At 44.1% G+C, this 1,153,433-nt stretch overlaps 1 protein-coding gene across 1 annotated transcript; it reads left to right on the forward strand.

Annotated features, from left to right (window-relative positions):
• The first annotated feature begins 95,578 nt into the window (after window positions 1–95,578).
• Window positions 95,579–942,869, forward strand: LOC144770732 (sialic acid-binding Ig-like lectin 13). The gene is made up of 12 exons (XM_078655470.1): window positions 95,579–95,645; window positions 183,306–183,499; window positions 387,517–387,897; window positions 442,346–442,654; window positions 610,667–610,708; window positions 690,563–690,823; window positions 762,668–762,726; window positions 786,290–786,299; window positions 798,340–798,600; window positions 877,584–877,692; window positions 892,873–892,963; window positions 941,843–942,869. The coding sequence occupies exons 2-12, from the start codon at window positions 183,331–183,333 to the stop codon at window positions 942,026–942,028; spliced, it is 1,878 nt and encodes a 625-aa protein (XP_078511596.1). The 5' UTR covers window positions 95,579–95,645; window positions 183,306–183,330; the 3' UTR covers window positions 942,029–942,869.
• The last annotated feature ends 210,564 nt before the right edge of the window (window positions 942,870–1,153,433 follow it).

The raw sequence follows: 1,153,433 nt of genomic DNA on the forward strand, positions 1-1,153,433 counted from the left end.
TAGGGAGTAACATCATTTTGATAGTTACAAGTCTCCCCCACCAAGATAAGAAAAGGGGAGACCAACCAGTTATAAGGGAAGAAAGTTTTTTAAGCACATCTTTGTGGTTAATTGTAATAGTTTCTCTGATGGTGTTAGCATATAGAATGGCAAGACATTTAATACTAGTGGGGTTCCATTAAAAACCACATCCATGGAAGAGATGAGAAAGACAGAACTTATTGAGTGGTAAAACTTCGAATTTATCTATATTTAATTTGTAACCTGAAACTGAAGAGTAATCCTGTAATAAAGAAAAAAGGGAAGGCAAAGAAGTAGATGGATTAGAAATATAAAGCATAATGTCATCTGCATAAGCTGTATATTTGATCTCAACATTTTTATAAACAAAACCTGTGTAAGAAGAAGAACGATGTATTTTTTCTAAAAGCGGTTCTAGAGCAAGAACGAAAAGAAGGGGCGAAAGAGGACATCCCTGCCCAGTACCCCCCTGGAGAGAAAAATAATCAGATTGCGAACCATTCACCCAAATAGAAGTAGAAGGATCAGAATAAAGCAATTTAATGTAATTAATAATAGGAGGACTGAAACCATGCCATCTTAATGCTCCAAACATAAAATCCCAGTTAACCCGATCCAAAGCCTTCTCGGCATCCAATGTAATAGCCGCAAGAGGGGAATCCAATTTAGAGGCAAGGTGTATAAAATTAAGGAGGGTTCTCAAATTATCCGTAATGGACCTACCTTTAACAAATCCAGACTGATATATGTTGATGAGGTCAGGAATAATTTGATTAATCCGTAAGGCTAACATTTTTGCATATATTTTACAAACAGTATTAATAAGGGATATGGGCCGATAGTTTTTACAGAGGGAGGGATCTTTATCTTTTTTGGGAATGCGACAGAGCATGGCTTGAGTAAAAGATCCTTGTGATTCACCCTTGGTCAGAAAGGATTTAATCAAAGATAGTAAATGTGGTACTAAAACAGTTTTAAAGTGAAGGTAGAAACGTACTGTGAAACCATCAGGTCTGGGTGTTTTATCTTTGGGTAAAAGATTAATAGCATTGAGTATTTCTCTCTCCGAGATATGAGAATCCAGGGAGGAAAGGTCCACGACATGATCAGAGGATTTAGGGATGGATTGAAAGAAGGAAACAATCTGTGCCGAAGAGGGTTCAGAGTCTGGAGTATAGAGAGTGGAATAATATTGGACAAAGCAATCAAGGATTTTGGCATCAGAAGATTGCTGAATACCATGCGAGTCAGTAATAGATACAATTTTGGTTTTTTGCTTCTTAATTTTGAGATAGTTTGCAAGTGATTTACCAGCCTTATTTCGCCCACCGTACATTTTAGCATTAAATTTAAGAAGATTGTTAGAAGCAGAATCCCAGGAGTGTTTGTTATACTGCATTTTAGCTTTAATAAGAGAAGACAAGGAATCAGGAGAATTAGTAGTGAAATAGAGGTGTTCCAGATGTTTAATTTGGTGAAGAATTTGAGAAGAATGAGCTATGGCTTTTTTCTTTTTACGAGATACAAAATCAATAATACAACCTCTAGCAGCAGCTTTAAACGCATCCCAGATAAAATGAAAATCAGAGGTGAAGAGAAGGTTAATATGAAAAAATTCGTCCATAAACGATGAAAAGTGATCAACAAACAGAGGATCTAGAAGAAGAGAGTTATTGAAACGCCAGCGCCTGGAAGTGGGAATAGGAGAAGGATAATCCATGTCCAAAATAATAGGGGCATGATCAGAAATGAGAATAAAACCTATTTACGAGTTGGTCATGAACTGAAAAGCATGTTCAGTGAGAAAAATGTAATCAATGCACGAGTGTGAAGCATGAACAGGAGAGAAGAAGGAGAATTCAAGAGTGTCAGAGTGGGAAATCCTCCATGAATCAATAAGGCCTCTGGAAGAAATAGCCTTATGGAAAGATTTTTGCATCTTGTTAGGAATGTACTTAGTTTGTGATTTCCTGTTAAGAAAGGGGTCCATTAGTTGGTACAGTCACCCCCCAAAATCAAATCATCTGCGTCATGTGAAGAGAGAAGCGAAGAAAACTTATTCCAAAAGGTGGGATCGATACCGTTAGGGCCATAGACATTACAAAAAGAGACTTTGACATTGTTAACAATACAATCCAAAAACAACCATCTGCCATCAGTATCATATGATTCATTCAACAACTGAACGGTTAAGGATTTGTGAAATAATATAATAACACCATTCTTATTAGTAACAGCTGGGGAGCAGAAAGCTGCTCCCACCTATTGTTTTCGTAATGAAGACAAATCCTGTAAAGATAAATGTGTTTCTTGCAATAAAGCAATTTGACATTTCAGTCTTGCTAAATGAGAAAGAATACGCTGTTTTTTAATCGGATTCCGAAGACCTTTAACATTCCAAGAAATTATTCTTAAACCAGTCATTTAAATGTAGTAGGAAAGATTAAGCATAGAAGTAGTAGAATAAAGAAAGAAAATAAATAATGAAGAAGAAAGCAGGAAAGAATGAAACGGGAATGTGTAATAACGAAGGAGGCGAAAGTAGTGAGAAAAGTCTATCTGTATATGCACCAGAAAAGGCAAAAAATAAATGAATAGTAGAAGAGGTACCAGAAAAAAAGAGGAGGAAGCGATAAAGCGGGTGAAGAGAAAGTCCAGGAATAAAGAGAGAAGAGGGGAAAAAAGGGTAGAAGAAGGGGGAAAGGAGTAGACATAGAAAGAAAGAAGAAGAAGAGGGGGAATGAGTCCCTCAAAAAATGACAGCAAACAAAGGATAACAAAAAGCCAAATGGCTTCAGTCAAAAAAGACATGCAAGTGAAAAACAGTAGAGTGAGAGGTGGGCGGCGATAACCAGACAACCGCACGAGCAGGAGACGAAAATAACAAATAAGCCACAATAGTCATGTTGAGAAAAAAAACAAAAGTAGTAGAAAGAAGAAGAAAATGACCAATTGCAGCCAATAAGAACATGTGAAGGAAACTTACCAATGAAAAGGAGGGAATGGCAGCAAGTTGGGTTGAACAATACAAACATCAGGATAGCACGAAGGAAGGAATTAGTCCATACAAATGAACAAAGAGAGCCTATAACACAAAGAGATAAGAAAAAAAAGATTTTAGCACATAAGAAAAAGTGAAAAGAACAACAGAATAACAGAATCAGACAACAAAGAAAACCACAGGAGAACTAAGGTTTGCTGAGTTCCATGTGATCATCTCTATGAGTGTGGATGAATTTCCGAAGGTCAACCGGATCATCAAAGCTGAAAGTGCGTTCCTTATAAGTTACTTTGAAGAAGCATGGGTGTATGAGACCATATTGGGATTCATTGATCGAAGCGTGGGTCTCAAATCCAGGAATTCTTTCTGTCGAGCCGCAGTTGCTTCGGAAACGTCCTGAGAGAAGAACACCTTATGTCCAGACCATAGTAGTTGCTTATGTGTTTTAGCATTGTGAAGGATCGTCATGAGATCTGAATATAAAAGAAAATATGCAATGATCCCTCTAGGCTTTGAAGTGGAAGAGGAGTTCTTTGGACCCAGACGGTGATCTCGTTGAATATTAACATCTAGGTGCTTAGGAATACCAGTGATAGGGAGGACTTGAGTTTTCAAAAATTGAATGACGTCTGATCCTTCAGAATTCTCCGGAATACCATAACTTCGAATATTGTTACGTCGATTACGATTTTCCAAGTCCTCTAAAGCCTTCTTGAGTTGGTCAACCTCCTTGGTCAGACTGGCAACCTTGGCAACAACATCCTGAGCATCACTGACCCTCTGCTCTACGTCCGTTAGCCTCATATCTAGATTTGACCACTTATCTTCTAACCTCTGTAATGTCGTGGCAGTGTCAGTCATAAAAGGGCGAATAAGACGTAGTTCCTTCATAATGTCTTCTAAAGTAACCGGAAGGGGAGATTTTGATGGTGATGGAGGGTCTTTTTTAAGACGCTTGCCAGTTGCAGGATATTTAGGTTAGCTAGAAGCAGAGCCATGCGCCTTGGCATTGTGAGAGGATTCCATATTGAATAAATAAGCCCAAGGCAATGGCAAAAAAAAACAGGAGTCAAGTATTAGCAATAACCGCCAAAGTTATCGCTAGTGAGTAGATAACCAAGGAGACCACACTCATAGCAGAGAATAGGAGAAGATAGAGGCAGCCGCTGATGGTGTAGAGATCCAAGCTTGAGGAAATATTGGCGTAAAATCCATGCAGAAAATTCACTTAAGATAGGCAGCCAGCATCAGCATAGAAAGTTAGTCAGCGTAAAAAAAAAAACACCATGAGAGCAGAGTAGAGTTAAAACCATGCCTTCACAAAGGAATATATGCATCAAAAGTCTGGTGCCCAAAAACAGCATTGAGGAGGAGAAAAGGAGAAGAAAAAAACGCTGCGTGGAAAAAATAAAAAAATGGCGGCCGCAGTTCGAGAGGAGTAATAAATTATCAAAAACTCACTCATGAGGCCATTATAATGGGCGAAAATGCACTCAATGAAGGCATGACGGTTCCGACATCAGAATATGCAGCTCAATCCAGGAACCGCCACCGAAAAACAGCCCTTCGTTTGCGAGCGCCGCTCGTCACATCAGGAGCTCCCTAAGGTCTGGCCATCTTAGATCGCCGGTCGCGCGCCTCTCGCAACATTCTTATTTTGATAACAGAAGGAGCTGAAATTTCGTATATCAAGTGGTAATCTGTAAATGTATTGGACATTGAAACTTGACGTTAGGAGAGTTTTGCTAAGCACAATTATCCCCAACATTTCCTTCCCAAACCTCCATCTCTAAATATCCTTTCCTGTTAGTGTCTCATACTTTTATCGATAGAATGCCATACTCCATCAGCTTCTTAACTCCAGTATCGCCCACCTAAAAGGCATCTCATATTTTGCAGCATCCTTCAAGGGCCTCAAGAATGTCGACCACATCACTCCTATCCTAAAAGCACCTTATCCAATCCCCTGTCATGTACAGGGACATCATTTGCCAAACTATCTGTCATATTGTCATATATTTTCTTGAGATTAATAAAAAAAATTGCTATGTGTTATGATATTAATTTGCCAGGCTTTAGGAACGAACATACTATACGATTTTAGGATTGCACAGCATGGGTTTACCCAATTTTGTGTTAATTAATTTCAATTTCTGGCAATGAGGTGTGATTTTTCTAGGTTGTGACTATTCATCTGACAGGCTATATGCTATATATTTTTGAGCACATGCACTATGTATTTTCCAGACCAGACAACTTGGTTTTCAAAGATCTCGGGTATAAATGTGCCCCTGTAATATACTGGTGTTTCCATTTATACCATACTATGGTTCATGTGCATCACTCAGGTGCACCTGCTTAATCTACTGGTTTTATTTAATTTAATAGAATCACACTCTGACCAGGGCAGGAGTGTGGGGGCCACAAGAAAGGGCAGGATCCCTCTTGAGTAAGTTCCCTTTAGAGGTATGTACATTAACCGTTTCCCAACTGAAACACAAGCAATAAACAAATGAGTTCTTGGTGAAAATGTGCGCCCTATAAGGCTCTGGAGATTTAAAAATTGTGGGCCTTATTTATGAGACTCCATATGCCTTCGGAATGTCACTTTTTGTGACGTACCGTCGCGCAGAAGCCTGCGTGATATTTATCAGGCGGCACTAAGCCACTTTTTCTGGCTTAATGCTGCCTGATAAATATCAGTCCCTTTAACGCTGTGTTCTGCGTTAAAGGGGCGTGCAATGGGTGTTGCTGGGGGTGTTCCCAGCAACATCCATAGCCGTTTGACACTGCCCCAGATTTCCAAGAAATCGTAAATCTGAGGCAGTGCCAAAAGCTTACGCCTCCCGAAGGGGAGGCGTGAGGGAGGCAAAATGAGGAGAAATACCTTTATTTCTCCTCGTCTTTCTTTTTTCTATGTGTGGTGCATTCTGCAGCACACATAGAAAGAGGAAAAAGCCTCTTGTGATTATTTTTGTACAGAAAGGTTTCCCTTTTTGTACAAAAATAAGCCTCCCCGCAAAGCAGGCACCCTTGCACTATGGTACAAAGTTGCCTGCGTTGGTGCACGGCAGACCATTCTGCGCCGGCGCAAACGGAAAAGGACAGGAATGCGCCGTACAGTGCAATCCTGCCCTTTTCTTTTGCCTTAGTGAAGCACAGCAGGAAGGCTTGCTGCGCTGCCCTATTCAAAACCTCATAAATGGGGCCTTGTATATTTTTCTGCTCGAGCTGCCCCCTGGACAACAGAGGAACACAAACAGTTTATTTAAAGTCCTGGTTCTAAGCAGTAGCAGCCTTGAACCCTTAAAGAAAGGAAGGGCACAAAAGTAGCAGCACCCTATTTCTCGCAGAGTTTGCATTATTGAACCCAGGAGAATTCTTAGCTGCTTTTAATTGTTTTATGATTACCATGAGGTTCCCCCTGGAGTGCATGGGAGGCACATCATTTTAAAATCTACAGAGACTGCTAGATGCATAAAATATCAAGGTAAAAATATCAATAACAAAACTACCGACTCCCTATACTTAAACAGGTAAGTACAATAATTTCGACTCAAAAATATAGATGTTGAAAATATAGATGTAAAAAATATCGACTTAAAAAAATACCATAACTTAAATTAAATTAATTAAATAATATTAATATTATTAACAAAATAAATTAGAAGTAATATATATTTTAACTAAATATAACAAACTTAATTTAATGATTATAAACACACAAAAATGTGTCCATATACATATATTTACTTAAATACATTTTATTAACTTTTATCTTTATTTAATTCATAAATTTTTTATTATATAAAAATAAAATAAACATATATAAATAATATAAAATATAATTTATTATTTTATATTTAATTAACACGTGAAACTATTTTAAAAAGAATACAAACATTTAATAATAAAATAAAAACATTAGTAGTTTAAACGTTGGATAGTGAGTGGGTAAAAATGACTATTCCCACACCAATAAGTGCAACACTAGGGAAAGCCCTGGATAGCGGAGGGGTAAAAATTACAATTCCCACTCCAGTGAGTGCAACAATCGGGAAAGGCCTGGATAGCGGAGGGGTAAAAATTACTATTCCCATTCCAGTGAGTGCAACAGTAGGGAAAGCGCTGGATAGTGGTGGAGTAACATTTACTATTCCCATTCCAGTGAGTGCAACAGTAGGGAAAGCGCTGGATAGCGTAGGGGTAAAAATTACTATTGCCACTCCAATGAGTGCAACAATAGGGAAAGCGTTAAATAGCGTAGGGGTAAAAATTACTTTTCCCACTCCAGTAAGTGCAACAGTAGGTAAAGGGCTGGATAGCGTAAGGGGATAATATTACTATTCCCACTCCAGTGAGTGCATCAGTAGGGAAAGCGCTGGATAGGGGAGGGGAAAAATTTACTATTCCCATTCCAGTGAGTGCAACATGAGGGAAATCGTTGGATAGCGGGTGGGTTAAATTGACTATTCCCACTCCAGTGAGTGTAACACTAGGGAAAGCACTGGATAGCCTAGGGGTAACAAATACTATTCCCACTCCAATAAGTGCAACAGTAGGGAAAGCGTTGAATAGCGTTGGGATAAAAATTACTATTCCCACTCCAGTGAGTGCAACAGTAGGGAAAGCACTGGATAGCGTAGGGGTAAAAAATACTATTCCCACTCCAATGAGTGCAACAGTAGGGAAAGCGTTGGATAGCCTAGGGGTGAACATTTCTATTCCCACTCCAATGAGTGCGACAGTAGGGAAAGTCGGGATCCCAAAACAATAAAAAACAAAACCATCAACATTTGTATTAAATTTAACTTCCAATATTAACATAATTAATATATATTCAAATATATTATTATTACCAAAGATAATAAAAAATAATTATTTACACATTATTTAACACTATCATTTTCACAAAACACACCTAAAATTAATTACACAATTACCTTTAATAATTACTAATTAATTTATGAATACTAATGTATTATTATTTATTAATTAATCAAATTAATTACTTACCACCCTTCATACCAATTACACATATAAACACCACAACACACACCTAAAATTAATAAAAAAATTATCATAATACATTATTAATGGGCTAATTAAAATTAATTAACAACAAATTATCAAACAATTATTAATTAATCAATTAACACATTAGTTATTCAATACATTTCATATAATTAAAAATACTTCCCACCCTGTTTCCCTATAAACTCACAAAAACGCAAACTTCAAATTAAAAAAAACAAAATGAACTACTATAAATTATTATTGAAATCTATATAAGTAAATGACTTCCCACTCTATGTCCCTATAAACCCACAACCAGCTACAGAAATAAAAACGCAGAATTAATTTAAAATAAATTAATAACTAGTAAAATTCTAAAACATATAAAAAAAATGACAAACAATTCTCATTATAAGCACTAAAATACATATTATTAATAAATCCATATTTTTATCAACTGTATTTTTTTTAAATATATTTATTACAACGATAATTTGTAATCGATATTACTTACCTGTCAGTCGATATTCTTGTTATCTATATTTTTGTTGTCCTTGTCAGCTTTGGCATGGTATGGGTGGTGCTTACTTTTTCACAAATTAGGCACTGTGGTACAAGATGAAAATAGGCGTGCCTTTCAGTAAATTTGATCAGTTATAATAGGATCATGATTGTCTAGATATCACTAAACTGTTACCCCCAAGTTAGGCCCAGGATGTCATTTGAAAGCAATGCTCAGATGTATTCCGAGCTGCTCTGGAGGTGGGACATATCAACTGTAGGTTATTGATCTGTGGTGTATTTATTGGGTTGTTGCTGCCTTCTAGTATCATTCTTGCAAAGTTTGGACCTCATTGGTGTCTCTTCTTCCCAAATTAGATGTCTGGAACTCATTAGTATGATCCCACCTGTCTTTCTGTCTTTGCTTGAAAAACAAGACCTTTTTTGGCACTCTTCTTGGGTTCTGTTGCCACCCCGGTAGAAGTACACAAATAACTATTGGTATTGTTTCTTTCCCAGGATTCTCCAGTGCCTCTCAAGTCTCTATAGGCGCTATTGCAGGAATAGCGGTTGCCACCACTCTCCTTTTGGTGCTACTGGTGGGGGTGTCTCTTTGTGTCACCAGAAAAATCAGGAAGAGTGGCAACACAGGTAAGAGGTGCCAAGAGGCGCCAATAACCCCTCCCTGTCATCCACATAGGAGAGAATTGTAAAAAGTCTCAAAATGGCAAGATATTTTCTAGGCAATTGGCCATGTACCCTTTGTAGCAAACCTGTGACAGACCATGCAGGAATTCCAATTTTTCAGTTTGCTTATGCGTGACATTACTAGGTTTGCCATACACTTATGAGTGACCTTTGCATTTCTTATGTGTGACACTTTGAGTGACACGTTATCACTGCTAATGACATAAATAAGTACGAACGGTGAATTCAGATATGGCTTGTCACCATGCTGCTGAAAGAAAACAACTCATTGTGTCCTCACCCTCAACTCATCCTCCTCCATCTAGTTCTCACAAAGAACAACATTCCTGTGTGAATTCTAAGGGGGTCATTAGGATGGCGGGTGGAATTTGGGACCGGCCGCCATAAGGGCAGGGGTCCCGTGGGGGGGAATTAGGATGCGTCCGCCACTGTGGCAGGCGCATACTGCATTTTTATCATTGTGGCGGGCGGTGCTCTCAGCACCGCCCACCACAATGCTAAAAATGCGTATATGCATTTGCATTAACAAAGCGGCAGGCAGACGATTTGTTAATGCAAAGTGCCCCCTGTGTGCACCCCTCACCTGTCCTTCACTCCGGGGGCCCTCAGGGGGCCCCTGAAGTGAAGACAACATGTCTTTCGGAAAGGCATCGGTTTTGGGCCATGCTAATATGGCTGGCTGTGTCTTATATTTACAACAAGGGGTGGTGATGGACAGAGTCTCTGAATTAAGCAGAATACTCTCACCCAGTCAAGAGATCTGGGCTAGATCCAACACCGTTTTTTAGCTCATTGCACCATCCCAGTTTCAGAACATGGCTGTATGCAAATTAGTCTGTCCCTGGCCCAGTGCATCATGGGAACAGGGCAGACCAGACTACTAAAGCCAATTCTTACACTGGGAAGGAAACAAGCTTCCGGGGACCGGTTTCTGGCATTTCAGCCGTCTTCGGCCCGGCTTGCTTGAATCCTGATGGTGCAATGAGCAAGGGACTCACATCTGAGTATACCCTTCCACGCTTAGGGTGGACAAATTTATCTTATAGACACCGCCACCATATTAAACCTTTTCCGCCCCGGCCGCAAGGCGACTGGTGCGGAAAAGCGGCGGACGGTCTTTCCGTCCGCCGCGGTCCCCCCACCATCCTAATATGGCGGGGGGGAATTTAGGTGCAGATGGCGGGCGGATAGCCCCCGCCAGGCTGGCAGTGGCTACCGCCAGCCTGGCGGGGGCAATCCGCCCGCCATCCTAATGGGCCCCTTAGTGTTTTGAACCTGTGAAGGTGGTAAACCTTGTATAATAATGCAGGACAAAGGTTTTTTACAAATGCACATACTGTTTTATTTAATGAACAGTACATAATCAGCTGTGATTAAGCAGCTGCTAGATCACATTGCCTGCACTTTTATTTAAGTAGCAGGTCAGACACCTTAGTTATTTCATGCAAACGATGAGGTTCTTGGCCTCCTTCAACCCAGCAGCCCCATGCCTTTTCGAGAACCATAGCCAGTCCTGTTTTGTTTTGGCTAAAACACTTTCTATCCTGGGATTTGAGAACAAACTTACAGCTGTGAAAGTGAAACCACAAGTCTCAGAATGTAAATGTGTTAAGCTAAAGAAAAGAAGTACTTGCTGAAGGTGTCTCACATGACATGGAGCTACTTGGCAAATATGTACACAGCAGAAGTAAGTTACTGAAGGTCCTTGGTAGTGACTCATCCTATCAGACCATGGGCATTATTACCGTTTTTTTAAATGTAGTAATTTGTATTTATTATTTATTTTATGTTAAAATTCTTATATAGCACGCACATGACCCTAGCTGGTATCAATGCGCTTTAAACATGAAAACAAATATGGTTCCCAAGATAGAGGCAAGATCAACACAATAATTGCAAGTGAATACAAACATAATCATCATAGATAAAACTATTGTCAAAACAATGACAGCAAGCAGTACTCATGAGAGTAATTGGCGACAGGAGAAGAACAGGGAGAGGAGACCCTAGGGTCTAGGGCATAAATGTATTCATGAGCAATGTTTTTACTTCTTTCTTGAAGGAAACAATTGAGGAATTCAGTCTGGTTTCAGGGTGACAGTGAGTTCCAGATTCTCTGGGCGATCCCAGAGAAAGCTCAGTTGTAGATTTTCTTTTTGGAAAATCTCAGTGGTTTCAGTAATAACATGCTGGAGCTTCTGGAATATCTGTCACCACCGGAGAGCTCCAACGTCTGAGCAAGGTATCTCCAGGTATTGATGTGTAGGACTTTATGGGTCATGCAGACATTTTTATTTGAATTCTTGCTACATAAGGGATGTATTTATGTTAGAGCTATAAGGTATGGGGAGATTTGGCTGTTTTCTTCAATCCTGTGATTACTTTAGCAGCAGAATTGAGGGACGCCCTTAGAGGAGCCGTTGTGGACCTGCAAAAGGTTTAAAGGGTTGCACTTCCAAAATCTAGCCTAGGCTGTACTATGACTTGTACTGCAGATTAGGATGCACATTTGTAAGTTTGCTCCTTTGGTTGCGGCGCTGCTGTGCTTATGCATGTTACGGTTCTTGTCAAGAGTTTTTCCCAGTGATCTCGCTGAATTGATAACTTGGGGCAGGCAGTTGAGGGCTATAAGTTGATTCAGCCATTCCTCGATGATGGGTGAATGGTTGGGTGAAACAATTAAGAGGAATTCAGGTTTGAGGGCTTTTTATTTGAGGTGGTTGCTTGCCGACCAGGAGTGGTTTTTCTGCAGTGTTATATTAAGGGATTTAATGTCTTAAGGTGAGGAGACTTCAAAGTACAGTTGGGTGTTGTCAGCTTACATATGATAGTGGATGCTAAATGAAGTCAGAATTTTGGTTAGAGTCTCTATGAACAAGTTAAAGAGGGTGGGTGTGAGGGATAAACCCTGCAGGGCCTATGGGACCCTTAGTGTGACAGCAGTGGACTTAGATTGGGATGGATTAACCTTGAATCTTTGAGATCTGCTTTGGAGAAACGAGGTTAATCAGTTTAGGACGGACCCTGATGAGCCTATTCTATGTTTCAAAAGTTCTAATAAGTTATCGTGTTTAGGCATATAAAATGCCGAAGACTGGTGAAGGAGGATTAGGAGGCAAGATTAATTTTGGTTCAACATTTTTAGCGCATTGTCCCCTATTTGAGTCAGAACTGAGTTGGCGCTGTGTCCCGGGTGTAAGCCAGATTGGAAATGGTCCAAAAGGCAGAATTGTTCAATGTGGCTGCAGAGTTGGATGTGAAAACATTTTTTCCAGGAGCTTTGCCAGAGTTGGGATGTTAGAGATTGGGCTGAAGTTGTTTAGATCTGAGTTGTCTGCTGATTTTTTTTAGGATGGGGGCCACCTGCAATGAGTTTAGGCAGTCAGGGATAGTATCTTGATGGTGAGAGACATTAACAATCGTGGTCCAGAGTGGGAGCATTGACGATTTGATCTCATTGAAGAGGTTGGGGGGAAGGGGGTCAACAAAGTGGTTTGCTGGTTTCAGCCCTGCAAGAATTTTGAAGATGGCGCCTTCATTAGAGATTTTGAAGGAAGTCCATGTGGCTTTGTTTTTTAGGGTGAGCCCAGATGCGATGTGGGTAATGCTGCTTCCGACAGGAGCAGGATAGAGATAGGAGTGAGACGACAAAGCTCCAAAGCCCTCTGCAGGTAAATCTTCATGTTTTCCCTCTTCTCAAGGAAGAAGGAGGCAAATGCTTTGCAGTTAGGTAACAAGCAGAAACCATTTTCGGAGGGTATGACATTTGATTGTAGTTTAACAAGTTCAAATAGTGTTTTTGGTCTGTTTCCAGCTTGGTCTAGTTGGCTTTGAAATAAGTAAATTTTCAACCTTCTGATAGCTTTATAGTCTGATTTCCTTGTTGTTATCAATGCTTGAAGAGAGGATCTCCACCGTAGTTCAACTAGTCTCAGGTTACATCTATCAGTATTGAGACTACCATTGTACCCTGGTTTGGAGTCTTTGGTGAACAGTCTTTTTAGATGCAATTCTGCAATAGTGCAGTAGTGATTATAATATGAGTCATGGAGCTGATGTAGTGGTTTGTAAGATCCTGTATGCCCGACATGTCTTCAGGAAAAGGCATGATGTTGCCACTGAGATTTGTCAATTCACTGATGTTGATATTTCTTAAGCTCCTTTTCCAGATTTTGGGTTTCAATGGTTGAGCTATATTTGTTCTCACTACTTCATTGATGAGGAATGTGATGTAGTGGTGGTCAGACCAGTCACATGGGAGGATTGATTAAAGTTGAATGGAGTTGGCTTTGGAATGATGAGATCGAAGGTCGATCCCTTCTTGTGTGGGGGGCTGTTGCAAATTTGGCCCGAATTGAGGTCCAGAAGTCATGTAGTAAGGCCGTTCACTGCAGAGTCATTTAGATCATTCCAATGTAGATTCAAGCCTCCAAGAAAGATTTAGGTGCTGTGTAGTCTTGTTTGTTGCTCCTTAGCACACGTTTAGTATTCTAATTAATTGTTAAGTACAAGTGTTTTCACAATTCAATTCATACAGCAGCAAAATAAATTTCTTAATCCTTTTGTTCAGGGTTGTAGCTCGTTGTTGATTGAGGTGATATTTCCAACCCTCAGTGGGGTTCTGGTGTGGATGTCGTTGGTATTACTCAAGCTTCGTTGATGTGAACACCAAAATAATGGTTCACTCTCTGCAAGCTTTTCGTCGGTTTCTTAGCGGGAATAAATTCGTCCCTTCTGCTTCGCGTAAGATGCAGCTGCATCTTACGCGAAGCAGAAGGGACGAATTTACAGCATCGGAGTATCGGAGAATAGCCTTGAAAAAGTCGGGGGTTACATTCCCCAGACGACGAAACACGTGTTGGCTGTGACGTCTCCTTCAATAAACAACGACAAAACCCTGAACAAAAGGATTAAGAAATTTATTTTGCTGCTGTATGAATTGAATTGTGAAAACACTTGTACTTAACAATTAATTAGAATACTAAACGTGTGCTAAGGAGCAACAAACATTTGTGGCATCGCCTAACTAGAAGAGGGAAAGTGGTTCTCTTCTCCTTTTAGCACCGTGAAAAATCAGTGCCCAATTACTTGTATACAAGAAAAGTGCACATCTCCCTGTGGCGCCGTTAACCTAGTACAAATTACCACTATTCTAGCAGCCAAACTGTGTAGTCTTGTGTTTCTTGTGATGCTTTCCACAATCTGTTCAATGAAAGAGAGGTTGTCTCCTGGCGAATGGTAGAATGTGCACAGTTTTCAAACTCGCCTGTTGTTGCATGCAATATCAATGCATAGGTATTTGCATGAGGATAGAATGGGGAAATGTGATTGTTTCACAGGTAGGCTCCTACTGTGTACGCAGGCAATACCCCTACCCGGTCTGCCAGATTTGTCAAATCTAATGGTATCATGGTTAGGACAGGAGTCAAAGGTGGGTGCAGGTGATTAAATTAAGCAAGCTTCACTTACTGCTGACACGCTGCTCCTGAGGCGGAAAGCCGGGAGAGCGCTCGTATTTTTTAAAACTTGTTGACTGTGTAACTTTGTGATTTTAAAACTTGCACTCTTACCCCAAGCCTTTGTCAAACAGAAGCGGACCCTCCGCTGTTCTAAAACCGGCGCGCAAAGCGATTACCAGCGCCACGGCCGACTGACAGGCCACGCCCCCTTCGGAGGCCACGCCCACCGCCCACAGAATAAAAGCGACGCTGATCACTAGCGTCCCTTACTGCTGACACGCTGCTCCTGAGGCGGAAAGCCGGGAGAGCGCTCGTATTTTTTAAAACTTGTTGTCTGTGTAACTTTGTGATTTTAAAACTTGCACTCTTACCCCAAGCCTTTGTCAAACAGAAGCGGACCCTCCGCTGTTCTAAAACCGGCGCGCAAAGCGATTACCAGCGCCACGGCCGACTGACAGGCCACGCCCCCTTCGGAGGCCACGCCCACCGCCCACAGAATAAAAGCGACGCTGATCACTAGCGTCCCTTACTGCTGACACGCTGCTCCTGAGGCGGAAAGCCGGGAGAGCGCTCGTATTTTTTAAAACTTGTTGACTGTGTAACTTTGTGATTTTAAAACTTGCACTCTTACCCCAAGCCTTTGTCAAACAGAAGCGGACCCTCCGCTGTTCTAAAACCGGCGCGCAAAGCGATTACCAGCGCCACGGCCGACTGACAGGCCACGCCCCCTTCGGAGGCCACGCCCACCGCCCACAGAATAAAAGCGACGCTGATCACTAGCGTCCCTTACTGCTGACACGCTGCTCCTGAGGCGGAAAGCCGGGAGAGCGCTCGTATTTTTTAAAACTTGTTGTCTGTGTAACTTTGTGATTTTAAAACTTGCACTCTTACCCCAAGCCTTTGTCAAACAGAAGTGGACCCTCCGCTGTTCTAAAACCGGCGCGCAAAGCGATTACCAGCGCCACGGCCGACTGACAGGCCACGCCCCCTTCGGAGGCCACGCCCACCGCCTATCTACTTACTACCCTATAAGTATGTGCCTCCATAGGAAGCGCAGCGGACGAGCGCAGCGGGCGCGCCGGTTGCGCGCCGAAGGCGCGCCCAAGGAAAGCCCGTCTGCGCCCGTCCGCGACCGACCGAGACCTGAGGCCACACACCCTGCTCCTCTCATTCAATACTCTCACTCTCAACTCACTGCTCAGCAAGGTAAGTGGAGTCTACCTTCCGCTACCTCAGCTCGGATTTCTGACCTTGGACTACTAACTGTACATGAGTCAATCCACACTAACATCCAGTCTTCGCCCCCTAAGACCACATCCTCGAACACGCTCCAGAACGTCATCCCCCCTCCACCTATCACAGCTATGTACTTAAACACACGATCAGCAGTAAAACACCAGCTTGACCTTTTTACTCTACTGGATTCCCATCAACCGGATTTATTATTCCTCACTGAAACCTGGTTCTCAGACAGTTCTCTTCCCTCCCTGCTGGCGATACTCCCCCCGACCTATTATGCCATTCGAGCCGACCGCCCCTTGGGCAGGCCTGGCGGCGGGGTAGCCCTTATCGCACGTAAGGAGCTCACTTTTCACCCCTTAGCCTCCCCCTCCATGGGTACCTCAGACTGCTTAGTGGTCCGATCCCTTTCCTTTTCTCCCCCTTTGACTTGTGTCCTCGTGTACCGACCCCCGTCTTCCCCTCAAACGTTCCTTCGGTGTTTTCAAGACCTAATGGCGACGTTGGTTGTCAACCATTCTTCCATCATTGTACTGGGAGATTTTAATTTTTGGCCCTCCGACCCCGCGGAATGTGCCACGTCTAAGGAATTCTCAGACTCTCTTCGGTCGCTCAACTTTATATCAGTCGTCAATACTCCCACACACAGGTTGGGTCATATCTTGGACCAAATCTGGCAACGCGACTGCCCGGTCAGTTCTCTGTCCATCTCCCCATGTCCATGGTCGGATCACTCACTGATCACCCTATCCCTAGCTCCCGTCCCACCAGCCAAGCCCACTCCTGCGAGGAATGTTTGGGCGCGCTCATGGAATCGTGTCGACATCGAAGCACTATCGACCCTCCTCTCTTCTTCCAGTCCCGACCTGACTGCGCTACCCTCTTCTGGCCAGGTAGACGCCATCACCGATTGGCTACGAGCCGGGTGCGACACGGTCGCCCCTCTAAAACGCATCGTAACCAAACGCTCTAAAGATGCAAACCGTTGGTTCTCTGACCATCTAAAGAAACTAAAACTCGCTCTCCGCCAATCCGAACGACAATGGAGACGAAACTACTGCCCCATTGCTAAAACCAGGTTTACTGAACTTCTCACCCAGTACAAGAAAGCCATATTAGATACAAAGAAAGATTACTTCTCCTCAAAAATCCAACTAGCGGAGAACCGGCCGAGAGAAATCTTTTCTATCATCCAAGACCTCGCCTTTTCCGACAGAGCCTCACTCAAACCATCACCCTCTCAATCACTATGCGACTCCCTTAATCACTACTTCCTAGATAAAATTAGTAAAATTAAAATTAAAATTCCCCCCCCATCCCCGACCTTCACGGACCATCGACGTCCTCCAGCCACCGCTAAACTGAATTCAATTCCCCCCCTATCGACCGACTCATTTCTTTCCATTCTTCCGTTGGTCAAGTCCGGCTCCCCGCTGGACCCCTGCCCTGCTTACATCTTAAAGCAGATATACACCTTCTGCCCCTCACCACCTTTAGCGCTCCTCAATAGCTCACTGGCTCAGGGCATCGTCACCCCAGCACTTAAATCAGCAGTGATCGTACCGATCCTTAAAAAACCTGGAGCGGACCCCTCAGACCCTGCTAACTTCCGTCCAATCTCCCTTTTGCCTTTCCTGGCAAAGGTATTGGAACGACACGTGGTCAAAACACTGAGTGACTTCGTGGAAAGTCATGGGGTTTTGGCCCCAAGACAGGCTGGCTTCCGCCCAGCCCACTCAACTGAGTCCGTCATAACATCAGTTCTGGACAACCTCCGACAAGGAATGGACAGCAATCAACATCAGGCCCTGATCCTCCTAGATCTTTCCGCCGCATTCGACACCGTGGACCATACCATCTTACTTTCACGGGTCGAGGCGGCGGGAATTCGAGGGACAGCCCTACTATGGCTGTCCTCCTTCTTGAGCGGTCGGACTCAGGCGGTTCGTCTGGGAGAGTTCTCTGCGGAACCTTTATCCATCCAGTGCGGTGTCCCCCAGGGTTCTTCACTATCCCCCCTTTTATTTAATCTCTACATCGCCCCCCTTATTTTTGCTTTACAGCAACTGGAGGTCTCTGTGTACAACTATGCAGACGATCTCCAGCTCATTTTTCACCTGTCCTCTGCCCCAGAGTCCATGTCTAAGGTTCAGTCCATCATGACCTTTATCCAGGACTGGATGAACTTCAACCACCTGAAACTCAACCCCGACAAAACGGAGTTGGTGTTGACGGGTGGTTGCTCCAGTCCCTGGTCCCCCTCCTTCTGGCCCCCATCATTAGGTCCCCCGCCCACCCCTGTACCCTCTGTTAAAACCCTTGGCTTCAAAATTAATAACCAACTTTCCTTACATTCCCAAGTCTCTGCTGTGGTGTCATCAGCTTTTTTGTCGCTCAGGACTATCCGCAGAGTCTCACGATTTTTCGCCCTAGACGCGCTCAAACTAATTCTTCTGGCCATGGTGACATCCCGCCTAGATTATGGCAACATCCTCTACCATGGCATGCCCGATTACCTCATGAGACGCCTCCAGCTGGTTCAAAACCAGGCCGCCCGGCTGGTTTTTAACCTTTCTAAATCGCACCATGTTACTCCTCTTCTTTTTTCCCTCCATTGGCTACCTGTCCGGCAGCGCGTCTTATTCAAGCTCGGCTGCACTATCTTTAAAGCCAGGACAGGCTCCGCCCCTTCCTTCATCAACTCAGCTATACAACCCTATACTCCGTCACGAGACCTCCGATCCTCCTCCCACCACCTTCTCGTGGTTCCCCGTTTCAAACGGAAGAAATGGGGTGGTTCCAAGTTTGCCACCACGGGCCCCGCTTTCTGGAACTCTCTCCCACTGTCCCTTAGAACCTGCACCCAATACCCTCTCTTCCGCAGAAATCTCAAGACTTTCCTCTTTACCCAAGCCTTCCCATCCTGAATCCCTTTACCGTTCCCCTGTTCCGACCGACTGAGTAGCTGTCATCAGTGAGCGCCAAGAAACCGCCAGGTGTATGAGCGCTATATAAATCCCTTCAAATTCAAATTCAAATTCAGTTAGGATTAAGAGGTCAAAATCATGTGAGAGAATAAGGTCAGCGTTACCCGCTGCATATCTTCTTATGGATCTGCAATTGAGGAGCATGCATTTGAATGGGGTTTGGAATTATCTAGGGTGTCCTGTGTGAGGCTAATACGTTTAAGGTTATGTTTATTTACTCTGTGGATGGGTCTTAGTTCCCTATGTGGATTCGTAGGGATAGATTGGATAAGAGCATAATTGTCTATCTTATCAGAGAGTGATGAATCATTGTCAGGGTGTAACAGATAATATGAGCGGAAGAGTGAATGGAAATCTTTGTCCGACAGAGAATGTAATCATCTAGATGGCCGGGTGGGTGCATTAGGGTAAGTTAAAGTTCTCCATCGCAGGTGCGTGAGCTTTGCAGAAGGTTAGATCAAGTTGGTTGGGAGCTATGTGGTAAGCAATGTGATGGGTTTGGGAGAACAGTCACAAAGAAGACTGTTTATATTCAGAGCCCTACATGCCATCTATTATCGGATGCTTGTAAGAAAAAGCCAATAAGGCTTTGTAGGTCAGCTTTAATTTGTTGTAGAGAATGAGTGATCTCATTCAGTCTGTAGTTTAGTGAGGAGTGCGTTCAGGTTATCGGGTCTAGGGGCAAGGGACAAGTGGGAGGGGAAGAGCCTGGCTTCAAGGAGTTAGAATAACCTTGGCCTATGTGAGCCAGCAGAGGCGATGGAGGGGTGAAGGAGAAGGTAAGGTCAAAGATAGAAGGAGAAGGTGAGGAGCTCAAAAGATGTGGGAGTAGGGGTACTTGAGATAGGTCACTAGGCAATTAGTGGGTCAGAATTCGGGCGAGGCATAGGTTGCGGGATGTGGAGGGTTGGCGGAGTAGTGCAGGTTGAGGTGAGATTTTCAAGGCCAGGTGATACTGAAGTAGCTGAACTGGGCATGGGGTGTCGCTGCAGAGAGGTGTGTTTGTTGAAGACATGAGGATCAGGTGATGGTGAAGCGTTAGAGTTGCATACAGAGTTAGGAGAGCCTTGGGCGGGAGAGGATTCAGACCTTGTTGCCGCTTTCTTTTTTTAATTTTTTTTTTATATTTTATTGAAATTTAACAGAAACAATAACAGTATACACAAGGCAGAAAAGTGAATTGGGAACACAGTCATGGGTCCATGTACTCGGTGCTTCATCATTGTAGCGATTATAATACAATCATAATTGTTCGTGGGAAGGGGCAGCGAGGAAACCAATAACAAGTCAATAATTGGAATGCCAATCAGGGGGACAAGGTTATATCGGGAAACAAATCTTGCGGGGGAGTGCATACATTGCCACGATATGTGTTGCATTGTGACCAGATTCTACCCCACTTCCTGGGCCTTCCTTGTGACAGATACACAGTCTTCTCACGAACATGCACCAGTACATATTCTCTTCCCACAAGTCGGCGGTCTATGGGAGCCCCAGAGCTGTGCGATGTCTCTTTTGGCGATCATCTTGCCCAGGGTCGCCCAGGTGATCTGTGCCGTGTTATAGTCATTGGGCTCCCAGACATTCAGGAGGCAGCGCCTGGCTTCGGGCAGTAGCGCCACCCCAGTGACCCTCTCCATCACGACATGCACAAGGGACCAAAACTCAACCACCACCGGGCATTCCCATAGGATGTGAAGGAAGGTACCAGTCATACCGCAGCCACGCTTACACAAATTATCCAAAGAGTAACCCATGCGCACCAGACTCGGGCCAGTGACATACATACGGTGGAGGATCTTAAGTTGAACGAATCTAAGGCAACTTCTTTCGGCGAGGACAGAGCGGACTGCCAGTCCTCATCATCTAATTCTAGACCGTCTGCAGTCCACGAGGCCCTCAGGCGCACCGGCAGGTCGTGTTGCCGCTTTCTTAATGACAGGGAAGATGTCCTAAACTATTTCAAGGTTGCAGTTGGATGATTTTATGAAGATGATCTCATTGTTGTAAATGGTGATTGTTGCATCTGCTCTGTAAACTAAAGAGGGAGCAAATTCAACTCTTAGATCATGAGGAATTTTCCTGGATGTGGAGATCGAGAGCACAGAGAACAGGGCTTCTCTACAATGAGCTCTTCTCTTCATGTAAAGGATTAAGTCACTCGTTATGACTCCTTTGTTCATGGAGAGGTAGGGGTCAGAAACCTGGGTGGGATTTAAGAAGCCTATGTTTTTTTGTTTTTTTTTTAAATCTTTTTTTATTGAATAGAGCAATAGGTAAACCACGGGTACAAAACATATTACACTCTAGATTTCAAGACAACACATTTCCAATATATTTCTTAGATGACACACAAGAGATAAAAAGATAAAACAGTGTACAAGGATAAAAAGGGAGGTTCATCGAAAACAGTATACTTCTTCATTAAGGTAAGCCTATGTTTAAAGATGTTGAATGTTGATTGTATAGGCATAGCTACCTGACAGTTCCAGCTTGGCATTACTACTTCTTATATGAAACATATCAAGGGCAGACTGCTTGAGGCTAGTGGAGAGAGAAGGGTGAAGGGAGGAAGGGAAGAGGAACAGTGTTAAATCGAGAGGCAGTGAGTCAGGGTTAGTCACTGGTAAGGGGTGTACATAATACGGGCTGTAAATAGCTCTAACTCTCAGAGCAGAGAGTGAGGAGAGGGAGTTAGAGGGGCTCCTCCATAAGACGCTCAGCTGCAGGGTGCTTTCCTTGCAGAGTGTTAGGCCTGATGATGACATTCAACGTGGATAGCCCCTGCATCGGAATGTGAAGTGTTTGAAAAAAGTCACTGGTACAGAGGCACATAATAAGGGCACAAGTCCTAAGCAGGAAGTAGGGGGACTAACCAAGTTAGGCAGTATGGAAGTGACATCAAGGGGTGTAGCATTATAGCACATGACATTGTACGTGGCTTTAAAGGAAGTGGCGAGTGATGAGCAACTGAACTCCTCCCTCACTTGAGACAACCACACCTGGGCATCCAACGCAAACACTGCAGCCAGGGAACTCCACACTTGGATCTCCAACTGCGCAGACGACCTCGCCCCACTATGCAACTCCGGCAAACAGCACCCCAGGAAAGCCACCTGGTTCACCTCAGATCTCCAAGAAGCCAGGCACACCTGCAGATGCCTGGAAAAGAACTGGAGGAGCAACAAGACAACTGAAAACCCCTCCACCTTTAGGGACGCCATGACGGACTACCACAACCAAATCGAACCACCTAGACGAACTTCATCCACAACAAAATCCTCACCAACTCCACCAACTCCAAGGAACTCTTCAGTGTCATTTAGGAATTCACCAACCCACGCAGCAAAGCCACAGACATCCCCCCGTCCCAAGACCTCTGCAACAAACTTGGAACCTACTTCCATCTCAAGATCATAACACTCTACAACAACTTTTTAACCACCCACAAGATGTCACAGCCAGCCCCCCACCCCCAGAAGCACCACCCAGCCCACAACCTCCAGCTGGACACCGATCATGACCGAAGCATCCACTCAAGGGCCCCACCGACCCGTGTCATCTGCACATCTACCACAGAGCCACAGACACGATCGCACCAGAACTACAACTGACCATCAACACCACCTTCAGAACAGGCATCTTCCCACATGACTGGAAACGTGCTGCAGTCGGGCACCTGCTCAAGAATCCCACGGCCGACCCCAGCGACCTCAAAAATTACCGGCCCATCTTGCTCCTTCCCTTCGCAGCCAAAGTGGCAGAGAAAACAGTCAACAGAGAACTGACGTGTTTCATCGAAAAGAACGCCACCCTCGGCCCGTCCTAATCCAGATTCCAAAGCACCCACAGCCCTACTCGCCGCCACAGATGACACAGATGACATCCGCACCCTCTTGGACCAAGCCCACTCCGCAGCCCTCATCCTACTCGACCTGTCATCAGCCTTCGACACTGTCTCTCACCGCACACTAGTCGCCAGACTACACGACGCCGGCATACAAGGAAAAACCCTGGACTGGATCCGACCGTTCCTTACCTGAAGAAGCCAAAGGATCAGACTACCACCCCTCCTCTCCGCCCACACAGAAATCACCTGCAGAGTCCCACAAGGGTCATCACTAAGCCCGACCCTCTTCAACATCTTCATGGCCCCCCTCAGAGCCATCGTCTGACAAAGCAGCCTCAACATCGTATCCTACGCCGAGATGACAGAAGTACTCATCCTTGGAACCACCCCATCAGAATGGGACAACAGCTGCCCTCAGAATCCCACCCACCCCCTCAGACCACGCTAAAAACCTCTGCATCGTACTCGACTCATCACACACCATGAACCGACTGGTCAACGCCGTCACCTCCAGCTGCTTCAACACCCTCCGCATCCTCCACAAGACCTTCAAATGGAATCCCCCTGAGTCAAGGAAGACAGTCACTCACGCACTCATCACCATCAGACTCGACTATGGAAATGCACTCTATGCCGGCATCAACAAGTCTCTACTCCATAAACTCCAGACAATACAGAACACAGCGGCCAGACTCGTCCTCAGATTCCCCCGGCACGAACACATCAGCCAACACCTACAGAGACTCCACTGGCTCTCAGTAGAGAAGAGAGTCACCTTCAAAGTCCTCACCAATGCCTACAAATGCCTACACAACAACAGACCCAAATACCAAAACGGCAGAATCAACTTCCACGGACCCAAATTAAACCTCTGATCTTCCAGCCTCGCACTGGCCGGAACCCCGCACATCCGCAGAGCCAGAGCAGGTGGAAGATCGTTCTCTCACATTGCAGCCAAGGCTTGAAATGAACTACTGGTGTGCCCCATCCCCATCCCCTCCACTGGAGTCAAGCTATCCTAATGTATGACATTGTTCTGCATCCTGTCCATCAAGTGTTCTTTTTGCATTTGTTTCCCTGAACACCTTCAGGAAGACTCTCAAGACCTGGCTCTTCGGCTGAACAGGTCGGCATACCCCCCACCAAACCGCCCCTCCCCCACACCCCTCCAGCGCCTTGAAACCCTCACAGGTGATTAGCGTGCTTACAATTCCCTGATTGATTGATTGGCATCACAATACACAAACTAACATGAAGTGACATCACAAAAAGTGACATTAGACCCTAAGCCCTCACAGATAATTTAGTGGTTCTATCATGAGTACATGTAAGCGTATTACGAGATCTAACAAATGTGATTTTGTGGCAAGGTTGTGCCAATAAAGTGACGCAACCCAGGCGCTAAATCTGGGTCTCAACTTATACAATTTAGTTTTTTTAAAGCTTTGCCACATAGAATTGGCTTTAAGGACAAACGTGGCAGTAAATATTTTCTGTTCAATTGGTTGCAGAGTCTGCCTTTTAAAATATCTTATGGGATAAATGCATCGCTGCAGAAATCTTTGTCATGAACTTCAATTCACCAAAATGCCAGGATAGCACAAGTGACATTGCATGCCATTCGACGTTAACTTTTACTCACACACGCTTACACATACACACACATTTATACATTAACACATACACACACTGTCTCTCACATGAACAGACTCTCACACGCAAGCACGCACACACCATATATTTAAAAGTATTTTATGCTTACCACAGCTGCCAAAAGGGGACATATTCCAGCTAATTGTATTCCATTCTTTATTACACTAATATTGAACAATATGTCAATTATTTTATTCACTATTAGTGTAATAAACACTGACAGAAAACAAGTGGAGCCCCAATCAACATCCTGGAAGGACTGGAAGGACGAGTTGCCATTGTGCTCCTGGAACTGAGTTTGCCATCTCTGAGGCCGGGGTCGCAGACCAGTGCCAGGGGTCACAAGGGGCAAGGCAGGGGTCGCCGCTGTGACTCCTGGCAACCCCTAAATTATGTCCATGATCTTTGTATTCCCAGCAAATATCAGGGAATAATAATAATGAAAAAATAACTCGGGAGGTTAACACATTTGCTGGAAAGATCTGTTTTGTCTAGTGCTAGATTTGAATCAAGGTAGCAAAGAGCGTTATTATGTCTCCTGCTAAACACATTACATAACATGCAGATGAAAGATTTGTATTTCATGTAGACTGGTAAGTGGGTTACTGTTTTTAACACAGAGACCTTTTTGTTACTCGGAGTTCATAAAATATAATCCATTGAATACAGCACAGTGAGTTTTGAAGGACATGTGACTCCTACACCTTGTATGTCACATATTTTGTACATTCATTTGCACACATATGATTTATTGCCAATGTATAATGTGTACTTGTGATACACTGCATTGGGATGAGTGGCGCTATAAAATAAATAAAACAAAATAGTGGTATTTAAATTGTTATCTGCTTAAATATTGGGACAGACCAACACATCTGATATTATTACAGTGCAGGCATATCTCTTATATACAGGGGCTGAACAAAGCCCCTGTATAACCATGCCTTTCTTAAGTACCTGTGAAGTAATAAGAATCTGTATGCCTTTGGTTCCCCTCCATTGCATTTGCATATAAATGTCTGGCTACGTATAGCTCCCAGGCAGGACCCTCAATGAAGACCCCTTATCTTCGGTCTTTGTTTGGGGCTCAGATGGATTTTAAAATAACAAGGCCCCCTCGCCTGCACATTCCGGCTCGGAATGAAAGCAGACAACTGCAGGCACTGCTGAATGTGTCCAGTTGTCTGAAACTTACACCGGGGAAAGTTCAGCATATTTCGGGCTGGCCCAACTTACTACATGGCAGGGTGGACGGCATCCGTTCTGTGAAAATAATGAGTAACCGCTGTCTAACTACACGCACCCCGACGTGTGCCATGCACATAATCAGAAGGTGCTCTGCTTTACAGGGTTGGGGGCCTCGCCTACTGTCCCGATCAAGGTGCAAGCTCCTACCAGACACAGAGGAGTGCCCCACATGTCCACACTCAGCAGCTCAGTTTGGCTTATCCCTTTCAGTATACTGAACCTTGTTGTCTTAAATATATCGAAGTCTATGTATTTAGCCTTCCCTACTCTGGTTGTGTTAAAGACTCATGTAAATGGGGAATGTAGAAACCTTTCATTATAAACACTGTACCACACAGTGTTGCTAGTCATTTGATTATTCATTGCCCATATATAATGCAATGCTTGTTCAACCCTATTAAACTGTTGTAAACACCTTGTAAGCAATCCATACACCCTAGAATCACCATCTGAACAGTGCTTGGTTGCACAACGTATCTAGTAAAAGCTGCCACCGCTGATTTTCCTGCACATGACCTCCAGGCAATGCCTGGCAGTCCCAGGCCCCTCCCAGAAGGGGTGTTGTGAACCCCACCCCATGCATTAGCAACAACAGTGGGAATGGAGTTCTTGATGGGCCTCTTTTGTCTGCAACTTGGCACACAAATGGGTCATAAATATTGTGAAAGGGTGGGTGGGTGGGTGTGGGAGTGAGTGAAAGTATTGATGGGTATGCGAGTGAAAGGATGGACAGATCGCTGAGTGAAAAGGTGGTAGAGTATATGGATGGATAAATGAGTGAAAGGATGGATGTAAGGATGGATGAGTAAAGAACGGATGAATGAAAGAGAGGGTGGATGGATAAAATCGTGGATGGATGGATAAGTGAATTAAAGGATGGATAAAAAAGGGAGCATGGATGGTTAAAAAGATGGATGGATGAGTGAAAAGGTGAAGGGATGGTGAGAGAAAGTATGGATGTATGAGTGAGTGGAAGTATGGATGCAAATAAAGGATGGATGCTTGGGCATCATGAACCCCCAACTTTAGCAGTTACAGCGGGGTGAAGTTCTTGATCGTCCTCTTCAGTCTGCAACTTGGCAGACAAAAGTGAGTGACTGATGGTATGGATGGATGCGAGTGAAAAGGTGGATAGATGAGGGAGTGAAAGAATGGATGAGTAGATGGATGAATGAATGGATGGATGAATGGATGGATGGAAGTAAGGATGGATGAGTGAAAGGGAGGGGGATTGATGGATAAAAGGGTGAATTACTGGATGAGAGAAAGATTTATTGGATGGGTGCAAGGGAGTAGCCAGGACATTTAAATATCCCCCACATTGAGCCAAAGCTCTTATGGCACTAAGCAAGGAAAGCAAGTCATCACGAGCCACCCCAGAAAAGCTCTTTTTTCTCTTTCATCTAAGTATCTATCCATTTATCCTTTCATTCTTCCATCCACCTGCTGACCTCTACTATTTCACCTTTTTATTCTGTCATCAATTCATGCTTTCATCCATCATTCAGTCTTTCACCATTCTGTATGTCCATCCATACATATTCAAACCTATCCATTGATCCATCTCTAAAACTAATCTTTCATCTATCCACCTCTCCAGCCACCTTTTCACACATTCATCCAAGCTCTCAGTCATTCATCCAATAATCCTTTCGCTCATCCATTCATAAACCCTTTCACTCTATCCATCCATCCAGCCTTTCACTCCATCCATCTATCCATCCTCCCTTTCACTCATCATCCACCCTTTCTTTCAGCCGTCCACCCTTTTACTAATCTATCCACCCATTTATCCACTCATCCATCCATCCATTTTCTGTTTTTACTCATCGGTCTGTCATTTTACTCACTCATCCATCCACACCCTCCGTCATCTGTCCACCCATTCACCCTCCCTTTTACTCACCCATCAATTCTTTCCTCATCCTTTCTTCCCCTCTTTTATCCATTCATCCACCCTCCCTCCTTTTCACTCATCTGATCTATCCACCCTTTCACTTATCATCCATTCTTTCTGTCATCATCCATCCATCCACCTGTTCACTCTTCCATTCATCCATCCGTCCACCCATCAATCCATCCATCCTTCCAAAAGGGTGAGTGAATAGATGGATGAAAGGTTGGATGGATGAGAGAAAGGATTGGTTGATGAGTGAAATGGTGGGTGGATGGAGGGATTGATGGGTGGAGGGGTGGATGTTAATATAATGGATAGATGTATGAGTGAAACGGAGGCTGGATGGATGGAAAGGTGGAGGGACGGATGATAAGAGAATGGACAGATGAGTGAAAGGATAGACGGATGAGTGAAAGGGCAAATAGATGGATGAGTGGATGAATCAGTAGATGGATTTTTGACAGGATGGATGGCTGGGAGTGGGTAGAGGAGTGAAAGGGATGATGGATGGACGAATGGATGGATGGAGTGAAAGGGTGGATGGATGGATGAGTGAAAGAATGGATGGATGAAAGAGCAAAAAAAGATGGATGAGTGAAAGGCTGAATGTAGATATGGGTAGGTGAAAGGGTGAATGGAAGGATAGCTTGATGGATGGATAGGTTTAATGAATAGTTTTAGGGATGGATCGATATGTTTAATGAGTGGTTTTGGAGAGTGGTATGGATGGATAGGTTTAGATATGGATGGGTGGACGGACGTAATAGTGAAGGACTGAAGGATGAATGAAAGAATAACTGGATGACGGAATACGAAGGTCAAATGATAGAGATCATCATTTAGGTGAAAGGATGAATGGATAAATGCTCGGATGAAAGAGACAGAAGAGCTTTTCTGGGGATGGTTGTGATGACTTACTTTGTTTGCTTGGTGCCATTAGAGCTTTGGTTCGAAGTGGGGAATATTAACATTTTTTGGCTACTCCCTTGCCTCACAGTGACAATGATTTCTGTTTTTTTAATATTGCAGGGCATCGGGCCAGCAGTCATATTTTTGCAATGTAGACTACAGCACCTTTGGTATAAATTTTAGAGTGATATAGCAGGGAACTCTAAAGTTTGCCGGTGGGACATCACCAGGCAGATAGAGGCGTGGCGTCCACTTGACAAGTGGTTTGGCGGAACCTCTATCAAACATTGGATGAGACCATATGCTTTTTTGTGTGATAATCCACATTTGACGAATGTAGGAATAACTACACTATTTTTTTATTAAAGGCAGCGGAACCATGAATGAGGCATCGAATGGCACTACAGTGGATTCTACATATCAGGTGAGCTTTGCTGTTTTGGCATTTGAAATACACACATTGTGAGAATCGTGCCTTAACAATGAAGAAAGAACTTGTAATCATGGATTACAAAAAACATTTTCATTTAAATTTCTTCCTATTTGTAGTTCTTTTTCTATGTCCTGCATCATTCATCTTTCCTGTAGCAGTGCTACATTATCAAACATATACCAACAATGTTAAATAACATAATACTTTCGTAAACACACTCTTTTAGTTTCTCAGTAGCAAAACGCCATGAGTCCTACACAAGTTCAGAAAATGGAATAATAATTTAGAATTACGCTCAAAACATAATTTTAAATTGAAATTTGTGGAATGGTGATTGAGAAGCCTAAGCATTAATCCCAAGCTAGAATGGCAAATAAATCAACATTCAAAAATAATAGTGCTACTATACAAAACAAATATTTGAGATGCATACTGAGGGACGAGCTACAGCAGGAAGTTATAAACTTGCCAAATTAGGGATCATTAAGGTTGATTGAGTGAAGCAAAATGATAGGAAGGAGTCAACATACACATGCCTATAATTATAAAGTGAAACTATGAAAAAGTGAAATATTATTTGGCGTGGTAGCTGTGGCCCAGAGCAAGCAGGCTAGCTTAGAAAACATGTGCAAAGCATTTAACAGTACAAAACAATTAAAACAATCAAAGACACAACACAGTAAAAGTCCACTCCAATTTATAAACATAGAGAAATATTCCATATGCTTAATATTATTAAAACGACAGAAAATCAATAGGGGAATGCAGATATGAATTTTTTAATATTTAAGTAAAGATTTCCCCAAAATGTGCAAAGTGGCAATGGTAGTCAAAGGGTGCTGTGGACATGCTCGTAAGCATGATTTTATACTGATCATGATGGAGCCGCATCAAAAACATCAAGTGAATTGGTCTCAGAGAAAGTCTGGAAATCAAAAAGTTTGAAAAATTCCCAAACCAAAAACTTCTTTCTGCACCGGACAAGTCAGATAACATTCTGGAACCACTGGTCAGATATGTTTTGCATCAGTCCCCCGTGAAGCACTGGAGCAAAAGTTCACAACATTTGTTAGTGTTAAAAAAATTACAGAAGTTCACTTCTAGGGTCCCAAGCACCTAAGGGATGGGGACTCTTAGGGGCACATGCATCATTCTTACATTTTGCATTTCTTAATTTGCGAAAATTACCGAATCGCAAATTAAGAATTGCAAAATGCTATGCATCAATTTTTTCGGTATTTATTTGTGATTCGGTAAAAATCGCAATTTTTACCGAATTGCAAATAAATACCGAATTCCTAACTGCTTTTTCGCAAATCCCATTGATTCCTATGGGCCGAAAGGCATTTACGAATTCGCAATTTGTTGATGCATTCCAAGGGTGCAGGGGGGGTCCAAAGGACCCCCCCCCTGCACCCCTGAAATGTTTTTGAAAGTGCATGTTTCAAACACACATGTCCTAAGGACATGTGTGTCTGTAACATGACAGTGTAAATAATGCATTTTTTTGCATTTTGAAAGATTTTCGCAGATTAACACGAGGGTCAACCTCGTGTTAATTTGCACTTCCAATTTCAAAATTCACATTTTTTTTTAAAATTGATGCATTGCATTTAAGGAATCACACAAATGCGATTCCTTAAATGCACTTGCATTTTTAAGAAATGCAAAAAAATGCGAATATTGAAATGGAGTTTGATGCATTCCAAAAACGTATTTAGGAAGTGCACACGGCCGAATTTACCGATTCGCACCGTTTGCACTTCCTAAATAGGTTGATGCATGTGCCCCTTAGACTCTAAGAGTCCCCATCCCTTAGGTGCTTGGGACCTTAGAAGTGTACTTCTGTAATTTTTTTAACACTAAAAAATGTTGAAAACTTTTGCTCCAGTGCTTCACTGTGGACTGATGCAAAACATATCTGACCAGTGGTTCCAGAATGTTTTCTGACTTGTCCGGTGCAGAAAGAAGTGGTTGGAGACGCCTGTCTTAGAGACTCTCTAGGTGTCAGGCAGAGGCCACCAGCAAAGTTAAGTCCATGTCCCAGTTGCCACTTGTTAGCTGGGCATTTCCAGTAGATTTCCTCTTTTAGTTAGTTGTGTCCTTGTTGTCACACAGTAGGTCAGCCAACTAACCCTTGGAGTTTTATTGTTTCTCCTGGGTACATGGGGGGCAGGTCCAGTCCTTCAGTACTGTTCTCAGGTGATGGACAGCAGCTCCAGTCCTCTTCTGTTCTTCTACAGGTCCAGGAAGTGTTCTGTGGAGGTGTCGTAGGATGCCATATTTATGCCTTATATCAGTTAGTGGGTGGGATGGGTGATGACTCCTGGGCATTTCCTAATCAATGGAGTAAATGTTTCTGTGGGCAACACTAAACATGTTCTTTGAAGTACGTGCCCACTTTCTACATGGTTGCCCCCACTTGCTGAACTGCTGATGTACTTTGACTGAGTGTGCCCTGAGCTCCTGCCAATCAGGTACCCAGGGCCTATGTTCTTTCCCTAAAACTGCATTGAAGACCAAACCCAATTGGCACTCTCTGGACATAGGTCAGTCCCTGGTAAATGGTACTACCCTTAGAGGCCCTGTACCTTTACACTCATGCACTGCCTTTGCAGTCTTTGTGTTTTGGTGCAGAACAAAGTGAAGAGTCAACATGGCACGCATCCTTGTGTGCCATGCCTACAGCCCACTGCCTGGCATAGATCATCCACCCCTCCAGCTGGGTCACTATACAAGTGGTGAGGGTACAGGTGCATGAGCCCTGGACCCCTACTTTGTCTAAGCCAATTCTTAGACATTGTAAGTGCAGTGATGCCATTAAGAGTATATGGTGCTGGGAGTTTCTCATTATGAACTCCACAGGACCAAAATGGTTTCAGTGAAAACTGAGAAGTTTGGTATCAAACCTCTCAGCACATTAAACCCATACTTATGCCAGTGTGAGATTTAATGAGAAATGCACACAGAGGACATCTTAGAGATGCCCCCTGAAAAACAACCTACCACTAGTGTCCAGGCTGAGTGGCTGTTCACCAGCTGTCACCACTAGACATGTTTCTGGACCCCTGGGTTGAGAGCCTGCTGTTCTCGGGGGTCTGAAGCAAAGCACATCCTAGGAGGAGGTGCTGAGCCTCCTCCCCAGGATAGGCATAATCCACGAAGGGAAAGCTTCAAAGGCTTGCCACCTTTGTGAGCTTTCCCAGGCCTGTTCCTACTTTCAGGAACTGGCCCCCACCAGTTCTAACCCCCACTTTGGGCGGGACAATCAGGGGAAAAATTAGTCAGGTACAGAGGTGTGCCCATCTTTGCCAACCCCATCTTTCAGGTGGGGGAGGCGAGGTGAAGCACGACTCTCAGTCTCCGCCATCTTGCAGATGGGGGGACCCAGCCAACCCGAGTGAGACATATGCCCCCCTCCCACTGGAGGGTGGCATACCTACCCCAAGAAGGGACCCATTGGTCCAAACATTTTACTTACCTGTAACACCCCTTAATCTAGTATTTAGGGGCACCCCTGAACCTTACGTCCTCAGACAAGAAACCACAAGATAAAAAGAAGAAGAAGAACTGAACAACTGTGCTGAAGCTATGAAGAGGACAATGCCAACTGACTTGGCCCCAACCCTACCGGCCTGTCCTTACCCCAAACCTGCAGATTCGAAACTCTGCTGTGTCCTGCAGCCAGAAACCTCAAGAACCACGACGACCTGCCCTGCCTTCCAAGGAAAAGACTTTGTCTCCGGTGAACACCGGATTTGTCCACCCACAGACTGCAGCTCTGACAAAATACACGATTCTCCACCACTCCGCACCAGACACCCACAGCCTGTGTTTGAGTGCCCCAACACCACAAGGAGGTCTACCCAGCAATCCTGACCCGAGATCCAGTGATCCCTGAGCTGCCTAAAGTCTCAAGCCGACACCTGCAGCCTTAATCCACAAGGATCTGATGAGAAGATCCGACCATGAAAGACACCCCTGCACCCGACGCTCCACGGCCTTGGGTGGCCCAACTAATGGTGTCTAACCAACCCCCAGCATCCCAACTTACCACTCTAAGTGGTAGTTGCACCCAGAGGACCTTCGTCCCTGAACCTGCAGTGCGTTTGCAAACCAGAGACTCCCCATTCAAAGTAACTGGGCACCCGATCACAGACCAGCACCCTGCACCCAGCCACCCTAGTGCAGCTGAGGGTGTACCATTGGTTATATCTTGAACCCCCATTTGCCGTGAGCATAAGGCCAGGAGCATTTCTCCCACAACCTTGTGGCCTGCTTGTAAGTAGCCACCAACCTGAGGCCCCCTATCCCCCATTGGATAACATTGGGCCTCAGCACTCTGCACCCGGCCGCCCAAGTGCCGCTGAGGGTGTAACAAGAGTCCATCAATGACCCTGGGGGACCCCTGAGTCTAACCCCAGAAACCCAACTTCCACAACTAAGTACTTACCTGTTAACCAACAACACTATTTCCTCTCATAGGATAATATTGACTGTTTTTTGTGAACAGGTTTCTAAGTGTGGAGTTGGGAATCTATAAAAGTCTCTAAAACTGTAATCAAATAATCAAAACGCTTTTACTTACCTGTTTACAGGAACTGTCCCAGTGTAGAATCCTGGTATACTACACGGCGCAAGAAAAATAATCTATAAAGTAATCTATTTGAAATCCTATTGGAAAGCCAAAACAAAGTATATGTACAATATTCCAACGCATTGCATTACCAGTGATTCTACTGTAATCAAACCAAAGTATGTATACAACTGCAAATTTAAACTGTATTATTACTGCAAAGTATAAATCAATTAACTGTGCCAAGCTTGCTTGGTTCTAGGAAATAAAATAACTAAAAGAATATTTTTGCACAAAACAAAATTGGTATGAGCTCAGTCTTTGAGTGTGTGACCATCATTTGCTGATTGAGTGTGTACAACAAATGCTTAACACTATCCTCTAATAAAGCCTTATGCTTGCCCACACTACCAAAATTAGAGAGCAAGGTGCAATCTACTTTTACCTTTGCCTACCTTTGGGGTTCGACTGGACTCTGTGCACACGAATCCTCACTTTGGTATAGTATATACAGAGCCAGCTTCCTACCGAAGTGGCCTATGGAAATTATTAGTGTCCACCCACATCCAGTTGGAAGCAGGCCCTGTACCCACAACAAACCAGGAGACAGAGTTCTGGTGAGACAAAAGCAAGGTCTCTCACCACTATGCAGAGAATACACAAGAAATAAACAAGCACTGTCCTGGGATACAGTTTGCTCCCTTTCAAGTGTACCAAAGTATTTCATGTAGCTCAAACAGATCTGTCAATCAGGATTTGACATGTTGGTGTCAACAGGTGGCAGACCCTCACCCGTCTTCTGGGCACTAAAGACTTATCCATGTGCCCTTTTATGTAGATCCTGGGAGGATGTTCACAATTCATTCACATGTCATTCAACCATATACAGGCAAGGAGTTGCTGGATAATTAATACACTTTAGCCTCCAGAAACGCCAGGCAGGGGAAAGGTTACCTTTTAAAAATGTGGCTTTCCTTAATATGTATTAAAAATCCAACTTCAGCATTGGATTTTAAGTAACTCTTAAAAAAATGTTTTTTTACTAGCTGGTCCCATTCATGAGATACAGTATTAGCATTTCAGTCAGTACTCCGATATTCTACATTGGAATGATAGGTCTGCCAAAATAAAATATCTTTTAGGGGCTTGTCACGATTGGGAGATAGAAGCATTCATTTTCTATATGTCCCTCTTTTAAATACCATACACCCTACTTTTCGGGCTACAAGGCCAACATAGGGGCAACTTACTAATATTTCAAAGGGATGTTTTACCTGTCAAAAAGAGTTATTTTAACTGGCTGCACTGAATGTTTAAACTGTTGCAATCAATCTACAATTGTAGGCCTGAAGTCATGTTATCCTTTTCACACTAGTAGATGGCACAATAAATGCTGCAGTCCACAAGTGATATTAAACTTTCCATGCCATGGATGCATTTTCTGCACCATACACTATGGTGTTATAAGAGAGTTAAATGAGCCATTCTAGAATATGGTCTATTTATACATGTTTAAATGGTCAAAGGACATACACTGGCCACTGGACCACAGTACCCCAGTCTGCAGAGTGTAAAACCAGCAATATATTAATCAAATAGATGGCATGACCATTTAAAAATGGGCATTTTCTCACAGAAAATTATAAAAATGAAACAACATTGGGAGCAAAGTTAATAAGCAGGGTGTACTAAGGTAAAATAACTAAGTTCAAATTGAAGCTCTTTGTCTGGATCAACCCATTCATTCATTGCTGGCTGTGTCATTCATATTTTCAATCTTCACCCACTAGAGACATTGATAATTGTCAATCAGGACATGCATAGTGTATTTGTTTTAGTAAAGCTTTCGCAGTGGGGTAGCTCGATCTATGGCCGCCCGCGGAGGTTGCAAGAGTGTGGGTAAGGGGGCGGGGCTGATGGATTCTCAGGACGGCCGGGGGGTTGTTGGCACAAATCCTGGGTGGCTGCCACCCCGCAATCACAGCTGGTATGACCAAGGGGTTGGGAGGAGACCTCCACCCTCAAAACTTGTGTCGCTCAAGGCATTCCGCCCCCTTTCTATGCCACTGAGCTTTTGTACTGGTTTGAAGGCCATCATTACCCCCGTGTGCCCTGGCCCTCAAGAAGTGTGCGTGTGTGTGACAGATGGTGAGACCGGAGACAACAGCATTGATGACACTCTCAGTATGCTCCTTAAGAGCAGACACACTTTAGTGGATAAAATAGTCTAGTTCTCACACAGTCCCAGTACATAAAAAAACACAGTCCTTTTTTAATTGTCCTGGGCATTAATCCTTCTCTCATGGTCTCATTGTTCCTCCTTGAGTTATTGCTACAATACGTTTTCCTACATCTATAATTAATTGAAAGCACCACCTTTATCTCAATAGGAGTTGTCCTGGACTGTAATCTATGACTTAAAGGCTCAATACAAGTTGTCTGTTATTTTCTGTAAAGATACAGGAGGTGGTAGAATGACTCTTAGTTGCAGGTACGTTTTGCTGCTTCAAGTAAGGAGCATTGTGAGATATTCCACAAGGAATGGTAAATAATATGTGGACCTGTGAATGCCAGGTTCTTTTCAACATGTTGTTCTCCTTTCCTGGAACAAAATTGGCTATTTTTCCCTGACATTTACAAACAACGTGGGAAATGGTGGTCATGGAGTCCTGTGGGTCAGGAGGAAGTGGGGAAATTGTACACCAAAGCATGGGAATGCTGGAGATACCTTTAGCCCCTCCCTCCACAATGCATCAGGGAGGCAGGTGGGGGCAGTCATGGACGGGCTACCTTTCTGCTCACAGCCTCTGCCTGAGGTTTCACCTTGTGTGGATCTGATGAAGAAAACAAACAGTGGTTCTTGTAGAGTGCACAGAAATAAGGACACTTGAACAATAGAGAATGGAGGGAGAGGTTAGAATTTGTGAGGGACTGATCAATAAACAATTCTGGTGTGTAGAAAGAAAGCAGGGAAAGTTGGTAAGTAACCATATAGGATTTCGAAAGAGGTTGTGGAACATGGATGGATAAACAGGTAAATTATTCACTTCTTGGATTGAAGAATGGATCAATTATTGCAAGGAAGATTGAGTACCGGTTTCAATAAAGGAGGCTATTCCACTGCACAATGGGTGACTGACACCTCATCAAACTTGCCATATTTGTTCATTCCTCAACCTTTTCATTTAAGCACTACATTGCAAATTGGTTAGATGTGAGAAAGTGCCTCTTTTGACATTGTTGCCCCCACTCTTTGCCTTGAACATGATGTGATTATAAATGAAAGTGCACTGAGTTCCTGTTAACCAGGTACCCACTACCAGATCTCCTTCCTAAAACTTGATCACGATTGGCAATGGTACAACTTCAGCCACCCTGTAAGTCTCTAGCAACTGGTACCCCTGGTACTTAGGGCATTGGGACTGGAGAGGGGGCCCCAGGGCTGCAGCACCAGTTGTGCCACCCTAAGGACCCCACACCAAGACCATGCAAGCTGCCATTGCAGGCTGAGTGTCGTGGGGCAAAGAATAGTTAAGAGCCGACATGGCACACATATCTGTTTGCAATGTCCACAATCATTGCATGAGATATAGCTAAGTCACCCCTACCTTAGGCCTTCCAGCCTTAACACAGGGTGCACTATATCCCATGTGCAGCCATATCTGCCTGAGCAGATCTGATCCTCTAATATCTGAGTATATTCTTAGATATTGCTAGTGCACAGGGGAGCCTTAGAGAGTACATGGGTTGGGCACTCATCTCCACGAGTTCCCCAGCACCATGATGGCTTCACTGTACCCAGGGGTGTTTGGTACCAACCATCTCCTCTTAGTAAATCCACACTGATTCCAGTGTTAGATTTATTTATAAATGCACACAGTAGGCCCCTGAAGACCTATCAAGCACTGTTGTGGTTTCTGACTAGCCTTTGCCAGCCTGTCACCACCAGACATGTTTCTGACCAAATGAAATGAGAGCCTTCGCTCTCAGAGACCAGGAACACTGCCTGCTGTGGGTGGTGGGGCTTCACACCTCTTCCAGGCCAGAATGGCATTTCAAGGCGGGGAGCTTCACAGGGGATGCAACCTTTGAAATGCAACCAAAGCATCTCCCGGTAGTGGAGGATGCCAAACCCCCTGTCCTGTTCCACGTTTGGTGGGAGGACAGGCGGGAAAACTAGTAGGATTAGGAGGTGGACCTGCATTCAGCCAACATCACCACTGAGGTGGGGCAGGTGATGTGGACCCCTCTTTTTAGTTTCCTCCATCTTGGTTCAGAGGGAATCAGCCACTTAGGGTCAGTGTTGTGCCCACTCCCCATAGGAAGTGGTCACATAGTGGGAGTGGACATGCTAAAGTTAGGTAGCTCAGTGGCTACTACTTATATCCCCTATAACACGCATATATTCACTGTGTATGTGGCGCCGCTGGACCCTGAACATCAGATTCAACAGGCCTAAGAGGAAACTGGACAATGAAGAGCTGCTGAACCCGAGAACTGAGTGCCTGCTGTGGACTTGGGGCACGAAATCTTGTCTGCCGCTGCCAAGACTCAACCATCATGGTGTGCAGTCTCATCTTGCTGTGGTGAGAAATCTAAAAACCTCTGAAAACCTCCAGCCCTTCAAAAATCGCCCAAGAACTCCCTTTGAGTAGAGAAGCAACGGGCACCAAACCCACAGTGTCCAACCTATTGACCTGCAGCCTCCTTGCCAGAATGACGCTGCAGTCCCCCAGGAAGAGGTATTTGTGCTCTGGGAGGTCAACCTTGTCTCCCCCACTGAGTGTGAAGACACTGGGACCTACCAGAGCCGTGCAGTACCAATCCCTAGGGTACCAGTCCACCTGCAACAAACACTGAGACAAAGAGCCCAATTTGCAGTTGAGCTGTCCAGGAAGCAACACCCATCGAGGGACATTAAGACACCTGAGACCCACTTTGTAAGGGGCCCAGCTGTCAGTGAATCGTCCCTGCAAGCTGCTTACCTGTGACCAAAAAGTCCATTTTGACTCAGAGAGCCCGAATGACCTATCTGCTCTGCACCCAGCCCACTCTGCCTGTGTCTCGATTAACCAGCTGTGCTGTTGTGGTCCTGAGGCCCTTGCGACCCTATCCCTCATTTGGGGTTCCAAGACTTACCTGTAAGTCCCACTGTGCAGCCCGTGTTTAGATAGCCCCTCTTCTGCGTAGCGCTCCAGCTACTAACAACATCAGCACCCTTCTCCTGGACAAATCCAGGACGCTCTTGACAATCCGCAGGCAGAACCTTGGACTTTAACCAGATGCTACCTCAAATCTCTAAGGAGAACCCCTAGAACCGACTGTATGACTTTATATACATTTATGTGTGTTTCTCCATAGACTTTCATTGTGCATAATTGCATACAACAGTGATACATTTTCCAAACTTTGGAAAATCGTAACTAAAAAAGTAATGACCTGTAAACAAAGTTCTTGGTCTTAAAAATTATATAAAAATCAGTGTTATTTATTTAAATTGGTCTTAGATGTATTCTTGAGTGTCTCATTCATAGCCTCTGTGAATACAACAAATACTAAGAATTACCCTCTGAGAAGCCTAACTGCTCACCCACACTACCACAAATAGAGCGTAGTGTTAACTACGTTGGCCTCTATACATCAATCTGGGTCTCCATGGACTCTCTGCACAGTGTACTTTGTTTTAGCACACTATATAGAGAGCCAACTTCCTACATGACTGCACCACATCCCCCTCATACAATCTCAGTGATAAAAGGACTCTGTGTTCACATAAACAGCCACCTAAATAATGTGTGTGACCCCCATACAATACAGCACATAATGTGGAGCAATCACAAGTGCACAGGCTCACTTTGAATGCTGTGGTAAGATGGCAGCTTTAGGGTGCTGTTGGTACATATTTGCTCACATTGGCAGGTCAAGGAGAAGAATGTATATTTTAAATATGTTTGGGGAAAAAATGATTGCACAAAGACTGAGAATTTTCATAATCATGAATACTGTAATATTCCTTTATCTGCATATTGTGTCCATTTATGGAACATACAATTTCACTTGAAGAGGAGGAGCTGAATCCAAACATAAAGAATGGTCATTAATATATGTAGCTTCTGAACGTTTAGGTTGCACCCCTCATAGTTAGTCCACCTATTTCCTGACATTTCTCATTGGTGGTTGCAAAGGATCAGGTGGTGAGACCTCAATGGAAGGTGGAAACACCTGCATTGAAATTATAAGATGATCAGTGCTCAAGAGCAAAAACACTGGGTCAACAGAAAATCGAAGTAGCTCAAAATTCTATTCATACACTGCAAGAATAACATTATCTTTCTTTTACCAAACAATATGTACTTCAAAAGCAGGATCAAAAATCATTTAAACAGGAGCTTGTGCTTTCAGATGAATAATTAGATTGACATTTATTCTCTATTCCTTCTTTCAGGAACTTCAACGCCGGCAGTCAGACACTTACTGTGAACTCAAGAGAGACTGAAAGTGAATATTTGTATGATCCAACACCTCCAACACAGTTCCAGCATGAAGACCTACAGAGGCAGGGGATCTAATTCCTATTTCAGTTCAAATGAAAGCCATTTATGGTTTGTGACCACAAGTGTAGCCACAAGCCATTAACAGGTTAGATTGTGTTGCATTGTAACTAAAAGGGTCAACTTCCCCCAAACGGAATTGCAAATTGAGTCCGCAGCACTGGGAGAAGTAGGTCCTGCATACTCCTCTGATGGTTTTCTAAATTTGAAACTGTTCTTAAAAGCAGCACCAATTGTTTTATGGAACACAGTGACTCTAAAAAGGAAGCTGACTGATACCAATACATGGCTAAAGCACATCCATTCCCACTGAAACCTACACAAACATTAAATCTAGGGTTCCTGAAACCGAACCAAATGTAATCAGATTCATGGAATTCTGCCCTAGGAACCCACTCCAGTGAGGCATAGGGAATGGATATCGTTGATTAATGACTCTGTTATACCATCTATCTTACTGAAGTTCTTAAAAGTTGATATTTGTTTTTATTAGATGTTCTTTTTAAATATCAGATCTTTCTTTACGTTGATCTTTCAAAGATACAGCTCTCTGATACCTGTGGGTCATGTTCGCGCTTTATAAATCATCATAAATAAATAAATAAAATTAAAAAAATTAAATTAAGCTTCCTGTTTTAAAACACAAATACAGGGATACTGGTAAGCTGTTCCTTGCAGGTCACCATCCCTGTTTTTGTAGCCAATTGCAGGGATAGCAAATAGCAAACTGTCTAATGTACACTCATTAGTCAAGTAGTTCTGAAAAAATCCTGCGACTGGGGACGTTGCAATGAGACCTACTAGTGTTATGTTCTCTTATTTTATGCAGATTTGAACAGCGCATTATCACCCGGGAGGGTATCCTGGTACTGAGCAGGTGTGAGTCTAGCCAAGCCTGGGGCCTAGTGGGACTACTCTAAAAGCCAGGTTTTCCGCTTCTTGTGGAATTCAAGACATGATGAGAACCTGCTTTATGTAGCTGCAGCTTTTCCTACACTTTGGGAGTGATGTAGGGGAAGGCTCACCCACCAGATCTGGGTTTTGTTATGCTTGGACATGTGCAAGTAGGAGTCAAAATAAACAAAAGTGTCTGTAAGGCTTGTGAAAGGCAGAAACAACTTCACCAACTGCATGACCATGGTAGCAGACTGGGTACAAACCAACTGCTCAACTCTAACAAGACGGAAGTACTGGTCTTCGGCAACAAGACCTCCCCATGAGACTCCACAAGGGGGTTATCAGAGCTAGGACCAACACCAACACGGGTGGGCTGTGCTGGTGACAGAACGGTTCCGGCACGGCCCGCTCGCCACGCCTGCGCGGCGCGAATTCCGCGCCTGCGCTGACGTTCTAATGGGCGGGCGGGTCCGTGACGGAACCGTTCTGTCACAAGCACAGCTCACCTTAGGGCCGTGACGGAGCGGTTCCATCACGAGCACGGAACCGCCGCGCGGCCCCCCCCCCTTAGGGCTGCGGCGGAATAGCCGCCGCAGCGAAGGTGTTAAGAGCATGCATTTGCATATAGCTTCCTGCGTGACTGGTAATCCCTGCTGGTCTCGGAGGGGAAGTAGCGTGGGGTATAGCATGGAGCCTGTGAACATTTTCCGGGTGCATGCCATGCAGCATTGGTGCATGCTACTGTTGACCTTCTCCCTCCAGTCGTCTTGTTGTCAGTTCCCATGAACCCTGTCAGGAGGATAGGCTCCTCTGCCAAGTGCATCATAAAGGGCGGGGTGTCAAACCAATATGCAGCATATTGGTTTGGGCACTAAGATAGTAGAGTTCGGGATCTGGCGTTTCAAACCCTCCCTGCGCGAACGGCAGTGTGAGGGTACGCCACTTAATCTGAGGCTGTCCAGAGATTTGCGGATGACATCTGTGGTGGCAATGAGGACAGTTTCTGTGCTGGGGTTGGGTCTGGACATAGCTTGCATCGCAAAATCAGAATCAGTTTGTGAAACTCCAGTACTTAATTTGAAACCACTAAATTCAACCTTTTTCTTTATGCATCTTGGCACGGGAAATTTATTAGGACAAGCTGATTATTTTCAGCTGCAACCCTTACTGTCAATGCTCTTTGTGGGATCTGACATTATTTATGCAAAATGCATTTATTTCTGTTTTCATATACATGCCACTACTTTGCAAACACAGACAAAAGACTGCTATGTAGCTAATCATTTCTTATACACCTGTTGTAAAATCAGTTTACCACCTGACAGTGCATCTGCTATAGCCGTTTTCCCATGTGCACAGCAGCACTTCCCATGGCACACGGGGAGCCTCATCTCTGTTTATGCTTTATTACTTAGTGACATCACAAAAGCTTGGAAATCGAAATGCCCTTAATTGTTGTTTATGTCCACTTCTTTTTCCTGCAGCAGCTGTGTGTGGACATAGCTCACACAGCCTTTGTGTGCAGAACATTTGCTTTCCTAACTGGTGTGGGTTGGATGTGTGGGGAGTGGAAAGGTGGCTGACATCAACAAATGTCCTGAAGTAGACAACCTACATGAAGAGGGGCATTTGAGGCATGTTTTTCGATTAAACTATAAGGAGAAGACGTTTTTGTAAAAAAGCACATCCAATGTACTATATTTGTTTTCAGAATAATTGAGGTGGATATTGTATAGATTGTTAGATTTTGTAAAAGATCATAATTGTTTTGGTTAAAAAAAATTATGCCCTCATGCATCCACATAAATAATTGTAGGAGTTATCGAAGCAAGTGATGTACGATTGTCTGTATCCCCTCATTGATCTCATATCATAAACATTAAACCCAAAACCCAGAGACGCCCTGCTCTCAAGTTCCCAAAAACCCCGCATTACTTTGTGTCTCCTATGACTGTCTGTCTCCCAGTGCTGTTCCTATAACCAACCTACAATAAACGGCACATACCCACGTCTTGCCTCAATAAAATACATTTCCTGCAGAACTGGGCCTATTTTGTGTAATTGTTGGTATATTATTTGTCACAGAGTTATATATATTCTGGCCAGAAGCCGTTGCCCATGGTTGAATATATCCTGTGTTCTGGTGATTCATTCTTTCTAAGAACATGACTGTTGTTAACACATGGACATCCACAGACCTCAGTACCATTCACTGCAGACTCTTCTAGTCACCGCCAATTCTCCAGCCCCCTCAACAAACGCATCAACACATAACCAGCCTGGCTCTCTCCGCAGCACAGTCCTTGTGTCATTAGGGCAAACCAGGTCTCATAAACATGCACCTGCACTTAACAGCAAACATGTATGAAGGTCCGCTTTTGTCTGTTTCCCTGACACAGACTCTGCAGTGGACACAGAATGCTGCCAGATACCTGCCTCACTCCCCTTTCTTTGATTGCAATATTTTATCATGTGTCAGTGTCTACCAGAATTTTTGGTTCCAATGGCTCCCTGTTTCTTTTTCGCTCTTTTGCTTGAGGTTATTAAGTATAACAAACGTGTATTGCTCGATCCCTAGCAGCAAGTAGTCCAAATAGATCCCACTCCTGGTCTGTGAGCACTGTTTAGTCACAATCACCCCTAGACTCTGTAATAATGAAGTAACCAGAAACGTTTGAAGATGTTTATTCAATAAGGATTCCTCGCAGGATGCTGTTACACTCCCTCGGCGCCCTTTAACTCCTTTCCAGCATTCTAAAGTTAGCAGCACTTGGGGCCTGCGTGCACACAAACACGATAGTGAGAAAGGACTGGCCAGGACTTGGAGAACAATGACAGACAGCGCCACCATGTCAAAGACTGTCATAAGTGCCAACGCTGACATTTAAGTGTCGGAAACCACCAGCTCAAATTAAGCACTGCCAATATGTAGCCTTTGAATCATAGGGAAGAGCGGCATTTCATTTAGCTCTCTCATAGTCAACAAAATGGGAATTTTTATAGAGTTAGGAAATGTCGGTGGAACAATTGTCATTAGATCGTTCACCGTCCAATACCTTGCACACCACTCTCATCCTTATCAACTAACTCACTCATTCCATCTTTTCGAACACAGATCCACCTGAAGATTTATTGGGTTTAATAACCATAAAATGTGTCTCATTCTAGCATTGACCAGCAACCATTATCTAGCAAGACTGTCGAGGCTTCTGTACCAGCCTGCGTTCAAGGGGGCAGATTGCAACACTTTTGCGCCACCTTTGCGTTACTTTTGTCACACAGCCGGGCGTAAAAAATGCGGGCACTTTACAATGTGATGCATCTAGGGAGACATGTCACGTTATAAAGCCCTGCGTCAGGTATAATGTATGCAGGTTGGGTGTTCTCACGCAGGAAAGCCTCATAAAAGTGATGCAGTAAAATCTACAAGATTTCACTGTGTCACTTCTTGGATGCCACTTCGTCAAAACCTTACGCCTGCTTGAACTAGGCGTAAGGAGTGACGTAGTATAGAGGGAATAGGCCTCAAAATGCCTTGCTGGAGTTGGTTCTTGCTTGTGACACAACTCCAACAATGCGTGACTTTTGCCCAAACAGATGTGTCAGAATTTTGGATGCATCTGTCAATCCTTGCGCCATGGTGCGCTGTATTGTAAATACAGCGCATCCATGGTGGCGCATTGGAAAGTGACGCATCTGTACAGATGCGTCACTTTCTTGTAAATCTGCCCCAATTTATTTACTTATATTACATCTTTTGGGGGGTATCTCACTCTTGATCAGCACTTCGTATCCACATTTTCTTCACAGAATTCTTGCAATCATAAATACTATGCATTTTGCAATGCCCTTAAGGCACTCTATTCGGTGTTTTGATATTTTTCTCTGCTTGGCTTATACCTTCTCATGTTTTCCATGCAATGACCAGTAAAGTTGCAATTGTGTTATAGTCAGTCTACCCCTAAAGTAATTCAAATGGATTTCTGCTTGTGGTGTTGTGGAAGTGGTGCGATGTGACCACAGTCTTGTTATAAGGGTTGCCCGAATTAAAATGTGTGACTTCAAAACCATTTTAATGGTTTCTCTGATCAAGCAATTAGCTTGTTCCACCTGACCATTGCTCTGGTCTACCACATTTACCTTTAATAAAGCAAATAGACACAAACAGCATCCCATTATCACTAACCAATTGCCCAGGAAATCCTTCACAATAGAATAATTCCTTCAAGAGTTCAATTACTTCAGAGGTACGAGGTTGGGGCATGAATGTCACCTCAATCCATTTGCTGAAATAATCAATTAGAACCATAGCATGGCGCATGTCAAGGGCAAGGCATTCATGGGTCCTATGAGGTTGATACTGAATGTTATCCAAGGACCTTCTGGTAACCCAACAAAGTCATGGGGCATTTATGTTCTGGGAAGATTTCATCGGCACTGCTAAAAATGGTGCTTTGGCTGACATAGATATCAACATCATAGTCCATTAAATGCCTGTTGTACATTCCTCTCAAATTATTTTTGTTCAAGTCATTCCCACATGACCATCATGAGCCAAAATTATCAGTTTTCCTTTCAAAGATGATGGAGCAACTAGTGAATAGCCACATAAGACAAATGTATCCACCCCAGTAAGATCATTCTTTGTCTTATGACTTTATCTAACACCCTCTCAGATGGCCATCCTTAAAAAATTTGCTCTTTCACCTCCATTAAGGCGCTATCATTGCTAACAGTTGGCATCCAATCTTTGTTTGTGTTAGCACTATTTGAGACATCAAACTCTACTATCACATCATCATCATCTTCAGTATAATCCCACTAGTCAGTTTTAGGGTTGGTTCTCCCAAACTAAGGGGCATATTATCAACGGCCAGCGATAATTATCGCTGGCCGTGCTTAGCAATAATTTTATTATCGCAGGCTATCTCTGGAATGTATCGCCCTGGTAGCGCGTTATTAACAATGCGTTACTCCAGGGCGATACAAATTCCAAAGATAGCGAGGTTATTGCCGTTTTGCAGATACCATCGCTGGTTTTCCAGAGATGCTCCCTGCAAAATGGTGATAACCTTGCTGATACGACCCACAGGGTCGTATCAGCATAATCCACCCCAATGTTAGGGATACGTAAGTCTGCATTTTAGCAGATGTTAGTTTTTGGAGAAACCAGCAGTTTTCTCCAAAAACTAACATGTGCTAAAATGCTGGGGCAGCCTTGTAAATATCGCGATGTGAACATCAGCGATTTTTGCAAGGTTGTGCATCCGGGGTACACCCAGTGAAACCACTTTGCATCTCATTAGCATTAGAGATGCAAAGGGAGGAGTTGGTAAAAAGGGTGCTAACATCCGATTATGCATGTTAACACCCTCTTGTAAATAGGGTGATAGTTTTATCTCTGCTTTTTTGGCTATTTAAACCAAAAAAGCAGAGATAAAGCCCTTGTAAATAGGCCCCTTGTAGCCCACACCCCACCAATTTGTCACAGATCTCATTTGTGCTGGTGTTAGAACTCTGTGCTAAAGTGCTTGGGCTCTCTTCTTAAAACTTGGTGGAATTGGCTTATACCTGATTGACATATTTAACTTACTTGTAAGTCCCTGGTAGAGTGCTACCACATTTACCCTGGGCCTGTAAATGAAATACTACTAGTCGGCCTACACTGATTGTGCCACCCACTTAAGTAGCCATGTTTTTAAACATGTCGCAGGCCTGCCACTGCAGCCTGTGTGTGCAGTTTTAAACTGCCATTTTGACCTGGTAAGATAAACCTCCCCCTAGCTCAAACCTTCTGTTTTAATACATAAAAGTTACCCCTAGAAAAGGCCCTACACAGCCCATAGGTCTGGGTGCAGTACATTAAAAAGGATGCTCAGGTAATACTCAGTTTTACATGTCATGGTACTGAAAAACTCCTACATTTATTTTTCAATACTGCAAGATCTACCTCTCCCATAGGTTAAAATGGAAGTTACCTTATTACATTTAACAGGCAATGGAAGCAGGTTGGCAGTTCTAGTATGATGTCTGAAGAATTGTAATTAAAAGTCCTCTTTGATGGCAACGTCAAATTTTGCTTCACAATTCTGAAAATGCAACTTTTAGAAAGAAGGCATTTTCTTGTCCTATTCCAAGCACTTCTTGCGGGCAGAATCCTCTGGAGGTTTTTCCCACTTCAATGTATTAATATTGGACCTCAGAATGCAACTCTACATTACACTTCTGGACCTGTGGCACCTGCCAGGAAGAAGGACTACTGTGCTGCTGAAAGGACTGCCTCTCTGCTTGACAGCTACTCTGATGACCTGCTGACCTGCTGTCCTGCCCTACTGCCCTGCTGCACACTTGCATGGGTGAGAAGCCTCACCAACATAACAAGCTTCCAACAACCTTGAACCCAGCACCTGGCTCTGCTATCTGTCAGTCTCACCCTTCGAAGTGGTGCCATCCCAGTCCTGTAGCCTTGAAAGTGGGCCTGATGGTGCTCTGCCAGCCATCTGTGGACCCAGCAGAACTGACGCATCTCCTCCACTGCAATGAGCAATCCTGAGCTGAACCCATGCCTCACCTCTGCTCTGCCAACGTTCTTGGCATCAGGGCTTTGCATCTCCTTGCAGCTCGTAGCCTCATTGGAACCACAGCAGTGCATTACAAGCCTCTTGTAGATGACAGCCTCCATGACAATGCAGGGCTTTGTATTGCCAGCCCCCTCATTGACAGCCTTCTTGATGATGATGCAGGACCTCAAATCATAGTCCTGCAGCTCCTTTGGAAACAAATCTCCAACCAGGATTTTACCTTCCCTTCGCTGCACAATAACGCATCTTCGGCATGGAACTCTGCAACTATTCACAACTGTGATTTGAGGTACTCTTGTTCAGGGGGCCCTACTGGGTCCCTGTCACCTGCTGGCTCTGCATCACGGTCTGTCTGAACTTGTGACTTTGCCTAGTCTAGTGATCTCATATCCGCAGTTGCGGCTTTGTGCTTCTCGGTGCTATTTTTACTCAAATAATTAAAATTGAATATCTCCTGTTCTAGTGATTAGCTTTTTGTTGTTTTGGTCTTCAATTACATTATTTAATACATGTTGGCACTCTTTGGTGGGCTGAGGCGATGCCCTAGCTAGGCAGAACCTACCACTCAAGCTAAGGGAGGTTGATTACACTCACTGTATAACTTGCTCTAACCCTTGGGTAGCTTGGCACTGAACAGTCAGGCCTATCACAGAGGCAATGTGTAAGGCATTGGCACAGTATTTATTCTCAAGAAATATATTGCGCTTCACCAAAGAGACTTCAAAAGTGATGAATGTAAATAATGTTTGTATTTAACACACACAACAATCAACATAACATGAACATCATGTACTTCTGGGCGTAAATTACACTTGGAAATATTTCTAGCAGTACTAGGCCCAACCTTGTTGAAATGAAATCAATAATATGCTTGGTAAAGATGCTACTCTTCCCCCTTTGCACTCTTATGCGGACGCAGACTGTAACTTCCACACCCACTCACTCACTCAGTACCAATAAGCGGTGCAGTGGATTTCAGGCAATTACGTAAGGAACTCACTCACACACATATGCCCACAGCACCATAATGCGGTGTAACTGATATCCAACTGGTCAAATGGTAGCAGACCACATGGCGCCAGCCTCACTTCACCCTCCAACTCACCCTGATTACCCTGCACCCACAGATTGGAGATAACCATCCCTCCCCCCTGTACTAGGCCATATGCAGCCGAAGTGAGACATAGGGTCCCAGGGAACAAGGTGGGCGTAGGTAGCAGGACTAATTGGAAGGCAGTTGTCAAATGGGGGGTTGGCCACCACTCGAGAAGTTCATGCACAGGATGTAGAGCAGAAGCGGGCTGAGTGCAATAATTGGTCACTCAAATAGGTTCCACCTGGGGCCCTCCAGTACCAGCTTTGCACAGCACAGGGGGGATGTCAGTCTTGACCCGCTTCTGATTGTTCTCAGAACAGCGTCCCTTCAACTCCGTCAGTCACAGTCAATACCCAGGCCCAACATGGGCAACAGTACCTGGCCGACAATGTCGTCGGGGCTTGAGTGTGGAAAGGACAGTTGGTTCACTGCACTGAAAGCCAAAAAAGAACAAGCAATGAATTGGTCAGGTAATGGAGAGGTCTCAGAAGGAGGTGGCATCCTGCTGGCACATGTCGATCCAAGTCGCACCAAAGCAATTCTGAGCACAATGTCTGGTGTGCAATGATAATGAGCTGAACCAGACAATACCTGTCTCACACAACGAAGAGTTGCAAAGCACGTCCCTCCCTGGCAATGAAGCACAACGCCTGCTGCACATTGATGCTGGTTGCATCAGATGATACTAGTCTCACACTACGAAGAGTTGAAAGTCAATACTTCCATAAGACGAGGCCCAATGACAGGTGTGCATTGATAATGGTCTTTCCAGTCAATTCAGGTCACTGACGCAGGAACAAGTTCAGCAGTGCCACATGAGGTAGAATATGGCACCACAACGAGTACACCCTCACCTTCAAGGGTCGCACTCAATGAATCGGACACTGCATGCAATGAGCATGCAGTCAGCATGTTGCAATAGAGAGATGCGGCATGAGCGACAAAGCGGATCACGCGAGATCCTGCAACCGTCTAATAAGATTCTTATGCGAGTTGAGCTAACCATGATGTGGGGGTCCCCCTCCTTGGATGCAGGCAATGCTTTTGGGGCCCCGCACCAGGCAATCTGGTCTCCAGGCACAATTCTTAGTTCCACGCTCAAGCTGCACTACCAGTTGGGATTCAGCAGACAATGTGGGCACTTAGGAGGGCGCCTCCCTTCAGGTGTCACAAGTAGGTGGTGTGGGTCACTCGGGGAGATCTTTGATTTACATGAGACCACCACAGAGAACAGGGGGCAAGCCAACTTGTCCTTGGGGAGCACACTTCAGGGTGCCACACAGCAGCAGGTATTGAGCCCAGGCCAGCCACTATTTAGATAGGGCTTGCGGTCCCTTTCAGTGGCAGTAATCCTCCTAGTGCACAACAGAATCATCTGGCAGTGTGCACCACATTTTTCCAGGTTCTCTGGTCCCACGTCACCACACGTGTATCTCTGATGTATACCACCAGTAGATATACTGGAGTTAGCCTTTGAAGTCGGGGGTGGTGCAAGTGATTTCCCTTTGAACTACAGATGTCTCCCCTAAATTTCCGACCTATCTGCCATGAGGCAGTGGAATGCAGATCTTAATCATTATTGGGGCTATGAATTGGCTCCTAAAGCCAAGTTTCAAAACCTCTTCCTCCAATCTATCCAACTAGGCCCTCAAATGGCAGACATTTGCATGTCCAATGTTTATAGCTGTTGCTTGAGAATGCACAGGTGTGCTCTGCCAGCCTCCAGCCTGAGACACAAAGAGTTTTAAAGCAGAGAAATGCCCACTTTCTTGAAGTGGCATTTCTAGGCTTGTAATAACAAAAACACCTTTACCACAGGTTGTCATTGTGAATCCAATGAGGAAAAATTATGAGGCTGCTCCACTGCAATCCTCTATTGCAGCCGGCAGTCATTTCCACCCTTCTCCCATGCTAACCTATAGGAAGAGCAACCGTCATAGGCAGTGGAAAACACACATGAATATTCTTCACTACCTGGCAGGGTACACATGTGTACCTGCACTGCCGTTCACCTACCACTTGCATCCCCCTTCAGACTTACCCTAGGGGGTGCTCTAGTGATGGTGAAAGGTCCCCTCAGGACTGGCTAGTGATTTAGCAGCCAGCCTGAGTATAGGTGGTATGATGTACACCCAGGCCTGCAATAACCGGCTGTACATATGTTTTAAAACTCCATACTTGTAAGTACGAACACACTTGCCTGCAATGGCAGGCTGGACACAAATAACAAACAGCTATATGCTCAATTACTGCAATGTAGGTTGGAAACATTTTACAAATCACCATAGGCGCAAGTGCCCCTACTCCAGCCTGCAATGCCAGGCTGGTTGCATGGTTAAAAATACCATAGGTGCCAGTGTTCACATTCAGGCCTGCAATGGCAGGCTTGACACATATTTAGGCAAATCATAGATGCAAGTGTGCACTCAGGCCTGCACTGGCAGGCTGCAACATGTTTCACAACCATCAGGTAAGAGCCACTTCCTAACATGGATAGGAAGAGAGCATGCACTTTCCCACTGTATTTACAGTGGGAAAGTGCGCAGAGCCCTAATGCCACTAGAAGAGAATCAGAAAAACCCAGGAGGTGTCCTATGGGAAGAGCCGCCCCCCTTGGTAGGGAAAACCCACATGGAGGTTCTTCACCACCCAGGCAGAGAACACTCATGTGTATCTAGCTGGTCGGCCACCTACCATGTGCTTCACCACTTACCCTAGGGGTGCTATGGTTGTAGTGAAAGGCCTGCTCAGGGTTGTTTAGTTAATGAGAAAAGTCAACCTAAGCATGATACTTGTTTCACAGGCTACTCTGGTGAGTGGCACAATCAGTGCTGCATCCCACTATTAGCCAGTGCAGTACCCAACCTGGTGTTGTGCACCTTTTTACAGGGCTCACAATGGTAGAATCCCTCAACAAATTAAGTAAGCACCACTCCCTGGCATGTGTAGGTAGGGTGCCCAGAGTCCTAAGCCCACGAAAGGAGTCACCAAAAACCAGGAGGACAAAAATCTAAACATTTTATGGAAATCCCCTTAGAAGAGCCATGTCCAACAATAAAAGTACTTTACACATTGCCCCGAAATTAAACCTGACTGCTCTGTGCCAAGCTATCAGAGGGTTAAGCACAGGTTAATTAGTGTTTGCTTGTGATTTCACCCTGGCAAGTATAATTACATTTATTTTTTTTTATTTTTTTTAATGGTTGGAAATTCCCCTGGCCAGGTGCTGTATTTCTTTTCCATTGTGGAGTTGATGTGCTAGCGTCAACACGTAGTCTATCCGGGACATGCTACGGTGTGGGCCTCAGTAGAAGGTATATTGCTGCTCTGTTGGGTGGAGTCCCCGCCAGACATCCACCAGGCCCATCGCTCCAAGAAAACTGTGGATTTGCATACAGGAGGGTGGCAAGGGTCGCTGGGGCCATCGGTCAAGGGATTCAGAGACAAGAGAGTTAAAATCACCCCTATCAAGACTCTACCATCTGCAAAATATAGGAGGAGATCCCCAAGGTCTGTGAAGGCCTGAGTGTGCAGTCCCGGCGGTATGTATACCGAAAGGAGATTGAGTGTGTGCCCCTCCCAGGTCCCGGAAGCAGCTACAAATCTACCCAGGACATCAGTGGGGGTCGAGTCTATTGTCATGGGGAATGATTTCCGGACCAGTATACCCAATCCCCGGGAGCCTGAACCAAAAGCCGAATGTGCCACTAATTGGAAACCCCATTGCCACATGGCCTTGCATGCATTGCCAAGCAAATGTGTCTCCTATAGGAGGACTACGTCCAGGGAGTGCCCCTCTTGATCTTGTCCGACAGCCCATTAACATTCGACGATAGCAGCTTTAGCCCCTACCTACTCATCTTGCCCATCACGTCTTGATTTGTATTCGTGAAGTCGCAGGGGAAACCACCTCTGTGCGCCCCCAGGCGGGGACATCCCAGCAGACCAATTACCCTTCATAAACAGCAATACCAAAAGTACGCAGCCATTCACTGCCCTTCCGCGGATCAAGTCACATGTGTCATGCCTGTGGAACAAAGAAACAACCATACCAATTAAAACAAACCCACCAACCCTCACAAACACCCCAAACCCATTAAACTGAACCCCGTCCCTGCCTCCTGCATGGCGTTGTCAAAACCTCCCACCACCTGAAGTTGCAGAGGGCCTATCGCCCACCCCTTAAACTATGTGGGTGCGTGTGACCAATCGGGCACTAGTTTCAGAGGCATGAGTAGCTGGCAGACATGTAGTTTAGTCAAAAATACATATTAGACTATAATTCAATGATCAGAGCACATGTTGTTGATCACAAAGGAGTCCCATAACCATAACACAATAGCGGTTTACTCACTAAGAGGACTCTGACCGCATCGCAGACTAGCGGCAAGCAAAGAGATCCCCAACCCACAAATAGAGCAGCATACAGAACAGTCAATCAGACCCTCCCGTCACCACCTCCTGCCCGCCTGGGAGGGTGTCTTCATCAGTTTCTTTGGTGCCCTTCTCGCCCCTTGCTCCTCGGGCGCGGTTGTTTCTTCTGCCTTTAGTGTGCCATCCGTCCAACCAGTCCCTGGCCTCCTCGGGGGTAACAAAGAACCAAGCGTTCCCTTCCAATTCCACCCTCAGCTTGGCCAGGAAGAGCATTTCATATTTCAGATCTCTTTCGCGAAGTGCCTCTTTACCGTTGAGGAAGCTGCGTCGCTATACCTTGAGGGTGAAGTCCGGGAAAAAGGTGATTTGACTGTTCTGGAATTTCTGTGGAGGTGCAGACCTAGCTGTCTGCAGGATGATGTCCGTGTCCCTGAAATTAAAAATCCTAGCTAGTAAGGGCTGCGGAGGGGCCCCTGGCTTTGGCCTGCCCCTCGGCACCTGGTGCGCTCTTTCCACGGAGAAGAAGTTTCATAGGCTGCTTCGTTTGAGGTGAGTGGTGAGTAGTTCCTCTACAAACAGGTCCGCTGCCGGCCCTTCCGCCCTCCCCGGAACTCCCAGTATGCTGACGTTATTATGCCTTGAGCGCCCTTCATAATCATCCAGCTGCACTTCTAGTTTGATAGTGTGGGCTTGAAGGTCGTCCACCCTGCGCTGCAGTTCAGAGGTGTCTTCAATGAAGGAGCTAGCTTTGATTTCCACATCCTTCAGTCCTGTGTTCATAAAGCGCATATCCGCCCGTATAAGGGAGACTTCAGTGGAAACCGAGTCAATTTGCGACTCCAGTGATGTGCGGATAGTCATGATGGCCATACAATGTTGGCTTACTCACCTCCTCTCCGGATTGTTGCTTCTCCATTGTGACCGCTCCCTCTTTTGGACTTGTCGCAGAGGCCTTATCCCATGCAAACTTGTTTAGGACCGCTGTCTTGGTGCCGTGACGCCAAGCCATGGCAAAATCTTCCTGACCCGCATATGATACGATGGACCGTAGCAAATCAGTGCTGCGCAGCTGGTGATCTATGCCAGGCATAACTAGGGCTTTGTCCTGCGGGGCTCCGTATGGAGCTAGGAGTGAAGGGCTGTCAGGGAACAGACAATGGTAACTAACCGATGTATCACATCCCCAGGGGCCAGGCCACAAACCCTCCTCCAGTCAGCAGGCCGTCATGGCCTCTCTGCGCAAGTCACCAGAACGCAGCAATGGAGGCTAGGCTGCACCTGACTGTGTCATTTGTTGTAGCCCCATCCCCTGCCAGAATCACAATTTGTCCGCTAGGCCTCCAGGTGGCTTACTGTGCCATCTTGGGGGGAAGATGGGCTCGTCGTTTGGCCATCATACAGCTGCAGCTGCTCCTGCCTCACGCGGCGGCCTCGTAGCAGGCCTACAATCGTCCAGGACTGGATAGGCGGGTTCCAGACACCGAGAAACTACAGGCGTTGCGTCCCTCTACTTTCCCCCACACCAAGAGGCAGGTAGCGGCCAGGATTGAAGCCCCTCCTCACGTGGTAGCCAGCGATCTCATCCGCAACGTTGCCCAGCAGATTAAACTGGGGCCTCACCCTCGAGTCTGTAGGGTTGCAGGTCTCAATGTTCCCTCGATGCAGGCGAGCACATGGTGTTTCTGGTCCTGACGGTGCTCAATGTTTTAGCGGACACTTCAAAAGGCCATGCCCAGAAAGTTGTGCAGTTCGAACCGGGAGGCCTGCGCGATGTACAATCAGGCAGCGGTTTGGATTGTAGGCACCGTCGATCACTGCTCGTCACTGCTTACTTTTCCGGACGGCTGCTCAGGCTCCACACAGCCCCTGTTGCTGCAAGGAGGTGCAGACACGGCCAGCTCCAACAGCTACGATTTCCGGTAGTGGGCCGCAGTCAGCTATTCGGATCCCTCACATACGCCGTCTTGGTAACACCTCCACCAGGCCGCAATGCGCGTTGTCAAGGCTAAGGCCAGGGATGTCGGCTGGAACCGGTGGTTTCACAGCTCTTTTGATCCAAGGTGGGTTCCGGTCATTAACGTTATGCTTTACTGCCGGTTTAGGGACGGATTACTGGACGGATTCTCACTGGTATGGGCGCACTCGGTTGGAGCCAGCTCAGGAAGTGGCCATGTCTCTCAGCGGTTGTCCAAGCTCCCCACCCTGGCAAGTATTGCTGTTTCTCTTGAGTAGGGTTTAACCTTGCTAGACCTGTCAGCCTTATGGTGGTCTTACCCCAAACGTTTTGCCTTCCTCCTGCATTTTTGTCTGATCTCGTTTTTGCTGGCTTTAGGACTCAGCACACTTTACCACTGATGATCAGTGCTAAAGGACATGTTCTCACTCCTTGAAACATGGTAACAATGACTTATCCCCAATTGGCCAATTTAATTTACTTATAAGTCCTTAGTAATGTGGTTCTATATGTGCCAAGGGCCTGCAAATTAAATTCTACCAGAGGACCTACAGCAGTTATTGTGCCACCCTTACTTAAGTATCTCTTTAAATATCTCTCAGGCCTACCATTGCAGCCTGTGTGTGCAGTTTTAAACTTTCCGTGGTGGTCTGAGCGGATTCTTTCAGTGAGGAGAGCGTTGACAGATCCTTGACAAATGTGTGACTACAGGACAGCACCTCCCACTAGACATGCATGATTCAAGAACCAACCAATGTTAGGGTACTTCTAAATGAGAAGTCTCCTTGGAAACAAAACAGAGTACTAGGCCTCACAGTCATGCATGGAGTGCATGTGTAGGTAGACAGGGATATATAGACAGCCCTGATGAAGGCCCCAGGCCCAAATGGACTCTTGGCAAGGGTCGAACCATGAAAATGAGGGGCAATCAAGACACTAATTCTCAATAAAAGTATATTATGTTTTTCCTAATACCCATGGTACCCTTTAATAAAAAAGAATTCCCTTTGTGTATGCCAAAAGGTATTTTTAACAGTCTTGTTCTTTCCTGGATCCCTGCTTTTTCCAGATAAATGCTTTATGGAACTCCTGAATCTGGTTGAGTCCCGCACTTTGTTATTTACAGCTGCTAACCCATGACTGCACCTTATATGTAACCAGTTTTTTTAAATTAGCATTAAAATTTAGAAATAGCATGGAAGGATAAATGTTTTTACTTGTTTTTAACACTGTAACGCTTATGATGAATTGTTATTTTTAATCCTGGAAGGGATTTTTAGACTGTACTTATTTTAAAACTCTGTTTATTTGATTGTGCTTTTATGGTTGTTTACCTGAATAACCGAATAAAGATCTTTGGATTGGATTGGTTGAGTCTCCCCTGGTGGTATGATCCTACTAGGGTATGGGTAGGCGTTGATGTTGAGGCATGCTGCCATCAAGTGGGTGAGGTGTCTTTTCCAATTCTCTTATGGAGTTAAATTTTGAGCTATAAGTGTTTTATCCTACCCTTATATATGTCTAGTCTTTTCCAGCCTAGTTGCCCTTTTGTGTGTGAGATACTTTGCGTGGAAGATTGTAACTAGGAAATTCTCTCACTCTCTTTGTGTGAGGATACAGTTCGATACTCCCATTTTGACCTGGCAAAATAAAACTTTATTTTTTAATACATATTAGTCATATTTTTAGACATATTTTAAGTTTAATTAGGGTAGGCCCTGGACATACCAGAGGGCAGGGTGCAGTGTATTTAAAAAGTAGGACACATAATTTAAATTTTTAGGTTTTACATGACCTGGAAAAGTAAAACTCTAAATCTAAGATTATTTTTTTCAGTACTGCAAAGCCTAATTATCCTATAGGATAACATTGGAGTACACTATTGCATTTAATAAGCTGTCATTTTCAAATGGGAACAAGTAACCAGATCATGTTTGGTGTCTTTGGAATTGGAACATTCCTAACTTATGGCAAAGTCAGTTTTTAAATTTCAATTTTGAAAATGCCAATTTTAGAAAGTAGGAATATTCATGCCTTAGCCAGTTAGTGCTTGTAGCTTTTCCTCTGAGTTACATGTCTGAGTGAGGCTGACAGTTGGGCTTCGTGTATTCCTCCTAGGAGGCCACACACAGCTTAGGTGTGCCATGATAAGCCATCACTGGCAGGATGGGAGGACGGAGTTTGTCTCAACCTTCCTTAAACTTGAATGGGATGTGTCCTGCCTCCACGAAAGGGATGCATACCCCCTGTAATTAGTGTTGAGCCAGGACAAGGAAGCAGGATGTCTCAGAACTCTAAGGGAAACTATTGGGCCTGCAAAAAACCCCAAGAACCAATCAAGAATATTAAGGTGCCCCACCATGTATGACTAGGAAAACGTGCAGATGTCTTAGTACTCTGGACTTCTTGTATTTACTTTAATTTGCCTCTGCCAAGGCTTGCTAACACCTTGAAGCGTGTAGGGGTGTTCCTCTGGTTCAAGAGAGTTGGAGGGTTTCCTACATGTTCCTGAAGTCAGGGACTTCCAGCAAAGGGGTTTTCCATGGGTCTAAATAGTTTGAAGGTTTCCAGCATGTTTCAGATGTTGGGGATGGGGTGTGGCTGAAAGCAGTGGCTATAAAAGGAATGTCAGCCCCGGCACTCATGCTTGCTGTACAATGAAAACTTCCTCAAGGTAGCAGCACAGACAAGGACGACAAATAGTTTGAAGATGTTGGCCGCATTTTCAGACTTCACCAAAGAATCTTCAATACACAAGAATAGGAGAACAGCTTGGTGATAAAGAATGTGCAGCGCTGTGCTAAATTAGGAACCCAATGCTGCAGACAGTGTGAGATTACAGCATCTGCACTGTGCTGATAACAGTGTCCATAACTTGTTCCTAACATGCATAAGGAGTAGCACTCATTTTCATGTATTGACTATAATATGAAAACTTCTGTGGCATACAATATTACTTGTAATGTACTTGTTGTTAGTGTGATTGTTAGACTTGGCATCTTTTGGCGTGTTTCCCCAGGCTTTTTGCTTTCTAACCTCCCGGTTTTGACTCTGTTTTTGCTGACTTAGTGTCTCTGCACACTTTCTCACGGCTGCTCAGTGTAAAAGTGGAAGTTCTCCTGTTGTAAATTGTTTTATGGATTGGTGTTTCCATGATTGTCATATTTGATTCACTTTTCAGTCCCTAGTAAAGTGCACTGAGTGTGCCAGGGCCTTTTAAATTAAACGCTGGCAGTGGGCTGCAGCACTGGATTGTGCCATCCACACAAGCAGCCTGTGAAGGTAACTCTGGCCGGTCATTGCAGAGCCTGTGTGCAGTCTGGGACTGCCATGTCGACTTGACAAGAGTAGCCACTTGCCAGGCCCTAACCTTCCCTTTTCTTACATGTCCATCAACCCTAAGGTAGGCCCAAGGTACCCCTGTAGGCAGGGTGCAGTGTGTGTGAAAGGTAGGATATGCCCTGGTGTGTGTGGCATGTCCTAATAGTGAATTATTGCTAATTTCATTTTTCACTTTTGCAAGGCTACCTGTTCCCATTGGTCCGAATGGGGAGTTTGTTTATAACATCTTATAAACCTAACTATCCCTGTATCTCTGGGAACAAAGTATAAAAAGAAAGTTTAGTATCCCGGAACTCAGAATCTAAATAGCATCTTTTAGTGAAGGTGATTTTTACATTCTGTGCTTGAACATACCACTTTTAGAAAGTAGGTATTTTTTTACTCAGCCATCCAGTAAGCCTCTGCTGGGTTTGTGGATTGACTGTCTGGGTTTTGGATGACAGTGGATGGAGAGGAGCAGTGGCTCCAAAGAGTCTAGATGGGTCAGGGAAGGGCTGAATAGACATGGGCTGCATTTAGAGTAGGGGGAGGAGATTTCCTTTCACCCGAATGGACCTGGTCTGCCTCTGGCAATGCTGTCTCCAGCTCCTGCTAGGAGAGGAGAGGACAGAACTGGTTCTGGCTGGGCACTGACACTCTCTGCCTGAGGGGACAAAGGATTTTCAGCTATAAAAAGTGGGGCCCAAACCCCTAAACTTTAGAACTCTTTTGGAAACAAGTAACCTGCCAAGAAGAAGAGCTGGAAGAGCTGCCAGGAGGAGTACTGCCCTTTTTCTGTGCTGTTGCTTTGTTGGGTTGGCCTTCAGTTGCTGCTTATGCTTCAGGCAGTGAAAGGACTGGACTTAACTTTCTTTTACCTGTGCTGAGTATCTCCAAGGGCCAGAAATCGAGTTGGCCTCCTGTTCTGAAGTCTCAGGGACTGCAAAGAATTAATCAACATCTGGTTATCGCCTTTGGAACCGCTGTTTCATTTGGTACAGGGAAGGGAACCGGAACCAACTCTGTCACTGACTCAGTCGCTGGCTCTATGTCCTGAAGGAACCGCAGAACGCACCGTCCGCATTTCGCACCTCAACCCTGGTCTCACTGATGATGATGACCGCCACCACCGAGCTGCTACTTGCAACAGGACCTGTGGGCATGGCATTCCGCCGCCTCGCTTCAATTCGCCATCCTGGTCTCACTGATGCTGTCGCTGACTCGACACCCATGACCACATCATAGTTGGATGCACCGCTCGTAAAGTTCCACGATGCACCGCCTCGTCGTACACAGCCGTCTGGGCTTGCCGACGCTAGCTCCTGCAAACCGGCTCTTTCCCCTGTACCACATCGAGCACTGTTCTCGCCCTGCACCGTAAGCCTTGGTCTTACCAACGCCATCCGGAATATCGTCACTGAGCCCCTGCCTGCACCGCATCGAGAGGACACCGCACCCTGCACCACTTTCATTTTGCAACGCAAGGGTTGCCACAACCAGCTCGCACCCTCTGTAAGCTGCAACGGGAAAGGTACTGTTACCGAGTCTGTTCACGCTTTTGCTGGCCCATATCAACTCGGCCGGCTGCAACTGTTAGACTCAGTTGTTTTCAGCATAACGGTAGCGAAACGCGAAACAAATACGCGAAACAAAGCCCTCCAACCATTCTCTTGACTCTATCCCCAGTGCCATTGCCTTTGACTTCTATACCCATTCCCTTTTCTATTGGACCACGCTGATCAACCTCTCCCTCTGGCAAGGCTCCCTTCCTGTCTCCTTCAAAACTGGGCAGGTCACCCCTCTGCTTAAAAAGACCACTGCTGATGCGAATGACCTCAATAACTTCCGCCCCATCACTAACCTTCCCTTTCTTGCAAAGATCACAGAAAGATGTGTAGCAAAACAACTCTCTCGTCATATCAAGGACAATGATCTTCTTGACAATTGTCAGTCCGGCTTCATCCAAAACTGCAGCACTGAAACAGCCCTACTGCAAGTGGTTGATGATGCGCTGAGGATACTCGACTCAGGGGGGGTCCTGTCTGCTAATTCTCCTTGACCTTTCTGTAGCCTTTGACACTGTCAATCACAACACCCTCCTCAATATTCTTCAACAGAGAATGGGCATGGAGGGCACTGTGCTTAAATGGTTTGCATCCTTCCTCTCTGACAGATCTCAAATGATCAAAATAGCGAACAGTCTTTCTTCTCCTGTGGCGGTGGGTCAAGGCGTTCCCCAAGGCTCTATACTTGCACCCACATTGTTCAATCTCTACTTAGAACCACTGGGAAACCTCCTAAGCAAATCCGGGATTCACTATCATCTCTATGCAGACGACACTCAACTCTACCTCAAGGTTGCCTCCACTCCTGATCTCTCCATCCTACGCTCTACTCTTGACTCCATTCAAAACTGGATGTCAACTCATCAATTGATTCTGAATCCCTCCAAAACTGAATTCCTCCTCTTCTCCTCCTCACTCTCTCCTCCCCCGGTTCAATCATGGATGGATCAGATGAATCTACTAAACAATAAACCCATCATTGTCGACAGCGCAAAATCCCTTGGTGTCATTCTATACAAAAAACTCAATCTAACTCCCCACATCAATTCTATTGCAAAATCTGCTCGTTACCAACTGCGCCTTCTTTGGGGAATCCGTCACTTCTTCCCGGAGCAGGACCTTATAACCCTGGTGCAATCGCTGGTCCTCTCCAGACTAGACTACTGCAATTCTCTTCTTACTGGCCTCCCCAAATCTCACCTGTCCCCACTTAAGTCTGTTTTCCATTCAGCAGCTCGCTTCATTTATGGGGCCAAAAGAAGCGATCACATCACACCGATGTTATCCACCCTCCGCTGGCTTCCCTTCGAGGCTAGAGCTATCTACAAGACCGCTTGTATCACCCACAAAGCCTTGCACTCCTCCTCTCCTCGCTACCTGGCGAATAAACTGAAACTCTATGGAGGCTCTAGACCTTCACGCAATGCGGAGAATCTACTGCTTGAACCTCCCACTTTCAAGAAGGAAAGAACAATGGCCCAATCCTTTTCAGGCAAAGCAGTGAGAATCTGGAACTCCTTTCCGCCTCAGCTCCGGACCACCGCCTCCTCCCAGGCCTTCAAAAGGGACCTCAAAGTTCTCCTCCTCCAGAGACACCTCCAAAAGTAATCCACGTCCTCTTGTTATTTGGAGAAAGACTTCCCACTACTGAACATTTCTACCTTCCATGACCATGGATGTGCCTTCCCAGTGTGTTCTTGTGGTTGGAGTGTCTGCCTTTTTGCAGTATTTTCCATGTTATTGTGTTTGGTGCCCTTTTGTAACATGCAAACACCACTTTGCCCTTGTAACACACGGTTTGATACCTCTCACATGTTTTTACCTTTGATAATTGCACAAGTGCCACCTTTGCCTACGTAACGCTTGTTCTTGTGCCTGAGTGTCTAGCTCTTATTGCAGTATTATACCTCAAATTATGCTTTGTTTTCTCTTGTAACTGCACACTTGTCACTTTTTCCTCTTGTGCACTTTTTACTACCTCATGTATTTTTGGTTGCTCACAATTTTTACTACCTCATGTATTTTGTTTGCTCACAATTGTCACTATTACCTCATGTAACGTAACGTATGCTTTTGTAATCTGTTCTTGTGTAATGGTGCTCATTATGTTTCATTTCTGTTCCCACTGTGAAGCGCTCTGACGCCTTCGGGTAAAGTCCGCGCTATATAAAAATGCATAAATAAATAAATAATAAATAAATAAAAGACAGAGATACTGGCTCGTACGAACTTTGTTTTTTAAATATTTTTGAAAAGTATACCTTATTAAGTGCTGTATGTTAGATTTTTATTGTTTTGGTCATGTTTTAAGTATATAAAATGTTAGATATTTTTCTAAAACTGGTGTGGTGTTCTTTTGTAGTGTTTTTACTGTATAACTGTTGGTTATGTGCAAATGCCTTATACACTGCCTCGAAGATAAGCCTGACTGCTTCTGCCAAGCTACCAAGGGGGTGAGCAGGGGTTATTTTAGGAGTGTAACTCCCTTACCACGACTAGGAAGAAGGTTCCCTACTTGGAAGAAGGTGCACGACCTTGCCAACTTGAGACCACCATTTCTAAGAGTGATGCAATGTCATATGTAACCACATTGTAACCTTGGTTTTCTAATATTGTTCTCTGTGTTTTTCTGCTAATTTGTGGATATAGCATTGATTGATGATGTAAACTACCACATGTTGTCAATATTATCATGTGAATACATCAGTCAATCTGGATCAATCAAAAAGGGAGAACGGGTTTCGAAATTAGGGAACACTCCCAGTCCCCTTGAAATACATCAATAAACAAAATAGGGAGTATGCCCCACAGCACAAAAGTGATGTAGAGAGACACACAATTTAAGCAAAAGGAAAAATGTACTTTCCTTTTAAAAGACCCATCACTCACCACTAGTTGGTGACATGCTTCATCATTGCGGTCCCACCCAAATGACCAAATTTCACTGGGGTGTGCTACAACGCCTGGATTACCGAGGAGCGGGATGACGTTGTGAACGAGGTGAAAGCTAGTGCATTAATGCAAGTTCTATTCTATGCAATACAATCTTTTGATCACTCCTAGGTTTAAACGCAAGAAACACGGTGGTGCCTGTTTCTCCTTTCTTGCCCCGTTCACTTGGAATTCCCTCCCTCTCTCCATCCGGCTCAGCTCCGATTACTCCTCCTTTCGCAAATCCCTGAAAACACATCTGTTCCGCCTTGCCCATGGCTAGCTGCACCCACCCCCTTGTGCCCTTATCCACTGGTCTTTGAGCGCCAAGAAACCAATTGGTGTATGTGCGCGGTATCAAATTTTTTTAACATAACATAACATAACAGTTAAAATTATCTTTATTTTAGCTTTAACGTGGAGCTATAAGACAAAATGAAAATAGTGTGGGATGCCTAAAAATGTTAAATTGGCCTAAGGCATCTATGTATCAAGTGAAATAGGTCACGGTCTACATGTTCCAGCCTATTATTGTCACTGCCGGGCTTTCGTCAGGACCTCGTGGTGTAACCCGATGGGTGTGCATGCACTAAGGGGCACCCTCCTCTGATTTACTTCTGATACGTACCGCTACTTATGATATTTTTTTTCTCCAGATTTGTGTGAAAGGGGTAATGAATCTGGAAAGAGAAAGCAGAAACAAACATATTCAGTTGTTTCATGAATTGCAATGTGCCAAGATTCTTCATTCATTTGTGTCTCCAGAAACTGGCGTGCAGCATGTGTGTTGTCAATTCTTCACACATACCATGCCTGAAGAGAAATCATATGCTGTGAACTTTCACAACTATAAATGAGGAAAGGAATGCAACTTTGCCCCTAAGTAATGCCACATACCCACTCGATACATTTATCGTGGGTGTCAATGCGCCCAACTTTTTTGCAAGCGTAATAATCACAATGGAGCTCATAGTTTTTTTACCACAAGCACTACTCGTACAACTGTACATGTGCTAGTGTGAATTAATTGGCAACCAAAGAAAAAAACCAAGGTCAATGCTTACTTGAAATGAAATTCTGAAATTCCCATTGGAAGCCATGGGGGGCGTAGGTTGTAGTCACACACTACGGCAGAAGGAAAACGAGATGATGGACAGAATGCTGCACGATGGCAAAACATTCGCCCCCAGTCACAGATCTGGGTTTAATTCATCATCTCGTGTGTTTTGCTGTGAACTTCTACAACTATAATTGAAGAAAGGAATGCAACTTTGCCCCTGAGTAATGCCACATACCCACTTAATTAATTTATCATGAATGTCAATGTGCTCGAATTTTTTGCGAGCGTAATCATCATGATGGAGCTCACAGTTTTTTACCACAAGCACTACTCGTACAACTGTACATGTGCTAGTGTGAACTAATTGGCAAACAAAGAAAAAAACAAAGTCAATGCTTACTTGAAATTAAATTCTGAAATGCCCCATGGAAGCCGTGGGGGGGGGGTGTAGGTTTTAGTCACACACTACGCAGAAGGAAAACGAGTAAAAAGCAGTTAGGGACACGTAGCTCCAATCCATTGTTAGCTCAAATCAAATGGTGGCCGCCAATAGTCCTCAAGTACTTACTTCATCAAACCTTACCCCCGTGTTCCTACCTATTGAATTCCCGCGGGGAGACCCAAGGATGTGTCTACTCAGTTCTCAGCGGTTTAAATGTGATTTGCAGGGACGTGGTGCTTCCTGGTGCATGACTTTGACGTAGTCACATGTCAACATCAGGGGCGTGGTTAAGCTAGTGACATGTAGTCTCCTCCGTATCCCTTATTGATGATTTTTAGGGAAATGGCCGTTATCACCTTTATCACGTTGCCCAAAAGGTTGATTTCAATTAAAAAGCAGTTTATGATACAGAATCAGACCGATCTTGGGTATCACGAGTCTTCAGAAAAGTAAGACAATATAAATGAATGAATGGGTTTAAGTCATCGTTATTTTGCTCACCAAGCTACTCCAGTCCAGCCCGAACTGCCAAGCCATGTCTTCCCTGGGCCGGAATCAAGGATCCTAGGACCGGTGTCTGGCTATCAGCCATCTTCAGCCAGGATAGCTTGACTCCAGTTGCGTTTTAACAGTAACATCTTTGTTTGTTATACCCTGGATGCCTTCACAACGACGTATGTAATTAAGAAAAGGCTCTATTCCTAGTAGGAATAGGAGAGGGGAAAGGGGACAGCCTTGTCGTGTACCTCTAAAAAGCGAAAATTGAGTAGAAATTTGACCATTAATAAACAGTCGGGCAGTGGGAGCATAATATAAAGCAGAAACCATACGAATAAAAGAGGGACCAAAATTGAATGACAATAAAGTTTGAAATAAAAACTGCCAATAAATTTTATCAAAGGCTTTTTCTGCATCTAAAGCCATGACACCTGCAGGGACAAGAAGGGTAGGGCTCTGTTCAATAACATGTAATAGTGTTCTAGGGTCTATTGATCTGGATGAATAATAGAATGAAGGACAGGAGCTAATCTAGAGGCAAGGATTTTAGCATAAAGTTTACAATCTTGGTTTATTAGGGGAATGGGACGGTAATTAGAGACAAGGGTAGGATCTTTATCAGGCTTAGGGAGCACAATAATTAAAGCTTCCGAAAAAGAGCCTGAAATGGTTCCCGAGGAACCAAAATGTGAAAAAAGTTGGAATAAATAAGGTAAAAGATGAGGTTGGAATGCTTTATAAAATTCAGCAGGAATGCCATCAGGACCTGGAGATTTATTCTTTGGGAGTGATTTAATGGCATTCAGGATCTCATCATTAGTAATTGGCAAATCTAATCCAAGGCGATCTGAAGGAGAAATGTGGGGTAAATCACAAGTGTTTAGAAAAGTATCAAGTAAGGAATCATCAAAAAAACCTGGCTTGTTATATAAGTTGGAATAAAAATGTAAAAATTCTTGGACAATATCATTATGGGAAAGTGCAACCTTACCATGAGGACCATGAATGGAAGTTATTTGCGTTTTATCCCTTTTAATCCGCAAGTAGTTTGCGAGGAGTTTCCCAGACCTATTGAAGATGAAGCGGAATCTAGCGTTGGATTTAGAGAGTTGAACCCCAGCCCTAGTACTAAGGATAGTATTAAATTCATATCTAAGTTTTTGTAGTTTAAGTTTGTATTGAGGATCATTGGAAGTAATAAATAAATGCTCAAATGTAGCTATTTGTTTCTCTAGGAGTTTAATATTAGATTTAAATTGTTTGTTCTCATGAGCCATAATAGAGATAGTAGTGCCTCTAATGTAAGCCTTAAACGCGTCCCATCTATTGACTATAGAGGTAGAATCTTCAGGATTAAACAAAAAGTAATCTTGAATAGCTTGTAATAATTTAGGTTTATGAGTGTCTTTGAGGACAATGCCAGTATTCATACGCCATCTAGTTTGTTTAGTGAAAGTGGATGAAACATTCAAATCAAAGGATATTAAGGCATGATACATCAATGTTACCATTGACAGGATTACTTGCAAATTGAATAAGAGAAGGAGAAAGCAAAAAATAATCAATCCTGGAATAGGAATTATGAGGGTTGGAGAAAAAAGAAAAACATTTGTCAGTGGGAAAGGGTAGCCTCCAAATGTCAGCTAATTTGGTGGTATTAGTAAAAGCTTTAAAAGCATGGAAAACCTTGGGAGGCCGGAATCTGGTCGCAGATAACCTATCCAACAATGGGTCAGAAATAACATTAAAATCCCCCCTAACGATCATTGGACCATTACCCAACTTTAAAACTTCAGTAGTAATACTAGACCAAAATACTGGATCATCTGCCGTAGGGCCATAAATATTAAACAAAAAGAAAATAGAATCGTGAAGTTTGATTTTGACTATAATATATCTACCTTCAGAATCTGAAACCTTACTGAGAATTTGACAGTGTAATCTCTTCGCAAAGAAAATAGCGACCCCATTTTTTTTACCTGTAGCAGGTGAGGAAACAATAGTATCAACCCATTTTTTATTCATATACTGTAGGACCTTATCCTCAACATGTGTTTCCTGAACAAAACAAATATCAGCCTTACAACTACCCAGGTAATCTAAAATTTTTGTGCGTTTAATTGGATGTCTCAAGCCTTTCACGTTAAGAGAAACAATTTTGATATTATGAATATTAGCCATTCGAAATTAGAAGGAAAGAGAAAAAGGAATCAGAACAAGAAGAAGGAAGAAACCGCCAAGTTAAGATAGCAACTCTATATATGATATATGAAAAGGAAGAACAGAAAAGAAAGAAGAAGGAACAATCAAGAAACATAAATAAAGACAAGGAAACGCACACCCGTTCCACAAGCATGGCCAGGAACCGTTGAAGCCCGTGAGTATAAGATTTTGCAGATATGTGTCAAGTGAAGTCAACCTAGAAGAACTCAAGTGTTAGGATCATGAGTGTCCATTGATGGCGAGGCTTGTTGATCAAGAAATAACCGTAGATCTTCAGGTCGTTGAAAAGATTTGGAAACATTCTCTTTCCATACTCGCATCGTAGAAGGATCAAAAAGTCCATATTTGAATCCAAGGTTCCTCAGCTGCGGGCGAAAGGTAGAGAACTCTTTACAAATAGCAACAGTTTCTTTAGCAAAGTCCTGATGAATAAAGATTTTGGTACCATTCACTAATAATGATGGAATTTCTCTTGCAGCTTTCCTGATGAGAACCAGATGATGATGACGCAGGACCTTGAATATCATTTGCCTGGGTTTAGTATGTCGAGGATTTCGGTGTGAGGGGACTCTATGGGCTTTATCCACCTCAAATTGTTCTGGAAATGTAATGTTCAAAAGACCAGGAAGTAGAGATTCCAGATATAAACGACAGTTTGGCCCCTCAACATCTTCAGGCAGATAAAAAATACGAAGGTTGTATTGCCTATTACGATTTTCCATGTCCAACAGCTGAGCATGCATTGGAACTATTTTAGCCATTAAAGGCGTGAAAGCGTCAATTTTGTTTTTATTATCTTGAATTTTGATAGAGTTATCAGAGACCTTCATTGACATAGAGGCCATATCTTTACGGACATTTTTGACTTCTGAGGCAATAGTATCAGTATTTAGACGCAATGCTTTAATTTCCTCCAGAATTAATGCAAGGGAAGGTTCTGAGGATTCCACCACTTTAGATTTGGTTGGAGAAGGAGAAACTTGCTGCTTCCTTTTATTAGTAGCTGAATTCTTCGTATCAATTCCCCCTACAGACCGGACACGACTCATCGCTACTCCTGCATGCAGCAGAATTGTTGCATCACCTCCCCATGGTCTTAGGAACTGACGCATCTCTTTGTGCTCTCGACTCTTCCCATCTCTGTGGCTGTTTGACCTTGTGAATTTTGTCACAACTACAGGTATTTTGATAGAAATCACGCATCCATAATTTTCTACGGACCCAAGTTGTTTGAAACCTTTTAAAAGTCATATTCTTATTACATGAACTTTGGATTTTTTTCATTTTGGTCTTGTTGAGTTTAGTTAAAGATACTTAATTTTTCTAAACTGTTGCAGTGTCCATTTGTAGTGTCATCACTGTATTACTGTGTGTTTTGAGTACAAATACTTTACACACTGCCTTTGGGATAGGACTGTCTGCTTGTGCAAAGCTACCCAGGGGTGAGCAGGGGTTATCTAAAGTGTGTATCCCCCTTACCCTGTCTAAAATCAAAGGTCCCTACTTCTGCCAACTAGAGATCCCCATTTCTAATGCTCTTGGACACAAGACAAAAAAGCAAACACAGTCTTTGGTCCTGATTTGAAGTTTGGGTGGCTGTTGCAGTAGATTTCATTCCTCTCCCAAGATGGCAGAAGAATAGCCACTACATTTAGAGGTTTCTGCCAGTATACTGAATGTGTACCCACCACAGAAGCTCTGTTGTTTATGGGACCAACCCCGGGCAGTTAGATAATCTTAGAGTGCCCTGGTGAAATCTCTAACATTATGTGAGCAATCTTCCAGCATTTTATACCACTATTCTTACCTTTCATTGAAAACACATCATCATTGTAACAGCTATCTTTCACAAGGATAATTTGGCAGATATGTTTGCTGACTAGCCATTGTAGAGTGGATGGCTATTTTTCCAGCAATTATGTTGGGGTAAACTCTGAGCAACCATAGAGCCAACGTGGAGGTGGGGGAGATTCTGCTTCTGGCAGATCTGGCATCTTGGAAACTCTAAACATGGCTTTTACATCAACAAAGAAGGAGGAGAAAATCCACCACTTTTGATACATTTTATGACCTCTGCTCCGATCTGCAATCAAGCCCTTAGTCCTCAGCATACCGAGCTATATCATTTTTCATGGTGAAATGAAACAAAACAACGTTCACTGCTGGGATGGAAAAGTCCCTGACATGGTAATGTAGGGCTACTACACTTAGCAAGAGCTCCATGACATAAACATGGCTGGCGACAGCATACTGTTTCTTCAATGTATATAATCAGTAGTTTGCCTTTTGCCTATCTCAGAATGCTCTATTACTTACCGGTAATCTTCATTACTCCGGATCCCGTTGTCCTCATCCCATTCATTACTATGTCGAGATAACATCTCCCGACAGAAAAAAAGTTCAGAAGAATGCTGGGACACTAACCCCGCCCCTCCCACCGGGAGTACATAAGGGGTACTTACCCAGCATTCCGCCTGAACATCAAAGCCCACAACAGGAAGGCCGGCCGGCCGGGAGGGAGGGCGGGGTGTATGAATGGGACGAGGACAACGGTACCCGGAGTAATGAAGATTACCGGTAAGTAATAGAGCATTACCCCCTGGTCCCTTATGTCCTCGTCCCATTCATTACTATGTGGAGAATACCAAAGCAGAAAAGCCGGCCTTCCCAAACAAAACAGAAGCCAACCCAGGAAACCACACCAAGGCAGCAACCACAGGAAGCAAAAGGCAGAACCGGCAAAACCCCAGGCAGAGCCCCGGAGAAGAGAAAGCTCCACCAACCCTGGACGCACCCAACAAAACAATGGGAGAACATCCAGAAGACCAGCGACAGAAGGAACACCTCACAGCCAACCAGAGAAAGGGAGAGCACGGAAGGTAAGAAGAAAATACCAGCCATGAGGCTACCCAAAGAGAAAGGCCAAGAGCCACCAGGTCAGCAATCTAAAACCGGGCAACAGGAGCCAAATCCAGGCACAGGGAATCCAGAAAAGACACCTGCAAAGAAGTGCCAGGCCACTCAACCAAACACCAACACCGCCCCATCAGACAGTCAAGGACTGCAGCAAGAGCACAACCAGGCAACCCCGATCAGGCCGTACCAAACAGAGACCAGCAGACCAGCCAAGAACAGGAGCCAACAGGGAGGAAGGCTGAAGGCAAAAGGCAACCACAAGAAGCTACCGCCGAAGGAAAAGGAGAAGCAACCGCAAGCCAGCAGACCAGGAGCGACCGAAACAGTCCCTGGAATGATAGGACTCTAGGAAAAAACTGAGGCACAACACCGACAAAAAGAACCACCAGAAAGGGTAGGGACAACACCCTCCCCCCCCTTCCACAGTGAACCAAGCCGGAGAAGAACCCCCTAGGCCAGAAGAGACCCAGCGGAGGCCAATAGTAACCGGGGAAACCATCCAGGCATCAAAGAACAACCACCCAGCAGCACCACTGACATCAGAGGAGACCAGAAGAAGCAAGGAGGAAAGGCCGAAGGAAGAAGCATAGCCAGCAGCCAAGAGGCCAAACATAAGTCACCCCAAGAGAAGCCAAAATCCGCCAAGGCACTGGAGCAGACGCGGCGCTCAGAACAGGATGCAGCAGTGAAGATCAGAGAGGACCGACCAGGGCAACCCAAGCACACCGGCAAGGGAGACAGACCCAAAAGGAGGCAAAACCGGCACCACAGCACCTGCCAAGAACCAGCAGCCCGGGGAAGCAGAAAAAGAGGAATACAACCTCAACCAGAAACCCAAGCCCAAATGTGCAAGGAAGAAACACACAGAAGTGCAGGCAAGGCAACATGAAAAGGGACCATGAGAGGCAGAACCGCAGCAGGATGACTGAGACAAAAACCGGTACCGCAGCCACAGGCACACCATCCAGGACAAGCCACGGGCAGAGACCCACAGAGGCACCGGAGCCCAGAGTACCACTCCAGAGACATAGGGAAGGCCAAGCCCAGGCCAAGGTCGAGAACTCCTTAAAGAGAAGGACTGCAGCATACAGGAGGAGAGGCAGCTACAAACACGCCCCCCGCAAACCCGGAACAGGGAAAACAGAGCAGCCACCGGAATACGAAGGCCACAGCCCTCGCACACCTGGAGGGGAGGACGGGACACCAAGGAACAAGGCCCTGACCCCTACAGACAGCCATGAAGGCAACGCAAGAGCCGAGAAAAAGAGCACACACCCCAAGCACTGGAACGTAACTGCACAGGCCACAGAACCACACAGCAGGACCAGAGCGGAGGGCAGGACACCAGCACCCCGCAGGAACCGTGAGGCAAAGAAGGAGAAGCCAGAAACCCCAAGGACCAAACCTGCCAAGACAAGGCATGCCCAGCGAGAACAGCGGAACACCCATGAAGTGCCCGTCAGCCGGGAATTGCAGGGAAAAACACAGTAGAACGCTTGAGCAGCACAGACATCACTCCAAACAGAAAACGCCATGAGAGCAGGAGCGAAACACAACATGGCACAGACAGCAAGAGGCATGCAAGCCGCGGACAGGCCAGACCTACTCCAAGGAGGGCGGCAACACCGCCCCATACAACACATGACAGCATGAAATGGTCACCTCCCTGGCTGGCAACCGGCTCAGCCAGCAAAGTGCAGAGGAACCCAGGCAGGCTGAAGGCACGTAAAGAGGCGCACATGGCTCCAGCAGCTCGGGCCACACACCGAATGGTCCGGCTGGGCAAATATTCAAAGCCCTAGACGCTCACATTTAAAATCCAGCCACTAACGTACAGATTTCTAGGTTTCCACTCAAAAGTAACCAGAACATTCCTCTCAGGCAAAAAGATATACACAAAATGCAGCACATGTCCCCAACGGTGTATCAAGCGTTAAAATATGTCCCCAAAATGATGATTTAAACATAGCACCGTTAGGAAAGAGGAGGAATCAATCAAAGGACCGTGGCTGCTTTTAGTTCCCAGTCCAGCAGCACTTGCAGTAAAGGTCCACCCCACGTAATTGCTCGCCCAATGGTCCAAGTTAAAATCCTTGATTTCCAGTGTCGAATGTGACTAGGCGCTCCCGAACCACCAGCCCAGTAGCTGGAGATATGCATGGCATACATGAAGAATGCAGGAAGGCAGGGGCACGAACCTGCGCCCTCATGGAGAGCCCAGCAGAATGTCGACAGCCCACCCTACCTACACCCCGGCCGTGCAGGGAACAACCGGGGAAGCAGAAGACGGTGACCCCAGCACGAGAAAAAAACACACATACAGAAAGAGCAAAGAAATACACACTGGCCAAATCAGTACACTGCGTCAGAACGCAAGTACCAAAAAGAAACCGCTATGCGGGACTCACCCGAGGGGCCGAAAACAGCAACAAGGCCCCCCCCTCCACCTTCCGGACGTCACGAAGCCGCCACCAGCCCAAAGCTTCAAACGCATCCCCATCAAACCAGGGGGAAAACAGGAAGGCAGGGGAACTGCAGGCAAAACGGCTCATCCTCCACCTGGCCAAACCCCAGGACGACGCACCCAGGAACCCGGAAAGACTCGGGAGGCCGGCTCACCAGCCGCAAAGGGCGGTCCGGAATCCACACGAAGGAAGGCAGGAGAACTAAAGAGACGGCCGAGAAACCATGCCCCCCATCAAGCCCAGCAGACTGGGAGGCATGGCACTAGATACCCCAACCGCACAGCCAGGCAGCCGGACGGGGTATAACAAGAAAAGAAGCCACTCAAGCCCAGCAGGAGCAGCACCAGCATTCACATCCAAATCCTATTGACAGACAGAAAAAAAGAGCAGGCGGAATGCTGAGTAAGTACCCCTTATGTACTCCTGGTGGGAGGGGTGGGGTTAGTGTCCCAGTATTCTTCTGATCTTTTTTTCTGTCGGGATATGATTATCTCCACATAGTAATGAATGGGACGAGGACATAAGGGACCAGGGGGTAATGGGAGAAGGACAGGAAATTGTGTGTCTTTAGAGGGTGGGGTTTTATTGTATGTGCATGCCAGCAGTGCATGTAGGCTTGCAAGCATGTCTTTACAAGGTGCGCTGTTATGTATGCATTCTAATGGCAGTCATGCATATTATGTATATGTACCCATGTCAGCAGTACATGGGAAGCTAAACACTGGTTTGAAAACAGCAGTAAGGATGTGAGTGGAACAGTGCATGGTACCTGTGGGTCTAGCTTGGGAACCCCAGGACTGCATGAAAATTTGTGGAAGTAGAGGATTCCCCCCAGAGAGATTAGTGGATTGCTGTGTTCCTGAGAGTTTGGTGGACACACACTGGAGGATGGAAGATCCAAACTTGTCAGTATGATTCAAGGCCCTTTTTTTCTGGTCAAAAGAGACCTGGACACGTCTCAGTAAAGACATGGGGCTCATAATGGAATCATAAAGAGGAGGGCTGAAGCCCTTTAATAACCTTTTGATGCACATCTCACTGAAATTACATCAGGAAGTGAAGTTCTAATCACCCATACAACCAGTGTTTGGGGTTATCATGATTGGAGAATATCCTGCTGTGAATTTATAAAGAAGAGTTTGAGACTCCCAAAGTGTTATACTGAAGTTGTTCCTCAGAATGGAAATCTCAGACAAGTTATGCCTGTTATTTCCAAAGCTCGGGATTGAGAGCCTGCAAGTGTCTCATTCTGGATGAGGGGAAATAACCCAGGAGATTCAAGAACTCTTGCCTGGACCCTGGAGCACAAGCTTCTACCTAACTTAAGACCAGTGGGTCTTGTGAGAAGAAGAAGATCACATGGTGGGTGCAAGGTCCGGTGGTGATACAGCTTAGTTATTCGTAGGAGCCGAATATGAAATTCAGGTCCATTGGGCCCACTGCACTGATCGAGCTATCTTACTGTATATGCTGTGCTCTGGGTCCCTAGCTAGCATACCCCATCACCTTTAGTGTGTTTGATGTACCATCCTAAGTGACCAAGGGTAGGCCCAGACTTGGATCAAGCTACACCTGATTGAAGAGTCCCAATCAGGGTGAAAATGGTCTTGCGGGCCTAGCTTTGCAGTTTGGGCTTGACTGTAAATATTGGAGCAGGGTCAAGACTGTTTTGCATTTAGCTGAGTCTAATCTGATGTGGCATGTTGGGCAACAGAATGATGAGCTGTAATGCTACCATTGCCATTGTTTACAATTTTTAAAAACATCCTCCCATCACCTTTTGTGTGTTTGATTCTCTTTTTCATTACAGAATTTTCGACAAGTGCTTGAATTTATGTTAATAATTAACACCACACACTTTCCAGTAATTTGATATTTGATATTTATGGGAATTTATAAAGCGCGAACATTCGCTCCCAGGGGAGCATCTTGGCGCTGAGCTTGCGAGCAGTAAATAGATGAAAAATGGAGTAGGTGAAACGATGGAACTAAATGGCTGCCAGTACGGAGGTATCTGATTGTTGGTACACCCATGTCTTAAGGAGTTTTCTGAAAAGGCCCTCCTTTTCAATTAGTCTGAGGTTGGCTGGTAGGTTGTTCCATGCCTTGGCTGCCAGGACAGTAAAAGTTTTCCCACCGTTGGTTTTGTATTTAAATCTGGGAATCATGATGAGATTTGTCCCAGAGGATCTCAGACATCGCAGAGGATTATAACGCGTAAAGCGATTTGCAAGGTAGTGGGGACCTGTGTTTTGCATAGATTTGAAAACGGTGAGAAGCAATTTAAAAATAATTCTTTTATGCAGTGGTAGCCAATGCAGAGCTCCTAATGCTGCTGAAGCTGATGACCTTCTGGGGAGTTGTAAGACCAGTCTCGCAGCTGCGTGTTGTATACTCTGCAGCTTCTTAAAGTTGGACTTTTTCACTCCAGCCATTAATCCGTTGCAGTAATCAAGTCGGGAAAGTATTAAAGCTACCGCGACTGATTTTCTAGCTGCAATGGGGAGGAAATCAAATAATTTTTTCAGTGATTTAATGAGACCAAAACAGCGTCCAGCCGTAATCCTGATGTGGTCATCGAAAGAAAGGAGTGAATCAAATTGCACTCCTAGATTCTGTAATCTCTGTAGAACATTCAGAAATGGTGGGTGGTAATAAGTGTTCCTACTAGTGTTATAATGTGGTTCTCTAATTGTCAGAGGTTTGCACCCTGTCCAAATAGGAACCACAGTCCTAGTCAGGGTAAGTCAGATACACAACCTAAATTAACCTGTGCTTGGCACAGAGTCGCCAGAGGCGATGTGTAAAGTATTTGGGCCAAACTTATATTACTGCAACACAGTGAAAACACCCCAAAAAGGCCACTCCAGTTTAGAAAAATAGATTTTTTATCTGAGCAAAAAAGAACAAAATGACAAAAATCAAATAAGTAGAACTTGAGATGATCATTTTTAAAGAATAAACTGCAATGTAGGGCTTTGAAGTCAATAGTGCTTAGGGGTTACTTGAGGTCACGCTAGACCGGGGTAAATCCACACTTTCAGGCTGACCATGATGGAGGGCAGGCCAGCTACAGAACCCACAAAGGGCCTGCTGAAACAGTACCTTGGATGGAGCAAGAATTGGCACTGAAGAATCTATGCGTCAGTTCCAATTCACGCAGTCGGGTAGATGCACTGGTGATTTAAAATTTGAATTTAAAAACATTTGTTGAGCGCACTTTTACCCAGCGGTTTCATGGCGCTTTTCAGATTACAAACAGCGGCAGTGGCAGGGGGAAACTAGGGGGCGAAAGCTCAGGAGAAAAGAAAAGTTTTAAGGCTTTTCCGGAACTCTATATAGGAAGGTGAAGTGCGGAGTCCCACAGGGAGGGAGTTCCAGAAAGCTGGGGCAAGAACAGAAAATTTGGTTCCACCAGCCTTCTTCTTTTTGAATCGTGGAGTGGTCAGGAGTGCCATGTGGGTGGAGCGGAGTTCTCTACCCGGCATTTAAGGCTTGATAGCAGAACATATGAACTCCGGAGCGGTGCCCATTTTGGCCTGGAAGGTGAGGCAGCCAAGTTTGAATAAGGCTCTCTCTTTCACAGGCAACCAGTGTAATGTCTGCAGTAAGGGGGTGGCACGATGAAATTTGGGCAGGCCATGAATCAGGCGAGCAGCCTGGTTCTGCACTAGTTGCAGACGGTGAATAGCATAGGCCGGCGCGCCATTATAGATTATGTTGCCATAATCAAGGCGTGAGAGCACCATTGCCATTACGATGATTTTTAGTGCCGGGAGGGAAAAAAAGCGGGAGATCTTCCTGATTGTCCTAAGGGAGAAAAAACAAGAGGACACAACAGAACTAACCTGAGAATTAACGGAAAGTTGGGAATTAAGGAAAATACCAAGAGTTTTGACTTTAGGAACAGGAAGTGGGGGAACACCAAGTGAAGGGGGCCAGTGGGAGGGAGACCAGGGACTGCAACCACCTCCGGTCAAGACCAACTCCGTCTTGTCCGGATTAAGTTTGAGGTGGTTGCAGTTCATCCAGTCCTGAATGAACAACATTACAGTTTGGACATTCAAGGCGGATGAGGAAGAATGGGAAAGATTGAAAATTAGCTGGAGGTCGTCGGCGTAATTGAACACCGTGACCTCGAGCTGCTGTAACATAAAAATGAGGGGGTAGATGTATAAATTAAACAAAAGAGGGGAAAGTGAAGAGCCCTGGGGAACGCCACACACCACCTTACGGGGGGCGGCAGTGAAACCAGCAAGATGGACCGCCTGAGCCCTCTCGCTCAGGAAGGACTCGAGCCACGCGAAGGCTAAGCCCTCTATGCCCGCCGCCCTGACACGGGTGAGAAGGATGGAGTGGTCCACCGTGTCAAAAGCGGCGGACAGATCTAAGAGAATGAGGGCTTGCGGGAGGTTGGTATCAATGCCTTCGCGTAGCCCGTCCATCACCGAGATCACCACCTTCTCCGTAGAGTGGAGGGGCCGGAAGCCCGCCTGGCAGGAGGAGAGGCAGTGGTTAATCTCCACATGGGTGCTCAAGGTGCTGGTCACATGAGTTTCTAAAACCTTACCGAGGTAAGGCAAGAGAGAGATGGGACGGTAGTTCGAAGGGGATGATGGATCGGCACCGGCCTTTTTTAGGATGGGGATGACAACCGCGGATTTGTGAGGGATAGGAACAACCCCATTACCAAGTGAGTCATTGAGGAGTGTGAGTGGCGGGGTAGGACAAGCTAGGAAGATTTCTCTAAGGATACAGGCGGGGACAAAGTCCAGAGGAGAACCCGACTTCACCCTTTGAAGCAGGGGAAGGAGTGTAGCTTTGGTCAAAAGGGGAAAGGTAGTTAATTTAGAGATGGTAGGAGGAGGGGAGGGATTGATGAATGCAGAGGATGTAGGGGAGATGTTGGCCTTGATCTTTGAGACCTTATCAACGAAGAAATCATTGAGTAGCTCGCAGAGAGATTGGGAGGGGGGATCGTAGCCGTAGTTCTATCAGAAGAGGCCAATTCATGCACAGTAGCAAAAATTTCTTTTGATTGGGACTCCGCTGCCAATATCCTATTAGAATAGAACTCGGTTTTGGCGTGAAGAATGCCCTGTTTATATATCTTGAGAACAGATAAATAAGTGATTTTTAAAGCAGGACAATACGCTCTTCTCCATGCTCGCTCAGCTCTGCGTGCGGCAAGCTTCTTCTCCTTAAGGTCTGAGGTGAACCAACGGTTAGCAGCGTGAGCTCGCTTAACCGTGATTCGCCTCAGAGGGGCGAATTCGTCGCCCGCTTGGGTCAGCCAGTTGTTAATGATAGCCAGCTGGGTAGGGGCTGCAAGTCCGGAGAGGTCAGGGCTGGATTTGGCCAGAGACGAGCAGAAGGATGGCATGTCGGCTTTGCCCCATTTCCTGACCCAGGTGTTCTTGGGATGCGGGGGCTTAGTCTCTGGGGCTAGGGCAAGGGACAAGGAAATTAGGGAGTAGTCAGGCCAGCAGCAAGGGGAGATGAGGGGAAGTGAGGTGGGAATGTTCAGGGTCCAAACCTGGTCCAACGTATGGCCCTGAGTATGAGTAGGACTGTGAATGTGGGATGTGAAATTGAGGCTGATCATAAGGTCGGTGAACTCCTTAGAGAGGGAGCTTTCAGCAGGGTCGTTCGGCCAAAGATTAAAGTCACCTAAGACTAACACTGAGGAGTTGTTTATTATCAGTGTGGCCAGGAGATCTTGGAGACTGGAAACAAAAGAAGGGGTGGAGTGAGGGGGACGATAAATAAGAACAGAGGTCAAAGGAGTTTGGTGAGAGCTCGACCGAGTTACCAAATAGTCCACTTCATTAATGGGAGGGAAGGGAAGGATCTGGAAATGAAGGTCAGTGCGAGCTATCAAGGCCACTCTGCCGCCTCTACTGCCCTCCGGTCGGTCCGCTCGGATGGCAGAGTATGAGGGGGGCAGTGCGGCTAAAACGTTAGGCAGGGAGACGGCCTTGAACCAGGTCTCGGTTAAGAACAGGAGATCCGGTTCATATGTATCGATGTAATCAAATAGCTCGTACTGATGATTAACCGCCGACCTGGTGTTCAGAAGCGTGGCCGCGGTATTAAATACCGGAGTAAGGGGGACAGGGGGGAGGGGAAGGATGGGTGGAGGAGAGGTGGGCAAAGAGATCAGCCGTGATATAATAGCGGGTGGAGTGCGGGAGGGGAAGGAGAGTAGACCGAGATGGGTCAGAAGGCCAGTGACAGTGGGTCCAATCGAGCCGGGATTCCAGAATGAGCATAGATGGGACGAAGAGTATGTGAGCAAGGGGACATGATGAGATGCCCCATGCCCCGGCCTGCCGCGGACGGGCGCAGACGGGCTCGACTCTGGCGTGACTCCGGCGCGCCTACGTCGCGCCCGCTACGCTCGTCCGCTGCGCTGACACATGAGGGCCGTTTAAATGGAGGAGTAGCGTGGGGGGAGTGGCGTGGGTGGGGTTAGGCGAACCAGCCCAAGCCAAGATGGTGGCCGCGGCCGCTGTAAGCCCGCGATGTCAATCGGTGATGAGCCTCGTATTCAGATCCTGCTTCGTCGTAGAACCCCTTACGATGCAGAAGATGTGTCATCGCTGAACCTCGCAGTCATGCCCCACATCGGCATCAAACTGATTATGATACAGGTGCTGCATCGGTGATCCTCTCAGTCAGATCCCGAGTTGTTGTTGAGCCAAACAGGGATGTCCTCGGATCAGTGCTGCGTCAGCGTCACAGGGCACTGCGTCAGTCTCCATCAGCCCAAATTCGTCACTGTGTTGCTTTTTGTGGGCAAACAGCTGCATAACCCACTTGCAAGGCCCATGACTGGATTGGAAACTCTTGGCAGGGCAGGACTCACAGTAGGCAGAGTGCACCAGCTGAAGCAGAGTTGAAGGAAGTCTTTGATGACCCTGAGACTTTAAAACAGTGGGTGAGCTGACAAGCTCTTGGAGAAGCTAGGGTTCTAAGATGTAAAGAATAGGTCCAGTAGTTATCACTCCAAGGCAAAAAGCAGCAGGCATCAGGCCAACATAGCAAAGCAGGTGGCAAAGTGGCAGTCGTTTCTACAGAACACCAATCAGCTGAAGCAGGCAACACAGAAATGCAGTTAGCAAAGTGGCCATCCTTCCTACAGCACAGCAGCTCCTCTTCCTGGCAGGCAGTCCTTGGTTCCAGCAAAGTTCTCAATCATGGTACCTATACCCAATTTGGCCTTTGAAGTAGGAAGATTTCAAAGAGATAGGTTGAAGTGCGAAAGGCTCTGCCTTTCCTGTCCTGGCCCCAAACTCCCTACAGTGGGTTATGCAATCCTTTGTGTGGAGACAGGAACACCCCTGTATGCTCCTCCCTCTCATGTTGCCTCAGGATGACCCATCAGCATGCAGATGGTTGCTCAGTCACACCTACTCTTCCTTTGTGTGTGGCTGTTTAGAGGAAATGCAGGAAGCCAGCGGCTACCCACCACAGACATGTATTCAAGGGGCAGGCAAAAGGCAAAAAATGGTTTAAGTAAAGAAATGCCAATTTTCAAAAGTGAATACAAGAAGAGGAACCTGACTCCGTTTGACGTTATGCTCTTATTATTTAAACCATTCCTTTCTTTGCATTTGTTTGTATTTTACCAAAAAGATTTTAGTTGCATGTGGCACATGTTTGGCCCCAAAAACAAGATAGCGATAAGAGTATTCTAGTTTCTGATGTTATGATGCAAAAGTCCAATGTTGTTGAATATAAATGTGCTTGTATATAAGTATTTCATGCACTGTCTATTGTGAATCGTGATAAGTATTTTTCATGTTTTGAATGTTATTTTGAAAAATGTGTGTCTCTTTACTTCTCATGCAACTAAAATCTTTTTGGTAAAATACAAACAATTGCAAAGAAAGGAATGGTTTAATAAAAACTCCATTCAAACAAAAAAGATAGTGGTCTGTTTGTTGCTCAAAAATAATAAGAGCATAACGTCAAATGGAGCTAGAGTCCTCTTTTTGTATTCAATTAATACAACCCTACCTGGTTCTGGTCCTTTGGGCCTATCCCGCCCAATTTTCAAAAACTTCACCATGAATTGGAAGTCCAGAAACACCAATTTTAAATTTCATATCTTGTCCCAATGGAAAATGACACATATAAAATGCTTTAAGGCAGTCCCCATGTAACTTATGGGAGAGATAGGCCCCACATTAGTGAAATACGAATGTAAGAGTATTTCACTACCAGGACCTTTAAAACTAAAAAGTACTTTTGAATACACTGAACCGTGCCCTTGGGGCTGCCTAGGGCCTAACTTAGGGGTGACTTATATGTATTAAAAAGGTGGATGTTTGCGTGGCAAGTGGGGTAACTTACCAGATCAAAATGGCAGTTAAAACTACACACACAGGCTCTGCAATGGCAGGCCTGAAGCATGTTAAGAGGGCTACTGGAGTGAGTGGCACAATCAGTGCTGCAAGACAACTTGAGTATTTCATTTACATGCCCTGGGCACATGTAATGCACTTTAGTAGGGACTTGTAGGCAGCCTTGGCCCGTGCAGGTAAGGGCGGTGAAGCTGGGACTGGGGGAATTTCGACGGAAGATGACAGGCCAAATTAATTATTTATTTAATTTTGGCTCATCATCGTCCATCCAAATCTTCCACCCACCCGGCCCCACCGCTTTTACCTGTAAGGGCTGCGGCTGCTTGTAGGTAAACTGAATTAACCAGTTGTGGATAAGCCAATGTTACCATGTTTAGAGTACAGAGCACATGCACTTTAGCACTTACTAGCAGTGGTAAAGTGCCCAAAATCCTAAAGCCAGCAAAAATGAAGTCAGCAAAACATGAGATTAGAAGGCAAAAAGTCGGAGGAAACCACTCCAAGGATGCCAGGTCCAACAACCAGTTATTACTAAACATATTGTGAATGCTTAACAAATGACAACATGTTTATTGGCTTGAACAAGTAAAAAAGGTGATAGCAAATATTGTAGAAATCGTTGTGGTACTGATGGAGCAGATTTCATCTGCAGTCATGCATTGTTTTATTTTTTGTGCTTCAGACAGGCTGCATTTAAATTGCCACGCACATTTTGGTGCAGGTTAAAAACATGGCACATGAAAAACATGAAAGTGAGGCCTATTCACTTCAGTCTGAAAATGCTTTTGCTGAATTAATATGTGTTTTTTTGCAATGTAGAGAAAAGTGGCCTTTTTACCTTTGAAGATAAATTAAATGTGTTTCTCTCTTCCCAGCACATCCATGTAATCTAGATGTATTATTCCTGTCTTAATATACTTTGACTTGTTGCATATTTTGATAAACATTTTCAGTTAATAACACCTCTTTTTATAATGTGTGTGAATCAATAATGCACTTGGGAAACATAATGGACTGATTTACATGAAATTTATATTATCTTTGTGTTTGTTTTATTTTTGGGGCCTACACAAAACATGGCTGCCTGTGAATCCATCAAGGCTATGGCTTGCAATTTAATGAGAAGGGAGCATGCGCAGACTGTGGCAGCTTTCCTCATGACAAAAAGTCAAGGACAACCTGAATTTTTGTAACTGTGCCAATGTACCAGTTAGTTAAAAGTGTCCATCTACTGCGCTGAGAAGGAAGGAAGGATGAATTAGATTGAAACATTTTTCCTAGTAAATGTTGCAAATGTTTATAAATGTAGTTATTCATGTATGCTTCTTTTGTTAAGACTAGTGAAGTCAGGTTTTTAGAATGAGTCAGGGAAGTGTGACCTCATGCATCATGACTGACCAATCACGTAAAGGTTTTACTGAAAAATGTTACATCTTTGTGTACTCTGCCAATAATTATGGTATAAATACTGTCCTCTCTGGATGGGGGCTGGCACTTCTTCTTTTTCTCAGCTCAGCTGGCTTCTATGGGTTAGGTACGAGAAACGTCCCGGGAGATTGCTGAAGGGCGGGCTTGCGTCCGAGGAGTGTCAGGGGGAGGTTTCTTGCTTCCACGTCATATCTTGGCACTTCATGCCACATTCCTTTGAGGCCTGTGAAGGGCGGGCTGCTTTCCTCTTTAGACACAGACAGACAGAGAGTGCAGTGGATCAGGATAGGATTAGATGCTAATATGTTTTGACTAATTAATTAGGTCTGAAAAGATTTATTTGATTTATGCACTTATTTCTCTTAATAGCATATTTTTGCAAACTATTTAAGTACTGATTAGCTTTGCAAGACTATTTTTCTTAGAAACTCTTTAAGACTTTTGCGCCACATTTTTCATAACTACATGTAATGCTTATATGCAGACTGTAATGTGTTCTGTATTATTGATATTTTTCCTGTTTTCCAAATTCTGTAACCTGATTGATATTTTACTAATGAATAAAGGGTCAGAGAAAAATTAACTTTTTGACTAGAAAATAAAACCCTTTAAAATAATCAACAACTCTCTTTATTGGCTTACAATAATAATTGTATTTTGACTGTTCATCTTTATTTAAAGTCTCCTGAAGGTAATACATGGTGTGAAGGGCCCAACACCTTTTGAGCGGTAAATTAGAGGTAGCATGGAGGTTTTACATTGAGAAACTACCAGAAGAAATTACCGCTCTCCATCAGTTTTTGGTAAGCAGAGGATGGTCATTATTGATTAGTTTGGTGATTAGTAATTATTGATTTCACCATCAACTACTCAACTAATGGATCATTGACCTTAAGAGGGAAATAAAATAATTGCCCAAGTTAGATAAATGTCCAAGTCCTGATTCCTGACTCCAATGCTCAGAACCTGAAGACTGGCAAAGCAGTACTGGCAGGTGATGCAAGAAGTGGTGTGAGTATCAATAGGGTTGTGAAATGTTGTTAATATGCTAGCATGTTTTTTGAAGTGTTGAAAATAGTAAGGATTTTTTACTGTTGGTGATATTTTGCTCATTTTGAATTGATGGTGTTATTGATTATATTGGTAATTTCGTAGGACATACTTTTTTGGTTATTGATTACATGTTTTAACTCTTCATGTTAAGTTAGTGTCTTGTTCTATGTTGTCTGGAACACGCAGGTATGCACACCTGTGGAATCCCGGGAAGGAATAGCGGGTGGTAAATGGAAGCCACACTGCACTGAGGTTACTCGCCTGTTGGAATAACACTGAGAAGCTAGGTAGGGCTGGCAGTGTTAAATTAGGGACTATTTTCTGTGTGAATGATTGATAGCAAAGAGTTCGCTGGTGAAACTTTGGTCTGATATCACCTAGAAAGGGTCACACTAAAGGAGTAGCAGGTTCTTCTGAGCTTGATTGATAGCAAAAGGGTTCGCTGGTGAAACTTTGGCCTTAGATATATCCTGAAGGATAAGTCCAAAGGAGTAGCAGGTTCTTCTGAGCTTGATTGACAGCAAAAGGGTTCGCTGGTGAAACTTTGGACTAAGATATATCCTGAAGGATAAGTCCAAAGGAGTAGCAGGTTCTTCTGAGCTTGAGTGAAAGGTAAGCGGAAGGGATTTACCTGTAGTGTTTGAAGAGTAAACGGAAAGTCTTACTTTGTGAAGGGTAAGCGGAATGTGTTACTCGCAGTGAATATAATCTATCCTTTATTTAGCACAACAGACAGAGTAGCGAATGTATTTATGTTGTTACTAACAGAGTTATTGATTAAGAGAAATATTGCAGTAAGATTTGTGGAGGGTCAGTGGTAGGAGTAAAACTGACTAAAATTGAGACTGACAGCTTTGGAGAAAAGAAATTGCATTGAACTATTGCAAAAATGAAACTGTTTGAGGTTTAAAGAAGCTGTTAGGAGGTAAAGTGAAAAATTCGTTTTTTATTGGTGATGCTCCTGAAGGAACACCTGTGTATTTTATGTCTACCAATTTGGGACAAAACACATGTATGTGGGTTCACCAATGGTGCAAGATTACTGAAAAAGAGGGTGCTTTGAGCTTTCCAAAAGATGGTACTTTTGAATTGAAAACCATTGACAAATTAAGGGAAGTGTTATGTGAAATAAAGACACCATCTAAAGCTGCACAATTTGAGGCCTTAAGCATGTGGGAAAAGACAGCAAGAGAGAAAGCAAGTGAGGATAAAAAGGTAAAGCACCATATACAGGAGAAGGGAATTAATGCTGACAAAGAGCTTCAAATAAATAATGATTCAGGGGATGAAATAATGGATGCATTGATAACTGAGTGTCCACCACTTTATGTGGTTCCCATGAAAAAGACTGAAAATAGTGCACCAGTAAATACTACAGGGGCTACTGTTTCTGTTGAGCAGAGAGAAATAGAGACTGAGAGAACTGTGCAGACATTTTATATTGACCCATTACCTGTTGATTCAGTACTGACAGTGATACCTCCACGTGTTACTGCTTCAAATGTGCCTGATTCAGTCAAAGAATTGCAAACTGCAGATGCACAGATAATGCCTAGAAAAATTATGACTGTCCCAATTAATATGGGCCCTACTGAAAAGGTGCAAAGGGCTGCAGAAGGAGTGATTTTGCCAGAGTTTATTTCAGAAACTCAGAATACACAGATTATTGAACAGAAATTACCCCAAGCACTGAAAGGTGAGGGAAAAATGGTATTTACAACATCTGCAGCCCAGGATAAAATGAATGTAATTGAAAATGGGATTTTTCAAACCTGCTTTGAGGAAGCAGCAGTGATTAAAAAGATAGAAAACATGGGAGAACATATTAACACAGGCCCTGGAAAAGAGAGACAGCCTAGTGTTTTAAATGGAACATGTGAACATGAAGAAATTAACAGTCCTTGCTGTTTAAATAATGAAAATGTGAACCAGTGTCAGGAAAAAGAATTAATTAGACTGCATAAGTATATTTCTTAGTAATAAGTTGAAAGTACAAACCCTGTGATGTGTTTTCATAATGTTATTTCTATGTATTAATTTGTTTTCGCTTGCTTTTCATGTACCGCGGTGAATGGGGGTTTGACGGCACCAAAAGTCATCTTGGAGGTCCCTTCTACGCATGTGCGACTTTCTGGGGCACCGACAACCTTGGCTACTGGAACACCGCCAGTTGGCAGTGATGGGCAAGATGCTCCTGAGAACTGACCTGCAAACTCGGCTGGACGAAGTCATTTGTCCCTGTTCCGCTACATTGTACAATTGGCATTGTATTTCTGCGCAGTTTCTCATGGGAACCCCAATCTCGCTAGGCGGTACCCAGATATGTAAATGAAGCTTCCAAATAGTGTGTTATGATTGGTGTGTTACCCAAAGCCTACCTTAGGACCAATCCAAATTGAGGGATTCTGACACTTTGCAACATTGGGGGGTGGTACACCGTCCCAAAAGAGTATATCTACCCTGGGTTCACCTAGGGAATTGTCCGACTTGTCTGGTTTAGCTGACCTGTCACTGACCCATCGTACTCAATAGGTGACTGAAGATACAGAGCGCTGCGGAGCACTCGGTCCGAAAATTGACCATAGACTAAGGTTCTACTGAACCTTAAAGTGCTGGCGAAGCACTTTGCTGGGAGTTCGCTGACCCAATCGGGGTCTTGATCGATAGCTGCAGAGAGGGTGGAGCGCAGGTGTTGCTTCCAAACTGCGGGTGCGGTCCTGTCCTGAGCGGTCCTGTCCTGAGGGTTTGCTGTCCTGTCCTGAGGTCCTGTCCTGATTCCTAATCTGAGGGTATCCTGTCCTGTCCTGGGTGTCCATTCTGCACCTGCTGTCCTTTGAGGGGTCCTTCCTTGAGGGTTTCCTGTCCTTAACTGACCCGTGGCCAGGGTTTGGTTTCCACACCAGTCTAGGTAAATACTGCTCTAAGTTCTTTAAACTTGCATCTTTCTATTTTTCTGTCTTTTGCTTTAATAAAGAGACACCTTTGCACATGTTGATTTTTCCATGCTTTTGCCGCAACTATTGAAACGTAAAGTCATTTGCATATTTCTTAATATGTTCCCATGTTACCCTACCTTTTAGAAATCATATTTTGCATTGCAGTGTGTCATTTTCTGATATGGACTAGAACGGCCTTACTTAAATTTTCTAAAGAATTGTTGCCTTGAATGCATAGCATTTTCCCTTTACATCTCATATTTGCATTTAATGATTACCCTGACTTTATTTCTCTATAGTTATGTACTTTTCATTATCTTGGTTATTGATTGCCTTATTCTTGTAAGTTTAATGCTTGATGAAAACGAACTTTAGATAAAGCTTTTAAAACTTCAAAAAAAAAAAAAAAAAAAACATTGTCACTTGTGAAATGAAATATGTGTGATTAATTATAAATCATTTTATTATGATTTGAATAATCAGAAGGGTGGATTGATGGAGCAGATTTCATCTGCAGTCATGCATTGTTTTATTTTTTGTGCTTCAGACAGGCTGCATTTAAATTGCCACGCACATTTTGGTGCAGGTTAAAAACATGGCACATGAAAAACATGACAGTGAGGCCTATTCACTTCAGTCTGAAAATGCTTTTGCTGAATTAATATGTGTTTTTTTGCAATGTAGAGAAAAGTGGCCTTTTTACCTTTGAAGATAAATTAAATGTGTTTCTCTCTTCCCAGCACATCCATGTAATCTAGATGTATTATTCCTGTCTTAATATACTTTGACTTGTTGCATATTTTGATAAACATTTTCAGTTAATAACACCTCTTTTTATAATGTGTGTGAATTAATAATGCACTTGGGAAACATAATGGACTGATTTACATGAAATTAATATTATCTTTGTGTTTGTTTTATTTTTGGGGCCTACACAAAACATGGCTGCCTGTGAATCCATCAAGGCTATGGCTTGCAATTTAATGAGAAGGGAGCATGCGCAGACTGTGGCAGCTTTCCTCATGACAAAAAGTCAAGGACAACCTGAATTTTTGTAACTGTGCCAATGTACCAGTTAGTTAAAAGTGTCCATCTACTGCGCTGAGAAGGAAGGAAGGATGAATTAGATTGAAACATTTTTCCTAGTAAATGTTGCAAATGTTTATAAATGTAGTTATTCATGTATGCTTCTTTTGTTAAGACTAGTGAAGTCAGGTTTTTAGAATGAGTCAGGGAAGTGTGACCTCATGCATCATGACTGACCAATCACGTAAAGGTTTTACTGAAAAATGTTACATCTTTGTGTACTCTGCCAATAATTATGGTATAAATACTGTCCTCTCTGGATGGGGGCTGGCACTTCTTCTTTTTCTCAGCTCAGCTGGCTTCTATGGGTTAGGTACGAGAAAATTCCCGGGAGATTGCTGAAGGGCGGGCTTGCGTCCGAGGAGTGTCAGGGGGAGGTTTCTTGCTTCCACGTCATATCTTGGCACTTCATGCCACATTCCTTTGAGGCCTGTGAAGGGCGGGCTGCTTTCCTCTTTAGACACAGACAGACAGAGAGTGCAGTGGATCAGGATAGGATTAGATGCTAATATGTTTTGACTAATTAATTAGGTCTGAAAAGATTTATTTGATTTATGCATTTATTTCTCTTAATAGCATATTTTTGCAAACTATTTAAGTACTGATTAGCTTTGCAAGACTATTTTTCTTAGAAACTCTTTAAGACTTTTGTGCCACATTTTTCATAACTACATGTAATGCTTATATGCAGACTGTAATGTGTTCTGTATTATTGATATTTTTCCTGTTTTCCAAATTCTGTAACCTGATTGATATTTTACTAATGAATAAAGGGTCAGAAAAAAATTAACTTTTTGACTAGAAAATAAAACCCTTTAAAATAATCAACAACTCTCTTTATTGGCTTACAATAATAATTGTATTTTGACTGTTCATCTTTATTTAAAGTCTCCTGAAGGTAATACATGGTGTGAAGGGCCCAACACCTTTTGAGCGGTAAATTAGAGGTAGCATGGAGGTTTTACATTGAGAAACTACCAGAAGAAATTACCGCTCTCCATCAGTACATATACCTTTACCAGGAAGTCTGCACAAATATTCTGAGTTGAAAGAATACAAACAAATGCACTATTGATTTTTGTAATTGCAAAATTGCAGGCTTTTCAACTGGAAAACACAATCTTCAAATGTTATGAAATGACAAAGGTTTGCATACCTCAGAGTCCGTTGTTGTGAACTATATGATATGTACTAATGATTTGTGCCGCTTTTTAAAAGAGATGGTTTCCACTAACAAGGTGAAAGCTGTTCATGACGGACAGCTTACACTTTGACGATGTTACAGGTCGACTTTTGGGACAGCAGTGCAGGGGACAACTGCTTGATTCCCTGGTATTCATTTGCATTGTTCCATTTTTTTTTAACATTGAAACTCCTTTGATGGACAATGGTTGCTGGACTTTATTAACATTGAATTTATTAATAGAGGGCTGCTGGTCTTAGCTTCCCTCCTCACTACACTCATAGTCATTCTGCTAGTGGTGTTGGAATACTTTTCAGAGCTGGGGTGCTGCCATTAATGTTATATCACTTAAGATAAAGGGATTGTGAAAAATCCCAGTGTCACACAAAAAGTAAGTGTAGCAAATGTGCCACACCCATTCATCAGGAAAGCGGTAAGGGTGTGGTACGAAGCTGGTGATGCATTTTTGGCCACTCATGTGTGCATTGTCATTGATAGACAACCCATTTTCAGATTAAATGGCACTGAATTTTCATAGACATGCAGTTTTACTGATAAATATTTATGACACACAAATTATATTTATCTTTTGCGCATCACCAAGGAAAGGGTTTTGACTTGTTTTGATCCTTTTAAACTCTTACTTTTTATCACACTTTATGGTTATGTGATTCTTTGTGGTTTCCTAATTGCTGATATATTTCGAAATATGTGTACATTTAATTTGAAGGCATTTAAAGTATGTTGTGTTAGAAAAAAATTGACATCCAACAGCCTCGCTCTGCAGTCAGACAGAGAAACCAAAACACCAGTTTACTTGTTAAAAAATAATTAGCCATTTGTCAGAATACGTAGTTAAAATTTGCTGACCTTTGTCTTTGAATGCAGAGCAAATGTGACACGCTAAGAAAAAACGCAATTGCTCCTTCCCTCTGAACTCCAGCATGAGTTTTGGCAGTGCAGCATCTGCCCCCACACTAAATTCCAGAATCTATGCATTCTGGGGTATTTGCAGAAGGTGTTCTGCCACAATTAGGAACTTCTTCTGATGCACAGAATAAGGTGGCTTGTTAACAGAAGCTTCATATATCAGTCCCATTGTTCTGACAGTGACTGGTATCAGAAGAGCTTTGGACATATCAAGATGTTACTCACTGCAAAGAACTTTTATCTTTCTGGGTTTTATTGAGTCCAAGTCAGTGGGTCCAGTTGTGCACTGGAGTGACATTTCAGCTCCTTGACTCTTACTCTCAAAGGGGAATTTATACCATACACTCTTGCATGGTGCAAGATACAAATTCACGGAAGCATCCAGTCATTTTCACACTGTAACTTCTGTCACTTTATTTCCAAATTTACGAGTTGAAAGATCACATTTGGGGGACATCAATCTTTTCTCCCTGAGATATTCTCTTACACTTTTTTAAGTAGAAGAGACATGCATGTTACTTTCTTACTTCAAGTGGAACACTCATGGCAGAAATACAAAACGCACGGGCACACAGATAGAATAGGGATTTTCCCTTACTAGGGTCAAGGGCCTTCAAAGAGGCCGAGCAGTGGGGGGCTCTTCTCACCAGGCCTCACTCTTTTCAGGGCCTCCTGTCCCTGGTGGAAATTGTTTTTAGTAAATTCAAAGTAAGGCCTGACAATGACACATCTGCACCACTAGGTGGCGCTAAAGCCTGGAGCTGCCTGGTGGCCCCTAAACATTTTTTTCTGGCTAGAATGTGTTGCTTCTTGAATGTAAACCAGAGTGTGGCACCTTGTAAACTTCTTGACCCTGACTCCACACCTTTTAGGGTTAGGATCTGAAACTGTGATCTAGAATGTGTGTCTGATGCTGCTAGCCTGCCACTGCAGTGCTGCTGCCGAAGATCACGTCTTTGTTGAACGCCTTTCTCAAACTAATCAGGGGCAGAAACCTAGGAATGTAACCAAACCCCGGCAGGGGTCACTGGGGTGCCCTTCCACTAATATTTAATCAATTAATCAGATTCCTCGACGTAAATTCCTGGTGGCTATCTTGAAAGAGGCAAAATTTCGTCATGCCAAAACCGCCTTACTCTTCTTACAAAGAGCAAACGACACGCGAACATTATGCTCAATCATGAATTTTTTAAGAATAGCAGTAAGACTTAGAATAACAAGAGGTTAATGTCAAGAATTGAATGTATATTTTACTGAGTTTTAAAACTGTGTATTGTTTTTTTTTGTTCTTAGATAAAGTTCAGGTATGCTATTTAATCCAATTTTTAATTGCATATATGTATTTTTATGATGGTTTTTAATCATCGAAATAAAGATTTACTGAACTAAACAATCAATCAATCAATCAGGGCTTTGTAAAGTGCGGCTACTCACCCTTGAGGGTCTCAAGGTGCGCGGGCGGGGGGGGGGGGGGGGAGGGGGGGCAGGGCTGCTGGCCCATCTGGGTGCGGAGGTTCAGTTTTGATTTATTTATTTTCATTTTGTTATGACACATGCAATGGCCATTTACTATAATATGTGCATTTTTCCATACTCAGCGGTTTCAGCTAGAATAAAAAATCAGTATTTCCCTAGTAGCATTCTTCTGCCAGAGTCCTGGCTGTAAACTTGCAGGGAAGCATTGTGTCTGTATTTTGTGGAAACACTTCACTCCTGTTGCCCTGAACCAGAGTCACTGAACCTCCACCTGGTGACTTTGGAAACGAGATATGAGGTATACTGTCATAAATATTCTGCAAATTCAGTAAAGAACCTCAAAGCATCTGATCTGCCAAATATTAATAATATATATATATATATATATATGTATATGTATATGTTTAAGGAAACATACTCTTTCCTTTAATCCCATGTTACAAACAAGACTCCATAGACCTTACTAAAAATTCTTTGAGCAAATAGTTGTTATTTCCTAAAAGCTGATAGAACGTCACACTAAAATTGACGTCACATGTAGTGCGCTAGCACTGCACTGGAGCTGGGTTAACCTCTTCCTCCAATCAGTGTTTTCGGGTCTTGCTGCCTCGAGGGGGACGGAAACTGTGGTTTATCAGGAGAGTCCAGTCGAACTTTGCTCTTGAAATGGAGCTCATCGCCGTAACCTGATTAATATTGAGTTTCTACAATGCAAAACCTAGTGGCATATCATCAAGGGCATTTTCGGCGCTTTAGCGGCACTTTTTGCCGCTAAGGCTGCTATAATTTTAACGCTCTATCAGCAAGGTCACGCTATCGTGTGAATACTTGCCTTAGGGCCCTTTCCCTCAACGCCTAGCTTTGTATCTCTAATGAGATGCAAAGTGGGCGTTCCGTCCCAAAATAACGTGAGAAATGTCGCTAAGCGACATTTCTCCTATTTACAAGCTGCACGCTAAAGAGCATAGCGATAAGAGAAGTAGTGCTAACCTCGGTTATCGCTACTTTCCTTACGCCTGCTTTTAGTTTGACTTAGCCATTATATCCAATGGAAGGTGGATATAAGGGCTAAGTAAACCCCGCCCTATCAGCAAGGTATCACCTGTCGTTGTGCGATTATCGCTGGATTTCCAGCGATAATGGCACATTTTGTGGCTATCGCATTTTTTTATCGCTTTCGAGATAGGCGTCGTTGATAGCGCTATCTCAGCGATAATATACAGCGATAGCTGGCGATAATTATGCTAGCGCTAAGTGCGCTTAGCGATAATTATCGCCGGTTGTTGATTATATGCCCCCAAGAACGTCTGAGGTGAGATTACAAGATTGGGTTGCAAACAGAAACAAAACTTTTTTAAAGAGCATCCGCATAAAGATACATAATATAACATGTCCACAGTCAGAGAGATCACCAGACTTGAATGGATGCATCCAGGGAGATCAGGTCGGTATAGAAACAGGTCCACACACTGCACACAACCTTACTCCTACATACAGACAACAGTCACTTATATTATACGTACAGGAACACACAGGTGCGTGGGTGGATGCGTGTATGTCAAAGGTCAGCCCGAATAGCTACATTTTTAGAAGTTTTCTATATTGCAAAGTTAGGTTCTGCCATTAAGGTTCGATGCAGACAGTGCCACATCTTTGATGCTGAATTTCTAGGGCTCTGACTGGCTGGCTGGTGATTCCTGGCTGGTATGCACCGGGGCAACTGTTTGTATTTACTCTAGGCTTCTTTTCCAGTTCATGCACCATACAGGGAATTGTAAATGCGTCTAACAGCAGCCACTGAAGTGTTTTCAATGCTGGATTTTCGTGGATTTGCAATTCCTAGTTGAATGATTCTGCAGATGTTTCATTCTCCCTGTACATTTTTCTGCAACTTCAGTGTATACCCATTTCAAAAAGCATCTGTTCCATTATAATCGAATTAGTTCCACACGATGGATGAGGTGCCCCATGGGCACTCTACTTCCGAGTAAGGATAGCTTCAAACTGATGCCCCTTGACCACATTGAAGAGTGGCATTGAAAGGTCTTACTGGCATCGAACAGAACGCCAAAGGTTTTTATCTTTGTAGATGTGGGCAGTGGTCTTGCAGTACTTTCTGTGGCCATTGAAAGGGGGGAAGTTTTCTTCTCTACTTCATGACCATCTCAGTTGTTGCTTCTTTTATGAAAAGGGCAATTACAATTAAGGCCTGAGCTCATCGTGGATACTGACAAGACAAGCACTTTGTCACCATAACACCTGCATAACATGAGGGAATCCCATATTAGTGGTGCAAGAACTAAAGGCCAGAAATCAGACATTCTCTCCTAGACACTCAGTTGAAAAGCTTATAACTGTGCCTGGACCCCGTCTCCCATCGCCTTCTAATATATATATTATAGGTTTGCCAGGAATACTCTCAAGTGCCATTCATGGCAGGATAAAAATAATACATCGATGTTCAACTAGGCATTTTTCAGAACTTTCGGTACAATACAACAACTATAAAATCATGAATCCAGGGAGTAACTGACACTGAAAAAGATGAGTATTGTGTCGAAGTGGGTGGTTTGGTGGCCAGTTGTGCTAAGGTCTCCACTGTAGGCATCACCATGCATGGTGTTGTCAACAATAATGTCGTTTCAGATGTCGTCAATGGTGTTATTAATTAAGTGATTGAGCATTTTATGGGTGCTGTAGTATGTGAGTTCAGAAGCAGTGCAAGTGAGAGAGCAAGTTATAGTTTCTTCATTTAACTAAAAGTGGTGAATATTTAGAATTTAAAAAGTTGTTTTAACACTCCTATATTGATCTAATAATAACATGACTTTAACCTTTGTTTTTTTCAGAGAATTTCTGGTGTTATTTAATAAAGCGTAACAATGTAAGTGGGTGTCCTATTAAGTAAGGCAGACCAACTGGCCTACTTGCCTTCCGATGGGCCAAACATAGGACGTTCCCATGCATCCACCCAAGTATTCTGACGTACATGTAAACTTACCTTTGTAAATTAGAACTTTTACACCTGTGTTTACATTAAAATGGTGCACCTATTCGACAGAGCCGTAACATGGAGATATATCCTCATTTCTCCATGTTGCTTCTTTTTTCTACGTATGCTGCACTCTGCAGCAGACACAGAAAGGCAACTATTCCTCTAAGGATTGTTTTGTGCATTAATTTATCTCTTCCAGCACAAAACAATCCTGCCCATAATGAAGGTTCCCTTGTAGTGTGGTGCAAAGGATGCCTGCGTTGGTGCTAGGTAGTACACAGTGCGCCTGCGTTACAAGAGAGCAGAAGTGTACCATATCTCTTATGGGGGATTTCTGCTCTCCTCACGCAACGCAACGGAACACAGCGAATAGGTTTGCTGCATTGTGTCAAATAGTCGTAAATTTGCCCAAGCATTTTTAAGGCCTGATACTCAAATGACAGACTTAAATTCCAATACGTGTATTGTAGCCAATATACGGTCTGCAGTTAAGAGATGGTGCTTGCTGCATGACTAAATAGCACTGTGAACATAAGTTTAGGAAGAAAGTGAAAATAAAAATATATCTTAACTTTTACTTTTCCTCTTCATGAAAAGTATTTTCCCTTTAATGTTATTCCTTCCAAAACACCATGTGAACATCAGCAATTTTCCTGCCATCCTTAAGCTTTTGGCATCACTTACAAATGGATAATTCAAAGTTGGATACATTGAGTCATGGGTGTGGTCATTAATAGCATTGTGGTATTAAAAGACGGCTGCATCCTCTCCTGTGTTTTCAATGTGTTTCAGGGCAGTTGACGCTCAAGTACTCGACTGCAGGGTAGAAAGGCTGAGCGTAATCCAGACGTGAAGAACTCAACAAATCCGTTAGTCATATATGTGCCTGGTTTCTCCACATATTTCTTAGCTCGATGTGACATTAAAGCATTGAAATACACAAAGCAGTTTTGAAATGCAGGCAGATGAAGTGATACAGGTGCGGGGTTTAACCTTACGTCTTCTGTGGACCCTCAATGAATCACTACAGTGGGAACATCCATCGTTTCCAATGCAAACACTGAAAATGTAAGTTTAAGGGAAAGGTTGAAGTTTTTCAAAAGTTAGTTTTATTTCTAAAAGACAAAGTGATATGCTGACTAGCAAAGCTATTTCCTTTTTGCACTTAGATCGTCCTGTTTGTTTATCAGCACACATCAGTTCTTCAATTAAGGCCACCTATCATCAATACTAGAACATGCATGCTGTACTTGCTGCTTCATAAACCAAACTAAGGATACCAACTCCAATTCCACATTCCTCATATTTGCAGAGCGGTTTAAAATGTTTGTTGCTTTTACGTATGTATGCCATACCAGTCTGCTAATATCATTTAGTTTTCTAAAGAATTGAAGAGACCCTAAATACTCATCACAGACTGCTCATGAGGAATTAGAAGAATGCAGATTAATATCACTGAGTGGGGGCTGAAGAGAACCAAGCAAGACAAGAGGAAGTGGTAAACTGTGTTTTCGTCGACAAACATCTTGAAATTAACAAATCTGATGGGAAATGCTAGGGTGGAAATTGTACATGTAAAAAAACCTCGATTTTTCAGCAACGAATGCACTCTGCCATCGAGTTTCGCGGGAGAAAAGTAAAAAAAGGGGAAGTTAAAATGTCAGTTTTCTATTTTAATCTATGCAGAGAGTGTAACGACTGCAGACCCCTTTCTGGCTTCCTGCAGCAATCCGCCATTGCTTCCCTCAGACTGGGGTTGAGAGCTGCCCTGGCACAGTATCATCAACCAGTTCTTTGAAAAACAAGACCTTCTGGAGGTAGGTGAATCCATAGTATACATTTATTTGGTAATATTTGCACAAACCCAGAGCTGAAATAAACAGGAGGCCAGCTCTTCTGCCCACGATCCACTCGGTTTCAGTGCCCTCTGTGCACAGTGCATTCGCGTGTTTTCTAGTGTGGGGTGACAAGCATCTTTCTGTATCATAAGCACAGTGGACAATTGTTGAATGAAAATATCTTACCCAATGATTTACAAGCTTCAAGTTATATAGTATTTTAACTGATAGATGTTACTGTGGTGAGTTCACTAGTATTCTTGTTATCAGCCTTAGACTTAAGTATGAATGGCTCTGTTGGGGTGTTGGGAGCTGAGCCACCAAACAGCAGATCTCATAAAGAGAGCCCAGGCTGCTGTCCTTGGCTTTCCTTCCAAGATGCGACCTACAAACAGCTTCAGTTGTCTGTTGTCAAAGACCTAGTGCACCTCATTCTCACGAGGCATTCTGAAGACCCCGAAGTGATACTCCAGTAGTACTACTTCATGTACCACAAAATGCAATTCACAAACCTACGGTCAGAGATCTCTATCTTGGCCTCCTCTGTCTCTTCAGTATGGAAAGCGCTGCCTGGTGGCGGTATATGTTTTGGCGGTCAATGTGGTAGGGACAGGAAAATGTTGTGGGAAAATGGGCAATCACAATTACAAAATTGGTGATGGTATGGGTAATTGAAGGAGGGATTTAGAGAGGGGCATGATACTTCAAAACGCACACAGACACATAGGACAATTACAATTACTAAAATACACTTCTAATTTTACTACAGTGTAAAGAGTGACAGAGCATGCTTCAATCTATTCTAGCCCAAACGTAGAGTAAGAAAACCACCACACATTGCCTACCGCTTGTACTACAAAACACTCCCAGGGAAAATAGAGCTAGCAGATTGTAATACTATCAGAAGTCTAAAAATGATCATAATTAATTTAACATAACAGATAACCACGTTTGTTACAAAGTAATTATAAATACAGACAGTGTGGGTGAATGGTTTTAGTTTTTTTTATTGAACATTGATCAAAAATAATACTCAAGAATTAATTGATATATTTAAATGAATTTACCATTTCATACAAAGTTCACTGTAGGCAATAGTGGCTTTTTGCTTGTTCTTTAAGTAGGCTTAAGTTAATATTTTGTTTAAATCATTTTACATTTTTTAGATTAAATACATTTTATTTATTTTAAAAATGTATATATTACACATTTTATGGTCCCAGTATTTTCTATGGCATTACTGCGTTCTAGTGGCAGAGATCACCACAAGCCAAAGAAAATGATTAATACTGAGTTTACAATCAGAAATTCATTGTAGGATTCTCCACCTTCTCTCTTGAGGGAATGAAGTATCTTAAGTCTATAAATAGTTGTAAATGTGCAATCGGAAATCCGGAATAGCAAAAAAGTTAGAATTTACAAATGCGTGAACTAATAGATGTACATATGAGTAGAACTACTCATATAAACGTACCTTTATGCATCAGGATTCCGTGTCTGGAATCCAAGATAAATAGATACATATGCTTGGATGGCTTCCTTTTCTGCCCATAGTTTTTTTAAAGTTTATTCTTAAATTACTGTTCAATGATTGCATATGGCCAGCTCAGAACACTAAAGAATATAACCCGGGGAAAAGCTACGAAGTTTCCCTGCAATTGCTCATGAATGTTGCCTCTAGAATATTGTTCTATAGTAATATCTAGTGCAAAATATCTGGAGTACAAAAATATTGAGATTTCTGTCATTTTACTATACATGATGTGGAGTTCATTGTTTGATTGGATGGGTAGTGGTTTTTTTTAACTGTGCTAATTTATTTGCAAAATATTAACCTAATGCATTATTTGTGACATTTCCTATTATTTAGTTAATAAGTATATTTTCAAATAAAATAAAACAATTGGGGCTCATTTATTTTCTTGGGGCTAATTCCGTTTTCTTTTCTTAATATAAAAAATTTATTTTTCCATGTTGAATTTGTTGGGTAATTATTAGGAAGATTGAGAAGTATAAATAATTAAATACTATAGGTTAATGGTTCCCCTGGTACCTATGACTTGGGTGCTAAAAAGGGTCCATAAGGGCTGCAGCATGTATTGTGCGACCCTAAGAGACCCACCACCAGCCTCATACAGACTGCCATTGCAGGGTATGTGAAATGGTGCAATGAGTGTGAAAAAATTACTTGAACGCACCATGTGTGCCACGCCCAAAGCCACTACATGCAACATATGTAAGTCTCCCCTACAACAGGCCTTACAACCCTAAAGCAGGATGAATATTTTAAATATGAGGACATATCTGCATGAGCATATATGCCCCTGTGCTGTTTAGTTCAATTACTAGATAGTACAGGTGAACAGCGAAGCCATCTTAAGTAGATGTACTGGGCACTGGTCATTACGACTTTTCAGCTACGTGATGGCTTCACTGAAACACATGGTGTCTGGTATCAAAAACGTTGTCTTAATAAATCCATACTGATGTCAGTAGTGGACTAACTAAACATGCTCACAGAGGCCAACTTAGAGGTGCCCCAGAAAACATACCAGCCTCTTAGTGGGTTGGCTGACTGGTATCCTCCAGCCTGCCACCAAATACATGTTTCTGACCTCCTCCAGGTGGGAACCCAACCTTTCTGAGTCGCACCTCCTCCAGCAGGATTACTAGTAAATCTGCATACGAAGTACATGGACTTCAAAGCTTCTGCTGCCTTTGATATGTGACCCCGGCTTCCCCCAGACTTGGAGATACCAACCCCTATCCTGAGGCCCATTTGCCAACAGGATAGCTGGGAAATTAGGTATGTAAGTAGACGTGTTGTACGGCCAGGCCAGTCACACCCCTAAGAAGGATTCCACCATTTTGATTTTAGTGGAAATAGGATCTTTGGAACAGGGTTATGCCCACTCCACACATGAAGCGGTCATATAGGGGACATAGTCACCCCTGGATAAGTAGTCAAAACAATGAGAGAGAAAGGGCTGCAACAAGATCGCTCCTGGACCCCCAAAATAAACTGTATCAAAACAACTAAAGAGCGACAGATTACACAATGCCCCCACCTTATAACCCACGATTAAAATCTGGATAGTAGGAAAACAAGAAAAAGGAAAGCAACAGAGAAATAGTAGGTGGTAGGAAGAATGTGAAAAGCACAGAAAAACGAACCCTCATACACCGGACAAGTAGGTGTTTAGTCTCATCATTGGGTTCTTTTTCTCAAAAGGGCATAGCCAGTCAAGCCCATTAATAATAGTGCAATTAAAAGGAGATATAACAGTTCCCTACTACGAATTTAATAGAGGGATAGCCATACTCCATTAAAATATAAGTGGTAATGCAGACACCCTGAGGAAGTGTCAGTTTGAACCCTGATGTCCTTACAAATCAGATATGGTCAACATGTTTCTGCTCTAATGAGTCTCATTCACTCATCATTCGTCAGGACCAAAAAATTATTAAATATAAAAAACCACAGTAAGGGACATGCCCTAAAGTATGCCCATACTATGGAGACAGAAAAAAAGGTGTTTCACCCACTCACGGAACTCCCGTATTGAGTCTCCTTAGTATTTGCTAAGGTGCTTGTATCTGTAACACAAAAGATCAATGTGACTCAGGTATGGCATATACAAGTACTAGCATCATGCTTGCAGCTCTACTCGGCGTTTGCCTGATACAATCACTTTAAACGCACATACCAACATTATTCCACAACATGCTTGGGTGTACTCACAGTTAGTCCATGAGCGTCATGCTATTACACTACACTCTCTTCAATGGAGTAATTACTCCAGCCAATGCTGTTAGAATTCAACCCTCATAGTACGCTGTCATCCCTCAGCAGCACATGCCGGTATAAATTTGTAAATACCGAATTTTAGTCCACCTTCGTGTATCTCAGTGCTCATATCATAATATCTTATACGAGCACGCCCCCATTTTAGGAGTATACGAACATCCACTATTTTGTGGGCGCTGTTGTCTATGAGTTAAAAACATCACTGCATGTGCCAATCCTCCGTCGCACACCATGGAGGAGCTCTAATCATTTAAGTATAAAAATAAAAGTAACAATTGTAATAAAGGCCACTCACTTCCGATTGTGGAATAACTAAGCATCCTGGGTTCATGGCAGGGGCAACCTTCACGCCCGAAGTTCACTGCAAAAGAGGGACGTTTAATTAGAAGTGCATATCTACGAAGTAAGAGCATTACCTCGTCTTTTTCTTGAAAAACAAACAATGCGCCCGCAAAAGAAGCCGCCTTGGCTAGCAGCGGCCGTCCCTGGACAAACATTTCACGTTTGTACTCTCAATTATCAGACGACTCCCCGCTAGGAACCTAGGTAAACACTTCCATGACCCGAATGGTGCATGGGCCGAGTGACGCTTATCGTTATCTAGCGTGGGGACGTCAGAACACATGATCGTTGTTGTAAGGTTCTTTAAAGGGACCGCTCTTTAGATCTAATTCATATCCCTTATTTAAAGAGTTGGTTTCGTATAGCATGAATCGTTGTAAGCACATATCATTTGGCACAAAAACACAAAGGGCCAGATGTAGGTCGACCTTTACCGGTCGGTAACGGCCGAAAATCGGTAATTTCGGCCCTTACCGACCGGTATCCATGAAATGAGATGTAGGAGCCTATTATTTACCGATTCGGAAAACATGAGTTGGTATAAAACCGACTCTGTAATCAAGAGTTGGTAAAATTCCGACTCAGTAAATATGAGTCGGTTTTTTACCGAAGCGGAAAATTCCGAATTCATATTTACCGAATTCTTATTTACCGAATCGGTAAATAAGAAACGGTAAAAAAATGGTCATGGAGATGTAGGAAACCTGAAATTTACCAAATTTAAGCAAATTCGGTATTTAAGAGCCGGTATTTACCATGGATTGAATGCAGGTGGTAACCAGGTGAAGGCTATAAAAAGAGTCCCAAAATGCAACAGTGGAACCAGAATGACGGCGTTCTATGTCATTGCAAGACGGCAAAGACTACAGGCAACAGAAGAGAGGGAATGGCAAAGGGAGGAACAAGTGTACAGGCAGAGGATAACACTGTTCCAACTGACAGAGCCTGAAATACTCCAGAGGTACAGGCTACATCCCCATACCATCCAGGACTTGATCAGGGACCTACACCCACTCCTGGAGCAGCCAACACCCAGGGCCCACGCCATCCCACCCCATGTGCAGGTGCTGTGTAGCTTACACCTGCATGCCTCCGGGAGCTACCAGAGTGTGATAGCTGCACTGGGTGGTGTGTCACAGAGCTGCCTGTCCTGCTTCTTCAGGATGTTCCTTGACGCCATGATGCAGAAGATGGAGCATTATATTTCATTCCCTGACACACCTGCGGAACTTGCAAAAACAAAGACTGATTTCTATCAACTGGCACACTTCCCTCACGTGATTGGCTGCATAGATGGCACCCACGTCCCACTCTGTCCACCTGCAGACACAGAACACATTTACAGGAACCGCAAGTCAACGCACTCCATCAATGTACAGGTCATATGCAACGCTGGCAACATCATCACAGACATTGTTGCGAAATTCCCTGGTAGTACCCATGATTCGTACATATTCCAGAATAGCGGAATATATACACGCCTAGTTGCTGGAGAATTTGGAAACGGATACCTGCTAGGTAAATGATAGTGACACACCCTGACACTCACAGCAGATTAATGTATCATGTACATGCAACTAATGTCAATCTTTCTCCCCCCTAGGCGACAGTGCATATGCCCTGCGGTCATTTGTGCTCCCCCCCTACCTCAACCCATCCACCAGGAGTGAAAGGCGGTACAATGTGGCTCACCGATCCACACGCAACGTTGTAGAGCGCACATTTGGACTACTCAAGAGCTGGTTTCGCTGCCTCCACAAGAGTGGAGGGGCCCGCCAGTACACTCCACTTCTGTGCTGCAAAATCATTGCGACATGTGCAATGTTACACAATCTCGCCACCAAGGAAGGCACAGAGGTGGAGATCACACATCATGAGGACATTGATGATGACACTGAACTTGCAGAGCCACATGGTACAGCAGCAGCACCAGCTACAGATGGGAGACTGAGACGGGCAGAAGTCACACAGCAATATTTCTGAGTGAGTAATGAGACACAGAAACGCTAAGATCATGACGTACGTAGTTTTGACAACACCAGGAGCAAGACCCTAGAACAGAGAGCCGGACCCAGCAATCAGAGACTTTGATTACAAATTTATCGTCAGTGCCCCTGAGTTCAGCAGAGGTCGCAGTTTTGGTCTCCTGGTGTTGTCAAAATCAGGAGCAAGACCCTAGAACAGAGAGCCGGCCCCAGCAATCAGAGACTTTGATTACAAAATTATCGTCAGTGCCCCTCAGTTCAGCAGAGGTCGCAGTTTTGGAAAAGGGCTTGGGTTTCTTACCAACACCTCGCCTTGACCGGTTCAAATTGAATTGCGAACTGATGGATTTTTTCTGCAAACTCCGTCTTAAGAGTTTTTTTGAACACCAATCACAGGCAGACTCTCAGATGACTAGTAGCGATACAGGCTTTAGACTCAAGTCCACTTTCACTCCTCCCCCACACATGGTACCACCTGAGATAACTGCTTTTGAACATACAGTATATAATGAAGTGGAAGCACTGGAAGAACCAACTCCATATACAAATCTGAATGCAGAGGAATACAAGGCTATCCAGTCCCTTTGGAACAACACAGAAATAGTGATCAAAAGTGAGGATAAAGGGGGTGGCGTCGTGATTCAGGATGCCGCAGATTACGACCTAGAGTGTCGGAGACTTCTGGATAATGATACCAATTATGTCATCCTAAGAGAAGATCCCTCACAATCATTGAAAGATGAGATTGTGGAGCTAGTCATGACAGCTGAACATGATGGTTTGATAAACAAGCAAGAAGCTGATTTACTAACAACATTAGAGGGCAAAATTCGGTATTTTTATACCTTGCCCAAAACTCAAAAGAATCGCCACCCTCCACCAGGGCGCCCGATAGTTTCGAGTATTGGTTCGCTTTTTGAACCTCTCTCGAAATATTGTGATTTCTTTTTAAAACCATTAGTCCAAGCAACGAGTACCTATATCAAGGATACCAAAAGCCTCCTAGGCATGTTACTCACAGCGGATTTGCCTGAAGATCCCTGCTTTCTTGTCGCCCTTGATATAGAAAGCTTGTATACCTGCATTCCCCATGATGTAACTATAAAAGTATTAGCAGATGTCCTAGAGAAATCACCTTGGGACAACACCACCCCCCGGTCTTTTGTCATTGATTGTGCCACTTTGGCATTGAAAAGGAACTTTTTTGATTTCCAAGGCCAGATCTTCCTACAGAAGACAGGCACTACGATGGGCAGTACCTTTGCCCCTAGTATAGCAGGGTTATACGTCTACCACTTTGAAAGCACCCACATCTTGGGGCCTCCAATCCGTATAGTACAAATGTTATCCTTTGTCAAAGGTACATTGACGACGTACTGCTTATTTGGAAGGGCTCAGAAGAAACCCTTTTGGCCTTCTTTGATTGAGTGAATACTTGTGATCCCCATCTAGAGTTCACCGACGAGCACTCCAGCGACACAATTGTCTTCTTGGATGTAACTATAACTAGAGAAGGGAATCATTTGCAAACTAAGACATACTACAAACCGACCAGCAAGAATAATTTGCTCCATTTCTCTAGTTTTCACCCCCGTTCTCTTCGTGAAAATCTTCCGTTTGGTCAATATCTCTGTATACGGAGAAACTGCAGTGAGATGACTGATTTCAGAGAACAATCAGAAGGCTTGACCGCAAAACTGCAGAGAAGAGGCTACCCAAAGAAGATTCTAAGTAAGAGTTATATGAGGGCTAAGAACCAACATCGAGAGGCACTTTTGGAGGTCTATCCAAAAAATCCTGATACCAACCCCCCTCTGACCTGTGTGACTACTTATAGTAGCATCTCCAATGCAGTAAGCCGCTGCATAACCAAGCACTGGAACATTTTTACAAGTAATAAACACGACTGGCAAAAACCATTGTTCTCGTACAGACGAGAAAAGAGTCTCCGAGACGCCCTTGTGCATACCCGGCCTAGAGAAGCGACTAATAACACCGAGCATAATGTTTTCAGGGCCTGGGGCTTACCACCAGTAACTGGCCATTTCCTGTGTGGTGGCTGTGTAGTTTGCCATCTTACTACCAGCACTAAGACATTGGCACTGGAACCGGGAAAACTGTGGGAACAAAGGAATCACACAAACTGCAATTCTAGCAATGTAGTTGATCTGATAGTCTACCCATGCGGATTAAAGGATGTAGGCATTACGACTAGAAAAGTTAAGCAGCGCATCTGCGAACACCGGAGTAATATTCGGTGCTGAAATAATACAACTAAACTAACTGGACATTTTCTTCAAGCAAATCACACCTCGAATGACATACAATGGACTGTCATTGAGCAGTTGAGACATAGTACAGAGACAAAATTGTATGAAAAAGAGCAGAGATGGATTTATCACCTCTCAACACATATCACAGGACTCAATGATGCCATTCCTTGGGGTTCTATTCTGAAACGATGATGGTCCACTGACAATGACTGTTGCTTTTCCTGAAATTACAGTGATGTTCCTAATACCGTTCTATATGTGCTAAGGGACACCCTGACAGCATGCAGGATTTTACTTACGAATTACATCACCAATAATCCATTGCAGTCATCAAAGAAGGGATTCCAAATGTAACAGCAGTTTTGCCAAGAAAGTTTATTGAGACAGGGGCATTGGCATTATATCCCCCAATCATTATGAAGGCTATTAATTTTTACGGCGGCTAACTACAGGGCGTATGAGCGCTGCATCCATGAACAATGTATGACTCCGTTGCCATGCCCTTGGGTCCAAAATGTATTAGCAGGACTGCCAATAAAGTTTATTGAGACGGGGACGTCGGTTAAATATCCCTCATGTATGCCACCACTTTCTGTCGTCCTTCAGGGCTAATAAGAGCTGGAATTGTGAGCAATGATGGGCTTGTTGGTTCTCCAATTTGGATCGTAGGTACAATCGAGGCATGGAATGTTCCCAGCCATTATTAAGATTTGGGCGGAGATTCTAGCGCGTCATAACAAAGTGCACAGAAATGTGCAGACTCGCTTTGAGTGACACTCTCCCCTAAACCGAAGATAAAAACACTTAACGATAGGCGTCACTCGGCCCATGCACCATTCGGGTCATGGAAGTGTTTACCTAGGTTCCTAGCGGGGAGTCATCTGATAATTGTGAGTACGAACGTGAAATGTTTGTCCAGGGACGGCCGCTGCTAGCCACGGCGGCTTCTTTTGCTGGCACATTGTTAGTTTTTCAAGAAAAAGACGAGGTAATGCTCTTACTTCGTAGATACGCACTTCTAATTAAGCGTCCCTCTTTTGCAGTAAACTTCGGGCGTGAAGGTTGCCCCTGCCATGAACCCAGGATGCTTAGTTATTCCACAATCGGAAGTGAGTGGCCTTTATTACAATTGTTACTTTTATTTTTATACTTAACTGATTAGAACTCCTCCATGGTGTGCGACAGAGGATTGGCACATGCAGTGATGTTTTTAACTCTTAGACCTGAAAAGATGAGACCATTCCCTTGAACCTTATACTGGATCTAGCTAAGATCTAGCTATAGAGTATTCATTGATGGAATCACAGGCACAAAACGTTTAACTTCCCAGGATACAAAAACATTTATTAAAATGACAAAAATATGAACAAATTTACAGTTGTACGTCATACATTTTATAAAAAACAATTAAAATTATTCATGAACTAATAAGACAGTTAGACAATTTCTTGTGACCTGCACAATCAAACGGACAGACAAAAGTTGCAAAACATATAAATTGTAAAATACAAGGTGTACATTCAATGCTTCGATTTAAACTCTCCCTGGTCTTGTAAACTGAAACTTGAAAATCAACCAAGGAGGTGAAGGTTTGAATTGTACTAGATTTTGGGCGTCGACGCGTTTCGGTGGATACAACGTATTTCTCTTCCACCTTTTTCAAGACTACAAGTTCGGTGTCTGTCTTGTTTTGAGGCTTTGCAATTGTCCTGTGTTTAGAGGTGTCGTAGTGAATTCTATAAAAACCACAACATGGAATGACAGTTGAAGTACTTCTCAGCGCTGTCGGTGGTGTTCCCTCTATCTGAGAGGTAGAGTTCGTTTTCATTAAGAAGATTTAAAAATGTTTTAAGGCTGCTGCTCCTTTTTACCGCAGTCGAATAGATATTTTAGTATGAGTTTCTGGCGGCTGGGCAGTGGCCTCGGAAGGAGAAGTAATCTCTCCTGATCCTGCTGTGTGAGCGGATAAATCACGCTGCTTCGGGGTTTCCGGTAAGAATAGAGCTCTTAGACAACAGCGCCCACGAAACAGTGGATGTTCGTATACTCCTAAAATGGGGGCGTGCTCCTATAAGATATTATGATATGAGCACTGAGATACACGAAGGTGGACTAAAATTCGGTATTTACAAATTTATACCGGCATGTGCTGCTGAGGGATGACAGCGTACTGTAAGGGTGTCATTCTAACAGCATTGGCTGGAGTAATTACTCCATTGAAGAGAGTGTAGTGTAATAGCATGACGCTCATGGACTAACTGTGGGTACACCCAAGCATGTTGTGGAATAATGTTGGTGTGTGCGTTTAAAGTGATTGTATGAGGCAAACGCCGAGTACAGCTGCAAGCATGATGCTAGTACTTGTACATGCCATACCTGAGTCACATTGATCTGTTGTGTTACAGATACAAGCACCTAAGCAATTACTAAGGAGACTCAATATGGGAGTTCCGTGAGTGGGTGAAACACCTTTTCTTCTGTCTCCATAGTACGGCCATACTTTAGGGTGTGTCCCTTAATGTGATTTTTTATATTTAATTCTTTTTTGGTCCTGACGAATGCTGAGTGAATGAGACTCATTAGAGCAGAAACATGTTGACCATATCTGATTTGTAAGGATACCAGGGTTCAAATTGACACTTCCTCAGGGTGTCCGCATTACCACTTATATTTTAATGGAGTATGGCTATCCCTCTATTAAATTCGGTGTAGGGAACTGTTATATCTCCTTTTAATTGCACTATTATCAATGGGCTTGACTGGCTATGCCCTTTTGAGAAAAAGAACCCAATGATGAGACTAAACACCTACTTGTCCTGTGTATGAGGGTTCATTTTTCTGTGCTTTTCACATTATTCCTACCACCTACTATTTTTCCAACATAATTTCTCTGTTGCTTCCTTTTCCTTGTTTTCCTACTATCGAGATTTTGATTGTGGGTTATAAGGTGGGGGCATTGTGTAGTCTGTTGCTCTTTAGTTGTTTTGATACAGTTTATTTTGGGGGTCCAGGTGCGATCTTGTTGCAGCCCTTTCTCTCTCATTGTTTTGATTATCTTTGGCAGCGCACAGATGCAAGAGTGTTTTTAGTCTAACACTCAGTGCCTAACTGACGTCGCCACCATGGTAGATCAAGGCCTGTCCTACTCTAGGGAAGAGGTAGAGGCTATTTTAAAAGATCCATCTATCTTTGCTGATCCTCTGGTGTCCCAAGCAATTTCGCAAGCTACAGAATGGGACAAACTGGGGGAACAGAAGAGGAATCGCATTCGTGCCATCTTACAGGGCACCATGCTAAAGGAATATCTAAACAACAATATGGCACCCCAAGGCTTGCTAGTGACGAATGCCCCACGTATCTTCCTGGATGACACCACCTTCAGGAAGGAATGGGCGCAGATCGCCTGGCATTGCACGCGAGATTGGGCAATTCTGATCATTAAGACAGCTCTCCGTCTCTCAGAAGCTTTACTAATAAAAATCCAAGCCACGGAAAACCATTTTAAGACAACAATAACTGGCAACAAAAAGAAATTGGATGAGTTTAACAAAGAGCTTAACGAGTACAAAGATTCTTTAGCGCAGTCAAAAGTCCAAAAGTTCCAAAAAGATCTGAAGAGGTGGTCATATTCTATTCTATTCTATTCTATGGTTTTGGTAAAGCGCAAACAGCTGCCCCAGCGAAGAGGCGTCCCGGCGCTAATGAGGGCCACAGACCCCAGCCTGAGCTAGGAAGAGAGGGAAAAGAGGTGGGCTAGAGAAAGGGGAACAGGTAAGTCTTAATGGCCTTTCAGAAGGTGGGAAGGCTTTCTATAGAGCGGATGTTTAGAGGAAGAGCATTCCAAAGCTTGGCTCCCATAGTCCTGAAGGAGCGGCCGCCAATGCGGCAAAGCTTTGTGCGGGGAACGCTCAGTAGTGTGATGTATTCCTATAGGTTCTGTATCGATCCCCCTATTCCTGACCCTATTCTGCTTAGCAAACTAACAAGTTAACTAGCAGTCAGCCCATGAGGCAGAAAACCCCCATGATGCAGGAACCGTTATCTGATAAAGCCACACTACGGCACAGGAACGTGTTATCTGATTAGGTCATAACGCTTGCCATCTAATTAGACAAGCGATATTCCTCCAGCCCCTGATAAGGCATACGGAGTTCTCATAACAAATCAAACCTATGACAGACCTGGGAAAAACCCTGCGGCCATTGTTTTGATTTCACCGAGAACTTCAGCAAAAGAATGTGCTAACGACCTGGTCGTATGACATCCTTATTGACGTATCTATGTCCATCCTTACGTCAATCTCGGCACCTTAAAGGTATAAATATTACCGATATTGCCCTATGCAAACACACGCGGTGGTGACGAGGACGGAGCAGCCAGACTTGCCGAAGCCCAGAGCAGAGCAGACCCCGCTGGCGCAGCCCCGCCTTCTTGACGCGCTGAACTCGAGCAGCTGCCTATTTCTCCTGCCGAGAAATCCAGCTCCGGCGTTTCCGGGTAGCCCTCGCAGGCAGCCTGGAATATCGAGACCAGAGACGAGAGATACCATCACTCATTCATCCTAACTTCCAGGTACAGAACTGAATAACTCCTCGCAGAGAATTCTTTAGTCAGTCACTTGGCAAAAACAAACTTAACTTAAACTGTAACTTTCTATTCCCGCCCACGTATTAGGCTTAGGTCAGGTACACGGGTTAGGCGTATTTAGAAACACCAGTTGAGTACGTTTAGTCAAATGTATATGTGTATGTAATATATTTTATTCATTTTAAACCTTCATATGGCTTAGAAACCATATCAATGTTTTTACAGTATTATTTTATACTTCTGCTTTTAATGTATGCACTTTACTTAACTATAAGTATTGCAATAATATCGATCCATTTCTCTTGTATGAGAAAAGAGACTGATCAATAAATAACATCTTTTATTGAACACGCCCGTCTCTTCCTTTTCTCTACAATCTGATGAGACTAAGAATGCACGTACTGACTGAGTAAAATAAATTGCCTTTTGTTCACACGACTCTCGAGATACACTCTTGATTAGGGGAGAGCAAAGTTGTCATGTTCTATGGTTGTCAGAAACTAAATCCCTTCTTGTCTAATCAGGGAAGTTAATTCCTTCCTGAACATTCGAGAAAGTTTCTAGTGAACTCTGAGCTAGCTGGCAAACCCAAAACTTTAAGTCTAATATCGACAGTAGTAGACCTAGTTAACGTCTGGTCTAGGCCTATACTATTGAAGGTATTATTCCAATGCGCAGAGCCTATTGGGATAATAGGAACTACACTACATGGCGCCCAACGCGTTTGGAAGGGCGATAAAACTAACGTAAGACATTTAGAGTAACTCAGTCGTGCTTTCTCACTCAGACCCCTTTTTCCCATAATACTCCAAAGACGTCTGGAGTGGGTGAAAGGTAATATCCTCCAAAACCTCGCAGGAGGAAACTCCTATGTATGGTACTTGGTTTAGTCAACGTTGAAGGATAAACAGTTACAAAATATTGTGCATCTAATCTTTGTTTCCATAATAAACCTGATCTGCAAACAAAAGGAATAACCATCCTGTCGGTAAAATGGCAGACAGTGATGAAGAAAGAGAGGCAGTTAGATTAGCAGCTGACATAGCAGAAGCTGATACTGCACTACAAAATGCAGACCCGGAGATAATACTCATCCCGGTCATCAAAAGGAAATCTATAACTTTAAAACTTATAGAAAATGGACTGACACCTAGAGGTGGCACGGTCATATTCGTAATTGAGGCACACGAATATCGGCAGACAGAGGTATACTATTCATGGATAAATTTTCCAGCAGCAAATGCTGTAACAAAGTACTTCCACTATTACAAAATAGAGGAACCTCCTGAAATGTACACTCCTTTCGAGGAGGTGGAAGTACCACTTAAATTTCAAGAGCATTTGCTCTTATTTAATGGCGCCCTAAAACACAATAATCACATCACCAGGCTCGGTCCTTTAGGAAGACCAGGAGCAACGTGGCCGGTCCTAGCCGGATACACACCACATCCAGACATCAATGGGATGTCTGTAGCAGAGCTGTTAACACAGCTAAAACAATTAATAAAAATACATAGACAATTAGTCCAGTATGTGATGCGGACTTCAACAATTCAGCCAGCAATTAAAATTCCACAGCTAACCCCTCACCAGGGGAACACAAATAAAATTACACCACAGAACAGACAATCCTGCCTAGGTAAAGTACCGGCTAAACGGGAACAAATACCATTCTGGTTGGCACAAAAAATTACCCAAATAGAGGCGGTGTTTCCTGACACCACCCCATTAGAAAAACACAGGATTCTGACTATCTGTCTTCCAATGGGAATCGCACCACACATTGAGGACTGTGACACTTGGGGTACAGTCTTTGCTTCCATTTACACAAAAACGCACGGTGTTCCATCCATTTCGGTAATACCAGATGTGCTAAAACAAATTCAAGATGAATATGGTCCAGAACCAGCTTTAACTCTTGGTATGAAATTACTAAAAGACTTCAAGCAGGTCTCGGCTATATTATTAGCCAACATAAAGGGAGAAGCAGCAAACGTGGCGATCCGCCAGAGGTTAAAGGAGACAGATATAGCAGACCAACCAGCTGAAATTGCCAGAATCATAGAAAAATCCTATGAGGAACTAGGTAGAGATAGTTTAGGTGGAATACCAGTAAAACCACAACTGATTGAAAGTCCTGAAAAAATATTTTTTAATAATAATTCAACATCACAGAAAAAGAGCTGGGATGGAAACAAACAATCCAATCCTAAAGAAAAGAAATTCCAGTCCAGAGGAAGGTCTCCTAGGCGAAGAGAAAAATCTCCGAACCAAAGACACAGGTCACCCCAAAGTGACCCCTCTGGGAAAAGATATAACCTTAGAAATAGGGATAATATAAAGAAACCTGATAGATATCAAGACATTGATACACGTCCCTCTCAATCTTTTCAGACTTCCTCGCAGAAATCGGAAAGAAGAGGACGATCAGAACAAAGAGAAGAGCACGCCAAGTCCAAAGACAAGGAACCTGCTCATCTAAAAAAGAAACTACAATTTCCAAAAAAGAAGGTAGCCAGTATCAAGGTAGTTAACAATGCCGAGAATACTGAGGACACAACTGAAAAACGGAGAATGGGCTCAGACAATGCTAGACAGCGCAGCAGAAGTGAGCATAGCTCGCAAAGTCCTTATGAATCATCTGGAGACAGTGGACACGAATGAATATCTTCAAGTGGAAACTGCAGACACCAGAGTTAGCAAACCTCACAAAATATACGAAATAACATTACGTATAGAGGGGGATAAGACTAGAAAAATAAGGGGACTATTCTGGGATAATCTCTCCAAGGGCTATGACATCCTTCTAGCTGAAAAAGACTGGCCACCAGAGTTTGTCAGGGAGTGCCCTCATGGCGAAGAAATAATTATGCCTGCCTTCTCAAATCACATCCCAATTCATAAAAAATACACACTTGCTAGAAAGTGGGCAGTAGCTCTAGCTCCTGCTTTATATAAAAATCATGTAGGATGGGATGAGGACTCTCCTCCTCACAAAATCCAGTTAAAATCACAACCTACTGCACAGAGACAGTACCCAATTAAGCAAGAAGCTAAAAAACAGGTAAAAGAAATTCTAGATCAGCTAGAATACCAGGGGGTGATTGAAACTTGCACCTCACAAATGAACAACCCTTTGTTTCCGGTCTCCAAACCAGACAATTCATATCGTCTAGTTTTGGATTACCGACACCTTAACTCATGTTGCAAAACTTTTGCAGTGCAAAATTCGCATAGTGCTGCACTAATGAATAACATAGTGCGCAAAAAATACAAAACAACATTAGACATCTCTAATGGATTCTTTTGTCAAAACATAGCACCAGAGAGCAGATATTTGTCTGCATTCTCAATAAATGGCACTCAAAAGCAATTCTGTCGGTTAGCCCAGGGGTACAAGAACAGCCCGGGAGTATTCTCAGTGAGAGTAACAGAATTACTACAAATATATGACGACGAAGCATTATCGTACGTCGACGACATTTATTTAACAGGTGATGACTTGGAGACTCACTTGAATAGAGTGAACACCATAATACTTGGGTTCGCAGCAGAGGGTTACAAATTCAACTTTAAAAAATCCAGAATTGCCCATCTGACAGTCCTGTTCCTAGGATATGAATTATCAAGTGAAGGCAAAAGCCTGGCTGACAATTTTCTAGAAAAATGTGCCGTACTCCAAGCACCTAGAACACTAAAAAACCTACAGTCAATTCTAGGCTTCCTAAATTTCGGAAGAACATACATTGCAAATTACGCAGAAAGGGTCAAACCCCTTTATGATCTAATTAAACCTGATTTTAAAAGAACCAATTGGACTCAAATACACACAGAAATTTTGAGATCCTTACAAACAGACATGCTAATTAAAACAAAATTAGAAACACGTGATAACACACGCAATCTTGTGATTCGAGTCATCCCAGGGAGATGCGGATTCACATACCTGACCTCTAATGAGGGAGAAAAGGTACCAATTGCATTCAAATCACACTTGTACACAGAAGCTGAACAGAAATTCAGCATTAAAGAAAAATTGTTCATGCAGTTCAAACCGCAATAGCTAGAGAAAAAGATCAAGCGGACGGTAGACACATCACAGTCAGAACAGCTGAATCAGCCTTTGAGGCATTAACAACACCGTGTAATTTACCAACAACAACATTGAATCCGGAATGGATACAATGGGTGAATTCAATCACAACGGACAAAGTATACTACTACTTTGATCCAGAACTAGAGGATTTAAAAAATCTAGAATATGAAAGAACATTCCCTCTGCCAATCGACATTCTGCCCTTACGACACTACGCTTGTGTAATCTATACAGACGGACATGCTCAACCCTCCGTTTGGGGAGAACAAGCATACAACCCCACATGTGAGATTACAAAAGAAGTGTGGCGCGGAGGTAAACTAAGACCTCTATTAACAAAATCACACTCAGTAGAAACTAATTCAGAACAACAAACTGAAATATTAGCATTGAAAATGGCACTAGATAATGCGGATCGTGAATTCCCGACACTTATAGTGTCAGATTCATATTACTGCGTCAAATCATATAACAACGATTTGCAGAAATGGATTCAAAATGGTTACAAAGATGACACAGATGCAACAATAAAGCAGAAACTGCTCTGGGAACAAATAGCTCTTTTACAAAAAGAACTACCAAAGACTCACGTGACACACTCACTGAGTCATCAGCATGATGGCGTTCACGTTGCAGGGAATTCATTGGCTGAAACAGCCACAGCGGTAGCAACTAAATCGGCTCCCGTAGTTCGAAAAAAGAGTACATTAAAATACATTGACGGTGAAACAGTGCTGGCGGTGAAAACGTCATTAAAAGGCGACTGCTCAGCGCTACCGATCAACTATCCACTCAATTATACATACATAATCGATGCAAACTCCGTCCCTTTTGCTCGAATCCCTGGAGTGGAGGATAGAGTGATTCCAAACATGGACAGGAGAAACTTGTTAATCGCAGACGCACATATGGGCGAGGGTCTCAGACACCTCAAACTAAAAGATTCTCTGGAAGAATTACAATCACGGTACTGGAGGCCAGGCATGAGCCTGCATCACACCATGTTTGTGAAAAACTGCTCAAACTGAAACAGAAATCGCAGTGGGGAAAGAAACAGTGTAATACCTCGTCGTTTCACTCCAGAAAAAATCAAGAGTAAAAAGCAAGGCTTGCGATTAACATATACAGGCTAGTTTCCACTTATAATGTAGATCACCAGCACTCGGCTGACGTCTGGACTGTTATACAAAGATTTGCGAGTCTAAATGGCATATACGCTAAGAGCATGCTACGTTTGACCATTGTTTTCACTCTAGCCCTCCAGCCTGATGGGAAACATGACCAAATGAGCATAGCACAGCAGGAATCTTCTCACTTCCTTCCTGAGGGATACGGGATGGTGTAAAGAAAAAAACAAGACATAAAGCAATCTATAACGGAAAGGATATTAGGTTCGGGAGCTGGGTGGGTCAAACATCTAATAAGTGTCCAACGTAGTCTAAATAACTTGCCAAGAAATTCTCTGAGGGGATTCAGTCCGTACGAATTATTATTTGGAACTAGGATGTTGATCTCTGACCTTGACAGTCAAACTTCAGTGGTGAAGGAAAAAAGCTTTGATATCAAAGACCGTTTGGCTATTTTGCAGGACTTAAATGAAACAAGAAAAGGCCTGAGCAACATAAAGTTGAAACAACAGACAACAACCACTGAAGAACCACCACCTGTCCCAGCAAGACCTGTCTGGATTCCAAAAGTCGGGGATCTAGTCAGAGAAAAGATCGCGGTAAAGAAGGAATTTGGGCCTTCTTACAGAAAAGCAGTTCCTGTCTTGTCTGTCAACGGGACAAGATCAGTTGTACTACCGCCACTTGCTGGTAAAAAGGAGAACCGAGTTGTATCCATCGACCTGGTAAAACCACAATCATGTGGCCGATAACAAATAGTAGGCCAAGTGGACTCCCAATAAGTAGCAGAACACCAAGGTTTGCTACCAGTACAGAGGTTCTAACAAAGAGGTTAATCACTTTCGAAACGCCTACAGAAGAACAACAAGGACTATGCAACAATGCAATGGAACTTAGACCTCTGAAAACCCAAATAAAAACATTTAGCAGAGACACACCAATCTATAATGAAGTAACAAACGACAATGCAAGAAACATTAATCCTGAAGCAATTGGAACTATTGACAGAACTGCATCCGGCTACTTCATAAACTTCGATGATTCCTCTGAAGGCTTCAGTGAATCAAAGACACAGCCATCATCAAAAACCTTTAAAGATAAAGCTAAAGAACTTTTGAAACAACTGAAAGAAACATATCTAATTTCTCCATGGATCGAATTTTGGGTGGGTTTTGGTGCATTTATCCTCATACTTTGGCTCATCATGATACTAACATTGGGACGCTTCATTGAGGGAAAACATGCTAAAATGGACACAGCAAGTCAGAAAATCAACTTGATCCTCAAACCACACACATCTTCACACGTCGAGAAAAGAGAACTTTCTTCAGTCAACTTCACAGCCAATCCTATACCGGGTGGGGTAGCATGGGACAACACTGACTACGAAATCTATGGTCCCGTTGAAATCCTGAAATATCCACACCAAATTAAGATCTCATTGAGTGACTTTGTAAAACCAAGCTCATTTGCTGATGATTGGGACTTCGAAAGCATTAATAATATGATGTCTGACTTAGTAATGTCTGCTAAATTTACCAAACATGATTATTGGCAGGGTTCTACAAATTATGATAGTATGTACTGTTATAACCACTATGGTAACCATTTTCTACATAGATCTGCACAACCTAGAAATGTTTTAAATTATAATCAATGGGAACATTGTGCAACACCTCCAAAAGGAAGCTCAAGAACCGTTTACGACAAATATTCATACTTTTCAGGTTTTAACATAAGTAATGCTGAAACATTTTATTTCAAATTGTCAAATAAGACAGGGATGAAGACCATGATAACCAACACGAAATTGATATATTCAGACTCATTCTTTGAACAAATGAATACTTTTGGTTTTGATTAGTGGGACAAAAATGTTGAATTGAAAAGTGTTTGGGGCACAAAAGAATGGCAAGTACAGGGTATAGAATCTTTGTTTAGAGCCTGCATGATCCCAGAACAAATTATATTTTTAAATGACACTGTTCAACAAACCACCTGTCTTGGCTTAGCCAAAATCAAAGACTTAAATAAACCGTCTATTCCAAAACCAACAATGAACAGCAATAGTTCTACAGAAGAAGAGATAGACGTAAATTATGTATTAAACCAAAACAGAACACATCCAGATTGGAAACAGTGGTTGATCTGGCCCACAGATACTAATAACTGTCAAGACAGATTCCTGAACAAAACACAGGGGTTCAAAATGACCAGGCCAGACCCTAGATATCCTCAAAGACATCACCCAGGGATAATAACCACCTACAGTGTGGGCAAATTATGCCTTCAATGGCTACAAACTTCCACACTGGCAGAAATTAAGCAACACCTAACTTTACTTACTGATGGTGCTGACTTGCGTGATTTCACTATGGGACCACGCAAACAGCGTCAAAAGCGTTTCATAGCAGCCTCTGTATATGCAGCATACAATGAGGCCTGGAAGGTTACTCAAATTGAACCAGCAGAGAGAATACGGGAAATTGACCGTATTAATTTGGAAAAATCACTTTCTGTAGTGGACAGTGGGTTAATGACTCTGTCCTCCAGAATTTTTTCTTTGGACAGCATTGTGTCTTCAGCAATCGACATATTATCGCAAGACTTACTATTGTTACAACACGGTCAGTCACAATTGCGTTCTATTGTGCAGCTTGGCTGGACGTTACAAAATCTGCGTTCAGGCTATGTGCCTTGGCGTTTAATCAACACAACGTCACTATTCTATATCTTTAACCTTACTGATAGACAAATCAGTATGGCCCAAAAGGGAGCTGATTATACAATCCTGAGCATTGAGAAACTTGAGAGATTACCAGTGACAATGTCAGAACGACCTGTCAGTGAATGGATAATACATGGAATAATAAATATTCCAATATCAACCTTCAGGTTTCAATACTGCCAAAAATATATACAGGCTGGCATGTACGAAAAATTGGGAAAAGGGTACATAAAAACAACATGGAACCTGCCCTATTCACATGCATGTGTCAGTAATAAAGGACAGAAAGTGTTTCTTAGTGGCAATAATTGTGCAATGTCACTAAGCGGTACACTTCTGTGTAACGGAATTAGTTTGCATGGAGCCTGTGAAGGGAACTCAAATAACCTTTCATGTCACCAGCAAGGCGCACCTGCAACAGAGATTGAACCATTCTTTCAAAGTCTCTATAATGGGAGTTACATTCTAATTGTAGATCGCAGATGTTGTAGTCTTATGCCCGGGACTCCTTATCTCGTAACTACGACTGCGAAGGTCAAGTGCTGTGGACACTCATTGTTCCCCAGCTCCTTTCCAGACAGGGAGGCAAGGGCATGGCCCAACTTGAAAATTACTTCTATTCGAATAGATATTTTAAGCAGAATGAAAACAGTGCTTCTTCAGACGCCGACAAGGCTCACGTCATCAAAAGAAACGTATGATCTCCAAGTCGCAAGGACGACTGCAGAGATACATTCATTGTTATCAACTAATTCCCCCATACATTTCGCAGAAATCCTGATTGAAATCTTAAATATTTCTGATACCAGCGGAGTCTCAAAAGTATTTAACACAGTATTTTCGATGGCATTAACACCATTCAAAGCCATACTGGGTATTTTTCCAGATTTCGTCCATTCGATTTTTGGCGGACTTCCCCTCATTTTAGGACTGATTGCAGGAATCCTATTCCTAGTCCTTATATTTCGTTATGGCAAACCATGTCACAGACAGAACACCTGCGACAAGGGAAGAAACAATCCTAGCCATTGGATACCGGGACCGGATATCAAAAATCCTGGGACTATCCCGGCTTAGAGACCTGAACATGACTTGGTTTCTATCATTTCGACCAATGTGGCAACGATGTGTTTTACCTGTATTAAGGTGCCTGCTATGCGGAGAAGAATGCGTGTTAGACACCTGTCTGACGCTACAATCGGATGCGCCAATGGATGCAGAAACATTGTTGAGTCCAATCAAGGCTCACGCTTTGTGCTGCCCTCAAAGGCTACCAATCCTGATGACGGCATTCGTGGAAGCTTCACCACTACGATTAAGGGGTAGTGAAGTACAAGATGAAAGCAGCATCGATCAGGTACGACCTTCTGTCAGCAATCCAAATCAGAATGTCAATGGAGACAATCATGCGCACGAATGCATGGTTACACCTATTTCCGAGTTAGTGGAACTCTCCCAGGAAGCTGTTGACAACTTTTTCGAGAGTCTAAATGATATGATGTTCTCACCAGAGCAGGAATAGAGACTTTTGAGCAAGCTCGTACACGGCGTTCCCTGAATTTGGCCTTCAACTTTAATAATAGAGTCACATGAACAATTTTCCCTCCAGTTCACGGACAGCAATTTTTTCAGCAGCCCCAAAATATTTTTGCATATTTTTCGGGACACTATCTTCTGCTTAAAGTAAGAACTATTCTTAGAGAACTAAGATTTCTTAATTTAGATAGCTTATAGACATTAGCTGCCCACTGGTATGTTCATAGTTATTCTTATTCTGTGATGAAATGGTCTCGAACCTTTTTTCTGTATTAAGAGCCATTTCATGTGTAAATTTTCATATACAAAATAGCAATAATGTATACAAATGCGTGATTACTTTAGCATTATTCTACAGCTCGACTGCATACTATACATATGACTGCATTTTTCCGTATATTTGATAATTTCAAAATGCATTTATGTATTTTGGGGTGGTAAGGTATACACGATACTCTACAGTATGTTTTACTATGCACAGATTAGTAAATATGACCATAGTTAGCGTGGAGTGGGTGTGATGTATTCCTATAGGTTCTGTATCGATCCCCCTATTCCTGACCCTATTCTGGTTAGCAAACTAACAAGTTAACTAGCAGTCAGCCCATGAGGCAGAAAACCCCCATGATGCAGGAACCGTTATCTGATAAAGCCACACTACGGCACAGGAACGTGTTATCTGATTAGGTCATAACGCTTGCCATCTAATTAGACAAGCGATATTCCTCCAGCCCCTGATAAGGCATACGGGGTTCTCATAACAAATCAAACCTATGACAGACCTGGGAAAAACCCTGCGGCCATTGTTTTGATTTCACCGAGAACTTCAGCAAAAGAATGTGCTAACGACCTGGTCGTATGACATCCTTATTGACGTATCTATGTCCATCCTTACGTCAATCTCGGCACCTTAAAGGTATAAATATTACCGATATTGCCCTATGCAAACACACGCGGTGTTGACGAGGACGGAGCAGCCAGACTTGCCGAAGCCCAGAGCAGAGCAAACCCCGCTGGCGCAGCCCCGCCTTCTTGACGCGCTGAACTCGAGCAGCTGCCTATTTCTCCTGCCGAGAAATCCAGCTCCGGCGTTTCCGGGTAGCCCTCGCAGGCAGCCTGGAATATCGAGACCAGAGACGAGAGATACCATCACTCATTCATCCTAACTTCCAGGTACAGAACTGAATAACTCCTCGCAGAGAATTCTTTAGTCAGTCACTTGGCAAAAACAAACTTAACTTAAACTGTAACTTTCTATTCCCGCCCACGTATTAGGCTTAGGTCAGGTACACGGGGTAGGCGTATTTAGAAACACCAGTTGAGTACGTTTAGTCAAATGTATATGTGTATGTAATAGATTTTATTCATTTTAAACCTTCATATGGCTTAGAAACCATATCAATGTTTTTACAGTATTATTTTATACTTCTGCTTTTAATGTATGCACTTTACTTAACTATAAGTATTGCAATAATATCGATCCATTTCTCTTGTATGAGAAAAGAGACTGATCAATAAATAACATCTTTTATTGAACACGCCCGTCTCTTCCTTTTCTCTACAATCTGATGAGACTAAGAATGCACGTACTGACTGAGTAAAATAAATTGCCTTTTGTTCACACGACTCTCGAGATACACTCTTGATTAGGGGAGAGCAAAGTTGTCATGTTTTATGGTTGTCAGAAACTAAATCCCTTCTTGTCTAATCAGGGAAGTTAATTCCTTCCTGAACATTCGAGAAAGTTTCTAGTGAACTCTGAGCTAGCTGGCAAACCCAAAACTTTAAGTATAATATCGACAGTAGTAGACCTAGTTAACGTCTGGTCTAGGCCTATACTATTGAAGGTATTATTCCAATGCGCAGAGCCTATTGGGATAATAGGAACTACACTACAGTAGGTGCTGGCTGGAAGATCGCAGATTGCGTTTTGGAACATAAGGAGTGAGGAGAGGTCGTAGGAGTATAGGGCTTCCGAGTTTAAAGATTTTGAAGGTTATAATGAGTGTTTTGAAATGAATTCTGGAATCGACGGGTAGCCAGTGCAGTTTGCGGATAGTGGCTCTAACTGAGCATCTGCAGGGAAGGCCGACTAAGGCTCTTGCCGCAGCATTTTGCACGCGTTGCAGTCGTGCTATTTCTCCTTTGTTGGCGCCTAGGAGGAGAACATTGGCGTAGTCTAAGCGAGAAAGAATTGTCGCTTGGATGATAAGTTGGCGGACTTTATCGTCAAAAAAGCCAAGTATAGGGCTGAGACTCCTCAGCAGACCAACACAGGTGGCAGCCACTTTCTTGGTGTGTGTCTGATAGCTAAGTGAGGCATCCATCCAGACTCCTAGATTTTTTACTAGGGAATTGGGAGGAGGAGTGGGGCCTAAGGATGAAGGCCACCAGTGCTCATTCCAGTGGCTGGTGTTTTTACCAAGGAGCAGCACTTCTGTTTTTCCCGCGTTGAGCTGTAAATAGTTGTCCGTCATCCATTGGGCCACTGCCGCAAGACCATCCCTGAATCTAGAGGCCAAGATGGAAGGGCCTTCCGTGAGAGTGATGGCCAGCTGTGTGTCGTCAGCGTATGACACCAGCGTCAGGCCCCACTCTTTGGCCACTGCTGCAAGTGGCTGCACGTAAAGGTTGAAAAGGGAGGGGCTCAATGCAGAGTCCTGTGGAACTCCCTGTGCAATCGGATGGGGTTTGGATACGAATGGAGTGGCTGACACCCGGAAGGATCTGTCCTTGAGGAAGGAACAGAACCATGTCAGAGCAAGGCCGGAGACTCCAACCATCTCCAGACGATTAAGAAGGATGTCGTGGGATACCGTGTCAAAGGCTGCTCTGAGATCAAGGAGAATCAGCGCAGCACTTTGAACGGAATCCAAGATCGTCCGGAGATGTTCGGATGTGGCCAGGAGGGCAGACTCCTTGCTGTGGCCCGGTCTGAACCCATTTTGAGATGGGTCCAGGATGTTATTCTGGTCCATGTGTTGGGACAGGACGCTATTAACATGGGCCTCTGCAAGCTTGGACAGCCATGGGAGCAGAGATATGGGTCGGAAAGTTTCCGGTTTAGATGGATCTAAAGTAGGTTTTTTGATGATGGGTGAGACCCACGCTTGTTTCCAGGCCGTCGGGACACTAGCAGAGGAAAAGGAAAGATTGAGTATGGCAGCTAGGGAAGGCAAAAAAAAGTTGAGTGAGTCCACGAAATGAGTAGGGCTCATAGGATCTGCAGGGGAGCCTGATTTAACTTTCCTGCACAGTTTAGTAAGGTCGTCATAAGAGAATTCTGGGATGTTAGTCAAGAGTGTACAATTAGAGGTAGAGTTGGTGAGGTTGATAGGATTGGGGGAGTGCTGAGGGAATGATCTGTAGATTTTCTGAACTTTCTCTATAAAGTACGTGGCGAGATCCTCACATTGTTGCACGGACGAAATGCTGGGGGAAGGAGACCTACTGCTCTGAAGTTCTTGAACCAGTTTGAAGACTATTTTGGCAGGGTTAGGACTCGAGTTGATTTTGTCTGCGTAGAAAGTGGCGCGTGCGACGCGGATAGCTTTATGGTACAATTTTTGTTTCGATATATAGTTGATTTTGTCCCCATTGCTATATTCCCTTCTCCAAATACGCTCGGCTTTTTTACAGTCCTTGCGCATGGATTTAAGGGTATCATTGTACCATGGATTGGAGGGTGAGGTGCGCCCTTTAATCCATTTAGCTGGGATGATAGCGTCTAGTCCTCCAGTAATCCAATCGTTGAAAGCGCCATGGGTCATATTAATGTCCTGGTTGGCCTCCCGATGGAATTCACCAAGGGTGACATGAAGGTCACTGGTGGATAATTTGTGCCATGGTCTTTTAAGGCGGCGAGATGGTTTGGTTTTATGCACTAAACCATTGACTAGTATAGTCAGTTTAATGAGATAGTGGTCCGTCCATCCCATTGGTACAGGCATCTCTGTTTTGACCTCCTGTATGTTTGTAAAGACCGGGTCTAAAGTATGTCCGGCTGAATGTGTTGGGACCTGAATTAGGGAGTTAAGTTGTAAGGCAGAAAGATCTGCAAGAAAATTTTTAATAGTGGAGTCGCTAGACAGATCAAAATGAAGGTTGAGGTCACCTAGTATGGTGAAATTTGCGGATTTAGTCACCAGAGAGTCTGCAGCTTCAAGGAGGGCTTCCATAAATCTAGAGGCAGGTCCTGGTGGGCGATAGATGTAAAGGCCTGACAGTGCAAAGTGTGGGCTAGTTGTAATTTTAAAGCGGGCACATTCACAGCCGGGGAGATCTTCCTTGGTGAATGAGCAGGAAAATTGCTTTTTGTAAATTACAGCGATGCCTCCGCCTCTCGCATCTCGATTTAAAGTCGACATATGATATTCGTCTGGAAGCGTGAGGTTGGGTATGGTAGACTTGCCATCACGTAGCCAAGTTTCACAGAGGAAGAGGATGTCCGGGTTCTCGTCAAGTATGAGAGAGTTAACCTCAAGGTGATGTTTGGTGAGGGACCTGACATTGAGTTGAAGGATCGTGAGGGGGGTAGGTTTAGGCGAGTCTTGTTTCTGTCGAGAACGACGGGGGCTAGCTGTAGTAAAGTGGCAGGACTTACATTGGAAGTGCGTGTGGCCAAGAGTACCTGTAATGCCAACACAACTCCGCCCAGGGTTCAAGGCAATGAGGTGTTCTCTATCGTACTGAAGGGGTTCCTGTGGAGTCCGACCAGGGGGACTGGAGAGAGGCGATGTCTTGGCGATGACGGGCGCAGACGGGCTTGCCTTAGGCGCGCCCTCTGCGCCCGTCCGCTGCGTCCGTCCGCTGCGCGTCCGGTGAGTACACATGTTATCAAGGGGTTGAAGATGGGCGGGGGCGTGGCCTCGAAGTTTTGGCGATTCCGCTGCAGCGCTAGATCCGCTGCGCGGTCAGTTCGAGGGGCAAGTCCTGAAAGGTGCCAGGGACAGAGTGAGTGCAATTTTTAAAAATATATCAAAGTATTCGTGACACACAAGTTTAAAAAATATGCAGTACAGGCTCCCGGCTTCCGCCTCAGGAGGATATGTGGATCTGGGTAAGAACGCTTGCAGTCAGCGTCTTTATACCGATGGGCGTGGCCTCGCAGTGGGCGTGGCCTCGCAGCACGCTGTCAATGGCGGCAGGATTGTTTGCAGTTTTGGCGATTCCGCTGCAGAGCAAGATCCGCTACGCGGTCAGTTCGAGGGGCAAGTCCTGAAAGGTGCCAGGGACAGAGTGGATATGTGGATCTGTAAAAGTATATCCATATGCCAGTCCGGATTATACTCCCCCGAATCGGACTGACTATAATTCCGATGCATCTGATGATACCAATTCCAGTGGGTCCAGCACTGGGAGTGTAGGTCATAAACAGAGAGGCAGAGGCAGGGGCAGGGGTAGAAGGAATCAAAACACTGCTATGTTCCCATACCAACAACAAGGGGTTTTTAACCCCATGTGTTTCAACAGCCTCCTTTTCCTCCCATGATGGGCTGGCACCCACCTTTTGCACCACCTCCTCAGTTTCAAGGCAACATGTACCCACAGACTTTTTAGAGAGGGGTTGGAGAGGCAGGGGCAAAAAGAGAGGGACCAATCAGGTTCACTGGGAGTCAACAGAATCAGTAGGAGACAACACCAGGAGCAAGACCATAGAACAGAGTGCCGGCCCCAGCAATCAGAGACTTTGATTGCAAATTTATCTTCAGTGCCCCTCAGTTCAGCAGAGGTCGCAGTTTTGGAAAATGGCTTGGGATTCATTCCAACACCTTGGTTCAAATTGAATTGCGAACTGATGGATATTTTCCGCAAACTCCGTCTTAAGAGTTTTTTTGAACACCAATCACAGGCAGACTCTCAGATGACGAGTAGCGATACAGGCTTTAGACTAAAGTCCACTTTCACTCCTCCCCCACACATGGTACCACCTGAGATAACTGCTTTTGAACAGACAGTATATAATGAAGTGGAAGCACTGGAAGAACCAACTCCATATAAAAATCTGAATGCAGAGGAATACAAGGCTATCCAGTCACTTCGGAACAACACAGAAATAGTGATCAAAAGTGCGGATAAAGGGGGTGGCATCGTGATTCAGGATGCCACAGCTTACGACCTAGAGCGTCGGAAACTTCTGGATAATGATACCAATTATGTCATCCTGAGGGAAGATCCCTCACACGTTGAAAGACGAGATTGTGGAGCTAGTCATGACAGCTGAACATGATGGTTTGATAAACAAGCAAGAAGCTGATTTTCTAACAACATCAGAGGGCAAAATTCCGTATTTTTATTCCTTGCCCAAAACTCGCAATAATCGCCACCCTCCACCAGGGCGCCCGATAGTTTGGGGTATTGGTTCGCTTTTAGAACCTCTCTCGAAATATTGTGATTTCTTTTTAAAACCATTAGTCCAAGCAACGAGTACCTATATCAAGGACACCAAAAGCCTCCTAGGCATGTTACTCACAGTGGATTTGCCTGAAGATCCCTGCTTTCTTGTCGCCCTTGATATAGAAAGCTTATATACCTGCATTCCCCAGGATGCAACTATAAAAGTATTAGCAGATGTCCTGGAGAAATCACCTTGGGACTACACCACCTCCCGGTCTTTTGTCATTGATTGTGCCACTTTGGCATTGAAAAGGAACTTTTTCGAGTTCCAAGGCCAGATCTTCCTACAGAAGACAGGCACTTCGATGGGCAGTACCTTTGCCCCCAGTATAGCGGGGTTATACGTCTACAACTTTGAAAGCACCCACATCTTGGCGGCTTCCAATCCGTATAGTACCAATGTTATCCTTTCTCAAAGGTACATTGACGACGTACTGCTTATTTGGAAGGGCTCAGAAGAAACCCTTTTGGCCTTCTTTGATTTGGTGAATACTTGTGATCCCCATCTAGAGTTCACCGACGAGCACTCCAGCGACACAATTGTCTTCTGGGATGTAACTATAACTAGAGAAGGGAATCATTTGCAAACTAAGACATACTACAAACCGACCAGCAAGAATAATTTGCTCCATTTCTCTAGTTTTCACCCCCGTTCTCTTCGTGAAAATCTTCCGTTTGGTCAATATCTCTGTATACGGAGAAACTGCATTGAGATGACTGATTTCAGAGAACAATCAGAAGGCTTGACCGCAAAACTGCAGAGAAGAGGCTTCCCAAAGAAGATTCTAAGTAAGAGTTATATGAGGGCTACGAACCAACATCGAGAGGCACTTTTGGAGGTCTATCCAAAAAATCCTGATACCAACCCCCCTCTGACCTGTGTGACTACTTATAGTAGCATCTCCAATGCAGTAAGCCGCTGCATAACCAAGCACTGGAACATTTTTACAAGTAATAAACACGACTGGCAAAAACCATTGTTCTCGTACAGAAGAGAAAAGAGTCTCCGAGACACCCTTTTGCATACCCGGCCTAGAGAAGCGACTGATAACACCGAGCATAATGTTTTGAGGGCCTGGGGCCTACCACCAGTAACTGGCCATTTCCCGTGTGGTGGCTGTGTAGTTTGCCATCTTACTACCAGCACTAAGACATTGGCACTGGAACCAGGCAAACTGTGGGAACAAAGGAATCACACAAAGTGCAATTCTAGCAATGTAGATTATCTGATAGTCTGCCCATGCGGATTAAAGTATGTAGGCTTGACGACTAGAAAAGTTAAGCAGCGCATCTGTGAACACCGGAGTAATATTCGGTGCCGCAAAAATACAACTAAACTAACTGGATATTTTCTTCAAGCAAATCACACCCCGAATGACATACAATGGACTATCATTGAACAGTTGAGACATAGTACAGAGACAAAATTGTATGAAAAAGAGCAGAGATGGATTTATCGCCTCTCGACACATATCACAGGACTCAATGATGCCATTCCTTGGGGTTCTATTCTGAAACGATGGTGGTCCAGTTACAATGCTGTTGCTTTTTCTGAAATGACAGTGATGTTCCTAATACCGTTCTATATGTGCTAAGGGACACGGTGACAGCATGCATGATTTTACCTACTAATTACATCCCCAATAATCCATTGCAGTCTTCAAACAAGGGATTCCAAATGTAACAGCAGTTTTGCCAAGAAAGTTTATTGAGACAGGGGCATTGGCATTAAATCCCCCAATCATCATGAAGGCTATTATTTTTTATGGCGGCTAACTTCAGGGCATATGAGAGCTGCATCCATGAACAATGTATGACTCCATTGCCATGCCCTTGGGTCCAAAATGTATTAGCAGGACTGCCAATAAAGTTTATTGAGACGGGGACGTCGGTTAAATATCCCCCATGTATGCCACCACTTTCTGTCGGCCGTCAGGGCTAATAAGAGCTGGAATTGTGAGCAATGATGGGCTTGTTGGTTCTCCAATTTGGATCGTAGGTACAATCGAGGCATGGAATATTCCCAGCCAGTATTAAGATTTGGGTGGAGATTCTAGCGCGTCATAACAAAGTGCACAGAAATGTGCAGACTCGCTTTGAGTGACATTCTCCACTAAGCCGAAGATAAAAACACTTTGTGTTTTTGTGCCAAATGATATGTGCTTACAACGATTCATGCTATACGAAACCAACTCTTTAAATAAGGGATATGAATTAGATCTAAGGAGTGGGCCCTTTAAAGAACCTTACAACGACGATCACGTGTTCTGACGTCCCCACGCTAGATAACGATAGGCGTCACTCGGCCCATGCACCATTCGGGTCATGGAAGTGTTTACCTAGGTTCCTAGCGGGGAGTCGTCTGATAATTGTGAGTACGAACGTGAAATGTTTGTCCAGGGACGGCCGCTGCTAGCCACGGCGGCTTCTTTTGCGGGCACATTGTTCATTTTTCAAGAAAAAGACGAGGTAATGCTCTTACTTCGTAAAGAGAATGCTGAAGAAGATGAATAATTCAACCATCATTCTTTAACAGAGAATATATGCTTGCATAAAAGCACTGTAGTATAGTGTACTACTACCGATCCTAATTTGTCTAGCGTTGGTGTATCTGCTAAATCCCAGTCAGGTGGTCTAACTCCAAAAAGTTATGTCGACCTGAAAATCCCTACATCTGGGGATCAAGAACCTAGCCCTTGGGTGGTTGGTATTCACAACACTCGCTGGGGTTAGAAAGTTTAAATTTTTGGAAAGAATATTTTTTTCTTTCTTGAGTCCCCTCACTCACCAGGGTTTCTCCACGGTGACATGCTTCATCATTGGGGCAATCCCAGTCCTCTACGGACTGAGGCATGCTACGACTTGCGAATTACGTAGGAGCACTGAAGTGATGGACTATGTGTAGTGCAGTCAGTGTAGTGAAGTGGAGTGGGTTTTGAAGTGATTTAAAAATACCTATCTAGTAGGCGACGATGATTTATTCTTGCTCCTAGTAGGTCTGGTTAAAAACGGGGTAGAAACCTAGCGGTCCTAAATGCAATGGGTTAGGTGTACCTAGAAATTCGAGTACCCTTGAGAAATACAGACACCTGCCAAATATCAATGAGGTTAGTGTAGAAGCAATAAGGTATACAGGGGCAAGTGTCATCATGGTGACTAAGAAACTGGTATCCCTTAAGGAGTTTTTGGCTGGACTGGACAAACGTATCCAGTCACTTATGCTGATAACCATCCTAAGGTTCACCCTATGGCTATGGTGCACTTAGAATAGGGATGGGTTACTGGCCAAAAGAAGTTGGTCGTATCATCTGCAATTCCAGTTGGGTTTCTGCTAGGGAATGATTTGCAGACCATGAACATTGTGTTGTACGCAGATGAAACACAGTTAATCATCACCCTTTCTCAAAATTCATCCAATCCTGCGGTGCTAAAGGCTGGGAAGACTGGGGCCCTAATCCTTGACAAGCAGCCTTCAATCTGTTCAACTGCCTGGTGGCCTGACTTCCTGGTCCCCTTACCTTTACCTAAGCCAAGAGTCCAAAATGCAGGCATCTGGTTTAACTCAAAGCCATCATTTGACAATCAAATCAGGAGTCTAGCGGGACAATGTTGCGGGATTTTGACATCCCTGAAAAAAATCCTTGCTTTCTTACCAGAGGCAGCTAGAAAGACACTGGTCCAGTCTCTGATTATGTCCAGACTTGACAACTGCAAAGCAATATATCTCTCAGCCCCAACTAATGAGTCTAACTATACTACTCCTAAACTGAGAAAAATCCTAACTTTAAGACTTTTAATATTCACAGAAGGCATTTAGGAGTCCTAAAGTTAGGAGTCCTAAATTTACTACTCCTAAACTGAGAAAAATCCTAACTTTAAGACTTTTGGTATTCACAGAAGGCATTTAGGAGTCCTAAAGTTAAGAGTCCTAACTTTACTACTCCTAAACTGAGAAAAATCCTAACTTTAAGATTGTCGGTATTCACAGAAGGCATTTAGGAGTCCTAAAGTTAAGACTCCTAAATGCCTAGTGGTCTGGGGTTTAGTATTTACATTTTGTTGTTTTCTCACCCTCATTCCAGACCTAAAAATGTTTGTACAGGAGGTACCTTTATTTTAATCTGTGAAGCAATCACAGGGTGATCCATGTAAGACGCCTGACACCTTTCTATGACAGGGCTGATGAGAATCAGGAAGAAGAGAGTGAACCTCTCCCTCACCTCCTCTACCACAGTCTTAAAGATGGGCCAATTGAAGGGGTTGTCTTCTCAGGCACCCGCTCTTCCCAACAGCAAACTGACTGCAGGCAAGTACTGAGGCAGTGATGTGGACACTGGAGATAACACACCTGTCAAAACAGAATATACAGACAGTCTGACCAAGTTAAGGAAAGTATCAGGGCTGAAGTCAGCAAGATGCTGGAGTTAGGGGTGATTTAGCCATCTAAAAGGGCTAGGCCTATGGTCTTAGTTCCCAGGCCTCATTCCAATACTGGTAAATCAGAGCTGAGGTTTTGTGTGGACTATAGAGGTTTCAGCGCTGTTACCAAGACCGATGCACACCCTATCCCAAGGGCTAAAGAATTAATCTCTAATTAAAGAGAGGGACCCTAAACGCCAAAGGGGTAGGGTTCCAAAAGACAATACGTCACAAAATAACGTCCCCTTTGGACCAATTCTAAGCAGACAAAGAAACTTGCATCTATACCACACACTAGTCAATTCGTACTTTCATTCTAGGCAGCAAACAAGATGATGTAGAAATAGTCAGAAATTATAAAAAGTATACAATTTATTATACCATTAAAAATTCACAATAAAAAGGGATAAACAATATATCCTAATATAATACATGCAGATAATAGTCACAAAAGGGGAACAAAACAACACATGGGTTAAAAAATAGAACGGGATACTTTGGTCCGACTTATGTAAATCATACTCCAATTTTGTAAGAATATCTTTGAATTGGAGACGTTGTATAGTCCAATGCTTTAATGTATCCCAATACACAAGGGCATCGACGCGTTTCGGTTTTGGCAGCTTGGTTTATGGGCCAACACCTTCATCAGGATAACATTTAAAACATTCCCACAATATAAGGACAATCTCGTTTTTATGGTATCAGGCCTTTATAGGTCCTTCCAATATTTGTTCTCGAGTTAAGTGAGCAAAAGACGCACCTCCCACTGCTGTCGCCCGTTGGGACTTTAGTATAATTTCCGTCTCTTAGGGCTTTGTCACTGGTAAGCTTGTAGATACTTTTTCGGGGGTCTTAATTTATTCGTAATTGCACGTAAAATAACGTTGCAAGAGATAGCTTTTCTTTTCCGATAAAGCTTTCATCCAAGATGCAAGACCGCCTGCAGTCTGCTCGCGAATGGTGTGCCTCCGTCAGTATGGGGTTCTGTAACTCGAAGTCGATGCCCTTGTCTATTGGGATACATTCAAGCATTGGACTATACAACGTCTCCAATTCAAAGATATTCTTACAAAATTGGAGTATGATTTACATAAGTCGGACCAAAGTATCCAGTTCTATTTTTCAACCCATGTGTTGTTTTGTTCCCATTTTGTGACTATTATCTGCATGTATTATATTAGGATATATTGTTTATCCCTTTTTATTGTGAATTTTTAATGGTATAATAAATTGTATACTTTTTATAATTTCTGACTATTTCTACATCATCGTGTTTGCTGCCTAGAATGAAAGTACGAATTGACTAGTGTGTGGTATAGATGCAAGTTTCTTTGTCTGCTTAGAATTGGTGCAAAGGGGACGTTATTTTGTGACTAAAGAATTAATCAACAAGTTTGGGGCAGCCACATTTCCCAGTACTTTTAATTTGACAGCAGTGTACTGTCAGAATTATCTGACCCCAGGAGCAAAACAGAAATCATCATTCTCGACCCCAGATCGATATTTCCATTTGTTGGACTTGGCCCTTTTGCCCATAAAAATTTGCTTTTCACCCCCCTGTATGAGGACGTCTCCCCCATGGTAGAAAGTTGGATAGTCCATGCGGGGTATGAGACGCCATGTTTAATGTGACGCAATGGTGTGTGCACTTGTTAACCCCCCATTGTAGAAATGTACCCTGGTAACATGCTGCATTTAAAATGGTGCCATGGCTGTGTGTGATGCCACCTGACTGCTGTAGGTTAGCGGTCTAGTTGTTCGGTTCTCAGCCATCCCAGCTTTTAAAGGGAAAGCCTGGCACCCAGGGTGCTCTACTCCTCCACCTGAGCCAGTTAGAACCAGTTCCCCAGAGGCTCCTAGAAGATTCTGGCACTGTCTGCGAAGTGGGGTGAGAAACTCATAAATAAGGGGGTTGTGCCACCATGTGCTCAGACAGAGCAGGGATATGAACATGAGGGGACCTGCTGCCAAGGAGTAACGCCACTTGGGCCTGTGTGCTGGACCCTGCACCCAACTAAAACCCCTCTGCTGTCCACAGGGCTAGGGGAAGCCCCACTGCAGGAGTACAGGCTGCTGTACAGGAGGAATGCCATGCTACAGTGGAGGATGGTGAAAGCCTACCTCCCTGTCCTGATGAGTACCCACTGTCTGCTGACCTTGCCCAGTAGTGCCTTGCTGCTCTGCTACCTGGCCCTTGAAGAAGGAGCGCCATCCTAGGTCCCTGAGGCTGGTGGGACCATGCGCCATGCAAGCGCTACCCCTAAAAGCGCCTGGAGAGAAGAGCGCTTTACCTGACTGCCAAGGAGCACCTGTAACTACACCGTGAAGGCGGTGAGGAGCGCTATAAGCTGAGGGCTGGTGAAGAAGAGCGCTACCTCCTGTCCCAAGCTTGCCTGCTGCCTAGCGCTTAGTGAATGCAGCACTATATTTCAAGCACCAGAGAAGAGGAGCTGAGGCCAAAAGCGCTGTAATTCCCTGAGCTGTGCGACTCAGGAGAACCTGCAAAGCGCCACAATGCCCAAGCGCTTATTTGCCCAGGACCTCTGACAGACTGCTGCTGCCAGACTGTGCACCTGCGCTGAGGTCCTAATGCGCTGAGCTACTGGAGTGCTGTGTAGCCTCTAAGCGCTTTGCATGCCAGGAGAATAGCGGGTGCCTACCCCGCTTTATGGAGATTTGGCTGAGCGGGTGCCCACCCCACGTAATGGCGGCACGGTGGCTTATTTAAATTAGGCGGGAGCCTACCCTGCACTTTGCCTGCAATATCATCACTGCCGCTTCCCGGGTACCTGAGAGGAAGCGCTGTGTGACCCCCAATCACCGCCGCGACCCAGGAGACGTGGGAGAAGCTGCGCGGACTTCGCCGCGCTGGGCGAAGAAGAGGCGCCACTGCGAACTGCCGCCCCGGTCCCCCCCAAAGCCTGGGACGGCCGCCCTGGTAAAGGAAAAGCCGCAGAAGGCCCGGAGCGCTCCGCAGGGTGACGTCATCAGTCGCGTTGGTAGTAGGCGCGGCCCCATTGGATCCTGCGGCCGCGCCCACCTGAAGCTGCCACCTCATTGGTTCCTGTGCCTGGCCCCCGAGGAGCTGTGCAGCCATTGGGGGAGGCTGCCGCGCCCCGTGAGAGCCACACACGGATTGGCTGTGGGGCCCGAAGTGAAGCCGGAAGCCAGTGGTGACGCCGTTGGGCTCCCGTAGTGACGAGGGAACCCCGGGAGTGCGAGAGACCGGAGCGGGAGCCCACCCCGCCGGTCAGAGTCCCATAGTGCCCGCAGGTGAAGAGCGAGAGAGGGAGAGGGAGCATCGAGGCACGGTGTCGGTGCCTGCCCCCTCCCCAGCATCGCGTGGAAGTCCAAGAGGACCCACAGGTGAAGAGCAGGAGAACCCGGAGCCAGGAGCATAGTCCCGGAGCCCGGTGAGTGGGGCTCAGCTGTGTGGTGGTTGAGGGTGCATGTCGGGGCACCCCTGCGTTAGAGTCCTGGGAGGGGCTCCACCGTGAGCTGTGCTGCCTGGCCTGAGTTATTGCTCACAGCTGCCCCGCTGGACAGTGGGAAGCTGCAACAGAAGAGGGACTCCCCCCTGCCATCAGACCAGGACTGACTCACCTGCACTCAACTGCCCTGCCGGACAGTGGGCAGTTGCAACAGTTGAGGCCCCTAGGGTTTGCGCCTGCGGGGCCTCCTTTGACTCGCAGCTTTGGGCCTACCTTAAGGGGGTCCTGGGGTGGGGGCTCTAGAGACACTGAGGAAGAAGCCTTGTGGCCACAGGTTTAGGTACAAGGTGATACCTGCTGATGGTTGTATGCCTAATGTTTTAGGCCTTAAGGGTTACTATACAGAATGTGTATTAAAGTACGGAGGGGAGTTATGCCCCATGCTCATGCTCAGGATTTGTGCCTATCATGTCTGCCTGATACCAGGCTGTGGTAATCTAGGTTTCCGCTGAATCTAGTGTGTCTAGGCCTCATGTGTTTAGATCTAGGGTGTCATATGCTGATAGACTGCCAATGTGTTTATGTTGATGGTATATGCCCCCATGTTACATGTGTTCATGCTACTGGTTTAGGCCTCCAAGTTGGAGGTGCTCATGCTAAGAAAGATTTCTAGGCCCAGTGTTATGCCATGCACCATGTGTTGATGCTACCCCTAAGGTGCACACTGAGGAGTTCAAGCCTAATGTCTTATGCCAACTGAGAATACTTTCTGTTTTTCTATTCCAGCATTGCCACTGACAGACTTATCTTTTTCCTTCATCCATTATCCTTTCCCAATGGTTCTGGCTGCGGCCCGATTGGCCCTGCCCTGTAAATAAATCCCGTTGTAAATATTGCCCTGGCGCCAGTTGGCACAGTAGAGTGATAATTGTGATTACCTGTGTAGGTTTGGTACAATGCAAAAGTTATTCTTTTTCACCAAAACTGGTTTTGTATCTCTTTTTGTGGTGTGTCTGGTGTGTCGTCTGTGTCTACTGCGTGGATGCTTCACACATGTCCTCATGAGTTTGGCCTGCCCGCTCTGCACCACGCTACCACTTTCTAACACCATTATACTGTAATGCCATTTGAATTTAAGAATGCCCCTGCCACTTTCCAAAGGTTGGTGAACAAAGTACTAGCTGGGTTGAAGTCTTTTAGTGGAACATATCTGGATGATATTGTTGTCTATAGTTCCACTTGGCAGTATCACCTGCAGTGCTTAATTAGTAAAATTGAAAGTGCAGGTGCTCAAATCTTTGTCGGAGGCCACACCTTCGTGTTGTTGCCCCCACCCACTTCCTCCATTGGCTCCACCCACTTCCTCTATTAGCCCCACCCATATCCTCAACTGGCACTGCGAAAAGTCAGAAGAATTTCAGCAAGGAAGCCTGCCTTCCTCATAATAGGGTTTTGATAGGAGGTTCCCGTACCCTGTGAACATTTTGAAAAAGATTACATCAAAAGTGCATTTAAAGCACAATTTTGGAATAAATTAGATAAAATCACTAATGCATTGAAAAGGGACAATTCAAGTGCTCTATGTGCTGATTTGGGGAAAGGACAATACTGGGGAATCAGTGGTCAAAAAGCGATGGCTCTTTTCCTGGAATTCCTAAAATGTTCTCTTGGAAAGAGGCAGCAGATATTCCTCTAAAACCAAGTCCAGAAGGAGGTCCGTGCAGAAGGCTCCCTGCCCCAGCCCTTTGAAGAAGGGGCTTCTCCACATAAGAAAAGATATGACCGGTGGGCGGGCGAGGTATTACATTTTGGGTTTTCTTTTTACTTCATAATGCACGGGTTGTGAAGGCAATGCAGGAAATGAGGTGCGGGTGGTCTGTCATCGCTCCAGGCCTCAGCCTGATTTAGACAGAGAGGGAATGGAGGGGGGGGGTTAGGCGCCTGTAACTGAGAAGGTTAGATGCCTCAGAGGACAATCCTCTTAGCCCAGGTTCACCAAATGATCCATGTCACCGGACGGGACACTAGTTTTTTTTGGGGTTCAATTTGGCGCACCTAAAAACAGCTGAGATGGCATAGCCCACGGAATGGTGGAGGGTAACGTCGACACAGTGAAGAAGCGATAGGGGTCGGGGCCCCTGGCCGGGTCCTACTGCTGGGGTCCTTTGTTTGGGCGCTGCTATATGATATTATATAAAGGTGTTCCTCGTCGTCACCTCATACTTATTACACAACGGCAATAAAGAGGTAGATGCCACTACACAGCAGAGAGCTGTCCTGGGTCTGATTAATTATATATATATATATATATACATATTTTCTCATCTGGTATTAAGATCAGAAGAGGGTGGTTATAAAATGTGTATGTGTATTATATATACCAGATCTCTCAAGTACTTTGAGCCTCATGGCTTTTGGTCTTTATTTCGCTGGTTTCACTGGGGTTTTGTAAGTGTCTTTTGGGCTCTGCCCTCCACCCCCATATCATCCCCAAATACTCTGTGGATGTTCAATATAAGGTAATTAATCAGATATTCTTATAAAGAGGGTGCGTGTATTCCGAAGCATGTTTATGCTTGTTAGAGTCATAATATTTTTCCAAGAAAGTTTCATAATCATGTTTACGATTCGGGCTGATTCGGATACCTAGTCAAAGGATGTTTCTTTGAGGAACAGCGCGTGTAAGCCAAAGGGTTTCCGCCTTCTGGTTTAGCCCTGACTACACCTGTGCTGATTGGGTGTCAACATCTCCTGCACTCCAGCTGCCATATGAATGTGACATATGTATTTGTAATTACACTGTCACTTATTTAAACTGTGATGCAGTGCCCCTATAGAAAAACTGTCTCAACAACGCTACCCAACACCATGATACTCACCATTAATCATAAATCACTCGCAAGGCCCATAAACCAACGAGACAATTTTTGGGCAACTGAATCATGTGACCTAATTAATCAGAACTTATTCACAAACTATTTACACATTTATATACATCTGCAGTTTATCATCTCTTACCATGGTTTTTACGCAAATAACATTTTAATTAAGTCACTTAGGTAAATGGATCAACTAATAGTAACTAGACCATGAATAAACAAGACCAGCTTGTCATTTCAAAATCTAGTTTATTAATTTTATTAATTTTATTCTTCAAGGAAAAGTCATCTTCTTTAATAAGACATTATTTTATTAGGAAATTAGCATCATTTAATGAGGAATAATCAATTAGACTGACATTTCAAAGTAATTCAGTAAGCATGTATCAAAGCAAAATAACAGTTTCTAATCCCTCAAGCTATTTCCCTAACTAATCTTAGCTCCACCTGTAAGGGAAAAATCATTTAGGCCTATAATTCTTAAGTGCGCCAAAAGTCCGTCAGCACGACGCACCCTTCAGGAATCGGAAAGCGAGCAGCGCCCTCCTGTCAAAGGGGTCAGGTTTTATACCTTTTCTGACTAGCTAATCTCCGCTAAAAGTATTCTTTTTCCTGCCATCCAAAGTTCCGATTGGCTGACAAATGTCAGTCCACCATTAGGTCATTCACTCCTGACCAAGTCCGGGCCTCATCATAAGCCCTTATTGTTCTTAGATTCTCCATCCTTTTTGCTTCCTCGAAAATGTTACATTCACCCGAGCACAAAACTTTACTTCCTAATCTTGGCAGATTTGACGCATCCTGTCCTTGGGTTTGTCACTAAGAACACATTCAACTCGACCAAAACTGCTTCTGCATTAAACGTTGATTGTTCAGCAAAAACTCTTCTTTCTGCACATGAGTGAAAGCTTCACTCTGGTCAAGTTTTCTCATTCTGCAGCTCTGCCTGCCATTTCTCAGGCCCATTCGAAAACTATTATTTAAACAAACACAAAACAATAATTAATGAAAGAATTGAGATTCATTCTGTTACCCACCCCCTTTGCTAATTATTAACCCGTTAATTAATGTTACCTAGCCAAAGCACACAAAGCTGCATTTCATATTAACCTTCTTCATTTAGGCCGCAGAATTCTTCACAAGCTTATGCCACATAAAGACGAAAAGACATAACATAAGCACACACAAATAAGTACATGTCATTAATTAAACTGCCGCATTTAATACTGACAAAGACAATAGACAAGGTTAATTTATTATTTTTCAACGCACTTGCAGTTATCCCTTATGTCTTGTAATGCATTTTAAACTAGATTGACTAGTACTTTTCAACATACACTGATTAATACGGTTATGATATTATGGAAGTTTAACTTTGCGAGTCAGAACAAAATGTTATTCTGAACCTTGCTCCATCAACTCCCTCATCTGGTGATTTCAAAATCACCAAACTAAACCCAAAATTTTAGCAACATTTTTAATCCCTGAACATGTTTTGACTTTCACTGTATTAGTATCTCTAAAGTCTTGACTCTGCTGTCTGCTTGTAACTCTCATATTGCGATCTGCAAAACTCTTCTAATTCAATTTCCTTTTCTTGTTCCTTTCTGAGCTTATAAATCCTCCTCTTTTCCCTTGAATATTTATTTCTCTTGTGTAACATGCAACTGATTTTCAACAAAAGTATCACAAAGACTATGACTAATAAAGGAGTCAGTATTTTGCCTAAAATTGAACCACCAATCTCTTGAAACCAGGTTTTGATTGCTGAAAATCTTTTGCTCAGGTGTTCTGAAAAATCCTCATCTTCTAAAGGTACAATTTCTGAATGAATTTCTGAAATGTTTTTCATGTACATCTCAATATTCTGGCTGTTATCAGGGATATAAGTGCAGCAATGATGGACATGTAAAATTCCACAAATTCCTCCTTCTTTTGCTAGCAGAATGTCGAAAGCAAGATGGTTCTGCATTACCATGGATCTCATGGCAATAAGTTCAGTATCCACCAATTGGAAACCACTGGCAGTATCAGTATACAATCTATCAACAATTGTGGACAGTTTTCTGATTTTAACTGCAGTCAGGGTTATACCCACCAAAGGTATTACTGCACCAAAAATATCTCCTAAAATTTCTGAAAAACTTTCTCTTTTAAATCTACTCAGATGATTGCTAATTTCAAATGAACCCTCTGCATTTCTGTCAACATGAAACATTTTTGGAAAAACTAATCCTACAAAGCAAGTCCCATACCAGTGATCTCGTAGGTTGTAATAGGCTTGGTCCCCACACACAAAATAAATTCCAGGAAAAATTGGATCTTTGCCACCTTTGAATCCCCAACCACCCAATATTTGGTAAGTATCCTCACACTGACTTGCACCCACAAAGTAATTATCAAAAAGCGTATTGTCTCTCCTAATGCAAAGCTTACCACTAACTGGTTTATCTATGTGAATAGCAATATTTTCTGATGATCTACCGTTAAGCTTTTCATCATCAACTTGCCAAAACTTAGATTTGGTTTGTTTCAGCATCTCATTTCTTTTATAAATTGCTCTTCTCCCTTCAACTAGATTTAAGAAAGATTTCTCCTTAGTTCTCAACTTGCAAGTTAAATTGTTTCTAAAAGCATATTCGTATGTAAGTCCGTTAGTTACAATGAAAAATTCCCTCATCTGCTTTGCATATTTGTGTTTATTCAAGCTTTTATCAACTTTTAAATTTGCAAAAATCTCATCGTAATTAGAATAATAGTACTCTAAACGACCTGTTTGATAAAACAGACTAGCTATTACGCTGCAAGTGATGCCATAGGTAAGGGGAAGCATGTTATATGTCAATCCCTCAGAAACAGAAGCAGGAAGTTTCACACAAATATAGCAATCTTTAACATCCATGACCCTAACATATTCAGAAAGAAGTCTTGAGAAGGTATTACTAGAAAAATATAATCAAGGCAATACAGTAACAATACAGCCATTAGGTTTGCGCTCAAGGAGGACGGGAGATACATAAATACAGAAAAAAAAGGATACTTAGAATACAGATGAGGGGAGGGTGTCAGAGGTAGAGTTGTTTATGAACCACACAATATACCACAGCTAGAATGAATGTAGGTCAGGGCGACTGGGAAGGACTGGGAAAAGCAGTGAGTGGGGGCGTACAGATATCTCCACGGTATGAGTTCCACGGGTTCCAAATCTTTCCCCATTTTATGGGTCTGCCTCTTGCCATATACACTGTCTTCTCTCTGAACATACACCAATCTAGACTCTCTTTCCAAGCAGTCACTGTAGGGGGCCTAGGGGACCCCCACAACTGTGCAATATCCCTCTTCGCAACCATATTGGCCAGAGTCACCCACCGAAGCTGTGACACGTCATAATCATTCGGCCCCCACACATTCAATAAACATTGTCGGGCTTCCGGCAGCATCACAACACCCGTTACTTCATCCATAACCTCATGTATACGTTTCCAAAATCGCACCACCTCAGGGCATTCCCATATGATATGGAGATAGGTGCCGAGGAGACCACACCCACGCCTACACAAACCATCCGTTTCACTCCAGCCCATAGCCGCCGTCGCGCTATGCCATACCCGCACGGCTATAGTGGTAGGTCCCGAGAGTTGTGAACGGGAGGGTCCAGAGTAAAGCGCTCTGTAATAATCACCACCCTTTAGCAGCCACTTATTCATTTCAAATGCTGGATTCAACGGCGGGCCATACATCCTGTGGTTGATGGCAGCAAGATGGGAGGCCCAATAATACCTACGAATATCCGGGAGCACTATACCGCCATCATACCAGGGAAGTGTCAATTTTGGAAGAGCGATGCGTGAACGTCCGTCCCATATTAATTGCCTCTGCAACGATTCTACTTCCCGGAAATATTTCGACGGGATGACATCAAAACTATTCTAAAGTGTGTATAGGAACCGCGGTAAGAACATCATTTTAAAAATGGCCGCACGCCCTAGGGGAGATAACGGTAATTTACGCCAACGCGCTACATCGGATTGCAACCTTTGGAGTGGGTGAAGTAAATTCCGTTCATAGCGAACCGCCGGATCCAACGAGATAAACACACTCAAATACTTAAAGCCAGATTGCAACAGCTGGATAGGACAGCCCCGTGGCAAATGAGGGACATCACCCGCAAGTACATAAATATAGGATTTCGACCAATTAATGATAAGGCCCGAGTTCTTTCCGAAGGAGTTAAGTACGTCAAACAATACGTTGAGCGATTTTGGGGGAGATGTAAGGTACAATAAGATATCATCCGCATATAAGGAAATGCGGTCTTCAAATTCCGGTGTCCAGCGTATACCCTTCAAAGAAGGTTCCCACCGTAGCCAAGCGGCGAGTGGTTCCAATGCCAAAGCAAATAGGAGCGGGGACAACGGACAACCCTGCCGCGTACCCCTCCCGAGAGTAAAAGGCGCGGAGACACGGCCATTAACCACCACTTGTGCCAGTGGCGTTTCATACAGGAGTTTGACCCAACCTATAAAACCAGAGCCGAATCCAAATTTGGCGAGTACCGCCCAAAGATAAGACCATTCGATCTTATCAAAGGCCATCGTGGCATCCAAAGACGCCAAGATGGCCGGTTCACGCAGCGTCGGGGCCCTCGCGAGAACACCATGCAAACGTCGTACATTTAATGCCGTGTTACGGTGCAGGATAAAACCCGATTGATCCGGATGAATCAGGTCGCCAATGACCGCAATCAGGCGATTAGCAAGCAGTTTGGCGAGGATCTTAGGCTCCACATTTAAGAGCGAAATGGGTCTATAAGACGCAACAGATCTATCTTGGTGGATCTCTGGCTTGTGATCAATAACTCTGTTAGATTTGCCTGCTGCACCATGAGTATCTTGTTGAGCCATAGCTTTGCTTGTCATATTAGCTTTGTATGTCTCCTTGTCAACTCCAAAAGGGAAAATGACAGCTAAAATTAACCAAACCAGGATTAATAGAATCACACAAATAGAAGACATTTTACAGCATCTCCTTAAAATGGAACATCTGGAGTTGTTATTAACAAAAGGCATCTTTTACTCAGAACAAAGAAAACAAAAATCAAAAATCCAAAAATGTCTACATTTCTAAATTAAATTTCTAACACAAATTTCTAACACCCCCCTATTTTTGATTTTTTTTCTTTTAAAAGAAAACCCTACTTTCTAACAGCTTTTCTTCAACCTTACGTCTTACATCAATGTGTTTTTCCAGCTAACACAATTTCTCCAACCTTGTGTCCCCTAACACAATTTCTTCAGCCTTATGCCAAATGCAAATCCTTACATTTTAACAGAAATCACTTCAATCTAGCTCACTTGTGTCGTCTAAATCTTCCTGACTACTGCTATTCACCTCCACCACAGGTGGGATGATAATATAAGTCCACTCAGGGGACTTGTACTTTTGGTTAGGCTTTACAACTCTTTTTTTCTCTACTAATAATCACTTCTATTTTCTTTCCTGCTTGAATTTTCTTATCTGTATCTCCTTTCTGACTTGATATTTCGTTAATTTGCTCTTTTGATCTGTTCACCAATTTGAATTTTAGGCCCTCATTTTCATTAGGCCAATTATCACCTTTTCTTAGTAATTTCTTCTTTGGTTCAGATGTGTTACACTCTGCTCTCCAGGCTCTTTTTCTAAAATTTCTTATTTGTGAATCTTCATCACTTACATCTGAATCTGTTTCTGAGATTTCAATTCTAAATTTAGGATCTTCTTTACTCTGCAGTTTCACTCCGTTGGGAGCATCATCCTTATAGCTGGTACTCGGTAACTCGTCTTCTTCTTGAATTACTTCTAACTTCCCAGTTTCAGAACTTCTGTTCCTGCTTTCAGAGCTTCTAGTCTGCTTTTCAATACTCTCCTGATTTTGAATCGCTACTTGATCAGACTCTTTTTCTGCTTCTTTCTCTAGCAGATCTTCATCATTTTCTGAGTCTAGTATCACGATTTCTTCAGAATTTTCATTCAATGATTCATTCACAATTGTCGACCTTCTTGTCGATCTTCAGGATCTGGATTTCTTTCAGGTTCTTCTTCAGAATCTGAATCAGTTGTAGTGTCTCCTTCGTCAGGATTTTCAGGTGTTGGCACACGAATGGTGTGACTTGCATGAATCCACCTTTTCAATTCTCTGCACTTTACTGCATTAGTTGTGACAAGAATCTCCTGTTTTGCTTTTTGCCACCTGGGTACTAGACAGTTTCTTCTTCGGTGAACTTTTGTCCTCACCCAGTCTCCTGGTAACAGATCATGAGCTTGTTCTTTGTCTCTTGTAATTACTTCGGTTCCCACCTGATGGAACACAGAAGTCACAACGTCAGAAAGGTTCCTACAGTATTCCAAAATGAACCTATCATTTATACTCATTAATTTGCCTACTGGTACAAATGCTTGTCTCGTGACTCTGTCCATGACAATATCATGAGGGCTTAAACCTGTCTTTTTATCAGGGGTACTTCTCAAAGACATCAAAACAAGTGGAAGTGCATCTGTCCACTTTACTCCTGTAGCTAGACACATCTTAGCTATCCTATTCTTAATTGTGCCATTTACTTGCTCAACAACACCTGATGCTTCGGGTCTGTAGGCACAGTGCAACTTTTGTTTTATATTCAATGCCTCACAAATCATTTGTAATAGTCTGTTTTCAAAATGTGTTCCACGATCACCTTGGTATGATATCCCTTAAAAGCAATTTTGCAACAGTAACTAAATCATTGTGACGTGTTGGGAACGCTTCCACCCATCTTGAAAACAAACAGATTACCACAAGTAGATATCTCAGTTTGTTATGGGGTGGCATGTCAATGAAATCCATTTGCAACCTGGTGAAAGGACCACCCTCCCCTCCTATGGTTCCCATGCTCACACCTGTTTTCCTGTTTGGGTTAATTTGTTGACAGACTAAGCATCTCTGGCAAAAAGATTCTGCAATTATTCTGAACTTTGGGTTAAACCATGTTTGCCTGAATGACCTAATCATGGAATCTCTCCCTATATGTCCTGGACCATGATACATTCTAGCCATGTCAGCAATCATGCTATTTGGCATTACTGGCCTGTCATCTTTGTAAACCCAAATCTCATCTTCTTCTTGCTGTCTGCAACCTGCTCTTAACCATGAGTCTTTTTCCTCATCATCTGCTTCATCTTGTAAACCTTTAACTCCTTGCCATGTCTCAACTACAGATGTTGGCATAAGTGAATTCAAAACATGTTCATTGTCTTTTTCCCGATTGATTGAAAAATTGTTCATTGCACAGTGTTTGGCAATTTCATCTGCATAGGCATTACCTTTTGTAATATAATCAGTGCCCTTTTTATGTGCTGCACATTTCACAACAGCAATTTTCTTTGGTAACTGAATGCCATCGATCAATCTCTTGATCAATTTTGCATTTCTTATTGGTGATCCCTCAGAAGTTAAATAACCTCTTTGAGACCAGAGATGACCATAGTCATGGACTACGCCATACCCATACTGACTATCAGTCACTATAGTGATTCTTAATTCTTTTTCTCTTTCACAAGCACAAATCAAAGCAATCAGTTCTGCTACTAGACCTGAACGAATTCCTTCGAGACATGAAGCTTCAACTACATCTGCAACTGTACAGACAGAGTATGCTGCTCTTAGAACACCTTCATCTGTTCTCAAGCATGAATCATCAACAAAGTAAACAAAATCTGACTCTGGCAATGGAACATCTTTAATGTCCTGCCTGGGTTTGGTACAATATTCTAAAAGATCCAAGCATTCATGATCAATGTCATTCACATTCCTGATTTCTGTTACAGTACCATCAGGCAACAATGTGGAAGGATTTAAATTCACACACCTTGCTATCGAGACGTTATCTGATCCCAGAATAGTTTTTTTCATATTTTGTTAACCTGTTACTTGTCAAATGCTGTGTTTTGCTTCTGGTAAGAAGAATCTCAACAGAATGTGGTGCATATACTTTTACAGGAAACCCCATTATGATTCCCTCACTCTGTTCAAGGCTTACACTTGTTGCAGCCACTGCCTTTAAGCAGCCTGGCAATGCTTTTGCAACAGGGTCAAGAACTGCTGAGAAATATGCAATTGGCTTTCTCAGTTTTCCATGTCTTTGAATTAGAACTGATAATGCACAACCTTCTCTCTCACTGCAATACAGCTCAAATTCCTTCTCATAGTCTGGCATACCCAGAGCTGGAGCTTCACACAGACTTCTTTTTAGCTTTTCAAAAGCTTCCAACTCAATTTCTGTTAGAGTAATTGGGTCTTTTACATCTGCTTTTGTTAGTCTCTGCAGTGGTTTTGCAATTACTGAAAATCCACTAATCCATTGGCGACAATAACCAACCATTCCTAGAAACATTCTGACCTGTCTTTGTGTCTTTGGAGGTTGCATTCCCTGAATCATTCTAATTCTCTCAATTGTCACTTGCCTTATTCCTTTTGCAATTCTGTGACCAAGATATTTCACTTCTTGTTTGCAAAACTGTAATTTTGCAGGAGACACCTTCTGTCCCTCATCTGCCAGATGATTCAAAAGAGTAATGGTGTCTGTCACACAGTCATCTCGTGTTTTTGCTGCTACCAGCAAGTCATCTATGTATTGGACCAATGTTGACTTTCCAGGTAAATCTACATTTTCTAAGGATTTCTTTAGCAACTGATTAAAGATAGATGGACTCTCTGTATACCCTTGAGGGATACGACACCATGCTAATATGTGATCCTGGAACCTGAACGCAAACATTTGCTGGCTATCTGGATGCAATGGAACAGTAAAGAATGCATTGCAAAGGTCTATAACTGTATACCATTTTGCATCATGCGGAATCTGATAAAGAATTACCGCTGGGTTTGGAACAACTGGGCAACATTGAACAACTATTTTATTAACTTTTCTCAGGTCTTGAACAATCCTAAAAGTTCCATTTGGCTTTTTAATCCCCATAATCGGTGAATTACGTGGACTGCTTCAATTTCTTTTAGAACACCATGTTTTATGAACTTGTCAATTACAGGTATGACACCTTCAATAGTTTCTGCTTTCATTTTATACTGGGGAATATTTGGAAAATCCTCTCCTTGTTTCACTGTAATTTTGACTGGGTCTACATTTTTCATCAAATCCATTTCACTTCCTGTCAAATCCCAAATTTTAGCATTAACTGTTTCTTTCAATTCTTCTGGGAGATTTTCTTTATCAAATGCAGGAAATAATTTACTTTCCTCTGCTTCAACCATTAACATTGTTAATTTGTACAACCCACCTTCTTCAAGTGTTTGAAGCTCTATACCATCCGGTGAGCAATATATTTTGCAATTCATCTTGCACAAAATATCCTTCCCTAACAGGTTTACAGGACTGCTGTTACAAACTACAAATCTATGTTTGTCTTTAAATTTGCCAATTTCAACCTAACTCATTCTGTTAAATCTGTTTTAATTTGTTGATTAGCTACACCAACTACTTGGATGGAATCCCCAGAGAGGCAGGTTTTCTATTTCCACTGATCTAACAGTAGAACGGGTAGCACCTGTGTCCACAAGAAAAGTGATTTCTACATCATTCACTTTACCACTTACAAATGGACCGGATTGGTCTACCTCAAGAGTGGCTCCAAGCACACACTCTTCCTCCTCTCTCAGGCACCGTCATAAGTAATCCTCAGAATCACTCCCTCCATTTTCTTTCATCAAATATTGTTGAGAAACATTTTGCACATTCACTCTTTGTTGTCTGTTTACCTGTTCACCTCCGCAAAATCCCGTTTCTGTATTGTACCTCTGCACATTTACACAGTTTGGAAGTGGTGGTTGTGGAATTTGACTCTGCTGATTCACTACCTGTTGCTGTAGCTGTTGCTGCATATTTATCTCATTCTGCATCTGTGGATTTAATGATGTATTTCAAAAATTTCTGGGTGGATTTTTACATTCGCACTTCCAGTGTCCAATTTCGCCTTAATTATAACATGGGAGCTTTTGCTTAAGTTCTTCTATATTCACATTAAATTTTGGCTTATTATAATTACCTTTAAATTTACCTTGATTCTGGTTAACATTTTTATTTTCGGAATTTGCAATTTGTTGTTCAGCCACTTTTACTTGTGCTTTCTCTTTTAGCTTCTTTTGCTTGGCATCTATTTCATCACTACAGTATTTTGCTTTTCTCACAATATCATCAACTGAGAGTGATTGCCAACCAACGATTCCGTTTCTAATCATGTCACCAATTTCAGGTCTTAAACCATAAACAAACCTATATATGAAGTGGCTCATGTCCTTTTCACCTACTTTTTCATAGCCACTGTACTGTTTAAATACCAGCAGTAATCTTTCATAAAATGAATGTACTGATTCTTTTGGCTCCTGATTTGTTCTATCAATTTTAACCCAATCAACTTCTTTCGGGGGGAATCTTATTTTTTAACCAGTAAATTACTTTATCATACAGATCCATAACTTCTGATGATGGAGCACCTGTTATACTATTTCGAGCAGGTTCTACTTTTGGCCAACTTACAGAAACCTTACATTCTGTCCAAAGATCTGACGGGACAACAATGTCAAAGAATCCATCAAGATCAATCCACAGAACTTTTGAGACTTTGATAAATCTATCCACCTGTCGATACCATTCCACAGGCTTTTCTCTTAGCCGAGGGAAATCATTTGTGAATAACAAGATATCCTGTCTTGTCCAAGGAACATGCACATACCCACCTCCTGCTATTTCTCTCATTGGAAACTAATTTGCCACTTCACCTCTTTCTCTCCTTTCTTCCTCTCTTTTCTTTGTCCATTTTACTCTCCATTTACTTAGATCTCCTAATCTCTTTAAATACACAATTAAAGCCTTTATATGTAATATTCTTCCATTAGAATTCATGTTTTCAATATCCCTCTCAGAAAATTCTATTCTGTAATGTTTTCCCAAATTCTTCTGCTTGCTCAAATCAACCTCCAATTCAATAGCTAATTCTTCTAACTGTTCATATTTGTTTTTTGTTTTCCATTGTATGCTTTTACAAATAAACAATAATTATTCATCCTGATAATGCTTTAAATTGTCAGGTCCAATTGTGCCAATAATCAATTCCACCAAATCTGCTTTCAGTTTTGCAACATCAAGTAATTTAGTTTCTGGAGTCTTTGGGGTTTGCGGAGTATGCGTTAAATCTATTTTATTTATACTCTTTTCTGGAGTATCAGCATCAGATTCTGCACCAGTTGGTGTTCTACATGTTGGACTTTGATTAAAAGTTAAATCAGGCATCATTGTTTTTTCATGGTGAATTTCTGACAAATCTGAGTAAAATTTTTCAGCCACTTTCTGAATTTCTGCATTTAATGGAATAGTTAAAGCTGAATGTCTAATTTCTCTTTGATCAAATACTGGCTGAACAGGTCCAATTGTTACTGGAACCGTTACTGCTTCCATGCTTTTAGTTAACTGCTGTATTAATTCCTCTTTTGTTCGGAAATATTCTGAAGTATTTGGCATTTCCCCACAACCTTCTGTTCTCATTATATTTCTTGGGGTTTCATTTCTGCGAACTGGAGTTTCAGCATAATTTCTATTTTCACCAGATATGCTAGAATTAGTTCTCGTTTCTACTCTTTCAGGAGTTTTCGTATTATTCGGGTATAATCTGGGTGATACTTCATCAATGATTTCTCTAGGAGTAGCACTTGGAGTTGTTCCTGAAGGAACCATCGGGGAAGACCAAGTACAAGCTGGTTTATAAGGAGTCTGTTTCTGATTTGTAATGTAAATTTTGGCTGGATCTTCTAATTCACTTTCTTCAGCATTATTATTTTTCTTTTGGGTATTCTTTTGACCTGATATCTCAGTAACCATCTCTCTTACTGGGTACAAACCATCACACATGTCCGCACGTCTCCAACGACGCATTCTATCCTCATGAGTTTCTCTATTAATGTCTAATTTTGGACCTCTTGTTACACCTCTGTTTTCTCGTTCAAGTTTAAACATTTCATCTTCCCATTCAACTAAAGCTTCAAATTGAGTAGGTCTAGGCTTTGGCACAATAGCCATCATTTTTTCTCTCAAATTTTTCAAAACCGTCATATTAAATGGTCCATCTTCTGGCCAAGCTAATACACCATCGTTTTTGGTATATTCCATCCAATTATCCATCCATAGACAAGTATGATAACCAAATTCACCTACCATATAGGCTGCAGGTGTTTTGTACATATGAAGTAATTTTCCACCTCGCGTTTCAATTTTCTTATCAGGTTTAAATATATTTTTCAATTTCTAAAGCCATGAAAGCTTCTTTTCCTCTTTCTTGCAGTAATAACTCATATTTTTAAACAAATCTGCTTAGTTCTAAATGATCGTAAATATTTCCTGGTTGCTCCACAAAACCAACCAATCCGTGCGCGAAACTCACCAACAAGCCAATCAGGTTAAGCTACGTCACCACCTTGCTCAACCAATAGAATTACTGCTTTCAGGAAAAGCCAATCAGCTGTCAGCTCGTCTTAGTCATGTGAACCAATCAGCGCGCTTGCTGTGACATATGTTAGCCAATCACAGTGCCAACCCTGTGACGTACAATGCCGCTGCAGCTTCTCGTCTCTCTCTCCTAGAGCTCACCCCTCCTTCATAAAATATTTTCACAGCGCCATTTTAAGAAAACATTTTCAATGATATTCAATTTGTCACTCCAGAAAAACAAACCATTTGTCTGTTTCGCTAAAATAAAGTGATAGCTTTTACAGTCACTCAGATATTCTTTTGTGTGGAATAGACAACGCTATTCACATCGAATATTCATTCATTGATAAAGTAAGACTACTCTACCCTTCTAACAGGTAATAACAAACTCAATTCTCTCTGAATGCACTTAAAAAAGAAAATTCAAAGTTTCACTTGATCGTATATTACAAAATCATTTACGCACTTTCAAATGGAGAAAACCCTAACCATACATACATGAAATCCTGGTAGGACTTTAACCAACCATAGAAATCCTCTTTCGCCAGTAAGATAGACAACGCTTCCTTACCCTTCACACAAGCTCAGATAAATTCTACTACTTTTTTCACAATGAGTTTTAAAACAGGCTCCAAGTCCCTATACTCGAAAGCTACGATTTCATAGACAATCCTCACTTATACATTCTACCTAGCACACCTAGAGTCCCTAAACTTGTGCTGTACGTCCACAACACTAGTGATATATGACAATACCACTATTTTGAAACAGAACAATTGCACTGTGCAACTTCACCTGTTACACTACTCTTGTACGGTACAAAACCAGGAATTTTCACACTGCAGGAAAAAAACCTTTCGACTACATATAACAACTGAACAAACTCAACATATGTTAAAACATCGATCTTATGTAACTACCATGTAGCATGTCCGTTACCATAGTAACCGTAACTCTGCTACCAAGAAATTGATGCAGCGCCCCTATAGAAAAACTGTCTCAACAACGCTACCCAACACCATGATACTCACCATTAATCATAAATCACTCGCAAAGCCCATAAACCAACAAGACAATTTTTGGGCAACTGAATCATGTGACCTAATTAATCAGAACTTATTCACAAACTATTTACACATTTATATGCATCTGCAGTTTATCATCTCTTACCATGGTTTTTACGCAAGTAACATTTTAATTAAGTCCCTTAGGTAAATGGATCAACTAATAGTAACTAGACCATGAATATACAAGACCAGCTTGTCGTTTCAAAATCTAATTTATTAATTTTATTAATTTTATTCTTCAAGGAAAAGTCATCTTCTTTAATAAGACATTATTTTATTAGCAAATTAGCACCATTTAATGAGGAATAATCAATTAGACTGACATTTCAAAGTAATTCAGTAAGCATGTATTAAAGCAAAATAACAGTTTCCAATCCCTCAAGCTATTTCCCTAACTAATCTTAGCTCCACCTGTAAGGGAAAAATCATTTAGGCCTATTATCCTTACGTGCGCAAAAAGTCCGTCAGCACGACACATGCTTCAGGAATCGGAAAGCGAGCAGCGCCCTCCTGTCAAAGGGGTCAGGTTTTATACCTTTTCTGACTAGCTAATCTCCGCTAAAAGTATTCTTTTTCCTGCCATCCAAAGTTCCGATTGGCTGATTGTCAGTCCACCATTAGGTCATTCACTCCTGACCAAGTCTGGGCCTCATCATAAGCCCTTATTGTTCTTAGATTCTCCATCCTTTTTGCTTCCTCGAAAATGTTACATTCACCCGAGCACAAAACTTTACTTGCTAATCTTGGCAGATTTGCCACATCCTGTCCTTGGGTTTGTCACTAAGAACACATTCAACTCGACCAAAACTGCTTCTGCATTAAACGTTGATTGTTCAGCAAAAACTCTTTTTTCTGCACATGAGTGAAAGCTTCACTCTGGTCAAGCTTTCTCATCTGCAGCTCTGCCAGCCATTTCTTAGGCCCATTCGAAAACTATTATTTAAAAAACACAAAACAATAATTAATGAAAGAATTGAGATTTATTCTGTTACCCACCCCCTTTGCTAATTATTAACCCGTTAATTAATGTTACCTAGCCAAAGCACACAAAGCTGCATTTCATATTAACCTTCTTCATTTAGGCCACAGAATTCTTCACAAGCTTATGCCACATAAAGACGAAAAGACATAACATAAGCACACACAAATAAGCACATGCCATTAATTAAACAGCCGCATTTAATACTGACAAAGACTATAGACAAGGTTAATTTATTATTTTTCAACGCACTTGCAGTTGCAACATTGAGCAAATGTATTAATCCCTTATGTTATGTAATGCATTTTAAACTAGATTGATTAGTACTTTTCAACATACACTGATTATTACGGTTATGATATTATGGAAGTTTAACTTTGCGAGTCAGAACAAAATGTTATTCTGAACCTCGCTCCATCAACTGCATATGTGATTACTGCTTCCTCATGCAGCTGTGAGAAGTGTTCATTAGCCCATTACAAAGAATGACTTCCATCAAATATTGTTTTTGCATTTATGTAGCGCTTAGTCATCACTCCTACTACACTACCACACGGTGACCGGCCAGCCCTGCCTCAAGTCACCTGGTGGTGCTGACTGTTAAATTGCATCAGTGATGCTGTGTGTACTTTAGAGACCAAAACAGCAGAGACTCTGAGACTGAAACCTTTAATATAACACACCCCTAGGGGCCCTAAACCACCAAACACTTGAAACAGTCAGCGCTGTACAAAGAAAGTAGAAACCAAAATGCTGCAGTACACAGACCAGAAATATAAAACAGACCTGAGCGTATAATGCCACAGCCGGGCCCGGCCAGCCCAAACCTTAACCTCATCATCCGGCGAATGCGTAATCTGAAAAAAATCAGCGCACAGCCCCAACCCAACCTAACCCCTCCACCCCCGACACCGAACTAATGGCCGCCACAACCACACCAGTCAATGATCAACATATCAGTCAGAAAAATGAAAGAATATTATTTCATTTGACGAGATTCATTCATCAAGTTCATGATCATTCATATTCATTGAGGCGCGCGGATGGGAATTGGGAAGGGGACAGACAGCAGTGACGGAGACAGAGACCAGACTGTACATTGAGTGGGACCTGGACGTGTCACGTGGCCGTGGGACTCTGTGCACTGCTGGCTGCTGCGCAGCTTTATTAACTGTGATTGCTGTATTAATAGGCCTGCCTGCCTGGAGATTCATTCATCATTCATGAATCTCTGTCTCCTCTGGCTCAGCCAGGGCACAGGTCAGGCTGAGGTTCAGAGGTGCACATGCCCAGGCCGCAACAGACTTCGCGAACTGGCTGGCAGTTAGAAATGGGGATGACATGGCATGGCATGGCTGGGACGAGAAACGGCCGGGCGCGGGGACAGTGACAGGGAACAGTTGAGTGGGACGTGAGTGGGTGGCTGTGGAACTCGGGACTGGGTATCGCTCTGTGCACTGCTGGCTGCTGGCTGGGCAGCTTTATTAACTGTCTTGCGATTGATTAGGGCTTGCTTGCTTAGACCTGCCAAAAGGCCCTGTCTCACCTGGTGCAGCTGTTGCCAGAATACCTCAAGGCTCACAACGTCGTCCGGCCGGGTTGCTCAGTACTACTATTGAGTGAACGACTGTTGAATGACCATCACTAGATGCGGCTGACCGGCCGTGTTGCGGCGGGTGTGCTGGGGCGTGGCACTGACTGAGGCGAATGCGTGCCGCAATCTGAAAAAATCTGCGGAGTGCGCACGCTGCCGTGGCTGCGCACAGCCCCAGCCCCCGAGAACCAAAATCCAGCACTGCCCTGACCAACACCAACAATGTCCCGCAGCTTCCCACTGGACCAGTGGTGACACAGCATCAACATTCCAGCCATGAGTGAGCAGTAAGTGAGATGAGATCAGAAAGAATCTGATCCAGTAATTGAGAACTTGAAATGATGTTGGTTTAAGTGAGTGACATGCAGAGTTGCAGACACAGTGTCTCCGGAGTCTGGAGTTGGACGAGAAGTAGAACACTTGAGTTTTAGTCCCGTAGCGATAGTGAAGCAACTTTTACGTGCACAATGCACTAGAGTGTGTAGACCCAGCCCTGATAATTAGGTGCCGGTGCTTAGCACCGGCAAGCACCGGCACAAATTAAGCACTGACCTGATCCACTTTGACAAGGTCCTTTAGGCTTTACAGAGAGCAGGCCTCACTATCAAGGTAAGCAAGTGCCAGATAGGGCAGGGATCAGTTGAATACTTGGACCACCTTGTAGGTGGAGGCCAAGTTTTATAACCCAAGATCCAAACAGTTGTGGACTGGGTAACTTCAGCAACCCAGACTCAAGTCAGAGCATTCATTGGCTTGGCTGGGTACAACAGGAGGGTTGTGAAGGGGTATGGTACCATTGTGGCACCCCTCTCAAAGTGACCTACAAGAAGCATCTTTAGAAGGTAAGCTGGACAGCGGGCTGTCCGAAGGCTTTTGCCACTGTTAAGTAAGTAAAGTGCTCAGCACCCATTTTAAAAGCTCCAGATTATTCTAAGCAGTTCATAGTGCAGACTGATGCTGTTGAACCTGGGATAGAAGCAGTCCTATCCCAGACCAATGATGATGGTCATAATCAGCCTGTTGCTTTCATTATTAGGAGGTTAATCCCCAGAGAACAGCGGTGGAGTGTTGTTGAGAGGGAAACCTTTGCTGTGGTTTGGTACCTGAAGAAGCTTAGACCATACATGTTTGTTACTAACTTCCTTGTACAAATTGCTCTCCCATTGGCAAGACTTTTAGCACCTCTGTAAGTCCCTAGTAAATGGTACCCCTGGTACCTAGGGCATGGGTACTAAAGAGGGACCTGGAGGGCTGCAGCATGTATTCTGCTACCCTAAGGTACCTACCAGTAAACTAATGCAGAATGGCACTAGAAATTGCATAGAATGGTGCAAACAAATGTGAAAAAATGACATGACACACACCACGTGTACCACGCCCACAGACACTGCATGCAATATATGTAAGTCACCCCTACACTAGGCCTGACATCTCTAAGGCAGGCTGCATTATAGTACATATGAAGTCATATCTGCATGAGCAGATATGCCCCTGTCTTGTCTAGTTCAGGTACTAGATAGTATAAGTGAACAGGGAAGCCATTATAAATACTGAGGCTGGTCATTACGACTTCCCAGCTACATGATGGCATCACTGAAACACATGGTGTCCGGCATCAAACACCGTTTCTTAATAAATCCATACTGATGAGAGTAGTGGACTTATTAAAAAATGCACTCATAGGGCACCTTGAAGGTGCCCCCTGAAAAACTAACAGCCTCTTACTGAATGAATGAATCTTTATTGTTTCAGTTAATTAAAACCATAACAATATCATAGTAGTAATATAATGTCATTATAAAATATTTTTTTTAAAAGAATGATATAATTCAGTAATTCCAATAAAACGACAGCAGTGTCCTTCTCATGATGCCATTTGTCTCATTTGTCTCATAATACAATAAGAATTTCATTATTTTACAAGTCAGCTGAGGGTCAGTTGTACTGAATCCTTTAATTATTGCGCCTCTACACGTTCGTATACCTCTGACATTAAATGCTTTTTTCAGGAATCTCGTGCATTCCATTTTTAGATTAGGACAGACACATATTAGATGGATGATATCTTGCCAGGCGTACCCACATAAACCACAAGATTTTATGCCACTATATTTCCACGACGGTTGCTCAGCTAGGCTTGGTAATACCCCAAATCTTGTTGCCATTAATTTGAGTTTCAAGTGCGCCGACTATGTTGCGCCGAGATATTCCGCCGGTCGCAGTATTGTGTATGATTGGAGAACCATCCATCCGTGCGATCTTTTTGATAAGGTGGCTTTGTCTGCCAATAATGCTTGTAGTTTTGCCCCCTTATTAGCTAAGCTACGGAAAATTTGGAATGACGGGTTCTTTAACCATAGCTCTTTTGTCTTTGTCTCATCTAATGCCTTTTTTAAATAGTTACCGTAGCTTGAATTTGGATCCTCCTGGGCTTGCCACAGGGCTTCATTTAGCAGGTTGGATTGATTCTGCCACAGTTTATACCATGTTTTGATTGCTGCATATTTTCTTCCAATATCCTGCTTAATGAGGCCAAATTCAAGTCGGACCTGTCCCGGGGCTGCTGACTGGGGTAGTCTGAAAGCTTTTTTGTATGCCTTTGCTTGTAATGAGTCTAAGATTTTGACATCTTTCCCGTTTAACGCTATGCTTCCATACGTGATTGATGGTAGAAGTTTTGCGTCCATCACAGATATTAGAGGCGTAAATGACGGGCCATATATTTTTTTTGAGATAGCGCAAAAGGCGTAAATATTTCCATTTCCTTTTTTTCCGAGATATTGAATTTGGGATTGAAAATTCAGACTTTTGTCAATATAAACCCCTAGGTATTTATAGGTTTTTACTATTTCAAGGCATTTTTCTCCTAATTTAAATTGATACTGATGTCGTGAGCAGTTTGTAAACTAACAGCCTCTTACTGAATGAATGAATCTTTATTGTTTCAGTTAATTAAAACCATAACAATATCATAGTAGTAATATAATGTCATTATAAAATATATTTTTTTTAAAGAATGATATAATTCAGTAATTCCAATAAAACGACAGCAGTGTCCTTCTCATGATGCCAATTTAAAATTTGTGTCATAATACAATAAGAATTTCAATATTTTACAAGTCAGCTGAGGGTCAGTTGTACTGAATCCTTTAATTATTGCGCCTCTACACGTTCGAATAACTCTGACATTGAACGCTTTTTTCAGTAACCTCGTGCGTTCCATTTTTAGATTAGGACAGACACATATTAGATGGATGATATCTTGCCAGGCGTACCCACATAAACCACAAGATTTGATGCCACTATATTTCCACGACGGTTGCTCAGCTAGGCTTGGTAATACCCCAAATCTTGTTGCCATTAATTTGAGTTTCAAGTGCGCCGAGTATGTTGCGCCGAGATATTCCTCCGGTCGCAGTATTGTGTATTATTGGAGAACCATCCATCCGTGCTATCTTTTTGATAAGGTGGCTTTGTCTGCCAATAATGATTGTAGTTTTACCCCCTTATTAGCTAAGCTATGGAAAATTTGGAATGACGGGTTCTTTAACAATAGCTCTTTTGTCTTTGTCTCATCTAATGCCTTTTTTAAATAGTTACCGTAGCTTGAATTTGGATCCTCCTGGGCTTGCCACAGGGCTTCATTTAGCAGGTTGGATTGATTCTGCCATAGTTTATACCATGTTTTGATTGCTGCATATTTTCTTCCAATATCCTGCTTAATGAGGCCAAATTCAAGTCGGACCTTTGCCGGGGCTGCTGACTGGGGTAGTCTGAAAGCTTTTTTGCATGCCTTTGCTTGTAATGAGTCTAAGATTTTGACATCTTTCCCGTTTAACGCTATGCTTCCATACGTGATTGATGGTAGAAGTTTTGCGGCCATCACAGATATTAGAGGCGTAAATGACGGGCCATATAGTTTCTTTGCGATAGCGCAAAAGGCGTAAATATTTCCATTTCCTTTTTTTCCGAGATATTGAATTTGGGATTGAAAATTCAGACTTTTGTCAATATAAACCCCTAGGTATTTATAGGTTTTTACTATTTCAGGGCATTTTTCTCCTAATTTAAATTGATACTGATGTCGTGAGCAGTTTGTAAACGACATGGTTTTTGTTTTAGTCTCGTTGATCTCCAGTGCGTTATTGTTGGCAAACAGCAAAAGTTCATTGAGCGCTCTTTGAAGGCCTACACGGGTCAGGCTAAGCAACACAATATCATCGGCATAAAAGAGATGCGTTATGGGCAGTTTTCCCAGATGTGATGGATGAGCATTAGCTTGATCCAATCGAGGTGAGAGGTCAGCCATAAAGAGATTGAATAAATGGGGGGCTAATACACAACCTTGTTTTAGTCTGATGTTAGTTGGTATTTTTTTTGTTAATTTGGTACCGTTCGCCAGTTTTACACGGACCCATGTATTTGTGTAGAGTTGTATAATTGGGAGTAATATTCTTTCTGGAAGCCCCAGGTTATGTAGTTGGGTCCATAGTAGCCCACGATTCACTCGATCAAATGCCGCTTTGAAGTCTATGAAACACGCGTGTAGCGGTCGTTGCAGGTGTTTGCATTTATCTGCGATCGTTGCAAGAGCTAGGATATTTGTAGTGGTGCCACAACCTTTACGAAATCCTGTTTGGTTTACAGGAATCAGGCCATTCATTGTAGACCATTTCACCAGGTCCTCCAGGATTAGTGTGGCAAAGTATTTTGCCTCCACGTCCATTAATGCAATTAACCGGTAGTTTGCTGGATCTGCCCGGTCGCCCCCCTTGTGAATTGGGTTAATGATTGACCCCTTCCAGCTTTTGGGGAGTTATGGTGATCTCCTTGTAAATGCCATGTAGTGATTTTGCCCAGTAGTCTGGATCCGTCCTGAAAAGGGCCTGAGGAATGCCATTTGGACCAGGGGCGCCATCCTTGCGTCCCTTTTTTATTATTCTTGCAATGTCTTCTACTGGGTAGCCCTGACTTTCCTGGGTTATAATCGTTCCTTGGTCGAATGATCCTGCCAGATTCTTCCCAGTGGGTACTGCATTTAAGGCCTTGGTAGTTAGAGTGAATGGCTGATTCACCGCTCTTGTATCATCCTCAAATATTTTTGTTAAATGGGATACCCATGCGTTCTCTGATACCGATGCGCTGCTTATCACTTTTTTTGATCGTATCAATTGGTTGACTTGTTCCCAGAATAGCCTGTTGTTTGCTTGTTTGGCGCTGTAGAGTAATTTTGTCCATAGACTTTACTGTTGTGCTCTACGATCCTTCCAAATTTGAATTTTATACTGCCTTTTGGGGGCTTTTTGTGTGTTATTTTTCCTTACCATCTTTCTTAATTCTTTTCTTAACCAGTATGCTGTCCTAGACATATTAGTTTTAGTTTTAGGCTTCCTGGACTGTGCGAAATTGATTTTTGGACCCTTAAGCAATAGCGTTTTGGTGAAGATAGACCAACATTCTACTGTGTTTTTTCCTGTTGTATTCTTGGCTTCGACTATTTCTTTAGCCAATATTAGTAGTTCAGGTAGGGTATCGGTTGACCACCGAATTCTTTTGAGGTTTGTCGTGGTCAACTGACCCAGATCTGCAGGGGCACCACAATGCTTGTTATAACCTAATTCCAGTTCAAATACTTGATATGCGTGATCGCTTCGGGTGGAATATTTAATCCTATATTTCGTCAAGCACTCTAGTAAGGGAAGGGTTATTATAGTATAGTCTAGAATTGACTGCCCGTGAATACCTTGATACGTCCACCGTGGAGGGTTGTCCTCTTTTGTTCTACCGTTTAGGACTCGCAGGCCTAGATGTTCTAGAGTCTGGACCAGCGGTTGCCCCTTTAGGTTCTGTCTCTTCGTTAATGCATGTGCTTGTGGCGGAACGGCCCATTGCTCATTGTCGACTGATAGCTGATCATCATCTTCTGGTGTATGGATTAAATTTGAATTAAAATCCCCAGTTATTATGATTTCCCATTCTGGACTATCAAATCTGATCGAGGCGACTAGAGACGTTAATGTTTCTATTTGTACCTTCTTTTTCCTTGCATTTGGGTGCATGTAGAGGTTTATTAGAATAATTGTTGTATTATTTTTCTTTTGACCCTGTTCCATTTTTATTACTTGTAGATCATGTGTCGTACTTGATAATTGCTCTGTGCGGATATTTAGCGCAGTTGAGATGTAGGTTGCCAAACCGCCCTTCGGCCTTCCACAATTATGTATTCTGATAGCCTTTACTTGGTGAAGTGTATAATTGGGTACCTCCTTACACTCCATCATCCATTTTTCTTGCAAGGTGATGATGTCATAGCACTCCCAATAGGCTGGAGCTGTGTCTTCCTCTAATTCTTTTTTGGCACCCGCAATGTTCCAAGATAAAAATCTTATATTACTCCTGATGGTGCTCTTGCCCTTTATGGCTGGTCATTCCATATTTCTAACATTTAGGGCTATGGCCATCCAATTCCATTTATTGGCCTCTTGTTGCGAAATAGAACTCACTGTAGTTTCTCCGGCCAGGTTTGATTTTCCTCTTGCGTTATGGAGTACTGAGTATGCAGGTATGCTCTTTACTTCCTCTTTTTTCCTTTTCTTTATCTCTGTTATTAGGGGTGAGGGATATCGTTTCTTTATTGGTCTTGTCAATACGATACCCCAACTTTCAAAACCGTTCTCTAGCATTCATTATTAATGCTACAGTATCTTCATTTTGCCAAGTTGATAATGTTTTTTTCCAAACCACTATTCTCTTCTTTATCCAGAAATTCAATTGACAACAAATCAGAAGTAGACAGATGCTTCAGTGTCTGAATTTCAGCTAATAATTTTAATAAATTCCCTCGATTGAGAAGATCTTGTTGTCCCTGAGAGATATATTGGGGGGTCAATATGATCTGTTTATCCTAATTATTTTCTCGAGTATTACTCTGATGCGTGACTCTTGGTTCTGTGCGTTGGAGTACCTCTCTTTGAGTGGTTCCATGACTGTCACCTTCCCGCTTATAGACTTTAATTATGAGGTTCTCATTGGGTACTTCTTCAATCGGTGATTTCCTCGGCTCCATCTCTGCTGCTTCCTTCCTATGCACTAGGTCAATCTGGTCATCTGCCGCTTGAATTGTGGAGGTGAGGCCTGAAACTTCTCTGTGAATACTTCCATATCTAACCCCTGATTTTGTGTTGATTTTAATGCTCAGTTTATCCTTCGATTCCTCTTTACTTGCACAATTTCTACCGTCCAGTTCTACTGTGCCATTTCTTTCCACTGTATTACTTCTACCGCACAAAGGGTGCCTTTCTTGTGGTTGATCTACTGTCCCTCTTTGCATCTTTTCAAAGAGATCTGGCTTGTTGCCTCTTTTTGCGTTGGTTTCTGTTTTTTGCATCTCTTGTGGGCGATCCCTTTGCTCCATCTGTAAGCTAACCGTGGGTTTTAGCAGATTATTCTTATTGATGGTTGTACACTTTGCGATGGTTCTTTTTGAAGCACATACAATTTGGTGTTGATTTATCTGCCTTATATCGCATGATTCATCAGTTTGTATGCTATGGCTTAATGATGACCATTGGGTCATCATTATCATTGTTGACAGTCTTCGTCTATTGTAGATTTTTGATCTATTTGTACCTCTCTCATTTCTGAGTCGACGTCATGTTTTTTTGGTTTCAAAGATGGGGAACCATTTCCTACTAATAGTAGTTTCCTGTATGGCATTGAGATTTTTCTTTCTAGATTTCCTTGCTATTTTTCTCTGTCTCTTTGTTTGCCAGCCATTCTCTACCTTGTTTTGACCTTCTTGTTGCCGCTGCTCACTGTGACTATCGTTTGCATTTTTTACTATGGTCCCATGCGCATCACTTGTCATATATTGTGGTTCCTTCCCGGTGTTACCTTTCTTATGATTGTGACTTTCGATATCCGTGGAAATCCTTGGCGTTCTTGCCACCGTTGATACTTTTGAAACTCCGGTACCCACACTTTGTGGGTTTGCTCCTGCAGCTTTTATTAGACTGTTTGTTATTTCCTTCTGTACATTGGACTTTTTTCTATCATTTAGAATGCTTGTTAGTATCGCTGGGACATTACTTAGCTTATCAATTATCGGGCCACATACACAGTCTTTGCTGAATACTGTTTTTATTTCTCGGTCTTTCATTGTTAGATCAGCTAGTGTTTCCAGTTTCGTATTTATTCCTACGATGTAGGAGGCAATGATGTTCATGAGGTCAATCTGGGTATCTAACTTATCAGACTTCATATTCAAGACTGTTATTGTAGTTTCCAGCACTTTAAGTAATGATGTATATGCTGCCTGCTGAGTCACTCCTTTTTCTTCAGATGCTGGTGTGGGTCCACTTTTATCTTTGTTTGTTCCTAATTCCACAACGTTTTCTAGTGATCGGATAATACTCTGTGATGACGTTGCTGTGTCAGTTTTCACACAGCCCTGAGCCGGCTGTTCTCGATCCGCTTTTTTTGTATTCAAATTTGATGGGCTATGGATTGAGGGCTCTAGAGTACTTGATATTTCCATAGTTGCATACCTTGGCTCTTTCCTTTTTTCTGTTGATTCCTTTGTCTTTCTATTCTCTAGAGCGCTTACGTTTTCTACTACCCGCTCGTGCGCAATATCCTTGTTACTTGGTAGGCTCAGGGTTTGGATTGGCTGCTCCAAAGTACTTGATATGTCAATCGTCGGGTACATGGGATCTATCCATTTTCCTATTACTTCTTTGCTCTTTCTATTCTCTAGAACGTTTAAGGTTTCGACTTCCAGAGCTTGAAGGAGATCAGTATTGTTGTTTAATGAAATTGAGTGTAGCCATGAATTGTTCTGTGTACGCCTTGCACAGTTGAGGGTATCCGAGATTTCCCGATGCGATTATTCAGGCATTTGTGTAAATGGTGTTGTCTGTAAAGCCTCTTACTGGGCTGGCTGAATGCCACCAAACACACATTTCTGACACCCTGCAGTTGAGAGCCCGCGCACTCTGAGGTCATGAATAATGCTGCTCCGGAGGAAAGTGTTCACAGCTCCTTTAGCAGGATAGCTAGTGATTCTGCAAACCAAGGCTACTAACTTCAATGCCCCTGCTGCCTTTGATATGTGACCCCAGCTTCCCCCGGACGTGGGAGATGCTATCCCCTGCCCAGATGCCCAGATGCCCATTTGAGACCAGGATCTGTGGGAAATTAGATATGCATGTAGGCGTGTTCCGCTACCAGGCCAGTTACATCCCTATGGTGGACTGCCTGATGTGGGCCATGAAAAAAAAGTTCCACCTTTTTGATTTTGGTGGAATTAGGAGATCTGGGACAGGGTTATGCCAACTCCCCAGAGGACGAGGTCATATAGCGAGGTGTAGGGACCACAAGAGCTAGTAGCTCATTTGCTACCATCCTTCACTCCCCTTAAAACCTCTAAATTCAGCATTAAGGTGTCCCAGGAACTCAGATTACCCTCACACAAGAAGAAGAAGGTCCAAGAAGAACCGATGAAGCAAGAACTGCAAACTACTGTCCTGACAATTGTGACAACCTGACTTATCCTGCAGCTGTGCATCCTCTAAAAGCCTCAAAGGGCCTCCAGGACTTTACCAAGCCATCAGTATCTCCACTTGAATGCAGGAGTCAGTTAAACTGGGACCCTTTAACATCAGTCAGGGTACAAAAAGTTACATAATCGGTCGAGGCTCTGTTTCGCTTTGCTAGCAAATTGGGGCAAAAACCGATTAGAGAATTAATAACTTTATATAAACCAAAATGTCTCTCTGCTGTCGTATACGGGGCAGGTGTATGGGGGACTCAGAAATGTGATAAAATACAAGTCATGGAAAATAAAATTTTAAAACGGTTGTTATGTGTCCCACCAGGTACCTCTAATAACTTTTGTCATGGGGAGGTGGGCATTACTTTTGTGAGTGACACTATTCATTTGTCGCCTTTGTTGTTATGGTCTAAAGTCTGGCAGTCAGAAGAGTTAAAATTAACAAAGGAAATCATGTATGACTGTCTTAAACTTGATCACTCCATGAATATTCCGTGGCTTCGATATGTTAGGGACACTTTTAATATAATCCGGTTAGGGCAAATGTTCGAAAGTCCAGTTATGACCGGCAAGGATTATAAATTAATTATCCAAAAAGCTTATTATTCCAGCCGAGGCACTTTGAGAAACGGTGAGAACGCAGTATATAGGATGGACGAGCTGTATCAGCAGTTTTACCTGTCATATATCACCCACACTCAATGGCGCTTTTTCTTGACAAGGTTTCGATTACATTCTCTACACTATCTCTTTGCTTTCCCAAAACAAGGGGGTGGTGTGAGAGGCTATCCCCTTGCCCTTGTAATAATAGGGTCTCACAAAGCACTTTGCATCTTATTCTTTTTTGTGCATTGTATAAGGATGCAAGTAACAGGTTTATCAAGCCTGTCCTGTTAAGCCTTGGATCTCGTTACTACAAAGAAGGGTATGAGTACCTTTTGTCCTTGTCAACTCCAGAGATTTGTAGTGCTGTGCTTAGCTTTATCCGAGTGTCTCTTAACATCAGAAACAAATATGAATCCCCATAAAAGCGATAACTGTTTAGCTAAGAATATGGTGTGAACTTAAGACTGTAATGCACTTTATGAAAAGTTTTATAGATGTGCCTTGATTGTTTTTGAATTTCTTGAAAATTTTAAACTGTAAAATGAATTATGGATTTTTAATCAATTATGTATTTTTGTATCATCGAGTGAAGTTTGAATCTGTGTATACTTTTGTGATTCCCTTGTCGAATCGAATAAAGTTATTCGAACAAACGAATGCAGGAGTCACTTCCCTGCAACTGCAGGCACCGACCGTAATGTCCAGTTCACCGTTCTGCTGATCACCGTATCCACAGGCACAGATGCCACCCAGGAGGAGTTCACCATGTTCCAGGAAGTCAGATCCGTCTCCCCACCAAGAATGGAGACGCCAGGTCCAACTGGTGCCATTCTGCACCAATACCTGAGGTACCGGACCACTTGCAGCAACCAAACCTTGTTTTGAGTGCAACACTGAAACAACCAATGTCAGCATCACAGAGGCCAGCACGGAGAGTGACCCAGCTGTTCTGATTTGCCCCACTCTGCAAGTCTAACCTAGAGCCATGAGTGCCTTTGAAGCATGATCAAAGCCAACCAAAACCCTCTGCACCCCAGCCCGGGTTCACAATACGATGTAGCGAGCAAGACTACCAACCCATCCAGCATCTCTGCATCTGGACACTGCAGGGCAGGTAAACTCGAACTGCTGGTAGTACTGCCTACCATGGACCTTTAGCACCTTTAGTCCAAAAGGGGACTCCATGAATACGATTGTAAATACCTGTATGTAGTATATGTTTTGTTCTTCGTAGGATAGCATTACCATGCAAAATGTCTTTACATGTAAAAATTTGAATCTTGAATATTATCTACCCAATAACAAAGTTCTTGGTGTTAAAGTATATATAAAAGTACCTTTTATTTTCTAAATTGATATCAAGTTTCTTGTTCAGTGTCTGCCCCAATTACTGCCTTCCTCTGTCTTCCTGTTGGGCTGCCACTCACCGTGGTGGGATTGCAAGTCCCAGGGGGCTTCTCAAGGCTCTACTGCTGCCAAAGGTAAGGGGGAGGCGATTCCACTGTGCACAAAAGAACTGCCTCACCCCCTGCGGCACAGGACACTGTTTGTGCCATCATTGGGGGTATCCACTTTCAGCCAACTGTGGTAAATAAATAAATAATACCCTATTTTTGACTAGGCATATATCATAACAGATAGCTCAATAAATAAGAGTCAAGATTCGAGGTAGTAGGAGTTTCTGCAGGTTTATTACAGCATAAGGACAGGAACAGGACAACCTGCATGGACAGGGGCCCAGCAGGGGAAAAGAGGCCCAGCAGCTGCTGGGGCTTGGTCTGGGATGAGCGCGCTAACTTTTAATAACAATACAGGATCATTTATACATAACGCAAACACATAGCATTACATTGCAGTAGGCGTAGCAGTGGGTGGAGCAGAAGGCGTGACGCGTAGCAGTCGCGAAAGATAACAGTAAAAGTAGGTGTAACTGGGCGTATACATAGACATGTGGTGCGAACGTAACAGAATATGTCAGGAATGGGCGGAAACATAGGAGGGGGCTACCTAAGGAGCCGGGACCTCTAACCTGGTGGTGCGCGCAAACTGGCAATGACGTATCACTAGGAGAAGCTGGGGGCTATGAACTCTGTGCTAGGAGCAGAGACTAAAGTCTGGAGGGTCGGAGCGACATGTACCTAAACCCTATCTAGTATCTGATGTTTAGGGAACATGTTGATATAAACTAGAAGTCATGAGGGGAAGGGCTAACTTGACTCTAAGACTGGACCATGCATTATTCTACATGTAGTGCGTGATGGAGAATATTAAATGACCATTAAATACAGTATTTCTCTAACGTGGAGCCGCATAGGCTAGACAATGACGGAAACTATTGATGCAGTTCAGTAGCTTAGGAATGCAGAGAAGGAGGACTGAACTGATAGCTGGGATCATAACATACTCTTGGCAGACTCAGAGGCAGAGCCAAGCTACACCGGGCACTGCGAGGCAGGAAGTAAGTGAAGGGTCGAGGATACAGGTGGGGGCTGTATCGCTCCTCAGCGAGGCTTCAGGAGACAGGAGCTGAATCTGATGTCCGGGCCCTTTTGAGGCCTGGAAACGGGAACTTTATAATGAAATAACGTGCACACTGAGAAACGTGGCAACGTAGCTTTACATAGGCCTGATATTCGTAGTATTCACGAGGACTGGGAACTGGCATACTAGAGGTGGACACAACTGTAATTGCGTCATTAATCGGACATGGGGAATAACATATGCATATTGGTCATGCACACATAACATATGATGGATGAGGCGTAGGGACACAGAACATGGCAAAATTTACTTTTCCACATTCCCTCCTTGTCACTACGTTTCCATCAGGAAACATCAATATTCATGATACCGTCTATCATTTCATACAGTATCATTTGCTCATCTCGAATTGTCTTGGAACGGGATTTAGAACGGGGCTTGGGACTAGGAATACAAGAGGTAGCACACATGCTGCAAATCGCAGGGCCACATTGTATACAGAGGCAGCAGCTAAATATGATCGCTACTGCAATACTTAGAAAGGACAGGACTTTCCATCCCCATGCGGAAATTATATTCCAGAACCAACCGGACCATGTCCAGGTGCCTGGATCTTGATGTAACAGATGGGCAATTTTATGGAGTCTGGTTATAGCTGAATAAACAGACGGCGCGTTATTTGGAATGAAAATGCAACAACTGGATCCGATGAGTCTACAGGCCCCGCCCCTATCGGCCAGTATGACGTCAAGGACGAGACGATTCTGTAAAACGACAATTCTCATAAAGGATTGCTCTTCAGTTAAGTTACCTAGAGCGGAGGCAGTCTCATCTACTACTGCTTCAAGGGTTCTTGTTAACCTACGGATTAGCTTACTATTTACAACTGTACCTAAATAAGGGAAAACACCTTTATCAATATCAATGAATTGTTCTGCAGCAGTTTCAGTATAATCAACAATCGGGAGATATCTCTTGTGTCTAGTATGTACTAGGAAGGAATTCCTATGGTAGTCAGGTGGGGCTAGAAAAACAGGTGGCAGTAGGAAGGCAATGTAACAGGTTCCCTCCCAATCGAGGGGCAGACGAACATATGCGGTTTGACCACAAACAAAATATGAATGACGTGAAGCTTTGAAAATAGATTTCCCACTGTCACTATACTTGACAATAGTAGTACATTCACTATGTCCTACATGTACAGAACCATAATTACGGACACATAATTCGCCTTTGACTGGTAGTACTGAAATAGTAGGTGAGTCTGGAGTAGTATCAGACTGAACATTCAGGACCATGAAATTCGACGAATAATTACCTAAATTATACACTTCATTTTCTAGATCTAAACCTGTTCTGTGGGGGAAACCTTGCTTGTCTGGGAAGCATGTGCTGTTGAGAAAAGACATATCTGTTGCGGATGACGTTAACGTGGACCATGCTCCACACGAACCATTATGTGAGAATGGATAAGGAAAGAGTGGCAGAACTCCCTTCGGTGTCTGGAAAGGGGGGAGTCGACCACACACCCAACAATTAGTGGCATTGCTGGTCTGGTGTGAATAATGTAACATTCGGATAAATGTGTTGTTACGCATAGTGAGGCGGTAAGAATATTCATGAGGAGGCAGATCACTAAACGTGTGCTCTACTGTAGCATTAGCAGACTTATTTACATGAGGAACTGGAAAATACAGGAAAAATGCATAACTGGTGCAGGAAATCATTATGCTGATGAATAATATGAAACTCAGAAAAACGATACATTGAATTGAGGCTTGACTGACTCTCTCACTATGGGGGTCTATTTTATACATGTCAGAAACAATCTAACCGTTTCACCTAGGGGAGGACTTATACAATCAAACTGACTGACTTATTTTACTAGACCGTAGTTTTAACTTATACTCCTGTTGCGGAGTTTTCTCTAACAGGGAAGGGGTTGTAACAATGTCTTTTGCGGGACAGTCCTTTAAAACAATGTCTTGGCAGTCTTTAAAATCCTGGGACTCCTTGGAAATGTTTTTAGAAACGGGTTTCAATCCATTGAAAAGTTTTACATGAGAAAGGTGGACCCACCCCTTCCTGCCTTCCAGCTTGACGGCAGTACGGGTGGTCAAGAGGACCTGACGTGGCTCCTTCCAACGAGGTTCCAGCGGACTTGATCTGTCAAAATTTCGGATCATCACCAGCGAACCTGGAACGATTTCATGCGGTGTCACCTCGGTATTGTCTGGAAATGCGGCGGCAACCTGTGAACAACATGAGTTGAGGGCAGACATCAAGGAAGCTAGGTAATCTGTCAGCATATTACATGAAACATCGGTAATACTTCGGGGTCTAGGAGTACCCCACATGTTAGGGGGGCGGCCGAATACGACCTCATACGGGGACAGACCTGATCTGGAATGTGCGACCATGCGCATATAAAATAAAGCAACTGGCAGAGCTACTAGCCAGTCCACACCTTTTTCTTTACAAACTTTGGCAATTCGAATTTTCAGGGTCTGATTATGTCTCTCGACTAGACCGGCTGCTTCAGGATGGCGTACACAATGGAACTTCCACTGGTACCCTAACAACAGGGAAACGTGCTTCATAAGTTCAGATGAGAATGGCTGACCGTTATCAGAATATACGACTCTAGGGAGTCCATATCTAGGGAAGAACTCACGAACCAACTGCTTGGCAGTGGTCGCGGCTGTGTAATCTGGGACTGGATATGCTTCTGTCCATCTGGACAAAGCGCATACAACTACAAGGACATACTTGAAACCTCGACATCGCTCCATCTGAATATAATCCATCTGGAGGACCTCAAAAGGGTGGTCAGGGGGCTGGAAACCACCTTGTTCCACCGGGACACTTTTACCTGGATTAAACTGACAACATATCATACAGGTACGGACTTTCTGCTTGGCTGCAGCTCGTAAATGCTTGTTGAACCAAATATTCTGGATACTGTCTAACATAGCTTTTTCTCCTAAATGTGCTGGACTATGTGCGGTATTAATAATGACTTGAACCATAGAGTCGGGGAGAAACCATGTGGCTCTACCCTTCGTTAACCATCCTTGATCTGTCTGGACCCCTCCTTGTTCGGACCATTTCTTGATTTCATCGGGAGTAGCATGTAACTGGATATCTATGACATCTTGAGTAGGGTCCTTAACTGTCATGCATGTAGTCAGATCTGGAGTATGTGTCTGATTAACTGGAATGTCTGGAGTCTGTGCTGTAAGCTTGGCTGTGCGGTCTGCTAGATCGTTACCTTGGGAAATAATGTCAGTGACTTTCGTATGTGCTTTGCATTTCATGATAGCAATGGATGTCGGTAAGTGTATGGCATCTAACAGGGCTTGAATAAGGAGACCATGCTGAATCTTGGTTCCATGAGAAGTCATGAAACCTCTCTCCTGCCAGAGCACTCCGAAGTCGTGTACAACTCCGAATGCGTAACGTGAATCTGTGTAAACATTAACTTTCAAGTTCTTGGCGTGTATACAGGCTTGTGTCAGAGCAACTAGCTCTGCTGCTTGAGCGGACAGGGTGTCAATACGGTGTGTTTCAATAACTTCGGTGTCCGTAGTCACTGCATACGCGGCGACTAGTTCTCCTGTACTAGTTCTCATACATGAACCATCCACATAAAGTGTCAGGTCGGGATCTGGTAACGGAATGTCTGTCAGATCTTGTCTTGGCTTAGTCGTAATGTTAACTACTTCCACACAGTCATGTGTGTCTGGATTTGAATTAACTGATGGTAACAGTGTAGCAGGATTCAGGACGTTGCAGCGTCTGATTTCTATGTGTGGCTGGAACAGTGTCAATTCATAACCTGTTAAACGTGCAATTGTCAAGTGCTGAGTTTGTGTTCGATTTAAAAGAACTTCCACGGAGTGTGGAACTTGTACTGCCAGGGAATGTCCTAAGACTATGGAATCACTTTGTCTGATAGCTAGTGCTGTGGCTGCAACTGACTTGAGGCACGCAGGCAACGCCTGGGCGACTGGATCTAATGTGCTGGAAAAATAAGCACAGGGCTTGGATTGTCCTGCTTGATCTTGTGTGAGAACAGATAATGCTGTACCTTCCCGTTCAGTAACGAAAAGTGTAAAAGGCTTACTGTAGTTCGGTGTAGCTAGAACTGGAGCTTGGCATAAAGCTTTCTTTAACTCGTTGAAACTAAGTGTATGTTCAGACGTCCAAGGGAGAACAGTCGATGCGGCTGCCTCCTGTGTCGTTAACTGTATCAGTGGCTTGGCTAGAAATGCATACTGGGGAATCCATTGTCTACAATAAGAAGTAAGGCCGATAAAGGCACGTACCTCCTTCTGGGTTCTGGGCTGGGGAAGACTCGCTATTAACTGGATACGGTCGGGTGTCAACTGCCTACCCCTCTTGGACAGTAAGTGTCCTAAGTATACCACTTGCTGGACACAGAATTGAAGCTTCGAAGGTGACACCTTGTGCCCCATCTCGGCTAGGAAATACAAAACTGTAAGGGATGCTCGCTCGCAAGCACGTTCAGAACGGGCTGTGATCAGTAGATCATCGACATACTGGAGCAGGGCAGTGTCAGTTAGCATGTGAATGTTGTCTAGTTGTCTCTTGAGTGCTTGACTGTAAATACTAGGACTTTCTGTAAAACCTTGAGGAGCGCGTGTGAACATATAGCTCCTTCCATTTAAACAAAATCCGAAAAGAAACTGGCTGTCTGGATGAATAGGAACACTAAAAAATGCATTCTTGAGGTCTATGACAGTGAAGAACGTGGCTTCGGAATCAATAGCTGTTAACAGGGAAGAAATATCTGGGACAACTGGATACTGAGGAATAATACATTTATTAAGCTCTCGTAAATCAATCACTAATCGATATACAGGGGGTGCATTTGGATCAGTACGTTTCATGACTGGAATGATCGGAGAATTACATACGTTGGAGTCAGTTTCTACAACTACTCCTTGAACAATGAGCTCGTCAATAATTTTGGATAAGGCTGCTACAGCCTCAGGTGGCAATCTGTACTGTCTGATTCGGGGTAACACTACACCTGGTTTGAGAGTCACACGATAGGGTGTGATTTGCATGTAACCTACATCAGTTGGACCTTGCGCCCATAAATGCTGCGGAACATTAGACAATCTTGAATCAAAATCTCGTAATACATAGTGACCCTTGAAGTCACGTAGGAACAGACGTATTCCCTCTGGGGAACAGCATATAACTGCACCTAATTCTTTCAGTGTCTTAATGCCTAACAGATTTTCTGGACATGACTTAGTAAGTAACAGATCAGTAGTGCGGGACAATGGACCTACTTCTAGAGTAACTGGCTTTGAGATCTCGTTAACGATGGGTTTTCCTGAAAATCCAAGGGAAACATTTCTTGAGCCTGAGAGCGGAGCCCCTGGAACTTCGGCATGACTAATTGTGGTCCTACTTGCCCCTGTATCGATCAAAAACTTTCTGTCTTTCCCTAATACTTGACTATGAACATAGGGACCTTCTTGATCTACAGGTATCTCGATGAGAGGCAAGCCTACCTCCCTCTCTAGGCTGTTTCATGAATACTGCTGGTACTCTGGATACTCAGACTGTGCATACTGGTACATCTGCTGTGTAACATGCTGTGTTGCAGCGATAGGCTGCGGTACTGTAACTGTCTGTGGTGCATTCTGTGGCTGAGGAGTCTGTGAAACTTGCTCTTGTCTAGGCGGACGTGGTCTTTCTTTAGTCTTACCAGTAGCTATGTTGTGTTTCAGAACTGCACACTCGTTTATAAAATGACCTGGCTGTTTACAATAATTGCAGTTCCCTTTAACGGGAGCTGCAGGATGACTGGCTTGATTCGGACCCCTCTTCTGACTGTCTTGAGGAACAGATTGTGCCACTAGCACTTTCATTTTCGTGTCTTTCATACGTTTTCTTTCGTGTTCTTGCTCTTCCCTGATTCTATTCTGGTGGTACTGGAGCATCTGGAGCATCTGGGACGGAGTATTAGCTTGCCAGGTGCTTTCGACTTTCAGAACTCGATTTTTAATTTGTGGACTTGAATTCTCGACTAATTTAGTAACAAAAAGATGAGGGTATGACTCACTACTTGTCTTGAGACCACTGTTGATACTGAAACACTTTTCAAACCTAGAATAAAAATCACTAATATCTTCATCTTGTTTCTGTTTACAGGCTGAGATTGCATCCCAGTCTTCCTTTCTCGTTGTCAATAATCTGGGTAAAACTTGAATCAATAATTCTGGTAATTCTTTACATTTATCTCCAAGACCGGTACCTGGTACTCGTGCCTTGTCTTCAGCTTCTAGAGCTGCCCAATCGATCTTTTTCTCTCCCACCTCCCATTCTTTTTCCTTTAGCTTTTCATACACCCCTGCGGGTAACAGGACCTTTAACATTTTAATGATATCTGGGTAAGTATATTCTCCCATACGGAGCATGTCTTTTAATTCTCTATGGAACCCCGCTGGATCTTTGTCATGACAGGGAATTAATTTCTTCATTTCAAGAAGTTCCATCTTTGATATTGGAGTGTATACAAACACTCGTTGCATTTCGCCACCCGTCCCTCTGACTGGGTGGACTTCTCGTAACGGATTCTGTCTGTCTATATAGAATGGTTTACTTTCTGGGGGTGAGACATGAACAAAATGCGGGTTCAAGAACGTTCTATATTTGTGGCGTTGTTCTAGAATGACACTAATTAAATCGGTACCTAGACCTCTCCAACTATACTGGAGTAACTCGTTCAGGATATCATGTAACGGACCTGGATCAGAGTGCTGACCCTCATACAGAGTAATGAGGTGCTGGATCATATACATACCCACCAGTCGTTGCTCGGCTGGGGGCATTTTCAGAAACATTTGTGCCACTATTTCGTCTGGAAAAGTGGTAGAATCAGTAATCCATCGGACTGCTGATCGGGCTAGTTCTTGTTCATGCATGGTACTTAACTCACTATAACCGATTCGTGATTTCAGAATGTGATCGGTAGCTTGAAATACTTGTTCTAGGGAACCTTGTTCTGGTGCTGGATGACGGAAAATAGACTTGGGTTCTAGGCGTAAATGGCGATCTGGAAACCTAGATTATCCTACATACGCTATTCTGGCGGGATTCTCGTCTTCCTCTTCAGGATCAGAGATACTTTCTTTCTCGCTTACTTGTGCTGCTTTACGTTGTTCGTGTATCTTTATTATCTCTTTACGGATTTTCTTGTACATACTCTCCATAGCACCGACGGTCTTGTGCTTACCCTCGGCTATATTATCACTCCACCTTGTCAGGATTCTCATTTCGGCTCGATCTTTAGACGGGTAATCTTGTTCTCTTATTAAACAATTGATCAGGAACTTTAATATCATGAGCTGGATCTCGGCTTTCCTTTGAGACATAGTCTCACTAATACTTTCTGGATCATCCCCTGTACGGATGAAACGATATATTCTGTCTAGATCTTCTTTCATATTCGGTAAGGTGACTAGATACTCGGCCACCTTTCTTACGCGGAATGAATATAAAACCATATTATCCTCGCCTGGGACTGGATCATAGCAACATTCGGCAAGGGATTTTCTTATTTCTGCAACAGACTGATACCTAGGCGTACGCTGTAATGCTTGTGCATGTAATTCAGCTAACGTTAAACGCTTGTGTGGCGGCGGGGTTTGAGGAGGACCTCCTCCTGCGGCCCCTAAACTAGAATCATCGACGGACATTCTTCGTGGCGGAGCGGGAAGTTGAAATGCTGACTGGACCGGGGGTACCGTAGCAGGTACTCCGGTGTCTGGAAGAGCGGGAAGTGCCTGATTTACAGGGACTGGCGGAGCGCGAACAGGATTTGCATATTCTGGGACTGTGTCGTCCAAATAGGACGAAATAAAAATATCAGCTGCGGTCTGTTTGTGACGTAGCTTGGTCGGAACTAATGGTGGCGGGAAATTACTGGATGCCTCCGGGGTCGCTTTCGGCAAGCCCTCAGCAAGAAGAGGATACATACCCCTAATAAGGGCATGCCTCTGTCTGTCTGACTGTTCGGCTTTGACTCGTTCACCTATCTCGATTAATTCTCTTTCTTGGGCTCGTTCTTGGGATTCTCTACTTAACTCTGACTTTCTGACTTCCTTTTCGGTTCTTCTATGAGCTTCTTTACGCCATAACTCGATGGCATCTTTCTGTGACTGTCTGGCTTTCTTTTTCCATAATGCTTCTTCTACTCGCATGATACATTCGGCATCCCATGTACCCGATACGGGCCATCTATACTTTTCTTCTAACTGTTTGGTATACTCTACCCATAAATCTAGATACAATATGGCGCTTATGCCATGTTTCTGATACATAAAATGACCTGGACTGTCCCTCGGTGGGACAGAAACTGCTTCTTCTAATAAACCCTTTCTAGTTTTTAGCTGACGTAATCTGGAAAAGAGCGGCATTGTAAACTTGGATCGGAACACAATACAATACACGAAGAACAATAACAATTGGGAAAACAATTCAGGCATACCACGACATTGGAAATACATTAAACAATATCATAACATAACAGTTCGAACAGAATATTACCTGGAATACTGAGAACAGAAACAGAACAGAATTTCTCGAGAACGGAACAGGCTAGAGTTACTGGATGCACTGCTGTAACAGTACGGAACATACCGGTCCCATAAAGGAACGCATCAAGACCCGTATCCACCTAGGTGAACACTTCGTTTGTGAGTCTGGGCACCACCAACCCACGGACCAGGAGTCAATTTAGATTGGTCCTGTCTAGATACTACCCCAGCAATGGTACTCACCGGGCAGCACGGAACAGAAGGCCTCGGACTGGACTGGACTGACGACGACGGACTTCGGACTTCAGTTACGGGTGGGCCTCCGGATACCTCGGACCTTGGACTCTCGGCTTGGGCTCTGGTCGGGACTCGCCGCGTTCCTCCACCGTCTCGTTTGGATGCTGGACCGCCTCCTCCGTCTCCTCCGTGGGCCTGAGGGATACTTGGAGCAGAAATATCTGCCAGTGCACGGTATGGTTCCGTCACGGCTGCAGAGGGTCAGGGGGTCGGCGTGGCTTCACCGATGCGTGGGGAAAGGGCAAGTCCCTATTCGGGCGCCATTATGTGGTAAATAAATAAATAATACCCTATTTTTGACTAGGCATATATCATAACAGATAGCTCAATAAATAAGAGTCAAGATTCGAGGTAGTAGGAGTTTCTGCAGGTTTATTACAGCATAAGGACAGGAACAGGACAACCTGCATGGACAGGGGCCCAGCAGGGGAAAAGAGGCCCAGCAGCTGCTGGGGCTTGGTCTGGGATGAGCGCGCTAACTTTTAATAACAATACAGGATCATTTATACATAACGCAAACACATAGCATTACATTGCAGTAGGCGTAGCAGTGGGTGGAGCAGAAGGCGTGACGCGTAGCAGTCGCGAAAGATAACAGTAAAAGTAGGTGTAACTGGGCGTATACATAGACATGTGGTGCGAACGTAACAGAATATGTCAGGAATGGGCGGAAACATAGGAGGGGGCTACCTAAGGAGCCGGGACCTCTAACCTGGTGGTGCGCGCAAACTGGCAATGACGTATCACTAGGAGAAGCTGGGGGCTATGAACTCTGTGCTAGGAGCAGAGACTAAAGTCTGGAGGGTCGGAGCGACATGTACCTAAACCCTATCTAGTATCTGATGTTTAGGGAACATGTTGATATAAACTAGAAGTCATGAGGGGAAGGGCTAACTTGACTCTAAGACTGGACCATGCATTATTCTACATGTAGTGCGTGATGGAGAATATTAAATGACCATTAAATACAGTATTTCTCTAACGTGGAGCCGCATAGGCTAGACAATGACGGAAACTATTGATGCAGTTCAGTAGCTTAGGAATGCAGAGAAGGAGGACTGAACTGATAGCTGGGATCATAACATACTCTTGGCAGACTCAGAGGCAGAGCCAAGCTACACCGGGCACTGCGAGGCAGGAAGTAAGTGAAGGGTCGAGGATACAGGTGGGGGCTGTATCGCTCCTCAGCGAGGCTTCAGGAGACAGGAGCTGAATCTGATGTCCGGGCCCTTTTGAGGCCTGGAAACGGGAACTTTATAATGAAATAACGTGCACACTGAGAAACGTGGCAACGTAGCTTTACATAGGCCTGATATTCGTAGTATTCACGAGGACTGGGAACTGGCATACTAGAGGTGGACACAACTGTAATTGCGTCATTAATCGGACATGGGGAATAACATATGCATATTGGTCATGCACACATAACATATGATGGATGAGGCGTAGGGACACAGAACATGGCAAAATTTACTTTTCCACACAATAACTCCCTGGTGGAATCCTAGTCCCAGGGTGCACCATCTGCCTTCCTCTGTGTTCCTGTTGGGCTGCCTATCACCCTGGTTGGACTGCAAGTCCCAGGGTGCTTTACGAGGCTCTACCGCTGCCGCAGGTGAGGGGGAGGCACTTCCACTGCGCACAAAAGTGCTGCCTCATCCCTGCGGCGCGGGACACTGTTTGTGCCTTCGTCGGGGGCATCCACTTTCAGCCAACAGCAACCTGCTGGGATCCTAGTCCCGGGGTGCACCATTTGCCTTCCTCTGTCTTCCTGTTGGGCTGCCTCTCACCCTGGTGAGACTGCAAGTCCCAGCATGCTTCGTGAGGCTCTACCACTGCCGCAGGTGATGGGCAGGTAATTGCACCGTGCACAAAAGCGCTGCCTCACCCGATGCGATGCGTGAGGCACGCGGGCTGCGCCCGGGCAAAGCCTGGGTTAAGGGCGGACTCATCCTTGCCTGTCATTGCCAGGAAGAGGCAGGGCAGGTCTACCCCCCTTGGCGCCTTTGGGTTAATCAATTGACTCGTAAAACTCCAAAAGTACCCTTTTGCATTGAATAATTTGTTATCAACCAGACCAACCACAGTAGGGACAACAGCATTCTACTGGCAGGAGTTGGTAGGGGAACCAGGAAAGTGTACCCTTTTGACCCATCTGAACAATCGTGTGAACTACATATGCACTGTACTAGACCAGGAAGTACCTGAGACATTTTGCATCTTGAACATTGGCCATCTGATCATATCCTGCCTCCATTCTCTTGTTTCTATAGTTTTTTTTTGTTTAACTTTATCCAGGTGCTATCTGGTTTATTCCAGTGGGGAGGCTGCACTTTAGTTCTGCCTTGCTTAACCAAACACCCACCTCGTCCCCAAGTGACCCTTCCCTCCCCAATGCCACCTACCTCAACTGATAGAATGCTTCGAAGGGCTATCTTGGAGAAACACATGAACCAAGAATTAGCATACTTTGAGATCAATCATGTTTTAGATTCCACCCAATATGGCTTAAAAATTAAGCTCAATACTGAATTGGCCTTAATTACGGCAACTGAGGAAATAAGACATGCGGTTGACAATGCAGGTTCGGCAGCACTGATATTATTAGATCTGTCAGCCGCCTTTGATACAGTAGACCAGGGCACCCTATTAAAGTGGCTTCAAGAGGCAGGGATAGTAGGCCCAGCTCTTGCTCTTCTCAGCTCTTTTCTGTTACATCGAGAACAGTTCATCGAAGTATAGGCTTCAAATGACAATGTTTCAGACTTCCATGTTGGGGACCGCAGGGTTCTTCTTTGAGCCCTTCCCTGTTTAATATCTACGTTGCATCCCTGGCCCGCTTGATTAAAGCCCATGGCTTTGACTTAGTATCATATGCAGATGATACCGAGATTATTGTATCAATCAAGGGCAAAAATCATGGCCCAGCCCACAACATCAAGGAATCCACGAGAGGTGTAGGTGACTGTATGGCAGAAAATTGCCTTAAACTCAAATAAAAACAGAAGTTCTATTCTTCGGCCTAGGTGCATCGTTCTGGTCTTCAGAATCGTGGCCCATGGAGATGGGAATCCCTCCTTCTCCAGTCACCAAGGCAAAAAATGTGGGAGTCATTATTGACACCTCCTTATCATTTTCACATCATGCAAAGATGCTCTCCTTGTCAATTTCTTTCACCCTGAGAATCGTGAGGAAATTCTTCAATTTAACCCAACGGTATTACAGAAAACAGTGTAGCAGCTTTAGTCTTATCTAAACTTGATTACTGTAATGGGATATTGGTTGGAGAACACAAATCAGTAGTGGCAAAATTCCAAGTAATCCAAAATTCAGCAGCTCAGCTGCTCTTCGGCCTAGCCAAATTTTTATCAGCCAGACAGGCTCTTGATATCTTGCACTGGTTGCCTGTGGTGAAGAGAATTAAGTTTAAGGCCTATAAGGCTCTGCATAACCCTGGTCCTGTTTAGTTAACAGATCGTTTGGAATGGCATATTCCAGCACATCAACTCAGGTCTGCATCTCTGAAGCTCCTGAAAGAACCTGAGCGCTGCCTTCTCAGATGAGGTGGTGAAAGCTTCTCATGTGTCACATCCAGATGGTGAATGAGATGCCAATATAGTTAAAAAAAACTCCCCATATCTGCTCTCATTTAGGAAGAAACTTAAAAACCTGGCTTTATACCCAATAACATCTTGTAAACTACCAGGTGGTTGGTTGTATTATGTGCTGAGCTGCAAGCGCATAGACGCCCTTCGGTAGTAGCGCGATATGTAAATACATAAATAAGTAAAATAATATAGTGGTGGTAACTACCAAAATAGAGTTGACCGAGATGCGTTTGTCACTAACTCCAGAAATCTTCTATCCGGTATCTGAGACTTCCACCACCCAAGCTTTCACCACTGTGTCCGCATCCAGGTTAATAGAGCCCACACCTAGGGCAACAGAGTACTTCCCATCCCCACCCCAAGAAGTTCCACCAAAGTTAGTGACTCGCAAAGGTGGATGTGTTGCCAGTATTCCAAAGAATGGGACTGATAAACAAGGGAATGGGTCAGGAGCCAAAAGAAAGAAAAACATTGAGGCAACACCTAGTGTTGATGAGCTAGCTATCACTGAGTGCGCAGCAGGACCCCTTACCAACCCTCGGACAGAAGCTGATTGTCCATCTTGGGTGCGGAACCTGATAGCGGACCTACAGAGCCAACTGAGAGCCATTGTGATGGAAGAACTTGCTCAGCTACTCAATTGCATAGACAAATGGCCTTTAACGGGGCATAATGGGCACACCAACACTACTGTTGGTAATACCCAAGCTCTAGTGAAGGGTAAAGACTGTAGCTCCCAGACAGATAGTGCAGGTTTAACCTCCCAGGCAAGCACAGTTCCCGGAGGGATGTACTCCCCAATATTCTTCCGGGTTCCAGTAGGGCCGACGATCATAGCAACCAGGCAGGTAACACTACTTTGACCCATTCAGAAAGCCCAGGTATTTAGCAGGCCCAAGTCACCAGGGCTGTCACCAGCCCCATGAGGTTTATCAATGAGAAAGGGAATAACAACCCAGCTTCCCACAAGAGGGGTTTGAATAAAAATAATTCCACTAGCATAGGGCCCAGGGAAAGCAGAGAAGGGGTGGATCTTAAGGAGGGCACAGAGAGAAGGCATGAAGCAGTGACTCTCCCGACTATAAATCTACACCCAGCCTCATTTTCATATGTCATTATACTGACAGGAGTACCATAGATTAACAACAGCCAGAAGGTAACACAGTTGGACCTCTGGAACAAATTCCATTTCTGGCTGGCTAGGTACAGGCAGTTTCCTTATGATTGGGCAGGGAGATCCTAATGGTTCGAAGAGTTGGCTGGGTGGGTACAAGAAAAAAGACAACGCAAGGGGACTGCGTAGTTATTACTTTTAGTAATCCTCTGAATGTCCACACCCTAGCAGGCCCGAATTCCTGCCCCCAGGAACCACCCACAAGGGTTAAGGCTTACACATTGGACTTTTTCGACTCCCATTGTCATAGCCAACCTAGGGCCCATATACCAGTGTCTCAGATAGATGGTCATTAGAACGCCAAATGGCGGGTCCACCCCCTAGACCCTTACTATTTAACATACCAGTAACAAATAGATTTGGGGCCCTAGAGGAGGTGGATTGACATGCGATGACAGACGGCCTGGTCCCTGGATCTAGGTGCTGGGGGTCTGGAAGGGACTTAGGGGAATACAACAGCAGCCAGCTGAGTCAAATCACATGCTCCGGGATTGGGGTAGACTTACTGGATCTGCAAACCGAAATTCTACCAGTGGCCAATGGTGTAAATAGTACATGGGCAGGGACACTTGGAATTACAGTTGCTGCATCTCCCACCCCCTCAATAATTAGTACATCTAGGGGAGGTATCCCTTCGGAAGCAGCAGAAGTACTTCCCTTGGTCCAGCTGGAGGATACCCAATTCCCTAACTCCTACAAGCACGATGCCCCTTTTGACAACTGTAACCCAAACAACAAGCTGAGGGTTTTATCCTGGAACATTGCTGGCCTAAAAAGTAAACTGCACTGCCCAGAATGGGGGCCTTTTGTGGAGAAATATGACTTGTGCATTTCCAGGAAACGTGGGCAAGGGATGACATCGTAAGAATGGGGTATGCATATTTCAATGTACCTGCAATTTCCAGAGGGAAGAGTCAGACCCTGAGGGGGCTAATGTACTTGGGTCACTACACACCTGGGCTGTACAGTGGGGGAAACATCACTTACAACGCAACTTTTACCACGCAATGCTTTTACATCGCAACTTTTACAACGCAAACCATTACAACGCATTGCACTGGGGGGCGCTCTAGGATAGGGAATATATTTAATTTACTATCCAACACCTTCCCTACTATCCACGGGGACTGGAGTTGGAATAGTAAATTAAACTATTCACTATCCAGCACCCCAAAGCGCTATGTGTTGTAAAGGCATGCGTTGTAAAACTTGCGATGTAAAAGCATGCGTGGTAAAAGCATGCGTTGTAATGTCATACATCCGTACAGTGGAGCAGCTGCATCCCCTGCCTAACGACATTCAGTGCACTGTACTCACCTTCTCTTCCAGTTTGAAAAAAGCCTTTATTAACCTCTATTCCCGTCCCTTTAGACTCAGCCATGAATCTCCGACCACCAACCAACTGAATACCTTTATTGATACAGTCCCCACGAATATAAGGCTGGTTATCGGGGGTAATTTTAATTGCCAATTTAAGCCTCTTGCTGTTCCTACTGACACATTTTTCAGCGAGGAGGATCAGCAATAGTTAATTCCTGACTCTCAAATCCAACCGATTAAGGCCTGGACCCCGTTGACACTCCAGAATAATACAGTAACTCTGATCCACTCCCTGAGATGTGTAATGGCTGCATTAAATCAGACAGACCAGGGAAGTTAACTTTTAATACAACCAGCCAATCTTTCCTGTTGAACAACATTCTAGTGGACACCAGATTATGCCAAAGTGTTGTTGATTTCGCCATCCTGCCGTTAATGGAGAGCGACCACAGCGCCTTGACCATGGAGTTGGAGTTGCCAGATCTTCAAAATCCCACGTCTAGCGGCACCCCCGGAGCTAGCAGTTTAACACTCTCTAATAATTGAAGAAGAAGAAGAAGAAGATTGGGGACAATCGAGCGACCATCCAACAAGCTCGCCACACTATATTCTCCAACTATTTTTCCCTTATCAGAATTGGGGGAGGCTGACCCGACAATAGACTCTCTCTCTCAAACATCGATAGAATAACAGCATTACATACAGAATTGAGAATGAGTCTGACAAACGTATTATATCTTAGGGTATTTTCTAAGGCAAAAAAGGGGGCTAAAAAATCCTGGTTTAACGACACCTGTCATAAGGCCAAGAGAGCACTGCTAGACACCATCAAACTCAAGGACAGACATCTAATTAAACAAATGAGGTTGCTCTACAGAGAAAAAAATACAACAAGCAAAGAGGAGCTGGGAGCTAGTAAAATGGGACGCCCTCAAAATCGCCCTATCCAAAAGGGACATGAAGTAGTTCTGGTTAATAGTGTGTACAGATAGTAGTGAAGGGAAGCCAGCCTTAGAAAAAAAACATTGCAGTGGTTGTATGGAAGATCCATTTCAATGCTCTATACACCACTGGGAAAGTTCCAGACCCAAAGGATCAAACATCCTTAGTACCCTCAGGGACTGTCTATGAAGAGGCCCATGGGATTACTCTGACAGAAGTTTTAAATGCTATAAGAGATCTCCCTCTCGGCTAAGCTCTGGGACTGGACATGTTACCAGGAGACCTATTCCGGGCAGAACCAAAAATATGGGGACCATTCCTATGGACAATATCTAATGCTATTTTGAGAGGTATGTCAATCCTGGAAACTTTGGTTGGGTGAGAAATCTTTCCAGTTTTTAAAAAGGGCTCACCTTTTCTGCCTACCAACTATAGGCAAATCAGTTTTATCACCCAGAATCTGTTTGCAAGGATCCTCCTCCATTTCCTTCATGTGTGGATGGAGGAGCATGAAATTCTGAGTCCATACCAAGCCGTTTTCAAGAAAAACATCTCTACCATCGATCAAATCTTTAGACCCCAACCACTATACTAGAAAACTGTGTCAATAAAGGGTGACAGCCTCGGGTTAATATTTGTAGATTTGAAGATGGCCTTCGTTCTGGTCCCCAGAGATAAACTGTGGAAGGTACTTAAACACCTGGGAATCCCCCCTACCTCTTGACCTTGTTCATGAGACTGCACATGGTCAACTTTGCCCAAGTAAGGAACATGACATTTGGGGAATTAACCTCTTGCTTCCCAGTCAATAGGGGAGTATGGCAGGGGATAGTGCTGGCCCCTACCCTGTTTTACCTTTTCATTAACGCTCTGGTTGACCAACTAAATGAGGTATAGGATAATTATGCCCCAAACCTGGAATGTAGTAAGGTGCCTGCAATGATGTTTGTGGAAGACACACTGATATATCAAAGTCACCAATGGGCATCCAGAGGGTTCTTGCTAGCTTCGCTACATTGTGAAAAAACAAGGGAGTGGAGTTCAACACATTGAAGATCAAATTTATGGTCTTCAACCCAGCTAACACATCCTGCCTGAATCCTTCCCTAAATGTTACCTTGCTCTGTTATGTAGGAATCTACAACCCTAGTGTAATTTTTCCGATTCATGCCCATATATTGGTATAATTCACCCAATCCATATATAGGCATAGGAATCATTACCTTATTTAGTCTTAGCCTATACAGCTCAAATACGGCATGGCTACTTCGACTAAACTCCGAGAATCCACAACGATTCCTTGGAAAAACCCGCCTTCAGCAGTCAGGGACTTCTCCCTGCTTGAATATTAATTTATCCAGGATCTACTGGAGTTTTCAAGGAACTGAGGCACTAGTGACGATATTATATCCAATCATACGTCAAACGTGGCACCTTCAAAGTATAAATATGCCTACATTTGCCCAGTCAAACACATGGTGGTTTGGAGCAGATCGACTAACTACTTGCCCGACGCCTTGCTGTTGCAAGTGCCGAAGGAAGCCAACCCTCCAACTGATGCACTGAGCAGAGGCTGTCTTTTCTCTTGCCGACAAATCAAGCTCCGGTGTTTCCAGGCTGCCCTTGTGGGTTGCTGGGAGATTGAGTCCTGAGAGAGAGATACAAGACCTCTATCATTCTAAAACCAAGGTACCGAGCTGATTAGACCCTTAGAGAATTCTTGGAACAGATTCTTAGCAGAAAATTACTAGACTTAAGCTACACCACACTTACTCCTCCCTTCTACTAGACTTAGGTTAGGTACACCGGGGTAGGCGTATTTTAGAAGCACCAGTTGAGTACTTTTAGCCACTATTTTATCACTGTATGTATTTTATGCATTTTATGTATTCTATGTTTATGGCTTAGAAACCATATCATGCTTTTACAGTACTATTTTATAATACTATTCGTATTATATGCATTGTACTTCTTAAACAACATTACAATTGTAGCAGTGCAATTTCTTATGCTTAAGAAATAAGACGGTTCAATAAATACTTTTATTGAAAACCCCCGTCTCTCTATTTCTGAGCAACTCTGGTGAAACGACGCATGCACATCTGACTGAGTGAAATAGCCATCTATTGTTTCCGCGACTCTAGAGATACGTTTCATTCTGGGGAAACAAAGTTGTCATGTTATACTAATCCCTTCTTGTACTTTCGAGAAAGTTTCTAGTGACCTCTGAGCTAGCTGGCACTCACAATTAAGTCTAATATATTCGGCAGAGACCTAGTCGACTTAAGTCCTACGTCTACGTTGCAGGATATATTATTCCAATGCGCAGAGCCTATTGGGAATATAGGAACTACACTACAGCTCAAGAGGGTGTCAGTTAGACTATCTAGGTGTCACGCTGTCTGAAACGTTTGAGTGGGGCCCACAACTAGCTAAAGCAAGTTTTAAGCTAGCACAGACTGTAGGGGTATTGCAAAAATATATAGAAAATCCTCCCACAAGCCGGCTGGGCCTATAGCGGAGATCTACAAAGTGTAAGCAAGTTATGCTAAAATGTATGAGGTTGAATTATGGGGTAACTAGGCTGGTCTTCAGGTCCCTCTCCGCAGTCATATTTCCCCCCACCTCAGGCAACTCCTTTGGCTCACTGTGGAGAGTTGAATTTAAAAGCCCTCACATTTGCCTTCCGGGGCTACCAGGGAAGAGGCCCTAAGTATCTGAGGATGAAACTTCACCCCAACCAGCAGGGTGGATCGCTGAGGTCCAATTTTAAATGCTACCTATTCATCCCTGTTTTGCTAAAGCGAGAATTGGGGGCAGAACATTTGAGGTGAGAACCTCTAAATGCTGGCATTACCTGCCTCTCCAACTACGAATGAAGCACTGTGAGCAAGAGTTTTTGTGTAATATCGATTATTTTTGGAATTGTTTTGAAGCTTTTAATTTTAAGCAATTGATTAGTTCATAAACGTCATTCAGAAAACCTGACTTGCAGACAGAATTACCACCATTTTTTTTAGGATGGCCCTTCTAATGCAGAATTTAAGATTCAAGAATGTATTTGTGCAAAACAGAAAATATGCATTACACTTTGTCAAAATGCTCCAAATGTAATCAACTGATGAGTACATTTCTCCTGATGGCTGAAGTGCATAAAGGAGCTGGACGCCCAGTGGATATTAGAGAGTATGATATCTGCCAGGTGTATAAATAGAACTCATCTAATCTATTGACATTTGTGGGATATTTTATAATGTGCATTACTGTATATTGAGATAATATATCACTAAAGAAAAGTTTTCTATTATCTCCCTCCTCAGATTGACCTTTTGAAATACATTGGATATGCCACATCAGAAACATGTCATGCCACTTCCCCCCTCACAGCTGTGTTTGGCCTTGCAGGAACACAAGAAGCCTCTTGGAATGATTACCTTTGGAAATATCTCATTTATCTGTGCACGTCCAACTATGGCCTGTGCTAGACTTCTTGTGATGTCCTTTCTTTGGAATGGTAAGTGTGACGTGCCAATCTAAAATAGGCTTTTATTACACCCAGTTCATGCTGTTTGGTACTTAGTAATCATTAACACATAGAAATTTGATTTGAAAAGGATGTTGTGATATAATTGCATTGTCTGTGTGCGACTTTTAACACAATTTATCCACCTACTGTGTCATAATATTACCTGCCAAATAAAAGCCCCATCAAGACACCACAGCAACCAAAAGGTGGTTTAATGGAGAACTTGCTATACAGAAACACACTAACCATAACCCAGGGTAGGTGTGAGGCTAGTGAACTACTGCACATGACACAAATTCTTTACAAGACCCTCAGGAGAGGCTACCTTGCTAAGGTATCACTGAGGCACCCAGCTGTACAAAGGGACATTTGAAGATCTACAAATTAAATCAAAATCAAAAAACTGATTTACAGAGTGCAGCTAATCACTAGCAAGAGTGTCCAGGTGCAGAGAGCAGTGCTTCTAAGAGGTGAAATCAAACATCCAAGTGTTGTGTCCCTCCCTGAATCCCAAAAGAGAGGTTGAGGTGTGTAGGTGAAGGTGAGTTCATTCTAGGATTTCAATGGAACGTATGTGAAAGAGCGTCCTCCACTGTTGTTCTGGCGGTTTCGAGGGGGTGCACACGAGGAAGAGGAAGGAGAAGCTCAGGAGTCTCGAGGTTTGGTGGAAATTTGGGCTGTAGTTTAGGTATGCTGGTCCTTGATTGTGAAGGGCTTTGTGGGTGTGGATCAGCATCTTGCATTGGAATCTCTTCTGAATGGAGAGCCAAGGGAACATCTTGAGGTGGGGGTGATATGGGTCCACATGGCGAGGTCATGGAATGGTCTGGCTGATGAGTTCTGTATGGTCTGCAGTCTCTTCAGGAAGTGCCTGGTGAATCCTACAGAGTGTGCATTGCCATAGTCCAACTGTCTGGGGACTAGGGCTTAAGTGATAGTTCGTCTGGTGTTGATGGGGAGCCATTCTAAAATTTTACAGAGCATGCAAAGAGTTCGGAAGCAGGCAGAAGAAATTTCATTTATCCATTTTTTCATGGTGATCTTGATGTACTGGATGATGCCAAAGCTGTTTGCTTGGTCTGTCGGAGGGTGGGGGGGGAGGGTGTGCTGGTTCAAGTTCTGAAGGCCACTAGGAGACATTTCACTGGGGGGTGTTGTTCTCAGAGATCAGCTCTTCAGTTTTGTCTGTTTTGAGTTTAGACAGTTCTTTTTCATGCAGTCCACAATGGCTGTCATACATCTGCAGAAGTTGGCCTCGTGGTGGAGAGATCTTCTGATAGAGAAATGATCAGTTTGGTGGAGTCTGTGTGGGATATGATGTTCATTCCATGGGATCTGATGATGTTGGCCATGGGAGTCATGTAGAATTTGAACAGTGTGGGGCCCAGGGACGAACCTTGATGGATGTCTCAGGTGATGCCCTAGGTTTCTGAGGAGAAAGGTGGTAGGCAGATACGCTGGCTTCTTCCTCTGAGGAAGGAGGTGATCCACTTAAAGGCATTTCCTTGGATTCTGATGTGATGAAGCCTCTTCATAAGTTTTTGGTGGGATACAATGTTGAATGCTACTGAGAGGTCGAGGAGAATCAGGGCCACCATTCACCTTCTCTGCCAAACTCTAAAGAACACCCTTTTTCATTTTTGAATTATTGCATTTGGAAATGTAGGGAGTATATACTTCAACGTTGGCAATGATGAGCTTTGTAGGTAAGAGATACTTCACTCATCAGTTGGATCAGGACTGGAGATGGAAGCATCTTAACTGTGGACTTAGGGTGTCTTCTATTCTAGAATACTTATAGGTGTACCATAGGATTGTAGCATCTTACTATAACCTCACAGCATATTGTATTTCTTGGAGGAGTGCCATAGATGATGGTTCTGAGACTGGCAGCTATCGCTGGAATAAGATGCTGGCAGAGCTATCTTGAAAAAAGCGTAACTATTCCTCTGTTGCTGCCAATTCTGCCTTGTTTCACACAGTGGCAATGAAGATGAGACAGTGACACCTCAGCTCATCTATTCTACTCAGAATTTGGGGTCACCTACTACTTAATGTTAAAAAAGCAGAGGCGTGAAGGAATGAGGAGCAGTGAGGGATGTTGGATTGAACGTATTGGTGAACCACTCAACATAAGCATCATCAGAATGGTTGAGCCAATGTACTGGTTCATGTGAGAGTTGGCAAAGGAAGCTAAGAAGGTGGTGTAATTGGTGTAGCAGACTCTCTTCTGCATTGACTAGTGAGGCATTGCGGAATCACAGAGTGAGTTCGGTAGAAGCAGTGTCATCACCTTAGAGGCAGGGAACATTGTAGCTTGTTACGAGATGACCAAAAGCAGCACAATATGACGCAACAAATGCCTATAGACAGTGGCCATGTTAGGAGTTATATAGGACAGTGCCAAATATGGCTGTCAGCAAGAAGGTGTGGCACAACTGCTAGCTGAAAGATGGAACATGAGTCAGGTGGAAGCAGGAACTCATAACTTCTGTAATAGAGAGCAGACAATTGTCAGAGTTGCTAATGTCTCTGCTGCAACCAGGTAATTACAAGACAGAGAATGGATTGGGGATGATTGAAGATGAATGAAGTTGCTGTCTATAACAATGATGGTAAATGGTGATGCACTAGCAGTTATCACATTCTGGTGAGAGGAAAAGTTGCTTATCCATTTGTCTTAAAGAGTTGCAAGTTGCTAGCAATTGTGGGATCACTTGTCTGTCACTCTTGCTCCATTTGGAAATGTGCTAATCTAAAGCGCAGATGAAAGAGAATGGCCATTGAAACACTTTCCATGTGGTGACCAAAGTCAACTGTGACACTGTGGCTGTGCTTGCTATAGAAGATGGTGATTCGCATATCTTCCTTCTGCAGTGCTTAGTCCTTACTTCATTACAGTGATGGGCATACCTGACTCATGGAAACATTTAAATGGAGACCCCTACTCTGAGACCTGTAATCTGAGATTTACAGCATGTGGCATAACTCTTTTGCTTTGTTTATAAGTAAGATCATGGACGGATCACTGTCATAATATCGATTACACAAATATAGAACTACCAAAATATCGAGGAATAAATACAGAATCCAAAAATATCGAATTCCTATCTCCAAACAGGTAAGTACAAAAATATCGAATCAAAAATATTGTTGTAAAAAATATAGTTAGTCAAAATATCGAATTTTATTTATGTCTTAAAAGTAATTGAAAATTAATGAAATAATAAATATAATTAACTTAAACATACTTAAAAAACTTAATTAACCATAAAATTAATAAATAATTAATGTAATTTAAAAAAAATAAACATACAATTAGATTTTTTAATACATAAATATATATATATATATATATATATATATATATATATATATATATATATATATATATATATATATATATATATATATAAATATATACATGAACGTAATATTAATAAAAAATATACAATATTTTTACCGTAGGATAGCGGGAGGGTAAACTTTACTATTACCACTCCAGTGAGTGCAACAGTAGAGAAAGCGTTGGATAGCGTAGGGGTCAAAATTAGTATTCCCGCTCCAGTGAGTGCAACAGTAGGGAAAGCGTTGGATAGTGGGAGGGTAAAAATGACTATTCCCACTCCAGTGAGTGCAACAGTAGGGAAAGCGTTGGATAGCGGGAGGGTAAAAATGACTATTCCCACTCCAGAGAGTGCAACAGTAGGGAAAGCGTTGGATAGCGTAGGGATAAACATTATTATTCCCACTCCAGTGAGTGCAACAGTAGGGAAAGCATTGGATAGCGTAGGGGTAAAAATTACTATTCCCACTCCAGTGAGTGCAACAGTAGGGAAAGCATTGGATAGCGGGAGGGTAAAAATTACTATTCCCACTCCAGAGAGTGCAACAGTAGGGAAAGCGTTGGATAGCGTAGGGGTAAAAATTACTATTCACACTCCAGTGAGTGAAACAGTAGGGAAAGCATTGGATAGCCTAGGGGTAAAAATTACTATTCCCACTCCAGTGAGTGCAACAGTAGGGAAAGTGTTGGATAGAGTAGGGGTAAAAATTACTATTCCCACTCCAGTGAGTGCAACAGTAGGGAAAGCGTTGGATAGCATAGGGGTAAAAATTACTATTCCCACTCCAGTGAGTGCAACAGTAGGGAAAGCGTTGGATAGCGGGAGGGTAAAAATTACCATTCCCACTCCAGAGAGTGCAACAGTAGGGAAAGTGTTGGATAGCGTAGGAGTAAAAATTACTATTCCCACTCCAGTGAGTTTAACAGTAGGGAAAGTAATGATTTATTATATTATTAAAAATAAATTAAATATCAATACCAATAAAACATTAATTAAAATTATTTACGAATTTAATATTATGTAATAATTAGCTATTTAGAAATACAAATAAATATTAGTTATTAAAAATCAATTACCTATTCATAATTAATTAGCAACTAATTAATGTTCAATAACAAAAACGATTTATTAATAAAAATGAATACCAATTAATAATTAATTAACAGTAAATTAATTATCAATACACAAAAAGTATTTTAATATGTAATTAATTACAATTACATTACTTCCCAGCCTATTCCCCTATAAACCCACAAACTGCTACGGAAAATAAATTAATAAAATTAACATAATCATTTAATCAAAAATGAATTACCAATTAATACAAATTAATTACCAATTAAAAATGTATTAACAATAAATTAAAAATCAATAGCAATAAATAATTAAAAAATATTTACTTAATTACAATTAAATTACTTCCCACCCCATTCCCATATAAACCCACAACCCGCTACGGAAAATAAATTAATAACATTAACATAATTATCAATTAATCAATTAATACAAATTAATTACCAATTAATACAAATTAATTACCAGTTAAAAATTATTTATAAATAATTCAAAATAAATACCAATAAATAAATTCAAATATTTAATTAATTACAACTAAATTACTTCCCACCCTATTCCCCTATAAACCCACAACCCGCTACAGAACTAAAAAGCAAAACTTAATGAAAAATAATTAATAATTGCTAAAAATTTATATTTAATTTATTATAATTAAATTACTTCCCACCCTATTCCCCTATAAACCCACAACCCGCTACAGAATTAAATTACGCAAAAATAAAACAACATAAAATGAATTACCTAAAAAAATTCAACATACATTACAAAAAATAAAATACACTTTTCACACATACACTAACATACAAAACACTTAAAAAAATTCTATATTATTAAAAATTCAATATATTTTAATGCCTATATTTATATACTTCGATATTTTGACTTCGATATTTTGACAATCGATATTACTTACCTTCAATTCGATATATTTAACCACTACATTGTGTCCATTCGATATTTTGTCCATTCTATATTTTTAATTCGATATTATGTCAGTTCTATATTTTTACTTCGATATTATATCTTAATACCATCATTGACATCTCATTTCCACCAGTCATTGTTGTTTTAGGTGTCCTCTATCACACTGAAATAAAATATGCAGAATGGGGCACAGTCTCTTTTCTTCACAAGCCTTCCGAGTGATCCAGCATTAAGTAGAATAAATGGAAGAAGGGATTCCAGAATATGACATGATTTGAGAGGCCAATTTAGATACATAGTGGAAGTTGTCACTTTAAGGCACTTTATGAGGGTGGAAAGCCATGATTAAAAAAACTGCAGCCATAGTTTTGCAACCCCCAGACTCATAGTACAATGTGCAATTATATACATTTATCACAAAGCATCACATACAGGATAAAGGATAGTTGTATAGTCTTAAGGCAACAGTCATCAAAATTCAATCAATAAAAGAACACTAATCCGCAGAACTGATCTAAAATGTGGTTTAAATTAAAATGCACTGTGCACTTACCTTTGAATGTATTGATCAGGCTTGGATGGACAGACCTAAAAGGTCAATGCAATACAGCAAGTTCAAAGTGCAGCGGTGGCATGACCAAGAGCAAGTCAGCTGAGCCTATGATGATGGGGAGCAGCAAAGCATAATACCTGTCAGCAAACACATTAATTAGTTGGGTGGCACAGGCTCGAGATGGGCAGATCTTAGAGGATGGTGCAAAGCAGCCATTTATTAAATGGTAGCTGGCATATTCGTTTGAGGCCAAAAACCAAGCGGGAAGAGCAGATAGAGAACTGACCGGACGCGGGATTACGGACACTCATTCTATAAAAACCTCAGGAGGGTCCACTATATTAACTGAGAGTAGTGACTCATCTAATGTGGGTTGATGCAGCAACAAAATAGACAGTAACAGTCCCTTTCTTAAGGGCTATCGGCAGGCACTTGGATTATGGGTGAAAAGAGTTTGATGCAAAATCGTCGCACCTTAAGAACCATGCCCTTCCCATAAATGTAGCTACTGTGCAGGCAAACAATGGACTAAGATCCGACCTTAGGTTTCTTAAGACTTCGGCATGACTCGTGGTGTTCATCTGTGAACAACGGGTCTTATCCAGGACAATCCAGCCGACAATAGGCTGGGCCAGCAAACAGCACATGTGCTGTGGATTCGTTTGAAACATTGCAAACAGGGCACGTTGAAAGAGATACGGAGGGAGATCACCATTTGATGGTGAATATTGAGAGGCAGAGTACCAGACCTAAACTGAATATAAAGCGTCTAGTTAGTGGGGTCAGTTATGAAATCCAAGTGAGGTTGACGGGCACTGTAAACATAGTAAATTCGTCAGTGAGTTTACGCCTAACTGAGCTGGTAGCGTCATTCTGGCAACCCAAGACCAATATAGATCTTGAATTTTTACTTTGGGGCTGAGGCGGGAGCCAGATAAAAGTCCCACAAGTCAGGAAACCCCCAGCAGACTTAGCAGTTTTTTTTTAATATTGTTGAGCCACTTGATTTTGTGAAATCTGTCCAGTTCTGTAAGCTCTTTGAGAGCCTCAGCATAGGGTGAAAGTTCCTTTGTAACTCACATCCTTCTCGAAAACAAGAATCATCTGATCCTTGCCTTGTCCAAAATTGTCCTCCTCCCCATGTCAAGGTTCGGGGGATATACCTGGGTAGTGGCTGGAAGCATAGCAAGCTTTACCTGGAACTTCTTTCAGTTTTTCTTTGAACAGCAATATTTTGAGAACCCCAGAGCTCAGTTTCATAAAGGGCTGTTCCCATTGTCTTTGCATCATAGAGTTGTAGAGGTGGAAGTATTGACTTAGTAAATGATGCACTATGTTATTTTAGGATGGCACCCACAATTTGTCTATTTTTAAGTGAAGCCTCATCTATGTGAAGATTCCAAGAGAATTTAGGGGACGACCTTATTCCTAAATAATCCAATTTGTCTCCTCTCAACATCACAGCTCCCCAGGAAAATGTTCCTTCTAAAAGACATATGCTGATTAAGGGACATGTGCTTTGTTTTAGATAAGTTAACCACCAATCGTCCCAAAGTGCAAACATTTTTTAATCGATTTCACAAGCGCGGATGTTCACTTGGAGTCTGCAATATGAATAGCATGTCGTACGCGAAGAGTAAGGTGGGAGATCTCGGGCAAGCAATAGAGCGACCTTTGACCCTGTCCTCGGGTAGGTCGCCCCCCAGCCGCCACACAGTCCTCCTGTGACGCTGCCCCCGCTGTCGCCTTGCCCCTGCCGCTGCCTGGTGCTGCGTGAGTCTCCTCCGGTCTTGCCCCTTGTTGAGTTTGTTTTTTGCATTTTGTAATCCCCATTTCACTTCTGCTGTGCCCTTTGTACCCCCTTTTCTGCCTTATCTGCCCCATTTTCCCCGTATTGCCTTCTGTGTCCTCTCCCCGCTTTTCCCGGTTTCCCTCTGTGCCACCTTCCCGCTGCTGCGTGCCTGTGGCCCCGCCCCCGATGTTCACATTCTCCGCCTCATTCCCGCCTCCCAGCTGCTCCTCCCTCCCACAGCCCCTCTTATGGAGGCCGCGCAGTGGTGAAGGGAGCGACCTTTGAAGCTGTCCTCAGGTAGGTCGCCCCCCAGCTGCCACACGGTCCTCCTGTGACGCTGCCCGCACTGTCGCCATGCCCCTGCCGCTGCCTGGTGCTGCGTGAGTCTCCTCCGGTCTTGCCCCTTGTTTTTCACTGTCGCCTTGGAGTTTGTTTTTTGCATTTTATAATCCCCATTTCACTTCTGCTGTGCCCTTTGTACCCCCTTTTCTGCCTTCTGTGCCCCCTTTCCCCCGTATTGCCTTCTGTGTCCTCTCCCCGCTTTCCCCAGTTTCCCTCTGTGCCACCTTCCCGCCGCTGCGTCCCTGTGGCCCCCGCCCCCAGCTGTTCCCATTCGCCGCCTGACTCCTGCCTCCCAGCTGCTCCTCCCTCCCACAGCCCTTCATATGGAAGCCGCACAGCGGCCGCGCCAAAGGCACCCCCATCTGCGCCCGTCCGCACCTGGACTGCGCCTAGCGCCAGAATCCCTGCCCCCTGCAGGAGCCAGGTCAAACGACTGAGATACGACACCGCCACCCTCAATGCAATCATTTCCGGACTGCTACCGAGCCACCCCGAAACGAACCCACAGACCCTTTCCCTGCCAAACCTGCAAATTCACATGCCTTCGAACCTGCACCCCGCCGACCGAACAAAGCAACAACAACAACAACAACAACCTCAAGGGCATCCTCCTCAACGCCTGCTCCGTCCACAAACACGCCATCGAACTCTGGGACCTCCTCGATACCACAGCACCTGACGTCGCCTTCCTCACGGAAACCTGGATGAACACATCCTCGGCCCCCGACATAGCCATAGCCATCTCGGACGGCTACAAAATCACCCGGAAGGACCGCGTCAACCAAAACGGAGGAGGAATCGCCATCATCTACAGGAACACCATCAGCGTCACAACCAACGCCGAAGACGCAATCTCCGCCGCCGAACACCTACACTTCCAGATCCACACCAACCCCAAGATCACACTCAGAGGAAACCTCATCTACAGACCCCCGGGCCCGCACACACAATTCTGCGAGACCTTCGCCGACTTCATCAGCCCGCACGCCCTAGCATCACCTGAATACATCCTCCTAGGGGACCTGAACTTCCACCTGGAGAACAACAACGACAGCAACACCACCACCCTGCTCGACAACCTAGCCAACCTCGGACTCAAGCAACAGGTGAACACCCCCACTCACCACGTCGGCCACACGTTCGACCCCATTTTCTCCGCAAGCAACCACGTCTCCTTCAGCCACACCACCGGACTACACTGGAGAGACCACAGCTGCATCCACTTCACTTTCAAGAAGACTACATCCCACCACCACATGCAACAGATCCCCGCAGATGCTGGAGCAAAGTCACCACAGACCAGCTAACCACATCGCTGAGCCTGAACCCACCAGTCGACACCCCTGACACCAACAACGCAGCCCAGAACCTCGCACAATGGATCACCAACTGCGCCGACGACCTCGCTCCTCTCAAGAACCCCCCAGGCAAGACCAGCATCAGGAAAACCGTGTGGTTCACCGACGCCCTCAAAGCCTCAAAGAAATCCTGCCGAACACTCGAAAAATCCTGGTGCCATGAACGGACAACAGAAAACATGACAGCCCTCAAGAACGCCACTCGCGAACACCACCAGCTGATCCGCACCACTAAAAGGACATCGTTCAAAGACCATCTGGACAACAACACCCACAACAACAAGGAACTCTTCAACATCATAAAAGAACTCCCCAACCCCAGGGCCAGCAACAACGACATCGCACCGTCGCAAGACCTCTGCAACTTCCTGGCCACGTTCTCCTACTGCAAGATCGCAGACATAAATGACAGCTTCAGCACCCAAATCCTGCCTCCAGCCACCGAACCAACAATCACACCCACCACCCTCAGTGCCTGGGCCCCCGTCAGCACTGAAGACACCACCCACGTCATGAACACCATCAACTCCGGCTCTCCCTCTGACCCATGCCCTCACCACATCTTCAACAAAGCTGACGCCATCATTGCACCCCACCTCCGGAACATCATAAACAACTCCTTTGCGTCAGCCACCTTCCCAGAAAGCTGGAAGCACGCAGAGATCAACGCCCTACGGAAGAAACCCTCAGCCGACCCTGAAGACCTCAAGAACTTTCGCCCCATCTCTCTCCTTCCCTTCCCGGCTAAAGTCATAGAGAAGACCATCAACAAACAACTGACTGCATTCCTCAAAGTAAACAACTCGCTCGACCCATCCCAGTCCGGATTCCGAGACAACCACAGCACCGAGACCGCCCTCATCGCAGCCACCGATGACATCAGGACCCTAATGGACAACGGGGATACAACTGGTCTCATCCTCCTAGACCTCTCTCCCGCCTTCGATACCGTCTGCCACCGCACCCTAATAACCCACCTCTACAACACTGGGATCCAAGGAAAAGCACTGGACTGGATCACCTTTTTCCTCTCCGACAGAACCCAGAGAGTCCGCTTCCGCTCCACGGCCACCAAGATCATCTGCGGCATACCCCAAGGCTCCTCGCTCAGCCCAACCCTCTTCAATATCTACATGAGCCCCCTCGCCGCCATCGCTCGCAATCACAACCTCAACATCATCTCCTACACCTACAACATCCAGCTGATACTCTCCCTCACCAAAGACCCAGCCACCACCAAAACCAACCTCCAGGAAGGAATGAAAGATGTCACGGAATGGATGAAGCTCAGCCGTCTGAAACTCCACTCAGACAAGACGGAGGTTCTCATCCTCGGACAATCTCCATCCGCCTGGGATGACTCCTGGTGGCCCATGGTGCTGGGCACCGTACCGACACCCATGGACCACACTTGCAACCTGGACTCCTCCCTCACGATGACCAAACAAGTCAACGCCATCTCATTGTCATGCTTCAACACCCTGCGCATGCTCCGAAAGATCCTCCGGTGGATCCCCACCGAAACCAGAGAGTCACCCAGGCCCTCGTCACCAGCTGACTGGACTACGGGAATGCCCTGTAGGCAGGAACCACAGCCAAACTTCAGAAACGTCTACAGAATGCCTCCGCACGACATCCCTCGCCGCACCCACATAACACCCCACCTGAGAAACCTGCACTGGCTCCCCATCAGCAAGAGGATCATGTTTAGGCTCCTCACCCACGCACACAAAGCGCTCCACAACATGGGCCCCGAATACCTCAATAACCACCTCTCGTTCTACACTCCCACCCACCAGCTCCGCTCTGCCAGCCTCGCCCTCGCCATCATCCCACGGATCCACAGAACCACATCCGGAGGAAGATCGTTCTCCTACCTGGCCACCAAGACATGGAACTCCCTCCCTGCACACCTACGACTGACCCAGGACCACCTAACCTTCAGGAAGCACCTCAAGACCTGGCTATTCTCAGCAGTAACAGCACCCCCCTCCCTTCAGCGCCTTGAGACCCTCACGGGTGAGTAGCGCGCTCTATAAATATATTGATTTATTGATTGATTGATTGATAGATGGGGTTTCATGAGGGTATACTGACAAGAAGTGGAACCCATTGTTTAAGTATAAATAGAACAGAGTGGGGGCCAGGACACCCCCCTGTCAGATGCCCATCTTGATGGAATGGGGTTTGTAAGTTGTCCCTGGTCCCCCCCCACATTATGGTAACGTGGTTGTCCTTGTGAAGGAAGGAAGCTACCATATCTGAATGGTATTTACAGCCGTTTAGAAACTAGAGGGGGGCATGATCATCTCACCCCTTTACAAATGCTAGTGTCTAACAATGAATCTGTCCATCACTAAAGGCAACTCTTAACCTGGCTGAAAACATAGAAACAATACAAAACCCATAATAAATAGTGCATCAGACAACAAATCAAGCAAGAAATCTGTGGCTCTGCTGCTGATTTGAAACACAGGAAAAGCCAAATGAGCTCAGAGTCAGTAAAGTATCTTGGCATGGGTGTAATTTTGCTGAAGGTGAAACACAGTTTAATTCTCCAGCTCCACTGCTTTTGCCGCCTTTGATAATCCATTATCTACATACCCACATATAGATCAGCAACAGGCTGTTTCAATAACAATAAAAAGTTTCATAACAGATCTATTATATCTGCAGTAAAGGGTAAAATCTAAAAAGCAAGGTATAACCAGGGCCTGGTAGAAAGTCTTTTGAAGTGCTCATCTCATTCTCCTTTACAAAAAGGAAAGACCTCCTTCTTGTAATGTTGACTGACATAGTCTGTAATGCCTATTTATTTACTTTACCCACCAGCAGAAGTTGTTACTCAACATTCCCTCCTAATTATGTGTGAGAAAATGCCCCTTTTTGCATAGTTACCCCCATTTTCTCCAAAACATTTTTGCTGGTGTTTGGATTCTTTACAATGAGGCACTTCCGTCCAGTACCCAGTGTGTGCGCTCTGACCCCTAAAATGTGTAAAAAGTATCTAATAACTGATTGGTATACCTAACTCTCCAGTGTGGCCATAGTATATGGCGTGGAAACTACAGCCATGGCATGGAAAGTTTAATGGCAATTGTTGACTGTAGCATTTATTGTGGCATACCCTAGTGTGACAAGGAAAACATGGATTCAGGCCAATAAAATCAATCTGATTGGTGCAGTGTAAACCTTCTTTGTAAACTTCAATGTCACCCTAAGTAGACCTTACAACATACAATGTAAGATGCCTACTGTTTGGTGGGACTTGTAGAAATGTAATGTTGGCAGCTCCCTACAGAGACACGGCCCAAAAAGCTATTTTTATTTTGCAACTCTCTGGCTGTCCTATGTTGACATTTAAAGTGAAAATTAACCTATTAACTTGGCTATCACAGGTTTGGGACAAGATAGAGGAATGGTTCAACCACTACTGCTAATATTTGTTAAAATCCAGTTCAATGGTGATGTAAGATTTAAAAAAAATATTTAGGAACAATAACGTTTACAAAAATTTCATTTCACTGCCCTAAGTTCCTAGAGGCTAATTTGTATTAGACTACTAGCAGCTAAGCCCCTGTTAGTGCTTGAACTTTATGAGGTGTGAAGTGAACACTGCTCTCAGAGCAGGACAATGACTTAGGCCTGATGACTGGATGGGCTGGGTATGAAACATGTGACACATTTTGACGTAGGAAGGGCAGGTAAGGTGGTCCAAGGCACTTTATTACCTTGAAAGGAACGGAGGTGAGGCTAACCCTCTCATAGTTTAAAATAAGGGAAGGCCCTTGCTCTTTAGGCCATTGGTATCCAGTTGAACAACAGCAAAGTGAGAGGGGGCGGCAGTCCCAGAACGAGTTTGGTGTCTCTGAAGATGAAAGTACTGTTCAGTTCCGTAAACATACCCTCGCTGGCTCACAAGCTCCCTTCAGGGCAGAAGATCTGTGTCATCTTAGGTTTCCCTTAGAATAGTGCTCGGTGAGAAAGTTAGTAGGAAGGTAAACCAGATATTCTGTAAAAGTGGGTAGGATTGCTCCCGAGAACATTTGCCTATCTAACTAGCTAGTGATACCTACAGAGCTAGTAGCTCATCCACAACTCTAAATAACACATGTTGGACATGAGTAAGATCAGAAGAGGGATAGACCTGCTGTCTGTGACCTGTGTGTGTACCTGATAGGTTGGACTTGCTCCCATATGTACCCATGACTAAAAAGTTGATGGCAATTGTCAGTTGGCTTAGATCCTGCATCGCTACAGAGACACAACAAGATGAAATATGCCTTTTTCCTGCAGTGACTAGTCACATTAACAACCGGACCTAGATTTAGGCTGGTGCCCTCTACTGGAAAGTGTTGTCCTTGGGATCCTTGAAGCCTTGAAAGTAATGGGGCCGATTCACAGAACTAACTAAAGAAAAAATCCTAAACTTACTACTTTTGGTATTCACAGAAGTTAGGATTTTGTCTTAAGTTTGTCTTAAGACAAACTTAAGACAGACTTAAGACAAAATCCTAACTTAAGTCTGTCTTAAGACAGACTTAAGACAAAATCCTAACTTAAGTCTGTCTTAAGACAAACTTAAGACAAAATCCTAACTTTTGTGAATACCAAAAGTAGTAAGTTTATGATTTTGTCTTAAGTTAGTTCTGTGAATCGGGCCCATTGTACCTGCTCGATAAAACCCTAACCCTCGACTTCCATGACCTCTCGAGTATCATCGGGCCCCTCAGCAAAGATGCCAGATTTTGTTGTGACTTCTTCATATACTGCTGAAGATTAACCCTGCTGCACAGTTTTGAGCTTCATAAACAAGACAATGTTATAATGTAAAACGCTTGGCTAGGATGAATCCATGCCCTGTCACAGCGTAATTTATGTCTAGGTCCTAGTTAACCACAAACAATATGTGATTGGCACATTACATTTTCTTTGTGCTTTTTGCCACAAATCTTTAAAAGATATATATTAAATTTTGGTTTTAAATGTTACTTAATTTTCTGTAGTATGTGTGTTGGATTGTGTTTTTGGCTTTTAACTGTTTGCATACTGCTAAATGGTTCTGTAACTTAAGCTTTGTTCCAACACTACCAGGGGTTGAGCTCAAGTTTAAATTAGTGAAACCTTTGTCTGAACCTAATAGGATGGAAAATGGCCCTCTGTGAAGGGTCAACAAAAACAATTTGCCTTCCTTTTCTTCTGTTTTTGACTTCGTTTTTGTTGGCTTTAGGACTGTGCACTTTAACACTGCTAATCAGTGCTAAATTGCTTGTGATCTCTGCTCTAAACATTGTAATATTGGCTCACCCAATTGGCATATTTAATTTGCATATAAGTCTCTAGGAAAATTCATTTTCTGGTACTGTAAATGAAATGCTACTAATGGGTCTGTGGTGCTGCTTGTGCCACCCACCTAGGTAGCCCCTTAACCATGTATCAGGCCTACCACTTGCATAGCCTGTGTATGTAGTTTTAAACTGCCATGTCAACCTGGCATGTGAAATCCTATCAGGGCTAAACCTTTCTATTTAATACATATAAGTCAGCCCTAGGGTAGGCCCTAGACAGCCCAGAGCACAGGGTGCAATGTATCTAAAAAAGGAGGTGTTGGAAAGTGGTTTATTAGCAGCGGTAAGAAGGGACCTACCGCTAGTAATAAGGCCACAAACACAATAAAAGGTTAATTTGAAAGAATGTGACTCAGCACCCACTCATTGTCATAATTTCTGATAATGAACAAGTCAATTGAAGGTATACAGTTAAATCACAATAAAATTACATAATGCACAGACTCAAAGGAACTGTTCCTTAAATGTTCCTTTGAGTCTGTGCATTATGCATCCTCTATGAAGTTTCTCTTGTGGGTTTAAAGTGTTCAAAACACCAATCCAAGGGTCTAGAATCTCTGAGATGGTCCTTCTGTTGTTGGGACTACAATTCTAACAAAGCACTTGGCCAGATCCTTAAAAGTCCACTGGACACATTCCAGGATGGGACATCTTGGTGGTGATGATGCAGGTGGGCTCTGTTAACCTTTAGCTTGCAGCAAGTCTACACCTAAATCCATGTGAAGCCAGGCAAAGTCCTTAGGGGTGTAGTACCAAATTGTGCAGGAGGTGCAGTCATTCAGAGTGTAGTCAGCTGTAACAGCTGGTAAGAGAGGTCGCTGAGGCTCTGCGCTTCTCTGTTTCATAATTTTAAAGAATTTTAATAACTTTTGCTCTGTGTGTGACACTTTAATCTGCCGCTTTTCTGCACATTGTATAGTTTGTTTTATTGTTGATTGACGAACAATTTACCTGGCTATGATCGCCGCTCCTCGGCGCAACGCTCTCTCTTCCGCATAATTTGTATTTTGCTCCAGGCACCGATCCGCCACAGCTTGTGCCGTTTGCAGCGGCGGGGCCACGTGAGCGCGAACTCCTTTCCGCCCCCACATCCTCACTTCCGCCCTGCTGGCCGATTAGCAGGTTAGCGGGCTAATGAGTTTCTTTCCCCTGGTACTTAATGACGCAATGGCGTCAAGAATGTCAAGATGCGCCGTTAAAATGTCCTAAATGTGCTCTTACATTAGACTCTGTTATCTCGGTCACGGATTCTCTTTCATCTACTTTCTGGGACTCTTCGCCTACCACTTATCAGGCCTCCTCTTCCAAATTGAAAACATGTCCTGAGTTTAACTTCATCAGCATCAACTGTCTTTCTCTCCCTAGGCATAGGAGAGATATCTTTGACCTCCTTGAGTCTTCCAGTCCGGCAGCCATGTTTGTTACAGAAACATGGCTCAACGACACCTCCGGCCCAGACATCGCCATGGCCCTCCCCAACAATTACACCTTTGTGGGGAGAAACCGTATTCTCAAGGAGGGCGGAGGGATTGCTGTTATTTTTAAAAGAGATTTCTCCTGCAAATGGAAAGACTTAGATTTTCCTGGTTGCGAAGCAGGTCTCTTTAAACTGTTCCTCTCTCCTTCGTTTACTTTGACTGGAATCCTTATTTACCGCCCCCCTGGCTCGGCCTCGGCTTGGGCCTCTGCTCTTCCGGAGCTTATTGCCCCTCTATTATTACAATCTACCAATTTTCTTATAGTAGGTGATCTAAACATTCACTTTAATCAAATTTCTTGTCCCATTAGCACACGTCTATTGTTGGATCTAGCCGCTCTGGACCTTCACGTACTTAATTCCGACCCTACCCACAAAGCCGGTAATCTACTAGATCCCCTTATTTCGAATCTTAACGGTATCACTTACCATTCCTCCTCTCCTGTTACTTGGTCTGACCATTTTATTATTGATTTCTCAATTAAGACATCTAATCACAAATCTTCAACTAGTTCACATCCTCATAAGGCCAGCAGGAACTGGAAACGGTTAGATAAGGATAAATTGAACACCTGCCTTGAAATTTCCAAACCTACGTTTCCCACCATCACTACGAAAGAGGTGTCGGTGGTCAGCTCATGGCTGACATCAGCCCTTGATTCCTGCCTTCCAACTCAGAAAAATAAACCTCAGATTCATTATCCTCCGGCACCCTGGTTTAATGACGCACTCCGCCTTGAAAAATCTTGTTGCAAAAAACTGGAACGCATTTGGCGCTCCAATTATTGTACAATTAACAAAACAAAATATAAGGCTGCTTTGCGGGCCTATCATTCTGCCTGTGATACCGCCAGAGCTAACCATGCCAATATCTCTATACTCAATGCCCGAAATCGATCCAAGGCCTTGTTCAAAGTGGTAAAAGATCTTTCAGGCATGTCCGCTGCACCTAAAGACCCTTGCCTGGACTTAACACAATGTAATGCCCTGGCAAAATTTTTCTGGAGAAAATTGATAAGATCTATGCTACTTTTAATGCTACTCCCATTGATTCTTCCACTTCCGTGTCTCATTTACCCACTCCTGGTTCTATTGATACACTTAATCCTACTCCCATTTCCCCTTTTCTTCACTCCTGGGAACCGATTTCGCTCTCTCTTTTTCTTAAATATTTAAAAGAAATAAAAACTGGTTCTCCCCGTGATCCTATGCCCCCACAAGTTCTACGTAACTTGGATCCATCCATACTTCAGATCATTCTGAATCTTCTTAATGCTTCATTGGCTGAAGCTACGGTCCGTAACGAATGGAAACATGCGATGGTGGTTCCATTGATAAAAAAGGCCAACGCGGACCCAAATAACCCTTCCAACTTTCGTCCTATTTCTTTGCTTTCTTGCTATTCTAAGGTTCTGGAAAAACACGTTAATTCTCTTCTCACCTCTTATGTTGAATCTTCCAATCTCCTACACTGTTCTCAATCTGGGTTCAGGGCCGGCTTCTCTACTGAGACCACGCTTCTTGGTGTTTCTGAGACCATGAGAAGACAAGTGGACAGCGGGGAGACAGTGGCACTCATTCTGTTAGATTTGAGTGCCGCTTTTGACACAGTCTCCCATTCCATCCTGCTGTCCACCCTACAATCTGTGGGTATTGATGGTCCTGCCCTGGCCTGGATTGCTAGCTTTCTGTCTAATCGCACTTTTCAAGTCTTTTCTTCTTCGTCTGTTTCCTCTATCTTTTCTTCCCCTCATGGTGTGCCCCAAGGGTCTATCCTCAGTCCCCTCTTTTTCAATCTTTATGTGAGACCGCTTGCTTTCTTGGCAGAACAAGCAGGCCTCACGATTTATTCATATGCAGACGACACACAAATCGTCTACTCGTTATCCACCAACAAACATCTCCCCACGTCCTCCTTGCAGTCTGGGTTGGTACAAATTTCCAACTGGATGCACAGCCTTAAATTAAAATTGAATGGTGACAAAACAGAGCTACTTCTATTCGGCTCTCTTACCTCGCTCTGGGGTCCCCAACACTGCCCTCATCAGATGGGCCCCACTCCTACCCCTTCAGCCTCAGTTCGCAACCTCGTTGTCCTTTTTGACAACCAGCTGTCATTTAAGCAACACGTTGTAAAAGTCTCAGCCACCTGTACCACCATCATAAGGTGGCTGAGAAAAATCACGTGGATGCTTCCAGCTGATACCCTGAGGACAGTAGTCCAGGCCCTGGTTACATCTCGCATGGACTACGGGAACATTCTGCTGCTGGGTGCCTGTAAGGAGGTAACAAAGAAATTACAGGTGGTTCAGAATATGGCAGTTCGCCTTCTCTGTAACTTACCTGCCAGATCATCGGCCTCTATCCATCTGCGCAAACTGCATTGGTTGCGCATTGAGAGCCGAGTAAAATTTAAAGCTCTGTGCATAATGCACCACATTAAAATGGGTAAATCTCCAAAATATCTGTCCTCTTTAGTGCAGCATTATGCTCTCTCCCGTACGCTAAGATCCTCTACACAAAACAAATTCCAGGTCCCTCGGGTCAAGAGAGCTAAAATGGGCGACCGCTCATTCGCTCTACTTGCTCCTTCCCTATGGAATGCGATGCCTCAATCCTTGCGATCGGAAACTTGTTACTTGAGATTCCGTAAAGGAATTAAGACCTGGCTCTTTAACATTTAATATGCGTGCTCATTCCCTCTTATAACTTAACTTACTCTCTGTTTGCTTTAGCGCCGGGAAACCATCGGGTAGCTGCGCGCTTAATAAATGTAATTATAATAATAATAATAATAATAATATTAGTCCTGTTTGTACAGATTAGGGTTTCAGCAGGGTAACCCTTCTTCTCCATGTTGTTTCAGGCAGTAGATCAGAGTTGCTTGGCAACTCTCCCACATATATTCAGTGTTTCTGGGCATCAAACAGGGGGGCACCCCTGACTAATGGGATGCAGGGTGCCACCCTCAGGTATGACCACTCACTCCAACAAACCTGGATAACCCATTTTTGAAAACATCACACTAAATGACTGTTTGGAGGTCAATTGGGAAAACAAACTAGAACTTCACACAAAGTGGATAATCATGCAGGGGTACTAAGAATACACAATTTAATACCCAAACTGATAAAGGTTCGGTTATTAGGAAACATAGCAATACTTTGTGGGCATATAGAATGACACAAAGAGTAAAAGCTGCATGAAGAACTGGATATATCAAATCTCATACTTGTCATAGCATTGAGAAATTATCCATGTCAGCATAATAAAGTTTATCCAGGAACTTTTTCAACTCTATGTCTGGTGCAAAGATATGAGTGGAGCCATTTAGGTAAACTCAATATTTTGATGGACCTGCAGAAGAAAATTCCATGTCCCTAGCTCTCAGCCTTGGTTCAACCACTGGTGTTTTTGAGAAATCTTGGGTGATATATATTGTGACCTTTCCAGATGAAGTGGTTATTTTTCTTTATATAGTTCAATATGAGATATGTGTGATGGAATCAGAGAGATTTACACGTATTTTTCTTCGAGAGTTCTTACTTGCATTGAGATGGACCCGGACCCTATTAGATCTTTATAATTCAAAGTCTTTTTTGGAAAGATAAGCCCATTATTTGAGGAACCCATGTTTCAAAAAATTGATACAAGCAATAGAGTCCTGGCCCTCTGATCCTTCAGGTAAGCCCCTTCTATTCCGGTCTTCCAAATCTGCTATTTCTTATGCAGTGTGAGAGAACTGTCCATAAGAGCAGCGATTTGTTTCACATGTGAAGATTCTCTGTCATCCATTCCAGACTGCTGATCTGGTTCTCCGCTACTGCAATTCTGCTGTTGATCTGTTTAATCTCATTTTAATTTTTATTAATGCCAGATTGCAGTTTGTCTGTATTGTTCTTAGTGGAGTAGGTCAGATCATGTACTTCTTCCAGCTTCTCAAGTATTGTCTCCATGGTAGAGAGTGATTCAGATTTGGGTTTAGTGTGAGAGTTAGTGATTGGAGGACTTGTATTTGATCTTTTCATGGACATTTTTGGTTCCTTCTGGTCTTTCTCAGCCATGTTGCTGGCAGAATTTGATTGACAATGAAGGATTCGTGGAACAAAACTGCAATCGACTCAAATTTATGTGACAGGATATTCAACTTCTGAAGAGGTGGGTGATGTGCTGCTGACAAAGAACTGCACATGAAGCAGGTCAAAGGTGTAGTGTTACAGCTCAGCGTGAGTGTTATAATGACTGTGTGCTAAGATTAAAGACCTTGTTTATTTGAAGCCACATTCATTAGGGTTTGGTATTAAGATGCAGCCCAAAGGGGATTATTGTAGCCCATAGAACTCAAGGGTTTTCAGATTGGGCTGTATTAGTAGGATTGTCTTGAAAATGCCACATGAGTGCAGAAAAAGAAATAGCTGAGGTCAATGATTGCAGAACATCCCTGATCCACAGGAATAATTTGATTGAGGTAAAACTGGCAAGTATTAGATAGCAGTTAGTTAAAAAGGAGCCCAATGTAGCCTAAATTTTGCCTAGATATGGAAGATTGTATGGTCACATTAAGGATCATATTTCGAGAACAACAACTGGAACTGCCTGGGGACAAGGCAATTTTCAAGTAAAATACACTCACATAGCTCTAAATGACTCCTCTGCATGGGGCCAGAAGACTCTAGAACATGTTTTCGTCTTTGATCAGTTGATCAGTTTCGAGGATTTCTGTTCCTTGCCCAACGGGGTGTCCTCAGGCTCCCCTCTGGACCCGCTACCTCACAAGTTTTGGAAAATGTTCCAAGAAGAGCTTTTTCTCCCTCTTCATGCCATCTGCTACCAGTCCCTCAGTACCGGTCGAGTTCCTGATTGTTGGACACTGGCCGTGGTCTCTCCTCTCCTGAAGAAGGCAACATTGGATCCCCCCTGCATGGCAACTTTAGGCCCATCTCGTTGCTTCCTTTTCCTATTAAGATCTTTGAAGAAACTGGTCACCAAACATCTGTCCAGTTTCATGGAGATGAACATCTGTTTGGATGTGGCTCAGTTCGGCTTCAGGCCGGGTCTTGGTACTGAGTCAGCATTGGTGGTAGTTTTGGATGACCTATGTTCGCGTGTCGACCTTGGTCGGGCAGCCTTTTTAGTGCTGCTCGATATGTCGGCCACGTTCGATACGGTCAGCCATGCTATCCTGGTCAACAGACTGGAGGAAATCGGGGTGGCCGGCCAGGCCCGGGACTGGCTGGTCTCCTATCTCGGTGATAGACATCAGGTGGTAGCCCTGCCGCCCTACATATCTGTCATCAAAAAAGTGGGACAGGGCGTACCACAAGGGTCGGCCATCAGTCCTATTTTATTTAATTTGTATCTCCGCCCTCTGGTCAGGTTAATCAAGTCCTTTGGTATAGCAGTCACCAAATATGCTGATGACACGCAGCTCATTTTTTCTTTTGAAGGTAGGGATGCAGTATCCCAGGAGACTTTCCATCGCTGTATGACAGCCACTGCGGAATGGCTTCATCAAAACTCCCTGCAATTCAACAGCTCAAAAACTGAGGTACTGCATTGTTCTCTGGATCGTACTCCACGGCCTCTGCCGACGGATTTTTGGCCGTCTCCCTCCCAGGGTACTGCTATGGCGGCAGATTCTGTTCGGAATCTGGGTGTGATGTTTGGAGCTAATCTGCAGCTGGATGTGTTTGTGAATAAAACAGTGGCCACCTGCATGATGCTGCTTCGCATATTATGCAAGATGCTCCCTATTCTCCCGGTACACGCCCGCCCAGAGGTAGTGCGTGGTATCATCTTAAGCAGGCTTGACTAGTGCAACACACTACTTCTGAGGGCGCCAGCTACTCTGGTTAGCAAACTGCAGCGAGTACAGAACATGACTGCTAAGCTGGCTCTTTCACGGCTGCGCTCTGACTCTTCTTCTCTGGCGCTTTCTGATCTTCTTTGGCTGCCAATTTACCACCGCATCCATTTCAAAGCAGCATGCTTGGTTTTTAGGGCCCATCATGGGCAGGGGCCTGTTCCGCTGCAGAAGCTGTTCTCAAGGTACATGCCGGTCAGAGCGCTACGTTCTTCATCAGCATGCTTGGTGGCAGTTCCCAAGATTGTGAGGACTCGGATGGGCGGGCGCGCTTTCAGATTTACTGCGGCTAAACTGTGGAATTCTTTACCTTTCTCTCTGAGACTTGTTGAGGATCTTTCCTCTTTTAAAAAAGGTTTAAAAACCTATCTCTTTCCTAGGATAGTGTAATTGCCACGGCTGCGTAACATCACGTATGGTGTTCTAAGTGTCAAAGCACCAGGATACCCTTTGGGTGACAGTATGCGCGGTACAAATAAGCGATACAAGGACATTTGTTTGTTGCTATGCCTTTCAATGGTGAGGACGTGCAACACCTTTGTGTACTATTACCTCTCTGTGTGCCCATAATTTAATCTCCTTGGTAAGGTGAATCAGCTGCTCGACCCTCTCATCAAATTCTTCATTAATATTTTCAGATCAATGTGTAGAAAATAAATATACCAGTATCAAATGAGAGAATAGGTGTTAACCCTGAGCCCTTCAGGTAGTGTTTCTCCATGTTTTTTTGGCGTTCGCCTCCCTGACTTTGCTGATTCTCTAGTGGTAGCTGTAGGTCTTAGGGCATTTCCACATTGTAGCTGCAGTGTGAAAGTGCATGCGTGCCCATCCTACACACTTTAGGAAGTAATTCTTATCTAGTGGGCTTTGTACTGATGTGGTTTCCACATACGTGACAAGCCTTCCATTGCAGACTGGTGTGCACATTGCCCTGTAAGTGTTTCTGAACATGTGTTTAGACTGCCATTGCCAGCCGGTGTGTGCTTTGCACCAGTAGTGCCTCCGCGTACATGACCTGCCTGCCATTGTAGACTGGCGTGCATGTTGCACGGCTGGTATTTCTAAATACATGTCCAGCCTGCCATTGCAGGCTGGTGTGCGCTTTACGCCAATAGTGTCTCTACATATTTGGCTAGCCTGTCAGTGCAGACTAGTGTGCACATTGCACCTATGGTGTGTCTATACATGTGTCCAGCTTGCCATTGAAGCTGGTGGGTGCACTGACACCAATAATGTCTCAAAATAAGTGCCCAGCCTGACATTTCAGGCTGGTACTGCAGGCTGCCGTAGAGAATTGCAGTGAAGCAGCCTTATCATGTTTCCTATCATTAGATTTGCAGTGATAGGAAACATTGTGGTAAAGTAAAGGTGGCTTTATCATATTTCACATAGAAATGTCACTGCTAGAACGTGCAAAAAAAAATAGATGATGGACAGAATGTTGAATCAATCAGGCACGCTACACCATTCCAAATTAGACCCAGCTATATGCAAATCAGTCTTGACCCTGTTCCCCATGGGAACAGTCCAGCCTGACCTAGCAGGCCAGGTCATCCTTGGACCAGAAACAAGCATCTTTGGACGGCTTTGGGGTAACACTCCTCATCAGCCAGGCTAGCTTGAATATAGTGAGCACGGGACCCACATCTCGGCATATCCTTCCCACTTAGGTGACAAATGCAAAAAGAACAGATGATGAATGGAATGCTGAATAAATCAAGCATTCACCCCCAGTCACAGATCTGGTTTAAATCCATTGTTTTTTTGCAGGCCACGCCATTGCAGTTAAGACCAAGCCATACGCAAATCAGTCTTGACCCTGTTCGCAATGAGAACAGTCCACCTGGAGCTGCCGGGCCAGGTTTTCCCTAGACCAGAAACAAGCAATCTGGGACCAATTTCAGGGTAACACCCCTCATCAGCAAGGCTAGATCGTAGGCATTTCTCTGATGTAAACCTCTTTTGTCTGCCTTTTAGCTGGGTACCAGTCCACACTGGTGGTTGGGTGATCAAATCTGAAGTTTCTCCAGTGACAGCTATAAAACACTGAGCAAGCAACTGGAACCACTGCCCTCTCTCATTTGCAAGCCTAGACGGAGAGATTGGGGAGAGGTTTTGACACTTGGGGGGTCATTAGGATGGCGGGCGGACTTTGCCCGCCCGCCATCCTCCCGGGGATTGGGACCGCCCGCCATAAGGGCGGGGTTCCCGTGGAGGGGGATTAGGATGCGCCCGCCATTGTGTCGGGCGCATCCCGCATTTTTAACATTGCGGTGCCCGCCCCAATGTTAAAAATGCATGGCATGCATTTGCATACACAAAGCGGCAGGCACCGCGCGGTGCCTGGGTCATTGTGTATGCAAATGCAGGGGGGTACCACAGGTACACCCCATGTGCACCCCCATCTCGCCTTCACAATGGGGGCCCAAAGGGGGCCCCCAAAGTAGAGACCACCTGCCTTTCCGTGGCAGCATTGCCGCCACAGAAAGGCATCTCCCACAGCCCATCGTAATATGGCTGGCGGTGTCTGATAGACACCGCTATCATATAAACCCTTTTCTGCTCCGGCCGCAAGGCGACCAGGGCAGAAAAGCGGCGGAGGGTGTTTTCGTCCGCCGCAGTCCCCCCGCCATAGTAATATGGCAGGGGGGAAATGGGTGGCGGACGGGCAAGGATGTCGGGCGGATCGCCACCGCCCGCATGGCGGTGGCGATCTGCACGACATCCTAATGGGCCCCTTGGCCTCTGAATTTGTTCTCTGGGCAAGACTCACACACTCACTGTTATACCTCTTAAACCAAGTTATTGGTGCAGGTTGGTAGATCCTCCTGAGTAAGAGGTAAATTAAACTAAATAATAGCACTATCCCTAACAAGTAGGGAGCATCCCCAACCGCACTCAATAAATTTGGATGTATGATGTTATAATGCAAGTTTTTACAACGCATATACCTTTACAACGCATACCATTACAACGTAAGTATTGGTAAGTATATAATAATTTTTTTAATGTACTATAAGTAAAATGTAATTTAATTTCATTTAATTAATTTATTTTAATTTAATTTTTTTTTTACCCTGTACCCCTGTACCCCAAAAACCCAAAACTGACCCTGAACCCTAAAAATACCCCTTTACCCAAAAACCCAAAACTGACCCTGAACCCTAAAAATACCCCTTTGCCCAAAAACCCAAAACTGACCCTGAACCCTAAAAATACCCTTTTACCCAAAAACCCAAAACTGACCCTGAGCCCTAAAAATACCCCTTTACCCGAAAACCCAAAACTGACCCTGAACCCTAAAAATACCCCTTTACCCAAAAACCCAAAACTGACCCTGAACCCTAAAAATACCCTTTTACCCAAAAACCCAAAACTGACCCTGAACCCTAAAAATACCCCTTTACCCAAAAACCCAAAACTGACCCTGAACCCTAAAAATACCCTTTTACCCAAAAACCCAAAACTGACCCTGAACCCTAAAAATACCCCTTTACCCAAAAACCCAAAACTGACCCTGAACCCTAAAAATACCCCTTTACCCAAAAACCCAAAACTGACCCTGAACCCTAAAAATACCCCTTTACCCAAAACCCCAAAAGTGACCCTGAACCCTAAAAATACCCCTTTACCCAAAAACCCAAAACTGACCCTGAACCCTAAAAATACCCTTTTACCCAAAAACCCCAAACTGACCCTGAACCCTAAAAATACCCCTTTACCCAAAAACCCAAAACTGACCCTGAACCCTAAAAATACCCTTTTACCCAAAAACCCAAACCTAGCCCTAAACCCTAAAAATACCACTTTACCCAAAAAACCAAACATATAACATTTTAAATATAATTATATACTTACCAATACTTACGTTGTAATGGTATGCGTTGTAAAAGTATCTGCGTGGTAAAAACATGCGTTGTAAATGTATGCGTTGTAATAGTTTTTGCGTTGTAAAAGTTTCGTTGTAATGGTAGTGCGTTGTAAAAGTTGTGTTGTAAACGTTGTATACCAATAAATTCACAATAGGTATTCAGGTAATCAAATGAAATTTTATTTTGTTTCATCTTCTTCGGTAACCATATTCATTTTCATCACGTAGAATGATTATAGGTTAATAAAAATGTTTTTCTTTAAAATGACTGTGCCCAATGCATTTTGGGCCGCGCCCTTCACCAGGGACTTACTCGTACAAAAATAGAAGAAACTAGGCTTTATGTCTATTCGAGTACACAGCTGGCAAAATTATCATATATTCGTAATTCATCCCTAACAGTCAACTTAGATACATGATACTTATGCAAGTACCCATAGTGAAGGGGAGGGATAATACTCAATTGTTATTCCAAAGAGAAATATTTTGGATCAACTATTTGGACACAGTGAATACTAAGGGTCTCTACGAACATATGGATTTTAATTGTTTCCTATAGGACACCTTGTACGTGAATATTTAATATATTGAGCAAGTATTGCTATTTATCATTTAACGTGTTGTTGCCACTGTATTTGTTCTCCTTTATACCCGTAGACCACAACAGCAATGGTGTGGTCAAAATTGACTCTGAGCATGTTACGTTTTTTTTCTCATAATTATAGACCACAACATCAGTGGTGTGGTCGAATTTGACAAGATTTAAATGTATGACCCTGAGATCAAACACAGATTCCTGGAGTGGATATGAAGAGATGTGTGCAAGTAAGAAAAACATTAAAGGGAGAGTTAGGAAGGAGGAGAGGTCTGAAGGCAACAATAGAAGTAATGATAGAAAGGTAGACATAGAATTTGAGACAAATAGGAAAAGCAGAGATTGGGAGTGCAGGATTGGAAAGGAACATAATGAGAATGAAAAGTGGAAAGTGGAAAGAGGAGAAAGGCCAGTAGAGAAGAGTAGACACAGGGAGCTTATGAAAGAAGTTTAGAAAAGAAAGATAAGAAGGTGAAAAGTGAAAAGCAGTTAATGAGGGGAGGCGGTAAAACACGGATGTAGGGCAGAAAGTGACAAATCGCGGACGTAGGGCAGAAATTGAAGGAAGAATGGAGACAAGAGAAGTGAGGTGGAAAGGGAAAAAGAAAAGCAGATACTGAGGGAGAGTAAGAAAAAAGTACAAGTCTGCTTTATTAGATTTAAAGTAAATAATTATGTAAATTTAAGGGGTGACGGAGCTGAATCATTCTTGGCCTGTCTGACCAATGCATATCTGTGCTTTCCAAGACACACAATAGCAATTTTTTATCTGTGTTAAGGTTTTATGCCATCAAAAGATGTTTTGTGCCATCACAATAGGTATACCTAATAAAAGTTGATACAGTGTCAGTTATACCTTCGGGGTTAGGCTTTGATGGAGAATCGGGCTATCATGCTTTAAAGAAATAGTTTTATTATACGATCAGGCTGTGAGACACAAAATGCCACTGTCACCTATTTCAAAATGAAGTTAGACATTGAATTTCATTCAGAGAGACTTTCACACTGCCTGCTGTTGTTGGGAAGTGAGCATATACCCCCCACTCTCCAAACCTCCACCCCAAATTTAGTGCCACATTTGCGGCCCTTTCTATGGTTGCCACCTGACGGCTTTCTAATGGTATCAACAGTATTCAATATCCTGGTTGGTACAAAAATAAGCAGAATCTCCTGAAGCTAGTTATCTTATCCCTTATCTGTACATACTTCAACAAGCAAATATAACTATAAAGCACTTTTGGAAGAGTTGAGTCCTGAGTTAAGTATCCTTGACTAATAATTAAGTAATAAAAGGCAAGAGTCAAGTTATAAATGAATACCTGCAATTTTGTTTAAATTACTATTCTGTATCACATCTGAGTCTTTGCAGACTCGTAAAACAAAAACAAACTGTTGTAATTTTAATCTTGGAAATGTAGCTAGCAACTCACATGTTTGAAAAAGTTCCCCATCCATTCAATCTAATTCACAAGTGGTTATTTCTGCCTCTCCATGAGGAAAGCCACAATTTTTAAAGCTCACAGGTAGCTGAATCCTGCACCCTCCTCTCACATAAAGCACTACATTTAAGCGATGCATATAAAAGAATGTTGTTTCCCGCCTTTGAAACAAAACACAGAGTTTTTGGAGAACTCAAAGCCTAACTTTGTGCCACAGGCCAGATTCTTTATTGGTATGGCAACTCAAATACTGTCAACGTTCAAACATGGGGTGAAGAGCAGCACTAAGTTAAAATTTCAATGTGTGGCAAGAAGAGATTGTTTTCTGTGCAAGTGTTCTCTAGTCTTGCAGAATATAGGAGTTTTTAAGTAATGAAGGCTGCACATTCCTCTTTTATGGTACTCTGTTAAGTAAGTCGTTGTAATCACAAAGGAAGGTCGGTGGTAGTGTTTCCCTAGAGGAAGGGAAATCGTCCGCACATCCAATTAATACATTCCCTATATATAATAATAAACGTGACTTTAAATATGTAGAGATTATATTAGTAAGCTTCAAAGAACAAGGTGCTAGTAGGGCCTGATGCACACCCACCACCAGTGGTGTCAAACAGCACAAAGTGCCAAATATCAAGAAAAAATGAGAGCAGGCCCAACAGCACTCTCTGATAGTTATCCAATTATTAGTTGCTCCAGGAAAGCCTAGATAAGTATTTAAGATCTGTCAAAGCACAAAGATTAGTAGCTCCATTCACAGTCCGCAATATTTAGTGTCCATTATTATGAAGCAGTATTCCAAATTCAAAAGATCCAAAGCCAGGTTGTATTCTTTCAAGATTTTATTACGTATCCATAGATATAGGAAAACTTCACAGCTCACACCGCCGACACGTGTTTCGTCTCATAGGAGACTTTTTCAAGGCCAGAATTGTAAAGAGCATGGACGAATAGATGTTCCACCTAGGTAAGTAGGTCCGTGTCCCATCCAATCGATGTAGTGTGGGGGTAAGTGATGCCACCAGAGGCCTAATTATAGTTCCTCTCCTAGTCATTCAATCTAGGGAGAGATTCTTCGTATCATAGGCCAGTCATAGAAGGAGTGTCTTGATCACTAAGAAGTCTTATTACTCGCTCAGGCTGCCATGTATCCCGTAAGGGCTGTCAGAACCGGAGTACCGGTTCTTGAAGGTTGGCGTGCTACGGCATATTGAAACGACTTATCACAGTCGTATTCCATGGGGTCTTTACTCTGAAGAGAAACTCTCTCTATCCCATCCCTCATATGCAAATAATAATTAAGTGAGACTTACCATCTACGCCTTAAACTCCGGTTCTGACAGCGCTTACGGGATACATGGCAGCCTGAGCGAGTAATAAGACTTCTTAGTGATCACGACACTCCTTCTATGACTGACCTATGATACGAAGAATCTCTCCCTAGATTGAATAAATAGGAGAGGAACTATAATTAGGCCTCTGGTGGCATCACTTACCCCCACACTACATCGATTGGATGGGACACGGACCTACTTACCTAGGTGGAACATCTATTCGTCCATGCTCTTTACAATTCTGGCCTTGAAAAAGTCTCCTATGAGAAGAAACACGTGTCGGCGGTGTGAGCTGTGAAGTTTCGCTATATCTATGGATACGTAATAAAATCTTGAAAGAATACAACCTGGCTTTGGATCTTTTGAATTTGGAATACTGCTTCATAATAATGGACACTAAATATTGCGGACTGTGAATGGAGCTACTAATCTTTGTGCTTTGACAGATCTTAAATACTTATCTAGGCTTTCCTGGATCAACTAATAATTGGATAACTATCAGAGAGTGCTGTTGGGCCTGCTCTCATTTTTTCTTGATAAGTCGTTGTAATGTTTGCCCTTTGCATGTATGTTTTTTTTAACCGAAACTGACAAACAGTTTAGCGGCTCTAGCCCAGTGATGCTTCAGAGAGAACATGTGACACGTTCACTTATCAGTTACATGTATATTCTAAATATTGTCTTTTTTCCCCTCTGGCAGGAGCAGACTGTAAGGATTCACCATTGTTTTTTCACCACATGCACACGCTGCATAGAGTAGACTTATCTGTCCCTGCAATACTGTTAGGTCACAAAGTATTTCTGCAGGCACAGATAGTGATATCTTTTTAAGACTTTTACACATTAACATGCGTTTTGTTCACGTATACACCACTGATGCACACGGTTGAGAGTCACGCTTTCAGCAGCAAGAACCATGCTGCCCTATATTTGCAGACTAAGGGCTAGATGTAGGTAATTCTAATTTACCGACTCATAAATACCGAATTTTACCGATTCGGTATTTATGAATCAGTAAATTAGAAGGAGGGAGATGTAGGTGAATTTATTTTTTGAAATACCGAATCTGTAAAAATCGGTATTTACCGAATCGGTAAATACCGATTCGGTTTTGCCCATTGATTCCTATGGGCCTTGAAGCCCATAGGAATCAATGGGCAATACCGATTCGGTATTTACTGAATCTGTAAATACCGAATCCTGCAAGGGTGCAGGGGGTGTCACTTTGACACCCTCTAGCACCCCGAATACAAGCACGTGTAACATGTGGAACACATACATGCCCTAAGGGCATGTCTGTGTGTCACATTGCACTGGTGTGCATGCACAGATGTGCATGCACACCTGTATTCGATATTTTACCACCCAATAGGATTGGGTGGTAAAATACCGACTCTTAAGGGCCTGTGGCACTCTTTGAAGTGCCACCTACATCTCATTTACAGAATCGGTAAATTTACCGATTCTGTAAATGACATGCCCCCTACATGCCAAATCCTAAATACCGGTTGGTAATGGCCGAAATCGGCCGTTACCGACTGGTATTTGGGCTCCTACATCTGGCCCTAAGAGTCACATTGCCAGAACTACAGGCTAAACATTTGGTAGTAGCGTACATTTGAACATCCATTACTTGCTTCGCAGTAACTTCACACACTACATTTAGCAAGTTACACAATCTTTACTTACTGTCCTTTAGTTTGAATTATTACTTTGTGGTCGGCCTGCTGCACGACGTGCTGCTTGTGACTTCTGTGGTAGATTAGAGTGCGGCTGCGCAGCCTGCTGGGGTGGGCTAGGCAGTGTGTGAAAACAAAGTGGAGAAAGACTCACCTGCACCTGAGGGGTTATTACACGCCTGATTCATATGTTCCCCACAGATCGACGGCACTGTGTGCAGGGGCATGTCTTGTCTCTTGGTACTGCAATGGTGGAGCCAGGTCTGGGCATGGCTTTTCCGGCTCCCAGCTACCTTCACTGTAGCGCTAGCACCCGGGCCCTACTGCCAGGCGGCCCCCTTATGGATCATTGGCGTTAGTGCCCCCACCATGTGACCGAATAGGCAGTGGACACACTGTCATTTTGCGAAAGATTTCTGGACCTCGCAGGACAACCCTAAGCTCCATCGGGTGCTTCCTGCGCACTCAATGCTCACCTTTGCGTGGCACGAACCCACCACCTGTCCTCCTGAGCCACAGTTGTGGGGAGAGAAAGTTCCAGAAAAACACTTGTTGTCTCAGCAGACTTGAGCAATCGCTTGTCCGGGCCGAGGAGGTGTGGTTTCAAAACGGACTATACACTGTTCGCCGCATTTCACTGCCTGTGCTGGGCTTTTCAAGTTGTTCTACAAAAATAAAGAACTGGGACATTTAAAGGATGTCCAATTTGAAATATTTTAGCACACAGTCACATGGGATTATCAGCTGTTCACCAGTGACACCGGCATGAACTTAAGAAATCCTATATAGCATGAGGACCCGGCCCTTAGAAATAAGTGCTGGTGCTAAGCACCGGAAAGTACCAGCACAAATTAAGCACTGGCACATGCCCTAGCCGTCCAAAAATCTCATTTCTAGCGTTGGTTGTCAGCGCTGAGGTTAGGATTTGCTCTTGCACTTGAATTACAGTGATTGGTGTGCACTACTACCATATCGCAGACCATCACGTACCACATACTCTCGTTTTTGGCCTATTGTTGAACTGGCCATCATGAACTTGCTCCTCATCATGCCTCAATCAAGAGCATCATCTGTGGCATCCATGGAAGTTGCCTTTGAGGAGGATAGGTTGGAATTCTACAATGTGAAGGAGTTGAAAGTGATTAGCAAAAACCTAAAAGTCCATGTCAGAGGCCTCACTAGGGAGGAGGAGCTACAAAAGGCACTGAGGGCCTAGGTAGCAGCCAGACATGCCAGTGAGCAATCTGGTATTCTCAGTGGAGAGGCGGAGGAGCCTATTCCCAGGGTGGATGTACTTTTGGGGGAGGGCAATCCCTCCAGGCCAGGTATCAGTGGTTTGTCCCCAGAGGAGCTTGATGACAACAAGGAGGCACGAGATAGAGCTTGAGAGGCTCAAGATGGAGTCACAGAAGATGGTATTAGACCATGAGCGTGGGCTTAAGGAGCTGGAATTGAAAAGCAAATCAAGCACGGATGGTGGCAACAGCTCTTCAGGGTAGGCCGATAGGATTGTGCACATTCCCAAGATTGTAGGTAAAGAGTACCAGAAGGGGGATGACATACAAAGGTGGTTCCAAGGGTACAATGCGGCTATTCATATGAATGGGATCCCTGAAAGGTACTGCGGATCAGGGTTGTGGCATCTCTTTCCAGAAGAAGCTAGGGATAGCCTGATAGCTTTGGGTCGGGGCAGAACGTCACCTATGCTGACATGAAGGATGCTCTCCTCACCAGGTATGGACTCACTTCTGAAACGTACCGGGATCAGTTTAGGTCCAGTAAAAAGTCTGACGCCAACACTTGGTTGGAATGTGTGGATTCATTCTGTAGGTCATTGGATGGCTGGGTGAGGGGCAGTAATGTGACGGATTATCAGGGGCGCTACAATTTGATTGCATGGGAGCACTTGTCTAATCTATGTTTTGCAGATCTGCGCAAGCACCTAGTCAATAGTAAGCTGACTGACCCTAGGAAGCTTGCTATGGAGGGGGACTGCTGGGTGAGTACCCGGGTCCACAAAAAAACGTTTGGGGGAGACTCAGCCAAAGGTGTGCAGGATCTCCAGCAGAAAAGTGGGTTGGTACAAGGGTAAAGCACAAGAGTTCTCTAAAGGGCCCCAAATCAACTCCCAGGGTAAAGGTTCCCCTTCCCCCCGGAGATAAGAAGTAAGGGGTCTCTTCAGGAAAGCCTGCTGAGACCGGCTTTTTCATGTGACCAGATCAGCCACATGAAGGGAGACCCAGGTGCCCAAAGGGGGTACAGCCACCCACCAGTGGGCAGTCCAAGGTGTTGGCTAGTGTAGAACGTGGGTAGGAAGAGTACCCACAGGAGGATGGGGATTGTACAGAAATGACCCTGAGATGGTCCCAGGAAACCAGGTACCCCCTAACACGAAGAAATACAGCACCTGGGTTACCATCAATGGGAAAAGGATAGAGGCTCTCAGAGATACTGGAGCCAGTGTGACCTCAGTCCAGTGTCACCTGGTCTCTGAGAAGCAGGTAGTCCCAGGGATATTCCACCAAGTAATTGCTATAGACAATTCAGAGTGCCAGTGTCTGGTGGTGCAGGTTCCTTTCGAGTGGGGGGGGTCTCAGGTCCCTTGAGGGTGGTTATGAGCCCTTCAATGCCTGTAGATTGTCTGCTAGATAACGACCTGGAGCAGTCCTTATGGAAGGATGTTAAGCTCCGGTCTCACTTGGAGATGCTTGGGTTGCCAGAGTGTGCATGCATGTCCACTCGGTCAGTGGCGGCCAGAGAGGGTGATCAAGAGGACTTGGAGCCTGAAACAGTGGCCCAAGACCCTGCCAAGACAAAGGGGAAGGGGCACAGGAAACTGGGCCCTGAAGTTACCACAGACCGGGAGGAGGTGAACCTTAAGGTGGATGCCCCAGTGCCTACAGCAGAGCAGGTAGCTGAACTGGAGGACATCTTTGAGCTGACCTATTGGCAGCAAGAAGGGGGTCCCAGCAGGGCGAAATACTACAAGGAGCAGAAGGAGTGCCCTTCTCTGGAGGGTCTGCGGTGACAGGCTGCAGACCGGCAGCTAGTGATCAGTCCGGATCCCATTTGATCTCCTGGGAGAATGATCTCCTTTACAGCAAGCCTAAGGTCGCTGAGCCTGGGTCAGCCCGTGTACTGGTCGTACCCTAGCGCTTACCCTAGCGCTTCAGGACCTTCCTACTGGGTCTGGCTCATGACGTGCCTTTGGCAGGACATTTGGGACATGACAAGACCTTTGACAGGCTTGTCACCCACTTATTCTGGCCCCAAATGCAAAGGCAGTGAAATTGACATTAGGGATGGACATTATGGGGCCACTGGATTCCAAGACAGCCATAGGCAACAGGTACCTCCTGGTCTTGGTGGACCATGCAACACGATACCTGGAGGCACTCCCTTTCAGGACAACGATAGCGCCAGTGGTGGGCTGGGCGTTAATGGGGATATTTTCCCGAGTAGGGCTCCCCAGAGAGGTGGTTTCTGACAGGTGGACCAATTTCATATCCAAGTATATGACATCCCTTTGGCAGGAGTGTGGGGTAACCTACAAGTTTAGAAGTGGAGAAGTGTGGCTCAAATGGTTAGAGCGGCAGACCCTGATGCAGAGGTCTGGCCCAGGACCAGGGTTCAATACCCGCCTCGGCGGGTCATGGGCTCAATTTCCTCGGACCTGATAATTCTCGCCTCGGTGCCTAATCTAATCATGGGTCCCACTCTGCGACTCTGGGCAATAGCTTGATTAATCTCCACAACGGGCCCAAAAGTGCTGGGATGCCTGGTTTCACCCTGGGGGTGCCTAGGAGTGGACACTCACAGGGAAAACCAGGAAGGGTTCCTAATTGGTATACATACAGCGCCGGGACACTACCTCAGGGAAGTAGCTGTGCGCTCTATAAATGCCAGTACATTTAACATTTAACATTTAACATAACATTTGCCACCCCCAGATAACGGTCTGGTGGAGAGATTCAACCAGACCTTGAAAGACATGATTAAGGGTCTAACGGAACCCATGGGGTCTAAGTGGGACGTCCTTTTGCTGTGCCTTCTCTTTGTATACAGGGAGGTACCACAGAAGTCTCTATGGGTTCAGTCCATTTAAGCTTCAGTATGGTCACCAGGTGAGAGGACATCTGATTTTGGTGAGGGAAGTCTGGTAGGCAGCTCCCAAGAAAACTCCCTAGGAGGTGCTTAGTTACATGCTGGCCTTCTGAAACCAAACTACCCGCTTCAGGAAGCTCGCTCAGGCAAACCTAGAAGCCAGCCAGGAAGAAATGAGGAGGTGGTATGACCAGAATGCCACTCTGGTTGAATTTTAACCTGGACAAGAAGTGTGGGTCATGGCCGCAGTAGACCCTTGTGCCTTGCAGGACAAGTGGACTGGGCCATTTGAGGAGGTGGAGCGCAAAAGTGATGTCACTTACCTGGTGGATTTGCAGACTCCAAGGAACCCTTTGAGGGTCCTCCACGTGAACCGCCGCAAGCCCCACTTCGAGAGGTCCGAAGTGAGCATGCTCTTGGCGACAGAAGATGGGGTGGAAGAGGAGAGTGAACCTCTCCCTGACCTCTTGTCTACCAAGGAGTACGATGGATCAGTGGAAGGTGTGATGCTCTCCCCTACACTAACTCCAGAGCAGCAGCGCAACTGTTACCAGTTGTTGGGACAGTTCGCCCCTCTATGGGTTCCCCAGCGGTATACAGCGCCAGGACGCCACGTAATGAGGTAACAGTGCGCTTTACAAGTATACATAATTTACACTACATTACATTTTCTCTGACCCCAGGCGTTACTCACTGGTCGACTCATGACGTGCCCTCTGTGTGCTCTTTCCTATCTTATGTTATCTCACGTACACTCACTCCAATCCAAACCACTCACAAGAAAATGATCTACATAAGGATCAACGTGCCCTTTTTTTACGGTATATCAAAAAGTATAGAGAGTAGAACCACAAAAAGCAAACCCAATTTTTTGCAAGCAAGTATAAAAACCGTGATTAGCTTAGACAATGTGAATTGCAATTTATTAAAACAATATATCACAATACATTTATTTAAAAACATTGATTCGTTGTGTAATGAATTTTGTCAAATAAATACGTTTTCCAAATTGCAATTCTCTTGAGATTTTTCATACATTCAGATGTCAAATTGCATAATTATAATTAAAATCAGAATACCACAATATAAACAATACCTATTAAAAAGTATTCAATCCAAAACCAGAAATGTGTTGACGCGTTTCGGTGGAACTTGCTATTATGCACCACCTTTCTCAGGACAATATTAAAAACACTGATCTCTTATTATGAAACATAATCATCCCTTGTTCTACATAGATAGGGAGTATGTGGATATATATCAATCTCAATCCTCGTATCTTGATTTTAAGGGGGGAGACATCCACATATTTGAATACTTTTTTATAGGTATTGCAAGTATCTGGTGCTCCTCCATCCAGCTCTGCAGCCGGAGCAGCAGCACACGCTTTGAAGGATAGCATTAAAAAGCACCCAAAGATATGGGGTCTAAACAGTGGATACCCTTCGAAAAAGGTCCCCGGGGATTTTGTATAATCCGGAGGCTTTACCTGATGCTATCTTTAAAAGAGCACCATTTAACTCATTAAGAGATATCACAGGGATATGATCCAAAGTTTTGTAGGAGCATATTGACACATTCTGGGGGTCTATCCCCACAGAGCAGACCTTACCTAATGGTTCATCCTGACTCTCCAGCCATGAGTATAGAGACCCGAAGTGATCTTGCCATACACCTGCCTCCAGATTTGGTTTTATAGAAGAATTGACTATTTTCCAAAACGACCTCATATTCCGGGCGCTCAGAAAGGTTTGCAAAAGATGCCAATTATCTTGTTTTCACCCTTTTTTTGCCTCATTAACTCTGGCCTTATAAGCCACCCTCAGTATTTTAATTAGGGGACGATCATTGGCCTTGAGAGAGGCAATAAGGGCTGTTTTGGCCTTCCGGCATTCCTCATTATACCAAGGGTGGGAAGGCTTCCTATTAGGCCTATTATTTTTTACGGGGAAAAAAAGTCCACAGCATTTGCCAGTAGCCTAGTGTAGTTCTATATGACCAACTGAAGATCTATCAATGCACCATTAGTGGATACGGAGTTAATGGCTATCATGAGGACCGGGATAAGGGCTTTATACAAAGAGCCTAATTTAGCCTGGAACTGGTTAAAATCTGTCCCTCGTACTCTACTCCTACAATTGGAGATCGTCAGCCTATCATCAATAGGTGAATAAACGCCTATTGCTCCCCCGGGATTAGGGTTGTTGTTGAGTTCTAGCACAAGGGCGTTATAATCACTATCTGACCGTGCCAAAACCTTAAAATCAATAACCCTATGCCAGGATTTGGAGTCTATTAGGATGTAGTCTAATAAGGATCCTCGCCCGTTTCTAGTAAAGGTGTAATTGCTAGTGGTATCAGATTTAGTTCTTCCATTGCAAGCCCTTAAAGAATAATTTAATACAAGGCAATTCATCTGTAACAGCAAGGGAGGCCAAGTTCTGACTGGAAGGCACAGAGATTCTGGGATTGCCCAGAATTTGTCTTCTTCAGAAAGGGAGTCCTTATACAAGCCCTCCAGTGGCTCGAACTGGCAATCACAATTCCCTCCAACTATCACCATATGGTTATCTGCAATAGTAGCTAGAAATGACGTATGTTCCTCAAGTGTTTTAGACTCCCGGCCCAGGCTAACTGGTCTTGAATACACATTTAGGAGGGCAATAAAGATTTTGGGGGAGAAGTGCAGAAGGACGCACACAATATAATTTGAGGGCGATTCGATCCGCTCTACCGTACAACCTAGGTGAACTGCCACCCAGGTGGTCAAGCCTCCTGAATGTCTTCCTTTCCCACCTGATAGTGCAGGAATGTTGAAGATGGCATAGCCCACTTTTAAAACATCCCCTCTTGCCCATGTCACCTGAAACATGCAGATCTCATGTTGGTCAATAAAATGGCCCCATTCGAGGTCATCATTCTCACTGTTCAGACCTGCTAGGTTCCAGGATAAAATATGTAGCCTTAGATGGTCTAGACAGTTGTTTTTCTTTTCTACTATTGAAGTGAGTTGCAAGGAAGGCCCGCTAGGACCAGTGTCACCCTTCATAGTAGACCCACTAGAAGATGGGGGTAGCTCCTTACAGATCAGCGTCATGTTTGGTCCCTGGTGAGCCGCTCATGCTCTCACAGGTTTCCCCTTCCCCTGACATAGTACATCCTACATCATTCTCACAGGGCTCAATTAATGGCAGCATTTCCTCTTGCTGCACTACGGGGGCAGTGGTTTGGACCTCGCGTTAGTCTATCCTTCTAGGCTACTGAATCTGTTTGCTATGGGATCTTTATACTTTGTTGACTGAGCCAATGGCGGTCTACGGCTTTGTTAGTGCTGTATTTTGTGTCTCCTATCTGGTACCTTTTGTCTTGCTGTGCCCTCTCAGGGGGATACAAATAACCCAGTGGAAGGGCTAGAATAAAATTAATTTGTATCTCGGCCCCTCTATTTTAAATTTTTTGCACAATATGGGGGTTCCTGAAATTTATCACTATACAGTCACCCTCCTTATCTTTGGGTCGCTATTCTAGCCATCCCACTCTACGGGCCAGATGTAGGTAAATCTAATTTACCGATTCTAAAATACCGAGTCATACCGAATCGGTATTTCAGAATCGGAAAATGAGATGTAGATAAAAAATCGGTAAAAATTACCGATTCGGAATCACTCGGTATCTGAAATCGGTATTTACCGATTCGGTATTTACCTACTCGGTAAAATCCGAATCGGTAAAACCCATACATACCAACAGGTCCATGGCCCATAGGAATGAATGGGTAGTACCGAATCGGAATATACCTAGTCGGTAAATGCCGAATCGGAATATACCGAGTCGGTAAATACCGAATCGGTAAATTCCGAATCGGAAATTTGAAACTGACAAACATGTGAGCCTGTGAACCAATCAGGAACTCCAACCACACCCAATTCCAAAGGCACTGGGGAATCAACCAATCAGATTCAAGCACCCCTCCCCAGTACCTGGGACTGGCCACGCCCATGCAGGTGCAGAAACCAACAGTCAGGAGAGCAGGAGGACAGAGTGTGGAGCAGGCTTCCCTGAGTTAACCAACACAGCGCCATGGAGAGTCAGGATGCACAGAGGGATGCTGCAGAGCACAAAAGGAAGCAGAAGTTCAGCCAAGAAGACTGCAGGTGCTTGTAGCAGAGGTGGCAAGAAATTACAGCAATATATTTGGGAAGCAATCACTGCATGTAGCAGAATAGGCATGGGCGTAAAATCCGTTCCGCTCGCGGATTTCGCGGATTTTTGTCAAATCCGCAATCCGCGAACAACCGGGAATTTGCCGAAAATCCACAAATCCGCGAGCGGCGGATTCGGGGGGCAAAAGTTCAAGCCTGGCCTGTTGTAACTATTTTACGATGGCGCCGGCAAGCTGCCAGCACCATCCTAAAATAGTTACTAAGTTAGCTTCAACAGGAAGCTCTAATAGATAAAATAAAGCAGGTGCTCGGTGCTCGAGCACCTGCTTTATTTTATCTATTAGAGCTTCCTGTTGAAGCTAACTTAGTAACTATTTTAGGATGGCGCTGGCAGCTTCCCGGCGCCATCGTAAAATAGTTACACCATGCCCTTAGGTGTGCCTTCTTCCTAAATCAACCATCGAAAATCAGCTGTGATGCTGGACAGAGGCCTTTGCATCCTTGACTTTCACGAGCGCAATCCTCGTGCTGTTCCTGTGACCAGGAGCTTCTGTCTCTTCATCTACTGCTCTGATCAGTCTCATACCTTTTATACACACAAGAGGCCCTAATGTGCACTCGCATGGAAGCCAGGCCAGCCAGCACAGCTCACTGAGGGGACTCCTGCGCCCTTCTGCGCGATTGCATAGTGACTCATTCATCAGCCCAAAAAAAATCGTGCGCGCCATCGAGGCTGGGCAGGTGTGCCTTCTTCCCAAATCTACCGTCGAAAATCAGCTGTGATGCTGGATAGAGACCTTTGCATCCTTGACTTTCACGAGCGCAATCCTCGTGCTGTTCCTGTGACCAGGAGCTTCTGTCTCTTCATCTACTGCTCTGATCGGTCTCATACCTTTTATACACACAAGAGGCATGTGCACTCGCATGGAAGCCCCGCCCACACACTCGCGGTGTGCACCGTCTCCCCGCCATTGACCCACTATGATGGACAGCTCACCCTAGGGACCCCTGCGCCCTTCGGGCCGAATAAATCCGCAAATCCGCAAAATCCACGGATTTTGCGGATCCACGATCCGCAAATCCGCAAAATCCGCGGATCGTGGATCCGCAAAATCCGCCCATGCTTATAGCAGAATCCATCAAGCGCAACACCTGGCTAGAAATACAAGGCAAGGTAAATGCTATTGGTGTCACCCACCGTGACCTTGAAGATCTTAAAAAATGGTGGTATGACATCCGCATCATCACGAAGAGGAAACTTGCTGCCCACCGCAAGGAATGTGCTGTAACAGGGGGAGGAAGAAACCGAGCCCCACGACTCAGCGACATCGAGGAGATGGTGGCATCCACCCTTGAGCAGGAATGCATCCATGGCATCGGGGACGCTGACAGCTCAGCAAGAGGCGCAAAGAAACAAGGTAAGAAGCAAGTACATTGTCATTAACGCATTTACCTATTTCCCTCACACACTCTGTGTGCCCAAATCATACTCCAGAACAGGTTTTACTAATGTCCTGCAATGCATCCTGGGAAATGTAGTCATGGGTAGATACCTCTGAGCAGTCAGCATGCCTTGCAGCAAGGGGAGCAACAGACAACTAGCATAGGCAAATTGAGAGACAGGCAAAAGTACAATAGTAGTGTGTTTTATCATGAGACACAGGTGAACAACTCCACTGACACAATGTCCATGTCTGTCCACAGGAGAGTCAATGCGCAGCACATCAGAGGATAGAGAGAAGAGGAGGGAAGGAGCTGGACCAAGCACATCACACGGAGGGAAGGACCAAGAGCAGGCAGCCCAGTCACCTGAGGAGCCAACAGCACCACATCCACAGTCCCCTCTGTTATTTGGGAGTCAGGAGACAGGAGCGGCTACACATTCCCCCACACCCACAACACCATCCCCAGTGCTGGGAAGGGCAAGGCGCCTTGATGTGCCCCCTCGCAGAATACTGGAAACATCGGAGGAGGAGGAGGAGGTGGAGGGTGACACACAGGAAACAGCCAACACCGAGCAGCTGGCCACTCCCCGACTTTTGCGGGCCAGTGTCCGAGGGCGAAGGCCACGTGAGGCAGAGGATGTGCGTCAGGATCAGGGGGTCTTCAGCGGACTGGAGGCTACCATGGTCAAAGTACAGCGCCTGCAGGCAAAAGCAATGATGGGGGTTCAGAGGCAGGCATGCACAACAAACAACAAGCTCGATGCAGTAGGCAAGGGCATAGGGGAAATATCAGAGAGCATGCAGTCAATGGCGTCTGGCATTTCTGACATAACACAGTGCATGACTGTCCTGTGTGACAAGTTGGACAGGGACCATTTGGAGAGACGCAAGGCTCGTGTTGATGTGCAGTAGCAGACAAAAGCCCTGAACAGGTTTGCTACTGCTACCACCGTGCTGTGCAGACGGTCAGTGCCGATGCAGGATGCCATTGTGCAGTGCTGCACCAATATATCTGTAGGAATGGCCAGGATGACCTCTGCAATGGAGCTCGTGCTCGCTCAACAGACTGGCACTGGAGGCGACACTTGTGTGTTGGAAAGTGAGGGGTCCACCAGCAGGAGTGGCGCAAGCACTCCTGTGCAAGACGTACGTAGGAGCGGCAGGCATCGGGGAAGTGAGACAGGCCACACCGAGAACATTGACACACAGCCCCAGCAGTCCCGCCCTGTGGTCCGTGGCCACAAACATTGACTTTGCCCTCCACCCGAGGAAGGGGTCACGGTGGTGTTAACCGTGACAACACAGTCATGGACAGTTTGATATTGAGTGCCCAATGTGTGCTATCAATGCATTAGCGTAGTGATTAATAAACTACGTAAACCAATTACTTTGCCTGCCTGTGTCTCATTACTCACTCAGAAATATAGCTGTGTGACCTCTTCCCGTCTCAGTCTCCCATCTGTAGCTGCTGCTGCCACTGTACCATGGGGCTCTGCCTCCTCTGTGTCGTCATACATGTCCTCATGATGTGTGATCTCCACCTCTGTGCCTTCCTTTGTGGCGAGATTATGTAACATTGCACAGGTCGCTATGATTTTGCAGCAGATGATTGGGGTGTACTGCCGTGCCCCCCCACTCTTGTGGAGGCAGCGAAACCTACTCTTAAGGAGTCCAAATGTGCGCTCCACAACGTTTCGTGTAGATCTGTGAGCCACATTGTATCACCTTTCACTCCTGGTGGATGGGTTGAGGTAGGGGGTGAGCACAAAGGACCGCAGGGCATATGCACTGTCGCCTAGGGGGAGAAAGAATGACATTAATTGCATGTACATGAGACGTAGATCTGCTGTGAGTGTCATGGTGTGTCAATGTGATTTACCTAGCAGGTATCCATTTCCAAATTCTCCGGCAAGTAGGCGTGTATATATTCCACTATTCTGGAATATGTAAGAATCATGGGTACTACCGGGGAACTTCGCAACACTGTCTGCGATGAGGTTCCCTGCATTACATATGACCTGTACGTTGATGGAGTGCGTAGACTTGCGGTTTCTGTATATGTGCTCTGTGGCTGCATGTGGACAGAGTGGTACGTGGGTACCATCGATGCAGCCTATGACGTGAGGGAAGTGTGCCAGTTCATAGAAGTCTGTCTTGGTTTTTGCTAGTTCTGCTGGTGTAGCAGGGAATGAAATGTAATGCTCCATCCTCTGCATCATGGCGTCAAGAAACCTCCTGAAGAAGCGGGACAGGCAGCCCTGGGACACTCCACCCACTGCAGCTATCACACTCTGGTAGCTCCCAGAGGCCAGCAGGTGTAAGCTACATAGCACCTGGACATGGGGTGGGATGGCGTGGGCCCTGGGTGTTGGGTGCTCCAGGAGTGGGTGTAGGTCCCTGATCAAGTCCTTGATGATGTCGGGGTGTAGCCTGTACCTCTGGAGTATTTCTGGCTCTGTCAGTTGGAACAGTGTTATCCTTTGCCTGTACACTTGTTCCTCCCTTTGCCATTCTCTCTCTTCTGCTGCCTGTAGTCTTTGCTGCCTTGCTATGACGTAGAAAGCAGCCATTATGGTTCCACAGATGCATTTTGGGACTCTTTTTATGGACCTCCCCTGGTTACCACCTGCATTCAATCCATGGTAAATACCGACTCATAAATACCGAATTTCCGCAAATTCGGTATTTTTGGGCTTTCCTACATCTCCATGGCCAATTTTTACCGTTTCTTATTTTCCGATTCGGAAAATAAGAATTCGGTATATATGGATTCGGTATATTCTGCCTCGGTATTTATACCGACTCATATTTACCGAGTCGGAATTATACCGACTCATATTTACCGAGTCGGAATTATACCGACTCGTGTTTTCCGAATCGGTAAATATTGGGCTCCTACATCTCATTTCTTGGATACCGGTCGGTAACGGTCGAATTTACTGATTTTCGGCCGTTACCGACCGGTATTTGGCTACCTACATCTGGCCCTACATGTGGTTAAAATGTCTTGTACATCTTCGTACCTAAAGTATCTGTGGTTCACTAGCCAGTGCATGCATTTATTTTTTAAGACTTGATGTGGCTCATGTTGATCCCGTCTCAACTCGGGTATGCCAGCGAGAATGAGAACATATGGGGTTGCAGCCGGTGGCAAATTTATAACTGGGGAAGGAGTGTTTTCCCCGGGAGCTTGCACACAAGTTGGTGATTCTACCCCTATCCTTTGATTTATCAGCGACCTAGGCCTAACGGGTTGGTTAAGCAGGGGGGGTGGGTTCGATCTACTTGAGGTAGCAGTAGGTGCCCTCTCTATGTTGGGTCTGGTCGGGACTAATACTTGTTGTATTTCTGGATTCAATACTTGGGTAACTGAATTAGCATTATGTTTAGAGGGTAAGTTGGCCATTTTAGTGTTCTCTTGTACCTGATATCGAGAACTGATATCCCTTCCAGCAGTCCCGTCGGTTTCCCCCCTATTGCTTGTCCAGTTTTTAATGAGCAAGGTCAATTGATCAACCCTTCCTACGAGGGATTTAAGCTCATCCTTAACTAAATCCCTCATTTGAATTTGAAGATCCACCATTAGCTTAGTAACCCAATTTGGCAGGAAATTGGCTGTTTCAATATTGTTTGCTTGTCCTCCCATCCCAATGTTCCTGTTATCTTTATTCTGTGGCTTGACCCTCTTCTTTTTTGCTGGTACTTTTACTGGTGCATTAGGTCTCCCTTATTTAACAGCTTGTATAGGAGATTCCACCCTAGTTATGTCAGGAATACTAACTGCATCTATCGAAGTGAGGGCCCTTTGAACATCGTTAACCATAGTTTCTGAAATTCCGGATATTTGTCAGGTGCAAGAATCTATCGTAGGGATTTCTAAATTAGAAGTAAGGGATAAGCATCTTTCTGTCCGCTCAATTTTGGTGGCCACAGCCCCTAGAGCCTTTTCCAGCATCTTATCTATGGAGGTCGGCTTAGTTTTGGATGTAGGCATCGAAGCGGCTTTTTGTTTATTTTCTGTGCACGCTCTTCTCCCCATTCACTTTAAATCGGGATAAATAGCTATATGTTTTGACTAGCTTTCATTTATGGACTAATGGTAAACTTTAGATTTGGGCTAAGGTACAAACTACTTGGCTACAGCTACTTTAAGAAAGCAATAGTAACTGTATGCAATGTAAACAAAAAAAAGACCCATACAATAATCGGCACCAAAATTGATAAGGCTAAGAGAATACTGAAATCAGACACTACAAACCTTGTCGTAATTGGTGTAACAAAGTTTTTGAGCTGGGCGTGAGCCCTCCGTAACAAAATGGGGCGGGGGGCAAAGTAGCTGGTCAATGATGAAACCTGGGACCTCTTAGCAGCAGGTAGAGTTTGAATCTTATCTTTTGTGTGATTTACAAGTTGATTAACCCCTGTAAATTAATTGATGAACATTAAGCCTTTTTGCTGAGTTATATATTTAGTCCTTTTTTAAGATAGTCTTTTAACATGTATTTATTAAATATTAACTTATTACTTATTGCTGCTGTGACATAGCTTAAGTTTCAGATTTAGAGTATGATGTGTATTTTAAAAACGATGGAACCTGTTTTATCTTTGGAAATTCTTGTCTTTTATGATGAAAAATCGCAATAAAGACTTATTGAACTGAACTGATAAGGCTATCAGATGAGAAAGCCTACTAAACAGGGTGCAACCTACCACCAAATTGATGTAGTCAAGTGGGGCTGCAATCAACTTGGGTTGGGATTATCTTAAGAAAGGAGTATTGAATTCAGTAATAACACCAGCCCTTGATCAATTAAGTGTAACCAGAGGTGGAGTACAAGAAAAGATAGAATAAAATTGCCACAGAGTTAATCTTATGGGACAGTAATCGTTGTAGGGCACAAAACCAATATTGCAAGTAAAAACGGATAGATTTTGTTGCACACTCTGTATAATTCGATAAAAAAGTCTAAATAGACAGACTTTATAGAAAAAAGGAAACTAAATGTAGAATATACATATAGGTTTTGATATAGAAAAGGGGCTTAAAAGTAAAAGAATTTGGCTGTGCTGTGCTTAAAGAGCACTAGATTACATGTGCTTTCATTCCGGATCTGTGTCCTGCTTAGGGGTACAAAAATAAAAGGTTTGCACCACTATAGTAATAGCTCAATTTACTAGGCATACAGTCACTTTGCTCATAGAGTACCCACAAGGATCTTACCAAATTCTTTCTATGGCGAAAATACATAGGCCAAGGGGGGGTGGCCCTGACCCGGCTTCTCCTGGTGCTGAAGGGCCCGCCCTTGGCCTGGGCAAAGCCCGGGCAAAGTCAGCACGTGTCCCGGGCTGCGGGGTTGCTGCGGAGCTTTGAATGCTGCAGCCGGTGCAGCGGTGATGCTTCTGCCCTGCGCCAAGCAGGGGCTTCTAGGGGAATGTAGGCCGTTCCCCTCACAGCGTTGGAATGAGCCGCAAAAGCCACTTCCCTCACAGCGTGGTGTGCGGCTGTGAGCCGTTCCCCTCATGACAGAAGAGAAGTACCCTGGAGAGCGTCCCGCACTGCGGGGGTGCTGCGGACCTTTGAATACTGCAATCGGCCCTGCGGTGATGCTTCTGGGCTTCTGGGGGATGTAGGCCGTTTCCCTCACGGCGTTGGAATGAGCCGCAAAAGCCGTTCCCTTCACGGCGTGGTGTGCAGCTGTGAGCCGTTCCCCTCACGGCAGAAGAGAAGTGCCCTGGAGAAAGGGCATGTTGATCCTTATGTAAATGATTCTCATGAGTGGTTTGGATTGGAGTGAGTGTACGTGAGATAACATAAGATAGGAAAGAGCACACAGAGGGAACAAGTGTCATTTACGGCTGTGGTTTGCCCAATTTCCTTTGGTGTAAAGGGTTACTCTTTTTTATTGTATTTTGTACTCATGACATTGACACCAGTGACAACCCTCCTGTGAAGCACCAGATTTACAGGTTGACTAACCGGGTCAAGGCCAGCATTAAAGAGGAGGTCTCTAAGATGTTGGCATTAAGGGTGATCGAGTCTTCCAATAATCCTTGGGTCAGCCCAGTGGTCGTGGTCCCAAAGGCAGCTGCACACAGTGCCACTCCAGAACAGCGGTTTTGTGTGGACTACGTGGGCTCAATGCCAACACCAGGACTGACGCACATCCCATCCCCAGGGCCGATGAGCTCTTTGATCAGTTGTCAGCTGCCAAGTTCCTCAGTACGTTTGATTTAACATCTGTGTGCTGGCAGGTTACCTTAACCGATGGGGCCAAGGAGAGGTCAGCATTTTCCACCCCAGAAGGACATTACCAGTTCCGGGTTATGCCCTTTGGGTTGAAGAATGCCCCTGCATCCTTTCAGAGATTGGTCAACCAGGAGTTGGCTGGGCTTGTGGATTTCAGTGTCGCCTACCTGGATGACATCACAGTGTTCAGTTGTTACTGGGAAGAACACTTGCAGAACCTTGGTGAAGTGTTGAAAGCGCTCAGAGGGCAGAACTCACGATCAAGGCCAGTAAATGCCAGATCGGGCAGGGTTCTATGGGGTACTTGGGACACCAGGTAGGAATTGGCCAGGTGGCACCCCTACAACACAAGATTGATACCATTCTGGCTTAGGAGCCCCCCAATACCAAGACATAGGTGAAGGCCTTCTTAGGACTCACCGGGTACTGCAGGAGGTTTGTTAAGGGATATGGCACCGTTGTTGCCCCCTCAACAAAGCTGACTTCCAGGAAGAAGCCCAAGAAGGTGATCTGGACTGAGTCCTGCTAGAAGGCTTTTGATGCCCTGAAGGCTGCCATGTGCACAGCACCTGTGCTCAAGGCACCCGGCTTCTCCAAGGAACAGAGGTGAAGTGCCATAGACAGGGAAGCTTTCTGGGCACTTAAGAAGCTGAGCCCCTGCCTGTTTGGAACTCACATCCGGGTTCAGACAGACCACAGGCCCCTCAGATTGTTGATACAAATGAGGGGTGAGAATCCAAAACTGCTGAGGTGGTCCATCTCCCAACAGGGAATGACAGAACATGCCAATGCAGATGGTCTGTCCAGGTTCTTCCACCTTAGTGAAGAGAACTCCAAGGAGGTTGGGTAGTTATCCCTACTTTCAGCTGGAGGGGACATGTGTTTATGATGTGTTTCCCCTGAGTTTTTGCTTTCTGACCTCCTGGTTTTGACTCTGTCTGTGCTGGCTTAGTGTTTCTGCGCACTTTTCTTACTGCTGATCAGTGATAAAGTGCAAGTGATCCTGTAGTACAATATGTTATGGATTGGTGTTTCCATGATTGGCTGTTTTTGGTGTTAGTCACTAGTAAAGTGTACTGCATGTGCCAGGGCCTGTAGATCAAATGCTGTTGGTAGGCTGCAGCACTGGATTGTGCCACCCACCCTAACAGCCGGTAAATGTGACTCTGGCCTGCCATTGCAGAGCCTGTGCGCAGTCTGGTACTGCAATGTCAACTTGGCAAGTGCACCCACAGGCCATGCCCTAACCTTCCCTGTTCTTACATGTCAGCCACCCCAATGTAGGCCCAAGGTACCCCAGTGGGTAGGGTGCAGTGTATGTGAAAGGTAGGACATGCCCTGGTATGTGTGGCATGTCCTGATAGTGAATTACCACCAATTTTGTTTTTCACTATTGCAAGGCTACCTGTTCCCCATAGGACAGAATGGGAAGCTTGTTTATAACATCTTATAACATTTTAAAACTTAACTGGCCCTAGGAACTAGATAGGAAAATAAAGTTTAGTATGCCTGAACTCAGAATCTAAAGATGCATCTTTTATTGAAGGTGATTTTTACATTCTGTGTTTTAAAATACCACTTTTAGAAAGTAGGCATTTTCTTTCTCAGTCATCCTGTGTGCCTCTGCTAGAATGTGGATTGCCTGTCTGGGTTTTGGATGACATAAGGCTGGGGAGCAGGAGTGGCTCCAGATAGTCTAGGTGGGTCAGGAAAGGGCTCAATAAACCTGGGCTGCAATTGGGGAAGGGGAAGGAGATTTCCTCGCACCTCAAAGGACCTGGTCTGCCTCTGACAATGCCGTCTCCATCCCTTGCCAGGAAGTCACACCAGAGAAGGTAGAACTGGTTCTGGCTGGGCACAGACACTCTCTGCCTAAGAGATCAAATGATTGAGGGACATAAATATTGGGGCCCAGACCGCTGAACTTTAGAACTCTTTTGACCAAACAGACTGCCAAGAAGATGAGCCGGAGAAGCTGTGAGAACTTTGCTTTGTGCTTTGCTGTGTTTGCCTACAGTGGCAGCTTATGTCTAGGGCAGGTAAAGTACTGGACTGAACTTTCTGCAATATACTTCGTGAGTCTCTAGGAGGGCTTGAGGTAGAGCTTTCCCCCTGTTCATGAACTCTCAGGAACAGCAAAGACTTCAAGCTCTTCAACCCGCAGCACTGGGGACTGTGTGTTTTCTGTTGCAAAAGAAGAATAGCAACTCGATGATGTCTACGACGCCACTGCCTACTCCGTGTCCTGAAGGAACTGCAGAGGTCACCGCCACAACGCCACACCGTGACCCTGGTCTCTATGTCAACGCACGCTGACGCCACCTCCGAGCCGCTGCTTGTGGGCACCGCACTCCACACTGCCTCGCTTCAGAATGACGCCTGGGTATCCCCGATGAGGCTGCTCCACTCGGAAATCTACGCTGCTGCTTGCATTCTGGTGTGACGGCACCGCTCGTAAAGTTACACAACGCACCACCCTCATCCCGTACTGCAGCCTTGGCCTACTGAGGCTGGCACCATCGACTCAGTTTGTCCGCCGACGACAGCGCTTCAGCAACAAAAACGACGCTGCTTGCACCTCGACCTGCCAGCACCGCAACGAGCATCGCATTTACTTTGCACCGTGACACTGGTCTCACCGACGACACCATCTGCCGCCACCACCGACCGCTGCTCACACTGTGACCCGAGGGCACTGCACGCCGCACTGCTGTACTCAGCTCTGCAGCACTCGATGCCTGCCAGCGCCAGCACTCCTGACTTCATCAGAGAGGAGTTCGATCAGCAACGCATGTGACCTCAAGGGCCCCGACGACTCGTGTATCAACCTCCGGAACCGACGCCTGCAGATGCCGTGCTTTCGGAACCTCAATGTTAGGTCTCTGACACCCTGCATTTCTAAAAGGTACTGTTTGCAGGTCTTTCGGACACCGCAGCTGGCCTGCAATGCTGTGGTCAGCCAGAACTGTTTGGATTTGTTTGTTTACGACGTCGTGATAGCCCCGCACAGAGCAATCATCATCAAGGAACTGTTTTTCAAGCATATTTTGGTAATTGAAGATTTGTAAGTACTGTATTGTGGATTTTTATCGTTTTTGGTCTTGTATTAAATATATAAAAATATTGGATATTTTTCTAAACTGGTGTGGTATTCTTTTGTAGTGCTTACACTGTATTACTGATGGTTATATGCAAATGCTTTACACACTGCCTCTAAGATAAGCCTGACTGCTCGTGCCAAGCTATGAATGGCGTGAGCAGGGGTTATTTTAGGAGTGTAACTCCTTTATCCTGACTAGAGTGGTGGTATCTGCCCGACTTTGGCAAATGCCCTAGCCAACCAAAAATCCCATTTCTAACAGGGACGTTATAGTTAGTTGGACATTTCACTCGTACAAAAACAGTGAAATTTGTCTGTTATAGTTAGTTGAGCTAACTATGACTCACACCCCTGCAATGCACTGCTGATGACGTCACACATTACATCATTCAGGACATGGTCAGTGACAAGGTAGTGTAGTTCCTATATTCCCAATAGGCTCTGTGCATTGGAATATTATTATGAGAAGTTAGCCTGGCATATGATGTCCACTATTCTAGTGGGCACCTTGCACCAGTCTAATCAACCCTTATTGATGGTAGTTGTAAAGTCAACCTTATAGACAAGCTATCCTAGTGGTAGCATGGACCAGCAGTCATAGGCTAAAACTTCAGAGAGCATGTGAAGCAAGCTGTTTTACCAATTATAATCCCTTGAATACCAAATGAAAGGACACCACACAAGGTATATATCAAATAAATATGTATTTATTCTAAACACAACCCCTCTGCACTCTTTATGAGGTCAGAGGTAAAAGCACAATACAAATTACTTAATTAGCATACGATAAGTTGCGCAATATACAGTAATGCCCTAGGGGCCTCACAAACCATATACTAAAATAGTGGTATAAGAACCACAACAAAAATAGTCAGTAGGCCTAAGGAATCGCTGGGGCTACACTAAACAACCAAAGGTTAGGAAGTAGGAGGCGCACGGGAGACGTGAGCAGTGTCTAAGCACAGTCACAAGTTACCATTGATTTATAATGGGAAACGAAAAAGTTACAAAGTTACTGTTTAAGGGCACTTCCGGATGGACTACGACAAAACCCCTTTAGACTAGGACACTTCGAGAGTCAAGACCCATGGGGGCACTGGAGTACTCGTGTTACCTCACCCAGGGAAGCCGGATGCATAGGTGCCTTTTGGTGTCGGATTTCGTTGATGCTTTCAATGGAGACCTGCAAAGAAGTGTTGCAGGCGACCAGAGGAAGAGTGTCCGGGTGGATCCAAGGGTGGATCGAGGAACTGAAGAACCTGAAAGCAGATGGGACAGAGTCTGGGTCACTAGCCAGTGACCAGGAAGGTACCTGGAAGGAACCAGGCGATGTCGCGATGATCTCAGGTAAAGAGGTGAAGCTTGTATCTGAAGCCATGAGGACCAGGAGCTGGATTCGAGCTATCCCACAAAGGAACTAGTTGACTGCGGTGTCGGTATCCGGATTGGATACAACAAGCCTTGGCAAACGCAACCCACGCAGGAAGTGAATATTGGCTTCGGTGCAGACCAGCAAGGCCTATGGAGCTTCTCCTTTGCAGGGAAGCTGGAGCAAGCCTGGAGCAATAGGGAAAGAAGTTTGGTATCAAAAGAAAGTCTTCAGAGGGCTAACTAGCCAACGGGATAGCAACCGGGAAGATGTGTTGAGCTGAAATACAAGAGCAGGCCCCACGCAGCATTCGTGGAGTGTTGAGGGCTGAGCTTTGGTGCAAATGGTGCTCGGGTCAGGGGCTTCTCGTACCACATTGCACAATTTTGAGTTACCTCAGGAGTCGATGCAGTTAGCAAAATGCAGGATGTCCAGGATTTCTGGTCCTTCATCTCTCGTGTCCGCCACGGTTCTCAGCTTTGCTGTGGATGTGGGTCGGAGTCAGAGAAGTCTGGAAGTCTAGTTCCTGTGTCGCTGAGTCCTCGGGTTCTGGCGGGAGCATCGACTAAGCAGACCAGCAAGTTACTGGTGGTGCCTGTTTGCGCATGGTGGTCACTCCTTGACCACAAGGGAGATGTCTTCGGTCTTCTAGTCAGAATAGAACATCGAAGGTCCAAGAGTTCTGTATCAAAGTTTCATTCCAGGATAATCTAAAGTCCTGGGGACACAGTTCCTATACTTATACTAGGAAAAGGGGCTGGATTACCTGCTAGGTCCCTCCTATGGGTGGACCTGGGAAGGGGGTGGTTACACCCCTTTCCCTTTGTCCAGTTTCGGGCCAGAACGGGGCTGGAGTGACTCAGCAACTGGTTTGAACCGGGCTATGCATGGAGCAACTTGTGTGCCCCAGGCAGTGTCTCAAAAAGCATCTGCTGATGCAGCTCTCCCTGCCCCAATACACAAAGCCCTGTCTGGGGAGGTGTTGGCACCTCCCTGGACAAGAAACCTATTGTCCAGGCCACCCTTGCTGGAGTTTCAACCAGCAAAAGGAGGTCTGTGGCAGCAGCATCCATTTTGTGATGCTGAGGCTCTGTTTTACTTTAACCGGGGTTAACAGTAACTACATGTCTTCTCCCTCTAGAAGAGTGGAATGCTACCCCCTCCGCCAGGACTCCCGAGGGGTGTAGTAGTCCAAAGTGTTTGACACCTTACACGACATGTTTTGATAAAGCAAAACCAAAGTTAGCAATAACTGCGAGGATTATAATGCACTTAAGAGTATATGGTATGGCTATATCATATAACAGCTATAAGGAGATGGTTCCGAAAGCTGTAGAGGAGCTCAGCTCATGCTAGGGCACTCTCTCACACAAAACCAAGCACTCTGCCTCCAGGATCGATAAGGCCTGCCATAGGAGTGAATTATAGCTTACTATGTGTCTATATATAAGGTAGATATAGATATATTATATCTAAGTAAGGGATGATTACACCACCTTAACCAAGATGAGTGATCAGCCTGTGGTGTCAGTTTAGATGGCCAGCCAGGGGTGGTATAATACATGCTGCAGCCCCAGGTCGGCCTTAAAGGAGACCCAATATCCAATCTGGTATGTACCTAAAGTACATGGTATCAATTTAGAGAGAACAGCTGGGCTGTGTGTCTGATTAGCAGGCACATAGCCACACTAAAGTCGAAAAACCAGAGTCTCACAGCAAAAAGTGGGGGTGACCATAGGAAGCAGACCCTACTCTCCTACAAATATATCCTACAGATTTGACATAGGACTTAGGTCAGTAGGTCTCTATCGAATATACTAAACTTAAGAGTGAGTGCCAGCTAGCTCAGAGGTCACTAGAAACTTTCTTGAATTCACAAGAAGGAATCAGTTTCTGACAACCGCATAAACATGACAACTTTGTTTCCCAAGAGTAAGAATATATCTCTCAGAGTCGTGGAAACAATCGATAAGTATTTCACTCAGTCAATCGTGCATGCTTCGTTTCTACAGAGTTTGCAGAGAAATAGTGAGACAGGCGTTTTCAATAAGAGGTTTATTGAACAGTCTTCTTTCTCATGCAAGAGAGGTGAACTGCTACAATCGTTAGACAGAATGCAAAGTATAATGCGTATAGCCAGAATAGTATTATGAAATAATACTGTAAGAGCATTGTATGGTTTCTAAGCCATACAAAAATACATACATAAATAACACATACTAAAATACTCAACTGGTGCTTCTAAAATAGGCCTACCCCAATGTACCTAACCTAAGTCTAGTACGAGAGAAGAAGTAAGTATGGTCTTTTGCTTAGGTTTAGTTTTGCCAAGAATCTACCAAAGACTTCTCTAGGTTCTAATCAGCTCCATACCTTGGAATGAAGGAGGTCTGGTATCTCTGTTTCGGGACTCGATTTCCCAACACCCCGCAAGGGGAGTCAGAAACACTAGAGCTGGATTTCTCAGCAGAGGAGGGCAGCTTCCTGATCAGTGCGTCAGCTGGAGAGTCCGCTTCCTTCGGCACTTGCTGTAGCGAGCTGCGTCAGGCAAGTAGGTCATCGATCTGCTCCGAACCACCGTACTTTGCTATAGCAAGTGAAGGTATATGTAATGGGAGAGGTGTGGCGCCGCGGCCAGGGTGACTGACGCTGGAATCTGGGGATCAGGGTTCGATCCCCGGCTCCGGCGGCAGGTTAGCCCAGCACCATGCGACTCTGGGCAATAGCTCGCTTAATCTTCCCGACGGCCCCCAGCGCCTAGAGACCCTATCGGGTGATTGTGCGCTATACAAATGTGGATTATTATTATTATTATTATTTATTTTAAGGTTTTATAGAGTGCGAACTTGACCCGTGAGGGTATCAGAGCGCTTTACATAGTCAATGGTAGTATAGAGCGTAGTATATCATAGGACCTGTACATCGAAGAACTTACAGCAATAGAGGGGTCATAAGGAAGGCAGGAGCATCCAACAATACTATACATTTGGGGAAGGAGAGATTGTACAACGGGGCATTTTAGAGAGAGCAAGAGACATACAATTGGCCGGAAGTCGCACAAGTACTGTACAATGTCGCAGGATGAGGCAATAGTCTCTTGGGTAGCTGAGGAGCTGGTTTAGCCAAGGAATTTTCCCATGAGGAAGGATTTGGTCTCTTTTTTGAAGCGTGCAAGGGAGGGGATTGTTCTGATGTCCGGAGGGAGGGAGTTCCATATTCTTGGTGCTGATCCGGCGAAGGCTCGATTGTAAGTTTTTGTTTTCCTAAAGCGAGCAGGCCGGAGGAGGAGGGTGTTGGCCGATCGTGAGTTTCTGCTTCCTCCGGATAACACAAGCTTCTGTGCCAGATACGCCGGGGAGTTAGAGTGTAAGGCCTTGTGCGTGATGCATGCCAGTTTGAGGTGGATCCTAGCCTCGATTGGAAGCCAGTTCAAAGCTTTCAGGTGAGGAGTGATGTGATCGAATGTTAGTGTTCAGAATGAGAGCAGCGACATCGGTTGCATGCTTTACTGCGGACCGGCAATTGATTAAGAGTCCGGACAGATCAGGGAGGGGGGTGGCAGCAGTGGTTGGGATGGACAGTGGTACGGGTGCAAGGTTGCTTGTGATCACCCTTCTATTGCGGAGGGGGGCTGATCTGAGTGGGTCAATAGCGACCGTGTAGATGGGGTAAGCGGCACTCACGTCAGGTAGACAGGGAGGGGTAGGGCCTGTGTTATAGTCATTGAGAAGATCCTGGATTTCCTTTTCAGTGAGGTCTTGTGAGTTAGTTTTGAGGAGGGAGAAGTTGTAGGAGAGGACGAGGTCAAGGGTTTCCTCATCAGATAGTCAGCTAGTGTGCTTGCGGGGGCGGAGATGTAGTTGAGCTTATTTATGTAAATGTAGTTGAGCTTATATAGCGCACAGCTACCCGCAGTGGGTTTCCCGGCGCTTGCTTAGGTAACCCTTCCTGGTATTCCCCTGTGAGATAGCAGGGTATCCACAAGGTGAAAGTCAGGCATCCTGCCGCGAGGGGCCGTTGTGGAGATTAAGATGCCTCAAGGCTGTCGGAAGAGGGCGTTTGGGAAGCTCTGGGGTAGGAAGGGAGGGCAGCTGAGGCAGTAGGTTTGAGAGAGAGAGTTCGGCGAGGTGAAGGAGGTTGGTAAGATCGAGGAAGGAGGAGTGGAAGCTTCAAACTATTTTAGAGGCTCTGGAGAGTAGAGAGTGGATAGCTGCGGAGGGGGGGTTGGAGGGTGAGGGTGGGTGAGCGATGGGTCGAGGGGGGAGGCTTGGAAGTTAGCGGGGCTGGCATGGTCTGCAGCAGTGGGAGTAGCTGGGAAGGTGGGCAAGGGGGGCAAGGGTGGGCTGTGTTAGGAGCCGTGGGTGGGGTGTTATAACCTCCTGTAGGAAGCGTCGCTGAGGATGAGGGGGTTGGAGGGCAGAAGTTAGCGGGGCTGGGATGACCTGCAATGGCAGGAGTCGCTGGGGAGAGGGGGGTGAGGAGGAGAGGGTGGGCTGTGGGGGGAGCTAAGGGAAGGGTTATGGTGAAAGCGGGGTTGGCAGGACCTGCTACAGGAAGAATCACCGAGGGGGGGTTGTAGGGCAAGGGAGGGCTGAGTTGGGGATCAAAGAACGGGTGGCTTGAGTGTTAGCGAGGCTGGCTTGAGTTGTCACAGGACAAGATGGGGATGACGTAATGGTCTGTGCGTCTGAGCGGGGAGCAAGGCGGGGGGAGACCAGGGGTCCGGTGTTTGATTTACTCGGCGTGGTTGTGGGAGGCTTGGTGTGTAGGAGGTGTGCTGTGATGGAAACCATGGGTTCCGATTGGGGATCAGGGATGAGTGGACTCACGGGACTCAGGCCTGAAGTGTTAAGGAAGTTGGTAGGATTAGTGAGGGGGTTGCGGTGTTCCATGTTGGGCGGAGGTGCTGGAGTACGGTTAGGCTGAGAATTATTCGGCGTCCTGGCGACATGGTTGCGGAGAGTGAAAAAAGATCTGAGAATTTTTCAAGATTTTTCATAGAGGCTTGGATCAGTACAATGCCGCTCTTGCAGAGGGTGATTGTGAGGGCAGATTGAAAGGTTGCTGATGGGACTATTATGAGCTTGGTGCCATGTGGGGTGATCCTAGAATAGCGTACCTTAAGGAGTAGTGAAAAGGTATTAAGCCAAGCGGTGGTTCTATTGGAGTAGAAGACGAGGTCATTGGTGATGAAGCCAATCTCCGCACAGAAGCGAAGGTCCGAGATCAGGGTTTCCGTGTGGTTTTTCAGGGTAAGGTGTTTGTAGGCTTTTGAGGCGCCTTTAGAGAGGTTTGGGGGGTAGACCAAAGTGTGGGCGATTGCCCCAGAGTTAGTTAGACTGGGGGCCACCATGTTGTCTTGGAATGGGCACACTAGTGGGGGCCAGGGATCCGGGATCAGTGACCGGCAGTCATTGTGGTTATGGCCATAGGGGGGTGTCACTTTGCCTTGGAGGATAAGGATAGACAGTGCCACTACAAGATGGCCGCCCCAATATTGAAGGAGTGAGCAGTCCTCTTTTGGTTTCCGTAGCTAGTGGTTGCGCAGTCCTCTTTCAGTTACTAGGGGCTGAATTTGAGTAGACCTCCTTGTTTGTTTAAGAGAGCAGTCTTCTTTCTATGGACTCTGTCAAAGGGCTGCCATTTTGAGTCCCTTTTGTAAGGTCTAATTGTTTATACAATTAGCTTGAATAAAATGTATTTTATTTATAGCGGCCATTTTATGCGGACCGCGATTATGAGGTTGTATAGGCTGCCTTGTGTGGTAAGAAGGTACAGCGCCGAGGAATGCTGAGTTGCTGCATGTGGTGGTTGTACAAAAGAGGCAGCGCTCGAAGGTCAGGTGACGAGCTCACAGTAGGTAGCCGAACCTTGCTTTGCGTGTCTCGTAGCCGCTCAGCCCGCGTACAGTGTGGGGCTAGAAAGCGGCTGGAGGCTCCAAGGTGCCGAGCGGGAGGCGAGGAAAAACTGGAGAAGTCTGTGGTGCCCCAGGGGCACAGGCGATGATCGCCGCGAAGGATTTGAGAGCTCCGGGCTTTCTGGAGGGGGTGGAGGTCGGGCGAGTTCAGGCGCCACAGTTTCGGGCAGTCAAGCGGCAAACTCCGCTTGTAGCGGGAAGCGGGGGGGCAGGGGGCCACCCTTACCATGTGGATCGTCGCGCCGCACTCACGGTCTAGCTGATAAGGTCAAACCAGCGGCCGTCACGCTCATGCCTGCACGGGGGGCAGGGGGCCGCCCTTGTCATGTGGATCGTCGCGCGGCAGCTCCAGTCCGGTCCAGGTTGATGCAGACCCATCAGGGGCGGGCAGCAAATGTCCCATCAGCGCTCCTAACGGGACGGGGGGGCACCCTTTCCTTGAAGATCGTCCTGCGGCAGCACACAGCCCAGTCGGAGAAATCCCCACCAGCGGTAGGGGAGGGGCAGCTTCGTCTGAACGAGATCACGCAGGTCGGGTGGTGGACAGCTGACCCCACGGGACATATAGAGGGCAAGACGGAGCAGTCCTAGGTTGGAGGGGGCAGCAGGCGACCCTGGAGGAGTCCGGAGCTCGAGCGGTACGTCGTAGAAGTCCGTGGGCTATGGTGCAGGTAAAGGCTAAGATCCTTAAGTTCGCAGATATTCGGAAACAGTGTGATGCGCGAGGTTTTCAGGGGATTTACACAAATTGTGATCCCTAACCCCGGGAGCACTGTAGAGGGGCTTCTTCTCCGTCGGCCATCTTGCCTATACCTTGAAGGTGTTTAGGAATGCCATGTTTGACATAAAGTCGGGCATATGAACGTCATGAATGACCCCCTAGGGACTAGTTGTTCATTGTAAAACTAACTGAGTTCTTGGAGAAATCAATATTCAAGCAAGGGGAAGTCCCTAACGGCTTAAGCTGGTTTTCCCAGAAATCGTTGTGACGTTTGGTGAACGGATGAAAGTAGCCAATCCTGTATTTGGACTGCATGGACAATGCCTAAATAAGGGCTTGATTTCTATGCCTATATAAGGGCAACGTGAATTGTACCTATATAAGGGCATGAATCGGGAAAATCCATTCGGAATCTAAAACGACATTCAACAATCACCGATGATATCATTGATGATATCTCAAATGAAATCACTGATGACATCATCCAGTGACTGTGTGATGCACCTCCTCAAAACCTAATAAAACCTTTCATACACCTTCTCTAAAATACAGACAACCATTCTCAAAACCAAAGACACACAATACCAGTTAGTAGATACCCACTGACTGATTCTTACGTCTACACACACATCCACTTACCCATACAGTCACTCAGACATGCAGTCACTCATCCATACAGCCACCAATATATGCACTTATACATCTATACAAATACTCACACACCACCACTCACCCATAGAATCAATCACACTCCGATTTACACATTATACAGTCATACACACACTACCTCACTTATACATACTGATACTAACACATATTTACTCTCTTCTACAATCACTGACACAAGCACACAGTCATCCATACAGCCACTCACACAATCACTCACTCTCACATATAGGGCCAGATGTACAACCATTTGGAATTGTGACTCGCAAACTGCGAAAAATAGCGAGTCGCAATTTGTGAGTCGCAATTACAAATGTACAACAGTGTCAGAGACACTATTAGCGATTCCCAATGGGGACGCAACATTCGAGGTTTATCAATATTCATGAGGCACTCCCATTTTTCGACCCCATTGAGAATGGCTGGCCCTCCCAGGGATGGGGGTCTGCTGGGTTCAGCAGACTAACATGTCTGGGTCTGTTTTTAAATAAAGCAGATTTATTTTTAAAATGCAGCCCATTTTCCTTTAAGGAAAACGGGATGCATTTAAAAAACACTCACCCACACATACAGCCCCTCACAGATGAACTCATGAACCCATACACCCAGTGTATCACCCACTCACACGTCCATGCAGGGAGTCACACACTTCACACTCTCCCACACAGAGGCTCAGGAACCCATACCCATACAGGTACTCAGACAACCAATCCTTGACCTATATAGACACTCATGTAGCTACTCACCAACCTATGGAGCCGCTTACACACCACCTCACAGACTGATACAGACATTTACACAGTTTAGTCACTAACCCATGCATTCATTATGACACGTTTAATCATGCACTTATACAGTCAGTCACCACCTACTAAATCATCCATTCAGACACTCATACACCCACTCATTCTTCAATACAGCTTGGTATATATATATATATATATATATATATATACGTATATATATATATTCACTGAAAAAACCATAGGTCATAGACCATATATAGTTAGGAATTAGCATTTAAAAAACCTTATTTTACTCACACAAAACCATTGAAATTCCATATATAGTTAGTTGTACTAACTATATATCGCGCACCCGCAATCCACTGCTGATCATGTCACATATTACATCATTCATGACATGGTCAGTGACATCACTGATGACATCACTGATGACATCTCAAATGACATCACTGATGACATCTCAAATGACATCACTGATGACATCACTGATGACAACATCCAGTGACTGTATTTTTCTGTAAAGTTAAAATATGTCTTGAGTGGATGTATAAGTGTCTGGATGAAGGATTTAGTAGGTGCATGACTGACTGTATGAGTGAGTGATTAAATGTGTCTCACTGAGTGCATGGGTTAGTGACTAAACTGTCTTAATTTGTGCATCATTATGTCTGTTGTTCTGAAAACTGCTGCATGTGTTGTTCAGTAGCTATATGAGTAACTATATGGGTTATTGATTGGTTGCCCAAGTATTTGTATGGGAGACTGAGTGTATGTGTGGGTGGCTGGGAGGTGTATGACTCTGTGCATAGATGTGTGAGCAGTTGATTCACTAGATGTATGGGTTCAAAAGTGCATGTGGAAACAGCTGTATGGGCGGTTGACTGTGTGCATCAGTGTATTGGTGAGTGAATGGATATCTCAGTGCTACATGTCAAAGTAAGTACAAATGTAAAACACAGTACATGTGAGACTTGACATATATAAATAACTGTGCATAAGAGCCAGTGAATGTGTGAGTGGCTGTATGCATCATTGTGAACTTGTATCCAGGATTGTATAAGAGAGTAAATATGTTTTAGTATATGTTTGAATAAGTAAGGTGTGTATAACTGTATAGTTGGGAAAATGGAGGTGTGATTGATTGTTTGCATGACTGACTAGTTGTGTGTGTGTAACTTCATGGATGAATGACAATCCGTGAGTCTGTGTTTACACTGAGTGTATCTAAGGTTATATTAGAGTCTGAAGAGGTTCATCGTATTATCACATGTATGATGTCATCAGTGATGTGATCAGTAATGTCAAATGAGATGTCATCAGTGATGTCATCAGTGATGTCATTTGAGATGTCATCAGTGATGTCATCAGTGATGTCATTTGAGATGTCATCAGTGATGTCATCAGTGATGTCATTTGAGATGTCATCAGTGATGTCATCAGTGATGTCACTGACCATGTCACGAATGATGTAATATGTGACATGATCAGCAGTGGATTGCGTGTGCGCGTTATATAGTTAGTACAACTAACTATATATGGAATTTCAATGGTTTTGTGTGAGTAAAATAAGGTTTTTTAAATGCTAATTCCTAACTATATATGGTCTATAACCTATGGTTTTTTCAGTGAATTTTCAAGGTTTTGTAAATGCTAATTCCTAACTATATATGTTCTATAACCTATGGTTTTTTCAGTGAATTTCAATGGTTTTTTAATAGCAAATATCATAAGCTGTCGATTGTCAAGTACGTGGTAAGAAAAAACATTTTCGTGTTTATGCACACTGATCTGTTTTCAATGCTGCCCCCCCCCCCTCATTTCTATTAGGAGTACTCTCTCTTTGCAGATAGTGAAGGGTAGTTAACGCAGGCCTTTGCCCCCGTTGTAATCCGTCGTGCCTGCTTGTCTCTCCATTTGATTGATTGTTATCCAAGCATTTACTGTTTTAGAATTGGTTCTCTTTGGTTCATTCTCTATTTACAAACAAGCACAGAGTCGCAATACTCTGTTTAGTCTTTGCAGATAGCGAAAAATCGTGTAAAAAAACAAAAGGAATCGAGCAAAATCAGTAGGCCACTAATGGGATCTCTTTTTGACCTCGCTAAAATAGAAACATTAGGAACAACCTGTTGAAAATAGCAATGTGTATGTACATAAGCGGCGTTCATTTGTGTTCACAGTACCCCTTGTTGATTGTTTGAATCGAGCATTGAATTGTTCGAAGTTGGTTCTCTTAAGGATCTTCTCTGCCTGCAAACGGGGAAGAATAGGAATATTCTCTCTCCCTTTGCAGATAGTGAAGGGTAGGTAACGCAAACCTTTAACACGTCGTGCCTATTTCGTTCCTCATTGATTGATTGTTTGCCCGAACATTGACTGTTTGGGAATTGATTCTTTTTGGAGGTATTCCCTGTTTGCAAATAAACGTAGGAAAATCTTTGCAAGTAGTGAAAGGGTAGGTAATGCGGACCTTTCTCCCCCGTTGTAATCTGTCATGCCTATCTACTCCCCACTGATTCATGCACCTGTTTCACCCGGACCATTTACTAGAGATAGGTCATCTGGCCCGACCAGAGAGCACCCCTAGTGAAAAGGACATATGCAATAATAACGAAGTGATCACTGTATCCTGTTAACAGAAACTTTAGCATGAAACAACCTGGAAAGAAAGGAATAGGAAAACGAAAATCAGTAGGCAACTGATGAACTTTTTATTAAATAACAAACAAAGAAACGATAACAATACGTAATGATAAAACCTATTATTGTCCTAGAAACAAGAAACGTTAGAAGTAAGCCCGTAATAAGAAACCTGAAAACAGTAAGAGAAACCAAGTGTGACATTGCAACGGCCACAAGGCAACGAGGCTTCATCGCCCCTCACTGCCCCAAAACGTGTCTGTCCCACCGCCTGCCACTGCCAAATAATGGCAAACTGGGAAAGATACAAGTCAGCAGACATCCGCCCCATTCTGGAAACTTCCAAAGTGCAACAGGTTTGCGGCTACGCCCAGCCGGAAGCAACACATATAAGGCGGGTCCTGCTGCCAACCGTCGGCAGAAGATCATCATGTAGGGTGTAGCCGGAGGAAAGGCCGAGGCCAATGGCACCCGGCCAGGGGGATTGCTACGACAACCCTGGAGAGTTGCAAGGGGGGGAATGTCTGTGTCCTCGACCCTCCCCTCTCTCTCCCAGTCCGGCCACCATCAACCAGAGGCCGAGGCCGACGGGATCCGGCCGCGGTGGCGGTAACCCTGGAGAATTGCAGGTTAGACCCTCTCTCTCCCAGTCTGGGCCAGCATCCATGGAGGGCCTGGGAGTGGAGAGGCCACTGCACGAAAGGCCCAGGACAGGCACCACACGCCAAGGCCTGCCCCACCGGATGAGCCAAGGAACCCGTTCATGGGGCCAGAGCAAAGGGCGTCCGGCCGCCATCCACCGGAGGTCCGGCCCAAAGACGGACGGGACATTTCTTCTTTCTTTTATAATGGCTGCGACAACACTGGAGGGGGATGTCTTGCACATGCCTCCGACCCCCCCCCTCGTCCTCATCGCCTGGTCCGGCCATAACAAATGTCAAGCGAGACGCCGTGGGGTGCACTGGGTGGGAGAGACGGTGCGAACAGGCCTCTCCCGCCTCCCCAGGTGGAGGCTTCCCAGCTGCACCCTCAGCGCTCCAGGCGCCCGGAAAAGGGTTCTTCCACTGTGGCGATGCTGCAACGTCTCGCCCGGCAGGGTGGAGCCCGTCCGCTCATTTGACCCCGCGATCGCCGGTAGCTACCGAACTCTCAAAATTTCGGTCGACCTGGCAAGAGCGGGCCCAGCATAAAGAAATGGCCCGGTCACTGGTTGACTCCACCACCGTAGTCCTCCACGACCATGAAGATTCTAGAGGAGCCGCGGGAGTCCCCGACCCCCGCAGACACCCCCGATGGGGAATGACTGCCATGATCGCCCGTGGAGTGACGAAACTGTAGCCGCGGGACGTCGGCGCTCCCATGCTGGCGCCAGCCTCAGTTTGAATGACTAGAATCCTGCAGACCACAGTTCGGATCAGTTCCGGTGAAAGCACAGTGTGACCCGGTAGGAAAAATTGTTGCACCCCCTCCCCTTTTTGACTGATGGTTCAAACCACCGATCCTTTCCTTTGCCCTTTTAACGGAACTTTGGACTGCCTCCCCCCCCCCGGGGCGCCCCACGCCGTTATTCGGAGGGCGGCAACTTACTGGACATCACCTTGGTGCCATCCACATTTCAGCGCGTTCTGCTGCCTTGGAACTATTCGCACAACAGACCGCTACTGACGACCCAACCCCCGGGACGCCCCACGCCGGATACCCAAATCAGTGCGGCTCCCAGGCAACATCACCTGGGTGCCGTCCAGAAATCTGGACGTTGTGCTGCCTTGGGACTATTCGCACAACCGACCGCTACTGACCATTGTTCCTTCTTTTTCCCTAAAAATGTTTAAATGTTTTTACTGTTTTTGTTTTGTTGTATATATTTATAAGTTATTAAAGTTTTATATTCCTACTACTTTGTTGGAGTGCTATATATTTTTTATGTGACACATAATTGTAAAAACTTTGATGTACAAAGAGTCATCCCTGGAATCTTCCGCTTCAGGCTCGGTCCCCTCCCCAATCACAATACAGGATGGTTTTCAGATAGTAGGAACGCGTGTGGTGTGACGGATCTCATCGGGTGTGGGCCTTGATCTACTATAACTCCTTTGAAGAGGGGTGATTCTTTACAGCTGGGGCCATAAACTACATCTGCAGGGCTAGCTGATAGCCTGGGACCGGCCTGGACAATCGGACACAGAGGAAGAGGAGTGTCAGAGGGTGCGGTAGTGAATAGGGCGAAAGGGAGGTGTCGGGCGGGCACAGAGTGTGATTCTCAGGGAAGAGCAGCGCAGATGGGGGGAGGTTTATTGCCCATGCATAAGACAGAGAGCGGGGGTGACCAGTGCCTGGGGGAGATGCTTGCGAGGGTGGGGAGCCATGCTACGGATCGACAGCGTGCAGAGAGTGGGTCTGGTCAAGGCATCTAAAATGGCTGCCGTGCACGACAAAAGTGTGGCATTTGAAAAAAGGCAAGATGGCGCAGACAATGTTTTTCAACACTTCCTGATTTCCTTCGAATCGAACGTTAACAGACGATGGGGCATATTACCAAAGTTAAGCGATATTTATCGCTAACGATGCTTAGCAACGAATTTTTTACAGCTAAGCATCGTCAGAAATTATCGCAGATAAACCTTGCTATTATCAAGGTTTATCGCAAATGCGATAAAAAACGGCCGCAATGCATGAATATCGCTGAAAAGTCAGCGATATTCATGCATTACCGAGCTAATGCTCTTAGCCATGTTATCCACCTCCCATTGGATAACATGGCTAAGAACTGCTCAGGGCAGGTGTTAGTTTTTGGAGATATTCGCGCTTAGCGCGAATATCTCCAAAAGTTGGTAATAGGAGATAGATATCTTGCATTTTGTAATGCAAGTTATTGTGGTATATGGAACTCATACCATAATCTCTCAGGAAAGCAGGAACTGATCCTTTTGGGACCGCCTGAGAAGGCCTAGGGGGTGAGGGGTACTCTACTTTGCCCCCTTTTCACGTTCTGAACTATTTTATTTTACTCTCTTCTGTAATTACACAAAATGGCAGCGATAGGATGCATCAGAGACAGACAGTGAGAGAAAGGAGGCCGGAGATGAAGAAGAGATGTCAAATACACATTGGAGATAATATAGTGGGAGAAGGGAAGTAAATATGAGTAAACTTACTATGTAACATAAAAATGTTGCACTCTATACTATAAGTCTCATTTTATACTACAATCACTTCGCTACAACCTCATAAATTAAAAATAAAAATGAATAATGTCTCAAACAATTTTTGATTTCTAAATATAAATTTATTCTTCTGAATTTTCATAATTTGAAAGAACTAGTAACATGTCCTCATCAGGAATTTCCTCTTCAATCATCTCATCAGGAATCTTCTCATGAAAAGTCTGCACTGATGATTCTTGTAACTCTATGGTCTCCAAACATTCGATAAATTCGCCGTCAAGAGATTGATCAAAAAAATCATTCAAGTCATCTCCTCCTTGTGAGAATATTTCATTATTGGTGCTGTCAATTTCAATAAATGTAGTGGATAATTCAAAAGAAATTGCAACGGTCTCTTCATTGTGATCCATTTTATTTTGAAATTTCTTGCTGTAAATTGCAGAAAAAAAGAATCACTTTCATTTATCGTTTTTAGTAATACATAATATAAAACTAACTTTATCAAGTATTTAGTATAACAGAAGGACTGTAAATAAATAACAGAAAACATTTTTCAAATTATCTTAAAGTGTACAACATAGTTTCCCTTACAAATTAACAACTCACCTTTTTGAAAGTAGGAGAAGCGTTAGTACTGTGTAAATCAAACACCAGAAATTGAGCACCAAAAATTCCTCACAAATGTACCTCAGACAGTAGTATCACAAAATGGCTGTGGTTTCCTCTCATTTTAGATATATACATAACCAATTAACTTTCATCACACACAAATACAAAACCAAAGTAACATTTTAATTGGTTCTAAATTTCAACACTTTCAAATGTGTTTTCCCCATGCAATTTTCCATAGGACATTTAGATACGTCTACAGCCTGAATGGCTGAACGGAATTACACCAAACTTGGCAAAATGGTACATCAAACCTAGGGGGTCAGGGAGGATCTACTATGCCCCCTTATGGTCATTTGCCCCTTCGCTTTGGCCTCCTCTTGTCTCTCGATCCTACCGAGAGACAAGATGGCGGCCGCTACGGACTGTTTGGAATGTTTACAGACGCCGGAGAACCAATCAGCTTCGCTTCACAAAGCTCCGTAACGCGAAAAGTACGTGAAGCGGAGCGCTGCCCGGTCCGCTGTCACAGATATATATCTTTTTTTGAACGTTAATTTCTCAAAATCCACTGGAGCACATATATTGAGACCTAGTAAAGGCACATCGGGCTACCAGTCCCTACAATTTTGCTAAGTTTCGTGCAAATCCATTCAGCCGTTCGATTATTATTTTTCTTTTTTTTTTTTGCCCCGCGGGGCCCTTTTAAAACCTCCACATCAAACCTAGGGGGTCAGGGAGGATCTACTATGCCCCCTTATGGTCATTTGCCCCTTCGCTTTGCCCTCCTCTTGTCTCTCGATCCTACCGAGAGACAAGATGGCGGCCGCTACGGACTGTTTGGAATGTTTACAGACGCCGGAGAACCAATCAGCTTCGCTTCACAAAGCTCCGTAACGCGAAAAGTACGTGAACTGGAGCGCTGCCCGGTCCGCTGTTACAGATATATATCTTTTTTTAACGTTAATTTCTCAAAATCCACTGGAGCACATATATTAAGACCTAGCAAAGGCACATCGGGCTACCAGTCCCTACAATTTTGCCAAGTTTCGTGCAAATCCATTCAGCCGTTCGGGCTAAAAGTGAGGCCAACCGCCCTATGGAAATTAACATTGGAAAAACGCGTTTTGGGACCCCCTTTTTTCTCGGCCCCCCCTTGACGAACCCCCCCCCAAATTTTCAGGGGCTGCTCAGAAACAAAATGTGCCATTTTCCTGAAAATTTCAGCCAATTCCGTCCACAAACGCCAAAGTTATTAGACATAGAATTTTCAAAAATCCCATAGAGAAAAAATCCTAACTATATATACCTACTTGCGACCGCCAGTAGGTAATATATATATATATATACGTATATATATATATATATATATAGCATCTACCAAAACACCAGCCTGCCGCACTCCGGAGCGGGTGCTCACGTAACGGGGGTGTGCCCGTCAAATATATACTGCTCCCAACATCCACAGGACCTTATCCTGATAAAGGATAAATTGCAACAATTGACGAAGGCCGATGCCGAAACGCGTCATGATGTGCTAAGGGTTTTCTAATAAAAACGGATTGAAGACCACCCCCGTGAGTGCTGCGTTCTTTATCAGGATAAGGTCCTGTGGATGTTGGAAGCAGTATATATATATATATATATTACCTACTGGCTGTCGCCCATTGGCCGCCCCACTCCCGCCTCCCAGCTGCTCTTCCCTCCCACTTGGCCTCTTATGAAGGTCGACGCGTGGAAGTGCAGCGGACGCGCGCATCGGGAGTGCCGCCGGCGCGCTGAAGGCGCTTCAAAGGCAAGCCTGTCTGCACCCGTCCGTGCCTGGACCGCGCCCAGTGCCAGAAAACCTGTCCCCCGTGCTGCCCAGCAACGCCAGACTGCACTACAACTCCAGCACCCTCCACGCACTCAACCCCGGACGATACCACACCTGCTACCAGGCCATCCAGAAGCACACCCAAGGGCCTTTGACCTGCTGGGACTGTAGATTCACCAGCATCCAGCTCACCAAACCACCAAACAGAGAACCCAACCACCTCTGCTGCATCCTCCTCAATACCCGCTCCACTCGCAAGCACACCATCGAACTCTGGCACCTACTAGATTCCATCGCCCCCGACGTCGCCTTCCTGATGGAGACCTGGCTGAACACCACCTCAGTGCCGGACATCGCCATTGCCATCCCACAGGGTTACAAGATCTCCCGCAGAGACCGTGCCAACGGAGTTGGAGGGGGAATCACCATCGTCCACAAAGACACCCTCAGAGTCTTGACCGACACCGACGAAACCCTCACCACGGCCGAGCACATGCACTTCCAGATCCACACCGACCCCAACACAATCCTCAGAGGAACACTCGCCTACAGTTCACCCGGACCCAGACCACAGTTCAGCGACGCCATCGCCGACCTCGTCAGCACCCACGCCCTCGCCTCCGTGGACTACATCCTCCTCGGGGACCTGAACGTCCACCTCGAGAACAACAACGACGCCAACTCCACCACCCTGATTGACAACCTTGCCAATCTCGGACTCAAACAGCTCGTGACTACACCCACCCACGCTGCTGGACACACGCTGGACCCCATCTTCTCCGCGAGCCCCCACGTCTCCTTCAACCACACCACCGTACCCCACTGGACCAACCACAGATGCGTCCACTTCACCTTCAGGAAACCCACCACACACCACCGCCCCCAACAGCTGCCACGCCGCTGCTGGGGCAAGGTCAACAAAGATCAACTGGCCACCACCCTTGCCGTGAGACCACCCGCCAACCCCAGCGACCCCGACTCCGCCGCTACCAACCTCAAACACTGGATCAACGACTGCGCCAACACCCTCGCCCCTCTCAAGATCTCCATAACCAACCACAACAACAAGAAAGCCGCACCGTTCACCGAGGACCTCCGGACCTCCAAGCACACCTGTCAGAAGCTTGAGAACAAAATGGCTCCACGACCGATCCCCAGACAGCCTCACAGCCCACAAGAATGCTACCCGCAGACACCACCAACTTATCCGGACCGCCAAGAGGATCGCCTTCAAGGACTGCCTAGACAACAACGCACACAACACCAAAGAGCTCTTCAGCATCGTGAAAGAACTCTCCAACCCCAGCTCCAACACCAACGACATCCCACTATCACAAGAACTGTGCAACTCCCTGGCCACCTTCTTTTACCACAAGATCACCGACATCCATGACAGCTTCAACTGCGACACCCCTGCACCCACCACCGAGACCACCATCCCCACGACCTCCACCAACACCAGTCACCTGACCACCTGGTCCAGAGTCAGCGACGAAGACACCATCAAAACCATGAACTCCATCCACTCTGGATCCCCTTCCAACCCGTGCCCTCACCACGTTTTCAACATTGCCAGCACAACCATCGCACCCCACCTCCAGAAAACAATCAACATCTCCTTCGAGACAGCATCCTTCCCGGAAGCTGTAAGCACGCCGAGATCAACGCCCTGCTGAAAAAAACCCAAGGCGGACCCCAAAGACCTCAAGAACTTCCGACTCATCTCTCTGCTTCCGTTCCCGGCAAAAGTGACAGAGAAGATTGTCAACAAACAGCTAACCCGCTACCTAGAAGACAACAACATCTTGGACCCCTCCCAATCCGGCTTTCACAACAACCACAGCACCAAGACCCCCTTCATAGCAGCCACCGACGACATCAGGATCCTTATGGACAAAGGAGAAACAGCTGCCCTCATCCTCCTGGACCTGTCAGCTGCTTTCGACACGGTCTGCCACCGCACCCTATCAGAACGCCTCCATGACGCCAGAATCCAAGAGAAGGCCCTGGCCTGGACCACATCCTTCCTCTCCGGCAGAACCCAGAGCATCCCCCTCCCACCCTTCCGCTCCAAAACCACGTGGATCATCTGAGGCGTCTCACAAGGATTCTCCCTTAGCCTGACGCTGTTCAACATCTACATGGCACCTCTCGCCCACGTCGCACGACAGCACAACCTCAACATCATCTCCTACGCCGACGACACCCAACTGATCATATCCCTCACCGAAGACCCCCACACCTCCAAAGCCAACCTTCACAGAGGAATGAAGGCCGTCGCCGACTGGATGAAGGAGAGCAGACTAAAGCTGAACTCAGACAAGACGGAGGTCCTCATCCTCGGACCCACCCCATCAGCCTGGGACGACTCCTGGTGGCCCACATCGCTAGGCACATCCCCGGAACCCACCGACCACACACGCAACCTGGGCGTCATCCTAAACTACACCCTCTCCATGACCAAGCAAGTCAACGCCGTCTCTGCATCGTGTTTCAACACCCTCCGGTTGCTCCACAGGATCTTCAAATGGATCTCTCCCGACACGAGAAAAACCGTCACCCAGGCCTTCATCACCGGCAGACTCGACTACAGGAACGCCCTCTACTCAGGAACAACAACCAAGCTCCTGAGACGACTACAACGAATACAGAACGCCTCGGCACAACATCCTCGACGTCCCCCGACGCAGCCAAATCACAACCCACCTGAGAAGTGTACACTGGCTCCCCGTCAGTAAGAGAATCACCTTCAAACTCCTCACCCACGCACACAAAGCAACCAACATACCTCAACAACCAGCTCAGCTTCCACACCCCCTCTTGCAACCTCCGCTCTGCCACCTTCGCCATCGCCACAGTCCCTTGCATCCGGAAAACCACCGCCGGTGGCAGATCCTTATCCTACCTCGCCGCCAAGACCTGGAACGCTCTCCCTACCAGCCTACGAGAGACCCAGGACCTGCTGGCCTTCAGAAAAATTCTCAAGACCTGGCTCTTCGATCACTACCAGCCCCCCCTCCCTTGCGACCCTCACGGGTATGTAGCGCACTTTACAAATGCAGTGATTGATTGATTGATTATAGTTAGGACCCATTATCCACAGGAAATCCGCAACATTCTATTAGGAAAAACTTTGGCGCTGGTTGAAGAATCCTCATGAAATTTCCAAAACTGGTGACCTGCTACGGTCTGCTCCTATCCTGAAAGTCTCGGGGTGATTGGTCAAATCCTGATGGTGCAATGAGCAAGGGACTCATGTCTGAGCATACCCTTCCACACTCATGGTGGCCAAAATAATTTCAAAAAGGGGGTGGTGATGGACAGAGTATCTGAGTTAATCAGAACACTCCTACCCAGTCAAAAGATCAGGGCTTGATCCATCACCGTTTTTTAGCTCACTGCACCATCCCATTTCAGAACCTGGCTATATGCAAATTAGTCTGTCCCTTGCTCACTACACCATCAGGATTCAAGCAAACCGGGCCGAAGACGGCTGTAATGCCAGAAACCGGTCCCCGGAAGCTTGTTTCCTTTCCAGTAAAGAATTGGCTTGGTAGTTTGGTCTGCCCTGTTCCCATGATGCACTGGGCCAGGGTCAGACTAATTTGCATGTAGCCAGGTTCTGAGCTGGGATGGTGCAGTGAGCTAAAAAACGGTGATGGATCAAGCCCTGATCTTTTGACTGGGTAGGAGTGTTCTGCCTAATTCAGATACTCTGTCCATCACCACCCCCTTTATGAATCGTTTTGGCCACCACAAGTGTGGAAGGGTATGCTCAGATGTGAGTCCCTTGCTCACTGCACCATCAGGATTCAAGCAAGCCGGGCCGAAGACGGCTGTAATGCCAGAAACCGATCCATGGAAGCTTGTTTCCTTTCCAGTAAAGAATTGGCTTGGTAGTTTGGTCTGCCCTGTTCCCATGATGCACTGGGCCAGGGTCAGACTAATTTGCATGTAGCCAGGTTCTGAGCTGGGATGGTGCAGTGAGCTAAAAAACGGTGATGGATCAAGCCCTGATCTTTTGACTGGGTAGGAGTGTTCTGCTTAATTCAGATACTCTGTCCATCACCACCCCCTTTATGAATCGTTTTGGCCACCACAAGTGTGGAAGGGTATGCTCAGATGTGAGTCCCTTGCTCACTGCACCATCAGGATTCAAGCAAGCCGGGCCGAAGATGGCTGTAATGTCAGAAACCGGTCCCCGGAAGCTTGTTTCCTTTCCAGTAAAGAATTGGCTTGGTAGTTTGGTCTGCCCTGTTCCCATGATGCACTGGGCCAGGGTCAGACTAATTTGCATGTAGCCAGGTTCTGAGCTGGGATGCTGCAGTGAGCTAAAAAACGGTGATGGATCAAGCCCTGATCTTTTGACTGGGTAGGAGTGTTTTGCTTAATTCAGAAACTCTGTCCATCACCACCCCCTTTATGAATCGTTTTGGCCACCACAAGTGTGGAAGGGTATGCTCAGATGTGAGTCCCTTGCTCACTGCACCATCAGGATTCAAGCAAGCCGGGCCGAAGACGGCTGTAATGCCAGAAACCGGTCCCCGGAAGCTTGTTTCCTTACCAGTAAAGAATTGGCTTGGTAGTTTGGTCTGCCCTGTTCCCATGATGCACTGGGCCAGGGTCAGACTAATTTGCATGTAGCCAGGTTCTGAGCTGGGATGGTGCAGTGAGCTAAAAAACGGAGATGGATCAAGCCCTGATCTTTTGACTGGGTAGGAGTGTTGTGCTTAATTCAGATACTCTGTCCATCACCACCCCCTTTATGAATCGTTTTGGCCACCACAAGTGTGGAAGGGTATGCTCAGATGTGAGTCCCTTGCTCACTGCACCATCAGGATTCAAGCAAGCCGGGCCGAAGACGGCTGTAATGCCAGAAACCGGTCCCCGGAAGCTTGTTTCCTTTCCAGTAAAGAATTGGCTTGGTAGTTTGGTCTGCCCTGTTCCCATGATGCACTGGGCCAGGGTCAGACTAATTTGCATGTAGCCAGGTTCTGAGCTGGGATGGTGCAGTGAGCTAAAAAACGGTGATGGATCAAGCCCTGATCTTTTGACTGGGTAGGAGTGTTCTGCTTAAATCAGATACTCTGTCCATCACCACCCCCTTTATGAATCGTGAAAATTATATTGGCCTGTTTACTAGGTGACACTAAGAGGCATTAACGCATGTTAGCAGCCGGTTTGCTAACGGCTCGCCTCGCATCTCCAATGAGTTGCAATGTAGGCATTCCCAGAGGCAAGGTAGGTGTTCCTATGACAATAGAACATGGAAGAGGGAGGTAAGACTACAGCGTTGTATTTACAAGGAGGTGCTGGACTTGAGGAGCGATAGGAACACTCTTGCTAATTGCGGTTTTTGTCCTAACATCTGATCTGAAGTAGACTTAAGCATGTTTAATATGCAAGGTGGATTGATATGTTAAGTCCACAGTCTTATATTAACAAGCTTTTCAGTTGCCTTAAAATTATTGTCGCTTTAGCGTCAGGAAAGTGCAGCTAAAGCGGCGATAATGTGTTTGATAATAGGCTCTTGAGAATTCCTGAGAATTCCAATAGAAGCCCAGTTTTACACCAGAACATTTTAACTGTGTCCTTGTAAATATGCCCATTACAGACTCCTAATTTTACCGTAAAAGAAACTTTCACTTACTACTAATTTTTATTCTTACCCGGGATCACATCCAATAGGCGTATATACAACGTTGGGGACCGTGGGTGGAGCCCCAATGTCCCTATGGTGCAAGCCAGCTCCCCGTGTCCTGCGGGAGCCGGCATTGCTTTTCCACACAGGGATCTGCTAATATGGACCTACCCCTGGGGAAAAGCAATCTGCTTTGCATTTTGAAAGAGAGAGCAGGTTTTCGTGCTCTCTGTTTCAAAATCCAAACCAAGTTTTCAAGTTCAAGTTCATTATCGCCGTTTTTCAGGGGGCAGTTTGCTGCCGCTAATGCGCCGATAATTTTAACGTCGTCCTTGTAAATATGCACCTAAGTTTTGGAATGGCGACAATCTCGTCTCCCATTTAAATAGCCACAAAGTATTTAGTGAAGTGCACACTGTGAAACGTGAAGCAGCAGTGTCTGATTGGGATCGATAAAGAATTGCCCATTGTTGTGTACAGAGTAGGCAAATCGTACATGGCGTTTTGTAATGCTAGTGGCTATTGCTCGTGCCCTCTCTTGAGGTTAATTCGAAGAATTGTGAACTTCTTTTGCTTTTAATGTACACAGTGTTCTGTCATCTCTGTTTGCTTTCCCCTCTGTCATGTTGAGGATGCTGGGTAAATATAACTGCTTCGGTACAGCCAGCACCTTTGAACCCTACCCTCAAACTGCTTACTGCTTGTTACCATAGTAACAGTTCATGGAACACTCAACTGAGCACAAAGGTCACAAGTTCAGCACACAATGTTGCTGATCCAAACAGCAATTGTGCTTGACTTTTTAAAATGTTTCACAGGAACCTTTAATCGCAGTTAGAGCCTCTTATTGAAAAGGTAGAAGAGCTGGTAAAGAGTCATCCTGGGTATTACTCTTCTAGTTATAAACACCATTCTTTTCGTAGTAAAACTTTGAGCCCGTCACTTATTCTTTTAAAAATTAAGGTGTATAATTCTAATGGCTTCTTTGTAAATATGCCCCTGAGTACTGTGTTAATGTCAAATGTAAATTGGGCGTGGAAGGGTACAGAGACGTTTTGTAGTCTAGTAGACGGCCACCATCTCGAGAATTATTTACAAATTGTTCGAGGAGTTTGAGGCAATTTAAGTCCGGAGATTGTCATACTCAGGACCTTTATTTTAATATGCAGAGTGTGCCTCAAAAGTCTCTGAAGCCTCCGTGGTGGTAGGCAGTGCCTTATTTGTTTTGTAATCACACAGGCAGTACTTATTGTGTTATAAAGTGATACACTCATAGAACTCTTGTAGTTGTATAATTACTTAGGATTTATGTGCCTAAGAGTTACTTACATTATTTTGTGTAGGTGCACTATAATATTAAATGGTTTTGACTGTAAAATCTTCTCTAAACAGATGAATATCAAACTAAATAATAGTCAAATGTTGTCAAAATAGAAGACGTATACACTCAGTTTTTAAAAAACTATTTATTATCCTTTATTAAAACAGAAATAAATAAATAGAAACCTAACTTTAATAGAACAGTATAATGAACAAAACGTGGGATGGACTCCAGTATTAGTAGCGTAGGTAACATGCAAGTCAAAAATAAAATATGAAACATAAGTATGTGTGCTATGTGGAAGAGGTAAAAAAGCCAGTTCGAATTAAATTAAATTAGATCGATGTAATTGAATGAGGTGAGAGAATACATGATTAGAGACAGCAACATCGCTTTTTCTCACTGCACACTCAGGGTAGTGCACCCCACCCCTTCCGCTGAATCACCCTCAACAGGAGTCTGTAGGCAAGCGCTGCCCGTTGGCTTAGGCCTATCTTATGGTACAGATGGTATTTAAAATGAGACTGAGATGTGACTGAATGAGGTGTAAGATCACAATTTAACAATGCCCTTGACAATATTGGATATTCACACGTGTGCAGTCTGCCTTATGCATCCCACCCCTCTCGCAGGCCGGCGCTGAAGAGGTGTCTGTACGTAAGCGCCCGCAGGCTGCGATCTACAGTATGATCTAGCAAGTTTTTCAAATGATTCAGAGATGAGACTGAATGAGGTGAGAGATCACATCATTATGCAGTTCAATGCAGGTCAGTTTGATTAAAACGCAAGATGGCCACAGAGGTAGAATAGGGAAAACGGGCTCTCGGGTTTGGGATCACTTTTGTGTAAATCCCACCCAGCCTGTCCTCCCCGTTTCACCTCGTCACAGTACATCTAACCCCCCTGTCCCAACTTATCGCGCTGGTGCTGGGCTGCACATCTGATCTTCTGGCTCGCCAGAGAACAAGAAGCTGCTTCTGTGTCGCCTAGGCTGGTCGGGCTGATCTCGCGCCACCGGTGGGACTCAACTTGTGCATACTGTTAGTCCGATAGCCGCTCCGCCGTGGAAGAGTCCTGGCAGCAGTGAAGACCGGAGTGGAGAGACTCCCGGGCCCCCACCGGAGACGAGCGATCTCATGTCGTGTCCTTTGCGGCCGCCGAAGATCGACGCGGCTGCCCCCTTCCACAACAGAGGTCTCAACACACAGGGGTAAGGCGCCCACCCCCACGCTCCATGGTGGGACCGAGCCTCCCCCCTCACTGCTACAACCGGGGAATACACCGATCTGGCAATGACTGGCCCTAAGATGGCCGCCGCACAGGACATACATTACATGTCCTTCCTCAACGGAGACCACAACAAGCAGGGGTAAGGCGCCCCCCCCTTCAAGCCTAATTAACCACTCCCGCACCCGCACCTCGTGGTGGGAAGGACCCTGTTACCTCACCGCCACAATTGGGAATTATTTTGATCCGGCGACGCCTGGCCCTAAGATAGCCGCCGCCCAGGACCTACACCATCCGAAGGATAGATCGTAGAAGCTGCCTGCACCTGACTGTTACACGAAACGAGCTTGGACAAGTCCCCCCCCCCCCTCCTTCGGACAGGATGGGCCCCTCAGGCCCAAATTCATCATTCCAGTGAGTAGAAATTGCCTGATTAACGGTGCCTGACCTCAAGATGTCCGCCACTCTAGACAGAAAGTGACATAGGGAAGATCGAGTGGCTGCCCCCCCAGCATTACCAGACTGTGGTGCGGGCTGAAGAAAGGCTCCCCCCACCTGCTGTCCACGGCGGGCTCCCCCGGCCTATTAATTCAATAACACTATGGAGCTAGGACTAGACTGATGGAAAACGACTGGCCCTGAGATGGTTGCCTCCTAAGACGCTGAAACAGCAAGAGCTTATTGATGGTAGTGATGGTTTATTGATGGTAATCAATAAGGTCTACCCTCCACATACCACAATGAGGTTAACATCTTAAGGAAAGCTCTAAGGTATCAATCATACGCACGACGACCTCACCCTCCTGTAATATCCACTCTCATACCTCAGCCTATGCCCTGTCCCTCCACTACCTCCTTCACAACACCTACAACCTTACACCTGTCTACTCGGTACCTCCTCAATCACGGCCCCCCTTTCCTAGGCTAGACCTCTTGTCCCCTTGCTCAGCTTACCCTCCCCCCATCAGCCCGCAACAATGCCACCAGGCACGTCACCCTATGTCGTACCTCCTACCTTACCCCAAATGAAACCTCACGGCGTGAACGCCTTCGTGATTAGCTTCCCCCCTCACCTCTCTCCTAAAGCGAGAAGAAACCACAAGCACAATATAATCAGACAACACCCAGAAACTCTATTTGCCGGCACATACCACTGCTCCTCCAAAGGACAGTTTAAGATGGACCTCATCTTCCACACAGATAGTCCGGAAAGCTGGAACTCCGTATTGAGAAGACAACTGCACATATCCAAAACGACGACCACCTCACACAGCTGCAAATTGACAACCTCCCTACCTAACCAGGCTAATAGAAAAGGGAATACCTCAGTGACCATTTACTCAAATGACACAATTTTGGTACAGGCCAATAATGAGAACCTAGAGGCCTTCGACTCCCTCTTCCCCACCCTTTGCTCAGCACACCTACAGCCACAACGTCCTTATCCACCCTATCCTAATGCCCCGAGCTACCTCCCTCTGCAGGAGTTAGAAATATCTTCCTCCCCCCTCCAGACGAGACACCCCAGTCCCCCCCTCAGAAAACCCCCTCAACACGCTGTCCCTGTGAACCACATCCTTCAGGTCTCTAAAGACGACCAACGCCCGCTCCCCCCGCTATCTTATCCTCCTCGTCATCACTCTATCATCCCACGAGATCAGCCCACTGACCCCCAGCAACCTACCACCGCCCCAGCAATCTTACCCGCGCCAACAACATAACACCCTCCCTAGAGCCCGGTCTACAGACCGCCGTACCACCTCAACCGACCCACGGAGGAAGAGCTCAAGACCGAACCCCCGACCAAGGGCTTCTTATACCAACAGCCCAGCTGACCTTCCCAGCACTAAACCCCCAATGGGGATCTGGCCCCCCTTCCCTCGAGATGCCCCTACCCATAACTGCTCATCACCAGCCCTGAAAAATATGACTCACCGATTGTCCCTACTAGAGAGTCAGCTTGAAATGATATGCAGTAGTCTGGATGACATCCTTTCCAATCTTGATAAGACCCGTAAGCCCCGACATGTCCAACACAGGGCCGCTGATTCGAATGACACTTCTACTCTCAATGTCTGTTCCAGAAACTTACCTACACCCGAGAAACGACCACCTAGGCCCCCCAGAACTGACGCGGGGATCCCACTTCTTTCTCCCTCAAGAACCTTAGCCCCCGCATCTGAAGATCAGACATACACTAGTAAAGATGTAGAGACCCAATTTATTAGACCTCTCAGATCTGCTGCAGCAATGTCAGATGAAGAAGCTATGGAACTAGCCTCCACCTATGGTTCCCATCCCCCAATTGCCACCAACGCCAAGATCCAAGTGATCACGGGCTTCGGAAGAGATATCACACCTGTGACGCTTACCAGACCTCCACCCGCCCTAACCTTCATACCAAGGGCCCCTTTAGAAAAGCAGCCGACCAATCACAATATTCCTACGAACTGCATGCAAATTAACTGTAGATCTGCCCACAAGCATGCAACGGAACTTGCCGAAGCCATCCTCTCTCAGGACTCTCTCAGACATTGCGTTCATCACGGAGACTTGGCTAAAGGAATGTTCCCCACCTTGCTTTGACATGTTAGTGCCCCCGGGTTTCAAACTCATCAATAAAGACAGAATAGATCAATGCGGTGGAGGGATAGCCATCATCCATAAAGAGGATATTGACATCACTGTAATGGACCCTTGCGAATATAGCTCCTTTGAGTGCTTATCGGTCTCTGTTAAGCTTAAGGACAACAGCCCTTTAGTAGGTCACCTTCTCTACCACCCACCCGGCAACAACACTATTTTTGGGGAACACCTCTCTGACCTGATTGCCTATTGCGCACTCAAAGACATTATCCACATAATTTGGGGGGATCTCAACCTACGTTGGAATGAATCCAATAACGCCCTAATCCAATCGCGTAATACTCTCCTTTGTGACAATAACCTTTTCCAACATTGCTCTGAAGAAACTCATAACAAAGGAGCGACCCTGGATGCCATCATTGCTCAACAAGACACAATTACAATCGACAACATCCTTCCAGTGGACTGGTCAGATCACCACATGATCTTATTCCACATTAACCAAAGAGTCCTATCCCTGCCTCCTGTGCAGGATCCCCCCAAATGGTCGAGAAATTTCTCCCAGATTCCCCTGGAAGTCATGGAAGATAGGCTAAAGTCGCTCCTCCCAAACGACAAAAATCTATCCACAACCGATCTTACCTCAGCCTATAACATCAATATGCTAAACCTCCTCGACCATCTAGCACCACTGAAACAAAGAAAAAACCGAACCATTCTGTCCAGATCCTGGTTCGACTCAGACACTAATGAAGAAAGGAGACAATTAAGAGCTGCAGAAAGACAATGGAGAAGTGTGCCTACTATCTCCCACCGAGACAAACTGAGATCCATCCGAAAGAAGTACAACAACCATATTAAGATCAAGAAATCCATGTATTTCAGATCTGCTCTCGACAACGCAAAAAACAGACCCGATGAGCTCTTCAGTATTATTAAACAACAAACTTCCAAACCGGACTCCTCGCTTGGACAGGCCTCCAAAGAACGTTGCAACAACTTCGCTAACTTCTTCAATGACAAGGTCTCCAAGATTGAGCGCTCACTGGTCATCAACTGCTCTCCCCGACCCCATAGAAGCTTGGGGAGGATGCTTGGTTGCGCTCCACCTCTCAATACTAAACCATGGTCACTCTTCCACCCCATTCTAGAAGAGGTAATAGTCAAACTTATCTCCACCGCGAAACTTTCATCTCATACCCTTGACCCCCTTCTTGCTCGTCTAGTCAAAAAACTGAAACTCTCCCTAGCCCCACTTTGGTGCAGGATCATTAGCAGCTCCTTAAAAACCGGAACCGTCCCAGACTGCCTGAAAGTGGGACAAGTCACCCCATTGCTAAAGAAACCAGGCCTTGATACAAATGACTTAAATAACTTCAGACCCGTTCCAACCTTCCTCTCATTTCCAAAATACTAGAAAGGTGTGTTCTTCAACAACTAACACAGCACTTGAACAATACCAACCTCCTTGACTCACATCAGTCAGGATTCAGGAAAAGGTGTAGCACGGAAACTGCAATCCTTAACATAATTGATGACATACACAAATCACTGGGCCAAGACCAATGCTGCCTCCTCATCCTCCTCGACCTATCTGCAGCATTCAACACAGTTGACCACTTTCTTCTCCTCAAAGCCCTCGAAGAAAGGGCTGGACTAGACGATGTGGTCCTCAAGTGGTTTTCTTCTTTCCTGCATAATCACTCTCAAAGAATCAAAATGAGAAGCTTTGAATCCGACCTTCATCCAGTCAAGAGAAGAGTTCCACAAGGTTCAGTGCTCTCCCCTCAACTCTACAACATCTACATGGAACCGCTCTCCACCCTACTCAGGAAAGCTAACATCCCCTTCCACCTCTGCGCAGACGATACTCAAATCTATCTGGAAATCTCCTCTGCTAATGACATTCACAGACTCAACGAAACACTAAAGGAAGTTCAACGCTGGCTGTCAAGTAACCATCTAAAGCTGATCCCAGACAAAACGGAATTACTCCTCATTTCAAACAAAGAAGAAAACGCACAAATGATCGAATGGCTAAAAGATAGAGATGCGCTCAATAAGAATCTCTCCCTAGCGGACTCCGTCAAATCACTAGGCATCACACTTGACTCTAAACTAGATCTGACCAAACACATCAAGATCTCGGCTAAGAGCGCCTTCCTTAATCTGAAGCTACTTAGCAAAATAAAACCTTTCATTACACCCAATGATCTCAAACAAGCCACCCAAGCATTGGTGTTATCAAGACTCGACTATGGGAATGCAATCCTCTCCTGAATACCCAAAATTCATCTTGCTCCACTGAAAACAACCCTCAACGCGGCTGCCAGAATGGTCACTGGAATAAAGAAATGTGACTACATCTCTCCGGCACTAACAGAACTCAAATGGTTACCAATAGAATTGCGGGCGAACTTTAAAACAGCATGCCTCACCCACAAAGCCCTTCACACTGGCAAACCTGAATAACTGGCGGCCAAACTTAAAAAAGCGGGTCAGAACAGGAACCTCAGAAGCTCTAACACCCTACTCCTGATCCCACTAAAAACTCGTAAACAAAAAACCAAGGATCGGTCCTTCGCCGGGAATGCACCCAAAATTTGGAACTCTATCCCCCCCAACATCAGAACTATTCCTTCTTTCCCTAAATTCAAAAGTCAGCTGAAAATCCTATTCCTGGATCGCTCCTCAACTATCAGATAGGATCACCCTGGAATGTCACAAGAGACTCTGCTCCCCGCCCGAACAGGAACTCCCTCTTCCTCTTATTGTGACTCGCACCTTGACGGTCTCTGTGCACTGTATTGTACTTTGAAATGCTCTGTTTGCTTTCTTTTTGCACCACCTTGTAATTACGTGAAGCGCTCCGATACCTTGCGGTCTGGCTAGCGCTATACAAAACTTCTTAAATAAAATAAATAAATATAGTTTGTTCGCACCGCATTTAATTAGAGGCCTTCTGCATCTAGGCCGCTCTGCTTACTTGTTGCAAACACTACTTTTAGCAGAGGTCACAACTTGAATTCTGCTTTGGAACCATACTGTGTCCAGCGTTGAATTTAGCCTTGATTTATTATTCTGCACTGTGGACAGCAGGGTTCATAACTTGAAAAAAAAAGAGAAACAGTGTGAGAGAGAGGAAGAGAGAACGAGTGAAGAGAGGAAGAGAGAAAGAAATAATGAGAGAGAGAGAGGAAGGGAGAAAGAAAGACATTGAAAGTGTGAGAGAGAGAAAGGAAGAGATGGAGCAAGATAGGAAATGTTGACACTGGAGAAAATTTCGCAGCTCACCTTTTTGCCACCGGTGTGTGTCCAAAAACGTGCCGGGATATAGTCCACCCTCAAGTTTAGTGATCTGTAGGATAATATACAATAAGTATTTGTGGAGTACATACAACTGTGCACGTGTTTTTCTGTGTTACCCCTATGCACACCCGGCCTGCTGTATTCCATCAAATCCCACTACAAGGAGGAGACTGTGCACTCTTTTCTTCCCAGGGTGCTGTACCCCATGCTCTCCCACTGCACAACGGTGACTTGTCATTAATAGGCACCCAGACTGCTGCACCCCATCCACTCCCAGTGCCCGGAAGTGAGTGCCCGTTCCTGTGCACCTAGACTGCTGCACCCTATACACTTCCACTGTCCGGAGGTTATTATCCATTCCTACGCACTTAGGTTGCTGCACACTATCCACTCTCACCACCCAGAGGTGACTTCTCGCTACTGCGGAAAGAAGCTTCTCTGCTCACCTTGTGCCATTGGCGTGTTTCAAAGACTGTCCACCACGTGCTGAAGCAACCTTCGCAGATGTTGTTATGATGGCCACGTATCACCACAGATTACTCAGACATTGAGTTTTGGAGATATTAGGGGGTGGTGGTGAGGGACGCCAATTCGTGAAGCACAATCTGTTAGATCAAAAGGAAGATAAGATTGTGCATCATTTGTTCATTAAAGGAGAGAGGAAGAGAGAGAGTGAGAGAGTGACACTGAAAAGAATATTTGCAGCTCACCTTTCTGTCACTGGTGTGTTTCTCACCACTTGCCGGGACATAGTCCACCCTGAAGCTCCACATCTAAAAGATACAACCATCTTTACAGTTCTAACTTGTTTAATGGGCTTTGATCTATCAACAATTAGTAGAGTACCAATGTTTTCTATCCGATTATAGAAAACAAGTGGTGTGCAGCCATGGTTTCAATCATCACGCCCATGTCTGTGCACGATAATTGAAACCCCATGTCCTTTTGGAGTCTGTTACGTTCTGCAAGCACGTAATAGTCAGTAATAGGCCATGGGGGAGCAATGCGCCCGCCTTTGGCTAATTGCGTGCAGTCTTTCAGAATAAGTTGCACGCAAAGGCCAATGGGGTAGCACAGAACGAAACAGACACGTACAAGCGTCTATGATTCATAGGTTAGATTCATATTCCTGTTTTTTCACTTTGGAAATGTGTCACGCTGCGTGAGCAGTGGTGTGCACTACAATGAAGGCACGAGCTGTACTGCACACAGGAACGGGGCGCGACTCCTAAATGAATTGAGAAAGGAAAGGTTGTCAAAATAAGATGGTAAATTTAAGGGTACATAGTATAAAAAAAAAAATACTCATCTACTTTGCTAGACATGTGGGAGCGAAGGACATTTGACCTATTTTAAAAACTTTCCTGTTATTGGAAAAAGAAATCCAAATGCAATAAGACAGGGTATATAGGACTGGGTGCTCCTTAAACGGTGTTGCCTTTTTGTATCCAGTCTGATGCATCCCATCTACTCCTTCCGGTGCGGTGTTGCCTTTTTGTATCCAGTCTGATGCATCCCATCTACTCCTTCCGGTGCACACCCATGCCTCACTGCTCACCTTTTCACAGGGCACCTTCAACATCATGCAGTCCCGCTCTGCCACCAAGAAGTCTCACATATGGTGCTGAGTCTTGATATCGCTGTGGCTAAGGACGTACTTGTGCAGCCATCATCATCACATGTTGCTCACCCGCTCAGTCCTTGTGGTACTCAATAATCAAAGAGGCCACGCACGTAGTGGTGGGCCCCCCTGCTCGGTGGTTTGGGCCTACATGAGGCACCATAAGTAGTAATAAAGTGGATAACTCTGTTGGTTAATGTGCTTGTTAGAAAGATCTGGGTGCATTCTAATCTAATGTTCAACTCAACAAAAAATTGCATGGAGGGTCATTGTGCCTACTGGAAAGCATAGCATGCAGCATGTGGTTCAGAGATTTTTTTTATGTAGATAGCTCAGTAGGATACTCTTTTTGTAGCAAAGATCCTTGTCTTCCCTGTGGGTCACAAGTTGACATCCTTGGCATATATCTTAGTGAATTATGTCCCTGCAGCAAGGACCTTCATGCAAAAATAAGGCATATATATATATATAGAACCTTACAGTTTTTTTCTAAATTTTTTCTTTTTTTGAGGTTGCTTATAAGGGGTTACTTTGGGTAGAAATAAACACTTATTAGTAAGTGCTATATAAATGGTTATTAGTGTAAAAAGCTAATGGACAGATACATATGATATTCTTTTTTTTTTTAAGAAAGTTTTATTAGCATTTTGAATTAAATACAATACATTTGTTATAAATAAGTGGAAAAATAAACATATTAAGAAGGATTACAAAACATATGTAGTGAGCAATAAAAAGATAATAAAAAGGATATAGAGAGGAGGATAAAGGGAGATATATGTGGAATAGAAAAGGAAAAGAGAAGAATGAAAGAAAAGAAAGAAAAGGAAGAAAAGGAAAGGGAGAAGGAAGAGAGAGGGAGGTAAAAGAAAGTGGGAAAATCTAAAGATATTCAAGGAAGAGTGTTGGAAGAAAGATAAGAAGTAAAAGGAAGCCAAAGGTGATCGGATTTAATTTTTAGGGGGACAGAAGAGGATGAAGCGATAGCAATCCTATGTTCATCACAAACAAAATTCCACCAAGTGTGAACTGAGATTTTAGAATTATCTTTCCAACATAATAAAATGACTTTAAATGCAAGAGAAATAAACAAGTCCAACAATCTTGCAGAAGAAGAGATAATATCAACTTCAGGCGATGTAAAGATAGCGGAGCGGAACAACAAAATATTCGAATACATATCTTCCAAACTTCCTTCCAAAATGATAAAATAGGGAGACATTCGTATATTAGGTGTTTAAGTGTCCCGGTTTCTTTAGAACATGACCAACATAGTAAAGAAGACGTTTGGGAAAACTTATGAATACTAACAGGGGTAATAAGAACTCTATGATATAAAAAAAAAAGATTGGGTAATACGAGCAGCAAGAGATACTTTAAACAGTTTGGACCATATATGATCCCACAACAAGATAGAAAAAGAAATATCAAGGTCATTTTCCCACGCAGTCTCAACAACTGATTTAGGGCGATCTTTAACAGTGGAAATTAACAATGTATAAACAAGGGCAGCCTTAGGTTGTTGATTAGAGAATAAAGGATAAAGTGGAGAGGTAGGAACAAAAGAGGGTAAAACATCAGGCATTGAGAGGGAAACTGAGTGTGACTGGATGGCAGACGTAATAATGGTATATTCATTAACATATGATGGAGGCAAGTTAAATACATTTTGCAATTGCGGAAACGTAATGATAGAATCATTATCAAAAAACTGATGAACAAATAAAATATCCTTTTCTTTCCAGTGCTTAAAATAAAATGTTTTGCCTTTATATCGAAGATATTTGTTATACCATACAACATATAATAAAAAACATTGTAAAGGGGATAGGTTAGAAGAGAAGACATTATGTAACACTGGGAGTATTTTAAGATGAGTAATTTGGTTAAAAAAGAACAGTTTGACATAAAAACAGTATGTTGAAAGGAAAAATGTTTCAGAAGAGAGCGTTCTAGGAGAACCCAGGTAGGTACAGGAGTATCATTAAAGTCATAGGCCAAAGACAAGGATTGTTTAATCGGGAAGGCGGAGTGATAAGTTTTAAAGTCGGGAAATCAAACTCCACCTTCAGATTTAGGGTGAATAAGCTTGTGCAGTGCTATTCGAGGATGCTTGTCATTCCACAAAAATTTAGAACAAATAGTGTTTATGCTGGAAAACTATGAAGTGGGAATTTTGAAAGGGACCATAGAAACAGTATATAAAATATGGGGGGTAATCATCATTTTAATCGTATCCAATCTACCCCACCAAGAAAGAAATAATGGATCCCAAATTTGAAGAAGGGATCTGATTTTCTTTAAGAGAGAATCAAAGGTAAGTTTAAGGGTGTCTTTCAAGGAGGGTGTGAACCAAATACCAAGGTACTTAATTTTAGAGGGACACCAGGCAAAATCAGTATTGTTAAACATGAATTGATAACAGAGCGAATTAAGTGGGAGGACTTCCGTTTTGGACAGATTCAATTTATATCCTGATACAGAGGAATATAACTCGACCTCATCCATAAAAGGTGGAAGGGAGTATTCAGGATTAGACATGTATACCAGCACATCATCCGCATATGCAGACAATTTAAAACCAGTAATCTTAGGATTAGAACAAATTCTTTCTAAAAAGGGTTTGAGACATAAAATAAATATTAGGGGAGAGATGGGACATCCTTGTCGAGTGCCTCTAGATAAGGAGAAAGACTTGGAAAATTGATTGTTAACAAAAATACTGGCACGGGGATATGAATAAAGGAGTTTGACCATGGAGATAAAAGAGGGACCAAAGCCGAACCATTGTAGGGTACGAAACAGGAACTGCCAGTTACTACGATCAAAAGCTTTTTCAGCATCTAGGGAGAGTGCAGCTAAAGGGACTTTAAGATGTTTACTGTGAGCAATGACATTGGAGAACATACGTGCATTGTCCGCAGCAAGCCTACCTTTCACAAAGCCTACCTGGCCTGTTTTGATTAGACGGGGGATAAGGGAATCAAGGCGTGAAGCAAGAATTTTAGCAAAAATTTGGCAGTCGTAATTAATTAGAGATATAGGGCGATAATTTTTGCAATGTGAGTGATCTTTATCAGGTTTAGGGCGTATGATAATTAGTGCATCCAAAAAGGATCCAGAAGTCTTCGCATCTGAAATAAATGAATTGAAGAGTCGTAGGAGTATTTGGAGCAAAAAAGGTATGAAACGAGGAATAAAATTCCACAGGTAGGCCATCCGGACCAGGTGCCTTTGATCGTTTGAGTGAGTTAATGGCTTGAGTTACTTCTTGGAGAGTAATTTCACCTTCGAGGAGAGCAAAGTCATCCGGTAGGGACGGGGGAGAAGGAAGGCCCTCAAAAAAGGACGTTAAGTTTACATTAGATGGGTGCGTGTCATCAGTGTATAAGGACTAGTAATAGGTATGAAATACCTCCGGAATGTCTTCATCTGCCAAAACTAATTTATTTAGAGAATCGTTAAAAATTGGGCCTACATTTTTGCGCTCAGATTTGATTTTCAAATAGTTCGCCAACATTTTTCCCGCTTTATTTTGGCCACCATGGAATTTGGATTTGATTTTAAGGAGAGTGTTACAAGCTTCATTAGTAATAATCTTATTGAGCTCCGTTTTAGCTAAGATTAAATCTTGAAGGGTAAAGGAGGATTTAGAGGTAAAATACAAATGTTCAAGGTTTTTAATTTTCGGAAGTTGGTCCTCATATTGTTTCCTATTAAGTTTCTTTTTCTTAGCAACATAGGATATGGTAAACGCTCGGAAAGCAGCCTTAAAGGTATCCCAATTATTTGGAATGAAAGTGTCAGAGGGATTATTGAAGGAAAAGAATTTGGTAAAAAACTCCGCACTTTCTTTCATAAAAACGGAGTCAGATAAAAGAAGGAGTTAAATTTCCAACGACTACATTTAGAGGAGATGAGGGAAAGGTCAAGTGTAGTATAAACAGGAGCATGGTCAGAGATAAATATGGAACCTATTGCAGATTTTTGAATGGAAGGGAGTAAAGATTTACTAATCATAATGTAATCAATCCTGGAGCGGGTGTGATGAACATTAGAGAAAAAAGTTTATTCCAGCATATCAGGGTTACACAGTTTCCAGGAATCAAACAAAGGACGTGAGGCAATGGCAGATTGAAAGCTCTTATGAGATTTGTCAGATTGAAATTTACTGGAGGATAATCTATCAGACAAGGGATCTAACCATTGGTTAAAGTCACCGGCAATAACAAAATCGGGGCAATCAATGGATTAAATCATGGTTTTAATAGCATTCCAAAACTTAGGGTCAGGACGTACCGGACCATAAATATTTAGCAAAATCAGTGTCTTATTATGGATAATTACTTTAGCCAATGCCCAACGTCCTTCATCATCATGTTGAGAAGAAATAATCTGTAAATTTAAAGCTTTGTGAAATAATATAGCAACCCCCCCTTTTTTAAGAACAGCAGGAGAAAATACAACTTGACCCACCCACTGTCTCTTTAACTTGAGTGATTCAACAATGCGTTTCTTGAAGAAAAACAACTTGAGAATTAAGTTTGGATAAATGAGACAGTACCTTTTGATGCTTGACAGGGTGACCAAGACCTCGCACGTTCCACGAAACAAAATTAAACACCATTAAGGGAAGGGGTGATGGGCGACACCGGGAGTGAACACATGGCAAGGGAATCACTACAGAAAAGGAAACAACAAAGGCAAAAAATATGTGAGATGGGAACTCCCAAAACAATCAAAGCACAAAGGCAAAATCTAGTCAAAAACACAAAATACACCATAAAGAAGAACAATCGAGAAAGAGACTGCTTAGGAAGAGAGAAACATAGAGCAATGGAAAAGAGGAGAAAAAAACAGGAAGAAGAAAAGAGAAAAGAAAGAAGAGGAGAGGTAGAAAAAAGAACACGAAAAAGATAGAAAAGAGTAAATAGATCAAGACACAGAAGCCTGATCAGAGAAGAAAGGAACAACCAAAGCATCAGGGGCAAGGATACACCAGATACGGGACATATCCCCACGAGCTACCGAGAAAAAAGGACATATATAGAAAAAGAGGAAAGAGTGTAAGAGCAAAATCACTAGAAGATGAATAAAGACTAAAGGAAAGAATCAAGGAAAGTCAAAGGGAAGAGGAGAAGAACTACAGTGAAAAGGAGAAGAGTTACAATTGAAGAATGCAACGAGAAGTAACATTAAGTAACATTAATTAGCAGTGTCCATAGTTGAAGGAGAGATACCCTGTAGGTAAGCATGAAGTTTTTGAGGATCATCAAATGAGCGGGTCCGACCATTGTGAGTGATCTTGCAAAAGCAAGGATGCAGGATGCCATATTGAATGTTTAACTGTCTCATAGGAGGCCGTAGATTCAAGAATTCCTTTCGTCGGGCATTAGTCGCAGTCGAGAGATCCTGTGAGATAAAGATGTTATGTCCAGACCATTGAAGACGTCGTTTAAGCCTGGCAGCTTTCTGAACAGCCATTAACTCTGTGAATTCTAGAAAAAGCATAATAATGCCATGAGGTTTGTTGGAGTTAGAGTTTATACTGCCCAGACGGTGAGCTCTTTGAATGTTAAGAGGGTGTGACGCAGGTTGGAGATCCAAAAGATCCTGTAAAAATTTACGTAAGAAAGACACCATGTCAGGACCTTCCACATTTTCCGGAACACCATAAACGTGTAGGTTGTTTCTGTGATTATGATTTTCCAAATTTTCCGTGTGCAATTTTACTTTGTGGATCTCTTGCTCTAATAGTGGGATTTTAGTTGAGGCATCTTGAATGTCGCTAACCCTTTGCTCCAAATTTAAGACCTTGCCCTCCATAAGAACCCAGCGGTCTTCAATCTGTTTAAGTCTTTCATTAGTGGCAATCATGAACGGTTGGAGACCTCGAACCTCCTCAAGGATGGAGTCCAGAACAGGGTTTGAGGAAAATTTAATTGGAGAAGGCGGGTCATTCCTAGACCGTTAAGATTTGGTACCAGATTGAGACAATTTGGAGAGAGGAGAGTCATTGGCCATGGTGATAACGTGAACAGGAGCCAAAAAACGTTTTAAAGATTAGATAAATAAGGTGGACACTGCACAGAACAGCACGTGCCAATAGTGCCGATAAGACCTCACTCAGAAGTGGTCAAACATCAATGAGTGCGGCTACAATGAACAAACTGGACAATAGAGGCTGAAAGGAAAGAACGCAGCACTCATAACAAGTTGTACACGAACTGTGAGGATACATCTCAGAAAAATGCCGCATTAGATCATGAAACTGAGAGTATCCGTCTTCATAGGGTGCACCAGAAGGAGCAGCACAAGTAAGGTAGTAACCAGTAAGGCCAAAACATCATTTGCTGAGACACTGTTGCATGAGTGACAAGGGAGAATCAAACTGTCACCTCGAATTCGGCACTTCTAAAATGGCGGCAACCGTTCATGTCACAGCAGTCATTCTAGACGTTAAAAACTGAATGAAGAGCAGAGTTTGGCAAAGTACATGCAGTGAAAAGCCATAAGGTCAAGAAAGAAGGGCAGTGCGATGGTTAATATCCGAAGAAACAGCAGTAAAGTCGAAGCGGTGAGTAAAACACAGACACGGGCTCAGCGGCCAAAATGGCGGTCGCCGCGTCTCAGGAATGAGAAAAGTTACCGCTGTTCATAACAGTCTCCCCGAGGAAGGAAATCCTCTTGCAGCAGCATCAGCAGGGTGACTAAACCTTCTGCCGACCTTGTAGCCGTCTCAAGCATCCGAAAAACGGAAAAATCCGCTCTCACGGCATCCGCGGGTCGAGTCCGTCGCGGAGCTCACGGAGAAGCCGGCCTCACCAGCTGGCGCGCAAGCCACGCCCCAGATACATATGATATTCTAACAATGCATGCAAATTTCTTGCATAAGAACCTTAGAAAGGTAAAAGATTTAGCCCGGTCCATGGTTCTGCCTTTAGAACCACCCTTATGCCTTCCCCAAGCTCCACCCCCAATCTATCCCTCCTTTTGATGAGTGCCTGCACTTATTTTTGTCCATTTAAAGCACTGGGTATGGCCCAGGGGCAGCATTTTACATAAGTAATGAATACACAGACACAAATAGATAGTTGAAGTGGGTACAGGCATGTACGCTCGACTCCATTTTATTATGTCTAGTGATGTTTGTAGTGGGTGAATGTGGGGTGAGTGTAAGCCAGCCCTTTGACAATCATTGGTGTTGGTAACAAGTACAATAGTAATGATCATATCATACACAGATATTCCATCGTAAACAGTTTATGACTACTGCTGTATAAAGGTAGGAGCATTAAATGTGAAATAATATACAGAAGATTCTTTCGTAAAGGGTTCATGAGTTGTGGTGTACTGAGGTAGGGGCAGTTTGTGTGGAGACTGAGATGATGCGTGGTCCAGGCAGGTCGTGGAGATTATTTATGGTGTACTGAGTTAGTGGTACGTGTGGTACTTAGCGTGTACTCACCCTGCGATGATGCATGGTCCACATGGGCTGCAGTGGAAGCATTGTTTGTTGCCTACTTAACTGCATTTTCTGTAATCATGATTGAAATAAAAGAGGAAACAAATATGGAATACATTGTCGAAAAATGTAGGTTTCAGGGATATTATAGTTCAAATTATGACCTGTGCTGTCCACAGTGTAGACTGCCATTCAGTGTTCCATTGGACTTGTAGGGTGAATTTCGTTATTGAAATAAACCTGTAAGTGATATAAAAGAAGTTGTTGAAGGAAGGATACTAAAGGGATATAGTGTAGGTTTGAGGGACGTTATACTTAATTTGGTACTGCACTCAGCAAATAATGAATCAAGAGTCTATTTAATTCTTCCTTAATAAGGCTCGTTGGCGATGATTTATGCTGCACTGAGTTAGTGGTACCTTTGGCGCTTAGCGTGTACATAACCTGCGATGATGGGTGGTCCGGGCAGGCCACACTGGTAGCAATGTTTTTTGCCTAGTGAAATCTGTCTTAATAAGTGAGCCCTCACAATTTAGATCAAAGGCACTAGTCAGCCCAGAGATTGAGGAATGCTTTTCGTCACAGCCGTTAACAAAATCTGAGGACATAGAGTAAAATTGTCTCTGCATTAAATAAATCAAGGCTAAATTCAATGCTGTCTGTAGTGTAGATCCTAAGCTGAATTCAAGTTGTGAACTCTGCCGTCCACAGTGTACATCGGAGGCAGTACTCAGCACAGATATCAACAAATGTTTTTTGTCACTTCTATTAACAAAATCTGAAGACATACAGTACAATTGTCTCTACATTAAATAAATCAAGGCTAAATTCAATGCTGTCCATAGTGTAGATTCAAAGTTGAATTCAAGTTGTGAACCCTGCAGCCCGCAGTGTAGATCGAAGGCAGTAGTCGACACAAACATCGAGGAATGCTTTTTGTCACAGTTCTTAACAAAATATGAGGACATGCAGTACAATTGTCTCTGCATTAAATAAATCAAGGCTGAATTCCCTACTGTCCGTAGAGTAGATGCAAAGATGAATTCAAGTTGTGAACCCTGATGTCCACAGTGTAGATCGAAGGCAATAGTCAGCACAAACATCAACAAATGTTTTTTGTTAGATCCTTTAACACAAGCTAATCAATCATTATACTTATAAAGCGCGCTACTAACCCGTGAGGGTCTAAGTCGCTGAGGGGAGGGGAGCTGCTACTGCTCGAAGAGCCGTGTCTTGAGGAGTCTTCTGAAGAAGAAAAGGTCTTGAGTCTGTTGTAGTTGGGTGCGGAGAGTGTTCCAGGTCTTGGCGGCGAGGAAGGAGAAAAATCTGCTGTCGGAGGTCGCTCGTTGGATGCGGGGGACTGCGGCGAGGGTGAGGCTGGCAGAGCGGAGTTGGCGGGTGGGGGTGTAGAAGCTGTCGGTCGTTGAGGTAGGCTGGACCAGTGTTTTGGAGGGCTTTGTGTGTGTGGGTGAGAAGTTTGAAGGTGATCCTCTTTTCGACGGGGAACCAGTGTAGGTCCCTCAGGTGGGGGGTGATGTGATTGTGGTGAGGGACATTGAGGATCAGTCGGGTGGAGGCGTTTTGAATGCGTTGCAGTCGTCGCAGTTGTTTGGCCGGGATGCCTGCGTAGAGTGCATTGCCGTAGTCTACCCTGCTGCTGACAAGGGCCTGGGTCACAGTTCTTCTTGTTTCAGTGGGGGTCCACTTTTAGATCCTGCGGAGCATGCGGAGGGTGTTGTGGCAGGGGGAGAAGACGAAGCTGACCTGCTTCGACATGGTGAGGGACGAGTCGAGGATGATTCCCAGGTTGCGTGCCTTGTCTGTGGGTGTTGGTGCTGTTCCCAGCATGGACGGCCACCAGGAGTCGTCTCAGGCTGAGGGAGTGGATCCGAGAATGAGGACCTCCGTCTTGTCCGAGTTCAGCTTCAGTGTGCTGTTCCTCATCCATTCGGCAATGGCTTTCAATCCCTCGTGGAGGTTGGTTTTGGCGGTGTTCGTGTCTTTGGTGAGGATAAGGTGTGTGTCATCGGCGTAGGAGATGATGTTGAGGTTGTGTTGGCGGACGACGTGTGCGAGGGGAGTCATGTAGATGTTGAACAGTGTTGGGCTGAGGGATGAGTCCTGGGGTACGCCGCAGATGATGTTTGGTGGCCTCGGAGCGGAAGGGGGAGGTGGATGCTCTGGGTTCTGCCAGAGAGGAGGGATGTGATCAAGTTCAGGGCCTTCTCTTGGATTCCGGCTTCCTGGAGGCGTGTCTTTATTGTGTTGTTGCAGACAGTGTCGAAGGCGGCTGACAGGTCCAGGGGGAAGAGGGCTGATGTTTTGCCGTTGTCTAGTTGGATCCTGATGTTGTCTGTGGCTGCGACGAGGGCTGTCTTGGTGCTGTAGTTTCTTCTGAATCCAGACTGGGACGGGTCTAGGACGTTGTTGTCCTTGAGGTAGCGGGTCAGTTGCGTGTTGATGACTTTCTCTGTGACCTTTTCCGGGAACGGGAGCAGGGAGATGGGCTGGAAATTCTTGAGGTCCTTGGGGTCCGCCTTGGGCTTCTTGAGAAGGGAGTTGATTTCAGCGTGCTTCCAGCTTCCTGGGAAAGTGGCTGTCTCGAGGGAGATGTTGATGACCTTCCGTAGTTGGGGGGCGATGGCGGAAACTGCTTTGTTGAAGATGGTGTGGTCAGGGGTCTGCTGGAGATACTGAGTGGATGGAGTTCATGATCATGCGTTTTTCATCGTCGTTGATGTTGGTCCAGGAGGTCAGGCAGTTGATGCGGGTGGTGTTTGCTGGGGGGGTGGAGTCTGGCATGGTGGGGGTAGTCGTGTGGTTGAAGCTGTTGTGTATGTCTGCGATTTTCTGATGAAAGAAGCTGGCAAGGGAGTCGCACAGTTCTTGTGAGGGCGGGATGTCGTTGGTGTTGGCGTTGGGGTTGGAGATCTCCTTCACGATGCTGAAGAGCTCTTTGCTGTCATGTGCGTTGTTGTCTAAGTGGGCTTTGAAAGAGGATCTGTTGGCTAATGATGAGGTGGTGGTGTCTGCGGGTGGCGTCCTTGTGGGCTGCGTGGTTGTCTGACATTCGTTCGTGTAGCCATTTCTTCTCCAGTTTCCGACATGTTCGTTATGAGGTCTGGAGCTCTTCCGTGAACCAGGTGGCTTTCTTGCTGGTGCAGCTGTTGAAGGGTGTCTTGAGCGGGGCGAGGGTGTTGATGCAGTCGTTGATCCATTGTCTGAGGTTGCGAGTGGAGGCGTCTGGGTCTGTGGGGTCCACGGATGGGTTCTGGGCAAGGGTGGCTGTCAGCTGGTCTTTGGTGACTTTGCTCAAGCACCGGCGGGGCGGCTGTTGGGTGCAGTGGTGCGTTCCAGGCTTCTTTTAGGTGAAGTGGACGCAACGGTGATCGGTCCAGTGGAGTTCGGTTGTGTGGTCGAAGGAGACGTGTGGGCTTGTGGAGAAGATAGGGTCCAGTGTGTGGCTGGCGGCGTGGGTGGGAACGGTGACTAGTTGTCTGAGGCCGAGGTTGGTGAAGTTGTCTATCAACGTGGTAGAGTTGGCGTCGTTGATGTTCTCGAGGTGGAAGTTCAGGACCCCGAGGAGGATGTAGACCATGGAGGCGAGTGCGTGGGTGTTGGCGAGGTCAGCTATTGAGTCGCTGAACTGTGGCCGGGGTATGGGGGGTCTGTAGATGAGAGTTCCTCTGAGGGTGGTGTTGTGGTCGGTGTGAATCTGGAAGTGCAGGTGTTCGGCGGCGCTGAGGGTGTCGTCCGAGTGGGAGGAGACCTTGAGGATGGACTTGTGTACGATGGCTATTCCTCCTCCGATTCTATTGGTGCGGTCTCTCCAGGAGATCTTGTAGTCGTATGGGATGGCTATGGCGATGTCAGGTGCCGAGGAGTCATTCCACCAGGTCTCGGTCAAGAAGGCTACGTCAGGGGCGGAGGTGTCGAACAGGTCCCAGAGCTCGACGACATGGTTGGGTCCGGTCCTAGGGGGTTTGGTGGTTCTGTTGCAGGTGATACTGCAGGTGCAGCAGGAAAAAGGGCCTTGGGAGCGTTTTGGGGTGGCCTGGAAGCAGGTGTGGTCTCGCTCGGTGTTGAGTGCATGGAGAGTGCTGGCGTCGTATCGGAGTCTGGCATTGTGGCGTTCACACATTCCAGGGGTACTGGCACTGAGCACGGTCCATGCACGACGGGTGCAGACAGGCTTGCCTCTGGGGCGCCTCTGGCATGCCAGCGGCACACCAGCTGTGCGCGGCTGCACATCGGCTGCCATTTAAGGCGGGGAGGGAGGAACAGCTTTGAGGCAGGGGGAGACGGGCAGGTGAGAGAGCGGGCCGCAGGGGGGAAGCGGCGGGAACGGGATACAGAAGAAAAAAGGGGGGAGACGGCAGGATGCAAGGACAGCTACTAAATGCGAAAAAAAGGGGCAACATTGAACACAATCAGAGGGGCAAAAACAATTACACAATTTAGCAGAGCAGAGAAAAACAGTGAAGCACAAACCAATGGGACACAGCAGTCAGGTAGACAGGATAGAACTCACAAGAACAGCTGCACTGCCACACTGCTGGAGCTGTATGGCGTGGGGAGCAACATGGCCTGCAAGTTGCAAAAGCTAAGGACATAGAGTACAATTGTCTCTGCATTAAATACATCAAGGCTCGATTCAATGCTGTGTCCGTGGTGTATATTCAAAGCAGAATTCAAGTTGTGAACCCTTCTATCTGCAGTGTAGAGTGTCATTCAGTGTTCCTTTGGACTTGCATGATGACATTTTCTATTGTAGTAAACCTGTAACTGATATAAAAGAAGTTCTTGAAAGGAGGTTACTAAAGGGATATTGTGTAGGTTTGAGGGACAATATACTTAGTTTGCTACTACACTCTGCAAATAATGAATGAAGAGTCAATTTAATTGTGAGCTCTGATTACCACAGTGTAGGCAGAAGGCAGCGGTTAGCAAGGGCCCACGTTTCACTATTCTTTGCGATGATGTATGGTGCACTGAGTTAGTGGTACCTCTGGAACTCAGCTTGTGCGCACCTTGCAATGATGCGTGGCCCGGACGTCCGCACTGGGAACAATGTCTTCTGTCTAAAGAATTGTGCCTTAATAAGGCCACGTGGTGATGACGTGTGGTGCAATGAGTTAGTGGTAGCTGAAGATCATGGGTGGTCCGGGCGGCCCCACTGGTACAATGTGTCTTGGCTAATGTACTGCACAGGCATCAAGGAATGCTTTTTGTCACATCCTTTAACAAAATCTGAGGAGATAGAGTACAATTGTTTCTGCATTGAATAAATCAAGGCTGATTTCAATGTTGTCCGTAGTGTAGATTCAAATCTGAATTTAAGTTGTGAAACCTGCTGTCTGCAGTGTAGATCGAAGGCAGTAGACAGCACAGACATCGAGGAATGCTTTTTGTCACATCATTTAACCCCTTGGCCGCGGGGGTAATTCCCCCGCTGTGCTGGGGGGCGTGGACAGCGCCCCGGTGCTCATAACGACCTTGGCTCATCATGCAGCACAGTGGCGCCGTGCTCATGACGAGCTGAGCTCGTCATGACCATGATCGTTTCTTTAGAACACTCAGCACAGCAGGGGAATTATCCCCGCGTTTGAGCGCCGGGCGGGTCATGACGAGCTCAGCTCGTCATGAGCACAGCGCAACCGTGGCTCATAACGAGCTGAGCTCGTCATGAGCTTGGAAGGGGTTAACAAAATCTGAGGACATAGAGTACAAGTGTCACTCAAAACAAGGCTAGATTCAATGTTGTCCATAGTATGGATCCAAATCTGAATTCAAGTTGTGAACCCTGCTGTCCGCAGTGTAGATCGAAGGCAGTAGTCGATATAGACATAGGTCTGTGGTGCTGTGGTGCTGAGTTCGCAATGGGCCTGTATCGAGGAGGCACAGGCTCATGGCGGCAGCCACGTGGCAGGATGAGGACCTTCGCTGTGGCAGATTCTTTTGTCATTCCACAAGTGAACCACGCCAAGGTGTAGCCTATGTATTTATACTCTTACGCTGGAGTTGCGTACGTTGGATCAGTGCACTCCGCTTCTGCTTCAAGGAAGGGGGACAACACAGCTACAGTACCGAGATATTCCCCAGTGTCTGAGATAATATGGTTGCGTCGACTGTGCAGTACACTACATGTATCAATACTATATCTACACACGGAAAAGGTTTTTGTTTGTATAGTGAGTTCTGTATAGGATATCACCGGTAGTCTTGGGATTGTGTAAATTATTCTTGACGTGCGAGTTCCCACACTTATACATACTTGGTTGCCATATCTCTGAACATTCCGCTAGTGTGCTGTTGATGGGATATAATATTTTGGGAAGGTCCGTTTTGCGCTGCCTCTGAGGTATTAGGGGAAGAGGGGTCAGGAGGGGTGGTTGTAGTGGTGGTGGCGCTGAGTGTTGTGATTTTGTTGGGTGTCGGAGGTGCATAATTAGTACCTCTATCACATATTCTTCTTTGGATATGGGTGTGACTTGGGTGTAATTCACGCAGTAGATAGTCGACCTCCTTACACCAGTAAATGTTGATATTAATTTGTTAGTGGTAAGTGGCGCTATCGCCTGTTTTTTTAGGTAGCATTGCAGATTTGGCTGGTTATTGAAAATAGGGGGAAGTGGTGTTTTTGTGTTTTTTTTCTAAGGGAACGCCTAGATTGAATATTATTAACGTTAGTTGTGGTTCTGTTTGTTGGGATTTTATTGGCGAAAGGAATCAAATGAAGAGTGGTGATATTTGCAGTTTTTACTAAGTTGAGAATGGGATAATAATTAAGAAAGATGGAAAAAACAGATATGCTTAATGAACATTATAATAAGAAATTAGCATTTAAAAAACCTTTGAAATTCACAGAAAAAACCATAGGTTTCAGGTATGTTATAGTTAGGAATTAGCATTTAAAAATCCTTCGAAATTCACTGAAAAAATATAGGTTTCAGGGGTGTTATAGTTAGCTTGTCATTTCACTCATACAAAACCATTGAAATTCCTCTGTTATAGTTAGTTGTACTAACTATAACTCGCGCGCCCGCAATCCACTGTTGATGATGTCACATATTACATAATTCATGACATGGTCAGTGACATCACTGATGACATCACTGATGACATATCAAATGACATCACTGATGACATCATCCACGTGACAATCTGATACACCTCATCATACATTAGTATAATCTTTCATCACTCAGTATAAAATATAGAGTACCATGTTTAAACCATTGACACACCAATACAAGTTTCTAAAAACCCACTCAGTGATTTGTAGATCTACACACACATCTAAACACTTACCTATAGATTCACTCATACATGCTGAGAAAGATCAATAGCACACTATTAAATATACATATAGACCTATATTGACATTATACACCAGCACACATCCTATTCACTTATTTAGTCATCCTACTGACTTATGGAAACAATTGATGATACTTACATTTACTCAGCTTCACACTTATACAAACAACACATTTTTTATTCATATAGATAATAAGTAATACTTAGTATGTTATAAAAACACTGGTTTTCCATATAGTCACTCAAACTATCAATGAGTATTATGTATACTTATTTATATACAACAACTGACACACACATTGCCTTTTATATTTCTACTTTGTTGGACATATATCATTGAGAAATATATTTACTCATCAACACGCCCATAAAGAGATTTACTCACCCAAACAACTGTTTCCACATACAGTCTTAACCTCCTATACCTACTAAATCAACTATTTAAACATCTTTGGACAGTTACACATCTCCCACCCACCCACACACATTCACTATCCCATACAAATATTCACTTAACTAATTATTAACTAATATAGACTTTCGCATAGCTAGTAACCAACGTATGTAGTAGTTTACACAAAAAGAGACAGAGTGATACAGATATTCATACAGTTAAATCATTATCCCATATATTTAGTGAGACACTTTAAATTACTAACTTACACAGTCAATCACAGTATTACTAAAACCTCCATCCAGAAACTTCCACATCCACTCAGCCTTCAATGCAGATTCCTATATATAATACTTATATAAATAACAAAGCAAACCACATTCACTTGATGAAGTCATCAGTGATGTCATTTGAGATGTCATCAGTGATGTCACTGACCATGTCATGAATGATGTAATAGGTGACACCATCAGCAGTGGATTGCGGGCGCGCGAGTTATATTTAGTACAACTAACTATAACGGAGGAATTGCAATGGTTTTGTATGAGAGAAATGTCCAGTTAACTTCAACACCCCTGAAACCTATGGTTTTTTCAGTGAATTTGTAAGGTTTTTTAAATGCTAATTCCTAACTATAACATACCGGAAACCTATGGTTTCTTCAGTGAATATATATGTATATATTTATATATGTATATATATTCACTGAAAAAACCATAGGTTATAGACCATATATAGTTAGGAATTAGCATTTAAAAAACCTTATTTTACTCACACAAAACCATTGAAATTCCATATATAGTTAGTTGCACTAACTATATATCGCGCACCCGCAATCCACTGCTGATGATGTCACATATTACATCATTCATGACATGGTCAGTGACATCACTGATGACATCACTGATGACATCTCAAATGACATCACTGATGATATCTCATTTGACATCAATGGTCACATCAATGATGATATCATTATTGTGACAATACAATGCATCTCCTCACACTTTAATATAACCTCTGTTACACCCAGTGTTAAATACAGAGTATAATTTTTGAAACCATTGACACACCAATACTAGTTACTACATACGCACTCACTGATTCCTACGTCTACACACACATTCACTCATTCACCCATACAATCATTCATATATACAATCACTCATCTTTACAACACTATCATATGCACTCATACACCTATACAGACACTCACACTCTGCCACTCATCCATGGAGTTACTCACACACCTAGTCAGTCCTGTAAAGAATCAATCACACTTCCATTTTCTAATCTACACAGTTAAACATAGAGTACCTTACATTTTCAAACATATACTAACACATACTTACTCTCTTATAGAATCACTGATACAAGTACACATTGATCTGCACAGAGTCACACACCTCCCAGCCAGCCATACACACACTCAGTCTCCCATACAAATACTTGTGCAACCAATCAATAACCCATATAGCTACTTATATAGCTACTGATCAACACATGCAGCAGCTTCCACAACAACAGACATACTGATGCACACTTTCAGACAGTTTAGTCACTAACCCGTGCATTTAGTAAGATGCATTTAATCACTCACTCATACAGTCAATCACGCACCTACTAAAACCTTCATTCAGACACTTATACATCCACTCATTCTTCAATATGTAAAACATATTTAAACTTTACAGAAACACATAATCACTGGATGTTGTCATCAGTGATGTCATTTGAGATGTCATCAGTGATGTCATCAGTGATGTCACTGACCATGTCATGAATGATGTAATATGTGACATCATCAGCAGTGGATTGCGGGTGCGCGATATATAGTTAGTGCAACTAACTATATATGGAATTTCAATGGTTTTGTGTGAGTAAAATAAGGTTTTTTAAATGCTAATTCCTAACTATATATGGTCTATAACCTATGGTTTTTTCTGTGAATTTTCAAGGTTTTGTAAATGCTAATTCCTAACTATATATAATCTATAACCTATGTTTTTTTCAGTGAATTTCAATGGTTTTTTAATAGCAAATATCTGTAGCTGTAAAATGTATTCTTCTTTAAATCCCAAAATATATTTTATATGTTTATTAATAACTTTTTTTTTTTTAAATTTTTTTCTTCGTTCCCACTTCGCGAATCGGGAAGCTTCCCGTTAGCTGACCTTGATGCCGCGAAATAGACCGCGAGCCGGTAAACGTTTCTTTACCGCAACTGCCGCGTTAGAAAACAACATCGTGACGCCTCCCGTCCGCATGACGTTTCGCGTTGTCGCGTGATACGTCATATGACGTACTACGTTAGCGAACTGGTACGCTTACCGAGTCGCAAAGCACAGGTTTCTGGAAGCAAACCGGAAGGCCCTGCAAAGCGTGTAACGTAAACACAGCAGGTCATGTGACTTGGTAATAACACTTTTCATTGGTTCATTTCACTTTTGGTTTCCTAATGATGTAAGACTAGGTCATATAATCTAAAATGAACACTTTTCATTGGTTGAGAACTATTGTTTTTCCCAAATGATGAAAATCCCTCTTTCTTTCCTCACTCTGACTTTCATCATTGTGAGAGAAAGACCCTTTGTTACCAGTGAGCAATGGCTTCTTTAGTAGCTTCAGCTGGTGCTTCCCCACCACCTCCACCACATCCAAGGAAGAGTTGACCGATGTGTGAATGTGTTCACTGTATGCAACAACTTTGACACTTACAGAAGCCTCACCTTCTCCATGCCTCCTACACAGTTCTACATGTACATCATAAATGCAAACAGAACAGAATTAATTATACATGTTAAATGGTTTATTTTTGCTGTTCTCAGAATGTATCAAATTTCACTAAAAACAGTGACTTGAAGGTATTCATCATATAACAGCGGGGAAAAAAAACCACAATCAAAATGATTGTGTTTAAAAAACCCATACAACATAACAAATCAGAATTCAGAACTCCTTAAAGTTAACTTACTTTCCATGACGGCCAAGGATGTCCTATGAACAGCTTACACTCTGTTGTGCTGTTATTACTTTCAACCCGCCACTTTCTGAAAGAAAACCTCCATCGTTTTCAAAAACATGTTACATACAATAAATGACTTCTTGCTCTCTACCACAAGTTTCCACAAGGCCAAATCTTGTCAGACCCATTTATAACTCTTGGATTTCTTGTAAGCCAATCCCGTCTTTTCGCATTTCCGTAACTTTCAGAATTAAAATGTTGAAGATCATTTACACAATCCTGGACTAGTAATATCTTCCCCTTCTTGCTCAATCATGTTCTACACTTCCTATCACACTGATACTGCTTACTATGAAGCAGACTTACACTACCTTTATGACTAGTACAATTATTTAATTCTCTACATCACTTTTAATCACAAAGCAATGTAAAACAGTAGACAGCATTGCAGACTTACATTCCCTCTACTCCATGTTTTGATTGGCTGCTTCAATTAGCTTATAAAAAGAAATAGTTTTTCTGAACTCATTCAAAGTGCACGTATTTCTCAATGACGTCCAGTGTTATGGTAAAAAGTTATGTCTCTGTACTACACTTATCCTCAAGGCCAAATAGTGTAGGAGCCATGAGAACTTCTTGAAATCCTCAGAGCACATCCCGAGATTCTTTCCCTAAAATTTTGGTTTTAAAAACACCAGGTAAGAGTTTTTAAGGTCATATGGCAATTTTTTTTTGAAAATTAAAACAGAATCATTGCAGAATGACCAGCCATTTCTACACTTTAAATAAGCTGTATAATGTCCTGATGTTATTGAAGGACCATCATGATATATAATTGCTACAGTTACAAAAGTCCTTCCTGATATTGACAACTGTGAAGCCACAAAATTTTTAATTAAAGTTGTCAATTTTGTTCCATCAGGCCTACATCGTTGGAACATTAAAATGACATACTGGCCATATGTTCGTATAAATAATGTGGACATCATTTCAGATTTACATTGGCTACACTCCATGTTGTGATCAGCTGCTTTTACTAGCTTATTAAAAGAGACTGATTTACTGTCTGGCAAAGTTAAATATATAAATCTTTCTGAGTCTACACTAGTAGTACTTGATACCCTACAGTTCTCGCAGTCATGCTGCCATTGATAAGAAAGCCCAAACAGGTGATCTACATCTACACCTTCATCATGCAATACATCAAGCATATACATTAAAAACTCCTGACAATCTTGCTGAATATTTTGAGAGAATTGTGTTTGGCCTGAACATCTGTCTAACAGATTTCGAATTTCAGACACACTTTCTATGTTTGTTCTATCAGTGCTACATTTCTCTAACACAGAATTTAACAAACTGCAAAATCTTTGATCAGAATTGACCACAATCTCTTCTTTTACATTTTCTAGAGAAAACAAAACATTAACCACTACATTAGCATAGCAGTTGACACCAGAACTGTTTTCAAATTGAAAACCAACAACATCTTCAACAGAATCCTTTTTGTTTCTGCTTATAATTTCAGGTTTATCGACTTTTCGTCTTTTTGCTACAACCTCCCCAGTATTGGTCACATTTCTTCGTTTCCGGCCTACCACACGTTTCTCAAACAAAGGATACTGAGGCAAATGTGGCGCATACTCTCTTCTCAACCTATTGTATTCCTTAACACAATCTAGATCCGCACAAATGTTTGTGACATCACGCTCAATCAAGTACAATCCCGATAAAGTCCTAACTCGTGACAATGCCACATATGCCATACCCTCCTTGAACACAGAACTGCCAATATTCACCAATGCACAGTCTACACTTAAACCTTGCGATTTATGGATTGTCACCGCATATGCCAAGCAAACAGGAAACTGCTTACGACGAACATATAAGTCTTTTACAAGCAAAAATCTAGCAGAACAACGAGCAATTAGCTGTACTTCCTCAATGCCATCAAATTTAATTTTTAAAAATTCAATTCCATCTCTATTTCTGTATTTCACAAAATCAACAACATTACCCATTGATCCATTTACCAGACCTCTTTCAACATGTAAATTCCTTCTTAAAATTATACGGCAGTTCAAGCACACATTCAGAGTCTTTTCAAAACCCGCAGTTTTAGATATACTCTTCTCTAATGAATCCAATTTTGTTTTCAGATTCTCAGACAAAATAATTGTTGATCCCATATGCTCTACTCTGTCAATAGCTTCCAGTTTCACAATCTCTTGCTTTTCTAAATGCAACATTTTGTTGTTGAATTTGGCACATTCTGCAAGAGTTGGCATCAAACATATTCCAGATTTTTTCTCAGTAACTTTCTGAAAAATATTCTCAGGCACAACATCTTCGTCTGGATATAAATTTGTCAGTAATCGTGCATGTAAAGCTTCTTTCCCATGCTCGGTCACTTTTCCAATTCTAACATCTTGTAGAATAGTCTTGTAAACTTCATCCTTTGCCTGACGCATATTTTCATGCAGTTCAGCATAATTGAAGTTTAACCATATATTGACGTTGCCAATGCTCCCTAAGCACTTCCTGGTATCTTCATGCGTGAGCATTTTGAACACAGGTTGCCCTTTCACTGGTGTCAGCTGCAGAAGATCTCCGAAAACAATGATGTGTTTGCCACCAAATAACACATCATACTCTGTTTTGAGAACTTCTTGCATTCTCAAATGCACAAAGGCAAGCATGACATTGGAAACCATGCTTACTTCGTCAATGATAAGAAGTTTCATTTTCCTCAAGACTCTTGAAACTTCAAAACAAGCATCTCCAGATAGCTTGTGATATTCTAATTTGTTGTCATGCTCCACTGGCAGCATCAGTAAACGATGTAAAGTAATCCCTTTAATGTTATGTGCTGCCAGTCCAGTTGGAGCGGTGACAACACAAGACAGCGATGACTCTGTCCTTTCCTGCAAATAACATGAAATTGCTTTAATAAGGAAACTTTTTCCAGTTCCCGCTTCTCCACTCACGTACAGTCGGACAGGCTTCAACGATGTACATGAGCACTCTTTCTTGTCATGACTTAATCCATGATCAATTTGCATGGTAAGTTCGTCATATATTTTCCTCTGCTCAACGTTGAGTTGTCTTTCCAACTCTTCTAAGTTAACCGCATCCTCCTGAGCATGTGCCATGTCTCTTTCTACTTCATTCATAGCAGTGGCAGCTTCATTTTCGATAAGAGGTCCTCCTAGTGGATCCTGACTCAATGAAGCAGAACTCTGACTGTCCTGAGAACTGTCTCTGGCAATCTCGGCTGCAATCGTTGCTTCCTGCTCAATTTCCACATTCAACATTTCTACATATTTGGGAAAAGCAGGACATTCTATGGTCTCCTTGGCAGCATTGAATGAGTCTTCGTAACAAAGGAAATCTCCAAGCAGTTCCTCTTCTGCACGCCAAGGCTTAAAAAGTTGCATAAGTGCTAAATAGAAAAACTCCTTTTTTTCAGGAGATTCGCCACTCAATTTTCGATGGTTTATCAAGTGGCATTTTCTTTGCTTGACCAGACATCCCTCACTTCCTATTACAGCATACACTCCTTTCTCAGTATCTTCTTTGATGTTCCTCTTGAATATGTAATTTTGCAGAACCTCATACAGACAAACATTCTCGAGGTGACTGCTTCGATTTGGATAATATGTATCCAACATGTTGCTCTTCAAAATGTCGGTACTGTTTGGCTCCTTTTCCGCCAAATACTCAATTTCCCGCACAGGTTTCAGAACTCGATTACGCGTTGCAGCAAGACCAACACTCGCCCAAACGATACTCCTGGACTTGGCATAGAGACTTGCTGAAGACAACCGGTCAGAACATTCGTAAGCTCCGATTTCTCGATGCGACAACATCTTCAGACTGAAACTGTGCAACTTCTTGCTGAGGCTCTTTTCATGGGAAATGTCCTCCCACATATCCTTCAATTCTGTCTTCTCTTTTTTTGGTGATGTAAGATGTCACATACCGAGCCACAGCCATACAGTTATCAGCCACAAACTGTATATCCATGTTAGCATTCCACATGGACAAAATCACCGGGTTGTAGTCGTTGATGTACTTAGACTCTTCGTTCCTCTTCAAATTGTATGTGTTTTTAGGTGATTTCTTCATCACATTATGTCGCAGCGAAGACATCAAACTGTTCACTCTTCCTTTAGAAATCACCGATCGTGGAAAGCCGAAACGACATTTGGTGTAGAACTTGTCTTTGTTCCGGAATTTACGACGACAGTACTTTCCACATCGATGGCTTTGGAAACGTAGAACTTTTTCTCTTAGGCTTTTTTTCTCCTTTGCGTTTGGAACAGCACACGTAGAATACTGTTCTATGAAACTCATCACTGAGTCTTCTGCATCCGTTCCAAATTTAGGTGCATCCTTGATCCACAGCAACATATGTATATAAGGAGCACCTCTTGCTTGGTACTCCTTCCTCCAGAAGAAATCCAACACCTCTCCAAGAGGTGGATTCTTCTTATTCATGATGAAAGACATCATACCTTCAAATCTATGATTGAAGTACCTACATACATTGACTGGATCCAAAGAGCACAGTTCTCCGGGTGTCTTGAATTCGATGTTTTCTACGTTAGCATTTGCCTCTCGTAGAAATTCAAGTAAGTCTTCCCAGCCATACTCAGCACAGCTCAAAGTGAGGAACCATGTGGGAGTTCCTAAGTTCCTCAGCATACATTTTAAATCACCATGACGACGGTACCAGTACTCATTAGTACCACGCTGACACGCCATGAGATTAATCAGGTGAGAATCCAAAATACTGTCTTGGACATTGACTTTATCCATAAAGTCACTTGCCGAGATGTTTTGCATGTGTATACCACTTTTCAAGATGTGGTTCACTGCATATGACAGTCCAGACAGATCGCTTTCAAACAGGAGATGAAACAAATAAGGAATGCATTGTCGAAACCTAGGATCTCCTGCATACAATCGCAAAGTCCGGTATTCAGAAGCAGGAATTTGATGAGGTCGCTCATCATATCTTCCTCCCTGACCTGTTGGAAAAAGCTGTGGGAAACACCGAGCTTCCAAACTTTCCTCCCAAACACTAATGGGACTCCCTTTCGCTTGTTTCATTTGAAACAACTCAATAGCATTCCCCATGACTTCCTTGGAATGCAAAGGATGAACACTATAATGTTCATATATTTCTTCACTAGTACAGGGTTCTACTTTCTCAATTTGACCAGCACACAAATCGCTATCCTCTTCCTCACTTACTTCCTCTTCTGCAACATATACATTTTTATAGTATTTATTATTTTTTTTCAAATACAATGTTGCCCTTTTGACTTTCCTAACATCTACTAAATCTTGCCATATTTTCCTATTCTTTGTCGGAACCCCATTAACTAAGATAACAAGAGGTTCCTCTTCCACTTTTTCTACTCCAATTGTGTTAATGTTTTTCTTCAAATCTAGAGGCAAATAAACAACTCTTCCCTTTAATCCTCTCTGTAAATCTGATGGAGGCAATTTCCCTGTCTTTGGCTCCATTCTTACAATAGCCTGAAAGGGATGGATACTTTGAATCAAAATAGATTCATAAGTATTTAAATCCTTCAATTCAGAAGGAATCTCAACCAATTCCAGATTATTATGAACTGCTCTAGCAGGCATCTGGTTTTGATTTAATTTGTTACAACAATAAGTACACACACGTTGATCCAATCCCAAATCAAAACAATTTTCTACCATCAAGTATGTTGTAAAATCCTTCCATTCACTATTATTTTCCCTTTCACTTTTTCCATATAAATCCACTAACTTAGTCTGATTCTTATAATAAGTGCGTCGACAACACACACAAGTGAAATTTGGCCTCTCACTTGATTTCACCTCAAACGTCGCAATTTCCCTCTGGAAATTATCTGTACTGGAAACCTGTACACTATCTTCCACATTACTCTCTTCTTCTTGGTCAATTTCAACATTCTCCTCTTTACTTCCAAAGTAACAAAACTCAATTTCTTCACATATATTCTTCACATCTATTTCAGAACCATGCAAAAGAGCAGCGCATAATTGTTTAAGCATAATTGCTGGACTCTTAGCATAATACAACATTCTAACTAATTTCCTCACTTTATTATGATGCACTGCTAGCATCCTGAAATGATGAAAAACACTCTGGCATACTCTCCTGGAAAGACAAGCCAGTGAATGACCATGCAAACCTATCACTTCTCTCACTCTGCAAGGATCTAATTCTTGCAACAACTTCATTTTCTGCTTCAAACTTTTCTTATTAAATGACCGTATAAAATCACAAAGCAAATTGATGGAATCCTGTCGTACACTGCAAATACTACTACACTTCCAGGTGTACACAGGACCCTTAGGACGTCTCCCTAAAACCTCATTACCTAACACCTCTTCTATCTCTGTTCTCACAACTTTTTCTTTTTCAACTGGACAACCATCTTTCACTTCATAAGTTCGACCACTGGTGTCAACTGCATGCACCAAATCATTATCCTGGAACTAACTCTCCTCATTAAAAAATGCCTCAGAGCTTGAACTATGCATCCATTCTCCAGAAAAAACTTCACAAAAATTACTACGATTAACTATTCTCTTCCATCTACTATTTCTTTTGAAATCATAAATTACCTTGTTTAGCTTCCTAATTCTATTGATTGTCAAAATAAATAACTTACGTTTAATTTCAAATGCCTGATCAATAACTTTCTCAACTATTTTTTTTCTCTTATAAAAAACCACTTTCTGTTGACCTTTCTTAATATTTTTTAACAAATTCCCAATTATCCTGTTGCGGAACATTCGTTTACGAATATCCCTAAACTGTTGTTTCCTTCTACTTTCATGCATAGAGTTATCTCTTACTCTAGCAGTAACATTTCTCATTGGCCTTTCCTTACCATTTGAATTGTTTCTCCTTTTCTGGACTGAAACATTTTCTGTAGTAATATTTTTTTTACTACACATATTTCTCATGACTGTTTTTGGACTCTTACCCGGTGCTTTCTTGGTGACTTGACAAATCTTTTTGTTAGAGGACTGCTGCATTATTCCATGGTCCTGCTGTCTTTGACGTTTTGCAGCCTTTCTCACTCTTTCTTTGCTAGGCATCCTAAAATCTTGAAATAATCTGCAGTTGAATCTGTGGTAAAATATAATAAAAAATGTTATTAACCACTATTACCCAACAGTAAATTAATAACAGTCATCAAAAACTTAACACACTACTTAAGTATATAATATACTGAAGCCTATCTCCAATTTTTCACTGAACAGGACTCATCTCTTCTTAACCTTGGATAAACCTCACCTACTCTGTGTCCCCTGCACATAATTAAATGTAAAGGGGCAGATTTATATTAACTAGCACATCCCCAGGGATGCACCAGTTAACGTGCACCGCTGCTCTGCCACCCACGGTGTGCCGCATTTACAATCAGATAGGACAAAGCTACATCAAAACCCTGCGCCTGCTTGAAGCAGGCATAGATCTTGACGCAGGTAGGCTGAAAGCTAAAGCAACAACTAAGTGTCGTGTGCAGAAGTTACAAAAAAGGAAAAATGGCGTTTAAACCAGTAATGAGACCATGCTAACGTAACACAGAGTAAAAATATCCAGGATCAACATCAGTTTGGGGTTCGCGAACCTGGCAGGTACAAGGCACTGAGGCTTTCCACCGTGCATGTCTCATCCCAAATCATATGTTGTTTGTGAATGAAACAATTTCCCAGACCAAATGCTTTGGATTGGCTACTTCTAAAAAATTAAACACCCCTACTATCCCGGAGTTAGAGGAATATGATGGTTGCAGTAATTTTACTTGTTGTCCATTAAAGATTTACAGGCCCTACTCCGTAATTCTTCCTTTAACATTTCCAGTATAAATCCAAAAGGTTGACTGCTTTGGCAACGTGCCTTATCCACGGTTTAATAACGCTGCCTTTTGCTTTATATAAGTTTTCAAATTGTATGAAATATATACCAATAGGTCGTTATTAACCTTTAGGTAGTGGTTTTCTTCATGAGGTCTGGTCGCTTCCATACACATACAGATTTTCAAAGATGATCAAGAACTTTATCTGAATGGAGAGGAATGCACTGAGACGCCAGATCATTCACTAATGTGTAGGCACATACAGTTACACGGTTCATGCAACAAACACCGACCAAATATGGCTTGCGTGTTGCAAGGCACACCAGTTCCTGCTATCATCCCCACGTTCAAGTTCTTGGAAAATGGTAGTTATTTGATGCTCAATAATGAAGATTGTTCTGGGTTAATTAAAAGTATTCATTTTATCGTAACAGTAAATGAACGAGTTATTTGCTGCAGAAATGTTCTATTTCCTCCCACACATGAACATAGGGAGTTTTCAATCTGGCCACAAATACCAACCTTGGGAGCACATTTCAACGGCATGACAAGAATAAGAGCTCTTTTGTCTCAAAGAGAGGTGGCCTTGACTTCGGCCCGTGAAACTTTCCTGCTTCACATAGCGAACACCCGTACAGAGGTGCAGACCCTTTTAAATACAGATTTGCCTTTCCATTTCAGCAAGATGGTTCGGACTATCTCTAACGCGTCCTCCACAAAGGGCCTGGCGCACTTTTTTAAAGTTCTTACCAGTGGTCTCGTGACTTCCTTTGAGAAAATCTTTGGAGTCATCCCTGCTTTCTTTCATTCTATTTTTTCCACTCTGCTTCGTGGATTCCCATTTTTACTTGCATTACCAGCGGACGCTCTTGTGCTTTTTTACATTTTTAAATATGGATGTCCCTCCTGTGCAAGCTCCCGCCCTGCAGCTGCTGACACTGTTCCGCAATCGCATGCTAGAATATTATGGCACAATGCCGTTGGCGATATTAAGCACGGCATATGGATTATCTTTTCGATTCTCCTACTTCACCTGTGTCCAGCCTGTATTTCACTGCCTGACCTGTGATTTCGATTGGGCCATTGATTTGTGTCTCTGCGGACCGGTTTCTCCTGACGTCGACTTTAATCAGCTGATGACTCCTCTCATTACTCACGAGTTGGTTTGTCCTGGCGAAAGGATTATGCCTGTGGCATTGATGCATGGACTAATTGGTCCCTAGAATTTACTGGCGGCAACACAGTCTTTCTTGGAACAGAGCTTTCTTGAAAACCCACCGAGCTGTCCTCTGATGTTGATAGAGGATCCGGTGCTGGGAGAGCACGTATGTTCTTTTCCGCTTTTAAATTGGATGGCTGAACTCTTTTCGGATGAAGACGGTGACTTCCTATTGGAGGCTGTTGCAGCTTATTTTGCATACACAGTTATGTCATAGACCTTTTTCATGTTTGATATGCTGAGTACTAGCATTTCATTGACAATTCATTGACTTATTTGTCAAGTTTTTATTATTTAGCTTGCCTATTGGCTTAAGACTCGATAAAGTACTTGGCTGTTTTATTTTTCTTTAGCATTACATTTTCCTAGTTTTTAATGTTTTACCTTGCGGACCGTCCACATATAAAGTTGCAATCTGCTCTCATGAGATGGCACTTCTATTATCTTATTCAGTTCGTTTCCGGATCATGGGGAGGTGTCATCTAGGTCCTGGATATCTTTACACCGTGTTAAGTTAGCATGGACTCATTACCGGTTTAAACGCCATTTTTTCCTTTTTTGCAACTTCTGCACACGACACTTAGTTGTTGCTTTAGCTTTCAACCTAATAGTTCATCGTGATTTACATGAGAATAATATGTTATTGCTCTACTATCTGCTTTACTTCTTAAACTATATCTGTACAGCGAGTGCTGAAGTTTCAAGAACAACACGATACAGAATTGTTATGAGGTCTGATCTCCACGACTTCATACTCATAACATAAGTGCAGCTTCTCCCAATTCTGGGCATGAGGCGGGTTTTATATTGCTTTGCCGAACACACATACACAACACTTGATGCGGTTCACATGAAGAGAGAGCTGGTGTATGCTGATGTGATTCCTTCAAATCTAAGACACTAAAGTATCGGCACGCCCTAAACCAACACAAAGAGACCTTCTTAGCAAATAATATATTATGTGTATTAGGGAGGGTGAGATATAAGCAGCCGCGGGCCGTGGAGGGAGTTACGGTGGGGCAGGGTGGAGCCCTCTCCACCCTGCCCCTCCCCCTCCCCGCCTCCCTGCCCCACCGTAACTCCCTCCACGGCCCGCGGCTGCTTATAAGTGTTGCTAACTCTTATTCATTTACAGCATGTTAACATACTGTCACCATTCGCTTTTTATGTACTACTGACTATGCTGGTAATTTTGCTACTGATAATATGTGTACTTGTATAATCTAAGATACTACGCCTGAGAAGACGGCATTAGTAAATAAACATTTCAAATACACATGTGTTCTTCTTAACTCCATGTTCTGGTTTCTAAGAAATATATAACGACCGACTGTTCATGAGTTCCACGTATCCTGAGGTACTCTAAGTTCATATTCTGGATTGTCTAAACATTGAGAGTTTGTTATATCCAATGTGATACTGTACCTAGCTTGCTAAGGGGTTTTGATTACTAAGGTGAGTTTTGGGACACCCTAATTCGCGGAGGTTCCAATCCTCTGTCCACAGTTCTGTGTGAGAACAGAAACCCTGCGACAGGGGCACCCCTCAGCCTTGCTGGAGCTTCATCACACTTGCGATACAACTCCAGCAATGCGCCAACTTTACGGCACAAATACGTCACGCATCTGTGCTGTTTTTGCCCCATGATGCGCCTTTGATCCACATTCAGTCCATCACTTGTTGTTTTTGCAATTGCCGCCCTAAGTGCGCTGGGGATGCCCAGACGTGGGTCCCAGGCACTCCACACCACTGGAATCAAGCTAGCCGGGCTGAAGAGAGGTGTTACCTCGAAACCGGTCCGGTCCTCGGATGCTTGATTCCGTTCTGGGAAGGACATGGCTTTTGTAGTTCGGACTGGACTGTTCCCATGGGGCAACAGGGTCAGAGCTGATTTGCATATCGCCATTGTCTAACCCAGGGTGGTGTGGAGTGCAAAAAAACGATGGATTTGGGCCCAGATCTTTTGACTGGGGGAGTGTGTGACATTGATCCACATTCAGTCCATCACTTGTTGTTTTTGCAATTGCCGCCCTAAGTGCGCTGGGGATGCCCAGACGTGGGTCCCAGGCACTCCACACCACTGGAATCAAGCTAGCCGGGCTGAAGAGAGGTGTTACCTCGAAACCGGTCCGGTCCTCGGATGCTTGATTCCGTTCTGGGAAGGACATGGCTTTTGTAGTTCGGACTGGACTGTTCCCATGGGGCAACAGGGTCAGAGCTGATTTGCATATCGCCATTGTCTAACCCAGGGTGGTGTGGAGTGCAAAAAAACGATGGATTTGGGCCCAGATCTTTTGACTGGGGGAGTGTGTGACATTGATCCACATTCAGTCCATCACTTGTTGTTTTTGCAATTGCCGCCCTAAGTGCGCTGGGGATGCCCAGACGTGGGTCCCAGGCACTCCACACCACTGGAATCAAGCTAGCCGGGCTGAAGAGAGGTGTTACCTCGAAACCGGTCCGGTCCTCGGATGCTTGATTCCGTTCTGGGAAGGACATGGCTTTTGTAGTTCGGACTGGACTGTTCCCATGGGGCAACAGGGTCAGAGCTGATTTGCATATCGCCATTGTCTAACCCAGGGTGGTGTGGAGTGCAAAAAAACGATGGATTTGGGCCCAGATCTTTTGACTGGGGGAGTGTGTGACATTGATCCACATTCAGTCCATCACTTGTTGTTTTTGCAATTGCCGCCCTAAGTGCGCTGGGGATGCCCAGACGTGGGTCCCAGGCACTCCACACCACTGGAATCAAGCTAGCCGGGCTGAAGAGAGGTGTTACCTCGAAACCGGTCCGGTCCTCGGATGCTTGATTCCGTTCTGGGAAGGACATGGCTTTTGTAGTTCGGACTGGACTGTTCCCATGGGGCAACAGGGTCAGAGCTGATTTGCATATCGCCATTGTCTAACCCAGGGTGGTGTGGAGTGCAAAAAAACGATGGATTTGGGCCCAGATCTTTTGACTGGGGGAGTGTGTGACATTGATCCACATTCAGTCCATCACTTGTTGTTTTTGCAATTGCCGCCCTAAGTGCGCTGGGGATGCCCAGACGTGGGTCCCAGGCACTCCACACCACTGGAATCAAGCTAGCCGGGCTGAAGAGAGGTGTTACCTCGAAACCGGTCCGGTCCTCGGATGCTTGATTCCGTTCTGGGAAGGACATGGCTTTTGTAGTTCGGACTGGACTGTTCCCATGGGGCAACAGGGTCAGAGCTGATTTGCATATCGCCATTGTCTAACCCAGGGTGGTGTGGAGTGCAAAAAAACGATGGATTTGGGCCCAGATCTTTTGACTGGGGGAGTGTGTGACATTGATCCACATTCAGTCCATCACTTGTTGTTTTTGCATTGTAAATGCAGCACACCATAGGTGACGGAACAGCGGCACAGAATGACTAACACATCCTTGGTGATGCGCCAGTCATCATAAATCTATCCCTATGCTTCTTATCTTGTTAGAGATGAACCGCCATATGTATCATCAAAGTTTTTTCCATTTCCTAAATATCGAACTTTAAGGAATAAATAGCGATTCTTTACCATTCCTAGTTTGCGATGACCTATTTGCTAATTACAAATTACCCATTCATTTCCATGCAGCAGGAGGCCCATAGGAATGAAGGTGCAATTTGCGATTAGCAATTACCTCATCGCAAATTACGAATTTTTCCGACGGTGCAGGGGTGTCTCAAGAACACCCTGCTGCACCCCTGAAAAAGAAATTTGGGGTCATATGGCGCACATAAATTTTGAAAACATTCCTTTACCTCAAAAACGATTTTCAACTCATAATTTGAAAACACTGCACATGGGGAAATGACTTAAAATGTCCTTAAGACACATAAAAGCATTTTTTGATTGCCTTTGCAGCATGTTTCAGTCACCTTTAACATGCCTATGTAACGGAAACATTCAAAATCTAAATTTGCCATGCACAGGTGGGAGCATATTTACAAGCAATTTGCTCCACAGACAAACTTCTTACATTGAAATGGGAAAAATAACATCAGAAACTCTCAATTACCTTATCAAGAAGCAGACACCATTATGTCCTTCTCATCAATATTAAAACCATTGCTTTTTCTCAAAAACGATTTACAAGTCATAATTTGAAAACACTCCACAGCTCCTATGCACATAAAAGCCCTGTCAGTACTAATACTTCACATTTTCTCCAATTACAATTTCTCAAAGAAACAAAATCTATTTGTGAAACACTTGAGACAAAGCAACATTTGAAAAACACAACTTTCTTCATAATTTTCTCCTTAAAGCACACTATTTTCTATCTAAATTAAAGAAATCTTTTCTCACCTTAGCAAATACTTTGAGTTTCAAAACAGTCTCAGAAACACACCAATTTGTCTTCAGCAGAGCAAAAGGTATGCACTCCAGAGTCTGCAGCTATCAAAAGCACAGAAATGCTGTAATTCCTCACACATATCTCTCATGTCACCCAATCAAAACTCTTCCCTCACTTTTTTTCAAAGCAAAACCCTTCCCCCATCTGCCCCCTCTCTGCTTTTTCTGCATAGCAACCACCTCTTGCAAGACCTCTCACACAACAATGTTGCAATTGAACTCTGAACTCTCAGTGCACCTGCATATCCAGAGCATTCTTTCATTTAATGATTTTTTCTTCGCCACTCAAAATACATCTTTCAACGAACTCATCCATGCACACTAACTTTCTGTTTTCAGCAATCAAAATCCACCAATCACTCTTACTGCTTCATTAACACAGAAACTCCTCAGTTTTTTTCATTTTACACTCTCATTTTTTCAACTGCCATTTCATTGCCACACTTCATCTGACTGCAGCAGAACCTTCTCTCACCATGTTTTCTGTCTGGATTGTTGGACATAGTTACATCTATTGGGCTCCAAGGTACGCTGAAAACAGGAATTTACCTAACCTCAATTTACAAGATGTGGAAATTAAGTGGTTTGGCCACAGAGGATTAAAATGTCACCAATTGATACCATTGGTGAAAACCTTTATGCATTTGCCAAAACCTGACCTGTTAATTGTGCACTGTGGAGGTAATGACTTGGGCACTTTGACTGGTGTAGGTCTGGAAATGCTTTTAAAGGACACCTTTGAGCAATTGATGGCACTTTTTCCTCAGACTGCCTTGGTATATTCAAATATATGCCAAAGACAGAAATGGAGGTGGTCAAACCAATTTTGTCCACAAATTGAGAAGTCGAGGAAGCATGTAAACAAATCTGTTTCAGCTTACATGAGAGACCATGGAATGGGCTCCCTGTACAACAATAACTTGCGTTACTACATGCAAGATATCTACAGAGGAGATGGAGTTCACTTCTCAGATGAGGGCAACAGAGTTTTCACTCTGAATTTAAGACTGTGCATTGGTACCTACTTATAAGTACCTAAATGTACCATAAACCCAAAAGCTCTTCTCAGAGCTACCCTACATCTGATCACTCACAATTATTATTTTACTCTAACTTTTTTCACTAATTTTCAAGAAAGTACGCTCCCCAGAACGCTTCCCGGTTCTCGAACTGGGCGCACTCCACGCAAAAAAACTAAAAAAACGGTATATTTTTTTTTTGCCCTGCGAGACCCTTTCAAAGCCTCCACATCAAACCTAGGGGGTCAGGGACGATCTACTATGCCCCCTTATGGTCATTTGCCCCTTCGCTTTGGCCTCCTCTTGTCTCTCGATCCTACCGAGAGACAAGATGGCGGCCGCTACGGACTGTTTGGAATGTTTACAGACGCCGAAAAACCAATCAGCTTCGCAAACCTCCGTAAGGCGAAAAGTACGCGAAGCGGAGCGCTGTTACAGATATATATCTTTTTTTGAACGTTAATTTCTCAAAATCCACTGGAGCACATATATTGAGACCTAGCAAAGGCACATCGGGCTACCAGTCCCTACAATTTTGCCAAGTTTCGTGCAAATCCATTCAGCCGTTCGATTATTATTATTTTATTTTTTTTTGCCCCGCGGGGCCCTTTTAAAACCTCCACATCAAACCTAGGGGGTCAGCGACAATCTACTATGCCCCCTTATGGTCATTTGCCCCTTCGCTTTGGCCTCCTCTTGTCTCTCGATCCTACCGAGAGACAAGATGGCGGCCGCTACGGACTGTTTGGAATGTTGACAGACGCCGGAGAACCAATCAGCTTCGCTTCACAAAGCTCCGTTGCGCGAAAAGTACGCGTCCTGGAGCGCTGCCCGGTCCGCTGTTACAGATATATATCTTTTTTTAAACGTTAATTTCTCAAAATCCACTGGAGCACATATATTGAGACCTACAAAAGGCACATCGGGCTACCAGTCCCTACAATTTTGCCAAGTTTCGTGCAAATCCATTCAGCCGTTCGGGCTAAAAGTGAGGCCAACCGCCCTATGGAAATTAACATGGGAAAAACGCGTTTTGGGACCCCCCTTTTTTCTCGGCCCCCCCTTGACGAACCCCCCCAAAATTTTCAGGGGCTGCTCAGAAACAAAATGTGGCATTTTCCTGAAAATGTCAGCCAATTCCGTCCACAAACGCCAAAGTTATTAGACATAGAATTTTCAAAAATCCCATAGAGAAAAAATCCTAACTATATATACCTACTGGCGACCGCCAGTAGGTAATATATATATATATATATATATATATATATATATATATATATGTATATATTACCTACTGGCGATAGCCAGTAGGTATATATAGTTAGGATTTTTTTCCTATGGGATTTTTGAAAATTCTATGTCGAATAACTTTGGCGTTTGAGGACAGAATTGGCTGAAATTTTCAGGAAAATGGAACATTTTGTTTCTGAGCAGCCCCTGAAAATTTGGGGGGGTTTCGTCAAGGGGGGCCGAGAAAAAAGGGGGGTCCCAAAAAGTGTTTTTCCCATGCAATTTTCCATAGGGCGGTTGGCCTCACTTTTAGCCTGAACGGCTGAATGGATTTACACCAAACTTGGCAAAATTGTAGGGACTGGTAGCCCGATGTGCCTTTGCTATGTCTCAAGATATAGGCTCCAGTGGTTTTTACGAAAATTAACTTTGAAAAATATATATTGGGCTACATTGGGCTATATATATGTTGGAGCCCAAATGTAGCCCAATGTAGCCCAATGTAGCCCAATGTAGCCCAAAGATGGCCACCAGAGACAAAAAAAAACAAATGTAGCCCAAATATCAGCCAGATGTAGCCCAACTATAGCCCAATGACAGAATGTCCCAGAGTGTTCTAAAGAACAACTAGAGTGCTAACAGTCCTACTTATTACAAAGGTATGGCACACCTGAAGCCATCTTGATTGGAATAAAGTGGTAACTCTTAAAACATTTCGTCAAGGGGGGGCCGAGAAAAAAGGGGGGTCCCAAAACGCGTTTTTCCCATTCATTTTTCCATAGGGCGGTTGGACTCACTTTTAGCTCGAACGGCTGAATAGATTTACATGAAACTTGGCAAAATTGTAGATATGGTTTGCCCGACGCGCCTGTGACCATGTCATGAATGATGTAATATGTGACATCATCAGCAGTGGATTGCGGGTGCGCGATATATAGTTAGTGCAACTAACTATATATGGAATTTCATTGGTTTTATGTCAATAAAATGTCCAGCTAACTATATATGGTCTCTAACCTATGGTTTTTTCAGTGAATTTTCAAGGTTTTGTAAATGCAAATTCCTAACTATATATGGTCTATAACCTATGGTTTTTTCAGTGAATATATATATATATATATATATATGTCCAGCCAAACGAGTCGCTTGAAACCCTGCCGCTTTCCAAAGGCGGGCCACGGATGGGATAGCGAGTCCCTGTATATCCAACCAGAAAGCTTTCTTCCATACAAGAAAAGATATCCGGGCCACTTAGAAGATGCAAAGTGAGTTTAATAGATGGCTCTCTCGACGCGTTTCGCAGGTAAACCTGCTTTTTCACGAGACGGAAACATTCTACAAAGTGCTCTTTAAATACAGTCACGTGTTATCTTTCATGTGCATGGAAAACAGACTGGTAAGTTTATCTGCGGGCTGGGTTCATTACACATAGTAAACAGCGAGTACAAATAGTAAAGGCATGCAACCAACGTTGGATTAACACGTAAATTGCAAATAATAATATATGTTCACAAGTGGTATTAGGCAATGTCATAGTTATAAACCTTAAGCCTGTGTTGTATTATGGATATAGGTAGTACAGGACGGGCACAGTATAGCCCAAGTGGGCTATTACGAATACAACACGCAAATATCGTGTTCTATGCAGGTATCTATCGTGCTTGACTGCGGTAAGCAATTGTCGCATATTACAATAAAGCCCAGGTTTACCTGCGAAACGCGTCGAGAGAGCCATCTATTAAACTCACTTTGCATCTTCTAAGTGGCCCGGATATCTTTTCTTGTATGGAAGAAAGCTTTCTGGTTGGATATATATATATATATATATATATATATATATTCACTGAAAAAACCATAGGTTATAGACCATATATAGTTAGGAATTAGCATTTAAAAAACCTTATTTTACTCACACAAAACCATTGAAATTCCATATATAGTTAGTTGCACTAACTATATATCGCGCACCCGCAATCCACTGCTGATCATGTCACATATTACATCATTCATGACATGGTCAGTGACATCACTGATGACATCACTGATGACATCTCACATGACATCACTGATGACATCACTGATGACATCTCATTTGACATCATTCTTGTGCTAATACGATAAACCTCTTCAGACTCTAATAAAACCTTAGATACACTCAGTGTATACAGACACTCACACACTGTTACTCATCCATGGAGTTACTCACACACCTAGTCAGTCATGCAAAGAATCAATCACACCTCTATTTCCTCAACTATACAGTTATACACACCTTACTTATTCAAACATATACTAACACATATTTACTCTCTTATACAATCCCTGATACAAGTTCACAATGATCCATACAGCCACTCACACATTCAGTGGCTCTCATGCACAGTTATTTATATATGCCAACTCTCACATGTACTGTGTTTTACATATGTACTTACTATGACATGTAGCATTGACATATCCATTCACTCATCAATACACTCATGCACACAGTCAACCGCCCATGTAGCTGTTTCCACATGCACTCTTGAACTCATACACCTAGTGAATCAACTGCTCACACATCTATGCACAGTCACACACCTCCCAGCCACCCCCACACAAACGCAATCTCCCATACAAATCCTTGGGCAACCAATCAATAACATATGTAGCCTCTCGTATAGCTAATGATCCACACATGCAGCAGTTTACATCACAACAGACATACTGAAGCAAACATTCAGGCAGTTTAGTCACTAACCCATGCATTTAGTACGACACATTTATTCACTCACTCATACAGTCAGTCACGCACCTACTAAATCCTTCATCGAGACACTTATACATCCACTCATTCTTCAATATATCTAACATATTTAAACTTTACAGAAACACACAGTCACTGGATGATGTCATCAGTGATGTCATCAGTGATGTCATCAGTGATGTCACTGACCATGTCATGAATGATGTAATATGTGACATGATCAGCAGTGGATTGCGGGTGCGCGATATATAGTTAGTGCAACTAACTATATATGGAATTTCAATGGTTTTGTGTGAGTAAAATAAGGTTTTTTAAATGCTAATTCCTAACTATATATGGTCTATAACCTATGGTTTTTTCAGTGAATTTCAATGTTTTTTTAATAGCAAATATCATAAGCTGTCGAATGTCAAGTACGTGGTAAGTAAAAACATTTTCGTGTTTATGCACACTGATCTGCTTTGAATGCTGCCCCCCACCCCTCATTTCTATTAGGAGTACTCTCTCTTTGCAGATAGTGAAGGGTAGTTAACGCAGGCCTTTGCCCCCGTTGTAATCCGTCGTGCCTGCTTCTCTCTCCATTTGATTGATTGTTCTCTTTGGTTCATTCTCTATTTACAAACAAGCACAGAGTCGCAATACTCTGTTTAGTCTTTGCAGATAGCGAAAAATCGTGTAAAAAAAGAAAAGGAATCGAGCAAAATCAGTAGGCCACTAATGGGATCTCTTTTTGACCTCCCTAAAATAGAAACATTAGGAACAACCTGTTGATAATACCAATGTGTATGTACATAAGCGGCGTTCATTTGTGTTCACAGTACCCCTTCTTGATTGTTTGAATCGAGCATTGAATTGTTCGAAGTTGGTTCTCTTAAGAATCTTCTCTGCCTGCAAACGAGGAAGAATAGGAATATTCTCTCTCCCTTTGCAGATAGTGAAGGGTAGGTAACGCAAACCTTTAACACGTCGTGCCTATTTCGTTCCTCATTGATTGATTGTTTCCCCAAACATTGACTGTTTGGGAATTGGTTCTTTTTGGAGGTATTCCCTGTTTGCAAATATGCGTAGGAAAATCTTTGCAAATAGTTAAAGGGTACGTAATGCGGACCTTTCTCCCCCGTTGTAATCTGTCATGCCTATCTACTCCCCACTGATTGATGCACCTGTTTCACCCGGACCATTTACTAGAGATACGTCATCTGGCCCGACCAGAGAGCACCCCTAGTGAAAAGGACATATGCAATAATAACGAAGTGATCACTGTATCCTGTTAACAGAAACTTTAGCATGAAACAACCTGGAAAGAAAAGAATAGGAAAATGAAAATCAGTAGGCCACTGATGAACATAAACTTTTATTAAACAACGAACAAAGAAACGATAACATAACGTAATGATAAAACCTATTAATGTCCTAGAAACAAGAAAACGTTAGAAATATGCCAGTGGTGAGAGACCAGAAAAACAGTAAGAGAAACCAAATCACCCCTCGCTGTCCCACCGCCTGCCACGCCCAAAAAATCGATAGACTAGGGAAAATGCAAGTCAGTAGAACATCCGCCCCCACTCTGGAAACTTCCAAGGTGGGGCAGGGTTGCGGCTACGCCCAGCCGGGAGCAGCCCATATAAGGCGGATCCTGCTGCCACGCCTCGGCCAGGAGATCCTAACGTAGGGTGTCACCGGAGGAGAGGCCGAGGCCAGCGGGACCCGGCCAGGGGATTGCCTTTACTACGCTGAAGAGTTTCAGGGGGGGGGAATGTCTCCTCGACCCTCCCCTCTCTCTCCCAGTCCGGCCGCGGTGGCCCTTGAGAGTTGCAGGTAGTCCCGCCACATGCTCTTCCGGTCCGTCCACCAACGGTCGGGGGGCCGAGGCCGACGAGATCCGGCTGCAGCCGATAAACCAAGAAACCCGTTCATGGGGCCAGAGCCAGGGGCGTCCGGCCGACATCCACCGGAAGCCCGGCCCGAAGACGGACGGGACACTTCTTCTCTCTTGAATAATGGCTGCGACAACACTGGGGGGGGATGTCTTGCACATGCCTCCGACTCCCCCCCCCCCTCGTCCTCATCGCCTGGTCCGGCCATAACAAATCTCAAGCGAGACGCCGTGGGGTGCACTGGGAGGGAGAGACGATGCGAACAGGCCTCTCCCGCCTCCCCAGTGGAGGCTTCCCACCTGCACCCTCGGCGCTCCAAGCGCCCGGAAAAGGGTTCTTCCACTGTGGCGATGCTGCAACGTCTCGCCCGGCAGGGTGGAGCCCGTCCGCTCATTTGACCGCCAGTAGCTACCGAACTCTCAAAATGGCGGTCGACCTGGCAAGAGCGGGCCCAGCATAAAGAAATGGCCCGGTCACTGGTTGACTCCACCACCGTAGTCCTCCACGACCTTGAAGATTCTACAGGAGCCGCGGGAGTCTCCGACCCCCGCAGACACCCCCGATGGGGAATGACTGCCATAATCGCCCGTGGAGTGACGAAACTGTATCCGCGGGACGTCGGCGCTCCCATGCTGGCGCCAGCCTCACTTTGAATTACTAGAATCCTGCAGACCTCAGTTCCGGTGAAAGCACAGTGTGACCCGGTAGGAAAAATTGTTGCACCCCCTCCCCTTTTTGACTGATAGTTCAAACCACCGATCCTTTCCTTTGCCCTTTTAACGGAACTTTGGACTGCCGCCCCCTCTTTTACATTTTCTAGAGAAAACAAAACATTAACCACTACATTAGCATAGCAGTTGACACCAGAACTGTTTTCAAATTGAAAACCAACAACATCTTCAACAGAATCCTTTTTGTTTCTGCTGTGACCCTGCTACAGCACAGGCATTGTCCCCAGCAGTAATTCTGCAATGCCGGTAAGAATAGCTGTGGTGCCTACTGGACTCACTCACCCCCGCGGCGCCCCACGCCGTTATTTGCTGGGCGGCAACTTACTAGACATCACTTTCGTGCCATCTAGATTTCAGCGCGTTCTGCTGCCTTGGAACTATTCGCACAACAGACTGCTACTGACGACCCACCCCCAGGCAACATCTTCTGAATTTTCATAATTTGAAAGAACTAGTAACATGTCCTCATCAGGAATTCAAAAGAAATTGCCACGGTCTCTTCGTTGTTTAAATGTTTTTACTGTTTTTGTTTTGTTGTATATATTTATATGGTATTAAAGTTTTATATTCCTACTACTTTGTTGGAGTGCTATATATTTTTAATGTGACACATAATTGTAAAAACTTTGATGTACAAAGAGTCATTCCTAGAATCTTCCGCTTCAGGCTCGGTCCCCTCCCCAATCACAATACAGGATGGTTTTCAGATAGTAGGAACACGTGTGGTGTGACGGATCTCATCGGGTGTGGGCCTTGATCTACTATAACTCCTTTGAAGAGGGGTGAATCTTTACAGCTGGAGCCATAAACTACATCTGCAGGGCTAGCTGATAGTCTGGACAATCGGACACAGAGGAAGAGGAGTGTCAGAGGGTGCGGCAGTGAATAGGGCGAAAGGGAGGTGTCGGGCGGGCACAGAGTGTGATTCTCAGGGAAGAGCAGCGCAGATGGGGGGAGGTTTATTGCCCATGCATAAGACAGAGAGCGGGGGTGACCAGTGCCTGGGGAAGATGCTTGCGAGGGTGGGGAGCCATGCTACGAATCGACAGCGTGCAGAGAGTGGGTCTGGTCAAGGCATCTAAAATGGCTGCCGTGCACGACAAAAGTGTGGCATTTCAAAAAAGGCAAGATGGCGCAAACAATGTTTTTCAACACTTCCTCATTTCCTTCGAATCGAACGTTAACAGACGTTGGTGCATATTACCAAAGTTAAGCGATATTTATCGCTAACGATGCTTACCAACGAATTTTTTACCGCTATGCATCGTCAGAAATTATCGAAGATAAACCTTGCTATTATCAAGGTTTATCGCAAATGCGATAAAAAACGGCCGCAATGCATGAATATCGCTAAAAAGTCAGCGATATTCATGCATTACCGAGCTAATGCTCTTAGCCATGTTATCCACCTCCCATTGGATAACATGGCTAAGAACTGCTCAGGGCAGGTATAACTTTTTTGAGATATTCGCGCTTAGCGCGAATATCTCCAAAAGTTGGTAATAGGAGATAGATATCTTGCATGTTGTAATGCAAATTATTGTGGTATATGGAACTCATACCATAATCTCTCAGGAAAGCAGAAACTGATCCTTTTGGGACCGCCTGAAAAGGCCTACGGGGTGAGGGGTACTCTACTTTGCCCCCTTTTCACGTTCCGAACTATTTTATTTTACTCTCTTCTGTAATTACACAAAATAGCAGCGATAAGATGCATCGGAGACACACAGTGAGAGAAAGGAGGCCGGAGATGAAGAAGAGATGTCAAATACACATTGGAGATAATATAGTGGCAGAAGGGAAGTAAATATGAGTAAACTTACCATGTAACATAAAAATGTTGCACTCTATACTATAAGTCTCATTTTATACTACAATCACTTCGCTACAACCTCATAAATTAAAAATAAAAATGAATAATGTCTCAAACAATTTTTGATTTCTAAATATAAATTTATTCTTCAGAATTTTCTAAATTTGAAAGAACTAGTAACATGTCCTCATCAGCAATTTCCTCATGAAAAGTCTGCAATGATGATTCTTGTAACTCTATGGTCTCCAAACATTCGATAAATTCGCCATCAACAGATTGATCAAAAAAATCATTCAAGTCATCTCCTCCTTGTGACAATATTTCATTATTGGTGCTGTCAATTTCAATCAATGTAGTGGAATCATTCAAGTCATCTCCTCCTTGTGACAATATTTCATTATTGGTGCTCTCAATTTCAATCAATGTAGTGGAATCATTCAAGTCATCTCCTCGTGACAATATTTCATTATTGGTGCTCTCAATTTCAATCAATGTAGTGGAATCATTCAAGTCATCTCCTCCTTGTGACAATATTTCATTATTGGTGCTGTCCATTTCAATCAATCTAATGGAATCATACAAGTCATCTCCTCCTTGTGACAATATTTCATTATTGGTGCTCTCAATTTCAATCAATGTAGTGGAATCATTCAAGTCATCTCCTCCTTGTGACAATATTTCATTATTGGTGCTGTCCATTTCAATCAATCTAATGGAATCATACAAGTCATCTCCTCCATGTGACAATATTTCATTATTGGTGCTCTCAATTTCAATCAATGTAGTGGACAATTCAAAAGAAATTGCCACGGTCTCTTCATTGTGAGCCATTTTATTTTGAAATTGCTTGCTGTAAATTGCAGAAAAAAATAATCACTTTCATTTATCGTTTTTAGTAATACATAATATAAAACTAACTTTATCAAGTATTTAGTATAACAGAAAGGACTGCAAATAAATAACAGAAAACATTTTTCAAATTATCTTCAAGTGTACAACATAGTTCCCCTTACAAATTAACAACTCACCTTTTTAAAAGTAGGAGAAGTGTTAGTACTGTGTAAATCAAACACCAGAAATTCACCACCAAAAATTCCTCACAAATGTACCTCAGACAGTAGTATCACAAAATGGCTGTGGTTTCCTCTCATTTGACATACATACATAACCAATTAACTTTCATCACACACAAATACAAAACCAAAGTAACATTTTAATTGGTTCTAAATTTCAACACTTTCAAATGTGTTTTCCCCATGCAATTTTCCATAGGACATTTACATACGTCTACAGCCTGAATGGCTGAACGGAATTACACCAAACTTGGCAAAATGGTACATCAAACCTAAGAGGTCAGGAAGGATCTACTATGCCCCCTTATGGTCATTTCCCCCTTCGCTTTGGCCTCCTCTTGTCTCTCGATCCTACCGAGAGACAAGATGGCGGCCGCTACGGACTGTTTGGAATGTTGACAGACGCCGGAGAACCAATCAGCTTCGCAAAGCTCCGTAACGCGAAAAGTACGCGAAGCGGAGCGCTGTTACAGATATATATCTGTTTTTGAACGTTAATTTCTCAAAATCCACTGGAGCACATATATTGAGACCTAGCAAAGGCACATCGGGCTACCAGTCCCTAATATTTTGCCAAGTTTCGTGCAAATCCATTCAGCCGTTCGATTATTGACATTTAGATACGTCTACAGCCTGAATGGCTGAACGGAATTACACCAAACTTGGCAAAATGGTACATCAAACCTAAGAGGTCAGGGAGGATCTATGCCCCCTTATCGTCATTTGCCCCTTCCCTTTCGCCTCCTCTTGTCTCTCGATCCTACCGAGAGACAAGATGGCGGCCGCTACGGACTGTTTGGAATGTTGACAGACGCCGGAGAACCAATCAGCTTCGCTTCACAAAGCTCCGTTGCGCGAAAAGTACGCGAACTGGAGCGCTGCCCGGTCCGCTGTTACAGATATATATCTTTTTTTAAACGTTAATTTCTCAAAATCCACTGGAGCACATATATTGAGACCTACAAAAGGCACATCGGGCTACCAGTCCCTACAATTTTGCCAAGTTTCGTGCAAATCCATTCAGCCGTTCGGGCTAAAAGTGAGGCCAACCGCCCTATGGAAAACTCAATGTTAAAAACACGTTTTGGGCCCCCCCTTTTTTCTCGACCCCCCCTGGACGAACCCCCCCAATTTTCAGGGGCTGCTCAGAAACATAATGTGCCATTTTCCTGAAAATTTCAGCCAATTCCGTCCACAAACGCCAAAGTTATTAGACATAGAATTTTCAAAAAACCCATAGAGAAAAAATCCTAACTATATATACCTACTGGCGACCGCCAGTAGGTAATATATATATATATATATGTATATTCACTGAAAAAGCATAGGTTTCACACACATTATAGTTAGGTATTAGCATTTAAAAAACCTTGCAAATTCACTGAAAAAACCATAGGTTTCACACATGTTATAGTTAGCTAGACATTTCTCTCATACAAAACCATTGAAATTCCCCGGTTATAGTTAGTTCAGCTAACTATAACTCGCGCACCGGCAATGCACTGCTGATGATGTCACATATTACATCACTCATGACATGGTCAGTGACATCACTCATGACATCACTGATGACATCTCAAATTACATCACTGATGACATCACTGATGACATCATCGGGTGAATGTGAGTCTTTCTGAAAAATAATTTCCTGTTCCTGTTTTAAAAAACAAATATATAAAACTTTCAAAAAAGAAAAAAATATATAAAACAACAAAACCAAAAAAAAAGTTATTTTCAGAACTAACTCACTTCTCCAAAAAGAGCTGTATTTCTTTCACACCCTGTCATTAATTTTTTGAATGAATGTGTAGTGTATAAATGAATGACTGAAATAACAAAGTGAATGGGAGGAAGGCACTAAAGGAATGAGTGAGGAAAGGGGAGTATGGTGAGTGAGGAAAAGGGAATCAAAGAGTGACTAAAAAAAGGGGACTAAGGGTAGGGGAGTGAGTTAAGGAGAGTGAAAAAGTAAGGGAAGGGCACTAAGGAAATAAATAGTGAAGGAGGGGGAGTGAGAGAAGTGGATCAGGGGCGGACACAGGGAACGGGAGTAACACACCGAGAGAGGGAAATAGAGTATGGTAAGGGGAGTGAAGGTAAGAGAAGTGGAATGATGGTGAGGGAACGGTATGAGGATGATAAAAGGGAGGTAAGTGAAAGTGAGAAGTGGGGGGTGAGTAAGAGAAAAATTGAGTGAGGGAATGGATGGACTTATGAAAACGTAGAAAGAGAATGTGTCTGAGGATTTAAATGAGTGAAGGAGAGTTAGGGAGAGTGAGGGAAACAGAGTGGAAAATACAAGAGAGGTGATATACAGACAGGAGGAAAGGCAAGTGAGACACAGTGAGAGAGGGATAAAAAAATGGAGAGAAGATGAGTGAGAGACTGAGGGGCATATTAGCAAGGGGAATTATCGCCGCTTTTTTGGCGATTTGTGCCGAGAAAACGGCGATACTTCTAGAGCCCTATCCACAAGGGCATTTTAACGCCTGGCTCAAGCCCACTTTGCATGTCGGCGACAAACATCGCTAATGACATGCAAAGTGGGCGTTCCCACGTCCAAATACATGTAAAATGTGGTTGGAGGTGGGAACACCCTATTACCAAGGCAGGCGTTGGGAGAGGGAGACCTGCGATAAACTCGTTTATCGCAGGTCTCCTAACGCCTGCTCTGACCAGGTGTTAGGGCATTGATAACATGGGGGTGTGGATCATAAAGCTGAATCCACCCCCCCCATATTATCAAGGAACACATTAGCGCGTGAAAACAACGTTTGTTTTCATGAGCTAATGTGCCATATCGCCGACTATCTCCGGATTTCATTTCGCCTACGTGATGCGCATAGATAATTGTGCGCTATCACGGCAAAGAAATCCGGCGAGAGCCGGCGATATGGGAATGTGCGTTGTGCGTTTTCTAACGCACTTCTAGGTAATATGCCCCTAAAAGAATAGGAGTTAGCAAAAGGAAATTTGGAAAGGGAACTAAGAGAAAGGGGATTCATGGATGGAGTAAGGAAAAGAGACTGAGGGGGACTGAGGAAATGGCAGAAGGAGAAAAGGAAATGGAAGTGATGCACAGAGAGGACAACATGAAGTGGGAGAAGAGGGGTGACATTGAGTGAAGGGCAGTTAGAGTAAGGGAAGGGATATAAGAGTGAGGGGAGAGGGGTGATGGAAAAATAAGCATATTAAAAGAAAGGAAAACGAAGTATGTGAGAGACATCTATTTATGGAAAGACAGAAAAGAAAAGGAAAAATATTGAAACAGACAGAGACAGTGAAAAAGACAAACAGAAGGAGACTGAGGGAGTGTGAAGGAGTAAAACACTTATAGTTACTAAAACAGAAGAAGAGACTTAGACACAGATGTAGGAAAGGGGAGTGAAGGAGGGAATGAAGGAAGGAAAGTGAGTAAAAGGGAGTGAATGAGTAAAACAACTGCAGTGACTTAAGGTCAGTGAGGAATGATGTAATACAAAGAGAGTAAAGGGGGAGTGAGAAAAGATTCAACAATACAGGAACACAATGTAGTTATTGAGGAAAATAGGAAAGAGAATTGAAAGACAGACTTTAACATCTAATTCAGATGTGGAGTTTTTTGAAGCGCAGCCACATACTAAAACACCAAGGTGTCCTTTATCTGGAAGTTTTCCACCTTTCTTGAGGGGCACTAGAAAGTAAATCCACCCAAGTTCACCTGCATAATCTGTGGTAGTGACCTATGTAGAGCACACCAAAAGAAACACTACACTTTTACTATACTCAGATTGATTACACACGTAAAAAATGTAAAAATGTAAATTGTAACGATTATGCAAGGGCATCTACCCAAACCCTTGCGGTGAACCCTCCAGTTACTGTTCCCAGCACTTCATCTACAGGAGCAACTCCTTCTTCGACTGCTGTGAATATGTGGCTACTTTTCGCCAATGTCCACATCCAATGCAACTTGTGCAATGATATTCTTTGTTATCTGTAAAGTAAGAAGCAGTAAAGCAGTTACAGTGAGTAAGACAGAGGTAGACAGAGAGAAAAAAGAATTACAAAAAGTGAGTGAGACACTAAATGAAACTGAGTAAGTGAGCTAGAGTAAGGGTGTAATGAAAGAGGAATAAAGGAGGAAAGTGAGGGGGAAAAAGGGGGAAGAATAAGTGAAGGGGAGTAAGTGACATGGAGTGAGGGAGTGAGTAAAAGGGATTGAGGCAAGGTGTCTAAGGGAGAACTACTAAGTGAGTAAAAGGCAGTAACACTGAGGAAAGGGGTATGGGGGTGACGAAAGAATACAAAGAGAAAGAAGGAACAAGATTAAGAGAGAAGAAACAGTACTGAGGGATAAAGTAGGAGTGAGAGAAACAGAAAGAGAAAGACAGGAAGGGTGAGGGAGAGAAAGAGAGAGAGAGAGTAACAGAGAAAGATATGGAGGGCAAGTGTCTAAGAGAGAGTAAGGCGGTTAGACTGAGTGAGATAGAGGAAGAGAGGAAAATAGAAAAGGAGTAAACAGTAGTGAAAAGAGAGGAAAACAGTAAAAGACACAAACTAAAGAATAATGACGGGGTGTGAAGGAGTAAATCAGTTACAATAACTAAGACAGAAAAACACATTTAGAAACAGATGGAGGAAAGGTAAGTGAGGAAAGGAATAAAAGAAGAGAATTGAGCAAAAGGGAGTGAGGGTGTAAAAGAAATGGAGTAAGTGTAGGTCACTGAGGGTTAATGTTTTGGAAAGAGGGTAAGGGGGAGTGAGAATAGACTAAATGACACAGTAACACAAAGGTAGTGATGTAGGAAAATAGGAAAGAGAAATGAGAGACAGACAGGGTAAACAGGGAGTTGGACAAGGTGAGTAACAGACAAGAGAGAGTCCTGATAGTCAAAGAAAGACTATAACAGTGACTGAAGGGCAATAATTAGAATAAGAAAAGGAGAGTAAGATGACTAGAGAAAGAAGAGTAAGAGAGATATTAATGAATAGGAAAGACATAAACGCAACTAAGAGAGTGAAGAAAAACTATTTTCTGTTTGTCATACTTTCCTTATAAATAATGACAACTTAATAAAATTATTTTGCATAAATATAGTATCTGTGGAAGACAAGAAAAAAATAAGTTACAATATATTATTCATAATACAAAACAAAGTACAAGTAAAAAAAAAACAGAGAGGGAAAGAAAGGAAGGGTGAGGGACAAACACAGAGGAAGAAAGGAACTAAGTAATGTAATGTACTAAAAGGAGTGAGAAACTTAAGGAATGAGAGTTATTAAAAGAGATTGAGGAAACAAGGTTAAGGGAAGGGAATTGACGGATGGAATAAGTGAAAGAGTGTGAGGAAGAGTAAGGGAATAGGTGCAGGAGAAATGGAATGAGAGTGATGTAGAGAAAAGAGAACATGAAGTGGAGGAACAAGACTAAGACTGAATGAAGGGCAAGGATAGTGAGGGAAGGGATATAACAGTGAGGGAAGGGGAGTGATGGAAAAAAGAATTATATTAAAAGAAATGAAAAAGAAGTAAGTAAGAGAGAAGAATGTATGGAAAGAGAGAGAAAACAAAAGGAAGACTAGAGGACAAAGAGGGAGACAGTAAAAGAGAGAAACAGAGGGAGAGTGACGGACTGTGAAGTAGTAAATCAGTTATACTGACTAACACAGAGGAACAGACTTAGACACGAATGGAGAAAAGGGCAGTGAACGAAAGGGAGAGAGGAAGTGAAAGAAGTGGAGTGAATGAAGGTCACTCAGTGATCATATGAAGGAAAGAGAGTAAGGGGGCAGTGACAACAGAATGATCGATACAGCAAGACAAGGGTACTGATAGAGAAAAATAGGAAAGAGAAATGAGGAACAGACAGAGGAAAGAGGGAGATGGACAAAATGAGTGAGGGTGAAGGAAGAGTACTAATGGTGAGGCAAGCACAGTGAATGAAGGGGAGTAAGTAGAATGAGGGAACAGAAGTAACATGAGGAAAGGTAAAGAAGAGAGGCAGTAAAGAAAGGATAGAGAGAAATAGAAGTAAGAAAGTAATGAAAAAGTATTTTTTGTTTGTTGTACTTACCTAAATATAATATCTGTGGAAGAAAAGAAACAATTGAGTTATAATATATTGTTCACAATACAAAATACAAAATAATTTGCACAATATGTTATATGTTTTATTTTGCTGTTCTCAGAACATATTGAATTTCACTAAAAACAGTGAGTTCAATACAACTCATCATATGACAGCGGGCAAAAAAAAAACACAATCAAAAAGATTGTGTTTAAAAAACCCATTCAACATTTTCATTCACAATATAACAATTAGAAAAAAACATATCTTCAATTTCTTTTTCAAACCGCACTTTCTTACATAAGTAAACAATCTCAACAACAATCACAAAGTAACAAAACATTACTACTTTTTTCTTATACACTCTAAATAAACTAATATCCAAACATATGCTAACAAAATTTACCCGAAATACTCATTTGTTTGTGATACTAATTCTCATGGCCAAATAGTATCTGTAAAATCCTTAGTTTGGTACTTACTTAATAGTACTCTAAAGCATGTATCTCCCGACCTTCTGAAACAAAAGCACCCACATCTTTTTGTCCATCTAACAATGGTTATAACTCCACCCAATGGTATTTATCATAAACATAGAACCTTAAACAAATAGCATGCTATCAAAACCTCAACATCATCTGGTATGCTGATCACACTCTGCTCATCCTTTATTTCACCAAGGAGCTGTATACCTTTAAAAGAAATCACCCTGACTTACAAAGTAATTCTCAGCAGTAGATTAACCTTTTTTTACAGCACTAATCTTCCTAGGCCAATTGTTTTCCCTAAAATGTGGGTTCCATAAACACTAGGTAAGAATTTGGTAAGTCAAAAGGCAAACGTTGTTTAAAAGTCAATTGAGTGTCATTACAATGAGTCCAGCCTTTTGCACATTTTAAGTAAGCTGTATAATGTTCAGATGTTGTAGAAGAACCATCATGGAAAATAATAGCTACAGTTACAAAAGGTCTTCCTGAAATTGATAATTGAGAAGCCACAAAACTTTTAATTAAAGTTGTCAATTTTGTTCCATCAAGTCTAAATTGTTGGAGCATTAAAATTACATACTGTCCATATCTGTGTATAAATAATGTTTATAACATTTCTGAGTTGCATTGGGTACAGACCATGTTTTGATTTGCTTCTCTAACCAGATTAATAAAAGTCACTGATTTGCAGTCTGGTAATGTCAAATATATAAATCTTTCTGTGTCTATTTGAGTACTACTTGAAAATGAACAATTATCACAATCATGTTGCCATTTATAAGATACACGAAATATATTTTCAATATCTAAACCTTCATCTTGCAATAAAACAAGCATATACATAAGAAATTCCTGACAATCTTGCGGAATATTCTGCAAAAATTGATTTACTCCAGAACATATGTCTAAAACATTTCGAATTTCAGAAACACTTTCTATTTTTGTTTTATCACTCCTACATTTTTCAGAGACAGAATTCAACAAACAACAAATTCTTTGATCCCGATTATCAACAATCTGCTGCCGTAAAGTTTGAAGAAAAAAAAACCAACATTAACCACTATATTAGCAAAGCAGTTGACACCAGAACTGTTTTCAAACTGAAAACCAACAACCTCTTCAATACTATCCTTTCTCTTTTTCTTTGCAATTACAGGTTCATCTACTTTTTTTATTTTCTCTACAACCTCACAACAATTTTTCTCCAATCTTCTTTTTCGACCTTCCACAACCTTTTCAAATAACGGATATTGAAGTAGATTTGAAGCATATTTTCTTCTTAGCCTATTATACACTTTCACACAATTTAGATCTGCACTAATCTTTGGTTTCATCAAAATCAATCAAATATAATCCAGATAAAGTTCTAACTCAAGATAAAGCAGCATATGCCATACCTTCCTTGAACACAGTACTTCCAATATTCACCAAAGCACTATCTACACTTAAACCTTGAGATTTGTGAATAGTCACTGCATATGCCAAACAAACAGGAAACTGTTTTCGGCGCACATATAAATCTTTTACAAGCAAAAATCGAGTGGAACAACGACACAATTGTTGAACTTCTTCAATTTCATCAAATTTGATTTTCATAATTTCAATCTGATCTCTATGTGGGTAATTCACAAAATCAACAACATGACCCATTGCTCCATTTACTAAACCTCTTTCCACATCTAAATTACATCGTAAAATTATCCGACAATTTGAACATACATATAGATTCTTTTCTAAACCAGCAGTTTTAGATATTGACTTGTCTAAAGAATCTAATTTTAACTTTAACTTTTCTGACTAAATAATAGTAGATCCTTCATGCTCTATTTTATCAATAGCTTCTAATTTTATAATTTCTTGATTTTCTAACTTCAAAATGTTTTCATTGAAGATTCCACATTCTTGCAGAGTTGGCATCAAGCATATTACTGATTGTTTTTCAGCAATTTTTCTATATATATTCTCTGCACCAACATTTTCCTTTGGAAACAAATTAGAAAGTAATCGTGTCTGTAGAGCTTCTTTGCCATGTTGACTTACTTTTCCAATCCTTATATCTTCAAGAATACTTTTATGATCAGCATCCTTTGACTGTCGCATATTTTGAGTCACTTCTGTGTATTTGAAATATAACCATATATTAACATTTCCAATGCTTTCCAGGCACTTTCTGGTATCTTCATGTGTAACAGTTTTAAATACTGGTTGTCCTTTCACAGGTGTTAGCTGTAGTAGATCTCCAAAAATGATGATGTGTTTGCCTCCAAATAACACATCATACTCTGTTTTAAGAATTTGTTGCATTCTTAAATGCACAAAGGCAAGCATTACATTTGATACCATGCTTACCTCATGAATAATAAGAAGTTTAATTTTTTTTAGAACTCTAGAAACTTCACAACAAGCTTCTCCAAATAGCTTGTGGTATTCTAATTTATTTTCATGCTCTACTGGCAGCATCATGAAACGATGTAAAGTAATCCCTTTAATGTTATGCGCTGCCAACCCAGTTGGAGCAGTAACAACACAAGAGAGTGATGACTCTGTTCTTTTTTGAAGATAAGATGCAATTCCTTTAATTAGAAAACTTTTTCCAGTTCCTGCTTGTCCACTCACATACAGGTTGAAATGACGTACATGAGCACTCTTTTTTCTCATGAAGTAAACCATGCTCAATCTGATCAGTCACTTCATCATATATTTGTTTCTGTTGAACATTCAGTTGTTGTTCCAATTCTTCTAAGTTTATTACATCCTCCTGAGCTTGTTGCATTGTTCTTTCCACCTCATCCATGGCAGTGGCTGCTTCATTTTGGATAATTGGTCCACCTAGTGGATCCTGACTCAACGAAGCTGAACTTTGACTGTCTTGAGAACTGTCTCTACCAATTTCTGCTGCAATTGTAGCTTCTTGCTGTATTTCCTCATTCAACATTTCTAGATAATTAGTGAAAACAGGACATTCTATAGTATTTTTGGTTGCGTTGAACGAATCTTCATAACTGAGAAAATCTCCAAGTAGTTCCTCTTCTGTACGCCATAGTTTAAAGAGTTGCAAAAGAGCTAAATAGTAAAATTCCCTTTTGTCAGGAGTTTCGCAACTCCGTTTTTGATGATTAATCAAATGTCCTTTTCTTTGTTTCACCAGACATCCTTCAGATCCAATTACAGCATATACTCCTTTATTAATATCTTCTGAAATATTCCTCTTAACCCCTTCGACGCGGATGACAAAGCCAGCTCGTCATGGGCGTTACCTGCGCTACGCGGATGACGAGCTGGCTTTGTCATGAAACGCGCGATTTTTAAATTTCATCGCACAGAGGGAAAACCCGCTAGCGCGCATGCGGTTAAATATATAGCTTTGCAGTACTTCATAGAGACAAACGTTCTCAAGAGGATTACTTCTATTTGGATAGTATGTATCCAACATATTTGTTTTCAAAATATCTGTACTGTTTGGTTCTTTCTCTGCTAAATACTCAATTTCTTGTACAGATTTAAAAACTCGGTTTCGTGTTGTTGCAAGTCTTAAACTCACCCCAATAATTGTTCTAGATTTGCCATATAGACTTGCAGATGATAAGCGATCTGAACATTCATATGCTCCAATTTCTCGATGAGACAACATCTTCAAACTGTAGCTGTACAATTTCTTACTTAGGCACTTTTCATGAGAAATTTCCTCCCACATTTCCTTTAGTTCTGTCTTCTCAGATTTTGTAATGTAAGATGTAACATATCGAGCCACAGCAATAGAGTTGTCTGCAACATACTGAATATCCATGTTAGCATTCCACATTGACAATATGACTGGGTTATAGTCATTTATGTATTTTGACGCTTCATTTCTCCTTAAGTTGTAGGTATTTTTCGGTGATTTTCTTGTCACAGTATGTCGTAAAGATGACATAAAATAGTTCACTCTTCCTTCCGATGTTACTGGACGTGGAAATGCAAAACGACATTTTGTGTAGAACTTATCCTTAGACTTGTATTTTCGACGACAGTATTTTCCACAATGATGGGTTTGAAATTGTAACACTTGGGGGCATATTTATGAAGGTCTTGCGCCGCCGGTGCGTCACTTTTAAAATGGGAAAAAGTGACGCACTAGTGGCGCAAGGCTTTCATAAATATGGCCCTTGTTGTCTTAAATTCTTTTCTTCTGTACTTTTTGGTACAGCACATGTAGCATATTGTTCAATAAAACTCATCACTGTATCATCTGAATCTGTTCCGAATTTGGCTGCATCTTTGATCCATAGCAGCATATGTATATGAGGAGCACCTCTTGCTTGATACTCCTTTCTCCAAAAGAAATCCAGAACCTCTCCCAAAGGAGGATTTTTTTGTTTGTTATAAAAGACATCATAGCTTCAAATCTATGATTTAAATACCTGCATACATTAACTGGATCCAAAGAGCACAATTCTCCAGGTGTCTTGAAATCTATATTTTCTATGTTTGCATTTGCCTCTCGAAGTAAATCTTCCCAAGCATACTCAGCACAGCTTAGAGTAAGGAATCATGTAGGAGTTCCTAAGTTTCTTAACACACATTTCAATTCCCCATGACGACGGTACCGATACTCGTTAGTACCACGCTGACATGCCATCAGATTAATTAGCTGAGATTCCAAAACAGTGTCATTCTGTTGGACTTTATTCATAAAGTCCCTTGCAGAAACATTCTGCAGATGTACTCCATTTTTTAGTATGTGGTTAACTGCATAAGAAAGTCCATACAAGTCACTCTCAAACAGAAGGTGAAACAAATATGGAATACATTGACGAAACCTTGGATCTTCTGCATATAATCTTGATGTCCGGTATTCAGATGCTGGTATCTGCACAGGTTGGTCATCATATCGTCCACCTTGTCCTGTTGGAAATAACTGAGGAAAACAACGAGCTTCCAAGCTTTCCTCCTATAAACTAATGGGACTTCCTTTTGCTTCTTTCATTTGGAATAACTCAATAGCATTCCCCATTACTTCTTTGGAATGCAGTGGATGAACACTGTATTGTTCGTAGATTTCTTCATTTCTGGACACATCCAATTTTTAAATTTGTCCAGCTGACAAATCACTCTCCTCCTCTACAGTTGTTTCCTCTTCTTCTACATATACATTTTTGTAGTATTGATTGTTTTTTTACCAATACAACGTTGCCTTTTTGACTTTCCTAACAATCACTAATTCTCGCCAGATTTTCTTACTCTTTGTAGGAACTCCATTAACTAGAATAACAAGAGGTTCCTCTTCCACATTTTCTACACCAATTGTTTCAATATTTTTCTTTATATTTAGAGGTAAATATACAACTCTTCCCTTTAAACCTCTCAATAAATCTGAAGGAGGCAATTTCCCTGTCTTAGGCTCCATATGAACAATAGCCTGAAATGGATGCACACATTGAATCAGAGTAGACTCATAAGTATTTAAATCCATCAGTTCACAAGGAATATTTACCAACTCAAGATTATTATGTACAGCTCTAGCTGGCATTTTGTTTTCATTTGATTTTTTATAACAATATTTACAAATACGTTGATCAGAACCCAAATCAAAACAATTTTCTACTAACAAGTAAGTTGCAAATTCCTTCCACTCATTATTATTCTCCTTTTAATTTTTTAAATATAGATCAACTAACCTGGTCTGATTTTTATAATGAATTCTTCTACAACAAATTCAAGACAAATTGGGCCTTTCTCCTGAAGTGACCTTAAACCTTGTAATTGCTTGGTCAAAATTCTCTGTACCAAAATTTTGAACATTTTCATCAACATTTCCTTCTATTACTGTATCAGTTTCTGCACTGCCCTCTTTTTCAGAAAAATAACTAACCTCAATTTCTTCACAAATGTTCTTTACATCTAATACAGATCCATGCAAAAGAGCACTGTTTAACTGTTGCAGCTTAAGTGCTGGACTTTTTGCATAATACAACATTCTCACTAATTTCCTCACTTCAGTATGATGCACTGCTAACATCCTAAAATGGTGAAAAACACTCTGACATACTTTTTTAGAAAGACAAGCCAGTGAATGACCTTGCAAACCTGTTTTTTCTCTCACTAGGCAGGAGTCTAATTCTTGCAACATCTTAAACTTCTGTTTAATACTTTTCTTACTATACTTACGTAGGAAATTGCAGAAACAATCAATTGAATCCTGCCATACACTACAAATACTACTACAATTCCAAGTGTACACTGGAGCCTTAGCACGTCTCCCTAAAACTTCATCAGCTAACACCTCTTCTGCATTTCTTGGTACAAATTTCTCTTTTTCAATCGGACAACCGTCCTTCACCTCATATGCTCGACCACTGGTGTGAACTGCATGCAACAAATCATTAATCTAAAAGTAACTCTCTTCGTTAAAAAATGGCTCAGAACTTGAACTATGCTTCCATTCTCCAGAAAAAACATTACAAAAATTAGTTCTATTAATTATTCTTTTCCACTTACTTTTCCCTTTCAAAACATTAATTGTCTTGTCCAGTGTACGAAATCTATTGATTACTAAAATATATAATTTCTTTTTTAATTCTAACGCTTCATCCACAATACCTTCGATTAATTTTTTTGCTTATAAAAAGCAGTTTTCCTTTTATAAATCTTTCCACTTTTCAATAAATTTAAGATAATTCTGTTATAAATCATTTTCTTCCTTATTTCAACAAATTGAGTCCTTCGTCTATTACTAAAGATGTTCTCATTGTCACAAACTTTTCCACCTTCTTTTCTATCTAATACTTTTCTTTTTGTTGTTTTTGAAGACTTATTTATCTTTGCAACATTATTTGCATTGTTGGTCCTTACAGTTAATTTCCTTAGAAAATCCATGGTTGTCTTACCAGGAGCATTCTTCTTTTTCTCTGTAGAACGTTGTCTGGATGCATCTTGTAATTGTGTGGTCTTGGAAAAGTAAGCCTTGTTATACTTTCTTCTCTTCACCTCTTTACTAGGCATCTTGATTTTCTTAAGTCTTTTCTTTAAATCTATTGTGAAGTAAAAAAAAAACATGTTATAGACCACTACTAACATACTACATAGCAACTACAACAACTACATGATGTAAACAATGATTCACTTCATAATAAAGTTGAAGGTAGAGCAACAGTGTCTGATCAAAGTAGCAAATCATACAGTCTCTTCCTGCAGCCCTGCACCATCTATCCTGTTAGTGTACCACGTCTATGTGTCCTTGCACTATCTGTGTCTCTGCATGAACTATCTCACCCTCTCTCAGCAACATCTTTTCTGTGACTACAACATATGTTCCTTTACCTGCAGCCCTGTACCATCTATCCTCTGTGTGTACCATCTCTGTGTCTGCTTCCACTATCTGTGTCTCTGCCTGCACCATCTATTCTCTGTGTGTACCATCTCTATGTCTGCTTCCACTATCTCTCCCTCTGCCTGCACCATCTATCCTCTGTGTGTACCATCTCTGTGTCTACTTCCACTATCAGTGTCTCTGCCCGCACCATCTCTCTTCTGTGTGTACCATTTCTGTGTCTGCTCTCACTATCTGTGTCTCTGCTTGCAACATCTATCCTCTATGTGTAACATCTCTGTGTCTGGTTCCACTATCTGTGTCTCTGCCTGCACCATCTCTCTTCTGTGTGTACCATCTCTATGTCTGGTTCAGCTATCTCTCCCTCTGCAGGGACCATCTATACTCTGTGTGTACCATCTCTGTGTCTGCTTCCACTATCTGTGTCTCTGCCTGCACCATCTCTCATCCGTGTGTACCATCTCTGTGTCTGCTCTGACTATCTGTGTCTCTGCCTGCACCATCTATCCTCTATCTGTACCATCTCTGTGTCTGCTTCCACTATCTGTCCCTCTGCCTGAACCCCTATACCATCTATTCTCTGTGTCTACCATGTCTGTGTCTGCTTCCACTATCTCTCCCTCTGCCTGCAGCCCTGTACAATCTATTATCTGTGTGTACCTTCTCTGTGTCTGCTTCCACTGTCTGTCCCTCTGCCTGCAGTCCTATACCATCTATTCTCTGTGTGTACCATCTCTAAGTCTGCTTCCACTATCTGTGTCTCTGCCTGCACCGTCTCTTTTCCGTGTGTACCATCTCTGTGTCTGCTCCTACTATCTCTAGCTCTGCCTGCATCATCTATCCTCTGTGTATACCATCTCTGTGTGTGCTTCCACTATCTGTGTCTGTGCCTGCACCATCTATTCTCTGTGTGTACCATCTCTGTGTCTGCTTCCACTATCTGTGTCTCTGCCTGCACCATCTCTCTTCCGTGTGTACCATCTCTATGTCTGGTCCTACTATCTGTATCTATGCCTGCACCATCTATTCTACGTGTGTACGATCTCTGTGTCTGCTTCCACTGTCTGTGTCTGTGCCTGCGCCATCTATTCTGTGTATATACCATCTCTGTGTCTGCTTACACTATCTGTGTCTCTGCCTGCACCATCTATCCTCTGTGTGTACCATCTGTGTCTGCTTCCACTATCTATGTGTCTACCTGCACCATCTCTCTTCTGTGTGTACCATTTCTGTGTCTGGTTCCACTATCTGTGTCTCTGCCTGCACCATCTATCCTCTGTGTGTACCATCTCTGTGTCTGGTTCTACTATCTGCGTCTCTGCCTGAACCATCTCTCTTCTGTGTGTACCATCTCTATGTCTGCTTCCACTATCTCTCCCTCTGCCTGCATCATCTATCTTCTGTGTTTACCAACTCTGTGTCTGCTTCCACTATCTGTGTCTTTGCCCGCACCATCTCTCTTCTGTGTGTACCATCTCTATGTCTGCTTCCACTATCTCTCCCTCTGCCTGCATCATCTATCTTCTGTGTTTACCAACTCTGTGTCTGCTTCCACTATCTGTGTCTTTGCCCGCACCATCTCTCTTCTGTGTGTACCATCTCTGTGTCTGCTCCCACTGTTTGTGTCTCTGCCAGCACCATCTATCCTCTATGTGTACCATCTCTATGTCTGCTTCCACTATCTGTACCTCTGCCTGAAACCCTATACCATCTATTCTCTGTGTGTACCATGTCTGTGTCTGCTTCCATTATCTCTCCCTCTACCTGCAGCCCTATACCATCTATTCTCTTTTGTGGTTGAAAGCTTTTATTCAATATGCAAGATATCTTGAAAGCATACATACACATAAAAAACAGCATTTCAAGATAATAAATAGATATGTCAAGATTTAGATATTAAGACAATAAAATAGGATTAAACCCTAGATAAATTAACTAAAAGATGAATTAAATTGAAATTGACAATCTCTTGTTGCGAATCAACCATGAGCATTTAAAAAATTTGGAGACAGCACAAACAATACAAGGGGAGGTATCGGACAATAAAATTCGTAATGCGACCAAATGCCTACGTGTTCCCAGGCATCTAAATAAAGGTTTAAGCAAATATCTCCTAGGATTAATATAGTCCGGGCACTCAAAGAAGATGTGTGCTACCGTTTCAAGCCTGGATGGACACAGGGCACAGAAGGGCGATAGTTGAGCACCGGATTTCCACTTTGACCTCCCGATCGGGAGGGTGCCTATCCTGAGCTTGAAATACAGAGCCCTATCTATTGGCAAGGTGATTAAGTCCAGGTAGGTTTCGTAGACTACCACATCCTTTATTTTCAAAAATACTGCAGTCGAGTTACAGTGGTTTGAGTTCCCAATAAGTTGACCAGAGACCCAGTCCCAATAGAGTTTTTTGAGGACAGCCTTTGGTGGAGCAGATTTTGTGGTCCAACAGTCCCCCAGGCCAAGCTCCCCCAAAAGGTTTTTGGTGTCCCTCAGCCACTTTATCTTGGCCCAGCCTCCCATGCTCATTACCTCCGCCAAGCCATCAGCATAAGATTTTAACTCCGGGACCCTCCATATGCGGGACCATAAAAGCAATGGTCGAAGGTGAGCCTGGTCTTTGATGCTCTTACAACCCACGTCCAGGAGCACCAGGACTGTCGGGGTGCTCGAGGGGAGGGCTAGGAGGTCCTTCAGAAATTTGCTCTCAGCCTTGGATAAGGATTCCAAATTACAGTGACCCCACAACTCTGCCCCATACAATGCTGATGTTACGCCTCTGGCCTTGTAGATCTCGATTGCAGGTCTCACGAAATGTTTGGGTGATGCTCGAAATTCCCTAAGCAGAGCACACCCTACCTTTTTGTGATTCAGGACCATCTTTTCAATATGGGAGGACCAACTCATATTGTCAGTTATGCGTAACCCCAGGTAATCAAATTCGGAAACTTTCTCCAAGGGGACTGTATTCAAAACAGGCGGGCATCCTAGTTTCCTTGGAGGGTGCAAAATCAGGTAATTAGTTTTGTCCACATTGATTACCAATCCTCTTGATGAGCAGAAGTCCTGGAAGCGGGTCAATAACTTCTGTAGCCCCCTGGGGAGTCTTTGAAATGAGGAGAGTATACTCTGCAAACAACAGAATAGGAATCCGTACTCCCCCCAGTCAGGGTGCGTCCGCTGGTTCTTGCTGTAGATGCTCAACCACACCGTAACATACAGCGAAAAGAGTGTGGGAGCCATGTCTCTTTTGTGTGCACCATCTCTGTGTCTGCTCCTACTATCTGTGTCTCTACCTGCACCATCTATCCTCTGTGTGAAACATCTCCGTGTCTGCTTCCACTATCTGTGTCTCTGCCTGCACCATCTATCCTCTATGTGTACCACCTCTATGTCTGCTTCCACTATCTGTGTCTCTGCCTGCACCATCTATTCTATGTGTGTACCATCTCTGTGTCTGCTTCCACTATATATGTCTCTACCTACACCATCTATCCTCTGTGTGTACCATGTCTGTGTTATGCTTCCACTATCTGTCCCTCTGCCTACTGTCCTATACCATCTATTCTCTGTGTGTACCATCTCTGTGTCTGCTCCCACTATCTGTGTCTCTGCCTGTACCATCTATCCTCTGTGTGTACCATCTCTGTGTCTGCTTCCACTATCTGTTCCTCTGCCTGAAACCCAATACCATCTATTCTCTGTGTGTACCATGTCTGTGTCTGCTTCCACTATCTCTCCCTCTGCCTGCAGCCCTATACCATCTATTCTCTGTATGTACCATCTCTGTATCTGCTTGCACTATCTGTGTCTCTGCCTCCACCATCTATCCTCTGTGTGTAACATCTCTGTGTATGCTTCCACTATCTATGTCTCTGCCTGCACCATCTATCCTCTGTGTGTACCATCTCCGTGTCTACTTCCACAATATGTGTCTCTGCCTGCACCATGTCTCTTCTGTGTGTACCATCTCTGTGTCTGCTCCTACTTTCTGTATCTCTACCTGCACCATCTATTCTCTGTGTGTAACATCTCTGTGTCTGCTTCCACTATCTGTGTCTTTGCCTGCACCATCTATCCTCTGTGTGTACCATGTCTGTGTCTGCTTCCACTATCTGTGTCTCTGCATGCACCATCTATTCTCTGTGTGTACCATCTCTGTATCTGCTTCCACTATCTATCCCTCTGCCTGCAGTCCTATACCATCTATTCTCTGTGTGTATCATCTCAGTGTCTGCTTCCACTATCTGTGTCTCTGCCTGCACCATCTCTATTCTGTGTGTACCATCTCTCTGATCCTACTATCTGTGTCTCTGCCTGCACCATCTATCCTCTGTGTATACCATCTCTATGTCTGCCTCCACTATCTGTGTCTCTGCCTACACCATCTATCCTCTCTGTGTATCATCTCTATGTCTGCTTCCACTATCTGTGTCTGTGCCTGCACCATCTATTCTCTGTATATACCATCTCTGTGTCTGCTTCCACTATCTGTGTCTCTGCCTGCACCAACTATCCTCTGTGTGTACCATGTCTGTGTCTGCTTCCACTATCTATGTCTCTGCCTGCACCATCTATTCTCTGTGTGTACCATCTCTATGTCTGCTTGCACTATCTCTCCCTCTGCCTGCACCATCTATCATCTGTGTGTACCATCTCTGTGTCTGCTTCCACTATCTATGTCTCTGCCTGCACCATCTCTCTTCTGTGTGTACCATCTCTGTGTCTGCTCCCACTATCTGTGTCTCTGCCTGCACCATCTATCCTCTGTGTGTACCATCTCTGTGTCTGGTTCCACTATCTGTGTCTCTGCCTGCACCATCTTTCCTCTGTGTGTACCATCTCTGTGTCTACTTCCATTATCTGTGTCTCTGCCTGCACCATCTCTCTTCCGTGTGTACCATCTCTGTGTCTGCTCCTACTATCTGTGTGTCTACCTGTACCATCTGTCCTCTGTGTATACCATCTCTGTGCCTGCTTCCACTATCTGTGTCTCTGCCTGCACCGTCTATCCTCTCTGTGTACCATCTCTGTGTCTGCTTCCACTATCTGTGTCTCTGCCTGCACCATCTCTCTTCTGTGTGTACCATCTCTGTGTCTGCTTCCACTATCTATGTCTCTACCTACACCATCTATCCTCTGTGTGTACCATGTCTGTGTTATGCTTCCACTATCTGTCCCTCTGCCTACTGTCCTATACCATCTATTCTCTGTGTGTACCATCTCTGTGTCTGCTCCCACTATCTGTGTCTCTGCCTGTACCATCTATCCTCTGTGTGTACCATCTCTGTGTCTGCTTCCACTATCTGTTCCTCTGCCTGAAACCCAATACCATCTATTCTCTGTGTGTACCATGTCTGTGTCTGCTTCCACTATCTCTCCCTCTGCCTGCAGCCCTATACCATCTATTCTCTGTATGTACCATCTCTGTATCTGCTTGCACTATCTGTGTCTCTGCCTCCACCATCTATCCTCTGTGTGTAACATCTCTGTGTATGCTTCCACTATCTATGTCTCTGCCTGCACCATCTATCCTCTGTGTGTACCATCTCCGTGTCTACTTCCACAATATGTGTCTCTGCCTGCACCATGTCTCTTCTGTGTGTACCATCTCTGTGTCTGCTCCTACTTTCTGTATCTCTACCTGCACCATCTATTCTCTGTGTGTAACATCTCTGTGTCTGCTTCCACTATCTGTGTCTTTGCCTGCACCGTCTATCCTCTGTGTGTACCATGTCTGTGTCTGCTTCCACTATCTGTGTCTCTGCATGCACCATCTATTCTCTGTGTGTACCATCTCTGTATCTGCTTCCACTATCTATCCCTCTGCCTGCAGTCCTATACCATCTATTCTCTGTGTGTATCATCTCAGTGTCTGCTTCCACTATCTGTGTCTCTGCCTGCACCATCTCTATTCTGTGTGTACCATCTCTCTGATCCTACTATCTGTGTCTCTGCCTGCACCATCTATCCTCTGTGTATACCATCTCTATGTCTGCCTCCACTATCTGTGTCTCTGCCTACACCATCTATCCTCTCTGTGTATCATCTCTATGTCTGCTTCCACTATCTGTGTCTGTGCCTGCACCATCTATTCTCTGTATATACCATCTCTGTGTCTGCTTCCACTATCTGTGTCTCTGCCTGCACCAACTATCCTCTGTATTTACCATGTCTGTGTCTGCTTCCACTATCTATGTCTCTGCCTGCACCATCTATTCTCTGTGTGTACCATCTCTATGTCTGCTTGCACTATCTCTCCCTCTGCCTGCACCATCTATCATCTGTGTGTACCATCTCTGTGTCTGCTTCCACTATCTATGTCTCTGCCTGCACCATCTCTCTTCTGTGTGTACCATCTCTGTGTCTGCTCCCACTATCTGTGTCTCTGCCTGCACCATCTATCCTCTGTGTGTACCATCTCTGTGTCTGGTTCCACTATCTGTGTCTCTGCCTGCACCATCTTTCCTCTGTGTGTACCATCTCTGTGTCTACTTCCATTATCTGTGTCTCTGCCTGCACCATCTCTCTTCCGTGTGTACCATCTCTGTGTCTGCTCCTACTATCTGTGTGTCTACCTGTACCATCTGTCCTCTGTGTATACCATCTCTGTGCCTGCTTCCACTATCTGTGTCTCTGCCTGCACCGTCTATCCTCTCTGTGTACCATCTCTGTGTCTGCTTCCACTATCTGTGTCTCTGCCTGCACCATCTCTCTTCTGTGTGTACATTCTCTGTGTCTGCTCCCACTATCTGTGTCTCTGCCTGCACCATCTCTCTTCCGTATGAACCATCTCTTTGTCTATGGCATTTCTACAGCACAGCCACGATCTTCAGTACACAGCATGGAGACTATTTCCAAATTTACAGGCCTGACAGACATACTGCATAGCAGTTTCTAATACTACATACCCTAAACCCTAACACACTTCACCAGAACATCTATTCTCATTTTTTTTTAAACACATTAACGATCCAAATTATTACAATACTACAAAAAGTCTCACTCGAATAATTTTTAATTATAAATTATATATTTATTCATCACACATTTCATATTCCAATAAAACTTCCAACATGACTTCGCCCGTATTTGATTTTCATCAAATACAAAATTTCCATCTTCAAATTCAAAATCTTCTACCACTTCCACAAAAACACTGTCCAAACTCTCATCAAAGAAATCTTCATTTTCAGCTTCAATTTCCTCTGGAAAAGGTCCATCTTTGACATCCTCTATTCATTCCCCTGAGATCTCAAAATTCAAAGCAATGTTCTCTTGATGCTCTTCCATTGCACCAATATAATAATGTTGCTGGTCCTTGCAAAAAAATATAAACACTTAATTATATCGTTTTCACTAATAGATAATAAAAAACTACCTTAATCAATTTTATAAGTATATATACTCCCATATTTTTAAACACACTAAGTACGCGAATTATTCTGCTACCTACCTCTTAAATGAAAACAGACTCACAATGTGATCTTACACACATAACACTATCCCTTCCAATTTAGTAAAATGATTACTACAATCAAAGATAGTCTTGCTGGGAATATTCTTTCAGGCTTTTTTTGCACCATCTGTGCCTCTGCCTGCAGCCCTACAACACCTATCCACTGTTCGTACCATGTCTGTATCTGCTTGCACTATCTGGCCCTCTGCCTACAGCACTCCACCATCTTTCCACTGTGTATACCATATTTCTGTCTGCTTGCACTATCTGAGTATCTGCTTGAACCATCTCACCCTCTCTCTGCACCATCTTTTCTGTGACTGCACCATCTGTCCCTCTGCCTGCAGCCCTACACAACCTATCCTCTGTGTGCACCATGTCTGTATCTGCTTGCACTATCTGTCCCTATGCCTACAGCCCTCCATCTTCTATCCTCAGTGTGTACCATGTCTGTGTGTGCTTGCACTATCCGAGTCTCTTCCTGCACCATCTATCCTCTGTTTGTACCATCTCTGTGTCTACTTCCACTATCTGTGTCTATGCCTGCACCATTTTTCTTCTGTGTGTACCATCTCTGTGTCTGCTTTACACAGACACTCAGTGTGATCCTGGACAAAAAGTTTAAAACAAAACTATTTTCCAAAACACATTTACCACAGGAAAAGGTTTAAGACACAGAATACAACCTAACTATTTCAGCAGTACGAAACAGCGCAGAAACCTGAATCATTTTCAAAATACATTTCCAAATTGCAGCATTACTTTTTGCCAGCATTACATCCAAACATAAGACACCATATTTTTATGAAAGAAAACAGTATAACTAGAGAGAGGTAGACTGTGAGAAGACACAGGGGAGATTATAGTAAAAGATGCAAATATAATTCTTTAATTTACACAGACACTCTGTGTGATCCTGGACAAAAAGTTTAAAAACCAAACTTTTTACCAAAACACATTTACCTCACGAAAAAAGTTTAGGAGACAGAACACAGCCTATCTATTTCAGCAGTACAATACAGTGCAGAAACTTGAGTCATTAAGAAAATACATTTCCAATTTGCAGCATTACTTTTTGCCAGCATTACATCCAAACATAAGACAAAATATTTTCATTAAATAAAACAGTATAACCAGAGAGAGGTAGACTGTGAGAAGAGACAGGGGAGGTTATAGTAAAAGGTGCAAATATAATTCTTTAATTTACACAGACACTCTGTGTGATCCTGGACAAAAAGTTTAAAACCAAACTTTTTACTAAAACACATTTACCACACAAAAAAGTTTAGGAGACAGAACACAGCCTATCTATTTCAGTGCTAGAATACAGTGCAGAAACCTGAGTCATTTTCAAAATACATTTCCAATTTGCAGCATTACTTTTTTGCCAGCATTACATCCAAACATGAGACTCACACTGTGACCTTAAACACATAACAGAAATCCTTGCAATTCAGTCAAATATTTACTACAGTGAAAGGGGGGGAAAGAGGAGCTTCCTAGTAGTGTTCTATAAAGAGAGCAAAGGTGAGGAAGACAAAAAGAGAGAGACGATGAGAGCGAAAAAATAAACAATACAAATTAAATCAGATGATCAGAGAGAATTACAAAAACAAGAGTGAAGGAAAGGGATAATGACAGTGAAGAAAAAAAAGGGTAAGCAAAGGAGAGTGAGAAAAAAAACATATTAAGAAAAGGGCAAAATGTGTAAGTAACACAGAAGGATTTATAGAGTAACAGGAGAAGAAAAAAGAACACTGTTGGACAGAAAGGAAGACAGTGAGAGATAGTGAAAGAGCGGGAGACTGAGTAACTTCCACATTGCAACTCATTTTTATTATTAACTTAAAATACACAACATATATTCCCTCACATATGATGAGTGAGTATATGTATGAGTGACTATATAGAACTGTTGGTGAATGAGTGGATGTGTATATAGATGGTGGAATTATTGAATTGGTTGTTGTAACTGGCATGGGTATCTCCATTTTTTTGAAAATTTTAGTTTCTATTTTTGAATATGTGTTTCAAGGGTTACATTACAGTGAAAGGAGATCTGTCACTCTGTCACAAGGATAGTGTCATCAGTGATGTCATGAGTGATGTCACTGACCATGTCATGAGTGATGTAATATGTGACGCCATCAGCAGTGCATTGCACGCGCAAGTTATAGTGAGTCCAACTAACTATAACGTGGGAATTTCAATGGTTTTATGCGAGTAAAACTTCCAGCTAACTATAACTGGTGTGAATCCTATGGTTTTTTCAGTGAATTTAATAGGTTTTTTAAATGCTAATTCCTAACTATAACTGGTGTAAAACCTATGTTTTTTTCAGTGAATTTCAATGTTTTTTTAATAGCAAATCTCTATAGGTATAAAAAGTAAAACATTTTATAACAAAATTTATATTGTATAATTATGTAAATTTTTTGGTCCCGTTAGCGCTATTTCCGCGAACGAAAACAACATCGTGACGTATCGCGTAGCCGCGTGATGCGTCATATGACGCACAGCGTAAGCGCACCCGGAAGCACGCGAGCGCATACGATCGCGCAACGTCCTGACGCGCTTACGCTACGCACCCCTGGCCGCGCCCCGGGGCGCGTAGCGTAAGCGCGTCTGGTCATGTGACCTGAAAATAACACTTTTTATTGGTGCAGAACAGTTTTGGTTTCCAAATGATGAAAGCCCGGGTCATGTGACCTAAAAATAACACTTTTCATTGGTTCAGGACAGTTTTTTTTTTCCAAATGATGAAAGACCCCACCTTTTTTCCTTATTCTGACTTTGTCCTTTGACTGAGGAAGACCTGTTTGAACAACAGAGAAATATTTTGTACTTTAAAATGGCTACAGTAGCAGCAGCAGCTGGAGCATCTGTACCACCACCACCACCACCACCACCAAGAGGACCACCACAACATTACATTGGTGGTCAAGAAGAGGAAGAGGAGGATAAGATGGCTGCATGAAGACAATACCCCATACAAGCCAAGGCCACACATTGTATGGGAGTATTTTTCTATCCCAGAGGGCAAGAAAATAAGTCAATGCGGCCAAGGTGACTTGCCTAATCTGTGGCATGGAACTTTCAAGGGGGAACCCTAACAAGAAATAATACCATGATTAGACACATGAACCGCAAGCATCCGAACAACTATTCTGCTGCAGAGATAAGGGAACTGGCCAGTAACCTCCCCCAATCTTCAAGCACCACCTCCAAAAGAAAGCAACCCACTCCATCGGGACCAGAGACAAGGGAGACGATCCCTTGCATTCAACCACGGTTTGAGGATTTCCGAATTACATGTATTCATTGTGGTAAGCTCATCTCCTAAGGTGAAAAGAGCGTAAAGCTCATCGTCCTTGCTGGTGACAACCACAATTGCCCCAAAAAACCCTCATTTTTTCCGTTTTTTGTTTTTTGCTCCAGTTGAGCCATTTTCAATTCCCTTTTTTTTCTCCCCATAAAAAATACAAAAAAAATATAAAACTGTTCAGAAAAGCCAAAAAAAGTACAAAATGGTCAAAAAAACATTAAAAAATATAAAACAACAAAAAAAAGAAAAAAAACTGTTCTTTTTAGAACTACCTTTAATTTATAAAAATAAACCTATATTTTTAAAGAATCTCTGTCAATTTGTTTTTTCCTCAGGGTACACACCGGGGGCGCACCCAAAAAAAAGAAAAAAAAAATTAATCAAGGAGTTAGCATGAGGGAGGAACGCAAAGAGAGTAATGTTAAGAGAAAGAGAGCTAGAGGGAGCAACACAGAGGGATTGTTTATTACATAGTAAAAAACAGAGAAGGTGTAATAGGGTGAAAGTGAGAAAAGTAAAATGAATAAGGGAGTGAAAGAAGGGAAGAGAGAGGAAAAAGACTAAAGTAGAGATAGTGGTAGAATGTGAATGGGTGTTGAAAGAAAAAGAAAGGACAGTAAAAAATGGGGAATGAAGGGTAGTGACGGAACCGGGATAAATGAACAACGGTGAGGGAGGGTGAGAAAAGAGCAGTAAGTGTAAGTAAAGAGGGGTGAAAAATTGAATTAGGATAAGACATGGGGAGTGACAAAGAGAAAGGACAGAGAGAGTAAAGGAAACAGTGCCTGAATGGGTCTGAGTGAAACAGCAAAGAAAGGTAAGTAATGCAGTGTGTGTGACTTATAGGGAGTCAGTGGGTGTAGGTCGGGCTGTGGGTGTGTAAGGTGTGTCTGTGGGTGTGCGTGTGTGGGGTGTTTCGGTGTGGGTGGAGGTGAGGGTGTGTGAGATATGTCTGAGGGGTGTGTGGGTGTGGGGGGTATGTGTGTGGGATGTATGTGTGTGTATGTGATGTGTGTGTGTGTGGGGGGGTGTGTGTGTATGAGGTGTGTGTGTGGTGTGGGTGTGGGGTGTATGTCAGAGGTGTGTATATGTGTTGGGAGGGGGATGAGGTGTGTGTGTAGGAGTGAAGTAAATAATTAAGAAAAAGAGAATGAGTGAAGAAGCAAAGGAAGGGAACAGAGGGTAAGTCAAGTAAAGAATGGGGACTGAAAGAAGTTGAATATGAGAGGGGAAATAGGGAAAGGGGAGTAAACATGGAGAATAAGAATAAGTGAGGGAAGCAGAGTAAAGAAACAGGAGTGAGGTTGGTTGAGAAAATATTAGTGAGGTTAAAGCAAAGGGTGATGACAAACTAAATTTTTTTAGTCAAACTTACCATATAATGAATGTAACTTTAATTAATTTTTTTTACTACACTTTGTATCTGTGAAAGAGAGAAGAAAAAATAAGTTATAATTAGTAAAATATGTATTTTAAATTAAAAGATACAAATGAAGAAGTTAAAAATCATAACAGTGTATTTAGAAATAAAGTAAGAGTGAAGGACACAGAAAGGGAAATAAAGTAAGGTAGAAGGACAAAAAGACACCATCTATCCTCTGTGTGTACCATGTCTGTGTTATGCTTCCACTATCTGTCCCTCTGCCTACTGTCCTATACCATCTATTCTCTGTGTGTACCATCTCTGTGTCTGCTCCCACTATCTGTGTCTCTGCCTGTACCATGTATCCTCTGTGTGTACCATCTCTGTGTCTGCTTCCACTATCTGTTCCTCTGCCTGAAACCCAATACCATCTATTCTCTGTGTGTACCATGTCTGTGTCTGCTTCCACTATCTCTCCCTCTGCCTGCAGCCCTATACCATCTATTCTCTGTATGTACCATCTCTGTATCAGCTTGCACTATCTGTGTCTCTGCCTCCACCATCTATCCTCTGTGTGTAACATCTCTGTGTATGCTTCCACTATCTATGTCTCTGCCTGCACCATCTATCCTCTGTGTGTACCATCTCCGTGTCTACTTCCACAATATGTGTCTCTGCCTGCACCATGTCTCTTCTGTGTGTACCATCTCTGTGTCTGCTCCTACTTTCTGTATCTCTACCTGCACCATCTATTCTCTGTGTGTAACATCTCTGTGTCTGCTTCCACTATCTGTGTCTTTGCCTGCACCATCTATCCTCTGTGTGTACCATGTCTGTGTCTGCTTCCACTATCTGTGTCTCTGCATGCACCATCTATTCTCTGTGTGTACCATCTCTGTATCTGCTTCCACTATCTATCCCTCTGCCTGCAGTCCTATACCATCTATTCTCTGTGTGTATCATCTCAGTGTCTGCTTCCACTATCTGTGTCTCTGCCTGCACCATCTCTATTCTGTGTGTACCATCTCTCTGATCCTACTATCTGTGTCTCTGCCTGCACCATCTATCCTCTGTGTATACCATCTCTATGTCTGCCTCCACTATCTGTGTCTCTGCCTACACCATCTATCCTCTCTGTGTATCATCTCTATGTCTGCTTCCACTATCTGTGTCTGTGCCTGCACCATCTATTCTCTGTATATACCATCTCTGTGTCTGCTTCCACTATCTGTGTCTCTGCCTGCACCAACTATCCTCTGTGTGTACCATGTCTGTGTCTGCTTCCACTATCTATGTCTCTTCCTGCACCATCTATTCTCTGTGTGTACCATCTCTATGTCTGCTTGCACTATCTCTCCCTCTGCCTGCACCATCTATCATCTGTGTGTACCATCTCTGTGTCTGCTTCCACTATCTATGTCTCTGCCTGCACCATCTCTCTTCTGTGTGTACCATCTCTGTGTCTGCTCCCACTATCTGTGTCTCTGCCTGCACCATCTATCCTCTGTGTGTACCATCTCTGTGTCTGGTTCCACTATCTGTGTCTCTGCCTGCACCATCTTTCCTCTGTGTGTACCATCTCTGTGTCTACTTCCATTATCTGTGTCTCTGCCTGCACCATCTCTCTTCCGTGTGTACCATCTCTGTGTCTGCTCCTACTATCTGTGTGTCTACCTGTACCATCTGTCCTCTGTGTATACCATCTCTGTGCCTGCTTCCACTATCTGTGTCTCTGCCTGCACCGTCTATCCTCTCTGTGTACCATCTCTGTGTCTGCTTCCACTATCTGTGTCTCTGCCTGCACCATCTCTCTTCTGTGTGTACAATCTCTGTGTCTGCTCCCACTATCTGTGTCTCTGCCTGCACCATCTCTCTTCCGTATGAACCATCTCTTTGTCTATGGCATTTCTACAGCACAGCCACGATCTTCAGTACACAGCATGGAGACTATTTCCAAATTTACAGGCCTGACAGACATACTGCATAGCAGTTTCTAATACTACATACCCTAAACCCTAACACACTTCACCAGAACATCTATTCTCATTTTTTTTTAAACACATTAACGATCCAAATTATTACAATACTACAAAAAGACTCACTCGAATAATTTTTAATTATAAATTATATATTTATTCATCACACATTTCATATTCCAATAAAACTTCCAACATGACTTCGCCCGTATTTGATTTTCATCAAATACAAAATTTCCATCTTCAAATTCAAAATCTTCTACCACTTCCACAAAAACACTGTCCAAACTCTCATCAAAGAAATCTTCATTTTCAGCTTCAATTTCCTCTGGAAAAGGTCCATCTTTGACATCCTCTATTCATTCCCCTGAGATCTCAAAATTCAAAGCAACGTTCTCTTGATGCTCTTCCATTGCACCAATATAATAATGTTGCTGGTCCTTGCAAAAAAATATAAACACTTAATTATATCGTTTTCACTAATAGATAATAAAAAACTACCTTAATCAATTTTATAAGTATATATACTCCCATATTTTTAAACACACTAAGTACGCAAATTATTCTGCTACCTACCTCTTAAATGAAAACAGACTCACAATGTGATCTTACACACATAACACTATCCCTTCCAATTTAGTAAAATGATTACTACAATCAAAGAGAGTCTTGCTGGGAATGATCTTTCAGGCTTTTTTTGCACCATCTGTGCCTCTGCCTGCAGCCCTACAACACCTATCCACTGTGCGTACCATGTCTGTATCTGCTTGCACTATCTGGCCCTCTGCCTACAGCACTCCACCATCTTTCCACTGTGTATACCATATTTCTTCTGCTTGTACTATCTGAGTCTCTGCTTGAACCATCTCACCCTCTCTCTGCACCATCTTTTCTGTGACTGCACCATCTGTCCCTCTGCCTGCAGCCCTACACAACCTATCCTCTGTGTGCACCATGTCTGTATCTGCTTGCACTATCTGTCCCTATGCCTACAGCCCTCCATCTTCTATCCTCAGTGTGTACCATGTCTGTGTGTGCTTGCACTATCCGAGTCTCTTCCTGCACCATCTATCCTCTGTTTGTACCATCTCTGTGTCTACTTCCACTATCTGTGTCTATGCCTGCACCATTTTTCTTCTGTGTGTACCATCTCTGTGTCTGCTTTACACAGACACTCAGTGTGATCCTGGACAAAAAGTTTAAAACAAAACTATTTTCCAAAACACATTTACCACAGGAAAAGGTTTAAGACACAGAACACAACCTAACTATTTCAGCAGTACGAAACAGCGCAGAAACCTGAATCATTTTCAAAATACATTTCCAAATTGCAGCATTACTTTTTGCCAGCATTACATCCAAACATAAGACACCATATTTTTATGAAAGAAAACAGTATAACTAGAGAGAGGTAGACTGTGAGAAGACACAGGGGAGATTATAGTAAAAGATGCAAATATAATTCTTTAATTTACACAGACACTCTGTGTGATCCTGGACAAAAAGTTTAAAAACCAAACTTTTTACCAAAACACATTTACCTCACGAAAAAAGTTTAGGAGACAGAACACAGCCTATCTATTTCAGCAGTACAATACAGTGCAGAAACTTGAGTCATTAAGAAAATACATTTCCAATTTGCAGCATTACTTTTTGCCAGCATTACATCCAAACATAAGACAAAATATTTTCATTAAATAAAACAGTATAACCAGAGAGAGGTAGACTGTGAGAAGAGACAGGGGAGGTTATAGTAAAAGGTGCAAATATAATTCTTTAATTTACACAGACACTCTGTGTGATCCTGGACAAAAAGTTTAAAAACCAAACTTTTTACCAAAACACATTTACCTCACGAAAAAAGTTTAGGAGACAGAACACAGCCTATCTATTTCAGCAGTACAATACAGTGCAGAAACTTGAGTCATTAAGAAAATACATTTCCAATTTGCAGCATTACTTTTTGCCAGCATTACATCCAAACATAAGACAAAATATTTTCATTAAATAAAACAGTATAACCAGAGAGAGGTAGACTGTGAGAAGAGACAGGGGAGGTTATAGTAAAAGGTGCAAATATAATTCTTTAATTTACACAGACACTCTGTGTGATCCTGGACAAAACGTTTAAAACCAAACTTTTTACTAAAACACATTTACCACACAAAAAAGTTTAGGAGACAGAACACAGCCTATCTATTTCAGTGCTAGAATACAGTGCAGAAACCTGAGTCATTTTCAAAATACATTTCCAATTTGCAGCATTACTTTTTTGCCAGCATTACATCCAAACATGAGACTCACACTGTGACCTTAAACACATAACAGAAATCCTTGCAATTCAGTCAAATATTTACTACAGTGAAAGCGGGGGAAAGAGGAGCTTCCTAGTAGTGTTCTATAAAGAGAGCAAAGGTGAGGAAGACAAAAAGAGAGAGACGATGAGAGCGAAAAATAAACAAAACAAATTAAATCAGATGATCAGAGAGAATTACAAAAACAAGAGTGAAGGAAAGGGATAATGACAGTGAAGAAAAAAAAGGGTAAGCAAAGGAGAGTGAGAAAAAAAAACATATTAAGAAAAGGGCAAAATGTGTAAGTAACACAGAAGGATTTATAGAGTAACAGGAGAAGAAAAAAGAACACTGTTGGACAGAAAGGAAGACAGTGAGAGATAGTGAAAGAGCTGGAGCCTGAGTAACTTCCACATTGCAACTCATTTTTATTATTAACTTCAAATACACAACATATATTCCCTCACATATGATGAGTGAGTATATGTATGAGTGACTATATAGAACTGTTGGTGAATGAGTGGATGTGTATATAGATGGTGGAATTATTGAATTGGTTGTTGTAACTGGCATGGGTATCTCCATTTTTTTGAAAATTGTAGTTTCTATTTTTGAATATGTGTTTCAAGGGTTACATTACAGTGAAAGGAGATCTATCACTCTGTCACAAGGATAGTGTCATCAGTGATGTCATGAGTGATGTCACTGACCATGTCATGAGTGATGTAATATGTGACGCCATCAGCAGTGCATTGCACGCGCAAGTTATAGTGAGTCCAACTAACTATAACGTGGGAATTTCAATGGTTTTATGCGAGTAAAACTTCCAGCTAACTATAACTGGTGTGAATCCTATGGTTTTTTCAGTGAATTTAATAGGTTTTTTAAATGCTAATTCCTAACTATAACTGGTGTAAAACCTATGTTTTTTTCAGTGAATTTCAATGGTTTTTTAATAGCAAATCTCTATAGGTATAAAAAGTAAAACATTTTATAACAAAATTTATATTGTATAATTATGTACATTTTTTGGTCCCGTTAGCGCTATTTCCGCGAACGAAAACAACATCGTGACGTATCGCGTAGCCGCGTGATGCGTCATATGACGCACAGCGTAAGCGCACCCGGAAGCACGCGAGCGCATACGATCGCGCAACGTCCTGACGCGCTTACGCTACGCACCCCTGGCCGCGCCCCGGGGCGCGTAGCGTAAGCGCGTCGGGTCATGTGACCTGAAAATAACACTTTTTATTGGTGCAGAACAGTTTTGGTTTCCAAATGATGAAAGCCCGGGTCATGTGACCTGAAAATAACACTTTTCATTGGTTCAGGACAGTTTTTTTTTCCAAATGATGAAAGACCCCACCTTTTTTCCTTATTCTGACTTTGTCCTTTGACTGAGGAAGACCTGTTTGAACAACAGAGAAATATTTTGTACTTTAAAATGGCTACAGTAGCAGCAGCAGCTGGAGCATCTGTACCACCACCACCACCACCACCACCAAGAGGACCACCACAACATTACATTGGTGGTCAAGAAGAGGAAGAGGAGGATAAGATGGCTGCATGAAGACAATACCCCATACAAGCCAAGGCCACACATTGTATGGGAGTATTTTTCTATCCCAGAGGGCAAGAAAATAAGTCAATGCGGCCAAGGTGACTTGCCTAATCTGTGGCATGGAACTTTCAAGGGGGAACCCTAACAAGAAATAATACCATGATTAGACACATGAACCGCAAGCATCCGAACAACTATTCTGCTGCAGAGATAAGGGAACTGGCCAGTAACCTCCCCCAATCTTCAAGCACCACCTCCAAAAGAAAGCAACCCACTCCATCGGGACCAGAGACAAGGGAGACGATCCCTTGCATTCAACCACGGTTTGAGGATTTCCGAATTACATGTATTCATTGTGGTAAGCTCATCTCCTATGGTGAAAAGAGCGTAAAGCTCATCGTCCTTGCTGGTGACAACCACAATTGCCCCAAAAAACCCTAATTTTTCCGTTTTTTGTTTTTTGCTCCAGTTGAGCCATTTTCAATTCCCTTTTTTTTCTCCCCATAAAAAATACAAAAAAAATATAAAACTGTTCAGAAAAGCCAAAAAAAGTACAAAATGGTCAAAAAAACATTAAAAAAATATAAAACAACAAAAAGAAGAAAAAAAACTGTTCTTTTTAGAACTACCTTTAATTTATAAAAATAAACCTATATTTTTAAAGAATCTCTGTCAATTTGTTTTTTCCTCAGGGTACACACCGGGGGCGCACCCAAAAAAAAGGAAAAAAAATAATCAAGGAGTTAGCATGAGGGAAGAACACAAAGAGAGTAATGTTAAGAGAAAGAGAGCTAGAGGGAGCAACACAGAGGGATTGTTTATTACATAGTAAAAAACAGAGAAGGTGTAATAGGGTGAAAGTGAGAAAAGTAAAATGAATAAGGGAGTGAAAGAAGGGAAGAGAGAGGAAAAAGACTAAAGTAGAGATAGTGGTAGAATGTGAATGGGTGTTGAAAGAAAAAGAAAGGACAGTAAAAAATGGGGAATGAAGGGTAGTGACGGAACCGGGATAAATGAACAACGGTGAGGGAGGGTGAGAAAAGAGCAGTGAGTGTAAGTAAAGAGGGGTGAAAAATTGAATTAGGATAAGACATGGGGAGTGACAAAGAGAAAGGACAGAGAGAGTAAAGGAAACAGTGCCTGAATGGGTCTGAGTGAAACAGCAAAGAAAGGTAAGTAATGCAGTGTGTGTGACTTATAGGGAGTCAGTGGGTGTAGGTCGGGCTGTGGGTGTGTAAGGTGTGTCTGTGGGTGTGCGTGTGTGGGGTGTTTCGGTGTGGGTGGAGGTGAGGGTGTGTGAGATATGTCTGAGGGGTGTGTGGGTGTGGGGGGTATGTGTGTGGGATGTATGTGTGTGTATGTGATGTGTGTGTGTGTGGGGGGGTGTGTGTGTATGAGGTGTGTGTGTGGTGTGGGTGTGGGGTGTATGTCAGAGGTGTGTGTATGTGTTGGGAGGGGGATGAGGTGTGTGTGTAGGAGTGAAGTAAATAATTAAGAAAAAGAGAATGAGTGAAGAAGCAAAGGAAGGGAACAGAGGGTAAGTCAAGTAAAGAATGGGGACTGAAAGAAGTTGAATATGAGAGGGGAAATAGGGAAAGGGGAGTAAACATGGAGAATAAGAATAAGTGAGGGAAGCAGAGTAAAGAAACAGGAGTGAGGTTGGTTGGGAAAATATTAGTGAGGTTAAAGCAAAGGGTGATGACAAACTAAATTTTTTTAGTCAAACTTACCATATAATAAATGTAACTTTAATTAATTTTTTTTACTACACGTTGTATCTGTGAAAGAGAGAAGAAAAAATAAGTTATAATTAGTAAAATATGTATTTTAAATTAAAAGATACAAATGAAGAAGTTAAAAATCATAACAGTCTATTTAGAAATAAAGTAAGAGTGAAGGACACAGAAAGGGAAATAAAGTAAGGTAGAAGGACAAAAAGATAGAAAAAGAAATAGAAGGAGAGCAAATTACTAAGAGTAAGGCATATAGATTCACTGACAGAGAGGAAGAGAAGAACAGAGAAATGAACTGAAGGTAAGAAAGATACTAAAAGAATGTGAGTTAGCAAAACTAAATCAGGAAACAGTAGTAAGTAAAAAGATAATGACTGAGATGGCAAAGAGTCTAATTAAGGATGCATTTAGAAGAATGAGGAATAGAAGATAACTGAGAGTAAGTGAAGAACAGTCATAGAGTGAAGGGATGAAGGGAGAGAGGATAATATACAACGATTGAGGGAAATGGAGTGAGGAAGTTAGTAGACAGACACACTAAGAGAAAAACTGAGTGAGGTGGAGTACAATCAGTGAGCAAAGGAAATGAGTAAGGGAGCAAAAAAAGTAAAGAGAGGAGAAGACGACTAAAACAGTGGTACTGAGAGAAAATAATTTGGTGATGAAAGTAAAGAGAAGGACATTGAAAGAAATGAAATGAGGGGTAGTAATGGAACCAGAGTAAAAGAAATGGGATGCAGAACGATGAGAGAGGAGCAGTGAAGTTGTTGTAAAAGAAATGATAGAAGGTAGATAAACACAAGTGAACATAACACAAGGAGAGTGAGGCACTGAGGACATAGAGGTAGTGAACGAAAAATAGAGAGAAGAGGTTCAAAAGAAAGGAGCAAACAAAGATAAGCGAGGGAGAGTGGGTGATTTATAGTGATAGAATGCGACAATACTGCTGAGTGAGTAAAGAGGAATTACTAAAAGAGCAAAGGAGGAAAATACGGAAAAGGGAAGTAAAGCAGAGAGACTGAAAGCTGAAAAGTTATGCAAGTGAGAGAGGGGATGCAGACAGTTGGAATGAGAATAAGGGGTTGTGAAAGAAGTGGAGTAAAGGAACGGGGGTTACAGAGAGTGAGAGAAAGACATTGTAAGTGAGTAAAAAGAGCTGAAAGAGGATGGAAAAAGGAAAGTGAGTGTCAGACAATGGGAATACAATTTAATTTACACAATCCAAAGTATAGAATAACTTGTACAACATGTTACATAGTTTATTTTTGCTGTTCTCAGAATATATTGAATTTCACTTAAAACAGTGAGTTCAAATTACTCATCATATGACAGCGGGAAAAAAACCCACAATCTAAAAGATTGTGTTTTTAAAAAAAACTTAGATACTGACAAATGACAAATGTACACTAATCTTTGATTCACTTACTTTTCCTTTAGGCCAAATAGTATATCATGAAGGTCCTTTTCTCGTTGGAAAGTACTCTGCTGTTCACTAAAAAATCCATTTCATCGACTTTCTAGAAGAAAAGCTCCAAGAACATCTGAAATATTTTCATTATTTTCATATACTCCTTTTTTTCAGTCATGATTCTACTTATTCCTTTACTTTTCCTTTTGGCCAAATAGTGTCAGATGTATGAGTATATTTTCAAATTAATTCTAAGAAACTCTGAAATTACCGTTTTTCCGATGTTCTGAAAGAAAGGCTCATACAACATTTTCACAATATTTAAGTATTTGTAAAACCATCTCTGACTCACTCATTTTCATCATTTTGTATAATACTGATATCACTTACTATGAGATCCACTTACAGTATCTATATGACAAGTCAATTTTTTATATTACCTGGATCACTTTTACTCAGAATATATTTTTAAACAGCAAAATAACCTTTATTAACTGCTCCCGTCTTCATAGGCCAATTACCTTTACTTAAATTTTGGTTCTAAAAACACTAGGTATGAATTTTTTAAGTCAAAAGGCAAACGTTGTTTGAAAGTCAAATGAGTGTCATTACAGTGGGTCCAACCTTTACGACTTTTTATATAGCATGTGTAATGCCCTGATGTTGTTGAAGGACCGTCATGATAAATAATAGCTACAGTTGCAAACGTTCTTCCTGAAATTGATAACTGAGAAACCACAAAATTTTTAATAGAAGTTGACAATTTACTTCCATCAGGTCTACATCATTGGAACATTAAAATCACATATTTACCATAAGTTTGTAAAAATAATGTGGACAGCATTGCAGACTTACATTGGGTACACACCATATTGTGATCAGCTGCTTTAACTAGATTATTAAAAGGCACTGATTTGCAGTCTGGTAAAGTCAAATATATAAATCTTTCAGTGTCTATTCTGGTACTACTTGATAAACTACAGTTGTCGCAGTCATGCTGCCATTGATAAGAAAGGCTAAAAAGATTTTTTATATCTACACCTTCATCTTCCAAAACATCAAACATATACATTAAAAATTCCTGACAATCCTGCTGAATGATCTGTGAAAATTGATTTTGACCAGAACATATGTCTAGAAGATTTCTAATTTCTGAAACACTTTCTATTTTTGCTCTATCACTGCTACATTTCTCAAACACGGAATTTAATACACACAGAATGTTTGATCCTGATTTTCAACAATCTGTTCTTGTACATTTTGAAGAAAAAAAACAACATTAAGCATTACATTAGCATAGCAGTTGACACCAGAACTGTTTTCAAACAGAAATCCAACAACATCTTCAACAGAATCCTTTTTCTTTCTGCTTACAATTACTGTTTCATCTACTTTTTGTCTTTTTGCTACTACCTCACTGAAATTATTCTCATTTCTTCTTTTTCGGCCTACCACACGTTTTTCAAACAGAGGATATCGAGGCAAATGTGGAGCATACTCTCTTCTTAACCTATTGTATTCTTTAACACAATCTAGATCAGCACAAATCTTTGTTTCATCACACTCAATCAAGTACAATCCTGATAAAGTTCTGACTCGTGATAATGCCACATATGCCATACCCTCTTTAAACACAGAACTTCCAATGTTCACCAAAGCACTATCTACACTTAAACCTTGAGATTTATGAATTGTCACCGCATATGCCAAACAAATAGGAAATTGTTTTCGGCGAACATATGAGTCTTTCACAAGCAAAAACCTAGCTGAACTATGACAAATATGTTCTATTTCGTCAATGCCATCAAATTTAATTTTTAAAATTTCAATTCCATCTCTATTTTTGTAATTCACAAAACCAACAACATGACCCATTGCTCCATTTACCAGACCTCTTTCAACATTTAAATTCCTTCTCAAAATAATACGACAATTTAAACACACATTTAGAGTCTTTTCAAAACCAGCAGTTTTAGATATAATCTTCTCTAATTAATCCAATTTTGATTTCAAATTTTAAGACAAAATAATTGTTCCTCCCATATGCTCTATTTTATCTATAGCTTCCAGTTTCACTATCTCTTCATTTTCTAACTTTAACATGTTGTTGTTGAACATGGAACATTCTTTCAGAGTAGGCATCAAACATATGCCAGATTTCTTCTCGTTAATTTTCTTAAAAATATTCTCTGGAAGAATGTTTTCATTTGGGTACATATTTGAAATTAATCGTCCATGTAAAGCTTCTTTCCCATGCTGACTTACTTTTCCGATTCTTACATCTTGTAGAATATTTTTATAATCTTCATCCTTTGCCTGCAGCATATTTTGGAGTAGTTCTGCATATTTGAAATGTAACCATATATTAACGTTTCCAATGCTTCCTAGGCACTTCTTGGTATCTTCATGCGTGACCATTTTAAACACTGGTTGTCCTTTCACTGGAGTCAACTGCAGCAGATCTCCAAAAACAATGATGTGTTTCCCTCCAAATAACTCATCATACTCTGTTCTAAGAATTTCTTGTATTCTCAAATGCACAAAAGCAAGCATTAGATTTGAGACCATGCTTACTTCATCAATGATAAGAAGTTTCATTTTCTTCAGGACTCTCGAAACTTCGGAACACGCATCTCCAGATAGCTTGTGGTTTTGCAATTTGTTATCATGCTCCACTGGCAGCATCAGTAAACGATGTAAAGTAATCCCTTTAATATTATGTGCTGCCAGCACAGTTGGAGTGGTAACAACACAAGATAGCGGTGATTCAGTCTTTTTCTGCAGATAAGTTGCAATTGCTTTAATCAGAAAGCTTTTTCCAGTTCCCGCTTCTCCTCTCACGTACAGTTGGACAGGCTTAAATGATGTACATGAGCACTCTTTTTTCTCATGAGTGAATCCATGTTCAATCTGTTCTGTGACTTCGTCATATATCTGCTTCTGCTCAAGGTTTAGTTGTTTCACCAAATCTTCTAAGTTAACTATATCATCTTGAGCTTGTTCCATAGCTCTTTCCACCTCATCCATGGCAGTAGCAGCTTCATTTTGGATAATTGGTCCTCCTAGTGGATCCTGACTTAATGAAGTAGAACTCTGACTGTCTTGAGAACTGTCTCTCGCAATCTCTGCAGCAATTGTCGCTTCTTGCTCTATTTCTTCGTTCAACATTTGCAGATAATTTGGAAAAACAAGACATTCTATGGTATCCTTGGTTGCATTAAAAGAATCTTCGTAACAGAGAAAATCTCCAAGTAGTTCCTCTTCTGTACGCCATGGTTTAAAGAGTTGCAAAGGAGCCAAATAGTAAAATCCCCTTTTGTCTGGATTTTCGCAACTCAATTTTCGATGATTAATCAAATGACTTTTTCTCTGTTTCACTAGACATCCTTCGCATCCAATGACAGCATATATTCCATTATTGATATCTTCTCTGATGTTCCTCTTATAAATATAGCTTTGAAGAACTTCACAGAGACAAGCGATCCCAAGGTGAGGACTTCTATATGGATAGTATGTATCCAACATGTTTGCCTTCAAAATATCTGTACTTTCTGGTTCTTTCTCCGCCAAATACTCTATCTCTTGTAAAGATTTCAAAACTCGGTTTCGTGTTGCAGCAAGACCTAGACTTAACCAAATGATGGTTCTAGATTTCGCATAGAGACTTGCTGATGACAATCGATCAGAACATTCATATGATCCAATTTCTCGATGCGACAACATCTTCAGACTGTAACTGTATAATTTCTTGCTTAGACTCTTTTCATGTGAAATGTCCTCCCACATTTCCTTCAGTTCTGTCTTTTCTTTTTTTGTGATGTAAGACGTCACATATCGAGCCACAGCAATAGAGTTGTCAGCAACGAATTGAATATCCATGTTAACATTCCACATGGACAAAATCACTGGGTTGTAGTCGTTGATGTACTTGGACTCTTCGTTTCTTTTTCAATTGTATGTATTTTTGGGTGATTTCCTCGTCACAGTATGTTGTAGAGAAGACATCAAATTATTGACTCTTCCTTTAGAAATCACTGGTCGTAGAAAGCCGAAACGACATTTTGTGTAGAACTTGTCCTTGTTTCTGAATTTTCAATGACAGTACGATGGGATTGAAAGCGTAAAACTTGTTGCCTTAAACTGTTTTCTTTGGTAGTTTTCGGAACAGCACATGTTGAATACTCTTCAATGAACCTCATCACTGTCTCATCCGAATCTGTTCCAAATTTGGGTGCATCTTTAATCCACAACAACATATGTATGTGAGGAGCACCTCTCGCTTGATACTCCTTTCTCCAAAAGAAATCCAAAACCTCTCCAAGGGGAGGATTTTTTTTGTTGGTAATAAAAGACATCATAGCTTCAAATCTATGACTAAAATATCTGCATACATTCACTGGATCCAAAGAACACAGTTCTCCAGGTGTTTTGAATTCTATATTTTGTATATTTGCATTTGCCTCTCGTAGAAATTGAAGTAAGTCATCCCATGCATACTCGGCACAGCTAAGAGTGAGGAACCATGTAGGAGTTCCTAAGTTTCTTAGCATACATTTCAATTCCCCATGACGACGGTACCAATACTCGTTTGTACCACGCTGACATGCCATGAGATTGATTAAATGAGATTCCAAAATATTATCTTGCAGATTCACTTTCTCCATAAAGTCCCTCGCCGAAACATTTTGCAGATGTGCTCCACTTTTCAGTATATGGTTTACTGCATAAGAAAGCCCAGACAAGTCACTTTCATACAGTAGATGAAACAAATAGGGAATGCATTGATGAAAACTTGGATCTTCAGCATGTAATCTTACAGTTCGATATTCAGATGCAGGAATTTGAAGTGGTCGATCGTCATATCATCCACCTCGACCTGTTGGAAATAAATGTGGAAAACAACGAGCTTCCAAACTTTCTTCCCATACACTAATGGGACTTCCTTTTGCTGCTTTAATTTGAAACAAAGCGATACAAAAGGGGATGATGGACGGAGCGTTTGAACAAATCAAACACTCACCCCCAGTCAACTGATCTGGGTTTAATCCATCACCATTCTTTAGTTCACTCAGCCACCCCAGTTCAGACATGGCTATATGCAAATCAGTCTGACCCTGTGCCTTGTAGGAACAGTCCAGCCCGAACTGCCAAGCCATGTCTTCCCTGGACCGGAAACAAGCATCCTGGGACCGGTTTCGGATTCATAATCCTCATCAGCCAGGCTATCTTGAATCCAGTGGCCAAGTGAACAAGGGACTCACATCTGAGCATACCCTGCCACACTTAGGGCGAACAAAGCGATACAAAAGGGGATGATGGACGGAGCGTTTGAACAAATCAAACACTCACCCCCAGTCAACTGATCTGGGTTTAATCCATCACCATTCTTTAGTTCACTCAGCCACCCCAGTTCAGACATGGCTATATGCAAATCAGTCTGACCCTGTGCCTTGTAGGAACAGTCCAGCCCGAACTGCCAAGCCATGTCTTCCCTGGACCGGAAACAAGCATCCTGGGACCGGTTTCGGATTCATTCTCCTCATCAGCCAGGCTATCTTGAATCCAGTGGCCAAGTGAACAAGGGACTCACATCTGAGCATACCCTGCCACACTTAGGGCGAACAAAGCGATACAAAAGGGGATGATGGACGGAGCGTTTGAACAAATCAAACACTCACCCCCAGTCAACTGATCTGGGTTTAATCCATCACCATTCTTTAGTTCACTCAGCCACCCCAGTTCAGACATGGCTATATGCAAATCAGTCTGACCCTGTGCCTTGTAGGAACAGTCCAGCCCGAACTGCCAAGCCATGTCTTCCCTGGACCGGAAACAAGCATCCTGGGACCGGTTTCGGATTCATAATCCTCATCAGCCAGGCTATCTTGAATCCAGTGGCCAAGTGAACAAGGGACTCACATCTGAGCATACCCTGCCACACTTAGGGCGAACAAAGCGATACAAAAGGGGATGATGGACGGAGCGTTTGAACAAATCAAACACTCACCCCCAGTCAACTGATCTGGGTTTAATCCATCACCATTCTTTAGTTCACTCAGCCACCCCAGTTCAGACATGGCTATATGCAAATCAGTCTGACCCTGTGCCTTGTAGGAACAGTCCAGCCCGAACTGCCAAGCCATGTCTTCCCTGAACCGGAAACAAGCATCCTGGGACCGGTTTCGGATTCATAATCCTCATCAGCCAGGCTATCTTGAATCCAGTGGCCAAGTGAACAAGGGACTCACATCTGAGCATACCCTGCCACACTTAGGGCGAACAAAGCGATACAAAAGGGGATGATGGACGGAGCGTTTGAACAAATCAAACACTCACCCCCAGTCAACTGATCTGGGTTTAATCCATCACCATTCTTTAGTTCACTCAGCCACCCCAGTTCAGACATGGCTATATGCAAATCAGTCTGACCCTGTGCCTTGTAGGAACAGTACAGCCCGAACTGCCAAGCCATGTCTTCCCTGGACCGGAAACAAGCATCCTGGGACCGGTTTCGGATTCATAATCCTCATCAGCCAGGCTATCTTGAATCCAGTGGCCAAGTGAACAAGGGACTCACATCTGAGCATACCCTGCCACACTTAGGGCGAACAAAGCGATACAAAAGGGGATGATGGACGGAGCGTTTGAATAAATCAAACACTCACCCCCAGTCAACTGATCTGGGTTTAATCCATCACGATTCTTTAGTTCACTCAGCCACCCCAGTTCAGACATGGCTATATGCAAATCAGTCTGACCCTGTGCCTTGTAGGAACAGTCCAGCCCGAACTGCCAAGCCATGTCTTCCCTGGACCGGAAACAAGCATCCTGGGACCGGTTTCGGATTCATAATCCTCATCAGCCAGGCTATCTTGAATCCAGTGGCCAAGTGAACAAGGGACTCACATCTGAGCATACCCTGCCACACTTAGGGCGAACAAAGCGATACAAAAGGGGATGATGGACGGAGCGTTTGAACAAATCAAACACTCACCCCCAGTCAACTGATCTGGGTTTAATCCATCACCATTCTTTAGTTCACTCAGCCACCCCAGTTCAGACATGGCTATATGCAAATCAGTCTGACCCTGTGCCTTGTAGGAACAGTCCAGCCCGAACTGCCAAGCCATGTCTTCCCTGGACCGGAAACAAGCATCCTGGGACCGGTTTCGGATTCATAATCCTCATCAGCCAGGCTATCTTGAATCCAGTGGCCAAGTGAACAAGGGACTCACATCTGAGCATACCCTGCCACACTTAGGGCGAACAAAGTGATACAAAAGGGGATGATGGACGGAGCGTTTGAACAAATCAAACACTCACCCCCAGTCAACTGATCTGGGTTTAATCCATCACCATTCTTTAGTTCACTCAGCCACCCCAGTTCAGACATGGCTATATGCAAATCAGTCTGACCCTGTGCCTTGTAGGAACAGTCCAGCCCGAACTGCCAAGCCATGTCTTCCCTGGACCGGAAACAAGCATCCTGGGACCGGTTTCGGATTCATAATCCTCATCAGCCAGGCTATCTTGAATCCAGTGGCCAAGTGAACAAGGGACTCACATCTGAGCATACCCAGCCACACTTAGGGCGAACAAAGTGATACAAAAGGGGATGATGGACGGAGCGTTTGAACAAATCAAACACTCACCCCCAGTCAACTGATCTGGGTTTAATCCATCACCATTCTTTAGTTCACTCAGCCACCCCAGTTCAGACATGGCTATATGCAAATCAGTCTGACCCTGTGCCTTGTAGGAACAGTCCAGCCCGAACTGCCAAGCCATGTCTTCCCTGGACCGGAAACAAGCATCCTGGGAGCGGTTTCGGATTCATAATCCTCATCAGCCAGGCTATCTTGAATCCAGTGGCCAAGTGAACAAGGGACTCACATCTGAGCATACCCTGCCACACTTAGGGCGAACAAAGCGATACAAAAGGGGATGATGGACGGAGCGTTTGAACAAATCAAACACTCACCCCCAGTCAACTGATCTGGGTTTAATCCATCACCATTCTTTAGTTCACTCAGCCACCCCAGTTCAGACATGGCTATATGCAAATCAGTCTGACCCTGTGCCTTGTAGGAACAGTCCAGCCCGAACTGCCAAGCCATGTCTTCCCTGGACCGGAAACAAGCATCCTGGGACCGGTTTCGGATTCATAATCCTCATCAGCCAGGCTATCTTGAATCCAGTGGCCAAGTGAACAAGGGACTCACATCTGAGCATACCCTGCCACACTTAGGGCGAACAAAGCGATACAAAAGGGGATGATGGACGGAGCGTTTGAACAAATCAAACACTCACCCCCAGTCAACTGATCTGGGTTTAATCCATCACCATTCTTTAGTTCACTCAGCCACCCCAGTTCAGACATGGCTATATGCAAATCAGTCTGACCCTGTGCCTTGTAGGAACAGTCCAGCCCGAACTGCCAAGCCATGTCTTCCCTGGACCGGAAACAAGCATCCTGGGACCGGTTTCGGATTCATAATCCTCATCAGCCAGGCTATCTTGAATCCAGTGGCCAAGTGAACAAGGGACTCACATCTGAGCATACCCTGCCACACTTAGGGCGAACAAAGCGATACAAAAGGGGATGATGGGCGGAGCGTTTGAACAAATCAAACACTCACCCCCAGTCAACTGATCTGGGTTTAATCCATCACCATTCTTTAGTTCACTCAGCCACCCCAGTTCAGACATGGCTATATGCAAATCAGTCTGACCCTGTGCCTTGTAGGAACAGTCCAGCCCGAACTGCCAAGCCATGTCTTCCCTGGACCGGAAACAAGCATCCTGGGACCGGTTTCGGATTCATAATCCTCATCAGCCAGGCTATCTTGAATCCAGTGGCCAAGTGAACAAGGGACTCACATCTGAGCATACCCTGCCACACTTAGGGCGAACAAAGTGATACAAAAGGGGATGATGGACGGAGCGTTTGAACAAATCAAACACTCACCCCCAGTCAACTGATCTGGGTTTAATCCATCACCATTCTTTAGTTCACTCAGCCACCCCAGTTCAGACATGGCTATATGCAAATCAGTCTGACCCTGTGCCTTGTAGGAACAGTCCAGCCCGAACTGCCAAGCCATGTCTTCCCTGGACCGGAAACAAGCATCCTGGGACCGGTTTCGGATTCATAATCCTCATCAGCCAGGCTATCTTGAATCCAGTGGCCAAGTGAACAAGGGACTCACATCTGAGCATACCCTGCCACACTTAGGGCGAACAAAGTGATACAAAAGGGGATGATGGACGGAGCGTTTGAACAAATCAAACACTCACCCCCAGTCAACTGATCTGGGTTTAATCCATCACCATTCTTTAGTTCACTCAGCCACCCCAGTTCAGACATGGCTATATGCAAATCAGTCTGACCCTGTGCCTTGTAGGAACAGTCCAGCCCGAACTGCCAAGCCATGTCTTCCCTGGACCGGAAACAAGCATCCTGGGACCGGTTTCGGATTCATAATCCTCATCAGCCAGGCTATCTTGAATCCAGTGGCCAAGTGAACAAGGGACTCACATCTGAGCATACCCTGCCACACTTAGGGCGAACAAAGCGATACAAAAGGGGATGATGGACGGAGCGTTTGAACAAATCAAACACTCACCCCCAGTCAACTGATCTGGGTTTAATCCATCACCATTCTTTAGTTCACTCAGCCACCCCAGTTCAGACATGGCTATATGCAAATCAGTCTGACCCTGTGCCTTGTAGGAACAGTCCAGCCCGAACTGCCAAGCCATGTCTTCCCTGGACCGGAAACAAGCATCCTGGGACCGGTTTCGGATTCATAATCCTCATCAGCCAGGCTATCTTGAATCCAGTGGCCAAGTGAACAAGGGACTCACATCTGAGCATACCCTGCCACACTTAGGGCGAACAAAGCGATACAAAAGGGGATGATGGACGGAGCGTTTGAACAAATCAAACACTCACCCCCAGTCAACTGATCTGGGTTTAATCCATCACCATTCTTTAGTTCACTCAGCCACCCCAGTTCAGACATGGCTATATGCAAATCAGTCTGACCCTGTGCCTTGTAGGAACAGTCCAGCCCGAACTGCCAAGCCATGTCTTCGCTGGACCGGAAACAAGCATCCTGGGACCGGTTTCGGATTCATAATCCTCATCAGCCAGGCTATCTTGAATCCAGTGGCCAAGTGAACAAGGGACTCACATCTGAGCATACCCTGCCACACTTAGGGCGAACAAAGCGATACAAAAGGGGATGATGGACGGAGCGTTTGAACAAATCAAACACTCACCCCCAGTCAACTGATCTGGGTTTAATCCATCACCATTCTTTAGTTCACTCAGCCACCCCAGTTCAGACATGGCTATATGCAAATCAGTCTGACCCTGTGCCTTGTAGGAACAGTCCAGCCCGAACTGCCAAGCCATGTCTTCCCTGGACCGGAAACAAGCATCCTGGGACCGGTTTCGGATTCATAATCCTCATCAGCCAGGCTATCTTGAATCCAGTGGCCAAGTGAACAAGGGACTCACATCTGAGCATACCCTGCCACACTTAGGGCGAACAAAGCGATACAAAAGGGGATGATGGACGGAGCGTTTGAACAAATCAAACACTCACCCTCAGTCAACTGATCTGGGTTTAATCCATCACCATTCTTTAGTTCACTCAGCCACCCCAGTTCAGACATGGCTATATGCAAATCAGTCTGACCCTGTGCCTTGTAGGAACAGTCCAGCCCGAACTGCCAAGCCATGTCTTCCCTGGACCGGAAACAAGCATCCTGGGACCGGTTTCGGATTCATAATCCTCATCAGCCAGGCTATCTTGAATCCAGTGGCCAAGTGAACAAGGGACTCACATCTGAGCATACCCTGCCACACTTAGGGCGAACAAAGCGATACAAAAGGGGATGATGGACGGAGCGTTTGAACAAATCAAACACTCACCCCCAGTCAACTGATCTGGGTTTAATCCATCACCATTCTTTAGTTCACTCAGCCACCCCAGTTCAGACATGGCTATATGCAAATCAGTCTGACCCTGTGCCTTGTAGGAACAGTCCAGCCCGAACTGCCAAGCCATGTCTTCCCTGGACCGGAAACAAGCATCCTGGGACCGGTTTCGGATTCATAATCCTCATCAGCCAGGCTATCTTGAATCCAGTGGCCAAGTGAACAAGGGACTCACATCTGAGCATACCCTGCCACACTTAGGGCGAACAAAGCGATACAAAAGGGGATGATGGACGGAGCGTTTGAACAAATCAAACACTCACCCCCAGTCAACTGATCTGGGTTTAATCCATCACCATTCTTTAGTTCACTCAGCCACCCCAGTTCAGACATGGCTATATGCAAATCAGTCTGACCCTGTGCCTTGTAGGAACAGTCCAGCCCGAACTGCCAAGCCATGTCTTCCCTGGACCGGAAACAAGCATCCTGGGACCGGTTTCGGATTCATAATCCTCATCAGCCAGGCTATCTTGAATCCAGTGGCCAAGTGAACAAGGGACTCACATCTGAGCATACCCTGCCACACTTTTTGTAAATATTTTGGCCACCATGAGTGTGGAAGGGTATGCTCAGACATGAGTCCCTTGCTCATTGCACCATCAGGATTCAAGCAAGCCGGGCCGAAGACGGCTGTAATGCCAGAAACCGGTCCCCGGAAGCTTGTTTCCTTTCCAGTGAAGAATTGGCTTGGTAGTTTGGTCTGCCCAGTTCCCATGATGCACTGGGCCAGGGACAGACTAATTTGCATATAGCCATGTTCTGAACTGGGATGGTGCAGTGAGCTAAAAAACGGTGATGGATCAAGCCCTGATCTGTTGACTGGGTATGAGTGTTCTGATTAACTCAGATACTCTGTCCATCACCACCCCCTTTTTGTAAATATTTTGGCCACCATGAGTGTGGAAGGGTATGCTCAGACATGAGTCCCTTGCTCATTGCACCATCAGGATTCAAGCAAGCCGGGCCGAAGACGGCTGTAATGCCAGAAACCGGTCCCCGGAAGCTTGTTTCCTTTCCAGTGAAGAATTGGCTTGGTAGTTTGGTCTGCCCTGTTCCCATGATGCACTGGGCCAGGGACAGACTAATTTGCATATAGCCATGTTTTGAACTGGGATGGTGCAGTGAGCTAAAAAACGGTGATGGATCAAGCCCTGATCTGTTGACTGGGTATGAGTGTTCTGATTAACTCAGATACTCTGTCCATCACCACCCCCTTTTTGTAAATATTTTGGCCACCATGAGTGTGGAAGGGTATGCTCAGACATGAGTCCCCTGCTCATTGCACCATCAGGATTCAAGCAAGCCGGGCCGAAGATGGCTGTAATGCCAGAAACCGGTCCCCGGAAGCTTGTTTCCTTTCCAGTGAAGAATTGGCTTGGTAGTTTGGTCTGCCCTGTTCCCATGATGCACTGGGCCAGGGACAGACTAATTTGCATATAGCCATGTTCTGAACTGGGATGGTGCAGTGAGCTAAAAAACGGTGATGGATCAAGCCCTGATCTGTTGACTGGGTATGAGTGTTCTGATTAACTCAGATACTCTGTCCATCACCACCCCCTTTTTGTAAATATTTTGGCCACCATGAGTGTGGAAGGGTATGCTCAGACATGAGTCCCTTGCTCATTGCACCATCAGGATTCAAGCAAGCCGGGCCGAAGACGGCTGTAATGTCAGAAACCGGTCCCCGGAAGCTTGTTTCCTTTCCAGTGAAGAATTGGCTTGGTAGTTTGGTCTGCCCTGTTCCCACGATGCACTGGGCCAGGGACAGACTAATTTGCATATAGCCATGTTCTGAACTGGGATGGTGCAGTGAGCTAAAAAACGGTGATGGATCAAGCCCTGATCTGTTGACTGGGTATGAGTGTTCTGATTAACTCAGATACTCTGTCCATCACCACCCCCTTTTTGTAAATATTTTGGCCACCATGAGTGTGGAAGGGTATGCTCAGACATGAGTCCCTTGCTCATTGCACCAACAGGATTCAAGCAAGCCGGGCCGAAGACGGCTGTAATGCCAGAAACCGGTCCCCGGAAGCTTGTTTCCTTTCCAGTGAAGAATTGGCTTGGTAGTTTGGTCTGCCCTGTTCCCATGATGCACTGGGCCAGGGACAGACTAATTTGCATATAGCCATGTTCTGAACTGGGATGGTGCAGTGAGCTAAAAAACGGTGATGGATCAAGCCCTGATCTGTTGACTGGGTATGAGTGTTCTGATTAACTCAGATACTCTGTCCATCACCACCCCCTTTTTGTAAATATTTTGGCCACCATGAGTGTGGAAGGGTATGCTCAGACATGAGTCCCTTGCTCATTGCACCATCAGGATTCAAGCAAGCCGGGCCGAAGACGGCTGTAATGCCAGAAACCGGTCCCCGGAAGCTTGTTTCCTTTCCAGTGAAGAATTGGCTTGGTAGTTTGGTCTGCCCTGTTCCCATGATGCACTGGGCCAGGGACAGACTAATTTGCATATAGCCATGTTCTGAACTGGGATGGTGCAGTGAGCTAAAAAACGGTGATGGATCAAGCCCTGATCTGTTGACTGGGTATGAGTGTTCTGATTAACTCAGATACTCTGTCCATCAGCACCCCTTTTTTGTAAATATTTTGGCCACCATGAGTGTGGAAGGGTATGCTCAAACATGAGTCCCTTGCTCATTGCACCATCAGGATTCAAGCAAGCCGGGCCGAAGACGGCTGTAATGCCAGAAACCGGTTCCCGGAAGCTTGTTTCCTTTCCAGTGAAGAATTGGCTTGGTAGTTTGGTCTGCCCTGTTCCCATGATGCACTGGGCCAGGGACAGACTAATTTGCATATAGCCATGTTCTGAACTGGGATGGTGCAGTGAGCTAAAAAACGGTGATGGATCAAGCCCTGATCTGTTGACTGGGTATGAGTGTTCTGATTAACTCAGATACTCTGTCCATCACCACCCCCTTTTTGTAAATATTTTGGCCACCATGAGTGTGGAAGGGTATGCTCAGACATGAGTCCCTTGCTCATTGCACCATCAGGATTCAAGCAAGCCGGGCCGAAGACGGCTGTAATGCCAGAAACCGGTCCCCGGAAGCTTGTTTCTTTTCCAGTGAAGAATTGGCTTGGTAGTTTGGTCTGCCCTGTTCCCATGATGCACTGGGCCAGGGACAGACTAATTTGCATATAGCCATGTTCTGAACTGGGATGGTGCAGTGAGCTAAAAAACAGTGATGGATCAAGCCCTGATCTGTTGACTGGGTATGAGTGTTCTGATTAACTCAGATACTCTGTCCATCACCACCCCCTTTTTGTAAATATTTTGGCCACCATGAGTGTGGAAGGGTATGCTCAGACATGAGTCCCTTGCTCATTGCACCATCAGGATTCAAGCAAGCCGGGCCGAAGACGGCTGTAATGCCAGAAACCGGTCCCCGGAAGCTTGTTTCTTTTCCAGTGAAGAATTGGCTTGGTAGTTTGGTCTGCCCTGTTCCCATGATGCACTGGGCCAGGGACAGACTAATTTGCATATAGCCATGTTCTGAACTGGGATGGTGCAGTGAGCTAAAAAACGGTGATGGATCAAGCCCTGATCTGTTGACTGGGTATGAGTGTTCTGATTAACTCAGATACTCTGTCCATCACCACCCCCTTTTTGTAAATATTTTGGCCACCATGAGTGTGGAAGGGTATGCTCAGACATGAGTCCCTTGCTCATTGCACCATCAGGATTCAAGCAAGCCGGGCCGAAGACGGCTGTAATGCCAGAAACCGGTCCCCGGAAGCTTGTTTCCTTTCCAGTGAAGAATTGGCTTGGTAGTTTGGTCTGCCCTGTTCCCATGATGCACTGGGCCAGGGACAGACTAATTTGCATATAGCCATGTTCTGAACTGGGATGGTGCAGTGAGCTAAAAAACGGTGATTGATCAAGCCCTGATCTGTTGACTGGGTATGAGTGTTCTGATTAACTCAGATACTCTGTCCATCACCACCCCCTTTTTTTAAATATTTTGGCCACCATGAGTGTGGAAGGGTATGCTCAGACATGAGTCCCTTGCTCATTGCACCATCAGGATTCAAGCAAGCCGGGCCGAAGACGGCTGTAATGCCAGAAACCGGTCCCCGGAAGCTTGTTTCCTTTCCAGTGAAGAATTGGCTTGGTAGTTTGGTCTGCCCTGTTCCCATGATGCACTGGGCCAGGGACAGACTAATTTGCATATAGCCATGTTCTGAACTGGGATGGTGCAGTGAGCTAAAAAACGGTGATGGATCAAGCCCTGATCTGTTGACTGGGTATGAGTGTTCTGATTAACTCAGATACTCTGTCCATCACCACCCCCTTTTTGTAAACATTTTGGCCACCATGAGTGTGGAAGGGTATGCTCAGACATGAGTCCCTTGCTCATTGCACCATCAGGATTCAAGCAAGCCGGGCCGAAGACGGCTGTAATGCCAGAAACCGGTCCCCGGAAGCTTGTTTCCTTTCCAGTGAAGAATTGGCTTGGTAGTTTGGTCTGCCCTGTTCCCATGATGCACTGGGCCAGGGACAGACTAATTTGCATATAGCCATGTTCTGAACTGGGATGGTGCAGTGAGCTAAAAAACGGTGATGGATCAAGCCCTGATCTGTTGACTGGGTATGAGTGTTCTGATTAACTCAGATACTCTGTCCATCACCACCCCCTTTTTGTAAATATTTTGGCCACCATGAGTGTGGAAGGGTATGCTCAGACATGAGTCCCTTGCTTATTGCACCGTCAGGATTCAAGCAAGCCGGGCCGAAGACGGCTGTAATGCCAGAAACCGGTCCCCGGAAGCTTGTTTCCTTTCCAGTGAAGAATTGGCTTGGTAGTTTGGTCTGCCCTGTTCCCATGATGCACTGGGCCAGGGACAGACTAATTTGCATATAGCCATGTTCTGAACTGGGATGGTGCAGTGAGCTAAAAAACGGTGATGGATCAAGCCCTGATCTGTTGACTGGGTATGAGTGTTCTGATTAACTCAGATACTCTGTCCATCACCACCCCCTTTTTGTAAATATTTTGGCCACCATGAGTGTGGAAGGGTATGCTCAGACATGAGTCCCTTGCTCATTGCACCATCAGGATTCAAGCAAGCCGGGCCGAAGACGGCTGTAATGCCAGAAACCGGTCCCCGGAAGCTTGTTTCCTTTCCAGTGAAGAATTGGCTTGGTAGTTTGGTCTGCCCTGTTCCCATGATGCACTGGGCCAGGGACAGACTAATTTGCATATAGCCATGTTCTGAACTGGGATGGTGCAGTGAGCTAAAAAACGGTGATGGATCAAGCCCTGATCTGTTGACTGGGTATGAGTGTTCTGATTAATTCAGATACTCTGTCCATCACCACCCCCTTTTTGTAAATATTTTGGCCACCATGAGTGTGGAAGGGTATGCTCAGACATGAGTCCCTTGCTCATTGCACCATCAGGATTCAAGCAAGCCGGGCCGAAGACGGCTGTAATGCCAGAAACCGGTCCCCGGAAGCTTGTTTCCTTTCCAGTGAAGAATTGGCTTGGTAGTTTGGTCTGCCCTGTTCCCATGATGCACTGGGCCAGGGACAGACTAATTTGCATATAGCCATGTTCTGAACTGGGATGGTGCATGGAGCTAAAAAACGGTGATGGATCAAGCCCTGATCTGTTGACTGGGTATGAGTGTTCTGATTAACTCAGATACTCTGTCCATCACCACCCCCTTTTTGTAAATATTTTGGCCACCATGAGTGTGGAAGGGTATGCTCAGACATGAGTCCCTTGCTCATTGCACCATCAGGATTCAAGCAAGCCGGGCCGAAGACGGCTGTAATGCCAGAAACCGGTCCCCGGAAGCTTGTTTCCTTTCCAGTGAAGAATTGGCTTGGTAGTTTGGTCTGCCCTGTTCCCATGATGCACTGGGCCAGGGACAGACTAATTTGCATATAGCCATGTTCTGAACTGGGATGGTGCAGTGAGCTAAAAAACGGTGATGGATCAAGCCCTGATCTGTTGACTGGGTATGAGTGTTCTGATTAACTCAGATACTCTGTCCATCACCACCCCCTTTTTGTAAATATTTTGGCCACCATGAGTGTGGAAGGGTATGCTCAGACATGAGTCCCTTGCTCATTGCACCAACAGGATTCAAGCAAGCCGGGCCGAAGACGGCTGTAATGCCAGAAACCGGTCCCCGGAAGCTTGTTTCCTTTCCAGTGAAGAATTGGCTTGGTAGTTTGGTCTGCCCTGTTCCCATGATGCACTGGGCCAGGGACAGACTAATTTGCATATAGCCATGTTCTGAACTGGGATGGTGCAGTGAGCTAAAAAACGGTGATGGATCAAGCCCTGATCTGTTGACTGGGTATGAGTGTTCTGATTAACTCAGATACTCTGTCCATCACCACCCCCTTTTTGTAAATATTTTGGCCACCATGAGTGTGGAAGGGTATGCTCAGACATGAGTCCCTTGCTCATTGCACCATCAGGATTCAAGCAAGCCGGGCCGAAGACGGCTGTAATGCCAGAAACCGGTCCCCGGAAGCTTGTTTCCTTTCCAGTGAAGAATTGGCTTGGTAGTTTGGTCTGCCCTGTTCCCATGATGCACTGGGCCAGGGACAGACTAATTTGCATATAGCCATGTTCTGAACTGGGATGGTGCAGTGAGCTAAAAAACGGTGATGGATAAAGCCCTGATCTGTTGACTGGGTATGAGTGTTCTGATTAACTCAGATACTCTGTCCATCAGCACCCCTTTTTTGTAAATATTTTGGCCACCATGAGTGGGGAAGGGTATGCTCAAACATGAGTCCCTTGCTCATTGCACCATCAGGATTCAAGCAAGCCGGGCCGAAGACGGCTGTAATGCCAGAAACCGGTTCCCGGAAGCTTGTTTCCTTTCCAGTGAAGAATTGGCTTGGTAGTTTGGTCTGCCCTGTTCCCATGATGCACTGGGCCAGGGACAGACTAATTTGCATATAGCCATGTTCTGAACTGGGATGGTGCAGTGAGCTAAAAAACGGTGATGGATCAAGCCCTGATCTGTTGACTGGGTATGAGTGTTCTGATTAACTCAGATACTCTGTCCATCACCACCCCCTTTTTGTAAATATTTTGGCCACCATGAGTGTGGAAGGGTATGCTCAGACATGAGTCCCTTGCTCATTGCACCATCAGGATTCAAGCAAGCCGGGCCGAAGACGGCTGTAATGCCAGAAACCGGTCCCCGGAAGCTTGTTTCTTTTCCAGTGAAGAATTGGCTTGGTAGTTTGGTCTGCCCTGTTCCCATGATGCACTGGGCCAGGGACAGACTAATTTGCATATAGCCATGTTCTGAACTGGGATGGTGCAGTGAGCTAAAAAACAGTGATGGATCAAGCCCTGATCTGTTGACTGGGTATGAGTGTTCTGATTAACTCAGATACTCTGTCCATCACCACCCCCTTTTTGTAAATATTTTGGCCACCATGAGTGTGGAAGGGTATGCTCAGACATGAGTCCCTTGCTCATTGCACTATCAGGATTCAAGCAAGCCGGGCCGAAGACGGCTGTAATGCCAGAAACCGGTCCCCTGAAGCTTGTTTCTTTTCCAGTGAAGAATTGGCTTGGTAGTTTGGTCTGCCCTGTTCCCATGATGCACTGGGCCAGGGACAGACTAATTTGCATATAGCCATGTTCTGAACTGGGATGGTGCAGTGAGCTAAAAAACGGTGATGGATCAAGCCCTGATCTGTTGACTGGGTATGAGTGTTCTGATTAACTCAGATACTCTGTCCATCACCACCCCCTTTTTGTAAATATTTTGGCCACCATGAGTGTGGAAGGGTATGCTCAGACATGAGTCCCTTGCTCATTGCACTATCAGGATTCAAGCAAGCCGGGCCGAAGACGGCTGTAATGCCAGAAACCGGTCCCCGGAAGCTTGTTTCTTTTCCAGTGAAGAATTGGCTTGGTAGTTTGGTCTGCCCTGTTCCCATGATGCACTGGGCCAGGGACAGACTAATTTGCATATAGCCATGTTCTGAACTGGGATGGTGCAGTGAGCTAAAAAACGGTGATGGATCAAGCCCTGATCTGTTGACTGGGTATGAGTGTTCTGATTAACTCAGATACTCTGTCCATCACCACCCCCTTTTTGTAAATATTTTGGCCACCATGAGTGTGGAAGGGTATGCTCAGACATGAGTCCCTTGCTCATTGCACCATCAGGATTCAAGCAAGCCGGGCCGAAGACGGCTGTAATGCCAGAAACCGGTCCCCGGAAGCTTGTTTCCTTTCCAGTGAAGAATTGGCTTGGTAGTTTGGTCTGCCCTGTTCCCATGATGCACTGGGCCAGGGACAGACTAATTTGCATATAGCCATGTTCTGAACTGGGATGGTGCAGTGAGCTAAAAAACGGTGATGGATCAAGCCCTGATCTGTTGACTGGGTATGAGTGTTCTGATTAACTCAGATACTCTGTCCATCACCACCCCCTTTTTGTAAACATTTTGGCCACCATGAGTGTGGAAGGGTATGCTCAGACATGAGTCCCTTGCTCATTGCACCATCAGGATTCAAGCAAGCCGGGCCGAAGACGGCTGTAATGCCAGAAACCGGTCCCCGGAAGCTTGTTTCCTTTCCAGTGAAGAATTGGCTTGGTAGTTTGGTCTGCCCTGTTCCCATGATGCACTGGGCCAGGGACAGACTAATTTGCATATAGCCATGTTCTGAACTGGGATGGTGCAGTGAGCTAAAAAACGGTGATGGATCAAGCCCTGATCTGTTGACTGGGTATGAGTGTTCTGATTAACTCAGATACTCTGTCCATCACCACCCCCTTTTTGTAAATATTTTGGCCACCATGAGTGTGGAAGGGTATGCTCAGACATGAGTCCCTTGCTTATTGCACCGTCAGGATTCAAGCAAGCCGGGCCGAAGACGGCTGTAATGCCAGAAACCGGTCCCCGGAAGCTTGTTTCCTTTCCAGTGAAGAATTGGCTTGGTAGTTTGGTCTGCCCTGTTCCCATGATGCACTGGGCCAGGGACAGACTAATTTGCATATAGCCATGTTCTGAACTGGGATGGTGCAGTGAGCTAAAAAACGGTGATGGATCAAGCCCTGATCTGTTGACTGGGTATGAGTGTTCTGATTAACTCAGATACTCTGTCCATCACCACCCCCTTTTTGTAAATATTTTGGCCACCATGAGTGTGGAAGGGTATGCTCAGACATGAGTCCCTTGCTCATTGCACCATCAGGATTCAAGCAAGCCGGGCCGAAGACGGCTGTAATGCCAGAAACCGGTCCCCGGAAGCTTGTTTCCTTTCCAGTGAAGAATTGGCTTGGTAGTTTGGTCTGCCCTGTTCCCATGATGCACTGGGCCAGGGACAGACTAATTTGCATATAGCCATGTTCTGAACTGGGATGGTGCAGTGAGCTAAAAAACGGTGATGGATCAAGCCCTGATCTGTTGACTGGGTATGAGTGTTCTGATTAATTCAGATACTCTGTCCATCACCACCCCCTTTTTGTAAATATTTTGGCCACCATGAGTGTGGAAGGGTATGCTCAGACATGAGTCCCTTGCTCATTGCACCATCAGGATTCAAGCAAGCCGGGCCGAAGACGGCTGTAATGCCAGAAACCGGTCCCCGGAAGCTTGTTTCCTTTCCAGTGAAGAATTGGCTTGGTAGTTTGGTCTGCCCTGTTCCCATGATGCACTGGGCCAGGGACAGACTAATTTGCATATAGCCATGTTCTGAACTGGGATGGTGCATGGAGCTAAAAAACGGTGATGGATCAAGCCCTGATCTGTTGACTGGGTATGAGTGTTCTGATTAACTCAGATACTCTGTCCATCACCACCCCCTTTTTGTAAATATTTTGGCCACCATGAGTGTGGAAGGGTATGCTCAGACATGAGTCCCTTGCTCATTGCACCATCAGGATTCAAGCAAGCCGGGCCGAAGACGGCTGTAATGCCAGAAACCGGTCCCCGGAAGCTTGTTTCCTTTCCAGTGAAGAATTGGCTTGGTAGTTTGGTCTGCCCTGTTCCCATGATGCACTGGGCCAGGGACAGACTAATTTGCATATAGCCATGTTCTGAACTGGGATGGTGCAGTGAGCTAAAAAACGGTGATGGATCAAGCCCTGATCTGTTGACTGGGTATGAGTGTTCTGATTAACTCAGATACTCTGTCCATCACCACCCCCTTTTTGTAAATATTTTGGCCACCATGAGTGTGGAAGGGTATGCTCAGACATGAGTCCCTTGCTCATTGCACCATCAGGATTCAAGCAAGCCGGGCCGAAGACGGCTGTAATGCCAGAAACCGGTCCCCGGAAGCTTGTTTCCTTTCCAGTGAAGAATTGGCTTGGTAGTTTGGTCTGCCCTGTTCCCATGATGCACTGGGCCAGGGACAGACTAATTTGCATATAGCCATGTTCTGAACTGGGATGGTGCAGTGAGCTAAAAAACGGTGATGGATCAAGCCCTGATCTGTTGACTGGGTATGAGTGTTCTGATTAACTCAGATACTCTGTCCATCACCACCCCCTTTTTGTAAATATTTTGGCCACCATGAGTGTGGAAGGGTATGCTCAGACATGAGTCCCTTGCTCATTGCACCATCAGGATTCAAGCAAGCCGGGCCGAAGACGGCTGTAATGCCAGAAACCGGTCCCCGGAAGCTTGTTTCCTTTCCAGTGAAGAATTGGCTTGGTAGTTTGGTCTGCCCTGTTCCCATGATGCACTGGGCCAGGGACAGACTAATTTGCATATAGCCATGTTCTGAACTGGGATGGTGCAGTGAGCTAAAAAACGGTGATGGATCAAGCCCTGATCTGTTGACTGGGTATGAGTGTTCTGATTAACTCAGATACTCTGTCCATCACCACCCCCTTTTTGTAAATATTTTGGCCACCATGAGTGTGGAAGGGTATGCTCAGACATGAGTCCCTTGCTCATTGCACCATCAGGATTCAAGCAAGCCGGGCCGAAGACGGCTGTAATGTCAGAAACCGGTCCCCGGAAGCTTGTTTCCTTTCCAGTGAAGAATTGGCTTGGTAGTTTGGTCTGCCCTGTTCCCACGATGCACTGGGCCAGGGACAGACTAATTTGCATATAGCCATGTTCTGAACTGGGATGGTGCAGTGAGCTAAAAAACGGTGATGGATCAAGCCCTGATCTGTTGACTGGGTATGAGTGTTCTGATTAACTCAGATACTCTGTCCATCACCACCCCCTTTTTGTAAATATTTTGGCCACCATGAGTGTGGAAGGGTATGCTCAGACATGAGTCCCTTGCTCATTGCACCAACAGGATTCAAGCAAGCCGGGCCGAAGACGGCTGTAATGCCAGAAACCGGTCCCCGGAAGCTTGTTTCCTTTCCAGTGAAGAATTGGCTTGGTAGTTTGGTCTGCCCTGTTCCCATGATGCACTGGGCCAGGGACAGACTAATTTGCATATAGCCATGTTCTGAACTGGGATGGTGCAGTGAGCTAAAAAACGGTGATGGATCAAGCCCTGATCTGTTGACTGGGTATGAGTGTTCTGATTAACTCAGATACTCTGTCCATCACCACCCCCTTTTTGTAAATATTTTGGCCACCATGAGTGTGGAAGGGTATGCTCAGACATGAGTCCCTTGCTCATTGCACCATCAGGATTCAAGCAAGCCGGGCCGAAGACGGCTGTAATGCCAGAAACCGGTCCCCGGAAGCTTGTTTCCTTTCCAGTGAAGAATTGGCTTGGTAGTTTGGTCTGCCCTGTTCCCATGATGCACTGGGCCAGGGACAGACTAATTTGCATATAGCCATGTTCTGAACTGGGATGGTGCAGTGAGCTAAAAAACGGTGATGAATCAAGCCCTGATCTGTTGACTGGGTATGAGTGTTCTGATTAACTCAGATACTCTGTCCATCAGCACCCCCTTTTTGTAAATATTTTTGCCACCATGAGTGTGGAAGGGTATGCTCAAACATGAGTCCCTTGCTCATTGCACCATCAGGATTCAAGCAAGCCGGGCCGAAGACGGCTGTAATGCCAGAAACCGGTCCCCGGAAGCTTGTTTCCTTTCCAGTGAAGAATTGGCTTGGTAGTTTGGTCTGCCCTGTTCCCATGATGCACTGGGCCAGGGACAGACTAATTTGCATATAGCCATGTTCTGAACTGGGATGGTGCAGTGAGCTAAAAAACGGTGATGGATCAAGCCCTGATCTGTTGACTGGGTATGAGTGTTCTGATTAACTCAGATACTCTGTCCATCACCACCCCCTTTTTGTAAATATTTTGGCCACCATGAGTGTGGAAGGGTATGCTCAGACATGAGTCCCTTGCTCATTGCACCATCAGGATTCAAGCAAGCCGGGCCGAAGACGGCTGTAATGCCAGAAACCGGTCCCCGGAAGCTTGTTTCTTTTCCAGTGAAGAATTGGCTTGGTAGTTTGGTCTGCCCTGTTCCCATGATGCACTGGGCCAGGGACAGACTAATTTGCATATAGCCATGTTCTGAACTGGGATGGTGCAGTGAGCTAAAAAACGGTGATGGATCAAGCCCTGATCTGTTGACTGGGTATGAGTGTTCTAATTAACTCAGATACTCTGTCCATCACCACCCCCTTTTTGTAAATATTTTGGCCACCATGAGTGTGGAAGGGTATGCTCAGACATGAGTCCCTTGCTCATTGCACCATCAGGATTCAAGCAAGCCGGGCCGAAGACGGCTGTAATGCCAGAAACCGGTCCCCGGAAGCTTGTTTCCTTTCCAGTGAAGAATTGGCTTGGTAGTTTGGTCTGCCCTGTTCCCATGATGCACTGGGCCAGGGACAGACTAATTTTCATATAGCCATGTTCTGAACTGGGATGGTGCAGTGAGCTAAAAAACGGTGATGGATCAAGCCCTGATCTGTTGACTGGGTATGAGTGTTCTGATTAACTCAGATTCTCTGTCCATCACCACCCCCTTTTTGTAAATATTTTGGCCACCATGAGTGTGGAAGGGTATGCTCAGACATGAGTCCCTTGCTCATTGCACCATCAGGATTCAAGCAAGCCGGGCCGAAGACGGCTGTAATGCCAGAAACCGGTCCCCGGAAGCTTGTTTCCTTTCCAGTGAAGAATTGGCTTGGTAGTTTGGTCTGCCCTGTTCCCATGATGCACTGGGCCAGGGACAGACTAATTTGCATATAGCCATGTTCTGAACTGGGATGGTGCAGTGAGCTAAAAAACGGTGATTGATCAAGCCCTGATCTGTTGACTGGGTATGAGTGTTCTGATTAACTCAGATACTCTGTCCATCACCACCCCCTTTTTTTAAATATTTTGGCCACCATGAGTGTGGAAGGGTATGCTCAGACATGAGTCCCTTGCTCATTGCACCATCAGGATTCAAGCAAGCCGGGCCGAAGACGGCTGTAATGCCAGAAACCGGTCCCCGGAAGCTTGTTTCCTTTCCAGTGAAGAATTGGCTTGGTAGTTTGGTCTGCCCTGTTCCCATGATGCACTGGGCCAGGGACAGACTAATTTGCATATAGCCATGTTCTGAACTGGGATGGTGCAGTGAGCTAAAAAACGGTGATGGATCAAGCCCTGATCTGTTGACTGGGTATGAGTGTTCTGATTAACTCAGATACTCTGTCCATCACCACCCCCTTTTTGTAAACATTTTGGCCACCATGAGTGTGGAAGGGTATGCTCAGACATGAGTCCCTTGCTCATTGCACCATCAGGATTCAAGCAAGCCGGGCCGAAGACGGCTGTAATGCCAGAAACCGGTCCCCGGAAGCTTGTTTCCTTTCCAGTGAAGAATTGGCTTGGTAGTTTGGTCTGCCCTGTTCCCATGATGCACTGGGCCAGGGACAGACTAATTTGCATATAGCCATGTTCTGAACTGGGATGGTGCAGTGAGCTAAAAAACGGTGATGGATCAAGCCCTGATCTGTTGACTGGGTATGAGTGTTCTGATTAACTCAGATACTCTGTCCATCACCACCCCCTTTTTGTAAATATTTTGGCCACCATGAGTGTGGAAGGGTATGCTCAGACATGAGTCCCTTGCTTATTGCACCGTCAGGATTCAAGCAAGCCGGGCCGAAGACGGCTGTAATGCCAGAAACCGGTCCCCGGAAGCTTGTTTCCTTTCCAGTGAAGAATTGGCTTGGTAGTTTGGTCTGCCCTGTTCCCATGATGCACTGGGCCAGGGACAGACTAATTTGCATATAGCCATGTTCTGAACTGGGATGGTGCAGTGAGCTAAAAAACGGTGATGGATCAAGCCCTGATCTGTTGACTGGGTATGAGTGTTCTGATTAACTCAGATACTCTGTCCATCACCACCCCCTTTTTGTAAATATTTTGGCCACCATGAGTGTGGAAGGGTATGCTCAGACATGAGTCCCTTGCTCATTGCACCATCAGGATTCAAGCAAGCCGGGCCGAAGACGGCTGTAATGCCAGAAACCAGTCCCCGGAAGCTTGTTTCCTTTCCAGTGAAGAATTGGCTTGGTAGTTTGGTCTGCCCTGTTCCCATGATGCACTGGGCCAGGGACAGACTAATTTGCATATAGCCATGTTCTGAACTGGGATGGTGCAGTGAGCTAAAAAACGGTGATGGATCAAGCCCTGATCTGTTGACTGGGTATGAGTGTTCTGATTAACTCAGATACTCTGTCCATCACCACCCCCTTTTTGTAAATATTTTGGCCACCATGAGTGTGGAAGGGTATGCTCAGACATGAGTCCCTTGCTCATTGCACCATCAGGATTCAAGCAAGCCGGGCCGAAGACGGCTGTAATGCCAGAAACCGGTCCCCGGAAGCTTGTTTCCTTTCCAGTGAAGAATTGGCTTGGTAGTTTGGTCTGCCCTGTTCCCATGATGCACTGGGCCAGGGACAGACTAATTTGCATATAGCCATGTTCTGAACTGGGATGGTGCAGTGAGCTAAAAAACGGTGATGGATCAAGCCCTGATCTGTTGACTGGGTATGAGTGTTCTGATTAACTCAGATACTCTGTCCATCACCACCCCCTTTTTGTAAATATTTTGGCCACCATGAGTGTGGAAGGGTATGCTCAGACATGAGTCCCTTGCTCATTGCACCATCAGGATTCAAGCAAGCCGGGCCGAAGACGGCTGTAATGCCAGAAACCGGTCCCCGGAAGCTTGTTTCCTTTCCAGTGAAGAATTGGCTTGGTAGTTTGGTCTGCCCTGTTCCCATGATGCACTGGGCCAGGGACAGACTAATTTGCATATAGCCATGTTCTGAACTGGGATGGTGCAGTGAGCTAAAAAACGGTGATGGATCAAGCCCTGATCTGTTGACTGGGTATGAGTGTTCTGATTAACTCAGATACTCTGTCCATCACCACCCCCTTTTTGTAAATATTTTGGCCACCATGAGTGTGGAAGGGTATGCTCAGACATGAGTCCCTTGCTCATTGCACCATCAGGATTCAAGCAAGCCGGGCCGAAGACGGCTGTAATGCCAGAAACCGGTCCCCGGAAGCTTGTTTCCTTTCCAGTGAAGAATTGGCTTGGTAGTTTGGTCTGCCCTGTTCCCATGATGCACTGGGCCAGGGACAGACTAATTTGCATATAGCCATGTTCTGAACTGGGATGGTGCAGTGAGCTAAAAAACGGTGATGGATCAAGCCCTGATCTGTTGACTGGGTATGAGTGTTCTGATTAACTCAGATACTCTGTCCATCACCACCCCCTTTTTGTAAATATTTTGGCCACCATGAGTGTGGAAGGGTATGCTCAGACATGAGTCCCTTGCTCATTGCACCATCAGGATTCAAGCAAGCCGGGCCGAAGACGGCTGTAATGCCAGAAACCGGTCCCCGGAAGCTTGTTTCCTTTCCAGTGAAGAATTGGCTTGGTAGTTTGGTCTGCCCTGTTCCCATGATGCACTGGGCCAGGGACAGACTAATTTGCATATAGCCATGTTCTGAACTGGGATGGTGCAGTGAGCTAAAAAACGGTGATGGATCAAGCCCTGATCTGTTGACTGGGTATGAGTGTTCTGATTAACTCAGATACTCTGTCCATCACCACCCCCTTTTTGTAAATATTTTGGCCACCATGAGTGTGGAAGGGTATGCTCAGACATGAGTCCCTTGCTCATTGCACCATCAGGATTCAAGCAAGCCGGGCCGAAGACGGCTGTAATGCCAGAAACCGGTCCCCGGAAGCTTGTTTCCTTTCCAGTGAAGAATTGGCTTGGTAGTTTGGTCTGCCCTGTTCCCATGATGCACTGGGCCAGGGACAGACTAATTTGCATATAGCCATGTTCTGAACTGGGATGGTGCAGTGAGCTAAAAAACGGTGATGGATCAAGCCCTGATCTGTTGACTGGGTATGAGTGTTCTGATTAACTCAGATACTCTGTCCATCACCACCCCCTTTTTGTAAATATTTTGGCCACCATGAGTGTGGAAGGGTATGCTCAGACATGAGTCCCTTGCTCATTGCACCATCAGGATTCAAGCAAGCCGGGCCGAAGACGGCTGTAATGCCAGAAACCAGTCCCCGGAAGCTTGTTTCCTTTCCAGTGAAGAATTGGCTTGGTAGTTTGGTCTGCCCTGTTCCCATGATGCACTGGGCCAGGGACAGACTAATTTGCATATAGCCATGTTCTGAACTGGGATGGTGCAGTGAGCTAAAAAACGGTGATGGATCAAGCCCTGATCTGTTGACTGGGTATGAGTGTTCTGATTAACTCAGATACTCTGTCCATCACCACCCCCTTTTTGTAAATATTTTGGCCACCATGAGTGTGGAAGGGTATGCTCAGACATGAGTCCCTTGCTCATTGCACCATCAGGATTCAAGCAAGCCGGGCCGAAGACGGCTGTAATGCCAGAAACCGGTCCCCGGAAGCTTGTTTCCTTTCCAGTGAAGAATTGGCTTGGTAGTTTGGTCTGCCCTGTTCCCATGATGCACTGGGCCAGGGACAGACTAATTTGCATATAGCCATGTTCTGAACTGGGATGGTGCAGTGAGCTAAAAAACGGTGATGGATCAAGCCCTGATCTGTTGACTGGGTATGAGTGTTCTGATTAACTCAGATACTCTGTCCATCACCACCCCCTTTTTGTAAATATTTTGGCCACCATGAGTGTGGAAGGGTATGCTCAGACATGAGTCCCTTGCTCATTGCACCATCAGGATTCAAGCAAGCCGGGCCGAAGACGGCTGTAATGCCAGAAACCGGTCCCCGGAAGCTTGTTTCCTTTCCAGTGAAGAATTGGCTTGGTAGTTTGGTCTGCCCTGTTCCCATGATGCACTGGGCCAGGGACAGACTAATTTGCATATAGCCATGTTCTGAACTGGGATGGTGCAGTGAGCTAAAAAACGGTGATGGATCAAGCCCTGATCTGTTGACTGGGTATGAGTGTTCTGATTAACTCAGATACTCTGTCCATCACCACCCCCTTTTTGTAAATATTTTGGCCACCATGAGTGTGGAAGGGTATGCTCAGACATGAGTCCCTTGCTCATTGCACCATCAGGATTCAAGCAAGCCGGGCCGAAGACGGCTGTAATGCCAGAAACCGGTCCCCGGAAGCTTGTTTCCTTTCCAGTGAAGAATTGGCTTGGTAGTTTGGTCTGCCCTGTTCCCATGATGCACTGGGCCAGGGACAGACTAATTTGCATATAGCCATGTTCTGAACTGGGATGGTGCAGTGAGCTAAAAAACGGTGATGGATCAAGCCCTGATCTGTTGACTGGGTATGAGTGTTCTGATTAACTCAGATACTCTGTCCATCACCACCCCCTTTTTGTAAATATTTTGGCCACCATGAGTGTGGAAGGGTATGCTCAGACATGAGTCCCTTGCTCATTGCACCATCAGGATTCAAGCAAGCCGGGCCGAAGACGGCTGTAATGCCAGAAACCAGTCCCCGGAAGCTTGTTTCCTTTCCAGTGAAGAATTGGCTTGGTAGTTTGGTCTGCCCTGTTCCCATGATGCACTGGGCCAGGGACAGACTAATTTGCATATAGCCATGTTCTGAACTGGGATGGTGCAGTGAGCTAAAAAACGGTGATGGATCAAGCCCTGATCTGTTGACTGGGTATGAGTGTTCTGATTAACTCAGATACTCTGTCCATCACCACCCCCTTTTTGTAAATTAATTTGAAACAAGTCAATTGCATTCCCCATCACTTCTTTGGAATGCAAAGGATGAACAGTATAATGTTCATATATTTCTTCACTTCTAGACACATCAACTTTTTCAATTTGGCCAGCTGAACAATCACTGTCTTCATCTGCAGCTGTTTCCTCTGCTTCAACACATACCTGCTTGTAGTACTCATTGTTTTTGACCAAATACAACGTTGCCTTTTTGACTTTCCCTAACATCCACTAAATCTTGCCAGATTTTCTTACTCTTTGTCGGAACACAATTAACTAGAATAACCAGAGGTTCCTCTTACACTTTCTCTACACCAATTGAAGCAACATTTTTCTTGAAATCGAGAGGCAAATAAACAACTCTTCCCTTTAATCCTGTCTGTAAATCTGAAGGAGGCAATTTCCCTATCTTAGGCTCCATGCGAACAATTGCCTGAAAAGGATGGACACAATGAATCAAAATAGACTCATATGTATTTAAATCCATCAATTCAGGAGGAATGTCTACCAACTCAAGATTATTATGAACAGCTCTAGCAGGCATTCTGTTTTGATTTCATTTATCATAACAATATTTACAAATTCGCTGATCAGAACTCAAATCAAAACAATTCTCCACCCACAAATAAGTTGCAAAATCCTTCCACTCATAATTATTTATCTTTTCACTTTTTACGTATAAATCAACTAATCTAGTTTGATGCTTATAATGAGTTCGTCGACAACACACACAAGTAAAATTCGGCCTTTCACTTGATTTCACCTTAAACCTGGTAATTTCCTGGTCAAACTTTTCTGTACTTGAAATCTGTACATTGTCTTCCACATTACCTTGAATTTCTGTGTTAATTTCTACACTGTCCTCTTTTTCACCAAAATAAGAAATCTCAATTTCTTCACAAATCTTCTTCACATCTAATTCAGTTCCATGCAAAAGAGCACTGTTTAATTGTTTAAGCTTAAGTGCCGGACTTTTTGCATAATACAACATTCTCACAAATGTCCTCATTTTGGTATGATGCACTGCTAACATCCTAAAATGATGAAAAACACTCTGACAGACTTTTCTAGAAAGACAAGCCAGTGAATGCCCTTGCAAACCTGTGTTTTATCTCACTCTGCAAGGATCTAAGTCTTGCAACAACTTCATTTTCTGTTTTAGGCTTTTCTTACTATATGTACGTAAGAAATTACAAAACAAATCAATTGATTCCTGTCGCACACTACAAATACGACTACACTTCCAAGTGTACACTGGACCCTTAGTACGTCTCCCTAAAACTTCATCAGTTAACACCTCTTCTGGTTCTCTAGGCACAACTTTCTCTTTTTCAATCGGACAACCGTCTTTTACCTCATATGCTCGACCACTGGTGTCAACTGCATGCACTAAATCATTCTCCTGGAAGTAACTCTCCTCAATAAAAAAGGGCTCACAACTTGAACTGTGCATCCATTCTCCTGAAAATTTTTTACAAAAATTAGTCTGATTAATTACTCTTTTCCATCTACTGTTTGATTTAAAAACATCAATTGTCTTGTTAAGTGTCCTAATTCTATTGATTATTAAAATAAATAATTTTTTCTTAACTTCAAAAGCCTTATCAACAATCTTCTCTACACTTTTCTTTTTCTTATAAAAAGCAGCTCTCTGTTTACCTTTCCTAATGTTTTTTAACAAATTTAAAACCACCCTATTGCGAAACATTTGTTTACGAATGTCTCTAAACTGATTCTGCCTTCTATTCCTATACATATTATTCTCTCCTGCTCCAGTAGTAAGATTTTTTGAGGGCCTCTCCATCCTTTTCAAATTTACTCTCTCCTTCTCTTTTTCTACATGCTGTCCAACATTTTTTTTTATCTACATATGTTCCGTAAGAAAGACTTAGTTTACCAGGAGCTTTTTTTCCTGTTTTTTTGAAGTATTTGTTGTGGAGGAGTGCTGTAATTCCGATGCTGTTTTTGATCTTTTCCGCTTATCATCTTTCCTTCTTCTTTGCCTTGATGGCATCTTTCCTTACTCTTGAAATCTTGATTTCAATCTGTGTTAAAAAAAAAATAGCAGATTATAGACCACTATTACCAAACAACAAAGCAATGACAAAAAGTAAACGGTCTATTCAGGGTTACAGATCAAGTGAGGATTCTCCAGGGGTGCAGAAGAGGTGAGACCTGTATTGAAGAGTGTAGTGGAAGAGAGGTCTGTTCACAAGTACAAAGAAAGTGAGACCTGTGTCTAAGAGTGCAGTAGGGGATAGGCTTCATGAAGTCTAGTCCACTGCACTCTTACACACAGGCTTCACCACCTATGCTGGGAAGCATAGGTGGTGAAGCCTGTGTGTAAGAGTGCAGGCTTTCCTGGGAAAGGCCTCTCTCCCACTACAGTCTTGAACATAGGCCTCATCTCCTCTGTACCTCTGGACATGCCTCACCTCATCTGCACAATCTACTTCCTAATCTGACATAACACAGGTGACATCATTGTTAAAAGTTGAAATATATTTATTTAATAATGCAGACACTATTTATTCCTTCTCAAAAATCTAAAAGTCATTGATTTGCCCCAAAAACGTTTTTTAAATAACATTTTAGACACACAGTGCAGGTCCTATGTACAAGCATTCAGTGTCCATGCCTACAGTGGAGAGGACTGACCTCCTCTCACCCTTGGACAAGCCTTACCTCATCTCTGTCCTCTGGACAGGCCTCAATGTATTGAGTATAATTGATAGTAACTGGGTGCAGATGAGGTGACGCATGTCTAAGGGTGTAAATAAGCTGAGGCCTGTCTAAGGATGCAGATTAGTTGAAGTCTATTCAGGGTTGCAGATGAGGTGTGGATTGTCCAGGGGTGCAGAGGAGGTGAGGCCTGTATTGAAGAGTGTAGTGGAAGAGAGGTCTGTCCAGGGGTACAAAGAAAGTGAGGCCTGTGTCTAAGACTGCAGTGGGGAATAGGCTTCATGAAGCCTAGTCCACTGCACTCTTAGACACAGGCCTCACCACCTATGCTCCCCAGGAAAGGGCTCTTTCCCACTACAGTCTTGAACACAGACCTCACCTCCTCTGTCCCTCTGGACATGCCTCACCTCAACTGCACAATCTACTTCCTAATCTGAGGTAACACAGGTGACATTTTTGTAAAAGGTTGAAATATATTTATTTAATCATGCAGACACTATTTATTCCTTCTCAAAAATCTAAAAGTCATTGATTTGCACCAAAATCGTTTTTTAAATAACATTTTAGACACACAGTACAGGTCCTATGTACAAGCATTCAGTGTCCAAAAGTACAGTGAAGAGGACTGACCTCCTCTGACCCTTGAACAAGCCTTACCTCATCTGTGTCCTCTGGACAGGCGTCAATGTATTGAGTATAATTGATGGTAACTGGGTGCAGATGAGGTGACGCATGTCCAAGGGTGTAAATAAGCTGAGGCCTGTCTAAGGCATGCAGATTAGTTGAAGTCTATTCAGGGTTGCAGATGAGGTGAGGATTGTCTAGGGGTGCAGAAGAGGTATGGCCTGTATTGAAGAGTGTAGTGGAAGAGAGGTCTGTCGACGGGTGCAAAGAAGATGAGACCTGTGTCTAAGAGTGCAGTGAGGGATAGGCTTCATGAAGCCTAGTCCACTGCACGCTTAGACACAGGCCTCACCACCTATGCTCCCCAGGAAAGGCCTCTCTCCCACTACAGTCTTGAACACAGACCTCACCTCCTCTATCCCTCTGGACATGCCTCACCTCAACTGCACAATCTACTTCCTAATCTGAGGTAACACAGGTGACATTATTGTAAAAGGTTGAAATGTATTTATTTAATCATGCAGACACTATTTATTCCTTCTCAAAAATCTAAAAGTCATTGATTTGCCCCAAAATCGTTTTTTAAATAACATTTTAGACACACAGTGCAGGTCCTATGTACAAGCATTCAGTGTCCATTAGTACAGTGAAGAGGACTGACCTCCTCTGACCTTGGACAAGCCTTACCTCATCTATGTCCTCTGGACAGGGGTCAATGTATTGAGTATAATTGATGGTAAGTGGGTGCAGATGAGGTGACGCATGTACAAGGCTGTAAATAAGCTGAGGCCTGTCTAAGCATGCAGATTAGTTGAAGTCTATTCAGGGTTGCAGATGAGGTGAGGATTGTCTAGGGGTGCAGACGAGGTATGGCCTGTATTGAAGAGTGTAGTGAAAGAGAGGTCTGTCCACGGGTGCAAAGAAGATGAGACCAGTGTCTAAGAGTGCAGTGGGGGATAGGCTTCATGAAGCCTAGTCCACTGCACTCTTAGACACAGACCTCACCACCTATGCTCTCCAGGAAAGGCCTCTCTCCCACTACAGTCTTGAACACAGGCCCCACCTCCTCTTTCCCTCTGGACATGCCTCACCTCATCTGCATAATCTACTTCCTAATCTGAGGTAACACAGGTGACATTATTATGAAAGGATGAAATATATGTATTTAATCATGCAGACACTATTTATTCCTTCTCAAAAATCTAAAAGTCATTGATTTTCGCCAAAATCGTTTTTTAAATAACATTTTAGACACACAGTGCAGGTCCTATGTACAAGCATTAAGTGTCCATGAGTACAGTGGAGAGGACTGACCTCCTCTCACCCTTGGACAAGCCTTACCTCATCTGTGTCCTCTGGACAGGCCTCAATGTATTGAGTATAATTGATGGTAACTGGGTGCAGATGAGGTGACGCATGTCCAAGGGTGTAAATAAGCTGAGGCCTGTCTAAGGATGTAGATTAGTTGAAGTCTATTCAGGGTTGCAGATGAGGTGAGGATTGTCTAGGGGTACAGAACAGATGAGGCCTGTATTGAAGAGTGTAGTGGAAGAGAGGTCTGTCAGGGGTATAAAGAAGGTGAGGCCTGTGTCTAAGACTGCAGTGGGGGATAGGATTCATGAAGCCTAGTCCACTGCACTCTTAGACACAGGCCTCACCACCTACACTCCCCAGGAAAGGCCTCGCTCCCACTACAGTCTTGAACACAGGCCTCACCTTCTCTATCACTCTGGACATGCCTCACCTCATCTGCACAATCTACTTCCTAATCTAAGGTAACACAGGTGACATTATTGTGAAAGGTTGAAATATATTTCTTTAATCATGCAGACAATATTTATTCCTTCTCAAAAATGTAAAAGCCATTCATTTTCCCCAAAATTGTTTTTCACATCACATTTAAGAAACACAGCACAGGTCCTATGTACAAGCATTCAATTTCACTACTGAAATTCAACCATTCTCAAAAAACATGACACAAACCAACAGCAAAGAAACTCAATGTGCTTCCTACTCTGAGTTAACACAAGTAACGTCATTGTGAAAGGGTCAAATGTATTTCTTTAAGCATGCAGACACTATTTATTCCTTCTCAAAAATGTAAACGTCATTCATTTTCCCCAAAATCGTTTTTCACATCACATTTAAGAAACACAGCACAGGTCCTATGTACAAGCATTCCATGTCAGTACTAAAACTTCACAATTTTACAAAATACAATTCCTCTATGCAAAGAAACTCAATGTGCTTCCTACACTGAGTTAACACAGGTAACATCATTGTGAAAAGGTCAAATTTATTTCTTTCAGCATGCAGACACTATTTATTCCTTCTCAAAAATGTAAAAGCCATTCATTTTACCCAAAATCGTTTTTGACCTCACATTTAGGAAACACAGCACAGGTCCTATGTACAAGCATTCCATGTCACTACTAAACTTCACAATTTTACAAAATACAATTACTCTATGCAAAGATACTCAATGTGCTTCCTAGACTGACTTAACACAGGTAACATCATTGTGAAAGGGTCAAATGTATTTCTTTAAGCATGCACACATTATTTATTCCTTCTAAAAAATGTAAAAGCAATTCATTTTCCCCAAAATCGTTTTTGACATCACATTTAAGAAACACAGCACAGGTCCTATGTACAAGCATTCCATGTCACTACTGAAACTTCACAATTTTACTAAATACAATTCCTCTATGCAGTACAAACTTTTTACCAAGCATTATGAAAAAGCATGACACAAACAACATTTAAAAACCACAATATGCTTCCAAATATTCTCCATACAGTATACAACTCTCTATCTATATTAAATAAATCATTTCTTACCTTTACAAATGCTTTAGGAGATTGAAAACAGTGTCAGACACACACACCAATATTTCTTTAGCAGAGCAAAAGGTATGTACTCCAGGCACTGCAACCATGAATGGCACAGAGAACCTCTAATTCTACACACATATTCCTCATAGTAACCAATCAAAACTCTTCCCTCTCTATTTTCAAATCAACACCCTTCCCACCCGTTGCCCTTTCTACCTGTTACCATAGCAACTCTCTCCTCACTCAGCTCTCAGGTTTAAAAGTTTATTCTACAATGTTGCAATTGAACTTAGCAAGGAAGTTTGACCTCTCAATACCCCAGCTTATCCAGTGCAATGTTTCTTTAAATGACTTTTTCTTAACCATTCAAATTGCTTCTTTCACAAAACAGAACCATGCACCCTAACTTTCACTTTTCAACTGTCTGAATCCACCAATCGTTGCTTGTGACTGAAACTCCACAGTTTTTTTTTTAGCAAACTCCTACTGTTCCAACTGCAATTTCATTCCCACACCTCATCTGACTGCACCAGAACCTCCTCTTACCATGTATTCTGTCTGGATTATTGGACATAGCTACATCCACTGGGCTCAAAGGTATGCAGCTTCCAGAAATTTTCACAACCTTGATTTACCAAATGTGAACATTAAATGGATTGGCCAGAGAGGATTGAGATGTCATCAATTGATACCATTGGTAAAAACCTTTTTGCATCTGCCACACCCTCACCTCATAATTCTCCACTGTGGTGGAAATGACTTAGGCACTTTGACTGGGGTAGGTCTGGAAATGCTTTTAAAGGACACCTTTGGGAAATTGATGACACTTTTTCCACAAACTGCCTTGGTATATTCCAATATATAACAAACAACTAAAAACTTAGGGGTCTAATTAGGGATTCAACAGTAATCCTCTGCTCGTAGTAACCTTATCGTTGGTACAAGGGTACGATGACAATAACACTAACAAACCAGATCACAAGATGTGAAGAACCAGTAACGTAAGTCACCCCTGGTTTAGGATTCCCATCAACGGTCTTGTAATGATCAATATTATCATTTGGTAGTCCTTATCGGGTATTGTGTCTCTAGATCATTGAGACCGGCATACCCAGATAACCAGATACGGGGTAGCGACCCACAATCACTCGGTACTACCACATGATGTTGATGTGATGGGAAGTGCAGTGTAAACAAAAATGAGTGGTGGTCTAAAAAAGGATAGGGAACTCAACCAAGGATACTTTTACTAATTGTTGGCCCCTTCCCTAATAAAAACAAGAACAGTATAGTATCGTCATCGCAGTCCACACAAATAGCTGCGAGGAGACCAACATGTTCCAGCCACTAAAGGTTAACTCCTCAGGCTTTCGTCAGGGTCTCTGTTCTATAGTTATACTACTGCTTAAATGTGATTAAAGTGTGAAAAATATAGAAAAAACACACAAGTGAAAACCAGTAAAGGATATAATGTTCCTTCGACTGTATCAACTCCTCTCTTCGGCACCTGGTTGAATATGTACCAGAGTGTCCGGGGAGTGGACCTCACCTCTTCTTGGACCTGGCTCAGGATATGTGAGACCCCGCTCTGTCCGTCGTTGTCTCAGGCCGTGACTGTGAATTCCAATATATGCCAATGACAGAAATGGAAGTGGTCCAACCAGTTTTGTCCACAATTTGAGAAAGCACGGAAACATGTGAATAAATATGTTTCTGCTTACATGAGAGACTATGGAATGGGTTCAATATACAACAATAACTTGCGTTACAACATGCAAGATATCTACAGAGGAGATGGTGTGCACTTCTCAGATGAGGGGAATAGAATATTCCTCCTGAATTTAAGACTGTGCATTGGTACCTACTTATAGGTACCTAAATCAGCCACACAACCCAAAAGCTCTTTTCAGGGCTACCCTACCTCTGATCACTCCAAATGATTATCTTTTTCTAACTTTTTTCACTATTTTTCACCAAAGTACGCTCCCCGGTACGCTCCCCGGTACGCTTCCCGGTGCGCGTACCGGGCGCTCCCCCCGCGAAATATATATATATTTTTTTGCCTATATGGGCCTCCTAAGACCCCCTCAGAAAACCTAGGAGGTCAGGGGGTGCCTACCGTGCCCCCTTATACCCCATTCCCAACGTTATTTGTCCTCCATTTTCTGTCTCAAATCTACCGAAACACAAAATGGAGGACTCCCGTTGCGCTTATCGGTACGCGTACCGGGGCGCTCACCGGTAAGCGCTCCCAATTTTTTTTTATGTTAATTTACATAAAAACCTCTGTAGAGAAGTACATCAAATATAGAATAGGCAATACTACATACCAGTCCCTAACATTTTCCCAAATTTGGTGGACTTCCATTGAGCCATTTGGCCTGTAGCCCTGTCTAAATATCCTGAGGTAAATTACATGACAAAAACACATCTGAATTGTTAGAATTTACAACCAATTAAAATGTTACTTTCATTTTCTGCTATTATTTCATGACATTCGATTGGTTATGTACATGAATATATATAAAAAAAGAGAGGGAAACACAGCCATTTTGACTACTACTTCCTGAAGTACATTTCAAAAGGATTTTCACTGAGAACTTCAACTGCTTTTTCAAAGGTAAGTTGTTATTTTGGAAAGTGAAGTATGTTGTGCACTTTAAGTTAATTTGGAAAACATTTTCTAATAGTTATATACTATCCCTCTGTAATAGTTATAGGTTGAGATAGGCTTCTCTGTTATAGTTATGGATGGAGTTAGGCTTGTCTTGTATAATTATGAATTTACTTAGGCTTTATCACATACACTTTTTTATATTTCTACTACCAGCCTGATACCATACACTGCGCAAAGATAACTTCACTGTAAAAAAATCAAAACTACCTGTCTGAACTTAAACCCAACAGTGCCCTATCTCTACTGATATATTTATTTTTTATGCAATTTACAGCAAGAAAATGGAAGGAGAACAGAATATTTCTTTCGAAATTGTTCTGGAGAACAACCATGAAAAAATTATTGAAGACAATTTTGATTTTATGGATGAGTCACTGGACCATGAATTAGTTCAGTGTGTGGAAGCAATAGAATCACAGAATGAAAATGAGGACATTGCAGACAATATATTGTTAGAAGTTCTATTACATTTTGAAAAAGAATCAGAAAAATAAATTTATATTTAATAATCAAAAATTGTTCGAGACATTATTCATTTTTATATGTAATTCTAAACTAGTACCAAATTGATTATAATATAAAGTCAGACTTATAGTATACTGTGCAACTTTTTTGTGTTACATAGTAATTTTGCTCATAGTTACTTCCTTTCTCCCACTTTATTATCTCCAATGTGTATTTGACATCTCTTTGTCATCTCCTGCCTCCATGTTGTTTCTGCTTTCCTGACAGACTATGATATGGATTCCATATACCACAATAACTTCTCTAACAACATGCAAGATATCTACAGAGGAAACGGTGTACATTAAATTTAAGACTCAGCATTGGTACCTACATGTTGGTACTTAAAACACCCAAACAACACAACAACTCTATGCAGAGCTACCCTACCTCTAAGCACTTTAAATTATTATTTTCCTGTTTCACTGGGTTTTCCCTGTGGCACCCTCCCCGGTACGCTCCCCGGTGCGCGTACTGGGCGCTCCCCCCGCGGAAATCGAAAAAAAAAGATTATTTTTTTTTGCCCCGTGGAGCCTTTTATGGCCCCCACATCAAACCTAGGTGGTCTGGGGGGTCTACCCTGCCCCCTTTTGGTCATTTACCCCTTTGTTTTTTGCCACCTCTTGTGTCTCGATCCTACCGACACACAAGATGGCGGCCGCTGCGGACTGTTTCGAATGTTTACAGACACCCGAGAGCCAATCAGCTTTCCGTGCGCAAGTTGCGTGGCGCGCACGGAGCGCTCCCCGGTGCGCGTACCGGGTCACGGCTATAGATATATATTTTTTTTTTAACCCAAATTACTGAAAATCCTCTGGGGCACATATCTTGAGACATAGCAAAGGCACATTGGGCTACCAGTCCCTACAATTTTGCCAAGTTTGGTGAAAATCCATTCAGCCGTTCGAGCTAAAAGTGAGTCCAACCGCCCTATGGAAATTAACATGGGGAAAACAAGTTTTGGGACCCCCATTTTATCTCGGCCCCCGATTGACGAATCCCCCCCAAACTTTAAGGGAAGGAGCGGAGATCCGCGAGGCAAATTTTAGGAAAATTTCAGGCAGATTCCTCAACCGGCGCCAAAGTTATTCCCAATAGAATGTTGTGATTTCCCTATGGAAAACAATCCTAACTATAACTACCTACTGGCGACCGCCAGTAGGTAATATATATGTATATATATATATATATATATATATATATATATATTTATATATATATATATATATACTTATTTAAACTTTACCAAAACACACAGTGACTGGATGATGTCATCAGTGAGGTCCTCAGTGATGTCATTTGAGATGTCATCAGTGATGTCACTGGCCATGTCATGAATGATGTAATATGTGATGCCACTAGCAGTGCATTGCTGGGGGGCAAGTTTTAGTTAGCTGAACTAACTATAACATCTGAATTTCTCTGGTTTTGTAGGAGTGAAATGTCCAACTAACTATAATGTTCCTGAAACCTATGTTTTTTTTCAGCAAATATATATATTTATATGATATATATATGTATGAACGATATACATATATATGTACGATATACATATATATATATGTACCAATAACATAAAATCTAATTTTAAATATTCTATTAAAACATTAAACTATATAAAAATCTTCAAACTTAAATATTCAACTCCAGTCAGTGCAACAGTAGGGAAGGTGTTGGATAGTGGAAGGGTAAACATTACTATTCCCACTCCAGTGACTGTAACAGTAGGGAAGGTGTTGGATAGGGGAGGGGTAAAAATTACTATTCCTACTCCAATAATTGTAACAGTAGGGAAAGTGAAGGATAGCGGAGAGGTAAAAATTACTATTCCCACTCCTGTGAATGCAACAGTAGGGATTGAGGGATAACATTCTCACTACAGTCAGTTCAAAATTAAAAACAAACAAAATATTAACAACAACAACATTTAAAAAACAAAATAAGTTTAACAATATTTAAATATGTGAAAATGAAAAACACTTATATATATATCATGTTAAATCTAAAAAAAGGTTGTAATATTAAATACATATCACACATACCTACATGTATTATATTAAGTAAAATAAAAAATACATTTCCAAACAAATATTTTTAATTAGAAAGAAATTATTTAGAAACAAAAACATTAATTATTATATAAATGTACATGTTTTATTTCCTACCCATAACACCAATCAATTGACAACCCACATCTGCATTTTAAAAAATGTACTTCCTTAATTAACATAATTAATGGCCAACTAAATAAGTATTATTAATTAAAAAACGAATTAAAACTTATTAAAATTAATTGACTTCCTATACTATACTCCTATAATCCCCACAACCTACAGCTAAAATTAAACTGTAGAATAAATGATTACACAATAAAAACGTATTTTCAATTAAAAGACTAATAGTAAGTAAAATGAATTTACTCCGCAAACTGTAGCCCTACAACAGTAAAACACACACACAAAAAATAAACAAATTCCCTAATCAAATATCAATTAATTAATTCATATTGATGATCAAATAATTATTAATTCATTAAACATAAATTACTTCCCACCCTTTACCCTATAAACCCCACAACCTGCACCTAAAATTAATAAATTACACAATTGTCATGATTAATTTTCAATCAATTAATTAATATAAATTAACAACGAATTATTAATTAATCATAAATTGCTTACAACCCCTATACACCCCTCATCCAGCACCTAAAATGAATTACACAATTACCATAATGAATTATCAATGAATTCATTAATTTTAATTAACAACCAATTAATAATTAATTTCAAATACATAACTTCACACAAGTAACACTCTAAAATCTTAAATAAATAAATATGAATAAATAAAAAATAATCATTAATTTACTATAATTAAAACACTTCCACCCTATTCCACTATTAACCCACAACCTACTATGGTACTAAAAAATGCTAAATGTACTCAAAATCAAATTGATAGCTACAACAAATGTAACACATATGTTAAAAACATAAATAATATTTTTACAAAAATGATACATCACATACATTTAAAATATAAACTGAACTACATAACACTAATTAAAAAATCATTATTTTAAACAACTATATTTTTGCAAACTAAATTAATAACTTCTATATTTTTAAAACATATTTCTTACCTTAAATTCGATATTCTTGACCATGATATTCTTGCTGTCGATATTTCTGTGTTACGATATTTCCAACTCAAAATTTGTGTAAGTCAACATTTCCAACTCTATTCTGTCTGAATACCATTTTGTGGGAACTACAGTCATGGAGACCAGGGAATAAATGCACACTAATGCTCATGTGATGGAGGGATGTTGAGATAATGAAGCACTGGCGAGTCAGCCCAGGGCTTGGTCAGGTAGTGAAGGAGGGGGGTTTGTTATCATGCAGTGATGCCACCCTCCTGTGAGCAAGGGAGCAGCCCTGGCAGCTTTGATGCAGATAGTGAATGAGGTTTCCAACCGATTAAGGTTAATGACATGAGGGGTGGAAAGACAGAGAACCAGCACATTACAATGTTGCTGCAGAGCACCTGAGAGCCAAAGATTCCAACAAAAGTTTAAGCAAAACACTTTGCAGCAGATTTACTAACACTTTACACTACCTTTGTGTAGCAAACATTATGCACACTTGCTCAATGTGTAGAATTAGGGAAAGTAGGTGTAGGACAAAGTAGAGCCATGCACTACTATGTGCTACTTTACGCCAGGGGTGTTTGCCATGGAAGGTACGTGGATGATCCCATGCAAACACTCATAAATTTTGATGCAAAGCCAATTCTAATAATATTTGTAGAAAGGGCTTTGCACTAAAAATATTATACTTGTTTGAGGCTGGCGTCAATTTGACAAATGTATTTTATTTCTCAAAGCCTTTGAAACCTTGCATGTGTGATGCCCTGTACAGCACGCAGAGAAAGTAAGGACATGTAAACTGACTTTAGGCATTGTATTCTGTACAGGAAGGGTTCCCTTCTGGTATAAAACCTAGGGGCATATTATCAAGGCGGGCGATAAGAGATAATCGCCGCTTTAGTGGCCGTTTTCGGCCGCTAGGTGGCGATAATTTTATCGCCCTATTAGCAAGCTGTCGCTAACAGCAGTTAGCAACAGCTTGTAGGCGATAGCGAGCGGTTTGGGGCCCGCTTTGCGTCTCAGCGATATTTATCGCTAATGACATGCAAAGTGGGCGTACCCAACATGTTAGCAACTGAAAGCAGTCACTAACATCGCTATCGCCTAATATCAACGCAGGCGTAGCGATGGAAATATTTGCGCTAAGCGCGAATATCTCCAAAACCTAACGCCTGCTCAGACATGTTCTTAGTCTGTATATCCAATGGGAGATGGATATTCAGACTGTTAGCGATAATGCCTGAATATCGCTGGATTACCAGCGATATTCACGCATTTCGCCACTATCGTCGGAAATGTTCTCGCTTTAGAGATAAACGTTACTAATAGCACGTTATATCTGTGATAAAATCCGGCGAGGCGCGGTGATAAAAAAAATGCCGCTAAGCTTATTTAGCGATAAATATCGCTGGTTGTAGGTAATAAGCCCCCTAGAGTTGACATCATACGCACATCCTCGCATGCCTGAAGTGTGTAGTAGACATAGCACTGTCCTGGTCTCTCCCATCGGTTGCAGCGCGTGAACAGTGATAAATCAGTCCCTTCATTTGAAAGAAGGGCCTGCCACTAAAGGTTTTTTCTGCAGGACCCCTTCTAACCAAAAACAAGCTGTAGCCGCAAATGTTTTTTAAAACTGATCATCCTTCGCTGAGTTGTATTTATATATCTTTACATTTTGTTGCTCTTCAGTGTAGAATCACAGTTGCTTAAACAGCCCCCTAATGATATGCAGCCATTTTTCTTATCTAGTCTCACTTGCCCTTATCCTTCAGACGGGGCATGCTTCTCCGATTTCTGGCTTCCTCGCTACTCTTCTGTTCCCATCAGGTACCGATATTATAAGCCACTGTCCCCAGCCTCTTTCATACAACAGAGTTCTCTGGTTCTCGCTTCTCCGCTTCTCTCCAGTTTCCGCTATCGGTTCATATTGTTATAACCTCTGACCCGCTGCTCTTCTCTCCGCAGGAGTCCTCGGTGCCCAGAAAGATTACACATTGACCGCGCTCGAGATCGTCACAGCTCAGGAAGGCCTGTGCGTCCTTATTCAATGCGAGTTCACCACCGAGAAGCCTTGGTCTGCTGGGAGCCCCCGCGGATACTGGTACTTTCAAGGTGCCACCCAGTACTCCCCGGCCGTGGCTTCAAACGATGGAGACAAAGCGATCCGCGCGGACACCAGAGGGCGATTCAAGCTGGTGGGAGATGTGACGCGAAGGGACTGTTCCCTGAGGATCGATGACGTCAGGAGATGGGATGAAGGTTCCTACTACTTCCGATATGAACACAGTCCATACTCATCAATTAAATATTCTTATGCCCAATTCTCGCTGCGACTGACGGTTGTAGGTGAGTGACATCAGACAGCAACACTGATTCTAAATTGAGTTTACTGTCCTATGCCGGGCATACTTAAAGCTTGACTCATATTAAGGACAACAGTCATGAACATAGAAGACCAGAAATATTGACAGCTCTTTTTGTGTCTCATGTTATGTAAGTCACAAAGAGGAAGATGCTGCTGCCGATAAAGTGTCATTGGTACTAGGTCTATACATACAGATCACCTCGTTAGGAACAGAGGTGAAGCGCAAAATACTTGCAGGATGGATGAATGATAAATGTATCACCGCACACTGGAAGTAACATGCGTGTTCCTACATTATTAATTTGGTGACAACATATCTCTCCACATTCTACTGTGTGCATTAACACAACAGCTGGTCTTTTTAATATGGAATTCCACGCAAACCACTGCTTACACTTCAATCCTACAACGAAGGATATATTTGTGGTAGTAAGCAGTATATTGGAGGGCAGATTTACTAACTATTTGTGCTTGGCTTCTAACACAAAGTGATCTAAATTCTTAATTTGGGATTTATTTACAGCACCGAACTTTATTTTGGTGGAAAGTAGCACTAGAGTAATGCAATGTGGCTTTGCATCAAGGAGGGTGGGGGGTGTCCCATGGTTGGTGCATGGGCATCCCTGTACATACACCGATGGTACCTGTCTCTATCAATTATCATTTGTAGATAGTCCTTTGCACCAAAACAACCCCTCTTTGAGGCTTAACTTGAGGAAATGTTTTTATTTCTCCAAGCCTATTCCAGTTCTTTCAGACAAAATCTATGGTTAACATAACACACACCTTTGCATTGTGGTGCAAGGGTGTGTGCTCTGGTGCATGCCAGACTAAAGTGCAGCCACACATTGAGAGAGGAAAACTGCTCCATGTTTTAGGAGATATGGCACGGTTATGTACTCTCCCTTTAACGCAACGCATCACACAAACTTTGGTTGTTGTCTGGGTTGCATGAAACATTAGCGAACCTGCCCCTGGGTATAGTAAGAGATAAAAAAATGTGTCTTATGTTAAAAACAATTTATAAAATGCACGTTCACCAGACGGTTTCTTGGCGCTAAGCGGGGTCGATCGGTTGCTGAGACAATAAACGAGGATTTCAATTGTAGGCCTGAACAAATAACCAGGTTTTGAGAGACTTTCTAAACTGAGATAGGAAGTGGACAGACGCAGTTCGGGGGGGAAGAGAATTTCATAATTGTGGTGCCAGAGTCGAGAATCTTACACCCCTGGGTTTCTTACGTTTGAATGGACAAGGGGTCAACAGGTTATTGTTCGCGGAACGTAAATCGCGGGAGGGGACATAGCACTGTACTTTAGACGCAATGAAGGCCGGACCACGATCAAGAGGTCTTTGTAGATCATGCAGCTTAATTTAAAGAGACAGCGCTGGGTCACGGGAAGCCAATGTAAGTTTTTTAACAAAGGTTTCACATGGTGGGATTTAGGTTGGCTATGAACAAGCCTAGCGGCTTGGTTCTGCACCTATTGTAGCCTACGTAGTTGGTATGCTGGTATACAGGGAGCTGGCGTAGTCAATATGCGACATAACCAGGGCAAGTATAACTTGAATCCAAGCTTCTACTCATTTTGCATACTCTAAGGAGGTGAAAGAAACAAGCGGAGACCACAGCACTTATCTGTGCCTTCATCGTGAGATCGTTACTAATCACGATTCTCAGGTTTTTGACTGAGCTGACAGAAGACGGGGGGCACCCCAGTGAGTATGGCCAAATGTTGGTGTTCCAGGGATTCACTGGGCCAGTGGTGAGAATCAGCTCGGTTTTATCGGGATTTAACTTGAGATGATTAGCGTTCATCCAGTTACTAATGAATATCAGAGTAGACTGGAAGCTTTCCATGAATGGAGGGGAAGAGTCAATGTTGAACACTAACTGGAGATTGTCAGCATAGTTAAATATAACCACCTCTCTCTTTTGAAGGGCCAAAATTAAGGGGGAAATATACAAGTTAAAAAGGAGGGGAGAAAGCGATGAGCCCTGTGGGACCCCACACGTCAGTCTCTTTTTTTCAGCAAAAAAGCTGGCGAGACAGACTGCTTGAAAGCAGTCACTGGGAAAAGAAGATATCCATTTCAGTGGAAGACCCCGGATCCCCGCACTCTCGACCCAGGCAACCAACAAATGGTGGTCGACCATATCGAAAGCAGCCAAGACATCCTGGAGCACCAGAGCTTGCGTGGAGCTCTGGTCAGCCCCCCTTCGTAATTCATCGAGGACTACTAAAGTGACAGACTCAGTAGAATGTTCAGGTCTAAAACCGGCTTGTTGTGGGTCCAAATAGTGTAACTGCTCGACAAAAGTGCTGAGGCAGTTGGCCACAGGGGCTTCCAGGACTTTTCCCAAGATGGGCAGCAGTGAAATAGGATAGAAGTTGCTGGGAATTGAGGGGGTCAGACCCTGTGTGCTGTTACCAGGGAATGAAAACTGTCACATATTCCATAACAGGAGCCCACAAATAACACTATTTATTGTCTGGAGACGGCACTGTTTATCACTTCATTCAGAAATGGGTCACAGTTTAAAATGGCTGAAAAATCAATCTGACTCTATTTGTCAATAGCGCCTAATAGGAGTTGAGCACAAAATGCACCAGCTTGGTTTTAGCCTAGGGAATTAGCACGGCTTTATCTAATGCAAGGTTTATACGCTAAATCTAGAAAATACGATACTTAACCTTTTCATCGCGACCGCGTTTCCCCCTCCGGTGCTGGGCCGTAATAGAAACGGGCATGGTCATGACGGAACGGTTCCGTCATGAGCACAGCTCAACCGTAGCTCATGACGGAACCGTTCCGTCATGAGCATGGAAGGGGTTAAATGTACAAATAGGATGGGAAAGAGTTTGTAAAACTTACTAGAAGTGTGTATTTTTTTGCAGTCTTCATACATTTCGGACAAAGCCTGCACAAGGTGCATAAAGGTGGAGAAGTTGTATGCAGATGAAGTTTTGAGGTTGCATACTACCTATTGTTATCATATTGTACAGGAGTGTCATTTGGTGTAGATTTCTCTCATGCACATCATGTTTCTGCTGGAACTAACTACTTCTAGGGCAACTACTACTGCTAGTACTAATGCTAAAATAACATTAAGTCGCAGATGTGAAGTTGTGAAATACCACAAAAGCCAATAATCACGCTGAAAGTAAACTTTGCAGTAATCCATTGCATGATTAAATTACACAAGAAGCACTAGATACCTCTCATTTTTTGCATCTTAAGGTCTAATCAAGTGTAACAATATTCCAAGCGCTCAGAACCAATTGCACTTTCAAATGACCTCTTAAAGGTACCACTGGCTACACAAGTTTGGCAGTTCTGGTGAATATCATGATATAATAAAAAGCTTTAAAACTAGATTGTCCATGCAGTGCAGTACAATGTTCTGGGCCGTAATGATAGACATGAGAATAATTTGTTTCCTTGCATTTTGAGAGACATGATCAGAGTTGATGTATATTTATTACAGAGAGGCACCACATTGTACACAGTTTGTATGACAACCTATTTAATTAAAAAAAACTTTTGGAGACGTTTTATGAAAAATAACAAGATTCCCCCATGGTCAAATCATAGTTTCTTTTGTGGCTTTGCTCTCAAAATTTAACAATTAACCTTTCATTTAGTACAGGAACAACAATGTCTTTTCTTTCATGAAATATCTTTTATTTCTTTTTTTTTGAGTGAATTTTATCAAAATTATTTAAAACAGTTTTTTTCTCATTTTGAATCTTTTTTCATAGTGATCATCAGTTCATTAACATTGGTATTAATCCAAACAATTTTGAAAGTGCGAAAGTAGATATCATAGTTTATACAATCTCTCCAAAATATACTGTTTGTTCTGAAAAATAAGTGAGAAAAACAACCAACAATTACCCTGTTACACACACTAACTCACATACATACCACTCATACCGTTCCACAATCTTACAAGTTTTAAAACAATCTCTAAGTTTGAGGTAACACAGATCGTATATGTTTTCTAACGCCAGGTCTAAAAAAGAAATAAAAGATATTTAATGAAAGAAAAGACATTGTTGTTCCTGTACTAAATGAAAGGTTAATTGTTAGATTTTGAGAGCAAAGCCACAAAAGAAACTATGATTTGACCATGGGGGAATCTTGTTATTTTTTATATAAAGTGTAGTCCTCTCTTTTCCCTGGTCAAAGAAGCATCTGTAGAGGGGGTCCCAAACTTTATGTTAGTACATTCACGGTTGTTTAACTGTGGGATATTCAATTATAACTAAGATTGGAACTTCTTTCCATTCTGGGTTAGATTGACATTACTGTGGGATATCATTGCACCAGAACAGTGGCACCACGTGAATAGAGGCTCCCGTTCAAAAATTGACCCAGATTTGCCAATCTAAATAAGATAGTCATTAAGCAACTTTGTATCATCATGGACAAGCTCGAAACATTTGGGTTTTCAGACGAAGAATTTAGCTCCCTATTGGGATTAGTAACCGATGAGAATAATCCTGTACCAACAACATTAGGAGACAATAGTGAATGGCAAAACCTTTTAAATCTAAAAAAGAAAATGAAACATATAGAATCACATGCATTCTACATGCTTGCATACCTGAAAGAGGGAGTTATTCCATCTGGCCTGAGGGTCAGCAATGCCCCAGCTTTGTTTATTGAAGTTCGCAAATTTCTGGAGCGGTGGTCCCTGATTTCAAACCGCTGCTCCAGAGATTGGATGATGTTAATCATCGAAACTGTGAAAGACCTTTTGATAGCCCTTAGCAAAGAAATTGAGGAGCTGGAAGAGAAATTAAAGACCTCTAGTGCAGTCGATGATGCAAAAAATAAACTTGAAAAGATTCAATTAGAGATGAAGGATTTTTACACCTATTTAACTAATAAGAAAACTGAGAAATTGAAGAAGGATGTTCGTTGGTTTACGAAAGTAAAAATCTATCCGTATCTAAATCCCAATTATAATCAGGGAGGGCATCAAGCCAGTTACAACTCAAATTATGACAACACCTATAGGAGAAATTATACCAATTTCTCAGATACAGGTTCCTCTGATTCAGACCCAGATAATTATCAGGATACAGGGAGAGGACGTTATAATTCCAGACCCTCCTACAGGGGCAGGCAAGGATACCAAAACACTCAGACTCTGGGTTTTTTATCGAGAGGCAACTACAGGGGAGAGAATTTGCATTGGCAACAGGACAGGGGAGGTCACCAAACGATGAGCCCTCAACCTCAGCAAAGATACGTGAAGACGAGAAACCAGCAATACTGGTGGTAGACTCAAGGGAAAATAAAAATACAGACAGAATAGGAGACACAATGCCAATTTACAATTTATCATCTTCTAATTTGAATAATGAAGAAATGTCTGTCTTGAGCCGAGGTCTATCATTTGTTCCTTGTGCCCCACTGAACAAATGTAAACTTCATGAGGACTTGTTTGCTTTTTTTAGGAAAGTCAGATTTAAGAAGTTCTTTGAATGTAGAACACGAGAAGATGAAAACCTTAATTTATCGGGTTGTAAACCACCATCAAGTTTTACACGGCCAGAGGTCCAAATTTTTGACCGCAGGGTTTTAAAAGACATCACACGTCTTCTTTCAGGAACGAATAGACCTAACTTTAACCTAACAAAACAAGAAAACGTAGCCCTCAAAAACATCGAAAAAAACAATGCTTTGATAATAAAACCATGTGACAAAGGTGGGGGCATTACAGTCTTTGATAAAAGTGAATATGACAGAAAGATGTTGGAAATGCTGAGTGTCAAAGAACACTATCGGCCAGCCCATCCAAGAGAATTGCAACGGCTCAATGTAACTATAAAGGAACTTACCAATAACGCATTTGAAGAAGGATACATTTGTGAAGACGAACTATTCTTTCTGAACAAAATCTGCCCAGTGACCCCGGCTTTGTATGGCCTGCCCAAGACGCATAAAAATGAAATCAGCCCCCCCATGCGACCAATCATTTCTACGATTGGCTCGAGTACAGAACCCTTATCTAAATATGTAGATAAATTCCTGTGCCCTCTAACGCAGAAATACGAATCATTTTTCCGTGATACAGGAGACATGATTGTTAAGGTAGAGGGAATTGTATTTGATGCAAGGACGGACATACTGGTAACGCTTGACATTGAGGCGTTGTACACCAACATACCTCAGTGTCAAGCGTTGCAAGCGGTATCATCCCTACTGCAAAGATATCCTGACAACCGACCGGACAGGTTTATCTTACAATGCCTTGAGGTTGTCCTTTTGAATAACTACTTTGACTATGATGGTGCCCTTTACAAACAAGTGAAGGGCACCAGCATGGGGGCATCTTGCGCGCCCAGTGTGGCGAATGCCTACATGGGCGAATGGGAATTGCGACATGTATAAAATGAAGTTGCCCCTTTTTTTGAAAATGTTCATTTATGGCGTCGATTTATCGATGATATTTTTTTTGTTTGGCATGGTACAGAAACCCAATTGAAGGACTACATATTCTGGCTAAATTCAAGTGATCCTAACTTAAAGTTTACCTCCAATTACCACACTAATAAGGTGGAGTTCCTAGATATTGAGATAAATGGCAGTAGTGGAATTTTAGAAGTAAGTCTATACAGGAAACCCACAGCTAAAAACACCATCTTACAATTTGGGAGTTTCCATCCACACTGCCAAAAGGACTCTATTCCCTTTGGCGAATTTCTCAGGATACGCCGTAATTGCACTAACCTGATGGAATATCAACGCCATGGGGAAGAACTTAAAATTAGACTGCTCAAAAGAGGTTATCCTCATCGTCTGATTCGGCAAGCTTTTAAAAGAGCAAAATATTTTGATCGGGACTCCTTACTGAGTGGCACAAAAAGGAAACCTGTAGACCGTATCACCTGTGTCATTAATCACTCCCCATTGAATTATAAAATCAAAAATATAATCAATAAAAACTGGAATATACTGGAAACAGAAGAGAGTGAGAGCTTTGGAATAAAACCCCTAGTAGCTTACAGGAGGACCAAAAACCTAAGAGACCGGCTGGTCCACACTAGGAACAAACAGAAAACAGGGAACATTCAGATATCAATAACAGGACAAAGTCCGGTACTAGGTAATCACAGATGCAGGTCTTGCCATGCCTGTGAAGCAGCAATTACAACTGAATCAATCAATTATAACAACTTTGAAGTAACTCTGAGATCATTAACAAACTGTAGGAGTAGTAATGTTGTATATACAATTCTGTGCCCTTGCGGCCTTGCTTATATTGGAGAAACAGGCAGGGAATTCCGCACTAGATTTAGCAAACACAAATCTGCAGTTAGAATGAAGAAAACATCAGCACCATTGGTACAACATTGTATAGATTTGAACCATAACGAAAGCGAACTTCGTTGGTGTATCTTAGAGAAAGTTCAACTCAGACTAGGTCAAACTATGGAACATACTCGCAAAAAACGCAAGAGTTTTGGGATTTTTCAGTTTGACAGTATTCGCAAAGGACTGAATGAAAATATCGCTTGGTTTGTCACCAAGCACACATAAATTGATATATTTTGTTTATGGTAGCCCAAAGAGCTGTAGATCTTTGTCACAGTACTAAATAGGTAGTCCTTAAGTAACTGATAACTGGATTTTGCAACGTTGTCTTGCTGATAATAAGACAATCTGGATAAGGAGTACAATCTAAATGAGGTAATGTTGATACAGAATTACTCCATCCAATAATGAATTTTTGTAACATTGTAGGTTAATGTAAACGGGGCAATGCCAAGATAGAAATATGTAATTTAACATTGATTCTTTGTAACTTCATAGCATATAGCAGCGCGGAGACAACAAAATATTGACTATGATATTTCTTGCCACCAAAACATTAAACATCCCAATCTTCTCCCCATGTAAAGATGGTGCCCACGATAAATCGGAGAGGGAATTTAAAATGGTATTTTGCCAGTCAAACTTTCCGATCATAGACAAAATAAGTTAGATCAAAATGGTAAGATCGTTAAATTTGCAGTTTGGATCTGTGGAAGATTAACATATAAAACCAAAAAGGCTATTAATATCACTCGAAAGAAATAATCCGATCCCGTTCCAACATGGCGCCGAGAATTCGACCGGAAATTAAGATAATCTCTTCCGGTGCGGCAGACCACAGAAACGTCTATGGCGGGAAGTTGTGGACACTATTTAAGTTCTAACCACAACTATCGACAATCGCGTGGGCTACGGAAGGGGACAGCAGGCAGGAGGGGCATATACGCAGCATGTCACACCGAAATCAGGTATGCGCCGTGAACTCGTGCATTCGACAAAAACCTGGGTCACATAATACTTAGCAAACCTGGAGTCGTCTAGTTAAATTGGGCGTTTGTAAATTCAATGCCCTCCAAAGATAAGGGGAAATGATCTGTTATATTATTAGGAGAAGCGCCAAACTTGAACCAAGCAATTCTTAGCGTGTTTGCAACAAATGAGTGCGTTAGACAAAAACCTGGGTCACATAATACTTAGCAAACCTGGAGTCGTCTAGTTAAATTGGGCGTTTTTTTAATTTAATGACCTTTAAAGATAAGGGGGAATGATCCGTAATATCAGTAAGAGAAGCGCCAAACTTGAACCAAGCAATTCTTAGTGTGCTTGCAATAAAGCAAAACTATATGTATCAAACCATGGTTTTGTGAATATTGGCTGCATATAACACTTAGTAACCCTCGGCGCGTCTGTAATAATGTAATACTGCCCGTATTTACAATAATTGTGGTAGCATTGGCTACATATAAAAGGATTATGTCACCATCTAGAGAAGACATGCGAGGCGTTATAAAAGTAAAGACTACGCACTCGATAGATTTAATGCTTACAAGTATTAAAGGGGGAGAAGGATTAAAATGCGCACGCTTGCTATTTCCAAAGGGTAACATATGGTAATAATATAATACCGAAAAAATTTCCCTTTTTTTTTACCCAGACATTACAATAAACTTGAGAGCGATGCATAGAGAAGAGAGTTTGGTCGGACGATAGGCGAAGTATAAGAAAATTCAAGGCTAGCTTCACTACAAGGTTTACCAAGGTTGGTCACTTGTACTGATTAAATTCACTATCTATGATAAAGTGAGAAAAAGAAACCGACTATCCGTTATTGCTTTCTAGGACAAATAGAAAAAGAACCACGAAAATAAAGACACCCCAACCTGCATTCCCCTGCATCGAGGAAAGAATAGGCCCCTTAACAACGTAGACGACAGGACAATTGTGGTAAGAATTTACTTAGACGGTCCTTTATGATTGAAACAACTAGAAAACGAGTGATACAATTATATAATTATTTCTATTTAGAACAATCATAAGAAAAATCTGCCATATAAACAAATGAATGAAAAAAATAAAAATAAAACAAAGGTTAATCGATGAAAGACTAGTGGTAAGAAAAACCTTCTTTATATACATGCTAGCAACGAATATGGACGAGGAATTAAAAACAGGCTCGTGACATATTTACTTCTTGTTTAGGTGGGATAGATGCATCTCTAATAAAGACTGCCATCAAAAATAGTTGGAAAAGACCATACATTGATCTGCTGTCACATAGTTAAAAAGGTGAGAATACAAATCAAACATATAGGGAATAACGTTGAGTCTAGAACTAGTATAAATATGTGCAACTGCTATCATGAAAACATCTAGGATAAGGGGTAGACGTAAATAGTAAGTACTTTATGGGCCTCCCTGAAACCTAATATGATATGAGGGTGACATATGATCATGCTTCCCTTTTATGAATTTCCAGGTCCAAACCTTACAATAATCAGATTTATCTGAGTGGTGCCACATTATTTCTTGGTGTGATTAGATGTCTCTAAGCTAATGTCAAAATTATTTTCATATAGATTGATAAAGAATATCTGATAAGAGATATATCCTTAAATATAGATATAGTTACAGGTTTATTACAGTGTATTTTTTTAAATTTCAGATACCCTGCACACACGTGAGGATGAAAGAATAAAACCATTTCTAAGCTGGTCCTGAGGAAGGTGGTCTAAACCCACCGAAACGCGCGTAGACCTGGCATTAGAAAACATATACGATCTGTGTTACCTCAAACTTAGAGATTGTTTTAAAACTTGTAAGATTGTGGAACGGTATGAGTGGTATGTATGTGAGTTAGTGTGTGTAACAGGGTAATTGTTGGTTGTTTTTTTCACTTATTTTTCAGAACAAACAGTATATTTTGGAGAGATTGTATAAACTATGATATCTACTTTCGCACTTTCAAAATTGTTTGGATTAATACCAATGTTAATGAACTGATGATCACTATGAAAAAAGATTCAAAATGAGAAAAAAACTGTTTTAAATAATTTTGATAAAATTCACTCCCAAAAAAAGAAATAAAAGATATTTAATGAAAGAAAAGACATTGTTGTTCCTGTACTAAATGAAAGGTTAATTGTTAGATTTTGAGAGCAAAGCCACAAAAGAAACTATGATTTGACCATGGGGGAATCTTGTTATTTTTTATATAAAGTGTAGTCCTCTCTTTTCCCTGGTCATAGAAGCATCTGTAGAGGGGGTCCCAAACTTTATGTTAAGATGTTTTATGAATCCATACAGTTTGTGCTATTAGTTAATGAATCTGTTAATTGTTTTCCTATAGAACTTGATATCCCGGAAGAGGCTTTGCGGTACTTTGTGCAATGTGGAACTCTACCCTGAAATCAATGTTTAGACATAAATAGGTAGCAGATTAGTAATATGTGCTACCTTTTCCTTGTAGAATTTTAAGTCTGTGCTCTTGATTTACACTAGTGTTTTGCATAAGGATACATTAATTGAAGTAGGTTAGTAAAAGGAAGATGTGAGATGTTTTTGGGAGTGGTGGATATGTGTCTGTTAGTAGGTTGAAATGGATATAAAGTAGGGAGACTGTGCTAGTGGCCTTTCTGCCAGTGGTAGATATACATTTACAACTACTAATAACCACTTTACAACAGTCGGTGTGGGTGTATGGGTGGGTGTGTGAGTAGTGTTTAGGGTGTGTGAGTAGACTTGTGAGTCAGTGAGTTGGCATGTGAGTGGCTGTATAGGTCTATGAGTAGGTGTGTGAGTAGCTGTGTGGGTGTGTGAGTGGGATTGTGAGTGGTTGTATTGGTGTGTGAGAGGTTGTATGGGTCTTAGTGGGTGTGTGAGGGACTGTATGGTTCTGTAAGTGGGTGCCTCTGATTGTCTGTGTGGGTGTGTCAGTAGCTGTGTGAGTGACTGGGCCAAAACAGGACCTCACCAACCCCTTTACCCAACAAAAGTCCACAGTTTTGCCCAAAATGTCTAGCCAACTGAAGTAACCTCTACTGGTTTACTTGTTAATTACTAAGTGCTAACTCATTGGGAAAATGTCTAGTGCACATTCTACACTACAGCTGCTTAAAAAACAATGAGGTAATGTCTTCATTCACCTTCTATAAATGTAAAGTTGGTAATGTAATTGTTCCTCTTGCATCATCATACAGACAACTGTGATAACATTAATCCTTGTATCGAGAAAACAAAAAGACAACAAAGAGTTGAATCTCAACCAAATATTGGTACTTCCCTTTATTATATGTAGTAAGTGCTTCTTCCTTTGGTGGAGATATCCTCATAATCTTTTGCATCAAGAACACATCACCAAAATGGGTGGAAAATTCTCTAAGGGGCCTTTTGGTAAACTGGCTATCAACCTGGGAAAAGGCATTAAACCTGTTGCATACTACAAAGGTGGATGGGGCAGGGCCAAATAGGCAGACTTGCAAGTTATTTTGTGCATTTACATACTCATTGTAATTAAAAGGGAGAAACCTGCAATCTGCTCTCACCAGGAGACAAGAAGAAAAACCCCACTGTCAGTTGATGCTGGGTGCCCTGGAGCCCTCCCAGGACACCCAGTTTGCAGTGTTGGGGAACGAAGGGGGGGCCTCATTTCCCCTGTAGTCTCTGCCATCTTCCCACTTCCAGCGGGATCTGGCAATGCATCTGCATGCAGGGGGCAGCCAAAAATGCTGTTTTCTGCATGTGAGAGCAAAGGTTTTCATCTGTTTCCCTGCCAGCTGAAAGCTTTCCTCAATGCTTCTAATGTAGGATTAAAACGTACAGCTTTCAAAGTTTACTTAAATATTGGGAACATCATTCTCTTTGGTAGAGTGCTGTGCTTAACACAGAAAGAGGACTACAAACATATTTTCTTAAAGACGGCTGCCATAGTTATGCTTGACAATGTTTGTATCTATGACACTACTACTTGACAGGTGAGTGCGGGATATAATCCATAATTACAGCTTGCTCGGATGTTCCATGTGCAATTATTTGTTCCTGCCACACTCGGGCTTAGGCCCACATGCATCATTGTAACATTTTGCACTTCCTAATTTGCGCAAAATAAGGAATCGCAAATTAAGAAGTGCAAAATGCTATGCATCATTATTTTCGGTATTCATTTGGGATTCGGTAAAAATCGCAATTTTTACCGAATCCCAAATGAATACCGAATTCTTAAGTAAATTTTCGCAATTCCCAAAAGGCCCATAGGAGTCAATGGGAAGGCATCAGCAAATTGCGAGTGGCACTTAGAAAATTTCATGGGTGCAGGGGGGGGGTCCAAAGGACCCCCCCCTGCACCCCTGAAATGTATTTTTTGCATCATGTTTCACACACACATGTCCTAAGGACATGTGTGTGTGAAACATGAATGTTGAAAAAAAAACATTTTCACCATTTTAAACACTTTTTCACCCTAATTGCGAATTTCCACTTGTAAAAGTAATGATGCATTGCTTTTAAGAAATCGCACATATGCGACTTCTTAAAAGCACCCGCAATTTTAGAACTCGCAACAATGGTACGAATTCTAAAATTGCTTCATGCATCCCAAAAAGCACTTTTGCATTCGCAAACGGCCGATTTTAAGGATTTTAAGGAATCGCACCGTTTGCGACTTCAAAAATGCTTGATGCATGTGGGCCTTAGTGCTGCACGTTGCATTCCCCTAGCTTGCCAAGGGATGTTACATAAAGATGAAACCGCAGGAGTTGGTCTGATTACGGAATTTCTATAATTCACATCTTTGTTGGACGTCAGGATACTCTTTAAGTGGCGGTTCTGGTAGCACATTAACATTCAGCCCAAGTTCAACCAAAAGGCTACCAAACGCACCTGGCATGGGTTTAGCACATTGTTTTTCATGGGTGTCTCCTACATGTTAAGAATGACCTTCAGTGTGTCAATGCCAGAATTGTGTCATGTGTACTCCCTTATTCCAAGAAGTACTTTCAATATATCTGTACTTGAAGACTGCCCATATACCATGGATGTCCAATACGTCATAAATTACGCCCAGTATGTCAGAGCCAACATTTTCGCATGGTTTGCTTTATCCAACCAGAACTCCCACCCTTATTGTGCCATGGTTGGCAAGTATTATCTCCAGTATGTCAGCACTATCATTGTGCCGTAGGAGTCCCCAGTAAGGCAACAATTACAACTAGTGTGTCAATGTGCCTACATTTTTCAATGAGCGTCCTACCTTAAGACAATAAATACTTTCAATTTGCCACTGACAGCACATTATCTTATGCTTTTCCATACACCAAGAATGATCTTGAATATGCTAAGACCAGCATCAGAACCACAAGCATAAAACATGCTAACAAACACACTCCTTCTCATTTACACTTCGTCTCATTCATACTCACTCACTATCTATCTCCTTCTTCGTTTCACTCACTTTAACTCATGCTTATTCTGATTCATATTTGCCCCACTTACTCGCTCACACAATATACCCATTCACTTGCACTCACTGATGCTCCCTCGCACTCACATACTCCCTTACACATACCTATTTACATTTTTACAATCATTGACCCTCACTCACAACTACTGGTGTAAAAGGACTTTGGTTTGATCTCCTGGGGTACAGGTGATATAGTTTGATAAAAAGGTTTCAGTAGAGTCCGTAGGCCCTGGGCCTTGATGCAACTGATCTGCTGCACCATTGATATTAATATACAGTGGACTATTCATATAGGACCAGGTCGAGATTGATTTGCATATGGCTATGTCCAAACAGGTGGCATGGTGTACAAAATACCAATGGATTGGAATGCTGACCTGAGTAATTGGCAGTGACTGTGATGAAATCACGCATTCCTTCTATCATAAATTAAATTCAAGGAGTCTTTTCATACAGTAGTACCCATACCCAACGAGGTAGCACTTACTGATTAGCCAGTAAAAAGAACTCGAGTTGAGTAGAGTGCAAATCGCAAAAATATCTGCATATTCGCGTGAAATTGCAAAAAAATCTGCAAATTCGCCCAATTTACCGCAAAGTCGCAGATTTTTGGGCGATTTGCACTCTACTCAACTGGAGTACTTTTTACTGGCTAATCAGTAAGTGCTACCTCGTTGGGTAAATGTAAAGTGCTTGTCCTATACAGCAGCTGCGTAAAGGGCCAGAAGATTTGTCTCCACTGACCATGTGTGCCTGTAACTTTGCCACCGCGCCAAAAGGCGCCGAGGTCCCTTGAGTGAGCTGTCCATCACAGTTGGGAAAAGGCAGGAAGACATTTGATACCGCTAGTGTGTGGTGTGGGGCTTCTATGCGTGTCAACATTCCTCTTGTGTATAAAGGGTCAGTGTTGGACTTGGCCCTTATGGCAGGTTCACCCCTAGACTTTTTGCTTTTAATGGTGACCTGGTGATGGTGATTTTGGGTTCTGCGCACTTTCACTGTGTCCCAGTGGAAAGTGCGTGCGCACTTTGAGTGCGTGGAGTAAGATAGGCCTTCCCTCCCATAGGAATGCATGGGGAATGTATGTGTCCCTGGTAGTTCCTGATGCGTGGGGTGTACGGGCTCGAGTCTGGTATGTGTGGACTCGTGTGATTGAATGCTGCGAGATGGTGTATGCGGCATGTATATGTCTAGTGGGGAAGTGCCATTCCTAGACATGGCTGTACGTGTGCTGTGAGGGTGCTGGCGTGTGATTGGCTGGAGCTGGCTGGGATGCCAGGCTCCAGGAAGTCTGGGTGGGTCTGCCCGGTGGTGAGTGTGGAGATTAGCATGCTGATGGCTGGGGAGGAGTGTACCTGTGTCCTGAATGAGGCTGGGTTTACCCCTGACAATGCTGGCTCTGCCCCCCTGTGGGGCGTCTAACGACCCTAGCCCTGCCAGTGAATAGAGAGGGTGGTTGAGCCCATCAACAGTGCTCACAGACCAGCTGCGACTGGTTCTGCCCCCACCCTGCCCCTACAGACAAAGGATTTACCTGTATAAGAAGGGGCTGTGTCCCCTTACAATTTGTTCTTTCCTGATCCTACTTGAGGGGGGCTGCTGCTGCTGCTGGTGCCAGGAGGAACCGCCACTTGGACTGCCTCCCTGCCTGGAGGGCCAGTGAGCTGGCCCCTGGCCCAGCCTTGCCCCCCCCTGCCTGCCTAGAAGGACTTTTGCTGGGCTTGTTGGCCCCTAGCACCTGGGAGCGCTTTGTTGTGACCCAGCGCTTAATAGCGCTTTATTTGCCATTTTAGCGCAGGGAGCACTTTAAATTTCATTTAGCGCTTGGGAGCGCTCTGGGTGCTTTTGCCGGTGCCCACCCGGCATCTTTTGCCTGCGTGCTGTGTTGCTGCCCTGGCGAGTGCCCACCTCGCTTATTGTCGAGTGACCTTGTCACTATTTACTAATTTACCTCGAGGGAGCCCACCCCTCGGTAAGTTGATCCCCCGCCTGCAGTGCCTGAAACGGGCCACCGCGCTGCCCGCGACAACCCGGAAGTGCTAGGGCCCGTCGGCCAATCGCAGCGCGGCTCCAGGAAGAAGGAGCGGAAGTCCCACCCTCACAGCCAGAAGCAGGAAGCGGCTGTCTCCTCCGGGGCTCCCGAGGGAGAGAGAGAGAGCCCCGGGGTGTCCCGCCGAGGAGCCTGCTGAGGAGCCTGGACGTGTGCCCTGGGCAGAGCACGAAAGAGAGGGGTTCCCCGCCCGACGGGAGCAGAGCCAGAGGAACCGAGGAACCTCCGCCTGAGAGCCCGGTGAGTGTGCACGGGCAAGGGGAGGCTCAGGGGGCATTTCCTTTCCGAGTCCCAGGGAAGGACTCCGATGGCAGGGGCACTACTTCAGAGCCGGAGAGGCTCAGGCTGCATTCTGTTCGAGCCCAGAGGCTCTTGGGGGCCAGAGCTGCTTCGAGTCCCCAGGAGGGGGGCTCCATCGAAGAGGCAGCATTTGTTTGTTGAAGGAGCCCAGAGAGGCTCAAGGGGCCAATTGTTTTTATTTTGAGTCCCCCGGGAGGGACTCCAACGATAGTGACGGGCCCAGGGAGGCTCGTGGGGGCATTGTTTGTTTGGAGCGCTGCAAGGCTCCACCAGAGGGCCGCCCCCTGCCACAGTTGTTCTCAGAGCCACGAGGGCTCCAGGCGGCATTTCTCTGTTTGGCGAGCCACAGAGGCTCAAGGGGGCATAGTAGTTTTATGAGTCCTGAGGCTCAGGAGGGCCAGACATTTGTGTAGAGCCCTGAGAGGCTATGGGGACTTTTTATTTGTTCAGGGCCTGGAAGGCTCCAACGTTGTCCCCCCCCTTTTCACCAGTTGCCCAGCACTTTCTGGGCAGCTGCCACGTTTAGGACCCTGACACTGGGACACAGGGCGTCCTAGCCCCAACAAGGCCAGTTGGCCTAGGGACAGTCACAGGTGGTGACTAATGTGATTTTGCGCAATTGTGTTTTTCTTCCCTGCACCTCTGAATGTGTTTTTATGCGTCATGTGCCTTGTTCTTACACCTCTGAATGTATTGTTGATGCATCATGTGTTTTCCTTCCTTACACGGCTGAATGTATGTGTTATGTCTGTGCTTACACCCCTACAGGTATTGTGATACTTAGGTGGTTGTTTTTCTCCTAGTGCTGGTGGTGCTAGTGAGGTCCTGGTTACCAGTAGTTACTGGTTGTGTACTTTATGTTCTAAATTGTGCTAAAGTAAATTTACATTCTATGTTCTAAGTTCTTCACCGGACATCGCCTTCCTTACAGAAACCTGGATGAACGCAGCATCAACACCCGACATCGCCATAGCCATCCCGGACGCTTACAAGATCATCAGAAAAGACCGCACCAACCAAACAGGAGGAGGCATCGCCATCGTCCATAAGAACACCATCAGAATCATGATCAGCTTCGACGATAACCTTACACCCACCGAACACCTCCACTTCCAGATCCACACCGACCCCAGGACCACACTTAGAGGCACCCTCATCTACAGACCACCAGGAACCCGTAAACAATTCAGCGAAGACATCACTGACTTCATCAGCCCACATGCCCTCGCTTCCGAGAACTACATTCTACTGGGAGACCTCAACTTCCACCTGGAAAAGAAAAACAACAACACCACCACCCTTCTGGACAACCTGGCCAATCTCGGACTCAAACAACTTGTTGACACCCCCACCCATGTAGCCGGACATATGCTCGACCCAATATTCACCTCCAGCAAACACATCTCCTTCGATCGCACCACAGCTCTCCATTGGACGGACCATAGTTGTGTTCACTTCAGCTACAAAACTACCTCGACCCACAACTGCCCACAACCTATTCCGCAAAGAAACTGGAACAAAATCACCACCGACCAACTCCTCACATCGCTCAACCAAAACCCTCCCGCCCTCTCATCGGACCCAAACCAAGCTGCAACCAAACTCAAACAATGGATCTCTCTCAGTGCTGAAGAATTAGCACCCTTGAAAAACCACCAAACCAAACAGGGTAGCAAAAAGGCCCCCTGGTTCAACGATGACCTTAAGAAATCCAAGAAACTATGCCGTACTCTCGAGAAAACATGGAGAAAAAACCCAACCACTGACAACCTGACCTCCCTCAAGACAGCCACCCGCAAACACCACCAATTGATTCGATCCACCAAGAAATCAGCATTCAAGGATCGACTCGACAACAACGCCCATAACAGCAAGGAACTATTCAACATCGTCAAAGAATTTACCAACCCCACCGCAGCTTCAAACGACATTACTCCTTCCCAAGACCTCTGCGATTCGCTATCATCCTTCTTCTACAACAAAATCGCTGATATACATAATAGCTTTGAGAACATTTCCAAAGAGCAGTCCACTCCACCCACCTCCGAACCTAAACCGCCCTCTAACAACCTTAGCGCCTGGAACCCAATCACCACTGAAGACACCATCCGCCTAATGAACTCCATCCATTCAGGCTCGCCAACCGACCCCTGTCCCCACCACATCTTCAACAAAGCAGACTCCATCATCGCACCCCATCTCCGTGATGTCATCAACTGCTCCTTCAACTCGCTACCTTCCCAGACAGCTGGAAACACGCCAAACTCAGCGCCCTCCTGAAGAAACCCAGAGCAGACCCCTCTGAACTTAAGAACTACCGCCCCATCTCCCTCCTCCCATTCCCTGCCAAAGTCATTGAGAAAGCCGTCAATAGCCAGCTCGCCGCCTTCCTCGAATCCAACAACTCCCTCGACACCTCACAGTCCGGCTTTCGAGCCAAACACAGCACCGAAACCGCCCTCATTGCAGCGACAGACGACATCCGAACACTACTAGACAACGGAGAAACAGTTGCCCTCATCCTACTTGCCCTCTACGCCACCTTCGACACAGTCTGTCATAGCACCCTGATACAACGCCTCAGCAACATCGGCATACAAGGAAAAGCCTTGGAATGGATCATCTCGTTCCTCGCCGGGAGAACCCAGAGAGTCCGACTTCCCCCATTCAAATCAGAGGCCACCGAAGTCATCTGCGGAGTACCACAAGGATCATCACTCAGTCCCACCCTCTTCAACGTTTACATGAGCCCACTCGCATCCATCGCGCGACAACACAACCTCAACATCATCTCTTACGCTGACGACACCCAGCTGATCCTTTCCCTCACCAAAGACCCTAACACCGCCAAAACCAATCTTCACGAAGGCATGAAAGAAGTAGCCAAAAGGATGAAAAACAGCCGCCTAAAACTTAACTCAGACAAAACGGAAGTCCTCATCCTAGGATCATCCCCCTCTGCCTGGGACGACTCTTGGTGGCCATCGGCCCTGGGCACAGCACGCATTCCCACAGACCACGCACGTAACCTAGGCTTCATCCTAGACTACTCCCTCTCGATGACCAGACAAGTCAACGCCGTCTCTTCCTCATGCTTCAACGTACTTCGTATGCTCAAAAAAATCTTCCGTTGGATCCCCTCCGAGACAAGAAAGACTGTCACCCACGCACTGGTCACTAGCCGACTGGACTATGGAAACACCCTCTACGCCGGAATCACAGCCAAATTACAGAAAAAACTCCAACGCATTCAAAACGCATCAGCCAGACTCATACTGGACATCCCTCGCCAAGATCACATTATCGGCCACCTGAAAGACCTCCACTGCCTTCCCGTCAACAAGAGAATAATGTTCCGTCTCCTCACCCACGCACACAAGGCCCTCTACAAACTAGGACCCGAATGCCTCAACACACGACTGTCCTTCTACACACCCACCCGCCAACTAAGATCCTCCAATCAAGCCCTCGCAGCAGTCCCGCGCATCCATAGATCCACCATGGGAGGAAGATCCTTCTCCTACTTGGCGGCAAAGACCTGGAATTCCCTCCCCACTCACCTCCACCTTACACAGAACCACATTGTGAGAAGTTGGCCTGATATATGATGCTCACTAGTTCTAGTGATCACCTTGTATCAGTCCAAACAACCCTTATGGTGATTGGTTGTAAAGTCAACCGTATAGACCAGCTATCCTAGTAGCGTGGACAAAAGCAGTCTTTTAGGCTAATCTCTTTTGGCATGTGAAGCCAGCTGTTTTACCATAATATAACCCCTTGAATACCAAATGAAAGGACACCACACAGGTTGTTATGAAAATAAACAATCTATTTATTAATAACAACACCTCGGAGCTCTTTATGAGATCAGAGGGCTAAGCACATGACAATACTAAAAAGGAAATACGAGTTCGCACAATATTTACACGTGTGCCTTAGGGGCACGACAAACCATATACTCAAAACAATGGAATGCGAGGAAAGAAAGTACTGTAAGGAGATCCAGAGGCTAGAGGATCGCTGGGACTACGCTACGAACTAGGTAAGTACGGAGCAGGAGGCCCACGGGACTCACGTGCAGAGTGGAAACTCTCACGCGGGATGCGTACCAACGTCTATGGATGCAACAGTTTACAAAGTTACAGATTCCGGACGAACCCGGCTGGATGGAGGGAAAACAACAGTAGACCTGGACACTAGGATAGTGAACACAGACTTCAGGACCTAGAAGCTTTAGTTACCTAACCCACAGGCTGCGGGTGCATAGGGCTGAAGTAGTGTCAGGTTTGCTGCGTTGATCCCAGTGATGCCTGAAACAAGAAGTTGCTGGCAGGCAGCCAGATGGAGGAGTCCGGTGGTTCCAAGGATGGAACTAGGAAGAAGGAAGTCCTGAAAAGGAAGGGGACAGAGTCTTGGTCACGAGCCAGTGACGGTGCTGGAACCAGGAGGGAACCAGGAGCTGTCGCCGCGTTTAGGTGAAGGAGGGGTCGATTCTCTCTGTAGCTGCGCGGACCAGGAGCTGCTCTTCACAACCAGGCTGGAGGCACGATCTGTCGCACGTAGTCTGCTGCTGTTGGCGGTGTCGGATCGTCGATCTGGACAACAGGCCTTGGCTAATGCAAGCCACGCGGTGGAACAAAGATGGCGTCTGGTGTGGACCAGGAGGGTCCGGAGTGCTTCTCCTTTACAAGGAAGCAAGGGCCAGTCTGGGGGACCAGACTAGCAGAGTCGAATTCTTCGGGTCGTCGTCTCAGAGGTCACTAGCCAGCCGGCAAGTGACCAGACAACAGGAAGGGCAGTAACCAAGCAAAAGGGCCCCACGCAGATCACGAGGATGCTGGGGGGCTGGTCTTTGGTGTCGGAGCTGCGTCGGTGTAGGGCTTCTCAGGCCCTGATGCACTCACTCAAGGAACCCTCGGGGTCATGCTGGAAGCGCTGTGCAGGTTTCTTCAAGATGCCCGTCTCCACGTTGCTCGTCGCACCCACGGGTCCCAGCTGTGCTGTGGATGTGGGTAGAGGTCAGAGAGGTCTGGAGGTCCGGGTCTTGTCGAGATGGATCGTCGGATTCCGGGATGGAAGGACTTTGCAGCAAACCGAACAGGAGCTTGATGGTGCCTGCGAAGCAGGATGGTCACTCCCTGACCATAGGGGAGATTCTTCAGTCTTCTGAGGTTCAGGAGGTCGAAGGTCAAGAGTTTCTTCGTGGAAGGTTGCCCAGATTAATCTAACTGGGAGTGGGACCAGCTCCTACCTTTATCCGGCTAAAGGGGGCTGCACTACGACTAGGTCCCTCCCCTGGGTGGGACCAGGAAGGGGGGTGGCTACACCCCCTTTCCTTTGTCCAGTTTCCCGCCAGAGCTGGGGCTGGAGTGCCCCAGCAACTGGTTGGAACCGGTGTATGCACAGGGCACCTTGTGTGCCCCAGGCATGTCTCATTCCTTTCAGCCTGGGCCTACCTAATACACAAAATCCTGTCTGGGGTGGTGCTAGCACCTCCCAAGGCAGGAAACCCTTTGTCCAAGCCACCCTCGCTGGAAGGACTCCCAGCAGCTGGAGGTCAGACTTGCGTCTGTGGTGGCAGCATCCATTTTGTGATGCTGAGGCTCGAGTTAACTTTAACCGGGGTTTACAGTTACATTCATGTCGTGCCCCTCTAGAAGGGTGGAATGCTACCCCCGTCGCCAGAATTGGCGAGGGGGTAGTATTCCAAATCGTATGACACCTTACTCGACATGTTTTGATAATGTTATACCAGAGTTAGCATTTAACCGCGAGGATTATAATGCACTTAAGAGTATATGGTATAGCGTTATCATGGAACAGCTATTAGGACTTGGTTCCGCAAGCTGCAAACGGGCTCAGCTCATGCCAGAGCACCATCTCACATAATTCCAAGCACTCTGCCTTCAGGATTGATAAGGCCTGCCATAGGAGTGACTGATAGGAATATATGTGTCCATTTTAGGTTTAGATATAGGGAACTATATCTAAAGCAAAGGGTGATTACACCACCTTGCCCCAGCTGTCGTGCAGCCAGTTGTGTCAGATTTAGATGGCCAGCCAGGGGTGGCATAATGCATGCTGCAGCCCCTGGTAGGCCCTGGGTACACCTATGCCCTGGATACCTAAGGTATACTGTACAGGGACTGATAAGGTGGCCCAGTACCAATTGGTAAATGCACCTAGGGTACATGGTTGTAATTTAGAGAGAGAACAGCTAGGCTGTGGGTCTGATTAGCAGGCCCACAGCCAGGGAAAGTCGTAAATCAGTGAAGCAAAAAGCAAAAATCTGGGGTGGCCATGGGATTGCAGACCCCACTCTCCTACATAACCCCCCCAAACTTAGGGACATTAAACTAACCTTGACCAGGTGAGTCTTCTTGTTCTAAGTGGAAGTACCTGGAGAGAGCATCTGCATTACCATGGTCAGTCCCTGGGCGGTGCTCCACTGTAAAGTCCATCCCGTGTAGGGAAATGGACCACCTAAGAAGTTTGGGGTTTTCACCCTTCATTTGATTTAGCCATAAGAGGGGCTTATGGTCTGTCTGAATCTTGAAGTGAGTACCAAACAAGTATGGCCTCAACTTCTTCAGGGCCCAAACCACAGCAAAGGCCTCCCTCTCAATAGCTGACCAACGTTTCTCTCTAGGGGTCAGCCTTCTACTTATGAAAGCAATGGGCTGGTCATGACCATCAATATTCAGCTGAGATAGAACAGCTCCCACACCAAATTCAGAAGCATCTGTTTGGACAATGAAAAGTTTGGAGTAGTCAGGACTCTTGAGAATAGGTGCAGTGCACATGGCCTGCTTTAGGTCATCTAATGCCTTCTGACAGCTAACTGTCCACTGAATTTCCTTTGGCATTTTCTTACTTGTCAGGTCATTAAGTGGAGTCACAATGGATCCATAATTTCTGACAAATTTTCTGTAATAACCAGACAGGCCCAAGAAAGCTCTGACCTGTGTCTGGGTGGTTGGAGGAGCCCAGTCCTTTATGGCCTGTATCTTGCTCTCCAGAGGTTGAACTTGGCCTCCACCTACAAGGTGGCCCAAGTATACAACTTGACTCTGCCCTATCTGGCACTTAGTAGCCTTGATAGTGAGGCCTGCCTTTTGCAGGGCCTATAAACTTTCCTCAGGTGGATAGGGTGATCCTCCCAGGTGGAGCTAAAGACAGCAATATCATCTAGATATGCTGCACAGAAGTCATCCAACCCAGTGAGAACTTGGTTCACCAACCTTTGAAAAGTGGCAGGGGCATTTTTCAAACCAAAGGGCATCACCACAAATTGGTAATGACCTCCTGGGGTAGAAAATACTGTCTTGGCTTTGGCATCCTCAGCTAACCTGATTTGCCAATAACCAGCTGTTAGGTCAAATGTACTTAAGAAAGTTGCAGAAGCCAACTTATCTATCAGCTCATCTGCCCTAGGTATTGGATGGGCATCTGTCTTAGTGACAGCATTGAGACCCCTGTAGTCTACGCAAAATCTCATCTCTCTCTTACCATCCTGGGTGTGAGGTTTAGGCACTAGAACTAAAGGACTAGCCCAAGGGCTCTCTGAGGGTTCAATGACTCCCAATTCCAACATCTTTTGTACTTCAGTTTTTATGCAGTCCCTGACGTGGTCAGGTTGCCTGTAGATTTTACTCTTTATAGGCAGACTGTGTCCAGTGTCCACCTCATGTGTGCACCAGTTTGTCTGACTGGGGGTCAGAGAAAACATTTGTCTGAAGGATTGAAGGACTTGCTTACAATCCTTTTGTTGATGCTCAGAGAGGCTGTCAGAAAAGACTACACCATCTACTGACCCATCATCAGGGTTCTGAGTGAGCAGGTCTGGGAGAGGGTCACTCTCTTCCACCTGTCCCTCATCTGTGGCCATGAGCAAGCCCATGTCCTCCCTGTCAACAAATGCTTTGAGCCTATTCACATGAAGTACTCTGTGAGGGCTCCTGGGAGTTCCCATGTCCACCAAATAGGTGACTTCTCCCTTTTGTTCAATGATGATGTGTGGTCCAGACCATTTGTCTTGGAGAGCTGCTGGGGCCACTGGCTCCAACACCCACACCTTCTGTCCTGCATGGTAAACAGTTAGGACAGCCTTTTGGTCATGCCAAGCTTTTTGAAGTTCTTGGCTGGCCTCCAGGTTTTTAGATGCCTTCTCCATGTATTCTGCCATCCTGGAGCGGAGACCAAGTACATAGTCCACTATGCCAAGTTTAGGCTTTTTGAGAGGTAACTCCCATCCTTCCTTCACAAGACATAGGGGTCCTCTTACAGGATGTCCAAACAAAAGCTCAAAAGGGCTGTAACCAACCCCCTTCTGTGGGACCTCTCTGTAAGCAAACAGAAGGCAGGGTAAAAGGATGTCCCATCTTCGCCTAAGCTTTTCAGGTAACCCTTTTATCATCCCTTTGAGGGTCTTGTTGAATCTTTCAACAAGCCCATTGCATTGTGGGTGATAGGGTGTGGTGAATTTGTAATTCACTCCACATTCCTTCCACATAGCAGTCAAGTATCCTGACATGAAGTTTGCATCTCTGTCAGAGATCACCTCCTTAGGGAACCCCACTCTGGAGAAAACTCCAACCAGGGCTCTAGCCACAACAGGAGCTGTAGTGGTTCTAAGGGGAATAGCTTCTGGATACCTGGTGGCATGATCCACTACCACCAGTATAAATCTGTGCCCAGATGCTGTTGGGGGGTCCATTGGTCCAACAATGTCAATCCCCACTCTCTCAAAGGGAACCCCCACCACAGGTAGTGGTATAAGGGGGGCCTTTGTTGTGCCACCTGATTTGCCACTGGCTTTGCAGGTGATACATGAACGACAAAAGTCCTTAGTGTCCTCAGACATGTGAGGCCAGTGAAAGTGTGGGGCAAGCCTGTCCCAAGTCTTGTTCTGGCCTAAGTGACCTGCAAGGGGAATTTCATGGGCTAAGGTGAGAAGGAAACCTCTAAGAGACAAGGGGATGACCATCCTCCTGGTAGCACCAGGCTTGGGGTCTCTTGCCTCGCTAGCATCCTCAGCTCTAGTAGGGAGGAGCTTATCTCTACCTTTACCTTCAAAGGAGAGCCACAATATAGCTGCCCACTGACTATGGGGGATGCACTGGACAGTGCAGGCCCTCTCCAAAGCAGTCATCCATTTGTGGATGTCATCCCCTTGTTTAAAGGGGGGCACTATTTTACTCAGGTGTCTAGTATCAAAACTCCTGTCTTTATCCTTAGGGATATTGCTGCCACCAGTGGGGACTACCCCACTTAACTGTTGCTCTCTAGCAAAGGCAAGCTTCTCTTTGGCAAGGGCAAGTTCTTCCCTCTGGATCCTCAGATTAGCTTGTCTCATCCTTGCTTCATGTTCTCTCCTCTGAGGGGAAGTCATTCTCCTCTGGGGATAAGTCATTCTCCTCTGAGCAGAGCCATGAGAGTGCACAGATCTATTGGAGTCCCTAGAATGAGACCTATCTCTTCTAACTCCAATGTTAGGCCTGCTTAGGGTCAGTACTGGGGGTCCCCCAGATCCTTCCCTATGTAGGTCTAAGTTGGCCCTAGTAAGTCTGCTGACTAGCTCAGGACCATTGTCTGCCTCATCCCCAGAGACTTACTCTTCTTCCTCCTCCTCTTCTACATCTACTGTGTCATGGAGGTCTGCTTTTGTCCACGCTTCTAAGGGGGGCATGCTCCCATCTGTATGAGAAGCCTTTCTAGCATCATAAGTCTCAAACAGACCTAACAGAAAAGGAGTGGTAGGGTTAGAACCCTGTTTTAGTTTCCTGGAGGTACACAATTGTCTCATCTCCTGGAAGCTAAGGGCTGCATATCTGGAAGTGACCTGTGGAGGGTCAACAACCACAAGGGGAGTCTCTGAAGACTCTCCATGGGTAGACATGCTTCTAGTGTGGTGTAAGTGATGCACCTACCTACACTATGGGTTTACCTACTGATCCCTTGCTAAGAGTTGTAGTCAGGGTGTGCTAGGCCCTTTGTACTACAACAGCTGGTTCAGTAGACCTCAGAGTATTTCTAAGCTTGTTATATGTACCTAGGTACGTATGTGATTTTTCAAATGATATTTTCAAGATTATACGTGGTAAAACAACAGCAAGCTCAAATCCCAACCGCTGCACACAAATGTGAGAAGTTGGCCTGATATATGATGCTCACTAGTTCTAGTGATCACCTTGTATCAGTCCAAACAACCCTTATGGTGATTGGTTGTAAAGTCAACCGTATAGACCAGCTATCCTAGTAGCGTGGACAAAAGCAGTCTTTTAGGCTAATCTCTTTTGGCATGTGAAGCCAGCTGTTTTACCATAATATAACCCCTTGAATACCAAATCAAAGGACACCACACAGGTTGTTATGAAAATAAACAATCTATTTATTAATAAAAACACCTCTGAGCTCTTTATGAGATCAGAGGGCTAAGCACATGACAGCAGGAGGCCCATGGGACTCACGTGCAGAGTGGAAACTCTCACGCGGGATGCGTACCAACGTCTATGGATGCAACAGTTTACAAAGTTACGGATTCCGGACGAACCCGGCTGGATGGATGGAAAACAACAGTGGACCTGGACACTAGGATAGTGAACACAGACTTCAGGACCTAGAAGCTTTAGTTACCTAACCCACAGGCTGCGGGTGCATAGGGCTGACGTAGTTTTGGGTTTGCTGCGTTGATCCCGGTGATGCCTGAAACAAGAAGTTGCTGGCAGGCAGCCAGATGGAGGAGTCCGGTGGTTCCAAGGATGGAACTAGGAAGAAGGAAGTCCTGAAAAGGAAGGGGACAGAGTCTTGGTCACTAGCCAGTGATGGTGCTGGAACCAGGAGGGAACCAGGAGCTGTCGCCGCGTTCAGGTGAAGGAGGGGTCGCTTCTCTCTGTAGCTGTGCGGACCAGGAGCTGCTCTTCACGACCAGGCTGGAGGCACGAGCTGTCCCACGTAGTCTGCTGCTGTTGGAGGTGTCGGATCGTTGATCTGGACAACAGGCCTTGGCTAATGCAAGCCACGTGGTGGAACAAAGATGGCGTCTGGTGTGGGCCAGGAGGGTACGGGGTGCTTCTCCTTTACAAAGAAGCAAGGGCCAGTCTGGGGGACCAGACTAGCAGAGTCGAATTCTTCGGGTCGTCGTCTCAGAGGTCACTAGCCAGCTGGCAAGTGACCAGACAACAGGAAGGGCAGTAACCAAGCAAAAGGGCCCCACGCAGATCACGAGGATGCTGGGGGGCTGGTCTTTGGTGCCGGATCTGCGTCAGTGTAGGGCTTCTCAGGCCCTGATGCACTCACTCAAGGAACCCTCGGGGTCATGCTGGAAGCGCTGTGCAGGTTTCTTCAAGATGCCCGTCTCCACGTTGCTCGTCGCACCCACGGGTCCCAGCTGTGCTGTGGATGTGGGTAGAGGTCAGAGAGGTCTGGAGGTCCGGGTCTTGTCGAGATGGATCGTCGGATTCCGGGATGGAAGGACTTTGCAGCAAACCGCACAGGAGCTTGATGGTGCCTGCGAAGCAGGATGGTCACTCCCTGACCATAGGGGAGATTCTTCAGTCTTCTGAGGTTCAGGAGGTCGAAGGTCAAGAGTTTCTTTGTGGAAGGTTGCCCAGATTAATCTAACTGGGAGTGGGACCAGCTCCTACCTTTATCCGGCTAAAGGGGGCTGCCCTACGACTAGGTCCCTCCCCTGGGTGGGACCAGGAAGGGGGGTGGCTACACCCCCTTTCCTTTGTCCAGTGTCCCGCCAGAGCTGGGGCTGGAGTGCCCCAGCAACTGGTTGGAACCGGTGTATGCACAGGGCACCTTGTGTGCCCCAGGCATGTCTCATTCCTTTCAGCCTGGGCCTACCTAATACACAAAATCCTGTCTGGGGTGGAGCTAGCACCTCCCAAGGCAGGAAACCCTTTGTCCAAGCCACCCTCGCTGGATGGACTCCCAGCAGCAGGAGGTCAGACTTGCGTCTGTGGTGGCAGCATCCATTTTGTGATGCTGAGGCTCGAGTTAACTTTAACCGGGGTTTACAGTTACATTCATGTCGTGTCCCTCTAGAAGGGTGGAATGCTACCCCCGTCGCCAGAATTGGCGAAGGGGTAGTATTCCAAATCGTATGACACCTTACTCGACATGTTTTGATAATGTTATACCAGAGTTAGCATTTGACCGCGAGGATTATAATGCACTTAAGAGTATATGGTATAGCGTTATCATGGAACAGCTATTAGGACTTGGTTCCGCAAGCTGCAAACGGGCTCAGCTCATGCCAGAGCACCATCTCACATAATTCCAAGCACTCTGCCTTCAGGATTGATAAGGCCTGCCATAGGAGTGATTGATAGGAATATATGTGTCCATTTTAGGTTTAGATATAGGGAACTATATCTAAAGCAAAGGGTGATTACACCACCTTGCCCCAGCTGTCATGCAGCCAGTTGTGTCAGATTTAGATGGCCAGCCAGGGGTGGCATAATGCATGCTGCAGCCCCTGGTAGGCCCTGGGTACACCTATGCCCTGGATACCTAAGGTATACTGTACAGGGACTGATAAGGTGGCCCAGTACCAATTGGTAAATGCACCTAGGGTACATGGTTGTAATTTAGAGAGAGAACAGCTAGGCTGTGGGTCTGATTAGCAGGCCCACGGCCAGGGAAAGTCGTAAATCAGTGAAGCAAAAAGCTAAAATCTGGGGTGGCCATGGGATTGCAGATCCCACTCTCCTACACACATATCCTTCAGAAAGGAACTCAAAACCTGGCTATTCGATAAATAATGCACCCCCTCCCCCAAGCGCCTTGAGACCCTCTGGGTGAGTCGTGCGCTATACGAATTTCTGAACTTAAACTTGAACTTAAGTGCTATTTCTAAAAGTGTTACTTCTAAAAGTGCTGATTCCAGACAGTGGTCCAGGTGGCCCTGTCTTGTACATATCCCCTGTAAATTCTGCCTGTGCCTCTGGCACATTGTAAAGTGTGTGTTTTTATCTAATGTGTTTTGGTGTAATACAAAGGCCATTTTTATATAACCTTGTGTGGAGCTTCCTTTGTGGTGGGTCCTGGATGTTGTTGCTGGGGTGCGTGCGCAAATACATAACTCACATCGCCTCCTAGTTTAGCCTTGCTGCTCGCGCCACGTTACCTAGAGGGTGAGCAGGGGTTATCTTGGCGTGTAACTCCCTTGCCCTGACTTAGGAGTGGTGGTCTCTGACTGACTTTGGCGAAAGCCCTGGCCAGCCGGGGATCCCATTTCTAACATTGGCGGCAAGCGGTGAGGATGAGGATTTGTGTTTGCGTTGTACCACAGTGGCAACTGGCCGCACTACAAAACTCTGCATTTTAGATGACCACATTTTAGGGGATTGTTTTTTTTTAAGTCCATTATTTTCTTCTCCTGAAGGTATCATTGTGTAATTGTGTCAAGTACATTTGTCCCCCGCCCTGTGCCCAGAGTCGGTACTTGTGTCACGTGTGGTCAGGTTGAGGAATCAGGGGTGGTAGAAACTGCCTTACCAGTCCGAGGGGAGGGTTGTGTGTGGATGAATGGTGTGTGGCACTAGGCAAGTGAGTGTGAGTTCCCTGGGATAGAGAACTTGCTGAATACCTTTGTAATTTGCACTCTTGCTTCAGCTCTGACAGTTAAGTCCCCTGTGTTGCACGTGTCTGTGAGCATCCTGCCAGGATGGAGTCTGCTTTTAATGTCTGGGGTCTGTTTATGCATGAACTGAGAGAGTTTTGCGAAGAGAGAGACATTGCAGTGAATGAGTCAGACACCCAGTCCCAACTTAGGGGTAACCTGATCCAATGGCAGAAGGATGACTGGGAGCGTGAGCACAGTGAGGAGAGGGCCCGGGTCTCACACCATGAGGGTGGTGGGTCTGAGGGGAGCCCTGAAGAGTCTGAGGAGGAGGAAGAAAATGATAGCACAGGGACGCCAGCAGATAGTGAGGACCCCATAGATAGGGAGTCCCTTGCTGGGTCCAGCGTAGGAGGCAGCGCCTCATCCCTGTTCCTGTCCCCAGAGGAGCTGGAAGATAGGAGGAGAGAAAGGGAGCACCAGCTGGCTTTAGAGAAGCTCAGGTAAGAGCATGCCCAGGCTATGGCACAGCTGGGCGTTAGAAAGCAACAGCTAGAGACTTAGAGGGTCTTAGCGCAGGAAAGGATAGAGGAGGCTGAGAGGGCCTCCACCAGAGGCTAAGTAGCTCTGGAGGGTAGACTATCCCCTGCGTGCAGTTTTAATTTTCTGGGCTCCCCAGGGAGGGTTGAGTCCAGTGGTGGCAGCTATTTAGATTTCAGTGTAGGAAATCCCAGTCCCAGTTCCCCCAGTCTGGTACCTGTTTCCCCAGAGGAGGAGTTAAGGGTGAAGTTCAGGGACAGTAGGAAACTGTCTCACCAGTCTTGGATAGATTTTGAGGATGAATGTTGTGATACACTGTGGGCTTGGGTGCAAGTTCACACGAAAGATGATTTTGATGTCTTGTTTGAGCTGATTGTCAAAGAGCACTTGCTCAGTTGTTGTTCACCAGGGTTGTGCCAACACCTGTTGAGGTGTGGATTGTCTGAGGCATGTGAGCTTGCAGATGAAGCAGACCGCTGGGAAAGGGCCACAGGTTCTCTAGAGTCATTAGGGAGTGATTCCAAAAGTAGTGGTTCAGGGATCTTCCAGCCCAGCGTGGTGGAAGAGGCTCAGTGTAGCCCTGCTAGGTGCCAGGATAGCGAAGAAGGTGTAGGGGCTTACTGCCTGGCTCAGTGGAGCAGTAGTAGGTGGGTGACCGAGGGTCCCCAGGTGCCCGATGCCCTGCCTCAGGACTTGGATGGTTTCTTTAGGGAACACCAGGTTGGGGACCTAGGCTGTCCTGTTAGTCCATTTGAGGAGGATCTCCTAGTGAGTAGAGGACCTGGAGCGTCTGTAAACAGAGCTCCTGTGGTTCTAGAGTCTGGCAGTACCGCTCCGGTAGGGAGGGTACAGGAGTCCAGAGTGAGGAGTGAATGGGGGATGAGTTTCCCAGTGGAAGAACCAGTGGGTCAGGGACTACCCAGTTGGGCTAGGTTCCCGTGTAGTGACCAAGGTGTCGCCACTTCTGGTCTGGGGGATCTCCGCGCACTGTCACGTGGACAGGGGACGGGAGATCTGCGCCAGACAGACAGTCACACAACAGATGTGTCATTTGTTAGCCTCAGGGGGATTGTGTGTGAATCCCCAGAAGTACTGGAGTTCCAGGCAATTGTTCCACCGAAGGTTTTAGACCAGAGGTTGGAAGGCCAGGTTCAGGATCAGCCTGACCTGAAGGGTAGGACAACTGTAACCAGTGTCCTGACCGGTTCTTCTTCCAGGGGAACTTCTCCAGGTGGGAGAGGGCAGACCTCTGGAAGGGGGTGCAGAGGGTGGGAGAGCCCACCTCTGACCCCGGTGCAACCTGAGTGGATAAGCCCTGCGTTGGAATGGCATTCTAGGTGTACCCCTCGTCAGAGGTGGAGGAACCCTAGAAGAAGAGGTAGGGGAAGGAGAGCCTTCCCCGAGACTCCTGGTCCGCCTGAGGTTGTAGGCCCTAGGCTGGAGAACCAGTGGCAGTCTAGTCCTGTCTTGCAGACAGGAAGAGTGGAGAATGGCTCCTATGTGCCAGGGGTTACTACCCCCGCTCTGCGAATAGGCAAGGACCGGTGGCACCTGGGTGGCCCAGGGCCTGGTCCTGGCCACGGACAGCTTGGGAGTACTAGTGGGGTAGCCCAGTTGGTCCAGACAGTGTGTTGAGAAGGAATCTCATGGGTTCACCGTGGCATGGAACAGGAGGGTGTCCCTGCAGTTGCGGGCCCGCGTCCGTGTTCTATCGCCCCAAACAGGGAAGTCCATCACGGTGGTGATTGTTCTACCCTACGTTTTGGCTGGAAGGGGGTTGTGTTGGACTTGGCCCTTATGGCAGGTTCACCCCTAGACTTTTTGCTTTTAATGGTGACCTGGTGATGGTGATTTTTGGGTTCTGCGCACTTTCACTGTGTCTCAGTGGAAAGTGCGTGCGCACTTTGAATGCATGGAGTAAGATAGGCCTGCCCTCCCATAGGAATGCATGGGGAAAATATGTGTCCCTGGTAGTTCCTGATGCGTGGGGTGTACGGGCTCGAGTCTGGTATGTGTGGACTCGTGTGATTGTATGCTGCGAGATGGTGTATGCGGCATGTATGTGTATAGTGGGGAAGTGCCATTCCTAGACATGGCTGTACGTGTGCTGTGAGGGTGCTGGCGTGTGATTGGCTGGAGCTGGCTGGGATGCCAGGATCCAGGAAGTCTGGGTGGGTCTGCCCGGTGGTGAGTGTGGATATTAGCATGTTGATGGATGGGGAGGAGTGTACCTGTGTCCTGAATGAGGCTGGGCTTTCCCCTGACAATGCTGGCTCTGCCCCCCTGTGGGGCGTCTAACGACCCTAGCCCTGCCAGTGAATAGAGAGGGTGGTTGAGACCATCAACAGTGCTCACAGACCAGCTGCGACTGGTTCTGCCCCCACCCTGCACCTACAGACAAAGGATTTACCTGTATAAGAAGGGACTGTGTCCCCTTACAATTTGTTCTTTCCTGTTCCTACTTGAGGGGGGCTGCTGCTGCTGCTGGTGCCAGGAGGAACCGCCACCTGGACTGCCTCCCTGCCTGGAGGGCCAGTGAGCTGGCCCCTGGCCCAGCCTTGCCCCCCCCCGCCTGCCTAGAAGGACTTTTGCTGGGCTTGTTGGCCCCTAGAGCCTGGGAGCGCTTTGGATTGCCTTTTGGCGCTTGAGAGCGCTTTGTTGTGACCCAGCGCTTAATAGCGCTTTTTTTACCATTTTAGCGCAGGGAGCGCTTTAAATTTCATTTAGCGCTTGGGAAAATTGGGTGCTTTTGCCGGTGCCCACCCGGCATCTTTTGCCTGCATGCTGTGTTGCTGCCCTGGCGAGTGCCCACCTCGCTTATTGTCGAGTGACCTTGCCGCTATTTACTGATTTACCTCGAGGGAGCCCACCCCTCGGTAAGTTGATCCCCCGCCTGCAGTGCCTGAAACGGGCCGCCGCGCTGCCCGCGACGACCCGGAAGTGCTAGGGCCCGTCGGCCAATCGCAGCGCGGCCCCGGGAAGAAGGAGCGGAAGTCCCGCCCTCACAGCCAGAAGCAGGAAGCGGCCGTCTCCTCCCGGGCTCCCGAGGGAGAGAGAGAGAGCCCCGGGGTGTCCCACCGAGGAGCCTGCCGAGGAGCCTGGACGTGTGCCCCGGGTGGAGCACGAAAGAGAGGAGTTCCCCGCCCGACGGGAGCAGAGCCAGAGGAACCGAGGAGCCTCCGCCTGAGAGCCCGGTGAGTGTGCACGGGCAAGGGGAGGCTCAAGGGGCATTTCCTTTCCGAGTCCCAGGGAAGGACTCCGACGGCAGGGGCACTACTTCAGAGCCGGAGAGGCTCAGGCTGCATTCTGTTCGAGAACAGAGGCTCTTGGGGGCCAGAGCTGCTTCGAATCCCCAGGAGGGGGGCTCCATCGAAGAGGCAGCATTTGTTTGTTGAAGGAGCCCAGAGAGGCTCAGGGGCCCAATTGTTTTTATTTCGAGTCCCCGGGGAGGGACTCCAACGATAGTGACGGGCCCAGGGAGGCTTGTGGGGGCATTGTTTGTTTGGAGCGCTGCAAGGCTCCACCAGAGGGCCGCCCCCTGCCACAGTTTTTCTCAGAGCCACGAGGGCTCCAGGCGGCATTTCTCTGTTTGGCGAGCCACAGAGGCTCAAGGGGGCACAGTAGTTTTACGAGTCCTGAGAGGCTCAGGAGGGCCAGACATTTGTGTAGAGCCCTGAGAGGCTCAGGGGGACATTTTATTTGTTCAGGGCCTGGAAGACTCCAACGTTGTCCCCCCCTTTTCACCAGTTGCCCAGCACTTTGTAGGCAGCTGCCACGTTTAGGACCCTGACACTGGGACACAGGGCGTCCTAGCCCCAACAAGGCCAGTTGGACTAGGGACAGTCACAGGTGGTGACTAATGTGATTTTGCGCAATAGTTTTTTTCTTCCCTGCACCTCTGAATGTGTTTTTATGCGTCATGTGCCTTGTTCTTACACCTCTGAATGTATTGTTGATGCATCATGTGTTTTCCTTCCTTACACTGCTGAATGTATGTTTATGCATCATGTGTTATGTGCTTACACCCCTACAGGTATTGTGATACTTAGGTGGTTGTTTTTCTCCTAGTGCAGGTGGTGCTAGTGAGGTCCTGGTTACCAGTAGTTACTGGTTGTGTACTTTATGTTCTAAATTGTGCTAAAGTAAATTTACATTCTATGTTCTAAGTGCTATTTCTAAAAGTGTTACTTCTAAAAGTGCTGATTCCTGACAGTGGTCCAGGTGGCCCTGTCTTGTACATATCACCTGTAAATTCTGCTTGTGCCTCTGGCACATTGTAAAGTGTGTGTTTTTATCTAATGTGTTTTGGTGTAATACACAGGCTATTTTTATATAACCTTGTGTGGAGTTTCCTTTGTGGTGGGTCCTGGATGTTGTTGCTGGGGTGCGTGCGCAAATACTTAACTCACATCGCCTCCAAGTTTAGCCTTGCTGCTCGCGCCACGTTACCTAGAGGGTGAGCAGGGGTTATCTTGGCGTGTAACTCCCTTGCCCTGACTTAGGAGTGGTGGTCTCTGACTGACTTTGGCGAAAGCCCTGGCCAGCCGGGGATCCCATTTCTAACAGTCAGAGAGCGAGTAGGGCAGCAGATGAGAAAGCAGCCTCCTGGTCACAGGAACTACACGGGGGTTGCGCTTGAGAAACTCATGGATGCAGAGAGTGACCCGGGGCTTCTATGCGTGTTCACATGCCTCTTGTGTATAAAGGGTCAGAGAGCGAGTAGGGCAGCAGATGAGGAGAAAGCAGCCTCCTGGTCACAGGGACTACACGGGGGTTGCGCTCTAGAAACTCATGGATGCAGAGAGTGACCCGGGGCTTCTATGCGTGTTCACATGCCTCTTGTGTATAAAGGGTCAGAGAGCAAGCAGGGCAGCAGATGAGGAGAAAGCAGCCTCCTGGTCACAGGAACTACACGGGGGTTGCGCTCGAGAAACTCATGGATGCAGAGAGTGACCCGGGGCTTCTATGCGTGTTCACATGCCTTTTGTGTATAAAGGGTCAGAGAGCGAGCAGGGCAGCAGATGAGGAGAAAGCAGCCTCCTGGTCACAGGAACTACACAGGGGTTGCGCTCGAGAAACTCATGGATGCAGAAAGTGACCCGGGGCTTCTATGCGTGTGCACATGCCTCTTGTGTATAAAGGGTCAGAGAGCGAGCAGGGCAGCAAATGAGGAGAAAGCAGCCTCCTGGTCACAGGAACTACACGGGGGTTGTGCTCGAGAAACTCATGGATGCAGAGAGTGATCCTGGGCTTCTAAGCGTGTTCACATGCCTCTTGTGTTTAAAGGGTCAGAGAGCGAGCAGGGCAGAAGATGAGGAGAAAACAGCCTCCTGGTCCCAGGAACTACACGGGGGTTTTGCTCAGGAAACTCATGGATGCAGAGTGACCCAGGGCTTCTATGCGTGTTCACATGCCTCTTGTGTATAAAGGGTCAGTGAGTGAGCAGGGCAGCAGATGAGGAGAAAGCAGCCTCCTGATCACAGGAACTACATGGGGGTTGCGCTCGAGAAACTCATGGATGCAGAGAGTGACCCGGGGCTTCTATGCGTGTTCACATGCCTCTTGTGTATAAAGGGTCAGAGAGCGAGCAGGACAGCAGTAGAGGAGAAAGAAGCCTTCTGGTCACAGGAACTACACGGGGGTTGCACTCGAGAAACTCATGGATGCAAAGAGTGACCCGGGGCTTATATGTGTGTTCACATGCCTCTTGTGTATAAAGGGTCAGAGAGCGAGCAGGGCAGTAGGTGAGGAGAAAGCAGCCTCCTGGTCACAGCAACTACACGGGGATTGCGCTCGAGAAACTCATGGATGCAAAGACCTCCCTCAAGTATTACAGCTAATTTTCAACTGCAGATATTGGGTTAAAGCACACTTGCCCAGCCTCGACCGTGCTCACTAATGTTTTGGGCTGATTAAAACGTTACTGAATTTGAGGTTCAACTCGGGCACCTACTTTATTTTTGTCTGTAAATGCTTCCTGTTGAGGTTTAATTTTTGGCCCACAGGAAGCACTTACAGAGTTAAGGCAGGTGCTTACTTGCTTACTTGAAAGTTGCAACTCTGGCAGCTTGCCGGCACCATTCTAAAATGGTTACAAAGTTAGCTTTCTTCAACTCAATTTCCTGCCTTAGCTGAAATCCAAACCGCAAGCGGATTTGAGGATTTTGCGGCAATTTCGCAGATTTTCCGCCCATAGTTATTTTGGATATACTTTAATCTGATGCCTTAAGTGGGTCAGATATGCCTAGACATGGATACCATGCATGCTATGCCCTTGGAACCAAGCTGTGCCTGACTGATGAGCCCTAATTAGAGGGAATCCTGTCTTGGGATGCTTTTATTCGGGTTCAGGGAGGTTGTGGCCTGGCAGTTTGACTTGAACTGTTCCCATCAGATTAGGTTCAAGGCTGATTTGCATATGGTTAGGTCCAAAATGAGGTGGCATGGTATGCATAGTAACAATGGACTAGGATGCTACTCCGAGTAATTACCAGTGGCTGCGATTAATTCAAGAATTCCATCCATTACAATTTACTGAGCCATCTCTGACTCACCCCCACTCCCTCTCGCAATCATCCCCTCTCTCACTCATTCTAACTCACACTACTTTACTCACTCCCTCACTCTCATCTATTCATAATCACTTTTAAACATACTATATTATCACACACGCTCTCACTCCATCTCATTCTCTTACCATCCTTAACATACACACTTTCATTCATACGTGCACAGAAGAACAACACTGTAGTTTTAATGGGCGGTTCACCGGCGGGGACCTCGGGAGAGGTCGCTGAGGCCTGGGAATCACGACTTAGGAGGTAGGACGTGAGTGGGTCCCATATGCCATATGTTAATTGGGTGGGATCTAGCAGGTAGAGGTCACAGAATTCAGACAGGAGAGTCTGGCAGAGTGAGGCATCCTTGAGCCACAGGGCGGCCTTAGGTGCAGGCTTACGGGCCCAGGACATGGAAACTCAGCTCCGCGCAAGGACTAGTAGCATGCCGATCAAGCAACTGGAGGCATCAGGCAGTATTTGACAAACCCTAAAAGGCAAAGTGGGGGATTGGGCTGGACCAGTGACGAGGTGATCTCTGAAATGGCAGCACAGATCTCACACCAACACGCGGAGACCTGGGGCCACAGCCAGGCGAGGTGTGAAAAGTCAGCTGCAGGAGCAGAGCAGCATAAGCATCTGTCATTAGGAATGAGTGCCATCTTGTGCCGCTGATCGGGAGTCTGGTAGAGCCTATGTAGGTATTTAAAATGAATAAGGCGGAGACGATAATTAGGGGACAGGTGTTTAATCTGGTTACCGCAATAAAGCCAGTCAGCTTGTGAGGTTTTGACAGCCAAGCCCCCACCCCACGCCACACGTGTTCGGTCAGAAGAGATGGAGGAAGCTGCCAGCGAGAGGGCATAGATTTTAGTGACTACTTTTTGAGGGGAAGGGGACGTATAAAGGAAGTCAAGAGTGGCCATTTAGGGAGGGGGCTGGGGGAACGAGGGGAGAAGCTCCCTGCAGAGGGCTCTGAGTTAGTAGCAGAGTACAGTGTCCATGGGGCCGGAGTTGTCAGCAAGAGAGAAAAAAGTGCCCCCAGGGTAGAGATCCGACACTGTAGAGAGCCCTAAGCGATTGGCGTGCTTAACCATCCCAGAAGTTTGAAGAGGAGGGAAAGCCGGATGGTGAGCGATTGGCACCTTATGCGCTGAGAGCATAACGGAGCCTGAGTCTTTCCCAAACATAGCGCAGGGTCTCCACCATATCAATTTCTGTGCACAGGACTTTCACTGGGGCGAACAAGGCAATCGAGAGCTGCCACGGGGCAGCAAGGTCAGCCTCCACCGCCAAGTGCGGCTGAAAGGCAGTTGGATGGAACCAAAAATGAGAAAAACTGGCTTGGGCACTAAGGCCATGGAGTTTAAAATCAGGGGCGCCAAGGTCGCTGTGTGACATCGGGAGGGTAAGGATGTTATATGCGATCCTAGGCTGTCGGTCAGCCCAAACCAAGCTGATGAGCAAAGAATGGATTTTAAGGAAAAAGTGGGCAGTGAGAGGGATGGCAATGTTCAAGAACAAATACAAAAACTTCGAGAGCACCACCATCTTAGCGATAGCTATGCGACCACCAAAGGATAAAGGCAGTCAGTTCCAGAGGCGAATCTTGGACTTAAACCAGTTCACGACGTGGCCAAAGTTAGCTCTCAAAGTTCGCCCACATCCCTGCTCAGCCTGATGCCTAAATACCTAATGGGGCCCTATGCCCACACAAAGGGGTAGTCTGCAGTGAAAGGCGCCGTGGCATCAGTGAGGGGGAACAGCACAGATGTATTCCAGTTCACCTGAATTCCAGAGTATCCCTCGAACCGTATCACCTCACGGACCAGAGGGCTGAGATTACTGACATAAAGACTAACATCGTCTGCGTACATGGAGACTAAAAGAGCGCGAGCCACAAAACCAATGCCTTGTTGGGTGTCGTGTTGTCGAAGTCTTGCTGCAAGGGGTTCCATAGCAATGGCGGAAAGCATGGGTGATAGCAGACACCCCTGCTGGGTGCCTCGCCCGATGGAGATAAACTCAGATATTTAACCATCGATTCAGAGAAGGGCAGTGGGAGGGTTTAAAGAAGTAATATTTTGCGGATGAAGATTGGGCTGAAGCCCAAGTGAGGAAGAAGATAAAAAAGGAAGTGCCGCACCAAGGTGTCGAAAGCTTTGTTGGCGTCAAGCAGGGTGGCCACTGCAAGAAGCGCAGGGTTAATTTGATGAAGGACGGAGAAGATTGTCCGGAATAAAACCGGACTAGTCCAGACGGGCAAAAAGCAGCATCAGATGGAGAAGTCGGGAAGCTAGGAGTTTGGCGAAAATTTTATTTTCCGTGTTAATCAGTGACAAGGGACAATAGGAGTCTCTCTGGGGTTTGTCCGGTTTTAGAAGTAAAGTGAGGAGAGCCTCGGGAAGCAAGGGGGGAAATTGGCCGGTCTCATATGATTCATTATACATGGAAGCCAAGTGCAGAAGCAGAAGGTGAATGAAGGATTTATAAAAAGAGACTGGCAGGCCATCCGAACCAAGTGCCTTATCACCAGGCATACCATTTATTGTGGCTCAAATCTCTTCTTTAGAGAAAGGCTCGTCAAGGAATTCCCGGTGGGGGTTGTCGAGCCAAAGGAGTTGGAGGGTGTCAAAATATTGATCGAGAAGCTCACGTTGGGGTACGGAGTGAATAAAAAGCAGTGAATCGTGCTTTTATTTCCTCAGGAGAGGTCGTTCTATCTGGGCCACCATCTTGAAGGGCTGTTATGTAGGATGCGGCGTGCGGAGGGGGTTGGCCAGAGTTTTCCCAGGGTGGTCTCCCTCACCAAAGCGGCACGCTCTCGCCTCCCTACCAAGGAATGAGAGGTCTCTGTTAGCCTCACCAGCAAATTCAGCGAGCTTCCCACAGATCTGAGCTAGCATGGCAGGGTAAGAGTCCCGAGAGTGAGAGGAGTACAAAGTCTTACTCTCCATATCCACTTTAGCGAGTGTCGCGGATGGAGTGCAGGACGCCAGACTGTGGAGGGGAAGTCAATGGAGCCCTCGTTGAGGTCAAAGTAATTGGTGATAGCGGTTTGTATCTCGTCACAGAAGACCGAGTCATGTAACATATTGGCGGAAGCCTCCAGGAGAATGTGCGACAAGGGGAGTGCAGGAGGCGCAGGCAGACGCAAACAGGAAGCATAATCTGAGAGGGTGCGCCATGTGTTCGACATTGGAGAGCCAGGCAAGGATGTCCAGGGTGGTAATCCAAAGGTCCAAGCGGGACCAGCAGCCACGGGAGCCAGAGACGCAAGTGCCCTCACGCGCCTTGGGGCGAACAGGGCACCATGCATGAAACAGGAAGTTCTCAGTAAGAATAGAACTAGGGAACACGGCAGCGTGTGTGTGGGAAGCATGGTGGCTAGATCGGTCTAGCGTGGTGGACAGTGTAACATTAAAATCGCCACCCCAAAGGAGCGCGGCGGGGCCAAAGGACAAAATGTGGTGCCAGACTTGCACAAAGAAGTCCGGTTCATCACTATTCAGACTATACAGAGCAGCAAGTATCAATGGCTGGGCCTGAAGGGTGCCGCGGAGGATCACAAAACGCCCCCAGGATCAATAATCACCTGGAAAGTCTCCCAAGGGAGCCCTCTGCGCATAAGGATGGGAACCCCGAGAATAATTAGAATAGAAGGAGGAGTGTATGTGGCCGCAATACTGGAAAAGGAGTCTAGTGGAAGTCGCAGGCAGTAGGTGAGTTTCTTGTAGAAAACAAATATCTACCCCATGTCTGATAAGGTGGGCATGGACCAAGCGCGCCTTGCGGTGGTCGTTAAGACCGCGGACGTTCCAGGTCCAGAAAGTGGAGTCCGTCATGGTGCCATATTAGTGAAAGTAGTGTAAAGGTCTGTGGTACGTGAGGGAGGAACCTCGAGTATGCAAGATATCGTGGAGGAGCAAGCACATTGCAGCAGCGTAGGACATGCAATGAAACAGCAAAACATAAACAAACACAATCAAAACAGCGTCAGAAGGAGGCTGTAAACACCAAGATCCCCCCACCCTGTCACCCACACCAACCCCCAAAACATGCTGAGAAACCACCCACACCCACCCAAGGGAACAACAACTGAGAAGGGAGAAGTCTATGACCAAGGAGGGAATTCTCCCGTGGAGGCATGGCATTGCTTGGTATTCACCCCTGCCGAAGAGGCAGGGTGGCCAAGAAAGGGGTGATAGCAGACAGCAGGAGGGAGATCATCCGAGATTCAAAGGCATCTAGACCCTGAGCATTGCTGCGAGATGATGAGCCACCATGGAGTCAGGAGTTGCAAAGTGGACCAAGTCGAATCCGGTTATCGAGCAGCCTGAAAGAGAACCAACTGATGAAGATATGGAACGCTGCAGAGTCAGTCATTGTCGCTTAAGTTGCAATTGGCAGAGTCTTGAGAGTTCGCAGGAGTGGATCGATGTGAGGAATCTAGTTTCTTGGCAAAGACCAGAGAGTCTTTGGGATCAGAAGAAGAGTGTCTTAGAGACTTGCCTCATTCGTAGCTTGGCCAGATATGCTTGGGAGTATGAGACCTCATGTTTCTGGAGGATTCGTTTCACAGGTAGGAACTCGCGGCGGGTAGCCTGTACTGCCATGGTGTAATCGGGGTAAAATGACAGGGAGTTGCACTGACGGTGGATCTCGCCTTTCTCCCTGGCCGCTCAAAGATTTGCGTCATGTTCCCTGAAATTAAGGATTTTGACGAGGATTGGACGAGCTGGCAGTCTGGGGCCAGGGCGAGGGCGGAGGGAGCGGGGGACTGAATAAAGGACATCACCGAACAGTTCACATACAAGTTGTTCCACAAAGTCCTCCATCCCCAAGATATTGCTGGATTCGGGCACACCCGTGATGCTGAGGTTGTTCCTGCAGGAACAAAATCCTCTTTTTTGTTCCGTGTCAATTCCAGTTACTTGTCCATTTGAAGACGCTTTTGTCGATCCTCAGTGGCAGCGTCCTCTGCATCAGAAACCCTTGTTTCGATGTGTAGCAGGCGAGCATCATGTGAGTCCACCCGATCTTGTCCACGTCCAGATGAGATGAGAGCTGTTCCAGATGGGCTGCTATGCTCAAAACAGCGGACTTGACCTCCAGCATGATGGACTTGAGATCGTCCTCCCGGGAGAAAGCCATCTCTGTGGGGGTAGCTGAGTCGCCACCGTCGGTGACCGCACCGTCCTGGCGCATCTGCCGATGCTGGTTGAACGCGATCTTAGGTTGCTTGGGTTCAGTCTTACCCATGGATGGTGGAGGCAGTAGAGAGAAGCAGCCAGAGGAGTGGGAGGACAGCACAGCAGTGAGGCAAGGTTGCAGTGTCCGTGGGCGTGAGGGGGACGTCTCAGGTTAGAGATGGATGAAGCAGGTAGATAGGGTGAAGAGGCTGTGGCGGAGGCTCACGGGGCAATGACGGTGGCCAGATAAGTCACAGGGTGCCAAGAAGAAACAGTAGGCTGCGCCTCTGCAAAAAAAACCACTGTGGATGGATCACTGCTAAATTCCCTCAGCCACCTCCCGTCATTAGGAGCTTGGAAGACAGGCTGAGTGAGCTGACCTGTGCACTGGTAGTGTTCATGAAAACAACTAAGTTGTGTTTTCATGAACACTACTAAGTTACATAATTATCAGTGTGGGCACAGGATTCCAGCATTGTGTGGCTCCTCACAAATGACAGGGCTGCACCCTGAAGCCCCTTTGAAGGAACTGCAAGACAATCCTATCCCTAACACTCACAAACACATGCACGGCCATTGAAGCATAGATCCTGTGCTGGACAGTACTGTTGCCTTACTCCCCATACTGCACACAAGGTATGTGCAAAACTTTGGCCATTTGTCGAGGATGGTGCAAACTCCAACAGTGTTAATGTAAGCATAACCCAGCCTGTCAATTGTAATCAGCCCTGATAAAAATTCATAATGATAATCTGTTTCTATATAGCACTTCAGACACTATTTGAGCCATATTGAAGCAGGTTAATATAACTTTCTGAGTTGCAATATTTACCAGAACATATGCTCTCTCGTATTTATTTATTAAGCACCAAAAATAGAACTTGTAGATTCCTAATATTTATTGTGTGAATATACTGCTCGTCAAAGAGGATAATTTGCAAAAGCATTTCTTTAAAATGCAATAACCATATAATTAATTTTAGGGACTCATTTGTTTTTTACTATTTGATAGCACCTACCACGGTTTGGTATGTACTTTATGGCTGAGATCATATTTACAACAACAGATTCAGGTCATCTAAACTTAGGAATAAAGTATTATTATCTGTCTCTATACCAACAGCTGAGGCCTGTTTCAATATGGTGCAGTGAGTTACTGTGAATGTATAGACTTCTGTCCATCACCTGTCGTTTTTGCATTTGTCACCCCGAGTGGGACGGGTATGCCCAGACGGTAGTCCCGTGCTCTCCATGCCACTGGAATCAAGCTATCGAGGCTGAAGAGGGCTGAAAGCCCGAAACCGGTCCTTGGATGCTTGTTTCCAGTCCAGGGAGGACCTGGCTTAGCAGTTCGGGCTGAACTGTTCCCATGGGGCACAGGGTCAAGACTGATTTGCATATGGCTGGGTTCAAACTGGAAAGGCATGGTGAGCAAAAAAACGATGGATTTAGGCCCAGATCTCTGTACTGGGGTGAATGTATGACATTGTTATGCATTCTGTCCATCACCTGTTGTTTTTGCAATGTATATACTTCCCAATATCTCAAAAAGGGGGAAAATAGGTGTACCATAGTTCAAATCACACTACATTTTATTCACTGAAATAAATACATTAATAAGATAGGGCTAGATTCAGTGGTAAAATGTGGCACACATACAATTAAATGTACCTACCTATTCAGTAGTTTGGTCATAAAAATGAGGCCAAGTGTGTACTAACACCATTATTATAGGCTTTTACACATATATACCTCAACATTCACTCCAGCATTTGCAGGTTATTATGAATTATATTGTTTTTAGGTCTAGTCTAGACTGCACATGCGTTGGTGCTTCAAGACATTTTTTTCACATTTAGTGGGAGTACAGCCCACCCACAGCTTACCATTGGTTAGCTTAAGTGTTGCTCTCATTTGCTGTGTTCCTGTCAGTCATGGCATGCCTTTATCATGTCCTTTTCTTGTGTTTGGCCCTTCCCTGGAGCATGAACCAAGTACTTATGTCCGTTTTTAGAGCTACTTTTTGGGAGAGTTCAAGCACTCCGTATGAGTGCTTGTGTTTTCAGGTAGACTCCCATCTCAGTTTCTAAAGCATGTGCTTCTTCTAATGTTGCTTCTTTTCCCTCCCCTTCACTACCCTGTCCATGTCACTTTTTTCCAACCCCTCCCCCCATTCAAGTTGTTGGTTGTAATGTTTCCCCACGCACATTGTTTCTTTTTACAACCACTCACTCCAAGTCCATGTTGCTTCTTTGGATCACCTACCGCCCACGCCTATGTTGCTTTATTTCTCTCCCATTACTCTGCCCCGTCCATTTCTTCTCCTTCACCCCACCCACCATGTCCGTTCTCCTTTCTTTCACCCACCTGCATCTCTTTCTTTACCTCCTTCCTCCTCCCAACAGACAAAAGTGAAATAAAGTGCTATGAGGAGACCAGTACTAGCTACTTGATAGCACTTTTTTTTACCGTCCTTCTTTTCACCTTCACCCGCTGTCCCATTCACCAACCCCATCCACCCTCCCACTCACAACCCTCACTCGCCATCCCATTCACAACCCCTACCCCCTCGACAAAACAAGTTGGCGAGACCTATTGGTTTTGCCAGAGCTTATTTATAGTGTTATCGATGTGGGTAAAGTACATCATACAAATGGCTTTACCATTAAACACCGCATTTGTGCAAAGACTGATATGAGCATATATTTTGTTTTCTCTGCGCACATTGCATGGCACTCTGTGTAGGTGATAATATATTTAATGCAAGCAAGAATTCGTTCTATGGCAATAATACTTTGGACTAGCCTGTTAACCCTTTCAAGAATAGTGAACGTTGGATTTGCAATTGTGTTAATTTTAATTTAAAATAGGGCATGATAAAATGAAGATATAATAAATCAGAGCAATTTGTGCCTTATATCGAAGGTAATGTGTTGGTTTATTTTAAAAATATCAATACTTGTTCCCATTGTTAAATGGTAAGGGCCGAATTCGACCAAGAACCCTTCAGTATTTGCCCGGCGTTAGCCGCCTCTCATACCATTCGAGATTACCAAACATAGAGGCAGGCGCTGGAAACAGGAAGGAAAGAAACAGGAGTTTATTCCGACGGAGCAGAACACGTCAAATCAGACAACAGGGTATCTTCTCGAGGTGCTCTAACCGCATCTCTGAGGCCTGGCCTCTTATACACAGGTTTATGGCTTTATTACATACACTGCATCCGTCTTGTTTCTTTGAAGGACAGAAAAGACATCCTCGGAATCCCCGGTCCAGGCCCGTTCCCACACATATCTACAGTAGAGTTCCCACCCCGATCTCAGCATGTGGTGGTTATCGCGCAGCTGGACATTCCGCTGGGAACGGGGATGTGTGAGATCAGTCGGATCTTCGGGGTGCGAAAGCGTTGATTAATCCCCGCCCCTTTGATGGGGTGAGTTCCTACTGTAGGGGCAATAAACTGCAGCTGCAAGGCTAGGTGATGGCCAGGGAATGGTTCGGACAATCGGACAAGGAGGAAGATCAAAGGGAAGTGAGATGAAAGGAGTGTGGGGGTTCAGCACGGGATGTGGCTCTGAGGCAGGGTCGCGCTGGAGGTGCGTTCATGGCCCAGGCAGGAGAGATCGGGGGCTGTCAGAGCGTGGGGGATGCTTGCGAGGCCGGAGAGTGAAGGGGGAGACGCGCTGGCTATCGGTAGCGGGCAGAGAGGCCCTGGCAATCAAAATGGCTGCTGCTTACGCGCACGTATGGATATGAAAAATGACAAGATGGCGCCGATAATGTTTATGCCACAATCCAGATTTTAACACCATCTCACTTCATGATCATCAATTATATGTTTATCTTGCATCTGTGATACGTGAAACCATGTGTAAATTCTATTTTCATCACAAATAGTGTCAAAAAACAAGCCTGTCCTTCTAAAACCTCTTTTCACACACTCCAATCCCCACAATTAGTGTCACTGGTTTTATGTACATAATCCCCTCTCTATGCAGTCTGAGATAAAATAAAACAAAAGGATTGGACTGGTCGGCAGCAGTTCCGAGAAGATGTTTTATGATACAGTCTGTCTTCTAAAATAGTAAATGATGTCAGAAGAAAATCACTGTATTGGCTTCATCTCTATCTGCGTATATTCTATATTCTTACTTCAGATTGGTGTGCCTCTATGGATGCAGATAAGCCTGTGTCTGTGTTCGTGCGTGGAGAGAGGTGTGCCCATGTCAATGTAGGGTGTTCAGTGTGCTCGTGTGAGTGGAGGGTTGGGAAGTGTCGCTCTGAGTGCAGGGTGAGCAGTGTGCACATGTGGGTTCAGTATGGGAGGGATACCTAGGTGAGTGTGTGGTGAGTAAGGAAAGCTGTCAGTGCAGCATAAACTGTGTGTCTCTGTGAGGAATATGCACATATAAGTGCTGGGTAAGTGGTGTGTCTGTGAGTGCAGGGTACAAACATGCATGGTGAGAGGTGTGCCCATATCACTGTAGGATGTGCAGTGTGCTCATCGAGTGCAGGGTAGCTAAGTGGCCTTGAGAGTGCAGGGGGAGCAACGTGCACATGTGGGCACAGTATGGGAGGTGTATCTGTGTGTGCTAGAGGGGGTATGTTGGGCCTGGCCCTTTTTGTAGGGTCATCCCAGAACAGTTGTCCTTCCTTCTATATTTTCTGACCTGTTGTTGGTGGTTTTATGACTCTGGGCACTTTACCACTGCTGATCACTGCTAAAGTGCACATGCTCTAAATAATAATTGTGTTTGTGGATTGGTGATTGCATGATTGGGTTATTTGATTTACTAGTCAGTCCCTAGTACAGTGCACTGTGTGTGCCCAGGGCCTTTAAATAAAATGCTGCTAATGGGCTTGCAGCACTGAGTGTGTTACCCACATAAGCAGCCTATAAACGTAACTCAGGCCTGACATTGCAAAGCCTGTGGGCAGTCTAGGGCTGCCATGTCGACTTGGCAAGTGCACTCACTTGCCAGACCCAAACATTCCCTTTTCTTACATGCTAGTCACCCCTAAGGTAGGCCCAAGGTACCCATGTGGGTAGGGTGCAGTGTATGTGAAAGGTAGGATATGCCCTGATGTGTGTGGCATGTCCTGTTAGTGAAATACTAGCAATTTTGTTTTTCACAATTACAAGGCTATCTGTTCCCATAGGATAGAAAGGGAGTTTTGATTATACCATTGTATAAACATAACTACCCCTGGGAACAAGATTGCAAAATAAACTTTGATGTGTCTGAACTCAAAATGTTATGATGCATCTTTTACTGAGGGTGATTTTTACAAACTGTGCTTGGAAATACCACTTTTAGAAAGTAGGTATTTTCTCACTTAGCAATCCAGTCTGCCTCTGCCAGGATGTGCATTGACTGTCTGGCTTTGGTGTGACAGGGGCTGGGAAGGCAATTCAATTCAATTCATGAAGATTTATTCGGTGCATACAAGATGACCATAAAAGCACAACAGCAGATAACAAAACAGATAAAACAGTATTACAATCAAGGGTTAAAACATGATTCTTAAAATGACATACTCTTACGTGCCCTAATGGACTGAATTAAAAAAGTAGCAGTAAAAAAACAAATATCGTCAGTTTCCAGATTAAATAACAAACTCATTTTCTGGTTCACTGTACATACACCATGATTTAAAAACAAGGGCTTCAGGTAAGCTATCCTAAAAGTCGAATACAATTTACAAATCAGTAAAAAGTGCAAGGTGCTTTGTTTGGTGATGCCATCACAATGGCACGGCCCTATTGGATGTTTCTTAATACTTGGCTGGGCCACTAAGTGATGTGCTACTCCAAACCTCAGTCTTGTTAGCACAAACTTGTGGGATGGTCTTGTCACCAAACATAAATATCTGGGAAAACCTTTATTGTTTTAAATTTACTAAAGAACTTAACTGTGGACAGAGAACCGTTTACTGACCCCCGTTTCCCGGCCTGATGTGCCATAAAAGTTACTTTCAGCTCGGCTTTTGGGATCAAAGAAGCGGCACCCGGGTCAGTCAATACGTTTAAATTAAAAATTTCTAGGAAACAATCGGCCACATATCTTAATCAAGGAATATTGCGATATTTATCCAAAGATAGACAATCCTCAATGACTGATCTATTTAACTGCTTCTCATCCTGTAGCCAAATTGACCGCCAGATCATAAGTGGCCTCAGGGATAAGACATCAGCCAGATAGTTAATATCCAATTCCTGGTGAATCAGCTCCGTAGGGGCAGATTTTGGCAAACATAAAAGCTTTTTTAGGAAGGAATTTTCCTCCACCTGTAACTTATGATTACAAGTATAGCCCCATAATCCTGCTCCATACGTTGCAATGCTAACACATCTGGATTGATAGATATGGAGCATATCCTTTGTACGTCTGTCCCCGACTTTTGCCGCAAATCTAAAAACACCATTTGCATTTCTAGCTATTTTATTACTAATATTCATTAATTCATTTGTCCACTGTCTGTCCTTAGAAAAGGTAATACCAAGATAACAAAATTTACCCACATCTTGCACCTTATCCCCCTCAATAAAAAAGGCCTTAAAGGTCCTACTTCTATGCCCATATGCCATGGTATGCGTTTTCCCCTTATTGATGGAAAGTTTCCTATCCTTAATAAAAGTCGCAAATCTGTCCATCAAACGCTGTAATCCAATAGGGGTTCTAGAGAGAAGAACAGCGTCATCGGCATACAATAACAGTGGGACAGAATTGCCTTTAATCTTGGTTGCATCCGCAATTTATAGTTTTTAAAATGGCATCTATTTCATTGATAAACAGTATAAAAAGAAGAGGGGCTAGAACACACCCCTGCCTTATCCCTCGCTTAACATTGAAATTAGGGGTGCATTCTCCTTTAGTGCCATAGCGCACACAGGATTCTAGTTTTCCGTATTACCAAGCTAAAAAAAAGATTATACCCTCCGGCGCTCCAAGCTGTAGCAATGTAGGCCATAATATAGAATGGTCCACCATATCGAAGGCACTACTAAGGTCAATGAACCCTCCTTAGCTTCCGTATATTTGCTAATCAATAATTCAAGGTTAATGCACTGGTCGAGAGTACCCCGACCCTTCCTAAATCCATACTGGCTGTCTGCCAAAATACCTTCTTGTTCGACCCATTCTTCTAATCTAACCAGCATGACTCGGCTCATGATCTTTACTGACGAGTCAAGGAGAGAGATTGGGCAGTAATTTTTTGTGTCTGCCCGGCTGCCCTTTTTATATATTGGGATTATGATGGATTCCCCCCATGTATTAGGCGCCTCTGCTCCCACAGCCGCGTTAAAGACTTTGGTCAGCACAGGGCTCCACATCTTTGGGGCTGCTTTGTAGACATCGATCGGTACCCCATCGGGCCCCTGGGCCTTGCCCCCCCTTACTGGCTCCAATGCCAGATTCCACCTCTTGGACAGAGATGTCCAATGGTATAACAGGCCAGGCTTTGTTACTGCTCGCTTCGCAGTTAGCAGATCCGAAAATCTGAGAAAAATGGGTAACCCAACCCTCACTAGATACATTGGAAGTTGATTCAGGAATATTATCCTCTTTAAGGAAGGCTGAATTAACCGTTGCCCAGAACAAGGTGTTATCGGATCACTCTGCGGCCTGGTTAAGTGAATCCCATGCCTGCTGCTGCAGTTCACCCTTTCTCTTTTTTAAAGCATACTTGTACTCTAACCTTAATTTGGTAATATGGTCAGAGTCCCTAGGCTTTTTTACAAGAGCCTGTTTTAGCTTAGTTAACAGGCTGGTACATGTATGGTCAAACCAACCCCGGCATTTTCCACAGTGGGCATTTTTAGGTCTAGTGAACTTGGCATTAATAGATTTGTTAATGGATTTAAAATCAGCTAAAACTTGCACGTTGCCAGTGCCGTGAACCAATATAAGGGTAATATCTGTCCGACTCTCACTCACAATAGAGTTTAGCAATTCACTGGCTTTCTCCCCTATCCATCTGATCCTTACGCCGTTTGTTCTATGGGGTTCTACATCTGTAAGAATATTACCCATTTCAACAGTGCTACTACCCCATAAAGTACAATCTGGGAAGGCAAAGCAGCTCCAGAGAGTTTGGATGAGTCAGCGCTAGGCTGAATAGGCCTGATCTGAATGGGAGTGTGGGCGGAATAGCAGCTGCACCTGAATAGGGCTGTGTCTGCTTTCCACAATGATGGCTCTGCCCATTCTGTGGTTTGTCTGGAGCCAGGGCTCACACTGACAAAGGAGGTTGTTGTGCACTTGCAAGGTGCCCCCTGGAACTGGTTTAGACTGGGCTCAGTGCCCTGGGTCAGAGAGAACAAATAGATTTACTGTATAAAAAGAGGGGCCCCGACTTCAGACCACTTCTGGGAATGAAGAGGAACCTTTGCAAGGAGAAGAGCTGGAGAAACTGTGGAGGAATACTGCCCCTGTGCTGTTTGCTATCTGAGGTTGGCCTGCAGTGGCCACCTGCTGCCATGGAAAAGGAGAAAAGACTTTGCTGTTTGCTTTGTCCCCTGCTTGAGGAAGATCTCCTAGGGCTTATAACGGTGCATGCCTCCAGTTCTGAAGTCTCATAGACACAAAGACTACACCACCAGCTCCCGTGAACTTCCTTGCTGGGAGTTCAGACCTGCTAAGTTGCCCCTGCTGTTATTTTGGACCTCTGGAGGCTGTTTGCCACTGGGAGCTGGGAAAAGTAATGCAACTTCGAGAAGTGCGACGCTTGTGTACCTGTTTGCAATGCATCGCCGAAGGAATCGTCACAGCGACTGCCCACAGCTCAAGAAATCACCGAACGGGGCATCAAGTGCACTGATCTCTGAAGTCTGAGATCACCACGCCGATTCCGATACGGGGCCCTGCTTTGTGTCTGCGAGAACCCATGCATCATCACGGATTATCGCATCGAGGTGCTTAGTCTGTCGCATCATTGGGGGGGACGCAGTAAGAAACTGATGCATCACCTCCCAACGCAATAAGAAACCGACGCATCACCAACTCTCCGGCAAGGAACCGAGGCATCACCTCCCCTAGAGCAAGGAACTGACACATCACCTTCCCTGAGTGTATGGAACTGATGCATTACATTCCCGGTGACCCTTTTTGTTTGTGTACGTGACACATCCAAGGTACTTTGTGTAAAAAGTTTTGCATTTGCAATTTGCTTTAAACTGAACTTTTTGTACTATTTGAAAGTCATATTTGTACTACTGTGTAGTGGATTTTTGCTGTTTGGTCTTGTTTAGTCTAGATAAAGATTACTTATTTTTCTAAACTGGTGTGTTGTCCATTTGTAGTGTTTTCACTGTATCTCTGTATGTGTTCAAAAATGCTTTACACACTGCCTCTGAGTTAAGACTGTCTGTTTGTGCCAAGCTATCAAGTTGGTGAACAGAGGTTATTTTAGAAGTCTATCCCCCTTACCTGGACTAGAAGCAAGGGTCCCTATTGGGACAAAGGTACCTACCTCTGCCAACTAGAGACCCCCATTTCTAACAGGGAGATATGCCTGTGTGACTGAGTGATGAGCAAGGAAAGCTGTCAATTCATGGTAAACTGTGTGCTTGTGTGAGGAGTGTGCATTTATAAGTGCTGGGTGAGACAGTGCTTGTAAGTGCACACTGCAGGGTACACAGCATGCTTGGTGGGAGGTGTGCTCTATCAGGGTAGGGTGCAGCACAATAAAGCAGGCCTATTGGAATTGTCAATTATTGATTTTGAAGCTGCCTCGTCTAGTATCCAAATACAAACCTGTAGATCTCTGTAGAAGGCACTTTATCCCTCTCATTCCTTCAAAATTATTTATATATCAGCCTGCACCCATATATACATATTCATGCATCCATCCCCTATCAGTGATTTGCACCTAGGCTCCTCCAACCACCTTGCTAACTGCTAAACCACCTTTTGCTGCTCTCCTCACACAGCCGTCCTTCCCTTCCACATCACCATTCTTCCATGTATCCCTCCGCCACAGTGAGCATGTATCGCTCTGTGCTGTCTGTGTATGGGCATCTTTGTGTCTGACCTGGATGTAGATATGCTCGCCTGCTTGATTGTGTGTCCTATGTTTGCACAGCTCCTACATACATTTTCAAAACCTCATTTTTTGCGCTATTCTTTTGATCAGGTCAGGCCAGCTCTCTTGTTCTTTCTTTTTAGGTCAAGCATTCGAGACCTCTTGTATATACTTTAGTATATACTTATTTGTGTATGTACTTTGTGGGCCATGGAGGTCAGCCCTAGGACTTGTCTGCATCCCCTTAGGGTCTTCTTTCTGTTCAACTTCCTCTATTTAACTGTCTTGATAGAAAACGACCACCGTGGTCCTCTCGGTCTTGGACTTCGGCAATGTGTGGACTCCAACTCTTCTCAGGCCTTGGTTCTCCTTGATCTATCCGCCGCCTTCGACACGGTCGACCATTCCATCCTTCTCGACCGCGTCGGAGGCGCCGGTATTCGGGGATCCGCCCTGGCTCACCTCTTTCCTAGGGGATCGGACACAGGCCGTCCATCTGAATGGCTTTTCAGCCCCTCCCTGTCCGGTCATCTGTGGTGTCCCTCAGGGTTCTGCCCTTTCTCCTCTCCTTTTTAACCTTTATATCCACCCTCTTATTTCGGCCCTTCAAAACATGGAGGAGTCAGTGTATAATTACGCTGACGACCTCCAGCTCATCTTCAACCTCTCCCCCTCTGACGACTCCAGGTCTAATTTCTGTTCTGTCCTCACCTTTATATTTGACTGGATGAATTTCAATCAATTGAAATTAAATCTGGACAAAACGGAGCTCATACTTACCGGTAGTCTCCCCAGTCCTTGGTCTTCTGCTTTTTGGCCCCCCGCCCTCGGTCCCCCTCCCTCCCTTTCTGCTAAAGCTAAAACCCTGGGTATCCTAGTCAGTCAAGATCTGACTATGCACCCTCAGATCAGCGCCGTTGTCTCAGCCTGCTTCCTATCCCTATGCATCATCCGCAAAATCTCCCGCTTCTTTTCTGTCGAGGCTCTTAGGCTCATTGTCATGGCCATGATTGTCTCCCGCCTGGACTATGGCAATGGGCTTCTTGTAGGGATTCCGACAGACGAGCTCCGGCACCTCCAGCTCATTCAAAATCAGGCGGCCCGCCTGATATACCAACTCCCTAAGTATCACCGCGTCACTCCCCTTCTCAAATCCCTTCATTGGCTCACCATCTCCCAACGCTCCCTTTTCAAACTGGGTTGTCTTACTTTTATGGCACTTGCAGGCACTGCCCACGAATTTCTCAATTCTAAAATTCAGTCCTATCTCCCTACAAGAAACCTCCATTCCTCTACCCAAGTTCGTCTGGTTGTCCCTCGTTTTAAAAGGAAAAAACATGGTGGCCTCCGGTTCTCTACCCTTGCCCCCACCTTCTGGAACGCCCTTCCCCTTTCTGTCAGGACCTTAACTAACTACATGGAGTTCCGGAAAGCCCTCAATACTCATCTCTTCCTTTTAGCTTTCCCTTCGTAATAACTGGCCCTCTCCCCCTCCTATTCTCTCTCTTTTCTCTGTTTCAAATCTGAACATAGCGCCATGAAACCGCCAGGTGTTAGCGCGCTCTATAAATGTTTTTAATTTCAATTTAATTTCACAATACCAGAATTGCTTTCTGCTTTAGGACACTTTTTCAATTATTATTCTTCTGGCAACTGGCTCTATTTAACTTTCTTGATAGAAAACGACCAGAAGAGGTCAGTAAAATACCAGAATAACTTTAGCATTCTCTAGGTTCCAGTCCATAGAAATTGTCTTCCACTAGCACCCGTAGCCAATAATATATTTTTCAAATGTTGTATTCTCAGAGATATGACCACCGAAGGCCCTGATTTTATATTAGAAACAGAGCTTTGGACTATACAATTTCCGGCTGAAAGGCAATATTTCGCTCCAAGTGTTCCCATACCTGGTGTGTCAAGCAGTTTGGGGCTTACTTTCCCTCCATGTTAAAGAACAGTAGATGTTTCAGTGTCCAGGCTAATGTGCTGCATAGCTAAATACATATAAGGTCCCAGGGGCGAGACCGATTGCATTTTAAATTCACAGTTAAAATGTTATAATGTATCAATGTCTCTTTTGGGGGGTTTATAAAGAGGAAAGATGGGGATACTCCCAGTTGTATCTTATGCCTTGACATTTATTTATGTCTTTTTATCTTTTTATCGTGACGGATTCTTTTATGTACTTGTATGATTTTATTGTAATAATAAACATTTTTTTTAATGATGATGATGATTGTGAATTGTCTGTGTGTGCAGCAAACAAACCCATATTGTGCTAAGATAACACTACCCGTATACAATATTCAGACCTGTTGTCTTCGTCAAAGCTTCTTTATAGCTGTAGCTACCTAGATGGTGTAATTTACTTTATAAACAGTGACGTTATGTATTTTTATGTTATTAGATCTTTGGGACCAGCCAGAAATTTCTCTCCCTCGAGGAGTGATGGTGGAGGGTGAAACGGTGACTGTGGAGTGCACGGCGCCCGGGAGGTGCTCCGGCACCGCCCCGGGGATAACTTGGAGACCAGAGTCACCGTTCGTATATCATCAATCATCCCGTAATACTGATAATGCGGATGGCACCCGAACCTATAGATCTACTATAGAATTCACTGGCTCGAGGGACCAGAACAACAAACGTCTGTCTTGCAGCGTGTATTTCCCAGCCGTGGGTGCATCCAGCCATAGAAGCGTCTGGTTGAATATTGAATGTAAGTACAGTCTTTATCCAATCTCACAAAATAAAACTTATTTGACATGTCAATGTGATAAAAGTGGAGTATCAATAAGAGAGGGAGGAGCAAGGGGCTAGTCCGCTTCCCCTAGTAATGTATATCTATTCAAGCGGAACCAGACGTTATTTTAGATAGTGTGTTATTTTAGATAGTGTGCGGTTAGACAAACCACACACTATCTAAAATAAGAGCTACCACTATGTACCTGGCCGATTTCAGTCACAGTAGATTGTGCCAAAATCAGTGTGATGCAGTCTGAGTGTGATACTTAGATACCTACGATGTTTGAAAAGGACATGTGCTTTTTGAATATACAGCAACATACCAAATTGGCAAATCTTAAAAAAAAAAAATAGGTGACGAATAATGCTGTAAAGTTTAATTTGATGGAAAAACAAAAACAATTTTATTGTCATCGTTTTGATTGGATTATATGTGTGTTTCCGCTGTTACGAGCTTGGGAGATGCAATAATTGCTGGACTCTAAGAGAACTGCTTTATGTTTCCTGCATCATTGAATCCATGACCCCAGGAGAGCTTTTCATTGTTTTTAAAGCACTCTGAGCTGGGGCTCTTGAGCTGGAGTGCAGGGACCCCTTGTGGTTGATATTATTGCTGCATCGTGTGTCCTGAAAACGAACACATGTTTACGGAAATTTCGATTAGGGGAGCTCTATTAAAAAAAATATGTTTGTGACTATTACTATTGATCATCTGCGTTGTGCATATTAATATAGCCTTATAGCCCGCCGTAGAGGGCTATACCGGCTATTAAAGGCCCTCTCCAGCGTTAAAGGCCCCGAGCCGAAGGCGAGGGCCTTTAACAAGGGAGAGGGACTTTAATAGCGGTATAGCCCATCTACGAAGGGCTATAAGGCTATTAGAACATTCTGTCACTAGAGGACAGAATGTTCTAACAAAAAAGAACAAGCCTTATCGGAGCGCGAGGAGATTGGAATCCCCTCAGGCTCCCTGAAGCCTTTGTTCACAGCCAGAGCTGTGAACAAAGAAGCATTGGAATGTTGGAGCTCCAGGCTTATACCAGCCATTATAAGCCCGGAGCACTCCATTGTTTTCAATGGAGCTCCCAACATTCCAATGTTCTAATAATGAATACATTGGATTATGGCTATTGATTCCATTAATTTTAGTCATCGCTTATGGGATGTGGCAGATCTATTAATATAGTGACTGACTGACAAGGGCTTAGGTCTGCTTTATCCCCTTAACTGCAGCGCAAATTTTTCTGCGGTGCGGGACTCTTAAAGAGTGGGCGGGGCTGCGCAGCACTGGGCAGGTGGTACTCGCGTCGGCCATTGCCGACGCGAGCACTGAACGGGTTAAATATGTTGCTGTCGTCAGCCCTTGACACTCCCGAGGCACTGGAGACAAGGTAAGTCGCTGCAAGATTATCGTCAGGATGGTTATACTGTAATACAGCGTGCCTCTCTAGATGCCCTCCAGTAGGAAGAAACGTAACTCTAATAGGGTCAACCTCATTAGGTTTCTAAAGCCAGCTTAATCACTTTCTTACAGTGCTTAATGTGTAAAATATTAAGTCCAGGTGCTCAAATTTTTGTAAGAGGCCACTCCCACTTTCCCCAGCTCCACCCACTTCCTCCACTGGCCCCACCCTCTTACTCTATGCCTCCATCCACATCCTCAACTGGTACTGCTGAAAGGCAAATGTAATAACGGATCTGAATTTCAGGAAGGAAGCCTTCCTCAAATAAGGTTTTGATAGGAGGTTCCTCTAACCCATGACCACTTTTGAAAATGATGAAAACAAAAGTGCATGTAAAGTACAATTTTGGAACAAATTCGCTAAAATGACAATGACATCACTGAAGTGGTAGGATTGTGAAAAATCCAAGCATCACACAAAGAACAAGCATAGCAAATGACCCTTGCAAATTCCGGGGGACGTTGTGAGGGTGTGGTATGTAAGCAGTGGGGCATTTTGGGAACCACTGTTGCAAAAATATTAATAAAACGTGATGTGGTAGCGCTCTGTCAATTACTGACAGCACATTTTCCATTCAAATTGCCAAAAAATGCCACTGACAAGCAGTTTTACTGATAAAATGATGTGCCTTTCAAACAATAATGACCGGAAATAGGGCTTTAGAAAATATTTACAATGTACACATCACCAAGTAAGGTATCTTGATTAATTTTGTTCCTATTAAAATCATTGTTTTCATCACACTTCAGAATTACAAAATAATGTGCTTCACTTCTCGAAATGTTGACATGCTTTTGACATATGTATGCAGTTCCTTTACAGGTAGCTTGTTTTACAAAAGCCACCAAGTTTACAGTCACAAAAATAAAAGTAAACATTACTGTCCATTTAAAAAGAATAAACAGCATTTTGTCAGATGACATAGCCTGATATTTGACCTGTCTTTGAACGCACAGCAAATGTGACAAGATGAAATAAAAACAATGTAAATGCATGATATTATCCATTCCCCTATTTGAACTCTACCCTCTATTATTTTGGAGTTGCTGAAGCTGCATTCACACCCCTATTTCCAGTACTAATGGCCCAGGCCAGAAAGCATGGAAATAGCACACACTAAGGGGCCGATTATGATTGTGGTTTTTCCGCATCCTCCGGGCCGGCGGAAGCCACCGCCGGCCCGGAGGATGCGGAAAAACCGCTGCAGAGCCTCCAAAGACCCACCGCCATATTAGGATGGCTGGTGGGTCTGGAATTCCATCCGCAGCTTTTCCGCCACGGTCGCCTTCCGACCGCGGCGGAAAAGCTCTAACATGGCTGGCATTGTCTATCAGACACCGCCAGCCATATTAGGATGGTGTAAAACATATGCTTTTCCGCGGCGGCTTTTCCGCCGTGGAAAAGCATACGGACTTCCACTTCGGGGGCCCGTTGCGGGCCCCCTAGGTGAAGGGGGCATGGGGGGTGCACATGGGGGGTACCTATGGTACCCCCCTTCATTTGCATGCACAAAACAGCAGGCACCGCGCGGTGCCTGCCCTTTGTGCACGCAAATGCGATGCATGCACTTTTAACCTAGCGGCGGGTGCAGCTTGAAGCTGCACCCGCTGCAATGTTAAAGATAGAGGATGTGACCTATCTAATCTGCTCGAAGGGAACGCCGCAGACCTTGCGGACGTTCCCTCCTCTTCAGGGGTCGCGGACGGACTCAAGTCCGCTCGCATTCCTAATCGGCCCCCAAGTTCAGATAATGCAAACTTAGCAGGTTATACTCACCACCACCAGTATGCTCTGCCTGTGCCACCCTCTACCCTCCTGACCCGACGACACTGGAGAAAGTGCCACACTGTCTTGGTCCAAAACTTGAGGTCACTCTGCCTTAGAACAGAAGCACCCAGGGAGCCCTGTGCACTTGAGCATGGCAAGGGGTAGCCAGCAAGGAAATACATATCGCATATTCCAGAGAGGATCTACTGGGGACTCCAGATACGGATTAGCATATCATTTAAAATTTATGCTCTGTGCGAGCATAAGCATGATATAATATGCAAATGAGCGCTATGGTGATGGTGAGGGCAGAGGCCATGGGGACAAGACAGACCAACCACACTAGAGCAGTCAAATTTGTAGTGCTTTCGCGATACCCAATTGAATGATGCCCCATAGGGATGGAGTGATGATTATTTTTAAAAGGGAAACAAACAATGCAGGGTCAGCACATGTGAAGAGTGTGTACGCTGAGCCTGTGCTCTACAATGTGCTTGCTGCTGGTGCCGGCCGGGAAGGAGAAAGGGAGACTTGCAGCATCATGTGCTGAGTGCAGACTGCAGAATACATTCTGTCACAGTGGCCGCCGATTTTGTTACTGGAACAAAGCCAGCCCCCTCTTTCAGAAACAGACCCCGACCATCCAGCCTCCTGGGGGTCTGCCCGGTACCGTGCATTCAAGTGTGATTGCTTGTCAGTCACAAGTTACAATACCGGCACCCTCACTAGACATGCTCATTGCTGCAAGGCCTCTCAGGCGCATTCCCTCTGCTCTACTGGTTCCTTCCCATTGAACTCTGTACCCAGACATGGCACACTTTAAATAAATCACCTTCTTTATCAACAGTTTAAATCAAACCCGCAGGGGGCCGCTGCTGGCTGAATATTCACAAGGGCTGCACCACGACCCCTCGCTAACCCTGGGCGTAGTTCGCGGAGCCGCACTCCGCGGAGCTACGCGAAGACGCAGTTGCACTCCGCGACCTTCGCGTAGCTCCGCGGACATGCGTAGTAGCTTGCTAGACCCGTTCGCGCGCCGTTTTTCTTCTTCGGGAGCGCGGTGCGCGTGTTCGGGGCGCTGCCTGCATGCTCGAGATAGCTAGCGCGCTAAGTTACTCAAGAGGTTTGTCCCGCCCGCTTTTGTTCCCTTATTTCCAAAGTGCGTGATCGCGTCAAATATCGCGCGAACTTACCCCGGCGCACGCGATAATGTTATTCAGCGCGCGAGAACTACGCTACGCACCGGATCGCGGAGTAATCGACAGCTTCGCATTCTCCGTAGAACGCGGAGTTGCCAAAACTCCGCAAGCTCCGCGAACGGAGCGTAGTTCTTCGCCCAGGGTTACCCTCGACCCCTCACTTCTGCACTCAAACTGTTTTTTAAGGCAGCAAAACAACCATCCAGGCAATTCAGAACATGTGTAAACTGCTGATCCTAAAGCTTGGGAGTCGGGACACAAGATCATAAAACGAGAATCTTTAGAGTCTGCTGGTTAGGCGTCATATAAAGTATGGATTAGGAGGGAGGGATACCAACAAATTAATTCCTACAGATTTAACTCTCAGTAGCAATTTACCTGCCTCCCACCCGATCACGGATTGGTCTCACTCTGATTCAATTTAAAGTGAACACATACAAAATTAAACGATCTGCTTTGGAGGGGCAAACAGTAGGAAAGAGTTGTCGGAAGATGAAAATGTCATACAAATGTGTTGTTATGAAAAGCATGCACATTAATCCACTCAGCTATCCACACTATATTAACATAACGTAATGTTTCTCGGCATTACTTGGTTTAGAACATCAGAAGCCAAAACAAGCATGCAGTAAAACAATATTGCTAAGTAGAGCCCGGAAGTGAGGATCAGTTAGAGGGTCGTCTCTAGGGCACAACAAAACTATTAGTCTCCAAGGAAATCTCCACTATTTCATCTTAGCTGCTAGGAATGACGGGGCATTATTCCCAGGAGGAGCGACGTGGGTACAAATTAATTTCACTTCAGCTGGCTGGCATAAAACTGTAATGGCCGGCAAGCTCAAGAAAAAGCAGAATTACTTACTGCTTTTATTAATCTCATTCCGAGGCCTGCATCCTGTAGCCTGCTGCTACACTGCACAACACGCTTCTGTCATTGCCTCCATCAGTGATGCACACATCTTTAACCGGACAGGTGAACACATGGACATTTTAAGTCACCTACACGCACTACCCCAACATTGACTTGTTACACATCTACATGTAGGGCCCTTCAGAGGCACTTCACATACAGATTTGGAAAAAGATCTCCAGTCAGGAGCCCGCTAGAGGGTGCCCGACGTTGCAGTACCAGCTCGACAAAGAACAAAAGCCCTTTGATGAAGCAAGATACTTGTGACAGTGTGTGAGTGTTCCAATTCCAAAAATGAACCACCCCTCTGTTTCCATTTAACCTGGCTGGTAAGAATCTCTTAGAAAGTTCCTTGGCCTGTTTTCAGCGCCATAGGAACTGCAGACTGGTTAGCTTACTAGTGTTTGTTTGGAGCATGTATGCTTGGACCTTTATGCGAACTTGGTCCCTCCTTGTTGTAATTGCACCGTGACTAAAAGTATAGGTCTGAATTTCATATATTGATTTTCTAATCCCTTGACAAAGCCTGCAGGCCTGTCATATTTCAAAAAGCAAGTCCTGGTATTGTTGCCTCTAATAATAATAATAATGCATTTCTTACGCATGATTAACATAAACATTTGCATATACTAAACATTTTGCATATCCATAAATAATAAACTAGAAGAAGGCTTAAAATATAGATCGAGACCGGTTGCAGACAGTGTGGACATTGGCATTGGGAGTGTACAGTTCAAACTACGAGCTGAGGAGTGCACAAAGCTGCTAAGTACCCTCAGAGTTTTTATAGGACTGTGACATTGTGCAGTAATGCAGAGCCAAAAGATGGGCTGAGATGTTGGCCACATGGCCAGTGCTTGAGGTGAGGGGGCATTAAGGTGACAAAGTTCATGATCAGTTGAGCCCAAAAAGTCAGTGCCTGGTGCAAATTTATAACAGCACGCTAGGTTGGAACTCTTTTATCAGTGTGGCCGGCCACTTTTGTTAGGTGAACAACCTTTCGAACGAAACTTTTACAACGCACTACCATTACAACGTGGTCATTACAACGCAAACCATTGCAACGCATTGCGCTGGGGAGCGCTCTACGATAGGGAATACGTTTAATTTACTATCCGACACCTTCCCTAGTGTCCACGGGGACTGGAGTTGGAATAGTAAATGAAACTATTCACTATCCAGCACCCCAAAACGCTATGCGTTGTAATGGATTGCGATATAAAAACCGCGTTGTAAAGGCAGGCGTTGTAATAGCCTGCGTTGTAACGTCATACATCCCTTTTGTTAGTTTGTTTTCCACCCCCTGAAAGTATTTTCAGTCCCGCAAATCAATTGTGGCTCTTCTAAGCTGCGACAGGTCGTCACTGCTTGTCTGTGGGAGCAAGGTCTTTTTAGTTCCAGAATGGCGAAGTAAGGCTCAACGGAGACTGAGTGTCCCTTTGCAGAGGCACATGATGTGAATTATGTCCTCCTTTACATGGCCACACAGGCTGCTGTTTCCTGCATCATCCTTTCTTAGCCATTGCGGCACATACAAAATTGATGGTTGGAGGCCCAGTGGCTGTTTGATGTATTTTGCATTAATTACGTCATTAAAGACATCTCCCAGATATTTGTGCAGCTTCAAGGTCTCATTGCTGTTCAGGACCGTTGAAGAATGCTGTATTTTGGATAATGTGGCTTTGTCCTCCTATAGCAATAGTGTTTTTTTGCTGATTTGTTTGCCAATTTTCTCTCACAGCATCGTAGCTGGCGGAGGAGTCCCAGGCTTCTTCGAGACCAAGCATGGAGATTGCAGCATTGAGATATTGTCTGGCACGTGAATGTAATATGTCTTTTATCTCTAGCCATATGTTATAATTCATAGTGCATTTATCAGAAGTTTGGGGTTTGAAGCAGCAGATGGTGTAGACTGCTCTCGTTGCTAGCATCCGTTTGACCTGGCTGAGTTCCATTCTAATCTGTGCTGGAGATGTGTAACTGGGTATAACCATGACTTAGTCTAGGATCTCCCTATCTTTACCCCCACAGTGCCTCACTCCGTTAGACCAAGGTGGGGATCCTCTTAGCCAGGGCAAATTCCAATATGGGGCTATATGAGGGCCCTTTTAGTTTTTTTAAACAGGGTCTTGAATGTCATTATCAGTGTGATCCCTTTTCTTTTTAGTTCCTCTTTGTGATATTGGTATTTTCCTTTACTGTCAGAAGTAGCTCCAAGTTTTTTTACTTCCTGGCTGTTTCAAGTGTTATGGCCTGGGGGAACCAACTGTCTTGCAACAAATCCCTTCTCATGAAGGGCATGGTGATGGTTTTCTTCATGTTTATCATCCATGCATATTTTCTCAACTACTCCGGGGTTGTGTTAAGTAGGCACTGCAGATCAACCTTGGTCCTGCTAATCAGTAATAGGTCATCAGCTTATAAAAGGTTATTTAATTGTATCATGGCGGAGCATGAGAATTGTTCTTGTTTAGGGCCGGTGATCGATCGTTCAGAAACAAGTTGAAAAGGGTTGGTGCCAGGACATACCTCTTTTTGAGTTCCTGTGTTGTGGGTATTGCCCTTGACGGGTTGAAGCCAATTATCAAATGTATTCTAACTTACGTCTTTTTATGCAGGTTTTTAATTGCTCTCAAGAGTGATAAAGGAATATTTTCATTGGATAGTTTGTGCCACAGCCTACTTTAATCCACGCAATCAAATACAGCTTTTTAGTTTATACAACAAAGGTGTAGTGGTAGATGGTAGATCTTGGAAGAGCCAATTAGTAGCACCTGTGCCATGATGTCAGTTGATGTTCCTATTTGTTTTGTGAAACCTGTTTGCTCAATAGGAATTACGGAGTTGGTGGTTGCCCATTGCATTAGATATTCCAGCAGAATACCAGCCTAGTACTTTCTTTCATTGTCGATGAGGGCAATTAGCCTGTAGTAATCTTAAAAGGCGTTGTCTATTCCTTTGAAGATTGGTGATATAATTAACTCTTTCCAGGACGATGGGATTGCATTTTCTATTGGTACATAGTTAAACGGGCTCTGCTCATTGTTTTCGGTCCTCTTAATAGATGACTGGTGGAATGCCATGTTGGCCCGGGGCAACTCCATGAAATCGAGGCATACCCTTTGTCATGTCCTTGAGCTTTCCCTCTATCTCAGTCTCTCTTCCCTTTTCAAGCTAAAGCTACAATTTTCCTCCCATTCCTATACTTTTTTTTATCTATTTGAGGCCGCCAAAACTTTTCTTTCAGTTGCTTTTTTTCCTACGTTGGCCCAAGTGTCTTTGAATACTAATTCCACAGGCCTCCATGTTATGCCTGGGTGGTGGAATATACCTTCCACCTCTCATCACCTAGACAATTTTCTCTTCTGAGTTTAATTATTCTCTTAGTTTGCCAAAACTACATAAGTTGGGAATCAAGTATCCATCTTTATTTTATTCCTACTTTATGCCCTTCAAAACTCATATTGAAATTGCATCTATCTGTACAGCTGTTTCCCACTCCCCCCAATCCCCAAACCTCCCCCCGCCCCCATATGGAACCACCCTCTCCTTCTGAAGCATCCTCTTTACTTGGCAGTACACACTCAAGAAGATCACTTTCCAGCATTTTAAAGTCTGTGTCATCCACACTTTAATGACATTCCTGGTAGGAATCCATCCTGCCTCTTCTTTCATCTAGACACCTGTTCCAACTGATACTGCCATTCCTACAAGTTTGAGATGAATCTCATCAATCTGGCTGAACCCCGGTTTGCCCCTCCTGTTTGAAACACTTTTGGCAAAAATATTGAGATTTTTTTAATCTGACATTTACCCCCACAAGTAGGTATAGAAGTATTTTGCAACCTAGGCTGCTTCTAATGCCTAATTTTCTATCATTAAAAAGTTGCCTTCCGTTGTATCAAGTGACCTTCATGCAAACTTCATCAGGCTTTTTAACCTCTTTCTGAATTTTGAAAGAAAAGCCCTCACCAAGAGCACTGGCATCTGCCATTAATATACTGGTAGACTTCACATTAAAGTGGGCGATTTTCACACCTCATCTTGGGAAAAGTACTGGTGTGGATAGCTGCTGGCAAGATAATGCTAATTAACATACTGAAGCTTTAGGTAGGCACAATCTAGCAAGTTAATAGTTATTTTTATAATATATTTATTAAAAAAATTTACCTTCGCCATTGAATTTCATTTTAATATATTTAACAAAAAGTAGTTGAATGGATTTGCTTGCCTAAGCCAAACCAACGTTAGAAAATATGGGGCCAGATGTATGACCGTTTTTTGCAGTCACAAATAGGAAATCTGCCCATTTGCAAGAGCACAAACTGGTCCTGGCATGAAATGCTATTTTGCAAATCAGTGACTCGCAAAATAGCACTTCTGACTTGCTATTAGGAAGGGGCGTCCCTTCCTAATAGCGATTCACAATGGAATGTAGCATTGTTTTGCAACCGCAAGGTTTGTGAGGAAAACAGGATGCCTTTAACAAAAAAAGACTGCTTTATTTAAAAAGCAGACACAGATATGGTGGTCTGCTGACCCCAGCAGGCCACCATCCCTGGGAGTGCTAGCCATTCTTAATGGGGTCTTAAATTGCACCTGCCTCTTAAATATTAATGAGGTATGCAATTTGTGACCCCATTAGGAATTGTAAACAGTGTCTGAGACACTGTTGTGCATTCCTATTTGTGAGTCACTAATTGTGAGTCGCAAAACGAAGCAATTTGGGGGATGATTCACTGTGGGAACATATCAAAATTAAATCCCTATATGTTTTGCTTATACATGCTAGGAACCCTACTGTGTGGGATTACCTAGGAGTGGGTTGTCTAATATTTAAAGTTAGAGGTCCTTATTATAAAAACATTTTATTTTGACAGGTTCAACTGCGGGTTTAAAATAAAGTATGCCTAAAACCATGTTTTTTACTTTGGCTGCCTAGTGGGTGGCACAATCGGTGCTGAAGTCTATATAAATTTAAATTTATATGTCATTTGTGTATTTTTCTGCACCATAAACTATGGTCTTACAGGGAAGATAAATAAGACAGTTGAGGTTTAGCCAATTTTATTATGTTTTAGGGATCAGCGAACATGTCCTGGGAGCTGCACTGCGGTGCTTTCAGTGGTCAAAGTTAAAAAACCAGTACTACCAGTCAGCAAAAAAAAAAAAAAGAATGTGATCACAGAGAACATGCATTTTCTCACAAGCGCTTTATAAAGGTTAGCCTGACCAACTTTCAATACTGTAAGATCATTTTAAGATTTCAGTTTAAGATTTCAGTTTGGTGTTGACATTGTGAGTCTTTGTTTGTACTGTGAAAGTGGTTGGCTGTTCAAGAATGTGGCTGAGGGTATTGTGTGTTTTTCCAGCTTTTAAATCTACGGTTCAGTATGACGGACAACTTATCTCCCCCCCATTGTTCCCTACTTGGTTATAAATAGAGAGTTTTTTTTTTATCTCAGTCTAGGTAGGGCATAATATACATGTCTGGATGTTATGCCCTGACATAAACTGTAGGCTTATTGTTAGAACTGCAGCTACTAGATGGACAACTGTTTATCTTTGTTGAGGATTATTGAGTTTTCACCTTTAATATTGCCTGCTGCAATATATATTGGAGTTTTCATTTTGGTTTTGCGGAATGATATTGTTGGACTTGGAGTTGATGATGCAAGTTTTGGTCCCTATGGTTCCTTTTATAATCCCTGCTACTCTTAGGTCTTGAGCAAATACAACTCTGGCCACCTTAACTTCCATTGTACTCCCTGCAATGGAAGGAGTGTGGTATTGGGCCATAGCCATACTGAGTTTCAAATGAATACATGAATCACTGGTTAATCTGTTCTTTTAGGTGAGGTTTTGGAAATTGAGCTGTTAGGCTCTGGTCACTTTGGTTTCACCTTGAACTTCCTGCTGGACACAGGGTGGAGGGTGTTGGGTTTTAATCACTCTGATTTTGGAGAGTGATCCTTGGCCGATTTTGTTTCTGCTTATGTCACCCGATGGTTTTGGGTGCTTTAGTATCCTTTTGAAATATGGAGTATCAGACCATCACTGCATCTGTTTTGTGAGTACTCCTTGTTGATTCATTAATTTGTATCTTAATTCTTTGTCAATCCAGTCTCTTTGAGACTTGAGGCTTGGGTTGTTGGCCTCTGATTGATTGGACTTTTATCTGAACTCCTTGCTAGTAATGAAATGTGTCTTATTATACTATTGCCACTCTAGATTATGAAAGTGTTCCTTGGTGGGTTGGAAGCCTGCAGAAAAAAGCTTTGTCATTCTAACTCCTCTTATGCTCACTGCTGGTGTTGATCACTGAGGTATTGGACCTTGGTTGCTTTTACTTTCTGCTGTACTCCCTGCTGTACATCAAGGTAGAGGTATCGGTCAATGTTCACTCTGATTTACGATATTACTCCAAGTAGGGCTGGAAACTGTGGATGAAAGGATGTGATCACAGAGAACATGCATTTTCTCACAAGCGCTTTATAAAGGTTAGCCTGACCAACTTTCAATACTGTAAGATCATTTTAAGATTTCAGTTTAAGATTTCAGTTTGGTGTTGACATTGTGAGTCTTTGTTTGTACTGTGAAAGTGGTTGGCTGTTCAAGAATGTGGCTGAGGGTATTGTGTGTTTTTCCAGCTTTTAAATCTGCGGTTCAGTATGACGGACAACTTATCTCCCCCCTATTGTTCCCTACTTGGTTATAAATAGAGAGTTTTTTTTTAATCTCAGTCTAGGTAGGGCATAATATACATGTCTGGATGTTATGCCCTGACATAAACTGTAGGCTTATTGTTAGAACTGCAGCTACTAGATGGACAACTGTTTATCTTTGTTGAGGATTATTGAGTTTTCACCTTTAATATTGCCTGCTGCAATATATATTGGAGTTTTCATTTTAGTTTTGTGGAATGATATTGTTGGACTTGGAGTTGATGATGCAAGTTTTGGTCCCTATTGTTCCTTTTATATTCCCTGCTACTCTTAGGTCTTGAGCAAATACAACTCTGGCCACCTTAACTTCCATTGTACTCCCTGCAATGGAAGGAGTGTGGTATTGGGCCATAGCCATACTGAGTTTCAAATGAATACATGAATCACTGGTTAATCTGTTCTTTTAGGTGAGGTTTTGGAAATTGAGCTGTTAGGCTCTGGTCACTTTGGTTTCACCTTGAACTTCCTGCTGGACACAGGGTGGAGGGTGTTGGGTTTTAATCACTCTGATTTTGGAGAGTGATCCTTGGCCGATTTTGTTTCTGCTTATGTCACCCGATGGTTTTGGGTGCTTTAGTATCCTTTTGAAATATGGAGTATCAGACCATCACTGCATCTGTTTTGTGAGTACTCCTTGTTGATTCATTAATTTGTATCTTAATTCTTTGTCAATCCAGTCTCTTTGAGACTTGAGGCTTGGGTTGTTGGCCTCTGATTGATTGGACTTTTATCTGAACTCCTTGCTAGTAATGAAATGTGTCTTATTATACTATTGCCACTCTAGATTATGAAAGTGTTCCTTGGTGGGTTGGAAGCCTGCAGAAAAAAGCTTTGTCATTCTAACTCCTCTTATGCTCACTGCTGGTGTTGATCACTGAGGTATTGGACCTTGGTTGCTTTTACTTTCTGCTGTACTCCCTGCTGTACATCAAGGTAGAGGTATCGGTCAATGTTCACTCTGATTTACGATATTACTCCAAGTAGGGCTGGAAACTGTGGATGAAAGGATGTGATCACAGAGAACATGCATTTTCTCACAAGCGCTTTATAAAGGTTAGCCTGACCAACTTTCAATACTGTAAGATCATTTTAAGATTTCAGTTTAAGATTTCAGTTTGGTGTTGACATTGTGAGTCTTTGTTTGTACTGTGAAAGTGGTTGGCTGTTCAAGAATGTGGCTGAGGGTATTGTGTGTTTTTCCAGCTTTTAAATCTGCGGTTCAGTATGACGGACAACTTATCTCCCCCCTATTGTTCCCTACTTGGTTATAAATAGAGAGTTTTTTTTTAATCTCAGTCTAGGTAGGGCATAATATACATGTCTGGATGTTATGCCCTGACATAAACTGTAGGCTTATTGTTAGAACTGCAGCTACTAGATGGACAACTGTTTATCTTTGTTGAGGATTATTGAGTTTTCACCTTTAATATTGCCTGCTGCAATATATATTGGAGTTTTCATTTTAGTTTTGTGGAATGATATTGTTGGACTTGGAGTTGATGATGCAAGTTTTGGTCCCTATTGTTCCTTTTATATTCCCTGCTACTCTTAGGTCTTGAGCAAATACAACTCTGGCCACCTTAACTTCCATTGTACTCCCTGCAATGGAAGGAGTGTGGTATTGGGCCATAGCCATACTGAGTTTCAAATGAATACATGAATCACTGGTTAATCTGTTCTTTTAGGTGAGGTTTTGGAAATTGAGCTGTTAGGCTCTGGTCACTTTGGTTTCACCTTGAACTTCCTGCTGGACACAGGGTGGAGGGTGTTGGGTTTTAATCACTCTGATTTTGGAGAGTGATCCTTGGCCGATTTTGTTTCTGCTTATGTCACCCGATGGTTTTGGGTGCTTTAGTATCCTTTTGAAATATGGAGTATCAGACCATCACTGCATCTGTTTTGTGAGTACTCCTTGTTGATTCATTAATTTGTATCTTAATTCTTTGTCAATCCAGTCTCTTTGAGACTTGAGGCTTGGGTTGTTGGCCTCTGATTGATTGGACTTTTATCTGAACTCCTTGCTAGTAATGAAATGTGTCTTATTATACTATTGCCACTCTAGATTATGAAAGTGTTCCTTGGTGGGTTGGAAGCCTGCAGAAAAAAGCTTTGTCATTCTAACTCCTCTTATGCTCACTGCTGGTGTTGATCACTGAGGTATTGGACCTTGGTTGCTTTTACTTTCTGCTGTACTCCCTGCTGTACATCAAGGTAGAGGTATCGGTCAATGTTCACTCTGATTTACGATATTACTCCAAGTAGGGCTGGAAACTGTGGATGAAAGGATGTGATCACAGAGAACATGCATTTTCTCACAAGCGCTTTATAAAGGTTAGCCTGACCAACTTTCAATACTGTAAGATCATTTTAAGATTTCAGTTTAAGATTTCAGTTTGGTGTTGACATTGTGAGTCTTTGTTTGTACTGTGAAAGTGGTTGGCTGTTCAAGAATGTGGCTGAGGGTATTGTGTGTTTTTCAAGCTTTTAAATCTGCGGTTCAGTATGACGGACAACTTATCTCCCCCCTATTGTTCCCTACTTGGTTATAAATAGAGAGTTTTTTTTTAATCTCAGTCTAGGTAGGGCATAATATACATGTCTGGATGTTATGCCCTGACATAAACTGTAGGCTTATTGTTAGAACTGCAGCTACTAGATGGACAACTGTTTATCTTTGTTGAGGATTATTGAGTTTTCACCTTTAATATTGCCTGCTGCAATATATATTGGAGTTTTCATTTTAAGTTTTGTGGAATGATATTGTTGGACTTGGAGTTGATGATGCAAGTTTTGGTCCCTATTGTTCCTTTTATATTCCCTGCTACTCTTAGGTCTTGAGCAACTACAACTCCGGCCACCTTAACTTCCATTGTACTCCCTGCTGACCAAGGAGTGTGGTATTGGGCCATAGCCATACTGAGTTTCAAATGAATAGATGAATCACTGGTTAATCTGTTCTTTTAGGTGAGGTTTTGGAAATTGAGCTGTTAGGCTCTGGTCACTTTGGTTTCACCTTGAACTTCCTGCTGGACACAGGGTGGAGGGTGTTGGGTTTTAATCACTCTGATTTTGGAGAGTGATCCTTGGCCGATTTTGTTTCTGCTTATGTCACCCGATGGTTTTGGGTGCTTTAGTATCCTTTTGAAATATGGAGTATCAGACCATCACTGCATCTGTTTTGTGAGTACTCCTTGTTGATTCATTAATTTGTATCTTAATTCTTTGTCAATCCAGTCTCTTTGAGACTTGAGGCTTGGGTTGTTGGCTTCTGATTGATTGGACTTTTATCTGAACTCCTTGCTAGTAATGAAATGTGGCTTATTATACTATTGCCACTCTAGATTATGAAAGTGTTCCTTGGTGGGTTGGTAGCCTGCAGATAAAAGCTTTGTCATTCTAACTCCTCTTATGCTCACTGCTGGTGTTGATCCCTGAGGTATTGACCTTGGTTGCTTTTACTTTCTGCTGTACTCCCTGCTGTACATCAAGGTAGAGGTATCGGTCAATGTTCACTCTGATTTACGATATTACTCCAAGTAGGGCTGGAAACTGTGGATGAAAGATGAAGACATGGTCTCTCTAATTTCCCTTATGCTGCTTATTTGGCTAGGGGGTTGATATATTGGACTGTAGTTCATGTGGTCTATTCTCGTACTCATAGCACAGCAATGGGGAATATTTGGACAATGACCAATCTGGATTGTGAGAGTTTGTTGGCTTTGGAAACAGAGGATACATTATTGGTCTCTGTAGTTTTCTACTATACTCCATAGTGGCCTCAGGGTTTGAGGAATTACACACAGTTGGTTTGGATTCCTCTTGTACTCCCTACTGTGAAAAGAGGTAGAAGACTTTGACAATGACCATTCAGGATTATGGTAGTTCCCCTTGGATATATTTGGATGATAACCTGGAGACAAATGTATTCATACCAAAAAGCACAAAGTGTTGATTTATTAATACTTGACAATACAAAACATGTTTGTTCTCGAAAGCTGCCCAATGTAACAGAAAGTAGCATTTGTTGCTACTTTTTATCAATTAGGTGTCTGTCCCATGAGTACTCCCATGGAACAACCCAGGGTTTTTGAAGCAAATCCTGATGTATTTACCTTTGCATACAGGGCTTTTCAACAACAAAGGATGCCTCCTTAAAGTATGTACAAAGAAGACAAAAAAAGAAATTCTCAAATATTTCTAACTTTGTTTGTGTGTTGTCCTGTACAGCACACACAGGAAGTATTAAATGATAAAAGATAAGTCTAAACATCATATTTTATACTGGGAAGGCACCCTTCCAGGATCTAACCTATGCTAGACTGACACGGACATCTTTGCACATCAATGATGCTAGGCAGCCAGAAAGTATGCCAGCATCAGCCCCATATCTAACTCGACATTGTGTTATCCATCACTTATCCTCTCGCAATGCAGCAAAGCAATTTGTATTGATATGCTGCATTGCATGATAAAAACATCAATTTGCTCCTTGATCTCTGTATTTCTCTTGTGCTCCTAATTGGGCTTTTGGGGTTGAGGTATTGGGATTTGGCCACTTTTGTGCAAAAAGGGTGAGATCTTAGGCATGAGATCTCCAGAGAGTGAGAGGATTCTCTGCTAGACCCAGTTTCCTTTTATGCTTGTGGCTGTACAGGATATCCCTGTGTTTCCATGGCTTTATCTAGTGCTTCTGTGCAACTGAACCAAGTGTTTGATTGATTCAGATGCTCCGTCCATCACCACCCCCTTTTGTACCGCCTTTGGCCGCCACAAGTGTGGCAGGGTTCTCAGACGTGAGTCCCTTGCTCACTTTGCCACTGGATTCAAGCAAGCCGGGCTGAAGACGGCTGAAATGCCAGAAACTGGTCCTCGGAAGCTTGTTTCCGGTCCAGGGAAGACATGGCTTGGCAGTTCGGGCTGAACTGTTCCCATGAGGCACAAGGTCAGATTGATTTGCATATGGCCATGTTTGAACTGGGGTGGCTGAGTGAGCTAAAGAATGGTAATGGATTAAACCCAGATCAATTGACTGGGGGTGAGTGTTTGATTTGCTCAATCATCCCCTTTTGTACCACAACACATTATGACAGGTACAGTGGTATTCAGACAAAATATTAAAAAAAATATCTCCATTTGAAAATATTACATCCAAAATATCGTGACATGGAAATATCACCAGCACGAATATCGTTGCCAAGAACTTTGAAGCTAAGTAATATCGACTTTTTAGATATATAGAAGTCATTAATATTGTTTTCAAATATAATTTTTTAAATTATTGTTATGTATTTTAGTATATATTTTAAATGTATATGATATACATTTTTTGTATAGGTATTTTTTGTTTTTAATATATTTGTAACATTTTATATTGTTATTAAGTTTAATGTAATACATTTTTGGTATTTCTAGTGTCATAGAGGGTTGTGGGTTTTTAGGGCTAGATGATGGGAAGTCATTAAATTATAACACATTAATGATATGTTTTTTTTATTTGATATAATTAATTTAAGTGATATTTAATTATAATAATTGTGCTAATAATTGTTTCAGTGTAAGTTTTATGTACAGGTTGTGGGGTTTATAGGGGTAAAGAATGAGAAGTAATTGATTTTTAATCAATAACTAATTGATTGTTTATTAATATTAACTAATTAATTGACAATTAATTATGTTAATTGTGTTAGCCTTTTATTTTTAGGTGAGGGTTGTGGGGTTTATAGTATTGTATAGGTTAGGTTAGGTTACCCCACAACCTATACCCCTAGTAAAGGTTGTGGGGTAATAAGTATTTTTATTTCAATTAATCAATATTTAGTTGTTAATTAAAATTAATTAATTGATGATTAATTATGTTAATTGTGTATTTATTTATTTTTTAAGTGTTGCTTGTGGGGTTTATAGGGGTAAAGGGCACGGAGTAAATTAATTTAAATTAAATAATAATTAGTTGTTAAATACTTTTAATTATTTAATTGACTATTATATATTTGAATTGTGTAATTTTAGATGCGGGTTGAGGGATTATGGGTTAAAGTTTGTACAGGTAATTCATTTTAATGAATTAATATTACGTTTTTATTTATTATTTTGTATTTAATTGACAATTATGTTATTTGTGCAAATAATTTTTGGGAAGATTTTCGATGTGGGTTATGGGTTGTGTAGCGGTATGGAGTGAGAAGTAAATCATATTAAGTAATTAATAATTCATTGTTTAATTCAATTTTATTTTTAAATCAATAAATAATCAAATTACTTGTATGAATCATTTGCTGTAAAATGTTATGAGTTTGTTGTGTAGGGGTATATTGTTGGAAGTAAATTAGTTATAATTAAATAATTAATTGATATTTGAATAATGATAATTAGTTTGCTGATTAATATTGAAATAAATAGTGTAAATAATGTAAAGCTAGGTTTCAGGTGCAGTTTGTGGGTTTTCAGGGGTTATAGTGTAGGTTAGTAACTAATTAACATTTTTGTAAAAAAAATTGATAATAAATATTGTCTAAATAAAAATATTAATTTGTATGAAAAAGATATTTTTATTTTTTATAACAATATTTGTAGTTAGTTCTGATATTTATTTAACATTGTATTATATTGTATTATTACTTTTTAATATTCAGGTTTCAGGTTTCATACCTCTTTATTTTGATTTTTGCATCATAAAAGACAGTTGTACAGAAAGGGATAAAGATACATAAAACGAATTAAGAACACCATACATACTTGAAACATTTCATCATTAAAAAAAAAGATTAAACAGTATGTTAAGAGCCATTGTATGAAATACCCAGCTAAAATTAAGGATCAAAGTGGCTGCAAGTGTCTGGCTCTGATGATCCACGCTCACCCCAAGTACTTTTTAATATTATATGTATTGTTTTCTACATATTTATATTTTTCTTTATTTACTTTGATTTTGAAACAATTTTATTTTGTGCAATATATTTTGTTGCTTTTTTTGCTGCATTGACTGGAGTAGGAAAAGTACATTTTACTCTTCCGCTATCGAACACTTTCCCTACTGTTGTATTGACTGGAGAGGGAATAGTACATTTTACCTCTGCCCAATCCTACACGTTCCCTACTGTTGCACTGACCGAAGTGGGAATAGTATATTTCACACTTCCGCTATCCAATACTTTCCCTACTGTTGTACTGACTTGAGTGGTAATAGTAAATTTTTGGGCTCTACAATCCAACAGTTTCCATGTTGTTCTACTTACTGGATAGGGAATAGTAAATTTTACCACTTTGCAATCCAACACTTTCCCTACTGTTGCACTGACTGGAGTGGGAATAGTAAATTTTACTCCTGCGCAACGCAACACTTTCCCTACTGTTATATTGGGTTAAGTGGGAATAGTACATTTTACCCCTCCGCAATCCATCATTTTTCCCACTGTTTCACTGATTGGAGTGGAAACTGTGAATTTTACCTAACTGCAATCCAACACTTTCACTACCTCTGCAATTACTGGAGGGAAATTTGGGGGAAGTAGTACATTTTTATATATTTACTATAACAGTTTACGCATTTGTGTGCAAATTATAGTGGGAATAGTATATTTATATATATATATATATATATATATATATATATATATATATTACATTTTAAACTTTATAATTTATTTCATATTGTTATAATTTATTTTGTTATGTTTTTGCTTATATGTAAAATATGTTTACAAAATTTTCAGTTGTTTACTTGGATTAAATGGAGTCAAGGAATGAATGGTGCATCCCACTGTGCGCAAAGCAAGCACCCGCGACAACGAGGTGCAACGGCTGGTGGACTTGTGTTTCTGAATATATACATATTCCCCTACTGCAGTCTCTGCTATTTCTTTGGAGGGCTTGTTTCTTGTATTTAGCGTGTGAGCCAGAGACTGGCAACAGAGGCCCCCGCATCGCTAAGCTGGCCTGGGGGTCACTGGTTTCTGCTGCAGTGGACTGTTTAAGTATCCAAGCGATTGGATGAGCCAAGTCCCACCACCGGGTTCAGGAGGAGAAGGTGCGGTGTTGGAGTTACTAATTCCATATTGGGTGAGTAGGATTTCCATGCTTGCCCCTGATGTCAAGTTTCCTGCACTTTTGGGGGTTGATGCGGTCTGGGGACCCAAGGGGGCTTCCGAGTTCCAGTACCACACAGCAAATTGGACTTAACGACATCGTGGTGCCCTGAATTCTGCTCATGTATCAGTCACCCGCGCATTACCTACCTGGATGAAACAAAGCACTCTGGGACTTGCAGTACGCTCACATTACGTGTTCTGTAGTAGGTGAGCATTGACACAGGCCTTGAGATGTAGCGGAAACACATCCTATCAGCTTGTGGCAGGACATTTAAAACCGTGCTGGCGTTCATACCTGCTATTGACTCTGGGCTCTGAGGAATGCATAACAAAGCCGAAATGCATTTGCCATGAAAAGCAATTGAATATAGATGCCTCCGTGGTTTTCCCCTACTGTGGCCTCTGCTCTTTCTTTGGAGGAGTTGTTTCTTATATAATAATTTTTTTGTTTGTCCAAAAAGGCCAGAACTAATCGAAGTCTTAGGTAACTTCAAGATGGCAACCGTGAAACTTAAAAATAGTCCATCCTTTGTGTGAATCAACTAGAGGATGTAATTCAATTTGATCAGTTGATGAAATGAAGTAATGTGGATATACTTATTTATGTATTATTAGCACTATTATGTGTGGTTAAGAATTGCCCATCCAGGGCTTAACCGCATCGATGCTCGCAGATTTACAACCATGCGCTGGGATTTTCAAAAACCCATTATTCATGACGAGCTGGGCTCGTCATGAGCGTGTGAGCAGGCTACTGCATGACGAGCCCAGCTCGTCATGAGCGTGGAAGGGGTTCATAATAACTTTGTAATTTTTTCGTTTGTCCAAATTGGCCAGAATCAATCGAAGTTTTAGGTAACTTCAAGATGGCCACCGTGAAACTTAAAAACAGTCCGTCCTTTATGTCAATTAACTAGAGGATGTGACGTCAATATGTAACTTTATTTAAAAATGCAAGCTGACATTGTGTGAGTAACAGCAGACAAAGGCGCTATGCTGAAACGCGTCCTGTTTTTGATTTAAATAAATCTAATGAATTGGTGTAATCTGAATTACTGAGTGCCGTCCATTCTTTTACCGGAAGGAAAAGAAGTTGTGAGCCGAAAATATATATATATATGTATGTTTTAACCTGTAAGTGCGGACTCCGTTACGTAGGGAGCACCAAACTGCCTGTGCAGGCTCGCATTCTCCGACACCTAAGGGCCACTGTCAACTCAGATCCATCATATCCCGTCGCAAGACACGTCAAGGCAGAGCATGGAGGTAACCTCAATGTCTTGACCTACTATGTAATTGACAGTGTGCCAGCAAATAAAAGGGGTGGTGATAGAGAAAAGTCCCTTAGGCAGTTGGAGACCAAGTATATCTTGGAATTAGATACCAAGAGTCCGAGAGATCTCAACATTTGCGAAGATTTGCACCACTATTTATGATAATGGATATTAGACAGTGGTAGCAGTGGCTTTACGTGATTTCTCTTGGTGACGTATACATATTATTGAAATGTTTTTACGATGTGTGTGGTATTTATATTTTAAGTCTCCAAAGGGTGGTGTTTTGTGAATGTGGATTTTATCATGAATTTATTGTGAATTTATGGTTTTATCCGATTTTATTGGTGCCATTTTTTGTATTGAGATATGATTAATAATTTATTTATCTATGCCCAAATTTTGCACATCGTGGAATTACCATGCACAAGTCACTTTATCCCCTGACTCTGGTCAATGGTTCTTATATGAAAACTGTGAAATAATCTGTTCTTATTGTGACTGTTCTTTCCCCCACAGGATTCCCCGGCTGGGGAGCCTGTATTTTAAAAACTTTTTTGCACATATAGATTTTTTACACTTTGCACTTTATTGGCACAACAGCACTTTTTCCTTTTTTTAAACCAGTGACAATCATTGTGCACTTACATGATATATTGGCGATGATAGATGTTATGAATAGGTATGTCCCTGATGATCACATTACTAATTGAGCCACAACATTGCACTATGCAAATAATAGGCCCAGCTGTTCATTGCTTTTTATACTGACATATTTTGTAATATTTATGATTTTAAGCATATTAGTGACATGGGTAGAACAACATGTATTTGTACTGTTATAGGCTGTGTATTTCTAATTACAAAAGTGGTCAGGTTAATTGTTCTTTTGAACATTCCTAGGAGCATATTTATGTATTTGTACAGATAGTATTTATGCTACAAATTCGTCAATTATGATAGACGACTCACCGAGATGAAGTCTGTTGTCTATTTCTATGAGGCACAATTTGCGGTCATATGGTATGGGAACAAGTGTTTTGATTGGTGGTATGCCGTTTTTTAAAAATCTTGTGTGTAATAGCAAACACTTTGTAATCTGGTGAGCAAGGCGACAGGGTCGCCGAAACGCGTCCGGATCGTGGCACTCCTGCTACACATGAAAAAATAAAATAAAGAAGACACTGCTGCACTCGCTACCTGACTTGGTGTCCGTTTTTCTCTGAGAGGGTGCTGTGGTCTGTGGCACTCTTGGGAGCGTTGTTGTATGTGTAGAGAAGCAGGACTTGGCTTCTCTTTTCGACGGACCCCTTCTCAACAAGTCGGCTGGTGTGGATTCAACAAGTCAATTGGAGGATTCGACTCGGGAGAGTCATTGCCAATCAGCCCCCGGCTTGACCGGTGAAGGTGGAGCTCACAACGGGCGTGGTGCAGTCTGGCAGAGTCGGCTGACTCATGGAGGACAGAGCATAACGTTGCGGAGATCGAGCCCAACGTATCCTGGGTACAGCAAGCAGGTGAGAAGGTGGTAGCGTGCAGCGGAATCAGGGACTCGCAAACAAAACAGGCGGGTCATGAACTTTGATTTATTTGTGTTAACTGTAAGCGGGAGTGCCGCGAGATGGAAGAAACATTTGCCATCAGGGAAAGGACAGCGGAGGACTTATTTTCAAACTTGCCGTCGGTAGTAGAACGCCCGACTCGGGCAGAGATAACATCAATGGTACAAGGGGATGTAAGAAATGTTATTAAGTGGCTTGAAAAACACCAAAGAAGTGAAATGATGAAGTGGTGGGAAATTAAATCGCTGGACAAATATCGTGAAGCTGGGCGGGTGCCGAGAGGCCTGAGAATAATGTTAGCGCCAAACTTCGACAATCCGAACCCTCAGCTCTTAAAGGAATGGGCAGAAAACAACCTGGAGGCATCTATGCGATCGGTCTGTCTATTAATTAAGTTTGCTACAATAGATCATGAGGCAGACTTGCAAGAAATTCAGAAACTGACAGAGGAGCTGGAAACACTCACCACTTCTGACAACAAGAACATGGTGGAAAAACTAATGAAAGAAATGTACGACCGCAAAAACAAACAGGAAGACACGATAAAAACACGGAAGGTCTGGAAGTTTGCCAGAGATAAGAATGATTACGAGAGAGGGCAAGTCTTTACCTTCTCTCGTAAATATGACTATGTGAAAAAACAAAAATCCCTAGCTCGATCAAATCAAAAGGCACCAGGTGAACAGGAAAGTACAACTAATTCCATGGGAGCAGAAGGCGGTCCTGAAATCAGCTCAGATACTAATGCAATATCTTCTGGCCAGGATTCAGACTCGGGCAGCAGTTCAGGGGGGTCAACATCCTCTTTCACCCTGCTGGGGCCAATTACTTACGCAGAGGAGCTGGATTTTATGAGGGCACAATGTATGCAGACCCTTCGACCGAGAGTCAATCAAACACAAGGCAAACCAAAAACAGATGGCGGAAACAAAGGCGCAAATGCGCAAAGCGGCGCAGGCAGGGGGCGTCAGAAAAAGAAGAATTGGCACAAGTAGGTGAGCCAACCAACGCCCAAACTATCATCAACTTGACAGATATCGAACTCAACACCGCAGAGACCCAGCTTTTATCATTAGGTCTCAGTTTCTGCCCAGAAAGTAACTTTGACTATGTCCAGACACGTGTTGACGTGTATAAGTTTATAAGGAAATTAAAATTACGCAAGTTTTCCCTGATAAAGAACCATGGCTGGAGTACAACTAAAAATACCCCACCAATGTCACAGGCGAATACAAGCTTGGCAGCTGGGGCCATTCCAGTCCTGGCGACACCTCTCACATTAAGAGACAACCAGGAAGATACCTTGAGTTCTCAAACTGTGGCGCAGGAAGAAGGAATTAACATTTCACTGCCAGGAAAAAGTCCATTTAAAGCACCATCGACATTTGTTCCAATTATGCCAAGAGACGCTCTCGATATTTTTCAAGAGAGGGTCACCGAAGAACTAAAGTGTCTATATAGGAACACTTGTAGATCTAAGACCAGAGCCAGTGGAAAGACAAGAGAATACTTCCAATTAATGAAGAAATTGAAGGACAACAAAAAGGTTGTGATCAATAATGCAGATAAGGGAGTGAACATTGTTCTTTGGGATAAAGAGACGTACCGCGCAGAGGCATTCCGACAATTGGAAGATGCAAATTGTTATGAGCGCAGTGATGGAATCTCGGTGCGCAAAATAAGCAATGACTACAAAAATGATTTATCCAAGTGGCAACGGGAGGGGCTGATTACAAAAGATGAATTTAAATTTCTTCATAAAGAACATCCTGTGTTGCCCCTTTTCTATCTTATTCCCAAAGTCCACAAAGGCTTAGATCCTCTGCAGGGCAGACCTATCATTTCTGCCATCAATAGTTGTTTCGAGAATACATTCAAGTACGTTGATCACTATCTGCAAGAATTTGTCACGGCTCTTCCAACATATTTACGGGACTCAAGAGACTTCTTAGTCAAACTCAATACTGTTAAATGGTCACCTGATATGATTTTTATGACTCTTGACATAACTGCACTATACACTTGTATCAGGCATGAGGATGGCATACGTGCAGTGAAATACTTTTTAGATCAAAGAAACATCGGTATGTATCAGCATAACAAAATGTTGGTTGAGAAGATCAGAAGATGTTTAAATAACAATGTGTTTTTATTTGACACTAAGATCTACAGACAGAAACGAGGCGTGGCAATGGGGGCATGCTTCTCCCCCAGCTATGCATGTTTACATGTAGGCTGGTGGGAGGAGCATGTCCTCAGAAGCCACCACAAGGCCCTATATGACGCCCATGTAGCTCACATGTGGCGTTACATTGATGACGTGTTTATAATATGGAGAGGTAATGCAGAGCAGGCATCTGATTTTGTTCAATGCATCAATGACAATGACCTTAATTTAACCTTCACTAGCGACATCAATGTACACACAGTGAACTTTTTAGACATCAAGGTCACAGTACAAGAAAGGGTCATCATCACTAGTCTGTATCAGAAACCCACAGCTGGTAACACGCTTCTGCACGCGTCCAGTTTTCATCCATGCTATTGACAGTCTACCGTATGGTGAATTTTTGAGGATAAGAGGACCGTGTAGTACAGAGCAGACATGGATTGAATCACAGGAGATTGCTAAAAAGAGACTGTTAGCCAGAGGTTATGGGAAGCACATCTTGGAGTTAGCATTGAAAAAAGCTAACTCCCAAGATAGAAATATTCTGCTTCAACCAGACTCTCCAACCACTAGCGAAGAGGAAACCCTGTCCCACAGAATAGTCACAACATCAGGAGAACCCACAGGTGAAGCCTCGTGCAGGTTCATCACCACGTATAGTAAACAGTCACAAGCAATCAGGAAAATTATTAATTCCCAATGGCCCATTGCATTGACAGATGGAGTGATGAGAGAAGTCTTGCCCGTAAAGCCTGACTTCACTTACCGTAAAGCTCATTCCATGAGATCTGATCTAGTCAAAAATAGTCCAGAGATACTAAACAAGGACTGTTGGTTGTCTTCCAAGTATGGCTTTTACAAGTGCAGTAGTTGCAGAGCCTGCAAGTTCGGTGCTAACACGAAAACATATCAAAGCGCTTTCAGGGAAAGTGAGATTAAGATCAAAGGCAATTTTAACTGCAGAACGGAGTATGCGGTGTATGTTTTAACCTGTAAGTGCGGACTCCGTTACGTAGGGAGCACCAAACTGCCTGTGCAGGCTCGCATTCTCCAACACCTAAGGGCCACTGTCAACTCAGATCCATCATATCCCGTCGCAAGACACGTCAAGGCAGAGCATGGAGGTAACCTTAATGTCTTGACCTACTATTTAATTGACAGTGTGCCAGCTAATAAAAGGGGTGGTGATAGAGATAAGTCCCTTAGGCAGTTGGAGACCAAGTATATCTTGGAATTAGATACCAAGAGTCCGAGAGGTCTCAACATTTGCGAAGATTTGCACCACTATTTATGATAATGGATATTAGACAGTGGTAGCAGTGGCTTTACGTGATTTCTCTTGGTAACGTTTACATATGATTGAAATGTTTTTACGATGTGTGTGGTATTTATATTTTATGTCTCCAAAGGGTGGTGTTTTGTGAATGTGGATTTTATCATGAATTTATTGTGAATTTATGGTTTTATCCGATTTTATTGGCGCCATTTTTTGTATTGAGATATGATTAATAATTTATTTATCTATGCCCAAATTTTGCACATCGTGGAATTACCATGCACAAGTCACTTTATCCCCTGACTCTGGTCGATGGTTCTTATATGAAAACTGTGAAATAATCTGTTCTTATTGTGACTGTCCTTTCCCCCACAGGATTCCCCGGCTGGGGAGCCTGTATTTTAAAAACCTTTTTGCACATATAGATTTTTTACACATTGCACTTTATTGGCACAACAGCACTTTTTCCTTTTTTTAAACCAGTGACAATCATTGTGCACTTACATGATATATTGGCGATGATAGATGTTATGAATAGGTATGTCCATGATGATCACATTACTAATTGAGCCACGACATTGCACTATGCAAATAATAGGCCCAGCTGTTCATTGCTTTTTATACTGACATATTTTGTAATATTTATGATTTTAAGCATATTAGTGACATGGGTAGAACAACATGTATTTGTACTGTTATAGGCTGTGTATTTCTAATTACAAAAGTGTTCAGGTTAATTGTTCTTTTGAACATTCCTAGGAGCATATTTATGTATTTGTACAGATAGTATTTATGCTACAAATTCGTCAATTATGGTCGACGACTCACCCAGATGAAGTCTGTTGTCTATTTCTATGAGGCACAATTTGCGGTCACATGGTATGGGAACAAGTGTTTTGATTGGTGGTTTGCCATTTTTTTAAAATCTTGTGTGTAATGGCAAATACTTTGTAATCTGGTGAGCAAGGCGACAGGGTCGCCGATACGCGTCGGATCGTGGCACTCCTGCTACACATGAAAAAATAAAATAAAGAAGACACTGCTGCACTCGCTACCTGACTTGGTGTCCGTTTTTCTCTGAGAGGGTGCTGCGGTCTGTGGCACTCTTGGGAGCGTTGTTGTATATATATATATATATATATATATGCATTACAATTGCCCAAGAGCCAAGAGGTGTTGCACGAATCAACGCCAGACCGGCACATCGTTCTATGCAAAAAATGGCTTGTGCAAAAAACTCTGTAACCTACTAAGGTATTGACAATGCTTTTATTATTTCACAGACATCTACCTTACCAAAGGAAAGACTTACGTGCTTATCATGGACTCAATGTCCCATCAGGCATCTTGAAAACATTGTACTAAACAAACGCCCACTATGGGAAAATGGAAATAAATAATGCCGGAAACATTATGATCTTTTTATGTGTTTGTGAATGCAGCCCTGAGGAAAAGGAGTGATCCTTGAAACGCGTCGGCACTTGAAAAATTGAAACGGAGCATTAACACAAGCCACAACTCAATGGCGAATGGCCAGAGCGATGTTGTGTGCCTGCTCAAAGCTTTCGGGCAATTTGTTGTAACATATATATATATATATATATATATATTGCAAACACCGGAATCCCCCAATCCTCGGGATAAACCACAATCGAGAGCACTCAGAGCCAGTATTTCGTGGGTTAGCCAAGTGATTTATTCAAGTTAATTCTCTGCAAATTAAGTTTTAGCTTACAAACGCGTTTCGGCGTTACCGCCTTCGTCAGTGTAAGCGAACATTGGCGTTTCAACATTATTTAAACACCAGCATGGTGACCATCTGTCACGTGTTGCCATTAAACAACATAAAAGAAGGCACATGTTATTCACAATCTGATTACACGGCGGCCATCTTATAGTGGTAAAAACGAAATGTGAAAAACGAAATACAAATCAATATTCACTTTGCATTGGATATAAGTGTAAGGTAATGATACTTGGGTTAAGTGAAGGTTATATTCACACTATTTACAGATTTGATCAAAAAAGAATTAATCACCCAGTACTGCATAATGTACATTCTCATACACTTTTGTCTAATTCCGCCTTGGGTGCCTTCTGCACTAGTAACTCATGATACTCTATGTATGAGTTTTCAAGAAAGGTTCACAATAGAAATTATATATGTACAACCTATGCTGTTATCACGCCCTGAATGGGCTAAATGGTATTCTAATCATTCATTAGCTCAGTATATTCACAGTAAACGGAAAAGGAGCAAACATTTCTGAATCTATATACATAAGTCCAGGTTCCTAAGAAAACAACACAGAGTAAGGTGGGATAATCATATGTGTGTCCACATCTCTTCCTCTAAAAAAAAAAATATATATATATTATCGCTCCAAAAGTTGTCCACCTTTAAGTAGCACACGACCAGCAGCTTGATTTATGTGTAGGTAAGGACAGGGATCCACTTGTAGATGCCTCTCCGTAATGGATTTGCCTGACGTGTTTGCGAAGCTCCATATGCTTCTCTCCAGAGGCTTTAACGGAAGCGGTGTGTGCAATCGCTGATCCACTTCACCATTTTCCATATGACACACCCACCAATGGGAGGCTCAGATGAGACTGTGTATTATGGGAGGTGTAGTGCGGAGGGCACACAATCAAGTCCTGTATGGACCCTGCAGGTGGGACCATCCTCGATCCTGTATACTGCTGCTGTTTCAGTTTCGTATTTATATATGTATATATATATATATATATTTATATATATATTACCTACTGGCGGTCGCCAGTAGGTATATATAGTTAGGATTTTTTCTCTATGGGATTTTTGAAAATTCTATGTCTAATAACTTTGGCGTTTGTGGACGGAATTGGCTGAAATTTTCAGGAAAATGGCACATTTTGTTTCTGAGCAGCCCTTGAAAATTTGGGGGGAGTTCGTCAAGGGGGGGCCGAGAAAAAAGGGGGGTCCCAAAACGTGTTTTTAACATTGAATTTTCCATAGGGCGGTTGGCCTCACTTTTAGCCCGAACGGCTGAATGGATTTGCACGAAACTTGGCAAAATTGTAGGGACTGGTAGCCCGATGTGCCTTTTGTAGGTCTCAATATATGTGCTTCAGTGGATTTTGAGAAATTAACGTTCAAAAAAAGATATATATCTGTAACAGCGGACCGGGCAGCGCTCCGGTTCGCGGACTTTTCGCGGTACGGAGCTTTGTGAAGCGAAGCTGATTGGTTCTCCGGAGTCTGTGAACATTCCAAACAGTCCGTAGCGGCCGCCATCTTGTCTCTCGGTAGGATCGAGAGACAAGAGGAGGCCAAAGCGAAGGGGCAAATGACCATAAGGGGGCATAGTAGATCCTCGCTGACCCCCTAGGTTTGATGTGGAGGTTTTAAAAGGGCCCCGCGGGGCAAAAAAAAAAAATAATAATAATAATCGAACGGCTGAATGGATTTGCATGAAACTTGGTAAAATATTAGGGACTGGTAGCCCGATGTGCCTTTGCTAGGTCTCAATATATGTGCTCCAGTGGATTTTGAGAAATTAACGTTAAAAAAAAGATATATATCTGTAACAGCGCTCCGCTTCGCGTAACGGAGGTTTGCGAAGCTGATTGGTTCTCCGGCGTCTGTAAACATTGCAAACAGTCCGTAGCGGCCGCCATCTTGTCTCTCGGTAGGATCGAGAGACAAGAGGAGGCCAAAGCGAAGGGGCAAATGACCATAAGGGGGCATAGTAGATCCTCCTTGACCTCTTAGGTTTGATGTGGAGGTTTTAAAAGGGCCCGCGGGGCAAAAAAACATAATAATAATAATAATCGAACGGCTGAATGGATTTGCACGAAACTTGGCAAAATTGTAGGGACTGGTAGCTCGATGTGCCTTTGCTAGGTGTCAATATATGTGCTTCAGTGGATTTTGAGAAATTAACGTTCAAAAACAAGATATATATCTGTAACAGCGCTCCGCTTCGCGGAGATAAAATTATATCTGTATTACCTAGCTGTTGCTAACACCAGTTAGCGACGGCTAGTAGGAGATAGCGACCATCTTGGGCCCCACTTTGCATGTGAGTGATATTTATCACTAATGACATGCAAAGTGGGGATGCCAAGATGTTAGCGACTGGAAACAGTCGCTAACATCGCTATCTCCTATTATCAACTTTTGGAAATATTCGCGATAAGCGCGAATATCTCCAAAAGCTAGCACCTGCCCTGAGCAGTTCTTAGCCATGTCATCCAATGGGAGGTGGATAACATGGCTAAGAGCATTAGCTCGGTAATGCATGAATATCGCTGAGTTTTCAGCGATATTAATGCATTGCGGTCGTTTTTTATCGTATTTGCAATAAACCTTGATAATAGCAAGGTTTATCTGCAAAAATTTCTGACGATGCTTAGCGGTAAAAAAATCGTTGCTAAGCATCGTTAGGGATAAATATCGCTTAACTTTGGTAATATGCCCCAAGGTCTGTTAACGTTCGATTCGAAGGAAATCAGGAAGTGTTGAAAAACATTGTCTGCGCCATCTTGCCTTTTTTCAAATGCCACACTTTTGTCGTGCACGGCAGTCATTTTAGATGCCTTGACCAGACCCACTCTGTGCACGCTGTCGATCCTTAGCATGGCTCCCCACCTTCGCAAGCATCTCCCCCAGGCAGTGGTCACCCCCGCTCTCTGTCTTATGCATGGGTAATAAACCACCCCCCATCTGCGCTGCTCTTCCCTGAGAATCACACCCTGTGCCCGCCCAACACCTCCCTTTCGCCCTATTCACTACCGCACCCTCTGACACTCCTTTTCCTCTATGTCCGATTGTCCAGGCCGGTCCTAGGGTATCAGCTAGCCCTGCAGATGTAGTTTATGGCCCCAGCTGTAAACAATCACCCCTCTTCAAAGGAGTTATAGTAGATCAAGGCCCACACTCGATGAGATCCGTCACAGCAGACGCGTTCCTATTATCTGAAAACCATCCTGTATTGTGATTGGGGAGGGGACCGAGCCTGAAGCGGAAGATTCCAGGGATGACTCTTTGTACATCAAAGTTTTTACAATTATGTGTCACATTAAGAATATATAGCACTCCAACAAAGTAGTAAGATTATAAAACTTTAATAACTTATAAATATATACAAGAAAACAAAAACAGTAATAACATATAAACATTTTTAGGGAAAAACAACGAAGTAGCGGTCGGCTGTGCGAATAGTCCCAACGCAGCACAACGTCCAGATTTCTGGCGTGGGGCGTCGCGGGGGGTGGGTCATCAGTAGCAAACTGTTGTGCGAATAGTTCCAAGGCAGCAGAACGATGGCACCAAGGTGATGTCCAGTAAGTTGCCACACTGGTTTTGGTATCCTACAATGCTGCTCCGAATAACGGCGTGGGGCGCCCCGGGGGAGGCGGCGTGAACGGGGCTCTCCAGGTGGAGTATCATCTGTTGTAGTGGGGTGCCCCTTTACCGTTTCAGTTGCCATTCCGTCCGCTTTTGGTCCACTGTGTCAAAAGCCGCAATTCAGCTGAGTTGCGCCCACTCTTGCGGTGCAGCGATAGGCGGCTGTCACAGGACTCTCAAAATGGCGGCAGGCTGTTTCCTTTTTGGGCCTGGTCCACTGAAATGGCCCTGGGACACCTTGGAAATCGGACGCTTGTCTGCTAGGTCTTGGACCCCATTCTCGAAAGCGTCCCCTCCGCCTTGAGGATTCATCAAAAGTTTTGGGGGCCCCCGACTCCTGTAGGCTTCTGGTGGGGAGCGGCTGCCATGATTGCTCGCGGAATGACCACGACGGAGCTACGAGATGGTGGTGCTCTCATGCTGACGCCAGCTTCAGTCTGAAACATCCAGAAACAAGGTGGGGCTTTCATCGTTTGGGAAAAAAAAAAAGTTTTCATCCAATGAAAAGTGTTGTTTTTAGGTCATATGATCAAGCCTTCCATCATTAGGAAACCAAAAGTAAAATGAACCAATGAAAAGTTTTATAAACAAGTCACATGACCTGTTATGCGGCATAGGGTATAAAATGCGGAGAAAATACGTTGGCACGTGAGGCGGCGTCAGTAGCGGACCGATGTGCGAATAGGCCGAAGGCAACACAACGCGCCAAGATCCGGATGGCACCGAGGTGGTGTCCAGCAAGTTGCAGCACTGGTGTGGCCATCCTACAATGCTGAAAGTCGGCGTGGGGCGCCCCGTTGGCCTGTGAGTTTGCGTCAGTAGCGGACCGATGTGCGAATAGGCCGAAGGCAGCACAACGCGCCAAGATCCGGATGGCATCGAGGTGGTGTCTAGTAAGTTGCCGCACTGGTGTGGCCATCGTACAATGTTGAAAGTCGGCGTGGGGCGCCCCGTTGGCCTGTGAGATGGCGTCAGTAGCGGACCGATGTGCGAATGGGGCCAAAGGCAGCGCAACAATATTTTCTGAATAGAAGACACCACAAGGCGCTGAGATGCCAAGATTCGGATGGCACCGAGGTGGTGTCTAGCAAGTTGTGGTACTGGTGTGGCCATCCTACAATGGTAAAAGTCGGCGTGGGGCGCCCTGTTGGCCTGTGAGATGGTGTCAGTAGCGGACCGATGTGCGAATGGGGCCAAAGGCAGCGCAACAATATTTTCTGACTGACACCACAAGGCGCTGAGATGCCAAGATCCGGATGGCACCAAGGTGATGTCTAGCAAGTTGCAGCAGTGGTGTGGCCATCCTACAATGCTGAAAGTCGGCGTGGGGAGCCCCGTTGGCCTGTGAGTTTGCGTCAGTAGCGGACCGATGTGCGAATAGGCCAAAGGCAGCACAACGCGCCAAGATCCGGATGGCACCGAGGTGGTGTCTAGTAAGTTGCCGCACTGGTGAGGCCATCGTACAATGTTGAAAGTCGGCGTGGGGCGCCCCGTTGGCCTGTGAGATGGCGTCAGTAGCGGACCGATGTGCGAATGGGGCCAAAGGCAGCGCAACAATATTTTCTGAATAGAAGACACCACAAGGCGCTGAGATGCCAAGATCCGGATGGCACCGAGGTGATGTCTAGTAAGTTGCCGCACTGGTGTGGCCATCCTACAATGGTAAAAGTCGGCGTGGGGCGCCCCGTTGGCCTGTGAGATGGCGTCAGTAGCGGACCGATGTGCGAATGGGGCCAAAGGCAGCGCAACAATATTTTCTGAATAGAAGACACCACAAGGCGCTGAGATGCCAAGATCCGGATGGCACCGAGGTGATGTCTAGCAAGTTGCTGTACTGGTGTGGTCATCCTACAATGCTGAAACTCGGCGTGGGGCGCCCCATTAGCTTGTGAGATGGCGTCAGTAGCGGACCGATGTGTGAATAGGCCGGAACCAGCACAAGGCGCCAAGATCCGGATGTCACCGTGGTGGTTTCATAGTTGAGAGGAACTTCATCTGCAGTGGGGCGCCGAGATCCGGATGGCACCGAGGGGATGTCTAGCAAGTTGCTGTACTGGTGTGGTCATCCTACAATGCTGAAACTCGGCGTGGGGCGCCCCATTAGCCTGTGAGATGGCGTCAGTAGCGGACCGATGTGTGAATGGGGCAAAGGTAGCGCAAGAATATTTTCTGAAGAGGAGACACCACAAGGCGCTGAGATTCGGTTACCACCGAGGTGATGTCTAGCAAGTTGCCGCACTGGTGTGGCCATCCTACAATACTGCTCCGAATAACGGCGTGGGGTGCCCGAAGGGGGGGGGGAGAGGCGGCGTGAACGGGCCTTCCTAGGTGGAGGCTCGTCTGCTGTAGTGGGGCGCCCCTTTACCGTTTCAGTTGCCATTCAGCTGAGTTTCGGCTGCTCTTGATGCTACAGCGACAGGCGGCTGCAACAGGACTCTCAAAATGGCGGCCTGTTCTTTGGATTTGGGCCTGGTCCACTAAAATGGCCCTGGGACACCTTAGAACTCGGACCCTCGATTTATTTTTTCCTTTCCTGTACATGCAAAAAAAGGTAAATGCCCGGTACGTTACACGCTTCATCTGCCACGATGAACTCTCCAGAGGAACCGAAAAAATATATAGTTATGGTAACTATACCATGCATCGTCATATGGAGAGGTGGCACCAATTAATTATAGTGCTGCATCAAAGAGAGATTTGGAGGAGAACCCCTGACCTGCTAGTACATTCATCAAAGAAGTGGCACTGACAGCATCAGAGGCAAGGGAAACGGTCCCAAATATTTAGAAGAACTTTGGAAAGATTAAAATGACATGTTTAGATTGTGGCAAATTAATTTCATGTGGACAGATGAGTGTTACTCTAATAAATACAGCATATGAACATCATCATAGTCGATGGTTGGTAGAGACATTTTGACTATATCCTGGACCTGCCCGTCCTCGCCCAAAATGGCGCCGGAATAAATGGGACTCGTAAATCCTTGTTGTATACTGGTTGCAGAACCTTGAAATCACGAGATACGTATGCAGTTTTGAAGCACATGGCGGGCGGGGACGAGAATTGATTGAATATTTCGACATCCCTATTGATATTAAGTTCTGATGTGTTATTGATTACTGTACTATTGAAAGTTCGAATTAACGTCACCCATGGTACTTGCCCGCAAATGTATATCTAGATAATTTTATTGCAACTGGCCCTGTCGTATTTTAATTATAAAATGTACGTCCACCGATTCCGCAACTGTTAGACACCTTAGTTCTTGCAACCTAATGGCCCGCCCATTACGTTCCTCTACAGTGTAAATGTCTATTCATCATATACGATTACAGTTTGCTCTGTGGCAGGCCCACGTGGTTATAGGCTCGTATTTGTATAATGAAATTTTCACAATAAAGGTTTTTAAAAGAAAACATGGTAGTAGTATATACATTGGTACATTTTTTATAATAGTCACTGTTTTAGAATCATTAAAAGGCAAGTGAAATAAAGCAGACCAATTACATGAAGGGTAAAAGGTATAATACGAAGGAACGCAGTAAAGATAAATGGTCAAGGGCTGTTGTGTTTTCTATTCCTGCAACATAAAGTGATCGATAAGAATCTCATATTCAGGCGTATCGGCGACTAAGACAGCAGGTTGACCCTCTTTTGCTCAACGGCTCCGTCATGGGACGAAGAAACGCTCTTTTTCTCGAAAAAAGAATATATTTTACTTGCAGGACAGTTGTAAATTTTCCGGGAAAGTACATTAGCCTGGAACATTATAACATATATTTAAGAAAAAATAATGTTCGGAAGTAATAAAAAGCGTAATTTTTAGGTCATATGACCAAGCCTTTCATCATTAGAATAAGAAAAGAAAAATGAACCAATGAAAAGTTTTATTAACAAGTCACATGACCTGTTATGCTTACGTTACGCGCTGCGCGTCGCGCCCCGGATGACTTCCGGATGCGCTAACGCGGCGCGTCATATGACGCATTACGCGACAACGCAGGTCCAGAATATAGTCAAAATGTCTCCACCAACCAGCGGTCGGAACACAACCCCTTTCAGCAGGCTAAATAGTTCTGTTAAATGACAACAGAAGGGACAGGCAACAAGAACCATTAGTCAAAGAGGGGAGGGCTAGTTCTTCTCTACCGGGTTACATTGGGGCGCTACCGCAACTGATCGAATTGGTAGTCTACAGTGTTTCTGGATGTTTCAGACTGAAGCTGGGGTTAGCATGAGAGCAGCACCATTTCGTAGCTCCGTCGTGGCCATTTCGCAACCAATCATGGCAGCCGCTCTTTATCGTTATTTTGGGCGGGGTGGGTGGCGGAGCCGAGCTGTTTTGCAGCCATCATTGTGTGGAGTTCAGTTCATTTCACTAGTTTTGTATTTGTCATGAGGGGTTGTTCCTAATGTTTCTATTTTAGCGAGGTCAAAAAGAGATCCCATTAGTGGCCTACTGATTTTGCTCGATTCCTTTTCTTTTTTTTTTTTTACACGATTTTTCGTTATCTGCAAAGACTAAACAGAGTATTGCGACTCTGTGTTTGTTTGTAAATAGAGAATGAACCAAAGAGAACCAATTCTAAAACAGTAAATACTTGGATAACAATCAATCAAATGGAGAGAGAAGCAGGCACGACGTATTACAACGGGGTCAAAGGCCTGCGTTAAGTACCCTTCACTATGTGCAAAGAGAGAGTACTCCTAATAGAAATGAGGGGGGGGGGCACCATTCAAAGCAGATCAGTGTGCATAAACACGAAAATGTTTTCAATTACCACGTACTTGACTTTCGACAGCTTATGATATTTGCTATTAAAAAACCATTGAAATTCACTGAAAAAACCATAGGTTATAGACCATATTTAGGGGGTCATTAGGATCGCGGACGGACTTGCGTCCGTCCGCGACCCCAGAGCAGGAGGGAACCTCCGCATGCGGAGTTCCCTCCTGTGCAATTAGGATGTGACCGCAAGGGTTGCGGTCACATCCTCTATTTTAACATTGCGGCGGGTGGAGCTTCAAGCTGCACCCTCCGCAATGTAAAAAATGCACGCATTGCATTTGCATGCAGTAAGAGGCAGGCACCGCGCGGTGCCTGCCGCTCCCTGCATGCAAATGCAGGGGGGTACCATAGGTACCCCCCATGTGCACCCCCCACCCCCCCTTCACCTAGGGGGCCCGCAACGGGCCCCCGCAGTGAAGTTCCGTATGTTTTTCCACGGCGGAAAACCCGCCGCGGAAAAGCATACTTTACAGGCCATCCTAATATGGTGGACGGTGTCTGACAGACACCATCACCATATTAGAGCTTTTCCGCCGCGGTTGTAAGCCAGCCGCGGCGGAAAAGCTGCGGACGGAAACCAGGACCCACCAGCCATCCTAATGTGGCGGTGGGTCTTTGGTCAGTCCGCTGCGGTTTTTCCGCATCCTCTGGGCCGGCGGTGCCTTCCGCCGGCCCCGAGGATGCGTAAAAACCGCGATCCTAATGACCCCCATAGTTAGGAATTAGCATTTACAAAACCTTGAAAATTCACTGAAAAAACCATAGGTTATAGACCATATATAGTTAGGAATTAGCATTTAAAAAACCTTATTTTACTCACACAAAACCATTGAAATTCCATATATAGTTAGTTGCACTAACTATATATCGCGCACCCGCTATCCACTGCTGATGATGTCACATATTACATCATTCATGACATGGTCAGTGACATCACTGATGACATCACTGATGACATCTCAAATGACATCACTGATGACATCACTGATGACATCTCATTTGACATCAATGACCACATCACTGATGATATCATTCATGTGACAATACAATGCATCTCCTCACATTTTAATATAACCTCTGTTTCACCCAGTGTTAAATACAGAGTATAATTTTTGAAACCATTGACACACCAATACTAGTTACTACATACGTACTCACTGATTCCTACGTCTACACACACATTCACTCATTCACCCATACAATCATTCATACATACAATCACTCATCTTTACAACACTATCATATGCACTCATACACCTATACAGACACTCACACTCTGCCACTCATCCATGGAGTTACTCACACACCTAGTCAGTCCTGTAAAGAATCAATCACACTTCCATTTTCTTGTCTATACAGTTAAACATAGAGCACCTTACATATTCAAACATATACTAACACATACTTACTTTCTTATACAATCATTGATACAAGTACACAATGATCTGCACAGAGTCACACACCTCCCAGCCAGCCACACACACACTCAGTCTCCCATACAAATACTTGGACAATCAATCAATAACCCATATAGTTACTCATATAGCTACTGATCAACACATGCAGTAGTTTACAGAACAACAGACATAATGATGCACAAATTAAGACAGTTTCGTCACTAACCCATGCACTCAGTGAGACACATTTAATCACTCACTCATACAGTCAGTCACGCACCTACTAAATCCTTCATCCAGACACTTCTACATCTACTCATTCTTCAATATGTAAAACATATTTAAACTTTACAGAAACACACAGTCACTGGATGATGTCATCAGTGATGTCATCAGTGATGTCATTTGAGATGTCATCAGTGATGTCATCAGTGATGTCACTGACCATGTCATGAATGATGTAATATGTGACATCATCAGCAGTGGATTGCGGGTGCGCGATATATAGTTAGTGCAACTAACTATATATGGAATTTCAATGGTTTTGTGTGAGTAAAATAAGGTTTTTTAAATGCTAATTCCTAACTATATATGGTCTATAACCTATGTTTTTTTCAGTGAATATATATATACATATATATATATACGTATATATATGTATAGATATAGATATAGATACAGATATATAGATATATATGCCATGGTGTATTGAAGAATGAGAGGGTGTATAAGTGCGTGAACGGATGATTTAGCAGGTGCGTGGCTGAATGTATAGGTGACTGATTGAGCGTATCTTACTGAATGCATGGGATAGTGAGTAAACTGTGGAAATGTCTGTATCAGTCTGTCTATAAGTGTATAAGCGGCTGCATGGGTTGGTAAGTAGCTACATGACTGTTTGCATGGGTTATTGATTGGCTGTCTGAGTATCTGTACGGGTGCATGAGTGTCTGTGTGGGGTTATGAATCAGTGCATAGATGCGTGACAGGGTGATTCACTGGGTGTATGGGTCAGTGCATCTGTGAAGGGTTGTTTGGGTGGCTGAGTGTGTGAATGGGTGTGTTGGTGAGTGAATGGAAGTCTCAGTGCTGCATGTATGAGTAACTATATATGTTTTAAAGCAGTATATGTGAGTGTTTGGAGTATATAAATGGCTATATGTGAAAGTGAGTGATTCCAAGAGTAGCTGCATGGATGAGTGTGTGTTTCTATGAGTGATTGTTTAAAAGAGTAAGTATGTGTTAGTATCTGTATAAATAAGTGCTGTGTTGTGTGTATGACTGGATAGGGAAATAAATGGGTGTGTGATAGTCAGTGATGTCATCAGTGATGTCAATTGAGATGTCATCAGTGATGTCACTGACCATGTCTAACTATATATGACCTGAAACCTATGGTTTTTTCAGTGAATTTGCACGTTTTTCTAAATGCTGATTCCTAACTATATATGACCTGAAACCTATGGTTTTTTCAGTGAATTTCCAAGGTTTTTTAAATGCTAATACCTAACTATATATGACCTTAAACCTATGTTTTTTCAGTGAATTTGCAAGGTTTTTTAATTGCTAATACCTAACTATGTAAGGCTTCAAACCTATAGTTTTTTCAATGAATATATATATTTTTATTTTCAAGTTTTTTTTATATGATTACAGGGTCCGCGCACCGTTAGCTCTCCGAAAGCACACCATAAACGCTCTGAGCTCTTACCCCGACAAAGTTTTTAAAATTTCTAAAACATAATATCTACGTTTTTAACGTTGATTTTAAAGGTAGACAATATTTGCTTTAATGTAGAAAATGTTTTTTTAAAACTTTTAACAACAGTATATTACTTTTTAAAGTAGTAACAAATCTCGCGAGGGTGCGTCGCACGTGCACGCAACGTAAGAGCTCCGTCTGCGCACCGTAAAATCTTCGAGCTCTTACCCCCGAAAGTTTTAAAAAACTTTAAATCGCTATATCTACGTATTCATTGCACAATGTAAAGGTACACATTATTTGGGATAATAAAGAACATGTTAATTTACACTTTTAAAGACCATATATAACTTTATTAAAGCAATTATAAATCTCGCGAGGGTGCGAATTATGTAAGCGCATCGTAAGATGACGTAACCGCTCCGTAAATAATACGTAAACGCACCGTAAGCTTACGTAAGCTTACGTAAACCTTCTGTAAACGCTCCGTAAGATTACGTTCAACCATGTGACCTGAAAACAAGACATTTTATTGGTTTATAATACTTCCTACTCCAATTGTGGAAAGACCCCTCCCATGTTCATCGTTCTTCTTTGGCTTTCAGAGAAGCAACATCTGCTTTCAACAGCTCCTGGCTTGTTTGGAAATGGCTGAACGTGAGGAATCAGAACATTCTTCTTCAGAAGAATTTGTGGAAGAGAACCCCCATCCATCTAAAATAAAAAGAGTCCATAGTCTGGAAGTTTTTTCATTCCCAGAAGGTTTGAAGAAAGTCAATGCACCGCATGTCACATGCAAAATCTGTGACACAGTATTGTCAAGAGGCAATCTAAAAAAAAATACTCTTTTGGAACCTATAGCATGGAACGCCATGTTAAGAATGTGCACCCCAACAATTGGGCTAGAGCTGTGGTGCGTAGATCTGAAGAGCAGGGCTTTGCTCCTAGTACTTCAACAGCACCACCAATGCCAGCTTCCATGATTGCCAATATCCAGCCGGAATTGAAAAATCTAATGATGCAGTGCATACAGTGCAATAAATTAGTTGCCTTTGGACAACAGTCCGTAGAAGTTATTTTGCAGAAAAACAGGAGCCACAAGTGCACCAAATAATTTTTTTCTTTATTTTTCATGGTTTGTTCATGTTGAACAATTGTTTTGGTTATAAAGTCCATTTTTTTACACCGTTTTTCTAGCAACCAAAAAAAATACAAAGAAACCCCAGTTCTTTTTAGAACTACCTCTACTGGTCAAAAAAAGAACTATATTTCTATGTTTGTATGTAAAAGTTTGTTATAGTAAATGTAAAAGTGTAAAACTATAAGGATGTGGTACAGCATAAATCTATAGGGTGTTTACCTATAGTATACTGTAGTACTTCCAAAGCACTGAAATGTAACATATGTATATTAATATGTTACAACTCAATGGGCCACATGTATGTAATCTCTATTTACCTACTCTTAAATACCAAATCATACCTGTTCAACATTTAAGAGTAGGTAAATGGGATGTAGTTAATTTCTCTTTTGAAATTACCAAATCTATATAATTCAATCATTTTACCGAATCGGTATTTATCGATTCGGTAATTGCCATTGATTCCTATGGACCTTGAGGCCAATAGGAATCAATGGCAATTACCGAACCAGTAAATACAGATTTGGTAAAATAACTGAATTGTCAAGGGGGACACGTTTTAACTTTGACACCCTGTTGCACCCCTGATTCTAACTTGTGTGCCATGTCACACACATACATGTTCTTACGGCTTGTATGTGTGCCACATGGCACAAATGTACATGCACAGATGTGCATGTACACAGGAATTCGTTATTAACCACCGAATAGTATTTGGTGGTAACTAATGAATACTTAAGGGCCTGTGGCACTGTTTTCAGTGCCACCTACATCTAGATTTACCAAGGAAGTGCACTGGGGAAAGTGGAGTGCCAATAAATGAAAGCTTAGTAACAGGTAAGAAATGGATAACAGAGTGAAGGAAGGAAAATAAGAGCAAACACAAAAAAATAAAGAAAGAGGGAAACTGACTGAGGTAAAGAGGAGGAGTGGTAGAAAGAGAAAACATACAAGATTAAGTGTCAGGGAGAGATATGTAGAGAGAGAGAGACCAAGGGACTGAGAAAAAGTGAGGCAGTTATTCTGTCACAATAACAGAGTGATAACAGACTTATTTTTCTTTCTCATACTTACCTTATAAATAATACAAACTTAGACACTATTGCGAAAAAAGTTTTTTATTTGTTATACTTTACCTTCTAAGATATAAAAAAGTTAAGGAAATTATTTAAAAAATATATAATATCTGTAAAACACAAGAAAAAAATTAATTGTAATGCATACAATGTATATTTCACAATACAAGAAAGAAGGAAGAAGATTAAAAGATGGGAAAGTTAGATGGCACACGCAGAGGGACAGATGCCACAGGTAGAGGGTAAAATGGTGCAGGCAGAGAGTGAGATAGAACAAGTAGAAGGTGAGATGGTGCAAGCAGAGGGTAAGATGACACAGGCACAAGTATATATTGTGCAGACAAAGGGTAAGATGGCACACACAGAGAGAAACATGGAACAGCCAAAGGAAGACATAGCACAGTCAAAAGAGAGATGGCAAATGAGCGTGAGACAAGGGGACTGAGGACACAGAGGGAGTGAAGGAAAGAGTGAGAGAGCAAAGAAAGACAAGTGACGGAGTGTGGGTGAGTTAAAGAGAGTGAGTGTAAGGGAAGGGCAGTGAGACAGTGAAGGGATAGAGGAAGTAAGGCTAACAGAGAGACAGTGAAGAAAGAGAAGTGAGGCTGTCAGAGTTCAAAGGGAGTGACAGAAGGAGTAAGTGAAGTGGAGTAAGGTGAGTGAGGAAAGGTTAATGAGTAAGGGAGTAAAAGAAGGAAAGAGAGGTGAAGGGGAGTAAATCAGATGAACTGAGAAAAGGTAAGTGAGGGAAACAAGAAAGGAGAAGGGGAATGAAGGATAGGAATAAAGGGTACTGAGGGAAGCAGCCTAACAAAACAAGGGAGAGGTGAGAGAGAGAAGGACGGTGAAGTTGAAGAAAGACAAATAATAGAGGGTGGATAAAGTCGAGTGAGTGTGAGACAATGGGAGTGAGTGATTGACTACACACAGAGAGTGAATGAAGGAGTGATAGAAGGACACTCAGTGAGGGATCAAAAAAAGGAAAATGAGGTAGTGTAGGTGAGGGAAAAGGAGTGACAGAATGAGGTGATGAAGAGAGTCATGCTAAGAGACAGGGAGCGATGGAAGGATAGATAAAAAGAGAAATAAAAAAGTTATTTTGGTAAGTCGTACTTACCTTATAAATGAAATATCTGTGGAAACGAAAAAACTATTCAGTTATAATACATTATTCACAATACAAGAGACAAAACAGGAGAAAAAGGAAAGAGGAGTTAGGGAAGGAAAATGAGGGAGAGGGAAGGGGAATTAGTGCAGGTGCGTTAACAACAGTGAGTCTAAGAGAGAGGGAGTGATGGAAGGGTACAGAGAAAGTAAGAGGACACAGGGAGTTTTATAAAGGTGTGTTTGAAGTGCAGTTAGGTGAGTGACAGAAGAGGAATTAGTGAGTGAGCAAAGGATGGAAAGAGAGGTGAAGGGGAGTGAAACAGAGGCACTGACTTAACATGAGTGGGTGAGAAGACTAAGAAGAAGGGAAGTGAAGTATAGGGAATGAGGATAAGTAAGGGAAGCAAAATAAAGGGACAGGGGTGACGTAGGGTAAAAGAATGACAGTAAGTTTGACGAAACAGAGGTGATAGAGGATGAATAAAGGTGAGTGAGCATGAGACAAGAAGAGTAAAAGAGTGAGGAAATAGAGGGAGAGAAGGAAAGAGTGAGAGAAGGGGACTGAGTGAAAGAGCAAAAAAAAGTCAGTGACAAAATGTGGATGAGTTAAAGGGAGTGAACATAAGAGAAAGGGAGTGAGAAACTGAAGGAATGAAAGCAGTGAGGTTAAGAGAGAGGCAGTAAGGGAAGGATAGAGAGAAACCGAAATAAAAAAGTAATGACAATGTATTTTTTATTAGTCGTACTTACCTTATAAATGTAATATCTGTAGAAGAGAGTAAAGAAATCAGTTATAATATATATTTCACAATACAAAATGCAAATTAACTTGTACAACATGTTATATGGTTTATTTTTGCTGTTCTCATAATATATTGATTTTCAGTAAAAACAGTGAGTTCAATACTACTCATCATATCACAGCGGGCAAAAAAACCACAATCAAAATGATTGTGTTTAAAAAATTGGAATTTAAAAAAAATAAAATAAAACTAAATGGAAATGGACATCGTCTCCTCTGTAGATACCTTGTATGTTGTAATGCAAGTTATCGTGGTATAATGAATCCATACTATAGTCTTTCAGGAAAGCAGAAACAGATTTGTTCACATGATTCCTTCCTTTCTCAATGTGTGGTCAGAATTGGCGTAGGGCGTCATGAGTTCCTACTCTGGTGAAACCCACTTGCTGTTCTATATACTTACTTATGTTGTAAACTAGTGCATCAGAGACAGTCAGTGACAGAAAGGATACAGGACATGAAGAACACGAAATTGTATCACTTTGCTACTACCTCATAAATTACATTTAAATAAGTATAATTTTCAAAACAATTTTTCTTTACAAAATTAACATTTATTTATCAGAATTTTCAAAATCTAAAAGAACTTGTACATTTCTTCATCAGAAATTTCATCCATCAAAGTGTCTGAAAATGATTCGTCAAACTCAACAATGTCTACACATTCCATTAATTCCATATCTAGTGTTTCATCAAAAAAATCTGCCATGGTATCTCCTTCATGTTCTTCATGATTTGTTTCATCTATATGATCAATATACACCTCAGATTAAGTTGCCTCAATAAACGTTGCTGTAATTTCAAAGAAGATGTTGGTAGGCTCCTCATTTTCATTCATCATTTTATGTTAGTGTACTATCAAAAGAAAGAGAAACAGTGCTTACTGAATGATTTCCTGCTCTGGTGAGACACACTTGCTGTACTTTAAACGTACTTATGTTGCAATCTTCTGCATCAGAGACAGACAGTGAGAGAAAGGATGCAGGACATGAAGAAGAGATGTCAAATACACATTTAAGAAAATTTTGGGGAAGAACGGAAGTATTTATGAGTAAACTTACTATGTAACAAAAAATTATCAATTTCCTACTACCTCATAAATTACATTTAGTTAAGTATACATTCTCATACAATATTTATTTACTAAATTTAAATTTATTGTTGGGAATTTCCAAAATTTAACTGATCGTCTAAGATTGCATTATCAGCAATGTCAATATTGAAAATCTCCCAAAAAGAATCCTCAAACTCAATGAACTCCAAAGCTTCCATTAAATCTGAATCCAAGGATTCATCATAGAAATCGTCCATGCCATCTCCTCCATCATAAAGCTCTCCTTCAGGATTACTCTCATCAACAGGAACATCCTCAATAACAGTCACAAAAATGTCTATAACGATGTCAAATGACTCCTCATTTTCAACCATTATTGTTGTAAGTGTACTATTAAAAGAAAGAGAAATACAGTGAGATGTTACAAGGTAAGAGTGAGATAGGGCAGAGAAAAACTACTAAATACTATAAGAAGAGTTACTACTGTGTAAATCTCACACCAGAAATTGAACACCAAAATGTCCACACAAAAGTACCTCAGACACTCTAGTCACAAAATGGTTGCGTTTCCCTGGACAATATATAGTATCAAGCAAGAATTAGAAATATAAAGCACTGCATCTGATATTGCCCTACTCAATCCATAAGTATAACAGAAAAACATTAAATAACTAATAGAAAACATTTTTCCTATTAACTTAAAGTGAACAACAGAGTTCTCCTTACAAATTAACAACTCACCTTCTAGAAAACTGTTGTACAGTAAATTCTGTCTCAATCTCACACCACAGAAGTATACCTCAAACACTAAAATCTCAAAATGGCTGTGTTTCCCTCTCATTTTTCATACATATTCAAATACCCAGCCAATCACATTTCATCACACACAAAATCAAAAACCAAAGTAACATTTTAATTGGTTCAAATTATCAACAAATTCAAACTCACATAATATTCAACCTACCCCCAATGCTCTCTACCAATTACCATACTAACTCTCCTCAAAAAACCTACCTAAACCCAAAGGTGAAGAAGTCATCACTCAATGTTGCACTCAACCAACATCTTAACACTGAAACTTGTTATTTTAATGTATTTCTTTTTTGTCTTTTTGAGCCGCGGTCCGCGCACGGTGCGCGGACCCCGCGATTAAAATTTTTTTTTTCAACCTTCGGGGTTCTTTACAAACACCATGACAAAACCTAGGGGACTCAGGAATCTCTACCCTGCCTCCTTGTCAACTATTACACTTCTGTTTACAACCACTATCATCTGCCACAAAAACAAGATGGCGGACAACACTTCCTCATTTCGACTGAATGGAATGTTGACAGACGTCCAACAGCCTATCAGAATTCCGCGCGCGCACGCTAAGGTCCGCGCACGTGCAAGGACAGTGCAAGGACGGTGCAAGCCCGTGAGCGCACCGTGTCCCACCTATGGATATATAATTTGAAAAAAGTTGATTTTCTCAACAATTACCGAAGGGATTTTCATCAAATATACAAAAGGCACTTCTGCATACCAGGCTCTACCATTTTGCCAAGTTTGCAGTAATTCCATTCAGCCGTTCGGACTGTAGCTGTGTCTAAAGGTCCTATGGAAAATTGCATTGGACTCAATTTCACATTCAATTTTCTCGTAAACTACTGGAGGGATTTACACCAAACATACAAAAGGCACTGCTGCATACCAGTCCCTACCATTTTGCCAAATCTGGTGTAATTCCGTTCAGCCGTTCGAGCTGTAGACTTGTCAGAATGTCCCTATGGAAATTAACATGGGGAAAACACGTTTTGGGACCACCCTTTTTTCTCGGCCCCCTCTTGACGAATCCCTCCGAAACTTTGGGGGAAGGAGCGGAGCGCAGCGATGCAAATGTAAGGAAAATGACAGGCAGATCCTTCAATCGGCGCCAACGTTATTCCCAATAGAATGTTCGCCATTTCCTATGGTAACTAGGTCCTTACTATATATACCTACTGACGACCGCCAGTAGAAAATATATATATATCCACCAACAAGCTTGCTCAAATCTTGCAAGCACGAGCTTCACCGATCCAGGTTGATCAAAAGTATTTATTTCAGGGCAAACAAAAGACGCGTTTCAAGCAGTGAAGCTCTTGGTCACATAACACGTTTGGTGTGTTCCAATTGGAATTGTGTTTTGATTTAATCTGAATCATGTAACCAACTTTCACTGCAATATTGTACACAAAGGGCAGGCTTGAGACCCAAAATGTGATAAACAAATATGGCTTTATTATTCGCATAAAAGTTCTGGATGCCGACCAATATACATATGTTTTTGAATAGATGTGAGATACCAAAGAAAAAAGAGCAAAAACATGAACATGTACAAAATCTTAATTGTTGAGCGGAATCCCGTACTGGAGTCAAGAAAAATATACCTATATCTATATCTATATTCACTGAAAAAACTATAGGTTATAGACCATATATAGTTAGGAATTAGCATTTACAAAACCTTATTTTACTCACACAAAACCATTGAAATTCGCATATATAGTTAGTTGTACTAACTATATATCGTGCACCCGCAATCCACTGCTGATCATGTCACATATTACATCATTCATGACATGGTCAGTGACATCACTGATGACATCACTGATGACATCTCAAATGACATCACTGATGACATCACTGATGACAACATCCAGTGACTGTATGTTTCTGTAAAGTTAAAATATGTCTTACATATTGAAGAATGAGTGGATGTATAAGTGTCTGGATGAAGGATTTAGTAGGTGCATGACTGACTGTAAGAGTGAGTGATTAAATGTATCTCACTGAGTGCATGGGTTAGTGACTAAACTGTCTTAATTTTGGCATCATTATGTCTGTTGTTCTGTAAACTGTTGCATGTGTTGATCAGTAGCTATATGAGTAACTATATGGGTTATTGATTGGTTGCCCAAGTATTTGTATGGGAGACTGAGTGTGTGTGTGGGTGGCTGGGAGGTGTATGACTCTGTGCATAGATGTGTGATCAGTTGATTCACTAGATGTATGGGTTCAAAAGTGCATGTGGAAACAGCTGTATGGACGGTTGACTGTGTGCATGAGTGTATTGGTGAGTGAATGGATATCTCAGTGCTACATGTCAAAGTAAGTACATATGTAAAACACAGTATATGTGAGAGTCGACATATATAAATAACTGTGCATAAGAGCCAGTGAATGTGTGAGTGGCTGTATGGATCATTGTGAACTTGTATCAGGGATTGTATAAGAGAGTAAATATGTGTTAGTATATGTTTGAATAAGTAAGGTGTGTATAACTGTATAGTTGAGGAAATGGAGGTGTGATTGATTGTTTGCATGACTGACTAGGTGTGTGAGTAATTCCATGGATGAGTGACAGTCTGTGAGTGTCTGTTTACACTGAGTGTATCTAAGGTTATATTAGAGTCTGAAGAGGTTCATCGTGTTATCACATGAATGATGTCTTCAGTGATGTGATCAGTAATGTCAAATGAGATGTCATCAGTGATGTCATCAGTGATGTCATTTGAGATGTCATCAGTGATGTCATCAGTGATGTCATTTGAGATGTCATCAGTGATGTCATCAGTGATGTCATTTGAGATGTCATCAGTGATGTCATCAGTGATGTCATTTGAGATGTCATCAGTGATGTCATCAGTGATGTCACTGACCATGTCATGAATGATGTAATATGTGACATGATCAGCAGTGGATTGCGGGTGCGCGATATATAGTTAGTGCAACTAACTATATATGCGAATTTCAATGGTTTTGTGTGAGTAAAATAAGGTTTTGTAAATGCTAATTCCTAACTATATATGGTCTATAACCAATGGTTTTTTCAGTGAATTTTCAAGGTTTTGTAAATGCTAATTCCTAACTATATATGGTCTATAACCTATGGTTTTTTCAGTGAATTTCAATGGTTTTTTAATAGCAAATATCAAAAGCTGTAAAACGTATTCTTCTTTTAAAGGAAAAATATATTTTATATGTATTTAATATAATTTTTTTATGTATATACATTTTTTGAGGGAACGAATTTATCAACTATCATGCTGAAGAAGAGTGTGGGGAAAAAAAACAAAGAGGGGGACTAAGAGGAAAGAACAATCAGTTCAAAAATACAATTGCTTTAAAGCATGAAGTGCTTTTCCACACATTTACATTTAAATAACCCATATTAGAACATACAAAATATCTACAGAGGAGACGGTGTGGCTCATAAGCTTTGTAAATTTGCCCCCATGTTGACTATGAAACTCTTGCAGAACATATTGTGAAACCTTAATGACTTCAAGAAACGTGTCTTTAAACCGGCAAACAAGGAAATTAGTCTCCCATATTCATGGTGGGAAGTGAAATATTTATTTAAAGAAGCAGACACCATTTTGACCTTCTCACAAATGTAAAAAGCATTTCTTTTAAAAAAAAAACGATTTTCTGGTCATAATTTGAAAACACAACACAGCTCCAATGTACGAGCACACCCTGTCAGTACTTAAATTTGCCAAGCACACATGGGGGCGTATTTACAAGGACCTTGCACCACGGGGAAATTACTTAAATTTGCAAAGCACTCATGAGGGCGTATTTACAAGAACCTTGCATCACCTTTAAAGTCACTTTTAACGTGTGGAAAATAACGTGAACGTGGCTCAAAGGCCTTGTAAATATGGTCCATGCTGACTATGAAACTCTATCAGTACATATCAAGTAACCTAAATGATTTCAAGAAACGTTCTTAAACACATCAAGTAAAGAAATTATTCACCCAGATTCATGGTGAAGTGACTTAAAATGCCCTAACACACATGAGGGCATATTTTACAAGGCCCTTGCACCACTTTTGCGTCACTTTTAACATGGGAAAATAACATGAAAGTGGCTCAAACATGAGAGCGTATTTACAAGGCCCTTTCATCACTTTAGCGTCACCTTTAACATAGGGAAATTAACGTGAAAGTGACTCAAAGTCCTTCTAAATATGCCCCATGCTGGCTATGAAACTCTAGCAGCACATATCAAGAAACCTAATTGACTTCTAGAAACGTTTTTAAACACATCAAGTAAGCAAATTATTCACCCAGATTCATGGGGAAGTGACTTAAAATGCCCTAACACACATGAGGGCATATTTTACAAGGCCCTTGCACCACTTTTACGTCACTTTTAACATGGGAAAATAACATGAAAGTGGCTCAAACATGAGAGCGTATTTACAAGGCCCTTTCATCACTTTAGAGTCACCTTTAACATAGGGAAAATAACGTGAAAGTGGCTCAAAGTCCTTCTAAATATGCCCCATGCTGGCTATGAAACTCTAGCAGCACATATCAAGAAACCTATTTGACTTCTAGAAACGTTTTTAAACACATCAAGTAAGCAAATTATTCACCCAGATTCATGGGTAAGTGACTTAAAATGCCCTAACACACATGAAAGCGCTTTTTTTAAGGCCCTTGCACAACTTTTGCGTCACTTTTAACATGGCTATGAAACTCAAAGAAACTAAATCTATTTGTAAAACACTTGACACAAAGCAACATTTTAAATACACAACTTTCTTCATAATTTTCTCCCTAAAGCATACTATTCTCTATCTAAATTAAATGAATCTTTTCTCACCTTAGCAAATACTTTTTGAGTTTCAAAACAGTCTCAGACACACACCAATATTTCTTTAGCAGAGCAAAGGATATGCACTCCAGAGACTGCAACCAACAAAGACACAGAAATGCTGTAATTCATCACACATATCTCTCATGTCACCCAATAAAAACTCTTCCCTCACTTTTTTCAAATCAACACCCTTCCCCCCTCTGCCCTTTCTGCCTTTTGCCATAGCAACCACCTCCTGAAAAACCTGTCATGTTTACAAGTTCACACAACAATGTTTCAATTGAACTCTGAACTCTCAGTACACCTGCGTATCCAGTGCAATCTTTCATATTTTTCTTGACCATTCAAATTACATCTTTCAAAGAACTCATCCATGCACCCTAACTTTCTGTTTTCAGCAATCAAAATCCACCAATCACTGCTACTGAATCATTAGCACAGAAACTCCACAGTTGTTTTCATTACAAACTCCTACTGTTTCAACTGCCATTTCATTCCCACACTTCATCTGACTGCAGCAGAACCTCTTCTCACCATGTTTTCTGTCTGGATTGTTGGACATAGTTACATCCACTAGGCTCAAAGGTATGCTGATAACAGAAATTTACACAACCTCAATTTACAAAATGTGGAAATCAACTGGATTGGCCACAGAGGATTAAGATGTCACCAATTGATACCATTGGTGAAAACCTTTTTGCATTTGCCAAAACCTGACCTGTTAATTGTGCACTGTTGAGGAAATGACTTGGGCACTTTGACTGGGGTAGGTCTGGAAATGCTTTTAAAGGACACCTTTGAGCAATTGATGGCACTTTTTCCTCAAACTGCCTTGGTATATTCAAATATATGCCAAAGACAGAAATGGAGGTGGCCCAACCAATTTTGTTCACAAATTGAGAAATCGAGGAAGCATGTAAATAAGTCTGTTTCAGCTTACATGAGAGACCATGGAATGGGCTCCATCTACAACAATAACTTGTGTTACTACATGCAAGATATCTACAGAGGAGATGGAGTTCACTTCTCAGATGAAGGGAACAGAATTTTCATCCTGAATGTAAGACTATGTATTGGTACCTTCTTATAAGTACCTAGAACTTACACAGAACCCAAAAGCTCTTTTCAGAGCTACCTTAACTATGATTACTCTTTAAAAATGTCAAATGTACCTTTTTTCACAAATTTTCACTTGTGTTTGCTTCCCGGTTCGCTACCCGGCTCGCGTACCGGCAGCTAACCTCGCTAAAAATGCAATTTTTTTTCTTTTTCGACATATATGAGCCTCCTCAGCCACCCTTAGAAAACCTAGGGGGTCAGGATACGTCTCCCGTGCCCCCTTATACCCTTTTCCAACATTCTTTATCCTCCATCTTGTGTCTAAATTCATCCGAAACATAAGATTGCGGACTCCCGTTACGCTATCGGTTAGCTTCCCGGTTAGCTGCCCGGTGAGCTGCCCGGTTCGCGTACAGGGACGCGCCTCCTCGGCGAAAAATCGCAATTTTTTTTATTTTTTATTTTTTGCCCTGCTGGGCACTTTAATATCCCCCTCATCAATCCTAAGGGGTCAGGAGGGGTCTACCTTGCCCCCTTTCCTTCATTTCCCCCTTCGTTTTTCACCACATCTTGTCTCTCGATCCTACCGAGAGACAAGATGGCGGCCGCTCCGGACTGTTTAGAATGTTGACAGACTCCGGAGAGCCAATCAGCTTCGCTTCGCGAAGTTCCGTTACGCGTCAGGTACGCGAACCTGGGCGCTAACCGGAGCGCTGTTACAGATATATATATTTTTTTGAACGTTAATTTATCAAAATCCACTGGAGCACATATATTGAGACCTAGCAAAGGCACATCGGGCAAACCATATCTACAATTTTGCCAAGTTTCATGTAAATCCATTCAGCCGTTCGAGCTAAAAGTGAGTCCAACCGCCCTATGGAAAAATGAATGGGAAAAACGCGTTTTGGGACCCCCCTTTTTTCTCAGCCCCCCCTTGACGAAACCCCCCCATATTTTTAGGGGCTGCTCGGAAACAAAATGTGCCATTTTCCTGAAAATTTCAGCCAATTCCGTCCACAAACGCCAAAGTTATTAGACATAGAATTTTCAGAAATCCCATAGAGAAAAAATCCTAACTATATATACCTACTGGCTATCGCCAGTAGGTAATCTATATCTATATCTATATCTATATATACATCTATATATATATATATTTTTTTTTTTCTTCACTCGATTTGTCCTGTTACAAAGGGAGCGCGATCCAGTTGGTTTTCGCGTTGAGACAAGGGCAGTGTCTTTGACTTTGAATAAAAAATGCACCTACACAAGAGATTACAACCGTGACCAAGATCTCAGGGAGACTGAAACGCGTTGGTTTTGCTGTAACCTAAAACCCGTTTATATGATGTGATGATGGATTAAAATACATCGTGAAAACGTCCTTCTTCGAGTGCACTCCGCTTTTTCCTGTTTTTGATGGGATGCATATGTTGATATATATATATTTTTTTTCACTCGATTTGTCCTGTTACAAAGGGAGTGCAATCTAGTTGGTGCTCGCGTTGAGACCAGGGCAGTGTCTCACAATTAATTTCACACAAAAAGAAGATTGTTCCTGCGCGTTTCGAACAGGAACTCTGGTTCGAAACGCGTAGGAAGAATTCACGATCTAAAATAAAACATCTTAAATAACCAAGAAGTGTGCCACGACAATCTTCTTTTTGTGTGAAATATATATATATATATATATATATATATATATATATATATATATATATATATATATATATATATATTACCTACTGGCGGTCGCCAGTAGATAGTTATAGTTAGGATTGATTTCCATAGGGAAATCGCAACATTCTATTGGGAATAACTTTGGCGCCGGTTGAGGAATCTGCCTGAATTTTTCAGCAACTTTGCCTCGCGGCGCTCCGCTCCTTTCCTGAAATTTGGGGGGGGATTCGTCAAGTGGGGGCCGAGATAAAAGGGGGCCCCCAAAACGTGTTTTCCCCATGTTAATTTCCTTAGGGCGGTCGGTCGCACTTTTAGCTCGAACGGCTGAATCGATTTTCACCAAACTTGACAAAATTGTAGGGACTGGTAGCCCGATGTGCCTTTGCTATGTCGGAAGATATGTGCTCCAGAGGATTTTGAGTAATTTAGGTTCAAAAAAATGTATATATCTATGGCAGCGCCCGTCACGCGCACCGGGGAGCTCTCCGGGCGCGCCACGCGACTTGCGCACGGAAAGCTGATTGGCTCTCGGGTGTCTGTAAACATTCGAAACAGTCCGCAGCGGCCGCCATCTTGGGTCTCGGTAGGATCGAGAAACAAGAGGTGGCAAAAAATAAAGGGGTAAATGACCAAAAGGGGGCAGGGTACACCCCCCCTGACCCCGAGGTTTGATGTGGGGGCTATAAAAGGGTTTTTGCGGGGGGAGCGCCCGGTACGCGCACCGGGGAGCGTACCGGGGAGCGTACCATGGGGAAAAACAGTGAAAAAAATTATATAATCATAATAATAAATAATAAAATAATTATTTTGAGTGATCAGAGGTAGGGTGGCTCTGAAAAGAGCTTTTGGGTTCTGTGGCTGTTTTAGGTACCTACAAGTACGTCCCACACACACCCACATGCACACAACCCCACACCCCCACACCCACACACTCCCCATACACACCTCACACACGCACACTTCCACACACACCCAAACACAACCACACCCACACATCCCACACACACACACTCACACACACACCTCACCCCCAACACACACACACACGCACACACAGATACCTCACAGACACACCTCACACATCCCACACACACACCTCAACCCCCACACCCACACACACGCACACCTCACTGACACACCCACACATCCCACACATACACACACATCCTACACACATACCCCCCACACCCATACACACCCCACACCCACCTCACACACCCACACCCCCACCTACACCCAAACACCTTACACACCCACATCCCCACCCACACCCTCATACCCCACACACCTACACACACCTATACATCTCATCCTCCCTTTGAACATTTTTGTTTCTATTTTTGAATATGTGTTTCAAGGGTTACATTACAGTGAAAGGAGGTCTGTCACTCTGTCACAAGGATGGTGTCATCAGTGATGTCATGAGTGATGTCACTGACCATGTCATGAGTGATGTAATATGTGACGTCATCAGCAGTGCATTGCACACGCAAGTTATAGTGAGTCCAACTAACTATAACGTGGGAATTTCAATGGTTTTATGCGAGTAAAATTTCCAGCTAACTATAACTGGTGTAAAACCTATGTTTTTTTTCAGTGAATTTAATAGGTTTTTTAAATGCTAATTCCTAACTATAACTGGTGTGAAACCTATGTTTTTTTCAGTGAATATATATATATATATATATATATATATATATATATATATATATATATATATATATATATATATATATCTCACGCTCAAACTCCACCTCCATGTGACGCAATCTCGGGCGGGTGCGTAAAGTAAAGTAAAGGTAAAGTCCACATTTGTAAAGCGCACAATCACCCGTAAGGGTCTCTAGGCGCTGGGGGCCGTCGGGAAGATTAAGCGAGCTATTGCCCAGAGTCACATGGTGCTGGGCTAACCTGCCGCCGGAGCCGGGGATCGAACCGTGGTCCCCAGATTCCAGCGTCAGTCACCCTGGCCGCGGCGCCACACCTCTTCACACCTCTTGCGTGTGTGCGGCTGTGGACTCCGCAATTTATTTTTGCTCTTATTTCTTTACTTTCAAAGAAAGTCAGCTCTCGCGGGGGCGCTTGAAGAACTTTACTCAGCACTAAGCAACAAACTCATTTCGGGGATCTGCCTTCCTCGGTGTTACTGACACACTGGAAGAGACCATAATTGAAAATCATTTCATTTGTGCATAACAATCAAAAACGGACAAGCGCATTTGGGCAAACATGAGCACCATTTTGTAATATCATATATATATAAATATATGTATATATATATATATATATAATTCACTTTAAGAAACCATAGGTTATAGACCATATATAGTTAGGAATTAGCATTTACAAAACCTTGAAAATTCACTGAAAAAAACATAAGTTATAGACCATATATAGTTAGGAATTAGCATTTTTAAAACCTTATTTTACTCACACAAAACCATTGAAATTCGCATATATAGTTAGTTGCACTAACTATATATTTCACGCACCCGCAATCCACTGCTGATGATGTCACATATTACATCATTCATGACATGGTCAGTGACATCACTGATGACATCACTGATGACATCTCAAATGACATCACTGATGACATCACTGATAACAACATCCAGTGTCTGTATGTTTCTATAAACTTTAAATATGTCTTACATATTGAAGAATGAGTGGAAGTATAAGTGTCTGGATGAAGGATTTAGTAGGTGCATGACTGACTGTATGAGTGAGTGATTAAATGTGTCTCACTGAGTGCATGGGTTAGTGACTAAACTGTCTTAATTTGTGCATCATTATGTCTGTTGTTCTGTAAACTGCTGCATGTATTGATCAGTAGCTATATGAGTAACTATATGGGTTATTGATTGGTTGCCCAAGTATTTGTATGGGAGACTGAGTGTGTGTGTGGGTGGTTGGGAGGTGTATGACTCTGTGCATAGATGTGTGAGCAGTTGATTCACTAGTTGTATGGGTTCAAAAGTGCATGTGGGAACAGCTGTATGGGTGGTTGACTGTGTGCATGAGTGTATTGGTGAGTGAATGGATATCTCAGTGCTACATGTCAAAGTAAGAACATATGTAAAACACAGTATATGTGAGAGTTGACATATATAAATAACTGTGCATAAGAGCCAGTGAATGTGTGAGTGCCTGTATGGATCATTCTGAAATTGTATCAGGGATTGTATAAGAGAGTAAATATGTGTTAGTATCTGTTTGAATAAGTAAGGTGTGTATAACTGTATAGTTGAGGAAATGGAGGTGTGATTGATTCTTTGCATGACTGACTAGGTGTGTGAGTAACTCCATGGATGAGTGACACTCTGTGAGTGTCTGTTTACACTGAGTGTATATAAGGTTATATTAGAGTCTGAAGAAGTTCATTGTATTATCACATGAATGATGTCATCAGTGATGTGATCAGTCATATCAAATGAGATGTCATCAGTGATGTCATTTGAGATGTCATCAGTGATGTCATCAGTCATGTCACTGACCATGTCATGAATGATGTAATATGTGACATCATCAGCAGTGGATTGCGGGTGCGCGAAATATATAGTTAGTGCAACTAACTATATATGCGAATTTCAATGGTTTTGTGTGAGTAAAATAAGGTTTTAAAAATGCTAAATCCTAACTATATATGGTCTATAACCTATGGTTTTTTCAGTGAATTTTCAAGGTTTTGTAAATGCTAATTCCTAACTATATATGGTCTATAACCTATGGTTTTTTCTGTGAATTTCAATGTTTTTTTAATAGCAAATATTAAAAGCTGTTAAATGTGTTCTTTTTTTAAAGGAAAAATATATTTTATATGTATTTAATATAATATTTTTATGTATATATATATATATTTCTTTTTTAGTTTCGCTACCGGTTCGCGCACCGAGTAGCTTCCCGTTAGCTCAATTTTATGCCGCGACCCGGTCCGCGCACCGGGAAACGTCCCATTTGCGTAACTGCCGCGTTCGAGAACAACATCGCGACGCGTCGCCTAAGCGCGACGTATCGCGTTGCCGCGTAATGCGTCTTATGACGCGCCGCGTTCGCGCACTCGGAAGTGCTCCGGAGCGCGAACGAGGCGCGAAGCGCAGCACCCCGGAAGCGCTCCGGGCGCGGAGCGGGACGCGTAACGTAAGCGTGATAGGTCATGTGACCTGTAAATAACACTTTTCATTGCTTTAGAACTATTTTTTTTCCCAAATGATGAAAACCCCTCCTTTTTTCCTCACTCTGACTTTCAACTTTGTGAGAGGAAGACCTGTTTCTCCTTGTTGAAATAATGGCATCTGTAGTAGCTGCAGCTGGTGGACCCCCCCCCACCACAACCACCTAGGAAGGAAGGACCACCTGCGCAGTTCCTTCCAAACCCAGAGGAAGAGGAAGAAGAAGAGGAAGAGGACGTACAGCCGAGGCAGTTCTTGCCTGAACAGCCCCGCAAATCACACCACAAAGACCATTTTATATGGCAATTTTATTCTTTTCCTCGAGACCAAAAAAAGGTCAATGCCCGATATGTGACATGCCTCATTTGTAAAGATGTTTTGTCTAGAGGTACAAACAAAAAATATAGTTTTGGTAACTATACTATGCACCGCCACATGCAGATGTGGCATCCAATCAATTACAGCGCTGCTGAGCTGCGTCACCTCCAAGATAACCTACCAACTCCTGTGGCCAGTACATCGTCACAGGTAACTCTATCGGGACCAGAGGCGAGGGAGACGGTCCCAAGCATTCAACAGAATTTTGTGCACATGAAGCTAGTGTGCATTTATTGTGGTGAACTAATTTCATATGGGAATATGAGTATCATTTTAATTAATAGAGCATTTGAAAACCATAAGTGCTCAAAACCCCCCAAGTAGTACATTTTTTTTTTGCTCCTGTTGAGCCCTTTCTAATGCCTGTTTTTCGTTGTTCCCCCCCAAAAAAACCCAAAAAAACATAAAATTGTTCAAAAAATACAAAAAAATAAAAAATGTTCAGAAAAAAAAAATATATATAAAACAACAAAAACATTAAAAAAAGTTATTTTCAGAACTACCTCCCATTTCTAAAAAATTACTAAAATTTTTAGCACTCTTGACTTTTCTCATAGGTGCGCTTCCCGGTGCGCGCACCGGAGAGCGCCCCGTTAGCGCAATAAAAAAAAACGAGAGAAGGAGAAACATAACATCGTCACAGGTAACTCTATCGGGACCAGAGGCGATGGAGACGGTCCCAAGCATTCAACAGAATTTTGTGCACATGAAGCTAGTGTGCATTTATTGTGGTGAACTAATTTCATATGGGAATATGAGTATCATTTTAATTAATAGAGCATTTGAAAACCACAAGTGCTCAAAACCCCCCAAGTAGTACATTTTTTTTTTGCTCCTGTTGAGCCCTTTCTAATGCCTGTTTTTCGTTGTTCCCCCCAAAAAACCCCCCAAAAACATAAAATTGTTCAAAAAATACAAAAAAAATAAAAAATGTTCAGAAAAAAAAAATATATATAAAACAACAAAAACATTAAAAAAAGTTCTTTTCAGAACTACCTCCCATTTCTAAAAAAATACAAAAATTTTTAGCACTCTTGACTTCATTTTTCTCATAGGTGCGCTTCCCGGTGCGCGCACCGGAGAGCGCCCCGTTAGCGCAATAAAAAAAAGAAAAAAAAAAACAAGAGAAGGAGAAACATAAGAGAAAGAGAAAGAGAGAGCAATGTTAAGAGACAGACAGCAAGAGAGAGCAACACAGAGGTACTGTATAATACATAGTAAAACAGTGTAAAAGATATTAGAAAGTGTAAGAGAGAAAATGAAAAAAATATAAGGCTGTGAAACAAAGAAAGAGAGAAGAATAATACTAAAGCAGAGGGACATGAAGAATGTGAGTGGCTGTAAAGAGTAAAAGGAAAGTGAAAAAATTATGTACAAATAAAAGGTAATAACGGAACCAGATTTAAATAACACTGGTGAGGGAGAGAGAGAAAAAAGTAGTGTCCATAACTAAAGAGGGATGAAATAAGATGGATAAAATCGACTAAAGTTAAAACATGTGGATTGACAGAGAGAAAAAACTGAAAGAAGAAAAGAAGAAGTAACAGAAAGGGAATAATTGAAGCAGCAAAGAAATGTAAATAACGTAGTGTGCTTGAACTTCAGGGAGAAAGCATAATGAACAAGTAGTGAAAGAGTGAAGAGACTGAGACAATTAGAGTAAGAGAGACGGACTGAGTGAACGGGAGTGAGGAACTGTGAGAACAGAGGGACTGAGAAAAGGAGTGGAAGGAGTGCAGTAAGTAAATCACCCACACAACACAACAGCTACCCTACCTCAAAGTACTCTAAAATATTATTTTACTGTTTCTCTTGGTTTTCCCCTTGTTACGCTCCCCGGTGCGCTACCCATAGTATAAGTAAAGAGGGGTGAAAGAGGGAGAAATATTGAATTAGGATAACACATGGTGAGTGACATAGAGAGTGGACATAGAGAGTAAAGGAAACAGTACCTGAATGGGCTTGAGTAAAACAGCAAAAAAAGTTAAGTAATGCAATGTGTGTGACTTACAGGGAGTCAGTGGGTGTAGGTAGGAGTTTGGGTGTGTAAGGTGTGTCTGTGGGTGTGGTTGTGTGGACTGTTTTGGTGTGGGTAGAGATGAGGTTGTGTGAAATATATGTGAGAAGTGTATGAGTGTGGGGTGTATATGTGTTCGATGTATGTGTGTGTATGGAATGTGTGTGTGTTTTTGAAGAGTTGGGTGGGAGGTTTTTTGTGTGTATGAGGTATGTGTGTGGTGTGTGTGTGGGTGTATGTTACAGGTGTGTGCATGTGTTGGGAGGGGGATGAGCTATATGTGTAGGAGTAAGGTAAATAATTAAGAAAAAGAGAATGAGTGAAGAAGCAAAGGAAGGGAACAGAGGGTAAGTGAAGTAAAGAATAGGGATCAAAAGAAGTTGAATATGAGAGGGTAAATCGGAAAAGGGGAGTAAACATGTAGAATAAGAATAAGTGAGTGAAACAGAGTAAAGACACAGGAGTGTGGTAGATTAAGAAAATGTTAGTGACCTTAAAGCAAAGGGTGATAAAAAACGACAATTTTTTAGTCATACTTACCATATAATAAATGTAACTTTAATTATTTTTACTACAGTTGGTATCTGTGAAAGAGAGAAGAAAAAATAAGTTATAATTAGTAAAATATGTATTTTAAATTAAAAGATACAAATGAAGAGCTAAAAACATCATAACGCTCTATTTAGAAATAAAGTGAGAGTGAAGAACACAGAAAGGGAAATAAACTAAGGTAGAAGGACAAAAAGAGGGAAAAAGAAATAGAAGGAGAGCAAATTACAAAGAGTAAGGCATATAGATTCACTAAGAAAAAGAGAGAGTAGTACAGAGAAATGAACTGAAGGTAAGAAAGATACTAAAACAATGTGAGTTAGCAAAACTAAATCAGGAAACAGAAGTAAGTAAAAAGATAATGACTGAGACAGAAAACAGTCTAATTAAGGATGCATTTAGAAGAATGAGGAATAGAAGATAACTGAGAGTAAGAGAAGAACAGTCATACAGTGAAAGGATGAAGGGAGACAGAATAATATACAACAATTGAAGGAAATGGACTGAGGAAGTTATAACGTAGACACACTAAGAGAAACACTGAGTGAGGTGGAGTACAATGAGTGAGAAAAGAAAAAAAGTAAGTCTGCAAAAAAAGGAAAGAGAGGAGAAGACGACTAAAACAGTGGTACTGAGAGAAAATAATTTGGTGATGAAAGTAAAGAGAAGGACATTGAAAGAAAGGAAATGATGGATAGTAACTGAACCAGAGTAAAAGAAATGGGATGAAGAACGATGAGAGAGGAGCAGTGAAGTTGTTGTAAAAGAAGTGATAGAAGGTAGATAAACACAAGTGAAAATAACACAAGTAGAGTGAGGCACTGAGGACATAGAAGTAGTGAACGAAAAACAGAGAGAAGAGGTCAAAAGTAAAGAGCAAACAAAGATAAGCTAAGGAGAGTGGGTGATTTATAGTGATAGAGTGCAATAATACTGCTGAGTGAGTAAACAGGAATTACTAAAAGAGCAAAGGAGGAAAATATGGAAAAGAGAAGAAAAGCAGAAAGACTGAAAGCTGAAAAGTTATGCAAGGGAGAGACGGGATACACATAGTTGAAATGAAAATGAGGGGTTGTCAAAGAAGTGGAGTAAGGGAACGGGGGTTACAGAGAGTGAGAGGAAGACATTATAAGTGAGTAAAAAGAGCTGAAAGAAGATGAAAAAGGGAAAGTAAGTGTCAGAGAATGGGAATACAATTTAATTTACACAATCCAAAGTATAGAATAACTTCTACAACATGTTACATAGTTTATTTTTGCTGTGCTCAGAATATATTGAATTTCACTTAAAGTAGTGAGTTCAAATTACTCATCATATGACAGCGGGAAAAAAAACACAATCTAAAAGATTGTGTTTTAAAAAAAACCTTACATACTGACAAATGACAAATGTACGCTAATCTTTGATTGACTTACTTTTCCTTGAGGGCAAATAGTATATCATGGAGGTCCTTTTCTCGTTGCATAGTATTTTGCTGTTCACTTAGAAATCCATTTCATCGACTTTCTACAAGAAAAGCTCCAAGAACATCTGAAATATTTTCAAAATTTTAATATACTCCTTTTTTTCAGTCATGACTCTTTACTCATTCTTGCACCTTTCCATTTGGCCAAATAGTGTCAGATGTATGAGTATATATGAGTACTCCTCCCGTCTTCATAGGCCAATTACCTTTACCTAAATTTTGGCTGTAAAAACACTAGATATGAATTTATAAAGGCAAAAGGCAAACGTTGTTTGAAAGTCAAATGATTGTCGTTACATTGGGTCCAACCTTTAGAAGTTTTTAAATAGCATGTGTAATGCCCTGATGTTGTAGAAGGACCATCATGAAAAATAATAGCTACAGTTGCAAAGGTTCTTCCTGATATCGATAACTGAGAAGCCACACAATTTTTAATAGAAGTTGTCAATTTAGTTCCATCAGGTCTACAGGGAAACAACCTTTACAACGCAACTTTTACAACGCACTACCTTTACAGCGAAACTTTTACAACGCAAAAACTTTTACAACGCATACCATTACAACGCATGTTTTTACAACGCAAGTACTTTTACAACGCATACCATTACAACGTAAGTATTGGTAAGTATATAATTATATTTAAAATTATATTTTGTTTGGGTTTTTTATGGGGTATTTTTAGGGTTCAGGGTCAGTTTTCAGTTTTTGGGTAAAGGGGTATTTTTAGGGTTCAGGGTCAGTTTTCAGTTTTTGGGTAAAGGGGTATTTTTAGGGTTCAGGGTCAGTTTTCAGTTTTTGGGGTACAGGGGTATTTTTAGGGTTCAGGGTCAGTTTTGGGTTTTTGGGGTACAGGGGTATTTTTAGGGTTCAGGGTCAGTTTTGGGTTTTTGGGGTACAGGGGTATTTTTAGGGTTCAGGGTTATTTTGGGGTTTTTGGGGTACAGGGGTATAGGGTAAAAAAATTTAAATTAATTTAATTAAATTAAATTAAATTATATTAATTACAATTAATTTAAAATAAAAAAATATTATATACTTACCAATACTTACGTTGTAATGGTATGCGTTGTAAAGGTACTTGCGTTGTAAAAACATGCGTTGTAATGGTATGCGTTGTAAAAGTTTTTGCGTTGTAAAAAATTCGTTGTAACGGTATGCGTTGTAAAAGTATGCGTTGTAACGTCATACATCCGGTCTACATCGTTGGAACATTAAAATAACATAGTGACCATAATTTTGTAGAAATAATGTGGACAGCATTGCAGACTTACATTGGGTACACACCATATTGTGATCCGCTGCTTTAACTAGATTATTGAAAGACACTGATTTGCAGTCTGGTAAAGTTAAATTTATAAATCTTTCAGAGTATATTCTAGTAGTACTTGATGAAGCACAGTTATCACAGTCATGTTGCCATTGATAAGAAAGGCCAAATAGATTTTTTATATCTACTCCTTCATCTTGTAATACATCAAACATATATATTAAAAATTCCTGACAATCCTGCTGAATATTCTATGAAAATTGATTTTGACCTGAACATATATCTAGAAGATTTCTAATTTCTGAAACACTTTCTATTTTTGCTCTATCACTTCTACATTTGTCTAACACAGAATTCAATAAACAGCACAATGTTTGTTCCCGATTTTCAACAATCTGTCTTTGTAAATTTTGAAGAAAAAAAACAACATTAACTACTACATTAGCATAGCAGTTGACACCAGAACTGTTTTCAAACTGAAATCCAACAACATCTTCAACAGAATCCTTTTTGTTTCTCTTTACAACTACACTTTTATCTACTTTATTCCTTTTTGCTGATACCTCACTGCAATTACTCTCATTTCTTCTTTTTCGGCCTACCACACGTTTTCAATCAGAGGATATTGAGGCAAATGTGGAGCATACTCTCTTCTTAACCTATTGTATTCTTTTACACAATCTAAATCTGCACAAATCTTTGTTTCATCACACTCAATCAAGTACAATCCTGATAAAGTTCTGACTCGTGATAATGCCACATATGCAATACCCTCTTTAAACACAGAACTTCCAATGTTCACCAAAGCGCTATCTACACTTAAACCTTGAGACTTATGAATTGTCACCGCATATGCCAAACAAATAGGAAACTGTTTTTGGCGAACATATACGTCTTTCACGAGCAAAAATCTAGCTGAACAACGACAACTTTGTTCTATTTCATCAATGTCATCAAATTTAATTTTTAAAATTTCAATTCCATCTCTATTTTTGTAATTCACAAAACCAACAACATGACCCATTGCTCCATTTACTAGACCTCTTTCAACATTTAAATTCCTTCTTAAAATGACACGACAATTCAAACACACATTCAGAGTCTTTTCAAAACCAGCAGTTTTAGATATAGTCTCCTCTAATGAATTTAATTTTGATTTCAAATTTTCAGACAAAATAATTGTTGCTCCCATATGCTCTATTTTATCAATAGCTTCCAGTTTCACTATCTCTTCATTTTCTAACTGTAACATTTTGCTGCTGAACATGGAACATTCTTTCAGAGTTGGCAACAAACATATGCCAGATTTCTTCTCGTTAATTTTCTTAAATATGTTCTCTGGAAGAATGTTTTCATTTGGGTACAAATTTGAAATTAATCGTGCATGTAAAGCTTCTTTTCCTTGCTGACTTACTTTTCCGATCCTTACATCTTGTAGAATATTTTTACAATCTTCATCATTTGCCTGCCGCATATTTTGAAGCAGTTCTGCATATTTAAAGTTTAACCATATATTAACGTTTCCAATGCTCCCTAAGCACTTCCTGGTATCTTCATGTGTGAGCATTTTGAACACAGGTTGTCCTTTCACTGGAGTCAACTGCAGAAGATCTCCAAAAACAATAATATGTTTTCCACCAAATAAGACATCATGGTCTGTTCTAAGAATTTCTTGCATTCTCAAATGCACAAAAGCAAGCATGATATTTGACACCATGCTTACTTCATCAATGATAAGAAGTTTCATTTTCTTCAGGACTCTCGAAACTTCGGAACACGCATCTCCTGATAGCTTGTGATACTCCAATTTGTTATCATGCTCCCCTGGCAGCATCAGTAAACGATGTAAAGTAATCCCTTTAATGTTATGTGCTGCCAGCCCAGTTGGAGCAGTAACAACTCAAGACAGCGGTGGTTCAGTCCTTTTCTGCAGATAAGTTGCAATGGCTTTAATCGGAAAACTTTTTCCAGTTCCCGCTTCTCCACTCACGTACAGTTGGACAGGCTTAAATGATGTACATGAGCACTCTTTTTTCTCATGAATGAATCCATGTTCAATCTGTTCTGTGACTTCATCATATATCTGGGTCTGCTCAAGGTTTAGTTGTTTCACCAAATCTTCTAAGTTAACTTCATCATCTTGAGCTTGTTCCATAGCTCTTTCCACCTCATCCATGGCAGTAGCAGCTTCATTTTGGATAATTGGTCCTCCTAGTGGATCCTGACTCAATGAAGCAGAACTCTGACTGTCTTGAGAACTGTCTCTCGCAATCTCTGCAGCAATTGTGGCTTCTTGCTCTATTTCTTCATTCAACATTTGCAGATATTTTGGAAAAACAGGACATTCTATGGTATCCTTCGTTGCATTAAAGGAGTCTTCATAACAGAGAAAATCTCCAAGAAGTTCCTCTTCTTCACGCCATGGTTTAAACAGTTGCAAAAGAGCCAAATAATAAAATTCTCTTTTATCTGGATTATCACAACTCAATTTGCGATGATTAATCAAATGACCTTTTTTCTGCTTCACTAGACATCCTTCACATCCAATGACTCCATATATTCCATTATTGATATCTTCTCTGATGTTCCTCTTATAAATATATCTCTGCAGAACTTCATAGAGACAAGCGTTCTCAAGGTGATGACTTCTATTTGGATAGTATGTATCCAACATGTTTGTCTTCAAAATATCTGTACTTTCTGGTTCTTTCTCCGCCAAATACTCTATCTCTTGTACAGATTTCAAAACTCGATTTCGTGTTGCAGCAAGACCTAGACTCACCCAAATGATGGTTCTAGATTTGGCATAGAGACTTGCTGACGACAATCGATCAGAACATTCATACGCTCCAATTTCTCAATGCGACAACATCTTCAGACTGTAACTGTATAATTTCTTGCTTAGACTCTTTTCATGTGAAATGTCCTCCCACATTTCCTTTAGTTCTGTCTTTCCTTTTTTTGTGATGTAAGACATCACATATCGAGCCACAGCAATAGAGTTGTCAGCAACGAACTGAATATCCATGTTAGCATTCCACAGGGACAAAATTACTGGGTTGTAGTCGTTTATGTACTTGGACTCTTCGTCTCTTTTTAAATTGTGTGTATTTTTTGGTGATTTCCTCGTCACAGTATGTCGCAGAGAAGACATCAAATTATTTACTCTTCCTTTAGAAATCACTGGTCGTGGAAAGCTGAAACGACATTTTGTGTAGAACTTGTCCTTGTTTCTGAATTTTCGACGACAGTACTCTCCACAACGATGGGAATGAAAGCGTAAAACTTGTTGCCTTAAACTGTTTTCTTCCGTAGTTTTCGGAACAGCACATGTTGAATACTCTTCAATGAAACTCATCACTGTCTCATCAGAATCTGTTCCAAATTTGGGTGCATCTTAATCCATAACAACATATGTATGTGAGGAGCACCTCTCGCTTGATACTCCTTTCTCCAAAAGAAATCCAAAACCTCTCCAAGGGGAGGATTTTTTTTGTTGGTAATAAAAGACACCATAGCTTCAAATCTATGATTAAAATATCTGCATACATTCACTGGATCCAAAGAACACAGTTCTCCAGATGTTTTGAATTCTATATTTTGTATATTAGCATCGGCCTCTCGTAGAAATTGAAGTAAGTTCTCCCATGCATACTCGGCACAGCTAAGAGTGAGGAACCATGTAGGAGTTCCTAAGTTTCTTAGCATACATTTCAATTCCCCATGGTGACGGTACCAATACTCATTTGTACCACGCTGACATGCCATGAGATTGATTAGATGAGATTCTAAAATATTATCTTGCAGATTGACTTTCTCCATACAATCCCTCACCGAAACATTTTGTAGATGTGCTCCACTTTTCAGAATATGGTTTACTTAAGAAAGCCCAGACAAGTCACTTTCATACAGTAGATGAAACAAATAGGGAATGCATTGACGAAACCTTGCATCTTCAGCATATAATCTTACAGTTCGATATTCAGATGCAGGAATTTGAAGTGGTCGATCGTCATATCGTCCACCTCGACCTGTTGGAAATAGCTGTGGAAAACAACGAGCTTCCAAACTTTCTTCCCATACACTAATGGGACTTCCTTTTGCTGTTTTCATTTGAAACAATTCAATTGCATTCCCCATTACTTCTTTGGAATGCAAAGGATGAACAGTATAATGTTCATATATTTCTTCACTTCTAGACACATCAACTTTTTCAATTTGGCCGCCTGAACAATCACTGTCTTCATCTGTAGCTGTTTCCTCTGCTGCAACACATACATCTTTGTAGTACTCATTGTTTTTGACTAAATACAACCTTGCCTTTTTGACTTTCCTAACATCCACTAAATCGTGCCAGATTTTTTTACTCTTTGTTGGAACCCCATTAACTAGAATAACTAAAGGTTCCTCTTCTACTTTTTCTATACCAATTGTATCAATATTTTTTTTCAAATCTAGGGGCAAATAAACAACTCTTCCCTTTAATCCTCTCTGCAAATCTGTAGGAGGCAATTTCCCTATCTTAGGCTCCATGCAAACAATTGCCTGAAAAGGATGGACACATTGAATCAAAATATTTAAATCCATCAATTCACGGGGAATGTCTATCAACTCCAGATTATTATGAACAGCTCTAGCAGGCATTATGTTTTGATTTAATTTGTCATAGTTATTTACAAATACGCTGATCAGAACTCAAATCAAAAGAATTCTCCACCCACAAATAAGTTGCTAAATCTTTCCACTCATAATTATCCATCTTTTCACTTTTTGCATATAAATCAACTAACCTAGTCTGAATCTTATAATGAGTCCGTCGACAACACACACAAGTAAAATTCGGCCTTTCACTTGATTTCACCTTAAACCTGGTAATTTCCTTCTCAAACTTTTCTGTATTTAAAATCTGTACATTGTCTTCCACATTACCTTGAATTGCTGTCTCAATTTCTACACTGTCCTCTTGCTCACGAAAATAACAAATCTCAATTTCTTCACAAATCTTCTTCACATCTAATTCTGTTCCATGCAAAAGAGCACTGTTTAATTGTTTAAGCTTAAGTGCTGGACTTTTTGCATAATACAACATTCTCACTAATTTCCTCATTTTGGTATGATGCACTGCTAACATCCTGAAATGATGAAAAACACTCTGACAGACTTTTCTAGAAAGACAAGCCAGTGAATGGCCTTGCAAACCTGTGATTCCTCTCACTCTGCAAGGATCTAAGTCTTGCAACAACTTCACTTTCTGCTTTATACTTTTTTTTACTATATGTACGTAAGAAATTACAAAACAAATCAATTGATTCCTGTCGCACACTACAAATACTACTACACTTCCAAATGTACACTGGACCCTTAGTACGTCTCCCTAAAACTCCATCAGATAACACCTCTTCTGGTTCTCTAGGCACAAGTTTCTCTTTCTCAATCGGACAACCGTCTTTCACTTCATACGCTCGACCACTGGTGTCAACTGCATGCACTAAATCATTCTCCTGGAAGTAACTCTCCTCATTAAAAAATGGCTCACAACTTGAACTGTGCATCCATTCTCCAGAAAAAACTTTACAAAAATTAGTCTGATTAATTACTCTTTTCATCTACTGTTTGATTTGAAAACATCAATTGTCTTGTTAAGTGTCCTAATTCTATTGATTATTAAAATAAATAATGTTTTCTTAACTTCAAAAGCCTGATCAACAATCTTCTCTACACTTTTCTTTTTCTTATAAAAAGCAGCTGTCTGTTTACCTTTCCTAATGTTTTTTAACAAATTTAAAACTACTCTATTGCGAAACATTTGTCTACGAATGTCTCTAAACTGATTCTGCCTTCTATTCCTATACATATTATTCTCTCCTGCTCCAGTTTTAGGATTCTTTGAAGTTCTCTCCTTCCTTTTCAATTTTACTCTCTCATTTTCTTTTTCTACATGGTGTCCATCATTTTTTCTGGATGTACATATGTTGCGTAAAAAAGACTATGGGGCCGATTAGGATGGAGGATTTTCCGCCTCCTCCGGGCCGGCGGAAGCCACCGCCGGCCCGGAGGAGGCGGAAAATCCTCTGCGGAGTCACCAAAGACCCACCGCCGCATTACGATGGCTGGTGGGTCTTGGTTTCTGTCCGCTGCTTTTCCGCCGCGGTCGGATTACAACCGCGGCGGAAAAGCTCTCATTTGGCTGGCAGTGTCTATCAGACACCGCCAGCCAAATTAGGATGCATTAGTAAACATGCTTTTCCGCGTCGGTTTTTCCGCCGTGGAAAAGCATGTGTACTTTTGATTTTGGGGGCCCGTTGCGGGCCCCCAGGGTGTAGGCGGGTGGGGGGTGCACATGGGGGGTACCTATGGTACCCCCCAGTATTTACATGCACAAAGCGGCAGGCACCGCGCGGTGCCTGCCGCTTTGTGCATGTAAATGTAAAACATGCACTTTTAACATTGCGGCGGGTGCTGCTTGAAGCAGCACCCGCCGCAATGTTAAATATCCAGGATGTGACCGCCAGGGTGGCGGTCAAATCCTAATTTGCACGGAGGGACCGCCGCCTATGCGGACGGTCCCTCCACCTCTTAGACACAAGCCTCAACACCTATGCTCCACAGGAAAGCCCAAACAAGTACCTTTTTTGCCCCATATTTAAAAAGTGACGCATGTAGGTAGATGCGTCACTTTTTAACCTCTGTGCCACATTATACTCAAAAATGTTAAAACCATTTATTTTCCCCAACATCGTTTTTGACATTACATTTAGGAAACACAGCACAGATCCTATTTACAATCATCTGCCTCTCAGCAGGGATAAGACTGAGGCAAAATCTTGCACCTGCCTCACAACAGGAATAAGACTGAGGCAAACACTTTCTCATGGAGCTTCACAATTTTACAAAATACAATTCCTCTATGCAAACAAACTCAATATGCTTCCTACACTGTTTTAAAACACAGCTAACATCATTGTAAAGAGTCAAATTGACACCTATGTCTAAGAATACAGACAGGGATATGCTTCATGAAGCCTAGTCCACTGCACACTTAGATACAATCCTAACCACCTAGGCTTACCAGGAAAGCCCACACATGTACCGTTTTTCCCCATATTTAAAAAGTGACGCATGTATGCGTCTTTTTTTAAACCTTTGTGCCACATTATACTCAAAAATGTAAAATCCATTTATTTTCCCCAAAATTGTTTTTGATATCACATTTAGGAAACACAGCACAGATCATATTTACAACCATCTGCCTCACATCAGGGATAAGACTGAGGCAAAATCTTGCACATGAAGCTTCACAATTTTACAAAATACAATTCCTCTATGCAAACAAACTCAATATGCTTCCTACACTGACTTAACACAGGTAACATCATTGTAAAGAGTCAAATGTATTTCTATTAAACATGCACACATTCTTTATTCCTTTTAAAAAATGTAAAAACTATTTATTTTCCCCAAAATCATTTTTTACATCACATTTACAAAACACAGCACAGGTCCTATGTAGAAGCATTCCATGTCATGACAAAAAATTCACAATTTTACAAAATACAAATAACGCTTTCACATGAAGCTTCACAATTTTACAAAATACAATTCCTCTATGCAAACAAACTCAATATGCTTCCTACACTGTTTTAAAACACAGCTAACATCATTGTAAAGAGTCAAATTGACACCTGTGTCTAAGAATGCAGACAGGGATATGCTTCATGAAGCCTAGTCCACTGCACACTTAGATACAATCCTCACCACCTAGGCTCCCCAGGAAAGCCCAAACATGTACCTTTTTTCCCCATATTTAAAAAGTGATGCATGTAGGCGTCATTTTTTAAACCTTTGAGCCACATTATACTCAAATATGTAAAATCCATTTATTTTCCCCAAAATCGTTTTTGACAACACATTTAGGAAACACAGCACAGGTCATATTTACAACCATCTGCCTCACAGCAGGGATAATACTGAGGCAAAATCTTGCACATGAAGCTTCACAATTTTACAAAATACAATTCCTCTATGCAAACAAACTCAATATGCTTCCTACACTGAGTTAACACAGCTAACATCATTGTAAAGAGTCAAATGTATTTCTATTAAACATGCACACATTCTTTATTCCTTTTAAAAAATGTAAAAACTATTTTTTTTCCACAAAATCGTTATTTTCATTACATTTACAAAACACAGCACAGGAGCTACATAGAAGCATTCCATGTCACGACTAAAAATTCACAATTTTACAAAATACAATTACTCTATGCAGTAAAAACTTTTTACCAAGCATTATCAAAAAGCATGACACAAAGCAACATGTAAAGACCACAATTTCCCTCCAAATCTTCTCCATAGAGTATACAAGTCCCTATGTATATTAAATGAATCATAACTCACCTTTACAAATATTTTAGGAGATTCAGAACAGTGTCAGATACACACACCAATATTTCTTTAGCAGAGCAAAAGATATGTTCTCCAGACACTGCAAACCGTAAAGGCACAGAAAACCTCTAATTCTACACAGATATCCCTTTTTGTTAACCAATCAAATCTCTTCCCTTTCTATTTTCAAACCAACACCCTTCCCCCCTCAGCCCTTTCTACCTGTTACCATAGCAACTCCCTCCTCACTGAGCTCCCAGGGTTAAAAGTTTATTTTACAATGTTGCAAATCACCTCAGCAAGGATGTTTTACTGCGAATACACCAGCTTATCTGGTGCAATGTTTCTTTAAATGACTTTTTTTAACCATTCATATTACTTCTTACACAGAACACAACCATGCACCCTAACTTTCAGTTTTCAACTATCTCATTCTACCAATCATTGCTTGTGATTCAATAGCACTGAAACTCCACAGGTTTTTTTTGTGCAAACTCCTATTGTTCCAACTGCCATTTCTTTTCCACGCTTCATCTGACTGCATCAGAATCTCCTCTCACCATGTATTCTGTCTGGATTATTGGACATAGCTATATCCACTGGGCTCAAAGGTATGCAGCTACCAGAAATTTCCACAACCTTGACTTACCAAATGTGAAGATTAAATGGATTGGCCACAGAGGATTGAAATGTCACCAATTGATACCATTGGTGAAAACCTTTTTGCATTTGCCACACCCTGACCTGTTAATTGTGCACTGTGGAGGAAATGACTTGGGCACTTTGCCTGGGGTAGGTCTGGAAATGCTTATAAAGGACACCTTTGATCAATTGATGGCACTTTTTCCTCAAACTGCCTTGGTATATTGCAATATATGCCAAAGGCAGGAATGGAAGTGGTCCAATCAATTTTGTCCACAATTTGAGAAAGCACGGAAACATGTGAATAAATCTGTTTCTGCTTACATGAGAGACTATGGAATGGGTTCAATATACAATAATAACTTGCGTTACAACATGCAAGATATCTAGAGGGGAGATGGTGTGCACTTTTCTGATGAGGGGAATAGAATATTCCTCCTGAATTTAAGACTGTGCATTGGTACCTACTTGTAGGTACCTAAATCAGCCACAGAACCCAAAAGCCCTTTTCAGGGCTACCCTATCTCTGATCACTCCAAATGATTATCTTTTTCTAACTTTTTTCACTATTTTGCACCAAAGTACGCTCCCCGGTACGCTTCCCGGTGCGCGTACCGGGCGATCCCCACGCGAAAATCAGATTTTTTATTTGTTTTTTACCCGAGGGACCCTTTTATGGCCCCCACATCAAACCTAGGGGGCCAGGGGGGTCTACCCTGCCCCCTTTTCATTATTTTCCCTTTTGTTTCTACCATCTCTTGTGTCTCGATCCTACCGAGACACAAGATGGCGGCCGCTGCGGACTGTTTCGAATGTTTACAGACACCCGAGAACCAATCAGCTTGCCATGCGCAAGTCGCGTGGAACGCCCGGAGCGTTCCCCGGTGCGCGTACTGGGACGCGCTTACAGATATATAATTTTTTTTAAACCTAAATTACTCAAAATTCACTGAAGCACATATCTTGAGACATAGCAAAGGCACATCGGGCTACCAGTCCCTACAATTTTGTCAAGACATTTACAGACTTTTGTCATTTTGAAGGTAGATGTGCTTCTAGTCAGATGAGTTGTGGAAATGAAAAGGCAGTTTGAATATGAAAAAAAAGTGTTTGAGAATCAGTGCAGATGAATAAGTAGAAATGATTGGAGCTTTGTTAAAAATCTCCACTGAAAATTAGGGTGCATGCTTTTTTTTTTAAAAGAAGACATTTCAATGGTTGAGAAAAAGTCATTTATAGAAACATTGCATTTTATTAGCTAGTAGATTGAGAGGGCAAGCAGCCTTGATGGATTTTTTTGCAACATAGTAAAATGAACTTGTGAACTCTTTGCTGGTTTTAGAGGGAGTTACAATGGTTACTTGTGAATGAGCACTGGGGGGATGGGTGAATGTTATGTGAGTTTCAAAGTCTTGAAATCTTCAATCAATTAAAATATGCAGTTTGCTTTTGAATTTGTGTGGGAACAATTTTTATTGGCTATGTGCAAGAATATGGCTCTGAAATCAGAAAGAATCTGTGCCATTATTGAAAGGCTCCCAGTGAAGAAAGCATTGTTCAGAGATTCTGCTTAAGAATATCTGTTGACTGTGACTGAAACTGTTTGACATCTTCCAAACCATTTTTAAAGGTGAGTAATGATTCTTTTAAGAAAGATAGAGAGCTTAAAGATTTTTGACAAGTATCATAGTGTGTGTCTCTGTGAATTAAGGAATTATATTTTTACCTTTTTCCATAATGTTAGCTGTGTGTTTATAAGGTAGTCTTCTTTATAAATTGTTTGTTATGCTTGGATTCAATGCTGGTTTAGAAATTGTGTAATGGTTTCATTGGAGTTGTAAATATGCTCATTTTTTGAAGCACATTGTGCAACCTTTAGCATGGGTGGAAGCAGTGAATGTATGGAGAGGGATAGGAATAGCAGATAGAAAACCATATGAAATGGTGGGGAGATGCATAAAGTATTTCAGTAATGGTATCAAATGAGATGTAATATAAGATAAAGAGGAACATATTTACAAGAATTTTGCGCAATTTTAGACTAGGGTGCAAGCAGAAAATGCATGCAGAATAATAAAATATGCACCCAGACAAGAATATGAAATGCCGTGAGAAATCTTAACATTGTGAGAGTCTACCTTATAAACACACAGCTATGTAAAAGGTTGTGCACGAAGCTTGTAAATTTGCAGCCAGACAAAGCAATCTTTGACATAGCTGTGTGTTTATAAGGTAGACTCTCACAAAGTTAACATCTCTCACATTACATAAGGTAAGGTCATGGGCTTGCCCCATGTGAAAAGATGCATTGCTGGAAATTATGTTTTTACTACAATTTTTTACACTGTTTTTTCCTGTAGTGCGCTTCAGGGTCTCATTTATGAGGCCATGCGTCACTTTTACGCCGCCGGTGCGTCACTTTTTGTGACAAAGCAGTGGTGTAAAAATTGCACCTTGTTGAGTCATGTTTACAAAGTGACGCATCTAGGTAGATGCGTCTCTTTGTAAAGCCCTGTACCACATTATACATGCGTCAGGTGTAATGTATGCAAAGGGGGCATTTTGACGAAAAGAAGGGTCGTACAAATGACGCAGTGAAATCTATGAGATTTCACTGCGTCACTTTTAGGACACTGTTGTGTCAAAATGTTGCCACTGCCTCACAGCAGGCGTAAGACTGACGAGGTCCCTTTCACATAGGGCTTGCCCCATGTGAAAGGATGCATTGCTGGAAATTATTTTTTTAAATGGCATAAATTGAGATAGAATATACAAAAAAAGAGACATATTTACAAACTGCGTGCACAATCTTTGACATAGCTGTGTGTTTATAAGGTAGATTTCTTTATAAATTGTTTTTTATGCTTGGATTCAAAGCTGGTTTAGAAATTGTGTACTGGTTTTATTGGTCTTGTAAACATGCTCTTTTTTTTAAGCGCCTTGTGCAACCTTTAGCATGGGTGGAAGCAGTGAATGTATGGAGAGGGATAGGAATACCAAATAGAAAACCATATGAAATGTTGGGGAGATGCATAAAGTATTTCAGTAATGGTATCAAATGAGATGGAATATAAGATAAAGAGGGGCATATTCATAAGACTCTTGCGCAGTTTTTGATATTGGTGCAAGCCGAAAATGCATGCAGAATAATAAAATATGCACCCAGACAAGTATATGAAATGCTAATCCTAAATCCTAATTTTTCTTGTGTTTGTTGTCGACGAACTCATTATAAGCATCAGACTAGATTAGTTGATCTATATGTAAAAAGCGAAAATATAAATAATAATGAGTGGAAGGATTTTGCTACTTATTTGTTGGTTGAAAATTGTTTTGATTTGGGCTCTGATCAACGTATTTGTACATATTGCTATAATAAATTAAATGAAAATAAAATGCCTGCTAGAGCTGTTCATAATAATCTGGAGTTGGTACACATTCCTTCTGAATTGATGGATTTAAATACCTACGAGGAGTCTATTCTGATTCAATGTGTGCATCCTTTTCAGGCTATTGTTCACATGGAGCCTAAGACAGGGAAATTGCCTCCTTCAGATTTACAGAGAGGATTAAAGGGAAGAGTTGTTTATTTGCCTCTAGATTTTAAGAAAAATATTGATACAATTGGTGTTGAAAAAGTAGAAGAGGAACCTCTGATTATTGTAGTTAATGGTGTTCCGACAAAAAGTAAGAAAATCTGGCAAGAATTAGTGGATGTTAGGAAAGTCAAGAAGACAACATTGTATTTGGTAAAACATAATCAGTACGATAGAAATGTGTATGTGGGAGAAAAAGAAACTACTGTAGAAAAGGATACTGATGTCTCTGCTGGGCAAATAGAAAAAGTTGATGTCTCTAGAAGTGAAGAAATTTATGAACATCATAGTGTTCATCCATTGCATTCCAAAGAAGTAATGGGGAATGCTATTGACTTGTTTCAGATGAAAAAATCTGAAGGAAGTCCCATTAGTGTATGGGAAGAAAGTTTGGAAGCTCGTTGTTTTCCACAGTTATTTCCAACAGGTGAAGGTGGACGATATGACGACCGACCTGTTCAAATTCCTGCATCTGAATACCGGACTTCAAGATTATATGCAGAGGATCCAAGGTTTCGTCAATGCATTCCATATTTGTTCCATCTACTGTTTGAGAGTGACTTGTCTGGACTTTCCTATGCAGTAAACCATATACTGAAAAGTGGAGCACATCTACATAATGTTTCGGCAAGGGATTTTATGGATAAAGTCAAACTGCAAGACAGTGTTTTGAAATCTCAGCTAATTAATCTAATGGCATGTCAGCGTGGTACTAACGAGTATTGGTACCGTCGTCATGGGGAATTGAAATGTATGCTAAGAAACTTAGGAACTCCTACATGGTTCCTCACTCTTAGCTGTGCTGAGTATGCTTTGGAATACTTACTTGAATTTCTACGAGAGGCAAATAAAAACATTGAAAATATTGAATACAAGACACCTGGAGAACTGTGCTCTTTGGATCCAGTTAATGTATGCAGGTATTTCAATCAAAGATTTGAAGCTATGATGTCTTTTATTACAAACAAAAAAAATCCTCCGCTTGGAGAGGTGTTGGATTTCTTTTGGAGAAAGGAGTATCAAGCAAGAGGTGCTCCTCATATACATATGCTGCTATGGATTAATGATGCACCAAAATTTGGAACAGATTCAGATGAGAAAGTGATGAGTTTCATTGAGCAGTATTCGACATGAGCTGTTCCGAAAAGTACAGAAGAAAATAATTTAAGACACCAAGTTTTACGATTTCAACCCCATCGTTGTGGAAAATACTGTCGTTGAAAATACAAATCCAAGGACAAGTTCTACACGAAATGTCGTTTTGCATTTCCACGTCCAGTAACATTGAAAGGAAGAGTCAACAATTTTATGTCTTCTCTGCGACATACTGTGACAAGGAAATCACCCAAAAATATATACAACCTAAGAAGAAATGAGGAATCCAAATACATAAATGACTACAACCCAGTTATTTTGTCCATGTGGAATGCTAACATGGATATTCAATATGTGGCTGACAACTCTATTGCTGTGGCTCGATATGTGACGTCTTGCATCACAAAATCAGAAAAGACGGAACTGAAGGAAATGTGGGAAGAAATTTCACATGAAAAGAGTCTAAGGAAGAAATTATACAGTTACAGTCTGAAGATGTTGTCACATCGAGAAATTGGAGCGTATGAATGTTCTGATCGGTTGTCATCAGCAAGTTTATATGCCAAATCTAGAACCATCATTTGGGTGAGTCTAGGTCTTGCTGCAACACGAAACCGAGTTTTGAAATCTGTACAAGAAATTGAGTATTTTGCGTAGAAAGAACCAGACAGTACAGATATTTTGAAGACAAACATGTTGGATACATACTATCCAAATAGAAGTACTCACCTTGAGAACGCTTGTGTCTATGAAGTTCTGCACCCGGCGCGCTACGGGAGTGCGCGAGCGGAAAGCTGATTGGCTGTCGGGTGTCTGTCAACATTCTAAACAGTCCGGAGAGTCCGTCATCTTGTGTCTCAGTAGAATCGAGACACAAGAGGTGAAAAAAGAAAGGGGGATATAATTAAAAGGGGGCAGAGTAGACACCCCCTGAACCCCTAGGTTTTCTGAGGGGGGCCTAGAAGGACCCTGAAGGGCAAAAAAGCGTTTTAAAAAAAAAACATTTGCGGGGTAAGCGCTGGGTGCGCTCCCGGGTGCGCTCTCCGGTACGCGCACCCTGAGCGCACCAAGGGGAAAAACAGTGTAAAAAAAGTAGAGTAAAAACAATAATATAGAGTGTTTAGAGGTAAGTTAGCTCTGAAAAGAGCTGTTGTGTTCATTGGGTGTTTTTTGTACCTACAAGTAGGTACCAATAAGTAGGTACCAATGCAGAGTCTTATATTCAAGAGGAAAACTCTATTCCCCTCATCTGTAAAATGCCCACCATCTCTCCTATAGATGTCTTGCATGTTGTAACGCAAGTTGTGGTGGTAAATGGAACCCATAGCAAAGTCTCGGAGGTAAGCAGAAACAGATATTTTTACATGTTTCCTTGCTTTCTCAATCTCAATCTGTGGACAAAATTGGTTGGACCAGTTCCATTTTTGCCTTTGGCATATATTAGAAAATACTAAGGCAGTTTTGGGAAAAAGTCACATCAATTGCCCAAAGATGTCCTTTAAAAGCATTTCCAGACCTACCCCAGTCAAAGTGCCTAAGTCATTTCCACCACAGTGCACAATTATACGGTCAGGGTGTGGTAAATGCATAAAGGATTTTACCAATGGTATCAATTGGTGACTCCTCAATCCTCTTTGTCCAATCCATACAATGTTCACATTTGTTAAATCAAGATTGTAAATACCTCTGTTAGTTGCGTATTTTTGAGCCCAGTGGACATAGCTATGACCCACAAACCAGACTTTTGTCATTTTGAAGGTAGATGTGCTTCTAGTCAGATGAGTTGTGGAAATGAAATGGCAGTTTGAATATGGAAAAAAAGTGTTTGAGAATCAGTGCAGATGAATAAGTAGAAATGATTGGAGCTTTGTTAAAAATCTCCACTGAAAATTAGGGTGCGTGCTTTTTTTTAAAAAGAAGTCATTTCAATGGTTGAGAAAAAGTCATTTATAGAAACATTGCATTTTATTAGCTAGTAGATTGAGAGGTCAAGCAGCCTTGATGGATTTTTTTGCAACATAGTAAAATGAACTTGTGAACTCTGTGCCGGTTTTAGAGGGAGTTACAATGGTTACTTGGTGAATGAGCACTGGGGGATGGGTGAATGTTATGTGAGTTTCAAAGTCTTGAAATCTTCAATCAATTAAAATATGCAGTTTGTTTTTGAATTTGTGTGGGAACAATTTTTATTGGCTATGTGCAAGAATATGGCTCTGAAATCAGAAAGAATCTGTGCCATTATTGAAAGGCTCACAGTGAAGGAAGCATTGTTCAGAGATTCTGCTTAAGAATATCTGTTGACTGTGACTGAAACTGTTTGACATCTTCCAAACCATTTTTAAAGGTGAGTAATGATTCTTTTAAGAAAGATAGAGAGCTTAAAGATTTTTGACAAGTATCATAGTGTGTGTCTCTGTGAATTAAGGAATTATATTTTTACCTTTTTCCATAATGTTAGCTGTGTGTTTATAAGGTAGTCTTCTTTATAAATTGTTTGTTATGCTTGGATTCAATGCTGGTTTAGAAATTGTGTAATGGTTTCATTGGAGTTGTAAATATGCTCATTTTTTTGAAGCACATTGTGCAACCTTTAGCATGGGTGGAAGGGTACACAGACATAATATCGACTCCAAAATATCGTTTGGACATAATATCGACTCCAAAATATCGTTTGGAGAAAATATCGACAGGACAGAATATCGACAGCCAAAATATCGTTTTTAAGGTAAGTGAAGTAATATCGTTTTTAAGGTAAGTGAAGTAATATCGTTTTTATTTTTAGGGTTCAGGGTCAGTTTTGGGTTTTTGGGTAAAGGGGTATTTTTAGGGTTCAGGGTCAGTTTTGGGTTTTTGGGTAAAGGGGTATTTTTAGGGTTCAGGGTCAGTTTTCAGTTTTTGGGTAAAGGGGTATTTTTAGGGTTCAGGGTCAGTTTTCAGTTTTTGGGTAAAGGGGTATTTTTAGGGTTCAGGGTCAGTTTTCAGTTTTTGGGTAAAGGGGTATTTTTAGGGTTCAGGGTCAGTTTTCAGTTTTTGGGTATTATTTTATTATATTTTATTACTATATATATATGTTTAATAAATATGAAATAAAAAAATATTTATTTAACTTTCATTAATTATTTAATTATTATAAGTTAATTTAAGTAATTTTAAGTATATTTTAGTAATTAATTATTAATATTAATTTAATTTAACACTGTTTTTAGTAAATACGATATTTTTTACAACTATATTTTTGTAAACGATATTTTTAACTCAATATTTTTGTACTTACCTGTTTGTAGATAGAAACTCGATATTTTGACTGTCGATATTTTCTCAACGATATTTTTGATGGTCGATATTCTGTCCGTCGATATTCTTTCAGTGATCCGGGTGGAAGCAGTGAATGTATGGAGAGGGATAGGAATAGCAGAAAGAAAACCATATGAAATGGTGGGGAGATGCATAAAGTATTTCAGTAATGGTATCAAATGAGATGTAATATAAGATAAAGAGGAACATATTTACAAGAATTTTGCGCAATTTTAGACATGGGTGCAAGCAGAAAATGCATGCAGAATAATAAAATATGCACCCAGACAAGAATATGAAATGCCGTGAGAAATCTTAACATTGTGAGAGTCTACCTTATAAACACACAGCTATGTAAAAGGTTGTGCACGAAGCTTGTAAATTTGCAGCCAGACAAAGCAATCTTTGACATAGCTGTGTGTTTATAAGGTAGACTCTCACAAAGTTAACATCTCTCACATTACATAAGGTAAGGTCATGGGCTTGCCCCATGTGAAAAGATGCATTGCTGGAAATTATTTTTTTACTACAATTTTTTACACTGTTTTTTCCTGTGGTGCGCTTCAGGGTCTCATTTATGAGGCCATGCGTCACTTTTACGCCGCCGGTGCGTCACTTTTTGTGACACAGCAGTGGTGTAAGAATTGCACCTTGTTGAGTCATATTTACAAAGTGACACATCTAGGTAGATGCGTCTCTTTGTAAAGCCCAGTACCACATTATACATGCGTCAGGTGTAATGTATGCAAAGGGGGAATATTGACGAAAAGAAGGGTCGTACAAATGACGCATGAAATCTATGAGATTTCACTGCGTCACTTTTAGGACGCTGTTGTGTCAAAATTTTGCGCATGCCTCACAGCAGGCGTAAGACTGACGCAGTCCCTTTCACATAGGGCTTGCCCCATGTGAAAGGATGCATTGCTGGAAATAATTTTTTTAAATGGCATAAATTGAGATAGAATATACAAAAAAAGAGACATATTTACAAACTGCGTGCACAATCTTTGACATAGCTGTGTGTTTATAAGGTAGATTTCTTTATAAATTGTTTTTTATGCTTGGATTCAAAGCTGGTTTAGAAATTGTGTAATGGTTTTTTTGGTCTTGTAAGTATGCTCTTTTTTTTGAAGCGCCTTGTACAACCTTTAGCATGGGTGGAAGCAGTGAATGTATGGAGAGGGATAGGAATACCAGATAGAAAACCATATGAAATGGTGGGGAGATGCATAAAGTATTTCAGTAATGGTATCAAATGAGATGGAATATAAGATAAAGAGGGGCATATTCATAAGACTCTTGCGCAATTTTTGATATTGGTGCAAGCCGAAAATGCATGCAGAATAATAAAATATGCACCCAGACAAGTATATGAAATGCTAATCCTAAATCCTAATTTTTCTTGTGTTTGTTGTCGAAGAACTCATTAAAAGCATCAGACTAGATTAGTTGATCTATATGTAAAAAGCGAAAAGAAAAATAATAATGAGTGGAAGGATTTTGCTACTTATTTGTTGGTTGAAAATTGTTTTGATTTGGGCTCTGATCAACGTATTTGTACATATTGCTATAATAAATTAAATGAGAATAAAATGCCTGCTAGAGCTGTTCATAATAATCTGGAGTTGGTACACATTCCTTCTGAATTGATGGATTTGAATACCTATGAGTCTATTCTGATTCAATGTGTGCATCCTTTTCAGGCTATTGTTCACATGGAGCCTAAGACAGGGAAATTGCCTCCTTCAGATTTACAGAGAGGATTAAAGGGAAGAGTTGTTTATTTACCTCTTGATTTTAAGAAAAATATTGATACAATTGGTGTTGAAAAAGTAGAAGAGGAACCTCTGGTTATTCTAGTTAATGGTGTTCCGATAAAAAGTAAGAAAATCTGGCAAGAATTAGTGGAAAGTCAAGAAGGCAACGTTGTATTTGGTAAAAAATAATCAGTACTATAGAAATGTGTATGTGGGAGAAAAAGAAACAACTGTAGAAGAGGATACTGATGTCTCTGCTGGGCAAATAGAAAAAGTTGATGTCTCTAGAAGTGAAGACATTTATGAACATTATAGTGTTCATCCATTGCATTCCAAAGAAGTAATGGGGAATGCTATTGACTTGTTTCAGATGAAAAAATCTAAAGGAAGTCCCATTAGTGTATGGGAAAAAAGTTTGGAAGCTCGTTGTTTTCCACAGTTATTTCCAACAGGTTAAGGTGGACGATATGACGACCGACCTGTTCAAATTCCTGCATCTGAATACTGGACTTCAAGATTATATGCAGAAGATCCAAGGTTTCGTCAATGCATTCCATATTTGTTCCATCTACTGTTTGAGAGTGACTTGTCTGGACTTTCCTATACAGTAAACCATATACTGAAAAGTGGAGCACATCTACATAATGCTTCGGTAAGGGATTTTATGGATAAAGTCAAACTGCAAGACAGTGTTTTGAAATCTCAGCTAATTATTCTAATGGCATGTCAGCGTGGTACTAACGAGTATTGGTACCGTCGTCATGGGGAATTGAAATGAATGCTAAGAAACTTAGGAACTCCTACATGGTTCCTCACTCTTAGCTGTGCTGAGTATGCTTGGGAAGACTTACTTGAATTTCTACGAGAGGCAAATAAAAACATTGAAAATATTGAATACAAGTCACCTGGAGAACTGTGCTCTTTGGATCCAGTTAATGTATGCAGGTATTTCAATCAAAGATTTGAAGCTATGATGTCTTTTATTACAAACAAAAAAAAATCCTCCACTTGGAGAGGTGTTGGATTTCTTTTGGAGAAAGGAGTATCAAGCAAGAGGTGCTCCTCATATACATATGCTGCTATGGATTAAAGATGCACCAAAATTTGGAACAGATTCAGATGAGAAAGTGATGAGTTTCATTGAGCAGTATTCTACATGAGCTGTTGCGAAAAGTACAGAAGAAAATAATTTAAGACACCAAGTTTTACGCTTTCAACCCCATCGTTGTGGGAAATACTGTCGTTGAAAATACAAATCCAAGGACAAATTCCACACGAAATGTCGTTTTGCATTTCCACGTCCAGTAACATTGAAAGGAAGAGTCAAAAATTTGATGTCTTCTCTGCGACATACTGTGACAAGGAAATCACCCAAAAATATATACAACCTAAGAAGAAATGAGGAATCCAAATACATAAATGACTACAACCCAGTCATTTTGTCCATGTGGAATGCTAACATGGATATTCAATATGTGGCTGACAACTCTATTGCTGTGGCTCGATATGTGACGTCTTGCATCACAAAATCAGAAAAGACGGAACTGAAGGAAATGTGGGAAGAAATTTCACATGAAAAGAGTCTAAGCAAGAAATTATATAGTTACAGTCTGAAGATGTTGTCACATCGAGAAATTAGAGCGTATGAATGTTCTGATCGGTTGTCATCAGCAAGTTTATATGCCAAATCTAGAACCATCATTTGGGTGAGTCTAGGTCTTGCTGCAACACGAAACCGAGTTTTGAAATCTGTACAAAAAAGAACCAGACAGTACAGATATTTTGAAGACAAACATGTTGGATACATACTATCCAAATAGAAGTACTCACCTTGAGAACACTTGTCTCTATGAAGTTCTGCAAACCTACATTTTTAAAAGGAACGTCACAGAAGACATCAATAAAGGTGTATATGCTGTAATTGGATTTGAAGGCTGTTTAGTAAAACAAAGAAAAGGCCATTTGATTAATCATCGAAAATTGAGTTGTGATTCTCCAGACAAAAGAGAATTTTATTACTTAGCGCTTTTACAACTCTTTAAACCTTGGCGTAGAGTAGAGGAACTACTTGGAGATTTTCTTACTTATGAAGATTCGTTCAATGCAACCAAAGATACCATAGAATGTCCTGTTTTTTCAAGTTATCTTCAAATGTTGAACGAGGAAATACAGCAAGAAGCTACAATTGCAGCAGAGATTGCTAGAGACAGTTCTCAAGACAGTCAGAGTTCTGCTTCATTGAGTCTGGATCCACTAGGAGGACCAATTATACAAAATGAAGCTGCCACTGCCATGGATTAAGTTGAAAGAGCCATGGAACAAGCTCAGGAGGATGGAGTTGACTTAGAAGATTTGGAAAAAGAACTAAACGTTGAACAGAGACAAATATATGACCAAGTCACACAACAAATTGAGCATGGTTTATCTCATGAGAAAAGAGTGCTCATGTACATCATTTGTGCCTATCAGACTGTATGTGAGTGGAGAAGCAGGAACTGGGAAAAGTTTCCTGATTAAAGCGATTGCAACATATTTGCAGAAAACAACGGAGTCATCGCTCTCTTGTGTTGAGAGCATTCTAAAACCGCCGCCACTGCCGAGAGTCAGACTTACTTACCTCTCACACGCCCGAGGAAGGCTGAAGCCATTGCCCACGCCGCCGCCACCGCCAAGAGTCAAGGGTTATCAGACTCCGCGCCGCCGCTCCGGGAGACTCCAAATCCCGGCAGGCACCGCGGCGGCGCGTCTGAGTGACGCGGCTGCGACCAGTGAGCGCCAACAGAGGCGCAGAAAAGGAGGAGCACCCCGGCAGAGCGGGGGAGAGCATTCTAAAACCGCCGCCACTGCCGAGAGTCAGACTTACTTACCTCTCACACGCCCGAGGAAGGCTGAAGCCATTGCCCACGCCGCCGCCACCGCCAAGAGTCAAGGGTTATCAGACTCCGCGCCGCCGCTCCGGGAGACTCCAAATCCCGGCAGGCACCGCGGCGGCGCGTCTGAGTGACGCGGCTGCGACCAGTGAGCGCCAACAGAGGCGCAGAAAAGGAGGAGCACCGCGGCAGAGTGGGGGAGAGCATTCTAAAACCGCCGCCACTGCCGAGAGTCAGACTTACTTACCTCTCACACGCCCGAGGAAGGCTGAAGCCATTGCCCACGCCGCCGCCACCGCCAAGAGTCAAGGGTTATCAGACTCCGCGCCGCCGCTCCGGGAGACTCCAAATCCCGGCAGGCACCGCGGCGGCGCGTCTGAGTGATGCGGCTGCGACCAGTGAGCGCCAACAGAGGCGCAGAAAAGGTGGAGCACCCCGGCAGAGCGGGGGAGAGCATTCTAAAACCGCCGCCACTGCTGAGAGTCAGACTTACTTACCTCTCACACGCCCGAGGAAGGCTGAAGCCATTGCCCACGCCGCCGCCACCGCCAAGAGTCAAGGGTTATCAGACTCCGCGCCACCGCTCCGGGAGACTCCAAATCCCGGCAGGCACCGCGGCGGCGCGTCTGAGTGACGCGGCTGCGACCAGTGAGCGCCAACAGAGGCGCAGAAAAGGAGGAGCACCCCCGCGTCGCGGGACGCGAGCGGGACGCCCGGGGCTAAGCCCGGGCAAAGGGCGGGCCCTCTGAGGCCCTCCGAGGCACGGAAAGGCCAGGCAAGGCTATCCCCCTGAAAACAACCGCGTGGATTTGAGGTACTGTTTCCGGTTTGTCACTTGGCATTTTACATCAGTCATTTAGACAGTTATCAACTATTACCTTTTAGCCGGCCTAATCCTATAGTATTTCTTGTTATGATCAGCTTTTTACCCGGCCAAAGACTAGCTTTGATTGCGTGATCTTTTAGAGTAAGAGTCCAAAGCATGGGGAAAAAACTGGTTCCCCCCCCTATCGAGACTGTGAATACTCTTGATTCATATCTTGTCCAAGTGGTAAGCAGTATTAACAACCAGCGAAGGCAATCCTTGGGCCTAAGCCAATCACCTGTGTAGCTTGCAGAAAGTCCATCTACAAGTACTGTAAGCACAGCCATGTCCGATTCCCTGACAGGAAATGCACAGCCTAACCTAGCAGATTCTGACTCTAATTCTTTAGCCAACCACATTGAGGCCACCGAAGACTCTGATCCTGTCATGGATAGAGTAGATCTCATCGATCTATCTGACAATGCCTTCACCGAGACAAGCATCCAGATAGAAGCCATAGACGAGGACCTTCAGCCCCAGTCTCCACCTATTCGTGCTGTTAGAGCATGTAGGAAACCAGCTGCAAAACGAGGGGGGAAACAACTGGGAAGGAAGAAGCCTGCCACCCCTCCTTCCAGACGGATGGGCAAACATGCAGATTCCGAGGCTGATCTTGAGTCCAAGCGCATTATTGATGATGACCTCTTCAACAGGATCCAAGACATGATAGATATTAAAATTAAGACCATTATTAAACCTCTGATCGGGAAAGTGGACAAACTAACTGCCGAAGTCAGGAAGTTGGGTGGGGTTCATAGTAACTTGACCAATGAGCTAGAGAATTTATCTTCCCTCGTCGCAGATTTAATATCCACGGATGAGGAGGCCCCTTCTACCGATAGTAATGCACAGCCCACTCAACAAGGGTTGTTACCCCCACCCTCACCACTAACATTAACTGTACCGGATCAGAACGGCGTAACTGGGGACCCTCATACCATCTCCACTGATGCAACAGTGGTAAGTCACCAAGAGGACAGCCCAGTTCAATTTATCGTGGAAGCCTCACCGGTAGTCTTGGTGCTGGCTAATGTTCCAGTTCTGCCAAAAGACAAAATAGAGTCTAATCAGGGTCTCAAAGATAAAGCCTTACACTGGCTTTCAAATAATATGTACATGGCTCAAGAAGGGTTTGATAAACTGGCAGGAGACATAGTTTCGACTAGGAGGGTACCCTGGATTGGCAGCAAGCCGAAAAAGTTCCAAGGCGATTGTGTTATTTTAAATTTTACTAACGCCGAGGTCCTTCCTGAAATCTTGAACAATGTTTTCCCACCTCAGCGGCGCAATGGCTCTATAGTCCCATTAACTCTCAGATTTTTCTATAACGAGTCTCAACCCGCTACCTTACCTAATACTAATAGGCATAATAAGTATAGGAATAATAGTAGCTGGGGAGGGGCCATGGGCTCGCGATACGCAAATGACCGGTTCCTGCCTGTAGTACAGCGAGAGTCAGGAAGACCCATTTACTCGTATGAGCAAAATATTCAGCCGGTTCACCCGCAGGTGATAGGACCAAACGGGTGGGGGCATGTGCCAGGCGTACCGGGGTATGATCACAGTGTACGGGGCATCAGGCCAACACGGTGGCAGAGAATGGACCCGTCTCTGGTCCACCCAATTACCCCACACCCCCTGTGGAATTTAGCTCACACCGGTCAGGTTCAGTTAGCCACCCCATCTGCTTGGGGCTTCACTACAGGTAATAGGTTTGGCCCCCTATCTGACCTCAATACCTGCGATTGACTTGAACCAGGAATCGACCAAAATAATGTGGGTTTGATTAATTTAAATTTGTGCAGCGATGGCTTTAGCACCGATGATCCCCCTAGTTTTCCTATGCCTAACGTAGCCACTGAGCCCCAACCATCTATTACCCCAGGTCAGCAAACAATCTCATCTGGGATTGAGGCTGGCCCTAACAAGGGTTTGACTAGAGAGGTGATACAGCGTTGCTGTCACGCGAATACTACCGAGGCTCCAATAGCGCAAGTAACAGCGGAAGGAGACTCAGAGAGTGGTAGCAAGCTAAGGACTATTATGGAGTCATGTAAGATTATAAGCTGGAACGTGGCAGGTTTAAACACCAAACGCCAGGACCCTGTATGGTGGAGCTTCATCTCAAAGCACCACATCATTGCGCTGCAAGAAACTTGGGACACATCTAGTAATATCTGGTGGGACGGGTATACTAGTTTCATTAGACCTGCTGTCCCTAGTAGAATGGGTAGGGCCAAAGGCGGTTTGGCGCTCTTATTCGCCTTGGACTTAAAAGGAAGTTATAGGCAGATCAGGTCCGAATCTGATAATATATTGATTGTCGAAAGGGTCATCAATAAAACTAGTAGGACCTTATATGTTAATTTCTATAACTCTGGGAACAGCGTCTATGACGGTTGTAATATCGCCAGTTTGGATAGTATTTTAAATTCAGTCTTACAGAATATCTCATTTGCATCTGAGTCAATTTTACTAGGTGATTTTAATATACATTCATGTAATTTAGCCTGTAAGGGAAGAGGAGCAAGTGAAGATGACGATGCTGCTCCAGTAGTGCCTCACTTCGAACATTCAGCAGAGGGTCAGGAGCTTGAAGACCTACTTGCTAACTACAACCTCTATGAACCCAATTTCGGTCTGAGAACGCCAACTTTCACCGGCGGCCACCATGGGTCTGTGATAGATTATATTTTTGTTTCTCTTGGCATCCTAACTCTGACCACCGCATATAGTACGGTAGCAACCCACTTCAGTGACCACAATCCAGTACTACTTGAAGTGGTGTGGGGCAGTCAGATGGGAGCATCACCATCAATTGTAAAATCAGCCCATTCCTTGAGGACCACAGATCAAGATAGAAGAGTAAAATGGGCGAACGTGATCCCGGAAAACTTCTACAAAAAATGCTTCCCTAAGATCAAAACACAGGTTGAGCTTTGTCAGAACCCTGACACCCAAGGGAGCCTCATGGTATCAGCCTATGAGGAACTATGCGTTCAGGTTTCCAACGAACTTTTAGCTAAACCCCTTCAGGGAGCTCAGGGACACAAGCGATGGTTTGATTCTGCATGTTCGAAGGCCCACAGAGATTTGCTGGTGGCTCTAAAAATTGTTCCAAGAGTAAAAGAGGAAATTGCGAGTCTAAGGAAAATTTATAAGACTGCCGTAAAGAGCCGCAAAGAATCCATTAAACGTGAAACATGGGATGACCTTCTCTCAGCGGCGGTGCTGAAGGACAGCAGGAGATTCTGGGAAATTATCAAGCAGCCCCTTTTCTCGGAGGATAGCAATTTACCAATGGATTGTGTGATTACTGAGGAAAAATGATTGTCCTTCTTCAAAAATGTATATGGGGGTGACGTAGTTGATGAGGACATTAACAGGGGTTTATTGCCTAGTGGGACTGTACATCCTATTGTCTTTAATCCCCAAGAAGTAGAAAAGGCACTTGTGGAAACCACCAAACACAAGGCACCTGGCCCGGACGGAGTTCCGGCCGACTTTTTTATGTTTTCACCTAAAATGTGGTCGAGGGTGTTGTCCAACGTGTTTAATGCAGTTAATGGCAACTCAGCGCCTGCATCATGGGCTATATCCACCATCGTCCCCATTTACAAAAATAAAGGTCAGCGGGACGACCCAGCATTCTACAGGCCTATATCCCTTTTGGACTCAACCGTAAAAATTCTGGGGAGAGTCCTTTTATCTAGGTTGAGGGAGAATGTTGAGGGGTGTGGTGGGCTGTGCGAACTGCAATACGGCTTCAGAGAGAGTAAAGGTACAATCGAGCAATGCATTAATTTGTATCTACTCATCTCTAAGTACACGTTGGCTAAGGAGGGTTCAGTGTACTTGGCATTTATGGACCTTTCCTCGGCCTTCGACCTCGTTAATAGGTCCAAACTATGGTCGACTCTGCTGGATTTGGGAATTGATGAAGCCCTGGTTATGTTTATGGCCACACTGCACCAGGAGCTTTTTGCAGCCATTCGAGTGTCCAACAATGGCAGGCGTACCCCTTTATTTAAATCCCTGAAAGGGGTACGGCAAGGTTGCATTTTGGCCCCCACGCTTTTTACCATCTACATTAATGGCCTGGGGGCGCACCTGCGTGGCCTGGGCACGGACGTCCCACGTGCAGGGGATGCCCATATCCCGGCACTCCTGTACGCGGACGACGCCGTGTTGATCGCCCGCACGGGTGTTGGCCTGCAGGTTCTTCTTAATTCCTTTGGTTCCTTTATGGAAAACCTGGACCTTAAGGTCAACGCGTCCAAATCCCACACAATGGTCATGGGCCGAGAGTGCATGAAGAGAAGACATAAATCATTCTTTTGTAGTGGGATCCCTGTTTCCGAGGTAACCACATTTCCTTATCTGGGAGTGCTGTTTGATCAAAAAGGCACCTGGGGTCCACAGATAAGCGCAAAGAGGCTGGCAGTTACTAGATCTGCTTCTGCACTCTTGGGTTTTGCTGGAAAGCTGGGTGCCAGGCCCATGGAAGCGATGTTGAAGATATATAAGAGTAAACCTGTTGCCATCGCCTCATATGGATCTCCTCTGTGGGGGTATGTAAACCTTGACCCCATTCAGAGAGCAGAAAACAGATTCATAAGATCTCTCCTTTCTGTGCCCCAGTCAACCCCAACCTATTCCATCCACAAGGAGGTGGGCTTGCCATATCTGTCGGATTCATTAAGCGTAGCACCCTTGATCTTGTGGTTGAAAATGTGGTTAAACGCCGAACTACCACTGAATCACAAAATTTTGAGGGACGTCCAATCATTGGATAACTATAGTAAAATCCCATGGCTGGCCTACCTAAGTAAATATTTTAAAGAATTGGGTCGCCCAGAACTTTTCCGCTGTCCAGAGAAAATTAGGGCTCTGGATATAGCTTATACAAAAAAGGCCTTCAAAGAAAGGAAGGAAGCATGCCGCGAGGTAGTTGAGCTGCAGAAACCAGCAGTTAGGGCTCACTATCTATTGGTTAGGGATCCTTATTTGGCACCTTATCTCCGCTTTGTAACAATCCCTTACCATAGGTTTTTATTAACGAAACTTAGGTTTAATCTTATTCATTTTCACCTAGGCTCTTTTAAGGGATGGCAGAAGCCAGAATTAGCCGCCCCCTGCAGTTGCGACCATTTCTCTGTGCAGGACACAATGCATTTTGTCATGTTTTGTAGTTTATATCATGAGCAGAGGAAAAAATATTTGCTCCCCATACTTAAAGAAGCAGGGTTCACACAGGTGCGCCCCGCGCTGCTCTATTTACAGCTTATGACAAACCCACGCACAGCGTTTAGTCTTGCAAATTTTTTAGTCGCCGCTGCGAGGGCGAAAGCTGTTGGCCAATCTCCGCCCTAAAAGATTATTTATCGTAATGAGATTATGTGTATCGTCTTATATATAAAAGTATCTTTTTAAATCGTGTAAATAGTATTTATAATGTACATCGAGTATGATGCTTTTTAGATGTTAGGAAATTTAAGTATGCTTTTTATGTCATGTTTTATTGCTTTTGCTTCTTTGTATGACTTTGAATAAGTCGAATAAAGATATTCTGACTGACTGACTGTGTTGTTACTGCTCCAACTGGGTTGGCAGCACACAACATTAAAGGGATTACTTTACACCGCTTATTGATGCTGCCAGTGGAGCATGATAACAAATTACAATACCACAAGCTATCTGGAGAAGCTTGTTGTGAAGTTTCAAGAGTACTAAAGAAAATGAAACTTCTTATCATTGATGAAGTAAGCATGGTATCAAATGTAATGGTTGCTTTTGTGCATTTAAGAATGCAAGAAACTCTTAAAACAGACTATGATGTGTTATTTGGAGGCAAACACATCATTGTTTTTGGAGATTTACTGCAACTAACTCCAGTGAAAGGACAGCCAGTGTTTAAAATGCTTACGCATGAAGATACCAGGAAGTACTTAGGAAGCATTGGAAATGTTAACATATGGCTGAATTTCAAATATGCAGAACTACTTCAAAATATGCGACAGGCAAGAGATGAAGATTATAAAAATATTCTACAAGATGTAAGAATTGGAAAATTAACTGAGCAGGGCAAAGAAGCTTTACATGGACGATTAATTTCAAATTTGTTTCCAAAGGGAAATATTCTTCCAGAGAATATTTTTAAGAAAATTCCTGAAAACAAATCTGTCATATGCTTGATGCCAACTCTGCAGGAATGTTCAATCTTCAACACCAAAATGTTAAAGTTGGAAAATCAAGAGATTGTGAAACTGGAAGCTATTGATAAAATAGAACATGAAGGAGCCACTATTATTTTGTCAGAAAAGTTGAAAACAAAATTGCATTCTTTAGAGAAGACAATATCTAAAAAAGCTGTATGGAAAAGACTCTGTATGCATCTTTAAATTGTCGTATAATTTTACGACGTAATTTACATGTGGAAAGAGGTTTAGTAAATGGAGCAATGGGTGATATTGGGGATTTTGTGAATTACCGAAATAGAGATGGAATTGAAATTATAAAAATTAAATTTGATGGTATTGAAGAAGTACAACAAATCAGTTGTTGTTTTGCTCGCTTTTTGCTAGTGAAAGATTTATATGTCCGCAGAAAACAGTTTCCTGTTTCTTTAGCATATGCAGTAACTATTCATAAATCTCAAGGTTTAAGTGTTGATGGTGCTTTGGTGAATATTGGAAATTCTGTGTTCAAGGAGGGCATGGCATATGTTGCTTTATCTCGAGTCAGAACTTTATCTGAATTGTACTTGATTGATTTTGATGAGACAAAGATTAATGCAGATCTAAATTGTGTAAAAGAATATAATAGGTTAAGAAGAGAGTATGCTCCAAATTTACCTCAATATCCTCTGTTTGAAAGCGTGTGGTAGGCCGAAAAAGAAGAAATGAGAAAAATTGTAGTGAAGTTGTAGCAAAAAGAAAAAAAGTAGATGAAACAGTAATTGTAAGCATAAAGGAAATGGATTCAGTTAAAGATGTTGTTGGATTTCAGTTTGAAAATAGTTCTGGTGTCAACTGCTATGCTAATATAGTGGTTAATGTTGTTTTCTTTCCCCAAACTGTAAAAGAACAGATTGCTGAAAATCGTGATTAAACACTTTGTTGTTTATTAAATTCTGTGTTTGGGAAATTTTGCAGTGATAGAACAAAAATACAAAGTGTTTCTGAAATTCGAAAGGTTTTAGAAATATGTTCTGGTCAAAAATCAATTTTCACAGCATATTCAGCAAGATTGTCAGGAATTTTTAATGTATATGCTTGTTGTTTTGCAAGATGAAGGAGTAGATGTAGAAAATCTTTTTGGCCTTTCTGATAAATGGCAACATGACTGTGACAATTGCTCCTTTTCAAGTAGTACTACAGTACACACTGAAAGATTTATATATTTGACTTTACCAGACTGCAATCAGTGTCTTTTAATAATCTAGTTAGAGCAGCAAATCAAAACATGGTCTGTAGTCAATGTAAATCTGAAATGCTATCAACTTTATTTTTAATAAGGTATGGACAGTATTTTATTTTAATGTTCCAATGATGTAGACCTGATGGGACTAAATTGACAACATTAATTAAAAATGTTGTGGCTTCTCAATTATCAATTTCTGGAAGAACCTTTACAACTGCAGCAATTATTTACCATGATGGTCCTTCAACAACATCAGAACATTACACAGCTTATTTAAAATGTCAAAAAGGTTGGAAGCTCTGTAATGATACTCAATTGACTTTCAAACAACGTTTGCCTTCTGACTTACTAAATTCTTACCTAGTGTTCTTACAACCGAAATTTTAGGGAAGGTAATTGGCCTATGAAGATTGCAGCGGTTAATATAACTTAGTTTGCTCTTCAAAATTACTTTCTGAATGAGAGTGATGAAGGTAATAAAAAACATGTAGTTCTCATAGAGATAGTATATGTTTATTATATAAAGTGTGCTGTGAGTATTATAGAAATTATTTATAAAATGTAAGCTATAGACGGAAGTAAAACTCTTGTTTCATAATGTAAAAGATGTTGGAGCTTTTCTTTCAGAAAGTCGGGTAAATGAGACATTAAGAAAACAGTGGACTAATTTACATAGAAAAGGACTTTCCATATACTATTTGGCCTCGTGGAAAAGTGGATGGATCAAAAGTGAGTTTAGACATGGTTTTTAAAAATTTACATTACTTAAGAAATTATTCAATGGGTTTTTTAAACACAATCATTTTGATTGTGGGTTTTTTTGCCCGCTGTTATATGATGAGTACTATTGAAGTCACTGTTTTAAGTGAAATTCAATATATTCTGAGAATAGCAAAAATAAACCATTTAACATGTTGAAATTATTTTGTATTTTCTATTATTAAATATATATTATTATTCCCATTCTCTTATGCTCACTTACCTATTTCCACCCTCTATCACTCTTCTTAACTCACCCTCACTGGCCTTTTTTGACTCTCCCTCACCTCCCTTCCCTTATTCCATTTTCCTCACTTATTCTCATTAACCACTCCTTCACGGCCCTTTACCTCTCTCTCATCCACCACTTTCCAGCTGTCAGTCACCCTTGTTTCCTTTCTTTGTTCCCTCAATAATTCCCCTTCTCTCACTCACCTTATTACACTTCACTTACTCCTTTTCTCACTTCCTCTGTCCTCTCACATCCTCACTCCCTTTCCCTCACAGCCTGTCTCTTAGCTTCAGTCTCTGGATCCTCTCACTGTCTCACTCCTCTTCCATCATGCTTACTCCCTAAAAATGACCCACACTCCCTTCCTTACCTTTCTTTGCTCTCTTACTCAGTTCCTTTCTATCACTCTTTCCTTCACTAACTCTATATTCTCACTCCTTCACTTCCTTTGTCTCAAGCTCACTTGCTTTTATCCTCTCTTTATTTTCCCTTTTTCATCAACCTCCCTGCTCTTCACTCACCCTCACTTACCCTTGTTAATCTCCTACTTTGTCTCTTGTATTGTAAAATATATATTATAAATATTGTAACTTATTTTGTTTTGTCTTTCACAGATATACATTTAAATGAAAATATAAAACTAAGTTGACATTACTTATAAGGTAAGTTTGATGTACAATATTTATTTTCTCTATACTGTTTTCCATAACCTCACTACTCTTCTTTGATATTCCCACACCTCTGTTCCCTTATAGCGCTTGCCTCACTTATTCTAAATCCCCACATTACTCTCTTTTTTCACACTCTTCTCTTACTCTCACCTTCTTTCAGGCCTACTCTTTTACTTTCTTTCCTCTGTCTTCTCTTACTTCGTTGGTTTATGTTTTCCCTTCCTTTACTCTCCTTACTGCATTTCATTAACTCCTTCTCTTACTTCCTCTGTCTTCTTACTTCTACACTCCCCTTTCCTCAATCTCTTTCCGCTAGCGTTATTCTCTCCATTCCCTTAGTCTCTCAATTCTCTTCTGTTACGCTCACTGCCTATAACTCAGCCATACTCCCAAACTCACCTTCTTTCAGACCTTCTTCTTTAGTTTGCTTCCTCAATCTTTCCTTCCTTACCTCCTTCACTCGTTTGTCTTCCCTTATTTTCTTATTCCACTGTACTAACTCCTTCTCTTACTACTTCTGTCCTCTTAATTGTACACTCCCCTTACTTCATTCTCTCTCTGTTACCATCATTCTCTCTGTCCTCTTATTTTCTCACTCCTTTTCTATCATGCTCACTCCCTATAACTCAGCCATACTCCTATACTCACCTTTTTCAGATCTTCTTCTTTACTTTCCTTCCTCTGTCTTTCTATCCTTCTCTCCTTCACTCTTTTCACTTCCCTTACTCTCCTTACTCCACTTCATTAATTCCTTGTCTTACTCCCTCTATCCTTTTCCTTCTACACTCCTCTTACCTCATTCTCTCTCTGTTAGCCTCATTCTCTCAGTCTCTTTAGTCTCTCATTCGTCTTCTATCAAGCTCACTCCCTATAACTTAGTTATACTCACACACTCACCTTTTTTGATACCTTCTCCTTTACTTACCTTCCTCTCTCTTCCCATCCTTTGCTCTTTCATTCTTTTGCTTTCTCTTACTTTTCTTAATCCACTTCAATAACTGCTTCTCTCAAACCCTCTGTCTTCTAATTTATTCACTCCACTTTTCTCACTCTTTCTCTATTACCCTCAATTAATTTCCAGCAATGCATCCTTTCACATGGGGCAAGTCCCATGTGAAAGTGCCTGCATCAGTCTTACACCTGCTGTGAGGCAGACGCAAGATTTTCACGCAACGGTGTCATAAAAGTGACGCAGTGAAATCTCATAGATTTCCCTGTGTCACTTCTACGACCTTTCCTTGCGTCAATATGCACCCTTTGCATACATTACATCTGACGCAGGTATAATGTGGCGCAGGGGTTTGCAAAGTGACGTATCTACCTAGATGTGTCACTTTGTAAATATGACTCAACAAGGTACAATTTTTACACCACTGGTGCGTCACAAAAAGTGACGCACCGGTGGCGTAAAAGTGACGCATGGCCTCATAAATGATAGATAATATTAAACTAGCTTTATCAAGTATTAAATTCCCCTTACAAATTAACAACTCACCTTTTAGAAAGCAGTAGAAGAGTTAATACAGTGTAAATTTCACACCAGAAATAGAACACCAAAAATTCCTCACAAATGTACCTCAAGAGTACTATCACAAAATGGCTGTGTTTCCCTCTCATTAGAAAACCATTTCATTAGTAGAAAACCAATGAAACTTCATCACACACAAATTCAAAACCAAAGAAACATTTTAATTGGTTGTAAATTTCAAAAGCTAAAAAACTTTCTTTTTTTTTTAGAATTTTTCGAGGGGTAAGCACTGGGTGCGCTCCCGGGTGTGCTCTCCGGTACGCGCACCCTGAGCGCACCACGGGGAAAAACAGTGTAAAAAATTAGAGTTGAAAAAAAAAATGTAGAGTGTTTAGAGGAAAGTGATGCATTGCTGGAATGTGTCACAAAAATGATGCAACTCCAGCAATGCATCCTTTAACATTGGCCAGTCCCATGTGAAAGGGCCTGCGTCGCCTGCTGTGAGGGAGGCGCAAGATTTGGACGCAACAGCGTCATAAAAAAGACGCAGTGATATCTGCGTCACTTCTACGACCCTTCCTTATGTCAATACGCCCCCTTTGCATACATTACAGCTGGTGCAGGTATAATGTGGTGCAGGGGTTTACAAAGTGACGTATCTACCTAGATGCGTCACTTTGTAAATATGACTCAACAAGGTGTATTTTTTACAGCACTGGTGCGTCACAAAAAGTGACGCACCGGTGGCGTAAAAGTGACGCATGGCTTCATAAATGAGGCCTTCAGTCTTCTACTTAAGTGTCATATTTAATGTACGATGCATTATGTCGCAAGTAGTTACAGATACGTCAGTGTTTCTGACGTATCTGTAAGCACAAAAGTGATGCATTGCTGGAGTGTGTCACAAAAGTGCATCAGTCTTACGCCTGCTGTGAGGCAGGCGCAACATTTTGACGCAACGGCGTCCTAAAAGTGACGCAGTGAAATCTCATAGATTTCACTGCGTCACCTCTACGACCCTTTCTGCGTCAATACGCCCATTTTGCATACATTACACCTTATGTAGGTATAATGTGGCGCAGGGGTTTACAAAGTGACGCATCTACCTAGATGCGTCACTTTGTAAATATGACTCAACAGGCTGCATTTTTTACAGCACTGGTGCGTCACAAAAAGTGACGCACCGGTGGCGTAAAAGTGACGCATGGCCTCATAAATGAGGCCTTTAGTCTTCTACTCATGCGTCATATTTAATTTATGACGCATTATGTCGCAAGGAGTTACAGATACGTCAGTATTTCTGACATATCTGTAAGCGCAAAAGTGATGCATTGCTGGAGTGTGTTACAAAAGAAATGCAGCTACAGCAATGCATCTTTTCACATGGGGCCAGCCCCATGTGAAAGGGCCTGCGTCAGTCTTACGCCTGCTGTAAGGCAGGTGCAAAATGTTGTCGCAAAGGCGTCCTGAAAGTGACGCAGTGAAATCTCATAGAGTACACTGCGTCACCTCTACGACCCTTTCTTGCGTCAATACGCCCCCTTTGCATATATTACACCTGACGCAGGTATAATGTGGCGCAAGGGTTTACAAAGTGACGCATCTACGTAGATGTGTCACTTTGTAAATATGACTCAACAAGGTGCAATTTTTACACCACTGGTGTGTCACAAAAAGTAACGCACCGGTGGCGCAAAAGTGACGCATGGCCTCATAAGTCTTTCACTCATGCGTCATATTTAATGTATGACGCATTATGTCGCAAGGAGTTACAGATACATCAGTATTTCTGACGTATCTGTAAGCAAAAAAGTGATGCATTGCTGGAGTGTGTTACAAAAGTGACGCAACCCCAGCAATGCATCCTTTCACATGGGGCCATGCCCATGTTAAAGGGCCTGCGTCAGTGTTACGCCTGCTGTGAGGCAGGTGCAAAAATGAGGCCTTCAGTCTTCTACTCTTATTTTTTCTTTCACTTTCTCTGTTTCTTCACTGCCTTACTTACTTGGTCTCACACTCACTTGTCTTTATCCAGTCTTTATCTCCACTCTTTCCTAAACATCACTGCTCTTTTCTTACCCTTCCACACCCCCGTTCCTTTACTACATTTTCTTCACTTATCCACATTCCCCATGTTCACTATCCTTCTCCTCACTCTCCTTCCCCACACTCACCTTCTTTCAGTCCCCCTACTTCACTTCCCTTACCCTCTAGTCCCTTTCTTTGCTTTCTCACTCATTTTCCTCTACTCTCTCAATGCACTCCACTTCACTTACTCTTTTTCATTTTTTTAAGACTACAGCTCTTTTATGTGAATTGGAGGTAGTTCTGAAAAGAACTTTTTTTTTCTTCTTTTTTCCTTTTTTTTCTTCTTTTTTCCTTTTTTTGAACAAAAACAAAAACAGGGAATGGGAAACTGTTCAACAGGAGCAAAAAAAAAAAAACAAAATTAGGGCTGGGAACGGCAGCGGTGGTTCTCCAATGCTCGTACCATGAGTAGAACACTTTGTTCCCCATAGCAAAGTAGCTGATCACAATCTCTGCATTTAATTACGCCTTTATTAAAAGCAGGCTGAATGCTAGGGATCAGCTCTTGTGATCGCCCCCTCACTGATGTAGTTGCACCTCCGGTTGAAGTAGAGGCCCCATCACTGGGAGCCTCTTGTGCCAGAGCCCTGACACTCTCCCGGGCATAGTTCTGGGGGTGCCTCCTCTCGACGTGGCGAATCATAGTGGAGTTTCCAAATGAATATTTCTTGGTGGGGTCACCCCGTGACAGGACAGTGTGACAAATCCTGCACTCCACCTTTGGAGCATTTACTTTTTTCTGATCATTTGGAATGGAAAAAAACTTCCATTTGAAGTGGTATTTTATCTTGGGCTGAGGAACCTCTTCATCAATAAATCCCTCTGTGTCATCTTCACTGCTGGATGCTCTGGCAGCCATGGTAATCCAAGATAGTAATCCAACAAAGATCCGAGAGCAAAAAGACAGGTCTTACAGTCACAAAAGTGAAAGAAGAAGTGAAGGAAATGGGTGAGGATTTCATGCTTTGTAAAAAAAACTGTTACCAACTAATGAAAAGAGTTATTTGAAGGTCACATGACTTGAAAGGCTTACGCTGCGCGCACCGGAGCGCTTCCGGGGGCGCTTACGCGGCGCAAACGTAGGCACTTCCGGGAGCGCTTACGCGGCGCGCCTGAGTGACGTTTTGATAGCTTTACGGAAATGCAAAATCATTTTTATTTCGTAAATCAAAAATACTGCTTTTATAAGTATGGTACTAAATGTCTTCCATTATTATTTACTTTTCATACATATTTTTTTTACGAATGCAGAAATAGCGCTCTCGGTGCGCTCTCGGGAGAGCTTACCGGTACGCGCACCCTGAGCGCACCTGGAAAAAATGTAAAAAGAAATATATACATGGAACAAATATTTTTTTTTTTTTAAATATAATTAATTGTTGTAAAAAACAGCTAATAAAAAAAAAATCGTAGGTTACAAAGTCGATATACAAATGAATTAGCTTTTAAAAAAACTATGAAATTCACTGAAAAAACCATAGGTTTCACAAACGTTATAGTTGAGAATTAGCTTTTAAAAAACCTTTGAAATTCACTAAAAAAAATAGGTTTCACAATCGTTATAGTTAGGAATTAGCATTTAAAAAACCTTTGAAATTCACTGAAAAAACCATAGGTTTCACACTCGTTATAGTTAGGAATTAGCATTTAAAAAACCTTTGAAATTCAGTGAAAAAACCATAGGTTTCACACCAGTTATAGTTAGCTGAACAGTTTACTCATACAAAACCATTGAAATTCCCACGTTATAGTTAGTTGGACTCACTATAACTCGCGCGCCCGCAATCCACTGCTGATGATGTCACATATTACATCATTCATGACATGGTCAGTGACATCACTGATGACATCGGGCAAAAAAAAACACAATCAAAATGATTGTGTTTAAAAAAAAACTACAACGTTTCAATAAATAATGTAAAATTTTGAAAAAACTTATCTTAACTCACTTTTGATCCACGTACTTTTCCATGAGGTCAAATAGTATATGGAAAGTCCTTTTCTTTGGAAATTACTCACGAGTATTCTTAATCTCCCATTTACCCGAGTTTCTGAAAGAAAAGCTCCAACATCTTTTACATTATGAAACAATAGTTTTATTTCCACCTCTGGCTTACTTTTGATTAATATTTCCTACAATACTCACATCACACACTACGTGATAATCTTATACTACCTCTATGAGAACTACATGTTTTTTATTATCTTGAACACTCTCACTCGGAAAGTAATTTTGAACAGCAGACTGAGTTTTATTAACTGCTCCAATCTTCATGGACCAATTACCTTCCCTAAAATTTCGGTTGTAAGAACACTAGGTAAGAATTTTGTAAGTCAGAAGGCAAATGTTGTTTGCAAGTCAATTGAGTATCATTACAATTACTCCAGCCTTTTTGACATTTTAAATAAGCTGTGTAATGTCCTGATGTTGTTGAAGGACCATCATGGTAAATAATTGCTGCAGTTGCAAAAGTTCTTCCTGAAATTGATAATTGAGAAGCCACAACATTTTTTATTAAATTTGTCAATTTAGTTCCATCAGGTCTACATCGTTGGAACATTAAAATTACATACTGTCCATATCTTTGTATAAATAATGTTGATAGCATTGCAGATTTACATTGAGTGCAGACCATGTTTTGAATTGCTTCTTTAACTAGATTATTACAAGACACTGATTTGTAGTCTGGTAAAGTCAAATATATAAATCTTTCATTGTCTATTGTAGTACTACTTGAAAAGCAACAATTGTCGCAGTTATGCTGTCATTTATAAGAAAAGCCAAAAAGATTTTCTACATCTACACCTTCATCTTGCAATACAACAAGCATATACATTAGAAATGCCTGACAATCTTGCTGAATATTCTGTGAAAATTGACTTAGACCAGAACATATGTCTAAAACATTTCGAATTTCAGAAACACTTTCTGTTTTTGTTCTTTCACTGCTACATTTCTCAAACACAGAATTCAAAAAACAACAAAATCTTTGAACTCAATTTTCAGCAATCTGTTCTTGTAGAGTTTGGAGAAAAAAACAACATTAACCACTACATTAGCATAGCAGTTGACACCAGAACTGTTTTCAAACTGAAATCCAACAACATCTTTAACTGAATTCTTTTCCTTTCTGCTTACAATTACTTTTTGCTACAACTTCACTACAATTTTTCTCATTCCTTCTTTTTCGGCATACCACACGCTTTTCAAATAGAGGATATTGAGGTACATTTGGAGCATACTCTCTTCTTAACCTATTATATTCTTTTACACAATTTAGATCTGCATTAATAAAGTTCTAACTCAAGATAAAGCAACATATGACATACCCTCTTTGAACACAGAACTTCCAATATTCACCAAAGCACTTTCTACACTTAAACCTTGAGATTTATGAATAATCACCGCATATGGCAAAGAAACAGGAAACTGTTTTCGGCGGACATATAAATCTTTCACAAGCAAAAATCGAGCAGAACAACGACTGATTTGTTGTACTTCTTCAATACCATCAAATTTAATTTTTATAAATTCAATTCCATCTCTATTTCGGTAATTCACAAAATCAACAACATGACCCATTGCTCCATTTACTAAACCTCTTTCCACATGTAAATGACATCGTGTGTGACATTGATCCACATTCAGTCCATTACTTGTTGTTTTCGTAAAATTCTACGACAATTTAAAGATGCATACAGAGTCTTTTCCAAACCAGCAGTTTTAGATATTGTCTTCTCTAAAGAATCCAATTTTGATTTAAACTTTTCTGACAAAATAATAGTTGCTCCTTCATGTTCTATTTTATCAATAGCTTCCAGTTTCACAATCTCTTGATCTTCCAACTTTAACATTTTGTTGTTGAAGATTGAACATTCTTGCAGAGTTGGCATCAAGCATATGACAGATTTGTTTTCAGGAATTTTGTTAAAAATATTCTCTGGGAGAATGTTTTCGTTTGGAAACAAATTTGAAATTAATCATGCATGTAAAGCTGCTTTCCCATGCTCACTTACTTTTCCAATTCTTACATCTTGTAGAATCTTTTTATAATCTTCATCCTTTGCCTGTCGCATATTTTGTAGCAGTTCTGCATATTTGAAATATAACCATATGTTAACATTTCCAATGCTTCCTAGGCACTTCCTTGTATTTTCATGTGTAAGCATTTTAAACACTGGTTGTCCTTTCACTGGAGTTAGCTGCAGTAGATCTCCAAAAACAATGATGTGTTTGCCTCCAAATAACACATCATACTCTGTTTTAAGAATTTCGTGCATTCTTAAATGCACAAAAGCAAGCATTACATTTGATACCATGCTTACCTCATCAATGATAAGAAGTTTCATTTACATTCAAGACTCGGGAAACTTCACAACAAGCTTCTCCAGATAGCTTGTGGTATTGTAATTTATTATCATGCTCTACTGGCAGCATCGATAAGCAATGTAAATTAATCCCTTTAATGTTATGTGCTGCCAACCTAGTCGGAGCGATAACAACACAAGACAGTGATGACTCAGTTCTTTTCTGCAGATAAGTTGCAATTGCTTTAATCAGAAAACTTTTTCCAGTTCCTGCTTCTCCACTCACGTACAGTCAGACAGGTATATATGATGTACATGAGCACTCTTTTTTCTCATGAGATAAACCATGCTCAATCTGTTCTGTGACTTCGTCATATATTTGTCTCTGCTCAGCGTTTAGTTCTGTTTCCAAATCTTCTAAGTTAACTACATCCTCCTGAGCTTGTTCCATGGCTCTTTCAACTTCATCCTTGATAGTGGCAGCTTCATTTTGTATAATTGGTCCTCTTAGTGGATCCTGACTCAATGAAGCAGAACTCTGACTGTCTTTAGAACTGTCTCTAGCAATCTCTGCTGCAATGGTAGCTTCTTGCTGTATTTCCTCGTTCAACATTTGCAGATAATTTGAAAAAACAGGACATTCTATGGTATCCTTGGTTGCATTGAACGAATCTTCATAAGTAAGAAAAGCTCCAAGTAGTTCCTCTTCTGTATTCCAAGGCTTAAAGAGTTGCAAAAGAGCTAAGTAATAACATTTTCTTTTGTCTGGAGAATCACAACTCAATTTTCGATGAATAATCAAATGGCCTTTTATTTGTTTCACCAGACAGCCCTCACATCCAATTACAGCATATACACCTTTATTGATATCTTCTGTGATGTTCCTCTTAAAAGTATAGGTTTGCAGAACTTCATACAGACACATTTTCTCAAGATGGCTACTTCTATTTGGATTGTATGTATCCAACATGTTTGTCTTCAAAATATCTGTACTGTTTGGTTCTTTCTCCGCCAAATACTCTATTTCTTGTACAGATTTCAAAACTCGGTTTCGTGTTGCAGCAAGACCTAGACTCACCCAAATGATGGTTCTAGATTTGGCATATGGAAAGGGGCGACCACTCGGTCCCCCCGAACGTATGGATGGGTGCCCCGAACCTCCCGGGAAGCCATTTTGGGCGGGGTGGGCGTAGCCCGGCTGGTATGCCCGAAGCGGCGTAGCCGGGGCGCGCCTTCCCCCACCCAAGAGGGGTTGTCCTAGACACCTCAACGGAAGACGACCACGCCCCGTAGGCGTACCGGGGACGGGTACACGCCCTCCCGCAGAAGAATAAAGGAGCGGGAATCCAGAGGAGCGTCCTCTTGTTCCTCGGATCGGAAGGCTGCACCACTCGTTGCCCGTGAGCCCTCGACGGAACAAGCAGCAATTTTGAACTTGTTAATATTGTTTTTTCTCTTTCAGTTTCGAGGGCTCACAGATTTCAGGACCTCGTGGCTCGACCAAGGGCGGAAGACTCGAAACCATGCCTAACAAGAAAGCAGGAAAGGGTTCCGAGACGGAGAGGGTGTTACGCCTGTTGTCGAACCGGATGGCTTGTATTGACCGAAAGCTCGGACAAGTCCAATCGCTCGGGAGAGGTCTAGCGGAGGTGAAGAAGCAATTGGCCGCATTGAACGACCCAGGTCAGCCGAAAAAGGTGATAGGCCCGGCCTTGCCGGGAGTCGTCCCCGGGGTAAGAGGGAAGCGGGTCAAAGAAAGGGCGGTTTCGGGGGGGTCCCGGTCCCAGAGGTACCCTCCATCGTCCCCCTCATACCGGCTGGTAACTCGGTTCAGGAACCAGATTTAGGCCAGCCTATCCCGGTGGTGATCACCTCGACCGAGGATGATGAAATGCCCCCAGAATTGGCCGCACAGTTGACGGCATGGCTCAAAACAAAGGTCGGGGGCACAGTGACCCTGGGAGATCCGGCCGAAGAAGCCAGAGTATTAATAAAGCAGTTGCGGCAATCGAGAGATGTCGCAAAGGCGAGTGTTCCACTTGTTCCCCCACAGGTGGCACCTGGAGTACCAGCAGCTGGTCAGGAAAAGACGGCGGCAGCAACGGCCGATCCGGTTAAGCTCGCATTGCCGATGGCGGGGGAGGGCTCAATACCCTCAAGGCGGGAAAAGGTTGCACAGCACATTCCCATGGCCACGAAAGAGTTAATATGGGGAGACAAGTATGTCAACATGTTTTCATTGTTAACTGACCATCGCGAGATGGAGTATGCTAAAACGCAGAAAGATTTGTGGCACCCGAGTGTCTGGCGCGCCAAGATGGCCGAGTTCAGGGTGGACGAGACAGTGACGAACTGGGTTAAGGCCTTCTCTATATTTACCGCAGTGATGGGGGAACGTAAACCCGAGGTTATGACTGATTTGATTTGCTATCAGAATCGCAATATGGATTTCTATTCAATGTATGAGGGGGAAGAATGGAAAGGCTATGACATGAAATTCCGTAAAGCAAAAGAATTTGACGCTTCTTTGTCTTGGGATTGTTTGGACTCGGTGTCATGGCACAAGCAGCTCCTGCCAGGGGCGACAGGAACGTCCTCGCCAGGCGGGAGCGGGTCCGGAGTGGTCCGCCAAAAGCCCGGGGTGCCCTTTCGGGCATGCACAGGGGGGGGCTACCAGCCTAGAGTTGGCGGGAATGGCGTAAAAGGGGGGTCTGTTGGGGCTTCAATAGAGGCAACTGTAACAGACCACAGGGGACATGCAAGTTTAAGCATGTGTGTGCCGGCTGTGGGAATTCCTCACACCCGGAAAGTGCATGTAGATCAAAAATTGGCGGGACGGGGGGTAAAGGCGGGTCTAAGCAGGAGTGAGGTAGAGTTTTGTGACCGATTGCCTACACCCGTTGATCTCATGGTTATGATTCCTTGGTTAAACAAATACCCTGATCATGTATCCGCTGGGGTGTTGAGGAAGGGATTCTTACATGGCTTCCACATCCCGGCGGGGGATTTTCGGGGGAACTCCTTTTGTAGAAACCAGTTATAGGTACAGCACAACCCAGGCGTGGCAGAAAAGAAAATAGCAAAAGAAGTCAGTTTAGGGCGAGTGGCTGGGCCCTTTCGTTGCCCGCCGGTGGCTGAGTTCATCTGTTCCCCGTTGGGGGTTGTCCCGAAGAAGGACGCAGGGGAGTTTAGACTCATACATAACCTTTCTGCTCCTAGGGGTTCCTCGGTGAATGATGCCATTGACCCATAAGTTTGTGCAGTACGATATGCATCGTTCGACGATGCCTTGGCCATGTTGAACCACCTAGGCCCTGGGGCGCTGATGGCGAAATGTGATATCGAATCAGCGTTCCGGTTGCTTCCGGTGCACCCGCAGGATCAGCGCCTGCTAGGTTTTGCATTTCAGGGAAGTTATTACATGGATAAATGCATGCCCATGGGTTGCTCCATTTCTTGTGCGTATTTTGAAATGTTTAGCTGTTTTTTAGAATGGGCATTCACCGAGGCTACAGGGCATAGACATGTTATGCATTATCTGGATGACTTCCTGTTTTTGAGGGAAGCCGGTGATACGAACTGCGCGCAGGCGCTGTATGATTTCTGCATCCTCATGAGTGAATTTGGAGTCCCATTGGCACCAGGTAAGACGGTTGGACCATCTACTTCACTGGAGTTTCTGGGAATTGAACTCGATTCTGTGGAGGGGTGTTTCCGATTGCCAATGGAAAAAGTGGTCAAGTTTCGGGCTTCCTTGATGCAATGCCTGAGTGGGGATAAAGTGACCCTGCACCAGTTACAACAAACAGTGGGTCAGCTTAATTTTGCCTTGAGGGTGATGCCTATGGCCCGCCCCTTTTCGCGCTCTATCGCGCAAGCTATGGTAGGTCTCAAAGAGGGTCACCACCGTACGAGACTGTCAGGGGAGGTTCGCCAGGATATGCGTATTTGGATGGCATTTCTGGCGGACTTCAACGGTCGAGTCGTGTGGAACTCCCCGCCGGAATCTTCAGATGAACTAGGTCTATGGACCGACTCAGCAGGGAGTGTGGGTTTTGGCGCCATCTTAGGTAATCAATGGTCGGCACAAACATGGCCAACATGGTGGCACTCCAACCGTCTCACAAGTAACATTGGTTTCCTGGAGTTATTCCCCATCTGGGTTGCTCTGATGACATGGTCTGACGACTTCAGGGACCGCTCAGTGGTGTTTTGGTCTGATAATATGACTGTTGTTGAGTGCATTAACCAACAGGCAGCACGCTGCAAATTGATCTTGAGATTGTTGAAAGAAATTGTGCTGCTTTGCATGAGATTGAATGTACAGTTCAGGGCGAAACATGTGCCAGGTGTACTGAATCATGCGGCTGATGCACTCTCTCGTTCACATATACAGGCATTCAGGGGTTATCTACCCACAGCGGACCTAGAGGCAGCACCATTCCCCGAAACAATATGGCTAATCGGTGCCCCGGATTACAAGACCTCGTGGCAGCGAGTTTTGCCCCCAGGACAAGGAAAGCATACGAAGGAGCGTTTCGTTCCTATTGCACATATTTCGGTCCCACAGAGAGTCAGAACTGGGGTCAGGAGGAATCCTTCCTGGGGTACCTGGTAGCGCTGCACAGAGAGGGCCGATCAGCGGCAACGGCCAGTAGGCATAGGGCGGCCATTTCATTCATGGCCCAGGTACACGGCATAAAAGACCCTACAGGTTCCTTTTTGGTAAAAAAAGCCCTTCGCGGCTGGCAGCGCCTTGAGGGTTGCAAGCAAGATACGAGGCACCCGATTGGCTTAGACAGACTGTCTCTGCTTTTAGCAAAGCTGGATGAGACGTGTTGCTCCCATTTTGAAGCAGTTCTGTTCCGGGCAGCGTTCACATTGGCATTCCATGGGGCTATGAGGGTGAGCGAACTTGTCGCAAGGAACAAGAGAGATATGGAGGGAGGCTTGTGCAGGGATCACATCCAAATAAGGGGTGATTCGATGGTGATCGTGATAGCCAGGTCCAAGACTGACCAGTGGGCTATGGGAAACAGTGTGGTCGTACAGCGCAAGCGTGGGTCCCCCATCTGCCCGTTGAAGTGTGCGGAAGACTATTTGGCGCTAAGGGCGGCCACATGGGGGGGGAGTTTGCTCCGACACAAGGATGGCACTCCACTGACGAGATTTCAGTTTCAGAGGGTGCTAGCACTGTCAATCGCTGACGCGGGCATGGACCCGTGCGATTTTGGGACCCACTCCTTTAGGATAGGGGCTGCTACTGAGGCTACAGCCAGGGGTCAGAGTGCTGAGGAAGTGAAACAATTGGGCCGTTGGTCCTCGAATTGCTTCAAGAGGTATGTGCGATTGCACATGTTGTGAGTGATCAATTGACATGCACTCACGTTTTCTGTCTTTGTTTACTTTACAGTTTCGCGAGCCTGCCACGCGGGGCGGAATTTGAGGTCGACCCAGCACCAGGAGACCAGCGGTCAGAGGCCACCGACTGGAGAGAGGATGGTATGGGTCGTGGGCCACTCATACGTGAGGCGCGCCGGCGACGTATTCAAGGAAGGTGACGCGATTCACGCACCTGGGGAATACGGGTTCAGAGTGTCCTTCCATGGGAAGGGTGGGCTTGTTTTTGACCACTTTGAATCATTTTTCGAGGGGCTTCTAGGGCGGTATAGGTCACCGCCATCTGTAGTCATAGTACACCTGGGAGGCAACGACTTGGTGACACTGGGTAGACGAGTGTTACTTGAACGAATTTTGTCGGCGGTTAGCTGGTTGGCTAAAAGAGTCCCGGGTGTACGATTGCCTGGTCCCACATGATTCCTAGGAAGATGTGGCAGGGGGGCCTTTCGGTGTCAGCACTGAACCATTCAGTTAAACGGGTCAATAATAAAATAGGTAGATTGTTCCGTTCTGCGCAGTTGCATAACATTCCTCATGGGTGTATTCGGGGTGATCAAATGTATCTGAACGATGGGGTTCACCTGTCCAGGGAGGGGAATGACTTACTCATAGGAGACTTCGTAGCATGGCTAAGGGGTTTGAGGAAGCATGACCTTTAGGAGAATTTGGGGGGACCGGATAGTCGGTCAACTATCCGGTCTGTGGCGGTAAGGTCATGATCGGTGAGCAGTAATTTCAAGGTCCCTAGAGTGGGGCGCCACCCACAATGGATGGGAGCGCCCAGGGGAAGACGGCCATTGGCCCCTTCCACGGGGAGGCGGCACCCACTAAGGATGGGGCGCCTAGGGGGAGATGGCCATGGGCCCCTCCCAGGGGGGGAGGCGGTTAGATGCCCCTCCTACTAATTTCCCGGGGCCGGATATCCGCGACGGCGGATAGAGAGTGTGGGGATGGGGGGAGAGTCCACGCTGTCCTTCCTACAGAGACCTCATACGGGAACTCGGACGACCCTTAAGATGGCGTCGAGTAGAAAGGGGGCCCCCACCACGGCAAGGGAAGTTACAGTTGGCAATGAGGGTACAGTCCTCTGCGCATGCGCCGCTCACACCGTGAGGGCGGGAGTCTGGTAGTAGGGATCTGACACCGGTTAAGACCTTGCCGTTGGCCCTTAATGCTAGGATGTACAATTTGAGTTAGAGTGTATGCATTTTCAGGATGTTAGCCAAAAGTACATGACTGCATCGAAATGTAATAAATGACAAATTGTACATAATGCATAATGATGAAACTTTTATTTAATGTTTGAAATTTTGTTTCATATTTTAATAAATATGGCCGGGAGGGTGACTCCCTCCCGCCTTCCAAAAGTTCAACTATTGTCCGACTTCCCATTCTTGGGGAAATGTGTTGGGAGGGGGTGGCGGGCATCCCGGCCATATGGAAAGGGGCGACCACTCGGTCCCCCCGAACGTATGGATGGGTGCCCCGAACCTCCCGGGAAGCCATTTTGGGCGGGGTGGGCGTAGCCCGGCTGGTATGCCCGAAGCGGCGTAGCCGGGGCGCGCCTTCCCCCGCCCAAGAGGGGTTGTCCTAGACACCTCAACGGAAGACGACCACGCCCCGTAGGCATACCGGGGACGGGTACACGCCCTCCCGCAGAAGAATAAAGGAGCGGGAATCCAGAGGAGCGTCCTCTTGTTCCTCGGATCGGAAGGCTGCACCACTCGTTGCCCGTGAGCCCTCGACGGAACAAGAAGCAATTTTGACCCACCCACCAGCCCCTTATGGCAAATGTTTGGAGAAATAAAGTCTTGCAGAGAGATGGAAGTATAGGCCTTTTTCCTTGGTAGAAAGAATGAAGGAATGTTGAGAATAAAGATTGACCTTTTGCAGAGATGTCTTCTTGCAGGAAAGAGCAATTGATGGCACAGTAGGATGATGTCAAGTTTTTTCTTTCCTTAGTAGGTAAACAACTGTCGTATTTATTTGTCGGGCGGTAAGGTCATGATTGGTGAGCAGTAATTTCAAGGTCCCTAGAGTGGGGTGCCACCCACAATGGATGGGAGCGCCCGGGGGAAGACGGCCATTGGCCCCTTCCACGGGGAGGCGGCACCCACTAAGGATGGGGCGCCTAGGGGGAGATGGCCATGGGCCCCTCCCAGGGGGGAGGCGGTTAGATGCCCCTCCTACTAATTTCCCGGGGCCGGATATCCGCGACGGCGGATAGAGAGTGTGGGGATGGGGGGAGAGTCCACGCTGTCCTTCCTACAGAGACCTCATACGGGAACTCGGACGACCCTTAAGACCCTTAAGATGGCGTCGAGTAGAAAGGGGGCCCCCACCACGACAAGGGAGGGTACAGTCCTCTGCGCATGCGCCGCTCACACCGTGAGGGCGGGAGTCTGGTAGTAGGGATCTGACACCGGTTAAGACCTTGCCGTTGGCCCCTAATGCTAGGATGCACAATTTGAGTTAGAGTGTATGCATTTACAGGATGTTAGCCAAAAGTACATGACTGCATCGAAATGTAATAAATGACAAATTGTACATAATGCATAATGATGAAACTTTTATTTAATGTTTTAAATTTTGTTTCATATTTTAATAAATACGACTCCCTCCCGCCTTCCAAAAGTTCAACTATTGTCCGACTTCCCATTCTTGGGGAAATGTGTTGGGAGGGGGTGGAGGGCATCCCGGCCATATAGACTTGCTGATGATAACCGATCAGAACATTCATATGCTCCAATTTCTCGATGCGACAACATCTTCAGACTGTAACTGTATAATTTCTTGCTTAGACTCTTTTCATGTGAAATTTCCTCCCACATTTCCTACAATTCCGTCTTTTCTGATTTTGTGATGTAAGACGTCACATATCGAGCCACAGCAATAGAGTTGTCAGCAACATATTGAATATCCATGTTAGCATTCCACATGGACAAAATGACTGGGTCGTAGTCATTTATGTATTTTGATTCTTCATTTCTTCTTAGGTTGTATGTATTTTTAGGTGATTTTCTTGTCACAGTATGTCGCAGAGAAGACATTAATTGTTCACTCTTCCTTTCGATGTTACTGGACGTGGAAATGCAAAACGACATTTTGTGTAGAACTTGTCCTTGGATTTGTATTTTCGACGACAGTATTTTACACAATGATGGGTTTGAAAGCGTAAAACTTGATGTCTTAAATTGTTTTCTTCTGTACTTTTCGGAACAGCACATGTAGAATACTGTTCAATGAAACTCATCACTTTCTCATCTGAATCTGTTCCAAATTTTGGTGCATCTTTAATCCATAGCAGCATATGTATGTGAGGAGCACCTCTTGCTTGATACTCGTTTCTCCAAAAGAAATACAAAACCTCTCCAAGTGGAGTTTTTTTTTGTTTGTAATAAAAGACATCATAGTTTCAAACCTATGATTGAAATACCTGCATACATTAACTGGATCCAAAGAGCACAGTTCTCCAGGTGTCTTGTATTCAATATTTTCAATGCTTTTATTTGCCTCTCGTAGAAATTCAAGTAAGTCTTCCCAAGCATACTCAGCACAGCTAAGAGTAAGGAACCATGTAGGAACTCCTAAGTTTCTTAGCATACATTTCAATTCCCCATGACGACGGTACCAATACTCGTTAGTACCACGCTGACATGCCATGAGATTAATTAGCTGAGATTCCAAAACACTGTCTTGCAGTTTCACTTTATCCAAAAAGTCCCTTGCCGAAACATTTTGTAGATGTACTCCACTTTTCAGTATATGGTTCACTGCATAAGAAAGTCCAGACAAGTCACTCTCAAACAGTAGATGGAACAAATATGGAATGCATTGATGAAACCTTGGATCTTCTGCATATAATCTTAAAGTCCGGTATTCAGATGCAGGAATTTGAACAGGTTGGTCGTCATATCGTCCACCTTGACCTGTTGGAAATAACTGTGGAAAACAACGACCTTCCAAACTTTCTTCCCATACACTAATGGGACTTCCTTTTGCTTCTTTCATTTGAAACAAGTCAATAGCATTCCCCATTACTTCTTTGGAATGCAATGGATGAACACTATAATGCTCATAAATTTCTTCACCTCTAGAGACATCAACTTTTTCAATTTGCCAGGCTGAGAAATCACTGTCCTCTTCTACAGTTGTTTCCTCTTCTCCTACATATACATTTTTGTAGTAGTGATTAATTTTTTACCAAATACAACGTTGCCTTTTTGACTTTCCTAACATCACTAATTGTTGCCAGATTTGCTTACTCTTTGTCGGAACACCATTAACTAGAATAACCAGAGGTTCCTCTTCTACTATTTCTGCACCAATTGTATTAATATTTTTCTGAAAATCTAGAGGCAAATAAACAACTCTTCCCTTTAATCCTCTCTGTAAATCTGAAGGAGGCAATTTCCCTGTCTTAGGCTTCATGTGAACAATAGCCTGAAAAGGATGCACACATTGAATCAGAATAGACCCATAGGTATTTAAATCAATCAATTCAGAAGGAATGTGTACCAACTCCAGATTATTATGAACAGCTCTAGCAGGCATTCTGTTTTTATTTAATTTATTATAACAATATTTACAAATACGTTGATCAGAACCCAAATCAAAACAATTTTCTACCAACAAATAAGTTGCAAAATCCTTCCACTCATTATTATTTTCCATTTCACTTTTTACATATAAATCAACTAATCTAGTCTGATTCTTATAATGAGTTCGTCGACAACACACACAAGTAAAATTAGGCCTTTCACTTGAATTGACCTTACACTTTGTAACTTCATGGTCACATTTTTCTGTACTTGAAATCTCTACATTCTCACATTACCTTCTATTACTGTATCAGTTTCTGCACTGTCCTCTTTTTCACCAAAGTAACAAAACTCAATTTCTTCACAAATGTTCTTCACATCTAATTCAGTTCCATGCAAAAGAGCACTGTTTAACTGTTTTAGCTTAAGTGCTGGACTTTTTGCATAATACAACCTTCTCACTAATTTCCTCACTTTATTATGATGCACTGCTAACATCCTAAAATGGTGAAAAACACTCTGACATACTTTTCTTGAAAGACAAGCCAGTGGATACCCATGCAAACCTGTTTTTTCTCTCACTCTACAAGGATCTAACTTTTGCAAAATTTTCATATTTTGTTTTAGACTTTTATTAGTGTATGTCTGTATGAAACTGCGAAACTGCGAAACAAATCAATTGAATGCTGTCGCACACTACCAATACTACTACAATTCCAAGTATACACTGGAGCCTTAGGACATCTCCCTAAAACTTCATCAGCTAACACCTCTTCTGTATTTCTAGACACAATCTTTTCTTTTTCAACCGGACAACTGTCCTTCACCTCATATGGTCGACCACTGGTGTCAACTGCATGCACCAAATCATTATCCTAAAAGTAACTTTCTTCATTAAAAAATGGCTCACAACTTGAACTATGCTTCCATTCTCCAGAAAAAACATCACAAAAATTAGTCCGATTAATTACTCTTTTCCACTTACATTTTGATTTGAACACATTGATTACCTTATCTAGTGTACGAATTCTATTGATTACTAAACTATATCAAAAAGCAGTCTTTTTTTTATACCTCTTTACATTTTTTAATAAATTTGAAACTATTCTGTTATAAAACATTCGTCTACGAATTTCAATAAATTGATTTCTCCTTCTTTTGCTATAGACAATATCATCTCCTTCTACAGGTCTAACATTTTTTGAGGGACACACTTTCTTCTTTCTACTTAGACATGGCGTATTCGTCTTTGAAACAACATCTTTTTTTTTGACATTACAATAACTTCCTGAAAAAATCCTTAGTTTGCTTACCAGGAGCATTATTTTTTTTTACTGAAGATTTTGTTTTGGATGAGTCTTGTATTTCTGTTTTCTTGGACCTTAAATCCTGTTTATATTTCTTTTGACGTCTTTCCTTTGACGACATATTCTTTTCTCTTTCTATAGATGATTATAATCTGTGGTAAAGAAAAAATAACATATTATAGACCACTACAAACATACTACATAGCAATTACAATAAGTAAACGATATAAACACTAGTTTACAACATACGTTACTTTATACCACAGCAACTGTGTCACAGTAACAGTGCAGTACAGTTTCAATATTATTCTTACTCTCTGCCTGCACCATCTCACTCTGTGCCTGTGTCTTATTTGTCACTCTGTACCTGTGTCTCATCTCACTCTGTGCCTGTTTCTCATCTCACTCGGTGCCTGCCCCATCTCTCTGTCTTTGTGTGTGTCATTTCTCTCATTGCGTGTGTCTCATCTCACTCTGGTAAATGGTTCATGGTAAAAAGTATGGCTTTAACATTTTTGACAAAGATCACACTGAGTCTCTATATGAAAAAAGGAATTATATTTTCACATTTTTCAATAATGTCACCTGTGTCTGCTCACAGTTTGCATCTCTAAGCTAAAAGGGTACTCTGTGCCTGTTTCTCACCTCACTCTGTTCCTGTGTGTCATCTCACTCTGTGCCTGCCCCATCTCTCTCTCTTTTTTATATATCATGTGTTTGTGTGTGTCTCATCTCAATCTGGTAAATGTTTCATGGTATAAAGTATGGCTAACATTTTTTACAAGGATCACACTGAGTCTCTATATAAAAAAAGCAATTATATTTTCACATTTTTCAATAATGTGAACTGTGTCTGCTCACAGTTTCCATCTCTCTAACTCTCATCAAATTATTCACCCAGATCCAGCTTCACTCACAGTGTGATCTTAGGCACATGACCAGGATGTTACATGTAATCTACCATGTCTGTCTCTGCATGCAATATGTGTGTCTCTGCTCATACTATTTCACCGTCTCTACTGGCAAAAAACAGACCACATATATATAAGCAAGATATAACTTTCCTTTTTCATTTCAACAGCACACCCTGGATCTTCATTGCACAGCTTAGAGCCTACTTGTGTAGTAAGAGGCCTAACAGACATGCTGCCTAAGATTCCCTACTAGTACATATGCTAAAGCCTAATTGACTTTAAGAAAACACGTATTTCCATATTTTTTAAACAATTCAACTAAGCAAATTATTCACCCAGATCCATTTAAAATTGAGCTTCACTCACAGTGTGATCTTAGGCACATTACCAGGATGTTACATGTAATCTACCATGTCTGTCTGTGCATGCAGTATGTGTGTCTCTGCTCATACTATTTCACTGTCTCTACTGGCAAAAAACAGACCACATATATATAAGGAAGACATAACATTCATTTTTCATTTCAACAGCACACCCTGGATCTTGCTGCACAGCTTAGAGCCTACTTGTGAAGTAAGAGGCCTAACAGACATGCTGCCTTAGATTCCCTACTAGTACATATGCTGAAGCCTAACTGACTTTAAGAAAACATGTATTTCCATATTTTTAAACACATCAACTAAGCTAATTATTCACCCAGATCCATTTAAAATCGAGCTTGACTCACAGTGTGGTCTTAGGCACATGACCAGGATGTTACATGTAATCTACCATGTCTGTCTCTGCATGCAATATGTGTGTCTCTGCTCATACTATTTCACTGTCTCTACTGGCAAAAAAACAGACCACATATATATATAAGCAAGACATAACATTCCTTTTTCATTTCAACGGCACACCCTGGTTCTTCATTGCACAGCTTAGAGCCTACTTGTGAAGTAAGAGGCCTAACAGACATGCTGCCTAAGATTCTATTGTAAAGATGCAATACTCGAAAAGGTAGTTGAAAGAGGTTTATTAACCCTACAGGGAGGCAAGTCATCCACATCTGAGACCTGGAGAACAACTGACACATATCAAGAATTCCATAGTGACATGCCTGCATTCTCCAGTGAGAATGCACAAACTTAAAGGGATAGATACAACACATCTCCCTTATAATGATAATAATAAGGAACAGAGGGAAAACAAGGAAAGGGGAAAAAGGTGAAAATCAAGGACCTGGAAAGGAAGAAATTAATCAGTACAATAATCTTGGAGATACGGAGGTGGTCTCCTGGACCTAGGCTTCATCCCACGAGAGGAAGCACACACATCACGAGAAAGTGATGGGCAAGTCTCACGAGACGAAACACACGCATCTTGAGAAGATGATGGGCAAACTTGTTCCTTACCAACACACTTCCGAGGGGTAGGTATCACAGGAGCATCAGCGGGTTCCATAACACCATCACCCCCCCCACACACTTCGACAAACGTGACATGCTCCAAACATCACCCCCCGCAAGCATGACTACGTTCTTCATGACTTTCACAATGCGCCTAGGCCCAAAAAATTTAGACTCTCCCTTTGGGGACCAAAGACCCTTTTTGATGAAAACAAAATCACCTACTTTCCAAAAAGGATCTTTCACACCCTTCAATGCATCATACCTGCGCTTGTATCCATCCTGATAATTACACAACCTAGGATCTTTAACTACAACGCCTCTATCTTTAATAGACAACCACAAAGGATTGAGTTTTGAACCAGCAACACGGCCCCTGAGTTTCTCGAAAGGTGAAATACCAGTCACACTATTGGGAGCATTTCTATGCGCCCACAACTTTTCTCTAAGAATGGGTTTTAGAGGAAGTCCTCTCTCCAAGGCGGTCTGGGCACACGCTTTAATCAATCTATTCATACTTTCCACCAAACCATTCGCCTGTGGAGAATAGAGGGCAGACCTATGATGGGTTATGGAGAGGTCTTTCAAGAAATCAGACATCTCCTGAGAGGTGAATTGGACACCATTATCTGAAACCAAAGTGTCCGGTACCCCTTCACAGGTGAAGGCATCCTTAAGAAATTCAATGATATTTCTGCTCAAAACGGTTCCCATGCAAGCAGCCGACAACCACTTAGAAGTGTAGTCAACAAGGACGACAACAAATCTCTCAGATAGTCCGAGATTCACAAAAGGTCCTACTATATCAATGGCCACCTTGGACCAAGGTCGTTCAGGAATGGCAACAGGAGAAAGAGGTGGAGTACACACCTCCCTCGATTTATCGTTACCGGCACAAATGTGACAGTCTTTGACAACGGTTTCAACTTCCCGGTCCAACTCGGGCCACCAATAGGATTCTCTCACCCTTGCTTTGGTGAGGCTACGACCTAAATGTCCCTCATGGGCTAGGTTGATTATCTTTTCTCTCATACCAGAAGGGGGAATTAGTCTGTCACCCCTAAATAGTTCGCCCTGAACGATGTTCAACTCGTCCTTTACATTCCAAAAACCTTTTGCCAAATCAGGAACTTCTTTCAAAACAGGCCAACCATTTACCGTGGCTTCCAAAACAAACTCCCTAGCTGGATCGCCAGGAAAACAGCCTTTCCACTCCACTTCATTTAGGGCAGACTCTCTTACCCATGAAACGGTAGGAGCATCCAGATCATACGTGGCCAGCTTATCAATAGGCAACCTGGAAAGAAAATCAGCAGGGACATTCTTGGGGCCAGGTAAATACTCAACACAAAAATTGTACTCCATAAGACCTTCAACCCATCTCTTAATTCTGGGGGTAGTACATTCGACATTCCTACATGAGAACAACTGCACCAAAGGTTTATGGTCAGATCTTACTACAAATGGTAGGCCCCACAGATAGAATCTGAAATGATTAATGGCCCAAAAACATCCTAAGGCTTCGCGCTCAATGACCGAATAACGCTCCTCTGCACCCTTCAAAGAGCGCGAGGCGAAACCAATAACCTTTTCTGAACCATCCACCAACTGAGCCAACACCGCCCCCAAACCACGTAAACTGGCATCAGTGGATAAAATGGTCTTTTTGCACACATCAAAATGACCTAAGGTAGGCATTTTAGCAATTTCCGCCTTGACTGTCCCAAAAGCAATAGAACATTCTTTATTCCAATCAAAAACCGCACCCTTCTTAAGGAGAAGTCTGATGGGTTGCATAACGCTAGCGAAATTTGGAATAAACTTGGAGTAATACTCCGATAACCCATTAAAAGACTTTACATGATCCTTATTAGAAGGAGGTTGGGCCTGAAGAATGGCCTCAGCAAGATCAATCTTAGGACTGATGCCCTCCCCAGATATGTTGTGTCCCAAATAAGACACAGATCTAACCCTGAATTTGCATTTCTCACGTTTAAGTGTCAGACCTGCCTCCTTAAGTCTTGCCAAAACAGCAAAAAGGGTAACATCATGTCTGTTGACATCGGCACCGTGGACCAAAATGTCATCCTGAAAAAAGAGGACACAGTCAATGCCGGAAAGGACATTTTTCATGATCCTTTGGAAGCAAGCGGCCGCGCTGGCTAAACCAAAAGGCATCCTAACGAATCTATATGCACCGATGGGAGTAACAAAAGAAGTCAAGTGTCTTGACTCCTCATGTAACAGAACCTGGTGGTAAGCTGCTGACAGATCCATGACACTAAACATAGTAGCACCACCTAACTTGGTCAAAATCTCATTGATATTAGGCAAAGGCTGCCTGTCCACCCAAATAGCACTGTTGAGACTCCTGAGGTCCACACACATCCTAATTTTGGTTCCCTTGTCCTTGGGTGCTAAAACAATCGGTGCAAGCCATTCTGAGGATTCTATCTCCTCGATAACGCCAAGTTTCAATAACCTGTCAATCTCAACTTGCAGGGGTTGTAACATAAGGTTGGGCACCTTCCTGACCTTATGTACCACAGGCTTGGCACTGTCTTTCAGAATTATCCTGTGTTTGAACCCTTGGAGTAATCCTAGATCATCAGTAAACACTTCTGGGAATTTCTCAAGAACATCAGAAAAATCACCCACAACAGATACTAACATGACCTGTTCGGGTGCATTGGGATTTAACGTGATCCCCAGATTTCTTTGGTGACGCCAACCAAGAAGATTATCCCCCCTCTTGGCAATGTAAACCTTACCAACCGTTTCCCTCCCTTTAAATGCAATAGTTTGGATGGAATATCCCAATACCTCAATCTTCTGTTTGGCATATCCCACCGGATTGATATCAGAGGCTATGAGTTTAATCTTGTCTCCATCAAAATTTGCAAACCAAAATTTATCACTGATAAGAGTGAACAGGGAACCAGAGTCAGCTAACACAGGAACGACTTTGTTGGCAATTTGAATATCACAAGAGGGCATGACAACTATATCATCATCAACTTGATTCACACCATTGATAACATCATCCGTAATGCAATGAATGGAATCCTGAGAATAAGCTTCATCATCATCAATACAATTGACTTTGTTACTCTTGCACATCCTTGCATAGTGACCCTTCCTCCCACAATTTCTACAAACTGTACTTTTTGCAAAACAGTTTGGGTAATTCGGGCCATGTTTTTCACTACCACATCTGGGGCATCTAAATTTGTTCTCTCTATTAAAACTATTACCACCAAAGTTTTGCTTAGGTTTTTCTGCTTTGGTTGTGGTTTTTTCTTGTTTGGAGGAAGTTTTACTGACAACAGCAACATTACACTCAGGTTGGAGAGTTTGTCGGTGCTCCTGACTAACATTCGAAACCGGATCATTCTGCGAAGGGCCCTTCCTGATTTCTTTGACCCAAGTAGAGGTATGTTCAACACTCTCAACAATGAGTATAGCCTCTTTTAAATCTGGATTTTTGGACAACAATTTCTCTTGGATTTTAAGATCATTTGTGCAACGGACGAGTTGATCACGGATGAGAGAATCAGTTAAGAGTTCAAAATCGCAAGTCTGTGCAAGGGATTTGAGTGCAGCAACGTAATTTCCAACTCTCTCATTCTTAGCCTGAACACGCATAAAAAACTTGTGTCTCTCCATGACAACGTTAATGCGTGCACCAAAATGATTTTTGAGTTGAAGGACACTCATTTCAAATACATCCGAAGGTTCACCAGCACCTCTGCCAATAGGTATCGGATCTAAACTGTCATAAATGTTTCTACCCTCAATTCCAAGGTTGTTTAGTAAGACAGCTTGTTTCCTGACAGCGGAAAACTTCTCTTCACCAATTGCAAGTAAATAGGAGTCAAAAATAGGTTTCCACTTTTTCCATGGTAAGATAGGTTCACCTTGCTCATTTAAAAACTGGGGAGGTTGATTCATTCCACTCGTAGAAGTTGACATGCTGAAAGAAAACAACTAAACAAACTAAAATAACAAGATAAATAAATAAGCTAACACAACAATCCAAAATAATAACTCAAAATAAGGAGTTAAAATAACAAAAGAGTTCCGCACTATCCTAGTGTGCCATGCCTGTTTCGCTACTTCAGAAAAACTTCTTTTGCTTGTTTCACTGCAGTTAATTTACTCTGCGTACAGCCATTTTCATTTGAAAAACGTTAAGTTCAACATTAAAGACTGATATTCCACTGCTTCAGTCAGATATACACATCAAAATCAATAAAAAGATCAGAAGTAATCAGTCTTGACTACTATGTTCAGTCTGATAAATACGTCCAAGGTCATCTGTATCAACAAAAATTTATGACTTGCCTCACTTCGTAGATGTATAAATGCCCATGTAATATTTGGTAAACAAAAGAGATCTTCAGCGCGTAGGAAAAATCTATAGCGCGTTTGACAAATGGCCGAGGATCAAGCACGTCGCACAGGCAGACACACGGTTGCTAGGTGACTGGAATGCGCGTATGTTAACAGAAGCGCGTTTGATTGTTTCTCACCTAGGCAACCCGTTGCCTGTGACGTGTGGCTCAAAAACGCCAGGCACGTTGCGTGTGACGTGACACTTGAGGAGAGAAGACGCGGAGAGACAATGGCGAGCACGCTCCAGGCAGGCACACTCCGATGCAACAGAACAGCTCGTGCAGATCACGTTCCAGACAGGCACGCTCCAATGAAGTTGACCAGCTCGTGTCGGATTTAAAAAATGCCGAGCAACGGAGGTAGGGATACTTCGACAAAACACACCAATTTCAGTCTAGAGTTATAAATTGTACCTTTCGTCGGGTGCCGGTGCCGCCAGTTAGATTCTCCTCGCAATTCACGTAGGGCACAATGAAGAGCAGAAAACGAGGATTTTTCTTTTAAGTTGAGAAAAAAAAAACGGATCAATAAAGTGAGGTCTTCATAGCGCTGGGTTCGTAATCACCTGCTGGGTTCATCGTCGCCAGTATTGTAAAGATGCAATACTCGAAAGAGGTTTATTAACCCAACAGGGAGGCAAGTCATCCACATCTGAGACCTGGAGAACAACTGACACATATCAAGAATTCCATAGTGACATGCCTGCATTCTCCAGTGAGAATGCACAAACTTAAAGGGATAGATACAACAGATTCCCTACTAGTACGTATGCTAAAGCCTAACTGACTTTAAGAAAACATGTATTTCCATATTTTTAAACACATCAACTAAGCAAATTATTCACCCAGATCCATTTAAAATCAAGCTTGACTCACAGTGTGATCTTAGGTACATGACCAGGATGTTACAAGTAATCTACCATGTCTGTCTCTGCATGCAATAAGTGTGTCTCTGCTCATACTATTTCACTTTCTCTACTGGCAAAAAACAGACCACATATATATATGCAAGACATAACATTCCTTTTTGATTTCAACTGCACACCCTGGATCTTCATTGCACAGCTTAGAGCCTACTTGTGAAGTAAGAGGCCTAACATACATGCTGCCTAAGATTCCCTACTAGTACATATGCTAAAGCCTAACTGACTTTAAAAAAACATGTATTTCCATATTTTTAACACATTAACTAAGCAAATTATTCACCCAGATTCATTTAAAATCGAGCTTGACTCAAAAGTCTGATCTTAGGCACATGACCAGGATGTTACATGTAATCTACCATGTCTGTTTATGCATGCAGTATGTGTGTCTCTGCGCATACTATTTCACTGTCTCTACTGCCAAAAAACAGACCACATATATATAAGCAAGACATAACATTCCTTTTTCATTTCAACAGCACACCCTGGATCTTGATTGCACAGCTTAGAGCCTATTTCTGAAGTAAGAGGCCTAATAGACATGCTGCCTAAGATTCCCTACTAGCACATATGCTAAAGCCTAACTGACTTTAAGCTAAGAGAGGCAAACTGTTAGAAGGCACAGGTGACATTATTGAAAAATGTGAAAATGTAATTCCTTATTTCAAACGGACACTCAGTGTGATCCTTGACCAAAATTTAAAAGGCAGAGATTATACCAGAAAACATTTTCCATAGTAAATCGTTTTTGACACAAAGCACAGCCCATTTAAATGACCACTACAAAAACAAATGTATAAAGAGAGGGTTCACCCAGTTTAAGTCGCTGGGACCTGGGTACTGCAGGTACTGAGAAGAGGGGTCCCAGCAAATCGAAAACGAGAAATTACTTGAAATGGATAGTGATAGTATAGAGCAAAGTTAGAGAATTCCTTTCCTCTGTCTTTCTATCCTTCGCTCCTTCACTCTTTTCACTTCCCTTACTCTCCTTACTCCACTTCATTAATTCCTTGTCTTACTCCCTCTATCCTTTTCCTTCTACACTCCTCTTACCTCATTCTCTCTCTGTTAGCCTCATTCTCTCCGTCTCTTTAGTCTCTCATTCGACTCTTCTGTCAAGCTCACTCCCTATAACTTAGTTATACTAACACACTCACCTTTTTTGATACCTTCTCCTTTACTTACCTTCCTCTCTCTTCCCATCCTTTGCTCTTTCATTTTTTTGTTTTCTCTTACTTTTCTTACTCCACTTCAATAACTCCTTCTCTCAAACCCTCTGTCTTCTAATTTATTCACTCCACTTTTCTCACTCTTTCTCTATTACCCTCAATTAATTTCCAGCAATGCATCCTTTCACATGGGGCAAGTCCCATGTGAAAGTGCCTGCATCAGTCTTACACCTGCTGTGAGGCAGACGCAAGATTTTCACGCAACGGTGTCCTAAAAGTGACGCAGTGAAATCTCATAGATTTCACTGTGTCACTTCTACGACCTTTCCTTGCGTCAATACGCACCCTTTGCATACATTACATCTGACGCAGGTATAATGTGGCGCAGGGGTTTGCAAAGTGACGTATCTACCTAGATGTGTCACTTTGTAAATATGACTCAACAAGGTACAATTTTTACACCACTGGTGCGTCACAAAAAGTGACGCACCGGTGGCGTAAAAGTGATGCATGGCCTCATAAATGATAGATAATATTAAACTAGCTTTATCAAGTATTAAATTCCCCTTACAAATTAACAACTCACCTTTTAGAAAGCAGTAGAAGAGTTAATACAGTGTAAATTTCACACCAGAAATAGAACACCAAAAATTCCTCACAAATGTACCTCAAGAGTACTATCGCAAATGGCTGTGTTTCCCTCTCATTAGAAAACCATTTCATTAGTAGAAAACCAATGAAACTTCATCACACACAAATTCAAAACCAAAGAAACATTTTAATTGGTTGTAAATTTCAAAAGCAAAAAACTTTTTTTTTTTTTTAGAAATTTTCGAGGGGTAAGCGCTGGTGCGCTCCCGGGTGTGCTCTACGGTACGCGCACCCTGAGCGCACCACGGGGAAAAAACAGTGTAAAAAATTAGAGTGAAAAAAAAAATGTAGAGTGTTTAGAGGAAAGTGATGCATTGCTGGAATGTGTCACAAAAATTATGCAACTCCAGCAATGCATCCTTTAACATTGGCCAGTCCCATGTGAAAGGGCCTGCGTCAGTCTTACGCCTGCTGTGAGGGAGGCGCAAGATTTGGACGCAACAGCGTCATAAAAAAGACGCAGTGATATCTCTTAGATGTCACTGCGTCACTTCTACGACCCTTCCTTATGTCAATACGCCCCCTTTGCATACATTACAGCTGGCACAGGTATAATGTGGTGCAGGGGTTTACAAAGTGACGTATCTACCTAGATGCGTCACTTTGTAAATATGACTCAACAAGGTGTATTTTTTACAGCACTGGTGCGTCACAAAAAGTGACGCACCGGTGGCGTAAAAGTGACGCATGGCCTCATAAATGACGCCTTCAGTCGTCTACTTATGTGTCATCTTTAATGTATGATGCATTATGTCGCAAGTAGTTACAGATACGTCAGTATTTCTGACTTATCTGTAAGCGCAAAAGTGATGCATTGCTGGAGTGTGTCACAAAAGTGCATCAGTCATACGCCTGCTGTGAGGCAGGCTCAACATTTTGACGCAATGGCGTCCTAAAAGTGACGCAGTGAAATCTCATAGATTTCACTACGTCACCTCTACGACCCTTTCTTGCGTCAATACGCCCCTTTTGCATACATTACACCTGATGTAGGTATAATGTGGCGCAGGGGTTTACAAAGTGACGCATCTACCTAGATGCGTCACTTTGTAAATATGACTCAACAAGCTGCATTTTTTACAGCACTGGTGCGTCACAAAAAGTGACGCACCGGTGGCGTAAAAGTGACGCATGGCCTCATAAATGAGGCCTTTAGTCTTCTACTCATGCGTCATATTTATGACGCATTATGTAGCAAGGAGTTACAGATACATCAGTATTTCTGACATATCTGTAAGCGCAAAAGTGATGCATTGCTGGAGTGTGTTACAAAAGAAATGCAACTCCAGCAATGCATCTTTTCACATGGGGCCAGCCCCATGTGAAAGGGCCTGTGTCAGTCTTACGCCTGCTGTAAGGCAGGTGCAAAATGTTGTCGCAAAGGCGTCCTGAAAGTGACGCAGTGAAATCTCATAGAATACACTGCGTCACCTCTACGACCCTTGTTGCGTCAATACGCCCCCTTTGCATATATTACACCTGACGCAGGTATAATGTGGCGCAAGGGTTTACAAAGTGACGCATCTACGTAGATGTGTCACTTTGTAAATATCACTCAACAAGGTGCAATTTTTACACCACTGGTGTGTCACAAAAAGTAACGCACCGCTGGCGTAAAAGTGACGCATGGCTTCATAAATGAGGCCTTCAGTCTTCTACTCATGCGTCATATTTAATGTATGACGCATTATGTCGCAAGGAGTTACAGATACATCATTATTTCTGACGTATCTGTAAGCACAAAAGTGATGCATTGCTGGAGTGTGTTACAAAAGTGACGCAACCCCAGCAATGCATCCTTTCACATGGCGCCATGCCCATGTTAAAGGGCCTGCGTCAGTGTTACGCCTGCTGTGAGGCAGGTGCAAAAATGAGGCCTTCAGTCTTCTACTCTTATTTTTTCTTTCACTTTCTCTGTTTCTTCACTGCCTTACTTACTTGGTCTCACACTCACTTGTCTTTATCCAGTCTTTATCTCCACTCTTTCCTAAACATCACTGCTCTTTTCTTACCCTTCCACACCCCCGTTCCTTTACTACATTTTCTTCACTTATCCACATTCCCCATGTTCACTCACCTTCTCCTCACTCTCCTTCCCCACACTCACCTTCTTTCAGTCCCCCTACTTCACTTCCCTTTCCCTCTCGTCCCTTTCTTTGCTTTCTCACTCATTTTCCTCTCCTCTCTCAATGCACTCCACTTCACTTACTCTTTTTCATATTTTTAAGAATACAGCTCTTTGATGAGAATTGGAGGTAGTTCTGAAAAGAACTTTTTTTTTCTTCTTTTTTCCTTTTTTTTTGAACAAAAACAAAAACAGGGAATGGGAAACTGCTCAACAGGAGCAAAAAAAAAAAAAAAAGTTAGGGCTGGGAACGGCAGCGATGGTTCTCCAATGCTCGAACCATGAGCAGAACACTTTGTTCGCCATAGCAAAGTAGCTGATCACAATCTCTGCATTTAATTACGCCTTTATTAAAAGCAGGCTGAATGTTAGGGATCAGCTCTTGTGATCGCCCCCTCACTGATGTAGTTGCACCTCCGGTTGAAGTAGAGGCCCCATCACTGGGAGCCTCTCGTGCCAGAGCCCTGACACTCTCCCGGGCATAGTTCTGGGGGTGCCTCCTCTCGACGTGGCGAATCATAGTGGAGTTTCCAAATGAATATTTCTTGGTGGGGTCACCCCGTGACAGGACAGTGTGACAAATCCTGCACTCCACCTTTGTAGCATTTACTTTTTTCTGATCATTTGAATGGAAGAAAACTTCCATATGAAGTGTTATTTTATCTTGGGCTGAGGAACCTCTTCATCAATAAATCCCTCTGTGTCATCTTCACTGCTGGATGCTCTGGCAGCCATGGTAATCCAAGATAGTAATCCAACAAAGATCCGAGAGCAAAAAGACAGGTCTTACAGTCACAAAAGTGAAAGAAGAAGTGAAGGAAATGGGTGAGGATTTCCTGCTTTGTAAAAAAAACTGTTACCAACTAATGAAAAGAGTTATTTGAAGGTCACATGACTTGACAGGCTTACGCTGCGCGCACCGGAGCGCTTCCGGGGGCGCTTACGCAGCGCAAACGTAGGCACTTCCGGGAGCGCTTACGCGGCGCGCCTGAGTGACGTTTTGATAGCTTTACGGAAATGCAAAATCATTTTTATTTCGTAAATCAAAAATACTGCTTTTATAAGTAAGGTACTAAATGTCTTCCATTATTATTTACTTTTCATACATTTTTTTTTTACGAACGCAGAAATAGCGCTCTCTGTGCGCTCTTGGGAGAGCTTACCGGTACGCGCACCCTGAGCGCACCTGGAAAAAATGTTAAAAAAAAATATATACATGGAACAAATACATTTTTTTTTTAAATATAATTAATTGTTGTAAAAAACAGCTAATAAAAAAAAATAATCATAGGTTACACAGTCGATATACAAATGAATTAGCTTTTAAAAAAACTATGAAATTCACTGAAAAAACCATAGGTTTCACAAACGTTATGGTTGGGAATTAGCTTTTAATAACCTTTGAAAGTCACTAAAAAAACATAGGTTTCACAATCGTTATAGTTAGGATTTAGCATTTAAAAAACCTTTGAAATTCACTTAAAAAACCATAGGTTTCACACTCGTTATAGTTAGGAATTAGCATTTAAAAAACCTTTGAAATTCAGTGAAAAAACCATAGGTTTCACACCAGTTATAGTTAGCTGAACAGTTTACTCATACAAAACCATTGAAATTCCCACGTTATAGTTAGTTGGACTCACTATAACTCGCGCGCCCGCAATCCACTGCTGATGATGTCACATATTACATCATTCATGACATGGTCAGTGACATCACTGATGACATCGGGCAAAAAAAAACACAATCAAAATGATTGTGTTTAAAAAAAAACTACAACGTTTCAATAAATAATGTAAAATTTTGAAAAAACTTATCTTAACTCACTTTTGATCCACGTACTTTTCCATGAGGTCAAATAGTATATGGAAAGTCCTTTTCTTTGGAAATTACTCACGAGTATTCTTAATCTCCCATTTACCCGAGTTTCTGAAAGAAAAGCTCCAACATCTTTTACATTATGAAACAATAGTTTTATTTCCACCTCTGGCTTACTTTTGATTAATATTTCCTACAATACTCACATCACACACTACGTGATAATCTTATACTACCTCTATGAGAACTACATGTTTTTTATTATCTTGAACACTCTCACTCGGAAAGTAATTTTGAACAGCAGACTGAGTTTTATTAACTGCTCCAATCTTCATGGACCAATTACCTTCCCTAAAATTTCGGTTGTAAGAACACTAGGTAAGAATTTTGTAAGTCAGAAGGCAAATGTTGTTTGCAAGTCAATTGAGTATCATTACAATTACTCCAGCCTTTTTGACATTTTAAATAAGCTGTGTAATGTCCTGATGTTGTTGAAGGACCATCATGGTAAATAATTCCTGCAGTTGCAAAAGTTCTTCCTGAAATTGATAATTGAGAAGCCACAACATTTTTAATTAAATTTGTCAATTTAGTTCCATCAGGTCTACATCGTTGGAACATTAAAATTACATACTGTCCATATCTTTGTATAAATAATGTTGATAGCATTGCAGATTTACATTGAGTACAGACCATGTTTTGAATTGCTTCTTTAACTAGATTATTAAAAGACACTGATTTGCAGTCTGGTAAAGTCAAATATATAAATCTTTCATTGTCTATTGTAGTACTACTTGAAAAGCAACAATTGTCGCAGTTATGCTGTCATTTATAAGAAAGGCCAAAAAGATTTTCTACATCTACACCTTCATCTTGCAATACAAAAAGCATATACATTAGAAATTCCTGACAATCTTGCTGAATATTCTGTGAAAATTGTCTTAGACCAGAACATATGTCTAAAACATTTCGAAATTCAGAAACACTTTCTGCAATCTGTTCTTGTAGAGTTTGGAGACAAAAAACAACATTAACCACTACATTAGTATAGCAGTTGACACCAGAACTGTTTTCAAACTGAAATCCAACAACATCTTTAACTGAATTCTTTTCCTTTCTGCTTACAATTACTTTTTGCTACAACTTCACTACAATTTTTTTCATTTCTTCTTTTTCGGCCTACCACACGCTTTTCAAATAGAGGATATTGAGGTACATTTGGAGCATACTCTCTTCTTAACCTATTATATTCTTTTACAGAATTTAGATCTGCATTAACCTTTGTCTCATCAAAATCAATCAAGTACAATCCAGATAAAGTTCTGACTCGAGATAAAGCAACATATGACATACCCTCTTTGAACACAGAACTTCCAATATTCACCAAAGCACTTTCTACACTTAAACCTTGAGATTTATGAATAATCACCGCATATGGCAAAGAAACAGTAAACTGTGTTCGGCGGACATATAAATCTTTCACAAGCAAAAATCGAGCAGAACAACGACTGATTTGTTGTACTTCTTCAATACCATCAAATTAAATTTTTATAAATTCAATTCCATCTCTATTTCGGCAATTCACAAAATCAACAACATGACCCATTGCTCCATTTACTAAACCTCTTTCCACATGTAAATTACATCGTAAAATTCTACGACAATTTAAAGATGCATACAGAGTATTTTCCAAACCAGCAGTTTTAGATATTGTCTTCTCTAAAGAATCCAATTTTGATTTAAACTTTTCTGACAAAATAATAGTTGCTCCTTATCAATAGCTTCCAGTTTCACAATCTCTTGATTTTCCAACTTTAACATTTTGTTGTTGAAGATTGAACATTCTTGCAGAGTTGGCATCAAGCATATGACAGATTTGTTTTCAGGAATTTTGTTAAAAATATTCTCTGGGAGAATGTTTTCGTTTGGAAACAAATTTGAGAGTAATCGTGCATGTAAAGCTGCTTTCCCATGCTCACTTACTTTTCCAATTCTTACATCTTGTAGAATCTTTTTATAATCTTCATCCTTTGCCTGTCGCATATTTTGTAGCAGTTCTGCATATTTGAAATATAACCATATGTTAACATTTCCAATGCTTCCTAGGCACTTTCTTGTATCTTCATGTGGAAGCATTTTAAACACTGGTTGTCCTTTCACTGGAGTTAGCTGCAGTAGATCTCCAAAAACAATGATGTGTTTGCCTCCAAATAACACATCATACTCTGTTTTAAGAATTTCGTGCATTCTTAAATGCACAAAAGCAAGCATTACATTTGATACCATGCTTACCTCATCAATGATAAGAAGTTTCATTTACATTCAAGACTCGGGAAACTTCACAACAAGCTTCTCCAGATAGCTTGTGGTATTGTAATTTATTATCATGCTCTACTACTGGCAGCATTGATAAGCGATGTAAAGTAATCCCTTTAATGTTATGTGCTGCCAACCCAGTTGGAGCGATAACAACACAAGACAGCGATGACTCAGTTCTTTTCTGCATATAAGTTGCAATTGCTTTAATCAGAAAACTTTTTCCAGTTCCTGCTTCTCCACTGACGTACAGTCAGACAGGTATATATGATGTACATGAGCACTCTTTTTTCTCATGAGATAAACCATGCTCAATCTGTTCTGTGACTTCGTCATATATTTGTCTCTGCTCAACGTTTAGTTCTGTTTCCAAATTTTCTAAGTTAACTACATCCTCCTGAGCTTGTTCCATGGCTCTTTCAACTTCATCCTTGGTAGTGGCAGCTTCATTTTGTATAATTGGTCCTCTTAGTGGATCCTGACTCAATGAAGCAGAACTCTGACTGTCTTGAGAACTGTCTCTAGCAATCTCTGCTGCAATGGTAGCTTTTTGCTGTATTTCCTCGTTCAACATTTGCAGATAATTTGAAAAAACAGGACATTCTATGGTATCCTTGGTTGCATTGAACGAATCTTCATAAGTAAGAAAAGCTCCAAGTAGTTCCTCTTCTGTATTCCAAGGCTTAAAGAGGTGCAAAAGAGCTAAGTAATAACATTTTCTTTTGTCTGGAGATTCACAACTCAATTTTCGATGATTAATCAAATGGCCTTTTCTTTGTTTCACCAGACAGCCTTCTCATCCAATTACAGCATATACACCTTTATTGATATCTTCTGTGATGTTCCTCTTAAAAGTATAGGTTTGCAGAACTTCATACAGACACATTTTCTCAAGATGGCTACTTCTATTTGTATTGTATGTATCCAACATGTTTGTCTTCAAAATATCTGTACTGTTTGGTTCTTTCTCCGCCAAATACTCTATTTCTTGTACAGATTTCAAAACTCGGTTTCGTGTTGCAGCAAGACCTAGACTCACCCAAATGATGGTTCTAGATTTGGCATATAGACTTGCTGATGATAACCGATCAGAACATTCATATGCTACAATTTCTCGATGCGACAACATCTTCAGACTGTAACTGTATAATTTCTTGCTTAGACTCTTTTCATGTGAAATTTCCTCCCACATTTGCTACAGTTCCGTCTTTTCTGATTTTGTGATGTAAGACGTCACATATCGAGCCACAGCAATAGAGTTGTCAGCAACATATTGAATATCCATGTTAGCATTCCACATGGACAAAATGACTGGGTTGTAGTCATTTATGTATTTTGATTCTTCATTTCTTCTTAGGTTGTATGTATTTTTAGGTGATTTTCTTGTCACAGTATGTCGCAGAGAAGACATTAATTGTTCACTCTTCCTTTCGATGTTACTGGACGTGGAAATGCAAAACGACATTTTGTGTAGAACTTGTCCTTGGATTTGTATTTTCGACGACAGTATTTTACACAATGATGGGTTTGAAAGCGTAAAACTTGATGTCTTAAATTGTTTTCTTCTGTACTTTTCGGAACAGCACATGTAGAATACTGTTCAATGAAACACATCACTTTCTCATCTGAATCTGTTCCAAATTTTGGTGCATCTTTAATCCATAGCAGCATATGTATGTGAGGAGCACCTCTTGCTTGATACTCCTTTCTCCAAAAGAAATACAAAACCTCCACTTTTTTTTTGTTTGTAATAAAAGACATCATAGTTTCAAACCTATGTTTGAAATACCTGCATACATTAACTGGATCCAAAGAGCACAGTTCTCCAGGTGTCTTGTATTCAATATTTTCAATGTTTTTATTTGCCTCTCGTAGAAATTCAAGTAAGTCTTCCCAAGCATACTCAGCACAGCTAAGTGTGAGGAACCATGTAGGAACTCCTAAGTTTCTTAGCATACATTTCAATTCCCCATGACGACGGTACCAATACTCGTTAGTACCAGGCTGACATGCCATGAGATTAATTAGCTGAGATTCCAAAACACTGTCTTGCAGTTTCACTTTATCCAAAAAGTCCCGTGCCGAAACATTTTGTGGATGTACTCCACTTTTCAGTATATGATTCACTGCATAAGAAAGTCCAGACAAGTCACTCTCAAACAGTAGATGGAACAAATATGGAATGCATTGATGAAACCTTGGATCTTCTGCATATAATCTTAAAGTCCGGTATTCAGATGCAGGAATTTGAACAGGTTGGTCGTCTTATCGTCCACCTTGACCTGTTGGAAATAACTGTGGAAAACAACGAGCTTCCAAACTTTCTTCCCATACACTAATGGGACTTCCTTTTGCTTCTTTCATTCGAAACAAGTCAATAGCATTCCCCATTACTTCTTTGGAATGCAATGCATGAACACTATAATGTTCATAAATTTCTTCACCTCTAGAGACATCAACTTTTTTCAATTTGCCCAGCTGAGAAATCACTGTCCTCTTCTACAGTTGTTTCCTCTTCTCCTACATATACATTTTTGGAGTAGTGATTATTTTTACCAAATACAACGTTGCCTTTTTGACTTTCCTAACATCACTAATTCTTGCCAGATTTGCTTACTCTTTGTCGGAACACCATTAACTAGAATAACGAGAGGTTCCTCTTCTACTTTTTCTGCACCAATTGTATTAATATTTTTCTGAAAATCTAGAGGCAAATAAACAACTCTTCCCTTTAATCCTCTCTGTAAATCTGAAGGAGGCAATTTCCCTGTCTTAGGCTCCATGTGAACAATAGCCTGAAAAGGATGCACACATTGAATCAGAATAGACTCAATCAATTCAGAAGGAATGTGTACCAACTCCAGATTACAGCTCTAGCAGGCATTCTGTTTTCATTTAATTTATTATAACAATATTTACAAATACGTTGATCAGAACCCAAATCAAAACAATTTTCTACCAACAAATAAGTTGCAAAATCCTTCCACTCATTATTATTTTCCATTTCACTTTTTAGATATAAATCAACTAATCTAGTCTGATTCTTATAATGAGTTCGTCGACAACACACACAAGTAAAATTAGGCCTTTCACTTGAATTGACCTTAAACTTTGTAACTTCATGGTCACATTTTTCTGTACTTGAAATCTCTACATTCTCACATTACCTTCTATTACTGTATCAGTTTCTGCACTGTCCTCTTTTTCACCAAAGTAACAAAACTCAATTTCTTCACAAATGTTCTTCACATCTAATTCAGTTCCATGCAAAAGTGCACTGTTTAACTGTTTTAGCTTAAGTGCTGGACTTTTTGCATAATACAACCTTCTCACTAATTTCCTCACTTTATTATGATGCACTGCTAACATCCTAAAATGGTGAAAAACACTCTGACATACTTTTCTTGAAAGACAAGCCAGTGAATACCCATGCAAACCTGTTTTTCTCTCACTCTACAAGGATCTAACTTTTGCAAAATTTTAATTTTTTGTTTTAGACTTTTATTAGTGTATGTCCGTAAGAAACTGCGAAACAAATCAATTGAATCCTGTCGCACACTACCAATACTACTACAATTCCAAGTATACACTGGAGCCTTAGGACATCTCCCTAAAACTTCATCAGCTAACACCTCTTCTGTATTTCTAGGCACAATCTTTTCTTTTTCAACCGGACAACCGTCCTTCACCTCATATGCTCGACCACTGGTGTCAACTGCATGCACCAAATCATTATCCTGAAAGTAACTTTCTTCATTAAAAAATGGCTCACAACTTGAACTATGCTTCCATTCTCCAGAAAAAACATCACAAAAATTAGTCCGATTAATTACTCTTTTCCACTTACATTTTGATTTGAACACATTGATTACCTTATCTAGTGTACGAATTCTATTGATTACTAAACTATATCATTTTTTTTTCACTTTAAATGCTTCATCCACAATCTTCACTATGCTTTTTTTTCTAGTAAAAAGCAGTCTTTTTTTATACCTCTTTACATGTTTTTAATAAATTTGAAACTATTCTGTTATAAAACATTCGTCTACGAATTTCAATAAATTGATTTCTCCTTCTTTTGCTATAGACAATATCATCTCCTTCTACAGGTCTAACATTTTTTGTGGGGCACACTTTCTTCTTTCTACTTAGACATGGCGTATTCTTCTTTGAAACAACATCTTTTTTTTTGACATTTCAATAACTTCCTGAAAAAATCCTTAGTTTGCTTACCAGGAGCATTATTTTTTTTTACTGAAGATTTTGTTTTGGATGAGTCTTGTATTTCTGTTTTCTTGGACCTTAAATCCTGTTTATATTTCTTTTGACGTCTTTCCTTTGACAACATATTCTTTTCTCTTTCTATAGATGATTATAATCTGTGGTAAAGAAAAAATAACATATTAGAGTCCACTACAAACATACTACATAGCAATTACAATAAGTAAACGATATAAACACTAGTTTACAACATACGTTACTTTATACCACAGCAACTGTGTCACGGTAACAGTGCAGTACAGTTTCAATATTTTTTTTATTTTTTTTTGGTGTCCTCATATTCGCCCTTGGAAACCATATAGTAACAGACAAATATGGGAGATGACAGGAACACTGACCCAGATATACTGGGGGGGGGGGGGTAATAGCGATTTCTATCGGGGTACCCCACAGTGCTTAACGTCAACCTCTATTCGTCACATGGTACCATCTAGGCTAACATGCTGCTATATATTACCCAATTCGTAACCAAAATCACCCTGATAGGGTATGTATAACCAAAGGAGGGGACCCTTCCAAGCAGCGTAATCATAGGACATGGGGAAAAAAAAACATGCTATTATATTCCATGATTACCAATTCAGTAGTAGCCAAAATCTTCTCTTATTTGTGTTCCCAGCTCTGATCATATCTAATTTTGAAATCTGCAGCATAGAAGCACGCCAATCTGTTAGAAGTGGTGGTGTCTTATCTTTCCAACGTTTACATATTTCTCTTCCAGCCAACAGACAGGCATAGAAAACCAATTTTTTGCCCATGCCACTAAGCTCTGGGAAAATACCAAAGAAGACTAACATTGGGCAGGGACTAACTTGAGACCCTAAAGCTAAGGAGAGGGAGACACAAATCTCATTCCAATATGATGCTAGGAATGGACACTCGAGAAACATATATACATCTGATGCGGCTGCCAGACCACATCTGGTGCAAGCAACCAGAGCGTTATTTGGAAATTTTGATAACCGTAGTGGAGAATAATATGCCCTGTGTAATGTAAACAGGTGGTTGCGACGAAGCCATGCTGGTTTCACAATATCCCCCAGAACTTTAAACGATTCTAGCCACAAGCTCTCCGTATCGGTATTAGTGATATATGTGTCCCAGAGCAAATGGGGGGGCAAAAATTCACCATCAGACTCTTCTATCATAAAATTATACCAAAATGTGATCTCTTTCTTAAAGGGTAATTTATCTATCAGATGGGATACCAGCTCGCTCTCAGCACCTATTTTAAATCTGCCCCTGCCCTGATTTTGAACGTGTGCCCAGCTCTGAATTTGAAGGTATTTAAATCTTGAGAAACGCGTGCCTATTATTGAACTCAAAGCCTCCCATGAAAGTAACGTGCTGTCGACAAATAGGTCCCCCCAGGATGCAAGACCCGCCTCTCTAACCGGCAGAGCTAGACTATCCAAGAGCCAAGAGGGGGAGCCCGGAGAATCCCAAAGTGGAGCCCTACTGTGGTAGTAGTCAAGTCTGAGTGCACGCCTAAAATTACTCCATGTTCTAGCTAGATCCCTGAGTACCTTAAGCTTGACTTTTTTGAAATATTTGGGATCACCAAACTTTAACAAAAAATTCGCAGGCCTAACTTTTTCCCCTTTAAGAAGAGCTGAAAATAGTCTCCCACACCCAGTGCAACTAGGGGTCTTTAAAAGCATCCTGACATGGGAGAGTTGAAAGGCCCATCCATAATACTGCTGGTCTGGTGCCGCAAGGCCCCCTTTTTCTCTTCGACGTCTTATCTTCTTCCAGGCCAATCTGGGTGTATGACAGTTCCATATAAATGTGATTATTTCAGCTTGTAATTTAGCAATCATGCAAGGATCAAAAAAAGAGGGATAGTGTTAAACAAGAACGTAATCTTAGGTAAAATAGTCATTTTAACCAGGTTAGACCTGCCTAACAGGGAGATAGGGAGAGCTGACCATGTTTTCACCAACCTACGACACTCCTTAGTCACAATGGCAATATTTAAGGGGACGATCCTATTAATATCCGCATAGATATTTAAGCCCAGATATCTCAGAATAGAAATAGGCTGTGCCCCTGCCACCGGCACAGGATGATTCCAAACCATGATGTCGGTTTTAGAAGCATTGACTTCATAGCCGGATACTGCCCCAAACTCTTCTGCAATGGCTATCGCTGTTGGAAACGCCGAGCTCAACTCGGATGAGAAAATGAGAACATCATCAGCATATAATGCGACTTTCCGCTCCCACCCTTCAGAAATAAAAGGTTTTATGTTGGGGTTATCACGAATTAATTGGGCAAAAGGTTCTATATATAAATCAAACAAAAGAGGGGAAAGGGGACACCCTTGACGGGTTCCACGTGTAATACTAAATGGCTCTGTTAGTTCCCCGTTAACCAATAGTGAGGCGGTAGGGTTTTTATATAAAAGTTTTACAGTTCGCCTAAAGTTATCCCCTAGGTTAAACTTACCCAAGACCTCCGATAGGTACACCCAATTTACCCTATCGAAGGCCTTGGTGGCATCCAGCGTGAGGACTGCCAGAGCAAGAGATGTGGTCGTAGCCATGTCTATTGCGCCAATGAGGTCGTAGGTCAGCTCATATAGCTGCCGGTCCTTTACAAATCCCTTCTGGTTCAAATGCAAGATGTTATTTGCCACCGCTCCGAGTCTATTTGCCAACACAGATGCAAAGATCTTATAATCCGTATTAAGAATTGAAATCGGCCTGTATGACACACAGTTAGTTGCTGACTTGCCCGGCTTTAGGATCAGAGTGATGGAGGCCTTATTCCAGGACATGGGGGGCAAAACCCCTTCCAACAGAATGTTGTTAAACAGATCCATTAAATAGGGAAGGATTGTTGAACAAATTGATTTGTAGATTTCAGATGGTAACCCATCGGGTCCTGAAGCCCTACCTTTTTTGCTATTAAGAACGGCCGACCGAACTTCCTCCAATGAAAAAGGGCATTCCAGAGCGTTTCTTTGTTCTGGCGATAAGGCAGGAAGGGAAATCCCTGACAGCCATTCCATTGCTTGATTTGGTAGTACATTCTTATCTTCACGATATATTTCGCTGAAAAAGCTCCTGAAAGCCCCACTAATTCCCTCATCAGTAGAGTGAATTACACCATCCTTACTAATGGCACTAATATTATTTCGGACCCTGTCTGTCTTCGCCTTCCAGGCCAGGAGCTTACCCGCCCCTTCCCCATATTCAAAGTGAGCCAATTTGCTGTCCTCCCATCTCTCCATTACCAGCACATTCAAGACTGAGGAAAGATCTCCTTTTAAACCCGTTAACTTATCCTGCAGAGATTCTAATGTGGCTCCAGATGCTACTGAGTACCTGTCGATTTCTGCTTGAACTCCCTCAATCTCCAATTCAAGTGAGGCTACTGATTCCCTGTATATCTTGTTTTTATATGCAGATTTGTTAGTTAAATACCCCCTTAATGTAGATTTAAACGCATCCCATGTGATGCCAGGTGGGGCTGAACCCTGATTAATCTCCCAAAAAAACTTAACTTCCTGATTTAGTGCATCTATAATATTAGATGAGGCAAGAATTGATCTATCGAAGGACCAGTTTCTCATAGAGGTCCTGGACATGACCTCAAACTCAAAAAGGATGGCTGTATGGTCAGAGAGATGGAAGGGTAAATGACACACTGATTTAACCTGTTTGACCAGTATATGGCTAATCAAAATAAAATCAATACGAGACTGATGGTGAAATCTATAATTCCTGAAAGTGACCCCCCTTTGAGACCCATGAAGTGTCCGCCATATGTCGATATAGTTTAATGCTTTCATTTTGTCTAACAAAAAAGTCCTAGTTTTAGATAAAGTTTTGGCCCTGTTGGAAGGTGACTTATCCAGCACAGGGTCAAGAACTACATTGTAATCACCTGCCAGGATAACCGGCTCTGGGAATAGATATAGTTGTAAGAACAATGTGGATAGAGCTGAAGGGTCATCCTGATTCGGGCCATAGTATCCTACTATAGTAAGTGGCGAACCTGAGATAAAAACTGAGGCTATTGCCCGTCGGCCGTAAGGGTCCACCTGCTTAGAAATCAACCTCGCCCTAATAGATTTTTTAAAAAGGATGGCCACATCCCTAATATGTGATGATTGTGATGTAACAACCCCAAAGTCGATCCACCTATTTTTACCCAACAGATTTAGAATTTCGTCTTCCGCCAAATGTGTCTCCTGGAGCACTATTATTTGCGCTGCGGAGTCTCGTAAATATTGCATTATATTATTTCTTCTTGGACAAGTTCGAAGACCATTAATGTTCCAGGACAAAATACGGAGTTTATTCATTGTGTTGGCGTTCCCACCCGAGCAACAAAATCATACGAACCAGTAGCCAATAATGCCATACTCCCATATAAAAGTTATGTATTAGCTTACTACTGTCTTTCACCTTTCGAAAATGTTTTTGAGGATGATATAGAGGACATTTTTTACATTTTCTACCCCCCCTAACTCCCCCCCAAACCCCCCTCCCTCGGGAAACTCCCACTCTATCTATCTGGAAAACCAGAGAGATAGCACCCTACTATGGACTCCCACTAACACCTACCATGAACTCCAGCGGCTTAGAGAGACTCAACAAAACCAAGGTTTTAGAGCCCTAAAACATAATATTCTACACTAAATGAAATTACCCCCCCCCCCAAAATGTGACCCTTAAGTTAGAGCGGCCACCAAGCCTATCCCTGTGCGAGCCAGAATGTGATGACCAGTACTAGTACTTGGCCCCCAAATTATTTTTTTTTCTTTTCCCTTTTCTTTTTTTCCCCCCTTTTCTACTGCCCCTCACCTTTTCTTTCTTCCTTTAAGCTCCTTCTTTTCCTTTCTCTCCTCTATTTTTGTTAAATTATGTATGTTATCTTTTTTTGTTTAGACATTTTTGCCCATCACCGTTTTATTTTCATAATTTCCCACTCTATCATAGAATAAGTATTATTACATCACTGAGAGGGAACAAAAATACCGCTCAAGACCCCGCAGGGTAAATATACAGAAGCCCAAGCTACTTAGCAGGTCCAGGCCCCCTACCCATGGTCAGCAGCAACTCATCTGCAGCCTGCACTGATCTTATATTGTGCATAGTATTCTTGTACATAACTCTTAATGCTGCTGGAAATACCAACTGAGCAACAGCCCCATAGCTTCTAAAGGCCTCCAATCTCCTGCCTAGCTCCCATTGTTTATCAAGTGTGGTTCTAGATAAATCTGATCTGATCTGAAAATGGAACCCTTTAGCGTTTATGACCTTCTGTTTCAACGCAATATTCAAGATGGATTCTTTGAGAGAGTAGGTAAGAAAGTTTACCAGAACCTTCCTAGGTTTTACCCTCTGGGGGTTCCTTCGGAATGGCTCTCTATGAATACGCTGAATATCGAGGGCTATTTCCTGTTCGGTCAGGTCTAGTCGCAGTGCTTCCTTTAACAAAGAGACCACAAATTGCTTGATATCTGATCCCTCTTTCTCCTCTGGAATATTCAGGATACGCAAATTGTTCCTCCGGGCATTATTTTCTAATATTTCCATTCTATCAGATAGACTCTGATTCTCTTGTCTAAGGCCCGCTATTTCCGTCTTTGTAGCGTCCATATTCATGGTCACTTCTGTAACCTTATCCTCGAGGACTTCTGTCCTAGTGGTAAGGGTGCCAAGCTTATTGTCAAGGGATTCACAGAAACAGCGTATATGCGCTTGGTTTGATGCAGAGGTCTCAAAGCCCTTTTTAATGTCTGCGGCCAAAGTTGAAAACATTGCCTGAAAGGAAGCCTGAAGTGTGGTGACCAAATCCGTATTTGAGGCATAGGATGCGTCGTTCGTAGAGTCTGCACCTCCCAAGGCCATTGGACCTGCTGTTGCACCAGCTCCTTGGATGACTGACTGCAAACTCGACCCAGACGCGACGATAGGAGGGGCAAAAGGGAGTGGAGGAGCCAATGGAGGAGCCAAAACCAGAGAAAAAGGAGCTGACAACGCCAAATCACTCAGAACATGACAACCCGCGAACTCGGTTTGGCATGTCTCTTCTGACCTTGGGGAGGTCTCATAATCCACAATACTGTTATTGTCTTGATTGTCACTAATGACGTGATTACTGGATTTTTCACTACTGACAGTGGCATTGTTATTATTGCTATTATCATTATCATTGTCATAGGGCTTCTCCCCGCCTTTTAGTGAGAGATTAGGTATGGAAACATTCAGACTCTCCATGTTCTCCATAGATGATTTTTCAACTTCGTTAGTGGCCATCCGTGCTTTCGGCGTAGGATCACCTACTACCTGACCCTGTGAACCTGAGGGGGTATTGTCACTCAACACTAACATTTGAGGCACCACCTTAAAATAGGATCGTAGTGAGGGAGTTATTTTTGATACAGGAGCAGAATTCTTCCCTTTTCTCTTTTTTGCTGGCTTAGGGGTATATGCCCGCTTCGCTTTAACTTGCCCTGTTAAATATGTAGACAGTTTTTTACTATCCGCGCTAATGCTGGTATTAACACCTGCAGGCGACTTTAAAGTCGACTCCCCCTATTTTGAAAAATCAATGTCATTGAGGTACTCGTCAGCAGTAGCAACCATACATATCCCTTTCCCTTTTCCTCTTGTGCCCCCTCTACCTTTTCCTCTACCCCTCCTAGGGATCCCTTCAGATGCTGCTGCCAACTGCTTTCACCACACCTTCCAAGCCTCCCACTTCAACCCCGTTACCACCAGTGTTGCTCTGGTGTTGATGCAGCTTCTCTTCCTCCAGGGCTTAGAGCTCAGAAGGGGTCGCCGCATTCGGGGAGCCCTGCTCAAACGGCGCTGTCTGGCTGCTCCTACGCCTGTTGCTGTCACTAGACGGGAGGTGCTGGGTGAGGAGGGAGAAGCCCTGGAGGGGGGAGATACCACATTGTTGTCACAGTTTGTTCTTCCTTTGGTTGTAAAAAGGATCTCACCACATGGTCCCTTACGCTTTCGTAGCAGTGGTTTTACCGCGATACATCCGACCTGCGGGCGGCCTGGAAAATAATCACTATCACAGTAAGCTTTGTTCTTTTTCCTGGTTATGTTGGGTGATTAGTTCCATACACGGAGCGTACACAGGAGTCTTATCTGGTTGCCCCCTTTCTTACAGATCTGATGGCTGATCTGGTGTTACCAACCACTGTGAGTCTTTTAAACTACTCTTCCCTCTTCTACCTAGTCATTTCAGCTGATTATATGTTTTATAATCAAACCCCCTCCCCCCCTCCTCTTCTCCACAGGAATTGAAGTTCTCGCCAGAAAGAGTGTTATTCCATCTTCACCTGAGACAAGCAACCGCTCGGTATGTCTTGTCTGTTATCCATGTGCTTACTAGTTTAATTTATTCTGGATTGATGCAATATATTGAAATTATACATTTATTACTTATCGAATAGGTCCTCTGCCCCGCTCTCGTCCTGATGAAGACCCCATTGCAAGGAACTAACTAACGCCTGCCACTCTAAAGTGGTCGAAACGTCGACAGCTTTTTGTGTTCCCCAGCTCCACCCCATAAACATGACATTGAATGTATTATGTGGAGCATGTCTCTTTATCTAATGAATTTCTACATTGATGATGGTTTTGTCTATGTTTGATTGAATATACATAGCACAGTGAGGCTGCTTGGCCTGTTTTATGTCACTACTTTATCTGCACTATCCTTCACTATATCACTCCCTTCCTTCTCAGGGGCACTTTTTGAATATCGTTGGAATACTTTATCATGCTACCTTGTGATTTATAATACATGTCTACATTGTGAATAAATAACAATGTATGTAAATTGATTGTTTTCTAACTTTGCTCTATACTATCACTATCCATTTCAAGTAATTTCTCGTTTTCGATTTGCTGGGACCCCACTACAAAAACAAAGAAGAAACCTAACTCATTTTCAAAATATATTTCCAATAAGAACCATTCAATTTTTAAACAGCATTGCAAAAAAACATGACACACAATGCAAGAATAAAGAAGCACAATATGCTTCTTAATCTTCCCCATAGTGCATACAGCAGTCTATCTTTATTAAAAGAATCATAACTCACCTTTAAAAATGCTTTGGAAGATGTAGAACAGTGTCAGTCACACACACAAGATTTTCTTAAGCAGAATCTCTAAATAATGCTTCTGTCACTGCAGCCTCAGAATAATGGCACAAATTCCCTCTCATTTCAGACCCATATTCTTGTACATAACCAATCAAAATTCTTCCCACACCATTTCAAAACCAAACTGCACATTTTAATTGGTTGTACATTTCAACACTTTGAAACCCACATAATATTCACCCATCCTCCCAGTGCTCATCCACCCTGTTACCATGGTAACTCCCACCTAACCCAGCACACAGTTGAAAAGTTCATCATACTATGTTGCAAAAGAATCCAGCAAGGATGTTTGACCTCTCAATGTACTAGCTAATCATGTGCAATGTTTCTTTAAATGACTTTTTCTCAACCATTAAAATTACTTCTTTAAAAAAAAAAAGGATGCACCCTAATTTTCAGTGGTGAATTATAAGAAAGCACCAATCATTTCTTCTTTTTCAAGTGCACTGAATCTCAACCACTTTTTTTATAATTCCTACTTTCAAACTGCCATTTCATTTACACAACTCATCTGAATACAAGCACATCTACCTTCAAGATGCCAAACGTCTGGTTTGTGGGTCATAGCTGTGTCTACTGGAGTGAACAACTTGCAAATAACAGAGGTATTTACAACTTTGACTTATCAAATGTAGACATTGTGTGGATTGGACAGAGAGGATTAAGAAGTCACCAATTGATACCATTGATAAAATCCTTTATGCATCTACCACACCCTGACCTCATAATTGTGCACTGTGGTGGCAATGACCTGGGCACTTTGACTGGGTAGGTCTGGAAATGCTTTTAAAGGACATCTTTGGGCAATTGATGTCACTTTTTCCAAAAACTGCCTTGGTATTTTCTAATATATGCCAAAGGCAAAAATGGAACTGGTCCAACCAATTTTGTCCACAGATTGAGAAAGCAAGGAAACATGTAAATAAATCTGTTTCTGCTTTTCTGAGAGACTATGGTATGGGTTCCATTTACCACAACAACTTTCTTTACAACATGCAAGGCATCTATAGGAGAGATGGTGTACATTTTACAGATGAGGGGAATAGAGTCTTCCTCTTGAATTTGAGACTCTGCATTGGTACCTACTTGTAGGTACAAAAACCACCCACATAACACAACAGCTCTTTTCAGAGCTACCCTACCTCTAAGCACTGTCAATTATTTTTTACTTTAATTTTTTATACTGTTTTTCCCCGTGGTGCGCTCAGGGTGCGCTCAGGGTGCGCGTACCGGTGAGCGTACATGGGAACGCACCCCGCGCTTACCCCGCGAAAATTAAAACAAAAAAACTAACTTTTTTTGCCCTTCAGGGTCCTTCTAGGCCTCCCTCAGAAAACCTAGGGGGTCAGGGGGTGTCTACCCTGCCCCCTTTTAATCATTTCCCCGTTTTTATTTTTACCTCTTGTGTCTCGATTCTACCGAGACACAAGATGGCGGACTCTCCGGACTGTTTAGAATGTTGACAGATATCCGACAGCCAATCAGCTTTCAGCTCACGCACTCCCGTAGCGTGCCGGGTGCGCTCCCCGGTACGCGTACCGGTGAGCGCTCGGAGCGCGCCTATAGATATTTATGTGTTTTTGAAGTTAATTTTCGAAAAAACCATTGGAGCAATTTTCACCAAATATAGCAAAGGCACTTCTGCATACCAGTCCCTACAATTTTGCAAAGTTTGGCGTAATTCCGTTCTGCGGTTCGGGCTGTAGCCTTGTCAATTCGTCCTATGGAAATTAACATGTGGAAAACACGTTTTGGGACCCCCCTTTTTTCTTGGCCCCCACTTCACGAATCCCCCCGAAACTTGCAGGGAAGGAGCAGAGCAGAGCTGGCCTAAGTTTTGGAAAATTACACGCAAATTCCTCAACCGGCGCCAAAGTTATTCCCAATAGAATGTTGCGGATTTCCTATGGTATCTAGGTCCTAACCATAACTACCTACTGGCGACCACCAGTAGGTAATATATATATATATATATATATATGTATATATTCACTAAAAAAAACATAGGTTATAGACCATATATAGTTAGGAATTAGCATTTACAAAACCTTGAAAATTCACTGAAAAAACCATAGGTTATAGACCATATATAGTTAGGAATTAGCATTTACAAAACCTTGAAAATTCACTGAAAAAACCATAGGTTAGTGACCATATATAGTTAGCTGGACATTTTATTGACATAAAACCAATGAAATTCCATATATAGTTAGTTGCACTAACTATATATCGCGCACCCGCAATCCACTGCTGATGATGTCACATATTACATCATTCATGACATGGTCAGTGACATCACTGATGACATCACTGATGACATCTCAAAAGAAGTTGGTTCTCTTAAGGATCTTCTCTGCCTGCAAACGAGGAAGAATAGGAATATTCTCTCTCCCTTTGCAGATAGTGAAGGGTAGGTAACGCAAGCCTTTAACACGTCGTACCTATTTCATTCCTCATTGATTGATTGATTGTCCGAACATTGATTGTTTGGGAATTAGTTCTTTTTGGAGGTATTCCCTGTTTGCAAATAAACGTAGGAAAATCTTTGCAAGTAGTGAAAGGGTAGGTAATGCGGACCTTTCTCCCCCGTTGTAATCTGTCATGCCTATCTACTCCCCACTGATTGATGCACCTGTTTCACCCGGACCATTTACTAGAGATAGGTCATCTGGCCCAACAAGAGAGCACCCCTAGTGAAAAGGACATATGCAATAATAACGAAGTGATCACTGTATCATGTTAACAGAAACTTTAGCATGAAACAACCTGGAAAGAAAAGAATAGGAAAACGAAAATCAGTAGGCCACTGATGAACTTTTTATTAAATAACAAACAAAGAAACGATAACAATACGTAATGATAAAACCTAATATTGTCCTAGAAACAAGAAACGTTAGAAGTAAGCCCGTAATAAGAAACCTGAAAACATCGCCCCTCACTGCCCCAAAACGTGTCTGTCCCACCGCCTGCCACGGCCAAATAACGGCAAACTGGGAAAGATAGAAGTCAGCAGACATCCGCCCCATTCTAGAAACTTCCAAAGGGCAACAGGTTTTCGGCTACGCCCAGCCGGAAGCAACACATATAAGGCGGGTCCTGCTGCCACGCCTCGGAGATCATCACGTAGGGTGTAGCCGGAGGAGAGGCCGAGGCCGAGGCCAGCGGGACCCGGCCAGGGGGATTGACAACGCTGGAGAGTTGCAGGGGGGGGAATGTCCGTGTCCTCGACCCTCCCCTCTCTCTCCCAGTCCGGCCGCGGTGGCCCTTGACAGTTTCAGGTAGTCCCGCCACATTCTCTACCGGTCCGGCCACCAACGGCCGGGGCCGATGGGATCCGGCTGCAGCCGATAAACCAAGGAACCCGTTCATGGGGCCAGAGCAAGGGGCGTCCGGCCGACATCCACCGGAAGCCCGGCCCGAAGACGGACGGGACACTTCTTCTTTCTTGAATAATGGCTTTGACAACACTGGGGGGGATGTCTTGCACATGCCTCTGACCTCCCCCCCCTCGTCCTCATCGCCTGGTCCGGCCATAACAAATCTCAAGCGAGACGCCGTGGGGTGCACTGGGAGGGGGAGACGGTGCGAACAGGCCTCTCCCGCCTCCCCAGTGGAGGCTTCCCACCTGCACCCTCAGCGCTCCAGGCGCCCGGAAAAGGGTTCTTCCACTGTGGCGATGCTGCAACGTCTCGCCCGGCAGGGTGGAGCCCGTCCGCTCATTTGACCCCGTGATCGCCAGTAGCTACCGAACTCTCAAAATGGCAATCGCCCTGGCAAGAGCGGGCCCAGCATAAAGAAATGGCCCGGTCACTGGTTGACTCCACCACCGTAGTCCTCCACGACCTTGAAGATTCTAGAGGAGCCGCGGGAGTCTCCGACCCCCGCAGACACCCCCGATGGGGAATGACTGCCATGATCGCCCGTGGAGTGACGAAACTGTATCCGCGGGACGTCGGCGCTCCCATGCTGGCGCCAGCCTCACTTTGAATTACTACAATCCTGCAAACCTCAGTTCCGGTGAAAGCACACTGTGACCCGGTAGGAAAAATTGTTGCACCCCCTCCCCTTTTTGACTGATAGTTCAAACCACCGATCCTTTCCTTTGCCCTTTTACCAGAACTTTGGACTGCCGCCCTCTCTTTTACATTTTCTAGAGAAAACAAAACATTAACCACTACATTAGCATAGCAGTTGACACCAGATCTGTTTTCAAATTGAAAACCAACAACATCTTCAACAGAATCCTTTTTGTTTCTGCTGTGACCCTGCTACAGCACAGGCATTGTCCCCAGCAGTAATTCTGCAATGCCGGTAAGAATAGCTGTGGTGCCTACTGGACTCACTCACCCCCGCGGCGCCCCACGCCGTTATTTGCTGGGCGGCAACTTACTAGACATCACCTTCGTGCCATCTAGATTTCAGCGCGTTCTGCTGCCTTGGAACTATTCGCACAACAGACTGCTACTGACGACCCACCCCCAGGCAACATCTTCTGAATTTTCATAATTTGAAAGAACTAGTAACATGTCCTCATCAGGAATTTCCTCATGAAAAGTCTGCAATGATGATTCTTGTAACTCTATGGTCTCCAAACATTCGATAAATTCGCCATCAAGAGATTGATCAAAAAAATCATTCAAGTCATCTCCTCCTTGTGAGAATATTTCATTATTGGTGCTGTCAATTTCAATAAATGTATTGGATAATTCAAAACAAATTGCCACGGTCTCTTCGTTGTTTAAATGTTTTTACTGTTTTTGTTTTGTTGTATATATTTATAAGTTATTAAAGTTTTATAATCCTACTACTTTGTTGGAGTGCTATATATTTTTAATGTGACACATAAATGTAAAAACTTTGATGTACAAAGAGTCATCCCTGGAATCTTTCGCTTCAGGCTCGGTCCCCTCCCCAATCACAATACAGGATGGTTTTCAGATAGTAGGAACACGTGTGGTGTGACGGATCTCATCGGGTGTGGGCCTTGATCTACTATAACTCCTTTGAAGAGGGGTGATTCTTTACAGCTGGGGCCATAAACTACATCTGCAGGGCTAGCTGATAGCCTGGACAATCGGACACAGAGGAAGAGGAGTGTCAGAGGGTGCGGTAGTGAATAGGGCGAAAGGGAGGTGTCGGGCGGGCACAGAGTGTGATTCTCAGGGAAGAGCAGCGCAGATGGGGAGAGGTTTATTGCCCATGCATAACACAGAGAGCGGGGGTGACCAGTGCCTGGGGAAGATGCTTGCGAGGGTGGGGAGCCATGCTACGAATCGACAGCGTGCAGAGAGTGGGTCTGGTCAAGGCATCTAAAATGGCTGCCGTGCACGACAAAAGTGTGGCATTTCAAAAAAGGCAAGATGGCGCAAACAATGTTTTTCAACACTTCCTCATTTCCTTCGAATCGAACATTAACAGACGTTGGTGCATATTACCAAAGTTAAGCGATATTTATCGCTAACGATGCTTAGCAACGAATTTTTTACCGCTAAGCATCGTCAGAAATTATCGAAGATAAACCTTGCTATTATCAAGGTTTATCGCAAATGCGATAAAAAACGACCGCAATGCATTAATATCGCCGAAAACTCAGCGATATTCATGCATTACCGAGCTAATGCTCTTAGCCATGTTATCCACCTCCCATTGGATAACATGGCTAAGAACTGCTCAGGGCAGGTGTTAGTTTTTGGAGATATTCGCGCTTAGCGCGAATATCTCCAGAAGTTGGTAATAGGAGATATATATCTTGCATGTTGTAATGCAAATTATTGTGGTATATGGAACTCATACCATAATCTCTTAGGAAAGCAGAAACTGATCCTTTTGGGACCGCCTGAGAAGGCCTAGGGGGTGAGGGGTACTCTACTTTGCCCCCTTTTCACGTTCCGAACTATTTTATTTTACTCTCTTCTGTAATTACACAAAATAGCAGCGATAAGATGCATCAGAGACACACAGTGAGAGAAAGGAGGCCGGAGATGAAGAAGAGATGTCAAATACACATTGGAGATAATATAGTGGGAGAAGGGAAGTAAATATGAGTAAACTTACCATGTAACATAAAAATGTTGCACTCTATACTATAAGTCTAATTTTATACTACAATCACTTCGCTACAACCTCATAAATTAAAAATAAAAATGAATAATGTCTCAAACAATTTTTGATTTCTAAATATAAATGTATTCTTCTGAATTTTCTTAAATTTGAAAGAACTACTAACATGTCCTCATCAGAAATTTCCTCTTCAATCATCTCATGTGGAATCTCCTCATTAAAAGTCTGCAATGATGATTCTTGTAACTCTATGGTCTCCAAACATTCGATAAATTCGCCATCAACAGATTGATCAAAAAAATCATTCAAGTCATCTCCTCCTTGTGACAATATTTCATTATTGGTGCTGTCAATTTCAATCAATGTAGTGGAATCATTCAAGTCATCTCCTCCTTGTGACAATATTTCATTATTGGTGCTGTCAATTTCAATCAATGTAGTGGACAATTCAAAAGAAATTGCCACGGTCTCTTCATTGTCAGCCATTTTATTTTGAAATTGCTTGCTGTAAATTGCAGAAAAAAATAATCACTTTCATTTATCGTTTTTAGTAATACATAATATAAAACTAACTTTATCAAGTATTTAGTATAACAGAAGGACTGCAAATAAATAACAGAAAACATGTTTCAAATTATCTTCAAGTGTACAACATAGTTCCCCTTACAAATTAACAACTCACCTTTTTAAAAGTAGGAGAAGTGTTAGTACTGTGTAAATCAAACACCAGAAATTCACCACCAAAAATTCCTCACAAATGTACCTCAGACAGTAGTATCACAAAATGGCTGTGGTTTCCTCTCATTTGAGATATATACATAACCAATTAACTTTCATCACACACAAATACAAAACCAAAGTAACATTTTAATTGGTTCTAAATTTCAACACTTTCAAATGTGTTTTCCCCATGCAATTTTCCATAGGACATTTACATACGTCTACAGCCTGAATGGCTGAACGGAATTACACCAAACTTGGCAAAATGGTACATCAAACCTAAGAGGTCGGGAAGGATCTACTATGCCCCCTTATGGTCATTTGCCCCTTCGCTTTGGCCTCCTCTTGTCTCTCGATCCTACCGAGAGACAAGATGGCGGCCGCTACGGACTGTTTGGAATGTTTACAGACGCCGGAGAACCAATCAGCTTCGCAAAGCTCCGTAACGCGAAAAGTACGCGAAGCGGAGCGCTGTTACAGATATATATCTTTTTCTGAACATTAATTTCTCAAAATCCACTGGAGCACATATATTGAGACCTAGCAAAGGCACATCGGGCTACCAGTCCCTAATATTTTGCCAAGTTTTGTGCAAATCCATTCAGCCGTTCGATTATTATTATTATTTTTTTTTTGCCCCGCGGGGCCCTTTTAAAACCTCCACATCAAACCTAGGGGGTCAGCGAGAATCTACTATGCCCCCTTATGGTCATTTGCCCCTTCGCTTTGGCCTCCTCTTGTCTCTCGATCCTACCGAGAGACAAGATGGCAGCCGCTACGGACTGTTTGGAATGTTCACAGACACCGGAGAACCAATCAGCTTCGCTTCACAAAGCTCCGTACCGCGAAAAGTCCGCGAACCGAGCGCTGCCCGGTCCGCTGTTACAGATATATATCTTTTTTTGAACGTTAATTTCTCAAAATCCACTGAAGCACATATATTGAGACTTAGCAAAGGCACATCGGGCTACCAGTCCCTACAATTTTGCCAAGTTTCGTGCAAATCCATTCAGCCGTTCGGGCTAAAAGTGAGGCCAACCGCCCTATGGGAAACTCAATGTTAAAAACATGTTTTGGGACCCCCCTTTTTTCTCGGCCCCCCCTTGACGAAACCCCCCCAAATTTTCAGGGGCTGCTCAGAAACAGAATGTTCCATTTTCCTGAAAATTTCAGCCGATTCCGTCCACAAACGCCAAAGTTATTAGACATAGAATTTTCAAAAATCCCATAGAGAAAAAATCCTAACTATATATACCTACTGGCGACCGCCAGTAGGTAATATATATACATATAGATATATATATATATAGATATATACATATATAGATATATATATATATATAGATATATATATATATCTATATATGTATATATCTATATATATATAGATATATACATATATAGATATATATATTCCATAGTCAAAAAAGTGTCCAAAGCGCACTCAGAGAAGGAAAGGTTTCATCATTTTATTCCAAGAAATATCGCTACGCGTTTCGACACCAAGCGGTGTCTTGATCACACGATACTTTTGCGTGACATGTTAACGTGCATAAATAAAGTTTTTGACATACATAGTGTAAACACAAACGAGGTACTAAATAACCATGCAATGCATCTGTAACAACCAGCGCCATCTTGGAATGGATAGTTTGCTAAGATAATAACAGATAAAGCAGTTTTATACATTAGGCTCATGTTATTTGTGAGTACAAGTTATTTCATCACCAGACCCATCCTGTATGCAAATGAGACATCAAATTAAATAAATTTAATGAATTTAATTTTCTTTCGAAAAACTCTGATTGTATTAGGGCTCTAAATTACTCAAGTGGAGCATATATATGGCCCTATACAAAACACGAGAAAGAGTAACTTTCTCTGATAATTGCAAGATGATATTGTGGAATGTGAATCTGGCAGCTTAATCTTAGGCTGCGAGATCCCTCGGTAGTCGGAGGATATGTATCTCGCGACTTCTGTTGGAGACAGCGAGAAACAAAGAATCTCTAATTAAAGAGAAACCGCGTGTCTGTTAATAGTATAAAAAACTTAATGATCTCGGACTAGTGCCCAAATCTATACCACCAATTGATTGCAGTCCTACCAAGGAATAGCTGTCAGGCTCAGATGCTACTGATGTGTTATATAGAGTACACAACCTGAAAAAAGTGCAAGAAAAAATGCAAGAGAGTGATTAACTATATGTCTCATGTTAAAAAAGAAATAACTCAGAAGATATCTCTTCATAGATTGTTCAGCTAGCAGGTTGATATTTTTCTCTTAACCTGATGCTTAACCATCATGAGAAAATGGATAGTAAATACATGTGTCGGGACATGAAAAAATAGGTGTGAGCTGAATCCTGCACCACATACAGATAGATTCAACAAAAGTCCCTTCTTGTTCCTCCTGCATAACACAAACAGAAAGGAAAAAGAGCAATTTTAGAATTTAAAGTAAAAATTGTTAAAAACAATCACAAATTCTTGCAATTCTATAGACTCACATCATACTATTTACATATACAGTAACCATATTTGCAGTAATTGTCATGTTGTAAATTTCTCTTTTAGGTTTCATGTAAATGGCAGGCTAATTCCTCGTCCAAATTATGCCCGCCCGGGAATCTAGACTCAAGCTCCATAATCCATTTGGATTATTTTTTACGTAGTGCTATAAGTCTGTTTCCCCCTCTTTTGCTAACATTCACTTGTTCAAGTGCAAAATATTTAAGCAAAGAGCTATTCGACTGGTGATAAACCTGAAAGTGTCGTGCTATGGGGTAGGATACATCGATGTTGGTTATGGCACGAAGATGTTCCTGTACCCGCTTTTTTGCCATACATACTGTGCTCCCCACGTACTTCAATTTGCACGGACACTCTAACACATAAACAACATACGTGCTGCTGCATGTTAAGAATTGTTTGATGGTATATTTTCTACTTGTACCCGGTAGTTGCACATCTTTGATCATTACACTGTTTATGCAGGCACGACAGTGACCACAGGGGTAAAAACCTTTAAGGTTATGGCCATTCGCACTGCCTTTGGGACTGATGTCACTCTTTACTAAGATGTCTCTAAGGCTTCTACCTCTTCTGTAAGTTATAGATGGTCTGTCACTGAGTGTGCACCCTATGATATTGTCACTCTTAAGTAGATTCCAGTTATCGGCTAGTATCTTACTGACCCTACTTGAGTCCTCATTAAAGGTATTAATAACTCGGGTAACCATGGTTGTGTCTTCCCTACGTGTCTTGGGTTCAAGAGTACTTTCCCTAGATTTCTCAGACATTTTATTGATCGCTTTAGTTAGGACCCACTCTGGGTATCCTCTCTCACGGAACCTTGTTAGCATGTTGTTCTTTTCTTCCTCATAGAGATTTTCCTCACTGCAGTTCCGCTTAGCCCTAAGCAGCAAGTCACCTTGAATCCTGAGGGTCCCTGGGGGCCAACTAGCTCACCAGGTACCTCCAGTAAGCGCCACAGAGCTGCTTTGCAGAGAGGTGTAAAAAGGGCATGGCCTCAGACTTACTGAATGTACCTGGTGGGCTAGTTACCCCCCAGGGACCCTCAGTATTCAAGGGGACTTAATTCCCCAACTTAGAACACGCACAAGGGGCGCATTTGCAGATTGCTGCAAGGAGGGGGTGTGATTTAATTTTTCTTTTTTTGGTCTTACTTTATGGGAGGGGCTGCATGACCCACTTCCCTGGGCCACTTTTGACCCCAGGGACTCCATCCCCGGGGCCTGAATATTTAATTTGGTTTGTTTTTAAGAAAACAAATGGGAAGGGGCCGCGTGGCCCCCCTTCCCAGGACTACTATTGACCTGGCCTTATTTTTTAAATGTTTTTTAATATATGTGTGTGGAGGGGGGCTGCGTGGCCTGGACCAGGACCAGAGGAGGCCGCAAACAGAGAGGGCAGGGGCCCCCAGCCATTTCTGGCACCAGGGCCCCATCCCTGTGGCCTTGCCTAGTTTTTTTTTAAAAGTTTGCAGGAGAGGGGCCACCTGGACACCCTCCCATTCTACTTCTGGCCCTCCCCCGGGGCCTGGCCTCCCCGTTAGGAACCGATGGGGGAGGCCCAATGCCCCCAGGGTCCCACTGACTCCCCCCTCCTGCGAGAGCCAACATTGCTTTTGCAGAAGGGGAGCTGCTAATATGCAGCTCCCCTTGTGCAAAAGCAATTCTGTTTTGCTTCTTGGAAGTGAGAACAGGTTTCCTGCTCTCGCTTCCAAAAACCAACGCAGAGTTTGCTATGACAGGGCGGGAGCCGTGCTCCTGCCCTGTCATAGCAAACCGTAATTTCCTGGGGGTGGGCACCCCGGGACATTGCAGGGGCTTGCCTTGTGGGGTGGTGGTACCCAGGTCCATTGAGGGTTCCAGGGGAGGGGGTTGCGCCCCCCCCAAGTATTTAAAGCCCCAGGGAAGTAGTGGTCTCCGAGGCTAAGGGGGGCCACGAGGCCCCATAACTATTTGCAGGAAGCCCCCGGGGAGATGGTGGTCCCCAGGACGTAGCGGGGTCCGTGAGGCCCAACCTACATTTTTTTATTTTATTTCAAAATAATTTGAGCCCCGGGGAGGTGGCAGTCCCCATGGCAGCGGGGGTTAGCCGCGTGCCCCGTGCATATTTTAATAAAGCCCTGGGAAGGTGGCGGTCCCTGTGGATTGGGGGGGCCTGGGAGCCTCCTCACATTTATTTAGCAAGCCCCGGGGAGGTGGCGGTCCCTGGGGATGTGGCGGGGGTGCGTGCCCCCGATATTTTTCTTTTTTATATTTCTCAGGAACTATTGTATGGATTTACATCATTTAAAAAAAATTGTTGTAATTCCGTTAAGCAGGTCGGGCTGTAGCCTGTAATACATTTTCCTATAGAAAATAACATGGAGAAAACGTGCATTCAGACCCCCCATTTTTTTCAGCCCCTGCTTGACGAATCACCCCAAAACTTCCAACACACAAACTGAACTGTCCAGCCCTATTCTTTGGAAAATTTCACCAAGTTTCGTCAAACTGCGCCAAAGATATTGGCAAATCAAAAACGCTTTTGCTATGGAAACTATGTTTTAACTATAACTACCTACTGGCGACCGCCAGTAGGTAATATGTGCAAAACCATTGAAATTCCCCCGTTATATTTAGTTGTACTAACTATAACTCGCGTGCCCGCAATCAACTGCTGATAATGTCCCATATTACATCATTTATGACATGGTCAGTGACATCACTGATGACATCACTGATGACATATCAAATGACATCACTGATGACATCATCCAGTGAATGTGGTTTAGTTTGAAACTTAAATATGTATTATATATATGCCAATCTGTATTGAAGATTGAGTGGATATATAACGGTCTGGATGGAGGATTTCGTAGCTGTCTGACTGTCTGTTTAAGTGAGTATTTAAAGGTGTCTCACTTAATACATGGATTAGTAACTAAACTATGTGAATGTGTGCATCACTGTGTCTGTTGTTGTATAACATGATGCATCAGTTGGTCACTAACTACATGAGTGTGTATATTAGTTGGGTGAGTATTTGTATGGGACACTGAGTTTGTGTGTGGTTGGATGGGGTCTGTGTAACTCTATGCATAGATGTGTTGAATAGTTGAATGAATAGGTGTATAGGTTTAAGAGTGCATGTAGAAATAGTTGTTTGGGTGACTGAGTGTATTTATTTGTGTGTTGGTGAGCGAATATATGTTTTAGTTGTACATCTTCAACAAAGTAAAAAAATAAAAGGCATTGTATGTGAGAGTTGGTGTATATAAATAAGTATATGTAAGAGTCAGTGATTGTGAGAGTAACTATATGAATGAGTGTATAATTGTCAAGGTTTATAATATAAACTCAGAGTTACTATGTGTTTGAATAAATGAGCTGTTGTGTGTATAATTGTGTAGGTGAGTAAATGTAAGTGTGATTATTTTTTTCATGAGTGAGTAGGATGACTCCATAACTGACTAAGATGACAGATGATGTGTCAATGTCTATATATGTATATAAGTGCATTTGATAGTGTTCTATTAATTAGTGACTGCATGTATAAGTGATTCTGTTGTTGAATGGGTAGTTGTGTGTGTAGGAATCAGTGAGTGGGTATGTAGTAACTGGTATTGGTGTGTACTCTTTATTTTACAGTGAGTGATGAAAGGTTATACTCTTGTATGATGAGGTGTATCAGATTGTCACTTGGATGATGTTTTCAGTGATGTCATCCGTGATGTCACTGACCAGGTTATGAATGATGTAATATGTGACATCATCAGCAGTGCATTGCGGGCGCGCAAGTTATAGCTAGCAGAACTAACTATAATGGAGGAATTTCTATGGTTTTGTACGAGTGAATTGTCCAGCTAACTATAACACCCCTGAAACCTATGTTTTTTTCAGTGAATTTCTAAGGTTTTTTAAATGCTGATTTCTAACTAAAACGTCTCTGAAACCTATGTTTTTTCAGTGAATTTTAAAGGTTTTTTAAATGCTAATTTTTTAGTGTAATAGTTGGTTGAAAAGCTTTATTCGAGTTATACACTCATAAAAGCACACACATATAAAATTACACATTTAAAAAACTCTAAACATACATTGACACTTGATTTCTAGATTAAAATACACAGTATAACACATAAAATGTTCACCAAAAAGTTAATATAAGCTTTCTCATAAGGTACATGAGCTAAATGCAAGTTAAAAAAGCCAAATCGCCCAGGATATGGACCATAGCCAAAGTTAAACAGTCAAAAGTTATTACGTGCATTTAGCAACATATTATAACTAAAATTCATAATTATCTCCCTCAAAATATTTAGCATTGCAATTCATGCGAGCATATAAGCAAGAAAACGAGATTCAAAGCCTATTCGGGAATAGGAACCTCCGCCTTATGGACCAGGCCCACCCCAGGTATTTTGCCGTTCCTATTACTATGGGCAATTCGGTCGATGAACAAATAATTCTCAGCCCCTCGACACCACTTGAGACACCAAGGTTCCTGCAAACAGGTGTCAGCCACAGTTTTTTTGGTTTTACATAGGCCTCACACAGGAATAGAAAATGTGCTATACTTTCATTGGGGGCGCCACAAGTAGGGCAACACGAACTACTATTGGATCCCCAGTTAGACGTCAATGACCTCAGGGGGAGTGAACCTGCCCTTAGCTGGAAAAATAATTTCCTGTCTAGTGGAACAGTTAAAGTGTCCCAGTACAGTTCTAGTGCAGGTCTTGTTTTGATTTCCATAAACCTACCCGTCATAGATTCTGGAGTTGCACTCCTCCAAAACTTCTGGTCAATGTGATCCCAATATATAGCTTTTATAGTTGTTTTGCTAGGGAATACTTCCCCAGAGGGATTTTCCCACAGTTTGGATAGACCGAGCTCGGCAAGAACGTCCCTGAGCTTTTTTAGCCATGTAATTTTATGGAAAACATCTGATTTAACTAGGGCAGAAAACCCCTCGGCATAGTGTCTAATTTCTGGGGTCGTCCACAACCGTCTCCAGTAAAGGATAGGCCTTAGGCGGGCACGATCACTGAGCGATCTTCTTCCTAAATCCAGGCCTAGTGGTATTAGCGGGGTACTTTGGGGAAGACTAGTTATCCCTCTCAAGAACCTGTTCTCCAATCTTTGGAGCGTATCAAACCTCTCAAAGCCCCAGACTTCGGCTCCGTAAAGAGCTGCGCCTAAGGCTTTGGCGTCGTATACCATGAGAACAGGTTTAATGGGCCTGGTATTAGATTTTGCTTGTTCCACTCGAAGCGCTCCCGAAATCTGCTGATGTTTCAAAACTGCCTTCTCAATATGTCTTGTCCAACCAAGTTTACTTGATATCTCCACCCCTAGGTAAGTAAAAACATTTACTACCTCTAGTCTAATACTGTTCAGAGATACCCTAGGTTGGACTTGACGCTTTTGCCCAAAGACCATCAGCTTAGTTTTGTTTACATTGACTTCAAGACCCCGTTCATTACAAAACATATCGAATATATTCAAGGCTCGCTGGAGTCCTACCGGGGTTTTGGACGCAATCAGGGTATCGTCGGCGAACATCAGGATCGGAACCCTGATGCCCGCCAGCGAAGGTGCATCGACCCTCGCATCCAACATCCTATCGACAATACCATTGATGAACAAGGAGAACAACAGGGGTGCCATGGCACAACCCTGACGTACCCCCCGCTCAACGGGGAAATTGATGGATGATTTCCCGTTCCTTCCCCACTGGACTTTAGCGAAGTTGCTTTCGTGGAGACGCATTATTAATGTGAGTAGTTCGAGTGGAACCCCTATGTTGCTCAAAACGCCCCACAGCTTGCTCCTGGGCACCAGATCGAAGGCAGCCCTCAGATCTACAAATGCTACATAAAGGCTGCCTTCACCAAGGAGTACGGTCCCCCACCGTAGCATAGTGAAGCGAAAGATTTGGTCAACCGTGCTGGTTGCACGTCTAAATCCTGCCTGGTAGGGGGATAAGGCATTATTTTCATCTACCCAGGACATAAGTTTGTCGACCACCATCTTACCCACCACTTTCTGGATAGTGGCCAGCAAACTTATGGGTCTATAATTTGCTGGTAGCGACCGATCGCCTTTCTTAAAGATCGGAATTATAATTGCCCCTTTCCAGACATCCGGGATTTTTGCCCCTCTTGCAAGGGCATTTCCAAGCACAGTCGCATATTTTGCCCACCGAACCTTATCATGCTTGAAAATGTCTGAGGGAATTCCATCCAGCCCTGGAGCTTTCCCCCCCCGCAGTAATGAAATTACGAGTTCTGCATCTTTAGATGAGAATAGGTCTCCCTTGGAAAATACCACAGGGATTGGTTCAATGTCCATTCTATCCCTATTCTCCGCATACTGGGGTTGAAAATACTCAACCCATGAGGCTTCGTTAACATTATTATCGGGGTTGTTTGGCGTACCACCTCTGCCCCATTTCATAATTTTCCAAAAGAGTCTTGAGTCTTTTTGTCCAGAGGCCTCAAGTAACTCCTCCCAATATTCCTCGTCCCACAGCTTCTTAGCCTTGCGAATATTCTCCTTATATTGTTTCCTAGCAGTGCTAATCAAAGCCTTATCCCTGCTTTTGATTGCCCTGCCCAACTCCAATCTAGTTGCCCTGCACTGCTTGTTAAACCACCTTGCCAATTTGATAGGTGGATTTCTATTTGCTTTAACAGATTTGATAAAATACGGTCTTATCAAAAGAAAGAATGCGTCGTGGATGTCTGCTATTAAAGAGGAACCCGGTACTACAGGGTATACTGATTCCATAGCTGTAATAGCATTATCCACCTCCAGATTAATGTGCTCTATAGTGGCTGAATTGGCCAACACATTTGGCCATTTCACCCTTCTTGAATCGTTTGCTATAACAGGTACAATTTCGCTACCTGACACTAGGTCGACAGGTGCAGCCCTCCACCATGAGTGGGTAACACTGAGTGGGTTGTGATCACTTTCTATTCTCGCCACTATCTCCATATCACCCAGGCCACACCATAGCTCAAGACTACAAATGACATAGTCGATCCTACTCTTACTATGTCCATTGTCGAATGAGCAATTTCCTCCTAGGTCACTTTTTGTCCTGCCATTAAGGGCCCTCAAGCCATATTCCAGACATAACGAATTCAACAACAGTACATCCTTGGTCCAGCGCTTCACTGGTGGTAGGTTTAGGGTTGGTACGCCCCATAAAGCATCCTCTTCTTGGCCTATAGGATGTTCAGTATTTTCCAAAGGCTCGAAAGTCCTATTCAGGTCACCTGCCACAACCACTCTATTACCAAGAGAGTTGGATTCAAGGGAGGTTGATAGAACATCGAGGGTGGGGGAATTCCCAGCACTTGTCCCCCTAGCATAAATGTTATAGATATCTATCACACCGCCCTGACCTAGTGTAAACCTCAGTAATTGTATATCCTTACAGCCTAGATCAATAACTTTTATTTTAACTTGGGAATTCTGCTTGACCCAGGCTGTTAAGCCTCCCGCAGGCCTGCCCCTAGGACCCCGAGTTGCTGGTATACAAAAATTTAAGTAACCTGGCAGGTAGATTGGGTCACAAGCCCATGTTTCCTGGAATAGGCACAATATCAAACCCATTAACAAAATCCAACCAATCTTGAGACAACAATCTGGAGGCCAAACCCGCTATGTTCCATGAAAAGAACCTCCCCGCAGTATCGTCTTTGCCTGTCCCCCTTTCTGTAACTACCATGACCGGTGAATTAGTCAAGATCTCACAATCACCGCCCTCTCCCACAGCAATATTTACACATTTGGCCACATTGACGTCATTTGTACCAAAACAGAAATGCGGGCCAGAATCACCTCCCCAATCATCCTGGCAAACCCTATTGCCCCCCCTCATACTTCCACAATCCCTATCTGGGACCCCTTCTACTAGATTGCACATTGCATCCCCCTTAGATACCAAAGTTGACTCCACAACAACTTCCCTGTCCATTTGGACAACTGGGTCAAAGAGTTCAACTGAATTCCGTCAGCATCCCCACCTCATGTACCCTGCTCCACCTTCAAAGTTATATACCTGGTTGTAACCATCATGTGAACGCAGGAAGGGGGCAGGGAAAGAGCTGGCCTCTACCCAAGGAGGCAAACTAGTTCTCAGTGACTCATTCCCCCCTGAATAAGATGACAAAGATCTTGGATAGAAAAAAGTCAAATCAACAACGCCAATCCCACCAATGCTAATATTCCATCCGGGTTTCGTAATTAACCCTACTACTCTTGGGTCTTGGAAGTTAATTATAATACACTCACCCCCCTGCTTTTTCAGAGTGTTCCCAATCCAATTGACCCTTCTAACCCCAATGATCAGGCCGTCCACATCTCCTGGCAGGGGCCTATTGACCCGCAGCCAATGCATGGCTTTATTTTTTAACATATCATATGTTTCCCTTTGGCCATCGGGTAGGGGTGGGACGTTAGTGAGAATGGCCACATATGGGTACGAATCAGGGGTAAGTTGAACCGGGGGAATCCGAATTAAAGGTTTGTTAATATATGGTTTTGGTGGGCAGCGTTCTGGGGCAGCAAGACTCGAGGGAGCACTATTTCCCACAGCCATACTAGCATTATTTCCACCGGCTGTGGGGTTACCATTCCTTACATGACCGCCCCTGTTTACTATCTGAGAGTCATGGTCCATAGTAGTTGGTAAAAGTGAACTCTTTTTGTTAGCCGCGGGGGTACAGTTTTTAATGCCATCCTTAGTACTATTGGCCGTTGCGCTAATACAGCTGGTGTTAGTTCGCCCAGAGCAACTATTGTTTACCGGAGGTAGGGGTACTGCTATATTTTTTTTGTTCTGTTCCTGTTTCTGCTGGGTAGGTACCCCACTCACAATTGGGGAAATCAATTCGGCCACTGTGACACCTAAATCCTGCTCGGCTAGCTTATTTTTTGGCCCATTCTCTCCCAATTTATCATGGGACTTAATTAGTGATTTTACTGAAAAAAAGTTATCTAAGCTAGCCTGCTCTAGATGATCTAATTGTTTTGCTAACTTCTCGAGTATAGTCTCAAGGGGATTTAAGAGGGAGCGTAATAGTTTTTCCAGATCCAACAAATATTCCGGATGAAGCCTCATTTGCCCAGGGGCTGCTATGGTAATGGGGTTTATTTCTATTGCTGATGATGCCGAAATCATTGGGTTTTCTGCATCTATTACGACAACCAATTCCTCCCCCATTATTGCCCCACTAGGATTTTCGACTGGGACATGAGTTATGGGTGTTTTAATGGCCAGCTTCCTGACCTTCCTTGCTGGATTTGGGACTAAGGATTTTTTTATGGTTGTAGCCCTCTTCCTCTTTGAGGATGTTTTAGGCTTAATAGCATGTGCTTGAACACCTGCTTTTGGTATGGTGTTTTGCCCTCTTAGTGCTATATTAGAACCATTTAAATGCTCTGTTGATAAGGTGGTAACCACTGTATCTACGGGAGAGGTACCCAGTGGCTCGTTAGATACAGATATATCATACAGTGTATCTTGTGTAAGTGGCAGTACTGTAGAAGATAGCGGGGTGACCAATGCAGGGAAACTTTGTCCTATGTGTTTTTCAAGGGGATTTTTCATCAGCTCAATCGATAGCCTTCGCCCGGCGCGTCTTTCCGCCAGAGCAATCTCCCTATCGATATCTTGGGGCAAACGTTTGAAATACGAGTCTAGGGGCCCCATGACCGCCGTATCAGCCTCACCCATGGATGACTGTAAGGCAGAGGTATTTAAGGTATTCGCCATATTGCACACCCCCCTGCTATCCTCGAGTAACCAAATAATCCCAGTGAACACTGGACAAATAAATTATATCCAAACACGAGTCTGTAGATATTAAGGGGGTGGCCCCGCCCGGCCTCCAGCGGCCCCGGACGGCCACAGACGGTCCCGCCCTTGTCCCGGGCTTCTCCCGGGACGCTCCCGTGCGCTCCCGCGTGGCGGGAAGTACCCTTCACTTAAATAGGAAGTCCTTAAGATTACAGGCGGGGCGTGGTGGCCAGGGAGAGCGGCCAGATGGTGAGAGGCGCGGTGTGCAGGGGCTTCTGGGATTGGAAGTCCTGCCCCGCACGCTCGCAGCCCTGGTCCTCCCACGCAGCAGTCAAACAAATTCCCCTCGGTCTCTGGGGCGCAGCGGGACCCGCGAAGCGGGTTCCGCAAGTTGTGAAGGGCTGAAAAGGGTCCAAACAGGGTCCGCAGCAAACAGCAACAGCAAACAAACAACGGACGTCTAGTTATACCTATTTTTTGTACTGATTTTCTACAGTTTTTTAATTGTTTGTTCATAAATATTTTATTCATTAAATAACAATATATTTTTCTGAAAATTGCAAAAAATATTTTTTTAAATCAAACTGAAATATTGTTTAATTGTTTTGTTTCATTTTTTCTTTTAATATATTTATATTACATTCTTTAAAAAAAAATCAAATTTTCGTGCACCCAAAGCGTACACATCAAGGTGGGTGCGTGGATTCTAGCCGCCATTTTAGAAAAGTCGTGAAGGATCCGCGTACGGTGTGCGACGGCTGCGTGTTTTTCAGTTACATCATATACATTTAATATTACGTGATGTGCGCAATTGGTATGCGACCAGTCCGCGACTCCTGCTCCCGCACATTCGCAACACATGCACATTAAGGTACATGAGGCTTGACTCCAGTGGCATGGAGAGCACGGGACCCACGTCTGGGAGACTTATTTGTTATCAAGTTTCCTAATTTCCTCATTTACTAAAGTCTCCTTAGTAGGAAATACTTTCATTTTTTTTACTTTGGTTCCATCAAGAAGGCATTTAAATGTGTCACACATTTGCCATAAATTTTGAATGTTAGCACTCTAGTTGCTCATTAGATCACTGTAATAAAACTACGGCTCACCAGGGAAGTCTGCTGTTGGTATTCAAAGTGCATGTTTCAGCCTGCATGTTAGAATTTTTTAATGAAATAGAAGAGGATTTGAGAAGTCAAAATGTGTCCTAATTTTTTCTTTCTGCAGTACTAATCAAATTTTCTATGGCAAAATGAAGCCCCTCATTTTTTTCCTTTACAAATTAAATGTTTTAAGTGTTACCACTTTATTCCAATCAAGATGGCTTCAGGTGTTCCATACTATTGTCATAAGTAGGATTGTTAGTGCTCTGGTTGTTCTTTAGAACACTCTGGGACATTCTGTCATTGGGCTATACTTGGGCTACATCTGGATGATATTTGTCCTACATTTGGGCTCTTTTGTCTCTGGGGGCCATCTTGAGAGACTTATTTGTTATGAAGTTTCCTATTTTTCTCATTTACTACAGTCTCCTCAGTAAGAAATACTTTCAGTATTTTACTTTGGTTTCATCAAGAAGGCATTCAGATATGTCACACATTTGCCATAAATTCTGAATGTTAGCACTCTAGTTGGTCATTAGATCACTGTAGTAAAGCTACTGCTCACCAGGGAAGTCTACTGCTGGTATTGAAAGTGCATGTTTCAGTCTGTATGTCAGAATTTCTTTTAATGAAATAGAAGAGGATTTGAGAAGTCCCTCAAAATGTGTCCTCATTTTTCTTTCTGCAGCACTAACTGTTTTAAGAGTTACCACTTTATTCCAATCAAGATGGCTTCAGGTGTGCTATACTTATGTCATAAGTAAGGCTGTTAGTACTCTAGTTGTTCTTTAGAACACTCTGGGAAGCTGCAGTAGAACTCAAAGGAATCAACTGACAGTCTCTGCCCTTGTTGGATGTACATGTTTTACTGAGAATGTCAGACTTCATTCTCACATGTATGAGAAAGATAATGTGAATTTACAGAAAATATGCTCTCAATTTAGTTTATAGATCTCCTTCCAAACCTCTGTGGAAAAAGCATGAGAAAATTGTTTTCTCTCAAACATGATATCCCAGCAGAAGGCTTTTTCACATGGTAAAATCACCTCAGAACACACCACAATTCCTAAAATGAGTATGTTACCATCAACAAATGATTTATATTGTAACTAAAGTCTTAAAACCTTTTATTAACTGCAATGCTTTTTAATGAGGTGCTATCATGTATATTGATCCCAAGATGGCTGCCAACACTTCTTGAATGAAGTGCTGACAGCATATCAGATCTCACAATAAGATGTCTCATTAGGCTCCGCCCAGATATATATAACTTTTTTCCTTTAATATCTAAAATAATACTGAGCAGATTTACACCATTTAACGAAAAGGCTTGAGTGAACTAAGGACTACCTCCTTGCCAAATTTGGTGTAATTCTGTTCAGCAGTTCGGGCTGTAGCTGCGACTAAAGGTTCCCATGGGAAATTGCATGGGGAATACACGTTTTGGGACCCCCCTTTTTTCCCGGCCGCCGCATGAAGAATCACCCCCAAACTTTCAGGATAGGAGCCGACCAGAGCTCCCCATAAGTTTCGAAAATTTCGCGAAGAATCGTGAACCAGCGGCAAAGTTATTGCAAATAGAATGTTGCGGATTTCCTCACTGATGACATCATCCAGTGAATGTGATTTGGTTCGTTAATTAAATATGTAATATATATATAGTAATCTGCATTGAAGAATGAGTAGATATATAAATATAAATATCTGGATGGAGGATCTAGTAGCAGTGTGATTGACTGTTTACTTAACTAATGTATAGTGTCTCACTAAATATATTGGATAGTGACTAAACTGTGTGAATATCTGTATTACTTTGTCAGTTGTTGTGTAAACTGCTGCACCAGTTGGTTACTAGCTATGTGAAAATCTATATTAGTTATTGATTAGTTAACTGAGTATTTGTATGCGAGAGTGAATGTGTGTGTGGTTTGGTGGGGGTGTGTGACTGCTCAAAGATGTGTGAATAGTTGATTCAGTAGGTATATGAGGTTAAGACTACATGTTATAACAGTTGTTTGGGTGAGTGAATATCTTTATGGGTGTGGTGATGAGCAAATATATCTCTCAATGGTACATGTCCAACAAACTAGAAAAATAAAAGGCAGTGTATGTGACAGTTGTATATAAATAGGTATAAATAAGACTCAGTGATTGTATGAGTGACTGTATGGATAACTGTATACTTAGAGATTTTATAACTCACTAAGTATGAGTTACTATCTATATGAATAAATGAAGTGGTGTTTGTATGAGTGCGTATCAAGCCATCGATGATCTGAGTGACAGCCATGCCCACAGTATAGATGGTTTTACTTGTATGTTTTTTTAGAAAACTTATAAACCCTAATTGATCTCCCACCTGCAAGATGTCTATGTGGAATCTCTAGAAAACTGAATCCCCCCCCCACAATGCACAAAGCGATGATTACCCTCAAGTCAGCTATCAAGTCCCCACATACCTGCTCTTCCTACAGGTTTCTGTCCCTGTTAAATCATGACTATAAAGTGTTCGCCAAAATCCTAGCCACCCAGCTTTCTCTACTTATGGGCAGTATCATTTCCCCATTACAATCGGGATTTCTCCCACATTGCTCCACATCAGTTAACCTCGGAACGATCTTTGACATCCTTAATCAAATAAATCATGATCTTCACTCTGCAGCCATTCCACTAGACGTTAAAAAGGCATTTGATTAATTTGAACGGCCTTTTTTGCACCCCACATTACCAAAACTATGGGTTCCAAAGAAATTTCGCGGCCACATTCGACTTTTGTATACTGCCCCACTGGACCGGCTTTGGGTGAATGGAGCTTTAACTGATCAGTTCACACTCTCTCGAGGTACCAGGCAGGGATGTTCTCTGTCCCCCCTAATATATTCATCATTGCAATGGACACCCTTGTGTGTCATTTTCAGCAGCAACACCTGACGCATCGTGGCCCTCTTCTGGCTTCCTTATACGCAGACGATGTCATGCTGTTTATAGGGGGCCCAAATCTAATATACCTCCACTTCTCCCTGATGTGATCTGCTTTGGGGCTTTCTTAGGGCTCACCATTAACTGTTCTAAATAGCAAGTATTTCTCTTGACTGAGGTCACTGTTCTTTGCCCTCTTGAGTTCCCCTTGCGATGCGGCACTGACCCCCTCAGGTATCTGGGTATCTTCCTCCACCACAGCAGCAATGAGGTTGTCCGTCTCAACTATGGGCCCGTGGTTGATAGATTATCCTGGCAAATTGATAATTGGATTAGGCTCCCCTCATCCATCACTGGCAGAATTGCCATCATTACAATGGTGGTCCTACCCCGTTTTTTATACTTATTCATCAATATTCCTATAGCTTTGACACCCCTGGCAGTATGCTCACTAGACTGGTATGGGCCAGTAGTAAACCCAGAATAAGCCTGCAGACATTAACTATGTCACATGCACGGGGGATTCAAAGTCCCTTATTCTTTTATCTCTACTACCTAGCTGCACAGGAACAATTTGCATGCTATTGGTACCGTCCTGATGCTTGATTGCAATACATGAAGCCTGAGTGGACTAAAGCTCATCCATATCCCCTTTCGACTATTATGCCATGGGGTCTACCCAGGACTCCCTCTGAAATACAGACAATCCTTACCACGTGCTGGGCCGGGACCAAACTGCAGCGCTACCTTGGCTTTGATCTCCTGCACTTTGCACACATTCCACTTCCCGACAATCCCTGGCTTCCAATGACGATGGAAGCAATGGTTAAGCAGACTTTGGCCATGTGACAGCTTCACAGACTGGGTGAACTTTTCATGGACGCCAGACTATGGGGGTCATTAGGATCGCGTTTTTTCCGCATCCTCGGGGCCGGCGGAAGGCACCGCCGGCCCAGAGGATGCGGAAAAACCGCAGCGGACTGACCAAAGACCCACCGCCACATTAGGATGGCTGGTGGGTCCTGGTTTCCGTCCGCAGCTTTTCCGCTGCGGCTGGCTTACAACCGCGGCGGAAAAGCTCTAATATGGTGATGGTGTCTGTCAGACACCGTCCACCATATTAGGATGGCCTGTAAAGTATGCTTTTCCGCGGCGGGTTTTCCGCCGTGGAAAAGCATACGGAACTTCACTGCGGGGGCCCGTTGCGGGCCCCCTAGGTGAAGGGGGGGGGTGGGGGGTGCACATGGGGGGTACCTATGGTACCCCCCTGCATTTGCATGCAGAAAGCGGCAGGCACCGCGCGGTGCCTGCCTCTTACTGCATGCAAATGCAATGCGTGCATTTTTAACATTGCGGCGGGTGCAGCTTGAAGCTCCACCCGCCGCAATGTTAAAAATAGAGGATGTGACCGCAACCCTTGCGGTCACATCCTAATTGCACAGGAGGGAACTCCGCATGCCATGCGGAGGTTCCCTCCTGCTCTGGGGTCGCGGACGGACGCAAGTCCGTCCGCGATCCTAATCGACCCCTATGTACAGTAACCTCTCTGTCTGATGGGAATGGTGTGAAATATTTGGACAGATTTCTTTCACATAAAGTTCACAATACCATTTTCTCCATACTCCCATCTTCCTCCGTAGAGCCTTTGGATTTTTCACCACTCACAATGATCATAACGTTCCTGAGTACAGGGCATGTGCTACCCCTCAGCTCATTGCCAAAATTTACCCCACCAAATCACACTGCTGCTCTAGATGGCATGAAACTGTGCCCCAATACTACCATATTGGGGGGATATTCTTTGCTACTATCACAGATGATTGAATTAGACGTTGTCCCAACCCCTCTCTTGGTATTGTTGGGCTATGTTAAGCCATTACCTACAGGAGTTCAGGGATTTGGCACCTGTTACGGGACAACTTGTTGCTTTATCCTGAAGAGGGAGAGGGGGCCCGCCGGGGCTGGTGCTTACCTAACAGTGTTCCATGTAACTGTAAGCATACAAGCACTGATCCCCCTGTGGATACCTTTGTTGAATTCCCGTCACCATGTCCTTCCGATTGGGGCATCTTCCCTGCTGCATTCTCCTTATTACGATTGCTTCTCTGTCCTCCTCTACCATTTCTCCCTGTTGCAATGTACTTTTCACTTGGTGTCACTTATATTATGTATTTCCTTTTTTTCTCATCTGTAAGCTCTCCTAATGTATACTCTGTATTTTTTATACACATGCTGGTGACTACTTAATGTAGTCATTAATCCTTTATTTGTTTTTCCCTTTTTCTTCTTCCTTTGTTTCCGCTATTGTTAAACTCTAAATAAAGTTTAAAAACAACCAACTCAAGATTATCCTTGTAGAGGTCCATAGAAACTCCGTTTGGTCCAGGCTTTTTGTTTCAGGGGCTTATAGTTAGAGCATCCACAATCTCGTTTAACAAGAAGAAAATATTAAAAGGAAACCTTATGATAGGGGCTTTATTGAACGGGGATTAGGTCCTGTTTGTTGGCATATTAGATACAATATTGGAATATACTTGCCAAAATGCTCTGGTGTCTTCAAGCTTGCAACATATTATCAAGGTATCCCATGCTTCTTTCCACAGGTCTAACTTCCTTTTTCACAGCCAGTTGATAATCACTTCTGCAAGAGGCTACATCTTCCCTTTTCACTGGGAACTTCTACAAGCTCCATCAAATCATGCTCCCTCACTCCTATTAGAGGCCATCGCTGGTTTCATTAATAGAGACATTGTCATTGCACTCAAAGACACAAAACACTCAACAATAGCGGAGGGGTAATCATTAATGTGGAAACGAACATTTACCACCTTCAGGTGGGCAAAAAGGAACTGTAAAAGAATACTGCTCATATACGTCTGTCTCCAGGTTGGCCTAAGCATCTTATTAACTTTATGAACTCTGTTACAGATCCACCTGCTGCACCAGTGATTATCATGTATGAAGCAGAAGGTAAGGTACTGGCATGGTTCTTGCTTGTTGCACACTGTATAATACCTATTTTTTGTTCTTCTATTGAGCAATATTAGTCATAATATCAATCTGATTTTGAATTGGTAGATCAACAGTTAAAGGCACAATTATTTTCAACTATTTATGGTTTAAATCATTTATTCGTTTCATTGAATTTCACAGAGAGTAACAAACAAGACACTCAGCTCCCTTTACAACATACAAATGAGACATATGAGTCGCAATAGCTGACATCACCTGCAGGTAATAAGCATGGAGCAGGTCAACAAATGCAGCAATAACAAAGACAAAAAGAAAGGACCCCAACCAACCCTCAACCATGACTCCCAGCCATCCCACCCACCCCTCGACCACCGAAAAATAAAAATAGTCAAAGGAAGGAAAGTGGGGGAAGACAGTCCACTGATCAGCAGTGTCGTTTATGAATCTTTGCAGAGCTGTCCTTTGGTATCTGTGTATCAGGGAGACGGAGAAGCAGGAGGTATCTGGGGCATGTCAGTTCTCGAAACTCAGACACCTGGAATGTCAGAAAAGGCTGCCATAACTCCGGGAATTCCGATCCTCTCCCTGCTAGTGTAAGTGTGAGTTTCTCCATGCACAATACCATCCATAGCAGCTGAAGCCAGCCAGAGAACGTAGGAAGTTGCTCCTAGAGCAATCACTATCAAGCGACCCCGTCGGGATTTAAGTGGATATGTTAAGGGGTTAGGTAAACCCAAGAGTATGTATGAGGGAAAGTGGGGTAATTGGGTGTCTAGATGTTGGTCTATTTTGTCCAGTACCTGTGACGAATATGGCTGTATGCGAGCGCAGCCCCAGAGGACGTGTTCCACTGTGCCCTTTTCTCCACACTTCCTCCAACATAGGTCACTGCGTCGTGGGTCAAAGCGGTGTATCCGCTCCCGGGTATAGTACCAGTAGGTAACAATTTTGGTCAGGGTCTCCGTGAGGCCCACATGATACGCTGAATGCCGTGCCCTATAGTAGATACCCTCCCATTCCTTGTGGGTCAGGGGCCTTCCCAAGTCTCTCTCCCATCTAGCGCGACCTGCATTACAGGTGTGTGTATTGGGGCCCAAGAGCATCTTATAGAGGTCCGAGATTATTCATTTGTCAGAGGTACGGGTTATCAGCCACTTTTTGTAAGGGGATAGTAAATGTTGTGCCTGTGGTTTAATGTGTGGGTGTAGTGCCCAATGCTGGACCTGAAGATATGCGAGGCGTTCTGTCTCGGGTAGGCCGTAATGCTCCCTCAACTGTGGAAATGGGATGATGCCCTCCAGATCAAAGAGATGCCCAGGGACCAGCAAGGGGTAAGAACGCCAAGCTTGAAAGACTCGGGCTTCCGTGCCAGGTTGGAATTCCGGGTTGTCCCACAACGGCGTGAGAGGTGATGGGAATGTGGTTATTTGTGCATGGGAGTTGGGGCGATCCCAGGATTCCAAGATGGTGCCTGTGATGTATGATGCATATAGGTTGGCTGGGCAGTGACGTTTATGGAGAAAGGGAACCCCCTTGCAGCGGTCTGCCTGCTACTGCCTGATCCTGGAACAGCCAGTGCTTTTCAGATTCCAGCCTCTGCCATTCTACAAGGTATCTAAGCTGGGCAGCATGGAAGTAGGGTTGAAGGTAGGGCATCCCTACGCCCCCCCTCTTCCGGTGGAATAATGGCGACCTGATGTCGGAAGCGCGGCTTACGACCATGCCACGTGAAGCGCAAAAGGTCCGCTTGCATCTGTTGGATCCAGCCCACAGGGGGTCGGAGGGGAAGGGTCTGAAATAAATACAAAATTTGGGGGAGTATGGTTATTTTAATGGCCGCTATCCTACCCAGCCAGGATATTGTGCAGTATTTCCATCTGTTCAGCACCTTCCTAACGCGGCTGCGGAGTTTGGAATAATTAATGTTAGAAGTCGCTTGGAGAATAAGCGTGAGCTGAATACCCAGATACAGGATTGCCTCCGTTGACCACTGCATCGGATGTTCCTCTTGGAGGTGGCCAAGAGTATGCGGGGAAAGGTAGAGACTAGGGGCCCAGTATTTGTCCATATTAATTTTGAAGCCTGAACGCTGAGCAAAGTTGTGTAGCTCAATGAAGAGGGCGCGCACAGAAGTGGCCGGATCCGATAGGGACCGCAGGATGTCATCAGCGTAGAGACTAATGGTGTGGGTGTCTCCCCCTTATTTAATCCCAGTTATCAACGGGTGATGACGGACTTTGAGCACCACTGGTTCCATATAAAGTGCGAAGAGGAGGGGCGACAGGGGGCACCCTTGCCTAGTGCCCCTCCCAATGAGAAACCGGGAAGATGTGTGGCCGTTAACGCGGACCGTCGCCATTGGCGACCTATAGCAATTCAGGAGGCGGGTTCGGAGTTTCTCCCCAAAGCCAGCAGCTATCATTACCAGCTCCAGGTAAGGCCAGTGGACCCTATCGAAGGCCTTCTCCGCATCGATAGCTAAAAGCATATACTCGCCTTGGGTGCGGGAGGCCTTTTCAACTAGATGTAGTATACGCCTAGTGTTGTCACTGGTTTGCCTTTGGGGAATAAACCCGGCTTGGTCAGGCACAACTAGCTGTGCCATATAAGGCGTCAATTGGGTAGCAATGCTGCTCGTGTAGAGCTTGATGTCTATGTTAAGCAGCGAGATTGGTCGATCTGCTCTGCAAACCGTCCTATCCTTACCAGGCTTTGGAATGACAACAACTGCCGCCTCCAGCATCTCACCCGGGGTTGCCCTTGTATGTTTGAAGGTGTTGAATAGACATGCCAAGGTGGAGGCCAGTAGGTTGCAAAAAGACTTTAGAAGGCGGCTGTATAGCTGTCCAGACATGGAGATTTATCCTCTTTGAGAAATTGCCAAGATGACCTCTAGTACCTGTATGGCCCTGTCGAGATGGTCTGCCTATGTATTCCACGCTACGTTAGAGATCAAGAGGGTCTCCGGCATAGAGGTCGGCATAAAAGCCACAGAAGACTACAGCTATGGTCGCATCGTCTGTTACAGGTTCACCTGCTATAGTATGTATGGTCTGGACCCCTTGTTGCTGCCTGGCCTCACGAAGTTTGTTGGCGAGGAGGCGGCTACACTTATCCCCCCCAGTGTAGTAAGAGTGTCGCAGCCTGAGTGCTGCTTATTCCGCTTTATCCTGGTCTAAGGTCGCGAGTTGCTTCCGTTCTATGCAGAGTTGGCGCCAATCTCTAGAGGCCCCTGTCCTCTGGTGGAGTTGTTCAAGTTCTAAGACTCTCTGACTGAGGTCTGCCCTCTTGCGTTCTCTATCTCGATTGTGGGCCGAGGAAATCGCTATGAATTCCCCCCAAAGGACTGCTTTAAGGCTGCCCACTGCGTAGCCACGGAGGTATCTAGGTTAGCGTTGTGGGAGCTAAAGTCCGTAATGGCCTTCTGGATTTGAGCACCCACTGGTGGTAGCTGGAGGAGTGTGTTGCGTAGGCGCCAGTGTCTGCGGGAGTGTGGTGTGTGTGTGGGATATGGAAGCTAACTAGCACTGGGGAGTGATCCGAAAGTGAGGTCGTTAGAATATCTACATTGGTTGCATGGGTTTGAAAAAGGGGGGAACTGAGGAGATAATCTAGACGTGCGTAAGTTTTGTGAGCTCCCGAATAGAGTGTGTAGCTGCGAGATCAGTGATTAATGTGACGCCTGAGATCAGTCAATCCCAGCTCCTGGAGTAGCGCTCGCCCTGAAGGCGGAAGGACTTCGGCCTGAGTCGTTCTCCGACAGGAGCGGTCTAGCTGCTTGAGATCCCCTCCAAGCAGCAGATGCCTATCTGGGGCAGTGGCTGTCTCCCGTAAGGCCGAGTGTAGGAACTTTACCTGCCCTTCGTTGGGAGCGTAGATGGAGCCAACAACAAAAGTCAAGTCCCCTAAGGAAAATTGGCATGTCAAAAGGCGGCCCCTAATCTCCGCCTGTTTCTGTACGACCCTCCTCGGGAAGGAACGGGAAACCAGGATGGCCACCCCCGCTGTCTTTGTGGTGTTAGAAGAAAACAATTGTGTGGGGAATGCCCTAGCCCTCAGTCTGTGATGATCTTTGGGGAGGAGATGGGTCTCTTGAAGTAGGCATATGTCCGCCTTAGAGTGTTCTGAATAGTGGAGTATGGCCCTGCGTTTGAGCGGGTTATTCAAGCCGCGGAAATTGAGGGTAAGGATTTTAAGAGAATAGTGCATCATCAGTGACCCTGAATCGAGGTGGAGCGGTGTGCATGTTGCTGACCACGTCAGTCAATAAATAGCCATAACTATGCAGGGAAGTGCGACGTGGCCAGTGGAGTAAGTGACGACTATGTGCGTGGAGTGCCCTGGGGTGGTGGACGTGGGGCCCAGACCCATCAAAAGAAACCCCACAAACAGTCCCAACAAGAAGAATGTCCCAGGTATAAACAGAAAAATCAAAAATATAAGAAAAACCCCAAGGACTAATAGTCTGAGAAAAATCTCAAAAAGAGATAAAAAACCGAGTCTGCGGAAAGTAACCAAGTTCTGGCAGAAGTGTCCGCCCTCCCAGAGGAGCCGGGAGGTCGTCAAAGTGGGACCCATAGTGTGACCAAGGGGGGGAAGTCTGGAACCCTCCCACCGCCCGCCCCTGGACTGAGAGTCTATTTTTCAGGGACAATCACATCCTCACTCGACATTAAGGGCCGACTCAGCCAGCCTGTCTGTGGCCAAGGCGAGCGCGTCTCGTTGGCCTCTCACTATTTCCTGCTTGTCCGGTTTTTGGAAGCACCGACGCCGCTTAGGTCGCTGCCATCCAGAGGAAGACTTCTCTGGCTCCGACACTTCGCTCCGCCGTGGGTACTGCCAGTCCCAGTAATCGACCTGTGTCGATGAAGGAGCGCATCTGGTGCAATTTGCCGTTGAAACGGAAAATAAGTCCGAAAGGATGTCCCCAAGAATAAGTGATGTTCTCCTGTCGGAGGTGCTCCTTGACAGGCGGAAAGTGCCGCCGGTGCTGTAAGGTAATCAAAGCCAAGTCCTGGTAAAGAACCGGTGAGTGCCCTTGATGGGAAATGGGATGGAGGGACCGTGCCTTGGAGAGAATTGCTTCTTTAGTTTTAAAGTCTTGCAAACATACAAGTATGTCAGCAGGTGGGGCGTTTGGTGCCCGAGGAGGGCCGACTCTATGTGCTCTGTCTATGACAATAGTTTCATCAGCGGGAGCGGTCAAGATGTGGCGGAAGAGGCCCTCCGTAAAGGCAAGTAGGTCTCAGGTGTCATCCGAGACTCTCACCACTCGTATCCAGATGTTATGGCGATGTGATCTATTTTCCAGATCCTCCAAGTGGGTCTGGACATCTAAGTGCTGTTCCTGTAGACGAAGAACTTCTTGTTGAAGCATGGTCACTTCCGTCGTCACAGTATCGCTGTTGCCTTTGAGGGTGGCTACGCGCTTGCCAACATTGTCCACATCTCTGCGGATTTCCCGCATTTCAGCAGTGAGGTCCGTTTTCACGGTCTGTATATCCGTCCGGAGCGTATTGAAAAGTGACTCCAAGAAAGCCTTAGTGATGAGTTCGCCTCCGGCAACTGTCTGAGACCTCGGGGTCGCCATCTGGGAAGCCGTGGTTGGTACGTCAGAGGTGGATTGCGGTCTACCAAAAATGTCCTTCAGGGACTTCTGTTTCCTCATCCTGGCCGAGGTCATAGTCGTGTGGACGCCGCCGTTAAGCCTGATTCAGACTTCATCAGTTATGTAAGATCTTTAGATATATTTGCACTGCAAGAAACATTGCAAGCAGAGCCTCCGCATCTTCATGGATTTTTGTGTTTCTTTTCTAGTGCAATAAGGACAGCGAAATATGGTCACCTTCAAGGCGGTCTAGTGACCTATGTTTCAGCCACAAGTGCCCATGTGGTTAAAGAAATTGGACCAACTTCTCCTGAGTCAATGGCAGTAAACCTCTTCATCTTGCAACCAGACATGGGGGGAATACATCTTACATTTATCAATGTCTATATTCATCCAAAGAGAAAATCAAAGGCTGCAAAAGAATTATGTAAGTTCTTGAAGAAGTGCATAAGGGAAATACCGTCAACAGATCTTATGATCACCGGGGGCTTTAATGTTAAACTTATGGAAATCTCGACAGATGATGAAAATCTATAAAAAAGAGAAATCAGCCTGGGATATACCACTCCAAGGGAAACTGCAAACATCCAAACAATCCAAGCTAGACAGGCAGATATTAGAGAACCTTGAAACCTTCAATATCAGAGCATTAAACAGAAGATTTATTGGAGAAAACCCCCCAGCGACTACATTCCATTCGACAAGAATCAATAATATACTGGACTTCACCTTTATTTTATTATCCTTATTCCAACAAATGGCCTCATTTCGGATAGGGGAAAAGTTGATCACTGCCCCCAAGAAATCGCTCTCAATATTAGCAAGCCTAAATTTGAGCTATCCTTGGTGCCTAAAGATTCAGTTTACCCTATCAACTATAAAAGGATATACCATAGACGGCTAAGCAGCACTTTGAGAATAGAATTGGATCTAGCGAAGTTGAGAATTGGGAGAATTTTTTAACAACTATGGCTGCTTACTCTACAAGTCCTAAGCTGCAAGTGGGACTGATCTGCAGCAGCATGAAACACTCCACACAAGAACATAAAAAGAAGATAAGGTACATAAAAAAATGAATCTCTCATATAATGCAACAACTTAGGCGTAACCCAATGGATATAGTGAAACATGATCGTTTACGAGAATTAAAGTTATCACTGAAAAGAAACAAAATGGGAAGCTAACAGATCTGTGGAGGATAATATGTGGGCAAAACTACATGCGGATACCAAACAGAGTGATGGTGCAAGATTCTGGAAAACCATAAATTACTTCATAAAACCTACGCACGACGGAGTCTCCTCTAATATCACAGAAGAAGTATGGGCAAACCATCTTAGAAATCATTTTAATCAAGACAGAGATTTCCTCTTGGAGACAGAAACTGATAAGGTGATAAGAAGTTTTGATAACAACAACTCAAAGTCACCTCACAGGAGCCTCTGCAAGAAGACTATAGATCAACCGCGAATGAAGGAGCAACAATTTTACAAAAAAAATTAAGTGTCAAACCAAAAAAGGAAGAAGAGAGGGGGCGCCAGGCCCAAACAGAATTCCGCCCATTCTTTACAAACAGGAAGAAAATGAATGGGCTGTACCACTCGAGCCACTTTTTTGGGAAATTAAACACTTCAACAGATTGTCCGGTTCCTGGAAAGGTTCTATTTCTCCGATTTTTAAGTCTGGGGACAAGTCTCTCCCACAAAACTATAGATTGGTTGCCCTTATGGACAACGAGGCAAAATATTTTGCTGGGACAATTTTGGAGGAATTGCAAGCCTGTGCCACAGAGAAATCCCTAATTCTGGTTAACCAGACTGGCTTTGCTAAATCGGTTGGGACAACCACCAATATTTTAACCATGGGCCTGCTTATTGACAAGGCTACAACAACTAAAATGCCCATCCACTTTTGCTTTATAGATTATAAGGCTGCTTTTAACCATACTAATCGGAACCTTCTATAGTCCAAATTGAAGAGGTGGGGTATACCAAGGCCACTGTTAGACCTGATGATCAACTTGCACACTGAGACATGGAACCAGGTAAGGCTGGGTGACGGTTCACTCCTGTCAAGACAGATTCCAACCAACAAGGGTCTTAAACAGGGTTGTGTCTTAGCACCCACACTTTTCAACTTGTTTTTAGGTGACCTTATTCCAATCCTCAATAGCTGCAACTCTCATGCACCCAAATTAGGAGGGCTATCATTGCCAAGTCTTTTCTATGCGGATGACATAGTCCTAAACATCCATACAAAAGAAGGGCTGCAACATCTTGTGAATGCTACACAGAGATATTCGGATGCAAATCAACTAACAATAAATCTGGAGAAAACACAGACAATGTCAATCAATAAGAAAACGAAAAATTCCTATAATTGGTTTTGGAACAATATCCGTATTGAAGATACGTCAGTGTATAAGTATCTAGGAGTCAAACTTGACATTGGTGGCCAGTTTACTATTCAGAAAGCCAGCATTGGAGGTAAAGGCATTGCCGTAGCAATCTCTTTAAAAGCACCAAACAGTAAACTTACCAGCCCATCTCTCCTGCCTCTGACACAAGTAATATGAGCCAAGCTCTTGCCAACAATTACTTATGGGCGTGAAGTACAGAGAGGAGGAGATGCAATGATTCTGGAAAATACAGTTACAGCTGCATATAGGATTATTTTTAGCCTGCCCAAACACACCTCCCCAGCTCACATTAGGCTTGAGTTTGGCGGCCAGAAACAGCTTCTGGCAAGACAGGGGGCGTACATAACCGCTTGGGTAAAAGTGTGAAAAACTCAACAGGGAACCTTAAACGATTATTTATGGATGGAACTAGACTGAAACCCAGCCTCACCATCCTTCAAGCATCTGAAAGACAGCCAGGCAAATCTCGGCTTGCAACAGCTTTGGAATACCCCCAACAACCATATAATGGTTAAAAAACTGGTGAGGAAAACAATTAAACATCTCCCATGGGCTGAAGACAAGGCATATCTTGCGAAAAGGTCACATGGCTGGATGACCCCAAACTCCTATTCCGCTCAAGCACGACAGAGGTATCTTGACTTGGGCTACTCAAAAACAACTAAATTGAAGTTTTTAAAGTACAGATTGGGCCTGTTACCCTGTATCTGCCATTTCCCACACAGGCTTAAGGATAAGGCGGGATCCCTCTGTAGCTTATGTGGCATGGCTCCTGAGGATAAGCTGCATCGGTTGTGCTCCTGCGACAAATTGCTGGAGGAACGAAAACATTTGCTAAAATTTTTATTTAACCGGCGAGGAATACGCTCACGAAGAAAAGCAGTGCTTGCCTGCTTTGCACCCCACGACCCCCTATTGAACTGTAGTTTTGTGAAGTTTATGAAGGTGGTGGAAAAGAAAATGTCAAAACTAGACTCTTAATTGCCTCTCAGATAACATTATTTTACAAGTTATATCTCATTCTAATAATGATCGTCTAAAAAATTTACTTTTTATGATTCTAAATGAAAAATTGAGACAGAAGATACACCATTTCATGTATGCAGATGTAATTTAATGTTTGTAGTGATATACGTTTTTGCGTGTAGACGTAATTTTAATGGTTATATTGCAATGGTTTTAAATAACTATGCAAATAAAAATGACTTATTTACTTACTGAGAGGGGAACTTACTGCTCCATTTCCCATCAAGAGGGGGCTCATACAAGGTTGTGTTCTGGCCCACTTTCTTTTTAACCTCTATAATAATGGTCTAGAATGAGCATTAATTAAGAATATCCATGATTTCCCCCAGCCAGCTGGATGTCCTTTCCCTGCCCTTCTTTACGCAGGGGATGCAGTTTTAATGTCCTGAACGCAAGTAGGCCTACAGAGGGTGCTCAATAACGTTTCAGATTTTATGAAAGACCTAGGTCTTAGGGTAAACAACTCAAAGACCTTTTTTATGAGGTGTGGGCGTGGCAGTCAAAGGTGCAAGGACATGTTTGTGGACGGACAGAAGATCGAGCCCACAAAGAGATTCTCATACTTTGGACTACTCCTTGATGAATAAGATGTATGGACACAAGCAGTAGCAGTAAAAAAACTTGCTTTTGCTAGAACCACAACTGCCCTTGTACATTTTTCAATGAAACTGAGTATGAGACCCCCTGTAAAGCTTATCAAGATATATACGGCTAAGAGTATCTCCACAGTAATGTATGGAGCAGGGATATGGGGCCATGCATATTCCCTCCCGCTTTAAATAATAGAAAACATGTTCTTGAGTTACATCTTGTCCGTCCCATCTAGCACATCCTCATATGTCTGCCATGTGGAACTAGGCCTCCCTCATATATCACATCTTATTTAGCTTCAGCCCGTACTCTTATGGCAAAGCGTGTGGACAAAACCAGAGGCCCAACTAAATAGAGATATATTGATGGACACCTTGAAATTGGAAGGGGCTTTAAAAATTCCCTGGTTAAGATTTGTCCACAACTTTATGTAAGATCTCAGACATTCCGAGTACTTCTTATACCATAGTATTTTGTATAAAGTCAGGAAAAAGGACTTTAACCCCTTCTACGCTCATGACGAGCTCAGCTCGTCATGAGCGTAACCTGCGCTACGCGCATGACGAGTTGAGCTCGTCACGTAACGCGGGTTTTTTCAAAACGCAGCGCGCAGTAGGAAAACCGCTAGCGCGCATGCGGTTAAAAAGGAGGATCTCCAGCATTTAGAAGCCATAAGATTGTCGTCTGAGATCCTAAAACCTAGTGTCCAGCAGTACCAACAGATTTCAACTACTTTTAAAATTCAACCGTACTAGAAAGACGTTCCTGGTGTTTATGATTGTTTCTATTAACCAGGTTCAGATTGGGAATCTTCCACAGAATTGGGAGTCTACCAACAATGATTGACTGGTCTAAACAATTGCAAATTTGTACATGTGACAATGTCTAAGAACAATCCATCATACATGTGCTATTGTTTTGTAGATTTTACAGAGTACAGAGAAAGGTGTGGATTCTTCCCATTCTAAAACATACGGGGAACAGGCAATGTAGGCCAGCTTTCATTGATTTACATTTCTTAGACAATGTACCTAATATTTGGAGGATAAAACAAGTAATTAACTTAAGGAAAAGGATGGTAATTCAAATCTAATGATCCTATGGCAGCTAAAAAGTTCTGCTGTAGCATTGATGAACTTAATCAATGTATGATCTCGGTTTTTCTTGCTATTTCTTTTAACGCTGTCCCAATTTTTATGATTTTTTAGTTAGTGTGTAGACAATTGATCTAATAATGTACATATTTGTTATTTGTCATTTTTAATTGTATAAATGTTTTCTTTTTGTGCTTTTATGATTATGAAATAGCATTTAAATAAATCTGTACTTGATTTGACTGAATAAAATGTAAACTTAATAAATACTTCAGATTGCTTAATGGTGAATCATTTAGTTGGTCTTTTTGCTGCAATTTGTATTGCTTCATTGCTATGTCAAATCTTTGCCAAGTTTGGTTTTCACCTTTCTAGATGCTGTGTCGTTTTCATCACTATGTCTCCTGAGTTGTTGATGTGCACTATTGACCCTATGCAGCATCTACATCTGTTTCCTCATGTATTACCTCCAAGTTAAAACTGCCTGCCATCTTACAATATTGAACATGTTTATAGATGCAGCCAATATCCTTTCTTAGTGCAAGGAGCTTATACCACAAGCTGCCCTGATTGACCAAGATCTATCACTACTTGAAAACATACCCCTGCTTGTGGAAAATGTCAAATGCTTAAAAGACAGGCCTCTTGTGATATGTAGTGCTTCTCAAATGTGTAATCTGGATTGGAATGGGAGTTCTCATCCTAGGTCTAAGCACACATTTTAGACAATTAGCCTAAAAAAATAAACACCTCTTGGTGATGTGATAGCAACAACAAGTAGTGTGGTGATTATAATACACAAGCCTTTCTAGGAAGAGACGTTAGTAACAGAAAGCATTACTTTGTAAAACAGATTACAATAATGATTCAGACCATGGATCACAACTCCATATTACTAAAACAATGTAATCAACACATTGGAAGAACAACTCTGAGCTGCAAAACAAAATAATATAGATGTGGACTGAAAAATTAATTCCAGCCCTGTGTTGACTAGATCAAATCTACTCTTCAAATCTACTCTTCATATGTTCAGAAATGTTTCAGAAGGCTATGTGAAATATCAGAAATAATCAGGCCCTGGTTCAATCAAAGTATGTAGTGAATATAGATCCATTCCACAGCACATTCTGATGCAGATTTACTTACTCTTTACACTGGCTATGTGTTACTATCGCACAAAGAGTTGTGGTAATTACTTTCCAACACAAATCTGTATTTTCATTGGAAAGTTGGCCACACTAACGCATTTGATACAGTTATGCACATATCAAGTGTCTGAATTGTACCGCACACATACAAAATGGGAAAAGTATTCAAACTTAGTTTATTTACTAAAAGAGTCCCCTACCAGTACACACTTTTGCTTAACAGCACACACTCACTGTTGGGCTGTGGTGCAAGAGTGTGTGCATTGGAAGTCCAAAAAAGATTCAAGAGTTTTTGGATACCATGACCAATCATTTTACCTTTCGTCCTGCTCAGTACTCGCTTGATAAAACCAAGGTGGGATATCTAATTATCTGTCTCAATAGGGACGCTCTCTTGCGCCATGCCATTGGTCTCTGACCCAGCTCTTGATAACTATTCCCACTTCTTGGAATAATTTTGGAAGGTGTTTTTCAGGTCTAATAGGGAATATATGGCAGAAGAAGCCTAGTGTGATATTCAGTAAGGTTCCCATGAAGTAATGTATTATGTAACTCTCTTTAGGTGAATGGCAACAGAAACACAATTGGTTGAGTGACCTCTTCTTATCTTGTTCCGACGTGTGCTGAGAGAAGAAATGTAGGATGAGCTGGACCATGTCCCACTTCCTACCACCCTAAGTGAAGCTGTAGAAACAGCCTAATATTGGAACTGTCAAATAATATTAGATTTACTCTGTTTTTCTAAATTGGTGCTGCCGATAATCTAAATTCTCTCATTGACGTTCAGCGGTAGGAGACAGTACTTGTGTTCGTGCAGTGAAATACAGTGATTAGTGGAGCACTAAACTCCCAGATTAATGATTTGACACCCCAGTTGACCTCCTTCTAAGTTCTGCTTAGTTTCCGATTGGCTATTTTTCTCATTCTTCCAAATGTATGTTTTTTCCACCTCCTTTTTGCCTATAATGGAGATAGAGTTACTCAACGCTGATTACCTCATCAGGGCTGAGCTGAAGGAAAGGTGCAAGGAAAGGGGGCTAAATGCAGGCAAGGGGGCCAGAAAGGTGTACATCCAGATATGCATACAAAACAGCGATGGACGGAATTCTTAAATTAATCTCAGCCACTGGAAATAGTTGGGCCGTATCCCAAACCATTGTTACTTTGCACACCATGCAACCTCAGTTTGGACCCAGCTATATGAAAATTATTTCCAACCATGCGCCAGTAGGAACAGTCAAGTAAGGTCCTCCCTGAACAGGAGCAAAAGGAAGCCAGGACTAGCTTTGCCCTAGTTATTGGCTCATCAGCTGGGCATACCCGTACTAGTTAGGGAGACACAGTAAGTATACCAAACAGTAATGGATAGAATGCTTAAATTATTCTCAGACTGGAAATCCCTCTGTCTGCATCCAAATCGATAATTATTTTGCGCTCCATGCCACCTCAGTTTGTACCCAACAGTCAAGCCTGAACTGCCAAGCCAGGTTCTCCCTGAATGGAAACACAAGCAATTAATCTTAATCTCGCCACACCCTTTACAATATGAAATTATGCACTGTCTGAATAATGCACCTTTTAATGATGAACTTTTTTTCATATTCATTTAATGTATACTGTATATTATGAATGAACACCTAATGTACTGCATTTTGAGATACAAATATTTTTTATCTTGCCTTTTTTAACATACATTTCCTCTGTTTTAAAAAAAAAATACAATAAATCAAGAACTTTTGCATTTAGTTTTGTTTGTTTGTCAATTTACTTGCTAGGCCTATGCATAACATATATATGTATTGCTTAGACCGTCTAGGGAGATACCCACACACTGGGAACACAAGCAAAGCAGGACCGGTTCGCCCGAGTTATGGGCTCATCAGCCAGGCACAGCTTGGTTCCAGTGACACAGTGTGCAAGGGACCCACATCTGGTCATACTCATCCCCTTTGTCTACTTCTTTTGTGTCCTCACACATCAGTGGCGTAGCTAGAGCTTCTGGCGCCCAGGGCTATCCCTCAGATTGCCGCCCATGGCAGGTAGCGGGGGTGGGGGAGATGCTGGGTAAAAAGAACGGCAAGCACTTGAAAGAGGTCCAAGAGACACGTGGTATAACCACTAATAGTTACCTCGATCATGCACATACATGACACAGGCAAAGGCTACACAGTTGAATACACCGGCAGTACAAAGACATACAATAGATGGACGGAATGCAGAACAAATCAAAACATTCACCCCCAGTCTATGGATCTGGGTTAAATCCATCATTCTTTTACTCACCAAGCCACCCTAGTTTAGACTTGGTCATACGCAAATCACAACTGATTTGCATATGGCTGGGTTCTAACTGGAATGGCATGGGGAGCAGAACAACAAAGGATTTGCCCAGATCTCTGGACTGGGGGAATGTATGAAATTGTTCTGTATTCTGTCCATCAATTGTTCTTTTTGCAATAATAATATATAAGTACAGAGGTATCAAGGTCGACTTGTTTGCAACCTCTAGCATATTTAACCACAAATATGACCAGAGTACTATATGCGGTGGCAATGTTTTGTTCTGAATAGATGTTATTACACCTTAAACGTATACCTCCTTGGGTGGAGATCTCAGCACATAAAACAGAGAAGTAGTAGAGGTAGAGGTCTCCACACATAGGTTTGTGAATTGCATTTTGTAGTATGAGAGTAGTCCTACTGTACTGATTCTAAAGGTTCTACTAAATGCAGTTTCTGAATTGTGCTCGAACAGTCTCTGAGGTCTTGCCAATTTGCCACTACGGAGAGAGGCCATATTGGGTTTAGCTGGTGTCTCCTTTTATAGTTGCAGCGCTAGTAATAAATATTGGTGTTGGTGTTTTGGAGCTAAAGTGTAATTCAACTACAGGTAAACAATCCTGATGAACATGATTGTCAGTTCCATTGAGAAGGAGTCATGCATCAGGAAAACCTACATGAATCCAGGATGATCCATGAGTATCTCGTCTCTGCAGGTCACTGGAAATCCTCGATTTAACTGTCATCTGATTGGCTAGTAAATCCCCCTAAAGGGCAAATAATAAATAGTTTCATTCCAGTTCTTCTCCATGTTGAGGGGTTTTAATGCTCTGTTAAGAGTCTTAGGTCAAGGATGGCTGGGCATGTCTTTTAGCGTTAACATTTCTGCCGACAATAAAGATGTTCTAGTGGGGCCTATAATTTTTAAAAGAAGGTGGCAAAAAATCTGATTTCATATCTCAAGAATGTTTCATTAGCCGAATTTGGACTTGGTTTGGCAAAATGGGTGAGTCGAACAAAGTTCTAAAGGAAGCTTTGTAGATCGTAAAAGTAAGCACAGAGCTGCCATCTAGAAGCCTTCCCCGGTGAGCCTGGTTCCTGTACATCAGCAGGATGGGATACTGCACTCTACTTGAACCACCTGACCTGGTGCTTTCAGGTCAGGACCCTTTATTACTAATCGTGGAATGGGGATAGACTCATTACTTGTACCAAGGTACTCCTTTAATGTGTCAAAGAAATTTCCTTACATGCTAATCTAAGTCTGAAAAGGCTTGTTGACAAAAGTAATACTCTGAATCACAGAATCAAAGGTCCACCTGTAGGCAACCTGGAAAAGTTCAGGCAAGCCCCAGATTCATACTTAACTATAAAGAGGTTTCTACTATTGATCAGATGATCATTTTTCTCACAAATAATTACGAGCATGAGAATGCAAGGGTGTCCTTAACAGGTATCAAAAATGGAAACATGGTTTGGCAGAGCAAGCTATTCACCTATTTCACATCTCAAATAGCAAACCCAGTTTCTCCCTCTTCCTCTATATTATTTAAAGAACTAAAGTCGCTTCACTGTTGATGAGTCTGTCCACTTCAAGTTCAACTCCACTTCTACAGTATTCTAAGGTACCATCGTTTTAGATCGTCTGCAGGTAATACAGAACACTGCGGCCAGGTTGGTGCTTAACGCTCCCCCTAGATCTCCATCTAAACCTCTACTACGTAAACTTCACTGGCTGCCTATACTTTTACGAGTAGAATTCAAGACTTGTTGCATCATTCATAAAAGTCTTCATGATTTAGGACCTGAATACTTGTCAAAAAAATGTGTTCCGTACATTCCTATTCGTACCCTTAGATCCAGTGAACAGCTGCTATTAAATGTACCTAAAATCTGTAAGACCAGGCTTGGCGGGAGGGCCTTGTCAGTAGTGGGTCCCACCTACTGGAACATGCTGCCTCTGCCATTGAGACAATGTTCTAACCATCTTTGCTTTAGAAAGAATTTGAAAACGTTTCTGTTTAGCCGAATTTAGCCAATTTCCCGTTTTCTCCATTTTGCCCTGTATAATCATATTTTAAATTTCTTTGCTACTACTACAGCTCTTCAGATTGGCTGTCATAAGCACGGAGATACGCCTTCGGGAGTCTATTCATAGCGCTATACAAACCAGCAAATAAAATAAATAAATAGGCAAAAGGCCAGCAATCATAATAAATGCTATGAACCGAGTTTGGTAACGAGTAAAATGGGAAAATACCTTTGTTTCCAGTAAAGGATAAGATAAATCAGTCTGTAAGGCAACTCGTGCTCATGTAAAGAGCTCTGATTCAGTCCTGCCAAGCGCCACACAATGATCATGGCACAGTTTGCCGCTTGCTACAGGCAGCTCGTACCCGCCGCCGACACTGCTCTAGCTGAGCTTATTTTACACCCGCCCCCACCTTATTCAGCCTGAGCCGACTCACTGCAGAGGGGGGAGACCTGAGACTGTGACCAGGGAACCCACAGGAGTCTAATCACCATCTGTGGAGGCCCAGGGCCGCAATTGGAAACCTGATTTGCCGTGTCTTTTGGCCTTGCGTGAGCTCAGCCTGCCTGCCGCAGCCAGCCCTTGCAGAACAGAGTTGCTGCCTGCGACCACCAGCATCCTCCGCCACAGATTCACTCTGGACAGACTCAGGGCCTCATTTATGAGGAATGACCCATCGCTGCGTAAAAGCAGCGATACGTCACTTCTCAGTGCACACTCCTTGCGACATACATGATGTGTCATATTTAATGTACGACGCATCATGTCGCAAGGAGTTACAGTTATGTCAGTATTTCTGACGTATCTGTAAGCACAAAAGTGACGCTGTGAGGCAGGCGTAAGATTTTGACGCAGCGGCGTCCTAGTAGTGACGCAGTAAAATCTCATAGATTTTACTGCGTCACTTCTACGAGGGTTTTTGCGGGGGGACACCCCCCTGCATACATTATACCTGACGCAGGTATAATGTAGCGCAGGCGTTTACAAAGTGACGCATCTAAGCAGATGTGTCACTTTGTAAACCCCTGCGCTACATTTGTAAATAGTGCGCAACAGGAGGCATGTTTTACGCCGCTGATGCGTCACAAAAAGTGACGCATTGGAAGCGCAAAATTGACGCAAGGCCTCATAAATGAGGCCCCCAGTATTTATCTGTTGACGGGGCCGAGGTCCAAGTAAGTACCAACAAGTGAGCCTTAATTATAGAAAGTGAATCCCTTATCTTAATTACTTCATTTTCCTCGGGAGAAAGTGTCACTCGACAGTTGTTAAATGTCACCCATAATAACCTTGAAATTATGAAAACATCACACATGGCAATCTGAAACCTTGGCAGCTATGCTGTTACTGATAGTTAGCGCTATTTAAAAAAAAAAAATACGAGGCATTGCAGGCTCAGACTAGGATGTAAATCAGTTACAGTTAAAATAACACTAGCAACTCAAGTGCGTTTAAAGTTTTTCACAAAAACGAATCTGCTTGCTTTTGCTGCGAACATTTAGCTTAGCTCTCCTGTAGACTCCATAGTGGTGGCAGGGCCCCTACTGTAAGGGTTCTGCAAATTGCCCAGCAGTCCCCTGCTGAGACTCCACTTTGTGAAAAGAGTGCATGGTGGTGGCGCGCGTCACTCCTACATTTTAGCAGCACAGCATGAAGCTGAATAAAAATGATGCCCAGGGGCATCATTCGTAGCGCTTTCACGCGCGACAAGATTTACGGCCCTTGGAACCACATACACAGTATGCTGCGCAACGCACCACTTGCTAGGTGGTGCGTGCATGCACTGCAGCCGGTGCGCTTTCACTAACATAACTGCACGTCACATGTGCAGACAGTGATCCAACTTCAGTGACAGATTCACAGCCGCATGTGTGGGGGAGGTGTCAGTGTCCCCAATTAAATCATAAACGCCACTGCCATGTGCCACCAGGGTCGCTCCACCGCCCCCAAAATAGTGCCGCCTGGGGCGGACCGCCACCCCCCCCCAGCTATGCCTCTGTCGCACATTCTCTTGGTTTTGGGATCAGAGGTGTTCATCTCTGCTAACGCTATTTTAGCTAGGTCAACACCTAGCTTACCCAAAGAGGTTACCCACAACTTGAGTAACCTCACCATAACCAACAGGGTCAGGGGGCCTAGCTTGATATTTGACATGGGGTCAGACCATCATGCCAAGGACATTGCAGCCATAAAGGCTAATGCCCAGCAGAGGCCACTGACACCAGTCAGTGACCAGAACCACACCTGTAGTTCTTCACTGACAGTTGAAGGTGCTAACATACAAGCTTCTTTGATTCAGGTTGCCTGTCTACTGTTTTAGAGTGCAGGGTTACTACATTCTGTAGCGAACACCCTCCTCCCACTCTCTCTTCTATTAGCTGAGGAGCCACCATCTCATGCTTAACTGCTGATTGACAATATAGGACATCTTGTGGGTTAGGTAGGGCTTCACCAGGGCCAACTTTGGAGTTCTCCTTTACTAGTGTAGAGCCTCCCTGGCTCACTGTAGCTTAGGTTAAAAGTTGTCCAACTTTCCTACACTTTCTCTTTCTTCTATTCTGTTGGGGCCTACTTGCACTATCTGCAAGTTCAGCACCTCTCGAATCCTTGGGTGAGGACTTGCACTGGACCTGTGCCTCACTTGGCTCAGGCCAACCTCTGGGTGGTCATTTCCAAGGTCACAGTCACGGGGGAGGTCTGTACTGACTACCACCCTTCTCCAACTTGGGTACCCAGCTATCCCTAGGGGTACTAAAGCCAAAGGCCTAACAGTAACCTACCCTGGGAAAGCCATTACTCTTCTGGTCTCACCTGGGATGTACTGGTTTGAGAATGCTAGCCTGCTATGCACAATAGTGTGACTGGAACAGGTGTCTCTCAGGGCAGTGGTTGGGATTCCATTCATCAGTAGGTGGTGGAAGTGTCTACTTCCCTCTCCAATTCACCTTTTGATCCCACTTTCTAGCTAAAAGCTACACAGACTTCCTCATTTAGGGAATCACCCTCAAAGACTGCACTGGCAACCTCTGTGGGTACACTAGCGGGTTTGTTTTTAGGACAGGGAGAGTCCTTGTTAAGGCACCAAACTTATTTGGGGTCCCAGTTCTTACCATGGTACTCACTTTTGTTTTGTCACATGTCTTGGGGCCAACACTCCTGGTCAGGATTTTGGAGGCCTACATAGGATTCCTTTTTTTGTATTTTGAGCAGTCCACCTTTTTCTCTTGGAGGGCTTCAAACCCCCTTTGTTTTGGCCACCACATCAATGATTTGGTGTGGACACTCTAGTTTTTGCCCAATGATCAGCCTTCTTCCCTAACTCTTGAGGAGAGACTGGCCCCAGGTACACCAGCTATTGATGCAACAGGTACTTCACAATCAAATTATACAGCCCATCATAGTCCTGCACATGGCTTCTTTTCAACCAACCACCTAGTGTCTTTACAGAAAAATCTACAAAATCAACCCAGGACTGACTTTGTTTTTTTTAGTCCCCTGCACTTCATCCGATACTCTTCAGTGGTGAGTCCAGAGCCCTAAATCAGGGTGCCGTTAATGTGGTCATAGGACTCAGCATCTGCCTCCTTCAGTGTAAGGAATCTTTTCCTGCATTTACTAGAGAACAGTTCAAAAAGTAGAGTGCCCTAATACTTCTGGTTGAGCATCCTCATTCTAAAGGCTCTCTCAAAAGATGCAAACCATTTGGTAATATCATCACCCTCTGCATATTTTGGGACAACCCCTTCGGGGATTTTAGGGTCAAAGGTTTCCTCTCTATCTCTAGGTATTATGTTGCAGCCACCATTTATGGGTGCTAAACCTATGTCTGCCCTTTCCCTTTCTATGGCCAGTATCCATACTTTAGTCCTATTCTGCAGGCCAGTCTTTCAGGAAGATCTCCCTCCTTGAAGAGTTGTTCATTGTACTTTGAGCGACCGGAGCCATCCTCACAAGAGGCAGGTGTCCTTGGCACATTGGGTCGGGATCGGTGGCCTCATCTGCAGGATGCTATGCCAAAAGCTTCTCCAGCATTGCAGTGGTAGGGTGTGAGAGTTTTTATTGTGTACTCTTGTGTACTCTTTACAGAGGGCCCTTGACTGCAGATATTTAAGCTGCAGATAAGGGGTAAGGTGAGATCCTTAGCCAAATTATATGGGATATTCATTATGACACTAAAGTTGGGGCCTCTTTGGAGCTACAAAAATCCAAACACAATTTTTTGTCCAGTATTTGTAAAGTGCGAACAATTACCCAAGGGTGTCAAGGCGCTGGGGGTCATCGGGAAGATTAAATGAGCTATTGCCCAGAGTCACACGGTGCTGGGCTGATCTGCCACCAGCGCCGGGGATCGAACTGCGAGCCCCCATGTTCCGGAGTCAGTTGCTTTGGCTGCTGCGCCACACCTCTTCCTAACTATAGTATGGTTTAAATTCTAAACAGTCTTAAACTTCATGGACTTAACTAAGAACCTAACAGTTCATTTCAAGAATTTAGAGAGAAAGAAGAAGAAAGAAAATTGAGCAATTAAAAAAATGCTATTTTAACTAAAGGCAATTTTGGGATTTACTCGTGTAGTCACTTATTGGCCAAGTGGTATCAGCAATTGCAAAGTCCCCCCCTTCCTATTGATTCACCAATGTAGGAAGCGACTCTCTATACAGTGCACTAAAAGGAAGTATGTATGTATGTATTGCAACTTATATAGCGCACGTATCACCCGAAGGCATCAAGGCGCTTGCCTTGGGAACCCGTCCTGGCTTTTTCCCTGTGAGATAACCCCTACTGGGTATCCCCAGGGTGAAAGCCAGGCATCCCGCAGCGGGTGGGCCGCCGTAGTGGAGATTAAGCAACTATTGCCCAGAGTTGCAGCGTGGGACCCCATGATTAGAATAGGCACCAAGGCGAGAATTATCGAGTCCGTGGACATTTTGGGCTCAGGACCCTGCCGCGTCGGGAATTGAACCCTGGTCCCGGGCCAGACCTCTGCATCAGGGTCTGCCGCTCTAATCAGTGAGCCACACTCCTACACTATGTAGAGAGTCCAGTGAGTCCCCAGTTGGCTTACAGAGGCTAAAGTATATGAAACTAATGCTCTCTCTCTTTTGTTCTAGTGCAGGCGAGCAGTTGGGCTTATCAGAGGGAAGCACTAAGAATGTATTGTACTCACAGAGGCAATAAATGAGAAACACACTCAGAGCATGAATCCAAGACCAAATTAGAAAAATAACACTTCTTTTTATATACTTGATAAAACCTAGAACTTCATTCAAAAGTAAATATTGTTTTGACTTTGGTGATGGTGCACCTGCTGCACCACTGACAGCTGTGCTCCAGATTTGTACCTTCTAATGCCTCCACGCAAAGTACTGGTCCTATTGTGGGTGTTGCAGACATCCTCCAGCCTCAGGTAGCTATCTGCCAAGGGTGGGCGGAAATTGCCATGTTGCACTGCTTGCACTGATTTTTAGCGACAGGAGCTAGGACTGTGCTGCAAAATTAGTGCGAAGGGCCCCAAGTGGAACTCCACATGGCACTGCTTCTTTACTGATGCTTGCGTAGCCAGCAGCTTTCTTATCTGCAAACAGTCGTGACCACAGGTGACGACCCCCGTTGAGAAAATCTCACTGGGTGCAGTCTAAGCACCTGAAAAAACCTAATTAGCGGACACCAATTTTCGCTTGGCAACTTAAGTCCGGCGGGTGGCGGAGTTGTGTTGGAACTCTGCATTATAAGCATAACGTGGAGTGGGCAAAACTCGTACTTTATCACCCACCCCTGCTCTCTGCTACCTCGCTCCTCTCAGATGAGCAGTGCTCTGTGTAGGAAGCTCTTTGATATGGCCCCACCCTCTAATGCAATAAATAATGTATTATTTTGTTTCTCTTCAGTTCTGAGTCAGTGCAGTGTCAGCTCAGAACTGGCTGCACAATGCAGCTGCTTAGAGTGACAGACAGCATAGAGACTCTGTACCGCTGACATCGCTGCCGTGAGGAGAACAGCTCTTACCTGCTGCCTGTTGCTTTGCCCATCGCCAAACGCCGTGAGGGGAACGGCCATCGCTGGTTGACGTGCGCCATGAGAGGAACGGCCGGACTTCATTTTCCGCGGTACAAAAGGGGGTGGTAATGGACGGAGCATCTGAACCAATCAAACACTCACACCCAGTCAAAAGATCTGGGTTTAATCCATCACCGTTCTTTAGCCCACTTTGCCACCCCAGTTCAGACATGGCTATATGCAACTCAGTCTGACCCTGTGCCTCATGGGAACAGTCCAGCCCGAACTGCCAAGCCATGTCTTCCCTCGACCGGAAACAAGCTTCCGAGGACCGGTTTCTGGCATTACAGCCGTCTTCAGCCCGGCTTGCTTGAATCCAGTGGCAAAGTGAGCAAGATACTCACGTCTGAGCATACCCTGCCACACTTATGGCGGCCAAAAGCGGTACAAAAAGGGGTGGTAATGGACCGAGCATCTGAACCAATCAAACACTCACACCCAGTCAAAAGATCTGGGTTTAATCCATCACCGTTCTTTAGCTCACTCTGCCACCCCAGTTCAGACATGTCTATATGCAAATCAGTCTGACCCTGTGCCTCATGGGAACAGTCCAGCCCGAACTGCCAAGCCATGTCTTCCCTGGACCAGAAACAAGCTTCCGAGGACCGGTTTCTGGCATTACAGCCGTCTTCAGCCTGGCTTGCTTGAATCCAGTGGCAAAGTGAGCAAGGGACTCACATCTGAGCATACCCTGCCACACTTATGGCGGCCAAAAGCGGTACAAAAGGGGTTGGTAATGGACAGAGCATCTGAACCAATCAAACACTCACACCCAGTCAAAAGATCTGGGTTTAATCCATCACCGTTCTTTAGCCTACTCTGCCACCCCAGTTCAGACATGGCTATATGCAAATCAGTCTGACCCTGTGCCTCATGGGAACAGTCCAGCCCGAACTGCCAAGCCATGTCTTCCCTGGACCGGAAACAAGCTTCCGAGGACCGGTTTCTGGCATTACAGCCGTCTTCAGCCCGGCTTGCTTGAATCCAGTGGCAAAGTGAGCAAGGGACTCACGTCTGAGCATACCCTGCCACACTTATGGCGGCCAAAAGCGGTACAAAAGGGGGTGGTAATGGACGGAGCATCTGAACCAATCAAACACTCACACCCAGTCAAAAGATCTGGGTTTAATCCATCACCGTTCTTTAGCCCACTCTGCCACCCCAGTTCAGACATGGCTATATGCAAATCAGTCTGACCCTGTGCCCCATGGAAACAGTCCAGCCCGAACTGCCAAGCCATGTCTCCCCTGGACCGGAAACAAGCTTCCGAGGACCGGTTTCTGGCATTACAGCCGTCTTCAGCCCGGCTTCCTTGAATCCAGTGGCAAAGTGAGCAAGGGACTCACGTCTGAGCATACCCTGCCACACTTATGGCGGCCAAAAGTGGTACAAAAGGGGGTGGTAATGGACGGAGCATCTGAACCAATCAAACACTCACACCCAGTCAAAAGATCTGGGTTTAATCCATCACCGTTCTTTAGCCCACTCTGCCACCCCAGTTCAGACATGGCTATATGCAAATCAGTCTGACCCTGTGCCTCATGGGAACAGTCCAGCCCGAACTGCCAAGTCATGTCTTCCCTGGACCGGAAACAAGCTTCCGAGGACCGGTTTCTGGCATTACAGCCGTCTTCAGCCCGGCTTGCTTGAATCCAGAGGCAAAGTGAGCAAGGGACTCACGTCTGAGCATACCCTGCCACACTTATGGCGGCCAAAAGCGGTACAAAAGGGGGTGGTTATGGACGGAGCATCTGAACCAATCAAACACTCACACTCAGTCAAAAGATCTGGGTTTAATCCATCACCGCTCTTTAGCCCACTCTGCCACCCCAGTTCAGACATGGCTATATGCAAATCAGTCTGACCCTGTGCCTCATGGGAACAGTCCGCCATTGCAAAAACAACAAGTGATGGACTGAACGTGGATAAATGTCACACACTCCCCCAGTCAAAAGATCTGGGCCCAAATCCATCGTTTTTTTGCACTCCACACCACCCTGGGTTAGACAATGGCGATATGCAAATCAGCTCTGACCCTGTTGCCCCATGGGAACAGTCCAGTCCGAACTACAAAAGCCATGTCCTTCCCAGAACGGAATCAAGCATCCGAGGACCGGACCGGTTTCGAGGTAACACCTCTCTTCAGCCCGGCTAGCTTGACTCCAAGTGGTGTGGAGTGCCTGGGACCCACGTCTGGGCATCCCCAGCGCACTTAGGGCGGCAATTGCAAAAACAACAAGTGATGGACTGAATGTGGATCAATGTCACACACTCCCCCAGTCAAAAGATCTGGGCCCAAATCCATCGTTTTTTTGCACTCCACACCACCCTGGGTTAGACAATGGCGAACTGCCAAGCCATGTCTTCCCTGGACCGCAAACAAGCTTCCGAAGACCGGTTTCTGGCATTACAGCCGTCTTCAGCCCAGCTTGCTTCATTTCCCAGCAGCCCTGACGCCACTTGACACTGCACATGCGCCCGGAGGCGCGATAAAAGCTCCGCCCACCTCCCGCAGAGTGGGACGCATAGAGACTCTGCAATGCTGAAATCGCTGCTGTGAGGGGAATGGCTCTTACCTGCTCCCTGTTGCTTTGCCCAACGCCAAACGCTGTGAGAGGAACAGCAATCGCTGGTTGACGCGCGCCGTGAAGGGAACAGCCGGACTTCATTTCCCAGCAGCCCAAACGCCACTTGATGCTGCACACATGCCTGGAGGCTATATGCACCACCCACCTGCTGCATCACGGGATGCGCACAGGCGAAGTCCGGGCCAAGTGCGGGCACGTCTCCACCTGTCCGAGGCCGGGCAGGGCCACATTATTTCCAGCTTCCACATCAGAGGCCACCTGTGATAACCGCACAAACTTAAAAGGTACTGTTTGAACTTGTGGTGTGTCGCTATTGACATCATTGACCCTACTGACTTTATTTATTGATTGTGGTATAAAGTAAGGAAGGAATGTAAATCATGTTACAACTAAAAGTGGGAACCAGGGGCAGTTGGCACTTTTGATCCGATTTTACTAAGGGCAGAATCTGCTCTTTCATGAAATTGAGTTAACAGAGCGCATACCTTCATTGGATCCCAATACTCAACCAGTCTGTACTAAACCCTGCACCTTAGGTTCACAGGAAAGTTTGGGTGACAGTCAACTTCAACCTCAAACCAGTGGGACACACTCATCAAACAAATTCCCTAATAAGGGCACGGCACAGATAATTGAAGAGGCTAAGCCAAATGTTGTAACAAGAGGCCAGAGACTTAAGAATAAGGGTGGAGGGAGTGTGGTACCGAGGCAAATGAACACATGGGGCAGGCAGCAACTAAACCATCAAAAAATAATTATTTTTCTCCTAAACATTTAAGTGAAGAGCGTGAACAGATAGATAATGAACCTGGTTCTGAAGTCAATGCATGCACAGTTCAAGCTGAGGAGGCATCCACAACGTCTGGGTTGAATTGGAAGCATTAATATCAGTGCATTTAAATCCCATCTTACAAAAGTTGACTGATATAGAAAATAGGTTAGAAGAGAAAACTAATAGGGCACCTCCGTCATCAAGATATCGCATGCATAGGCCAATCAGGACTATGGATGGGGCTTTCGGAGGGGATTCATGGACCTTGATTCTGCCACCAAAAGTGATGTTACAGGATGGGTTAGATCAAAGGAGGACTCATTTGTATGATAGGGAGCCCTCATTGCAGAGCCTGGGTCTACTCTGAAAAGATGGACAGGCCACCGACTCTTTAAACTTGGAGTCGGTTGGTCAGTTATATGCCAAACCAGATAATAGACCGTAAAGCCAAGGTACTTTTGTGATTTGGCAGATTGATGACTTAATCACAAGTGGCACTGATATCAACCTGCACCTTCCCCACAAACTACACCGTACATTATTGTGTTAGCCAATGTTTCCCCGTTGCCATCTGGCCAGAGGGAACACTGGTCTTCTCTAAGAAATAAGGCACTGCACTTTCTAAATATAAAAACAGGGTTTGATAACAGACTCTTATTCTCAGAATTCAAGATGACTCGCAGAAATAGGTGGGTAGGTACAGCTACTAAGAACCTCGCAGGGGATTGTGTTGTGCTCACCTTTACATCCCCAGGCCTGGTAAAATCAATATTAGACATGACGGTCATCCAATCGGTGAACAAGCACACAATTTCTGTATTACTGCTGGTTTGTTTTTTTACCCACCACCCAAATCTGTAATTTATAATATGGAAGAAGAGAGATGCCTGATGATAAATCAGCACCTTCAACTCCAACCCTGGTTTCATAGAAATCGATTTGCCCCATTAAGCGATCTAGCAGAACTAGATTGACCATCCATTAAAGGGGGCAGGCCGGAGCAGAATTCACATGATTCTTTCAATGATTCTGTTAACTTCCCAGTTACAACTGGGAATCTAATTGAACCGCCATTGAGGGTGGCTCGTGGGTGTGATAAATGTTCTCTACCACCCGAGTATGGTAGGGTCGGTCTCAACCATCTTTTTACCCTATCAGATTTCCTAAAGCACTGAGAGGAATGCCGTGCAAGTGTCAAAGTCGCATCATAACAGCTGCCTGCCAAATGCGAAATGCCTAGTCACTTGGATTTGCCCTGGGTGCCAGCCTCACGTCAATGAATACACTGTCAGAAAATAAAGATGACCTATTTCCATTTTTCAGTTTAAAAACAAATTATACTATGTTTTCCACAGAAAAACTTCAGAACTGCTGTTGAAGCCCTCTTACTCCAGCATTTGGATGCTAGCCACATCCTGCTCCACGGCCTCTTGGCTGTAGAAATATACACCTTTACATCAAACATACATGTATGCGCCATTCTTCAAAATAACCTATTGAAATGTTATCAGACTAATATGAGTTGGAAAATGGTTTGTTGGTAGGTGGTAGTATGCACCTATCACTAGTAACAAGGCCACTAACACAGTATAAGGTCCAGTAAAGGTATCAGTAAATTAACACCATGCTCATCCCTTGCTAGCTGACAATGAACAGTTGGGCCTAACTTAGGAGACAGGAGTGTAAAACATTTTAAAACACCAATACATCACATAAGTAAGACACAACATACAATCAAAATCCCACACCAATTCATAACATAGGTAATATTTTTATGAGCAAATAGATACCAAAATGACAAAAATCCAATGAAGGGAACCACAGATATGAATTTTTAAAAGTTAACCACTTTATCGTGCTTAAAACCATATAGCAAAAGCGACAAATGATGGACGGAATGCTGAACACTGCAAACATTCACCCTCAGTCACAAAGATATGGGTTTAATCTATTGTTCTATTGCTTACCATGCCACCCCAGTTTGAACCCAGTCCTACAGGGGCACTCTGGGACATCTGGTCATGCTTGTCTGAAATAAAGTCAAAGTTTAAGGCCAACCACGATGAAGCCCTGGTCAAATACACCAAGCCGGACGGCCCGGTCAAAATTTTACCATACCTTCACACTTAGGAACTTTTTGTGAGCTTTTTCTTCACACGTCCCTCAAACCTCCTGAACAGGCCAGATTCTGTGAAGGTCCGCCGACTTGACTTTTGCGAGACCCGGGTCAAACCCTGATAGTCTGGAACTTTCAGCTTGGACTAACCTGAAATCCTGGCCGGGTCACAGTTGAAGGTAGTTGGCTTGACTCTCGATGTCGGATTTATCACCTCATGGAGCTTTTTCACAAAAGTTTTCTAAAGTTCTGGAAACTTCAGGAATTTCTTCCTCAAAGTCTCTTTGTATGTTCAAAGTTCCTCAAAAACCAATCCAGAGGTCTGGAATCTCCTAGGTGATCTTTGGGATGGCTGGACTACAATCCCCACAATGTACTATGCCAAATCCTTAAAAGTACACAGAACACACTCCAGGATAGGGACTCTTGGTGGAGATGTTTCAAGTTGGCTCTGTCAACCTATAGCTTGCAGGGAATCCACTCCCTAATCCTTCTTGAAGCAAGGAACAGTTCCCAGGGCTGTAGTACCAGGCACAGTCATTTAGATTGCATGCGTTTGGGTGCAGATCCAGATTCCATTAGAGCAGTACTTCTTGTCCATGTAGTTTCAGACAGCAGATCTAAGAGACTATGCAGCTCTTACATACTTACTAGGTTTTCTGGGGTAACTCCCGGGGGGGACCTCTGACCATTGAGATGTTGGGTGCCACCCAAAAGCATGACAATTGTTTCCAAAGTGTGGCATCTTCTTGTCCCGCAAAGTACTGCACTTCCAAAATCCAGCATGGATGATTTCTCTACAGAGGAGTAAGAGCTAAGTAACCCAACCCACAGTGTGTCTCATTTCCATTAGCTCTTCTCCCCAGGAACTCTGCCATTCCTATCCTAGGCCTGCTATCTGGCTGGGGCACAGGATGTGGGGGAACTTATGCATGGCCTGCCTTACTGATCTGCTCTATCTTTGCACTCAGTTTGATGTATCTACTCCCCTGTCGAAGACCTAACTTCCACAGCTGCAGAGTTCTAGTCATAAGTTATCCTCTGTTATGTTATATTATGTTATGTTAGCTCTACTTTTATAGCGCACGACTCACCCAGGGGCCTCGCGGCGCTGCTTAGAGCCAAACCTGAAACTGGGAGATCAGACCATACTGTAGCAGGGATTCTGCTCGTACACAGTACTATGCATGGAGACTTGGAACCTCAGTGAATGAGGGTGTACCAAAACTTACCTTAGTAGCCAAAATCCCCTACCAGACAAGCAATCAGTGTCTCATTGGTTCTACCATAACCCCAATGATTAGACAACCCAGAACATGGAACTTAGAATACCTTAGGCAATGTGGAACACACAAACGCACTCTGTCGTTATACTCTCATACCAGTCCAAAACAGGGAGTAAATAGAGACATGTGCAAGTTTGAAATATTTATTTCTAATGCAGTGTTCTCAGGCGCAGTATCTTAGCTAATACAAGCAGACATATTATAAGCAACAAGATTATCAGCATAGTTACTATTCCATAAAAAAAAGGGAGAACGCATGTTATAATGCTAAATTGAATACAGGTTAGAATACACCTATATCTCACCCTCCCTTGCTAGTAGCTTATTTTATATCTACAGAAGGTCTCTTGGGATTACAAGGGTGGCCCCAAATCTCTGGTCCTAGCAGAAATGGATCACATCAGTTTCTGCGACAGCTCTCTGCATGCGAATGTTCTCCAAGTGTGTGTGATCATGCCTACGCAGTGCATTATTGAACGCGCCAAAATCAGAGGTGGCACAGCTGCATATATTTTATGTCTAGAACATGAGCTGATCAGTCTGAACAACAACCGCTGTGTTGAAATAACCTTGAAGGCCTCGCACTCACTGTTCAGACAAAGCTAATCAAGCAAGGCTGCTAGTATAGAAAGACATATTATTCTCGTGTGAAGCAAAACAGTCTGCTAGACTCTAAACATTTATAATAATGTGTGCCATGTGCAAAGGCAGCAGAAAGGAAAAATGGCATTTAAACTTCAATAAGCACATGCCAACTTAACACAGTGTAAATGCAAGGCTCATCCCCATGAACCCTCCCTTGATCCGAGCACAGATAAGGCAAAGGGCAAATTTGGAAAGCAGAGTTCAAGAATGACAGTCAGGACCAATTTCAAATTGCCACAGGGAAAAAATGTAAACAAAACTCCATAATTTGAATATACTTCAAATCAAGCAATTCTAGCCAGGACATAATGAAGTCAATAGGTCTGGGTAGAAAAAATGAAGATGAAAAAAAATACATTTAAAATTATCCGATGTCCAACTTGTGACCTCGGTCATGGAAGAGAGAGAAGCAATAACACATCTCAATCCAACAATGTGTATGCAAAATATGTAGCAACAACCTCCAATAGGAAGTCACTGTTCTCATCTGAAAACATGTCAGCCATCAAATTCAGCAAAGGAAAAGAACATACATGTTCTTCAATTACCAGAGCCTCTAGTACCATCAGAGGACAACTCGGGGCTTCTTCAATGAAGCTGCATGCCAAGAAATCTTGAGCAGCTGCGAAAACATTCCAATGTCCCAGGACTCAATGCATCGCTGCAAAGGCCATAATCCCTCCGCCAAGAACAAAGCAATTCATGAGCAACTAAGGGGCTCATAAGCTGATCATAATCCGCATTGGGAGACACCGTATTGCAGGGACACAAAACCAGGGACCAGTCGAAATCGCAACTCATGCAATGAAAGAAAGTCTGGACCAACGTAAGGAAGGAAAATCGATACGATAATCCATAAGCTGCATTCAATGTAGCAAGAGGCAGTGCTCCATAATATTCAAGCATTCAGTTGTGGAGCAGCAACAGTCATGACAGATATTCTCACAACACAGGATATGCATCCATTTTGAAATAAACAAAACAGCAGAAGAACGCCTGCAACCAGAGCGAGCATTAAGGGAAATCCACCAAACAGGCTGGAAAAAATTGAATGGAAAAAATGCCGGGAACACACCAAATATAGTTTGAAACGATGTCACAAGGCCACTGCTAACAACTTTAAAAAGTGAGCCAGCCCTGTGATGGAGGATGCATTAAAGACCGTGTGAATTAACTCACCGAAATGCAAGGGCAAATCCGTATTTAATAAAGCATGCACCTCTGTGCGGGTGTTTGCCACGCGAACGACACATTTTTCACAAGCAGATGTGAGGGTGACTTCTTTCTGGGACAATAGAGCTCTTATACGACTCATCTTGTTGAACTCTGCTTTCAAGGTCGAATTCGTCGGCCAGATGGAAACATCAAGGTTCCCATGCGGAGGAGGGAACATTACATTTTTACAACAAATTACACGCTCACTGACAGTAACCACGTTAGGAATTCCGGCTACCATCCCACAACAATCTTCATTATTTAAAAGTAAATAACTCCCGTTTGCCAGTAATGTGAATGTGAGTATGATAGCAGGTGCTGGTGTACCTTCTAAAATACATGCTAAATTCAGCTCGTTCTGGTTACAAGAGCCATGTAATTGGATATTCCTACACATTAATGAGTGATCGGTGTTGTAGTGCAATCCTCACCATTCAAGTATACCTCTTTTCCATCCCTAAGGCACCTATAGGTAAATGGTAATGACCAAGCTTCATGAAGATAAGCGGTGCCCAGAGGGTCATATCTGCCGATTGCATAGTACTTCATACAGGCCTCGAACTTGAAAAGGGGAAAAGGTAACGTTATTAATCTGTGGATAAGCCACGTTGCTGAATTGGTTTCAGCCACAGAAAATGGTAACGGTTCTAACTTTTCAATGTGTAACATAGAAAAAGTTGCATCTTTCATTGACATAAAACATTGCTTTTCAGTCAAATTACGGGGCAAATAATGATCAAGTATTCATCTAGTGCCAAGGCACTTTCCCAGATTTTAAGGTCTGCAAGGTCCCGGCAAACTGCATAATAGAACGCAATTGATTTTGACCATGGTACAAAACAGACACATCTTCTAGCACAATATCAACAACAGATGAAACAATATTATCTAATGTGTAAATGCGGGAAGAAAGCGTGTTAATGCTCTTATCTACAACTGCTACCACTTTTTCTAAATTTGCTTGATCTATAGCTCTACTGCGGGAAGCCGCCTCAATTTGGGACAGTTTCCAGACTTCATTGTAAATAGCATATATCCATCCTTTAGATCTGCCGGAAGCCGGGCCTTTGACAAAATCATTCAGATCAACATTGCCAGTCAATTTAGATAAATGCAGCTTAACTGACACCAAAGTGGAATGTTTGAGCCAACTCTGACATAATTTGCCTACAGAATAGGTAGTCACAGAATGGCCACTTTCAAAACGGGGATCCACCCTGACCTGTGTGTAGCCGGGAGCTAAACCCAGAAAACGAGGCAGGCAAGAATCAGCACTTTTGTGCCACAACAACCAACCCTTAGGATCCAAACTGTATATTTTAAAGGAAGAATTCAGTAACAGAGTCTGTAAATCTCTGATGGAAAATTTGGTATTATTATTCCAACCGAATATTCTTCCAATTCAGGAAAAGAAGGAGCATTCAATTTTTTAGTAGTAGCCAATCCAAAGCAAGTGGTTTGTGAAATTGTAGAATTAAAAAAACAACATATGGTTCGGGATAAGGCATGCACGATGCAAAGTCTCTGTGCCTTGCACTTGCCAACTTTTAGAACCCCAAGCGGATTTAACATCAATAGTATCTTTCCACAGCTTGTAGCCCCCAACAGCCAATAGTTCTAAAAAGGACTTCAAATACAATAATTTTGTGTTGGTAAGTCTAACCTTGGAAGTGGAATTTTCAGTCATTTTAAAATAAAATGCATTGGGATTTGACTGCTTAAAATCAGTAAATTAAATGAACCTCTTTAAAAGAGAAGTGGAACTGCCTTGTACAGGAGCGGGACAATGTTCCCACTGTGTATAATTCACTGTATTTCTCCTGGTGTTTTCCTTATGCAGGTAGTGATTGCCAAAGTGTTGGAAACAAAACAAATCACCATAATTTGCGGAATCTAAATACAAATCTTCAGCATCAAAGGCAGCATAATATTTCAAATCAGAAAACAAAGCTTCTACGGCCTGAACATCCCTATCATCAGAACTTATATTTTGTTTAATCACATCTCCCATAGAAACCCATAGGACATTTAGGACATTTATATCCTCTGTGGGCCCATGGATTTGAAATCTAATAGCATCCCACACAATCCCATCTAAAACAGGCCAAGCAGTAATGTTAACAAAAGCTAGGTCCCTCTTCAATCTGTGTGATGAGGAATGGGGAGCCAATGTTCCATTGATATGTTGAATGCATGTTCTTTCTTCAACATAGTGTCCGTTTGACAAGGCAGAAAAAATATACCACAAATCCAATAGACATGAACAGGTAAATCGAAAAAAGCACCAACCAAAATGTAGGTCCAAGGAAGAATCAAAAAATGTTTTTTAAACCATTTTGCAAAAACAGAAATCTTTGAAGGGGATTTCGATGTGTGAGAGTCAGTGTCAAATCAAAATCTGGATTCTGTAGGCAAACAAGTTTGCAAATCGGGCATCGATAAGTCAGTGGGGTAAGTATATTCAGTCTCATCAAGGTGAGCATCAGGTGGTGAACTCAATAAAGGACTTGAAACGGCAGGCATCTCGAGGGCAACATCAGGCCTGGGGTTAAGAGCTGGGGCCAAAACAGAATTTCTCAAAATCGATGGTCATGAGATTGCCGGAGTCATACTAAGAAGAATCGGCCACCCTGTGTAGTTTGACATTGTCAATGGAGATGTACCTTTTTCTTTACGACCTGGAAGTTGTGGTAAAATGACTGTTCTTGTGCCCTTCATGCCAAGCACTGGAACAGTAGCTTGATATGAGGGACCAAATTCGTTCTTGTTTTCAATCTTCTCTCGAACCAGTTCTCCAACTTGGGGTAGCCAGCCAATTACCAGAATCTGCAACACAGCATCAGATGTGGAGGGCAAGTGTTCCATTGCAAGACTGTCTCTCGTCTTTTGTAGATCCTGTAAAACATGACAATGTTCATCTACGTCAAAAGAGGCGTCACGGCTGCCTGGTCTAGAACGTCAAGGTCCGGGACGAACATCTTGATACCAAAGAGCATTTCGTATGGGGTCCACCCACCCAGAGACCTTCTAGGGAGATTATTAAGGGCACGCTGCATGCTATTGAGGTGGGCCTGCCAGTTCCTGCCAGTGCCTACAACCCTAGCCATAAAAGACTGCTTTAAATCTCGGTTCATTCACTCCACAACACTATTACCCTCAGGTCTGTATGGAGACGAAAAATTGACTTGAACCTGCAACGAAGTCATGGCATCCTTATACGCCTTAGAGGCGAAAGAAGGACCCTGATCCAAATGGAAGGTGCCACAGGCAAAAATCCCTACAAAGATACGCAAGTCTCTTAAGACAGTTCGCGAATCAGCGCTGCGATGTGGCCACAAACACACAAAGCGTGTGCATGAATCAACTGCTACTAAGATGTACTTATACGCAGTATCAGAGGAAAAAGGACCGCAGTGATCTAAATAAACACAACCAAGTGGTCTATTTGAAATGTGCAACTGTGTCTGGGGTGGACGCGTAGCAGTTGAAGGCTTAATCTGCTGTCAAATGTCACATTGAAGAACATAATCACGCGTCTGTTTGTACAAGTCCCTGCCACCAGAAACCTTGTTGTAACTGAGATACGGTAGCCAAAACGCCCGCAAGCGCAGACGCAACTTCTTCATGGTCAGCTGTAATTAGTGTGGACCTGCGGTCCACGTTGGGAATCAATCTTTTTCCAACAACCGGTATTTTCACAAAAGCCACAGCTGCATATATGTTATGTCTAGAACGTGCGCTGATCAGTGTGAACAACAACCACTATGTTGAAATCAGCTTGAAGGCCTCGGCACTCACTATTCAGACAAAGCTTACCAAGCAAGGCTGCTAATATAGAAAAACATTTTATTCTTGTGTGAAGCAAAACACTCTGCTAGGCTCTAAACATTTATAATAATGTGTGCCGTGTGCAAAGGCAGCAGAGAGGAAAAATGACGTTTAAACTTCTAATAAGCTCATGCCAACTTAACACAGTGTAAATTCAAAGGCTCATCCCCATGACAATACAAAATTAAAACAGCTAAGCTTTTAGTTGTTTCCTAAATCCACTGTAGGTGGAGATTTCACACAGAGCAATAGGTCATTTATTCCAGTGTCCTGGAGCAAGGTACGAAAAAGCGCTGACCCCTGTACGACTAAGACGTATTCAGAGCACCTGTAGGAGAGCTAGTGTACTGGATCTAAGATTTCAATCGGGTACGTGTTTTGTAAGTTTCTTTTGCAGATAGCAGGGACCTTTGCCTTTCAAGGCATTGTAAGTAAGAATACAGATTTTAAAATATGATTGCTTCCTCACTGGTAGCAAGTGCAGCTCTCTCAACAGAGGGCCAGAGGGGGAGCCTGCCGGGCGATTGAGAATCATTCTTGCCGCAGTGTTCTGAATCACCTGTAGTTTAGCAAGCAAGGTCTCTCCTACTTCGGCCATCAGAGGGTTCCCGTAATCCAATCTGCTAATCACCATGGCCTGAACCAAAGTTCTATGACAGTTAATAGGCAGATTGGGAAGGATCTTGTGCAGAAGACGCAGACCGTAATAGCAAGAACTGGTCGTGGCAGCAATATGATATTTCATTGTTAATGTCCGATCAAGTTTTAGCCCTAGGTTTCTTACACATTGTTTGGGTACGGAGGCTGTTCCCAGCTGTTGGGGCCACAATTCATCCTACCAAATAGTTGAGGCTATCCCCATTAACATGACCTCAGTTTTCCAGGGTTTAATTGAAGGCAATTCTCTGTCATCCAGCTGGAGATTGCAAGCATTCTGGCAGTGAACCCTGAGGTACGCCCTCATTCAGGCGCATCTTTTCTGAGAAATAGGGCCCAACTTAATGGTTTGTTGTCTGTCTGACATGAAGTGCTGTAGCCATTTTAAGGCTGTACCTTGGATACCATAGGAGTATAATCTCTCCACAAGGTTTGAGTGTGAGATGGTATCAAACGCTGCAGAAAGATGTAATAGGATCAATAGTACTGATCCTCCCATGTCCATTACCAGCCTAAGGGAGTCAGTCACAGCCAGAATAGCAGTCTCAGTACTGAAACCTAAACGAAAACCTGATTGTGAGGGGTCCAGAATTTTGTAGGATTAAAGATATAAACTCAGCTGCCTATTTATTATACTTTCCAATTGCTTACCCAGTAGGGTTAGCAAGGAAATAGGATGGTAAGTACTAAGTACTTGAGGGTCAGCCATGGGTTTTCCTGCTGCCAGGCCACTCATCACCTATCAAAACAGCCTGGCAAAGCCTGTTAAAGATCACCAATCAGCAGAGACCACTAGGAGGCTGGATTTTTGGTGTACAGCAAAGAAAGTTCGATAACTTATCTTCTCTACTAGTTATGATAAATTAAACAGGGGCAAGTTGTTGCAGTTATTAATACCAATCTTTTAAGTCCTTGAATAACATGTTAACTCCTTTCCTAGCAAAGGTTATATCTAAATAAAATGTTGCAATGCCTATGTAAGTATTTAGAATGGGGAACGTTTTTCCCTCACCAGGACACATAAATCATCGTTTAGAAGGTCCTTGCTTATGATTACATGGCCCCCTACCCCTGGACACATAGGGGAGACCTGGGGGTTGCCTAAAATGTACACTTATTGTAGACTATCACTTTTAAAGTGTCCATACCACCAAAGTCTAGTTTGCACACATTTTTACTTTTAAAGACAGTCTGCAAAGCCATGCTGCCGATAAAATGACAGCAGACACTCAGCAGTGCACACATGCAAGTGCATGAAATCTGGTAGGCTTCTAAACGTTCATGCTCTTCTGTAAACTAGCAAAGTACAGGTAGTTTATATCCCTTAACCCTAATAAATACTACGGACCACTAAGGTCTGTCAATACCAAATGGGAGAAGTTACTTTTAAAAGCAGGCTGAAAGGCAGAACTGTCTTTAAAAGGACAGTAGGCACACACAATGCAAACAGGCAAGTCAGGAAATCTGCTGGGCCTCTGAACCTCCCCACCTTATTATATACTAAGGACCTGTAGGTATATTGCATCTGTTATCTACTAGGCATTAAAGGGTTTGTCATTTCCAATTGTAAGTGTACATTTTTAAACATAGCACTGGCCCCCAGCCTGGTTAGCAGAGCCCAGGGTACAGTCAGAGTCAGTTACCACCAGTATAATTCAGAAACAAATGGAGGTGAACTGGACAAAATTATGACTTTCTAATGGTATGGAAGCCATTTATACTATGTAAAAGTAAATGCAAAGATAAACCCACTGCATTATGTTGTTACATGCTTTACAGGTGGAACAGAAACAACTATTGTGTCTCCTATTGTAATGCGAGAAGGCTTCGATTATACTCTGGTCTGCATGGTGGACAGTAACCCACTTTCGACTCTCTCCTGGAAAAAGGAGAGCATCCTGGGGGAATCTGCAGGCTCTACTAATACTCTACAACTGACCCTCCGTGATGTAACATCCAGTGATGATGGTGTCTACTACTGTGGAGCAAGCAATATATATGGATCTAGATTTAGCTCCATCACTGCTTGTGTGGAGTGTAAGTATCAATCATATCTAAAGAACACTTTCAAAGCCAGGTTTTCTAATGAGCATGTCTTTTTATGGGGGTTCTACACTTTGTGTGTTTTACCATAATGATGTAGCATAATTTTATTATTGGGTATAGTAAACCTCAAACTAGACTGTTGAGTCTGGACATCTCACTCTCCTTTGCTGCTTCTAGTGGTCTCCCTGTAGGCCTGTTACGTTAGCAAACTGAGCACTTGTGAGAGGTGATAACAGCCTGCTGGGGCCAAGTCACACATGAGATGCTAGCCAGTCATGCATCCGCCCTGAGTGCCCTTGTCATTCTGAGATACCTGAAAAGAAGATCTTGTTTTAAAGCCAGCACACTTAGTTAGATCCACACTTTTTAGAGGAGATGGTAGAGTGTGCGGTGTAAGAGCCAGAACTGCTGACTTTTGACCTCGTGAAACAGACTCAAGTCTCGGCGTCAGCTCAACATCCTGTGATTCTGTACAAAAGACATAATCGCCCCATGCCAAAAATACACAAGGAGTGAGTGTGTCCTTGTGTAATGCAACTGGTGCTCATGTAAAGCCCTCCTATATTTTTGGCTCGTGTTTCCGCTTATGTTTTGTTGGGGTATTTTATTCCCCAACAAAACACCTCATGATGCCTGACTTACTCTGAGACTTCTGTTTGCATGGCTTCCTCTCTTGTATTGAGCATCCTGATTGGGAGATAACAAATATTCCACTATGAACCTGCTTCACAGTGGTGGCCGTCATGGCTTGAGGGTGGTGGGAGGGAGAGGAGGGGGTTGCAGGCGTGGGACAAGCGAGGATATGCAAAAAAAAACTTTTTGTTTTAAATCATGTGTCTCTGCCCCATGATCTTCTCAAGAATCATGAAGCGCAGCCAGACCCCACTGACCAATCACAACTCTGCTATGCAGTGTTGTGATTGGTGGGCAGCGAGGCTCCTCTGACATATCACAACCCTGCTGCAGTGTTGTGATTGGTTTTGAGCTGCCTAGTTTGATGCTCAACCAGGGAATGGGGGCCTGGGCATTTTCTCTATGCAAGCTGTAATGCAGGCTGTATGGAGAACTGGGAAAGTGCGCATGACTGGTTTAGGCGGCCCGAGATGGCCTAACAAACAGTCATTGCACACGTAGGAGTGGGCATACCACTCCTCCCCTCCCCTGCTCTGAGAGCAAAGCAGCTCCGCCCACCCGCCTGCCTGCAAAGAAGCATGAACATAAAATGATAATAATTAACAGTTATTATCATTTAATGTTTCCTCTTCTCACTCTGCTTGAAAGCAGTGTGGTGATGCTCCAACACCACTACGGAGGAGCCGCTATTGTGCTCCAGTTACTGATTTCCAGAAACCCTCGTGGAGTGTCTGTGTCTTCCAAATGACAAGTCTGCGGAGTCTGTAATGCATAAATAATTTGGGGCAAGAGAAAATGTGTCCCTGTGTGGGAATTTGTGTTCTCACACTGGGTTCTCAGCGAGTGTTTCCATTGTGAGAATGGACGAGGGACAGATTTGTAGGGCTTTCCTGACCAAGAACACCCACTCCAGGCTGCTGGTGGCAGCTTCACTCATGTATAACATTACCACCGTCGGGTAATGGTGTACATGAGTAATTCAATTTACAAGATTACTCAATTGTGAATTAAATTTGTACCTGCAAAATGTTGTTTTGAATGTAGGCCTGAAATGTGGTGTTTCTCCAAATCCCCTACATATTACTGTTGTTACAGGAACTACCTCATACTGATTTTCTGGTCCAAAAATAAAGTCCTAATGTGTATTCCATTAAGTGAACTGGCTAGACTAGAATAACGTTCAAATGTGCTATCTTTATTTTTAATGCTGCTAACCTCATCATAGAATGTTCCTAGTTAGCAAGGAATGTGGCTGCCGCACAGTTGTAAGGTGGAGACCACTTCCACAAAATGCCTTGATACCAGACTGTGTTCATCAGCAAACACTTCTGTGTTCTTGATGTACATATGTGGCCAAGGACCATAACAGAAAAAGTGACCACTGATAAAGTAAGGGGGATATGTACAAGGATATTGCCCCACTGGAACATAATTATTTCAGATGTTCTAGTGGTGCACTGCCACTTTGTGTGGTTTAACGCTGCTTTGAAAAGTATGGCACCCATTTCACAGTTTTCTGCTTTAAAGGGGCATGAAATGGGTATTGGTGTGCACGTTCCATCGCAACATCCATTGCTTTTTCACGCTGCCTCAGATTTACAAGGATCTGTAAATCTGAGGCAGCACCAAAAACGCCACTGAGTACCAGGCGTTAGATTAGTGCATCGAGGGAAATACTTTTATTTCTACTTATTATTTGCTCTTTCTATGTGTGCTGCATTCTGCAAAATCACTTTAATGATTGGTTATGTACAGGAAGGAATCCCTTCCTGCACATAAACAATCATTAAATAATGGCTGAATACAGCACCCAAGGAAGTTGCAAAGCACCATTATTTAGTTATTTATTTTCTTTTATAGCGCTTGAATCGACCCTCAAAGGGGTATCTCTTCGCTTAGGACAGGTCATGAGGGTGTGTTGGGAAGGGAAACCTTCTGTTTATGTGCAGGAAGAGACACCTTCCTACACATAAACAATAATTCCTGCAACGCAGACACCCTTGCACTATGGCGCAAGTGTGTCTGTGTTGGCGGTAAAGGGCTTTCTAGCACCAGCACAAGTTAAAACACAGGGATGTGCCGTATTCTTGTAAAAGTAGTGCATCCCTGCATTTTTTAAATGACGCAGTGCTGCAAAATTGTTCGCAGGCCTTGCTGCACCATTTCATGGTAAATAAACCCTTACATTTACTATAGTTTAGGTCTGACTTGCATATGAAACAGTTGAAGAACTTAATTAATGTTTTTTTACCTTCTTATACAGTGACAAACGATTGTTTGTTGCTAACATTCTAGAGGACTAAATTACATTTGGCTGACAATGACACAATAGTTGTTAACATCTCTAAAATAAATAACAGACTAAAGCACAATGATAATATACAAATCTAAATAACAACTGAAGTCAAATCTGAATGTAATACAACAATCACAGTACAATACAACAATAAAACATTACAACCACAACAAATTACACCAGAACAAATGACCACAAATGTTCTGAACACACATTACTACTTGCTCAAACCTACTTTAATGTATACCCCGAAGGGGGAGTTTTGCGCTATATAAAGACAAATACAGATCACATAACATAACAATATTGTGGATCAAGCTATTTGCACAATGCAGTGCTATACTTACTAGGACATATATCAGTGCCAGGCATATTAACAAGGAACAGGGAAAATTAACGCTAAGGGCGATTAGAGTTAATTTGTTAACACCTGCTATCTCTGGATAATATCACCTGGTTATCACGTTATTAACAACGCTAACCGCCTAAGCGATAAAAAGTCCAGCGATAGCTGCATTTTAGGAGGTTATCACTGGTAATGCAGTGATAAAACTACAAGGAAATGGATATCCTTGTTGATAGCCCATTGTGGACTCCCATTGGATACATGGCTAAGTCTGAAATTTAGCAGACATAAAAAAGCAGCGTTAACCGTGGTTAGCACTGCTTTTTTCATTTCTAACAGGGTTAGCGTGAAGTTTGATAATAGGAAAAATGCTGCGTGGCGACATTTCTCCTATTATTTTGCGCTGGAACACCCACTTTGCATCTCATTAGAGATCCAAAGGGAAGCGTAGTGAAAAAGGGGGCTAACATGCGATTTTGCATGTTAGCACCTTGTTGTTGATAGGGCAATATTTTTATCTCCGCTTCTTTGGCTTTTAAAGCCAAAAAAGCAATTTTATGTTAAATGTTAATATGCCCCTCAGTTTTTAGAAACCGAAAGGCCTTTTAACTTTCTGACCAAAACTGAAATTGGTTTGATTAAAGTAGATGTATTTGGAAAATTATTTTTTACTAAATAAATTCTAATTGTCTACCAATTTGGCGACCAAATTAATCGGAAAAGTTTAGCTGAACAACCAATAGCCCTAAGATGTCAGGGTCTACATGTTAGAAATGGAAGGAAGGATTTAAAAAGTCTGTTAATCTCCAAGACAAAATTTGTAACTGTGTGAAAGTCATCATTTTTGCCTGGTCCCCCCGATTTGTTTCTGAATGATACTGGTGGCAACTTACTGGTGGTAACTGACTCTGACTGTGTCCTTGGCTCTGCTAACCAGACCCAGTGCTCTGAAGATAAAGGTATATGGTATTTAAGTACAGTTACAGTTACAACTGGCAATGACAGATCCTCTAAGTACCTAGTATATATTAGGGCAAGGGGGATTCAAACTACCTATGAGTCCCTAGTTCAGCAGCGTCTGACACAGGTAAACGCAGTGGGAAGGGGTGTATTGGGAGTGGGGGGTAGTCGACATAGGGAATAAGTATAATTAAATAAATAAAGAACACCTATTCTATCGGCTTTCCTCCAGCCGTGTCCTGCCCTGTTCCACTGCGTTTACCTGTGCTTGCCACCACTGCCCTAGTATATAATAGGGCAGGGGAGTTCAGAGTCTCAGTAGATTCCTTGCATTAAAGTGTGCACTTCTGTGTTGCCTGCAGTCACTTTTAAATGCATCCCTGCAGGGCATGGCCAAAATGGCGGCCACCTAGGACGTGCCTTACGGTCTCTCTGGCTCCGTCACAGCTTTCACCTTGTTTTTGCCTGCTCTACGTGCCCACTGCCGGCAGGAGGGAGGACGGCCAGGCTCTAGAGCCTGCCCTGACCCCCTGGAATTGCTGAGAGCTCTGAAGTCCCAAGCTTATTGCCCCCATCAGCTCAGAGAGTTTTGCAGCCTGAAAGGCGTGGTGGGCCAAGAAAGCAGTCAGCGCAACCACCAGAGTGGAGACGGGGAGCAGAGACGTCACGTGGCTCCAGCCGGCTGAGAAGGCCACTGCTACAAAGGGAAGGCATACTGGGCTGTGGGCGGCCTGCACTGCATGAGTCCGGAGAGTTTGGTGGAGGGCGGAAAAAAACAGCAAGGAGGCACGGCACTGCAAGCCAAAGTAATAAGGGAGGATGAGTGGAGTTGCCGCAGCACTGTAGAGTGCGGCCTGCTAAGAGGGGTGCAACTCAAGGAATTCCCCCGGTCCCAAGGGAGCTGAGGCTACACAAGCAGGCTGAGAGACCTACCGCCAACACTGTGAACAACACAAGCCCGCATCCGGGGAGGTTTGATGGACCGGAACCAGCCTAGTGTGCTGTGTGGGGCCTGGGGCATGCCCGAAGGGACCCGGAGTCCGCCAGCGAGGAGGCGCGGCGGAGAGGCATTTACCGCTGCCTTCTCCCACATCCTCATTGCTGGTCTGATGTGTGTGTTTAGGAGGATTCAGTAGGGGGCCTAGGGGTGTATTAGCCCCAGTGGAGCTTGTCGAGGTCATCTCATTTGTGGAGCCTAAGAGGCGGAGTTTGGGCCCCCGGGATTCACTTGTTGGCACGTGGGCCCATAACTCCTGGTTCTACATTTAGCTAAGCGCAACTTCCCGGTGGGAGACTCCCTGCCATCACTGATGTGGTGGAGATGCTTGAAGAGTGAGGACCATGGGGTGGATACAACCCAACCGCTGGCGCTGCTGGCCCTCCTCTGTGAGACACACGACCTCCCCATGGCTGTAGATCCTCTCTGAGGCCAAAGCATTGAGCGAGTTGACCTGCCCAAATTGGCCCTACTGGATCGACAAAGCAGTATATATTCGGGCCCAGAGGTCGCAAGCTCTACTGCACTGCGGGAGGGCCCCCGGCACAAACTTTGGTGGGCAAGTGGGTGTCTGAGGTATGACGACACTTGGCTTAAGGCAGAGTATTCAAAAAGGTACCGGAGGACCCTGACCAATCATAATGACAAGCGTTAGGCTGAAAAAGGAATGCCCGTTCAAGGAGTTGCTCCTGAAGCAGCCCATGCTGGGGTCCACCATGGCGATGGTGCAAGAGGATTATATGCTTGGGAATCAAGAGGGGGCTGATGCCCCGGCTATTAAAGCTTTCATGACCACACTCTTTTTGTCCTTGTGCAAGGATCTGCAGAAGTTCAAAGGTCAACTGGCGGCTGAACTCAAGGAAGTCAAGCGAGATGTTGTGGAGATCGGAGACCATGTGGCACGTTGTAAGACCATGAAAATGTATGCCATGAGGAAGTAGAAATGATGCAGCAAGAAATCCCCTGGCTCAAGGAGCAGCATATCGAACTACAGGCCCATGCGGAAGATCTGGAGAATCGCTCCCACCGCAACAACGTGCGTATCCAGGGGTTGAAGTCTGGTGCCGAGAGGGAGGTCATAAGAGAGTTTGTAACAGCACATTTCAGCCAGGTATTGGGCACGGACCACTCAACTACAGTTAAGATTGACTGGGCTCATCGGGTCGGGTTGCCAAGAGGCGGCAAGGTCCCACCACAGGACAACTTGGTTTGTGTGCATGAACTTCAGCTCAAGGAGCTCCTCATCAGAAAGGCGAGGAATGCACACCCCTTGCAGTTTAGAGGTCACTCTCCTATATAGTGGGTAAGTCAGCGGCCACCCACAAACCAGACACAGCAACTATTGGGAAATAAGGAGAAGCAGTTATCTCTATGTTGGCATCTTACCCTGCCCGATTATCTCCCTCCTGAATGTTTAGTAAATGCAGGTTATGCATGTTCTTCTGCCTATGACCAGGTCCGCGTGTCCCCCTAATCAGCGTTCCCTAGATGAACTTTGGTCTTCAGAGATTTTGGCTTTAGTTCTATTCTTATTGATGTCAGAACTTTTACTGTTTAAGTTTTTGGGGTTTATTTTATGTTGGGTATCCTGTATCGGTCCTAGAACAACATGCAATACCACTAGGCACACCCCCTCCTTACCTTCCTATGCCTAGGCCTCCACCCTGCACTTTATAATAGTGATTGTATCCCATGGGTAGAGACCTCAAGATTGTATATCTCAATGTCCAGGCCTCAATCACCCTGTAAAGTGCTCAGCCATCCTCTCCTTACTAGAGCGGAAGGAGACATTTGCATGTTAAAGGAGACTCATCTGCTGTCCAAAGATATGGCCCGCATGCGCATGCAACGATTCCCCTATCAATATTGGTCCTCAGGCACTGCGAAGAAAAATGGGGTGGCCATGCTGCTGGGCAAAATTCAAAGGAAGGTACTTTCTACCCTCTAATATGGTGAAGAGCAGGGTCCTGGTGCTTAGGCTCCAATGGGGGTCTACTCTTTTGACACTGATCAATGTGTACGCACCTAACACGCACCAGGGGTGTTGTCTCATCAGGACTCTCTCAGAGGGTCTAGCCTCACTTGACGCTGTCATAATAGAGGGTGGGGACCTTAACTTGGTCATGGATAATGATAAAGACCGCTCTGGTCAGAGGAATATGCAAGTAAGAGCGCTCTCCCCAGAGGGTAAACAATAGCTTGCAGACAATGGCTTGCACGATGTCTGGCGTCATGGGCACCCTGAACAGCGGGACTACACACACTATTCTGCTTCTCACAAATCTTACTCATGCCTTGACCATTTTTTAGTTTCCACTGAGCTACTGACCAAGGTCTGGGAGGCTTCTATAGAGCCACAATCCTTATCGGATCATGCTCTGATCAATATTAGCATCCAACCAGATGAAAACATGCACGCTCATGTGAGATGGCGCCTGCGAATGTGTTTGTTGCAATCTCCTAGTACAGTAAAGGGCTTACGCGCAAAGTTAATAGAATACTTACATCATAATGATGGGGGGACACTCCGTTGGCAGCCATCTGGGAGACACTTAAACTTGTAATGAGGAGAGAACTTATGGCGGTTTCCTCAGCCGAAAATAAAAGGCGACAGGAGATCCAGCAGAACATTGAACAGGAGGTGAGCGAGCTAGAAGCTATACATAAACGTGCGGGTCTGCCGAGTGTATGGAGGTACTTAGAGATGAAACGGCTCCTCCCAAAGCACCTATACCTTGATAGGGCAGCATACACACTACTTTGCCTCTGCCACAAGTTCTACCCGAGCAGCGACAAGTGTGAGATGTTGCTAGCACAGAGACTCTAAACTAAAACTATGGCTGCAGCAATATCAACGATCAAGCAGCCATCAGGAGTAGAGGTGCACTTAGATTCTCAGATAGTAGCCACGTTCAGACAGTTTTATCAGTCCTTATACAGGGAGGAAACCCCAGGTCAGCAAGATGCGGGCACCTACCTAGAGGCAAGTAAGTTCACTCACCTCCCTGAGGCCCTGGCGACGCAACTTGATGAACCTATACACCAGGAAGAAGTTATATCGGCCATTGCAAGGCTGAAATTGAACAATTCTCCGGGCCCAGATGGTTATCCTGCACTATTCTATAAAACCTTCTTTGGGGAGCCAGCAACCATGTAGATGCTGCTTTTTAATTGTTTCCTGGACAGTGGAGCGGTCACAGACTCCATTGCTGAAGCTGCGATCTCTGTGATTCTTAAAACTCACAAGGACACTAGCTTGTGCAGTTCTTGCCTCCCTATTTGTCTGCTTAACATAGATGCAAAAATCTTCACTGGCATTCTAGCAGCCCGGCAGAACCAAACAATTAATTGAAAAGGACCAAGTGGGGTTAATTCCCATTCGCCAAGTAGGAGATAATACAAAAAGAATCTTAAACCACATGGATTGCTTGCACAGGTCCCATAGGGAGGCCATATTTCTGTCAGTAGATGCGGTGGAGCTACCTGTTTGAGACTTATTTATTTATTTTACAGGTTTTATATAGCGCTGGCTAGACCCGGAGGTATCAGAGCTCTTTACATGAGCATCAGATCGTGGTTACAGGTTACATCATTACAAAGGTTACACAGTTATTAGAGCATGGCAGCATAGTTACTTATAAGGTCAAGATAAACAATAAGCACAAATAGGGAAGGGGGAAAGCAAGCAAGGGGAAAGATTCAGGGGACGGGGGAAGGAGCTGGGGAAGTAGATCGGTAATTGGTGGACCTGGCCCTTTTTGGCAGGTTTACCCCAAAACTTTTTGCTTTTTCCTAGCCTGTTTCTCGAACCTGGTGTTGGTGATTTTAGGCCTTTGCACACTTTTTCACTGTGGTACAGTGTAAAGTGCGTGTGCTCTCTGTGTAAGTGTGGTGAGTGACCAGCCCTCCCATAGGAATGAATGGGGAATATGTATGCCCATGGTAGTTCCTGATGTGTGGGGAGTGCAGGGTCGAGTTTGGTATGTACGAACTCGTGAGATTAAATGCTGCGTAATGATGTATGTGGCATGGATGTATGACGTTACAACGCCTACCTTTACAACGCCTACCTTTACATCGTGAGTTTTACAATGCATACCATTACAACGCATAATGCTTTTGGGCGCTGGATAGTAAATAGTTTAATTTACTATTCCAACTCCAGTCCCCGTGGATAGTAGGGAAGGTTATTGGATAGTAAATTAACCTATTCCCTATCCTAGAGTGCCCCTCAGAGCAATGCGTTCTAATAGTTTGCATTGTAAAAGTTGCGTTGTAATGGTAGTTCGTTGTAAAAGTTTTGTTGTAAAGGTTGTATACCATGTGGCATGAGTGTGTCTAGTGTGGAAGAGCCACGTCTAGACATGGGTGTGTGTGTGTAGTGAGTCTGCTGGCACGTGGTTGGCTGGCGCGTGGCTCCAGGAGTGCCTGGGCCTGCTTGTGGATTGACTGTCAGCTTTGAGGATGACAGGGGCTGGGGAGCCCCCAGGAGGTTGTCTGAGTCAGCCCATGGATGAAAGGCTGCATTTGCTGCCAGGGAAGTGGGAGGAGATAGCACCTGGGAGTGAATGAGGCTGTGCCTGCCTGCCACAATGCTGGCTCCACCTCCCGCTGGGTGGCTGTCGCCTCTGCCCCTCACACTGAAAGGAGTTCCCTATAACTAGTTCTAGCTGGTTCTCACACTGCCTGCACCCTTTAGACAAAGGATTTTATTGTATAAAAGGGGGCTGTGTCCCCTTCCAAAATGTTCTTGTTTCAGACTTGAATCCTGCCAGGGGCGTGCTGCTGCTTGGGCTCAGGGGAAGGCTTGCCTCCCTGAGCCCTGCCCAGCCCCTGGATACCTGATGAATGCCTGGAGGATTTCTGGGGACCCCTCTGCCATGCCTGGGCTGATTGGGGGACTTTGCTTTGCCCTGGGATCCTTTGGACCTTCTTCCTATCCCCCAGGACTTTGCTGCATCCCCTGAAGGACTTTGCCTGGACTTTGCTGGCTTCCAGTGCCTGGAAGCGCTGCATCTTGACCCTTAGCACCTGAGAGCGCTTTATTCTGCCCCTTGGCGTCTGGGAGCGCTGTGTTCTGCTTCCAGCGCTTAAGAGCACTTTATTTTTGCTTATAGCGCTTGGGAGCGCTTTACTTTTAATTTTCTGGCAGAGCGCCGTGGATATCCCGTGTGGGAGGCGCTCCTGCCTTTTGTGTGCCGAGTGCGCAGGTGCCACCCTGCGTCTTGATCGGTATTGGATTTTCCTTGTGGACGGGTGCCACCCCGTTTATTGAATTATCTAGCGAGTGCCTACCTCCCTTTGTTGATTTAAAGGGAGCCTACCCCTCGATGTTGTCCGCAAAGGTTGCAGTCCTCAGCCCGGGGTCGTGGACGGAGAACCGGAGGCGCCGCGCTGTCATTGGCGGGCCTGGGAGGCTCGCCCTGTGAGGCTGCGAAGTGTTTGGGCCGCTGGTGGAGGCTTGTCTCGGGGCGCCGCGCTCCGATTGGTGGATTCTCCAGAAGAGGCTGTGGCGTCGAGAGGGGCTCGTCCAGGAGCCGCGCTAGGATTGGCTGACTCCTGGAAGAGCTGCAGCGTCACGAGGGGCTCGCCGTGCAAGTCGCGCCCCGATTGGACCAGCCACGGAAGCTCGTTCACAGAGGAGCTGCCGCCGGAGGAGCACGTCCGAGGTGAGGAGAAGAGCCGCGGGACTCGAGGGCCAGTTCTTTTGTTCTAGAGAGGCTCTTGGGGGACACTAGTGCTTTGTGCAGAGCCTGGAAGGCTTCAACGTTGTCCCCACCATTTTTACACCATCTGCCCAGCAATTAGTGGGCAGCTGCACCGTTTAGGTCTTGTGATTGTTCCCAGGTCCCCAGCTAGTAGTGGGCACCTGCAACGTTTAGGTTTTGCGCCAGTGGCGCACCCCTGACTGGCGCTGCATGGCTGCGCGCCCTGACATTCTGGACACAGGGCTCTTTAGTCCCTTTATTAGATGGGGGCTGGAATGTTATTTTATTTAGGCGCAATGTGATTATCTATGTGATGGTAATTGCCTAATGTGAGTTTTGCGCAATGTGATATGGTGCTAGGAAATGTAATGCATTTAATATGATCACGCACCTTGATCTTACACCGCTGAATGTTTTTCAGGCATCATGTGTTTTTGCGCTATTGAGTTAGGTTCTGGCACCACTGAATGTTTTTATGCATCATGTGTCTTCCTTGTTCTGGCACCTCTGAATGTTTTTGATGCATCATGTGTCTTGTTATTACACCGCTGAATGTATGTTTTATGCATCATGTGTTTTTCCTTCCCTGCACCTCTGAATGTGTTTTTGATGCATCATGTGTAATGTGTTCTTGCTGATACCCCTAAGTGTATTTTATGCTTAGGTGGTTGTGTTTTGCCTAGTATGGTTATACTAGAGAGGTTATGTGTCCATGCGTGATCTAGGCCTATGGTTATTAGTATTGCGTAGTGTGTACCTACCTTTACCAGTAGTTACTGGTTGTGATATATATATATATAACTGTTATTTTTTGCTATACTTATTCTAAGTTCTAGAAGTGCTATTTCTACTATGTGCTCATTCTGACATTGGCCCATGTGGCCCTGTCCTGTACATAATCCCACGTGAATATTGCCCGTGCCAGTTGGCACAATGTACATGTGTGACTTCTATCTGATGTGTTTTTACAATACAGAACTTTTTTTATATAATCTTGTGTGGAGTTCCTTTTGTGGTGTGCCTTGGATGTTGTTGCTGTTGTGTGCTGGTGCAAATGCTTTACACATTGCCTCCGAGTTTAGCCTTACTGCTCGTGCCAAGCTACCAAGGGGGTGAGCAGGGGTTATCTTGGCATGTGACTCCCTTGCCCTGACTAGAATGGTGGTTTCTGCCTGGCTTTGGCATCAGCCTTAGCCTACCAGAAATAGCCAGTTCTAACAGTAATGAAGGCGGGAAAGAGAAGGGGAGGGTGAAGGACATCGCAAGGAAAGAGGAGGGGAAGGGCGACAGGGACACAAACCAGTAGACGAGTCAAAGCAACGTCCAAAGTCCAGTGAGCTGTGATCCCAGGGGAAATGGTGTCACTTCTCTGTTGCGGGAGGCTCCCTTTACGCAGTGGACTCTCTCAGAGGGGTATCTGAGACTCCAGGCCTACATACTAGATCCTTCACCAAAAAAGGGAGAGGGAGTGCTTTGGCAAGGGGTGCCATACCATACCTCAGCTGTGAGTGGCTCCCTTGGCGCAGTGGACTCTTTCAGCGGGTACGCTGGGACTCCAGAGTATAAATATTGGATATTTCCCCAACAAGGGGAGAAGGAGTGCTTAGTCAAAGGGCACAAAGGACAGGGAGCTAGGCAGACTAGCAGGTAAGGTGAGAGATTCAGGGGGGAGAGGATAGGAGCTAGGAGCTAGGGAGGTAGACAAAGGGAGAAAGAGAACTAAATGGGAACAAATGTAATTAATTAGTTATTATATAGAGCTGGCTAGACCCGATGAAATCAGAGCGCTTTACATGAGGGACAATAATGTTGCAAATTACATCAGTTAAAAGTTACATAAGTATCAACATAAGCATTTAAAGAACATAGGGGAACAAGGTGAGTGGAGCAGGAAGGGTAAGGGAATAGGGTAAAGGGGTAGGATTAAGACAGGACGTAGAGACGAGGGGAAAATAGTTACAAAAGATACCAGAAAAAACTTTTTAGGATCATAGAAGAAAAGGAAAATGGGGTGAGGAATGGAAAGGGGTGAGGGCAAAAGAGGTAGTGTATCGATACAGCGGAGAGACGAAGGGAAAGTTTGTCCAAGGTCCGGCTGGGTAGGTGACGGCCGAGGGGGAATCCTCGGTCCATCTCCTCTTCAGCTATCAAGTAGGTCCACCAGGCATCGGTCAAATGGCTAGGCCTCAACAGAAAAACATTAAAGGGGAAGAGGGCGAGAAGAAGGGGGCATAGAGGGGGAAGGGGGTGGGGTTAAAGGGTAGGAGGGGGAAACGACAGAGAGACGTAGGAAAGTATGCCCAAAATATGGTTGGGTAGGTGACGGCCGAGGGCGAATGCACAACCCATTTCCTCTTCAGCTAACAGGTAGCTCCACCGGACATCAGCTTTGGGGCACGCTATATCCAATGGGTTCAATGTATTTATCACTCCCCTTGGGCTTTTGTTAAAGTGAATGGGGTTTACTTAACACCCTTCTTGATTGCAAGGGGCATGAGTCAGGGGTGTCAGCTCTCGCCCCTCCGCTTTGCCTATATATGGAGCCCTTAGCCTAAAGGATCCGAGACCACCCACGAATTCAGGGCCTCCGATTTGGACACAACATTCATAAAATAAGCCTCTATATGGATTATGTGATTCTATTTCTCTCAGATCTCCTCAAATTCCTGCCCGCTACGGTGACTGAACTGTAGTCCTTTGGGAGGGTCTCGGGATTCAAGGTAAACCTCAGCAAGTCCCATGTCCTTAATCTCTCCTCACCCGAAGCGCTTGTAGAACTCTTAAAAAAAGAGAGGATTCCACTGCAATGGGCCAATCAATCAATAAGCTATTTGGGCATTCTTCTGGCTCCTACACTGTCGCAAACGCTTGGGCTGAATTATTCCGCACTGGTGGAACAGACAGTGAAGGATCTGGATGGATGGTCGAGGCTTAGGCTGGCCTGGTTCAGGCGCATAGCAGCGTTGAAGATAACGGTGTTACCGAAGTTTTCATATCTGTTTCAGACCCTGCCCTTGGTGACCCCCCGAATGCTATGCAAGCCTTGCAGCTGGCCATAAACTAATTTGTTTGGGGGAGGGGGAAGGCGCGATTGTCCATGTCCCAATTGGTACAGCCCAAAGAGAGATGGTGGTGTGAATCTTCTGCTGGTCCATAGATATCTCTAGTCCTCCCACCTTAGATATATTTTAGAATGTAACTGCCCTCTCTCCCAAAAACATTGGAACTTCATGGACTAAGCCGAGGCTGGAGCGCATATTTGGAGGGAGGTGTGGCTTCCACATAAGCTGAGGGCATGGGGCCTCTACTCTTCCTTGGTTACAGCAGCGACGCTAAAGGTTTGGGATGCTGTGACGCTCAGAAAAGGGCTTACAACATTCTCCTTGCCGATGGCTCAGATGGTAGATCATCCGGATTTCCCACCGGGTTGTAAGTCAAAAGTCGCCCAGCAGTGGGTTGCAAATGCGTAGGCTCACTGTTTGATGTGGAGGGCATACTTCCCTTCACCCAGGTGTGTCACGGCTATAATCTACCCGAATCCGACGGATTCTACTATCTGCATTTACGACACTGGGCGAACTCAGTAGCCTACCTGGCGCAGGTCTCTCGTTGACTTACCCCCTTTGAGAAATGGCTAATGAGTAAGAAAGATGATAAGCACTTGATTTCGAAGCTCTTCACCTTGCTTGCCACTTGTCAAGGAGGGAAGTGCACAAAGGCCAACTACGCTGGGAGGAGAAGCTAGGGAGGGCCCTTTCAGATAAAGAATGGGCAAACAAACATTACAGGGCGCACCACACAGCTTACAATACATCCGGAACCGAATCTGCATACAAGGTCACATCTTACTGGTACCTCACTCCGGCCCGCATTCACAGCTGAGATAAAAATCACACTGAGAAATGCCTAACTGGCTGTGGACTGACCGGCTCTCTGGAGCACCTGCTCTGGCACTGCCCGAGACTAGAGCGCTTCTGGGAGGGAGTGCTGAACGACATAAACGCTGCCTTTGAGACTGAGATACCTCGCTTCCCAGCATACATACTACTAGGGCATTCAAATACACCGACATCCCCCCAGCGCTCTACGCAGGGGTAGGCAAATGGTTTTGGCGTTACTGGCAGTGTGGCAAGCGATTCTGGCATACTGGGGCTCTTCAGCGGTGCCGGATCATACGGCTTGACTACACAGACCCTGGTTGACTCTTGCCATGGAACGTCTTTCTCTAGTGCAAGACCACAAGGGCGAAACCTGCGCAGAATTTAGGGCCCATTTTAGGGCTCGGACTCCTCCCCCTGAAGGGGAGGAGTTAGAGAACTAATGTTAAAGGAGAAAAAAAAGAAGAAGAGGGCCTTGGAGAGAGAAATTCCAGACATTCCTTAGCGTTTTCTGTCATCTGGTCAGTGATTCGTCTTCCTTGTGTTTTCTTTTTAATAGGCTTGAAGTGATAGGGTAAATGTAGTTTTGTTGCGCCATTTTGAGGCATATTACGTGCGTGCTCGCGCAAAGAAGTACATTAATTATAATTAGGAGCTGTCAGGGTGCCTCCGTTAGTGAATACAGATGGCCGGGCGCGTTCACAATTCTGCAGCGCTCAGCGCGCAGCTTCCTTGTTTTGTTAGGCACGGTGAGATTAAGTGATTCACAGTCGTCTCTCCGGCTGCGGGTCCCACAGCCGACAGGAACGTCTTGCTGCACCTCCTCAGTCTGCAACGGGGTCTGCTCTCTCGGTGCAAGAGCCAGCGGGTCTCATAAATCGGAAGGCAAGCAGCGTACCAGCAATTCCCCGCACGTCTTCCAGCAACGAAGCTCAGCACAGCCCCGCCTCCATGTTTTGCTCCGAGAACTCAGGGGGGGGGGGCGAAGGCGATTTTCTCCGGCAATCCAGCATATAGCCGCGATGTAACTAGCTGATCCTAACCCCGCTGCGTCCTGACTTTCATCAAAGGTCAGTTTCAGTTTTTAGAATTGCTTGCCACTTGTTTTATTGTATATCGTACTTCAGTACTGAGCTGCTCTACAAGCCCTCTGGGTATAGGTTTTGATTTTTATAGAACAAAATACGTGCTGCAATAGTGATGTCGTCCAGGGGTGTCTTCTCCTACTACCCTCTAGCCCCAAGTTTCCAGGAGCGTGTATATGTTCCGAGTTTCGTCTCGATCTAATCGCTGGAGGTGAGGAGCTTCATAGTATCACTAGTCGCCTCTGGATTTGTAAACCGGCATGCGTGCAGTGGGTCCTAATATCTCTTGGCCTCGACCTGTGGGCAGTAGTTCTGCATATATCAATATCTGTTCTTGCCATAGGAGGAGATCTCCGATCCAAACTTCACATTTGGGCGCCCTCCCTCCGTCCCACCTGCATTCTGCACCCCACCCTCCGCTTAGCTAATAAAAGGCTCAGTGCCGTGAATCTTTGGCATGCCGAGGGTATATCTGCCGTGTAGCCCATGAGTGCAACTACAGGAGTTTGTGTGATATCTGTCATGATCATGTGCAGAGTGAGAGTGACAGCAGAGTGAGAGTGACAGCAGAGTGAGAGTGATAGCAGAGTAAGAGTGACTGCAGAGTGACAGCAGAGTGAGAGTGGCTGCAGAGTGACAGCAGAGTGAGAGTGACTGCAGAGTGACAGCAGAGTGAGAGTGACAGCAGAGTGAGAGTGACAGCATGAGTGAGTGTGACTGCAGAGTGAGTGTGACTGCAGAGTGAGTGTGACTGCATGAGTGAGTGTGACTGCATGAGTGAGAGTGACTGCATGAGTGAGAGTGACTGCATGAGTGAGAGTGACTGCATGAGTGCGAGTGACTGCATGAGTGAGAGTGACTGCATGAGTGAGAGTGACTGCATGAGTGAGAGTGACTGCATGAGTGAGAGTGACTCAGCAGTGTGAGTGTTCCAGAGAGAGCAGTGTATGCTTGTGCGCTTACACTGTGTGTGTGAGCGTGCAGGTTGAACATTGTGTGAGTGTGTAGGGTGAGCAGTGTGTGAGTGTGCAGGGTGAACATTATGTGAGTTTGTAGGGTGAGCAGTGTGTGAGTGTGTAGGGTGAGCAGTGTGTGAGTGCGTAGGGTGAGCAGTATGAGAGTGTGTAGGGTGAGCAGTGTGTGTGTGTAGAGTGAGCAGTGTGTGAGTGTGCAGGGTGAACATTGTGTTAGTGTGCTGGGTGGACAGTGAGTGAGTGTGCAGGGTGAGCAGTGTGTGAGTGTGCAGGGTGAACATTGTGTGAGTGTGTAGGGTGAGCAGTGTGTGAGTGTGTAGGGGCAGTGTGTGAGTGTGCAGGGTACGAAAACTCGAACTAAGTCCACCACACACACACACACACATAAGACCACACACATAAGATCACACACACCCACACACACACCACACACACACACACACACACTCACACCACACTCTCACCACCACACACTCACCACCACACACTCACCATTACACACTCACCACCACACACGCAATCACACACACAACCACACACACACACCACCAGCCGTCAGTGCACGCTTTCACCGGGCACAAACACCACCAGCTGTCAGTGCACGCTTTCACCAGGCGCAAACACCACCAGTTGTCAGTGCAGGCTTCCACCAGGCACACACCACCAGACGTCAGTGCACGCTTTCACCAAACACACACACACCACCAGCCATCAGTGCACACTTTCACCATGCACACACAACACCACCCGTCAGTGCACGCTTTCACCAGGCACACACACCACCAGCCAGCAGTGCACGCTTCCACCAGGCACACACACCACCAGCCATCAGTGCACAATTTCTACAGGCACACACACCACCAGCCATCAGTCCACACATCGATTGTAAACGCATCCACAATTAACTATTGCAGCAATCGCAGTATGGTGCAATTTACTTTTAAACTTATTCATCTAAAGTGCAGCATTCCACCATTGCTACAATTCCAATCCAACCCACATAATTCCACTACACACCACATGCATACACTCCATAACACATTGCTAAAAGACATTGCCATTTACAATGCCTTTAGCTCTAACTCAAATAAATCCGAGACCTATTGCATTTCCAATGACTGCCACTTCAAGTACTTGGATGGCAGTGCTTAATAATCACTGAAAGGCAGAGTGCTGTTGGGGGCAGAGTACTGTTGGGGGCAGAGTGCTGTTGGGGGCAGAGTGCTGTTGAGGCCAGAGTGCTGTTGAGTGCTGTGTGCTGTTGAGTGCTGTGTGCTGTTGAGTGCTGTGTGCTGTTGAGTGCTGTGTGCTGTTGAGTGCTGTGTGCTGTTGAGTGCTGTGTGCTGTTGAGTGCTGTGTGCTGTTGAGTGCTGTGTGCTGTTGAGTGCTGTGTGCTGTGAGTGCTGTGTGCTGTTGAGTGCTGTGTGCTGTTGAGTGCTGATGAGTGCTGTGTGCTGTTGAGGGCAGAGTGCTGTTGGGGGCAGAGTGCTGTTGGGGGCAGAGTGCTGTTGGGGGCAGAGTGCTGTTGGGGGCAGAGTGCTGTTGGGGGCAGAGTGCTGTTGGGTGCAGAGTGCTGTTGAGTGCAGAGTGCTGTTGAGTGCAGAGTGCTGTTGAGTGCAGAGTGCAGAGTGCTGTTGAGTGCAGAGTGCTGTTGAGTGCAGAGTGCTGTTGACTGCAGAGTGCTGTTGAGTGCAGAGTGCAGAATGCTGTTGAGTGCAGAGTGCTGTTGAGTGCAGAGTGCTGTTGGGAGCAGAGTGTTTTTGGGGGCAGAGTGCAGTTGGGGGCAGAGTGCTGTTGAGTGCAGAGTGCAGTTGGGGGCAGAGTGCTGTTGAGTGCAGAGTGCAGAGTGCTGTTGAGTGCAGAGTGCTGTTGAGTGCAGAGTGCTGTTGAGTGCAGAGTGCTGTTGAGTGCAGAGTGCTGTTGAGTGCAGAGTGCTGTTGAGTGCAGAGTGCTGTTGAGTGCAGAGTGCAGAGTGCTGTTGAGTGCAGAGTGCTGTTGAGTGCAGAGTGCTGTTGAGTGCAGAGTGCAGAATGCTGTTGAGTGCAGAGTGCTGTTGAGTGCAGAGTGCTGTTGGGAGCAGAGTGTTTTTGGGGGCAGAGTGCAGTTGGGGGCAGAGTGCTGTTGAGTGCAGAGTGCAGAGTGCTGTTGAGTGCAGAGTGCTGTTGAGTGCAGAGTGCTGTTGAGTGCAGAGTGCTGTTGAGTGCAGAATGCTGTTGAGTGCAGAGTGCTGTTGAGTGCAGAGTGCAGAATGCTGTTGAGGGCAGAGTGCTGTTGCGGACAGAGTGCTGTTGAGGGCAGAGTGCTGTTGAGTGCAGTGCTGTGTGTTGTTGAGTGCTGTGTGCTGTTGAGGGCAGAGTGATGTGTGCTGTTGAGGGCAGAGTGCTGTGTGCTTTTGAGGGCAGAGTGCTGTGTGCTGTTGAGGGCAGAGTGCTGTGTACTGTTGAGGGCAGAGTGCTGTTGAGTGCTGTTGAGGGCAGAGTGCTGTTGAGGGCAGAGTGCTGTTGAGGGCAGAGTGCTGTTGAGTGCTGTGTGCTGCTGAGTGTGTGACTATGTGACAGTGTGTGACTATGCAGGGTGACATTGGGAGTGTGCGGGTGAGCAGTGTGTGAATGTTACGGGGCAGTGTGTGAGTGTGCAGAAAACACCACACACACATACACCACACACACATAATGCACACACAAACCACACACCTCAGTCTCTCAACACCACACACTTGTCACCACTCAACACAACACACTCACCACCACACTCACTCCCCAGGCTCACCCCCACAGACTCACCAGCACACACTCACCAGCACACAGAAAACAACACACACAACAACACACCCCCAGCCGTCAATGAATGCTTTCACCATGCACAAACACCAACAGCCATCATCCATCTGTGCACGCTTTTACCAAGCACACACCCACCAGCCGTCAGTGCACCCTTCCACCAGGCACACACACCTCCAGCCAGCAGTGCACTTTTCCACCAAGCAATCGCAGTATGGTACACTTTACTTTTAAACATATTCATATAAAGCACAGCATGCCACCATTGGTAAAATTACAATTCAACTAACATACTTCCACTACACACCACATGCACACACTCCATAACACATGGCAAAAAGACATTGGCATTTACAATGCCATTAGCTCAAACTCAAATAAATCCGAGCCCGATTGCATTTCTAATGCTTGTTATATATTTACTATCAAAAGAGTTTAGAGAAGTCATGTGCCCCAAATATCTTCAAATTCTGCATTTGATCCCAAGGGCGCAAGATCCGGTACAGTCCTGTACATAATGGGGTGGGCCCCTGGGGAGGAGCTGCTAGGCGAAGGCGAGTGGTCCCACGTGATCTAGTATGCTATGGTGTAGGATCCCTTTCCTTACCTTCTTTTCCTTTTTCTGAGGGGGGCAGAGGGGGGGCTTGACGTCCTGTTTCTCCTTTTTCGTATTGAGGTTAGGTATGGCTTTATTGTAGTCATATATACCCAGGCAATCAAGACAACGCTGCCAGCCTCCGGGTTGTTGGCACTAAAGCTGTGTAAATGTGTTTCGTGCATCAATCCCACACTGACGGCCAAGATGGCTCTTGGCATACAGCTGTGTACTGGTGACTGATTGTCTCATAAAACGAATAAAAGATTTGTTGCATGAAGGCAGCCCTGCTTGGCAGGCTGTCTTTAAAAGTAAAATGTATGCAAACGCGACTTTGGTTGTACAGGTACTTACCAAGGGGTATATTTGTACATATTAGTCACCTCTAAGGTCTTCCCCCGGTTCCTCAGGGGTGAGGTGGCATGTAACTATAAACAGGGACATAATAAAAGATGTTTTATATGCCCTGGCGAGGGAAAAACTGCCAATTGTGTTTTTCCTTATTGCAGATTATGAGATCCATAAGCTAGCATTGCCATATTTTATTTAAATGTAAATATTGCTAGAAAGGAGCTAACATTTTTATTTAAGACCTTAAAGTCCAGTATTGATAAATCCAAGAACTTGCCACTGTTGAATTCATCATAACGAGTGCAGAAAAGAAATGATATAGATTTCTTTTCTGTAAGCTAAAATCCAGCCTCCATGCAGTCTCTACTGATTGGTCAGCCTTAGCAGGCTTAGCCAGGCTGCTTTGATTAGGTGATAAGTGGCTGCATAGAGCAGGGGTCATCTGATAGGGGGAGCAATGCAGCTACATAGCTCAGGTCAGAAAGGTGGCTGGGTAAATCAAACTGGGCTTCAAAGAGAAAGGACAGTAAAGGAATGCCAGGCCTACCCCGCACGCTTCCTGTACCCCCAGCCAGTTGGCAGGTCCAGGATTGGAATTTACAAAAGGTCAGGGGAACTGAGAAGGGAGTGCTAATAGAAATGAGCTGCTCCAGTGGGTTTGCTAAGTCAGGTCTTGCTCCATAGGAGAGAAAATCTTCATCTTGGATTTTAAATTGGAGTGCTTTGTGGGACAAGAATATGACACACTTTGCAGGAAACTGTCATTCTTCTGGGTGGCACCGTACCGCCCCCTGCTTGTCACACAAGATCATTGATTAAAAGTGTGAGAGCTGAATAGCAACTTAACTAAAGTTGAGGCCAAGATTTGAACTGACTCCCTGAAACTACAAGAGAAAGGATTGCCCTGCTGGAACCCTTGTCTGCATCACACAGGATTGCTCCCTGATGGACTGCTCCTGTTGCACACTTGGAGCTACAACCCTGAGAAATTTGCTTGTTACAAAAAGGATTAAGAAGTCGACTCCCTTTAAGCAACAGATTAACAGAGCTTCAATGTGAACTGACTCATTATCGAGAGTCAAGCCAACCAAAGTCAACTGCAAACTGTACAGGATTTCCGATTTGTCCCACTGAAAGCTACGGAGCTGAACAATTTTACCAGGAGCTCCCGCAAAACTAAGCCGACAAACCCATTGTGAATCCAGCCTGATTAGTCAGCCTGCACTACATCCAGAGAAAATCGTAATGAAATGTTTCTAAGTGCGAAGGTAAAATTTTGACCGGGGTGTCCTGCTTAGTGTCCCAGAGTGGCGCTATTTATTTTGAAGCACTAGAAAGTGGTTAAACATTATAAAATATTCTCTCTGGTTCCCTACATTACATTGTTGTCATTTTGGTGTCATTTAAAAGATACAAATATTCCCTATATTTGTAAGTTGGTGTGGGATTTTTATTGAGTGCTGTGTCGTGCTTATTAAATGTATTGGTGGATTTGAATGCTTTAATGCCTGTGTCCTGAAGTTAAGCCTGCCTGTTCGCAGCCAGCTACCAAGGTTTGAGCCAGGGGCTAATGTTTTGACATCTTGACTGGACCTTCTACTTGGTTGGTGGCCTTATTGCTAGAGGTAGGTGCCTACTTACCCACACTAATAATGCACCTTCCAACAGTAACCACCAATAAAGAAAGCATTTCTCAAGTGCAAATTAGACACAAATTGGAAGGCCATGTACATGAAGTAAATGCTGTCAGCATACAGGAACATTTTGTATTGTTGCTGAATCTCTGAAGAGCTAAAGAGCCCATTGAAATAAAAACAAATACACAGATTGACATAATTTGGCGGTAAACATGTGGGAAACCCTAAAATGGGGAAATACTATTGACCACCCATTGATGTCAATCCCCTTGTGTGGACCAGACTCTATCCCATAAATCAGTTTGTCTGGTTCTAAAAGGGACAGGAATATGTTCACTGTTGAAGAAAGTGTCTTGTGGCTTTTCTTGTATCCACATGTTCACCACTAACGAAAATATTTCTCATGTTGTCTGAGTGAATAATTTGTACCCAGGACAAAGAAGTGGACTCCAAGTGTCAGTTAGCTGACTTTCTTTTTAGCTACAGAGATACTATAAGGTACACAAGGCCTTTACATGGAGTGCCCAGATGACCAGTACCAATTGGTCCTGACCTGCACCCCAATGGTGGTCTCTGCTGAAGTGAGCCTTAAACCCTGAGTGCTGTTCATGAGAATCTGGGATCCTTGGCTGTGCCTAACAGGACATCTCCGTTCACCTCTGAGCCCTCTGGAACTTACAAATCTTTTGAGTTCCTATCCCTCCGGAGGACCGGGACTAAACTGCAAAGTCAATTCGCCCAAAAGATGACCTCACTAGGCTGAAGAAACATGTTTTCTTGCTCAAAGCTTTTGCTCAGTAGCAAATCTGCTTCAGTTGGACCTCAACAAGGTGATACCAAGCATAATCAAACCTTTGTGTTACACTGCCCACAGCTATACTCTGCTGGAGGATTCTAAGCTCTGAAAGATAGTTTAGGTCTGAAAGTAAAACTCTTGACTGGTCGAAGGCACCAAAAGTATATGGCCAACAATAGAACTACCCTGAGTGTGAACTTCGGATTTTCTGTTTTGGAGCTTTTCTCACAAAAGCCAATGGCTTCACCAGGCCCTCGCCCAACAGCAGTACAATGTTTTTGAACCCTCCTTGGATATAACCTGCTGTCTTATCCTGCTGAAGGATTTCTGTGAGAAAGTGGATTCTCATTTGCGTTGCTGGGAGTCCACCACAAGTAAAAATGTCACTATTCTTGTTAAGACCAGTAAAGGGTTTTGTAATTAAAACTGAGGTCAACCAAACCACAGGTTTAGCAATTGATATATAATTGGGGGAAAAGCAAACTTCACACAGATGGAAAGCCCCTTACTGGCTGAAGACTTTTAGTGCCTTCACCCAATGAACATTTCTATCTTTGGACCTATTCACTTTTTTGGGAGCTGTAATTCCTCGATCAGGGCAAGGCTGCAAGATATAGCCAAACAGTGTTCCAGGAGGCCAGATACTTACTCTGTGAGGTATTACTGAAATGGATTTGCTGCTGCAGAAACACAAGTGGGAGCAGCCTGAATCTTTAGCCAGGCAGCAATGCACCTTTTTAAGATTAACTTGCAAAATGTGTCCCCTTCTTGTCCTTGATTGTCTTGAAAACATTTCTTAATCTCTGGTTTTATAGTTAGGCAGGAGGAGTACGCTCTGACACCTATCTAAGGACCCCAAGACCTTGGAGCACCACATAGAGGTCAGGGCCGACTTCAGTAGAAGCCATCAGCAGGGTCCAGGGCAGGTCCAGTTATAGTTCTAAGGAAAGCAGGCTTCCTGTAGCTTTTGTGTTCCTAAAGCTTAACAGGAGGTCAACCAAGTGAGCCTTGAAATCCACTTCTCATTCCTGAGTCCAAGTGAGAGCAGGTCCAGCCCTTACAGTTCTGCTCATAGGACTCAACAGCAGGTGACGTTTTCCTGTCCTCTATAGGTCCAGAGGTGTTCTGAAGAGGGCCCTGGGGGGGCACATTTATGCCCAGTGTCAGCCTGTGGGCCACCACCACTCCGCCAACGCTTACAGGCGCTAACAACGCAGCGTGCAACCTGCATCATGCATGTGACACAACTGCAGCAATGTGTGACTCTAGCGCTAACAGATACGTCAGGGTTCCAGAAGTATCTGTCATTAATTGCGACATTGAGTGCCGTACAGTGAATACAGTGCATCCATGGTGTCTCAAGAAAGGCATAGTGAAAAGTGTTGCAATGCTGTTTTGTCGGAGTAATGCAACACATTTTACTTGAATGAGGCCCTGGAATGTGTCTTATTGAGGGTGCGCATTCCTGCCCTGTAGTTTTGTTGCAGAGCAGCGCAATAACATTCCTTGCAGCGTTGTCCATCACCAAAACCTTCTGAAATCAGGCCCCATGTGTTAGCACCATTTTTAAGACCAGATATTGTCTGGTCTTAAAAAACTGCCTCTAACCTGAGTTAGAGGCAGTTTTGAGGGTTTTGCACCATACAAGGAATTCCTTGTAAATATCGCGAAGTGGGGTTAGCAGCAGTTCTTGAACAGGAACGCCTTCCTTGCATATCATTTTCGTTAAGTCTCGAAAACAGAAGCGTCGATCTTAAAAATTCATGTTTTCTCCGGAAAAGTGACACTAACTCCAGTTAGCAGCGACTTGTAAATACAGCAATAAAAAACAGCTGCCATAACTTCAATAAATTGACACTTTGATGGTGTTAAATCCTTGTACATATGCCCCATTATGTACAATGCCACAGGTCTAGTCTGAGGATTATGAAACATTGTGACTGTTAGAAATAAGGGCCAGTGCCAACAATGTCAAAGGCTTCTGATCCAGCTAATTAATTTAAGAGTTGCTTGTTATCACATTGTGCTATGCGCTGTAGACAGCTTTTTGTTACATGTAATCTCACAGATTACCATATTAGGCAAGGGTTTTGGTTTTGGCCACCCACTCTGGCAAACCCTGTGGGTTATCATTGATATGATTCTTCTTGGGTCCTGTTGAGATTGCTTGTATATTATTTTTCAAGTTGTATTTTTCTACATATTTGTAATTTCATACCTGTATGCATGATGGTTGCCAGATTGTGTGCTTGAATAGGCCGGTGATGGGCAAAGCGTACAGCCAACGTTAATAAGTAAAGGTCATTTCAGATTTCATAGGCTGGATCTTTTTTTATGAAATGCTGTGACAAAGCCAGCCGGCTGACCTATGTATTGTGAGAAGCATACATTTAGAAAAATTGGGATTTAAGGATACATTTTCATTGCACTGTGTGAAAGTATGTAGGCGGTTACTACATGTATGGAATTTCACAATGATGATTCTTGGTAGGTCATAATGTTAGGAGCTGTATATTGTTTTGTCAACTGTAATGTTGTACATATTTATAATTGCATAAGTGTATGTCCAATAGATGTCAATTTATGGGCACTCCAGCAGGATTGCGTTATATATTGTCAAAACCATTGGTAATTGTGTGAGACCTTATCAGTTCACTGGAAAAGTTATGTCAGATTCCTTATGTTTTATTTGTTTATAATGAAAAGTTATGACAAAGTAAGTAGGCCTTACTTATTGAAAGAAGAATGTGTCAAAGGCAATATGCTTTTAAATGTAGATTGCTATTACAAAGGGCTAAAGCCTATAGTCTAGTAACGTGTTATATGGAATATCCCACTATACTATTGTAGGCAAATATTTTGGTGCTGGTGACTTATCTGAACAAACTATAGGGACCGGACAATTTGCGCTATGGAAATCCAAATTAGATTCTGTTAGTAAGGATTTTATATTGTTTTGATACGTGTAGTGTGTACATATTTGTGATTTTTTAATGGTATAATTAACAGCTGTCTTGAGTGAATGCTTACGAACCAACAGAGTAGGTCTCAGATGGTTATGGTGCCAAGACAATTTTATAGGGTATAGGCCTTGTAATGTTATGATAAAGTCAATAGGAATGTATGGGTAGATTGCTTTTGCTCAGTATTAAAGCCCACAGATTTTCTTTTTATTGCATGGAATCTCACAGATTGCCATAGCTGTCAGGAGCTAGTGTGCTGCTTACCACCTCTGACAAACTGTGAGTATGGAAGATTTGTACTGTCAGAATCCTTGCTAGACTCTCATAGTAGAGACTGTATGTTACGTTGTCAACTGTAATTTTGTATACAATGACATTTTACAACTGTATGCCTTACGGTTGCGTTGTGGGAAAGCTTATGATCAGTACAGGTGGCCTAAGTTTTTGTGGTGAAAACCCAATGATAAGAGACACAGGCCATTAAGAAAAAAATCCAATGTATACTTAGTTTCCAAGTGATGACTGGTTAAAGTATACATGCAAAATACAGGTGCATATTTACAAGCCCATATCACCACTGCAACGTCACTTTTATAAGGTAGCGTTAAACCACTTATCATGGCTTAATGCAGCCTTCTAAATAAGGCACCCTTTCATGCTCTACTTAGCGTGAAAGGGAAGGGTAATGGGTGTTGCGGTGGGCATTCCACTGCAACACCCATTGATTTTGATGATTCCTCCTATTTAAACAGGTGACATAAATAGGAGGAAGCGCCAAAACTCAGACCAGGGAAAACCTGGTCTCAACATGGCAAAATGAGGAGAAATGCATTATTTCTCCTCGTTTTTGCTGTTTACATATGTGCTGCTTTGCACTGTAGAAACACCTGAGTTTTATAGCTTAGTCATGGTCAGGCCGACTGGGTGGCAGTGTGGAGGATCCAAGCAGTAGATTGTAAGTCATGCTGTTGCAACTTGTCTGCGATCCAGTGCCCAACAGTCACTAACACAGAGGATCTTTCCCGGTTCCCTCAAGACCATTGCATTCAGACAGAATCAACCACCTACGAGAGAGAGCTCCCTCTGGCCCGCTTGAGGCACTGTGGGCCATCCACGTGCCTTCAGGTTAGTAGGAGGGGCCCAACATTGCTCTGGCAATTCTTTTAAGTAGGAAGGCAGTGATTTAGAGTGACACACTGTTGTCACTCCGGTCAATTTTGCATTCAGAAAAGGTATCACAGTTCCTCTGATGTGGGTACACAGAACACTGGCTCAGTTGATTATCGGGGGCACACACTGCTGTTAACCAGGACTCGGCTGCGTTCAGCAAAGAAGAGCATGTCCTTTGATATGGTGAACATGGAGCACCGAGCTTCACTAGCAAGAACTGCCTCTTGTTGAGGGTCGTGGACTGATCATAGCAGGCTCAGCTGCCAGACTCACAGGTGGCAGAGTCTCGTATCCAGGTAGAGATTGTTGAAGTCTTTGATAACCCTGAGACTTAGATAACAGGGGGTAAGCCAATAATCCCTTTGGAGAACACTTGATTATAGCATAGCAGAAAGCAGCAGACAGGAGGCCAGAACACAATGAGGGAAGCCAAGTGGCAGTCCCTCCTGCAGCACAGCAGTCAGCAAGTAGCAGGCCGACACAGCAAAACAGTTAGCAGAGTGGCAGTCTCTCCTGGCAGCACAGCTGTCCATCAGCGAATGTTCAGATTTAAATCCAGCTAAACCTGGTTACAAGTCCCCAAAGTATCTGTCTTTACGGGATTAGAGGCCAAGTACTTATACCCAAAAGTGCCTTTGTTGTAGGGAGTGACTTTTGAGGGACCTCTCTGACGTGCATAAGGATCCCTTTCAACCGAGTCTGGTCTGCCAGGCTATCTGTGGGGATAATCAGCCCTTTGTGTGTGGACAGGGCACTACCTATTGAAGTGTAAGTGTCAGCCCCTCCCATTCCTCTCTGTCCAGGAAGACCCATCAGAATGCAAATGAATGCAGATACAGTTGAGTGTACTGTGCTGTAGTTGTCTAAAAGAAAAGCACAAATGTAACTGCAATCCAGCCGAAGCATTCATTGGAGTCAGGGTGTTAGGCACACAAAGCAGTAAATGCAGAGAAATGGCCACTTTCTAAAAGTGGCATTTCTAAACTAGTAATGCTAAAACCTACTTCACCAGTAAGGAACATTTATCATTACCAATCCAAAGTTATAAAACAATAAAACGCTACTCATCTTTGATCAGGAATTACCAATTAAAAAGGTATGAGAGGTAGGCCTCACAGTAGTGAAAAACAAATGTGGCCGTTTGTCACTACCAGGACATGTAGAAAATCACAATACATGCCCTACCTTTTACTTACATAACACCTTGCCCTTAGGGTTAAGTGAGGCTTACCTTAGGGGTGACTTGTATGTAATAAACAGGCAGTTTAATGCTTGGCAAGAAATGCTAAATGGCAAGTCAAAGGGGCAGTAAACTGAGGCAGGTTTAAAATGCTACTTCTGTTTATGGCACAATCAGTGCTGCAGGCCACCAGTGGCATTTATCTTACAGGCCCTGGGTACATGGTATACCACTTCGCAAAAGACTTACTAGTAAATTAAATATGCCAATCATGTATACACAAATTACACATATGTTTCGGGAGGAAGCACATTCCTTTTAGCACGGATTAACAGTGGTAAAATGCTCAAAGTCCTAAGGCCAACAAAAAGAACAAGCAAAAACAGGAGGTAAAAAGCATAAATTCTGGGGGAAGACCACCCATTTCGGAGACAAAGGCACATTTTTCACTAACAAAATGGTAGTGAAATTCAAAGACGAAGAAGATGGCGGATTGGGTCCGCTTGGGAGAATGCCACCCGCTGACCTGCCTGACACCGCGGCCCTGCTGGTGCTCCCCCTCTCCCCCATAGCTTTTTCTTAGCACATGAAGAAATGCAGATTTCAATTCTGCTCTGAAAACGTTGGCCGTTGTTCACTTACCCCGTTGCTGCTGAGAAACATGGAAAAGCAAGCGGAGCCACCAAATGCAGCGGCAGGCGGATACAGAAACCGCTTTGATGTGGCAGTTGTGTTGGGCGGCAGCTCGCAACTGTTTCCAGGTGAGCAGAGTGGTGCATTGGTGTCACGCTGGGCTGTATGTCTATTTTCTACCCACTTGTATTCTCAAACTTGAAACTGGTGGTACTGATCAAATGCCGACTCCGTTTACAGGGGGCAGTGTAATGGCTCCACAGTCTACCGTTACTCCCAAAAGACATGGGCATACTGGTGAACCAGCAGCGACAACTAGAGCAGTGGGAACAGCGGAAACGGCAGGACCCGTAACAGTAAGTTCAGTTTTGGCAGAGGGGAACTTGGTGCTTGTAGCAGAGCTGGCAGCACTGGTAGAACAGTCGGTATAGACACTTGCTGCCAGAAGGGAAGACCTATCCTGCGACTACTACAATCAAGCAGCCACCCACCCACACCCACACCAAAGAAGTGGGTGTCGCAGCCGCAGGGATAGAGGGGGAGTGCAAATACAAAAAAGGTAGATGGAAGGCTTTCACAGTGTCCTTGGGATGCCTCACGGCAGGGGGGGCACCGGGGGAGCCAAAGGGCGGCGTGCTGCCATAGAAAGAATAGATGGGATGCTCCCAGAGGACATTTGGGATGCCTCATTGCAGGGGTACCGAGGAAGACAGATGCAGGGACTCAGCCTCAGAAGAAATAGAGTAGATGTTCAATGATGGTCCTTGAGATGCCACATGGCATGGGCTTCTGTGAGTAAGGAGGGCCCATGAGAGGGCAATGGCGAGTGGGATGGCACCTGCAGCCTGGGCAGACGAACACCCTCCAAGTCAGTAGCAAGTTGAAGCTTAGACCCATGAATTAGAGGCCCAAACAAGGGGGGTCCCTCCACTCCCAGGAAAATTGAGGAGGCTGGGGCCATAGAAATGGATAGCACAAACAGTGAACAAGGAACAGTTGCTCTGTCTAAAAATGAAGTATTATCAACCATGTAAATTGTGTGAAAACATGTAAAGTGAATAAACTGCGACCTTTTAAGGTAACAAAAGCAAGTTGTCAGTAGTGATTTAAGTAAAAGAGAATGCAGTGTTGGTTGGTAGTGGGCAGGAGGGGGAGGGGTCGACCTGCCACCTGGAGGGGGTTAAAGTGACAAAACCAGGTCTGGGGCAGTTGCAGGAGTCCTGAGTGCATCCAGAGGAGACGCAGCACCATGTGCCCTGCAGAGGCGGGGTCGGAGCCAGGGAGGGGAGTGTTTGGCCAATATGGGGAAAAAATAAAAGGCAAACACCATGAAGCAGACATGCTGCACTAAGATAAGAAAACAAAGTTAGGCAGCTGAAACCAGAAGAAGTAGTACATGCATTAAAGCAACAGAAGTGGATGGCAAGACAATCAGTGACGGGCCAAAAGGAAAAATAAAAAAACAGAAGAGTTAAAAGATCTTTTAAAATGGCTTGGGCAATGATTCCTAAATCACCGGCGTCAAGTGATAAGAGAGTGTGACAAACAAGGAGAGCTGGCTGTATACAGAAAAACACATTCAGCACTCGTCGAAAAAACACAACATATAAATAAAGTGTGTGCTATTTAAAAAAAAAGGACACTGCAGCTATCATACCCAGCATGTTGCTTTTCCTTACCCGACTTTCTTTTATTGCTGTTTGCGTGCATCTCTGTCTGTGTCACTCTGTCCAGGTGTAATTCTTTTTTGTTTTTTTCTGTGACTTCAAGGCGAGGTCATCTGTGCCAGAGTGATTAATTATAATATTTCATTTGGCTCGGGCGGTACGGGAGAAGTTCAAGCATTGTTAATGGTAAGTGATTTCGCTCAGGTGACAAAGTGGGGAAGCAGGGGGTGAAGAGGGGACTCTAAGGGCCCCATTAGGATGGAGGGCGGATTGCCCCGGCCGGGCCGGCGGTGGGCACCGCCAGCCTGGCGGGGGCAATCCGCCCGCCATTCCTGTTGAAAAGCCCCTCCGCCAAGGACTCTGGGGGGTGAGGGATGCACATGGGGGGTACCTATGGTAACCCCCTGCAGTTCCATGCACAACATGGCAGGCACCGCGCGGTGCCTGCCATGTTGTGTATGAAACTGCACAACATGCCCCCTAACATTGTGGTGGGCGGTGCTAAGTGCACCACCCCCCACAATGTTAGGGATGCAGGATGCGCCCGCCACTGTGGCGGGCGCATCCTAATAGCACCCAAAGGACCCCCGCCCTTATGGCGGATGGTCAATTTTCACGACGGGATGGCGGGCGGACAAAGTCCGCTCATCATCCTAATGGGGTCCCAAGTCTCTTACAGCATGTGATAACATGAACACATAGGCCCCGAACGAAATATCAAGTTAACCGCCTTGATAAAATAAAATTCTCTCTATAGCAGAGAGTAGAGAGAATTGTCAGTCGAAAAATAAGGGCATATTATCAAGGGGGTTTATCTACGCTTTTTTGGCTTTAAAAGCCAAGAAAGCGGAGATAAAATTATCTCCCTAATACCTAGCTGTCGCTAACACCAGTTAGCGACAGCTAGTAGGAGATAGCGACCATCTTGGGCCCCACTTTGCATGTTAGTGATATTTATCACTAATGACATGCAAAGTGGGCGTGCCAAGATGTTAGCGACTGGAAACAGTCGCTAACATTGCTATCTCCTATTACCAACTTTTGGAGATATTCGCGCTAAGCGCAAATATCTCCAAAAACTAACACCTGCCCTGAGCAGTTCTTAGCCATGTTATTCAATGGGAGGTGGATAACATGGCCAAGAGCATTAGCTCGGTAATGTATGAATATCGCTGACTTTTCAGCGATATTCATGCATTGCGGCCGTTTTTTATCGCATTTGCGATAAACCTTGATAATAGCAAGGTTTATCTGCGATAATTTCTGACGATGCTTAGCGTTAAAAAATTCGTTGCTAGGCATCGTTAGCGATAAATATCGCTTAACGTTGGTAATATGCCCCATAGTTCTTCCAAAAAACACATATGGTGTGAAAGCGTACGGAAACTGTACTCAGTCGGTGCTCCTCAGCCTTCTTCGGAAGTGAGATATCTGGTGCATGAACCATTCAAGAGGCAGGCAAGATGATCAACACTGAAGTTGGCGTATGGTAAGTAGGAGATGGGAAAAACTTGGTTTTCGTGCTAACAATAGGTAGCTGGCGCTGATGCTTGACCTAAAAGTGGAAAATTGTCATAATTTCTTGTACTTTAGTAGCTGGTCTATACCCTGATACCTGTTTTATCTCTATTTCTCCAGCTATGATAGAGGCATCAAAGGATTAAAACGATGTGAAGTTAATATTTCCAACATCAACACATAATTCATGTACAATCTATGTCTTACTCATTCTTCCTTTTTTCCATCTTTTTCTTCGTTGATTGTACTGTACTGTGTTATATTTATGGCTCTAATAGAAAAAGAAAAAAAATGGTGCTAAATTCTGGATTACACTTCTCATTTTATTGCATATAAATAAAAGTAATTTTGCGGTAATTACACTATAGAGAATTACACCACTTACCCACACCCCTACTTAAAGGTTGCTCTTCCCCTGACAGGAAACTACAGAGATTTACCTCAATATACTGCTGGTACAACTGCACATAAGTTGAGCAGTGACTGTCCAGTGAATGCATTCACACTCTGACTGATAATTATTGAAGTGTTCCACCTTAACTCTGCTGCTTTGATGAACGGCCAGCATTCTGTTAACCAGTTCTATCTCGGTCAAGAGTGCAGGGTCCACTGCAAGCATTTTTGCCTCTTGGTTAAAAACTATTTATGTGGGTTAGACTGAGGAATTATGGTTTGATAAAATGATGAGCAATGTCACTTTACTGCTGATGTTCTACATTTGCACACAATAGATACAAGTCTCTAGGCACTATGTTTACTGACAGTTCTACATAATATTGTTAAACACTTGCTAATATCCATTTGAATGTAAGGAATTAAGCATCGTATGCTGTGACTAGTGTGATTTCCTACCTCAATTACAAAGCTGTGCAGAAGCGTATGTTTAACTTGTGAAGTTAGTCTTTTTTAAAGCATATGTGTTTTGCAAAAGCACTGTAAGCTGTCTTGTTGGTTAGCGCTCAACAAGGCCTCTACTGTCACAGATCTCTCCAGCTCCTCGATATTTTTAAATGATGATCTGAGAATTCAGCCAACGTGAAGAAAAAAAAATAACAAACTATTTTGGTACAATGTAATTACAAGGCCGTGCTCTGCTTTTGTGTTACAGATCCTCCCAGGACCCCAAAAATAAATGCTAAGGATGTCACGACACCAGGTATTATTCTGAACGTTGTCTTAACTCGCCAGCCTGTACATTACTGTGAAGGCATAACAGATGTTTACCATCCTGTCAAATTCCAACTGCAGTCTGTTTTTGGCTATAGTATTCTGAGCTCTGACCTCAAGGACTTGGAAGCCACTGCTTGCTATAATGAGGGCTTAGACTAACATCATACATTTCAGAAATAACAACTACTTGGGAACCGATTAGCAGTGGCAAAGCTAGTGGGGATGCCAGGGTGATGGGCACCCCTTCTGGCTTCCCCTTAGGGTCGCGCTTGGATCCAACGTCTGCCTCCCAAGGGCCCTCAAGTCTAAGATGTATTTATTTTAACCATGGTGGAAGCTTAGCCAGTAAGAGTGTGGGGGGGCAGCTGCAGGACGGAAGGGGGGGCGAAATTGGCTCAATCAGGATTAGAGTAGAGACAGCGTCGTAATACATGGAAAGGTATAATCGTACTAAAGCGGTGGTTTAATATTTAAAATATAGCCTTTAAAAGTATACATTTTGGGCACTTGTGAGTGTTCATTTACTGTTCCCATGAGGCAGAGGGTCAGACTGATTTGCATATGGCCATGTCTGAATTGGGGTGGCAGAGTGGGCTAAAGAACGGTGATGGATTAAGCCCAGATATGTTGACTGGGTGTGAGTGTTTGATTGGTTCAGATGCTCCGTCCATCACCACCCCCTTTTGTACCGCTTTGTTTGCCATAAGTTGGCAGGGTATGCTCAGACGTGAGTCCCTTGCTCACTTTGTCACTGGATTCAAGGAAGCCTGGCTGAAGACGGCTGTAATGCCAGAAACTGGTCCTAGGAAGCTTGTTTCTGTTCCTGGGAAGGCATGGCTTGGCATCTCGGGCTGGACTGTTCCCATGAGGCACAGGGTCGGACTGATTTGCAAATGGCCATATCTGAATTGGGGTGGCAGAGTGGGCTAAAGAACGGTGATGGATAAAACTCAGATCTGTTGACTGGGTGTGACTGTTTGATTGGTTCAGATGCTCCATCCATCACCACCCCCTTTTGTACCGCTTTGTTTGCCATAAGTTGGCAGGGTATGCTCAGACGTGAGTCCCTTGCTCACTTTGCCACTGGATTCAAGCAAGACTGGCTGAAGACGGCTGTAATGCCAGAAACCGGTCCTAGGAATCTTGTTTCCGGTCCAGGGAAGGTATGGCTTGGCAGTTCGGGCTGGACTGTTCCCATGAGGCACAGGGTCAGACTGATTTGCAAATGGCCATATTTGAACTGGGGTGGCAGAGTGGGCTAAAGACCCGTGATGGATTAAACCCAGATCTGTTGACTGGGTGTGAGTGTTTGATTGGTTCAGATGCTCCGTCCATCACCACCCCCTTTTGTACCACTTTGTTTGCCATAAGTTGGCAGGGTATGCTCAGACGTGAGTCTCTTGCTCACTTTGCCACTGGATTCAAGCAAGCCTGGCTGAAGACGACTGTAATGCCAGAAACCGGTCCTCGGAAGCTTGTTTCCGGTCCAGGGAAGGCATGGCTTGGCAGTTCGGGCTGGACTGTTCCCATGAGGCACAGGGTCAGACTGATTTGCATATGACCATGTCTGAACTGGGGTGGCAGAGTGGGCTAAAGAATGGTGATAGATTAAACCCAGATCTGTTGACTGGGTGTGAGTGTTTGATTGGTTTAGATGCTCTGTCCATCACCACCCCCTTTTGTACCGCTTTGTTCATTTATGGGGCAAGGGGGATCCTGAACTCACTAGTATAAACCTCTGGAAAGGAATGATCATTGCCCAATACGGGCAACGGACCGAGTTACCTACGTCAGAATCTAAACTACTATTGGCCAGTCAGGGATTTGCTCTCCTAGGACAAAGCCCTACTTATCACTCCTCATGTTCTTTTGACACGATGCAGTGGCAGGTCTTTCACTTACCTGACACCTGTTATTGAAATGTCTTGCCCTATCATATTCGCATCTGTCTCAATTATATTAAAATCAGAAAACTGCTTAAAACAATCTTATTTTAAATCTCTGCATTTGGGTTTGCCTGTGCTTATCGTCAGCACCGAGATACCTCTGTGAAGGTGATGTGTGCTTTATTAAGCAGTATTAACATAAAATAACATATTAACAAAACAAATATCCAGGTAAGCATGTCTGTCATCCTGGATCACATTGGTAAAATGGTCCAAAGTCGTGCGTTTCAGAGAGTTTTAGAAAGGTATATTCACAAGAAAATCTATAAAAGCACGTCAAAGTTCCACCTCACCAAATGTAAAAAAAAGTCTGATTGAGGAGTAAGATCCTTACCATTGTGATAGTACAAACCTGGCTCAGTGACCTGAACTTTGGTAGTTTTCAAACTCATCTTTCATCAAATGCCAAGTCACTTGGATTCACCCTGGGTACCAGCCTCAAAGTCAGGGAACACATTGACAAAAATGAAGATTACCTGGTTCCACTTCCCTCTTCTACAGAAAGTAAAACAATTTCTTCCACAAAATGACTTCAGAACTGCTGTTCAAGCCCTCTTACTCTTGCATCTAGATGGTACTGCCACTCGAGAAGATTTTTACTCGAGCGGCAGATTTCTCAACGTGAACGGGCAGTTTCTCAACACTGGCGGTCGCGATCATTCGCAACCACTCGCAATGAGAGACCTGACCCCGCCGCGTTGAGAAATCTCACTGGGAGCTTGATTTCTCACGCTTGTACTCGCCAACTTGATGTTGACGAACGAGGAAAAATCTCGACGGGAGGTTGATTTTTCTCGCTCGCTCTTGCCAAGTTGACATTGACGAAAGCAAGCAAGGAAAAAATTCTACTCCCCTATGTGGAGTTTTGCGGAACTCCCCGAGCTCTGCGTAACGCGGAGTGTGGAAAACTCGGCAAACTGCGCGAGCGGAGCAGAGTTCACCGCCCAGGGTTACATTGCGACCCCAGAGCTCCACACCTTAGAGGGCAGCTCCTGTGGCCTGTTGGTTGTACATTTGCAGTGCGGGTAATATTGGGCAATACCTTTATCTGTTTTGCACCTTTATCACCTTTATCAGCCATCCAGTGTGTTGTCCAAGTTTTAATCTACATCGGTCGATATGGTGTCACCAGTCTTACTGCTCATTAAGAATCAATCCTAAATACTCAAAGGTGTGCACCAGCTGCAATATAGAGCCCTTGAGCTTGAGACTGGGTCTGGTGGTTGAGCAGGGGTTAAGGACCATACATTTTGTCTTCAAGACGTTAGTTTCCAAACCACTCTTGGAAAAAAAATTATCAAAACTGTCTAAAGTCTTCAGTACCCCATGGGCGATTTGGGTATTTGTAGGGTGGCATCTGCAAACATTAGTTCAGGGACCCTATTATCAGCACGTTTTAGAAAAACAATCAATATGCTGACCCACAATCATCCTTCTGACAGGACTGAATCCAATCTGACAGGAAACCCCACATTTCCCTACCCTTCTGTCTTGTCCCTCTTCCCTTAGGCTCAAAAAGTTCTGTTTCTAAGTTATAGATAGCCAGGATTCGCCCTGCCATTATTTAAATGATGGAGGTTGTGGGTCCAACTAAGCAGACGCTATACACAGCCAACAAACTGCCCTGGGCACAAAAGTCAGTGGCTCCCGGTTTTCCCCGAAGCCAGATTCACGTATCTTTTAACATCATTTGTGGAGTCAAGGATATATCAATATCAAAGGATTTCACATAAAAACATCAGCAACTTCTCATTTAAATGCATCCAGGAAAGGACAAGTGCAAAACATATGAATTAAATCAGCCTCCAGCTTGCGGCAACAAGGGCAACATATCCCATCCAAATCACCCAATTCAGCAATTTTCGATGGTTTAAAATATAGATCCAGCAACTCAAAAAAGCTAAGATTTTCGGGGCTGAGTCTCTGCTGCTGTTTAGTATTATGTTTCTCCAGACCCTTCTTGATCACCAGTCTCAGGCATGTATATCAGTGGCGTAACGAACATTGAGGGGGGCCCCCCTGCATGGTATACTGATGGGCCCCCGATCCACATTTAATCCAGAGCTTTCAGGCCTGAGTACTTTGCTGAGGGGGCCTCCTCCAGCTCGGAGGCCACCCTCACCGCGGGAGCTGTGGGGGCCTGTGTTAAGCCCCTGATGAATATAAATGAGTAATTGTACAGTCTACCTCACAGAGTAATAAATCCAGCATGGGCACCATAGAAAACCCAGCAAAACCACCCATCCTCTGTAAAAAGTCCCTTACTTGAAGATATTTAAAAAAAAAAATGTCAACCCAATATCTAATATAGCCCAAAGATCTTCAACCAATGCCAGTTGTGATCCAAGAAAAAAGTCCCTGAGCCTTAATAACTTATGCCTCTTCCACCTAATATACAAGAATCTTGAAATATCTCTGGCAGCGGTTTGTTCCTCTGGATAGTATACCAGCCATACCAGCCCAAACCCAGATTTTCCCTTCAGCTGGCCCAGTTTTTTACAGGCAGACACCAGGATCTTGAATCATGTTTTTTTGTAGTAACTGGGCTCAAGTTATTTTAGCAAGTATCCCTTGGCAACTCTCCCTATAAGAAGCTCAAAAACAGATGAGATGGAACATAATCCTAAAATGTTTGACCCTCAGCATTATTATCAAGCAGGGACACATATATTGCAAAGCAGCACCTAGATAATACAATTTATTATTAGTAGCACCCATCCCCCTCTCCCTAGGAAACAATTAAAAGCCTGTTTGTCCTCCTAATTTTGACATAAAACCAGGTAAACCTGGAAATTATGACATACATCAGTTTAAACCATGAACTATCAAATTCGAGAGGACTAGTGCAAAAAAAGTGAAATACTTTTGGGATAAAAAGCATTTTCACTATATTACGCCTACCCATGATCAATCAGTGTAGATGGTCTCATCTTGAAAAATCTTTTTTTGCTTTGATAATAACCAGAACCATATTGATCTCAACAATCGGTTCCAATGTTGAAGTGATTGTTACCCCTAGATAAACTATCGGCTCCACCACCCAATGGCCTTGTGTTGCCATAAATCTATTCCCCACTAACTGTGTTTTGTTGCTCCTCAATAAATACCCAGCTAGTTTACCAAAATCAGTGGCCAAATCCTCTATTGATCTCTGAGTCCTTTCTGGATTCATTGCCTCACAGCCATTGCCTCACACCCGTGAAGTCTAACTGATATAATATCTAAGTGACCCTTGAGCCTGCGAATAAATGGTTCTATATACAAGGCTAACAATAAAGGGGAGCAAGGGCACCTACGCTTAGTTCCCCTTTCAAATTGGAGCCAACCCAGAATAATTCCCAATCTGCTGATGAGCTACCAGTCTATGATACAATGCCTGAATTGCATTAATAAAAGGCTCCCCAACCCCAAACGAGCTGATAGCCTTCCATAGATGGTTCCAGGGTACCCTATTGAATTCCTTTTTGGCATCCAAAAGGTCTACAGCCATGGTCTTGTTTGCTAAAATATAGCATTTAAGAGAGCAATCACCTAGAGAACATGATCGGAGGTACTCTTCCCGGGAATGAATCCATGGTGCTTCACTGACACTAATCTAGAAATGATGTGCCTCAAAGGATTATCCAAAATCTTTCAATATAACTTTTATGTCACTGTTTATTAATGTGATAGGCCTATGCTTTCCCTTTTTAAAGAAAAACAATAATGCTTACTAGGGCCCAAGAGTCAGGAGAGTGGTGTCAGTTCTTAACCTGTGAAAAAGCTCTTGAATAATAGCAAGCAGTGAGAATACTCTATAAAATTCTAGAGGGATCTGATCAGTGCCCACCGCCTTCCAAGACTCCTTGCTGGTACACATCAATCTCCCTTTTCTATTCCCGTTGCTTAAAGCCACCCCCTAAAAATAAAAACTCTGTGCCTCCCTCCAAATTCCATTCCCCCTGCAAGGCCCTCTCTCCCACCCCTGCCCTCCTTACCTTCACCACCAATAATCACAGACAATCAGTCCACCCATACCTTGTGCAAACTTCCCACCAACTCTGCCCCGGTCCCAGTGCAAAGGAAAATAGAAAAAAGTAAACCAGCAATATTTGTTTTTTTTAAAGAGTGTGGCTAATGTCCCAAAAACATTTGAAGATTGTAAATTGCACATCAGCATCTCCCGACATTCCCCCACTTCCAGTGAATAAAAAAATCCAAAGGACATACCTATTCAAAAGACAGGGAATACAGACTTCTAATTATCATATCCTTTAGCCCCCCCCTCCCAAATTAAAGACTCTTAAGATCCATATTCTTGCATAATACATCATAACATTACAATAGCACGTAAGGGGGGAGGCATTCAATGCTGTAAGCTAAGCCCACACAAGTACTCTTTGGCCTGAATTTCGGAATTGAAGATCTTAATCTTGCCCTTGATGACAGTCTTCAAATGAGTTTGGGCTAAAAGAAAGGCATCTGCACTGCCCTCTTGAAATGGCTACATAAGTTGGTGTAGACACCACCTGCGCTCCACAGTCACGTGGCAGAATACAGGGCAACATAAAAAGACAAATCCTTGCCAGTGGAGAAGTGTGGCTCAATGGTTAGAGCGGCAGACCCTGATGCAGAGGTCTGGCCTGGGACCAGGGTTCAATTCCCGCCTCGGAGGGTCTTGAGCTCAATTTCCTTGGACCTGATAATTCTTGCCTTGGTGGCTATTCTAATCATGGTTCCCACTCTGCAACTCTGGGCAAAAGCTTGCTTAATCTCCACAACGGCCCCAAGAGCGCTGGGATGCCCGGCTTCACCTTGGGTGTTCCCAGGAGTGGACATTTCACAGGGAAAAGCCAGGAAGGGTTCCACAGCGGTATGCGTACAGCGCCAAGGAAACCCCATGTTGGGGTATGAGTGTTCTTTACAAGTTCAAATTAATTTCATTTTATTGCCTCTGGGAAATAGGGTGGGGCTTCTAAAATATTGCTTGTCTAAGCAAAAAGTTGGGAAAAAAAAAGATTACGGGCTGCGGTTCCACTGAGTTGCCCGGCTGAATCTGTTTTCTAAGCATTAATGGAAATCTATGGACCCTCTGGACTTCTGTCTTCCAGATCCCATCTGCAAGTTCAGGAACGGCAATTCTGAGAAGATTCAACATGTAAGACCTGCTGTCCCTGTCTTGAGCCCACCCTTTAATCCCTAGGAAGTGCAAATTATTCCATCTTTTATTTTCCATTTAACATCAGTCAGCATGCCCACTGGGATTCAACCTGCCCATTCAATGTCCCAACGTCAGCTTCACTGATTGTTGTTCTTCCATCTATTATATTGTTTATCCCCTATTTCAGAACTAGAAATGACAACTTTTTTAATGGAACCCTGTAGCTGCTTTGTTGTCAGCCTAGCCCTTCTGCTCTTGGCCAGAGCCTCAGCTTAGTGCTCCTTTATGGATGCGTAGATTAACTCCAGAGAGAGACCATTAGTATTGGTGCCAACCTGGTACTAAATAGCCACCTTAGACAACAGAGAGGGCCCTGTTTGCTGACACAATTTGGTGACGAATAGTCCCATCTTAAAGCCTCACAGGTATTTATAATTCTGTAACACTATGTGAGCCCATATTTACTTTTGAGCTCTAATGGCGGTTCAAAATATTCACAATCATCTCTGGCGCAAAAGATGAGCGGACGTCTGATAAAGGGGCACTGAGCTCGTCGTCACTCAAATTAGAAAAACAGCCAGCAGATTCTGAGTCTTCTGTAAGAGAGTAGAATTTATTGCCCCCTTCATGAGTACCATCCAAAGCCCTACAGGTAGTGCCTTGTACCTAGCTGGTCATCTTATAAGAAGGACCATCTTTAATATTTAATAAAGTCGGACCCCTAGGCTGAGCACCGTGAAGAACATTTCCGCAATGACCAGGCTGACCAGACAGACCCTTCTTCCTCCTGAGCTTGATGAAGTCAACTCTGCAGATTACTGGTGACAGGGTAAGCTGTATCTGGTTGACCCTTTTAATGGGTCCCTAGAGACCCAGAAATTCTACCTGTGGAAGTCAACCATGCTAACTCCTTATTCCTACAGTAGTTTTAGTCCTAAATCCTTCCGGGGGACTGCTGCACCCGCAAATCCCAAGGTATGACAGCGTCTGAAGGCAACACATGTTCTGAGGCACAAACCTTATCTGAGCCCCCAAAGCCCTTTTCAACCACCGTGGTCCATGTATCCACAGGAGCTACATCAGCGGAAAGAACAGACTCGCAGGGCGGCTCCATTACTTGAAAAAGTTTGCATTTGCGGCCTGTGAGGGGAACAAATATGCTGGGCCTCGCATGACGGAAGCGGGTTTGACCCAGAGTCATTACCTTCCTCACAACTCCTACCTGGTGATCTGCCACAGCCCTTCTCCATGCCCCCGACTGCTCTGATTGTTGCTTAGCAAGCCCGGGGCCAGAGTCTGACCGCCTACCTATTGCGGCATCCCCCCGTGATCATGGGTTTGGTCAAGCGTCTGGCATCCCCCATCTGTTCGAGATCCTAAGACCGCCTCCGCCTTATCGCAGATCAATCTGGCATTCTTCCATGCCATAAGAGTGTTTCTGACTTCTTTCCGAACTCTTTTCCTGGCCCACTGTCCGGAGCAAAAGCCAACAGCCAAGCGCCCGTCCCAGCTGGCAGAATTCCAAAACACCTCACTGATGAGCCCTTGCGTCTGAGCCCAACCACCAGCAAAATCACACCTGTAACCCTGACCGTGACTCCGATAGTGACGAGCCGCAGAAAGGTCATCTGCATTCCTTACTTCACCAGAGGCCCCACCTCCACGCACTTCAATTTGACCAGATGTTGCTTGCTTGCACCGCGGAAAAGAGTTGCCACAACCTCACGCAATTGCCAACTTGCCTCCGTGAATCTGCATTCCCATTAATCTGCGTTCCTACAAATTGGTGCACACACCTGCTTCCTTGTGATTATGTACTGTATTGAGGAGGAATAAAGTACCAAAAAAATAGATTTAAAAAAATGGAAACATACATGCAGACAAATATACATCAAACATGAATCAATGCACCATTCTTTAAAAGAACCTATTGAGATGTTATCAGACCAATATGCAAGCCATTGACACTATCTAATAATAAATGCATAGATAAACCCACTGTGTTATGTTGTTACAGGTGGAAAACAAACACCTACTGCATGTTCAATGGAGATGCTAGAAGGCTTTGATTATACTCTGGTCTGCACTGTGGACAGTAACCCTATTTCCAAACTCACCTGGAAGAAGAGTGAAAACATCCTGGAGGGATCTGTCAGCTCTTCTAATACTCTACAACTGACTCTTCACAATGTAACTTCCAGTGATGATGGCGACTACTACTGTGTGGCAACCAATAAACATGGATCTAACAGTAGCTTCATCAATGCACATGTGGAGTGTAAGTATTAAACATTTCTAATTAACACATTTTTGAGTGTTCTACACTGCGTTTGTTGTACCATAATGATGTAGCATCATTATATTACTGGGTATTGTGAAACTCAAACTCAACTGTTGACTCTGGACATCTCACTCTCCTTTTCTGCTTCCCCGGTCTCACTGTTGGTATGTGACTTTAGCAAGGGCCCTTCAAAAGCAGAGCACTTGTGCAAGGTGATGACGGCTGCTGTAGGACAAGTCACGCATGAGATGCCAGGCAGTCGTTTGTCTGCCCTGAGTGCCCTTGCCTTTTGGAGATACTCTAAGAGAATATCCTGTTCTAAAAGTAAGAAGCCTATTTGGATTCACACTTTTCAGAGGAGGTCTTAGATGATGTGGTGTAAAGGCCCGAGCTGCATGTTTGAGTCTTGGCATTAGCTCAGCATCCTGTGAGTCAGGACAAATCATGTAACCTCCCTCTGCCTAAAAAACACCTAAAGTGAGGGTGTCATTATGAAACGTTAACTGGTTGCTCGAGTACAGCGCTCCAATATTTCTGGCTCGAATTAGCGTTATATTAAACTCCCCCCAAAAAACACCTCATGATGCCTGACTTATTCGAAGTCCTCTTTTTGCGTGGCTTCCTCTCTCCTCTAAAACCGGCATCTCTCTTCAGGAACCTACAAACCTTTCACTAGGAACCTGCCTCCGTTCTGTTTTCCTTGAGTACTTTTGGAATGTCTGTGTCTTCCAAATGACATTTATGTGAAGGCTGTAATGTCAGCAGCTACATGTTAGAAATGGAAGAAAGGATTTAAGCACTATTAATCTCCAAAATACAGTCTCTAACCAACAAGAAAGGAAGCTTTTCTCAAATGCACAATATACATAAATTGGAAGGCCATGTACATGATGTAAATGACTATCAGCATAACGGATTATTTTGCATTGTTGCAGACCCTCTGAAGCACTCCAGAGCCCTTTGAAATAAAAGCCAAAACACAGTTTGATGGATTTAGGTGGCAAACGTGTGGGAAATCTAAAAGTAGGGACATACTAATGACCACCCATTGATGTCAGTACCTTTGTGTGTACCAGACACTGTCCCATAAATTGGTTGCCCAGTTGTTGAAGGAGCAGGAATATGTGCAGGATGAAGAAGGTGTCTAGTGGCATTCCCTGTATCCTCATGTTCCTCCCCATCAAGAATATATCTCATGTTGTCTGAGTGAATCAATTGTACCCAGGGCAAAGAAGTGGATTCCAAGTGTATGTTAGTGGACTTCCTTTTTTGGCTACAGGGACACAAGAAGCCACAAGAAGCCTTTCCAAGAAGTGCCCAGATGACCAGTACTAATTGGACCTGACCTGGACCCTAATGGTGGCCTCTGCTGAAGTGAGACTTGAACCTCCAAGTGCTGTCTAACAGGCCTTTTTATTTCACCTCTGAGACCTCTGGGAATTAAAATAGTTTTGAACTCCAAGACTACAGGAGCAGCAGCAAATCTTGACCAGGATCTCGGCAAGAAGACACCCAAGATTGTGGAGCCTTTGTGGGACACTGCCCATAGCTTTGCTCTGCTGGAGAATTCCAAGCTCTGAAAGAGAGTTTAAGTTTGAAGGTAAAAATGTTGACTGAGCCAAGGCACCAAAGTGTCTTGCTGGGAAGAGAACTACCCTGTACATGAATTTCAAATTTTCGGCATTGGATATTTTTCCAACAAAAGCAATGGCTTCACTGGGTCCTCGTTTATTGCCAATCTGATGCTGTGGAGCCCTCCTCGGATACAACCTGCTGCTAAACCCCACTTAAGGGTTTTTGTGAAAAAGTGGATTCTTATTTGAGGTTGATGGGAGTCCACCTCAGGTATAATTTTACTTTTCTTGTTAAGTCCAGTAAAGGTTTTGTAATTAAAGTTTGAGGTCAACCGAAGTCCCGGTGAAGCCATTGACATTTAGCAGGAAAGCACCAAGAGAAAATCATGATTCACACAGAAGTAGTCCCTCGGTAGCTGGATACTTTTGGCGTCTTCGCCTGTTGAAGATTTCTACGATTGGTCACTTTTTTTGGAGTTCAGATTCCTCCAACGGGGCAAGACTGCAAACTGTAGCCAAACTCAGCTCCATAAGGCTGGATGCCTTCTCTCTGTTGTATTGCCAAAACAGATTTGGTGCCGCTGAAAAGCTTAGATGGGAGCAACCAGTATATTTGGCACAGCTGCAATGATCCATCGTCAGATTGACTGCAATGTTTGTCCCATTCTTTTCCTTGGTTGTCGAGGCAAAAATCGTTGAAAACATTTACAAATCTCAGGTTTGTGGGTAGGCAGGAGAAGTACACTCTGACAGGTATTTATGTACCCCAGTACCTTATGAACACTATTTTGAGGTTATGTCTCACTCCAGCAAAACCCAGCAGCGGGACCAGGGCAGGTCCAGTTTTAGCTCTCTCAGCAAAGTGGACTTCATGTTGTTTTTTAGTCCCTGAAGCTAAACAGGATGTCAATCAACTGACCCTTGAAAAACACTTCTCATCCCTGCTGATTTATTTCTCAGTAACATTGTGAATTGGTAATTTTATATTCTGGCCCCAACCAATGGAATAGCCGCTGGTTCCACAATTCCGTCCTCATGGAAAGGATTTAGGTAATCCCAGGGTTCAAAAAGGGTGATCGCTCACTGCCCTGGAATTATAAACCCATTAGCCTGATCGACAGGGCCTAAAAGGTCTTTGCCTGAGCACTTCTTATGAAAATCCAAAATTGGATAGAATACAACAACATTCTGACTCCTTTTCAAGCCAGGTTTAGACAGAAAGTCAGCACTGTCGATCAGGTTTTCCGCTTCCTATTACTAACTTGGAAGACAGTGACAAGTTCTGAGGGAAGCTTATATGTAGCGTTTATTGATTTATGGTGTGCTTTAGACCTTATTCGCAGACACAAACTTCGGTGTGCCTTGACGGAAATAACTATCCCTTATCCCACCCAAAATTCCATCACTGACGGTTTTCCTGCATAGGAACAACTATGCAAGTGTATGCTGGGGTAACTAAAGTCAATTGTCAGACCCAATAAGGGATGACAGAGGGGTCCGACAAGGGTGTATAATGGCCCCCACTTTCTTCTCACTCTTTATCAATGGTGTTGTCCAGTTTCTCACTGAGAGCCCAGCTGATGCGCCGATCCTGGGGGGGGATAAGGTGACAACCTTACTTTTTGCAGACAACACTTTGATAGTTTCCAAGACCCCGAGTGGCCTGCAATCCCTTTTAAAATACTTCAAGTCTTTTTGCACACTAAGAGGTTTTGAGATAAACACCGCAAAGACCAAGCTCTCAATGTATAACCCACACCAATCTTTTAAGGGGAAACTGTTTCTAAAGGGGAAGCCACTGGAGTGAGTGAGTACCTTTGAATGCTTGGGGGTCACTCTCTCTGATGACCTTTCCTTGAGACATCATGTAAACAGTCAAAACCACCAGCTAAGGAGTATCTCAGGTGCTTTGAACAAGGAGCATAATGTTGGAACATAAATATGTCAGGTCACCTAGGGTAGCCTGGCCTAGGGTAAGACACTATCACTAGAGGCATATGTGTGAAGGTTGCAAACCACCCAGCAGTAAACCAACGTAATTTCACTCAAAAAGGACGCTACACCAATGTTTGGAAAAATATGGATTGCTTTATAAAAATAATTAGGTTCTTCTGTATATCTCTTTTCTTTTTACACCAATATTTCTCCTTATTCCTTCTCACTTTGCTTAACAGATAACATTTACAATTTCATTTCACATTCCATTGGTCAGTTTCATTACAGTTCAATATGGCTTCCTTTACATTTACTTAACAGTGCTACACATTTAATGAAGAAGGAAAGAGTTAAAGAGACCAATCTATGCTGTATTCTCATTGAACAATGGCCTCCTAGAAGTATTTCCAGGAGCTCACACCAATGATTTCCTTGACTTTTAACTCCCACACCGTTTCAGGGCTACTGGATAAGTAATATATCCTGCACTACATTCCTTGTGCAGGGAGACTACCACTCCGTCTCCAAACAGGTACTGTCCTCTCCTAGCAACTCCCAGAGGACTTATTACTGAGGCAGAATTCCCCTCTACCCCCGTTTATCTGGTGCCTTCTGCTCTGAACTTGTGTAACCACCCACAGCGGCTTCCTCCTATTAAAACAGGCAACCCACTGTTACCACAAAGGGAAACCTCTGACCCTGCATCAACGGAGAGGTGCAGTTCACTCGGCCGATACCGGCCAACTGGGTTACTCAGGGGCACCCCTTCACCCAATGGCTGCTGCTGACTTACTCACAGCCCTTATTCAGCAGGGCTGCCGGTGTGCTTGGGGCGGATCCCACTCTTCCAGTCACCCGACAATCCTCTTTCACCTTTTCCCCCCTTACCGCCACCTTACTTGGCTGATTTGACACAGGGGTGAGGCAAAGTCCCTCCTGGTCTGTACTCTGGCTGGTCCTCTACCGGACTACGGGTTCTCCGCACTTGCTAGAAGGACGAAGGAAGGCCAGACGGGGGCTGCCGGTGAAGTACTCTCCCGCGCTGCTGCCGTCGTTCCTTCGTTGTCGGCGCTTCCGCTCCTGCGCGTCGGAGTAGTGTCTCTGTCTGGCAACGCCTCAGAAGCCCGGGGTTCCAGGTCACTCCCCGGCCTGCTCACGTACAGCGCCACTCCTCACACAAGGCCGGTATCGCGGAGCCTGCGCAAGACTAAGCGCTCCTCTACTCATGCGCGCCGCCTGCCACCACCACAGTCAACGCAGGACCCTGTGACTCACTTGAATCTCCCTCAGATCAATCGGTAAGGGGATCTGGCGAGGGGGCAAGAAGCAGGGAAGGAGCTTCTTTTAGACAGCGTCACTTAAAGCAGGGGTTGCAGGATTCACAAGGGCCAGTCAGTGTTCCACCAATGCCTCCAGCTACCAAGCCTTAGCAAGAGGGTTTGGTCAGGGATGAACGGGGGAACGTCTCCTTGGAGAGGCTGCCTATTCCACCGACAAACTAACTTCTCCTAGCGCGTCCACCTCCTCTCACCACCGCCTCCCTCCTCTAGCTCAACAGTCTACACAAAATGGCTTCCTGACCCCTACCCTTATATAGCCTATCCTTACAGGGTCCAGTAAGGTCCAGAAGGTTCCGGAAGGCCTAATACTAACCTATGGGGCACTCTAGGGGACTGACAGTTGTGGCAGTTAGTAGCCACCATTTTGTTGAACTAAGGAAATTCCTGTCAGGAAGGGCACCTAAACTGAGGTGAATGATTATGAGGGTAAAAGAGCACCTATCCCCTTGACCAACACCTTGAAAAATCTAGTGGACACAAAAATAATTAAAGGCATGAGGGGCAAAAAGGGGACAAAATAAATAATACATTGGAGGGACTACGCAAAAAGTCAGACAGGTCTAAGATCTCATGGAACAAGCCAATGGCTGCCCCCCTCTGCACTTACAATCACAAAGTAGTGAGAGCCGCTCCTTATGGAGTGGAACTCTGGGGGTCCGAAAAACTGGAGGCACTCTTAGTGACTGAAAATACATTTCTGAGATCACGTTGTTCTCTTCCACAGAGTACCCCCCTGCAACTGCTGAGAATTGATATGGATAGATTCTTCATTGTGCAAAAAGTGCAGATACACCCCTTGCTCTTTTGGCTATGTTTTAAAAGCACCCCTGAGCTACAATCATGTGCTGCTGCTTTGGGCGAGGTCTATAGGCTGGATTCCCATAGGAAAATTGGCTGACTAACCAGGGTGAAATCATTGATGTCCACTCTAGGGATGGGAGGCATATGGGACACTGATACTCTTGACTCTCTTCCTACCAAAGCCCAGGTTAAGAAATATTACTGAGACTGGGTGGCGCTGTCCCTTATCGACCATCCATACGGGGGCGTTTCACACCTGATTTCATGGAGTTCAAACGGGTTGGCGCCTTCGAGCAATATTTGGAGGGTATTACAATTGACCAGGATAGGACACTCTACATGCAATTCAGATTTGGTTCCCTTCCTGTTTACACCTTTGTTGCCTCATGGTGCCAGCCGTCTAACACACATCAGCTCTGTCCTGGCTGTTCTTTTGCAGTTGAGTCCATTAGTCACATACTTGTTGCATGCCCTAGGTACCACCTTTTGAGATCTAGGTGGATAGCTCCTGTCTGTAGACAACTAGGTACCCGCTGTCACAGCGATGCACTACATATCTTAAAATCTGACTCTAGCATGCTATTTGTCTGTGTTGTTGCTAAATTTCTAGGCAAAATGTGGATCAGTAGGAGGTACTCATTGACCATGTAACGGATGTAACCTCTTTGTATTTTAATACTTTTTAATTGATTATATACATATTTCTATTTATTAGTCTAGTCCTGAACTAATCTTAGAACTGTACCTGCATGACGGGTCAGGCTGATAACTCTTACGTCATAGATTTTTGCTGTTACAGTTCTTGGATATAATTTGTAGCTGTTTTTATCGCTTTTTTAACCCTGTTATATTATTATTTGCATTAGATGGTCCGAGTTGAACCAGCCTTTGGGAATTTGTAATCAAACTTTCGTCTTTTTTGCACATTAGGCAATAGCACTTTTAAGGCCCTGATTTGACAACTGGAGGTTAGGCTGTTTCTACTAATCCGAGGTACCTGCTCTTGTATGATGGCTACCAATTTTTTATACTCAATCACACATACTTTTGTAGACTTTCTATATCCCCCAGACTATTAGGAAGTCTGGACTCTAAAAAGAAAAATCCACATGTCGCTACGGTTTGTAATTTTATATTTGATTGCTTTACAATGTCTGTATTGTACTGCATACATGCAATACTTTTATGGCCGCAACGGCCAAAATAAAGTTGTTGACTGACTGACTGACTGACACTTCTCATTCCTCGGTACAGATGAGAGCAGGTCCCTCCTTAGGGTTCTCCTCACTGACCACAACAGCAGGTGCCATTTTTTTTCTGTCTTCTAGGGGTCCAAAGGTGTTCTGAAGAGGGACCTGGGCGGGCACATTTATGCCCAGTGCAGTCCTGTGTGTGGGGGAAACTCCTGGCCACTCCCTAACCAATGGGGTAGACTTCCCAGTGGTGACCCTACCTACTTTTGCAGCACCTCCTGTGTGTTTTACCATAAACTATCCACATTACCCCTGTCTACCTAAAACCAACATGGCAGAAATGTTATTCCCTTGTGCAGGGCCTCGTGTACCCATCCAGATGTGTGGCAAACCCTCCCTTGTGGTCACTTCACCCCAATTCCGGGGTAGCTACCTCTCCCAATGGGTTGGGAGACAGGCTGGCTATACAGACAATAGTGAGGCAGGTGCAGGGGTGACCTTTATTTGCCAGTGACAGTAGGCATCCTTCAAAGATAATCACGTTTCTGGGCAAAAAAAGGTGGCCATCTTGTCATGGGAAGGACAGCCCTCTATGTTTCTCTCAGTTCTGAGCGACACTTCAAACTTAGTTAAGGAGTCATTCGGCTCCTGGAGTGACAGTAAACATGGCATAAATGCACCTTTAATCTTTAGCAGTTCAGGCACCCTGAATTGGCCAAACATAAGAGTTCAGCAAAATTCACACAGGCAATCACTGTATATACAACATATTATTTACAATACACAGTTTCCTTCAGACATATTTTGTTATTAATTCTTTATCCATTTTCTTCTGATTTAATGTAAAACTGTAGCCCACGCCTTTCCCCCTCTTGGACTTCTACAGGGCTTCAAAAATACACATAAATATAACATTTATTTACAATATATACAAACAATTATCCCAATACTTCAATTTCACATAAATGCTTGGCTCTTTTATCACCAAAATAAAACATATTTCACATAATCCTATTACTAAGTAAGTCATATCCTCATGTAAGACTACCTAATTAATTTCTAACCATCTGCTTGCGATATAGTCCTACTCACAGGATAAAATACGTCACTCAAAAAGTCATGGCACATAGGGATTGTTTCATGTCCAAGTGTATCTATATACTATAATTCTGAAAAATTATTTTTTCAGAAAACACAGAAATTGGCCAACACTATTTGGATCATTAAAAACATGTTTTGAATGTTATAGAGATGGATATATGCACCCACAGTATAGTCACATGAGTAATGTACCTTTCATAGAATTCCTTCTTAAATAGACATGTAAAGCTCATACATCTGTCAATTGTTGAAATACATTTTGTAGGGTCTAATGATGAAATCCTATAAATGACGTAAAGTATCAGAAATAATATTAGTGAGTAGGATCTATTATGTAATTAAAAAACATAAAAATCTATGGTGCAAATAAGAATATCCAAAGTAAACCAATCACAGTTCCTACCTCTAATTTGATAAAGGGCACTTCTTCTATAATAATCTTTGGCTTGTGTCCAGAAATACAAAATATCAAAATTACATTGCCGGCATTCTATTGATAGAGGGCCAATAATAAAAAAAGGTTTTTATCTGATTACCGTCCCTTTCGGAATAATCTTAGTTTTGTAAACTCTAATTGGAGGGAACGAGTTATTGTTATCTCCTGTGAAATACCTTATATTGGTTCGTAGGTTTAGGAGCAACAATATTAAAACTATGGACACGTAGGTAATGGATAAGAAGGCCCCCGGTTTATGAAGGAGATGAATTCTAAGGAATAACATCTAAAATAATGAAAAAAATAAATCTGCATTATTATTCAAAGTAATAGATATATTAAAGGCCATTGAGCCTCAGCTGCTGAATTGCTAAAGATTGATGTGAATTTGGGAGTTTTTCTCCCTCAGAAGTTGATGCGCGTTAAACTTCTGGTTCAATTCACCTGGCTTAGGATATAAAGAGTCACCCTTACTATATAGTAGGTGCATTCATCTAGTGATGTCCAGAAATGCATCTTTGCCACAAGCAGAAAAAAGGACATCTTTCTAAAAGTGTAATTTTCAAAATAGTAATATATGAGGGGAGTGTCATCCCTTCTCAGGCAGCAGCCACAATCCTTGTCATGGTGAATCACAAAAGTCACTGAATCAAACTGTGTTTCACCCTCTTGTAGATTGGCACAGAAGCCGTCTGACTTAACTTAGAGGCAAAGTGTAAAGTATTTATGCAGCACACAAACAGTAATAAAGTGAAAGCACAAAAGAAGAAAAATCTCACATCAATTTAGAAAAATAGAGTAAAAGTGAATAATTCATTAGAGATCCAAACAACAAAACTCCAATCAGTATGACAAGAGATATGCAATATTAAAGGCTTTAGTGAAAATAGCACTAAAAACACAAAGCGTCAACTATAGTTATCTGGTTGCACTACACAGCTCAGGCCCACTGTGAAGGATGGTGGGGGGATTACAGCGACCAGGTTATTCCCACTGATGTCTTTGATATGAGGCACAGCCTTGTGCTGCATCGGTTATGATGACGAGCTGCTCAGCCTCTAATGTGCGGTCCTGTGTCGAGTGGCTTCACGTCACATTGCGTCAATTCCTATGACATGATGCGATGTAAGGTCCTTCATCGTGTTGCATCACACTGCAACGTTTTTGATGGAACCCACAGTTAGGCAGGGAGGAGTACATGCTAATGTCAGCCAAGGCTCCAGGACATGGGTGGTACCTCTTGAGGGTCAAAGACTCACTCCAACAGAGGCTGGCAGGACTCAAGCCAGTCAAATTGCAGTTCCAGTTGCAGTTCCTGTGCAGCAGATCAGCTGGACAGTTCCAGGAAGGCTTCTGGAGCTTGTTGTGTCCCTTTAGCTTAGAACAGGAAGTCAGCAAGCTGAACCTTGGAATCACTCAGATAGTTCCTTCCTTCATTCTCAGAGTGTAGGTGTGTGATCTGGCAATTTGGAGTGGTTTCCCCTGAATTTTTCATTCAGACCTACTGTTTAGCTGAATTAATATTGTGCTGGCCTGAGGATTCTGCACACTTTACCACTGCTGACCAGTGCTAAAGTGCTTGTGCTCTAACCCTAAAACATGGTAACATTGCTTATCCTCAATTGGCATATTTAATTTACTGATAAGTCCCTTGTAAAGTGCACTACATGTGTCCAGGACCTGTAAATTATTGCTACTAATGGGCCTGCAGCACTAGCTGTGTCACCCACTTAAGAAACCCTCTAAACAGGACTCAGGCTTGATCTTGCTGAGCCTGTGTGTGGAGTGTTAAACTGCCATGTAGACCTGGCAAGTGAAAACCTCTTGTCATAGCGAAATCTTCCTTTTTAGTACACATAAATCACACCTAAGGTAAGCCCTTGACAGCCCAAGGGGTAGGTGCAGTCTATTTAAAAAGTAAGACATGTACTTTTAAGTGTTACGTGGTGTTGCTAGTTAAAAACTCTCATTTTTATTTTCACCATTGCAAGGCCAATATCTCCCAGAGGATAATATTGGGATTACCTTATTGCATTTTATAAGCGTATTTCCAAATGGGATTTATTTATTTATTTGTGTGTTTTATAAAGCGCACAGCTGCCCCAACGGGGCTTCCCGGCGCTGATAAATCTGGGAACAGGGGGCGTAGGAACAGAGGAAAACATTATGTGAAGAAAAGGTGAGTCTTCAGAGACTTTCGGAATGCCGATTCTGTTTGACAGGCACGTAATGCAACCAGAAGCTTGTTCCAACACTGAGTGGCGCAAACCTCGAATGTTTTCCCTCCAGCACGAGTTCGTTTGAATCTTGGAGTTTCCAGGAAGAGTAGGGAGTTAGAACGTAATGTCCTGGTATTGACAAACGGCCTCAGAGTGCTTTTCAAATGGGCCGAGCCATTGCCCTTAGAAGCACGAAAAGCCAGAGTCATGGCCTTAAATACACATCTCTTAGCAATGGGTAACCAATGCAGTTTACGGAAGTGAGGAGAGATGTGATGTCTAGCTGGAATTCTCTCCACCAGCCGAGCGGCAGCATTTTGGACAGTCTGTAGTTTATGACATAGGCCTGCTGTGATACCAAGGTATAGTGCGTTGGCGTAGTCAAGATGAGATGTTATCAATGCTTGGACCACAGTCTTACGGCAGTCCGCCGGCAGATAATTGATAAGCCGGTTAATAGTCTTTATCTTTGCAAAACAGGATGCTGCTACTGTTTGAACCTGGGCGTTAAAACTAAGGTGATTACCCCAGCGCACTCCCAAATTTCTCACCGAGTCTTTGGGCGTGGGGGCTTGGCTCAGATCCTCTGGCCACCACAGACTGGGATCCAAAGGGGATGGTGAATTAAGGAACAGGATCTCCGTCTTTCCTGCATTGAGTCGGAGGGAGTTGGAGTCCATCCAACTGGAGATGTCCCTGAGACAGGATTTCAGCGGATCAAAGGCAGAGGCGGAGGGTGTATCAAAGGTAAAAAGTAGCTGAATGTCTTCAGCATAGGAGGTGGATTTAATCCCAGTTTGCGCAATCAGATTTGCCAGGGGGGTGAAATAAACATTGAACAAAAGCGGGCTCAGGGATGAGCCCTGTGGAACTCCCCATCTGAGTGGTCTAGCGGAGGAGGTATAAGGAGAGGTATATACCTGCTGTGTGCGGTCACATAGATAAGAAGAGAGCCACTTCAGCACAGTTCCACCTATACCTAGGTCCCCCAGCCTTCTCAGCAAGATCTTATGAGAGACGGTGTCAAATGCCGCTGAGAGATCCAGCAGCACTAACACCATCCTCGACCCCCGGTCCAGCGTCCATCTCACCGAGTCAGCCATTTCGATAAGGGCCGACTCCGTGCTGTGGCCTGACCGAAAGCCGTGCTGAGAGTCATGTAGGAGCCCATTGGATTCGATGTAATTCGCCAGCTGGGATTGTACCAGTTTTTCCAGGATCTTAGCTGGGGCGGGCAGAAGAGAAATGGGCCTGTAATTACTGGGGTTGTCAGGGTCTAAATTGGGCTTCTTCAGAATGGGGACCAGGGAAGCATGCTTCCATTTGGTGGGGAAAATGCCCGTTCTCAAGGATTCATTCCAAATAGGGTTCAAGTAGGGATTGAGCAGGGGTGCCAGTCTCTTATATTGTTTGGCTGGCCAAGGGTCATTTGGAGAACCAGATGTGCATTCGAGTAATTCTACCATAGTGTCGGCTTCGGAAATGTCTGCAAATGGTAAAACTGATTCAACGTTGGTGTCTCTGGAATCACAATATAAAATTCATGATTAAATCGGACATTAAATTGCAATTTTGAAAATGCCACCCTAGTTCGATTCCTGAGGCGAAAAGCCGGGAATCTAGTTGCTCGTTTTTAAACTCACTGTAATAGTACCTCACCTTATAGTAACCTGATATTTGTTTTCAAAGTTTCTGGAAGGGCAGATTTACGTGCTCTCTGCTTTATTGGTGCATTATCTCAGCGCTAACAGTGGGCGACATTTTGCTCGTAGGACGGGTTAGCGGGCTATTCTTTGGCCATCTAGACCACCTGACTTCCGGGATAAAAGACCAGGCGGAAGGTTCGCGCGCACCTCAGTTCGATTCCTGAGGCGAAACGCCGGGAATCTAGTTGCTCGTTTTTAAACTCACTGTAATAATACCTCACCTTATAGTCACCTGATATTTGTTTTTAAAGTTGCTGGCAGGACAGATTTACGTGCTCTCTGCTTTATTGGTGCATTATCTCAGCGCTAACAGTGGGCGCCATCTTGCTCGTAGGACGGGTTAGCGGGCTATTCATTGGCCATCTAGACCACCTGACTTCTGGGATAAAATGGTGCATCACCCCTGGACGCCAAAGGGAAGCCCGTCTGCGCCCGTCCGCGCCGGGTCGTGACGAGGGATGGGCAATGCTGACCAAACGGACTCTGATCCTGTGATCACTAACGTACCGATATACACGAGCAAGGCACTACGTGATATGGAGAAGAGGACCGTGAAAAATCAACAGAAAGTCCCTATATGCTCCACCACACTACCAATCATTTTAGAAGGGCCGGTAGGCTGCAGAGCCTGCAGGAGCCAATGTGAAACAGGGGAGGCCCACCCTGATACCCAGCAGGAGGTACCGCATGAATGACCGAGTTATATTCTATGTAACATCCGTTCATTGACAAAACATGCCATTCAAGTCTAGGATATACTATCCACACTTGCACCAGATATATGTTTCCTAACAGAAACTTGGCTAACCCCCCACAGTATCCCAGTAATTAACATCGCAATTCCGGAAGGATATAAGTTTATCCACCTGGATAGAGTGGGGAAAGTGGGAGGGGGGATTGCCATAGCTTTTAAAGAGAACATAAAGGTCCACTGGTTAGACACACTTAGTAATGAGAAACTAGAGATAGGCCTCTTCAGGGTCACTACCCCATATATCAAGACTTGGGAGGGCGCTCTTCTGTATCGTCCACGGGCTCCGAACTTTGTCAACCTGATGACGGAGTTCATTGCCGCACAGGTGGTGGCCTCGAGGAGTTTTAACTGATGGGGGACTTCAACTATCTTGGAGAAGCCCGCAACTATCAGGAAGTGGTGCAATTATTTTCAGGACTATCAGACATGGGTCTGGTACAACATGTCCTTTGCCCAACACACACAGCAGGACACACATTGGACATGCTATTTTCAAATATTGAAAGCCTACAAGTCCTAGATGCCCAACAGCTGACCTGGACCGATCACCATTTGATTTCTTTCAGGTGCCCTGAGATAACAAAACAGGAAGGAGAACAGCGGCCCATAATAATACAGCCTCAGAAAGCTAGAGCCTGGCAGAAGCTCACTGCAGAGGCATTTGAGGGAAAGTTTCAGACCCCTGAGATTCATATCAAGGAATTATGGGACATGGATACTGATATGCTATTGGACAACTTTGATCGGGCGCTGGCTCAAACCTTAGATATGATTACCCCGGGAAAAAACATGAAGTCAGGACCTCGCCGAGTCTCAGCACCCTGGTACTCAGGGGCTCTAAAAATTGAAAAATCCACCTGTAAATCTCTGGAGAGGCAATGGAGACGATCCAAAAGTGATGAGGATCAAAAGAACTATAAAAAAGCCTTAACAGGCCATGATCACAATATCAAAGTGGCCAGATGTGGCTACATCCAGGTGCAAATTGAACAAGCTGGGAATTCCTTAAAGACACTATTTGGTAAGGTGAAGGACTTCTCCTCCCCGCAGTCCTGTAAACAAACAATCACCGGTGGAAACACAGGAGCTCTGTGAAGCTGTAGCCACCTATTTTCAAGATAAGATCTCCTTGATCTATGAGAACTTTCCAAAAAACAAAAGCCCCAGCTCAGTTGAACCCCGCATCAATTACTGGGTGCCGGAGAGCTGCCTCAACCGGTTTCAGCCCATTGCACAACAAGACGTCATTCGTCATCTAAAAGCATCCAAATCGGGATCCCCGAGCGATATCTGCCCACCTTATGTTATGGCCCAGATTGCAGAGAGCTGTGCGCCGACCATTCAGAAAATTTTCAACTCCTCAATCGCTAGTGGCCATATCCCTATGGCATGGAAGGAAGCACATGTGCGTTCTATTCTCAAGAAACCATCAGCTGATACCGCAGTCCTAAGTAATTATAGGCCAATATCATTACTTCCTCTGTTAGCAAAGATACTCGAGGCTCACATCAACACACAATTGAGCCAGTACCTTGAGTCTAATAACATCCTTGACATATCACAGCCCGGCTTCCGGCCTGGATTTTGGACGGAGACGGCCATTCTATCAGTTACGGATTCCATCAGGTGGACGCTGGACGGGGGGGGGATCGGTGATGCTCATCCTCTTGGACCTCTCCGCAGCATTCGATACCGTTTCACATCGACTGCTTGCGGAGAGGCTACAGGATTGCGGAATCGGGGACCTGGCGCTAAAGTGGCTGACTCACTTTTTAGCCGACAGGAAACAACAGGTCATGATAGATCCTTTCAGGTCAAATAAATACTCATTGGAGAGAGGAGTTCCACAGGGCTCATGCCTTAGCCCGACCCTCTTCAATGTTTATATGGCCCCGCTAGCCAGAATAGTGTGGCAATATGGATTTGAAGTCGTCTCATATGCAGATGACACTCAACTGATCTTCCCCATTGGGAGAGACCTGGCGGAGGAAAGAGGACGTTTTACCCTAGGAATGTTGGCTATAGCAAATTGGATGGCAGAGTCTTGGCTCCAATTAAACCCTGGAAAGACAGAGTTAATGTTTCTGGGTAAAAGACAGGAACTGGTACTGGATGACTGGTGGCCAGTAGAGCTGGGCACCACGCCAGTGCCCTCGATCGCAGTGAAAAGCCTAGGAATACAACTTGAGGAAGACCTGTCTATGAAGAAAAATGTTAGCAATATCATGAGTTCCTGTTATTATAACCTTCGGCTGCTGCGGAAAATTATTCCATATCTGCCCGTGAGCCATCGTAGAACGGTAGTACAGGCCTTAGTGATCAGCCGGTTGGATTATGGGAACGCTTTGCTGGCAGAAGTAGGTGATACACAGCTAGAAAATCTCCAAGTAATTGTTTACGCCGCTGTAATACACAGTGGTCACTGGCCGTACCTTCACCTTACTCCCTAAATCAAAACATAATTTTTAAATTATACTCGCGTCATTTCCAATGTCGGTAATCGTACTCAGCAAGTTTCTTAATGTCCGGTTCCCAACTCTAGTTACCTGTCGTAAGGATCCACCCTCATATATTCCGGTCTTCACTATTCCCGCCACACCGATTTAGTACAAACACTCGCCAGATGTGAATGTAACCGTGCGCGTGTAATTGCGTCATAAACATCCGGCTGGCAACTTAGAGAAAAAACTTGCCTAAGATTTTCAAATGCTACAGATCACCCTCTCGGGCAAAGAAAGACTATTTCAATGTTTTATCATTGTGCGCCATTGCCATCCTCCTTTAATTATGTTGTGCCTCCGCTGGTATGGCAACAAATAGGTTACGTACACCCACCCCCTCGAACATTAGAATCGCAGGTTCCAGTCCATCAAGAAGGGGGTCTGTCAAAGAGCCAGGTTTTGAGGTTTCCTGCGAAGATGGGGAGCGATGTCATCTGTCTGAGGTGGAGCGGAAGGTCGTTCCAGGCACTGGCAGCGCGGAAGGAGAAGGAGCGGCCTCCCGATCTGGTCTTCTGGTGCGGAGGACCACGGCGTAGGAGAGCTGGGTCCTTTGGGGTGCATGGAATTTGAGTCGGCTGTTCAGGTATGCTGGTCTGGTGTCGGGGAGGGCCTTGTGAGCGTGGGTTAGCATCTTGAAGGTGACTCTAGCTCCAATGGGGAGTCAGTGGAGTGTGCGCAGTTGCTGGGAGATGTGGCAGTGGCTTGGTAGGTTGAGGACCAGTCTTGCGGCAGCGTTTTGGATGTTCTGTAGCCTGCGGGTGAGATTTTTGTTTATTCCAGCATAGAGTGCATTGCCATAGTTGAGACTGCTGGTGACCAGGGCATGAGTGACGGTCTTTCTGTGTTTGAGGGGGATCCATTTGAAGGTCTTACGTAGGAGGCGTAGGATGTGGAAGCAGCAGGACGAAATGGCGGTTTATCTGGCGGTCCATTTTGAGCTCTGAGTTCAGGATGATTCCCAGGTTGTGTGCGTGGTCCGTGGAGGTGGGCCGGTTTCCGAGGGCGGGGGGTGCCATCCAGTAGTCTGGGTTTAGGCCTGTGATGAGTACTTCCATTTTGTTTGTGTTTAGTTGTAGGCAGCTGTTTTTCATCCATTTGGCGACGGCTTCTATGCCTTCGAAAGTTGTGTCTAGCAGTGTTGGGTTCGTTGGAAAGGGAGGATGAGTTGGGTGTGGTCTGTGTATGGCACAATGTTGAGTATGTAGGTTCTGACGATGGGGGCGAGCGGAGCCATGTAGAAGTTGAAGAGCATAGGGTTGAGGGAGTACCCCTGGGGGACTCCACAGGTGGTAGGTGTAGGGTCTGAGAGGAAAGGGGGGAGTCTGACCCGCTGCGTTCTGCCGGAGAGGACGGAGCGGATCCAGACGAGGGCCTTGTCTTGGATCCCTGCGTCATGGAGTCTACGTATTAGGGTGCTGTGAGAGACTGTGTCGATCTCAGAACAGGTCCAACCTGGTTGGTTAATCTGAATGGGGCTCCATCTCCGTGTCACTAAAATCACACCGAGGGCCCAGACTACCGCAACCATAGACTATCATTGGTGCTTTGAGCTTTTTAGAGCTATTTTTACTAAACTATTCTAAAATTCATATGTCATTTTTTTCCTTATTTTTATTTTTTTGATTTGATGTTATGTTATGTTATGTTATTTTATTGTAATTTGTAGAGCGCACGTTTACCCGTGGGTGTCTTGGCGCTATGGACGGGCGGGGAAGTCTGCACTGACGTCTAATTCTGGAATAGCCAGGTCTTCAAGCCTTTCCGAAAGCCGATAAGAGAGGGAGACTCTCTAAGCTCAAGAGGGAGCGAGTTCCAGAGTTTGGAGGTGAAAAATGAAAACTACGCACGCCCCATTGCACGGTGCGGGTTTTTGGTACCTGGAGAAGCTTAGAGCCCGAGGACCGGAGATTCCTGGTAGGTTCATACCTGGCCAGCAAGTTTTGAAAGAAAATCGGCCCTTTATTGTATAAGCTATGGACAGAGCTTTGAATTTAATCCGTTTCTAAACCGGAAGCCAGTGCAACTTGTGGATTTCGGCGGTGACTGAGTGGGTTCTGGAAATATTGAGAAGCAATCTAGCGGCCGAGTTCTGCACACTTTGGAGTTTTCTGACACACTGTTTTTGGGCATTTCCTAATAATCCATTGCAATAGTCCAGTTTGGACTGGATCAAGGCTGTGACAACAGTTTTTCTGGCATCTACTGGAATGTATGGGAGAATTTTTCTGATCTCTTTGATGAGAAAGTGGCTTGCTGACACAGTAGCGTTGGTGTGGTGGATTAAGGAGAGTTTAGGATCCAACCACACCCCCAAGTTCTTAACTTTTTCCGCCGGTCTGGGGGGTTCACCCTTCTCCACTGGCCACCAAAGGTTGCCCCAGCATGGTTGAACATTGCCAAAAGTCAGGATCTCTGTTTTAGAGGAGTTTACCTTGAGGCAATGGGTGTTCATCCAGTGATTGACCAAACGCATGCAGGTTTGGAATTGTGCAGCGGGAGATGAATCTTTTTTTTGTATGGTAATGGCAATCTGAGTGTCGTCAGCATAGGACGTGAGGCAAAACCCCGAGTTCTGAATTAGTGGGGCCAGCTCTGAGACATACACGTTAAAAAGTGATGGGCTCAAGGACGAGCCCTGAGGCACTCCACAAGGGAGAGTGTATGTGTCCGATCGGTGGGCATCCAACTCAACCATGAGTCTTCTTTCATTTAGGAAGGAGGAAAGCAGAGATAATGCTGTGCCCCCGATCCCTATTCTCTCGAGCCGCTCATGGAAGAGAAAATGGTCAACCGTATCAAATGCGGCTGACAGATCGAGGAGTATGAGCATGGCTGTGCCACCCCGATCCATCGCCACCCTGATCTCTTCTATTGCCTTAATCAGTGCCGTCTCTGTACTATGTTCACGGCGAAAGCCAAACTGAGATGGATCCAGCAAATTCTTATCATTAATGAATTGTGTCAATTGAGAATTCATAATTTTATCTAATATTTTGGCTGAAGAGGAAGCCTGGCAATGGGGCGATAATTATTTGGGTCAGTAGGCTCCAATTAGGGTTTCTTAAGCAATGGGAGGATGGAGGTATCTTTCCAAATTGATGGAAAACAGCCAGTCTTAAACGTGGAATTGAAAATAACTGTGAGACCTGGGCTAACCACATCGCCGATTTCTTTAAGGTTTTTCGGCGGGCAAGGATCAGAAGGGGAAGCAGATTGAGAGTCTTGGATGTATCTAGCTACGGTCTCAATGGAGACGGGGGAAAAGGCAATCAAAGTATTGTTGTTATGCTCACTACAGGTAAAATCTATCGAGGGGAAAGGGGTGGAATTCTGAAAGTTATTGAAAATGTTCAACACTTTCATCTTAAAGGCTGCTGCAATATTATCGCACAGTTCTTGGTCACACTTAAATCGTGGGCCTTTTGCAGATGTAAGTATGTTAACCACTCAAAAGAGTTCCTTAGAAGAGTTTTTTGCTTCCTTGATTTGTCTGGTATAAAAATCCTTTTTACTAGCTATTAGGTGATCTTTATAAAGCGATAGTGCTGTTTTGTAGATAGATTTCAGGTTAGGGCAGTACTTGGCGCGCCAGCGTCTTTCTAATTGCCGGCAGCGCTGCTTTTCTAGCCGAAGCTCTTCAGAAAACCAAGGAGCTGAGGGGTTTTGTCTATTTCCTGAGTTTTTCTTCAAAGGGGCAGAAGTGTTAAATGCGTCGTTGAGCCGTTTAAGGTATTTTGGGGCTGAAACTTCAGGGGACCCTAGGAAAGAGGGACAGGACTCTTCTAACAGGGAGCGAAGGGATTGCTTATTCATGAGCTCCCACTTCCTTTTAGTAGTGGTGGCGGTCTTTAATACCTTGGACGGTCCCAGGGGGGTAAATGGAAAAGCAAATTTAATCAATGCATGGTCTGACCACATCAGGGCCAGCGTTTCCATTGGCCCAAGGTGTGGCCAGCCTCATGGGTGGGGGTCTGAATTTTTTGTGTGAGACCTACTGCCTCCAGGGTCTCTAGTAATGCTTCCGTCTCCCTGTTGGCTTTATCCTCAAGATAGAAATTAAAATCTCCGAGGATGGTGAATTCATCATTTTGTAGACTGGATTCTAACAGGGTGTCAATGTTAGAGATAAAATGGCTCCTAAATCCGGGAGGTCGATATAAAAGGATACCCTTGAAGGTTTGTTTAGTATTCAGTTCAATGATGAAAAGTAAAGACTCGTAAAAGGATGTCATTTTGTTCATTAATTTACTTCCCATTTTTCTAACTTGGAGTGGATTTTTTATTGTGTGGTGTTTTGACCTTTTAATTATTTTGGTTCTTCTAGAAGCTGTGCACATTTTCTCCAATTTAAGCCTATCTATTTTGTGCAATAGCTGCCTTTAGCTAGACAAAACTGGAACTAACACAATAGTCACCTTATTTCTTGTGTTGGACTACCATGCACCTATATACATAGCTCACTTATGAAAATTGAGAAAAATATGTGCATGGACAATGGTATCAAATTAGCATTACAAAAAATTGTTAGGTCTTGTTTGACTGCGTTGCTGTTTACAGACTTGTGAGTAACCTACAAAGGACTTCAAGAAACAGTACCAGGATATGGGGGTTTGTTTTCTCTCACATGTTCGCTGTCAGGCTTCAGCGCTCCATCCATCATCTCCTTTTGTTTGCTTTGTTTGCCCTAAGTTGGCAGGGTATGCCCAGACATGTGTTCCTTGCTCACTTTGCCATTGGATCCAAGCTAGCCGGGCTAATGAGGGGTGTTACCCCAAAACCGGTCCCAGGATGCTTATTTCTGGTCCAGGGAAGATCTGGCTTGGCAGTTCGGCTGGACTGTTCCCAAGAGGAACAGGGTCAAGACTGATTTGCATATGGCTGGATGTGAACTGGGGTGACAAAGTGAGCTAAAGAATGATGAAGGATTCAACCCAGATCTGTAACTGGGGGAGAATGTCTGAATAGTTTCAGAGCTCTGTCCATCATCCCCTTGTGTTTTCTTTGTTCGGCCTAAGTGTTCATGGTATGCCCAGACATGGGTCCCTTGCTCACTTTGCTACTGGATTCAAGCTAGCCTGGCTGATGAGGGGTGTTACCACGAAACCGGTCCCAGAATGCTTGTTTCTGGTCCAGGAAAGATCTGGCTTGGCAGTTCAGGCTGAACTGTTCCCGTGAGACCGATTTGCATATGGCTGGGACTAAATTGGGGTGGCAAAGTGAGCTAAAGAACGGTGATGAATTCAACCCAGATATGTGACTGGATGTGAGTGCTGGAAAAGTTCCAGCGCTCCTTCCATCATTTCCTTGTGTTTGCGCTGTCAGGAGTACATGTTGTGATTGGGCTGAAGTTATGTGCTTGCCTGTCCGCAGCTGTGATCATTTTGTTCATCCCGCTGCCTGAGTGTGAACCTTCAGGGGCAAATGCATGACATCATATTGCTAAAAAAATATGTGATAACTAAATAAGTTACGGTGTCTGATTTTCTCTGGCAGCTGCACAGATGGAAAGAGGGTAATCATTAACTATAGACCGAACAGTGTAGAGTTTTAGGTCTGGCTTGACAGTGCAACTTTTCTTGATTTAATGCAAAGACAAAAATAGAACTTTCAATTCTACTGAGAGAGGGGCTTAGGCTCCACCCACTTGTTGGTTTCCCAAAGTACAGGATTTGATTGGCCCGAAGATTGCTTGTTTTGCACTTTTTGGCTTGTGGCAAGGTTTATACTCGATACAGCAGGACTGAGTTGGTTATGATGACAAGTCAATGATCATGGCTGCAGCTTGTTCTGATTTTTTTAAAGAAAGAGTATGATAAAGGCACTATGCCTGAAGAATGTATTGTTTCACTCATATGCCAAAGTTGACAGACATATAGGTGAGGATTGTTATTATACAAAATAAAGCCTACATATAGTTTTTTTTTTGCATAGAATCCTACAGATTACTGTACTAGACAGTGGCCTTTCGTGTTGGTCTCCCAGTGTGATGAACACGGAAAATAGAAGGTGCGAGAAATCAGGACCTATATGCAGTGTCCCCCAGTGTTTGCACTCATTTTGACTACTAAATGCTGGTTTTCTGACACAGAGTGCCATGGACTCTGTTAACCAGACACAGGGCCTGTGCTCCTATCAAAAGTACATGGTATTTAGGTTAATTATAATAAGTACAGACAACCTACCGGTAACTTTCTAGTATACGGTAGGCCATGTAGGTTTAGAGACCCAGTACATTTAATGCACTTAAGTGTGCACTACTGTGATGCCAGCTGTCATATTTAAAGTCAGCCCTTCCTTGCAACTGCTTATAAATTGAAATATTAAAGGTACTTACAAAGTCTTAAATGTACTTATATTTACATATATGTCACCCTTAATGTCTACCCTAGGTGCCTTAGGGGTAGGGCACCTGGAAACTATATGCAGGGACATTATGAAAAAAATGTAATATGCCCTGGTGAGGGAAAAACTGCAATTCCATTTTCCCCATTGTAATGCATTGGCTCCATAGGCTAACATGGTACTACTTTTATGGATTTATAACTATTGAAAGGAGTGGGCTAAAAAAATATTTCAAGGGTTCAAAAGAATAGGTAAAAAATTCCAACAACTTGCCATTGTTAGATTTGTTATATCTGTGACAGAAAATAAGGTATAGTACTTTCTTTACTGTAAGCCAACATTCAGCCTTCAGCTGCCCTCTTCTGACTGGCAAGCCTTTCCCATGCTAAGCCAAGCTGTCTTAATGATGTGTGAAATAGCCTGTCTCATTACAATGGATTTCGTGTATGTGGAGAGCTGTAGCTGCCAAGGTAGAAGGTGAACAAACTGGTTTTCAAAAGGAGAATGACAGTTAAGACAGCTCAGGCCCACCCATACATCTTGCCACTCCAACCACACAGGAGCCCCAGTAATTAGATAAGTAAGGGGGTTGGAATGGGAGTGTATGGAAAGTTAGCCACATCAGCTCGGAACAACTAGATGTCGGTCCGAGGTAGCGACAGATAGAGCGATGCCTCGCGCCCTGAGTTGTTACCAGGAGCGTTTAGCGGTCCTCCCGAATGCTTACAGGTACCAACCAATAACATCCCTGTAGTGCCTATCCACTGCGCCTTTATCGGCCTGGTCGCCCCCACGCTCCTCGTGTCTCCTGCTCCTGTGCCTCACCTGCTGCCTGTGCCTGCCTGATCGCCGATGCCGCCTGCTCCCTCTTCCAGCGCCCCAGCCGGCGCAGGGCCGCCCGCCAAGCCCGCACTCGTTTTTTTCCCGCTGCTGCCTGCGGCCCCGCCCCCCCGCCAGCCGATAGGCTACCACGCTCCCGCCTCCCAGCAGACCCTCCCTCCCGGCTCCCTTCTTAAGGGGACCCAGACTCCTTCTCGGGAGCGACCACTGCGCCTTTATCGGACTGGTCGCCCCCACGCTCCTCGTGTCTCCTGCTCCTGTGCCTCACCTGCTGCCTGTGCCAGCCTGATCGCCGACACTGCCTGCTCCCTCTTACAGCGCCCCAGCCGCCGCAGGGCAGCCCGCCAAACCCGCACTCGTTTTTTTCCCGCCGCTGCCTGCCTGCGGCCCCGCCCCCCGCCAGCCGATAGGCTACCACGCTCCTGCCTCCCAGCAGACCCTCCCTCCCGGCTCCCTTCTTATGACGCCCCTAGAGCGACCGCGCAGCGGACGCGCGCAGCGGACTCGCGCAGCGGGAGCGCCGACTGAGCACCGAAGGTGCGCCAAAGGCAAGCCCATCTGGCCGCCCGCCAAGCCTGCACTCGTTTTTTTCCTGCCGCTGCCTGCCTGCGGCCCCGCCCCCCCGCCAGCCGATAGGCTACCACGCTCTTGCCTCCCAGCAGACCCTCCCTCCAGGCTCCCTTCTTATGACGCCCCTAGAGCGACCGCGCGCAGCTTACGCGCGCAGCTTACGCGCGCAGCTTACGCGCGCAGCTGGAGTGCCGACTGAGCGCCGAAGGCGCGCCAATGGCAAGCCCATCTGCGCCCGTCCGCGCCTGGACCGCGCCCAGTGCCAGGACCCCTGGCCCCCACCGACGAAAGACAACCCGACTGTACTACGACGCCACCGAACTCATCGCACTCAACGCCAGTAGAATCCCGGGCTGCTATCGAGCCACCCCGAGACGCACCCACGGACCCTTCTGCTGCCACTCCTGCAAGTTCACCTGCATTCGGACCTGCACCATACCAGCACCGACCAAGCCGAACTCCAGCAGCAACCACCTCAAGTGCATCCTGCTCAACACCCGCTCGGTCCTCAGACAGGCCGTCGAGCTCTGGAACCTGCTCGACACCACAGCCCCAGACGTCGCCTTCCTCACGGAAACCTGGATGAACGCCTCCTCAGCGCCCGACATGGCCTTCGCCATCCCGGACGGCTACAAGATCATCCGGAGGGACCGCATCAACCAGACAGGAGGAGGCATCGCCATCATCCACAGGAACTCCATCCGCATCACGACCAACACCGACGACACCCTCGCACCCGCCGAACACCTGCACTTCCAGATCCACATCAACCCCAAGACCACCCTCAGAGGCACCCTCATCTCCAGACCCCCGGGACCACGCACACAATTCAGCGAAGACATTGCCGACTTCATCAGCCCGCACGCCCTCCCCTCCGCTGACTACATCCTCCTCGGGGACCTCAACTTCCACCTGGAGAACAACAACGACCGCAACACCACCACCCTGCTGGACAACCTCGCCAACCTCGGTCTCAAGCAGCTGGTAACCACCCCCACCCACTACGCCGGACACACACTCGACCCCGTCTTCTCATCCAGCAAGGACATCGCCTTCAGCCACGCCACCGGACTCCACTGGACGGACCACAGCTGCGTCTACTTCAGCTTCAGAAGGACCACGATCCACCACCACCAGCAACAGGTTGCACGCAGAAGCTGGAACAAGATCACAGCCGACCAGCTCGCGACTTCCCTGAGCATGAACCCTCCCACCAGCGCAACGAACCCAAGCCAGGCGGCCACCAACCTCGCAAAGTGGATCAGCAACTGCGCAGACGACCTCGCCCCTCTGAAGACCCCGCCTAGCAGACGCGGCAGCAAGAAAGCCCCATGGTTCACCGACGAACTCAAGAGCTCCAAGAAGAACTGCCGAGCCCTCGAGAAAGCCTGGTGCAGAGACCCAACACCGAGCAACATGACTGCCCTCAAGCTCGCCACCCGAAAACACCACCAACTGATCCACGCCACCAAGAAAACTGCATTCAAGGAACGACTGGACAACAACGCCCACAACAGCAAGGTACTCTTCACCATCGTTAAAGAGCTCTCCAACCCCAACGCCGGAAACAACGACATCACCCCTTCGCAAGACCTCTGCAACTCCCTCGCCTCCTACTTCCACAACAAGATCACGGACATACACAACAGCTTCAGCTCCCAACTGACGCACGCCACGACCGAACCACCGCCCCCCACCACCACCCTCCGCGCCTGGACCCCGATCAGCACCGAAGACACCATCCGCACGATGAACTCCATCCACTCCGGATCTCCGACCGACCCCTGCCCTCACCACGTCTTCAACAAGGCCGACGCCGTCATCGCACCCCACCTACGGGACATCATCAACACCTCCTTCGACACCGCTACCTTCCCGGAGAGCTGGAAGCAAGCCGAACTCAGCGCTCTACTAAAGAAGCCATCAGCCGACCCCACCGACCTCAAGAACTACCGCCCCATTTCGCTGCTCCCGTTTCCTTCAAAAGTCATCGAGAAGACCGTCAACAAGCAGCTGGCCGCCTTCCTCGAGACGAACGGATCCCTCGACCTCTCGCAGTCTGGCTTCCGGGCCAACCACAGCATCGAGACCGCCCTGATCGCAGCTACCGATGACATCCGAGCCCTGCTCGACAACGGAGAAACAGCGGCCCTCATCCTCCTAGACATCTCCGCGGCCTTCGACACTGTCTGCCACCGTACCCTAGTGCAGCGCCTCAGCAACGTCGGAATCCAGGAGAAGGCACTGGAATGGATCACCTCGTTCCTCGCCGGAAGGACACAGAGAGTCCGCCTCCCCCGTTCAGATGAGAAGCCACCGAAGTCATCTGCGGCGTTCCTCAAGGCTCCTCGCTCAGCCCAACCCTCTTCAACGTCTACATGAGCCCCCTCGCAGCCATCGCACGCCAACACAACCTCAACATCATCTCCTACGCCGACGACACCTAGCTGATCCTCTCCCTCACCAATGACCCCGCCACCGCTAGAGCCAACCTACACGAAGGGATGACAGACGTAACCAAGTCGATGATGAGCAGCCACCTGAAACTGAACTCGGACAAGACGGAAGTCCTCATCCTGGGATCCTCACCCTCCGCCTGGGACGACTCCTGGTGGCCCCCCGCCCTGGGCAGCGCCCCAAACCTACAGACTACGCACGCAACCTGGGCTTCATCCTGGACTCCTCCCTCTCCATGACCAGACAAGTCAACGCCGTCTCCTCGTCATGCTTCAACATCCTGCGCATGCTACGTAAGATCTTCCGGTGGATCCCCACCAACACCAGGAAGACGTCACCCAGGCCCTCGTCACCAGCCGCCTGGACTACGGCAACTCCCTCTACGCCGGAACCACCGCCAAACTCCAGAAGAGACTCCAGCGGATCCAGAACGCCTCAGCACGACTAATCCTGGACATCCCCCGTCGCAGCCACATCTCCGGCCACCTGAGAGATCTGCACTGGCTACCGGTTAACAAGAGAATCACCTTCCGTCTCCTCACCCACGCACACAAGGCCCTACACAACCAAGGCCCAGGATACCTCAACAGCCGCCTCAACTTCTACGCTCCCACACGCCAACTTCGATCGACCGGCCACGCCCTTGCCGCCGTCCCCCGCATCCGAAGAGCCACCACAGGAGGAAGGTCCTTCTCCTACCTGGCCGCCAAGACTTGGAACTCCCTCCCGAACCACCTCCGCCAGACCCAGGACCACCTCGCCTTCAGAAAACAGCTCAAGACCTGGCTGTTCGAACAGTAGCGGACCCCCCCTCCCCTAGCGCCTTGAGACTCTCCGGGTGAGTAGTGCGCTATATAAATGCTGTGATTGATTGATTGATTGACAGGTGATTGTAGGTTGTATCGTTCTAAAATATTTTGAGTTTATTCACTCACATTAGATTGATTGCAGTAGTAGTATTATCTGGTTCCTGAGGAAGGCCACGATCAAGATAAGATCATGTTTGGCTGAAACATGTAGACCCTCCCAATTTGACAGGCACGCTCACAAATTGTATCAGACCGCACTTACACTATTTTATAACCCTTGACACCACGAGATATTAAATGAAAATTCTTTTCTCCTAGTAGCCAATTTTAACTTTTCACTTCGTACACTACATAATGCACATTCACTCACACTTTGTTCATGCTCTATTGATCTTAGGAGATCTAGCCCCTGGATTATAACAAAAACATCTGTGAGCTCCTCCATACACGAGAACGGAGTTGTAGCTCCTTGGCTGCACTAGGTTTGCAGCCAAGAGGAGATCCCAGATGATAAAGCATGCCACTTTGGTGGGTGATGAGATTCTGTCCTCTTAAATAGGACTTCCCTTGTTTCTTTTTCCCTGTTGTCATGCTGTGTGAACTGTTTGTGCTTTCTGCTAGACCCGCGGATTCTTTGTTTGGTATTATCTAGATCTAACACTCCAAGGGACAGTTTCTCCATTTTGGATTTTGAAAGAATGGTGCTTACTGGGGCAAGAATATGCCACACTTTGGAGGAAGTGATCATACACCTGGGACTTGATTGGTCAGGGGTGCCCCCCTCCCCCCGCTTGACGCCCAGGAACTCTGAATAAAAATGTGAGCGCTGCAAAGCAACTCATATCCATGCCTGAAACAACAAGTAGATGAACTGCCCTGCGGGAACCTGGATATGCACCCAACGGATTGCAGCCTGGTGGACTGTACCTGCTGCGCAATGATGCTGGTGATGATATTGCAAAAATGGTTGTCAGAATTTGAGAGGGCCCTTGGGATGAGTAGGGTCCGATCCAAATACTGGTGCACTCTCCTGTGAGAGTTGATACCAGTATTTGGGAGGGACAGGCTCTTGAAGGTCAGCACCCAATTCCGGGTGGACTTTGTGGATGTATCAGTTACAACACTAGATAGATGGATTGAGGGAAATCAGGTAAGTACCTATGTGTAGCTCCACAATTTGACTGTTAAGGAGCACATATTGGCTAGTTGCCTCTCAGAAGATTTACACCGCCATGTAGTGAACTCAAAACTTTCTAGCCCCAGAGAGCTGGAATAGAATGCTGCTGAGTGGAGGCAAACCTGAATAACAAAGCAGTCCCATGGGGGACACTCCAAGAGAGCAGGGGGGTTTGGCCCATAAAAGCAAAAAGAGTGAGGTGGAAAGCCCACCGCAGAGACTCCATCAGGACTCTGGAACCCTAAAAGTGAGGAGGGTAGATCCCACGTCAACTCTGATCAGCAGAGGCAGGGGACCCCAAACTTGGAAAGATACATGGACAACAGGGTGTGTTTCGACTGCCAGCAGTCAGAACTCTTTGGATGTGACCCCGCCTGTTCCAAGAAGGTGGTTAGCACCGGGCTGTCCAGTGTAGCCATACAGGGGGACTGCTCAGATGAGGAGATAATCATAACATTGTGCTTCGAAACAGGACCAGATGGTAAGCTGCTAATCCCTGAGAGTGGGAGTAGGTACTTACACTCCATTCAAGTGAATTGGATTCCTGCAATCGGCCTGGGAGACGCATACCTGTCACAATATAGTGAGTGACAGTTTGTATTTTCAGGCTGATATGTGCCAGAAGAGATGAGGAGAGTCAAGGTAGCCACAGGTGAGGCCACAATCAAACCTGAAATCTTAGTACCCCTAGAGAGGGAGGGTGAATTTGACTGGTCAAAGGTGGTAGTCTGTAAAAACCTTCCCGAAGATTGTATCCTGGGCAATGACTTCCCCAGAGGTTGGCCTGATCCTAAGTGGGGTGCTCAACCATGGCGCCCCCCAGCCCAAAGTACCTAGGGAACATGTCCCTATTGCTAAGAGACAGGGGTCCCAAAAGAAAGGGAAAGAGGAGAGGAAAGGTAAACCACTCTTAAGTAGAGTCCCAAGTAGAGTCCAAGCGTCTTCTGTCCCAGTAAGGGAGAAACCAAAAGTTGGCACTTGTGAGGCTTCATCTGACCACAGGAAGTCCTGAACAGTCAGGCAGCTGTCAAGGAGAAGGGTGCCCCCTGTCCTGACAAAAGGGAGAGGGGAAGAAGGATGTTTGCCATAGGATGCCTGGCTTCACAAGGATTAAGGACTTGACTCACGCTGACAGCAACAGAAAACAGAAACCACCTGCCCCACATGCACCAAGAAGTCCTCATCCTGGAGTGTGTCCAGTGAACATTTATGGATTTGGCCAGGTGCATTGTGGGAAATGTAGTCCCAACATTCCATAGACCATCTCAGAGCTTCTAGACCCTTGGATGTGTGTTGTAGACACTCTGGTATCCCAAAAGAAACTTCTGGAACCGTCTCCAGAATCTTGGAGAATATTGAGGACTTTTGGTGGAAAAGCTCCATATGGTTACATACCCATCAATGAGAGTCATGCCGCCGACATAAAACTGAGACCCGGCCCAGATTTCAGGTTCACCCCGCTGAAAGCTCAGGAGCTCCAGACTTCCAGGATTTGCTAGGGGGATAGTGCTGAAGCTATCCAATGTCGACACAGATCCGACTTGAAGAAGTGGCTTGCTCGACAACTAGGGAAAATGCTACAAAAAACATTTTAAAGCCCAAAGGTACAATTTTGACCAAGGCCGCCCACTTAGTGGACTCTACTAGGGCTCCATCAAGCTGGGCCTCAAACTTTGACTTTGTTCCGGTCAAGCTCGACCAGATGTCTTAAAGTGGTGCTTTATAGTGTTTATTCTTTAAAAATGTATATCTCCGGTTCCCTACATTGGATTTTTGTCATTTTCATGGCTATGTGCTCATAAAATATAATATTTTTTTATTAATTGGTGTTGGATTTGTATTGTGTATTGCGTCTTACTTATGTGATGTATCGTTTTTTTTTTTAATGCCTTACACACCTGTCTCCTAAGTGAAGCCTATCTGCTCGCAGCCAGCTACCAACGGTTGAGCAATGGAATAGTTTTAATTGTTATAATATTTCATGGAATAGTTTATTCAGATCTTAACTGAACCTTTTATTGTGTTTATGCCTTATTACTGGTGGTAAGTCCCTACTTATCACTACTAAAAAATAACTTTCCAACAGATGGTTTGCTCGAATATATGACGTTACAAAGCATACAATTACAATGCATGCCTTCACAACGTGGATTTTACTCCGCAACTACCATTACAACTCATGATTTTATAACGCATGTCATTACAACGCATTTTTAGAAACTACCATTACAACCCATACCATTACAACGCATACTACTTTTGGGATAACAGTAGGGTAAGTGTTGGATAGTGTAGGGGTATAAATTACTATTCCCACTCCGGTGAGTGCAACAGTAGGGTAAGTGTTGGATATTGTAAGGGTAAAAATACTGTCCCCATGTACCCCAAAACCCATATCCACCTTAAAACTAAAAAATACCCGTTACTTACCTCACCTTATAATGCGTTGTAATGGTATGCGTTGTAATGGCATGCATTGCAGTGACATGCATTGTAATGGCATGCGTTGTAATGGCATCCGATGTAAAGGCAGTTGCGTTGTAATGACTGAATTGTAAAGTTAGTGCATTGTGCTGTGCATGGGGCCGCTACGGTGGAGTTCCACGCCTCCACGTAGCACCTGAGCGCTCCGCTCCTGCTTCCATGCTCCTCCCCCCATCTTGAGTTTGAACACGATGGCGCCAACCTGAAAGCCGGTGCTGCTACGTTGGCGGGTGACTGTTTGATTGGTTCAGATGCTCCATCCATCACCACCCCTTTTTGTACCGCTTTGTTTGCCATAAATTGGCAGGGTATGCTCAGACGTGAGTCCCTTGCTCACTTTGCCACTGGATTCAAGCAAGCCGGGCTGAAGACAGCTGGAATGCCAGAAACCGGTCCTCGGAAGCTTGTTTCCGGTCCAGGGAAGACATGGCTTGGCAGTTCTGGCTGGACTGTTCCCATGAGGCACAGGGTCAGACTGATTTGCATATAGCCATGTCTGAACTGGGGTGGCAGAGTGGGCTAAAGAACGGTGATGGATTAAACCCAGATCTTTTGACTGGGTGTGAGTGTTTGATTGATTCAGATGCTCCGTCCATCACCACCCCCTTTTGTACCGCCTTTGGCTGCCATAAGTGTGGCAGGGTATGCTCAGACGTGAGTCCCTTGCTCACTTTGCCACTGGATTCAAGCAAGCCGGGCTGAAGACGGCTGGAATGCCAGAAACCAGTCCTCGGAAGCTTGTTTCCGGTCCAGGGAAGACATGGCTTGGCAGTTCGGGCTGGACTGTTCCCATGATGCACAGGGTCAGACTGATTTGCATATAGCCATGTCTGAACTGGGGTGGCAGAGTAGGCTAAAGAACGGTGATGGATTAAACCCAGATCTTTTGACTGGGTGTGAGTGTTTGATTGATTCAGATGCTCTGTCCATCACCACCCCCTTTTGTACCGCTACGTTGGCGTTGGCGTTTTTCCAGATGCCGATGTTGATGCCGTTGCCGATACCGCTTAGTTTTATTTATTTATTTATTTATTTATTTAGAGTTTTATATAGCGCATAGTTACCCTCGGGCATCCCAGCGCTTGTCCAGGCAGCAACAAAAAGCCACAGAGCCGGATCAGTCACATCAAATAGGAAATAAGTGTGTCTTCAGAAGCTTCCGGAAACGAAGAGTGCAAGTCTCTAAGCGCATTCTAAGCGGAAGCGCATTCCAGAGAGTGGCTGTGTGAACCAAAAATCTTCTACCCCCAGTACGGGCCTTCTTAACTCTAGGAACCTGAAGCAGATGTTTCTGGTCAGAGCGCAAAGCTCTGTTCGCTTTATAGGGCACCACTAACTTTCTGAGGATAGGGGGTCCCTTCCCCTGAAGGATTTTATGTGCTGTGCAGAGAGCTTTAAATTTAACCCTCTCCCGCACTGGAAGCCAATGCAGTATCTTCAAGGCGGGTTTAGCTGACTGCCTCCTTGGCACATTCGTCAGCATCCTAGCTGCAGCGTTTTGAACCCGCTGAAGCTTGCTGAACGTTGCTTCAGTGGCGCCAAGGAAAATAGCGTTACAGTAATCAAGCCTTGAAATATTCAGCCCCTGAATGAGTAGCTTCCTCGATGTCAAAGGGAGGAGAGGCAAAACATTACGGTCTGAACGAAGGAGCCCGAAACAGACCCCTGCCGTTTTCTTGGCCTGGGTCTTGAAGGAAAGATCGTGCTCCATCCAGACCCCCAAGCTCTTGATCTCCTGCTTAGGGCTGGGGGGCTCGCCCAGGCAACTGGGCCAGATGGTAGAAGGGAGTGAAGGAGTCTTGTGCCCCAGCAACATTATTTCGGTCTTAGAACCGTTTAATTTGAGCGCCGATTCACACATCCAGGTGTGTACTTTGGCCATGCATAGGCGCAGCGAATCCGGGTTCTTCACCAATTGGGACAATGCAACCACCAGCTGAGTGTCATCAGCGTAGCTGACGATTTTTATCCCAAAAGGGGCAACCACATCCTCCAGGGGGGCCATGTACACATTAAACAATGTGGGGCTTAACGAAGAGCCCTGTGGCACTCCACACTGGAGGGGGATAGATGTTGCCCGTTCGCTGCCTTTCCAGACATGATAAGTACGGCCACACAGGAATGACCAAAGCCACTGCAGCGCCACTCCTGCCAGCCCTACATTGGACAGCCGTTGAATCAACACTTGATGGTTTACAGTGTCAAAAGCCGCACTGAGGTCCAGGAGGATCACTGCCACTGACCCTCCTGAATCCAAAATGCTCCTGGCTTCCTCAACGACTGCCAATAGGGCGGTGTCTGTGCCCTGCCCTGGCCGAAAGCCCGTTTGTGACTCTCATAACAGGCCGTTGGATTCCAGAAAGTCTGACAATCGGTAATTAACCAGTCTTTCTGCGATCTTACCAAGACCTGGCAGCAGAGAGATAGGCCTGAGGTTTGCCAAAACCGATGAATCCAGATTAGGTTTCTTCAGGAGAGCCTTTACAACTGCTCTTTTCCAGCTCGGCGGCACCACCCCCTGGGCAAGGGATGTATTAATCAGGTTTGTAACAGGGGCCGCAATAACAGATGCCACCTGTTTCAGAAACCTCATTGGGGCCGGATCCCCAGGAGAACCACTCTTCATAGATCCCAACTCCTTCAAGACCTCTGCCACAGGTATTGGACCAAAAGTGTCCAATAGGACACGATCTCCTCTTACCTGACTGCTTATGTCTGCGCTCTGCGCAACCAAAGGCAGCGCACGTATGATGTTCTCTATTTTTAAGTGGAAATACTCCCCGAACTCCCTACACTTCTCAGCTGGGTTATCCTGAATCAACGGGGGCTCGGGAATTTTGAGGAGCTCCTTTACCACTTTAAAAGTCTCTCTAGAGGAGTTGGAGGAGCTTTTTATTCTTTCCTCGAAAAATTGGGCCTTAGCACTGCGAAGGGCGTTTTTATATGCTCTAATTGCCGCTCGGTATTCATACCGACTGGCCACCCCCCAATCTTTCCTCCAAACTCTCTCCAACCTCTTACATCCTTCCTAAGGATTCGCAATTCCGATGAATACCATGGGGCAGACCCCATCCTCTTTCCCCTCTTTGCCACTCTCTTTTTCGGGAGGATGGCATCTAGGGAATTGGTCACCCACAGCTCAAAATCCGCATCAGCCATAACCAAGGCTAGGGGAGGGCACGAGCTCTCAATTTTGGCGATCCAGTTGTCCACTGATAACCTGGACCAGGCTCTTTCCAAGGTATAAGTTCTCAAAAAAAGGGGCGCTTCTTAGATCAGGTTGCAAGATGACCGGGACCAAGAAATGGTCTGTCCACGGTAAAGGGCAAGCGGGCAAAGCCCTAAGGTACGGGATGTTCGAGAAAATGGGGTCAAGGAGGTGGCCCTTGGAATGCGAGATTTCTGGGTTGCTTAGGCTGAGATTGTATGCATTTAAATCGTACTGCAAGTCAGTGGCCACTAAATCTGTCGATTCGTTGAAGTGTAAATTCAGGTCCCCTAACACCATAAAATTAGTCGTGGAAGAGGCCAGCTGCGTGACTGTTTCCATTAGGGAGCTGACAAAGCAACCCATGCCCCCTGGGGGACGGTATATCAGAATGCCTGACACCGTTACCTTGGGGGACGTCCGCAGTGAGAACTGACAGCTCTCACAATCCTGAACATCACTATTCTGTGCCCTGCACACAAACGTGTCTCTGTAAATAATGGCAATGCCGCCCCCACGCCCCACAGGTCTATCCAGATGGTATATAAGAAAACCTGGGGGGAGGGCTCGAACTATGTCCGTACCCGAACTTGCTGTAATCCAAGTTTCCGTCAGAAACAGGATGTCCAGATCATGGTCTTGTATCAGGAAATTGATTTCGAGCGCATGACACGGGAGGGATCTACAATTCAGCAGAGCCATCGATAGGGCGTTCTTTCCCTTGTCCGGATGGATCAGCTGACATGTCCTACAGGCTAAAAAAGGTTTAGATCCTTTATGAATGTACTTGCACGACACATTTTTAGGAGCGCGCAGCGACATAATGTTCTCTCGAGAATATGTAATCCGCATTTCAGGAGTTAGGGCCAAGTGTTCTGGCCCTAGGCCCGTCTGGGCCCGACGGGCACAGACGGGCTGGACTCTGGCGTGACTCCGGCGTGCTCACGCTGCGCGCGAACGCTGCGCGTAGGCATGGCCGTTTTAAATACCTTTGTGTGTTCTCGCCGCCTAGCACGCTGCCCTGAATGGCGCTGCCATGCTAAATTACACCCAAGATGGCGCTACCTAAATTACAAGCAAGGGAAGTGAGGGGCGCTAAAAACAAGGTACAACTAAAGCAACAGTTAACTAAAATACAAGAACGGGTATATTAAAATTAATCACGAGTTCAAGGCTATCTGCTTAAATGCGCTGCTGATCTAAGCGCTATGCTGGAATTTGCGTCTTGCCTGGTCAAAGGTCCTACTTACGCTTCCAGCCCGCATTAAATACCTTTGTGTGTTCTCGCCGCCTAGCACGCTGCCCTGAATGGCGCTGCCGTGCTAAATTACACCCAAGATGGCGCTACCTAAATTACAAGCAAGGGAAGAAGGACCCGCGAAATGCGGTGATAGCCGATTATGGAGCAAGTGAGGGGTGCTAAAAACAAGGTACAACTAAAGCAACAGTTAAATAAAATACAAGAACGGGTATATTAAAATTAATCACGAGTTCAAGGCTATCTGCTTAAATGCGCTGCTGATCTAAGCGCTATGCTAGAATTTGCGTCTTGCCTGGTCAAAGGTCCTACTTACGCTTCCAGCCCGCTTTAAATACCTTTGTGTGTTCTCGCCGCCTAGCACGCTGCCCTGAATGGCGCTGCCGTGCTAAATTACACCCAAGATGGCACTGTCTAAATTACAAGCAAGGGAAGAAGGACCCGCGAAATGCGGTGATAGCCGATTATGGAGCAAGTGAGGGGCGCTAAAACAAGGTACAACTAAAGCAACAGTTAAATAAAATACAAGAACGGGTATATTGAAATTAATCACGAGTTCAAGGCTATCTGCTTAAATGCGCTGCTGATCTAAGCGCTATGCTAGAATTTGCGTCTTGCCTGGTCAAAGGTCCTACTTACGCTTCCAGCCCACTTTAAATACCTTTGTGTGTTCTCGCCGCCTAGCACGCTGCCCTGAATGGCGCTGCCGTGCTAAATTACACCCAAGATGGCGCTACCTAAATTACAAGCAAGGGAAGAAGGACCCGCGAAATGCGGTGATAGCCGATTATGGAGCAAGTGAGGGGCGCTAAAACAAGGTACAACTAAAGCAACAGTTAAATAAAATACAAGAACGGGTATATTAAAATTAATCACGAGTTCAAGGCTATCTGCTTAAATGCGCTGCTGATCTAAGCGCTATGCTAGAATTTGCGTCTTGCCTGGTCAAAGGTCCTACTTACGCTTCCAGTCCGCTTTAAATACCTTTGTGTGTTCTCGCCGCCTAGCACTCTGCCCTGAATGGCGCTGCCGTGCTAAATTACACCCAAGATGGCGCTACCTAAATTACAAGCAAGGGAAGAAGGACCCGCGAAATGCGGTGATAGACGATTATGGAGCAAGTGAGGGGCGCTAAAAACAAGTGATAGAGCGCGCGAGGTCACCCAACCAATAATTTCGCCGTTTCCGGCCCATATATTTCAATTCACAATATACATTGATCCGGGTGACTTCACGGGCTGCTACCAATTTGTGTGAATTCCCTACTGTTATTACTCAGTGTACCCGACTTACCATCCACCGACACGGGTACCTATGACCACAACGGATCAGGGAGCTAGCTTTAAAAGGAAAGGCAGCAAAATACAAACTCAAAATGACATTCAATACTGTTGTAAATGACCACGGACAACTGGAAGTTTTAAAATCTTTATCTAAAGTTCGTTTTCTTCTAGCATGAGATTTACAAGAATAAGACAATCGATAATCAAGATAATGAAAAGTACATAACTATAGAGAAATAAAGTCAGGGTAATCATGGAAATGCTAATATGCGATGCAACAGAAAACGCTATGCATTTAGGGCAATAGTTCTTTAGACAGTTTAAGTAAGGCCGTTCTAGACCATATCAGAAAATGACAAACTGCAATGCAAAATATGATTTCTAAAAGGTAGGGTAACATGGGAACACGTTATGAAAATATGCAAATGACTTTACGTTTCAATAATTTGCGGCAAAAGCATGGAAAAATCAACATATGCAAAGGTGTCTCTTTATTGAAGCAAAGACAGAAAAATAGAAAGGTGCAAGTTTAAAGATTTTAGAGCAGTATTTACCTAGACTGGTGTGGAAACCAAACCCTGGCCACTGGTCAGTTAAGGACAGGAAACCCTCAAGGAAGGATACCCCTCAAAGGACAGCAGGTGCAGAATGGACACCCAGGACAGGACAGGATACCCTCGGATTAGGAATCAGGACAGGACCTCAGGACAGGACAGCAAACCCTCAGGACAGGACCGCTCAGGACAGGACCGCACCCGCAGTTTGGAAGCAACGCCTGCGCTCCACCCTCTCTGCAGCTATCGATCAAGACCCCGATTGGGTCAGCGAACTCCCAGCAAAGTACTTCGCCAGAACTTTAAGGTTCAGTAGAACCTTAGTCTATGGTCAATTTCGGACAGAGTGCTCCGCAGCTCTCTGTAACTTCAGTCACCTATTGAGTGCGATGGGTCAGTGACAGGTCAGCTAAACCAGACAGGTCGGACAATTTCCCTAGGTGAACCCAGGGTAGATATACAGTTTGGGGACGGTGTACCACCCCCCAATGTTGCAAAGTGTCAGAATCCCTCAATTTGGATTGGTCCTAAGATAGGATTTGGGTAACACACCAATCAGAACAGACTATTTGGAGGCCTTATTTACATCTCAGGGCACCGCCTAGCAAGATTGGGGTTCCCATGAGAAAATTGCGCAGAATACAGGCAAAGAATACATTTTAGCAACATAATAGAACAATATCGTGATGCTGCGGGGCGAAGGTGCTGCTTCCCAGGGTGGCTTCTGGTATCAACCTTCTTTGGCAGCAATTCAATGCCAAGATGACTTCTGGCGAGTCTGCGCACAAGTACCCTCCAAGATGGCTTTCGGCTCAGTCAGACCCCCATTCCCCGCGGGACATGAAAAGTAAGCGAGAACAAATTAATACATAGAAATAACATTATGAAAACACATCACAGGGTTTGTACTTTCAACTTATCACTAAGAAATATACTTATGCAGTCTAAATGTTAGCTACATATATACGAGTACGAGAGCAGTGGCACGAGCAGTACCACGTTACTGGCAAAGCTATGCGTTACGCATGCACAACTATTTCCCTCCAAACCTGCAAACACATCAGGACACGTGAGTGTGACTGACGCATGCGCAGACACTTATTTTAAGCAGCAGCCATTTTTATTGACTCAAATAAGTCGTTTTAGTAAAACACATAGGCAAGCTTCGTGGACCTTGTTTTAAACATAAAATAAACGGTAGTAAGACGTACAACTTATTACGTTATTACACATGAACGAGGTTCATGACAAAAGCAAGTCGCAAATGCGAAGCTTTGCTTCATCAATCCCCTCTTTGATGATATTTACTATCAGCACAAAATAAATGGAACCAGATGCCAACTTCTCACACCTTATACAGCTCTATCTCTTCCAACAATCTGTTCAACTTTTCTTTCTCATTTTTAGTAGGGTGAGAATTCTTCACCCTTTTGTATATCTGATTATTTATCTCCTCCAATTCAAGCTCATCCACACTTCGTTTCACCCCTCTCGCATTCACTTGGTGCTTTCTGGTGTGCTTACGGTATTTGCAACAGACAAATATGAAGAATAGGATGAGACCTATAATCCCAATTGGCATCAGTACCTTGAACAATAAGCTTTTACCTACGCTAGCAAGCCAATGACCTACATTTGAGAGACCATCTACCAGTCTCTTCCAGGCACTGTCAACCTCGAGTGGTTTGAGTTCCCTTTCCAAATTAGTAATGTTTTTCACGTATCTTTTGAGCTGTACACTTTTGTCCGGAATATAAGTGCAACAATGTTGCGCCTTCAACATCCGGCAGACTCCGCCCTCTTTTGCTAATAAGGTGTCAAGAGCAAGTCTGTTCTGCAAAACCATTGATCTGATCGCAACCATTTCGGTATTGACCAGCAGAAATCCATGAGCTGTGTCAGTAGACAACACATCCACTATAGTAGACAATTTGCAAATTCTGGGAGTGTTCAGAACCACTCCCACTCAAGGTATCAGTGCACTGAAAATACTACCCATTATTTCACCTACGCTTTCTCTTTTACTACGCACTAAGCCATTAGTATTTTCACTGCTTCCAGCAACTTCATTCACATGGTATATTTTCGGGAAGACAATGCCAAAGTAGCAGCTTCCATACCAGTGATCCGGCAATTTGAAATAAGCCTTGTCCCCACAAATATAATAAATTCCAGGAAACACAGGCTCTGACCCATTTTTGAAACCCCAACCTCCAATTACCTTGTAATTATGTTCGCATTCACTGGAACCAATGAAAATGTTATTATAATAGCTAGTCTTCTCGCGGTGAAGACATAGCTTGCCTTTCTTTTCAAAATCCAGCAACAGAGCAGGACCCGCCCCACCAGTTGAGGTGCCTTCCATGTTTTCCGCCTATCTTGGCCTTTTCTGTTTTTCGTCATCTGCCTTTCTTTGTATTTTAATTCTCCTTTTCTCTGCCATGTTCAGGAACATCTTTTCCTGCTCACGCAAAGAACAAGTCAAGTTATCTCTGTGTGCGTCACCTATGTCGATATTACCTATAGTCAGAAAGTATTCGCCCATATGGCGAGTAACGTCACATTTGGTATGTACAGGATTCAAGTTCCCACGTATAGGAAGTTCAGAAAAGATCACGTCATTGTTAGAGTAATAGTACTGTAACGGTCCTCTTTTGTAAAATAAACTAGCTAAAATGCTACAGGAGATTCCATATGTCAGCGGCAAGTGATGGTATGTCACGCCTTCAGCTACAGAGGTAGGTAGCTTCATGCAGACATAGCAATCTTCAATTTCCATAGTCTCTACATAGTGTATTAACAAGTTTGCGAAAACATTTAAATGTGTCTTGTTCTTAACTCCATGATAATGTAGTCCTCCCTCATCTGATGCTTCTAAGTCTTGTTTTGTTTGTCTCAGTGCTCTCTCATGTCTTGCTACACTCTGTGTTGTCAGCTCCTCTCTGTCAGTATTTACAATTTCAGTAGGGACAATATTAGTATTTTTGCTCACGGCAAAGGAAATGAAAATTGTTAGTCCTATCCAAACTAATATCAGGACAACTATACTACATACACATTTGCAGCAAGTTTTGCAACAGCTGCGACTAGGTCTACCACTCACGCTTGAATCAGACATTTTTGGCTCAGAAGAAGTTTCTCGACCCCTCTTTGTGACTTTACACGAGTAGCTTACTTTGTGCAAATTCACGGTGACTCGTCTTCTTCTTCGGCAGAGTACTCAGGGACGGGTTCTCCGTCGCTCTCGTCAGTTATATCAAAATCTTCAAATTCTTCCAACACAAGTGTCCATTCAGGTGACTTGTACTTTTTGTTTTGTCTCTTTATTCGATCACTCCTTCTTTTGGAGGTACCTTCTTGTTGCTTAGCTATGCGAGCACTTCTCCTTTCTTCTGCACGTTTTTCTTCTACCGTTTTTATCCTTAGCCTCAATTTCTTGACAAATCCAGGCTCAATGTGCTTTCTTTTCTTAAGTCTTTTAGTTGGCACTTGGACTTCGTTTTCTTCTCTTGCCCTCTTGTTTTCATTAGTCGGTGGCAATTCTGCTTCAGTTTCTTCCTCTTCTATCTGACTGTTTCCAGGGCTAGCATCTATTTCTTCTGCCTGGTTACTACTCTGGCCTTGTTCAGGATAGTTTTGCGTTTGTTTTTCAAATGTCTCTGTTTCTGTTTCCTGAACACGTTCTTCTAATCCTATCTGATCCTGTTCAAGCACTTCGATCTCTGGACTTTCTTCCGCTCGAACTATTACGCTATGTCTAGTCTGTCCCTTCCCGACATCAGGAGTCAGTGGAGGAGTATCAATCACTTGCTCTGTATCCTTCACTTGTTCTGTATCAATCACTTGCTCTGGCCCTGTCTGACCTTCTCCTTCCTCAGTTTTGATGTGAATCTCAAGATCCTGAGGTTCTTCGCCTGTGCCTTGCTTTTCCTCTCTAGTCCACTCTCTACCTTCCCAAAGTCGCTCACTTGTTCGAATGGGGTCTTCAGTGAGATCAATCAATGGTATCCACTCCTCTGGCCATATGCTCGGCAGATCGTCTTCAGCTACTTCTGGCTCAGCTTCTTGGACCCCTTCAGCAGGCTGGGCTCTTGGTAGTTCGTTATCAACTATTCTTGGGCCAACGTCTGCTGATTCTGCAGCTCGACTGGTACTGGGCTGTACGTCGTCAGCTACTTCCGGTCTGGCTCCTGCAGAGTCCTCTGCTGGACGCCCTTCTTCTTCAGGCTCTTCGTCTGGTAATACCTTCTGGGTGTGGCTGGTGTGTATCCAACGTGGAACCCCTGCACACTTTACTGCTGTGGTTGTTACCAGGATCACCTGACGCTTCTCTCCCCACCTGGGCTCCAGGCAGCTCTTCCGAGTATGCTTCTTTATCTTGACCCAGTCCCCCGGGACCAGTTTGTGGAGAGGAGTCGTTGGATTGAGGATGGCGTCTTCTCCGATCTGGCGAGAGATAGAACGCACTTGGTCACCCAATCTCTTGCAGTATTCAAGTACCAAATCATCAGTAATACTCAACAGTTTGCTTCCTGGCACCCATGCTTGTCTCATCACTCTTTCCATAATGATTTCATGGGGACTTAGGCCTGTCTTGCGGTCAGGAACACTTCTGAGTCCCATCAGGACCAAGGGCAGGGCCTTCACCCAGGTCATGCCAGATGCATCACACAGTTTTGCTAGTCTGTTTTTGATAGTTCCATTTACTTGTTCCACTATTCCAGAAGCCTCTGGACGGTATGCACAGTGAAGCTTTTGTGAGATTCCAAAGGCCTTACAGAGTTCGTCGATCACCTCATTCTGGAAATGTTTGCCTCTATCTGATTCAATAGTGACTGGAACCCCGAACCTAGGTATCAGTTCTTTCAGTAAACACTTGGCTACGGTCAGCGCGTCACTCTGGGGAGTAGGGAAAGCTTCCACCCACTTCGAAAATAAACAGACCATGACAAGGACATATCGCTTTCCTTCACAACGGGGCATGGTGATGAAATCAACCTGTATTCTCACAAAGGGACCCCCTGACCTCCCAATTTTTCCCAATTCTACCGCAGTTTTCTTTCCTGCGTTCATCCTTTGACATGGCAGGCACCTCTGGCAGAGGGACTCTGCTACTTTCCTGAACTTTTTACTGTACCAAGTCTGTTGGAACACTAGAATCATGGCGTCCCTACCAATGTGTGATCCTTCATGTATCAATCTCGCCATCGTGCTAAGTAAGTGTCTGTGTTACCTAGACACTTACTTAGCACGATGGCGAGATTGATACATGAAGGATCACACATTGGTAGGGACGCCATGATTCTAGTGTTCCAACAGACTTGGTACAGTAAAAAGTTCCAACAGGACCTAAGATGACACCATCCACACGTCTTGGTCTACACCCATCTTCCTTCCACTTCTCTCTCTCTTGCCAAGGTGCCGCCTGCTGCCACTCTTTCACTTCATCCCATGTAGGCACTTCTTCAAACACTTGAAGTTGGCAGCTGGTTCCTGGCCCCCCTCGTTTTGGATTTATGATATACCGATCTCTGGCGCACCATTGGGCCACTCGATCAGCAAAATCATTTCCCAGTGATACAGTGTCCATGCCCTTCTTATGAGCAACACATTTTACCACTGCCAGTTCCTTTGGTAACTGGATTGCCTCTAAAAGGTCTTGAACCACTTTTCCATTTCGAATAGGGGTACCTGATGAAGTCAGGAACTCCCTCTGTAGCCACAACTGGCCAAAGTCATGCACAACCCCATAACAGTACTGACTGTCAGTATACACTGTTATGCGTAGGTTTTTCCCAATTTTGCAAGCTTTTATCATAGCGATCAATTCGGCTACTTGTGCAGACTTTACGTCAAATAGATCACCTGCTTCTTCAATTTTGGTTAAGGAGACTACCGCATAGGCAGCACTCAGGCCTCCTTGTTCATGTCTTAGACATGAACCATCCACAAATAATTCCTTGTCATGCTCAGGCAATGGTGTTTCTTTAATGTCTGGACGTGGCTTGGTATTGAAAACTGTTAAATCAATGCAATCATGCTCATCATCCACCCCACCTTCCATATCCATTGGGTCGGGGAGCAAAGTGGCGGGGTTCAGAATACTGCACCTAACAATGTTTACATTTGCAGCACCCACAAGAATCCTCTCGTATTTAGTCAGCCGACTAGGGGTGAGATACTGAGTCTTCGTTCTGGTCAGTAAAATTACCACTCCATGTGGGACATACACAGTTACTGGATGTCCCATGACAATGGACTCACTCTGCTCTAAACTTGCGCAGGTAGCAGCTACTGCTTTCAGGCAACCCTACTTCAATGCCATCCCGGGTTTTGAAGTGTGGACGCGCTTGGATTGCTCTTTCCAAGATGGCGACCACGTTAGCACCACCTAACACGTGACATACCAGTCACTGTGGTGACGCCCCAAACCAGCAACAAAAACATCAGTGTACCGGGAACCCGGTACTATCCGGATCCCGGTAGCGATGGGTAGGCGTAAGAGCAATGACCAAGGCTCTGAGAAGTAAGTAAGCGGCGCGTTTGTCTAAGCAACTCCTGGGAGCGCAGCGAGTTTGGTGTACTGATCCCGACACCAGGATCTTTGTGGACGCGCCGGGCGCTGCCGCAGTTAGGGTTGGCGCCCCTTAGCCGACTAACACGAGTGCTTCTGAATTCTCAATTGAACCTAGCTATACCAAGGATTGGGCAATACCGCAACAATTGCACGCGGACAGCGGCACGTGCATGCAGAACCTAGTGTGCTAACGCTGTACTTTGGACGTGTTTACCTATATTGCTTAACCCTAACAAGAATATGGCCATAATTACACCGAGGCCTTTCCAGCAATGATAATATGCATTTGCCTACATACCTGCATATTAGCTAAAGCAGGATGAATGTATAAGAACGGCCCCAATATTGTAGGGCCTATACCAGTAGTGTGAAATATTAAGCACAAAGAGAAATCAAATCCCATTACAGAAAAATGAAACACTTAGGCATTTGGGGTTCCCTGACAATTTTGGAAATTCGTGCCTTTGTTTTTCCTATAGCCATTAAACCCCTATTGGCTCTCTCCCTTGAAGTCACACCTACCGGGTACTGTTGACACCTGTACTCCTTGACCTGTAGTTGAGTATCTAAGGAATCCCAGTGGGTTGGTTTACTAAGTAGACACCTTGAAAAAACTGCTGCTATCATGTTTTAATTTATTTTATTTTAATTTTATTTTCCTTTATTTTTTCATTCATTTTAATTTTAAAATATGATAGAGGTGACATGTGGTACATGTGAATGAAGTTGATACTTAATGGTCACTGCTCACAGAATGTCACAGCCACAGAGTCACTTCTCTTCACACAACCACAGTGTGCTCACGGTCAAGAATGGGAAACTGTTGTCCTTGTATTTTGGTAACTCTTCCTTTTGTCTCCTCTAGGCAAGAGCGGTTATAACCAGGTAGTACAACAGTAACAATGATGTTTATAGGTTGACACTTTATTAGGTCTTTCCTTGTGATAGATGTACAATTATATAAGGTCCTGAAGAATCGCAGCATAATCGCAGAAGCGAGAAACATGTTGACCTCACAGAACGCTTTGTAGTCCTAGATCGTGATACAGAACCTAATCTCTGGCGATCATAGGCTACCCACTGGTTTTACTTATAGTATGGGAACCACCAGAATAAATTGCTCTCCGATATCCCTTGCTATATTTTAACACACCCACCTACACTATTCACTTCTTATCTGACCCCTCACTTGCACTTCACCCACAGGCTGTTGGAAAAAAGATCTCCGATAAAGAGCCCCTCCTAGAGGTGAGCCCGTTGGACATTGCACCGCCTGTCCAACGAGGAGCAACGGCCGATGATGAAGCATGACACTTGCAAGAGTGTGTGAGGCCATTCATTCCAACTAATGGGATGCCCAGGGTAGCCCTCCACTGAGCACTGCCCTCTTATCAACCTCCTTCCTTCCTTGACCGTATTACTCTTCTCCTAGGAACAACTGAGTCCCCATTTTTGTCAGTCATTGCTACTTGGGGCTCTGACTCAGGTTGGACCTTCCATTCTATTTTCCTGGAATGGTAAATTGAGCCTTAGGATCAACACTTGATCCAATCCTTTTACCCCCCCTTTGCTACATATCTTGCACGGCTAACCACCGTGGGGTATATATTGTTTGGTGGGTAAGTGTTCCTCTATCCCCCTCCTCTTTCTGAGTCCCTGACCAATATATCACGGACCGGGTTGATATACCTTTGAGTATTATCCCCTTTTGACCTTTTTCTTTCATTTCACCAGAGAACCCCGTACCATCCCAATATGGACGGACAAGGACTTAGTTTTGGTGATGATGATGCAGCAGCTATTCATAGGCTTCCATCTATGCTAGGCATGGACCTAGAAATTGCAACAGGGAGCAACTCCACAGACTGGAAAGCACTCTCTGATATGAAAAGAGAGTGGGTCAGAATCACTCTACATGGAGCATTAATGGCCGAATACTTTAAGGCTAAAATAGCACCTAACGGCCTCATTGTCAAGAACTTCCCCAGAATCTTCTGGGAGGACGGCCAATTTAAGATAGAATGGTCTCTCATTTCTTGGAAATGTACACATGATTTACTTATTCTTCTGGTAAACACAGCCAAACATTTGGCTGATGAGCTCCTGACTAAAATCCAGGCAGCAGAAAGCGCCCTTAAAAACTCTGGACAGAACACCGGTTTTAAGACCAAGTTGACAGAGCTCAACAAAGAAATCACAGAACATAAAGATTTCTTAATGAAACAAAAAGTGGCAAAATTACAAAAGGATATAGAACGATTCTCCAAAGAGAAAGTCTATCCTTATCTCAAGGACGACTTTGTCCCCACAGGGACAGGGTATCTCTCCGACTCAAGTGCCTCCTCTTCAAAGCGAGGTTCCAACAACGACGACAACTCGAGTGGAGATGAGTGGCAACCTAGACCCCGGAGAGGCAATAGAGGAGGGAGACGGGGACAACCCTTTTATCAACCCCCCCCTACCAAGGTCCTCCAATGTGGCAATTTCCACAGTTTCAACATCCCATGACCCCCTTTGGACCTCCGTACCCCCCTCAGTTTGCCCCACAAAATATGAACCAGCAGCCTTTTTTAGACAGAGGTTGGGGCAGAGGGCGCGGGCGCAGGCGAGGAAACGCTCAGGACAAAAGGGTCCAGTGGGAGGACACACAAACCTCAGGGGTGGAAACGAGGAGCAGGACAGGGAGGAAGTGAGTCTTGTGGGGAACATTTCATCACGCCAACTCACAATACCAGAAGAAAAAGTCCTCCAGAAAGGATTGGTATTTGTGCCCACCCCAAAAATAGACAATTTTGAACTGACTTGTGAGATTCAGAAATTCTTCAGGAAAGTCAGATTGAGAGCTTTCTTTGATGGTAAAGCCGTCGAGACACGCTCTGACTCGGGTCTTCATAATCCATCAACTTTTACACCACATAGCGGGATGATACCCAACGAAGTCCTAACATATGAGCAGGCTGTGCTCAAGGACATCGGGGCCCTGAGACCATGCAAGAAATACCAGAATCTGTCCGATATGGAGAAACAAATACTCAACTCTTTGGGCAATGACGAAACCATCACGATCAAACAGGCTGACAAGGGTGGGGCCACAGTCTTAATGGACACTAAAGACTATGAAATAGAATGCCTAAGACAACTAGGGGATAGACGCTACTACACTCCTATCCCGACTGACCCCACCGCACGGCTAAAAACCACCATTACAGGATTGGTGGAATCTGCAGAGTGCCAGGAATGGATTACCAAAAAAGAGGCAGAATTTCTTGTAAAAAAGGATCCAAGAGTACCGTATTTTTACACCCTCCCCAAAATTCATAAGGGGACAACACCGGTTCCTGGACGCCCGATTGTGTCAGGGATAGGTTCTATCTTGGAGCCTTTATCACAATTTTGTGACTACTTCCTGCAACCGCTAGTGAAGAGAATCCCTTCCTATGTTCAAGACACCAAAGATGTCTTATGCCTCCTTGACAATCTGCAGGAGGACATCCATATAGACTTCCTCATTACCCTTGATGTGGAGGCCCTCTATACAAATATCCCACAGAGGGCCACACTCGGGGTAATAGAGAGGACTCTCAGTATGGAAGTATGGACATCAGCAACACCACCTTCCTTCATTATGGAATGTGCTGAACTTGCCCTGACTAAGAACTTCTTCGAATTCAAAGGACAATATTACCAACAGACCCAGGGCACGTCCATGGGCAGTACCTTTGCCCCTTCGGTGGCATGCCTGTATATGGCAGATTTTGAGGAACAATACATCAATGGACCAATGAACCCCTACCATTCTAACATCATACTATGGAGGAGGTTCATTGATGACATCCTCATACTCTGGACAGGGACAACACACCAGTACCTGGAGTTTTTCGCGTGGTTGAACGCCCTGAATAACTTCCTGACTTTCACAATCACTGCCTCAGACTCCAGGATAGCATTCCTGGACCTTACCATCAGATTGGAAAGGGGCAAGATCAATACCACGATGTATCGGAAGCCCACGGACCGGAACAGTTTGTTACTCTTCACCAGCCACCATCCAAGAGCCTTGAGACTGAATCTTCCCTTTGGGCAATTTCTGCGGGTAAGGCGTAATTGCACCAACCTCACTGACTACAGGAATGAGTCTAGTATTCTTTCACGAAATTTGAAAGAAAGAGGTTACCCCACCAGGGAGATTTACAAAGCACGGAAGCGGGCACAGAACAACAATAGAGAGGCACTCCTGGAGGATAACATCAGAACCTCACAAGAGACCATGCCTTTGACTTGTGTTACAACCTTTACACCTATCTCTAATGACATTAAGAGAATTGTCAAGAAACACTGGCAAATTCTCAATACAGGAGAGCTGACTTTGAGATCCCCAGGTTTGCCTTTGAAAGGTCCAGTAACATAAAAGATGTCTTGGTTCACACCAGACCAAAACAAAGTATAGTCCGCAGACAGAACACACTCTGGCAACTCCCTCCAGTTAAGGGACACTACCCGTGTGGTTCTTGCAGCGTCTGCCCCTTTACTAATGTTACCAAGTCTATTAACTTGACAGAGACATTCACTTGGGAAATTCGCAACCATACCAATTGTAACTCCTCCAATTGTATCTACCTCATTAGGTGCCCTTGTGAATTACAATATGTGGGCATGACCACCAGATCGGTCAAGATTCGTATATCGGAACATCGCAGTAATATACGATGCAAAAAGACCAACACGAAAATGTGCCGACACTGCCTGGAACACAACCACAATGCTGACTCCATTTGGTGGGTCATACTTGAAACACCCAACAGCAGATCTAAACAGGACCTATTCCATAAAGAGCAGCGTTGGATACATAGGTTATCCTCGGATAAGCGGGGACTCAACGAAGATATCCCGTGGAGCAGTCTATGATTGCATTGATGGACTGTGTCCCAGGTACGATACATACTAAGCTTCTGTATTTATCCCATGTCCTAATTGTCTGTACCAGCGTCTAGCTGGACACATACATCCAATGTCCTTTCAGTCTCTACAAACGTCTAAGCTAAATCATTGCATAGCACACATTGAGCTCCATTGGGCTAATAATCTTAAGGGGTCCGTTTTTCACCCTTCCAAGATGGCGCCCATATTAGCGTTGTTCCACACAAGATACATCATGTGCCTTGTTAAATGTCAAATATAAGAGTGCTGACCAACTCTTTTGTTAATCTTCACACTATTTGACCCTTACCGCCAAGAGTGTTATGATATCAACACCCTACTTCAATGCCATCCCGGGTTTTGAAGTGTGGACGCGCTTGGATTGCTCTTTCCAAGATGGCGACCACGTTAGCACCACCTAACACGTGACATACCAGTCACTGTGGTGACGCCCCAAACCAGCAACAAAAACATCAGTGTACCGGGAACCCGGTACTATCCGGATCCCGGTAGCGATGGGTAGGCGTAAGAGCAATGACCATGGCTCTGAGAAGTAAGTAAGCGGCGCGTTTGTCTAAGCAACTCCTGGGAGCGCAGCGAGTTTGGTGTACTGATCCCGACACCAGGATCTTTGTGGACGCGCCGGGCGCTGCCGCAGTTAGGGTTGGCGCCCCTTAGCCGACTAACACGAGTGCTTCTGAATTCTCAATTGAACCTAGCTATACCAAGGATTGGGCAATACCGCAACAATTGCACGCGGACAGCGGCACGTGCATGCAGAACCTAGTGTGCTAACGCTGTACTTTGGACGTGTTTACCTATATTGCTTAACCCTTACAAGAATATGGCCATAATTACACCGAGGCCTTTCCAGCAATGATAATATGCATTTGCCTACATACCTGCATATTAGCTAAAGCAGGATGAATGTATAAGAACGGCCCCAATATTGTAGGGCCTATACCAGTAGTGTGAAATATTAAGCACAAAGAGAAATCAAATCCCATTACAGAAAAATGAAACACTTAGGCATTTTGGGTTCCCTGACAATTTTGGAAATTCGTGCCTTTGTTTTTCCTATAGCCATTAAACCCCTATTGGCTCTCTCCCTTGAAGTCACACCTACCGGGTACTGTTGACACCTGTACTCCTTGACCTGTAGGTGAGTATCTAAGGAATCCCAGTGGGTTTACTAAGTAGACACCTTGAAAAAACTGCTGCTATCATGTTTTAATTTATTTTATTTTAATTTTAGTTTCCTTTATTTTTTCATTCATTTTAATTTTAAAATATGATAGAGGTGACATGTGGTACATGTGAATGAAGTTGATACTTAATGGTCACTGCTCACAGAATGTCACAGCCACAGAGTCACTTCTCTTCACACAACCACAGTGTGCTCACGGTCAAGAATGGGAAACTGTTGTCCTTGTATTTTGGTAACTCTTCCTTTTGTCTCCTCTAGGCAAGAGCGGTTATAACCAGGTAGTACAACAGTAACAATGATGTTTATAGGTTGACACTTTATTAGGTCTTTCCTTGTGATAGATGTACAATTATATAAGTCCTGAAGAATCGCAGCATAATCGCAGAAGCGAGAAACATGTTGACCTCACAGAACGCTTTGTAGTCCTAGATCGTGATACAGAACCTAATCTCTGGCGATCATAGGCTACCCACTGGTTTTACTTATAGTATGGGAACCACCAGAATAAATTGCTCTCCGGTATCCCTTGCTATATTTTAACACACCCACCTACACTATTCACTTCTTATCTGGCCCCTCACTTGCACTTCACCCACAGGCTGTTGGAAAAAAGATCTCCGATAAAGAGCCCCTCCTAGAGGTGAGCCCGTTGGACATTGCACCGCCTGTCCAACGAGGAGCAACGGCCGATGATGAAGCATGACACTTGCAAGAGTGTGTGAGGCCATTCATTCCAACTAATGGGATGCCCAGGGTAGCCCTCCACTGAGCACTACCCTCTTATCAACCTCCTTCCTTCCTTGACCGTATTACTCTTCTCCTAGGAACAACTGAGTCCCCTTTTTTGTCAGTCATTGCTACTTGGGGCTCTGACTCAGGTTGGACCTTCCATTCTATTTTCCTGGAATGGTAAATTGAGCCTTAGGATCAACACTTGATCCAATCCTTTTACCCCCCCTTTGCTACATATCTTGCACGGCTAACCACCGTGGGGTATATATTGTTTGGTGGGTAAGTGTTCCTCTATCCCCCTCCTCTTTCTGAGTCCCTGACCAATATATCACGGACCGGGTTGATATACCTTTGAGTATTATCCCCTTTTGACCTTTTTCTTTCATTTCACCAGAGAACCCCGTACCATCCCAATATGGACAGACAAGGACTTAGTTTTGGTGATGATGATGCAGCAGCTATTCATAGGCTTCCATCTATGCTAGGCATGGACCTAGAAATTGCAACAGGGAGCAACTCCACAGACTGGAAAGCACTCTCTGATATGAAAAGAGAGTGGGTCAGAATCACTCTACATGGAGCATTAATGGCCGAATACTTTAAGGCTAAAATAGCACCTAACGGCCTCATTGTCAAGAACTTCCCCAGAATCTTCTGGGAGGACGGCCAATTTAAGATAGAATGGTCTCTCATTTCTTGGAAATGTACACATGATTTACTTATTCTTCTGGTAAACACAGCCAAACGTTTGGCTGATGAGCTCCTGACTAAAATCCAGGCAGCAGAAAGCGCCCTTAAAAACTCTGGACAGAACACCGGTTTTAAGACCAAGTTGACAGAGCTCAACAAAGAAATCACAGAACATAAAGATTTCTTAATGAAACAAAAAGTGGCAAAATTACAAAAGGATATAGAACGATTCTCCAAAGAGAAAGTCTATCCTTATCTCAAGGACGACTTTGTCCCCACAGGGACAGGGTATCTCTCCGACTCAAGTGCCTCCTCTTCAAAGCGAGGTTCCAACAACGACGACAACTCGAGTGGAGATGAGTGGCAACCTAGACCCCGGAGAGGCAATAGAGGAGGGAGATGGGGACAACCCTTTTATCAACCCCCCCCTACCAAGGTCCTCCAATGTGGCAATTTCCACAGTTTCAACATCCCATGACCCCCTTTGGACCTCCGTACCCCCCTCAGTTTGCCCCGCAAAATATGAACCAGCAGCCTTTTTTAGACAGAGGTTGGGGCAGAGGGCGCGGGCGCAGGCGAGGAAACGCTCAGGACAAAAGGGTCCAGTGGGAGGACACACAAACCTCAGGGGTGGAAACGAGGAGCAGGACAGGGAGGAAGTGAGTCTTGTGGTGAACCTTTCATCACGCCAACTCACAATACCAGAAGAAAAAGTCCTCCAGAAAGGATTGGGATTTGTGCCCACCCCCAAAATAGACAATTTTGAACTGACTTGTGAGATTCAGAAATTCTTCAGGAAAGTCAGATTGAGAGCTTTCTTTGATGGTAAAGCCGTCGAGACACGCTCTGACTCGGGTCTTCATAATCCATCAACTTTTACACCACATAGCGGGATGATACCCAACGAAGTCCTAACATATGAGCAGGCTGTGCTCAAGGACATCGAGGCCCTGAGACCATGCAAGAAATACCAGAATCTGTCCAATATGGAGAAACAAATACTCAACTCTTTGGGCAATGACGAAACCATCACGATCAAACAGGCTGACAAGGGTGGGGCCACAGTCTTAATGGACACTAAAGACTATGAAATAGAATGCCTAAGACAACTAGGGGATAGACGCTACTACACTCCTATCCCGACTGACCCCACCGCACGGCTAAAAACCACCATTACAGGATTGGTGGAATCTGCAGAGTGCCAGGAATGGATTACCAAAAAAGAGGCGGAATTTCTTGTAAAAAAGGATCCAAGAGTACCGTATTTTTACACCCTCCCCAAAATTCATGAGGGGACAACACCGGTACCTGGACGCCCGATTGTGTCAGGGATAGGTTCTATCTTGGAGCCTTTATCACAATTTTGTGACTACTTCCTGCAACCGCTAGTGAAGAGAATCCCTTCCTATGTTCAAGACACCAAAGATGTCTTATGCCTCCTTGACAATCTGCAGGAGGACATCCATATAGACTTCCTCATTACCCTTGATGTGGAGGCCCTCTATACAAATATCCCACAGAGGGCCACACTCGGGGTAATAGAGAGGACTCTCAGTATGGAAGTATGGACATCAGCAACACCACCTTCCTTCATTATGGAATGTGCTGAACTTGCCCTGACTAAGAACTTCTTCGAATTCAAAGGACAGTATTACCAACAGACCCAGGGCACGTCCATGGGCAGTACCTTTGCCCCTTCGGTGGCATGCCTGTATATGGCAGATTTTGAGGAACAATACATCAATGGACCAATGAACCCCTACCATTCTAACATCAAACTATGGAGGAGGTTCATTGATGACATCCTCATACTCTGGACAGGGACAACACACCAGTACCTGGAGTTTTTCGCGTGGTTGAACGCCCTGAATAACTTCCTGACTTTCACAATCACTGCCTCAGACTCCAGGATAGCATTCCTGGACCTTACCATCAGATTGGAAAGGGGCAAGATCAATACCACGATGTATCGGAAGCCCACGGACCGGAACAGTTTGTTACTCTTCACCAGCCACCATCCAAGAGCCTTGAGACTGAATCTTCCCTTTGGGCAATTTCTGCGGGTAAGGCGTAATTGCACCAACCTCACTGACTACAGGAATGAGTCTAGTATTCTTTCACGAAATTTGAAAGAAAGAGGTTACCCCACCAGGGAGATTTACAAAGCACGGAAGCGGGCACAGAACAACAATAGAGAGGCACTCCTGGAGGATAACATCAGAACCTCACAAGAGACCATGCCTTTGACTTGTGTTACAACCTTTACACCTATCTCTAATGACATTAAGAGAATTGTCAAGAAACACTGGCAAATTCTCAATACAGGAGAGCTGACTTTGGAGATCCCCAGGTTTGCCTTTAAAAGGTCCAGTAACATAAAAGATGTCTTGGTTCACACCAGACCAAAACAAAGTATAGTCCGCAGACAGAACACACTCTGGCAACTCCCTCCAGTTAAGGGACTCTACCCGTGTGGTTCTTGCAGCGTCTGCCCCTTTACTAATGTTACCAAGTCTATTAACTTGACAGAGACATTCACTTGGGAAATTCGCAATCATACCAATTGTAACTCCTCCAATTGTATCTACCTCATTAGGTGCCCTTGTGAATTACAATATGTGGGCATGACCACCAGATCGGTCAAGATTCGTATATCGGAACATCGCAGTAATATACGATGCAAAAAGACCAACACGAAAATGTGCCGACACTTCCTGGAACACAACCACAATGCTGACTCCATTTGGTGGGTCATCCTTGAAACACCCAACAGCAGATCTAAACAGGACCTATTCCATAAAGAGCAGCGTTGGATACATAGGTTATCCTCGGATAAGCGGGGACTCAACGAAGATATCCCGTGGAGCAGTCTATGATTGCATTGATGGACTGTGTCCCAGGTACGATACATACTAAGCTTCTGTATTTATCCCATGTCCTAATTGTCTGTACCAGCGTCTAGCTGGACACATACATCCAATGTCCTTTCAGTCTCTACAAACGTCTAAGCTAAATCATTGCATAGCACACATTGAGCTCCATTGGGCTAATAATCTTAAGGGGTCCGTTTTTCACCCTTCCAAGATGGCGCCCATATTAGCGTCGTTCTATACAAGATACATCATGTGCCTTGTTAAATGTCAAATATAAGAGTGCTGACCAACTCTTTTGTTAATCTTCACACTATTTGACCCTTACCGCCAAGAGTGTTATGATATCAACACCCTACTTCAATGCCATCCCGGGTTTTGAAGTGTGGACGCGCTTGGATTGCTCTTTCCAAGATGGCGACCACGTTAGCACCACCTAACACGTGACATACCAGTCACTGTGGTGACGCCCCAAACCAGCAACAAAAACATCAGTGTACCGGCCGGATCCCGGTAGCGATGGGTAGGCGTAAGAGCAATGACCAAGGCTCTGAGAAGTAAGTAAGCGACGCGTTTGTCTAAGCAACTCCTGGGAGCGCAGCGAGTTTGGTGTACTGATCCCGACACCAGGATCTTTGTGGACGCGCCGGGCGCTGCCGCAGTTAGGGTTGGCGCCCCTTAGCCGACTAACACGAGTGCTTCTGAATTCTCAATTGAACCTAGCTATACCAAGGATTGGGCAATACCGCAACAATTGCACGCGGACAGCGGCACGTGCATGCAGAACCTAGTGTGCTAACGCTGTACTTTGGACGTGTTTACCTATATTGCTTAACCCTAACAAGAATATGGCCATAATTACACCGAGGCCTTTCCAGCAATGATAATATGCATTTGCCTACATACCTGAATATTAGCTAAAGCAGGATGAATGTATAAGAACGGCCCCAATATTGTAGGGCCTATACCAGTAGTGTGAAATATTAAGCACAAAGAGAAATCAAATCCCATTACAGAAAAATGAAACACTTAGGCATTTGGGGTTCCCTGACAATTTTGGAAATTCGTGCCTTTGTTTTTCCTATAGCCATTAAACCCCTATTGGCTCTCTCCCTTGAAGTCACACCTACCGGGTACTGTTGACACCTGTACTCCTTGACCTGTAGGTGAGTATCTAAGGAATCCCAGTGGGTTTACTAAGTAGACACCTTGAAAAAACTGCTGCTATCATGTTTTAATTTATTTTATTTTAATTTTTGTTTCCTTTATTTTTTCATTCATTTTAATTTTAAAATATGATAGAGGTGACATGTGGTACATGTGAATGAAGTTGATACTTAATGGTCACTGCTCACAGAATGTCACAGCCACAGAGTCACTTCTCTTCACACAACCACAGTGTGCTCACGGTCAAGAATGGGAAACTGTTGTCCTTGTATTTTGGTAACTCTTCCTTTTGTCTCCTCTAGGCAAGAGCGGTTATAACCAGGTAGTACAACAGTAACAATGATGTTTATAGGTTGACACTTTATTAGGTCTTTCCTTGTGATAGATGTACAATTATATAAGGTCCTGAAGAATCGCAGCATAATCGCAGAAGCGAGAAACATGTTGACCTCACAGAACGCTTTGTAGTTCTAGATCGTGATACAGAACCTAATCTCTGGCGATCATAGGCTACCCACTGGTTTTACTTATAGTATGGGAACCACCAGAATAAATTGCTCTCCGGTATCCCTTGCTATATTTTAACACACCCACCTACACTATTCACTTCTTATCTGGCCCCTCACTTGCACTTCACCCACAGGCTGTTGGAAAAAAGATCTCCGATAAAGAGCACCTCCTAGAGGCCGTTGGACATTGCACCGCCTGTCCAACGAGGAGCAACGGCCGATGATGAAGCATGACACTTGCAAGAGTGTGTGAGGCCATTCATTCCAACTAATGGGATGCCCAGGGTAGCCCTCCACTGAGCACTACCCTCTTATCAACCTCCTTCCTTCCTTGACCGTATTACTCTTCTCCTAGGAACAACTGGGTCCCCTTTTTTGTCAGTCACTGGATCCAGGGTGGCAGAGAAATATGCCACAGGCCTTCTGGTTGTGCCATGTTCTTGTGTCAGGACTGACAATGCGCAATTATCGCGAGTGTCACAGAATAGGGCAAATTCCTTAGTATAGTCTGGCATTCCCAACGCAGGAGCTGTACACAGACAATCTCGTAGTTTGATGAAGGCTGTTAAGCTTTCATCATCCCATTCTACAACATCTGGTGTTCCTCTCTCGGTCATTTTTATCAAGGGCCTAGCTAGGACTGCAAATCCCAGAATCCACTGCCTTCAGTATCCTATCACTCCCAGGAACATTCTGATCTCTTTCTGAGTACGTGGTAACTGCATCTTTTGAATTATTCTCACTCTTTCTGATGTTACTTTCCTGACACCTTTCTCTATCTGGTGCCCCAGATATTTCACTGATTTTGCACAAAACTGTAGTTTGTCAGGGGCCACTTTATGCCCCTTCTCACTCAGGTGATTCAGTAGGGCAATGGTGTCAATCACACAATCCCTATGACTTTTAGATGCCACCAAGAGGTCGTCTATGTATTGCACTAGGACAGAGTTCCCAGGTAAGACCAAAGTTTCCAAACATTTTTTCAAGATCTGATTAAAGATAGAGGGGCTCTCTGTGTACCCTTGAGGGACCCGGTTCCAGACATACACGTGACCATTGAAGGCAAATGAGAAAAGAAATTTGCTATCTGGATGCAAGGGAATGGAAAAGAATGCATGACACAGGTCTATCACAGTGAACCACTCAGCATCCCAGGGAATCTGATACAGAATCACTGCTGGGTTTGGGACAATAGGGCAGCAGGGGACTACTATCTTGTTGACTTTTCGTAGGTCCTGCACTACTCTGTACTTGCCACTAGGCTTCTTGATGCCCATAATCGGGGAGTTGCATGGGCTACTCATTACTTCCTGTATGATGTTTCCTTCTAGCAATTTCTGTATTTCCAGAGTGACACCTGCTCTCACTTCTGCATTCATCCTGTAGGGTTTAGTATTGGGGTATACTGCATTGTCCTTGATGGCTATCTGTATGGGGTACACGTTTTTCATTAACCCTACATCTTTCCCAGTAAAGTCCCATACCTCTGGCTTCACTGCTTCTTGGAGTTCTTTGGGCAAATCCTGCATGGTCATTCGTTTAATTTCTGAGTCAGGTCTGATTAACATTAATTTATAAATGCCGTCTTCATCTGGGGTCTGAATTTCAACACCCTTTGGTGTACAAAAGATGGTACAGTTCATTTTGCACAGCAAATCACGTCCCAGTAAGTTCACTGGACTGGTGTCACAAACGACAAATCTATGCATTTCCTTAAAGTTTCCAATTGAGATCTCCATGGGCTTGGTAACAGGAGTACTAATCAATTGATTAGATACACCTACTACTTGGATGGCTTCTCCCGAGAGGGGTAGGTTTGGAACGTCCACTGTTCTCACAGTAGAACGGGTAGCGCCAGTGTCCAACAGAAAAGTGACATCATTTCCGTCAACCTTTCCTTTAATGTATGGTCCGGACTGGTCTACCGGCAAGGAGGCGCCAAGTACGCACTCCTCGTCCTCCCCTCTCAGGCCCCGTCAGTACTGGTCATCACAAAGGAAGGTATCATTTAACAAATACTGCGAAGTTGCTGCATTTCTGTTCTCATTGCTTTCCCAGACTTCTATCTCATTACCCTCTGTGCCTTTTCCCTTATGTTCTTGCTTTGGAGCTCGGGGCACCTGAACCGTTTTTACCTGTGGTTGAGTCTTTCTTGGTCTTTCTTTCTGCGTCTGTGGAGTTAAATCAGGTGTTTTGGGGTTATCGTCAGGCAAATAAGGACACTCGTTACGCCAGTGTCCAATTTCTCCGCATTCATGACAGGGAAATTTCTTCATAGCCTCTTCCCTGTTCATTTTGGGCCGGGGCTTACCTCCTCCCCCACCCCCAGGACCTTGGTTCTGAGTGTTTTTGACCATATTACTCAACTGTTTTTCCTGCTGTTCTGCGAGCTTCACTTGAGCCCACATGACCTTTTCCTTGAGAGCCTTTTTCTTCTCTGCCATCTCGTCCTCGCAGTACTTTGCGTACCGCAGGACCTCGTCTATCTTTTTGGAGTGCCAACAAATTTTGTTATCTTTTATCCACTGACAAATTTCAGGCCTTAAACCGTTTACAAACCTGTAAATAAAATGCGTCATATCCTTCATCTCGATGTTATCTATACCACTGTATGTTTTAAACACCTGCAACAGCCTTTCATAATAGGAGTGCACTGTCTCATCTCTCTCCTGCGTAGTCCTATCTATCCTGGTCCAATCCGTTTCCTTTGTGGGCACCTTATTTTTCAAATGCAGCATTACTTGTTTGTATTTTTTCATCACTTCAATCGACAGCTCCCCTGTGTTAGAGTCCCTCGGGTACTCCTCACTAGGCCAGCCTATGGCTATTTTACACTCGGTCCATAGATCTACCGGGACCACAATGTCGAAAAATCCATCCAGGTCTTTCCACAAGCATTTTTGCACCTTTACGAACCTTTCCACCTGCCGGTACCAGTCGACTGGCTTTTCGCGCAGTTTCGGGAAATCATTAGTAAAGGGCACAATATCCTGTCTGGACCAGGGAACGTGCACATACCTCCCACCTGGTACTTCACGCATGGGACATAACGTTTCGGGCTTGTCTACTTCTCTCAAAGGGAACTCAGGGGTCGAATGTCTAGATCGAGCCTCATCTTTCTTTCGTGCCCACCTGCTTTTCCATTTTTCCACGTCTCCCCATTTTTGCAAAATTGCTAGCAACTCTTTAATCTGCAACTTCTTCCCTGACACATTCAAGTTCTCTATATCTTTGTCTGAGAATTCAGCTCTATAGGGTTTTTGCAAGGGCTTGGATCTTGAAATATCTACCCCCATACTAGCTGCGGTGTCTGTCAGCTTTTCGTGGAGCACTCTGGTACTTCTGGTAAGGCTTTTACACATAAACAGCAACTCTTCTTCAGAGTAGGTATTTAATCTGTCTAATCCCACATTTCCTGCCATTAATTCCTCTATTTCTACCCTCAGTTTGTAGAGGTCTAAAGGTTTCGTTTGCGGAGTCTGTTTTTCTAATTCACGACTCCAATTTTCAATTTCCTCCGGAGTTACCAAAGAAACACTCCTAGTACCTGACGTTGATTCTAATTTAATTTCTTTCGCGTTAAAAGGATTATGCCTCTTCTGCACTCCCTTCCTGGTCTGTTTATTTGGCAGGTCCAAGAACACAACTTCGGACTCGCACTCACTGGACTGATCGTCTATCAGTAGGGGCTCCTGCCTCGGTGGGGCCATGATTGGGTTCATAACTGGAGGGTTTGGACTCCCTTGATTATTCCCATACAACGGAACCACTGGTCCGATTGTTACCGGAATAGACAAAGCCTCAGGACTGGCATTTAACTGGGAGATTTTCTGAATTATTTCTGTCCTCTGTCTAGCTATGGCCTCTTGCTCCCTTTCATCTAGTACTCTTCCTAATGTTCGGTCAGGTATCATCTGTGGGGTCAGGTGAGGGGTAAAACTCGGGGCAGTAGGATGCGTTTCACTTGGTCCTCCACCATAATTTGGTTTTGGGAACAAAGTTCCTGTGCCAAATGACCTGCGCTCTTCCCCATATGGAGGCTGCAAAAAGGGCATTCCTGAACTTAATGGCTTTTCTTCGTTTTCATAAAGAGGTCTGGGGAAAATGGCTCTTTCACGGGAATATTTTTCCTCCGGGCTCACGGGCATTCTAGGATATATATCTCGTACCTCCGCGGGTCCGGGATTCTCAAAATAGGGCAGTACCTGGCCACCTCCCCCCCTACTTAGGGATCTGTCCTCCTCCTTGATAGACGGACGCTGGGGATTCTCTCCTGTACTGGAAGGTCGGGCTCCCTCATTATAAGGGGGCGGGCTTTGCGTAAAAATGTCATCTAATAATTCATCGTCTGACTCCCCAGGCGCTCCCCAATGTTTACTCTTTTCTGTCCTTTTCTCTCCCGCAGAAGGGGTACCCGCTGGCATCATGGGAAACAGACCCTCAACAATCATGCTCTGTCTCCACTGTTTCATCCTTTTATCCCTGGTCTCTTGTTTCAGCCTTGGGTACCACTTGGTCAGACCTTTGTCCAACCGGGGTTTCTCTCTTTCAAAAGCCTCAATCTCCCATTCCTCTAATGCCTCATACTGCGTTAGTCTCGGTCTGGGATGTAATTCATTCATTCGGGTTCTCAAATTAAATAAAATCCTACCATTGAAAGTACCGTCTAACGGAAAAGCCAATATCCCGTCATCTTTTGTGTACTTTACCCAATTTTCCAACCACACACAGGTATTGTACCCTCGGTCAAACATCATGAACGAGGCAGGAGTATTCGGTGGCGGGACAATAACGCCCTGTCTGGACTTAATCGGTTTGTCCGTTTTGAAATAATTCTTTACCCTATTTACAAGGGACATTTTTCTCTTAGTTCCGTACATAATATCGTATCTCTTGGCTTTCCACTGATCCCTTTCAAACCCTTGGCTTCTTGGATCGGGTCTAGTCTCTGGACAATACGAGTGCCACATACGATTTCTACGCTTAACTCTGTTTACAAAGTTACCTCCAATCAGAACGTGTCTTGCAATTCTGTGCGACCAATGGGGTGCACGCGTTCAAATAATTTCGACCAATGGGTGCGCGGCCCCTTCGTGAGACTGTCCTCACGCTCCGGCGCTTCACCCCTCCTTTACAATTCCAGCCCCGCTACTCGCCCGCTGCTTCTACCAATCCCAGCGCGGCACGGAGTGACGTCAGAGACGCTTCGCGGCTGACTCCCTCCCTTCACAAGGTAACGGAAACTTTCTTTCTTTCTAAAGTGCTTAGTGCTTGGTTATTTTACAACGAATACACATTCGCCACAGTGCTCAAGTGTCTAGACAGAGAAAGAATTAATTTACTGCAAGTAAAATACTTCCATTTACTTTTCACGCGCTGCGGGTAGATCTCTTCCGCCTACCCTTCACTCTAGCATCGGTGAACCTGTTATTCCCCTAAACTCATCCACTTCTCCGGGATATATCCGAGTCTAAGGTTTCCCAGCGGACCCCTCTGCTTTCACCCAAGCTCCGAGGAACCTGCTACTCTTCCGATGTGACCCTTACTAGGTTACGCCACTATGGGAATTTTGCCAATGAACCTCGTTACTGACATTTATTCACGCACGTATTCAAAAAACCCTAGTTAGTGCTTCCCGGTTATCCTAACCTGCACCTAACTTTTCCTTAAGCCTGCGACCTCAAGGCAATGGATTCTATTCACCACTTGCCTTTTCAATTTCCCGGGGAGTTCGGACAACAATGAACGAGACGGTTTACAAACGCATGGATTAATACATATAACAATATAAGAACAAGAATAACAATGATAAAACAATTCATGAATTTCAAAGCAGCGTATTCACAAGAGATTGATCAGGTCCCTCGGAACGGCCGCTCTTATAGCAGCATTAATATACTAGCAGCTACCGACTTAACTAGCCTAACTAATCCTGCCTAACCTTCAACTATTCCCTAACCATCCTCTGCTAGCCAGAAAAACTGATAGAGCGCGCGAGGTCACCCAACCAATAATTTCGCCGTTTCCGGCTTCGGGCCCATATATTTCAATTCACAATATACATTGATCCGGGTGACTTCACGGGCTGCTACCAATTTGTGTGAATTCCCTACTGTTATTACTCAGTGTACCCGACTTACCATCCACCGACACGGGTACCTATGACCACAACGGATCAGGGAGCTAGCTGTAAAAGGAAAGGCAGCAAAATACAAACTCAAAATGACATTCAATACTGTTGTAAATGACCACGGACAACTGGAAGTTTTAAAATCTTTATCTAAAGTTCGTTTTCTTCTAGCATGAGATTTACAAGAATAAGACAATCGATAATCAAGATAATGAAAAGTACATAACTATAGAGAAATAAAGTCAGGGTAATAATGGAAATACTAATATGCGATGCAACAGAAAACGCTATGCATTTAGGGCAATAGTTCTTTAGACAGTTTAAGTAAGGCCGTTCTAGACCATATCAGAAAATGACAAACTGCAATGCAAAATATGATTTCTAAAAGGTAGGGTAACATGGGAACACGTTATGAAAATATGCAAATGACTTTACGTTTCAATAATTTGCGGCAAAAGCATGGAAAAATCAACATATGCAAAGGTGTCTCTTTATTGAAGCAAAGACAGAAAAATAGAAAGGTGCAAGTTTAAAGATTTTAGAGCAGTATTTACCTAGAGTGGTGTGGAAACCAAACCCTGGCCACGGGTCAGTTAAGGACAGGAAACCCTCAAGGAAGGATACCCCTCAAAGGACAGCAGGTGCAGAATGGACACCCAGGACAGGACAGGATACCCTCGGATTAGGAATCAGGACAGGACCTCAGGACAGGACAGCAAACCCTCAGGACAGGACCGCTCAGGACAGGACCGCACCCGCAGTTTGGAAGCAACGCCTGCGCTCCACCCTCTCTGCAGCTATCGATCAAGACCCCGATTGGGTCAGCGAACTCCCAGCAAAGTACTTCGCCAGCACTTTAAGGTTCAGTAGAACCTTAGTCTATGGTCAATTTCGGACAGAGTGCTCCGCAGCTCTCTGTATCTTCAGTCACCTATTGAGTGCGATGGGTCAGTGACAGGTCAGCTAAACCAGACAAGTCGGACAATTTCCCTAGGTGAACCCAGGGTAGATATACAGTTTGGGGACGGTGTACCACCCCCCAATGTTGCAAAGTGTCAGAATCCCTCAATTTGGATTGGTCCTAAGATAGGATTTGGGTAACACACCAATCAGAACAGACTATTTGGAGGCCTTATTTACATCTCAGGGCACCGCCTAGCAAGATTGGGGTTCCCATGAGAAAATTGCGCAGAATACAGGCAAAGAATAAATTTTAGCAACATAATAGAACAATATCGTGATGCTGCGGGGCGAAGGTGCTGCTTCCCAGGGTGGCTTCTGGTATCAACCTTCTTTGGCAGCAATTCAATGCCAAGATGACTTCTGGCGAGTCTGCGCACAAGTACCCTCCAAGATGGCTTTCGGCTCAGTCAGACCCCCATTCCCCGCGGGACATGAAAAGTAAGCGAGAACAAATTAATACATAGAAATAACATTATGAAAACACATCACAGGGTTTGTACTTTCAACTTATCACTAAGAAATATACTTATGCAGTCTAAATGTTAGCTACATATATACGAGTACAAGAGCAGTGGCACGAGCAGTACCACGTTACTGGCAAAGCTATGCATTACGCATGCGCAACTATTTCCCTCCAAACCTGCAAACACATCAGGACACGTGAGTGTGACTGACGCATGCGCAGACACTTATTTTAAGCAGCGGCCATTTTTATTGACTCAAATAGGTCGTTTTAGTAAAACACATAGGCAAGCTTCGTGGACCTTGTTTTAAACATAAAATAAACGTTAGTAAGACGTACAACTTATTACGTTATTACACATGAACGAGGTTCATGACAAAACCAAGTCGCAAATGCGAAGCTTTGCTTCATCACAAGGTACAACTAAAGCAACAGTTAAATAAAATACAAGAACGGGTATATTAAAATTAATTACGAGTTCAAGGCTATCTGCTCAAATGCGCTGCTGATCTAAGCGCTATGCTAGAATTTGCGTCTTGCCTGGTCAAAGGTCCTACTTACGCTTCCAGCCCGCATTAAATACCTTTGTGTGTTCTCGTCGCCTAGCACGCTGCCCTGAATGGCGCTGCCATGCTAAATTACACCCAAGATGGCACTACCTAAATTACAAGCAAGGGAAGAAGGACCTGCGAAATGCGGTGATAGCCGATTATGGAGCAAGTGAGGGGCGCTAAAAACAAGGTACAACTAAAGCAACAGTTAAATAAAATACAAGAACGGGTATATTAAAATTAATCACGAGTTCAAGGCTATCTGCTTAAATGCGCCGCTGATCTAAGCGCTATGCTAGAATTTGCGTCTTGCCTGGTCAAAGGTCCTACTTACGCTTCCAGCCCGCTTTAAATACCTTTGTGTGTTCTCGCCGCCTAGCACGCTGCCCTGAATGGCGCTGCCGTGCTAAATTACACCCAAGATGGCACTACCTAAATTACAAGCAAGGGAAGAAGGACCCGCGAAATGTGGTGATAGCCGATTATGGAGCAAGTGAGGGGCGCCAAAACAAGGTACAACTAAAGCAACAGTTAAATAAAATACAAGAACGGGTATATTAAAATTAATCACGAGTTCAAGGCTATCTGCTTAAATGCGCTGCTGATCTAAGCGCTATGCTAGAATTTGCGTCTTGCCTGGTCAAAGGTCCTACTTACGCTTCCAGTCCGCTTTAAATACCTTTGTGTGTTCTCGCCGCCTAGCACTCTGCCCTGAATGGCGCTGCCGTGCTAAATTACACCCAAGATGGCGCTACCTAAATTACAAGCAAGGGAAGAAGGACCCGCGAAATTCGTGATAGACGATTATGGAGCAAGTGAGGGGCGCTAAAAACAAGGTACAACTAAAGCAACAGTTAAATAAAATACAAAAACGGGTATATTAAAATTAATCACGAGTTCAAGGCTATCTGCTTAAATGCGCTGCTGATCTAAGCGCTATGCTAGAATTTGCGTCTTGCCTGGTCAAAGGTCCTACTTACTCTTCCAGCCCGCTTTAAATACCTTTGTGTGTTCTCGCCGCCTAGCACGCTGCCCTGAATGGCGCTGCCGTGCTAAATTACACCCAAGATGGCGCTACCTAAATTACAAGCAAGGGAAGAAGGACCCGCGAAATGCGGTGATAGCCGATTATGGAGCAAGTGAGGGGCGCTAAAAACAAGGTACAACTAAAGCAACAGTTAAATAAAATAGAAGAACGGGTATATTAAAATTAATCACGACTTCAAGGCTATCTGCTTATCCGCTGCTGATCTAAGCGCTATGCTAGAATTTGCGTCTTGCCTGGTCAAAGCTTTGATGTTGCTCTCGGCCCGGGATTGCTCCAAACTTTTTTCGGGAGGAGCCCGCGATGATTACCGGGTACCCTGAGGTGTTTAGAGACAAAATTCATACAAACATCGGTGAGAGGGGTTCCGGTGACTGTTTGGGCTGTCTGGGCTGCCGCGCCTTATTGTATCGGCATTATTTGGCGTTACCTGCACCGCAGCGTAAAAGGGAAGAAATCTGCAAACCTGTAAACTGTGGTTGGCTGGTGCACTGAGCGGATCTTAGCGTGCACGAACTCCTTTTGAGTCCACTGAGTCCACGAGACGCGTGGTGTTGTGCTCTTCACGACACGAGAGACTTGGGCTTTGGTGATAGAGCAGAACAAGTAGCTTGCCGGTATTTGCCAGGATTTGCTTCACGCTATAACTGTTTCTTTTCAGCGGTTATACTGGCAGCGCTTATAGACTGGACTACATTTCCCATCATCCATCATGTCCTGCTGCCCTGTTGCCTCGCTGCTATACCTTACTTTTTCTGCCTAATTACAAGAGTGTAACAACTAATGGCGTGCTGACAAGTGGTACTAAGTCATCAACCTGCGGAGTGGGTCCTAGGCACTGGATGCTCTGAGACAAAAAGCCCATTGGTGAGAGGGGATCCGGAACTGCTCGCGGCATACAACACATGGCACACGGTATGCAGCTTCATATCGATATTGCTGGAATTCACTGTGCCAGGTTTAACTGCAAATAGATCGGTAACCCGTAAGCTGCGGCAGCCGCGGACCCCTTAATGAATCCTTTCCTGAACATAGAGACTCTTCTCGTGGGGTGACAACGACTCAAGAGACTTGGGCCATTTTTTGTATGGAACTCACCTTTGGCTTGATAGCGGCTCTTTCCTAGCAGGCAGTTACATTGGCAGCAATTGTGAGTTTGGAACTGGAATCCATCTCCCATCCTGCCTCACTGTCTTGCCACTATGCTTTACTTTTGGGTGGCTAATTACAAGGTGGAATTAAAACCAAAAGGTGTGACAAGCGTGCTGACAAGCAGGGACTAAGCTTTATCTCTGCAGCCATTGCTCTGTTGCTTACATCCGGCAACCATCTTCTACTTCTAAAAACTTAGTTTAAAGCTGCAGTCGTTGATGGGCAAATTAACAAACGCACGTGCTAAGGCAAGAGCCCGGCATCTCCAGGCTAAGGAGGAGGCCGCACTTGCTAAAATGGCCGGGCAATTGGAAGGCAGGGCGGAGGCCTCTTTTGTGAGCTCTGAGGGAGAGACTGATGTGACTGTAGAGTCTCCCTTAGATACTTTGGGGGGCACTCCACTACTGGAAAATCTTCAAACTGATTCTAGTCAACTTGATTCTGTGCCAGCAGTGGATACCGGAGTACAGCTGAAGGTGACATCCATTAATAAACCTTTAAAGCAGTTCCCACTGTTTGAGCCTAGAAACAATCAGTCCGTGTTGAGCTGTCCTTTTTCCACCCGGTCCACCTCTGGTTTAGCTCGCCCTAAATACCTCAGCATGGCTCCTGGTGCAGCAGTAGTCAGTGATTTAGAGGATGGAGCTGATAACCAGGTGGGTCAGGCCGCAGGTGTTGAAAAGTGAGATGGGATGGAACAAGTAGATTTGGCAAGCCGCATCCTTTCCATAGACACTGAGACTATTAGGGCAACGGGCTTTGATACATTGAAACTATCAGTTAAGGACATGCTTAACCTGATATTGGGTGAGATCCGTGAAGTTAAACAATCTCAGAAGACAGAGCTTGCTCAGATTCAAAACCGGCTGGACAAAATTGAAGATATTATCTCTTCGTTTTCAACTCGGTTTCAGGAGGTTGAAGCCAGAATTTCAAGTTTAGAAGATGACATTCCCAGACTTCAAAAGGACGTTAAAGATGTCTATAAGTCTTCTAAAGCCCTGGAATCCAAGCTTGATGAGTTGGAGAATTATAATCGTAGATCTAATCTACGAATAGTAGGGGTTCCAGAGCGAATTGAGGGTTCGGACATGGTTCAATGGGTCACTGCTTTTATACTACACTAAGTTATTCCGGAATTTAAAGGTGATTTGACAATCACCCGAGCTCATCGTGTGCCCGCTCAGCCATTTCCGAATGCCTCTTTTCCACGTACCATTCTGGTTAATTTTGCTGACTTCCGGATTAAAGAGACATTTCTGTCAAGGGCCATAAAACAGGGCCAATTTGCAGCAAATGCTACAACAAAATGTCGGATTTTTTCCGACATGTCCGCAGCTGCTGCAAAACGCAGAAAAGAATTTGTAAAAAATGCTGCACCTGTTTAAAGCTAAAGGGGCACAAGCCTCTATAGCACAACAGTTGAAGTTAAAGGTGCTGATTAAAGGCAAATTTCATTTGTTAACGGATATTGATGCAGCTAATGATCTGCTTAGCCAAATGACACCTGAATAGATGTATATCCTTTGTTCATTATTTCTCTGTTGGGATTTTTTCTTACAAATGACTGTTATAAATTTACTATAGATCTGATGGATCTGGTGGAGGAGTGAGGGAGCGGGAGGGGGAGGGCTTGGTAGGACACGGGGTGTTATTCCAAGACACCTCTATGGTAGGGGGTAAGACCCAGTGGCAAGCGTGGTGGGGAGTAGTAGTAGGAGGGCCACGGGTGAAGGGGGGGTGGGGGGAAAATATGGAAAAATTGAAGTTGTGCTCGGTAGGTCGGTAGCTGGTAAGAATTTACTTTTTTGGTATTCTGGCACATATTTTGGCATATGCATGTGTAAATTGGGATTGTTTGGGATCAAACTTTTATATTTATCTCTGCAATCAATTATGTATCATGTCGCTGAATATGGGGTTGAAACTGATATCTTTTAATGTGAATGGTCTGAATAACGCTAGAAAAATGCAAGCAATAGAGTCTTGGATTAGAACTGAAAATCCTACAGTGATTATGATTCCTGAGACTCATATTGCTGTTTCTAAAAAAGAGGATTTTGAGATGTTTAAAGCGTGGGACTCCTTCCGGGGGTTTTCATGTGCCATGGGTTCACCACGCGGTGTCGCTCTATTTTTGAATAAAAATTTAGAAATTGAAATAGTACAGTCTGAAAATGATCCCTTAGGTCGATGGTGCTGGGCCTCTTGTAAATTTAAAAATCATCGCTCTTTAATCACTTTTGTTTGTTTTTACGCTCCTATAGAGGATGATCCCCAGATTTATGATACCCTGTTTCAGTCTCTGTTATTAGTAGGTGGAGACATCATTATAGATGGCGACTTTAATATACTTATGAACCCTAACTTAGATTCTACCTCGTTATCCAAAAGACAGTCTAAGCCCAGATCTCTTAAGACTATCTTAAATTATATATCATTATTTGGATTGTGTGACCCATGGCGTGTGAGAAACCCTCGGAAAATGGAGTATACCTGCTGGTCTGGCAGGTTTAAATCTTCATCACGTATAGATTTTTTTCTATCTTCTAGACAGCTTAAATTTAGCTCCCAGAAATTTTACCATAATGGCTTTTCAGACCATGCCATGGTGGTGATTAATTTTGACTATGCAGAGTTAACGAATGTTCCGAAAAGATAGATGTTTAATAAAATTTATTTACAGGATTTGCAGTGGGTATCGGCATTAAAGGTAGAGATATCAAAATTCAATGATCGAAATTTAGGTACTGCCCCTCTTCATGTTATCTGGGATTCGTTAAAAGCCTTCGTACGGGGTATTCTTATTAGTAAAGATGCGACTGAGTGGTATGCCATAAAAAGTACTAGGAATTCTTTGCTTCAAAATATTCAAGATCTTACTTTAAGCCTTTATCACCAACCAAATTGTGCAGTAGTAAATCAATTGAGGGAAGCCAAACAAGCGTTGAGCGCTCATTATTATGAACAAAGTGAACTTGCCTTTCGAAAATAATCACAAAAGGTGTATGAAGAGAGTAATTTCTCAGGGAAATTTTTAGCTTGGCAAGTTAAAGAGCAGGCGGCCTCAAATATGATTAATTCTCTAAAATACCCTCTTACTCGCATTGATACATGTGATCAGGGTGAAATAAATTCTATTATTAGATTTGGAATTATTAGATCAATATGAAATTCCAAATCTATCTTTCGAAGATCAGCAGTCTATGTAGAAACCTTTTACTAAAGTAGAATTAGAAGAAGCTGTAAAAAATCTTCCATTAGGTAAAGCCTGTGGCCCCGATGACTTCCCTTCAGAATTTTTAAAGGTTTTTCTCAGTTCCTTCAGTGATCTTTTTTTATTACTATTGAATTCAATGCTGCAAGGAGGGCAAGTCCCGGAATCCTTTCATGAAGGCACAGTTGTTAGTTTTTAAAAAAAAGGGAAAGCATTTAATGATCCGAACTCTTACAGGCCCATCACTTTATTAAATTCAGATTATAAAATAACTACTTAACTGATCTCACTTCGTCTTAATAAGTATACGGCGGACTTGATCCATCCTGATCAAAACGGTTTTATAACAGGTAGACAATTATTTACTAATACACACTTTTTGGTTGAAGCATTAGATTATTTTGAAGCACGTAGGGAACAGGCATTGGTTCTACTTTTAGATGCAGAGAAAGCATTTGATTTAGTGGTTTGGGATACTCTTTTTTTATTTTAACTAAGTTTGCCATATCTCAACTTATCATTACTCTGATAAAAAATTTGTACGGGGGCGCTCGTGCAAACATAATTATTAATAAAGTATCAGTAGGCTCAATAGTAGTGCAACGTGGCACCAGGCAAGGCTGCCCTTTGTGTCCCATTCTTTTTGCTTTTTTTATTGAACCATTAACCATTGCTATTAGGAATTGCCCCCAGATCGCATCACCTGTTCCTTCCATTGCCAAAATTAAACTTTATGCAGACGATATTATGTCAAATATTAAACCTGATTTGGAATCACAGACATATATTTTAAAAATTTTGGAAGAGTTCGAATCTCTGGGAGGATATCGAATCAACAAAAAAAAAGACCGAAATTTTGGTCTGTGCGGGTGCAGACCCAGTTTTACACAAAGATTTGCAAGGCTGTATCAATTTAAATCCAAAAAGATATTTGGGGATTCTGTTCACCTCCAATATTCTGGATTTATATACACTTAATTTTGTTCCGTTAATAAAAAAAGTTCAATCGATGTTTGCCCGTTGGGACCCTCTGCCTTTAACTATCCTAGGCCGCATTAATTTAATTAAAATGTCAATTCTCCCTCTTTTTAATTTTTTATTTGCATCAATGCCAGTCTATTTGCCGGGTACTTTTTTCTCCAAAATAGAATCGATGTTTTCTAAATTTATCTGGGCGAAAAAGACTCCCAGATCAGACATACGGACTTTAACGGCAGAAACTGAATATGGCGGTCTTTCTTTACCAAATTTGAAAGATTATTACTATGCCTATTTTGCGCAGTATTTAGAGAGATTTAAGAAGATAAACTCAACAACTGGGTTTTTTATAAAAAAAAAATTTGGTTTGATATGCTCAGAAATTCAAATTCCTTCACCTCTGTATGTCCCAAAATCACCCAAATTTGTGCGATATAAGATCTTAAACTGTTTTTTTAAGCGGCGGGACGCGATGCTTAAGAGATACTCTCTTCCTCCCTTTCATTTATTAACTCCTCTATCTGGCGTGTTTTCATTCTTAAAGATTAAAATAGACTTCATTGTTATAGTAAACTGGGGCCGGGTAGGCTTTAAAACATTAGCCGATTTTCTGGTCAATGGAACCTGGCTCACTCCTAACGAGATGTTAAGTAGGAACCCTGGCAATTTTTTGTTAATTGGCTCCTATATTAACTTAATTCATCCTATGTTGGTGCAATTAGATCCAGGTACCATTTTGAACTCCACTCCTAATCTCGTATTAGATCTTTTTGTTAATAATGTGGTAAAGAAACCTGGAGCATGGAAACAGTGTCTGACGCAAAGCCGGGAGGAAGAGTTGACCTCTAAAGCTATTTGTAAATTTGATAGTTTCATCAGAAATATGGAAAACCATTGATCAGTTTAATTTCTGTACTCTGAGGGGTGCTAATTGGCGTCGAATGGTGTATTTCAGCAAATGGCTATTATATCGTACACCAGTGATAGTTGCTAAAATGTATAATAGTGCGTTGGCCATATGCTGCAGACATTGTAATTGTGATCAAGCCAATTGGTCACATATTATGGTGTTTTGCACCAAAATTAAGCAGTTTTGGGAAGAGATTATTGGTTTCTTACAAACTTACTGTAGGTTATCAGTTCCGTGGAAAACAACAATGTTATTGTTTGGATATGATCCTGATTGTACATTCCCAAGTAATTTAGCCAAACTCATTTTTATTATAATGGCTGTGGCCAGATCTTTATTATTGCAGAACTGGCTCTCAATACAAGTTCCGACATTGCAGGAATGGCTGGACAAAATGAAAAGGGTTAGGAAAAGCGAATTGCAATATGGATATAGTACTACATTCTGGATTAGGCTTCCCACGTAATTGTGCGTGATTAGGAGTAATTTTGTAGTAATTGCGAGTAATTATGCTAAAGAGAATTGCGCCACTTACACTCACCCCTACTTAAAGTTTGCTCTTCCCCTTACAAGAAACTACAGAGGCTTTCCTCAATTACTGTCCAGTGAATGCATTCACACTCTGACTGATAATTATTGAAGTGTTCCACCTTAACTCTGCTGCTTTGATGAACGGCCAGCATTCTGTTAACCAGTTCTATCTCGGTCAAGAGTGCAGGGTCCACTGCAACCCCCTTTTGCCTGTAGGATTAAACACTATTAATGTTGGTCAGACTGAGGAATGATGTTTTGATGAAATGATGAGCATTGTCACATTACTACTGAAGTTCTAGATTTGCACACAGTAGATGAAAGTCTCTAGACACTATTTTTGCTGACAGTTCTAAATTATATTGTTAAACACTTGCCAATTGGCATCTATATGTATGGAATTAGGTATCGTATACAGTGACTAGTGTTATTTGGTACCCCAATTACAATGCTGTGCAGAAGCAGATGTTTGATGTTAGTCTTTTACTTAAAGCTTGCCTGGCTTGTAAAAGCACTTTAAGCTGTATTTTTGGTGATTGTGCAACAAGGACCTCTACTGTCAGATATATCACCAGCTCCTCAATAAACCTAAAGGTTGATCTGAGAATTTAGCAAACATGAAGAAAAATATGTAACAAACGACTTCTATACAATTTAATTACAAGGGCGTGCTCTGGTTTTGTGTTACAGATCCTCCCAGGACACCACACATAAATGCTGAGGATGCAACAGGTATTAATCTGAACGTTGTTTTATTGACAATCTTCACAAGTGTCAGTCACCAGCCAGGACATTAATGTGAGGACATGAATAATATTTACCACACCCTGTCATTGTTCACATCAAAATGTTAAATTCCAAAGACGGTCTGTCTATTGGCTACAGTATTCTGAACTCTGGCCCCCAGGACTTGCTAACCTCATACATTTCAGAAACTGGTAATAAAATCACCAGAAACAGCAGCTATGAAACCGATTAGCAGTGGCAAAGCTAGTAGGGAAGCCAGGGTGGTGGGCGCCTGGCTTCCTTATAGGGTCCCGGTAGGTGCTGACGTCTGCCTCCTGAGGTCAGCCTAGTCGAAGATGTGTTCATTTTAATGCATTAACTGACGTCAATGTGGCACTGTTGCAGCTTGGCTCTCATCATGTAAATTTTTAGACATCAGAGCAAGGCTTGCTATGATGCCAGTGCATTCCAATGTCTTTGGAGATGTGTTGGCAATCACTGTGCACATAAATGTAGCAGCGGACTTGCAGTGGGGAGCCACAGTATGAAGATGCAACCCAGTCAGTGGAAGGGAGGAGAAATTGATTGAATCAGGATTAGAGCAGAGACAGCTTAATAGGAAAGGAAAGATCCATTAGAATAGTGGGGTGTTTTCTTGGTCTAACTGCATGACTGCATTCATGTCAGTGTATGCTCTGTGTCTGGAGGAAAGAGTAAGGGATGTGGAGAGAGAAAGCAAGTGCATCTGCTCATTCATGTCTTTGTATGTCTTGCATCTTGAAGGGCTCTCTGGCTTTTTCTTGCACTATGTTTACTCTTTCAATCTGTCTCATTTAGTCTCACTCGGTCTCACTAATTTACGCAGTCTCACTCATTCTACTCTGACCCACTCTGTCTCACTCAGTCCTGAAAATGCTCACTCTCACTGAATTGCTGTCTTACTGTGACTCAATCAGTCTCGTACACAGTAACACTCACTGTCATTCTCCCTCACTCACTCACATTAGTTCACACACATACTTGCTCTAATTTTCACTCATTCTCACTCACTCTGACTCACACCTTCACTCACTCTCTCTCACTTTAACTCTCACTCATAGTCACACTGACATGCTCACAGTGCTGGGATTCCACCAGCCACAAACAGTCTCCCTGATGGCTGGTGCAGGCACCTTCATGCTCCTAAGTCAGCAATCAGACAATGTCACTAGCTACCTCAGTTTGTTGTTGGACCCTCAGTGTGTCTGCATTTTTTTTTCATTATACCAAGAGTGCATACTTATTCATTCTTGGAACAATAAAAATGGACCAGAAAACAAGTAGGTTGTAGTGTGGTTGTAGAGCTGATAAATGAGAGCCGCCATTGATCCAGAGACAACTATACATCAAATTCTAGGGCCCAGCGTCTAATGCAAAAAATATTGCACTTGTGTTCAGAAATTATTGGGTCTGATAGTTATTGTCTGCTCAGAGTTATCTCCTCATAAACTGAGCATAACATGCAGATTTTGGTACTTTAGAAATAATCCATGGTAGTCAGACGATGACCCTTATTAACATCATAAATATTAGAAGAATGAGAGTGCGGTGTGTGTGTGTGTGCTCGTCCATCCTGCAGCACGGCAAGGGTTGTTTTGTTTAACAATCAACCTAGGGAACTCTTTTGAGTGTATTTACACTTCTTACCGACCTTTGCAGGGTATGATGAAATTGTCTTTACTTACACAGCATAAACTTCCTGGAAACAGAATCAACAATATGTTGTCCTCAAATCTGAGAACCGAAAATACAACATCTTGATAAAAATATATTTTCATATGGTAACTCACTGTTATTTATTACTTAAAATTAATTGATACCGACTGTACTGAGGTTGTCAGACAAATGTCTAATTGCATAGGATCACACTGGCTGATAGTGAATGAGCTGGTAATTAATGAGACCCCTCAAGCTTTTTATTAGCCTGAGGCATGTGCAGTCCAAAGGGTAAGCTCTAAAATGCTCTGCTGCAAGTGGTACAGCTTGTTAGCCAGTAACAAAGAGAGTATGATTGGGTACTAATGCTTTGCCACCTACAACCACCTATCGGAGATGGTCTACCGAAATGAGGAAGCAAGAAGCAGAAGTTGCTCAGTAGGAAATCCTCGCAGCAGTGGCAATGGGTCGTCCTCAGTGGAGGGTCTTGCTGAATCTCTCAACACACCCATTGGTTTATGGATGGTAGGGTGTGGAAATGTATAGTGGCACATTCCTTCCACGTAAGCTGCATGCATGCAGACATGAAGTTGGTGTCCCTGTTAGACACTCCTTCCTTGAGGAATCCTACTCTGGTGAAAATCCTAATTAGGGCCTTAGCCACTGCAGGTGCAGTTGCAGTGCTCAGAGGTATGGCCTGTGGGTAACTTGTGGCATGATCCACAAGTACCAGGATAAACCAGTTGCCAGAAGCTGTCTGGGGATCAATGGACCCAAGAAAGCCGATACCAACCCTCTCAAAGAAGGTGCTAACGACAGGCAAGTGATTATGGGGATCTTCCAGCTTCTCTCTGTCTTCCTGCTGGCCTGGCACGTCAAGCAAGTCCTGCAAAATGTATCTGAGGAAGCCTTCATCCGAGACCAATGGAAGTGAGGGACAAGTCTGGCAAAGGTCTTTTCCTACCCTAGATGTCCTGCCAGGGGTATCTCATGAGCCAGCCCCATGAAGAATACCCTGTAGCACTGGGGAACTACCAGTTCCTGTGTTGCCCAAGGCACAGGTGCCTTTGCTTAATTATACAGGAGGTTTCCCTCCAATACATGTGGTGACTGTCAAAGGCCTCACCGCTGCCTGGGATTCAGCCTGTTGCCTCATGGCCTCCAAGGTTGGGCACTCTTTCCGTGCCTAGTAAAACTCCGCCCTGGTGGGACCTCCCTCTACTTGCCATCCAGCAAGTTCAGGTAGGTCACAAAGGGAGACAATGTCTTCTCAAGTGGGCTTCGGCGCAACCTATTCTGGTGCCCCATCCACCCAGCTGGAAGACATTCGGGTGCTGGTTTCCCACGGCTGTTTCCCATCCCTCTCTTGGCAGCACGACTTTTTCATTACACACACCCACTCAGGTACTCCCAACATTTCCAGGTGTGACCTGATCTCCACTTTTTTTTCAAGGGAGTGTGCTCTAGGTCATTCCCTAACAAACAGCCTACAAGCATGGCAGGGCTCACTACAACTTTCAGAAAACCTACCTCCCCCCACTCAAATGGAACAAGGACCACTGGATAGTGACCCTCGCAATTGTCAGCTACTACATGGATTGGATAAAATTTGCTCTTGAGCCACAAGCTGATTCCTTACCATAGCCATGCTGAGTCCTGTGTCCTTCAGAGCCTCAACTCCTTGCCTATTAGTGGTGACCAATTGCCTATACGTTACAGTATTAGAAGCCAAATGGGCTTTAGGCAACTTCAATGGATCATTGATGACATCCCCAAGGCACTCAGTCTGGTGTAGTCCTCCAAATAATTTGCATAAAAAATCTATATAAGTATTCAAGATTCAATCAGTATTTAATCTCTTTCCATACATGGTATTCATTAATTTTTCGTGAATTATTCATGAATTTCCGATGCCGCGAATCAGCCAGGTTAAACCGGAAGTGTTCACTCGGCTTTGAAACAGAAGCCGGGAAAAAGCTAGGATCATTATTACAATGCGTTATTGTCTTCATTTTGTAGATGCTCCCCGATGAAGGGCGATGGCCCGAAATGCATTGGAGCAGAGTCTAATAATTTGCATTTTTTGAACTGGAATGCATCTTTGAACTGGAAACATTTCTCAGTTACTAAACATGTTGATATGAATGGAATATCACGTTCGAAAAATTAATGAATACCATGTATGGAAAGAGATTAAATACTGATTGAATCTTGAATACTTATATAGATTTTTTATGCGAATTATTTGGAGGAATACACCAGACTGAGTGCCTTGGGGATGTCATCAATGATCCATTGATCACACGCATTTTTCTATTCAAGTTATTCGCCCGAGGGTGATGGGCGATACCTAAGTGCACCTAAAAACTATCAACCTACCCACACGACAAGTGTAAAAGCAGTGCACGGCTCTTGATATATTTTAATTCTTTAGGCAACTTCCCCACATTACCCAGGGACACTAGATTAACTACACTGTCACCCTCCTGTTGGACCCGGCCCCACGGCGTGGTCCTAACCCTCCCCGCATAGCGGGCCCAGGACGACAACGGCCCTCCATCAGACCCCGGGTGCCCCTTGGCCCGACCTTACACGAACTACCAACGAGAGCAACCCCCCTGACACACCATCGCTCTCCTCCCCCGGAACATGGCGGGCCCAGCCCATCCCCAACCCTACCGGCCCGACTCCATCCTGGGCCCATCACGTTACGAACAAGAGGCCTCGTCCGACTAAATCTTGGACCATCACGTCCCGAGCACGTGGCCTCGGCCCCAGCCAAGGCCCCAGCGAAGCCCCGACATCGAGGCACTAAGATCCCCCCGGGTGGTAGAGTGGCCACTCAACGGATCCGGGAGGAGGGAAGTTTCGATGGCCCTCCAGTCGTCCCCGGACGCCTGGTATCGATCGCCCTCCAGCCTCCCTGGGCGCTGGCTCCACCCCCCTGCTGGGTGTCTGGACACCATCATCCCGGCCCCTCTGACCCGCAGGCGAGAGGCTCCGGACATCAAAGGAATCCAGTCCTATATCTGGGCCAGACCCGGAGTAGGATGGCAGTTGTATCCTGGAGTCGAGAGCCCTGCTGACGCTGTCGCGGCTGAGCCCGAGACGAACTCCCTTTTCCTGAAACCTGCAACCATCTTTGGAGCATGCTGGCGCTGCCGCGGTCCATCTTAGCTGAACCATCTTTGGAGCCTGCTGGCGCTGCCGCGGTCCATCTTAGCTGAACCATCTTTGGAGCCTGCTGGCGCTGCCGCTGTCCATCTTAGCTGAACCATCTTTGGAGCCTGCTGGCACTGCCGCGGTCCATCTTAGCTGAACCATCTCCGGAGCCTGCTGTCGCTGCTGCGGCCCAGATTCGCTGAACCATCTTTGGGGCCTGCTGGCGCTGCCGCGGCCTATCCTCTCGGAACCCCCCGGCTCGAGGATTGAGAGCTGTGCGCAGGGTATCCCTTCCGTCCTCAGGACAAAGACTATCCCGCTACCCTGTCCCCTATTTACGAGACTTTTCAGATCTCTCGATCTGCCTGTACCTGTTGCTGAAGACAAACAACCTTTTATTCTTGATAAAAGCCTAAAGAATTTATCCTCCTGTGTGGTATCCATTTGTAGTGGTGTGATTACTCTGCTGTACGAACCTAGGAGGGGACCCTCACCCAGGAGGCCCCTCGCTAACGCTCGGCTACTTCTCGACGGAGGGGTGGACCTAGGGGTGGTCAGTCAGACATCTTCTGCCTCCCCTGGGACCGCCTTTCTAACACCTCCCTTCCCCACTGACTGAGACAAACTCCTCCCCAATCAATACAATTGCCAACCCTGGAGTCTTACCTCATGTATGAGGCTGTGCCGTCTTTGAGACATTTGGGATCCCCCTTGTAATACCCATAATCATAGCACTCATAGCACTTGGAGGTTTTGTCCTGACTATTGTTGCACAAATTAGGAAAGGCACCCTTTCCTTTGAAAACGGTTTTGGGGGCCGTGTGGGAACTCCTTATTCTTATCTCCCTCTCTATCCGCTGGTGGGAACCCTGACCACCCTTTTGGAAGTCTCCCCCATATACCTTCTTGAACCACTGATGCTGACCCAAAGATCTGCCTCTTTGGCAAGCTTCCTGGGGTCAATCAGCTTTCTGTCAACTAGATGTTGGTGCAGCTCTGGAAAACAAACATCAAGCATGTGCTCCCTCATGATTAGGTTGTACATTTCAGTGAAATCATCTACCGCTGCCTCTCACCCAGCCCTTCATTGCCTTGCTGGAATAATCTAGGAAGTCTACCCAGGTCTGTGCGGAGTGTTTGTGCCTGCTCTTTAACCTCAGTCTACACCTGTCAAGGGACAACCCAAATATGTTGATAAGTATGGCCTTCATTTGAGTGTACCGTTTTATGGTCATCTACCTATAGTGTTCTGTCAGGAGTGTGCCCCTTCCCACTGGGGGCATGTACCTCCACATGCGACTCCCCCAGTATTCCTGAGGAACATTGAACCATTTCATAGGCTGAGAGCCTCTTATCAATGTCATTAGCCACCATATAACTGGGTACCAAATCCTTTTGGATTCACGCATTCCCTTCTCCATTGGACACTGCAGGTATGCTGCCACCAAAACTGCTGTACTGCAATAGCATGGCTTTGATGTCCAACTGCATGAGGCTCAGTGCATGGGCAATTTACTTTTCCTTCATGAGCAGCCTATTTTATTACAAAGTTTGCTCTTTTTCCAGCTTACCAAGCTCCAACTTTAGCTTTCTCTCGTCTCTCCTGTCTTCCAGCTCCCTGGAGAAAGGCCTCTGGATGACACACTACTACCTGCCCGGACTGGAATCTCCAATCCTGGAAGGATGTTGTTACCCTCCTCTAAAGGTAGCATTTCGAGACCCTCCTGTGCGTCTTAGTCCAATTCCTCCTCAACATCCATCTTCTCCTCCTCATTGTCTGTGTGGGCTTCGTGGGCCTCTGCCCATGCCTTTAAAGCCTTTTGGAGCTAAGCCTTCTTAATGCTAATCTTGGCAGGCAACCCCTTATCCTTGGCAAAACTCCTTGAGCTGGGCCCCTGTGTAGCTGTCCAGGTTGCCCAGCTCAAACTCAATCTTTGCAGGTGAAATCAAAAATCCGATAGGCAGGTTGAGAAAGGATATATTGGGAAAAACCAAAAATGCCAATCATGGAGAATTAACTTGAATTGGAACTGTAGTGTACACCACATTACTATATGGCGCTGCACAAATACAAGTCCTATTAACATTGCTGATCACCAGTGTTAAATATTGGGTTTCAGGTTGGCAGAGGTATGCACCATGTCCAAGCAGGAACCACAGTACTAGTCAAGGTAAGGCACAAACATACCCTAAATTAACCTGAGCTCACACCTGGGTAGCTTGACACAGAGCAGTCAGGCTTAACTTTAGAGACAATGTGTGAAGTATTTGTGCAACACTTAAAACAGTAGAAACACCAAACAAACAGACACCACACCTGGTTAGAAAATTAGAGCTTAATTTAATGAACAAAACAAACCTACATGATAAAACTCTAATAAGTAGAACCGGAGTTATGACTTTTTAAAAAATATCCTGAATTATAGTGCTTAAAAGCATAAAGCGCCAACTGGGGCTAGACCAGCTAAAATCCAAAAGTTCAAGCTGACCGCGATGCAGCCTGGATCAGATACTGGGACCAACCTTGCTCCTCTATGAAGTACCTTAGTTGTGTTGTCGGTGGAGCCAAGATGTGGGAAGCAAAGAGGCGAGGCACCATCATCAAACCACAGTATGAAGGGGATGCATCAGTTCTGATTCATGCAAAGATGCTTAGGAAATAGAGGTGATGTGCAATGCAGTTTGCAATGTACCCATTCCTCGAAGCAGCAGTGAGGCTTCATCACAAATGGAGATGTGCCAGGTCTGAGTGACACAATAAGTTGATGCGTGGATTTCTGCTGGAGTAGCACTTTATACCAACTTCCAAGGGTCCAGGACTGGGTTGGCACCAATTGTCAAGGTAAGACTTGCAGATAGCCGAGTACAGGTGCTGTAGCAAGGTGATTTGGAAGCCTTTGATGTCACTGAAACTTCAGAACAGGAGGCACGCCAGCAAGTCCTTTGAGTCACTCTGGTTTCAAGTGATGCAGGTCCAGTCCTTCTCACCCAGGCAAAAAGGCAGCAGGCAGGTAAGCACAGCTATAAAGCAGTTCTTCCAGAGCAGCAGTCTAGCAAAGTGGCAGTCCTTCAGCAGCACAGCAGTCCTTCTTCCCGGCAGAGTATCCACAGGTCCAGTGGTGTTCTGAGGCGGTAGGGTCAGAAGTCAAGTTCTTATACCCAGTGGTGCCTTTGAATTGGGGGCTACTTCCAAGATGGGCTTTGGAGTGCACAAAGGCTCTCACATCCTACCCTGGCTCCAGGCTCACTATAGGGGGTTAAGCTGTTGTTTGTGTGGGGATGGAACATAGCCCATTCAGGTGTAAGTGTGTGGTTGTGGTTAGCTCACTCCTAATAACAGGTGTGGCTAGCCAGATAAGAGTGGTGCTGCAGGTGCGGCCAGCACAGGTAAGAGTGGTGGGGTGGGGTGGTGAGGTGTGGGCAGGATGGGGTAGGGGCAAGTCGACAGACAACGGGATGGGCAAAATTAAATTAAAAAAGTAATAAAACCACTTATGTTGTGCTTGCCACATCGCCCATCCCGCCCCGCCTTGCCCCATGACCCCACTCCACCACTCTTACCTGTGACTGGCCCATCAGTCACATCTGAGCTCCCTTGTGTGTGGCTGATGGGAGGTAATGCAGAAATTCCATTGTCACCCACCCCAGATGTGTATTGGAACTAGCATAGTAGGAGCACTGGCGTGCTAGAACTGAGTACCCACATTGAGGGTCAGAGCACTTATTCTACTAGCATTAGCACTGCATCCAGGTTTAGAGCACACATAGCACAAAGAGCATGATTGCACTCCACCTGTGCGCCCATATCCAAATTTAGAGCACTCATTCTACTGGGAGCACTAGTGCACCGGCACTGAGAACCCACATTTAGGGGCAAATCACTCATACTACTAGCACTAGCACTCACATCCAGGTTTAGAGCACCCCTACCACGAGGAGCACTATTGCACTGAAACTGAGCTCTCGTATCCAAATTCAGAGCATGCATTCTACTGGGAGCACAAGTGCACCAGCACTGAGCACCCAAATACGTATTTAGAACAATCATACTGCTATGAGCACTAGTGCACTAGAGGGCTTACCTTGGTTAAACAGTGGGCCTTCAGATAATATTACATTTTAATTTCTGACCTTTGTGGGTTTAATTGAGGAACGTACATGGATCTACAAAAAGCAGGCACCATTGGAAAGTATGGCATTGCTGCAGCAAATAGCAAAGTGAACGGAGGCATGCTTTAGATAGTCATAGCCAGTGGCAACCACTCAGGGTTGATTTTCATTCCAGTCCATTGTTTGTTTACCACTGTGTCATTCTAGACAAAGACCTACCTTATGCAAATTTGTTGATCCTACTCCAATAAGAACACTCCAACAGAACTGACCGGTCAAGCACCCTCCAAACGGAAACACAAGCAACACCAGACTGGTTTTGTCCTGGAGTTCAACCAAAAAGACATCTTCATTCTAGCACAACTATTTGCCCATTTTGTGACAGTGAGTTGAGAGTGTAGTTGACCAACATTATAATTTCATCTCTTGAACTGAGTGGAATGCAGAGCTTTGCACTACAAATATTGCAAAATGTATGCATATCACGCAAAGTTGCTGTGGTTCAATTTTGAACAAAATCACAAGAACACAGGTTACTGATCTACAAAACTGATTCTGATGTGATCAGTGATGACCTTTGAGATGTCATCAGTGATGTCAACCATGATGTCATTGAACGTGTCAAAAGTGAATTAATATGTAGGTCATAAGCAGTGCATGGGGGGCACAAATTATGGTTAACTCAGTGAACTTTAGCTGGTGAATGTACGTTTTTTTGTGGTTAAAAAAAAAGGGTTTCACTCACATATATTATCTATAATAATAATGATAATATTAGCGATTTCTCCTGAGGCGGAAGCCGGGAGTAGGCCTGCACGATTTTTTTAATACTTTGAGTGTCACATATATTTTGCTGTTTTTATCTGCTTACCTATTCACTTGCCCAGGGCGCCCCCACGCTCTTCATCAAACCGCGCAGCGGAGTTTAACGCTGCGGCGGGACCCTGTCATTGCCGCCATTCACGCTGCCCACACCGGCCACGCCCCTTTTTGAGAGGCCACACCCCCCTCGCTATTACTTAAGACGCTGAATACAAGCGCCTCGCCGATAGCGATTTCTCCTGAGGCGGAAGCCGGGAGTAGGCCTGCATGATTTTTTAATACTTTGAGTGTCACATATATTTAGCTGTTTTTATCTGCTTACCTATTCACTTGCCCAGGGCGCCCCCACGCTCTTCATCAATCCGCGCAGCGGAGTTTAACGCTGCGGCGGGACCCTGTCATTGCCGCCATTCAGGCCGCCCACACAGGACACGCCCCTTTTTGAGAGGCCACGCCCCCCCCTCGCCATCTTCTTCCTCTATAAAACATGTGTATATTCCGGTCGCGCAGCGGGCGAGCACAGCGGGCGAGCACAGCGGGCGCATCAAATGCGTGCCAAAGGCGCGCCTAAGGCAAGCCCGTCTGCGCCCGTCCGCGCCCGACCGGGACACGGGGCACAACACCATGCGTGTCTACTTACATACACCTCTGAACAACTGTGCTCCCTCAAAAAGAGCTGGCCGCTGAATCCTGCAACACTGTCCTATGTTCAAAAGCTTGGCATTGCCTACCCTATATCCATCACGCCCGCTCCTCCCCCTCGTCCCACTACTGCCCTCCTTCTTAACACGAGATCAGCCGTCAAACACACAGACTGAAATATTTGACCTTTTGGATTCTATTTCCCCAGAACTTCTGTTCCTAACCGAAACCTGGTATAGATCTGACTCCTTGCCAAGCGTTTTAGCCTCCCTCCCGCCCCACTATTCCATGCTTCGCGTTGATCGACCTGAGAACAGAGCAGGAGGCGGGGTAGCCCTGATTGCTCGTAAGGATATTCTTTTTCAGACACTGACCTCGCCCACACTACCAGCAGCTGACTGCCTTGTAGTACGATCCTCCTCCTTTAAGACCCCAATCACCTGTATATTAATTTATCGACCACCTCAGTCACCTCCCGGCTTTCTCCTTGCCTTTCAGAACTTATTGGCACCCTGGTAGTCAATAGTGCCTCTCTCCTTGTTCTGTGTGATTTTAACTTTTGGCCTCCTGATCCTGCCGAGGACTCTGTCGCCAAAGATTTCACTCAACTGCTCCTCAGCCTTAACTTTACCCAGCACGTTCAAGATCCCACCCACATCCGGGGCCATATCCTTGATCAGGTTTGGACACTTAACCTTCCTATGTCCACCCCTACTATCTCGCCCTGTCCCTGGTCGGATCATTCCCTGCTTGCTTTTTCCCTGGATTTGAACCATAAAACATCACTTCCTCTTCCCAAAAACACCTGGGCTAGGAAGTGGCATAAAGTTGATATCCCTTCTCTTTGCAACTCCTTAGCTGCCACCTGCCCTGATCTTTCAGGCTTGGACCACCACTCCCAGGCTGCCACATTAGACCGGTGGCTCACCAACGCCTGCGACCCTGTGGCCCCACTGAAGCGGATTACCATCAACCGCACCCATAATGCCAACAAATGGTTCAGCTCTGGCCTCAAAGCCAAGAAATTAGAGCTAAGGCAGGCCGAACGAGCCTGGAGAAGAGCATACTGCCCCATCTGTAGACAACACTTCACTACCGTACTTAATGAATATAAAGTAGCCATTCTGACAGCTAAGACCGAATATTTCTCCGGGCGCATCCTAGCTGCAGAAAGCCAGCCTCGTGAGATTTTTTCCACCGTCCACGAGCTGGCATCATCGGACAGAACTCTACCCAAGATTCCCCCCTCTCAGGCCTTATGTGACTCGCTCAACGAGTTTTTTATCAATAAGATAGCCCTCATCAAAGCCAACATCCCCGTATCCACCCTCCTCCACTCCTCCCCAACCCCCTGACAATAACTGCTCCCTCACCTCCATCCCCCCACTCAATAGAGAATCCTTGCCCGTTCTACTCAGTCGTGTCAAGTCGGGCTCCCCAGCTGACATCGGCCCGGCACGCATTCTCCGTCAGTTCTTCTCGGTATGCCCAACAACCCACCTCACTCTCCTGAACAACTGCTTTACCTCTGGTTCCGTTCCGGCCTCCTTTAAGACCGCCATAATCCTCCCTATTCTAAAAAAAACAGGGGCTGACCCCTCATCCCCGGCAAATTACCGCCCTATATCCCTACTCCCTTATTTGGGAAAGGTAGCAGAGTCCCACGTCTCCCAGGTGCTCAGCTCCTTTATAGAGAACAGTAACCACCTTTCACCCTGCCAGGCGGGCTTCCTCCCCCGACACTCCACGGAGAAGGTGGTCATTTCAGTCATGGGCCAGCTCAGGGAGGGACTCGATACCAACATCCCCCAGGCCCTGGTCCTTCTCGATCTGTCCGCCGCTTTTGACACGGTAGACCATTCCATCCTTCTGTCCCGTGTCAAGGCGGCGGGCATCAGGGAACAGGTTCTAACCTGGATAGGTTCCTTCCTGGAAGGCCGTACTCAGGCGGTCCACCTTGTCGAATTCTCGGCCTCACCTTGCAGGGTGAAATGTGGCGTCCCCCAGGGCTCTTCTCTTTCCCCCTTATTATTTAACCTTTACATCTTTCCTCTTATTTTTGCACTTCAACAAATGGAGGTCACAGTTTATAACTATGCTGACGACCTCCAACTCATTTTTAATTTCTCCTCCCCTTCACTAGCCACTTCCAGCCTCCAGTCCGTCTTGCTATTTATCCGGGATTGGATGAATGCAAACCATCTTAAACTCAACCTGGAAAAAACTGAGCTGATTCTGACTGGAGGCAGTGGCAATCCCTGGTCGTCCTCCTTCTGGCCCTCTTCCTTTGGCCCTCCTCCCACCCCCTCTCATTCTGTCAAGACCCTTGGTATTACACTCAATCCCCACTTGACACTTCACTCCCATATCAGTTCTGTTGTCTCTTCCTGTTTTTTTACCTTACGTATTATTAGGAAAGTATCCCGGTTTTTCTCTCCCTCTGCACTTAAACCTATTGTAATGGCCATGGTCTTATCTAAGATCGACTACGGGAACATCATTTACAATGGTGCTCCCGCCTATGCACTTCAACGCCTCCAGCTGGTGCAGAACCAGGCGGCTCGCCTGGTGCATGGCCTATCAAAATATCATCACTCTTCCCCCCTTCTCTTGGCCCTTCACTGGCTCCCAATTAAACAAAGAGCCCTTTTTAAACTTGGCTGCCTGACTTTTCAAGCTCGGGCGGGCACCGCTCCCGCCTTCATTAATTCTGCCATCACCAACTATAGTCCTGCCAGAGATTTACGCTCCTCCACCAAATCCTTGTTAGTGATCCCCCGGTTCAAGAAACGATCCGGAGGCCAGAAATTCTCGCTACTTGCTCCTACATTCTGGAACTCCCGTCCCCCCCTCTCAGATCCTCCCCCTCCTACACAGAGTTTCGTAAAGCCCTTAAGACTTTTCTGTTCCAGAAAGCTCTTAGCCTATAGCCCCCAGTTTTGAAATCCTATAGCGCCAAGAAACTGCCTAGTGAATGCGCGCTCTACAAATTGCTAAAAATTCAAAAATAAATAAACTTGTAAAGCGCTCAGCTATCCCGGATGGTGTCTTGCGGCGCTAGCACAGACATTTATATAGTGTTCAGTATACCTTAGTCATTACGACGAGAGCCAAGTTTTCAGGGCCTTTCTAAATTCTTGTTCGGACTGCAATGCACACAGTTGAAGAGGAAAGTTATTCCATCATTTAGAGGTCCCTACCTCAAAATTCCTTACCCCCATTCTGGCTTTCGCTAAACAGAGGGTAGTAAGGTACCCTTTGTGGTTAGATCTAAGAGATCTGTTCTGCTGCCAAGGACGAAGATTCTTCCTCAAATAGTTGGGCCCCCTTCCTTGAAATACCTGAAAAGCAAACGTAAGGACCTAAAATTCGATGCGCTTGGCCACAGGTAGCCAATGCAGTTGTCGCAGGTAAGGGGAACTACGTTTGCAAAGAGGGACCTTGCAGACCAGTCTGGCCGCTGAATTCTGCACTATCTGAAGCCTACGGATCAGTCAAATTGGCAGACCCATATAGAGACTGTTAGCATAATCAAGATGGGTTGTGATTAGGGCACGCAGGACGGTTTTACGTGCTGACTCAGGCACGAAATCAATGAATTTCCTAATGATTTTTATCTTGCAGAAGCAGGCTGCAGATAACTGTTGAACCTGGGTGGCAAGGGATAGATCTTTGTCCCACCTAATTTCTAGATTCTTAACTGAGTCCTTAGGCGTGGGGGGGTCCTAAATCAGCTGGCCATCATAATGCTGAAGAAGGTGTTAATTTTTTTTGAGAAAGAACAATGGTTTTTGGTGGCCTAAAAAGGTCCTTGTGTATGTAAGAATTAATTAATGTTATTTGAATTAATCAAACCTGGGAGAAGGCGGCGTTTTTGTAGGATAGCATATAAAAGGCTACTTTATTCTATTTGTAAACATATATTTTTTAAACATATTTTTCATATATTTCTCAGGTGCTCACATTGGTGACAAAGTGCATAGGGTGACTGAGTGAAAAATTACAATAAAAACTATATACAGATGTCACACAAACAAGGATGTATTCCACAGAAATATATACAATGAGGCAAAGGAATTTCCTTGGCAGGGTCGACGGCGTTTCGATCTATATCAATTTAGATCATCATCAGGACATAGTGAGCTTGTTTAGAGTGGTGGAATAAACTTCCATCCAATTAGACAAAGGGATAATTAATTTGATTGCCAAGTCTGAAGATTGGTATCTAGTGTCTTCCAACAATTGTATTTATTAATTTCCTACGTATAGGTCTTAATGGCGGCCACAATTTAAATGTCGAAGTATCATTTGTCATGCAAGGCAGACGTTGAGGGTCTTCATTTCTTTATACTAAAACCGTTATTTAAGCCTCGTCCCGGCAGGAGTTGATCACCGCGTCCGCGTCCTTGCTGTTCCGGCGTCTTGTGCGAGGTGTTAAAGCTTGGTTAAAAAACAAGACCTCCATCTTGTCAGCATTAAGTTTAAGGAAGTTAGTGATCATCCAGGCAGAGATGTTTTTTAGGCATTGTTTCAGAGAGTCAAAGGAAGATGCGGACACTCCACTGAGAGTAAATATCAGTTGAGTGTCATCCGCATAAGATGTCACCTTGATCCCAGTGTCAGTGATAAGCTCTGCAAGCGGAGTCAAATAGATGTTGAAAAGTCGTTGAAAAGATGTTGATCGGCTCAAGGCCGATCCTACTTTAATGGTTTTGCGGTGGAGATGTAAGGGGGGATCGGTACCGGTTGTACTCGGCCATGTAGGTAAGATGCGCTCCAGTCAAGCGCTGTCCCATAGATGCCAATTTGCTTAGGGCGATCCATTAAGATGGAATGGGACACTGTGTCAAGCGCTGCTGACAGGTCGAGTATTACCAGCATGACTGGTGAGCCCCTATCCACCGCTCATCGGATGGCATCTGCCATCTTAATTGGTCAATCAATCAACCAATCAATCAGAGCATTTGTGAAGCGCACTACTCACCCATGAGGTGTAGTGTAGTTCCTATATTCCCAATAGGCTCTGCGCATCGGAATAACATAAACGATAGTTTAGACGTAGGACTGAGGTCGACTAGGTCTCTATTGAATATGTTAGACTTAATTATGAATGCCAGCTAGCTCACAGGTCACTAGAAACTTTCTCGAGTAAACAGGAAGGAGTTAACTTCCCTGAATAGACAAGAAGGGATTAGCTTCTGACAACCGCATTAACATGACAACTTTTGCTCCCTCCAGAATAAGGAGTATATCTCCAGAGTTGTGTGAAAACAATAGACAGCTATTTCACTCAGTCAATCGTGCATACTTTTTTTCACCAGAGTGCAGAGAAATAGAGAGACGGGCGTTTTCAATCAAAGTTGTTATTTATTGAGCAGTCCTCTTTCTTGTGCAAGAGAAGTGAATTGCCAAAATTGCAATACTTGTCATAAAGTAAAGTGCGTACAGTAAAAGGATTATTATGAAATAATACTGTAAAAGCATTTCTATGGTTTCTGAGCCATATGATACTTAAAACGGATAAAATATATACATACATAAAATCATTGACTAAACGTACTCAACTGGTGCTTCTAAGATACGCCTACCCTGGTGTACCTAACCTAAGCCTAGTACGTGGGAAGGAGTAAGTGAGCTGCAGTTTAAGTTAAGTTAGTTTTGCCAAGAATCTGAATCAAGAATTCTCTAAGGATCTAATCAGCTCCGTACCTTGGTTATAGAATGAAGGAGGTCTTGTATCTTGTTCTCAGGACTCGATCTCCCAGAAACCCGCAAGGGTGACTGGAAACACGAGCTGGATTTCTCGGCAGGAGAAAAGACAGCATCTCTCTCAGTGCGTCAAATGGGAGGGTCGGCTCCCTTCGGCTCTCGCATCAGCTGGGCTTCGGGCAAGTAGATAGCCGCTCTGCTCCAAACCACCGCGTGTTTGCTTAAGGCAACATTGGTATATTTATACCTGGAAGGTGTCGAGTTTGACGTAAAGTTGGACATAAGACGTCACTAAGAACTTACAGTTCTTTCTGGACTCCAGGAGTTCTTGTTCAAATCAAAACAAAAGCAGGGGGATTTCCCGGGCTGCTGGAGGCTTGGTTTGTTTAAAGAACGCTTTGTGCTTTCTAGGAGTCTATGGGAGTAGCCTTGCCGTATTTGGACTGCATTGGCTATGACTAAATATGGATATGATTCTTATGCCTTTATAAGGATATGTTTTGTTATAACCACGTAAGGGCATGAATCGGGAATATTTAAATAGAGTCCTAGATACGTTTACAACACCCACTCCACGTATTATGTCAATCATTACTAAAATACTAAGCAATACTAAACATATAACGATGCATGTGTTTTCCAACCCACCCCAAAATACATAAATTGTATTTGAAATGGTATATGGTATATACATGAAAATGAGTATTTGTACTGTACGGTTTTCAAGCAGTGGTATCATTCAGATAATGCATACATAAATATTGGCTGAATGAATTGCGAAAATTACATTTATGAAATGGCTCTTAATACAGAAAACAAAGTTGAAACCATTTCATCACATTTTTATACAATACTGTACATGTGCTAGAGGCTGAATCAAAATATTGTCTCCAGAGTTTCAAAATAGAAATCTTGTTCTCTAAGAATAGTTCTACTTTAAGCAGAGTACCATGTGCCAGAAAAAAAGGTAAATATTTTGGGAATGGAAAAATAATTTGGCTTTCAGGGGAAAAAATTAGTTCCAATTCTTTTCAGTAGTCTTGTTTATCAAAACTGAAGGACGAATTCAGAGTTCAGGGAATGCTGTGTGCTCGTTGTTTTAAAAGTTAAGGAAAGAACATCAAATCAGACAGGCTTGCGAAAAATTGTTCTACAACAGTAGCAGAAACTTCGACCAAGTTCGAAAAAGCTGACATAGTGCATATGTGAGAACCATTGCCATCATCGATGTCTGGATCAGCAATGCTCACAGAAGGTTGTACCTGTGTGGTGTTGCTTTCATCTCGTACTTTACCGCCACCTAATCGTAATGGTGAAGTCTCAACGAATGCCATCATCAGATTAGGTAGCCGCTGGGGACAACACGTTGCATGAGCCGTTACCGAACCAAGCAAAGTATCGATATCCATAGGTACTGCCGATGGTAGTGTAAGACAGACGTCCAACACGCATTCTTCTCCGCATAGCAGACATCGAAGCACAGGTAAGATGCAATCTTGCCAGATTGGTCTGAATGAAAGAAACCAGGTAGTACTCAGATCTCTTAGCCGGGCAAAGCCGAGGACTTTAGTGATCTGTTCTCGGTATCGTATAGTAGCCTGAGTTTTGTCTGTGGCTTGACTTGCTACGAGTCCCAAAAGAAGAGGCAGTCCGCCAAATACAGAATGCACAAAATTCGGGAAGAATCCCAGAACTGTTTCAAAGGGTGCTAACAGTCCCGAAAAAATGGCCTTAAATACATGTGCGATGCCACTGGTATCAGACATGTTTAAAATTTGACCTCACATTTCTACAAAATGCACGGGGCAATTTATCGATAATAGGGTATGTATTTCTGCCGCTGTCCTTGCAACTTGCAGATCACACGTTTCTTTGGACGAGGTTAAAAGCATAGTTGTCTTTAAAAGAATAGACTTCATTCTGCTTAAAGTATCAATTCGAATAGAAGAGATATTCAGAGAAGGCCATATTGCTGCCTCCTTGTCTGGTTTGCTGTTTGGATACAATACTTACATACAGCAAATGACCCTGGAAGTAACGTTCACGAGATAGGCTAATCCTGGCACCATACCACAACAGCTGCGGTCATTTATTACAACGTAGCTGCCGTTGGAAAGCTGTCTGGAAAAAGGCTCTATCTGTGTTGCAGGGGTGCCATGCAGGTGACATGAAAGGTTATTTGATGAACCTTTGCAGGCTCCATGCAAGTTAATACCTTGACAAAGAAGTGTACCACTTAGTGAATTTTTACAGTAATTACCACTAAGAAATACCTCTTTTTTCCCTTCAATATAACATTTATGTGTATAAGGTAATTTCCAGGTTGACTTGATGTATCCTTTACCCAACCTTTCAAACAGGCCTGCTGGTATATACTTTCGGCAATATTGAAACTGAAAAGTTGTTATCGGAGTTGTAATTGTACCATGTATTATCCATTTAATGACAGGTCTCTCTGACATTGTCAATGGTAATCTCTCAAGTTTTTCAATGCTCAGAATCATATAATCTGCTCCTTTTTGTGCCAAACTGATTTGTTTCTCTGTAATGTTAAAGATAGAAAATAATGACGTTTTGTTGATTAGATGCCATGGCACGTGACCTGAATGCAGATTTTGTAACGTCCAGCCTAGCTGTACAATAGAACGTAATTGGGACTGGCCATGTTGTAACATTAGCAAGTCCTGCTCTATTATATCAATAGCGGATGATACAATGCTGTCCAGTGAATAAATTCTGGAGGACAGAGTCGTTAACCCATTGTCCACTACAGACAGTGATTTTTCCAAATGAATACGATCAATTTCTCGTATTTTTTCAGCAGTTTCAATTTGCATTGCTTTCCAAGCTTCGTTGTAAGCCGCGTATATACCGGCGTATATGAAACGTTTTTAACGCTGTTTGCGAGGTCCCAATGTGAAATCTCGCAAGTCAGCACCTTCTTTGAGTAAAGTTAAGTGTTGCTTAATTTCCTGCAGTGTGGATCTCTGTAGCCATTCGAGGCATAGCTTTCCTACACTGTATGTTGTAACTATCCCTGGATGTTGTCTCTGGGATTATCTTGGGTCTGGCCTGTTATGTTTGAACCCCTGTCTTTTATTCAGGAATCTATCTTGACAGTTATTAGTGTCTGTGGGCCAGATCAACCATTTGTTCCAACCAGTATTTGTTCTGTTTTGGTGTAAAATAAGGGATATGTCTATCTCCACATCTGTAGTGCTATTACTATCAGGTATGGGTTTTGGAATAGACGCTTTGTTTAAGTCTTTTATCTTGGCCAGGCCAAGACAGGTTGTTTGCTGAATGGTGTCATTCAGGAATATTATCTGTTCTGGGATCATGCAGGCTCTAAATAATGATTCTATACCTTGTACCTGCCAGGCTTTTGTACCCCAGATGGTTTTTGTCTCAATATTATTTTTCCAAAATTCAAAACCAAATGTAGACATTTTTTCATAAAATTGTTCTGAATAAATCAATTTAGTATTTGTCAACATGTTTTTCATTCCTGTCTTATTTAACATTTTGAAATAAAACATTTCTGGATCAGTTTTATTAAACCCTGAGAAGTATCGGAATTTCTCATAAAATGTTTTTGAACTGCCTTTTGGCGGTGTGGGACAATGTTCCCATTGGTTATAAGTAAAAACATTTCTAGGATTAGCAGATTTATGCAAATAGTGATGACCATAGTGGTTAAAACAGTACATTTCTTCATAGTTTAAGGAACCCTGCAAATAGTCATGTTCTGTGAATTTTGCTGACATTTCTAAATCTGACATCATATTAATAATATTTTCAAAGTCCTAATCATCAGAGAAAGTACTTGGTGTCACAAAGTCACTTAAGGAAACCTTAAACTGGTGTGGATATTTCAAGAGCTCAATCGGGCCATAGATTTCGCAATCCGTTTTGTCCCATGCTACACCCCCAGTTATAGGATTGGCTCTAATGTTCACTGATGACAGTTCTCTTTTTTCAATGTGAGAAGATCTGTGAGGCTTTAGGGCCAAGTTTATGTCCTTACTTGCTGTGTCCATTGTACTATATTTTCCATCAATAAATCTACCCAAACATAAAATCATGATGAGCCAAAGTAGGAGGAAAAGTACACCAAACACAATTCATAATTCAATCCATGGTGAAATCAGATATGTTTCTTTGAGTTGATGAAATAGTTCAGTCAATTTTTCTTTCAAAGTTTTTGTTGCTGGCGTTTCTTCATGTTCACATGGATCATCCGAAAAGTCATCGAAATTGATGAAGTAGCCAGATGCAGTTCTGTCAATTGTTGGAATTGCTTCCGGATTTTCATTTATCTTTGGATATGTATGTTCAGAGGCTACATAATTGTAGACTGGTGTTTCTTGACGAACTGTTGTAATTTGGGTTTCAAGAGTCACAAGTTCCATGGCTTTGTTGCATAGTCCTTTTTTGTTCACTGCAGGTTCATCAAAAGTGATCAGTCTATCAGTTTGAACCTCTTGGATTGTAGCAAGGTTTGGTCTTCTGCTACTTCTTGGGAGTCCACTAGGCCTACTACTTATTATTGGCCACATGATTGTGGTTTTAACAGGTCGATTGATACAACTCTGTTATCCTTTTTACCAGCAAGTGCCGGTAGTACTACTGAACTTGTTCCGCTGACAGCTAAGACAGGTACTGCTTTTCTGTAAGAAGGCCCACATTCCTTCTTCACCGCGATCTTCTCTCTGACTAGATCCCCAATCTTTGGAATCCAGACAGGTCTTGCTGGGACAGGTGGTTTTTCTTCAGTCGCCGTTGGCTTTAGCTTTGTGTTACTTAGACTTCTTCTTGTTTCATTTAAGTCCTGTAAAACAGCCAAACGATCTTTGATATCAAAGGATTTTTCTTTCACCCCTGAAGTGTGACGATCAAGGTCATGAATGATCATTCTGGTACCAAACAAAATCACCCAAACCTAATACCCTCGCTATTATAGATTGCTTTATGTCTCGGTTTTTTCTCTCCACTACCGCATTTCCCTCGGGATGGAATGGACTAGAGTACCGCAATGCAATGCCCATGCTGGCCATGGCCTCCTTGTAAGCCCGTCAGTGGTGTCAAGGTGTCCCTTCATGCACATAAAAAATATGAAATATTGTTTTTAAACATCTATTTGTGCTACTTAATGGAGTTCACATAGAAATTGAAAAACTTAATGCACATAAACAATCACAAAAGGTGATTTCCTCATTCTATGTGTGCTGCAGAATGCAGCACACATAGAAAGAGGAAAAAACAAGGGGAAATTAATACATTTCCTCTTGTTGCACCTGCCTATGCCTGCCTTCGGACGCATTTCCAGGTTTAGGATTTCTCGTAAGTCCAGAAATGTGTCAGGATCCATGGGTGTTGCGTGGAAACGCCCACGGCAACACCCATGGAACGCCCATTTCACACAAAGTGCTTAGTGTGAAGGGGACGTATTTCCAAGGAAAGGAAAAGCCATGTAGGGTGGCTTTTCGTGTCCTTGTAAATAAAGGGAAATGCGCCACTGGTGCATCACAAAAAGTGATGCACCGGTGGCGCAAAGGTCTTGTAAATAAGCCCCTGGGTTTTGAGGTGAATTTCAAGGTTTTTTTCCTATTAAGATATATTATAACGGTATACAGACATAATATCGAATCAAAAATATAGAATAGCACTAATATCAAAGTCAAAATATAGAATGGACAAAATATCGAATGGACAGAATATAGTGGTGAAAAATATCGAATTGAAGGTAAGTAATGTAATATTAATTTTTAAAATATAGAAAGTTAAAATATTTAAGTATATAATATAGGTAATAAAATATATAGAATTTTTAATATCGAATTTTTTAAAGTGTTTTTTATGTTATTTAATTTTTGCGTAATTTAATTCTGTAGTGGGTTGTGGGTTTATAGGGGAATAGGGTGGGAAGTAATTACATTGTAATTAATTAAATATGTTATTTGTTAATTAATTATCGATATGTAATTAATACATTTTTAATTGGTAATGAATTTTTAATACTTTCCTACTGTTAAACTCACTAGAGTGGGAATAGTAAATTTTATTCCCTACACTATCCAACGCTTTCCCTACTGGTGCACTCTCTGGAGTGGGAATAGTAATTTTTACCCCTAAGCTATCCAACGCTTTCCCTACTGTTGCACTCTCTGGAGTGGGAATAGTAATTTTTACCCCTACGGTATCCAACGCTTTCTCCACTGTTGCACCCTCTGGAGTGGGAATAGTAATTTTTACCCCTACACTATCCATCACTTTCCCTACTGTTGCACTCTCTGGAGTGGGAATAGTAATTTTTACCCCTACGCTATCCAACGCTTTCCCTACTGTTGCACTCTTTGGAGTGGGAATAGTAATTTTTACCCTCCCGCTATCCAACACTTTCCCTACTGTTGCACTCACTGGAGTGGGAATAGTAATTTTTACCCCTACGCTACCCAACGCGTTCCCTACTGTTGCACTCACTGGAGTGGGAATAGTAATATTTACCCTCCCGCTATCCAACGCTTTCCCTACTGTTGCACTCACTGGAGTGGGAATAATCATTTTTACCCTTACGCTATCCAACGCTTTCCCTACTGTTGCACTCACTGGAGTGGGAATAGTAATTTTTACCCCTACGCTATCCAACGTTTACCCTACTGTTGCAGTCGCTGGAGTGGTAATAGTAAATGTTACTCTCCCGCTATCCTACGGTAAAAGTATTGTATATTTTGTATTAATATTATGGTAATATATATATATGTGTTAAAAAATAAAATTGTATGTTTATTTTTTTAACTTAAATTAATTATTTAATAGTTTTAAGGTTAAGTATTTTTTAAGTATGTTTTAGTTAATTATATTTATTATTTCATTAATTTTAAATTAATTTTAAGACATTTAAAAAAAATCGATATTTTAACTAACTATATATTTTTTTAGATATTTTTGATTCGATATTTTTGGCCTTACCTGTTTGTAAATAGGACTTCGATATTTTTGTATTCTATATTTTGTCATTGATATTTTGGGTATTCTATATTTCTGTATTCGATATTTTGTCAGTGATCCGTGTTTGTTTTTTTACATAAATAACATTGTTCTAATGAACTAGGATATATGTATTGGGTTGGTCCATTTTAGATCCACAGATCCCTCGCAAAGTCAAATGCCTGGACTTTTTGTCCCCATGTGCTTTGACTTTCTGTTTGGGCACCCCGGGGGAGCCTTGCATCCAGCGTGTTTTTTGTTTTTAGTAGTGGTTATATCCTAGTTTGCCTAGATTTTTATTGATATGCAGACCCGTTTTATTATTGTGATTCTGCTGCAAATGCAGAACACATCTGATAGATTAAAACACTCTCCACATTCACAAATGTCATTGCATTTCCCCAACCACCATCCAAAATTGCTCCTGGAGAAAAAAGGGGAACCAGGAAGAGGAAGACGAACCCCCGTCAAAGAAGCAATCCCTAGAATTATATTATTCACTGGATCATCTATTGAAGAGAAGCTGTTCAAAAAGATTGTTCTATGCACAATTTGTTAAAAGAAAATGTTGATAAGCACAGGGAAGGAGTATTCAAATGGGACATCGAGTATGATGGAAAACCTGCGTATCATTTACCCCAGGCAACTTGCAAGGGTGGAGTTACAGTGGGATGCAGCACAAGAATCAACATTCACTGGTGCATCAAACTTGGTCCAAGGAGACTCAGTGTCATCCCAAATAACACAAGGATTATCATCAAGGCTTCTACAGATTAGCTATTTATAAACCTCTTATTCTGAAGGCTAAAGCCTTCTAATTTACGAAGATCAAAAATGCAAAAAACTCAACTAAAGAGCTTTTTCGAACAGTTACCGAATTAACCACAAACTGGACCAGAAATGTCACTGTCACTAGTCAATCTTTCTGTGATACCTTAGCCAACATATTTTTGGAAAAAGTGGAAACCGTTTTCAAGACTTTCTGCATTTTTGAGTCTTATATTAGAAAACTTATCCAGCCTGCCATCGAAATCAGCTAAAATCACGAGCGAGCTTACCTCTCTATCCACAGATGATATTACTATTTTATTGAGAACTTCCACTTTTGGTTCTCCATATGACGCTTGCCCTCCTAATGTAGCCAAACAGGCTACAGAGGTATTTACGGCCAAGCTACCTTTTATCGTCTATCCTATGTTTAAATCAGGTATCTTCCCCACCATCTGGAAGAAAGCAGTACTGCTTCCTCTTCTAAAAAATGCCTAGGTAGGCCAGAAGGATCCCACTACCGCCCCACCTCCTGCCTCCCTTACTGGTCAAAATAGCTGAAATAGTTAATAACAACCAGCATGTGGCTTTCCTTGAATCTAATAAGCTTTTGGATGCCACCCAATGCGACTTTCGAAGAGGTCATAGCACCAACACAGCAGTGATTAAGGCAGCCAACGAGATCAGGCAGGCATGGGATCAGGGGAAAGGGGCAGCCCTTATCCTACTTGACCTCTCGGCTTCTATTGACACTGTAAGTCACAAGCTGCTGCTAGGACAGCTGGCTAATGGTGGGATCTCAGGTTTGGCCTTGCATCTGCTAAAATCCTATTTTCTTAATCGCGAGCACATAGTTAAAGTGGAGAACTATGTTTCTCGTCCTTTCTCCCTTCCTTGCGGGGTCCCCACGGGGTCTTCGTTGAGCCCAACTCTTTTTAATATTTATGTTTCCCCTCTTGCCAAATTGATAAGAAGTTTTGGATTTTCCTTGAGCTCCTACACGAATGATACCAAAAAAGTCTTCTCCATTGGAAATGATGCAGAGGGCACTGGGGTCAGATTCAATGACTGCATGTCCTACTTTTTGGAGTACAGTCACCCTTGTGGACTCCATATGCTTGGCTGGCCATTATGGGATCTATACCAATGTTGGTAGACAAGGCCTGTACTCCGGGGTGATTATTGATGACAAACTGAATTTCGTTGATCAGGTGAATAAGCTCACCTAATACACCTTCTGTACCCTCATATTTCTGTTAAACTTGAAATATCTAGTCGCTTCTCAGATCTTGTCAAAATTAGATTATAGCAATAGCCTACTTCTCACCACCCATCAATACAATATGAACAAATTACAAGTCCTTTAAAATGCTGCAGCCGGACTTCTGTTGAAAATTCTCACATTTGTCTCAGTATCTCAGGGTATCAAAAACCTGCACTGTCTTCCCATCAATCAAAGAGTCAGTTTCATGGTGCTTTGTTTATCCTATAAGGCTCTTATTGATCTTATCCCTGACTTGCTTATTCACAGCTTCAAATGGTACTGCCCCAACAAAAGTCTATGTTCTGCTAATGCTAAATTAGCTGTACTACCTAGGTTCAAACGAGCTAGGTGGGGTGGCAAGATCTTCCTGATGGAAGCATCTAAGGCATGGAATACCTTACCTCTTCTCATCAAAACGACACCTAGGGGGTCGTTAGCATTGTGGCGGGCGGTGCTCTCAGCATCCCCCGCCACAATGCTAAAAATGCACATATGCATTTGCATTAACAAAGCGGCAGGCACCGCGTGGTGCCTGTCGCTTACCCACCGTGTGCACCCCCCACCTTTCCTTCACTCCAGGGGCCCACAGGGGGCCCCCGAAGTGAAGATCGCATGCCTTTCCATGGCGGCATGCTAATATGGCTAATATGGCTAATAGACACCGCCACCATATTCAATCTTTTCCGCCCCGGCCGCAAGGCGACCGGGGCTGGTGCGATGGTGCATTGTGTCCCAGATTTCGGTGGCATGTTTGCAAAGGGATCTGGCATTGGTCAGGAGGCAGTTGAGTTGATCAGGTGGGGTGTCGGCATACGGGGTTGCCTTGGCATTGCTTGATGAGGCATTGATAAATGATGGGTGGTGTTGAATTGGCAGTGGATGCAGGTGAAGAATTCCTGATGTGGAGCATGATGATGCAAGGCAGCAGTTGTGGTTGTGTGTGGGATCCAGGGTGTGGAGCTCTGTGGTGGAGTGCCTGTGGTAGAGCTGTGGGCCAGGGTTCCTGGAGCTTGGATGGTCTAGGCACGGATGCACGCAGAAGGGCTTTCCTTGGGTGTGCGTTCAGTGTGCAGGCGGTTTGGCGACGCTGAGCCCTCCATTAAGTAGCCCAGTGAGGTAGGAGGGGCTGTCCGGGAGGCAGGAGGGCAGGGGTCATGGGTAGTGGTAAAAGCTGGCACAGGGAGAAACCAGAGTGTACTGAATTTAGAAAAAAACAGAAAAAGAGAAAAAAAATTCCAGGGAAAAACAGAGTGCAATCAAGCAAACAGTGCAGCAAAACAATGAAAAGCAATACAATCAAAGCTTTTAAAGAGCCTAAACCAAGGAGGGAACAGAGCTCGAACTGTGGTACCATGTAGCTGGAGGGCTGGGGCGGTGTCTCTGTGCTAAGGGAACTGCAGCAGGGAGGGGTGAGCAACACCAGGTGGTTGAGGGCTACTCACTGTTGCTGCGCTGAGGCCTCCATTAAGTAGCCCTGAGAGGTGGAAGGGCCTGTCAGGGAGGCAGAAGGGCAAGAGGCTTGGATGTCGATAAAAGACGGCATGGGAGTGAAACCAGAGTGATATGGATAAGAAACAGACCAGAAAAAGAGATAACATTCCAGGGAAAAACATAGTGTACAATCAGGCAAACAGCAGAGTAAAACAATGAATAGTAATACAATCAACAGTACAGCAGCACAGACAAAAACAATACAATCAGAGCTTTTTAAGGGCAAAAACCAAGGGGGAACCAGGGCTCGCACCATGTTACTGGGTAGCAGGAGGGCCAGAACGATGCCTCTGTGCTATGGGGACTGCAGCAGCGAGCAAGACCAGGCAGTCGAGGGTAACTAATTATATCACTACTTACATGCACATCTACACACATCTCTACTTAACTTTTTTGTGCAAGCACGCACACAGATACACACACACACATTCCATTGAGTGCACACACATAACTGTATCCAACACACACACAGTCACACACATACACTTTCACACATTAAGTGACAGAGACACTCACATTCACAAACATGTCTACACACACCTATATACACCTTCCTTTGCTTTCACACACAAAGACACACAGATGCAACTACACTCCTCACACACATCCACAGTCAGCCACATAGGCACCCAAACACACTTGCACATGCCTCCACACACATTCCTATGCAAACAAACACAAACTATCCATACACACACTCTCACAAACTCAATCCCATATTTACACACATAGATACATTCACTGACACATACACTGACATACACACCTGTAGACACCTCTACACACATTCCCTTACACACACAAAGACACACACGTACACCCACAAGCATACACACCCATGCTCTGTCACACACACACAAAGAGACCACCACATACTGAGTCATACACACTCACACACACACTTGCACACACCTTTACACACATTACCTCACACACATACACAACCACACTCACCCACACATCCATACATTCAGTTAAATACACTCACATGCATGGCTACACCCATGTCTACACACATTCCCCTGCACACGCACAGACACAACTACCCCCACCACACATACCCACACTTAGTCACACACATAGTCACACACATATATGCTCACACATTCAGTAACACCCACACAAACACCTGCACATAACTCTACAAATGATCCCTTGTACACATTTACACACACACACACACATATTACAACACCCATGCACTCAGGGATACACATGCACACATACGCCCAAACATGCACATACAAACACATCCAGAGACAATTCCTTGCACACATTCCAATAAACACATGATCTTGTACCCATACACAGAGACATACATACAAACATTTTGAGCCAGAAAGAAAAACATGGACATTGACACACTAACAAACAACATTGTTTTTTCCATCTTTAAAACAAAATAGGCTTTTCAGAAAAAAAAGCCTTTTATGTATGTTTTCAAAAGTTAAAGGTTAAATAAAAAGGGACTCTGAACTTGAGTGTAAGTAAACTCCAAACTAAAAATAATAAACATTTATGGTCCAACACTGCCATCATGAAACTAGAAAAGGCGGGCATTCCTATGCTCGCAACGTTTCAACTTTTCGCAGATGTGTGGGTGTGCCAGGTCCCCATGACTTTCGTCATAGGGACCTGGCACACCCACACATCTGCCCAAGACATCGCTGCATAAACTCCCATCAGCTACAAGATGAAACACTGAGACCGCACCAGCAGACACAATAGGGGCATCGCCATCGTACACAATGAGTCAGTCACCTGCACCAGGTGTGTGTATGTTTGTTGTGTTCACAATGACACAACACAGATCATGGAACACATGAATTTCCAGCCCCATGCCGACACCAGGACCACCATCAGATGAACCCTCACATACACACATCCAGAACCCCAAAATGGCTTTAACTACACCATCATCCAATCTATCACCCTGTTAGCTGTCGAAACCGAACACTATGTCTTCCTGGGAAACCTCAAATTCCACCTTGATGACTCTACCAACACCACCATCCTCCTGGAAAGATTATAAATCATCGGCCTCAAGCAGATTGTCACCAACCAGGACACATACTAGAACCCATCTTCACGTCCAGCAATAGAATCAGATACAGCCACGCCTTGGAACTCACCTGGATGAACCACACCATTGTACACTTCAACCTCACTGGAATGCTGCACACCGCATCCATCAGACATAGTGGTCTCTACTGCAGCTGAACCAAGGTAACTCAACAGCAATGGACCGACGCCCTAAGCACCGTTCAGCCTAACATTACCCCCAACCTGAACCACACAATAAAGAATTTCAACTCTGCCAACCAAGTCACCACAACCAAACCAGCCAAAATGCACAGACCCACCAAATGAGCCAGCTGGTACACATCCACAGATAATGATGCACTCAGATGGATGGTATCCTTCCTTAAGGGATGCACCCAGAGATTCCGCCTCCGTCCCTTCACATTCCAACCCAAGCACACCCTCTGCGGAGTACCCCAAGGCTCATGCCTCAGCACTACTCTCTTCAACATCTACATGACACCACATGCAGACATCGTAAGATTCCATGGCATCACCATCATCTACTATGCCAAAGGCACCCACCTTGTCCTCTCACTCTCAGAAAACCCCACCCTGACGAAAATCAACTTCCACAACTGTATGAAGGACATTGCAACATGAATGAAAGACAACTGCCTTAAACTCAACATGGACAAAACTGCAGTTCTGATCTTCGGCAGACACACCACTCTTTTGAAAGACTCCTGGTGGTCAGTGGAGCTCAGACCTACCCCCACCAGAAAAACCAGCCCGGCCCACAACCTCTGCATCATACTGGATAATGAACTCTCCATGAAATGTCAGGTTAACGTCATTATGCTATCCTACTTCCACAAGATTTGCATGCCCCACAAAATCTTCAGATGGCAACCCATCAGCACAAGGAACACTGTGATGGAGGCCCTCATTACCAGCCGGCTCGACTACAGCATGCACTCTATGCCAGCACCACCTCCAAACTTAAGCAAAGACTCCAGGCAACCTTGGACGCAGCAGCCAGAGAAATCCTCAACTTGCCCAGGAGGATACATATCACCCAGCCCCTGATAGACCTCCACTGACTCTCCATCCAGTTCAAACTCCTGACCCACCCCTACAAAGCCCTCCACAACCAAGGATCAGGCTACATAAACCACTGCCTGATCTTCTACCAACCAACCAGAAACCTCTGCTCCACACACCTTGCCCTCGCTCAGAAACCACCTCACTGATAAAGCCTGGAATACCCTTCCCCTTCACACTTCACCCTCTCTGAACCACTACAGGATGGGACTTAAGACATGGCTCTTCAACTGATACCTGCAGTACAACACCTGGATACCCCCTGGGGTTATAAGCCCTGCTACACAAATATTACTTGATTAATTTATTGATTGTATGGGAGTGTTTTTGACACTGAATATGTGGAGGTGTATATGTGTGGCTGTGTGCGTGGGGTGGATGTTGTTTTTTGTGTTTGTGCACACAATGGAATGTGTGTGGAGGTGTGCGTAATTGTTGGTCTGTGTGTGACTGAATGTGCTGGGCTGTCCTTGTGGCTGTGTGTGTGACTACGGTTGTGTGTGTTCATGTAATTATGTGTGTGTTTGTGTGTGTGTGTGTGTGTGTGTGTGTAGTTGTGTGTGTATATGCTCACAAGGGAATGTGGGTAAAGGTGTGTGTGGGCATGTATCTGAGTGTGTGTATATCACTGAAAGTGTGTGGATGTATATGTGTGACTGAGTGTGTGTCTGTGTTGGTATATGTGTGGAGGTGTGAGAAAGTGTGTGTGTGTGTGTGTGTGTGTGAGAGACTGGGCATGTGGTGGTGTCTGTTTGTGTGTGTATGTGTGTGAGACAGCTGGCCTGATTTAGATCTTGGAGGGACTGCGACGAATTGGGCTTTCTTGGCAGTTTTCCCTCCTGCCAAACTGGCAGTCCTCCCACCCTATTTAGACAATGATGGCAAAGGGAGACCAGACCACCAGGTGCCTGCTGACTATGCCAGGATGTCTCTGCCCACCCATACAGCAGGATGAGCTGTAGCAGGCAGTGGAGGTACTCCGGGAACGAATCTCGCTCTTCAGATTTGGATGTGGGCTGTTTCTACAGCAATTCTGATGGGCATTCCTTCTACTTCGACTGGGTGGAAATGTAAGAAAAAGGATGAATACTCACCTTTTCTGGGGTACGAGATGCGGTTTTGCCCTCTTCATCTTTGTCCAGGCCCCCCCCTGTCCTTATGTACCCTGATCACGACTGACAGGCAGCCCATTTTGATGGAATTGAAGATAAGTGTTTGTGGTGTGTGCATATATTCATTGCATGGTGTGTGTATGTTTGTTGTGTTCACAACAGTATGTACATTTAAGATCTCTACACATATCCTACACACATATGTACACATGCACTACATATATATGTTTTACATGAAGAAAAACTTGTCACTTACCTGTCACCCCACCACCAGAGTCCCCGCACCCATCTGGACTCTGCAAACAGGACGCCACCAGCCCAACGGGAACATCTAAATTGGCTTGGCAGAACCCCTCTATCATGTGAGCAATTGAGGCAGCACAGAAGACCGCTGGCTTGGCCATCTTCTGTGTATTGCATATGCATCTCAATAGGGTGGACTGGAGCCTGTCTGCTTGAAGGAATACTCTGGCCCGCTGCCATGGTGGGCCGGCCTGAAGACCCCCAAGATTTAAGTCAGGCCCTGAGTTTGGTTGTGTCTGTGGGTGTAGGTGTGTGTGCACAGAAATGCATGTGAAGGTGTGTATGTAAGTGCAGGTGTGTAACTGATTTTGTGTGGGTGTATATGTGTGACTGAGTGTGTGTGTGTGGAGATAGTTGAGTGTGTGTATGTGTGAGCAAATGATGATGTGTAGAGGTGTGTGCAAGTATGTGTGTGTGACTAATCATGTGGGTGTCTGTGACTGCTACTGAGTATTTGTAGGTGTCGGTGCAGTTGTGTGTGCACAGGGGATTGCGTGTGGAGGTGTGTATAGGTTTGCATGTGTGTGACTGTCTCAGAATTTTGTATGTGTATGATTGAGTGTGCGGTATAGAAGTAGTTGTGGGTGTGCAAGTGACAGAATGTTTTTGGAGGTGTGTACAATTGTGGGTGTGCACTGAATGTGTGAAGGTGTCTGTGTTTATGACTGACTTTGGGTGCAGTTGTGCATGTTTGTGTGTCCACGTGAATGTGTGTGAGGTGTGTGTGAACATGTATTTGAGTTCATCACTGAATCTGTGGGGGTGTATGTGTGTTACTGAGTGTGTGGGTGTGTGTGTTTGTTTGTGGGTGTAGACGTGTTTGTGTGCAAGGGATTGTGTATGGAGGTGTGTGCAATAGTGTATGTGGGTGTGTGTGTGTGACTGTGTTTGGACACGTGCATGCGTGGGTGTAGGGGTCTGTGTAATATATATGTGTGTGTGTGTGTACATGTGTGTGTAGGTGTGTGTGTATGATATGTACAGATAAACGGTTATAATAAAAACACACTTACTAAATAGTGATGAAAAGCAAATAGCATTTCATTATATAACTAGTTCTTCAACCAATTTTAAACTCCATTTTTCTTTAAACGTTTCTTCTGCTACTGTGAGCAACATTCAAACACTACTAAAATGCAAAAATCAACATAAATGTTAATCTTTTGCCTTCTGATGTTGCTAATTTATAAGGTAAAATATTTCTGCAGCAGCTCCCCCTGTTCTGTAGTTGGTAATGTAACTGAAGGATGTTTAGTGCACTGAAAACATTAAAAAACTTATGTGAGAACCAGAAATTTATAATGCCACTTTTTAATTCACAAGAACAAGTTCTGTGCCAGTTAGAGCCTTCCATGGAGACTTGGCCTTCTATACCAAGAGTAACTGACATTTGTCAGATCCAAGATAGAAGGTAGTTACACATATAATGATGCTTCACTTTGTTACGGAATACCCTTTGTATAAATGCATATCTTAATGATCCGTATATAGTAGACGAACTTCTCTGTAAAGAACAACAGACAGCATGAAAATGGCCGGTTAAAGAGTAATGTTCGAACAACGGAGTTTTACTATGGTGAAAGGTGAGCCTCCTGTCTGAAAAGCTTTCTACATGGTACTGTATATCTGTAGAAAATTGTAAAATATGTCACAGGGAGTGTGTAGTTGCGAATGGCATCAATGGGAAGGGAGGGGCAGGCTCTCACATGTGCTGAAATAAAATAAAAACATATTAAAAGGTAATGGGTGCGCACAAATATAAACTTAAATATATTAAAAGAAACACTTACCTGACAAAAGGACCTCCGGCTCTGGACATTGTCACTCTGCAGCCGGGCCACCAGGAAACTCCCTTGACTAATCAGGGCCCTGATTGGAGAGAGCGGCATGTCTAAGTGCTCCACAGTGCTATGGAGACCAGCAGTTTATCTACCCAGCTGTCTGATGAGACAATCTTATGTAGTGCACTGTCAACTCTCTCGGTTACAGCACAAGGTTGGACAGACGCTTGTTAATATACAACAAATATAAGTGGTTTTCTGTAAATCTCAAGAAGATGCTGAAGAATTTCTAATGGTAGTATTAGGCATTTTAGAAAATGAGCAAATACCAATTAAAGATTTGCTTGGAGTAAGCTACTCATGGCAATATGAATTTAAGAAATGTCAACATATCTTAACAACTCACATTCCCTATGAGTGATTTGTGTTTTTTACCATTTAACCAGGTTGCAAATTAGTGTCATTTGACACATTACTAAACAAAGGTGTGCAAAATAATGTATGTCCAGACTGCAGACCTTCTATCAACTTTAATTGTTGATCACAGCAATAAATATGTCATATTAATGCTACAAAGTTGTAGCATATATGGCATTAAAATAAAAAATCAAATTTCCACATTATAAGCAGGAAAGATTTCACTTGAAAGCATAAGTGTGGTCAGGGACTAGCCTCTCTAGGAAGAGATGTGACCAGGGTGACAAATGTATTTAGAAGAAGCTTCACCAATTAATAGCTAATTAATGTGTTGAGGTACTGGCCTCTCTGTGAAGAGCTCGGTTCAGGGCTCTTCAACATACAGCTTTCACTTTGACCAGAGTTCTTCGCAGAGAGGCTCCTCCCCCTCCAATGACATCTCCTAATAGTTGACCAAGCCTCTTCTACATATTCTTATTGCCCTAGTCTGATCTCTTCACAGAGAGTATACCATCTTATCATTTCAACCTATTATGTTACAAGAATGTAGAAAGGGTGTCGATTTCAGGGAAAATTGTAAACTAAGCCCTGGGGTGGGCCAGTGCTCAGGGGTCAGCACAAGAGTCATTATTTTTTTCTTTCCAATGAGGAGTCCCCCAGCCAGCCAGCCAGCATAGACGTAAAGGCCTTGCCTGATGTGCGACTTTCAGATGTGGATACCTGAATGGAAAGGCAGCACGGCGTCCACCATGATGGTACCCCAGATGGTACCCCAGGCGAGGCAAGGCGAGTCTCCGAGTTGCAGGTTCTATGAGATCGTGACTTAGTCCACTGATTCATGTAACTGAACCCATCTCCAGCGGAATCCACTGGAATCCACTTTTACTTAACATCTGCCGGGTTTGAAGGACTCCTTAGCAACCCCTCATTCAGCAGGCACCTTTGTTAAACCCGCCTTATACCATGAGACCTTCGAGCGTCTACTTTTGTATTAGTGTCTATTTATTTACCGATATTAACTTTGTGCCCATGAACTGCAGCGGAAACCATTTTATCGCTATCTTTGCTGCATTTTAAGTTCTCTCGGCTTAGTATCAAAGCCATTATCGCTGCTTTAGTGGCAGTTTCCTGCCGCTAAAGCAGCAATAATTTTAACGCCGTTTCTTGATAATATGCCCTTTTTTTCTTTCAGTCTTGCTCTGGGACGCATTCGGAATTCATTATAGTATCAACATATTATCCTTCTTGTGCGAAGCATACCATTAGATGCTGGGTCTGACTCCGTGGTTTCTACGTACAAAAACACGTGTATAAATGCAGGCACTATTGAGTGTGAGCACGTGGCTTCCTGAAGAAGGCGTTTTGCGAAACACACCTAGATAATTGAACAAAAGCCACATGAACATTGATTTAAAAGAAATCCATTTAATAGAATGAAATAAAGATTATATTGCCTTTTGATCATCAAATCAAGCTTAATTTTTCACGACAATGTCATTGCTGCATATATCCATTATACTCTGTTTTGTTCATGTGTGGGTGATTTTTGAATAAGGATGAGCAAATAATAGATGTTTGTTGTAAATTCTTTTCTGGTGTGAGTGAATAACACATTGGCTCAATAATGAGTTTCATATTTTCTGCATATTCCATAATAAGGATTTAAAATTAAACAATAAAAAATATGTTTGTGATACACTTTGCATGCATTTTTCCTTGAGCTCCATTTCCTGATTAATGTTTTCTTATTAACACATGCATGTGAATTAGATGTCTTGCGTTCCCTTAGGTTCGTGTGTATTGATATTTTTTTCCTGGCTCAGGAACTCGAACTGCTAGCAGGGCCTTTTCTTTCCGTCATATTTCTTCTTCAACACATGTTGCAAACTTGTGTGCAAGGTTTGTGAAACGTTTTTATTTTGTGGGTGCAAAAGGGAAAGTCCTCTCGCACTCGAACATGTCAAGGTTATTCTTCAGGTTTGTCCTCCTCATCATGCCTCCACATCCCACTGGAATTGAGATGAGATATACTCAGGGAATCTGTTTTTGACATACGAATAACAGGCTTACCTGGATGTCGCTCGTGGGCTGAACATTTTAGTTGAAGACCTAAATTATAGAAAATTGAATAATAATAATCTGTACATTCTCTGTGTTAATGTTATCACTTAAGGAGACAATAATTTGGTAAACATCATTGAAAATAATATCTATTTAAAATGTATAACTTTTTTATGTTTGCAGATTGGTCTGGAAAACAAGAAAATGTCTCAAATAAAATGATAAAGGAAGGGCAAACTCTCAACATGCACTGCTCAGTGGACAGTTCTCCGCTTGCCAGCCTCACCTGGATAAAAGGCGGAGAAACGAAATTAGAAAAAGGTGACATTACCAATCTAACACTGAGGCTCTCAAACGTAACAAGCAAGGACGAAGGACAGTACTGGTGCATTGCAAAGAACAAACATGGCCTGGCAAACTCTTCCGTATTCATCAGTGTGCTGGGTGAGTAATTCGTTTTCCGGAAGCGCGTTCGAGACATGAGGCAAGAACTACATGGAAACATGTATTGCTTGTGATTAGGGCTGGCGTTTGCACCCTGGAGAAGCCTGCAAGAGAGTATGGCTAACAATAGCAGTACAACAATACAAAAGGCAGACAGTGAATTGTCACAGTACAAACTTCATGCAAATTGCATACTTCCAATTAAGTGGGGTGAGCTGTTGTAGATCATACTGATGAAGCCCTTGAAAGCCAAAGAGAGCCTTTACAGGGGAAGGACGCCCTTGTATTCTGACATTGGGATTGGGGTGGCTGATGGTAGTGGGGAACTCTTGAAGTGGTTCAGAAGACAAAAGGTAAACAGCAAGCCACAGGCAGTTTGGGGCGATACCCCAGGTGAACCATCATTCCAGAAAGAAAGAGACTTGGGATACTGAAGAGTCATCAGAACTCGTAAGCACAGTTTTCTCCGGGGTGCTGCTTCCAAGGTCGAACTCCTATCATCATCGACCTGAGATTCCGGTGGTGTCAGCCACCAGTTGCAGCATCAGTGGACCTCTGGGTTGACCTCCTACATCAGTGACTTTGTCTTGCCCTTGTCTGTATCTATCAGCAACAGCGTGTCATTCTGTCCTGACTCACACCTCCACAGCGTCCTCAAAGAAGCGCGATTTATATGTTTCAACCACCCGCAGCCAAGCAGTAAAAAAAAGCAAATACATATATCTCGCAGACCATGCATTTCATCCCTGTGAAGAAAGCATGTCGTGCTGAACGGCAATATTTTAATCAAGGAAAAACATAACGGCGATTGTTAGTGATTTCCAATGTGCCTTATGGAGGACCACATTGCTATCTCTGTTGTGAAGACATATTACAACTGGGGGAAAAATTACTCCTCAGAGTGGGACTCCTTGGACGGGCTCTCTTGATTGAAAAGATTAGGGACAGTTTGGTAGGGGCGTAAAGCACCAGAAATAGTTTTAGAGGTAGGTCACTACATCTTGGACCCCTTGGCTAGTCCTACAATGCATATATTACTTCTTCGTGATCGGGCCTCAGTATTCTCTGCCTGCCGCTCAAGGAAACACATCTTGCTAGCAAGCTCTGCCAGTTGCTTCTGGGCATCTGGTTTCCCTCACTCATCGTTGCCACTGAGGAGCTTAGGCAGGTAGGTGCGTGTCAGTATTCCACGGGCACTGAAGCCCGAATGCTTCTGCAGGTGGAGGAAGTCACGCGCAAGGACGGCCACATCATTCAGCTCTGGTGCAGCCCAGGCTCATCAGGTCCAAGTGAATAGGCTGTGGCTTGGCCCCACACCAGGCTCAGCTCTGCATCATCTCTCTCCTCAGGTCAAACACAACTATTTCTAAGGATCACAATTTGGTAATTGCATTTTACAATGTATGAAACTCAAAGACTTTCATATAGCGATTCCTAAGGAGTCGCAAATCCCTCTACCTCCTTAATATTAATGAGGTAGATCGCAATTAGCGACCCCCAAGGAATTGCTAAAATCACAGGGATGTTTTTTTTTAATACAGCCGGTTTTTCTTAAAGGAAAACGGGATGCATTTCAAAAACAAAAATGGAAAGTCTACTTTTCATTTTTTAAGAGTAAGCAGTGGTCCATGGGACTATTGCCCACTCTTAACAAATGCTTTAACAAACATTCACAGAGGGGAAGATGTCCCTGGGGACCCCTTCCCATTTGTGAATGGGTTACCACTGACTAGAAGTAGGTGGTAAAATGTGAATGTTTTACGACCGCATTTCGGTCACAAAACATTCCTACATACTGATGCGACTCGGTATTAGGAAGGGACGCCATAAACACGCCTCTTAGTAAAAGCGAATCGCAAACCTGATCGCAGCTACCGATGACATCCGAGCCCTGCTCGACAACGGAGAAACAGCGGCCCTCATCCTCCTGGACCTCTCCGCAGCCTTCGACACTGTCTGCCACCGTACCCTAGTACAGCGCCTCAGCAACATCGGAATCCAGGAGAAGGCACTGGAGTGGATCATCTCCTTCCTCGCCGGAAGGACACAGAGAGTCCGCCTCCCCCCGTTCGGATCGGAGGCCACCGAAGTCATCTGCGGCGTACCACAAGGATCGTCGCTCAGCCCCACGCTGTTCAACATCTACATGAGCCCCCTCGCAGCCATCGTACGCCAGCACAACCTCAACATCATCTCCTACGCCGACGACACCCAGCTGATCCTCTCCCTCACCAACGACCCCGCCAGAGCCAACCTGCACGAAGGGATGACAGACGTAGCCAAATGGATGTCGAACAGCCGCCTGAAACTGAACTCGGACAAGACTGAAGTCCTCATCCTGGGATCCTCACCCTCCGCCTGGGACGACTCCTGGTGGTCCCCCACCCTGGGCAGCGCACCCAAACCAACAGACCACGCACGCAACCTGGGCTTCATCCTGGACTCCTCCCTCTCCATGACCAGACAAGTCAACGCCGTCTCATCGTCGTGCTTCAACATCCTGCGCATGCTACGTAAGATCTTCCGATGGATACCCACCGAGACCAGGAAGACGGTCACCCAGGCCCTCGTCACCAGCCGTCTGGACTACGGCAACTCCCTCTACGCCGGAACCACCGCCAAACTCCAGAAGAGACTCCAGCGGATCCAGAACACATCAGCACGACTCATCCTGGACATCCCCCGCCGCAGCCACATCTCCAGACACCTGAGAGACCTGCACTGGCTCCCGGTCAACAAGAGAATCACCTTCCGGCTCCTCACCCACGCACACAAAGCCCTACACAACCAAGGCCCAGGATACCTCAACAGCCGCCTCAACTTCTACGCTCCCAAACGCCAGCTTCGATCGACCAGCCACGCCCTCGCCGCCGTCCCCCGCATCCGAAGAGCCACCACAGGAGGAAGGTCCTTCTCCTACCTTGCCCGCCAAGACTTGGAACTCCCTTCCGACCCACCTCCGCCTGACCCAAGACCACCTCGCCTTCAGGAAGCAGCTCAAGACCTAGCTGTTCGAACAGTAGCGGACCCCCCCCCCCCAGCGCCTTGAGACCCTCCCGGTGAGTAGTGCGCTATACAAATGCTTTGATTGATTGATTGATTGATTGCACCCATTTTGCTATTCGGGTAACAGGTTACCCAATCGCAAAATGGGTAACAGGTTACCCAATCTCAAAATGGGTTTTGATACATGTAAAAGGACATTTTAGCATTCGCAAACGGGCCAATTGTGTGAATCGTCCAATTTGCGAACACAAAATCGCTTGATACATGTCGCCCATTATCTTGTGCTCCCAGGTGCAACCTTTTAGGAAGAAAGTGCTACAAACAGATGAAGAAAATACATTCTCAAGGGTGCTCTGAAGTGATTATTCTTGACAGGTCATCAGCAGAAAATTATCCCCTACAGGGGAGGAAGGGGCAACTCATTTCACATTTACTTCTCATTGCAAAGTATCACCAGGAACTTCCTACGGAAAATAGATGGCTGGATAATTTATGATAGATGCTGGGGATGAAAAAACTCACCAAAGGTGCCCAATATAAAGTAAGGCTTTACAAAACAATGACGTTCAATTTTGGAATACTGTTGAAGGAACTTGAAATCCTTATTTTGCCCCAAGAGACCCAAGCTGGATGGTTAATATGAAAAGATTATTGAACAAGACTACAACTGATCTCACACATGATATCCATACAAGTGCCTTTATAACCAGCGAGAAACAATCAAGAAATAAACAGTGAGGGAAGTAAGTGGGCAGGTTAGGGGAAAAAAGGGGGATAAGGAAGGAGATGGAGTTTGAGGGGGGAAATGTGAATAAAACATATGTAAACTAAGAAAGTGCCTGCAATCCTAGACTGGCTGGCTTCTACCAATATTAAAGGAACACAAGGTTGTCTCTGCTTTGCCAGTTTGTATCAGCAATTTGTTCTGGCTTTTTTTACGTTTGTCTAGTGACTTTGTTCAGTTCCTAAAAATTAGACATGCTGTAGAAATGTTCACTATAGTCAAGCTTAATAATGCCTTTCACTCAAGTTCCTATGCTTTGTCATTTGTCACCCTGACGCAACCAAGAGGTTTTTTGTGTCACCCGATACTTCATAGTGTGTTATGGAATCAGTTTGTCTATAATCATAAGAAAATAATGAGCCAGATCACATATTCTATCTCTCATATCGTGAATGGTTGTGAATGCATTTATTCTGTCCTGGAAAGAGAACTTCTGGCAATGAAGCTGTGCTGTGCGGAAATGAGTTTGAACCTAGGAACAGATCATCTTTGCAATATACAGTGCAAGGCTAGCCAGCAGGCTCACTCCACATGTATTTTCAATCACTATAACTTCTTCATTACAAACATACCAGGATCAGTGGAAGGAAATATCCTAAAACCCTACGGCTTTTTGTCAGAACGTAATTCAGCCACAATGTATAGCTGGATCTATTCAGACCTTCTTAGAATGAGGTTGCCTAGGCCATTCATTGTTCTAGTCCTATAGTCTTTTTGGAGCATATCACAATTAGAAGATGTTGAGCACTATGTTACAGTTTCTCATCTTTGAGCTCAAGGAATATCAAACACTCAGCCTCTTTGGATATTTTTAAACCAACTTCATTGTGTCCATACCACCAACAAATGGGTTTGAGTATGTTCGATCTGGCCTTCTCTGCAGGTCCGCCCCTAAACCTTTTTGCCTTTACCCCTCCTGTTATCTGAACCCATTTTCATAGCTTTAGAACCCTGCATTACTACTGCTAATCAATGCTAGAGTGCTTGTGCTCTCTCCTCTAAACATGGTAACATCAGCTCACACCCAATTGGGACATTTAATTTACTTATAAGGCCCTATTAAAGTGATACTACATCTACCCAGGGCCTGAAAATATAATACTATTTGTAGCCCTTCGGCACTTATTGTGCCACTCATTTGAGTAGCCTGTTTAAACATGTCTCAGGCAGTCATTGTATGTAGCCTGTAGTGCAGTGTTAAACAGCTCATAGAGCAGGGTCTATTGTATTTAAAATGTTTCCATGTACCTTTACATTTTATATTTCCCGGTATTGAAAAGGTCTCAAATTCTTTTTTCACTATTGTAAGGCCTACTTCTCCAATATGATAATATTGGGTTACCTTATTACATTTAATTCTTGATTTTTTTTGTTTGGAGAGGATGGGACTGTCATGCTTGGTATCTGGTGAATTGTAATTATTAACCCACCTAAAGCCGGGTTTGAAGTCACAATTCTGAAAATACCACTTTTAGAAAAATAGGCATTTTCTTTTCCTAACCATTTGGTGTCTGCAGCCTGTATTTCTAGGTTGCATGCCTAGGTCTAGTTGCCCTTTATGTAGTCCTCCCAAGCAGCCACACAAAAGAGGGTCTGGGTGGTGGCAATGCAGCCCAGCCTGACTTGATGAGGGGGTGGAGCTGTCACATGTCAAGCGTGCACTTCAAATATTCTTCACACTAGCTTTGTATACCTGCAGACAGATTGTGACCAGGGTAGGGTGGCAGGGGAAAACTCCAGAACTCCAAAGTGGGCACCAGGAATAAAAAGGGAACCATCAGACTCTTCAGTTCACTCCTGGACCTGTGGACACTACAAAGGAATTCTCACCATTTGCACTGGACCTGACTGGACCCACAGCTGAACCTGCCTGCCCCTGCCCTACTCTGGGAGAAGGAATACTGGACATGCACCCTTCATTCCAAGCTGAAGTAACTCCAAGGGTCAGCTGACTGACCTCCTGTTCTGAACTAGAGGGACACAAAAAGCTCCATAGGCCACCCTACAACTGCCCAGCTGACCTGCTGTACTGGTCCTGCCTAGACCTTCAACTGGACCTGCCTGAGCCAAGCTGGGCTCTGCTGGAATGAGTTCCTGTGCGTCAAGGGGTACCTCCTAGGTATTGTAACCTTGGTGTGCCTTCAGTTGAGATCCTTCTAAATTGAAAGAAGAAATCCTGAAGCTCAGGGCTCTTCGTGACTGCGGACAGGACCCATTCATCCCAAGACCTTGCAGCCCCCATCGACCACCAAAATGTAGTCCTGGTGAACCTGACTCTTTATGGTACAGCGATGACCGGCAAAGAAAAATGCCTGGCTCCTTTTTTGCCAGACAGCAATGAGCTGGACTAACCTGGTCCCTGTATCCTGCCTACGCTCCATTATGGTCAGCCTGAACTTGTGGCTTTCACCTGGTCTTACATGACCAGAAATATTGAGTGGTGCTATGTGCTTGTATGCATGATACTTACCATAAACCTTTCACATTGCATATCTCCAGGTCTGCTTATTTGAATTGAAGGTCTGCAATTGTTGTAGATTGATTAGCCCAAATTCCAGTCTGAGTTGACTGACAGGGTTTGATGTTGGGTAAGCAAGAGACAATCTTTACCGGTGTAGAGAGGATTTTTTCTAGTTCTTAATGCAGTTTTGCTCCATCTGTAGGTGAGCCTTACATTATGGCAAGAGTGAATTTTGTTCTAAGATTGCCTTCTCATCAAACTATGCAAGGATATGTATAATTTCCATTGGTGCTGTTGCAAGTATATTGAATGACTGCGCATAGTTTGTACATTAGTATATTCAGTCCTGGGGCACACCAAGATATAAATAAGCATTGGTTTGTTTTACTTTTTCTCCTCCAGTCCACCATATAGAACACCGAAATGCAAAGTGCATTTTCTTGGTTTTATTCATATTAACTTTTCATTAATTATCGTAATTTTCAATCATCATTATAAACCGTTTAGTGACCTTTGTAGTCTGATGGGTGTAATCAAGTAATGCAGTACTGCATGCATACTGGAGAACGGGGACATGTAGGGTACTTGATTTTGGCTGGACACTCTTATATTTTGTAAGTCTGCTGCATACAGCTTGAACAGTAGTGGGGCGAAGACACAGTTCTGCATTAAAGGCTGAGATGGAGGCTCATTTGGGATGTGGAGTGCTATTGATTCTGCAGGATGTCATAGCTGTGATGATCATTTCTTCCCTGATGTCTTAGAAAGTAATGCTCGAGGTGGGGATGACTTGCTTCTCAGCAAGTGGGGCATAGTAAACTTCAGATACATACTATCTCCCTGATTCTTGTGTAGATATTATTACTTGTGGGGTCTGCTTGATGTAAACCCAAGACCATCCTTCAGAAATATTTTGTGTCATGTCCATGTGGAGATACTATGCCTTCTTTCTGCTTCAAAAGAAACTATTTTTTGCCAGCATTTCTTTATTTTTTTCTGCTGTGTGTTTTCAAATCAGTTATCACTAATACCTGTACGGAAATGTCTTTATTGCAGAAGGCAGTGGGGTAGCGAGTCCTACTTACACCCGGGGCAGACCCTAAGATTGCCCCTTGGAGCAGGTAAGAGAGGTTGGGGTGTAAGTGGCAGCAAACCGTTGACTTGTTTCAGGGGTGGCGGCTGACGGATGACTTGTTCTCGGGGTGGGGGATCGTGGCAGTCGACAGATGCAACTTGCTCACCTCCGCCGCCCCCAAACACAGTGCTACCCGAGGCCGACTGCCCCTCATAGCTATATCACTGGCAGTAGGATCAGCTTGTTTTTCTTTTTTCTCAAATTCTCCATCAAATAAGTATTTTTGGACATCCTATTTTGAGCTCGTTGATGGGGAGGACACTCTAAAACATTTTTTTGTATTATTAACATCCTAAAAATTAACATGTAATATAATCTTAGAAATCATTGATACCTTCTCCAAAAATGTCAAGCCTCTTCTTTAAAAGTTTTACATTTGGCTGCGGTCATGGCTCAACATTTTCTAAAGGATATGTTTAATTTCCATTCATTTGTTTTAAATATCATTTGGCTTCAGGGGCATCAATACATGTTTTGTTTTTGGAAGGCACTGTAGAAAAACCTCAACATTAATTTAGCCTTATTCTCTGATCACCGTCCTTAAAATAATGGAATGAGAGGGTAACCGAATGCTTGGAGCAATCTCTATTCAGTTTTTTCAAAGCATCTGGAAGTCAATGGTCTTTATTTCTTTCCCTTGTAGAATTTACCTACAATACTGTTTCTCCCTACTATGGCTTGCAAGGATTCCAATAAACTATTTTGGAAAATCACTATGCTATTCATCCATAAACCACTGTACAGTTTGTATTGCCTCTTTTTGGTGGATGTTACTGTAGAGGGCTTCTATGCAAAGAGTGACTAACATTTCCCTGTTTGAATTGAAAGCCAATCAGTCAACTGTGTTAATGATGTCTCTATTACCTTGTATGTACGATGGCACTTTGGGGACATAGGGGCATACAATACAGTCGATGTATTTAGAAAGAGGCTCAGTAATTGAGTCAATGGTGGTCACTACTGGACGGTAAGGTGGATCCATTCAGCTTTATTGTATTTTAGACACCCCATATGTGGTAACCATATGTGGGCTTTGCACATTCAGATATGTATCCTCTTTTTTTTTTTTTTTACAAATGTTGCTTGTAAAGGTTTCATGGTCACGCTTTCTAACTTTTTCTTAAACCTAAGGGTGGGATCCTTCTGGACTGGAATATAGTGCTCTTGGTTGTTAAGCAGGGTATTCATGTTTGTCACATAAAGGCTGGTGTCCAGTAGGACAATGCCACCCCCTGTATTGCAATTTTTTATTTTCAGGTTTTTATTCTGCCATAAAAATGTGAGTGCTGTCATTTATTCTCTGTTTAGATTTTGCATAGGGCATCGGATATATATAGTGGTTGCCTTCAGGCAAGCGTAGACCCCTGCTCAAAGAGTGACACTTAAGGTCCCACCTGGTCAAGTATGTGAGGGAAGTTCGAAGGTAGTGATAGGCCTGATCTGTTCAGTGTGGGCACGTCCTCTGGGGTATGTTCTAGAAAGTATTTTCAAAACCGTATTTTGTCGATAGATGACATAATATCTTGGAATAATTCAAATGTGTTATTTCCTCTATGTGGCACATAGGGTAAGCCTTTGGATAACAGTGAATTGGCAGATGGTTCAGTGGTTCTGTTAGTTAAATTGAATATAGTTATCTTTGTCATGGCCTCCAATGTTGTGCATTCCGCGTTACAAACAATTGCAGATTTTTGTGTTGAAATTTCCACTGTACCTCTATTGGTATCACAGCCTCCATGGACCGCGCTGTGCTCTTCTCCTGCCTACAAAAGGCTGACCAGATGGGGTACCTATGCAAGAGAGATCCTATTCCCTTCATGGTCAAATTCCGGTGAGGTCCCTTCATTATCAGAGTACAAAGTATCGGAGAATGTTGTGACTTTCCGTTTGTATCAAGCTTGCTATGTATATTCTGAATCTCAACTCAACTTGTGTGCAGTCATTTTCTGCTACATATGGACAGATTTTCTCTTTTGTGACGAACCGCATGTCTTCTCAATTTGTCTTTTTTTTTTTTAAAGATACTCTGGGTATAATGCTGCAGCTTTTATTTTATCTGCTCTAGTTTTCTTTTAGCTTCGTTAAGAGAATTTGACTGTTCAATTTTTTTCTTCAAGTGCAAGTATTTTTTAAGTTGCACCTGAACTTGTTCTTTGGCTGCTTCTGCAATAAGAATCATTAACTGCCAGATTCATCAAAGACCCGTTTTGCGAGTCTTTAATAGCGATTCATAAGGAATCGCTATTAAGGACTTGCAAAACGGGTTTTATGTAGGAATTGCAAAAAATATTGCGATTCCTACATGTTCCTTATTTGCGATTAGCAAATTGCTAATCGCAAATAAGGAATAACTCCTATGGGCCTACAGGCCCATAGGAATGCATGGGGAGTTATTCCTTATTTGCGATTAGCAATTTGCTAATCGCAAATAAGGATGCGATTTCAAGGGTGCAGGGGTGTCCAAAGGACACCCTGTAGCACCCCTGAAATATGAATTTACACTGATGTTGTGCACACACATGTCCAAAGGACATGTGTGTGTGTAACCTGCAACTTAGAAAAATGCATTTAAATGCATTTTTCTAAGTTTTCGCTATTTACCACGAGGTTTGACTTCGTGGTAAATAGCGGTCTTAAATTGCGAATTCGCAATTTTTTAAATGTTTCATGAATAGCATTTAAGGAATCTCTAATAGAGATTCCTTAAATGCTAAACCTCGCAAATTTGTGAATTCTTTATTAGCGATTTTTGCATTTGGGATGATGAATCCCAAATGCAAAAATTGCACTCGCAAAGGGCCAGATTCTCAGAATCTGGCCCTTTTGCGAGCGCATTTCGCTTGATGAATCTGGCTGTAAGTCACAGGAACAATGATTCGCTATCATTGACAATCTTTCTAAAAATGTTCGGAACTGAGCTAACAGTCCTGGGAAGTTGCGAACCTATAGGCCCAAGGGATGAGTCCAGCCCTTAGGCATTCAAGCATGAATTGCATGAGTAGTTCAATTCTTTTGATCTCTTTCTTAAGTTGTAAGAGCTGATTACTTTCTTCATTCCCTTGTAGGTTTGTATTTGTTTGATTATCAAACTGAGCTTGATTACCTATCAGAGAGGCAATTTCATTGTCAGTGAATCCAAACGTTTGGAGCATCTCCATAGATAGGCCACATATATTACAGGTGCAACACAGGGCATGAGAAGAGACAGCAAAGGATAGAGGGTTAGTATCCAGTACAGTGAAAATAGAAACCATGAATGATCCAGTATTAAAATACCTTAAATAAAAGGAAGAACGCCCCATGCAGACGAGCTGCTGAAATATAATGTAAAGAAATGGGACCCCGTGCGATATGGTAGGTGTACCTAGAGCACCTTCTCATACACGTTTGCAATAAAAGTTTACAATAACATTTGCGGGTTCCAGTCAGTTTGTAAACATATCTTCCTACTGACTGATTCTGAAAGGAGTCTTTGGCAGTATAATGTTGTGCACTCCCACAATTAAGTGGGCCAAACCAGAGCAAGGCATCACGCTCAGCTGCAGGGATAATTTGCCCCAGAGGTCTTTCTTTGAAGCTGGTTAACAATCTATGTGGAAAGTTGCATGCTACACGGTTTCGACCACTGAGTCCTGAAGATCAACATTTTCTCTAATGTTTCAGAAACCTTAAAATATGCCTGGGGGCAAGGGTGACTGCGTTGAAGGCATGATTGCGTTTGTGCATGAAGGACTACATTCCTGCACAAAACAATCATTAATGGCATTTTGCTCCTTCCATGTGTGCTGCAGAATCTTAGGTCGGCCCTTCCGGTTGCTTATAAGGGTTTTATGAGTTTACTTTGATCACATTTTGGTTTCTTTTGTTATTTTAGCTTTGCTCATTTTCACAGTGCTCTACATCTGGGAGTGGAGCCTTCCTGATTGGAGAGGAGCACTAGGATTCTAGTTCCGGTTTTTTGTTGCCCATCGATTCTACTGAAGACTAGCCATGCCCATTTGGAGGCGGGCAATACATTCATGCTAGATGTGCAGACGTGCCTTTTTCCTGCTGTGAAGTGGGGCAAGGCCCACTTTGTGTGGTTGTGTTCTACTTACTTTCTATCCCATGAGTTGATTTCCTTGTAGCACACTAGGCGCTGAGAGGTTCCTGGCTCCCATCCCGGTTGGCGGCCATCTTAGGTTGGCCCCTCTGGTTGCTTTTAATGGTTTTATGAGTTTACTTTGATCATGTTTCGGTTTCTTTTGTTTTTTTAGCTTTGCTAATTTTCTCAGTACTCCAATCTACGAGGGGAGCTTTCCTGATATGAGAGGAGCGCTGTGATTCCAATTCCCGTTTTTGTTGCCCATTAATTTTACTGAAGACTAGCCATGCCCTTTTGAAAATGGGTTAACAATTCATGCCAGCAGCATGTGAAAGGCAAGCCTGTGTGCGCCCGTCCATGGCTGGATGGCGCCAGGGGCCAGAACCCCTGTTCTTCCTGCCACAGGGTCACTCATTTACTCCAAAAGGGAGCTTCTCAAGCTAATCGCCTAAGTGAGGAAGCCTTTCACCATAGCATTCAGTCCATATCTGTGCAGCAGGTGCAGTTTTTCCTTCAAAGTACTTCTAATGAAGGTATCACAAGGTAAGGATACCCTGCCTAGCCTCAATCTTAATCAATGCCTGTTGCTAAATTGCTGCTTGCTGCCTAAGCATGGGCATGAGATAGCGTACTTCATCATGTTGCACCAACCTGCCGCACTATTTTAGTCGAAACCTAGCTTACTGCCCTTTCAACCCCAGATATCCTTGATGCAGTACCCCTTGACTTTGCTATACTAAGACTTGACTGGCCCAAGAAAAAGGGCGAGGTCTTGCAGTGATCTTCAAACGTCACTTGTCCTGTACACTTACAGAGTAAAATATTACTGACTCTGAATCAGCCTTTGTCAGTCGTTTCCTTATGAATCACTGCAACATAACAGGTTTTGTAATATATCGTCCACCCAGCCCAGCTCTCAGTGTTGTCAATTCACCAATGGGCACGACTCCTGATTATCCTGTGCGCTATCCTAATTTCTCAATAATAGGGGACCTTAATATCCATTTTGGTAAGGATAAATGCTCCGTGGCTATGCACCTGATTGAAGAGCTTGCGCTGTTCCAACGTAAGCAGGTGGTACAAGCACCTACAAATGAGCACGGTCAAATCTTTGACCCAGTCTTTACTAACTCTACATGGGTGGTGGTGTGGTCTTCATATCCCCAGTGCATGGTCAGATCATTATCTGGTTTCATTTCAGATCTCAGAAATCCCCTTGTCAATAGCATGGACACACAAGAGGAGAGCACGCAAATGGTTCCTTATTGCACCACACGCCTTCACTGCAGCTCTTAATCAGGAACCTTTAGTACTTAATCCTTGTGTTTGTTGGTTTTAGGACAATGTGCACTTTACCACTACTAACCAGTTCTAAAGTGCATATGCTCTCTGTGTAAATTGCTTTTATGATTGGGCATCCATGATTGGCTTATTTTATTTATTGCTTAGTCCTTATTAAAGTGCACTGAGTGTGCCACGGCTGATAAATCAAATACTTTGTAATATCCTTTCTAAATTCATTTTACTTACTACTTGTATATGCCTTTTTGTCTTTTTGGTTACTTTAGATAAAGATACTGTATGTTTCTTAACTGGTGTGGTTTCCTTTTGTGGTGTTTTCACTGTGTTACTGTGAGTGTTGGTACAAATAATTTACTCATTGCCTTTGGGATAAGCCTGTTTGCTCGTGCCAAGCTACCAAGAGGTGAGCAGGGGTTATCTAAAGTGTGCAACTCCCTTACCCTGACTAGAAGCAAGGGTCCCTATTTGGACAGAGGTACCTACCTCTGCCAACTAGAGACCCCCATTTCTAACACTATGGAATTCTGAGGTGGGTGACTCAGTGCTGGGCTGGATTCGCAGGATTTTTGTAGGGCCACACTTTTCAGGTCACCCCTAAGCCCTATACTTCCAAGATACTGTCATTGCAGCAGGGAGTGCCTCAGGGCTCAGCCATGAGCCTGACCCTGTTTAATTCATAAATGTGGCCTCTAGATGAACAAATTGAGTGCCATGGTAACAAAACAGTTTCTTATGCTGAAGACCCCTGTTGATCATAATGCTGGCACAGGATAAGAGCAAAGCTGTGGATGACTTTTAACGATGTCTGGTAGATCTAGCCAGTTGAGTGAATGCCAGCTGTCTTAGACTTGATGAAAATAAAACATATGCTTTTATGGTAAGTAAACAACCATCAATATGGTCCACTTGGTAGTCGAATGAGCTAGGTCACATGCCCATTCCTAAACCTTAGGTAAAATACCCGGGAATTCGGTTTAATTCCACCTTAGCATTTGAAGACCAAATCTCGAATCTTGTTGGTACCTGTTTTGGAACCTTAAAAATGATTCAGAAGATCTTAGGACTTCTGCCAGATCCAGCTAAAAGAACGGTAATCCACGCCCTTGTAGTAATAGAGATGGATTAATGTAACATACTCTATCTGGGGCACAAGGGCAGGTCCAAAACGCTTCAAAGGGTACAAAATGCGGCAGCACGACTGCTCCTGAATTTTCTCATACATAGTCCAACTCTGCCAACCCTGGTAAAACTCTATTGGCTCCCTATTGAGGAGAGGACTTCTTTTAAAGCCATGTGCTTTGTACACAGGATCCTCAATGAGAAAGGGCCCTGCTATCTCCTTCCCTTATTTATTTATTTATTTATTTAACTTATATAGCGCGTTATAACCACCGGGGTCTCTAAGCGCTGTTTGTCCAGATTTACATGATGAGGTATAGCATTCACTTGATCCCATTTCTGCGCCTAGGAACTGCTCCATGCTTGTTTAAAGAGTACAGTTTTTAATTTTCTCCTGAAGGATAGTAAATTACTTTCCTTCCTAAGCTCTGGAGCCAATTTGTTCCACAGGGCTGGGAGTGTGTTAGAAAAAGCACGACCCCCACCGTGGTCAATTTAAAGCGGGATTGGGACAGAAGGGTAGCATCCGACGAGCGCAAAGTCCTTCCAGGTATGTAAGGGAATAGACGGGATTTCACATAACTTGGAGCTTTGCCATACAACGCCTTGTGTACGATGCACATTCCTTTGAAGACGACCCTCTGGCGGATCGGGAGCCAGTGTAACTCCTGCATCAGGGGGGAAGAACGGGCAGATCTGGGTTTTTTATAGATCAACCTGGCTGCATCGTTCATAACCCCCTGTAATTTGTCCAGCAGCCGCTGGGGTAGGCCTATGTATAAGGAGTTCCCGTAGTCCAGCCTAGTCCCTTGATTCAATACTGTTAGATCTGGGGGTCTCTAGTTGGCAGAGGTAGGTACCACTGTCCAAATAGGGACCCTAGCTTCTAGACAGGGCAAGGAGATAACCCTCTGAGATAACCCCTGCTCACCCTCTAGGTAGCTTGGCACGAGCAGTCTAGGCTAACCAGAGGCAATGCGTAAAGTATTTGTACCAACACTCACAGTAACACAGTGAAAACACCACAAACTGACTCCACAACAGTTTAGAAAAATAAAGGTATTTTTAATCTAAACTACACAAGACCAAAACGACAAAAATCCAACATACACAGTTAAAGAATATGGTTTCAAAAAGAGTTCTTAAGGTTGCGTTAGAATTCTCTACGTTGCGATAGAATTCTCTACTGATGCGTGAAAAGTTGCGTTGCTCCTGAGACCCTGGGGAGGCGATGCGACAGCCCCGCTGCAGCAGCGGGCGTGTTGCGACGAATCCGGTCTGTATGGGGAGGAAGGCCACTTGTATGGATTCCGGTGCGTAGGTTCCGTAGGAAGTCTGTTTTCGCAAAGGCACGATGCGACGATCTCGTAGGGGCTGCGACGATCTCCGGGGCGACGATGCACGGACCAGCGGGGATCCTCTCTCTCGCAGCTCCTCGATGCGTTGATTCTGCGACGATGCTCGCAGCGACGTGATGCGGTCCGCAAGCAAGCGGTGCGGCGATCTCACCCAGCGACGACAGGCTCTGCGACGATACTCGCAGCGATGTTCGATTTTCCCGCACCGGTCTGGTGCGTCCTGCAAACGAAGGATGCGACGTCTCTGGCAGCGGCGTCAGGCGCTGCGACGATCTCGACCTCCGTAGCGGCGGGAAACTTCTCGCACTGTCGGGGATGTGCTCCGCAAGCGAGCGATGCGACACTTTTCAGTTTCAAAAGTCACTCAAGCTTAGTTTCAAGCTTCCCAGCTCAGGTTCAACCTCCAGAGGCCCCACAACTGGATCAAGCACTCTAGGAGGGACAGAACTCTCTCAGCAGAGTTCAGGGAAGCTGGGGGTGAAGTCCTTTTGTTCCTGGGACTTCAAAACAGGGAGCCAGCTCTTCTCAGGCCCTTGGAGATTCCTTCAAGACAGGGGACACAGCTCAGCAGCAAAGTCCTTCCCCTCTCCTTGGCAGCAAAGCAACAGGTCAGTCCAGCAGAGCAACAGCAGGACAATCTTCCTTCTTCAGTTTCAGCTTTCTCCTTGGCAGAGGTTCCTTCTTGATTTCCAGGATGATCTAATTTTCTGTTGTCAGGGGTCCTGTACTTATACCCCTAAAGTCTTTGTTCTCTCTGTGCATGTGGGCCCTGAGCCCGGTCTGAGCCAGTTCTGGGTGTTTTCCTGAGTACTTTGTTTTGCTGGCTGCTTCTTTCCTTTCAGAGTGAGGGGCAGGGTCCTCAGCCGCCCAGCAGCGGGGTGGAGCCAGCATTGTGGAAGGCGGGCACAGCCCTATTCAGCCCAGGTGCTAACTCCTCCCACCACTCCAGTTGCAAATGCAGTCATTCAGCCTAGTGCTGACTCATCCAGGGGAATTCCCTCCTGGGGAATTCCCCAGCCCCTGTCACTCTCAAACCAGACAGTCAATACACAAACAGGCCCAGGCACACAGAAGGGTCAGACAAGAGAACAGCAACTTTCTAAAAGTGCTGTTCTCAAATACAGGATTTAAAAACAACCTTTCCCAAAAGATGTGTTATTAAATTCTGAGTTCAGGGGTACTAGATACTTATGTCCTATCTTGTTCCTATGGGAAGAAGTGCTGTTAACCACTGTAGCCAGCATCCCCCATGTTAATCTATGGAGCAAGATAGCCTTACAATAGTGAAAAACGAAAATGGCTGTAATTCACTACCAGAGCATGTTACCTGCACCAGTACATGCTCTACCTTTCACATACACTGCACCCTGCCCAGGGGGGTACCTTGGGCCTTTCATAGGGGTGACTGATGTGCACGAAAAGGGAAGGGTTAGGCCTGGTCAGTGGGGACACTGACCAGGAGGACATGGCAGTTCTAAACTGCACGCAGGCACTGCAGTGGCAGGCCTGAGACACCATTTTAGGGCTACTCATGTGGGTGGCACAATCAGTGCTGCAGGCCCACTAGTAGCATTTGTCATCACCAGCCCTGGCAAACACAGTGCACTTTACTAGGGACTTCATGGTGATACAAATATGCCAAACATGTATATCCAATCAGAATACCAATTTACATAGAGAGCATATGCACTTTAGCACTGATCAGCAGTGGTAAAGTGCACAGAGTCCTATTGCCAACAGCCACGGGTCAGGAAAAATAAGGGAGGAAGAAGCAAAAAGTTTGAGGATGACCCTGCAAGAAGGGCCAGTTCCAACACAACCCCCTTCCAGCCTAAAGCCAGGGTAGACCAAACGATACCTCGATGGGATTCCCTGCTTAAGGCGATAGAACACGGAAACTAGCCCACACAGCAGGGCAGTCCTGTTCTATGCCGTCCTAAACCCAGGTCAATCACTCTATCCATACTCTCAGGATCCACCATGCCAATCCATGTGGGACCCTTCTCCTCACCTGTGGACACCACCTGTGCAGCACCTAACCTTAATTTCCTCACAGGTGTGTCCCAACAGACCGCCAGCAAGCCACAGTGACCACCAACAGTGATCAGGGATGAGACCCAGGCCTCATGCCTCTCATGGCTCTCAAACCACTGTGGCATCAGAGGGTGGGGGGCAGTAGCCCCAGAGGCTTGGCACCCTTTGTCCTCTCCCTCTCTTGTCAGGTCAGGTCTGACACTCTGGCACTGACCCACCAGTCCCGGACCTGTATCCGGTGGCTGGACAGGAGGCTGGGGTGGGCTTCCCCACACCCGGTCCTCCTCTTCCTTGGGGCTCTGTACCCTCCCCCCTGGAGTGGTACCCCCTTCTAGAATAGCCAGGGCACATGTGGCAGGTGTCCTGCACCATTCATCCACCAGTTCAGGGGTGCTATCCTGCAACTGGTATTCCAGGTCAGGGGGGATACCCCGGGCCTGGCCCTCAAACCTAGGCTCCCAAGCCTCCAGGTCAGACAACGCCTGAACCTGGCTTCCCCACCCAGGGACTAACCCCTGCGGTGGAACTCTTGCCTGGCGCCCCAGGACTTCACTCACTGAGGTGCCTATACTGGTAGACCCACCTGGCCAACACAACTGTGTGGCCCAGTCCACCCCCAGGGTGAGGCTCCTGCCCTCCTTCCAGGGGCAACCCTGTCCACCAAGACAACCAAGAACACAACTTTCCTACCAGTTCAGGACCTCCCTCCAGCAACTGGTCTCCCAACCTAGGGTTTAACCCCTCAGGTTGTACCGGGGTCAGGGGCGAGGACTCCCCCCCCTCTGCACCCCCTTCCAGAGCGCTGCAACCTCACTACTGGAGGGGTACCCCTGGGAACCATATTGGTCAGGACACTGGTTACAGATGTCCTTCCTTCCAGGTCAGGCAAATCCTGAACCTGGTCTCCCAACCCAGGGACCAAAACCTGTGGTTGTGCATTTGCCTGGCACTCCAGGACTTCTGGGGACTCACATAGTACCCCCTTGAGGGTGACACAAAACTCATGTGTCCTGTGACAGTCTGCCTGGCGCAGATCTCCCGACCCCTGTCCACCTGACAGTGCGGGAAAGATCCCCCAGGACAGAAGTGAGGTCACCATGGTCACTCACTGGGGACTCAGCCCTCCCGACTGGTCCCTGACCCACTGGTTCTCCCACTGGGGACTCCTTCCCCCTCTCACCCCTCAGTCTGGACTTCTGTACCCTCCCAAATGAAGCGGCACTGCCAGACACCAGAACTGATGGAGGCCTGGTTACAGGCACTCCCCGTTCACCAGACACTAGGAGATCCTCCTCAAATGGCCTACAAGGACAGTCTAGGTCCACAACCTGGTGTTCCCTTAAGGAACCCTCCAGGCCCTGAGACTGGGTTGCGGGCACCGTGAGACACACCGTCCCACACTCACTCCTTCTCCACTGAGACCGGACATGAGCCCCTACACCCCTCCCACTACACTGGGACCTAACTGGGCTACACTGAACCTCTTCCCCCTCACAGGTCTGGAAGATATCTAAGCCACTCCTTTTGGGATCACTCCCCAATGCCTCTTCAGACCCTTTGGAATCCACCAAGAGGTCTGCCTCCAATGCAAGCTCTCTGGGCTCAGAGAACTCACACTCCACCGGGTTTTGGCATAGCTCTGGAAAACAGGGACTTAAAATATGCTCTCCAACAAATGAATCACACAGCCCCCCACAGTTGTTAACCAAGCTACCCTTTGCCTCACACTCCAGTGCCTCACACAAGTACCCCACACCACTCTCCTGAGACTGGCAAGACAGTATCTGACTGTCTTTGTCACACAACCCACACTCTTCTGGCTGGTCTTCACACACACACACCAAGGTTTCTACCATGGGGGAACCCCTCTCCCTGTACCTCTCTTCTAGAGTCAGTAGAGTGTCCCTCCCACCACTAGGAATATGGTCCCCTGTGCAAGTCCCCCAATCTACTTCAGGGACACTGCACTCCACTGGAACTACATCATAAACCTGAACCCCCTGGTGTATGCCGACCCCCTCCCTCAAGTCAGGCGCCACATCTCTGGGTGTTTGTACCTTTCTCTCAGCACTAGATATCATAAACATGCTGCCACCATCTGAGCTGGACTCCACCTCCAACTCAGCAAAGCTCCTTCCTTGAGCATCCCATTTTTCTTTCTGGGCTAAGGCCCACCGGATCATACCTTCCTTATTTAGCCGGTCTAATTCTCTGCACCTTTGCTCAGCAGCAAGGAGCCACTCATCTTTCTCTTCCTCACTGTCAGAGAAGTCTTCCTCCTCAGAATCATCTGCTAATGTTGCTTCCCAAATTCTGGCCTCATGGGAATACAGGCATGCCTCAAGATCCCTCCTTGTGGAACCTTTCTCCACAGGCAGCCCCCTCTTCTTGCAAAAGGCTTTTATCTCCTCTTCTGTGTAGATGCACAGGTGGAAAAAGTTGACTTCCATTTTGGCAGGATTTTACAGGTGCAACATTAGCCAGAGTCTCAATATCCAAAAAATACTTCCAGGAGGACACCGGAAAAAACAAACAGTATGTGGTGGCGTAGTGGTCTGCACTCACTAGTGATGTACACCAATTACTGTGGGTCAAGTACAAATGCAAGTTCAAATCCCACCGCCTGACCACCAATGTTAGATCTGGGGGTCTCTAGTTGGCAGAGGTAGGTACCACTGTCCAAATAGGGACCCTTGCTTCTAGTCAGGGCAAGGAGATAACCCTCTGAGATAACCCCTGCTCACCCTCTAGGTAGCTTGGCACGAGCAGTCTAGGCTAACCAGAGGCAATGCGTAAAGTATTTGTACCAACACTCACAGTAACACAGTGAAAACACCACAAACTGACTCCACAACAGTTTAGAAAAATAAAGGTATTTTTAATCTAAACTACACAAGACCAAAACAACAAAAATCCAACATACACAGTTCAAGAATATGGTTTCAAAAAGAGTTCTTAAGGTTGCGTTAGAATTCTCTACGTTGCGATAGAATTCTCTACTGATGCGTGAAAAGTTCACAATTGCGTCACGTTTACTCACAGTACCTTTTAGTTGCAACAAAGTTCCAAAAGCAGAAGCTGGTGCGGTGGAAAACAAGCAATGCGTTGCTCCTGAGACCCTGGGGAGGCGATGCGACAGCCCCGCTGCAGCAGCGAGCGTGTTGCGACGAATCCGGTCTGTATGGGGAGGAAGGCCACTTGTATGGATTCCGGTGCGTAGGTTCCGTAGGAAGTCTGTTTTCGCAAAGGCACGATGCGACGATCTCGTAGGGGCTGCGACGATCTCCGGGGCGACGATGCGCGGACCAGCGGGGATACTCTCTCTCGCAGCTCCTCGATGCGTTGATTCTGCGACAATGCTCGCAGCGACGTGATGCGGTCCGCAAGCAAGCGGTGCGGCGATCTCACCCAGCGACGAAAGGCTCTGCGACGATACTCGCAGCGATGTTCGATTTTCCCGCACCGGTCTGTTGCGTCCTGCAAACGAAGGATGCGACGTCTCTGGCAGCGGCATCAGGCGCTGCGACGATCTCGACCTCCGTAGCGGCGGGAAACTTCTCGCACTGTCGGGGATGCGCTCCGCAAGCGAGCAATGCAACACTTTTCAGTTTCAAAAGTCACTCAAGCTTAGTTTCAAGCTTCCCAGCTCAGGTCCAACCTCCAGAGGCCCCACAACTGGATCAAGCACTCTAGGAGGGACAGAACTCTCTCAGCAGAGTTCAGGGAAGCTGGGGGTGAAGTCCTTTTGTTCCTGGGACTTCAAAACAGGGAGCCAGCTCTTCTCAGGCCCTTGGAGATTCCTTCAAGACAGGGGACACAGCTCAGCAGCAAAGTCCTTCCCCTCTCCTTGGCAGCAAAGTAACAGGTCAGTCCAGCAGAGCAACAGCAGGACAATCTTCCTTCTTCAGTTTCAGCTTTCTCCTTGGTAGAGGTTCCTTCTTGATTTCCAAGATGATCTAATTTTCTGTTGTCAGGGGTCCTGTACTTATACCCCTAAAGTCTTTGTTCTCTCTGTGCATGTGGGCCCTGAGCCCGGTCTGAGCCAGTTCTGGGTGTTTTCCTGAGTACTTTGTTTTGCTGGCTGCTTCTTTCCTTTCAGAGTGAGGGGCAGGGTCCTCAGCCGCCCAGCAGGGGGGTGGAGCCAGCATTGTGGAAGGCAGGCACAGCGCTATTCAGCCCAGGTGCTAACTCCTCCCACCACTCCAGTTGCAAATGCAGTCATTCAGCCTAGTGCTGACTCATCCAGGGGAATTCCCTCCTGGGGAATTCCCCAGCCCCTGTCACTCTCAAACCAGACAGTCAATACACAAACAGGCCCAGGCACACAGAAGGGTCAGACAAGAGAACAGCAACTTTCTAAAAGTGCTGTTCTCAAATACAGGATTTAAAAACAACCTTTCCCAAAAGATGTGTTATTGAATTCTGAGTTCAGGGGTACTAGATACTTATGTCCTATCTTGTTCCTATGGGAAGAAATGCTGTTAACCACTGTAGCCAGCATCCCCCATGTTAATCTATGCAGCAAGATAGCCTTACAATAGTGAAAAACGAAAATGGCTGTAATTCACTACCAGAGCATGTTACCTGCACCAGTACATGCTCTACCTTTCACATACACTGCACCCTGCCCAGGGGGGTACACTGGGCCTTCCATAGGGGTGACTGATGTGCACGAAAAGTGAAGGGTTAGGCCTGGTCAGTGGGGACACTGACCAGGAGGACATGGCAGTTCTAAACTGCATGCAGGCACTGCAGTGGCAGGCCTGAGACACCATTTTAGGGCTACTCATGTGGGTGGCACAATCAGTGCTGCAGGCCCACTAGTAGCATTTGTCATCACCAGCCCTGGCGCACCCAGTGCACTTTACTAGGGACTTCATGGTGATACAAATATGCCAAACATGTATATCCAATCAGAATACCAATTTACATAGAGAGCATATGCACTTTAGCACTGATCAGCAGTGGTAAAGTGCGCAGAGTCCTATTGCCAACAGCCACGGGTCAGGAAAAATAACGGAGGAAGAAGCAAAAAGTTTGAGGATGACCCTGCAAGAAGGGCCAGTTCCAACAAATACTATCTTTCGAGTCGATGCCTGAGATCATCAGGATTATCGTTGACCAGAATTCCTAAGAACTGCAGAACATGTCTTGGTGGCAGTTCATCTAGGTTCCTGCCTGCCAAACAGTGGAATCGCTTCCACTTAATCTTAGATGAGAACTCCCTGAAATCCTTTTCCAGAAAAATCTGAAACCCAGGTGCTTCAGAAATGGCCACGCCCCTTAACAATGCAGGGGGCACCTGTTTACCTGGGTTGCAGCTTGAACCTAGCGCGGAGACAGTCCGGACTGGAGTAACTAGGCGCTATACAAACCACTAACATAATATTACATCTTTGACGGTGTTAGGCATGTTACAAACATGCATACATGTCAAATTCAGGAGTGCCATGAGAGCTAAACTACTTAAAATCTACAATGCTTCTGCAACTACATATGGAAGTAAAATAAATATTAATTAATGAAGAAATCTCTTGAACAAAGGGAAAAGGTAAAGTTTTTCCTTGATTTCAGAATGGTAGTTCAGCTTTGAGTGAAGACAGCATGGGATTGGCAAAGCAGTAATGTCAAGAGATCCCAAACACAGACTTTTTCATTTTCTATCAGGGTTTATTATTTATTGCTCCCTCTGCCATTCATCTCTCTACAGGAAATAGCACTGCGCTAGTTACCACAAGATTTTAATTTGATTACAATATGACCTATGCTTCTAGACCAATCCATGTATTCTTTTGTATAAGTGTGAATAATGACCTTGGCACAAGAGTAGGTGAAGTGGTTGTGTCTGAATTCTGTATACACAAAAGAAGCTACCCTGAGTGTAAAATGACAGAGGGTCAAAAAGTACTTAATAGAGTACTGATGGAGTAGATTTCATCTGGAGTCAGGCATTGCTTTATTTGTGTGCTTCAGACAGACTGCATTTAAATTGACATGCACATTTTTGTTGTAAACGAATCTAGGACTCTAGTTCAATATTCCCGGTTTATGCCCTTATGTGGTTATATCAAATCATATCCTTATAAAGGCATAGGAATCATACCCATATTAAGACATAGCCAATGCAGTCCAAATATGGCAAGGTTACTCCCATAGACTCCTAGAAAGCACAACGCGTTCTTAAACAAACCAAGCCTCCAGCAGCCCAGGAATTCCCCCTGCCTCTGTATTGATTTGTCCTAGACCTCCTGGAGTCCTGAAAGAACTGCGAGTTCTTAGTGACGTCTTATGTCCAACCTTACATCAAACTCTGCACCTTCCAGGTATAAATATACCAGCACCTGCCCTAGCAAAACACACGGTGGTTTGGAGCAGATCGGCTATCTACTTGCCCGATGCCCTGCTGTAGCGAGTGCCGAAGGAATCCGACCCTCCCATTGACGCACGCTGTCTTTTCTCCTGCCGAGAAATCCAGCTCCAGTGTTTCCCTGTCACCCTTGCGGGTTGCTGGGAAATCGAGTCCAGAGAGAGAGATACAAGACCTCCTTCATTCTATAACCAAGGTACTTAGCTGATTAGACCGTCAGAGAATTCTTGATTCAGATTCTCGGCAGAAACTATCTTAACTCAAACTACATCTCACTTACTCCTTCCCACGTACTAGGCTTAGGTTAAGTACACCGGGGTAGGCGTATCTTAGAAGCACCAGTTGAGTACGTTTAGTCATGATTTTATCAATGTATATATTTTATCTATTTTAAACACCGTATGGCTTAGAAACCATACCATGCTTTTACAGTATTATTTCATAATACTCCTTTTACTGTACGCACTTTACTTTATGACAATTATTGCAATTGTAGCAGCTCACTTCTCTTGCATGAGAAAGAAGACTGTTCAATAAATAACCTCTTTTATTGAAAACGCCCGTCTCTCTGTTTCTCTGCACTTCTGGTGAAACTAAGCATGCACAATTGATTGAGTAAAATAGCTATCTATTGTTTCCGCGACTCTGGAAGTATACTCCTTATTCTGGAGGGAGCAAAGTTGTCATGTTTATACAGTTTTCAGAAACTAATCCCTTCTTGCGTACTCGAGAAAGTTTCTAGTGACCTCTGAGCTAGCTGGCATTTACAATTAAGTCTAACATATTCAATAGAGACCTAGTCGACCTAAGTCCTACGTCCAAACTATCGTTTATGTTATTTCAATGCGCAGAGCCTATTGGGAATATAGGAACTACACTACATGGCGCCCAACGGTTGGTAAGGCGATAATTTAACGCTAGATACTAGAGTAACTCAGTCGTGCTTTTCACTCAGACCCCTTTTTCCCGTAAAAACTCCAATAGATGCCTGGAGTGGGTAAAAGGTTAATATCCGCCAAAACTTAGTAGGAGGAAAATCCTATGAATTCGTTTTTGGTTTAGTCAACGTTGAAGGATACAGTGATCCAAAATATTGTGCACCTAATCTTGTTTCCTTGAAACTTGCTCTGCAAACTTTCTGTCAGAAAACATGTCGGAAAGTGACGAAGAAAGGGAGAGAGCTAGAATAGCAGCTCAAGTTGTCTTAGATGACACAGCTCTCCAACAAAATGACCCGGATGCTATATTCATCCCGGCAAATATAAGGAAAACCATAACTATAAAACGTATAGAAAATGGAGTATCATCAAGAGGTGGTACAGTCATATTTGTGGTAGAGGCCCATGAATATCGGCAGACAGAGGTATTCTATTCATGGATAACATTACCAGCAGCAAATGCTGTGACACACGAGTTCCACTACTACAAAACAGCAGAACTTCCAGAGGAATACGTCCCTTTCGAGGACGTTGAAATTCCACTAACCTACCAAGAGCATCAGCTCTGGTTTAATGGCGCCCTAAACATCAAAATCACATTACCAGGCTCGGTCCACTAGGTAGAGCAGGAGCCACATGGCCGGTTCTAGCCAGCTATACACCACATCCTGAAATTGAAGGAATGTCAAGCGGAGAACTTTTAATTCAGCTAAAACAATTAATTAAAATACATAGACAATTGGTCCAATATGTCATACGGACTTTTACAGTCCAACCAGCAATAAAAATTCCACAGCACACCCCTCACCAGGGGAACACAAATAAAATTACACCACAGACTATACAAGCAGTCATTGGCAAATTACCCGCAAAACCGGAACAAATTCCGTTCTGGTTAGCTCAAAAAATTACTCAAATAGAGGCAGTATTTCCTGATACTATACCTAATGAAAAACACAGAATTCTGACAATCTGTCTACCAATGCGGATCGCACCACATGTGGAGGACTGTGACACTTGGGGAACAGACTTTGCTTCGATATACACAAAAACACAGGGTGTTCCATCTATGGCGGTTATACCAGATGTACTAAAACAGATTCAAAATGAATACGGCCCAGAGCCTGCTCCTAATCTAGGTATAAAAAATTGAAAGAAACAGAAATAACAGAACAACCTTTTGAACTTGCCAGAATAATTGAAAGAGCTATGAAGAATTAGGTAGAGATAGTTTGGGTGGGAAACCACTAAAACCACAACTAACTGAAAATCCTGAAAAAAGCTTCATTAAGAATAATCTCATTACTCCAAAAAAGAAGTGGGAGGGTAATAAACAAACCATTCCCAGAGAAAAACAGTTTCAGTCCATAGGAAGGTCTCCCCAACGGAGAAATAGATCTCCAGGACGAGGGGACAGGTCTCCACAACGGGAGCCCTCTGAAAAAAGATACAACCTTAGAAACAGGGATAATTTTAAAAAAACCTGACAGATATCAAGATAATGATACGCGTCCCTCTCTATCTTTTCAGACTTCCTCATAGAAATCGGAAAGAAGAGGACGGTCAGAACATAAAGAAGAGCGCATCAAGTCCAAAGACAAGGAACCTGCTCATCAAAGTAAAAAATTACAATTTCCCAAAAAGAAGGTAGCTAGTATTAAAATAAAACATGCAGAGGATTCTGAGGACACAACTCAAGAACGGAGAATGGGCCCAGACAATGCTAGACAGCGCAGCAGAAGTGACCATAGCTTGCAAGATCCTGATGAATCTTCTGGGGACAGTGGACACTAATGAATACATTCAAGTGGAAACTGCAGACACCAGCGTTGTACCCCATAAATTATATGAAATAACATTACGTATAGAGGGGGACAAAACTAGAAAAATAAGAGGTCTCTTTTGGGAGAATCTATCTAAAGGCTATGATATCCTGCTAGCAGAGAAAGACTGGCCACCAGAGTTTGTCAGGGAGTGCCCACATGGCGAAGAAATGATTATGCCTGCCTTCTCAAATCACATTCCAATTCATAAAAAATACACATATGCTAGAAAATGGGTAGTGGCCCAAGCCCCTGCATTATACAAAAATCATGTAGGATGGGATGAGGATTCTCCTCACCATAAAATTCAGTTAAAAATCAACCTACTGCACAGAGGCAGTATCCTGTTAAGCAAGAAGCTAAAAAACAAGTCAGAGAGATCTTAGATCAACTTGAATATCAGGGGGTGATTGAAACATGCACCTCACAAATGAACAATCCTTTGTTTCCTGTCTCCAAACCAGACGATTCATATCGTCTAGTTTTGGACTACAAATACCTTAACTCTTGTTGCAAAACATTTGCAGTACAAAACTCACAGAGTGCAGCACTAATGAATAACATTGTGCGGAAAAAATATAAAACAACATTAGATATTTTAAATGGTTTCTTCTGTCAAAACATTGCTCCAGAAAGCCGGTATTTGACCGCTTTCTCCAGTATGGGGGCACAACGGCAATTTTGTCGTCTCCCCCATGGATTCAAGAACAGCCCAGGAATATTTTCAGCCAGGGTAACAGAAATATTACAAATGTATGATGATGAGGCATTATATTATGTCGATGACATCTATCTTACAGACGATGACCTGGAGACAAACTTGAAATGAGTGAACACCATTATACTTGGGTTCGCATCTGAAGGGTACAAATTCAACTTTAAAAAATCAAGAATTTCCCACCTCACTGTCCTATTTTTAGGATATGAATTATCAAGTGAAGGCAAAAGCTTAGCAGACAACTTCTTAGAGAAGTGTGCAGTACTCCAAGCTCCAAAAACTCTGAAAAACTTACAATCAATTCTAGGTTTCCTGAATTTCAGAAGAACTTACATTCTAAACTACGCAGAGAGGGTTAAACCCCTCTACGAATTAATAAAACCTGATTTCAAACCAATTAATTGGACACAGAAACACACAACAATGTTACGATCATTACAAACAGACATGGTAACTAAAACAAAACTGCAAACACCCGCAAACAAACGCAACCTTATAATCCGAGTCATCCCAGAAAGATGCAGATTTACGTACCTGACCTCTAATGAGGGAGAAACGGTACCAACAGCTTATAAATCACACTTATACACACAAGCTGAAATGAAATTCTGCGGTTCAAGCTGCTGTAGCAAAAGAAAAAGCCCTAGCCCAAGGGAAGAGCATATCTGTTTTAACAGCAATATCAGCCCTTGAGACAGTAACAAGACCGAGCATTCCAAATGCTATGGCATTAGATCCAAAATGGATACAATGGGTTAATTCTCTTGCTGCAATAGACGTGATACACGCATTTGATCCGAAAATGAAAAAGCTAGAACATCTAGAATACAAACATGAATGTCCTCTGTCGATCGAAATTCTGCCTCTCGAACAGTACGCCTGTGTAATCTACACAGACAGATTTGCACAACACTACGTTGTGGATAAACAAGTTTACAATGCAGTATGCGCGATTGTTAAAGGTTGCTGGCGCATAGGTAAATTCAGACCAATGGTCACTAAAACTGATTCACTCAGAAACTGTACAGCTCAGCAAGCTGAACTACGAGCTTTAAAGATGGCGCTTGAGAATGCCGATCGTGAATTCCCCACACTAAGGCCTCGATTCCGATCCGGTAAAATATTCCGCCGTACGATTCGTATTCGTATCCGAATCCGTACGAATGGCAAATTTCCGTCCGACCTGCGAATTCCGATTCATTTCCGTCGAATGCCGTACGAATATCAGCGAACCGTACAAACCCCAGTCAATGGCCCGTACGAATAAGCCTCGGGAATCCTACCGTACAATTCGTAACCAGCCCGTACAAACACACTAGTACGATCCTGTACGAGAAGCCTGTCCGCGATTCGTACGGCCCAAAGTTTTTGCGCATGAAGAATGATTCGTACGGGAATATTCGCCTCACAGCAAGCATCATCAACACATACCACACATTTACCCCTCGCTCAAGCCTACGCGAACCCCCCCACCCGCCAACGGCCCGTACAAGTCAATCGCACGCACAAGTACGACACCCACACCCTCCCAACAAGCCTATGCGAACCCCCCCACCTGCCAACGGCCCGTACAAGTCGATCGCACGCACAAGTACGACACGCACACCCCCCAACAAGCCTACGCGAACCCCCCACCCGCCAACGGCCCGTACAAGTCGATCGCACGCACAAGTACGACACGCACATCCCCCCAACAAGCCTACGCGAACCCCCCACCCGCCAACGGCCTGTACAAGTCAATCACACGCACAAGTACGACTCGCACACCCGCCCAACAAGTCTACGCGAACCCCCCCACCCGCCAACGGCCCGTACAAGTCGATCGTACGCACAAGTACGACACGCACACCCCCAACAAGCCTACGCGAACCCGCCTACCCGCCAACGGCCCGTACAAGTCGATCGCACGCACAAGTACGACACGCACACCCCCCAACAAGCCTACGCAAACCCCCCACCCGCCAACGGCCCATACAAGTCGATCACACGCACAAGTACAACACGCACACCCCCCAACAAGCCTACGCGAACCCCCCCACCCGCCAACGGCCCGTACAAGTCGATCGCACGCACAAGTACGACACGCACACCCCCCCAACAAGCCTACGCGAACCCACCACCCGCCAACGGCCCGTACAAGTCGATCGCACGCACATGTACGACACGCACACCCCCCCAACAAGCCAACCCAAACCCCCCCACCCGCCAACGGCCCGTACAAGTCGATCGCATGCACAAGTACGAAACGCACACCCCCCCAACAAGCCTACGCGAACCCCCCCACCCGCCAACGGCCCGTACAAGTCGATCGCACGCACAAGTACAACACGCACACCCCCCCAACAAGCCTACGCAAACCCCCCCACCCGCCAACGGCCCGTACAAGTCGATCACACGCACAAGTACGACACGCACACCCCCCAACAAGCCTACGCGAACCCCCCCCACCCGGCAACGGCACGTACAAGTCGATCGCACGCACAACTACGACACGCACCCCCCCCCCCAACAAGCCTACGCGAACCCCCCACCCGCCAATGACCCGTACAAGTCGATCGCACGCACAAGTACCTCACGCACACCCCCCAACAAGCCTACGCGAACCCCCCCACCCGCCAACGGCCCGTACAAGTCGATCGCACGCACAAGTACAACACGCACACCCCCCAACAAGCCTACGCGAACCCCGCCAACGGCCCGTACTAGTCAATCGCACGCACAAGTACGACACGCACACTAAACGCCAACACCCAAACCAGCAGAAGGACCTTGCAAACGAGTCGCACATCAACACTGCACATGTCTCCTGTGTACACACCATTGAGAATCAATGTCCTGGTCACAGCCAAACTGTCAAACAGAGGTCAACACTAACACCCACCCCATATAACACACACACCACCAATTCAAATTAAGCCACACCCACTATTTGACCAATAAAAGGGTCACACATACAACCCATCATCCTATGCACCATACCCATTATTGCGAAGACACAGGGAGCACACCAACAATTGCAGCCACACACCTTCACACATACACCCTATCTCATCTACACCCACACCACCCCCTTCACAATCAGATCCACACACCCTCATCCATACACACCATCACCCCCTCAATCACATACACCCCACACCATGACCACACCCAAGAATCCAAAGTTCACTAACCCGGAGAATGATATACTTACAGATGAAGTCATCAGAGTCGAGCCACAGCTGTTTGGCGCATTGGTCAGACAGACCAGCATGGCAGAAAAACACGCCTGTGGGAGAGGATCATAGACCGGGTCAATGCTGTTGCACCCATCAGGTGCACCAAGGGGGAATGTCAGAACCGGTGGTATGATCTGCGGAGGATTGTCAAGAAGAAGATGGACCAGGACTACGCCTCTGCACACCACACTGGGGGTGGTGGTCCCTGCAGACCTCCTGTATACCATCCCTGGGAGGAGAAAGTGATGGCCCTGCTGCCACCAGTGGGAGTACTTGGAATTGAAGGAGCCGTTGAGTCTGGTGAGTGTGCAAAAAGCACAAGTTACATGGGTAGACTAACAACAGTGCCCAGCAGCATGGGGTGGGTGGCCATGAGTCCCAGCAGGACACAACAGACTGGGGTTAGTTGCAAGGGGGAGGCACAAAGGGTGGAAGGTGGAGGGTTGGAGGCTTCTCTCATCCCATTTGTCCCAGGGACACACCCAAGCACCATGCCCAATGCACAGGGATAGGGAAATATCACACAAGATAGTAGACCACAGCTTCTAAACTATTTCATTTTGCAGACACACCTTCCGGAGATGCATCATTTTGTGACACAGAAAGGCAGTGTAGCAAGAGAGCACGTTCCGGAGATGCATCATTTCATGACACAGTAAGGCAGTGTAGCAAGAGGGCAAGCACAAACAACCTGTCTCCATCCCTCTGTCTTCCTCCCTCCCTCCCTCTGTCTCCCTCCCTCCATCTGTCTCCCTCCCTACCTCTGTGTCCCTCCCTCCCTCCCTCTGACTCCCTCCATCCCTGTCTCCCTCTCCCTCTGTCTCCCTCTCCCTCTGTCTCCCTCCCTCCCTCTGTCTCCCTCCCTCCCTCTGACTCCCTCCATCCCTGTCTCCCTCTCCCTCTGTCGCCCTATCCCTCTGTGTCCCTCCCTCTGTCTCCCTCCCTCCCTCTGTCTCCCTCCCTCTCTCTGACTCCCTCCATCCCTGTCTCCCTCTTCCTCTGTCGCCCTCTCCCTCTGTGTCCCTCCCTCCCTCTGTCTCCCTCCCTCCCTCCCTCTGACTCCCTCCATCCCTGTCTCCCTCTTCCTCTGTCTCCCTCTCCCTCTGTCTCCCTCCCTCTGTGTCCCTCCCTCCCTCTGTATCCATCCCTCAGTGTTCCTCCCTCTGTCACCTCACCCCAACTCCCTGGCCACACACACAGTTGCACCCAAGCACTGCACAGGCCTTAAAAAGACCATAGAGCAGAATGTTTAGGGATGTCTCCTAATTACCAGCAGTCATCTACTAAGTGCCTGCAACACAACCACCATTTGCAGGCGAGACTGTACTGTGTCAGGACACACAGTTTGGAATGCTCTGTAGTACACAATGGGCACAGGTGTAGGCAGCACAAGTCCCTCCTGTGATCATTGCAAACACAAACACCAGGACAAGGTCACACATCCTGTGCAGGAACACACAACCACGATTATGCCAGCATGCTACATGAGGGGACAGCTAAATAATGAAGGATGGACGCTTGCTAATCACACGCAAACTACTAGCATGGCCTGTCATACAACCCCCTTACAGAAACTCAACCCCTGGGGACTGGCAATGGAGTGCAACACTGTCCCAATTGTCATGTACCACAACTAAACACACACTCATATGAATACGCATACAACTATTACATGCACATTGCAGATGTTCCAGTCCATTGTGCCTCTCACACAATGCACGTGCCCTGTCTCATGAACGTCGTGGATGCACTTAAGTATCAACATGGACATGGGTATTGACAAGGTGATGCGTCTTAGAGAAGTGCCACGTTCCAAAGCCATGATCTAGAATTGGGTGTACAGGTCCAGGGGTGTTGCCATTGTCTGGCCATCACGGAACAGCAACACCTATCCAATGTAGAAGATTTCATGCAATTAAACTAGCAGCCCGCCCCAACATTGTCCCTGTTCAAAAACTAAATTGTGTAATCTCGTTGGCCAAAGGTCCCTCCACTTAATGTCACTTTTGCTCCCTTGTGTGTCCTCGCCCCCTCCCCCGTGAGAATTTTGATGCTTCTGCCAAGACGATATTTTATGTAGCACATGTTGATGTTGGCGAGTGAAAAATTTGTTTAAGCCCTGAAGTCAACTTTTCTCCTTAGTGCCGCAATAAGTGGGAGTGTCACAGTGGTAAAACAGATAGCGGCTAGTGAATCCGTAGATTTGTTCATAGGTTTAGGATGCAAGTACTGTGGTGAAAGCTGACTCGCTCAGGGGCCATGCAAAAGCCTGTTTATTGATGTATGATATCTCTGTGGGAAAAATATTGCAGCTTCAGTCCGGCAGAACGCAGACTCGCCTAAGCCCTGAAACGCCGTGTAAGCTGCACCTCTTTTGCTTGAGGTCTCTCCCCTGTGACAAACAGGAGCGTGTCCAATGGTGAAATCGATACTAAAATATTCATTCGTCGCTCCGAGGTTGTCAACTGCCTCTCCCTTTGCACAGCGCAGCCGATTTTCAGGCGCAGACACCTGACTCGACCCACCTCAGCCGCCATCTTGCTGGGAGGTAAGGTTTGTGGTGCAGTTGTTGGACCCCTCCCACCCTCCTCTAATTTCCTCTCAAAACATGCATAAAAGCACAGGACCTTCCCGGCCGCGCAGCAGGCGGGCGCAGCGGGCGCGCCGGCAGTGCGCTGAAGGCGCGCCAAAGGCAAGCCCGTCTGCGCCCGTCCGTGCCTGGCCCGGGCCTAGGGCCACTATTCCTGGCTCTACTGTTCCTGTGTTCAAAGGAGGATACTCTCGGCAGGCCCTACTAAATCTGCGCCCCCCGGACAAATGCCCTGGCACTGCCCTTACTTTTAATGAAAACTCCTACCTCCCAAAAGCATGTACTCACTGTCATTTTAAAATCCCTTCTGCACTTGAACCTCACTTCATTCATTCTTCACCTCCCAATCACAAACAAAAAATGACCCACATTTTGGCTGCTCTTATTAACGCAAGATCGCTATGTAAACACAAAGAAGAAATCGCAGACTTGATCCTTTCCTTAAAACTCGATCTTCTCTTTATCACTGAGACATGGACCAATCCTTCATCAGAACCTGACCTACTAGTCGCAGTCCCAGATGGTTATAATATTCTTAAGCAAGATACAGTCCTGAAAACAGGTGGTGGAATAGCCATAATATATCGTAACCATTTCAAAACCTCTATCAATTCAGTTCCTCTTACTTCATGTGAAGCTACACAATTTTCTTCTATACTCACACCTTCTCAACGCCTTAAAGGCATCTTACTTTACCGTCCACCAGGTAGCAAATTTGATTTCTTAGCTTCCTTCACTGACATCCTTGAATCCTTAGCGACTGATAATACAACCATCATTTTAGGTGATTTCAACTTTGCCTTAGAGAATCAGGAAGATAAAGACACCAAAAGACTCTTATTAGATCTAGAATCCGTGGGCCTGATTCAACTAGTAACTAGCAGCACTCATGAAGCCGGCCATACGTTGGACGTATTATTCTCCAATGATAAAAACATTAAAATAAAGGAAGTTCTGCCAATAGTATGGTCTGACCATCATGCTGTAATGTTTCAAATTCAACTGAACTCTTCCATACAAACAACCGCCACTACACACTCCGGAACTTTTAAATCGTGGAGAGATCTTGACAATCAATTACTTATCGAAACCCTCTCATCTACGCAGCCAGTTGTTTCTAAAGACCCTAACATAGCCGCCAACTAATACACCCATTGGCTCACCACAGCCATGAATAAATTAGTACCCACAAAAACTATTTCCAAAAATCGCAACTCTCCCTCAGCCCCATGGTTTACCAACGCCCTTAGAAAACAAAAACAGAAATGTCGAAAACAAGAACGACATTGGAGAAAGATGTACACCCCTGAGGATAAATCTCTCTACAAAAGTGAACTTGCTATATACAAAAAAATGATTCTGGAAGAAAAAAGCCTCTATTACTCTACTCAAATTGAGGAAGCTAAACACTCCAATAAACAACTGTACAAGGTTGTATCTAAACTGTCTAAGCTACCTCCCCAATCATTGCCTACTCCCTCACAGCTGTTCTGTAATGAACTTGCCAGCTTCTTCTATGATAAAGTTAATAACATCTACACTAAGTTTTCTCACAGGAATATTGACTACTCCCACCCCCCTCAAACTACATCATCTAACTCCACCCAGGCTGCCTTTAAGCAGTTCACAGCTACCAATATAGCCGAGGTCTCTAAGATCATGACCACCATTAAATCAGGCTCAGCCTATGATCCCTGTTCGCCTCAAATTCTCCTTCCTGCAATAGAAATAGTAGCCCCCTAACTCACAGAAATTTTTAATTCAATGTTCTCTACAGGAGTCTATCCTGCCAAATGGAAGGATACCCTTCTTAAACCCCTACTAAAAAAAAAAAACTTGGACGCCGAGGACACTAACAATTATCGCCCGATTGCCAGCTTGCCTTTTGCTGCAAAACTAGCAGAAAAATTGATGAATGCACAATTATCCCAATACATCGAGGATCACTCCCTACTGGACGACACCCAGTTCGGTTTTCGCAAACACCACAGTACTGAAACAGCCCTTATCAAAGCCACAGACGAGATAAGAACTATTCTCGATCAACGTGGGGCAGCAGTTCTTGTCCTGCTCGACCTATCTGCGGCATTTGACACGGTCGATCATAGCATCTTGATCGACTGTGTCAGTGCCATAGGGATCCAGGACAAGGCCAAAGATCTTCTCTCCTCCTTTCTCTCCAACCGCACCCAAATGGTACAACTGGGTAACTTTAGTTCCGCCCCGATGACACTTCCCTGCGGCATCCCCCAAGGCTCATCCCTAACTCCTACGCTATTCAATGTCTACGTGACAGATTTAGCAAGGATCAACAAGGACTTTGGGATGAGCCTAACATCCTACGCGGATGACACCCAGCTGATTTTAGCAATAAAAAATATTGGAGATGAAATTGCGGCTAATTTCCATCAGGGTATGGTATCCATCAGCAACTGGATGACAACCAACTGTCTCAAGTTAAACTCCACCAAAACGGAAGTGATGATATTTGGAAACCTTTCCCCTCACTGGCACCTGGTGGCCCACCGAACTAGGTCCACCACCCACACCAGCTACCAAAGTTAAAAATTTGGGAATACTGCTATATGACAAATTAACATTTGCTACACATGCAAACTCCATTGTGTCTACCGCATTTTACAAGCTTAGGTCCATTAAGAAAATCCTCCCATTTCTTCCCCCCAACTCAGGAAAAACTCTGGTCACTGCTTTTGTCATGTCATCTCTTGACTACTGTAACGGACATTTTATTAATGCCCAACAGAAAGTCATTCATAAACTACAATCCGTACAAAATGCAGCTGCGACAATGCTTTCAGGTACTCCAAAATTCAAACCTATTTCCCAAACGATTAAAAATTACCACTGGTTAGCGGTGAAGAATCAAATTAAATTCAAGGCACTCTGTATAGCTTATAAAGCCTCCCGCAAACTAGGCCCACATTTCCTTAAAAAATCCCTAACATTCTATGCCCCCAACAGAGCATTACGTTCTTCGAATGCCTTGCTAATGACCATGCCCTGGACCAAAACAGCCTCCTGGGGTTACCGCCATTTCACTGTCGCCACAGCAAAACTGTGGAACTCGCTTGATATTGACATCAGATCCTGCCCCACACTTATAGCTTTTAGAAGGAAAATAAAAACCTGGTTATTTAACCAATAGCTCTTCTCACATTTTCATTGAGCTGCTTCCGTCTACAGCGCCGAGACGCCCTTGGGCATTTGATTGCGCTTAATAAATTTCATGAATAAATAAATAAATGAAATAAATAAATAAATAAATTGCAAGGCCTGCATGTGTTATGCGAGTTATGTGGCGTGATTGTTTGCCTGTGAATGCAAGCCGCGCACCGTCCTAGATGTCAGCGTACAACGGTAATGCCCAGGTCAATGATTCTGCCTACCCGAAGATGTGTGTGTGAGTGAATATTTCCTATTTGCAATATGCGGCACTGTGATTATTGTGCGTTTGAAATACTCTGCACTGTGAGTGCAAATGGTGTGTTTGGTTTTGCACAGTGACATCTCCTCGCATCCCAATGTTCTCCTCGCCATCTAACGCCAACAACTAGCCTCTCTGAATGTTAACGCCCACATCTAACGGCCAGAAGGGACTACTTTACCACTGATGGTGCCCCCCCTTTTTAGTGTATATAGTGTCAATTCATATAGCCTATGTCCATCTTCTGGACCTCCCCTTTCCAACGCTGTATTGGGTGTTGTGATTGGTGGTGTACTTTTTGAGTTTACCTGGCTCAAAGGACACAATTCTCACTTTCTAATAGTAGAACAGATAATGCTCTGTCTCTTACATGAACATGCTGCATCTAAACTCTGTGCATGCTTGACGCAGACATAAGGATTAACACCATATCCTGGATGTTGCGTGAACCTGAGCACTGCTGTATATGTGTTGTGTCGCCAAGACAAGACACAGCAATGGCTGTGTCAGTCATTGTCAAGACAATGGAAGAATGAAAATACTCCAGAGTACATGTCAATTTACTACCACTACATGCACAACTGAACAATGACATCAATGTAAAGCTTGTAGAAATGTGATGCTGATAATGGATAACTAATTAAGATGTCACTTGATATTGCGTTAACAGTGTATGTCTCTCCCACACACAGGGCAACGTGTGGTGCCCCCCCCAACCAGGGGGGAGAAGGATCCCAGGCCCAGGCTCAGCAGGACCCAGACCCCACCGACAGCGATGCCACTCAACGCACTCTGGATGACCCCAACCAACCTGGCTCCTCTGGATCCCAAACCCCTGTAGCAACTTTACCAGCTATATCTCTGCCAACCACCGGACCATTCCCACCACATCCCAGCAGACAGATCAGAGCCCTGCCCATGATCCACCAGAGAGCCTGTCTGAAAATGAGGGACACCCTTTGTCGGGCACCCCTGAGGTGGCAGACAACCTCCACCCTGCCAGCACTCGGGGGGCCCGTTGATCGGATGTGCCCACAAGCACAGGCCGTGCTCGTGTGGGTCAGGGTGGTGGGAGTGGCGCAAGGCGGAGGCGAGATTCTGGCCAGTCAGCTGCAGGGCCCGGTATGCCTGAACTGACTAACATCCTGAAGGCATACCGGCGGGACACCAGGGAGGTAAGCCGGCTTGCGGAGGCCCAGGTGAAACAACAGCAGGCAGAGCAAATAGCCAGGCAAGACCTACATTATGGACGGGTGGAGGCAAGTCTGGCTCAGCTCTCGACGGTGCATCGGGAAATGAGCCAATCGCTATGTCAGATTGCTGCGAACATGCAGCACCCTCCCTGTGTCACCAGGCCAGCTACATCTAGGCAAAGTGCAACACCAGCCACAGGGAGGGATGAGGAGGAAGAGGAACTGTCTGACGTAGCCTCCCATGCATCGTCCATGCCTGCACGTGAGGGTCCCCCAAGGAAGGTGGGACGTCCACGGATGAGACTTTGAGTGGCAGTGGGCCATGCACAACTCCCAGGACACCGGACCTGGCATATTGCCTTTGGGTGCAACAGCATCACCTATGAGACTCTCCCATGGACTTGCTGGTCACAGTCTGCCCAATGATGCCAAGCACTGTGGCCTAGACTCTGTTGACTGAAACTGTAAGGCATCTCATCTCCAGCAGTGAACTTTGGATTCCACCCCTTTCTGTACAGCACCTATTCACGTTTCCTGCACACGATCACACAATAAATATCCTAAACATCAAACGCATTTGGTGAGTTATCTTGTACCCACAGTATGAAATGATATGTGTGTGCAAATGTATGTAATGCAAGGGTATTCACCAAACTGCAGCCATCCACACACTTGGATCAGAGTCCGGGTGAGGACACACATTTGTCACAAATTCCTAATAACTAGATACAGGGATGGAGAGACACACCGGTGAGGGATAGTAAATGCTGAAGGGGTTTTTGGATCACAAAACTGCAATAACAGCCAGGCCCAGGAGAGTCACTTTGAGGTGTATAGATCAGTGTGACAAAACTTGTTGTCCACGTAGGGAGTACCTACGTCTGTGTCATCAGGTATGTGAACTATCATCAGCATGATGCTGTACTGTTGATGTGATGAATGGCGCACAGGACAAGGGTGGCAGGACAGACTGGGAAATGGGCTGTAGCACTCTACCCAAGCTCACCTGATGAGGTGACCTCCCCCTATGGAGCTACAAGTACTATACTCCTGTGATGGGTGCTACGCATCCAGAACAACTACCCACGTCTGACAATTATCTACACCAGAACAGCCAAATCATCACCCCACACCCAAGAGACGTGGTCATGGTGTGTGTCCCCTGTGGCTACTTGACTGACTGTGACGGCTATGTTGAAGTGGTGTGACCAGGTCGTGTACTGCCAAGTGACAGTAAGGAAGGCAATTTTTCATGCTGTGGTGTTGACAAGGTAACACTGTACAATATTGTGCCTATGGAAGGTGTGTGTGTGCTGTACAAGGCACATGACCTGGTGGTACGTAGACACAATGTCATGTGGCTCAGCATAGTCTTGCCAGTATGTGTTGCACACACAGGCATATAAGCTGTAATGGGTGAGTTTGAGGCATCGTGATATTATTATTATTATTATTAAAAAGGATTTGGTACCGCGCACATACACCAATTGGTTTCTTGGCGCTCGAGACCGGGTGGGAGGAGAACATACGGGGGCAGGGCCACTAGCCATGCGCCAGACGGAACAGGTAGGTGATACCAGGAGGATGATTGTCTGGTGTTCTCTGTGTGTAGGGTGGCTGAAGCATGCTCTACAAATGGATGGAAGGAGGGGTATCCAGTAGGCGTGTGTGGTTCTGGATAGTGTGCGCTGCATTGTGGCTGTGTATGCAGCACCAGGAATGAGTGAAGACATGATGGCAGGAGGGGTGTAACAACTAGAAAAACAAGCACATACCACAAGGGCATTGTTAAGCCACAAAGTGACATGTGCATGTGAATACAGGAGTCTCTGCTTCACTCAGGGTCACACCAAATATTATGGCACAGTAATCACCAAAGATCACGGTCACGGGATCAGGCCCCTTAGAGACAAGTGGGGCACAGGACACACAGCGTCAGCAGGTGTAGACTACAGCTAGTGTGTTCCAAGCTAACCAGCAGCTACACAGCCATCTACCTCACACACAGTACAGTATTTTAGCCTTAATCAACACCATGCATGTAGTCACTGTACACGTAAAGACATAACAAGCATAAGCTTACTTCATGCCATATAGTATACATGCACAATAGAAGGACATGTGCGTTGACATCAAGGAGGCACACTATTCATTTGAAATTACACATCATGCACAACATGATGATTTACCTTGTGAGGCCATGGAGCATTATCCAACATACATGGTCATTGGCATTGGCAAGAAGACAAATAAATAACTATATGAATGATGTCACCTGTAATGCAGCATAACTATTCGCTAAAACCCTGCCAGGGAATAGCCGTACCTTTCTTCATCAGAGTGGTGTGATGCTCCCAGGGTTCCACCTCCAAATAGCCCCTTGGTCTGAGTATAAATGACAGACACAAAAGGGTGATCAGGTGAGGGAAGGAGAGGATGGGAACTGCAGGGAGGGAGACCTGAAACAGAGGTAAAGACCCATTAGGAGTACTTTCTCATGTCACTGACACTAAAAATACCACGAGATATACTGTACCAGTCACACTTGTGAAGTGTAACGGCTGTAGCTAATTTGAGATCACTGATTATGCAATCACATGAGATCCAATGCTGTGACACGGACACATACAACCTAGGACAGTCTGTCATCTATTTGAGTCTTGTGCAACGCTCACAAGTCATCTACCATGCAATGAGATCTATGTGTACAAATACTAATTCACTGTCTCTGAAGATGTGGACAAAACAAACAAATTAAAACATATGGCAATGCTACTTACGCAAATTGTAATAGCTGTATTTGATAATGTGTACCCGTATGGGCCATGTAGGCAAACTTGACATCACCCACAACAGCTGTAAGAATCACATATGATGAGGAAGCTAATGACCTACATGCAATGAAGGCACTCTGTAGCCAGTCTTTTGCTCTATCAACTTTGCATCACTATGCTAAACATGACAAGCAGTTTGAAAATGACTCAACAGCAAGTGATGTTGATCCAACCAACATAATGATACCCTACCGTCGCACAGAAATGCTGCACGGGACAAGAGAATCATGTGAATGACCGCACTGCAATAGTGCAACAAAATATTTCACATATGCATCATCACAACATTGTCATGTCTAAAGCAAAACATACATGGCATCATGTGATTTTAGACAGAACTGCTACTCACTGTGAAGGCTGGCGTAGCAGTATTCTCAACCTGCACTGAGGTAACGACATGACAGTGAAATGACATACTGCAACAAGGGGCAATGCATCCATGCGAACAGATTCACAGGACAGTTGTCCTAACATGTGGAACATACACTGGGCAACACCAACACAACATGGTTTTGTGGTAAACTAACTGGACTGTGCCAGAAGGTGGATGTGAGGAACCAGACACATTCTAATGCACACAGTGAGGCTGCAATCCACCACAGAGTCCGTGCTTGTGACCTCTAACACAATGTCAAACCATGGTATATGCAATGTTGCAGTGTCAATGTCTACACACATTTGTGGTAAATAAATTATTACCCTGGCAGAATTTCTAGGCATTAACAAAGTATCATGCATCAAGGGAGAAGCAGAGTCCGTGGTATCTGAGTTAAAATGGGCTTTATTCCAATAACTCGAGTCAAAGGGAGAATATGTTCCATCACCTCTGAGGTTCAGGAAGAGTCTTCTAACAATTATTTACTGAACATAGTATATATACATTTCTTGTACATAGGCTAAGCAGAGCAAGGAAGAAAATGAGATAAGAACATGTGGGTGTACATGAGGGTGTGTACTTTGATGAGTCATAGGTAGGTGATAGGTAGGTGTCATAGGTGGGTGGGTACTTAGGAGGAGTTTGCATGACCAGCTGGAACTCTGCCCTACTTGTGCAACTTTGAGCATGACGTGCAATTGACGTGTAACTGGGAGGAGAGCTGACTTTCAACCTAGTAGAGAGATCTCTTGTGTCAAGGCGACTTGAGCACGTCTAGTACAACTGATATCTAGAGTCAGGGGATGTATTATCTGAAGAAAAGGTTGTTCGTCACTAAAAGACAGAGAGGGCATATTTATTCGTTCATTGCATGAGCTTTCTATGGGTGCAAGCACTGTAAATGGAGACAGAATGGCTATCGGACGGGTTCTGTTTACTTTTCCTCACCGGGCAGGGATGCCACTCTGTACTGCAAACAGATAACTGTTATTCATAATACCGTCTTGGCAGGCTTCTTGCTGACGTGACTGCAGCTCAGTATGCCAAGAGTCATGAAAACATTAATTCAGAAAGTGGTTTCAGGCTCAACCAGTACGATATTTATTTAAAAGAGCACAATGCAAAATGCAAATACATGGGCCTTCATTTTAGCTTAACGTTTGGGAGACTTGATGACTTGACTTGCAGGACATGTTTGCAGAGGCCTAGTGATTCAGGCCACTACGGAAAATATGCATGGGTGACATGCACATGACATGTAACATAGGGTATATGTAGTTGACATATTTGGTCAGGCCAAATATCATTTTCCTCATTCCCTCCTTGTCCCCTACATAACCCTTTAGGATACATCTATATTCATGAGACCGTATAGTTCATCATACAGAATCATTTGTTCATCTTTAACTCTTTGTTTACGTGGATGGGGAACACAGGCAGTGGCACACAGGCCGCAAATCGCCGGACCACACTGCAGACAGAGACAGCAACCAAATACCATAAGTAGGGCCATTCCTAGGAAGGACATAACTTTCCATCCCCATGCAGATATTACACCCCAGGACCAACTGGACCAAGTCCATGTGCCTGGATCTTGATGTATGGCATGAGCAATCTTGTGGAGCCTTGTTATTGCTTCGTACACAGATGGTGCATTATCTGGGATGAAAATTCAACAACTAGATCGGATCACTCTACAAGCTCCGCCCCTATCCGCCAAGATGACGTCTAGAACGAGGCGGTTTTGAAGAACGACAAGTCTAATAGCAGACTGTTCCTGGGTCAAGTTCGCCAGGGCAGATGCAGTTACATTTACAACTGTTTCAAGAGTCCTTGTTAACCTGCGAAAACCACTTCATAAGGAGATAGGCCTGTTCTGGAATGAGCTACCATACGCATGTAAAAGAGGGCAACCGGCAAGGCCACCATCCAATCCACGCCTTTGTCTGTACAGATCTCAGCAACTTTGTCTTAATTGTCTGATTTTGTCTTTCTACAAGGCCTGCGGCTTCTGGGTGTCTGACACAATGGAATTTCCATGTATAACCTAACAGAAGGGACACTTGTTTCATTAGTTCAGAGGAGAATGGCTGACCGTTATCAGAATAGATCATATGAGGTAGATCACATGAGGTGATTCATAGCTGGGGAAGTACTGCGCACTAATTGTCTGGCTGTTGTAACAGCAGTATAATCTGGAACTGGATATGCTTCTGTCCATCTAGACAGTGCACATACAACTACTAGGACATACTTGTTAAACCTCTACATCTGTCCATTTGGATATAATCCATCTGGAGAACTTCAAAAGGGTGGTCAGGAGGATGAAATCCGCCTTGTTCCACCGGAATGCCTTTACCTGGATTGAACTGGTAATAGATCATACATGTTCGCTGCTTGTTAAACCAAATGTTCTGTAAGCTGTCTAGCATTGCCTTCTCTCCCAAGTGTGTTGGACTATGTGCTGAGAAGAAAACAATGTACCTTTTCCCCTAGTCATCTAACCTTGGTTAGTCTAGACCCCTCCTTGTTCAGTCCAATTCTTTATCTCATCTGTTGTGGCATGTGTCTGTATGTCAAGTACATCTTGTGTAGGGTCCCTGACTGTCATACTTTATGTCAGTAATGGTACCTCTGTCCTTGTCGTGTCTGTTGGTGTCTGTAACTTTGGTATGAGCTTTGCATTTCAGGATAGAAATGGCTGTAGGTAAATGTATGGCCTCTAACAGGGCCTGAATAAGCTGGCTGTGCTGAATCTTGGTCCCATGGGGGGTCAAAAAAGAAATGCAGGCTTGTGTCAGAGCAATAAGCAAAAAAGCATAAAATGTTTACTGTAACATGGAGTCGCTTAAAACTGGCGCTTGACATAATGCTCTTTTTAATTCCTCAAATGCCAAGGTGTGTTCTTGTGTCCTAGGGAGTACAGTCAGAGTAGTTGCCTCCTGTGTAGTTAACTGTATGAGTGGTTTGGCTAGATATGCATACTGGGGAATCCATTGCCTGCAGTAAGAAGTAAGGCCAATAAATGGTTATGTTAGCTGTATACCTGGTGTACCCTCCTTGGAAAGCAAGTGTTGTACACCACTTGCTTTTCACAGAAAGTGTAAGACTGTCAGAGATGCAATGTCACAGTCTGGTTCTGATCTTGCTGTAATTAGAATGTAGTTTATGTACTGTATCAGCGCTGTGCAGGTAGGCATGTAAACACTGACTAGCTGTCGCTTTAATGCTTGACTGCAAATGCTAGGACCCTATGTCATCAATCCAGCAAAAATTAATTACATAAAAATAAATAAATAAATAAAAATGAATTTTCAATCCAAAACCACAATTTTTATTTTGGGGGAACCTCAAACAAACGCCCACAAACCTCTGTTAACCTCTAAGTTAAGTGGAGCCTCGTTCCAAAAGCTCTGCAGTTTATACTAAAATCCTACTCTAAATCTTGGGAATAGTATGACCATACTACCTACAATATGTTCTCTAAATGTATTTGAATAAAATCCAAATTATCCCAGCATAGACAGAAGGCTGGAGCCTCTGTGAGAAACAGCCCCTCCCTTTAGAAAGATGTCCACGCTCTGAACTTTGGATCAACTCCAAGCCGGGCTACACTGTGATCTAAAATTGAATTACTGCCAGATGCTGAACCCATTGCAAGAGCAAGACTCCTGCCAATTATTCTGTTTACACTATTTTAAACTATACATTTGCAAGCGTGACTTATCTGTAAGGAAGAGCAACTATTTGTACACAAGTCAGAGGGGCTGGGGAGGTAACTTCGCTACGAACTCACTCCTTGCTCACCTACCCCTCCCCTCAGAGCCAGGAGCTGGCTCAGAGTCAAACATCACTAAGAGGAGACAAGCCTCTCACTCGTCTCTGCTTCTCTAAAATTGGGTCGCTGCCAACGCTGAGCTCATTGAAAGAGCCAAGCGTCTGCCAAGTTCCTTAAAGAGTGAGCTGCAAGCCTCCTCCCTCCTCATTCGAAGGAAGCTAGTGTAAGTCTGATGAGCAGCCCTCCCTTTACATAAACAAAAGGATCGCGGAAAGAATTGGAGTATGGCCAATATCAACAAGACAGGCACTGCTCGCTCCAAGAGGGAGTAGCCCTCCCTTTACATAAACATTTCCTGGGAGCCAGGCCATCTCGGTCTCGGACGGACTGTCTCAAGGTTAAAAAACACATTCCTTGTACGTCATAACATATCTCTTCCCAGGCCAGAACCATTATTCTCTAACTAACTGAAGCACATTTAAAACGTGTTAAAAAGTAAATTAATAAAGACATGTATTTTTCTGTAACTGAGTGATATGCTAGCATTTTAAAATAATTCTGTACTGCTACTTAAAAGCTCCACTTTCTAAAAAACACTTTTGTCTAACTAATTCAGCTAGAAGGCAAGACATTTGAAACATGGGCATTTGTTTAGCATGCAAATTACCACACAAAAAGGGACAGTTTGCTTCCGCACACAACGCTAAGCACTTTGCAGTTCAGAGAAAAAAAACGAATTATCATGGACTGTTGCGTTGGGACTGTTCTCTGCATATATCAATTGAGCCTCTCCACTAAATGTTGATCTGAAACCATCTGTGTAAGTATTGTAGCCATGAATCAGACATAATAAATCCTATTTTCCAAGTCTTGTTTAATGAACACTGCTTTTACCGTGCAAGATTATACCTTTCTATCAGCAGCCTGTCAAAGTACATAGGTGAGCCTTGAAACTAAATGAATGCAAATCAAACTAATGTAGGGGACTCTTAGCAATGCATTAAGATGGTAGTGTATTGTAGCTATCAAAAAGGGCCACGTTCATTAATTTACAAATAGCCACTTTCCTAATTAAGCGTGCACGCTCTTCTATTCTACCTATTAAAAGGGCCAGATTCATAATTTTTCAAACAAAAAAACCCCCATGTTTTCTAATTGAGTCTATTAACTGTCACAACGCTATTCTAAAGGGCAGCTTGCATTGGGAAAAATATTCTGTAGGAACATTCCTATTTAAACAAAAAACACAGTTGCATTACACTAATTTAAAGCACATTCTCTAATGGGTCTGTTTTATATTTTCTTTCCAACCGTGAAAACATTGAAGCACTCTTCGTGGTGCAAACCCTTATCTCACATTTCAGAAATACGCCAATTGGATAACATGGCAAATCGCACCTCCACACAAAACATGCTTTTTCCACCACTTCCACAGCTCGGATCCTTTTCAAATTTTGCATCACAGTAGTCCAAGCTATTCCCTAAATCCTCACCAAAAAGCAACCAAATCCCTCCACTGGAACGAGTACGAATTTCCGCTCAAAAACACGCCCCCCCCGCAAACACCAAAAAAACGCCAAAATCCCTCAACACCTTGTTGATCAGCATGTTAAAACAAATACTGCCTACTCAGTACAAGATATTAACTCTTCGGCAGCTGAAGCACAATCTTTCCCCAATGACTGCAGTACATGGGAAAGTCATGAACTCATTTCTCCACGTTATCACATAACACATACGCACATCTTCAAAACATTTTCTCCAAGTACTTGAAAGAGATCCAGCTCTCTCTTGCCTAACGTAATGGCTAGGGACCTGATGATAACATGCTCTGCACAAGCCATAACTACATGGCGCTATTCACAAGTCATATTTACAAGAAACTCAACAAGTCAAAAAAATGACACGCTATTCACAAGGCATATTTACAAGGAGCTATACTTAGGAAAATTCAACAAACTACTCACAAGTCTTAATCACAAGGCGCTATTTACAAATAAACCAACTAGTTACTCACAAGGCACTTTCGAAGTTCAGAAGGGACTCGTCTAGATACAAGGAAATGAACTCTTCAGATGCTGTCGACTTATTTTACGTACTCTAAAGGGTACAGGTGGTGGCGTTCTCTACCTACTGGGTCTTTCTGAGGTGGTCACTTGAACTAGTTCTTCTGACAGGGTGGGATAAATACCAGTAATGACCGAATTTCTTTCTCTAACAGTCTTTTCTGTCTTGACCTGTTCCCCCTTATCCCGTAGTTCTTTTTCTTTGGCTTTATTTTTTCTCTGTTTGTTTTAGTTCTCTCTGCTTTATTGAATTCTTTCTCTGATCTCCTGTGTCACTCTTTGCGCCATAACTCAATAGCATCTTTCTGAGAGGGTCTTGACTTTTTAACACATATCATGACCCGGTGTGTCTCTAGGCCGGATATTAACTGTCTATTCTAGTATACCTTTTCTGGTCCCTATCTGACGCAACTTTGAAAACAGTGGCATGTTTGAAATCAATACAATGAATACAATGAAATCAATACAATGAAAACACAATACACAAAAATAGACTGAAACAATCAACAATCATTCACACTAAACAACATAACATTGAAACACTAAAACAGATACCATTACAGAGAGTTAAACATGTACTTGAAAAACAGTTTTGTGCACTGAAAATACAGTACAACCATACCGGTCCCAAAATATTGAGACACGTCTTTACCGGGCCCACGTTTAACCGTGGACCCGTCTTGACCGTTCTCATTTAAAATGAGCCCGTCTTGAAACTTGATACATTCCCCATAGTGGTACTCACCGGGAAAGCAGAACTTGAAACTTGAAGGCCTCGGAAACTTGACTTGACTACGCTTGCACCTTGGAACAGGTGGACCTCTGGAGACCTCGAACCTTGCTCTCTCACGGGCTGGGCCTCTGGTTGAGACGATCCGCGTTCCTCACCGCCTCACATGGATGCCTGGTCGCAGTCCGTCCTCCTCCTGGGCCTGAGGGAGTAGCGGGAAATCCCGATGGCGTGCGCACTTTGAAGTCCGTCACAGCTGTAGAAGGGGGCAAAGACTAGACCCACAACTCCGGCGAGTGGGGAAAGGGATATGTTCCTATTCGGGCGCCAAATTATGTGGTAAATAAATTATTACCCTGGCAGAATTTCTAGGCATTAACAAAGTATCATGCATCAAGTGAGAAGCAGAGTCCGTGGTATCTGAGTTAAAATGGGCTTTATTCCAATAACTCGAGTCAAAGGGAGAATATGTTCCATCACCTCTGAGGTTCAGGAAGAGTCTTCTAACAATTATTTACTGAACATAGTATATATACATTTCTTGTACATAGGCTAAGCAGAGCAAGGAAGAAAATGAGATAAGAACATGTGGGTGTACATGAGGGTGTGTACTTTGATGAGTCATAGGTAGGTGATAGGTGGGTGTCATAGGTGGGTGGGTACTTAGGAGGAGTTTGCATGACCAGCTGGAACTCTGCCCTACTTGTGCAACTTTGAGCATGACGTGCAATTGACGTGTAACTGGGAGGAGAGCTGACTTTCAACCTAGTAGAGAGATCTCTTGTGTCAAGGCGACTTGAGCACGTCTAGTACAACTGATATCTAGAGTCAGGGGATGTATTATCTGAAGAAAAGGTTGTTCGTCACTAAAAGACAGAGAGGGCATATTTATTCGTTCATTGCATGAGCTTTCTATGGGTGCAAGCACTGTAATTCACTTAAATGGAGACAGAATGGCTATCGGACGGGTTCTGTTTACTTTTCCTCACCGGGCAGGGATGCCACTCTGTACTGCAAACAGATAACTGTTATTCATAATACCGTCTTGGCAGGCTTCTTGCTGACGTGACTGCAGCTCAGTATGCCAAGAGTCATGAAAACATTAATTCAGAAAGTGGTTTCAGGCTCAACCAGTACGATATTTATTTAAAAGAGCACAATGCAAAATGCAAATACATGGGCCTTCATTTTAGCTTAACGTTTGGGAGACTTGATGACTTGACTTGCAGGACATGTTTGCAGAGGCCTAGTGATTCAGGCCACTACGGAAAATATGCATGGGTGACATGCACATGACATGTAACATAAGGTATATGTAGTGGACATATTTGGTCAGGCAAAATATCATTTTCCTCACATTGATGCATTCACCAGAGTCGACAACTACAACAGATGACTGTCTGATGGGGTGACTTTCCTGTCATGGGAGTGGGCCTACATGTAATGAGAAACATGATGTTGTTGCATGTATGCATAGTCTAACAACATGCGCATGAACATGTACCACACATTAGAAACCGTACCAACGCTAAACAGCCTCATATGAGTCCTTACCCAAATTGACTTTTCAACATGTCTATGCAGGCTCCATTGATTCGGCTGACGTTGCAATCATAATGAGCAATAGCAGGCTGACCACGATGACACCAACGGACAACAGGCAGGGCGAGCTGGGGATGAGAGGCACACAAGGGGTCAAGTTCCGTATGATGTCATTCTGACATTGTCCTGTTGAATAGCCTGATGTAGTAGTACACCTGTACATTCAAAGTACACACATAGCACATACGTGTGTGTCATTACATCTGCACCTATGTGACACTGCACAACAAACATCCAAGTGACATTGCATACAGTCAGTTGCATACACAGCATGCTAACCATGCAACTCTATTGTACATTTATTACCAAAATGCAACTGTGACTCACCATTATGAAAAGAAGTTGCGGATGAGGTGACTCCGGATATCATCTTCACCCTCCTCGTCACTGGCATCCTGGGCAAGGCCTTCACCCTCAACGGGCGGATGTTCCAGCTCATCAGGATCAAGGTAGAGTGGCACGGCCTTCTCCACTGCCATGTTGTGTAGCATGCAGCACATGGTGAAGATGTCACACACCGTGCGTGGGCTGTATTGGAGGGCTCCGCCTGTCTTGTCCAGGCACCTGAACCGGCTCTTCAGGAGTCTAAATGTTCGCTCGATCACCTGCCTGGTCTTCCCATGAGCATTGTTGTACCGCTGGTCTGCAGCTGTCCTGGGGTTGCGTAGCGGAGTCATTAGCCACGGCATGTTTGGATATCCTGCGTCTCCTGCAAATTGACATCATGGAAATGAGTGTGTAATATGATGCAGTTCATGAAGTTGTGACATACTGACAAACATAGCTGACAGAGTTTACTCACCAACAAGACATGCCCGGTGGTTGTGCAGCTGCAGCATCATCTGTGGTACCCTGCTACGCCTCATGATGAAAGCATTGTGGCACGATCCTGGAAAACGTGCAGAAACATGTGAGATAATCATGTTGGCAAGACACACCACCAGGGCATTTATCGAGTGGTAGTGTTTCCTGTTGCGATACGCTTGCTCCTGAGCCTGTGGTGGCACCAGAGTAACATGTGTGCCATCAATTGCACCAATTACATGGGGCATGCGTCCCAGGGCATAGAATTCCCCCTTGACATCTGCCAACTGTTCTGGAGTAGGGAATGTAATGAAGTCATCAAGGTGGAGCAACATAGCTGCCAAAACATCCGTTAAAATACGACTTAACATTGTCTGAGACATCCCTCCCAAATCAGCTATGGTAAATTGGAACGTACCTGTGGCAAAGAAATGTAGGGTAGCCATCACCTTTACCTTGGGTGTCAGCGCAGTTGGATACCTATGTCGTGGTTGCAGGTGAACCTCCAGCCTGTCCGTCAGGTCCTTGATCAACTGTCTGGTGAAGTGGTAACGCCGAATGCAATTATGTTCCCTCATGCCTTCCAAGTCTGGCAATGGCCTTTCCAGAGGTGGTGCCCTGCAAAACAAAAGTAAGAGAACATTTGTTGAACTGTCTGACTAAGACAATAACAATGTACATGGCACAAGCAACACTGCTTCAACTAAAGTAGACAATTTTGAGTGTAGCCTGGGAGACACACTGAGGAAACATGTGCCAGCTGCCAGCCACTCCTCCATGAAAAGTAAAAGACCTGTGGTCTGTGGTATGGACATGACATGCATACAAAGGATCTGATGGAAAGGTCTGAGTGAGCATGACAATGTATCATGTCAGTGACACACGTCATGAGAATGGCATTAGGAGGTTGTCTGCACATCCAGACAGCTGAGAGCAATACACACACACACATCACATGTGCCATCATTTGCACAGATCTGACATATCCATATTGCGGTGTAAAATTTCACAAAATATTACATGGACATAATCATACAGCATAAATGTTTGATTTGTGACAGATGGTCTGTGATGCCATCACACATATGAGCGGTTCATTAGCACAAGTGGCATGGTGTGTGTACATTACAAACCCTGTCATCACGGCAAGGACCCAACATAGATGCTCCTACAGCAGATATACTGAACAGTATGAACTAGTTACTTACCTTTTGTAAGTAAACATCGGTAAGGTACAGTAGTTTGTAGTTTATTCCGGACTTTGAACACATACCAGGCTTTTGACAAATTTGGCTCCGTGGATGCCATCGATCTGCACATTGAGTCGGTGCTATCCAGCCCACATCTGATCAAATACCGTGTCGCTGATTGGCATTTTAAAGGGCTTGGCCAAGTATTGCCCGTACCTACAACGCACACTCTGGCAATAGTTCCACAATCGTGTCCCACAGAGAGTGTGTGGAGCGGACAAAGATGCATGTGATGTTGGAAGACCTGAGTCCCAGACTCTGGGAGGATGATGACATCTTTCCGTACTGCTCATACCTCTTGGATACCCTGTCCAGTGGAGCAAACGGGAATGTGGTCTGTGATTTGGAGGCCTGTATGGCCATGCTCTCTGGGGAGGGGTGGGAGGACAGGAAACATGGTTCGTCCAGGGAGGGGTGTGGGCGTCTGGCAACGTGCCTATCTACAGCAAAACCTGCTGCGTGGCTGTACATGCTGGCCAATATAGATTCTGTAAATTCCGAAATAAACGGCTGCAAAGGGTCAGCGGAGCTTGACTGCAGTTTAAGGACCTCAGTGAGGAGGTTGGTCCTCATGGCCGCAAAGGGAAGAAGAAGGGGCAAGGCTTTGGCCGCCCACGTCAACACAACCCTGTACGTTGGCCGCTCATCCAAAGACACGTTTGGAGTAGAGACATCACCAGTGTCTGACGAGGTGTTCAGACCACTCGCATCTCCCAGTCCACCTGTCCTGTCATCTTGGGACTGACACTCACGTGTCAGTGGGTCTTCATAACACTCCCAATACTCCTTATCACCCATTCCCAGATAATCAGGGTTGTCATAATCTGTGCCCGGCTCGTTGAAGTTTAACTCCCCATGCAGCATTAACAGCGGTGTTCTGCCGCGCAGTTCCCACACCGGAGCCGTATAGTGTGTGGTATCGGGGACAGTATCACCCGTGAACGGCGCCAAGGCTGACACCTGGGGGACTGTTGCCGGTGAGGTTGTGAGGTGGACCAGCGAGGACCAGGATCAACAATCAGTTCCTGTCTGTTCCAGCGGGGCCGGGACCAATGCGCCGCATGCGTCAGAGCCAAAGCGAGTGACGGTGTCAGGGGCAACGCACCAGACCCGCTGGTGCCCCCAGATGGGTCCGCTGGCCAGATGCCGTCGCGTAGACCGTTGGTGGAGTGAGGGACATCATGGCCATGAGGAAGTGCACTTAGTCCTCCTGCGTCGCATGGTGGGCAGGGACCGGAGGTCGTGGTGCAGGCTACGACGGCTGCTAATCTGACGGGGCCGGCGTCACCCGAATCCCATGCAGCATGGCACGTGCATTGTGGTGATTTTGAAGTGCGATGACGTCTCTTTGACTTTTTGGGGTTACCTGACGACTTAGCCCTGGAGGACTGATGTCAAGTCCCAGGGCTCTGATGTCTCAACACCCACTCCCAGGCACTCGTCCTACGTCCAGACCATGAGCTATTGTGGTGCAGGGCCAACTGCTGGAGTCCGAGTGGCTTGTGGGACCACTCACACCTGGCTTCATATATCTGCTCCCGGCAGTGGGAGCAGCTCTTGTTGTCGTGCTTGACGCCAAAACAGTGGAGACACCAACGGTGAGGGTCAGTCACCGACATGAGTCGTTCACAATCCCCACAGGCTATGAAACGGACATCCCTATTGGCACCGTCCTGAGTCAGACAATCCAAGTGAAATGGTCAGAAGTGATCGTAATATGATTTGGGTTACAAATTAAGTAACATTGCATTTATACGGGAACAGCGCTGGTGGTGTGAAAAAAGAGGACCTGACATGAGCACGCAGAGGCAACATATGAGTACTCAGACAACGTCATCACGGCGCACACAATGCAAATGACACACGCAGAGCCACAGGAGATGCCTAAGGACACACAAGTGTACTGCTAAGCGGAAATTGCCATATCCAGGATGACACTTGGGGATATTCTAAGGTGAGGAATATAATACTGAGCAGTTCATTTCATATCCAATCAGCATGCACAATGTCGCACATGGCACACACATGACGTGGTCACACAGGGTCATGCTGTGCGTCAATTCGACCTCTGTGACAGTGTGCATGTTGCTGTCATCATGTGACAGTTCCATGTACTGAATGGTGTGCCATTCCAGTGTTGATGTGCCTCTCAATATGTTGCAGACGTTACTCAGGTGCGAAGTGTTGAATGTATGTGATACACATGTGCAAAATGATTAATGACATGTCTCAACAGCTCTTCACACATCAACTGAGCCACAAGGTCACAGTCCCTGTGCTTCTTCAATGTCTGCCACATGCTGATGTAAGGATGCCATGCTGATGTATGCATCCACATCGTCAACATGAGTGTAGACTACATCCCTGCAATGTGATTTCCTGGAGTCACTCTCCCAATGGTGACATAAAGGAGGTCAGGAACGCAGACTACACAATCGTTCACTTGTGCATGTCTGACGCACTGTACCCCATTGGTACGTGCGTGTGTAGGCCTCGTTTCCCTATTGCATGTTAGCCATACGCGAGCACAGCATACCCCAATGGTACGTGCGTGTGTACCCCTCGTTTCCCTATTACATTTTGAGAATACGCGAGCATAGCGTACCACATTGGAACGTGCGTGTGTAGGCCTCGTTTCCCTATTGCATGTTAGCCATACGCGAGCACAGCTTACCCCAATGGTACGTGCGCGTGTATGCCTCGTTTCCCTATTGCATGTTAGCTATACGCGAGAACAGCATACCCCAATGGTACGTGCGTGTGTACGCCTCGGTTCCCTATTGCATTTTGAGCATATGAGAGCATAGCGTACCGCATTGGTACGTGCGTGTGTAGGCCTCGTTTGCCTATTGCATGTTAGCCATACGCGAGCACGGCGTACCCCAATGGTACGTGCGTGTGTAGGCCTCAATTCCCTATTGCATGTTAGCCATACGCGAGCACAGCGTACCCCAATGCTACGTGCGTGTGTACGCCTCGTTTCCCTATTGCATTTTGAGCATACGTGAGCATAGAGTACCCCATTGGTACGTGCGTGTGTAGGCCTCGTTTCCCTAATGCATGTTAGCCATACGCGAGCACAGCGTACCCCAATGGTACGTGAGTGTGTACGCCTCGTTTCCCTATTGCATTTTGAGCATACGCAAGCATAGCGTACCCCATTGATACGTGCGTGTGTAGGCCTCGTTTCCCTATTGCATGTTAGCCATACGCGAGCACAGCGTACCCCAATGGTACGTGCGTGTGTAGGCCTCGTTTCCCTATTGCATGTTAGCCATACGGGAGCACAGCGTACCCCAATGGTACGTGCGTGTGTACGCCTCGTTTCCCTATTGCATTTCGAGCATACGCGAGCATAGTGTACCCCATTGGTACGTGTGTGTGTGTAGGCCTCGTTTCCCTATTGCATGTTAGCCATACGCGAGCACAACGTACCCCAATGGTACGTGCGTGTGTAGGCCTCGTTTCCCTATTGCATGTTAGCCATACGCGAGCACAGCGTACCCCAATGGTATGTGCGTGTGTACGCCTCGTTTCCCTATTGCATTTTGAGCATACGCGAGCATAGCGTACCCCATTGGTACGTGCGTGTGTAGGCCTCGTTTCCCTATTGCATGTTAGCCATACGCGAGCACAGCGTACCCCAATGGTATGTACGTGTGTACGCCTCGTTTCCCGATTGCATGTTAGCCATACGCGAGCACAGCGTATCCCAATTGTACGTGCGTGTGTACGCCTCGTTTCCCTATTGCATTTTGAGCATACGCGAGCATAGCGTACCCCATTGGTACGTGCGTGTGTAGGCCTCGTTTCCCTATTGCATGTTAGCCATATGCGAGCACAGCGTACCTCAATGGTACGTGCGTGTGTACGCCTCGTTTCCCTATTGCATTTTGAGAATACGCGAGCATAGCGTACCCCAATGGTACGTGCGTGTGTACGCCTCGTTACACCATTGAATGGGTTGCATTAGCAATGGCAATGGCACCATACTTGTGTGGGTATTCAAATAAATACATAGGGAACATCTAGGGGAACAGTGGAATGATCAAAATGCAACCAGGTTGTCATGGATACAGAGAGTTTTGGGCCTCCTACAGGTGTCCTAGAGAATTCAGTTGGGCAAAAATATACAATGTTGCAAATGTTGTTGTTCAGCCCTTGCTCAGTTTTCAAACCATGCATATGTGTGTCATGGCCTTCTGTGTGATGTGATTGGATGGAACATAGGATGCTAACTATGGTGGCCTATCACACACTACTCCTTGGACTCACAGACCCTCTGCAACACAGATATAAGACAGCATGTGGCTGTGGGAGGGCACTTGCCTGCACAACATTGGAGTGGTAACCACAGCTGCTGTCTCTGTATCCTCTGGACCCTGATTAGCTGAGCATGGAGAGGGCACCTGCATTCACTGATGGTGAGAACAAGGCCCTGCTGGATGCCCTCCTGCCAAACTACAGCAAGCTGTATGGGAGACCAGAGGATCAGGTGAGTGATGTGTGCAGTACCTTGGAGTGTGCACCTGTTGTGTGTGTGACATTATAGCCACTGTGTATGTATAGTGGATAGATGCTATGTTGTTGGGAGTGAGTGCCAGGGTGTACAGTGTTGTTTCAAGAGAGTACTTTGTTGTAGTGGGGTGTGTGACAGCATGTCACATGCTGCAGTGCACCCAGCTGTAGCATATGTAGCTCTGTGAGTGCCATGCTCAAAGAGTGTTTTGCACCCCTCATGTCATCTGTAGCCTTTCAATGACATATAATGCAGTAGTGTTTGCTCACAGGCCACATACTCCTGGACAATGATGCAAATGTGTAGAGCATATGATGCCCGTTTGTCATCAAGTATTTTGTGAACATATGTGTGTCTTTGGGACATGGATCAAGTGTACTGATGGTCTTTTACTTTACATTTGTGACAGGTATCTGCCTATGAGAAGGGTGAAATCTGGGTGGCCATCGCCAGGGCTGTCAGGAGTAAGGGGGGCCCTCGCCGGAGGCTCAGAAACATCAAGAAGAGGTGGCAGGACATCCGGTGCTGGACCTGCCGCATCGTCATAGTACAGCTGAAGCTGGAAGCTCCACGCCGGCATGGTGGTACCCGCCACCTCACCCCCTACATGCTCTGGGTCCTGGAAGTGGTGTTCCCAGACCTCCATAGGCAGTTGCAGGAGGAACAGCAGCAAGTAGGGGGTAGGTACATGTCTGTTTGTTGTCATGTGTGTCACATGCTACCTGCAGTGCTCCAAGGCTTGCTAACACTCCCATAGTTTGAGTGGTGTGGTCAGACAGGCACTTTATGCATTGGCATTAGAACCTACCAGTTTCTGCAGATGCTTCTTTACATGCCTTGCCCGACTCCACTTTTGACCTGCGCTTTGGCTGATGATTGTTTTTCACATGTACTCAGTATGCATCTTCCTTTGCACATCATCATGTTGGAGGGGGGTCTGTGACACCTGTTGGTACCTTACATGTAGCACCACATATGCACTGTGTCTGCCCTTCTTCATATTTTGGCAATGATCTTGAGTCTCAACATTTGTTTTCTGTACAAGTCAGCCTCAGTGGCCTTTGTCCATGGTACACTTTCTAATTGTCATGTGTTAGCTACAGGTGCACAATGTACATGTGCTATTTTTTGGGCTTACTCACACTGGGCAGTGCGTGTGTGCATATTCTCCAAATATGTTGCATGTTGGTTGGCAATATTATTGATGGGCAGCCACACAATGTGGCTTTGGGTGTAGCCAGCTGTGATGCCAGTGTGAGGTGATGGTACACTTGGTTCAGGACCCAGGATGGCATCACATGGCAGTTCAGGCAGGACTTTTCCCATGTGGCACAAGGTCAAAGCAAATCAAACACGACCAGGTCTGGGATTGGGTGGCAGGGTGGGAAAATGAACTGTGATGCATCATCAGCTATCCTGTTGTCAGGCAGTGGCTCATCATTGTGTCTCTCATACAAGTTTTTGCCTTGCCTGTTGCTTGTATCCTACTATACATTGAGCGTTGTGTCTCTCACAATTGGCCAAGACTAGACTTAGCATTGTGCAGAGTTCAGTGTCATGTGACTCATGATGCATGCCATGTTTAGAAATATGCCCAAATGATTTCTAGCTGATATGTCTGATGTGTACAGGTGACTGATATGTTTGTCTTAATCTCCTTGCCAACAGCATCATCATCTGAATCTGGAGGAGACACAGGCGCGGACCTGGCAGAGGGACACACCGATAGTGCCACCTGCTTTGAGGAGTCAGAGGGAGACAGTGGCACGGAGGGTGAGGAGAGTCTGCAGGCCAGACGACATGTGACTGACACATCCTACCATGCAGACAGCTACGAGTCACACTCTCAGGAGGAGGGGGAATATGCAGCAATGGTCACTTCTTCATCTTTGTCTGGCCTCCCCTCCTCCAGTACCATCTCCACCCTCCCAGTCGTTAGTGTCTCTAGGGTCCATGCTAGCCCCGTGTCTCCTTTGTTTCCGGCACCGCAGCCCCTGCCCCTGTGTCCCCTGCTGCCCTCAGTGCTGAGTCTGCGGACCTACTCCGGCAGATTGCAGTAGGTCAGACATCCATGTTGAAAGTCCTCCATGGACATACACGACTCATTACGCAGTTGGTGTCGTTCATGGAGGGCATGTCATTGGCCATGTCTGATCTACGTCGGAGTGTGGCTGCCATAGAGTCAACACTGACTGTAGCTATGTACACCCAGCAGCATCTGTCCCCCCCCATCCTTCAGACCCATCCACCTCTGCCTCTCACATACCTACCCAACATACACGCAGACGCCACAGGTCAGACACACCCGGCACACCCACACACCAGAAAAAACTCAAAGCTCCACGCACACAATCTCAAGGGGATGTAGGCACACCCACAGGGAGAGGGGACACAGCTCACACACCCATTCACACACCCAGAAGAACAGACTCACAGCCCTCTACCTCCACCCCAATGTGTCCCCGGGTTCAGGTGGTAGTTTTTCCGCACTGGCTGAGGTGTGCAGCCAGGTATTTGAAGCTACTTTCGGCGATGCACCAACCAGTGTGGATGGATCCACTACCCCTGCACCCACTCCACCTGTCATTCCCTCTCCTGTCCCTGTGGTGCCAGAGGATTCCACAGATGGTGCCCCCATAGTTTCCACTGCGGATTAGACTCCATGTGCAGGCAAGTTTGGGTGTGAGCACACCCATGGAGGCACAAACTGTTGATCAGACTTTTTTGGACTGGCCATTGGCCTTTTATGAGCAAGGACTCTTATTTGCTTTTTCTAATTTGAACAAGCTGAATAAAGCTATTTATTTATTTTTCTGAACTTTAGTTTGTGTGGTGATGTCTGTGAGTGCTGTGTGCCTGGGAGCTGGTGTGATGTTCACATTTGGGTATGTTAACATGTGTCTATCTCCTGATGGTAATGAGGTTAACAATGGTATGTTTCTGATTTAACGGCTGACCAGCGGTGGGCAGTGGTGGGGGTCTTAGCCACACACACACTCTGATGCTGGGCACTGCTGGGCACTGGTGGGCAGTGGTGGGGGTCTTAGCCACACACACACTCTGATGCTGTGCACTGGTGGGCAGTGGTGGGGGTCTTAGCCACACACACACTCGGATGCTGGGCACTGCTGGGCACTGGTGGGCAGTGGTGGGGGTCTTAGCCACACACACATTCTGATGCTGGGCACTGGTGTGCACTGGTGGGCAGTGGTGGGGGTCTTAGCCACACACACACTCTGATGCCGGGCACTGCTGGGCACTGGTGGGCAGTGGTGGGGGTCTTAGCCACACACACACTCTAATGCTGGGCACTGCTGGGCAGTGGTGGGCAGTGGTGGGGGTCTTAGCCACACACACACTCTGATGCTGGGCACTGGTGTGCACTGGTGGGCTGTGGTGGGGGTCTTAGCCAGACACACACTCTAATGCTGGGCACTGCTGGGCAGTGGTGGGCAGTGGTGGGGGTCTTAGCCACACACACACTCTGATGCTGGGCACTGGTGGGCAGTGGTGGTGGTCTTAGCCACACACACACTCTGATGCTGGGCACTGCTGGGCACTTGTGGGAAGTGGTGGGGGTCTTAGCCACACACACACTCTAATGCTGGGCACTGCTGGGCAGTGGTGGGGGTCTTAGCCACACACACACTCTGATGCTGGGCACTGCTGGGCACTGGTGGGCAGTGGTGGGTGTCTTAGCCACACACACACTCTAATGCTGGGCACTACTCGGCAGTGGTGGGCAGTGGTGGGGGTCTTAGCCACACACACACTCTGATGCTGGGCACTGCTGGGCACTGGTGGGCAGTGATGGGGGTCTTAGCCACACACACACTCTGATGCTGGGCACTGGTGGGCACTGGTGGGCAGTGGTGGGGGTCTTAGCTACACACACTCTGATGCTGGGCACTGCTGGGCACTGGTGGGCAGTGGTGGGGGTCTTAGCCACACACACTCTAATGCTGGGCACTGCTGGGCAGTGGTGGGGGTCTTAGCCACACACACACTCTGTTGCTGGGCACTGGTGTGCACTGGTGGGCAGTGGTGGGGGTCTTAGCCACACACACACTCTAATGCTGGACACAGCTGGGCAGTGGTGGGCAGTGGTGGGGGTCTTAGCCACACACACACTCTGATGCTGGGCACTGGTGTGCACTGGTGGGCAGTGGTGGTGGTCTTAGCCACACACACACTCTGATGCTGGGCACTGGTGGGAAGTGGTGGGGGTCTTAGCCACACACACACTCTAATGCTGGGCACTGCTGGGCAGTGGTGGGGGTCTTAGCCACACACACACTCTGATGCTGGGCACTGCTGGGCACTGGTGGGCAGTGGTGGGGGTCTTAGCCACACACACACTCTAATGCTGGTCACTGCTGGGCAGTGGTGGGCAGTGATGGGGGTCTTAGCCACACACACACTCTAATGCTGGGCACTGGTGGGCACTGGTGGGCAGTGGTGGGGGTCTTAGCCACACACACACTCTGATGCTGGGCAGTGGTGTGCACTGGTGGGCAGTGGTGGGGGTCTTAGCCACACACACACTCTGATGCTGGGCACTGCTGGGCACTGGTGGGCAGTGGTGGGGGTCTTAGCCACACACACACTCAGATGCTGGGCACTGATGGGCAGTGGTGGGGGTCTTAGCCACACACACACTCTAATGCTGGGCACTGATGGGCAGTGGTGGGCAGTGGTGGGGGTCTTATCCACACACACACTCTGATGCTGGGCACTGCTGGGCAGTGGTGGGGGTCTTAGCCACACACACACTCTAATGCTGGGTACTGGTGGGCACTGATGGGTAGTGGTGGGGGTCTTAGCCACACACACACTCTGATGCTGGGCACTGCTGGGTGTGTTTTCTACACACCTCTTACACTTACACTGACATAGCAGACGTATGTCCCACACGTCTATTACACTGGTGTTGTGCGGCGATGTACCATAGCCCGAGGGCAATGACGTAGGTGCGGCACGTCTCCGTATTACACTGGTGTTGTGGGGTGACGTACCGTGCCCAGAGGGCGATGACGTAGGTGTGGCACGTCTCCGTATTACACTGGTGTTGTGCGGTAACGTACCGTGCCCCGAGGGCGATGACGTAGGTGTGGCACGTCTCCGTATTACACTGGTGTTGTGCGGTGACGTACCGTAGCCCGAGAGCGATGACGTAGGTGCGGCACATATCCGTATTACACTGGTGTTGTGCGGTGACGTACCGTACCCGAGGGCGATGACGTAGGTGCGGCACGTCTCCGTATTACACTGGTGTTGTGCGGTGACGTACCGTAGCCCAAGGGCGATGACGTAGGTGTGGCATGTCTCCATATTACACTGGTGTTGTGCGGTGACGTACCGTGCCCCAAGGGCGATGACGTAGGCGCGGCACGTCTCCGTATTACACTGGTGATGTGCGGTGACGTACCGTGCCCCGAGGGCAATGACGTAGGTGCGGCACGTCTCCGTATTACACCGGTGTTGTGCGGGGACGTACCGTAGCCCGAGGGCGATGACGTAGGTGCGGCACATCTCTGTATTACACTGGTGTTGTGCGGTGATGTACCGTGCCCCGCGGGTGATGACGTAGGTGCGGCACGTCTACGCATTACATTGGTGTTGTGCGGTGACGTACCGTAGCCCGAGGGCGATGACGTAGGTGCGGCACGTCTCCATATTACACTGGTGTTGTGCGGTGACGTACCGTGCCCCGAGGGCGATGACGTAGATGCGGCACGTCTCCGTATTACACTGGTGATGTGCGGGAGTGTGTGGCGCAACGTACCCTGACATTACACTCGTGCAATGGAGATGTGCGCGTGTGGCAACACGTACAGGTATGTTGGACTTCGTTGTACTCACCTTCTGCGCCGTCGTCGGTTTCTAAGTACGAGGTGGTGGCCATACAGGATTGGGATGAGACGGACAATGGCGTTCATGTCCTGCTTGTCGCGTACCGGAGTGCGGTTCATGCCGGACTGTGGTTTTACGGTAGTTTTGAGCTCTCGTAGAAAAAGAGCCGTACAGAGTGTGTTCAACACGGATCGTACTTCCTGGTTCGGAAGACGCGGTCTATTTACGTTCGGACGTAGCGTGGAGCGTCAGCCGACAGCAATTCGTATGGACTTTCGATTTGTACGGCGTTGTTTACGAGGCATACGGAGTGACGCTTTAGGTCGTGATCGTACTTGCTGATTCATACAGGGACGCTTACGGGTTTGATTCGTATGGGGAAAAACGCTCCGAATGGCAATTCGGAGCGCTTTTTACCGGATCGGAATCGGCCCCTAATAGTGTGCGATTCGTATTATTGAGTCCAGTCTTACAATGATTTCATGCAGACCTGGATTGGAAACGGTTACAAAGATGAGACAGGTGTCACAATAAAGCATAAAAAACTATGGGAACAAGTAGTTATTTTACAGAAAGAACTACGAAAGACTCACGAGATACATACGCAGTGTGTTCGACGTGATGGCGTTCAAGTTGCAGGGAATTCATTGGCTAACAAAGCCACAACGGCAGCTGTTCAACCGGCTTCCGTAGCTACAAAAAATCATTCTAAAAAACAAATAGATGGAGAAACCATGCTGGCAGTAAAAGCCTCATGAAAAGGCAAATATGCGGCATTACCTCTAAATTATCCAATCGATAATACATACATAATTGATGCGAACTCTGTTCCGTTTGCTTGAATCCCTGGAGTGGGGGACAGAGTAATTCCAAACACGAACCGGAGGGCTTACTTGATTCAAGAAGCACACATGGGAATAGGTCTGAGGCACCAAGAGATCTTGAAATCTCTAATAGAACTGAAATCACAATACTGGTGGCCGGGGATGAGCGTGCATGTTTATAACTTTGCATTAGATTGTCAGGACTGCAACAGAGATTGCAGTTGTGAACCGGACCAGATACCAGCCCAGACACCTCTATTAGACAGCATTAGGCTATCTACACGCAGACGTCCACACGAAAAAATGCGATCCCATAAATATTATGACGAGATTCATTTGGATGCGGCCGCAGCGCGCGCCTGACGCCAGAACTGTTATAAAAGATTTGCGAGTCTTTATCGGCACATACGCAATTGGCATGCTACATTCTGACCAGGGTCCTGCGTTTAGCTCTCGAGCTTACAAGGAGGCCATGGCTAGCTTGGGCATTGCATTGCGGTACTCTAGTCCATTCCATCCTGAGGGAAATGCGGTAGTGGAGAGAAAAAAACGTGACATAAAGCAATCTATAACAGCGAGGGTATTAGGTTCGGGTGATGGGTGGGTCATACATCTAATAAGTGTCCAACGTAGTCTTAATAATCTGCCAAGACATTCTCTGGGTGGAATCACTCCGTAAGAACTTTTGTTTGGTACTAGAATGATAATCGAAGACCTCGATAGTCAGACTTCAGTGGTGGAACAAAAAACCTTTGATATCAAAGATCGTTTGGCTGTTTTACAGGACTTAAATGAAACAAGAAGTAGTCTAAGTAACACAAAGCTAAAGCCAACGGCCACTGAAGAAAAACCATCTGTCCCAGCAAGACCTGTCTGGATTCCAAAGATTGGGGATCTGGTCGGAGAAAAGATCGCGGTGCGGAAGGAATTTGGTCCTTCTTACAGAAAAGCAGTACCTGTCTTAGCTATCAGCGGAACAAGATCAGTAGTACTACCGCCCCTTGCTGGTAAAAATGAGAACAGAGTTGTATCAATCGACCTGGTAAAACCACAATCATGTGGCCAATAATACATAGTAGACCCAGTGGACTCCCAAAAAGTAGCAGAAGACCAAACCTTGCTACAATTCAAGAGGTTCAAACTGAGAGACTAATCACATTTGCTAAACCTGCAGTGAATAAAAAAGGACTATGCAACAAAGCCATGGAACTTGTGCCTCTTGAAACCCAAATTGCAACAGCTCATCAAGAAACACCAATCTACAATGATGTAGCCTCTGACCATACAAATCCAAAGATTAATGAAAATCCGGTAGCACTTCCAACAATTGACAGAACTGCATCTGGCTACTTCATCAATTTCGATGACTTTTCTGAAGATCCAAGTGAACATGAAAAAAAGCCAGCAAATAAAACTTTCAAAGAAAAAATAACCGAACTCTTTCATCAACTTGGAGAAACATATCTAATTTCACCATGGATTGAATTGTGGATTGTATTAGGTTTACTTTTCCTCCTACTCTGGCTCATTTTGGTTTTATGCTTGGGAAGAATGATTGATGGAAAATACAGTACAATGGACACAGCAAGTCAGAACATCAACTTGGTTCTAAAGCCTCACAGATCTTCTCACATTGAAAATAGAGAACTATCATCAGTAAACATCACAGCCATTCCTATACCTGGTGGTGTAGCTTGGGACGCTACTGATTACGACATCTATGGCCCGGTTGAACTCTTGAAATATCCACACCAGTTCAAGGTTTCTTTAAGTGACTTTGTATCACCTAGTACTTTCTCTGATGATTGGGACTTTGAAAATATCAATAATATGATGTCAGATTTAGAAATGTCAGCAAAATTTACAGAACATGATTATTTAGAAGGCTCATCAGATTATGAAGAAATGTATTGCTTTAATCATTATGGGCAGCACTATTTGCATACATCTGCTAATCCTAGAAATGTTTTTGCTTATAATCAATGGGAACATTGTCCAACACCGGCAAAAGGCAGCTCGAAAACATTTTATGAGAAATTCCCATACTTCTCAGGATTTAATAACACTGATCCAGAAACATTTTATTTTAAGATTTTAAATAAGACAGGAATGAAAAACATGTTGACATACTAAATTAATATATTCTACAAAATGTTATAAAAAAATGTCTACATTTGGTTTTGAATTTTGGAAAAACAACATTGAGACAAAAACAGTCTGGGGTACAAAAGACTGGCAGGTACAAGGTTTAGAATCATTATTCAGAGCCTGCATGATGCGAGAACAAATAATGTTCCTGAATGACACCATTCAACAAACAACCTGTCTTGGCCTAGCCAGGATAAAGGACTTAAACAAACCGTCTATGCCAAAGCCCATACCTGATACTAATAGCACTACAGATGCGGAAATAGACGTACCCCATATTTTACACCAAAACAGAACTAATCCTGATTGGAGAAAATGGTTGATCTGGCACACAGACACTAATAATTGTCAAGATAGATTCCTGAATAAAACACAGGGGTTCAAACAGAACAGGCCAGACCCAAGATATTACCAGAGACAACATCCAGGGATAATAACAACATACAGTGAAGGAAAATGATGCCTCGAATGGCTACAGAAATCTACACTACCTGAAATTAAGCAACACTTGACTTTACTTAAAGAAGGTGGTGACTTGTGAGATTTCTTATTGGGACCTCGCAAACAGCGTCAAAAACGTTTCATATACGCCGGTATATACGCTGCTTACAACGAAACTTAGAAAGTAACGCAAATTGAAACTGCTGAAAAAATACGAGAAATTGATCGTATTAATTTGGAAAAATCACTGTCTGTAGTGGACAATGGGTTAACGACTCTGTCCTCCAGAATTTATTCACTGGACAGCATTGTATCATCTGCTATTGATATAATAGAACAGGATATGCTAATGTTACAACATGGCCAGTCCCAATTACATTCTATTGTACAGTTAGGCTGGACGTTACAAAACCTCCGTTCAGGCTACGTGCCATGGCGTCTAATCAACACAACGTCATTATTTTCTATCTTTAACCTTACAGATAAACAAATATCTTTGGCACAAAAAGGAGCAGACTATACGGTGCTGAGCACTGAAAAACTAGAAAGATTGCCATTGACAGTCTCCGAAAGACCTGTCATTGAATGGATAATACATGGCACAATTACAATTCCGATAACGACTTTTCAGTTTCAATATTGCCAGAAGCACATACCAGCGGGCCTGTATGAAAGGTTGGGTAAAGGGTACATCAAGTCAAACTGGAATTTACCTTACCCATATAGATGTTACAGTGGGGGGAAAAAAGAGGTATTTCTTAGTGGTAACAACTGTAAAAACTCACTGAGCTGTACACTTCTTTATCAAGGAATTAACTTGCATGGAGCCGGCAAAGGTTCATCAAATAACCTTTGATGCCACCTGCACGGCACCCCTGCTACACAAATAGAGCCTTTTTTCAGACAACTTTCCAACGGCAGTTACGTTATGATAAGTGACCGCAGCTGTTGTGGCATGGTGCCAGGAACAGCCTATCTCGTCAGTGTAAATTCCAGGGTCACTTGCTGTATGTAAGTATTGTATCCAAACAGCAAACCAGACATTGAGGCAATGATATGGCCTTCTCTGAATATCTCTTCTATTCAAATTGATACTTTAAGCAGAATGAAATCCATTCTTTTACAAACAACTGTGCCTTTAACCTCGTCTAGAGAAACGTATGATCTGCAAGTCGCAAGGACAGCAGCAGAGATACATGCATTATTATCGACAAATTGCCCTGTGCATTTTGTAGAAATGTTAAGTCAAATCTTAAACATGTCTGATACCAGTGGCATCGCACATGTATTTAAGACCGTTTTTTTGGGACTATTAGCACCCTTTGAAGCAGTCCTGAGCATCTTCCCGAATTTCGTGCACTCTGTGTTCGGCGGCCTGCCTATCATCTTGGGACTCGTAGCAGGAATCTTATTTTTGTTCCTTCTGCTCCGATATGGCAAGTCAAGTCACAGACAAAACTCAGGGTACCATGGAAGAAACGATCCTAGCAATGCGATACCGAGATCAGATTACTAAAGTCCTCGGCTTGGCTCGGCTAGGGGATCTGAATACTACCTCGTTTCTTTCATTCAGACCAATCTGGCAAGATTGCATCCTACCTGTTCTACGATGCCTGCTCTGCGGAGAAGAATGCATGTTAGACGTATGTCTCACACTCCCATCAGCAGTACCTATGGCTATCGATACTTTTCTTGGTTCAGTAACGGCTCATGCAACGTGTTGTCCCCAGCGGCTACCTATTCTGATGACGTCATTGGTTGAGACCTCACCATTACGATTAGGTGGCGGTGAGGTACGAGATGAAAGCGGCACACAGGTACAACCTTCTGTGATCATTGCTGATCTAGACACCAATAACGGCAATGCTTCTCACATATGCACTATTTCTTCTTTTTCGGACATGGTCCAACTTTCACCTACTGTTGTAGACGAATTCTTTGCCAGCCTATCTGAGTTAATGTTCTCTCCTAACAACGAGAATAACTTTTGAAAACACGAGCACACAGCGTTCCCTGAACTCTGAATTCGACCTTCAGTTTTGATAAACAGAACTTCTAAAAAACTGTGGAACTATTTTTGCCCTGAAAGCGAAATTATTTTTTCCCCGTTCCCAAAATATTTACCTTTTTGGCACATGATACTCTGCTTAAAGTACAACTATTCTTAGAGAACAAGATTTCTATTTTTGAAAACTCCAGAGACAATATTTTGACTTAGCCTCTAGCACATGTACAGTCCTGTATAAATATGTGATGAAATGGTCTCGACCCTCTCTTCTGTATTACGAGCCATTTCATAAATGTAATTTTCATGATTCATTCAGTCAACATTCCAATGTACAATATATGCATTATCTGAATGATACCACTGCTTGAAAACGTACAGTATAATACTAATTTTTTCGTGTATATACCATTTCAAATGCATTTTATGTATTTTGGGGTGGGATGGAAAACACATGCATTGTTATATGTTTAAAATTGCTTAGTATTTAGTAATGATGGACATTATACGTGGAGTGGGTGTTGTAAACGAATCTAGGACTCTAGTTCAATATTCCTGATGTATGCCCTTATGTGGTTATATCAAATCATATCCTTATAAAGGCATAAGAATCATACCCATATTAAGACATAGCCAATGCAGTCCAAATACGGCAAGGCTACTCCCATAGACTCCTAGAAAGCACAACACGTTCTTAAACAAACCAAACCTCCAGCAGCCCGGGAATTCCCCCTGCTTCTGTATTGATTTGTCCTAGAACTCCTGGAGTCCTGAAAGAACTGCCAGTTCTTAGTGACGTCTTATGTCCAACCTTACGTCAAACTCAGCACCTTCCAGGTATAAATATACCAGCATCTGCCCTAGCAAAACACACTGTGGTTTGGAGCAGATCGGCTATCTACTTGCCCGACGCCCTGCTGTAGCGAGTGCCGAAGGAAGCCGACCCTCCCATTGACGCACAGAGAGAGACGCTGTCTTTTCTCCTGCCGAGAAATCCAGCTCCCGTGTTTCCCTGTCACCCCTGCGGGTTGCTGGGAGATCGAGTCCTGAGAGAGAGATACAAGACCTCCTTCATTCTATAACCAAGGTACGGAGCTGATTAGACCCTCAGAGAATTCTTGATTCAGATTCTCGGCAGAAACTATCTTAACTCAAACTACATCTCACTTACTCCTTCCCACGTACTAGGCTTGGTTAGGTACACCGGGGTAGGCGTATCTTAGAAGCACCAGTTGAGTATGTTTAGTCATGATTTTATCAATGTATATGTTTTATCTATTTTAAACACCGTATGGCTTAGAAACCATACCATGCTTTTACAGTATTATTTCATAATACTCTTTTTACTGTACCCACTTTACTTTATGTCAAGTATTGCAATTGTAGCAACTCACTTCTCTTGCATGAGAAAGAAGACTGCTCAATAAATAACCTCTTTTATTGAAAACGCTTGTCTCTGTTTCTCTGCACTTCTGGTGAAACTAAGCATGCACGATTGACTGAGTAAAATAGCTATCTATTGTTTCCGTGACTCTGGAGGTATACTCCTTATTCTGGAGGGAGCAAAGTTGTCATGTTTATGCGATTGTCAGAAACTAATCCCTTCTTGTGTACTCGAGAAAGTTTCTAGGGACCTCTGAGCTAGCTGGCATTTACAATTAAGTCTAACATATTCAATAGAGACCTAGTCGACCTAAGTCCTACATCTAAACTATTGTTTATGTTATTCCAATGCACAAAGCCTATTGGGAATATAGGAACTACACTACATTTTGGTGCAAGTTAAAACACATGGCACATGAACATATGAAAATGAGGCCTAGTCAGTCTGAATTGCTTGTGCTGAAATAACGTGTTTTTTTGCAGTGTAGAGAAAACTTGTGATTTAAGTGGCCTTTTTAGTTGTGAAGAATAACCATAGAATGTGTTCTCTCTTCCCAGCTAATTTTTTCCTGCAATCTACATTCACTATTCGTGCTTTTGGCTTTGTTGCATATTTGGATAAACATGTTCAGTTTATAACATCTCTTTTTATAATGTGTGTTAATTAACAAATGCACCAAACACTACACATGGGGAAAAAAGCGTTTTGCATGGAAAGCTACCTAAAACATTAAAGAATGTTGCTATGAGTATCCATTAACTGTGTGCGCTTTGAAAATGTATACTTGTTCAAGTTTATGCTACGTTGCACATTTTTATTTTTTGCATGTTGTGCACAAACAATAAGAAAAGCTAATAGCTTTGCTAGGTAATCTATACTACTATTATAAAGAGAGACAGAAACCTTTTGGCAAGGCAAACTCGGGAACCACAGCGCCAATCCACACACCCGATACATTGTAGAAATTGTCAGGGTGTGCAGATGGACATAGGCTATAAAAAATAAAAAATAAACGTGAATTTAAAAATATAACTTTAAAAAAAGAGTAATGCCCTGAAAGTAGCGCCGGCTGCGATGCTGCGCTGGCCGCGACGTAGTGCTGGCCGCGACGTGCGTGATGACGTGGAGGAGTGGCGGTGAGGAGCGCGGGGAGAAGCGGCTCAGGTGCGTCATGAGGAAGAGGAGCGGCGGTGAAGTGAGGAGCGCGGGAAGGAGCGGCGGCACAGGTAACGTAAAGGCACATTGGAGTCGGGGCGGGAGGGAGTCGGGCGGGAGCGGATGTGCACAGAGGGACGGGCAGAAACAATTAGTGCACAAAAAACCTAAAATGCTGCACCCAGCCCCTTTCTGCCCCAGGCAACGCTGGGGTGGGCTGCTAGTATTTTATAAAGGGTATTATTATAAGGGAGGGAAAACATAATGGGTTTATTTACATAAAGGTAATACACTTTTGTGTTTGTTTTGTTTTTGGGCTTAAGATAAAATGACTGCCTGTGAATCCAGCAAGGCTGGTACTTGCATTAAAAAGAGGAGAGAATGCGCAAATTAAAAGCAGCTTGCCTCAAGCAAAGAAGGAGTCAAGGCCACTGTGAACTGTACATCCTTGTGATTGTGCCAATGTACAAGTGTTAGTTAAAGTATCCTTCCTGCCTGCGATGGGACAGGAAGGAAGGGAAAAAGATAGAAACATTTTTCCTTGTAAATGTTGCTAAAACATATAAATGTATTCATCATTGAAGCTTTTTTAGTTAAAACCGGTATGGTTTAGAATTTCCAATGAGTCAGAAAGTGAGACCTCATGCCATCATTGGCTTACCAATCAGGTACAAGCTTTACTGAAAATGCAACATTTTGTGTAGTCTGCCAAGAATTAGAGTATTAATATTGATCTCTTAGGTGGTGTGGGGGCTTTTTTCTCATTAAGCCAGGAGGCCTCTGTCAGAGAGGGAGGAGAGAGGAAAGGCAGGAGATGAGATCAGACATTCATATGGGTTAGGTACGTGATAGTCGCAGTTACAGCCTGGGAGGAGATTTGCGTCTGAGGAGAGTCAGGTGGGGGGCGTTCCTTTGCTCATATTTTTTCAGAGAAGTCCTTGCACGTCATATTTTTGGCAAGGCAGACCACATTCCTCTGTGAACTGGTGAAGGGCGGGCTGTTAGCTCCTAAACACAGACAGGCAGAAGATAGAGCTGGATGCTAAAATTCTAAGTTCATACCTTGATTAATTAATTAGTTTTGAAAAGACTTATTTGTCTTATGCATGTATTTCTCTTTATGGGACATTTTTGCCAACTAAATTATTGATTAGCCTTGCAAAAACCTACTCTTTTTCTTAGAAACTCTTTAAGAGTTTTGACTGACATTTTGCGCCACATTTTCTTTTCTACATGTGATGCTTATATGCAGATTGTAATATGTTCTGTAATAATGCTATTTTTCCTGTTTTCCAAATTCTGTAACCTGATTGATGTTTTACTAATGAAAAAGGGTCAGAGAAAAAATTTACTTTTGACTAGAAAATAAACCCATTAAAATACCCAACAACACTTTTGAATTTGTTTAAATAATAATTGCATTTTTGACTGTTCATGTTAATGTAAAGTCTCCTGAAAGGTAATACATCTTCTCCAATTTGATTGGCATCTCCTATCAATCCTCTATCCCGGTTCTCTGGTCAGATCACTTTATTGTTAATTTCTCGATTACAACGTGCGAAGCTGTTTCATTTAGGCCTGACCCTCCCCACAAAGCCAGTAGGAACTGGAAACGCTTAGATCTAAATAAACTAAATTCTCTTCTAGCCAGTTCCAAACCTTCGGTTTCTAACCTGACTATCAAAGAGCTACCGGTGGTTAGATCATGGCTAACTACTGCTTTGGACTCCTGCCTTCCTACACAAAAAAACAAATCTCAAATTCACCACCCCCCGGCACCCTGGTTTAATGATTCCCTTCGTTCTGAAAAATCCAATTGCAAAAAATTGGAACGAATTTGGCGTTCAAATTATAATCCTGAGCATAAAGTAAACTATAGGTCAGCTCTTAAAACCTACCATGCGGCATGTGATACCGCTAGAGCTAACTTTGCTAACAGCACCATACTTACAGCTCAAAACAGACCCAAAGCTTTGTTTAAAATAGTCAAGGAGCTCTCAGGTGCCTCCTCTGTTCCCAAGGATCCCTGCCTAGACACGCCCCTGTGTAATGCTCTAGCCAATTTTTTTTGTGCAAAAATTGATAAAATCTATGCGAATTTTAACCCTACTCCAGCCGCCTCAACTCACGCTGCTCAAACCCCTTGCTATTTTCCTCCGGCTACGACGCCTTGCTCGCTGCCTACTACCACCCCACTTCATGCTTGGGACCCTATTTCCCCCACGCTTCTAAAAAAGTATCTTCAGGACATCAAATCTGGCTCCCCCCTTGACCCTCTGCCCCCTCAAGTTCTGAGTTCCCTTGACCCAGCCTTACTCCACATTATTTTGGACGTCCTGAACGCTTCCCTCACAGAAGCAATTGTCCCAAACGAATGGAAACACGCAATGGTGGTACCATTACTAAAGAAGGCTAACGCAGACACCAATAATCCTTCCAATTTCCGCCCTATCTCTCTGCTTTCTTGCTTCTCCATGATTTTGGAGAAGCATGTTAATTCTTTGTTGTCTTCCTTTGTTGAATCCACTAATTTTCTCCATGGTTCGCAATCCGGGTTCAGGGCTGGTTTTTCCACGGAAACTACCCTCCTTGGCGTGTCAGAAACCATCAGACGCCAAGTGGATAATGGTGAGACGGTGGCACTCATTCTGCTTGACTTGAGCGCAGCTTTTGACACCGTCTCCCATTCCATCCTATTATCCACCTTGGAGGCAGTTGGTGTCGGTGGTACCGCCCTGGCCTGGATTGCTAACTTTCTTTTGGAGCGCACTTTTCAAGTTTTTTCCTCTACATCTGCTTCATCTATTTTTCCTTCCCCTCACAGTGTCCCTCAGGGGTCTATTCTTAGTCCCCTTTTCTTTAACCTGTACGTTAGGCCGCTTGCTTTCCTGGCGGAACAAGCTGGCCTCACAATTTATTCCTACGCTGATGACACTCAAGTCATCTACTCTCTCTCCACCAATAAAAACCTCCCCTCTTCCTCTCTGCAAGTTGGACTGAAACATATATCGGACTGGATGTTGAAGCACAAACTAAAATTAAACGGGGATAAAACAGAGCTGCTCCTGTTTGGCCCAGACACCTCTCTCTGGGGCCCACACCATTGGCCTCCAGAGATGGGCCCTCTTCCCGTTCCATCTGTGTCTGCCCGCAATCTTGGTGTAATCTTCGACAACCAACTCACTTTCAAACAACACGCTGTGAAAGTCTCAGCCACCTGTACTACCATCATCAGGTGGCTGAGAAAGATCACCTGGATATTACCGGCGGACACCTTGAGGACCGTAGTTCAGGCTCTCGTCATCTCACGCCTGGACTATGGGAACATCTTGCTCCTAGGTGCTGCCAAAGAGGTAATCAAGAAGTACCAGGTGGTACAGAATATGGCTGTTCGTTTGATCTGTCACCTTCCTGCCCGATCTTCGGTCGCGCACCACATGCGGAATCTGCACTGGTTGCGGATTGAAAGCAGAGTTAACTTCAAAGCACTCTGCTACATGCACAAAATTATGACTGGTAGAGCCCCTCGCTATCTCTCTGCTCTGGTGCAGCAATACATCCCCCCCCGTACACTTAGGTCTTCGACGCAGAATAAATTTAAGATTCCGCGCATCAGAAGAGCCAAGATGGGAGGACGCTCGTTTTCCCTGCTGGCCCCATCCTTATGGAATTCTCTTCCTCAATCCCTGCGCACTGAATTGTGTTTTCTGAAATTCCGTAAGGGAATAAAGACTTGGCTTTTTAACAACTAATTTGATCTTATGATCCTTCCCCCCCTTCTCCGTTCAGTTTGCTCTAGCGCCGGGAAACCTCCGGGTAGCTGCGCGCTCAACAAATGTAATTATAAATAAAATAAATAAATAAATTGTGTCAAGGGCCCAATACCTTTTTAGCAGTAAAATAGAGCCAGATGAGGTTTTGTATTGAGAAATTACTGTGAAATTACCGCTGTATCAGTACCTGCCATCTCACAAAAAATGAAGGGATGTCCTCAAACACCACCAGGTGTCATGCTTCATCAATGTTAGTCCTCACTCTCTAAAAAGTGAGTGGGCTTACACCTGGAGACGGGGAGGCACTTCTAAATCTAAGTGGGGGCATGTGACAGTAAGTGATATTTAAAATCAGTATACTTGTCAAAATACATTTATTCAACTAGGCAACTACTTGATATTAAAATCGAATACCGGTGACATTGGGGAATTAGCACCCCATCACCATAGTGATTAACGTCCCCAGGGTTATTGTGTTGCATGTGTCTGAATTCTACCAATCTGCCACCAGGTGGCACCTCTGGAGGATCTCTATGGTTCTGCCTTTAACCTGTTAACCCAGAACTCTCCCCAGTAGATTGCACACCTTGCGCTACATCACACTATAGTCTTGGTTTTCACATCACCATCCAGATGCAGCAGTTCCCTTTCTCACCAAAGTCTGCTGCATCAGCCCCAGGAGGCAGAGCTATGTTCAGTATCACCATTCCTGGTTCATGCGGATATTCTGAATGCGAAGCCAGCTCTCAGCCTTCTTGCATCCGTCTGCTGAGATTCTGTTCAAACCTGCCCCGTTCCGCTGCTCGTCTTAAAGACATGTTCAAAATATCTTTGTCATTCTCTAGTGCTTGTTATCCCATTACCTATATTGCAGCTTTAACTTCTCTGTCGAAACATGATGATGCACAGACACGCTCTGTACAGATCTAAGTACCCTAATGGGAGGACAAAGTGCTGTCATAAGATTTGTATTCAACTTTATACCACGATGCATGTGTCTGTGACAAACGAGTGCTGGGTTTCACTTTAAAAAAAGTGTTTATCTAAATGTTTGAGACTGCCATATTTGTTGCGATGAAATCAATTCTTTAATAATTATAATTTTATGAATTTCAGTCTTTCTTACAGTTAATACTCCATTAATCTGCTGAATGTGAGCATTAGCTCCGTGGTGAAGTGTTGAATTCATTCATTTAATTCATTTTTTATCGGCTGATATAGTTTAGCTGACAGTCAGTAAAGTCATAGCAAATATACCGACCCTTAATTGCAAAAAGATGAATTGAATGCTTGAATGAATCGCACCCACCTATTTACTCTGGCTACATCACAGTCCATTGTTTTGGTCACTCTACCACTACAGTCATAGACCATCAACATTATTATATGTTGGATATACTATGATTTAATTGTAGGAGAATATAGTATGCCGTTTTGGGATAAGCATTCCATGGGCAAATTAGGTCCTAATTTGAGGGGGTTTTATGTGTGTTAGATCTGGGGGTCTCTAGTTGGCAGAGGTAGGTACCACTGTCCAAATAGGGACCCTTGCTTCTAGTCAGGGCAAGGAGATAACCCTCTGAGATAACCCCTGCTCACCCTCTAGGTAGCTTGGCACGAGCAGTCTAGGCTAACCAGAGGCAATGCGTAAAGTATTTGTACCAGCACTCACAGTAACACAGTGAAAACACCACAAACTGACTCCACAACAGTTTAGAAAAATAAAGGTATTTTTAATCTAAACTACACAAGACCAAAACGACAAAAAACCAACATACACAGTTCAAGAATATGGTTTCAAAAAGAGTTCTTAAGGTTGCGTTAAAGTTCTTCAAGTTGCGGTAAAAATAAACCACAGATGCGTGAAAAGTTCACAGTTGCGTCACGTTTACTCACAGTACCTTTAGTTGCAACAAAGTTCCAAAAGCAGAAGCTGGTGCGGTGGAAAACAAGCGATGCGTTGCTCCTGAGACCCTGGGGAGGCGATGCGACAGCCCCGCTGCAGCAGCGGGCGTGTTGCGACGAATCCGGTCTGTATGGGGAGGAAGGCCACTTGTATGGATTCCGGTGCGTAGGTTCCGTAGGAAGTCTGTTCTCGCAAAGGCACGATGCGACGATCTCGTAGGGGCTGCGACGATCTCCGGGGCGACGATGCGCGGTCCAGCGGGATCCTCTCTCTCGCAGCTCCTCGATGCGTTGATTCTGCGACGACACTCGCAGCGACGTGATACGGTCCACAAGCAAGCGGTGCGGCGGTCTCACCCAGCGACGACAGGCTCTGCGACGACACTCGCAGCGATGTTCGATTCTCCCGCACCGGTCTGGTGCGTCCCCCAAACGAAGGATGCGACGGCTCTGGCAGCGGCGTCAGGCGCTGCGACGATCTCGACCTTCGTAGCGGCGGGAAACTTCTCGCACTGTCAGGGATGCGCTCCGCAAGCGAGCGATGCGACACTTTTCAGATTCAAAAAGTCTCTCAAGCTTAGTTTCAAGCTTCCCAGCACAGGTACAACCTCCAGAGGCCCCACAACTGGATCAAGCACTCTAGGAGGGACAGAACTCTCTCAGCAGAGTTCAGGGAAGCTGGGGGTGAAGTCCTTTTGTTCCTGGGACTTCAAAAACAGGGAGCCAGCTCTTCTCAGGCCCTTGGAGATTCCTTCAAGACAGGGGACACAGCACACAGCAAAGTCCTTCCCCTCTCCTTGGCAGCAAAGCAGCAGGTCAGTCCAGCAGAGCAACAGCAGGACAATCTTCCTTCTTCAGTTTCAGCTTTCTCCTTGGCAGAGGTTCCTTCTTGATTTCCAGGATGATCTAATTTTCTGTTGTCAGGGGTCCTGTACTTATACCCCTAAAGTCTTTGTTCTCTTGGTGCATGTGGGCCCTGAGCCCGGTCTGAACCAGTTCTGGGTGGATCCTGAGCACTTTGTTTTGCTGGCTGCATCTTTCCTTTCAGAGTGAGGGGCAGGGTCCTCAGCCGCCCAGCAGGGGGGTGGAGCCAGCATTGTGGAAGGCAGGCACAGCCCTATTCAGCCCAGGTGCTAACTCCTCCCACCACTCCAGTTGCAAATGCAGTCATTCAGCATAGTGCTGACTCATCCAGCCTCCTGGGGAATCCCCCAGCCCCTGTCACTCTCAAACCAGACAGTCAATACACAAACAGGCCCAGGCACACAGAAGGGTCAGACAAGAGAACAGCAACTTTCTAAAAGTGCTGTTCTCAAACACAGGATTTAAAAACAACCTTTCCTAAAAGATGTGTTATTAAATTCTGAGTTCAGGGATACTAGATACTTATGTCCTATCTTGTTCCTATGGGAAGAAATGCTGTTAACCACTGTAGCCAGCATCCCCCATGTTAACCTATGGAGCAAGATAGCCTTACAGTAGTGAAAAACGAAAATGGCTGTCATTCACTTCCAGAGCATGTCACCTGCACTAGTACATGCTCTACCGTTTACATACACTGCACCCTGCCCAGGGGGGTACCTTGGGCCTTCCATAGGGGTGACTGATGTGCACAAAAAGGGAAGGGTTATTATTATTATTATAGAGGCTTTTATAACGCGCCCTGCTACTAAATAGTATAGTATCCTGGCGCGAAGAGAAAAGAAGGGGACAGATCACAGTAAATGCAAAAGAGGGACAGCTATTAGGCATTGGTGTTGAAGAGGTAGGTTTTTAGGCCTTTCCTGAAAGCCATGATGGTAGGGGCTGTTCTCAGTTGCAGAGGCAGGGTATTCCAAGCTCTCGCTGCTCTGACAGAAATGGATTGTCCACCAAGCCTGCTATATTTGAACTTTGGTACTGGTCAGTGGGGACACTGACCAGGAGGACATGGCAGTTCTAAACTGCCCATAGGCACTGCAGTGGCAGGCCTGAGACACCATTTTAGAGCTACTCCCGTGGGTGGCACAATCAGTGCTGCAGGCCCACCAGTAGCATTTGTCATCACCAGCCCTGGCACACCCAGTGCACTTTACTAGGGACTTCATGGTGATACAAATATGCCAAACATGTATATTCAATCAGAATAACAATTTACATAGAGAGCATATGCACTTTAGCACTGGTCAGCAGTGGTAAAGTGCGCAGAGTCCTATTGCCAACAGCCACGGGTCAGGAAAAATAAGGGAGGAAGAAGCAAAAAGTTTGAGGATGACCCTGCAAGAAGGGCCAGTTCCAACAATGTGCAACTTTTATTTTGAGTAATTTAGTAGGCCAATAATGCTATTCTTCTTCAGGCACTCAAGAAATGTGAAGGACTATGTGGGATCTCACATTTCCAAATTACAGTGCTTAATAGTGGCAAAGATACACTTAGTAAAAGGCACAGTGTGCTCAGCTACATAACGTTTATAAAAATGCTCTAAAATACTGCAATTGTAACTTGTGGAGGACAGTTAAAAACACTTTCTTTGGCAAAACAACATTTAATTTGAAAAAATATGTTAAATCAATTAAATTAACTTACTTTAGGTCTAAACACATAAATACAGTAGTCCTTAGAACAGTTATTATTCTTTAAAAATGCAATTTTAAAATGTAACAAAGCAATAATGATCATAATTAGAACCTTATCATTGACTTTATGGTGATCAAACATTGACACATGGGCCTAGGAACTTTTATGGAACAAATGATATGTATTGTGAAGTTTTTATTTTTTCTAAAACAAATATAGGGTCTATCGTGAATTGTCACATTTGAATAAGGGGTTCTGAAGTGGACCCCAGATGTACCAATACCAGTGGTTCCGGGGGTGGGGAACATCCTGCCCATTCCATGTTGGCCCCTGAGAGTCCAATAAGAAGTTAGAATAATATCAGGACAATCCATAATTCAAACTCCCCGAGCAATTCCACATTTTGGCCTGTACGTTCACCCAAATATTTCAGCATCTTTCATGAGTCTCTTAATTTGCTTAGGACCAGTAATTGCTGTTAATGGCCTCACTGGAATTAAGTGGCCACTCTTGATGAAGATTCCTAATTTGTAGGTATATCATGGCAGACTGGCCAACGATTGATTGCCAGAGTGGGACTGATATATGTAAGGAAAGTTGACAACATTTAAGATTTGAGCTAAAGGAAGTTCCCTCATGAGTTAATACTTTGCTCTTCTGTCCATCCCACATTACTGACATGGGCGCTGGGACAAGCAGGTTGTTGGGAAATGCACTGACTGTACACAACACAGAATGTGCACAGTTAGCTCAGCCTTTCAGTGGGAGGAATGGAGCCATGATGACATCCCGGAGTCTCCTGACCATTGGGCAGCCGCGGCTCCTCCACTATGGCAGAGGAGCATCTCCCCACAGTGAAAATAAAGTGATAATAAGACCATGTTCATTTCATTTCATATCTCAGTACTTGCTCTGTTGCATTTCTTTAGGGGCGTGACGGGGTGGGGCGGGGTTGGGCTGCCCACAGAGCAAGGGTGGGAGTGGTGGGCACTTTCTAAGTGCACATTATAGTTTGGCTGGTTTCCAGGTTAACATGCCCACATTATCAAGCAAGCTTTGGGTGTAGGCATCAGGAAACCTGTAAAAAGTATATATGTATCAGTTATTCCACAAACTGGAAAAGAGAGTAACAAGGAAAGCAAAGCTATCTCTCTTTAAATCTTTCTCCCTTTAATTCTATCTCTTATACCCTTTTTTCCTCCACCTAGTCTTGCTAGCTCATACGCTTTTTTCTATTAGGTTTCAAGCTCATTTGTCATAGTTTAAGATAACCTCACTCACCCTATCCCCTAGTTTGTGTCATGCTTAACATTAAAGAGGAGCTGGTTATTTGGGTGCAGTGTTCCGGAAGTAGCATGTAAATAAGAACATTATATAAATAGATATCTTTCTTTCTCTTTTCAGAAATTGAATCCCCAAACCAGCCGCGTGTGGCCATCATTGGGGGAGTGGTTGCAAGTCTTGTTGTCCTGGCTGGGGTGTGCTTTTTGGCCTGGATGATGTATTGCAGAAGGTAAGATCCTCTTTTTTGAATTTAGGTAAAACGTTTTCCCAAATCCACATTTATATTCTCTAATCTTTTGAGCAAATCAGTGACACTCAGATCTGTCCTGTCCCAGTAGATAGTTTCCAGTCCCTGCCTGGTGCAATTATCTAGTAGTCTGCTGTTTCAAAGTGTTCTCTAGGGGAACACACACTCGTGCATGTGCATTCAAATCCTCATGTATCCTCACATGCACATTCAGGCTGCCGCAAGTTCACAAATGCACCTAAATCTATACAAGCCCTCACACTAGTGAAAAGCCAAATCCTCTAAATATGCATTGCGGCATGCACATTCAATCTTGTGTGACAACACATGGCTAAGGGGATTGAGCCTCTTAGCCACGTGCTGTCACACCAGATTGAATGTGCATCCAGACTCCTATACATAATCCTATAAATTGTTAAGCATGTGCATTTAGACTCTCCAGGTTCTGCAGCCCTGCATGAGCGTTCAAACCCTCAAGATTGTGAAACATTATTTCGCTCACAAGCACTAAATAATTTGCATTTTATTATACAATTTCTTATTACTGGTTGTGTGGTCAGACTGCCTTAGAACCGCTACAACCTCCCTTGCAGTGTTGCGGCGGTCTTGAGGCCAAAATATGCTTGGCTGCATTACTGCCAAGCATATTTCGAGTTTCCTCTATGCCACGGTTTTCATGGCAGTGGACCCGCTATGAAAAACTGTGGCAGAAAGGAAATAAAGGGGGTCGTACAGGGCCCTCTGCTGCATCATGGCCAAGGGGTTCATGCATCCACTTTCCTTCACTGCATGGAGTTTACAGTCCATGCCGCGCAGCATGGATTTTGGAATTCCCATTGCGGTGCCATTTTAATATGCAGTGCTGTGGGAACATAAGAGGACCGCCCATCAAACTACGAGATTACTTGTAATCTGTTGGGTGGACAGGGATCAAGTACAGTGGTCATGTAATGCGTCGCTGGTGTGGTGGCCTGCCCTAAAACTGCCAAACTCTCAAAAAGACCCTTACTGTTCAGAAATCAACTTACATAATGGAAATCCATGTTTTAGACCACCAGCAAGGCCTTCACATAGATAACCAGAAGAAGTCTTGCAGTTAGTTCCATTTATTCGTTTTTATTATTCTTTTTTATCCAAATGGACATGTATTAAAAACATTTATTACCGCCAGTTTTGCCAGCAGAAACGTTTCGTCACTTCATTTTCTCAAAGCTGCAAATAACATATACAGATATATGTTTGTTTATTTAATGCTGTAACTGCAAATTTATTAGAGATATTAAATGAAATAAACTAAGATTAAACCTTTGTTATAGTTAGGAAAATGTTATATATACTTTCGATACCAACTACACAAACATTACAAATTCTAAAGTTATAGTTATACCTTAAATGTATAATATACGTACCACCTTCAAATTACTATAACTTTGCTTATTATTTAGATACAAATCAGACTTAAACTACACTTAGACTTATACCTTTAATTTATGAGACAACTTTAAATTATTATAACTTGCGCACATCCATACACAGTGAATTCAACTCTGTAGCAACACCAGAAGTGGAGTTGCATACTGTGGAATAGCTTAGAGTGGAGTGGATTAGTGTAGAAGAGAGTGGAATGGTGTACACTGTAATAGTGTACAGTGGAGTGGTGTAAAGTGGATTGTGCTACAGTCGAGTGGTGTACAGTGGAAAGGTATGTAGTAGAGTGGCATATAGTGGAGTGGAAAAGCATAAAGTGGACCACCTTAGAGTGGAATACTTTAGAGTGGAGTGGCATATACTGGACAAGCATATAGTGGAGTGCATACTGTAGAGTGCCATAAAGTGGAGTGGCATAGAGTGAACTAGCGAAGAGTCGAGTGGCATACAGTTGAGTGGTGTATAATACAGTAACTTAGAGCGTAGTGGCATAAATTCGAGTGACGTAGTGTTGAGGTGTACAATGGAGTGTCATACAGTGAAATAGCATACAGTAAATTGCCATACAATGGAATCGTTTTGAGTGGAGTGACGTATAGTGTAGTGGCATAGAGTGGAATGGCTGACAGTGGAGTGACAGAGTGGAGTGTAGTAAAGGGGAATAGCATAGAGTGGAGCAGCATAGATATTATTAGCGTAGGCTGGAGTGCAACACACTGAAATAGTGTACAGTGGAACATCATTCAGTAGAGTGGCGGAGAGTAAAATAGTGTAGAGTGAAGTAGCATAGAATGTAGTGGGGCAGAATGGAGTGTCCTAGAATGGAGTAGCGTGCGGTGGAGTGGTATAGAGTGGTGTGGCACAGACTGCAATGGCAAAAAGTGGAGTGGTGCAGAGTGGAGTGGAGTTGCTTAGAGTGGAATAACATACAGTGGCATAGGGTACAGTGGATTGGCATACAGTATAGTGACGTAGACTGGAACAGCATACAGCAGAGAGGCATAGAGTGGAGTCGTGTACATTGAAGTGGCATAGAGGGTTGACTGACAAAATATAGAAGTTGAAAATATAGAAGTAAAAAATATCGATGCAAAAATATATAATGCAAAAATATTGATCCCGATACTTAAACAGGTAAGTAAAAAAATGTTGAGAAAAAAATATTGACGTACAAATTATATTTGTACAAAATATCAAATTGTATATTCATATATAAAATCAAATAATACATATTAAATATGTTAAATAATACAATGAATATTAAATGTAAAAGTAAATGTGTTGGACTTGTAAAGCCCACAGCTGCCCGTAAGCGTCCCGGCGCTTGCTTAGGGAACCCGTCCTGGTATTCCCCTGTGAGAAACCCCGGCAGGGTGTCCACAAGGTGAAAGCCAGGCATCCCGCCGCGAGGGGCTGTAGTGGAGATTAAACAAGCTATTGCCCAGAGTCGCAGAGTGTGACCACGTGAGTTGAGTAGGCACCAGAGCGAGAATTGTCGAGTCCGTGGAATTTTGAGCCCGAGACCCGCCGAGACGGGGAATCGAACCCTGGTCCATGGTCGATCTCAGCTTCCGGGTCTGCCGCCTCTAACCACTGAGCCACGCTTCTCCACTTAAAGAATAAAGTAGATTTAAAATACATTTAAAACAATAAAATAAACCTAATTAAAAACACACATACATATTAATTCATGTATATTTCCTTAAAAAAATTAATAATCTAATAATAATTTTAATTTATTTTATCATTTTAAAATGATAAACAAATGTAAACATATATAAATTATATATATATATATATAACATATATTTGTTTCATCGAAGAAGAGTCACTTAGAAAACTCATCAATCTACAATGATCATTTCATATCTCCGATGGTGAAAGATTTGAATTCGGATCTAAGAGACACTAAAGACTTCTTACGGATCATTGATGGAACATGCTGGGACTCTGAAATGCTTCTGATAACTCTGGACATTACGAGTCTCTACACCTCGATAGACCATGAGAAGGGCCTCTTTGCTTTGAATTTCTTTCCTAACAAAAGACCTTTAAAATTCCGCAAACACAATCAAATGTTGATGGAACTTGCCAGGTTTTGCCTCTATAACAACATTTTCATTTTTTCAGGGCAGCTGTACCTGCAGAAACAGGGGACCGCGATGGGCACGTGCTTCACCCCCAGCTATGCGAATTTATTCGTTGGCTGGTGGGAGAAGCACGTGGCCTGGGCGGAGTCAAATGAACAATGGATGGACAAAATCGCTCTTTGGACGTGATACATTGATGATCTTTTCATCGTGTGGCGTGGTCTGAGGTGCGAGGCTGAAAATTACATAAAAGCCTTGAATGATAATGACCTCAATCTTAAATTCACCGGTTGCATCAGTGCCAAAGAAGTTGTTTATCTGGATTTAAAAAGTATATATTGATAACAACAAACTAAAAACCGCACTGTATCGCAAGGTCACAGCAGGGAAGTAGTCACCCAAAAAGAGTAGTGAGAAACATCCCAGTAGGTAAATTTTTAAGAATGAAATGGAATTGCTCAACACCAAGAGAATGTGACAAGGCAATAGCTCAAGCAAAAGAAAGATTCAAGAAGAGAGGGTATTGTAGAGGCTTTCTCGAAAAAGCGGAACAAAGGTGTAATGAAACAGAAAGAAGCACCTTACTAAGGGATAAAATCAAGTTAGAGGACAAAAGTGTAAGACTAATTAGTAATTACACAGAAAAATCATCTGAAATCTACCAGATCCTAAGAAAAAACTGGAACGTAATAAAATCGGATATTGTAGTGGGAAAGAAACTTCCAGAATATCCCTTAGTAACATACAGGAGAGGAAATTCGTTAAGGGACCACTTGGTTGACAGTCATTATGATACCAAAAAATAGAAATCCACTGGGGTAACAGGATTCTTCCCCTGTATGAAATGTAAGTCGTGCAGATACAGCTGTAAGGTCAAAGACTACATAGTACCAGGGATACAAGAAAAAGTGTCAATTACAAAGTTGTTAAACTGCAATTCAGATTACACTATCTACTGTTTGACCTTCCCAAGTGGTAAGAAATATGTAGGGAGCACCATCCATCCCGCCCAAAAAAGAATTTTGGAACATCTGAGAGCGATCAATAATAAAGACCCGAATTATCCGGTCGCACGCCACTTTGAAAAAGAATATGACAGTAACAGTAGTCTCCTAACCTTTTTCTGTTTGGACCAAATGGTAAAATCAGAGAGGGGGGGGTATAATGTGAAGAAACTTCGCACACTAGAATCTAAATACATTATTAAATTCCAGACAAAGGCACCGAAAGAACTCAACAATGAAGAGGAAATGTGGGTCCATGTAGACTAATGTAATAAGATTCTGACCTTACTTCACACATTTTAATTTCCGCAATAGAGAGAGCACACTAGTTCTACGTTAATTCCAAAAATAGCAATGTCATAATGGTTCCTTAGAAATCACGCACATGCTACTGTATTCAGCCCATTAAGGGCATGATAGTAAATGAAGCGGCCAACCGGTACCCGTTACAAAAATCATATACAATGATCGACGTTAAAATATACCTATTATGATATACATTTATTGTAGTACATGTATGCACTTATAGACTCACAACATGATTTACATTGTGTATACAGATGAATTGTATTCAATGCGCTTTATTTAATTTGATTTGCTTATGATTTAAAGATATGACGAGCAAAATGTATTTACTGGCTTGGATGCAAAAAGATCCATTACAAGATGGCCGCCACACTATAGTCTATTGTTTATTTTATCCCTTTTTTCTATATTTACTGCACATGACACTTTCTATGTCTCTGAACCGGGACGCACTCTTTACTTAAACATGAATGAGTAAAGTTTTGGTTGACACTGACGAAAGCGGAAACGCTGAATCGCGTTTGTCAACTTGCTGCAGAAGCGTACAATAAATCTTGAATATTGCCTTAAACCCATTGCTTGGCGCCTTCAGTGTCCGCCCATGAAGAAGTGCGCTTCGGGCACGAAACGCGTCGGCAATTGGACTTTGACATTTTGAATGCCGTTTTACCATATGTGGCACTGCAGCTCTCACATTAAAGCTAAGAACAAACTTACCTGCTGTGTGGCCTTCTTTCAAGGGGACAACCAAGGGGCAACCTTTGTTTCTGACTTGATATTCAGCGGCCAGTCCTGCCGCGGAAGAAGCCCCGCTGTGCTTGCATGGTCCTGGAGGGCGCCAAACGACGTCAGCTGTTGGGGCAGGTATGAGCTGAGTGAGAGTCATATGGTGCAGCCCCCCCCATATGCAAAGCGTGCATCAACCCACTGGGGACAACACTTTGTTTTTATTCCGAAGACGCATCAGCATTTCACTTGAATTTGACATCACGGCACTCGAATGACCAGAAGGCAGCGCGGATGTTCCCGCCCATTCTAATGAGTGTCCAAAGTATTTCAGGTGCCGTGGACTGCTTGGCGCCTTCAGTGTCCGCCCATGAAGAAGTGCGCTTCGCGCACGAAATGCGTCGGCAATTGGACTTTGACATTTTTAATGCCTTTTTACCATATGTGGCACTGCAGCTCTCACATTAAAGCTAAGAACAAACTTACCTGATGTGTGGCCTTCTTTCAAGGGGACAACCATGTGTGGTGACGTCCTATGGGGTCTTGGGCTGCCCAATTCATCTTGACATTTGTGACTGGAGGCTAGGGGGGGGCCCTGGGGGTCTGAGTTGCACCAGGGAGCAATTTAACATCCCGGAGTAAATTGATCCGGACTGAAGCCCATAACATTTGCAAGGAGACGGCTGCTGCAGTAGTACAGGAGTGTTAAATCTCTATATACAGCTGCTTGCACAGGGGTCACCCGCAAGGGATGTGCAAAGCCAGGGGGAACTACAGTGTTAAACGCAGCTGAATAGATGCCAGAGGCTTTAAAGTTCTGGTTCCGGCCTTCTGTTCCCCCCTTCAGTCTCCCCCTTACACTGCTTTTAGAGCTGTCTTTAGTATGAGCATGCTTGTAGGGGGGCATGCGTTTGGCCAACTAACTGCAATTGCGCTTCCATAGCAGTAAGCTCCAGTGGCGTTCCCCCTGGGACACAATCTGGCGGCAATGGGGAGGGTGGACAAGGTTCAGTCCAAGCTCTTGTTTGAACAGCGTAAGACCAGAACCCGGGAGACTGTTGACGCCCAGCCCCCTCTGGAGAGGGGCGACATGAGTGAAGTGACCCCGAGAAATTTCAGCTAAATCCTCGCCACAATCCAATACAGTCTCAGTGCCATAGATGGTAAGATAGACTTGTTGGTCTATCGCATCGACCAGATATCTGAACGCCTGGATAAACACACTGAGAGGATCGACATGACGGAGAGGCGATTCATTAAAGTCGAGGAGGTGCACATGGAGACAGATGCAATACAAAAACAGATGCACGACAAATCAGAGGACCTTGAAGCTCTAAAGGACTACACCAAGTTTCAACAATGCACAACAGCTGTGGAACAGTCGCAGGGGGCTGTGGGAGGCAGTTTGGATGATTATGACTAGGTACGCATTGCATGCTGGGCTAACAGCCGGTCACACTATGTTGAGAGGTCAAGGGCTGAAAGGGATTATTGAATTTTATTACAGTTAATCAAGACATGTGTCTACTTGACAATCAGACTGGGAGATGCATTTGATTGTTCTTTGTTGTTAGATTTAGAGTAACTTGTTCCTCCTAAATATTCACCACTAAGTTAATTTACAAGTGTGAGCATATTGAGTCTGCGCACCCCTCACTACAAGAGAAGAGTTGATAGGGCTTCCTTGATGTTGGGCCTGAGTTGCTAGTCGGTCTGCACTTTTATGGAGTGTGTGAACACGTCAACTCTTTGAGGGGGACCTGTTATCCTATAGGAATTAGGAGACAATCTCAGCACCATACTTGAAGATAGTTGATGATTTTTGAAAGGGGATTTTTTTTGTTCTTGTTGGGCCACAGTAGAGAACATGAGATATATTACAGGTACTTTAATCTGTTGGATGGGATGGACACAGTGGGACTGACTTTGAAATGTAATTGATTATCTTAAATGACATAGCACTACTCCAAGAAAGTCACCTGCCAGTGGCTAGCATGATATTATACACAGAAAATGCTGCAGGGCTTGTTCCATGCATTGGGGTTCACTTCCCATGCCAGAGGGGTGCTTACATGGGTAAACGCGAAAAACGGATTTGAAATAGACCCGGAGGTGACTGACTCAAAGGGTAGGTACATTATCTCCAGGTGTAGGGAGGAAGGCCTTGACTTGCGGGTTATCAACATGTATGGTCCTAATTATGACAACCCCCACTTCTACATCTCTCTTTTCACATCCCCGAGTGTCGAGGCTGGGCTCCCGCTCTTAGTGAGGGGCGACTTTAACTGCATATTGGTTCCAATGCTAGATTACTCTGGGGGTCCCGAATGTCACACTTCGGCTGCTGCAAAACTTACTGCGGACACAACAATACGATTAGATATGGTGGACGTCTAGAAGGCACGATTCCGGGAGCAAGGTAAGGGAATTTGTTGGAAGTAGTGTTTCAACCTTATCTTTCTAAAGAACTGGTGAAGTTCTACCTTGAGATTAAATTGATTGGGCTTGGCTGTAGGGACGAAAGAAAGTCCCTTTTCCCGGATTTTTTGTTCATCTAACGAGAGTGTATAGTTAGAGAGATTGACCACTGGATTGTCTCTGGCATATGTTACCACCTGTAGTGCTGGTGGCAGGTTTGTATGTCCCCATGATTGTCCTGTTGGAAGTGGATGGATTTCCTCTGTCGTCCCCTCCCTCCTCTGCTGTAGTTGGATTCTCTTGTTTCCCTGAATCTGCCTCAGGGGCGTCCCCAGCCTCGGTGTACCCACCATAGTCCCTCTGTTAAAAAATGGGGCTGTTCTGTGTATGTATTTCCTATGCTGGGGGTGGGGTTGCTCGATCCTGCTCTATCTGTGTCGCTCTCTGATCCACAGGCTGAGGAGTTAGAGAAAGTAGTGTACTTCCTAAACCCTCTCCTTCCCCTGTGTCTCCCTTGTGTTGTAACCTTCTTGGAGGTAAGGGTATGTCACTTTTTTGTCGTATAGGCTTACGTCTTTTGCTAGTTTATCTAGTTTGAAAGACTGGGAGTACAAGTCAAACTCCTCTATGGTCTTTGTCAGCCCTTCAAGTGCCTCCTTTGAATTGGCCAGTGCCTTATCGTAAATGTCATTAGACGTTGTACTTCTTCTACCGCTGTCTCTATCCCAAGCACCATCCAGTGCCTGGAACAATTATTAGAGACAAAACTGAAATTTTCTTTTAACTTTGGATTTTCTAGAAAAATAGCGGGCTCGTTTCTTACTTGTAGGCCTCAAGCACTTTTTTATTGCACGTTCCCTTTGGAGCAACCAGCGTTATTATCATTGATAAATGCATATGATTTTAGAATGAAAAATACATTTATACTGCTGACTTATCAATTGAAGTCTACGCACATCCTCTCTTATATTTTGAATTTTTTTTTTAAATTGATGTTTTCGTTTGTATATAGATGTATGTACAAAACTAAAAAAGTATATGGTAGGACAATTTTGGGTCTAAAAGGAGCCCTAGCTTGATTCTTAGCTCCCGACTTAGAAATACAATGAACGAATGTCATATGTCTAATTGGTTGGTTTGAGGACCATTGTTTTCTATACCGTACGTTACCCAGGTCCACAGACTTTTTTGGGTCACCCCATACCTGTAATGGCTACCTGAATACAGTCGTCGTAAGTGGCTGCTAATAATTTCTGATATACTATGCCGATGGCTTCTCTGCCTGTGGTCTTGAAAAATTCAGATAGTATTTCAGAGGGACTTACCATCTCTAGTATCCTCTGCCCCCATAGGGGAAAGTCCCTTACTTGCAGATATTTAAAACATGTACTTTGTGGGAGCCCAAACTCTTCTTTTAGGACTATAAAACATCGAAACCCTTGTCCGTCATAAAGCTGACCAAGTTGAGAAATACCCTTAAGTTGCCAACATCTGCCTATATAATCATTAAAAATATCGGGTAGTATAGGATTACCCCACATCATCGTATACTGATGCATCACTGGCAGAGATTATTCCTTACAGATGTCTTGCGACACCCTGTTATCTCTTTAATTATCTTGAACCTAACCCGCTTACAGTAATTGGGGTCAGCTGATGTATACAGCAAAAACCCAGTAATTGGTCCACAGGCCAATTGATAAGACAGCCAAGCCGTGCCTGTGTCAGGCCCGCAGAGCAAACTACGAATTTGTCCAACAAAAGAGGCCCAAAAGTAAAGTTTAAAATCTGGAAGCTTAAACCGGCAGTGTTTATACAGTAGTTTAAATATAGCTGAGAACTCTCCTTGCACGCCTGTAACCTCATATAAAACTGCCAACAACACTATCTAAGCACTTAAAAAATGTCCAGGGGACATAAAATGTGGTAGAATATTAATTTCACTGTATTGCACCTGCCATATATACAAAGAGGGAGCCGGTGCCAACTACGCATTTTTAGCAAAACATTTTCAAGTAATGGCTCATAGTTCAGAGCGACCACTCCGCCCACTCGACTACTAAGACAGACTAGACTCCCAGATATGTTGCTGTTGTTGTAATCCCTAGTGCTGATGGGGGTGCATCAGGTTGAAAATTTAATATTGTCTGGGTCTTATTCAGATTCAATTTGTAGCTGGAAAAAGAGCCAAAACGATGTGCCTCTCATGTTATTTCTACTATAGCATCAACCGGGTTAGAGGAAAAAATAGCAATGTTGTCCGCTTAAGCTGTTAATTTAAATACCTATCCACTAAGAGACACTGGAGAAATTTTAACATTATGCCGCAAGTGTCTTATGAAAGGCTCAATGTACAAAGCAAACAACAATGGGGATAGCGGACAGCCCTGCCGTGTACCCCTTTGCACTAAAGAATGAACAGAAGAAAGGCCATTTAACTTGTCAGCAGCTGTCGGCTTACTATAAGTTTTTGTACCGTGGAAATAAACCTCTGACCACGGCCGAATGATGAGATGATTGGCCAAAGCGCTCCCCGGGCAACTTGGTCAAAGGCCTTTTCTGTATCTAGCATCACCATCCCTATATGTTGATCTAATTCTCCAGAAATATCGAATGTAGCAATAGCTGTCTCGATGTAGGCTGCTGTGTCTCTACCTGGGACACACCCATGCTGTTGTTCTGAAACTAACTGATGTATGAGAGGGGCAAGCCGCAAGGCCAACATTTTAGTTTTTTGTTATCATCAGAATTAATTAATGAAATAGGGAGATGCAAACTCATATCTTTAACCAACTTGACCTTTCTTAAGGAATACAATAATGTTAGTAACATTCCAAGAGGAAGGAACATCTTCCCCATAAATATTATTGCTAAATAATGTAAAAGGGACAGGTGGCAGGATATCCTTACATTTTTTATAGAATTCCAATAGAATAGTATCCTCGTCAACGGCTTTGCCTGGTAGTAAAGCGCTAATTGCCTCCTCCAAGGTCTCCGAGCTCGATATCTGTCTGGAAAGACTCATTGTCCCCCATAGTAAGAACAGGTATCGCTCTCTCCTGAATATAATCCAGAGTAGTTTGTCTGCTAGATGTTTATTTGCCATATAAATAAAACGCTATTAATGTTTTTTCCAACATTATTCTACTAATAAATATCATATCAATTCAAGAATAATGTTTATGTGGGTATGAATAAAATGTATGCCCTGGAATTGTTGGAAATAGTTTCCTCCACGCATCTTCCAATCAATGCCTATGTAGGAGTTCTAAAATAGCAGCCCTAGTCCTGCCCATTCTAGCCCGGACTGCAGTGTTAGTGGTATCAATCTTCTTGTCAATAATACATTTAAAATCCCCCATGACAATCAAATCACCAGCCCTGTCGAGTAGTTCAGAGCCTAAGTGGTAAATAACCTCAGGACAGTCTGTATTTTGGCCATACACCACACATATTTTAGTCTTATGCCCGTGGATCAGTAGTTGAACGATTGCCCATCTCCCCTCAGTATCAGCTAATGTGCGCAATACTGTTGCTCTACAATTATTAGATTTCAATATGGCTACCCCTCGAATGAAGATCGCCAGTGAGGCACACACAAGTATATCCATGCCTAGTTGTTTAAGCTGGTATCTATCCTTGTAAAGCTACAGGAGTCTCAGTGAGAGCCAATATATGAGGTTTAAATACACAGAGTTCCTCCACTACTAATATCCGTTTTCTGGCCTGATTAAGCCCCGACAAATCCCAGCGCATATATTCAAACTCAGGCATTACACAATCTTTGTAAACTTAATACAGTTGTCTCCCCCCTTGTTCCGTCAAACTCCCCCTTTTGCTCTACCAGTAATACAAATGCTATTTTAACTAATATGCGACTGTTTAAGTCCCTCCCTCCCCAAACACCCCCTTGCTGCTACACCAGATCACCATGGAGCCAACAGCTGCCATTCTCTGCCCATCACCAACCCAGATTATAGTCCCCGTACCTACAAAAAGCAATCATCCTCTTTCCCTGCTGTTGCTAACTGACAGCATTGAGAGAACACCTCCCCCCCACTCCGGGGCTCTGAAGACCCCCCACCACCTTCCTCCCCGATGAGTACTATAAGTGTCCTAATAACAAATACAAAATACAAGTGAACAATAACAGAGGGAAGCTACTTTACTACTGCAAAAAAACTTGGGGCCCACTGCCTTAACATAAAATCTAATAAAACAAGCTTTCTATTATATATTAAAACATTAAACTATTTAAAAATCTTCGAACTTAAATTTCCCTCTCCAGTGAGTAGGGAAAGTGTTGGATAGCAGAGGGGTAAAAATTACTATTCCCACTCCAGTAAGAGCAACAATAGGGAAAGTGTAGGATGGCAGAGGGGTAAAAATTACAATTCCAACTCCAGGGAGAGCAACAGTAGGGAAAGTGTTGGATCGCGGAGGTGTAAAAATTATTGTTACCACTCCAATGAGTGCAACAGTAGGTAAAGTGTTGGATAGCAGAGGGGTAAAAATTACTATTTCCACTCCAGTGAGAGCAATAGTAGGGAAAGTGTTGGATTTCAGAGGAATAACAAGTAATATTCTCACTCCAGTCAGTTCAAAATTAAAAACAAACTACATTTTAACAACAATAAAAATATTTGAAAAAACAAAATCAATTACAAAATATATAAGTATGTTAAACATTCAAATACAAATATATTTAATATTAAAAAAGTTGAAGGAAATTATTATAATGTTAAATACATATAACATATACCTATCAGTATTATATATAATAAAATAAAAAATAATTTCCAAACAAATATTTCTAATTAAACATAATTTAGAAACCATATTAATTATTTTATTTCCTATCCTATAACACCAAACAATTCACAACATACATCTAAATTAAAAAAATACTTCCTCAATTAACATAATTAATTACCAATTAAAGAAATATTGTTAATTAAAAATAAAATATTAAACATATTTTACCTTCCCTCACTTTAACCCTGTAATCCCCACAGACCAGACTTAATAATGAAACTATAAAAAAATATTTACAATTACAAAACTACTTGTATTTAACAACTAATTATAAAGTAAGTCAAATTAATTTACTTCCCACTCTGTACCCCATAACAATAAAATCCGCGCACAAAAATATAAACAAATACCCTATTTAAATATAAATTAATAATTAATATTAATGCTCAACTAATTTTTAATAATTAAACAATAACTAATTCCCACCCTTTACCCCTATAAACCCCACAACCCACACCTAAAATGAATTACACAAATTCCATAATTAATTTTCAATCAAGTAATTATTATAAATTAACAACTATTTATTAATTAATCAAAAATAAATAACTTCCCACCCTTTACCCCTATAAACCCCACAACCCACACCTAAGAAAAATTACACAATTACCATAATTAATTATGAAATAACTAATTAACATTAATTAACAACCAATTAATAAGTAATTACAAATACATTATTTCCCACAATTGCTATAAAATCAAAATTGAATAAATCAAAATATTCATTTATTCATTAGAATTAAATTGCTTACCACACTATTTCCCTATCAACCCACAACTCACTACAGAACTAAATAATGCAAAATGCATATATTAAAAAATATAAACAATATTTATACAAAAAACATGCATCACATACATGTAAAACATAAACTAAAATACATAACACTAATGAAAAAATCGATATTTTAAACATTTATATTTTTGCTAACAATATTAATGACTTATTTAATATTAAAAACAATATTTCTTACCTTATATTTGATATTCTTGACCACGATGTACTTGCTGTCAATATTTCAGAATCACAATATTTCCAACTCTATATTTGTGTAAGTTGACATTTCCAAGTCGATATTCTGTCTCAGCACCGCCATAGAGTGTTGTGAGGTAAGGTGTAGTGGTGTACAGTGGACTACTGCTGAGTAGAGTGCCCTAGAGTGGAGTGGCAAAGAGTGGAAGATCGTACAGTGTAGTGTCAAGGAGTGAAGTTGCGTGCAGAGCAGAGGAATAGGAGCGTACTTTGGAGTGGCATTGACTGGAGTTTTGTACAATGTAGTGGTGTACAGTGTCATAGCATACCGTGGAGTGCTGTAGAGTGGAGTGGCATAGAGTGGAGTGGGGTAGACTGAAGTGGCGCACAGTGGATTAGCGTAGAGTGGAGTGGTGTATTCTGGAGTGACGTAGAGTGTAATAGCATCTGGTGGAGTGGCGTAGAGTTGAGTGGCATAGAATGGAGTGACGTAGAGTTGAGTGCGGTGCTTGAACTAGACTTACCATGAAAGTGGGTGAATGGATTCAGATATAATGTGGCAGAAATATAGATTATGAGGTGTTATTGGTAATTTTTGGGTAGTAGGTGTAAATAGTGTAAGTAGTTATAGGTGTTAAAATGCTTAGTTATTAAATGTGCCATGGTATACCGTGGTAACTTCATGGTATACTGCGCCACATACAGATGAGAAGGCAGTATCTGATTGCCTAATGCCTGCATTTGCTAAACATAAAAGGCAGCCAAGTAGTTATCAGGCCACTTTGTCTGCCTTGTGGGTTAGTCCCTTACATAGGTAAATAATAGATTTTCTTGTTGTTCCCTAATTATTACCACTTTTAAAAAATGAAAATAGGTAGAGAAATGTATTTATACTTTTCTATACATTTTTACAGCACTTTATGGACATTTAGGGAGTGGTTGATGATAGCTCTAACTGGGATGTCACCTGACCCGGTCTTTGAAACTCTTGTGCATGTGCATGCAAACATGAAATCAATCATGCATAAGATCACAAACCCAAATGTGTGTGCAGTTATACATTTATGATTTTTCACACAAATCACCATACTTGTTCAAATTCAAACACTCATGTATGCACATACAAACTCATTAACATGTCCATTAGACTCTGTTCTATGTTCTCACAGTCAGCGCTCACTTCAGTTAAACATGCATGCCAGTGCATAGAAACGCTCATGCGTCCAAGGTTAGACCGTGTTTTAAGTTAAAAAAAAACCTTTCTTCTAGATTCATTGATACTGTTATGTAAGAACACACTTGTGCATACTGAGTTAAACACTTTAAGAAGTCCTGCATTATCAGTTATAGATGAATTGAAATGAGGTGAATATTACATGTGAGGACTTTTTTAATGCAGGACAAAGAATGCCAGCATTGAGTCCAGTGATAACATGGAAGCAGTCGGTGACAGCACAGTTATCTACAGTAACATTAACAAGACCCCAAAGGTACGTGCTGTGTGTAAGGTACAGTCCCTATGACGGCTTTAAGCTAATGAATACAGAGATTATGTTTTGGGCCTATTCCGTGACCATTCTGATCTAACCATTATTTTATTTGTGTGTGCTTTTGTTGTGTAAACGTATGTTTTCATTGACAATGAGGGCTGTCATAACTTCCGACGTCTGATCTACAACAATACAGGGTCTGAACTACACTCATCAAAATATCTATCAAAAATATATCTAAATAAACATAGGCTGTTGTAAATTAAGTGGGCATGGAAATGTAACCCAACTCCCCAGCGGAAACGAGAGGATCATTTCATAAAGTGGTGTTAAGGTTAACATTCCAATCTGCCCTTCAGTAAAGAAGCTGGGCCATCAGATTAGGTTTTTAGAAAAGTGATTTTATATTGAGTTGAGATCAGGTCATTGGTACATGTGTTGACGTAACTACCAGAATTGTTTCGCTGCTGGGCGAGCTGAAAATCCCTTATGTTTTTATTACTTTGAGTGACTGACGGACCATACTTCTGATAAAATTTCTGTCTTGCTCCATATGAGAGGCAGACCACAGGGTGGTGGTGCTAGACTTAAATATCACTACACAGTTTGCCATGCCTAATCTTAAAAGAGGACTTGCTTTCCCATGTTTACTTGAAGGGCCTGGCTAGCAACCCTATCAGCCACCATGGTTAAGCTGGCACTGCGCATTGTGACTTGACTTTCTGGCCTCTTTTAGTGATCTCATTTGTCTGACCAGACTCTTTAAACTTTCAAAATCTTTTTATTCGATCTCTTGTATTGATTGATTATTTGATTGATTGATTGTTTAAACAAATTATAAAAGCATCAATTCATCAAATAAACTATAACACAGTATTATAAGAATAGACCCATATAAAACCACAGTTAAAACATTTAAAGTAATTTCAGAATCATTAATTTCGAAGGGAGGGTCTACCAGTAATAAGTATTATTTAAAATCATGAATAGGAGCAACTGTGCACTTTGAACAATTCCAATAACTAAGGCCCCCAACATTTAAATTAGGGAATCCCAGTTCTTCCTCCTTCTCAAGCATGCCAACAAAAACATGCTACAGAGGCAAATAAAAGGGTCATAAAGTGCCTTTAGAAAATACAATGCCACCCTACATTGAGTGAAATTGTGATGCCTTAAAATCGGGAGGATAAAAGTTTTCCTTTCAGTATGATAAAACTTGCAGAATAAACCTATGTGTAAGTCCAATTGGTGTGAATGATTGTCACAGGGGCACATCTGAGGGTTTAAACTTCCTCACTGGGTAGGCTAGCATCAGAGGAATATAGTTCAGTCGGAAATGCAATAGAATAAATCTATGGTGAGCAAAGCTAATAGCTACAATACAGAACCAGGTGGCAGGGATTATTGCCGCACTAACTAACAGTTTTAAAACCGTTCCTTGGTTCTAGCAACCATACACACTATTGCCCACCTCCTAAGACCAGCCACCTATGTTGGTTTTAACTTTTCATCAAACTTTTTTTACACATGTGGAGAGGCAACGTGTACAATACAAATTCTAGCTTCAAATGCCATGCATAGTATATAAATAGATAGCAGGAGTGAAGAATCTCCAAACAGAAGACGTAGATTTCAATGCTTTTATTTTGATTCATATAATCCACAGCCTACGCGTTTCGCCCAACACGGGCTTCTTCAGGGCTTATCTTTATATCTTGAAACTGTAACGTAATTTCTCCAATCAAGCAGTCTTCGTGGGATTCCCAATCCTGGAAAGGCGGATATCTCCTGGACCATGAGGTCACCAACTTGTTTAATGAGTAGAGTTTTAAGAATTTCCCTTCTATATGCCTGAGGGGTATCCTTCCTTCTTGAATCAGAAAGATGCATGTAACGGTAGCAGTGTTGCTGTCATGTGCCGATTTGGGCACAATTGATTATCTCCTCTATAGAAGTCTTCCTTCTCGCGTCCTCGAGGACAGTGGTTCTTAAATGGGACCCCTAGGTAGGAAAAGCAGTCTACCACTTTGAGTTTCTTTGAGTTCGGCCAGGACACAGCCCTGCCGAACTCTCTCTCGATTTTAAATGGGAGTGTACATTCCCCATTTGCGCCACACTGAACAGAGGAAGATGCATTGGCGTATAACTGGCGGAGGAAGCGGCGTATTAGTGGGTCAACCCCGTCTCTTCCAGCATAGGCCACAACTTCTGGTGGAAAACGCAGTTAAAGGCCGCCGAGAGGTCCATAAATGCCATATAGATCCTCCCCCTTTCACTTTAGTGTATTTATCAATACAGAGTGACAAATTAAGACATTGGTCCACCGTCCCCTTTTCCTTCTGGAATCCATATTGTGCTTGCATCAGTATGTTATTTTCTTCGGGCCAGTTCTTCAATTTGGATAATAGGAGCCAGCCCATACGATTTGCGGTGATATCCAGAAGGAAGATGGGATAGTAGGTCTTTGAGGAGCACCTATCCCCTTTCTTATAGATGGGAACAGTTGCACTCTGGTTCCAGGATGGTGGAGGGCCCTCATCTGCTATTCTATTGAACATGTTTGTTAGTAGTGGGACTCACAAATCAGAATTCTACTGGAAAAGATATATCCGGACCCCAGCAGGGCCCAGTGCTTTCCCTGGTGGCCAAGACTCCAACCCTTTTCTGGCTTCCGATAGTGAAACTTTCAGACAGCCTGATGGAATTACATCTGAATCAGCAAGAAGTATGGGTGACGTGTTGTTGGAACCAAAAATGATTTCAAAATGAGCCACTTCATCTACATGAGAGTCCAATGAGGGATCCTTAGAATACTTAAAATAAGGGGCATTTATGACTCTCCAGAACTCCCTGCTGCTTCCTGAGTTTGCAGCTTACTCCAAGTCATTTCAGGCCTTCTCTCTTATATCCTTCTTTCTTATTTCCCTAAAAGGTTTATAATTACTCCACAACAATTTGAACCCTGCTGGGTCTCTGCTGTGGGCTTTGAGAGCCTTCATACATGAGTGTGGTCCTTGCTGTAGAACATTCATGATTGAACCAACCTCTGTTTTGATTAGATTTCAGAGGTTTGGTGCGAGTAAGTGCCATTTTTACTTTTGTTAAAAGTACTTTAAAATGGGTAACTTAGGTCCCCATGAGGATGGAGGGTAGACTCCTGTCCGCGCCGGGACTGGCTGCCAGTGTTGTGGTGGTCCCGTACCGTCAATTGGGATTGGCAACCGACATTCACAACATTGTAGCGGCCAGTGCTCACAGCACTGTCCGACACAATGTTGTCAATGGCCATTGCGCATTGACATGCACAACGTGACAGGCACAGTACGGTGCCTGCCACCTTGTCCATGACAATTGTGGGCAGTACCATAGGTACCTCCCAAGTGCAGCCACCCAGGGGGCCCACAACAGGCCCCCGTAGCAAATGCTGCATGCCTTTCCATGGCGTAGTCTTCGCCATGGAAAGGCATGAAATATGCCACATCATAATATGGATGGCAGTGTCTTGGAGACACCACCACCATATTGTGTCCCTTTTCCGCCCAGTCAAGATTTTAACCGGCAGAAAAGCGGCGGACGGTCCTTCCGTACGCCGCAGTGCCCCCCACCATACTAATATGGCGGGGGATAACCAGTGACTTATGGCGGACGGATCGCCACCGCCGGGCCGGCTGTGAGCACCACAGGCGGTGGTGATCCGCCCACCATCATAATGGGACCCTAAGTGTGGAGACATAGGGGCAGATTTACAAGCCCCACGCGCCTCCGGTTCATCACATTGCGTGATGCACCGGTAGCGCAGCCTGCTAAGGGATATTTACAAGCACAGGTAAAGTCACCCTGTGTGACTTAACCTGTGCTTGTAAATATCGCCCCTGTTCACGCAACACTTTGTGTGTTAGTGGCGGGACATGGGTGTTGCTGGGGGTGTTCCCATGCAACACCCATGTTCACTGATGCATTTCCATATTTACAAGAAATCGTAAACCTAGAAATGCATCAGTTTTCTGCACCACCATAGGGGTGGCGTAGCCAAGTGAAACGAGGAGAAATGTTTTAATTTCTCCTCGTTTTTTCCCTCTTTCAATGTGTGCATGGAGCACGCATTGAAAGAGGAAAATGGCTGCAGTGATTGCTTTTGTGCAGGAAGAGGACCCCTTCCTTCACAAAAGCAATCGCCCCATGGCGCAGACATCCTTGCACCATGGTGCAAGGGGGCCTGCGTCTGCCCATGGCAGCTGTTTCTGCACCAGCACAGGGGAGAGCACAGGAATGCGACATATCATTGTAGATATGTTGCATTCCTGTGCTCTGAAAGTGCCTCAGCGTGGCACAGCCAAAGGGCTTGTGGTGCAGCGCTGCTGCACTTTCTGGTAGATCTGCCCCTTTGTTCTCTCAGCCAGACAATGTATGTCTTCACTTACTAGCGCTATTATTCATTGCCAAAATTCAGCTTTTCAACCTGTGCCCATTTTAACTGGTAGCCACTTTTCCTGAGTAACAATAAATTATCTGCTACCTGTTGATGTTCTTTCGCCTTACAAGGGAGATCTACGGAACTAAGGAAGATACAATGATCACTATAAGGTGTAAACAAATTGTCTAAATGGACCACTTTTTTACTCGAATAAAGTCAATTGTTGTGTGCCCCGCCTGAAAGTTTCCCTAACTGGACAGAATTTATGTTGTTGATTATTCCCAGATTGCTTGAATATCGGAAACTATTCAGGGTATCACCATATTCCTTGTGCGAAAGATATGTGAGGGGGTTATCCTGAGGATCAGTTAAAGCACACACCTTACTTAGACTCTGTATATGTACATAGGTGAGTGTTAAAATCCCCCACCCAAATTATCTGGGGTGTACCTTTTTTGTTAGTTCGGGTGATTTTCCCTAACTCCCTGATTAGGTCTTCTGCTACTTGTACCATATTTCACCTGAATTCATTATTATAGATGTTAATTAGAAACCATGACCCCTCGTTTTTAAGCTCAAGGAAAAGAAGCTGGATATGGAAATTTGGGGAGCCAACCTGCCTTTTTTTGAATGGGGATGGTATTAGAAATCAAGGTTAATAGTCCCCCCTTCGCTCTGCCTGATATAGAGGGCACTGCAGGAGTATGAAGAGTGCGAAAACCAGGGACAAAGACCGGCTCCGTAGCCCATGTCTCCTAGAAACAACTGATCTCCAGGGAGTGCCAAAGGTTATGCCACTGTTCATAGACTATTTTAGAGGCAAGTCCTGCCACATTCCAGGATGCTACGGTAATCCTATTTGTATCCATGTTACACTGCGTGGAGGTGGTCGAAGGTGTTGCCTGTGTTCCATGTGATAGACTAGCTGGCATGGCTAATCTACCAAGAACGATGCTGGTCAATCACAGGAGCCTGAAAGAGGCGCAAATCTATTTTGTAACCTTACCCCCTGGGAAATATTGGGGCCATCCACATATCTTGTAGGGAGCTGAGCTAACGTTAACGCACCACTATTCCCCTCCCCTGAATTTGCAACTTGTTCATAAAAGTGTTGCTATAGAAAAGGTATCATTTAGTGCTCCTAAAGGCAGACCTCTGGAGATTGGCTCGAACAAGTTGACCCACCTGTGGGTTGTTAACATTTATCACCACACAATCCCCTCCTGTTGTTTTGGAGAACTACCCTCCCACCCCACTCTCCTAGCCATGATGATCTTATTTGCCAAGTAGTGATTACTAATTTCTGAATTCCTTAGATCGTATGAGTGCCAATGAAGGCATGTCCCCATCAGTTGTGACGTTGATTCCAGCTGATTGTCCCAGAGAGGGGGTACACTAGCCAGAACCAATACCAGAGGGGAGGCTCCTGGCGTAAGATGGAGTACTATTGGAGTGCGATCAACTGTGCGGTCTTCAGTAGGGGTGGCGAGAGTGCCACATATTCCTGAAGCCTGGTAAGGAGGCCTTGAGACCACCTCTGATGAGAGTGGTTGGTGGCGTATGTCCCCTGGTGCCATAGCTTTAAGATTTTGAACCTCCCTTTGCGCATTTACATGACCGCTCATTGTTGAGGACAGCCCATAGACCCGGGTAGCGGGGCTAGATGTATTGCCTCATGTTGGTGTAGATGAAGGGGCTCGGGCCTCACTAGGGGGAACTAGAGATACGTCTGCAGGTATGCGTGGAGAATGCATTCTGGAGGGATCATTCAAAAAAACCCGACAGGTGTGTTGGATGCCATTAAGCTGGCCAGTCGTTCTTCAATCATAGTTAACTTAGTTAGAATTGGGTCCAGGAGTATAATCTGCCTTTTACTTGCCTCTGCTCAAAGGTCCTCATTATTTGGGGGTTGTAAGGGCAGACTGTTTGAGTCATTGCTGGCATTCCATGAGTCAGTGTGGAGACTTTAGGTTGTATACCCCTTGATTTTGTAGCGCGAGTGGCTTCAGTCTATTTGGTATTAATAGTCGAGCCTGTCCTGCACCGCTTTGTAGGGGGATCATTTGAGGGGTCCGTTAATAAAGCAGTTGGGGGAGATTGTGGTATATAAATAAATAATATCGGATCTATTTTTGAATGAGTGAATGAATAACAGATAGCTCAATAAATAAGAGTCAAGATTCGAGGTAGTGGGAGTTTTGCAGGTTTAATACAGCATAAGGACAGGAACAGGACAACCTGCATAGGAATAGGATGACAGGGCCCAGCAGCTGCTGGGGCTGGATCTGGGATGAGCGCGCTAACTTTTAATAACAATACATGAGCATATATACATAGCGCAAACACATAGCATTACATTGCAGTAGGCGTAGCAGTGGGTGGAGTAGTAGGCATGACGCGTAGCAGTCGCGAAAGATAAGAGTAAAAAGAAGGTGTAACTCAGACATGTGATGCAAACGTAACAGAATATGTCATGAAGGGGTGGAAACATTGGAGGGGGCTACCTAAGGAGCCGGGACCTCTAACCTGGTGGTGCGCGCAAACTGGCAATGACGTGTTACTAGGAGAAGCTGGGGGCTACGAACTCTGTGCTAGGAGCAGAGACTAAAGTCTGGAGGGTCGGAGCGACATGTACCTAAACCCTATCTGGTATCTAATGTTTAGGGAACATGTTGATATAAACTAGAAGTCATGAGGGGAAAAGCTAACGAACTCTAAGACTGAAGCATGCATTTATTCTACATGTAGTGCGTGATGAAGAATATTAAATGACCATTAAATACAGTATTTCTCTTAACATGGAGCCGCATAGGCTAGACAATGACGGAAACTATTGATGCAGTTCAGTAGCTTAGGAATGCAGAAGAGGAGGACTAAACTGATAGCTGGAATCATAACATAGTCTTGGCAGACTCAGAGGCAGAGCCAAGCTGCACCGGGCACTGCGAGGCAGGAAGTAAGTGAAAGGTCGAGGATACAGGTGGGGGCTGGGTCGCTCCTCAGCGAGGCTCAGGAGACAGGAGCTGAATCTGATGTCCGGGCCCTGTTGAGGCCTGGAAACGGGGACTTTATAATGAAATAACGTGCACACTGAGAAACGTGGCCACATAACTTTACATAGGCCTGATACTCATATTACTCATGAGGACTGGGGAATGACATACCAGAGGTGGACACAACTATAATTGCGTCTTTAATCGGACATGGGGAATGCATATGCATATTGATCATGCACACATAACATGTGATGGATGACACGTAGTGACACAGAACATGACAAAATTTACTTTTCCACATTCCCTCCTTGTCACTACGTTTCCATCAGGAAACATCAATACTCATGATACCATCTATCATTTCATACAGTACCATTTGTTCATCTCGAATTGTCTTGGAACGAGATTTAGAACGGGGCTTGGGACTAGGAATACAAGAGGTAGCACACATGCCGCAAATCGCAGGGCCACATTGTATACAGAGGCAGCAGCTGAATATGATCGCTACTGCAATACCTAGAAAGGACAGGACTTTCCATCCCCATGCAGAAATTATATTCCAGAACCAACCGGACCATGTCCAGGTGCCTGAATCTTGGTGTAACAGATGGGCAATTTTATGAAGTCTGGTTATAGCTGAATAAACAGACGGCGCGTTATTTGGAATGAAAATGCAGCAACTGGATCCGATGAGTCTACAGGCCCCGCCCCTATCGGCCAGTATGACGTCAAGGACGAGACGATTCTGGAGCACAACAATTCTCATAAAGGATTGCTCTTCGGTTAAGTTACCTAGAGCGGAGGCAGTCTCATCTACTACAGCTTCAAGGGTTCTTGTTAACCTACGAATTAGCTTACTGTTTACAACTGTACCTAAATAAGGGAAAACACCTTTATCAATGTCAATGAATTGCTCTGCAGCAGTTTCAGTATAATCGACAATCGGGAGATTTCTCTTGTGTCTGGTATGTACTAGGAAGGAATTCCTATGGTAGTCTGGTGGGGCTAGAAAAACAGGTGGCAGTAGGAAGGCAAGGTAACAGGTTCCCTCCCAATCGAGGGGCAGACGAACATATGCAGTTTGACCACAAACAAAATAAGAATGACGTGAAGCTTTGAAAATAGATTTCCCACTGTCACTATACTTGATAATAGTAGTACAATCACTATGTCCTACGTGTACAGAACCATGATTTCGGACACATAATTCGCCTTTGACTGGTAATACTGAAATAGCAGGTGAGTCTGGAGTAGTATCAGACTGAACATTCAGGACCATAAAATTCGAAGAATAGTTACCTAAATTGTACACTTCATTTTCTAGATCTAAACCTGTTCTGTGGGGGAGACCTTGCTTGTCTGGGAAACATGTGCTGTTAAGAAAAGACATATCTGTTGAGGATGACGTTAACGTGGACCATGCTCCACACGAACCATTATGTGAAAATGGATAAGGAAAAAGTGGCAGAACTCCCTTTGACGTCTGAAAAGGGGGGAGTCGACCACACACCCAACAATTAGTGGCATTGCTGGTCTGGTGTGAATAATGCAACATGCGGATAAATGTATTGTTACGCATAGCGAGGCGGTATGAATATTCGTGAGGAGGCAGATCACTAAACGTGTGCTCTACGGTAACATTAGAATGCTTATTTACATGAGGAACTGGAAAACACAGGAAAAATGCGTAACTAGTGCAGGAAATCATTATGCTGATGAATAATATGAAACTTAGAAAAACGATACATCGAATTGAGTTTTGACTGACTCTCTCACTATGGGGGTCTATTTTATACATGTCAGAAACAGTCTAACCGTTTCACCTAGGGGAGGACTTATACAATCAAACTGACTGACTTATTTTACTAGACCGGAGTTTTTGCTTATACTCCTGCTGCGGAGTTTTCTCTACCAAGGGAGGGGTTGTATCAATGTCATTTGCGGGACAGTCCTTAGGAACAATGTTTTGACAAGTCTTTAAGTCCTGGGAAATGTTCTTGGAGACCGGCTTTAATCCGTAGAATTTCTTGACGTGCGAAAGATGCACCCAGCCGCGGCGTCCTTCCAATTTCACAGCTGTACGGGTGGTGAGGAGGACCTGACGGGGCTCCTTCCAACGTGGCTCCAGCGGACTTGATCTGTCGAAGTTCCGGACGAGCACCATCGAACCTGGAACGATTTCATGCGGTGCCACCTCGGTATTGTCTGGAAATGTGGCGGCTACCTGTGAACGACATGAGTTGAGGGCAGACATCAAGGAAGCTAGGTAATCTGTCAGCATATTACATGAAACATCAGTAATACTTCGGGGTCTAGGAGTACCCCATATGTTAGGGGGGCGGCCGAATACGACCTCATACGGGGACAGACCTGATCTGGAATGTGCGACCATGCGCATGTAAAACAAAGCAACTGGCAGAGCTACTAGCCAGTCCACACCCTTATCTTTACATATTTTGGCGATTCGGATTTTCAGAGTCTGATTATGTCTCTCGACTAGACCAGCTGCTTCAGGATGGCGTACACAATGAAACTTCCACTGGTACCCTAACAACAGGGAAACGTGCTTCATGAGTTCAGATGAGAATGGCTGACCGTTATCAGAATATACGACTCTAGGGAGTCCATATCGAGGGAAGAATTCACGAACCAACTGCTTGGCAGTGGTCGCGGCTGTGTAATCTGGGACTGGATATGCTTCTGTCCATCTGGACAAAGCGCATACAACTACAAGAACATACTTGAAACCTCGACATCGCTCCATCTGAATATAATCCATCTGGAGGACCTCAAAAGGATGGTCAGGAGGCTGGAATCCCCCTTGTTCCACCGGGACACTTTTACCTGGATTAAACTGACAACATATCATACAGGTACGGACTTTCTGCTTGGCTGCAGCTCGTAAATGCTTGTTGAACCAAATGTTCTGGATACTGTCTAACATTGCTTTTTCTCCTAAATGTGCTGGACTATGTGCGGTATTAATGATGACTTGAACCATAGAGTCGGGGAGAAACCATGCGGTCCTACCCTTTGTCACCCATCCTTGATCTGTCTGGACCCCTCCTTGTTCAGACCATTTCTTGATTTCATCGGGAGTAGCATGTAACTGGATATCTATGACATCTTGAGTAGGGTCCTTAACTGTCATACATGTAGTCGGATCTGGAGTATGTGTCTGTGTCGGATTAACTTGAGTGTCTGGAGTCTGAGCTGTAAGCTTGGCTGTGCGATCTGCTAGATCATTACCTTGAGAAATAATGTCAGTGACTTTCGTATGTGCTTTGCATTTCATGATAGCGATAGATGTCGGTAAATGTATGGCATCTAACAGAGCTTGAATAAGGAGACCATGCTGAATCTTGGTTCCATGAGAAGTCATGAAACCTCTCTCCTGCCAGAGCACTCCAAAGTCGTGAACGACTCCAAATGCGTAACGTGAATCTGTGTAAACATTAACTTTCAAGTTCTTGGCGTGTATACAGGCTTGTGTCAGAGCAACTAGCTCTGCTGCTTGAGCGGACAGGGTGTCAATGCGGTGTGTCTCAATAACTTCAGTGTCAGTAGTCACTGCATACGCGGCGACTAGTTCTCCTGTACTAGTTCTCATGCATGAACCATCCACATAAAGTGTCAGGTCAGGATCTGGTAACGGAATATCTGTCAGATCTTGTCTTGGCTTTGTCGTAATGTTGACTACTTCCACACAGTCGTGTGTGGCAGAATTTGAATTAACTGATGGTAACAGTGTAGCAGGGTTCAGAACGTTGCAGCGTCTGATTTCTATGTGTGGCTGGAACAGTGTCAATTCATAACCTGTTAAACGTGCAATTGTCAAGTGCTGTGTTTGTGTTCGATTTAAAAGAACTTCCACGGAGTGTGGAACGTGTACTGTCAGGGAGTGTCCTAAAACTATGGAATCACTTTGTCTGATAGCTAGTGCTGTGGCTGCAACTGACTTGAGGCACGCAGGCAACGCCTGGGCTACAGGATCTAGTGTGCTAGAAAAATAAGCACAAGGCTTGTATTGTCCTGCTTGATCTTGTGTGAGAACAGATAATGCTGTACCTTCACGTTCTGTGACGAAAAGTGTAAAAGGCTTACTGTAGTTCGGTGTGGCCAGAACTGGAGCTTGGCATAAAGCTTTCTTTAACTCGTTGAAACTAAGTGTATGTTCAGATGTCCAAGGGAGGACAGTCGATACGGCTGCCTCCTGTGTCGTTAACTGTATCAGTGGCTTGGCTAGAAATGCATACTGAGGAATCCATTGTCTACAATAAGAAGTAAGGCCGATAAAAGCACGTACCTCCTTCTGGGTTCTGGGCTGGGGAAGACTCGCTATCAACTGGATGCGGTCTGGTGTCAACTGCCTACCCCTCTTGGACAGTAAGTGTCCTAAGTAAACCACTTGCTGGACACAGAATTGAAGCTTCGAAGGTGACACCTTGTGCCCCATCTCGGCTAAGAAATACAAGACTGTAAGGGATGCTCGCTCGCAGTCACGTTCAGTACGGGCTGTGATCAGTAGATCATCGACATACTGGAGCAGGGCAGTGTCAGTTGGCATGTGAATGTTGTCTAGTTGTCTCTTGAGTGCTTGACTGTAAATACTAGGACTTTCTGTGAAACCTTGAGGAGCGCGTGTAAACATATAGCTCCTTCCATTTAAACAGAATCCGAAAAGAAACTGGCTGTCTGGATGAATCGGAACACTAAAAAATGCATTCTTGAGGTCTATGACAGTGAAGAACATGGCTTCGGAATCAATAGCAGTTAACAGGGAAGAGATATCTGGGACAACTGGGTACTGAGGAATAATACATTTGTTAAGCTCTCGTAAATCAATCACTAATCGATATACTGGGGGTGCATTTGGATCAGTACGTTTCATAACTGGAATGATCGGAGAGTTACATACATTGGAGTCAGTTTCCACAACTACTCCTTGAGCCATGAGCTCGTCTATAATTTTGGATAAGGCTGCTACAGCCTCAGGTGGCAATCTATACTGCCTGATTCGTGGTAACACTACACCTGGTTTCAGGGTCACACGATGGGGTGTGATTTGCATGTAACCTACATCAGTTGGACCTTGCGCCCATAAATGCTGCGGGACTTTAGACAGTCTGGGATCAAAATCTCGTAATACATAGTGACCCTTAAAGTCACGTAGGAACAATCGTATTCCCTCTGGGGAACAACATATAACTGCACCTAACTCTTTCAGTGTTTTAATGCCTAATAGGTTTTCTGGACATGACTTAGTAAGTAACAGATCAGTAGTACGGGACAATGGACCTACTTCTAGAGTGACTGGCTTTGAAATCTCATTAACGATAGGCTTTCCTGAAAATCCAAGGGAAACATTTCTTGAGCCTGAGAGCGGAGCCCCTGGAACTTCGGCGTGACTAATTGTGGTCCTACTTGCCCCTGTATCAATCAAAAACTTTCTGTCTTTCCCTAATACTTGACTGTGAACATAGGGACCTTCTTGATCTACAGGTATCTCGATGAGAGGCAAGCCTACCTCCCTCTCTAGGCTGTTTCATGAATATTGCTGGTACTCTGGATACTCAGACTGTGCATACTGGTACATCTGCGATGTAACATGCTGTGTTGCAGCAATAGGCTACGGTGCTGTAACTGTCTGTGGTGCATTCTGTGACTGAGGAGTCTGTGAAACTTGTTCTTGTCTAGGCGGACGTGGTCTTTCTTTAGTCTTACCAGTAGCTATGTTATGTTTCAGAACCGTACACTCGTTTATGAAATGACCTGGTTGTTTACAATAATTGCAGTTCCCTTTAACGGGTGCTGCAGGATGACTGGCTTGATTCGGACCCCTCTTCTGACTGTCTTGAGGAACAGATTGTGCAACTAGCACTTTCATTTTCGTGTCTTTCATACGTTTTCTCTCGTGTTCTTGCTCTTCCCTGATTCTATTCTGGTGATACTGGAGCATCTGGAGCATCTGGGACGGAGTATTTGCTTGCCAGGTGCTTTCGACTTTCAAAACTCGGTTTTTAACTTGTGGGCTTGAATTCTCGACTAATTTAGTAACAAAAAGGTGAGGGTATGACTCACTACTTGTCTTGAGACCACTGTTGATACTAAAGCACTTTTCAAACCTCGAATAAAAATCACTAATATCTTCATCTTGTTTCTGTTTACAGGCTGAGATTGCATCCCAGTCTTCCTTTTTCGTTGTTAATAATCTGGGTAAAACTTGAATCAATAATTCTGGTAATTCTTTACATTTATCTCCGAGACCAGTACCTGGTACTCGTATCTTATCTTCAGCTTCTAGGACTGCCCAATCGATCTTTTTCTCTCCCACCTCCCATTCTTTTTCTTTAAGCTTTTCATACACCCCTGCGGGCAACAGAACCTTTAACATTTTAATTATATCCGGGTATGTGTATTCTCCCATACGGAGCATGTCTTTTAATTCTCTATGGAACCCTGCTGGATCTTTGTCATGACAGGGAATTAATTTCTTCATCTCTAGAAGTTCCATCTTTGTTATCGGAGTGTATACAAACACTCGCTGCATTTCGCCACCCGCTCCTCTGACTGGGTGGACTTCTCGTAACGGATTCTGTCTGTCTATGTAGAATGATTTACTTTCTGGGGGTGAGACATGAACAAAATGCGGGTTCAGGAATGTTCTATATTTGTGGCGCTGTTCTAGAATGACACTAATTAAATCGGTACCTAGACCTCTCCATTTGTACTGGAGTAACTCGTTCAGGATATCATGTAACGGGCCTGGATCAGAGTGCTGACCCTCATACAGTGTAATGAGGTGCTGAATCATATACATACCCACCAGTCGCTGCTCGGCTGGGGGCAGTTTCAGAAACATTTGTGCCACTATTTCGTCTGGAAAAGTGGTAGAATCAGTAATCTATCTGACTGCTGATCGGACTAGTTCTTGTTCGTGCATGGTACTTAACTCACTATAACCGATTCGTGATTTCAGAATGTGATCGGTAGCTTGAAATACTTGTTCTAGGGAACCTTGTTCTGGTGCTGAATGATGGAAAGTAGACTTGGGTTCTAGACGTAAATGGCAATCTGGAAATCTAGGTTTTCCTACATACGCTATTCTGGCAGTATTCTCGTCGTCTTCCTCTTCAGGATCAGAGATACTTTCTTTCTCGCTTACTTGTGCTGCTTTACGCTGTTCGTGTATCTTTATTATCTCTCTACGGATTTTCTTGTACATGCTTTCCATGGCACCAATAGTATTGTGCCTACCTTCGGCTATATTATCACTCCACTTTGTTAGAGTTTTCATTTCTTCCGGGTCTTTAGACGGGTAATCCTGTTCTCTTATTAGACAGTTAATTAAGAACTTTAATATCATGCGCTGAATCTCGGCTTTCCTTTGAGACATGGCATCACTAATACTTTGTGGGTCATCCCCTGTACGGATGAAACGATATATCCTGTCTAGATCTTCTTTCATACCTGGCAGGGTGACTAGATACTCGGTCACCCTCCTTACGCGTACGGAATATAAAACCATATTAAACTCGCCTGGAACTGGGTCATAGACACATTCGCCAAGGGTTTGCCTGATTTCTGCAACAGACTTATTACTCTTAGGAGTACGCTGTGATGCTTGAGCATGTAATTCGAGTGCTGATAAACGCTTGTATGGCGGCGGGGTTTGAGGAGGACCTCCTCCTGCGGCCCCTAAACTAGAATCATCAACTGATGCTTTTCGTCCTGGCAGGGTCGGTAATTGTAACGTGGGCTGGACTTGTATGGCGGGCTGACCCGGGGGAGCTGTTAAGGGCACCCCGGTGTCTGGAGGAGCAGGATTTACCTGATTTACAGGGACTGGCGGAGTGCGAACAGGATTTGCATATTCTGGGACTGTGTCGTCCAGATAGGACGAAATAAAGATATCAGCTGCGGTCGGTGTGTGACGTAGCTTGGTCGGAACTAATGGTGGCGGAAAATTACTGGATGCCTCCGGGGTCGCTTTTGGCAAGCCTTCGGCAAGAAGAGGATACATACCCTTAATGAGGGCATTCCTCCGTCTGTCTGATTGTTCAGCTTTGACTTGTTCACCTAACTCGATCAATTCTCTTTCTTGGGCTCGTTCTTGGGATTCTCTACTTAGTTCTGACTTTCTGATTTCTTTTTCGGTTCTTTTATGAGCTTCTTTGCGCCATAACTCGATGGCGTCTTTCTGGGACTGTCTGGCTTTCTTTTTCCATAATGCCTCCTCTACTCTCATGATGCACTCGGCATCCCATGTACCCGATACGGGCCATCTATACTTTTCTTCTAACTGTTTGGTATACTCTACCCATAAATCTAGATACAATATGGCACTTATGCCATGTTTCTGATACGTAAAATGACCTGGACTGTCCCTAGGCGGGACGGGAACTGCTGCTTCCAGCAGACCCTTTCTAGTTTTTAACTGACGTAACTTTGAGAAGAGCGGCATGACTGGACTCTAATCTGGACAAAATACAATACACAATGAAAACACGAAATCACGTCGCACTCATACCACAACATTAAAATACATGAAGAACATTTAAAAAAACCAGTTCGAACAGAATACTACCTGAAAATACCGTGAACAGAACACTTGAAATTTCTCGAGAACAGAACTGACTAGAACAGAAACTAGATGCACTGCTGAAACAGTACGAAACTTACCGGTCTCTTAAAGAGACACGTCAGGACCCGTATCCACCGAAGTGAACACTTCGTTTTGCGGGACTGTGTACCACCAACCCACAGACCAGAGTCAATTAAATTGACCCTGTCTAGATACCACCCCAGTAACGGTACTCACCGGGCAGCAAGAACGGAAGGCCTCGGACTGGACTGGACTGCTACGACGATGACGACGAACTTCGGACTTCGGACTTCAGTTACGGGTGGACCTCCGGATACCTCGGACCTTGGACTCTTGGCTTGGGCTCTGGTCGGGACTCGCCGCGTTCCTCCACCGTCTCGTCTGGATGCTGGACCGCCTCCTCCGTCTTCTCCGTGGGCCTGAGGGATACTTGAGCAGAAATATCTGCCACTGCGCAGAAGAGTTCCGTCACGACTGCAGAGGGTCAGGGGGTCGGCGTGGCTTCACCGACGCGTGGGGAAAGGGCAAGTCCCTATTCGGGCGCCATTATGTGGTATATAAATAAATAATACGGGATCTATTTTTGAATGAGTGAATGAATAACAGATAGCTCAATAAATAAGAGTCAAGATTCGAGGTAGTGGGAGTTTTGCAGGTTTAATACAGCATAAGGACAGGAACAGGACAACCTGCATAGGAATAGGATGACAGGGCCCAGCAGCTGCTGGGGCTGGATCTGGGATGAGCGCGCTAACTTTTAATAACAATACATGAGCATATATACATAGCGCAAACACATAGCATTACATTGCAGTAGGCGTAGCAGTGGGTGGAGTAGTAGGCATGACGCGTAGCAGTCGCGAAAGATAAGAGTAAAAAGAAGGTGTAACTCAGACATGTGATGCAAACGTAACAGAATATGTCATGAAGGGGTGGAAACATTGGAGGGGGCTACCTAAGGAGCCGGGACCTCTAACCTGGTGGTGCGCGCAAACTGGCAATGACGTGTTACTAGGAGAAGCTGGGGGCTACGAACTCTGTGCTAGGAGCAGAGACTAAAGTCTGGAGGGTCGGAGCGACATGTACCTAAACCCTATCTGGTATCTAATGTTTAGGGAACATGTTGATATAAACTAGAAGTCATGAGGGGAAAAGCTAACGAACTCTAAGACTGAAGCATGCATTTATTCTACATGTAGTGCGTGATGAAGAATATTAAATGACCATTAAATACAGTATTTCTCTTAACATGGAGCCGCATAGGCTAGACAATGACGGAAACTATTGATGCAGTTCAGTAGCTTAGGAATGCAGAAGAGGAGGACTAAACTGATAGCTGGAATCATAACATAGTCTTGGCAGACTCAGAGGCAGAGCCAAGCTGCACCGGGCACTGCGAGGCAGGAAGTAAGTGAAAGGTCGAGGATACAGGTGGGGGCTGGGTCGCTCCTCAGCGAGGCTCAGGAGACAGGAGCTGAATCTGATGTCCGGGCCCTGTTGAGGCCTGGAAACGGGGACTTTATAATGAAATAACGTGCACACTGAGAAACGTGGCCACATAACTTTACATAGGCCTGATACTCATATTACTCATGAGGACTGGGGAATGACATACCAGAGGTGGACACAACTATAATTGCGTCTTTAATCGGACATGGGGAATGCATATGCATATTGATCATGCACACATAACATGTGATGGATGACACGTAGTGACACAGAACATGACAAAATTTACTTTTCCACAAGATGACTCTGAACCCCCTCTAGATATGACAGGCGGTGAACTGGACATGGGCAGCGGATCCTGTTGCCTACGTAGATGGTCCCAACACGAGCAAAGAAAAGATTGAATTCTTGGATATATGGATTCAAGTGGTGGAGGGGGTTATCGAGGTGGAGAAGTGTGGCTCACTGGTTAGAGGAGGCAGACCCTGATGCAGAGGTCAGACCCGGGACCAGGGTTCAATTCCCAACGCGGCAGGGTCTTGAGCTCAAAATGTCCACGGACTCGATAATTCTCGCCTCAGTGCCTACTTGAATCATGGGTTCACACTCTGCAACTCTGGGCAATAGTTTGCTTAATCTCCACTATGGCCCCACTGCGATGGGATGCCTGGTCTTCACCTTGGGGATGCCCAGTAGGGGTTATCTCGCAGGGAAAGCCAGGACGGGTTCCCAAAGCAAGCGCTAAGAGACCTGTCGGTGATTTGGCGCTATATAAATCGAAATTAACATAACATAACATATCTCTCTCTACCGAACCTAATGCCAGAAACACCCTGCTTCAGTACCAAAGTTTCCACCCCTGCAGCCAAAAAGACAGTATTCCATTCAGTCACTTTGTGAGGCTGCGGAGGATCTGTACCAGCATAGGAAACTTTGAGATACATGTGGAACAACTCCGCACTAAGCCTCTTAACCGAGGATAACCACATGGGCACATGAGGGATGCCTATAAGAGAGCAAAATACTATAACAAGAGATGCCCTACTTCAGAATAAACACCCCACAGAGGACACAAAATTAGTAAGTGCCATTCAAATTTTAATAACAATTTGCGCCAAGTCATATGCTCTCAATGGCATATTCTAAATTCTGGGTACCAGTCTAACCCATTGCCTAGACCGATGTTTGCATTTCGCAAAAACAGAAATCTACGGAACATACTGGGCAAATCTAAGGTGGACACTTCTAGATAATTCCTCCAGAAATCCATCACGGGCAGTCAACCCGTTAGCGGCACCCATAAATGTGGTAACTGCCATGCTTGCAGTACAGCGATCGTCTCCACTGAACTCCAATGGGGAAAAAGAAAATTCTCTTTCAAGGAATTGACAAATTGTAGATCTGCCAACGTCATTTATTTAATCTTGTGCCCTTTTAATAAGGGCTATGTAGGTGAGACCAGCATAGAGTTCAGAACTAGGCTAATTGAACACAAATCGGCTATTAAGAATAAATAAAGAGGGGCTCCTCTTGTAGAACCTTGGCATGATAAGCAACATCTTGAATCTGACCACAGATGGATTATCCTAGAAAAAGTACACAAGCTCAAAGATAACAACATCAATGGCCTGAGAGGCAAAAGAGAAGTGTACTGGATGTACACTCTCCAGACTGCAACCACAGGACTTAATGAACACTGCCCTTGGCAAAATGCTCTGCAGTAATGGGTTCATTTTTTCCCGTGCTAACCACCTGGTGGGTTGTTCACAATATAACAGGACGGGGTCTTTATGACCTGCTCTGTTATTACCTGGGACATAGAGTTCTCTGCCCTAGTTGGATGCTGCTTTCATTTGTCCATTGTCAGGCCGGCCTTCTCTGAATATTTTATTTCAGGGTTTATGTTTTTTCTTTTTCATCAATCTTTCCGCTCTTCCAGTTTTCCTTTCCTGCCGGCCCCCACTTCACCCCCCTTCATCTCCTCCCCATACCCCTTCCCCACACACATTTTGTTGTTATATTGGTTGGCTTGTTTCCTTACACTGACCATTTCTCAGCGCCTTTTACCCTTTTATTGTTCTGCAATACATACCTGTATTTCTGCAGGGCAGTAGTGTTCAGTTTCAGCCATCCCTTACCATTTGGTGACTGTGGGGAAGCTAGGGTGTCCTTGCTGGCTCTGGTCCGTTCCCTTTTTGTTGTTCATCGCTGTGCACATTCTTTGCGGTTTACCATGGTTTGCTCTGGATATTTTCCTGAATCCTGTGTTGTCTGTTTTTTAGGTCGAGCCTACAGCAGCGCATGCACTGCTTGCTCGACATTTAGTAAAGGGTAAAAAAAAGGGCTACCTACCATAGTTTTACTGGCCTGAAGCTTGAGTGCACGTGCACATGCACGTGCACGCACGGAACAGCCATCTGTCTCCTCCGTCACGGGTCATTAAGTTGCTTTCCCCTCTGCGTCCGTCCGATCACTTTAACTTTCGTGGCTTGGCTTGTTTATACTGCTGGGGTGATGCAAAGCCCCTAATTGTTTCCCTTTGAAAAGCTTGCAATGTCCTTGTTTCCCTTGCCTTTGCAAAGTTTGTGTTTGCACTTTGAAATAACTGTCATTTTATCGTGAAATAATGTCTCCTCAGCCAAAACTTCCATCCCCTTTTCCCCTCTTTTTTGAAAGATAAAATAGCCGCCAGGTCCAGCCTCTGTCTCTTGTTTCTAGTGCCAAAGTGAGGCAGCCAATTGGGCCAAAGTGTAGCAGTCTGTTTTTTCACAGCCCGAGTCTGCGCCATCTCTTTGACAGATGTGTCAAGCACGTGAGCAGGTGAGAACGTGCCGGGCTCGTAACTTGTCTCCCGGCATGACAGCTAGGGCTGGACCGTGCAAACAGCAAACACTTTTCATCTCAGGTGCTATGAAGGCCCAGGTGTGGCACTCTCTCTCCCTCCGCTGCCTTTCATGCAGCTTGGCACGGCTCTGCAGCTATAAATGGGCCCACACGCTGCATGATAAATACTACACATGCCAACTCAGAGACCAGAACACACCAAGGAAGGGTCAATAATAACACTCTGGGTGCCAGTGAGGGTGTCTAGACTATGCTCACACGTTTTAAAAGTGCCAGATGCCAAGCTGCAGGGGTGCTCCTGCGTCACAAGCCCGGACATGAGGGGCAGGCACTCTGAGGTACAGTAACCCAAGACTCAGGAGCGTCAAAAAAAGTGAACAGCAGGGAGTGTCACTGCAGCACAGACGTCGGCTCTGTTCACAGTCTTAGCAGAACAGGACTCGGGCACTTTACAGGGCAGCTCCCTGCATGGTTGACCAGCTGCTTGAAGCTTTTATCTCGGGGGCTTATTCAGGCTAAAACGTAATCACATAAACAGTATAAAGGGAAATCACGTCCACCACCACGTCCACCACCACCACCACATCCACCACATTCACCACATCCACCACCACTACCACATCCACCACCACCTTTCCACCACCACCACGTCCACCACATCCGCCACCACCACCAGGTCCACCACCAGCATGTCCACCACCACCCCCACCACGTCCACCTCCACATCCACCACCACGTCCACCACGACCACCACTAACCCCACCACCACCACGTCCACCACTACCACATCCACCACCACCACATCCACCACCACGTCCACCACCACCACGTACACCAACACCCCCACCACCACCACATCCACCACCACCCCCACCACCACCACATCCACCACCACCACAGCCACCACCACCACGTCCACCACCACCACGTCCACCACATCTACCACATCCACCACTACCACGTCCACCACCACCACGTCCACCATATTCAACACCACCACAACGTCCACCACAACGTCCACCACCACATCCTCCACCACATCCACCATGTCCACCATCACCACCCCCACCACCACTGCGTCCACCACCACCACATCCACCATCACCACTACCATGTCCAACACACCACATCCATCACCACCACCACATTCACCACCACCACGTCCACCACCATCACAACCAGCACGTCCACCTCAACCACATCCACCACCACCACATCTGTGGAAAAGTAAATTTTGCCATGTTATATGTGCCTACGTGTTCCCCATCTTATGCTATATGTGCATGATCGATATGCATGTATTCCCCTCTGATCGATTAAAGACGCAATTATAGTTGTGTCCATCTCTAGTATGCCAGTTTCCAGTCCTCGTGAATACAACGAATATTAGGCCTATGTAATCCTATGTTGCCACATTTTACAGTGTGCACGTTAATTCATTGAATTGTCCCCGTTTCTAGGCCTCAAAAGGGCCCGGACTCAGATTCAGCTCCTGTCTCCTGAACCCTCTCCGAGGAGTGATACAGCCCCCACCTGCATCCCTGACCCTTCACTTACTTCATGCCACGCAGTGCCCGGCTCGGCCTGGCTCTGCCTCCCAGTCTGCCAAGAGTATGTTATGTTTCTAGTTATCAGTCCAGCCCTCCTTCTCTGCATTCCTAAGCTACTGAATCGCATCAATAGTTTCAGTCATGGTCTAGCCTTTATGTCTCCATGTAAGAGAAATACTGTATTAATATTCATAGAATATTCCTCACACAAGCACTACATATGGAATTATGCATGCACCAGTCTTAGTGTCTGTTAGCCTTTGCCCTGATAACTTTTGGATTCTATCAACATGTTCTCTAAACACCAGATACTAGATAGGCTTTAGGTACATGTCGCTCTGACACTCCAGACTTTAGTCTCCTCTTCTAGCGCAGAAGTCATAGCCCCCAGTTCTCCCTGGAAACACGTCATTGCCCGTTTGCGCGCACCACTAGGTTAGAGGTCCCAGCTGCTCAGGTAGCCCCCTCCATGTTTCCGCCCCATTTATGACATATTCTGTTACGTTTACATCACATGTCTATGGATACGCCCTGTACACGCCTCTTGTTACACCCATTTTGCCCTTATCTTTCGGGACTGCTACGAAACCACGCCCACTGCTACGCCTATTGCATTGAATGTAATGTGTTTTGTTTAACTATATATACTAATGCACTGTTATTAAAAGTTATGCGCATCATTCCCAGATCCTGTCCCCGGCAGCTGCCGGGCCCTGCCATCCCATTCCCGTACAGGCTGTCCTGTTCCTGTCCTTTTATGCTTAATTAAAGCCTGTCAAACTCTAGCTACCTCGTATCTTGACTCTTATTTATTGAGCTACCTGTTTATTGATTATAGTCAAAAATAGAACCGGTAATTAATTATTTATTTACCACATAATGGCACCCGAATAGGGACTTGCCCTTTCCCCACACGCCGGAGATGCCACGCAGGCCCCCTGATCCTCTGCAGCCGTGACGGAACCATACCGTGCACGTGCAGATATTTCTGCTTCAAGTATCCCTCAGGCCCACGGAGGAGACGGAGGTTGCGGTCCAGCGTCCAGACGAGGCGGTGGAGGAACGCGGCGAGTCCCGACCAGAGCCCAAGCCGAGAGTCCAAGGTCCGAGGTATCCGGAGGCCCACCTGTAACTGAAGTCCGAAGTTCGTCCGTCTGTCGTCGTAGCAGTCCAGTCCAGTCCGAGGCCTTCCGTTCTTGCTGCCCGGTGAGTACCGTTGCTGGGGTAGTATCTAGACAGGGTCAATTAATTTGTCTCTGGTCCGTGGGTTTGGGTACACAGATCCAACACGAAGTGTCCACCTAGGTGGATGCGGGTCCTGACGTGTCTCTTTGTGAGACCGGTAAGTTTCGTACTGTTTTAGCAGTACATCTAGTCATTCTAGTAAGTTTCTGTTCCAGTAAGTTCTGTTCTCGAGAATTCATGTGTTTTGTTCTCAGTATTCCAGGTAGTATTTTGTCCGAACTGTTATTTTAAATGTTATTTCATGTGTTTTCAATGTCGTGGTATGAGTGATTTGTTTCAGTTATTATTATTGTGTTTATCGTGTATTGTATTGTGTCTAGATTCCAGTCTAAGTCATGCCTCTGTTCTCAAAGTTACGTCAGTTGAAAACTAGGAAAGGTCTGCTCGAGGAAGCAGTTCCTGTCCCGCCTAGGGACAGTCCAGGTCATTTTATGTATCATAAGCATGGTATAAGTGCCATATTATATCTAGATTTATGGGTGGAGTACACCAAGGAATTAGAAGAGAAATATAGATGGCCCGTATCAGGTACGTGGGATGCCGAGTGCATCATGCGAGTAGAAGAAGTATTATGGAAGAAGAAGGCCAGACAGTCCCAGAAAGATGCCATCGAGTTATGGCGCAAAGAATCTCATAAAAGAACAGAAAAAGAAATCAGAAAGTCAGAATTAAGTAGGGAATCCTCAGAAAGAGCCCAAGAAAGGGAATTAATCGAAGTAGGTGAACGAGTTAAAGCCGAACAGTCAGACAGACAGAGGAATGCCCTCATTAAGGGTATGTATCCTCTTCTTACCGAGGGCTTGCCGAAAGCAACCCCGGAAGCACCATGTAATTTTCCGCCGCCATTAGTTCCGATTAAGCTACGTCACAAACCGACCGCAGCTGATATTTTTCTCTCGTCCTATTTGGACGACACGGTCCCAGAATATGCAAATCCTGCTCCGCCCGCTCCTGTAAATAATGTAATTCCTGTTCCTCCAGCCACCGGGGCACCTGTTACAGCACCTGTTACGGTACCCCCGGTCCAGCCCACAGTACAAGTACCCGCTACATCGGTCACTCTGCCAGCACGAAGAGTATCAGTCGACGATTCCAGTTTAGGGGCCGCGGGGGGAGGTCCTCCTGGTACCCCGCCGCCACACAAACGTGTAACGTTAGTCGAGTTACATGAACGTGCGTTACAGCGTACGCCCAAATATCAGTCCGTTGCAGATATCAGGCGAGCTCTTACCGAATGCCGTTATGATCCAGTCCCAGGCGATGATAATATGGTTATATATTCATTGCGTGTAAGACGGGTGACCGAGTATTTGGACACCCTACCGAATATGAAAGAAGATCTAGACAGAATACATCGTTTCATCCGTACAGGAGTAGATCCAGAAAGTATTGGCGAAGCCATGTCTCAAAGGAAAGCCGAGACTCAGCTCATGCTATTAAAGTTTCTAATTAATTGTTTAGTAAGGGAACAAGATTGTCCGACTAAAGATCCGACCAAAATGAAAGTCCTGACAAGGTGGAGTGATAATATAGCCGAGGGTAGACACAGGACACTCAGTAGTATAGAGAGTATGTACAAGAAAATTCGTAAGGAAATAATGAGGTTACACGAGAAACGAAAAGCAGCACAAGTAAGCGAGAAAGAAGACGACTCTCCTACCGAAGAGGTAGGCGACGAGAATCCCTCCAGAATAGCGTATGTAGGTAGAACTAGACTTCCCGACCGACATTCACGCCTAGAACGCAAGAAAGTTTTTCCTCTTCCAGCACCAGAACAAGGTTCTCTAGAACAAGTATTTCAAGCCACCGATCACATTCTGAAATCACGAATCGGTTATAGTGAACTCAGTACTATGCATGAACAAGAACTAGCCCGATCAGCAGTCCGATGGACTACTGATTCTACCACTTTTCCAGACGAAATAGTGGCACAAATGTTTCTGAAACTGCCCCCAACCGAGCAGCGACTGGTGGGTATGTACATGATCCAGCACCTCATTACACTGTATGAGGGACAACATTCTGATCCAGGTCCGTTACATGATGTTCTGAACGAGTTACTCCAGTATAGATGGAGAGGTCTAGGTACCGATTTAATTAGTGTCATTCTAGAACAGCGCCACAAATATAGAACGTTTCTGAATCCGCATTTTGTTCATGTCTCACCTCCAGAAAGTAAATCATTTTACATAGATAGACAGAATCCGTTACGAGAAGTACACCCAGTTAGGACAGAGGGTGGTGAAATGCAACGAGTATTTGTTTACACCCCTATCACAAAGATGGAACTCTTAGAGATGAAAAAGTTAATTCCCTGTCACGACAAAGACCCAGCAGGGTTCCATCGAGAATTAAAAGACATGCTCCGTATGGGAGAATACACGTATCCAGATATCATTAAAATGCTAAAGGTCCTGTTGCCCGCAGGGGTATATGAAAAACTCAAGGAAAAAGAATGGGAGGTGGGAGAGAAAAAGATTGATTGGACAGCTTTAGAAGCTGAAGATAAAATACGAGTACCAGGTACCGGTCTTGGGGACAAATGTAAAGAGTTGCCCGAGTTATTGATTCAGGTCTTGCCTAGGTTACTAGTCACGAAAAAGGAAGATTGGGATGCAATCTCAGCATGTAAACAGAAACAGGATGAAGACACTAGTGATTTTTATTCTAGATTTGAAAAATGTTTTATTATTAACAGTGGTTTGAAGACAGGTAGCGAGTCGTACCCTCATCTTTTTGTTACCAAACTAGTCGAGAATTCAAGTCCACAAGTTAAAAATCGAGTTTTGAAAGTCGAAAGTACCTGGCAAGCTAGTACCCCGTCACAAATGCTTCAAATGCTCCAGTATCACCAGAACAGAATCAGGGAAGAGCAGGAACACGAAAGGAGACGTATGAAAGACACGAAAATGAAAGTACTAGTTGCACAATCTGTTCCACAAGACAGTCAGAAGAGGGGTCCGAATCAAGCCAGTCATCCTGCAGCTCCCGTTAAAGGGACTTGCAATTACTGTAAACAGCCAGGTCATTTTATAAACGAGTGTGCAGTTCTGAAACACAATATAGCCACTGGTAAAACTAAAGAAAGACCACGTCCGCCTAGACAAGAACAAGTATCACAGACTTCTCAGTCACCACAGAATGCACAACAGACAGTTCCAGCACCGAAGCCTATCGCTGCAACACAGCATGTTACACAGCAGATGTACCAGTATGCCCAGTCAGAGTATCCAGAGTATCAACAGTATTCATGAAACAGCCTAGAGAGGGAGGTAGGCTTGCCTCTCATTGAGATACCTGTAGATCAAGAGGGTCCCTATGTACACAGTCAAGTATTAGGGAAAGACAGAAAGTTTTTGATTGATACAGGGGCAAGTAGGACTACTATCAGTCATGACGAGGTTCCAGGGGCTCCGCTCTCAGGCTCTAGAAATGTTTCCCTTGGATTTTCAGGAAAGCCTATTGTGAACGAGATTTCAAAACCAGTTTCTCTAGAAGTTGGTCCATTGTCCCGAACTACTGATTTGTTACTTACGAAATCATGTCCAGAAAATTTGTTAGGCATTAAAACATTGAAAGAATTAGGTGCAGTTATTTGCTGTTCCCCAGAAGGAATCCGATTGTTCTTAAGGGACTTTAAAGGTCACTATGTATTACGTGATTTTGATCCAAGATTGTCAAATGTACCGCAGCATTTATGGGCGCAAGGTCCAACTGATGTAGGTTTTATGCAAATCACACCCCATCGTGTGACTCTCAAGCAAGGTATAGTCTTGCCACGAATCAGACAGTACAGATTGCCACCTGAGGCTGTAGCAGCCTTATCTAAAATTATTGATGAGCTCATTGCTCAGGGAGTGGTTGTAGAAACTGACTCCAATGTATGTAATTCTCCTATCATTCCAGTCATGAAACGTACTGATCCAAATGCACCTCCAGTATATCGATTAGTGATTGACCTTCGAGAACTTAATAAATGTATTATACCCCAGTACCCAGTAGTCCCAGATATTTCTTCCCTATTGACAGCCATTGATTCTGAAGCTACATTTTTTACTGTCATAGACCTCAAGAACGCATTTTTCAGTGTCCCGATTCATCCAGACAGCCAGTACCTTTTCGGTTTTTGTTTAAATGGAAGGAGCTATAAATTCACACGAGCTCCTCAAGGTTTCACAGAAAGTCCTAGTATTTACAGTCAAGCACTTAAGAGACAACTAGACAATATTCACATGCCAACCGACACTGCCCTGCTCCAGTATGTCGATGATCTACTGATCACAGCCCGTTCTGAACGTGACTGCGAGCATGCGTCACTTACAGTCCTGTATTTCCTAGCCGAGATGGGGCACAAGGTGTCCCCTTCGAAGCTTCAATTCTGTGTCCAGCAAGTGATCTACTTAGGCCACTTACTGTCCAAGTGGGGTAGGCAGTTGACACCAGACCGTATCCAGTTAATAGCGAGTCTTCCACAGCCCAAGACACAGAAGGAGGTACGTGCTTTTATTGGCCTCACTTCTTACTGCAGACAATGGATTCCTCAGTATGCATTTCTAGCCAAGCCACTGATACAGTTAACGACACAGGAGGCAGCCGTATCGACTGTCCTCCCTTGGACATCTGAACATACAGTTAGTTTTAATGAATTAAAGAAAGCCTTATGCCAAGCACCTGTTCTAGCTACACCGAACTATAGTAAGCCTTTTACACTTTTTGTCACAGAACGGGATGGTACAGCATTATCTGTTCTCACACAAGATCAAGCAGGACAGTACAAGCCTTGTGCTTATTTTTCGAGCACATTAGATCCAGTAGCCCAGGCTTTGCCTGCGTGCCTCAAGTCAGTTGCAGCCACAGCTCTAGCTATCAGACAAAGTGATTCCATAGTATTAGGACACTCCCTGACAGTACAAGTTCCACACTCCGTGGAAGTTCTTTTAAACCGAACACAGACTCAGCACTTGACAATTGCACGTTTAACAGGTTATGAACTGACATTGTTCCAGCCACACATAGAAATCAGACGCTGCAACATTCTAAATCCTGCTACACTGTTACCGTCAGTTACTTCAAATCCTGCCACACATGACTGTGTGGAAGTTGTTAACACTATGACCAAGCCAAGACAAGATCTGACAGACATTGCATTACCTAATCCCGACCTGACACTTTATGTGGATGGTTCATGTATGAGAACTAGTACAGGAGAACTAGTAGCCGCGTATGCAGTGACTACTGAAACTGAAGTTATTGAAACACACCGTATTGACACCCTGTCTGCTCAAGCAGCAGAGCTAGTCGCTCTGACCTAAGCCTGCATACGTGCCAAGAACCTGAAAGTAAACATATACACAGATTCACGTTACGCATTCGGAGTTGTACACGACTTCGGAGTGCTCTGGCAGGAGAGAGGTTTCATGACTTCTCATGGAACCAAGATTCAGCATGGGCTCCTCATTCAAGCTCTGTTAGATGCAATACATTTACCGACAGCTATCGCTATCATGAAGTGCAAGGCACATACGAAAGTTACTGACATCATTTCCCAAGGTAACGATCTAGCAGATCGAACAGCCAAGCTTACAGCTCAGACACCAGACATTCCAGTTAACAAGACACAGACATCCACTCCAGAACAGACTACTTGTATGACAGTTAAGGACCCTACACAAGATGTCATAGACATACAGTTACATGCTACTCCCGAAGAAATCAAGAAATGGTCCGAACAAGGAGGGGTCCAGACAGATCAAGGATGGGTGACGAAGGGAAAAGCCACATGGTTTCTCCCCGACTCTATGGTTCAAGTCATTATTAATACCGCACATAGTCCAGATCTTTTGACTGGGGGAGTGTGTGACATTGATCCACATTCAGTCCATCACTTGTTGTTTTTGCAATTGCCGCCCTAAGTGCGCTGGGGATGCCCAGACGTGGGTCCCAGGCACTCCACACCACTTGGAGTCAAGCTAGCCGGGCTGAAGAGAGGTGTTACCTCGAAACCGGTCCGGTCCTCGGATGCTTGATTCCGTTCTGGGAAGGACATGGCTTTTGTAGTTCGGACTGGACTGTTCCCATGGGGCAACAGGGTCAGAGCTGATTTGCATATCGCCATTGTCTAACCCAGGGTGGTGTGGAGTGCAAAAAAACGATGGATTTGGGCCCAGATCTTTTGACTGGGGGAGTGTGTGACATTGATCCACATTCAGTCCATCACTTGTTGTTTTTGCAATTGCCGCACATAGTCCAGCACATCTAGGAGAAAAAGCCATGTTAGACAGTATACAGAACCTTTGGTTCAACAAGCACTTACGAGCTGCAGCCAAGCAGAAAGTCCGTACCTGTATGATATGTTGCCAGTTCAATCCAGGTAAAAGTGTCCCGGTGGAACAAGGTGGATTCCAACCCCCTGACCACCCTTTCGAAGTCCTCCAGATGGATTATATTCAGATGGAGCGATGTCAAGGTTTCAAGTATGTCCTCGTAGTTGTATGCGCTTTGTCCAGGTGGACAGAAGCATATCCAGTCCCAGATTACACAGCAGCGACCACTGCCAAGCAGTTGGTTCGTGAATTCTTCCCCCAATATGGACTCCCTAGGGTCGTGTATTCTGATAACGGCCAGCCATTCTCATCTGAACTCATGAAACATGTTTCCCTTTTGTTAGGGTACCAGTGGAAGTTCCATTGTGTGCGCCATCCTGAAGCAGCCGGTCTCGTAGAGAGACATAATCAAACTCTGAAAATCCGTATTGCTAAGACATGTAAAGAGAAAGGTGTAGACTGGCTAGTAGCCCTGCCAGTTGCTTTATTCTTCATGAGGATGGTTGCACATTCCAGATCAGGTCTGTCCCCTTATGAGGTCCTATTCGGCCGCCCCCCAAACATGTGGGGTACACCTAGACCCCGCAGTATTACAGATGTTTCTAGTAATATGCTGACAGATTACCTAGCTTCCTTGATGTCTGCCCTACACTCTTGTCGTTCACAGGTTGCCGCCGCATTTCCAGACAATACCGAAGTGAAACCGCATGAGGTCATTCCAGGCGACCTTGTCCTTGTAAGGAACTTTGATCGTTCAAGTCCGCTGGAGCCTCGTTGGAAGGAGCCGCGACTTGTCCTTCTGACCACCCGCACGGCCGTGAAGTTGGAAGGCCGCAAGGGGTGGGTCCATCTGTCCCACGTCAAGAAGTTCCATGGAATTCGTAAAAAGACATTCGAAAAGGACTGCCAAAATTCTAAAGACTGCCTGAAACCAGACTTTGAACTTGATTATTCGGAACTGAAAGTTCCTCTGTTAGAGAAAACTCCGCAGCAGGAGTATAAATTGAAACTCCGGTCTAGTAAAATAAGTCAGCCAGTTTAATTGTCTAAGTCCCTCTCGGGTGAAACGGTTAGACAGGTTTCTGACATGTATGAGATACACCCCCATAGTGAGAGAGTTAGTCAAAACTCTATACGATGTATCGTCATTCTAAGTTTCTTATTGTTTCTAAGTTTAATGGTTACCTGCACAAGTTATGCATTGCATTTATGTTTTCCAGTTTCTCATGTAAATAAGTTTTCTAATGCTACAGTAGAGCACACATTTAGTGACCTGCCTCCTCACGAGCTATCCTATCGTCTTGCTATGAGAAATAATACATTTATCAGAATGTTACACTATTCACACCAGACCAGCAATGCTACTAATTGTTGGGTGTGTGGTCGACTCCCCCCTTTCCAGACACCGAAGGGAGTTCTGCCACTCTTTCCCTATCCGTTTTCACATAATGGTTCGTGTGGAGCATGGTCCACGTTAACGTCATCCTCAAATGATATGTCCCTTCTGAATAGAACATGTTTCCCCGACAAGCAAGGTCTCCCCCATAGAACAGGGTTAGATCTAGAAAATGAAGTTTATAATTTAGGTAATTATTCTTCGAATTTTATGGTCCTGAATGTTCAGTCTGATACTACTCCAGATTTGCCTGCTATTTCAGTACTACCAGTCAAAGGCGAATTATGTGTCAGAAAGAATGGTTCCGCACATGTAGGACATAGTGATTGTACTACTACTGTCGAGTATAGTGACAGTGGGAAATCTATTTTCAAAGCCTCACGTCATTCTTATTTTGTTTGTGGTCAGACCGCATATGTTCGTCTGCCCCTCGATTGGGATGGAACATGTTACATTGCCTTCCTACTGCCACCAGTTTTTTTAGCCCCATCAGATTATCACAGAAACACACATCTAGTACACGTCAGACCTAGAAGGGAGATCGAGTCCCCAATTGTCGATCAAACTGAAACTACTCTAGAACAATATCAAGACTTTAATAAAGGTTTCTTCTTCTTTATAGGACCTGTCCAGAATAGTAAGTTAATCCGTAGGTTAACCAGAACCCTTGAAGCAGTAGTGAATGAGACTACTTCTGCTCTAGGTAACTTAACCGAAGAGCAATCTGCTATGAGATTTGTCGTGCTCCAAAATCGTCTCGTTCTTGACGTCATACTGGCCGATAGAGGAGGAGCATGTAGAGTCATCGGATCTAGTTGCTGCATTTTCATTCCTAATAACGCGCCGTCTGTTTATTCAGCTATAACCAGACTTCATAAAATTGCCCATCAGTTACACCAGAATCCAGGCACCTGGACATGGTCCGGTTGGCTCTGGAGTATTATATCTGCTTGGGGATGGAAAGTATTGTCATTTCTAGGTATTGCAGTAATGATCATATTCAGTTGCTGCCTCTGTATACAATGTGGCCCTGCGATTTGCGGCATTTGTGCTACCTCTTGTATTCCTAGCCCTAAGTCCCGTTCCAAGACAATTCAAGACGAGCAAATGATGCTATATGAGATGATAGTTGGTATCATGAATATTGATGTTTCCTGATGGAAACGTAGGGCACAAGGAGGGAATGTGGAAAAGTAAATTTTGCCATGTTATATGTGCCTACGTGTTCCCCATCTTATGCTATATGTGCATGATCGATATGCATGTATTCCCCTCTGATCGATTAAAGACGCAATTATAGTTGTGTCCATCTCTAGTATGCCAGTTTCCAGTCCTCGTGAATACAACGAATATTAGGCCTATGTAATCCTATGTTGCCACATTTTACAGTGTGCACGTTAATTCATTGAATTGTCCCCGTTTCTAGGCCTCAAAAGGGCCCGGACTCAGATTCAGCTCCTGTCTCCTGAACCCTCTCAGAGGAGCGATACAGCCCCCACCTGCATCCCTGACCCTTCACTTACTTCATGCCACGCAGTGCCCGGCTCGGCCTGGCTCTGCCTCCCAGTCTGCCAAGAGTATGTTATGTTTCTAGTTATCAGTCCAGCCCTCCTTCTCTGCATTCCTAAGCTACTGAATCGCATCAATAGTTTCCGTCATGGTCTAGCCTTTATGTCTCCATGTAAGAGAAATACTGTATTAATATTCATAGAATATTCCTCACACAAGCACTACATATGGAATTATGCATGCACCAGTCTTAGTGTCTGTTAGCCTTTGCCCTGATAGCTTTTGGATTCTATCAACATGTTCTCTAAACACCAGATACTAGATAGGCTTTAGGTACATGTCGCTCTGACACTCCAGACTTTAGTCTCCTCTTCTAGCGCAGAAGTCATAGCCCCCAGTTCTCCCTGGAAACACGTCATTGCCCGTTTGCGCGCACCACTAGGTTAGAGGTCCCAGCTGCTCAGGTAGCCCCCTCCATGTTTCCGCCCCATTTATGACATATTCTGTTACGTTTACATCACATGTCTATGTATACGCCCTGTACACGCCTCTTGTTACACCCATTTTGCCCTTATCTTTCGCGACTGCTACGAAACCACGCCCACTGCTACGCCTATTGCATTGAATGTAATGTGTTTTGTTTAACTATATATACTAATGCACTGTTATTAAAAGTTATGCGCATCATTCCCAGATCCTGTCCCCGGCAGCTGCCGGGCCCTGCCATCCCATTCCCGTACAGGCTGTCCTGTTCCTGTCCTTTTATGCTTAATTAAAGCCTGTCAAACTCTAGCTACCTCGTATCTTGACTCTTATTTATTGAGCTACCTGTTTATTGATTATAGTCAAAAATAGAACCGGTAATTAATTATTTATTTACCACACATCCACCATCATTATGTCCACCACCACCACCACCATGTCCACCACGTCCACCACCACTACATCCACCACCAGGTCCACCACCACCGCCACCACATCAACCACCACGTCCACCACCACCACGTCCACCACCGCCATATCCACCACCATGTCCACCACCACCATATCCACCAAATCCACCACCACCATGTCCACCACCATCACCATGTCCACCATCACCACATCCACCACCACCACGTCCATCACCATCACGTCATCACCACCATGTCCACGTCCACCACCACCACATCCACCACCACCACGTCCACCACCACTATGTCCTCCACCACCATGTCCACCACCACCACGTCCACCACCACCATCACCACACCCACCTCCACCACCACCACGTCCACCACCACCACACCCACCTACCACCACCCACCACGCCCACCACCACTACCACCACCACATCCACCACCACCATGTCCACCACAACCAGGTCCACCACTTCCACGTCCACCACCACCATGTCCACCACCATGACCACGTCCACCACCACCCCATCTACCACCACCATGCCCATCACCACCATGCCCACCACCACATCCACCACCATCACATCCACACTACCACATCCACCACCACCCCCACCACCACCATGTCCACCACCACCACGTCCACCACTACCACGTCCACCACCACCACCATGTCCACCACCACGTCCACCACACCCCGTCCACCACCACCACATCCACCACCACCATGTCCACCGCCACCACCACATTCACCACCACCACATTCACCACCACCACATCCACCATCATCACGTCCACCACAACCACGTCCACAACCACCAGCACGTCCACCACATCCACTTCCACCAAATCCACCACTACGTCCACCACCACCATGTCCACCACCACATCCACCACCATCACCACGTCCACCACCACATCCACCACCACCACACCCACCACCACCACCATGTCCACCACCACTACCACCACCACCACATCCACCACCATGTCCACCACATCCACCACCACCATGTCCACCACCACCACCACCATGTCCACCACCAACACCACGGCCGCCACCATGTCCAACACAAGTTCTCCACCATGTCCACCACCACCACGTCTACCACCACCACATCCACCACCACCACATCCACTACCACCACCACGTTTGGTTCACCACATCCACCACTACGTCTACCACCACCACGTCCAGCACCACTACACTCACAACCACCAAGTGCACCACCACCATGTCCACCACCACTACCACATCCACCACCACGACCACGTCCACCACCACCAAGTCCATCACCACCACGTCCATCACCACCATGTCCACCACCACCACTTCCACCACCACAATGTCCACCACCACCCCCACCATGTCCACCACTACCATGTCCTCCACCACCACGTCCACCAACATCACCATCTCCACCACCACCATGTCCACCAACACCACCATGTTCACCAGCAACACCACCACATCCACCACCACCACCAAATCCACCACCACCACCACGTCCACCAGCCCCCCACCATCACCATAAGGTCCACCACCATGTGCATCACCACCACCACATCGGCAACCACCACGTCCACCACACCACGTCCACCACCACATACACAAGCACCACCATGTCCACCACCACCACGTCCGCCACCACGTTCACCACCAACACCACGTCCACCACCATGTCCACTACCACAACCACATCCACCACCACCACCACTACCTGTGACGAGTAAACTGTCACTGGTGGGCAGGGGCAATAGGAGTGTCAACCTTGGCTGTACATGGGACATTTAAGGATGCATTGGGTTCTAGAAGATGGGAATAGGGGCTAAAAGTATTACACCAGACCCAAGATACATTTTGAAGAGGCACAATGTCACAGGGGTGCTATAAAAGCACTCACATCATCTCTACCCCACAGTGACATACCTTCACAAGCCACTCACTCAAAACAAGCATTGGCATAGCCAATAGGTCTAGCCTTTGGGACCTTATAAGTGTTTAGCCATGCAACACTTGTCTGTTCTGGGCACAGTTTCGAACAGTCTTTGGGGTCAGCTCATGATTTCTTGAGATGTAATGTCTATGAGAGCTCTAGTACCAGCCCATAAACAACCTGTGTTTTTGCTGGGGCCTCATTACTGCGTTTCTGCCAGTCTTCAGAGAGCCTTCGAGGAATGCGCTTCCTCAAGATAAGCACAAGTTTTATAGGGTCCTTTTGTTCCACCCAATGAAATCTTTGTGTCCTCTTTAGAAGTGGAGTGGGGGGGCGAGGGTTTTATGACCCTTCCGTCCATTTGCCTGGAAACCCTTTGCAGACGTGAGCTGCATCTGGTGCTATGTTAGTTTTGCAGCACATGCCTACAATTCTGGAGCAGTTTTGTTCCGATTAGTATCCCTCTAAGTACAGCATCCGCTATTTTGAACTCTGGCTGATTGGAAAGTTTGGATACCTAACCCCTCCGTCCCTCCACCCCCAAATCCATTTTTGAGTGTTATATCAGCCTTGTCTTCGCGTAAGCAAACAGAATCAGTAGCACTCTCAGCAGCCCATAATAAATGCAGCTTCCTTTGATCTTCACCATTACTCCAAATACCCTGCTTGTAGGCTGCACACTGCTCCATAGCTCTGTATACTCTGCAGCAAAGCCAGGGAGATGACTAACACCTTTACAACCCCCCCATTGCTCAGCAAAGAGGCCAAAGAGTTGACGAGCAAATAGTCTGAACACCGTTATAGTCCTCATAACTTGGTGCGCTCAACACAGAGGCCAAGTAGAGAGTGAGCAGGTATTGTTAACACCGATATGGACACGCACCAGGCACTGCCTCACCTATCCAGCACAGCAGCCCACACACCTGATGCTGCTCGGTTCTTAATGGGGAGACATATTATTGGAAACTAATCAGGGACCCCGGATGATAAATTTGGAGGCAAACAAGGGGCCGGAGGCATGTGCGGTGAGGCACACCACACAGCAGTGTCACTATGCACAAGCATATGCACGTGTGCTCTTTGTGAGCTGTGGTGCTTTGGGCCAAGAATAAAATTTCTCCCAGCAAGAGCTGTAGTGTTGTCTTTGGAGTGCCTAGTGAGTGAAGAGGGAAGACAGAGGAAGTGCAAAAATGTGCTGCATACATGTATGGACTCAGCTGAAAACTAGCTAGGGCTTAGAATACTTCCTACTGTAGGGATATGACAGCCTGAATTAGCCTGAGAACCTTCCTCTACTGACACTACAATTGCTATTTAACCACCCTTCGAGCATCTTTGCCCTTCACTGCACCACCACACTACCACCAACAAGGCAATTTGTGTCTGTGGGACACACACACCACCAGCCGTCAGTGCACGCTTTGCCAACAGGCACACACACCACCAGCCATCAGTGCACGGTTTCAACAGGCACACACACACCACCAGCCATCAGTGCACACTTTCACCAGGCACAGACACAAACAGCTGTCAGTGCATGCTTCGACCAGGCACATACCACCAGCCTTCAGTGCACGCTTCCAGACACACACACCACCAGCCGTCGGTGCTCGCTTTGCCACCAGGAACACACACCACCAGCCGTCTATGCACGCTTTCAACAGGCACACACACACCACCAGCTGTCAGTGCACGCTTTCACCAGGCATACACACCCGCGGCCATCAGTGCACACTTTCACCATGCACAAACACCATCAGTCATCAGGGCACGCTTTCACCGGGCACAAACACCACCAGCCATCAGTGCACGCTTTCATCAGGCTCAAACACCACCAGCTGACAGTGCAGGCTTCCACCAGGCACATACCACCAGACGTCAGTGCACGCTTTCACCAGGCACACAAACACCAACAGCCATCAGTACATGCTTTAACCAGGCACCCACCACCAGCTGTCAGTGCACGCTTTCACCAGGCACACACACCACCAGCCGCCAGTGCACACTTCCACCAGGCACACACACCAACCACCATCAGTGCACAATTTCTACAGGCACACACACCACCAGCCATCAGTGCACACATCAATCGCAGTATGGCGCACTTTACTTTTAAGCTGTGTGGGACCGTAGTGACCAGTCACAAAGATTTGCGCACTAATTTCTTGAAACACAGTTGTTTCTTCACTGAGTTATCCGTGAAATAATAAGATCATTCACTCTGTTATACTTTCATTATTTTTATTCTGTTCTTGATTTCATCATTGCTTCATGATTAAATTCATTTCAAGACTATTCACATCATACTGCGGGCAAAAAATACTTTTTTCAACACCCAATGCATTTCGGGTCATACAAAGTCAAAGTCAAAAATGTTTATTGCATAATTAATTAAAATTATTACAAGTTACACAAAATAAAATAACAGTACAAAAGTTAATAAATTTGTCCGGGCTTGGAGCTGCAAAGCATCTACAAAATGGAATAAAATACAATGTGTAAAAAAAATGTTTGCATGGCAGCTCCAGCCATCTCAGTTTTTACTGTTTATAGTTTCCGTAATAGACCCGGGAATTGGGGAGGCCTTAGAGGCCCACCTCCTCCATGTTCCCTCTACTCGGTTTGTCCTAAGCATTTTCTCACCTCTGCCAGGAATTTGATACCCCGGCATGCCAGGATTATGGAGGAACCTCCCAGCCAACTTGTTACTGCGTGTCTACAGGAATGGATGTTTAGTTCGTTAAAAATAGGTTTCAAGAATTGTCGCCTCTGAGCCGTGAGTGTCGGGCATTCACAGAGAAGATGGGCTTAGGTTTCGGTTTTGTAACCGCAGAGGCGACAGTTCTCCGTCTAATGGGAGCTTTTCCAGGACGGTACTAAATCCTTCGAGATGTTCAGACCCATCCGGTAATCTGTAAACGCTCTTTTTAGATAACCGCTAAAGTGGGATGTGAGGTATGCATGAGGTTTTAATGCTGTAAAGGAGTTAATAATGGTCCAACCATGCCGACGTTTTGCAAGTGTGTATTTATCCTCCAAAATGGATCTTCTTTTTGCTGCCGCGTTGGCTGATCTGCTTAGGCCTCCTTTGTCCATCCCAGATATCCATGCTGGTTCCAGCTCCAGCTCTTTCAAGCAAGTTTTCAAATACTTTCCCCAGGTATTTGGGGTTTCGATGACCGCCTGTTTTTTGATTTCTTCCCAGCTCAGCCAGTCCATTGTATCTGTGTCTGCAGATCGAAGTTTGTGACAGAGTTTCACGAAGCCGCACATGCTCTCCAATTTCTGATTTTGCAGTCCAAATTCAAGCCTGATTTGCGATGCTGATGCGGATTTTGGAAGGTTAAAGACCGCTTTGTAGGTTTTGATCTGTAGGTCATTTAATAGGTCGGCCTCCTTGCCACACCAAGTGACTAGACCGTGGGATAGGGTTGGCATAATTTGGGCAGCCATTACTTTTAATAGGTGCTTGTAGTTGGGGCAGTCCATTTTTGCTTTTAGTAGACGGTAAGCGAAGATTAAATATTGGGCTTTTGCTTGTATTGCTGCTTTGTGCGCCTTGTGATTTGCTCCTTGTGATATTATTATTACGAGATACTTGTATGACCCTTGTTCTTCCACTGTTGCCCCATTTGCCATCCATTTGTACTTGAGCTTTTGTGGATCGACTAGACGGACCACTTTTGTTTTATCTTTGTTTATTTCCAGCCTTTCCCGATTCAAATAAGTTGTTAGTTTATTTATTGCTCTTTGTAGGCCAGTTGGTGTTTTACTCAGCAATACAATGTCGTCTGCGTATTGTAAAAAATGTATTGGGTTGTTGGCCAATGATGGTGGGTGGCAATCAGGCGAGTCCAGGACGCTTGTGAGGTCGGAGAGAAAGAGGTTAAAAAGAGTAGGAGCTAAAACGCAACCTTGTTTTAGGCCTTGGTGCGTTAGGATACTCATGGTTGTGCTGCCTCAGTTGCCCAGTTTCACTCTTGCCCAAGTGTTCTTGTATAGGACTATTATTGCCTTTAAAAGTTGGTTCGGCACGCCCCAGCTCTTTAATTTTCCCCACAAGCGCTCTCTATTCACCCGGTCAAAAGCAGACTTGATATCGATAAAACAGGCATACAGCCGCGCTCCCTTGGCTACCGCAATATCCATTAGGAGTGACAGACAAGTTAAGTTCATTATCGTTTCCATTCCTTGCCTGAACCCTCTTTGAAACTTGGGAATTATGTTTGTGACTCCTATCCAATCTTGTAGCCCTGATAGAATGCAAGAGGCGTAGAGCTTGGCCTCCACATCTATTAGGGATATCAGCCTATAGTTTGTGGGGTTGCGATGGTCTCCGTGCTTAAATATTGGTTGAATAATATTGCCGTTCCAGGAGGCTGGGAGCTCTGCTTGTTTGTATGTGTGATCAAAAAGAGACGTTAAGATCTCTGACCACAAGGCCGGATCATGCTTGAAGATCGCATTCGGCAGCCCATTCGGGCCTGCTGCTCCTTCAGACTTCAATCTTGATATTAAGATTCTCAATTCGTTTTTGGTTGTTAAACCGACCAATTCGCTGGGCCCCTTAGGATCTTCCTCTGTCTCTAATTCTTTGTGTTCCTTACTCTTGGATCGGTTTGTTTTCTCCTTGTTTACCTGTGTCACCCGTAAAACATTGACCGGACCTGGGTCTGTGCCACTGTATAAGTTTTGCACGTGGAGGGTCCGGGTTTCGGCTCCTACACCTGCTTCCTGTTGGAGTTTGGCCCCTTTGTTTAGATCATTAATGATTCCCCAGAAATCCCGACTATTTTGGTGTTTCCCCGCACATAGGAGTTTGTTCGGGTCATACTTGTGACCCTTCTTCAGGGGTCTAAACAGGAAAGATACAAGGCCAGTTCAGTCACTAGAATCAAATGTTACTCAAATATTCATCAAATATACATCAAATATACACCAAAAACATTCATGTTACTCTACATACTTGAAGTGGCTCAGTTTCAAAAATACATCATTTGTGATACACGCTGTCAGTCAACTATTATTATATGAGAAATACATCCTGTTGTAACTATTAAAACAAATGTCAAAGTTTGCATGATTAATTATAGGAGAATACTCGTGTGTTACCTATCGATCGTTTGCTTAAGCATCCTTTAACGGTGTTATCTCATTGTCGGGATCAAGGGTTACTGCATTCTAACCATTTACAGCGATATGTAATGTTTGGTGCTTTCTCGAAAAAGTACGGGTGATTCAACAAGTCTAGTTAATTGCGCTGCCATTAGATGCACTGACAGTTTGCCGTTAGGAATTTGATAAAAGATCTGCTCGCTCTACTTACGGTTGATCGTGAAAGCGTTTATGCTCGCCGCGCAGTTCTGCATTTCCTGGTGAGGAATTATGGGAGAATGTAAGAACCAATAGCGTTCTGTGTATTAAACCTATGTTACCCATGTGATATGAGGGTACGGCTTCAAGGTGAGTTTTACATCACGTGATATGAGTGCCCAATCGAGAGCCAGATCTATGTGTTGTTGACGCTAAATTTCGCAATACTGTGTTCAAATGGGTTCTGTATTAGTATGTCCTGATATTACACTCGTGAGGTAATAAAAATTTAAATTAAAACCGAAAAATGAAAATGAATATAAAAATAAAGACTGAATGACAAGTTCTGACTAGGATCTCCTAGGATTCAAACGTGTATGCATTAGCTGCAATTGTCTCGAAGAAGTTAACTACATGTATCATAAATGTGCATGGCCATTATACATACATTAACACTTGTGATCAGATTCAAGTTTTTACGGAAATTGAGAATTAAATGAAGGAAATGACGTGATCAGTTAATCAACTATAAAAAGCAAGCGTATTCCACCCTGTCATTCACGCCATATGGTTGTAGAGAGTTCAATTTTTTAATCCAATGAAATACTGCTCGCAAGCTTGATTTATATGGGTCCATGTCACAGCGTTGTTGCCCTTTACTTTTAAATATATTCATCTCAAGCTCAGCATGCCACCATTGCTCCAAAAATAAATACACATTTTTTGGGCCTACAATTTATAGACTTTTGTTTCAATTTGTGTTGCAATATTTAGCAATGCCAATAGCTCAAACTTAACTAATGCAAGACCTAATGCATTGCAAATGTTTGTTATCTTTAGTGCACTATATTCTATCTCACTTTTGAGGCTGTCCCCCGCTGCCCCATTGATGTATAAGTACTGCGGCCCTCGTATTCATCTTTTTGACTTTGGTGGCCTTCTGTGTCCGGGCCACCTATTGTTTTTCCACGCACTGGCTTCTTGACAGCAGCTGGCATGGAAGTTAACTATACTTCCAATATGGCGTCCGTCTATATCCAATGTTGGTCTCTGATTCACAGTCCAGGCGTTTCCTATAAAGTTACCGCCCCAGGTGAAATGTGATCCGGCGAACATATTTATTCAGCCACGCGCGGTTGTTTGGTCACTGATTCCTACGGAAGCAGAGACCCCCAGCACATTTGAACCAGAAGAATATAATGGTATGTACGCCCTCCAGGGTTATAGCTAGCTCAGAATCCTCGTACCCGTGTACATGCGGTTCTGCATTATACTTCATTGTCGTCCCCTCCTTTCTCCTCAGCTGTGGCCTTCACCTAGCCAGGACATCCTTTAATCGGGCGGCCCCAAGCTTACATTAGCTCATTTGGCTTTCCCAATTTGGAATTCACTGCTTAAGTAATTAAGGTTCTCTTCTACTTACGCTACCTTTCCGTTTTTAAAAATACTGACTCAGAGTACCGTGTCCACTTCCAGAGGACCATGTTTTCATTACTTCATGTCTCCTCTTTGGTTATTTAACTCTTACACTAATTTTACTGTCTAGGGTCCACATTTAATTTGCCCTTCGTTTGTGAAAAATAGCATCTTCATGGCATAGCTGCTTGAGGCTTCCACGCTGCCCAGTGTCCGCCTCTCCGTTACCGTCATCCCGGTTTTATCTCTAGACACATTTAGTGCAGATTTACTACCTCCACAGTATCATTGCAATGTTTCCTTTAATAATCGATTGATGCCTGCTATTAGGCGTTGTGTGTTTCATTGATCCCCGGTCTACTTTTTCTTCAACTCTGCTTACTACTCCACCTAGAGCTAGTGTGTCCACTCTGTACATTCTTAGAGGTCTGAGTTCTTAAGGCTCCATGTTTATATGTAGGTCTCTATTAGAAGGCGTACTCTATTTAAAGTGTGTTACTTGTATGCAACTAACCTTGGTCAATGCCCTATCATTTCATGAGTCAGTTTCCCACACAGTCATCAGAAGCACTAGACACTTTATAACTAGCACTGATTTTGCCTGTTCTATTTTTTCCGCGTGTTGCTTTCAAACTCCAATGTACTTCTGACCTTCTTGAAGTTTTCCTGATTCTTGACCTAATACATGGTCTTTTCTCCTGCTTGTCTGTGCCGCCGAAGTAGGTTCTTTTGTAGGATTGTAATCTCCATCATTTGTCGCTATGCTTGGCACTTTGTGCTATCTCTTTACTTTACCACTGCCTGAGACTGTCACCATTAGATATGGTTCTCTGTATCTTGCTTATATATGGCCTCCTGTTTCAATCTCTATATCTATCTGACACTTAGTAGTGGTGGCGTTATGCACAATAACTTCCCTTCACACTGGCATTCTTCTAAGTAGACAGTCCTCTTTGCACTTTCACAATTCGGGTTGGGGTTGTTTCTAATTCACCTTCACCATAGCTCCTAAAGGTATTGGTTATTTTTATATATTTATACATGCTTCTCCATTGTCATCCACAGATTATGTTTACACACACATATAAATAATGTAAAAAAAGAGGACCCTACACCACTTTGTAAATATTATGAGAACACATAACAGAAGTGAAAAAATACCTTTTGACCAATGCGGGGTATTAGGGGGGCCCAGCCTAAACTCTTCCAGGCTCCGATGGGCGTGGCCGGGGCCGCCCTTGGCCCAGGCTTTGCCCGGGTTCGGTCCCGGCTGCTTCCTGCACGAATCCCGCACCGCAGTACAGCTGGTGCTCTTTTGTGCACGACATTGAGGGTGTTGGCAGCACAAGGGCTGCTGGGACTTCGAGTCCCTGATGATGCGCGGTGCTCCCAGCGGTAGAAAATCAGACAGGAGAAATGAAGAAGCGGTTATAGCACCACTGGAATCCTGGGGTGCTTTTGTGCACAGCGTTGAGGGCTTTAGCGGCTCAAGGGCTGCTAGGACTCTGAGTCCTAGATAATGCGTGGTGCTCCCAGCAGGAGAAAATCAGGCAGGAGAAAGGAAGGAGTGGCTCTTTAGCGCTATATGAGAGGCAGACCACAGGGTAGTGGTGCTAGATTAAAATACCACTGCACAGTTTGTCATTCCTAATCTTAAAATAGGATTTGCTTTCCCATGTTTACTCGAACGGCTTGGCTAGCATCCCTATCAGCCACCATTTTTAAACTGAGACTGTGCATTATGACCTAACTTTCTGGCTGCTTTTAGTGATCTCATTTGTCTGACCAGACTCATTATATATTTGTCTTGCCATTGTTGCCTCAGAAGGTCGGCTCTAAATCACTTTGTCGGAGTTCTGATCCTGTTTAGATAAAGGTTGCATGGTAGACACACCGCCCTCAATTCATCTGTTTACCACCAGTTGACTTCCAATTAGAGGTTTTTCCTTTTTTAACTGGAGAAATTGTCTGTTCAGTAACAGTGGATAGACAGTGGTTACATACTAAAGAAAGCTCTACTGGGCTAATAGTTGGCAGAACCAAAGACCACAACTTTTTAAATTTCGAAATGGTTTCCTCCATCTTAATTTTAGATAAGACGTGTTGATTGAGAGACATCAGTTAGGGCAGCTGAGAAAGCGGGTTTGTTAGCAACGGTGATATCAATTTGAATGAAGAAATGAGCAATAAGATCCTTTAAAACACCACACCAGGAGCAAACATGTCTTCAATGTCAATCGAATTCAATTGCTTTCACTGCTCACTTACCTGAGCTGGAAGCTCTTCCACACAATAAACAAAACAAGACTGTTTGACTCCACATGTAGGGCCAGACTTACAAAGGTTTTGCAGTACTTAGACACAGTGCAAAATCTTTTCCAGGATTTGCAAACGGACGCAAACTGGTATTTGCATTAGCAGGGGAGTAGCTAGAGCTTGTGGCGCCCGGGGCTATCCCTCAGATTGCCGCTCCTGGCAGAGGGGTGCTGGGGAAAAAGGACAGCAAGCACTTGAAAGAGGTCCGAGAGGCAGGTAGTATCACCATTAAAAGTTTAACCCAATCATGCAAGTTACATGCACATACATGACACGGTCCAAGGCTACACAGTTGAATACACCGGTGAGAAATAATGCGTGAGAAAGTGCCTACAGTTATACCTCTTGAGAAAGCAGCACTAATTCTTACCAGACAGCAGCCGCTGCGGGAGCAGCCACGTGGCTCAGCTCTAGCCCATACAGTGGTGGTGATCCAGCTCGCTCTGTCCTGTACATTAGTGTCAAGGTATTTAGCTCCTATGACACACTTATGTTTTAAATTTAAATTTCCTGCTCATCAGGTCCTTGAGTTAATTACACCTCCTGCGCGGAGTTAAATAATTAAGGGAGGAGGCCCGTGTTCGGCCTGTCACCTTCAGACCCTCAACACTTGCTGCATGCTCAGGCTCTATCATGGTGGGTTCTTTCCGGTCGGTGTGAGGCTGAGAGCAGGTGCTGAGTGTCTTTAAAAGACACAGGGCACAGCTCTCAAGACAGCGGTGCCACTTTACAGCTTGTCTCACCATCATCGGTCTGTGCGTGATGTATCCCAATTGCCAGCAGCTGTCCACAGCCAAGGAAGGTGACACTCCAAGGGACTATAGGGGCCCAAGGCCAGCAGTCTCAGTCTTTATATCCCTAGCTGCCGCATTGTGACTCACAGACTTGGTAAGTGTCAAAATGAAAGCTGCTGAGTGCTAACATTATAAATGTTCCTGTTAAGGTCGGAATTTAAGGTTTAATATCATAATCATGACTAGATATTTGTTTTACGATACGATTAGGTGACTAAGGCACTTCTGTTTCTCATGCTTTACATCACTTTTAATATCTTCCTACAGTTTTTCATTGCTCAAATGAGTGTAAATTCTGATACTTATATGTTTAACTCATATTCATTTTGTTTGTGTGAAAGTTTCACCCATAGTTGTTGAAGTATCACTCATAAATTAAAAAAAATAATGAAAATGTCACACACAGCAATCTGAAACCTTGGCAGTTATGTTCCTTCCCTATGAAAACCGTTTAGTTCTTACCTCACTCAGCCTCCAGAAGCACTCCACAGTGGTGGCAGCCAGTGCCAAGGTCTCTATGGCAGGGGTTAGTTCCCTTCTGCTGCAGCAGTAAATCGCCCAGCACTGCCACTGTCCCAGACTCCACTCCTCATGAGAGCGCGTAGTGGTGAAGCGCGACACGCTTCACTGCTACGTTCTTAGCGCGAGGGCTGGCCAAAATAATGCCTAGGGCCGTCATTGGTGGCGCTGGCACGCAACAAGATTGACGGCTCTGGGACGGACCCACAAGGAACTACAATAAACGTGGTACGTTGGAGCAGCAATTATAATCACAGAGTAACGGGAAACATTTACAAGCCAAAAAGAATTGCACCGGGAGGTCAGTAGAGACATGATTGGCAGATTGAAAGCGAGAGGATATAGCAAGAGCACGATCAATAGGGCAGTTCACAGTGCTGATAACAGAAGGAGGGAGTGCATTCTATTGGGAAGAAAAAGGGTTGAAATCAGTCAGAAAGGTCAGACACCTAGGTTAGTAACAACATACAATAATGAACATCTATTTGTAGGTAACAGAATGAGAAAATATTGACAGGATGCACCTAAGAACCAAATCATCACTTTCTGTAAAGCTAAGTCAGTGCGAGACTATCTGGTTAGGAGTGACATGCCCAAGGAGAAGCCCAAGTGGATGTCATGAAGCCGGGATTTAATAAGTGCAGGGCCTGCAATGCATGTAAGCAAAGGTAATAAATTCAAAGCCTGATGATGCTGTACCAATACAGACCCTTTACACGCGGCGCCTCCGTCTAAAACTGAACTCGGACAAAACGGAAGTCCTTATCTTAGGTACATCCCCCTCCGCCTGGGACGACTCTTGGTGGCCACCGGCCCTGGGAAACACACCCATACCGACGGACCACGCACGTAACCTGGGCTTCATCCTGGACCCCTCACTCTCGATGACCAAACAAGTCAACGCCGTATCTTCATCATGCTTCAACATCCTTTGCATGCTCAAAAAAACAATCCGTTGGATCCCCACCGAAACAAGAAAGACGGTCACCCACGCACTGGTCACAAGCCGGCTGGACTACGGAAATACCCTGTACGCCGGAACCACCGCCAAACTTCAGAAAAAACTCCAACGCATCCAAAACGCCTCAGCTAGACTCATATTAGACATTCCTGCAAAGATCACATTTCCGGTCACCTGAAAGACCTTCACTGGCTCCCCGTCAACAAGAGGATAACGTTCCGCCTCCTCACCCACGCACACAAAGCCCTCTACGAACTTGGACCTGAATGCCTCAACACGCGCCTATCCTTTTACACCTCCACCCGCGATCGTCCAATCAAGCCCTCGCCGCTGTTCCGCGCATTCACAAAGCCACCATGGGGGGAAGATCCTTCTCCTACTTAGCGGCCAAAACCTGGAATTCCCTCCCCATCCACCTCCGCCTTGCACAAAACCACCTATCCTTCAGAAAACAACTGAAAACTTGGATATTCGATAAGTAAAATTCCCCCCCCCCTGCCTCAAGCGCCTTGAAACCCTCTTGGTATGTAGTGCGCTATATAAGTGTTGACTTGACTTGACTTGACTTCTCACACTCCTCTGGCAATGACACACGAAACAACAATGGACAACAGCTGGTCTCTTATCACCAGCCTCCTACCAGTAGTGAGCGGCAGTCCTGTTTAGCACTGCAATGCATGTCAGACAGGCACGCCACCTCGTCCACTTCACCCCCAGAGGCAATCACACTATGGCAGAAATGAGCTAGGTAATTTTACCTGCACTCTAGCATGGGCCAGAGAAAACAACATTTTCATTCGCCGTCGGAGCACCCTGCGAAGGGGAGGGCTCGTCCAAAGCTTGATCCGACCCTGAGCTGACAGAGCTCATTGGAGTCCTTCCCCCTCCATCTGCCATTCGCCGGTCCAGTTGCGCACCACACCACCACTACGCTCACCACTACGCTACGTCGTGCTGCATGTACTGCAAGATATAGAAAGCAGACTAGTTGCAAGGAGGGCGGGGCGCTTCAAACGGAAACTGGGCCGCGCCCATTGCGGCGGTCGTTCTAATTTATTTGGTGACAAATAAATTATAAAGTCCGCCGCAATGGGCCCCAAGTGCCGCGGCGCGGCTGCTGCCCCAGAATAGAGCCGCCTGGGGCGGACGGCCACCCCTCGCCCCCCCTAGCTACGCCGGTGTGCATTGGTTTGTAAGACAACGTGCATGAAGCACTGCTTTGCAATACTTGCATCAAGGGGGCATCCCATGGGTTGTACATAGACATTCCTGTGTAACCACACAGGGTTTTTTATACAAAACCCTATCTACTAACAATAGTGCACAGAGTGTTGCACTAACAATTAATGCCACTTTGACGCAGGTGTTAAAAGGAGGAATGGTTTAATTTCTCCTTCCTTTACCCACTTTGCATGTGTATTGCAATGCACAGCACACATTCAAATTGAGAAAAGGTTTAAAGTTAGTCTAATCATAGTTTTTGTGTACTGGAAGATTATGGTGTAAAGGTATGAGCATGTGCTCAGCTGTGTGGTGCTGCCCTGCTCTCACCTTGTCATGCAATGCAGCACAGCGTCCCTGGGTGCTGCACTGCGTTGGGACACATGTCTGTAAATCTGAGCTGTTAAGTTTACCAGTGCTGGTTTGGGGTCAGGGGTAAAAAAAATTCTCAAGTAGTGGAGCTGGAGTTGGGTGTCATTTGCATCTGGAATGATGAGACCAATATCAGGTGTTATATCTTGTTTTTACCAGAATTGGTTATTTGCCTGGTGTGGGAATATGTATGCCTGTTAGTTCTCACATGAGTAGAGACTCACTGTTGTATATGTCCCCCGCATGTTGAACCTCTTATGCATGTACCCTGGTTTAGTTCGAGACCTTCAAAGTTGTTTTACTTTGTATGGACAAAGCCTACTTTTTTCATGTATAAGATGCATGTCGTGCCATTTGAGTATCCTTCCAATTTTAGAATTATTTTAATTGCTCACATTTACTACAATGAGACAGCAAACTAAGTTTGATCCCCTTGACAACATGAAGACGGAAGCTTATGGGTAGTGGGAGCTAAAGTATAGCATGTCTTCAAATGCAGATAATGAGGACTAACTCTGTCCTCTGGAGGAAGAGGTAACAAGTGAGATTAGCAACCTGTGCAATAATTCCAAACCAGTCAAATGCAGAATTAATCTGAGAAAATTAACATTACGTCATGTCATAGCTGCAGTCTAACTGTGTTCCAATGAAATCTACAAAGTATTTGCAAGTTTTTAAAATGATAAAAGCTGCAATAAAATAAAGGCTTGGGAGAACTTCCTGGCTCTGGAGCTTTTGTCCCGACTAGTTGTAAATCTATGTTCCAATAATTAAATTACCCTTGTCTGCATTCCCTGTAGGGTCTCAAGACTGAAAACAATCCGTGCACTGACGCCAGTACAATGGACGACAAAGAAGATTTGTATGAGAACTTCAGACGTGACATCTTTCAATACTCGTCCATCCACTTCTCCAGAGCCAAGCCTGGAAGCCAGCCCATCCCAGTTCCAGAAGAGACCTTGTATTCAGAGGTCAAAGTGCACTAGCTTATGGGCGTCCCTAATTTCATGATCCATGAAACCATATGTTTTCAGTGAAATAAGAATGATTTTCTGTACATACACTCACCTGCCTGTATATGCCTCCACTTCTTAAGAAGTGCTAGCAACAGTCCATTGTCCCAGTGTAGAAACATTCTGTGCTGCTATTGGTTGTGGTAATCTGTTGGAAGATGCAGATTATGATGCATGAACTCTCATTGGCTGCAATATTTATAGACTCTACTGCTTAGACAATAGGTAAGCTTGCTGACTGTAAATCTCTGTGCTGGTGATTGCCTCTGGTGTTTCTCAACCATGTATCCAATTGATAACAGCATCCTAGGTGAAGCATGGGTGGAGATAGTAGTCTGAAGGTGTCTAAAAGAGTGAAACTCCATCTTTTAAATCGTCAAATTAAGCAGACTGAGGCCTTTTGATACTGAATACTGACAAGGATGAAGAATTACTTTAGAATCAGTCTGGAAGTAATCTGCTTTTGGCAACATTCATGTTAGGAGGTTTGAGACGCAAAGTGTAGCAGCAGCCATGATCCCTATCGAATGTTTCGGAATGGCAGGATGTTTTTCTGTGTTTACAAGTGACTACACCAGGGTTGTTTCTTACAATTGAAAAATGTAATTGTACTATCGTTAAAAAGGCACTTTTAAGCAGTGATACCTAGGTTTGCAATTGATTATGTTTAAAGTATTCAAACCACCCCTGAGAGTGTTAATAATTGAAAGGAGGGGCCGAGTCAATTCCATTTCCAAACTTTATTTCGCAGTAAAATGCATAAAAGTACATAGACAAAAACTCAATTCATACAAATAAAATCTACAAAAACCAATACAGTCCAAGATTCTAATCCTTGGGGAACTACCGGTGCTGCTGCGGGAGATCGCAAACAAAATGTTCGCAGCAATGACTTCTTCTTCCTCTCTATGGTATAAAAAGAACAATAAAGCAGAATATGCAAAATTGATTGTTTTGACGGTTTATCAAATGGGCAGAGGGGAAGGTGACTTATTGGGAATACATTCAGCGGATGTCCCAGAATCAACGGAATGTAGTTTAATCGGAATCTAGTCAGAATATAACGATGCTGGCAGTTCTCTACAGAGGAGAAGTATGAGAGTGCACCATAGTGCACTTGAGTTAACACCTGATATACATTTATGATGTTTTTTTCCACTGGATGTTCCCCATCTGTCCTTTGCACTTTTCTCCATAAAATGTTTTTTCAGCTTTGATTTAGATACGCTTTCACAAAGAGCCTGTATGTCAGAGCCGTACTAATCCCAGAGAGCTAAAAGTTTGTCTAACATAAAATAACCATGTCATTTTAAAGGCATAATCTAAATCCATAATTTGTTTTGTACAGTGTTCCTTTTTCATATCGATAGCCACATAAATAATGGGGCCAATTTGACAGCAACACAAATATAGGGCAGACCTACTTCATTGTGAGAGAAAATATTGGGGCATTCTGCTGAGAAGGACAGTAAGCTTTTAAGACATTTGTCTTCCATACCTTGGAGAGCCTCCACATCCGCGGTCCCCCAAATAGCTGCCCAGTATGTAGCTATTGATATCGTTTTGGCTAAATACATTTGAAACATTTCCTGTATTGGTTTCCTGCCAAATTTGTTTGAGAATCTACAAATTGCAGCTATAACTTTACCCATATGGTTTGCTCTATTTGGGAATTGGGACTATCTCTTTCCATAATAATTTGGAGTCAAAGACAATACCTAATTAATAAAAACATTCTACCCGTTCTTTCTTCCCCCATCTAGATGGAATCTCATTGTCTTCTTTGTATCCCCACCTACAACAATAATAAAGGACTTCTTTTTATTTACATGGAGATCCAGAGCACCCATAAAAGCATAATGGAGAGCCATGGGAGTTCTAGCCAACAATACTGCATTGTCTGCATATTGCAGAATCTGACGGGGTGTTGGCTCTACCCGAGGGGTGGCTTTAGTATTTTTAATCAGAACATCATGTAATTTATTGGTATACAGGAAAATAAAAAGGGGGCCAGAACGCACCTTTGTCTTACATCTTTTTAAATTTTAAAAGATTTGTGCATTCCCCTTGTTTCCCATAACAGACCATGACAGATGCATCTGTATATAGATGCCTTATAAAATCAATCATCAAGTCCTCCACTCCCATGGCTTCCATAATATCCCATAATTTGCTGTGTATCACACAATCAAATACCGTTGACAAATCCATAAAGGCCATATAGAATTGGCCTTTCTTCACAATGGAGTATTTTACCGCTGCTAGTGTCAGGTTGAGGCACTGATCCAATGTGCCCCTGCCCTTCCTGAAACCGTACTGCACTTCAGCAAAAATCTCGTTTTCTGACTCCCAAATTTCCAGCCATTTAATAGTCGTCTGCCCCTGAGTTTGACTCTGCTATTTATTAAAGGGATAGGTCGATAATTAGCTGGATTAGAAGCTTCCGCTTTTTTGTATACAGGTATTATCATTGATTGCTTTCAGAAAGGTAACGGCACAGTTTTAGCTATTGAATTCAAAATATTTGTCAGTAAGGGAGACCATAGTGATTTATTTTCAAGGAAACTATCCAATGAGATCCTATCTGGCCCTGCAGCTTTCAAAGTAGAGGACTATGAGATGGCAATCTCTATTTCTTCAGAATCAAAGGACATGTACGTTTTATCCTAAGAACAGACAGCAGGTGGAAAGGAATCTTCCACCTTTCGAAAAATAGCCTGAAAATGACTTATCCATGTTTCCTCGTCTATATGCACATCCAAGGATGGTCCACCCTTATCTATCAAAAAGGGGGAATTAATCAACTTACAGAAGGCTCTGCTATCACTCCTATATGAAGCTTGATTATATATTTTCCCAGGCCTCCTATTTTAACTGCTTCTGTTTTTTTTCTCCAGCTGATTTGTAGTGACTCCTTAGGGATCAAATAAGATATTTATCTCTTGGATGTGTTTTTAGGGCTTTACGAAAATGTGCAGATGCTTCTGAACAGTTCCTATGAAACCAATGGTTTTGCGGAGTGTCTTTTACAAACATTGTGCGGGTTAATTGTAACCTAATATGCGCTAGGATCTTTCCAAACACTTCAATCACCTGGTTATCATTTGCCTGGGGATCTAGACATAGCAGAACTTCCTTATCCTTTGAAGTTATGATATTTGTAACATGGTTAAGCTCGTCTACATTACTCCATTTTAGGATGTAACCATTTTTTTTGCTAGAATGGGTTTAGAGGCAAGTTTACCATCCCTTTTCCCATGGTCTCTCTATGCCAAGACACATGAAAGCTAGGCATGATCACTGAATTCTGGTATTCTAACCTCCATCATGGTGATCATGCTTTTAAGATTGTCACAGGTGATTATGTGGTCGATCGTGGACCTATGATCTGTTCTTTTGAAAGTGTGAACCAGTTGGCCAGTGTCTAGGTCTATCTCATTTCGAAACTCTGGATGCCTGATCATCAATAAGCTATTCATTACATTTCCATGTAAAGTGTGATTTTAGTAGCTTTTTGGATCTCCCTTGTCGTCCACTATCCCGGTTCTTCTCTTGGACAAGTTTTTATGTTAAAATCACCAACCCAAATAAGTTACAGAGGATTTGGGTGGGGAAAGATTAGGTTCTATATGGCCTTTCCTAAGTTCTCAACAACCAATGCAGGGTTCTCAAATTCATTATTATAATAGTTTATTATAAATAGATCCCAGGTATCATAGCCTTTTATGACGAGGATATGACAATAGGGAGTGTTATTTAGAAAGGGCCCAGTTTTGAGCACAATTGTATTGGCTAGGATTGTTAGCATTCCCCCCTTCGCTATACCCCCATTTGATGGACGTGCTGGTGTTTGGAATGAGCAATAGCCATTTATATAGATCAGTTTGATCTCCCATGTTTCTTGGATACATATGATCTGAAAATGTACCAATTCTTTATACCATTCTTCATCATTCCTTATGTTTGTTATATCCTGCTTTGTTCCATGAGAGTCGGGTACAGTACAGGATATTTTCACAGTTTCTAATTTCCTTTTCTTCATTAATGGGAAGGTAATTGTCAAAATACCATCACTCCGGCCAAACTTTCCGTCCCTGTTTCTCCCACTTTGTACGCTATTCTGCTCACTCCCTTCTGTGCTCGCTGTGGTTAGTTGGTTGACACAGCTCAATATAATTCTCAATGCAGTCACATGAATCCAAATTTTCCAATGGGGCGAACCTATTTGAAATAGTGATACCAATACTTTCTTTCGACATAAGCCAATTTCTACCTATAGGAGGCTCCATGTCTAACACTGGAAATTATCCTCTTAAGACCCTATCCAGTTTGTAAAAAAAGCCCAATGGGACGGGATATATCTGAGTCACTCCTGTAGGGGCTGAGGGAAGTTGGAATAATAAGTCACCCACAAGCTGAGAATTATAAAAATTAAGAACAATACAATCCCCATCAGCGTACTTTATTGTTGGGCCTACCCATGGGGTTCTCCTTGCCATGATAAAGTGATTCTGAATGAGGTACCCTGAACTAGCATGCTTAGAAAGCCAATGGCGTGCTTTCTCCATAAGCTGCTTGGTGCACTCTTGTTGCATTGATCTTAGGACTGGGGCATTGATCACAATTAAAACAAAAGGGCAAGCCACTGGCGGGAGATTTAGGACCTGACAGTTAGTTACCCCCCCAAGACCGGGTAGTATCTCTCTGCTATTGGTTAGTAGTAGCTTTGTTCATGTCTCCCTGCGGGAGTCTGGTGCTCGAACCCCCGCCATAGATTTTCTAGAGGGGAAACGTTCATCATACGTGCCTAGGGCTACTAAGCATATGCTCATTTCATCTGGGGCCCTTTGTGGACTATTGTAGCTCTGCACTTTGGGGTAGCGTCATATGAATGGGGTTTGTCTTAGTGAGATCTATCCCTCTTTTCTCCCATTTACTACACCTGCTTTCAAATGCCTTTGAAATCAAATTTGCAGAATAATTATTTTGAGCGTGTATTAATTGAGTGTTAACATCTATATTTCTCAATGTAAGTGTCCCATTTTTCAATATCTCTTGTATCTTAAGCTGTGCACAAACATAATATTGAGTTTTTAATTTTGAACTACAAAAATATCGAGTTGTATATATTCAAAGGGACATAATATTGACATCAAGATTATCGGTGACCAGAATATCGACCTGAAGGTAAGAAATATTGTTTTTTGTTACTTTCGAAATCAGTAATATCCTTTGCAAAAATATAGTTGTTAATAATATCGATGTTTATATTAGGGTTATGTATTTAGTTTATATTTTATATGTATGTGTTCTATATTTTTTGTTATGTATTCTATTTTTTTTAAATATATATACATTTTTATAAGTTAGTCATTTTATTAAAGAAGATTTTGTGTTTTAGTACTGTAGCGGGTTGTGGGTTTCTAGGGGAACAGGCTGGGAAGTGATTTAATTATGATAAAGTAATTATTAGGTTTTATTTATTGGTATTGATAATTTATTGTTAATTTATTATGAATTAGTAATTAATGTTTAGAGGGTTGTGGGTGTATAGGGGAATAGGGTGGGAAGTAATTTAATTATAATAAAGTAATTATTGGTTTTTATTTATTGGTATTGATAATTTATTTATTGTTAATTAATTAATAATTGGTAATGATTTTTTATATCAATTGTGTTAATTTATTTTAGGAGTGGGTTGTGGGTTTATAGGGAAGTAGGGTGGGAAGTAATGAAATATTATTAAAGTAATTATTCATTTTAATTTATAGGTATTCATAATTAATTTAAAGTTAATTAATTATTATTTGGTTATCTAATTAAAAAACATTTAATTGCTAAGCATGTTCATTTTAACCCCCTGCTATCCAACACTTTCCCTACAGTTACACTCTCTGGAGTTGGAATAGTAATTTTTACCCCTACGGTGTCCAACACTTTCCCTACTGTTGCACTCTCTGGACTGGAAATAGTCATGTTAACCCTTTCGCTAGCCAACACTTTCCCTACAGTTACACTCACTGGAGTTGGAATAGTAATTTTTACCCCTACGGTGTCCAACACTTCCCTACTGTTGCACTCTATGGACTGGGAATAGTAATTTTAACCCTTTCGCTAGCCAACACTTTCCCTACTATTGCAATCTCTGGAGTTGGAATAGTAATTTTTACCCCTACACTTTCCAACAGTTTCCCAACTGTTGTACTCTCTGGAGTGGGAATAGTAATTTTAAGCCCTTCGCTATCCAACACTTTCCCTACTGTTGCACTCTCTGGAGTGGAAATAGTACATTTTACCCCTACTCTATCCAACGCTTTCCCTACTGTTACACTCTCTGGAGTGGGAATTGTAATTTTATTCCCTCCACTTTCAAATATTTTCTCTACTGTTTTTGTTAATGTAGTGTATAATATATTTAAAAAAAATATATATATAGTATTTTTTTAATCTGTTATATATACTTTCTATATTTGTATTTACATTATTGTTGTATGTGTATAGATGTATTCATAATTTATACAATGTTTTTCAACAATGTATAAGTTATTAACATAATTATTTATGAATACTATTAAGTAAACATTATATTTTACATTCTATGTATTATTTAACTATGTTTCTTTAAATTATATGTATTATTTACTTTATTTTACATTATTTTTTTCACATTATAAAAAAAGTTATTTATAACAACGATATTTTACCCTAATGTAGATAGGACATCAATATTCTTGCGCCGATATTTCTGTAGCTCGATATTCTGACTGTCGATTTTTGTCAGTAATCAATCTTAAGCTCAATAGTGTCCAGCCGTGCCATTATTGGTTCTAATATTGAGGTAATCTTATCAAGTGGGTCTTCAAAGTTGGGGTTAGTCAGCAGTAAATCATAATTGTCTTTATGACAACTTAAGGTGGTCTGTGTTTGTGATGTCTTTCTTAATATTTTAGATTTGGTAGGTAAGGATTCTTTTAAAGCACCTCTATTTCTTTTGCCAAGAGAGTCCACATTTAGGGGGTCATTAGGCCATCCTATCGGGATTCGGGACCGCCCGCCACAAGGGCGGGGGTCCTGTGGGGGGTATTAGGATGCGGCCGCCACAGTGGCGGCCGCAACCTGCATTTATTTTATTTTTTTAAGTTTGATTTATTGAGGAATAAAAAAGGGGGAAATGAAGGGAAAGGGAGGGAAAGAGAAGAGTTACAATAAGCAAATGGCAGAAATAAACATTAAAAATAAAAACATCATAAAATAAGCATTACAAGCATGAGAAGGCATGAACATATCATAAAGACAGGAATAATGTAAGCAACAATATAATATATATGAATATAATAACAATAATAATCAAATACAAGTATGAATAAACAAGTAATGAGGAAGTCATGGGGGTTTACGGACTTCAACTATGTCCGGAGCAGGAGAGGGAGGAACAGGAGCAGAAGGAGAGAGATAGGTTACCAAAGGGAGCCAAAGTAGGTCCCGTTTAATAGCTAAGGAGACGGGAGATACGTAATTGGTGTCTAAACGGTGATTAAAACAAATTGCATTCCACCAGGATTGATAGGTAACATTCGCAGCTTGTTTCCAATTAGAGGTAATGATATGAAAAGCTATAGCAAGGAATAGGTCAAGTAAAGAGTAATGGCTGGAAGGGTGGGGAAGTTCTGACAAGAGGGAACCTAGAAAAACTAGTAGAGGCGAAAAGGGGATCTGGAGTTGAAAAATCTTTTGAATTTGCTTCCAGACCAACTGCCAGAACTGGGAAATGGGGGGCATTCGAACAACATATGTTTGAGATCAGCAGAGGGGAATGGACAGGACCAACAGGGAGTGTCTGGTGCGAAACGGGATAGGGCAAGTGGGGTAAATTAAATTCTATGGTAAATAAAAAATAAAGTCTGGGTAGTGTTAGCAGCTCTGGAGGTCTTATGGAGTTTAGTCCAAATTTTGTCCCAAAGAGGAACCGGCCATGTCTGAGAAAAGTCCAGTTTCCAAGCGAGTTCAGTATGAGATTTTAATCTATCATTGGTAAGACGAAAAGAATTATATAAGGTGGAAGCAGAAGGAGACGCGTCCAATAAAAGGGAAGTGGTTCTGCAAGTTGCCGGAATTTCGTTAGAAGAAGGAAGAGCTTGAAGATATGAAAGTAAGGCTGGATAAAGGGTGTCGTATTGAGCTCGGGCAGAAACGGGTAAAGAGAAAAGAGATTGAAGGTGTTGAAATGAAATAGGTTTACCTTGAGACACTAATTGAGATATCCAAGAAAGACCTCGAGAATGCCAAGTTTTCCAATATATGGTACAGTTTTTTATTTTAAGAAGAGCATTATTCCAAATCGGTTGTTCATGAAGGGAAAGAAGAGATGAATAAGAGGACGAGACGTAAGGGGAAAGGAGATTACGAGAATGTGAAAGAATAGGGGAGCGAAGCAACCTGCATTTATAACATTGTGGCGGGCGGTGCTCACTGCACCGCCCCCCACAATTCTATAAATGCATGTATGCATTAGCAGGGGGGTACCACAGGTACCCCCGTGTGCACCCCCCACCCCTCCTTCTCTTTGGGAGCCCGCAGGGGGCCCCCAAAGTGAAGACTGCATGCCTTTCCGTGGCCACGCAAAGGCATCTGCCCTGGCCCATCATAATATGGCTGGCGGTGTCTAATAGACACCGCCACCATATTATTCCTTTTCCGCCCCGGCAGCAAGGCAACCGGGGCGGAAAAGCGGCAGACGGTCTTTCCGTCCGTTGCTGTCCCCCCACCATACTAATATGGCGGGGGGATTTGGGAGAGGATGGCGGGCGGATTGCAATCCGCCCACCATCCTAATGAGCCCCTAAGTGCGGTAATGTGATGGGGGAGGTACATCTAAAATGGGTACTTTAGAAGCTTCATGTGGCCTATTGTCCCCTTGTAGCCCTTGTTTCCCTTGATCCATATTATCCATATTAGCAATAGTTGAGTTTCCAATTATTCACAGTACCCCCTCATGAAGGGTAACTCTCCTACTGCAATGGCAATCTCCTTTGAAATGGCAGTAGTAGCTCTAACCAAATGGAACCTAGGGGCCGATTATGATCGCGGTTTTCCCGCATCCTCCGGGCCGGAGGAAGCGGGAAAACCGCTGCGGAGCCTCCAAAGACCCACCGCCAAATTAGGATGGCTGGTGGGTCTTGAATTGCGTCTGCAGCTTTTCCGCCGCGGTCGCCTTCCGACCGCGGTGAGCACTAACATGGCTGGCGGTGTCTATCAGACACAGCCAGCCATATTAGGATGGAGGGAATCACATGCTTTTCCGTGGCGGATTTTCCGCAGTGGAAAAGCATACGGACATTAAACTTCGGGGGCCCGTTGCGGGCCCCCTGGGTGAAGGAGGGGTGGGGGGTGCACATGGGGGGTACCTATGGAACCCTCTGCTTTTGCGTGCACGAAGCGGCAGGCAGAAAATACTTGCTTGCCTATGTTTGGTAACAGCAGTAGGAATTTAAAGAACTTTTATGTCCTCCATTGAGGCATAGGGTCGATGCATGTATGAAAGTGATGGGTTTGGTTGTTGTGATCCAGTTGTAGTTTGCAGAGGTCTGGTTTGATGAGTGCAGGGGAGGTGCTTCAGTTGTATTGCATGTGAGGTCTGCAGCAGCACAAAGTGAAAGATGCATTTGACAGAACTTTTAGTCAGAATAAGAGACAGGAAGGCCATGTGCCGTGTTTGCATTACTTTTTAACACAGACTCAACATAACATATTTTTTAGGATTTACAAGCAAAGGTAAGTTGGTATTTGCATTGATTTGTAAGAATAAGTAATGCAAACTAGTGTGAAGTGCTGATTTGCGTTACTCTGCACCAAGTGGGTGTTCCATGGGTGGTGCATGGCTGTTCTGGTGTTTCCTTCCATGATTTTTTATGCGAAATCCTATCGACTAACAATAGTAGCCAGGGTTTTGCACCAAAAATAATGCCAAATAAAAGCAGGCATTAAAAGTAGGGGAGGGGAAACTCGCAGAGTTTTACTCAGCGGAATTCTAAGGAGCTACATAAAAACTATGTGTTATTAAGTAAAGTTCCGCCCACCCCTAGTATTTACCCCATATCCTGTCCACTGGAGTTGTTTTTTTTTTTATATTTTATTTATAGAGCTTTCAGATACAAGTTACATTATTGATAACATACCTCTCCCCCCTCCCGCACCCCCAATTATGCAGTGAATCCCCTTCGCATCAGACACCTGTCTTCACAGTTTCCAATGGTTACACAGCCTTTTAGCCAACAACCCACTTTGTAGGGCAGGCGGCGTTGGAAGTACGAATGTGCAATTGTACATTATCCAGGAAGCGCCAGGAAACTCGGCCATTCAGTGAAATTTTCCTGGTGTTGGTGCAGCAATATGTCCAAGTGTCATCATCTAATACTGTTTGTAAGTCTGACTGCCAAGCCAATCGCGCTTTGGTGTACGTATGTTCCCTGTGTGATTGCGATAGGCTGTATAGGTGAGATAGCAGCTTCTGTGGTGATGTCGCCTTTACTATATATGTGAGTTCTTGTACTTCTGGCGGTTCCGCCATGTCGCCCCTTAGAAGGTCCGAAAGAGCATGTCGAACCCTGAAGTATTGGAAGCGCGTCAAGAGTGATGGCGGTTCGATACCAGCCGACACCTGTTCCCAAGTCTTAACTACTCCGTCCTGAAACAGGTATCCAGCTGTCGCTATTTTGAGGTTCAGCATTTCGGCTACCACTCCCTTCTCTCGCAGCGGAGGCAGCCATCTAGTCCAGTCAATGGGCATGATGGGGGAGTACAGCAGAACTCCATTCTGCTTCTGAAGGAGACTATGCCACGCATGATTCATAGCTGCTAGTGAGTCTAGGTTCCCCGTCCTGCGATCAGGTGGTTAAAAAATCGTGTGTGGGAGGGAGAGAGGGCTAGCAAACAGGGTTTCCATTTTAACGTGCGGTATGTCTCGGTTCCCATGTACCCATGTGAGCAAATGAGCGGCCTGCGCTACTCGATAGTACAGCTCCAGGTCCGGTGCTCCGAGACCCCCCATCTTGTACGGTAGGGTGAGTAGTGACCATTGCGCATGAGGTTGACCACCCGCCCACGCAAGTTTCGTCATCACCTGCTGCAGCCATTGGAAAAATATCTTAGGAAGTACCATCGGGATAGTCATAAATAAAAACAAAAATCTGGGGAGCTCTACCATGTTCATGACGGCAATCCGCCCCAATAGAGATGGCGGAAGTTGGCACCAGGCAGTGACGTCGTCCTCCAGTCTACTGAAAGCAGTGCCGTAGTTAGCTCTAAATATGGTCTCTGGGTCCGTATGCAAATGAACACCCAGGTATCTAATTGGGTCCGTGGTCCAAGTGAGTGGGTACTCCATGTCCGTAGGCTGCGTGATAGGGGTCAAGGGAAATGCAAGCGACTTCGACCAATTTACTCGAAGTCCCGATAACGCTCCAAATCTAACTACTTCCGTTAGGACCGAAGACAGGTTGTTATCTGGGTCGCGGACGTATAGCAAGGTATCATCCGCGTACATTAACACCACTATCTTGTAGTTCGGGAAGCACACACCTTCATTGCCATGGTATTCCCTTAAGGCACAAGCCAAAGGTTCTGCCACCAGAGCGTACAGGAGAGGCGAGAGTGGGCACCCCTGCCTAGTGCCTCTAGTGATCATAAAGGAGTCCGTAACTAGGTCATTTATTCTAATTCAAGCCCATGGTCTGCAGTATAGAGCCCCTATCATCTGTAGAAAAGGCTGTCTGAGTCCCATGCGCTGTAAAACCATCCTCATGAGCGACCATTCCACCGAATCGAAGGCCTTTCCCATGTCTAGGAAGACTGTTAGGGCCTTCCTATCTTGGCGTACATGTTGCATCGTACCAAACACCGTTCGGATGTTATACGTTAGGTTTCTGCTCGGAACGAGCTACCAGACTAGGCGCCAAGAGAGCCAGCTGAGTGGCCAAAACCTTAGCAAACAGTTTGGCATCTACATTCAGCAAAGACAGGGGCCTATATGAGCTACATGCCTCCCTGGGTTTACCCGGCTTGGGGATCGTGACAATCAGAGCCTCCATCATGGATTCGGGCATGCATCCCTCAACACATATATCGTCAAAAAGAGCGGACAAATGAGGAATTAGTTGATCTCGAAATGTTTTGTAAAAGCCCGCCGTCAAACCGTCTGCCCCCGGGGCGCTCCCAGACTTCATGCTTGCCAGATCGTCAGTGATTTCGTCCCGTTCAATTGGTTGCATAAGGACTTCCCTGTCGGCGTTCGTTAGTACAGGGATCTCAATATGCCCTAAGTAGTCCTCAATGTCGTCTTCAAGGTCCCCACCCTCAGTAGTGTACAGCTTCTCATAGTAAGTTTTAAATGCAGTAGCTATGTCGATTGGATCAGTTAGTATTTCCCCGGTGTCAGATTTTAACTCTGTTATTTGTTGTCGTTTTCTCCCTCCCCCTATGACCCTAGCTAACAGAGCACTAGGCCGATCACGTTCTCCATATACCCTAGCAGTGGCGTATTTTCCCATATGTTTGACCTCTCTGTCAGCCTCGTCGTGGAATTCCGCCAGAAGTGTTTTAATTTCTTCGCCCACCTCACTATTAGCGCTCTCTACTTGTCTCCTCTCCAGGGCTTCCAGCTGTTTCTCAATTTCTGCCACCTCGTATATATACCTTAAAGGTCTCCCAAACAGTTTGAAAACTCTTCCCCGAACCTATATTAGTGTCAAAGAATACCTCAATTGCCTCCGCAATTTCCCCCTGAACAGCGGGTCTAGTAACAAAAATGGCGGGAACCACCAAGTAAATGGCGGGATGGCAGTGCTCCTAGTTTTCAGCCCCAAGAGTACAGGCGAGTGGTCTGAGAGAGTCCTAGGGAGTACACTACACTCACCTATCATGTCTAACTTTAGGGCAGGGATTAGCCAATAGTCAATCCTGGTGTGTATGTCATGGTACGCAGAGTAGTGAGTGTAGCCCCCCGCAGTGGATTGCAGGACCGCCAAGCGTCTTCCAAGCCCAGGCACGTCATCGCACTCTGCAGTTCGACGGCTGCCGCCGCAGGTCTGCGATGTGCGCCCGCAGACCTATCAAGGGCAGGATCAAGGGTGAGGTTCATGTCTCCCCCACACAAAAGATCGTTTGAGTCATAACGTCGAATTTCGCTCGCCAGTGCTTGATAAAACTCTGGGGAGTCGAAATTGGGACCATATGTGTTAACGATTACAAGTGACATGCCTAAACCAATACATCTAGTGATTACATATCTACCCTCCGAGTCTGTGTCCAAGGTTTGTTGTGTTCATTTTGACTTCGTGTTCACCCATGTCATGACCCCCCTGGCGTGTGTTGTGAATCCCGCTACTGCTACCTTTCCCTCCAAGCCTTTACATTTCAGCATCGTACTATTATTAGGCAGGTGCGTCTCCTGAATCAGGGCGAGGTCTACATGATGTCGCTGCAGGTAGCTGAGCACTTTGCGTACCTTCCAGTGATCGTTGAGACCCCTAACATTCCACGTGAGCGCTTTAAGCCTGACTGGATTTGTGTTTCCTATGTGGTCAGCCATAGCTTTAGCAGAGCAGCAATCATGCGCGCAGTGAGTGCATGTGGCATCCGGACATGTAATGAGGCGCTTCCGCCGCAAGCTTGAGTTGTGGTGGGATTAGGCGTTCTAAAACCTGTTTTCGAGGAACTCAGTGTGTATGCACTTGTACAGTAACATTCCTCCCTTCTCAGAAACCTTCCCTCCCCCACCCACAGCAGACCAACCCCAACTCGGCCTCGCATGACAAAACATCCCCCCGCAAACAGTCCCAGAATCCCCAAACTGTCCCCATTTGGAATCATTAGTGCTTACAGCGCTAGGGCAGAGGTAGCCAGGAGAGCAAATAACAGCACTGCACCAGAGTGCACCACAATGTCGCCCCTAGCGCCATCACCCCATTTGTATTGGTCAACATGAGCCTAAAACGTACCACAGTGTACCTTCAAGTGCCACCCCGCATCAACATTTTCACTCCCCCCAACAGTTGTTTGGGCCGATTAACAGGATTGATTGTGCTGAATGCGGGAGCCACTACTACTCCCGGCAGGTTTAGGGCTCTGGCTGGTGAACTGACAACATGGTAATGGAAAGATCTCATCCAGCTTTAGGTCGGAGGATCATCGATAGGCCCCAGTAGTTCTCGTAGTTCGTTGTTGGACAGCGAGCAGAGTACTCTGGGAAATAGTCTCTAGTCCCTGCATGGATAATCCGCTGTACCTCAGTTCAACCAGCGGGAAGACCCACTTTTGAAATATGTAGCCTATTCTTGTTCGTCCAAATGGCTGTTATCGTCCTGGTCGCCTTCTTGTCTCCTGGGGCTGTTCCTGTGTTCCTTAGTCCACACCTTCAAGGATTTTTGGAGCTCTCTGGGGTCAGTGAAGAAGTGCGAGTGTCCTTGTCTGTTGATTCGCAGTTTGGCTGGGTAAAGCATGGCATACTCCAGCCCAAGGTCTCGGAGTTGCTTCTTGTATGGAGCGAAACGCCGCCGTTCCTCCTGCACTTTCGCAGTAAAGTCAGGGCATATAGAGATATCAGAACATTCAAACTGAAGCTTCCCTTTCTCTCTGGCAACTCGCAACGCCGTGTCTCTGTCCCGATAATTCAAAAGTTTCGCAATGATTGGTCCCGGGGGGCCCCCGTGGGTGGGCGCGGGCCTAACGTGCGATACGCTCTCTTCACAATGAACTTGGGTGAGAAAATGTCGTCTCCCAGCAGGGTGGTCAGCAGTTTCTCCACAAACAGCTGCATTTTTCCGGTTTGCGTCGTCTCTGCAATCCCCGTGATGCGTATGTTGGAGCGTCGCGAGCGAGCTTCCAAGTCTTCTGACTTATCTTGTATGACTTGGAGAAGTTTCCCGATCTGCTTTCGGTCGTTATCTATTTCCAACGGTGCTTCTTCTACTTCGGTCAGACGCCTCTCGGACATGTCGAGACGCTCTGCGTGTTTGTCCACCCTCTCTGACATACGATCCATGCGGTATGTGAGGGCGTCGATCTTAGTGCCTATCGACGCCATGCTGTCCTGGAGGCCCTTCTCCATGGTAACCAGTAGATCTTTGATGTCTTCATATATTGAGCCCTCCAGGCCTTTCTTCTGCTGCGTTGGCTTGGGCTCTTGAGATGATGGAGTCCTCGATCGCCGCTGGTCGAACGCTAGCTTTGTCTGTGTTTTGACGCCTTTTCCCATGACGGCCTCCTAGGCAGCCGGAGCGGTAGGCCTCACAGCACGTGGTCAAGAGTTGTCCGCGTTGTAGTCCGGCCGCTGGCCATGCTTCAGACTGCTCCGGTGCTTCCGATAGTGTCTCCAATTCTCTACACCCGCAGGCTTTAGTGTCCCACCTCAAACTGTGGTGTGGAAGGCGGTGTGCGACCACTCAGCCCGGCGCCCTACTCAGCCGCTGAGCTTTTTGCGTCCGCACTGCGCCTCACAACGGAGAACGGTGAAAAGCGGGGGCAGCCCGTCCACATCGCACTCCAAGTAGGTGCCAGAAACGCCTGTGTGATAGGTAGGGTCACCGTGGTGCTTTTTGGTCCCGCCACTGCATGCAGTTCTCCGTCTCGCCCACCTGCACCTGTCCTGGGTAGATTTGTGGTGAGGCACCCCGAGCGGCCGCCGCAGTGCAGAGCCTAATTGTAGTCGCCAGATCAACTCCTCGTGGCGATGCCTTCGGGGGTAGCAGTCCCGAGGCCCACGGGCGTCCCCCGAGATGCAGGCCGATTACGCGGCACAAATGCCAGGCATTCAGCACCTAGCGGCACTCCGGACCTCAGGCGCTTTCCGGTGTTGCAGGCTTCCACTCCGGTGTGTTTTTCTCCCGGGGGAACTTTTCGTGCGCCAGGCCCGCCGGGCCCGAGGCTCCAGTACCGGCCGCACGTCAGTGCACGCACGTCGGGGAGCGATCCAGGCAAGTCCGCTGCTTCACGGACCAGTCCGCCGGGGCGTCCGTCTGTCCGTATGCCTCGCCTCGGCAATCCGGCGTCACCGCAGCTCCCCACTCCGATAGCAGCGGCCGCAGGGGGACTCGAGGCACCACTGCTCACGCCCAGGCTCTGCTGGTTACAGGATTAATATAGAGGATCCTGGGTGACGGCGCGGAGCTCTTCTCTTAGGTGTCCGCCATCGTTGCCGGCAAGCTCCGCCCCCCTGTCCACTGGAGTTGTATCAACTCACCAAAATGGCTAGAACATTTATAATTCATAGTGCTTCATCCTGTGTGTGGAAAGTAGAAAGTGCCACGTTCGCCTCTGCGAGGAACACCGCTAAAAAACCACTACCCTTGGAAAGAAACAATCTTCGAGTGATACATCTGCTGCCCATTTTTCGGCTGCCTGTAAATCACATACAAACCCATCCAATCCATGTCTTGCTCCTATGCTTTGGGGAGCTTATTTGATCAGTTATTTAAATTGTTTCCGCCCCACGGCCTGTGCTGACAGTAAAAATACTCACTGTGCGGATGAGGTGAACACTTCAGTGAGGGGATCCTTTTCATGTTTTTCTTTTTCATCTGCTTGTTGGTAGGAGTCTCTTTAAATGATTATTTTTGGAAACGTAAAGTGCATTGCTGAAAAAGGACTTGTATTCTGTAGTGAAGGGTACATGCAAGGAGCTAATCTGTCTGTGTACTTATGATCATCAAGTACTCCAAACTACATAAAACAGCTTAATTAACAATAGAACAGAAGGATAAGTAATACTGTTATTGATTCTACCTGGGGGATGCATTCAAAGTTAAATATTTTTATAACTGCAAATGGCATTTTGTATTTGTTCTTTTGGTGTCAGAGCAGGGCAGGGAGAAGTGGTTTGCCCACTTCTAAGTGTGCAATGATTGTTTGGTCGGCCCTCTCGGGCTGCCCAAAACAGCCATGCACACTTTCCCCTTTCTCAATACAAGCTGCATTACAACCTGCATGGAGAACATGCCCAGGCCCCCATATCCTGTTTGAGCATTGAACAAGGACGCTCAAAACCAATCACAATGCTGCATTGCAGTGTTGTGATTGGTCAGTGGGGACTGATTATGCTTTCTATTCCTTCGAGAAGAGCAGGAGTAGAGATGTGGGACCTGGTGGCAAGGTAAGCTAAGTGGTTAATTTTTACTATCCGCACTCTCCTGCAATCCCCCCCAGTGACCTCCTCCCCGCGACACCCGCACCTGCCCCTGGCCCACCGCCCGAGAGACTTGCTGGCCACCATTGATTTTCTGATCAAAGCACAAGAAACAGAAGATTCCCATAAGTATCCTCAGACAATAAAAAAAATGTATAATAATTGTTCTACTTTAAGGTGAAAGACTGTCAGAATTCTGGGTCATTCGAAGTTGCTAATATGAAAGGGCTTATTGGCATAGACGTGAGGCATTGTTTGTGATAGTGATCCCCCGAATCATGATTTCTATTTTGCCAAAGTATAATTTTATATACTTGCTAATTATCCAGTCATGATTTGTGGCAAGACATAATCTGAGCGTAGAGCAGTCAACATCTGAGCGTAGTTTGAGTTTCTGCTGAATCTCTGTATCATCCACATAATTTTAGGCCAAGGGAGCTGTTTGTAGGCAGATTTTGAATCATGTTGATGAGATCTCCGGGCCCTATGGTGTGCCAGATTTCAGAAGATGAGAAGAATGATGGAGTTGAGTTGATGTGGAGGCCTTTGGAGAATAATAAAATCCAGTTTTAGACATCTACTTGAAGTCATGGAAGCAGACAACCAGTTTACCGAGTAGTGGAGAAAGGTGGCAGGGCCTCCGGTGAGTTGGCGGCTTTAAAAAAAAATAAGGAAGGGAGGCTGCATGGTCCCCCTTCCCTGGACCATTTTGGACCCCTGGGACCACATCCTCCAGGACCTGCCCCTTTATAAATGTAATTTAATTTTTGAAACGGGAGGGGGCCATGCAGAAAACTTCGGCCCGTGGACCCTATCCCCCAGGACCAGGCCTTCACCCTGGGGACCTAATCCCCCAGGGCCTGACCACTTCATTGGGACTGCAGGGGGGACTGACGGGCCTCGCGGTCACTCCCAGCTCTGCGTCTTGTGCGCGAGCCGGCATTGCTTATAAACCCAAGGAACTGCTGATTATGCAGCTCTCTGGGTCACAAAGCAATTTGTATTTCTCTGCTCACGTAACAACGGCCAGGAAACAGACATGCTCTGCTTTCAGCAAGCAAGAGATTTCTGCTCTTGCTTGCTGAAAACAGAGCAATTGTTTGCTATGGCTCGGCGGGAGCACATCGCAAACTGCAATGTCCCAGGGGTGGGAACCCCAAGACATTGCTGGAGCCATCCCTTGGGGGTGGCGGTCCCCAGGGCCATATAGGGCTCCATTATGGAGGCTGCGCGGTCCCCCTCCTTTGTTAAATAAGCCCAGTGGAGGTGGCAGTCCACAGGGCTGTGTGTGGGGGGGGGGGGGCAGAGCATTATTATTTATTTTAGCCCTGGACAGTTGGTGGTCCCCAGGGCTGCGGTGAGGGCGTAGGGCCTCCCAAGGCATAGTTGAATTTTTTTAAATGTATGTGCCCATGGGGAGGTGGCGGTGCTCAGGGCAGTGAGTAGGAAAAGTGCCCCCCACACTGGTCTACAACAGTGCCCTAGGGGGGTGGCAGGCCAAGGGACTTTGAATAGTCCGAGGAGAGGGGCCTGTATGCTCTCCACCTTTATTTTTGCCATGCCCCTGTTATTTGGTCCACCCAGGACCTTTAGAAAAAAGACTGAAGCTTGTGTTATTTCGGCAAATCTGCCGTAATACAGGCTCCTATAGAGAAATGGGGGTTGTAAAACTCTGCATCCTGTGACAGGCACAGTGTAGGGTTTTACAGGGGGGTACCCTTTGTACCCCCTCTACCACCGACCGTAGGCTGCGGAGGCATGTGCGCCTTCAAGGGGCCCCCAAAGTCACTTTCCGACAGCCTTTCTGTGTCAGACAGCCCGGGACGGAAAGGCTGTGGGAAACCGACATCATAATCCTGATGGCGTAAACAGCGTCCATAGGGTATTACAGTGCAGTTCCAACCGGCAGGAAGAAGCTGTGAGCCGGTTGGAACCGTGCCGGAATGACCGGACAGTTTCTGTTCCAACAGGCCGACATTGTAACGCCGACGTTGGATCGCAAACCAACTGTGTCAGTCAGAAAGCCCCAACTGTGGTAGGAAAGCTTCTGACTAGTGGTCGCAGGCTTTCCTACCATCTTCGTTATCGACCCCATTGTTTTTAACTGTAGTTACAGGTATGACATTCCTGACATATCACGCATACAGAATCATGGTTACAGGCAGAAGATATAGGAACTGACAAAGCAATTGATTTAATTGATACCTTAAAGGAGCTAGTCCTTCCCATAGAAGGGGAGATGTCCTCCTAGGCCTGTACCCGGTTAAGGGAAATGGGGAGAAATAGCTAACTACTAACTTGAGGACCACCAAGGGATAGCTAACAGGGGGTGGAGTTGGTGGTGGGCAGGTCGTTCCTTTTTATTTGTGGCTATATGATTAGGGTTGTTGGGGTTGCGGGGAGTGGCAGGAGAAGGCCTTACGGGGAGTTGTCGACGGTAAGTGCTCATGCATGCGGAGTAGGGGACATTGGGAGGGAGGGCCTGCTTGAGACCCCATGGGAGGGTGTGCTGCGGGGCACCTCGGTGAGACTTGCAGTGTTGGGATGTCAGGGCATTCTCATATGATTGTCTGGAGATCTAAAGGAGCATAGCCCAGTCAGTGGAGATGCACCGTTTGTGCATTCCCTGTACCTCCACAAGTCAGATCGCATCCTCCTCAGCTGCACCCCACTCACAGACTGCTCCTATCCAGGCCGCCATTGGAGGCCCCGCGGGCGCACACCAATGCATTGTGATTCCTCGCTTAGATAGAAGGAGGGCCAGGGTTTCGCACAGCATCTGGACTTTGCAATGTTTCCAGCATTGGAAAAAGCCTAGTGAGCAGGCCTCCCAGGTGGTAATGTCAGAGAGTCCCATGACCTCCCGTAATGTGTTGTGGATACCTTCCCAGTAGTGCTGTAGGGTGGGGGAGTCCCAGAGCATATACAGAAATGTTACACTAGGGGCCCGACAGCAGAGGCAAGAAAACTGTGACTCTGGTTAGTAGTGTTGAAGTCACGCCGGTGTGAGGTATGCACGATGTAGGATAAAGCATTGTATGTTTTTGAACCGAAAGTTTCGGGATACTTTCTTCAGGAAAACTAGGGCATAATCCCACCATTTGTGGTGTAGAAGCCACTCAGACTCTTCCTCCCATTTTTCCTCAGTTGGGTGAGTAATATGGCTGTGAGCTCGTGGATTGCCTTGTATAGCCAAGTAATTAAGATAACAGGGCCCATGTACAGTATAGTGTGGAGTAGCGGCTGCGTCAGGGGTTCACCCCAAGACAGATCCTAAAGCCGGTGGCAGTCCAAGATAATTTGCCGGTAGAGAAGGAACTGACCTCTAGGGGGGTCTGATCTTGTCCGCCAATTGTTCGAATGGAAGGAGTTGGCCTTCAGCAAAAAGGGATTCTACCTTGAGAATCGAATAGTGTGAGCAGGCCTAGCACCTGGGCTGTATTGTGACTTCTGCCTTGGGCAAGCCCACCAGTGGTAGCAAGGGGATGTATAGCGGGGTTCATCAGGACAGGCGATGTATTTGAAGCATACATGATCTTGCCACCGCTATCTGGACTAAATGGGTCAAGAGACTCGAGACAGGTCAAGTTCCCAGCAGGAGAAGACGTCAGATTACCAGTATCGATTAGGACCGTGTCAGAGCTGGCCACTGAAGCTGTGCCACAAGGAAATATGCTTCAAATGATGGGGCCTCCAGCCCCCAATCGACAGGCAGCTGAATCTTGGCTAGGGCAGCTCATCAACAACCATTAACCCAGATAAGGGAGCAGAGTAGGGGATCCAGTTCCTGAAAAAAGGGGCAGGGGAATGACCGATAGATTTGTGAAGTGATAGTGAAGGTGAGGGAAAAGGGCCATCTTTTCCAGGGCGATATTTACTATATAGAAATCAAAGGGAGGGTCTTCCAGAAACTAAGTGCTTGTATTTCTGCCAGTACCCTACGGTAGGTGCCCTCATAGAGATCATGGGGAGTGTGATAAAGTCGAACCCCTAGATAATGAGGAGCCTGCACACTCCAGCTGAGAATGATGTCTCCTATATGAACCTCTCGTATGCTGGGAGGTTGGGGTCAAGAGGATAAGTAGAGGAATTCCTCCAGTTGACCCTCAACCCGGCCGTGACAGCGAAGTCGGAAAGCGTGACCCAGATTGGCTCGAGGTTCATCGTAATATCCTACATGTAGAGTAGCAGGTCATCTGGCACACTGTGGGTAATGCCCGTCAGAGGAATACTGCAGTCTCTGCCCTCACCCTGGAAAAGAACTGGAAGGAACTCATTACTAAAGTGATTAGTAGAGAGCGTACACCCCTGGCGTGTACACCACGACACTTGAAAGGTAGCCGGGATATAGGACCCCAGACAAACATAGGACATAGTGTTTGAATATAGCAACCCTGTGTAGGCCAGGAGAGTGGGGCCCGCTCCGAGACACTGAAGCACTGCAAATAGATATGGCTAGGACAAGGTATTGAATGCCTTCGCCTTCTCCAGGTCTAAGACCAGACAAGTGGCACGGGGAAAGAGACCCCTTACCCGATCCAGGACATGGACAATCGTGGATGTTTTAGGAGGTGCTCCTGCCTGGGACAAACCCACACTGTTCTGGATGTTTAAGTGCTAGGGGGACTTGGGCATATCGCTCTGCCAGGATCTTACCAAGGATCATGTAATAAGCCGGTAGAAGGGCAATCAGACTATAGGGGGGGATCACAGATGGATCTTGACCTGGCTTTAAAAACAATACCAGAAGGGATTCCCGGAGTGAACCAGGGAGTTTACAACCTTTTAGTGCCACCCTATACATGTCCGCCAGTTGAGGTTGAAAAGGTGCAATATCAATCAGAACATTTGTAAAGCGCACTACTTACCTCTGAGGGTCTCAAGGCGCTTGGGGGGAGTGCTGCTACTGCTCAAATAGCCAGGTCTTGAGGAGTCTTCTGAAGGTTAGTAGGCCCTGGGTCTGCCGCAAGGAGAGGGGGAGGGTGTTCCATGTCTTGGCGGTGAGGTGGGAGAACAATCTGCCACCGGAGGTTGCTCTTTGGATGCGGGGGACTGTGGGGAGGGTGAGGTCGGCGGAGCGGAACTGGCGGTTGGGGGTGTGGAAGCTGAGTTCTCTTTTGAGGTATGCTGGTCCGGTTTTGTTGAGTGCCTTGTATATGTGGGTGAGGAGCTTGAAGGTGATCGTTTTGTTGACGGGGAGCCAGTGCAGGTCTCTCAGGTGGGGTGTGATGTGGCTGCGGCAAGGGATGTCGAGGATCAGGCATGTAGAGGTGTTCTGAAGGCATTGAAGGCATTTCAGGAGTTTAGCCGAGGCTCCTGCGTAGAGGGCGTTTCCGTAGTCCAACCTGCTGCTGACGAGGGCCAGGGTGACTGTTCTTCTTCTTTAGGTGCAGATCCACCTGTACATCTTGCGGAGCATATGGAGGGTGTTGAAGCAGGAGGATGAGACGGCGTTGACCTGCTTTGTCATGGAGAGGGTAGAGTCGAGGATGAACCCTAGGTTGCGTGCATGGTCAGTGGGTGTTGAGGCTGTTCCCAGTGCGGTCGGCCACCAGGAGTCATCCCAGGCAGAGAGGGTTGATCCGAGGGTGAGGACTTCTATCTTGTCCGAGTTTAGCTTCAGTAGGTTGTTCCTCATCCACTCGGCGAGGGCTTTCATTCCTTCATGGAGGTTGGTTTTGACGGTGTCGGGGTCCTTGGTGAGGGAGAGCTATAGTATTCTAGTGGTAGGCCATCTAGGCCTAGGGCTTTGTTGCGGGCCAAGATTGCCTGTTTTACATCAGTTGATGTAATCGCCACATCCACATCTAGGGGGGTCCTATTGGTTGGAGAAATTTGGGGGCAGGGTAAGGGTGGTGAGAAATGAGTCTATCAATTTTGAGCAATCGTGCTCTGGAGCCCTGTATACCCTGGCATAGTAGGTGGAAAAGATCTGTAGGATTTCTGCTTGAGAGTGGACCAAAAGACCAAATGGAGTGAATATTTCTGTAATGGGCCATATGTCAGTATCTTGGTGGATAATCCAGTCCAGCATTCTTCTTGGTCCATCCCCCTCTCGATGAGCTCTGGCGCCATGCGCCCTAAAGTTATACCTCTGAAGGTCTGCCAATACTTCTGGGTATGCAGTCTTTGCCTCTGTGATCTGAGTCGGTGACCACCGCAGCCTTGGTAAGAGTTGCCAGTTCATGCTCCAATGCTTGTAGGTTTTGGTCTAGTGTTCTATCAAATGCATGCACCCCTGGTAACAACTTTAAAGGTGTCCCATTCCACCATCCTGGAGGATGCCGTATTAGCATTCTCAGAAAAGTAGCACCAAATGTTTTTTTTATTGGCCATGGTAAAACACTGGATCCTCTAGGAAGCTGCATGGCAGCCACCAGGTGGGAACTGGGGGTGGGAAAGGCAGACATTCAATGGTTATGAGGTGTTCATCATGATCAGGTAGAACCCGTCCCAGATACACGAGCAAATGAAGCAATTGAGGCGCACTCAGAGCTAATGTGGGATGGAGTAAAATGAATATAGTTTGACCACTGGATGCAGCATCTCCGGACATCTATGAGTGACTAGTAGTTCACCCAGAATCAGTAGTATTCTGCAGGCACTCTAGCCAGGGAGCGGAGAAGGGGTGGGTGGGATCTGTCCAGGGAAAGGACAAGCACACAATTGCAATCCCTTTTTAGTGTCCATGGTGATGTTGTAAACTGGGCTAAGATACCCAACAGAGTCCCAGAAGTTTCCGGTGCACAGATGCTGCCTAGGAGTACTGGCTGGCCTTCTAAGAGCCCCTCTAAAAGTGCATTCTGTGCCTCTGTATCAACCACCCTGCGGGATTCCTGATGGGAATTCCAGGCCAAATCCATATCAGTTGCTACCCACACGTATGCTGAGTACAAAGTAGCCCCGAGGGTACCTAGCCAATGCTTTCGCAGACGGTCTAGTTCTCCAGCAGTGAGGTGCATTTCTTGTAATAGAGATATCTGTGTCTGCAGGTGCTTAATATAAGAGTAAAGGGAGATTCATACAAAAAAAGTATCCAAAAGATAATTTAATTAGACTTTTGTATTTTTTTCGGATTATCTTATAACTGCAACATGGCAATGAGCATCCTACTAGAATTCTGCAATCAATTTAGTAGTAGTACATATAACACCTTTTGCTTAAAGTATGGATGAATGAAATACCATACATAATATAAATTCTGTGTAACAAATCATCAAATTTATAATCACAATAAATTAATATATAAGCAAAATGATGTTGATGCGTCAACGTTTCGGTCCTCCGTCGGTCTAAAAGATCCTCGGGACCATCATCAGGGCGAGAATGTTGCACATATATGTATATCAGGAACTTCCAGCCGGAAGTAACCAGGGAGAAAAGGGTCTAAATATCCTGAGTAAGTGTTGTTGAATCTATCTCAACACCTACAACACGAAATTAAATCGAATATCCTGTGTTACCGAAAGACTCCTCAAAATAGCATATCAAATCGCTTAATCTTGAAACCCGCTGCGTTAGTTCCAAACACGCCCGACTCCACAAGACATTGGATTATTGGGTGGCTCTATTGTGCTTAGCATAATATCAGAGTAAACAGCGTAGAATTTGCGGGCTGTGTGCATAGCGCATACATATACAGTGAGAAAACATGTCAGCTGTGGGGGTCATGATGAGACAATGGTGGTGTCAGGTGGGAAAGGGTGAAAGGAGAGATACCACATGGACCTCGCTTACACCATGGAGATAGCCATTTTCTAGATTTGGAGGCACCTGCCCACCATATGGATAGGATTAGAAGGTAGGTGAGGGTCAGATGATAGGGTAACAACTGGGATGGGACATGTTCCTGATACTGGGAACCTACCACAACTAGCAGTACGTCCAAGCTAAACATGGTGCAAATGCACTAGTGTATGACCAGGGCGAGCCGTGTATATACCCAAAGCAAGTGGCGTGAGCCTCCCATAAGAAACCAGGAAATCGGTTGGGACCGGGAGCCTGAGGAAGCTCCACTGCCAGCGTCATGTTAGTGTCCAGATTATGATACAGTAAAAAATAGAAAAGAGAAACAAGAGTTACAGCAATTGTCATTTAAATGAGCGTGTCTATCGTTTGAAGGGTCACTAAGGGCGGAGTCACTGACTGCTCAAGAGGTGCTCGGCCCCACCGGTTCAGATGCTGGTCTATTGTTGGGCTTGCTCACAGAGCTTCAGGCAAGCATGTCTGCTATCTTGGCTGGCTTGGCCACGCCTGTACACCTAACTATCACTTAACTTTAACCTTTGAATTTGTGTCAGTGATTTTCTAGGGTTTTTGTTTATCTGTAAATGTAATAACTAATTGTCATACGTAAAAGTAACCCCGATCAAGCTTGGCCATTGTCTGTGTGTGATGGGGACTTTGCTGCAGGGAGTGGCCTGCAGCAAGGCCCTTCAACCAGCAACCCCAATACAGTCAACCTCATGCTGCACAAAGTGAAAGGCTGGGCATGGTGGGGGTTTGCCTTTATGTATGAAAATTAATTATTACTTTACACTTCTGGGGTTGTCCATATGACCAGGCCTTTGGGATCCCATCACATGGATACTCTTTAAAATTATGCACGCAGCCCCATTGCCCAAGCCCATTTTAACCCGGGGACCCCTCGCCCATCATTTTGAAGGAGGCAAGCAGCCTCCTCCCTTTGCCAAGTACCCTATTCCCCAGGGCTGATTTTGGGCCCAGGGACCCCATCCACCAGAGTTCAGCACTATAGTGAAGAGAGAGGGGGGCATGCATCTTTCTCCCTAGGCCAATTTCAGCCTTGGGGAACCCATCCACAGACCCATGCAACGAAGTGTGGGAGCCCTGGTGTTCAACCAGGGCACACACCATATCCTGGTTGGGAGCCCCAAGCAGGCTCTCTGCATCCAGCTCGAGCCGGCATCTCTCCTGCCCGCAGGGACCAGCTAAAAATTCTTCTCCCTGCATATGGGAGCAATATTCTGATCTGTTCCCCCTCCTGCATCACTGTATGCAGGGAAACAGATTTGACGACCCCTCCCATTGGGCGGCAGCCTTTTTAAAGCTCTCACCAGCTGGGAGCAGAGTTTGTGTTTGCTGTCGCAGTGCCGGAGGTTTGAAATTGTTCACTACCAAGCGAGAGCAAACACAGGTTTCCCTTCCTGCACCAGTACTCTATGCTCTGGGGTTGGTTCCCCCGAACATAACCTGTGATCTGACTCTGGTGGTGAACTCCCTGGGGTCTTTCTAGGTTCAAGGAGGGAGATCGTGTGGTCCCCTTTGTGTTATTATATATTTTTCTTTACCCGGTGTCAGCTCTCCTGGGCACCTCGAGGCTTGGGGAGGGGGCTATATGGCACCCTTCCCCATAATTCTAAATGTTGGCCAAAGGGTGGGTTCCTTGGGGACATTAAAGGCTTCAGGAAGGAAGCACGCAGCACCCCTCCCCATAAAAAACATCACTCTAGTGGCAGGGTACCTGGGGCCTCTGACGGTACAGGGAGGAGGGCCGAGGGAACCCTCTCCCCAAATAAAGTGTTTTTTGCCCAAGGGTAGGCTCCCTGATGCTTATAATGTAGAAATGCAGACCAGAGCCATTTTATTTTTGCAACATTTCTTGCAGTTTTTTGTTCTTTTTTGTTTGGGCGGGGGGTCCCTACCCTGCTCCCATATTGCTTTTTTTTCTTTAAAACTTTAGGACAGGGGAGCAAGTTTCTCATGTTGTTGGGAGCCAATCAGAGTGCTTGCTCTCGCAGGAGTGAGACTCCCATGAGGGCAAGATGCCTAAGGGAAAATACATCTTCTGGATTGGCAGTCGGTGAGTTTCCTGGCTAAATATTGGCCCTACTCCAGACCCAAATAGACTTAACAGCGCTCCAGACACTGCATTAAACTAAGACTAAACATTAAAGAATGGCCCAGAGAGCTGGAGCATGTCCATACTGCATTATGCAATGCCAGATACCGCTACACCCATTTGAACTTCCTTCACATGACATAATTCACCCTATAATGGTTCAACACTATACAAGGCACTTCTGACCAGAAATATTCCAGCTGTAATGAACTGGTCACTGACTTCAAGCATATGATCTGGTTGTGCCCACAGATCATGCAGTACTGGCGTGAGGTGACAGCTGATTGCAACCACACACTAGATCATCCAGAACATGTCTCTTGGAACTACCTACAGCTCTGAAGATGATGACAAGGGTGGGAACTTAATTCTTGAGCTTGACTCTGGTGCTTGCCAGATGTGCTCTTGCCACATCAGGTGGAAGAACGAGGTCAAGTGTTACAATGATGGAAGGTCCAGAGGTGGTAGGTTTCAAGTAGGTATTTATTGAGATACAAGGTGATGTTAAAGCCAGGATGTAAAGTAGGCCAGTAAGTATCCTTGTAAATATGCCCCACCAGGAGCTGTCCTCCTGGCAGCTCAGCCTTCAGTCACCAACTGAATATGTACTCTCATTCAACATTCTTATGACATGTGTAACATTCTACTTAGGGAGCAGGGGAAGAAAGAGAATATATAAATACCTATACAACATATCCCCTTTCTTTAGACTAGAGATAAAAAGAAAAGAAGATTCAAAGAATGAATAAAATATGTTAAATGTAATAAACATTAATTGATGAAAGCATATATGTCAACGGAATAGAATAGAAGACTAGGGAGTAAATTGAATAGAAGAACTAATAAGCTAGAATATTTATGAAAGCAGAAATGTCAATAGAATAGAATAGAAGACTAGGAAGTATATTGAATAGAATAACTAATAAGTTTGAAAATAAGAGAACACACATCTATCTCTCTTTAATAGTAAAAGAAAAAGTAAAACAGTTACAAGAAATAGAGAAGAATTTGAAAAATGGATAGTTAGTGAAGAGTTCACAGACACATCAACACACACCAGTTGGCCGGACCAGGGTGGAGAGTAACCAATGAACATGAACACCATGAAGAGAAAAAACAAGAGAAGTACTCCCAACAGGAGAATTCATGAGAAAACTCCATTTCAAAATTGAGAAACGAGAAGTAAATATGTAAGAGAATATGTACACTGAACAGGAGTACAATGAAGAAAAATAATTTTTTGCATTTGCCAGTAATAAGGAAACATATGCATAAAGGAAGAAGAACTGGCATCAACTTTAAAATATAAATATGAAGGGATACACTCACCCAACACTCTAATTGAATTCCGTGTGACGTACGTCTACGCACAGGAAATACAGGAAAATTATGAATAGAGCTCTAGAATAATAATCATAAAACAGTACTGAATTTTAAAGAATGACGTCAAAATTTACATTTTAAACCGGTAAATGTAGACATATGTCCACTAATAAAACATGTTTAAGCTTGAAATATTAATATATTATTTGTATCCTTTAAACCGGTAACTGTAGACATGTGTCCACTAATAAAAAGATGTTTAAATCTAAATTATTTAAATACCATTTGTATCATTTAAACTGTTAATCGTAGATAAATACTGTCCACTAATATAGCATGCGTAAAATCATCAATAAAGTATGCATTAAAATTGACTTATATAAACAAACACTCATATTCGGAACAAAATCTACAGTAATCATACCTGCAGCAACTCATAAATAAATAGCATTGAAATAGTAAAAGGCTTATATAAACTGTACTTCCTTAATGATACAGGTTATTATTTCCAAGTTCCCACAAACTCCATGAAAATATTTAAAAGTGGAACTTCATGTTCCTTCAAACTCCATTAAATATTTTTAAAAAAATGGAACACTAAGTTCCATAAAACACCATGTAAATATCACTCCCATTCCTAGGAACAAAATTACAGGGAGCTTAGCTCCAATAAACTCGGTGAGCAAACGGTGAGCGATGTCTCACCCAAGATCTTCATAGGGGTAGAGAAGTCTGTCCTTAAACTGCCGGAATTTATTTTTTATTTTATTTTATTTTAACGACTTGTAGAGCACCTGGTGACCCGAAGGCATCCCCGCGCTGTGATGATTTTGATATCCAGATGAGATGGAGGAGAAAAGGAAGAGGGGGGACGTTATTTCGGGAATAGGAGTGTTTTCAATTTTTTCCTGAAAGTAAGATAGCTGGGTTCCAGTCTGAGGGTATGGGGGAGTGAGTTCCATCCGGTGGAAGCTTTCACAGAGAAGTGTCGGCCTCCAGTGCGTGTCTTTTTAAATTTGGGGATGTTGGCTAGGTGTTCATTCTCGGACCGCAGGGATCTGGCAGCTATATAAGGGGTTACCAGGTCGCTGAGAATCGGAGGGCCAGCTCCATTAATCAGTTTGTAGGCCGTGCACATGGCTTTGAATTCCACCCTTTGACGGACCGGGAGCCAGTGCAGGGCTTTGATGGCGGGTTTAGCTGACACTCTGGAGGGAAGGTTCATGAGGAGTCGGGCTGCAGCGTTCTGTGTTCGTTGTATTTTAGTCAAGGTGGCCTCTGGTGCTCCCAGGTAGACCATGTTACTATAGTCCAGCCGTGACAGTATTAGCCCTTGGACTAAAAGTTTCCTGGAGGCGGGCGGGAGTAGGGGAAGAATCTTGCGGGTGGTGCGCATGAGCCCAAAACAGGTTCCTGCAGTTTTGGTCGCTTGTGTTTTCATTGAGAGTTCGGGTTCTAGCCAGACTCCTAGGGTTTTGATTTCTTTTTTCGGGGTGGGAATTTCCCCGAACACGTCTGGCCAGGCTGATGGGGGGATGGTCACCCATTGCTTTCCCATGAGCATCACTTCGGTCTTCGACCCGTTTAATTTGAGTGATGATTTACACATCCAGCCATAGATTTCCGTAAGGCAATTTGCCAAATTGTCTGGGTGGTCGTCTAGTTGGGATAGGGAGACGACCAGCTGTGTGTCATCCGCGTTACTCACTATTTTGATGCCGAAGGGCGTCACCACGTCTTCAAGGGGGGCCATATAAGCATTAAAAAGCGTAGGGCTTAGAGATGATCCTTGGGGGACCCCGCTTGTGAGGGGGAGGGTGGGGGAGTGGTGGTTGCCGTCCCATACCTGGAACGTGCGCCCGGCAAGGAAGGACTCTATCCACCTGAGCGCCATCCCGGTGAGCCCTGCTGCCGCCAGCCGCTGGAGGAGTACACGGTGGTTGACTGTGTCGAAGGCTGCACTTAGATCCAGGAGGATCACTGCTACTGACCCTCCTGAGTCCACAATGCGCCTTTCCTCCTCAATAACGGCCAGAAGGGCGGTATCAGTGCCATGACCCGGGCGAAACCCTGTTTGGGATTGCCGTAAGATGTTATTTACCTCGAGAAACTGAGACAATTGTCCGTTGACCAATTTCTCGGCTATCTTGCTAATGCCAGGGAGGAGTGAGATTGGCCGGTAGTTTGCCATGTCTGCTGGGTCTAGCTGGGGTTTTTTAAGGAGTGCTTTCACCACTGCGCTCTTCCAGCTATCGGGGACAGATCCTTGGGCAAGCGTGCTGTTAATAAGCTCTGTGATCGTGGGGACGATGATAGGGGCTACGGTTTTGAGGAATCTGATTGGTGCGGGATCCAGAGGTGATCCGCTTTTCATGTTGGCCAAGGTTGCATCTACCTCGTTGCAGGTTACTGCCCTAAATGTAGCTAGTTGGAATAAATGTAGGAATTCACAAATCCAAATCACAAACCAAAGACCATAGAGTGTATTGAGAAGTTTGCTGAGAAATACACCCTGCACAGACATTTTCATCTTCTTCACATCGACATGTCGATGTATATGGTTAATTGCGGCAGAAGTTATCAAAACAGTACCTTTTCCTGAAGTGTCTCAGCTGAAACATGAAGCATTTTGACATTTTCTCACATTTCCTTGCTGTCTCCGTGAAATGCGCTGTAACTCTGCTCCACAATGTAGGTGTAAACTGAATGGTGTAAGCTCCATGGCTCTGACTTCAAAACGTAGTGTTTCCATGGTTTCAAATAGTTGCAGACTAAAGTGGAGGCACGCAGTTTACGTTCTGCCGGATGGCTACCGGCACGTTAAAGTGGCAAAGCGTCTATATTCAGCACAATATCGTCGAGCAGGCAAGGTAAGGTGTGCGCGTGTGAAAACCGAACTTTCACAAAGGTTTAAACATCGCACACTTCAACGGCAATTACTTCAACTGACTCTGGAATGGCTTGTTTTGCTTCGTGTTAGAAGATAAAATAAAGCAACAATTTCTTTCTTTGGGTTCATAAACAGTAAAGCACGAGTTAGTTACCAAGTGCATTTGCCGAAAGTGAAGCTCTTAGGTGCAATAGTATATACGTTCATGTTTAAATTGTTTAAAACGTTGGGCACTTATCTGTTCTCCATGACTCATGAAAGCATACATACAGGCAGGCTCTCGCTTGGACATAGCTGTTTTCCAGACTACACCAGCTGATTTATGCTCTAGTAATTGAAGTGCTGTCTCTTCTCAGCTGTTCTCTGCCACATCGCATTTCTATATGCTGCTTTCAGTTACTGTTTGCCGTTTCACTGCTCAGTACAGCTCCAGTTCAAGCAAGAGCAGGCAGTAGAAAAATGGCACACTTCTCTGGTTATGATGTTATTAAAGATGACTTCACTTTAAACATGTAAGTTTAATTCGGTTGCTTAGTGTCAGTTGGTTAAACACATGTAAACATAAAATCTTCACAAGTTCAACAGAATTGTAAAATAAAACACTGCAGGTTTTCAATAGGCAGCCGAAATTTGGGAATAAATACTGCAGGCTTCATTAAGTGCAGTTTTCACTCGACATGGGTGTGTGGGAATAACCCAGCAGGCTCCATAATCATTGTGCTTCAGACTTTCAAATTAGTAGGTTCATAAATCAAACGCTCTAGGCTTTTAAATGAATAAGCTTCTTAATCAGGTGAAGCAGATTTTAAATCGGCAGGCTTGAAAATCTTGTGCAGCTGAAGATAATTTAAAAGGAAATACAATCAATTTAGAATATGTAAATGAACTCACCAAGCTTCAGTAGCAAATTGGCATGCCCGAGTTGAGGCTGACGGTATCTTTGTCACTGGTGGGGCTGGGGCTGCCAATGAAATTTTGCTGAGTAAGTACAAGCTTGGGTTCTTTGAAGCGGTTTCAGTCTTTTAAAATATATAATTCTTGTAGTTGTAAGTCTTTTGAAATAGGATCCACGCAGGTTTTTATCCAGAAACGTCGCCAATGTTACAATGATGGAAGGTCCAGAGGTTGTAAGTTTCAAGTAGGTATTTATTGAGATACAAGGTGATGTTAAAGCCAGGATGTAAAGTAGGCCAGTAAGTATCCTTGTAAATATGCCCCACCAGGAGCTGTCCTCCTGGCAGCTCAGCCTTCAGTCACCAACTGAATCTGTACTCTCATTCAACATTCTTATGACATGTGTAACATTCTACTTAGGGAGCAGGGGAAGAAAGAGAATATATAAATACCTATACAACATATCCCCTTTCTTTAGACTAGAGATAAAAATAAAGAAGATTCAAAGAATGAATAAAATATGTTAAATGTAATAAACATTAATTGATGAAAGCATATATGTCAACGGAATAGAATAGAAGACTAGGGAGTAAATTGAATAGAAGAACTAATAAGCTAGAATATTTATGAAAGCAGAAATGTCAATAGAATAGAATAGAAGACTAGGAAGTATATTGAATAGAATAACTAATAAGTTTGAAAATAAGAGAACACACATCTTCTCTCTTTAATAGTAAAAGAATAAGTAAAACAGTTACAAGAAATAGAGAAGAATTTGAAAAATGGATAGTTAATGAAGAGTTCACAGACACATCAACACACACCAGTTGGCCGGACCAGGGTGGAGAGTAACCAATGAACATGAACACCATGAAGAGAAAAAACAAGAGAAGTACTCCCAACAGGAGAATTCATGAGAAAACTCCATTTCAAAATTGAGAAACGAGAAGTAAATATGTAAGAGAATATGTACACTGAACAGGAGTACGACGAAGAAATATAATTTTTTGCATTTGCCAGTAATAAGGAAACATATGCATAAAGGAAGAAGAACTGGCATCAACTTTAAAATATAAATATGAAGGGATACACTCACCCATCAAGCACATGGCATTGGTGGAGAAATCTGCATTAAGGGACGAGGGAAGTAGGATGGATGCCCAATTGCAGACAACTGGGCTTCCATTCTGGCAGATTTTATGGGGGTCAGGGGGAATTGTAGCTCTTGTTGCTAAATGGACCAGGGCTCAGATAGGTCTAATAAGCGAGCGTCCTAACCTGACCTCAACACACCACCCAGGTGTATACACATATGAATGGTGGCAGGAAAGCAATAGACACAAATGAAAATGACAGGCGACTCTGGACCAAATGCCTAAAGTTATGTTTTTATAGCTGTTTTGATGAAATGATTGTAGACAAGCCCCACCTTTGCTGATGTAGCCGTTACATGCCTGACTCTGTGCCTATGGGTAACACTATCTAGTTTCATCACTTTTACACTTTTCATGTTTCAGCTAATTACCATGGACTGTGCAAGTGACAGATAAATACTGCATTGTTCTGCTTGTTAAGATGTGTTGATACCGTATTGTAAGACTGCAACCACTAGTAAATACACAATCATTTTGGCAAGTATAGGACCACAATATTCTTGTGTTAGTTTTGGCACAGTATTTTTGTGTTCTGATATTTTTAGACACAATATTCTGTTGGTGCTCCACATCTTCACCTTCAACATTGGCATTTATCATTGGACCAGGCTTTGAATGGTCATTATCCCCTGTAATGGTGACTTATAGCCAGCTTTTATGGTTTTTAATAATAACCGAATAAAGTAATTTTGACTGACTGACTTATAGCCTGCTTTCAACAATATCTGTCATTTAACGTTTGCCATGAGTTGGACATGCTACCTCGCGCTTGATACCATGGCACATGAAATCCCTCTGGTGCAGGCACCAGAGAGATTTCCTTTGCCCCTAGACAGCCTCAAGAGCTGGGGAACAGCTTCCCCAGCTCCTGGGGCCATTTTGTTGGTTTCCCTGAAATGACGGTCAGTGTGCACGTCAGGCTGATGTCATTTCAGTGAAACCGAAACTGAAATGGGCAGATAGTCTTATTTCAGTTTCACTTGTAACATGTTTGTGGGGCTATCTCAGCCCCCCGAGCACGTGGAAAGACAGGAGGGGTATCATTGGACAGCATTAGCCTCTGATCTGCCCCCCTCCCACCGGGGCATGGTAGAAAGCACACTAGGCACCATGGATTTGTTTTATGTATATGGGGGTGGGTGTGCCTAAAATGGGCATGCCAATGCCCCCACCCTTCCCTGGGAGGCAGTTGGGGGCAAGTCTTTCTGCATCCCCTGAGAGGTAGATGGGGCAATAGCCCCAGATCTGCCCCCCCCCCCCCGGGGGTGGTAGAAAGCACACCTGGCACCAGAGATTTTTTTATATATATAGGGGTGGGGCTGCCCACAATTGACAAAAAAAATCCACATCCCCCCCAGGAGCCACCCCCCAAAAAAAATCCCCCCCCCCCCACCAGGAGCCAGCCAGACAGGGGGCTGAAAGCCCAGTAGGCACCAAGGATTTTTTTTAAGTGTAGCGCTTTTGTATATGTAAGGGTGGGGGCTGCCCAAAATGGGTATGCCAATACCCCCCCAAAAAATTGCCACAGTCTTTCTGCCCTGCTCATGAGGCAGATGGGGCAATAGTCACTGATCTGCCGCCGGGGGCAGAAAGACCACTAGACACCAGGGATATGTTTATGGGTATGCCAGTGATAAGACCCATAGGCAGTGTGTGTAGATTGGTGCTTGCCTGGTGTTGTGTGTGGAGTGGCTCTTGGCTGGCGGTGAATGTGGACTAGTGCTCGGCTTGCTATGTAAATGTATGGTGCTTGGCTGTAGGGGCAGAGTGGGCATTGTGTGTTTCTTCAGTGTGCCGGGGGGGGGTGGGGGCTGGTTTTCTGGCCATGGGGGCCAGTTTTGTCACTGGGCACCAGTTTTGCAGCAGTCCTGCAATATCGGCCACGAGTAAAAAAAGTGGTACCGGTGTGTTTACCTAGCAAGCCCCACCCCTCTCCCTGGGCAGGTCGAGAGCAATGTGTCAGCGCTGGTTCCCTGCTTGGCTGGTGGAGTGCGTGGGTGGCACTTGACTGGCGGTGTGGGTGGATAGTACTTGGCTGACTGTGTGCATGGATGGCATTTGGCTGGCGTGTACGTGGGTGGCGCTTGGCTGGTTGTGTGCATTGATGGCACTTGGCTGGCAGTGTTTGTGGATGGCGCTTGGCTAGCGGTGTGTGTGGATGTTGCTTGGCTGGCAGTGTGCATGGATGGCACTTGGCTGGTGGTGTGCAGGGATGGTGGTGTGTGTGTGTGTACTGACTCTTGGCTGGTGGAGTAGATTGCATAGATCACCCAGCGTTTTCTTACCCAGAATCCCCTGCAAACCTCAAATTTCTGTGTGGATAATCTGTAGGATCACCGCAGGGGCACACATTTGCTACCACCCAGCATTCCCCTTGGTTTCCCAAGAAAAATTATACCTCACTTGTGTGGGTGCCCAAAGTAGCGTCAGCCAAAAAAACAAACTGCCCTTTTGACCCGCTTGGGCCCCCTCAATCTTTACACGTTTTTGGCCCTTCCATGTCATAGGCACTTGGCCCCTCTATACAAGTAAGGTAGAATTTTTTTTATCAGAAGACTCAGATGAACAGTGAGTGGTAGGAAATTTGTGATGTGCAATGCTCTGACAACTTTTCCACAGATATTAGAGAAAAATGAGAGATTTCATTCTTTTCTAGGTTCCCCTAGATGTTTGCAAACCCGGGACCAAAACACAGGTGCTCACCTATCCATCACAAAACGACCTTGTTTATCAAGGGTATCACCTGCGTTTTTTGTCCTGGGCTCAGCCGCCATATAGGGAAACCTATCAAACACAGACATTTCTGAAAACTAGACACCCAGGGAAGTCTAGGGGACTGTGGCTTGCATGGATCTCTCAACATTTTCCTACCCAAAATCCCCTTGCAATCCTTAAATTTAGCAAAAGAAAGTCACATTTTCCTCACGCTTCTGTGTGGGAAAGCTGTGGGATCGCTGGAATGCCACAAATTTCCTTTAACCCAGTGTTTCCCCAGGTCTCCTGATAAAAATGGTACCTTACTTGTGTGGGTAGGCAAAGTATCAACACAGAAATCCTTGGGTCTGAAATTAGCTCCTCAAGCATGAAAAGTGACAAATAAAATCACACAGGGGAAGCTGTCGGATGATCCCTTTAAGGACAAAAACCCTCACCCACCATAGGAGGCATGCTTCTTCATTTGGGTTTCTCCTCTTGGTGAGAATTCCTAGTCTCACCAAGAGCTACAACTCCCTTTCTGAGAGGGAGGAGCTCAGAGATGTTTTTGCATTCCAACTCTGCAGAGGATATATCAAATCCAAATTTATGAAAGACAAAGGTCAGTCGGATGAGGTCGCACCGCAACTAAGAATAAACAGTGAAGGGGTGATATTAAAACGGAGTATCTGGAACAAAGGAATAGCCTTTAATAACTTGTTCACACTGACAGGATTAAAAACAGTGCACCTGTAGTATGGATTTAAAACTGCTTGTGTGAGGCAAAGGCCTTACATGTTTCAGCCAGGGTCACCCAACAGGTGTCCAGGCTTTCGTCAGGACCTAAAAATGGTGCTTCTGCTAGAAAAACAGTGAAATAGTGTGAAAAAATACAGATAAATTAATTGAAGTTCCAATCCGAACTATTAATCCTGCTCTTTTCAAGTCCAAGCTCTGACAAGACAGAATGAAAGACCATAAATGCAGTCACTTTTACCATGCTTACAAACGCTTTGTATGAATAGTGTGTGATAACCTTTTCACCACATCTATGTGATGCAACTTGCAAAAATATTAGTTAATGGATTATTTTACCCATAGTGCATGGATAAGTAGCCTCACCTCTACCTGGTGACAGCTCAGGGAAGGGGGCACCGCTCTGTAAGAAAGGGGGGGTTGAACAAATGTCAACATGACATACATTATGTTGACATTATCACAAGTTTAAAGTTCAAACGAGGTTCAAACAGATCACCAAGAACGGCCGCTCAAGTGGAGGGCTAACCCATACGTCAGCATTAAAAACTTACACTTAACATTATTAAGAGAAATTACCCTTATGATGACATAGGTTGTCATTGATATGTCACAAGAGGCCATGACAAGTTGTAGATATAATGCTTGTCCATGGTCTCTGCTGTAAATGTCCATATTATGTTTGTCCATTTCCTTGAGAGGTTTACATGTGGGTTCAAGAGTCAGGTCAGATAGTCATCTGATAACCTAGGGGCATATTATCAAGCCTGTGCGATACAAATATCGCTGCTTTATCGGCCGAAAACGGCCGATAAAGCGGCGATAATGGGCTTGATAATATGCTCTAAGGAATTCCAATCGAAGCCCATGTTAGATGTCTTCACATCTAACATGGGCTTCGATTGGAATTTCATAGAGCATATTATCAAGCCCATTATCGCCGCTTTATCGGCCGTTTTCGGCCGATAAAGCGGCGATAATTTTATCGCACAGGCTTGATAATATGCCCCTTAATGCCTTATATAGTTGTAGTTCAAAGTAATAGTATCATGCCACATCGGTGATACTAGATATAACCAATAGTATCACCTCTAACCTGAAGCAGGCTTCTGGGTGGAGACTTATACGCACAAGATGCTCATACCCATAAACAACATCTTACTCAGCCTTCCGGTAGTATAAATGACTCAGGTTCTCCAGATCTAAAGGTGTAGGTATTAAGCCATTATCCTATGATGGATCCACCTCTAGGAGCACAATGCCAACACCCATGTGCGTTGTGTTCTATAGCGTGCTATCACCGAGAATATTTACCAAAATTGTAATCATTGCTAAAGTCAATTCTAGTATGTTTGAAAAGATAAGATAAGCGCTCACACACCTAATTTAGTACTTGTCTAGCTTTGCAATGAAAAGGTTGAATTTAAACAAATGCGGTAACCTTGGGACATTGACAAGCTCACACCCAGAACATTTGTAATCTTTGTGTTGTCTGCTAGAATTAATGTAACCATTGCGCTAGCTACCAGTATAGGTTAACAAGGTGCCAAACAAATACCTAGAGCATTATGGTAAACAGAGTAGCACCCGCTTTCTTCTAAGAGCCCATACGATCTATGGCACACTCAAACGATCTAAAAAAGGGGGCGTCTACACAGCCCTACCACACCCCACCTACCTGTCAGTCGGTACCCTTGGATGGTACACAAACTGCGACCAGAGGTGGGGGCCTTGGCTTCCTGGTTACATTCAAAAAGCCAGTAACAACATGAAATGACATTGCCACGCTTTAAACACGTGCACTATGATAATACAGAACGTGAATAGAACAGACAGGCATGGGTAGTCCCCTACGTATATTCTCTATTGGTTCTTAACGATCAAATATTGGAAATTGGAGAATCATGTTTGTAAATGCCAATGCGGTCACCTCTCAATAGTGCGAGCAAAAATTAAATGCTTGCATATATTAATGTTGTAATCCCAGCCAACTACGATCACCCTAAGTACGTGCGGACCGAGCTATATGCTCGCACCTATAAAGTGTGTAGAAAAACGTAAAACATGTTTACAAACGGGCAGGTATGCTGGGAGTGGTGGATTTTGCAAGTGTCTTCCAATAGTATTACAAAACAGGCCTGTACTATCACTCTGAAGTCTATGGACCCATCTTTCTTCGAGTCTATATAGAAATTTGGAAATATCTGTAATGTGCGAAGGGCTCCAGGGTTGTTCTAGTACTGTCCAATTCAGATCATCAGGTTGATGATTTTTCTCCAAATAGTGATTGGTAAGTTTAGTTGATTGTTTTCTGCAGCAAATGGTGCTCTTATGCTTCATGATACAAATTTTAATTTTGCATGTCGTCATGCTTACATATTGTAGGCCACAGGGGTAGGTGATCAAGTAAATTTGTTTCTCACTATTACAGTTTGTGTGTCTGGAAAGTGTCCATGGTCTCTCAGTACGAATGTCTATAGAAACAGTGTTTGGTTTGGGAGCATACAGCACAACCTCTGCAGGGGTAATGCCCCTTGATTGCTGGTAGGCCTCATAGACTCTCCTGGTCATGGGGATTCTTGAGCCTATGTCGAGTATGTACAAGCTGATCTTTGATGTTCGTGCTTCTTTTAAAAGCAAATAGTGGTCGAGTAATTAAAACGTTCCCCATGTTCAAAAGTTTCCAATGTCCCTATATACTTCTTTTTATTTGATTCGAGTAGCTGCAGAACATGTTCACACATGTGATTCTAGGCGAATCCTCTTTAGGGACTGCTGGGTGGGTGGATGTTTGTTTTTCCATGCAAATTCCAGAACTTTCCATCACAGAAATGTGAGGAAAATGTGTTTTTTTCAACAAAGTTTGAGTTCTGAAAAGTATTCTGGGTAACAGAACTTGGTGAAATCCACACAAGCCACACCATCCTGAATTCCCCTGGGGGTCTAGCTTTAACAAATGTATAGGTTTGCTAGGTTTCCCTAGGTGGTGGCTGGGCTAATGTTCAAAACCCACAGGTCAGCACATTGCAAAAAAGGGTCAGTCAGTTTTCACTGGAAAAATATTATGTGTCCATTTTGTGTTTTGGGCCATTTCCTGTAGCGGACACTAGGCCTACCACACAAGGGAGGTACAATTTTTAGCGGGTGATGTTGGGGAATGTGGGGTGCATGGACGCTTGTGGATCCACAGAGATACCCGAACTTTCCATCACAGAATTGTGAGGAAAAAGTGTTTTTGACTAAGTTTGAGGTTTGAAAGGGATTCTGGGTAACAGGATCTGATGAAAGTCACACAATTCACCCCATTCTGGATTTCCCTGGGAGTCTAGTTTTCAAAAATGTATAGGTTTGATAGGTTTCCCTAGGTGCCGGCTGAGTAAGTGGTCAAAATCAACAGTTAGGCACATTGCAAAAAGAGGATCAGTTTTCACTGGAAAAATGTGATTTGTCCACTTTGCATTTTTGGCCGTTTCCTGTCACGGGCACTAAACCTTCCCACACAAGTGAGGTACCATTTTTATTGAGTGACTCTGGGAAATGCATAGTGCATTGAAGTTTGTGGATCCACACAGATTCCAGAACTTGCCATCACAGAGATGTGAGGAAAATGTGTTTTTTTGACAAAGTTTGAAGTTTGTAAGGGATTCTGGGTAACAGGACCTAATGAGAGCCACACAAGTCACCTCATCCTGGATTGTCTGGTTTTCAAAAATGTATAGGCTTGCTGGTTTTCCTAGGTGCCGCCTGAGCTAGGGTTAAAAATCAACAGCTAGGCACATTGCCAAAAAAATGGTCCTTTTTCACTGGAAAATGTAATTTGTCCACTTTGCGTTTTGGGGCATTTCCTGTTGTGGACACTAAGCCTACCTACACAAGTGAGGTAACATTTTTATTGGGTTACTTTTGGGAATGCTGGGTGAGTGGAAGGTTGTGGATCCACACAGATTTCAGAACTTTCCATCACAGAAATGTGATGAAAAATACATAGAAGGAGGTTGAAAGTACAAAAAGTAGCAACAATAGTCTATGTCCTAGTTAAATGCCAAAACTTTATAGAAATTTTTGGTTTCCTGACAAAAGTCTGCCTGTCTCTGAAAGCTGGGAAGTTAAAGTTAAAAGTTTTATAGAGCGCTCGTAGACCAAACGGTTTCTTGGCGCTGAGGACGGAAGTACATGGAGAGTAGGGAGGCAACCTACTCGGCAAAAGCCTGCAAAAAGACCTGGGTCTTCAGAACCTTACGAAAGTCCATATAAGAAGCAGTGGTCCTATTACTAAGGGGTAGGGAATTCCCAAAAGAAGGAGCCAGAAAGGAGAAACTCATGCCACCATGTTTCTTCCTTTTACAGCGGGGAATGCACAGAAGGTGTTTAGAAGAAGACCGAAGGTCACATGTGGGAACGTAAGCCTTAAGTTTTGCGGCTGTAAGGGCAGGAGCTGTGCCGGCAAGAGCCTTAAAAATCAAACAGCCGTGTTTGAAAAAAGAACGTTCGGAGAGAGGTAGCTACTGTAATGCCTTTAAAAGTGGGGTAACATGGTAATGTTTGGGGAGTTTGTAAACTAACCTGGCAGCCTGGTTCTGGATTAGTTGGAGACGGCGAAGCTCGTATGCCGGAACACCGACATACAGAGCATTTCCGTAATCCAGACGTGATATGACCATGGCCAGCAAGATTAGTTTCAGTGCCGCATTAGAAAAGAAACAAGAGATTTTACGTATAATACGTAAATTGAGAAAACAAGATGAGACCACCGCACTGATTTGGGAGTGCATGGAGAGATCACTACTGACTTTAATACCAAGACTTTTAACATAGGCAGAGGGAGAAGGAGGGGGACCAAGAGAAGAGGGCCAGAAGGACGTGGACCAGGGACTGGAGGGACCACCAGTAAGCACCAGCTCGGTCTTATCAGGATTGAGCTTTAGGTGGTTGAAATTCATCCAGTCGCTGAGGAAGGTCATAACTGATTGAAAGTTAAGAATGGAAGACGGAGAAGAAGAGATGTTAAAAATAAGCTTTAAAGTTACAAAGGGGGTGGGGTCGCACACTACTCACACACTGGCGGTGTCGCCCCTAAGGACTCTGGTCAATGTAGTAAAATGTTCGCGATGCATCATCTATCGATCTTCTGCTATCTTCGCTGTCTTCGCCATCCCTGGACACGTGTTTCGGGGTATCACCCCTCATCAGCAGGGATAGGCCGTGTACTGGGGTTGCCGATGGCTGCCAATATATGCCAGGTATAGTACCACTCAGGCGCGTAGGTGCGGGATCCCAGGTTCGTCAGCCCACTGCTCACAGGAGCTTTAAAGTTACAAAGGGGGTGGGGTCGCACACTACTCACACACCGGCGGTGTCGCCCCTAAGGACTCTGGTCAATGTAGTAAAGTGTTTGCGATGCATCATCTTTCGATCTTCTGCTATCTTCGCTGTCTTCGCCATCCCTGGACACGTGTTTCGGGGTATCACTCCTCATCAGCAGGGATAGGCCGTGTACTGGGGTTGCTGATGGCTGCCAATATCTGCCAGGTATAGTACCACTCAGGCGCGTAGGTGCGGGATCCCAGGCTCGTCAGCCCACTGCTCACAGGAGCTTTAAAGTTGCAAAGGGGGTGGGGTCGCACACTACTCACACACCGGCTGTGTCGCCCCTAAGGACTCTGGTCAATGTAGTAAAGTGTTCGCGATGCATCATCTTTCGATCTTCTGCTATCTAAAATAAGTTGGAGGTCATCGGCGTAATTAAATACCGTGACGTCCAATTTTGGAAGAGCAGAGATAAGGGGAAGAATGTAGAGATTGAAAAGAAGAGGGTAAAGAGAGGAACCTCGGGGGACACCACAGGTGATATTGCGGGCAGCGGCAGAGAAACTGGCCAGCTGAACGGCCTGAAGGCGATTCTCCAAGAATGAGGAGATCGAAGCCAGGGAGGATCCCCGAAGGCCAGCGCCCTTGACAAGTTGGTGAGTTCAGCACCACAAACTCTTTGTTGATATCATTTGCAGGGAGAAAAACAGACACTTTCTTCTGCAGCGTTTTTTCCCCACTTTTTAAACAAAAACAACATTTAGCTGTATTTTGACTAATTTCTGGGTTCCTGTTCAGGGGAATCCATAAACCCTAGGTACCTTTAAACGCCTCATAATGTTGAAAGAAAAGCATGCAAATTTAGCATGGATGCCTTATGTGGACAAAAAGTTACAAAGGCCTATGCGCAAACTACCCCAAAGAGCCACAAAAAGTCTTAGCACTGGGGGAAAAGACCTTGCAGCGAACGTGTTATGGATGGTAAACCTAGTTCATGCCATTGCCAAGAGAAGATATTTTAATGAAGGAAACAACCTTCATAAACAAATATAGTCCAGGCTAATAGACTACAAACCCATTAGAACATCCTATGCTTTGAGGGTAAACCATTGTAAATTAACCCCTTTGCTGCCAGGCCTTTTCCCCCATGTGCTAAGCCTTTTTTTGACTATTTGGGGTAGTTTGCACTTAGGCCCCTGTAACTTTTTGACCACATAAGGTATCCACTCCAAATTTGCGTCTTTTTCTTCTAACACCATGGGGATTCAAAAGGTACCCAGAGTTTGTGGATTTCACTGGAGGGTGCCCATAAATGATCCAAAATACATCTAAATTTTGTTTTTGGGGGAAAAATGGTGAAAAAGTGCTGCAAATGAAAGTGTCTATTTTTTCTTGCAAATGGTATCAAAAAACGGCTTTTGGGGCGAACATCACCATTGTCCCAGCTTTTAAGGAATGACAGACTTTTGGCTGAAAACCAACATTGTTTGCACAGTTTTGGCATTTTTCTGGGACTAGCCTATTTTTGCTATTTTTTGTGCTTTCAACCTCCTTCCAGTCAATGGTAGAAACGGAACGGGTATGAATGGATCCTGGAAAGCTATACATTTCAGAAAAGTATACAAAATTCTGAATTCAGCAAGTATTTGTGTAGATACTTCAAGGTTTCTTTATAGAAACTAACAGTTAAATATAGGAAAAATTGAAAATTAGTTGGAAAAAACAGCCTTTTGTATCAACGTTTTCACCTGTAACATCTTCTAATTTTGACAGTTCTAACATTTTCTAATTTTGACAGTTCTTTGAAATCAATATACCGTTACATCCGCTCGACCTAAGTGGTTGTGGGGATACATAGGACTTGTGGGTTCACCAAGAACCCGACGAACCCAGCGCAAAACACTGAGCAGCGACTTGCAATGGTTTTTCATTATGTACCGGGAAAATAGCAATTATTCTGGGAAAATTTATACCTTGAAAAATTGGTATTAAAGACACCTATGTATTTCTGAAATGGAAACAAAATATAGATTTTAGAGATAGTAGGTATTTGCACATTTCCCAAACTGGGAAAACTCATACTAGTATGATTGGCTATTTTTCTAAATGACTTCTTTTTTACATATTGGCTTTCATTTGGAAGGCAGAAATGCATCGAAAGTCAATAGGTAATTACAGCTGATTTATAAATCTGAATTACCTTAAGTCTCCCTATAAAAATGGTACCTCACTTGTGTGTGTAGGCCTACTGCCCGCAACAGGAAATAGCGCAAAAAGCAACATAGACACATCACAATTTCACAGTGAAAAATGACCCTTTTTTTGGCAAAGTGCCTAGCTGTAGTTTTTTACCCTAACTCTACTGGCACCTAGGGAAATCTAGCAAACCCAGGGAAATCAAGAATGGGGTGACTTGACTACCTCTCACCAAGTTCTGTTACCCAGAAACCCTTGCAAACATAAAAAAATGTCAAATGAACACATTTTCCTCACATTTCTGTGGTGGAAAGTTCTGGAATCTGCATGGATCCACAAAATTCTATGCACTCCGCATTCCCCAAAGTCTTCCAAGAACAATGGTACCTCACTTGTGTGGGTAGGCCTAGTGGCTGCGACAGGAAACTGCGCAAAACGCAACGTGAACACGCCACAATTTCACAGTGAAAAAGCACCCTTTTTTGCAAAGTGCCTAGCTGTAGTTTTTTAACCCTAGCTCTGCCGGCACCTAGGGAAACCTAGCAAACCTATTCATTTTTAAAAACTAGACACCCCGGGAAATCCAGGATGGGCTGACTTGACTGCCTTTCACCAGTTTCTGTTACCCAGATTCCCTTGCAAACCTAAAATATTATTAAAAAAAACACATTTTGCTAACATTTCTGTGGTGGAAAGTTCTGGAATCTGTGTGGATACACAAATTTCCACACACCCCGTGTTCCACACTTGTGTGGGTAGGCCTAGTGTCCGCGACAGCAAACGGCACAAAACGCAACATGGAAACACCACAAGTTCACAGTGAAAAATTACCCTTTTTTGGGAAAGTTCCTAGTTGTAGTTTTTGAACCCTAGCTCTGCCAGCACCTAGAGACACCTAGCAAACCTATACATTTTTGACAACTAGACACCCAGGGGAATCCAGGATGGGGTGACGTTACTGGATCTCACCAGGTTCTGTTACCCAGAATCCCTTGCAAACTTACATTTTTTTCAAACTAACACATTTTCCTTATATTTCTGTGGTGTAAAGTTCTAGAATCTGCGTCAACCACCCAATTTCCACCCACCCCGCGTTCCCCAAAGTCTTCCGAGAAAAATGGTACCTCACTTGGGTGGGTAGGCCTAGTGCCCGTGACAGGAAACGGTGCAAAACACAACATGGACACAAAACACCATTTCACATTGAAAAATTACCCTTTTTTGGCAAAGTGCCTAGCTGTAGTTTTTGAACCCTAGCTCTGCCAACACCTAGAGAAACCTAGCAAACCGATCCATTTTTGAAAACTAGACACCCAGGGAAATTGAGGATGGGGTGACCTCTCACCATTTTATGTTACCCAGAATCCATTGCAAATCTAAAACAGAATGTAAAAAAACATATTTTCCTCACATTTCTATCTTGGAAAGTTCTGGAATCTGCGGGGATCCACAAATTTCCACCCACCCGCGTTCCCCAAAGTCTTCAGAGAAAAATGGTATGTCACTTGCGTGGGTGGGTCAATTACCCACGACAAGCAAAGGCCCAAAACCTATTGAGGTGACATCAAAATTACCTATCACAAACTAACCTGGTTATGCAAGGGGGATATGGGTTTTTGGCCCAAGGCTCGGCGGCCATCTAGGGAAACCTAGGAAACCCACACATTTTTGGAAACTATACATCCAGGGGATTCCAGCGAGGTATGGCTTGTGTGGGTCCCCCAACATTCTCCTACCAAGAATCCCCTCCAGAGCGTGAATTTCGCTGAAAAAAAACTTTTTTCCCAAATTTCTGTGTGAGAAACTTCTGGAATCTGTGTGGATCCACACATTTTCTCCTACCCAGCGTTCCCCCAGGACTCTTAATAAATATGGTACCTCACTTGCGTGGGTGGGTCAAAGGGCAGGCAAGGGCCCAAAACCTATTGCGGCGACATCAAAATTACCTATCACAAAGCAATCTCGTTTTGCAAGGGGGGGTCCCATGGGTTTTTGGCCCAGGGCTTAGCGGATACCTAGGGAAACCTGCCAAACCCACACATTTATGGAAACTAAACACCTGGGGGAGTCCAGCGAAGTACGACTTGCATGGTTCCCCCTCCATTCTCCTACCCAGAATTACCTGCAAAGGATGTATGACGTTACAACACATACTTTTACAATGCATACCTTTACAACGCATTTTTTACAACGCAACATCCATTACAACGCATTCCATTACAACGCATGCCATTACAACACATTTTTAAAAACTACCTTTACAACGCATTCCATTACAACGCATACTGCCGTTACAACGCATACCATTATAACGCATAACATTACATTGCATGTATGGTAAGTATTGGATAGTGTAGGGTTAAAAATTACTATTCTAACTCCAGGGGGGGTGCAACAGTAGGGTAAGTGTTGGATAGTGTAGGGGTAAAAATTACTATTCTAACTCCAGGGGGGTGCAGCAGTAAGGTAAGTGTTGGAAAGTGTAGGGGTAAAAATTACTATTCTAACTCCAGGGGGTGCAACAGTAGGGTAAGTGTTGTATAGTGTAAGGGTACTATGCGTTGTAATGTTATGCGTTGTAATGGTATGCGTTGTAATGACATACGTTGTAGTGGTATGCGTTGTAGTGTCATGCGTGGTAATGGTTGCGTTGTAATGGGATGCGATGTAATGGATGTTGCGTTGTAAAAGTTTAATTGTAATGGTATTGCGTTGTAAAAGTTGCGTTGTAAAGGTTATTTCCCCCTGCAAACCACACATTTTGCTGAAAAAATCACTTTTGTTTCAAATTTCTGTGTGGGAAAGTTCTGGAATCTGCGTGGATCCACAAATCTCCTCCCACCCAGCATTCCCCCAGGTCTCCTGATAAAAATGGTACCTCACTCGCGTGGGTGGGTCAAGGATCCGTGATAGGCAAGGGCCCAAAACCTATTGAGGTGACATCAAAATTACCTATCACAAACCAACCTACTTTTGCAAGGGGGGTCCTATGGGTTTTTGGCCCGGGGCTCGACAGCCATCTAGGGAAACCTACCAAACCCACACATTTCTGGAAACTAGACACCTGGGGGAGTCCAGCGAGGTATGGCTTGCATGGGTCCTCTAACAATCTCCTTCTCAGAATTCCTTGCAAACCTCAAATTTCACTAAAAGAAATCTCTTTTTTCTCAAATTTCAGTGTTGGAAAGTTCTGGAATCTGCGTGGATCCAAAAATTTTCTCCCACCAGCGTTCCTCAAGGTCTCCTGATAAAAAAGGTTCCGCACTTGTGTAGGTAGGCATAGTGGCTGCAACAGGAAATAGCCCAAATCGTACTGTGGAGACTTGAAAATCACCTATAACAAAACTACCTGGTTTTGGGGAGGAAGGGCACATGAGGAACGCTTGCCTGTTCCACTAGAAAAAGGCTGCCTCTTACAGACTCCTGAAACTTAGCAAAAGTCATCTTTGACTCAGGACAAGAATCCTTGAATACAAAAAAAGCATTAAAGGTTGCCAAGTGGAAAAGATGGATAGCCAACTTCTTATACCAAATGTAAGCCTTAAGAAGAGCAGCGTAAGGTTCCAACCTCTGATCTACTCTATCAACTCCACCCATGTGCCTATTATAGTCTAAAATGCACACAGGTTTGCATGCTTCAGCAACATGACCCCAAACAGTCACAGGTGAAGTGCTTTCATCATGGATGGTAGTCAGCATGTAGACATCTCTCCTGTCTGAAAACTTCACAGTTAGAAGCTCCTCGCAATGCAACGCACTGCACTGTCCCCACACAAGCTTTTGACAAACAAGTTATTTTGGGAAACCTTTACAGTTAGAGCGGATTGTGCCACAAGCAACAGTGTCCACTTTGGCCAATTCCCTGAACAACCACACACCAGTGTAGAAGTTATCTATGTATAAATGGTAGCCTTTGTTAAAAAGTCCTCTACCAAGTTCCGACACAATTTGCTCAGTCACTCCAAAAGTGGATGGACAACCAGGGTGGGTAATCTTGGATTCCTTACCGGTGTACACCCTGACATAAGAGACGTATCCAGTCCTACTGTCACACAGCATATACAGCTTAATTCCATAGAGTACCCTCTTACTTGGAATGTATTGCCTAAAAACCAAGCGGCCCTTGAACAACACCAAAGACTCATCTGCTGCTATTTCTTTCCCTGGAGCATAGATCCCAGAAAATCGATCAACAAAGTGATCAACGACAGGCCTAATCTTAAAAAGACGGTCACAATCAGGGTTATCTTGTGGCAACGCTAAATCATTATCGACAAAATGCAGCATCCGAAGCAGAAGCAAATACCTATCACGACTCATGACTGTCGGGGATATAGTGGTTGCCATCAAGGGACTAGTAGACCAATATGAAGACATTGATGGCTTCCTTAGCAAGTCCATCAAAAAGGTGAAACCCAAGAACTTCTTCATCTATTCCAGATTCGTGGGAGTCCACCGGGTAGCTCTAGAGTGGGGCCTAAGGCTGGCACTGTTGCCCCCCAAAACTGTTCAGCATACAAATTAGTCTGCTCAACAATCTTTGCCAAAAATACATCGTCCATTAACAACTGAAAACAAATTATTGGCAAAACATTTTCTGTGTTCACTCTACAACCTGGAGAACCAGTAAGGTCGGGCAACGCTGGCTGCACTATGCCTGGGGCAACCCAGAGGTCATCCCTCCAACCGAAAGCCTTGCAGTCCTAGGCTGCAGCCTGGGTACCTCTTGCTGGGTACCTCTTGCTGCACATCCGCGCTAAGAGTAGCTTCATCCACACTGAGAGTAGCTTCATCATCTGAGGATACCATTTGGAGAGAAAACTCACTGCCTGAATCTTCCTCTGCCTCCTTTGCCTCAGATGCAGAGTCAGTCTCTGAACCATGGTCAGAGGAAGATTCAAAAACCATACCAACAACCTGTTGAGCAGTAATCCTGCGGCTAGCCATTATCCTTACTAAGAAAGGAGACTGCACAAACAAGTCAACAACAACCAACACTGTGCAAAATAAGTAAAAATAAGTAAGTAAAAAAAGATTGTGTGCCGTTATCACAAAGATCTATATACTCAAAAACCAACGATATCCCACTAGAAAGAAAAAAATAAAACCATTTACTCACAAGACAATAATATAAACATTTAGCGCAAATGCAAAACGTTTTTGACACTCAAAACACAGAAACCAAACATACTACTATTAATACACCATTTGCAAAAAACACATTCATGCAGAGAAATGAAACTCGTTTACATTGTACAAAAAAGTATCTTACCAAACACAAGCAACTACACAAACAGCAGAACCAAAAATAACAAAAACCATAAACCTGGAACAGTCTAAAGAGCAAAAGATTTCAACTAGAACAAAAAGGGAGAAATAAAGTAATACAATTGCAATTTACAAGAAATAAAACAATTAACATTATAACACGCTATATCACTTCCCAAATGGTCAATCTTCCAGATGGGCCTTCAAATTGGGCTGTGAAAACTGGGGGGTTAACTTGCCCGAGGGATTGGGTGAGCTTGTCTGAGGGTGGGGCAGAAAACAGCAGACAGAAATGTGCCCCCTAGCAAAAGAAATGAATCCCTGGTGCCTAGTAGGGTTTTATGCCTCCCCAATCCTACCTAGGGCAAAATGGCCCAACAAAAGGGGCAGATCTGTCCCCAGGAGGGGCAGAAAAAACATTAACCAAATTTGACCCCCTTGGAAGCAACCATGTTGCTTTCATTGCACACAAAACAAAATCCATGGTACCTAACAGGCCGATCTGCCCCCAGGGGGGCAGAATACACATATTAAGAAAATCTGCCTCCTGGAAGCTACCCTTTGTCTACGGGTTCACTTCCATTTTTTTTTTCAAATAAGTACCTGGGGTCTAGTGAGGTTTTCTGCCCCCCCGGGGGCAGAAAGGCCAAAACAAGGGCTGATCTGCCCCCAGGGAGGGCAGAATACAAATTTAAAAACAATGTGGCCCCTGGAAGAAACCCTTCCCCAAGGGGTTGCTTCTGATTTTTTTCTAAGTATCCTGGCTCTAGTGTGCTTTTCTGCTCCCGCTAGGGCCAGAAACACCAAAAAACCAGGCAATCTGTACCCAGGGGGGGCATAAAGGTATTTTTTTTTAAATGTGCCCCCAAAGAAAGCGACCCTTGCCCAAGGGGTCACTTCCTTCACATAATTAAAAGGACTCCCTGGTGTCTAGTGGGTTATTCTGACCCCCAGGGGTAGAATGGCCAGATACAAGGGGCAGACTACACATTTTTTTTAATGAGGCCTCTGAAAGCGACACTTCCCGAAGAGGGCGCTTCCTTTTTTTTAAAAAAAAGCACCCTGGCTCTAGTTGGCATTTCTGCCCCCCCACCCCCGGGCCAGAAACGCCAAAAAACCCATGCGATCTGGCCCCAGGGTGGGCAGAAAAGTCTTAAAAATATATGCCCCCCCTAAGAAAGGTCACTTCCTTTAAACAGAAGAGAAATCCCTGGTGCCTAGTGGGGGCATTCCTGCAGCACGATTGCGTCGCTGTGAGCGATCGTGCTGCAGGAATGCCCTGCATTGAGACATCATGGAAGAGGAAATACTCGTTCCTCTCCCTCGATGCCTCAATACTTTACAAAATCCCCCCCGCGCAACCGGAGCAAGGAAACTCACCTGCTCCTCCTGGCTGCACTGGAAACAAATGGTTTCCAGCACGTCCAGTGCTTCTTGATGATGTTGGCACACCCTGTGTGCGCTGATGTCATGTGATTGCATGGGGTGTCAGGGGTGGCAGCGGAAACTCTTCCGCTGCCATCCCCCTCTGTGGGGGCTAGATCGGCTGCCCATGGGTGGAGCGCCAGTGCTTCCTCCATGGGAGGGTGCCATGACGGAGCGGTTTCGTCATAAGCCCACGCCAACCGTGGCTCATGACGGAACCGCTCCATCATGAGCACAGAAATAGTTAAGACAAGGGAGAAACAAAAACACAGAGACTGTAAACATGGATAAGAAGTCATATGCCAGGCTCTATTAGCCCTGAACCACTTTGTTGACTTCAGTGGAGCTGGCAACATTTGAATGTTATAATATGCAGTCTCAGTTTACAACCTATACAGTACATTAATTTCCATAATATTCATGGAAATAGTACATAACTGTTGAATGTTCACTGTATATTATATATCTTGCCTACTCGTTATTATTTTTCAGTGGTATTCAGCATCTTCCTGTAGCCTATTTTCCACTCACCTTGGCAACATTAGAGGAAAAGGAAATAAGGCTACGGGAACAGGGCAGAGTGACGCAATGCAGCTATGTGCACTATTTTTCTTTACTCTGAATTTATCAAACCACTCAGGGCCACGCAAGGTGGCCTTTCATGACTTTTTTGTAAGTAAGTACATTTTTATTATGCTTGATTAATTAAAACCATAGCATACAGGTCATTAACTGTAAAACTGAGAAATATTGCACTAATACAAAAATTACAAAGTTTAAAATGCTTTGTTTTATGAATAAAAAACTTAAAATATTCTCGGAGGTGCTTGCATCACTGACACGGTTATTTCTCAGTCTGTTAAAAGTCAGTTTGATAAGAACTTTCTGTTTAAGCCGACAAGATGATCCAGTGCAACAGTTTACAGCACTCTGCTAACACTGATGGAGAAGACCAGATGCCACTGTAATGAGCCCTTGTGTTATATTACGAGGCTGGCTCGTGTAGTGCCCCAAACCATTATACGGGGCTAGATCTTAACTGTTGAGAATGTTTTTTTGCAGTCTCATGCTGTTAGGTCAAACCATTTTGTAAGGTGGCAGTTTAGCTGTACTAAAGTTGGATTAAATCACAGCATCACCGCCTGCCTACTTCGTGCTGGTAAAACAATGGTTTTAACAGAGTTTTCCATATGTCCTTTAGCTTGTAGCAGATGCATATGATGTGAATCTGATTCTTTTCCATTTGTCGTACTATTTGGCTGTGAAATGTTATGCCGAATAAATAGTAAAATTGTATAACGCACTAATTTTTTAACTTACACGTATCTCACTACCTTCACTCAAACCACTCACTTTTCCTTATCCCTTGCGTCACCCCACGATTGGCCACTCAAAATGCTATTTCAAATGTATTCCATGACTGAGATACATGTTCAGTGTGATTAAATAACTCTTCTGCAATTTTTATCTTTCGCTTGATTTTTCTAGTAATGTAAGGTATGCTTTAAGAACGCCTTTTGATGTTAGATTACTGGGACCACCCTTTATTATACTGCCTCTTACATGAGCAGCTAGATCTACGATTTTGAACAGACACATGGCTCAATGATTTTTCTACCCCGGCGGTTGAGTTAGCCATCCCTAGGGGTTACAAAATAGCGAGGGCAGACCGTAAAGTGGGTAGGGGTGGAGGGAGAGCAGTGGTTTTAAGAGACTCGTGGGTTTTTCCGCGAGGAAACAACAGGCATTTGACAATGGGGAGGCAATTGATTTTACCATCACTATGTCGCCACATTTGACGGTAGGCGGCACACTGGTGTATCTGCCCCACGGCCCCACCAGAGCATTTTTGAAAGCCCTGGATTAAGTAATTGTCCCTTGGGAGCTGCGCTTTTCAAATTTCTTACTTTTGGGCGACTTCAATATCCATTTGGATTGTTCAGAGGCTAGTGATACTAGGGAACTTAATGTCTCACTCAATCTGGCACAATTGACACAATGGATCAGCTCTCCCTCCCATAAGGGGGGTCATACTATAGACTTGGTTTGCTCTAATTTTACTTTACCCATCAGGTAACCCCTCCAAGTCTCTTGGTCAGATCATTTTCTGATCCAGTTCTCTTGGATTACCACAAAGCCGCTCTTCTCTAAAGGACTGTCTCAAGGTAGACCGTCGCAGAGAATAGACACTCCTGTTTGTTTGCAAGGCTCTGCTAGACACACGGCCTACTGCCGCTTTTAATTCGGAGAGAGCGCTAGAGAGCCTCCCTAATTGGATTTCCCAGGCGGTCAAATCTATAACCATGCCCCTCTCTAATAGACGAGTAAGAAATGCACCCTCAAAACCCTGGTACTCCAGCAAACTTAAAGAACTTAAACAGGGCTGTAAAAAACTTGAACGTAGTTGGAGACTGGAATACTGCCCTTAGACTGAAACTAGTGTAAGAATTGCTTAGAGGGACTACTGTACGGCCATCAGGGAGGCGAAAAGCAGCTTTTATGCGGAGCGTATTGCCAGGTTTAACAATAACTGTAAGAACATTTTTGCCATTGTCCAGAGTTTTTTAACACCTTGCGCTGAGCGTATTGCTCTCCTTGCATTGGCGGAATGGTGAGAGAAGCTGTGGTGCTTATTCATTGATAAAATACAGGCCATTCAGAATAGGTTAGGAACTAGTTCCCCTGAGGAGGCTGTTTTCCACATCCCGAAGATTTTAGTTCCCACTCCGTCAGCTTCTCAGCTGATGGAATTTTCTCCTATCGCTTTGTTGGACTCATTGTTTATTCTTAAATCACTTAAGTCTGGTTCTCCAACAGACCCATGTCTGGCTAGGTTAGTAGCAGTGGCTGCGGTGGTGGTTAATCCGGAGGTAAATGCCATCATTAATTTGTCTCTCCTGACCTCCATTGTCCCATTGTCATGGAAACAGGCTAAATTGCTACCGCTTCTGAAAAAGCCCTCTTTAGATCCTATTATACCCGCAAGCTATCACCCTATCGCCCTTCTACCTGCTGTAGCAAAGTTGTGTAAGAAAGCTGTCTTTAGACAGCTTGCTGCCTTTGTTGAGTCATCTAGTGCACCGACAGCACAGAGACTGCACTAGTTGAAATGTCAGAGGCAATAAGGGAGTGCTTGGACGCAGGTGGCAGAGCGGCTCTGATTTTATTAGACCTCTCTGCTGCCTTTGATACGGTGCCCCATCAACAACTACTTGCCCATCTTTCAAACACTGGAGTGTCTGGACATGCCTGAGATTGGCTTAAATCTTCTTAGAGGATCGCACCCAGCAGGTTTGGCTTCCACCATTTTCATCGACCCCCAGAAGGGTGTCCACGGGAGTACCGCAGAGCTCTACCCTGAGTCCTCTGCTTTTTAATATCTATATCCCACCCCTGATTTATCTCACAGAGGAGTTGGGAGCCAAGATCATAGCCTATGCTGACGATACCCAGCTCCTCTTTATTTAGAGGGAAAACGAACTGTCCCCGGAAACAGCTCATAACTTTCTTGCTACCATTTTCAAATGGCTTGCACTAGCGCAGCTGAAGTGCAACGAAGACAAGTGGGAGGTCCTGTTGTATGAATCTTTACCCCCATCGTTCAGGGAGACTCTGTGGCCCTCAGAGTTACCTCTGCCCAATTCAGTGTGCAAACCTGCTAAGAACTTGGGGTATGGTTTGGGGAGGACCTTTTATTATTATTATTATTATTAAATGAAATTTGTAGAGCGCACTGGCACCATGAGTTTCCTGGCGCTATGAGACATCGGATTCCAGAGCTGAGGTTGGGTGCAGGGTTAGCAGGGAAGGGGAAAGAGAAAAGTTTTGAGCAACTTCCTAAAATGCAGGAGGGAGCTGCTTGATTTGATGTTCAAAGGAAGGGAGTTCCAGAATTTCGGAGCCAAAAAGGCAAACCTACGTCCACCAAATTTGTTAGTTCTAATTTTGGGTGTGGTAAGAGATTTAAGATGGATAGAGCGGAGGTTGCGGTTTGGACAGTAGGGGGTGATCAGAGAGGTCAGGAAGGCAGGGCAGGGGCAATTGAGGGCTTTGTATGTGAGACAGCCCAGCTTGAAGGCCACCCTTTGTTCTATTGGTAACCAGTGAAGTTTGTGCATCATAGGTCTGGCAGATTGCCATTTTGGGGATTTAAAAATGATCCGGGCTGCCTGGTTTTGGATCACCTGAAGACGGTGAAGGAGAGTTTTGGGAAGTCCGTGATAGATGCTGTTGGAAAAATCCAAGCGGGAGAGCACAAGAGAGATGATGACCTGAGTCAAAGCAGGGGTGGGAAGCAGATGACTGACCTTCCGGATCTTTCTAAGCTGGAAGGAGCAGGATGAGATCACGGAGCTAATATGAGGTCGGAGAGAAAGGTCGGCGTCAATTATTACGCCGAGGCTTTTTACAGAAGTGGAGGGGGCCGGCGGGGGTCCCAGTGCGTGAGGCCAGAACTGGGTACCCCAAGAGGAAGGGCTAGAACCTGGGAGAAGAAGCTCAGTTTTCCCGGGGTTTAGCTTCAATTGGTTGGAGTTCATCCAGTCTTGAATGTGGAGCATGGCGGAGTGAAAATTGTCTATTGCATTGGGGGAGTTGAGTGGGAAGATGATCTGCAAGTCATCCGCATAGTTAAAGACTGTAATGTCCCACTTGCGGAGTGAATGGAGTAGGGGACGGAGGTACAAGTTGAACAGGAGGGGTGATAAGGAGGAGCCCTGAGGGACTCCGCAGGTTGTGGAGGTCTTGGGGGCTGTGTAGGGGCCTAGGCGGACGGCTTGGGATCTGTTAGACAAGAAAGACCGGATCCAGCCGAGGGCGGGGTCCTGGATGCCAGCCTGTTCGACACGGTTGAGCAAGATGTTGTGGTCAACCGTGTCGAACGCGGCCGAGAGATCCAGGAGGACGAGAGCCTGGGGGATTCCTGAGTCGGCATTTCTTCTTAGCATGTCGAAGACAGCCAATATGACGGTTTCAGTGGAAAATGAGGGCCTGAAGCCAGCCTGATTAGGCTCCAGATAGCGGGAGGACTCAATGAAATTGGAGAGGCAGCTGGTGACATGTGCTTCAAGGAGTTTTGAGAAGTAAGGCAGAAGCGAAATGGGGCGGTAATTGGAGAGTTCCGCTGGGTCCGCGCCAGGTTTTTTTAATAGCGGGACAAGGATGGCTTCTTTGAAGGGTCTCGGGACAGTGCCTGTGCTGAGTGAACTGTTCAAGAGAGGTAAGATGCAATCAGGTAAGGAGTGACATACTCTACGCAAGACCGAGGGTGGACAGCCGTCGTTCAGGGAACCTGATTTTATCCGGGAGGCGAGCTGTCCGAGGGAGGTAGGGTTGATAGGGGGGAATTCAGTAAAAATAGGAGTGTTATTGAGGGGGGTTTCCAGAGTGATAATCTGGGGGACAGTGGAGATCGATGCCTTGATTTAGTTGATTTTTTCGACAAAAAAAAGGTTAAGGGCATCACAGGTTTCTTGGGTGGGAGTCTGGCCTGGGAGGGTTCTGTCGTCGGATGTCAATTCATTCATAATTTGGAAAATTTCTTTGGATTTATTGTCTGAGGAAGAAATTCGGTCCGAGAAATGGGAGGATTTGGCAGAGACTATGGCAGTTTTATAGTCTCGGCGAGCTGAGATGTATTGTAGTCTGGTTAGTTCGGAGTAGTTACGTCTCCATGCCCTTTCTGATTGACGTACCTTTAGTTTCAGTTTTTTGAGGTTATCCGAGAACCATCTGTGGGAGTTTTGGTGTCTGGTCGGGGGAAATTTAGTGAGAGGGGCGAATTTATCACTGGCTGACTGTAGCCAAAGAGTGATGTCATGTTCTAGTTTATCCACATTAGTGCATGGGCCAGGGACGGGGCAAGTGTCTGACAGATTCGCAAGGAATCCTTCAGCGTCATAGGCATTCCATTTGCGGGATAGACCTCCGGCCATCAGAGGGATGGGGGAGTGGCCACTGAGCATGAGAGTGGTGTCTATTAAATGGTGGTCAGACCAAGTACAGGGTGAGACGGAGGGAGGTGAAAAAGAGACGTTTTGGGTCCAAATTTGATCTAAGATACGGCCCTTGATATGTGTGGGCGAAAGAAATTGTTGAGACAGGTTCAAACTGGTGAGGGCCTCGAAGACCTCCAAGGCGTGGGTCCCGGCATTGATGTCGTTGAACCAATAATTGAGGTCGCCGAGGAGGGCGAATCTGGGATGGGAAGTGAGGAGGTTGATCAACTGGTCAGACAGAGTGGTTGCGAAGGTTGGCATCGGTTGAGGGGGACGGTAGAGAAGGAGAAAGGTTAAGGCCCCACTTACCTTAGGTTCTCCGTGCAGATTAAGAGGTTTGCTGGAGTATGCTTTGGCACACTCAAATCGTTCAGAAAGTTTCTCCCTCTGTTGCACAGACCGGCCAAAAGAAATGGTGGCTCGTGCCCTGATCTTGTCACGCATTGATTATGCCAATGCTCTATACATTGGCATACTAGGCTACCTGCTAAAAAAAATTCAGACAATACAGAATGCAGAAGCCAGGCTTCTGCTGGACATGCCAGGAAGATCAAGCATAAAACAGCATCTGCGGGACCTCCATTGGTTCCCTGTAGCCCACAGAGTTCAGTTTAATGCCCTCACTCTGGCTCATAGAGCCTTGCATGGACTAGGGCTTGTGTATTTTAGGAGGCGCTTTGCCTTCTATGCCCCTCGCAGAACTTTGCGTTCTGCTGACCAGCGATTGGCAGTAGTCCCTCGCTTCCATAGGGGGGGTTGCTCCATTTCTGTCAGAGCAGCGGAAGCCTAGAACTTGCTCTCCTGGAGCTTCGGAATACTCAGGATACTAGGCTGTTCAAGAAGCAACTAAAGACCCTACTTTTTAATAATCCCATTTAATCCCACAACCCCACTGTCACGCTCACCGCCTGTGCTGGGACACTCTTGAGTATCTGTGCGTGTTATGAATGGATTATAACATAACATATATATTTCCTTTAAAATAATTAATTAACTATTTTATTTATTTTAAAACATTAACATTATATACAAATAAAATATATTTATATAATTAATTATACAAATTAAAACATTAAACTCTGAAATAATATTCATACTTAAATTGCCCAATACAATCAGTGCAACAGTAGCACAATAATTAAACCTACTATTCCAACTCCGGTGAGTGCAACAGTAGGGAAAGTGTTGGATAGCAGAGGGGTAAAAATTACTATTCCCAATCCAATGACAGCAAAACTACGGAAAGTGTTGGATAGCGGAGGGGAAAAATGACTAGTCCCACTCCAGTGAGTGCAAGAGTAGTGAAAGTGTTGGATAGCGAGGGGATTATTTACTATTCCCACTCCAGTGAGAGCAACAATAGGGGAACTATTGGATAGCCGAGGGGCAAAAATGAATATTCCCACTCTAAAGAGTGCAACAGTAGGGACAATGTTGGATAGCAGGGGGGGTAAAAATTTATATTTCCACTCCACTGGTTGTAACAGTAGGATAAGTGTTGGATAGCGGAGGGGTAAAAAAAAAAATATTCCCACTCCAATGAGTGCTACAGTAGGGATAGTGTTAGATAGCGGAGGGGTAAAAATTAATATTTCCACTCCACTGGTTGTAATAGTAGGATAAGTGTTGGATAGCGGAGGGGTAAAAAATAAAATTCCCACTCCAATGAGTGCTACAGTAGGGATAGTGTTAGATAGCGGAGGGGTAAAAAATACTATTTCCACTCCAGCGATTGCAAAAGTAGGGAAAGTGTTGAATAATGGAGAGGTAATAAATACTATTCCAACCTAAGTGAGTACAACAGTAGAGAAAGTGCACGATAGCGAAGAGAAATACATTAGTATTTCCACTGTGGTGAGTTAAACAGCAGGGAAAGTGCTGGATCGCAGAGGGGAACAAATTACTATTCCAACTCCAGTGAGTGTAACAGTAGGGGAAGTGTTGGATAGCTGAGGGGTAAAAAATACTATTCACACTCCAGAGATGGCAAGAGTATGGAAAGTGCATGAAAGCAGAGAGATACAAATTACTATTCTCACTCCTGTGAGTACAACAGTAGGGAAAGTGCTGGATAGTGGATAGGTAAAAATTACTACTCAAACTCTAGCAAATGCAACAGTAGGGAAAGTGTTGGATACCAGAGATTTCTTTTTTACTATATACACTCAAACACCTTTCAAAAACTTGAAAAAATAATACAAATGAATAAATAATATTTAAAAAATCAAAATAAATAACATTACACATGGAAAAAGAACACATATTATAATATTAATTAAATACAACCAAAACCTAAACATATTACATAAAATAAATTATTAAATACATTTCCAATAAAATAATTATTTTAAACTAGAAAATATTTACCAACACATTATTAATTAAAACATAAATGTATTTATTTCCTACTCTATAACACTACAGCAATAACAAAACACTTCAAAAATGTTAATTAAATGTATGTACATAGTTAACATAATTAAACATCGATTAATAAATATTAATAAATAATAATCTAATACACTTAAATTGACTACACTTACTTTAACACTATAATATCCACAATGCACATCTAAATTAAACTATAAAAATATAAAAAAACAATAAAAAATCATTTGAAAATTAAAAAATATTACGATTAACAACTAATTATTAAATAATTAAAATGTATTTCGTACCCACCCTTTACCCCTTTAAAAGTAAAAACAACCCAGAAACAAATAAACAATTACGCAAAATAAATATCAGATAATTAATATTAATTAACAGCTTAATATTAATTAAATGAACCCAAATTACTTCACACCCTTTAATCCTATCAACACCACAACACACACGTAAACTTAATTACAAAAATACCATAATGAATTACTGATTCATTAATTAAAATTAATTAACAACAAATTATTAATTCATCAATTAAAAATAAATTACTTTTCACACTTCCCACCCTTTAAACCTATAAAAAACACAACACTCACCAAAATGAATTACACAATTACCAAAATGAATTACAAATTAATTATTTAAAATTAATTAACAACAATAATTAATTAATTAATTAATATTAAATTACGTCCCACCCATTACACCTATAAAGACCACAACACACACCTAAAAGTAATTACAAAATGTATAACCTATTAAATCATTAAAATTTATTAACAACCAATTATTAATTCCTGAATTTAAAATAAATTATTTCCCACCATTTAAACCTATAAACACCACAACACAGGCCTAACATTAATTACACAATTACCATAATTAATTACCAATTAATTATTTACAATGAATTAAAAACTAATTAATTATTAATACAAAATACCTTTACACATATAACACTATAACATCAATGAAACAAATATTAATATATAAACATTAATCAATAAATGTAATGTCATTAATTATTATAATCAATAATTAATTAATGAAAATGTCTTCACACATTTAACACTATAACATCTCAATTAAACAATTATGAATTAAAAATATAATCAATAAATGTAATATAATTAAATTACTTCCCAACCTATTCCCCTATAAACCCACAACCTGCTACGGACCTAAAAACACAAAATTCAAATACTTAAAAAAAATAAATTAATATCATTAAATTACTTCCCATCCTATTCCTCTGTTAACCCACAACCCACTACTGAACTAAAAGCTCAAAATTCAAATAATTTTTTTGATAACTACTAAAAATGCAACACATATATCAAAAATACAAACAATTCTTATACCAAAAACAAACATCACATACTTATAAAATATATACTAAACTACATAAGAATAAAAAACGATATTTTCAACAACTATATTTTTGCAAACAATATTAAACACTTCGATATTTTTAAAACCGATATTACTTACCTTGAGTCAATATTTTTGATCACAATATTATTGCTGTTGATATTTCTGACCCAAGATATTTTGTACTTGATGTTTTGTCTCTGCACCGCAAAGACATGAAGATGCCAAACAGGTCCCTTCTTTATGGAAACATAGAAGAAATATATCTAGATAGGAAATTAATGCATAACAGTCATAGGATGAGCACAAAACATGGGAGTAAAACATGAAATACAGAAGATGGTAATGCTCAACATATTAAAAAGGAGACAGTGATACTCAACATCATAAAAAGAAGACATGATGTTAGTTAAAATTAAATCAGGCAATACATAAAATAAACAGAGCAGGGAAGGAAATAATGACACAATGCCAAGAATTACACACACATGCATCACTAAAGTCACCAACTCTTAAGCATAGCATAAAGGTGCAATACATGTCCCGCAACAGGTGCCATACATCTGCCAAATCAACCAACAACATAAGAAGATCTATAGGGCTCATTATCATGGCGGGAGGACATCAGTCCGCCCACCATCATAAGGGTGATGGGACCGCCCTCCAGGTATGCGGCGATCTTCCAGCCCAAATAGGATGCGCCCGCCATACTGGCGGGCGCATTCTGGATTTTTACCATTGCGGATGGTCCTGTTGCCTGCTAGGCACCGCCACCATATTAGTGGCCCAGCGCCGCCCGGCAGGCAATAGTAACGATTACCACCGGCGGAAAAGCGGCGGATGGACTTTGCATCAGCCCCGATACTATTCCCATCCTATAATGGCGGTGGGTAATTCTCATTATGATGGCCCAGCGGTGGCGATCCTTATGCCATCATAATGAGCTCCTAAGAAAGTGAAAAACATACTCCCCTATGAGTACAAAACATATGCAAGAGGCAAAAGGTTTGGGCATAAAGAAAAATGGCCCATTGCAAGTACTAGTAAGATGTTGTGATGTAATATTGTTTGGGTAGTAACTTACCAGACCATTCTTATGTAAACTAAGTACGGTTTAGGTGCAACTTAATGACTATTACCAGTAACATAAATGTAAGTACAGTTTGGGCACAAAACTGGTGACTCATCACCAGCAACAGTAAGAAATGTCTTAGTATATATAAACATCCCCAGTACAAGTAAAAGCAACAATGTGCCCCATCACCAGCAATGGTAACAGGTGACAGGGTGTAAATGCACATGCCTCAGTACAAGTGAAAGCAAGTAAAGTTTGAGTGCAAAACATTTGCCCATAACCAGCAACAATAAGTAGGGTTTCGGAGAAACCAACATGCCCCAGCACCAATAAATGTAAGTACAGTTTGGGTTGCAGATTACTTGCCCCATCACAAGTAATCAAATGAATAGTTTGGAATGCAATAAACATGCCCCAAAACAATTAATAGTAAGGAACATTTGGGAAATGCATAACCCTCATAACAAGCAACAAAAGTCAATGTAGTCTTTATGGTAAGGTATGGTAGGGTATCCAGTAATATAGTTAAAACAGGATAAGATTTATTCTTGTGATAGAAGTCTCAGGTTACAGGTAAAGATGGTAGTAACGAATCAGGAAGGCCCCACCAGAAGAAGCATCCTTGCTGCTCAGCCCATGCATTCCAACGGAGACTCAATCAAACCATGCACACATCAACATTCTACTACTACACAGTCAGACTGGGTGACCAGCAGCAGACATATATCTAAGGAGAGAATGCATGGCAAAGACATGAAGATTCCACAAATCTGAGAGGGACTTGGAGGAAAAAAAGTTACTACTGTCTCATGAACTGTGGGAGCTGGATCTCAAGGCCAGATAGGCATAGTCCAGCAGCGATGCTGGCAGCATACCTTCAGTGTCTGGAGGAGATAAAAAGGTCTACATTCCCAAGGATTTTGTGCCCTGTTATGTGGTGGGGGATGACATTGACAAATTGTTTTCTACTTACAATGTAGCCCTGAGGGTTCACAAGATCATAGAAGAGCACTGGGGGGAGGTGGTTTGTGAAAACACATGCCTACAGTAGGGCAGGGACACATCTTTTTCTTTAGAGGTTGAGGACCAAACCAGGTTCTCCCCCCTGAATGCCATCTTGATTGCTAAGTTTGGGCTGACCCATCAAAAGTACCGCCAAAGTATCAGGGACAACCATAAGCTTCCTACCCAATTCTGGATAGATTTTGTGGGATACTCTAGCAAGTCACCGAATGGATGGGTGCAAGGGAGCAATGTTAATGAGTGCAGTCGGTTGTACAATCTAATCTTGAGAGAGCACTTGCTTTGTATTTGTTTTCCAGAGCTGTGCCATTACCTAGTTGACATCAAGCTGACTGGCCACAGGAAGCTTGCTGATGAGGAGAACCTGGGTCATCACAAAAGTGTCCAAATGTATTTGAGGTAGACTCTCACAAGGTTGGCCATGGTTCCCACACGAAGAAAGAAGAGGGAGAAAACTTTAAATAAAGGAGTCCCCAAAAGGCATGCAAAATAATTCCAAAGGGAGCAGCCTCAGTCTGAGCCTAAAAAGAAGGGGTTATTTGATAAGCAAACAGGGAAATGTGTACCCCAATGATTCTACTATGAGCACTCCAAGGGCAACTCCAAATGTCCCGAGTGGGTACAGCCCCGACAGGTATTAAGACAGCTGGGTCAGTGAGTGTAGTGCTTGTGGAGGAGGTCAGCACCAGTTAGCTTTGGAGAGCAAAAGGAGATGGTGCCAGCAGCCCATATGCCTGAAAATATATCAATGGGAAATGGGTGGAGGCTTTGTGGGACACAGAAGCCAACGTTCATACTCTGAGGTACCAGCTGGAGTCCTCAGAGCATGTCCTTCCTAACCCATTCCACCAAGTCAAAGTCACCGACAATCATGTGAGCCATTTACTGGTGGCTCTGGTTCCCTTTGAGTGTCGTTCTGTTAAAGTAGCTGGGAGCCCTCGTGTGCATGTAGATTGTCTGTTGGGCAATGACCTGGAGCACACTATCTTGAGGGAGATTGAGCTTAGGTCACACTTTGATAAGTTGGGATTGCCTGAATGGATCTATGTGATCACACTGTCCATGGATGCCCGGAAACAGAGTCAAGGGTGCCTGAAGCATGGAACAAGGGCAAAGGCTGCTGCCAAGAAAGAAGGGCAAGGGGCACTGGAAACCAACCCCTGAATTTCCCATGGTCGAGGTTGACCGGGCACCTGAGGAGGATGTCCCTGAGCCAACCTGTAAGGACATTGGTACCCTAGATAATCTGCCTGAGCTTGCTGGTTGGCAAGTTGAGGGTAGGCGCACCAGGAAGGAATTCATCAAAGTGCAGAAAGAGTGCCCTACTCTACATGGCTTGAGGCGGTAAGCTGGGGCACAGGCATCTGGTGATTCCTCTGGATCTCATCTGATCCATTGGGAGAATGACCTCCTATATAGCGAGCCTAAGATTCCTGGTTCTGTGGCAGCCCATGTACTTGTAGACCCTCAATGTTACAGGACCTGCCTTCTGGGTTTGGCTCATGACATATCAGTGACAGTACCTCAACAGGCTTGTTGCCAACTTCTATAGGCCCCAGATGAAGACAGCCTCAATTGCTTTCTGTAGGATCTGTCTCACCTGCTATGCCTGTGATAAGTTAGGGAAATAGCTCAAGGCTCCCCTGAACCCACTATCTGTCATTGGCCCTCCCTTTGAGAGGGTAGGGATCGACATTGTTGAACCCGTGAACCCTAAGATAGCTTTAGGCAACAGGTTCTTCCTGGTCTTGGTGGACCATGCCCCCATTACCAGGAGGCCATCCTCTGAGCCTGGTGACTGCACCTGTAGTGCTAGGGCCCTGGTGGGGATTTTCCCCCAGGTGGCATTCACCAAAGAGGTAGTATCTGACAGAGGCACTTACTTTATGTCCATGTACATGAAGTCCATGTGGGATGAGTGTGGGGCAACTCATAAGTTCGACACACCCTATCAACTCCAAACCAATGGTCTTGTGGAGATATTCAACAAGACCCTGAAGGGCATGATAATGGGCCTTCATTGGCCAATGAGGCATAAGTGGGATGTCGTCTTGCCATGCCTTCTCCTTGCCTACAGGGAGGTGCCACAGATGGGAGTTGGGTTTAGCCCCTTTTCTTTGCAACTCCTCTATGTCCACCCTGTTAGGGGACCTCCTAGCCTTGTGAGAGAAGAATGGGAGCAAAATCCCATGAAAACCCAATAAGGTATGGTCAGCTACATGCTGGCCCTCCACAAGCAGATGCACCACTTCTAGTAGAAGGCAAAAAGCAATGTTGAGGCCAGTTAAGAGGTTGTGAAGCTTTGGTATGACCACAATGCCGCTCTGGTGGAGTTTCAACGTGTCCAGTAGGTGTGGAATATGTAGTCTGTGGAGCCAAGAGCTCTCCAGGATTGCTGGATAGACCCATATGAGGTGAATGATCGAAGGGGCAGTACACCAATGTGGTAGATCTCAAAACCCTCCAAACCCTTCAAGGGTGCTTCTCGTGAACTGCATCAAACTGCACTTTGGTAGGTCCAAAATTAGCATGTTCCTAGTGACAAATGAGGGATTAGAAGAGGAAAGAAAGCCTCTTCCTGACACCTGTCTGCCCAAGAACATGATTGGTTGGTAGAGGATGGTAACATCTCCCCTAGTCTGACCCCAGAACAGTAGAGTGACTGTTGCAAGTTACAAGGGCAGTTTACCTTTCTGTTCTCCCTCACTGCTGGACTCACACACTTGTGCGACCATGATATAGACACTGGAAATAGTCCATCTCTTAAAAATAAGATTTGAAAATTGCCAGATCAGTTGAAGGTCAGTAGCAAAGAGGAGGGCTCCAGGATACTGGCTATGGGAGGTATTGATCCCTGTAACAGTCCATGGCCCAGCCTGTCGGTGCTGGTAACCAAGGCTGTGACTTAGTAGAAACCAAGGCTGCCCCACCTGCACCACACCAGAACATAGATTCCATGTGGACTACCAGGGTCTCAACTCTGTCACGAAAACTGATGGCCACCCCATCCCCAGAGCTAATGAGCTCAAAGACAGGTCGGGTGCTGCCACGTTTTTCAGTACTTTTAATTTAACAACAGGGTACTGGCATATCATTCTGACTGAGGGGGCAACAAAGAACCACTTCCAGTTTAGGGGGATGCCCTTTGTTCTGAAGAATGCCCCTGCAACTTTTCAAAGTTTGTTCAACAAGATCCTGGCTTTCGACAGCTCCATCTGGGAGGGACACCTTTACCACCTCCAGGAGGTCCTTCCGGCCCTGCTACAGGCAGGGCTGACTATCAAGTTTCTTTAGTGACAGACGGGGTAGCGTTCCGTGGTATATCTGGGCCACATGGTGGGGTTGAGGTACAACCCCTTCAGGCCAAGATTGAGACTATCCTGGCCTGGCAACCCCTTAAAACACAGACTGAGATGAGGGCCTTCCTGGGCCTCACCCGATATAATGAGAGGTTTGTTATGGGATATGGCAGCACTGTTGCCTCCTTAACAGGGCGACCTCAAAGAAGCATCCTGACAGGTTATCTGAAAAGAGGCCATCAAGAAAGCCTTTGATACTGTCAAGGATGTCATGTGTAAACCACCAATACTCATGGCTCCTGACTTCTCATATCTCATAGGAGCTCATAGTGTAGACAAATGCTTCAGAGCATGGTATACGGGTGGTTTTAGAACTGTTAAAGGAGTAGAGCGTAGAACAGCTGGTAGCCTTCATTAGTGAGAGGTTACTTCAATGGGAACAGAGGTGGAGGAAAGCTATCCCGTTTTGCCCTGATCACACCCATTTGTGACTGATGCTGGTGGTTACTGATTCTGAATGTGCCCTGGGCTCTGCTAACCAGGCTCAAAGGTAGTGCTCTATTCTCTAAAGGCATATTGTAATTGATGTACTTTACTTGGCAAAGACAACCTACCTGTACCTACCAGTGAGTCCCTAGAAAATGGTAGAACGTGTACTTTTAGAAACCTCTGTGCTCTGTCCTATAAAGGTATATGGTAATTGGTATACTTTTAGTTGGCACAGACAACCTACCTGTAAGAGCCTATAATATTGTAGAACATGTAGGTTAAGAGACCCCTAGTGAACTTAATGCACTTAAGTGTGCACTGCTGTGGTTTCTGATGTCACTTTAAAGCCAGGCCTGCTTTGCAGGCTTTTTTTAAAATAACACTATGTCCAAATACAAATTTGGAATTAAAAGTACTTTCAAAGTCCAAAACTACTATTTTATTAATTATAGGTCACCCCTAGGGTTTGCCCTAGATGCCTAAAATGTAGGGTGCATAGTTATAAAAAGCAGTGACAGTATAAAAGGTGTTTTATATGCCCTTGTAAGGAAAAACAGCCATAGTCATACTTCTCTATTGTAGTCCTGCTAGCCCTATAGGCTTACATGGGGGAGGCTTTATTAAACTTAATAAAGTCAATCTTTGCTTTAGATCTAGCTTACAATATCATTCACAGTATTAAACGAAGGGTCACATTAAAACCAACAACTAGTCAAAGTTAGAATTTATGTAATTGTTACAGGACAGCAGTTTTAGAACCCACTATCCTTACGTTACATGAAGCAGCCCTGTCACATCCTCTTCTGGTTGACCGGCCTATGACAGCCTAAGCCAATTTGCTCCCAGATTAGGTGTGAAAAGGACTGGAGATTTAACAATACAGCCATTTAGAGGGAGGACAATTTCTTCCTGGAGATGCCAGGGAGAGGAAGGGGCAGGGGAGATAAGCTGGAAGTCAAAGGCAGGAGAACAGATGTTGTAGGACCCATGCCAGCCCACACTTCCTTGATCCCCAACCAGATGAAAGTCCCCCCTAATTAGATTACGAGATGGATTGGAAGGGTAGTGTAGTGAGGGTTGAGGGTTTTGGAGCCATTCTGGTTTCTCACTGTGCAGCTCCTCACAGGGGAGTCAGAGCACAAAAGATCAGATCATTAGCAGCCAGGAGAGGTTCGGCTCACCACCGGTCCCAGTCAAAGATCTCCATACAGGTACCTCGCCACCCCCAAGCGTACAATCCCCAGTCCTATAATCGTACACCTTCCCCGCAAGTAGCCCTCCCAGGTCGGCTTTGGTCCGATCAATGGGGGTCAGTTACTGGGGGGAGGGGGAGTAACAGCCATGGCTAGGCTCCCTATCTGCATTGCAGGAGTCCTGCACCTATAGTAAGGCTGACCCAGTTAAAATAGTGCAGGTCCGCACTGTCACACTGATTAATACAGCCGGAAGCACCAGCAGGTCATGCTCAAACGCCAAGGATCCAGGGGGGCACAAGGAATCCATGCGTCTCTTCAGCGGAGCTGCGCCCGGCCTGGCTGCCCACCTGTGCACTCACACATCTGACGCCTTCTATTCTCCACTCTGGGGTGATCATGTGCTGTGATCCGGGGAAGTGTACTCCGGCGACAGCAGACGAGAAAAGGAAGTGCTTACTTCAGTGTCCGCGCTCTGATCAAGCACCGATTCGCTCACCACTCTCTTCGCTGCCGGGATTTACCGCTCAGTACCCCCATAGGGTGCATGTACACGCTCCAGTGTCAAGCAGTAAGTAGCCCTGAGCTCACCAAACCCAAGTGGAAGCTGGTAGGGATCCGGTCAATGTCCCGGATCCCAGGACGCCTGCTCAGCCCAGGCTGGTGCGCTTCGGTCGTCCAGTTCAGCCATGGCGCAGTGTGTGTGAGCCGCTGCTTCCGCCATCAATCACCTCCACGCTCCTCTTGTCGCTCAATTTACTCAGCTCTCCACCACGTCAACTTCCAGGAACTACGCTGGGTGCGCAATCGAGTCCCCTCGGGAAGAGCACAAGAAGGAGCCCCCGTGAAGGGTCACTGCAATGCAGGAGCTTTTGGCTCACTCATCCGCCATCGGTGGCTTCGTAGCCACGCCCCTTCCCCTTTATCGTCATTTGTTGACACCTTAAGTACACTATTGTCATGTCTTTGTTTTTTCCTCAACAGCATCTTTCATTTCATTCATAGAAAATGCAGTATGCTCTATGTTCTTCGCAATAACAACTGCTTGATTTAAATCAGGAGCATCAGCTAATAATTTCTCTTGTTTTTTCTTGTCACGAGTACACCTCACCAATTGATCTCTGATAAGAGAGTCTGTTAATGTACCAAACTCGCAAGTAGAAGCTAATTTACCACCTTCTCATTCTTCCCTTGTGATCTAGAGAAAAATGTATGGCGTTCTAATACCACATTGATTTTTTCTCTAAATTGGATTTCTAATTTTTTAAGGGTATTTTGATAAACATCATGTTGAGGATCTCCATCAGCATCCTCACTTACACTTTCACCCTCAATTACAGTGTCAGGGAGATCATCAAAAATTTCTCTTGCATGTTTACCCAAATTATGTAACAGAATATGCTATTTGCGTACAGAAGAAAATCTGCCCCGCTCAATAGCAATTACATAAGATTCAAAAAGATTCACCCATCTCTTCCAAGGAATGAGCGGTTCACCCTCTTCATTCAAGAATTGATTGAGGTTGAGACATTGCAAGTGACGCCATAATGTGAGAGAAAACAAGCGAGAAAATAAGAAATAGACAGAAGAGAGAAGAGAAGAGTGTAATAAGAGAGAAAGAATTGTGAGGGGAGGAAACAAGCAGAGGAGCTAATCAGACAATACTGTGGGGAAAAAAATGAACACCACTAATTTGTGGAGTGTAAATATAAATTATCACAATTTCTTAGGCAAAGTGCTAAACCTTTGAAACAATAAAATGTTATCAAATATGGCATCAAATTGGAAAGTCATAGTCACCAAGTGAAGCAAGGCTGTGCCTGTCAGCTATGTAAAAAAACTGGTAAGCCAAACATGTATATCAGGTGAATGATGATACCACAGGCTGAGGAGATTGACGTTAACTTCTGTGGCTGGAAGAAACTATTACTGCCATGCTTGACTGACTCTAAAAAGAAGCAATCCTCACTACTGCGCAGGGAATTAGGTCTCCCGCAACGCGCAGAGTGAAGATAATTAGTCAAGACTAGGCTGACTGACAGACGACTCTAAATGGTGAGGAAACTTGCGAGGACCGCCTTCAGCACCGATGATACATTCTATGGGAAGCCGTTCATGTCAAAATTACAGATACCCACTTAGGACACCTTCTGAAATCCATAGGCTGCTGCAAAATTAATATGCACACACCAGAATGAATGTAAAATGTGTCGATATTAATATGATCCCTGGCAGAGTGAATCTGACTTGAATCGAAAATAAATATGAAACCTGGCAGATTGAATATGCTACTTAGTGATTGATATGAATACAACACAGTCCAAACTGAATAAGAGCAGTAAAGAAATATATATCACTCATACTGAAATAAATATGGCCCTCACCATAAATAATATAGCTATCACTGAAATGTATACAATATGCATCAGACAGAATGGGACATTTCTTGAAATGACTGACATATGCCAAGAGGTATACGGCATGCATTGAAATTAATATGACAGATTGAAATTAATGTAAGTTACTGAAATTAATATATTGTATCCTGAAAAGAATATAATGAACATTGAAAATAATATAACATAAACTGAAATAAGCATTACACATGTTGAAATGAATATGAATTGTGGTGAAATGAATGCTACCCAGATTGCAATGAATATGAGATATACAGAAATAAACAGAAGATGATTTAAAAGTAATATGGCTTGTGTTGAAAGGATTATAAGCCCCTTTGAATTGAAGTTGACATGCCTTAAAAAGAGTATGACCAAAGCTGAAATTCTCATGTCATTCGTCACAATGAATATGGCATGCATTGAAATGAATATGACACATATTCAAGTGAATATGATATGTGCTAAAATGGAAAAGTAGGTTCTTAAAATTAATATGACAAGTGCTAATATGCATATGGTATCCAATGAAATAAATATAACATTGATTGAAAGGAATATAACACATGTTAAAATTAATACGAAATGTGTTGAAATGAATATGAACTTAATTGAAATTAATTTTGACATGTTTTAAAGTTAATACAAGTAACGTTAAAATGAACATGGTATTTATCAAAATGAAGATCGGTTACATTGAAAGTAATATGATACACATTAACATGATTATGATACCTGTTGAAATGGATATGTTTCATGTTAGAATCAATATAAGATGTGTTAATATGAATGAGACATCCATTGAAACGAGTATGATACATGCTAAGATGACTATGACATGCAATAAAATTAATATGAGCCCCATTGAAATATATTCAACATGTCCTAAAATGAGTATGACCAATGCTGAAATTAAAATGAAACTTGTCAAAATTAATATATTATGCTTTGAAATTAATCTCATGCACATCAAAACAAATATTGCATGTACGGAAATGAATATGACCTATGTTGAAATGGATATGACCCATGTTGAAATTATTATGGTGGGTGTTAAGTTGACTATGACATCCATTGCAATAAATATGACATTCATTGAAAGGAATGGGACACATGCTAAGATGAATATGAACCACTTTGAAATGAATATGACACCAGGTGAAATTGATATGGCCCACATCAAAATTAACATGGCATTTAATAAAATTAATATGATATCTTTTGAAATAAATATGAAACTATGTGAGATAAATGTGGCTTGCTTTGAAATGAATAAACCACATATCGAAATGAACACAAGCCATGTTTAAATGAGTATGACCCCTGTTTAAATGAATATGGCTTGCATTAAACTCATGTTGAGCAGCTGTAAAATTAATATTACATATTAAAATTAATATGACATATTCTGAAAGGACATAATAAGGACCGAAAACGAAGTAACTAAAATTAATATAACACACAGGAACCAGCCTTTACCACGCATCAATTACATGCATTCATTTGCCACACAGTTAAGTATTTCTACATTTGTCACACAGTAATTTATCAGGCAGGTAAGTATTTTTGTAAATAAGATCATTTTTTATGGGCGCATAGAGATAAAGGGAGGGAAGGATGATTTTAGGGTTTAAAGATGGTTAGAAGTAAAGGGAGGTGAGGATAATTTTTGGTTGCAGGAAGTGGGTGAAGGTAAAGGGAGGTAAAAAATGAAAAAAGGGATTTCTCCATTAAAAAATAAACACACACACACACACACACATATATATTTTTTATATATGCATAAATATATACATATATGTACCGCGTGCCTACGTGCAGACAAAAAGGATTTCTCAGGAATTTTTTTGCATGGCAGTGCGAAATGGAGTACAAGAGGAGTTATGTCTCCTCTTGACAACTTGGACTCTCTGGCATTGTGCTCAAAGATATGGTGATACCATGGGCAGTACATCATGAGGACTTTAAACATGGAAGGTAAACGCTACACAAATTATATGTGACATTTTATTTTTTGAACATTACATTGCACTGGGAGTTTTAAACTGTGATTTGGGACGCTATCCAGCAAGATCTATATTACATTACAGTCCAAGCATTGTGCAATGATTTTAATCAGAATGTGACATCTGGACCCTATTCAGCATTATTGTACATGTACCACAGTTTGCAACAACACCCCAGGTGCATTTTGGGAACTGTAAGATTGCACCGGGTCATGTGATCATTGTGATTTAAATGGTGCGAGTTTATTCAATGAGACTTTCCTCACCTGTGAGCAAGGCCATGACCAACAACTGAAACGCGTAAGGATTGATGCTCTGCCACCCTTGAGATACAATAAAGCCAGCTATTTACTGTTGGGCTTCACTTCTCTTTTTCTTTGGTGTGCCAAATCACGGGATGAGCCCGGGAGGTGAAACCATGCAAATTACAGAACTTTGTCCGCACGAGAGACTGGCAGCTCACTTGGGCGTTATGTTAAAAGACTTCCATTCCCAGAATGCTTTGCTGTCTTACTTACCTGATGGATATGCAAATAAAAAGAGGTGGAATCAATGGGAGCCTTGTATGCTGGTCTTTTGCACTGCAGTCTACTTATGAGTAAGGGCGCCAGGCCCGAAACGAGTCAGGACATCGCTAAGGTGTGAAGGTGTGTTTTACCAACGGACTGTCCCTGATTTGACCGGCTCGCAGCGAGTGTGTCCTGCATTGTGGTAAACCCTTTCTTCTCATTCATATATATATATATATATAAATATATATATATATATATTCACTGAAAAAACATAGGTTTCACACACGTTATAGTTAGGAATTAGTATTTAAAAAAACCTTAGAAATTCACTGAAATAACCATAGGTTTCACACATGTTATTGTTAGCTGGAAATTTCAGTCATACAAAACCATTGAAATTCCCCTGTTATAGTTAGTTCAGCTAACTATAACTTGCGCGCCCGCAATCCACTAATGATGACATCACAAATTACATCACTCATGACATGGTCAGTGACATCACTCATGAAATTACAGATGACATCTCAAATGACATCACTGATGACATCATCCTTGTGAAAGAGTGGCAGACCTCCTCTCACCCTAATATAACCTTTGATACACACATTGAAAAATAGAAACTAACATTTTCAAAACAATGGAGATATCAATACCAGTTAGAACAACTTATTCAGTAATTCTCTCCTCTCATTCAACAACAGTTCTATATAGTCACTCATACATGTACTCACTCATCATATGTACTCATACACCTGTACATCCTGTTACACACCTAGACTCATACATATAGTTACTCACACACATACTCACACATGGAAATAAACTATCAAACATCCATTTACTTGCATATACAGCTATACACACACCACTACACTTACTTCTACAGAAACGTACACATACTTACTCTCTTAAACAATCACTTATAGAAACACATACTTATTTATACAGGAACTCTTCCAATCTCTCACTGTCATATATACTCACTTATATACATCAATACTCACAATACTAGTTTAAAACATATGTACTTACTCATAAAGACACTATTGAGACAATCATTCACTCACTAACACACCCATACACTCACTCATCCACCCATACAGTCCTGCACACATGCTGTCTTCAAAATACATACACAGTGAGTCGCTCATTCATGCATCTATGCACTGAGTAATACCCCCACCAAACCATACAGACACTCAGACACTCATACTGATACTCAAAAAACCAACTAATAACCCATATAGACACTCCTGTAGCTTCTCGCCAACCCATGCAGCCACTTATACACAAAGTGAGAGACTGATACAAGATATTTACATATTAAACATTACTCACTAACCCATGTATTCACTAAGATACATTTAATCAGTCAGGTATAAAATCAATTTTAAAAAGAAACATCCATTTAGCCACTTATATACCCATTTATTCTTCCATCGACCTTGAGATATACATTTATAAAACATATTTAATTTTCACAAAAACACACATTCATTGAATGATGTCATGAGTGATGTAATTTGAGATGTCATCAGTGATGTCATGAGTGATGTCACTGACCATGTCATGAGTGATGTAAGGTAATTACTGGAGGTTAGTGGTGGGCTAGTTGGCCCCCAGGGCCCCTCAGGACTCAAGGGGACTTAATACCCCAATTTACAACACACCAGGGAGTGCGTTTGCGCAGTGGTGCAGGGATGGGGCGACGGGTGGTTTCGAGCGAGGGTGGTGTTTAGCTGGTCTTTGGTGACTTTGCTTCAGCATTGGCTAGGAATCTGTTGGGTGCGGTGGTGTGTGGTTGGTTTCCAGAAGGTGAAGTGGATGCAGCGATGGACGGTCCAGTTCAGTTCGGTGGTGTGGCTGATGGAGACGTGGGAACTTGCGTAGAAGATGAGGTCAAGCGTGTGGCCGGCAGAGTGGGTGGGTGTAGTGACGAGCTGTCTGAGCCCGAGGTTGTCCAGCAGGGTGGTGGAGTTGGTGTTGTCGTTGTTCTCGAGGTGGAAGTTCAGGTCCCCAAGGAGGATGTAGTCCGTGCAGGCAAAGGCGTGTGTGCTGACGAAGTCGGCGATGGCATTGCTGAACTGTGGCCGTGGTCCAGGGGGTCTGCAGATGAGGGTTTCTCTGAGGGTGGTGTTGGAATCGGTATGGATCTGGAAGTGCAGGTGTTCGGCGGTGCTGAGGGTGTCGTCGGTGCTGGTTGAGACTCTGAGAGTGTTCCTGTGGACGATGGCGACTCCTCCTCCTATTCCATTTGTGTGGTCCTTGCGGTTGATCTTGTAGCCGTCAGGCATGGCTATGGCGATGTCAGGTGCCGAGGAGGGGTTCAGCCAGGTCTCCGTCAGGAAGACTATGTCTGGGGAGGTGGCATCGAGTAGTTCCCAGATTTCGATGGAGTGTTTCCTGGCTGAGCGGGTGTTGAGAAGAATGCATCTGAGGTGGTTGTGTCTTTTCTCGGTGTGTGGTTTGGTGGCTCGGAGGCTGGTGTAGCTGCAGTTCCGGCAGGAGAAGTGTCCCTGGGTTCACTTCGGGGCAGCCAGGAAGCAGGTGTGTGATCATCCGGTATTGAGTGCGTGGAGGGTGCTGGCATCGTAGTGGAGACGGGCATTGTGGCATTCGTGGGGGCCCGGGGTTCTAGCGCTGGGTGCGGTCCAGGCACAGAAGGGCGTAGACGGGCTTGCCTTAGGTGCGCCAGCAGCGCCCCCGCTGCCGGCGGCCACACAGCGCCCGCCATAAGAAGGGGAGGCGAAAGGGAGGAGCAGCTGGGAGGTGGGAGCGGACGAATGGGAGAGTGGGGGAGCGGGGCCGTAGGGGACGCAGCAGCGTGAAAACGGGAGGGGGGAGCGGCGAAGGATACAGGAGACAAAAAGGGCACAGAAGTGATACAGAGGGCAAAATGGGCACAGAAGTGATACAGAAGGCAAAAAGGGCATGGACACTCAGGTGGTGTTGTGGGTCAAGTGTCGCTCTCCTTACCGCGCAGCAACCGCCATAAGAAGGGCAGGCGGGAGGGAGGAGCAGGTGGGAGCAGACGAATGGGCGAGCGGAGGGCGGGGACGCTGTGGCAGGAAAATGAGAGGGGGGAACGGCGAGTGGCAAAGGATACAGGAGGCAAAAAGGGCACAGAAATAATACAGAAGGCAAAGAGGGCACAGAAGTGATTCAGAAGGCAAAAAGGGCACAGAAATATTACAGAAGGTAGAAAGGGCGCAGAAATAATACAGAAGGCAAAAAGGGTGTAGAAATAGTACAAGACGGAAAGGGAGGAAGACAGCGAAAACAAATAAACAAATAACACAAAATGCAATACAATCACTACAAGGCAAACCTACGGCCAGTCATTGGCTAATAGGCTTTGAATTAGCGTGTGAAAGTTGTTTTAAATAACATGGATAAAAAGGATTTTATCTACAAAAATTGCGCACTATACTATACCATGGGCCTTATTTATGAAGGCATTGCGCCGCCGGTGCGTCACTTTTTCCCATTTTAAAAGTGGCGCACCGGCGGCGCAAGGCCTTCATAAATAAGGCCCTATATATTTATATATGTAAGTCAACACAGTAGTATTAGCGTACAATACATCGCGCACAGGGTTATGTAACTAAAGACGAGACCAAAAAAGAATATGAATATTCTTTACAAAATCCTGCAGTCTGCAAAAAATATATAATAGTGCACAAACAGAGGTAAAAATGGTGGACAAATGAAGGTCATAAACCAAACAAAAGCAAGCTTCTACGAACACATACATTTGAATGACTAGCCAGTAGAATGGTTTAAATAAGACACATTTTGAAATTGCTATAAATAACAGTGAGGCAAATAACACTGTTCTCGATATGAATACGGACACCGCTGAAATTGGATATGAATCACATTGAGTTGCATAGAGTACTGAATGAACTGGATAAGGACGTGAATGAATTGGATATGGCGAATTGTGTGTATAACATGCACTGAAAAGCATGTGACACTGACAGCCAATCACAGTGGAGTTCAATGCAAGGCGCTTTGGACACTGAACAGGGTACTCCGCAAGAGGAAGGGCTGAGGACAGGAGCACATGGAAAAACACATGCAGAAACAGTCAGCATGGAGCCCAGCCACACTCTTTCCTGCTGTGCTGTTTGAATCGCAACGCCGTCAATCTCATAGAGTTGAAAAGCCTACCAATGACGGCCCTGTATGTTGGCCTGCCCCCGCCCATACCTTCTCGGGCAGCACTGCTCCTGGGGAAGCACTTACAGCCATATGTCCTTGCTAAGGGTGCCTGAGGGGCTTTTGGTGGAAAGTGACACTGATTCGGTGTCTGCCAATGCCGAAAAGCTACTCAAGTCAGCAAGCCAAGCCCCCAGCCTGACTCCTAAACCCCACACCTCCCTCTGAAAACATTGTGTATTGTGTCCTGTCCAAAGGCACATATCTATGTAAAGTATCGAAGGTGAGTTGATAGGTTAGTGGGCAACCTCCAAGCAGGGGGTGGGTGGGGAAGAAAGCAGAGAATTAACTCACAAACCCTCAGGACAGGGCAGGGCCGGATTGGGATCCCAATTCGGCCTGGGCACTGACGAAAAAAGTGGCCCACATTCAAGAGGTGTGGCCCATATTTAAGGGGCGTGGCCCACATTCAAGGGGCGTGCCCTTTCATGAAACACCATTTGCACAGACAAGGAATGAAAGTGGGAAGATACTGTTCTTGCACAGGGCCAAGGTGACAATGGCCTACATGCTGAGCAACTAAAAAAAATAGCAAGGCCCCTTTCTGTCACAAAATTATTCCAGCCCTCCAGCACAAGAGCACCTGAAAAGCAGCAAAGCCCCTGCTATTACTAACCTACTTAGCCCTCCCCAGACCTTGAGCTCAGGAGCACATGAACAGAGGTAAGGCCCCTGTGATTAGTAAATTAATCAGCCCTCCAGGCCACGGGAAAATGTCCTGGCAGGGGAGCACAAAACACAGCTTTCTGGGTCATCCAAGGTAGCCAGGTGGCCAGGGGGGAGGCTGAGGTGAAGCTGGTGCATGGGAAGTGCCTTCCCAGTGTGTTCTGGCAGTTTGAGTTTTTACCATTTACTGTAGTATTACCCTTGTACCTGTGTATGGTACCCTTTTGTAACTTGCACACGTCACTTTTCTCTGGTATCACACTGTATGCTACCTCTCACTTTTGTTTGCTTTTGATACTTGCACAAGTGCCACCATTGCCTACGTAACGTTTGTTCTTGTGCTGGAGTGTCTGCCATTTATTGCAGTATTATACCTCTACTTGTACTTTGTACGCTTTTGTAACCTGCACACATGTCACTTTTTCCTCCGGTAATGTACCGATTGCTACCTCATGTATTTTGGTTGCTCACTATTGTCACTTTTGATTCATGTAACTTAACGTTTGCTTTTGTAATTTGTCCACTTGTAATTTTTCTCCTCATGTATTATTGCTGTTCCTAGTGTGAAGCGCTCTGACACCTTCGGGTAAAGTCCGGGCTATATAAAATCCCATAAATAAATAAATAAAATAAAAAAATTCCAAACATCACCTGGCCCCCACAGCAAGACCCATTCTTCCTCGCCCACTATGCCCTGAATGTGAAGGGCTGTGGGCGAGGTGTTAAGACTAACACCGTTTCTAGGCTGCATGGGCCCCAGGGGGGCCGAGGTGAAAATGGCTTAAAGGCCTGAGAAACACCTGGCCCCCAGGGAGGCCGATTCTTGCAAACAATCACCCCTCCCCAGTCCAGCCTCAGCTTGATTGCTTGGCAGGGCAGGGGTGAAGGAGAGGCCACAGCTGACAATCGCTGTCCGGCTGCTCAGCGAGGCTGCTTTCATTTTCTCTGTCTGTCTCCGTGCACTCTGTGGGCCAGTTTTTTATCTCCCCTTTCCTAGTCCACTCTCTGTGGACTGGGACAGGGGAGAAAAAAACGGCCCACAGAGGGCACTGAGGCACCGGCCCTTCGGCCCATGCCCGAATGCCCGCCTTGCCAATCCGCCCCTGGGACAGGGGAGTGAGGAAGCCGCAGCACGAGCCGGTGTGAGCTTCTGCAGATGGAGCCCCCAAGCGGCCGTCTCTGGACCCCCGGCCTCTGAAACGTATAATCCCATGGCCAGCGCTCAGCTCACCATGGCACTGGTGATGCCGCAGCCCTCGCCCACCCCGAGCGCGGCATCCTCCGGAAGCACAAACAAAGTAAGCCAGACAGGATGCGGTTGGGGAGGCTGGGAAAGGACGGGGAAGAGCCGAGGCTTCAGGGTAGGCCGCATGATTCCTATGCTCCCGCAGCATGGGAGGGGAACTGAACGGCTGCTCTTCACTGCCTGGGAATTATGTTTGTCCACCTCTCTATTCATTTTATTTTTATTCTAGCACTGTTTGTAGCGGAACGGGAACGGACGTACCTGCATTTAATATATTTATACCAGCCTGATTTGTGTTTTATTTTCTGCTCTGAGCACCCATCACGTGCATGTCGGCAAGGTGTATGTGTTAGCCACCTGCGCCGAAGGATCCTGGAACATTTATTTTATTTATTTTATTTTATTTATGCATTTTTATATAGCGCGGACTTTACCCGAAGGTGTCAGAGCGCTTCACAAAAGGAACAGAAATGGAACATAATGATAAACATTACAAAATCATACGTTACGTTACATAAGGTAATAGTGACATTTGTGATCAAACAATATACATCAGGTAGTAAAAATTGTGATCAACCAAAAATACATGAGGTAGTAAAGGTAATAATGACAATTGTGAGCAAACAGAATACATGAGGTAGTAAAAATTGTGAGCAACCAAAAATACATGAGGTAGTAAAGATAATAGTGACAATTGTGAACAAACAGAATACATGAGGTAGTAAAAATTGTGTGCAGCCAAAAATACATGAGGTAGTAAAAAGTGCACAGGAGGAAAAAGTGACAAGTGTGCAATTACAAGAGAAAACAAAGTATCATTTGAGGTATAATACTGCAAAAGGTGCTAGACACTCAGGCACAAGAACAAGCGTTATGTAGGCAAAGGTGGCACTTGTGCCAGTATCAAAGATAAAAACATGTGAGAGGTAGCAAACCGTGTGTTACAAGGGCAAAGTGATGTGTGCATGTTACACAAGGGCACCAAACACAAGTACATGGAAAATACTCCAAAGAGGCAGACACTCCAACCCCAGGAATACCCTGGGAAGGCACTTCCATGGTCGGGGAAAATAGCAGTAGTGGGGAGTCTTCCTCCAAATAAAGACGTGAATTACTTTTGGAGGTGTCTCTGGAGGAGGAGAACTTTGAGGTCCCTTTTGAAAGCCTGGGAGGAGGCAGTGGTCCGGAGCTGAGGCGGAAGGGAGTTCCAGATTCTCACTGCGTTGCCTGAAAAGGATTGGGCCATTGTTCTCTCCTTCTTGAAAGTGGGAGGTTCAAGTAGAAGATTCTCCGCATTGCGTGAGGGTCTAGAGCCTCCAGAGAGTTTCAGTTTATTCGCCAGGTAGTGAGGAGAGGAGGAGTGCAAGGCTTTGTGGGTGATACAAGCGGTCTTGTAGATAGCTCTAGCCTCGAAGGGAAGCCAGCGAAGGGTGGATAGCATCGGTGTGATGTGATCGCTTCTTTTGGCCCCATAAATGAAGCGAGCTGCTGAATGGAAAACAGACTTAAGTGAGGACAGGTGGGATTTGGGGAGGCCAGTAAGAAGAGAATTGCAGTAGTCTGGTCTGGAGAGGACCAGCGATTGCACCAGGGTTATAAGGTCCTGTTCCGGGAAGAAGCGTCTGATTCCCCAAAGAAGGCGCAGTTGGTAACGAGCAGATTTTGCAATAGAATTGATGTGGGGAGTTAGACTGAGTTTTTTGTCTAGAATAACTCCAAGGGATTTTGCGCTGTCGACAATGATGGGTTTATTGTTTAGTAGATTCATCTGATCCATCAATGATTGAACCGGGGGGGGGGGGAGAGAGTGAGGAGGAATTCAGTTTTGGAGGGATTCAGAATCAGTTGATGGGTTGACATCCAGTTTTGGATGGAGTCCAGAGTAGAGCTTAGGAAGGAGAGATCATGAGTGGAGGCAACCTTAAGGTAGAGTTGAGTGTCGTCTGCATAGAGATGGTAGTGAATCCCGGATTTGCTTAGGAGGTTTCCTAGTTGCTCTAAGTAGAGATTGAACAATGTGGGTGCAAGTATAGAGCCTTGAGGAACACCCTGACCTACCGCCACAGGAGAAGAAAGACTGTTCGCAATTTTGATCATTTGGGATCTGTCAGAGAGGAAGGATGCAAACCATTTAAGCACAGTGCCCTCCATGCCCATCTCTGTTGAAGGATATTGAGGAGGGTGTTGTGATTGACAGTGTCAAAGGCTGCAGAAAGGTCCAGGAGAAATAGAAGACAGGACCCCCCCGAATCGAGTATCCTCAGCGCGTCATCAACCACTTGCAGTAGGGCTGTTTCAGTGCTGCAGTTTTGCATGAAGCCAGACTGACAATTGTCAAGAAGATCATTGTCCTTGATATGACGAGAGAGTTGTTTTGCTACACATCTTTCTGTGATCTTCGCAAGGAAGGGAATGTTAGTGATGGGGCGGAAGTTGTTGAGGTCCTGTGCATCAGCAGTGGGCTTTTTAAGCAGAGGGGTGACCTGCCCAGTTTTGAAGGGGACAGGAAGGGAGCCTTGCCAGAGGGAGAGGTTGATCAGAGTGGCCCAATAGGAAAGGGAATGGGTATAGAAGTCCAAGGCAATGGCACTGGGGGATAGGGTCAAGAGAATGGTTGGAGGGCTTTGTTTCGTGTATGCACTTGAGAAGGGCATCTTCAGATATGGGGTCAAAGCTCTGCCAGATGGCTAAGGATTTGCGCTCCTCTGGAGGTGTAGGATGAGCGACATGATCCACAAGTGATTTCACTTTTTCATCGAAGAAAATAGCGAAATCCGCTGCTCTCTTAGTAGGATCCTCCACCTCGGAAGAAGGGGGAGAGCAGCTCGGAGACTTGACGAGATCAAATAGTTTATTGGGTCTATTTTTGGCGGAGTCAAGGAGGGTTTTGAAGAGCGCCGCTTTCTCAAGGAAGATATGCTTGTGGTACCTGGATCTTGCTATGCGAAGCATGGCTAAATTGTCTGTGGAGGGCACTTACCTCCATTGCTTCTCCAGGAATCTTAGCTGCTTCCTTTCCTCATAAAGGGATTTGTTGAACCAAGGTGCTGAGGGAGTGGGCCTTATCCTTTTGCTTTTCAGTGGAGCGACGTTATTAATTTCAGCTGCAAGAACTGTGAGGCATTGGGAGGTGAGATCGTCAACAGTTATGTTTGGGTCTAGCCTTGGAAGTGATAGCAAAGCTGATTCACAGAGGGGACCGACATCAATATTTTTGGCATCACGGAACCAGGAGATGGCCCTCTTGGGTTGGCCAAGAGTTATAGAGTGTGAAAGTTGAAGAGAGAGTGGGATGAGGTGGTGGTCAGACCAATCTACATGGAATGGGGAAGAGGTAGAAAGCATGCCTGCTTTAGAAATAACAAGGTCCAGGATTGCGCCCTTAGAGTGGGTTGGTTCAATGCAGTGTTGGATAAGATCATTTGTAGAGAGGAAGGTGGCCAGAGAGTTCGCAGAGGAGTCTTGCGGTACGCCCCAGTGGAGATTGAAGTCACCCACGAAGGTCTGATTGTCACTTTGTGTATATTGGTCACTGATGAAGTCAGTGAGATCCTCTATAAACGAAGGGCCACTACGAGGCGGGCGGTAAATGATATGGAATCTGAGTGATGGACGGTGTTTCAATTGAAGCTCAAGAGAAAGGCATTCAAAGGTGAGGGAGGAACTGTGTTGTATGGTATATAGTACAGATGACCAGAGGTAGCCAGGAGGTAGATTTCCATGTAGAGGATTTATTCATGAGAAGTTACAAGTTACAAGTTGTAGTCATATAGTGGTATAGTAGTGGTCCCACCAGGAGCAGCATCTTGGCTACTCAGCCCACTCTCTCCAACTGTCATTCTCTACACAAGCAGGCACACCAACAGTCCAATCGCTCTCTCATCAGGCACACCAACATTCCACGCACACACCACATTCATCCTGGCTGAGTAGCTGAGGGAAGGATGCATCAGGGGTAATCAGGTTACAACACATCCCCTTCCCTTGGCGAACAACGAATAATAAAAGTCTACAACTTCTCTGTAAAGAAAGAAACATGAAAGTAGTGTGGCAGGGAAGAAAGAAATGAAAATGTAGTACAAGGAGACTGGAAAGGAGGGAGAGTGAAATGGTGCAAAAGCTACAGTATAAAAAGCTTCAAGACAGCACATCCCCTTCCCTTAGAGCAAAACACAATAAATAGAAATAATCAACATAGCATGTAAAACGTTGCATGTGAAATGTTGCAAGAAAGGTCTCCGAGAAAAGGATCAAGAAAATACAGAGAAAAGAGAATAAAAAGGAGGAAGAAATGATGAAGAAAGAAAAGCAAGACAGTAATGTAAACATTACAGATGCTTAAAAACATGGGGTAACTAACCAGACAGGTGTAGTAAACAGACCCCATAGTGCAAGAACAAATAAAGTTGCTCATAGCACATTACATTTCTAATGTAGGTAAGAATTAGAAACCATGGCGCATAACACGTAAGATGGGTACATTGCCCACAGCGCAAAAAAACTAAAAGTGGATTCACTGTCCACAACACAACACAGCCAAAGATGGGTACAGAGCCCAAAGCGCTATAAAGAAAACAAAGGTGGGTACACTGCCCACAGCGCTAAAAACCAAGATGGGTACACTGCCCAAAGGTGGGTACACTGCCCACAGCGCAAAAAAACTAAATGTGGATTCACTGTCCACAACACAACACAGTCAAAGATGGGTACAGAGCCCAAAGCGCTATAAACAAAACAAAGGTGGGTACACTGCCCACAGCGCTAAAAACCAAGATGGGTACACTGCCCAAAGGTGGGTACACTGCCCACAGCGCTGTACAGAAAGCAAAGGTGGGTACACTGCCCACAGCGCAAAACAGAAAGCAAAGGTGGGTACACTGCCCACAGCGCAAAATGCCAATTGTGTACAACAAACTAATAGGTGAACGCAAAGAACTGTAAATAGAGAAAAAGTAAGACGTACTGTCACATGGGAACATGTAAATGGTGATGTGAGAGTGAGGAATAAGAAGGGCTTGAGCTGCTAGACAAACAAGACTAAGGGGAATACAATCAGAGGAAAGGGTGTGCACTACCCCCACTGAAAGAAAATGTAATCAATGTAAGGAGACCAGCTCCTAAACAATAAATCCCCAAAGTAGAGGTCACAGCGCCAAGAAAATACTTGCCCTAAGAACAACCTAAACAAGACTCAAGCTCTCAGTAAGACACCATAGCACAAGAAATGCTTAACACAGGAAAATACATGCTATTAGAAACAAATTCATGAAAACCTACACTCTCACTGAGTCTACAGTATGGAAAAATGCTCAACACATATATATACCAACACAGTACATATGACTTAACACACCATGTACCTAATGAAATAACCACAAGGGAATCAGCTTAAATAAATATGCATGACTAAAAGCAGTAGTGCAGTAAATAAGAAATCAATACTCATTGGAAACTGACAGTAAAATAACAAACAGTCGATGTGATGTGAAGAAACTGTTTCACATGAAAGCACAGAAGTTGGTTTTAGTTAGAGTCCCACTCGATCTTAAGTGGAGACAGGACGGTCCAAAGTCAATAAAAATGACAAATGCCCCAAAGAAACAATGTTAGACTGGGTCGTTGCTCCGATCCAATGCGTGTGAAGCGCAGACACTTCAATAAAATTGACGAATGCCCTAAAGGAAACAATGCTTAAACTAGAATCTGAGGAGACTCGTTACCGCAGTCAAAAGTAAGTGAAGACGATCCAATGTTGAAGGTTGGCAGCAAACGGGAGTTCGGTGAGACAAAATAAAAACTGCAGATACACGCAATGAGATCACAAGTCCACGTACTATTCTGTGATGGAGGCACGCTTGCTGACGGTGTGCCGGGTGGCTCACTGCACGCCAGAGCAGTAAGGCGTCACATTAGCAGGATGCAGAACGTCACAGAGAAGGGCACAGCAGCGTCATAGAAATGTAGGTAAGTGCGTGCTCAAACCCGTGGCATAGTTTTGAAATTCAAAACGGCAGTTAGCAACAATTTGACACGAAGAACTGAGGCAAAGATAATTTTGTAAATAAATAAAATGTCTCACACGACTTTGCCAATGAGTGCCAATTATGTTTACACAGCCAGACAAGTAGGTTGAATATGCCGTTTTTTTCCCTTTCTCAAAAGTATTGTACACCGCAGATTGCATTCTTCAAAGTGTACTCCCAAAGGAAAGTCGGCAGTTAAAAAAATACTTGTGGCAACTTGAGGTACTAGGGATAACCACATTGTTTAGCATAGGCTGCGTTATGGCACTATTTAAAAAATGAATACAAATGATGTAAGCTGAATTATAAATCAAGTCTCTGAGACGAATTTTTTTTTCACTTGCTCCGTCAAAACGCTGCCTTTAATTCTAAAACTGTTGGTGCCAGCCGCTCCAATAGAACTACTTCCTTGACAACAGATAAATCGGTAGTTTGGCAGCTTAAAGTTTTCACAGCAAGTAGGATATCAAAAAGCTTATTAAAGGAATGTGAAGCGCCCTGAGCAGGCTGTCCAGGAGGTAGAGGACACTGGTGGGACACGGGAGGGCGTTCTTTTCCTTGTTATTGTTTTAAAAATAGCTCTGCTTCGTTTCTAAGTTGCTTTGCTTAGTTTCTTGTCAGATTAAAGTTCATCAAAATTGTAGGTTTCCTCACCTCCTATACTCTTGTGGCTGTAGCACGTAGGGTTTCTCCAAGACTGTCGCCAAAATGTTGTATGGTATATAGTACAGATGACCAGAGGTAGCCAGGAGGTAGATTTCCATGTAGAGGATTTATTCATGAGAAGTTACAAGTTACAAGTTGTAGTCATATAGTGGTATAGTAGTGGTCCCACCAGGAGCAGCATCTTGGCTACTCAGCCCACTCTCTCCAACTGTCATTCTCTACACAAGCAGGCACACCAACAGTCCAATCGCTCTCTCATCAGGCACACCAACATTCCACGCACACACCACATTCATCCTGGCTGAGTAGCTGAGGGAAGGATGCATCAGGGGTAATCAGGTTACAACAAACTGCTTGGAGAAGCCTTAAGTTGGAGGGCGTTTCTAAAGATGACTGCAACACCTCCCCTCCGTGTTGTCAGTTCTGTCATTCCTAAATATGGAGTAACCTGTGGGTAATAGGAGATCAAAAATAGAGTGAGAGGTATCTTTGAACCAGGTCTCAGTGAGGAAGAGCATGTCAAGTTTGTGAAGGGTGATGCTATCGGAGATTTCAAGTTTGTGTTTTATTGCAGATCTGCAGTTGTGAAGCATACAGCGCAGCTCTGTCAAGACTGTTTTGGTGACGGGGGCACTTGGGCTCTGAAGGGTGATTGGGATATTGTACTTATGTGGGGGTGCTCGGGAAGGTTTAGGTGGATGCTTTGTTCTGACAGAGGTGATGGTCGGAATAGTGTAGATAGTGGGGTTGCTAGGGTATGTCTGTTGAAGGAGGGTGGCGTTCAAGGGCTTGTGTGAATTAAAGACGTTGCGTACGGGAGGTTGGGCTTGGCTGTATTGGGGTGAAGGGGCGAGGTGCATCTCATGGGAAGTTGAGAGGGAGTAGAGGTGAATGGATGGGTGGAGATCTTAGAGCATAAAAGTGAAATGGCAGCTGTAAGCTGGGAGATGGAGGTGATCAGAGAGCCTAGCGTATTTTCCAGTGAGAATGAGGCAGAGCACAGAAGGTTGGGTGGCTCGATTGAGACAAGGGGTGGTGGTATTGGTGGTGGAAGGCAGGGAGAGGTGGGGGGACAGGAGGTAAGTGGTGGTATTGGTGGTGGAAGGCAGGGAGAGGTGGGGGGACAGGAGGTAAGTTGGGGAGAGGTGGGGGGACAGGAGGTAGGTTGGGGAGAGGTGGGGGGACAGGAGGTAAGTTGGGGTGTGGGGTTCACAGGTGGAGTAAGTGCATTGGGCGTTAAAGGAGAGTTGTCATTGTTGGTGTCGCAAGAGGGAGAGGAGTTAAGGACAAGTTTAGAGGGAGAAAGGTGCGGAACACGGCAGTAGGGGAGTAGGAGGGGGGAGGCCTGAGTAGCGTTATGGGTATGTAGGAGGTTAGGGAGGAAGCGAGGAGCAGTAGTTGTGGAGGTCCTGACAGTTAGGAGAGGTGGCGGTGAAGGGACGGTCATCTGGCAGATTGAGGGGGATTGCAAGAGAGGGAAGTTGTGGAAGGGAAATAGTCCTGCTGGGCCCGAGGGAGGGAGATGGGAGGGGTTACTGGGAGAGGAAAGGGGGTAGTGCAGCAGTACTGGAGGAGTAGGAGGGAGGGGAGAGAAGCAGTGGGAATGTGGCGAAAACGGGATTAATGGCGAGGGGATGAAGGGGTGAAGAGGAGGGATGGAAGGAGGGGTAAGGGAAGCATAGGGAAAGTTATTCGGGGGAGAGGGTTGAAGGAGAGGTGAACTAAGAAGGGGGGTGATAGGGAGAAGTATGGGGGAGGAGAAGAGATTTGAGTATTGCGATAGTGCGGATGGGACGAGGAGCGTATTAGCTAGTGGTAAGGCTGAAATAATGTGGGAGGGGACATGCTGTGAGGGGGGAGGAATAGGAGATGAGGTAAGTTGGGGCGGGGAGGGAAGAGGACCGACCTGTGCTACTCGAGAGTGCATCCAATTGGAGTGGGGTGGGGTCGGCGGGGGAGAAAGGGAGAAATGGGTGGAGCTGGAAGGAGAGACAGGGGGAAACCCGATTGCAGAGGAGGGGAGTAAGGAGGGGAAGAGGTGGTCAAAGAGCGAGAGGCAGGTGTCTTTGCCTTGGATCATGACAGTACCGTTGTTATAGAGTGAGATAGTGAGGTAGCCATTGAAGCACTCGGAGGGGGAGATTTTTAGTTGTTTCCCATAAGGGATAGAGGAGGAGGAGGTGACGTTGAGGGAATTGTAAACACTGTTGGACCAAGAGGGGGTGTCGCGAGTGAAGAAAATGAGATCGTTTTTGAGCCTCCCAAGACAACCATTGTAAAATTGATCAACAAAAAGGGAGTCCGGGAAACGTTCAATAGTGTTATGCTTCAGTCGTTTTATTGTAGCTTTAGATTGATTGGGAGGAAAAATGATTTTGTAGCAATTGGCTCCAGACTTAACTCGAGAGGTGGCCATGTTGTGTGGATGAGGCGAGGAAGGGTGAGGGAGGGATGAGAGGGGTGTTATTGGGAAAGCGGTGGTGAGGAGAAATAAAAGGGCAAAAAGGGGGCGCATAATCCAGGCGTTTATGGTGAGAAAACCGAATTAATGTACAGTCAGGGAAGTGAGGTGGGAAATTGTTGGGCCCTTCATCTAGGAGTATGAGGTGCCACCTGGCACTAGATATAAGTTACAGGGGACATATTTGCAGATAGTAGGGACCCATCACAGAGCAGATACAGACAAAGTAGAACAGAATAAAAAGGACCACCCAGAGATCGTTGGAGTACACTGAACTTAGTACCAGCCGCTGATAGAACCAAATTCGGTACCAGCCGCCATGTAAGCCCAAGTTCTCACCAGACTACTATATGACCTGAAGCTCCTATGAGACACTAACGTTAGGGCAAAGAGCATAAGGTGGATCACAAGATGTTTAACAATGTCTAGAAAATGCACAGCAACCTCGTCATCTTCAGACCACCTCTGATGCCGCTGGAGTCATGACTCAATTTGAACTGATCCCACGGAGAAAGTTACTTAATAGGTGCAGCAGGCACTACTAGATGTGCACCTGTGAAAAGGTCTAAACAATGCAGCTGGTATTATTTGCTGTAAATCTAATTGGTGGCCTAAACGGTGCAACTGGCACTACTTGCTGCGTAGCTGTAAAAAAGGGGCCTAAGCGATGCAGCTGGCGCTACTTGCTGCGCAGCTGTAACATGCCTAAACGGTGCAGCTGGCACTACTTGCTGCGCAGCTGTAAAAAGAGCCTAAGCGATGCAGCTGGCACTGCTTGCTGCGTAGCTGTAAAATGCCGAAATGGTACAGCTGGCACTACTTGCTGCGCAGCTGTAGAAAAAGGCCTAAGCGATGCAGCTGGCACTACTTGGTGCGTAGCTGTATGAGGCCTAAACGGTGCAGCTGGCACTACTTGCTGCGCAGCTGTAAAAGGCCTAAACGGTGCAGTTGGCACTAATTGCTGCGCAGCTGTACAAGTGTTAAAACTAAGAACCACACAGTTAAAGAGTTAAGCGGATGGCGATTATGAAGGAAGAATGCATTTCTTGCAGAAGCCCGCAGAGCTGTCCGGTTGTTGCAGGAAGCATTGGCTGTGAAGAGGACACATCTGGAAGACAGACTGCTAGCTCACTTAATACAGCTCAGTAGTAGGGAATAAGTAATCTGGAAGACAGTGCGTGCTGGTGCGCGCTGTGCGCGGCGACGAGGCGCTCACCAGCTCCCAGGTCTGCTCCCAGCTCTCCACCGTGTTGAAGGGCAAGCTTGTGTCCAAGAAAGATCAGACAGAGACAAAATGGTGTATCAGCAGAGGACTTGCTGCGCTGAAGAAAGTGAGAGTCTTCCCGCCCTCCTGTAGTGCTCAGCAGTTATCGGGCTCGCTCACCGCACCCCTCTGTTCTCGCCTCTACTCTTGCTACTTAAACTGAGACCGGTGCCTCGATGCATCCAAAGCCAGCAATGGGGGGAGGGGACGGGGGGAGTCCCTTAGCACCCTGCAGAACTTCGTTTCACATGGGAGTGCTCACCGGGGCATCGCTCATCCGACCTCACTCGAGGGCCACCCACAGGGCACCCAGTGACTCATGCGCCGGTAGGGGAGAAGCAAGGAGAGGCCCTCAGGTCGCCACAGCGTTTCGCGGAATCACCGCGGCCGCCATCTTAAGGTCAGGCAGAGGGAGTCTGTTACCTCGACGCTGCTACCAGGCACCGCACCTCCGCTCACTCTCCGGGGCTTACCGCCAGTATCCTCGTCGTCCCAGTACCCCCTTCTGAGCTCGGCAGCACCGCCGCGACCGCCCGGCAGCAGCTCCTCGCCGCGGCTCACCGGAGCTCACCGGAGCTCGCCGGCCGCCATCTTGTCCTCGCTGACCAGCCGCAAAGTCCACTCGTGGGAGCCCCCACGGACCCCCGGGAAGCCAAAGGTACCGGCCGCTGGTGCCCTGGGAGCTCCGCCGCACTAGGCTGCTCCGTGGAGTCAGTGCTGCATGAAGGGCCGGCACAATCGCCCGCCGGACAGCGCGCGGACCGGGAGCCGAAGCCCCATGCTCGCATCTGACTGCATGCATGCCCTAGAGACATATAAAGGTCCCCCTTTTATCATGTCCCAACCTCATTGTTTACCTGGTGTGCTGCTGTAGCAAAATGTCCGTCTCAACAGTTCTGTTCCAGAATGAATCTAATCTGCTTTGCTGCTCCCAAAGACGTGGTCTGCAGAAGGGAGCAAAGTGCTCCAGATGTGAGCTCAAGGCATGACCACACAAGTCCAAATATTGTTCCATAAGTGCACCAAATACTGTCTCTGCTCCCTACAAATGGCCACCATATTTCAAATGTGTAATTAAAGCTGGTCTCCGTGTTTCAGAATTAGAACAGGCCATCATACTCCTGATGAAGCCTGCAAGATACAATCATCTAAATGTGGCAGCCACAACTGACCGTCGTATGCCAGATGAGCACTTAAAGTTAGGACACCATATCCAGAATGTTAGAAAATGACAAAATACTGCCCTGCGGAACAATGTACAGATTTCCAGATGTGGAACCCATGACTGGCCCAATATTCTAATCAAGATGTTTACTTACATTTGGGAGCCATACTCTATAGCATGTTAGAGCAGGACACCATACTCCCAATAGGGTCTGCAGAACTACACACAGCGCTTTAATGTGTCACCCATAACTGACCGCCATAATCTAAATGTATGCCATACTCCAGGATATTACTGCAAGACTCCCTACTCCAGGGATTTAAGTGGGCTGGGTCCTACCTATGCTCAGCACTGGCAGTTGTGAAAAGCAGGGACCTAGACAGGTCCCTATTGGGCTCTCCATTTTTACACTTGGGGTGTAAAAAAACTTTGCAATAGTACCATCCGTCACTGCTTTTGATGCAACTTCGAAGAAACTCGTGTTTCAGTTTTATACTGCACGAACATGGAACGCTTTACATGAGCACCAGTTACATTACACAAGAACATATCAATTTGTTGAATCACAGGATGTTGATCCAACCGCAAGCTCGAACCTACTTTCTCTGCTTGAAAGTCGACAGCTCTAGCCTTTCGCCAAAACCTTGCGCACAATAACTGAAACATTTTCAAAATGATATACAACGAAGTCATAGTTGTTGCTCATTTATCTTATGCAATTTACAACCATTGACAAAGCCAATAGTCCTGGCTTGTTGTAGGTGTAATGTTGCTTCTTGTGTTGTATATCTGGATGGATGAATTGGCAGAAGCATTAAAATACAAGTCTGGCAGCACACTATGCTATGTGCAGATTTTTAGCTTAAGTGTTTTAAGCCACATCCTTAATTACATCGGCCACGCCCCTATGAGAGACCCCCCAAATTTGTTCAGCCCACTTGAAGCCCTGCCCTACTCCCAATGCTGCCTGCAGTACTGGACACAATGATGGCCACCATATTGTAGACGTTCATTTACAGTTAGACAACATTCTTTAGAATGTTAAAACAGGATACAATACTCACAAGGTGGCCTGCAGAACGGCCCACAATAATGTGGGTGTGGCCTACAGATCTGGCTCTGTACTCGGGTGTGGCCAACAGAAATGGACGTTATACTCAGGTGCGAGTTGCAGAACTACACATAATACTTGGGAGGAGACACATGCTCAAGCAACTGGGCACAGCATTGCCCTTCAGGACTGGATGCAATACTCCAGGCTGGCCTTAAGTATTATCTGGAGTGACTTGCAGTGCTAACTACAAAGTGCAACTTGCTGAACTGGACACAGTACTCAAATCTTAGGCAAAGTGTTTGCCTGGGACAGAAAATAGGCCCGGGCACCGAATTAAAGTGGCCCCTTTAGTAGGTAGTTAAAAATGTAACCCAGATTTTCAAATTAGGTCGTTTTGAACATATAAAAACATTGTATAGCTGTTGTGCAAAGTATGTGGGTCTGCATGCGTTTGTCCTTGCTGGAGTCAATATTTGTTATATTTGGAGAGTTAACATTAAACCTGCCCCACAACACTACAAAACAGGCCCACAGACCAGCCTATCAGACCAGCTCTTTAAGCATTAAAATGCTTTACACGGCCATCCAGCTTGGGACTTTCTCAGGGAGTTTTAAGGGGATTTAATCGGTGAGTTCGTCTGGGTCAATAAAGTTTCCTTGTTATTTCTCTAATATCGGGCGTAATGCTGTTACCGAAGTGCTCTTGCTGATGTCGATAACCGAAGCCCCAGGCTGGATGGCCGTGCAAAGGGGTGAAACACTCATTGGCTGTTCTTTCACTCACTCTCAACAATAGAGTGACAGCACCCTTATAAACACCTAACAATATGAACCATTGTTTGATTGGAATTTGTTTCTTAAAGAGTACGAGATACGAATCTTGACATGACAACGTTGTTGAACCCAGTATAAGAAACTGGCATTGATGGTTAATGAGGAAGCTAGCACTGGTTAACCTTGTGAGAAGCTGGATTGGGTAAACAGTGTGTGACAAATTGGTATTTGTTGGCAATACACGAGCAGAGCAGGAAGCTGACACTGGCAGTAATTGCAAGAAAAATGCACAGCTGAGCTGCAGAAAGGGGGCACTGGTGGTTTGTGGGGACTAAGCAATGCCAGGAAATATAGGAACTGGTACTTGGGGTACTTTATTCTTCTATAAAACCAGATTACTATGCAACAGGCCAACAACGCAATCGAAAGAGAAACAAATCCAGGTCAACACATTGCGATATCATGCAGCGGAATGGCAGTCAATCCAGGAGAGTTTAAACCTGAGACCATGAAGTCAAACACAAATTCCTGGAGCGAATGCATTGAGCTATCAGACCTGCCTTCAGCTTATCATTGTATCTGAATGGAACCACATGCAGAAAGATTATGATGTAGGTATTATCAAAAATAGGCAAGTCATGGTTAATTGGATTATCTAAAACTTTTCAACTTCACATTATAGTTAAGAGGCATCCTTTCCACACATTTGTGTAAAGAATGTGATTTTTTGCATCAGTTTGGCACAAAAGGTAAACTTACAAACGAAATTCAGTGCATTTTTGCCATCACAAATAGAAAAAGTCTACAAAATTTAAGCTTGGTGACAGTCTGCTTATATTTTCAAACTTGGTTGGCTTTGATACGAGTGGTAATTACCTTACTGTATACCCCTTCTATTTAGTTATGTGTCTATATGTTAATTACTTAGGGCCAGATGTAGGTCGCCCAATACCGGTCGGTAACGGCCGAAATCTTTTTAGATGTAGGTGGCATTTTTGTAGGATTCGGTATTTTACCGAATCAGTAATTTAACGATTCGGTAAAATACCGAATTCTTAACATACCGATTCGGTTATTTACCGAGTCCAGGATGTAGGCAGCACTCAATTTAGTGCATTCCTCAGTTAAGGATTCGTTATTTACCACCAACTAGAAGTTGGTGGTAAATAATGATAACCTTTGAAAAAGCATTTTTTTTGCTTTTTCAACAGTGCCATGTTGCAGACATACATGCCCTTAGGGCATGTATGTCTGCAACATGTGCACCCATACACAATTGAGGGGTGCAACAGGGAGTCAAAGTGACACCCTGCCACCCTTCAATGTTTCCCCCGTTTACTGAATCAGTATTTACCAATTCGGTAATTGCCATTCATTCCTATGGGCCTGGAGCCCCATAGGAATGAATAGCAATTACCGAATTGGTAAATACCGATTCGGTAAATACCGAATTTTACAGATTGGGTAAAATTTACCGAAAAACCTATTCTTAAATACCGAATCGGTATGATTCGGTATTTAAGAATAGGTAAATAGTATTTACCTACATCTGGCCCTATATTTCTCCAGTAAAAAAACATGTATATCCTTTCTATGTAGTTATGTATCTCTATAAATGTATTACTTTACTCCTACTTTAGACAAAGAAAAAAGATACTAAAATGTAAATAAAAATAACAAATTCAACACTTGACTCTTTCGTATGCACGACTGTCTCACCCTATACCTCTCTCAATATATCCTCTACCTCCACACTCTGTCTCATCCCAAACCTCATTCTACTACTGTGATCGCCAAAATAAATCTTTCTAGACTCTTCCCCCTCTATCCCTGCTTGGTTCACCCAAAATCTTATTTTACTACTAGGATTTCCCTTTTTAGACTCTCCCCTCCTCTAGATTCCTTTTACTCCTCCCAAGGCACCTCTTACAACTATCACATCCTAAATAACACTTTCTAGACTCTCCCCTCTTCTATCTCTCCATTATCCTATTCAATCCAACAAACAGACTGACATGTCCACCACTCAAATTAACACATATTTTCCTACACTAACCCACCACTAATCATCTTTGGGTTCCGGAGCAGGTTGCTACTCGCTGAAAAGCACTTAGTCTTGCCAGGGGTAGTAAGCGCTATCTAGGTAAAATTACAACGTTTTTTTTTCCATCTGGATATCACACACCTCATCTTTCCTCTTCAGCATCCTCTTTTCATTGTTTCGTGAAATGCACTTGCATCTCCTTCACTCCATTCCCAACACAGCACACCTACTCACCTGTAACACTACATTTTCCTTTACTTTCATCACGTCAATATTTTGACAACTGTATACCCCCTTCACACAGTTGTAAAGAAACACAATTTGTACTCAAATACCTGCCCATTGCTCTGTGCGCTCTACATGGGTTTAAATGACCATGTACTTTAACACCATATTGACTCCCTGGCAGGCACTGTGAGAAACTTGCACTTCTGAGGTCTGAATCATGACCAGTAATAAAAATCCGGAGGGTACTCAATTCAAATTATGCACTGTATAAGTATAATGCTATGGGGAAAAACATATATTTGGCCCCGCTCGCATCCGTTGTCAAAGCACACAGACTCAACATCACATCGTACTCAGACGACACCCAGCTCATCCTCTCACTACCCAATGAACCCACCCTCCTCAAACGCAACTTTCAAGACAGAATGGAAGCCGTCGCCAGATGGATGAAGAACAGCTGCCTCCAACTCAACACGTACAAAACAGAGATAATCATCACAGGCACACACATTGATGCCTGGAACGACACCTGGTGGCCCCGCCCTCGGAAACCCCCCACGGACCACACACGCAACCTCAGAATCATTCTGGACTCCAAACTCAAAATGGACCACCAGGCCAACACCATCACCTCCTCCTTCTACCACACCCTACGCCTCCTCCGCAAGACCTTCTAGTGGATCCGCCCCGAACACATGAAAACCGTCCCACAAGCCCTCATCAGTAGCAGACTTGACTACCGCAACACACTGTACTCCGGGATCAGCAAAAACCTCACCCGCAAACTCCAGAATGCCGCCGCCAGACTAGTCCTCAACCTACATTGCCATTGCCACATCATCCAGCACCTACTGACTCTACACTGGCTCCCCATTGAGAAGAGAATCACCTTCAAGCTCCTCACTCATGCACACAAGGCCCTCCACAATTCCGGACCCGCCAACCTGAACCACCGCCTCGTGTTCCACGCTCCCTGCCGCACTCTCCGCTCGGCCCAGCACTCCCTCGCAGCAGTACCTAGGATCAAGAAAAGCAGAACAGGAGGGCACTCCTTCTCCTTCCTTGCCCAAGACTTGGAACTCCCTCCCTCTACACCTCCAACAGATGGCATCGCTTCCCAAGTTCCGAAAGGATCTCAAGACCTAGATCTTTGATGGAACTCAATGAACCTCCATGAACTGCGGACCCGCCCTTTCCTTCAGCACCCTGAGACCAGCTCAGGGTGAGTAGCTAGCGCTTTACAAACCCTTGATTGATTGATTTATTGATCTTGGATATAGCTAACTCCCCATTAGGGAATGCAAGATTAAGTAAAACATGTGAAATATAAATAGAAACTAAATTGGTGACTTAGATCACATTAACTTTATTAGTTAAATGTGGGGCATTCTTTGGTATGTTGAGCCAGACTGAATCCAAATACTTAGTTGACTTAGTATGCAACCGAGTGTAAGTGGTACATGATCCAACTCGATTTGTAATCTGACCAGCGTCAAGTAGATTTTTTTAATCAAAAAAGAAAAGGAAAACAATCCCTTTTCTCACCAGGCCTAAAATGCAAGCAACTTGAATTTTTCCAAAAGCAAAGCTCAATTCCTTGAAATTGTGTGACAGTGGTAAAGCGGTAAAAATACTATATTGGACCTGGACTTAATCACCTTGCCAGTTGATAGGGCACTGTACTTCAAGTTTAGGGTAGGTACCCTCCCGATCGGGGCCTTTGGCTCAAAATGGAAATCCGGTGTTCACCTATCCCCCTTCTGTGCCCTTTGTCAATCTAGGCCAGAAACGGTAGCGCACATCTTCTTTGAGTGCCCGGACTATATTAATCCTAGGCGGTTTTGGCTTAAACCTCTCTTTAGACGCTTGGGAACACGTAGGCATTTGGATGCACTACGTATTTTATTGACTGATACCGCCCCTCCAATTGTTTGTGGTGTTTCCAAATTTTTAAAACGCTCATGGTTGATTCGCTGCAAGAGATTGTCAATTTCAATGTAATTTACTTTTTAGCTAATTTATTTAGGGTTACTTCTATTTTATTGTCTTAGTATCATAATGTTGACATACCTATTTGTTTGTCTTGAAATGCTGTTTTTATATGTATGTATGCTTTCAAGATATCTTGCATATCGAATAAAGCTTTCAATCAATCACTGTATTTATTTTAATTATTTATTTTAAGAGTTTTATATAGCGCTGGCTGGAACGAGGGATATCAGAGCGCTTTACAGCAAATACAGTTATGTGAAAATATACGGTACAGGAAATTGGGAGAGCAAGAGGGATCGCATCTCCAAGGGAGCATATACCTGAGCGAAGGGGCAGAGGGGAGTAGGGAGCAAGATAACCTGATGATCGTCAGAGCGTAGACATTGTTCAATTAGTTCGTACACAAAGTTTTCTTAATCTGAATCAGTGTAGTTGGTCCCAGATAATGGTCAGGAGGGGCTTTGGCTAGGCACTTCCTTGGCTCTTTCACTTCGTTCGAGATCGGTCGAGGGTGAGGGCTTTGAGTAATGCCTTGAATTTAGGAAACAAGGGGGTTGTTCTGATGTGGGGGGAAAGCAAACACAAATGTCTCCTGCACAATACAAAGTCACAATATATTACCTAATTTCAGTTTTACTGCATCATTTGCATGGCATTTGTAATCTACCAACTTCTTATCCACAGCACTGAGTCCTGTCATTTGTGCTGGTTGGCAGCCAATAAACCAGAGCCAGTCAGAGTGAATAATCCGCATGCAGAACATGGAAACGTCCCACCTATATCTTTAACGCCTACACGACGTCGGAATCCAAAGGAATGCCCTGGACTGGACCACATCCTTTCTTTCCAGCAGAACTCAGAGCGTCCGCCTCCCCCCCCCCTTCCACTCCAATGCCACTGAGATCATCTGCGGCGTACCCCAGGGCTCGTCCCTCAGCCTGACGCTGTTCAATATCTACATGGCACCCCTCGCCCACTTTGCCTGTCAACATGACCTCAACATCATCTCCTATGCCGACGACACCCAGCTGATCATCTCCCTCACCAAAGACCCTCACACAGCCAAAACCAACCTCCACGAAGGAATGAAGGCCGTTGCCGACTGGATGAGGAAGAGCCGACTGAAGATGAACTCGGACAAGACGGAGGTCCTCATCCTTGGGTCCACCCCTTCGGCCTGGGATGACTCCTGGTGGCAGACCTCACTGGGAACTTCTCCGACACCCACAGACCACGCACGCAACCTAGGGATTATCCTCGACTCCACCCTCACCATGACTAAGCAGGTCAACGCTGTCTCCTCCTCCTGCTTCAACACCCTCTGAATGCTACGTAGGATCTTCAAGTGGATCCCCACTGAAACAAGAAGAATAGCCACCCAGGCTCTCGTCACCAGCAGGCTGGACTACGGTAACGCCCTCTATGCAGGAGCATTGGCCAAACTACTGAGACGGCTGCAACGCATCCAGAACACCTCTACACGTCTGATCCTCGACACCCCCCGCCGCAGCCACATCACTCCCCACCTTAGAGACCTACACTGGCTCCCCCTCAACAAGAGGATAACCTTCAAGCTCCTCCTCCACGCACACAAAGCCCTCCACGACACCGGTCCAGTGACCTCAATAGACGGCTCAGCTTCTACACTCCCATCCGCAAGCTCCGCTCTGCCGACCTCGCCCTCGCCGCTGTCCCCCTCATCCGAAGAACGACAGCAGGAGGCAGATCCTTCTCCCACCTCGCCCCAAGACCTGGAACACACTCCCCACCAACCTACGGCAGACCCAAGACCTACTGGCCTTCAGAAGACTACTCAAGACCTGGCTCTTCGATCAGTAGCAGAACCCCCCCCCCCATTACATAGTAATGTATGTTATTACTTAGGCATAACTGATGCAATCTCCGCCCTATAAAGTGTCACTTATGGGTGATAAGTGACACACAAATGGAGATGAAATGTCTAACATGCTGAAATACAGGCAGACGGAAAACCTGGCTGCTTCACTGATGCCATTATCAGCAGCCAACCTGAGCTTTTAAAAATCTATTGGCTCAGGTGAGGATGTGCCCATCACAGCACCTCCTCAGCTCTAGTGAGGCCCTCGGGAAGAAAAGGGAGGCGCGTAAGAGAGTGAGTTGCAGCATCCTCAGCCAATCAAGAATTCCCAGCCAAACAGGAACCTTCCCAGCTGCCACACTTCTTGGGAACAGCACACATCTCTTTTCCCAGACCAAAGTATCAAACACAATAAGGTGAAAAGCAAACAGCCCCCGCATGTGGATTGTGAGAATGCAGTCCAGAGTGGCCATCTTGGTACTCTCCCATTCTCACTGAATTTCTAGTTATGTAATTTGCTTTTGTCTATGTTGTCACTCTGCTCACGTGTTCCCTGCAATTGCACCTCTACTTTATGGTCAGTTTCTCTACCATAACACATATTTCAATACTCCAGGTAGACCTTTCAAGTGCAAGTGGGAGGGTGTGCTAGCTAGTGGAGTTTATATACACTCTATCCTAAACACTCACCCAACAGTACGTTCTGCTCGTTGGGCTGGTTCCCGAGTATACCTATGATGCCCGAAAGTCTGACATGCTTTCCTCATCACCTGCCATGCTTACTCCATGTTGACCAGTGGGAAGTCTTCTATTAAAGGGAGGGGAAGGCGAGCAGGATTGTGGCGATGGTAACAAACTTTCACACCAGGACTAGAAGTGTTCACTGTTGTTAACAGCAGATAATCTAAGTTTGATGTGTTTTTTTGTGAAATGATACATAGCAAATCATTAGGGGTTTTTATTGTTCATGGAACAATCATTACTGTATTTATTTAGCAGATGGAATACAAAAAATCACAATTGTTGCAGTAATCGTTTAACTAAAACATTTTTTCTTCTTCTTTTAGAGCTTGCATGTGAAGCCAGATTATGACATTCTCTGTTTTGTGACTGGTACAAGCACAATTCCAACATTTGGCTTTAATCCTCAACCATCAAAAGAGTTTCAGCATGCATGCAAAAGCCACGTTCGAATGTCTGTTTCCAGAGGCAAACACCTTTGGAAATGTGTTCTGCCCCCCCTTTTCAATATCCTATGAAGCATTTAACACAAACGACTTTGGGATACTGGATTCACCTGGATTTGGACAGGCCTAGTCATCATATTTAGATGATGGGTAGAATGCATGCATATATTACGAAGTAGTTATAGATACAGAAGATTGACCATGCTGTTGTCTAGGAAGGTATGGTAGTCTTATGGAAGCTCGTGAAATTCAAGGCCCTTAGGCTTCCGGAAAATCATCTAGTAGCATGGTGCAGGTCTCTGTGCCTTTAGAATAGCACATTTCTTTCCCTTCCTTGCTCGTTTATCATGGCATTTTAGAAAAGACTACTGAAAAAACGTTTTCTTCCTGAAACTTTGTCAATATTTGGTGGTGCAATGATCAATCAAGTTTTTTCCAAAACTACCTATACCAATATATTCTACACCGGTTGTCAATAAATAGATGTTCTTCAGATTGACAGTTCTCGTTTTCATCTTTTTTGTATTTCTTATATCAGTGTCAGACCCTGTTTTGGTGGCCACAAGGCAAGCAAGGGCTGCTGGGCCTGCAGTCATTCATCCTCTGGTGTACAGGTGTACAGTCGCCTATAGCTCTGCAAACTGGGCTAAGTACAATCTCTTTAACACTCGACTTCAGTTCTAACAATGGCAAACAGTCACATTCTTCTCAGGAGTAAGTGTGAAGGTGTGAAAACTCGAACTCAACTGGCCTGCAGCACAGTAACTGATCGTCCCAAAAATAATTTTATACACATGTAAAACGTAATGCTTCACAGAACAAGCTATAGGTACAATTATTTTACTGAGCTACTGTGCCTTGCGTACACATACGCACCTTGAAATACTTAAGCTCAACATATGTGATGTACAACAAATTATCATGTAGTGCAAAGTCAAGAGTGGAGTCTGGCTCAAAGATTCCATGCACGAGCCAAGGCTTCAGAATAACTGCCACGTAAATTATGCCACGAATATTTTATAATATAACGTGTTCAAAATAAGAAAAAGTGGATTTCGTTAACACTCTGAAGCTTCATACCTTAGTACATCACAGAAGTATTAAATATAAAGGTTTTTAAACATACACTGAAAAACCTTCCTGATCTCGCCCTCGTGACATAACTATCAGTGAACTTAAAGGTAAGTCAGTTATGGATACTCAATATACAGGGCCATTGGAATAATGTGAGTTAGCGGCGGCAGCTTTTATGGATTTGCCACATAATTTAACACCTGCTGTGTAATCTGCAGATTTGAACGAAAAAAAATGTTTTTAGCTCAAAGGCTGACAAGTTACGACAAACATGGCGACGTGGGTTTATGCGCAGGGCAAGGCCCTTTGCAAAGTTTAACTGGTCATCTTTTGGAATTTTTTTTTTACTGCTACTACTGAAGTGAAAACTTTGCCCAGACATTATTACCATGTGCAAAAGTTACAAAATAGTAAAGTAACCATATCAAAAATGTGCCTTATTAGGCAGCATAATTTGCCTTTTCTTGCTGCATAATTTAGTCATCCCCACTGCATAATTTGGTGCTCTTCTAACACAATTCCAGTGGCCCTGACTATATAATATAGAATTATGAGGACTAGATTCTAATTATGGCTTGAGCAACATTTTAGGTTACAAAATGAGACATGAGGTTTTTGTCCTAGAAGTAGGTGAGCCACTGAAAACTCAAACCAGGCTCAAGCAAATGATGGCTCTGGCTCAGCTCGACGTCCTCATGGTCCCTGGAGCTCAAAACTAACCAAGCTTTCATGTGGGTACTTGCTGCCAGCCACTCAGTCTGCCACCTCATGCACCAAGAAATGAAGACAAACCTTTGATGTAAAACAGACAAGAGAACAGAAGATACACAGCTAGTGGCTGAATTGTATACTACAAAACAAGAAATCATGGCTTCCCCGCTTGACAAAATTGTGTAATCTCATGCAAATGTTATATTTCACCAAGACTCCTTTTTCTTCATTATCGCATTTGGGAGAGCCTTCAAATCGGAGCCATCAGGAAGTACGCTATCCAGTAAGCACCTGTTTTTTGTTTAATAGACTGTAAGGTTGCTCCGTCTTCAATACAAATCTACACCACAAACATTTGGATACACCTGTTATGTTATGTGTATTGTAAAGCAAACTATGAGGAGGGCATCCTGGCACTGAGCCGATGAGTGTGCCTAGCCATGCCTAGGTCAGGGCAGGATGGTGAGTAGAAATGCAACGTTTTCAGATTCTTGCTGGATCCAGGGAGAGAAAAGAAGGCTCTGGCATGTCTTGGTTGAGTGACCATGCACGAGAGGGTGGGTTACTGTGTGGTTGGTTAGTGTGCATGTGGGGATCTGGGTACGTGAGCGGTGAAAGTGGATGGGGGCTGGAGGGCTTGAGGGAGATGCAAGTGAAGACTCCCTTTGTGGAGTGTGGAGAAGTGCAGTCGTTGGGGATAGGGGTTGAGAGCCAGGGACAGACAGGCTTGCCATGGCACACTGAGAGCGGCTCCTTGGATGCCTGTGTTGTGCAACTTTGTGATGTATGTGTGTGGGAGAGCATATTAAAGGCTGCTGAGAGGTCTAGGAGGATCAGAGCTGCAGTCCCTCCTCAGTCGAGTAGGGCTTGGTAGCTGCGATAAGGGTTGTGTTGGTGCTGTGGTATCTGCAGATTCCGTTTGAGAGGAGTCGAGTAGTAAGTTCCATTCCAGATGTGAGGAGAGTTGTTGGTTGATGTTTTTTTTAATACCTTGGCCAGGATCAGGGACATCAGTCAGTAGTTGTTGAGTTTGCTGGGGTCTGCCGATGGTGTCTTTAGTAGGGCATTGAATTCTGCAGGTTTTCAGTCCCCAGGGAAGGTGGCCATGGCAATTGACGAGTTGATCAAGGTGGTGAGTATGTGGTTGAAGATGTGGTGAGGGCATGGGTCGGTAGGGGCCCCTGAGTCGACGGAGCTCATGATGGAGGTGATGTCCTGTGGGGCAAGCTAGCTTCATTCACTTAGTCAGGTGTCTGTGGTGGTAGCGGGGTCGTTGTGCTGCTTGAAGAAGTCGATGTCCTTGGGCTTGGGTTTGAAGTTTCTGTAGCTGTTGGGGATCTTGTTGTGGAAGAAGTCTGCACTGTTGTCTCAGAGTTCCTGTGAGGGGGTAATGTTGTTTGTTGTGGCTGAGAGGTTGGATCATTCTTTGATAATGTTGAAGAGTTCTCTACTGTTATTGGAGATTCATTGGATGCTTGAGGCTAAGGACTTTTTCTTTGGTTCTCTCAACTTTCCGTGGTAGAGGTTGAGGGCTGTCTTGAAGTTGGTTCTGTCCTTACTATTGTGCCAGCTCCTTTCCAGTTGTTTACATTGTCGTATAGTGGTTCTTAGGCTTTCAGTGTATCAGGTTGCCTTCTTGGTGGACCTTCTGTGGGTGTTGTCGCCGATGGGAATGACACTGTCAGCGCAGTCAGTGATCTAATCATTGAAGTTTCTGGAGTTCTGGTCCAGGTTGTTGGAGGAGATGGGGTGGGTGGTGTTGATGGTGTTGATTCATTTGTTCTATGAGACTTAGATCCAACTGCAGTGGGGGGCATTGGGCAGACTGTTGGTGGATGTTTGCGAGTTGGTGATGTTGAAGTGAACGAAGGAGTCGTCGTCCAGGTGAGTTCTGTGGTGTGGCTGTACCTGATGCAGTCGCTTGAGATTTATATGGGTTCTAGCGTGTGGTCTGTGGTGTTCGTGGCGCCATGGACAAGTTGGGTGAGTCCGATGTTGTTCATGCTGTCGAGGAGGTTAATAGTGATTGTCATTGTGGTCGTTGAGATGGAAGTTGAGGTCACCGAAGAAAATGTAGTTGTTGTAGTCTATGGCGAGGGGGGCGATGAAGTTGCAGAAGGCTGCACGTGGCCCTAGAGGATGGTAACATGGGAAGAGATAACAAAATAATGCAATAATATTATGTGCTGCATTATGCTGCATAATTTGCCTTTCTTGACGCATAATTTAGTCATCTCTGCCATACAATTTGGCCTTCCTCTGCTGCATAGTTCCAGTGGCCCTGTGTGTTATACATAAACAGTCCATAAGTGTCCCTCTTGTCACAGAAATCCTTTCTGCACATCAAGATGGCACCTCTAAAGTACAGTGGCATTAATCACAGCTAAAATGGGGCTCAAAGATTGCTTCAGGTACAATGGAATGTGGAGCTGTTGTACAGGAACTAGTCTGTATACACATCCCCATCATTCTCCCATCCCTCCCCCATTCTGCATGTTTAGCACAAGCTTTAACTGGTTGATGCAATTTCTATAATGAATTAACAGATATTCTTTCAAGGGGCCACAAATGTTCCTGGGAAATGGTGGAACAGTAGAGTTCCAGTTGGTCGTTGCAGTATATCATACAGCCAGGTCTTCACTGTAGGTTTACAATCCCATGTTCCACACACAACACAAGCCTCTCCACATCCTTTACTCCTCATGTATCCCTTCTCACTCATCAGCCCTCGTTCCACAGTCCTGATCCATTATTTATCCTTCTCTTCTGTCACGCTTAGGGCCCGGTTTAAATTTTTGGTGGAGATGGAACTATGGTACCTGCCAATCCTTGAAATGTCCATCAGGCCAGTGGATATTTCAAAATGTCGTGGAATGCACCTCCATCAGGATGATGCCACTTGGATGACAGAGCATTGTTTAAAACTGAACGGGACTAAAACGGAGGTCCTCATCATTGGAGGCAATGAGGCCAAATTGACAGCTGAATGGTGGCCCAGCTGCTTGGGTCCTCTGCCTCCTCCTAACCGTGAGGCGAAGAATCTAGGCGTCTGGGTTGACAACAAGCTGTCCTTTGATAGCCATATAAAGAAAACTGTAGGCAAATGCTTTGGGGTGATGAAAACGCTCAATCGCACCCCGGACCTGTTACCTCTTAACTCCAGACGTACCATGGTGCAGGCATTAATAACTTCCCGCATTGATTACGGGAATGTACTGCTCCTGGGTACATCGGAGAAAAACATCAAGAAACTACAGGTTCTGCAGAATTCGGCAGCGCGCCTGGTGTTAAGGCTTCCCCGCAGAGCCCCCTCACGGCCTTCTCTGGCAGCCCTCCATTGGCTACCTATTAGTAAGAGGATTGTTTTTAAAGCCATGCTATGGTGCCATAGGATAATCTATCACAGAGCACCGGCCTATATGTTGGATCTAGCATCCTTGTATGAACCCAATAGACCACTCAGATCCAAAGGAATGGGTCTGCTCAGAACTACCTGCCCCAAAAAAGCTAGGATGGGAGGTAGATCATTCCGCACTTTAGCGGCTAGGCACTGGAACCTCCTGCCTCTGGATATCAGGCTAGAGATTAATGAGTCCTCTTTTAGAAAGAAGCTGAAAACTTGCCTCTTTGCGTTGTGATTGTGCTCTCTCTGTTCTTCTAATATGCTCGCTCCACAGCGCGGGGACACGCCGGGAGGCGTCACCAGGCGCTCTATAAACTCCTTTAAACTTAAACTTAAATGTGGTAATTTACTCCGTCACTCTGGTGGAGGACAGCCCGACCAACAAAATATAAAGGAGGAAGTAAATGTCCTACTTCCTCTTCTACCCTCACTCTTCATTTCTCACCACCCATCAGCCATCCTCTATTCCCCATAAACAAGATATATCTAACTTCTGAATTCCAATAATCACTTCATATCACTCACTTGACTTTTTATGTTTCATCCCTCACCCCTGAGTTGTCCCTTCACATCCCTCATTCCATCTCTTTATCTCCCAGTCTTTTTTCCTACTTTTCATTCTCCTATTTGTCATTTTCCTTTCAATGAAGGTCATATTCATTTCAATAATGTCTTATTCACCTTAACAATTGTCATAATTTTAACATGGGACATATTTGTTTCAATATAGCTTATATTCATTTCAATACATGCAATATTTATTTTGATGTATATCATATTAATTTCAAAACATACTATATTCATTTTGACAAGTTTCATTTTAATTTTAGCATTGGTCTTATTCATTTTAAGGCATGTTGCATTATTACAATGTGGTTCATATTCATTTCCAAGCATATTGTATTCATCTTAGCACATGCCATATTCCTTTCACGAGATGTCTCATTCACATTAACAAATCTTATATTCATTTTAACATGAATCATAACCATTTCAACACGTATCATAATCATGTCAATGTGTATCATATTACTTTAAATGCAACCCGTATTCATTTTGATAAATGTCATATTCATTTCAACCCATGTCAAATTCCTTTTTACATATTATATATTCCTTTCAAGCAATGTTATATTTATTTCAATGAATGTCACATTCATATTAATACTTGTCTTATTAATTTTAAAATGCAACATATCTATTTTAACATATATCATATTCATTTGAATATGTATCATATTCATTTCAAAGCATGTTGTATTCATCTTGGCACATGTCATATTCCTCTCAAGAGATGTCTCCTTCACATTAACACATCTTATATTCATTTTAACATGAATCATAACCATTTCAACACATATCGTAATCATGTCATTGTGTATCATATTACTTTAAATGCAACCCATATTTATTTTGATAAATGTCATATTCATTTCAACGCATGTCATATTCCTTTTTACATAATATATATTCCTTTCAATCAATGTTATATTTATTTCAATGGATGTCATATTCATATTAATACTTGTCTTATTAATTTTAAGATGCAACGTATCTATTTTAACTTATATTGTATTCATTTCAATGCATGCCATATTAATTTTGACAAATGTTGTGAGAATTTCAGCTTTGGTCATACTTATTTTAAGACATGTCAAATATAGTTCAATGGGTATTATATTAATTTCAAAATAAGCCATATTAATTTTAAATCAACTTCTATTCATTTCTGCATTTCTCGTATTCATTGCAATCTGGGTAACACTCATTTCAACGCAATTCATGTTCTTGCAACATATGTAATGTTCATTTTAGTGTAAGTTATAATATTTTGAATGTGCATTGCATTCTTTTCAGAATATAATATATTTATTTCAATTTGTTATATTCATTTCAATGTATGTCAAGTCAAATGATCTTTATTCGGAATTTCGTACATCCATAAAAGTACATACAGAATGAAAATACATTTTAAAAACAGATTAAAAACACATGTATATAAAAAATTAAAAGCAGATTATCCAATAGGGTTTAAGCAGCATGTATGGCGTAAAGTGCAATGTGCATAGTATATAAGGTACAAGAATGCATAATAGAAGAAGAGCATTAATCTATTTGTATACATAATCTCAAAATTCAATTTATATTCTCCCACAGGGATTATCTAATTCAAAGCACGTATACAATTAAATCTATAATCAGTTTATAATAGAATAATAAAATGCTCAAAAACCTGAGATGGCATAGTACTATTATCCATTAGCCATGTTCCATACTTGCCCTCGATCTCACACAAGCTTTTATGAAGCAACTTACAGTATATATGACTTCATCTGTATGCAACATTTGCAAGAATTTTAGTGCAGGAATGGAATCTCGAATGTTATATTTGCGAAGAATCGGCTTTAAGTATTGACAGGTATACAATTTGTAGTGGCCACAAAAGAAGAGATAGTGCAATAAACTTTGTTTACCGCCTTGAGAACAAGGACAGTCCAACTCTTCTAATTTTTTGTTATAGCCAATTGGGAAGCTAAGCAAATTAACTATGCTTCCCTCACGAAACCTGAATAAAAGGCTCCGATTCCATCTACCTATAGAGATTGACAAGTATCCTAAAGGATTGTTCAAGTTTTCAATACCTGGGTCAATAATGCACAAATATCGAGTGACAACTGGTTTAGAGGATTCTGATCTCATCCGATCCTCATTATATAAGTCCAGCAATGCTCTTTTAATACTATTCTTATGAGCGGGTACAATAGAGTCAGGGGAGCTAAATAAGGATCCTTGGCCCACGCTCAGCAGACTATTTTTGACTGCATTTAACCAGGGTATGTGATGGGATCTATCACTTAACAAACAGTCTGATATTATACTGCGCGTTAAGGATGCTGCTGGATTTAGCCATATTTTAATCCAAAAAAGCGCAGGCCGTGACTTAATAAAATCGACAATATATGGCAACCTTAGTTCATTGTGACAAATAAATGTAGGTGCACAAGGAACTCCCCCCCAGGACCCTCCTACAAAATCTATTTTCCTCCAACTGGAGGGCCATGCTGTTACAATAGCCCCACACTTCGGCTCCATAAGTCCCAGTTGGCCGGCATTGGGTGCAATAGATATTGAGGAGGGGAGTAACAACATCAGCCTGTTTTGGTTGACGGAGGGATAAAATTGAATTAATTGACTTGCCAATTTTATTTCTCGCATGGGCAGCGTGTGGCTGCCATGAGCCTGAGTTAGAGAATAACAACCCTAGGTAAGGAAAAGTGCTGGTGCATTTTAGAGTGTTGTTACCAGATTTAATGGATGTAATGTTATACTTCTTTAGTCCGCAATTCATAATAAAAGATTTTTTAAAATTGGTATTTAGACCAAGATCGGACATGAAAGCAACAAACCCAGAAATTAAAATGCGTAAAGCATTCGGTGTACGTCCCATTAATACTGCGTCATCCGCATAAAGTAGGGTAGTAATGGGGGAACCATTTATAATTGGAACGTCCTTAGTGATCTTACTCAGAGTGCTACTCAACCCATTGATATATAAAATAAAAAGCAGTGGGGCGAGTACGCAGCCCTGTCTAACTCCTCTGCTAATAGGGACGTCATTAGATAAAACACCATCATTATTAATTCATACTCTCGCTTTTAAATCCCTATGTAAATAAGATAAAAAATACACCAGTGAGTCATCCAAACCATAATCAAGCAAAAGTGACCACAACCTAGAACGATTAACAAAATCAAACGCAGAACTCAAATCCATAAAACCTAAATAAAGAGGGGATTTTTTAACAATGATGTATTTAGCCATGATCAAATTTAAGTTTAAACATTGTTCAATGGTGCCTACATGGCTTCTAAAGGCCAATTGACTACAGTGAAGAACATTGTTATCCTCAGCCCAATCCCTTATCCGTTTAAAAATTACCCTTCCGAGTACCTTTAAAGTGTTATCGATCAGTGAAATCGGGCGGTAACAGGCGGCATCCGACCTGTCGCCTTTTTTAAATATTAGTACGATGACACTGTTCGACCAGGATTCGGGAATTGAGCTATCATTCAGGTTATTAAATAAGTTGCATAATAGGGGGGCCCAAAAATTAATTTCTGATTTAATCTGGTCAATTGACAGGCCGTCCGGGCCAGGTGCTTTATTACTAGCGCTATCAATAATAGCATCCTCGACCTCTGATAATAAAAAGGTCAGAGGTTCAGCGCTATTAGATAGAGAGACTGTATCTAAGGGAGTGGCTGATATGGCGTACCCACGCCTCAACCGTTATATTACTATTAATTGGATTGATGTTAGAACCAAAAGATCTTAAGGACTTGACTTCTCTCCAGAAACCTGTTGTGTCCTTTAGTGTGGCAGTACGCGTGAGAGATTCCCAGTGATTAATCACTAGGGCCTCAGATCTAATTCGTAAGGCGATTTTATATTTTGATCTTAATTCTCTCACGAGTGGAGCATCCCTTGGGTTGTTATTTAGGGCTACCCTCAAGTCCCTATTGGCCCTGGAACAAGAGGAATCGAACCAGCGGGGGCCATGGGATATATTCTGCCTAACGGGTTTGGAAGATTCTGTTTTAATAGCCCCACATAAATCACCAAAGGCGCCAACCACCTCATTACTGGGACTTGTGTATGACAGACAAATCTCTACTGTCTCAGGATGTTTTTTAATTACTCTGGATAGAATCTCTTTGTTATCAACTCCCTTCCATACTAGTCTTAATCTATCCGTTGATAAAGCCAGATTTTGAGGCCCAACCTCTGGCTTAGCTGCAACCTTTGAGGTCTGTGGATTGTGTAAATATATTCTGAGCGGATAGTGGTCACTGTAAGCGGAACAGATGACTTCTGCTTTTAAAATTATGTCGCTTAGAGTTGGGCATGTAAATATGTAATCTATCATAGAGGCACAGCCCTGGCCTATGAAAGTGGGGGTTGTTATATTATTTGCACTAGTACCTGCAATTTCCATTACATTTACTAGTTCGCGGGAAGCTATGTGGTTTTTCAGTTTCTCACCATTTTTGCATAGTGGGCTGTTACGATACATATGGGCGTTAAAATCCCCTCCAATGCAAATACCATCAAAGGGCCCATACTTTTGCCCTCCCATAATTTCATCTATAAAATTAAACAATAATATAAAATTACCATTAGGACGGCTAACAAAGTCATTGTTATAAAAATTAATAATACATAATTTCAATCTGTTGATGTACTTCATAGCCATAAAACAACAATTACCCGGAGTAGGGATCAATTTAGTTGGCACCCCGGATTTTATTTTGGACCAGATAGATAAACCCCCACTGGGTCGTCCCATGCGAGAAGTGGAGGCTTTATGGTTATAACAACAGAAACCCTCCATTGTTGGTGACGTTGTACTCCAAGTTTCTTGTAGCATCAGTATATCGCAATTATTATCAACCCAATTAAGCCATTCTGTAATTTTCAATTTGGATTTTAAACCTGCTATATTCCAGCTAACAAGAGATAATTCTAAATCCGAAGACACTTGGTTATGAGTCGGAGGTATTTGACTCAGAGCAGTTCGAGGCAAGGATTATGAAACAGTCTGGAGTTCAGGTGTTGGTGTCAAAGGTAATTCGACAGAAGTAGTGGAAGATGGTCAATCTTGCATATCCAGATCCGAAAGAGGTGCAAATCTATTATACATTTGAAATGGAAATGGGGGGGGTTGAAATTGCATAGGCGATGGCCGGAAGTGCATAGGTGGTGGTTGAAAATGCATTAATGGTGGTTGAAATTGCACAAGAGGAGGACGAGGTTGTGTTGCCATTTGTCTATAGAAATAACTCAAGGGTAACATAGTTGCAACAGTAGAAATGGTAGAATAGTTGCTATTTCTATTAAGGAGGTTTCTTACAGTCCCTGGGTTTTTAAAATTAAGAACTATACAGTCACCTTCCTTGTCCTTGAGTAAAGGCCCAACCCATGATACCCTACGGGCCGATATAATCTCTCTTGAAATTTCAAATCCAGCACCTTTGTGCTTATTCAGCCAGTCTATGGACTTATTCCGCAATTGCACCCATGATTCCCCCTGGTCCTCCCTCAACGGCGGTACTCCTGCTAGGACCAAAACAAACGGACAAGCCTCCGGTGGTAAATGTAAGGCTGGCCCTTGGTGTTTAAATGGTTTACTTGTCCCTTGTGGGCCAATACCCACATTATTATTGGCAGCAGTTGGTCTTGATACTGTAGTGGATTTGTTTGAGCCATTGTTGCGATTAGAAGCAGGGATATTAGAAGTAATTTTTCTAGGAGCAGGTATAGGCGTCGGTTTTGTAGGTAGATTGGATGTGTTTAGAGGTGGACCTGTGTTAATAGAATGCAGCTGAATTGTAGGTGGTTCAATAGACGGAAATAATGATCCAGAATTGCTCAAAACCCCACCCAAAAAGCTGGTAATCTCCTGTTTCTGTGATGACAATGTATTGTTTGCAGTTTCCAATTCCTTTAAGAAGCGATCAGCTCTGATTTGGTCCAGGACAACAGTCCCCTTCCTTTTTATTTCTCCATTCTTGACCAGGTTATCCAGTCTGTCCAATCTTTTAAAAACGTTATTAAACTGATTGACCATTTGCTTTTCTGTGCGGTTAAAAATAGTATCCACTATGGTTTCTATGAGGTTCCCATTCTGTCTTGAGAGATTATAATTATCTCCCATTAGTGCAGTTTGAGTCCATATGGTTTTGGAATTCCCAGTAGAGTGAGTGGTATTTGCAGTAGAAATACTGTCCCTGCCAGAGGAATCTTTGTCTTCCGTAGGGACAATTTGTGCCCCCGAAGGTTTATTTTTATTCCACAAACTTTGAGGTGTGGGCTGATCCTTGTGGATTAAGGACTGTTTCCTTTTATTAGCACTTTGCTTGGTTATGGCTCTTTTACGTTTTTCCCCTCCCAGTTTAATACTACTAGAATCGGTACTATCCAGGGTGATGATATCGTCCTGGGAAGCTGTTATAGTAGTAGAGACACTTTCTGTCAGCAGTGATACTGGGGATGTTGATATCAGTACCGGCTTAGAGATTACTACCGCCGGTAATGAAGAAACAGGGTCAGGTGCTATGTAAGTAACAGTATTTTCATCATCCAAAATAGTTGGCACGTTAACAGAAGGATGTGACGATTTTACCACAATTACTTCAGGGGTTATGTGTATATCTCCATGTATACAACTTGGACCACTTGTTATACTCGATTTGTTATTGCTAGTAAGGGAACCCATCGAGAACCTCCGTTCAGTCTCCACAATTTCGTTAAAAGCAGTGTCTATCAATGTCTCAAAGGATGTGATGAGGGGGACAGAGGTGTCTACACCATGGGATAATACGTCAATGTTATTATTATCACCCATTTTACAGTCCTAGTTAGATGCTCACCTTTGAGTAGAATGTTAGAGGGGTGGCCCGCCCGTCCACTGCTGACCACTGACGGCCACAGACGGCCCGCCCTCTGCCCGGGCTCAGCCCAGCGTCGCCCGCGCGCGTCCGCGATACGGAGAGAGCCTCCGCCTTTTACAGCGCCTCCGGGCGCGTGATGACCGGAAACAGGTGTGCTAGCCTCGTGAAGCCTGCTGGGAGCTGCAGTTCCACCTCGCAGCGTCAGGAACCCAGCAGCCTCGACAGCGGTAGCAGCGTCTGCTGCGGTGGCCCCCAGCGTCAGGTAAAAGATTTCTGGAATGCCCCCGCTCTCCAGTGAGAGCCTCCGCCTTTTACAGCGCCTCCGGGCGCGTGATGACCGGAAACAGGTGTGCTAGCCTCGTGAAGCCTGCTGGGAGCTGCAGTTCCACCTCGCAGCGTCAGGAACCCAGCAGCCTCGACAGCGGTAGCAGCGTCTGCTGCGGTGGCCCCCGGCGTCAGGTAAAAGATTTCTGGAATGCCCCCGCTCTCCAGTGAGAGCCTCCGCCTTTTACAGCGCCTCCGGGCGCGTGATGACCGGAAACAGGTGTGCTAGCCTCGTGAAGCCTGCTGGGAGCTGCAGTTCCACCTCGCAGCGTCAGGAACCCAGCAGCCTCGACAGCGGTAGCAGCGTCTGCTGCGGTGGCCCCCGGCGTCAGGTAAAAGATTTCTGGAATGCCCCTTCTCACTCATCAGCCCTCGTTCCTCAGTCCTGATCCATTATTTATCCTTCTCTTCTGTCACGCTTAGGGCCCGGTTTAAATTTTTGGTGGAGATGGAACTATGGTACCTGCCAATCCTTGAAATGTCCATCAGGCCAGTGGATATTTCAAAATGTCGTGGAATGCACCTCCATCAGGATGATGTGGTAATTTACTCCGTCACTCTGGTGGAGGACAGCCCGACCAACAAAATATAAAGGAGGACCTAAATGTCCTACTTCCTCCTCTACCCTCACTCCTCATTTCTCACCACCCATCAGCCATCCTCTATTCCCCATAAACAAGATATATCTAACTTCTGAATTCCAATAATCACTTCATATCACTCACTTGACTTTTTATGTTTCATCCCTCACCCCTGAGTTGTCCCTTCACATCCCTCATTCCATCTCTTTATCTCCCACTCTTTTTTCCTACTTTTCATTCTCCTATTTGTCATTTTCCTTTCAATGAAGGTCATATTCATTTCAATAATGTCTTATTCACCTTAACAATTGTCATAATTTTAACATGGGACATATTTGTTTCAATATAGCTTATATTCATTTCAATACATGCAATATTTATTTTGATGTATATCATATTAATTTCAAAACATACTATATTCATTTTGACAAGTTTCATTTTAATTTTAGCATTGGTCTTATTCATTTTAAGGCATGTTGCATTATTACAATGTGGTTCATATTCATTTCCAAGCATATTGTATTCATCTTAGCACATGCCATATTCCTTTCAAGAGATGTCTCATTCACATTAACAAATCTTATATTCATTTTAACATGAATCATAACCATTTCAACACGTATCATAATCATGTCAATGTGTATCATATTACTTTAAATGCAACCCGTATTCATTTTGATAAATGTCATATTCATTTCAACCCATGTCAAATTCCTTTTTACATATTATATATTCCTTTCAAGCAATGTTATATTTATTTCAATGAATGTCACATTCATATTAATACTTGTCTTATTAATTTTAAAATGCAACATATCTATTTTAACATATATCATATTCATTTGAATATGTATCATATTCATTTCAAAGCATGTTGTATTCATCTTGGCACATGTCATATTCCTCTCAAGAGATGTCTCATTCACATTAACACATCTTATATTCATTTTAACATGAATCATAACCATTTCAACACATATCGTAATCATGTCATTGTGTATCATATTACTTTAAATGCAACCCATATTTATTTTGATAAATGTCATATTCATTTCAACGCATGTCATATTCCTTTTTACATAATATATATTCCTTTCAATCAATGTTATATTTATTTCAATGGATGTCATATTCATATTAATACTTGTCTTATTAATTTTAAGATGCAACGTATCTATTTTAACTTATATTGTATTCATTTCAATGCATGCCATATTAATTTTGACAAATGTTGTGAGAATTTCAGCTTTGGTCATACTTATTTTAAGACATGTCAAATATAGTTCAATGGGTATTATATTAATTTCAAAATAAGCCATATTCATTTTAAATCAACTTCTATTCATTTCTGCATTTCTCATATTCATTGCAATCTGGGTAACACTCATTTCAACGCAATTCATGTTCTTGCAACATATGTAATGTTCATTTTAGTGTAAGTTATAATATTTTTAATGTGCATTGCATTCTTTTCAGAATATAATAAATGTATTTCAATTTGTTATATTCATTTCAATGTATGTCATATACCTCTTGTCATATGTCAGTCATTTCAAGAAAAGTCCCATTCTGTTTAAAGCATATTGTATTAGTGTCAGTGTTTGCTATATTGTTTATAGTGAGGGCCGTATTCATTTCAGTATGATTAATATATATTCAGGTATATCCCTTATTTACTTTGGAGTGTGTGTTATTCATATTAATCACTAAGTAGCATATTCACTCTGCCAGGTTTTATATTTGTTTTGATTCAAGTCAGATTCACTCTGCCAGGTATCATAATTATTTTGACACATATTACATTCGTTCTGGTGTGTGTCATATTCATTTTGCAGCATGCTATGCATTTCAGGAGGTGGCTTATTTGGGTATCTGTAATTTTGACATGAACGGCTTCCCATAACATTCCCTACGTGAGCAGAGTCAGTGTGTTGAAGTTGACACGATCGTTGAGGGAGAGAGCAGCTGAATGGAATGCTTGCTGAGGAAAATTAACAGCTGAGCGCCAGCCAGGCCGATTGGCCGCCACTACGTAAACAATTATTTCCTGCTGTGAGCAGAGCCACCTTGTGTAAAATAGGCACCGTTTCTAAGAGAATGAACAGACGCTGAAGAAATAAAAATGTGCCACTTGCCAGGTAGAGAGGCTGTGAAACAACTACCTCTGAGTAGTTGAAAGGATTCCCCTGCTGGGAGGTTTCAAAGGTCGCGCAGGGCTCAGTTGACAATCACAGCACCAGTTACCTTCACAATGTGGCGCAGGGCGCAGCTGACACCAACGCACAAGTTTAGGGGGAAACGGTCTTCAATTCAATACACCTGCCATGGGTGAGATGAAAAAAAGCGTTGCCTCTAATTGGCATTCCACTGGGACCCAGGACATTAAACCACATAAAGCGCTCCTCTTACAGTCCAATAGTAGCTGCTAAGGAGACAACACACTGCTGAACAATGCTTTATATTTGCATGGATACCCAGCTCCAAGCCAGAACACAGTCACCCTGAGCGCTCAATATTAGTATGTGAAGCAATGGCGGGGAGCTTGCCCAGTTGAATTAAAGTGGAGCGTGAAAAAATTGTCATAAGTTATCACTCACCAAGAGAAGCAAACATGGGAGTCCAACGAAGTTCAGAAAATTAGTGGACCTTCAGCTGGTGTGGAAGAAGCAGGGGAAGAATCTGGAGCAGCCCCCAGCGCAGCCAAATTGTCACCAAAATATTAGAATAAACTGTTGAGACAGGAAGATGAAGAGAATCGGTTTATTCAAACCAGATGCTCAGGCACCAGCTGGCAACTGAGGCACACCAATATTCTAAGGTGAGCTTCACTCTAACATTCTGAGGTAGGATCGTACCAAGGGTGAGGGCAAAGGAGGGGTGGGTAGGCAGGGGAGATACCAATTATGTAAGAGATATACAAAATGTGGAATACCAGGTATAGATTACAACAACCTATAATGAACAATAAGCTGTTTCTTGATCAAAACTTAGATGTGGTGTCATATTTTTGAAAAGGATAAGGATTTTTAGATGGGCCCGTGACCAGGACTGTAAGAGTGTAATTCTACTTGACTTGTGTTAGTTATTTTCCGTAAACATTTCCCTTCACATTTGTGCAGGAAATGCCTTTTTTTCTTGAAAATATTCTATGGCATATGTTTGGGTAGGCTGGACAATTATTCGATAAATGTCTCATGAACTTGGGAATGCCTCTATCCTGAATAAATAGAACAGTTCTTTAAAGCATTTACGTGGGATGTGTGCTTTGATTCTAAGTGTGAAAATATTCTATATGTGAAAATAACTGTAGGCAAAGGGTTAAATGGCCCGACTTCCAGGATTCCCCAAGCAAACTTGCTGACCTGTATGAGACCGCAATTCCATTTATTGCTGAAATGGGGGACCCTGATTGTATGGGAAGGGCCACTGACATACATAATCATTAAAGGATGCCCTTTGCCCTTTGGTAAGGACTAGCCAGCCCCGGGCCAACATGCACTTGTGGTTTAACGCCTCATGCCGCAAGTCCAAAACAGCCTTGTTATCAGTGTTAAAAACCAATGACGTTGGAGCTATTAAGGTTCAACGCACTCTATATAAGAAGGCAATTTGTGAAGCTAAGAGGGAACCTGAGGTTCTCCTGTGGAAGGAGTTATTTTTAATTTTTATTTTTTTTGCTGTTTTATAACGCGCTCTGTTACTACCAGAGTGTCCTGGCGCGAAAGAAAAGACAAGCAGGTGGCCAAAGGAAACGAAAAAATAAAAAGAAGAAAAAAAATAATCTAATAAGCAAACCTAAAAAGATACGTTTTTAGTGCCTTCTTAAAAGGTAAAAAATTCTGAATTGATCTCAGGAACAAAGGCAAAATGTTCCAGGCCGAAGCCGCCAGGACAGCAATTGACTGGCCTCCAAGGCGCACTCCTCGAAAGCGGGGTACATTCAGTAAATTACAATCAGCTGAGCGCAAAGATCGAGTGGGGGTGTAGCGGCTGAATCTTTTCTTCAGATACGAAGGCCCCAGATCATTGACTGCTTTAAATGCTAATGTTAGGATTTTGAAAGTAATCCTTTGAGTCACTTGTAGCCAATGTAGCTCTTTCAGATTGATTTCGTACACTCTCTCTACAGGGCACATTGCAGAGAAGTCTCGCCGTCGCATTTTGGATGATCTGTAGTCTAGCGGCTAGGAAGGCTGGGGTTCCACTAAGAAGAGAGTTGGCATAGTCGAGCCGCGAAAGTATTAGAGCCCTCGCGACCGACTCTCTTGCCGAAGATGGAAGATATGGAAAGAACTTTCTCATAGCCTTAAGAGAGCCGAAGCACACCCCTGTAAGTTTTTTGATGTGTGCCTCGAACCTCAAATCCTCCTCAAACCATACTCCCAAGTTCTTTGCAGGGATGGTAACTGAGCTTGGCTGGGGAACATCCAGAGGCCACAAAAGTTCTCTAAAATTAGGCGGAAATGAGCCATACAACAAAATTTCTGTTTTGTCTTCATTGCACTTCAGCTGTGCCGCTGCTAACCAATTAAAAACCGAAGACAGACAGGAACAAATAACCTCAGTGTCAAGTGCTGTATCAGGCCATGTAAATAAAAGTTGCGTATCATCTGCATACGCTATTATTTTGGCCCCCATTTGTTCAGCCATCACTATAAGCGGGATAAGGTACACATTAAAAAGCAAGGGGCTCAATGTGGACCCTTGGGGTAACCCTGTAGTAAGAGGCTTGGCCGAGGAAGAAAACGGTGGGATCCAAACCTGCTGGGACCTATCGGACAAAAACGATTTCACCCATTCTAGCGCTGAACCCAGCACACCAATCTCAGCCAATCGAGTCAGGAGGAGAGAGTGCGGGACAGTGTCGAACGCGGCAGAGAGGTCCAATAAAATTAGAACCGCTCTGCCGCCACTGTCCAAACACTCCCTAATAGCCTCTGTGATCTCCACCAAAGCTGACTCCGTGCTATGTGCTGCACGAAAGCCGGATTGGGCAGGGTGGAGAGCCTCAGAAGATTCCACAAAGGCATTAAGCTGACGAAAAGCAAGTTTCTCTCCAATTTTCACCATGGCTGGAAGCAGAGAAATAGGCCTGTAATTGCCCGGCACAGCAGGATCAGCACCCGTTTTCTTCAATAAAGGAAGAAGCTTTGCCTGTTTCCATTCCTCTTGAACTTTAGATGTTTTAAACGATAGACCCATTATTTGCGAGACCTCTATTGCCACTGATTCTGCCACTGCAGCCAACACTCGGGCCGGGCATGTATCACCAGGGTCACATGATCTCAAAGACTTAATCACAAGCAAGGTGTCTTCCACTGAGGGGGGGGGGGGGTAAATGTCTCCATAATATGGGTAGGTGGTGCTATGGGTGTATCATTGTCAGCAGTCCTACTCCCACCATTGACCACTCTGAGGCTCTGCTGTATTGTAGCAATTTTTGATAAAAAAAAGAGGAAAGATTCTCACACCACTCAGTAGAAGGCTTCACCGACACTTGTTCTGCACAGGGGGAGGGAAAACTCTTGACAATGGAAAAAATTTCGAGGCTGGTATTATTAGCCTTCACAATTCTTCTGGCAAAGTATTCGGATTTGGCCAGTTTAATACTGGCATAATAATTCCGCTGTGCTGCGCGGTAAGCCGCCTTGGCTTGTGGGCAATAGTCCGCCCTCCATCCTCGCTCCAGTTTCTTACAGGCAAGTTTAAGTGTGCGTAATTGTTGGGAGCTGCACTTACTTCTAGGGACTCCAAATTATTTTGGTCTATTGTTGCAACCGGCTTTCACGGCCTCAACCCTGTGCCTGGCCCTAATATTGCTTAGAAAATTTGGGAAAGGCACTTTGGTGGCCTATATGGAATCCATGAGACTGACATCGTACCTTGTGGTATTTCTGAATCCCAACAAATTTTAAATGCTCCTGGGCCTGAAGAGTGTCGAAGGATGACTACAGTCCCTGGTTTCCACCCGCAGGTTGAACTTTTTACACTGAGAGAGGTTGAGGCAGCAATAGGTAAACTGCTTCCCAATAAGGCCCCAGGGTTAGATAAATTGCCAGGGGATTTGTTTCGAACACAGCCCAAAATGTGGGCACCTTACCTGGTCGTTTTATTTAATGGGGTTCTTCAGGGTGCTGATTTACCCCCTACTTGGTTGGGGGCTGAGATTGTGCCAATCCTTAAAAAGGGTTGTCCGCTTACCCCATCGAATTATAGACCAATTAGCTTAATTGATACATCACAAAAGCTAATGGGGAGGATTATCCTTGATAGGATCCTTGGGTGGATTGATGAGAATGAGATCCTAACTACATTCGAGGAAGGCTTTAGGTCCGGCACTTCCACCTTAGATCAGATATTTCGCTTGCAGGTCCTGTACTGGAAAGCAGCAAAGGTGGAGGGTGGCAGCCTCTACCTTGTGTTCGTGGACCTGCGGGCACCTTTCGATCTAGTTCCTCAGGCGAAATTGTGGAAGGTACTGGCAGACCTAGGACTTCCGTCTTATCTGCTGTCCATTCTGTCTAGGCTTCATACAAATAACTATGCCCAGGTTAGGTGTGGTAGGCATGGCAATCTTACGGACCAATTTCCTGTCCACAAAGGGGTTCGCCAAGGGTGCGTATTGGCTCCCACGTTATTCAGCCTTTACATCAATGGTCTTGTGGACCATCTGAATGGTGTGGTAGACAATGATGCCCCCAAACTGGCCACGGGGAGGGTGTCTGCTCTGATGTTTGCAGACGACACTCAGTTGTTGTCTAAAACATCGTCGGGTATCCAAAAAACACTTGATGGCTTTGAAGAGTTCTGCGCGCTCCGGGGATTGGAAATCAACCTAGAAAAAACAAAGTTCATGATATTCAATCCCCTGAAGCGGACTCGCCCAAACCCGGTCCTATATGGTATTCCCCTTGAGAGGATTGAGACATTTGTTTATTTTTGTGTTACCCTTACAGAGAATTTTGAGTGGAACACACAGATTGCCAAGTCGGTACTAAAACTATCACAGCTAGCTGGGGGTATTAGCAAAGTAGTTAAGGGGTCAACATTTAAGCCGGTGAAATATACTGTCACCAAGCTAGAACAGTAGTAATTTATGGGGCGGAGCTTTGGGGGCACAAATACATATCGACCCTTTCAAGGGTGGAACAAACCTTCATGAGGACTCTAGTTGGATTACCGGCTAGTACACCCTTGATCCCCCTTAGAATGGACCTTGGGATGGAGCCAACAGAGGAAATTTCGAGTGCAAGACCAATTATGTACTGGAAGAGGTTGTGGTCAGTCCCAGAATTAGCCGCCTACAGAGCAGAACTATCCGAGATCTAGATTTCTCTTAAATGCAAAAAGATACCGTGGTTGGAGCATATTAGGGCAGACAGTGTCCGGTTGCGTCTCCCGGACTTGTGGGAAAAACCAGAGGCTTTTTGCCCTGGGATATCAAAACGAGAACTCCATGCTCTGATACGTATGCAGAACTTCCAAACAATTTTGAGCTCTGCAACTATGGGCAGGCTAACATCTGAGTTCCTCTTAGTTAAATCAGAATCCAAAATCGAGGAATTCATGGATGTAATTGAACCCCCTCTTGCTAGAAAGTTGTATCTTCAGTTAAGGCATGGCACTTTACCCATTAGGTCATTTACAGCCAAATGGTCCAAAACTAATATTGAAGGTTGCCCTGCCTGTGACTATAAAACTGAAAATGTACCACATGTTTTGTTTTTTTGTCCTGCTTATTCTGCAATTAGAAATTGTTGGCTGATTCCAATCTGTAAGAACCTCAAATTTCTGCATTTTATCCATGCATGTAGAATATTGATTTATGACACCCATCCCCCCATTGTGTTTGCTGTATCTCGATATCTACTCAGTATGTGGCCTAGGAGACAACATTTTTTAACCTAAATGTTAGCAATTATGAAATTTTATCGTTTTTCTTTATTGATAACTTACAGTTTAATTCTCTTCTTAACCCCTTCGACGCTCATGACGAGCTGCGCTCGTCATGCAGTAGCCTCCTGCTACGCTGATGACGAGCCCAGCTCGTCATGAATAGTGGTATCTGCAAAATTCCAGCACAGGAGAAAAATCCCCATAGCGTTCAAGGTGTTAAACGTGTAATGACTATTTATTGTTTTAACAATTTGTACTGGTTTGTATTTTATGAGCACTTTTATGGTCATTGACCGAAATAAAGTTATCAATTGTATTGTATTGAAAATATTCTCCCTAGATCTAAATACTCCAATGGCTCTATTGTTTTACGTCCTAGTTTCCATTTAAAGTAGATATGATGATTCTTTCCCCTAAAAGGGACCACTTTTGTCTTTGAAATATTTACTTTCAAGAAGGTTTTTTCAGTGCAAGTGAAAATAGCATCTAAATTGCGTTGTAGACCAATGTGTGTTAAGTAAAAATTGACAATATCGTCAGCATACATTAAGGCATGGATTTCATGATGAGCTATTTTAGGTGGGAAATTCTTTATATCTACTAGACACTCCTGTAAGGCACTTACATACAGGTAAAATTGTAAGGGTTCCAACAAACTTCCTTGCTTAAGGCTGTTCAATATATTGCAAGTACAATTCACTGGTGGAGTGGATGGGTAATAAATGTTTCAGAAAGATTGAGTAGGATCTGCTTCTTATAGTTACTCCCACTTTTTGTTGATATTTCACTGTTTTCAACTTAGATTGGGATCCCGCTATCCAGGACCCCAGCCTAGCTGATTTCTCCTCTAAATTGATTGCATGTACTTTAGGTACACTCCAGATTGGCTTCTGGGGTACCCTTATAAGTCCCTAGTAAATGGTATACCATGTACCCAGGGCATAGGTACCCCAGAGGCCTCCCAGGTGCTGCAGCATATATTGTGCCAATCCTGAGAGACCACTCAAACTGACACCACTGGTCTGCTACTGCAGCCTGTGTAAGGTGGGGCATGCACACATTACTTAGATGTAGGTTCACTATATCTATCATATATTACTGCACATATAAGCCTATCATTCACCCCTATGGCAGGCTTATCAATCCTGAAGACAGGGTGCTGGGTTTATGTGAGAGGGTGTCCATGCATGAGCAGAGTCCCTCTGCAGTCTTCGGAACGTATTTTCCGGATTTGCTTGTGATGCAGCCAACCATATACTTTTAATTGCATTATAACCTCATGGCAAATGCTTACTTTAAAACGGCTGCTTAGAAACATGTTTTGTTTGGTGTCAAACACCTTGGAATCATACCTCCCTGCCAGTAACTGATGGGGGAGGTATGATGCCACCCTCCCAAAGGGACATTTGCGACACACCGGTACACCGGTACCGGTACCAGCTTTCTCGACCTGGGCATCACAAAATGGATGCTGCCAGACACAGAATCACATCTGCCGCCCACCTGCTGCTGAGCTGAGATCATGCAGGGAAGGCTGGACAATAGTCTTCCTGTCACAGGGAGGTGTAACCACCTCGCAGACAGGCTTTAGTGTATTGGGGCTGGGTGGGTGTACTCTGAGAGTGCTTTGTTGTCTGCACTGGGGGCCCATTTGGTGTAAAAACAAACATACAGGACTGTCAGCGGTCTATACTGTAAACAAGGGCAGAATAGAAAGACTATCTCTCTGATGTAATGCAAGTATCACCATAAGCAGGAAAAGAATCCCATCAGCCCACCCATATGGCGGATCATCATCATCTGGGACTCTTTATGGATACTGGTCCAGATAGGGAGACACGCCTGTTGGAATAGTGTGCTATTCTCCACTTCTCCGAGACCATTGTATTGTATTCCAGCTCCCCAACAGCATATCATGTATGCACTTTCGTACCCACTGTGTAAAATATACTGTTGTTTTTATGTGTCTTTTATGGCCAGATTGGGCCGAAATAAATAAAGATTAATGAAATGAAAATACTCCATTGTCTCTATGGTTTTACACCCTAGTTCCCATTCAAAGTAGATATGATGATTCTTTCCCCTAAAAGGGACCACTTTTGTCTTTGAAATATTACTTTCAAGAAGGTTTTTTAAGTGCAAGTGAAAATAGCATCTAAATTGCGTTGTAGAGCAATGTGTGTTAAGTACAAATTGACAATATCGTCAGCATACATTAAGGCATGGATTTCATGATGAGCTATTTTAAGTGGGAAATTCTTTATATCTACTAGACACTCCTGTAAGGCACTTACATACAGGTACAATAGTAAGGGTTCCAATAAACATCCTTGCTTAAGGCTGTTCAATATATTGCAAGTACAATTCACTGGTGGAGTGGATGGGTAATAAATGTTTCAGAAAGATTGTGTAGGAGAGTAGGGTCTGTTTCTTATAGTTACCCCCACTTTTTGCTGATATTTCACTGTTTTCAACTTAGATTGGGATCCCGCTATCCAGGACCCCAGCCTAGCTGATTTCTCCTCTAAATTGATTGCATGTACTTTAGGTACACTCCAGATTGGATTCTGGGTTACCCTTATAAGTCCCTAGTAAATGGTATACCATGTACCCAGGGCATAGGTACCCCAGAGGCCTCCCAGGGGCTGCAGCGTATATTGTGCCACTCCTGAGAGACCACTCAAACTGACACCACAGGTCTGCTACTGCAGCCTGTGTAAGGTGGTGCATGCACCCCTTACTTAGTTGTAGGTTCACTATATCTATCATATATTACTGCACATATAAACCTATCATTCACCCCTATGGCAGGCTTATCAATCCTGAAGACAGGGTGCTGGGTTTATGTGAGAGGGTGTCTATGCATGAGCAGAATCGCTCTGCAGTCTTCGGAACCTATTTTCTGGAGTTGCTTGTGATGCAGCCAACCATATACTTTTAATTGCATTATAACCTCATGGTAAATGCTAACTTTAAAACGGCTGCTTAGACACATGTTTTGTTTGGTGTCAAACACCTTGGAATCATACCTCCCTGCCAGTAACTGATGGGGGAGGTATGATGCCACCCTCCCAAAGGGACATTTGCGACACACCGGTACACCGGTACCAGTACCAGCTTTCTCGACCTTAGCATCACAAAATGGATGCTGCCAGCCACAGAATCACATCTGCCGCCCATCTGCTGCTGAGCTGAGATCATGCAGGGAAGGCTGGACAATAGTCTTCCTGTCACAGGGAGGTGTAACCACCTCCCAGACAGGATTTAGTGTATTGGGGCTGGGTGGGTGTACTCTGAGAGTGCTTTGATGTCTGCACTGGGGGCACATTTGGTGTAAAAACAAACATACAGGACTGTCAGCGGTCTATACTGTAAACAAGGGCAGAATAGAAAGACTATGTGGCTGATGTAATGTAAGTATCACCATAAACAGGAAATGAATCCCATCAGCCCACCCATATGGCGGATCATCATCATCTGGGACTCTTTATGGATACTGGTCCAGATAGGGAGACACGCCTGTTGGAATAGTGTGTTATTCTCCACTTCTCCGAGACCACCAGCGATGGATCCAACCATACAATGCCAAAAAATGGGTGAAGTGGTGTGAGATATTAATTGCAGTGAGAAAAATGTGTAAACAAAAACAGGTGTATAACTTAAAATTGGTTACCATGACAACAATGAATAATTTTAATAAGGAACATTCGTGGTGTCAATGTTAAAAAAGAGTGTATGACAGTTTGACATAATAACTGCCAGGAAAAGATGGTATTGTAAATGTAAATGTAGGCGTATTTGTAAAGCGCACTGATACTCCGGAGTGTCCTGGCGCTGTACTCATACCGTTAGGGAACCCTTCCTGGTTTTTCCCCGTGAAATGTCCACTCCTGGGCATCCCCAGGGTGCAACCAGGCATCCCTAGCGCTGTAGGGGGCCGTTGTGGAGACTAAGCAAGCTATTGCCTAGAGTTGCAGCGTGGGACCCATGCTTAGAGTAGGCACCGAGGCGAGAAATCAGGTCCGAGGAATTATGAGCCCAAGATCCGCCGAACCAGCCGAGGCAGGAATTGAACCCTGGTCCCGGGCCAGACCTCTGCATCAGGGTCTGCCGCTCTAACCATTGAGCCACACTTCTCCACTGTGGTCAACATGTTTCTGCCATTTCAAAGGGACATTCCCTACTGGCTTTCATCAGAACCTAATAATACACTACTGCAATAAGATGTGCAAAACAAAGCAAAACAAAGCAAAACAAAATATTTACACCAACACAAATGATACCGGATATATTGTTGTACGCGGAATATCTCCTGAGTCTCTTTGTCCGGTTCACAGCTCTAATAGATTCTTTCCTGAAAAATTCCAAGCAAAAAAACATACATATAACAGACACATAGAACACATATTTCTAGCCTAATATAAAATGTTGCTCGTAGGTCAACCTTCTAAGAGATAGTAATCATGTTTATGATGAAATCTTTACTTCAATCACCCAATAATTCTTGGGAGCAAACCTCACCTCTCATGGCCACTGCTCAGGAATTGGAGGCCCGCTCTAAAATAGTGAAAAAATAATTAATGGTAGTATTGGTTCTCTCTCAAGGTGATGCCAAAACCCATTATTCCACTATATTTACAAACTTTAATTGAACCTTGGTATTCAGTTCTGAGAAAATGAAGACAAAGGTATCCACTGCAGCCCGCACACAGCGGCGACAGTGTTTGGTGATGTTAAATCAAGCTGACAAAAAAACCCCGCTATACCAACCAGGGATGGTCGTGGCTGCCAATTGAATGTTGTTGAAAAAAACTCAGTCTAAATTAACCCAATGACTAGGGTTATCTCCCCTGAGAGTGGTCTATACCAAACAGTACTGCTGGCTGCTCAAGCGGTGATGCCGGTGTTTGAAGAGGCAGCAGTAGATAAATTCACAAGCTAACCTGGCTGAACTATTCCACAGCATAAAACCCCTTTAAAAAACGGTAACATTTGCTCAATGCAAGGGAATGGTGAAATCCGCTGCATACAAAGCAGCGCCCGTTGTCCTGCCACCGCTCACCTCTCCGTCGGTACCTCTGGCCTCGTCCTAAGCCAAGGGGGGAGGTATCGACTGAACAAGGCGATGTGCTTTTCTACGGTGTGTGAGAAAATCATGGCCCTCAATGCACTCACGTGCTAATGTGGACCGAAGAGGGTAGTGCACATATCACCGGCGGACCTCAATGAGGCCCGCAACCTGTCATAGACACCACCACCACCCATTGGACCGAGGTACAGCCAATAGCAGGCTTTGATAGCTGCCGGCTCATATCCGCTGTACCAAAAGTACGACCTTGTTGTTTAAATAAATAATAGGTATAACCAGGGAGCGGCCATGTATTTTCTCAAATCACCGCCCTCAAAATAATTGCGTAATATTGCGGACCCGAAGAGGGCAAAGCACGTGTCGCCGGCAAGCCTCGATGAGACCGTCATAGGCACAGCCCCTGCTGTTTGGACAAAAATGCAGCCAATAGCAGAGAGCGGTGTCAGAGCTGCAAAAGTTGGTATCTGCTGTATCTGATGCAACTTTGTCGTTTCAAACAAATAAATGAAAAGTGGATGTTACCAGATTGCAGGTCAATAAACCTCTCTGTAGTTTTTGTAAAGAAGGCTGTAACAGGAACCTTCGTTAGTCCGACTAAGGACCGATATAAAGCCCGCAGACTCAAAGCCGTATGTCAACATCCGGTCTATCGGAGGCAGGCCTAAGACATGCCGGAGAGACCGGATCCCCTGATCAGTACAGTACGTCAATCATTAGCGGAAAAAGGTCGTTAAGGACCATAAGCCTTGTACAATGGTACCGCGGGTTGGTATCTGGCCCATAGTGTAATCAAAAATGTGTATGGCTTTATCAGAGCTTCAATCAATATTGAGGTATTACGTGAGCCACAGCCCAAACCCGAGGCCCGCAGCCAGCAATGACAGCCTTCATTGGATCAATGATGGAGCATATGTATGTACCTGGAGGCGAGTCTCAAACTGATGGAACCGTCATAGTTGTAGTAAAGTCGCTACTAACCACCGTGTCTCATGTGAAATATTTACATATAGGAAGTCTACATGTTGCATCGATATCTATCACAACACAGTTTAGCAACTGATCATCAAGAAGGCAGATTGAGTAGACAGTCTTGAAATAAAAGATGTAGTCGATGTTTATTATCAGCACCTACTGTTGGAACGCCCGGAACATAAATGGTCCTATAAATGTTTTAGAGAACTGTTATGATACCTGAGCAGTTGATGTATCTTTGAAATGTATGAATGTACGGGTTGTACCCAACTGTAGTTGCTGGAACCTGGGTAAGTTAAGCAATAAGAGGAAGGGGTTCCAGTGCAGTAGAACAATTTATAAATGAATATCAATTCATTAAATTACAAAGAGACTGAATCTGTCCACATTGTTTTAATCACAATGAGGAAAACATGATATATATCATCTCATAAACAGTCAATAATTGTATTAAACAGTGCCCCGGTAAGGGGAGGGGGAGTGAGTGATAGCAAGTGAGGAAGCAGTGATGGGGAGTGAGAATCGTGACAGAATAATCAATCAATTAAAAGTGACACATTGAATAGTTACATATTCTGTACAAAAAGGACTTGGAAGTTCAAAAATACTGTATTTACACAGAACATACTCCATAAGTTCCAATAAATGAAAAGTTAGGGCATGGAGTTGTCATACAAAACAAAAACGTTGTCGACGTTTCGACCCCCAGAGAGTTGCAGGAAATTCTTATTATCCTTGCCGTGGGGTCTTCATCAGGACGAGGGGTGGGGCAGGTAACCTATTTAACATATACCTTCTTTTAGTTCTAGCCGAATTAGCCGCCCACCATGTGACCGCGTCTTTTTTGTTTGAGGGCAAGCGGTGCATTGGCCACATGGATAGTTGCCCTGTACTGGTGGCAGATTCCACAGGGTATTCACAGGTACTATCTCTGTCCCATTCGATCTGGGCCTGGTGTGTACTAAGCTATCCCTTATACTGGAACCTCTTTTGAATGAGAAGAGTAGTGTCTGAATGACGGAACATGCAGTGTTCAACATTTTCTAGTTCTTCCTCACTGTGTAGACAGGGTACTGAATGTAGTCACAAAAGTTAGTCTCTCCAAAGGAGGTTTGGCTACAGGAGGGTCTAACAAGGCATCACAATCGTTATTGCGAGCTCGCTTCTGTGCTCTTTTTTTATCAGGCGTCGTGGATAGTCACGCTCCTGTAACTTTGAAGCCAGCTAGATGTTGTAGTCTGATATATCAGAGCAGTTCCTGCGGACCCTCAAAAATTGTCCGACAGGTAAGTTTTCCCGTAAGGACCTGGGATGGTGGCTGGTGAAAGTCAGCAAAGAATTGCGTGCCATCGGTTTTCGATATAACTTGCTACCGAGTCACCCATCTGCAGAAAAAATGGTGATGTCCAGGAACGAGAGCTCGTTTTTACTGTACTCAACCGTGAACTTCAAATATGGATTCTGATTATTTAGCCACGTTTGGAACTCAATGATGGTCTCCTGAGATCCCCGCTATACCGCGAAGACGTCATCTATATACCGTTTCCACACCAACACCTGATGTAAAAACGGGTTAGTGTGGTTGAGGACACCAACCCGGTTTGCTAATGAAGGAGCAAACACACTCCCCATCGAGGTCCCCGATGTCTGTAGATAGATGTTCTCTTCAAATGCGAAGAAATTTTCTGTCATGGCCATGCGTGCACACTCCATTATGAAGCTGACTGGCGTGATGGTTTCCAATTCAAGGTTTTCCGAAAAGGCCTCTCACTGCTTGTAATGTCTCCAGTTGTGGTATACAGGTATAGAGTGATTTAACATCGAAACTGACCAAATAGTCAGTCTCGATGTTGTACTCTATTTCAGGTAGAAGCCGCAGGATGTCCTTGTTATCTTGTAGGAACGTCTGCATTTTCTTCACAAGTGGCCTCAGGAAAAAAATCAACGAAAGTAGATAGTGGTTCCAACAGTGAGCCAATACCTGAAATGATCGGGCATCCCGGGGGTGGTCTCTGCACTTTATGTATTTTCGGCAGGATGTAAAAATGCGGAGTGACCGGGTACGCTGTGATAAAAAATTTAGCTTCTGATGCCGTGATCCAACCCTCGGCAGCCTCTTCCTCGACCATAGTTTGAATTTCGGTCGCGAGGGGTAGGGTCCTGTGTGAGGAGACGGTAGTATCTGGCATCATCAAGTTGCCTAAGGCATTCTTCTTGATATGTTGGTAGATCCATAATCACCGTGGCACCCCCCTTATCCGCCGGCACATTTGGTGTCATTGTGCATAGTCCAATTCAAACCGGTTGTAGGAGCCCTTGGCCCTCTGCCATGAAACAGGACAAAGGACATGGGTGTAACCACTCCTCTGTCCTGACCATCCCATAGGTGGGTCCCCAGAGTTTGGCCCACTCCTTCCTTGGGTATAAAGTAGGAACCCCAGACTACAGGACTTTAGCTTTTACCTGGACTAAACTCTGCTTAGAAGCTAAGTACTTTGACAATCTACACTACGCTGGATGACTGAACAATATCCCCTGCAGTAAAGGAGTTACTTCCCTGCAAGGCAGGCACCTAAACGCATCTGACCGGTTTGAAACTCCTGAGCTGTTGAGGGCTCCGAAGATTTCTGCAACACAGGAGGTGGGTTCCTGAGGATGATCTGTGCTGTCAGCAATTCTGAGGCCCGTATCCCCTGTGGGGACTGTGCAACCCAAATCCCTGTGCACCGTGTACGTTTGCAGCAGCATATGCTTCTTGGCAATCCCTGAGGCTGTGCTTTGGGATACTTGTATTACTGACACAGAGCAGTGTTTCCACTGAATATTTCTGGCCTACACTCGATGAGTGTTCATGGGCTGATATTTTGTGATTCATCTCAATGTCCCTTGGCGATCCGGGTCCGTTGGCCTGTGGGTCTCTGTGAAGGTAGCTTTATCTTTCTGTGGGTTTTCTGGTTGCTCCAGACATACCCTGACTCTCCATTGCTTTGAGAGTCCCCAGGACCTTGCTGGTCCTCACCAAAGCTGATTTCCTCCGACCGCGTGGGTTGCAGTTGCCAAGGCTTGTTGGTGTTCCATCCAGACACTGACCTCCCAGCACTCGACATGCTTTGTGGGACAGCTCACCTCCAGACTTTGGTCATTGTTGATGTCTCCTGATCCCCATGGCTGCAGAGTAAAGCATTACGTCACCTGAAGCACCCAACATCAGTGGGCATTCGTCTACCGAGCCCCTGGTCACCTTGAAGTGACCCAGACTCTGTCCTCTCTGCTTTCAGGTACTTATCACCTCGAATCCAGGATTGGATTTCACCGGACACTTTTCATCTTCCCGGCATCTTACACCCCTTTTGAACTCCTGTTTGGACATCCAGTTAGGGGTCCATTATGTCTAGGGAAAGAGGGATGGGCGTTACCTCTCAAACCCCCTAAACAGAATATTGTGGACTATGTATTTGGTCTCCGATCCAGGATGGCTGAGTACATGAAGAAGGCAAGTAAAAACCTTGAGGCTAGACAGGAATTGCAAAAGACCTGGCATGATCATACGGCTGTGTTGACTGTTTGCCAGGACAGAAAGTATGGGTGTTGGAGCCTGTGGCCCCAGCAGCCCTCCAAGGCAAGTGGAGTGGCCCTCATATAATCATGGATAAAAAGGGAGAGGTTATATAACTGGTGGACCTCCCAGGAGCCCCATAGGGTACTCCATGTGAATAGGCTCAAACCATATGTTGACGGGGCAGACATGGGCTTTCTCATGGCTACTGATGATTGACAGGAGGAAGAGAGTGATCCACTTCATGACCTGCTCTCACAGAACCCTAATGATGGATCAGTGGATGGTGTATCCTTGGCAGGCAGCCTTACTGGCCAGCAGCAAGCTGATTGCAGAAAAGTTCTCAATCAGTTTAGACATATGTTCTCACTGACTCCAAATCAGACTACCTGGTGCACTCATCATGTGGACACAGGGGACAGTCTGCCTGTTAAAAATAAGATTTACAGGCAACCTGAACATATCAGGGACTGTATCAGGACTGAAGTCCAGAAGATGCTGGACCTGGGAGTGATTGAGCCCTCAGATAGCCCATGGGCTAGTCCAGTAGTCTTGGTACCAAACCCTCACACCCAGAATGGTAAGAAAGAGATGAGGTTCTGTGTTGACTACAAGGGTGTCAATGCAGTCACTAGGACTGATGCCCATCCAATACCATGGGCAGATGAGCTTATAGATACTTTGGCCTCAGCCAAGTTTCTGAGCACATTTGACCTAACAGCTGAGGATGCAAAGCCAAAAACAGCATTCTCAACCCCTAGTAGGGACTACCAATTGGTGGTGATGCCCGTTGGTTTGAAGAATGTACCTATATTAGAATGAAAACAAGCGAACCGCTTGCCCTCTGCGCACTGTTGCAAATCCACAGTGGATCTCTACATCATATATAAAACAAGGTCACATGAAAACTCTTAAACCACAGAAATTGTGTTTCATATATGTTTTACTGATTTAATCTCAGTTAAATTTCATACTTGATCAATACATACAAAATGATAAATTCGATTTGTTCATCTAAGCACAAAAAAAAGACTTATGCTGTTTTGACATTGCTATGAATTTTAAATTCTTCTAGTTTCTTTTCACGAAATTGCCCTGCCCAATGCATTTCGGGCCCCTTGGCCCTTCGTCAGGGGCGATACCTGCAAAGACATAAAATGAATGGTTGTCTTTTTACAAAACTGGAATCATCTTCAATTTACAAGGTACATATGCGAGCCACAATTTTAAGAAGAAAATATAACATGAAGGCTGTAGTTCAAAAAACATGTGTTATGTGAAATATCGACGTGCAACTTAAAACAGTGAATCAACCTCTCTAGTTCAAAAACTCACTTGTGCCGCGTTAGAAGTGATAACTCAATGTATGCGCTGGTAACACGGTAGACAGGTATGAATGTATAATGGGTGAGGTCGATGTTCTGAAAGATCTGTAAAGAAACCGGAATGGTTGGGGTTTTGTTTGTGGAGGCGGGTGTACTTTATGGCGAAAAATGATGAAAGAAATGCGCTTACGTTTCAATGCAAAAAAAATGCACTGGAAAGACTGATCTTCCTGCTGAGTATATTCATACAGGGGGGGACCCGGAGCACTGCACCACACACGGTCTGATGGCATAAATCTATAACAAGAAACGGAACCTCTTATTTAAATCTGAATACTGGATTTGCACTTCCAACATCGTGAAGTCCTGCAGTTTTAACTAAAATCGTAAACAAAGTGACGAACATCACCAACATGCACGCTATGTCGTAAGACGGAGTTAACGGTCTCATTTCCTGAACTCTCGAAACTAACCTGTTCCGTTTATGTTACTCCTTGACTTGAACCAAACTTGACGCGCCCGTCTGACAAACGTCTACTACCAGCTACCCTGCAGAAAACAATGATATTATCGGAATTGGTACAATAACTATCTCGACTCGCATGAAATCGTCTAGCCTGTAAACCAGCGCTGCAATTACCTTAGTACAACGGTCACAGATTCGAAATCGTCTGGTCCCTCTGTGTAGACAATCCCCAATGGTGAAGGTAGTTCGAACTCAGTGTAAAGCGCGACGGCCTTATACGATGACGTCGGTTGGCGGAAAGAACCAAAAACAAAAGACGGACCAAATAAGAAATGACGAGCAGAGATACTGCTTCCACATGAAGTTTGTAGGGACTTGTACTGAAGAGATGTTTCAGAAATATGAGGGGAATAAATGTATGTGTGTGAGCCATATGCTGCAATGGGTCATTGTACGATATTAAAAAATACAAAAATAAGAAAACTGTGTATGTCAGAAACAACTTTAGCAATAACAGGTCCTAATGTGTGCACCGTATGTGCAGGTATCATAAATAACAACTTAAATCCACTCGATCATTGATCCCGTAGGGATCTTGTGTGTTAAGTCGTTTGATCCAAAAGATCTCTCTTTGTAACAATGTTTTTGTATGATTTCTTCCTGGGGTGGGAAACACCATTTCGAGGATCTGGAACTTCATCTGGGCTATTGTGTGTTTGCTTTTGTCCCAATGAGTTGTCAAGCTGCTGTTGATGTTTTTGTTCTGAATCGTGCTCTTATGCTCGGATATGCGGGTTTTTATTTTCCTTTCTGTTTTGCCCACATACAGCAGTCCGCAGGGGCACTTGATGGCGTATACCACGTTTGTGGTGTTGCAGTCCGCATTAATCCTAGTAGGGATCAAGTCTCCTGTGTGCGGATGTCTCACTGTGTTGGTGATCATGACGTTATTACAGTGTACACAGTTAGTACATTTTCTCATTCCCTTGTAAATGATTGTTCTGGTGACAGATTTAGGTTTTAATAGCTCTTTGATATTTTGTGATCTCCTGTAGGCAAAAATTGGTCTGTTCACAAATAGTTCCTTGAAGTCAGTTTCATGGCTTAGCAAATCCCAATGACGGTTGACGCTCTTTTTTATGTTCTGAGAACTGGTGGAATATTTACTGACAAATACCTGACATTGACGTAGTTGTTTGTAGCTCTTTTTTAACAGACTTTCCCTGGGTAAGTTGTCAGTTTTGTTTCTAGCTGTTTCCAATACATTGATTGGATATTATTTGGATAAGTACTTCGAAGTGATTGTCTCAAGATTAGTTTGCAATGTTTCTTCTTGTGAACAAATTCGTTTAGCTCGGAGCATTAAGGAATATGGCAAGTTGTCAATGAGTTTCCTTGAATGAAAGCTGTTATACTGAAGTGCAGTGTTTTTATCAGTATCCTTGTGATATACTTCGGTTTCAAGTGAGTTATTCTCCAGTTTGACTAGTACATCCAGAAATGGAATAGCTTTCTCATTGATGTGATAAGTAAATTGAATGTTCTCATCATATAGATTGAGTTGGGATATCTTTTGCTCCAACATTGTTTTGGGATTGTGCCATATTAAAAAAATATCATCTATGTAACGACAGTACAGAGTCGTGTTGTCTGTCCAGTCTTTATCTGTCCTCAAGAACGTGTCTTCGAACCTTGCCATATAGGTATTAGCATATGCTGGGGCTCAAGAAAAACCCATGGAGGTCCCCTTGTTTTGCTGTATGTGGGCAAAACAGAAAGGAAAATAAAAACCCGCATATCCGAGCATAAGAGCACGATTCGGAACAAAAACATCAACAGCAGCTTGGCAACTCATTGGGACAAAAGCAAACACACAATAGCCCAGATGAAGTTCCAGATCCTCGAAATGGTGTTTCCCACCCCAGGAAGAAATCATACAAAAACATTGTTACAAAGAGAGATCTTTTGGATCAAACGACTTAACACACAAGATCCCTACGGGACCAATGATCGAGTGGATTTAAGTTGTTATTTATGATACCTGCACATACGGTGCACGCATTAGGACCTGTTATTGCTAAAGTTGTTTCTGACATACACAGTTTTCTTATGTTTGTATTTTTTAATATCGTACAATGACCCATTGCAGCATATGGCTCACACACATTCATTTATTCCCCTCATATTTCTGAAACATCTCTTCAGTACAAGTCCCTACAAACTTCATGTGGAAGCAGTATCTCTGCTCGTCATTTCATATTTGGTCCGTTTTTTGTTTTTGGTTCTTTCCGCCAACCGACGTCATCGTATAAGGCCGTCGCGCTTTACACTGAGTTCGAACTACCTTCACCATTGGGGATTGTCTACACAGAGGGACCGGACGTTTTCGAATCTGTGACCGTTGTACTAAGGTAATTGCAGCGCTGGTTTACAGGCTAGACGATTTCATGCGAGTCGAGATAGTTATTGTACCAATTCCGATAATATCATTGTTTTCTGCAGGGTAGCTGGTAGTAGACGTTTGTCTGACGGGCGCGTCAAGTTTGGTTCAAGTCAAGGAGTAACATAAACGGAACAGGTTAGTTTCGAGAGTTCAGGAAATGAGACCGTTAACTCCGTCTTACGACATAGCGTGCATGTTGGTGATGTTCGTCACTTTGTTTACGATTTTAGTTACAACTGCAGGACTTCACGATGTTGGAAGTGCAAATCCAGTATTCAGATTTAAATAAGAGGTTCCGTTTCTTGTTATAGATTTATGCCATCAGACCGTGTGTGGTGCAGTGCTCCGGGTCCCCCCCTGTATGAATATACTCAGCAGGAAGATCAGTCTTTCCAGTGCATTTTTTTTGCATTGAAACGTAAGCGCATTTCTTTCACCATTTTTCGCCATAAAGTACACCCGCCTCCACAATCAAAACCCCAACCATTCCGGTTTCTTTACAGATCTTTCAGAACATCGACCTCACCCATTATACATTCAGACCTGTCTACATTGTTACCAGCGTATACATTGAGTTATCACTTCTAACGCGGCACAAGTGAGTTTTTGAACTAGAGAGGTTGATTCACTGTTTTAAGTTGCACGTCGATATTTCACACAACACATGTTTTTTGAACTACAGCCTTCATGTTATATTTTCTCCTTAAAACTGTGGCTCGCATATGTACCTTGTAAATTGAAGATGATTCCAGTTTTGTAAAAAGACAACCATTCATTTTATGTCTTTGCAGGTATCGCCCCTGACGAAGGGCCAAGGGGCCCGAAATGCATTGGGCAGGGCAATTTCGTGAGAAGAAACTAGAAGAATTTAAAATTCATAGCAATGTCAAAACAGCATAAGTCTTTTTTTTGTGCTTAGATGAACAAATCGAATTTATCATTTTGTATGTATTGATCAAGTATGAAATTTAACTGAGATTAAATCAGTAAAACATATATGAAACACAATTTCTGTGGTTTAAGAGTTTTCATGTGACCTTGTTTTATATATGATGTAGAGATCCACTGTGGATTTGCAACAGTGCGCAGAGGGCAAGCGGTTTGCTTGTTTTCATTCTAATATATGTTTCTCATCGCAATCTGGACATTGCGTCATTCTCCGCAGCACGCTTGTGTTTAAGCATTTTAAAAAAAAACATTTGTTAAATTATTGATTTAGGTGTGCATCTCCCATCACTAATCATTGTCTTGTACCCTGTCCACAGGGAGGTAGCACCCACTGTTCCAAAAATGTCTTTTGATGCCATCACAGGCCTCACTGAGAATCGAGCTAGTACTCTAGCTTACACCAGCGATCAAGCAGCAGAAATTTACTCTTTGATTCAGGCTATCAAGTCCTTCAACGTGCAAGGAAGTAGCTTGCCACAGCAATTGAAATAACTTGAGTTTTTAACAAAAAGACAACTAAATCAGCGCCTACATGCGTCTACACTTGTGCAGTATCATCGTGCAAAAAGAATCCCAAGAGGTCTAAGAATGCCAATTAAACCCATGCTCTTCCGATTTCATATGAAGAAAGATTTTATGGACCGCTGGTATGCAGTTCTCCACAAGTGTTCCTTGGATCTCATATTACTTTTGGTAGAAGAACTTGCAGCAGTCATTAAAGAGATCACAGAAGAGATTGCTACAATTGAAACCAACCTGGAGTCAAGAATGGATCCAGAGGATTGGTCAAAATTTCTTGAGGAAATGAACATTAGGATGGATAAACATACCAAGGAGATTCAAGAGGGCAAACTCAGGAAATACAAACGAGATACACTGGACTATAAGCTCAATGAAGTGTACACATGGGCAGAAGTGTACGCCCAAAGGAGAACATTCACAAAGAGAACCTCCAATACCTCCTCACAAGAAAGCATGGCTTCTGAAGGAGATACCAATGTGAACAGGGCACTGCCAACAGTAGTTGAAACCGTAGCAGGAGATAAAAATACATCAGCTACAACAGGGGCTTCCTCTTCCAAAACGTCTTTTTCCGCCCAGGACGCGGATACAACACAACCGCCAGGAAAAACAAAAGGAAAACCAGGAGAGGTAAAAGAGGTAACAAAACCAAATCTGAGGAGTACCCGTCCAACTTAGTTATCAACATCTCAAGCCAAGAACTTTCAAGCCAACAACAAAAAGTTTTGAATAAGGGCTTCAATTTTGTGCCAACTTATCAAACAAACACATTGGAGATGGAAGTTGATTTTTTCAAATTCATGAGAACACTTCGTCTGAAATATTTCTTTTTGAATCTCCCTGATCAATCCACTGAACCAGATCCTGCTGAGTATTTTCAATTTAAACCCAAATCTACCTTTCAGGCACCTATCTCTCACAAAATACTGGACGCTTTTGAAAACCTAGTACTGAAAGATCTCAAACAAATCAACACCAAGAAGAAGTGCCATTGGAATCTTTCAAAATATGAGAAAATGATGCTGAAAGGGTTGGCGGAAAATTCGGTAATTCACATTCAACAGGCAGAGAAAGGCGGCGCCATTGTCGTCATGGATCGTTCATATTATAAGTCGAAGGTAGTTGAACACGTATCTGACACAAACACCTATCTGAAACTAGATATAATACTAGATCAAGCCGAAGAAATGAAATGGATTAACTCCAAAACCCGTCAATTTCTTACAGTGACATTCCCCAAACAGCCAGGAATATACATGCTGCCAAAAGTCCACAAAAATCTTTCAAATCCACATTTCCGTCCTATTGTAACCGGGTGTGGCACCATCTTCGAACCTTTGGGACAGTACATAGATCAATTCCTACAACCCTTCGTTCAATCATGGTATTCCTACACAAAAGACACCATACATTTTTTGCAAAAGCTGTCGCAAGTAGTCATCCAACCTGACATGCTGATGTGTACATTAGACGTCAAAGCCCTGTACACCTCCATTCCGCACGATGCAGGAATAGAGGCAGTAGAATGGGCTTTATTGAAACAAGAAGACTTACCAGTTAACAAAATTTTCTTGTTAGAACTTTTGCACTTCAGCTTACGTCACAGCTATTTTAAGTGGAATGATGACTTTTTCCTGCAAAACAAGGGGACCTCCATGGGTTTTTCTGGAGCCCCAGCATATGCTAATACCTATATGGCAAGGTTCAAAGACACGTTCTTGAGGACAGATAAAGACTGGACAGACAACACGACTCTGTACTGTCGTTACATAGATGATATTTTTTTAATATGGCACAATTCCAAAACAATGTTGGAGCAAAAGATATCCCAACTCAATCTATATGATGAGAACATTCAATTTACCTATCACATCAATGAGAAAGCTATTCCATTTCTGGATGTACTAGTCAAACTGGAGAATAACTCACTTGAAACCGAAGTATATCACAAGGATACTGATAAAAACACTGCACTTCAGTATAACAGCTTTCATTCAAGGAAACTCATTGACAACTTGCCATATTCCTTAATGCTCCGAGCTAAACGAATTTGTTCACAAGAAGAAACATTGCAAACTAATCTTGAGACAATCACTTCGAAGTACTTATCCAAAAAATATCCAATCAATGTATTGGAAACAGCTAGAAACAAAACTGACAACTTACCCAGGGAAAGTCTGTTAAAAAAGAGCTCCAAACAACTACGTCAATGTCAGGTATTTGTCAGTAAATATTCCACCAGTTCTCAGAACATAAAAAGAGCATCAACCGTCATTGGGATTTGCTAAGCCATGAAACTGACTTCAAGGAACTATTTGTGAACAGACCAATTTTTGCCTACAGGAGATCACAAAATATCAAAGAGCTATTAAAACCTAAATCTGTCACCAGAACAATCATTTACAAGGGAATGAGAAAATGTACTAACTGTGTACACTGTAATAACGTCATGATCACCAACACAGTGAGACATCCGCACACAGGAGAATTGATCCCTACTAGGATTAATGCGGACTGCAACACCACAAACGTGGTATACGCCATCAAGTGCCCCTGCGGACTGCTGTATGTGGGCAAAACAGAAAGGAAAATAAAAACCCGCATATCCAAGCATAAGAGCACGATTCGGAACAAAAACATCAACAGCAGCTTGGCAACTCATTGGGACAAAAGCAAACACACAATAGTCCAGATGAAGTTCCAGATCCTCGAAATGGTGTTTCCCACCCCAGGAAGAAATCATACAAAAACATTGTTACAAAGAGAGATCTTTTGGATCAAACGACTTAACACACAAGATCCCTACGGGATCAATGATCGAGTGGATTTAAGTTGTTATTTATGATACCTGCACATACGGTGCACGCATTAGGACCTGTTATTGCTAAAGTTGTTTCTGACATACACAGTTTTCTTATGTTTGTATTTTTTAATATCGTACAATGACCCATTGCAGCATATGGCTCACACACATTCATTTATTCCCCTCATATTTCTGAAACATCTCTTCAGTACAAGTCCCTACAAACTTCATGTGGAAGCAGTATCTCTGCTCGTCATTTCTTATTTGGTCCGTCTTTTGTTTTTGGTTCTTTCCGCCAACCGACGTCATCGTATAAGGCCGTCGCGCTTTACACTGAGTTCGAACTACCTTCACCATTGGGGATTGTCTACACAGAGGGACCGGACGTTTTCGAATCTGTGACCGTTGTACTAAGGTAATTGCAGCGCTGGTTTACAGGCTAGACGATTTCATGCGAGTCGAGATAGTTATTGTACCAATTCCGATAATATCATTGTTTTCTGCAGGGTAGCTGGTAGTAGACGTTTGTCAGACGGGCGCGTCAAGTTTGGTTCAAGTCAAGGAGTAACATAAACGGAACAGGTTAGTTTCGAGAGTTCAGGAAATGAGACCGTTAACTCCGTCTTACGACATAGCGTGCATGTTGGTGATGTTCGTCACTTTGTTTACGATTTTAGTTAAAACTGCAGGACTTCACGATGTTGGAAGTGCAAATCCAGTATTCAGATTTAAATAAGAGGTTCCGTTTCTTGTTATAGATTTATGCCATCAGACCGTGTGTGGTGCAGTGCTCCGGGTCCCCCCCTGTATGAATATACTCAGCAGGAAGATCAGTCTTTCCAGTGCATTTTTTTTGCATTGAAACGTAAGCGCATTTCTTTCACCATTTTTCGCCATAAAGTACACCCGCCTCCACAAACAAAATCCCAACCATTCCGGTTTCTTTACAGATCTTTCAGAACATCAACCTCACCCATTATACATTCAGACCTGTCTATCGTGTTACCAGCGTATACATTGAGTTATCACTTCTAACGCGGCACAAGTGAGTTTTTGAACTAGAGAGGTTGATTCACTGTTTTAAGTTGCACGTCGATATTTCACATAACACATGTTTTTTGAACTACAGCCTTCATGTTATATTTTCTCTTTAAAACTGTGGCTCGCATATGTACCTTGTAAATTGAAGATGATTCCAGTTTTGTAAAAAGACAACCATTCATTTTATGTCTTTGCAGGTATCGCCCCTGACGAAGGGCCAAGGGGCCCGAAATGCATTGGGCAGGGCAATTTCGTGAGAAGAAACTAGAAGAATTTAAAATTCATAGCAATGTCAAAACAGCATAAGTCTTTTTTTTGTGCTTAGATGAACAAATCGAATTTATCATTTTGGATGTATTGATCAAGTATGAAATTTAACTGAGATTAAATCAGTAAAACATATATGAAACACAATTTCTGTGGTTTAAGAGTTTTCACGTGACCTTGTTTTATATATGATGTAGAGATCCACTGTGGATTTGCAACAGTGCGCAGAGGGCAAGCGGTTCGCTTGTTTTCATTCTAATATATGTTTCTCATCGCAATCTGGACATTGCGTCATCCGCCGCAGCACGCTTGTGTTTAAGCATTTAAAAAAAAAAATTTCGTTAAATTATTGATTGAGGTGTGCATCTCCCATCACTAATCATTGAAGAATGTACCTGCCACTTTTAAAAGGTTGGTGAATATGGGCGACATTTGCGAATTCGCGGTCCGCGAATTCTTGCGAAATTGCAAAAAAAGTCAGCGAGTTTGCGAATTTTCCTGCGAACTCGCGGATTTTTGTGCCATTTGCACGGATGTATGACGTTACAACGCATACTTTTACTCCGCAGACCGTTACAACGCGACTTTTACACCGCATACCGTTACAACGCATAGCGCTTAGAGGTGCTGGATAGTGGTAAGTATAATTTACTATTCTAACTCCAGTCCCCGTGGACCCTAGGGAAGGTGTTGGATAGTAAATTATACTTATTCCCTATCCTAGAGCGCCCCCCAGCGCAATGCGTTGTAATGGTATGCGGAGTAAAAGTCGCGTTGTAATGGTAGTGCGGAGTAAAAAATGCGTTGTAACAGGTGTATACCCATTTGCACAAATATGTGACCACATGTGCCTGTTTCTTTGCCAGCGCGCCAAAAGGCGCCGAGGTCCCTTGAGTGAGCTGGCCATTATAGTGGGGACGGGCGGGAAGACGTTTCATACCTCTAGTGTGTGGTGGATGGGGCCAAATGGGCGAGGCTTCTATGCGAGTTCACATGCCTCTTGTTTATAAAGGGTCAGAGACCGAGCAGAGCAGCAGATGAGGAGAAAGCAGCCTCCTGGTCACAGGAGCTACACGGGGATGGCGTTTGGGAAACTCATGGATGCAAAAATACGTTTTGCACAGGACCCCAGAATCCTTCAGATGTCCCATCTCATACTAAACTGCCCCGTACAGGCATATGCTGGCGCTGGGCAGTAGGCTGCAGTGGCATGCGGGTGCTCCACGCCTGGTACATGAGAATACCGGTGCCAGGGGGGACACGTGTTTATTGGTGCTGTGTAGCAAGTTATGACTTTATATTTTGACTGCACCAGACGGTGGTACCACCTACACGGATCAGGAACATCCAGGCACCAGACTTCATAGTGCAAGAGCATAATGGTGCTGTGCGGTACGGATATATGTACTGGGGGCAGGGGGACACTTAGCACAATAAGTGCTCACACCCAGAGGGCTCCCAGGCAATTGAGCACAAATGATTTTCACACTGAGAGGGCTCCGGGGCAGTTCAGCAGCACGGGGGCTTACACCCACTGGGCCCCAGGGCAGTTCAGTAGCATGTGGGCTCACAACCCCTGGGCAGCTCAGCAGCACAGGGGCTCACACCCACAGGGCTCCCGGGCAGTTTAGCAGCGCTGGCCTCTAGTTCATCACTGCCACCCTCTGGTTCATCGCTGCCACCCCCTGGTTCACCACTGCCACCCTCTGGTTCATCACTGCCACCCTCTGGTTCACCACTGCCACCCTCTGGCTCACCACTGTCACCCCCTGGCTCACCACTGTCACCCTCTGGTTCATCACTGTCACCCTCTGGTTCATCACTGCCACCCTCTCGTTCATCGCAGTACGTTCTGGTTCACCACTGCCACCCTCTGGTTCATCACTGTCACCCTCTGGTTCATCACTGCCACCCTCTGGTTCATCACAGCACCCTCTGGTTCACCACTGCCACCCTCTGTTTCATCACTGCCACCCTCTGGTTCATCACTGTCACCCTCTGCTTCATCACTGCCACCCTCTGATTCACCACTGCCACCCTCTGGTTCATCACTACCACCCTCTGGTTCACCACTGCCACCCTCTGGTTCATCACTGTCACCCTCTGGTTCATCACTGCCACCCTCTGGTTCACCACTGCTAGCCTCTGGTTCATCACTGTCACCCTCTGGTTCATCACAGCCACCCTCTGGTTTATCAGTGCCACCCTCTGGTTCACGACTGCCACCCTCTGGTTCATCACTGTCACCCTCTGGTTCACCACTGCCACCCTCTGGTTCATCACTGCCATCCTCTGGTTCACCACTGCCACCCTCTGGTTCATCACGGTCACCCTCTGGTACATCACTGCCACCCTCTGGTTCATCACAGCACCCTCTGGTTCACCACTGCCACCCTCTGGTTCACCACTGCCACCCTCTGGTTCACCACTGCCACCCTCTGGTTCATCACTGCCACCCTCTGGATCACCACTGCCACCCTCTGGTTCATCACTGTCTCCCTCTGGTTCATCACTGCCACCCTTTGGTTCATCACAGCACGCTCTGGTTCATCTCTGTCACCCTCTGGTTCATCACTGCCACCCTCTAGTTCACCACTGCCACCCTCTGGTTCATCACTGCCACCCTCTGGTTCATCACTTCCACCCTCTGGTTCATCACTGCCACCCTCTGGTTCATCACAGCACCCTCTGGTTCACCACTGCCACCCTCTGGTTCATCACAGCACCCTTTAGTTCACAACTGCACCTTCTGGTTCATCACAGCACCCTCTGGTTCACCACTGTAGATTATGGGGAGAAAGCACACCTGCCCAGCCTCAACCGGGGGCTGGTTAGTGTGTTACTGAATTTGGGCTTCAAGTCTGGCACCTGCTTCCTTATCTGTAAGTGCTTCCTGTTGTGCTTTAATTTCGTGACAGCCTGGAGCATTGTGCCATACATGTAACTATTCTCTGACCCTGCTTTGAGGGTCAGAGCAGGTCAGAGAATAGTTGCAAGTAGGCAACGAGGCGCCTCAGGAAGCACTTACAGGGTTACAGCAAATGGTTACAAAGAAATTAGCTTCAACTTGGGCACTGCTGTAACCCTGTAAGTGCTTCATGTAATTCAGTTTTTGAAAATCCGTCCCGAACACGATTTCGCGGATTTATCTGCAATTTTGCGAGATTCGCGGACTGCGAAATTGCAGAAAATGTCTGAGTATACCCTTCCACGCTTAGGGTGGACAAAAATATTTACAACAAGGGGTGGTGAGGGACAGAGTCTCTGAATTAAGCAGAATACTCTCACCCAGTCAAGAGATCAGGGCTAGATCCAATACCGTTTTTTAGCTCATTGCACCAGCCCAGTTTCAGAACCTGGCAAATTAGTCTGTCCCTGGCCCAGTGCATCATGGGAACAGGGCAGACCAGACTACAAAAGCCAATTCTTACACTGGGAAGGAAACAAGCTTCCGGGGACCGGTTTCTGGCATTACAGCCGTCTTTGGCCCGGCTTGCTTGAAATCCTGATGTCTTGACTGGGTGAGAGTATTCTGCTTAATTCAGAGACTCTGTCCATCACCACCCCTTGTTGTAAATATTTTTGTCCACCCTAAGCGTGGAAGGGTATACTCAGATGTGAGTCCCTTGCTCATTGCACCATCAGGATTCAAGCAAGCCGGGCCGAAGACAGCTGAAATGCCAGACCCCGGTCCCCGGAAGCTTGTTTCCTTCCCAGTGTAAGTCCTCTTGGCTGCTAAGATGAGGTGGTGGTTGCGGATGGCGTCCTTGTGTGATGAGTGGCTGTCCGGAGTTTGTTCACTGTGCCATTTCTTCTCTAGTTTCCTGCAGGCTTGCTTGGAGGCTAGGAGTTCTGGGGTGAACCAGCTGGCCCTCTTGCTGGTGTCTCTGTGGGGGGGTTTCTGCAGCGGGGAGAGGGTGTTGGCGCAGTCCTCGATCCAGAGTCTGAGGCTGTGGGCAGCATCATTGAAGTTGGTGTGTTTGGTGGGTGGGCTTAGAGCGAGGTTTGCATGTAGTTGGTCTTTCGGTGATTTTGCTCCAGCAGCAACTGGGATCTGTTGGGTGCAGTGGTGTGTGGTGGGTTTCTGGAAGGCGAAGTGGATGCAGCGGTGGTTGGTCCAGAGGAGTTCGGTGGTATGGCTGATGGAGACGTGGGGGTCTTTACGATGGTGGGTAGACGTGAGTCCGCCCGCTATCGTAGCGTGAATTGGGCCCGCCCGCCTGTCATGCTGCGGTCCTGCACTCCACATTACGATGAGACTGCCATCATGGCGGTCGCTTCCTGCAATGTAACATTGCTGGCTGCAGCACCAGCCACAATGCATGTAGTGAATAACTTGCACCACGTGGCAGGCACCACATGGTGCCTGCCACTTAGTGTCGGGAAATGAAGGGGGATACGATGGGTATCCCCCAGTGCACCACTTTCTATCCCCAACAAAAGGGAGGCCCGTAACAGGCAACAGGCCCCCAAAAACAATCTCCACCAGCTGTTCCATGGCGGTTTCATCGCCATGAAAAGGTTGGCTGCAGCCAGCATCATAATGTGGCAAATGGTGCCTGCTAGGCACCGCCACCTTTTAAGGCATGCTCACCATTCCGCAGCCAATTGGAACAATTACCTGCGGCGGAAGCGCAGCTGGCTGTCTTTGAGACCGCCACAGTCCTAATGAGATTCCCACCACCATTGTAATTTTGGTGGGGTAAAATCGTCATCAGCAAGGAGAGCATAGTGTGTCGGCATAATGCAAAGTGCAGGCTGGGCATCGCAGATGTGTCCAGATGTGTCGGCTGGAGCTTTGTGTTGGCGGTCCCCTGAGAGTGGTCGATGCTGCACTGCAAAGAGATGATCTGGCGCTGGCTTGCCCTAAATTTCAGTGTGAGCAGTGTGGTCTGAGGCTTAGATCAGGAGTCCAACAGACCAGCTCTAGGAGTTACTCGGGGTCCTGGTTTCAAGATGAAGTTGAAGGTCCAGTTCTCCTTCTCCAGGCAAGAGGGCATCAGTCCAGTACAGCAGGACAGCAGTTCCTTCAGAGCAGCAGTCCAGCAGAGTGTCAGTCCTTGTAGGATCACAACAGTCCTTTTTCCTGGCAGAGTATCCACAGGTCCAGAAGTGTACTGAAGAATTGGTGTCTGGAGTACTTGGTAATTGGTGTCCAGTATTCATACCCAATTGTGCCTTTGCATTGGTGGGGAAGCTTCTAGAGGTTTTTCTTTGAAGTACCCAGGCATCTTACCTTCCCCGCCCTGGTTCCAGACTAACTAGAAGGGCTATGCATCCCTTTGTGTGGAGGCAGGACACAGCCTATCTAAGTGTAAGTGGGGTGGTGTCAAGCTCCTCCCACCCATCCAGCCCGTGATATGTATATTTGTTTAAAGGGAATGTTTGGGCCTGGCAAAAGGTTTACTTTGAAAGTTGGCATGCCAGTTCAAAACGGCATGCACAGGCTCTGTAATGGCAGGTCTGAGATATATTTTAAGGACTTCTTACCTGGCTGGCACAACTAGTGCTGCAGTTGTACTAGCAGCATTTAATTCACAGACCCTGGGCACATGTATTTGTACCTTACTAGGGACTTACAAATAAATTAGGTATGCCAATTAGGTATGAGTCGATGTTATCATGTTTTGAGGAGAGAGCACAAGCACGGTTAAAAGTATGAACAGTTGTAAGGCCAGCAAAAACGAATTCAGTAAAAAGAGGAGGATGATACCCTGCAGAGAAGGCAAGGTCCAACAAGAGGTATTCAACATATGGTGCAGTCTTGGAGGGATGCCTGACTCAGAGGCAGAGAAGTGGCCCTGGTTGTAGCCTATTAGATGTTCAAAATTATGGTAGGCACACTTTTTGGGGACATGGCTAAACATTGCTCTATGTTCCTTTGTCATCTTCTGAAAGATTTTAGTATTTATTATTTCACCTTCCTACTGGCATTTTGGCACTAAACTCCACAATATTCTGCTACAAAATGCAAATATGATCCCCCAATTTCCAAAATATTCTTGGGTGCAAGAGCCTCTCACCAAATTCATTCATTCAGGAAGTGTCCCCTTAGTATTTATTCTATCTTTCTCTGAAGGTGTGAAGCTGAAATGATGCCTCTCCACTGCAGATCCAGTTCATTGGAGTGAAAGGGAATAAAACATAAGTTGTGCATTTCTGTTGGGCAAACAGACCATGCCTGGCCCATGTCAGTCACAGTTTTATTGCACAGAGAGCTGTATTTCAGAATATCATTTTCAAAAATACTGTCCAACAAGAATATTGTGTCCTAAATATCATCTAAAAGTTTTTTGTCACACAGGGTGTAGATTACGTATTGTTAACTCCAATGGGGCAATGTTGGTGTCAGTGTCTACATATTTTTCTTGATGGAATTAACCCCCAGATTCATCAAAGCCACATTCTGCGAATTCTAAAATGCGAGAATTACTGAATCGCAATTCAGAATTCGCAGAATGGGATTCATGAAGAAATGCGATTAAAAAAAGCGAATTGCTATAATCGTAAATAAAATTGCAGAATCGGCCCTTTTCCGTGTAGAAATAGCAATCCCGCAATTACCGAAATCCCAAATTGCGATCTCGCTAATTGCGAGCTTGCAAAAACGGGAAGTTGCATTTCGAGCACAGTGATGACATCACAACCAGGAAGCAGGCATTTCTCTCCCTCATTCAGCACACTGATCCTGAAAGTGGAAGCATCATTGGCCAGAGCTCCACTACAGACCACCTTCAGCTGCAAATCAGGAGACAAACCACCCCAGAAAATGTCCCAGGAAGCAGCAGGGAGCAGTGCCTCAGGGAGGAAACGAAAAATCTAATTTTCCGAGCAGGAATTGGAATATTTAATAGAGGGAGTAACCAAAGATCATGACCGGCTCTTTGGGAAGGATTCAAGGAGGGTGCTCGAGGCGGAGAAGAGGCGCATTTGGCTGCGCATCCGCGCTTAAGTAAACGCAGCGGGAGTGACCCAGCGCTCCATAGAGGAGCTGAAAAAGAGGTGGTATGACCTCAGGGGGCGTGCCAAGGGCGTGCCCCATACAGCCAGACCTGTCCAGTGAGAGTCATTCCTAAAGCCAGGCAGGGAATGCTAGCCTGCATGCATGTAGCAACCTCCCATGTGCAAGAAACATGTCATTAACCACCATCCCATTTACATCACAGGTGGCGCAGAACAACCCAGCACCGGTTTGAGGCCCTTCACATTGAGGACAATCCCGAGGACACCGAGGGAGAGGGCCATCCTAACCCTCAACCAGGACCATCACAGCCAGCACCAGCAGCAGTGGTACCACCGCCTGCTCCTGTGGACAGGGCCACCCCTGCAACAACAAGTGCGCCACAACCACCCCCAGTGGCACTGGCAACTACAGCTGCAGCACGGAAGCAGACAAGGCGCACAGCCACTGTGCGTACACAGTCCAGCGGACTGGTGAGGGAGCCGCGCAACACAACACCACGCGCCGGCAGGGGGGTGAATGTCCGGGTACCTGGCCTGTCTATTGAGCGTCGGATGCTCCGTGTGCATCAACAGCAGGCACTTCACTTGGCAGCCATCCACCTGCAGCTTGCCAAGACTGCAGGTAATGTGGGACAGCTCAGTGACAACATGGAATGCATGACCGCTGCTGTTCGGGAAAACAGCCAGGTCCTGGTATCCCAGCAGGATGTCAACCGCCAGCTGCTGACCCACCTGTCAGTGTACACACGCTCCAACCACATCATTGGGAATGCCACCTCCCAGCTATCGTGTCGATCATTAGCGATGCAAATACAAATTGTGCAATGCTGCCAGGATGTCGCTAGGGCACTGGAGCAAGTCACCACTGCAGTGCAGAGTCTGCTGGTGAGGGGACATGGCCAGGCAGGTGGTTGGGATGATGCCAATGAGGGCAATTCCAGCCACAGCAGCATGTCGGTGCCCCTGGTGACGGTACCCCGCCACAGCACCAGGCCAAATGCAGCCTCACGGGCTAATGCTGATGTGGAGGAGGTCGAAAGGTGACTGGGAGCGTTCACCCGGAGGCGCCACTGACCTCAGGCTGGTATTTGAGGGCCCCACCAGTCTTGTGCAGTATGCGGAATCGGCTCTTCAAAAGCCCGAATGTCCACTCAATGCAATTTCTTGAGCGGATGTGTGCTGCATTGTAACGCCATTGCTGTGGTGTGGCAGGGTTGAGGTATGGGGTGAGGAGGTACTCACGGAGACCGTAGGCGCTGTCACCTGAATGAAAGGAGCAGAGGGTGAGTGCCTGTTATGCACAACTACATGGTCGCAAGGTACTACTTGTTGGCATGTGTACTTACCTAGTAGGTGTCCTTCCCCAAAGTCTCCCCTGGCCAGTCGTGTGTGCAAGCCGCTGTGCCGGAATATGAAGGAGTCATGTGTGCTCCCCGGGTATTGTGCCACTATGTCCGTGATGATTGTCTTAGCGTTACACACCATCTGAGTATTCAGGGAGTGGTAGCACTTGCGGTTCCGGTACATGTATTCTGATTGTGCAGGTGGGCATATGTGGATGTGGGTACAGTCAATTATGCAAACAATTACATGGGGGAATTGCGCAATGTTGTAATAATCAAGCTTGGTTTGATCCAAGTCCTGTTGGGTGGTCGGGAATGTGATGTAATGGTGTAGCCGGGTCAGCATTGCCTCCAGGAACCTCCTTAAGCAGCAGGACATGGTGCTCTGGGAGATCCCCCCTGCAACAGCAACTATCCCCTGGAAGCTTCCGGAGGCCAGGAGGTGCAGGCTGCACAAGACCTGGACATGGGTGGGCAAGGCATTGGTCCTCCTTGTTGGGTGCTGCATCAGGGGGTCTAGGTCACAGATCAGCTTTGTAATCGTTGCCCCATTCAGGCGGTACTTAGAGTAGATTTGCTCCGCAGTTTGACCCAGAAGGGTGATCCGCAAGTGGAAGATTCGCTCCTGGATCCTGCATCTGTTCCTTGCTGCAGCCTGGAGCCTTCGCCGCCTGGCCACCATGTAGAGTCCTCGCATTGTGAACGTCCTCATGCTCCTACTGTGTCTCCTTAAGTGTGTTTGGTCAGGCCCGCACCTGTGGCTAGTTTTTTTATTTTTTTATTGACTTCATGGTTACCACCTGGTTTGGGTTATCCTTATTTTGCGCCTCGCAAATAGCGATTTAGCGATTTTTCGCTATCTGCGATTTTTCTTGAACTGGCTTTGCGAGTATTTAGCGAAATCGCAAAATAATTCGCAGAATCCTTGGAATCTCGCTGATTCTGATTCGCTAAGGGGGTTCCACATAGATTCTGCGATTTATTTTGCGAATTCGCATTATAGATTTTGCGAAATCACTATTTATTCAATTTTTACATCATGAATTGCATTTCATTTAATTGCGATTGCAATAGTTAATTCGCAGCTATTACGATCGCAATTTTGTTTGATGAATCTGGCTGCAAGTCCACAATACCTTATTATCGTACTATTCTGAGTACTAGTTCAGAGAGCTTGGGCCTAAATGCACCAAGCAGCTTTCCAACTGTTCACCTGCTGGCCTGAATCAAAACTCGCAGTAAGATTCTGAGCGCAGGCATCGCTGCAAAGATTTCAATTTGATTAAGTGTGACTGCAAAAAGAACAAAGGTAAGATACACATCTGAAAATACCCACTTTGTGAAACATAATGGCTTAGTAGTGGAGTTAAAAACCCAGGGCCAGATGTAGGAGAGCAAATACCGGTCGGTAACAGCCGAATTCGGCCGTTACCGACCTGTATTTGGGTTTTCAGATGTAGGGGCCATTATTTTACAGAATCGGTAAATTTACCGATTCGGTAAATCCAAATGTAGGTGACACTCCTGAGAGTGTCACAGGCCCTTAAGAGTCGGTATTTTACCACACAATTCTATTGTGTGGTAAAATACCGAATCCAGGTGTGCATGCACATCTGTGCATGCACACTGTGCAATGTGACACACAGACATGCCCTTAGGGCATGTATGTGTGCCACATGTCACACATGCCTTTACTTCGGGTGCTAGAGGGTGTCAAAGTGACACCCCCTGCACCCTTGCAACATTCGGTATTTACCGATTCGGTAAATACCGAATCGGTATTTCCCTTTGCCCATAGGAATCAATGGGAAATACCGATTCGGTATTTACCGAATCGGTAAATACCGAATGTTACCGATTTGGTAATTCTAATTAAAAAATTAGCTACATCTCCCTCCTTCATATTTACCGATTCATAAATACCGAATCGGTAAGATTCGGTATTTATGAGTAGGTAAATGTCCCTCACCTACATCTGGCCCCCAGAATGCTATCTGATTGTGACTAAAAATCGAGGGCAGACCAAATGTTTCAGACACCCAACACACAAAACCTTTTGCCAAATACAACATAGGTGTAAGAAATTGGGTTATTAGTTGAAGTGGTTTGAAGCCCCAATCAGGCAACAACCACAATGAGGCACGAAAGCAGTCAGGCTTAACTTAAAGGCACTATGTTAACTACACAAACAGTCATGAAGTGAAAACACAACACAAGATTGTTTTGGAGGAGGAGGAGCCAAGATGGCGATCAGAACAGTCGCATAAACGCTCGGCTCCGTGGGCTCTTCCTCCCCGCACGTCTATCCTGAAGATAATCCTGAGCGAGGTTTGCCGATCTAAGTTGCTGCAGGGTAGCAATCACTTACCGTCTATTTCTGGGGCTCCACCGTGCAGTAGATCCGAAGAACTGTCCCCGTCTGCTTGCCGGCCTTCATGGCACTGAAGCCGGGGCCTCGAGTGCAGGGGTTGCCCGGCAGTGATCGTAGTGGTGGCGGCCCTGTTCGGGATGAGAAGCCGGTCAGTGGGAGCCTGTGAGCCGCGAGCCGGGAGAGTTGGTACCAACCCACTCCCAGTAGTGGGTTGCCCCGTGAACCCGAGATATTGCCAAGCCGGAGAGAGCCCGTGTTGCCCGGTTCCCCTTGGGTGAGACACCCGGACATGTTAATAGTCCCGTCCGGGAACCAGCGGGTGGCTCCCGACGAGCTGCGGGGAGCATGTCCGGCCTTTTGGTGACTCTCCTTTCTGCAGCAAGCGCCGACTGTCGAGGTCCAGTCGTGGACCTGCTAACTCTAGTGGTCGGACGAGACTCTGAAGTGGAGGGGCAGAGAAGGAGAACAAGATGGCTGAAATGGCGGATGGCGCCTCGGAGTGCGCCCCTCCCAGGGACAGAGAAACCGCTGAACTTGAGAGCCCCGGAGTTTGGCTACGTGGGGAAACGCTTACGCGTAGCCACGTACTGGCTGCACTGATAACCTTGCGGACTGCCCTGCTCTGGGGAGCCCGGGACTTGGAAGAAAGGATCGCCGCCATTGCTGACCCGCCATTTTGTAGCGGAGTGGTTTGCTTCCGAGTCGGTGCCGATGCGTCTCCCTCTGCTGTGGTGTCATGTTCCCCGGATGAGTCTACAGTCTTGGAGGCGCGAATAGATTTGGTTCCTGAGCTTATTGTCGTCACACCTGTTTCACAAGTGGTTGTCTCACCGGGGCCTTTTTCTGACCAGCAAGTGGAGAAGCTACATCGATCCATGGTACATGAGGCCCGGATGTGCTGCGGTGCTCCTCACATCCTGTGCTTTCCTTTCCGTGCTTGGCGGACCCGTTTTTGGACTTGAGACTGTTGGTGGTCTGGTTATTGTTGCATTCCGGCCTCCGCCATGCATCGTCAGTTGTCTTTCGGTGGCTCGGACCATGTTGGGCGGCGGCGCTACCTGGTCTGCCTGGAACGATTGAACCTTTTGTACCGAATTGTATCCCGTCTGCAGGACTGTTTAACATTGATACTATTGACAGGAGTGGCAAGGGGGGACCTCGCTTGGGACTTGGAGGGACTTCTTGTTGGTTAATGGTGATTCAAGGGCACGTTTTGTGGGGCTGTAATTGATTGCGTTTTATGTGCTTGCTGATACTTGTACTTTTCTATTACTTCTGTTTATACGATTTTAGTATGCGGGGGTGGGAGGGAATGGGTAACTGAATTGCCGGCTCTTCTCCTCACATTTTTTCTTCTTTTTCTCTTTCTTTTCTATATTTCGGGTCTCTCATTTAGGACGACAGGCACGCTGCTGGGGGGGTAGGCCGTAGCCTTTTGCAGGGGTGCAGGGTGGGAGGTTGGGGGATGGGTTTGTTTTCTGCTCCTTTTTTTGTTTCTATGGCCCTTTGCCCTTTCCTTTTTCGATGTCCTTGTCATCATGTCTCCCATAGTACAATCCCTTTTAGGGGTGGGGCTCGCATGCTGTGCTTGGTACGTTACTATTGCATTTATCCTGACTTTGGTACTATTTTCCTTTCCCATTCAATCTATGTTCTTCATCGGAGTGATAATGTGTTTTTAACTGACTGTATTGGGAGCGGGAATGACATTGCGACGTCGATTGTTCGATTTACTTTGGTTATTTAAAAATGAACCATTCCTAATCCTTGTTATTCCGAATTATCTTGATTTTCTGCTGTAGTCCTGGATGTGGCTTTGTTTTTAATCACCGGATTGATATGCTGCCTCTTACTTAATCTCTGCTCGATTTAAATAGCAGCCGGCCGCGCTGGTTGTAGGCCCGTGTTTGTAATTTGATGCTAATAGAAATAAAGGTTCTTAAAAAAAAAAAAAAAGATTGTTTTGGAGCCATGGGACGGAGCTGTGTGTGAAGAATTCTAACTTCGGAATTTGGTACTTTTTTGGAAGTCTCAAATCTCCAGTGCAACAAAGTTACTGCTTGTAGCCAACAAGAGCTCCACAAGACTGGATGCCTTTGGTGAGAGGACCAGCTGAACATGATATGCTGCTGTGGAGAATAAGGTAGTGGGAGCTATGCAGAATCAGGGTGACTAGCAATGCACCTAGTGTGGATTGGTGAGCAGTTAGGTCTGGATCTTCTATCTGTTCTCAGGCCACACATTTGGCATTAGTCAGTTGCAGCAGCTTCAGCACCACCACCAAGGGTCAAAGACTAGAGAGGCATCATTTGGGAGGGTCAAGTCTAACTCCAGCAAAGGTCTAGTGCAGGGTTCAAGACTTCTGGAGCTTGTTATGTACCTGTGGCTCACCCAAGAGGCCAGGCAACTAGCCATAGGATTCACCGTGGTGGCGCTGGGTTGAAGTAGCAAGCAGCAAGGTAGTCTTCTGGGGGTTCAAAGCAGTCCTTTTGATGTCCTTTGCAGGGCCAGGTGTGTACAGAAATGTTGCTCTGAGGGTTCAGTATTTGAACCTCATGCCAGTCTTTGAAGTGGGATAAACTTCTAGGCTACCCCTATTTCTGGTTCTGGAAAGTTGCTTCCTTACCCTGCTCCCCCTGCATAGGTTCCAAGAAGTCTAAGGTGACAAAATACTAATGTTAGGCTTCTTTGCATGTGCTGGCAGCAGCCCTTATGGAAGTGCAGGTGGGGCAGGGAACAGCCCTGTCCCCACACATCCTGTCAGGATTGACCATCCTGCCCACACCTAAACGCTATTATCTCACTGTCTAGGAGGAATACACAAAGCTTAATAGCATGAACCAGGGCACTGGCAACACTAACTGGTTATGACTAGAAAAGCATCTTTAAGTATGTTCAACAGAATAAATTAGAAGTAAAACGTACAAAAAAATGTGGTTAAATTCACGAAGAATATCAGAGGCTCCCAACTTGTGTGGACCTCACAGTACAAGTATCTTGGAGTGGTGTTTGAGTCCAGAGGCTCTTTTACCCTGCATATTGAAATCAAAGGCTGCCTCCCTAACATTAAGCTTTTGGTAGTTCACAAACGGCCACATGCATCAATCTAGGATTTTGCATTTCCTAAATAGCCAAAATTAAGGAATCGCTATTTAGGAATTGCAAAATCCTATGCATCAAGAAATCCTAATTTTTTTTAGGATTTCTTAAATTTCGGAATTTGCGATTCCTTAATTGCTAATCGCAATTAAGGAATGGCATTACATTGATTCTTATGGGCCTAGAGGCCCATAGGAATCAATGCCGTTTTGCATTTCTTTTTTTAGGAAATCGCAATTTGTTGATGCATTGCAAGGGTGCAGTGGGGGGTCCAAAGGACACCCCCCCGCACCCCTGAAATGTATTTTAAAGTGCATGTTTCACACACACATGTCCTAAGGACATGTGTGTCTGTAACATGACACTTCTAAAAAATGCATTTTTGTGCTTTTTTTAACAATTTCGCAAATTAACACGAGGGTCAACCTCGTGTTAATTTGCACTTCCTATTTCAAAATTCGCATTTTTTTTTAAATTGATGCATTGCATTTAAGGAATCGCCCAAATGTGATTCCTTAAATGCATTCGCATTTTTAGGAAATGCAAAATAAAACGAATTTTGAATCCCAAAAACGTATTTAGGAAGCGCAAACGACCGAATTTACCGATTCGCACCGTTTGCACTTCCTAAATAGGTTGATGCATGTGGGGGTAAATCTTTGCACAGTCCCATTCTTGGACCCCCACAGAAGGTAATGGCAGCTATGTTCGTGCCCACCATAACATATAGTTTCAAACGTGCGAGAGAGAAAATGGCAAATTTCTTAGATCTAATTACTGCCAAGACCGATTGCTTAGCCTTCAAACTGCCAAACCATATTATGCACACCCAGCTGCACCATTAGTTTGCCTTTACAAAACACACCTGTGCTATTAAAATGCTTTCCTGGAAATGTGCCATGGTGTTTGTCAGGCTGAAAACAATTCTATGCCTGCCTGGGTCTAGCAGGTAATACATTTCCTCAACCCAACGGCGTGACTAAAAGACTCTCTAACTGACTCACCAGGTCACCTTCTTTACAGGAGGATTAATATACCCTGCCTGAGAAACTGTACTCCTGGAAAGTCACAATTATACTTGCGCATCTTGGAGCACAGCCAACCCTGGACCAGATTCCTTCCTAGTCTAGAGCAACTGAAGGCAACTGAAGGCAATGAGTACAGGCTTTGTGGAATTGGAAAAGAGACGATGATCCCTATCTTCTCTGGCTGCCCGTGCTTATCTTTGAATGAAGAAAATGACTATGGACCCCTTATATTCAATCTGAAATAGGTACTTGTAGACAATCACTTACGAAGGTCCTCAACACTGAACACAAACACCTGAATATAAAGGTTGTCAAACTTGTACAGTTATTTATGGCAAAAGTGAAGGCCCACACCATTGAGGGCAAGACTAAAAATAACATATGAAAACTGCATATGAAATAAAGTAGCTAGCTTATTGGAAATGGCTCAAAAAGAACAGATGATAAACGGAATGCTGAATCAATCAAACATTCACCTCCAGTCACGGATCTGGGTTAAATCCATTGCTTTTTTGCATGCCATGCTATTTCAGATTATACCCAGCCATATGCAAATCAGTCTTCACACTGTTCCCCATGTGACTGGGGGTGAATGTTCGATTGGTTCAGCATTCCGTTGAGCGTCTGTTCTTTTTGCATTTATTGAAATTAGCCACATATGTGGTAACAAGACACTGTAATGTTGTCTGGTGAAAAACTCCAGACTCCAACACATTAATTGTTTTATTATGCTGCTTTTATTGGAATGGTTATAATAAGTATTTAGGTGTAATACTTTTAATTAACTATGCACTTTACTCATAAATCTGAATCAGACAAGAACATGCCAACTTTCTAAAATTGGGATATCAGAATTGTGACTTAAATTCTGCATTTAACATGATTTTAAAAAACAATTCAAGTAAGACCAACCAAGACATTTCTACCCGTTCCCAATCAAAGGTTAGTACTTATTAGATGTAATAAGGAAACCAAATGTTATCTTGTGGGAGAGGTTAGCCTTACACAAGTAAATAATTAATTTTGGATATTTTTTCTAGCATGACAAGTAAATCTAAGAAATGAATGTCCTGCTTTTTAACTACAATGCACCCTGCCCTATAGGCTGTTTAGGTCCTTCCATTGGAGCTACTTATATGCAGTAAAAAGGAACGTTTAGGGCTGCCAACAGGTGATTACAACTGAATCAGAGGCTCCAATGACACCCCTTAGACATGTTACAGAGTACTACTTTAGTAGGTGGCAGAATCTGTGCTGCAGGCCCGCCAAAAGTATTTAATTTACATTTCATGGTTATGTGTAGTACAAATTTACTAGAGACTGACAACTTCATTAAATGTATCATTTTGGTGTAAGCCCCTTTTACCATGGTAAAAGAAGAGAGCACAAGCGCTTTTACACAAGCAGTCCTAGTGCCAACAAAACAAAATCCAGAAAACAGAAGAGAGAAAAGAAAAGGTTCCGGGGAAGATCACACCAATGACAATGGATTTGTCATTTTCCTTGACTACCACTATATGTGTACAGCCCCAAACCCATGCAAACATGCACGTGTACACTCTCAGAATTTCACATTTCGCAAATTATTCTTTTTAGTTCACTGTTGCAAAATATAGGACTTTTAAACATCAATTTAATGTAAGCAAATCCACTATGAAATGTGCAAATGAAAAGAAAGAACTACATTTCCCAGAATCCATTAGGTGTTAAAGAACTACTCTTGACTTGGCCACAAATTTCACAATAACCCCACAAGACAGCTTAACAGCGGCTTAGAAGGTCCTACCTGTGACCTTTCAATTATTTCCAGCTATTTGTATGTGAGGCTAAAACTACAGGGCTTAACCATGAATGTAAACAGTAAAACATCACCCCATATTTTGCTTGAATCACAAGAATTAAAGACAATCCCTTTGAAGCAGAGATTTTGAGAGAAAGGAATGCATAGGCACAATTTTCGCCTTGTCCTGACGATCACAGCCGATTTTAGGGCTGGAGATCGAGGTGCAGTATTGACATATTGTACGGCGGCCATATTGAGTGAGGGGGCGAGAGCAGTGAGAGAGCTCCAGTGTCCTCTACTTAAGGAGCCCCTAGGAGGCAGGCGCGAGATTCCAGCGCTTTGCAAATACTTTGTTTGTGCTCAGATCACGCTAGGAGCCATTTAGAGCTACTGCGTGCAACGTGTTTGAATTTTTAAAAAACGCCGATTTTTATTCCTAAATTGTTGCATTTCCATACTGCTTGCACCCAGCACACCTGGCACTCAGTAGGCACTATTTTCGCCTTGTCCTGACGATCACAGCCGATTTTAGGGCTGGAGATCGAGGTGCAGTATTGACATATTGTACGGCGGCCATATTGAGTGAGGGGGCGAGAGCAGTGAGAGAGCTCCAGTGTCCTCTACTTAAGGAGCCCCTAGGAGGCAGGCGCGAGATTCCAGCTCTTTGCAAATACTTTGTTTGTGCTCAGATCACGCTAGGAGCCATTTAGAGCTACTGCGTGCAACGTGTTTGAATTTTTAAAAAAACGCCGATTTTTATTCCTAAATTGTTGCATTTCCATACTGCTTGCACCCAGCACACCTGGCACTCAGTAGGCACTATTTTCGCCTTGTCCTGACGATCACAGCCGATTTTAGGGCTGGAGATCGAGGTGCAGTATTGACATATTGTACGGCGGCCATATTGAGTGAGGGGGCGAGAGCAGTGAGAGAGCTCCAGTGTCCTCTACTAAAGGAATCGGTTGTTCTCCGCGCTAGCGGGCGCGTTTGTGGACGCGCCATCTCAGCGCCGGAGTCACGCCAGAGTCAGCCCGTCCGCGCCTCGGACGTGCTTCTGGGCGATGGCTTCATCATCTAGCTCGGACCCTGACTCAGCACAGGTATCTCCTACAGCCAAAGATGTGATAAACCCCTTAGAAGCCCCTCATATTAAATATACGTCAGCCCATTTGAAGGCACTACAACCGGCTATTAAATCTTCCTGCAGACTCTTACACTTAGAGGAGGGAAAGGATTCCTGTCCAATATGCCACCTACATATTGACCCAGTAGGGACCAAATCCACGCAGAATGATACCTTCAAAACTCAGCAAAAATCACAAATTTTTTCCTTCATTAGTCTCAACTGTCGCTCCTTACCAAAACATAAATCAGAAATTTTTAATTTGCTCTTAGATGAAACACCGGATGCACTGTTTGTTACAGAAACATGGCTCAAAGATAGCTCAGGACCTGATATAGTTATGGCACTTCCTGATTCCTATGCCATTACCAGACTGGACAGGGATAAGAAACCTGGTGGAGGAATTGCTGTAATTTTTAAAAAATTATTTCACTGCGATTTTAAGCCGCTTTCATGCGGTGGTTCTGAGGCGGCGATTTTTAAACTTACACTAGCCCCTAATTTCACCCTATCCGGTATCCTTATATATCGTCCTCCCGAGGCGGCAGCATCCAAATGGGTCACAAATATGTCTGAACTCATCGGTCCACTGGCTATGAGAACTGCCAACTTTACTATTCTAGGTGATATAAACCTGCACTTAGAGGATGAGGATTGCTCCTTGGCCAAAGTTCTTATAAATGACTTAGCAGCTATTAATTTAACCTTAAAGAATTCCGGTCCTACTCACCGTGCAGGGCATCTGTTGGATCCCATCTTTTCCAACCTCAACAACATTGAGACGCAGTCTGCCCAGCCTTTGCCTTGGTCCGATCACTTCCTGATTAAATTTAATCTTCAGGTTGACCTATCAAACAACGATAACATACCCTTACCCACTCAGCTCATAAGGAAATGGAAAAAACTTGATATTGACAATCTCAATGCCCTACTGGAAAAACATCGCCCTTGCACTAAGACTACTGTTCAACAGCTCTCCTCCACAGTACAAAACTGGCTTCTTTCAGCCATTGATTCCATTCTGCCTAAAACAAAGTTAAAACAAAACACCCATCGCTCTCCTGCACCTTGGTTCAATGATATTTTACAAAATGAAAAAACTAAATGTAAGAATCTCGAACGTCATTGGAGGAGATTTTACTTACTTGCAGATAAGGAAAAATATAAAATTCAGCTAACAGCTTACCAAAAACAGTGTAACAAAGTCAAAGCAGAATTCATCTGCACAAAAATCACAAATGCTTTAGACCACTCTAAAACACTTTTCAAGTTAGTCAAAGAGCTGGCGGGATCCAATACGTCCCAACCTCCACCTGAGCTAAACAAAACGCAATGTGACATGTTAGCCAACTTTTTTATTCATAAAGTTGATAAAATTCACCTAGACATCAACTATGCTGCCAATGAACACGACTTCACTCCTGAAGCGACCCCCAATTTTTCATCACATACGTCAGGTAATACCATAGGTACTACTGATTGCCCTTCCTTGGATGATACATCTTTTGCCACACTAGATAGTTGGCCCCTGCTGAATCCTGACATGGTTCAAGGGCTACTAAAAACCATCAAATCGGGCTCTCCTAGAGACCCACTGCCATGTTCAATCTTAAAACAACTAAGCAGTAACGTTCTAACTACAATTACCGATCTCCTTAATACGTCGTTACTTGAACAAACTGTACCCAGTGAATGGAAGCATGCGATGATTCATCCACTCTTAAAGAAAGCTGGCGCAGACCCCAACCTGCCAGCGAACTTTCGCCCAATATCATTGCTACCCACCTTTGCTAAATTATTAGAGAAGCATGTTCATCGTTGCCTTACAGATTTCATCACCACTCATGATCTGTTACCATCTCACCAGTCGGGATTTCGTGCAGGTTTTTCCACTGAGTCTACATTGCTAGGAGTGACCGAAAACATCCGTCATATGGTAGATAAGGGCGAAACAGTAGCACTTGTGCTACTCGACCTCAGCGCGGCATTCGACACCGTGTCGCATGCGGTCCTCGCCCAGACTCTCCACTCCCTAGGTATTCGCGGGGCAGCTCTTAATTGGATCAGATCACTATTAGAAAATCGAACGTTTCAGGTATTTTCGCAAACTGCCTGTTCTGATACAAGGACATTTAAACACGGAGTACCTCAGGGCTCCATTCTCAGCCCGTTGCTTTTTAATATTTATATGAGTCCCCTGTCCAAGATTGTGGAAGACACTGGGCTTTTAATGTTTTCTTACGCTGATGACTCTCAGCTGCTTTTTTCACTATCAGCAGCACACGCTGACAATTCATCCTCCCTACAACTCGGACTTAGTAAAATCGCCGGTTGGATGCAGAAAAACTTTCTAAAACTTAACGGCGAGAAAACCGAGTTAATCGTGTTGGGTAAAAACAAAGATCTTTGGGGACCCCAACACTGGCCATCTGAAATGGGTACCCCCCCTACCCCTGTCGCGCATGCCCGCAACCTGGGAGTCATTATTGACGACTCACTCAGTCTACACCAGCAAGCAGTAAAAACTTCATCCACCTGCTTCGCCATATTGAAATGGCTTAAAAAGATCTGCTGGATGCTACCTGAAAACACCAAGAAAACAGTTGTCAACGCCCTGATCACATCCAGATTAGATTATGGCAATGCTCTGTACCTGGGGGCAAATAAAGCTACTGTCCTCAGGTTACAGTCAGTACAGAATGCAGCAGCCAGACTACTCTGGAAAATTCCCATCACTACTCCAACTACCAAATACATTAGGAAACTACACTGGTTAAAAATTGAAAATCGGGTCAAATTCAAATCCCTATGTTTCATGCACAGGATTTCCACCAACACCGCCCCAAAATACCTACAAAGCCTGATGCGCCCCTACCGTCCTTCTAGATCTCTTCGGTCCTCTATGGCAAATAATTTTGAAATCCCAAAGATCAAGTTGTCACGCATGGGTGGCAAGTCCTTTTCTTTTCTAGGACCCACACTTTGGAATTCAATGCCACACACATTGCGGTCTGAACCAAGCTACATCAAATTCAGGAAAGCCCTAAAAACATGGCTATTCAACATCTAATTCCTGTAACCGCATTGACACTGGGATCTGTCGCGCCGGGAAACCCTTTGCTGGGTAGCTGTGCGCCATATAAATTCAAACAAATAAATAAAAAATAAAGGGGGTAATCACTGACAAAATACTGATGCATACAATATCATTGAGTCAGTCATTAAGGGCCAGATGTAGGTGGCCATTTACCGGCCGGTAACGGCCGATTTCGGCCGTTACCGACCGGTAAATGGGTTTTTGGGATGTAGGGGGCCAATTTTACCGATTCGGTAAATTTACCGAATCGGTAAATTTACAGAATCGGTAAAATACTGATTCAGTATTTTTACCGATTCGGTAACTTCTAGATGTAGGTGGGACTCTTCTGATTCGGTATTTTACCACCCAATCCAATTGGGTGGTAAAATACCGAACCCTGGTGTGCTTACACATGTGTGCATGCATGTGACAGACAGACATGCCTTTACGGCATGTTTGTGTGCCACATGGCACACATGCCTGTATTTGGGGTGCTAGAGGGTGTCAAAGTGACACCCCCTGCACCCTTGCTGGAATCTGTATTTACTGATTCTGTAAATACCGATTCGGTAATGCCCGTTGATTCCTATGGGCTTCAATGCATTACCGAATCGGTATTTACAGAATCGGTAAATACCGAATCTTAACGATTCGGTATTTACCGAATCTGTAATACCTACATCCCCCCCCCCCTATTTTACCACTTCTTAAATACCGAATCGGTAAAATTTGGTATTTAAGAAGTGGTAAAATAAAATTACCTACATCTAGGTCTAAGTCTTTATTGCGATTCTTCATCAAAAAAGACAGTCTATAACAAATAATACAGAATCCATGCAAGATAAAATTCATTGTATACAAGATAAAAAGAAAAGCACGTTTCTAAAATCCAATAATACATGAATACATAAATATTTACATTGTAAAACTTTCCCTAAAATAGAATTAAATATATAAATAGGCAATAGACTTAGACATATTTAAAATACAAATATCTCTAGTACAAAAAACTCTAATATGAGCTCGCCAATCCTGTGATAATTCCCAACTGTAGATCCTACTTCAGATAACCATGAGTTCATACATTCCTGCCGGCTATACCTTACCCTTTTTAATCCGAAGGACCCACGCCCAACTCAAAAAGTTTGCTACACCAATTACATCTGGATTTGTGGTATCATTTTTCAATATTCTGCTTGCAACCAGGACTGATCTTGTTCCCATAAGCAAACAAACAGGTTTTAACTATACGCGCCTAGGTTGTTGGTACGCAGGGCAGGCAAATAAAAAATTATCAATGGTTTCAATGTGATCTGGAGAAAATACACATTTATCACTACCAGCAGAGTTCCATCTACTAGATAACCATCGTAAAGGTAGTGTACCTACTCTGAGCTGGTGATACAGTTTGTGATCGAGATGCTCCGTAATGGTATCCCAGTAGTCTTCCAGGAAGGGTTCATCCTTAATATCAAGGAAGACTGTTGTCAAAGAACTACCGACATGGGAGGAGAATCTTTTGGCTTTTATCATTTCCCAGTACACAGCACTATAGACTTTTTTTGATGGAAAGTCAGCTGAGTCCGGATTGGCCCAAAGTTCCCGCATCCCCATATCTGTCAACAGTGACTTGATTTCAGCCAGCCAGGAGATCTTATGTGAACCACCCAGCCCTTTCACTTCCACCATAGCTTTAGCGTATAAGGAGAGCTCTGGTGTGGTCCAGAGACGTCGCCAAAATGCCACATCCTCAACTGCCTGGCAATCAAGGTCTAACAGTAAAGGAATACGCGGGGTGAATTGGGGTAGGCCTAGAGACGACCACAAGAATGTATTCTGTGCGACAAGAAGTGAGGACAGGTTGCTGAAACCCCATAATTCTGCACCATACAAAATTGCGGGCAACATTTTAGAAATATAGGGGCACATGCATCATTGAGACATTTTGCACTTCTTAATTTGCGAAAAATACCGAATTGCAAATTAAGAATTGCAAAATGCTATGCATCATTTTTTTCGGTATTTATTTGTGATTCGGTAAAAATCGCAATTTTTACCGAATCCCAAATAAATACCGAATTCTTAAGTGCATTTTCGCAATTCCCATTGATTCCTATTGGCCAAAAGGCCCATAGGAGTCAATGGGAAGGCATTTACAGATTCGCAATTTGTTGGTGCATTCCAAGGGTGCAGGGGGGGGTCCAAAGGACCCCCCTTGCACCCCTGAAATGCATTTGAAAGTGCATGTTTCACACACACATGTCCTAAGGACATGTGTGTCTGTAACATGACAGTTTAAAAAATTCATTTTTTTGCTTTTTTGACAGATTTTCGCAAATTACCACGAGGTTCAACCTCGTGGTAATTTGCACTTCCAATTTCAAAATTCGAATTTTTTTTTAAAATGATGCATTGCATTTAAGGAATCGCACAAATGCGATTCCTTAAATGCATTTGCATTTTTAAGAAATGCAAAAAAATGCGAATATTGGAAAAGAGTTTGATGCATCCCAAAAACGTATTTAGGAAGTGCAAACGGCCGAATTAACCGATTCGCACCGTTTGCACTTCCTAAATAGGTTGATGCATGTGCCCTATAGATTTTAACAATTGGGGAATTTGGCTGGTTAGGGACAACCTATGCTCTTTAATCAAAGCACCAGCTAGTTGGGTGTGTTTTAAAGCTAGCATGTCAATTTGTGGCTTCCAGCTCATTTTATCACTATAGGTGACGCCCAGGTAAGTGAAAACAGTTGTCTGCTCCAAGGGGTCACCTCCCATATAAACCCGTGCTCTACCAGGCCTCGACCCATGGAGCACCATGAACTTGGTTTTCCCCACGTTGACCTCCAGCTCATGTTCGCGGCAGAACACCTCAAAGCGAGACAGTGCCAGTTGTAATCCCTGTCTCATCTTGGATAAAAGCAGGGTGTCATCCGCGAACATGAGCAGTGGAACTTTCATGCCAGCTAATGTTGGCGCGTCAGTCGGGTGATTTACAAAGTGCTGGACTACCCCGTTTATAAATAAGGAAAACAGGGTGGGAGCCAGCACACAACCTTGTCTGACTCCTTTGCACACCGCAAACCTGTCAGTAACCTCCCCTGGTTTGCCCCAACGAACCTGAGCATAGGTGCGTTTCGTGGAGTTTAACCAAGATTGCAACCAGTTCCTTAGGCATCCCCTGCTCGAAAAGTACTTCCCATAGTTTTGCCCTTGGCACAAGATCAAAAGCGGATCTAAGATCCACAAAGGCCGCAAAAAGCATGCCCCCACCTAAAAATACCTCCTTGCAATATAGTAGCACTAATCTGAAGGCCTGATCCAGGGTCCCTATATGTGACCGAAAGCCGCTCCTGAAGGGGAGTTATGATGTCAGCTTCGGTCATCCAACACTGTATTCTCCCTAGTACTAGTCATGCTAATATTTTCTGTACTACATCAATTAGGATAATCGGTCGATAATTGGCTGGAGCAGAATGGTCACCTTTTTTAAAAATCGGTAGAATCTCTGCTCTGAACCAAGTATTAGGAACCAATGCACCACTAGGTTAGGTATTTGCTAATACAGTTATATATGGGACCCATAAATCTTGCTCGTGCTTAATTAAATCTGCAGAAATGCAGTCAGGCCCAGGAGCTCTGCCACTCGGAATCAATTTCAGCACAGATTCCACCTCTTTGTGTGCAAATACCAGTGGTGCATCATAACTGGGGGGCAAAAACAACCTTGGCATTACCATCAAGAGTCTTAAATTGCTTTTCAAAATAGGTTACCCACTGCTGCGGCTCAACATGATTAATAGGAGTCAGTAGTTGCGGGCAGTTCCCCCACTTTAATAAGTGTCAAAAGTGTGTCATATTATGACCATCACAGGCCTGTAGCAACTCCTTCCAGCGGTCTTTGTGCCATGTTTTCTTAGCTTCTATCTGCACTGCTTTATAGATAACCCTGCATCTCTTAATATTATCATGTGATCTAGTTTTAATAGCTGTCACCAAGGCTTGTTGGGCCTGCCTACAGCTATTATTATACCATGTACTAGACCTCAGCAATTTGTCTTTATTACTTTGGAGATTTTTTATAAAATACTTTTTGAGACCCAAACAAAGAACACTATGGATGCTCAATAACTTAGCATTAAGGACCTCTTGTGACTCGCAGCCGTTAAGTTTACACAGGGAACTTGAGACCATGTCCCTAATGTCGGACCGGACCCTTTCATTAGTGGCTATCTTTGGCCACCGAACCCTTCTTTGGTCGTTGGAAATAGTTACCTTCTCCCGAACTATTGCATCTTCACACGTGGGGGAACTCCTAAAGCTACTATCATTGACTGACAAAATCAGAGGGTTGTGATCACTTTCTGGCCTACTCACGACCACCGTATCTAAAATATTCGGCCACATCTCCACATTAACTAAGATGTAGTCATTGCGGGTACCAGATCTACCGTTGTCGAACGTTTGTACACCCTGCCTATCTGACTGGGTCCTGCCATTGACCGCCCTCAAACACTTATCCAGGCACAAACCCTTCAATTGCAGAGCAGCCATGGACCATTTCCTTATGGGCTGTAGGTCCAGCTGTGGAATACCCCACAGTGCATCCTCATCTTCGGTGAGCTTACCATTATCCAGGTCTAGGGGCTCCAAGCACGTGTTAAAATCACCTGCATAATCCGATAGCTAGGGTTATCCTCCTGATTAAGTTGACCTTCCAGGATAGAGACAACTTGGGAGCTCCTACCACCCGGAAGACCCCTTGCATAAACATTATATATACATTGAGACCCTTGGATGATCTAACCCGGATAGCCATAATGTCAGGGCTATTGATGGAAACCTCATTCACCCTTAACCCCTCACATTGCCGTACCCAATATCGAAACACAAAAATATAAGACAAAAAATACTGGTAAACATAATGCTTTCCTATGCTTAACTTATAAAACCACAAATATTGAGATTACAAATATTGTTAAAAAAAATCCATACATCAAAAGCACAAATATTTAAAAATAAAAATATTGTCACCTTTAAATAAACATATAATATGTCAAAAATATTGATTGACACAATATCAACAGTAATAATATCGACAACATAATGAAATTATCATTAATAAAAACAACACTTTATTAAACAATTATTTTAAAAAACATAGAACATTATATACATATGTACAATTATAAAATAAATATATTAAATCATCAAAATATTTATAATTCACCTAATAGGTTGCTACTAGGTAGTTATATTTAAGTCTGCTTCTCCATTCTTGGACAAATGATCACTGCCACAATCAAACAGACTCTTGTGGTGGCTCTTTTATCCCCAAAGAATATTGTAGGTACACAGCACTGGGCCTCTTATTGGCTAAGAAGCAGGTATCATGCAAATGGGGTAGCGGGAGGGCACCTACATTTAAGGACTGGATCAGAGATCTCCACCTCTGGTAAGAACAGACGTTAATATAATTACTGCCCACGGCCTCTAGACCAAGAGACATATGGGATTCATTGGACACATATTTGCTTACACACCTGCAGATAACCAAAGATGATAAGGATAGACTCACTTCCTCAGTTTAGATGAGGCAAGCCCAAAGATTGAACACAAGACACCAATACCCCCTAACGCATGCAATCCCTTACATGAGGCAGCGCATGAGGCAGCGCATTTACCTGAGATTTAGGGTAGGGGGCAACGAGTGGGGACAATTGAGAAAATAACACAATCCCAGCGCAAGCTGGCATTGACTTTTCATATTATGCACCCGGTGCGGACTCCACGCTATGAAACAAACGCACTACACGTGACCAAACAATTTGGGTGTCCATGCAGGTTAATGTTAATGGGACTCTTCGAACTGTGAATATGCTGTATGTATACTGTCTGCTGTACTTTTGGAAAACAATTTTTAAAAAAAGTTTGTTTCTCCATAGAAAGAAAATTTTCTTTTGTTTGCTAATAACTTTTACCCTGTTGGATGGATCTTCAAAAAACCTTCAAAACTGAATGTTCATCCACCTCAGCTCCTTCCTGAAAAGTTTTGGCCTGATCAATCCAGTGGGGGCCAAGGAAATAGGGCATCCCATAACACAAAACCCTCATTCTTTTCCCAGAGACTTCTTTGGACAAATACAACAGAAAAAATTGAATTTTTCCAAACTTGGCAGGTAGCTAGATCTTGGTCCACAGAGTGTGCTTTTTGTGATTTGGTGTACATCCATTCAGCAGTTTTTGAGGAAATTTAGGGTGAAAAATAATTGTTTATTTTGCCAGTTGGGTCCACGGGAATCTTGCAAGTGTCCCACTAGAGCGCAAATAAAAAAAGAAATGGAGCCCTGTGATAGGTGGAAAGGCCCATTTTTCGCTAGTACCCCGCAAGCTCTTGTGGTAGCAAGAGTCTCCAGTGAGCCCCTCAAGTGTTCTGATAGGCTAGCTGTTCGAGTTTTAGAAATGACATGGCAGCCATTACAGTGTACTGTGAGAAATGACAGTAGTTGTCGGCCTGAATAAAAAAAAAGCTATATAATGGGACAGCAAAAAGGCATTGTGTCCCCCTAGATATGAAGAGTAGATCTGTAAGGCATAAATGCTTTTATTAAAATAAATGTATATTGTTTTTTTATTTTTTAATGATTATCTTGCTTGTCTCTTGTGGGAATTTGAATAGTAAAAAGGAGTAGATGAGTTCTCAATAGACTAGAAGAAATGCATATTTTGGACCCTGTTATTTAGAGGAGGAGTGTAAGACAGAAGAACAATTGTTACTTACCTGTAAACAGGTGGTTCTCCAGTATTGGTGTCTTTCATAGATTCACATGCTTGAATATTCCCCGTCGTCGAAGTGGGAGTACCACAGTAAATATCATAGCAATACGATGCTAATAACATAAGTATGTAAAAAAACATAACACATAAAAATACACAGTAGAAATGCATAGAAATACCAATACATAATTCCTACATAGGAATATATGGTAGAGAGAAAAAACACTTGCAACATATCCATGTCATTATGTTAGTCCAAACTGCAGCCAATCAGGTGCAAGCACCCCTCCAGATCCTTCTCCTTAGATTTTCGTAGCACAGGAGTGACAATAGACTCTATGAGGAGAAGCGAGCCTCTGAGGGGAGGTGGGTGGTTCGCATGTGAATCTATGAAAGACACCAATACTGGAGAGCCACCTGTTTACAGGTAAGTAACAATTGTTCTTCTCCAGTATTGGGATGTCTTTCATAGATTCACATGCTTGAATAGAATAGTGAGCAGTAGTAGCCGAAAAGGTTTGAAGAAACCATGGAACAACATGGAAGAAACTCAATAAGACTATAATAAAGTCATGCAAGTAATAACTATAAGCAAAAGAACCATAATGGAGGAGGGAAGACAGAGGCTCACCTTAGTTAAAAAGATTGCGAAGCACTGCCTGTGCCACTGCCGTATCTGCGTCATTGATGGCATCCAGGCAATAGTGTCTTGTGAACGTATGCCTGCTGGACCACGTGGCCGCTCTGCAGATTTGATGAACTGGCACACCGGCAAACAGGGCAGTAGAAGATGACATCGCCCTGGTGGAATGGGCCCTCACGGAAGACTGAAGAGGCTTGCCGTCTTTCTGATGGCAGAAAGCAATAGCTGAAGAAATCCAACATGCAATAGTTGGCTTGGTAACAGGACGTCCTTTGTGCATGCGTCCATAGGCAATGAACAGTTGATCAGACCTGCGAAAGGGTGCCGTCCAAATTGATGTAAAATTTAAGACATCTTTTAATGTCCAAGGAATGTAGGCATGGCTCTGCCGGAGATTGAGGATTGGCAAAGAAATTTTTTAAGAAAACAGGTTTGTTAATGTGAAAGTCAGTAGCTACTTTAGGAAGGAAAGTTGGGTTGGTACGAAGCACTACACAGTCCGATTTGAATTGGAGGAATGGAGGTTTAATGGTGAAAGCGTGAATATCGCTTACTCTTCGAGAGGATGTCAGAGCAAGGAGAAGGGCTACCTTCCAGGTGAGAAATTTTAAGTCCGCTCTGTGGATGGGCTCGAATGGTGCTTTCATTAGTTGAGCCAGTATGACATTAACATGCCACGTGGGAGGAGGACGCCGAATGGGCGGGAACTTCCGGAATAATCCTTTAAAAAACTGGCAAATGACTCTGGAGGAGCAGAGCGAAGTGGAACCATCTTGACGGTAGCGCAAAATCGCCGCTAAGAAGACTCTCAAAGTGGAATGTGAAAGTCCTGATTGAGCCAGTTGCAGAAAGAACGGGAGCAGCTGATCCGGAGTGGAATTAAGAGGATGAATATTGGCATCAGCGCACCAATGACAAAACCTCTTCTACTTGAGCTTGTTGGTTTTGAATGTAGATGGAGCTCTTGCCTGAGCAAGAATGCCCCTGCATGCTGGTGAAATATTTAAATGGGCAAATTCAAGGTGCTCAGGTTCCAGGCCGATAATTTCAGAGAGGAGGGGTTCGGATGACATATCTGACCCTCGTCCATCGTGAGGAGATCCGCTCGAGGATGCAGAAGGATAGGCTCGCACTGGGAAAGGAGAAGCAGCTCCGAGAACCACGCTTGTCGAGGCCATCTGGGAGCGATCAGGAGGATGTGGCAATGTTGTCTCCGCATATTCCACGTTACAAATCAATTAATTCACGAGATAAGTTCTGTATTACACCATACAGACATACACCACAAGTTGATTTCACCGACTAAAACTGAATAATTCTAAAGAAGGAATATACAGTATTCAAATTTCAAATTGCATTTATTTATGCAATGATGTACTTCCGTAGTTTGTTCAACATATTATATCTCATATATTCAACAACATTACTTCAATGTAATTGTGAATTCATTACATTAGAGTGCTCTCAGTGAGGAGGGGAAGGGAAGTGCAACAGTTGTGAGGGACTGGGTAAAGGTGGTGTAACTCTTTAAGAACATCGAGTTAAAATCAAAAAACACCTTTACAATCAAAGTAGTATAGAAGTTCCCAAGTTACATCACACTTAGGTTATTTCAATTCTTTTCTTTGAGTCCTATGGTGTGTTGGGTTGGCGTAGTCTACGTTTCGACCCCCAAATACGTTAAAGGGTTATTCATGCCTCATGTTGGGGTCTTCGTCAGGACAGTGAATAGAGAGCCTATAAGATAATGCGAAGGCTAAGGTTAGATTGCTGTGTGGTGAACTGTCTTTAAATCAAAGAAAGAATCAGGGATTACATACATCAAAGGACGGTCGCCATCTCTGCCGTCATTGAGTGGGCCTGGGCGTGCTCCTAGTGGTTCTAAAATACATAATTTTGAGAAAAAGTCTCAGAGGACTATAGTTGGCTGTGGGGCCAAGCTCTGTCGATTAAGAATGAACTGGGGAAGACTTACTTGGACAGAATTCATCATTGGAGAATAGACATCACCGTGTCGAGTGTGGTTTCAAGGATCACTACTTAGGTTCAATATGCTGCGTGCGCCGTTCTGGGGAATTAACAAGACGGCGCCATTTGGTTAATATTGAGTATTTCAGGTTTATAACAAATGTGAGGCCGAATATCATTAATACGGTGGAATAGGTATCAGATGTACCGATATATTAGTTGGTGATCCACGGGACTGAAAAGTGTTTTCCACTCCCGTTATTTGTGATAGCGGTAAGTGCATGAGCCTAAGGATCGGGTGTACCGGTAAATGGTTCACGATCCCGGGGTCTGCCTATCATGCTGATACACCGTGTATTTCTTACCTAATCGCCGTGTAACAACCACCGTCAGCGCTTGTAGCCGCCTCGATGCATCTGAGGATGCTCGCGGTGCCTCCGCTGAGTGCTGGTTGTAAAGGGGGCTCGCCTGTTCCGGACCAATCACGAGCGAGTAGTACAGGACGCCCTGTCACCGCGCAACGCATGAGTTAGGGAGCGTCTGTTAAGGTGCTGAGTTGAGTAGAGGGGCTGCAAGTGAGTTGGTTCAAATGTTGGTATCAGTTGCTATTATGAAAGGGAAACGTCGGTTTACTGAAGCGAGATATTGATCTGCCTAGGCTGTGGCTTGGCAAGGATGGGGCATGAGGCTGGTAAGGTCTGAAAAATGCGCTGGGCTATTAGCACATGAAGCGATGTTTCTAAATAGAACAGAGGTTAACATGTGTAACAAGGAGAATTTACAGTTTGGAAGAATTACAAACTCTTAGCAGGAATCACAGTTTAAGCATATGGATTTCAGATTTCATGACAAATGTGATAGACTACCCATGGTTAACATGACACTTAGAAAAAACAGTAATACCCCTGTCTGGTGGAGTACTAGGTGGATCGTGTGTTTGGACTAACCATGGGTAGTCTATCACATTTGTCATGCTGTATGTTTTGTTGATAAAAATATACTATATACGTTGTCCGATACCGATATCCCTATTTGTATCACACTGTATAACCCCTACTGAAATCCAGGGTTATACAGTTTAAAGCTTTGGGCTGCCCTGTCCATTAACTGATGGAAGCTGGCAATGTCCACTGGCGGGGAATCCCCAGGTGTCACTGGAGGAGGGGATGGCATCTGAATTTGGTAGTTGTCCCAATCGGCCATGGTGTCGTCATCGTTGTCATCATCCTGGACTTCGCCCTCTTCACGATCAGGGCGAACATCATCATCGTCATCGGCATACACAGTAGTGTGTTTCTGGACTCACGTCTGGACTTGCGGGGACGGTGCTAATGGTGGTGGTAGCGGATCCACAGGTGGAGGTACTGTAGGCACAGGTGCTGCCGGTACTGGCGAACCCTGATGTGATGAGGGAAATCGCCTGTTATAATCCTCCAACATATGTTGTAGGTTGGAGAGGAGAGACAGAGGCAGTGTCGCTGTTGGAACCGATTGTTCTTCGTCTTGAAAATAATTCTCTTCAGGTTCCTCACCATAGTCTAGGCACTTAATGACTAATTCTGAGGGACTGCATGCCGCCCGAAAAGGGCCACTCTCATCCTCTTCCGAACCAGAGTCCTCTTCAGAGCCAGTGGCAAACAATGACGAAGGTGGCTGTTTGTCATCTGGAATAGACAACTGGTCTACCTGAACCTGGCGACGTTAGTGCGGTGGACCAACGTTGGAAAGACCAGATCCCGACGGTGGAAGTGGCACCAGTGGCAGCGATGCAAAAGAAGAGGTAGTCACTGTCGACAATGTCGTCGTCGACTTAGCTGATGACGACGGCATAGGCGTCGACGAAGATGTTGATGAGGATCCCGCCGTCGACGGTGCCACCGTCGACGGCTTTGTCATCGACGGGCCTGACGTTGACGAGGCCCTCGTCGTCGATGATGAAGTTGCCGTCGACGAAGTCGTTGTCATCGATGAAGATGCTGCCGTCGACGAAGCACTCGTTGACAGGATCGACGACAAAGATTTAACAGCTCTCGTCGATGAAGATGTCGTCGATGATGAGAGAGCTTTCTTTTTCATCGACGACACAGGTCCAGAGCTCATAGATACCTTCGTCAACATAGATGACGTAGACGTAACTGTCGTTGACGAGCCAGCCGCAGATGTCATCACAGTCGCCGTCGACGAGCCGGAGACGGCAGATCTCGTCGTCGGGACGATCGTCGACGCTCCCGTCCATGATTTAACACGTTTTTGGGTGGAAACATGACTGGAAGAAGCAGAAGATGCCTGAAAGTCATATCTCGTGGGCGTGGGCGTAGCAGGAGTAGGTGAAGACACCGCAGGAACCACAGAAAGGGAGAGTTTTTTCTTCTTTAGAAATGGAGAAAGCAATTCCTGCACACTGCTATGCTTACTGGCTGCTTTTGAAGTACTAGACAACAGGCTGTCTGCATCAGAAAGTGGGCTATCCTTGTCTTTAAGTCTCTGCAAGCAGAGGAGGAGACGACCTTCCCTGTCTTTAAGGGTCTTAGTAGAAAAGGTCCTGCAAAACTTACATTTGCTCACCTCATGGTCCAGGTAAAGACAATATATACACTTGCTATGCGGATCTTCAGAGTATAAACGCAGCTTCCCACAAGAAGAACAGGGTCTAAATAAAGACTTCTTACTTGAAGACATGGTAAACACTGGAAATCCAGAAGAAAGTTGAGAAAAACTGAGCAGAGCTCAGGGAGACCCCCTTTACACGAAGTGCGGTAGAAAATCTGAGGGACTGAGCTCTGAGGAGAAGGTTCTGGAGGCGTGCTTGCGCCTGATTGGCTGCAGTTTGGACTAACATAATGACATGGATATGTTGCAAGTGTTTTTTCTCTCTACCATGTATTCCTATGTAGAAATTATGTCTTGGTATTTCTATGCATTTGTACGGTGTATTTTTATGTGTTATGTTTTTTTACAGACTTATGTTATTAGCATCTTATTGCTATGATATTTACCATGGGACTCCCACTTCGACGACGGGGATGCATGCTAGTTACTGAAGGAAGGAGTCTTATTGGAGATTGTCTTTATCAGTCTACTATTTATGCCCATTGGTTTGAGAAGAGTTGTGAGTAAAGTTAAGGCTCTTCCCACACCCTACTATGCACAGCCGTCAAACAAGAGAGGGGTCTCAGCGGAGAAGGCAGTCCCTCCATACACTCTACAATGCACACTGGTCATATAAGAGAAAGGTTTTAGTGAAGAGGCTCGTCCCTCCACACACACTTCTACACACACCTGTCATCTAAAATGTAGGTCCCAGGAGGAAGGCTACTCCCTCACCACACACTACTATGGATGCTTATTACCACGTGGAGGGGTGTTAGTGGAGAGGTTAGTCCCTCCACACACTCTATTATGAATTGTAAAACACTCAGGATCTCAGACTGTTTAAAAAGCAGGTAAAGACTTTGCTTTTTAACTAACTTGGATTCCCCCGTTGCTCTGTGCTTTGTGCTCTCCGCAGTTGGCTTCCTCGCCGGGACACTCTTGAGTATCTATGCGCTATACAAGTGCGTTATAACATAACATAGCATAGCATGTAGATCTGAAGTCCTGGGGAAATCTGTTAGCAGAGATACCAGTCCCTCCACACACCCTACAACGCACATCCATCATCCCAGAGAGTGGTCTCAACTAAGAATCTAGTCTCACTCCACACACTTTGCACACCTGTCATCTAAGAGAGAGGTCTTAGCAGCGAGGACAGTCCCTTAATACATCCTGCTGTGCACCCCAGTTATCTGATAGATAGATTTCAAAGGAGAGAACAGTCTCTACACATACCCTACTACGCACAGCTCTCACCATAAACAAAGGTCTTAGTGCAGAGACCACATCTCTTACAACCAACTATACATACTCCACATGCCAGAGAAGTCTCAGTGAAGATGCCACTCCGCGCCCCACATCTACTCTACACACTCATCATTCAAGAGAGATTTCCCAGAAGAGAAGTCAGTCCCTCCACTTGCCCTACTACACACGCCCATCTGCCAAGAGAGAGGTCCCAGCAGGTGGGCTAGTCTCTCCACATACCCTACCATGCATAACCATCATACAAGAGAAGCAATGGCGAGGCCAGTCCCTCCATGCACCCTACAGATTTGTCAAACTTTGCACTCTTTCCTGCTATGTTATAATGCAAAGCCATCCCCTTTCAAAATAATGTCTGCACAAAAGATATATTTGTCAGTTATTCTACCATACATACACTTAAACAATTCATTTACTTTTAAAAAAAGCAAAAAATAAAATGACAAAATCAAAGGTTAAGTAACATCATAGTTAAATGGGATAAAAATAGCTGTTGCATTTTTACTGCATTTTTTATTTTGGACATAATTACTATCGACTTCAAGTCGATGGTAATTGCATTTCCTAAATGCCCAATTCACATTTAGGAAATGCTTTGTGCTCCTGCTTTAAGAATCACAAATAGGTAATCCCTATTTGTGATTCCTAAATCGCAGTCACAATTTGAGATGTAGAAATCGTAAATTGTGACCAGTTTTGTTGAGAAATGCTAAATGGCTTCATACATCTGGGTCTTGATGTAAAGCCTTGAACAACACCAAATAACAGAATAAGAAAGTCACACAACAAGAGAGAGACATCTCAACCATTTATAAAAAAAGAGGATATTTTTTATCAATTTTTAGAGACCTTGAACATCAGAATCTACTGGAGGGTTCCTGAGTAATAGATTTTAGAATTTGTTATCAGTTTTAAATGCAACCTCAAAAATCATTGATCAAAAAAAAATTGTAAACTTCAGAAGTTTGAAAGAGTTATCGCAAATCCTCCGGCCTAGGTTGAGTGACCAGCTATGGTAGGGAAATGGTATAGGAGGCCTGGAAGGATACTTTGGTCAGATACCTGGCCACCAGAGTGTTTTTAAGGCAAGTTTTAAACTTCACAAGCCTGACCGTCATAGACATCTATGGAGTGGTCCTGATGCTAAAGATACTGGCATAAAATGCCCAAAGGATGCTCCGGTTGAGTTGCGATAAACAGGGGTGTCTTTGTGGTTGTCTCGTGGTCCACAGGTGATGTAAGGGGACTTTGACCACAGAGATTGGGGCCCCTCGAAGCCCCGGACGTTGTAGTGGCAGGCCAGCTCCTGCTGGGCTACTGGTCTCCTTCCACCGTGGTTGCGACAAAAACCTTAGGTGGAGGTAGCGACAAAACATCTGCAGTGGCTACCAAGTTGTCAGTTTGGGCTTCTTCAGCTCTTGCGTCCCTGGAGCTGGTTCTAGGGGATGAGCTGACTGATCCTGGAGTCACTGCTGTAGGTTGGGTATGGGAATTAACTTTATCCTGAGCCAAGAGCTGTAGACACAGTCCAAATTTCGCTAGCCTATATTGCAACAGCTGCAGTCCTTCTCATAGTGCAGGCACTCTTTCTCCAGTTTCAAGGGCAGCAAGGCAGTCCTTCAGTCTTCTCTCGGATTCCAGCAGGATCTGAGGGGCAGGGTTCCAGGGGTGCCTCATTTATCCCAAAATTGGCCACGAGGGGATCATGCAGTCATGAGCCAATGGGCTACTGGGTCCCCTCTTATCTAGTGATGTGTTTTCTGCAATGTGTGGCATCTGGATATCCCAGAGTGACCCATTCTTGCCCCTCTCAGAATGGCATTCCTTTTACGTGCTCATCAAAAGCATGGTAGCCAACTCTAGAGGTGTGGCTACCAGTGGGATACAGACACACAGGATAACGAGTTTGGGTACAGATTTTCCCTCTCAGACTCAGTCTCCTAATTGCGTGCAGCAACAAAACACAGCCTGCTCAGTGGTTCTGTTGCAGTCGGTCCATCAAAGGCGACTTCCCCATTGAAGCTCATCTTTTGCCCTAACACCCTGAGTGGCCATCCGGGAGACAAAGTCTTACCTCGCTCTGCGGCAACTGCCTTTGTTCCTGGTGCTCATTCACAAATCTTTCTAGGTGGTCAAAAATCCATAAGTGTGCCACAGCCTTTCTGAGGCCACTGAACTAGCTGGAGGGCAGAATCGCAACTTTCTAAAAGGCCTTTTGACATATCAGTCCATATGACTTTTGTTGGTTGTTTCTTGGAGGTTAACTCTGTTAAAGGTGCCACTATAGTGCCATACCTTTCCAAAATCTCCTGTGGTACCCAGTCAGGCGTAAAAAGGCTTTGACTTGGGTTTTGAGTCTTGATAGGTTCCCAGGACAGAATTATCCGGATTTTGGGTTAGAGAAGTTGTACTTAACATCCACCTATTTGGTGTCCCAAGTACACTACAGACCTTTTCTCTGTCTGGCAATTACTTGCCTGATAGTCAGCCCTGCCTGTTGAAGGGCTTGTAAAACTTCCTTGACCTGGATCACGTGATCCAGGTGGGTCTAAAGACAGCTATATCATCCACAAAGGCTGCATTAAATCCTTCCAGTCCTGAAAGTACTATATTCAACAGCCTCTGGAAGGTGCCAGGTGCATATTTCAGTACGAATGGCATCATTTTGAATTGAAAATGGCCTTCTGGGATTGAAAAGGCAGACCTCTCTTTTGCTCCCTGTGTGAAGGCTACTTGCCAATAACCTGAAGTCAGGTTAACGCCTTCACTGCGCTGAACGTTCCGCGCTGGTGCGGAACGCTCTATTGAGCGGGCGCGGCAGGAACGTTTAGCGGATGTGCGCAGCACTAGCGAGGTAGTGCACGCAACGTCCGCTGAACTGGCACCGCACTTAAAGGGTTAAACGTGCTCACATATTTTGCTGCCTCCAACTTATGAATGAGCTCATATAGTCTTGGTATAGAGTGAGCTTCAGTCTTAGTGACTGTATTTAGGCCTCTGTAGTACACACAACATTTTAACTCTGGTTTTCCTCCTTTTGGATTTGGTTTGGGCACCAAAACAACTGGACTGGCCGGAGTGCTCAATCAATACCCCAACTCTAGCATTTTTGTGACCGTTGCTTTTATGCTAGCCTTGACCTTGTCTGATAATCTGTAATTGTTATATTTGACAGGTAAATTGTCACCTGTGGCCATATTATGGGTGCATCATGTTATCAAACCTGGGGTCAAGGAAAAAAAGTAAGAAAACTGTGAAAGCAAGGTGTAACAGTCTTTCCGTTGCTGACTAATGTATTGTGCTCATTTTCAGTATGATAAATAAATATGGTAAATGTGATTTATAGTGAAGAATTAACATTGTAATTTACAATAAATGTCTTGAAAGCTATGAAAATAGTCCTGAAAGTTATGACATTAATTTATGTAAAACTACTATACTTAGGGTGCTATCAGTCATTGGGAAGTGCAAGGTCCAAGTGATGTCTGTTTTTGGAGAACTATTTTTTAAGCGTTTGTATATACTCGCAAGGGAAAACTGTAGTCATTTAAAGTAAAGGTATCCAGTGGCTGACGTGTGATGGTCTGTAGATCTATACTTTCTGCTGGGGTATGAGGGAGTATAATTTGAGTGACATGTCAATAGGCCAAATGAGAAAGAGTGTTGATGGGGAGCCCTTTTATATGTATTTTTGTATGATTTTGTGGGGGGAAATTTGAGGCTAGCAAGTCAGCTAAAGCTGCCTTTAGGCAAGTTGGCAAGTTGCAAAAAAACACAGTGTTTACAAACAACAGGCCTAACTTACTACTTTTTGACATAGGGCAGCATTTCAATTCTCTATGCTGAGATGCCTTGCGTCAAAAGAAAAGGGCTGGAATGTGCTGCATTTAACAACATACCACTCATTCCTGTCCATTCTGCCGGTTCACAAATTGTTGCCTAAAGCCAAGTGCAAATGTGTCTGCGTTGTTGGCACAATTGTTTTTGTGCAAGAAGGGACACCCTTTCGTACAAAAACAATCCATGGCGGTGTTTTCCTCTTTCAGAATATAGCACACATAGAAAGATGGAAAAAAGGAGGTGAAATAAAGTTATTTCTATTGGTTACGCCTCCCCTGGGGAGGATCACAGTTTTGATGCATTCTCTCAGGTTAACAGATCCTTGCAAACCTGGGAATGTGTCAAAACCAATGGGTGTTGCCTGGGAAAACCCACCAAAACCCCCACGGAATGCCTCCGTGGTGTAGAGTAAGCTCCATCTATGAGGCCAGGCAGGGTGGCTTTGCCTCATAATTTCATTGTAAATATGCGTGACATTTAAGTGACTATGATTGACACTTTCTAGTGAGCAAAATCAAGTAATGAGGATGAGGAAAACATAAATATCAGAAATAATACCGATTTGAGCAACTCCAAGAAGATCTTAAAACTGCTTTAAAGCATCAGAAATGGAAAGGCACTAATCTAGTGCCTTTGTAACCTGATTGTACTGTTAAATGACTGTGTCACCATGATATTAAACAAATCTTTCAGAGCTAGTACTTTATTAAAGTTTTGTGCACATATACAGACTCACGTGTAGTTAAATAAAAAATACTTACTGGCAGTGCTGCCAAATACCATGCATCAGGTGTTAGACTAACGCATTTCAGTATGGTGCTCCGCATCACCGCACTGAAATGCATTATCACGCATTTGCATAGTGTCTCAGCGGGAAACAACCTTTACAACGCAACTTTTACAACGCACTACCATTACAACAAAACTTTTACAGCGCAACATCCATTACAACGCATGCCATTACAACTCAACCATTACAACGCATGACACTACAACGCACACCACTACAACGCATGTGTTTACAACGCAGTCCTTACAACGCATACCATTACAACGCATAATATTACCATCCAACACTTACCCTACAGTTGCACCCCCTGGAGTTAGAATAGTAATTTTTACCCCTACACTATCCAACACTTACCCTACTGTTGCACCCCCTGGAGTTAGAATAGTAATTTTTACCCCTACACTATCCAACACTTACCCTACTGTTGCAGCCCCTGGAGTTAGAATAGTAATTTTTACCCCTACACTATCCAATACTTACCTAAACATGCAATGTAATGTTATGCGTTGTAATGGTATGTGTTGTAAAGGTATTATGCGTTGTAATGGAATGCGTTGTAAATGTAGTTTTTTAATTTTCGTTGTAATGGCATGCGTTGTAATGGAATGCGTTGTAATGGATGTTGGCTTGTAAAAAATGCGTTGTAAAGGTATGCGTTGTAAAAGTGTGCGTTGTTGTGACATACATCCGTCTCAGCTGCCACTGAAGCGATGCCTAAAACTGTTTATATTGGAGTGTGTGGCACCTGGCAGCATACCAACTGTGGCGTGTGCGTGCTGCTCTAGCACCTTTAGGGCTCACAGCTTATTGCTATTGTATAGAGGTGAGTGGCAAACTCCACTTCGCTGGCAGAGTTCACAGAGTTTTGTAACTCTGCTTGAAATGCAAAGTACGGCAAAAAATATTGCGAATCAGTAGAGAGGTGAAAGTATGTGGACCATTTATAGCAGGGAAAAAGCGTTTGGAATGGTGACAGATGAGAGGGTGGGGTCCCTTAGAAAGAGAGGACGATGCTGGCACTGCTGGCAGTGAGACAACAGCGACCTGTTCAGAGAAGAGTGCTTAGAAAGACAGCTGAGAGGACAGAGTCCTGTGAAAATAGATGATAAAACTGGTACCGATGACAGTGAGTGGTTAACACAGAAAGTAAGGTTTGGGGACTGATGCCAGTTGACAGCACGGGGATGGTTGTATTAGGTTTGACGACACATGAGAGAATGACAACCAGTATCTTTGGACAGGAGGGCATTGAGAATGATGACAGCTGTGAAGATGAAGAGCTGGTCCCAAGGAGGGGCTACACGGATTAGTAAGAGGTGGCGCAGAGAGCACACCCAGCCCTCCGTCTGAGCTGGAAGCGGTGCCCGTGCACAGGGTGTGCACTCTGTCATCACTAAGAGGCAGCCAGGGCTTCCCAGCAGAGAAAATCGCAAGCCCTAAAAATACCCATTGAGTCCCAGTGCTGGGATGAACAAAGCGAACAATAGAAGGAGGGACATTGGAAATGGGCAGAGAGAGGCATATTACCTCACCTGGGAACACTCACTGCGGTGAACAGCCTTTGCTCCGACAGCTGTTTTTGGACTCTGCATACCTCTGTTTACCCACAGCCCCCAGCTGAGATAAGAAGAACTAGGGAGCTACAACCACACACAGATCTCTGCACTCAGTATGTAACCTGCAGAAGATGCCCAGGTGCGTCAGTCAAACCCAGTGGCTTGGTAAATTTGTTTTATACTCAGCCTTCAACAATGCAAACAGCATATTCTGCCCTTTGCCAATGTGTGTGACCCTTGGCAGAGCGCACCTTGGGTGTGTGCAGAGAGTCGCAGACTGTAAGTTGGATGCAGTGACCATGGACTCGCTACACATATGCCAGAAGAATGACACAGAGGAGGGGGCCTTGGTTGATGGGACTTCGGGCCAATGGCAGAGCTCTTCAGGTGGAGCTGAAGACATGGAGTTTGTTAGTTAGCCGCACAGAGTAGTCATCTGAAGCCCCTTTCACAGATATGTACCAATGATCAGGAAGCCTGGGGAGCTGGTCAGCCACCATGGCCCCTTCTCCACCCTTCATGTGGGAATCTGCTACCAATGTACGAAAGTCACCGATGTGCAGGCAGGTCAGTGCCCAGGCCAAGCACGAGCACAAGCATAAACCTTAAACTCAATAACAGTTGCAGCTGATCCAGCATCAGGGTGGATTTTCCTTCTCAGCTTTATCACCCAGGTGCTCTACAGAAAGTACTGGGGAAGAAGGAGGAGAAGCCCTACAGTGAGTTTGCCATCTCTACAGGGTGGGAACCAGCATTGACGGTGAAGAGGAACATGTTTGGGATCACCAACCCCAACATCTGAGACAAGGACATCGTGCCACTCCTCCAATGATACAAGACCATTAAGACGGGACCCACCAAGGTCAGAGACAACAGAGGAATCTGGAACATGAGCTGGCAAGTGATTGTCAGCCTCCAAACGGGCCCAGCATCAAGGGACAGCCTGAGAAACCCACCAGCAAGCTTCTACTGAGGAGCTGACAAGAGAAGGATCACATATCAAGGACAAACCTTCAAAAGCCGGAAGTGCCAGGCTGTTGAACACAGAGGAAAGGAATGCCTGGAGAAGTTCTGCAGGACCTGCAAACCAACCGGGCATGAAGTAGGCACATGCAGAGTGATCAAAAAGTGCAACTTCTGTAGAGGTTCACACCTACTACTGATGCCCCAAGTTTGACCTGCCAAGGTCTTATGCATCTGCAGCAGCAGGAATCCCATCCTGGAGAGTCACCAGACTGATGGTATCCCCAGTAAAAAATGCCAAGGTGAACACCCTCCTGATGGATGCCAAGTTACAGGTGGCCAAAACATTGGAAGCACCCAGGAAGGTGAATCGGAAGGGCCAGGCCCCAAAGTGCTCAACACCCCCGGAGCCAGACCCAAAGACCATGGAGGACCCCAAGGCAGGATCAGCCACAGTGGAGGAGCCAACATCCCCAACTGGGATGGCACAAGCCAAGAAAGTACACTACCCCAAGGGAGCCCCAGAGGAAGGACCATCGCAAGCAGCCCCAACGAATGATACCCCAAGGGACACAGACCCGATGCCGGGACCAGAGGCAGAGAAGGAGAAGGTGACAGAAAACTTGGCTACGGAGAAGAGAAAAAAAGAAGAATAAGGGGAAGCCCGACAAAAAGGCAGGAAACCAGCAGCGAGGATGACAACTTAGACGAGGTATGGAACCAGGTTAAGTCCCGGTCACATCAGCAGAAGTGTGTGAAGATAAAGTAGGAGGCGGAGGAACGGAAGAAGGCCAGCGCCAAAGACCAACAGGCACCCCCACCAAAAGTACCACTGCATGCTCCTGAACAGAAAACAGGGGAGGGGAACAGAGCTATTGACCCTCTCCTCTATGACAATGAGGCAGAAAATGGATGATGACAACCAAAGAGGATTCCTGGCAAGCAGGAGGATCAAAAAAGCTGAGACGGAAGAGGAGGACGACACCATCATCATCCACAATGACACCGAAGAAGATGAGGGGGAAATGAAGGCTGAAGAGGAGGAACAAGAAGTAGCCTCCATACCCCACGCACTCCAGGAGATCTACCAACAGCTGAATTTGATGGGACACACTGAAGCCACAGGAGAGGCAGCACAGTGGATCCCGGACAAGGGTACAGAGGTGTTCATTGGAAACACAGAGGACAGCACAGGAGAGGGAGATCAGGATCAGCAGGTAGCTCAGCACCCCAAGTAGAGCAACCCAGGGCCTTCAACCCCTATAGGTTTCGAACCAAACACTGACTGCTAGTGTGGAGACAATGGCAATATCATTGTTCACCCTACACATCAAAAGTGTGATGGATAAGGTCCGTTGATTGGCACCTTGTGCTTCCTGGCCGCTAAGAACCGAGATATCTGCTTTCTGCAGGAATGTAGGATTCTGTACACTCAGTCGTACAGCCAGCTTGAATGGAAGTGGACGTAAGGGTCATCGTGTTGGTCTGAAGGTACTGATTACAAATCATCTGGAGTGGCCATTCTGATCAAAGGGTGGAATTTCACCATAGACAAGGACAATGCATAGTGCTGGCCATGGACAGCTCATGGGCCTGTGAGCCCGATAGGTTCATCAATGTCTATGCCCCCCAGAGAAGAATGAGCTGCTTGAGATGTTCAGGGTGCTCAGGATGCAACTAGTGATCTTCAGGACCATTCTGATGTGTGGTGATTTCAACTGCAGAGTAGAGTTGGATGGACGTCAACTCTGTAGGGATGGACGTGACGTCCAGGCTGTTGATGGAGATGGTAGGTGAGGCATCCCTCCACAATGTCATCGGGAGCATGGGTCGAATCTTAAGAATTTTTCCTGGGGTATGCTGGATGGATCCGTACATTCACAGATCAACTTCCTATTCACCTTCCCCATGGTCTCCATCCACTTCTCTGACAACAGAGCAGTCAGTTTCGAGGGGGAACTTACAGTGAACGTATCCGTTGCCCCAGGAAGCTGAACTGTTCGCAGCTGGTGAAACTCAGAGTCGCGTATGTAGAGTGGAGGGACATGAAGGACCTCTTTCACCAGTGAGTGGTGGGAATGGGTGAAGGACAGGTTCCGGAGCTTTTTCCAGGATGCAAGCAGAGCTGCTGCATGGGAAAATATGATGATGTTCAGGAAGCTGCAGAGCAAACTGCAAGAAATGTGTGAACTTGAACACGGCGATGGGACGTGGATGAAGAACTGGAGGAAACCTAAAAAGGGCTCACTGAGCACTTAAGGGAGGAATCCAGGAAAATTATCTTCTGGATGGGGATGGGACGTGGATGAAGAACTGGAGGAAACTTAAAAAGGGCTCACTGAGCACTTAAGGGAGGAATCCAGGAAAATCATCTTCTGGACCAGAACCGAGAACCTCAAGAAGGATGAGAAATGCAACTCATTCTTCTTCAAGAGCCTTCAGTCAGCTCACACAGCACTGGTAGAGCTTCAGGGCACTGTGCTACTGTGCTACGTGCAGCTCGCGTAGTGCGAAGTTGCAAAATCTTCGCAAACTCCGCGAGCGTAGCGTAGTGCTTCGCCCAGGGTTACCCAGCACCATGAACAGAGAAAGAAAACAAGATGGCGCACCCATGCAAACTGTGTCTTCATGGGTGATTTCCAATGTGAGGATGCACTCTGCGTTGTGTTTGACAGGAAAATGCAACGTAAAGAGGTGTGCTGGGAAATTCCACCACCCACCGAAACTCTTGAGTTTGTTTGCCACTCAGCAAAGTTTCACGGACTGTGACTCACGAACTGCACTCAGGCCTAGCTGTGAATGTGCATGTGAAAAGACACTAATGTGGGCATGTTGTAACTGGGTAAATTATGACAAAAGGCTAAATGTTATCCATCATTTAATTAATTACAACTTGCCTTCCCATCCCTTCAAAGTTATATTTTGCGATTCTGCCAATGTAAAGTCCATCTGCATACATTTACCTGCCCTAAATTGTACCCTGCATGTCATTGATTCTGCTGAATCCCAAGGGAGAGGTGTGGTGCTGCGGCCAGGGCAACTGACGCTGGTTTCTGGGGCTCACGGTTCGATCCCCAACGCCGGCGGCAGATTAGCCCACACCATGTGACTCTGGGCAATAGCTTCCTTAATCTTCCTTATGGCCCCCAGCGCCTGGAGACCCTTGCGGGTGATTGTTTGCGCTTTATAAATATGGATTATTATTATTATTATTATCCCTAGTTCAACATTCTTAGGATGCTAAAACCTTACCTCCCTGTAGCTGACCTCACAACAGCAGTTCAAGCCCTTGTGCATTTGAAATTAGACTATGACAGTACTACCCTGGTAGGCCTCCCACAAACCTCACTTGTACCATTAACCACTTCGCTGCTAGGCCTTTTCCCCTTCTGTGCTAAGCCTTTTTATGGCTATTTGGGGTAGTGCATGCTTAGGCCCCTGTAAAATTTTGACCACATAAGGTATCCACGCCAATTTTGCATCCTTTTCTTCCAACATCATGGGGATTCTAGAGGTACCCCGGCTTTCTGGATTCCCTTGGAGGGGTCCAAGAAATTAAGCAAAATACAGTAACATTTTTTTTTTTTTTTTCAGAAAATTGGGAACAACAGGCTGCAAAGGAAATCCTCTGGGTTTTTCCCTGCAAATATTATCAAAAAAGGATTTGTGGGGCTAAAATCACCATTTTCCCAGCTTTTAGGGAATGACAGTCTTTTGTCAGAGAACCAACATTTTTCACACCGTTTTGGCAGTTTTCTGGGAGATAGCCTATTTTTGCTATTTTGAGTGCTTCCAACCTCCTTCCAGTTAATGGTAAAAATGAGTATGAAAGCAATAATGGATCAAGGAAAGCTATGCATTTTATTAAAGTGGACAACATTCTAAATCCAGAAAGGGGTCATTTGTCTAAATCCATGAAGGTTTCTTTATAGAAACTAACAGTTAAATATTGGAAAAAATAAAATTAGTTGAAAAAAACAGCCTTTTGTGTCAACATTTTCACCTGTAACTTCTTATAATTATGACAGCTCTTTGAAAGCAATATACCGTTACATTTTCTGGACCTTCCTAGTTGTGGGGATATACAGGACTTGTAGGCTCAGCAAGAACCCGACGAACCCAAAGCCAAAAACTGTAAAGCAACTTGCAATTGAATTTTATTATGTACCGGGTTTAGAGCAATTATTCTTCGAAAATGTATACATGGAAAAATCGGTATGAAAGACACCTATGTATTTCTGAAATGGGTACAAATTATAGAGTTTAGAAACAGTACATATTTGCACATTTTCAAAATTTGGAATACTCATACTAGCATGAGAATTATTGGTTATTTTTCAAAATGACTGCTTTTTTACACAATGTCTTTCATTTGGAAAGGAGAAATGCATAAAAACTCAATAGGTAATAACAGTTGATTTACAAATCTGAATTACCCTAAGTCTCCCGTTAAAAATGGTACCTCAATTGTGTGGGTCACCTTGTGCCCGCGACAGGAAACGGCGCAAAACACAACGTGGTCGCACCTCAATTTTCGCAGTAAAAAATGACCCTTTTTTGGCAAAGTACCTAGATGTAGTTTTTGTACCCTAGCTCGGCCGGCACCTTGTGAAACCTAGCAAACGCATTCATTTTTGAAAAGTAGACACAATGGGGAATCCAGAATAGGGTGACTTGACTGCCTCCCACCAGGTTCTGTTACCCAGAATCCGTTGCAAACCTAAAAAATTGATCCAAAAAAACAAATTTTTCTTACATTTCTGTGGTGGAAAGTACTGGAATCTGCGTGGATCCACAAATTTCTACCCACCCTGTGTTCCCCAAAGTCTTTTGAGAAAAATGGTACCTCACTTGTGTGGGTCGGCCTAGTGCCTGCGACAGGAAACGGCGCAAAATGCAACATGGTTGCACCTCAATTTCTCAGTGAAAAATGACCCTTTTTTGGCAAAGTGTCTAGCTGTAGTTTTTGAACCCTAGCTCTGCCGGCTCAATTGGAAAACCTAGCAAACCTATACATTTTTGAAAACTAGACACCCAGGGGAATCAAGGATGGGGTGACTTGACGGCCTCCCACCAGGTTCTGTTACCCAGATTCACTTGCAAACCTAAAAAATTGACAAACAAAACATACTTTCCTCATATTTCTGTGGTGGAAAGATCTGGAATCTGCGTAGATCAACAAATTACCAGCCACCCCGCCTTCCCCAAAGTCTGATGAGAAAAATGGTACCTCACTTATGTGGGAAGGCCTAGTGCCTGCAACAGGAAACGGCACAAAACACAACATGGTTGCACCTTAATTTCGCAGTTAAAAATGACCCTTTTTTGGCAAAGTGCCTAGCTGTAGTTTTTTAACCTTAGCTCTGCCGGCACCTAGGGAAACCTAGTAAACCTATACATTTTTGAAAACTAGACACCCAGGGGAATCCAGGATGTGGTGACGTGACTGCCTCCCACCAGGTTCTGTTACCTAGAATCCCTTGCAAACCTAAAAAATTGACGAAGAAAACACATTTTCCTCACATTTCTGTGGTGGAAAGTTCTGGAATCTGCGTGAATCCACGAATTTCCACCCACCCTGCGTTCCCCAAAGTCTTCTGAGAAAATTAGTACCTCACTTGTGTGGGTCGGCCTAGTGCCTATGACAGGAAATGGCACAAAACGCAAAGTGGTTGCACCTCAATTTCGTAGTGAAACATTAGCCTTTTTTGGCAAAGTGCCTAGCTGTAGTTTTTGAACAGTAGCGCTGCTGGCACCTAGGGAAACCTAGCAAACCTATTCATTTTTGAAAACTAGACACCCAGGTAAATTCAGGATGAGGTGACTTGACTGCCTCCCATCAGGTTCTGTTACCCAGAATCCCTTGCAAACCTAATAAATTGACAAAAAAAACACATTTTCCTCACATTTCTGTGGTGGAAAGTTCTGGAATCTGCGTGGATTCACAAATATCTTCCCACCCAGCATTCCCCCAGGTCTCCTGATAAAAATGGTACCTCACTTGCGTGGGTGGGTCAAGGACCCGCAACAGGCAAGGGCCCAAAACCTATTGAGGCGACATTAAAATTACCTATCACAAACCAACCTGGTTTTGCAAGGGGGTGCCTATGAGTTTTTAGGGAAACCTACCTAACCCACACATTTCAGAAAACTAGACACCCAGGGGAGTCCAACGAAGTACAGCTTGCGCGGGTCCCCCATCGTTCTCCTACCCAGAATCCACTGCAAACCTCAAATTTTACTAAACAATTCACTTTTTTCTCACATTTCTGTGTGATAAAGTTCTGGAATCGTATACAAATGAAATGGTGGTGTGGCACACCGTGGGGTTTAGAATGTAATCCAATAGTAGAACACAATAAGCTTTTTATTGACTTTTTCGGGCGCCTCAAGAATGTATCTCTCCCGGCCGGTAAGAGAATAACTTGGAAACAATATCGAGGGGGGCGTAGGAAAATCCCACGCTGAATCTTGAGGAGCACCAATGGGCCTTGGCCTCAAAAGTATCAAACGTTGCTTCAGTTTAAAGCTGAATATATTTTTATTCCAATTGTATCTTCATAGTTGTATATTTAAACATCATATAATCAACCGTAGATATGTCATTGGTGTCGACATTTAAGTTTCAAGCCATGGTAGATCCCATAATTAATCCCAATGCATTTCGGGACATAGCGTCCCTTCATCAGGGGATCTATTGAGGAGATAAACATCGTATTAGGGGGGACATTGCTTTGCTTTAACATGCACGGCATGGGCTAGAACTATCGTTAGGGTATTCTAATAGGCACATCTGTCAGATACAACCCGATTTTCGTATTATTCACGTTAAGATTTCTTTAGCTCCAGTTGCATGCTAGCACTCTCATTTTTTACTTATTTTTAACGTTTTTCACCAGTCCTAACTACTCGCATGTTTTCACTTCCTCACTTGGGATGGATTATAAAGTGAGTACATGTTTTTGGCCTGTGACGCCACACCTTCGTGTGAAACACTTACTTTCTTTTCTCACATGTGTGTAAGATGAGCCCTGTTCTTATGTCCCCCCTATTACGATGTTTATCTCCTCAATAGATCACCTGATGAAGGGACGCTATGTCCCAAAATGCATTGGGATTAATTATGGGATCTACCATGGCTTGAAACTTAAATGTCGACACCAATGACATATCTACGGTTGATTATATGATGTTTAAATATACAACTATGAAGATACAATTGGAATAAAAATATATTCAGCTTTAAACTGAAGCAACGTTTGATACTTTTGAGGCCAAGGCCCATTGGTGCTCCTAAAGATTCAGCGTGGGATTTTCCTACGCCCCCCTCGATAAAGTTCTGGAATCTGCATGGATCCTCAAATTTCCTCCCACCCAGCGTTCTCCCAGGTCTCCTGATAAAAATGGCACCTCAATTGCGTGGGTAGTCATAGTGGCTGCAACAGGAAAAGGCCCAAATCGTACAGCTTTCTACTTTTCAGAAATGTGTGGGTTTGGTAGATTTCCCAAGATGGCCATCGGCAACGGGGCCAAAAACCCAGGTGACCCCCTTGCAAAAGTAGGTGGTTTTGACGCAGGCAATTTTGAAGTCGCCTCACTACGTTTTGGGCCCTTGCCTGTCATGGGTACTTGGGCCTCCCACACAAGTGAGGCACCATTTTTATCGGTGAGACCTTGGGGAACGCTGGGTGGTAGGAAATTTGTGTGAGCCCAATGATGCCACGCTTTCCTACACAAAAATGTGTGAAAAAACAGATAGATTTTTTTCAGTTAAAATTGAAGTTTGCAGGGGATTCTGGGTAAGGAACCGTTGGGGGATCCACGCAAGCCATACCTCCTTGGAAGCCCCCAGATGTCTACTTTTCAGAAATGTGTGGGTTTGGTAGGTTTCCCTAGATGGCCATCGACAACGTGGCCAAAAAACCAGGTGACCTCCCTTGCAAACCTAAATTGATTTGACTCAATTATGTGTTCAGTTCTACAGCGTGAGATTTTTGGGACAATATTGCAATGCAATTGTGACAGACATTTTCAAGTTTGCAGGACATTGTGGATAAAAAAACTTGGAATTCACAAGAGAGACATCACCATATACTCCCTTGGTTTAACAATAATATCTACATTCAGTAGGTTATTCTTAGCTGGAATGTACACCGTAACAGAGACACTCAAAAGTCAAACATTCCAGCACAGCTATCTATTCCTCAAACACATACACATACTGGTTGGATTTGGCATGAGGGCGAGTGATGGTTCAGTACTAAACATTTTATTAACAAGAGATTTTACACAAATGAAATGCTCTGTCAATAATTAAATGATAAAAACCGAACCAGTGACTCGCAACTCATGAGCTGTAAAGCCATGACAAGGCACCAACCGTTTTACAGGCCATTCACACACCTTTCATACCTGATACACGCAAGACCATTCACCCCATCCAGGAGCAAAAACAACACATTACAACATTCACAATAAGGGACAAGGTACACCCAGCTTCAGAAAGAGAAAAAAGACAAATATTACTGCACAGCCATCTAATCCTCAAGCACACACACATACTGGTTGGATTTGGCACAAGGGTGATTCAGTATATACAGTTGTATTAGCAAGTCATTTCACAAAAATTAAATGCTCTGTTAATAATTGAAAGAATTAGAAACTGAATCATTGACTCACAGCTCGTGAGCTGGAAAGCCACGTCAAGGCACCAACCTCTTTACAGGCCATTCATACACCTTTCATACGTGTGATACATACAAAACATTCACGCCGCCAGCCGCGGCCCATCACATTATAACACTCACACCAGCAGACAGCGCCATTCAAGGGCCCATCACTTTCACGCGCCCACAATCCAGATACAGCAACTACACAAAGTGATGGACTGCATGGAGTGGCGCTCAGCTAGTGTGTGTAGTGACCAACAGAAAGTAACTACTCACACACCACCAGCCGAGCGCCAGTCCACCCACACCCCCATCCAAGCACCTGGCCATGCACATCATCGCACACCGCCAGCCAAGTGTCACTCCATGCACAGCGCAAACCAAGTGCCACTCCACGCACACTGCAAGCCAAGTGCCACTCCACGCACACCGCAAGCCAAGCGCCACTCCACGCACACCGTCAGCCAAGCGCCAGCCTACACACACCACCATCAGATTTTGAATAAAAAAAAAAAAAATAGCTAATAGCTACAAATCTAGTAACACAAAATCTGAAACTAAATACATTGCACTAATGCCAACCTTAAAAGAGAATACAAATTTCAAAAAACATAGACCATGCAGTTCATTTTACCACTCACGGATACTCCCAAAAATTATTTTGTGTGTGGTAAGCTCTATAACAAGCAGGCACACACAGCCCAGGGTTAGAAGGACACAAAGGGCAGAAAAGACGAGTCTCCTTTTGCAAACCTCTTCGCCAACAGACTCTGCATCTCCTAGTGGGAAAGTCTTTTGTAGATGTGGGAGGAATGTAATCAGGAAAGTGGCGATCTTTCAATCGAGCCACATCCTCCATCACTCCAAATCCTGGAACACTTACTTGTTCCACAACAACAAGGCTAGATATCACAGAGTGAAGAAACTGAATAAATGACAACTTGGACGCAGGAGAACACTCCTTGAACACAATAAAAGCATTGAAAGTTGCTAAGTTGAAAAAGTGGATGGCCAACTTCTTCTACCAAACATAAGGCTTCCGAATAGCAGTGTAAGGTTCCAACCTCTGATCTACTCTGTCAACACCACCCATGTGCTTATTGCAGTCCAGAATGCACACAGGTTTGTGCACATCAGCAACCTGACCCCAAATAGGCACAGATGAAGTACTCTCATCATGGATGGTAGTCACATCCCTCCTGTCCACAAATGTCACAGCTAGTAGTTCTTCACTATGCAAGGAACTGCACTGACCCCTCTGAAGTTTCTTGCAAACAAGCTCTTTCGGAAAACCTTTGCGGTTAGAGCGGATTGTGCCACATGCAAAAGTGTCCACGTTAAACAATTCCTTAAACAATTGCACAGCAGTGTAGAAGTTATCAAGGTACAAATGGTGGCCTCTGTTGAACAGTCTTCTAGCAAGATCCCACACAATTTTCTCTGACACTCCAAAAGTGGACAGACAACCAGGGGGGACAATAGTGGAATCTCTACCAGTGTACACACGAAAATTAAAAACATATCCTGTCTTACTCTCAGACAACATATACAGTTTAATTCCATAGCGTGCCCTCTTGCTAGGGATGTACTGCCTAAAAACCAAACGACCCTTGAACAAAACCAAAGACTCATCAATAGATATTTCTTTCCCAGGAATGTAAATCTCTGAAAAATGATCAACAAAGTGATCAAGAACAGGCCGAATCTTAAAAAGATGGTCACAGTCAGGGTGACTACGTGGTAACGCCAAGGAATTATCCACAAAATGCAACATGCGTAGCAAAAGTAGATACCGATCACGAGTCATAACAGCTGGAAATATGGCTGTTGCCATCAAGGGACTGGAACATCCAATTTGAAGCCAGGTTTGGCTTCCTTACCAAACCCATCAATAAAGTCACACCGAAAAACTTCTTTAGCTCTTCCAGATTTGGGGGAGTCCAACGGGTAGCTCTAGAGTGGGGTCTAAGTTTGTCACTGTTGTCCCTCAAAAACTGTTCAGCATACAAATTAGTCTGATCAACAATCTCACCCAAAAACACATCATCCATAAATAACTGAAAATACTGTATAGGCAAAATATTTTCACAATCCACTCTACACCCTGCGTTACCACTAAAGGCAGGCAACACCGGCTGCACCATGTTAGGATCAACCCGGAGTCCAGCACTTCCAGTAGGAAAACTAGCAGCCTCAGGCTGCAATCCAGATACCTCTTGCACCATCGGCACAGCAGTATCCTCCTCTAAAACAAGCCCTTCATCTGCACTGACAGAACCTTCATTATCCGATGATTCCATGTGGAGAGAAAACTCACTGCCAGAATCTTCCCCTTCCTCCCCTCCCTCAGATGCACTGTCAGTGTCATAATCCGTCTCAAAGGAAGATTCAAGAAGCATACCTACCACCTGCTGAGCAGTCATTCTACGGCTAGCCATAATGATTACTAATAAAGGTAACTTGTCACACAAGTGAACAACAACAAACACTATGTAAAATAAGCAATGAACAAAATTCACCTTTTTCAAAAATACCTATACACTGCAAAACGATACTACTCACTTGCAAGAAGCAGTTACACCACGTACTCTGCACAGACACAATATGGATCAACAATAACCCACAAAAAAAAGAGAAAAGAAATTACATTAGACAATGCAAAACACATCACAAAGATTTTCTTGCTCTAAACACTAACTAAATATGCTGCCACTATGAGACCCCTTACAAAAAAATTCATTCCTACATTACAATACTACTCATTTGGAGCAAATACAACACAAATATTTTACTTACCCAAAAGCTGCAAGTACGCAAAACTGCACAACAACCACTGTCGAAACCAGAAACAGGAATCAAAAGCTTTACACTAGAATAAAAAGGAGAAAAAAACATTACAATCACATATGCAAACAATGCACCAAACCACCATCCAAGTTAAGGGGTAGGTGGGCCTAAGAGTATAAATTAAATATTCACCCCCGTAAAAGGAGAGGAACCCTTGCCCTCGAGGCCACCCCCCCAAAACAAAAATTTAAAAGATTCTGGTGTCTAATGGCTTCTGCCACCCTTGGGAGCAGATGGGCCTAAAAAATTAATGCTACTCTGCCACCCAAAGAGGGCAGAAATGGTCACAATCATCCTCCCATAAAGACAAGTAACCCATGTCCAAAGGCAGCACCCCACCAAACTGCCCCTCATGGTGATATCAAAAGGGATGATGAACGGAGCGCTTCAGCAAATCTAACTCTCACCCCATCAACTAATCTGGGTTTAATCCATCATCATTCTTTAGCTCACTCCACCACCCGAGTTCTACACATTTAAATCAGCCCCCCCCCCCCCCACGGGGGGAAAATACAGTAAAATTATAGGCCACCAAAAGTAGAGCAACCCTTGCATAAGGGGTCCCTCCCCCAAACTACATCTGATGAACTGGGCTCCCTAAGATGGCCCCCATGGAAGTGACCCTTGCCCAAGGGGCCACTCCCCAGCACATTGGCCCAATTTAAAAAAATAATAATTCTGCACCCCCAAGGTGGCAGACAAAGCTAATTAAAATGTCCCCCAAACTACATATTAAAAAAAAAAGCTACCTAAAATGGCCCCCCATGGGAGTGACCCTTGCCCAAGGGGCCACTCCCCAGCACAACAGCAAAATTTATAAAACATAATTACAATTCTGATGCCCCAGAGGGGGCAGACAAAACGAAAAAGATTGCCCTCAAAAGGGGAGCGACCCTTGCCTAAGGGGTCGCTCCCCAAGACTAAATATTTAGCCCCCTCCATGCTCATGACGAGCTCAGCTCGTCATGCAGCACAGTGCTCGTGTGCTTATGACGAGCAGAGCTCGTGATGACCACACCTGTTTTTATAGCTGTCCAGCACAGCAGGGGAAACTCTCTAGCAGCGATGAGGTTAGGCAAATGCATGCCTTAAATGACCCCCATGGGAGTGGCCCTTGCCCAAGGGGCTGCTCCCCAAAACAATGCCCGATTTTCGTTGTCGATTTAAAAAAAAAAAGAATTTTCTCCCCCCTCCCGGGTGGCAGACATCGATATAATAAATGCCCCCATAAAGGGGAGCGACCCTTGCCCAAGGGGCCGCTCCCCAAACCAAAAAACGTTACCAAATTAAAAAAAGAAAATCCCTGGCGTCTAGTGGGCATTCCTGCTGCACGATCGCATGATCGTGCAGCAGGAATGCACAAAAGAGGCCTCGAGGGAAAGGAAAACTCTTTCCTTTCCCCTGATGGCTCTTTCTTATAAATCCCCCCTCCCCAGCCCCAAAACTTACCTGTTTCTCCTCCGATGTGCAGGAAGCAAATGGCTTCCCTGCGCGTGGGAGGAGAAAGGGAACCTCCAATGACATCAGTGCACTGACATCATTGATGACGTGGGCGGGGGGTGCAGGGGAGGCTGGGGAAGGTCTTCCCCTGCCTTCCCCATGAAAATGATTAAGATTGGGCACCCACGGGGGGAGCGCCAGTGCTCCCCCGTGGGTTATGCTCATGACGAGCTCAGCTCGTCATGAGCACCCGAGCGCTGTATGCCATGATGAGCTGAGCTCGTCATGAGCATACACGGGGTTAAAGACCACACTAAATGCAACAGCTATGCTCACCACTGGCTCTAAAAGAAGTGATCACACCACCTAGAATGAACTTAGACACTGATGTGGCATAGTGTTCATGTCACTGTGCCTTCACCTAAGAGCTAGTGCACCATGCTAGAGGGGTGACATACCTAGGCCTCAGGCAATGGGCTGCAGGCATGACACAGAGTTTTTTTTATTTTTTTTAACTTTGAACTCAGATCTCCCGAGGCGCTCTGCCGGGAGCAACGTTACCCTGCCTTCTTTTAATTGTGTGTTTGGACATTGTGCACATCTTTGCTGCTGCTGTGTTTTTAACATCCCTACCTGCACGCACTCCAGAGCGTCTCCTCGTTGATCGCTCCCCTCCTCTGCCGAGCCGGTTGCTGGAGCGGGGACGGGCGAGGTCTGGCCGCCATCTTTGGGTGCTCTGGGTTTGACGCTGCAGTCTTTTGGCCACTCCCCCCTTGGCAAGCTATTTCTGGCGCATGACGGCTACTGCGCCTGTTTTGACTTTGAACTCAGATCTCCCCAGGCTCTCTGCCGGGAGCAACGTTACCCTGCCTTCTTTTAGTTTTGTGTTTGGACATTGTGCACATCTTTGCTGCTGCTGTGTTTTTAACATCCCTACCTGCACGCACTCCAGAGCGTCTCCTCGCTGATCGCTCCCCTCCTCTGCTGAGCCGGTTGCTGGAGCGGGGACGGGCGAGGTCTGGCCGCCATCTTTGGGTGCTCTGGGGTTGACGCTGCAGTCTTTTGGCCACTCCCCCCTTGGCAAGCTATTTCTGGCGCATAACGGCTACTGCGCCTGTTTTGACTTTGAACTCAGATCTCCCAAGGCGCTCTGCCAGGAGCAACGTTACCCTGCCTTCTTTTAATTGTGTGTTTGGACATTGTGCACATCTTTGCTGCTGCTGTGTTTTTAACATCCCTACCTGCACGCACTGCAGAGCGTCTCCTCGCTGATCGCTCCCCTCCTCTGCCGAGCCGGTTGCTGGAGCGGGGACGGGCGAGGTCTGGCCTCCATCTTTTGGTGCTCTGGGGTTGACGCTGCAGTCTTTTGGCCACTCCCCCCTTGGCAAGCTATTTCTGGTGCATGACGGCTACTGCGCCTGTTTTGACTTTGAACTCAGATCTCCCGAGGCGCTCTGCCGGGAGCAACGTTACCCGCAACGTTACTGCAAAAAAGCCTCCTGGTTCAACGATGACCTTAAAAAATCCAAGAAGTTCTGTCGTACTCTCGAGAAAACCTGGAGAAAAAACCCAACCACTGACAACCTAGCCACCTTCAAGAATGCCACCCGCAAACACCATCAACTGATCCAATCCACCAAGAAATCAGCATTCAAGGATCGACTCGACAACAATGCCCAAAACAGCAAGGATCTATTCAACATCGTCAAAGAATTCACCAACCCCTCCGCCGGCACTAACGACATCACTCCCTCCCTCCCAAGACCTCTGCGACTCTCTAGCCTCGTTCTTCAACAATAAAATCGCCGCAATACATAACAGCTTTGAAAACCAGTCCGAAGACCAGTCCACTCCACCCACCTCCGAACCAAAACCGCACCCTAACAACCTATACGCCTGGAACCCAATCACCACCGAAGACACCATCCGCCTGATGAACTCCATCCACTCAGGATCACCAACCGACCCATGTCCCCACCACATTTTCAACAAAGCCGACTCCATCATCGCACCCCATCTCCGAGACGTCATCAACTGCTCCCTCAACTCTGCTATCTTCCCGGAAAGCTGGAAACATGCCGAAATGAGCGCCCTCCTGAAAAAACCCACAGCAGACCCAACTGAACTTAAGAACTGCCGCCCCATTTCGCTCCTCCCATTCCCCGCCAAAGTCATTGAGAAAGCAATCAACAGTCAACTCGCCGCCTTCCTTGAATCCAACAAATCCCTCGACCCCTCACAGTCCGGCTTCCGAGCCAAACACTGCACCGAAACCGCCCTCATCGCTGCAACAGATGACATCCGAACACTACTGGACAAAGGAGAAACAGTCGCTCTCATCTTACTTGACCTCTCCACAGCCTTTGACACAGTCTGTCACTGCACCCTCATACAACGCCTCAGCAACATCGGAATACAAGGAAAAGCATTGGACTGGATCATCTCGTTCCTCACCGGAAGAACACAGAGAGTCCGCCTCCCCCCTTTCAAATCAGAAACCACCAAAGTCATCTGCAGCGTACCACAAGGATCATCACTCAGTCCCACCCTCTTCAACGTTTACATGAGTCCCCTCGCCTCCATTGTATGACAACACAACCTCAACATCATATCCTACGCAGACGACACCCAGCTGATCCTCTCCCTCACCAAAGACCCAAACACCGCCAAAACCAACTTACACGAAGGAATGAAAGAAGTAGCCGAATGGATGAAGAACAGCCGTTTAAAACTAAACTCGGACAAAACAGAAGTCCTCATCCTAGGGCCATCCCCCTCTGCCTGGGACGACTCATGGTGGCCTCCGGCCCTCGGAACCGCACCCATACCTACTGACCATGCACGTAACCTGGGCTTCATCCTGGACTCCTCCCTCTCGATGACCAGACAAGTCAACGCCGTCTCATCATCTTGCTTCAACATCCTACGAATGCTCAAAAAAATCTTCCGTTGGATCCCCACCGAAACTAGAAAGACGGTCACCCACGCACTGGTCACAAGCCGACTGGATTACGGAAACACCCTCTACGCCAGAACCACAGCCAAACTACAGAAAAAACTCCAACGCATCCAAAACGCCTCAGCCAGACTCATCTTGGACATCCCTCGGCAAGCTCACATCTCCGGCCACCTGAAAGACCTCCATTGGCTCCCTGTCAACAAGAGAATAACGTTTCGTCTCCTCACCCAGGCACACAAAGCCCTCTACGACCTAGGACCCGAATGCCTCTACACGTGTCTATCCTTCTACACCCCCCCCAACAACTACGATCCTCCAATCAAGCCCTCGCCGCAATTCCGCACATCCACAGATCCACTATGGGGGGAAGATCCTTCTCCTACTTAGCAGCCAAAACCTGGAATTCTCTCCCCACCCACCTCCGCCATACACAGAACCACCTCTCCTTCAGAAAGCAACTAAAAACCTGGATATTCGATAAATAAATACACCTCCCTTCCCCAAGCGCCTTGAGACCCTCTGGGTGAGTAGTGCGCTATACAAATTCTGGAACTTCAACTTGAACTTGCCTTCTTTTATTAGTGTGTTTGGACATTGTGCACATCTTTGCTGCTGCTGTGTTTTTAACATCCCTACCTGCACGCACTCCAGAGCGTCTCCTCGCTGATCGCTCCACTCCTCTGCCTAGCCGGTTGCTGGAGCAGGGACGGGCGAGGTCTGGTCGCCATCTTTGGGTGCTCTGGGGTTGACGCTGCAGTCTTTTGGCCACTCCCCCCTTGGCAAGCTATTTCTGGCGCATGACGGCTACTGCGCCTGTTTTAACTTTGAACTCAGATCTCCCGAGGCCCTCTGCCGGGAGCAATGTTACCCTGCCTTCTTTGAATTGTGTGTTTGGACATTGTGCACATCTTTGCTGCTGCTGTGTTTTTAACATCCCTACCTGCACGCACTCCAGAGCGTCTCCTCGCTGATCGCTCCCCTCCTCTGCCGAGCCGGTTGCTGGAGCGGGGACGGGCGAGGTCTGGCCGCCATCTTTGGGTGCTCTGGGGTTGACGCTGAAGTCTTTTGGCCACTACCCCCTTGGAAAGCTATTTCTGGCACATGACGGCTACTGCGCCTGTTTTGACTTTGAACTCAGATCTCCCGAGGCGCTCTGCCGGGAGCAACGTTACCCTGCCTTCTTTTAATTGTGTGTTTGGACATTGTGCACATCTTTGCTGCTGCTGTGTTTTTAACATCCCTACCTGCACGCACTCCAGAGCGTCTCCTCGCTGATCGCTCCCCTCCTCTGCCGAGCCGGTTGCTGGAGCAGGGACGGGCGAGGTCTGGCCGCCATCTTTGGGTGCTCTGGGGTTGACGCTGCAGTCTTTTGGCCACTCCCCCCTTGGCAAGCTATTTCTGGCGCATGACGGCTACTGCGCCTGTTTTGAGTTTGAACTCAGATCTCCCCAGGCTCTCTTCCGGGAGCAACGTTACCCTGCCTTCTTTTAGTTGTGTGTTTGGACATTGTGCACATCTTTGCTGCTGCTGTGTTTTTAACATCCCTACCTGCACGCACTCCAGAGCGTCTCCTCGCTCCCCTCCTCTGCTGAGCCGGTTGCTGGAGCGGGGACGGGCGAGGTCTGGCCGCCATCTTTGGGTGCTCTGGGGTTGATGCTGCAGTCTTTTGGCCACTCCCCCCTTGGCAAGCTATTTCTGGCGCATGACGGCTACTGCGCCTGTTTTGACTTTGAACTCAGATCTCCCGAGGCACTCTGCCAGGAGCAACGTTACCCTGCCTTCTTTTAATTGTGTGTTAGGACATTGTGCACATCTTTGCTGCTGCTGTGTTTTTAACATCCCTACCTGGACGCACTCCAGAGCGTCTCCTCGCTGATCGCTCCCCTCCTCTGCCGAGCCGGTTGCTGGAGCGGGGACGGGCGAGGTCTGGCCTCCATCTTTTGGTGCTCTGGGGTTGACGCTGCAGTCTTTTGGCCACTCCCCCATTGCCTCGCCCCCCCACCCCTATATAATGACATTACTCTCCAGGCCGCGCAGCGGGCGCGACGAAGGCGTGCCGAAGTTGCGCCTAAGTTAAGCCCGTCTGCGCCCATCCGCGACCGGCCGGGACCAGGGGCCATGCACCCTGCTCCTGCTCCTGTCTATTCCTCGATAAATATAGGGGGGGGTTTACCCAAATAAGTCACTAGGGACCTGGGTGTCAGTAGTATACAAAAAAAGGGGTCCCAGTGAACCGTTACAAGCTCAACATTTTAATCACAATAGCATAAAATACGTATATTGCATATACTCATCAGAGCGCATTGCTAATCAATCACAATGTGCTAAATCCACAGTACATTAGAAAACAATACTGGCAAAACACTCATCATAGTGTCCAAAGGAAAGAAAGGAAAAAGGAACAAAACGTGATAAAGAGAAAGAAATGTGCGAGAAATTAGTAAATGTAACCACAAGTTATTTCACATTTGAGGTATAACATAGATTGGCTTCAGAACCCTGAGCCAATAGGAAATGAATGATTTCGAAATGCTAATCAAAGTTCATGTGTATGACATTGATATTTAATATCCAACACAGAAGTGGCGTCAAACTGAAGTACAGGGAAGTAGCCGTCGACGTTTCGACCCCCAAGCTACAACTGTAGGCGTGGTTGAAACCTTACACCAGGGTCTTCATCAGGACAAAAGGTCACTTTGGATATATCCTCCGCTGCGTGCGACAGTCGGCTAACGCTCCCGGGGTCAGTCACTGGAGGGCTCATTGAAATACCACATATGGGACCACTCTTCGAGATTAGGTCTCGAGTTGTCCCCCCAGTCCCGGTATTTACCGATGATAAGAACTGGCAGTACTAACAAAATTTACGACTTTGAAATCACCCATATGACAAGAGAGCAACATGATTTATTGCACTGAAGCTTTTCTATATCAGCCTGTGGCAATTAGACATTCCACCCATCATGAAGACATAGTGTACCTTTGGTTTCACCTTTTGTCCTGATGAAGACCCCGGTGTAAGGTTTCAACCACGCCTACAGTTGTAGCTTGGGGGTCGAAACTTCGACGGCTACTTCCCTGTACTTCAGTTTGACGTCACTTCTGTGTTGGATATTAAATATCAACGTCATACACATGAACTTTGATTAGCATTTCGAAATCATTCATTCCCTATTGGCTCAGGGCACTGAAGCCAATCTATGTTATACCTCAAATATGAAATAACTTGTGGTTACATTTACTAATTTCTCGCACATTTCTAATCCTGTCTATTCCTCAGCACAATTGCTTTCTTTTTATGTTAATCAGCCCATTGCCCCTTCCTTGCTTCAGCGTATTGCTGCACTTGGCATTTCTGTTCCTTCCGCCCTCTCGTCTGTTCCTACTCTGCTCTCTCCCCTGCAACATGCTTCTCTGCCTACTCCCGTTACTCTCCCTCTCTCTTTACCTACTACGGCCACTGCCTACCTTCTTAACACACGATCGGCAGGCAGGCACCAGCTGGAGCTCTTCAACCTACTGGATACCGATGCTCCTGATTTTCTGTTTCTCACAGAGACTTGGTTCTCGGCCGATTCCCTGCCTGATGTATTGTCCACACTCCCCGACTCCTACTACACCCTTTGGGTGGACCGCCTTGATGGTAAAGTCGGTGGGGGTGTGGCTATGATCATTCGCTCCAACCTCCAGTTCCAGCTCCTCCCACACCCTCCCATACCTAGTGTTGATTTCCTAGTTGCCCATTCAGTTAATCTTCTGGCCCCCCTCACCATAGTTCTTATGTATCCCACTCCCCAAAACATGCCCTCTTTTGTGTCCACCCTGCAGGAACTCCTGGCTACGCTCGTGGTCAATAATTTGTCCGTTCTCCTTTTGGGAGACTTAAATTATTGGCCGGGCGACCCTAGGGAAGACCAGTCTTCTAAAGATTTTTCGGCCACCCTCCATTGCCTTAACTTCTTCCCTCACGTTCACACCCCTACCCATGTCCATGGCCATATTTTAGATCAAATATGGTCAGCCATTCGCACCATTCTCTCTCCTAGTATTCTCCCATGCACCTGGTCCTATCACTCATTGATCTCCTTTTCCATCGACCTTGGTGCATTTGAGAAACCCCTCCTACCCAAGAATATTTCTGCTCGAAATTGGAATCGGGTCGATTTTTAATCTCTTTGTGCTTCCCTCACTTCTTCTCCTCCTGATCTCTTTGAGCTCCCTCTTGACCTCCAAGCAGACGCCGTGAATTCTTGGCTGTCTTCATCCTGCGATCTGGTTGCCCCTCTCAGGAAAGTCAAGGCCTGCCGCCCTCATGATGCCCATAAGTGGTTCACTGGCGAGCTGAAAACCCTTAAATTGGACCTCAGGCGCTCTGAACGCCATTGGAGGCGCAATTATTGTCCCCTTTTGCCAACCAAATACAAGTCACTTTTAATTAACTATAAGAGAGCCTTCCTCTTAGCCCAAACCACATATTTTTCAGAGAAAATTACATCATCAGCCAACAAGTCCAAAGAGATTTTCTCCATAGTTCGCAACTTAGTTGCTTCTGATAGGGTCAACCCTAATCTTGTCCCCTCCCCTCCCAAGCTCTCTGTTCGTCCCTTAATTATTTTTTTATAGAGAAGATTGCGAAGATTAAATCTAATATTCCATCAGCATCCTCGCCACTCCCTTCCCCTGCTCTTTCTCTGCCCTCCTCTCTTCTTGACCACTTTCCCCCTATCTCTATGGACTCCTTTCTTGTTTTACTCCAGAAAGTGAAGTCAGGCTCCCCGGCTGATTGTGCTCCGGCCCGGATCCTGAGAGAGCTCTTCATCAATTGTCCTGATGCCCCCCTCTCCCTTCTTAATGCCTCTATTTCTCAAGGCTTAGTTCCTAAATCCTTTAAATCGGCCATAGTTCTGCCCATTTAAAAAAAAGCCTGGTTTAGACCCTTCCCTTCCGTCTAATTTTAGACCCATTTCCCTCCTTCCCTATCTAGGGAAGATCATGGAGAGCCACATTACCACCAGCCTCTCCACTTTTATTGAGGCCCGGTCCACTCGACTGAGTCAGTGGTCCTGTCCGTCCTAGACGAGCTAAAGAGCAAGGCGGACTCCAACTTACCTCAAGCCTTGGTGCTCCTTGACTTGTCCGCTGCGTTTGACACGGTCGATCATTCCATCCTTCTCGGTCGTGTCAGCGCAGCGGGCGTTTGGGGCACTGCCCTCTCTTGGCTTGCCTCTTTTCTCAAAGGGCGGACTCAGGCGGTCCATCTCTCCGGCTTTTCTGCCTCTACCCGCCTGGTTCCTTGTGGGGTCCCCCAAGGTTCTTCCCTGTCCCCCCTCCTTTTTAATATTTACATTCACCCCCTTATTCTTTCTCTTCTATTATTATTATTATTATTATTATAGATTTTATAAAGCGCTTGGTTACACCGGCTGGTGTGTCCCCGCGCTAGTAGCTGCTGTTGTTTCCCATTGCGTTTTTGATGCTGGTTGTAGAGAGAGGGCCTATTAGAGCACTAAAGTTTGGGGAACAGGATTGTTTTAAGTTCTTTGCGGAATGTGAGCTCCGAGTTTTCCAAGGGCAGCTTTTCTGGCAGCTTGTTCCATAGCCTAGCAGTCGAGGCTCTGAAGGATTTTCCCCCCATTCTTGCTCTTTTTACCTTCGGGACCTGTACCAGCCCCACACCACAGGATCTTAGTTGGCGTGTTGGCTCATACCGCTTGAGATAGTTATGCACGTACCTAGGGCCTTTCCCCTGAAGGATCCTATGTCCTATACAGAGGGCTTTAAACTTCACCCGTTCCCTAATAGGGAGCCAGTGGAGTGTTCTCAGGGCTTTTTGTGATGATGCCATTCTGGGTAGTTGAAGAATCAAGCGGGCCGCCGCGTTTTGTATGTGTTGCAGTCTAGAGACGCATTTTTCGCTGGCTCCTAGGTATAGTACGTTTCCGTAGTCCAGCCTGGATGTTATCAACGCATGGACTAGGGTCTGGCGCACCGGCGTGGGCATAAGGTCCAGTGTTTTCCTAAGGACCCGTAGTGTGCGAAAATAAGTGCCTGCCACTTGTTTGGTCTGGTGGTCGAAGGATAAATTTTTATCCAGCCAAACTCCTACATTTTTCACTAGATTGCTGGGAGTGGGCAGTTCACCCAGCTCGTCCGGCCACCACGCTGAGGTCCACACTGAAGGAGATTTGCCTATGATCAGTACCTCCGTCTTGTTTCCGTTAAGACGGAGGCAGTTTTCCGCCATCCACTTGGCCAGTTCCTGCATGCAGCTCTTGAAATTAGCCGCACATTGCTCTTCTGGTTGCTTCAGCGACACAATCAATTGTGTGTTGTCGGCGTACGCTACTGTCTCAACCCCAAATTTGTCTGTGATCACTCCAACCGGAGCCACATACAGATTAAATAAAGTGGGGCTGAGACTGGAGCCTTGTGGGACTCCCTGCTTGAGTTTTATTTCATTAGACCTGAGCTGTCCTTGTGCAACCTGGAATCTGCGGCCAGTAAGGAATGATTCCAACCACTCCCATGCTTTGCCTCTCACTCCTCCCTTTTTAAGACACTGTAGCATTGTGTGATGTGCTACAATGTCGAAAGCGGCACTGAGGTCTAATAGGATCAGTGCCGCTGTCTGGCCTTCATCCGCATATCTCCGTAGGGTTTCCGTTGAGGCCAGCAGGGCCGACTCCATAGAGTGTAGAGCCCGGAATCCCGATTGAGAGGGGTGGAGCAGTCCGTTGGTCTCAGCGAATACAGAGAGCTGTTTATTAACTGCTTTCTCCGCGATGTTGGCAAAATAGGGGAGAAGGGAGATAGGTCGCAAGTTTTCCAGCTTAGCAAGGCTAATGTTAGGCTTTTTCCTCAAAGGGAGAACTATTGCTTTCTTCCATGCAGCAGGTACTTGTCCTGATGCAAATGAGATAGCGAGTAAGTGACTAATATATGGCTCCAGAGTGGTCAAGCTGCCATAGAGATTTTTTGGGGGGGCTGGGTCATTCGGTGATCCTGATTTAATGCTACCTGCTATCTGGCATATTGCTTCCCGTGAGGGCACTAGGAATTCCGAGAGGCAGTTGCTGTTCTGTGCAATTAGGGGAGTTTCCCCTCTCCCATCCCCTACTCTAGCTGCCTCAGGAAATGCTGCATAGATTTTATCCACTTTACTGGCAAAGAACTCTGCTATTTGATTACAAGCTCTCACTGATCCAGCTATCGGGGCTGCCAGTGGGGTGAGGTCAGACAGTTCCCTATATACTAGGAACATTTCTTTCATGGAGTTGTTCGCATTCTTAATTCAGGTGCAATAATATGTTTTTTTCGTTCTTCGTTCTAGAAATGGGGGTCTCCGTGTACAATTATGCGGATGACCTCCAGCTTGTATTTGATCTTTCTTCTTCTTCTGACTCCCTGCCGAAATTTCATTCTACCCTTGTTTTCATTTCTGAGTGGATGAACCACAACCACCTTAAACTCAATCTGGACGAGACGGAGCTGGTCCTGACAGGCGCTACCATCACCCCTTGGTCCGCCGCCTTTTGGCCTTCCATCTTCGCCCCCCACCCCAGTACCGGTGGCCTCATTTAGGACCATGGGCATTAAAGTCAGCCAGGACCTCGCCATGCATGCCCAGATTAGTTCAGTTGTCTCCTCCTGCTTCCTATCCCTCCGGATCATTCGGAAAGTCTCCCGTTTTTTTTCTCCTGGTGCTCTCAAACTTATTATTTTGGCCATGATTCTTTCCCGTCTTGATTACGGGAATAGCGTCTATGTGGGTATCCCTGCCTATGAACTTCGCCGTCTACAGGCTATCCAGAATCAGGCCGCCCGCCTCATTCACCACCTTCCCAAGTTCCACCACATCACTCCTTTTTTTAAATCCCTTCACTGGCTCCCCATTTGTCAGAGGTCCTTTTTCAAGATGGGATGCCTGGCCTTCATGGCCCGTGCCCGCACTGTCCCGGTTTTCATTAATTCACTCATCAGTCCCTACACCCCTAGCCGTACCCTCCGCTCTTCCAATCAGGCTCTCCTTAATGTCCCTCGTTTCCGCAGGACCAAAACTGGAGGTACCAGATTCTCTGTACTAGCTCCTCGCTTCTGGAATAGTCTTCCGCTGTCCATTAGATCCATTCCAGTTTATTCACAATTCCGCAAGGCGCTCAAGACTTTCCTGTTCTCCCAAGCGTACTCCTGCTGATCTTCACCTTGGCAGACTTCTGTGCTTCTCAGCCGAAACTCTAGCGCCAGGAAGCCGCTTGGTCACAGTGCGCTCTATCAAGATCTTTTAACTAACTAACTAACTAACTTCATGTGTGCTACGTCGACTCTTAACTTTTCCCTGCACCAGAACACGCAGCCTGCAATGGCAGGGTGTGTGTTTTAAGGTAAAGGGCCTCTAAGGGTGGCACAATAGGTGCTGCAGTGCTTGGAGGCCTTTCCTGGTCACAGTGCCCTTGGTACCAATGGTACCTGTTAAAAGGGGCTTACCTGGGGCTATGGAGGTGCCATTTGTGGAAAAAGGTGTGGTGTCAGAACCAGCAAGGTCAAAGAAACTTACCACGAGCAGGTAAGTCACAGCAGGCTTGAGCAAGCAGGAAAGCCCATTGGAGCCAAAGAAGACACTCAAGGTGACCCACGGTCCGAAGGCATAGGAGTCATAGCAGCTCTCCAAATGATAAAGGCCCACATTGCAGAGGAGGTGGTGCAGGTGAAGACCTTAGTTGTAGGAGATCCTTGAGGATGGAGCTTCGTGAAGCCCAAAAATCTCTGGTTAAGAGAGTCAACAAGCCTTTGCAACGGCAAGTAGATGCGGTGCACAGGGGTACTGCTCCAGCAGTTCCGACAAGGGATGATGGCTTCAAACTTGCCGTGAAGACAGTGCAGGCCTTGAGGGAGTTGCAAGAACCACCATCTGTGTTGCTGAAGCTTTTGGAGTCTTAGCTCAGGAACAGCAGACCGGTCAGCTTATTTGCAGTGCTTGCAGATGCAGTGAAGTGACTCCTTCACTTCAAGGGAGATTCCTTTTGGTGTCTTGGATGTCCACAGGACTGTAGAAAACCCTATATGGAGCAGAGGCCCAGACACAGCAGAAGAATTGCAGGACAACAAGACCAGGAGCAGCAGGAGTCTTCCCAGTTGCAGTCTCAGCTCCCCCACTCTGCACACCTGTAGGAAGAGCTTCAAGGCCTGGCTTTTTGGCTGACTTGGAGCTGCAACCCCGACCCCCCCGGTGCCTAGACACCCTCACAGGTGAGTAGCGTGCATTAAACCCCCTGATTGATTGATTGATTGAAAGCAAGGTCCAGCGAAGTCCAAAGTGCCAAGGTGGTTGAAGATAAAGTGGTTTCTGGTCTAAATCTTGTCCCATGACGAATCTAAGGAACGACCCACAATTAATCCCTTAAGTACCTTAAGGAAAGGGTTTGGGCACTTCAGGGGTCCCTCCCACAGGAATGTCTAGACAGTGGGCAGAATACTCCCATGTCCTTTGTCCAGTTTCACAACAGAGGGGGAGCCAACGGCTCCCTGAACTGATTCCAACAAGAGCATGCAAGGAGAGTACCAAAAGTGCCCTTCAAACCATCTAGTGGCGCTGGCACGCATCCCCACCCTCTCCCAATACACTAAGTCCTGTCTGGGAGGTGGTCACACCTCCCTGTGACAGGAAACCTATTGTTCTGTCTTCCCTGCTCGAGCTTGGCTCAGCACCTGGAGGGAAGAATCGTGTCTCTGATTGGCAGCAGCCATAGAATGCAGTCTGGGTCCAGAAAACTGGTACCAGGAGCACTGAGGGCCTCTCAGAGGAGCTTTACAATGCATGGAATCATACCTCCAACATCGTTTATGGTCTCCCATGGGTGGCATAATACATTCTTCAGCCCATGTGGGACCCCTAATGTACCTATGCCCTGGGTACCTTAGAACCATATACTAGGTACTAACAAGGGTACATCAGTAGCCAATCTGGGGTGTACCTAAGTACTCACCATGTCCAGAATAAAATATGCACTTTTTGTACAAATATTTCAGAGACTTAGCTATACCTGGTACAGCTTTACCTTTTCACCATCTGCAGTGCTACCTCTTGGTTAAAAGTATTAATGCATCAAGAGTAAGAGAAGATATAGCGCCTCCTAGAAGCCTCACGCTAGATTACTTGACAAGGAGTAGATAATTAGTTGGTGGCATGGCACAGCAGGGCAACACATTATCTGGTCCTCTACGCTTTAATAGCAGCACACATGCATTGGACAGATTCTGGAAATAAAAGAACTTTTCTCCATGAGAATTCATGTATCACTTCTGATTACATTGAGTCAATTAAGAAATAGTGGGCGGAGTCACATAACTTTCCTGCCACCACAGAATCCTCCCCTATGGTGAGGGCCGAAACATGGATCATCAGCTTAGTAAATGATTCCTCACACATGCACACTGTGAGAAGGAGGCTGGGTTTCCCAATAGAGCTTCTTCAGATTGTAGTGTTCATGGTACATCATTTCTAATAGCAGAAACCTGGCAAAATGGCACTTCAATGCTTTAAAAAAGGCCCCACCTATGTTAAACAGTGTTTACATTGTAGGCACAGGAAGATGAATTGATTTGCCTTGAATCACAATTAGCTGCTCCAACTCCAAGATTCGATACCGGAGACTTCATGTTTCAAAGTCGACAGATTTAGTCACCAGGCCACAACACCATTGGGTACGTGTTTTAATGTGGGCTGTAGGGAGTGGTATGTAGGCTCCTAACACCAGCAATAAGGCCAACTTGGTACTGGGCCTTAAATAGGTTCTCTATAAATCAGCCCCTTGTTCAACTTTAGGAAGCTGCTACTGAGCAAATGGGCTTAACTTAGGAGACAGGCATGTAAAGCATTTAAATACACCAATACAGGGAATAAGTGAGACACAACACACAATAAAAATCCCATACTAATTTATAAAAATAGGAAATATGAAAATCCAATATAGGGAACTGGAGATATGAATTTTTAAGGAATAAGCACCTTCTAGTGCTCAGAAACCAATAGTGTTACTTCTGGAAATCTGGTCGCGCTTGACCGGAACAATGTCAAAGTTTGAGGCAGACTATGATGGAGTGCAGCTCGGCTACCCCACGTGGTAGGCATCAGTCAAAAATGTTATGTTCAGACTTAGAAACTTTTCTGGAGCTTTTTCCACCAAGGGCCCAAGCTGCTCTCAACCAGTGTGCATTTGTTCAGGGTTCCCGGCTTGACATTCAGGGAGCACCCAGTCTAACTCTGGAAGTCAGACCTCTGGAGACAAATCTGGAATCAGGGTAAGCTCACTGTTGAAGGTGGCCAGCTTGTTTCTTGTGGTTGTGTAGGTCAACTCTTGGAACTTTTTCCAAAAAGTTTCCCAAACTTTTGCAAAGTTCTCGAGGTCCTTCTAGAAGGTCTCCTGGTGGCTTCGAAGTGTCCAAAACCCAAATCCAAGAGTCTGAAATCTTCGAAATTATCTTTGGCAGGCCTGGGCTTCATTTCCCACAATGCCCTTATCAAGCCATTAAAACTGCACTGGACACACACCAGGATGGGGACTCTGGCTGGAAAAGGGTCAGGTAAGCTCTGTTAACCTGTAGCTGCAGGGAGTCCAGTCCGTACCCCTTCTTGATGCCTGGCAAGTTCTCAGAGTTGTAGTCCCAGATAGAGCAGTAGGCACAGTCTTCACCAGGCAGGCCCTAGGGTCCAGATCAGATTTCCAGCCAGACAATTTAGATTTTTACCGCCTGGTGGGCAGAAAATCTGGATTTCATTAAAGACACTGAGGCTAAGATTATGCACATCTCCTATATTTGCCAGTTAACAGAAGCAACAATTGAAGAATATAGAACTACAAGGAACATTTTAACAAGGTATAAAGTGTCCCCCACATGAAGCCTTCTTCCTCTTCCAGCTCGGTGAACAAGATAACTCCAAAGAAACTTAAACTTCGGTGGATAACAGTTCACCAGTAGTAATCCCAAACAGAGGTAACTTCTTATTTTTACAGAAAACCAAATAATGTAGATAATAACAGACATAATATATTTAATACCACTTGGAATAAAATCTAAATTTGATAGCATGACATGGAGGCTAACGTTATGCAAGTTCAAAGTATATTTAACATTTTATCAATCGTGTTTGTGATTGGTCTAAAATAACTATTCTTAAGCATACTTTTATTGGACAAATCTGCGGCCCTAAGAAATAGTTCTATGAGGCTATTTATTGGAAATTAACAGTGTGCCTGTGTTTCCTCTCAAATTCTCAATTCTCTCATATTGTTTCAAGCACTTCACTACGCAAAATCTCGCGCACTGAGAAATGAAAGAGTAGAAGGCAGAATATGGCATAGTTTTTGTTCTACTTATAATATAGAAACATACTCCTTTAGGTTGATACGCCCTGCCAGTGATATCTAAGGCCTTAATTACTGAGGGCTGCCTAAAAGACACCAGGTTGAGTAAGATTTTAAGTTTATAAGAGATGCATTTGAGAGACAAATTAGAGTTCTCAACCCAACTAGCTAATACCTGAAGGACAACAGTAACATCCCACAAAGCAGTCTATTTTGCAGTGTGAGTGCTCAGAACCCGAAAACGTTATGTTATTTTTTTAGTTAGTAAACTCTACCCCACACAGACCCCGTTCACCAAACAATGTCCAGCTGATATAGCTGATCTGTAAACATTAATTGCTCTATAGACCAGACCTGAGGTAAATATTTCAAATAGGTATTTGATTACATGCGGTAGATTAGTTGAAATAGGTTTGTAACTCCATTGAAGACACCAACAAACCCATTTCTTCCAAGTCAATCAATATGTTTTCTTTGTTCCAGATGCCCATGACTCAGATATGAGTTGGAAAGCATCTGACGAAAGATCTGGGATTCACCACTGTCGCTTGAAATTTTCCAGGCCATCAGTACCAGTTGTCCTTGCTCTACAAGAGGGTGTGACTCTTCTTCTGGGCTTAGAATTACTTCCTTGAATGATGGAATTAACATAGGCAAATCTACAGTAATTTCGGGCATGATTGGGAACCAGGCCTGTGACCTCCAAAGGGATGTTATCACCATCACGAGGGAAAGAATAAGGTGCTAAATCCCTCCAATCATTGAAGAAGGCATCTACCCTCAAATCCTGTGGGTCCAGCCTCCAGTTGACAAAATCTTGTCAGCTAAATTTTTATTTTTATAATCTGTTTATTGGCATTTGAATAAAAAGACATGTCATACAAACAAACATATAGTATCCAATGCAGCGAGTAATAAACAGATGCATTTTACAAACAACCATTTCAAAACCACAAGATTGTGAGCAAGTCAGGGAAAAATTACCATAGCATCGGATGCTCAGACCTCAAGTTATTGGATAGTGATTTCATATTTACTGACGGAGTGCGCGTAAACAATAGGTGGGCACTGACTCACATATAGTAGACATATGGTGTTCAGGTATGATATACACAGCTCTACAATTAGGAACCCGGGAACATCACATAGGAACGTCATTACCATAAAATGGAACGTGTGGTTGTGACTGCATCTCAGAACGTCGAGACAGGAACACCCTTCCCACCCAACATCCCACAGACACATCAGGGATTCTCAAGAGCCTTCCTCTTAGGTTTCGGGTTGGGGAGATTGCGCCCTCGACCTAGACCACTGCAGAAAAGGCTCCCAAATATCTCTAGGCCTGGAGGCCACGGGCATCAACTCCCAGAAGGTCCCCAACTGCGTGTGACCGTAACTCACATCCTTTAGCCATGCTCTAAAGGTGGGTACCCTGCGTCTACCCCATTTAACAGCAACCTGTCTACGGGCATATAAAAGCAGAAGGGCATGAAGTTTTCTCCTCTGTGGCACCGTGTCCTTAA

Source organism: Lissotriton helveticus, chromosome 7, assembly GCF_964261635.1.
Source record: "Lissotriton helveticus chromosome 7, aLisHel1.1, whole genome shotgun sequence".
NCBI lineage: Eukaryota > Metazoa > Chordata > Amphibia > Caudata > Salamandridae > Lissotriton > Lissotriton helveticus.

Coding starts and splice junctions, on each gene's coding strand:
- LOC144770732 (XM_078655470.1), top strand. CDS start 183,331: ATGCCACATCAGAAACATGTCATGCCACTTCCCCCCTCACAGCTGTGT. Junction 610,709..690,562: donor TATCATGTATGAAGCAGAAG/GTAAGGTACTGG, acceptor ATGTTGTTACAG/GTGGAAAACAAACACCTACT. Junction 877,693..892,872: donor TGGATGATGTATTGCAGAAG/GTAAGATCCTCT, acceptor TTTTTAATGCAG/GACAAAGAATGCCAGCATTG.